General features: G+C 43.2%; 3 protein-coding genes, 3 long non-coding RNA genes and 1 pseudogene across 21 annotated transcripts in view; 5 read left to right on the top strand and 2 right to left on the bottom strand.

Moving 5' to 3' along the window:
• The first annotated feature begins 66,000 nt into the window (after nt 1–66,000).
• On the top strand, nt 66,001–112,123 carry LOC130360666 (uncharacterized). The gene is made up of 3 exons (XR_008890752.1): nt 66,001–66,069; nt 110,868–110,920; nt 111,883–112,123. It is a non-coding gene; the product is annotated as an uncharacterized LOC130360666 (long non-coding RNA).
• Nucleotides 112,124–180,421: 68,298 nt separating this feature from the next.
• On the bottom strand, nt 180,422–693,670 carry FGF12 (fibroblast growth factor 12). Of its 4 annotated transcripts, XM_056565423.1 has the most exons (6): nt 693,544–693,670; nt 693,343–693,459; nt 307,852–307,962; nt 302,854–302,957; nt 210,463–210,661; nt 180,422–180,884 (listed from the first exon to the last, which is right to left on the bottom strand). In XM_056565423.1, exons 2-6 carry the CDS (start codon nt 693,353–693,355, stop codon nt 180,766–180,768), a joined length of 546 nt encoding a protein of 181 aa, XP_056421398.1. In that variant the 5' UTR covers nt 693,356–693,459; nt 693,544–693,670; the 3' UTR covers nt 180,422–180,765. The 4 variants fall into 4 exon arrangements, with proteins under 4 accessions (XP_056421398.1, XP_056421397.1, XP_056421396.1 ...); XM_056565422.1 differs by lacking the exons at nt 693,343–693,459; nt 693,544–693,670 and adding an exon at nt 512,438–512,709; XM_056565421.1 differs by lacking the exons at nt 693,343–693,459; nt 693,544–693,670 and adding an exon at nt 358,057–358,956.
• On the top strand, nt 242,609–249,133 carry LOC130361848 (uncharacterized). Of its 3 annotated transcripts, none has more exons than XR_008891175.1 (3): nt 242,609–242,646; nt 248,576–248,639; nt 248,736–249,133. It is a non-coding gene; the product is annotated as an uncharacterized LOC130361848 (long non-coding RNA). The 3 variants fall into 3 exon arrangements; XR_008891174.1 differs by lacking the exon at nt 242,609–242,646 and adding an exon at nt 247,163–247,689; XR_008891176.1 differs by lacking the exon at nt 242,609–242,646 and adding an exon at nt 247,820–247,883.
• On the top strand, nt 495,655–561,245 carry LOC130361846 (uncharacterized). 4 transcript variants are annotated; one of them, XR_008891170.1, is made up of 5 exons: nt 495,655–495,891; nt 512,558–512,636; nt 529,541–529,649; nt 554,731–554,931; nt 561,100–561,245. It is a non-coding gene; the product is annotated as an uncharacterized LOC130361846 (long non-coding RNA). The 4 variants fall into 4 exon arrangements; XR_008891173.1 differs by lacking the exon at nt 512,558–512,636; XR_008891172.1 differs by lacking the exons at nt 495,655–495,891; nt 512,558–512,636 and adding an exon at nt 495,907–496,107.
• A 47,586-nt stretch (nt 693,671–741,256) lies between the features above and the next one.
• Nucleotides 741,257–741,382, top strand: LOC130363259 (U2 spliceosomal RNA; annotated as a pseudogene).
• A 57,555-nt stretch (nt 741,383–798,937) lies between these two features.
• MB21D2 (Mab-21 domain containing 2) lies at nt 798,938–911,095 on the bottom strand. Of its 8 annotated transcripts, none has more exons than XM_056565419.1 (2): nt 884,789–884,864; nt 798,938–800,677 (listed from the first exon to the last, which is right to left on the bottom strand). In XM_056565419.1, exon 2 carries the CDS (start codon nt 800,673–800,675, stop codon nt 799,413–799,415), a length of 1,263 nt encoding a protein of 420 aa, XP_056421394.1. In that variant the 5' UTR covers nt 800,676–800,677; nt 884,789–884,864; the 3' UTR covers nt 798,938–799,412. The 8 variants fall into 8 exon arrangements, with proteins under 8 accessions (XP_056421394.1, XP_056421391.1, XP_056421395.1 ...); XM_056565416.1 differs by lacking the exon at nt 884,789–884,864 and adding an exon at nt 893,945–893,966 and having other exon boundaries at nt 798,939–800,677; XM_056565420.1 differs by lacking the exon at nt 884,789–884,864 and adding an exon at nt 860,317–860,335 and having other exon boundaries at nt 798,939–800,677.
• Nucleotides 911,096–1,102,304: 191,209 nt separating this feature from the next.
• The window catches only part of LOC130361000 (uncharacterized), a 166,995-nt gene continuing 123,681 nt past the window's right edge, over nt 1,102,305–1,145,618 (top strand). Inside the window, exons 1-29 of the mRNA XM_056563557.1 lie at nt 1,102,305–1,102,386; nt 1,102,885–1,103,037; nt 1,104,469–1,104,731; nt 1,108,364–1,108,445; nt 1,114,847–1,114,984; nt 1,115,095–1,115,339; nt 1,117,892–1,118,175; nt 1,118,854–1,119,131; nt 1,119,482–1,120,080; nt 1,120,177–1,120,765; nt 1,120,907–1,121,103; nt 1,125,098–1,125,481; nt 1,125,571–1,125,857; nt 1,126,568–1,126,839; nt 1,127,659–1,127,718; nt 1,128,148–1,128,288; nt 1,128,592–1,128,848; nt 1,128,934–1,129,012; nt 1,134,556–1,134,666; nt 1,135,354–1,135,595; nt 1,135,776–1,136,059; nt 1,136,274–1,136,551; nt 1,137,090–1,137,688; nt 1,137,786–1,138,374; nt 1,138,516–1,138,712; nt 1,142,586–1,142,969; nt 1,143,058–1,143,344; nt 1,144,133–1,144,365; nt 1,145,217–1,145,276. Coding sequence (XP_056419532.1) covers nt 1,102,305–1,102,386; nt 1,102,885–1,103,037; nt 1,104,469–1,104,731; nt 1,108,364–1,108,445; nt 1,114,847–1,114,984; nt 1,115,095–1,115,339; nt 1,117,892–1,118,175; nt 1,118,854–1,119,131; nt 1,119,482–1,120,080; nt 1,120,177–1,120,765; nt 1,120,907–1,121,103; nt 1,125,098–1,125,481; nt 1,125,571–1,125,857; nt 1,126,568–1,126,839; nt 1,127,659–1,127,718; nt 1,128,148–1,128,288; nt 1,128,592–1,128,848; nt 1,128,934–1,129,012; nt 1,134,556–1,134,666; nt 1,135,354–1,135,595; nt 1,135,776–1,136,059; nt 1,136,274–1,136,551; nt 1,137,090–1,137,688; nt 1,137,786–1,138,374; nt 1,138,516–1,138,712; nt 1,142,586–1,142,969; nt 1,143,058–1,143,344; nt 1,144,133–1,144,365; nt 1,145,217–1,145,276 — 7,654 coding nt within the window. The remainder of the gene's footprint in view (nt 1,102,387–1,102,884; nt 1,103,038–1,104,468; nt 1,104,732–1,108,363; nt 1,108,446–1,114,846; nt 1,114,985–1,115,094; nt 1,115,340–1,117,891; nt 1,118,176–1,118,853; nt 1,119,132–1,119,481; nt 1,120,081–1,120,176; nt 1,120,766–1,120,906; nt 1,121,104–1,125,097; nt 1,125,482–1,125,570; nt 1,125,858–1,126,567; nt 1,126,840–1,127,658; nt 1,127,719–1,128,147; nt 1,128,289–1,128,591; nt 1,128,849–1,128,933; nt 1,129,013–1,134,555; nt 1,134,667–1,135,353; nt 1,135,596–1,135,775; nt 1,136,060–1,136,273; nt 1,136,552–1,137,089; nt 1,137,689–1,137,785; nt 1,138,375–1,138,515; nt 1,138,713–1,142,585; nt 1,142,970–1,143,057; nt 1,143,345–1,144,132; nt 1,144,366–1,145,216; nt 1,145,277–1,145,618) is intronic.

Genomic DNA, 1,145,618 nt, shown 5'->3' with positions numbered 1-1,145,618 from the left:
GTGATGAAAATGGGTTGATAAAATGGAACAGGAGGTGATGAAGTGGCACTGGGGATAATGGAGGAGATGATGAAGTAGCACAGAAGGTGATGAAGGGGTTGATGTAATGGCACAGGGGGATAGCAGCCACATTTGTAAATGTAGAGATCTCCGGCACGCACTTTTCTTATTTTATCCGGTCCGGGCTGCAAAAAAAGAAAACAAACTTTCTCTTGCCTGCCTATGCGCCCCCGGAGCTCCGGTACAGGTGTCCGGTCGCCAGGCTGTTTGCTTCTTACTTCCTGTTAGCCCGGCACATCACACAGTGCTTCAGCCTATCACTGGCCGAGGCGGGACATCACTCCGGCCGGTGATAGGCTGAAGCTCCGTGTGACGTGTCGGGCTAACAGGAAGTAGTCAGGCAAGAGAAAGTTTGTTTTCTTTTTTTTTTTTTGCAGCCCGGACCGGATAAAATAAGAAAAGTGCACGCCGGACTACTCCTTTAAATATTTTTAGACTTGCAGTACAGGCAAGAGATAACAATGCTTTGCCTCACATATACAGGCACTGCTGTTAGTAAGTACACATGGTGTTTATAATAAATGTGTAATGGTAGTAGCACAACTGCAACAATAAGTGCTGTGCTAGAGTGTACAATAAATAGCTTACTTTGGTATATACTACACATGGAGCTGGTGCAGCATGTGCCAATGTAAGCTACAAATTACAACATAGATGGAACCTATGGAGAAAAAAACTGTATGTCATTAAACTTGATGTTAAATATTATCTGATTCTGGGCCTATTTATAGCACTAGATTTCTGCTGACAAGTCTGCTTTAAAATGCCCCTGTTATTCAACCCCCCAAAAATTTGACATGTTAAAGAGACATTACAAAAGTTTTGTTTGGTCAGAGCTCTCAATGTTCCCTGACTTGTAGCGATATTTGTCCAGCTTTCCTAGAAGGCATCTTTATAAGGCTGGGTTCCCACATCCGAAAATGTGCGGAATGTCTGCCCGGAAAACACAAGCAGATATTTTACACATTTGAGTGACCCAGCGGGCACTAGGACCGCTCGGAAATGCCCCGTTTCATAGACACCAATGCATTTTCAAGCGGAATCCGCTGAAAGAATAGACAAGTCTATTCCTTCTGTGGACACCGGAATCGGGATTACTGCCAGAAAAATTCTGCCTTGTGTACAGTGCAAGAGAATCCCATGGAAATCAGCGGAATGTCCATGCGGCATATTCCTGTGGAAAATGGCCTAAGTCTATGAGGCCAACCAGAGAAGCTGGAAGAAGATCATTGTGAGCTGGGGAGTGAAGTGCTTCAGCATGCCCTTCTCCCCTCTCATTCTACTATGTTTTCTTTCTTTTTTATTTTTTTTCTTCTTTTTTTTTTTTTATGACAGGGACATTTTAAAGAGGTAGTCCAGTGGTGAAAAACGTATCTCCTAAGGATAGGGGATAAGTTTGAGATCGCGGACGGTCCGACCTCTGGGGCCCCCTGCGATCTCTCTGTACGGGGCCCCGGCTCTCCGCCCAGATAGCGGGTGTCGACCCCCGCACGAAGCGGTGGCTGACACGCCCCCTCAATACATCTCAATGGCAGAGCTGGAGATTCCCGAAGGCAGCGCTTCGGCTCTGCCATAGAGTTGTATTGAGGGGGCGTGTCGGCCGCCGCCTCGTGCGGAGGTCGACAGGCCCCCTTGGCGCAGGCTGTCGGGGCTCCGTACAGGAGATCGCGGGGGGCCCCAGCGGTCGGACCCCCCCCGCGATCTGCAACTTATCCCCTATCCTTAGGATAGGGGATAAGTTGCTCACCACTGAGTCACCACTGGACTACTCCTTTAAAGATAATCTATCAGCCCTTTATCTGCAAACACTGGCTGATAGGTCAAATCGAGATAAAACTAACCATACATTTGGTTCTTCTGATGGTCTGAGGCCACTAGTGTGCTATTAGTACCACACCTGTGCATGTAACACTGCTGTAAAAAATAAACAGTGGTTATTAGATAAATGAGAAACACATATGAAGGAATTTGTTTCAAACCTCAACGCCATTTTTTTCTGAAAAGATTGTTAAAACTTTTATATCAATGGAGTGATATCATACAAAAAGGGAAAGGAAAATGCAACAAAATAAGGTTTTTGGAAAATGGAAAAAAGCAAGGTTGATGTTTGATTTTCAATATACATAAGACAATAAAAAGACAAATGTTAATTGTTTTCTTTCGTTATGTGAGGTTGTAACCCAGATTCTAAATTGTAAATGTATGCCAGGAGATACAGTACATAAACAACATCTGATATATATGTAAATATATATATATATATATTAGTGCACCTGATATATATGTAATTGAACTCTTTTCTCAAATAAGTGTGATTTTATTACGCTTAATGCAGACTTCTTGGCTAGTAACGGTGTGTACTACAGTAACTTTTATTTCTTCCGTTTACACTATAAAAGCACACAATTAAAGAAATTGCATTCCTCTTGGTGCATAGAGCCCAGCAGGGGCTGGGATATTAACATTGCTGTGATTATAGCTCTCCTCTCTTGTTGCAGCATAGGGACTATTCAAAATAAATAATTACAAAATCTTTATATCGTAACATTGCTACAGCGTTCTGTGAGGCTGCTAACAGAAAGCAACAGCACTGCAGGGCCACCAGCTGAGGTCTTCATGTGTTAAAATAAAAAGATTCATAAAGGGCTATCAGATAAAACATTATAGAGTGCCGGCATTAATCTCCGTTGAAAGATTAAATGTTCTCTATTCATTTTTTATTTTTACTGTCAGCTCTTCAATCCCTCAATGACTCTAAATGGCTACAGATAGTCTCATAGTTGCCGCAGGCATAGGAAAGGTTTGACAGATGAAAATTACAATTACATGGTGAAATTAAATATTAATGTTTTGGGCCCTCAGGCTTTTGGCTCTCCCAGTGGATGATAATGTAAATGCTTTGAGGCCAGGAAATGCAGTACTCTGTATGTTATAGACCAATGGTCAGTGCTTTCAGGACACAGTAAGAGGTACTCAATGAATTGTACTGCAAAGGAAACGTCATAATTCAAGCACTGTATAGTGAGATGGATATCTACTATCACGACGCAGATTGCAAAGATGTCTCTGAAATAATTTCTTCACATCATGGGAAAATAATATATCTTGTAAAAGAACTGTAGGTATCATCTATTACATTTATATCCTACATCATTCCACTATACAACTAGTCACTTGTTATACAATTGAACCACATTTTCCTGTAGGCTTAGAAGAAGTGTAACCTCACAGCTTAGAAGCTTCACTTGCACATACTTTAGAAAGTCTGCTTTTGCGTTGACTTCCTGAGCTACACTTTAACCCCTTAAGGACCCGGGCTTTTTCCGTTTTTTCATTTTCAATTTTTCCTCCTTAACTTTAAAAATTCATAACTCTTAAAAATTTTCACCTAAAATTATATATAATGGCTTAATTTTTGCGTCACTAATTCTACTTTATAATGAAATTAGTCATTTTACCCAAAAATCTATGGTGAAACAGGAAAAAAAATCAATGTGCGACAAAATTGATGAAAAAACACTATTTTGTAAGTTTTGGGGGCTTCTGTTTTGACGGAGTACATTTTTTGTAAAAAATGATACCTTATCTTTATTCTGTAGGTCCATACGGTTAAAATGATACCCTACTTGTATAGGTTTTAATTTGTATCACTTCCGAAAAAAATCATGAATACATGCAGGAAAATTTATACGTTTAAAATGGTAATCTTTTGACCCCTATAACTTTTTTATTTCTCTGTGTTCAGGGCGCTTTGAGGACTCATTTTTTGCGCCGTCATCTGAAGTTTTTAGCGGTACCATTTTTGTTCTGATCAGACTTTTTGATCACTTTTTATTCACTTTTTTGTGTTATAAAAAGTGATAAAAAATGCGCTATTTTGGACTTTGGAATTTTTTTGCGCGTACGCCATTGAACGAGCAGTTTAAAAAGTGGTATATTTTTATAATTCGGACATTTCCGCACACGGTGATACCACATATGTTTATTTTTATTATTATTTACATAATGTTTTTTTTATTTTTGGAAATGCCGGGTGATTCAAACTTTTATTGGGGGAAGGGATAATTGAAAGGGTTAATGATTTTTTTACACTTTTCTTATGCAATATTATAGCTCCTATAGGGGGCTATAACATTGCATGTACTGATCTTTTACACTGATTGATCCATCTCCATAGGAATGGATCAATCAGTGTTTTCGGCGATTGAATGCTCAAGCCTGGATCTCAGGCTTGAAGCATTCATTCGGCGATCGGACAGCACAGGAGAAGGTAAGAAGACCTCCTCCTGTGCTACAGCTGTTCGGGATGCCGCGATTATACCGCGACAATCCCGAACAGCTCCCTGAGCTAGCCGGGCACTTTTACTTTCGTTTTCAGCGATCAGTGCCACGCGCTATTAGAGGCGGGTCCCAGCTTCACTATGACGCCGGGCCCGCCGCGATATGATGCAGGGTCACCGTGTGACCCCGCGTTATATCGCAGGACCGGGACTCATGACGTACGCATACGTCATGGGTCCTTAAGAGGTTAAAGTGTACCTGTCATTAAAGGGGTACTCCGGCCCTAATACATCTTATCCCCTATCCAAAGAATAGGGCATAAGATGTATGATCTCGGGGGTCCCGCCGCTGAGGACCCCCGCAATCTGTCATTCCGCACCCACATTTGTGAGCTCTCCGCAGCGCTGGAGGCTCTGAGTTTGAAGCGTGACAAACACGGGGCCGGAGTATCGGGACATCATGACTCCACCCTGTGTTATGTCACGGTCTGAGCAGGTCGTGACATCATGATAGTCCGGCTCCGTGGTCAATACGCTTCACACTCGGAACCTCGAGCGCTGTGGAGAGCTCACAAAGGTGGGTGCGGAATGACAGATTGTGGGATAGGGGATAAGATGTATTAGGGCTGGAGTACCCCTTTAACAAAGACTTTTTTTTTCCAGTGGGGACAAGCATGGCTCTGTGCAATGAGGACAAGCAGGGCTCTGTACACTGAGGACAAGCAGGGCTCTGTGAACTGAGGACAAACAGGGCTCTGTGCACTGAGGACAAGCAGGGCTCTGTGCACTGAGGACAAGCAGGACTCTGTAAACTGAGGACAAGCAAGGCTCTATGCAGTGAGGACAAGCAGGGCTCTGTACACTGAGGACAATCAGGGCTCTATACACTGAGGACAAGCAGGGCACTGTACACTGAGGACAATTAGTTGCAGTCCAGTAGTCACGCTAGCATTAGGAGGAATTAGAGTAAAACTCATGATTTTTGGTTCTGTTGAGGCTGTAGGTTTTGAGGCCTAGCGTGTCTTTGAAATTTGCGTAGCACACCGCCCTGTTAGTCCGGCATCCACGAGAGCAGAAATCCAAGAGAGCGATAATTGGACGCAGCTCCCTTATATGGGCAGGGGCTGGACTAACGCTAATTGGTCCAAACAGATGTCAATCACCTTTACAGAGATTTGTGGGTAACATGTAACCCAAGGACCTCGTAAGGTCCTGCAAAATACCATAGAGGTTACTAGCATGGTCACATGACCAAAGGTCCTACGATGCTGAACAAGGTAAGTACTATACATTTCTATACATTTCTATACAATAAAGATATAATTATTAATATATAAATTTATGAGTAGTGTTGAGCGGCATAGGCCATATTCGAATTCGCGAATATTCGCGAATATATGGACGAATATTCGTCATATATTCGCGAATATTCGCATATTTGTTATACCCTCGTTTTATTTTCGCATATGCGTAAATTCGCGTATGCGAAAATTAACATATGTGAAAATTAGCATATACAAAATTAACACGCGCGGAAATTCGCATATGCGAAAATTAGCATATGCTAATTTTCGCATATGCGAATTCTTGCACACCAGTCTCACACAGTAGTATTACAGCCTTCTTTACACCACACAAGCTGGAAGCAGAGAGGGGTGATCACTGTGATGTGTACTGTGAAGAAAAAAAAAAAAAAAAAACGAATATTCGTAATTACGAATATATAGCGCTATATTCGCGAAATTCGCGAATTCGAGAATATGCGATATTCGCGAACAATATTCGAATTGCGAATATTCGCGAGCAACACTATTTATGAGCATTAAAGTTGAGGAACCCTATCTGAACGTAGTGACTCTGACTTTGGGGACCTCTGCACTAGGTACTGGATGCAATACGGTACTGGGACACAACACAAGCAGGGCTCTGTACACTGAGGACAAGCCGGGCTCTGTGCAGTGAGGACAAGCAGGGCTCTTTCTATACACTGATAACAAGCAGGGCTCTGTACATTGAGGACAAGCAGGGCTCTGTACACTGAGGACAAGCAGGGCTCTCTACACTGAGGACAAGCAGGGCTCTATACACTGAGGACAAGCAAGGCTCTGTACATTGAGGACAAACAAGGCTCTGTACACTGGGGACAAGCAGGGCTCTGTACACTGGGGACAAGCAGGGCTTTGTGCACTGAAGACAAGCAGGGCTCTGTGCATTGAGGACAAGCAGGGCTTTGTGCAGTGAGGACAAGCAGGGCTCTGTACACTGAGAACAAGCAGGCCTCTGTACACTGAGGACAAGCAGAGCTCTGTGCAGTGAGGACAAGCTGGGATCTGTGCACTGAGGACAAGCAGGGCTCTGTACACTGAGGACAAACAGGGCTCTGTACACTGAGGACAAGCATGGCTCTGTGTAGTGAGGACAAGCAAGGCTCTGTACACTAAGGATAAACAGAGCTCTGTGCAGTGAGGACAAGCAGGGCTCTGTACACTGAGGACAAGCAGGGCTCTGTACACTGAGGACAAGCAGGGCTCTATACACTGAGGACAAGCATGGCTATGTACATTAAGGACAAGCAGGGCTCTGTACATTGAGGACAAGCAGGGCTATGTACACTGGGGACAAGCAGAGCTCTGTACACTGAGGACAAGCAGGGCTTTGTGCACTGAAGACAACCAGGGCTCTGTGCAGTGAAGACAAACAGGGCTCTGTGCACTGAGGACTAGCAGGGCTCTGTACACTGAGGACAAGCAGGGCTCTGTAGACTGAGGACAAGCAGGGCTATGTACACTGAGGGCAAGCAGGGCTTTGTTTAGTGAGGACAAGCAAGTCTCTGTACACTAAGGACAAACAGCTCTGTGCAGTGAGGACAAACAGGGCTCTGTACACTGAGGACAAGCAGGGCTCTATACACTGAGGACAAGCAGGGCTCTATACACTGAGGACAACCAGGGCTCTGTACGTTGAGGACAAGCAGGGCTCTATACACTGAGAACAAGCAGGGCTCTGTACACTGGGGACAAGCAGAGCTCTGTACACTGAGGACAAGCAGGGCTTTGTGCACTGAAGACAAGCAGGGCTCTGTGCATTGAGGACAAGCAGGGCTTTGTGCAGTGAGGACAAGCAGGGTTCTGTACACTGAGGACAAGCAGGGCTCTGTACACTGAGGACAAGCAGGGCTCTGTGCAGTGAGGACAAGCAGGGATCTGTGCACTGAGGACAAGCAGGGCTCTGTACACTGAGGACAAACAGGGCTCTGTACACTGAGGAAAAGCAGGGCTCTGTGTAGTGAGGACAAGCAAGGCTCTGTACACTAAGGAAAAACAGAGCTCTGTGCACTGAGGACAACAGGGCTCTGTACACTGAGGACAAGCAGGGCTCTGTACACTGAGGACAAGCAGGGCTCTATACACTGAGGACAAGCAGGGCTCTGTACATTGAGGACAAGCAGGACTATGTACATTGAGGACAAGCAGGGCTCTGTACATTGAGGACAAGCAGGGCTATGTACACTGGGGACAAGCAGAGCTCTGTACACTGAGGACAAGCAGGGCTTTGTGCACTGAAGACAACCAGGGCTCTGTGCAGTGAGGACAAACAGGGCTCTGTGCACTGAGGACTAGCAGGGCTCTGTACACTGAGGACAAGCAGGGCTCTGTACACTGAGGGCAAGCAGGGCTCTGTACACTGAAGGCAAGCAGGTCTCTGTTTAGTGAGGACAAGCAAGGCTCTATACACTAAGGACAAACAGCTCTGTGCAGTGAGGACAAACAGGGCTCTGTACACTGAGGACAAGCAGGGCTCTATACACTGAGGACAACCAGGGCTCTGTACATTGAGGACAAGCAGGGCTCTGTACACTGGGGACAAGCAGAGCTCTGTACACTGAGGACAAGCAGGGCTTTGTGCACTGAAAACAAGCAGGACTCTGTGCTTTGAGGACAAGCAGGGCTTTGTGCACTGAAGACAACCATAGCTCTTTGCAGTGAGGACAAGCAGGGCTCTGTGCACTGAGGAAAAGCAGGGCTCTGTACACTGAGGACAAGCAGGACTCTGTACATTGAGGACAAGCAGGGCTCTGTGCAGTGAGGACAAGCAGGGCTCTGCGCACTGAGGACAAGCAGGGATCTGTGCAGTGAGGACAAGCAGGGCTCTGTGCACTGAGGACAAGCAGGGCTCTGTTTAGTGAGGACAAGCAAGGCTCTATACCCTAAGGACAAACAGAGCTCTTTGCAATGAGGACAAAAAGGGCTCTGTACACTGAGGACAAGCAGGGCTCTGTACACTGAGGACAAGCAGGGCTCTATATACTAAGGACAAGCAGGGCTCTGTACATTGAGGACAAACAGGGCTCAGTACACTGGGGACAAGCAGAGCTCTGTACACTGAGGACAAGCAGGGCTTTGTGCACTTAAGACAAGCAGGACTCTGTGCATTGAGGACAAGCAGGGCTTTGTGCACTGAAGACAACCAGGGCTCTTTGCACTGTGGACAAGCAGGGCTCTGTACACTGAGGACAAGCAGGACTCTGTACATTGAGGACAAGCAGGGCTCTGTGCAGTGATGACAAGCAGGGCTCTGCGCACTGAGGACAAGCAGGGATCTGTGTAGTGAGGACAAGCAGGGCTCTGTGCACTGAGGACAAGCAGGGCTCTGTTTAGTGAGGACAAGCAAGACTCTGTACCCTAAGGACAAACAGAGCTCTGTGCAGTGAGGACAAAAAGGGCTCTGTACACTGGGGACAAGCAGAGCTCTGTACACTGAGGACAAGCAGGGCTTTGTGCACTGAAAACAAGCAGGACTCTGTGCTTTGAGGACAAGCAGGGCTTTGTGCACTGAAGACAACCATAGCTCTTTGCAGTGAGGACAAGCAGGGCTCTGTGCACTGAGGAAAAGCAGGGCTCTGTACACTGAGGACAATCAGGACTCTGTACATTGAGGACAAGCAGGGCTCTGTGCAGTGAGGACAAGCAGGGCTCTGCGCACTGAGGACAAGCAGGGATCTGTGCAGTGAGGACAAGCAGGGCTCTGTGCACTGAGGACAAGCAGGGCTCTGTTTAGTGAGGACAAGCAAGGCTCTATACCCTAAGGACAAACAGAGCTCTTTGCAATGAGGACAAAAAGGGCTCTGTACACTGAGGACAAGCAGGGCTCTGTACACTGAGGACAAGCAGGGCTCTATATACTAAGGACAAGCAGGGCTCTGTACCTTGAGGACAAACAGGGCTCAGTACACTGGGGACAAGCAGAGCTCTGTACACTGAGGACAAGCAGGGCTTTGTGCACTTAAGACAAGCAGGACTCTGTGCATTGAGGACAAGCAGGGCTTTGTGCACTGAAGACAACCAGGGCTCTTTGCACTGTGGACAAGCAGGGCTCTGTACACTGAGGACAAGCAGGACTCTGTACATTGAGGACAAGCAGGGCTCTGTGCAGTGAGGACAAGCAGGGCTCTGCGCACTGAGGACAAGCAGGGATCTGTGCAGTGAGGACAAGCAGGGCTCTGTGCACTGAGGACAAGCAGGGCTCTGTTTAGTGAGGACAAGCAAGACTCTGTACCCTAAGGACAAACAGAGCTCTGTGCAGTGAGGACAAAAAGGGCTCTGTACACTGGGGACAAGCAGGGCTCTGTACACTGAGGAAAAGCAGGGCTCTATACACTAAGGACAAGCAGGGCTCTGTACATTGAGGGCAAGCAGGGCCCAATACACTGAGGACAAGCAGGGATCTATACACTGAGGATAAGCAGGGATCTGTGCAGTGAGGACAAGCAGGGCTCTGTACACTGGGGACAAGCAGAGCTCTGTACACTGAGGAAAAGCAGGGCTTTGTGCACTGAAGACAAGCAGGGCTCTGTGCATTGAGTTCAAGCAGGGCTCTGTGCACTGAAGACAAGCAGGGCTCTGTGCAGTGAGGACAAGCAGGGTTCTGTGTAGTGAGGACAAGCAAGGCTCTGTAAACTAAGGACAAACAGAGCTCTGTGCAGTGAGGACAAACAGAGCACTGTACACTGAGGACAAGCAGGGCTCTGTACACTGAGGACAAGCAGGATTTTGTGCACTGTAGACAAACAGGGCTCTGTGCAGTGAGGACAAGCAGGGCTCTGTGCACTGTGGGCAAGCAGGGCTCTGTACGGTGATGACAAGCAGGGCTCTGTGCACTGAGGACAAACATGACTCACATCAGGATATTTGACAAGCTAGTAGCCTACACAGAGCCCTGCTTGTCCTGCCCTCACTTCCTGTGTTTGGACTCCTCATAAAGGCACAAGCAATAGCTGCAGGGACAGCAATTTTCCCCCCCAAAAAAATACATATTTTTTTTTAACTTTTTTTAAATATTACAAATATACATATAATGTATTATCTACATTATATAAAATGTTTTAGTTAAGGACAGATATACTTTAGGTAGATATTTCGGGAAAACAACACTTATGTCCCTATGATTCTGGGTGGTCCGAATGCTGGGACCCCCTGCAATCTCCTCTACTGGGGCTGGCTATTCCCCATGATCAGAAACTTATCCGCTATCCTGGGCAGCCGGGGCATATTTCTTTTAAATGCTTCTTGCTGCATATCTATTTTGCGGTGATAAAAAGCAGCTTATATTGGAGAAAGCTTTATTGTGTCAAGTAGCACATTTTATAGATGGTGGGCTTCTTTTGCACAGCTCACTGCAATTCGTCTCCACTGTCCTGGATCAAAATTACGGTCCTAATAATTCGGGTTAAACGAGTTATCCAGGGAAAAACTTTTTTTATATATTAACTGGCTCCAGAAAGTTAAACAGCTTTGTAAATTAGAAATATGGATGCATAGCTCTACAACATAAAATGTACGAGGTTAACTGGATACCTCTCACCCAAAAGAGGAAAAAGGAATTCAATCAAGGAAAATAAAATATACCAGTCCTCAGTGCACTAACTCTTCAAAGAGTTATATGGTATCAGTCTGGGAAATGCCAAGAAAAGAATTCAATACGATGTACCAAAAAATATGAATTTAATAAATGTACCTCAATATATAAGATAAGAATGTCAGGTGACAATTAAAATATAATTTTTAAAATATTAGTGTTAATAATGTGCCAAACGTGGGGCCCCACGTTGGCACCTAAATATGCTAAACGGATACCACAATATAACTTGGTAAAACAAATATGTAAATATGGTCACTATTCACACCAGAAATAGAAAAAACGCACAATGGCTCAAATGGAGCCTAGAAAAAATTGTATCCCCTATAACGGGGTGAATTGTCCTACAATGCAAGGAACAACCTGTAAGTAAAACCTGCAAATAAAGTACAAATGAATACAATGTGAATCCTGGGCGGTTACCAAGACACGTGTCATCAGAGAGCACTTAGACAGAAAAGAACAACCTTAACTTCAGAAGCTCATAAGTACTGAAAGGATTAAGATTTTTTAATAGAAGTAATTTACAAATCTGTTTAACTTTCTGGAGCCAGTTGATATATAAAAACAAGTTTTTTTCCTGGAATACCCCTTTAATTTGAACACACAATATATAATGTTTGATATAAAGGTTGTATTATAGTTGCTGGAAATTGGTGGCATCCTTATGTATTACAAATAGTGCTAATAAACATACAGGATCGAGGATAAAAGAAAATAAAACTGACTCGCATGATCAAATTACTGTGTTTGACATAGCTTAGGTGAAGTAAATTATTTACCCTAAACAAGTCATGATGAAGTGACTAAAAGTGTAGATTTTCTTATATACTATGCTTACAATTTTTGTGGATACTATGGCATATTTTCTTTATATTTAATGGTGTTTGCCAAGTAAAAAAGATAATCATTGTTTTCTGTCTTGTACATGTAATGGGTCATGGCAGGTGATGGATCTTTTGGGCCTGTGTGGATGATGACCTGAGCAATGCCAGGGAGCGGAGTCTAAGGTGCCGCTGGTTTTCACCAGAGCCTGCCGGCAGCGGGGACCTAAGCAGAGAGCGCTCACAGCCGGTGTGTCAGGCCGGAGCGCAGGTGTTACAGTACCCCCCCCCCCTCCTTTGGTCTCCCCCACTTCCTTGAAATTGAGAGAGTTCCCCAGTACATGAGACCAGGGGGTTTATGGAATGGGCAAAGGCTGTAAGGGACTTGCAGGCTTTTGTTGTGGAGTCTTCCGTCTTCTAAGGTGACTGGCAAGGAAGAATGTCCCCAATTCAAGACTTTGTCAGAGTTTAACAGGCACAGAAGATATCACAGGAGGAACAAGACAATGATCTTGGCAATATTGTCCCCAACAAGTGATTTCACCAAATTTCCAGTCAAGTTGTGGAGAATGACGTTGAATCCAAGGAATACCAAGAAGAAGCTCCAAAGTACAATGTGGTAGCACATAGAACTACATTTTTTCCTTATGCAATTTTCCTACTTGCATGACGAGGAGTTCCATGTGAAATTCAGAAGAGATGTAGAAGGGCTTAGCAAGACGGCAAGACGCACATCAATTTGAGTGGCTAAATGGATAAGTTTGCTTAGGTTAGTTGGAGAATCTCATGCAGCCTCGCCGTTCCAAGAAAGTTTAGAGGCAAGAGTGCGGAATTGAACTGCGCAGTCTCCAATGGAGTAGTTCCCTTGGCAGAGGTTTCAGTAGAGCTGTCTCGGCAGAGGAGGCTCGGGCAGGTTCTTCAAATGCATTGCGGAATTCTGCAAGGAAGGCTGACAGGTTGAAGGAGACCGGATCTCTATGATCCCAGAGAGGAGTAGCCCTGGCCAAAGCTTTTCCAGGCAGTAGACTGAACACAAACGCCACTTTAGCATGCTCCATCGGGAACTGATGCCCCATGAGTTCAAGATGGATAGAACACTGTGTCACAAAGCCTCTACAAAGCTTTGAATCTCAGTCATACTTTGAAGGCAAGGACAAACGAAGCTTGGTCCCGGAGTAAGCTGCAGACACAGGAGGAGGCTCAGGAACAGGTGGCTGCTGGTGTTGTTACTGCTGAGCGGCAAGGATCTGTTGCACCATGGCTGAAAGTTGATTCATTTGTTGCACCTGTTGGCCTAACTGCTGCGACTGCTAAGCCACAATGGTGGAAAGATCCGAGACATCTGGCAAATGCACCCCAGCAGGATCCATGGCCGGATCTTACTGTAATGGGTCACAGCAGGTGGTGGATCCTCTGGGCCTGTGTGGATGAGGACGTGAGCTGTGCCAAGGAGCGGAGTCTAAGGTGCCACTGGTTTTCACCAGAGCCCGCCGCAAAGCGGGATGGTCTTGCTGCGGCAGGTGGCACCCAGGTCGCTACCCCTGGCACGACTCGTCCACACAGGTAGCTGGGAGGTGGCATGGCACAGAAAGGAACTGGCAGGATGTGGCAAGAAGGCAGTAGGTCAGGGCAGGTAACACAGGTGCAGGGGAGGTAAGGTAGCAAGGAACAGGTACAAGGTAACAGGGACACAGACTTTCACTTTGGCACAAGGTAACCAAAGATCCGGCAGGGAAACAAGGGAGGAGCTGATATTTAAGGACAGGGGACAGGTGTGGACAATTGATTAATTGAGCACTGGCCCTTTAAGTGAAAGAGCTCCGGCGCACGTGTGCCCTATGAGGCTGGGGCACGCGCACTGGAGCTGCCAGGACAAGGAGAGGTGGAAGATGAGGAAGGTGAGTGACGGGCTGGGATTCTCATGCGGGCGTGTCCCGCGATGCGAATCCCAGCCCCGTTGGCAGCGGGGACATAAGCAGAGAGCGCAGGTGTTACGGTACAGGTAATCCAAGCAACGTGTGGACACTTTACTGGGTCGGCATACAATACTTTGTCACCCCCGCATGCTTATTTATTTATTTTTTTAATATACAGCCTCTGCACCATGTCTTCTTGAACAAGCACTGCATGATCGTATAAGCAAAGATATTTCTAGACTAAGTGCTGTATTTATCAACATTACTTAAAAGTTTTATTTGTGTCTCCAGTAACAAGATACAATGTATATGTCTTCAGCTTTGACTGGGTAAGAGCTTAAATCAATGTAACCATGTCAGGCAGAGGCCAAAATGCAGTTTTTGGATAGTTTCTTGGCAAGCAGCAGGAGTGTAAAGGCCAACATTTAAGCATTTTCCCTTCTGCATTAATAAATCATCAGGCCATTGATGTGCTCCACACTGGTGGTCATTTTCTACCATTAAGCCTCTTCATTATAAACACTTCTACATTTAACCTCTTTAGTGCCAAAGGTACTGACATATTTTTTCATCAACCTAGACATAAAATACAGAGAATTACTAAAGGTTTAACACTTGGAGAACTTCTTTATAAAGGTAATGCTGTTTTGTATAGTGTACCTAAATTGGCTTTTTAAAGTGTTCTTTTGTGGATTTTTTTTTGCTTCCAATTAACAGAAAATCACTATTTTATGTAAAAAAATAAAAATAAAAAATAGTTCAATGCATAGGTATCTTTAGGAAATCAGGGGGCATTAAGGCTTAAAGTTTTCAGACCCTGTCAGCTTTTTCACATTTTGTTATATTGTGGCTTCCCCCCCCCCATCATTCTGAGCTAAATTCAAAGGGAAGACAGAATAATAGAAATGTTTGCTAATTTATTGAAAAAGGAAAAATGAGAATATCTGATTGACATAAGCAATTCAAGCCCCCAGTCTTCTTGGGGATGATGCCACAAGGTCTGCACACCTGGGTTTGAGGATCTTTTGCCATTCCTCTCCATAGATCTTCATAAGTTCTGTCAGATTGGATGGGGACCGTCAGTGGAAGCCATTTTCAGGTCTCTCCAGAGATGTTCAATTGGTTTCAAGTCAGGGTTCTAGTTGGGCCACTAAATGGTATTCATAGAGTTGTTCCTAAACCACTCCTGTGTCGTCTTGGCTATGTGCTTAGTGTCGTCTTTTTGGAAGGTGGACCATCTGTTTTTTTATTAAGAAAATCTATGTTCATTGTTTCTTTCAGCTTTCCCTCAACCCTGACCATTCTTCTAGTCCCAGCTACTGAAGGTAATGTCAGCACATGTGCACATCCAGCCTTTTTTTTTCTATCTTTCCAAATATTTCCAAATATTAAACCCCATAGATAATGATTGTTTTAATACATGACCCACATGACACGTGACCACAAAGCCCCATGCGGCTCCAGTCATTTGAACTCATCAGCCATACTGTCAGTCTCTGATTTCTAATACAGATTCTGTATAAAAGACATTTCCTATGATCAATCCTTGATGTGTGATCCTACCTTTAGGCTGAATTCACACAACGTGAAACCAGTAGTTTTTTTATAATATCCGGAAATGCCAATTTTAAAAAAGTGCTGTTTTCCAGCCATAATCAGCTTATTGATTTTACAGCCATCATTTTTATGTGTTTGTGCACTGCCAATATTTGCCCAACAAATGGGCAAAAGCACATTGTAGGGGAATGGATATTAGTCAACTCCGGTGGAATGTTTTTTTTATTAAGCAACTGGTACCAGAAAGTTAAACAGATTTGTAAATTACTTCTATTTAAAAATCTTAAAGGAGTATTCCAGGCAAAACCTTTTTTATATATATATCAACTGGCTCCGGAAAGTTAAACAGATTTGTAAATTACTTCTATTTAAAAATCTTAAAGGGGTATTCCAGGCAAAACCTTTTTTATATATATATCAACTGGCTCCGGAAAGTTAAACAGATTTGTAAATTACTTCTATTAAAAAATCTTAATCCTTCCAATAGTTATTAGCTTCTGAAGTTTTCTGTCTAACTGCTCAATGATGATGTCACATCCCGGGAGCTGTGCATGATGGGAGAATATCCCCATAGGAACTGCACAGCTCCCGGGACGTGAGTTATCAGAGAGCAGTTAGACAGAAAACAACAACTCAACTTCAGAAGCTAATAACTATTGGAAGGATTAAGATTTTTTAATAGAAGTAATTTACAAATCTGTTTAACTTTCCAGAGCCAGTTGATATATAAAAAAAAAGTTTTGGCCTGGAATAACCCTTTAATCCTTCCAGTAATTATCAGCTGCTGTATGCTCCAGAGGAAGTTATTTTCTTTCTGGATTTTTTTTTTCTGTCGGACCACAGTGCTCTCTGCTGATACCTTTGTCCATGTCAGGAACTGTCCAGAGCAGGAGATCTTTGCTATGGGGCTTGCTTTTCTCCTGCTCTGGACAGTTACTGACAAGGACAGAGGTGTCAGCAGAGAGCTCTGGGGTGAGACAAAAAAAGAAATTCAAAAAGAACTGGAAGGATTACGATTTTAAATTGAAGTAATTTACAAATCTGTTTAACTTTCTGGCACCAGTTGATTTAAAAAAAAAAATTTCCACCAGAGTACCCCTTTAAAAATCAGAATGATGTGTGCAGTCAGATAAGTAGACTCGCATGACTGTATGGCTGTGTTCACATGTTTTGGTTTACAGTTTAGGAATAGATTTGAAATTATAAGTCTCAGTCTTTTCTTTATAGGTGTCCTCCATTCATGATCTGTGCTTGGCTTTGCATTCAATGACTGAAATGTAAAATTTGACCATGTGAACACACCTTAGAACTTGTTTACACATTGTAGTCACTTGCCATTTTTGGTTACAATTTCCATAGAGACACCTGAACTTTGGTCATTGAACATTAAATTAAGTTTTATTTTAACATTTATTATTTTTGGGGCTTAGTATTTGGCAATATCAGAAACCCCAAAAATAATGAACTTGTGTGCTGACACTTTCCGTTTAAGGAACAATTGTCCTCCATTCTCAGGATCAGTGAGGGTATGACTGCCATGGATAAAAAATGTAGGAAGTGGAAGCAGAAAATACCCTTTGGAGATGTCGCTGCTGTGGTCCAGTAGAGAAGTAGTCCAATGTAGGGGCAAAATGATCAAGCAAGAGGATGAGGGCACAACCAAAGCTGGATCAATTTATTTTGCAAAGCAAAAGGTACAAAAAAGGATAACATGTTTTGGGGGACAGCGCCCCCTTCTTCAGATAAGTGATACTACATAGTACAACATACAGTGCTTAAATACATTTGAAAATGGCGCCAAAAATGAGGGGGAGGGGCCACAGAGGTGTACAGTAGGATGGGGAGTACAGACATAAATGGTCAAAAACAGCAGACTTAAACATAACCGGTTAAAATGGCATAGTAGTGAGGTGTTGTGTGGTTCTGGTTCAGAAAATATAAGTAAACGCAGGTATTGAGAATGCTACACGCATTGTGCAGAGCAGAAGCGTAGGTTGCCAGGGATGCATCGCTAAGGCAGTAGCGTGCGTGTCAAGTGGTAGGGACGCATTGCCAGGGAGACGCGTACAGAGCAGTGAGACGCTGATGGTGGGAGGGGCAAGTGGAAAGGGGCGATGAGCCACATATATGTTGAAGGAGCTGTCAGCTGTCACGGGGAGGTAAGTCCCGTCACTGGAATAGGTGCCGTGCGCATGAATGAAATACATGGTGCATGGCGGGCGCTGACAGAGCCGTTGGCTGTCAGGAGGTAATAAGTCTGAATAGTGATGATGCTGGTGTGCATGGTGTGCATACAATAGTGTGCTACATGCGCGGGTAGCAAAACTCAATCCCATAAGCATAGGAAAGCTCGTTCTCATAAGTAAATTGGTAAATGATGAGATATAATCACAGCCAATGGTATATGAGTAAATACAAGGGAAAAAACGGTACCAATGTACAGTGAATAAATATATAGGTACCAATATGAAATAGGTAAATGTATGGGGAGGGATCCATACATAGCTGTATATAGATATATAATACAAAGGTGGAGGGGGTAATGGTGTAGCAAGGTATATGGTACTAAGGAGGAGGAGGTATATGTGTATACATAGGTTGAGGGGGTGGTGGTATAGCAATAAGTCATATATGGACCCTTCTCCATACAGTTGTTTACACCCCTCCTCCTCAGTACCTTATACCTTGCTACATCGTTACCCCCTCCACCTTTGTATATATATATATATATATATATACAGCTATGTATGGATCCCTCCTCATACATTTACCTATTGCATATTGGCACCTATATATTTATTCATTGTACATTGGTACCGTTTTTTTTCCTTTAATTTACTCATATACCAGAGGTTATGATTATATCTCATCATTTACCAATTTACTTATGGGAACGAGCTTTCCTATGCTTATGGGATTGAGTTTTGCTACCTGCGCATGTAGCACACTATTGTATGAACACCAGCATCATAACTATTCATACTTATTACCTCCTGACAGCCAACGGCTCTGTCAGCGCCCCCCCCCATGCACAATGTACTTTCATTCATGCGCACGGCACCTATTCCAGTGACGGAACTTACCTCCCCGTCACAGCTGACAGCTCCTTCAACATCTATGTGGCTCACCGCCCCTCTCCGCTTGCACCTCCCACCATCAGCGGCACGCCTCACTGCTCTGGATGCGTCTCCTTGGCAACCTACCCTCCTGCTCTGCACAATGCGTGCAGCATTCTCAATACCTGCGTTTACTTATATTTTCTGAACCAGAACCACACAACACCTCACTACTATGCCATTTCAACCGGTTATGTTTAAGTCTTCTGTTTTTGACCATTTATGTATGTACTCCCCATCCTATTGTACACCTCTGTGGCCCCTCCTCCTTATCTTTAGCACCATTTTCAAATGTATTTAAGCACTGTATGTTGTACTATGTAGTATCACTGATTTGAAGAAGGGGGCGCTGTCCCCCGAAACGCATTATCCTGTTTGTACCTTTTGCTTTGCTAAATAAATTGATCCAGCTTTGGTTGTGCCCTCATCCTCATGCTTGATCATTTTGCACCTACAATAGACTACTTCTCTACTGGACCACAGCAGCGACATCTCCAAAGGGTATTTTTTGCTTCCACTTCCTATGTCTCTCACCAGGACGGGCTGTGCCTTTCCTGCACCCTGGGCTCAGCAGCTGTTTCCAGTTTTAAACCCCTGCTTGTGGGTTGATATTCAAGTTTTTCACTCGCCTCAGGTGAGCATCCACTAGCTACGGGCTCCGCAAGCCCACTGACACCCTGTTCTACCTGGTTATTTTTCCTTTACGGTATCACACTAGGCGCCTCTTTCCAGTCTTCCCTTTTTTTTTTTTTTTTTTTACAGTATGGATAAAAAATAACTTTGTGATTTGGGATAACCCTTTTAATGGTCTATTCACACGTACAGTTTTCTGAGCAGATTTGATGCACAGGATTTTCTGCAGCAAATTTCAATATAAACTAAATGACAGAATACAGCTTCAAATCCTGCACATCAAATCTGTGCAGAATACTGTACATGTTAATACACCCTAAGGCTGACTTTAGAATGTTTAAACAACAATGACAGGGACAAGGATATAACATCTTATCATTATAAGAACCATGACCCTAAATCAGGTACTAAGAAGGACAAATAAAGTTGGGATGGAATATATTATATTTTTTTTTACCTATTGTGCAGCTTTGGCTTCAAATAATATTATTGAAGATTATTACCGTATTTAGATATCAACTAGGAACTTAGACGATATGGCATTCTTGTTGACAGCGCCTGAACTCCCTATTTTCCATAGTTGAAAAACACAGTTTCGGCCATGACCTCTGCTGAAGGCGAGTGTCCTTGAGATATGAAGTAATTTAGATGTTCCATTCACAGTCTGCAGTGATTCAGTCAAGTTTGATTCGCTCCTCACTCTTGGGCTCCTGGCACCATTTATCCTAGTTACAGCTGACAATGCTGTGGTTTCTTCATCTGTGCCCTGAATATCAAGGATCTCAACTGATAGACCTGAAAGAGAACTGAGACCATCGATTTCTCACTATATAAAAGATAAGGTATATTAGATTGTTTTGCCAGCTGAGAGTATCGTACTATATTTCCCTCGCTTTGATGTACTATACTACATCTTTTATGGCTACAATGTTTCATTGAAAAGTTTACAAAATAAAGGGAAAATAGTTTAAAAAGAGTTATGTGTTGAATTTACTCAATACATTGTACATTACAGGTCACCTGTCTAAACCAGGAAGAAGTACGGTGCCACATACAAAAAATCTAAATAAATAAATCACCAGGCCCAGATGGCATTCACCCCTGTGTTCTAAAGAAATTAAGTAATGTAATAGACAGACCCCTATTTTTAATATTCAATGACTCTATAGTGACAGGGAAGGTTCCCCAGGACTGGCGCATAGCAAATGGGGTGCCAACATATAAAAAGTGGTCAAAAGGTGACCCCGGGAATTATAGACCTGTTAGTTTAACCTCTGTTGTATGTAAATTGTTTGAGGGTTTTCTAAGAGATGCTATTTTGGAATGTATTGATAAAAATAAATGTATGACTCCCAATCAGCATGGGTTTATGAGGGATCAGTCCTGTAAAACTAAACTCATCAGCTTTTATGAGGAGGTGAGTTCCAGACTGGACCAGGGGCAATCGCTGGATGTCGTATATCTGGATTTTTACAAAACATTTGATACAGTGCCACATAAAAGATTGGTGCATAAAATGAGAAGGATTGGGCTGGGGGAGAATGTGTGTAAGTGGGTAAGTAACTGGCTCAGTGATAGGAAACAGAGGGTGGTTATTAATGGTACTTATTCTGATTGGGTGACTGTTACTAGTGGGGTACCACAGGGGTCTGTCTTGGATCCTATTCTATTTAATATATTCATTAATAAACTTGTAGAGTGGTTGAATAGTAAAGTAGCAATATTTACAGATGATACTAAACTCCGTAAAGTGGTAAACACTATAGGGGACAGTGCACTGTTACAAATGGATCTGGATAGGTTGGAGGTTTGGGCTGGGAAGTGGCAGATGAGGTTCAACACTGATAAATGTAAGGTAATGCACATGGGGAAGAAAAATCCGGGCTTGGGTTATGTATTAAATGGGAGAACACTTGGGATGATTTAAATGGAAAAGGATTTAGGAATCTTAGTTAACAGTACATTTAGCTGTAGGGACCAGTGTCGGGCAGCTAATAAAATCATTAGACTTGTGCACTAGAAAAAATTTCATTTCGTTTTGTTTTTTCGCTTTGGAAAAAACTTTTCGGTTCGGTAATATTTTCGGTTAGATTTTTCGGATACATTCGGTATTCGGGTACATTCGGTAAATTTTTTTATTCTTTTTTTGGACTTTAGCGATCCTAAAAAATTATGGAGATACCTTTTTTATTAAAATTTCGTAGGGTACCATAAAAAAATTATAATAAAAAAGATGCAGTAGTGATGGAAAACATTTAATCTAACGAAATGTATATTTTTTATTATGAAATGTTTATTAATTTTTAAACAGGGATCAATTTATGTGAGCGGGTAAAGCAAATTTTTTAGGTAGTACTACTACTCCCAGAATGGAACACACTGTTCCATGATGGGAGTAGTAGTTACATGTACTAATTGACAGATCGCCGGGGTCCTTTGCTATCCTCTTGTATAATGTGTAGATGCGGCGGCCGCTCTTCTATGGTCCCCTGCACTGACGTATATATACACATATTCATATTTCCCACAGAGGTGTGATTGGCCAGATGGTTCCAGCCAATCACAGCTCTCTGTGAGAAATAGGAATATGTGTATATATACGGTCGTGCAGGGGACCATAGGAGAGCGGCCGCCGCATCCATACATTGTACAGGAGCATCACCGCGGGTGTCAGGAGTGATACCCGCAGTGATCTTTCCTTTACTACAAGTACTACTACTTCCAACATGGAGTACACTCTGCTCCATGCTGGGAGTTGTAGTACCTGCATTAAAAGACAGATCGCAGTGGGTGTCAGAAGTTACACTCGCTGCGATATGTCTATTAATGCAGGTACTACAGCTCCCAACATGGAGCAGAGTGTGCTCCATGTTGGGAGTATTAGTACCTGCAGTAAGGGACAAATCCCAGCTGTCACTTCTCCTGACACCCGCTGTGATCGTCCTTATGTTAATGTAAGGATCAGCAGTTCTAAGGGCTACAGAGCCTTGAGAACAGCTGACGCTGAGCCGCAGGTATACATCGTATATCTACTGCCCAGCAAGAACTTACAGTGAGCCTGCAATGTGTATACAGTATACACATTGCTGGCTCACTTAACCCCTTGCTGAGCTGTGTGATATGCACAAGCCCAGCAAGGAAAGAGTTAACTTACACTGCTGGACAGTGTAGGTTAACCCTTTGGGCGGTATACACTATATACAGCTATCTATAGATAGCTGTATATAGTGTATACAGAAGACGAAGTCCGCTTATTTCCCTCGAGTACCGGGCAGGTCCGTTTAGCTCCACCCCCTAGTCATTAGGGGGCAGAGCTACAGAAGTGAACAAAGCTAGTTAATCTGAAGCTCTGTTCACTTTGTCCGTTTTGTATAATGTGAACAGACCCTTCTGGCAGTGTCTACCCAGACAGGGAGACTCCAGCTGTTGCTAAACTACAACTCCCAGCATGCCCAGACAGCCAAAGGCTCCCTGTTTGGGTAGACATTACATCATGGGTGCTCTCCCCAGCGGACTGTGCCAAAAATGTCATAACCAATTTTTTGTGTTTTTTTTCTTCTCGTTTCAGATCCGTGTATGCAGAGGATTACTGCGGATTCGATGGATTATGGCGGATAATTTTTTTTTCTTTTAATAAAATGGTTAATGAGGACCGTGGGGCAGTGTTTTTTTAAATAAAATACTTTTTCCAATGTGTTGTGTTTTTTTTTTTAATTGAATTTTCAGGCTTAGTAGTGGAAGCTGTCTTATTGACTGAATCCATTACTAAGCCAGGGCTTAGTGCTAGCCCCAAAAACAGCTAGCCCTAACCCCCAATTATTACCCCAGTACCCACCGCCACAGGGGTGCCCATTTTATTAAAAGAAAACAATAATAATCCGCCATAATCCATCGAATCCGCAGTAATCCTCTGCATACACGGATCTGAAAGAGAAGGAAAAAAACACAAAAATTTGGTTATGACATTTTTGGCGCTGTCCGCTGGGGAGAGCACCCATGATGCAACGTCTACCAAAACAGGGAGCCACCAATTTGTGCAAAACTACAACTCCCAGCACGCCCAGACAGCCTTTATTGACGAAGACGCACAGGGACGTTGCTCATGAACGTCCCTGTGCGTCGTCGTCAAAGCAACGCCATTATTCCGGGGCCAGGCCCAAAGCGCGGAGAACAGGCCCCCCTGTGAAGATGGACAGCCCGGAACGACTATCCCTCCCCAACGGACGGTCCCTGCAGCACGGATGGCCCGGACCAGCTCACCCTAACGTCCCGCCGAGCAGAGGTGAGTACAAAACTAAAGGGGGGAGGGGGGGTCTGGATAGCGACGAAGGCCCGGACAGTGGTCTTCAACCTGCGGACCTCCAGATGTTTCAAAACTACAACTCCCAGCATGCCCAGACAGCAGATAGCTGTCCGGGCATGCTGGGAGTTGTAGTTTTGGAACATCTGGAGGTCCGCAGGTTAAAGACCACTGTTAAATCAGACATTGACAAGCGGTGATGATGAAGGGGTTGGTGTGGGATGATGACAGGGTAATGATGACAGGGTAATGATGAAGGGGGGGGATGATGACAGGGTAATGATGAAGGGGGGATGATGACAGGGTAATGGTGATGAAGGGGGGGATGATGACAGGGCAATGATGATGAAGGGGGGATGATGACAGGGTAATGATGATGAAGGGGGGATGATGACAGAGTAATGATGAAGGGGGGAGGATGACAGGGTAATGATGAAGGGGGGGATGATGACAGGGTAATGATGATGAAGGGGGGATGATGACAGGGTAATGATGCTGAAGGGGGATGATGACAGGGTGATGATGATGAGGGTGCTAATGATGGGGGTCTGGATGATGACAGGGGGGTGATGTATTTCCCACCCTAGGCCTATACTCGAGTCAATAACTTTTCCTGGGTTTTTGGGGTGAAATTAGGGGCCTCAGCTTATATTCGGGTCGGCTTATACTCGAGTATATACGGTAGTATATATTTTCCAATAAACATATAAACTAAGAAGATCAATACAGTATGAAATAGTGACAGATTAGTAGAGTTATTTTGTTTTCAACAAAATACCTTCAGCTGATACAGCTCAAACCGCAAGAATGTGTTGGAACTCAAGTAAACATTTTAGTCAAAATGCCTAAATGAGTAATAAATGGACCTTTTGCCATTTTTCTCCACAACCAACCAATTTATTTTATTTTATAAGCCTGCAATGTGTCAATTGCTATTACATGAAGCTTTTCGAAATTGTACTATAGACGGTAGAGTTTTGATTGAAAGTGGCTCCTCAAACGGAGGCAGCTCAAAGGAACACTCTGCATCTATTATCCCTGAAAACTCTGTCTGGGATGTTCACAGTATGAATGATTAGAGAAGGCTCCAGTCTCTCAAGTACGGAGTTTCTTGGCTGATGCCCACAACTAGAACTGAGCCACCTCCAAGACGTTGTGATAAAACGTTATTCTACAGATGGTTAGCAGTACAAAATTGTTTAAAAGTTCTAGAAAGTAGTAAAATGTTTATTAAACATGTGCTTAAGCATATTATGCATTATGCAAGAAAAAAGGTATAACAACAGAAAGCTATGGCATTCCCAATGTTTACCCTCACTTAATAACTAATTAAATATAGTTGGTTACAGTAGGCTGTCTATTATATATTAACCAATTGTCCTCTTGACCAGCTGCGACATGGACAGGTGCGGACTTCACCTTGGAATAGCAATGAATAGGAAGAACAAGGTCCAGCGCAGCAATTGAAGCAGATTGTGCGGTTTGGTTTAAATCATACACATAGACACAAAACAGACATGGCAGTGACCATGTCACTGCCATGTCTGTTTTGTGTTCCATTTGTGTGATTTAAATAAACCGCACAATCTGCTTCAATTGCTGCGCTGGACCTTGTTCTTCCTCTTCATTGCTATTCGGAGGTGAAGTCCGCACCTGACCATGCTGCGCTGGACCTTGTTCTTCCTCTTCATTGCTATTCGGAGGTGAAGTCCGCACCTGACCATGCTGCGCTGGACCTTGTTCTTCCTCTTCACTGCTATTCGGAGGTGAAGTCCGCACCTGTCCATGTCGCAGCTGGTCTGTATCGCATCCAAAACATGAGGGCTTGTTTTTGTGTGGCCAATTGTACTTTGTAATAACACCTTTCAATTTACCATGAAATGTACAGTGAAAAAAAAAAATACTTTTGTTGGCACAAAATTTGAAAAAAACACAATTGTGCAAATTTTGGTGGGCCATGGTTTTTTTCGCAGTACACTTTACGGTAAACTTTACTTGTAATTTTTATTCTGTGTGTCAATGCAAATAAAATGATACCCATCTTTACATGCTTTTCTATTATTATACTGCTTTAAAAAAAAAAAATCAAAATAAGTATGCATAAAGGGGTACTCCACTGGAAAACATTTTTTTTTTAAATCAATTGGTGCCAGAAATTTAAACAGATTTGTAAATTACTTCTATTAAAAAATCTTAAACCTTCCAGTACTTCAGCTGCTGTTATGATCCACAGGAAGTTCTTTTCTTTTTGAATTTCCTTTCTACTTGACCACAGTGCTCTCTGCTGACACCTCTGTCCATTTTAGGAACTGTCCAGAGTAGGAGCAAATCCCTATAGAAAACCTATCCTGCTCTGGACAGTTCCTAAAATGGACAGTGGTGTCAGCAGAGAGCACTGTGATCAGGCAGAAAGGAAATTCAAAAAGAAAAGAACTTCCTGTGGATCATAACAACAACTGATAAGTACCGGAAGGATTAAGATTTTTTAATAGAAGTAATTTACAAATCTGTTTAACTTTCTGGCACCAGTTGATTTAAAAAACATTTAAAAGACCTCCAGACCCTATTTATACTCATCAAACCACTGCGATTGTACTGCTGGGGTCCTTGGTGATCGGCATCGATAATGGCATCTAAAAGGTTATTGGCGGACATCAGAGTTATCTCTGATGTCCACCATTAGCAGTGAGTTCCTGGCTGTCATCAGCACCCACTATGAAGCTAGCTCAGCTCCTTTACATCTGGATTTGGAGAGGCAGAATTATGATCACATGACCAAGTTAGAGTAATGAAACAACACATGAATGCAGCTGTGCTGGAATAAACCAAATGTTGCTGTAAGACTAGCATAATGAGTGTGTATGATATGAGTGCTTCTTTAACACCTTAACCCCTTCATGACCCAGCCCATTTTCACCTTCAGGACCTGGGCATTTTTTGAAAATCTGACCACTGTCACTTTATACATTAATAACTCTGGAATGCTTTTACTTATCATTCTGATTCCGAGATTGTTTTTTCGTGACATATTCTACTTTATGTTATTGGTAAAATGTCACTGATATTTGCATCCTTTCTTGGTAAAAAAAATCTAAAAATTTCATGAAAATTTTGAAAATTTAGCATTTTTCTAACTTTGAAAGTCTCTGCTTGAAAGGAAAATGGACATTCCAAATAAATTACATATTGATTCACATATACAATATGTCTACTTTATGTTTGCATAAAGAAATTGACAAGTTTTTACTTTTAGAAGACATTAGAGGGCTTCAAACTTCCGCAGCAATTTTCCAATTTTTCTCAAGATTTTCAAAATCGTAATTTTTCAGGGCCCAGTTCAGGTTGGAAGTGGATTTGAAGGGTCTTCATATTAGAAATACCCCATACATGACCCCATTATAAAAACTGTACCCCCCAAAGTATTCAAAATGACATTCAGTAAGTGTTTTAACCCTTTAGGTGTTTCACAGGAATAGCAGCAAAGTGAAGGAGAAAATTCTAAATCTTCATTTTTTACACTCGCATGTTCTTGTAGACCCAATTTTTGAATTTTTACAAGGGGTAAAAGGAGAGAAATCACCCTAAAATTTGTAACCCAATTTCTCTCGAGTAAGGAAATACCTCATATGCGTATGTAAAGTGTTCGGCGGGCGCAGTAGAGGGCTCATAAGGGAAGGAGCGACAATGGGATTTTGGAGAGTGAGTTTTTCTGAAAGGGTTTTTGGGGGGCATGTCCCATTTAGGAAGCCCCTATGGTGCTAGAACAGTGGACCCCCCCCCACATGTGACCCAATTTTGGAAACTACACCCCTCATGAAATTTAATAAGGGGTACAGTGAGCATTTACACCACACTGGCGTTTGACAGATATTTGTAACAGTGGACTGTGCAAATGAAAAATTTTATTTTTCATTTTCACAGACCACTGTTCCAAAAATCTGTCATACACCAGTGGGGTGTAAATGCTCACTGCACCCCTTATTACATTCCGTGATGGGTGTAGTTTCCAAAATGGGGTCACATATGGATATTTATTGTTTTGCGTTTGTCAGAACTGCTGTAACAATCAGCCACCCCTGTGCAAATCACCTCAAATGTACATGGTGCACTCTCCCTTCTGGGCCTTGTTGTGCGTCCCCAGAGCACTTTGCGCCCACATATGGGGTATCTCCGTACTCAGGAGAAATTGCATTACAAAGTTAGGGGGTCTTTTTTCCCTTTTACCTCTTGTGAAAATGAAAAGTATAGGGCAACACCAGCATGTCAGTGTAAAAAATTAATTTTATGTTTTTTACACTAACATGCTGGTGTAGACCCCAACTTCACCTTTTCATAAGGGGTTAAATAAGAAAAAGCCCCCCAAAATTTGTAAGGCAATTTCTCCCAAGTACGGAGATACCCCATATGTGTCCCAAAACTGTTGCCCTGAAATACGACAGGGCTCCGAAGTGAGAGAGTGCCATGCGCATTTGAGGCCTGAATTAGGGATTTGCATAGGGGTGGACATAGGGGTATTCTATGCCAATGATTCCCAAACAGGGTGCCTCCAGCTGTTGCAAAACTCCCAGCATGCCTGGACAGTCAATGGCTGTCCGGCAATACTGGGAGTTATTATTTTGCAACAGCTGGAGGCTCCGTTAATAAAATCATACGTACATAGTGTCCAAGAAGATCTCCATATTTAAACTCCCAAACAGGAGCTTGAAGTCGGAAAACCTCAATGACATCTTCATTCTTCGTAAGAGGCATGCTGGAAGTTGTAGTTCGGCAATATCTGAAGGATCAGATGTTGCCGAACTACAACTTCCAGCATGCTTGGGCAGTCTGGGCATGCTGGGAGTTGTAGTTTTGCAACATCTGGAGGTCCACAGTTTGGAGACCACTGTATAATGGTCTCCAATCTGTGCTCTTCCAGATGTTAGAGAACTACAACTCCCAGCATGCCTGGACAGACTGAGCATGCTGGGAGTTGTAGTTTTGCAACATCTGGAAGAGCACAGATTGGAGACCATTATACAGTGGTCTCCAAACTGTGGACCTCCAGATGTTGCAAAACTACAACTCCCAGCATGCCCAGAAAGCCAAAGGCTGTCTGGGCATGCTGGGAGTTGCAGTTTTGAAACTCCCAGAGGCAGCAGTGAGATCGCTTTACGGCGATCTCACTGCTGCCAATGAAGATGCCGCACTGCTGCCGGAAACTCACCGCCGGGACGCAGCGCCGCCGGGACCGCCTGGAGGATGCTGCTCGCGCCGGGACCGCTCGGGACATCGCATGGCCGGGTAAGTGATGCCGGGGGACGGGTAAGGGACACTTAGCAGAGCGGTGTGTGTCCCGATCCCCGTGATCGGGACTCACACACCACGCTGCTAAGTATTCTGATAGCGAAACGCTGCTATCAGCTAGTCAGATTTGACTAGCTGATAGCAGCGATCGCTGGGGGGGGTGGGGCATGAAACCCCCCGTGGTCGCATGGTAAGATGGCTGGCTATCAGTGATAGCCACCATCTTACCGGGCGCTGCGGGATGCCGCGAGTAGCGGCAAAAATGTTCATGACGTACCTGTACGTCATGGGTCGGGAACACCTTGCCACCCATGACGTACAGGTATGTCATAGGTCGGGAAGGGGTTAAAGGGGTACTCCGGTGAAAACCTTTTTTCTTTTAAATCAACTGGTGGCAGAAAGTTAAACATGTTTGTAAATTACTTCTATTAAAAAATCTTAATCCTTCCAGTACTTATTAGCTGCTGAATGCTACAGAGGAAATTCCTTTCTTTTTGGAACACCGATGACATCACGAATACAGTGCTCTCTGCTGACATCTCTGTCCATTTTAGCAACCATGCATAGCAGATGCATAGCAGATGTATGCTAAGGGCAGCATGGTGGCTCAGTGGTTAGCACTGCTGCCTTGCAGTGCTGTGGTCGTGATGTCATCAGAGAGCATTCCAAAAAGAAAATAATTTCCTCTGTAGTATTCAGCAGCTAATAAATACAGGAAGGATTAAAAAATTTTAATAGAAGTAATTTACAAATATTTTTAACTTTCTGCCACCAGTTGATTTAAAAGAAAAAAGGTTTTCACCGGAGTACCCCTTTAAGGACTGGGCCATTTTTCATTTTTCTTGTGTTTTTTCCTCCTCACCTTCTAAAAATCATAGCGCTTTCAATTTTCCACCTACAGACCCAAATGAGGGCTTGTTTTTTGCACCACCAATTTTACTTTGTAATGACATGAATCACTTCATCAGAAAATCTACAGCGAAACCAGAGACAAAATATCTGTGGTGCAAAATAAAAAAAAAAAAAAAATAAAAAAAACACCATTTTGTAACTTTTGAGGGCTTCCCACTCAGTGCAATTCTCAGTAAAAATGACAACTTATCTTTATTTTGTATGTCCGTACAGTTACAAGGATACCCAATTTATGTAGGTTTTATTTTATTTTACTACCTAAAAATATTATAACTACATGCACCAAAATTAGTACATTTAAAATTGTCATTTTCTGACCCCTATAACTTTTTTATTTTTTTTTGTATATGGGGATATGTGAGGGCTCATTTTTTGCACTGTGATCTGAAGTTTTTATCATTACTAATTTTATTTTGTTGCGACTTTTTGATAGCTTTTTATACCTTTTTTTTTGTGTATACAAAGTGACCAAAAATATGCAATTTTGGACTTTGTTTTATTTTTTTTACATAAATCCATTGACTGTGCAGTTTAATTAACATTATATTTTTATAGTACAGACATTTGCACACGCAGTGATACCACATATGTTTATTTTTCTTTTGTTTACATATTTTTTATATGGAATATGGGAAAAGGGGGGTGATTCAAACTTTTAATGTGGAAGTGGTTAATGTGTTTTTTTTTTTTTTTACTTTAATTTCTTTTTTTTTTTTTTACACTTTATTAGTCCCTTAGGCTAAGTTTCCACTTGTTTGTTTTTTGGGGATGTTTTGCCCAAAAAAGCCAAAACGGCCACATGGCGTTTTTCCGTGGGAAAAGCGCCATGGGCAGATGTTAGCAGGGAGTCAATGGGGAAATACAAAACGCCAAACCCACTTTGCGCTTTTGGGTTTGGCGTTTTTTCCCCTGATCTGACAGTTTTTCCCAAATCACAGCAATGATGCGACTGTGGCGCTTTAAGCCAAACACCATAGTTTTAGCATCCTCAGTGAGAAGGAGTGATGCTGCGCTGGAAAATGTCCCTGTGCTCACGGCTACAGAGTCAGAAGCACAGCTGATGCTGAGCAGTTGATATATGTTGTATATCTACTGTCCAGCAAGAACTTACAGTGAGCCTGCAATGTGTATACAGTATACACATTGCTGGCTCACTTAACCCCTTGCTGAGCTGTGCGCTATGCACCAGCCCAGCAAGGAAAAAGTTAACTTACACTGCAGACAGTGTAGGTTAACTCTTTGGGCAGTATACACTATATACAGCTATGTATTGATATCTGTATATATCGTGTTTCCCCTAAAATAAGCCCTAGCTGGATTATCAGGGCGGGCTGCAATATAAGCCCTACCCCGAAAATAAGACCTAGACCAGTGGTCTCCAACCTGCGGGCCTCCAGCTGTTGCTAATGTTTGCAACATCTGGAGGTCCGCAGGTTGAATACCACTGACCTAGACAATGCCAGGGCTGCAAATATTAAAAAACAAACTTTAACTTACCTTCGTCCTCTGTTCCCCCGTTGCTAAGGAACCGGCCTCACTGTCCTCCGCTGTTCTTGCGGCTTCCTGGTGTTGGGACGTCACAGAGCCTTCAGCCTATCACCGGCCACAGCGATGTCCCGCCTCTGCCGATGATAGACTGAGTCCACTGTGATGTAAGAAGCAGGCCGGCTTCTTACATGACAGTCGGCTCAGCCTATCATTGGCAGAGGGGGGACATCGCGGTGGCCGGTGATAGGCTGAAGGCTTTGTGACGTCCTAACACCAGGAAGCAGCAAGAACAGTGGAGGGACCATGAGGCCGGTTCCCGGGAGAAGCTGTGCTCGTGGGTGACATACGATTAGTCCCCCGATGTGGGGTGCAGCGCTGGGCTGATAAACATTGGGGGGCAGAGCTGTGCCCATCACATGATGATAATGGGGGGTGTAAATACCGTTAAATACTGTGGAAACGCCATGTTGTTCAATGTACATACCGTACCATAAATAAATAAGCCCTACCCTGAAAACAAGCCCTAGTGTGTCTTTTGTGACTAAAATTAATATAAGACCCGGTCTTATTTTCAGAGAAACACGGTAGTGTATACAGAACACGAAGTCCACTTACCTCCCTCGCTCCTGTCACCGCCGCTCCTGTGTAGATTTGCCCCCTAGTGATGAAGTCATAAGGGGTGGAGCTACAGATGGAAGGCAGAGTGGTAAGTGTGAGATTCTGTTCACATTGTATGTTTTGTATAATGTGAACAGACCCTTCTGCCTGTGTCTTCCCAGACAGGGAGACTCCAGCTGTTGCTAAACGGCAACTCCCAACATGCCCAGACAGCAGGCTGTCTGGGCATGCTGGGAGTTGTAGTTTTGCAACAATTGGAGGCTCTCTGTTTGGAAGACATTGCATTATGGGCGCTCTCCCCTGCAGAGAACGCCAAAATGTCCAAACTAATTTTTATGTTTCTTTTTTCTTCTCGTTTCAGATTGGTGTATGTAGAGGATTACAGCAGATTTGGTGGACTACTGTGGATGAACGTGATTTGTTTTTTTTTCTTTTAATAAAATGGTTAACCAAGGATGAAGCTCATTTTCACCTTAAAAACTTTTTTTTTTTTAATCAACTGGTGCCAGAAAGTTAAACAGATTTGTAAATTACTTCTATTAAAAAATCTTAATCCTTCCAGTACTTATTAGCTGCTGAATACTACAGAGGAAATTATTTTCTTTTTTGAACACAGTGCTCTCTGCTGACATCATGACCACAATGCTCTTTGCTGACATCTCTGTCCATTTTAGGAACTGTCCATAGCAGCATATGTTTTCTATGGGGAGGTGTCAGCAGGTGTCAGCAGAAAGCTCTGTGTTCCAAAAAGAAAAAAAAAATCTCTGTAGTATTCAGCAGCTAATAAGTACTGGAAGGATTAAGATTTTTAATAGAAGTAATTTACAAATCTGTTTAACTTTCTGGTACCAGTTTTCCAATGGAGTACCCCTGTAAGGATGCAGCCCTTTTTTGCAAATCTGACCACTGTCACTTTATATATTAATAACTCTGGGATGCTTTTAGCTTTCATTCTGATTCTGAGATTTCGTGACATATTCTACTTTAACATACTGGGAAATTTTTGTTGTTACTTGCATCCTTTCTTAATGAACACTCCCAAAATGTCATGAACATTTTGAAAATCTAGCATTTTTCTAAATTTGAAGCTCTATGCTTGTAAGGAAAATTAATATTCCAAATAAATGATACATTAATTCAGAAATACAATATGTCTACTTTATGTTGGCATCATAAAGTTGACATGTATTTACTTTTTGAAGACATCAGAGGGCTTCAAAGTTCAGCAGCAATTTTAAAAATTTTCACGAAAATTAAAAAATTTGCATTTTTCTGGGACCAGTTCAGTTTGAAGTGGATTTGAAGGGCTTTCATGTTAGAAATACCCCATTAATTACCCCATTCTAAAAAAATGCACCCCTCAAAGTTTTCAAAATGACATTCAGAAAGTTTGTTAACCCTTTAGGTGTTTCACAGGAATAGCAGCAGAGTGAAGGAGACAATTCTAAATATTCATTTTTACACTCGTATGTTCTTGTAGAGCCATTTTTTGAATTTTTACAAGGGGTAAAAGGAGAGACCCCCCCCCCCCCCCCAAAGTTTGTAACACCATTTCTCTTGAGTAAGGAAATACCTCATATTTGGATGTAAAGTGCTCTGTGGGTGCACTAAAGGGCTCAGAAGGGAAGGAGCGACAATGGCACTTTGGAGAGCGAATTTTGCTGAAATGGTTTTGGGGGGCATGTCCCATTTAGGAAGCCCCCATGATGCCAGAACAGTAAAAAACACCACATGGCATACTATTTTGGAAACTACACCCCTCAAGGAACATAACAAGGGGTACAGTGAGCCTTAACACCCCACAGGTGTTTAACGACTTTTCGTTAAAGTCGGATGTGTAAATTAAAAGAATATTTTTTCACTAAAATGCTGGCTTTTCCCCAAATGTAACATTTTTACAAGGGGTAATAGGAGAAAATGCTCCCCAAAATTTGTAACCTCATTTCTTCTGAGTATGGAAACACCCCATGTGTGGAACAGTGGGCTGTGCAAATGAAAAATTAAATTTTTCATTTTCACAGACCACTGTTCCAAAAATTTGTCAGACACCTGTGAGGTGTAAATACTCACTGTACCCCTTATTACATTAGGTGTGGGGTGTAGTTTCCAAAATGGGGTCACATGTGGGGGGTCCATTGTTCTGGCACCTTGGGGGCTTTGTAAACACACGTGGCCTTCAATTCCGGACAAAATTTTCTCTCCAAAAGCCCAATGGCACCCCTTCTAATCTGAGCATTGCAATTCACCCATAGATCACTTTACATCCACATATGGGGTATTTCCATACTCAGAAGAAATGGGTCTACAAATTTTGTGGAGCTTTTTTCCTAAAATTTAGGGTAACACCAGCATTTTAGTGAATTATTATTTTTTTCATTTTCTCATCCAACTTTAATGAAAATTTTTCAAACACCTGTGGGGTCTTAAGGTTCACTATACCCCTCGTTACGTTCCATGAGAGGTGTAGTTTCCAAAATGAGGTCACATGTGGGTATTTATTTTTTGGCATTTATTTCAGAACCGCTGTAAAATCAGCCACCCCTGTGCAAATCACCAATTTAGGCCTCAAATATACATAGTGCGCTCTCGCTCCTGAGCCTCGTTGTGCGCCCGCAGAGCGTTTTACATCCACATATGGGGTATTTCCGCACTCAGGAGAAATTGATTTACAAATTTTGGGGGTCTTTTTTTCCTTTTACCTCTTGTAAAAAAGGAAAAGTATGGGGCAACACCAGCATATCAGTGTTAAAAACATTATTTTTTTTTTACACTAACATGCTGGTGTAGACCCCAACTTTACCTTTTCATACAGGGTAAAAGGAGAAAATGACCCACAAAATTTGTAAAGAAATTGCTCCCGAGTACGGAAATACCCCATATGTTGCCCTAAACTGTTTCCTTGAAATACGACAAGGCCCTGAAGTGAGAGAGCACCATGCACATTTGAGGCCTAAATTAGGGATTTGCATAGAGGTGGACTCGGATGCAAGCGTTACATTTGCCTCCGATACCAAAAATATTCTACACCAGTGATTCCCAAACAGGGTGCCTCCAGATGTTGCTAAACTCCCAGCATACCTGGACAGTCAATGGCTGTCCGGAAATGCTGGGAGTTGTTGTTTTGCAACAGCTGGAGGCTCAATTTTGGAAACACTGCTGTATGATACAATTTTCATTTTTATTGGGGGGGGGGAAGGGAGGTACAGTGTAAGGGGGTGTGAATGTACTGTTTTACCCTTTATTTTGTGTTAGTGTATTGTAATTGGTTTTAGGGTGGGGGTTTATGGTGAGTTTCCCGCTAGGAGTTTGAGCTGCGGTGAAAAATTTGCTACAGCTCAAACTTGAAGCAGGAAACTCCCTGTAAACCCGCCTGTGTGAATGTACTCTGTACATTCACATGGGGGCAACCCTCCAGCTGTTGCAAAACTACAACTCCCAGCATTTACTGATCGCCAAAGGACATGCTGGGAGTTGTAGATATGCTACAGCTGGTTGCACGCAACTACAACTCCCAGCATGCCAAAACAGCCTTTTGCTGGTCATGCATGCTGGAAGTTGTAGTTTTGCAAGATTTTGAGGGCCACGGTTTAGAGACCACCGGACAGTGATCTCCAAACTGTGGCCCTCCAGATGTGGCAAAACTACAAATCCCAGCGTCCTTCGTCCTGAAGAGGTTAATGAGGGCTGTGGGGGAGTGTTTTAAAAAAAATTGCGTGTTTTTTCTCGTAAATAAATACATACATTTAAAAAAAAATGCATAGGGTTCCCCCAATTTTATTCTCAGCCAGACATTACCAGGGTGGGCGAGGACCATTGTTACTGGACCTCCCCACCTAAATAACACCAGCCTGTTAGACCGACTAGACCCAGGAGCTCTATTTTTGATGCTCTGGGCCTGTTGGTACCCGCTCTTCCCGAAACCCTTGTGGCGGTGGGTAATGAAGTAATATTTGGGGTTTAGCGCTAGCTGTTTTTGGGGCTAATGCTAAGCGCCCGCTTAGTAATGGATTCCGTCAATAAGACGACTTCCACTACTAAGCCTGAAAATCAAATAAAAAAAAAAACATGACACATTGGAAAAATGATTTTATTTTTAAAAATACTCCCCCACAGCTCTCGTTAACCATTTTATTAAACGGAAAAATTCCAGTTCATCCACAGGAGTCCACCGAATCCGCCGTAATCCTCTGCATTCACGGATCTAAAATTAGAAAAAAAAATGGGTTAGGACAAAAAATGGGTTAGGACATTTTTGTCGCTGGAGTTTCCTTGTCTGGGAAGACACTGGCAGAAGGGTGTGTATACAAAATGTACTATGTGAACAGAGCCTCACACTTACCACTCTGTCTCCTGTCTGTAGCGCCACCCCCTAACGACATCATCACTGGGGGCAGAGCTACATGGACCCGGTGGTGACAGGAGCTAGGGAGGTAAGTGGACCTTGTGTTCTGTATACAGTATATATACACTATGTATACACTAGTGATTACCACCCAAAGGGGCTATAGGAGCAAGGAGTCCTGTCAGTCTGGTGACGGGATTCCCGGCTCCTGTATAGTATACATGGGTACACTATGTCCCCTTGTATACTATACGGCCGGGGGAGGTGAGTAGTGATGCTGTACATCACTCCTAATCTCTTTACACTCTGTGGACCAGGCGCTCAGCATCTGACCCAGAGTGGTATCTGAAAACTGCCTGAGGGTACAAATTTGGCTGTTTTCACACACCTGAAAAAGCATCAGAAAAAACACTAGAAAAACTGCCAAAACGCAGGAAAAAAATGTAGCAGTTCTTCTGACATTTTTGCTGAAGTTTTTTAAGGTGTAAAAAAAAAAAAAATAGTGGAAACTTAGCCTTAGGGGACTTTTAGGAGGAATCATTAGATTCCTCATACAGATCAATGTAGTTCCATAGAACTACATTGATCTGTGTGCTTTGCGTTCCATTGATAAAGCCTGGACGAGCCAGGCTCTATCAATGCAGGAGCTGCAGCCAGCACGGGACAAGAGGCAAGCCCTCTGGCTACCTTAGACGGCAACCGGTTAAATCACTTTAAGTTCAATATATTTTATTAAACAAATAGCCAAAAACAGAGTACAGTGAATAGAGCATTAATAAAGAAAAACAATAAAATGGTCACCTTTTTACATAAAGTGCAAATGTGGCAAAATCACAAGTGTACGTTTGCTAAAGCATTGAAAAGCCTGTTTGAAATGGCAACATGAACATAGACAAGGACAGACATGACGGACTGCATACACAATGGGGGAGATTTATAAAAAAAGATCAGATCTCACATTTTTGAAAAGGCCTCTGAAAAATGAAAGAAGCAATATGATTGGTTGCTATGGGCAACTCAGTAACTTTTCCTCTGGGAAGGTTTTAATAAATCTCCCCCCAATGTAATTTGTGGTATGGGTCAAATGAAATTTGTTATAATATGGGAGCAAAGGAAAACAAACACAGATTAATGGGCCCAAAGGGCAATTTTCCCCAAGTCAACCAGACCTAATAACGTACACAAAAAACCTATAATGATGAGGGTTCACATGTTTCCAAACTTGGAGGACATATAGGGACCGACATATAAACATGCCAACAAAAGACACAAACACAAAAGAGAAAAAAAAGGGGGGCGGGGGGGTTGAGCAGCAACTTTCCACCGATCTCTCAACCAAGCAACAAAGTCAGGCAGGTCTCTAAACGCCAACCAGCCAGTCCCCTTAATCATTAGCAAATGTATTGCCCTATTCCTGGTCAGAGCACACTTACTCTACCATATGCTCAATAAATGACAACTCAAAGATCCACTTAACAAAAGTTAAAGGGTCTGCAGATGTTTACTGCCTAGGAATTACTATCCTTGTGGCCTGGAGAAAAGACCTCCAAACCTTCGTCTTCTGGGCAGGAACACTCCTGGGAAGTCAATTTTTCGGTAAAAATGACACCTTATCTTTATTCTGTAGGTCCATACAATTAAAATGATATCCTACTTATATAGGATTGATTTTGTCGTACTTCTGGAAAAAATCATAACTACATGCAGGGCAATTTATACATTTAAAATTGTCATCTTCTGACCCCTATAACTTTTTTATTTTTCTGTGTATGGGGCGGTATGAGGGCTCATTTTTTGCGCCGTGATCTGAAGTTTTTAGCAGTACCATTTTTACGTTGATCGCTTTTTATTCATTTTTTCATTATATAAAAAGTGACCAAAAAATGCACTATTTTGGACTTTGGAATTTTTTGGCACGTACGCCATTGACCGTGCGGTTTAATTAACGATATATTTTTAGAATTCGGACATTTCCACACGCAGCGATACCATATATGTTTATTTTTATTTACACTGTGTTTTTTTTTTTTTTTTATGGGAAAAGGGGGGGGGATTCAAACTTCTAATAGGGGAGGTGTTAAATGATCTTTATTCACTTTTTTTTTTTTGCAGTGTTATAGCTCCCATAGGGATCTATAACACTGCACACACTGATCTTTTACATTGATCACTGGTTTCTCATAGGAAACCAGTGATCGGTGATTCTGCCGCTTGACTGCTCATGCCTGGATCTCAGGCACTGAGCAGTCATTCGGCGATCGGACAGCGAGGAGGCAGGTAGGGATCCTCCGGCTGTCTTGCAAGCTGTTTGGGATGCCGCGATTTCGCCGTGGCTATCCCGAACAGCTCCCTGAGCTAACCGGCATGCTTTCACTTTCGACACGGCGTTCAACTTTGAACGCCGCATCTAAAGGGTTAAGAGCGCGTGGCACCGCGATCAATGCAGCACACTATTAGGCACGGGTCCTGGCCGGGGCCCCGCGTTGTAGATCGGGAGTGGACTCATGATGTACGTGTACGTCATGGGTCCTTAACAGGTTAAAGGGGTACTCGGTGGAAATTTTTTTTTTTTTTTACCCCTTAAGGACAATGGACGTACTCCTACGCCCCCTTTTCCGAGTCCTTAAGGACCGAGGACGTAGGAGTACGTCCTGTCCATTCCTGGCCCCCCGCCGCTAGCCGGAGGGGAGCTGGTGCCCGATGCCTGCTGAAATCGTTCAGCAGGCATCGCGGCATATCGCCCAGGGGGGTCATTATGCCCCCCCCCCCCATGTCGGCGATGGCCGCAGATCGCTGGACAATTCAGTCCAGCGATCTGTGGCGATTTCGGGTCAATCGGGTCTCCAGTGACCCGGTGACCCGGAATTACTGGCTGATCGGGGCCGTCAGAGACGGCCCCGAACAGCCATAGCCGGCAGGGGTGAGGTGGCACTGGTGCCACCTCACGATCGCCCTGATTCGTCGGCCGGGAATCCAATCAGGGCGCCTGCTGCGGGTGTCACTCCCGCAACCCGCTCCGCCCCTCTTCCGGAGGATGTGAGCGGGTGCGGGACGTGCACCCTGGGTGCTGGGGACCCGATCCCCAGCGTTAATGTTGGGATCGGGGCCCCAGGAGCGACGGCGGCGGGACTGACCTGCGCGGCGTGGATCAGCAGCAGCAGGAGGTGAGTGACAGCCTCCTGCTGTTGCTTAGCAACAGCTCCCAGCATGCAAAAAGGGCATGCTGGGAGCTGTAGTTATGCAACAGGAGGAGGCAGACCACCACAACTCCCAGCATTCCCTTATGGGCATGCTGGGACTTATGGTTTTGCAACAGCTGGAGGCACATTTTTTCTATGGAAAAGTGTACCTTCAGCTGTTGTATAACTACAACTCCCAGCTTGCACAATCAGCTAAAGTGCATGCTGGGAGTTGTAGTGGTGCATCTGGTGGTTGCATAACTACAACTCCCAGCATGCCCGTTGGCTGTCGGTGACTGCTGAGAGTTGTAGTTTTGCAACAGCTGAAGGCACACTGAGTTAAGTAGCAAACCAGTGTGTCTCCAGCTGTTGCATAACTACAATCCCCAGCATGCCCGTCCGCTGTCCGTACATGCTGGGGGTTGTAGCTTTTGCAACAGCTGAAGGCACACTGGTTGCAAAACACTGAGTTTGTTACCAAACTCGGTGTTTCACAACCAGTGTGCCTCCAGCTGTTGCAAAACTACAACTCCCAGCATGCACTGATAGACCGTACATGCTGGGAGTTGTAGTTTTGCAACAGCTGGATGTTTCTCCCCCCCCCAATGTGAACGTACAGGGTACACTCACATGGGCGGAGGATTACATTAAGTATCCGGCTGCAAGTTTGAGCTGCGGCAAAATTTCTGCCGCAGCTCAAACTGCCAGCGAGAAACTACTGTGAACCCCACGCCCGTGCGACTGTACCCTAAAAACACTACACTACACTACCAAAAAATAAAATAAAAAGTAAAAAACACTACATATACACATTCCCCTACACAGCCCCCCTCCCCAATAAAAATGAAAAACGTCTGGTACGCCACTGTTTCCAAAACGGAGTCTCCAGCTGTTGCAAAACTACAACTCCCAGCATGCACTTATGGACCCTACATGCTGGGAATTGTAGTTTTGCAACAGCTGGATGTTCCCCCCTCCCCAATGTAAACGTACAGGGTACACTCATATGGGCAGAGGTTTACAGTAAGTATCCGGCTGCAAGTTTAAGCTGCGGCAAATTTTCTGCCGCAGCTCAAACTGCCAGCAAGAAACTACTGTGAACCCCCCGCCCGTGCGACTGTACCCTAAAAACACTACACTAACACAAAATAAAAAGTAAAAAACACTACATATACACATACCCCTACACAGCCCCCCTCCCCAATAAAAATGAAAAACGTCTGGTACGCCACTGTTTCCAAAATGGAGCCTCCAGCTATTGCAAAACAACTACTCCCAGTATTGCCAGATAGCTGTTGACTGTCCAGGCATGCTGGGAGTTTTACAACAGCTGGAGGCACCCTGTTTGGGAATCACTGGAGTAGAATACTCCTATGTCCACCCCTATGCAAGTCCCTAATTTAGGCCTCAAATGCACATGGCGCTCTCACTTTGGAGCCCTGTCGTATTTCAAGGCAACAGTTTAGGGTCACATATGGGGTATCGCCGTACTCGGGAGAAATTGTGTAAAAATTTTATTTTTTTTACATATGCAAAAGTTGTGAATCACCTGTGGGGTATTAAGGTTCACATTACCCCTTGTTACATTCCCCGAGGGGTCTAGTTTCCAAAATGGCATGCCATGTGTTTTTTTTTTTGCTGTCCTGACACCATAGGGGCTTCCTAAATGCGGCATGCCCCCAGAGCAAAATTTGCTTTCAAAAAGCCAAATGTGACTCCTCCTCTTCTGAGACCTGTAGTGCGCCAGCAGAGCACTTTTCACCCCCCTATGGGGTGTTTACTGAATCGGGAGAAATTGGGCTTCAAATTTTGGGGGGGTATTTTCTGCTATTATCCTTTTTAAAATTGTAAAATTTGGGGAAAACCAAGCATTTTAGGTAAAACATTTTTTTTTTTTTACATATGCAAAAGTCGTGAATAACTTGTGGGGTATTAAGGTTCACTTTGTGCCTTGTTACGTTCCTCGAGGGATCTAGTTTCCAAAATGGTATGCCATGTGTTTTTTTTTTTGCTGTCCTGGCACCATAGGGGCTTCCTAAAGGTGACATGCCCCCCAAAAACCATTTGTCGCTCCTTCCCTTCTGAGTCCTCTACTGCGCCCGCCGAACACTTTACATGGACATATGAGGTATGAGCTTACTCGAGAGAAATTTGGTTTCAAATACAAGTAAAAATTTTCTCCTTTCTACCAATTGCAAAAATTCGAAAATTGGGTCTACAAGAACATGCGAGTGTAAAAAATGAAGATTGGGAATTTTCTCCTTCACTTTGCTGCTATTCCTGTGAAACACCTAAAGGGTTAATACACTTATTAAATGTCATTTTGAATACTTTGGGGGATGTAGTTTTTATAATGGGGTCATTTATGGGGTATTTCTAATATGAAGACCCTGCAAATCCACTTCAAACCTGAACTGGTCCATGAAAAATAGCGAGTTTGAAAATTTTGTGAAAAATTTCAAAATTGCTGCTGAACTTTGAAGCCCTCTGGTGTCTTCCAAAAGTAAAAACTCATACATTTTATGATGCAAACATAAAGTAGACATATTGTATATGTGAACCCAAAAATTTTTTATTTGGAATATCCATTTTCCTTACAAGCAGAGAGCTTCAAATTTAGAAAAATGCTAAACTTTCATTTTTTTCATCAAATTTTGGGATTTTTCACCAAGAAAGGATGCAAGTTACCATAAAATTTTACCACTAAGTTAAAGTAGAATATGTCACGAAAAACCTATCTCAGAATCAGAATGATAACTAAAAGCATTCCATAGTTATTAATGTTTAAAGTGACAGTGGTCAGAATTGCAAAAAACGCTCTTGTCCTTAAGGTGTAAAATGGCCTGGTCCTTAAGGGGTTAATCAACTGGTGCAAGAAAGTTAAACAGATTTGTGAATTACTTCTGTTAAAAAATCTTAATCTTTCTAGTACTTATTAGCTGCTGAATACTACTGAAGAAATCTTTTTCTTTTTGGAACACAGTGCTCTCTGCTGACATCTGCTGTCCATTTTAAGAACTTTCCTAAAATGGACAGAGATGTCAGCAGAGAGCACTGTGGCCATGACGACAGCAGAGAGCTCTGTGTTCCAAAAAGAAACAAATTTCCTCTACTATTCAGCAGCTAATAAGTACTGGAAGGATTACGATTTCTTAATAGAAGTAATTTACAAATCTGTTTAACTCTCCTTCACCAGTTGATTAAAAAAAAAGTTTTCCAACGGGGTACCCCTTTAATATATACCACCACGGGACAGATCAGATGCTCCTCTATAGGCCCAAAGAAGTGATAATTATGTAAAACAAACTGTCGCCTGTAAATACCCCATCACACTGTGTCTGTCCTTTTTCCGTGTGCTGTACCTTGCTTGTTTCCCTTGATTTAAACCAAAATAAGTTGTTTTGCGAGAATACCTATGGTGAGTGCTCCAAATCTTTTCTTCTAGAAATGAAGTATTTCTTGAGATGTATTTATCAGCATTGAACACTGCATGGGTCACGAGTAACAATTAAGAAATACTATATCAGAGGGGAACAGTCAGAGTAACAGCTGAGATTGTATTCTTCTGTGAAGGTGTCTATAGAATTGTAAAAATGTTTGGAATTTTATTGAAAAAGAAAATGTAAAATTTTGCATGGATATAAGTATTCCAGCTCTTTGGTATGACTCTTGAAATGAGCTCTGGGGGGCTATTATTTCTTTTGATCATCAATGTACTTTACATTGTATCAGAGTATAATTTGATACTATATATATATATATATATACACACCGTATTTTTCGCCCTATAAGACGCACCAGCATATAAGACTCACCCAATTTTAAAGGTGCAAAATCTAGAAAAAAGAATCTGAACCCAACAGTGATCTTCAACCTGCGGACCTCCAGATGTCCGGGCATGCTGGGAGTTGTAGTTTTGCAACATCTGGAGGTCCGCAGGTTGAAGACCACTGGTAGGAGGTAATACTAACGTGTCCCCGCCGCTCCGGACCCGTCACCGCTGCCCTGGATGTCGCTCCATCGCTGTGGCCGCGTCCCTGTGGTGTCCCCGATGCTCTGGACGTCTTCTTCCCCGGGATCCACGCTCTCCGTCGCCGTCATCACATCGCCGTCATCACTTCTCTATGCACGCCGCTCCTATTGGATGATGGGACGGCGTGCGCGACGACGTAATGACGTCGAAGGAGAGAGCCGGCAATGCATGGGTTCCCGGCATGGAGAAGACACCGAGGAGGCAGGTAAGGTCCCTCCCGGTGTCCTGTAAGCTGTTCGGGTTGCGGCGATTTCACTGCGGCGGTCCCGAACAGCCCGACTGAGCAGCAGGGTTAGTGTCACTTTCGCTTCAGATGTGGCGGTCAGCTTTGATCGCCGCGTCTGAAGGGTTAATACAGGGCATCACCGCGATCTGTGATGTCCTATATTAGCCGCGGGTTCTGGCCGTTGATGGCCGCCGGGACCTCCGCGATAGGTGTGTATTTGCCGTATAAGACGCACCAACTTTTCCCCCCCAGTTTTGGGGAAGAAAAAGTGCGTCTTATACGGCGAAAAATACGGTGTGTATACATATATATATATATATATATATATATGTGTTAAGGCTAATTTATTAGCCTGTATTTGTGGGAGGGGCGGGGAGTCCCTATAAGTACCCGCGGCAGTCCCTGCACTTGACGCCGCGGGTTCGTCACGTGACAGGGGATCAGCTGACACGTGAGTCAGCTGATGCACAGCAGTTCCGGGTTCAGTGTAATGGTAAGCGGCCGGGGCCGGCCGTGGTCGCGGCGTCCGCCGCAGCCCTCTCTCCGGAGGTAAGCCGGAGTATGTAGGGCACCCTCGGTCAGCCCCGGCCCTGGTTTTAGCACGGCGTTCCACGTGCTTCATGGCTCGTGGGTGCGCCCCGTTGGCAGCTGATAGCGCATGTAATTCAGCATCGGGAGCCATCTTGGGTGCTCGCATTTAGGTATTTAGAAGGGGATGTCTTATGGCAAGACCTCGCTCCCCCCACGAGCCCTGCATATCTGGATCGAGTTAAAGGCAGAACACCCCATTTCTTCAGGGAGGGGTGTGTGTGTCATGTCGGGGGTCATTGCATTTCCAGTCCCAAACCCCCCCCCTTCTCTTTCCTAAACCCAGGCTATATGTGTGGCAATATAAAACTGTATGTGGCCACCAGTATTGCACGTCTTAGCATATGAGGCTGTTCATTCGCTCCTCCCTTCTTGCCATGGTTCATGCTAGTAAAAAAATAAAAAATAAAACAAATAAATAAATACAAATAAAAAGGTGGCAGTTGTTGTCAGTATAGTCCAAATCATATGGATTCAGATGATTCTGCCTGTTCCCTTGTCATCAAGACTGGGTTACTGAGCCGGTTTCAAGCCACAACAGCATTTGTATTTTTGCTTTGTCCATCTACTTTGTTATTTAGTCCATCTACTGTACATATAAGTTGGTCTGTGCATGTTTGTATAATTTGTTCATCCCAATAACTTATCCTACGCATACGATCATATAGTTGTTCCGTGCACATGCCCTCGTAGTTGCTGTACACACGATTGTAGCATTCATACTATACACACGTTTGCAGGATTTATGCTGTACACACGCTTGTAGGGTTTATACTGTTCACTCGCTTGTAGGACTTGTACTGTACGCACGCTCGTAGTGGTTATACTGTACACTCGCTTGTAGTGGTTATACTGTACACTCGCTTGTAGTGGTTATACTGTACACTCGCTTGTAGTGGTTATACTGTACACTAGCTTGTAGTGGTTATACTGTACGCACGTTTGTAGTGGTTATATTGTTCACTCGCTTGTAGTGGTTGTACTGTACACTCGCATGTAGAGGTTATACTGTACACTCGCTTGTAGTACTGTACACTCGCTTGTAGTGGTCATACCGTACACACGCTTGTAGTGGTTATACCGTACACACGCTTGTAGGATTCATGCTGTACACACGCTTGTAGGATTCATGCTGTACACTCGCTTGTAGCGTTTATACGGCACGCCTGCTTGTAGGATTTATACAGTACACACGCTTGTAGTGGTTATGCTGTACACATGCTTGTAGAATTCATGCTGTACACACGCTGGTAGAATTCATGCTGTACATTCGCTTGTAGCGTTTATACGGCACACCTGCTTGTTGGATTTAGACTGTACACACGCTTGTAGTGGTTATACCGTATACTCGCTTGTAGGATTTATATTGTACACATGCTTGTAGTGGTTATACTGTACACTTGCTTGTAGGATTTATATTGTAAACACGCTTGTAGTGGTTATACTGTACACTCGCTTGTCGGATTTATATTGTACACACGCTTGTAGGATTCATGTTGTACACATGATTGTAGTGTTTATACTGCACACTTGCTTGTAGCATTTGTACTATACACGTTTGTAGGATTTATATTGTTCATACGCTTGTAGCATTTATGCTGTAGTCATGCTGGTATTCATGCTGTACACACACCTGTAGGGTTTATATTATACATACGCTTGTAGGATCCATGCTGTACACACACCTGTAGGATTTATGCTGTACACACACTGGTAGCATTTATGTTGTACACACGCTTGTTGGATATATATGCCGTACACACGCTTGTTGGATTTTGTTGGACTTGAATACTGTACACTCACTCGCAGCATTTATACAGTACACAAGCTTGGACACGCTTGTAGGATTTATATTGTACACACGCTTGTAGGATTTTTATTGTACACACAATAGTTGGATTTATACTGTACACTCGCTTGTAGGTTTCATGCGGTACATACGCTTATAGCATTCATACAGTACACGCATTCATAGGTTTTATACTGTTTACACGCTTGTAGGATTCATACTACACATGCGCTTGTAGGATTTATGCTGTTCACGCGCTCGTAGGAATTATACTGTGCACATGTTCGTAGATTTATATAGTTCTCGCACTCATAGGATTCATACTGTATATGCACTCGTAAGAATTGTGCTGCACACCCGCTCGTAGGATTATACCGTGCATGCTCGTAGGGTTGTTTTATATATGGGCTCACGGGAATCATGCTGTGCATGTTCTCGTGACGTGTGCTGTACATCCGTTTGCGGTGTTCGTGAGGTTCACGCGCTCGCAGCGTTTGTGCCGCGCACACGCTTGCACAGCGCATGGGGTGTGGCCCTGTGCGCAGGTATGTGGTCATAATAGTTACTTCATGCATTCATATTCTTTGTCATCAGTTGTGGTTGGCCGCACGAGCGTACGCTTTGGTGGTGCTTAGGCGCATATAGTTGGCCTGAGTATAGGTTCATCAAGTTTAGTGGTACAGCAACGCATAGCTGTTATATGACAGTTTCGCACATAGTTGTTCTATACACATCTGTATATAAGCGGGAAGATACATGGCATAGTAGTTACACGTTTTCAGAACAACAATAACCCGACACACAGGTAGTGTATACCCATCATGTCTGCCACGCCTGCAGGGGGGAGGTACGTTGCATTATTGTTAATGACACGCCTTCAGCACAACAATAACACAACACATAGGTGGTGTATACCCATTATACCTGCCACCTCTGCAGTGGGATACATTGCATAGTTGTTGTTACTGACACGTCTTCAGAGCAACAATAACACGACACATAGGTGGTGTATGCCCATTATACCTGCCACGTCTGCAGGGGGATGCATTGCATTGTTGTTACTGACACGTCTTCAGAGCAACAATAACATGACACATAGGTGGTGTATACTAATTATGCCTGCCACGTCTGCAGGGCGTTGCATTGCACAATTGTTGTTACTCACACGCCTTCAGAGTAACAATAACACGACACATAGGTGGTGTATACCCATTATACCTGCCACGTCTGCAGGGGGATGCATTGCATTGTTGTTACTGACACGTCTTCAGAGCAACAATAACATGACACATAGGTGGTGTATACTAATTATGCCTGCCACGTCTGCAGGGCGTTGCATTGCACAATTGTTGTTACTGACACGCCTTCAGAGCAACGACGTTATGACACACAGGTGGTGTATACCCATTATACCTGCCATGTCTGCAGGGGGATACATGGCATAATTGTTGTTACTGACACGTCTTCAGAGCAACAACATTACGACATATAGGTGTTGTTTACTCATTATGCCTGCCTCGGCGGCAGGGGTGTACGTTGCATAATTGTTGTTACTGACACATAGGCGGTGGCATACTCATTATTCCTGACTGTGTGGATAAGTTGCTCCATGTATTTGTTATTATAGTTTGTTCAGTGCATATGCTCGCTTATGCAGTTCTTTCTAGCCACACGTTTATAGTCTGTTTGGTGTATGGGCTCAAAGCTTATACATATAGTTTTGACTGTGTATACGGTCGTGAGTTGTTTGAGCATGTGGTTGTGGTGTTAGTGAGGTGCATCTGGCCTTTATGATTATGCAGGGCTCATGTTTATATTGTAATGGTCTGCGTGTAGATCAAGAAGTCATGCAAAGCATATATTCTTGGGGCAGGATTGTTCTATTTGGCATAGATTCATAGGTTCACCAGGTACACGTTTCATGATATTTTGTTGTGCTATGTTACGGTATTTAGACCATACACCCTTGTCTATGATACTGCGCGGGTTTCATGGCTTTGGGCAAATCTGCACGGATAATTCCGTGGGTTACCATTTTATTAACATTGAGTCGTGCTTACGTAAATATAGCTGGGGTTCGTTTATTACTTGCTAAGATGACGGGTCAAGCATGGTTGCGACCTGTCTCCGCTTTAGGTTGATGTCGATACTAATAGTCATGGACATTGGTTGAGGCTTTTAAATTTGGCTAGATCAATCACATCTACAGATCAGTCCGGGCACAACCTGACACGACTTCAGGTTGGCGACTACGTCGTTATACGTTGTGTTATTCAGTTGTTGGGTTATGCACAGGGACATAGCTTTATTTTCCAATGCGAATTGTCACGTCTATAGGTCAATCATGGTCACAACCTGTCTCGGTTTCAGGTTGACGTCGATACTAGCAGTCATATGCTGGTTAAGGCTTTAATTAAGCTAGACCAGTCACATCTGCAAGTCAGTCTGGATACAATCCGACAAGACTTTGGGTTGGCGATAATGTTTTTGTATACATTGTGTTTTTTCAACAGTTGGGTTATGCTACAGGGATAGCTTTATGTTTCCATTGTTAATTGCCACGTCTATAGGTATATCATGGTTACGACCTGTTTTGGTTTTACTTAGCATTAGAGACATAGCTTGGTTCTGTGTGGTTGGTTTTGTTTATCTTGACTTAGGTTGAAGACGATAGTAATCACATGTTGGTTGAGTCTCATCATCATGTTGCTGCATAAGTGGTTTCATTGCCGTTAACGTCCACAGGCTGGGGTTACAGTGGTAACCTGACAAAGGTTTAGGTTGGTGGTTACGCAGTCTTTGTGTATACACGCTGTTGGCACTCGGAGTTGTGTATACGGGCATAGTGTTGTACTCTGTTGGGATTTTTCACGTCTGCTGCTCAGAGCTTCCAACAGGTAGCCTGGAATACTTTCACGATATTTTACATTAGATACTTAGAGGATGTCTCATGTGCCATTTTATTCCTATTTGCATTTATTGGGTTTTGGCACTCTTCTTTGCATCCAGCATAATACTATCAAAGTATATCTGTCAGGTACCCAGCATAATATCAAGTGGTCTTGCTCAGACAGGGCGTCATCGTTTGCATTCCATACCATCAAATCTGCCCTGGTGAGTGCGCAAGAGGGAGGGTCGCAAGCCCTCTAGCCATCAGCTCTGGCAGCTGGCTTAGTTAGTTGGTTGGTTAGCTGACGCTTTGGGTAGTTCCCCATGGCGACATCAGGACAGCTCAACATTAGAGGCTGCGTTGTCCTTCAGTTGTCATGGTTTCCTAAGGTTTAGGGGAATTACATGCTGATGCATGGCTGTAGTTACAATAACTTTGCAAGGATGTATATAGTTACGTATTGATGTTGTATAGAAGATGAATGTTATTGTCAGGTTATCATCATACGGTATTCTCCCGAGTCCCACGAGTGATGCTCAGCTCGAGTGTGGCTAGCTTCGCTTCCACATGTCAAGGATCCAACGGGATCAGCCACTGCTAAGTTGTTTGTCAAACATATACGTATTCTTGTTAAATTCTTTATAGTGATCCGTCCATTATATCCAGTCATTCCCTTAGCATTGTGGCTGCGGCACCGACGTCACATCATTTTGTGCCAGCATACGTGGTTAGGAATTGGGGTGCTGGGAATTCAGTACTACATGAGCTATAGTAAGTATTGCACGATGTATTTCAGTCATTGGTCACGGGGTTATTGCGCGTGTTAATAGCGCTTTGTTCTCATTATGAGTTTTGCCCTCTATTTTCAGGTGTACTCCTGAAAGTATATGGCATAACTCAGACTGCTTAAATAGGTTACAGGACGTAGGAGTTTAGTAAGAGGTTAGTCAGGTAGGCTCGCTATATACGATTGAGCACCGACCACAAGTGTTAAGGCTAATTTATTAGCCTGTATTTGTGGGAGGGGCGGGGAGTCCCTATAAGTACCCGCGGCAGTCCCTGCACTTGACGCCGCGGGTTCGTCACATCCCACCCAACCCTCCCTCAATATCATTTTCACTTCATGACTATCATTACACATCAGGGTATGCCCTCTATTTTCAGGTGTACTCCTACGTGGCAGTATATGGCATAACTCAGACTGCTTAGATAGGTTACAGGACGTAGGAGTTTAGTAAGAGGTTAGTCAGGTAGGCTCGCTATATACGATTGAGCACCGACCACAAATATATATATATATATATATATATATATATATATATATATATATATGTGGTGTCCCGGTACCTGCGTGTGTGGGTCCCCTTAGCCAGAGTCCCTAGGACGTCGGGGTCCCCATTGTCTAGTTCACCCCTGGTCACCTCTCATCCAGATAGTTATTGCGCTAATAGTTTATTTAGGAAGCATGTAAATATGATATAAATGTCTATAAATAGTTAATTACCTGTCTATAGCGTAGCAGGACCTGCGGGTCACGTGGTCAGGTGAACTCTATGGTATTTCTGCTTAAGGACCTTTGGAGGTCAATCCCATCACACTGTGTAACAGTGAGTGACATGTTCGGACCAATCAGATTAACCCCGCCCCTGCCCATATAAGGGAGCGGCGGCCATTGTTCTCTCTCTTGTTCCTGTGCAGCCAAGCAGTAAGCATCTCTCTTGTTCCTGCGCAGCCAAGCAGTAAGCATCTCCCTTGTTCCCGGGCTGTCAAACGAGCAGGATCTGCGCAGCTGTCTATCGCAGTGAGTTAGGCCTGAGCCTTGCGGCAACGGCTGATATGTTCAGGATCGTGAGTTCATCAATCCCTAAGCACTCTGCAGGATCACCGGACCTTATCTATCCCCTAAATCCGAACGGATCTGCAATATTTACTCTAAATTCAGAGACTTTAATTTCATTCAAGGTCCGCAACAATTGTCAGTCATTGAGATATATAGAGACTGTTTGCCTGAGTCTGTTATTGTTCATTGGATGTACCGCAAGCATCTAAGTATAGTTCTTCAAGTTAAAGTTCAACTACTTTGTGGATCTTCAGTCATTTTCTCACATGCACCTATTGTTACTGGGAAGGGCGGCGATAGGCCGGAGAATTATCTCAGCATACTAGCCCTCAGCCTGGCGTCACGAACTATAGGGTTAACATTAACCCCTCATTTACCGAAACAATACCCCCACTACCAACACCCCCCAAGGGCTACCACACATATATATACATATATATATATATATATATATATAAACAACTCAAGAACACTATGAGAGCTAGCTACAGTACAGGAATAGCAGTAAGACCATCAACTATAGTTATATAATTGAGTCCAGTGGAAGTTCAGCAAAAGGTAAAGCATCTCACTGTAGGAATTCCAAAGTAATCATATTAATGGCAATAGCAAAACAAGAAAGCAGTGTGATTTTATCTCTAGGAAAGCTCTTCTTGTTTTCTAGAGAAGATTGGAGTCCTTAAACACAAGCTGTGATCTTGAAAGCAAACATCCCATGTTCTAGAATACATAGCAACCAATGGGCCAAGAGGACATGTAGATACTCTTATGTGTTACCAAAATAATTACATGTTTCATATATATTGCTGTCAAATTAGCTAACAATGTTGTGGCAAAATATTGTGAAAAATCCTTTTCCTGTTCCAACATGACAATATCTCTGTACTGGTGTGAAGTTCAAAAATGCATTTTGTAAGCTATAAAGTATATAGTCATATTTTTTTATTTTTTTTAACAAGCTTTGCAAAAATGAATGTTACAAGTACCCATTAAAGTCTATACACAAATTTGTGTCTAAGGCTGCATTCATTTTGGCCCACTCTTTCGTACATTGAAATCCTATCTGTCTTTGCCGTAAAGTTAAAGGGCTACTCCGGTGGAATGGTGGAAAACTTTTTTTTTTTTTAATCAACTGGTGTCAGAAAGTTGAACAGATGTTTAAATGACTTCTATTACAAAAAATCTTTATCCTTCCAGTACTTATTAGCTGCTATATACTACAGAGAAAGTTCTTTCCTTTTTGGATTTCTTTTTTTTTTATCTGTCCACAGTGCTCTCTGCTGACACCTCTGTCCATATCAGGAACTGTCCAGAACTGGAGCAAATCCCAATAGCAAACCTGTCCTGCTCTGGACAGTTCCTGACATGGACAGAGGTGTCAACAGAGAGCATTGTGGACAGAAAAAAAAGAAATCCAAAAACCAAAGAACTTTCTCTTTAACCCCTTCAGGACCAAGCCCATTTTGGCCTTAAGGACCAGAGCGTTTTTTGCAATTCTAACCACTGTCACTTTAAACATTAATAACTCTGGAATGCTTTTAGTTATCATTCTGATTCCAAGATTGTTTTTTCGTGACATATTCTACTTTAACATGGTGGTAAATTTTTGTGGTAACTTGCATCCTTTCCTTGTGAAAAATCCTATAATTTGATGAAAAATTTGAAAATTTTGCATTTTTCTAACTTTGAAGCTCTCTGCTTGTAAGGAAAATGTATATTACAAATAAAAAAAATTTTTATTCACATATGCAATATGTCTACTTTATGTTTGCATCATAAAAGTGACGAGTTTTTACTTTTGGAAGACACCAGAGGGCTTCAAAGTTCAGCAGCAATTTTCCAATTTTTCACAAAATTTTCAAACTCACTATTTTTCAGGGACCAGTTCAGGTTTGAAGTGGATTTGAAGGGTCTTCATCTTAGAAATACCCCACAAAAGACCCCATTATAAAAACTGCACCCCCCAAAGTATTCAAAATGACATTCAGTCATCATTTTAACCCTTTAGGTGTTTCACAGGAATAGAAGCAAAGTGAAGGAGAAAATTCACAATCTTAATTTTTTACACTCGCATGTTCTTGTAGACCCAATTTTTGAATTTTTACAAGAGGTAAAAGGAGAAAATTTATACTTATATTTGTAGCCCAATTTCTCTCGAGTAAGCACATACCTCATATATCCATGTAAAGTTTTCGGCGGGCGCAGTAGAGGGCTCAGAAGGGAAAGAGCGACAAGGGGATTTTGGAGAGTACGTTTTTCTGAAATGGTTTTTGGGGGGCATGTTGCATTTAAGAAGCCCCTATGGTGCCAGAACAGCAAAAAACCCTCAAATGGCATACCATTTTGGAAACTAGACCCCTTGAGGAACGTAACAAGGAATAAAGTGAGCCTTAATACCCCACAGGTGTTTCACAACTTTTGCATATGTAAAAAAAAAATTTTTTTCACTAAAATTAGCGTTTCCCCCCCAAATTTCACATTTTTCCAAGAGTTAATAGCAGGAAATACCCCCAATATTTGTAACCCCTTCTCTTCTGCGTATGGAGGTACCCCATAAGTTGACCTGAAGTACACAACGGGCGAACTACAATGCTCAGAAGAGAAGGAGTCATATTTGGCTTTTTGAGAGCAAATTTTGCTCCGGGGGCATGTCACATTTAGGAAGCCCCTATGGTGCCAGAACAGCAAAAAAAAGAACACATGGCATACCATTTTGGAAACTAGACCCCTTGAGGAACATAATAAGGAATAAAGTGAGCCTTAATACCCCACAGGTGTTTCACGACTTTTGCATATGTAAAAAAAAATTTTTTATTTTCCACTAAAATGTGTGTTTCCCCCCAAATTTCAAATTTTTGCAAGAGTTAATAGCAGAAAATACCCCCCAAAATTTGTAAACCCATCTCTTCTGAGTATGGAGGTACCCCATAAGTTGACCTGAAGTGCGCTATGGGCGAACTACAATGCTCAGAAGAGGAGTCATATTTGTTTTTTTGAGAGCAAATTTCGCTCGGGGAAGGAAGCCCCTAAGGTGCCAGAACAGCAAAAAAAAAAAACACATGGCATACTATTTTGGAAACTAGACCCCTTGAGGAACGTAACAAGGGGTACAGTGAGCATTTGCCCCCCCCCCCCCCCACTGGTGTCTGACAGATCCTTGTAACAGTGGGCTGTACAAGTTTTCATTTTCACGGACCACTGTTCCAAAGATCCGTCAGACACCTGTGGGGGGTAAATTCTCACTGCACCCCTCATTACATTCCGTGAGGGGTGTCGTTTCCGAAATGGGGTCACATGTGGGGTTTTTTTTTTTTTTTGCGTTTGTCAAAACCGCTGTAACAATCAGCCACCCCTGTGCAAATCACCTCAAATGTACATGGTGCACTCTCCCTTCTGGGCCTTGTTGTGCGCCCCCAGAGGACTTTACGCCCACATATGGGGTATCTCCGTAGTCAGAAGAAACTGCATTACAAATTTTGGGGGGCGTTTTTCCCTTTTACCTCTTGTGAAAATGTAAAGTATAGGGCAACATCAGCATGTTAGTGTAAAAAATTAATTTTTTTTACACTAACATTCTGGTGTAGACCCCAACATTTCCTTTTCATGAAGGGTTAAAGAAGAAAACGCCCCCCAAACCTTGTAACGCAATTTCTCCCGAGTACGGCGATACCCCATATGTGGCCCTAAACTGTTGCCCTGAAATACGACAGGGCTCCAAAGTGAGAGCGCCATGTGCATTTTAGGCCTAAATTAGGGATTTGCATAGGGGTGGACATAGGGGTATTCTACGTCAGTGATTCCCAAACAGGGTGCCTCCAGCTGTTGCAAAACTCCCAGCATGCCTGGACAGTCAACGGCTGTCCGGCAATACTGGGAGTTGTTGTTTTTCAACAGCTGGAGGCTCTGCTTTGGAAACAGTGGTGTACCGGACGTTCTTATTGGGGGAGGGGGGCTGTGTAGGGGTATGTGTATATGTAGTGTTTTTAACTTTTTATTTTATTTTGTGTTGGTGTAGTGTAGTGTTTTTAGGGTACAGTCACATGGGCGGGGGATTACAGCGAGTTTCCCAGCGCAAAATTTGCTGCATCTCAAACTTGCAGCGAGAAACCCACTGTAAAACCCTCGTCCATGTGAATGTACATTCACAGGGGGGGGGGGTGCACCAGCTGGTGCAAAACCACAACTCCCAGCATGCATGGTCTGTTAGTGCATGCTGGGAGTTATAGTTTTGCAACAGCTGGAGGCACACAGGTTAGGAAACACTAAGTTAGAAACAGACAATGTTTCCCAACCAGTGTGTCTCCAGTTGTTGCAAAACTATAACTCCCAGCATGCCCAGACAGCTGAAGAGCATCCTGGGAGTTGTAGTTCGGCAACATCTGAAGGGCCAGATGTTGCTGAACTAAAACTCCCAGCATGCCTGGACAGTCAGTGCATACTGGGAGTTGTAGTTTTGCAACAGCTGGAAGAGCACAGATTGGAGACCATTATACAATGGTCTCCAAACTGGGGCCCTCCAGATGTTGCAAAACTACAACTCCCAGCATGCCCAGACAGCCAAAGGCTGTCTAGGCATGCTGGGAGTTGTAGTTTTCAGACTCCTAGAAGCAGCAGTGAAGATCTTCACTGCTGCTTCTGAGGACCATATACTTACCTGCCGGTCCCGTCGCTGCTCGTCCACGTGGCCGGTCCCGCGCTGCTCCTCGGTCCCGCCGCTGATTCGGGTAAGTCCGCCGGTCCCCACGTGTTCCCCCACCTATGCCGCGAGCCCCCGCAGAAATCGTCCCCCGTTCTGCCCGACTTCCAGGGGCGGGCAGTGCGGGGGATATGAACTTTCACCCCAGATCACTGTGATTGGTCCACAGGGGCCAATCACAGTGATCGCTGACCAGGACCATCAATGGATGGTCCTGGGGGTGAAGCAGAAGTTATCTCCTGCTGGAAACAGCGGGACTTCTGCCAGTTAACCCGTGCGATGCTGCGCATCGCCGGGTTAACTGAATGTCATTTATAAAAGCCGGGATGCGCGAACGCACTGCACAACCCGGCGTTTATATATGACATTCTGCGGGAAGGGGTTAATATTCAGCCACTAATAATTACTGGAAGGATAAAAAAAAAAATTATAGAAGTAATTTACAAATCTGTTTAACTTTCTGGCACCAATTGATATAAAAAAAAAAAAAAAATTCCACCGGAGTACCCCTTTACTCCGGTATATTTGTCCAAAGGATAGGGGATAAGATGCCTAATGGCGGGAGTCCCACAGCTGGGGACTATCACGCCCCTCCCGTAGGCTTGCATTGAGGGGCGGAGCGTGATGTCACACGGGGGCGGAGGCGTGACGTCACACGCCACCAGCCCTGTAGTCGCCCATAATCAGACCCGGAGCGAACGCGCTCCGGGTACTGATTACAAACGGGGTGCCGCGTGCTTGATCATCCTGTTTTGTTAGTGTGACAAATTTCTGTTATTTAGTTGTGCTCAAAGGTTTGCATACCCAGGCAGAAATTGTGGAATTTTGGCATTGATTTGGAAAATATAATTGATCATGCAAAAATTGCATTTTATAACCTACAGGTAAATATGCATCCCATAAGAAATAAAAGAAATGTATTTTGCCTGCTCACTCATGTTTTCTCTAACATGGTTCATATATTACCAAATGGTTTGCAAACTTTTGAACACAACTCTTTATATTGAACGTATACAGTATTATGAAGCAGCAACAAGATGGAAGCTAAGTTTGTAATTTCTAAGATTATATCAACAGGTATCATTTATTTTATTTAGGCCATACTAAAAATCAGATGGATTTTGAAGGGTAAATAGTGATTAAGTCTGTATATGTGTGTCTGTGTGTATATTTGTCACCATTTTACTTCAGCTGCTGGCTCGCACACCTTTGTCCCTCCCCACCATCATTTTTAAAGACAAACTGACTTAGTATCTCCCAGCTTTACCAGCATGTGACCTGAAAAGAGGTAGTTTGTTGTTTATATAGCATGCACTTAATGCCAGGTGAGACAAAGCTGCACCCAAACCAAGTAGATTTATAGGGGGAGATTTATCAAAACCAGTGCAGAGGAAAACTTGCCCAGTTGCCCATAGCAACCAATCAGCTTGCTTCTTTCATTTTTATGAAGGCCTGTTAAAAATGAAAGAAGTGATCTGATTGGTTGCTATGGGCAACTGGTAAAGTTTTCCTCTTCACAGGTTTTGATAAATCTCCCCCATAGTCTTTTGATGTGATTTGGTGATGTATATTAACCCCTTAAAGGACCAGGCCATTTTACACCTTAGGACCAGAGCGTTTTTTGAACATCTGACCACTGTCACTTTAAGCATTAATAACTCTAAGACGCTTTTACCTATCATTCTGATTCCGAGATTGCTTTTTCGTGACATATTCTACTTTATGTTATTGGTAAAATTTTGTCGATACTTGCATTGTTTTTTACACTTGCATGTTCTTGTAGACCCAATTTTTGAATTTTTACAAGGGGTAAAATGAGAAAATGTATACTTATATTTGTAGCCCAATTTCTCTCGAGTAAGCACATACCTCATATGTCTATGTAAAGTGTTCAGCGGGCGCAGTAGAGGGCTCAGAAGCGAAGAAGCAACGAGGGGATTTTGGAGAGTACGTTTTTCTGAAATGGTTTTTGGGGGGCATGTTGCATTTAGGAAGCCCCTATGGTGCCAGAACAGGAAAAAATACCCACATGGCATACCATTTTGGAAACTAGACCCCTTGAGGAACGTAACAAGGAATAAAGTGAGCCTTAATACCCCACAGGTGTTTCACGACTTTTGCATATGTAAAAAAATGTTTAAAAAATTTCACAAAAATGTGTGTTTCCCCCCAAATTTCACATTTATGCAAGGGTTAATAGCAGAAAATACCCTCCACTATTTGTAACCCCATCTCTTCTGAGTATGGAGGTACCCCATAAATTGACCTGAAGTGCACTACGGGCGAACTACAATGCTCAGAAGAGAAGGAGTCATATTTGGCTTTTTGAGAGCAAATTTTGCTCGGGGGGGCATGTCGCATATAGGAAGCCCCTATGGTGCCAGGACAGCAAAATACCCCCCCACATGGCATACCATTTTGGAAACTAGACCCCTTGAGGAACTTAACAAGGGGTACAGTGAGCATTTACCCCCCACTGGTGTCTGTCAGATCTTTGGAACAGTGGGCTGTACAAAATTTTTTATTTGCACAGCCCACTGTTCCAAAGATCTGTCAGACACCAGTGGGGTGCAAATTCTCACTGCACCCCTCATTACATTCCGTGAAAGGTGTAGTTTCCGAAATGGGGTCACATGTGTTTTTTTTTTTTTTTTTTGCGTTTGTCAAAACCGCTGTAACAATCAGCCAGCCCTGTGCAAATCACCTCAAATGTACATGGCACACTCTTCCTTCTGGGCTTTGTTGTGCGTCCCCAGAGCACTTTACGCCCACATATGGGGTATCTCCGTAGTCGGGAGAAATTGCATTACAAAGTTTGGGGGGCGTTTTTCCCTTTTACCTCTTGTCAAAATGAAAAGTATGGGGCAACACCAGCATGTTAGTGTAAAAAAATTATTTTTTTACACTAACATGCTGGTGTAGACCCCCAACTTCACCTTTTCATAAGGGGTGAAAGGAGAAAAAGCCCCCCAAAATTTGTTAGGCAATTTCTCCCGAGTACGGCGATACCCCATATGTGACCCTAAACTGTTGCCTTGAAATACGACAGGGCTCCAAAGTGAGAGCGCCATGCGCATTTGAGGCCTGAATTAGGGATTTGCATGGGGGGGGACTTAGGGGTATTCTACGCCAGTGATTCCCAAACAGGGTGCCTCCAGCTATTGCAAAACTCCCAGCATGCCTGGACAGTCAACGGCTGTCCGGCAATACTGGGAGTTGTTGTTTTGCAACAGCTGGAGGCTCCATTTTGGAAACAGTGGCGTACCAGACACTTTCATTTTTATTGGGGAGGGGAGGGGGGCTGTGTAGGGGTATGTGTATATGTAGTGTTTTTTTACTTTTTATTTTATTTTGTGTTAGTGTTGTGTAGTGTTTTTAGGGTACAGTCACACGGGGGGGGGTTACAGCGAGTTTGAGCTGCCACGCAAAATTTGCTGCATCGCAAACTTGCAGCCTGATACTCACTGTAAGCCCCCTGCACATGTGAGTGTACCCTGTAAATTCACAGGGGGGGGGGGACCTCCAGCTGTTGCAAAACCACAACTCCCAGCATGCACAGTCCATCAGTGCATGCTGGTAGTTATAGTTTTGCAACAGCTGGAGGCACACGGGTTGGGAAACACTGAGTTAGGAAACATACATTGTTTCCCAACCAGATGTTGCAAAACCACAACTCACAAACATTCTCAGGCATGCTGGGAGTAGTAGTTCGGCAACATCTTTAGAGCCAGATGTTGCCGAACTACAACTCCCAGTATGCTTGGAGTTGTTGTTTTGCAACATCTGGAGGACTACAGTTTGCAGACCACTAATACAGTGGTTCCCAATCTGTGCCCTTCCAGATGTTGCAAAACTACAACTCCCAGTATGCCAAAACTATCCAGGCATGCTGGGAGTAGTAGTTCTGCAACTTCTGAAGGGCCAGATGTTACAGAACTACAACTCCCAGCATGCCTGGACAGTAAGGGCATGCTGAGGATGTGTAGTTTTGCAACATCTGGAAGGACACAGTGGTCTCCAAACTGTGGACCTCCAGATGTTGCAAAACTGCAACTCCCAGCATGCCAAGATGCCAAGGGCTGTCTGGGCATGCTGGGAGTTGTAGTTTACAGGGTCTCATTACAGCAATGCATGTCACTTTACGGCGACGTGCATTGCTGTAAAGGGCCCGACCACGGCTGAAGATCAACTCACCTGTCGCCGCTGCCGCCGTCTCCGCCGCCGGGATCCGGGTCTTCAGGGACGAGGTAAGTACCGGGGCCGGGCCCCAGCACTCCCCCGTCCCCCACCGCGTCCTCTGGTCTTCCTCCCGTCCTCTCCGGAGTTCAAGGGGCCGGGCTGGACGGGAGGAAGTAACCGCCCACCCCCCTGCGATTGGTCGGTTAACTAACCGACGGATCGCAGGGGATCGGAGGAGGTGGCAGGCTTGCCACCTCGCTCCTAGGCTCCAGTATGGTCCTGGCTGTCTGTGACAGCCGGGATCATGCAAAATTACCGGGCGGTCGGGTCCCAGAGACCCGATCAGCCCGGTATCGCCGCAGATAGCAAGGGCGATTTCCCTTGCGATTTGCGGCGATCGCCGACATGGGGGGCCTACATGGCCCCCCTCGACGTTTTCCCTGGATGCCTGCTGAAGGATTTCAGCAGGCACCCGGTTCCGATCTCTGCCCGGCGAGCGGCAGAGACCGGAAAACGCCATGACGTTGAGGAACATCATTGGTCCTTAAAGCCCAGGGTGCCATGACGTTCCACAACGTCATTGGTCCTTAAGAGGTTAAGACTTTTAGCACGTAACAGGAGACAGGAGTATGTGTGTTTCTTTAAGACTGCAGGATTCTGGAATAGAGTTGAGCGGATTTGACAAATTTCCCCCCAAAATTTGGTTCGGTACAAATTTATTTGCAGTGAATCGCTTTTAAAACGGCTATTTCTGGGCTACAGAGAACCTCAATAGGGGGGCAGAACACTTTGCCTTGTCAAAACACTCATAGGGAGTGTACTGTGTTAGTGAAGTAATACTGTTATTCAGTATGACATGCAGATTACAGGCATCGCTATTAGAATCACTGCCACACAGCGTCTGGATGTGGCAGGAGAGAGACCATATAGCGTCACAATTGAAGACATTAAATAGATTTTTTTAATGTAATTTTTATTTTATTTAAAGGGGTACTCCGCCCCTAGACAGCTTATCCCCTATACAAAGGATAGGGGATAAGATGTCAGATCGCCGGGGTCCCGCTGCTGGGGACCCCGGGGATCGCTGCTGCAGCACCCCGCTATCATTACTGCGCAGAGCGAGATCGCTCTGCACGTAATGACGGGCAATACAGGGGCCGGAGCATCGTTACATCACGGCTCCGCCCCTCGTGATGTCATGGCCCGCCCCCGTCAATACAAGTCTATGGGAGGGGGCGTGGCGGTCGTCACGCCCCCTGCCATAGACTTGCATTAAGGGGACGGGCCGTGATGTCATGAGGGGCGGAGCCATGACGTCACGCTGCTCCGGCCCCTGTATCGCCCGTCATTACGCACAGAGCGAACTCGCTCTGTGCAGTAATGATGGCGGGGTGCCACAGCAGTGATCCCCAGGGTCCCCAGCAGCGGGATCGCGGCGATCTGACATCTTATTCCCTCTCCTTTTGGATAGGGGATAAGATGCCAGGGGTGGAGTACCCCTTTAATTCAAGTGTATTAACATTTTTTTTAATCCTTTTTTGAGGACCCATTTTGGCAAGCATCGAGCTGGTGGTCCACTGCGAGGCGAGCTACCACCTGTTCCAGCCCCTGCCTCTCTGTGCCCCCGCCCCCCCCCCTGACTTTCTTACTCTGTGTGGAACTGCCAATGATTCATTTAACTAGTTATGGTTCATTGTTATCACTACAAGCTGGTTCATTCGATTCTTGTGGTAATTCCAGAGGTAATATATGATGATGACCATGGGGCCTCAGTCTTGAAAAGATTACATAGATTTTTTTTACTGTAAATAGTAGATGTTGAATAGATTCACAAGTTTAATGTGGTAGCAGCATGAGGAGATCATATGGCGGCACAATGACAGAGCCTGATAATTGGAATGAGCAAACTTTAAATCCTTTTTTTGAGGACCCATTAGAAAGCAAGTCTGGTGCCAGCAGCTGCGGTAATTCCAGCTCCAATAGTGTAAACTTGTTGCAGCGTAAACTATGGCAAAGCTCCTATTTGTATCTTAAAATTGAGCCGGCGGTCAACCGCGAGGCCAGCTACTGCCTGCCCCAGCCCCTGCCTCTCAGTGCACCCCCATACTCTGAATGTCCACTTAAAAAGGGAGGGACTGCAGTATCAGCAACTTGGACAGGAGCATATTCAGCATATGTGCTGTTGGATAAGTGGGTGCATAAAGCTAGAAATGGCTGCAGTGAAAAAGCTCATACTGGTATCATAAAATGGAGCTGGCAGTCCTCCGCGAGGCGAGCTACCTCCTGTTCCAGCTCCTGCGTCTCAGGGACAACCCCCCCCCCCTGTGAAAGTTCTAATGTTTCATTTAATCAGTAATGGTTCATTGTTATTGCTCTAACCTGTTTCACTGGATTCTTGTGGTAATTCCACAGGTAATATATGACGGCAACGACCATAGGGTCTCAGTTTTTAAAAGATTACATCGATTTTATGACATTTGAATTTAAGATTTTGATTAGATTCACAAGTTTAATGTCCCAGGTACCCGAAGTGTTTGCTTTCAACTAATACTGTATGACCGCAAAACCCAATATAACAAGGAGTCACATGACAGAGCCTAAAGGTGGCAGCAGCATGAGGGCCATGCCAACTGAGATTTGAGTCTGAGGAACCCACCGACTGTTGACTGGGGGGTGTTGGATGTCCCTTGGGATGAAGTGGATGACCGAGTGAACCAATCAATCACGGCTGCTGGGTTGCTGGTCGAGACATGACTGCTAGCTGACACCGAGAGCTCAGACCTCTCGCTGCGACTCCTGCTGCCACACGCCCCTGGTCTGCTGCGACCTCTGCCTGCGCCTGATGAATGTAGGCCTCTGCCACTCCTCTGTGCACGTCCTGGCACTTCTCTGCCTGACATACTTATACACCAGCTGAGTGCGTATATATGTTACACTTATGAGAGGAGGACAATGCACTCCACTATGCTTGAAACTGTATTAGACTACAGAAACAAGTGTGTAGCTTTGGCTGGCCTTTCACAGTAACTAGACCCAAATTAGTTTTTTAGGGGAAAAAAACGTACACCACATAGGTGTATGTACAGTTTACACTTATGAGAGCTGGACAATACGCTCAGCTTAAAACTGTATAAGGCTATAGAAACAAGGGTGTAGCTTTGGCTAGCCTTTCACAGTAACTAGGCCCAAATTAGTTTTTCAGGAAAAAAAAACTTACACCACTTAGGTCTACGTACAGTTTACAATTATGAGAGCTGGACAATACGCTCAGCTTAAAACTGTAAAAGGCTGCCGAAATACGGGTGTAGCTTTGGCTGGCCTTTCACAGTTACTAGGCCAAATTTTGTTTTTCAGGAAAAAAAATGTACATCACACTTATTAAAGGACAATAAGCTCTGCTACGCAACCTGTATTAGGCACTGTAATCAAGTGACTATGGCTTTTCTTGCTCACTATAACTGGCCCCTGTTAGCTTTACTGTTGTTGTACACCCAACTGCAGCAGTGCATAATCGCTGCGTAGTAGAGCCCAGTACAGTATTATTAGGCTCCAACAGCAGGTGACAATGGCTTTTACTGCTCTGTATAACTGGCCCCTATGACCTTTAGAGTTGCTGTACACCCCACAGCAGTGGAGTCGCTGTGTATTACACCCAAAAGTGTACTTTCTCTCTCTCTCTCTCTCTCTCTCTATCTCTCTCTCTCTCTCTCTCTGTCAGTGCTTTTTTGCAGTGATTTGGGCTTGTGGTGAATTGCTGCTGTCAAGCTGTTTTTCTGTGCAACTCACACAATGCTCTATCTCTCCCTGCAGTGAAACACTCTCTCTGAAATAAAATGCTGATGTGACTGGCCGCAAGATGGCTGCCGAATATATAGGGCTATGACATCACAGGGGTGGCTGGCTGCTGATAGGCTGCATGCTGCATGTGATTCAGGGTCATCCCACCTACCCACCTTGCAGCCTTGCCAGAGTTCTTTGCCCCATGTCCTCACATGTGAATCGGCAATTTTAGATAACCTGGAGCCTGGACTGCACTAAATTGAGTTTAATAAAGCAATTTGTGCAATCGAATTGCGGCGATATTCGGAATTGTTGCGAAGCAAATTTTTCCTGAAATTTGTAAGAAATTCGGATTTGTCAGATTCGATTCACTCATCCCTACTCTGGATCTGTAAATTGTGTATATAAAGGCACCTTGGTGTTGGTGGGAAGGTTTCAGTTCAGACTGTATGAATAGAGCATTGGGGCATTGGGCCACTAACTAGCTGCAACCTAACCCCTAATTTTTCTGAACATTGTTTTTGCTTATTTTGTTTTGTTTTTTGCTTACAAAAATAAGCGTCAGTGTTGTGTTTTAAATCCTAAGTAGCAACTATTTCTAACGGCAAAAACACCCACACCACAACCTTGTTACTTACTCGCATAATACTCCACCCTTCTGACAGTATAATATACTAAGATGTAATGCTCTCTTAACACTTGTGTTCAGGGGTTCAGTCTAGATTGTGTAATGAAAGCAAGGGAGCCAGCTTCACTGATCCTGCTTTCCTGTGCTCGGACTCGCACTGACCCAAGTGTGTGGACAAACTGAAGAAAAAATGGAGTAAGTCCGGTATACGGAAAGTTCAGCTTTATTGCAGACAGTCTGTGATAAAGGGTGGTACACCCACCCGAAACACGTCCAGATGTCTATTTGATGTTTCCCTTGATGTGTTGTGTCTGCTTTTATTTGCAATAAAGCTGAACTTTCCGTATACCGGACTTCCTCCATTTTTTCTTCAGTTCAGTCTAGATTTCCTAAGTTTTAATGGGGTATGTTGGGATTTGCCAGTATGAACTTGAAAACACATTTGTCATAGATGTCATATCTCTTTACCAATTATGTTAGTGTGGACAAAGCCTTACAATTGTAATCTACTTCTACACAGAGGGCATTGTGTGCAGTCTTACATAATGTGCTAAATCTCTATATTCAGTACGTATACACACCTATTTATACACAAATCCAATTACTAAAATAAAATGTTCAAAAGATTCAAGATCTATGCAAAGCACCGCCATAAAACTTGCCTGCCAATGCAGGAGATTGGATTGAAGACCTTGAGTGTTAACCAGTTGACGGCTTATCCAAGATCACAATCCTCAGAATGCTATGAACGCAATGGCACTCTGTCAAGCAGCATATGAAGAGTCCTTCCCTATTAACCAAGCTCATTTCTTCCATTTCTATTATTTCAAGCTGTCTGGATGTGATCAATATTGAGAAAGTTGTTGTTATCATAAAGAAGCTTATTAATGGGCTTATTGGAGTGTGGAGACTGTGTAGGCTCAGATGTAGCATAGCAAAAATCCTCAAAACGGATTAACTCCTACAAAGAACTCAGAAGTACTCTCAACATGTACTCAGAATACACTTATGAGGTCGACATTACAAATGAAATACGTCTGGTGTGTAAGACTGTAAACTAGGGCATGGCTTTAAGTTAAGTATTAATTCAACATGCTATGGCCGTCACGCCCCCTCCCATAGAACTGAATGGAGGGGGTGTGGTGTGATGTCACCTCACTAGGGCCGTGGCCATGACGTCACGTCCCCGTCTCGGAAGCAGTGCCTGGCAGAGAATGCCAGGGGCTGCACCGAGATCGCGGGGGTCCCCAGAGGCAGGGCCCCCTGTGATCATACATCTTATCCCCTTTGGATAGGGGATAAGATGTATAAACCCGGATTACCCCTTTAGGGTCTATTCACACGTACAGTATTCTGCACAGATTTGATGCGCAGGATTTCAAGCTGTGTTCAGTTTACATTGAAACCTGCAGCAGAAAATCCTGCGCATCAAATCTGCGCAGAATATTGTATGTGTGAATAGGCCATTTAGATCCAAGAAAGTCAAAGGGCAGTGAAGGTCATTTCTTCACCTCGGCAGGTAGATTTACATTGATATTCATGCTCTAAAGGCTTTGTGATTCACATAGGTAGAATAAAGCCCTTGTTTCCATGAAATATTTTCATTATTTTAGATTAAGTCTTACTTTTTGTCCTTGGATTTAAGTGTGTCTAGTCTTGCATTAAGCTATGCATGAAAGAGAGAAGACAGATAGTGCAGATGTAGCCTTTCATACACAGACTGTAAGTTATTCCGACAGCAAACCTTCAGTTTTACTTGTTAATGGCGCTAGAGTGATTTACTTTGTTTTTGCAAGTGTAATTTCAGGGTGGAACAGATGGTGCGAGTTTTGTTTAAACTGGTATTATGGTTTTAATGAATATCGGCTATTTCTTGTTCAGCAGACCTTTTGTTCTTCATTTAATAAGTTGGAGATTTCTATCTTTTTTATTGGTAAGAGAGACGGAGCATCAGATAGAAATGAAAGAATGAAGAATGAAGAGGAAAAGTACTTAAGGTAGCCGTTTTAACACTTTATAGTCAATTTTTTTTATTGCATTTTAATGAGAAAGGTGGAACAGAAACAAGCTTTTGAAGAAAGACCAGCTTTGAAATCATTGTTTTATCATGATATTATGCTGTACTGTAAAAGGATGCATTTCTGTTTTGTTCTGGCAAGTGTGTTAGGAAATATTTTATTTTCGGAGTACAACCCTTTAAAAGAGAATTCCAAAGACTAAATTTGACATGTAAAAGTGTCCAGGATGGCAGTATTACATAAAAAAGACTGTACTCACCTGCTGCAGATCCCCTGCTGTTCTAATACCGCCAGTCCAGCTGCTCAGGTGAGCGCTCTGCTCTATAAGCAGAAGTCAGGTGTAGCAAAGCTTCAGTGGCACATAGAGACGCGCTCTACGGAGCACCAGAAAGCTGAACTAATTTATGCAGGAAAAGTCATCAACTGCCGAGCCGAGAAGTGGAGCTGTACCTACAGTCAGGAACAATACATGTCCTTTATGGCCCACTGAGTGAATGTGGTTCCTGCACAGCCACAACAACAGCAACTTGGGCAGGTCATGCCGTTTCCGCCTCCCCGCTCTCAGGACATTGGTCCTGTGACAGTGTGCGACTCCGCCTCCTCATCCTCCACAGTGTCCTCAGCCTCCACTGCATGGACAAGTCTCAGTGTCCCTCCAGCATACCATGTGTGCAGGGCAAGGCGGTGTCACGCTGTTCTTTACTTGGTTTGACTTGGCAAACAGAGTCAAACAGGGGAGGAAATGGAATCATAGCTTATTCCATGAAAACTGGAAATGGGAACCATGGTGACCGACAATGGGAAGAACATCTTGTCTGCACTGCGACAAGGAAGCCTGAGCCATGCGCCCTGTATGGCACACGTGTTCAATCTGGTTGTCAAGTGGTTCCTGAAGTGATTCCCCTATCTACAAGACATCCTAACAATGGGAAGGAAACTTTGCATGCACTTCAGCCACTCGTACACCATAAAACACGCTTTCCTCGAGCTGCAGCATCATAACGGTATCCCCCAACATAGTCTGATTTGCAATGTTTCCACACGTTGGAATTCCACCCTCCATATGTTGGACAGACTATACAAACACAGAAAAGCCATCACAAATTTTTTTATGATCCAAGCAGATAGGGTGATTCCCTTGTGTAACTTCAATGTCAACTAGTGGCAGCTCATACTTGACACCTGCCATTTGCTCAGGCCCTTTGAGGAAGCCACATTATTAGTCAGTCGCCAGGATTAAGGGATGAACAACATCATTCCACTGCGAGATGGGTGGTTTTTCTAGTCATCTAACAGGAGAGGAGCAGTAGCAGCTAGAGGAGCTAGAGGGTTATGAGGAAGACGAGACAGAGGACCCAGACACACTGGCACGATGCATGCTCACTTGCTTGCGTAGTGACCACCGAATTGTCACCATTCGGCATCGGGAGGACTTCTGGTTACCCACCTTATTGGACTCTCGCTACCAGCACAAAATGGGGGCCTTTTTTACACCCACTGAGAGGGAGGACAAAATTACCTACTACAGAGACATCCTACATAGTCCAATGCCTATCTGCACCATCGTCCATCCTCTCGCAGGTCATACTCGGGGGACCCAATGCACTCACCTTCCACTGCCATGGCTGCTGGGGAGGGGTGGGGTGGCAGGAGCAGTACCAGCCCCATCAGCAGCAGCCTGAGTCTACAGTCGCTGATGAGAAGCTTTCTTCACCCGCATAGTGAAGCAACTCATCAGCAGCATGTAGACCTGGAGCAGGACCTGAACCAGCAGGTGGTGGCATACCTTGAAATGACCATGCCAATACACCTTGAATATCTACTGGAACTTCTGGGCAGCCGGACTTGATTTGTGACCGCAACTAGCAGAGTTTTCCCGGGAAAATCTGTCTTGCCTAGCCAGTAGTGTGCCATCAGAGCGGGTGTTTAGTGTGGCCATAGTAGCCATAGTAGCCCCAAGGAGAACTTGTCTGTCCACTAAAAATGTGGAGGGACTGACCTTTGTGAAGATGACTCATGCATGGATCAGCCAGGATTTCCACCCACCAATGCCTGATGCAACTGAGTAGATTGACCATGGTGCCACACCGACACTTCACAAATATGGATAGTGCAAAACATATTTAAAGAGTACCTGTCACCAAAAAAACTTTTTATATTTTGTTAATCAATGTATTAGAAACAACTTTCTAATACCATGTGATAAACAAAAGAGTATCTTTATATATTTATATTTAAAAAAAAATTATTTGAAAAACTGACCACTAGGGGTCTCCCTACATGTTCCTGCTGGGTGATTTCGAACTCATGCTGGCCTGACAACATGAGTCCAAACTCTCAGTCCAGCTGGGACACTGAAAAGCACAGTGCAGCTTCCTGCCTATCAATCAGAAAGGCGGGAGCAGCGCTGTGCATGGCAGGCAGGACAGCCCGCAGAGACTGTCAGTAACCCTACCCCCAATGACTTTAAACAGGAAGGCAGGTCGTGGGACCAACAGCCCCCAACCTTCCCCCGTGATTATGAGCACAGCAGCAGGACTGCGAGGCTGAAAGCTGCTGCCACCTCCAGGCTGTCTCATTCTGCAACTATATGGTCTCCTCATGCTTCCGCCACCTCCACACTGTGTCATTCAGCCACTATATGGTCTCCTCATCCTGCCGTCAACTCCAGGCTGTCATTCTGACACTATATGGTCTCCTCATGCTGCCGCCAACTCCAGGCTGTGTCATTCAGCCACCATATGATCTCCTCATGTTGCCGCCAACTCCAGGTTGTGTTATTCAGCCACTATATGCTCTCCTCATACTGCAGCCAACTCCAGGCTATCATTCAGCCACTATATGGTCTCCTCATGCTGCCGCCAACTCCAGGCAGCTGTGTCATTCAGCCACTATATGGTTTCTTCATGCTGCCACTAACTCCAGGCTGTGTCATTCAGCCACTATATGGTCTCCTCATGCTACCGCCAACTCCAGGCTGTCATTCAGCAACTATATGGTCTCCTCATGCTGCCACTAACTCCAGGCTGGCACTATATGGTCTCCTCATGCTGCTGTCAACTCCAGGCTGTGTCATTCAGTCACTATATAATCTCCCCATGCTGCCGCCAACTCCAGGTTGTGTCATTTAGCCACTATATGGTCTCCTCATGCTGCCGCCAATGCCAGGCTGTCATTCAGCCACTATATGGTTTCTTCATGCTGCCGCTAACTTCAGGCTGTGTCTTTCAGCCGCTATATTCTCTCCTCATGCTGCCGCTAACTCCATGCTGTGTCATTCAGAAACTATATGGTCTCCTCATGCTGCCGCCAACTCCAGGCTGTGTCATTCAGCCACTATATGGTCTCCTTATGCTGCCGCCAACTCCAGGCTGTGTCATTCAGCCACTACATGGTCTCCTCATGCTGACGCTAACTCCAGACTGTGTCATTAAGCCACTATTTGGTCTGCTCTTGCTGCCGCCACCTCCACGCTGTGTCATTCAGCCACTATATGGTCTCCTCATGCTACCGCTAACTCCATGCTGTGTCATTCAGCCACTATATGGTTTTATCATGCTGTGACCACCTCCAGGTTGTGTCATTCAGCCACTATATGGTCTCCTCATACTGATGCCACCTCAAGGCTGTGTCATTCAGCCACTATATGGTCTCCTCATGCTGCTGCCAACTACACGCTGTGTCATTCAGCCACTATATGGTCTCTTCATGCTGCCACCAACTCTATGCTGTGTCATTCAGCCACTATATGGTCTCCTCATGCTACCGCTAACTCCATGCTGTGTCATTCAGCCACTACATGGTCTCCTCATGCTGCCGCCAACTCCAGACTGTGTAATTCAGTCACTATATGGTCTCCTCATGCTGCTGCCACCTCCAGGCTGTGTCATTCAGCCACTATATGGTCTCCTCATACTGATGCCACCTCCAGGCTGTGTCATTCAGCCACTATATGGTCTCCTCATGCTGCCGCCAACGACAGGCTGTGTCATTCAACCACTTTATGGTCTCTTCATGCTGCCACCAACTCCATGCTGTGTCATTCAGCCACTATATGGTCTCCTCATGCTGCCACCAACTACAGGCTGTGTCATTCAACCACTTTATGGTCTCTTCATGCTGCCACCAACTCCATGCTGAGTCATTCAGTCACTCTATGGTCTGCTCTTGCTGCCGCCACCTCCACACTGTGTCATTCAGCCACTATATGGGTCCTCATGCTGCCGCCACCTCCACGCTTTTTCATTCAGTCACTATATGGCCTCCCTATGCTGCCGCCAACTCCAGGCTGTATCATTCAGCCACTACATGGTCTCCTCATGCTGCCACCAACTTCAGACTGTGTCATTCAGTCAGTGGAGGCCCAGACACCTCCAGGCTCTGTCATTGTGCCGCTCTGCGACAGTGATTGTAATAGCGACGTCTCTAATCTGCATGTCATACTGAATAACAGCATTATTTCACTAACCTAGCACACACTGTATGCGTTTTACAGCAAGGCAAAGTGTTCTACACCCCTATTGAGGCTCTCTGTAGGCAAGAAATAGCTGTTTTTAACACAGATTTGCCGTGAATAAATTCGGACTGAACCAAATTTTTTCGGAAAATTCGGCAAATCCGCCAAATCAAATTTTTTAAAAAATTTGCTCATTTTTAGTAACTATGTCTTGGTAATGGCAATAGTTATGATGTGACAGTATTATTAGGGCCACATATATTATCTTTAGTTATTTTTGGTTTTGTATAGTGCTTTTCCATTAATATTTGAATTACTGTGCAAACTAAGAGATCAGGACCATTTCTAAGCACAGAAGGGAACTTTATTAGTTGTTTTTATTTTATTTCTATAAAGTGTGCTGTTTTAGAATAGAACAGTTTAAATACGAACTGAAAGTGTGCTGTAAAAAAGTACACGTAACAATATTTCATTTTTTACATGGTATCTGAATATTTGCAGGATATATGTTCCATAAAGAGGCAATTGCAAAACTGACAAAAAATAAAAAATAATGAAGTTGTTTTCCCATGGCAATACCTTTTTGATATGATCCATTCTGGCGAACCACTGATTCTTGCAAGTCTGATATGTGAAACTCATATAATAGGGCATTTAGAAAGGGATTGTCATTGGAAGGCAACCCCTTTAAGTCAAAGAAAATGTTTATAAAAGACAATTTTTTTGTCCTGATCCTTTATTTATGCAATGTATTGTACCATTGCTGCACACAGTTGGCAAAAGAAAACATGTAAAAACAATAGAGCAGCCACCCTTTGCTTACCGTTCCATTTTGCTGTGGTAATGAAAACATTTCCACTGAATCTTATGAGCCAAAAGAGTTTTTTCGTGTAAGAATCCTAATGTCTAGTACCCAAAGTGGTTTGGTTTTCCCTGTTTATAATTGTGAGAATATACAGTTATTCTAACTACAACTGAGGGTGTTTTCCCTGCAGTGTAGAATATATTATAATGTCAGTGTCATGTGTTATGTTTAAATTGTAAAACAGTCCTTTAATAAGAAAATATGATGAAAATGGGTAAAACGGAGGCATGAATTGCATTAATAACCATCAAATAATTATTTGGCATCCAAAAATCCTGACTCAATCTTGGGTGTCTTAGGATATACATATTGCTGTGTGGTGCAGTCATTCGCTGCCAGAGATGATCTCTGGCTACTGCATCTTTCTGTCTTCTTCCCAGAAACCATTACAGAGATTAGATGATCAATCATCTGTGATTGAGTTTCTATATTTTAGCTCCTGCACATGGAAAAAAACAATAGCACATAGATTCTGCCCTGTACATAAGTTACATAAAGATGCTGACTAAGACAAGTGAATGCTAAAAACAAATGCACCCATAATAAAACTATTATGACCAGCATTAGTTATCATAGGAGCTGATGTTCCAGCTACCACCAATAATGCCTCTACAGATATGTATGAAGCCTACAGCATACTGATGATGTTGGCCTATTAGAGGACATAGAACGAGATGATATATGATGAACAACAATAGTCCTTCCATATGGCAGGATCAATACTTTTCCTCTGTGGTCCTCTTTTTCACCTTTTCCATACATCTTTGCACTTAGTATCTTTTTAGAATTCGGAAAGTAATGTACATACAAGTAGCAATTGGCAGTTCTGTTCTGTAAATGCTACTACCATATGTAACCGGCACTATAAATGCCTTATTAGTAATATATTCCTTTGGGGCTATTACATGGCTGTTTAAAACAGTAAGGTGGAGAGGAAATAATATAACTCCTAACCACAGCTTTACTGAAAAAATGATGTAAGCTTCAATCTGAAATGTAGAAAGCACTAAAGAATATTTAAACAGCACCTCACCTCCAACTCCTATTGGCTGGAAAGTGTTGGCACTGCCGTAAGAAAAGCTGGCACTATGATGTGACCAGGGCTCAAGTCCTGTAGGATCCAGTGGGAACAGAGTTCATCCCCCTTTCTCCACAACAGGAATACCATTCCCATTAGCTGGAGTCTTGCAGGACCAGCCTTTGGGTGGAAATCTTGGGTGAGTTCACACACTTTTTTCCCCCAGGATTTGACCCCTGGATGTTTCTATGAGTCTGGGCTAAAGAATTTGGGCTTTGGGAATAAAAGGATACCTAGGATACCAAAATTCAGGTTTCTTATATCTAGGGATTGACTACATGCATCTTCATAACCACTTATAAAGGTACCCCACACATAAGGGTGTGGTGTACACGAGTGTTATGTTACAGTTTGATAATGATTAAGCAGGGATTAAGCAGCCAGTAATGCGTTAATCGTGTGTACCTTCCATTTGCCCTTTTATTCTGCACACTTCTGTATGGCTTTTAAAAGTATTTATAATAAATGGAGCTTTTTATCTAAGGTCTGTACTCTTTCAGTTGTGGAGGTGTCCCAAGCACTGGAACAGGTGAACTGTTACAGTATTCATTGTCTAAAGAAGCACTTGGTACAGGTTTGAAAAGAGTTATTATTTGTATAATATCTATCTTAATAAATAAGGGTCATATTACAAGATTAGTCTATAGGAAGAGCTTGATTATAGGTGTTTTAAATTCAAGATTATGTATGAAAGCCAGTGCTACCTAAAATCCCTTTTTTTTTTAACCCCTTAAAGGGGTACTCCGTCCCTGGCATCTTATCCCCTATCCAAAGGATAGGGGATAAGATGTTAGATTGCTGCGGTCCCGCTGCTGGGGATCCCGGGGATCGCCGCTGCAGCACCCCGCCATCATTACTGCACAGAGCGAGTTCGCTCTGTGCGTAATGACGGGCGATACAGGGGCCGGAGCAGCGTGACATCATGGCTCCGCCCCTCATGACATCACGGCCCGTCCCCTTAATGCAAGTCTATGGCAGGGGGCGTGACAACCACCACTCCCCCTTCCCATAGACTTGTATTGACGGGGCGGGCCGTGACGTCACGAGGAGCAGAGCCGTGACGTAACGATGCTCCGGCCCCTGTATTGCCCGTCATTACGTGCAGAGCGATCTCGCTCTGCTCAGTAATGACAGCAGGGTGCTGCAGCAGCGATTTCCGGGGTCCCCAGCAGCGGGACCCCAGCGATCTGACATCTTATCCCCTATCCTTTGGATAGGGGATAAGATGTCTAGGGGCGGAGTACCCCTTTAAGGACCCAGCCCATTTTCACCTTAAGGACCCAGCCATTTTTTGAACATCTGACCACTGTCACTTTAAGCATTAATAGCTCTTGGATGCTTTTACTTTTCATTCTGATTCCGAGAATTTTTTATCGTAACATATTCTACTTTATGTTAGTGGTAACATTTTGTCGAAACTTGCATAATTTCTTGGTGAAAAATAACAAAATTTGATGAAAAATTTGAAAATGTAGCATTTTTTAAACTTTAAAACTCTCTGCTTATAAGGAAAATGGACAGCCCAAATAAATTATATATTGATTCACATATACAATATATCTACTTTATGATTGCATCATAAAATTGACATGTTTTTACTTTTGGAAGACATGAAAGAGCTTCAAAAATCAGCAGCAATTTTCCAATTTTTCACCAAATTTTCTAAATCTGAATTTTTCAGGGACCAGTTCAGTTTTGAAGTGGATTTGAAGGGCCTTCAGTTTAGAAATACCCCATAAATTACACCATTTTAAAAACTGCACCCCTCAAAGTATTCAAAATGAGATTCAAGTGTGTTAACCCTTTAGGTTTTTCCCAGGAATAGCAGCAAAGTAAAGGAGAAAATTCAAAATCTTCATTTTTTTACACTTGCATGTTCTTGTAGACCCAGTCTTTGAATTTTTACAAGGGCTAAAAGGAGAGGAATCACCCTAAAATTTGTAACCCAACTTGTAACTCTCGAGAAAGGAAATACCTCATATGTGTATGTCAAATGGTCTGTGAGTGCACTATAGGGCTCAGAAGGGAAGGAGCGACAATGGGATTTTGGAGAGCGAGTTTTTCTGAAATGTTTTTGGGGGGCATGTCACATTTAGGAAGCCCATATGGTGCCGGAGCAGAAAAAAACACATGGCATACTGTTTTGGAAACTACACCCCTCAGGGAACATAACAAGGGGTCCAGTGAGACTTAACACCCCACAAGTGTTTGACGACTTTTCGCTAAAGTTGGATGCGTAAATGAAATTTTTTTTCACTAAAATGCAGGTTTTTTCCCCAAATGTTGCATTTTACAAGGGGTAATAGGAGAAATGTCCCCCAAAATGTAAAACCCCATCTCTTCTAAGTATGGAAATACTCCATGTGTGGATGTCAAGTGCACTGCGGGCGTACTACAATGCTCAGAAGAGGAGTCACATTTGACTTTTGGAAAGCAAATTTTGCTGAAATGGTTTTTGGGGGGCATGTCACATTTAGGAAGCCCCTATGATGCCAGAACAGCAAAAAAAAGAAAAAAAAAACACATGGCATACTATTTTGGAAACTAAACCCCTCACGGAATGCAACAAGGGGTACAGTGAGCCTTAACACCCCACCGGTGTTTGACGACTTTCCATTAAAGTCAGATGTGTAAATGAAAAAAATATTTTTTTCGGTAAAATGCCGTTTTTTCCCCAAATTTTAAATTTTTACAAGGGGTAATAGTAGAAAATGCCCCCAAAATTTGTAACCCCATTTCTTGGAAATACACCATGTGTGGACATCAAGTGCTCTGCTGGTGCACTACAATGCTCAGAAGAAAAGGAGTACCATTGAGATTTTGGAGAGAGAATTTTGTTGGAATAGAAGTCGGGGGCCTTGTGCATTTACAAAGCCCACCGTGATGCCAGAACAGTGGACCCCCCCACATGTGACCCCATTTTGGAAACTGCACCCCTCACAGAATTTTATAAGGGGTGTAGTGAGCATTTACACCCCACTGGCATTTGACAGGTCTTTGGAACAGTGGGCTGAGCAAATCAAAAATAACATTTTTCATTTTCACAGACCACTGTTCTAAAAATCTGTCAGACACCTGGGGGGCGTAAATGCTCACTGTACCCCTTATAACATTCTGTGAGGGGTGTAGTTTCTTAAATGGGGTCACATGTGGGGGGGTCCATTGTTCTGGCACCAAGGGGGCTTTGTAAACACACATGGTCCTCAATTCCGCCAAAAGCCCAATGGCGCTCCCTCTTTTCTGAGCATTGTAGTTCGCCCGCAAAGCTTTTTACATCCACATATGGGGTATGTTCTCACTCAGAAGAAATTAGGTTACAAATTTTAAGAGGCTTTTTTTTCCTATTTTCCCTTGTGAAAAGGAAAAATGTAGGGTAACACCAGCATTTTTGTTAAACCATATTTTTTTTTCGTTTTCCCATCCAACTTTAACGAATATTCGTCAAACACCTTTGGGGTGTTAAGGCTCACTATACCTCTTGTTATGTTCCATGAGGGGTGTAGTTTCCAAAATGGGGTCACATGTGGGTATTTTTTATTTTTTTTTGCATTTATGTCAGAACCACTGTAAAATAAGCCAATCCTGTTCAAATCACCAATTCAGGCCTCAAATGATCATAGTGCGCTCTCATTCCTGAGCCATGTTGTGTGTCCGCAGAGCATTTTACGCCCACATATGGGGTAGTTCCTTACTCAGGGGAAATGGTGTTACACATTTTGGGGGTCTTTTTTTCCTTTTACCTCTTGTGAAAATAAAAAGTATGGGGCAACACCAGCATGTTAGTGTAAAATTTTTATTTTTTTACACTAACAGGCTGGTGTAGACCCCAACTTTTCCTTTTCATAAGGGGTGAAAGGAGAAAAAGCCCACCAAAATTTGTAATGCAATTTCTCCAGAGCACAGAAATACTCTATATGTGGCCCTAAACTATTTACTTAAAATACAACAGGGCTCCAAAGTGAGAGAGCCCGATGCGCATTTGAGGACTGAATTAGGGATTGAAAAGGGGTGGACATAGGGGTATTCTACGCCAGTGATTCACAAACAGGGTGCCTCCAGCTGTTGATAAACTCCCAGCATGCCAGGACAGTGCTCTCAATGCTGAGAGTTGTAGTTTTGCAACATCTGGAGGGCTACAGTTTAGAGACCACTGTATAGTGGTCTCTAAACTGTAGCCCTCCAGATGTTGCTAGGCTAGGCTTCCGTAGTCTGCACCAGGGAGCCAGCCGCACGTCATCCCCACTCGCTGCCACCGCCAATGGTGAGTGGGCCTCCGGCGCCGGTCACAGGACAGTTCCCCCGTTCTGCCCGGACTACTGTGGGTGGGCAGAACGGAGGAACCGAACTTTAATCCCTCCCCGCCCCCGACCAACCAATAGCAGGGATAGGAGGGGTGGCACCCCTGCCACCTCCCTCCTATCCCTTCAGGGGGATTATGGGTGTCTTGGACATTCCCGATCCCTCTTATTTTTCGGAGACCCGTATGACAATGAATCGCCGCAGATCGCTGGTTTGAACTGACCGGAGATTTGCGGCGATCGCCAAAATTAATAATATGGTGCAAATACTTTATATACAAAGTACTTTTTTTATTTAGTAAAAACAAAAGTAAAAATAGCCAGCACAACAACCTAATACACAGGTGCCCGCTGCTGTGGCAAATACAAAATGTACAAAAAAGAAAGTTGCAACAGCACTCTAGGTAAAAAAAATGGAGGCTCTTAGCGCACTTTGTAAGTTGGGGGGTGTGGCACCCTCTTTAGCCGTGCACCCCACCCCTCTCAGACTGGAGGTGGTTTAGTCAATGGCTGATCCAACATGTCACACAGTCAGAGGCTATATGCACAGCAGAGGTGAGTTATCATGTTAGGGTCCCATCCGATATGAGGCCACCTCCGCGTGGTGGAAGGGGGGACAGATTTTGATCAAAAAGTGCGCTAAGAGCCTCCGTTTTTTTACCTAGAGTGCTGTTGCAACTTTCTTTTTTGTACATTTTGTATTTGCCACAGCAGCGGGCACCTGTGTATTAGGTTGTTGTGTTGGCTATTTTTCCTTTTGTTTTTACTTTGTAAGTTGGGGGTGTGGCACCCTCTTTAGCTGTGCACCCCACCCCTCTCAGGCTGGAGGTGGTTTAGTCAATGGCTTCTTTTTTGTACTTTTTTTTATTTGTTTTCTTCTGTCCAGCATTTTCATATAATTCTGTCTACTAATGGACAATAGTTGTCATTCCGTAGTTTTTTTTTTTTATATTAGTCTTAATATCCCCTTAAGGACCAAGGACATACCGGTACGTCCTGAGTCCTTTCCCTTTCTATAACGCGGGGCCACAACATGTGTGTGCAGTGTTATAGGTCCCCATGGGAGCTATAACACTGCAAAAAAAAGTGAAAAAAAAGTGAATAAAGATCATTTAACACCTTCCCTATTAAAAGTTTGAATCACCCATAAGAAGAAAAAAAACAGTGTAAATAAAAATAAACATACGTGGTATTGCCATGTGCGGAAATGTCAGAATTATAAAAATATATAGTTAATTAAACCTCACGGTCAATGGCGTACGCGCAAAAAAATTCCAAAGTCCAAAATAGTGCATTTTTGGTCACTTTTTATATCATGAAAAAAGGAATAAAAAGTGATCAACAAGTCAGATCAATACAAAGAGGGTACCTCTAAAAACTTCAGATCATGGCACAAAAAATTAGCCCTCATACCAACCCATACGCGTTAAAATAAAAAAGCTATAGGGGTCAGAAGATGACAATTTTAAACGTATACATTTTCCTGCATGTAGTTATGATTTTTTCCAGAAGTACGACAAAATTACACCGATATACGTAGGGTATCATTTTAATCATATGGACCTACAGAATAAAGAGAATGTGTCATTTTTACCGAAAAATTTACTGCGTAGAAACAGAAGCCCCCAAAAGTTACAAAATGGCGTTCTTTTTTTCAAATTTGTCTCACAATGATTTTTTTTTCCATTTCGCCGTCGATTTTTGGGTAAAATGATGTCACTGCAAAGTAGAATTGGTGGCGCAAAAAATAAGCTATCATATGGATTTTTTCTCTTTTGGATGCGGATAGAAAAGAAATGTGGCATTGCTTCAGAAGGGAAATATGGTTATGGAACTATGACATGGCACCATTCCATATGCAGCTGTAAGGACTCCAGCTGCTGCCGCACAGATCCTGTATACACAACAATGTTAGTATGGACCTTTATTTGTTTTTGTTTGTTTTCTTAATATTGTTTTGATTTTATTTACAAATATAATTAATTTAAAGGGAGAAAAATGGCACAATGAGATTTTTTTCCTGAAAGATAGGAGCATCACCCATGCGGAACTAATGTTCTAACAGTATTGATTGCACAAGGCAGTAAGCAATACAGAGAGCGAGTCAAGAACATTTCCTCTTCATATTACTACTTTTTCATTATTTTTAGTGACTGTGTGATAAAGAAGCTCCCATTTCCTGGAATGCTGCTCATTGTTTCGGTATTTAACAAGGAACGGTAACAATTCAGGTGATTAGTATGAACAAAGCAAATAGAATGGAATTAAAGAGAATCTTCTACTTCAGGATTTCTGATCTCTGCCATTGTTTGACTTTACAGCTTAAAGGCAAAGTCCATTGATTGCAAAATCAAGCTTGACAATAGCATTGGTGGGTCTTAGCTTGGGGGCTTCCTAGATTTATCTCCAATTAAATCATTATTTCCATTCTGTTACATATGACAATACATCACTGTGCAGGACAAATATGTCAACCTTCAGATATCTCTTATTGACCATAGGCGACTCAATATCTCTGTTGCCCATGGATAGATTTAATTAAATCCTTTCCTTTTATTGACACATGAAAAGACAAAATAGACCATGGTTTAAATATGCTCCTTTTTCCAATTTCCAAGAACTGTCATTTAAGATTTAGGCTTACTCAAAACTTAGTTTACATCCCGAGGGTTGGTTCTATATTGCATATATTGGGCATAGAGGTTCTCATCGGCAGAGTCTGAATGACACAAATTAAATAGGAGCCTAAAGCATTGTATGGCTTCCTAATCCACTGAGTTGTATGAAGTCATGGCTCCCTACTATGCCACTGTGCTGCTTCTGGAGAAAAGCAGGAATATAAAACATCATACAAAGTTCAATATTCTTCTCCACATTATTGTGGCTCTCTATGAAGCACCTTCTGAACATACACATACACAGTACTAATTTTTCTGTGCCTTTGGAGCAGCAAAATGTGCATGACTGCCGTAGGTTCACATGTATAAAACTACCTTTTTAGAAACATGCTGTTTTGCCATAGGCTGTCTGCAGAACAGTTGCTGCTTTGTCTCTTAAAGGGGTACTCCCCTGGAAAACATTTTCAAAGTTGTCAGCAGAGAGCACTGTGGTCAGACAGAAAGGAAATTCAAAAAGAAAAGAACTTCCTCTGAAACATACAGCAGCTGATAAGTACTGGAAGTGTTAAGATGTTTAAATAGAAGTAATTTACAAATATGTTTAACTTTCTGGCACCAGTTGATTAAAAAAAATGTTTTCCAGTGGAGTACCCCTTTAACTCTTTTTGAAAACTAAGGGGGCCATTTATGAAGCCTCAACCAGTGGACAGGGTTGCTGGATTTATGTACAGGCAGACAACCCCCCTTATTTAATGATAAAGGCTCGTATTCAGCACTGGCCAGCAATCAGTGAACAGGATCTCACATCTCACTAATTTGACAGAAGTTAAGCTTTAAGGGTACAGTCCCACGAGCATATTTTGCTGCATATTCTCTCATTGATCTCAAAGGGTAGGAAAATACACAGCAGCAGATATGCAGCAAAATATGGCATGTGTGACCCTACCCTAATAGAATAAATGGAACTATAATAGCAGTTTACCTACCAAGCAAAGGTAAAGTAATATGGCGACGACAACATGGTATATTCCATAACTAGACTCATTTGCACGAGGAAAAACTGATACACAGAAATTATTTTCTAATTCTTACCGGAAAAAAAATGTGGCATAGTTTATCGAATGTCATATTAGAAAGCTGTTCTCCCACAATACCCAACAGATATGATATGACAGCACAGGGAATGTACAGGCTTCTGCACATGCATTGGCCTAGCATTTCTGAACGTTATCATTCCCGCACAATTGTTTTATGTGCTTTTCAGCTCAGATAGCAATACATGTCTGTATGAATGGCATCAGAGATGAGCGAATTTTTTAAAAATTCGATTCGGCCGATTTGCCAAATTTCCCCCAAATTTTGGGGTCCAAATTTATTTGTGGCAAATCGCTAATAAAACAACTATTTCTGGCCCACAGAGAGCCTCAATAGAGGTGTAGAACACTTTGCCTTGCTGTAATACGCATAGGGTGTGTGCTGGGTTAGTGAAATAATACTGTTATTCAGTATAACATGCAGATCAGAGGCATTGCTATTAGAATCACTGTCACAGAGCGGCACAATGACAGAGCCTGGATGTGGCATCAGTATGAGGAGACCATATAGTGGCTGAATGACACAGTGTCACAGTGTGGAGGTGGCCGCAGCATGAGGAGACCATATAGTGGCTGAATGACACAGCCTGGAGTTGGCGGCAGCATATAGTGGCTGAATGACACAGCCTGGAGTTTGCGGCACCATGAGGAGAACATATAGTAGCTAAAGGACAAAGCCTGGAGGTGGCAGAAGCATGAGGAGACCATATAGTGCCTGAAAGACACAGCGTGGAGTTGGCAGCAACATGAGGAGGCCATATAATGGCTGAAGGACCCAGCGTGGAGGTGGCAGCAGCATGAGGAGACAGTACAGTGCCTGAATGACACAGCATGGAGGTCGCGGCAGCAAGAGGAGACTATATAGTGGCTTAATGACACAGCCTGGAGGTGGCGGCAGCACGAGGAGAACATACAGTAGATGAATGACACAGCCTGGAGTTGGCGGCAGCATGAGGAGACCACATAGTGGCCGAATGACACAGCATGGAGTTGGTGGCAGTTAGAGGAGTATATATAGTGGCTGAATGACACAGCGTGGAGGTGGCAGCAGCATGAGGAGAACATATAGTGGCTGAATGACACAGCCTGGAGTTGGCGGCAGCATGAGGAGACCATACAGTGCCTGAATGACAAAGCATGGAGGTGACGGCAGCATGAGGAGACTGTATAGTGGCTGAATGACCAAGCATAGAGGTGGTGGCAGCATGAGGAGACCATATAGTGGCTGAATTATACAGCTTGGAGGTGGCAGCAGCATGAGGAGAACATTTAGTTGCTGAATGACACAGCCTGGAGTTGGCGGTTGGGGGTAGAAACTTCCCCTGTAAGGCCCTACTCTCGCATTATTAAATCCCTTCTTGGCAAGTGTTACTCACCCTAAAAAGGGTGGCCCCACACAGGAATCTCTCCCTATTTCCACTTACAAACACTGCCATTTCCCAGGGTTTTTAGGTGGAAATAGGAATTGGTTCCTGTGTGGGGCCGCCCTTTTTAACACTTTCCCCGAAAAGCTGGAAGGGAACAACGTATTGTCCATTGTAGCAAGTGGGGGTAAAAACTTCCCCTTTGAGGTCCTACTCTAGCCCGATTAAACTCTCTCTATTCCCACCTAAAAACCCTGGGAAAAGGCAGTGTTTGTAGGGGGAAAGAGGGAGAGGTTCCTGTGTAGGGCCGCCCTTTTTAGGGCGAGTAACACTTGCCAAGAAGGAAATTAATAATGCAAGAGTAGGGCCTTACAGGGAAAGTTTTTATCCCCACCGGTTACAATGGACCATATGTTGTTCCCTTCCACCTTTTAGAAGTCTTTGCATCACATCAATACTTGGTGGTGTAGGTGGCACATGGTGTTTTTGCATACATTTCCATTTGTTTGATTAAAAAAAAAATTGGGTGCATATATTTTATTTTTATCCTAAGAATATTATTAAAAGTTAAGTTTTACTTAATGCATATCCTCAATTCTTACTTGTGGTCTCATGCAGAGGAATGTCTGTAACTGGGGAGCTGCACCTTAAATATGTTTTGCACTATCCATATTTGTGAAATGTTAGTGTGGCACCATGGTCAATTTACTCTGATGCATCAGGCATTGGTGGGTGGAATGGGCAGGACAGCTTTTCAAGGGAAAACTCTGCTAGTTGTGGCCACAAATCAAGTTTGGCTGCCCGGGACTCCAGCGGATCTTCAAGGTGTGTTGGCATGGTCATTTCAAGGTATGCCATCACCTGCTGGTTCAGGTCCTGCTCCAGGTCTATATGCTGCAGATGAGTTGCTTCACTATGCGGGCGAAGAAATGTACCACTCAGCGACTGTAGACTCAGGCTACTGCTGATGGAGCTGGTACTGCTCCTGTCACCCCACCCCTCCCCAGCAGCCATGGCAGTGGAAGGTGAGTGCAGAAGGCCCCCCGAGTCAGACCTGTGAGAGGATGGATGATGGCGCAGATAGGCATCGGCCAAATGACTACGTAGGATGTCTCTGTAGTAGGTCAGTTTGTCCTCCCTCTCAGTAGGTGTAAAAAAGGGCCCCATTTTGTGCCAATAGCGAGGGTCCAATAAAGTGGAGAGCCAGAACTCATTTCGCTGCTGAATGGTGACAATTCGGTGGTCACTACGCAAGCAAGTGAGCATGTATCATGCCATTTGTGCAAGCAACTCGGAGGGACTTCTTGCCTCCATCTCCACTACATACTGCCACGGTATGTCTGGGTCCTCTGTCTTGCCTTCCTCATAACCCTCTAGCTCCTCCAGCTGCTCCTGCTCCTCCTCTCCTGTCAGATGACTAGAAAAACCGCCCATCTTGTGAAACCTAAACTGTGCTCCACTGTGCCCCTCCCCCCTCCATTTCAATCCCCACGGGGCTCATGTGGCCCTGAGATGTAGGTGCCACGTCTCTAGTGCCCTGACCAGCCATCATTTCCAAAACGTGTTGTAGTAGATGAAACAGTGGAATGACATTGTTCATCCCGTAATCCTGGTGACTGACAAATAATGTGGCTTCCTCAAAGGGCCTGAGCAAACAGCAGGTGTCACGTATGAGCTGCCACTGGTTGACATTGAGTTTACACAGGGGAGTCCCCCTATCAGCTTGGATCATCAAAAAATCAGTGATGGCTTTTTTCTGTCGGTATAGTAGGTCCAACATATGTAGGGTGGTATTCCAACATGTGGAAATGTTGCAAATCAGACTATGTTGGGGGATACCGTTCTGACATTCTGACGTTTTTCGATTTCTTGATGAATGACTTTGAGCATTTCCTCCCGTGTGACTCCGATCGCCAAGGCAAACCACGTGAAGCACAGTGTGACACTACCGAGCCCTGCACACATGGTATGCTGGCTCACCTTCTGTTCCACAAAATTGTGCAGGGCTGGTACTGCCTTCTTCCCAAATAATTGACAGCTTGGGACTCTCCACCTCGGCTCAGCACAAGCCATCAGTTCTCTGAAAGGTAAAACAAATACTGAATAGAAAAGAGCTGTAGCAGACAGGTGTAACAAAATTAACACAACTTTATTGTTAAAAATCACAGCTTAAAATACATGTATGACAAGGAGGAATGGCTGCTGATACAAAGGATATCTCCTGGATAAAGTGCATGAGGGTAATAACATGGCATATTCCACAGGCTGTATAACTATTTGATGAGGTAGTTATATATATATGCAGGTTGCACACAATGGGGGACATGTATCATTATTTATCTATTAGTATCTATTGTAGACACAGTTCTATGCCTTTACACTGCTGTCTAATTTACACTCTTGCTCAGAATTTATTAAGGCTGTGCATGTCCTTTGATAAATCTTGTGCAAATATAGAAATGCCCCCCCTCGCTCTACCGTACACTCCTTCTCTACCTCACAGGAAAAGTGGACGTAGGGATTTTGTTCTTTTGCTTTGAGGTTGGATTCCATTGAGGTTTTTTGTCCATCAGCAAAAATGCCAGAAAAACTGTCACAGCTTTTTCCTGTGTTTTGTCAGTTTTTCTTGCGTTTTTGCTGGTGTGTGGAAACAAAAAAATTTACTCAACTTTTTGTTGTTGTTTTTTCTTTGAAAATTTAGATATGTGAATGCGGAGGGCTATGTCAGATTTGGTGGATTGCGACATTGAACAGAGTTTTTTTTAAATGTCAATAAAATGGTTAACAAGGGCTGTGGGGAGTCTATGGTGACCCGGTGACCCGGAATATAAGGGGGATCGTGGTTGTCCAAGACACCCACAATCCCCCTGAAGGGATAGGAGTGAGGTGGCAGGGGTGCCACCCCTCCTATCCCTGCTATTGGTCATCGAGAAGCAACGACCAATAGCTGATCGGGGGCTGGGTTAACGTTCGGTTCCCCCATTCTGTCCACCCACAATAGGCGGGAAAGAACAGGGGGAACTGTCCTGTGACCGGCGCCGGAGGTTACTTGCCCATCGGCGGAGACGACAATCGGCGGGCAGCGATGACGTTTGGCTGGCTCTCTACTGCAGACTACGGAAGCCAGTGAGTTGCATAGCAACATCTGGAGGGCTACAGTTTGAGACCACTATATAGTGGTCTCTAAACTGTAGCCCTCCAGATGTTGCAAAACTACAACTCTCAGTATGCACAGACAGCTGTTTGGGCATGCTGGGATTTGTAGTTTTGCAACAGCTGGAGGGCCACAGTTTGGAAATCACTGTGCAGTGATCTCTAAACTGTGGCCCTCTAGATCTTGCAAAACTACAACTCCCAGAATGCCCACACAGCAGTTTGCTGTCTGGGCATGCTGGGATTTGTAGTTTGCAACATCTGGAGGGCCACAGTTTGGAGATCACTGTGCAGTGGTCTCTAAACTGTAGCCCTTCAGATGTTGCAAAACTGCAAATCCCAGCATGCCCAAACAGCAAATGGCTGTCTCGGCATGCTGAGAGTTGTAGTTGCGTACCTCCAACTTTTGCATAACTACATCTCCCAGCATGCCCTTCGGTGATCAGTTCATGCTGGGAGTTGTAGTTTTGCAACAGCTGGAGGCACACCGGTTGGGAAATACTGAGTTAGGTAACAGAACCTAACTGAAGGTTTTCCAACCAGAGTGCCTCCAGCTGTTGCAAAAGTACAACTCCCAGCATGCACGGTCTGTCAGTACATCCTGGGAGTTGTAGTTTTGAAACAGCTGGAGGTTTGCCCCCCCCCCCCCCCCCATGGGAATGTACAGGTTACATTCACACGGGCGGGTTTACAGTGAGTTTTCTGCTTCAAAGTTTGAGCTGCGGCAAACTTTTTCTCCTTTTACCCCTTATGAAAAGGAAAAGTTGGGGGCTACACCAGCTTGTTAGTGTAAAAAAATAAAAAAATTTACACTAACATGCTGGTGTTGCCCCATAATTTTTATTTTCACAAGCGGTAAAAGGAAAAAATATATAAATTTGTAACACAAGTTCCCCTGAGTACGGAAGTACCCCATATGTGGGCATAAAATGCTCTACGGGCACACAACAAGGCTCAGGAATGAGAGCACACTATGTACATTTGAGGCCTAAATTGGTGGTTTGAACAGGGGTGGCTGATTTTACAGCGGTTGTGACATAAACGCAAAAAAATTAATACCCACATGTGACCCCATTTTGGAAACTAAACCCCTCACGGAATATAACAAGGGGTGTAGTGAGCCTTAACAACCCACAGGTGTTTGATGAATTTTCGTTAAAGTTGAATGGGAAAATGGAGAAAAAAAAATTCACTAAAATGCTATGGTTACCCTAAGTTTTTCATTTTCACAAGGGAAAATAGGAAAAACGCCCTCCAAAATTTGTAACCCCATATCTTCAGAGTAAGAATATACCCCATATGTGGATGTAAAGTGCTCTGCTGGCGCACTACAATGCTCAGAAGAGAAGGAGCACCATTGGGCTTTTGAAGAGAAATTTTGTCCGGAATTGAAGGCCACGTGTGTTTATAAAACCCCCATAGTGCCAGAACAATGGACCCCCCCCCCCACACATGTTACCCCATTTTGGAAACTACACCCCTCATGTGACATAATAAGGGGTACAGTGAGCATTTACACCCCAAAGGTGTCTGACAGATTTTTGGAACAGTGGTCCGTGGAAATGAAAAATGTAAACTTTCATTTGCACAGCCCACTGTTCCAAAGGTCTGTCAAATGCCAGTGGGGTGTAAATCCTCACTGCACCCCTTATTAAATTCTGTGAGGGGTGTAGTTTCCAAAATGGGGTCACATGTGGGGGGGTCCACTTTTCTGGCACCACGGGGGGCTTTGTAAATGCACATGGACTTCCATTCCAACCAAATTCTGTCTCCATAAGCCCAATGCGCTCCTTCTCTTCTGAGCAGAGCACTTGACATCCACACATGGGGTATTTCCATACTCAGAAGAAATGGGGTTACAAATTTGGGGGGTACTTTTCTCCTATAACCCCTAAATTAAAAAACAGCAATTTGTGAAGAAATCTTTTTTTTCATTTACACATAAGACTTCAACAAAAAGTTGTCAAACACCTGTGAGGTGTTAAGGCTCACTGTACCCCTTGTTACGTTCTTTAAGGGGTTTAGTTTCCAATATAGTAGGCCATGTGTTTTTTTTCTGTCCTGGCACCATAGGGGCTTCCTAAATGCGACCTGCCCCCCAAAAACCATTTCAGCAAAATTCACTCTCCAAAATCCCATTGTTGCTCCTTCCCTTCTGAGCCCTCTAGTGCACCACAGATCCCTTTATATCCACATATGAGGTATTTCCTTACTCGAGTTAAATTGTGTTACAAATTTTGGGGGGCTTTTTCTCCTATTACCCCTTGTAAAAATTCAAAAACTGGGTCTACAAGAACATGTGAGTGTAAAAAATGAAGATTTTGAAATTTCTCCTTCACTTTGCTGCTATTCCAGTGAAACACCTAAAGGGTTAACACACTTACTGAATGTCATTTTGGATACTTTGAGGGTGCAGTTTCTATAATGGGATCATTTATGGCGTATTTCTAATATGAAGGCCCTTCAAATCCACTTCAAAACTGAACTGGTCCTTGAAAAATTCCGATTTTGAAAATTTTGTGAAAAATTGGAAACACTTTTCCCCTCTGATGTAAAATGATGTCCTCTTGTGGTAGTTTTTCTTCTTTTAAATATGCTCTCCTCCTTTACCGTGTTGATTTCCTTTATGTATTTAAAAGTCCTCTGTCTCGTCTTTCTTCCAAGCTATACATTTTAGGGTCCTTTATCCTTTCCTGGTAAATTTTATTCTGTAATAAATGTACTTGTTTAGTAGCTCTTGTCTGAACTCTCCAATGTATCTTTATCCTTCTGGAGATACAGTCTCCTGGTCTCCAGTACTGCGCACAAAACTGTTCTCACCAGTGCTTTGTACAGTGGCATGAGCACTTCCCTCCTTCTGCTGCTAACACCTCTCCCTATACACCCATGAGCACTTTCCTCTCTACTGCTAATACCTCTCCCTATACACTCCAGCATTCTGCTAGCATTTCCTGTTGCTGTTTGACATGAACTTTAAGTCTTGTGAAATCATGGACCCTAAATCCCTTCTTCAGATACTAAGGTTATGACTGTATTACATGTTCTTTATTCCAAGGGTTCTTACACCCAAGGTGCATTATCTTGCACTTATCCATGTTAAATGTCAGTGTCTAGACTTCTGACCATTCCTCTAGTTTACCCAAATCCTTTTCTATTTGGCGTATCCATCCAGGAACATCAACCCTGTTACATATATTTGTGTAATCAGCAAAAAGACCAATATCTTACCATCAAGACCTTTTGCAATATCACTAATAAAGATATTAAACAGAATGGATCCCAGTACAGATCCCTGAGGTATCCCATTGGTAACAAGACTTTGCTCATATACTCCATTGACTACAACCCTTACTCAGCCACTGCCTAATCGATTCACCACTACTGATGTAGATCCTTAATGTACTTTGGTAATCACAATAACTCTTAGCAGTTCCAAAAACATGTTGGTTGATAACAAGGGAGTCCAGAAATAATAACAAAATGTGTGAAATTTGCTATGGCTGCATGCATGAGCAGACATGACAGCAAATTTGTAAACCACTCACTTTCAGACGTTAGTAGTTTTTTTGCACTTCGCCTTAGTGCATTTTGTTCATTTTACTGCCTGTTATTCATAGATGGCATAGCACATTATTGAGGCATATAATTCTACTGTAAACTTCTAAGCATTCACCTATATTTTTTCAGTACATTTCTTGCTGGACATAGTTAAGCACTTAACCCCTTAAGGACTCAGGGTTTTTCAGTTTTTGCACTTTCGTTTTTTCCTCCTTACATTTTAAAAATCATAATCCTTTCAATTTTCCACCTAAAAATCCATATTATGGCTTATTTTTTGCGTCGCCAATTCTACTTTGCAGTGACATTAGTCATTTTACCCAAAAATGCACGGCGAAACGGGAAAAAAAATCATTGTGCGACAAAATCGAAGAAAAAACGCCATTTTGTAACTTTTGGGGGCTTCCGTTTCTACGCAGTGCATATTTTGGTAAAAATTATGCCTTATCATTATTCTGTAGGTCCATACGGTTAAAATGATACCCTACTTATATAGGTTTGATTTTGTCGCACTTCTGGAAAAAATCATAACTACATGCAGGAAAATTTATACGTTTAAAAATGTAATCTTCTGACCCCTATAACTTTTTTATTTTTCCATGTACAGGGCGGTATGAGGACTAATTTTTTGCGCTGTGATCTGAAGTTTTGACTTTTTGATCACTTTTTATTTATTTTTTAATGTTATAAAAAGTGACCAAAATACGCTTTTCTGGACTTTGGAATTTTTTTGCGCGCACGCCATTGACCGTGCGGTTTAATTAATGATATATGTTTATAGTTCGGACATTTACGCACGCGGCGATACCACATATGTTTATTTTTTTTTTTTTTACACTGTTTTATTTTTTTTATGGGAAAAGGGGGGTGATTCAAACTTTTATTAGGGAAGGGGTTAAATGACCTTTATTAACACTTTTTTTTGTAAATTTTTTTTGCAGTGTTATAGGTCCCATAGGGGCCTATAACACTGCACACACTGATCTCTCATCCTGATCACAGGCATGTATTAACACGCCTGTGATCAGTGTTATCGGCGCTTGACTGCTCCTGCCTGGATCTCAGGCACGGAGCAGTCATTCGCCGATCGGATACCGAGGAGGCAGGTAAGGGCCCTCCCGGGGTCCGGTCAGCTGTTCGGGACTCCACAATTTCACCGTGGCGGTCCCGAACAGCCCGACTGAGCAGCCGGGTCACTTTCAGTTTCGCTTTAGAAGCGGCGGTCAGCTTTGACCGCCGCTTCTAAAGGGTTAATACCACACATCGCCGCGATCAGAATTCTGGAACAAGATCTTTTTTACCGTGAGACACCTATACAAGGGGTGTCAGAGTCAGCAGGATTTTTGGGAAGCATTTTAGGTGAAAACCTATATATATATATATATATATATATATATATAGTCATGGTCGTAAATGTTGGCACCCCTGAAATGTTTCTAGTATTTCTCACAGAAAAGGATTGCAGTAACACATGTTTTGCTATACACATGTTTATTCCCTTTGTGTGTATTGGAGCTAAACCGAAAAAGGGAGGGAAAAAGCAAATTGGACATATTGTCACACCAAACTCCAAAAATGGTCTGGACAAAATGATTGGCACCCATAACTTAATATTTGGTTGCACACCAATTGAAAAAAATTACTGAAATCAGTCGCTGCCTATAACCATCAATAATCTTCCTACACCTCTCAGCCGGAATGTTGGACCGCTCTTCCCTTGCAAACTGCTCCAGGTCTCTCTTATTGGAAGGGTGCCTTTTTCCAACAGCAATTTTAAGATCTCTCCACAATGGGATTTAGATCTGCACTCATTGCTGGCCACTTTAGAACTCTCCAGCGCTTTGTTGCCATCCATTTCTGAGTGCTTTTTGACATATGTTTGGGGTCATTGTCCTGCTGAAAAACAAAGGTATTGGACGCAAACCCAGCTTTCTGACACTGGGCTGTACAGTGCAACCCAAAATCTGTTGGTAATCCTCAGATTTCATGACGCCTGGCACACATTCAAGGCACCCAGTGCCAGAGGCAGCAAAACAACCCCAAAACATCATTGAACCTCCACCATATTTCACTGTAGGTACTGTGTTCTTTTCTTTGTAGGCCTCATTTCGTTTTCAGTAAACAGTAGAGTGATGTGCTTTATCAAAAAGCTCTATCTTGGTCTCATCTGTCCACAAGACATTTTCCCAGAAGGAGTTTAGCTTACTCAAGTTCATTTTGGCAAAATGTAGTCTTGCTTTTTTATGTCTTTGTGTCAGCAGTGGGGATCTCCTGGGTTTTCTGCCATAGTGTTTCATTTCATTTAAATGTCGACTGATAGTTGGTGCTGACACTGATGCTCCCTGAGCTTGCAGGACAGCTTGAATACCTTTGGAACTTGTTTGGGGCTGCTTATCCCTCACCAGTACTATTGTCACGATTCGGCTCACAGGTAGTGGATCCTCTGTGTCAACGAGGGATTGGCGTGGACCGTGCTAGTGGACCGGTTCTAAGAGGCTACTGGTGTTCACCAGAGCCCGCCGCAAAGCGGGATGGTCTTGCTGCGGCAGTAGCAACCAGGTCGTATCCACTAGCAACGGCTCAACCTCGCTGACTGCTGAGAAGGCGTGGGACAGAAGGACTAGGCAGAGGCAAGGTCAGACGTAGCAGAAGGTCGGGGCAGGCGGCAAGGTTCGTAGTCAAGGTGGATAGCAGAAGTTCAGGTAACACAGGCTTTGGACACACTAAACGCTTTCACTGGCACAAGGCAACAAGATCCGGCAAGGGAGTGCAGGGGCAGTGAGCAGATATAGTCTGGGAGCAGGTGGAAGCCAATTAAGCTAATTGGGCCAGGCACCAATCATTGGTGCACTGGCCCTTTAAGTCTCAGAGAGCTGGCGCGCGCGCGCCCTAGAGAGCGGAGCCGCGCGCGCCAGCACATGACAGCAGGGGACCGGGACGGGTAAGTGACCTGGGATGCGGTTCGCGAGCGGGCGCGTCCCGCTGTGCGAATCGCATCCCCGACGGCCATGACAGTGCAGCGCTCCCGGTCAGCGGGATCGACCGGGGCGCTGCGGGGAGAGAGACGCCGTGAGCGCTCCGGGGAGGAGCGGGGACCCAGAGCGCTAGGCGTAACAGTACCCCCCCCCCTTAGGTCTCCCCTTTTCTTTGTCCGGTAACTGCCTCCCCTGGGATGAGGACACCGGGAAAGAATGGAGGGTTTCCTCAACGGCAGGCAGCACAGCAGGAGTGGGAATGGGGAGGGAGGGCAGAGGGCGAAGCCTGGCACGGGGCAGTGTGACACCAGGACGGGGGCCATGAGGAGGCACTGAGGCTTGCCTGACGGGACTGGGAGGGGGGGAGAGGCACTTCCTATGGCAGGCAGAGTCCCAGTTCTTGATCTCCCCGGTGGTCCAATCAAGGGTGGGAAAATGAAGCCGGAGCCATGGCAGACCGAGGAGGACCTCAGAGGTACAGTTGGGAAGGACGAATAACTCAATCCTTTCGTGGTGGGGTCCAATACACATCAGGAGGGGTTCTGTGCGGTAACGCACAGTGCAATCCAATCTGACTCCGTTGACCGCGGAGATGTAGAGCGGCTTGACGAGACGGGTCACCGGGATGCTGAATTTATTCACAAACGACTCCAAAATAAAATTCCCAGAGGCACCAGAGTCCAAGCAGGCCACGGCTGAGAGGGAGGAGTTGGCTGAAGGAGAAATCCGCACGGGCACCGTGAGACGTGGAGAAGCAGACTTAGAACGAAGAGACGCCACACCCACGTGAGCTGGGTGCGTGCGTGCGTTTCCCAGACGTGGAGGACGGATAGGGCAATCCACCAAGAAATGCTCGGTACTGGCACAGTAAAGACAGAGATTTTCTTCCCTACGGCGATTCCTCTCTTCCTGGGTCAGGCGAGACCGATCCACTTGCATGGCCTCCTCGGCGGGAGGCCCAGGCGTAGATTGCAACGGATACTGTGGGAGAGGTGCCCAGAGATCTAAGTCTTTTTCCTGGCGGAGCTCTTGGTGTCGCTCAGAAAAACGCATGTCAATGCGGGTAGCCAAATGGATGAGTTCTTGCAGGTTGGCAGGAATCTCTCGTGCGGCCAGCACATCCTTGATGCGACTGGATAGGCCTTTTTTAAAGGTCGCGCAGAGAGCCTCGTTATTCCATGATAACTCGGAAGCAAGAGTATGAAATTGGATGGCGTATTCGCCCACTGAAGAATTACCCTGGACCAGGTTCAACAGGGCAGTCTCGGCAGAAGAAGCTCGGGCTGGCTCCTCGAAGACACTCCGGACTTCAGCGAAGAAGGACTGGACTGTGGCTGTGGCAGGATCATTGCGGTCCCAGAGCGGTGTGGCCCAAGACAAGGCCTTTCCTGAAAGAAGGCTTACTACGAACGCCACCTTAGACCGTTCTGTAGGAAACAAGTCCGACAACATCTCCATATGCAGGGAACACTGAGACAAAAATCCACGGCAGAGTTTAGAGTCCCCATCAAATTTGTCAGGCAGGGACAAGCGGAGGCTAGGAGCGGCCACTCGCTGCGGAGGAGGTGCAGGAGCTGGCGGAGGAGATGGTTGCTGCTGTAGCAGAGGCAGAAGTTGCTGTAACATGGCGGTCAACTGCGACAGCTGCTGTCCTTGTTGGGCAATCTGCTGCGATTGCTGAGCGACCACCGTGGGAAGGTCAGCGAGACTTGGCAGCGGCACCTCAGCGGGATCCATGGCCGGATCTACTGTCACGATTCGGCTCACAGGTAGTGGATCCTCTGTGTCAACGAGGGATTGGCGTTGACCGTGCTAGTGGACCGGTTCTAAGAGGCTACTGGTGTTCACCAGAGCCCGCCGCAAAGCGGGATGGTCTTGCTGCGGCAGTAGCAACCAGGTCGTATCCACTAGCAACGGCTCAACCTCGCTGACTGCTGAGAAGGCGTGGGACAGAAGGACTAGGCAGAGGCAAGGTCAGACGTAGCAGAAGGTCGGGGCAGGCGGCAAGGTTCGTAGTCAAGGTGGATAGCAGAAGTTCAGGTAACACAGGCTTTGGACACACTAAACGCTTTCACTGGCACAAGGCAACAAGATCCGGCAAGGGAGTGCAGGGGCAGTGAGCAGATATAGTCTGGGAGCAGGTGGAAGCCAATTAAGCTAATTGGGCCAGGCACCAATCATTGGTGCACTGGCCCTTTAAGTCTCAGAGAGCTGGCGCGCGCGCGCCCTAGAGAGCGGAGCCGCGCGCGCCAGCACATGACAGCAGGGGACCGGGACGGGTAAGTGACCTGGGATGCGATTCGCGAGCGGGCGCGTCCCGCTGTGCGAATCGCATCCCCGACGGCCATGACAGTGCAGCGCTCCCGGTCAGCGGGACCGACCGGGGCGCTGCGGGGAGAGAGACGCCGTGAGCGCTCCGGGGAGGAGCGGGGACCCGGAGCGCTAGGCGTAACAACTATCTTGCGTTGAAACCTTTCATCAATTTTTCTCTTCCGTCCACGCCCAGGGAGATTAGCTACAGCGCCATGGGTTGCAAACTTCTTGATAATGTTGCGCACTGTGGACAAAGGCAAATCTAGATCTCTGGAGATGGACTTGTAACCTTGAGATTGTTGATATTTGTCCACGATTTTGTTCTCAAGTCCTCTTTCTGTTGCCCATACTTAGTGTGGCACGCACAGACACACAATGCAAAGACTAAATGAACTTCTCTCCTTTTTATCTGCTTTCAGGTGTGATTTTTAAATTGCCCACACCTGTCACTTGCCCCAGGTGAGTTTAAAGGAGCATCACATGCTTGAAACAATCTTATTTTTCCACAATTTTGAAAGGGTGCCAATAATTTTGTCCAGTCCATTTTTGGAGTTTGGTGTGACATTATGTCTAATTTGCTTTTTTTTTCCTCCCTTTTTTGGTTTAGTTCCAATACACACAAAGGGAGTAAACATGTGTATAGCAAAAACATGTGTTACTGCAATCATTTTCTGTGAGAAATACTTCATTTTCTTGAAAAATTCCAGGGGTGCCAACATTTACGGCCATGACTGTAGTTTAGTTTGTGTGCTATCACATTACCACTGCATGATGTCTACAGTGTGCTGCCAATGTACGGAAGTCTTATTGCTACACTCAACAGGATAAGCTTCAGTGGATACTGTGGAATGAGGCACCTGTGGGTTGTTTGGGCTTTTTTGCTCCACAGCCTTGTCACAGTTTTACTTTCTCTCAATTCTTTTAATAAAGCAATACAGACTTTTCAAAATGCAGAACAAATCTACAGTAACACACTTCTTAATCTTGAAATATGCATCACATATATCATGGCTAGAGCATGTACATGATGTTAGCTTAAAGGGGTATTCCAGGAATTTTTTTTATTTGACTATGCTACAGGGGCTGTAAAGTTAGTGTAGTCCATAATATAGTGTTTGTACCTGTGTGTGACGGTTTTCTCACAATTCTTATGTGATTTTTACCCCAATATTTATTTTTAACATATGTTCACTTTATAGTTCATCAATTTTTTTTTCCTTTTTTTATGGATTATGATTAGTAAACTACATATATAAACATTAATTCATATGTGATACATCTTCTGTTTACTCCTGTGACATCCCCGGTTCCTGAACATGTTTGCAATTTTGTTCATTTATTTTCTTATTATTCTCCCATTGTAACTTTAAGCTTTTCTTTCCTATGTTTTCCTTATCTGGATCATATGTTACACACATATTTTGTGCTTCAATCATTTATGCATTTTTTTCTATTTGCCTATACCATATTATATCTATGTGTAAGGGGTTAATCCCTGCCGGTCACATGATCTGTGATCGACCGGAATTGCTCCCCACCTATATAAACCCGCATGTACTATGCAAAAATTGTATGACTAAGAGCGCATTCAGCGCTTGAAACGTGTTACTTGTATCCTCCTTGTCTTATAGATTAAAATCTTTTTATCTGCACGAGCTGGATCCATCTCTCTTTGTTCTTCTTATTTTTAACAGCATACAAAATGACTGTTGTCTCAGAATTTCCCAGGATGCAATGCGGCCGAGACCTGACTAACTAGTCAGCTGATGACAGGGAGCCTGTCTGCTTCAATGGGTGGAGCGATCACTTGGTGGGATAGAGATCAATCTGAAACTAATGCAATAGCTGTAAGCACCCTGATTGAAAACCACAGGTCTTTTGAATGGATGCAGGTCATTTATGCGTTCATGGGTGGGGTGGCTGATGTGGGGGAGGGAGGAAAATGGAATTATGGGATTTTTTTTTGCAAAAGAAGAAAACTCAAACAGGAAATACCAGTTCACAAAAAGCTAGCCACAGTTTTATGGTAATCTCATAACATAGCCATTTAGCCCCAAGGCAAGCGCAGATCCTTCCTAAGCATGTCCATTACTGTCTGCCAGGCACATACTAAAATCCCCTTATGGGGGATAACCCCTTTAACACTGTATAGCTTCTTTACTTACTTACTTACTTACTTACCCTCCGAAGGTTAATTGTCGTTTCTCTGTACATTTTTTTTTAAATCCTATTTAAACATGTTTAAATATACTATTAGAACTTAAAGGGATTTTCTGTTTAAAAAAAAAAAACATACTCCACATGGCATGAAAGTGACTGTAGCCATCCTTATCCTTGCTGCCAAATTTGCAGCTATCTGAAGCCCCTCATTCTGTTCAGTTGTCAGTCCATTTTCATTTTGTCTCTTCCTGCCATGTGCATGCAGTAAACTACATTTCCCTGAAGTCCTTATGTCCTCCCTGTGACTGTCAAGAACCCTCCCAATGTCTCAAACCCAGTGCAGTGTTACGTTGGTAAGGCACATAGGATAGGCTGCACTTCATGATGTGGAAAGAAAGCCTGGATTGGTTCTCCGTCTTATTCCAATCTAGGTCAGGCCTCCTTTTCATGTCATGAAGTGTAGATTTACACATAGACCGTCCCCTGCAGGGGGGCCAAGCAGGAGAATAAGAGGGCAGCAAAGACAGGAGAAAATTAGACTTTCCGTTGGTGAGTCAATGGAGGATATTTATCAAAGCTGTCAATGTCCCGCATCAATGTAGACCAAACCACAGAGGGTCAGGCTGGTCTATTGGGCGCCTAATTTATCAAAAGGCGCACAGCTCTTGATAAATTCTGTGCACAGACTTTGTAATCTATGTTTTAGACTGTATTTAAACCTGCTCCAACATGGTCTGACATATTGGCCTACTTTCAGCCGATGCGACTTGTTGCTGAATAGACTAGAATGCATCATGTTCTAAAAATCCTCTAGAGCAAAAGTCGCAAAAAATTTGCACATATTTAGACTGCGACTTTCTGTGCGACAAATTAAGACAGGAAAAACCAGTCTAAATCCTTTGTTAAATATCCCCCAATATCTGTATCTCCAAAATGGCAAAATTTTACATTTAAAAGATGCCATGTCTGTCCATCCTGAATTGATTGAAATATAATTTTCCTCCAGCAGAATTGCCCACATATGTAGCACCTTGACCGATAATAATATGCACAACCTTAAGCAGCATAATCTGAAATTATTGCCTTCAGTGTAGAAGTAAGGACAAGCTATAGATTTGTGTTACTGCCTCTGTAAAGCCAAAAGAAACCAATGCAAGCCAACTCAGTACAGTCAGGGCTGTCCTGACCATGAGGGAAGATGGAAGATGAGCCTCTCACCTCAGGCAACACTCTACCTTGACCAGCACTGAAATCCATTTACTTTAATGAGCCGACCAGTGTCAAATGGTGACTCCGGTCGGCTCATTTTTGACCTGTATCCGGTTTTGTGACCGGACCTAAAACCGTAGTATACTATGGTTTTAGGTCCGGTCAGGAAACCGCATACGGGTCAAAAATGAGCCGACCGGAGTCACCATTTGACTCTGGTCGGCTCATTAAAGTAAATGGATTTCAGCGCTGGTCCGGCTGGGGTACGGGAGTGCCCGGTTTTCCCCTCCCCCAGCAGGTTCCAGCAACCGTGTGCTTAAAACGAGTTGTGAATGCAGCCTCTGTCAGGTTTTTTTCTGCTCATCTCAACAAAAATGTGACAAGACCCCAATGTGCAATGATCAGTAGAAACAGGAGTACTATGGTGCACAATTCTTTTAGCTCAAAATGTTCCCCGCGGCTTTACCTTTCTATCAATGTCCTTCTTTCAGAAGTCAGTCTGGCCGTTTTCCCGCTGCAGCGCCGCAAATTTCCCGGTTCTTCCGGGTTATGGTGGTGTGGAGGATGACGTAAAAATCGTCATCCCCCATGCTGCCTTGCTCCAGCTTACAGTCCCTCCGTGCTTCAGTCCTTCTCACCCCCTCCTCTACCTCATCTTTTCCCCTCCCTGGTAATTATATTAAACCCGCCCCTTTGAAACGTTACACATTGAAATCATGTGTAACTTGTTTGAAGAATATCCCTGTTAGTTATGGCAGCGTAACTAACCGGGATATCATTGGCCAGGAGTGGTCACATGTTCGCTCCCGGGGAAATGCTGAGTGCGCATTTAGCTTCATGTGATAGGCAGGAGGCATTCAGAGTCGTTTGCGCAGTCCAGCCAATGACGGCTGCGCAAACGAGGAATATCTGAATATGTAAAATATGGGAGCGGGGAGGATCTTTACAGTGATGACGTTTCGTTATGAAGATGGCCGCGGCAGGCTGAATACAGGGGAACAAAATTCATAATTGTGAGATACTGGCTGCACTTCCGGTTTTCCGAAAAGTCAATAAGCGTGCAGTTAGCGCAACGAAGGTAATTTAGGATATTATATAACTTTGGGCTAGCTTTACAATGTGCAATAAATATTTTGCTCCAGAGTACTCCTTTAAGATTAAACAGAAAAGAGCATCACTATTCATAATATTTAGAGTATTTGTGAATAATTAGCTATTTCGACACTCTAAACATGTAAGTACAATGTAAACATTTAATATAAACATTTAGATTGTGAGTGTTTTTTCCAATATGCTGCAAAATGTCTTTTCACATGATGTAGGGACTTAATGAATAATGCTGCAATTCATAAGACTTCCAAAATAATACATAATACTTCATAATGTTTCCAAAATATTGTCAAATAAAAGTCAAATATGAGTCATTGCCTTTTGTAAGCTCTATGCTAATATCTGTCATAAAATAATATACTGTACTCAACAATACAGGGAGTAAGAAACAAGAACAGGAAAGCTGACATTGAGTTAATTTCCTCCAGATGGGGAAAAAAAAAAACGGAGAGCGCCCCCCACCAGTCACACCAATGTAAAGTACCAGTATAGTTTGTGCACTTCAGGGATAGAGTAAACAGTGATTCAGATGTCTCTTTACCAATTTTATTATAAAAAGAAGCCTATACACAGAAATATAATTATATGAGTTTACATGAGCAGCATTCTAAACAAAAACATGGTAAAATGTAGCTATAAGACTACAAGACTTGTGATGTTCTGACCTTTGGCCTGTTGGGATTACCTGAACATAACATAAACCACTTGGGGTTGGGTCTTTTTATTTTAATCCTACTTACATGTTCATTGATGACCTTCTGATATCTTCTGCACACTCTCCTTTTTTTTATCATGTTTTGAGATTTGTGTATAAATATATATATATATATATATATATATATATATATATATATATATATATATATATATGATATTTTCTCAATACGTTAAATAATTTTCAGGGTAAGTGATCCAAAAAGGAAACACATCTGTAACTTTCAGAAATTGATTTGTAAAGTATTTCAAACCTTGCACTCTTGGTGTCAGATTGAGTTTCTAAGATGCAATTAATTTACTTTGAAAGTTCACAGGAGATTAAGCAGCATAAAAAAAAGAATGAGACTGCAATTTTAAGAAAAAGTTATGTTAAGTTTGTTTTGGAAAGAAATGTGAGCAAAATGTTCTATTGGGATTAGAGTTAACAGGTTACTCCGGTGGAAAATATTTTTTTAAATAAACCCATGCCAGAAAGTTAAACAGATGTGTAAATTACTTCTATTAAAAAAAATCCTTCCAGTGCTTATCAGCGGCTGTATGCTTCACAGGAAGTTCCCTTCTTTTTGAATTTCTTTTCTGTCTTACCACAGTGCTCTTTGCTGACACCTCTGTCTGTTTCCAGAACTGTCCAGAGTAGGAGCAAATACCCATAGCAAACCTCTCCTGCTTTGAACAATTCCTGATACGGACAGAGGTGTCAGCAGAAAGCACTGTGGTCAGACAGAAAGGAAATTCAAAAAGGAAAGAAATTCATGTGAAACATCCCGCTGCTGGAAGGATTAAGATTTTAAGTAATTTACAAATCTGTTTAACTTTCTGGAAAGAGTTGATTTAAAAGAAATTGTTTTCCACCAGAGTACCCTTTTAAGCAAGCTTTGCAAAAGTTTCGTTCGCTGGGCTCCCTTTTCGAAAAAGTGTGGTTCACTGAAAACAAGTTCTATGTGAGCTGGCAATGAAGTAAGCCTCAAAAGAGCTGTAATGCCCTGTATAACACTGCTAGGGTTACATAGGAATTTTCAAGTGGTATTAAGTTAATGTCAATGTTACAGCAACATGCTTGTTTACAGACACACTACACTAGTGGATTTTGTTTGCTTTCTAACACTAAAATAAAGGTGCATAAAGTATCCCCGGTATTAAGAATCCAAAAATTCTCCCTTTTGGGAGTTGCAACAGGATTGGTGTCCTAAAATAGTGAAGAAGAAGAAATAGCTTTTGTATGAAAAGCCCAGAAAATTATTCTTTTTGGGGGGATCATGAGTTGTGTATGTGAAGGCCTGACTGGTAGTAGCAGCAGCAAGAGTAGTGGACTAGGGTAGTTGTAGCCATTGGACAACAGGATGTGGTGGGTGGACTAGTGATAGTCGTAGTAGTCAATGGAAAACAGGCAGGGGTGAACTAGCAGTATCTGTAGTAGCTAGCAAACATCAGGCAGTGGTGGACTGGTGGTAGTTGTAGCTAACGAACAACAGGCAGAGGTGGACTGGTAATAGTTGAAGTAGCCAGTGGATGACATGCAGTGGTGGACAGTGATAGTTGTAGCCAGAGTAAAGCAGGCAGTGGTGGGTGGACTAGTGATAGTTGTAGTAGCCAACAGACAACAGGCAGTGGTGGACCTAGTACAGGAAGTTTAAATTCCTCACTGATCCATGCCTGATTCATTTTAACAAATTTGAGTTTTTCCACAACACTGGTAAAAATCTTGTTTGCATAGGGGTGATGATGATGCCTGTCATGCTAAACATTCTCTTTGATGCTACACTGGAGGGTGGACAAGACAGAAAACTCATGGCAAACTGGGCAAGTTTTGACCAATTGTGTAATCTGGTGACCCGGAAGTCCATATGGTCTGGGCTCATGGTGTCTGTCAGAGAAAGCAAACAGCCTAGGTATGAATCAACTTGGTTGTTTAGGTGGTGATGTACATCTATTTGATAACAATTCAAGTCAGGGTGTTTGCTGCTGTCCACAATTAACCCTTTAGATGCCGTGATCACTTCATCTAACGAATAAGATCCTGCATTCTGGCTAGTTCAGGTGGTCCTCTTCAACCGCCTTCAACCGCCTTCTCGGCTCTCCAGTGATGCAGCCGGAGAGAGCCAGGCTGTATTAGTAGAGCACCTATCTTACTGTTCAATGCTATGCATTCAACAGTATTTTTCCCATCATGTATCAAAAAAAATCATGAAAAGTGATCAAAAAGTCCCATCAATACCAAAATAAAAATACAAATCATGGTGTAAAAAATAAGCCCATATACAGACCAGTATATGGAAAACTAAATAAGTTATTGGGGTCAGAAGAGGACAGTTTTAAGCATACTAATTTTGTTTTTAAAAAAATTACCTTTTCTTTTTAGTAGTACAATAGTAGAAAAACTGTTTAAATTGCGTATCATTATAATCACATTTATTCATTGTTACGCCTAGCGCTCCGGGTCCCCTCTCCTCCCCGGAGCGCTCACGGCGTCTTTCTCCCTGCAGCGCCCCGGTCAGTCCCGCTGACCGGGAGCGCTGCACTGTCATGGCCGTCGGGGATGCGATTCGCACAGCGGGACGCGCCCGCTCGCGAATCGCATCTCAGGTCACTTATCCGTCCCGGTCCCCTGCTGTCATGTGCTGGCGCGCGCGGCTCCGCTCTCTAGGGCGCGCGCGCGCCAGCTCTCTGAGACTTAAAGGGCCAGTGCACCAATGATTGGTGCCTGGCCCAATTAGCTTAATTGGCTTCCACCTGCTCTCTGGCTATATCTGATCTCCTCCCTTGCACTCCCTTGCCGGATCTTGTTGCCTTGTGCCAGTGAAAGCGTTTTGTGTGTCCAAAGCCTGTGTACCTGAACTTCTGCTATCCATCCTGACTACGAACCTTGCCGCCTGCCCCCGACCTTCTGCTACGTCTGACCTTGCCTCTGCCTTGTCCTTCTGTCCCACGCCTTCTCAGCAGTCAGTGAGGTTGAGCCGTTGCTAGTGGATACGACCTGGTTGCTACTGCCGCAGCAAGACCATCCCGCTTTGCGGCGGGCTCTGGTGAAAACCAGTAGCCTCTTAGAACCGGTCCACTAGCACGGTCCACGCCAATCCCTCGCTGACACAGCGGATCCACAACCCGTAAGCCGAATCGTGACATTCATAATGAGTGGTCCAGCTTGTTTGTGACATTAAAGCAACAACTTATCACCAACTTATTTTGGGAAAGATTATAGTGCTATTTGCCTTTTGTTATTATTAATGTGTACTGTACTTCAATGCTTAGCTTTTATACTGTATTACCATCTTATTGCCATCAGATGGTACTGACATAACAGGGGCAAAGAGATAGTGATATAGAGGAGCAGGCAACAGGAAATAAATCAAACTGCCTGCAGCAAAACTGGTTTAACCCCTTAAAGGGGTACTCCGGTGGAAAACGTAAATTTTTTTTTTTTAATCAACTGGTGCCAGAAAGTTTAACAGATTTGTAAATTACTTCTATTAAAAAATCTTATTAGCTGCTGAATACTACAGAGGAAATTATTTTCTTTTTGGAACACAGAGCTCTTTGCTGACATTATGACCACAGTGCTCTCTGCTAAAATCTGTCCATTTTAGGAACTGTCCAGAGCAGCAATATGTTTTCTATGGGGATTTTCTCCTACTCCGGACAGTTCTTAAAATGGACAGAGGTGTCAGCAGAGAGCACTGTGGTCATGATGTCGGCAGAGAGCTCTGTGTTCCAAAAAGAAAATAATTTCCTCTGTAGTATTCAGCAGCTAATAAGTACTGGAAGGATTAAGATATTATAAAAAAAAAAAAGTTTTCCACCGGAGTAAGGACCAAGCCCATTTTCACCTTAAGGACCAGAGCGTTTTTTGCACATCTGACCACTGTCACTTTAAGGATTAATAACTCTGGGATGCTTTTATTTATGAATTTGATTCCTAGATAGTTTTTTCGAGACATATTGTACTTTAACATAGTGGTAAATTTTCAGTGATACTTGCATCATTTCTTGGTGAAAAATACCAAATAAATTATATATTGATTCACATATACAATATGTCTACCAATTTTCCCCAAAAATTTCAAAATCTGAATTTTTCAGGGATCAGTTCAGTTTTGAAGTGGATTTAAAGGGCCTTCATATTAGAAATACCCCACAAATGACCCCATTATAAAAACTGCACCCCTCAAAGTATTCAAAATGACATTCAGTAAGTGTGTTAACCCTTTAGGAATAGCAGCAAAGTTAAGGAGAAAATTTTAAAACTTTATTTTTTACACTCGCATGTTCTTGTAGACCCAGTTTTTGAATTTTTACAAGGGGTAAAAGGAGAGAAATCTCCCCAAAAATTTTAACCCAATTTCTCTCGAGTAAGGAAATACCTAATATGTGTTTGGCGGGCGCAGTAGAGGGCTCAGAAGGGACGGAGCGACAATGGGATTTTGGAGAGTGAGTTTTTCTGAAATGGTTTTTGGGGAGCATGTCACATTTAGGAAGCCTCTATGGGGCCAAAACAGCAACAAACCCCCCCACATGGCATACTATTTTGCAAACTAAACCCCATAAGGAACGTAACAAGGGGTAAAGTAAGTCTTAACACCTCACAGGTGTTTGAAGACGTTTCGTTAAGGATGTGTAAATTACATTTTTTTTTCCACAAAAATGCTGGCTTTCCCCCAAATTTTACATTTTTACAAGGGGTCATAGGAGAAAATGCCCCCCCCCAAATTTGTAACCCCATCTCTTCTGAGTATGAGAATACCCCCTGTGTGGACACCAAGTGCATTGCGGGCACACTACAATGCTCAGAAAAGGAGTCACATTTGGCTTTTGGAAAGCAAATTTAGCTGAAATGTTTTTTGGGGGGCATGTTACATTTAGGAAGCCCCTAGGGTGCAAGAACAGCAACAAAAGAAAAACCACATGGCATACTATTATGGAAACTACACCTCTTATGGAATGTAACAATGGGTACAGTGAGCCTTAACACCCCACAGGTGTTTGATGACTTTTCATTAAAGTTGGATGTGTAAGTGGTTTTTTTATTTCACTAAAATGCTGGTTTTCCCCAAATTTTTAATTTTTACAAGGGGTAATAGGAGAAAATGCCCCCAAAAATGTGTAACCCCATCTCTTCTGAGTATGGAAATACCCTATGCGTGGACGTCAAGTGCACTGCGGGCGCACTACAATGCTCAGACGAGAAGGAGTCACATTTGGCTTTTGCAATGCAGATTTTGCTGGGCATGTCCCATTATGGGGGGCCCCCATGGTGCCAGGACAGCAAAAAAATAAATAAAAAAAAAATTAAAAAACATATGGTATAATATTTTGGAAACTACACCCCTCAAGGAACGTAACAAGGGGTACACTGAGCCTTAACCCCCCACAGGTGTTTGACGACTTTTTGTTAAAGTTGGATGTGTAAGTGAATGATTTTTTCACTAAAATGCTGGTTTTCCCCAAAATTTTACATTTTACAACGGGTAATAGGAGAAAATGCCCCCCAACATTTGTAACCCCATCTCTTTTGAGTCTGGAAATACCCCATGTGTGGATTTCAAGTGCACTTTGGGCGCACTACAATGCTGAAATGGTTTTGGGGGAGAAGGTCCCATTTAGGAAGCCCTCATGGTGCCAGGACAGCAAAAAAAAAAACAACATGGCATACTATTTGGAGGCTACACCCCTAAAGGAACGTAACAAGGGGTACAGTGAGCCATACTGTTACTTGTTTGAAGACTTTTTGTTAAAGTTGGTTGTGAAAAGGAAAAATGGGATTTTTTTTACACTAAAATGTTGGGGTTACCCCAAATTTTTCATTTTCAAAAGTGGTAATAGAAGAAAATGTCACTGTAAATTTGTAAATACATTTCTTTTGAGTAAGGACATACCTCATATTTTCACGTAAACAGCTCTGCAGGTGCACACCAGGTCTCGAATGAGCAGGAGCGCAGTCAGGGGCCTTGAGCATTTACTGAGCTTCTATGGAGCCAGAACAGCGAACCCCCCCCCCCCCCCCCCTCAAGGAACACGTTACATTGGGTACACTAAGTTACTAAAGTGGGGTACAGTGGGCCGTAAAATGACAAAATAGGTTATGTTGATGACAGAATGATGACCCAGAGCATAGCCAAAACTAGAAAATATGCCCACTCCAAACCCTATGCTCTGAATCATCATTCTGGGAATGTGATTTGTGTGGCCATTTCTAACCTGTTGCCTCAAATGTGCTCAGGTGGAGAGAGAGCGCTGCGCATTTGAGGCAACATAAAAAAGTCCCCGATGATAGTGTCTCAGTGACCCATGACCCATTTTTGGAAAAATCCTGGCACCTATAACTCCAGTTCCTTGGGACCTCCGGCCTGCTCTTTCCCGGTCGCCAAAGATCAGGGCCCTGAGGACTTCTTCTTGGAACTGGAGGAATGTCCCTGTGTTTCCAGTGTACTGGGACAGTACAAAAGAATTGTACATGGCAACCTGTGCCATACCCGTGTTTTCCGCATGGCCATGTATGGCTTAAGGACTTGATCAGAGAGATCAACTCCCTCCATATACCGATTGTAGTCCAGAATACAATCGGGCTTGAGGACCGTTGTTGTGGTACCTCGCACAGGGACAGGTGAGCTGCCGTTAACATGAATTGTGGTCAGAATAAGAACATACCTCTTATCCTTACACCTGACCAGCAACAGGATTTCATGAGAAAGGGCAAGGAACTCAACCATGGGCATAGGTGTCTGAATCAAATTTAGAGGGAGGCCTCTCTGGTTCTTTCACACGGTCCCACAAGCAGACGTGGATCTGGCGGCAAGGGATGTGAACAGAGGGATGCTGGTATAAAAGTTGTCCAAGGTCCCAAACAAGTTTCCCGCTAACACCCAGTTTCACGCTAACATGGGGGGACATTCTGGTGGTTCAATACGGGAATCCCGTTCCTCATATACTCTAAACTTGCAAGTGTACCCATACCGCACCCACTTCGAGGGAATATACTGGCAGAAGATGAGTCTCCCCTTAAAGCTGATAAGAGACTCATCTACTGAGAGCTCCCTGAGGGGTACTTAGGTCTCCCAAAATTTGGCCCCAAAGTGATCTATGACCGGCCTCACTTTGTAAAGCTGGTCTTAGGTGGGATCACCTCAGGGGGGAACATGCCTCATTATCAGCGTAAAGCAGGGTCTGGTAGAGGACGTCCCCACTCCAGTACATCCTGACACCGTTTTTTTTTACTAGGCCCATATGCAGCACGAGGCCCCAAAATGTCCTTATTTTGGCTACATTAACGGCATACCATTCATTGGATCTAGCCAAAGCGATTCAGTGTGGTGGGCAATGAACTGTTGGGTGTACAAGTTCGTTTGCTCCCCCATTAGATTATAGAACCAAAAAAAGGGAAAACCCCTTGAAAACTGACCATATGTAAAATAAAATAAATTTTATTTAGGATAATTCCAAAACATATAAAACACAAACACAGCTTGGACAAACAAAAGTGGGAACCAGGGAGCAGGGGGAGACTTTGAAGAGGGTAAAGAAATAGTCCAGGAGTGGTCCTGGACAAAGCCCCGCTGGGTGAAACGCGTTGGAGGTCTGGTGGGTAAATTGGGGAGCGGAGGGAGTTCTTTTGATTCATGCCACCATTACATGTGGTCTTCATCTTCTTGTGATCCAGTTTGTGTGCTTTTTAATTACTTTGTTTTCTCAGTTTATTTTGTACACTTTTGGCACTTTATTCATGTGATTTGTATTGTATTTGATACGTGCACATTTATTAATGAGGCAACGTTGCCCATGTATGTGCCTTATGTGTATATGATCTATTCAATTTCATTTTGACATACTTGTCTCTTTGTACCATTGCTTAGCACACCTGGACTATTTCTTTACCCTCTTCATTGTCTCCCCCTGCTCCCTGATTCCCACTTTTGTTTGTCCACGCTGTGTTTGTGTTTTATATGTTTTGAAATTATCCTAAATAAAAGTCGTCACTGAAATTATAACTAAAAAAGTATATTTCAGTGTATCCGGCCGTGTCAATCTGGATTCCTTAGTCGCCAACAAACTCAAGAATCCGTGGCTGACATCCCTCTGGGGTCTCCAGATAGGTTCACCGGAAGGAGGCTCCGGTTCGCTTGTCTGGGTGGTCGGACTCCTATTACGAGCGGCATGGATCCTCGTACTTGTGTCAGCCACTGGGTCACTTTCATGGGGGGGGTGCGTGGCCTCGTCTGGCAGCATCTCAGCTGCCTTCTGGGGGACTCATCATCACTGCTAGATGATGAGGAGGACGAGAAAGAACACAGAAAGTAGGATCTTCCTCGTCCTCACTAGCACATTCGGAGTCGGAGGCAAATAAAGCGTATGCCTCCTCAGCTGCATATGCCCGGCGGGCCATTGCCTTTTTTCTACGGTGGTTGGGGGGGGCATTGGGGGGGAAGTGGTGTGTGCGTGGAAGTGTGTAATGTATGTGCTTGGTGTATACTATATATAACAGTAGGAGACAAAAGCAGTCCAACCAGCTCACCCCGCCCGGACAGATGGAGCACAGACTCCTGGTGCTGGACAACACCGTGGAGAATGTAGAAAATGGAGAATGGAGTCCAGCTCAGTTGCAAGTAAAATCCACTTTAGTGGCAGACAAATGCAGGAGCACAAGGGGTTACGCGTTTGAAGTGCTAAAAGCACTCTTAATCATACACATGTATGATTAACCCCTTAAGGATGCAAGTATAAAAAAAAATATAAAAAAATGTAAAATTAAAAGTAAAAAATGTGAAAAATCCCCTCCCCCAATAAAAAAGTAAAATGTCCGTTTTTTCTTATTTTACCCCCGAAAAGTGTAAAAAAAAATTTAACAGACATATTTGGTATCGCCGCGTGCGTAAATGTCCGAACTATTAAAATAAAATGTTAATGATCCCGTACGGTGAACGGCGTGAACGTTAAAAAAAAAAAGCCCAAATTGCTACTTTTTTAATACATTTTAATTTAAAAAAATTATAAAAATGTATTAAAAGTCTTTTATATGCAAATGTGGTATAAAAAAAAGTACAGATAATTGCGCAAAAAATGAGCCCTCATACCGCCGCTTATACGGAAAAATGAAAAAGTTATAGGTCATCAAAATAAAGGGATTATAAACGTACTAATTTGGTTAAAAAGTTTGTGTTTTTTTTTAAGCACAACAATAATATAAAAGTATGTAATAATGGGTATCATTTTAATTGTATTGACCCTCAGAATAAATAACACATGTCATTTTTACCGTAAATTGTATGGCGTGAAAACGAAACCTTCCAAAATTAGCAAAATTGCGTTTTTCTTTTTAATTTCCCCACAAAAATAGTGTTTTTTGGTTGCACCATACATTTTATGATATAATGAGTGATGTCATTACAAAGGACAACTGGTCACGCAAAAAACAAGCCCTCGTACTAGTCTGTGGATGAAAATATAAAAGAGTTATGATTTTTATAAGGCGAGGAGGAAAAAAACGAAAATGTAAAAATTAAATTGTCTGAGTCCTTAAGGCCAAAATGGGCTGAGTCCTTAAGGGGTTAAGAGCGCTTTTAGCGCTTGAAATGCGTAACCCCTTGTGTTCCTGCATTTGTCTGCCAATAAATAGGATTTTACTTGCAACTGAGCTGGACTCCATTCTCCATTTCCTATATATAACAGTGTGTGATTACAAATCACACACTGTTATCATAAATAAAAAAAAAAGGTGGTAAGTCACAGCACCCTGAAACCCTAAAAGGGCCCGGGTCAGGCTGCAAAATCTGCAGAGGACCCTTAAGGACTCGGGATGCAGGGCGTTTAAGGACCTATTAGGGGGTCAGGGGGGGTTAACTTTTTTTTACTTTTTTTTTACACAACTACCTTTCCATAACAAAAAAAAACTCATCCTTACTACAGGTGGCAGGATACCACTTCTTCTGCCCTGAGGGGCACAGATCTTGACAGAGGGGGGTCCCTGGCTTCTTCTCTCAGCTCTGCCCGCTGACTGAGCTTGGTGGACAAGCAGAGCTGAGAGAAGGGGACATTAACCCCTCCTCTACGAGCTGCTATTTGTAGGATGATCATCCGACCAATAGCACCGCTCTTGGGTGGGTGACGGGATTGCCACCTCCCCCCAGCAACAGGAGGTTATTAGCGGTGTATAGTACACCACCAATCACCTTCTAATTCTAGGTTATCGGGTCACAAGTGACCCATATTACCGGAATCGCCGCAGATGATCTGCGGCAATTGCCGACATGGGGGGGGGGGTCTCAGGACCTCCTTTGGCGTTGTCACGGGATGCAGCAGGCATCCCGGTCCGGTCCCCGCCCAGCACGCGGCGGGGGTAGAAAATCCCACGGGCGTACAGGTACGCCCTTGGTCCTTAAGTGCAAAAATTACTTGTGCCACATTTTGTATGTTTTTTAGAAATTTGCTGATGCAGCTTCACTGGAAGGGGGCAGGGCTTAAATATGACACAGTGCACCAAAGGTGTGCCAAATTTTGCTGCACATTTTTAATATAAAAGATAGCCAACTAAAGATGGTAAAACTTAAAATAGATAAGCCAGCATGAATCATTGTGATAAATCTGGCACATTGTTAGACTAAGTCTAGTCTAGTCTAAGTCTACCCTTTCTAAAAATATAACAAATTGTATTTATCTCTTATATGCAGCAAAAAGATAGTAGAAAGCGGAGCACTCACGCAACGACTGTTTGTTCAAGGCAGGAAGGTAGCTTTCAATCCCGGTCTTCCATAGTGGGGAGGCGGAGGATGGTACGAGGGGAGCCTCAGACGCCGGCCACGAACCATATCACGCCCTCTGGTGCTTCATCAGGCCACGTACACGCATACATGGCCTGATGAAGCGTCAGAGGGTGTGATACGGTCCGTGGCCGGGGTCTGAGGCTCACCTTGTACCATCGTCCGCCTCCCCGCTATGGAAGACCGGGATTGAAAGCTACCTTCCTGCCTTGAACAATCAGTCGTCTCGTGAGTGCTCAGCTTTCTACTATCTTTTTGCTGCATATATTTAATTACTGTTTTAATACGTGAGAGCCTCCAGACTTACAATTCCCTCTGGTCTACAGTTATGATCCATGCGCTTTGAGATATTACTGTTCACACTAAATAATTGTCTTTGTACTAGTGCGGTCTTGCAATTTTGTATCTTTCTTTGTGGCAGAATGTATTTATCTCTTCCTGTGTGTGCTAAGCCATTTTATGTAGTGAGCTGGCCAGAGTGTATGACGTAACCGTATGAGGTGCCAGGAGAGCCTAGGAGAGGCTCCTAAAGGTGTGTGGGCAAAGAAGGCCTGGATCCAGCCACTGTGTGACCTAAATGGTTGGAGAAATGAATGAAGAAAAGACAACTGTCTGAGTGGAGCTGTGCAGTTGGGGCTCTAAGTATCCACTGTAAGACAAGGAAATGGAGAACCTTAGTGTCAGAGAATGTCTACACAGTCACTTCACAAGTCCTGAGAGTCATCACTGAGGATAAGCGAGAGTCTGTGGAAAAACGAGCAAATATCTCACTACTCTAGTAGGACCACTTAGGACCTGAACCAGCAATTGCTCTAAAACTTTCTGAGTCTCAGAGGAATATGACCACAGTGGTTATGGGATGTTTTATAGTTTTCAAAGATTTCTGTCCATTGTTAGTCCTCGTATTGTGATTTCTGTTTATGCCAAAGCTATATGTTTATTGTGTTTAAAGCTATATCTTTATTGAAACGTTTTAACTAGTTTGATAACTACAGTATGTGATTATGTAGTTGACAATTGTTTATTATTTTAACTCTTTTCTACACAAACATCTCATTTCCTAGAATGCATTGGAAAGGGAATGTGTTTCTACCCCAGAGCCGTTTGAATATTAAAGGTAAACAATTATGGGTAAATACATGAAATTAGAATTGATGCTAATGGGTGAGAACAAGAAGATAGTGACTTAAATACTTAAATGCAGACAACCTGTTTTCTGTGCACCTGCAATAAAGGATATCCCTTGAAACAGATAACATTTGCTAAAAGCTTTCCTCTTTAATGAAAATGAGCCATAAATCTCCCATTAATCCAATAAATATGCTCGGTGATGCATAATTACTTTTTATCAGTAATGGAATACAATTACAAGAAATATAATTTCCATCATCATGATGATAATGAAAAGTGTTTAAAGATTTCAAGCCAATTTCAGCTAACTTCTTTACGTGATTAATTATGTCTTATCTTGATATATAAATATATGTTCTTTTTGGTAATTGAGTGTTTGACTTTGGTGACTGTGGGATCATGTTCTAGCGATTGTAATTAGATAGACGTGATCTGGTAAATCCATTATAAGTCACCCATGTTTTGCTTATTCCAAATAACCTATTCCCACTGTGTTCACCCCCGCTTGCTCTGCAGATTCATCTCTCTCTGGAAGGATTCATGTTTACAGCCTTAGCAAGAAATAAAATCCAAATTGTAAGCAGTTATATATACTTTTTTATAGTAATTTAGCCCTTTATTTCTCTGACATTTCCCAGGGAATGTTTTTGATGATCACATGAGAGATAGCAAAATTCCTCAATCAGCATAAAAAATTCTATATATCCCCAGGGGTTCGATAGAATGATGAGGTGTCAATAGAAATGTACAGAGGCTGGATCTTTTTTATTCTAGTATTTCAGATTTGCTTACCCTTTTAGTTAACCCTGAACACACCTTTGGAATTTGTACCCGGTGACATCATACAGTGGTCAAACCTCCTATTCATCTATTGCTGAGTTAATTTATCACATAGTAGATGTGGCTGCGAGTGTTAATGGTAATCAGTCCTTTCCAATGTTTCTGCAGCACAGATGTGTGGAGCACTTCACCTTGGGAGGATAATGTCAGGGCGAGTTGATGTCTTTCAGCAATCCTCATTTTAAACACTTCACAGCCTTCAGAAGGAGCTCTCCAGAAACCACCTCAGTGCACATTCCCTGTTCTCGTACAGAACTCTTTGCATTCTGTAATTGTCAAGCACACTGACTGAAAATGATTTTATACCGCTGTGTTAAAATGGAATATTTAGTGATGTCATTTAGAGGGAAGGCTTTTAATAAAGGTAATGTATTGGTCTCTTGCCGGAGCAGTCTCCGGTGGCAATGACCTTATTAAACTCTAATTCTGTCCTATGAATAACAAATGATCAAAGTTATGCTGAGCAAAATTTGTCAATGCTGTATTAAAAATATACGGAGCATTTCTTTAAAGTAATACTCCAATAAAACATGTGGTATACAGCACTGTCAGCCCAAAACAGGACAAGTCCCCCCAAAAAATAAAGAGTTGGGGACAAGTTATGCAAATCATTCCTTTCCATCACAATAAATGAACATCCAGAATTACACAACGTTCCATCTTCCATACAGTTGTTCAGGCTTGTTAGTTCTCACCTGAACATGATTTTGTAACTGTGAATCTGTGCCTAAGGCTCAAGTAGCAGACAGATGAGATAAGCACTAAAGGTCTCAATAAAATTGTGTGAACCCATCGACTTTGATGGGACTGGCCAAATGCATGAAGTATATGAGGACCTCTTGACTTTCCACCAACAGGTAATGTGTCGGGCGTCTTGGATTTCCACCACCTTTTGTCCTCACAAAGATAATCCACAGCCTAAGGAGTGTGGCACTAGCTTACCCTTCTCATTTGACAAATACTGAATGTTCAGGTGTATTGGGAAATTCATAGAACAAATGTTTAGCCGATAGCTACTGAAGGTATATAACCACCATAGGAGTAATATGTTTTTTTTTCCTTACTAATATTGATCAGTGCTATGCATAGCATAACAGAGCAGATGATATCAAGAGCCGACCGGAGCAGGTAAGTGGAGCTCTGCGGCCATCTTTACTCATTGGACCCCTGCCATGGGTTGTGTGATGAGTGTCTGTATGCCCTTCCACCTGCCGTAAAATACCACAGATGCCATCACCTGTATTGATCGCAGCATCTAAAGGATAAATGGTAGGCATCAGCATGATGGCTTGTGTCCGCCATTGCCAGCATCCTCGACTGCTGATAGCAAATCAAACATCAGTTATCTTTTCTATCCAACCAGCCTGGATAGTTCTGACCCTACCCAAGAATTATTTCTTCCATGGCTCTGATGAATTGCATTCAGACTGCTGGTATTCAGGACTACTGGGCTCAGGCTGGCAATATTCATACTGATATTGTTCAGTCTTGCTGCACCCAAGTTGTCGGTCCACAGGCTAATGGTATACCATGGGGCTTGAGTCCTCTGATGGAAAAATGTGGTCTCCAGTGATACTTTCAATTAAAGTGCGGGCGTGACACTACTGTGTTTAGGCTGATTATACTCAGACAGACATTGTTCAGTTTTACGATACTCCAGCTGTCTATATTTAGGATCACTGACTATTGGCTCACAATGTTATAGTACATCACTTACTTAGAAATATAGAATATGTTGGCAGATTAGAACCATTCAGCCCATCTAGTCTACCCAATATTCTGAATATTATGAATAGTCCCTGGCCCAATCTTATATGAAGGATAGCCTTATGCCTATCCCATGCATACTCCAGTGTTAGTATTCTCACACTGCAACAAACCAGGAACTGGAGGTGGGTCAAATTTCTCCCCTCCTTAATCTTAAAAGAGTTAATGTCCTGATCATTTTCTAAGAATTGGATCTCAGATGTGAGGGCTCCGTAGGAGTAGCTGGAAAAATGCAATATGTGCAATACAGGACTAATGCCTGGACACCAATAAACCACTTAATAAATAAGGCACATAATAAATCTAGGGCACTGTAGAAAGAATAGTATTGGAATATAACGTCTTGAAAAATTATGGCTTGGGGGAAGTATAATCAAATTGGATTTTTCTGTTTGTACTCCCTTTTTATTTTGATACCGTTTTGCACAATTTTCTATATCTTTTTCTTTATCTCTTTCTGTAAACTTTATCTCTTTCTGTACCTTTTTATATTAAAGCCAAAAACTTCAATAGATTTGCCTTGATGCTTAAGAACCAAGGTCCCTATATAGAGTATAAGTTGTGGCTCTGTCAGTGCTTGAGATTGGCAAGTTTGTTTGAACTGTGGCATCCTGTCTGCCATATATGTTGTGTATGTGGGTATGTGGACTGGTTATTGGGTGCACATAACTTATTTGGAGTCTATTGCAATACCCCTTTCCACTCACATCTCATACAAATAGTGGTTTGTGGCTATATTTTGGGGTTTGTGACATGCTAGAGGAATGTGAACACGAACAGGCACCATTAATTCAAGATGTTAAACCATAAGCCCTAGACCACTTCCATATTATTAACCCCTAAGTCCCTCCAAACAATTTAAAGCACTATCTTCAATTCCTATAGCCACTCTTTATAGAACCATAATATAGGAGAAACTGTTGAGGTAGTATATTGGAAGAGGGCACATGCCGCCACATCTGTCTTGTGCACCAAAGAAAAAATCCTGCATTTTTCCTGGGGCCTGATCGATTGAGCAGTAATTGGGTCATAAAAAGACATAGACAACTGCATATGCTAATGTTTGCTATAAACATTATAATGAAACATTGGCTATGCTGTCAGTCCCTGCAATGTAAGTTTTCAATATTAATAAATAGAAAATATATCAAAGGCTGGGGACATTAACAGAATATTTAACAGGGCTGCTTTCAATTTTGACTGCATTCAGCTGCAGACATATAAGCTCTAATTTACAAATGAAAGGCCATTAGTTGAATGTTTTATAGGCACAATGAAACCGCAATTGAATGTGTTATGGAAATGATTGTTCCTGAAAAAAGTTTCCAGAGTTCCTTACAACACACAGAGTTATGAATGAAATCTGTGACGGATGGTCATATATCTTAACGTGAATGTAATGAACCTTCCAGTACTCTGTAATCCTTTTTTTATAGGTTATGCCATTGTGCAGCTATTGACACTTTAGTTCATTTAGAGAATGACAAGGCCTATATTTTCCTTGCTGTGATCTGTCTAAAGGCTGCTCCATGGCTGTAAGCCTTTTGCAGGCCTTTGAAGTTTATGAACTGTAAAACGGTATCAATGAGATATATTTGTACAAGTAATAAACATGAAATAAGTAAGAACAGTGAGCTCCAAAAAAATCTCATATTTCATGAGTTTATTCTTAAATGTGATCAGACTCTTTCCACCTTAAAATCTTCCCCCAGATGGAAGACGTCAGGGTTTTTTCATGTTCCACTCACTAAACTACTTCTGGTTTCAACTTCTGCTTAAAGGGAACCTGTCACTAGATTTACTAAATGTTACCCCAACTGGGGGCAGCATAAGGGTATGTTCACACTGCGGAATCTCCACTCGCAGAATTCCACGAGAGGAGATTCCATCTGGCAGCCGCTGCCGAAAATACTTTGGCGGTAGGACCACACTGCACCTTTGCGCTGCAGTGCTCGTGGACTTCCGCGCAAAGAATGAACAATTTCTCAGTTCCTCAGTGTGAATGGGTCTAGCGGAAGACCCATTCACGCTGATGCTAATGTTCACTGCACGGAATTCTGCAGGAATTACACAATGTGAACATACCTTTAAAATGGTGATGGGGATGCTGATTAAAACGCTATATTACTTTATAGGGGAAGTACATCTGATGAAATTCCTATTATTCACCACAAACTACTGAGTGACTGCACACCCAGTAGTCTGAAGTATTCATGAGCTGCCACTCTGACTTGCCCACCCACAAGTGATTGGCAGCATTCTATCTATGCACAGTATTGACAAAACCATGGGCATAGCTGGAAACCACAGGGCTCTGATGCAAGAGGGATGTCCCCCATCCCTCTACAGTTTCCCCCTCCCCCGCCTGTCTCCCATCATGAGCAGAAGCTCATGAATATCACTGATAGGTATGTTAAAACATTTAGCAGTACAAACATTAGATCTCAGTGTATACTAACATCTGCATTATATTACATATACTTAAAAAATGCAACATATCCAAGTAATATAACATAATCATGTAACAAACAATGTAAATCATAATTATTATGACTGGTAAAAAACAGCTTAAAGAGATCTTATCAGAAAATACACCACAAACCCCCCCCCCCCCCCCAAAAAAAATATTATTATTGAATATTTTCTTTAATAAAGACCAATGGGAAAGTAAGTTTCTGATATGTTCAGTTATGAACCCTCTGAACAAATCTGGTAATCTATCGTGTTTTTTCATAAAAATGCTTTGATGCTATGATGTCTATGGCCTGGTGAACTACTGGAAGTTACAGTCAATGTGAATTGCATGAGGATAATTTTACTGAAACTTCCCAATTTATTTTGACTTGCTATTTATACAGTAAAGGGGGAAAAATTGAATCCCCTGCTGATTCTGCCCATTTATGAAGAAATAAGCAGTCTACAATTTGAATTGTAGATATAACAGCAAAATGAGTATTTGATCCTCTATTATTCAGTAAGATTTCTGGCTCTCAAGTGTCTTTTATACAGAAGAAGCTGGGATTAGGAACACTCTCTTAAAGGGAGTGCTCATAATCTCAGCTTGTTACCTAAATAAAAGACACCGAAGCAATCAGTCAGGTTCCAAACTCTCCACCATGGCCAAAGAGCTGTCCAAGGATGTCAGGGATAAAATTGTAGACCTATACAAGGCTGGAATGGGATACAAGACCATCGCCAAGCAGTTGGTGCAAAGTTTACAACAGTGGGTGTGATTATTCGCAAATGGAAGAAACACAAAATAAATGTCAATTTCCCTAGGTCCCCCCCGGTCCCTAGTTCATGCAAGGAATCAGAGAATAGAAGAGTCTTATCAATGATGTCAAGGCAACTGGGACCATAGTCACCAAGAAAACAATTGGTAACACACTGTGTGTCACGATGCCGGCTGGCAGGTAGTGGATCCTCTGTGCCAGAGAGGGATTGGCGTGGACCGTGCTAGTGGATCGGTTCTAAGTCACTACTGGTTTTCACCAGAGCCCGCCGCAAAGCGGGATGGTCTTGCTGCGGCGGTAGTGACCAGGTCGTATCCACTAGCAACGGCTCAACCTCTCTGGCTGCTGAAGATAGGCGCGGTACAAGGGAGTAGACAGAAGCAAGGTCGGACGTAGCAGAAGGTCGGGGCAGGCAGCAAGGATCGTAGTCAGGGGCAACGGCAGGAGGTCTGGAACACAGGCTAGGAACATACAAGGAAACGCTTTCACTGGCACGATGGCAACAAGATCCGGCAAGGAAGTGCAGGGGAAGTGAGGTGATATAGGGAAGTGCACAGGTGATAACACTAATTGGAACCACTGCGCCAATCAGCGGCGCAGTGGCCCTTTAAATCGCAAAGACCCGGCGCGCGCGCGCCCTAGGGAGCGGGGCCGCGCGCGCCGGGACAGGACTGACGGAGAGCGAGTCAGGTACGGGAGCCGGGGTGCGCATCGCGAGCGGGCGCTACCCGCATCGCGAATCGCATCCCGGCTGGAGGCGGTATCGCAGCGCCCCGGGTCAGTGGATCTGACCGGAGCGCTGCAATGAGGAGAGTGTAGCGAGCGCTCCGGGGAGGAGCGGGGACCCGGAGCGCTAGGCGTAACAGTACCCCCCCCCTTGGGTCTCCCCCTCTTCTTAGAGCCTGAGAACCTGAGGAGCAGACTTTTGTCTAGGATGTTGTCCTCAGGTTCCCAGGATCTCTCTTCTGGACCACAACCCTCCCAATCCACTAAAAAAAAGGTTTTCCCTCTGACCTTTTTAGATGCCAGAATCTCTTTGACGGAGAAGATGTCCGAGGAGCCGGAAACAGGAGTGGGAGGAACAGATTTGGGAGAGAAACGGTTAATGATAAGTGGTTTAAGAAGAGAAACGTGAAAGGCATTAGGAATACGAAGAGAAGGAGGAAGAAGAAGTTTGTAAGAGACAGGATTAATCTGGCACAAAATTTTGAAAGGACCAAGATAGCGTGGTCCCAACTTATAGCTAGGGACACGGAAGCGGACATATTTAGCGGAGAGCCATACCTTGTCTCCAGGGGAAAAAATGGGAGGAGCTCTTCTTTTCTTATCCGCGAACTTCTTCATGCGTGATGAAGCCTGTAAGAGAGAATTTTGGGTCTCTCTCCATATGATGGAAAGATCACGAGAAATTTCATCCACAGCGGGCAGACCAGAGGGCAAGGGGGTAGGGAGGGGGGCAGAGGGTGACGGCCGTACACCACGAAAAATGGGGATTTGGAGGAAGATTCAGAGACTCTGAAGTTATACGAGAATTCGGCCCATGGTAGAAGATCTGCCCAGTCATCCTGGCGGGAGGAAACAAAATGTCGTAAATAATCACCCAAGACCTGGTTAATTCTTTCTACTTGTCCATTGGATTGAGGATGATATGCAGAAGAAAAATTTAATTTAATCTTGAGTTGTTTACAGAGAGCCCTCCAGAATTTAGACACGAATTGGACGCCTCTATCCGAGACGATCTGCGTGGGCAACCCGTGAAGACGAAAAATGTGTACAAAAAATTGTTTAGCCAACTGAGGCGCTGAAGGAAGACCAGGAAGAGGGATGAAATGTGCCATTTTGGAGAATCGATCAACGACCACCCAAATAACAGTGTTGCCATGGGATGGGGGTAAGTCAGTAATAAAATCCATACCAATCAGAGACCAAGGCTGTTCGGGGACAGGCAGAGGATGAAGAAAACCAGCGGGCTTCTGGCGAGGAGTCTTATCCCGGGCACAGATAGTGCAGGCTCGCACAAAGTCCACAACATCCGTCTCCAGAGTCGGCCACCAATAGTAGCGAGAGATGAGTTGCACAGATTTCTTGATGCCCGCATGACCTGCGAGATGGGAAGAGTGGCCCCATTTGAGGATTCCGAGGCGTTGGCGTGGAGAAACAAAGGTCTTTCCTGGAGGAGTTTGCCTGATGGAGGCTGGAGAAGTGGAAATCAGGCAGTCAGGAGGAATGATGTGTTGCGGAGAGAGTTCAACTTCAGAAGCATCCGAGGAACGAGAGAGAGCATCGGCCCTAATGTTCTTATCGGCAGGCCGAAAGTGAATTTCAAAATTAAATCGGGCAAAGAACAGAGACCACCTGGCCTGGCGAGGATTCAGCCGTTGGGCAGACTGGAGGTAGGAGAGGTTCTTGTGATCGGTGTAAATAATAACTGGAAATCTTGATCCCTCCAGCAGATGCCTCCATTCCTCAAGTGCTAATTTAATGGCTAGAAGCTCTCGATCCCCGATGGAGTAGTTCCTCTCCGCCGAAGAGAAGGTCCTAGAAAAAAACCACAAGTAACAGCATGCCCGGAAGAATTTTTTTGTAGAAGGACAGCTCCAGCTCCCACAGAGGAGGCATCAACCTCCAATAGGAAGGGTTTAGATGGGTCAGGTCTGGAGAGCACGGGAGCCGAAGAAAAGGCACACTTGAGCCGTTTAAAGGCGTCTTCCGCTTGAGGAGGCCAAGACTTGGGATCGGCATTTTTTTTGGTTAAAGCCACGATAGGAGCCACAACGGTAGAAAAATGTGGAATAAATTGTCTGTAATAATTGGCGAACCCCAAAAAACGTTGGATAGCACGGAGTCCGGAGGGGCGTGGCCAATCTAAGACGGCAGAGAGTTTGTCTGGATCCATTTGTAGTCCCTGGCCAGAGACCAAGTATCCTAGGAAAGGAAGAGATTGGCATTCAAACAGACATTTCTCTATTTTGGCATAGAGTTGATTGTCACGAAGTCTCTGAAGAACCATACGGACATGCTGGCGGTGTTCTTCTAGATTGGCAGAAAAAATCAGGATATCGTCCAGATATACAACAACACAGGAGTATAAAAGATCACGAAAAATTTCATTAACAAAGTCTTGGAAGACGGCAGGGGTGTTGCACAGGCCAAAGAGCATGACCAGATACTCGAAGTGTCCATCTCTGGTGTTAAATGCCGTTTTCCATTCATCCCCCTCTCTGATGCGAATGAGATTATAAGCACCTCTTAAGTCCAGTTTGGTAAAGATGTGGGCACCTTGGAGGCGATCAAAGAGTTCAGAGATGAGAGGTAGGGGGTAGCGGTTCTTAACCGTGATTTTATTAAGACCGCGGTAGTCAATGCAAGGGCGTAGAGAGCCATCTTTTTTGGACACAAAGAAAAATCCGGCTCCGGCAGGAGAGGAGGATTTACGGATAAAGCCCTTTTTTTAATTTTCCTGGACGTATTCAGACATGGCAAGAGTCTCTGGGGCGGACAGAGGATAAATTCTGCCCCGGGGTGGAGTAGTGCCCGGGAGGAGGTCGATAGGACAATCATAAGGCCTGTGAGGAGGTAGAGTCTCAGCTTGTTTTTTGCAAAAAACATCCGCAAAGTCCATATAGGCCTTAGGGAGACCGGTTACGGGAGGAACCACAGAGTCACGGCAAGGGTTACTGGGAACCGGTTTTAGGCAGTCCTTGGAACAAGAGGGCCCCCAACTCTTGATCTCCCCAGTGGACCAATCCAGGGTTGGGGAGTGAAGTTGAAGCCAGGGAAGTCCAAGGAGAATTTCAGAAGTGCAATTGGGAAGGACCAAAAGTTCAATCCTCTCGTGATGAGGTCCGATGTGCATTAGAAGGGGCTCCGTGCGGAAACGTATGGTACAGTCCAATCTTTCATTGTTTACACAATTGATGTAGAGGGGTCTGGCGAGACTGGTCACCGGGATGTTGAACCTGTTGACGAGAGAGGCCAAAATAAAATTTCCTGCAGATCCGGAGTCCAAGAAGGCCACAGCAGAGAAGGAGAAGGCAGAGGCAGACATCCGCACAGGCACAGTAAGACGTGGAGAAGCAGAGTAGACATCAAGGACTGTCTCACCTTTGTGCGGAGTCAGCGTACGTCTTTCCAGGCGGGGAGGACGGATAGGACAATCCTTCAGGAAGTGTTCGGTACTAGCACAGTACAGGCAGAGATTCTCCATGCGGCGTCGTGTCCTCTCTTGAGGTGTCAGGCGAGACCGGTCGACCTGCATAGCCTCCACGGCGGGAGGCACAGGAACAGATTGCAGGGGACCAGAGGAGAGAGGAGCCGGGGAGAAGAAACGCCTCGTGCGAACAGAGTCCATATCCTGGCGGAGCTCCTGACGCCTTTCGGAAAAACGCATGTCAATGCGAGTGGCTAGGTGAATGAGTTCATGTAGATTAGCAGGGATTTCTCGTGCGGCCAGAACATCTTTAATGTTGCTGGATAGGCCTTTTTTAAAGGTCGCGCAGAGGGCCTCATTATTCCAGGATAATTCTGAAGCAAGAGTACGGAATTGTACGGCATACTCGCCAACGGAAGAATTACCCTGGACCAGGTTCAACAGGGCAGTCTCAGCAGAAGAGGCTCGGGCAGGTTCCTCAAAGACACTTCGAATTTCCGAGAAGAAGGAGTGTACAGAGGCAGTGACGGGGTCATTGCGGTCCCAGAGCGGTGTGGCCCAAGACAGGGCTTTTCCAGACAGAAGGCTGACTACGAAAGCCACCTTAGACCTTTCAGTGGGAAACTGGTCCGACATCATCTCCAGGTGCAGGGAACATTGGGAAAGAAAGCCACGGCAAAACTTAGAGTCCCCATCAAATTTATCCGGCAAGGATAGTCGTAGACCAGAAGCGGCCACTCGCTGCGGAGGAGATGCAGGAGCTGGCGGAGGAGATGATTGCTGAAGCTGTGGTAGTAACTGCTGAAGCATAACGGTCAGTTGAGACAGCTGTTGGCCTTGTTGCGCTATCTGTTGCGACTGCTGGGCGACCACCGTGGTGAGGTCAGCGACAACTGGCAGAGGAACTTCAGCGGGATCCAGGGCCGGATCTACTGTCACGATGCCGGCTGGCAGGTAGTGGATCCTCTGTGCCAGAGAGGGATTGGCGTGGACCGTGCTAGTGGATCGGTTCTAAGTCACTACTGGTTTTCACCAGAGCCCGCCGCAAAGCGGGATGGTCTTGCTGCGGCGGTAGTGACCAGGTCGTATCCACTAGCAACGGCTCAACCTCTCTGGCTGCTGAAGATAGGCGCGGTACAAGGGAGTAGACAGAAGCAAGGTCGGACGTAGCAGAAGGTCGGGGCAGGCAGCAAGGATCGTAGTCAGGGGCAACGGCAGGAGGTCTGGAACACAGGCTAGGAACATACAAGGAAACGCTTTCACTGGCACGATGGCAACAAGATCCGGCAAGGAAGTGCAGGGGAAGTGAGGTGATATAGGGAAGTGCACAGGTGATAACACTAATTGGAACCACTGCGCCAATCAGCGGCGCAGTGGCCCTTTAAATCGCAAAGACCCGGCGCGCGCGCGCCCTAGGGAGCGGGGCCGCGCGCGCCGGGACAGGACTGACGGAGAGCGAGTCAGGTACGGGAGCCGGGGTGCGCATCGCGAGCGGGCGCTACCCGCATCGCGAATCGCATCCCGGCTGGAGGCGGTATCGCAGCGCCCCGGGTCAGTGGATCTGACCGGAGCGCTGCAGTGAGGAGAGTGTAGCGAGCGCTCCGGGGAGGAGCGGGGACCCGGAGCGCTAGGCGTGACACTGTGCTGTGAAAGACTGAAATCTTGCAGCGCCAGTTAAGTCCTCCTGCTCAAGAAATTTGCCAATCAGCATCTGAAGTGATTCGGTACATTGATTTGTACTTTCATGTGCTTATTGCATGGCAACTCAACTTATGTGGTGTATGGCACTATGTTTTTCACAGTGTAGGGCACCATTGCGCTGCGCTGCTCATATATTTCATAACAGGTAATCAGACAGTTCTGGTATAAGAGCTGTAACCTGTGCATACCTTCCATCCATCACATTCTCCTCTCATTTAGCATTTGTGAGCGATGTACTGATTTATTAAATATCTGAGCAGAAGAAACAGTGCCACAGGGCACATCAAGAACTGCTCCAGTTATGTCAATGATAATTTAAAACTAGGAATGAACATTCATTGTTTCCGTATAGATACAAGGTGGTTAGGTGGGCCCTCAAAGTCAGTTCCTTTGTTTGGCTCCAGTCTCATTCCTAAAGAGATGGGGGCTACACAACTTATTCCATTTTGGATGCAAGGAGATGAATAAGGGGGAATCCCAATCAACAACGAACGCTCTAGCATCCTTAAAGCGTTATTCCGGTGGAAAACTGTATTTTTTATTTTTTTATCAACTGGTGCCAAAAAGTTGAACAAATTTGTAAATTACTTCTATTTAAAAATCTTAATCCTTCCAGTACTTATCAGCTGCTTTATGCTCCACAGAAAGTTATATTTGAATTTCCTTTCTGTCTGACCACAGTGCTCTCTGCTGACACATCTGTCCATGTCAGGAACTGTCCAGAGCAGGAACAAATCCCCATAGCAAACCTCTCCTGCTCTGGACAGTTCCTGACGTGGACAGAATGGCAGCAGAGAGCACTGTGGTCTGACAGAAAATGACTAAGCAACTTCCTCTGTAGCATACAGCAGCTAATAAGTACTGGAAGGATTAAGATTTTTAAATAGAAGTAATTTACAAATGTGTTTAATTTTCTGGCACCAATTGATTAGAAAAAAAAAATTCCACTGAATTACCCCTTTAAGATTATATCTTAATTTGACTTACAAGCATGGCAATGTTTTAACCCAAAAAAAGGTTAGCTGGGTCTTTATGAAGCCTGACAAAGACCAGCGTTAACCCCTATGGGGTAAAAATATTGTCATGCTTACATGTAAACTACTTCAGTCTGACATTTCTTAGAGCACTTAGTGGGGTAAAAGCTAAAAGGTTCTTGAATTGTTAGGTTATATCTTCCCTGATCATAATATTTTGACATATCCCTGTGCATAGTGTCCCGGTAGAGGTGTCTTATAGTTTGATGAAGCACCATGTAAGTGATCATTGTATATAAAATTGCACTGTTATTTTTTGTTTTTAAACTGCACTTTAGTATATTATTATGTAATGGTAAATGGTACACTGGAATTTACCCCATTTCCCCATTCTCCAAGGATAGTTGCTGCCTCTTAGGGGAGTTGTGGTTTCAAGGTTTCAAGAATGTATTAGCTAGTTTCCAAAGACTACCAGGATCAAATGTACCAGGATTGGATACTACACTAACCTCTACAAGGTATCTTGTATGTGGACTTTGCCCTAACCTGAAGGACTTATCTCCTTTTTCAAAAATTGTAAGTCTGAGGGGATTGCAACTTCAGTGACCCCTTAGTTGACTATGCTTTTGTGGACCTCTGGTCAGTCCAGACAAATTTACCACTACTGGCAAATCTATTGTGTTCTTTAAGTCTTTCCAAGGGATCTCACATTTCAAGAACTACTCATCTGAGCACCTCCATTTCATGCAGGTTAATTCTTTTAGTGCCATCTGCCATTTGTGTCTCCACTACGTGGATGAAGTTCAGTAAAGTTACCTGTTATTTTACAACCACCTTGAGTCCTGGTGTCTTGGTTTCCAACTGTTTTACACCAAGGGCCTTCCAGTTACCACCAGCCAGGACCAGAAAGTCACCCAAGAGATATAGACTGACCATCTACAGTACAGCGCCCTCCATTTTACAATAATTTTGGGAACACGGGGGTCCAATCAAACCTCTCTAGCCATCTGTAACATTCCTGTTCTTGAACTTGAACAGGACTTGAACTTGAACTTCCCTACTAAAGTATCTGCCACAAAACGCTGCACAAGTGATATACCTTAATATTTTAAGACAGAAATACCTTTTACGGCTATTTCCAACAGAACCACCCATAAGAGAGTTAACACAAGGTTTGTCATTTGAAGTAGGACGTTGGGGCTGGTTTATGTTTAGTAATTTTCATGATATCCAGTATATTTACAAAGAGTCTTCAGTTTAGAGCACATCCCCTTTATGTGACTATGAAATGTTTAGATCTATTATCTATAGAATCAGTTAGCTCTGTATATATCCCCCCCTTAGTTTGCATCATTCAGCATAACCAACAGGCTGTGGAGTGACTCAACAAATAGGGGCCGATAAAGATCATCTTTCTAATCCCATTAATATAAAAGCACTGGGCTAATGGAAGGTTGAGATCGTGGTCATTTCTGTGGCAGAGCATTTGCTGATTAAATCTATCTTCTCAGTATAACAGTGCTAAGCTCATATCATCATTATTCATGCAAAGCGGTCAGCTTAGACCTGTCACATCCGTCTTCACCAAATCTTTATTACAAAGTTAGCAAAAGGAATTAAATCTTCTAAAAGATACAGTAGTGTTACAAGAAAGGGAGAATATCGATGAGAGGACTCAGTGGGACCGAGATCTAAGTATTTCTCTAAATCTGACCTTTCACTAACCTAAGCTGTAAAAGAATCCTATTGATCAACAAAAAGCATCTCCAGTAAGTTTATACCAAGTCTCTTCTTAATATTCCCTATATTAACTAAAGCTACGGCATTAAAGCGTTTGTTGACGTCGGACAACATATGCAGATAAGCCTTCTACTTTGTAAAGAATACAAGGTGCTACAAGTTTGAAAGAGATACCATATTTAACATACTGTTCCAATATTATTGGGGCACTAAAGGATTATGTCCATAAAGATCTAAGTCATACCTAAATTGCTTGAAGATCCACATACACTTTAGTCAAAAGTTGTCCAAAACCGCCAACTTGGGTGGGACAAAAAATATATTTTATAGCAAAAATACATATATATATATATATATATATATATATATATATATATATATATATATATATAAGATTAACATCTTTAGAGGGCCAAGGAAATAACAGCCAGTAATACCCCCTGATTTCTGTCCCCATGGATTGCAATGTCTGCGGAGCAGATTCCGCCAGAAGAATGACAAGTTCATTCTTATGAACAAATCAGGGACTTCTGTAAGGAGCTGCAGGTTTGAAATACGGTGCTGACAAAACAACCACAGGTAGGATATACAATTTAATCTAAAACAATGTATCAATTTAGCATGTTTCACCACGCATGTGCAGCTTCATCAGATGCCTGATGAAGCCACAAATGCACAGTGAAAGGTGATGCATTGATACACTGTTGTAGATTAAACTGTATATCCTACCTGTGGTTGTTGCTGTCAGCACCGTTTTTCAAACCTGCAGCTCCTTACAGAAGTCCCTGATTAGTTCATCTTTGCACAGCAGGAGGGCCATGGATGGAACCATTCAGCCCACTATTCATTACTGTTACGCCGAGCGCTCCGGGTCCCCGCTCCTCCCCGGAGCGCTCGCAACATCCTCGCTACTGCAGCGCCCCGGTCAGATCCACTGACCGGGTGCGCTGCGATACCGCCTCCAGCCGGGATGCGATTCGCGATGCGGGTGGCGCCCGCTCGCGATGCGCACCCCGGCTCCCGTACCTGACTCGCTCTCCGTCGGTCCTGTCCCGGCGCGTGCGGCCCCGCTCCCTAGGGCGCGCGCGCGCCGGGTCTCTGCGATTTAAAGGGCCACTGCGCCACTGATTGGCGCAGTTGTTCTAATTAGTGTGTTCACCTGTGCACTCCCTATGTATACCTCACTTCCCCTGCACTCCCTCGCCGGATCTTGTTGCCATTGTGCCAGTGAAAGTGTTTCCTTGTGTGTTCCTAGCCTGTGTTCCAGACCTCCTGCCGTTGCCCCTGACTACGATCCTTGCTGCCTGCCCCGACCTTCTGCTACGTCCGACCTTGCTCTTGTCTACTCCCTTGTACCGCGCCTATCTTCAGCAGTCAGAGAGGTTGAGCCGTTGCTAGTGGATACGACCTGGTTACTACCGCCGCTGCAAGACCATCCCGCTTTGCGGCGGGCTCTGGTGAATACCAGTAGTAACTTAGAACCGGTCCACTAGCACGGTCCACGCCAATCCCTCTCTGGCACAGAGGATCCACCTCCTGCCAGCCGAATCGTGACAGTAGATCCGGCCATGGATCCCGCTGAAGTTCCACTGCCAGTTGTCGCCGACCTCACCACGGTGGTCGCCCAGCAGTCGCAACAGATAGCGCAACAAGGCCACCAGCTGTCTCAACTGACCGTGATGCTACAGCAGCTACTACCACAGCTTCAGCAATCATCTCCTCCGCCAGCTCCTGCACCTCCTCCGCAGCGAGTGGCCGCTTCCGGCCTACGACTATCCTTGCCGGATAAATTTGATGGGGACTCTAAGTTTTGCCGTGGCTTTCTTTCACAATGTTCCCTGCACTTGGAGATGATGTCGGACCAGTTTCCTACTGAAAGGTCTAAGGTGGCTTTCGTAGTCAGCCTTCTGTCTGAGAAAGCTCTGTCATGGGCCACACCGCTCTGGGACCGCAATGACCCCGTCACTGCCTCTGTACACTCCTTCTTCTCGGAAATTCGAAGTGTCTTTGAGGAACCTGCCCGAGCCTCTTCTGCTGAGACTGCCCTGCTGAACCTGGTCCAGGGTAATTCTTCCGTCGGCGAGTACGCCATCCAATTCCGTACTCTTGCTTCCGAATTATCCTGGAATAATGAGGCCCTCTGCGCGACCTTTAAAAAAGGCCTATCCAGCAACATTAAAGATGTTCTGGCCGCACGAGAAATTCCTGCTAACCTGCATGAACTCATTCATCTAGCCACTCGCATTGACATGCGTTTTTCCGAAAGGCGTCAGGAGCTCCGCCAGGATATGGACTTTGTTCGCACGAGGCGTTTTTTCTCCCCGGCTCCTCTCTCCTCTGGTCCTCTGCAATCCGTTCCTGTGCCTCCCGCCGTGGAGGCTATGCAAGTTGACCGGTCTCGCTTGACACCTCAAGAGAGGACACGACGCCACATGGAGAATCTTTGCCTGTACTGTGCCGGTACCGAACACTTCCTGAAGGATTGTCCTATCCGTCCTCCCCGCCTGGAAAGACGTACGCTGACTCCGCACAAAGGTGAGACAGTTCTTGATGTCAACTCTGCTTCTCCACGCCTTACTGTGCCTGTGCGGATATCTGCCTCTACCTTCTTCTTCTCTACTACGGCCTTCTTGGATTCCGGATCTGCAGGAAATTTTATTTTGGCCTCTCTCATCAACAGGTTCAACATCCCGGTGACCAGTCTCGCCAGACCCCTCTACATCAATTGTGTTAACAATGAAAGATTGGACTGTACCGTACGTTACCGCACGGAGCCCCTCCTAATGTGCATCGGACCTCATCACGAAAAAATTGAGTTTTTGGTCCTCTCCAATTGCACTTCCGAAATTCTCCTTGGACTACCGTGGCTTCAACGCCATTCCCCAACCCTTGATTGGTCCACAGGAGAGATCAAGAGCTGGGGTACTTCTTGTTTCAAGGACTGTCTTAAACTGGTTCCCAGTACTCCCTGCCGTGACCCTGTGGTTGCCCCTGTAACCGGTCTCCCTAAGGCTTATATGGACTATGCTGACGTATTTTGCAAAAAACAAGCTGAGACTTTACCTCCTCACAGGCCTTATGACTGTCCTATTGACCTCCTCCCGGGCACTACTCCACCCCGGGGCAGAATTTATCCTCTGTCCGCCCCAGAGACTCTTGCTATGTCTGAATACATCCAGGAAAATTTAAAAAAGGGGTTTATCCGCAAATCCTCCTCTCCTGCCGGAGCTGGATTTTTCTTTGTGTCCAAAAAAGATGGCTCCCTACGTCCTTGCATTGATTACCGCGGACTTAATAAAATCACGGTAAAGAACCGCTACCCCCTACCTCTTATCTCAGAACTCTTTGATCGTCTTCAAGGTGCCCACATCTTTACCAAACTGGACTTAAGAGGTGCTTATAATCTCATCCGCATCAGGGAGGGGGACGAATGGAAAACTGCATTTAACACTAGAGATGGACACTTTGAGTATCTGGTCATGCCCTTTGGCCTGTGCAACGCCCCTGCCGTCTTCCAAGACTTTGTTAATGAAATTTTTCGTGATCTCTTATATTCCTGTGTTGTTGTGTATCTGGACGATATTCTGATTTTTTCTGCCAACTTAGAGGAACACCGCCAGCATGTCCGCATGGTTCTTCAGAGACTTCGAGACAATCAACTTTATGCCAAAATGGAGAAATGTCTGTTTGAATGTCAATCTCTTCCTTTCCTAGGATACTTGGTCTCTGGCCAGGGACTACAAATGGACCCAGATAAACTCTCTGCCGTCTTAGATTGGCCACGCCCCTCCGGACTCCGTGCTATCCAACGTTTTTTGGGGTTCGCCAATTATTACAGACAATTTATTCCTCATTTTTCCACTATTGTGGCTCCTATCGTGGCTTTAACCAAGAAGAATGCCAATCCTAAGTCCTGGTCTCCTCAAGCGGAAGACGCATTTAAACGGCTCAAGTCTGCCTTTTCTTTTACTCCCGTGCTCTCCAGACCTGACCCATCTAAACCCTTCCTATTGGAGGTTGATGCCTCCTCAGTGGGAGCTGGAGCAGTCCTTCTACAAAAAAATTCTTCCGGGCATGCTGTTACTTGTGGTTTTTTTCCTAGGACCTTCTCTCCGGCGGAGAGGAACTACTCCATCGGGGATCGAGAACTACTGGCCATTAAATTGGCACTTGAGGAATGGAGGCATCTGCTGGAGGGATCAAAATTTCCAGTTATCATTTACACCGACCACAAGAATCTCTCCTATCTCCAGTCTGCCCAACGGCTGAATCCTCGCCAGGCCAGGTGGTCTTTGTTCTTTGCCCGTTTTAACTTTGAAATTCATTTTCGCCCTGCCGACAAGAACAGGGCGGATGCCTCGGAAGTAGAGGTCTCTCCGCAACACATCATTCCTCCTGACTGTCTGATCTCCACTTCTCCAGCCTCCATCAGGCAAACTCCTCCAGGGAAGACCTTCGTTTCTCCACGCCAACGTCTCGGGATTCTCAAATGGGGTCACTCCTCCCACCTCGCTGGCCATGCGGGCATCAAAAAGTCCTTGCAACTCATCTCTCGCTTCTATTGGTGGCCGACTCTGGAGACGGATGTTGTTGATTTTGTGCGGGCCTGTACTGTCTGTGCCCGGGATAAGACTCCTCGCCAGAAGCCTGCTGGTCTCCTTCATCCTCTGCCTGTCCCCGAACAGCCTTGGTCTCTGATTGGTATGGATTTTATTACAGACTTACCCCCATCCCGTGGCAACACTGTTGTTTGGGTGGTCGTTGATCGATTTTCCAAGATGGCACATTTTATTCCTCTTCCTGGTCTTCCTTCAGCGCCTCAGTTGGCAAAACAATTTTTTGTACACATTTTTCGTCTTCACGGTTTGCCCACGCAGATCGCCTCGGATAGAGGCGTCCAATTCGTGTCAAAATTCTGGAGGGCTCTCTGTAAACAACTCAAGATTAAATTAAACTTCTCTTCTGCTTATCATCCTCAATCCAATGGGCAAGTAGAAAGAATTAACCAGGTCCTGGGTGACTATCTACGGCATTTTGTTTCCTCCCGCCAGGATGACTGGGCAGATCTTCTACCATGGGCCGAATTCTCGTACAACTTCAGAGTCTCTGAATCTTCTTCTAAATCCCCATTTTTCGTGGTGTACGGCCGTCACCCTCTTCCCCCCCTCCCTACTCCCTTGCCCTCTGGTTTGCCCGTTGTGGATGAAGTGACTCGTGATCTTTCCACCATATGGAAAGAGACCCAAAATTCTCTTTTACAGGCTTCATCTCGCATGAAAAAGTTTGCCGATAAGAAAAGAAGAGCTCCCCCCATTTTTTCTCCCGGAGACAAGGTGTGGCTCTCCGCTAAATATGTCCGCTTCCGTGTCCCCAGCTACAAACTGGGACCACGCTATCTTGGTCCTTTCAAAATCTTGTGCCAAATTAATCCTGTCTCTTACAAACTTCTTCTTCCTCCTTCTCTTCGTATTCCTAATGCCTTTCATGTCTCTCTTCTTAAACCACTCATCATCAACCGTTTCTCTCCCAAACTTGTTTCTCCCACTCCTGTTTCCGGTTCTTCTGACATCTTCTCCGTGAAGGAGATACTGGCCTCCAAGACGGTCAGAGGGAAAAAATTTTTTTTGGTTGATTGGGAGGGCTGTGGTCCTGAAGAGAGATCCTGGGAACCAGAGGACAACATCCTAGACAAAAGTCTGGTCCTCAGGTTCTCAGGCTCCAAGAAGCCAAGGGGGGGGGTACTGTTATGCCAAGCGCTCCGGGTCCCCGCTCCTCCCCGGAGCGCTCGCAACATCCTCGCTACTGCAGCGCCCCGGTCAGATCCACTGACCGGGTGCGCTGCGATACCGCCTCCAGCCGGGATGCGATTCGCGATGCGGGTGGCACCCGCTCGCGATGCGCACCCCGGCTCCCGTACCTGACTCGCTCTCCGTCGGTCCTGTCCCGGCGCGCGCGGCCCCGCTCCCTAGGGCGCGCGCGCGCCGGGTCTCTGCGATTTAAAGGGCCACTGCGCCACTGATTGGCGCAGTTGTTCTAATTAGTGTGTTCACCTGTGCACTCCCTATGTATACCTCACTTCCCCTGCACTCCCTCGCCGGATCTTGTTGCCATTGTGCCAGTGAAAGTGTTTCCTTGTGTGTTCCTAGCCTGTGTTCCAGACCTCCTGCCGTTGCCCCTGACTACGATCCTTGCTGCCTGCCCCGACCTTCTGCTACGTCCGACCTTGCTCTTGTCTACTCCCTTGTACCGCGCCTATCTTCAGCAGTCAGAGAGGTTGAGCCGTTGCTAGTGGATACGACCTGGTTACTACCGCCGCTGCAAGACCATCCCGCTTTGCGGCGGGCTCTGGTGAATACCAGTAGTAACTTAGAACCGGTCCACTAGCACGGTCCACGCCAATCCCTCTCTGGCACAGAGGATCCACCTCCTGCCAGCCGAATCGTGACAATTACATTGTTTTATGCGTGTGTGTGTGTGTGTGTGTGTGTATGTTCACACAACCACCTGTGGTAAGCAAACATCTTTCCCGTACTGGGATCTTCCGCTGGTGGTATTTCACTATAAAGCGCCTCTTTATGTTTCATTTTATGTTCATTCTTATGGCAGTAGAATTTCAGCAGCATTTCTGTAGTATGCAAAGTGCAGCGGAATTCCATTTGAAAAAAATGTGAATTTATTTAATTAAAAACATAAATAAATTTTTAAAAATAAAGCATTTGAAAAAAACCATTTGAAAAAAAAATGAAAAATCTTTTTTAAATGTAAATAAAAGAAAAAAGAAAGGATAAAAATTCTAATCACCCCCCACCCCCACTTTTTCCATTTATTTATTTTTATTTAAAAAAAAAGTCTAAACTAAAAGAAAAAAATTATCCCACATGGTGAAGAACGTGAACAAAACAAAATACCAAAGGCAAGAATTACTTATTTTTGGTCACATCACATCCCAGGAAGAAATCAACACCAAACTGATGCACACAAAAAAGGCTTTCCGACAGCTTTATAGGTGACAAAGTAAAAAAAAAAAGTTATAGGTGTTAGAATGTGGGGATACAGAGCTTTTTATTTATTGTTTAAAGTTTTTTTGTTTGTTTTTTAAGTAGTAAACCATAACAATAAGGATATAAACTGGGTATCTCAATAATTGTATTGATCTGAAGATTAAATGGGCACTGTCACCAACTTTATTTTTTGATATGTTGTAGTACTTATGTACTAAAACATACCTCTAATATACTTTTATTATTATTATTTTTTTTTTTTATTAAAATGCTTTAATTTACATTTGAAAACCGGCCACTAGGGGTCTTCCTCCTAGTGGCCGGCTGCAGCCTGGCATGACGTCACGCCTGAAAAAGGACTGATGCGGCCGGGCATCGGTCCTTTTTCATTCAGCCTGCACTCGCTCCCTGTCTGTCAATCAGACAGGCAGGGAGCGAGCGCATTGGCTCCCCGGCCACTGGCTGGGAGGCCACTCCTCCCGCACATCGCCGTCGCCACCTCGTCGCCGCCGCTGTCCCTGCACACCCGCTGCTGGACTCTGCAGTAAGTGTAATGAGGGAACGGGGTATGCGGGAGGGGGTTTGTGATGGAGGGAGACGAAGGGGACGGGCTAGCGCCGCATGTAACTAACTAATAGTTTATCTACACAGTGTGCCTCCAGCTGTTTCAATACTACAACTCCCAGCATGCCCTGACAGCCAATAGATGTCAGGGCAAACTGGGAGTTGTAGTGGTGAAACAGCTGGAGGCACCCTGTGTAGATGAACTAAGGGCGGAAGTCCCCCCCAGCAGGCATCAGTGACGTGGTGCCTGCTGGGGAAGTCTGCCTGGTAGTGAGCACACTGCCAGGCAGACAAAAGGCATTTATAATATAGTAAAAATAAAAATTAAAAGCAGGGAGGGGGTTAGGGATAGATTGGCAATAGGCAGGGACAGAAAAAAAAAATAGGATGGTGGGAGCTACCCTTTAAACATAGCATTTCAGTTTTACAGCAAAGTGAACTAAATCCCTCCACAATTTTTTTTCTGGTTTGTAGATGTAAATAAATAAAAGAGTTATGGCTCCTGTACAAATAAGGCAAAATTTGCTGACAGAGGAAGGTCTTTTTTTAAGAAGAAAAACTAGAATATGAACTGCAGTGTAACATGTAGATATTACTTCTGTATTGTCCAGCGCTGTGGGTGCATGTGTATGGTGTGGTATATGGTTATTACACATTACTAGGCATCTTCCTTCCCCATATTAGACTAATGTACAAGTTGCTGATTTCTGACTCCGCTCAGAATAATTGTGCATAGTCCTTTCCACTCAGGCGAGCAGAAAATATAAGATTAACAGGCCGAGGTCGGCGAAAGTGTGCGCATGAAATCTCTCTAATACAGTATCTAATGAAATTATAATTCATTTACAAATGATAAATTCCATTTCTTCATAAAAGTGTGATCGGCTGTGTATAGCCTCATTCACACACACTTTTTGGTCTCTAAAAATACCATCACTTTTCTTTGTGATTCATGTGTTATTTTGTGGTGTGTAAAAACAAAACATGAGGGAGATTTAAGCAGTGGAACAACCAATCAGGATTCAACGTTTATAAAAAAAAAAAAAAAAAAAGAAGAAGACATTTTTAAATGAAAACCATTTCATGCTGCAAGATCTCACTGTGTGCGTTGGATTTCCCAGCATGTCCCAACTACATGCTTACGGGCAGAGCCATGAATATTTATAAAGGGGGTAATGTACAGTGACAAGCCAGGTGGCCATACAAGTGCACCATGAGGCTAGGGAATGCCTGAGTGCGCCAAAGCAACTCATTTACATATTGTAATTTTCCGACATATCTGTGGAACCACCCAATCAGCCTATACCAGCAGCTTAGTGTGGATGACCCTGGTGTCAGTTGTACTTTTAAGTATATGCTTTTTTGGGTTTATGTTTTTCAGTGGCATTTTTCCCATTTATGATTCCCTGATATACAGTGTGAAAAAACTCCACCAAAAAAACACACATATACAAATGCATTTATTTAAAGGTGTAATCCCAGCATGTATTTTAGACTTTCTAGCCCCTTCCTGTCTGTTTGCTGCCACTGAAGGTGGTCGGGAAGCCGAAAATCAAAATGGAGGAGTTACACAATTTTCAGAACTCTTACAGTTACATATAGTTCGCAGGACCATGCCAACTCCCTCCTTTTGTCTGTTGTCTGCTATCTGACCACCTCCAATGGCCTCAAACAGACCAGAGGGGGTTGGGAAGCCAGGGAAAGTGCCAGGAAAAGTGCAACAAAAATATCCAGCAATTTATTACAAACAGAAAACAACAAGTTTTGCCACTTTTAAAAAATAAATAACTTTTTCTTGTCCTCCCAGCCATAACTAAGGTGCTGCCCTAAATAATGTCTCAATACATTTGGCATTCTTTCTTATTACGATGCACATTTTTTTTTTCCTGCTTTGCCAGTATAAATTGTTTGTAGTTTGACTAAATAAAAAGACAACAATTCTTTCTGCAAGCTTTTATGGTAAAGTATTATTTTGTAGGTAAATTTTTAGATAAAGAGGGCATGCTTTAAAGTGTTACTGTCATTAAAATTAACTCTTGACTGTCATGTTTTGTTCTATTGCTTTATTTATTTTCTTTAAAAAAAAAACTATTATTCAAAAAAGAAAAAAGAAAAAAAAGATTTTGACATCTTGCAGACTTTATTAATTTATGTAATTCTAGTAAAGGTCCAGCTATTTTATTGAATGCCCCTATGTCTATTGAACAATATCTATTTGGACAGAACATCCTGATAAGAGGATCTCATAGCCCTTATTTAGTTGCCATTGTCTATAGTTTATCCAATTATAGGATGTCCTAAACAAAGACAAAGATGAATTTCCTGGAGATGAGCCCAGAAGGAAACGGCTGTCAGTGTATGGCACATGTTCAAGGCAACAGCAGAGGCCAATATGCAAATGTTTGCATATGCTTATGTTAGTACACAGTATAGGTAAAATGGTGCGGGGTGTAGGCTTTCTGCTTTATTCTTCTATTTGTTTTGTTTCTTTTAACTTACTGTATGCAAATATTTATCAGATAGGTGAGGTTGGTTATAGAACAAGGTGATCATACACATGAGATAGAAGTAGGTTAATGGTTGAACAACAGTTGGATCAATGGTCGTCTGAATGATTATTTTGCAGACACGGCCATACATACACCCTGTTCCAAATTATTATGCAAATTATATTTGTCTCATTTACCTAAATAATTGATGTAAACAACAGTCAGCATAATTCTCATGTTATAAACTATTAAGAGAACAATTCAAATGTCATTGAACAAACCTCCTAATTTTAACAATATTTTTTTTAAACATAAAACACTTACAATGCACTGTTCCAAATTATTGCGCACAGTAAGTTTTCTAAACACTTTATAGGTTGTAAAGAACTGAAAATTGTCATTTGTTGTTTGCAGCATATTTACTGAAATCAAAAGCTATTTCAATTAAACTTTTAAAAACATTTTAACTTTTTAAACATTTTAACAGGTCACGTTACATTTTAACATAGGACCCCTTATTTGATAGCAGCTTCACAAGTCTTGCATCCATTGAGCTTGTGAGTTTTTGGACAGTTTCTGCTTGAGTTTGTTTGCAAGATGTCAGAATAGCCTCCCAGAGCTGCTGTTTGGATGTAAACTGCCTCCCTCCCTCATAGATCTTTTGTTTGAGGATGCTCCAAAGGTTCTCAATAGGATTGAGGTCAGGGGAGGATGGAGGCCACACCATGACTTTCTCTCCTTTTATCCCCATAGCAGCCATTGATGCAGAGGTATTCTTTGCAGCATGAGATGGTGCATTGTCATGCATGAAGATGATTTTATAATGGAAAGCATAGTTCTTCCTTCTGTACCAGGGAAGAAAATGGTCAGTCAGAAACTCCACATACTTTCGGGGACCCTAAAGGGGCCGACCAGCATTGAACTATTTTACTCATTTCGGCAGCAGATAGATCCTTTTTCTTCCCAGTATTGCTTGAAAATGGTGCTCTGCTTAAATGTGGAACACCCACCTTTAGTAGTTTTTCCTTAAATTGGGCTCATCTGGCAATCTTATTATCACAGGTGTCCAAGATTGTTTTCAGTGATCAAAAGAGCCCTGAGACATAATGCCATCCATGAATGAAACCGAAAAACAAAATATTTAATCTTTGTGACACATAATAATTTGGAACAGGGTGTATTTTGGTGCATATTGGCTGGTACAGCTGTGTAAACTGGCTATACAAGATCAATAACAGGAAGCAAAGAACAGATGATTATGGGAATGTTTTGGAAATGCTCCAGATGTGTTAATGAAAGGTCTTTAGACAAGGATTTAATCACAGTCATAAGTCTGCTAATACTATCATTCATTGTTATGTTTTTTACCCAACAAAACATGTTGAATAAAGCTCTTTCAATACCTTTAGCTCACATTCCATTTGTGTCATTAAATCACTCAGATCAGGCTTCTTATGTTAATATCTTGTGCAAAACAGTAAGACATAACACTTATTTCTTCATTGTATTCAAGCCTACTCATCCAATTCATGTTACTGAAAAAGAAAGAGTTACACTTCTCACCCCTTTCCAGGTTCTCTACTTTTGCACAAGCTCTTTTTGGTCTCCTCCAGCTCCTCTCTGATGTCCCAGCCACATCGGAGCAGGTTTTGCAGTGATCGCAACTCCCACTGCAGCCTCCTGAAGTTCCACTTCTTTTCACACACCTGTTGTCTGCTTTTGGCCATAAAGAAAGAGCAAAATTTGACTTTAACATACTCCCACCAATCACTAGTACAGTTGAAGAAACATTTATTATTTCCCCACACAATGTAAGCATCTCTAAGTTCCTCCAGGACCTCCCTCTGCGCCAAGAGAAGAAGCAGGGGACCATAGAATGCTTAACCTCTGCTTGATGGTTCTAGACATGAATATGTCTATCCGAGAATGGAGTGATTTAAGGAGCCTTTCCTGATGGACCCACAGTGTCCTGTAAGAATGCCTCTGTCACCATCTCGATCAGCAGCTTGGAGGAAGGGTCCAGTCTGGCGGATGTGCTGGAACTTCACCCACCCGCTTCAATAATACAGTTAAAATCCCCACCCCACACTACTGCCCTAGTGGTTGCAAGCTATGTCCACAAAACCTCCAGGCGACCACCCCCATCAGGAGAGGTGTACACATTGATGAGCCCAGGAGCCATCTGCAACAAGAAGTCTGCCACAGACGAGCTCCCGGACGGAGTTGAGTGTAAAACTACCTCCCCTAACGATAATGGCCACCCCTGCAGACCTGCTGTCACCCTTACCAGACCATTAGAAGGGGCCATGGGACCACTGCCTGGCCAGATGGTTGTAGGACCTAGAAGAGGGCAAAGAACATTCCTGCAACATAAACACATCACACATCTGAGCATTTAAAAAGGTAAGCACAGTCTGACGTCTAATCCACAGTCTGAGCTAAAGAATAAATCATAGAATCATCCAGCTAAATCAAAGCTTTAAGAAAATAGGAACGTCTCCAGGTTAGTCCCTGACATGACAGGAGCTTGTCTGCATTGGTGAGACAGCTTGTACTTTCTAACATAGGTTAGCTTCATTATTAACCTCTCACCCACATCTTCTATGTTATACCTAGGGACTACACCTCTTCACTACACGACAACTCAGGCTGTACAAAAATCTATTGTATCCAGAGAGTTTACCGTGTATAACCAGTCCACAGTATCACAAATGATGAAGGATTCCAGCCATTAGCAGCCCTGGAGTTTACTGCAGTGCTTTAGAATGAAACTTGCTGAATGGATTTCCTATAATGCTTGTCTATATCCTAGCTTTTTACAGGGCCAGTAATGAAGTCTACTGGAGGATATGGTGGCCTATGACCTCATAAATGTTCTCCAAATTCACTCATATAACGCAATAAAGTAGTAACACTATTATATTGTTTAATGATAAACATTGCAGGGGAACAAAAAAACAACATATAACAGGAATTAAATTATTCAGGTTGAATTCTATATATTATACATGAATATGTTCTGCTTTCTAAAGGCTCATGTACATGGCCATATTAGGCTAGGTTCACATATGTTCAGCATCTGGCATAGGTGAACTCAGCCTAAATCGGGACGCAACTGATGCCACAGCTAATGACAAGTTGTCATGAATTGTATGGCATCTGGTGTCCATTGTTTATGGACTGCATCAAAATTGAGATGCTGGATGATTGTGAACTGTCCCATTCAAATGAATGGGATCAGTTCTAGCATCAGTTTCCCTGCAGTGCACGCCAGAGGGAAACTACGCCGGACGCCTGTTATATGTGAACCCAGCCTTACTAATCCACATTGGATGTATCATACGGCAGTCATCGCTCATCTACTGTATGAGCCTATACTGTGCCTTATACTCTTCCTTCTCTAGAAGGACTGTGTCAACCAGAGGCTCCGTATGGTGGTATATGACCTTGTAGTCCAGGTAATTAGCTATGTAACTACAACCATTTTTAGCAGCCATGGAGCCAAACAGCTACAAAAAAAATAATAATAAAAATCAAAGTCTCCCTCCTTCACAAAAAATAAAAATGCAAAGTCTCCCTCCTTCACTTGTATCTCTGTTGAGTAATAGAAAATGCAATGTCTGATCTATGGCAATTACCAATGTAACAGAGTCAACAGAGGCATATATATATATATATATATATATATATGTATAAAAATATATATATATAGTGTATTAACAACATGCGTTAACCCACCAAGGCTGTCTGTTAACTCTGCTGCAAGTGTATATGCATAGACTTGCATAAGAGGTACAGATATAGCAGAGTTAACAGTCATACTCATATGGGAAGATTTATTAAAAACCCATTAGTGTCGCTCACGAAAATTCAAAATTAGAATTTTAATCGCGAATTTGCGAATATTGCGAATATAGCACTATATATTCGCAATTACGAATATTTGCTTTTTTTTTCTTTCTTTGTTCACAGTACACATTACAGTGATGTCTAGTGGTACGCTAGTCAATAGCTGGAGGTGCCAAAGCTCTCAGGTGCGGGGGGCACCTGAGAGCTTTGGCACCTCCAGCTATTGACTTGCCGTCTGCTGTATGGACACGTGGAATAAAGCATCGTTTGGCAAATACTTCTCAGTGGGTGAGTGCAGCTTTTTTCAAGTCTTCTGTTTTCATGTTTTACACATCACAGTGATCACTGCATCTCTCTCTGCTCTTCGCATATGCGGTCCGGAGGTTGGAGACCACTGCACTAGCCCATTAGTTCCCTATACCATTAAAGAAGAGAGGGCTCAATATTCACGAATATGCACATATATTTTTGCATATGTGCAAAAAAACACAAAACGAATATAACGACTATGCGAATTTCGCGAATATATGACAAATATTCATCCATATATTCGCAAATATCGCAAATTCAAATATGGCCTAAGCCGCTCATCACTAAAACCCATGCAGAGGGAAAGTTGAGCAGTTGCCCATAGCAACAAATCTGATTGCTTTTTTGTTTTGCTTTTTCTTTTTTTAAAGTCTCTGAAAAATGAAAGAAGCAATCTGACACCATTCTTCCCCTATACAGGTTTTAATAAATCTCCCCCATTGTGTGTTAACTAGATGCATCAACTCACCAAGTGAAACTGGTAGCACCGCTACATCTGTAAATAACATTTTTGCATATAACAAAGTCATTGTGATTTAATACTGCAACTTTAGAGACACTGCAGTAAGATTTGGTATTGGTTTATATAAATACTGTGACCCCACATTTCTTAGAATAGGGGTCCCAAGCCCCCTGTTCCTCCTCATTTTACAACCACTATGAGAAGGAGTTTAAACGGTATGGTGGCTGGGCATGTGCCCTGTAGCTCAATTCAGTGTCAGCCTCATTGACTTTATTTATCAGTCCTTTTGACTTTAAAGGGGTACTTCGGCGCTAAGACATCTTATCCCCTATCCAAAGGATAGAGATAAGATGCCTGATCGTGGGGTCCCGCCGCTGGCACCCCATTAGAATCAGCCTCCAGAGCGTGCTTGCTCCAGGTCTGATTACTGGCGATCACGGGGACGGAGCATAGTGATGTCACGGCTCTGCCCCCGTGTGATGTCACGCCCCCTCAATGTAAGCCTATGGAGGGGACGTGACAGCTGTGATCGCCAGTAATCAGACCCGGAGCGAGCACGCTTCGGGGGCTGATTCTAACGGGGTGCGGCGTGGAAGGTCACGGGGGTCCCAAGCGGCGGGACCCCCATGATCAGGCATCTTATCCCCTATCCTTTGGATAGGGGATAAGATGTCTTAGCGCCGGAGTACACCTTTAAATGGCGCACTAGAATGCATGCTTGACCACCATTCGATTCAAACTTCTCCTCACTACTTTAGTGCCGTGAGGAGAAACTGGAGTTTTGGGACAACTGTAGTAGTTGGTGGAGTCCTAGTAAACAGACACCTGTAAATAGGTCATAAATATACATTGTGAAAAAACTTGAATGCACTTTATTTCCATAAAAGCTGCCATATAACTTCCAGGCGAAAAGGATAATAGACTTCAAATATGGGGCATTAAAGTAATACAACTAATAGTTTCATTCGTACTAACTAATCGTAAATGACATGCTCTCCCATTTTCCTTTCATGACATGGGTAACATTCAGCTTTCCACAGACATATGAAAGGTTATAATCCATCCTGAAAACGTTTTAATTAATTTAGCTCAGGTTATTACAGCTGTAAAACACAGAAAAACAGAAACAGATGACAGCTCACCATGAAATGGAGAGCTGAATAATGTACTATTGAATTTCGCAGGTTCAGTAAATAAAAGCGTATCTGAGGCAAATCTGAAATGAAAGAGTTTTCTGCATAGCTTATTAATTAAGTACTGAAGAGTGTTCCTGTATGGTAACAATTGAAAAGCTTTCTTTAAGCTTTAAGACTATGGACACCTTTGAATTGATTTTTATTTTTTATTTTTGCATTGTTCTTATTTTTGTGGGAAAAATATATTTTTCCAGTAAGTCTTTATTAAAGCATACCTGTCATATCCCACACAAAAAAAGAAACTGTTATATGTTACTCAGTACCTCTTCCTGATCATGTACATGCAATTGTTATGTATCTATCACCGATATTTCACAAAAAAATAGCATATTACTGCTGCTCATTGTCTTTCTTATCTTCCCAAAGTAAGGGGGTGTTTCTCTCTCTTGCCTGCACTGTGATGACTCCTCCCCCTCCCTCCCTCTGCTGACTCCCTGCTCTCGGGAGCCTGGCAGACCTGTTCTGTAACCCTTTATTCTCTGGTTTTATGCTGTACACACACACAATGATTATTGAAGATTGCCTGTACTCTACCACCAAAGACAATATGGTGAGTGTATAACATCTTCCTAAATTAGTGCAAAGGATTAGAGCTAAAAGTACAGTTTTTTTATGCAAACATTTCCTGTTCCTATATCATTCATGTGTATCTTTCTTTGCCAGTTCTGTAATGCTGGGACTTGTATTTTTGGAATAGTTGGTGTTTGGATAACTCTTTTTTGCAGCAGAGTTTCCTTCAGCTGTGTGCCTACAGATTTTGCAAAACTACAACTCCCAGCATGCCCAGACATCATTTGACTGTCCAGGCATGCTTGGAGTTGTAGCTTTGCAACAGCTGGAGGCACATGTTTAATGAAACTCTGTGTTACAGCAGTGTTCCTCCTGCAGCCTTGTCCATCAGCCATCTCGTGCCCATGACCCTTGGACACGCTCATGCTGCTGTGGGACTCATCAGTGTCCCAGGAAGTATGGGGACCCCTAGTGGAGTAATTTTCAAAGGCAGTTTTCTTTCTTTTTTTTATGGAAGTATATTAGAAAAACTATTGTTTTGCCAAGATGTACAACATATGAAAATTGTCACGATTCGGCTTCCAGGTAGTGGATCCTCTGTGTCAGCGAGGGATTGGCGTGGACCGTGCTAGTGGACCGGTTCTAAGAGGCTACTGGTATTCACCAGAGCCCGCCGCAAAGCGGGATGGTCTTGCTGCGGCAGTAGCAACCAGGTCGTATCCACTAGCAACGGCTCTACCTCGCTGACTGCTGAGAAGGCGTGGGACAGAAGGACTAGGCAGAGGCAAGGTCAGACGTAGCAGAAGGTCGGGGGCAGGCGGCAAGGTTCGTAGTCAGGATGGGTAGCAGAAGTTCAGGTACACAGGCTTTGGACACACTAAACGCTTTCACTGGCACAAGGCAACAAGATCCGGCAAGGGAGTGCATGGGAGGAGGTCAGATAAAGGCAGGGAGCAGGTGGAAGCCAATTAAGCTAATTGGGCCAGGCACCAATCATTGGTGCACTGGCCCTTTAAGACTCAGAGAGCTGGCGCGCGCGCGCCCTAGAGAGCGGAGCCGCGCGCGCCAGCATATGACAGCAGGGGACCGGGACGGGTAAGTGACCTGGGATGCGATTCGCGAGCGGGCGCGTCCCGCTGTGCGAATCGCATCCCCAACGGCCAAGACAGTGCAGCGCTCCCGGTCAGCGGGACTGACCGGGGCGCTGCAGGGAGAAAGACGCCGTGAGCGCTCCGGGGAGGAGCGGGGACCCGGAGCGCTAGGCGTAACAGTACCCCCCCCCTTAGGTCTCCCCTTCTCTTTGTCCGGTAACTGCCTCCCCTGGGATGAGGACACCGGGAAAGAATGGAGGGTTTCCTCAACGGCAGGCAGTACAGCAGGAGTGGGAATGGGGAGGGAGGGCAGAGGGCGAGGCCTGGCACGGGGCAGTGTGACACCAGGACGGGGGCCATGGGGAGGCACAGAGGCTTGCCTGACGGGACTGGGAGGGGGGGAGAGGCACTTCCTGTGGCAGGCAGAGTCCCAGTTCCTGATCTCCCCGGTAGTCCAATCAATGGTGGGGGAATGAAGCCGGAGCCAAGGCAGACCGAGGAGGACCTCAGAGGTACAGTTGGGGAGAATGAAGAACTCAATCCTCTCAAGGTGGGGTCCAATAGACATGAGGAGGGGCTCTGTGCGGTAACGCACGGTGCAGTCCAATCTGGCTCCGTTGACCGCGGAAATGTAGAGCGGCTTGACGAGACGGGTCACCGGGATGCTGAATTTATTAACAAACGACTCCAAAATAAAATTTCCAGAGGCACCGGAGTCCAAGCAGGCCACGGCTGAGAGGGAGGAGTTGGCTGCTGCTGTAGCAGAGGCAGAAGTTGCTGTAACATGGCGGTCAACTGCGACAGCTGCTGTCCTTGTTGGGCAATCTGCTGCGATTGCTGAGCGACCACCGTGGGAAGATCAGCGAGACTTGGCAGCGGCACCTCAGCGGGATCCATGGCCGGATCTACTGTCACGATTCGGCTTCCAGGTAGTGGATCCTCTGTGTCAGCGAGGGATTGGCGTGGACCGTGCTAGTGGACCGGTTCTAAGAGGCTACTGGTATTCACCAGAGCCCGCCGCAAAGCGGGATGGTCTTGCTGCGGCAGTAGCAACCAGGTCGTATCCACTAGCAACGGCTCTACCTCGCTGACTGCTGAGAAGGCGTGGGACAGAAGGACTAGGCAGAGGCAAGGTCAGACGTAGCAGAAGGTCGGGGGCAGGCGGCAAGGTTCGTAGTCAGGATGGGTAGCAGAAGTTCAGGTACACAGGCTTTGGACACACTAAACGCTTTCACTGGCACAAGGCAACAAGATCCGGCAAGGGAGTGCATGGGAGGAGGTCAGATAAAGGCAGGGAGCAGGTGGAAGCCAATTAAGCTAATTGGGCCAGGCACCAATCATTGGTGCACTGGCCCTTTAAGACTCAGAGAGCTGGCGCGCGCGCGCCCTAGAGAGCGGAGCCGCGCGCGCCAGCATATGACAGCAGGGGACCGGGACGGGTAAGTGACCTGGGATGCGATTCGCGAGCGGGCGCGTCCCGCTGTGCGAATCGCATCCCCAACGGCCAAGACAGTGCAGCGCTCCCGGTCAGCGGGACTGACCGGGGCGCTGCAGGGAGAAAGACGCCGTGAGCGCTCCGGGGAGGAGCGGGGACCCGGAGCGCTAGGCGTAACAAAAATGTTTTATATCTGACAGTGCCCATTTAACAATGTTGCTCAGCTTTATTTGTGACCCGTAAATGTTTAGCACAGCCTTCAGAGTGGAATTTGTCCTATGGCTCTATCTCCTCCAGGGATCATCTAAGCTGATTTACTACCATATCTAAGGTCTGCGGTCTGCTGTCTGCTAAATGCGGCAGACAAGAAGAATGTGTTAGGTTTTTTTTACACACGACACTGGAGCTTAGTTGTTACAGTCACTCATGCTTTGCAATTTCTCTAACACTTGGTGGGTAAATACTCTTGGAACAAAAGTAGAGATGCAGAAAATCAACCTAACCTTGTTTTCTTTAGCAGTCCATTACCAGAATGCAAAAAATTGTGTGCCACATTACAAATTCTGTAGAATGTCAGGTTGTACACAAGATGGCCAACATCTCTTGCCCAAACCAAGGTTATCGCTGTGGGTCTCTGGGTGATCACCACCTGCGATTGATTTATAGTTTCATTAACACTGGTTTAGCTAACTGCACAAGAGTTCCCCTGCTTGCTCCAAGCACACACACACACACTTTTTGTAGTTTTTGTGGTGCTGATTTGTCGCACACTTGCTGTTTAGAGTCTTTTCATTACGACTTTTGCTTCAAAAGCTTTTTCTAAAATTGTGTAGCTATGCCATAGTTTGGTAAACTTTTTGCAGTGGTCATGCATTTATCATGTGTGACTTGTTGCACAATTTGACACAAAGCCCACAATGTGTCACCAATCTATACCAACCCAGGCCTTGCTTATGAAACTGGCTGTGGGCAGCATTTTGCAAAAAGTTTAACATTTTGGTGCAAACAATTTGCAGAAAAAAGTCCCAGAAGAGAAACCATACAAAGGGATACACTGAAGTTTATTATTATTTTTTTTTTTTCAAAAAAATGTGTACAGGTAAAACATTTATTGCATGCCATGTAACTATTTAATGGATTTGGTGTATATACACATGACCACCACACAAATTAAGGTGTAGAAAAATCATTCACCTACTCCACTCTTCCTTACGTTCTCAGTTTCCTGTCTCCCATACACTACAAGCTCTCCAGCTTTTTCTGCTGACAACCCCACTGTGCTCTCTTTTTCACTCACTATCTTCTTGTCAATGTATCTGCTCACAGATTCTCTTAGGCTTTCAATCATTCTTTGCCACGTTGTGCATTGTACCACTCATTTACACATGCACAAGGTGTCAAAACTAAGTCTCTTATAGTTGTACTACACCTCACCTGACGACGTTGTGGCACAAGCGGGAAGATCAGCTTGGTATGTGATGGTTCCTTGCTTCTAGGGCACCTCCCAATTTGTCTCCCTAAAAGGAAGTTTGAAACTACTCTTGAAAAATATTTTATTAAACAAGGGTTTTGGACATCACTTGTTTAAAGGGAAACTGATAGCCAATTCACCTGCACTAAACCCAGCACAAAGGGTATAGTGTGAGTGAAATGGATTACACTGAGGCATCACTCACCCGGATCTGCAGTCCAGTTATGGAGATGGCGCTAGGTTCCCGTGCACACCAGACTGCATAACACAAACACAATCTGACACAAGGTGAACTTAAGGCCTTGGAGGAACTTAAAAATTATCAAAGTCTCATGATAAGAATGTCTGATAAGGGTGGGCTTGTTATGGTTTTGGATAAGACCATGTACATTAATCAAATTAAGGAGCTACTCAGTGATACCAATACTTACATGGTCTTGCCCAATAACCCTACCAAGCCATTCATGCATGATTTTTCTAAGGTATTACATGTAGGTGTAGTAATGGAGATACTTACATAATTAGTTTGTCTTTGATAGCGAGTACTATTTACACACTAGCGGGGTCTCGATGGGCGCAAGACATTCACCTTTACTCGTTAATCTCACCATGTCCTATTGAGAGGAATTATGCATAAATTGCCCCAGTAATCCTTTTTTCAGTGATGTACGGTTGTACGGAAGATACATAGATGACGCCCTCCTCATTTGGAGGGGGCATGTGTCTTCTGGACCACTGTTCATAGAGTACATTAACTCAAATAATTTTTAACTTGAAGTTTACATCTTAAATATATTCACAAACAGTTCCGTTTTTGGATCTTGAATTATCAGACATTCCGGGTTAGATTATACAATCAGTTGTTTACAGTAAACCTATTTCAGGCAACACTTTGCCACGTGCAGATAGCAACCACCCATGACACACAATTCGATCCATACCGGTAGGTGAAATGACATGTTTAAAACGTAATTGCACTAACCATAATGTACCGTATTTATCGGGGTATACCACGCACCAGCCTATAACACGCACCCTCATTTTACCAAGGATATTTGGGTAAAAAAAGTTTTTTACCCAAATATCCATGGTAAAATGAGGGTGCGTGTGTCGCGTGTATACCCCGATATACCCCCAGGAAAGGCAGGGGGAGAGAGGCCGTCGCTGCCGGCTTCTCTTCCCCTGCCTTTCCTGGGGGTCTAGAGCGCTGCTGCCGGCCCTTCTCTCCCCCTGGCTATCGGCGCCGCTGCCCGTTCTGTCCCCCTGACTATCGCTGCCGGCGCCGATAGCCAGGGGGAGAGAAGCGGCACCCATTGCCGGCGCCGCTGCCCCGTTGCCTCCCCCCATCCCCGGTGGCATAATTACCTGGGTTGGGTCCTTGCTGCTGCAGGCCTCCGGCGTGCATCCCCTGCGTCGTTGCTATGCACGCCGCGCCGTGCAGCGCATAGCAACGACGCCGGTGACGCACGCCGGAGGCCTGCAGCAATGGGGCGCCGGCACCGATAGTCAGGGGGACAGAACTGGCAGCGGCGCCGATAGCTAGGGGGAGAGAAGGGCCGGCAGCAGCGCTCTAGACCCCAGGAAAGGCAGGGGGAGAGAAGCGGGCAGCGACGGCCTCTCTCCCCCTGCCTTTCCTGGGGGTGTATCGGCGTATAACACGCACATAGACTTTAGGCTAAAAATTTTAGCCTAAAAAGTGCGTGTTATACGCCGATAAATACGGTATATCAAAAACTTAAGGAATAACTTAGGTTTCGGCTACAGAGTAAAGACTACTCTAAGCTGTATCTTAAATGTGCAGAATCTATTGTAGCAAAGAAAATTGTGCTGAACTTCTAAAACCACGTAGTTACCACAAAAATGGTGGAATGGATAAAAAAAAATAGTATTTGCTCTGACCTTTTCCCCTCAATTCCAAGAAGCTAAAAACATTATTACATCAGGACCCAATATTATCTCAAATATTGGCAGAGGGGTGTGCGGTAGTAGCAAAAAAAGCTGCCACACTGGGAGATTTGTTCTCAACCAGCGAGGTGAAGTTTAAAACTTCCATTTCACGAACATGGTTACACTGTAGCGACTCGAATCCTTGCAAAATATGTATTTCTGTCAGAGTGGGAAACACCTTTACAGATAAAGCCAACAGTCATAGTTTTAACATTAAATAATTTTTGAATTGTAATTCCACCAACGTTGTCTATGCCATTGAATGCTCCGAACGCAATCTTAAATATGTGGGATGCACGAACGGAGGTTTAAAACACCCATTTTGGAGCATCTCAGTGACATAGACAGCACAGGTTTGAGATGCTACCAGTCGTGAGCCTCACATCACTATAAAGAGGTACATCATTGTTCACACATGGCGTATGCGATCGGAAAAGTCACTACAGGCACTACAGGAGGTGATCTTCATAGAAAATTAGTGAACAGAGAAGCGTATTGGCAGTTCATGTTTAAAACTCACATGCTCTTACAGGCCTGAATTTAAGACAGGAACTTTTACTTCATTATCCATGATGCACATATCTTAAAGGGGGAAAAAAGAGGGAAAAAAAATTATGTTCCTCTTTTTCTTCTGTGTTGTGCAGTCATGTGCAGTTTAGTAGTAGCATTTTATGTTTACCAACACCAGTGCCATGTAGTTTTTTCAATTCTTTATTTTAATTTTTTTGCATTACTTATTAATGGATGTACTAGTAATGGCACATGTTTTTCTGTAACATACAGTGTTGACATACATACTTTATATTCATTTTATTTTATTCATGTATTTATTTTGAAACCGTTTATATTAGCATTATGTGTGCTTATATTCAGTGCTATCAAGAAACCACACATGACCGCACAATCTGTACATACACTAACCATTAGTAAGTAATCTTCGACTGTTGCATTCTGTCCCATGTGGGGCTGTTAGAGATTTTTCCATGTGATCATTTTAATTGTTGTTTTAATCACCACATGTGTATCTTTGGACAGGAAGTTCCCACCCCGTGATATAACGAGTCCTGCCCCCCATTGCGCGAAGTTGGCTATAAGCAATGGAGACTGATACAACTGGTATCTCCGGGACCGGACAGCTGATCGAGGTACTGTAATTGAAACCTCATTGTAATCTGGTTCACCCGCACTATAACCCTGTGTATTGGGTTCAGTGCGGGTGAACTATCTGTCAGTTTCCCTTTAAGGACCAGAGTGAACAGAATGTAACTGCATCAGAACTTCAGGTAAAGTGGCACTTTGAAACTAGAAGTCAAAACCAGACTGTAATGTTATACATGTTACCAAAATTCCATAAATCCCCCTGCAATCCCCCTGGAAGACCTATAGTGTCGGGACGAGATGTTGTTTTGAGTAAGGCTTCCATCTTTCTATGCAAAATTTTAAGACCTTTTGTCTTCCTACATACAAGATACAAATGACTTCTTGTTAAAAATACAAAATGTACAAATTACACAACAAACTATTCTTGTTTCTTGGGATATATCTAGCTTGTATACCTCCATTTGTAATGAGTGAGGAATGACTTTGGTAAAAAAAAAAAGGCGTTGGTGACCTCAGATTTCCCCATGGCGGCCCAGGATTTTTTTCTGCAACTTTTGGATTTAATTTTGACAAATAATTATTAATTTTTTATGACAAATATTATTTACAGTTAACCGGGACTGCCATGGGGTCAAATGTGGCGCCATTGTATGCAAACTTGTTTGTCGCCAATCTGGAGAAAGATATTGTCTACCGGTCCCACCATTTCAGACAGAATGTGGAGATTTATATACGACATCTTCCTCCTATGGGAGGGATCAGTGGAGTAATTACAAACCTTCCATTCATTTTTGAATGGAATGGATCCAAATATTAATTTCACAATGATGTATTCCAATAGTGAAGTGAGCTTTTTGGACATATTAGTGATCAAGACTAGAGATGAATTACAAACACAGCTGTACACAAAACCTACAGATAAAAATACGCTGTTGCACTTCCGCAGCCATCATCCAAAAAATATGGTTAACTCCTTGCCCTTTAGCCAAATGCTGAGGGCAAGGAGGGTGGTGGATGAGCATTGTGCATTAACAGCATCATTGGACATTGTGACAAAATATTTTTTGGACAGAGGGTATCCTAGTAAAATAGTGGAAGAACATAGAAAGAAAGTGGAAACTCTAGATTTCACACTTACACTGAGAACAGATGATCCTAAACAAACATCTGTACATTTTAAAAAGTAGTTTTTACAATATAGAGGATTTTTCTACCCACCCACTTATGTTGTACAGAAGAAGCCATCATTTGAGAGATAACTTGGTAAGGACAGAGGTTAAAACAAGAAAAAAGAGTGGACAAACCTTTTTTGCCACAAGAAAAACGGGATCCTATCCCTCCCTGTCTTTCTTGCGTGAATTGTAATTCAATGACTAAGGGATCAGTTTTTACTCATCCAGAAATGCGACATGAATACACTCAAACATTATCTAACGTGTGATTCCACCTGGGTTATATACATACTTACCTGCCCATGCAAAAAATTATATGTAGGCCAGAATACATGGAGCCTAAAAACAAGAATCAACAATCATAGATACAGTATAAGAAAGGGCAAAGTGGACCTACTAGTGTCCAAACATTTTATTGACTCTGCACATCATGAAAAAGACTTATGTTATATGGCTATTGACTTTGTGCCGGTCCCAGTGAGAGGGGGAAACAGATTGGCAATATTGAGATGGAGAGAGCTGTGGTGGACCAGTTGGATTCACTTTGGCCTTGCGATCTTAATCCCTTAAGGACGAACCAATTTTCACCTTAAGGACCAGAGCGTTTTTTGCTCATCTGACCACTGTCACTTTAAGCATTAGTAACTCTGGAATGCTATTACTTTTTATTCTGATTTCGAGATTATTTTTTCGTGACATATTCTACTTTATGTCAGTGGTAAATTTTTGTTGATACTTGCATAATTTCTTGGTGCAAAATTCCAAAATGTGATGTCAAATTTGAAAATTTTGCATTTTTTTTTTACTTTGAAACTCTCTGCTTTTCAGGAAAATAGATATGCCAAATAAATTATATATTGATTCACATATACAATATGTCTACTTTATATTTTCATCATAAAGTTGACATGTTTTTACTTTTGTAAGACATTAGAGGGCTTCAAAGTTCAGCAGCAATTTTGGCAACATTTTCAAAATCGGAAATTTTCAGGGACCAGTTCAATTTTGAAGTGGATTTGAAGGGCTTTCATATTAGAAATACCCCATAAATGGCTCCATTATAAAAACTTCACCCCTCAAAGTATTCAAATTAACATTCAGAAAGTGTGTTAACACTTTAGTTGCTTCACATGAATAGCAGCAAAGTGAAGGAGAAAATTCTAAATCTTCATTTAAAAAAAAAAACTAAATTTGTAATCCAATTTTTCTCGAGTAGGGAACTACCTCATATGTGTATGTTAAGTGTTCGGCGGGCGCAGTAGAGGGCTTAGAAGTTAAGGAGCAACAATGGGATTTTGGAGAGTGAGTTTTTCTGAAATGGTTTTTGGGGGGCATGTCACATTTAGGAAGCCCCTATGGTGCCAGAACAGCAAAAACAACATGGTATATTATTTTGGAAACTACACCCCTCAAGGAATGTAACAGTGAGTCTTAACCCCTTAAGGACCAAGGACGTACCGGTACGTCCTTGGTCCTGCTCTTCTGTCATATCACGGCGGGCCCGGCGTCATAGTGAAGCCGGGACCCGCCTCTAATAGCGCGCAGCGCCAATCGCGGCGCCGCACGCTATTAACCCTTTAGCCGCGCGCTCAGAGCTGAGCCGCGCGCCTAAAAGTGAAATTGAAAGTTCCCGGCTAGCTCAGTCGGGCTGTTCGGGATAGCCGCGGCTAATCGCGGCATCCCGAACAGCTGACAGGACAGCGGGAGGGCCCCTTCCTGCCTCCTCGCTGTCCGATCGCCGAATGACTGCTCAGTGCCTGAGATCCAGGCATGAGCAGTCATGCTGCAGAATCGTTGATCACTGGTTTCTTATGAGAAACCAGTGATCAACATAGAAGATCAGTGTGTACAGTGTTATAGGTCCCTATGGGACCTATAACACTGCAAAAAAAAGTGAAAAAAAAAGTGAATAAAGATCATTTAACTCCTCCCCTATTAAAAGTTTGAATCACCCCCCTTTTCCAATAATAAAAAAAACACAGTGTAAATAAAAATAAAAATAAACATATATGGTATCACCGCGTGCGGAAATGTCCGAATTATAAAAATATATCATTAATTAAACCGCTCGGTCAATGGCGTGCGCGCAAAAAAATTCCAAAGTCCAAAATAGTGCATTTTTGGTCATTTTTTATATAATTTAAAAATGAATAAAAAGCGATCAATAAGTCATATCAATGCAAAAATGGTACCGTTAAAAACTTCAGATAACGGCGCAAAAAATGAACCCACATACCGCCCCATACATGAAAAAATAAAAAAGTTATAGGGGTCAGAAGATGACAATTTTAAACGTATTAATTTTCCTTCATGTAGTTATGATTTTTTGTAGAAGTCCGACAAAATCAAACCTATATAAGTAGGGTATCATTTTAATTGTATGGACCTACAGAATAAATATCAGGTGTCATTTTTACCGAAAAATGTACTATGTAGAAACGGAAGCCCCCAAAAGTTACAAAACAGCGTTTTTTTTTCAATTTTGTCGCACAATGATTTTTTTCCCGCTTCACCGTAGATTTTTGAGCAAAATGACTGATGTCATTACAAAGTAGAATTAGTGGCGCAAAAAATAAGCCATCATATGGATTTTTAGGTGCAAATTTGAAAGAGTTATGATTTTTTAAAGGCAAGGAGCAAAAAACGAAAATGCAAAAACGGAAAACCCCCCGGTCCTTAAGGGGTTAACACCCCACAGGTGTTTGACAAATTTCCGCTGAAGTTGGACGTGAAAATGAAAAATTTTATTTTTTTTCACTAAAATGCTGGTGTTACCCCAAATTTTTCATTTTCACAAGAGGTAATAGGAGAAGATACCTCCCAAAATTTGTAACCCCATTTCTATAAGAATATACCCCATATGTGGATGTAAAGTGCTTTGCGGGTGAACTACAATGCTCAGAAGAGAAGGAGCACCATTGAGCTTTTGGAGAGAGAATTTGGTTGGAATAGAAGTCGGGGGCTATGTACAAACCCCATGGTGCCAGAACAGTGGAACCCAACATGTGACCCCATTTTGGAAACTACACCCCTCAAAGAATTTAATAAGGGGGGCAGTGAGCATTTACACCCCACTGGCATTTGACAGATTTTTGGAACAGTGGGCTGATCCAACCACTGTTCCAAAAATATGTCAGACACCTGTGGGATGTAAATGCTCACTGTACCCCTGAATGATTTCAGCAGGCATCCCGGTCTGGTACCCACCCGGCGCGGCGGGGTCCAAAATTCCCACGGGTGTACAGGTACACCCTGTGCCCTTAACGGGTTAAAGGAGTAATCCAGTGGAAAACTAGCGAGGATCTCGTTTTTTTTCTATTTTAACCTGGTCCTAGCAACAGCAGCAGAATTTTAAAGGGGTACTCAGGTAGAAAACTTAAAAAAAAAAATGATAATAAAAACTGCCTGCGAAAATGCCAAAGTTAAAACCCGCATGGTGTTTTTCTTGGTGTTTTTTTTTTTTTACTCTCATAGACTTCTATGGGAGAAAAACGCCATAGGCTCAGCAAAACCGCCAAGGAGCTGAAAAAGAGTGAAAAAATGCCAAAAGGAACACAAAAAACACCAAACTAAAAAAACGCAAAGTGGAAAAAGAATTTTGCGTTTTTTCATTGATTTACAGCTAACATCTGGCCGCAGCTAACATGGACGCCATTTTGGCGTTTTTTGGGCCAAAACGCCCAAAAAAAAAAAAAAAGTGGAAACTTAGCCTAAGCCCCTTAGGTCTACTAGAAGGAAGACAGTTTGGATAATTGTAGGCGTCCACCTGAGCCCCAGTGCACAAAACAAAGTCCATAAAGGCATTGTTAAAGGGGTACTCCCCTGGAAAACATATATATATATATATATATATATATATATATATATATATAAATATATATATATATATATATATATATATACATTCATTTTCAACTGATGCCAGAAAGTTAAACAGATTTGTATATTACTTCTATTCTATTACTTCCAGTACTTATTAGCAGCTTTATACTTCATAGGAAATTCTTTTTCTTTTTGGATTTCTTTTCTGTCACGACCACAGTGCTCTCCGCTGACACCTCTGTCCATGCCAGGAACTGTCCAGAGCAGGAGGAAATCCCCATAGCACACGTATGCTGCTCTGGACAGTTCCTAAAATGGACAGAGGTGTCAGCAGAGAGCACTGTGGTTGTGACTAGAGATGTCGCGAATTGTTCGCCGGCGAACAGTTCCCGGCGAATTTAGCATGTTCGCGTTCGCATCGCCGGGCGAACATATGTGAAGTTCGATCCGCCCCCTATACTTTAACATGGCAGTAAACTTTGACCCTGTGAGTCAGAGTCAGCAGACACATTACAGCAAATCAGCAGCAGTCCCTCCCTTCCAGACCCTCCTACCTCTTGCACGGATGCCATTTTAGCCTCATTCAGCATGCTGCAGGTTTAGGAAGTGGAGGGTCAGAGAAGCTGCTCCTGCTGTATAGGGAAAGCGATAGCTAGGTTGCTGCTAGGTGGTGTATTCAGGGTCCAGTTTACTCCTAAAGCACTAGTGTAACATCTGCTTTAAGGACAGCACCCAAAAAAGCCCTTTTTAGGGCTGAAAGATATCAGTCCGTGCTGAAGGCACCCTGGTTGGGAGGGAACCGCTGGTTAAAAGGGGTACTCCAGTATAAAACTTAAGTTCCTTCAAGCAACTAACTATTACAGTATTCAAAGGGCTGAAAGATATCAGTCCGTGTGTTTTGCAACAGCTGGAGGCACCCTAGTTGGGAACCACTGCTTAAAAGGGGAACTCCGCTGGCAAGCTTTTTTTCTTTAAAGCAACTAACTACTACAGTATTCAAAGGGCTGAAATATATCAGTCCGTGTGTTTTGCAACAGCTGGAGGCACCCTGATTGGGGACCACTGCTTAAAAGGGGAACTCCGCTGGCAAGCTTTTTTGCTCATTGTCACACTAGTGCAAATCACATTTGGTGTGAGAGTTGTGCAAATTAAAAAAAAATTTTTGGCTGTTAAATAAAACCAGTTGTCACTGTCAGTTCACGTCACAGTTGCCAGTTTTTTTTGCCTGCAGGGCAAATTGTGTCACCCTAGTGCAAATCACATTAGGTGTGACAGTTGTGCAAATAAATAAAAAAATACCTTTTATGGCTGTTAAATAAAACCAGTCGTCACTGTCAGTTCACATCACAGTTGCCAGTTTTTTTGCCTGCAGGGCAAATTGTGTCCCCCTAGTGCAAATCACATTAGGTGGGACAGTTGTGCAAATAAAATTAAAAAAATACCTTTTTTGGCTGTTAAATAAAACCAGTCGTCACTGTCAGTTCAAGTCAAAGTTACCAGTTTTTTTGCCTGCAGGGCAAATTGTGTAACCCTAGTGCAAATTTGGTGTGACACTTGTGCAAATTTGACCAAAAAAATGACAGACAGAGGAAGGCCACCCCGCAGGGGCCGCCGTGGTGCTAGGATTCCCTTTGGCCCTAGAATGGCCAGTGTTCAGAGGCCACGTACCCTGAACCCCCAAAGTTCTGAGAACTTAGTTGACTGGCTATCACAAGACACCCAATCTACTACAGCTTCTGCTAGGAACCTTGACGCACCATCCTTCTCCTCCTCTAGCTTAGCTTCGGGCACCTCTCATGCTACCACTTGCCCGCCTGCCGCCAACACCAACACTAGCACCACAGCAGCTTTACTTGATCCGTCAGAAGAGTTATTTACACATCAGTTTGAAGACATGAGTGATGCGCACCATTATGGCCAGAGGATGTAGTTAACAGGGATATGTCTCAGTCAGGCAGCATTACACACATGGATGTACGGTGTGATGATGATGTTGTACCTGCTGCTGCTTCCTTTCTTGAGGTGTCAGATAGCGGTGAAGGTGTTGATGATGACGATGTGTCCGTGGATGCCACTTGGGTGCCCGCTAGAAGAGAAGAAGAGGGGGAAAGTTCAGATGGGGAGACAGAGAGGAGGAGGAGACGAGTTGGAAGCAGGGGGAGGTCATCACAAGGAGCTATTGGCACAGTCAGACAGCATGCATCGGCACACGGGGTCAGCCAGACGGGAGGCCAATCAACGCATGCTGTTGCCACCACCAGAATGGCGTCATCGCAGAGCACAGCAGTGTGGCATTTTTTTGTGTGTCTGCCTCTGACAACAGTGAGGCCATTTTCAACCTGTGCCAGAGTCGTGGGAAGTCCAACACCCACCTAGGCACAACTGCTTTGCGAAGGCACATGATGTCACATCACAAACGCCTATGGGATCAACACGTCAGTACAAGCAGCACACAAAGTCAAAGCCGCCATCCTCCTCCTGGTCCAGCATCTTCAGCCAGGTCAACCACTGCTGCCCTCCTTGCCCCCTCTCAACCATCCGCCTCTCCGTCTCTCGCCTTGAGCAGTTACTGCTCATCTGCCCACAGTCAGGTGTCTGTCAAGGAGATGTTTGAGCACAAGAAGACAATGTCTCAAAGTCACCCCCAAGCCCGGCGTCTGACAGCTGGCTTGTTGGAACTGCTAGCCCGCCAGCTTTTACCATACAAGCTGGTGGAGTCTGAGGCCTTTAAAAAATTTGTAGCCATTGGGACACCGCAGTGGAAGGTACCCGGCCGAAATTCTTTTGCACAAAAGGCAATCCCCAACCTTTAGTCCATTGGGCAAAAGGAAATTATGGCATGTCTGACACACAGTGTGGGGGCAAGGGTCCATCTGACCACTGATACCTGGTCTGCAAAGCATGGTCAGGGCAGGTATATCACCTACACTGCGCATTGGGTAAACCTGGTGACGGCTGCCAAGCATGGAATGCGTGGCTCTGCAGCGGAGTTGGTGACACCGCCACGACTTGCAGGCAGGCCTGCTGCCACCTCCTCTACTCCCCCTACTCCATCCTCTTCCATAACATCCTCAGACGAGTCCTCTTCCACTGCTGCGTCTTGCTCCACATCACAGGCACCCCCCCAGCTCCCCAGGTGCTATTCCACATCCCGGATACGGCAGTGTCACGCCATCTTGGGGTTGACTTGCCTCAAAGCGGAGAGTCACACCGCACCAGCGCTCCTGTCGGCCCTGAACGCACAGGTGGACCAGAGGCTGACTCTGCACCAACTGGAGATCGGCAAGGTGGTTTGTGACAACAGAACAAATTTGTTGGCGGCATTGAGGTTGGGCAAGTTGACACATGTGCCGTGCATGGCACATGTGTGTAATCTGATTGTACAACGCTTTGTGCTCAAGTACCCAGGCTTACAGGATGTCCTGAAGCAGTCCAGGAAGGTGTGTGGCCATTTCAGGTGTTCCTACTGGCCTGTTAGATATCCAGCAGCGAAACAACATGCCAGTGAGGCGCATGATTTGCGACAGCCCGACACATTGGAATTCAACACTCCTAATATTCGACCGCCTGCTCCAACAAGAAAAAGCCGTCAACGAATATTTGTATGACCGGGGTGCTAGGACATTATCTGCTGAGCTGGGAATTTTTTTTCCACGTTACTGGAGGCGCATGTGCAATGCCTGTAGGCTCATGCGTCCTTTTGAGGAGGTGACAAACCTGGTCAGTCGCACCGAAGGCACCATCAGCGACATCATACCGTTTGTTTTCTTCCTGGAGCGTGCCCTGCGAAGAGTGCTGGATCAGGCAGTAGATGAGCGTGAAGAGGAAGAGTTGTGGACACCATCACCACCAGAAACAGCCTTATCAGCATCGCTTGCTGGACCTGCGGCAATGCTGGAAGAGAATTGTGAGGAAGAGGAGTCAGAGGAGGAATGTGGCTTTGAAGAGAAGGAGGAAGACCAACCACAGCAGGCATACCAGGGTGCTCCTTGTCACCTATCTGGTTCCCGTGGTGTTGTACGTGGCTGGGGGGAAGAAGATGATACCTTCCCTGACATCACTGAGGACGAGGAACGGGACATGAGTAGCTCGGCATCCGTCCTTGTGCAAATGGGGTCTTTCATGCTGTCGTGCCTGTTGAGGGACCCTCGTATAAAAAGGATGAAGGAGAACGACCTGTACTAGGTGTCCACGCTACTAGACCCCCGGTATAAACATAAAGTGCCTGACATGTTACCGCATTACAGCAAGACGGAAAGGATTCAGCAGGTCCAAAATAAATTAAAAAGTATGCTGTACACAGCGTATAAGGGTCATGTCACAGCACAACAGGGATCTAACAGGGAAGAGGTGAAAGTAATCCTCCTCCTCCTCCCACGAACACGCCGGCAAGGACAGGATGCTGTACAGACATGCTGTTGATGGAGGACATGCAGGGCTTTTAAGTCATACACATCGCCACAGCCCTTGGGGGTCCACCATCAGAAAACGACTTGACCGACAGGTAGCAGACTACCTGGCCTTAACCGCAGATATCGACACTCTGAGGAGCGATGAATCCCTTGACTACTGGGTGTGCCGGCTTTACCTGTGGCCTGAGCTATCCCAATTTGCACTCTAACTTCTGGCCTGTCCCGCTTCAAGTGTCCTGTCAGAAAGGACCTTCAGTGCAGCAGGAGGTATTGTCACTGAGAAGAGGAGTCGCCTTGGTTAAAAAAAAGTCTGGATTACCTCACCTTTCTTAAGATGAATGAGGGATGGATCCCGAAGGGACTGACACTGGGCGATACATTTGACTGAACAAGGCCTGATCAGATGAGCTGCCTTGGGCTAAAAATGGTCCACACGCTGCTGTATTTGAACTCTGAATGCCGGATGACTTGCGTGACTTATCCGCCCCCAACTAGGGTTCAAGCCGCAATGTTTTAGAGTACTTTCTCCCTGGTAAAGCAAACAGAAATTTTTCTGGCCGCTGCTACAGCAGCAGCTGCAACAATACCAAATTTTTCATCCATGTGTACATGCCTAATTTTTCTGGCCTCTGCTGCTGCACTTTTTCTGGTGCTGCAATTTTTCTGGCTGCTGCTACAGATGCAGCTGCGACAATACCAAATTTTTCATCCATGTGTACATGCCTAATTTTTCTGGTACTCTCTGCTGACATCTCTGTCCAATTTAGCAACCGTGGATATTAGATCTATGCTAAGGGTAGCATGGTGGCTCAGAGGGTAACACTGCTGCCTTTCAGCGCTGGGGCCTTAGGTTCAAATCCTGCTATGTGCTGCTTAAAATGGGGGAATCTTATGTGCTGCCTAACATGGGGGAATCTATGTGCTGTCTAAAGGGGGGATCTAACTATGTGATGCCTAAAGGGGGCTAAAGCACATTATTCCAAACCATTTAGGAATGTTAGGTGATTTATGCCCTTTATGGATTAAAACCAGACTCTGCATCAACTATGTAATTTTCCATGGGAGTTTTGCCATGGATCCCACTCCGGCACGCCACAGTCCAGGTATTAGTCCCCTTGAAAAAACTTTTAAATCACTATTGTGGCCAGAAAGAGTCCCTGTGGGTTTAAAAATCCGCCTGCCCATTGAAGTCAATGGCGGTTCGCCCGGTTCGCAAACTTTTGCGGAAGTTCGCGTTCGCGGTTCGCGAACCGAAAATGTTATATTTGCGACATCACTAGTTGTGACAGAAAAGAAATCTCAAAAGAAAAGAATTTCCTCTGTAGTATACAGCCGCTAATAAGTACAGGAAGGATTACAAATTTTTAATAGAAGTAATGTACAAATTTATGTGCTGAGACAAAGGGTGCATACTCGAAACGCGTCCACGCTGAATATTGGTTGTTGGTTGCCTGGCTGAGTCCCGCTTGCATGCGGTTTTATGGGATCCGAATAAACAGTTTTTTCATCGTACCACTGGCTACCTATTTTTGTTCTATTGCCTATGCTGCAGTCTGCAGCCGTGTTGGGTGTCCTGAGAGCTGACCTTCTCTACTTTGTAATGTACAAATCTGTTTAACTTTCTGGCCCCAGTTGATAAAAAAAATGTGGAGTTAATGTGGAGTTTAATATAGTATAAATATGTGGCTAGTCTTATAGTGATCTATTTTTACCTTAGGAGATCGTGATTATCCACTAAGGCAAAGATACACACAGTATTACCGTATTTTTTGCCGTATAAGACGCACTTTTTCTTCCCCAAAACTGGGGGGAAAAAGTCGGTGCGTCTTTTACGGCGAATACACCCCTATCGCGGCGATCCCTGCAGCCATCAACGGCCGGGACCCGCGGCTAATACAGGACATCACCGATCGCGGTGATGCCCTGTATTAACCCTTCAGACGCGGCGATCAAAGCTGACCGCCGCGTCTGAAGGGAAAGTGACACTAACCCGGCTGTTTGGTCGGGCTGTTCGGGACCGCCGCGATTTCACCGCGGCGGTCTCGAACAGCCCGACTGAATAGCCGGGTTAGTGCTTACAGGACACCGGGGGGGACCTTACCTACCTCCTCGGTGTCTTCTCCGTTCAGGGATCCCCTGTATGGCCGGCGCTCTCCTTCCTCGTCATCACGTCGTCGCGTACGTGCGTCGGCGTGCGTAACAACGTGATGGCGGCGACGGAGAGCGAGGATACCCGGCCGGCAGCAGAGACGTTCCGGAGCGACGGGGACACGGCAACAGCGATGGAGCGACATCCAGGGCAGCGGTGACGGGTCCGGAGCGGCGGGGACACGTGAGTATTATCTCCTCCTGCAGTGGTCTTCAATCTGCGGACCTCCAGATGTTGCAAAACTACAACTCCCAGCATGCCCGGACAGCCAACGGCTGTCCGGGCATGCTGGGAGTTGTAGTTTTGCAACATCTGGAGGTCCGCAGGTTGAAGACCACTATTGGGTTAAAAATCTTTATTTTTTTTAGATTTTGTCCCTAAAAATTGGGTGCGTCTTATACGCCGGTGCGTCCTATAGGACGAAAAATACGGTACATACATTTTGTTTTTTGTATATTATTTTGATTTAATATTTTGATGGATATTAGAATATTTATAGTTACATATATTTTTGTTTGTTTTTTGTAGATATACATCTGGAGGAGGAGAAGAGGAGAAGACATTATCTGCTCTGTTTTCGTGACAATTTTATCTTGCCAATTTTGTATGATTTATGTTAATAAAAAAAACTTTTGTTTGGAGACAATCTATATGTATGCATTATTGCTATATTTAGAGTTTAGCATTTAGCTATCTACAGTGGATAATTACATATGTGCTCCAATTCTTTTGAGAATTTTTTATTTTAATTTTTTTTTTCCATTTTTTATTTTATATTATTTAATTATCTTTTATTTTTTTATTACTTTATAATTTTTGTTTTATGAAATATATATTTTTTGAGCTCAGACACATATGCTAGTGTTGCTGAAATCACGCTCCAGTGAATGTAAGTGGGTAGATCGAGACATATAGGGACCTGACAGTTCTAAGTGTCTTGGTCCCCCGTTGACAGCTGCTTCTTTTGTCTCAGAAATTACCCAGAAGTACTAAGGAGCTAAGTGTTCATGATGAGCTTTATTGTATTTGATTATGTTATCACAAGTTATGTATGTATATGATTTCATAGAACTGGAGCCCATGTGTATAGTTAGAATATATCTATAAATATGTCCCTGTTTTTTGTTTATGCCATTACAGTCCCTTGCATCACTAACAGGCATACAGCTTGTCTACTGTGTATGGACTGTCACAGCGATCACTTTCATAAACACAAAACAATAAATATGCATATGTGACCCCATTTTGGAAACAACACCCCTCACGGAATGTAACCAGGGGTATAGTTAGCCTTAACACCCCACAGGCCATCATTCTCTCCTCGGCATCCGCTGACAGCTGATAGCGTATGCGGTAGCCGGAGTGATGAGTTCACTGACTCAGTCATGTGATCATGTGCTCTCTGAGTACTAGGTAGCGCATGCGCAGTGAAGCATCTACCCAAGACACTCGTCGCCGCTACACACATACAGAGCCGGTAAGCGTCTCCCTCTTCCCCTCATGTGCATTAATTGTATAATATTGTTTTGTATAATATGCAGCTGATCTACATTGTGCAACATGATATTAATTAAAGGAGTACTCCAGAATAGAAAAATTGTCTTCCATACTGCAGCGAAGTCCCGACTCGGCCGGCGATACCCTGAGAGGCAGTGTGATGTTTTCCTCCCCGATACCTGCTGCCTGGGCTGAAAACGTCACACTGCCGCTCAGCCTATCGCTGGCCGAGTCGGGACTTCGCTTCGGCCAGTGATTGGCTGTGTGCAGTGTGACTCGCCGACCAAGGGCAACCAGGAAGAGGATAGCGGTGGAGACCGGAGCAGGTTCCTGGAGGCATCGGGGGAGCAAAGGAAGGTATGCACCTCTTTATTTTTTTACTGCTGGCAGTATGGAGTACAATTTTCCTATTCTGGAGTACTTCTTTAATGTGGAGCATATGTATTCAAGCATTTTAATGATTTTAAAACACTTAAAGGGGTACTCCAGTGTAAAACCTTTTTTTTTTTTTTATCAACTGGCGCCAGAAAGATAAACAGATTGGTAATTGATTTCTATATAAAGATCCTTCCAGTACTTATCAGCTGCTGTATAATACAGAGGACGTTCATTTCTTTTTGAATTTCTTTTCTGTCTGTCCACAGTGCTCTCTGGTGACACCTCTGTCCATGTCAGGAACTGTCCAGAGCAGGAGAAAATCCCAAATCCAGCAAACCTATCCTGCTCTGGAAAGTTCCTGACAAGGACAGAGGTGTCAACAGAGAGCATTGTGGACAGACAGAAAAGAAATTCAAAAAGAAAATAACTTTTGTATTATACAGCAGCTGATAAGTACTGGACAGATTAAGATTTTTAAATAGAAGTAATTTACAAATCTGTTTAACTTTCTGGCATCAATTGATTAAAAAACTAAAATTCACCGGAGTACCCCTTTAAAAAGCACTTTATATATACACTGTATGTATCAAAAGCACTTTATGATCACATATATGAAAATATTGTAATATGAATTCTATATATTGTATGTTATTTATATGAATTGTTTGATTATCACTTAATCATGTAATTGAGCACTATTTGTTGGGTATTTAAACCCCTTACTCGTGTGTATCACTAAGCTTGAAAATGGCTCCATAGGAGCAGAAACATTGCTTGTTTGATGTGACATAATAAATTCACCTATTTTTTTGATACGGAGTGTTGCACCATTGTTGGATTTATATATACACTGCTCAAAAAAATCAAGGGAACACTTAAACAACACAATGTAACTCAAAGTCAATCACACTTCTGTGAAATCACACTTCTGTCCACTCAGGAAACAACACTGATTGACAATCCATTTCACATGCTGTTGTGCAAATGGAACAGACAACAGGTGGAAATTATAGGCAATTAGCAAGATACCCCCAATAAAGAAGTGGTTCTGCAGGTGGTGATCACAGACCACTTCTCAGTTCCTATGATTCCTGGCTGATGTTTTGGTCACTTTTGAATGCTGGCGGTGCTTTCACTCTAGTGGTAGCATGAGACTGAGTCTACAATCCACACAAGTGGCTCAGATAGTGCAGCTCATTTAGGATGGCACATCAATATGAGCTGTGGCAAGGTTTGCTGTGTCTGTCAGCGTAGTGTCCAGTGCATGGAGGCGCTACTAGGAGACAGGCCAGTACATCAGGAGATGTGGAGGAGGCCGTAGGAGGGCAACAACCCAGTAGCAGGACCACTACCTCCGCCTTTGTGCAAGGAGGAACAGGAGGAGCACTGCCAGAGCCCTGCAAAATGACTTCTAGCAGGCCACAAATGTGCATGTGTCCACTGTGCATGTGTCCGGTCAAAAACAGACTCCATGAGGGCCCAACGTCCACAGGTGGGGGTTGTGCTTACAGCTCAACATCGTGCAGGACGTTTGGCATTTGCCAGAGAACACCAAGATTGGCAAATTCACCACTGACACCCTGTGCTCTTCACTGATGAAAGCAGGTTCACATTGAGCACATGTGAGACGTGACAGAGTCTCGAGACGCCGCGGAGAACGTTCTGCTGCCTGCAACATCCTACAGCATGACGGGTTTGGCGGTGGATTAGTAATGGTGTGAAAAGGCATTTGTTTGGGGGGGGGGTGCACAGCCCTTCATGTGCTTGCCAGAGGTAGCCTGACTGTCATTAGGTACCAAGACAAGATCCTCAGACACCTTGTAAGACCATATGCTGGTGCAGTTGTCCCTGGGTTCCTCCTAATGCAAGACAATGCTAGACCTCATGTGGCTGGAGTGTGCCAGCAGTTCCTGCAAGAGGAAGGCATTGATGTTATGGACTGGCCCCGCCTGTTCCCCAGACCTGAATCCGATTGAGCACATCTGGGACATCATGTCTCGCTCCATCCACCAACACCACATTGCACCACAGACTGTCCAGGAGTTGGTGGATGCTTGAGTCCAGATCTGGGAGGATATCCCTCAGGAGACCATTTGTCACCTCATCAGGAGCATGCCCAGGCATTGTAGGGAGGTCATATGGGCACATGGAGGCCGCACACACACTACTGAGCCTCATTTTGATTTGTTTTAAGGACATTATATCAAAGTCGGATCAGCCTGTAATGTGGTTTTCCATTTTGATTTTGAGTGTGACTCCATATCCAGACCTTCATGGGTTGATAAATGTGATTTCCATTGATAATTTTTGTGTGATTTGTCAGCACATTCAACTATGTAAAGACCAAAGTATTTCATACGATTAGTTCATTCATTCAGATCTAGGATGTGTTATCTTAGTGTTCCCTTTATTTTTTTGAGAAGTGCATATATATATATATATATATATATATATATATATATATATATGCAAGAATTTTACTAGATAAACTAAATAAATTGTTGCAGTTTATATATGTAAGACCTTTATAATAGAAAAATAGTTCACAATATGCTCCAAAACATAGTGAAGTTCTTAAAAGGATAACAAAAAAACCACCCTAAAACTTTTTCTATTTATAATATATAAAAAATAAATAAATAAACATAATTAAAATTACTGTGTCTGTAAAAAATTCGAATCAATAATATAACTTTATTTATCACACAGTGGACACCATAAAAAAATTTAAATTTGGAAAATTGCTTTCTTTTTTACTTTCACAAAATCTTTTTTTATGAAAAAGTTGATTTGTCCTCAAAGGGCTAAGTTCTTACTATTTAGCACAAGTTACCATTTTTAGAGAAAACGAAAAGGGAAAGAAGTCAGCTCACCACCATACCACCGCTGGGAAAAATGGATCCTTGCAATGAAGTATGTAAGGTAACTGTGCTGGGTCAACTCTCAGGTGGTAATAACAAGAAATACCCCAAAAATTATTTACACAAAACTTTTTGTAGTTTATTACATCATTAGGCTAAATGGTCACATCAATGCAGACTTAAACAATTCAATGTGTTTCAGATATAGTTCTTAACCCCTTAAGGACCCGGGGTTTTTCCATTTTTGCATTTTAGTTTTTTCCTCCTTACCTTTAAAAAAAATCATAACTCTTTCAATTTTGCACCCAAAAATCCATATGAAGGCTTATTTTTTTGTGCTACCAATTCTACTTTGTAATGGCATCAGTCATTTTACCCAAAAATCTACGGCGAAATGGAAAACAAAATCAATGTAAATTGAAAATTTTGTAATTTTGGGGGGCTTCTGTTTCTACACCGTACAGTTTTTGTTAAAAATGACAACTTCTATTTATTCTGTAGGTCGATATGATTAAATTATACCCTACATATATAGGTTTGATTTTGTTGTACTTCTGGAAAAAATCATAACTACATGCAGGAAAGCGAGATAAGGGACCCTCCTGCTGTGTCACAGCTGTCTGGTATGCGGCAATTTCACAGCGGACATCCCAAACAGCCACCAGAGCTAACCGGCAATGACTTACTTTCTAAAGGGTTAATAGCATGCGGCACCGCGATCAGTGCCGAACGCTATTAGCCACAGGTCCCGGCCATTGTTAGAGGCCAGGCCCGACCCGCTATGACACGGGGCCACATGCTAGAATGGGAGCGGACACATGACGTACCGGTACATCATGGGTCCTGTAGGGGTTAAAGGGGTGCTTATCAGCTGCTGTATACTACAGAGGAAGTTGTGAAATTCTTTTCAGTCTTACCACAGTGCTCTCTGCTGACAACTCTGTCCGGAACTGTCCAGAGTAGAATGCATGCTCTTGTGACAGGATGCCCTACTGTTCTATAGCACTTCCGTGGAATTACAAAGGAGAGGGGGAATACAGTATAGCATATAATCGAAGTGGTGAAGGTACCAAACCTTGCTGGACTATAGCTGCCAAGGTAAATGCACTATGGACAAAAGCCTCACTGCCTTTAAGCATTTTCTTAAAGGGGTATTCCAGGATTTTTTTTTTATTTGACTATGCTACAGGGGTTGTAAAGTTAGTGTGGTTCATAATATAGTGTCTGTACATGTGTGACGGTTTTCTCAAAATTCATATGTGATTTTCACCCCACTATTTATTTTTAACTGCATACAAAAACATCTATCAGATTTTTCCCAGCTTGCAATGCAGCCGAGACCTGACTCACTAGTCAGCTGATGACAGGGAGCCTGTCTGCTTCAATGGGTGGAGGGATCAATCTGCAACTAATGCAACAGCTGTAGGCACCCTGATTGAAAACCACAGGTCTACAACTCATTTATGTTTCAATGGGTGGGGTGGCTGATGTGTGGGATGGAGGAAAATGGAATTGTGGGATTTGTAGTAAAAAAAAGAAAAAAGTCAAACAGGAAATGCAAGTTCACAAAAAGCTAGCCACAGTGTCATGGTAATCTCACAACATAGCCATTTAGCCCCAAGACAAGCGCAGATCCTTCCTAAGCATGTCCATTACTGTCTGGCAGGTACATACTAAAATCACCTTATGGTGGATAACCCCTTTAATCTACTTTATTTAATAATTTGCTTGCTAAAGGGGAGGAGGGGGTATGGTTATCTCCTTGCTCTACTCACTCCCGGCTTCACTAAACTCAGCAGTGGAAGTTGATCAATGTGAGAGGGAGACTGAGAAGGACATTTATTATTCAGGCACACTGACCAATACAAGGTACAACATCAATGATTTTTTTTTATATGCACACTTATATATGTTTTCTCTATGAGCGCCAAATTAACGGATTTCTAGTGGACTTGCACCCTATTCTGTGCACATGGTATACTCCAGTGCAGGCCATGTGACAAGGCAAAGGGGGGGGGGGGGGGGAGAGAGGAGCAAGTTTTCATGCTCCTAAAGGAGCCCCCCAGCCAAACAAGGAATTCCCAGAGCTGCCAGCAAAAACTGCAGGAACATTAAGCACCCCTAAAGAGATGAAAATAAGTTATTTCACAAATAAAATATGCATATTAATGCACAAAATGCTTTTAGGGCTAATTACTACACCAGCTTCAGCATTTTTAGAGATTTTACAACTAATGACAGTAACATTTTAAAGAGGCTTTCGTAGTTTTTTTGTATTTTTTCTTTAAATATTAAGTATTTTTGAACAGATATAAGTATTTTGAAATGCATTTCCCTAATCAGAATAATAAACAGATAATAAAATATAAAATAACTGATTACTACACCCGTTATCTATATGTACACAGGGGTCTAATATTAGAAAAGATTTTCAGTTCAGCTTAATCCCTTGAATTGGATGAGCTCTAATACATATGATCATGAATTGATAGGATGCTGTTTGTGATCAAAAAGCAGATCCTGTATTGTGTATACTTAGGGTTTTCGTACTATAATGTTTCAAAGTAATGAAATGACTATAGACACCAGACACAGTTCCCATCCACTTTAACAAGACATAGTCCAAAAATGTGTACAGTATTTTACAACTGTCTTTATTTATAGTACATTTTTATATAGCACATTTAATAATATAATTCATTCTCAAATGTTTACAAGCTGCATTTAAAAAGTTTTATTCTTTAGATATCATGTTTTCTAAGGAAAAAAGAAACAAAAAATATATATATTTGATATATTTGGGCTACGTGGAAATCCTGGTTACCCGTTTTAAACCACTTAGAATGTCAAAAATGGCTCCATGTTACTTTCATCTATTCTGAAATGATAAACATTCCCATCATAAGTCATTACATTTATGGCATTGTGTAGGAAGACCAGTGTTGATGTCTATGGAAAAGTAGATTTACTTTATAAGGTACCCACGGTGCATCAGCTTCATATGATATTTTTCATATTCTTTTTTCTCAAGTCGGAGCTAGCTGGATCAGAAAGCGGCAGATTCGGACACATGTTCTGGGGTAAGAAAATATGTCCTAGATATAAAAGCCACTAACAAATGCTATAAAAACATAATGCAAAAAAACTAATACAAACACAGTTACAGTGGGAACATAGTAGAAGATGGTAATAAATGACTATAACTGTTACATAAAGTTATAAAATAAACTACAATAGAAATATGACCAAGCTGTCTGGGAAGACAACAAATGAAAGAGCAGCAATTTTTTATTTGTGTGCCCCCCATGTTTAGATTGCTCTATATGGTGTAATAAACTGCTGTACACACAGATGCTCTACAGAAAGCAGATGTCAAGACGGGAGAAATATGGCAGAGAACACACAGAAACGATGTATCCTGAACGGCTCTATTTTTCCCAGAAGAGCATCTATCAAAATAGTCATCCTTCCATAGAGGTTACTTGGCATCTTTAAACTTGTGCACAACAAAACAGTGGTGTTGCCCCTAGAAAAGTATTATAATACAACTGTATTCTGTATATGCAGATTATTCGGTTTCTATGAGCAATGCCATTGAGTTTTTTTGTTCATCTCTTCTAATTATCTGCCAGAAATAGTAACAGTAAAGAAATCGATACAAAAGGTACTGTGAATATGGTAGGAAGCACAACTGATCAATATACGTGTTTATTTATCTATTTGAAAACCGTGTGTAAGAAAGGGGTACCATGCTCTTAAATATAGTCCCCCATAGTCCATAGAGACATAGTTCACGTTCCACCTTGTGCTTTAGTAAGTTCAAAAAATGAATTTGATCTATTAATTTTACTATCTAGAGTTTTCTATATAATAAACATATAACATAAAATTGTTACAAACTGCAAATCAAAGCAAATTATAATGAGTTCCACTGGCTGTTTTTCTCTAAGGCTCCTTTCACACTTTATGTTGCTCTGTTTTAAATACCCGTTATAATGTCCCGTTAAGAAAACCCTTAAAAACGGCTGTTACAAAATCCCATTCAAGTCTATGGGATTTTTTGATTATCTGTTATCACCCGTTATTCATAACAGGCTATAATGGGTGATAACAGGTAATCAAAAAATCCCATAGACTTGAATGTGATTTTGTAACAGACGTTTTTAAGGGTTTTCTTAATGGGACATTATAACGGGTCTTTAAAACGGAGCAACATATAGTGTGAAAGCAGCGTTATGTGGCAGTGTACAAACAAACCAAAGATCCTCAATAACAGTTTAAAAGCTGAAGAATCACTTTAGATGTACAACTGCTAAACACCTCTGGGGCTGCTTATCCTGTAGGAACAACACAACCAGAAAGAAAAAAAATCCAAACTAAACTACTCCCCCATGCATCTGGGAGGATGTGACACCTATATGGACAATACATTCAGAGTATACATTTGATGTGCACATAGAGCTAGACAGATGCTAAACTTGAATCCATTTGGCAATATATCTCTGTATGCCTTTATTTCAACTTTATGGAAAGAGTAGACACACTTTGATTACAACTGTAGTTCAATCAACTTTAAAGGAAAACTGTCATCAATTTTGTTTTCAATGACCAGCGGTACTGGCTGGTAGTGCGGGTGACACTGATTAAAATGATGCCTACCATGCCCAGATCCATTGCTGTGCTCCTTCATTATCTTTCTTATTTAAATATGTACATGAACAGCTGGGGCGCAGGGGGGGGGGGGGGGGTGGTTAGTATCTTGGCCTCTGGCACAGTGACGTCAGTGCTTGGCCTGGTTCATCAGTATTCACTTCATGCCTCGCCTCTCCGGTCTGTCTTAGCACCTACTGTGCATGTGCTGTCTCTTGGGTACACCTAGATGGCCGTGACTTTAAAGCTGTGCCACATGCGGCTTCCGGGTGTACCCAGAAAGCCGCACCTGCGCAGTAGGCGCTGAGACATACCGGAGAGGCGGAGGAATGAACTGAATACTGATGAGCTGTGCCAAGCACTGATGTTGCCATATTTGAGGCCAAGATTGTAACCTTGCCCACACTCCAAGCTGCTCATTTGCATATTTGAAAAGAAGAAGGATAACAGAGGAATGAATCAACGAATCTGTCTATAGTATGTATCATGTTAATAAGTGTCACTCGCACTACCAGCCAGTACCACTGGTTAGTGCTGGTTAAAGTGGTGACAGTTTTTCTTTAAATAAGAAAAGGTTTCCATATATTCACACATGACAGATTTGTTGAAATTTTAAACCCGTTCCATACATCTGAATAGGGACATTTCAGTAACAAGCACATAGATTTCTGCAAGTCCACTTTAGCTGAATAAAAAAGTCTAAAAAATGTGTATAATTATAATCTGTGTGATTGGGTGAATTAAGGTTCATACAGATGTGTATTATGATCATTGGCCAAAGTACACATGTGACTGGTCAGCTGGCAGACATGAAAACGCTTATTTGTCTGCTCGTTGCATATTTTCTGTGGATACTAAAATCACTGTATATCAGCAGCAAATCTTGTCTTATAACCAAGGAGGAAGTCTGAATGAACAATTGCAAAATAAATCATTTTTTCATTCCCCTTTCCATAACTGAGAGGTGTAAATGTAAGAAAACGACATTTCCCCGTTGATCATTTAAATTCCCCACCCATTTCCTGTAAAAGCACAGTCTATTGGCTAGATAAAGGTCATGGCTACTGTATGTTAGAATATTCACTCAAACAGAAGTACAGTGCTATTTGTGGCTAAACATACGAATACAATCCCTCCACATATTTACAATTTTTATAACAATGAAAGAGTAGAATTCAAGAAGCAATACCACTCAGATTAATATAAAAGATTTACATAAAAGACACGACCAGTGGACATTATGTATTAAAGCTGAAAAACAAAGATTGGAGCAAATTCCCACATCAGTCACATGACTTCTTCCACCGTCCAACCAGTCTTTAGGGTTGAATCAGTTTTTTCATTAGTATTTCCCTGCGGCATCTTTCACACACATCTTTTTCTGGATTTTTTGCATCAGTTTTCTTTGGACTTAAAGGAGAAGAGCGAAGATAGAAGATGGCTGGCGATCTAGGCTATATAGAAAATAAAGTATATTGATGCCTGAAGCTTGATCTAACAAAATATAGCTGTTTATTTTGAAAAATAAAATAGTACACAAAATGTATAATAAATTTGCATAACATTAGATAAAGCAACCTATAGCTAGTCTAGGGGGGGCCTGATCAAAAACCTTTAGTTGATCAGACGTCCTTTCCTGAGTTATAGGGCTTTGTAGCCACTCAGACAGTTCAGGTAATCAGTCAGAAAGGTGGGGAAATTAAAATAATGTGTGCTGTATTGGGTGCAGTAACTGGGATAAGGGGCGTGCATATTTAATGTACAGGGCATGTAGTCAGCACTGGCAATGCTCCAGGATCCTGTTACTGAGCGTGGCCAGCACTTACTACATGCTTCACTCCCCGGCTGTCAGTCAAATCCAACTCTTCCTCTGCATTAGTCTATGGAGTAAATGTGCCGGTTCAGGCTGCTGTGCACATCATCATCGACGATCGCAGTGGGTCTCAGGACTGAGATCCAGTGCAATCTAAACTCATGACAGGTTTGGATGACATGTCAAAAGGTTTTACCTATTACACTAAGACTTTAAAACTGACAGAAAACTGTCATAATTTTAAGGGTCTATTCACACGTACAGTATTCTGCGCAGATTTGAAGCTGTATTGAGTCATTTAGTTTACATTGGAATCTGCAGCATAAAATCCTGTGCATCAAACCTGTGCAGAATACTGTACGTGAATACACCATTAAGCTGACAAGCCCAAATTGGCACCAGGAAGGGTAGAACATACCTCTGGTCTCAAGCAAAAAGCCTGATTGAGAGCAGAGATATGAATGCACTCACCTTCCTTGCGCCTATTTAGGGCTGTAAGCTTCCTTTTACATAGTGTTTTAGCATATGCGTCTTTTGGTAATGTTTCTCTTTTTGTGAGGTATCACAAAGAGGGTGTAGAAAAAAGAAGAAAGACAGAGATGGCGCTCCGATAGTGCCGTTTACCTTTTTACAGGGTAGATGTGTGTCAAAGAAAAGCAAAAAAGCCGCTCACCTTTGCTAGTTGTGCTAATTGCAGGCACAACACTGGGAATCGCTTTGTGTGGGTTGTGGCAGGGTCCGGGTGCCGCCAATCGATGGCAGTGGTCAGGATAGCAGCTGGAGGCAGCATGCGGGTATCACTGGCGGGGGATGGTCCCAAGTCCGAGTTGCGCTTCACCGGGGTGTAGAAAGCAGTTCTCGTAGACAGTATGCTGTGATAACCTTTTATTCCCTGAAGTGTAATGGCAGTTACACAGATAGCTGGTGCTCAGGACAATGCGTTTCAAGAGGGTATTCCTGATGAAGAGAGGAATCCCCTCTCAAAACCCGTTGTTCTGAGCACCCAGCTATCTGTGTAACTGCCATTAGCTATGTATAATCTACACTTTGGTGAATAAACGGTTATCACAGCATACTGTCTACGAGAACTGCTTTCTACGCCCCTGTGAAGCGCCGAACCGCAAGTTGGACTTGGGACCATCCCCCGCCAGGGATACCCGCATCCTGCCTCCAGCTATTACCCATCACAAATGTGATTCAAGTAATCCCTTAAAGAATGTGAAAACACTACAAAAAATGCACCACAAAAAACAACACACATAGAGCAGAAATATACCCCAAATTGATTGAAAGACTGCCATAACTAGAGAACGCAGCATTTTTGAAAAACTACCACTGATCCCAAAAAAGTGCATCCCAAATAGAAATACCTCACAGCAAAAAACCAAAACCATGGAGCTATGTGTGACACCAGCTTAATATGTAACCAGATCACTACTGGTCACTTCAGTGAGTTCTGTTCTATATTATCTCCATTCTTGGTGTCATCAGTTTCAGTCTGTACTCATCTGTTAAGAGAAAGATACTGACAAACCAATAAACTTTCGGGGAAAGGGGGCAGGGGGGGCGTTTCGACACCAAAAATATTTCTGCATGCTACAATATTCCAACCATGGTTGGAACTGACAACAGATGCACCAATGTAAATAGTGCCTCAATGAAAGCACAAATGAATGCCAATGAGTTTAACTGGTAACTGGTTATATTATATAAATCTGTGTATATGTAAATAAAGATAAAAAACAAAAAACATCTAACTGTTCTCCAAGAATGAAAATGTATGGCTTTAAAATTTTATGTCTAAATTTAAAAAACTATTAAAATGATATGCCAAAGTATAATCATCTTCATGGCTGCATCAATAGTCATGCATATGCCAAAACATTACACGGCTACATGCTATTCATTCAGTAATAAATAATTTGCATGAGACTTACTGTAAAGGCCACCAAACGCCATATACTAACAATTATACAATATGCAGGCAGTTGGGGAATGCAATGCATGTTAGATATAATACAGAATATAAATGGTAAAAAATAAACCTGTGCAAATATTCCATAGTTTGTGTATCTGTGAAAAACTGCACCGGCATTCAAGTAACTACCACTAATTCCTGATATTACTATGTGTTCCAGGTTTTAGCGGCAGACTATGAGGTGACAAATTGTATCCTGATTCATGAATATTGACACATAACAAAATAAAGGTGCTTTAAGGGGCACTCCAACTAAGACCACAATTCATATAGTGCAAAGTGAAATGTGAGGTTAATCAGATGGAGCTGTGTGGATAAAGCACAAAGTTGGCGCAATGAGAAACATGAGAGGGCTCTGCCGCGGCTCTCCCGTGCAGGAGGCATGCCGGCCGCAGCATGACACCGCGGCCGACACGCCTCCTCCATGTAGTTCTATGGGAGAGGCGGGAAGGCAGCATTTGTACCTCCCCGTCTCTCCCATAGAACTGTATGGGGAGAAGGTGTAACTGTCGGCGCTCTCACTGAGCGCTAATGCATGGGCCCTGTTCAGGAGATCAAGGGGGTCCCAGCGGTTGGACCCCCCGCGATCAAACACTTATCCCCTATCCTGATGATAGGGGATAAGTGTAATAACGCTGCAGTTGTCCTTTAAGCCAGTCGCCTGAGCTAACATCAGCTGCCTAATTCTTAGTCGGAGCACTAAATGACACTGACAGCATAACAGAAAGTGCAGCTGCTACATGAGGTTCCAAAGCAGTGTAAACAGATAAACAGACTACTCGATGAGGTGGATGAGGGAAGGGAACAATATGGAGGAAATTTCAGCACAGGGCTGGGAGACTCTGAAAAATGCATCATGGTAATTGAAGTAATTAAGCAGGCACAGATAAGAAGGTGGGCTGCATTCTGTGTCTGGGAAAGACAATAGAAAGGGCCCCAATGGAAATGATTATGTTGCATAAAATCACACAGGGAGAATATATATCAAGCAAATACACAAGTGTATAAATATTTTTTTTTATATATAATGCATTGATGCCCCCAGCAATCACATCACTAAATTGATTTTAGGTGTATTTTCCCTTTGGCGGAAAGATATTTACTTCAATTAAGCTCTCCCACAAATGGCCAGAGCATAGGAAGTACTGTATTTTATGACTATGAGACTTATGGTTTTTAGCATTATACAAATAGTATAAAAAAGGGTTTAAATAGAACAGTGCATTTCTTTCTTTTGTTCCAACTAAACTGGGTTGTGTCTTCTTGTGTAAATTTTCTAATGGAAATTATAAAGTAACTACTACCTAAACATCATTATGAAAATATATTTTCTTCTAAAATTAGATTTAACCAGTGCAGAATAAAAATAATAATAAAATCATGTGTAAATCAACTGTAAGAAACCTCTCCCCCACTACCTCTTTCTTTCGTAGACTAATGGCTAGATAGTGAGAACCGCATTGTATTTAGTGACAGCAATGGAGAGAACTGCTGTGAGAAACCAAGTCCAAATATTAGTACAATACATCAACAAAGCAAATTGCCACTGCTCCAATAAAGGCATCTTTTTATTTAACAAGCTGAAATGTTTAAAAAAAATGCCCTGCCCTTTTCCCCATCCAACAGTCTCCATGCCCCCATTCTATACTGAACCCCAAGTAGTAAAATATACTGTACAGAGCAAGCAGGATGCATGCACCCCTCCAACTATCATCATTTACATCACACACCACAGTAATGCTGCTTCAGAAATACATCTGCTGTACAAAAATCCTCAGATCTATTCTGATCTGCAGCTAAATAAAAAAAAACCTACTCTGTAAATGGAAGTCCTTCAGAGCTGCAATCTCTCTATATATACAAACTATTTTCATGTTCTATCCTTAGCATGCATGTAAGTTGAAGATGTCACACCAGAGATTCAGTGTATGATGGTAAGTGAATGGATCTTAAAGGGGTTATCTAGGAAAAAACTTATGATATTTATATATATATATATATATATATATATATATATATATATATATATATATATATCATATGGCTCCAGAAAGTTAAACAGATTTGTAAATTACTTCTATTAATATATCTTAATCCTTTCAGTACTTATGAGCTTCTGAAGTTAAGGTTGTTCTTTTCTGTCTAAGTGCTCTCTGATGACACGTGTTTCTTCTAAACTGGGCGGTTCCCGAAACACGTGTCATCAGAGAGCACTTAGACAGAACAACTCAACTTCAGAAGCTCATAATTACTGAAAGGATTAAGATTTTTTAATAGAAGTAATTTACAAATCTGTTTAACTTTCTGGAGCCAGTTGATCTATAAAAAAAAAAGTTTTTTCCTGGATAACCCCTTTAAGCAATGTCTCAAGTGAGCTACCAGCCCTTTGGTAAAAAAAAATAAAAAATATGTACATATATATATATATATACACATACATTTATATATTTCCTCTTGTGCTTATTATAACTGTGTAATTGACAGTAAAGAATAGACACATATCACACTGATAAACCACTACATGCATTTTCGGCATATTTCCTAAAAGTCTATGTTACAGTGACCTAATGATGTGGGCAACACATTAAAGGGGTACTCCGGTGGAAAGCATTTTTTTTTTAAATCAACTGGTGCCAGAAATTTAAACAGATATGTAATGACTTCTATTTAAAAGTTTTATTCATTTCAGTACTTACCAGCTGCTGTATAATACAGAGGAAGTTCTTTTCTTTTTACATTTCTTTTCTGTCTGACCACAGTGCTCTCAGCTGACACCTCTGTCTGTCTCAGGAACGGACAAGAGCAGGAGCAAATTCCCATAGCAAACCTCTCCTGCTCTGGACAGCTGTTGACACAGACAGAGGTGTCAGCAGAGAGCACTTTGGTCAGACAGCAAAGAAGTTCCTCTGGAGCATAAAGCAACTGATATGTACTGGAATGAATAAGACTTTTAATAGTAATTTACATATCTGTCTAACTTTTGGCACCAGTTGATTTAAAAAAAATAGTTTTCCACCGGAGCTTCCCTTTAACAGTATATATGTTGGTTGTTTTATATATGTTGCTAGACTTGTGACAACCAGCCAACCATAAGTGGATCTTTAGTAAAGGAAGAGGGTGTATATACTGTGTATGCTCTTTTTGCTGACAAAGTTAAGATTTATGTTTGCACTCAGAAGTAGGAACCAAATTGGCTCTAAATGTCTCATAGCTGAGCGCTGGCTACAATATATCCAGTCTAGGCAACTCTCTTATAGGAGTACTCCCCTGGAAAACATTTTCAATCAACTGGTGCAAGAATGTTAAACAGATTTTTTAATTAATTCAATTTAAAAATCTTAATTCTTCCGGCACTTATCAGCTGCTGTAAACTTTACAGGAAGTTCTTTTCTTTTTGAATTTCCTTTCTTTCTGACCACAGTGCGCTCTGCTGACACATCTGTCAATTTTAGCAATTGTTCAGAGCAAGAGAGATTTGCTATGGGGATTTGCCCTTACTCTGGACAGCTCCTGACATGGACAGAGGTGTCAGCAGAGAGCACTGTGGACAGACAGAAAAGAAATCCAAAAAGAAAAGAACTTCCTCTGGAACATACAGCAGCTGACAAGTACTGGACGGGTTAAGATTTTTTAATAGAAGTAATTTACTAATCTGTTTAACTTTATGGCACCAGTTGATTTAAATATTTTTTTTCCAGTGCAGTACCCCTTTAAGATGAATAAATCAGCAGCACAACTCTTTTGAGGGTTGACCACAATGTAACAGTAGAGGTTAGCACAGTCAAGCTGCAGTCAAAGCTGTTAAGCTAAGAAAGAAAGGTCTAGACTGGTTAAAATTGTAAAACTAGCAGGAATGTTTTCTTTTGTTAGGTAGCTTAAACCCAAAGTATGGCAAAAAGTTGCAGAATTTTTTCTGTTATCATTTTATATATGTATATATGCCTGGACAACCTATTTTATTGGTTCTTTCAAATGGCTTGTCTTCTAAAAACATCAGCTTTCATAATCCATATCAATAGATATCTGTGACGTTTGTTTTGATGCCTGATATGCTAATAGGACACCACCCCTCAGTTATCAAAGGAAAGAGTAGTCCGATTTTAAAGGGGTACTCCTCCCCTAGACATCTTATCCCCTATCCAAAGGATAGGGAATAAGGTGTCTGATCACGCTGCTGGGGACCCCCAGGATCTCGGCTGCAGCACCCCAATGTCCTTACTGCACAGGGCAAACTCGCTCTGTGTGTAATGATGGCGATACAGGGGCCGGAGCATCGTGACGTCATGGCTCCGCCCCTCGTGATGTCGCGGCCTGCCTTAATGCAAGTCTATGGGAGAGGGAGTGGTAGCCACCCCCCCATAGACTTGTACTGAGGGGGCGGGCCGTGACATCATGAGGGGCGGAGCCGTGACATCACGATGCTCTGGCCTCTTTATTGCCCGTCATTACACACAGAGCGAGTTTGCTCAGCGCAGTAATGACATCGGGGTGCTGCAGCAGAGATCACGGGAGTCCCCAGCGGCTGGGCCCCTGCGATCAGACATCTTATCCCCTATCCTTTTATCCTTAGGGGATAATATGACTAGGGGCGGAGCACCCCTTTAAGGTAACCCACCACCCTTGACATTCTATGGACATTGCTGCAGTCAAGAGGGCGGTCAGCACTGTGCAGCTGTTAATGGGAAGGACCTAACCACCATGAGAATTGGAATGGTGGCGATCACACAGTTGAAAGCCTATAAACTATTAGCATATTGGTCGGCTAAGCTAACAGTTATCTTTTGATGTGGAGAAGGGTGGGATGATGTTAGGAAAAATGCAGGAATTCTTTGGCCAGTGGCTCCACACAGATTAGGAGTACTGAAAATTTTGGAGGTGAGAGGTTTAATATTAGAAGACTAGGATTAGGAACCAACATATTTGAAATCAAACAAATTATTAGGACCAATATACCAATATTTTGTAAATTTGCCAACCATCTTCAATTTGTATCACAACATCTGAACAACAACATTTTTCAGATTTGTCAGCATTAAAGGGGTATTCTGACATTTAAGAAAAAATCCTATTGCTGGGTCTAGGTTAAAATAGAAAAATAAACCTATACTTAACTAGCCCTGGTCCCCCACTGCTCCCGTTTGGCCACGTCTAGTCCAAAAATCTTCTGTATTCTTATTGCTAGGAAGCAGGACCTACTCGTTCAGCCAATCACTGGCCAAGATGGGACAAGGATAAGACCAGTAATTGACCGAATCGGTAGGTCCAGCACAGAGCACTTGTCTCCAAAGCATGATGAAGACAAAAGACTAGGGGAACTGGATAGAGCCAAACGGAAGCTGTGGGAGTCTAGTGGGTAACTGGGATTAAATAGGTAAAGTTTTTTTTTCTATTTTAACCTGGTCCTAGCAACAGCAGCAGAATTACTACTTATTAGCTGCTGAATACTACAGAGGAAATTATTTTCTTTTTGGAACACAGTGCTCTCTGCTGACATCTCTGTCCATTTTAGGAACTGTCCAGAGCAGCATATGTTTGCTATGGGGATTTTCACCTACTCTGGACAGTTCTTAAAATGGACAGAGATATCAGCAGAGAGCACTGTGCTTGTGATGTCAGCAGAGAGCTCTGTGTTCAAAAAAGAAAAGAATTTCCTCTGTAGTATACAGCAGCTAATAAGTACTGGAAGGATTAGGATTTTTTAATAGAAGTAATATACAAATCTGTTTAACTTTCTGACACCAGTTGATAAAAAAAAAAAAAGTTTTTCCACCGGAGTACCCCTTTAAAGCCAGAAAAGCCCTTGTAGAAGTTAACACTACTATATATCCACATGGCGATAATGGTAACTGCGTAGCTAGCCTCATAAAAATACACTATGAGAAGCGTATTGTTTCTAATGCTTTATATTATTTTCTAGTATCAGGCAAGTTTTTCCAGTATGTGTTCGTGGAAACCTTCAAATGAGTATGTAAGTAAGGTCTGTCAAGAAAATTTGATCATAAAAAATGAGTTGTGAAAAATCGTAACACAGCACAAGGAAAAACATATTTCTAAATGTATGTTGGAAATGATTATGGTAAATGGCTTCTGTTCAAATTTTTTTTTGGGGGATATTAAAATCAATATAAAATGAAACTAAAATTACTCTTTTATTAAAAAAAAGAGTTTTTAAGCAATTTGTCATCTATTATAGCATAACTTATCTGTTCTTCTAAAATTCTCTGAAGTATCTGAATTTGTCTCTGTGTATTTTGTGTTCCAAGTAGTATCATGAGCCGCCCACGTCATGAAACACATGCCTCAAGTCAAGACATCTCGGCATTCTACGCCCCTAGGTAGATTATGCATTAATAGATGGGAGTAACCACCCACCTGGTTTTTCACCGGAACAGCTGGATGGTCTGAGTCGCGACTCCGGGAACGGAAGTCCGTGACGTCAGGACTCCGCCACTGTGTGACGTCACGCCCATCCCCTCAATGCAAGTCTATGGGAGGGGGCGTGATGCCCCCTCCCATAGACTTGCATTGAGGGGACGGGCGTGACGTCACACGGGGCGGAGTCCTGACGTCACAGACTTCCGTTCCCGTAGTCACGACTCAGACCCTCCAGCGGTTCCGGTGAAAAAACAGATGGGTGCCATAATGCGGGGGTCCCCAGCGGTGGGACCCCCGCGATCAGACATCTCATCCCCTATCCTTTGGATAGGGGATAAGATGTCTAGGGTGGGAGAACCCCTTTAAAGACTGACTGTGAAAGCACCTCTAATGTCTTCAGATTTGACTCAACTAACCATAATATTTTCTAATCTGCACAGCCTTAAAATGATGTCATCTGTAAAAATAATGCAGACTGCTTCATAAACAGGAATAAAATAAAAAGGACATGTCATTAGAGTGAACCTCGCTTTTGCTAAGTGGCTACTGTTTTTTTTTTTTTTTTTAAAGGTTTATTTATCCAGAACTTTAGTTTTCTTTTAAAGGTAACATCTTTATTGTATATTTTTATGCAGAGGTGGGAACGTATTCGATCACACAGCAAACTTCGCAGAAAATATGAATGAGTCCAGATTCATGGAGTTTTCTTCCGATTTTTTTTTTCTGGTTGGTTTAAAACATTGCACAGGAAATTCAATTTCCATTTCTTTGTTCTATCCAAAGAAGAAAACTTGACTTCAAAAAAGTAGTCAGCGGAACCTTATGTGTCAAGTTTACATGTATCATTTCAGATTTTCCGGAGGGTTCACTCTCAGGACAGGGCAAGATTTTGGCTATGTCGATTCTTGATTAACAACTTTTCCACCATTCATGGTTGGTGTCCCTGAACTTTTTCTTGAACGTCCTTGCTTCTCTCCAATTTCATGCAGTGATGGCTCTCTGTACATGCACACTGCAAAACAAATGAACACAATTAGTTCTCGCAGAGCGAATGGTCAAACTTCGTTGGTCTCATTAGCATTTCTTGGTCTTTTTCTTATTGCCTAATGGATCAAAAGACTTGAAAATACAATGTGTAACTGTGCTCTATACAGACCACAAAATACTAATAAGCTCTTTTTTTAATTGTTTAATATTAACCATTGGCTTGTGACAGTCATGTTCTAACGGTACACAACTAATAGCCTTGTCTAGAAAGCACATTTCATATACGCTGGACAATAATTGTGGTTGAAAAAAAAGTGCAATGATGGTGATTTTCAGTTCTTTTTCTAAATAAGGCTAATATATACAAAGTTAGCTAATATCTGTAATAAGAATGCTATCAGCTGTTCAAGAAGTACTATTAGAAGTATATTACTATATTTAACTAGATAAATATTATCAGGTTATATAAGACTCTTCTGTAGTTACACATTGAATGGAATCTGTCCCATAAATAGGTAATGGCTAAATGTTTATTCTTTTGATACTCTTTGCACCACATTAGGCATTTTAGATATTCCACAGGTTTGTGTTGTTTTCCGTGCTGTTGCCTTAGTCCAATGTCACCTCTTAGGCGTCTGCACTTTAGGCCCATGTCTATAGCTACCTCCTCTTCTCTTTTCTAATGCCCATCAGAATGCTCTGTCCATGCCCCTTGCCAATATTAGAGTTGGCCACGGGCAATGAAACGCGTGGGGTCCAGGAGGACACCTGCAAGGTTATCCTTCATCTGTTGTCCATAGCCCTACTTTCCCAGTGGCACATATACTGAATGAGGTTGTATTTATGATATCATTTTTTACAGGTCTAAAACAATTATTCTCATTAAACTGAGAAAAGCTTTATATGTGACTTTGCACTTTATCTATTCTGTGACTGATGTTTTTGGGCTATTGGGACTATTGCCTTATCTATGTTTGATTCAGCAGGTGCCCCGGGAGTGGTCTCCCCCATTTTATAGGGGGTCCCCCCTGTTGTGCAGTGACCTTCGGGCCTTTTTAAGTGGTCTGAAATGTCTGCTTTATCATTTATGTGCAGATTGAAATAAAGTATATTTTCTAAATTGTACATGAATAGTGGGTGTGCTCTTTTTGGTAACTCGTCGTCTCTTGTGGTGTAATGTTAGTTAACTGATATACACAATGGCACCCGGGTATGATTATTGTTGCTGAGCCCGCTTGAGGTTATGGTAACACAAGGAAGAAGCCACAGCCTGCATGTAAAAATGCCACCTCTAATGCTATAAATTGTGCATCATAAACCTGTATTTATGGATTCTGCAATCTGTCAGGGATTTTAACAAAACCTTAAGAAAAAGTGTGCATAAGGCCGTACAGCTGAAAGTTCATTATGACAAAACATCATATGGTTCATTAAAATATTGCATCATCTACATAAACGTGCACTGAAGACATTTAAAAAAAATCTAAACTGTATTGAAAAAGTAGTTTAGTTTGAATAACTCTCATTTTACAAACATATAACAGACAAAAGTAATGTTCGAGTTATTGGGAAGTAAGCAAAGTTCATCATCTTCTATAATGGCCTCACGTCACAATAATGGTTTTCCAGTATGGATTATATCCTCATGTTTACAAATCTAGAAGGGAAGCGGCATTTTCTCATGTGAAGGACCTATCGACTAAGACTGGACAGCTAATGACCTTGGCAGCTTTGTGAGATTAGACAGGTATTCAATCTAACACCACGACTGGTCCGGGAGGACATTAGTAATTCAAGACATTATTGAACAAAGTATCCGTTGAAACCTTGAATAGCAAAACTCACGTTGGGTTCTGCTAAATAACAAAACCATTTACATTTCCTGTTTTCAGAAGGGCATATATATATATATATATATATATTACAGTCATAATAATAATAATTTTATTTATATAGTGCCTACAGATTCCGCAGTCATGGCTGTAAGTGTTGGCATCCCTGAAATGTTTCTAGAAAATGAAGTATTTCTCACAGAAAAAGATTGCAGTAACACATGTTTTGCTATACAAATATTTATTCCCTTTGTGTGTAGTGGAACTAAACCAAAAAAGGGAGGACAAAAAGCAAATTCGACATAATATCACACAAAAACATGGGCTGGAAAAAAATATTGGGACCCTTAACTTAATATTTAGTTGCATACCCTTTGGAAAAAATTACTGAAATCAGTCACTTCCTATAACCATCCATAAGCTTCTTACACCTCTCAGCCGGAATGTTGGACCACTCTTCCTTTGCAAACTACTCCAGGTCTCTCTTATTGGCAATTTTAAGATATCTCCACAGGTTTTCAATGGGATTTAGATCTGGACTCATTGCTGGCCACTTCAGAACACTCCAGCGCTTTGATATCATCCATTTCTGGATGCTTTTTGACGTATGTTTGGGGTCATTGTCTTGCTGGAAGACCCAAGATCTTCCAAACCCAGCTTTCTGACACTGGGCTGTTCAGTGCGACCCAAAATTCGTTTGTAATCCTTAGATTTAATGATGCCCTGCACACATTCAAGGCACCCAGTGCCAGAGGCAGCAAAACAACCACAAAACTTCACTGAACCTCCACCATATTTCACTGTAGGTACTGTGTTCTTTTCTTTGTAGGCCTCATTCCATTTTCAGTAAACAGTAGAATGATGTGCTTTACCAAAAAGCTCTATCTTGGTCTCATCTGTCCACAAGACATTTTCCCAGAAGGATTTTGGCTTACTCAAGTTCATTTTGGCAAAATTTAGTCTTGCTTTTTTGTGTCTCTGTATGAGCAGTGGGGTCCTCCTGGGACTCCTGCCATAGTGTTTCATTTCATTTAAATGTCGACGGATAGTTCGCACTGACACTGATGCTCCCTGAGCCTGCAGGACAGCTTGAATATCTTTGGAACTTGTTTGGGGCTGCTTTTCCACCATCCGGACTATCCTGCGTTGACACCTTTCATCAATTTTCTCTTCCGTCCACACCCAGGAAGATTAGCTACAGTGACATGGGCTGCAAACTTCTTAATAATGCTGCGCTTTGGGGGCGTGGCTTGGCGCCGACGGTGATGGCCGCACATTAAGAGGGCTCCCGCTCTGCTGGCCATAAAGGAGCTTTAAATACACAAAGGTGACCCTGCTTTCAGATGGGGAAGAATTCCCGACGTGCCCGAAACCCCTCCGCACCCGCCCGACTGACTTTATCTACCTCCGGAGGCATACCACGCTACTTTCAGCCGTCCCCGGCCTCAGCTTCTTCTTCCCTCACCGCCATTACGGGACCTGCGCTGGGCCTGCGCTCCCGTTCCGGCGCTCACCCAGTGCTACCCACGAGGGATCTCTCTGCTTACCATCTGCCGAAGACACCAGGGACGCCTGCGCTTCTACTGCCGGTGACTGCAGCTGCTGTGACTGAGCCTGTGACCTCGCTTCAGCCGTCGGGGAGCAGCGCTACTGACCCTGCTCCGGATCTCCTGCCTGCTGCTGCGGCCCCTGTTGTGGGCTCTTCTCCTACTCTGGAACTGTTGCCTGTGGCGGTGAGTGCTGCTGGGGGACCTGTATTAACGGCAGATTCCCCCCCTATCCCCGCTCTACAGCTGTCCCTGGTGGGTTCCTCTCCCTTGTCGCTGGGTGGACCTGCTGGGGCTCCATCTTGGGCCTCCTTGGTGGGGGGCCGGCCTTCTCCAGCAAGTTCTCTGCCGTGCTCAGCTACTCACTACTGCTCGGCCTCCCACTCCCCTACACAAGTGGGACCTGCCTCTGTTCCCCCAGCCCATTCTCCTATTACCCCTCTGGACCCTCTAGCTGCCTGCTATACCCCCTCACGTTCCCCTAAGCCACAGAGGTCCAGGCAAGCTGCCATGCAGACCTCCATACCAGCTTCTGGGGCACTCCATCTGTCTCCTAAGGGGACCCCCTGCTCTCAACCTGGGCCGGTAGCACCACCGGGGCCGACCCCAGCCCTCCAGTCCTGGGACTTGGCATCTGACTCTGATTTACCCTGCTCGGGCCTGTCTGTGCATTCCTCTGCTCTCCCTGATTTGAGCCAGCTCCTTTCCCAAATTCCTACTAAGGAGGACTTTCGCTCTCTTATTGCTGAGGTTAAGGAAGCCTGCCGAGCGGAGATCTCCTCTATGCGACAGGACCTCCAGCATGTCTCTGACCGAGTGGATGGATTGGAAGATGCTCATGATCACACCAGAGAGTATATTACCCAGCTCCACTCTACCATTGCTTCTCAGAAGGACTTCCTTGGGGATCTCCATGCCCATGTTGAGGATCTGGACAATAGAGGGAGGCGTAACAACAGGGTGCGAGGGCTGCCGGAAGCTGCACGTGAGGAGGACCTTTTTGCCACCTTGGAAACCATTTTTAACCTGATACTTGGCGAACCCCCCTCCCATAGGATCAAACTGGACAGAGCTCACAGGGCGCTTCGTCCTAAATCTGCCTCGGGCGCTCCACGAGATGTTATTTGCTGTGTACATGATTTCCAAGTTAAAGAAGCTATAATGGCTAAGGCTAGGTCCCTGAGACATTTTGACTTCAATGGGGCTCCTCTTCAACTTTTTCAGGACTTGTCCTGGTTAACCCTCAGGAAGCGACGACTGCTCCAACCCCTCCTGGAGGTCCTACGCTCTCATCAGGTGCCGTATAGGTGGAATTTTCCATTTGGGCTTCATGCCCGCAGAGATGGACGCTCCGCTGTTTTACGCTCCTTTTCTGACCTTCAAGCCTTCTGCTCCACCTTGGAATTGCCTGTGCCTCAGTTGGAAGATTGGGACCTGATGTCTCCCCCTCCACCTTTGCCTCCTGTGTGGCAACCAGTCCGAGCTCGCCGGTCTGGTTCTCAGCGGAAGTCTTCACCACCCGCCCTGGGGGCCCCGGCTCGGGCTCCCCCCTGAGTTTCTGACTGGGACGTTGTATTTTTTCCTCAATACTTCTTGCTTGGGGGTTCCTGCTGGACTCTGTCAGTCCCCTGATTGACGGAGATTATCCCCTCCGAGCGGTTGCATTTGTTCTAGAATTATATTATCCCCATCATTATAGTACAGTTGCATTTTTTGGTCACCTGTGGTTCTTATTCATATGTGTTTTTTCTGCGATGGCCTCAGGGTTGGGCACCTACCTTTTTGGTGGTGGTTCTCCAGTTGGCTCCTTCCATTTCCCCTCCTGAGGCCATAGTTATGGATCGCTCATGCTTTGGTTCATGGTCCACATTGATGGTCCTGGCCTCCGCATTGGCTTCCTGGTCAATGGTTTATTTTACTATTATCTGTTGTACTTTATTTGTTTGTTTGTTTCTCTGGTATCTGTTTGGTCTTTCGTCGTTTTGTTTGTCTTTGTGTTTTCTCTTGATTTGGTGTTGTTTTCTGTTGGTCTTCTGTTGTCTTGTTTGTCCCTTTCCCCTTTTTTTCTCCCGCCTTAGATTCCCTTCTCCTGTCCGTACAGTTGCTGGTCCCTGCTCTTTTCCAGTCCCCTTTGAGGTTTTGGTGCTGCCCGGTGTATCCTACCAGGTTGTCCTTGTGAGTATGCTTCTTTATGGCTGTTTCTTTCTCTTCACTCACCCGCCATGGTCAGGTGTGTCTCCCTGAATGTTAAGGGGCTTAATTCCCCCACTAAGCGACGCCTACTTCAAAGGGAGTTGGTTGGTTTACATGCTGATATAGTTTTACTTCAGGAGACGCACTTCGACCATTCTGGGTCTTTCCAATTTCTTCAACACCTATTCCCCCAGTCTTACTCAGCTACCACAAGTAGGAAAACAGCGGGGGTGGCTATTCTGGTCTCTAGGTCCTGCTCGCTTCAAGTTTCTTCCTCTCTCTCTGACCCTATGGGACGATACGTAATTTTGGAGGGTACGCTGGGAGGGGTCCCCCTTTTGCTCTGTAATGTCTATGCGCCTAACACTTCGCAAATCCCTTTCCTGCGTAGGGTTTTTGCTAAACTCCAGAGGTATCCCCCATCTGCATGGTTAGTGGGCGGTGACTTCAACCTCATTTTTTCCCCATCCTTGGACCGCCATTCTGTTACTAGTGCTCCCCCTGCGCCTGCACAGCTGCGCCTGGCTTCGCTTTTTCGACGTCTCATACGTAACTCCTCGCTCTACGATTTGTGGCGGATTGGCCATCCGACGGAGCGCTCTTTTAGTTTTTACTCACATCCCCACAAATTGCATACTCGTATCGATTATTTTTTTGGGAATCTCCCTATGGTGCGCATGCTCTCTGATACTTCTCTAGACCCTATCTCCTGGTCTGACCACTGTCCAGTTCTTCTCTCTTTTTCTTCTACCCCTTCCTCTCTGAGATCCTGTCATTGGAGGATGAACGACTCTCTTCTTAAGACCTTACCTTCCCGTGAATCGATTCAGCAGTGTATTTCCGACTACTTTATCACTAATGATGGCTCTGTATCCTCTCAGGCTATCCTTTGGGAAGCTCACAAATCGGTGATCCGGGGCCATTGCATTGCTCTGGGCGCCGGTCTCAAGCGGAGCGCTCTGAATCGATCTCGGGAACTTCGTATGGAAATTGCTCGACTGGAGGCTCTCTTGTTGTGTTCTCCTTCTGTTTCGACCCTGAGGAGCTTGGTGGCGGCTCGGGCACGCTTAAGCGACCTGGCTCTCCATAAAGTTGAGAGGCAATTGCTTTATGCTAGGCAGCGTTTCTATGAGAAGGGTAACAAGGCCCACACTATGCTGGCGAGACGGTTGCGTGACCGGGCTGCTGCTCAATCCCCCTCAGCTTTGAAGGACCCTGCTGGGGTGCTTCATTACCACCCTGCTGATATCTCTCGTCTGTTTGTTGACTATTACACTAATCTTTACTCACTTCCTTCCCAGTTGCCATCCGACCAGGGGGAGAGAGTGGCGGCCCTAGATGCCTATCTTTCTCAATGTGGTTTGCCCTCTCTTTCAGGGACAGACCGGGATGCTCTTAATGCTCCTATTACTGGAGAGGAGATCTCTGAGGTCCTTAAATCTCTCCCCTCTGGCCGCTCCCCTGGGCCGGATGGCTTCCCTTACCTGTACTATAAAACATTTTCATCTTTGTTAGTGCCTAAACTTGTCCCCCTTTTCAATTCCTTTCTAGACGGAGAAACGATCCCGCAGCCTTTCTTGCACTCCCTTATCACCCTCATACCCAAGCCTGGTAAGGATCCTCACGATTGTTCGAGTTACCGGCCCATTGCCCTCCTTAACTCTGACCTTAAGCTTTTTTCCAAGGTTTTGGCAGTTAGACTATGCTCCTTCCTCCCGGCCCTTGTTCATAAGGACCAGGTTGGATTTATCCCTTGTCGCCAGGGTGGAGACAACACTAGGAGGGTAGTGGACCTGATTGATTTGATCAATCGGAGATCTGAACAGGCATTAATTCTTAGTCTTGATGCTGAGAAAGCTTTTGATAGGCTTGGGTGGCCGTTCCTTTTTGCTACCTTACAGAAATTTGGGATTTCGGGGAAGTTTTTGACTGCACTGCGGGGTCTCTACTCCTCCCCTACAGCTTCACTTAAACTTCCTCACTCGCCATCTCCTACTTTTTCTTTGTTTAATGGGACTCGTCAGGGTTGCCCGTTATCCCCGCTGATCTTTGCACTCTGTATTGAGCCTTTGGCTGCCATGATCAGGGGCGATCCGGACATAACTGGTATTTCCTTGCATGATAGGGAGTTCAAGGTTTGTTTATTTGCTGATGATGTCCTTCTTACGCTTTCTCGACCTCTACTGTCTCTTCCTTCTCTCTATAGGGTCCTGCATGACTATGGGGTGGTTTCTGGCTACAAGGTAAATCTTTCTAAGTCAGAGGCTCTTCCTCTTAACCTTCCCCCTCATCTTTCTACTCTTTTACGCTCTAACTTTTCTTTTCGGTGGTCTCCTTCTGCTATTAAATACCTTGGGGTCTGGATCTCCTCCCACTATTCCTCACTATACTCTACCAACTATCTCCCCCTATTCAGGGATCTCCGTGCCCTTATGGAAAAATGGCGCTCGCAATATATTTCTTTTTTTGGCCGCATTGCTGCGGTGAAAATGACTGTCCTTCCGAAACTCCTCTACTTTTTTGAAACCCTGCCAGTTCGGGTCCCGCTGTCGGCCCTGCGCTCCCTACAGGTGGCTATTTTTCGGTTCATTTGGGACGGTAAAAGGCATCGGCTACCGATGTCCGTGATGTTGGCTGGGCGGGCGTTTGGGGGTCTGGCGGTCCCGGATGTAGTGAAGTATTACTGGGCTGCCCATTTGCGCCATCTCGCGGCGTGGTCCACCTATCATGCCTACAGCCGCTGGATGGAAATAGAGAAGCTGTGGTTAGCGCCTATCCACCCTAACGCTCTCCTCTGGACTCTTCCTGCCTCTGCTCCTACTCTCTCCCCTCTCCTGGGTCCTATGGCATTTTCCAAGTATGTGTGGAATTACTGTTCAGTCAAATTTAAATTACTGTCTCCCTCTTCCCCTCTTCAATCTTTCCTTTATCATCCTAGTTTTCCCCCTGGCCGGACCTCTCTTATGGTAAGGGAATGGGGGTCTAGAGGCCTTTTTTGCTGGGCGGATGTAGTTGATCCTTTGATGCGTACCCTCTTGCCCTTCTCTCAGTTACAGTCTCGTTGGGATCTCCCCTCGTCTGAGCGTTTTCATTATTCACAGCTACAACACTTTATGTCCTCTACGCTGGGTGCGCTAGTGGTGTCTTCCCCTACGGGGTTTGAACGGCTGTGTCGTGGTGGACCTCAGGCGAGGGGGCTTCTCTCTGATATTTATTCCTTGCTAATCCAACCTCAGGAGGGAGTCCTGGTATCTCATCGCTATATGTCTCGCTGGGAGGAGGCACTTAATACTACTATCACTCTCCCTCAATGGAAGATAATATGGGAGCGGGCCTCTAGGGCATCTATATGTACGGCTTATAAGGAGACTCAATACAAATTACTTATGGGTTGGTACCATACTCCAGAGTTATTGAATAGGCTGAATCCCGATATCCCCCCCCAGTGCTGGCGTTGTGGGGTGGGTTTGGGCTCTCTGTTTCATGTTTTCTGGTCCTGCCCTCTTATCACGGGGTACTGGGAGTTAGTGAGTCGTTTGGTATCAGATGTTCTTGGAGTCTCGGTCCCTCCTGACCCTCAGGTCTACCTCTTGCACCTTTCACACTCTGCTCTGCCCAAAAAACTGTTTAAACTGGCTATGCATATGTTCTTGGCAGCTAAGACACTTGTTGCTAAATGCTGGAAGAGGACTCTTCCTCCCTCTGAATCGGACCTACTCTCCCGAATACGTGATATACGCTCTTTAGAATACCTCACTGCCTCTTTGAATAATACTATCCCTGCCTTCCTTTCAGTCTGGGAACCATGGGACCGTTTCTCTGACAGGCAACCTCCCTGAGGCGGCACTGACATCCTCCTTTCCCCCCCCCCCTCTTTCCCCTCCCTCCTTGTTCCCCCCCCCCCCCCTTTCTGTTTGTTTGTTTGTTGTTGTTTGTTCGAGGTTCTGTTGTCCTTGTCTCCCTTTTGCCTTTGTTTCTGTCTTCTCTCTTTGTCTTCGTGTTGTAGAGTCTTAGTTCTCTCTTTGAGTATTTGGCTATAAACCTATGTTTATTCACTACTGTCTTTATGGGTTATCTGGGATTGGGGCTAGTTGTATTGGACTTCAACTGTTTCTGAATGCTCTGGTCTCTATCTTAGCTTGTCATTTGCCCTGATGTGATCGCTCTGGGCATTGCCCCAGATTATGCTTTGAATGTGTTTTACTAACTTTCTGTTTTTTATGTGAAAATCTTTAATAAAAATTACAGTTGAAAAAAAAAAAAATAATGCTGCGCACTGTGGACAAAGGCAAATCTAGATCTCTGGAGATAGACATGTAACCTTGAGATTGTTGATATTTTTCCACAATTTTGGTTCTCAAGTCCTCAGACAGTTCTCTTCTCCTCTTTCTGCTGTCCATACTTAGTGTGGCACACACAGACACACAATGCAAAGACTAAGTGAACTTCTCTCCTTTTTATCTGCTTTCAAGTGTGATTTTTATATTGCCCACACCTGTTACCTGCCCCAGGTGAGCTTAAAGGAGCATCACATGCTTGAAACAATCTTATTTATCCACAATTTTGAAAGAGTGCCAATAATTTTTTCCAGTCCATTTTTGGAGTGTGGTGTGACATTATGTCCAGTTTGCTTCTTTTCCTCCTTTTTTGGTTCAGTTCCAATACACACAAAGGGAATAAACATGTGTATAGCAAAACATGTATTACTGCAACCCTTTTCTGTGAGAAATACTTACATTTCTTGAAAAATTTCAGGGGTGCCAACATTTACGGCCATGACTGTACACATACACACACATATAGAAACATAGGTAAATTAAATACTTTAATATCATGGGGCACTTCAAAGGGCATCATGTAAGTTTGAAGACTAAATATTTTACTACAAATGGGCACAATTGACAGCCACTATTTTTTTTTACATGAAAGGCTATGTTTGAGGGTGGGTTCACACTACGTGTTCTCCCATCCCGTATGTAATTCATTTCAATGAGTCGGCCGGAGTGAAACGTCCGGTCCGGTCGGCTCATTTTTGCGCCGTATGCGCTTTTACGACCGGACCTCAAACCGTGGTTGACCACAGTTTTAGGTCCGGGAGAAAAGCGCATACGGCGCAAAAATGAGCCGACCGGACCGAACGTTTCACTCCGGCCGGCTCATTGAAATGAATGACATACGGGAGCGCATACGAAGGCATACGGGAGCGCGAGGTTTTAGCTCCCCCCTGCCGTATGCGCTCCCGTATGGGAGAAAACGTAGTGTGAACCCAGCCTAACACTGCTTTTTTTGGCCTTTCTTTTGGAAATGGTTCAAAACTGTTGATTTATTACCCCAAAAAATAGATACAATTTTGTATAAAAGAAAAGAGGTAAAACCATCCCAAATGCAAAATTAAAGCCTTTCAGACTTTGTTTTGCCTATGAAATAGTCAGTTCTGTTTGAGACACAAAATAAGCATAACAAATGTGGTGTAAATATAGATAAACAGGGACTTCCTACCTCAATGTCCCCAGAATAAGCTGTTGTGTGAAACCTGAATTGGGGTTCATGCGGAAGTCACCGCCCTACTTTGTTAATCGTGTGATATTATTTATGTTATATGACACTTCAGGGCTACTGTCTTCTCCATTGATTTTTAAATGCTTTGAATTTGCTGCACCAGCTCTTCCATAGAGATACATAGAGGGGGCGTTACAGCCACTGCTTTGGATAGCGGATACGTTTTTGTACATGATACTTCTCTTTTAAAGCAGTAATGTGATTTACATAAACTTTTGACATGCCATCCTTGCAGCCAGATGAGGAGTAAAACACACTGCCACATGCTTTAGCCGGCTATAACTCACTATTGTAGTTGGTCTCAGGACTGAGACTTGGTGTGATCTAAACTTTTGACATGTCTGGACAAAATGTCAGAAGAATATATGAATGACACTAGTGATTTAAAAGTTTAGACTATGCTGCCTCATAAAAATACACAATGGATGATCCTCTAGCACGAATTTGATAAAAGTAATGTTTACCGTGTGCACCCCAGAGACCTTACCCATCTTTATTTACAGTATATGCAACCACAAATATATTTCTTTTCATGTCTTATAACCTAGATTGAAGAAAACAAACCTGTCACACTATATGCTTTCTGAATGGATTTGCTGGATATTAAAAGATAAGCAAAATCCTATTCTGAGAGTCAGAAATCATTCGCACAACTCATCTTTACCAATCTTCACAGCCTGGCAAAAAATAATCTGCCTGAAGGACAGAGGGGTCTAAGTTAACACTTCGATTCAATCTCCAATATTTCTGAAATGTAATTTAGATATTGTCTAATTTACTACCACTGATAACCACAATGAACATGGGGCACGCTTCTGTTTAAAACACAATTAAGTCCAATAGTCTTTCTTCACACTGTTTTACCAAAAGCTTCAGGTAAGAAGTCGATTTCACTAAAGAGATACACCAACGATTATTATCCCAAATCTGAGAGTACACAGTGTTCGGCCTTTCTTTAGCTTTTACATTAATGCATAAGTAATCAGAATATTTTTTATGAACTTATATTTAAATATATGTACCCCAAATATTAGGCTTTTCAAATATAGGTGCATAACTAATAAAAAGGAAAATATTTAGGGGTAAAGAGCAACTATGAAAGAAAGAATATGTCCGGCACCTGAGATGGAAAGATAAATGAAACTTGCTTTATTGTAGTCTTCACATAAGAGTCATACAGCAGATAAGAATTACTGACGCGTTTCGCACCAGCCAATGCTTAATCATCTACTAAATTAGTCTATGATTAAGTACTGGCTGGTGCGAAACATGTCAGAATCTTATCTGCTGTGTGACTCTTATGTCAAGACTTCAATGAAGCAAGTTTCATTTATCCTTCCTCTTGAGTGCTGGATATATTCTTTCTTTCATTGTTGCTGAAAAGCTGTGGCCTTAACACATCGGAGCCATTAATTGGTTTCACTTTGATTCCCACTTTGATTCCCACATGAAGAAAAATCCGGCCTAGGATTATATATTAAATGGGAGAACACTTGGGACGACTGATGTGGAAAAGGACTTGGGAGTCTTAGATAATAGTAAATTTAGCTGTAGTGACCAGTGTCGGGCAGCTGCTGCCAAGGCAAATAAAATCATGGGGTGCATCAATAGGGGCATAGATGCGCATGACAAGGAAATTATTCTACCGCTGTACAAATCACTAGTCAGACCACACATAGAATACTGTGTACAGTACTGGGCACCAGTGTACAAGAAATATATAGTGGAGCTGAAGAGGGTTCGAAGACGGGCAACCAGGGTAATACGGGGAATGGAAGGACTATAGTAACCAGAAATATTATCAGAATTGGGGTTATTTAGTTTAGAAAAAAGAAGGCTTAGGGGCGACCTAATAACTATGTATAAATATATCAGGGGGCAGTACAGAGATCTCTCCCATGATCTACCGTATTTATCGGCGTATAACACGCACTTTTAAAACTTAAATTCAAGGCAAAAAGTCTGCCTGCATGTTATACGCCGATAAATCTTTATGTCACTGATTTTAAGTGGCCGAGGCAGCGTCTGCTTGTTAAGGATTAGCAGCCTGGCCGCGGCCAGTGACCAGCGCGCGGCTCCCACTTTGTTTTTTTTTTTATTTTCCTCCCCTTCCCCCCCTGCTTTTTATTGTATTGTTTTTTTTTTTTATCTTCCTTACCTAGCCGCACTCGGCAGGCCAGGTCCGGTGTCGGGTTTTGCTGGCTGCGGTGAGAGAAGCAGGATGAGTGACTTCCTCTGCCGGCTGCACAGCTTCTGGGACGTCACTCATCATTCGCTGCAGCCGCCGCTGGTCAGTTTGGTCGCAGCAACCGCAGCCATTAGAATAGTCACAGCGGCAGCATCATTGAATGAGTGACGTCCCTGATTGTGCAGCGGAGCTCCAGAAAGTTAAACATATTTGTAAATGACTTCTATTAAAAAATCTTAATTCTTCCCATAATTATCCACTACTGAAGTTGAGTTGTTCTTTTTTGTCTGACAACAGTGCTCTCTGCTGACACCTCTGTCTGTCTCGGGAACTGCACAGAGTAGGAGAGGTTTGCTATAGGGATTTGCTTCTACTCTGGACAGTTCCCGAGACAGGTGTCATCAGAGAGCACTTAGACAGAAAAGAACAACTCAACTTCAACAGCTCATAAGTACTGAAAGGATTAAGATTTTTTAATAGAAGTAATTTACAAATCTTGAAGCAAAGAGGATTGATAGAAAAAGTCGGCAGAATTTACAAATCTGTTTAACTTTCTGGAGCCAGTTAATATATATAAAAAAGTTTTTTTTCCTGGATAACCCCTATAAGACTCCCTATAAGCTTTGTCACTGCAATGAGAATCATTTCCTTTCAAATTCTAGTAATAGTGTTACTCTTCTGCACTAAAAAGGGATGCCCCCTGCTGGTAATCCCACTTCATTTATTGGTATTGATAGTCCATAGTAGTGTTTTTTTTTTCGTGTATGGATGCTAAAAAGGTTGGATGCATGGCACTAGGCTAATTTTAAAGTATCTGGTCTCCATCATAAAAGAAAAGGAAAAAGAAGAAAATTGCAGTGTACCCATAGAGGACTGGTAAAAATGTGTTCATCCAACCGTTGCTAGTTATAAGGCATGGAGCAAATAAATATCTACTTAACAGGACATAAGTAAATACCACATCAAAACAACCGACTTCTCGGTTTTTAATAGTGTGTAGCTGCAGATTTGTGACTTTCATTAGGAAATCCACATAGATTTGGCAATAGAAATACTGTAAATACTAAATACTGTAAATTGGATATTATTTATTTAATGTATTTTTTTTTTCATTTAACATAAAATCCTAAGATTAATAAACAATTTTTTTTTTAATATGTAAAAAAAAAAAAAAAAAATCTACTCTGATATGTACCTAGCACAGATGAATATAAATAAAATACATTGTCACTTATAGCATAGCAGGCAATAGGCATAACTCCACTGGGATTTCCCATTTGGTAGATCCATGTCATTTGAGCTATAAAGTCTGTAATAGTGTTCAATTCTAAAATGTATCAACCACTGTTGGAGTTTATCATATCACAACCACATTGGGTGAGGTCTGCTGGAAGATAAGGAAACCACAGAAAAGAGAAGGTTCCACACAACAATTTTTATACAACCTCACATAAAGTGAAGCTTCTATTATTTGCTATATAATCTACTGAAGAAATAAGTATCCAGTTTCTGCTCTATTTGCTACAAATAGATTTTTTGGGGCTTTTTTCATGGCTACTGTAATTATGGCTTCCATCTTTATTTCAAAAAGAATAGGGGGAGAGAGAAAAAAACACACAGGGGGCGCTCCCTAATGAGGTATATCTACTGGTGTGCACCCTCCACCACACCGCAGTGATATACCGACCTTATTTGAGTTACACTATCGTGTGTAACTGTAATGGTGATGAGAATGTAGAAAGATGCTGGCTGCGGCGCTCGAACCGGAATCGGACTTCAAGGCATTAAGCCGATATAGAATATAAAAGAGAACGAAATGGGTACAAAAAAACGGTATTGGGAGGCACTGCTTAATTTGCGGATGTAAGGACAGACTCAGGCGGCACAGGACAACAAATATATTTATTGAGTATTTGGGGACAACGTGTTTCGGCATTCACTAATGCCTTCCTCAGGTCCACCTAACAGTTCCCAGGTTTCATTGGTGTTCAGCGTGCTTGGGTGCTGGTTTGGAGATTCTGCTCAGTAGCTGTGCTGCCGCGGTCTGACTGTCAGTGAATGCCGAAATAGGTTGTCCCCAAATACTCAATAAATATATTTGTTGTCCTGTGCTGCCTAAGTATGTCCTTACATCCGCAATTTAAGCAGCGCCTACCAATACAATTTTTTTTGTACCCATTTCGTTCACTTGCGTATCATTATTTCGAGTATACATGGGTTGATGGCCTGTTATTACTGCTTTGAGGGAGTTTTCCCAATATGTAAAATTCCCATTCACTGACCTAAAATAAGAAACAATAATATTTTCTATTTAAATTTACCTTACCTATGACCTTTTTTTAAAAGCAACACGAAATGACAATCATTGAGAGGACAAATATAGGCAGACAGCTGAGGAAGGCTCCTACGCCGAAACGTGTCCTTGTACTACACTATGGCATAATAAATATTCACTGTGCATTACTGGTGAGTGCTGGGTATCATCTTTCTACCTGTGGCTTTACCCTACCTCGTTCACCACCGACTATTGACACTAAGCTGCTGTTTTAAGAAAAATATTGGTATATCTATTATTATATAATGAGATCCTGACAATAGAGAAATGGCATAAATGGTGCAAAGATAATATTATGAAACTCAATGTGTGAGGCCAACCTAGCTGCCCTATGCGGACATTACAAACAAACCAATGAATCCATAAGAAGAAGTAAGCTTGCGTTACATAACAAACAAGGATGTTATTATTAATTGCTAACACATTAAAAGAATACCCTTTCCAAAAAGAAACAAAGATATAAGCGCATGTACTGCGTACAGCTCCAGCAGACTTGTTTACACACCCATACATCACTGGGGAGTTAATAAGGACTCACTGCACTGGAGAGATAGGGCCGACATGAGAAAGTGTAATGCTTTATACAAGGGAATTGATTGCACACCAAATGAATAATTACACTGTAACAAAACAGTCAGGGTTTCCCAGCTATCTTCCTCTCCATAAAAAACGTCCAGAGAGGTGGGGGGTGGGGGGGGGGGGGGGGGGTTAGCAATGCACTGTTGTATCAGGAAATTCAATGAATGCATTTGCTTTCCTATATGCTGTTTGATACCAGGAAGCGCTAAAAGGAAATTGCAGTGAATGCTGAGCTGATTTGCTGACTGAAGTCTCTCATGTTTAAACTAAAGTGCCCGAGGGAATCTGAGGAGGAAAATGCTGGCACTGAACAAGTGGAACATATCTCGTACGTGCAGCTTTTGCTTCAATTTTCCACGTTCTATGTTAATCACACGATCCTGCATAAAGATCCTGTCTCCTTGCTTTTAGAGAAATCTATTAAATTGTCTCATTATACGTACCATACTTAAATACTACTCCCACGTCAACTGCTAAACATCTTTTTATTTTTAATAATTCTTTTTTTTTTTTTTTTTTATCTATATAATATTTACTAAGAATTCTGGTGCTCTGGGTCATGGATAACTGAGGCACACTGTGAACTGGTTTAGGGAAAACAAAGAATCGGATCCAGCTCTTGCAAAAATAAAAAACTCGATTTATTCCAAAATGACACAATACAGGAACACAGGTAAGTGACGCGTTTAAAGCGCAAGGTTCGCTCTTAGTCATACACTGACAGCACACCTTGCACTTGAAACGCCTCACTTACCTGTGTTCTGTATTGTGTCATTTTAGAATAAATCAAGTTTTTATTTTTGCAAAAGCTGGATCCGATTCTTGCATTGCTGCGCTGGTGCCGTCCAGCACCTGGATCTGTGCTCCAACTGTCCAGGGCCGGGTGAGCTGGACTCACGCTCACAGTTTGGTGAACTGGTTTAGTTATAAATATAAGGATAATTTATTATATTCAAATAATGAGACACTGGATGACTGGCGGGTTGCAGGGCCCTTGCTCGAACCAATAAACAGTTACAACATATGTAGAAATGAAGATTGATGCATGATCAGTAAAACAAAAATGTAAAAATAATAAAACAATGGTATTAAATATAAGGTGCTTAAGCTGCGTTCAGATTAAATGCAGTACTTCCATAGATAACATGAGGGTGGAATAGGGAGATATGTAGTAATAATACTCTCCTGTATCACTCAAGTAGAGTCAATAATGTTAAAATGCAATAACAAGTAGTGTAACAGTCTATTGCTATGTATAGAAACTGGTTGCTCAGCACAAGCAGAACAATTAAGGTCAATGTGAACCAAAAAGAGGGAGCACATCTGAAAATGAGGACTTGGATTACGGGCGCTTCTCCCCCTTAGTAGGTAATGGTAGGCTTAGACGTGAAGTTCCATATAAAAGAAGGTTTATTGCAACACAAAGGTTTCGACTCGAAACCTTTGTGTTGCAATAAACCTTCTTTTATATGGAACTTCACGTCTAAGCCTACCATTACCTACTAAGGGGGAGAAGCGCCCGTAATCCAAGTCCTCATTTTCAGATGTGCTCCCTCTTTTTTGGTTCACATTGACCTTTATTGTTCAGTCTATTGCTATGGGCAACCTGTAAATAAGATACAGGCCCTCATTTACTATTGCAAACCCGACATGTTATGTCGGGTCGTGCACCATTTTCGGGCGCATTGCGTTGGAAACTGTAGGGAAACCTTAGTAAATACCGTGGAAAATAAATTGTAGGGAATTAAAACCCACAAAGAAACCTACACAACACTCTTAGTAAATGAGGGCCATAGTCTTAGCAGATGATCCTGTAAGTCTCTAAGCGAAAATGTAAATGCACACAACACTTATGGGTTATTGGTAGAGAGACACATTATTATATGTTGCCACTTTTTTTTGTTACCAAGGGCATATGTGACTATCTGGCTAGCTTGGGCTTTATTGACTTCCAACTGTCTAGAGCCTCTCCTACACCTTCTGCCACTATAAAATATTTACCATAACTTTATCCTACACTTTCCCTCCAAAAAAGAAAACGTTTTGTCTCTGTCAGCTGCATTTTTCTCCCTGCTCGTTCTTACAATTGGTTGGGGTCTGAACACTCAGACCCCAACCAATCAAAACTTTTGACAATGTCTTTAGGACACATCAAAATGTTTTATTTATTTATTTTTTTATACTTTGATTCTCGGCCAACCTGACCAACTTTTCGTGACTATTTTGAGGTTACCCACATTTACTGGCCCCAAATAATACTTTAATAAGCAAGATGTTTATATCTGAGTTACTTCCCAATACGCAAATCTCAAAGGGGTACTCCACCCCTAAACATTTTATCCCCTATCCAAAGATGTCTGATCTCAGGGGTCCCGCCGCTGGGGACCCCTGTTATCTCTCCTGCAGCACCCGCTTGTTTCTGGCATTTTTATTTTAAACTACCACTGCAGTTTTCAAACCAAAGCCATAAATGTATTCAAAAGAAGTGGGAAATATTAACTCCTTCAGGATGAAGTGCGTACCTGTATGCCCATCGCCCGGTGTTTAAAACAGGGTCACGAGGCATCACACCGGGTCGGTCCCGGCTGCTAACGATATCCGGGACCATGGGCTAATAGCGTGCGTCACTGATCGTTGAGCCGCGCGCTAGTTGATCGCCGCGTCTAAAAATGAAAGTAAACGCTTCCTGGCAGCTCAGTCAGGCTGATCGGGACTATCGTGATAAAATCGCGATGTCCCGATCAGCCAGGACGCGAGCGGAGACCCCCTTACCTTGCTCCGTCACGTCCGATCGGCGTTTGATTGTTCCAAGCCTGAGCTACAGGCTGGAGCATTCGAGCCCCTATCTCGCTGATCCATGCAAAGCTCATGCATCAGTGTGTGCAGTGTTAGGGTATGTTCACCCTGAGGAATTGGGGCGGAAATCAAGCAGAAATGTTCTGCCTCAAAATATTGTTACTTTCCCACAAGAACTCAGAGATTTTGCGCGGAATTTAGCGCGGCATTGGTGCGGAATTCGAGCGGAATTGGAGCGGAATTTGGGCGGAATTCCACACGAGGAAATAAAAAATTTCAAGCGGAGGAGGAGAAGAGTATAATATATATATTATCCTCTTTTTTTCATGCGGAAATTCCGCGCCAATTCCGCACGAATTCCGTACCATTTCCGCACCAATGCAGCGTGGAAATGATTCTGACTGAAAAAATAATAATTAACATTGATCTCTATGGGAGTAACATGCTGATTCCGCCTGAAAGAAAGAACATGTTCTTTCTTCAAGCGGAACATACTTCCTCATCAGAATTCTGCTTGAGGAAATTCCTCAGTGTGAACTGAGGGGCAGAAATTCTGCACAGCTCTATGGGGTTTTCACTGCTGAATGAATTGGAGAGGAAAAAGCAAGCAGAATTACTCGTGGAAATCACTCTCCAATTCCTCAGTGTGAACATACCCTTATAGCCCCCTATGAGAGCTATAACATTGCAAAAAAAAAAAGTAAAAAAAAAAAAAAAAGTTAACAAAGATCATTTAACCCCTTCCCTAATAAAAGTTTAAATCACTCCCCTTTTCCCATAAAAAAAAAAAAAAAACCTGTGTAAATAAAAATAAACATATGTAGTATCGCCGCGTGGGGAAATGTCCGAATTATAAAAATATATTGTTAATTAAACTGCACGGTCAATGGCGTACGCGCAAAAAAAAATTCCAATGTCCAAAATAGCATATTTTTGGTCACTTTTTATATCATCAAAAAAATGAATAAAAAGCGATTAAAAAGTCAGATCAATGCAAAAATGGTACCAATAAAAACTTCAGAACACCGTGCAAAAAATGTGTCCTCATACCGGCCCGTACGTGGAAAAATAAAAAAAGTTATAGGGGTGAGAAAATGATAATTTTTAACATATAAATTTTCCTGCATGTAGTTATGATTTTTGAAGTACGCCAATATCCAACCTATATAAGCAGGGTATCATTTTAACGGTATGGACCAACAGAATTATTTTTACAGAAAAATGCACTGCGTAGAAACGGCCCCCAAAAGTTGCAAAATTACATTTTTCCTTCAATTTAGTCGCACAATGAATTTTTTTTTCCGTTTTGCCGTGAAAATGCAAAAACTGAAAAACCCTGCGTCCTTAAGGGGTTAAGGAAGGATTTATACATCTCCTTACTGAATCCACTTCTGACTTTGGCTCAAAAACTGCAGTGAGCATAAAAATGCCAGAAAAAAACTAAATGGAAACCTAGCCTTACTAGATCAATTTTAAGTATTTTATTTACTTCCAATATTATCCCTTTCCAATATCTAGCCAATTGCGGACATCTTCATAATAAGTAGATCTGATTAACCTGATGGGTTTTACATTTTTGGCAAATTGAAGAGCCTCTTAAACCTATAGTTTAAATATAGGGCCACATCCAATTGCATTACCAACAAGCATTGAAATGGAAACTGCCCTCCAGATAAGAGATTTCGGTAAAAAGTGAAGTGTTTATATCAGATAATAAATGTGACCTTTCAACCTCACCATGAGGTCATTCTCAAGTATGTGACCTCATTGCGAGGGGTGGAAACGTTGCATTAATTATCAATTAAATCTCTTATCTGAAGTGCAGTTTTCTATTTCTATACCTTTTGGATTGCTAAGCTTGATCAGGTTTTAAAAAAAAGAGCACCCACGGACTACAATTCCCAGCACTGTGCTCTATTCATTTTGTTTGTTCTATTGTTTTTCTATTATTATAGAACAAACAAAATGTGCTCTATTCATTTTGTTTGTTCTATTGTTTTTCTATTATTATAGTCGATTAATTTTTTCAATAATTAAATTCTTATTTTGTTAGTTAAAGGGAATCTGTCAACTGTATATACTGCTCAGAGCTGCAGACATGGGCCGATATTTGATAGGGAAAAAAAAAAAAAAGATTATACTGGTCTCTTAGCTTATGGATGTTTGCCATGTTATAAAATGATGTTTTCCTTACAAGCTGAATGTTTCCATCATACACGCTTCCTCTCTACCCCATCCCTCCCTGCTTAGCTTCCAGCACTGAGCCCTGTACATCAATCATGCAGGGTAGGGAGGGGTGGTGGAGGGAGAAGGCACGCATGATGCAGCTCGACCTGACCAGTACGACTCCTGAACATAGATGAGAAACATCATTTTTAACTTTGCAGCTAAAAGACAGGTATTATCTGTTTTATCTCCCTATCTTCCCATGTCTGCAGCTCTGAGAATGATATACAGCTGACATATTCACTTTAAAGGGAGTCCACCATTACTTTTGGCAAAAATAAAAAGCTATTATTGCTGTATCTAGGATGTTATTGCATAATGAACGTAGAGCTGGCCTGTATGACCAATTATGTGCATCACAGTATTTTTTTAACTTACGGCGGTTCCAAATTATGTGACCTGCTGTTCTGACCCCCCCCCCCCCCCCCCCCTGGCCCAATCATGTGACCCGCGCGCGGTGTTCGGCTTCCTCCCCCCCCCCCCCCCAAATCATGTGACCCACCAGCACTGTTCTGCTCCCCTCAATTAATTATCAGCCCAGCGGGGTACTACTCACATATGTCAAGCACTGCCCTCCTCCTCTTTGTTGGGGGCCGCCGGTGATGGAACTCACTGTACTCACTGTACGCCAGTGGTCTCCAACCTGCGGACCTCCAGTTGTTGCAAAACTACAACTCCCAGCATGCCAGAATTTTAACCCATACCGCAATATCGGTTTGGCCCCTCCCCCTCGGGAATGAATCAATCAGCCCAGCGCTGCGCTATTCCCACATCGGAGAACTAATGCTATGTGACCTGCGAGCGCACTACTCACATGTCACCCGCATGCGCTGCCCTTCTCTTCCTGTTTGTTGCGGCCACCGGCGCTGACACTCTATACCAGTGGTCTCCAACCTGTGGACCTCCAGATGTTGCAAAACTACAACTCCCAGCATGCCCGGACAGCCAATGGCTGTCCGGGCATGCTGGGAGTTGTAGTTTTGCAACAGCTGGAGGTCTGCAGGTTGGAGACCACTGCTGTACGCTGTATACCTATGCCTGGGCTGCAAAAGATACAGAAAATAACTTAACTTATCTACGTCGGCCACACGCTGGGGACTGGAACGTCGGACAGCCATCAGCCTATCACTGATCGCAGCGATGTCCCGCCCCGGCCAGTGATAGGCTGAGCCCACTGTCATGTAAGAAGCCGGCCAGAGCTCCTTACATGACAGTGGGCTCGGCCTATCGCTGGCCGGGGCGGGACATCGCTCCGGTCGGTGATAGGCTGACGGCTGTCCGACGTTCCCGTCCCCAGCGTGTGGCCGACGTAGGTAAGTTACAGTTAATTTTCTTTATCTTTTGCAGCCCGGGCATAGGGATACAGCCTACAGCAGTGGTCTCAAACCTGCAGACCTCCAGCGGTTGCAAAACTACAACTCCCAGCATGCCCGGACAGCCGTTGGCTGTCCGGGCATGCTGGGAGTTGTAGTTTTGCAACATCTGGAGGTCTGCAGGTTGGAGACCACTGGCGTACATTATAGAGTTCCAGCGCCCGGCGGCCCCCAAAAAAGAGGAGGAGGGCAGTGCTTGACATATGTGAGTAGTACCCCGCTGGCCTGATAATTAATTGGGGGGGGGCAGAATAGTGCTGGCGGGTAACATAGGATTAGTTCCTCGATGTCACGACAGCGCTGCGCTGGGCTGATAATACATTCCCGAGGGGGAGGGGCCCAACCGGTATTGCGGTATGGGGGAAAATTCATATTGTGCAGCCCAAAAATGACGGTATTCGGTATGAACCAGTATACCGCCCAGCCCTAAATGAACGTTACCTTTAGTATCTTGATGTGCTGCATTGTCCAGGAAATAGTTTTGAATTCAATGTACAAATCAGCTCTTTGCTGCACTAGGGGTGTGACTGTGTGTCTAGAAGCACAGCTATGCCTGCCCGGACCCATCCTGTCTACTCCCATATCCATGCCTGACCCAGAAGAATGAGAAGGACAGGGAAGGAAAAGATAGGAGGGGTCCAGCTAGGCTTTGCAGTGCTACTGGCGGTACAGTCCCTCTCTCAGTAGGCCAAAGAGCTTATTTGCATGTTGGATTACATAAGATTTCCCGGGCGACGACACAGCACATCAAGATAATAATGGTTCATTACACAATAATATTCTCTATTCAGTAATAATAATGGTTTGATTTTTCCAGGACTGGTTGTGAACCTTTAAAAATGTTGTGGAAAGTTGCATGTAAAAATGAACCATGGTTTCTACTGGGAAGTGCCCATCGATTCTAGGTGGGGGTAGGAGGCTGTGATTCACTAGAGTTACACCTGATATTTAGGTATTGTACGCAGCCATGTTCAGAAGTCCGCTAGAGAGTGAATAGAGCAATGGCCAAGCATACATGTTACGCTGCATTCACACGGTGGACAAGGGACCTCTATTACTGTGATTAGTGAGTTTTTAGAATTCAGACCCCCACTTGGGTGTGGCTATGCTGCAGTGAGTTTGTGGATAGCAGGGTGGAAGGGATTTACTGAAATAATGCTATCCTCCTACCCACTGCAGCATAGCCATACCCCCTGGAGACCATGTGACTTATAACATATTGGGTGAGATTTATGAAAACCTGTCCAGAGGAAAAGTTGCTGAGTTGCCCATAGCAACCAATCAGATCACTTCTTTCATTTTTGAAAAGGCCTCTGAAAAATGAAAGAAGCGATCTGATTTGTTGCTTTGGGCAACTCAGCAACTTTTCCTCTGGACAGGTTTTCATAAATCCCCATTGTCTCTGGCTGCATGGAATGCTGGGAAAGTTGTCTCTGGCTGCATGGAATGCTGGGAAAGTTCAGAGAAAACAGTAAAATAGAAAGACTTGTACTATAGCACTTCAAGGAGTGAGTCCAGTTGTCGACGAATCCCGTTATCGAATAATCGGCCGATTCGTTGTCTGGGCGCCAGCTGTCATAACGGTGCTGCGGCCGCACGGTCACACGCTAGTCCGAACCGCCGCAGCCTCTGTTATGTTTTTAGTTTAGTCCACTGACCCAACCTCCACTACCCACTGCTCACCAATCGCGTGCTGCTGCTTCTCTGAACTCCTCGCCTCCCCCGCCGCTTGTGGACGCTCTGCATTATGCCTCCTCAGTCTGCTGTGGAGGACTCCATACTAATGCCACCGGTAGGACAGTTTCCTGCAGTTTAATGTGCCCTGCCACTGTTACTGCAGTTATTGCACATTGACACACACATGGGGGGTATCTGCAGAGCATTGCACCCTAGTGTCATCCACTAGGATGCAATGCTCTGCACATACCCCCATGTGTATAGTAGTGTAAGTGTGTACTACATGCACACTGCTATACACATGGTAGTATGTGCAGAGCATTGCACCCTAGTGTCTGTAGTACAGACACTAGGATGCAATGCTCTGCACATACTACCATGTGTATAGCAGTGTGCATGTAGTACATACTTACACTACTATACACATGGGGGTATGTGCAGAGCATTGCATCCTAGTGTCTGTACTACTGCATAAACCCCTATGTGTATAGTAGTGTGTGCAGAGCATTGCACCCCTGTGCCTGTAGTAGTACATATACACTGCTATACACATGGGGGGAGGGGTGCAGAGCATTTGCATCCTAGAGTCTGTACTACAGACATGGATCTGGTACAATGCTCTGCAGTCTGAAAATACCCCCATGTGTATAGGAGTGCTATTTAAAAAGTGTAAAGTATAAAAACAAACAAAATGTAAATAAACCGCTCCCCCAATAAAAATTAGCTAGCTCTCCCTTTTCCTATTGCTATACATGGCTAATTGTCTGAACTATTAAAATTAAATGTTAGTAAGGTTAGTAATTAAATGTTATGCAGCAATATGAAATGTACGCTGGTTTCTGTACAGGATCATTAATAATGACAGCAACCGGCATAAACGTAAAAAAATAAAATTAAATAAATAAAAAAAGTCCAAAATTGCTGTTTGGTCACATAACATTCTAGAACATTTTAATATGGCCATTGTACACAATTCTTCAAGTAGAATCACCTGGACCCCTTATTTTGGCATTTTGAAATTTTTTCCGATTAATCGATTAAATAATCGACAAATAATCGATTATTAAAATAATCGTTAGCTGCAGCCCTAAATAGAAGCATATTAAGCAGTATTATAACTTTATACCATGGGCTCAAAGGCTGAAGACAAAGGCCGCAGTGGTCTTCAACCTGCGGACCTCCAGATGTTTCAAAACTACAACTCCCAGAATGCCCGGACAGCCGATGGCTGTCCGGGCATGCTGTGAGTTGTAGTTTTGAAACATCTGAATGACCGCAGGTTGAAGACCATTGTTGACAGGCGGTGAAATGATGATGAAGGGGGGGGGAGATGATGACAGGTGGTAATGATGAAGGGGGTGTGTGGGATGATGACAGGCGGTGATGATGAAGGGGGGGATGATGACAGGGTAATGATGAAGGGGGCGGATGATGACAGGCGGTGATGATGAAGGGGGGATGATGACAGGGTGATGATGATGAGGGTGTTAATGATGGGGGTCTGGTGTATTTCACACCCTAGGCTTATAGTCGAGTCAATAACTTTTTATTTTATTTTTTTTTTTCCTGGGTTTTTGGGGTGAAATTAGGGGCCTCGGCTTATATTCGGGTCAGCTTATACTCGAGTATATACGGTACATAACAAAGCAGCATAAATAGAAGCAATATACCACATAAGCTAACAAACAAATCAAAGGTAGTACTTTTACAGGCTGGGGTCTGGTCATATGCTATAGAGCTTGTTCCTGTGTCTGGCAGTTGCTGTGCTTGAATATGGCTGTCCAGGGAAATACAATAAATTGACAGCACTGGGAGGAAAAGCATTCGGAGAGCAACCTGTCGGACTTAAAGAGCTGAATACATTTAATGGAATGATGGGCAGATACTGCTAAGGTTTGTGATAAAGTACATGGCATTCTCCAGTATACATAACTTCAAAACTTTTCAGTCTCTTCACAGAAAGATCTCCTAGCTGTAAATCTCTCAATAAATCCCATTGCTGTGCTATGGCTTGTAGTGAACATGTTACCCTTTTATAGACTTACAAAAAGCACAACAGACCAAAAATTCAAAAGGCAAGTAATACATCCTATATACATTTATTCTGACAGTAGAAAACAGATCTAATAGCAGGAGGATTTCCTGGTACTTTATAACAGAATCTACACATCAACTTAGCTTAGGGGCCTGTTCATATGTACAGGATCCTGTGCGTATTTGTTCTCCTTTCATAGCGTTTCATAGCGTCTGGGTCTCCTGCCATAGTGTTTCATTTCATTTAAATGTCGACGGACAGTTCACATGCTGGCACTGATGCTCCCTGAGCCTGCAGGACAGCTTGAATATCTTTGAAACTTGTTTGGGGCTGCTTATCCACCATTCGGACACATTTCATTTCCTCAGACAGTTCTCTTCTCCTCTTTCTGTTGTCCATGCTTAGTGTGGCACACACAGACACACAATGCAAAGACTATGTAAACTTCTCTCCTTTTTATCTGCTTTCAGGTGTGATTTTTATATTGTCCACACCTGTAACTTACCCCAGGTGAGTTTAAAGGAGCATCACATGCTTGAAACAATCTTATTTTTCCACAATTTTGAAAGGGTCCCAATAATTTTGTCCAGCCCATTTTTGGTGTGACATTATGCCCAATTAGCTTTTTTTCCTCAGTTTTTTGGTTTAGTTCCAATACACACAAAGGGAATAAACTTCCATTCAAGTCTATAGGATTTCTTTTATTATCCGTTATGACCAGTTATAGGCCGTCATGAATAATGGACGTTAGTTGTGACGGAAGAAAAAACGGCACATGCACAAATTTTTTTTCCGTCACAAGAAACGGGTAGATTAACGGCCCTTATTTTTAACATTGAAGTCTATGGCAAACGGATGAGCCTTTATGTCATCCGTTTGCACCTGGTTTATAATATCAGATATTACTTCTGAGCATGCTCAGAAGAGGTGAAATCAGTATGCTCCTGCAGTGCTGTGGGACTACTACTATTCCCATCATGGAGCAGACTTTTTTTCATGATGGGAGTAGTAATTCCCCAGCTGCAGATGTCTGCCTATGGCTGGGGAGGCAACGTTAGTGCTTGTACTTCAACCCCCATCATAGAACAGACTCTGTTCCATGATGGGGGTTGTAGTACAGGGTCTGAGGGATTGATCCCACCGGGTCTCACTTCTGAAACCCGATGCGATTAGAAGTTATTAAACAGGGGAGCGGGTGGCATGCTCCACTCCCCAGCGATGTACAATGTATTTACTTTCATTTTTTAAATTCCCCGCCGGGAGCCCTGAATGGCCGCCACTGAGGAGCCATTCAGGGCTCCCGGGGGGTGGTTTTCAAATTGAAGCGCTGCGGTGGGGAAAGATATATAGAATCGGGGGGGGGGGGGATGGATATATGTCTGGCCCCCATGGCGCTTCTATATATCTTGCCAACCGCAGCGCATTTATATATGTTCCCCCCGCAGCTAATTTGTATATGTTCCCCCCGCAGCTAATTTGTATAAGTTCCCCCCGCAGCGCATTTATATATGTTCCCCCCACATCGCTATAATAAGCCCCGGCAGCGCTATAAATGAAAAGTATTCTACAGCAGCGCATCTGGACGGCCCGATGCACTGCTGTTAGAATACTTTTCATTGATAGCGCTGCAAAGGAATTTGATTACAGAAGCACTGTGAGGGGCCAGACATATGGATATATGTCTGACCCCTGCTGCGCATCTATATACAGAAGCCGCTGCAGCGCTATTAATGACAAGTATTCTTTCAGCAGCGCATCGCGCCGCCCAGATGCGCTGCTGTAGAATACTTTTCATTCATACCGCTGCCAGGGGCTTTTGATAGCGCTGTAGGGGGAACATATATATGCGCTGCAGGGGAAACCTTATATAAATGCGCTGTGCGGGGAAACATATATAAATGCGCTGTGGGGGGAACATATATAAATGCGCTGTGGGGGGAACATATATAAATGCGCTGCAGAGGGAACATATATAAATGCGCTGCAGGGGGAACAAATATAAATGTGCAGCGGTGGGGGGGGGGGGGGGGGGCAAGATATATAAAAGCACTATGGGGGACAGACATATACCCCCCCAGCGATTCTATATATCTTTCCCCACCGCAGCGCTTCAATTTGAAAACCTTGCCGGGAGCCCTGAATGGCTCCTTAGTACCGGCCATTCAGGGTTCCCGGAGGGGAATTTAAAAATGAAAGTAAATACACCGTACATTGCAGGGAAGTTGAGCATGCCGCCCGCTGCCCTGTTTAATAACATCTAATTGCATCAGGTTTCAGAAGTGAGACCCGGTGCCATCAATCCCTCAGCCCCTGTACTATAACCGCCATCATGAAACAGTCTGTTCCATCATAGGGGTTGTAGTATAAACACTAATGTAGCCTCCCCAGCCACCGGCAGACTCCCGCAGCCAGGGAATTACTACTCCCATCATCAAAACAAGTCTGTTCCATGATGGGAGTAGTAGTAGTCCTGGTTGTGGGAGTCTGTAGGCTGAGGTGTTAAAACGGCCAGACATGAGGGATGTTCTAACGGGTCTTAACGGATGAATATGCCCCTTATTTTGACAGACATTATTCAGCCGTTAGCACCTGTTATTTCATCCTTTATTATACATCCTTTTTTAAACAGAAAACGGATTAATAACAGATGAATGCACATAGTGTGAAAGGAGCCTTAGGTGTAACCTCACTAGGGGACTGGTTTTGCTCATGGTCCTCTGGTCTAAAGTACAAGAGCACTATATCAAAAGTTTAAAGCGGTACTCCACTGGCCAGCATTCAAAACATTTAGTTCCAACGCTGTGTGCGCGCTGCGTGGGTCTGCCACGTCCCCTTGTGACATCACGTCACGCCCCTCAATGCAAGTCTATGGGAGGGGGCGTTGACAGACACTTGCATTGAGGGTGTGTGGCATGATGTCATGAGGGGGCATGGCAGACCCCCACAGCGCACATACAGCATTCGGAACTAAATGTTCTGAATGCTGGCCAGTGAACTACCCCTTTAAGTTGGTGTTATGGAATATTTTGGGAATATTTAAACACAAAGTGTGAGCCACAACGACCAGTTAGATTTATTTACTGCCATTGCCATGTTTTTATGTGAGTACAAAATACAAAAAAAAGGACTGAGTTTCAACCAAAACCATCTTCACAATCCAACAGGGTTCCACTCCATTGCAACTACAGAGTTATCTTTGCAATCTTATAAAAAAAAATCCAATCCGGCATGTTATGAGGCACTTAAACAGAATAGATTGTTACCTTCTATAGGTTTTGGTACAAAATGTGATGACGCTTTGGTCTTTTTCACTCGGTTCCCTTTCATAATTTGTCCTTCTTTACTGAGTCCTAAGAACCACTGACGGCCAGATTCCTGCTGCCGATAGAGTGTCGAGGAATAGATGACGTAGTAATTTTCAAACACAGACTCCTTAAATTTGCATTCTGGGGTAAAAATTTCCTATAAGGGAAAGATGAAAGATTAGATTACACACATGCCATAAAAGCTGTTACAATTGTTGTGTCACTAAGAAACAAATGGGGTCCTTCTCAGTATCCTAAAATAGTAATTTGTATATTCTATTCTGTTAAACTCCCCATCCTTCAGCTGTATTTGCTCCTAAGAGCTGCAGACAATGAAGCTGATCGTGGTGGCAACACTTATAAAATCATGTTTTTTCGCAGCCAAGTGTCAAGTAGGTGAGGCTAAATTGCTTAAAAGGGAAACTGACAAGCGGATCATCTGCACTAACCTGGATATACAGGAGGATAGTGCAGGTGACCCTCCAGTCCAGCTGTTCAAAATATATGAGTGAACATGTATTTATGTTAACCAGCGAAAACTAGCAATGGGGGCATTACTATTGCTGTGTCATCATTACTAATACATCCATGGTAAGGCCCCCATTGCTAGTTTCTGCAAATTAGTACAAATATATCTGAATGGCTGGACAGATTTGGATGATGTAAACATCATGAGAAAGAGGGTTACCTGCACAATAGTCCTGTATATTTAGTTAGTGGTTAGTGCAGGTGATCTTCCTGTCAATTTTCCTTTATGTGCCACAACCTGGCACACCTCCTCGCTTACTACCACCTCACAGACCATCCATAACTGATGTACAGAGTCCAGGATGTCAGTCAAAGAGGAGCTGGTAGGTTTGGGAGAGTGAGGAGGTTTGCCAGGCTGTGGCACTTAAGCCACTGGGCCCGCCTCCTTGACACATGGCTAAGAAATAAAAAGGTAATTTTACAATTTTGGCAACCACCATCATATCCAGGAAAGGTACAATTTGTTTTTATACTCTAACATCCAACATGTTCAGCAGCTCTGAGGCAAATACATCTGATAGATTCCCTTCAAAGGGGTTTCCGATAATCACAACTTATAACCTATACAGTGGATAGGTGATAAGTGTCTGGTTGATAGGGGCCCCAACTGCAGGGGCCATCAAAGATAATAATAACTGGGGTCCTGAGTTTACACGTGCTAAAACATTTTTAAATGCCAAAGACTCCCATCTGAGTGTTCCCAAATGTGATAAAAAAAGAACCATCCAAGCTTATCTATGTGTTTAGTGAAGAACGTCAAGGTTGAGGGCTAGCAGTATGGATATCCTATTTAAATCTCTTGGATTTCTGCATGGTAGACATTAGTAAAATACATTAGTTCTAGCTCGGGAGCATTCTGGAAGCTAAAGGCTCTTTACTTACAGTCTATCATTATTCCACAATATAATCTACAACATTCATGTGACAGCAAGGTTATCATAAATATCCCAGTGCTCAGTTACATGCTGCATCACAGTGACAATAAATCTGATATGTAATAATGCTATGGGCATGCTCTGAGAACAGCAAAGACTCAAAATAGATCTTTTCATAGTATACATATAAAATGTAAGGTGATTAGTGGCCTTCATTATGCATGATAAACAATAGTAATGGAATTTCATATACCGAAGATAGATTGTGGTCCAGCACACATTAAGACGATGCAACTGTAATTCTTATTAAAACAGACATTTCAGGAGAACTGACCGATCTTATGCAAGTTGATCATTTATAATAGGTATTTATAAATACTCAGTGAATGCAGCCCTCCACTTTTCATTGTGTCAGGTGTCTATTGATTTTACACCAGAGATGGCTCTATAATTTACGATACTTGATAAGTTATCTGGCTCAATATACAAAAAAAAAAACTTGCTCTGTTATTTTATCTTAGCATGAGACAGATCATCCTCTGACTATTAAGGAGGTATTTTGTTGTTTCAGAAAAATGTATATGTTGTTTGGGCTGTGAAAAAAAACCTCTACTTACCTACCTCCAGTGCCCTGCTGGTCCTGCTTCAGCACCTTCTGGTCTCCCCCTCCCGAGCTTCTGTCTTATCCCTGCTTCCAAGACGAGAGCTGCCTCTTATCTTGGAAGAAGGAAGATGACAAGAGATTGGTGGGGAATAGGGTGCCAAACAGTAGCTGCAGAGGAACCAGCATGGGACTTAGGGTAGGTAAGTATAGTTTTTTTTTTCTATTTTTCTGTGTTCCAAAAAGAAAACCATTTCCTCTGTAGTATTCAGCAGCTAATAAGTACTGGAAGGATAAAGATTTTTTAGTAGAAGTAATTTACAAATCTGTTTAACTTTCTGGCATCAGTTGATTTGAAAACATTTGTTTTCTACTTGTTTCCACCGGAGTTCCCCTTTAATTTCTTTAAAGGTGCACGTATTGTCATTGCATTGGCTTCACATTTAGGAATTTTGCTTTGTTTTATTTAGGACTGCACTCATTTAGAGCAAGAAGCACTGCCAAGATAAATGTACAGTAATAAGACCAGTCAATTCTTCTGAAATGTCTGTTTAAAAATAATTGGAATTAGATTTGTATTGTTTTAATGTGTGCTGGATCCCAATATCTCTGCAGTATATGAAGTCCATTACCATTACCATTTTTCTAAGCCCCACCAACAAATACATTTCTTCAAAATAGCAGAACACACCTTCAGGGTATACGCAGTGTATTTCATGCGCTGCATATTCTTCTGTTAATGGACACACAGGGCTACCTGGCAGCAGCCCTGTGTGTTCAGTAAGGTTTGGAGGCGAGGGGCGCGCTGAGTTAACTGTGATGCGTAGCCCCGCCAGGGCTCTCTGCGTGTCAGCTAACAGAAGAATATGCAGCGGATTTCCTGCTGAGCAGTGGATTTGGGTAGCGTGAAATATGCTACGTATATATCATGTGTGATTCTACCGTTAAAGTACTTGACTTTCTGTCTTTTTATTTTTTTATTTTTATTTTTTTATACATTTATTTCTTCATAACTGACATTACACAATATCCAACATAACAATATACAATATTACAAAGGAAAAAATATAGCATATATATATATATATATATATATATATATATATATATACACACAACATATCAAATCATATTTGACTTTCTGTCTAAAGCTTTGTGGGATGCACACATTTCATTATCTTGTGAAAATAAATATGGACCTGAAAGGGTGTTGTGGGAAACCTGCTGCAAGTTACGCTACCATTCATTTGAATGGGTCCGCGGACAGTCTGCAGTAGTGTCAGATTTGTGGACTGTCCGTGGATCCATTCAAATAAATGGTAGCGTAGCTCGTAGTGGGTTTCCCGAAGCGGGAAACCAGCTGCTAGTTACTAGCGGAAGGTTTTTGGTGTATAAACTAAGGCTGCATAGGGCTTCTGACCTTGAATCCATATCCATAATTGTTTTAATAATTGATCCCTCCAGTGCCAGGATATCACGCTTCAAATTGAAAAGCAATTAGCATTAAAGGGGTACTCCACCGAAAAATAGCTTATCCCCGATCACAGACATCCCGCTGCTGGGGACCCCCACGATCTTCATCTCCAGCGCGGCACCCCAGTCATCCTTGCACGGAGCTAACCTCCGTGATGGTTAACTGGCGACTACAGCCGCCATACCCCCTCCATTCATGTCTTTGGGAGGAGGCGTGAAGGCTACATACTAGCCATCATGACATGAATGGAGGGAGTGTGGCGTGACGTCACGACCGCAGAAGCTCCAAGCTTCTATGTTGCAAACGCTGCCACTGCCGGCCCCGAGATTGCGGGAATACCCAAGCGGTGGGACCCACTCGATCAGACATCTTTATTTCTATCCTTTGGATAAAGCATAAGAACTTTTTGGCAGAATGCCCCTTTAAAAGCTCAGGAGCATTTCTCTGGCTTGCAAAAGCCCAGCAAAGTTCATCCCTTCCATTGTCAGTAAGTTCTTTCGGATGACTATACAACCTGAACAGAGTTGCTAAGAAAATAATGGCATGAAATGTATAGGGTCAGAAGCCCTATACAGCTATTGCCTAAGTGTATACAGCAGGTTTGTTAGAAGAAAATCTCGGCCAATGATTATGATACCCACTCTACATTTTATGCTTCGTGGTGGCCTTGGTCACAATTCAGGTCCTTTCTGGCTATGAGTGTTAGACTGTACACTAAAGTGGCTTTTACTTTATGTGATATTGATCATTACAATAGTAGATAAGGAACCCCCACCTCTATCAACCCCCCCAGGTTAAAGACAGAGGGGGGTATGTATGAAGGATTTTACCCTGTTTTTTTTTACTGTGCTTTGTCTCAAATTTCCTTTTATGTCACTTTTTCCGACAAACAATTGCACCAAATGGTTTAGAACAAAATCACTGATTTCATTTTGTTAGTCGTGATTTCAGTTACAATCATTCTTTGGTCTGGAATTAATTAATTGCGACTTTTCGATTTGGCGCAAGTTTAGGCGCAAATACCTTTATTTAGGCGCAAATCTACACCATGAATAAAGTGACAGAGAAAATAGCTACAACAATAGAATGTCCCAAAGTCAGATTTACTGCCTGGAATTCTGGGGTCTGCGCCTTTTATAGGGCTACAGTTGTGCCAAAATTACAAACTTGCGTACGACAATTGATAATTTTGGCGCAAATATGCTCCATTCGACGCAAAAAAACATACATAAAATCACACATTGCTACACCATTATTCATACATGTCCCTCAGAGTTTCCACTTGGCAGTTTTTTGGAAAACTGCCACTGCAGTATATGAGCCAAAGCCAGAAGTGGATCCATGAGGAAGGAGAAGTATAAATCTTTTCTTTGTATCTTTCATGCCTTTTGAATCCACTTTTAGCTTTGGTTGGAAAAACTGCAGTGGCAGTATAAAAAAAATAATAATAAACAAAAAAATAAATGCCAAGTGACCACGCAGTCAAATATGAACTTTTAAATTTTTTTTTTAATTACAAGACATTTTATTTATAATATTGTTTATAAGACAGGTACTAGAGATGAGCTAACTTACAGTAAATTCAATTCATCACAAACTTCTCGGCTCGGCAGTTGATGACTTTTCCTGCGTAAATTAGTTAAGCTTTCCGGTGCTCCGGTGGGCTGGAAAAGGTGGATACAGTCCTAGGAAAGAGTCTCCTAGGACTGTATCCACCTTTTCCAGCCCACCGGAGCACCTGAAAGCTGAACTAATTTATGCAGGAAAAGTCATCAACTGCCGAGCGGAGACGTTCTTGACGAATCGAATTTACTGTTAAGTTCGCTCATCTCTAACAGGTACACTTTAACAGCAGTCATAAGCATGAAAAACATATAGGGAGACAGATGTTAAAAAAATTATAACTTTATGTCTATTTAAACAAAGCAAAAATCAGATTTTTTAAGAATCCAGGATTTTTGGGGTATACCCTAGTGCAGCGGTCTTCAACCTGCGGACCTCCAGATGTTGCAAAACTACAACTCCCAGCATGCCCGGACAGCCGTTGGCTGTCCGGGCATGCTGGGAGTTGTAGTTTTGCAACATCTGGAGGTCCGTAGGTTGAAGACCACTGCCTTAGTGTGTTGCCATTCCAAAATGCACAGAATCCCAGAAATAAAGCCTCGCTGCTGTGAATAATCCCCAATTTTTTCCTACATAAATGCAGCTTTAACATGAAATTGCTGCAGGAGATTCTCATTGTGTTGTAGTAAAATGTCACCATCACTGCTGGAAAGACGGCAGAGATACACATGAGGAGTTTTAGAGCCAGATATGTTCTTTTTCTCTTTATTGGCGCAGGTTACAGGGATATACCATCCAGTGATTTATGAATGGCTGCATTGGAAATGACACATTCACCTTCATAACAAGAAGGGAGAAATACAGCTGCAGTGCAATAAAGCACAAGTTACTTTCTGACACTATAAACTGAGGGATTAGACAGTCCAATCTCGCCTTTATGGCCTGTTTACTAATATTTATTGCTCACTTCAAATGACGCCTGAACTTTCCAAGAATGTAGGTCTGCCATTTCTTATAAAATATTATTTGGGGAATGCCAAGTATTAGCAGACTTTAAAGATTCCATTTTTCACTGAAATTAATAAGGTGGCTGTGTTTGTTTGCAGATATTTTCATTATAGGGCTTTCCAGGGAATAAAGTTTTGTTTTTTTAAATAAGTGGTTGGTAATGGAACAGTTACGGCACTCCCATCAAGACAACTGGTGCTGAAGTTGGGTCCCAATCCTTCATATAGGATTAAGTTGGCACCCAGAATGGCAATATACTTGACTGATTAGCAATTCAAGTTAAAGGGTAGCTCCCACCATCCTATATTTTTTTTTTCTGTCCCTGCCTATTGCACATTTATCCCTAACCCCCTCCCTGCTTATAATTTTTTTTTTACTATATTAAAAATAACTTTTTGTCTGCCTGGTAGTGTGCTTACTACCAGGCAGACTTCACCAGCAGGCACCACGTCACTGATGCCTGCTGGGTGGGGGGACTTCCGCCCTTAGTTCATCTACACAGGGTGCCTCCAGCTGTTTCACCACTACAACTCCCAGCTTGCCCTGACATCTATTGGCTGTCAGGGCATGCTGGGAGTTGTAGTAGTGAAACCGCTGGAGGCACCCTGTGTAGATGAACTATAACTTAGTGCCATGCGGCGCTACACCGCCGCCGCATACCCCGTTCCCTTTGTTACAAACACCCCGCCCCCCGCATACCGCGTTCCCTCCGTCACACACAGCCCCCGCATACCCAGTTCCCCCTGTCACAAACACATACCCAGTTCCCCCTGTCCCCCTCCTTCTGATGCTTACTGATACTGCAGAGTCCGGCAGCGGGCGTGCAGGGTCAGCGGCGCCGATGACACGTGCGGGAGGAGTGGCCTGCCAGCCAGTGGCCGGGGAGCCAATGCGCTCGCTCCCGCCTGTCTGATTGACAGGCAGGGAGCGAGAGCAGCCTAAATGAAAAAGGACTGATTGCCAGGCCAAAATCCTTTTTCAGGCGTGACGTCACGCCAGGCTGCAGCCGGCAACTAGGAGGGTGACCCCCTAGTGGCCGGTTTTCAAACGTAAAATTCACCCTCAAAAGGAAAAAATAAATAATGAAAATATATTACTGATATGTTGTAGTACATAAGTACTACAACATATCAAAAAATAAAGTTGGTGACAGTGCCCATTTAAAGAAATATATAAATGTTTCAGTCAGAAATGAACTTCATAATATATTGAATTGCTGCCGACTACAGCGGCTTGTAAGCGTGGTAAATAAGTGAACGTTGAGCAATCTATAGCTGCTGAAGTGTTAGGGTTGGTGTCCGAATTGAAAAGAAGTGATACTTACCTATCCTGACTTCTTGCAGCTGCTGTTTTGATGGCTCCTGGTTCCAGCACCTTCATGGTTCCAGTGAGGCGTCAGCCCCACATGAACTGCCTACTTGTTTAATTATGAGACCCCACTGTGGACACTCATTATGCGTGAGGCAGTTTCTGCAGGGGCAACAAATCACGGGAACCAAGAAGCAGTGCCCAAACACACTGGATAAGGAGGATGTGCCTGTGCCCATGCTCCCTGCCATTCACTGCTGCGGGACTGTACATTTTGGCTTTCACGCACCCTGCCATGGGCCACCCCCCAGGGTAACTGCTCTGGACAACGCCATGACAGATCTTGACTAGCGGTGACATCACAGCGCTGGTCTATAGGTTCTGGAACCGGTACAATGTGGCACTTCAGTAAGTGGTGGATCCTTGGTAGGGTGTCACAGTGTATAGGGAGGGTCAGCTACAGAGGAGAAATGCAGGGGCTTCAGCTCATCACCGCTCCCATACTCTACTTGAATATGTTGCTCCGCTGGCTGGCGTGTGGTATCGGCATGCTTCACTTTGTGGATGGGACACACGGCTGAGCACCGTTAAAAGCTGTTCACACACATAGCAGATGGAGGGGAATGCAGCTGATGCTTTTGGTAAAAGGAAGCAATGTGGGTGATAATATCTGTACAGCACTGCAGAATATATGGGTGCTATTTAGTAATAAATGGAGAGTAAATGTGTTGGCTACTATGGCAATTTAGTCAAAAAAAGCACATTCTAAATTTTCGGTTACAGACAAAATGTTTAATTTTGGTGCACCACTATAAATGCCCCCCTGTGTTATCCTATATTACTTGTTGTTACTTAGGGAAACTTCGGTGGAAAAAAGGTTTACAAATCAACTGGTGCCATAAAGTTAAACAGATTTGTAAATTACGGCTATAAAAAAATCTTAACCCTGCTAGTACTTATCAGCTGCTGTATACTACAGATATACTTGAGAGAGATTTCTCAAGTTCTTTCCAGTCTAATAACAGTGCTCTCTGCGGACACCTCTGTCCGTGTCAGGAACTGTCCAGAGCAGGAGAGGTTTTCTATGGGGATATGCTTCTAATCTGGACAGTTCCTGACACGGACAGAGGTATCAGCAGAGAGCACTGTGGTCAGACTGGAAAGAAATTCACTAATTTCTCTGTAGTATACAGCAACTGATAAGTACTGGAAGGATTAAGAATTTGAAATAGAAGTAATTTACAAATCTGTTTAACTTTCTAGCACCAGTTGATTTGAAAACATTTGTTTTCCACCGGAGTACCCCTTTAATTTCTTTAAAGGTGCACATATTGTCATTGCCTTGGCCTCACATTTAGGAATTTTGCTTTGTTTTATTTAGGACCTGCACTCATTTAGAGCAAGAAGCACTGCCAAGATAAATGTACAGTAATTCCATTCCATATTTTTCATGCTTCAGGGGGATGAAATCTACATAATACAGTCAGCCCGAGTCTCACTTTGCAGGTTTATGATCCTAAAGGCAATTAAATGACGTTGGTGGTAAGTGGCTTTTCTACAGAATTCCATAAACTTTTTCTCCTTCACATTGAAATGTTCAGAACATACAGAAGATCAGTGGCTTTTATGAGTACAATTAATAGTTTTATTATCAGCCACAATCTTTCATAGCAAATTAAACAGCACACCGTTTTTCTCATATCAGTGACATTACAAAAAATGTGTCTCTAAAAAAACAAAATATACATTTCTGGAATGGCTGGGCCTGCAGGATAAGCAGATGCTTCAGAATACCAATATAGAAAAAAAAAGGACTATACAGTACATTATACGACCAGATATGTAAAGGTCATCTATAAAGGTGTAATAAATTCCATCAAGGCTGTAAATTCATGATTTTTTCATGAAGCACATGGACACATGGGAGCCTCAGACATTTACTATTAAATACATGGTAGAGCTTCAGAGGTAAAGTATCACACTGCAGATTTGTCGCAGAAATGTCTGCAACTGAAAATCATTTCCACACATTTTCATAGATGGTTTTAGTGGCAAGCACATAGATTTTGGTAAATATACCGTAACATCTAAGTTACATCAACACATGTCTATTATGGGTCTGTGAAGTCATAATGTGTGGGTGAAGTGTCTTAATTTAGGGATGTGCCCACTTCCTCCCAACATATACTTTCCCAAAATAAAGCCACTCAACAGATCTTAAAGGAATCAGGAATTTTGGCTAAAAAAAAAAATAAGTGTTACAGGCTATAATCCCCCTGTCAATGACTACACAAGATCATTAGCTTGCAGCTGACTAAATCCAGACTACTGTACCATTATGAACTTGTTACAGGTTACTATTGCACCATGAATGCAGTGACAAACCTTCAGCAAAATAAGAGGACATAATAACAAATAATAAAGGAAGTGTGAGAAGAATAAGTGAGAAAAAATGTAATAGACTCCACAATGAAGCAGTTCAAGCTATCCATTTAAAGGGGTATTCCGGGAATTATTTTTATTTGACTATGCTACGGGGGCTGTAAAGTTAGTGTAGTTCATAATATAGTGTCTGTACCTGTGTGACGGTTTTCTCACAATTCTTCTGTGATTTTCACCTCACTATTTATTTTTACCAGCATACAAAATGACTGTTGTCTCAGATTTTTCCCAGCTTGCAATGCGGCCGAGACCTGACTCACTAGTCAGCTGATGACAGGGAGCCTGTCTGCTTTAATGGGTGGAGGGATCAATCTGCAACTAATGCAACAGCTGTAGGCACCCTGATTGAAAACCCCAGGTCTGCAGCTCATTTATGTTTCAATGGGTGGGGTGGCTGATGTGTGGGAAAGAGGAAAATAGAATTGTGGGATTTGTAGTCGAAAAAAGAAAAGTCAAACAGGAAATACAAGTTCACAAAAAGCTAGCCTCAGTGTTATGGTAATCTCATGACATAGCCATTTAGCCCCAAGACAAGCGCAGATCCTTCCTAAGCATGTCCATTACTGTCTGCCAGGTACGTACTAAAATCACCTTATGGTGGATAACCCCTTTAAGTACATAGATAACTGAACCTTACCACATAGAAGAAGTTTTTGGGGGACTTAAGATTGGATTGGTTATTTTTAATATGCCAACTTGTTTAACCACTGGAAATGAAGGGTTCTTAAAAACAACATTTTTAATTATACAACATTTTGTAAATCTCTGCTGTCAGTGAATGGGGACCCTTGCTCTCATCCTGAGAATCGATAAAGACCTATTACTATTCTAACACCTAAAAATTCATCACAACTTGTGCAGAGGAAAAGTCGACCAGTTGCCCATAGCAACCAATCAGATCGCTTCTTTCATTTTTGAAAAGGCCTCTGAAAAATGAAAGAAGCAATCTGATTGGTTGCTATGGCCAACTGGTCAATTTTTCCTCAGCACAGGTCTTGATGAATGTCCCTCAAACAAATAACTTTTAACATGTCACACAGACATGGCAAAGTGTTGATTGGTTCGTGTCCAGGTCGAGAGACCCCCCCCCCCCAACTGAATGCTAGATAAAGCTAGGTGAAGACAGCAGCTGTTCATCTCACTCCACAGCTGGCCACTTAATATGACTTACTGCAGGAAATGGGCACCACAAACGTATAATGGTGCATCAATTTAGGTACCAATGTAGATGTATTAGTCTAATTTGTTCATAGAGTAAGTGCTCCATAGAATAATATGGTTTGGACCCAAAAAGTGAGATAGACAGATAAATTAACTGCTCACCCTGTGTGTAGTCACATACACAACAATGGAAAAGGTGTGTAAGGTAGGTCATCTGCTGCCCTCCGGGATATATACGGCAGTGGATATTTGGCTTCAAAGAATCCGGCTCACGGCGCTGATCGACCAAAGAGGTAAGTTGACTAAAAGAGGATTTATTGACCAGAATGCAATGCGTTTCGCTGCGCATGCGCAGCGAAACGCGTTGCATTCTGGTCAATAAATCCTCTTTTAGTCAACTTAACTGTTTAGTCGATCAACGCCGCGAGCCGGATTCTTTTGAAGCCAAATATCCGTTGTTCATAGAGCGGCAGGAACTGAACTGGCTAGTAAAAATTACTATATGTTTTATAATAAGTTTACTGGAAACTAGAGCAATTTCATTAGCTGTAGGGTAAAAGAGCTCAGCAAGACATCAAGGCAAATAAACTAGTAAAATAGTTTTAGGTTATATTTCATATACTAAAGATTGTTAAGAAATAATAAAGATAAAGGCCCAGATGTATCAAACTGTGTGAAAGAGAAAGTGGATTTTCCTACAACAACCAATCACAGCTCAGCTTTCACTTTACCACAGCTTAGCTGAGCTGTGATTGGTCACTGTGGAAAAATCACTCCACTTTTTCTTTCACAAAGTTTGATAAATCTGGGCCTTGTTCTCTGAACTGTAACTAATTAAAAGGTATGGACTTTACTGAGACAACACTAGAGACAAGATAGAAATAGAGATAGATAGATACTGTAGATGTTGTTATTCAAAGTAGAGAAACATATGGGGCATCCATTCCTCCACACCAAGGACTAACTCATTAAACAGTGCAGCTTGCCCAGGTGACAATAGCGGATCAATTAGAAGATGCTAGATGGAGGCTTCACAGGACTTAGCAGAAATCACCTGAGATCTTTATTCACTTGCGACCCAATTAAAAAGTGCCGGCACAAATGAAGGACAAACATTTTAATGATAGAGATATTTGAGGGCACGTGATGATATACACATAGAGGATAACCAATATACCTGCATCCCATGGTAGAGCCGTGAGATGTAATTAACCCTTTGTCATGACTTTCATATGGAGCCAAGGACTTTTGCAAGTAAGGGGTCAAGTTGGTAGCACTGAAAGCCTTTAACTGGCAGGTCAGTAATAGTCTTCTACCAGTCGGCCACAGATCAGACTTTGGTACTGAGTTTCATTAATAAAAATGGTTATATTGGACATATGGCAACTCATCCTCCTTGAGTTAGGGCTAGTGAATCTATCAAATGTGTTCCCTAAAAAGTAGTTTCACCTTGCACTAAATATGCCTATGTAACTGGTTTGATAGATTAAATGTAGGTAAGAATAGTGTGCAGCGGTGTCAACAGCTATAGGCGTGATGAATAGGGATGTGTATGCCTTACCTTTTCAGCAATTTTGTATTAACCCCTTAACGACCACGGACATAAATGTACGCCCTGGCTTGGCGGTACTTCGCGCACCAGGACGTACATTTACGTCCTGTGTATGACCACGAGCATCGGAGCGGTGCTCTTGTCATACACGGCAGGTTCCGGCTGCTATCAGCAGCCGGGGACCCGCCGATAATGGCCGAAGGCCGCGATCGCGTGGATGTCCGGCATTAACCCCTCAGATGCCGTGATCCCTACAGATCATGGCATCTGCGGCAATGCGCACATTAAAATAGATGATCGGATCGCCCGCAGCGCTGCCCCGGCGATCCAGTTGTCTGTAATGGTGAACGGAGGTCCCCTCACCTGCCTCCCAGTGTCTCCTGCTCTGGTCTGAGATCGAGCAGACCAGAGCAAGAGATAGCCGATAATACTGATCAGTGCTATGTCCTATGCATAGCACTGAACAGTATTAGCAATCAAATTATTGCTATAGATAGTTCCCTATGGGGACATAAAAAATTTTAAAAAAAAAGTTGAAAAATGTTAAAATAAAAAGAAAACAAAAAGTGAAAAATCCCCTCCCCCCAAAAAAATTGTCAGTTTTTCCCATTTTACCCCCAAAAAGCTTAATTTTTTAAATAAACATATTTGGTATCGCCGCTTGCGTAAATGTCCGATCTATCAAAATATAATGATAATGATCCTGTACGGTGAACAGCGTAAACGTAAAAAATAAAAAAAAATAAAAATGCAGTTTTTTTTTGTCACATTTTATTCCCAAAAAAATTTATACAAAATTATCTAGAAGTTTTATATATGCAAATGTGGTATTAATAAAAAGTACAGATGGCGACGCATAAAATTATCCCTCATACCGCCCTATATACGGAAAAATGAAAATTTTAGATTACTGATTTTGTACAAAAAGTTTTAGATTTTTTTTAAGCGGTACAAAAATATAAAAGTATCTAGCCATGGGTATCATTTTAATTGTATTGACCCACAGAATAAAGAACACATGTCATTTCTACCGTAAAGTGTACAGTGTGAAAAGTTGAAAACCCTCCAAAATGTGCAAAATTGTGGTTTTCATAAAAATTTCCTCCCTTAAAAATATTTTTGGGAGTTCGCCGTACATTTTATGGGAAAATGAGAGGTTCATTACGAAGTACAATTGCTCACGCAAAAAACAAGCCCTTATATGGGTCTATAGATGAAAATATAAAAGAGTTATGGATTTTAGAAGGCGAGGAGGAAAACATGAAAACGCAAAAATAAAATTGGCCTGGTCCTTAAAGGGGTTCTCCGGTGCTTACATATCTTTTCCCCTATCCAAAGGATAGGGGATAAGATGCCTGATCGCAGGAGTCCCGCCGCTGGGGACCCCCGGGATCTTGCACACGGCACCCCGTTTGTAATCAGTCCCCGGAGAGTGTTCGCTCCGGGTCTGATTACAGGCGACCACCGGGCCGGAGGCGTGTGACGTCACACCTCCGCCCCCGTGTGACATCACGCTCCGCCCCTCAATGCAAGCCTACGGGAGGGGGCGTGATAGCTGTCACGTAGGCTCCCGTAGGCTTGCATTGAGGGGCGGAGCGTGACGTCACACGGGGGCAGAGCGTGACGTCACATGGGGGCGGAGGCGTGACGTCACACACCGCCGGCCCGGTGGTCGCCTGTAATCAGACCCGGAGCGAACACGCTCCGGGGACTGATTACAAACGGGGGTCCCCAGCAGCGGGACTCCCGCGATCAGGCATCTTATCCCCTGTGTAAGCACCGGAGAACCCCTTTAAGATGAAAATGGGCTTGGTCCTTAATGGGTTAAAGGCTACAGACACCTTCGAAAATAATTTTCTTTTCTTTTTTTTATTCTTACTTTGTACGTAGTACACACCACAAACATATTCTCCATAGGTCTTTTTTTTTTTATATATATATATAAACATGTTTAGATTTTCTCTTTTCTAGTTACTCATAACAACTGTTGTATATTATTACTGTGCTTTGAAGTGACACTATACTTTGTCTAAGGAATAACCCTCAATATTAGGAGAAATACAGATATCAATTTCCAGCAAAGTTTAATGATCTTAGAAAACTGAAGACTAAGCTGTTCTTGTAACACATTCAATTTATGGCTATTCTTGTTGGCTCTACTGGAAGGAAATTTTGATAAATGACTTCCAGGAAGATTTCCAAGTCTGTTCTCCAAGGTAACAGCAGCACATAACCCGCATAACAGGTGACCACTTTTGTATGTATCATCAAGCAAAGAATGTGGAAGAATAAATTGCTTGTCTATGAAGAGCCTGCCCAGTTCTTAGAAGATAAATTGTGCAACGACGGAAGTTGGCGACCGCCATTGTGTACCATCTACTTCTGCCTACCTTGGCCGAACAGCTCGCTCAGCTCCCCTTCCTCGTTGCAGGCTCTGGAATGTGACTCCCGCACGGGCTCATTAAGCATCTGTTTCTGGTGCATCTAGTAGGGGCCGCAGAAAGCCTGTCTCTTTAAGGGTTCGTGCACGCCTCTAATTACACTCCCTATCCAATACCTGATCAGCAGTACCTATTTAAGGACACTCCGCCCTGCCTTCCATGCCTGAGTAATATTGTGGTTTTCCATAGTGAAGGTTCTGCTGATTATTTGCTGATTCCATATTCCAGACTTCTGCCTGTTTTGTGACTCTGTCTCTCGCCTGACCACTGGTACTTTCCTGTCTCTCCTTTTACAGACCTCGGACTGCTAGACCACGCCTTTGCCTGCTATTGAGCTAAAAACACCAACAGCACCTGTGCTACTCAGCTCTGCTATTCCCTGCTCCAGCTCTGCTACACCATCTGCCTGGTCAGCTTCAGCAGGCCCTGCTGCTGTGCTACTTCACCCAGCCTCAGCCAGCCCCACCCACCTGCAAACACAGGTCCTTTCCATTAAGGATCTTCCGGCCTGCTAGGCCAGCTGCCACTTCACCGGGACCACTCTTGTGTATCTCTGGTATCTCCCTGCAGCTAAGACCAGCTTCTGCACCCGGAGTGGGATAAAGGGTGAAAACCAGGGAGATACTTAGACTCCGCTCACAAGTTTGGCCCAAAGCCAAACCAGTAAGTGGCAAAGCGGGTCCAAACCTGTTGGGGCGTTACAAATTACTCCAACCAATGCAATAAATGTGTCTCTGTGCAAATCCAACATGTGCAATTTCTGCAATCTCTAGAGCAGGTTACATGAGTCAAAATATTCTGATTTAACTAAAGGCATGCCAAATCCAATATAATGTAAGAAAAACAATATATTTCAAATCATACCTGTCATATCACAGAAAAAAATAATGCTTATATATGTTACTCACTAGGCCATGCAGATTGTTTGCATGTTTTACTTGTCTAGCTTCTGTATTTGGCTCACAAATCCCTCTGCTCTGCTGCTCAATCATTCTAAAATCCAATGCTCAAGAAGGAGGAAAGCACTGAGCCCACCCTCACTCACTACCTCCCTAACTCTGTTGGGCTATGCTGGGTCTCTTTATCTATTCATTGCAGGATGCTCTGTAACCCCCCCCCCCCCTCATCTATTTTCTCAGACAGCAGTCTGATAGACAGGACAGGACAGGACTGAGCACAGAGAAATGCTAGTCCTGCCCTCATTTACAGGACTTTGTGGTCTAGGATAAGTTTTTCCAAATATATTTTTGTATGTGCTTCTTTTTAATCACATATCCATATTTTTTACGCCAGGAGAGAAGTATCAGAAGTGTGACTAGTGGGTGAGTGACTATAACTAGTTTTCATTTGAAATCAAATTCAAAGGACACTTAAGCACTGTTTTACTCTAGTTTAGTTTTTGGATGCTGCAAAATAAAGCAACTTTCTAAATAGTCTTCTTTAAAACTTCCCAAGAGAGTTAGAGATACTAGCAGCAAAAAGATATCACACCAGCTCAAATTGGGGACAGAATCATCAGGGGACAGCATATATAGGCTGCAGATGGTGAGGAGGGCAGATACAAGTTTACTGGGGGGAATCACAGAGGATGTGTACAAGTGTAAAGAAAAAATGTAGAAAAAATGTCTAATAAAGACCTACAGAGAAAGTGTTTTGCATCATAACAAATAAAAAACAACAGTAAAAAATGTAATAGATGTCCATAGCCTTTAAAGAAAAATTTCTTAAAACTGTTTCTTTACATGCCAAGTGTCTTTAAATTATTGAAAACAACCATGAAATAGGGAGCCCATGTGTTCAGAGCATTCATTGTTTTACAATCGCACAGGTGATTTATGGCAAATGCTTAGCTTTTTCAAATGATCTTTCTGATGTGGTACATTTGGAGACCCTATGCGAGTATAAAAAGTAATTCCTATGGACCTATTGCTGGGTTTAGATCAACTTTTTTTTTTTTATACGTAAAAGGGTGGAAAGGACAAGTAAACATTTAAACTAGAGAAGATCCCTAAGGGACAAGCTGACATTTAGAAACTGGCTTGTTTTCAAGTAAAGTTATCGTACAAAATTAAGCTCCTGAGATTGTAATTTAGCTTGAAATGTTCACATATCCGTAATTTTACTCTAACAGAAAAGACAAAAAAATGGATTGAAGAAAAGTAACTCTCACTTACTTTTCTTCAGTCTTCACCGTGATTGCGACTATCACGCCCCGTCCATCTGGCCAGTTCTGGACTATTGGATTCTATCATGGAAGGGTGAGCGGATTACAACTTCTTCCTTTAGTATAATTATAAAAATGGATGTATGGCTACCCTCCAAATAGAATGTAAATCTTAACCTGACCCTTGTCTAATGTAAGAAATCACATTTGTTGGAGGTTTGTAAGGCAAAGGTTATACTCCTATTTTTACGGTGCCTCACTGTAATAGAGCCATTGGTTCAATTATTAAGGATATTATTGTCAGCCCGATCAAGGATGGGGCTATAAATCTTTGTAGAGATTCATCTCAAAAATTAGTTTTGACATCAACACTTAGAATGGGTTTAACTGTAGGATGAAGTAGTACCGTAATTCATAATTCCTTTAGGAGGCTCTGAGGCAGTCTACTCTTGTCACATTGAGATCAAATACAGTTTTTTAAATTTGGTTGAAAAGTGGGAGAAAATAGTGACTACTGGGTAAAGGCTTTTTACATGTGCATAAAATAGAGAATGATTTTGTAGCCCATCTACCATAAAAGTGAGTGCTGAAGGATTTTAGTGGATCCTAATGCCCTTCATTGTAATTTCAAGTAGTTTATGGGGAAAAAAGAATTTGTGATAACAGAAGAGAACAGGCTATGGCATATTCAGGATGTGGTCATTGTTTAAGATCTTAGCATTTTCCTTCTAGATAGATGTCTGTAACACTCATCGGCTCCATTCTTAGTATGTGTCACAAGGTTGCCACACACATCCCAGCATTATTCATGGAACTCATAAAGACTAATATGCAAGGTGCATTTGAAATCACTTATGGAGAAGGATAATTTATATTCATTTGAGGGTAGCAGTAGGAAAATATTAATTTGTCCTTGTTAAGAATTGTTTCCCTGGGGAACAGGGAATCCTGAGTGACAGAATTATACAAGTGTACGTCCATAGCCTGCAGACATCAGGGCATGATCACTAGATGTCATAGTGCCCTGCTGGCCACAGATTGTAAAACATAGAAGGAAACCAGAACAATTAGAATTATGGATAATATATTTATGAAAAACGAGGAGTCTAAATAGAAGTGTGAGTATTAATACTATTAAATGTCTTTCTTGCAATATTAGTCTCAAATTTATAAACTTCAACAGGTACAGGTCATGATATTTATGTCTCTCTCGGTATATATTAGTGTACATATCTATGTAAGCCTGCTGAATGGAATACAATATTTCTTTCACTTTATTGTGCAAAGTTTCCCCTTACTGCTTTGTATATTAAAAGGTTAATAGTAAAAAGGTTTCCATAAGAATATTCTGCTGTTCTCTCCGCAGAGAACTTCTGCAGATGCCTTTCCTGTAGCTAATGTCCCTTTCTCCATTCCATTAACATTTAAGGAGAATATTTAGAAGAGTGTTAACAAATGAATTGACCCTTAATGGTTAATGAATAGCCCCAATGCATTTCTAAATTAAAACGCAGCCTTACCATAAAGAGCAGTGGTCTGCTAACATACTGTATCTATGTCATTCTATTTGTTCGGAAATCTCTGGTTATCTACAGAGTTATGTCATCGTCTTGCAAACAAATCAACTTTAATTTTAATTTCCTCTTCTAAATCCATAGTTTCCACATTTTATACGTATTTGTCATTTTGCTTTGGCTAAGCTGTATCTATCCTCTTATTCCTTATTCAGTCTCACTCATCTTTGCTGCACCCTCTGGAAATATTGTTTGTTGAATTGTAAGGCAGAAGCATTGTAAATGGTTGATCATCTACATTGTAATACCATAATACTGTCCGTCACTTTAGAAGCACAATGCTGAATAAAACTAAATTCTGAAGGAAACAGGAAGGAAACTATTCAGCATTTCATACAATGTAGTGTATATAAGGACAATGTGCAGGCTGATGACAACTTCGGGATTTTAAAGACACTGCATGTTCAAATGCCTACCCCATGGAACCGTGATGCCCAGGTCTGCACACCACATGCAGTTGGGGGGAAATTACTAGCACTAATTTGTAGACTGTGCAAACCTAGACTAGACAGTCTTTATATGTGCCAGATTAAAAAAAAAAAGGATCATGCCGTAGACTGTATAGTCAAAGCTTAGACTATATCAGTTGGCTTACTTTTGGTTTTGCATCTGGGTCCCCTTTTGGCGCACAGTATTGATCTGTACCCCCTTTTCTTTCTTTTTTTTAACTCTAGTATTTATTATAAATTTTTTAAACCATAACAAAAAGAAATTATATAAAATAAAGACATTCGCACAGATAGCATACAAAATGCAAATAGTGCAGAAAGTCATTATGTAAACATTGCACGAAACTCAGAGTAGCATATGGGAAACATATTCAAGAACAAGATTTCAGCAATATGTCAAGGAACAGTAAGGAAAAACAATAAGCATATGAAAAGTACTGCGGAGGAGGAAGGCAAATACAGTCAACTTGTAAGTCGGCTAAAACAATGGTCCAATATGACAAAAAGTATTCCAAGGAAAAAAGAGCACCACAAAACACAACAAAAAACAAGATGACAAAGGACCGATCAAAGGGTTCCCAAATGGTAGAAAATAGAGTCACTTTGTCATTCAGGCAGACAGTAAGAGATTCCAGGGACCGGATTTTCCCATATCCTGGCATAAAGCTCAAGGATAGAAGGAGGGACTGATCTCTTCCAGAATTTAGGGATCCAATGTTTTGGGTAACAGGAGTATTTGCAGGAGCAATTTTACACACTTTTTCACTAGGGAATCTCTATCCCCTTTGACCCCATGGTAGACCTTAGGATCTAGGGGGATAGATACAGCAAAGATTTCTGCCACCAAACAACTAACCTTGGACTAGTAACCTACTATTAGAGAATAGGACCAAAAGATATGAAAGGTGGACCTAGTCCCCTGGTCCACATTGCTAGCAATGGAATAAGATGGCCAGGTTTAACCCTTGGAGCAGTCAGGGCGTATGATGCCGACCCATGATTAGCTTGTATTCAGTCTCCTTATAGGCTGTGCAAATAGAGGCCTTTGAGGCTCTCTCCCACCATGCCCCCTTTTCATCAAATCCACAGCACTTTTCAGATGAGACACACTCCTTGTTGGATAAGTCACAAAAGTGTCCAAAAAAAAGTCTAATGTAAGAAAGTTTCTGGCAACATGTGCATTTGTAATGGTAAATCCATCCCAGTGTGTAAAGTATTGTCATAGTTAAATGTATAAAAAATGTGAAAGTTTGAATCTATTAACAACATTCAAAATAAGTAAAATAAAGCATTTTTTAAGATTGCTCATATTTAAATGTAACAAACTGTGAAATGATGTTAAAAAAAATTGAGGCCTATTTTTGATAATAATCCATTTGCCTTCACAAAAATAGGCAGTAGTGAATATTCACCAATTCTGGATAAAGATTGGAAACACTAAAAGGTATATGCCCTAAAAAAAGAATGTTTAGCATAGTTTGTTTGTTTTTTAAGTGTACCTGTCATTTGGAAAAACTTTTGACGTGTTCTAGTGACACGTAATAAGTTTTAATTGGCAGGGGTCTGGTTGTTCCGACCTCCACCAATCAGGAAAACAAGCCAGGAGAAGTCTGCACTGCTGAGCACTCCACCCCTGGTTCAATGTCATGTGATTGAGACATGTTCATAGACTTACTTTGCGATTTTGTCTTGATCACGTGACACAGAGACGGGAGAGAATGTGCTGAGCGCACACTTCTCCTGACTTGTTCTCCTGTTCGGTGGAGGTCTGAACACTCACCCCTCTGCCGATCCAAACTTTTGACATGTTGGTTTTTCCAAATGACGGCAGGCATTTAAGTGTTTTTAATTTTGTTACCAAGAACATTCTGCATTTTAAAAAAACGGTTTAAAGTACATTTCAGTTCCACAGGTAACTATTAAGGTGCTATTAAAACACAGAAGTGTTTTGGGACCACAGCAACTTAGCTACAAAGTGATCACCACGTAAAGTTGTAGGGGGAGATTTTTTTATAACTTGAGTACAGGTTACTCAGATTGCTTCTTTCAATTTTAAAAAGGCCTCTTAAAAATTAAAGAAGTAATCTGATTGGTAGTTATGGACAACTGCGCCACTCCTCTTCTACACAGATTTTGATAAATGACCCATCAGAGAGTTGCCAGAGCAGTGCTGACTCAATAACTACAAAGCTCCAGATCTCATCTGGCATAAAAATCAGCGCAAAAACTCTGTCTGACAGTCTTCTTTATTTAAAAGTGTCTGATAAATCTAGGTTTGACGAATGCCAAGAGAACATTACCTGTCTGACTGCATTGTGCCAGCTGCAAAGTTTGGTGAAGTAGAGATGCTTTAGTCTTCTTTTTGAGATGCTAGCCTAAGGCTAGGTTTCCATTTGGTTTCTTTTTTCACAGAAAAAAACGCCAGTGCAATTTCCTGCGTCTGACGTTTTTGCATTTGAATGGAAGTTGCATTTTTTGGTCCCTTTGGCGTTTTTTCGAAATTTGTTGGGTACCAAAAAAAAAGAGAAAAAAAAAAGGATGCAGTAGGGATGGGAAAAAATGTATTTAACAATATTTTTATTTTTTATAACAAAATTTTTATAAATTTTTAATAAAGTGTGTGTGTTTTACTTTTTCCCCCTCTATTTTTTACATTTTTTAGGTAGTACTACTACTCCCATCATAGAACACACTGTTGCATGATGGCAGTAGTAGTACCTGTACTAATAGACATATCGCCCCAGGTGTCATGACACCCGATGCGAATGTCCATAATATAGCAGAGATGCGCAGCGGCTCTATACAGCGCTCGCATCTCTGCTCTGTACTCCTGCCGGCCAGTGATGTGAATAGAAATTCACATCACTCATTCAAATTTTCCGCTCAGAGTGGGGATTAGCCGGATGATTGCTGCCAATCACTGCTCTCAGAGGGAAATATGAATGTGAGTGAGTGGCCAGCAATCTCTGCAATAGATAGGACGATCGCATTGGGTGTCAGGAGTGACACCCGCTGTGATCTGTCCTTAACTGCAGGTACTACTACTCCCAGCATGGAGCACACTCTGCTCCATGCTGGGAGCTGTAGTAGTACCTGCATTAATAGACAGATTGCAACGAGTGTAACTTCTGACACCTGTTGCGATCTGTCTATTAATGCAGGTACTACACCTCCCAGCATGGAGCAGAGTGCTCCATGCTGGAAGCTGTAGTACCTGCATTTAAGGAAAGATTACAGCGGATGTCACTCCTGACACTCGCTGTGATCCTCCTGTATAATGTATAGATGCGGCCGGCTGGCTACTTTTCTATGGTCCCCTGCACCCACGTATATATACACATCTATTCATATTTCCCACAGAGAGTTGTGATTGGCTGGAACCATCTGGCCAATCACAGATCTCTAAGGAGAATATGAATATGTGTATATATACGGTAGTGCAGAGGACCATAGAAGAGCGGCTGGCTGCATCTATAAATTATACAGAAGGATCGCTACGGAACCCGGGGCAATCTGTCAATTAGTACAGGTAATACTACTCACATCAAGCTTGGAGTAGTAGTACTACCTAAAAATGTAAAAAAAAATTAAGAAAAAAAAGTGAAAAAAACACACAAACACACTACATTTTTATTATTGTCGACTACATTTTTTGTGGCCTGTCCGCACACATAAATTAATCCCTGTTTAAAAATTAATAAAAATGTTGTTATAAAAAAGATACATTTTGTTATATACAATTTTTTAAATCACTACTGTATCTTTTTTATTATTCTTTTTTAATGGTACCCTATGAAATTTTATTAAAAATGTATCTCCATCACTTTTTTGGATCGCTAAAGTCCCAAAAAGAATAAAAACTGCCTGCAAAAACGCCAAATTAAAACCTGCATGGTGTTTTTCTTGGCGTTTTTTTTTTTTTACTCTCATAGACTTCTATGGGAGAAAAACGCCAAAGGCTCAGCAAAACCGCCAAGGAGCTGAAAAAGAGTGAAAAAAACGCCAAAAGGAACCAAAAAACACCAAACTAAAAAATGCAAAGTGGAAAAAGAATTTTGCGTTTTTTCATTGATTTACAGCTAACATCTGACCGCAGCTAACATAGACGCCATTTTGGCTTTTTTTGGGCCAAAACGCCCCCCAAAAAAAAAAAAGTGGAAACTTAGCCTAAGCCCCTTAGGTCTACTAGAAGGAAGACATTTTGGATAATTGTAGGCGTCCACCTTTATGGGAACAGTCTGGGAAAGGTCCTTTTTCAGTTCCAACTTGGCTGAGCCCCAGTGCACAAAACAAAGTCCATAAAGGCATTGTTAAAGGGGTACTCCCCTGGAAAACACAAGTTAAACAGATTTGTAAATTACTTCTATTTAAAAATCTTAATCCTTCCAGTACTTATCAGCTGCTGTAAGCTCCAAAGGAAGTCCTTTTCTTTTTGAATTTCCTTTCTGTCTGACCACAGTGCTCTCTTCTGACATCTCTGTCCATTTTAGGAACTGTCCGGAGCAGGATAGTTTGCTATGGGGATTTGCTCCTACTCTGGACAGTTCCTGACATGGACAGAGGTGTTAGCAGAGAGCACTGTGGTCAGACAGAAAGGAAATTTAAAAAGAAAAGAACTTCCCCTGGAACAAACAGCAGCTGATAAGTACTGGAAGGGTTAAGATTTTGAAATAGAAGTAATATACAAACCTGTTTATCTTTCTGGCACCAGTTGATGAAAAAAAAATGCTTTCCAGTGGAGTACCCCTTTAAAGGAGCTTGTGGGGAAGAAGTTGACAGCCCCTGTACTCAACCACACTGAACACCGTTGGGATGAAATAGAACAGAGATTGTAAGCCAGACACTCGGAAGTCTTGAATAAGTCTTCCAGAAAGAGTAGAAGCTGTTATAACAGGAAAAGCTGGACTAACTCCATATATCTATCTATATATATATATATATATATATACACACACCGTATATATATTTATATATATGTATCTATCTATTTATGTAGTGTTCACATGACATTTTACATTCCATGGACAGCATAGTTATAGCTCTTAAATCTATAATTCTTTACAGTAAAGGCAGGGATATTAAAAATTGTATGCATTTCCAAAATAATTGTCAGCTTTCAGACTACATAAAAGCATGAAATACACAAACAATATCCATATACTAAGACCACTAGAGGAGAAAGGCTATAGCTGTGCCAAGGAAGTCATGAAGCTTTGCTTTGGTAATGTAGAAAGACAGTACGAACTTGAAGATAATAAATAGATTGATAATAATAAAAACAAGTAGCAAGAAATATACCGTAGCTACAGAATATTTATCTAACCAGATATTAAGTGATTTGTTGAAAATCTACTGAAATGAGGTTGACAATCTCTGGAATAATGTTCTAAAAAGAGAAATGATTTTAATGGGAACAAAGGACTGAGATGGATATTATGCAATCAATCACGCTCTGCAGATAAGTCAGAAAATGCACCATGTTCTCTAACACCCATATTTTGTGCACCCTAGATATTATTACAATGTTATTGATGGATCAGTCTTGTTGCATCACCACATTATGGCTCAGCACAGGCTGGAAAATGTCTATGCAAATTCATATTAATGTGCACATTATGCAACATCAGGCCATCTCGGTGCACTGAAGCAACGCACAGATGCTCACAATGCATAGAACTCCTGTAAGTATTTGCTCGCTCACATCCAGCAGCCTTAACTGAATTTCAACATTTTGCTTGAACCTATTAAGCACAATTAAGTCAATTAAATATGAATTAAACATAGCTATGAAACATACTCCGAATTTACAGAAGCCATTAAAGCTGAATATGGTCAGAATAGTGTAATTAAAGGAAAAGAGGAATTTCAGTTAAGGATTTTTATTTATTTATTTTTTTTATTAAACACGGATCTTCAAATGATTCTTAATGCACAGAGGATGATAATTGGCTAATCCATTTGGTTGTATGAGCTTGTTGGCTTCAGCACATAGTTAATTGATCATTTTAATGCTACGGATATTATTTGCCAAAAGTGCACTAACATAAAATAAACCCCTGAAGTTTGATATAATCGAAAAATGTTCCCTATTGTACTTTCATTTGATTAGTTACTTCTACAAGAAGACGTGAGATTAGGCTATGGCAGGTATAGGGCAAGCAATACAATTCACCTTCCTTTAATTCAAGCATGGTTAAGGAAATGCATATAATGCAGAACACTCCTATATATTACCCTGTATACTTCTAGAATTATGGCTACTACTAAAGCTACAGTATGTATAAATGACATTTAGTGATTATGCTAGGTCGGGTTGCAACGATTAATTGATATTTTCGATTAAAATTGATAATGGAAATCGCTGTTGACGATTTCAATCATTAATTAATCGGTAGTTGGGGGGCACGGCCTTATTAGTTAAAGGGAGTGGCCTAGTGACAGTACTCCAACTTCGTTTTCCCTGCCTTTTAGCCCCTCAGTATGCCCCTACATGTTCTCCTTCATCTCCCCTTACTCTCCATAAACCTTACTCTCCCCTTAAAGGGGTATTCCGGGAATTTTTTTTATTTGACTATGCTACAGGGGCTGTAAAGTTAGTGTAGTACATAATATAGTGTCTGTACCTGTGTGTGACGGTTTTCTCACAATTCTTATGTGATTTTCATCCCAATATTAATTTTTATATTTAATATTTATACAAAATGACTGCTGTCTCGGAATTTTCCCAGCTTGCAATGCGGTCGAGACCTGACTCACTAGTCAGCTGATGACGGGGAGCCTGTCTGCTTCAATGGATGGAGAGAGCAATCTGCAAGTAATGCAACAGCTGGAGGCACTCTGATTGAAAACCACAGGTCGGCAGCTCATTTATGTTTCAATGGGTGGGGTGGCTGATGTGTGGGAAGGAGGAAAATGGAATCATGGGATTTGTAGGCAAACAAGAAAACTGAAAACAGGAAATACAAGTTCACAGAAAGCTAGCCATAGTGTTATGGTAATCTCACAACATAGCCATTTTTTAGTCCAAGACAAGTGCAGATCCTTACTAAGCATGTCCCTTACTGTCTGCCAGGTACGTACTAAAATCACCTTATGCTTGATAACCCCTTTAAGCTTTGATGCCTTTTTGAAGATGCTGCCAGCCTGTGACATCTGCAGTCTACCTGCAGCAGTAAGACCACAGCCCGGAGTGCTGTCGGGAAGGCAGCACCGCCCCCATGAGCCTCTGGTCATGACATCGCGGGAGCCCCCTGTCCGGCCAGAAGCTGACAGATCTTCTTGGTGCAGGAGGACGGCCATCACTAAAGTCTGTAAACTGCTCCTTTTCCCCTGAAGCAAAGCTCCTACATTAACCCTGCAGGTGCTGTCCCCTCTCTTTTCTCCGTTAACTATTCACAATGCGTTCCCCACCATCCCGTTTTTGTTATTTATCAGATTAATTGTACCCATAATCGGTTAACTAATTAATTTTAGAAATGACTGTTAGTTGCAGCCCTACTTGGAGGGACTGTTTGATCCAATTTATCAAAAAATAAGTTATCCAGATTTATTTTGTGTGTTCATGTTATTAGGGGTTGGAAAAAACAATTGACCCTTCAAAAGGCTAGAAAGAATTTTGTCTACAAGTTAATGTTCATAATTGTACTGAATTTGCAAATCTACATCCAAATAGAAACATAGAAAATACTGCCACACTCCACACCAATGTATCAATGTCCAATAGATCTTTTATTATTAGGAATGCAGAGAACAAATGGTGACGGTCGCTTCAAAGATAAAGCTTGCTTTTACTGATCCGCTTCTACTAGGGCCACTAGAAGTGGGATTTACCTGTAAAAACATCTGTCGCCTGTTTATTCTCTGCATGCCGGGTGTGTACGTTCACTAAGGTTATAATACAAGATCTAGCGGATGCTGATACATAAGAGTGCCACTGTACTTTGTACATTTCTCTTTGGATGTTATTTTAATGAACTCTGTTCACACTGAAACAGCTGAGCACCACATGGCACATTATGTGGATATTTTCTAGGTATTGCTGTTATACACAGTCCATGCATACAGAAGTGCTTTTTACATAGGGCTTCCTTACATATATCCATGAATCCTCTACGGAAGCATACAGTTTTTCCTGCCAGGTTATGTAAAAATCTGCCAAAAAGGAAACTGTGAAATGCTCCATTGTACAAGGTACTCTTCATTGAAGCAATGCACCATATGGAAAAACTCTTATATAAAGAGTCTGAAAGGAGTTCTGTGCCAATGTGCACGAGCCCTAAAACGGATTAAGATTAACTGATCTTATTAAGCATAGATAATGCCTCGTTTGTTCCTACTTTTTAGATCAAGTGAACCTTCCATGGTTTACACATATCTAAGCACCTGTCCCAGATACTTCACTTTGAATTAGGACAGTATATGTGTAATGTCAAATATTCAAATCCACCTGCACATTACAATGCCAGAAACAATTAGGTTGGCATTTCTACCTGAAAAAAAAAATATTATAGGAGTTCATATTATATGAATATCACAGAAATTTAAAAGCAGTAAAATATTTCCTAGTAATATGCTTAAGCACACCATTTTAGATTAAAGGAAAACTGAGGAAAACTGTCAACCTGATCACCCACACTAAACCCACTATACATGGTTATAGTGTGGGTGGCCAGGAGTGCAAAGAGGTGTCACTTACCAAATTCCATCCAGTGGCTCCTGTGATATTGCCAGAAGAAAGTCGGTTAATTGCATGCAGGAGGCGCTCCCCACCGGCTGCCCACCCCCAGCTTCTTTCTGCCTCCTGAAACAATCCGTCTCTATTAGCATATTTAAATTCTGCGCTGCGCTCTGAGGCAGGAGGGCAAGCGCAGTTAGTTTACATGCTTCCTCAGGGAGTTATTTGGCAAACTCAAGGTACACTATTTATGTACACGTTGGCCAATAAGGATTTAAAAAAAAAAAAACGGTGGCCGCCATTATTGTTGCTGCAGGGCATGCACAAAGTCAGTGATGAGGCCACTGTGCCGATAATCCGGTGCTTCCACGAGCATCATCTCATAAGAGACAAAGATAGCGCATGTGTTGTACCAACTAGCAGGTAGAACGTTACAGAAATGCTGCGTGTGCGTAGCAAAGCAAAGAGAGGAGACATAATGAAAGCAACGCTGCGCTAACTAATAGAATACCATTCAAACCTATACAATATGGCAGTCCATAATTATGAATGAGAATATTTCTGGATCAAAGGGCACCAAATGGGGATGCAGACCATGCATATGCCACACATATGGCATGAGAGCACACACACAATCAATTGCTGTACATCAGGAGTGGTGTACTTCGTAACTTGCTTGTGCAATTGGATTTATGTGGGGCTTACTTCTAGGGAGATGAGACATAGGATTTGGGGGTATGTTTTGAGTATTGAAGCTGCAAGAGAAGTAGAGGATTCTTCTACTCTGAAAACCCTTCCAAGACACTTTAAGGACCACCATGGCTGTGATGGCAGCCTGTTAAAGATAAGAGGAATCAACTGGGCATTGGTGGGACCTAGAGGTGAGAACTGAAAAGAGTGTTGGCCCAAAAAGAGACCAAATTATTTTTTTTTGAAGGCTACCAAACGTGGGGTTTGAATGAACAAAATAGTTTTGCCCCCTTTTTATATCTGGTCAATTATATATTTCTACCACAGCACTGATTCCTATTTGTGTTTGCTTATTTGGTTTTAAATGTTTTTAATTTTGTTATACGCAATGGCTTTTTATTTCAGTTTTTCTTTTTTGTCCCCCTTTTTTATTCTTCTTTAGTTTCTGCACTTTTCACTTACTTTTACTCTTCACTTTCTGTCTTTTGGCATTATGGTTCCTTTTTCTTTTCTTGTTTCTCTGTATTTTTACCCATTTCTTTCTATAGGTGATTATATCTATCGAAGTCGGATTCCAAAGGCAGATCTTCATTGTTGGCAGTTCTGTCCCTATTGGATATGTTTCAATATTATTGTAGTTTGTGTACCTATTTTACAATTTTTAGTTTATTGAGGTATACTTTATACCTATTTCAATGAATGTGTGTGCCATTCACCTTTCCAACCCGACTCATATCTTGTGTTGGGTGAATATTGGGTAGATATGGTTGTGACTAGTATTTATACTTTTCATTACTATTTTGATAAATTAACCCCTAATGATGCAGCAATTTTCATTTTTTTTGTGTTTTCATTTTTATCCTCCATGTCTTTTGAGATCCATAAATTCCATTTCCACCTATAGGGGTTGTTGGTTGTGGGACTTATTGTACTTTGTAATGTCATCACTCGTTTTACCACAAAATGTATGGTGAAGCAAAAAAAATTATTTGTGGGCAAAATTGAAAAAAAAAATGCCATTGTGCAACTTTTAAAGGGGTATTCCGCCCCTAGACATTTTATCCCCTATCCAAAGGATAGGGGATAAGATGTCAGATTGCCACGGTCCCGATGCTGGGGAGCCCTGGGATCCCCGCTGCGGCACCGCGGCTCTCATTACAGCAGAGCGAGTTCACTCTTCACGTAATGATGGGCGGTACAGGGGCCGGAGCATCGTTATATCACGGCCCGCCCCTTTCAATACAAGTCTATGGGAGGGGGCGTCGTCACGCCCCCTCCCATAGACTTGCATTAAGGGGACGGGTCGTGATGTCACGAGGGGCGGCGCCATGACGTCACGCGGCTCCGTCCCCTGTATCGCCCGTCATTACGCACAGAGCGAACTCGCTCTGTGCTGTAATGATAGCGCAGTGCTGCAGCGGGGATCCCAGGGGTCCCCAGCAGCGGGACCGCAGCGATCTGACATCTTATTCCCTATCCTTTGGATAGGGGATAAAATGTCTAGGGGCAGAATACCCCTTTAAGGGGTTGTGTTTCTATGTAGTGCACTTTTCTGTGAAAATGACACATCATCTTTGTTCTGTCGGTCCATACAATTACAAAGATTCCTAGTTTCTATAGGTTTTATTTTATTATTATTATTATTTTATTTTGCTAGTGAAAAAAAAATTGTAGGAAAATTAGTAGGCTTAAAGGCGCACTTCAGTACCACAGTTTTATGGTTATCTAGCATACTTGTAGTGAGTTAAGCACTTTTGTAAATCACATGTTATCCATCCGTCCGTTTTTTTATGGACTTATTGATCACTTTTTATGGATTTTTTCTGCTATATCAAGTGACCAAAAAATGTGCAATTCTGGACTTTGGTATTTTTTTTACATTTACACCATTTACCGTATGGTTTAATTAACATAATATTTTGATAATTCAGACATTTACGCATGCAGCGATACCACATATGTTTATAGATTTGTTTTCATTATTTTATTTATAAAATGGGAAAAGAGGTGATTCTAACTTTTATTAGGGGGAGGGGTTATACACAGCTGAAGCCTATTGGCTATGGCCCCTGGCTGTTGATTTCAGCCTGGGGTTGCACAGTACGGAGCGGAATGACATCACAATCACGCTCGTAGCTGCTCCCACCTTCCTAAGACGTACCCATACATCCTAGGGAGAGAAGCGGTAAATTTTATTTTTTTTATCATCACTCTCCAATGAGTTTTATAGTTTTTTGTAATCTGCATATTCTTGAAAAGTTAAAATAAATCACTTGCACATGATACAGATGCACTTTAATGTTTGATTAACTGGGCATTTACATAATTTTTCTGTAATTTTTTTCTGTATACATGCATATATATATATATATACGCACACCTTTCACACACAATCTCATACACCTTTTTCACATTTTCACTTTTGCTTTCATTTGCTCTCACTTGTTTTCTACTTTCATCACACACATCGCCATTCAATTATCACTTTGTGTACCAGCTGTTGATAATGATTAGTTTTCATTTATTCTCTCATTCATAATTATGGACTGCCATATTGTATAGGTTTGAATGGTATGCTATTACTTAGCGGAGCGTTGCTTTCATAATGTCTTCTCTCTTTGCTCTACTTAACACGCTCAGCTGTCCGTAACTTTCTACTTGCTTGTTGGTATGGCGCAGGCACTATCTTTGGGATGATGCTAGATTATTTTCATGTGTACCAGTACTATTATACAGTTATATGGATACCAGTGTGCAATATAATACATACAATATTTATTAATATTTCTCTGTGCGCCCTTATGTAATCATATATTCCATATGTTTATTTTAAGTTTATTTGTGTTTTGTATAATAAAACTTGATATTTTTTGCAATATTTTGGTCTTAGTGTCAGTTGACAAACATTTATAATGACCTTTCTTGCATCTTTTCAAAGATATGGCATTTTTTGTCAGCTCATTGTCTAGGTTACAGACCAACAATGCGCTCTAAAAGCAATGACTGCCTGGTGACATCACTCTCACTGCATATTAAAGGAAAGTGCTGGCATGCTTGTATTGCCTGGCTTATCTGTGTGTTTACATTACTAGTGACAGCTGTCTGTCTGGAGGGATGGGGTGGGGGTGCAGCTCTGAATGTAGCTAAGTCTCTTCTTTATTCTCACAGTAAAAGTAATAGCGGGTGAAGATAAAAACTAGTAGGGTGATTAAAGTGACATAAGTGTATTTGTCTGTTACTGTATGTATGTGAGCCTTCATGTATGCCACTGGTCTGTACTCTGGGTGCTGCAGTGTGAATATGTGTGTATATATGTTCTTATGTCTGTTAGTGTATCACTGCCCAGTTTTCAACCCACAAAATACCACATGGGTTGAAAACCCTGCACCCATTAACTTCAATGGGAGATGGGTAACTTAGCAAAAAAGAAGTGACAGGTGATTTTTCTGTGTGGCCGTGCTCTAAAGAGCCTAGTGAAGTCAACGGGGGATTGATGGCTAGCCCCCCATTCTGTCCGTGGAGCAGATAAAGAATGCACTATTAGAAATCATGATTATTGGCTTCAAAGATAATATTTATGTATGTTTTAATTGTGTTTTTAGGACCATGAAATTTTTTCTGAATGCAGCATGCTAAAGGTATGGCATTTATTCTTTACAGGCATTTCAATATAACTTTAAAAATGTAACTTCAATTTAAAAGAATGCCACTAAAAATACAGGTACAAATGCTTCCCTACATGTAAAATATGTTTTACGTGTAGGGAAAAACAAACAAACCAAAAATAACCTTGTCCATATCCAATGTAAAGCTTTCATGTATATGCACATAAGTAAATAGTGATATATTATTGTGCCCATTCGACTGCAGCTCATTCTTGAGGTAGGCGCCGATTATGGGGGGGTTAATAACTGTTCCCACAATGTTTAGGTTACTACTGGAAGAGTTAAAGGGGTACTCCGGCCCTGCAGCGCTGCAGTCTGCCATCAGACTTGCATTGCGGGGGTAGGGTCGTGACGTGACTCCGAGGCTGCAGTGCTGCGAACAGCTCCCGGAGGTGGGTGCTGCATGCGAGATAGCGGGGTCCCCAGCGGCGGGACCCCCGTGATCAGACATCTTATCGCCTATCCTTTGGATAGGGGATAAGATGTCTTAGGTCCGGAGTACACCTTTTAAAAACGTGTTTTCTACACTACTGCAGATGGTCATAAGGACATCAGGACATAGTAAAAAAAAAAAAATCACTGTATGATTCCTTCTTCATTCATGTCTCCTACCCATATGCACTGTAGCTATTTCATGTGCAGATGTACAGTGGGGATCAAATGTTTGGGCACCCCAGGTAAAAATTTGTATTAATGAGCATAAAGAAGCCAAGGAAAGATGGAAAAATCTCCAAAAGGCATCAAATTACAGATTAGACATTCTTATAATATGTCAACAAAAGTTAGATTTTATTTCCATCATTTACACTTTCAGAATAACATAAAAACAAAAAAATGGCATCTGCAAAAGTTTGGGCACCCTGCAGAATTTATAGTATGCACTGCCCCCTTCGCAAAGCTGAGACCTGCCAGTGTCATGGATTGTTCTCAATCATCATCTGGGAAGACCAGGTGATGTCAATCTCAAAGGTTTTAAATGCCCAGACTCATCTGACCTTGCCCCCCCAACAATCAGCACCATGGGTTCTTCTAAGCAGTTGTCTAGAAATCTGAAACTGAAAATAGTTGACGCTCACAAAGCTGGAGAAGGCTATAAGAAGATAGCAAAATGTTTTCAGATGTCAATATCCTTTGTTCGGAATGTAATTAAGAAATGGCAGTCATCAGGAACAGTGGAAGTTAAAGCAAGATCTGGAAGACCAAGAAAAATATCAGACAGAACAGCTCGCAAAAAAATTCAAAACCCACGTTTGACTGCACAATCCCTCCAGAAAGATCTGGCAGACACTGGAGTTGTGGTACACTATTCCACTATAAAGAGATACTTGTACAAATATGGTCTTCATGGTAGAGTCATCAGAAGAAAACCTCTTCTACGTCCTCAATACAAAAATCAGCGTTTGAACTTTGCAAATGAGCATATAGACAAGCCTGATGCATTTTGTAAACAAGTTCTGTGGACCGATGAGGTTAAAATTGAACTTTTTGGCCGGAATGCGCAAAGGTACGTTTGGAGAAGAAGGGGAACAGAATTAAATGAAAAGAACCTCTGTCCAACTGTTAAGCATGGGGGTGGATCAATCATGCTTTGGGGTTGTATTGCAGCCAGTGGCACAGGGAACATCTCACGAGTAGAAGGAAAAATTGATTCAATAAAAATACAGGTACAAATGCTTCCCTACATGTAAAATATGTTTTACGTGTAGGGAAAAACAAACAAACCAAAAATAACCTTGTCCATATCCAATGTAAAGCTTTCATGTATATGCACATAAGTAAATAGTGATATATTATTGTGCCCATTCGACTGCAGCTCATTCTTGAGGTAGGCGCCGATTATGGGGGGGTTAATAACTGTTCCCACAATGTTTAGGTTACTACTGGAAGAGTTAAAGGGGTACTCCGGCCCTGCAGCGCTGCAGTCTGCCATCAGACTTGCATTGCGGGGGTAGGGTCGTGACGTGACTCCGAGGCTGCAGTGCTGCGAACAGCTCCCGGAGGTGGGTGCTGCATGCGAGATAGCGGGGTCCCCAGCGGCGGGACCCCCGTGATCAGACATCTTATCGCCTATCCTTTGGATAGGGGATAAGATGTCTTAGGTCCGGAGTACACCTTTTAAAAACGTGTTTTCTACACTACTGCAGATGGTCATAAGGACATCAGGACATAGTAAAAAAAAAAAAATCACTGTATGATTCCTTCTTCATTCATGTCTCCTACCCATATGCACTGTAGCTATTTCATGTGCAGATGTACAGTGGGGATCAAATGTTTGGGCACCCCAGGTAAAAATTTGTATTAATGAGCATAAAGAAGCCAAGGAAAGATGGAAAAATCTCCAAAAGGCATCAAATTACAGATTAGACATTCTTATAATATGTCAACAAAAGTTAGATTTTATTTCCATCATTTACACTTTCAGAATAACATAAAAACAAAAAAATGGCATCTGCAAAAGTTTGGGCACCCTGCAGAATTTATAGTATGCACTGCCCCCTTCGCAAAGCTGAGACCTGCCAGTGTCATGGATTGTTCTCAATCATCATCTGGGAAGACCAGGTGATGTCAATCTCAAAGGTTTTAAATGCCCAGACTCATCTGACCTTGCCCCCCCAACAATCAGCACCATGGGTTCTTCTAAGCAGTTGTCTAGAAATCTGAAACTGAAAATAGTTGACGCTCACAAAGCTGGAGAAGGCTATAAGAAGATAGCAAAATGTTTTCAGATGTCAATATCCTTTGTTCGGAATGTAATTAAGAAATGGCAGTCATCAGGAACAGTGGAAGTTAAAGCAAGATCTGGAAGACCAAGAAAAATATCAGACAGAACAGCTCGCAAAAAAATTCAAAACCCACGTTTGACTGCACAATCCCTCCAGAAAGATCTGGCAGACACTGGAGTTGTGGTACACTATTCCACTATAAAGAGATACTTGTACAAATATGGTCTTCATGGTAGAGTCATCAGAAGAAAACCTCTTCTACGTCCTCAATACAAAAATCAGCGTTTGAACTTTGCAAATGAGCATATAGACAAGCCTGATGCATTTTGTAAACAAGTTCTGTGGACCGATGAGGTTAAAATTGAACTTTTTGGCCGGAATGCGCAAAGGTACGTTTGGAGAAGAAGGGGAACAGAATTAAATGAAAAGAACCTCTGTCCAACTGTTAAGCATGGGGGTGGATCAATCATGCTTTGGGGTTGTATTGCAGCCAGTGGCACAGGGAACATCTCACGAGTAGAAGGAAAAATTGATTCAATAAACTTTCAGCAAATTTAGGATGTTAACTTGATGCCATCTGTGAAAAAGTTAGAGAGGATGGCTTCTACAAATGGATAATGATCATAAACACACCTCAAAATCCACAGGGGAATTACAAAACTGAAGGTTTTGCCACGGTCTTCACAATCTCCTGACCTCAACATAATTGAAAATCTATGGATAGACCTTAAAAGAGCAGTGCGTGACAGACAGCCCAGAAATCTCAAAGAATTGGAAGACTTTTGTCAGGAAGAATGGGCAAAGATACCTCAAACAAGAATTGAAAGACTCTTGGCTGGCTAAAAAAGTGTTTACAAGCTGTGATACTTGCCAAAGGGGGTAGTACAAGATATTAACTCTGCAGGGTGCACAAACTTTTGCAGACGCCATTTTTTTTGTTTTCTGTTATTTTGAAAGTGTAAATGATGGAAATAAAATCAAATTTTTGTTGACATATAATAAGAATGTCTAATCTGTAATTTGATGCCTTTTGGAGATTTTTCCATATTTCCTTGACCTCTTTATGCACATTAATACAAATGTTTACCTGGGGTGCCCAAACTTTTGATCCCCACTGTACGGTGATGCTCCAGGATAGCAGTTTGTCAGAACTCCCAGCACGTACAGCCTATGTGCAGAGGCGAAGCAGACATGAACATTTATGAAGAGGGCATTCCCAAGGAACAAGTAGGCCAACAGTGAGTTTCAGTCCACCCACTAAAGGAGTGGTCAGTAGCATAGCACAGGACGTAAGCAGGAAGAAGTCAGGCAGGACAACAGGGGTCAGGCAGGGATTGAAATAGTTTTCTTATTGAAAGAGTCAGGCTGTTAGAAGTACCAGATGACATGACTCATAACTGTATGAGTGACCTGCCAATGTGCAGTATTGGATGGCATACATAATAAGCCCCCATGCAACTTGTTCAACACATATCAGTGTGGCTAAAGTTTCACAACTGAGGAGCACACAACCAAATTATTAACATGTTATACTGCTTTCCAATGTTTTTACTTCGCAATGTTTTCCTATTTATTTATTTAATGCATTCTTCCAAAAAATTTATGAAAACAAATCTCCTCTTATAGAATGGTGAAGTTTCTTCTGCCTAAAACTTTGTTTTGTCAGCTTTGTGCCCCAGTGATGAAGCTGCTTTTGATCTACTATGACCTATATATGTCTGTACATGATTGTAGGTGAATGAGCAAGAGAACACATAAAAGGGCTTTACAGCTGTACAGTCAAACTGTGCATCAATCAATGGTACAACGAGAAGAACAGAACAATTCAAATTATTTTGGGCACATTAATGTAATTATGTGCCTTGCATCAAAACAAGTCACAGCATACATGCCTCGGCTCTGCTGATGTGGGTGTCCAATGTAAGGATTGAGAGCGCAGCAATTAGCATGGAAATGGAAAATAAAAATCCTACAGCAGGGTACGCATTAATACTTTATAAATAGAATTGTACTTTTGAAAACTTTTATGCGTGTACTACCCACTTTCCTCCCTCTGGCTCCACAAAGATGCTGAACGAACTGTCAGACATCCAAATATGCCCGATTATTTTAACTTTTCACATCCAACATTTTACCTGCAGGGTTTATGGGACTGAAAGGCAGAGTATTAGGAGATATCAAGACAAATTTCTGACTAATCTTCAAACGTACTTTTCATCAACACATTTTCAGGAAAGATTCTTGCTAAAGGCAAGCAAAAAGCTTGAGATGCAACACCAATTCATTTCAGCAGGTAAATCTTCTCTTGTAGGCATTTTAATGTAGATAGTCAGGAATTCTTTCCAAATGTCAGTTCATGAGAAGGAAACAGACCAAGGAGTACTTTTAACAGCTGTTTTACATTTTTTATAGAGCAGGGGTGTACTGGCAACTGAAGGTGCCCCAAAGAAATAGAGGATCATGGGGAGCCTGCGCACCCACCCATGTGTAAGCTACAATTAGATAGATGCCCTGACAACATGCAATATATGCATTTCTCCTTTCTTGTAATATACCGGGCCCCAATATAAATTTATTCTAAAGTATGAGCCCATTTAAGAATTTATACTATATACTGACCCCAAATATAAATGTATACAGTAGGACACATATGGGGGGGGGGGGGGTGGCTGGGTTACAGCAGGGCAGATATGGGAAGGTTACAGCAGGGCACATATGAGGGGGTTATAGTAGGGCACATATAGGGCATGGAGAGGTAAAGAAGTATTCTCCTCTGCGCTCATCTCTGGTGGGCTCACTTGACTGACATCTGGCTGCCCTGTAGCGGCCATACTTGCACATGGAATGGCTGCTACCCAGACAGCCACTGCAGTCAGTCAAAGTACGTGCTAAAAAAAAAAAAATGGTGTGACAGCAGGCTCTCTCTCTCTCTAGCCCAAGCCCAGAGGCAGTGCCCGAGTGCCCAACCTGTCTGTTCACCCCTGTTATAGAGTATGTTGTTTCTACGTAATTCCTAAGAACAAAAAACTGTTTGACGAATATATATCCATTGAATTATACAACTGGTGGCTCAGAAATGATATACTTGTAAATAGTAAAGAAATTACTATTATCCATTGCCACACTTATATCATCCACAATAGATGAGATTTATAAATATCAATTTGGTAACAATATAGGTATAGAAGACAGGTATTCTGAATAATGAACTTTATGGATGCAAAGGAGCACATCTAAAATATGGTAAGGTTTAAGAATTTTTGAATGGTTTCCAAGCGCTCAATTACCATTTTTGATAATATTAAGGGATACTAATGCTCAATTTTTTATTTTTTTTAGGATTCCAAGAATTAGTCTCCTGCCAATACTGCAAACATCAGAATGGAGAAATGCAGCTCACACTGGGCGGTACAGTCCTGGGGCAACCATATGATGTCCTATGCATGTGTCCTTTTCATCAAACTTGTGCTTGTACACAGTACTCACTGGGCATCGAACAGGTAACTGTACTGCTCAGCATGAGCTGCGTCTATTTGCAGAATAGGCCAAAGACCAAGGCTAGACTTACACTCCAATTGTTCAAAGGGTGTCCAGTTAAAATTAAAGTGCTGCAATATTGCTTAAAACCACCACATTAGAGTTTAAAGTCTCTTATTCCTAAACCACTAACAACCTAGAACTGTACTTACACATACTGCATATATATCTAAGGTTTTAACAAATTACCAATATGGTAAGGATACTTGATGAACCCCAACACTTGCATGTCAGAAAAAAAGAGCAATTAAAACAGTCATAGGAAACCTTCAGCACTGTAGTTGTTTTGTACCACACTCTACATGACAACGCGGCATGTAGTCCAAAACATCTGCAGTGCCGGAGGTTTCCTATGCCTGCTTTACACAGCCACTCTGTGCCCCTCATTTTATGGATAATTGTTAAAGCTTCATAGCAAAATAAATTTTGTTATGGGGGCACATTGGCTGCCCATTTGTGCTCCTTGAACAAGCACATCTGTAGAATCTGGTAATGCTGAAGTAATCATTATATGTTCCCCAGCTGGACAGAATACAAGACAGATATGATCAGATAACAAACAATTATCCTTTGCTACATCAGGTAAGTATGACCGTGTCTACAAAGCTACTCTTCTCAAACGCCCTCCATTAAATGATATGATATGCCTGATGAACAGACCCGAGTTGTCTTGAAAGCTTTCTATTACCAGAATTTGTTTTATTTTGGTTAGCCAAAAAAAGGGTATCATATCTGTAAGAATGCTATTATGTTGCTTACTAGGAGATATTTTATCTTAAAATGTGTAACATCGGGGATACATCATTAAAATAAACCAAAGCAATTAAACTGAGGTTGTACAATCTTACTGATTTATATGTCTTGGTGTAATATCTTGATCCATCTCTTTAGTCATTTATTTGTAAAGTTGCCTGGGTTATGAAACCTTGCACATCCTCTACTTAGCCAAATAAGGGTAATAATATTAGATATTTCACGAAAACTTAAGCGAGATCATCACACTATTAAGAGATTTGGGGCTGATTCAGAGCGCAGATGGGTTTGTGCAGATAAAGGCACATTGAGAAAGATTTCTGCCAGATCCAGAGAGCAGTTACATAGCAGCAAACAGATATTTGAAGCTGCTGGTGCCTCTGGAGTCCCATTGACATCAAGATGTAGAGTCCTCCAGAGTCTTGAAACTGCGCATAAACCTTCTATTCGGCCATCCAGTAACTAACGCTCACAAGCAGAAGCGGCTGCACTGGGCAGAACAAAAAAATGAAGACAAATTTTTAAACAGTCCAGTTCACTGATGAGTGCCGTGCAACCCTGGATGGTCCAGATGGATGGAGTAGTGGATGGTCGGTGGACAGCCACCCTGTTCCAACAAGGCTGCGACATCAGTAAGGCGGTGGAGTCATGTTTTGGGCCGGAATCATGGAAAGAGAGCCGGTCGGCTCCTTTAGTGTCCCCGAAGGTGTAAAGATGACCTCTGCAAAGTATGTGGAGTTTCTGACTGACCACTTTCTTCCCGGGTACCAAAGGAAGAACTATGCTTTCCGTAATAAAATCACCTTCATGCATGAAATGGCTGTAATGGGGATAAAAGGAGAGAAAGTCTTGGTGTGGCCTCCATCCTCCCCTGACCTCAATCCTGTTGAGAACCTTTGGAGCATGCTCAAGCAAAAGATCTATGAGGGTGGGAGGCAGTTTACATCCAAACAGCAGCTCTAGGAGGCTATTCTGACATCTTGCAAACAAATTCAAGCAGAACCTGTCCAAAAATTCACAAGTTCAATGGATGCAAAACTTGTGAAGCCCAAATAAGGGGTCCTATCTTAAAATGTATAAAAAGTTAAAGGGGTATTCCAGGAAAAAACTTTTTTTTTTATCAACTGGCTCCAGAAAGTTAAAAAGATTTGTAAATTACTTCTATTAAAAAATCTAAACCCTTTCAATAATTATCAGCTGCTGAAGTTGAGTTGTTGTTTTCTGTCTGGCAACAGTGCTCTCTGCTGACATCTCTGCTTGTCCCGGGAACTGCACAGAGTAGAATAGGTTTGCTATGGGGATTTGCTTCTAAACTGGGTGGTTCCCGAGACACGTGTAATCAGAGAGCACTTAGACAGAAGAGAACAACTCAACTTCAGCAGCTCATAAATACTGAAAGGATGAAGATTTTTTAATAGAAGTAATTTACAAATCTGTTTAACTTTCTGGAGCCAGTTGATATATATAAAAGTTTTTTCCTGGATAACCCCTTTAAAATGTTGTTAAAAGTTTGATTGAAATAGCTTTTGATTTCAGTAAATATTCAGTAAATAAGCACTTACTGTGCGTAATAATTTGGAACAGCACATTGAAAGTTTTTTATGTTTAAAAAAATACTGTTGTCATTAGGAGATGAATTTGTACTCTTAATAGTACATAACATGAAAAGCATGCTGTTATTTACATCAATTATTTATGAGAAAAATATTTACATAATTTGGAACAGGGTATATCTGTTTGTAGTGAAAAATAATTTTTTGTATACTGTTATTTAATAAGGAACAGATATTATCATTACAGCTATATATTTTGTCTGCTTTAAATAACAGATGGTGCTTGGTGGGGTACTGAGCGACTTTCTATGGAGACATGGTTGATTACTTCAGTATCCAGGGAAGAATGACAAAAGTCACAGAGCAAAAAGATGATTCCACATTTCAAAAATATGTCATTCCTAAACATCCTCTTCATACCATGTATAACACCTTATACCATTTACACTCGAAAATATTTTCAGGAGCAATAGTTTTAATGCCAAAAGCAAACAAGTTTTGTCATTAAAGTTAAATAATGGTCTAAATAACCAAGTTAAGAGAGGACAAATCACACACACTGCTGCCAACCTGCTCTATAAAACACAACATTAACAACACTAATAAATTCCAACTCATAGAAGTCTTATTTAGGCGCAAATGTTCTGTTATTTATAAGTCCATTATTAACCTAAACAAATCCCTAAGTAACAATAGAAAATGTTTAGCTGTGATGTTACTGTCATTTTGAACAACAGGGTTTCAGAAATTTGGATCTAAATAAATAAAAGCCCTTTCCATCGCTCATTACAGAACAATCATTTAAAGCATCCAATGGGTGTTATTGTCAGCCCTTCCAAATGTACAGGGCAATGATCTATTAATGCCAAGCCTCCAGCAATATACCATTAAACATCCCATCACACAGAAGTATGTTGAAACATGCCAATAGAAATAGACATAGTAAATGTTGCCTTTCAAGGGTATTTATGAGTAACATGGGGATTTACCAACTACCGTATTTTTCGCCCAACAGGACGCACCGGCATATAAGACGCACCCAATTTTAAAGGTGCAAAATCTAGATAAAAAAGATTCTGAACCCAACACTGATCTTCAACCTGCGGACCTCCAGATGTTGCAAAACTACAACTCCCAGAAATGCCCGGACAGCTGTTGGCTGTCCGGGCATGCTGGGAGTTGTAGTTTTGCACTTTCTAGTGATATTTTTATACCAAGGCCGGTAACCATGAAAAGAGGGCATCCTCCACGGAAAGAAGGTTTCCCTATCCTCACAGTTAAGGATTCTTTACTATAAGGGTACGTTCACACTGACAAATATCTGAGCGGAATTTGCGCTGAACAAATCCGCTCAGAAATGACATTTTTTTCCGCTCGGACTCGGCGCAGAATCTGCGCGGAATTCGCACGGAATTCTGTGCTGATTCCGCACAGAAATCAGAGCGGAGTTCAGCGCAGCATAGAAGACATTGTAAATTTTTTTTTTTGCATGAATTCCGCGCAATTTCCGCGGGAATTCCGTGCGAATTCCGCGCGGAAGTGTGGCGGCCTGAATTTTTTTTTACATTGACTTCTATGGAGTTACGATGCGAATTCCGCATGAAGAACGAACATGTTCATTCTTCATGCGGAACGGAATTCAGTGACGGAATTCCGCTAGCGGAAATTCCTCAGTGTGAACTGAGGAGCAGAATTTTCATTACATGCTATGGGTTTTTCACTGCCGAATGATTTGGAGAGGAATAAGCGAGCAGAATTACTCACGGAAATTCCTCTCCAAACCCTCAGTGTGAACATACCCTAAGAGCATCAAGACTGTAGAAATCTCTGTCACATGAAATTGTAACGGTTGATTAATTGCAAACGTTGAAGAAGGGCCTGGATGCCTCTGAAATATATAATATTGTAAGGTTAGATTTGATTGGGTAGTCTCAGATCGTGTAGGCATATGTCCAAAACTGGCAGCACCCAGGTGACATTTATAGTAAAAACAACAGATGACTGGCACAACACACAGCTAGAAAAACAACTTCTTGGATTGTTATTTTATTGGGAATACATGTGTTTACTAAAACACACAGAACAGAAGGGCCCACAGATCCTCTTTAAGACTAGCATATGAAGTAAGGTGATAAAAAGAACAAGCAAGTAATCCTTAAACAAACCAAGACTACTCTTTCACCTGAAGTGTAAATGACCTAACTGAAACTAATAAGGATTAATAAAACTGATAAAAAGCTCCTGGTTACTCGAAAACATGGTTATGTTTAAAGGGGTACTCTAGTGCAGAGTATTCCTGCTCCGTCCTGCAAAATAAATGAAAATGAACCATCTCTCACCTTCCTGGGTTCCAGCGGAGTGTCACTACACTACTTCCGGGTGTAATGAAGCGTCACATGGCGCTCAGCCTATCGCTGGCCGCCGCGATCTTCTGCCTCTGACGACGATAGGCTGAGCGCCATGTGATGCTTTGTTACACCCCGAAGTATGAAGAGGATGGACCGGAGGACCGATCAGCTGTAGTGACGCTCCGCCGGAACCCAGGAAGGTGAGAGATGGTTCATTTTCATTTATTTTGCAGCCCGGGCAGGACGGAGCAGGAATACTCTGCACCAGAGTACTCCTTTAAAAAACATTAAAGGAATTTAGGAAGAGGGTAACAGATGGCAACTAGTTATAAGGTGGAACATTACACTCACAGAAATCTTGGACACCAAACTGAACTTGAGAAAAATAAAATCTAAACTTTTTTGTGCTCACTGATATATATTGAACAGATATTCAGCTGTGTACCTAAATCAGAGAAGGTGCACAGACACCCTAACAGCTAGCAAGGTTCACATTAAGGCCATGGAATTTCCAAGCAAAATTTTGCAGACATATTCCGCTGGGAAATCCGCTGCAGCAGAGTCCTAGCAGAACATGCAAATGTCCGGGCAGAGATTCCGCACATTTTCCGCCGTGTGGACATAGCCTAACTTTTTTATCACTTTAAAGTTGTGAACCTAGTTGGCTCTTTCAATGAGGTTGTTACGCCGAGCGCTCCGGGTCCCTGCTCCTCCCCGGAGCGCTCGCGGCGTCTCTCTCTGCAGCGCCCCGGCCAGACCCGCTGATCGGGAGCGCTGCACTGATATTGCCTGACCCATGAAGAGAGGACTCGCCATAGGGAAAAAAAAATCTATGTCTGTACTGCGCTAGTACCGAACATTTCTTGGTGGATTGCCCTATTCGTCCTCCACGTCTAGGAAACGCACGCATGCACCCAGCTCACGTGGGTGTGGCGTCTCTTGGTACGAAGTCTGCTTCTCCACGTCTCACTGTGCCCGTGCGGATTTCTCCTTCTGCCATCTCCTCCTTCTCAGCCGTGGCCTTCTTGGACTATGGTTCTTCTAGAAATTTTATTCTGGCCTCTTTGGTGAATAGGTTCTGCATCCCGGTGACCCGTCTCGTCAAGCCGCTCTACATTTCTTCGGTCAACGGAGTGAAGTTGGACTGCACTGTGAGTTACCGCACAGAGCCCTTGCTTATGAGCATTTGACTGCATCACGAGAAAATTGAATTTTTCGTCCTGCCCAACTGCACCTCTGAAGTCCTCCTCGGTCTGCCATGGCTCCAGCATCATTCTCCCACCCTTGACTGGACCACCGGGGAGATCAAGAATTGGGGTTCTGCTTGCCGCAAGAAATGCTCATGTCTGCTCCCAGTCCCGTCTTTCGGGCCTCAGTGTCTCCTCCTGTGCCTGGTCTCCCCAAGGCCTATCAGGACTGTGCCGTGCCTCCTCATAGCCCCCATCCTGGTGACACTCTGCCCCGTGACAAGCTTCACCCTCTGCCCCCCTCCCCATTCCCACTTCTTCTGAACTACCTGCCGCTGGTGTAGCTACCCAGGACTTCTTTTTTCAGAAGGAGACTAAAGAGGCGTCCCCTTTGTTCTCGTCTCTTTTGAAGGGACAAGGAGACAAAAAGAGGGGGAGACCTAAGGTGGGTCTCGCGGCGTCTCTCTCTCTGCAGCGCCCCGGTCAGACCCGCTGACCGGGAGCGCTGCACTGACATTGCCGGCGGGGATGCGATTCGCATAGCGAGACGCGCCCGCTCGCGAATCGCATCCCAAGTCACTTACCCGTCCCGGTCCCCGGCTGTCATGTTCTGGCGCGCGCGGCTCCGCTCTCTAGGGCGCGCGCGTGCCAGCTCTCTAAGATTTAAAGGGCCAGTGCACCAGTGATTGGTGCCTGGCCCAATCAGTTTAATTAGTGTCTTCACCTGTGCACTTCCCTATATTACCTCACTTCCCCTGCACTTCCTTGCCGGATCTTGTTGCCATTGTGCCAGTGAAAGCGTTCCTTGTGTGTTCCTAGCCTGTGTTCCAGACCTCTTGCTGTTGCCCCTGACTACGATCCTTGCTGCCTGCCCTGACCTTCTGCTACGTCCGACTCTGCTCTTGTCTAATCCCTTGTACCGCACCTATCTCAGCAGTCAGAGAGGTTGAGCCGTTGCCGGTGGATACGACCTGGTTGCTACCGCCGCTGCAAGTCCATCCCGCTTTGCGGGGGGCTCTGGTGAAAACCAGTAGCAACTTAGAACCGGTCCACCGACACGGTCCACGCCAATCCCTCTCTGACACAGAGGATCCACCTCCAGCCTGCCGAATCCTGACAGAGGTCCTTGCCCAACTAACTAGGTCTGAAATGCGTAAGCATTAAAAGCATTTACGTGAACCTGCTTTTAAACAAGGCAGCAAATCAGAATGATGAGATAATAATGGGGGACTTTAACTATCCTGATATAAACTGGGAAACCGAGTCCTGTGAATCTCATAAAGGAAACAGGTTTCTGACTATAGCTAAAGACAATTATCTGTCCCAAATGGTGCAAGGCCCGACCAGAGGGGGCACCCTACTGGACTTAATATTAACCAACAGACCTAACAGATTAACTAATGTGCAAGTAGAAGGATACCTAGGAAATAGTGATCATAATATAATACATTATAACTTGTTCTTCTATAAGGGAATCTCTCGAGGGGCCACAAAAACAATGAACTTTAGGAAGGCAACGTTTGATCAACTTAGAGAAGCCCTTAACATTATAAAATGGGATAATGTCCTCAAAAACAAGAATACTGACACTAAAAGGGAGACTTTTAAAAATATCTTAAATTCTCACTGTAAGATGTATATAGGTTATGTAAATAAAAAAGGGTCAGGAATAAAAGAAAACCAATGTGGATGAATAAAAATGTTAAGGGGGCAATAAATGAGAAAAATAAAGCATTTAAACTACTAAAACAGGACGGCAGTGAAGAAGCATTAAAAAGCTATAGAGAAAAATTGAAAATATGTAAAAAAAAATAGAGACAGAAAGACTCATTGCCAAAGAGTAAAACTAACCCCAAAATGTTCTTTAACTATATAAATAGCAAAAAGGTCAAAAATGAAAGTGTAGGCCCTTTAAAAAATGATGAGGAATAAATTATAGACGGGGATCAGGAAAAAGCAAATATATTAAACAAATTCTTCTCCAATGTATTCACCAAGGAAAATGAAATGCCAGGTGAAATACAGTGTGATAAGGTAAACTCCCCAGTACAGGTCACCTGTCTAACCCAGGAAGAAGTACAGTGCCGCCTACAAAAAATCTAAATAGACAAATCACAAGGTCCAGATGGCATTCATCCCCGTGTTCTAAAGGAATTAAGTAATTTAATAGACAGACCCCTATTTTTTATATTCAGGGACTCTATAGTGAAAGGGACTGTTTCCCAGGACTGGCACATGTCAAATGTGATGCAGATATTTAAAAAGGGATCAAAAGGTGACCCCTGGAATTACAGACCTGTTAGTTTAACCTACGTTGTATGTAAATTGTTTGAGGGTTTTTTAAGAGATGTTATTTTGGAGTATCTTGATAAAAATAAAGGTATGACTCCATATCAGCAAGGCTTTATGAGGTCGTCAGGCCCCCTGCCATAGACTTGCATTAAGGGGATGGGCCATGATGTCACGAGGGGCGGAGCCATGACATCACGCTGCTCCGTCCCCTGTATCGCCCGTCATTATGCATAGAGCGAACTCGCTCTGTGCTGTAATGATAGCGCAGTGTCGCAGCAGGGATCCCGGGGCTCCCCAGTAGCGGGACTGCAGCGATCTGACATCTTATCCCCTATCCTTTGGATAGGCGATAAAATGTCTAGGGGCGTAGTACCCCTTTAAATGGGTGAACACTTAGGACGACAGACTTGAAAAAGGACTTAGGAGTCTTCATTAATAGTAAATTTAGCTGTAGTGACCAGTGTCGGGCAGCCGCTGCCAAGGCAGATAAAATCCAGGGGTGCATCAAAAGGGGCATAGATGCCCACGACAAGGAAATAATTCTACCACTGTACAAATCACTAGTCAGACCACACATAGAATACTTTGTACAGTACTGGGCACCAGTGTACAAGAAATGCATAGTGGAGCTGGAGAGGGTTGAAAGATGGGCAACAAGAGTAATACGGGGAATGGGAGGACTATAGTACCCAGAAAGATTATCAGAATTAGGGATATTTAGTTTAGAAAAAAGAAGGCTTAGGGGCGACCTAATATCCATGTATAAATATATCAGTGGGCCGTACAGAGATCTCTCCCATGATCTTTTTATACCCAGGACTATATATATAACAAGGGGGCATCCTCTAAGTCTAGAAGAAAGAAGGTTTCTACACCAGCACAGACGGGAGTTCTTTACTGTAAGAGCAGTGAGACTGTGGAATTCTCTCCTGGAGGAGGTGGTCATGGTGAACTCTGTGAAAGAGTTCAAAAGGGGTCTGGATGCATTTTTGGAGAATACTGGCATTTTTGGATAACTACTGGTAACATGTTTTAATAAGACCATATGATAAAGTTTTGGATTATAAAATATATGCTAGATCTCATATTTGATACTTAAGAGACAAAATATGTCTTATTAAAAATATGCATATTATATCTATTATTATGAAAGATAACTGATATGATATACAGAGAATACATTACAATAAAGGCTTAGCAAAGAAAATACATTAAAGCGCAACTGTCATGAACTCTGGGTGCTATAACCTACACACAGCCTTTGTTCTGTGTGCAGATGATGAATACAGCATTGTTTTTACCTTATTTTTGCAGGCTTTTATCACCCAAAAAATGCTTTTGATCACAGCCACTCAGTCTGAGGTACTCTATGCCCTGCTGCTGCCACACCCACCCCGTGTCAGCGTTGGGACTGTGGGCACCCCACGTGATCTTCTTCCGGGCGGTCATTCCGCCCGGATAATCAATATGCTCATGAGGCTGAAACTGGCGCCACTTCCGGGTGTACTCTGGGAGCAGCGCATGCGCCGTGGAGAAAACCTGCCACGAGAGCAGGGAGGCCCTGCATATTTAGGACCCGGGTGGAGTGCCCGCCGGGCAGAAGATCACGTGGAGTGCCCGGAGCTCCGGTCCTAGCTCATCCCATGCCGCAAGGACCTCATTTACATAAGAAGAAAAACTGCGATAACAGTGCAATGGCTGGGCCATTCAGGACAATGTAAGTATCATTTTGATTAGTATCACCCGCACTACAAGCCTGTATGACCGGTTAGTGTGGGTGATACTGAAGACAGATTTCCTTTCATGGGAACCTCTGGAACCCTGGCCAGAAGAATAGGGGCCTCCCAAGCTTTGTTCTACAGGTTAAATGCAGGTGGAGACTGGAAAGAAACATGGCTTGCTAACAAATACACTTGTGGTCGTAAATGTTGGCATCCCTGAAAATTAAGTATTTCTCACAGAAAAGGATTGCAGTAACACATGTTTTGCTATACACGTTTATTCCCTTTGTGTGTATTGGAACTAAAAAAAAAGGGGAGGAAAAAAAAGCAAACTGGACATAATGTCACACCAAACTCCAAAAATGGTCTGGACAAAATTATTGGCACCCTTTTAAAATTGTGGAAAAATAAGATTGTTTCAAGCATGTGATGCTCCTTTAAACTCAACTGGGGCAAGTAACAGGTGTGGGCAATACAAGAATCACACCTGAAAGCAGATAAAAAGGAGAGAAGTGCACTTAGTCTTTGCATTGTGTGTGCCACACTAAGCATGGACAACAGAAAAAGGAGAAGAGAACTGTCTGAGGACTTGAGAACCAAAATTGTGGAAAAATATCAACAATCTCAAAGTTACAAGTCCATCTCCAGAGATCTAGATTTGCCTTTGTCCACAGTGTGCAACATTATCAAGAAGTTTGCAACCCATAGCACTGTAGATAATCTCCCTGGGCATGGACAGAAGAGAAACATTTATGAAAGGTATCAACCTAGGATAGTCCGGATGGTGGATAAGCAGCACCAAACAAGTTGAAAAAATATTCAAGCTGTCCTGCAGGCTCAGGCATCAGTGTCAGCGTGAACTATCTGTCGATATTTAAATTAAATGAAACGCTATGGCAGGAGAACCAGGAGGACCCCACTGCTGACAAAGAGACATAAAAACAGCAAGACTACATTTTGCCAAAATGAACTTGAGTAAGCCAAAATCCTTCTGGGATAACGTCTTGTGGACAGATGAGACCAAGATAGAGCTTTTTGGTAAAGCACATCATTCTACTGTTTACCGAAAACGGAATGAGGCCTACAGAGAAAAGAACACAGTACCTACAGTGAAATATGGTGGAGCTTCAATGATGTTTTGGGGTTGTTTCGCTGCCTCGGGCACTGGGTGCCTTGAATGTGTGCAAGGCATCATGAAATCTGAGGATTACCAACGGATTTTGGGTTGCACTGTACAGCCCAGTGTCAGAAAGCTGGGTTTGCGTCTGAGATCCTGGGTCTTCCAGCAGGACAATGACCCCAAACATACATCAAAAAGCACCCAGAAATGGGTGGAAAGAAAGCGCTGGAGAGTTCTGAAGTGGCCAGCAATGAGTCCAGATCTAAATCCCATTGAACACCCGTGGAGAGATCTTAAAATTGCTGTTGGGAATAGAGACCTGGAGCAGTTTGCAAAGGAAGAGTGGCCCAACATTCCGGCTGAGAGGTGCAAGAAGCTTATTGATGGTTATATGTAACGACTGATTTCAGTTATTTTTTCCAAAGGGTGTGCAATTAAATATTAAATGGGCACTGTCACCAACTTTATTTTTTGATATGTTGTAGTACTTATGTACTACAACATCTCTAATATACTTTTATTATTTTTATTTTTATTAAAATGCTTTAATTTACATTTGAAAACCGGTCACTAGGGGTCTCCCTCCTAGTGGCCGGCTGCAGCCTGGCGTGATGTCACACCTGAAAAAAGACTGATGCGGCCGGGCATTGGTCCTTTTTCATTTAGCCTGCGCTCGCTCCCTGCCTGTCAATCAGACAGGCAGGGAGCGAGCGCATTGGCTCCCTGGCCACTGGCTGGGAGGCCACTCCTCCCGCACATTGCCGCCGCCGCCTCGTCGCCGCCGCTGTCCCTGCACGTCCGCTGCCGGACTCTGCAGTAAGTGTAATGAGGGAACGGGGTATGCGGGAGGGGGGTTTGTGATGGAGGGAGCGGGGTATGGCGCGGAGGGAGGGAGACGGAGGGGACGGGCTAGCGCCGCATGTAACTAGCTAATAGTTTATCTACACAGGGTGCCTCCAGCTGTTTCAATACTACAACTCCCAGCATGCCCTGACAGCCAATAGATGTCAGGGCAAGCTGGGAGTTGTAGTGGTGAAACAGCTGGAGGCACCCTGTGTAGATGAACTAAGGGCGGAAGTCCCCCCCAGCAGGCATCAGTGACGTGGTGCCTGCTGGGGAAGTCTGCCTGGTAGTGAGCACACTGCCAGGCAGACAAAAGGCATTTTTAATATAGTAAAAATAAAAATTAAAAGCAGGGAGGGGGTTAGGGATACATTGGCAATAGGCAGGGACAGAAAAAAAAAATAGGATGGTGGGAGCTACCCTTTAAGTTAAGGGTGCCAATAATTTTGTCCAGCCTTTTTTTGGAGTTTGGTGGGACATTATGTCCAATTTGCTTTTTTTCCTCCCTTTTTTGGTTTAGCTCCAATACACACAAAGGGAATAAACATGTGTATAGCAAAACATGTGTTACTGCAATCCTTTTTCTGTGAAAAATACCTAATTTTCTTGAAAAATGTCAGGGGTGCCAACATTTATGGCCATACTGTAGTAATGTTAAAACATAAAATGATGGAAACAAAGGGAAACAAATAAGGTCATGGCTGCCTCATTGTGTATAACAATAAAAGTGATTACGGTATTAAACATTTAGGTAAAAAAGTGCCCTGATGCAGCTAGACTAAACGGAGCGCCCTTAATTATATGGACAAAATCCCACGAAAACAAGTAGCACTTAAACCAATTGCACTGCGCCATCCCTGAAGTTATGCAGCAGCAGTGTGTTGCCTGAGGCCATTTATTTTTAAATTGTGGTGCTGTAAAATAATTTTACAATCTGCAGATGTAAAAAGCCAGGAAGATGATGAGAAGCCTAAGCGTCAGATATGACTGGCTGATTTGATGGATGTGAAACATATGGCATTAGCCAAGGTAATGTCTACCTGAGCAGTAAAGGGAAAACAAAAAAATCCTAATTTATGCAAAGCTTATAAGCAATTATTCTGTGATATACACAAATGAACAAGTCAGACAAGCACTGGTCAACTTCATGTTTTTTATCAGAGAGGCTGCATAAAATACTATGACACACTCTTGTTGCAAATATTTTAATATCCCGCTCGAAATGTTTTGCCACCTCCAGTTAAATAAAGTACATCCCTTAATAGTATTTTCATTATATTAATTATATTTATATATCAGACAGGAGGCTCATATCTTATGCATTATTCTTTCTTTAATAATGCCCATAGCAGAAAAATCCAGTAATCAATTTCAATGTAAATGAAAAAACTTTCAAAACTACAACTCCCAGCAGTCCTAGGGCCACGGTAGCCACTCCCAGTCTGTGGGCCCTATATAAAGGACTGCCCATGGAAGGATCCTCCTCTTTCTTTCTGCTCATGGCAGACCTGTACAGATAAGTATACTTTGAATGTTCTAATTTTTATAATATTTGGTATTTCTTCTGGGACACTGTGTGGCCTGACAGAGAATATAAATCCTCTGCCGACTGCAGTGCTCCCTTAACTTGAATTTAGTTTATTTAGTTTATTCTTTTCCTATTTATTTATTTAATTATTTCTTTCTGGTTTATTCCTTCCTGATCTCACCCCCGCTTGCGGCGGTGACCCCTTTGGACCTTTTCACTTTTTTCCCCTCTATATTTTCAGCGTTCGCCATCTTACCGGGCGGCGCCATTTTCTTCCCCTGTTGTTTCTCTTCTTCTCCACTTCTTCCCGCGTCCCTTCGCGCGCGCGAACGGGGGGCGGGTCCCTGGCTCTGAGCGCGTCTTCCCGCGGCCTGCTCAGTTGCTGGAGGCGGTCCCACCCAACGTTTTGGTGGGCGGTTATCTTCATCCTCCAATAGGATTCCCAGGTAACGAAGTCTCGTGAGACTTCGTCCCTGGTCTCTATATCCCGGGCTCTCCTCCCTCCACAGCGCCAGTACAGTGCTAGCGGCGTTGGAGGAAGGAGCCTGGGCTACTAATTGTAAGATTCTTCTGTGAGTCGGAATTTATTCCAGTCTCACTTCTTTTAGTGTGCTATTCTTCTGACTAGAGCAAGTCCTTACATAAGCCATGTCTGAGAGCTCTTCTTTAGTCCCCACTAAGGGTGATGAGCTGTCCCTAGATACAGCACAATTTATGAGTGCCTCACAAATACAAGATCTTATAGATAGATCTGTACAGACGGCCCTGGCCTCGGCCATTATGCCCTCTGGATCACAACCAACTTTATCTTTTACCCCTATACCGCTGCCCCGCAGCGATGAGCCGCCTATTAAAAAAGGGAAAGCTTCACACAAGCGGAAGCATACTGTTACGGCTCCTGACTCCCCGGCAGGGGAAGTAAACAATGTGCTCCAGGCAGGTTCCACCATGGACTGCCACCCCATGCAATCCTCAGACTCCAATCGACCCCTGGGCCTCAGGGAGTTACCAAGGAGGCAGAAGTCCGCCAGGCGGACAAAACCCGACTCTTATGTAGAATCTTCAGATGAGGAATCGGAAGCCGAATCGGGTGAGACTGACGTCTCTGAGTCTGACTATGCCGATGAGGATGCTGGGACATTGACGCTCAACACTGATGCCAACCCTGCTACGCAGGACGAAATCATCCTAGATGCTCTAGGTGAACAGTTATTCCACCCAGACGCGATATCCCATCCTCGCTCTGGGGATTGGACTCCGTTACCCCACGTATCCCAGTACGTGGAATTCTGGGCACGAAGGTCCCTTGAGAGGACCAATCGAAATAAATTAAGGGCGGAATGCCCCAGACCTTTTATACCCAAGAAAGTGGTTACTACCCCTGAGGTAGACCCTATTCTATCAAAATACTTAGCAAAGTCCGGCAAGTTTCCCAAGAAAGGGATTGAGAGGTCCTTTAAGACCATACAGGACCGCGTTCTGGACCTCCTCGGTCCGCTTACGAAGATTCTGAATTTAGCGGAGCAGGCGGCAGCAACAAATCAACCTGTCGACCTGGTCCAACTTCGTGGATGGGCTCAAAGGGCCATTTGTCTAGTGGGCAGCGCCAACACTGCATGCTCTACTGAGCGCAGACGCTCCATCCTCATGCGGCTTGATCCGCAATTGGCTCATTTAGCCGAGACCGAGCCAGGTCCATCGGCAGAAGGTAGGCTGTTTGGCGACACCCTAGTGAAAGATATCAACAAGTTTGTGGGGCTATTCAACAGCCTTGATAAAGCCCAAACCTCGCTGAAAAAATCTGGAGCAAGCAAGATTTTTCCCCGGGCCGGCAGAAGTAGGGGCCGTTCTGCCGGCCGTAACTCTACCTACAGACCTTACGCTAGGGCAACCGCCCCACCTCAATATCCTCAGGCTCCCCCTCCATACTCCGCTCCAATGGCGCAGCCAGCACCGTTTTTCCCACCCCGTGGTAGACCGTGGCGTGGACGAGGAAGCAGAGGCTACCCCCGATCCCGTCCATATACTGGTGAGTACTCCATACATTCCACTTTCACACATACCTGTGGGGGGACGACTGAGGTATTTTACCCACGCCTGGTCTGCGAATACGGCAGACGCGTGGATCCTAACTACTATAACAGGGTTCCACATAGATCTTCTGTCCTTACCAAACCTGGGCGTGATCCCGCCCCCTATTCGATTTGCAAACCAAAACGTTGTGCTCATAGACAACGAGATTCAAGACCTAGTAGCCAAACAGGCGGTGGTAGAGGTCAACCCGTCTTCCCCGGGATTTATTAGCAACCTCTTCCTAGTAAGAAAGAAAGGGGGCGACTACCGTCCCGTGATAAATCTTCGGGATTTGAACCAACATGTCGTTTATCGACATTTCAAAATGGAGGGCATACATTGCCTTCGAGACCTGTTGCAACCGGGGGATTGGTTGGTAAAGGTGGACCTAAAGGACGCTTACCTCACTGTCCCTGTGCATCCATCCGCACAACATCTACTCCGCTTCCTCTGGAGGGATCGAATGTGGCAATTTACTTGCCTTCCTTTCGGTCTGTCATCTGCCCCGTGGTGTTTCACCAAGCTCCTGAAACCGGTGGTGGCATCTCTACGAAGCAGGGGGGTACGTCTAATCATATATCTCGACGACATCCTCATCATGGCTTGCTCCGAGACACAGGCCTTCCGCCACATGAGATGGACAATCTCTCTATTACAAAGACTGGGCTTCTTGATCAACCGAGACAAATCGAGTCTCGTCCCTGCTCAGGAAATGGAATTTTTAGGCTTCTTGGTAGACACCAACCAAGCCGTTCTCCGTTTGCCCAAAACAAAGTTGGTTCTCATCCGCAAGGAAATCAGAGCGGTTCTACGCAAGGATTTCCTATCGCTACGGGTGCTAGCCCGTCTGGTAGGGCTTCTAGCGGCCTCCATACAAGCTATATTCCCGGCCCCTCTCCACTACAGGGCCCTCCAGAGACTCAAGATTCTCCATCTACGACAGGGTCTCAGATACGCCGACGAGGTGCCCCTCTCGATGGAAGCCAGGGCAGAATTGCAGTGGTGGCTTCGTCATGCCGTCGAGTGGAACGGCAAAACAATCTTCAACTCTTGTCCAGACGTCATCATAGAGTCGGATGCGAGTCGACAAGGTTGGGGCGCTCGTTTTGGCAATCTCTCCACAGGAGGAAGCTGGTCCTTCAGGGAATCCCTCCTGCACATCAATGCGTTGGAACTTCTGGCGGCGTTGTTCGCCGTTCGGAGTTTCTTACCAGAAGCGTCCAACTGCTGCGTATTATTACGCATGGACAATATTGCTGCGGTGCAATACATCAACCGCTTGGGGGGCACCAGATCCAGAGTCCTTGCAGAGATTGCCAAGGATTTCTGGCACCTCTGTCTTTCCCGCAATATTATTCCGATGGCGGAATACATTCCGGGTATTTCCAATACGGTAGCCGATTGGAATTCCCGATACCTTTCCGACTCCAGCGATTGGCGTCTGGACCGTTCAGTTTTTCTGCAACTAAATCTGCTTTGGGGTCCGTTGGGCGTAGATCTGTTCGCTTCTCGCCTCAACCATCATCTGCCTCGATTTTTCAGCTGGAGACCGGATCCGGAGGCGTCGGCGGTAGACGCGTTCCGGCAGTGTTGGACGGGAGAGACGCACTATGCGTTTCCTCCGTTCTCGATGATCCCCAAGGTTCTCCTGCATATAGCGAACCAGAATGCGACGGTGGTACTGGTCACCCCCTGGTGGCCGATGCAGCCGTGGTTCCCACTTGTTCTGGAGATGGCAGTGGATTTCCCCAGGCTACTCCCTCACTTTCCACAGATTCTTTCCAACCCGACCAGGGGTCTCCACCCTCTGATAACGGAGGGCAACCTGACTCTCCTAGCATGGTTGGTTTCGGGGTGCCGGACACAGACAGCGATCTTTCAAAGTCGGCTAGGGATCTCCTCGCCCTGGCCTGGGCCCCCGGGACTCGATCGGCATACCGATCGGCCTGGAGACTCTGGGTGCGTTGGTGTGATCAACGGCAGGTTGATCCCGTACAGGCGCCTGTATCGACAATAGTGAATTACCTGGCGGATTCTTTTGAGTCTGGTAAGTCCTTCAGCTCCATCAATGTGTATCGATCGGCTATTTCTGCTTACCATTATCCGGTTGACTCTTTGCCAGTCGGTAAACATCCTCTACTGTGTAGGCTTTTGCGGGGCATTAAATTTAAACGACCGCCTCGTCCTAAGTATCAGTCAACTTGGGATGTTTCCAGGTTACTAGATATGTTCTCTAGATGGGAGGACAATGACGCTTTATCATTGAAGCTTTTGTCCTACAAACTTACAGTCCTTTTATGTTTGGTCTCCATTAAACGGGTTTCGGATGTAAAAGCCCTGGACATTTCTAGGCGTCAATTTTCGCCTCAAGGTGTCAAGTTTTCAGTGGTCCGCAGGACCAAGACGGGTATACATTCGGTTTCTTATCCCTTTTTCCCTGCGCATCCTCGGTTATGTGTTGTGCGTTGCCTACAGGCTTATGAGGCACAAACAGCCAACTTACGCTCACAGGGTTTTTCTCAACTCCTGGTTTCATATGTCAAACCTCATCACCCCGTTTCCTCCGCCACGCTTGCACGGTGGGTGCGTTCCGCCATGGAGATGGCGGGTATAGACATATCCCTCTTTGGAGCACACTCTTCCAGAGGGGCTATGGCTACTAAGGTAGTTACGTCGGGGGGCTCTCTCGCGGACCTTTTAATGGCTGCGGATTGGTCTTCCGAGACCACGTTTCGCCATTTCTACTTCAGACCGGAAGGGCATGTTTCCATGTCGGTTTTATAATGCTGTTATCTTGTCATTTGTATAACCTGTTATGTAAAATCTTAGCTTTGAACTTGCATAAGATATGAGCCTCCTGTCTGATATATAAATCTAGATTTTCCTAGCTTGTGACGGAAAATATTAGTTATATGAAGACAGGAGGCGAGTATCTTCCCTCCCTACCCAACCCTATTACGATTCTTTGTTCTCTTTCAGGATATTGAACGTACTGACCGTTTTCCTGAAGACGGCTGACCCGTTGGTTGCAAGTTGTTGGGTTCTCTACAGTCTCCGTTGAGACGAGGTTAGACCTTCGTGTGACCGTTTTCTCCAGCTGATAACTCCGGACGCTGAGGTCTCGGAAGGCTGGGCGTGGATTCGCATGGCGATGGAGATGTTCACATGGAGTTCGTTTTGCCTGTGCGGTTCGAGTCGCATGAAGAAAGAGGAGGATCCTTCCATGGGCAGTCCTTTATATAGGGCCCACAGACTGGGAGTGGCTACCGTGGCCCTAGGACTGCTGGGAGTTGTAGTTTTGAAAGTTTTTTCATTTACATTGAAATTGATTACTGGATTTTTCTGCTATGGGCATTATTAAAGAAAGAATAATGCATAAGATACTCGCCTCCTGTCTTCATATAACTAATATTTTCCGTCACAAGCTAGGAAAATCTAGATTTATATATGGCCAACAAATTATGCAGCACTTTACAATTTTGAGGGTACAAATAAGGACAAATATGAGACATTACAATATTACACACAAAATACCGTAATTAAACAGGAGGCGTAAGGGCCCTGCTCACAAGAGCTTGCAGTCTATTAGGAACGGGGGTTGAGACAAAAGGAAGAAAGTGTTTTATAGATACAATGGTCCGGCCATGTTTTATAAATAGGGGAGGTTACATAAAGGAGGGTAAATCAGTCACCAACTAATCTCTGGGTGTTTAAAATGCATAGAGGTTATATGATAGTGGAGGAACAGATTGATAATAGGGGATACGAATTAAAGGAAAACTGCCAGCTTGCTCCCCCTGCACTAACCAGCGGTACTGGCTAAGGTGGGTGGCGCTGTGGCCGCGGGCAGTGACGTCAGAGTGCCAGTTAGCACTTCATTAGCTTATAGAGAAAAACAAAGATATCGGCAGAACGGCTGGGCGGATCCAGACACAGTAAGCATCAAACTGATCAGCGTCCCCTGCACTCTCAGCCTGTACCACTGGTTAGTGCGGGGGGTTTAGCAAGCTGGCAGTTTTCCTTTAAGGATTGATATAGGTCTTTTGTATTAGTGTCTTAATGTGTCTATAAAGTGTGTTTAGGGCACGTTTAAAACTTTGGTTGTTGGGTAAAAGTTCAAGGTATCTCATTCCAGAGAAATGGTGCAGCACGAGATGGGAGTGAGAGGTTTGGACAAAAAATTATGTTAATTTGAAATCATTAGCAGAGAGGAAAGCACGTGAAGGATGGTAGATAGAAATGAGGGAGGAGAGGTAGAGAGGCGCAGCACTGTGGAGAGCTTTGTAGGCAAGAGTGAGGATTTTGGACTGAACAGGTAACCAGTGTAGTGACTGACACAAGGGGGGAAACATCGGTGTTACAACTGGAGAGAAAAAGTCTGGCTGCTGCATTTAGAATGGACTGGAGAGGAGCGAAGTAATAGGGACTGAAAGCTCAACTGTCATGATGTTTGGGTCATATAAAGTAGCATGCTAAATGTGCTTAACCCCTTAGGGACCATGGGTTTTCTCATTTTTGCACTTTCATTTTTTTCCTCCTCACCTTCCAAAAATCATAGCACTTTTAATTTTCCACCTACAGACCCATATGAGGGCTTGTTTTTTGGGCCACCAATTTTACTTTGTAATACCATCAATCATTTCACCACAAAATCTACAGCAGAACCAGAAAAAATATTTGTGGGGAAAACAAAAAACATAATTTTGTAAATTTTGGGGGCTTCCGATTCTACGCAGTGCACTTTTCGGTAAAAATGACACCTTATCCATACAGTCACAAGGATACCTAATTTCTAAAGTTTTTTTGTTTTTGTTTTTGTTTTTTACTACATGCACCAAAATTTGTATATTTAAAATTCTGACCCCTATAACCTTTTTATTTTTCTGCATGCTGGGATGTATGATGGCTCATTTTTGTGCTATGATCTGAAGTTTTTATCGGTACCTTTTTTTATGGGACTTTTTGATCACTTTTATTAGTTTTTTTAGGGCATACAAAATGGCCAAAAATATGCATTTTGGACTTTAGACTTTTTTTTATGTATACGCCATTGAACGTGCGGTTTAATTAACATTATATTTTTATGGATCGGACATTTACGCACGCAGCAATACCACATATGTTTATTTTTATTATGTTTACATATTTTTTATATGGAATTTGGGAAAAGGGGGGTGATTTAAACTTTTAGTATGGAAGGAGTAATTCACATTTATTTATTAATGGTATACACTGTTCAATGCTATGCAATAGCACTGATCAGGTGTTATCTGTGCTCGATTGGTCCAGCCTGGTGAGCCACAGAAGGAATCGGACAGCGAGGAGGAAGGTAGGGCCCCTCCCGTCATCCTGTAAGCTGATCAGGTGATTCCGATCAGCCCTACTAAGCTGCCAGGAATTCTTTTATTTTTTATCAATGCGTCTAAGGGGTTAATGCCAGGCATCACCGCGATCGGTGATGTCCGACATTTAGACACGGGTCCCAGCTGTTGATTGCTGCTGGGTCCACCACGCTATGACGCGGGGTCAGCCTGTGACCTTGCCACATAGAAAGGGTGTGCGGGACCAGGGCGTACTGGTACGCCCTTGGTCCCCAAGAGGTTAACATACTGCATTACCATTATCTACTTTATTGCAGGTTTTATGATGTCAAAAAACACTTTTGTATACAGACAGCAACAGTAAGATAGGTGTGTCCAGGGGCTCGCTATGGCCAGAGCAGCCACGCCTATCTCCTTTCCTGCAGCGCTGGGACCGCTGTGTGATTGACACACAGGTCCCAGTGCATGTGCCCTGAATTGCTCCTATGTGCTGCTGGTAACACAGGTGTGTTTGCTCCTTATGCGCGCGCACGCTCCACATAGCGGTCACTGCGGTGTGTAATGCTGGAGGCAGAGAGCGTTTCTAGTGACCGTAGAAACCAACACAGAGGGAGCTCAGTGAACTCACTAGCGCACGTAAAAGCAATTCAGGGCACATGTGCTGGGACCTGTGTGTCAAGCACACAGTAGACCCAGCGCTGCAGGAAAGGAGATAGGCTTGGTGTCTTGGGGCATAGCCAACCCCTGGCAACGCCTATTTGACTGTTGCTATCTGACTTTTGTATACAAAAGTGTTTTTTGAGATCATAAAAAATGCAATAAAGCAGATAAAGGTAATGCTGGATTGATATTCTAAGCACAGTTAACATACTGTTGTTGCTTTATATGGCCCTAATATCATGACAGTTGTGCTTGAATATAGGGAGTGAAAGACTGAACTAAGTCTAGCATAATCCCCAGCCAGTGGGCAAAATGACCAGATACCATTTTTTTAAGACAGGGTACGATAACTGATGCTTTTTTTTTTTTTTAAAGTACTCGCCAATACGAATTAATAATCCTTTTTTTCAATGTCATGTTACAGGAATTTTTTTAAAGTTTTTTTATTTTATTTACTTTTTTAAGGGAAAAGGGGTGTTTTTTTTATTACTGGAAGGGCATATATATATATATATATATATATATATATATATATATATATATATATATATATATATATATATATATATATATATATATATATATATATATACACACACATATATACCGGTATATATAATTAAAATTTTATTTAAAGAGGCACTGTCATTATAAAAAACTTTTTATATATTGTAGTACTATTGATAAGATGCCTTTTTTTCAACATACAGTTATACAAAAATGTCAATTTTACTATCAAATAAAAAAAAAAGAAAATAGCTGCCACTAGGGGTATCTTTATCCCCTTAAGGACTCAGCCCATTTTGGCCTTAAGGACTCAGACAATTTAATTTTTACGTTTTCATTTTTTCCTCCTCGCCTTCTAAAAATCATAACTCTTTTATATTTTCATCCACAGACTAGTATGAGGGCTTGTTTTTTGCGCGACCAGTTGTCCTTTGTAATGACATAACTCATTATATCATAAAATGTATGGCGCAACCAAAAAACACTATTTTTGTGGGGAAATGAAAACGAAAAACGCAATTTTGCTAATTTTGGAAGGTTTCGTTTTCACGCCATACAATTTATGGTAAAAATGACGTGTGTTCTTTATTCTGAGGGTCAATATGATTTAAATGATACCCATTATTACGTACTTTTATATTATTGTTGCGCTTAAAAAAAAATCACAAACTTTTTAACCAAATTAGTACGTTTATAATCCCTTTATTTTGATGACCTATAACTTTTTTATTTTTCCGTATAAGCGGCGGTATGGGGGCTCATTTTTTGCGCCATGATCTGTACTTTTTTTTGATACCACATTTGCATATAAAAAACTTAATACATTTTTTATAAATTTTTTTTAATAAAATGTATTAAAAAAGTAGGAATTTTGGAAAAAATATTTTTCCGTTCACGCCGTTAACCGTACGGGATCATTAACATTTTATTTTAATAGTTCGGACATTTACGCACGCGGCGATACCAAATATGTCTATAAAAAAACATTTTTACGCTTTTTGGGGGTAAAATAGGAAAAAATGGAAGTTTTACTTTTTTATTGGGGGAGGGGATTTTTCACTTTTTTTTTACTTTTACTTTTAAATTTTTTTACATTTTTTTTTACACTTGAATAGTCCCCATAGGGGACTATTCATAGCAATACCATGATTGCTAATACTGATCTGTTCTATGTATAGGACATAGAAAAGATCAGTGTTTTCGGTCATCTTCTGCTCTGGTCTGCTCGATCACAGACCAGAGCAGGAGACGCCGGGAGCCGCACGGAGGAAGGAGAGGGGACCTCCGTGCGGCGTTATGAATGATCGGATCCCCGCAGCAGCGCTGCGGGCGATCCGATCATTCACTCAAATCGCGCACTGCCGCAGATGCCGGGATCTGTATTGTTCCCGGCACCTGAGGGGTTAATGGCGGACGCCCGCGAGATCGCGGGCGTCGGCCATTGCCGGCGGGTCCCTGGCTGTGATCAGCAGCCGGGATCAGCCGCGCATTACACGGGCATCGCTCCGATGCCCGCGGTTATGCTTAGGACGTAAATGTATGTCCTGGTGCGTTAAGTACCACCGCACCAGGACGTACATTTACGTCCTGCGTCCTTAAGGGGTTATGCAGACACTACTCTGTATTTTGCAGCATACTGAACACCGGCCATAAAGTGTGTTGGTATGCAGTATAGGAGATCACTGCTGCACCACTGCAGCCTTCAGATGTTCCTAAACTACAATACCTATGAGGGAAGTTTTGCAACAGCTGGTGTAGAATCTTTGCAAAACTCTGTTTTAAGCTGTGTATTCTCCAGCTATGTGCCTCCAGCTCTTACAAAACTACAGACAAAGGATGTGTGGGCATGCTGGGAGTTGTAGTTTTGTAACAGCTCTAACACAGTGCATTACAAACACTGCAGCTCCAGCTCTTGCAAAACCACAACTTCCAGCATGTTTCAACAGCCAAAGCTTTCTCTGACTCCTGAATTACAAAGAAGCTGATCAGACATTCAGGAGTCTGTAAAAGCTGAATGACACACATAGTGAGAACTATGTTGATTAGCATCCAGCTTTACTGGGAACAGATAGATAGAAAATGTATGCATTAAAACTACTGTGTAGTGATTTGCAGACTGCCAGGCTGCTCCCAGACTCAGAGCAGATGAGTCACCACATTGATGGAGAGAGATGGACACACCCCCTCCATAAGGCAAGAAGAAAAAGCAAGTGAGCAATATAAAATGCTCTTTCTTAGGGATATAAAGGTCCTAGACACATAACAATTATATGTACATGATCAGCATCCTTCTCTCAGGTCTTCTTTCTACTTGCTACATACCGGCAACCTAGCGTGGTTTCGCCCGAGGAACAAGGCTGCATTCTCCCACTACTCAATCAAACCCAGATGTTATGCTCTCAGCATAACACATCCAGGTAAGGTGCCATCCATTTTAGGTTTACACCTGGTCTATCATCTTAGATGACCTGCACTAGGTGCACACCTATTTTGCTTTTGTTTTTCTGATCAGGATTAGGTACTGAGTAACATATCACTTTTTTTTGGCACTATGACAGGTACGCTTTAAATTTTTTGAAAAGGGGGGCGATTCTAACTTTTATTGGGGAAGGGGTTAATTCACATTTATTATAAAAAAAAAATTACACATTTTTTTCCCTATTTTTTTAGTACCCATAGGGGACTATTACACACTGATCAATGATATGCCATAGCACAGCATTGAGCAGTGTTATTGGCACTCCTTTACAACTGCCTGCCATGGCTGGCTGTAGTATAGGAGCAACGATCGGATGGCATGGAGCACAGTAAGGGACCTCCGCCCGTCCTCTCAGTTAAATGCCACTTCACCGTAGTGATCCTAATCAGCATCCCTGAGCTAACCGGCAGTTCATTTCAGGGCTTTTAGGGTCCGCAATCAAGTTTGATCGCGGCATCTAAATGGTTAATCCTGGAGTTCACCCCAATCAGTGATGTTTGGCTATGACATGTGCTCAGCTGTTGTGCGCGCTCCATAGGTAACATGCACAGACCACCTACGTGAAGCCAGCCGGCAGGGGTACAATGGGGAAAAACTACCTACTGGAGCAACCTATCTACCAAAAGGTGGGGGACCACCCTACTCCCCCCTCCCCCCCCCCCCAAACTGACCAACCCAACTCCGCTAACTCAGTTACCTACCCACTTAACTGTGCATGGCACCAAACATCAGAATTATTACTGTTTGGGACCCTATCGGTGGAGAAAAGGGGAGGAGAATGCTAAAACCTGTGGCAATAAATTGGCTGCAAAAAGTTGTCACAAATGGACAGATGGAATAAAAAAAGGGAAGGTGAATGACTCTCAGCAGGGAGGATGTCACCTGTGAGTCACTGCATATCACTGTATTCTACATAGCTAACAGAGATATAGATGCATTGTACATTGCTTCTTTTTAGCATATTTTGTAAAATAAATATTTGATAGGTGTGGACCACGGTATAAATCTTTTCCAAGGTGTGCCCCGAGCATAAAAAAGGTAGAGAAAGAGTGTTATAGATAATAGAGAGTGTATGTCCACCAGAATGGAGTAATTTCTGTCCACACAGCTATTTCTGTTTGTGCTCATTCTATATCCTGGCATTGAAATTGAAATTCATGAAGACAGTACAGTATTAACAAGCAAGATACCCTACTCAAGAAATTTCATTCAACAGTGTAGACGTTCCCTTGTGGTCATCAAAGCTTGGTAATCTGCAAAATCACAGGAAATGCACTGGGATTTGCTTCCCTTATTATCAAACATTAGTAAGAGTTTCTTACATTCACCGAGATGCAACAGTCTATTAATATAAATCTGCTGACAATGTTATTCCAGGGTAATTGTAATAGTCAAGATGAAAGCATTTTTCTTCACTACTTTTATTGCTCACTTTAATCAGTGTAATGGAACAAGGATGTACGGAAAAAGACGCTACCTTCTGAACCCTTTATTTCCTTAGGTGCAGAGTATTATAAATGTCATGTCAGGTTTTACAATCAAGACACACATTATACCATCTCTCTCCTTTTCTTTGTCTTAATCCTTATAACAGTGCCTGTCTCCTCCCACCTAGACTGCAGTGCTTACTATTAGAGCATGTATTGAGTTCATATTGTTTTTAAAAAGACCTGATCAGTTTGATAAATGCCTTACATTCTTCCATCCGTAGGAAAAACATGTGTGGGAAAATTTAGGGGAACATCACTTTTGGCCATAGATAACCATCTGCCAAAAATGGAACTCAATGGAATATTTGACTATAGATTTTTTTTTTAAGCTGCATGGTAGTCTCTTCATGTTTAGCCAAATCTTATAACTAAAAGGCCAATGGGGTCATCTGATGACATAACCACATTTTTGAAAACTAAGGTCCACTATGTCCTTACAAGTCCTGCAACCATAAGGGTCAATTCACACGGCAGAATTTCTGCTTGCAGAATTCAACCTCAATTTAAAGTCCTTAGGGATTCTGCACTCCCATTCACACTTCTGAATTTCCACTTGCGATTTCACTTGCGATCCTGATCAGCATTCCTTAGCTAACCGGCAGTTCATTTCAGGGCTTTTAGACGCTGGTGATGTTTGGCATTAGCCTTAGGATACCTATGGGTACTACGAGGAAAACTACCTACTGGAGCAACCTACTTCCCCCCCCAACTGACCAACCCATCCCCACCAACTCATTTATCAACCCACTTAACTGTGCATTGCACCAAACATCAGAATTATTAATGTTTGGGACCCTATCGTTGAAGAATAGGGGAGGAGAATGCTTAAACCTGTGGCAATGAATTGTCTGCAAAAAAAATCGTCACAATGGTCAGATGGAATCAAAAAAGGGAAAGTGAATGACTCAGCAGGGAAGAAGTCACCCGTGAGTCACTGCATATCACTGTAATCTACATATCTAACAGAAATATAGATGCATTGTACATTGCTTCTTTTTAGCCATATTTTGTGTTTTGTGCACCGCGGAAATTCTGAAGTATGAATGGGAGCGCAGAATCCCATAGAAGTCTATGGGCTTTAATTTGAGGCAGAATTCTGCAAGCTGAAATTCTGCCATGTGGATAGACCCGAATACTGAGAAAGCTTCCCAAATTTAAGAAGTAAAAAAGACCTTAATAAATGTGTTACAGATTGCATTAAGGATGTAATCAATGGACGATTGTTTGATAGCAACAACAACACTAATTCAATATGTCAGCTCCATGCAGTGCATCCTTGTGTATACAAGGATGAAGAAGCCAGGAGCTATGTCAAAATCAATCAATTTTTTTCTCTTCAAACCCAGCTGGACAAGAGTGAAACTGCTGAAAATCAATACAATGAGACAGCAAGGACACTGCTTAAACAAAAATAGAAAAAAAACTACTTTCCAATCTGTAGAGAGAGTCAAGCATAGGTGAATCTGTGATCACTGGATACGAGTCGCATACTGAATCCCAAGAGTTAAATGAATATATAAAATTGTCAGCAGTCAGACTGATGAATGGCTCTGCGGTGCTGTTCTGACTGACTACCTCAAGTACAGTTTTGGCAGGATACAAGCTTTGGAATATTGGGTCATAAATGATCAATTAATTTCAAGTTCAATTTCAACATTCAAGTTCTTTATACCTGAAGAGTAAAGGTGTACTCACACGCACCTGCCAGTATGCACCAGTAGTGCAGCACTGTGGTTTATCAAGGGGAGTTGGGTTGCAGGTGAAAAAGGTTAAAAAGAGCAAGGGGCCTTATGAAGCGCATGTAGCGCAAGACGGTCCCATAGCCTGTACGCACCTCCCTTCTCTGTCATCCCCCTGCACCTATGTCTCTGTACCTGTGTGAATTTACATCGGTCTTTTTTCAACCTTAGGAACTATGTAAAAAAAAAACTGAGTCCATCACGTTCAACCTATTTCCCTAATGAGTCCCTACTGAGTTAATCCAGAGGAAGGCAAAAAAAACTCATACTAGAGGTAAAAAATTGCTTCCCGACTCCAAATATGGCAGTCAGAATAAATCCCTGGATCAACGTTTTGTCCCTATAATTCTAATTTACATAACCAGCGATGTTATTACTCTCCAAAAAATGCGTCCAGACCCCTTTTAAATTATTTTACAGAGTTCCCCATGACCACCTCCTCCGGGAGAGAATTCCACAGTCTCACTGCTCTTACAGTAAAGAACCCCCATCTGTGCTGGTGTAGAAACCTTCTTTCCTCTAGATGTAGAGGATGCCCCCTTGTTATAGATATAGTCCTGGGTATAAATAGATCATGTATTAAAGCACAGATGAAGTTAACAACATGGTGAGTGCGCTTGTCTACTTTCTACAATTATCCATATATACATTGAACTGTATCTTTCACAAGCTTAGCACCGCCACCACCAGTGCATTTACAGAGCAGCTGCAATATTGTGTCACATTTAAGAGGTCCCATTAGGTTTGTGAAGTGGCAGTGCCAGGTATACCTCTCCTTACTACTATTGTATAAAAGGTTATAAAGATATGTTTGATCTGTAATTTACCATGCTAACATAAAAATACTTGTAAAAATAATATTTTAATATAGATAGGCCTTAAAGGGAATTTTGGTGCCAATTGTTGGCAGTCCCATGAAGACATCAGGAAGGGTACTGGAAGCATATCTAAAATGTTGTTCATGCAAGTTGCATGCCCAGAAAAATTACTGTTTAATGCCCTGGCCACTGTGCTAGAAAATATACAGGAAGGGGGGGAGGGGGTTCTTTCTTCATGCACAGAGCTCTCACTGTATTAGAAGCTTTTATGGCCTCTACCCTCATGCCTCCTAGACTGTTGTGACTGAGACTGGGGCACTAAACAGTGTTTTTCTTGGTCATGAAAGTTGTATGATCAAAATTTCAGGTATGGATCCACTCCCTTCACTAACCTGTTTTAATGCTTCAAAGCTGCTGACCGATTCCCTTTAAAGGGAGACTTCAGATGAATCAACCCCCCCCCCCTTTCCTGAATATACATGTCAGTAAGTGAGTGATTTTGAGTAAAACAATGTATTCCTTACATTAATCCGTTCAGCTGTTCCAGAGGTATAGAACAATCTTAATATTATGCAAATTAACTCTTAACTGCACTGGAGGCAGGTTTGAAGACTTTCTCAGGCAGGTTTGAAGACTTTCTGCACCTCGGACACCATCAGAGAGGTCACATGTTCAGGGTCTTCCATGAGCGGGGTGGTGCAAAGATGACCCAGGGAACGGCATTAGAGATGCAGAAAGTCTTTAAACCCACCTTCAGTGCAGTTAAGAGAGTTCATCTGCATACTGCAATATTGTTCTATATCTCAGGAACGGCTGAACAGATTGGGGTAAGAAATACATCATTTTACTCAGGATTACCCACTTTTATATTTAGGTCTGTGGGGTTGGTCAATCTGTCAGTTTCTCTGTAACGCCTCTCTCTCTCTATATATCTATATCTATATCTATATCTATATCTATATATATATATATATATCACTGGGCAGGTCAAAAGTGTTGTGTGTTTGCTGGAATGATTAGAAGTCAATATAAAAACTCCAGCATCCATTTGTTACTGACAAACAGATGAACCAAAGAGGAAAACTGCATAATAATTGTGATGGCGCTAAAAGAAATATGAAAATACATAGTCTGTAGAATCCCTTTAAAAGAAAATAAAAATAAAAAAGTTAAATTATATAGCCTTGAGCACAACTTAGGATAAAATGATTTCCTTGAGCATGATTTGACAATACAGCTTCTTTTTGTAAATGAGTCTTGGTAGGATGCATATTCAGAATCCAACCTCCCATTGTGAATTCACTGATAACATTATTTAGCAAAATTCTGCCTGAGACCGATGGCTTTTGGGCAGCCAAGAAGAAGCTGGGTACAGAAGGAAGGATTGAATATAGAACAATGAGCAGCGCAATTATCTGCCAGGAAAACGGAAAGCAGGAAATATTTATGTAGCTTTGTAAAATAAAGAAAAACCTGCCCAAAAGGCACTTCTACCTTTAAAAAAAAAAAACATATCTACAGTATACAAGAATACTGTGCCATATAAAGCTATCCTTCAAACTTATGACACACCACTAGATCCATCCAAAAGAAATGCACAAGTTAAGATTTGTTCCTAGTAGACATCTATTAATCCGTCATAAATATCTCCAAGGAGATTTTACAGCAAGCAGGGGAAAGGGAGGCTAGATGGGACAGGTCGCTACCATTACGCTACTGTATATGAGAAATAATATTCACTAGCTTCAAGTACAAATAAAATGGTTTATAGAGTTATAATGCAGGATACAATAGCTGCAACAACGGAAAGATGTAGGTGCAGTAAGGCACTCTCCTCGGGATGGCTGGCCCTCCACTCACATGGAACAAACCCAGTTTGGAAATATTGAAAAGAAAAGAAAAACCAGCCCACACCTCGAGGACAGTAATAATATAAATAATACATTTTTATAATTCAGTACAATTGCACAATAATTTAATGGCTGAGACAGTGCTTCAAATATCAAATGAATAAAATGTATTAAGATACAACATTAATAGAAATTTCCCTCACCGTGCCCTTGTGGGAGGAATAATCACATGAATAGAATATAAAACATAATAAGATTATGCAAATATCATAAAAATAACAATTGTCAAATGATTTGCAATGTGACTGATAACCCGGGAATACTATTTGACTGATTGTCCGGTATTAAACTGAGTAAATGTCCAGCAATATATATGGAATGATCAATAATCTGAACAAGTTGGCCACTGATGAAATAAGAATAGAGCAATATTACCAAATTCACTATTTCCTCTCCGTCTCGCTGGTGGATAATATGACGAGCTGACCTGCGGGCACTTGCAGGCGCCAAGCACGGCTGGTTCATACGGCACTGAACCCGGTGACTGCCGTGCGGTTGCTGCGGGAGTCTGTGGATACAGACTTATGGTATTTCCTTGTTGTCCTCCCTCGTGTTAGTAGCATCTGACGTCAATGGTCAGCTGGAGATGCAGGCAATAGATGGAATACAGGATCAGCGGGTCACAAAGGCAGCAGATGGATCAGCAGATGGATCACAGGAACGGTGGGTAAATTAGGTGGCAGCAGATGGATCACAGTAGTTGCAAACAGATCCCAATAGCAATACTGGATCTTTGCTTGGAGTATAGCTGGAACTAATGTCGGACAAATGATGACTAAAAATCCATATCGCAGTCACACTGCATTCAGGCTAAACGTGTTTCGGGGTGCTCTATACTAAGTATTTGACCCCTTCCTCAGCTATTTTGCATATACATTTTTGCGGGTTTGTATTTTGCATATAAATGTCGCCATCTCCCTGCATCTAATCATTGGACCTGATGAAGAGGGGGTTTCGCCCCTTGAAACGCGTTGTCCGTTTGTTTTCGTTTTATAATAAATAGTTTGTTAGAGTGGGGATGAAAAGTTTGGGCCCCCAGGTAAAAATTTGTATTAATGTGCATAAAGAAGCCAAGGAAAGATGTAATAATCTCCAAAAGGCATCAAATTACAGATTAGACATTCTTATAATAGGTCAACAAAAGTTAGATTTTATTTCCATCATTTACACTTTCAAAATAACAGAAAACAAAAAATAGCAACTGCAAAAGTTTGGGCACCCTGCAGAATTTATAGCATGCACTGCCCCCTTTGCAAAGCTGAGACCTGCCAGTGTCATGGATTGTTCTCAATCATCATCTGGGAAGACCAGGTTTTAAATGCCCAGACTCATCTGACCTTGCCCCAACAATCAGCACCATGGGTTCTTCTAAGCAGTTGTCTAGAAATCTGAAAATAGTTGACGCTCACAAAGCTGGAGAAGGCTATAAGAAGATTGCAAAACATTTTAAGATGTCAATATCCTCTGTTCGGAATGTAATTAAGAAATGGCAGTCATCAGGAACAGTGGAAGTTAAAGCAAGATCTGGAAGACCAAAAAAATATCAGACAGAACAGCTCGCAGGATTGTGAAAAAAACAATTCAAAACCCCCGTTTGACTGCACAATCCCTCCAGAAAGATCTGGCAGACACTGGAGTTGTGGTACACTATTCCACTATAAAGAGATACTTGTACAAATATGGTCTTCATGGAAGAGTCATCAGAAGAAAAGCTCTTCTACGCCCCCTCACTACAAAAATCAGCTTTTGAACTTTGCAAATTAACATATAGAGTCATCAGAAGAAAAGCTCTTCTACGCTCCCTCACCACAAAAATCAGCTTTTGAACTTTGCAAATTAACATATAGACAAGCCTGATGCATTTGGAAACAAGTTCTGTGGATGAGGTTAAAATTGAACTTTTTGGACGGAATGAGCAAAGGTACGTTTGGAGAAAGGGAACAGAATTTAATGAAAAGAACCTCTGTCCAACTGTTAAGCATGGGAGTGGATCAATCATGCTTTGGGGTTGTATTGCAGCCAGTGGAACAGGGGACATCTCACGGAGTAGAAGGAAAAATGGATTCAATAAAATTTCAGTACATTTTGGATGCTAACTTGATGCCATCTGTGAAAAAGCTGAAGTTAAAGAGGATGGCTTCTACAAATGAATAATGATCCTAAACACACCTCAAAATCCACGGGGGGATTACATCAAGAGGCGTAAACTGAAGGTTTTGCCATGGCCTTCACAATCTCCTGACCTCAACATAATTGAAAATTTATGGATAGACCTTAACCCCTTAAGGACTCAGGGTTTTTCCGTTTTTGCACTTTCGTTTTTTTCCTCCTTACCTTTTAAAAATCATAACCCTTTCAATTTTCCACCTAAAAATCCATATTATGGCTTATTTTTTGCGTCGCCAATTCTACTTTGCAGTGACATTAGTCATTTTACCCCAAAATGCACGGCGAAACGGAAAAATCATTGTGCAACCTTAACATTATTCTGTAGGTCCATACGGTTAAAATGATACCCTACTTATATAGGTTTGATTTTGTCGCACTTCTGGAAAAAATCATAACTACATGCAGGAAAATTTATATGTTTAAAAATGTCATCTTCTGATACCTATAACTTTTATTTTTCCACGTACAGGGCGGTATGATGACTCAATTTTTGCGCCGTGATCTGAATTTTGTATCGGTATGATTTTTGTTTTGATCGGACTTTTTGATCACTTCTTATTCATTTTTTTATGGTATAAAAAGTGACCAAAAATGCGCTTTTTTTGACTTTGGAATTTTTTTGCGCGTACGCCATTGACCGTACGGTTTAATTAATGATATATTTTTATAGTTCGGACATTTACGCACGCGGCGATACCACATGTTTATTTTTATTTTTTGTACACTGTTTTATTTTTTTTTTTTTATGGGAAAAGGGGGGTGATTCAAACTTTTATTAGGGAAGGGGTTAAATGACCTTTAACACTGCACACACTGATCTTTTACACAGATCACAGGCGTGTATTAACACGCCTGTGATCAGTGTTATCGGCGCTTGACTGCTCCTGCCTGGATCTCAGGCACAGAGCAGTCATTCGCCGATCGGACACCGAGGAGGCAGGTAAGGGCCCTCCCGGTGTCCTGTCAGCTGTTCGGGACGCCGCGATTTCACCGCGGCGGTCCCGAACAGCCCGACTGAGCAGCCGGGTCACTTTCACTTTCGCTTTAGAAGCGGCGGTCAGCTTTGACCGCCGCTTCAAAAGGGTTAATACCGCACTTTGCCGCGATCGGCGATGTGTGGTATTAGCCGCAGGTCCTGGCCGTTGATGAGCGCCGGGACCGACGCGATATGATGTGGGATCACGGCGCGATCCCGCTTCATATAGCGGGAGCCGACGCAGGACGTAAATATACGTCCTGCGTCATTAAGGGGTTAAAAGAGCAGTGTGTGACAGACAGCCCAGTAATCTAAAAGAACTGGAAGACTTTTGTAAGGAAGAATGGGCAAAGGTGCCTCAAACAAGAATTGAAAGACTCTTGGCTGGCTACAAAAAGCGTTTACAAGCTGTGATACTAGCCAAAGGGGCAAGATACAAGATATTAACTCTGCAGGGTGCCCAAACTTTTGCAGACGCCATATTTTTTTTGTTTTCTGTTATTTTGAAAGTGTAAATGATGGAAATAAAATTTAACTTTTGTTGACATATTATAAGAATGTCTAATCTGTAATTTGATGCCTTTTGGAGATTTTTCCATCTTTCCTTGGCTTCTTTATGCACATTAATACAAAAATTTTCACCTGGGGTGCCCAAACTTTTGATCCCCCACTGTATATTTCCAAACAGGGTCTGTTCCATTTGACTAAGTGGAGGACCAGCCATCCCAAGGAGAGCGCCTTACTGCACCTACATCTTTCCATTGTTACGGCTATTGTATCCTGCATTTCCAAGACCATCCAGGAGGCTTCTAGGACGGGGTGGTGTAGGCAGCACTCCCAGAATTCCTATCACTGCTTCGGCCACAAGCACTACATGGTGTTGTGCTCAAAGTACGACACCAAAAGGTGAGCAAGACCTTTATCTTATGAGAGCTATATTGTTACTGGGAGTAACAGCACATTGCTTCGAATATGGCTTTGAATATGCTTCGAATCTGGATTTTAATGCAGCAGTGTCCTCAGCCTTGGTCCAATCTTCAGCTGCTGAAAATAATCAGAACTGGATGTCTCTGATGACAACAACATTCAAGCTAAAACAGCATGCAAACCATATTGTCTACAATAGGCTGCTACCTGTTCTGGTTCAGAGCTATAAAGATGGAAAAAACAGCTTATAGCCTAGGCCATCTTTATGTAGAGCAAGATTTCTTACTTTCTGATCCTCAGTGAGTTCTTTGCCATGAGGTGCCATGTTGAGCTTCTAGTGGCCAGTATTATAGAATGTAAGAGTGATCAAACCAAAAAAAGACACCTGCTCCCAATTCACTCCTCAGACTTTGTAACACTAACTGGAAAATGGCTAACTGAGCCCAATTTGGACATTTGCACGTAGGGGTATGCTTGTTTTTGTTGCCAAGATTTAGACATTAAATGGTATGTGGAGTTATTTTGAGGGGACACAACATTAAACACTGTTTTATATGCTGTTCACTCACTACTTTACATTGCAGCAGAGTCATTAATTCAGTGTTGTCACATGAGACAATATAATTAAATATTTACAAAAGGAAATACATAAATAAATATTATTCAATTACTTGAAGGGGAGGGGGGTTTTCAAATTTTTTTTACTTTTTTTTTTTACTTTTACACTTTAATAGTCCCCATAGGGGACTATTTATAGCAATCATTCGATTGCTAATACTGTTCAGTGCTATGCATAGGACATAGCACTGATCAGTATTATCTATCTGTCATCTTCTGCTCTGGTCTGCTCAATCGCAGACCAGAGCAGAAGACCCGTCAGAGGCAGCGGAGGCAGGTGGATGATCCGCAGCGGAGGCCGTTCTAGATGATCGATCGCCGCAGCTTAGTGACCGCGATGCTGCAGATGCCGTGATCTCTACTGATCATGGCATCTGAGGGGTTAATGGCGGACATCCGCGTGATCGTGGATGTCGGTAATTACCGGCGGGTCCCTGGCTGCTATCAGCAGCCGGGACCTGCCGCGCATGACCCGAGCATCACTTCGATACTCGCAGTTATGTATAGTACGTAAATGTACGTCCTGGTGCGTTAAGTACCAGCTCACCAGGACGTACATTTACGTCCGGCGTCATTAAGGGGTTAAGCCATGCTGGGAAATCTTCCTCACTCTGCTACATGCAGCCAAGAGCAGTTCAGTCTGTGATCGGCTGTAATTGGCCGAGGTCGCACCCCCCCCCCCCCCCCCCCCGTCTAGGCACTGAACTCTACAGTGTGTCAGCTCTGCCCAGCATCTTGCAAAGAAAGCTGAAATATTTTGCACTTTGCGCTGAAGGCATCATGACTCTACAGTCTAGCTCTGCCCAAAGGGAAAGAGAGCAGAAATATTCAGCTCTGTATAGTCTATATACTGTGCTGAGCTGAGGTCCCATCTGCATTTCCTGACTTTTGACTTTGCCAGGCTGCTGCAGGAGACAATCTGAAAGCAGGACTGCAGGAAGGACCAGAAAGAGGACCCCTGGTGGTCAAACTTTTAGGGGTTCATTTAACATATAAAGTTACAAACTTTTATTAAGAAGTATACTAGAAAATAAATTCAAATAGGCTAATCTATAACATGCAACTTTTTATTACTAATGACAGGCACCATTTAAGAACAGATTTACTCACATATCTCAAACTTGAGCTTTTATTAAGCTATATCAATAAACTGGTGCCCAATATGCCTGTATTTCCTTGTAATTACTATACACAACATTTGCAGTTATTGTTTTTTCATACAGCATTAATGAAATGAATACAAATGATCATTTTTTCAAATAATTTATTCATTATAGGTTTTACTGGGTGTTTTGTTATCATTTTCTGTTTTAATATTTTTAGCAATTTTTTTTCACCCACAAAATCATTATAGTCCATTAACAGAAAAAAATGATACATATTCAGTCTAAAAATGCTAATTTAGTACTAATTGATTGCATAACAATCTCTTCCATAAAGCAGAATTAAATAGCTGCGTTTATCAGCAACTCCGTAGATAAGATTCATGAATGTTTATTTAGAAACGTCAGCAATAGATTTATTACGTGGGTTTTCTCACCACTGCGTTGCTTAGAACTAATGTAACAAATAAAAAAAATAAGAGGCCATCATGTGAATTCATTGTGATTCATTTATGTGCTTTAAATATTTGCTCTGGTGCATGACTCACTTTTATAGAAATTCCAAAATGAATAACCCACAAAGCACTGAAGTCTAGAAACGTCATCCCCACTGTTGTAACGCGAGTGGCTACCTACTTGTGTGTTTAAGCCCTATCTGTCTGATTGGAACGCTGGATGTTAATACAACATATTGACATAATTTATTGTGTTACTACTAACTGAATGCACCCAGAAACAAGTTTTCCCTTCCATCTTATTTATTGTCATCTCAAGGATGGGTTCAATCAATTATCATTTCAGCCACCACAAGTATTTCTGCTGATTCTGCACTTGTACACGAAAGAATTGTTCAATAGCTTTCATTACAGAGATGTCACAGTCTTCAAACACTAATGTGTACTTATGTGAGGAGAGCCTGTTTGGAAGGCAAAACGTGTTTAGAATAAAAACTTGTTTCTATTTCGGTTGAAATATTATAGTCTGCTGGAGGCAACTTCAGGTTAATTCAGCTAATCACTAAAAGGACACATCTCTATCCAGCATTCAGGGCAATACTGATAAGATTCCATCCAAATTTGGATATTTAAACATATAGTGAAATTACTACAAATTGTTACCATAATCAACCATACCGTCATTGAATATTGGCAAAATAATTTATTAAATTCACCAACAATCACAAATAACATTAGACATAAAAAAAATCTCCTTATATGGGATTATAACAATGAAAAAAGTAAGAAAACTGGCACTGTAAATAGGACTTCTAGTCCAGGGTGGGTGCTCTGCTCCTCAGGTCCTGACTCACAACCGTACATTCAGCATATTTCACAGTAGTAGAGGCGGCACTCCAAAGCAGCAAAAAGCTACTTTTGGAGTGCCGCCAAAAAGCATGAGAAAGCATGAGAAAGGCCTCATTGTGAGGCTGAAACGTTGCACCTTTTGCAACTCTGATGGGTGAAAAAAGACACAGCTTTTTGCTACTTTGGAGTGCCCCTTCTACTACTGTGCAATATGCTATATGGGGTTATATGTATTTTTTCAGTTAGGGGATGATTTTTTCTTGTCTAATGTTATTTGTGATTGTTATATTTAACAAATATTTTTTTTTATATTCAGCAATGGTATTATTGATTATGGTAACAATTTGTATGTATAAAAGATTTTAGTGATTGTTTGTTACCTTTGGGTATACAGATGTTTCCAATAGAAAATTCTAAGTTATGATATAGTGAAATTATACTAGTTCTATAAGATTGAGACTAGCAAAAGAACACTAAAGGTTTAAACATCTGCACGCGGCTGCCACTGGGGACACAATTTTGCTGGCATTAATGGCAGTTTTACTGGCAAAATTGTCTATTGGCTATGGTGGGAAGGATTTTGTTCACATATGCTATCCTTCTCCAAATGTGACAATCCATTTGGCTGTAAACCAGCAACTCCATGGCAATTATACCTAGTAATTTTTCATTTACATAGCTGTATTTTCCCGTTCCCCAAATAAAGATGACAAAAAAAAAAAAACATTTCCTCTATTTGCTTTTGAATTAAAAAAAACTCATTTAGAGGGAACCACTCAACATGAAAATGCTGTCCAATATGCCAGCATGATATTATAGAGTAGTAGGAGATAAAAGAACAATATATACTTTCACGCAAAAAAAAAAAATTGTAATAATGACTTGCAATTTATTAACAAAAATCCCAACTCATCCTGGGCCCAGTGGGTGGTCACACTCAATGACTGACAGCATCTACTGTATGAGCATGTTTGCTGTCGATTCTAGAGTGGAACCGCCTAATGGACTCCTCAACCCAGCATAAGCAGAGATTAAATGAATAAAATAAGTTATAAAAACATATTTTCCCATAACACTATATATCAACATACTTTACACTTCTCCAGCATATCACGATGCCAGCAGATCACACTACTTGACTGGTTCCCTTTGAAGCAATTTGCAGTGCTTCTACCATCAAAATATCCGCCATAAATGTTGGCACCCCTGACATTTTTCAAGAAAATGAAGTATTTCTCACAGAAAAGGATTGCAGTAACACATGTTTTGCTATACACATGTTTATTCCCTTTGTGTGTATTGGAACTAAACCAAAAAAGGGAGGAAAAAAAGCAAATTGGACATAATGTCACACCAAACTCCAAAAATGGTCTGGACAAAATTATTGGCAATATTTGGTTGCACACCCTTTGGAAAAAATAACTGAAATCAGTGGCTTCCTATAACCACCAATAGGCTTCTCACACCTCTCAGCCAGAATGTTGGACCACTCCTCCTTTGCAAACTGCTCCAGGTCTCTCTTATTGGAAGGGCGCCTTTTACCAACAGTAATTTTAAGATCTCTCCACAGGTGTTCAATGGAATTTAGATCTGGAGTCATTGCTGGCCAATTCAGAACTCTCCAGCGCTTTGTTGCCATCCATTTCTGGGTGTTTTTTGACGTATGTTTAGGGTCATTGTCCTTCTGGAAGACCGAAGATCTCGGATGCAAACCCAGCTTTCTGACAGTGGGCTGTACAGTGCAACCCAAAATCTGTTGGTGATCCTCAGATTTCATGATGCCTTGCACACATTCAAGGCACCTAGTGCCAGAGGCAGCCAAAACATCATTGAACCTCCACCATATTTCACCGTAGGTAATGTGTTCTTTTCTCTGTAGGCCTCATTCTATTTTCGGTAAACTGTAGAATGATCTGCTTAACCAAAAAGCTCTATCTTGGTCTCATCTGTCCACAGCACGTTTTCCCTGAAGGATTTTGGCTTACTCAAGTTAATTTTGGCAAAATGTAGTCTTGCTTTTTTATGTCTCTGTGTTAGCAGTGGGGTTCTCCTGGGTCTTCCTGAGCCTGAAGGACAGCTTGAATATCTTTGGAACTTGTTTGGGGCTGCTTATCCACCATCCGGACTATCTTGCGTAGACACCTTTCATAAATTTTTCTCTTCCGTCCACGCGCAGGGTGATTAGCTACAGTGCCATGGGTTGCAAACTTCTTGATAATGTTGCGCACTGTGGACAAAGGCAAATCTAGATCTCTGGAGATGGACTTGTAACCTTGAGATTGTTGATATTTTTCCATAATTTTTTAAAGGGTTCCAATAATTTTGTCCAGCCCATTTTTGGAGTTTGTTGTGACATTATGTCCAATTAGCTTTTTTACCTCCCTTTTTTGGTTTATTTCCAATACACACAAAGGAAATAAACATGTGCATAGCAAAACATGTGTTACTGCAATCCTTTTCTGTGAGAAATACTTCATTTTCTTGAAAAATTTCAGGGGGTGCCAACATTTACGGCCATGACTGTAAATAGTAACCTTAGTCCAAGTATTTAATAAATATTAGCTTCATTTAAAGACGTCTTCATATAGATCGATTATGGGGTTGATGAGAGTTCCTAGGAATCTTAGGCTCTTTCCCAATAATCACCTTCTGTAAAAGGGCAGGGATCAGCCAATAGATGAGCAAACTCTTGTTCCTCAGCTGATCACATATTTTATGCAGCCAAGTTACTGGCAGCACATCACCCAGTGTAAACAGGTCATGTACAGCCGATAATGATGAATTTGAGGGGCTGCATGAATATTCCAGCAATAGGTGATCATTGTCTGCTGCCAATGGACACTTTTAAAAAGGGCCATAAGTCACTTATCTACATTGGGCATATTTTAAGTTTCCAATATTTCTTCTCCTTGGCATAAACCCTATCAGGTGACATCCCCTGTTAGATAACAAGTCTTGTTAATTATTGTCTGTAAATATCACGGTCTGGTGGTTAATTCTGACTTTTGAGCCTACTTTGGTAACCTTTAAAGAGTACCTATCACCAAATAAATCATTAATATAGTGTTCCTTGTGTAATTAGCAGAAACTTTTCCTTTCACTTGCTTTTAAAATTATCTACATAAAAATGTTTTAAATGTTCCCTGCCACAAATAATACAGTGAGTTTGGTCTGCCCCGACCGGGCAGTAGTCCGAACTCAAGAAGTGCTTCTCTGCTCTGAGCTTTATTGACAGCTGCAAAGAAAGTGAAAGCTCCACAGATTCTCATAGAAAGCTGCACAGACTGAAACCTGCAGGAGAGCCTCACTGATAGCAACACAGATGGAAACATGCACATAGCCTGAGGTCTTTTCATCACAGGACTGCAACAATGTGAGGGCGTAAGTGGTCCCCCAACAGGCTTCAGTGATGTCATGCCTGCAGGGAAACACCCCCTTTCTCCTGCTGGGATGTGAGCAAGAAGAAAGGTATGATACACACCTTTTTAAAGCTCTGAATTTTTTTTTTTTAAAGGCTGGAGGGGTGTTTGGATATGTTAGGGAACATAGCCTGAATTAGTTTAGAACAGTTTATTTGGTGTACAGAGTTGTACTTTGCAATGACATCACTCATTTTACCCTAACATGTATGGTAAACCCCCGATTATTTTTTTTGTGGAAATTTTAACGAAAATCACAATTTAGCAAATTTGAGGGGGTTCATTTTCACACTGTACACTTTACGGTAAAAATACATGTTTTCTTAATTATCTGGGTCAATACGATTAAAATGATACCCATGGTTACATACATTTCTATTATTGTACCGCTTTAAAAAAAATAGCAAACTTTTTTTTACAAAATCAGTACGTTTAAAATTGCCCTATTTTGACCACCTCAAACTTTCTTATTTTTCTGTATTCAGGGATGTGTGAGGACTAATTTTTTGCGCCATGATCTGTAGTTTTAGTACCATGTTTGCGTATATGTGACTTTTTGATCACTTTGCCTTTTTTTTTCCCCGTTTACGCCGTTCGCCGTAGGGGAGCATTAACATTATATTTTTATAGTTCGGACATTTACGCACATGACGATACCAAATATGTTTATAGTTTTTTTTATGCTTTTTTGTAGTAATATGGGGAAAGGGGGAGATTTTAAACTTTATTGGGGGAGGGGCTTTTTCACATTTTTTTTTTTTTTACATTTATTTTACACTTTTTAAGTCCCCATAGGAGACTATTTATAACAAACATTAGATTGCTAATACTGTTTAGTGCTATGCATAGGGCATAGCACTGATCAGTATTACCGGTGATCTCCTGCTCTGGTCTGCTGGAAGGCAGATCAGTGCAGAAGACCCTGGTGGATGGACGGAGGCAGGTGAGGGGACCTCCGTCCGCGGGCGATCAGATGAGCCATTTTAAGTGTCGCACTGCCGCAGATGCCATGATCTGTATTGATCAACGCATCTGAGGGGTTAATGGCAGACATCAGCGCGGTCGCTGATGTCCGCCATTACTAGCCGTGAATAAAGCAAGCGCAGCTCCTGCACTCGCGTCACGGCCGCGCCGTAAATGTACGGTAATGTGCACGAAGCAACTCTATGCAGCGCCGTACATTTACGGTGCATGTCCTTAATGGAGAACTCGAGAATATAAAAATTGTTGCCCATACTGCCAGTAGTAAAAAAATAAACATGTACATACCTTTCTCCGCTCCCCCGGGGCCTCCGGTTACCGTCTCCGCCGCGATCCACTTCTTGGTTGCCGGTGGTCGGAGAATCATACGGCAGTGTGAGAACGCTTCAAGACACAAAATTCTTCACTACACCGGCAACTGCTGCCGGGGCCGAAAACGTCACACTGCCGCTTAGCCTATCGCCAGCTGAGTCGGGACTTTGCTGCGGCTGGTGATTGGCTGAGCACAGTAAGTAACTCTCCGACCACCAGCAACCAGGAAGTGGATCGCGGCGGGGACGGTAACCGGAGGCCCCGCGGGAGCGGAGGAAGGTATGTACATCTTTATTTTTTTTTACTGCTGGCAGTATGGGGAACAATTTTTATATTCTGGAGTTCTCCTTTAAGGGGTTAAAAATAATAATACTTGACAGACAAGGACAACTTTTTGTATTATGTAAAAATGCTAAAGGATTAGAAGAAAAAACAGAGGCCTGGAAATTGCCCAAGAATTAGAAAAGTGAGTTGATACTCCATGCTGGCCAAAACAAGCACAAGAACAATGAGGTTCCAGCTGGAAAGGAGGGCGGTTTCTAAACTACTGCATTTCTTTTCGTTTTATTCTTTAAACTGCATGTGGGGGAATAGGTTACTTTGCAGAGCTGTGCCACACAATCACATGTTTGCGGTTAATGTGATACAAAATCTAATTTGGTTAGTGCAATCCTGGAGAGAGATGTGAAGTAAATACTGCATTTCTTTCCAGCTCTGAAGGATGTAATGTTCTTCCCTGCAGCTTGCTATACAATGCTCTCAACGTGGAGGCCTTTGTGATTTAATGGACTATTTCCCACCTACGCATTGTTCTGTGTGGTTCACGTTCCCTCTCAGATAATTCTGGATAAAGCATCTCTTGCGCACAGGCTGCTGCATCAGCATCATTTAAAGCAGGAATCGCTATGATCTGCACCCAATGTGTAAGAGGAACATAAATAAATAGTTCATTTGAGCAGAGAGAGCACGGGGAGTTGAAAGATCTGAATACCTAAATTACCTGAGGGGTTAATTGTATATTAATCAATACTTGTAGCACATCTGCATACAAACTATAACTGTAGATTCTCTGCACTATTCCGCAGTCCGGAAGTTATATTTCATCACCAGCTATGAAAAAGTCTATAAAACTAGATTTCCATAGAAATATGCATTATAAAAATCAATACAGATCAATCAATATGCAAATAATTAATGGCATCAAAAATTTGGAGACTTTTTAAATACATTTTCTTTTGTAATACAGAGGATCAAATCTGAAGAAAAAATCTCTCATGTAAATAAATAATTAAAGTAAAGAAACATAGAATGTGTTGGCAGATAAGAACAATTTGGCCCATCTACTTTGCCCAATATTCTGAGTACTATCAATAGTCCTTGTGCCTATCTTATATGAAGGCTAGCCTTATACCTATCCCATGCACGGTTAAACACAAGGAGGAAGATTCATCAAAACTTGTCCAGAGGAAAAGTTCCTGAGTTGTCCATAGCAACCAATCTGATCGTTTCTTTAATTTCTCAGAGGATTTTTCAAAAATGAAAGAAGCGATCTGATTGGTTGCTATGGGCAACTCAGCAACTTTTCCTCTGGACAGGTTTTGATAAATCTCCCCCCTTCACTGTATTTGCTGTGGCCACTTGTGCAGGAAAGCTAGTATTATATATATATTTATATAAAAAGCAAAATCATCGGTAGTTGCAGTATCTTGTAATACCTTTTTTATTGGACTAACAAGATTTTGTAGAGACAAGCTTTCGGGATTCCTCCCTTTATCAAGTCATAAGCATTTCTGAGCTCACAAGCCTTGTGAGCTCAGAAATGCTTATGACTTGATAAAGGGAGGAATCCCGAAAGCTTGTCTCTACAAAATCTTGTTAGTCCAATAAAAAAAGGTATTACAAGATAATTCAACTACCGATGATTTTGCTTTTTGGATCACTGGACTAATACGGCTATTGCTAACTAATCTATATATATATATATATATATATATATATATATATATATATATATAAACATGAGACTTCTTAGAGGTTTATTTTAAGACTATATTTTGAGTGGCCTGAAATCCATACAAAAGTCTGCATAGTTACATGAGGCTATATGAGAATTTCAAAAAATGTTTACATGTGCGATATATACTTGTCTTTAAAGAGTTTGTCTCAACAGGACAACCACTACACTAAAGCAAGCTGTGAAGAAACTGTGGGCAGGAACACATTTGCAGCGGAAACATCATATTACACAGTGTCTATATAAATGTCTTATCTAAGCATACTGATAGAATACAGACTGCCTGAAAATTGTCACTGTTGTGCTGAACGTGACATTTCCCTACTACTACTACAGCTAAAAGAGTACCTGTCACTAAATAAACTTTTCTAAACTAACTCAGGCTATGTTCTCTAACTACTCCTAACACTCCTCCTACCCTTAAAAAAAATCTCAGAGCTATAAAAAGCTCTGTATCTTACCTTTATTCTTGCTCATATAGTGAAATCTTCCAGCAGAGGAAAGTGGGGGTTTCCCAGCAGGCATGACATCACTGTAACCTGCTGGGGGACCACTTCCGCCCTCACATCGTTGCAGCGATGTGATGAATAGAAGACCTCAAGCTCTTTGCAGCAACTTTCAGTCTGTGTTTCTTTCAGTGAGGCTCTGTTCAGCTTTTAGTCTATGCAGCTTAGTCTGCGCAGCTGCTTTCAGTGAGGCTCTGTGCAGCTGTCAATCAAGCTCAGTGCAGAGAAACACTTCCTGAATTTGGTCTTTGCCATTACAAGAAGGAGACCAAAATCTGAGATTTTGACCAGACGGAATGTGTTCTGGCCAAGAAAGGAGACCCCTGGTGGTCAAAAGTATACAGCCGAAAAACTAACATAAAACATTTCATTTTATTTTAATGGAAGCCAATTATAAAATATATTTATTTGGCATAAGGAATCAAATATAAAAAATCATGTTTAATTTAATGACAGTGCCCATTTAAACTAAACCATTTAATCCATGAATAGGCCATAAAGAGGCACTGTTTCATATATGTGTTAGTGGTGAGAAAGACCCAATGACTAACTCCAAAAATGAATACTTAGGGGTCATGTAATCATAACAACCCCACTGGATACTAAAGAAATAATGTGGTCTTCAAGTCTAACCTTAAAACTATGAAAATGCAGCCAAACGCATTGCTTGGCCTTCACATGATGACTTTCGTAGGAGAAGACCCTATTGTCTAAATTAAAAGTAAGGTGATTTCTTGTCTGGCTGTGCTTTTATTCTTGACATGTAGACCTGTGCGTGATGAGAACACAGATAATATATTAATAATGGAAGCCTCCAGTAATCTTACTCTGGCAGTCTTTTAGCAGCAACACAGCATGCCCTGAGTGCAAATTAAATGAAGTAATCAATGGAAAATTCTAAGTGCGTGTACATGATAAAGCAAAATGAGGTGCTAGATATATGCTTCAACTTAGCAGGACAGGGAAAGAGTAAAGTATCGGTCCACTGAGCCATTATGCCAAAAGGCACAAAAAATATTGTACCCTTTTTCTTAGCAAACCAATAGAAGAACGCAATAGAGTAATGCTTGAGTCAAGTGTATTCATGAGACTTACTTCCTCCCACCTCTCCTAAGTGACGGCAACTGTAAGTATCGGAAAGCATTGGTGAAGAGTGAAGGCCATTATTCATTGGTGAGGGGAGCATAAGGCGAGGGCTGTGCCCTCACCTCATGCTCCCCTCTTCAATGATTAATGGCCTCTGCTGAATATGGGCTGTTATTGCTGAAGAGAGAGAAGGCCACCATTTTTTTTCCCAGTGGACTGTTATATGGCATAATATGTAAGTGGACCTATGAGTGTAGAACCACACTCAGGAATGATAAATGTGACAGAGCCAGAATTGTCAATAATAAGCATTGTACTGCTTCTAATGGGCCTGGGAACTTATTACAGTATTAATTTGACCATTTTCTTTCCAGATGTATAGCTTGGAGGGAACCCATAACACCTCAAAGAGAAGTGTTTGAAGATATACAGAACAGATCCATTGGTCACCACTTAGGGGAAAGACTATCACCAATTCTGTCTGACACTTTTCTTTGATCTTTAAGATACCGTATATACTCGAGTATAAGCCGAGTTTTTCAGCACGATTTTTCGTGCTGAAAACACCCCCCTCGGCTTATACTCGAGTGAACTCCCCCACCCGCAGTGGTCTTCAACCTGCGGACCTCCAGAGGTTTCAAAACTACAACTCCCAGCAAGCCCGGGCAGCCAGGTTCGCAGGTTGAAGACCACTGCGGCCTTCGACATCATCCAGCCCCCTCTCACCCCCCTTTAGTTCTATACAGTACTTACCTCCGCTCGGCGTTGGTCCGGTCCTGCAGGGCTGTCCGGTGAGGAGGTGGTCCGGTGGGATAGTGGTTCCGGGCTGCTATCTTCACCGGGGAGGCCTCTTCTAAGCGCTTCGGGCCCGGCCTCAGAATAGTCACGTTGCCTTGACAACGACGCAGAGGTGCGTTCATTGCCAACGTACTTCTGCGTCATTGTCAAGGCAACACCTCTATTCCGGGCCGGAAGCGCGGAGAAGAGGCGCCCCCGGTGAAGATAGCAGCCCAAAACCACTATCCCACCGGACCACCTCCTCTCCGGACAGCCCTGCAGGACTGGACCAGCGCCGAGCGGAGGTGAGTACTGTACAGAACTAAAGGGGGGTGAGAGGGGGCTGGATAATGTCGAAGGCCGCAGTGGTCTTCAACCTGCGGACCTCCGGAGGTTTCAAAACTACAACTCCCAGCAAGCCCGGACAGCCGATGGCTGCCCGGGCTTGCTGGGAGTTGTAGTTTTGAAACCTCTGGAGGTCCGCAGGTTGAAGACCACTGAGGGCGAATGATGAGAAGAGGATGATGAGGGGGGGGGGGGATGATGACAAGAGGATGATAAAGGGAGGGGGGGTGGGATGATGACAAGGGGATGATGAAGGGGGGATGTGTGGGATGATGACAAGGGGATGATGAAGGGGGGATGTGTGGGATGATGACAAGGGGATGATGAAGGGGGGATGTGTGGGATGATAAGGGGATGATGAAGGGGGGATGTGTGGGATGATGACAAGGGGATGATGATGAGGATGTTAATGACGGGTCTGGATGATGACAGGGGGATATGATGTATTTCCCACCCTAGGCTTATACTCGAGTCAATAACTTTTCCTGGGATTTTGGGTTGAAATTAGGGGTCTCGGCTTATACTCGGGTCGGCTTATACTCAAGTATATACGGTAATAATTTTTTTTACCACAAGACAGCTTAGTTTAGAGATCCCCTCTCTACTTAAATCTTGTATTACGTACAATAGACACTGGTGTGTGTGCCCAGCAAAAAAAGGCAGCAGTAGGTCATATAGCCATATATAACACAACAAATGAAATGATAACACCACGATCTGCAGGAATCTGTAAGTCATTGCATGAGTAAGCTTACCTAACACCTCTATAGTTGGAATTATTTTTACCTTCTCAACTTTAACTCGTGCTTTAACACATAAAGACAGAAATACCAGAGCCACACTTCTTTTTTTAATCTCCAGTGCAGTTCATTATATCGTATTAACATTGTATGTAACTGAACACGGAGTAATCCGACTTGTGTTCTTCATTCTATTAGCATTCTAGGAAAAGGCTGATAAATCACCACTTGGTAGATTAGACAAGACTTCTTTAAATCTCAGCAACTTCTGTTATTTTGGTTATTTGGTTTTAAAATCTTAATTTTAATAAAAGGGTGCCCTTTGGCTTGTGCACCCAACAACAAGTAGCACAGGTTAACCTACGATACACTGGTTAAACTATGATATATAACAAGCGACACAGGTTAACCTTTGATACACTGTAACACTGCTCTCTAGATCCTTATTATTACTAATATGCGAGTGTAAATCTAAGGCTGTGGTCTCAAAAGGTATAGGTATTCACAGAGAGAACCGCACACTGCAGTCCCAAAGACATATGTATTCACCACCCAGTGTGGATTTGATTCTTTTTTTTTTTCATCCATAATTTAAATTTTCTATTTTATATAGATCCTAGTAAAATGGTCTACTGTATATACTCGAGTATAAGCTGACCTGAATATAAGCCGAGGCCCCTAATTTCACCCCAAAAACCCAGGAAAAGTTATTGATTCGACTATAAGCCTAGGGTGGGAAATACATCGTCCCCCCCTGTCATCATCCAGACCCCCCGTCATTAACACCCCCATCCGCTGTCCGGGCATGCTAGGAGTTGTAGTTTTAAAACATCTGAAGGTCCGCTGGTTGAAGGCCACTGCGGCCTTCGTCATCATCCAGACCCCCCCCCCCTTTTGTTTTCTACTCCCCTCCCCTCGGTGGTAAGGAAAGGTGAGCTAGTTCGGGCCATCTATGCTGCAGGGACCGTCCGGTGGGGAGGGTTAGTTGTTTCGGGCTGTACATTTTCAGTGGAGAATGGATCTGCTCATTCCTGCTCCGATGCAATGGCAAAAAAGTATTCTATGCTAGTAGGGCATATCTCTCCTCATGTGACAACCCAGTATATGCCTATGTCTCCTACATGTTTGTTTAGTACCTGCATAGCACAGTCATGAAAGTGCACAAAATGCTACCAGTTAACAAGCTACAAAGTTACCCAGATTCAACAACCCATGTTTTCAATGCAGGTCTCCAAAGTAGGGATCGACCGATTATCGGTTTGGCCGATATTATCGGCCAATAATCACGATTTTGGGCATTATCGAAATCGGCAATTAGCTTGCCGATAAGCCGATAATGCCCTGCCCCCCGCACCGCCCCCACCGCGAACGCCCCCCCGACCCGCCGCACCGCAAGCGGGGGAGAGAAGCGGGTGGCGGCGGCAATCTATGGCACCGCAAAAGCCACTGCAGTGCATCGATTTAAAGCACATGCTTTAAATCAATGATCTGCAGCGGTATCGCAGGGGGATAAATAGCCGATAACTTATACCGGAATATCGGTATAAGTTATCGGCTATCGGCCCTAACCTCCACCGATTATCGGTATCGGCCCTCAAAAAACGATATCGGTCAATCCCTACTCCAAAGAATATCACTATTAAAGGGAATCTTGTTGTATGGACCCAGTGAAGTCAGCTGCCTTTTTAAAGGGAGATGCTGGGAAATATTGCTAGTAGGACAAACAAAATGTTAAGACCTACAGCAGACCAATATTTCATTTAGGGTCCATCACAATACAATGGGATTATTCCAATACTAATACTGATCTGAACACTAAGGGTCTATTCACATGGCAGAATTTCAGCACATCCGCACCAATTCCGCTCCACATTCATTTGGATGATTTCTAGCTTGTGTGGATTTTGCGCGGAATTGGTGCAGAATCCGCATGCACAAATTCAGAAGAGTGAATGGGAATCCCATATAAGTCTATTGCGGAATCCGCATGCAAAATCTGTGCGGAGCTCCGCATGTGGAAATTCTGCCGTGTAAATTGACCCTTATGCAACAAATAGTAACACAATGAGCCATATCTGTGACACAAGTTCTTATTATAAAATCTAAAAGCACAAATATACAGAGTGACTGAAGAAGAATACATAGTAAATCAACTGAGATTATAATAAAGAGGAATGCCTCAGGTGAAAACATGTGCTTTACTTTTCAGGCAGATATTACTCTCAGATCATAGGCGAAGTGCCCCTTATTAGTGTCAGCTGCAAATTCAGCCCCAACAAGGACAGTATAGAGTGCCAACTCCACATGTAATGTGCATACAAACCTTTCATGTGCTCTTCTTCTCTGCCTGCAATTCAAATAGAAATACTACATAGACCTTGTTGCCATAAAGTAAGGCTGCTTTCACACTATGGGCATTCATCAGTTATTAAACATCCATTTTCTGTATTGTATAATTAAAAAACGGATATATAATAACGGATGAAATAACAGGTGCTAACGGTTGAACAATGTCCTTCAAAATAACGGGCATATTCATCCGTTAAGACCAGTTATAACATCTGTCAAGTACCATTATTTGATGGCCGTTTTAACACCTCTGCCTACAGACTCCCTGCAGCCGGGACTACTACTTCTCCCATCATGGAACAGACTGCGGGAGTCTGCCAGTGGCTGGGGAGGCTACATTAGTGTTTGTACTACTACCCCCATCATGGAACAGACTATGTTCCATGATGGGGGTTGTAGTGCAGGGGCTGAGGGATTGATCGCACCAGGTCTCACTTCTGAGACTCAATGCGATCAGAAGTTTTTAAACACGGGAGCGGGCGACATGTTCCACTCCCCTGCGATGTACGGTGTATTTTTACTTTCCCTTTTATATTCCCCGCCGGGAGCCCTAAACGGCTGGTACCAAGGAGCCATTCAGTGCTCCCGGCAGGGTTTTTAAACTACTAATTTGACCCCCAAATGTATGCTTGCATATTTACAATAATTCATTGGCCCCAGTGTATTTATAATAATTCAGTGGCCCCAGTGTGCTTATCCTTATCCCCCCCCCCCCCCCCCCCAGTGTCCTTATTTCCGGGACATGTCGGGAAACGGCGGCGGTGAATGAAGCTGACATGTCCCGCATGTAGGCTTAATTTATTCACCACCGCCACCCTACATGTCCCTGCTGTCGCCTTGTTCCTAGCACAATCAGCGCACCGCCGGAACATGTCTATTCTCTGCTGCTCATCTCTGTCGGGTATGGAGATGAGCAGCAGAGAATAGACATGTACGGGCAGTGCACTGACTGCGCTAGGAGCAGGGCAGCAGCGGGGACATGTCAGGTGGTGACGGTGAATGAATGAAGACTACATGCAGGACATGTCGGTTTCATTCATTCACCGCCGCCGGTTCCCGACATGTCCCGCTGCTGCCCTGCTACATGAAGATGACGAGCAGGCAGCAGGAGGATAAATAAGAACATTGGGGGGGGGGGGGAGGGAAATAAGGATAAGCACACTGGGGCCAATTAATTATCATAAACATACTGGGGCCAATGAATTATTGTAAATAATTGAAAAATTTGTGCATGTGACGTTTTTTTTCTTACGTCACAAATAACGTCCGTTATTCATGACAGGCTATAACGGGTGTTAACAGATATTCAAAAAATCCCATAGACAGGAATGGGATTTTGTAACGGCCATTTAACGGCCGTTATTTAAGGGTTTTCTAATGGAAGTTTATAGCAGATCTTTTAATGGAGCAAAAGTATAGTGTGAAAGCAGCCTAAGATGATGAAAGAATAATGAGAAAGAGGAAACTGCCAATGGGTAAAATAGAAACCACACTCTAGGAAGAAGAAAATAGATGCTTTCTATCAGAAAACCATTTACGAGCAAACATAAAAGCCACATAACCCAGCATGCTCCATTATTCTATTACACTGAAAAGATATCGTAGAAACATAGCAGGCAGTATATAAGACACCAGCACGCTGATGCCTATTTCTCCAGCTATGAGCATATTGCAGCTATAATTGCACATCTGCCATAAAGATACATATTAAAACACATTTCATGGGACTAATGATGCAACAGATCTTATAACTGAGACAAATATCTTAAGAAATTTGGTCAACATTAATAAGATAGGACAATTTTTTTTTTTTTTTTTTTTTTTTGCAAGTATGAATTCTCTGAAACGCCTGTGTGTTTCAGAGTAAATCATAGTGTCCAGGCATCCCGCTGTCTATATCCGTTTTTATGCTGCCTGTAGTTTGGGAAGCATGAAACAGGTGACAGGTTCCCTTTATATCCCACAGGATTTTATTTAAACTACTCCCAACAGTAAAGTGGTCAATACTGATGTTACTGTTTCATGGGTGAATGTACCCAATCATTATCAAGTATGATATTATTTTATGGCTTTATAGACCTAGAGGACTTGTTATTTAACACCTTGATCATTTGACCATTCCAAAATTATAAAAGAGAAATGTTTATGGAAAACAAGGTAAATAATAATAGAAGCAAGTCAGCTTTTGCCAATGTCCCTGTAATTTGTGGTATGTAAGTGCTGAGACCAAGAGAAAGTACAAAGCACATTATTTTGGGGAAAGATGGCACATGCACAGACAAGTAATAATTCTACAACATCTAGTATTTAATTTTCTAAAATGGGTATTTAGCAGAGAACATTCATTTCAATTCTTTACACTCCAACTGTCTCCATAGCAGCAGAACAGAAATTATGTGCACAAATTAAAATGTTCTATTGGGCATTGTACTGAATCCCACTTAATGTAGAGATTTTGTAACACGCACATAAGAGTTTTAAAGGTTCTCTGAGGAAAATACATTCTAAACTTTTGGAAATGTACCTTTATGTTCCTTTTTGCTTACGTGTGTTTATGTTTAAAGGGGCTGTGAAGGAGATATATATATATACACATGCATGCTATACTCCCCTTCTCCAGCTACTAGCCTTCCGGCACACAACCTGGAAGAAGAAACCAGTGGAGGATTGGGAGTGATGGCGTGGTAGGTGTGGTGGACCAGAGGTGGTGTGTAGAGTACTGTATGTTTATTTTTTTTTTATACATCCCCCAGCTTGGCAGAAAATGTTATTTTTGCTCAGACGTTCTCTTTAAACACTGTGTATTTACTACTGCAGATAATACATTTACTAAAATAAAACAGTTTATTCAGATATAACATTTAGAGCAGGTTAGGTAAATTTTTCTTACTATAGTGCTTCGACATATCTCTATAAAATTTTCATGTCATCAACAACAGAACAACAAATTACCTCCACGTACTTCAATACTACACTCTTATAAGGCTGGGTTCACACTACGGTTTGTAACTACGGTTCCCGTATACGGCTGGGAGGAGGGGGCGGGGCTTAATTGTGGCGCCCGCACTCAGCCATATTCGGGAATCGAATTTAATGCATGTCTATGAGCCGACCGGAGTGAAGCGCAGCCTCCGGTCGGCTGCTTTTTCGGCCGTATGCGGTTTCCCGACCGCAGGCAAAAACGTGGTCGACCGCAAAAGACATGCATTAAATACGGTTCCCGAATACGGCTGAGTGCGGGCGCCGCGATTAAGCCCCACCCCCCCACCCCCTCCTCCCAGCCGTATACGGGAACTGTAGTTATAAATCGTAGTGTGAACCCAGCCTAAGGCTGGGTTCACACCACGTTTTTGCAATACAGTTCCCGTAACAGGTTTTTGATGAAAAACAGCTTCCTCAAAACCTGACTAAACTGTATCAAAACGTGTGTACAAATTTTTATCTGTATACGGTTGAAAACCGGATGCATCTTTTGGCATACGGTTTTCAATGGAGAGTCAATGCATACGGTTTCCAATATGGTTCCATATCATTTTCACATTGAAAACGCATACGGGAACTGTACTGCAAAAACGTGGTGTGAACCCTGCCTAAGCAAATAAGTTATGCTTATTATTTGTTTTGTTAATAATCTGATGGTATCTCTTGCCTTTACTACAATATTATTATTTATTATTACTACACCATGGCCCAGATTTATCAGACTGAGAGAAAAAGTGGAGTGATTTTCCCACAGTAACCAATCACAGCTCAGCTAACGAGCTCTGGTAAAGTGAAAGCTGAGCTGTGATTGGTCGCTGTGGCAAAATCTCTCCACTTTTTCTCTCACACAGTTTGATAAATCTGGGCCAATGTGTTCTGATACATTTTGATCAGTGGACTTTCAACATGTCATTTAGGAGCTTTCTTTCCAATAATATACACATAGAAAGTGAGGAAATATCAGACTTACTGAGCTGTAGAGAAATCCTTCGCCATTCATTGCCACGTAGAGTCCTGCTTTAACTCCTTGCATTGCAACCACTCGGAGACCCACAGGAATTAGATTGAAGAGGGCTGGCGTAAAGAGAACATCATCTCTTGAGAGACAATCCTCAATCTACTGTTCATTTAATAATCTAATTAACATTAATTATATAGGTTAATAACACCAAATCTTTGAGTCTTTATTCATTAATGTAGTGTATGCTGACCATCACTGGAGACTCTCAGTAACAAAATGTACAACAACAATATTACACCATATTATCAACATTTACAAGGATGAATGCAAAAGACCAAGGGATTGGAATCCTGTAACTGTTCTACTTTACTTCATTTCTTAGTGGGCTAACTGTAATAGAATGCAAGTTTTTAGGGATGCACGCTATATCGCAAAAGCAATCGAATTGCGATATAGCGATACGGCCCCCCGGGAAAACTTGTGATTATCTGCTCAGGCTGGCTCCTGTGCGGGTGCAGGCGAGGGCCAGAACAGGTAAAAATAAATTCAAATACTAAAAGTCAGTGTTTCCCAACCAGGGTGCCTCTAGCTGTTGCAAAACCACAACTCCCAGCACTGTGCTAAGTAAGAGGCACAGGGAGAAAAATAAAAAAAACTTTATGCTCACCTACTTCCGGTCCCTGTAGATGCCATTCCCCTCCGTGCGGCCGGTGTCTCATCTCTTTTCTGTACAAGCACAAGGACTTTTCCCTTTTCAGCCAATCACTGGCCGCAGGGGTGTCACGTGTCAAGCCAGTGATTGGCTGATGGGGAAAGGTCTTTTCCTGCTGCACACTAGGTTTCCCGGATCCGGTGGGAGATTTGAAAGCCATCCGGGAAACCCAGTGTATTTGCAGTACAAAAAGCTACCTATCGGGGGGAGAATGTGACAGTGGAGATGTGACATGGGAGGGAAGGGAGAATGTGACACTGGTGGAATGTGACAAGGAGGGGAGAATGTGCCGGGGAGGGGGGGGTTGGGGTGAGATGTGACCATGGGGGGGCGGGGGGAGAATGTGAGACAATGGGGGTGGGGATGTGACGGGGGAGAATGGGCCAAGGGGGGTTGTGACAGGGGGGGTGCAAAGATGTGATGGGGGGGGGAAGAGATGTGACAGGGGGGAGAATGCATGTGACAGGGGGTAGAATGTGATGGAGGGGGGGATCTGACATGGGGAGAACGTGACAAGGGAGGGTTTGTGATTGGGGGGGAGAATGTGACGTAGGGAGAATGTGACGGGGGGGATAAAAATTAAATGGGGGACGTGATTGTGAAATGGGTGGTGGACATGAAGTGGAGCCCTATCGTGCAGCCCTACAAGTGTTTAAATTTGGTTGGGTTAGCCACAATATTGCCCCATCAACACTACACTGAAGTTTTTTTTTTTTTTATCAACTGGTGCCAGAAAGTTAAGCACATGTGTAAGTTACTTCTACTTTAAAAATTCTTAATCCTTTCAGTATTAGCGGCTGTATACTACAGAGGAAATTCTTTTCTTTTTGGATTTCTTTTCTGTTACGACCAGAGTGCTCTCTGCTGACACCTCTGTCCATTTTATAAACTGTCCAGAGCAGCATATGTTTGCTATGGGGATTTTCCCCTGCTCTGGGCAGTTCCTGACATGGACAGAGGTGTCATCAGAGAGCACTGTGGTTGTGACAGAAAAGAAAAAAAAAAGAAGAAAAAAAAAGAATTTCCTCTGTAGTATACAGCCACTAATAAGTACTGGAAGGATTAAGATTTTTTAATAGGAGTCATTTACAAATCTCAAGATTTAGAAAGAGTCTGTTTTCAGCTCAACTGATCCCACTCGTGCACGGCCAGCCTTGGGAACATAACAAATGCAGAAGAAGGGTGGAGCCAGCACTGAGTAAAAGCAGTTTCCTTTATTAGTATCCAAAGTAAAAATTCCATGGCAGGCAAAATGTGTAACACAAGGACAAAGGTGCAAAACAGCATGCCTTGGAGTCCTTGAACGCCGACGCGTTTCAGGCCATCAGGCCTTTAGTCATGGCATACATGTAATCGCTTCAGCACATTCTTTTATACTGAGATAGCCCAGGTGTTCACCTCCCACAAGGGGAGGGAACACCGGAACTAGTCACCTGAGACAACAAACTTTATTGTCCACTGTGCATTAAAATAAACATATAAATTTAAGGAGCAATTGCAAACAAAGAGAAAGAAGGGAGAAAAAAAAAATCGATAAGCATAAACACACATTATATATATATATATATATATATATATATATATATATATATATATATATATATACATACACATACACACACATATACCAGGGGATAGGCAAAATCTATGAACAGCAGAAAAAAGGCAATGTGCAAAAAATATATATAATTATTGGAAAAATAATATTTTTACATTTGTTTTTCCTTTTCTTATGTGCAGAATGCAGAAAAAAAACGTTCATCTGCATTACCCACATAGATTAATAATGAAGGATTAGAAACGTTTTTTCTGCATTCTCCGCACATAAGAAAAGGAAAAACAAATGTAAAAATATATATAATTATTGGAAAAATTATATATTTTTTTTTTTTTGCACATTGCCTTTTTTCTGCTGTTCATAGATTTTGCCTATCCCCTGGTATATATATGTTTATGCTTATTGAATTTTTTCTCCCTTCTTTCTCTTTGTTTGCAATTGCTCCTTAAATGTATATGTTTATTTTAATGCACAGTGGACAATAAAGTTTGTTGTCTCAGGTGACTAGTTCCGGTGTACCCTCCCCTTGTGGGAGGTGAGCACCTGGGCTATCTCAGTATAAAAGAATGTGCTGAAGCGATTACATGTATGCAATGAATAAAGGCCTGATGGCCTGAAACGTGTCGACGTTTGAGGACTCCAAGCTATGCTGTTTTGCACCTTTGTCCTTGTGTTACAAATTTTGCCTGCCATGGAATTTTAACTTTGGATACTAATAAAGGAAACTGCTTTTACTCAGTGCTGGTTCCACCCTTCTTCTGCATTTGTAATTTACAAATCTGTTTAACTTTCTGGCATCAGTTGATTTAAAAAAAAAAAAAAAAAAAAAAGGTTTCCACCAGAGCACCCCTTTAAATCCCCCTGACCATGTGTCACGCCGCTCAGCTTCAAACTGATTGAGAGCATAGCATTCATAACCCTCAGCCTTGTATCCCCCCTCCCCTCAGAGACTGATTCACAGACCCTCAGCCTCATAATCACTACCAATGAGCTTGATTCTCACATTCTCAGCTCCAGCCTGATAAATACCCTCAGCCTTATAGCCACACCACCTAATTTATACCCTTAGCCTTATAGTCATAACCTCTGAGCCTGATTTATACCCTTGGACTTCTAGTCACCCCCTGAGCTTAATTTATACCCTTAGCCTTATAGTTACACCCTCTTAGCCCAGTTTAATACTCTTAGCCGTATAATCACACCCTCTGTGTCTGATTTATACTCTTAGTATACCCTGAGCGAACTTACAGTAATTTGATTCGTCACAAACTTCTCAGCTCGGCAATTGCTAACTTAAGCCTGCATAAATTAGTTCAGCTTTCAGGTGCTCCGGTGGGCTGGAAAAGGTGGATACAGTCCTAGGAGATAGTCTCCTAGGACTGTATCCACCTTTTCTACCCACCGGAGCACCTGAAAGCTGAGCTAATTTATGCAGGCTAAAGTCAGCAACTGCTGAGCCAAGAAGTTCATGACGAATCGAATCACTATACCTTCGCTCATCTCTAACCCATAGCCTTATAGTCAGACCCTCTGAGCCTAAATCACACACACAGCCTCATATTCACAGGCCAAGTCTGATTCAAACCCTGAGCCTTAGTCACTCCCCCTAAGCCTAATTCACACCTTCAGCCTTATAGTCACACCCAATCCAGATTCACACCCAGTCAGCTTCATATTCACACTTTTTGAAATAAGATTCCCACCCATCTAACTATTCTGGGACAACTGCAGATAGTCAACCAAACAGTCAACAAAAACGGGATGCTGACGTATACTGTTAATGGGAATAGCGGACCTCATTTATTTATATGGCTTAACAGAGCCACCTAGTGATTCCATTTGGGATCTATGCGCTATTTCAAAAGCGCAGAGCCTCATGATTTCAAACTAAGTCATTAGATGACTCCATACAGCCATAGAAACTAATGGAGTCCATTGACTGCATATGTCGACATCTTGTTTTCGGCAGGTACTAACAAAATGTGAACCTATACTAAGTCTGGTGTCACAAAGCATTTTTACAGAAAAACATTAATTTGTTTAGGCTAACTACACACTGGTCCTGATTTACTATTGTAAACCCGACCTTTTTTGTTGGGTTGTGTATATACGGAAACAAAGCAACAGAGCGGAGAATCATATTGCAATATATCAATAATCAATATTACACATTTCTGTGATTTAAAATACAATTCAATGCTCTACATAGGTACTTTTAGAAATCGGAAAAAAATAAATAGCCAGCACAACTACCTAATACACGGGTGCACGCTGCTGTGGCAAATAAAAAGTATACAAAAAAGAAGGTTGTAGCAGCACGCTTGGTCAAAAAAATGGAGGCTCTCTGTGCACTTTTTGATCAAAACGTGTCCCCCATCCACCACGCGTGGTGGATGGGGGACGCGTTTTGATCAAAAAGTGCACTTAGAGCCTCCATTTTTTGAGTGCTGCTGCAACCTTCTTTTTTGTATACTTTTAGCAATGGCACTGGCCTTTTTACACTGCACAGAACTACTGTAATTCTTCTGTTAGTTGACAAGATAAATATACAAAGTTAATACATTAAAACAGTGTAATAAACCATTGTGTCCTGGCAGGGAAAACGTTAAATGCTGCAGTGAACAGCTTGTCTGTAAGAAATAGATTACCGAGGTTTGGGCAAACAAAGTTCCTGATAGGAAACTCAACAGGCATTAAACATGATTTATATTGGAATAAGAAGGGTGATTGTCCTTACTGTAGTCGCTGTTTTCGTCCTTAGTGCCATCAATGCTGCCATCTGGGTGCATCTGCAGGAAGTATCCCTGCTGGCTGAATAACCTTGTCACAATTCCTTTCAGCTGGGGTTCTGTAAAATAAATCCCATCGATACAACACTTAAAACTGTGCTCAGAGATTGTGCATGGGACAGAATGCTTAGTCACCAGGATAGAACTTGAATAAGCTAATTATGGCTGGCTGGATCACCTGCCTCTGGTTCCTTCCAGCTGGGATACTATGAGATGCAATTGTATTAAGAGGGAAGACGCTTAGGAAAAACGTATCTAAATGACTGCACATAGACAAACTGCACCAAACTCTGCCAAGGCCATCATTAACTTTCTTTTCAAAATTGTTCCTCAATTTTTCTCTTTGTAATGGACTGTAGTAGACCAGCTGTGATCTTATTTAGCTTTATTTGCTTAAATGCTGATGTTTTCTAAAGTATTATTACTTTTCTTATAAGACTATGCACGTACAAAAACTGAGGCCAAAGCCCATGTGATACAAGGTGACCTCCATCTTGTGTCTGTGTCACCTAAAGTGAGCACCATCTGTCTCACTATTTTAAATTTTAAAGGGGTATTCCATGAAAACACTTTTTTTTTTCATACCAATTGGCTCCAGAAAGATAAACAGATTTGCAAATTACTACCATTAAAAAATCTTAATCCTGCAGTACTTATCAGCTGCTACAGAAAAGAACAACTCAACTTCAGCAGCTGGACAGTTCCTGAGACAGACAGAAGACCACAGTGCTCTCTGCTGACACCTCTGTCTGTCTCAGGAACTGTCCAAAGCAGGAGAGGTTTGCTATGGGGATTTGCACCTACTCTGGACTAGTGCTGGGCGGTATGACCTAAAATTAATATCACTGTATTTTTTTGAATTATGGCGGTATCACGGTATTACCTTAGTCATATGACTAAGGGCGGTTTACGCCTGAAACGCGTCATTATGTATTCCTGTACCTGTGTTTTGGATTTGATACAATAAAAGGCCCTTTCAGCACATTTCCACACTGGCAAATCCTTCTCCTTTAGTTGATGCTTTATATCTGTGTACGTGCACCCCGCAGGAGACTCTGACCGGAGGTCACTGAGGACCTTACTGTATACATCATTAGGTGATATAGTTTTCCATGTGTGCTCTCCCTACATTTCTATCTTGAGGCTTGGTATTTTACAAATCTGTTTAACTTTCTGTTGCCAGCTGATATGAAAAATTGTTTTTAGTTTTTTTTCATGGAATACCCCTTTAATACTATAGTTTACATAAAGCTAAATATAAATATTTCACTAATAAACAATATGAGCACCAGACTAAATATTGCTGTTTCTGTAGCTTCACAGAATATGGCAGTGAATACCAATGATTATCAAGTGTTCTCCATACATCTCTATTCTCGCCCGTGCCCACACAGACTTACATTACATGGAGAGTTCCAAAACTGGTAGGAGTTTCAAGTCAATATTAAAAAGTTAACAGGTGCCAGTCATACAACGCGGCATGCAGTCAGTTATGACACGCATCTCTCATTTCATTTCGTGATCCAGCATTCTTGTAAATGTGTTACATTGGCTTCATTAGCTGGCAATCTGTTCCATCTGAAATCTGGCATTTCAACAGTGCAAATCTGTAACAGTGGCACAATTGTATTTATGAAATGCTTCTGGGCAAAACTCCTTTTATCACTTGGATCAAGAGACAGATGTTCTATCTGCCTTGCATATTCCCATGTGATATGTGTCTTCCACATTATTAAACACATTCTGTCAGGCTGCAAAAGGCCTAAAGCAACAGATACCCCTAAGGCCTTAAATGAAGCATGTGTGCACTGCATAGCCCTAGAAAGATTCACCCTGTACAACAGTAGTGTCATCAAGTGACAAGATACTGAGCTGTATAAAGGAGATACACAAAGCAAGAATATGTTAAAATGAATAGGGAATTGACTGGTATTATAGTCATATTTATTCCTACCACCTAAAGGAACTTAACGCTGACTTCTTTTATTGTTCATCTGCTCACTAAATGCAGAATTAATTAACTTTTTAATTAGTCTTTATTAAAGTCTGTAGAATCTGTGTAACTTTCCCACATAGATGGCTCTCCTGCAGCTTCTAACATTGATCTCTCAGTGTTAGAGATAGCAGCAGAGAGGGGAAGGAGGTTGTACATATTAGATCACAGTTTGGACACAGATAAAATTTCTAGGCTGAGCAAGATGGTAGCATGGAACTGTTGTATAGGGGATAAGATGTCTAGAAACGGAGTACCCCTTTAACAACACAGCCTATTTTGGCCTTGAGGACACAGCCAATTTTTTTCCTTCTCTCCTTCTAAGAGCCATAACTTTTATTTTTTGATCCACGGACCCATCTGAGGACTTTATCGTGGGACCAATTGAAAAACGCAATTTCCTAATTCTGACCCCTATAACTATTGCTATACAGTGCTGTATAAGGGTTCGGTTTTTTTGCGTCGTGATCGGTAGTTTTCAACAGTACCACTCTTGCATGGATGCATGTATGTGAAGGATGAAGCTAATTTTGGCCTTTCATTTTTTCCTCCTTCCCTTCTAAAAATCATAACGCTTTCAATTTTGCACCTACAGACCCATGTATGGGCTTGTCTTTTGCGTCACCAATTGTACTTTTTAATGACCACTTATTTTATAACAAAATCTGCGGCAAAACAAAACAAAAAAAAATACTTATTAGTGGGGTAAAAAGACTTTTTGAGGCCTTCCGTTTCCACACCGTGCACATTCCAGTTAAAACTACATCTTATTTTCATTCTGTTGGTCCATACGGTTACAAGGATACCCAATTGATGTAGGTTTTATTTAACTACTAATTAGTTTGTTTAAAACTGCCATCTTCTGACCCCTTTACGAGGCTTTATGAGGGCTCACTTTTTGCACCGTGGTCTGTAGTATTTATCGGTACAATTTTAGTTTGAAGGGACTTTTTTGATCGATTTAAAAAAATAAAAAAAATGATGGTATATGAAGTGACCAAAAATGTGCAATTTTGGACTTCAGAGTTTTTTTTTTTTTTTTTTTTTATTCAAATTCAAGAACGATTTTATTGAGTAAAGCAAAAGTTTATAAATACCAGGATGAAAGAACATCACAATAAGCCAGTGGCCTGGCAGGCCACAATAGAATGGTAAAATATGTAAAATAGAACATTAAGATACAAAACAGTAACCAATATACCATAATAGCAATCAGGTTGGGTTAAAGGTACAAGAGAGAAACTAGACCAAAGAGCAAAAATAGTAGAGAAAAGGGATCTGAGCAAGCAAGGGCAAGAATGGTCTAGGCAGTAAAGAATGAGAGAAAATATAATAGACATGAAATACCTAGTAAAACAGAACAAAGAGTGACAAGGACTTTGGAGGTTTTTTTTTTAAGTGATCGTGAGGTTTAACTAACCTTATATTTTAATAGGTTGGACATTTACACACACAGCAATGCCACATATGTTTGTTTTTTATTTTTGATTACATTATTTTATTTTATTTTTAAATACGAAAAGGGGGATGATTCAAACTTTTTAGGGGAGGGGCTTATCCACATTTAACTGAGCTGCCAGGATTGTTTTACTTTCATTTTAGACGCCGCAATCAACTTTGATTGTGGCATCTAAAGGGTTAATGCCAGGCATCAGCCCTATTGGTGATGCCCAGCATTAACCTTGGGTCCTGGCTGCTGATTGCAGTCAGGACCCACTGGGTATGAAGTATGCTCAGCCTGTGAGCGTGCTTTAAATGCCGGTAATGAGATCAGGGCATACAGGTCTTTAGGTACCAGGACAAAGGGCGTACTCATCCTTAACAGGTTAATAATTTTTTATTCCATTTTTTCTGTAATCTGTAACTTTTGACTTTTTTTTTTTTTATTACAAATTTTAATAAAAGGGAACTATTAATAGCAATCACTAGATTACTATTACTTTTCATTTCGATGCATAGGCATAGCACTGATATTGATATTAGTGGTCCACCTGTACAGCCCATACAAGTGAATCCAGGAAGGAGAAAGGAGCAAGTGAGGAGAACTCCGGTTTCCATCTTGAAAACCAAGGGTTAATGACGGGCATTAGCATCATTGCTGATGGCCGCCATTAGCAGCAGGTCCCTAGCATCTGATAGAAGCCAGGACCCACAGTCTATGAAGCGAGCCTGGTGTGCTAACACAAAAAGCATCCAACCACATGGCAGAAACTCAATACATTTAGGCATGTAGATGGGGTCAAGACAACTTGTTGAAGTTAAAACAGAGCATCAGTGAAGGGGATTTAAGTTACTTAAAGGGGTATTCCAAGATTTTTTAATTTTTTTTATTTGACTATGCTACAGTGGCTGTAAAATTAGTGTAGTTCATAATATAATTTTTCTGTCTGCGTGGAGGGACCGCTGGGTGGAAGAGAGATCATTCCGCAACTAATTGTATTTTTGCAAAAGCTGGAGGTTAGAAAACACTAGTCTTTTGAATGGAATGCAGCTCATTTGGGTTTCAGTGGATGGGAAGAAAGTGATCTCACGCTTACAAACAAGAAACTATGGGATTTGTAGTTTGAGAGAACTCCAACAGGAAATACCCAGTTCACAAAAAGATAGCCTCAGTGTTATGTTAATCTCACAACATAGCTATTTAGCCCCAAGACAAGCACAAATCCTTTCCTTCCTAAGCATGTCCATTACTGTCTGGCAGGTATGTATTAAAATCACTTTATGGTGGATAACTCCTTTAAGAATGTGGCACGGTTGTGGTGCAAACGTGCCAGGGTTCTTGTTGACCGTGTCTATCTTTATGATCACAGTGTTCCCATCTGCTGATGGCTACATCCAGCAGGACAATGCACAGTGTTACAAAGCTCACATCATCTCAAACTGGTTCTTGAACATGACAATAAGTTTACTGTACTCCAATGGCCTTCACAGTCATCAGATTTCGATCCAATAGAACACTATTGGGGTGTGATGGAACTGGAGATTTGTATCATGGATTTGCAGCCGACAATCCTGCAGATACTGTGTAACGCCATCATGAAATCTCTGAGGAATGTTTCCAGAACCTTGTGGAAAGTATTCCATGAAGAATGAAGGCAATAAACCTGCTACTAGCAAGGTGTAATTCATAAAGTGGCCAATGAGTGTATATACTCTGTGTAGTCATCAGGAAATAGTTTCATTGATACTGTGCACTTGGATCAAACCAAGCTGTATTGTAATGCAATGCTTAACAATGTTATTTGTAGCCTCTAATGTGAGATTTGTACTTTTTTTCTGGTAACGTTTATGTCTTTACTAGGCTTGCAGAACTGCATGCATGGCACAATCTGCATTTTATATTATGCCGGGTCACAACCATGTAAATTCCTTAAATGAAAGGAACAGCTAAACCCGCCTGAGTGTGTATACCTCTACGCACATATCACTCTGAAATGTGATTAAACACTTTCAAGGGCAATTTACATTTGAAGCTGCAATTTCCACAGAACGTCATCCTATTTCTCAGTTGCTCTTGAGCCGTATCACGAGGTGTTGGATCCTAAGAATCTGCTCAAGTTCTCATCTCAAATGTTCACACAATCCACTTTTAAATATGGTCATAAGCGTTTCCACATTTGAAATGTGTAGAAAAACAAGAGAAGAAAACTCACTGATTTGTCTAAATGCACAGTGTTTTCCTCTGAACAAATTGCTATCTGTGCTCCGTGATGAGTCTAGGCATTCAATGGTTAACAACATTTTATAGCAGTAGATTAGGGAATTTGGATCCAACCAGGGGAACATTTGTATGGTGCCTGTACGTGTTTATTACTGATTTCTTCTGATAACTCTTTCCTTGCCTCACTCCAAAAGTTAAGTATAATGCCAGATCTAGTTTATAAAAATGTAATAGAAACAATTATATCAGAGACCCCCAGCAAAAAAAGAAGCACTTTGTAAATTGGAAAAGTTAGCTATGGCTTTTAAAAGCAGAGGAGGAAAAATTGAAATTACAAAAATGAAAATGATGTGATCATTCAGGGGCTTAATGCATTCTCTTTTTCATGTTTATAGCTGAATGGGACTGGCTGAATTCTCCAGGCTGGTAAAATCACTATGCAGGTAAAATGAGTAAAGTGGCCACAGTATTACACCGACATTGCATAGAAAAGAAAGTCATGTCAGCTCACCCAGACAGCCTTGAAAACGTCACGGAAAGTTGCAGGACATCACCCGAAAAATATGAAAACAGGATAACAGAGGTTAAGATTCTATTGCTTAAGAGCTTTTAAATATATTCAGTCACATAGACAAACATCAGGACAAGAGCACAGTGAGTGACGCGTTTCAGGTTAAAGGCACACCCTTAGTAAACAGCACTGCAGTACCTTCATTTTCAATAAACCAATCATTAATGATGGTATATCCTAGAGATACACCATCATTATACAAGATGGGAATGCTCCTTTAAAGTGAACCTGTCATTTAGGTTATGCTGCCTTGCTTACATAGGGACAGACATGTTTTTTTGCATTCTGTCCCTTATGCCAGGATGCACTATAGATATGCATCACAAAACAATCAGTGCATGGGCATAAATCTATCAATCATTGGCAGGAGAGTTGGAGCAGAAGTTGTGACTATTCTCTGGACACATGCTATCAGATGTAAGGTTCTCTTAAACCACTGTGTATTCCGGCATAAGGGGCAGACTGCTGAAAACAGCCAAGGCAACAAAACCTTCATTAAAAAGGTTCCCTTCAAAAAGAACCTGTTACCACTTTCACGCCGCCTGAACCACAAGTTATCAGGGAGGTGCCTGGTGGCTCCTGTCTGCCTTGCAAGCCTTCATTCATAGATCACAACCTATACTCATACAGGGGGAGCGCTATCCTTAAAGACTGGTGGGGCAGAGAAAAGCCACTAGTGACCGCCCTGACAACTTATGATTCAGACTCCCTGAAAGTAAAGACAACTTCCCTTTTAAAGGAATCTATCACCTGTATTTGCTTCTAAAAGTGACACTGTTGGATAGATGCCTGGGTATAAAAGCAAATGGTACCTATGATGGTTGAAAAAGTTATAAAATTGCCTTTTTATTCCCCAGCCAAGTGTCAAGGAGGCAATACTATGCTGCTTAAGTGCCACAGCCTGGCACACCTCTTCACTCGCTCTCTACTCCCAGGCTCTCCTTGACTTGATGTACAGAGCTGTTTATATCAATAAAGGAGAGGCTGGGAGGTCATGGCTATCAAGGAGGGATGCTAGGCTGTGGCACTTAAGCAGCTGGGATCTGCCTCCTAGACACTTGGATGAAAAAATTTTAAGGCAATTTTATAAGTCTGGCAACCACCATCAGCTCCAGGAAATGTACAGTTTACTTTTATACTATAACTGTTATCTAACCTTGTCTGCAGCTCTTAGCAAATACAGCCAACAGATTACCTTTAAAAGCCACTATAAATAAATATTAACACATGCACACAGAAAAATGAGCAGTCACACACTGTTGCCTTGTTAGTATTTCCATATCCGTGATATCGACCAGATTTACTAGTAAAACTAAGCATTTAAATATGAAATACCGTATTTCTCCAATAAACACAAGGGGTAAGCCACAGGCAAATATTTCTGTGCCAAGTACCAAATATGGCTCAGTTGGGAATTACATTCATAGTTTTATTATATGATGCACAGTGATTATTATCCTGATCCATTTACTACACTACACAGCTGTATAACATATTATATTAAATATTCAGATGCTGCTAGCCTCAAACAGACAATGCAGGTGGCTTACTTATTATTTTTGCATAAGTCCTCTTAATATGATGAATACAACATGTGCACTCCCGGAGGAAGGCTGGACGTGCCGAAACACGCGTTGGGGTGACGCTATCCCTGTCCCTGTGTTTACCATAGTTGCACTTGTACTTTTTTGGTCAGTATGGCACAATTATTGTTAGGTTTATTAATTTATATTTCATTTCATCTTATAGTAAGTGCCGTAGGAATCTAGGACTTTAGCTACATCATTTGCTGCATTTACCCCATTGTGGTCTGATGCACTGATTGTTATTGGTATATGGATAGTAATTCATTGTGATTGCTATTCTTTTCTATTATTTAGTCAGATTTTTGCTGATTATGCAGGTTCCGAATATGTTGTCCTTGTGTGTGACTATGTATTCCTCCTTTTTTTAACACGGTTTGGTATTTTATTTGATGAAATAAACATTTACTTTTTAATATAACTTCTGAAGTGACTCCATTTTTTTATTGGTGTTAACATGTACATTAGTCTGGAAACAGAAGCAAAATTGCACAAACTTTGCAGAAGGTATTTGAACTTACACCTAATAAAACAGAAAGCACAATTTAATGGCAAACTGGAGGTCAAAACATAGAAAGATAACTGCAAATTAGGCCAACCATTTTCTCAATGTGTAGTCTATTGTGTTCTACATTTTGAGTACAGAAAAACAACTGAATAACTGCAAATAATGTCAATGACTATAAATGCAGTCAGTTAAAGCAAATCTGTCATCAGTAACCTGTCATACAGGCTTGTAGTGTGGGTGATACTGACCAAAATTATACTTATGGCGTCCGGAACCGCCACGCCGTTCAGCCGTTATTGCTCGTTTTCGGGGTATGTAAATTAGGTCCTTGGGGCATGGGCGGAGCTTGGACCCGAGCTCCGGGTACTCTGACGTAATCTTCGACCGGGCGGGTAATCCGCCCTGTTCATCCATATGCATAACCCCCTCCCTGCATGTTCGGCCATGCTACTGTACAGCGCATGCGCCGCTTAGTAGCACAGCCACGCAATCAGGGAGGGGGTAATTCATATGGAAGAGCAGGACAGAGCGCCCGCCTTACTGAACATTACGTCAGAGTACCCAGAGCTCGGATCCAAGCTCTGCCTATGCCCCCAAGGACCTAATTTGCATACCCCGAAAACGAGCAATAACGGCGGAACGGCAACGCCGTGAGTATAATTTTGATCAGTACCACCCGCACTACAAGTCTGTATGACAGGTTAGTGTGTGTGATACTGATGACAGATTTCCTTTAAGGCCTCATTTACATAATGCCATGGGGCTCCACCACTGGTATATATTTCTGGCAGGGATCACATCAGAGCTTTTCATCTCCGTTGCTCATCTTCGTTATAGAAATGAGTAATCGAGATGAAAAAAGAAGTTAACGGATCCCATTCATGTCAATGGACTTTTTTAAATCTCAGCTGCACTCTGTTATTGTCCTTTTTGCTTTATTTTTGAGCAAAAAAAAAAAATAAATAAAAAGACGGGCATGCAGGATTTATTTTTTTACACCATAAGCAATGGATGTAATAACGGATGTAGTATTTTAACATTGAAATCTATGGTGAAGCAAGTAACTCTGTTATACTCCATTATTTTTATTTGTTATTGCTACTGAGCATGGTCAGAAAAAAAGATGGAAATGGTTATCAAACAACTGACATTAACGGATGTTTTAACAGATAATAACGGATGTTAACAGTTTTTCATTTTATATGCAAGTTTTACAAAATATTTTAACATTTTACTTCCGTTAAAGGAGATCTCATAGTAAAAAAAAAATATTCCCTATCCGCAGCGGATAAGTTTTATAGAGTCCAGGAAGGAAAGTAACTCCAGCTCCCCCCAAAAAGTAACTAACGGTATAAAATACAAAAATATATTACATCCTTTAAAAATTCAATGAGAAATGGGAAATTAAAAGCATAGCTGAAACGCCGTTGGCGTTTCAGCTATGCTTTTAACTTCCCATTTCTCATTGAATTTTTAAAGGATGTAAAATATTTTTGTATTTTATACAATTAGTTACTTTTTTGGCGGGGAGCTGGAGTTCCTTTCCTTCCTGGACTCTATTCATACTGGCTACACGGCTTGACCTGCATCCGTGCTCCCCCACCAATCATCCTTACAGTGGCAACTTCATCCACAAGGCGGTGAGCTGGTCTATATATATTTTTTCATGGATAAGTTTTATGTTCTCCGAAAAAAAGTCAAGGAGAGCCAAGCATAAACAAAAAAGGCACAGTGCTTAACAAAGCAGTTCTACCCCTTCATTTTTTACATCAGTTAAAGGGGGTACTCCGGTGAAAACCTTTTTTCTTTTAAATCAACTGGAGCCAGAAAGTTAAACATATTTATAAATTATTTCTATTAAAAAATCTTAATCCTTCCAGTACTTATTAGCTGCTGAATGCTACAGAGGAAACTTCTTTCTTTTTGGAACACTGATGACATCACGAGCACAGTGCTCTCTGCTGACATCTCTGTCCATTTTAGCAACCGTGCATAGCAGATGTATGCTAAGGGCAGCATGGTGGCTCAGTGGTTAGCACTGCTGCCTTGCAGTGCTGGGGCCTTGGGTTCAAATCCAACTAAGGACAACAATAAATAAAGAGTTATTATAATGACATCAGCAAAGAGCACTGTGCTCGTGATGTCATCAGAGAGAATTCCAAAAAGAAAATAATTTCCTCTGTAGTATTCAACAGCTAATAAGTACAGGTAGGATTAAGATTTTTTTAATACAAGTAAGTTACAAATCTGTGTAACTTTCTGGCACCAGTTGATTTAAAAGAAAAAAGGTTTTCACCGGAGTACCCCTTTAAGGTTTCAGCACCTGAACCTCCACTAATAAAAAACTTCTGACAAGTCACTAGTGTCACTTATTGCCCTGAGAGGGTGGGAATACTTTCAAACTGATTTTAATATACAAGGCTTTGTTCATACATGTGTTATAGGCTAAAATTCTGATTAACTGTTTCTGCAGCTGAACATACTATATCCAGTGACTTTTATAGCTGTCTTGGCTTATTATAAACGAAAGCCACTACTGTAAGCAATGCCTATTTTGTGTGTCATCTTTCATTTGGTTCAAAAACATCACTTTCTAGGACTTTTTCAGTGTTGGACTGATATAGGTATGTCAGTCGGCCAATAAAAACAATGTCAGTAACTGAACTGATGCAGCTTTACTTTACTGTTTTGAATGAAACTATTTTAGGGGTTGATGTTAGGGGGATCCATTAGAACTAAATTATTTAATTATCTATAATCTTTTATAGATGTAATAAAGTGGTAATAGTTTTCTAACAGCAGGTCTACTTTAAGAGTGCCCTGCTGTGTACAAGAGTGTGAAGGCTAATAAACTTTTATACTGGAAACTATAAATGATACAATTTACCCTTCTAACTTTGTTAAATGTCATAAAACACAGAAGACATTAAAAAGCTGAAGATTCACTATTTAGGGATCACTTAGAAACAGCAGTTGAAGAAGTTTAATGGTTTAATACCCGCTTTTATGCTTTCTTAAGTACAGATTACAATGTGAGTATCACATGGCTTAAAAGTATTTTAGCAGCTAGAGTGTTTCTGGGAATTTCTATTCTTTCTTTTTTCCCAAAAAATCTAAGTGCTGAAACTATCCAACAAAATAGAGAACAATGCAAGTGACTGTGGTTTAGACATCTACTAAAACTCGACAGAAACACAAAATACTGAAGACAGTCACCAATAGACTATACGAGGTGTTGGTTCTGTGTTGATGTCCAACTTTTCATTTACTTCTGCCAAAAGAAGAAAAGTTGGTGCAGTATAAAGCCAGGCCAAAAAAAACACATTATTTCATGCAGTGAGAATAACAAAATAGCATTACCTTTCAATGGCTGAAAAAATAAAATAAATTAATTACTGTATTTTTCGCCGTATAAGACGCACTTTTCTTCCACAAAACTGGGGGGGGGGGGGAAGTTGGTGCGTCTTATACGGCGAATACCGTATATGGCCGGGACCCGCCGCTTATACAGGACATCACCGATCGCGGTGATGCCCTGTATTAACCCTTCAGACGCGGCGATCAAAGCTGACCGCCGCATCTGAAGCGAAAATAACACTAACCCGGCTGCTCAGTCGGGCTGTTCGGGACCGCTGCGGTGAAATCGCGGCATCCTGAACAGCTTACAGAACACCGGGAGGGACCTTACCTGCCTCCTCGGTGTCTTCTCCGTGCCGGGATCCCCTGCGCTCTCCTTCGACGTCATCACGTCGCACACGCCGTCATCCAATAGGAGCGGCGTGTGTAGCGGCGTGATGACGGCAACAGAGAGTGTGGATCCCGGGAAAGAAGTCCAGAGCGTCGGGGACACCACGGGGCAGCGATGGAGCAACATCCAGGGCACCGGTGATGGGTCCGGAGCGGCGGGGACACGCGAGTTCTACCTCCTATACCAGTGGTCTTCAACCTGCGGACCTCCAGATGTTGCAAAACTACAACTCCCAGCATGCCCAGACAGCCAACGGCTGTCCGGGCATGCTGGAAGTTGTAGTTTTGCAACATCTGGAGGCCCGCAGGTTGAAGACCACTGTTGGGTTCAGAATCTTTATTTTTTTTAGATTTGGCACCTATAAATTGGGTGCGTCTTATACGCCGATGCGTCCTATAGGGGCGAAAAATACGGTATGTAAAACAACAATGTTTTGAAAGCTTGCACTTTAACATCATTTCTTTTATTTGGGTTAGCCATTAGAAGGTATACTATCTGCAAGATTGCTATTTTGTTTCTCTCCCTGAGAACAATAAAACCATATACCTCTTCCCACTTGCTTTAAATCAATGATTCTGGTAAATCGTGCAGGAGCATAAATTCTTTGGTTCAAAATCTCTAAATCCAGCAAAACTTGATCCGCTAAATGGTCAAAGATCCATGTCAGGAGAACACCTTAATGGTGAGTGAGAACTTGGACCAGCAACAACTCAGAATGTATAACAACTGAGAACTTAGTGACTGCCGCACTCTTTGGTACAGCACAATGTCAGTTACTGGAAATGTCCACCATAACTATGGATTACTAGTGGATTGCTGCAAAACTCGGCATGCAGTTATATATCCGGTAGATATGTAAGTGATTACACATGTGGTCGGATTAGACACTGGATCTTGTCACAGGGGAGCATAAAAATGCTTCCAACACTGACCTACTGAAAAAGATTCTCAGAGGCTACTTTTGTGAAGTGTTCCCCTTGGTGACACAGGTGGCTCCCTTATTACACCCCTCTCTCTGCACAGGCCATTTACAGGCAGTTAGCAGAAGGAAATTATGTGTCATGGCACACATGTTATCACCTTTATTTGCAGTGATATCATAAACAAGAAACCTGGACTGCTGTAGACTGAAACTGTATAGTCTTTTGCAACAAATCCAGGTTCTGTTTGGGATCTGACAAAGGTTACGTTTAAGTATAGAAGCCTCATGGTGAGCATTCAATCTTGCCATTGCTGCGGAGTGACACATTGCCCCAACTGCTGGTGTGACAATCTGAGGAGCCATCGCATATGACAGTCAAATCTACTAGTGATACAATTGAGAGTAATGGCACTATTGGGCAGCCTGCTTTCAAGATGCTTGTAATGATAGGAATGAACTCACTAAGGTGAGATACTGTATATAACCCTATCTACTCTCTGGTAACACACATAAATGAACAGTCTGCCTAGAGAAAAGTTGAAGACTGGCTTGACTAAAGCCACATTTACAGTATTATTGGTCTAAATTAATGGTATATATAAGAAATATTTTGTTTAGTTTTTTTGTCTACATCTCAATTACGCATGAAACCGTGCATTTCCACAATTGTGCAAGTAAATAATAGAAGTCCAAAGTTGTATATGGATGTAGAAGTTTCTAAAAGGCATCTTACATCTAGTATAAACCAAGGGTAGCGCTTACAATTTACCGCTAATCGGTGCACTGCAACTAGGCTTACACCTTAAAATAATGGAGGTTTGGGAGCACATCATGCTTAGAGGCTCATTGAAAATGCTAGCCATCCCCCAAACACCCATTTAAAGGGGAACTCCAATGGTAAAAAAAAAAATCAAATCAACAGGTACCAGGAAAGTTAAAAAGATTTGTACATTACTTCTATTTAAAAATCTTAACGCTTCCAGTACTTATCAGCTGCTTTATACTACAGATATACTACAGAGAAACTGCTGACACCTCTGTCTGACATGTCTGTCAGAGCAGGAGAGGTTTTCTATGAGGATATGCTTCTAATCTGGACAGTTCCTGACACGGACAGAGGTGTCAGCAGAGAGCACTGTGGTCAGACTGGAAATAACTTCACATCTTCCTCTGTAGTATACAGCAGTTGATAAGTACTGGAAGGGTTCAGATTATGAAATAAAAGTAATTTACAAATGCATTTGAAAACCTTTGTTTTCAACTTGTTTCCACCGGAGTTCCCCTTTAAGAACAATGTAAAAGATAATCCTTATGTAATAATCTTGCCCTTGAAGTAGAATTCTTTTTTCACATCCACCAAAATACAAGTAACATTGATAAATTATGCCAGACTTGGAACAATTCTTATATGTATTTGTTTCCTTCAGACATCAAGCAATATAATTCATTAACTATTGAATGTTTTCATTGAATCTTGTTCTCTACAGTATTTTGCTATTTCCCTTACTCTCCCCCTTCCTAAAACATCTGCAGTGATAATACTACCATAGTACCTCCATTATTTCCAACTTATAATCTGCCTACAATAAAATACTTTCATACTATATACCATTATTCCCATAGTTCCCACAATCTGCAGCTTTCAGACAGTGATGTTGTATCTAGAAATGCCAAAACAAAACCTCTCCCCATGATGCATCTGAAATAAAAGAAATATTTCATGTTAGCTACAAACATTTTCCCATTCAGCCTTTATGTGTGTTTTCCTTTCCAATATCACTAAATGACATGACCTCTTGGTAATGGTTTTCCTTTGAGGGAAGAACACAAAATAATTCCATACGAAAGAATTTGTTGCTGGAGACCAAATCAGCCTGGTCTTTCTGTACTCCTTCCACAGACAGCATACCCTTGAAGCAACTGGATTCCATTAACCTAAGGACCTGTAGCTTTTCACCTTGTGCCTTTCTATTTCATTGATATACACTTAACTCCTTCTTTACTTCAATAGAAGCATCAAAACATGTTACATTGAACCGAGAGAATAAAAAAAAAAAAAAAATTATATATATATATATATATATATATATATATATATATATATATATATATATATATATATATATATATATATATATATATATTAGGGATCGACCGATTATCGGTATGGCCGATAATCACGATTTTGGGCATTATCGGTATCGGCAATTACCTTGCCGATAAGCCAATAATGCCCCCCCCCCCGACCCGCTGAACCGCACTGCGTCGCACCCCCCACCGTAGTGCTGGGCGGTATACCGGTATGGATTTTTGCCCATACCGCTATACCGGTCGGGCCCCTCCCCCACCCTCCGAGTCAATAAAAAAATTTAAACTTACCCGTAATGGGGGTGGTCCGGGCCATCCATCCATCCTTCCTGTAGTGTCCAGCGGCATTCCAGGTGGAGGGTGAACCGGTCCGGGCTGTCCTTCTCCAGGGGTCATCTTCACTCCGGGCAGGCTCCGGCCTAGTACGCTGCATAGACGCCGCTACGCCGTGACGTCAGGTGCATCGCTGTGCACGGGTGTCACTGCGCAGCGGCGTCTATGCAGCGTACTAGGCCGGAGCCTGCCCGGAGTGAAGAAGATGACCCCCGGAGAAGGACAGCCCGGAATGCCGCCGGACACTACAGGAAGGATGGATGGCCCGGACCACCCTGACAGGTAGGGGGAGAGAAGCGAGCGGCGGCAGCCTATGGCACCGCAAAAGCCACTGCAATGCATTGATTTAAAGCGCCCGCTTTAAATCAATGATCTGCAGCGGTGTCAAGGGGGGATAAATAGCCGATAACTTATACCGGAATATCGGTATAAGTTATCGGCTATCGGCCCTAACCTCCACTGATTATCGGTATTGGCCCTAAAAATCAATATTGCAGTAACCCATGTTTATTCTCTTTGTGTGTATTGGAACTAAAACAAAAAAAGGGAGGAAAAAAAGCAAATTGGACATAATGTCACACCAAACTCCAAAAAAGATTGTTTGAAGCATGTGATGCTCCTTTAAACCCATCTGGTGCAAGTAACAGGTGTGGGCAATATAAAAATCACACCAGATAAAAAGGAGAGAAGTTCACTTGCCACACTAAGCATGGACAACAGAAAGAGGAGAAGAGAACTGTCTGAGGACTTGAGAACCAAAATTGAGGAAAAATATCAACAATCTCAAGGTTACAAGTCCATCTCCAGAGATCTAGATTTGCCTTTGTCCACAATGCGCAACATTATCAAGAAGTTTGCAACCCATAGCACTGTAGCTAATCTCCCTGGGCGTGGACAGAAGAGAAAGATTGATGAAAGGTGTCAACGCAGGATAGTCCGAATGGTGGATAAGCAGCCCCCAAACAAGTTCCAAAGATATTCAAGCTGTCCTACAGGCTCAGGGAGCATCAGTGTCAGCACAAACTATTCATTGACATTTAAAGCGTACCCGTCAGATCCAACAAAAAAACATTTTTTTTTTTATATATCACTCAGTACCTAATCCTGACCATGTACATCTAGTTTTTCTGTCTAGCACCTTTATTTATTTTTTTATTACACTTTTAATTTTGCTCACGAGTCTAAATTCCTCCCAAAAGGAGGGGGAATGGCCTCACTGTGTAGGTGGCCCCCTCCCTCAGTATGCTGTCTGCTCACATCTCCCCTAGCATTAGCATAACTACAACTCCCAGCTTGTCCTCACTGACAGTAGCGGGACACAAGCTGACAGTGGGAGGATTTTTCCTCCATCTGTGAGCCCTGAGCTCACAGCTGTCAATCAAGGAAGTGTGTCCATGACATAGGTGATGATGCATGGACACAGCAGGACTAGTATATGTCAAAGCAGGCAGGGGGGGGGCAGTTGTTTTACTGGCTTTTTCAGTATGAAAAACTGAAAATTTTCTAATGAAAGAAATTGCAAAACCTATTGGATTTGCATGCTTTACAACATATCAAAAGTTTTTGTATCTGACAGTGCCCATTTAAATGAAATGAAACGCTATGACAGGAGACCCAGGAGGACCCCACTGCTGGCATAGAGACATAAAAAAAGGATAAAAAAGCAAGACTACATTTTGCCAAAATGAACTTGAGTAAGCTAAAATCCTTACAGGAAAATGTCTTGTGGACAGACGAGACCAAGATAGAGCTTTTTGGTACAGCACATCATTCTACTGTTTACCGAAAATGGCCTACAAAGAAAAGAACACAGTACCTACAGTAAAATATAGTGGAGGTTCAATAATGTTTTGAGGTTGTTGTGCTGACGTGTCTGGGTGGGCAGGCATCATGGGTGCCTTGAATGCCTTGCCTTGAATATGTGCAAGGCATCATGAAATTTAAGGATTACCAACAGATTTTGTGTCGCACTGTACAGCCCACGGTCAGAAAGTTTGTGTCCGAGATCTTCCAGCTGGACAATGACCCCAAACATAAGTCAAAAAGCACCCAGAAATGGATGGCACCAAAGTGCTGGAGAATTCTGAAGTGGCCAGCAATGAGTCCAGATCTAAATCCCATTGAACACCTGTGGAGAGATCTTAAAATTGCTGTTGGGAAAAGGAGCCCTTCCAATAAGAGACCTGAAGCAGTTTGCAAAGGAAGAGTGGTCCAACATTCCGGCAGAGAGGTATAAGAAGCTTATTGATGGTCATAGGAAGTGACTGATTTCAGTTATTGTTTCCAAAGGGTGGGCCACCTAATATTAAGTTAAGGGTGCCAGCCCATTCTGTATTTTTCTGTGAGAAATGTTTCATTTTCTTGAAACATTTCAGGGGTGCCAACATTTATTTCCATGACTATATATATATATATATATATATATACATATATATATATATATATACACACACATACACACACACACATCCATCCATAGTGACAGCAGTTGATATTGCAGACATTAAAGGGGTACTCCACTGGGGGAAAAATTTTAAATCAACTGGTGCCAGAAAATTAAACAGATTTGGAAATTACTTCTATTAAAAAATCTTAATCCTTCCAGTACTTATCACTTCCAGATTAAAAATCTGTTTAACTTTCTGGAACCAGCTGATTAAAAAAAATATATATATAATAATGTTTTCCACCAGAGACCCCTTTAACAGTCAAATAGGCGGAGGGAGACTTCTTCTACATTGAAGTCTGTTAGCAAAGGAGCAAAAGGCACATTAAAGGAGCATGTGGGAGGTAAAAACATAATGGAAAGGGCACAGCTGTGACAAAGAGGGCAAAGGCACTGATAAGATAACTGGGGAATTGCACTGCTGTGTTTACTGTGAATGGAACTGCTGTGACTACTTGGTAAAAGAAATTGCCCAAGATCATTTAGGGAAGACGGAGGAACTGCTTAAACAATTGGAGGAAGGGTCGGGCATCACTAACTCCTAGTGGTTACTGGGGACAGTGCTATAACTATTGTCGGAGTGGAGTAAAGGTAAAGCTTTTACTTAGGGTATCACTGTTGCCTCCACTGTTTAGATGGTCTCTAAAGGGAATCTGTCAGCTCAGTGAGGTACGGAGCTGCAGACCCCAGCAGGTAGAGCTCAGGAAGATTTAACAAACTAACCTTTTTTTTACTGTGATCACCACTTGTAAACAGTCAGGGAGGCTGTGCCGAGATGTAGGAGTACACCTCCTTCCTTCTCCTTCACACAGTGACCTGCACGATTGACATACAGGACTTAGCCCCCAGCTTGGAGCCATGTACCTCAATCATGGAAAGCAGGGTGGGAAGCAGGCACATCACTGCAGTTTAGCACCGACTGTTAAGTTGTATTACAAAAGAGCAGAGTTATAAGCATACAAACAGTTATAACAGTAAACAGTAAGTAAAGTCTGTCTTATCTTCCTATGCCCTGTGTCAAAAGTTTCTTTATAAATGACAGGTTCACATTCCAAACACGGTTAGATAGCTGTAGGGGCAAGAAGACACATGGTACCATTCATATCTGTACGTGCATCCATAACATAGAAAAAACATTTTTTTTTCTCTGTTGCCAAGTGTCAAATCGGCGTTCCCAAGCCTAAAGTGCTGACGGTTGAAACACTTCCCCTCTGTCCCTCTGGTCCCTGTCTCTACAATTCGTAAGCACAATGCTGGAAGCTGAGCTCTATCATTGAATCAGAAACAAGGATGGGAGGGGGTGAGAGGAGGCGTTCCAGCCCTTTAAAGGGGTACTCCACCCCTAGACATCTTATACCCTATCCAAAGGATAGGGAATAAGATGTCAGATCGCCGGGGTCCCGCTGCTGGGGACCACTGGGATCCCTGCTGCAGCACCCCGCTATCATTACTGTGCAGAGCGAGATCGCTCTGCACGTAATGACGGACAATACAGGGGCCGGAGCATCGTTACGTCACGGCTCCGCCCCTCGTGACGTCACGGCCCGCCCCCGTCAATACAAGTCTATGGGAGGGGGAGGGGCGGTCATCACGCCCCCTGCTATAGACTTGCATTAAGGGGACGGGCCGTGAGGTCATGATGGGCGGAGCCATGACGTCACACTGCTCCGGCCCCTGTATCGCCCGTCATTACGCACAGAGCGAACTCGCTCTGTACTGTAATGATAGCGGGGTGCCGCAGCGGCGATCCCCGGGGTCCCCAGCAGCGGGACCGTGGCGATCTGACATCTTATCCCCTATCCTTTGGATAGGGGATAAGATGCCAGGGGCGGAGTACCCCTTTAAGGTGTAGTATGGTTGCACAGCTAAAATAACTATGAAGAGTATCACTGCTGTGACTATTAAGAGGGAACACTGCACTAACTACTGTGGGGGCTGCTGTTTTGTGACTTATGTTGCAAGCAGAATCTGCAACTCTTGGCCGAGGTTAATGGATTATCAAAAATACACAACAGCAATAATTGTAAAATGGCAGAAAAAATTATTTGTTTCCCTGCTTGCTGCTATGAAATGTGCCTGTGCACACAGGTCCCCTTCGGAATAGCAGCTGCTTGTATTCTTAATCATCACTGACATGCTTCATAAGGCACTACTGCAGTGGGAGATCCTCCTCTCAGATGCTATTAAAGAGTCAGGGGGCAGCAAGGACAAACACAGAAATGTACAATCAAATAATGACATTTAAAATTGTATGTTCTCTTTCATTATGGTGAAATGTTCTTCATTAGAATCCTGATGGTGTATCTGATTTTGCCATTAAACTGTGGGCTGGTACACAATGATAGGGTGTTAGTGCCATCCCTTCCCTCCTTTCATTTACAACTTTTTTATCCAAGCCACCACTTTAGTTTTTTTTTTTTCCCTGCATAGCAATCATAATCTGCAGAGGGTATAAAATTGTAGGCATGTGAATTATCCGAAACAAAGCAGGTAAGCAACATTCAGATGTAAAACGTCTGAATAGCCTAATACAACTCATATTTGACTACATATAAAAATGTAAATGAATGCCTGTATTTTGGCATTGCTTTACAAACCCACACATGAGCTGCCTCATTACACCAGTGGGAGATCAGGTAATGAAAGCTAGAGAACTGTATAGTTCAGTGCAGGACAGTCATTCACTATGCTAATGTGCCCCTAATGTACAACATTTTAAGGAAACTGGCTTACCATTGTTTAAGGATGCTGATCTCTGAGGAACTCAAAGACTTAGGAAACAACTGATTTCAGTAAAATATATGAGATTACCAAGAAAAAAAAGGACTACCTTCTGCTGACGGAATTATTCCCTCCCGGTAAAGCTGTCCATAGACAACATATTTTTACATGACACAGTAAGGAATGTAATGAGAATTGTCATATCAATGTGACAAAACTATCAAAAGAAATGCAGAAAAGTCCTTTAAAACTATAGTAACATTTACTGGACAAATATTGGTTCTGTGGGAGCTATATATTTGATGCTCAAAAAAAGATCCTATCTGGAAGCAATATAAAGCAACCAATATAAAGAAAATCTGAGGTCTTTCCTGTGTTTTATTAAATACTTTATAGAGCATTTTTAATTATAGTTTTGGGTCATTCGTTTTTTACTATTACTATGAATGTATGAGTAAATAACCAACTGGGTATTACCAGTTGGGGGCGTGTTCCTATACTGTCTAGCACGGTCAGCCTTGATTGGATAGTCTCACAGGGTAGGGACATGCTGCAACTAGTAACACCCAGATGGCTATTTACTCTATTTATTCAAACATTTCTAGTATCAATAATAAAGGAACAGAACAACACAGAATAAGTTGTCATTTAATTCACTAAAACAGTACGCCTAAGAAATTGTGATGCAAGTACTGGTGCTAGGCAGGAAAAGTACCAGGTTCTATAGCGCAATCCACCACTCAGGCAACTTCTTGGGATAAAAGGTTCGATTTATTTAGCCAAAAACATAACGCGTTGCGAAGGTTTAGACCCTCTTCATCAGATGTACAGGCAATGTATGACCATGGTTAAACAGAGCAGGTTTAAATGCAAGACAAGGGCGCCAAAAAACCACTAGGCTCTGCCCCCTAGTGGGCGTGGAGACTGACTTGCATACATAGAGTCAAGCTAAGTTAAAAGATACTTCAAAATAGCATTCAATCATGCTACGGTAAAGTCTATACAATAAATACTATATATAGTTTAAAAAGGACTGGTTATAAGGTACGTAGGGGATAACAGTGTGTGTCTGTCGGCGTTCAGCTTTCATTAGCGGAACCGCCGGCAGTGTGCGCATGCGCGAACTCGGGAAGTTAATAATGATGACGGAAACCTAGTAGCAAAATGTAGCGGCACGGCATGTGTGCCGCTGGTACATTGTGTCAGCTTATGGGGAATGAGTGGGCTGCAGGGCACCACCCGAAAACACCGTAAATGATGGAATGGATTATATTAAGATAAAATGGAATAGAGGAAATGTATGAATGAATGATGATGGGGCCAATGTGGAGCTGCACCCATACATATATATATATATACACATTTACACATAGAACATAGGCACTACATAAGTATAGTGTGCAAGATAGTCAGCATATGTGATCAGCATAAGCCAGCATCACATGTGTCAGCCTATATAGTTAACAATGCATTGTCAGCATATATAATAGGATTAAGGTGAAGTGGAGGGATAATTTGAATGTATATGATAGTATAAAAGGAACATAAAATATATATGTTACATGGTATACAGGGAGAGAAAAAAAATTAAATAGAAAAAAACCAACAAATAACAAATAAATTAAATACAAATATGTTCGTATTATTATAATAAATATGTTAAAAATACCATTAAATTGAGAAAGAATACCATAGTGTGGGTACTGGAGGATGGAGGATAATATAAATGATAGGACTCCTAACGGATGATATCCATTACTTCGTTCAGTCCATTGGGTATTAAAGAATTTAATTTATATATCCAAAATGATTCTCTCCGTTGTAGTTTTTCAAACATATTGTATGTATCCTCTGGGATGTGTTCTAAAATGGTTAAGGAAAAAGCTGAAAATTCCTTATTGTGGTATTGTGTTGCGTGTCTGGAGACGCTGTGTTTGATAAATCCTTTATGTACGTTGGATCTGTGTTTGTTCATACGTAGTCGCAACTGTTGAATAGTGCGACCTACGTATTGTAGTTTGCAGTCGCATTCTAATAGATATATCACATGGGTTGTAGAGCAGTCCATCCTAGTTTTAATAGGAAAAGATTCCCTGGTGGAGCTGCAAAGGAAATCTTTTTTACCGTTGGTGATGTTTGCACAGCATTTGCATGTTGTCTTATAACATTTGTAATTTCCCGGGGTGAGATGGTTAGTTTTGCGTTTGTTAATGGATTCTTCTTTTAGACAACTAAGTGCTAGTATATTCTTCAACGTTTGGGCGCGTCTATAAGTAATAGAAGGTTGATTGGAAATATCGTTTTTCAGGAGGGGGTCTTGTAATAAAATGTTCCAATGTTTATTCAAGATACTGCGAATGCTGTTGTGTGATGCGCAGTAGGTCGTGATAAAGTTATTTTTGAAAGTGTCTTGGTTTGCTTCAATGGGATGGTTATTCACTATGGTGGGTGTCTTCTTCACGGTTGTTCTAGGGCCTATTAGGGCTCGTTGATATGCTGCTTTGATGATCTTTGACGGGTATCCCTTCTCTGAGAGTCTAGTTTTTATGATTTTGCTCTGTTCCTTATAATCCGAGATATCAGAGCAGTTCCTACGGACTCTATAAAAACTGACCGTACGGAATGTTTAACTTCCATTTTTTATAGTGACTACTGTTGAAAGAGAGGAGACTGTTACAGTCTACTTTCTTAAAATAGGTTTTAGTGATGACTTTACTGTTATGATTAGATAATTCCAAATCCAGATATTCTATAGAGGCTTTGCTACTTTTTCCAGATAATGTGATGTTGAAATTATTGTTGTTGAAGTATTTTGTGAAATCTGTAAATTCCTCCTCCGTTCCTCTCCAAATAAATAACAAATCGTCGATATAACGTTTATAGAGTTTTATCTTGTTCTTCCAAGGGTGGTTGGTGTAGATGAGGGATTCTTCATATGACCCCATATAAAGGTTAGCAAATGCTGGCGCAAAACGGGTACCCATTGCGGTCCCCTGAGTTTGTAGGTATATTTTATTATTAAAAGAAAAATAGTTATGATGCAAAATATACTGAATGCTATTGCAAATAAATTCTTTTTGTACTGATGGCATTGAAAGGTCTTGGTTTAGAACTTTTCTGATGACACTTATACCCTTATCATGTGGTATATTGGAATATAATGAAGAAACATCTAATGTGGCCCTTATGAAATCGGGTTCCCATACGAAGTCCTGGAATAATTCAATTAAGGTGGGTGTATCCTTGAGGTATGAATCTAACTTTATCACATATTTTTGTAAGATGATGTCAATATACTGGGAAAGGTTACTAGAGATGGAGTTAATGCCTGCTATAATTGGGCAGCCTGGAGGGTCAACTGTACGCGGTTTTGGGGTTTGTGATAGTGATGAAATCCTTCTCTTTTTTGTTGAGAATTCCATCATTAAAGGCTTTTTTAATAAGGTTGGCGAAGGTGACAGAATATTCCACTGTTGAATCGTGGGGTAAAGTGATGTAATATTTAATATCGCCAAGTATCTTCATGGCTTCCTGTATGTATGCTTCTCTATCTTGAACAATGATCCCTCCCCCTTTATCTGCGTTTCGAATTACAATATTGGGATTTTTAGAGAGGGACTGTAGTGCTTCTTTCTCTTTTTGGTTCAAGTTTGATTGGAAATGATCACATTTACTGAGATCTCTCAGGTCCGATGCAACAAGTTCATAGAAAGTCTCAATGAAGGGACCCCTATGGTGGACCGGATAAAAGGTAGATTTGGGTTTGAGGGAAGTGGTGATAGGTGGTGGGTTCAATGCATTTTGGATATCAGATTCTTTGGGTTGATTTGAATAATGCGTGTTGGGCATATTGAAATGTCTGGTTAAAGTTAGTTTTCTTATAAATTTATTCAGATCGACATAGACATCGAACTCGTTAATTTTACTAGCTGGACAGTATGATAGACCTTTATTAAGGAGTTGTAGTTCCATTGAGTTAAGAAGATATGAGGATAGATTGAAAATTTGTTTATATTCAGTAGGCATTAGTGTTGATGGACCTTGTTTTTCTTTGATTTTGGAATGAAAGTTTCTTTTCTTCAGGCTCCTCCTACCCCTTTGACCTCTTTTGGTTTTTCTCTTTCTTCTTCCAATTCCTTCCGTTTCTGTGCCCTTGGGCTGTAGTAATTGGTGATGTAGGTGGTCATTGGGTCTTTCTTTATGGAGTACGTCGGGGCCGGGGTTAGGGCCGTTGGTAATTCTAAAAAAAGTGTGGAATGTGTAGAGGAGCGGTTGTGGGGAGGACTGGGAGTGTGAGGGGATGGATTGTTCTCCGCAATGGAAATAGTTGAAGAATCAAGCTCAAACGGTTGGGTCTCACAGATAGTGATAAGGGATAGATCGCTGGCTGAAGTGTGTTCTGAAGACCGTGGTTCTACTGGCAATGTGTCCGAGAAAAAGGTCGAGGGTAGAGATAAAGATGAGCATATTTGTGCTTGTTCAAATATTTTATCTAGTTCTTCTTTATTTATAGATGTTTGGGAAGCCGATTGATGATTGCTGGGAGGTTTGGGAATACCAAGTATTGATGGTACCTGTGTAGATGTCGTTTCTTCATGAACTTTGAGCTCTTGTAGGATGGTAGCTTGATCCGATAACCTTTTGGATAATAGTGGAAATTCAGAGAGACCCAGTTCTTGGTCGGGATTGTCACCTTTGGCAGGATGGATTTCCTCTGATGTTGCTCCGGTGGATGCACTTAAGTGACTATCGTCTCTGGTGGAATTGGGTATAGGGACCCTCAGTTTCTGGCTGACCGGTGTGTGAGAGTTCCGATTGGGAGTGTTTTTGGTAGTGGCCTTATGGAATCTGCTATTGGTAAAGGCTCTAGTGTTTTGTGGACCAGTTGAAGAAGATTGATGATGTTTAGTTTGATTGGGTGTCCTACTAGAATGATTTCTAGAGTGTTTATAGCGGTGTGGTTGTCCATTGGTTCGGTTTGTTTGTTGTTCCCTTCTATATGTTAGTTGCTGTGGTTGTTCACGTCTGGGTACATCTTGTCCAGAGGGGTTGGGGGGGTTGGAAGTTTCCACCACCTCTTTGTCTTTTAGCCAGTACTTAATATTACCGGTCCTATAATCTGATCTGTCACGATTTAGTTTGTGGACTTTCTTATCCAGAATTTCTTTCTCAATATTGAGAATCCTGAGGGTTAGAACCCGATCGAGTTTAGCAAACTCACTGTGATGTCTATTTACCAGGAGAAGTTGAACTCTTTCAGTGATTTCTTTGTTCAAGGACTGACATACAGCTTCCCTTTTGGTGATGAGAAGCTGTATAGTGTTTATGGCGAAGTCATGCATCATTGTGTTCCATTGATCCACAAACTCCAAGTCTTCCTTGAACGCTGGTTCTGGACGCAGTCTAAGACCGCGTGGTATGATGTTCTCAGTTATATATATACGGAGAAAGCGTAGATCAATATGGTGATGCATTTCTGTTTTCAAGGCTTTCTCTAGTTCAAAGAACATTTTAGGGAGGTCACAGGGTGGATCAGAGTTGTCTACAGGGTGGGCATCGACCCTATCGGGTTCATTTGTGAGAGTGTTTGATGCTGATAATTGGTCTATCAGGCGATCCCGTGCTATAAGACGGTTGGCACAGTAATCCATTTAGAGTGTGGTATATGTGTATGGAATTACAGCTAAAAGACCAGATTGGTCCAAAAAATGGGACAATACTTGAAATAACCGTAATACTAATATGACCAGAAAATTAAAACCAGAAAATTGGCAGTGTGGCTCACAGGTGCAAATAAATGTAATACAATTTATGATGTAGTATAGGTAATTTCAAAAAAATATATTAAATAAATAAATACATTGAAAATAAAATAAATTAAAATGGTTTAGATTAACTAAAATAAAATAAATTAAATTAAATTAAAGTAAAAATAAAAAATTGAAGTTGATATAGCAATACCATGCAATGAAAATATCATGGAAGTATCAGACACAGTCAATGGTGTGGCACAAGTCTGTCAGACAGTCCTATTTTGCTGTCTTGTGAGGCAATAAGAGCAAAGTACATGTGTCACCTGGGTAGTAATAGGGAATTCAATAAATCCTGAAATCCGGATTGAAGTAGTCAGTGCACTTTTTGCCCAGTTTATAGAGGTTCTCAAATGCTCTAGGTGAATAGGCCTCGGTCCCTCCGAAAAAAAGGGGGGGGGCACAGAAATTGTGAGGCACACTGGGTATTGTGATTTAGTTCACTGATGCAAGCATCCATCACAAGAACATCTAAACAATATAGTAGCCTACTAGCACCTTATCCCTTCTTAACGTACATAACTTCATTACGGGCCTAAAGGGCCCGTAAAAGCGAATTCGATTATTTCATATTTCCTCTGAAAATGAATAAAAGTTAGCCAATTGTACTGAATGTTATTCGTACCATTTTGATAATATTAATTACTCGCTGGAATAGTAAAAATAAAAATTGTAACTTTTCCCACAATAAACAAGTATCCATAAAACTTCCTCAATAGTAAAATAAAAAAAAAAATGTAAAGCATTATGGCTCACAGAATTCAACAATCCGAAAAACACTTTTTATTGTGGAAAAGTACTGAAATGTAAAATATAATTCATATATTTGGCATTTCCACATTTTTGCCGACCTGCAGAATAAATTTTACATTCTATTTATAACAGATGGTAATCAGTGTACAAGCAAATACAAACAAACTGACATAATTATGGCCACAACATTTGGGACACTACCTCATGTCATTTTTATTTAAGGTAAAGCCTTAAAAAAAATAAAAAAAATAAAAAAATAAAAAAAGATTAGATTTTTTTTTTGAGTTGTTAGAATATATTTTGTCAGTTTACAGCAATTTTATTTAAGTCAGTTTATAGCAACGTTATTCAAGTGGATCTCTGCCCTAAAACTGAGAGCAGATCTGAATGGCAACAAAAAGAACCACAATGCAGCACATAGGGGTAAGAGTTGACAGAAGCCAAATGGCAACCCACGCTGCTAAGCAAAGCCCTAGAGGTATAAAGCTGTGTTTCCCAAAACAGCCATATAGACCCAAAACCTATGTAAGCAGATGAAAAAGGCTCACCTCCTCTTCCAGCTACATTCTGGAGGCAGGGTGAACATTTGTGGGTGTCATCAAGAGCATGCAAACAAAAGTATACTAGTAGTTTGTTATACAGCAGACGCCTTTCTGTTCCGATACATAAATGTATGAAGTAAGGAACTCAGTTATTCTTGAAGACTGTCCATTAGATACACCCAGCAGCTGATATATCCCCTTTTAATCTAGCATTGAGCCATGTGCGCAGAGAAGGGCACTGCTCTGTGTAACCCCTGGTGGTGGCTGGCAGTAGTTCCTCCCACACTGTCTCTCATTTAGAGGCTCCTGTGCCACCTCTTGAATACACAAGGCTGCAGTGTGGCCAGAGAGGAGCAGTAGCACAAGGTGTGTCCTTCACTCAATAAATGTATGCCCTCTTAACTTGAAGCAGAAGCTGCCATAGGAGTGAGGGAGGCAGTCGGAGGAGAGCACTGATGCCGACAACCAGGATGGTTCTGGGGGCGCTGCTATGTGTGTGTGTTTTAGGAGAAGGACTGTACACTCAGCCCCTGACCTGCAGCCTGCTTCTGCCCAGGTGGCACATGTAATAGCTCTGCTGCCACCTGTAGTGCAGCATGTCACCCTCCCTCCTGCTGCATACCTTGTTATTGCTGTCACCCTTCCTTCTGCTGCACCTCTTGTAACTGCGGTTACTCTACCTCCTCCTGCCACCCTCTCTTCTGCTGCTCCTCCTGTTGCCCCCTTCCTGCTGCACATCCTGTCCCCCTCCTTCCTTCAGAAACCCTTGCCACCCTCCTTCATGTAGCACCTCCGTTCACCATCCCTCCTTCTGCACATCTTCTTACTGCTGTCACCCTCCCTCCTGCATCTCCTTTCACCATCCCTCCTGCTGCACCTTCTGTCACTGCTGTTGCCCTCTCTCCAAAAGTGTGAAAAACCCGACACATCAGCACATAAGCTTAGATCAAGAACATAAGAAAAATACCAAAAACCAACTTGAGCCAAATTTAATAGTGTTGTGTATCCACCCCTATTATGTTATCTTAAATCTGGAACAAATCTATTAAGGTGCTTTCAAGTTATCACACAACATATGCAGGGTAAATCCATCTAGTTGAGTAGCATACCTCACTACATTCAGTCAATTAATCCGTAACCTGTAACTTTTAATTACGGGTTTCACGTTCATAGGTTTCAGAGTATACAAGAGGTTGTCTTCTTTAGGAAAGGATACAAGGAATTATGACACCCCACCACCACCTACTGTCAGGATCTGCTTACCAAATTAATTTCTTTAATACTCAGGTATTACATGATCATTTTCATTGATTCTTTCCAATTTAGTTGGTGTTTTTTCCTGCTTCTTTTTATAAAGCTTAATCTGAGCTATCACTGACATCTGATAGAAACCTATAAACCTGGCATGTAAACAAAGCATTCATAGGTGTTAAAAGGCATACTGCCCTTAAAATCTTTAGATATTTATTCAATGATCTGCAAGCTGCATACACATTAATACTATGCTGCAAAGAAGAGAGATCTGAGACCAAGCAAAGGCTTGGTGCGTGGGTGGCTGAGGGAAACACTTTGGAATTAAATATTTTATTCTCGCTGCCCTGTTGAAGCTCAAATTCATTGCGAGATTCTCAAAATCTGCAGACATAAAGATCTCAACACTGCTGAGACAACTGTAACCATACAATACGTATTGTAGATCTAATCTATGCTCCAACGTAGAGGAAAGAATTTCTCCACATGTTATTATTCCAGATCTTTAAGATGTAACATTACTTATAGGAAATCTGGGTCATATCAATCTAATATGCAAATTACCAATATACAATGACTAACTGCAACCAACACTAGCACCGCTCCCAAAGACAGGAGTGCCCAGTCCCCTAGTCCCATCACAAAACCGTGGCTGCACATCCAGTTACTCTTCAGCATAGTATACCCATGTGTGTCCATATTTTATAAAAGCACAGATGTTGTATATCAGAAGCTGAAGGGGCATCATACCGAGTTTTGTGGCTTCATAGTACAGAGCCTGTGTGCCGCAAGACAGTCTTCAGCACAAGTCTCTGCCAAGCAAACTCCACGACTGGTGTGGGGAGACAGAAGTGAAAAGACTGCACAAAACTTTATGTCATCCCGATTTCTGCTCCTAGAGCCCATTACAGTATTGTATCAAATGACAAAAGAAAAAAAAATCAATTTGTATACGTAATTGATCCTACAAGGGGATCCTATTAATCCTCAGCAATAATAATCAAACCAATAAGTACCAAAAATTTCTCCAGTACAGTGGGGTGATGCCTAAGGCATCTCCCCACTGTACTGGAGACATTTTTGGTACTTATTGTTTTGATATAATTGTTATAAAGTTTTGCTTTCCACAGTAGTTTCATAGAAAAATCAGGGGTGCTTAAGAGTTAAAACAACATCAAAGACTACAGCTTCAAAATTTTAAAGGTCAAAAGATGGAGAACTGGAGTGAAAACAGGTGCAGTGGAGGCGTCTGTGAGTGTGCTGCCTACCAACCAGAAGAGAAAATATGCTCTTAGACTGGAGACGGGTGGAAACAGGGAGGAATAACTTTTATACAAAAAGGGCACTTAATAAATGTTGTTGTTCTGCATCGATGACTCCGTTGTTTGTTAGTAACAATAACCAAATATTATGAAATAATGATCACAATTTAGAAAAAGACTCTGCAGAAAATAAGATTAGGCTATAGGCTCAGGCACGTGTCAGAACCAGGTGGTCTTAGCCTTTATTGTTGGTGAATATGCTATATATACTCAATATATCACATTAAAAGGGGTGCCCTATGATTAAATATTTCTCTTTAAAGTGTATATACTGTAGATAATATCATTATATATTTGTAATATACATTGGTTAAAAAAAAATTGTATATTTTAGGGTGAGAAAATGCTGTCCCTGCCACTATTGCATGTGTGTCTCTGTGCAGAGACAAAATACAGGAAGTGAGGGCGGGACAAGCAGGGCTCTGTGCAGGTTCCTGGTTTGTCAGCCTGTTCTGTGAGCCGGGAGCGTGTTTGTGCACAGAGCCCTGCTTGTCCTCAGTGCACAGAGCCCTGCTTGTCCTCAGTGCACAGAGCCCTGCCTGTCCTCAGTGCACAGAGCCCTGCCTGTCCTCAGTGCACAGAGCCCTGCCTGTCCTCAGTGCACAGAGCCCTGCCTGTCCTCAGTGCACAGAGCCCTGCCTGTCATCAGTGCACAGAGCCCTGCCACAGACTCCTCAGAGAGACACACAGGCAATAGCTACAGGGACAGCTATATTACAAATATACATATAATGTTATTATCTACAGTATATAAAAAGTTTTTGCTTACAGACAGGTATACTTAAATAGGCTGGTTTCACACCTTTGTATTATCAGCATATTTTTGCACCTGTATTACAGTCTAACAGTCCATAATATATCTGTGTGATCCAGCCTTCGATCGGGAACACCATAAAACATATATTTGTTCAACTGGAATCATTTGCCCAATAATCTGAATCCTATCAATAGTCCCTGGCCCTATCTTATATGAAGGATAGCCTTATGCTTATCCCAGCAATGTTTAAACTCCTTCACTGTATTTGCAGCGACCACTTCTGAAGGAAGGCTTTTCCATGCATCCACTACTCTCTCAGTAAAGTAATACTTCCTGATATTACTGCATAAACCTTTGCCCCTCTAATTTAAACTATGTCCTCTTGTAGTAGTTTTTCTTATTTGAAATATGATCTCCTTTACCGTGTTGATTCCTTTTATGTATTTAAAAGTCTCTATCATATCCCCTCTGTCTCTTCTTTCTTCCAAGCTATACATGTTAAGGTCCTTTCCTGGTAAGTTTTATCCTGCAATTTTGTACTAGTTTAGTAGCTCTTCCCTGAACTCTCTCTAGAGTATCTATTTCCTTTTAGAATTACGGCCTCCAGTACTGTGCACAATACTCCAAGTGAGGTCTCACCAGTGTTCTGTACAGCGGCATGAACACTTCTCTCTTTCTACTGCTTATACCTCTCCCTATACATTCAAGCATTCTGCTAGCGTTTCCTGCTGCTCTATTACATTGTCTTCCTACCTTTTAATCTTCTGAAATAATTACTCCAAAATCCCTCTCCTCAGATACTGAGGTCAGGACTGTGTTAAATATTCTATATCCTGCCCGAGGGTTTTTACGCTCCAGGTGCATTATCTTGCACTTGTCCACAGAAATTTTCAGTTGCCAGAGTTCTGACCATTCTTCTAGTTTTCCTAAATTCTTTTCCATTTGGCATATCCCTTATCCAAAGGGGTAGAGGGAGAAAGAGAAGGTGGGGCACCTTTGAAAAGGAAGGGGGTGTCAAGGAAAGACTAGAGACTGCTAGTGATTTCAATATTGTAGTCAATCAACTGACATACCCTTTCCGAAGATTGCACCACTTTGTTGTCCAAAGGTCTAAATTATGGACTTTGTGAGACTTTTGATCCCACTCAATTTGAAGTGGACCTGTTAAAGGCCACCAGAAAAATAAATCTGCATAAAACCTTCCATAAGAGTGAGCAGAGTTATGCACCTAGACCATACAAAGAAGACGACGTGCCTGCTGCAGTGGTTCCTTTGGGCTTCTCTCCAATTTTGGGTGCCACGTGTTAATATATCCTCGACCTAGTAGCAATTTATCTAAGGGGGAAGAGAGAGCTCTTAAATGGTTAGCTTCTAGACCAGATCTAGGGGTGGTAAAAGCCGACAAAGGTGGCAGCACCGTTTTGATGTACACTGAGATGTACGACAATGAAAAACCGCCCCTCTTGGGTGACACCAAGATCTATAGACGTCTAGCGAGCAACCCCACTACTAGAACAATGAATCAGCTTTGCACTTTCCTTAGGAGTAAATGTGAATCAGGGCTCGTTTCTCAAGTTTCTGCAGAGAAGTTGTTACCCAAAAACCCCAAATATGCTAAATGGTACCACTTACTGATGGTGTATAACTCGTGGAGCCGACCTCCAGGCCGCCCTATTGTGGCCGGGATCGGCTCTTCGACCGAGTACCTATCACAGCATATCAAATGGTTATTGAAGCCCCTGCTCAAATCTACAGCAACATATGTGAAAGATCCTGGCGATCTTTTGACCCATCTAGACAGGTTCCACTGGCACGAGACTTATTGTCTCGTTCTGTGGACGTCGAGAGACTGTACACCCGAATCCCTCACAATGCAGGTGTACAGGCTATCCGAGAGTTTTTGACTGAGACGGACAAAACTTAAGATTTTATTGATTTTGTAATCAAAATCAATAAAACGAGTTCAGGAACTGGGATGTGTGGTACAGACAGGAGACTGGGACTGATATGGGTGAATTCCTCACATACATGAAATGTTGTTCACTTCAGTATTTGGAGGCCTTGAACTAGAGTTTCTAGATGTCAGCAACTCTCAACTTCATTTTTGGAGTTTGCACCCTGATCATGTAAAAAGAAGTATACATTACTCTCAATTGTTGTGACTCAGAAAGGTCAATAGTGATGATGAGACCTTCCTGACTCAGGCTACTGACCTTAAGAGACGACTCTTAGACAGGCAGTATCCAGAAAAGTCATCAATGATAGTTTTGAGAAAGCACTGACAGTTCGACGCTCTGACCTCTTAAAATCCAAGACTAGGTGTGATTCCAAACCAAAGAGATTTATTTTTTCCTTTGCAAATTCTAACATGAATAGAACAGTCGCCAATGCAATTCAAAACAACTGGTACATCTTGGAGGCTGATCCAGATCTTAAAGATGTCACCCTAAATTCCCCTCTTATTACATACAGGAAAAACAAGACTATAGGGGACACGTTAAAAATGTTAGGCACTTGAACCTCTGAGATGGCCCCAAAAGCCATTGATTGGTTGACACATGCTGCCCCAAAGGGGAACCATTCATGTGGTACATGTTCGTTTTGTTCCCAGAATCTAGCAACTAGGCGTGTAAAACTTGGTAGCTATGTACACCATGTGAAGGATCTGATAACTTTCCGCACACCCTATGTAGTGTATGCCATCTTTTACCCATGTGGGTTCTTTTACATGGGTAAAACTATCAGGCCCCTCCTTGTCTGCTTCTGAGAGCATGTCTGCTCAATTAGGAGTTGGAGCTTCAAAATTAGTTGCCCACAGGTTAAATCCCTTCCACAAGGAGATCGCCATACAACTCTTCTACGTAGAGAAGCGCAGAGGATCGTCAAGTTAAGACGCCACCGGAGCGCTCCGTCTAAATGATAGAATTGAGTTAGCCCCTCTATTATAATTGTACAATAGTCCTTGCCTGCCTATCAAGTGTATGTAATGTTCTTTTTATTGTATTATTTACTCACTTTTTGTATCTAGTTGTTTATGTTGCTGTCCGGTCAGGTGACAAGACATCACGTGATTGTATTTACATCACATGTTCACTATGTTTGATGCCTAGCGATGACGTCTCCGGCACGGCGCCTTTATATGATGTCGCTGCGAAGACCGAAGTCGTACACCAGCTTGAAGCAGCACACTGTAGTGTTAAACAAACAGTCTGTTCCGGTCTGCCCTTGCCTCCACCGCTGTACCTGTTTACACTCTATGAATAAATATAGATTGGATGGTGAGTGCAGTCTCATTTCATTCTTGTTTACTACAGTGTTTCAGTCTATTTGTGGACGTTGCACCTCCGGAACCAACTTAAACTTTAGGATACCCAAGTCGTCCCCGTTGTTGCCACCTATTAGACCCTAGTCCTGAAGGTGCCGGGCCATCAGTTCTTGTGTAGCATATACTAAACAATACTAGGATATTCTAGTAAAAAATGAAGATCCAACTCAAAATAAATATATCATTTCTAAAACTGATACAACATACATAATATACGTTTTAGTATAAGAAAGGCAGCCAACGCCATCAGCTTTACAATAAACTGCATTAGAATCTTGGTCTAAAAATACAGATTTTTTTTCCAGCCAAATGCAACAATAATCCAAAATGGCTGCTAATCACATGCCCTGAAATGAACAGATTTTTTCACAGGAGGGGGATGGATCACATTCTAGCATTATACTGTCTAACAAAACAGAAGGTTTGACAGATTGTAAAGTTTACTGGTTTATTCAATATTGTTTATTATGGAGAACAGACATCTGTAGGTTGTTGGACGGATATACTGTCCATAAAGAGTAAAAATTGTACATATAAACATAGATCATAAATTATTTTGGGAGGGGGGAATTTATCATTGGTTTTACAGTTATTTGGTTGTAAAAAGTCACAAATTTTTGCATAATGGTTCAAAAAGTTGCTTAAAAACTACAGCTAAGCTAATTTACTATTATTGAAGAATGTGCAGCTGTTTGATAAATGTGGGGGGGAAGTACACATGATGTATGCCCGAACAAGCATGGGTAAAAAGATTTTGATTAACAAAGACAATGATAGATTTCCCCCCTTTGTATGCTTGGAATACTCCTATACTGTCATGGCGGTAAAAGTATTTCTCAAAGAAAAGGATTGAGTAACACATGTTTTGCTATACACATGTTTATTCCCTTTGTGTGTATTGGAACTAGTGCAGGGCAGTATGACCTAAAACTTATATCACTGTATTTTTTCAGGTTATGGCGGTATCACGGTATTACCATGGTACCATGTGGGAAACAGTGTAGAAGTGCAGCGGCTAACAGTTAACCCCTTCCCCCGCCATGGGGACCGTGCACACTGCCCCTGTAGCGGGGAAGGGGTTAACTGTCAGCCGCTGCGCTATCGCGATTCCCCCCACGGGCGCACTGTCAGCTATTTACATACATTGTACGCCACTGCAGTTTATAATCCCATCCCCAGCCGCTGCAGAGCCTTCTCCCCTTGTGACAGGCAGGCACAGGACATCTTATCTTCATCCCCACTCTGTTCTCTGATCCCCGAGCAGGGATGGGAATATAAGAATCAGCAGAGCTGAATCTACGGGCGCGGCAGAGCTTCTGATCCCCGTCCCTGCTCGGTGATCAGAGAACAGAGCGGGGATGAAGATAAGGGGGGAGATTTATTAAAACCTGTCTAGAGGAAAAGTTGACCAGTTGCCCATAGCAACCAATCAGATCACTTCTTTCATTCTTATCAAGGCCTTTGAAAAATTAAAGAAGTGATCTGATTGGTTGCTATGGGCAACTTGTCAACTTTTCCTCTACACAGGTTTTGATAAATCTCCCCTAAGATGTCCTATGCCTGCCTGTCACATTTAGTGCTTGCAGGGGGAAGGAGATCCTGCAGAGCCGGTGCCCGGGGACTGGTATGATAAACAAATAGCCTGTGGGAAGGGGAGCTGAGCAGGGAGCAGGCTCGGGGCTGAAGGAAACATCAGAGCCAGGGGAAGAAGTTTCTGCGCTTTCCCCTGGCTCTGATCACTGAGAACAAGCAGCAGTAGCAGGGGGGAGTGGGGATGTGCACCGCACGTGAGCTCAGCGGCTCCCGCTCCTGCACATCCCGCGGCTCCGTCACAAGTAATTCATTCGGGGGTGGGGCCCAACTGGTATGCCGGTATGGGCAAAAATTGATATTGTGCGACGGGAAAAAAAACGGTATCCGGTATGAACCAGTATACCACCCAGCCCTAATTGGAACTATACCAAAAAAGGAGGAAAAAAAAGCAAATTGGACATAATGTCACACCAAACTCCAAAAATGGGCTGGACAAAATTATTGGCACCTTCACCTTAATATTTGGTTGCACACCCTTTGGGAAAAAAAACTGAAATCAGTCGCTTCCTACAACACACAATAAGCTTCTTACACCTCTCATCCGGAATGTTGGACCACTCTTCCTTTGCAAACTGCTCCAGGTCTCTCTAATTGGAAAGGCCTTTTATCAACAGCAATTTTAAGATCTCTCCACAGGTGTTCAATGGGATTTAGATCTGGACTCATTGCTGGCCACTTCAGAACTCTCCAGCGCTTTGTTGCCATCCATTTCTGGGTGCTTTTTGTGGAATGTTTGGGGTCATTGTCCTGCTGGAAGACCCAAGATCTCGGATGCAAACCCAGCTTTCTGACACTGGGCTGTACAGTGCGACCCAAAATCCATTGGTAATCCTCAGATTTCATGATGCCTTACACACATTTAAGGCAGCCAGTGCCAGAAGCAGTAAAACAACCCCAAAACATCATTGAACTTCCACTATATTTCACTCTAGGTACTGTGTTCTTTTCTTTGTAGGCCTCATTCCGTTTTCGGTAAACAGTAGAATGATGTGCTTTACCAAAAAGCTCTATCTTATGTCCACAAGATGTTTTCCCAGAAGGATTTTGGTTTACTCAAGTTCATTTTGGCAAAATGTAGTCTTGCATTTTTATCTCTCTGTGTCGAGAGTGGGGTCCTCCTGTGTCTCCTGCCATAGAGTTTCATTTCATTTAAATGTCGACGGGTAGTTCACACGCTGGCACTGATGCTCCCTGAGCCTGCAGGACAGCTTGAATATCTTTGGAACTTGTTTGGGGCTGCTTATCAACCATCCGGACTATCCTGCATTGACACCTTTCATCAATTTTTCTCTTCCATCCATGCCCAGGGAGATTAGTTACAGTGCCATGGGTTGCACATTTCTTGATAATGTTGTGCATTTTGGACAAAGGCAAATTTCGATCTCTGGAGATGGACTTGTAACCTTGAGATTGTTGATATTTTTCCACAATTTTGGTTCTCAAATCCTCAGCCAGTTCTCTTCTCCTTTTTCTGTTGTCCATGCTTAGTGTGGCACACAATGCAAAGACTAAGTGAACTTCTCTCCTTTTTATATGCTTTCAGGTGTGATTTTTATATTGCCCACACTTAATACTTGCCCCAGGTGAGTTTAAAGGAGCATCACATGCTTGAAACAATCTTATTTTTCCACAATTTTGAAAAGGGTGCCAATAATTTTGTCCAGCCCATTTTTGGAGTTTGGTGTGACATTATGTCCAATTTACTTTTTTTCCTCCTTTTTTTGGTTAAGTTCCAACATACACAAAGGGAATAAACATGTGTATATCAAAACATGTGTTACTGCAATCCTTTTCTTTGAGAAATACTTCATTTTCAAAATTTCATGGGTACCAACATTTACGGCCATGACTAATTTTAAAAATCATGCTCCTTCCATGACAGTACTATGTTCCTGCCTAACCAGCTTCTAATACCCGCCATTGCCCAGTTACATGAAGATGTCCCCTTGCACAGGACTCACTGTTCTGTATGTCACAAGCAAGAACCAAAGCTGCTTGTAGCAGAGACAGATCAAAATGTTCTTGCTGGTATTTCCCTCTTATTAAATATAAATCACTTCTTATTTTTGATGTGTGTTGTAATATTTCTTAGATACATTCCCTCATCTGAGCATATGAGAAAGTATAAGATGTAGAAGTGGTATTTACCCTGCTGGCCAGATCCCATCCCGAGGCAGTCAAAAAGCTGGCTGGGTCATCATAATGAAAACGATAGACAGCACAGACCTTCCTGTATTTATCTGTACAACCCGCAGGGCATCATTTTGTAGCTCTTGTGTATAACACCACAGAGCAGATTATAGGAATCGTACACATTCCCCACTGAGGCTCTCCTAGCAGTTATATGACACTCTTTTCTTTAATAGAGAGGCATGGGATCCGGCAGGTTGTGTTTGTGGTCTCAGGATGTGTCACTTTCACAGATAATCTCAAGTGCTTCTCTGCAGGGCAATGCGCAGCACACATGTACTGTGCAATTTGAGAAATTAAGTGCACCACTTAATAATAATAGGCTTGTCTCTTCAAGAAGTGGTTCCAAGGAGGGGAAACCCCTGCAACAACATGAACACAGTGACTTCTCAAGACTGCGAGAAATCTAGACTGGAAAACAGTCATTTGATTCATGCTCTATTTCAAGCCCCATTTCTGAGACAAATGTAGCAAAAAAAATATATATTTCTAGGCAAATTAATAGATCTTTAAATTATAGTTCCATCCTCCTCTTCTGATGTGTTAAAAACCATTAGAGGAGGCATACGTACAGGGTTTGTAATCTGAGGACCCCTTCAAAAGCTAGAAAACAAGGAGTGCAAGTGCATATGCTTTGCAGTACTATTCATTCTTTAGTAAGCACTGACATGTTACAAATCTGCCTATAGTAATCCTATGAGTATTTACAGAGGGGACTTTGGTAGAAATAAGATATCTGCAGCAGATGTACAGTCGGTGTGTCCATGAATTTGCACAAGGTTTAGCTGAGTAAATTCATCTACATGTGACCAAACTACAAAGTATTTATAGAATTTTAGTACCTTCTAAACTATAACAAACAGAACACTTGATGAAAACTAGATTCTGCTTGGTTTCCAGAAGTTAACCCCCAACTTTCAACTATACCTAATGTCACGAAGCGAGACGTGCAGGTGGAAGGGTTATCTATAAAATCACTATTTGTCTCACACTAGACCGAAAATAATGATAAACAATCCCTCTTACACCACCCAATTAAATCGCTGCCACCACCTGTCAATTTCAAGCCGACAGGAAGCTATCAATCCAATCTGGATATGCTACAATTCCCAAATATAATCTACTATCCCCAGTAGTATATAAAAACAGGAAAAAGATTAATCCAAATCTATAATGTAGACAAAGTAAATTTAAGACTATACTTCAATCTCTTCAAGGACAATGTATGTCCGTTTTAGCAGACATAAGGCGGTACTTAATAAACGAATGATTTATTATGAAAGAAAAATATTCACAGTACATATAAAAATAGATGTTAACAAGACAAAGTTTCACCACACATAAAATAAAATAAAAGGGAAAAAACATTAGGGAGTCCTTACTTACAAAAGTTAGCGTTCTATCCCATGGGGTCTGGTAGGAAATGGCGTCTGGCAACCAAAATTAGATCTCGTCCCCCATGCAAGCGCCCCTAGTTCTCCCAGGTCTGCAGTTTTATACCCTGCTATGGACAGGAGACACCTCTATGTTCAGCCCCTGGGCGGGACGAGGAGAGATAGATGATGTGACCTTTATGCCCAAAGAATAGGAAATTACCCCTAACTTTAATCATGGGTCCGGCACCCACATAATTTTGTTATATTTGGGTTCTCCATCAAATCCTCTTTCTAGGGGTACCTGACATGACCCCTTTATTGTGTATGATTTACCCAGTGCATACAGTTCGGGCAGGGATCAAAACACAAAGGTCATGTGAGGACTCATTTTAAAGGTATTATGATGGAGAATCCAACCATACAAGTTAGGGGCTGCATACATACTACCCTGACCACCATATTTCATATTGAAAAATATAGGATTTTCCAATTGAGTCAACTTTATACATCTCTTTCATCTTATTGACACCCAGGTTGGTGCCTTGCTGGCTAGAATGGTGTTACCTTTTTTTGTCATAGAGCAGCTGTGTTAATGAACCCCCTGCTAGGATTAGGCACACCTATACCCAGACTGGATAGACATGTGGGCTCCAAGGTGCCCTGATCAAAAGAGAATGAATTGCCCCCCACTGGTCACTGGATGCTATCGCTTAGACTGTCGTCTCCTGGCAGTTTGGATCAAAACACGAGGGATTCTTTGAAATGTTAAATAATGCAGATAGGTGTGTAATGGAATTAAAAGCTATGCATACCGACATAAATTTTGCAGAACATGTATCACAAATGACAAGCAATCACAATGCAACATGAATACATATTTTGCCATGGTATATGACACCTAATATCTGATCTATACCACAGTCACCTGCAGATTGAAACTAGAGAGCAATGTCAGAATAAAGGCACACTCATGTAAGACTTTTAAGGAAAACTCTGATACTTCTTAACCTGATCAGAAACCTATACCCTATGCCGTGGATAGGGGATAAGAAGTTAAAGGGGTATTCTGGGGTTAACCAACTTTTAACTATCCTGCCCATTATGAACAATTATGCTAGTTCTACATTTACTTGCTATAGCACTCTGCCGTGGATCGTCTTCTTTTTCTTCATTATATGGTCCCCCCGGGTCTAGCTTTTCCTTTCAGGTCCTGATGACGTTCGTCTCACAATCCTTTGCGCCTTGAGGTGGCAGCTGGTATACGGGGGGCTTGGCTATTTCTTGTATTTCCTCACAAGTCAACTCCCTGATGATGTTTGCGCTCCATCTGTACGTCCTCCTAATCTCTGCAATCTGCGCAGGGAACGCCGGAACGTCAGGATGTACAGATGGACCGCAAACATGATACTAGCTGCTGCATCGAGCCACATAGGAATGTGAGACGAACGTCATCAGGACCTGAAAGGAGACGCTAGACCTGGGGGGGGGGGGGACATCTAATGAAGAAAAAGAAGACGATCCATGGCAGAGCGGTATAGCAAGTAAATGTAAAACTAGCATAATTATTCATAATGAGTAGGATAGTTAAAAGTTAGTTAACCCTGGAATACCCCTTTAAGTACTGGAGTTCCCATCCTCTATGATATACGAAATTCAGTACAACTAAAGTCTGCACTTATATGTCAATAACTGTTGTAAATTTGGTCAGACAGGCTGACAGCTGACAGCTACAGTATTGATCCTGACCATTAACAAGCATGTTTAGCTAGTTTCCTTTCATTCCACTTTCTTCAGTTAAATGATGTTTTTTTCTGAAGTTCATTTAATTGTGCAAACAGCCTTCAAACCCAATGGGGTTGATAGCAGTATCCCAGCATCCTTCACTTCCTGTCAGTGTGGCTTTTGGCTAAAAGAATGGTGCACTTGTGGTGCCTTGTTCAAATGATGCTTGGCCTCTAAATTAAGAAAGAAATACATGTGATCTTCTCTATGGTGAGATTTCGTGTTATGGAGCAGGGAGCGCAGAGTGAAAAAGTAAAATCATTGAAAGAGAGCAAATAAAATGCCACATAATGGAAATGTTCCTATTTATAATGCCTAAGGCTTCCATATTATAAATTATGCTAACATGCCAGTAAAAACCAAGCTGTGCATCTGGGATGTACTTCTACAGGGACACAAAACCCACCAGTTTATGATCTTCTGAATTAACCCTATTGTTTCTTTAATGGAGATATCTTCATTTTCCTATACTTCAAGTAGTCAAAAATACCCCCTTCAAAACCATGTTCTAAGAAACCGCAGGATGCAAATTCTTTATTTGTTCCATTTATTTTTAAAGATCCATGAAAGATATAATGGATCTGTTATGATCTGTACGGAACATATATTCATAAGAGGTCTAACGGGGTTACTTTTTTTTCACTGATTTTCTTTTTATTGCATCAAGTAAATAGAGAGCAAAATAAAACACAGGACAGGCAGGTGCAATGGTTGTATACCATAAAGAATTCACAGGTAAGAAAGATCATATCAATAGTAGGCCAATACATATGACAATTCTGCCAGTAGAAGATACAGTTTAGCATACAGTATAACATACGTATGTAGCCAAAATAAAAGCTTTCTGAGTACCTTGAGAACATAGGTATGTTAAGTGGACTACTGATTCCAAGTAGTTAGAAACCTAGATTTTGAATCCTTTTCTTAAGCTGGGTCATGAGATTGTCAGTAGAGAATAGCTCTGGTGAAAACGGGATGGCGATAGCACATAATTCTAATTGTCTTAATGGACTTAAAGGCTGGGTTGACATAAGGGAACCTCTGGCTGGAGATTCCGAGGGCAGCTGCTGCAGGCTGAATCAGTCAGCGCTAGGACCGTGCAAGCTCTGCAGGTCCCCATAGACAGCAATGTATTCTGAATGGTATTTCACCGAAAGAATGACTGAGTTTATTCATTTGGCAGATTAATTCAGCAGTGGAAAGCTCTGCTGCTGTAATTCCATTGTGCGCACTGTGCAGTGGAATCCCATTGACAGCAATGGGACAGAGCTTAAAGGAGTAGTCCAGTGGTGATTCAGTGGTGAGCAACTTATCCCCTATCCTAAGGATAGGGGATAAGTTGCAGATCGCGGGGGGTCCGACCACTGGGGCCCCCTGAGATCTCCTGTACGGTGCCCCGACAGCCCGCGGGAAGGGGGCGTGTCGACCTCCGCACGAGGCGGCGGCCGACACGCCCCCTCAATACAACTCTATGGCAGAGCCGAAGCGCTGCCTTCGGCAATCTCCGGCTCTGCCATAGAGATGTATTGAGGGGGCGTGTCGGCCGCCGCCTCGTGCGGGGGTCGACACCCGCTATCTCGGCGGAGAGCCGGGGCCCCGTACAGAGAGATCGCAGGGGGCCCCAGCGGTCGGACCCCCCGCGATCTCAAACTTATCCCCTATCCTTAGGATAGGGGATAAGTTTTTCACCACTGGACTACCCCTTTAAATAAAATTTCCAAGAGGAATTTACTGCGCTTAGGAATTTCATAGTGTGAACCCCATCCTAAAACTCTCAAGGCTTAGAAAGATGACCAGATATGTGTCATACGGCACTCTGACACTTCCAATGCTCATTAGTGGGAGAAAGTTGGGATCTTGTATCAACTGGTCAATGTCTTGAAGGTATTCTTCCTGTAATTTTAAAGGGTATGAGAAGCAGCACTAATGAAGAATGCTTTACTATTTTGTAAAAAATAAATAAATAAATAAATAAATAAAGCAACTCAAATCTGACAAAAAAAAAAAACTGAAAGAAAAACAACATTTAACATGTGTGAACACAGCCAAAGAACACTCCAGAAGACTGACATCTGTTTGGAAAATCTGCTGTCAAAATATGGAGTTTCCTGTATTACTACAACAATAAATGTAAAAAAATAAATAAAAAATAAAAAACTTGATGTGGTCACAATCTTCACACAAGCATTTTGTGCAAGTCACTTGCAACCTACCTAAAATGCCATACCCCAAGGTATTCTTCAAGACACCAGTAACTATTGTGATGTGATTGGCTAAGCAATTAAGGTAGGAAGTAATTATAAGTGTACCACTGGCAAACAACCTAGCTTTGGTCTCGCCCCTAGAGATGGAGAGAATGAGAAATAGCTGTGCACCATGGAGGAGACTTTCAAGGGCTTAATAATAGCAAAGAGAGCACTAAAATCATCTTGTTAGCACTTTTAAGGATCAAAACTATGGAGGTTTTAAAAAAATCCTTTAAAACAACAGGTACATTTTAAGACACTATTTACATCACATATTTGTTCCACATTTACCATGTACGTCAGGAATGTTTTAGACATACATGTTAAACTTGGTCATAGCTTTGGCTTTGTGGCCTCCGTCTGTATATCACAAAAGAAAAAGCATAGTACCGTATATGTTAAAACATATGATTTTTTTTTTTACATTGGGACCATAATGGTGACAGATGCCAGTGGACGGTATCTATCACAAACCTCCATTAAATGGACATGTTGTGAGCCAGTCCCAGGATACAAGTTAAACAGAGGCTAATAACATAACAAGAACATTGTCTTAGTTTCCAAGTGTCTCCTGCTGCTAAAATGCCTTTTAGTTTGATATCTCCAAGCATGTGAAAGTTGTTAGCAACCATTGTTTTCATGAGAATTCGGTCAATACTATAAGGAATTAATCTATCTTGTGTATAAGTAGTTAGCAAGGGCTTATAACTGAGCACTACATACTGTTCTACCGTACGGTATAGGCTGCTATTCTGATTTCTAGGTTACATGATTTTCAGAATTGTGTATAAAGTGTCTCCTATACAGACAGATGACAAATATCAAACTTCATGTCAATGCCTTTAGGGGGATCACTTTATATTCTTTTCCAATCCTAAAAGTGCAACTATTACCAAATGAATGGCAGAAAGTACTTGATATTATTATGGAAGAACCTAACCAGAGATGATCCACAACATACATTAAAAAAAGTCTGTGGATCTCATTCATTTCCATTACAGTGGTCCCTCAAGTTACAATATTAATTGGTTCCAGGACGACCATTATATGTTGAAACCATTGTATGTTGAGACCATAACTCTCTAGAAACCTGGTAATTGGTTCTGAAGCCACCAAAATGTCATCCAGACATAGGAAAAAGTGAGGATTAAAGAAAAATAAGTAGATAACTAATACAGATAAAGCAAATCCTTACATATAAAAGTAAGAAAGAGCTGCTGGGAGCTGTAATCACTGTGTATGTAGAGGACAGGAGCTTCTTCAGGGTCCTGTACAGTATACACAGTGGCCCAAACATATAAAATGGAGCCACCCTTATCCCGTGTCCAAAAGAACAGCTATCCCTGGCACATGTAGTACCTCCCTGTACTGTAGGGGGCGCTACCAGACATCAGTCAGTGCAGGCACTTCAGTAATACAGGAGTTTTACCAGTAAAATGCCCATTCTGATTGGTCGGTTATTCCAGCCATTGACACGTTTTTCAGGTCTGAACTGTCAGTAGCATTGTATGTTAAGTCTGGTTTCAACTTACAATGGTCCAGAAAAGACCATTGTATGTTCAAACTATTGTTGAGGCCATTGTAAGTTGAGGGATCACTGTACAGACATATGATACTAATAGCACCTAACATATTCCCGTTATTACAACAAAAAAAAGTACACAACTAGTGGTGGATACAATTTGTCCCTAAGTTATCATTAAAAAAAATATCCCTTTTCTAACTGGCTTAACTAGTGTCAATGGCCACACACTCCATTTCTTATTACAATTCAGAAGACATAAAAATGTATACAAAGTCTATGTACCTCAAACACTTAGAGGTACCACTACAAATATATCACAGAGTCCTATGTGGTAGTACAAAGATAAGTGGCCAATGATAATTCTAGTGATGCTTGCCCACAGGGAACAAAGAATTTAGCATATTAAAGGGGTACTCCGGTGCTTACACATCTTATTCCCTATCCAAAGAATAGGGGATAAGATGCCTGATCGCGGGAGTCCCGCAGCTGGGGACCCCCGTGATCATGCACGCGGCACCCCGATTGTAATCAGTCTCCGGAGCGTGTTCGCTCTGGGTCTGATTACGGTCGACCCCAGGGTCGGCGGCGTGTGACGCAACGCCTCCGCCCCCGTGTGACGTCACGCTCCGCCCCTCAATGCAAGCCTACGGGAGGGGGCGTGACAGCTGTCACGCCCCCTCCCGTAGGCTTGCATTGAGGGGCGGAGCGTGATGTCACACGGGGGCGTGACGTCACACGCCGCCGGCCCTGCGGTCTGTGGACTGATTACAATCGGGGTGCCGCGTGCATGATCACGGGCGTTCCCAGCTGCAGGACTCCAGCGATCAGGCATCTTATCCCCTATCCTTTGGATAGGGGATAAGATATGTAAGCACCGGAGTACCCCTTTAAAATCCAATTTTTCACTGATGCCAAGGTCTTAGTGTTCAGACCCCCACTTTCTATTATAAGTCTATAGGATTTGTCTCATGCAGTGAGACAAAGATCGCAGCAAGTCGGAAAGTGAAGAGCTTAACCATGCCCTTTCCTTGACTTTATCTTGAAATCAGAAGGGGTCTAAACATTGACACAACAACCAACCAAAACTTTTGACTTGTCTGTTACTTGTTACAAAATGTTTTTTATAGACAGGGACACTTTAAAGGAAATCTGTCACCAGTGTCACCTGCACTAACCTGTCGATACAGACAGGTAGTGCAGGAGACACTGATGACCGCTGTACTTACCTTGTCCCGTTCCATGCAGTCGTTCTTCGGTAATCTTCTCTGGTATTTTCAGCTCCGGGCCCGGCTTGGAGCATGGGAGGAGCTTAATGATGTCACGGCTGCTGTTCTCTACTGGGTCCCCGTGCTAGAGAACAGCAGTGATGACGTCACTAAGCTCTGCCCATGCTCCAAGCCGGGCCTGGAGCTGAAGATACCGGAGAATATTACCACAGATCCCCTGCACGGAACGGGACAAGGTAAGTATCATCATCAGTGCCACCTGCAACACCTGTCTGTAGACCTTCTTCACACAAAAATTATTTATAAAAGATTAATTTATTAAAGCCGACAAAATAGGGGTGGAAGGTACGGCCTCCTGCAGCCTGGTGAATTTGACATCCACAAATTAGCATAAATGATACCGGAAATTTACTCCTTTTATCTATAATGTAGATTTCATAGTATCTTACACGGACAGTGCAACATATGCAGTAGATTTAATTAAGTGGCTTCAGCCTCTCAATACATCTTACTGCAGCTGACTTTGAAGAAGACCTGTCAGCAGGAAAATCTAAGCCTTTTTGTTATTATGCAAATTAGGCTCAAGTGCCCAGGAGGTGTTTCTCAGCACAGCAAAAGCCCAGATGAGTCTAGCCCATGTCTTCTTTATCTAGGTACTGTCAAATTGGGTAGGTAGATGTAAGCGAGCCGGTGGTAATAATAAGGACATAGGCTGGACTTACCTGGGCTATTTGCATGCTGGGAAATGCCCCTTTGGCTCTTAAAGCTCATTTGCATAATAACAAGAAAGTTTATATCTCAGCACTGGAAAGGTCTATAGAAACAGAAAAAATGACTTTTTTTCACCAAGGATTTTTTTTTCACATAGACACAGATTTCAAACCTGAATGTGCATGAAAAATGAGTGGATGATGCTTCGCATTTTCACGCTGTGAACTACATTGTAGATTTTCTGACAACACATTGAAATCTGTGTTAGGCTAGGCTTCCACTTGTTTTTTTTTCTGGCAGTTTTTGGAAAATTGCCACTGCAGTTTTTGAGCCAAAACCAGAAGTGTATTCAAAAGGAATAGGACATATAAAAGGAAGGACTTATACTTCCCCTCCCTTATGGATCCACTTCTGACTTTGGTTCAAAAACTGCAGTGGCAGTATTCCAAAAACTGCCAGAAAAAAAACAAGTGGAAACCTAGCCTTATGGAAAAAATAATTAAATAAGATTTATACCACTTCTTTGACATGGAATCCTTGTGGATTCTGCATCGGGTGGGTACCCTGAATACTGGTTATCACCATGTGCGTAACCTACAGCCAAAGTCTTTGGTGAATCTGCTGTCAACACAATGCAAATCTGTGCCAGAAATCCAAGGCTATGCCTCCTATTTTTGCCATGAACTTCACAATAGCTTTTTCCAACACAAACATTTGTGTGAACCTACTTTAAAGAGGACTTGCGACTGCTCCGTAGACAGTTCATAGACTATACTTCTTAACATGCGTGAACCTGAATGCTCTCCCCACTGAGAGATGAGCACCTAGACTGCCAATTGGGTGGTCACTATCGCTAATATCATATTTGGCCCCAAAAAGAATGGCAAAGATAGCTGAGGAATGAAGTTGGGGGTTTACAAAAAATAATAATAAAAGTGCTTAAATCAGGGGAATGGCAGCTAAGATTTAATGATAGGAGTGAAGGTTTTTTTGTTTGTTTGTTTGTTTTTTACATTCTCCAATTTAAATATAATATCGTAATAAATGTAAAAAAGGCTTTCTATACAAAAACACTAACAAAGATTTAGTAAATAAACGCTACGTACAGTAAATATCTGGTCCCCTAGATCTGATGATAGTGATCGGGGATAGGATGATGGTGGTTGCGGTGTGGATTATTTGTTTACATTGTAAACCCACAGACTAGGAATAAGCACATAGAGCTGTATGGACAGATCCCACTTTCTGCAGCAGCAGTCTGAGCATATAGGAAAATAACAGAGCAGCTAATGCGCTATCATTTAACGCCACTAATTTGCATTATGTATAGTGGTTTCTCTTTTCAACATTATGTTAACATTTTTGGTGCGTATATACTCAAGTAATGTCGTGCCTACGTTTGACAGAAAACGGCATTTTGTTTTATAGGCTAAAGCTTTGCATGCAAGCTGAGATCCCATATATGATTAACACTTGCTAATATTCACTGTAGTGGAACCGGGACACTGAAATCGGAAACCAAGGGAGAGCAAGGTGTTTTCATGCCATTCATCCATATAGTTTTTTTTTTTGCCCATCTCATCTATAAGGAACCCCAACATAATGCGCATGTACATATTCATGGCATAGTAACCCCGCGTCCTGGGAAACAGCTGAGATCACCTCTTGAGAACATATTTGGAGATCTGATCACTACATGGGCTCTGCTAAAAAAATAAATTTATATATATATATATATATATATATATATATAATAATTATTATTATTTTTTTTATCTGGCTATAGAATTGTAGCAGCTTAGGCCTTAACTATCGGTTCTCTCCTAATATATATTACGAGTCAGTAGCACTCTACAATTTTCATGGACGGTTTCTTTATCACTTAATATTATCATTTGGACTGTCACATTGGTTGTCTCCTATTAGGATAGATTTATGGGTAATGTGGCTATTATGTACATACAGTAACATGTCACTTTTTATATACTTATTTTACAGCATATACAGTAGCAGAAAATAGTGGTTATAGCCATGAACAGGAGTGCTCACATAACACACATGCTGCCCCACTTTTACACAATGTATGCTTTACAACATATTCATCTATTTTTCTATATGGGTGTTTCCCAACCAGGTTGCCTCCAGCTGTTGAAAAACTACAACTCCCAGCATGCCTGGACAGCCTTCGGCTGTCCAGGCATGCTGGGAGTTGCAGTTTTGCAACAGCTGGAGGTCTACAGTTTGAAAGCCACTGTGCTAGGTTTAATCTGATGAGTTAATCTGCTAGAGGAGGACATAACTGCTTGTAACCAAATGTCATCCAGGCATGCTGGGAGCTGTAGTTTTGCAACAGCTGGAGGTCTACAGTTTGGAGGCCACTGTGCTAGGTTTAATCTGATGAGTTAATCTGCTAGAGGAGGACATAGCTGCTTGTAACCAAATGTCATCCAGGCATGCTGGGAGCTGTAGTTTTGCAACAGCTGGAGGCACCCTGGTTGGGAAACACTGCTCTATATACTATAACCTTGTGCTTCATTATAAGGAAGGAGGAATAAAACAACAGAGATCTAAAAGACAACCAAAAGATGACACAGGTCAGTGGAAAAACTACACAATAAGGAGTATGTGGCACCTATACAAAAATAATGGACAGTATAACAGAGTTCCAGTGTTATTATTATGAAGAGATAAGGTACATACGACATACAGGGTAACATGGGAATAACAGGTACAGTAAAGCTACTTTATATATGATGGCAAGCAACATTAGTACAAGTGCACAGTTGGCATGGTATCTGTCAGAGCTGGCAGCATATGAAGACTAGGAGTCATGACTGGCAGTGGGTATAAAGACTGGGGATGGCAGTGAGATGTAGACACCAATATCAGCACTTGCGAATGACACAATAAGCACATACAACAATACATTGTTTATAAATAAATAACAGGTAAACAATAATAACTGGTATGAGAAGAGGGTGTACAGTAAGGCTGGCAGGACATGTACATGTGAAGGCTGGTGGCATCCTGAGCACAAGTTCTTATCAGAGTATGTTACTATAAGGTGGCATGGGGTGCTTGAGGTTGGCAGTGATATGTATATACTGTGTATATACTGTGTATATACTGGATGTGGCTATGCAGGGCTGTACCTGGCTCCATGCACTGACCTGTTTTTCTCCTGACGGGCCTCTTCCTGCCGCTGCAGAACCGCACTTTACTGAACACCCCCAATACATGTCTCTCGCACAGTGAGCGGCCGTCCTTGCTGGGGCTGGTGCGGCGCTTGGACGTGCACACCCGGTCACTGTTGGACTCCCGTGCCTGCCTCTTCTGCCGGATCAGGGAGCTGGCTATAGCCGCAGCCATAGCTCCCCCCTGCAGCCACCTCCCAGGTAGCCCCTTGTATCAGAGTCCCCGACCCCACGGGATATCCCAATGCTGGGAGGGGGGGGGGGGGGTCTCCCAGAAACTAGCGAGCCGCAGATGTATGGAGACGAGCGCGCCCCCACCGCAGGCACACAGCGGCTCTACAGCAGGAGCGGCTCCGGAGCTCCGGTACTTGCCATGTCACAAGTCTACGAGCCCAGGTCCTGCATAGCGGCTGCTGTATAGTGTGAGGCGCTGCTGCTGCTGGGACTCCACAGGTCACTAGAGCATGGCGGGAGCCTGGCGCTCACTGAGGGATCTCCCCCGGCCGCACACATGAGGGCTCCTCTTCTTATATGTCCTCATCAGCACACGTGTGTCCCCCGCCGCACATGTACACATCCAGAGCCGTGCACCCAGCGCCACCGCTCTCAATGTCACCGGATCATCGCGCCGACACAACTTGGATGGAGAGCGGGGGGAGGTCCCAGGTAGACTGACACAACTTCCCCGGGGATAGAGGCAGGTGATGAGCCCCCTCTGACACCCCCGCACAGCCGCCCCACACTCTTACAGTGCCAGAGCCCTCCTCCTGCCATCAGCACCACTCACCCGAGCATAGGAGGTGATGGTGGGCACGGGAGGGGCTGCAGCTGTATGGAGCCCCCCTCACTGCATGTACGAGTGCAGCGGTCCTGTATAGAGCCCCCCCCCCCCTCACTGCATGTACAAGTGCAGCCGTCCTGTATGGAGCCCCCCCCCCTCACTGCATGTACAAGTGCAGCCGTCCTGTATGGAGCCCGCCCTCCCCTCACTGCATGTACTAGTGCAGCCGTCCTGTATGGAGCCCCCCCTCACTGCATGTATGAGTGCAGCCGTCCTGTATGGAGCCCCCCCTCACTGAATGTACAAGTGTAGCCGTCCTGTATAGAGCCCCCCTCACTGAATGTACAAGTGCAGCCGTCTTGTATGGTGCCCCCCCCCCCCTCACTGCATGTACGAGTGCAGCGGTCCTGTATAGAGCCCCCCCCCCTCACTGCATGTACGAGTGCAGCGGTCCTGTATGGAGCCCCCCCTCACTGCATGTACAAGTGCAGCCGTCCTGTATAGAGACCCCCTCACTGCATGTACAAGTGCAGCGGTCCTGTATGGAGCCCCCCCCTCACTGCATGTACGAGTGCAGCGGTCCTGTATGGAGCCCCCCCCTCACTGCATGTACAAGTGCAGCCGTCCTGTATAGAGCCCCCCCCCCCCCCTCACTGCATGTACAAGTGCAGCGGTCCTGTATGGAGCCCCCCCCCCTCACTGCATGTACAAGTGCAGCCGTCCTGTATAGAGCCCCCCCCCCCCTCACTGCATGTACAAGTGCAGCGGTCCTGTATGGAGCCCCCCCTCACTGCATGTACAAGTGCAGCCGTCCTGTGTATCTTATTCTTCCTGTCTCCCCTATCTGTGCTCTACGCAATCCTACGTGATCGAGGTTTGGATGAGAAATTCTCACCGGCGGTCAGAGGGAACTGCAGATCTCAGTCAGCCTGTCCCCTGGCTACTCTACTGTATGTCCCACAGTGTATCCCATCTGTCACTGCATGTACCACAGTGTATCCCATCTGTCACTGCATGTACCACAGTGTATCCCATCTGTCACTGCATGTCCCACAGTGAATCCCATCTGTCACTGCATGTCCCACAGTGTATCCCATCTGTCACTGCATGTCCCACAGTCTATCCCATCTGTCACTGCATGTCCCACAGTCTATCCCATCTGTCACTGCATGTCCCACAGTCTATCCCATCTGTCACTGCATGTACCACAGTGTATCCCATCTGTCACTGCATGTCCCACAGTGTATCCCATCTGTCACTGCATTTCCCACAGTGTATCCCATCTGTCACTGCATGTCCCACAGTGTATCCCATCGGTCACTGCATGTCCCACAGTGTATCCCATCTGTCACTGCATGTCCCACAGTGTATCCCATCTGTCACTGCATGTCCCACAGTGTATCCCATCTGTCACTGCATGTCCCACAGTGTATCCCATCTGTCACTGCATGTCCCACAGTGTATCCCATCTGTCACTGCATGTCCCACAGTGTATCCCATCTGTCACTGCATGTACCACAGTGTATCCCATCTGTCACTGCATGTACCACAGTGTATCCCATCTGTCACTGCATGTACCACAGTGTATCCCATCTGTCACTGCATGTACCACAGTGTATCCCATCTGTCACTGCATGTACCACAGTGTATCCCATCTGTCACTGCATGTACCACAGTGTATCTCATCTGTCACTACATGTACCACAGTGTATCTCATCTGTCACTGCATGTACCACAGTGTATCCCATCTGTCGCTGCATGTACCACAGTGTATACCATCTGTCACTGCACATCTCTTACACTGCCTGCTACATATACAACAGGGTTGATTTGCACATCTCCTAAACTGAATGCCTCATATTCTACAATGTATCACAGGACTGACCTATCACTGTACATCTCCTATACTACCACTACATATACTACAGCATATCATAGAGCTGATGATTCTACCACTACATATACTACAGCATATCATAGAGCTGATCTATCACTGTACATCTCCTATACCACCACTACATATACTACAGCATATCATAGAGCTGATCTATCACTGCCCATCTCCTATACTACCACTACATATACTACAGCATATCATAGAACTGATCTATCACTGTACATCTCATATACTACCACTACATATACTACAGCATATCATAGAGCTGATCTATCACTATACATCTCATATACTACCACTACATATACTACAGCATATCATAGAGCTGATCTACCACTACATATACTACAGCATATCATAGAGCTGATCTACCACTACATATACTACAGCATATCATAGAGCTGATCTATCACTGTACATCTCCTATAGTACCACTACATATACTACAGCATATCATAGAGCTGATCTACCACTACATATACTACAGCATATCATAGAGCTGATCTATCACTGTACATCTCCTATAGTACCACTACATATACTACAGCATATCATAGAGCTGATCTATCACTATACATCTCATATACTACCACTACATATACTACAGCATATCATAGAGCTGATCTATCACTGTACATCTCCTATACTACCACTACATATACTACAGCATATCAGAGAGCTGATCTATCACTGTACATCTCCTATACTACCACTTCATATACTACAGCATATCATAGAACTTATCTATCGCTGTACATCTCCTATACTACCACTACATATACTACAGCATATCATAGAGCTGATCTACCACTACATATACTACAGCATATCATAGAGCTGATCTACCACTACATATACTACAGCATATCATAGAGCTGATCTACCACTACATATACTACAGCATATCATAGAGCTGATCTATCACTGTACATCTCCTATAGTACCACTACATATACTACAGCATATCATAGAGCTGATCTATCACTGTACATCTCCTATACTACCACTACATATACTACAGCATATCATAGAGCTGATCTATCACTGAACATCTCCTATACTACCACTACATATACTACAGCATATCATAGAACTGATCTATCACTGAACATTTCCTATACTACCACTAGATATACTACAGCATATCATAGAGCTGATCTACCACTACATATACTACAGCATATCATAGAGCTGATCTACCACTACATATACTACAGCATATCATAGAGCTGATCTATCACTGTACATCTCCTATACTACCACTACATATACTACAGCATATCATAGAGCTGATCTACCACTACATATACTACAGCATATCATAGAGCTGATCTACCACTACATATACTACAGCATATCATAGAGCTGATCTACCACTACATATACTACAGCATATCATAGAGCTGATCTACCACTACATATACTACAGCATATCATAGAGCTGATCTACCACTACATATACTACAGCATATCATAGAGCTGATCTATCACTGTACATCTCCTATAGTACCACTACATATACTACAGCATATCATAGAGCTGATCTATCACTGTACATCTCCTATACTACCACTACATATACTACAGCATATCATAGAGCTGATCTATCACTGAACATCTCCTATACTACCACTACATATACTACAGCATATCATAGAACTGATCTATCACTGAACATTTCCTATACTACCACTAGATATACTACAGCATATCATAGAGCTGATCTACCACTACATATACTACAGCATATCATAGAGCTGATCTACCACTACATATACTACAGCATATCATAGAGCTGATCTATCACTGTACATCTCCTATACTACCACTACATATACTACAGCATATCATAGAGCTGATCTACCACTACATATACTACAGCATATCATAGAGCTGATCTACCACTACATATACTACAGCATATCATAGAGCTGATCTATCACTGTACATCTCCTATAGTACCACTACATATACTACAGCATATCATAGAGCTGATCTATCACTGAACATCTCCTATACTACCACTACATATACTACAGCATATCATAGAGCTGATCTATCACTGTACATCTCCTATACTACCACTACATATACTACAGCATATCATAGAGCTGATCTATCACTATACATATCCTATACTACCACTACATATACTACAGCATATCATAGAGCTGATCTATCACTGTACATCGCCTATACTACCACTACATATACTACAGCATATCATAGAGCTGATCTATCACTATACATCTCATATACTACCACTACATATACTACAGCATATCATAGAGCTGATCTATCACTATACATCTCATATACTACCACTACATATACTACAGCATATCATAGAGCTGATCTACCACTACATATACTACAGCATATCATAGAGCTGATCTACCACTACATATACTACAGCATATCATAGAGCTGATCTATCACTGAACATCTCCTATACTACCACTACATATACTACAGCATATCATAGAGCTGATCTATCACTGTACATCTCCTATACTACCACTACATATACTACAGCATATCATAGAGCTGATCTACCACTACATATACTACAGCATATCATAGAGCTGATCTATCACTGTACATCTCCTATAATACCACTACATATACTACAGTATATCATAGAACTGATCTATCACTGTACATCTCCTATACTACCACTACATATACTACAGCATATCATAGAGCTGATGATTCTACCACTACATATACTACAGCATATCATAGACCTGATCTATCACTGTACATCTCCTATAGTACCACTACATATACTACAGCATATCATAGAGCTGATCTATCACTGTACATCTCCTATAGTACCACTACATATACTACAGCATATCATAGAACTGATCTATCACTATACATCTCATATACTACCACTACATATAATACTACAGCATATCATAGAGCTGATCTATCACTATACATCTCATATACTACCACTACATATACTACAGCATATCATAGAGCTGATCTATCACTGAACATCTCCTATACAACCACTACATATACTACAGCATATCATAGAGCTGATCTATCACTATACATATCCTATACTATCACTACATATACTACAGCATATCATAGAGCTGATCTATCACTGCCCATCTCCTATACTACCACTACATATACTCCAGCATATCATAGAGCTGATCTATCACTGTACATCTCCTATACTACCACTACATATACTACAGCATATCATAGAGCTGATCTATCACTGTACATCTCCTATAATACCACTACATATACTACAGCATATCATAGAGCTGATGATTCTACCACTACATATACTACAGCATATCATAGAGCTGATCTATCACTGTACATCTCCTATACTACCACTACATATACTACAGCATATCATAGAGCTGATCTATCACTGTACATCTCCTATACTACCACTACATATACTACAACATATCATAGAGCTGATCTATCACTGTACATCTCCTATACTACCACTACATATACTACAGCATATCATAGAGCTGATCTATCACTGTACATCTCCTATACTACCACTACATATACTACAGCATATCATAGAGCTGATCTATCACTGTACATCTCCTATACTACCACTACATATACTACAGCATATCATAGAACTGATCTATCACTGTACATCTCCTCTACTACCACTACATATACTACAGCATATCATAGAGCTGATCTATCACTGTACATCTTCTATACTACCACTACATATACTACAGCATATCATAGAGCTGATCTATCACTGTACATCTCCTATACTACCACTACATATACTACAGCATATCATAGAGCTGATCTATCACTATACATCTCCTATACTACCTCTACATATACTACAGCATATCATAGAGCTGATCTATCACTGTACATCTTCGGCTGCATATACTGCATTGTATAACAGGGTTGACCTGTCACTACACATCTCCCATACTGCCTGCTGCCTATACTACAGTGTGTCATGGGGCTGCACAACTGAATAATTGCTTTTCCAGTGCTGATCTCTACAGATAAAAATTAGCAATATATAAGAAAGTGGTAAGTGAGCAGTAATGTTATGCTCTACCTGCTTTTAGTAACACTGGGTAGTTAGGTACATACAGGTTTTCTTTTTTAGTGTACACCAATAATTGGTGCTGTTTTTCTCTAATGTCTTGTTTAAGCACTGAAGTGATTGACTTGAACATTTCCACCATATTAGGTCATTACAGTAAAGTGAAATATTAATGTAGTTTAAATATCATTACAGGATCTATATAACAGTCAAGCTATGCTCTCCTGACACTTACATTTCTATATATGTGTTGAATGTTGGAGCAGTACATACATTTTTATATATTATATTGCAATAGAAATATATACCATATTACTGTATACTTTCTATAAATGTATTTCTCCAAATAACTGCAGTGAATAGCCAACAGAGAAATAAAAAAAGAAAATATCCAAGTATAAAACTAATAAATGTTTTCCTCGAGAAAGTTCCTTTTCCATTGACAAGGGCATTTTTAATGGTCCAGATTGTGCCATATGCGAGTTACCCAACATAATTTCAATTAGAGTTTGTCAAAGTAATGAACATAGCTGGCAACTGGCGTCTGTACAAGATGCTTATCTCTATCTTTCAAGTAGACAGAGCGGCAGATTTCAGCAAAATTTGTTGATGTTGCTATTTAGAGAATGTCTGTAAAACTTAAGAAGTACACATCTCCAACATGATAGAAAGACTTAAGAGCGAGGTACGACATACTCTCACGAGAGCTATCAATGGTATACACAGTAAAAAAAAAGCTGGTAAAGGGGTTCTCCGGTGCTTAGACATCTTATCCCCTATCCAAAGGATAGGGGATAAGATGCCTGATTGCGGGTGTCCCGCCGCTGGGGACCCCCAGGATTTTGCACGCGGCACCCTGTTTGTAATTAGTCCCCGGAGCGTATTCACTTCGGGTCTGATTACGGACGACCACAAGGCCGGCGGCGTGTGACGTCACGCCGCTGGCGGTGTGTGACGTCATGCTCTGCCCCTCAATGCAAGCCTACGGGAGGGCATCAGGCATCTAATCCCCTATCTTTTGGATAGGGGATAAGATGTCTAAGCACCGGAGAACCCCTTTAAGCTATTCTAGCAGACTTTTATGAGGGTGTCAAAAGAAGCCTGGACATTGGGTCAGATGTGGATACTCAGTTTCCAGAGCCAAAGTCAGATTTGGATTCAAAAGGAATATAATAGAAGAACTAGTTGCACGGAGTCAGGAAGTACTTGGATGGTTCCCATGCTTGCCACCACTTCTAGTATCCAGGTGCACACTGTTTTTGATGTGATAATGCCAAGTGTAATATAATATGAGAAATCATTGTGCTGGCTACATTAAATCACCACGTTCAAAGGGGTTCTCTGCCCCTAGATATCTTATCCCATAACTTCGCTCCGTGACGGATGACTGGCGATGCCGGGCGGACCCCCTCAATGCATGTCTATGGGAGGGGGCGTGACGGACATCACGCCCCCTCCCATAGACTTGCATTGAGGGGGCATGACCGTGACGTCACAAGCCTCGGGAGCTGCACTGACGCTCTTAACGAACACCGGGTGCAGCAGGGAGATTATGGGGGTCCCCAGTGGCGGGAGTGGCAATCAGAAATCTTATCCTTTTGATAGGGGTAAGATGTCTAGGGGAGGAGTACCCTTTAACCCCTTAAGGACCTGGGGTTTTTCCGTTTTTGCATTTTCGTTTTTTCCTCCTTACATTTAAAAAATCATAACTCTTTCAATTTTGCACTTAAAAATCCATATGATGGCTTATTTTTATGCGCCACTAATTCTACTTTGTAATGACGTCAGTCATTTTACCCAAAAATCTACGGTGAAACGGAAAAAAAATCATTGTGAGACAAAATTGAAAAAAAAAACACCATTTTGTAACTTCTGGGGGCTGCCGTTTCTACACAGTACATGTTTCGGTAAAAATGACACCTTCTCTTTATTCTGTAGGTCCATACGATTAAAATGATACCCTACTTATATAGGTGAGATTTTGTCATACTTCTGGAAAAAATCATAACTACATGCAGGAAAATTTATACATTTAAAATTGTCATTTTCTGACCCTTATAACTGTTACATTTTTCCGCGTATATGAGGGCTAATTTCTGAAGTGTTCTGAAGTTTTTAGCGGTACTATTTTTGTATTGATCTGACTTTTTTCCCATTTTTTCATGATATAAAAAGTGACCAAAAAGACGCTATTTTGGACTTTGGAATTTTTTGGCGCATACGCCATTGATCATGCGGTTTAATAAATTATATATTTTTATAATTCGGACATTTCCGCACGCGGAACTACCACATATGTTTATTTTTATTTACACCGTTTTTTTTCTCAATGGGAAAAGGGGATGATTCAAACTTTTATTAGGGAAGTGGTTAAATGATCTTTATTAACTTTTTTTCCACTTTTTTTTTTTGCAATGTTATAGCTCCCATAGGGACCTATAACACTGCACACACTGATCTGATCGATGATTCTGCCGCTTGACTGCTCATGCCTGGATCTCAGCATGGAGGCAAGGTAAGGGACCCTCCAGCTGTCCTGTAAGCTGTTCGGGATGCCGCGATTTTGCCGCGGCGATCCAGAACAGCTCCCTGAGCTAACTGGCAACGTTTTAGTTTCACTTTAGATGCGGCAATGAACTTTGAACGCCGTGTCTAAAGGGGTGCGAGTGGCACCGCGATCAATGATGCGCGCTATTAGTCACGGGTCCGACCCGCTATGACGCGGGGCCACGCCGTGGCCCTGCATTATAGAACGGGAGCGGACTCATGACGTACCGGTACGTCATGGGTCCTTAACATGTTAAAGGGGTACTCCGGTGGAAATTATTTAATTTTTTTTAAATCAACTGGTGCCAGAAAGTTAAACAGATTTGTAAATTACTTCTATTAAAAAATCTTTACCCTTCCAGTACTTTTTAGCAGCTGTATACTACAGAGGAAATTCTTTTCTTTTTGAATACATTTTTTGTCTTGTCCACAGTGCTCTCTGGTGACACCTGATGCCCATATAAGGAACTGTCCAGAACAGGAGAAAATCCCCTTTGCAAACCTATTCTGCTTCGGACAGTTCCTGACACAGACAGAGGTGGCAGCAGAGAGCACTGTGGACAAGACAAAAAAGAAATTCAAAAAGAATAGAATTTCCTCTGTAGCATACAGCTGCTAAAAAGTACTGTAAGGGTAAAGATTTTTTAATAGAAGTAATTTACAAATCTGTTTACCTTTCTGGCACCGGTTGATTTTAAAACCCCTTTGAGGCAGATGCCCTTTATCAGGCTGATGGTCCTGAATGTGGATTAGCACGTGAACCATTCTGGCCCGTGTCGTCTGCACACATGACACAGAAAGCCACTTAGCAGGACAGATTTATCAAAACTTGTGAAAAGAAACAGTTGGGCATTTGTCCATAGCAACCAATCACATTACATTACTGGAATCTGGTTGCTATGAGCAACTGCTCTACTGTTCTTCTGGAAAATGTGTCCGGCACTCGGAACACTTGAGCTTAAAACATAAACAGCTTTATGCCATACGAGACGCGTTTTGGATTTAAAAATGCTTTCTCAAGGCATATGTGTTCAAAATAGAACTATAAATAGGAATATAAATAGGCGGACACACCTCTTAGAAACATCATACTAAACATATGTTGTTAACTAGGTGCATGTGTAGACTGTCTAGTCTAGTTTGCATTGTTGCAGCAACTAAACTCGGTGATGCTCCAATATGTTGGCGCATTATCTTTTCATATGGCACAACGTTTTAGGCCCTTCCCCTTTACACACATCACATGCTCCTGTCCTAGTAGGCATTGCACCCTTGTCCAGTAAAGCATATTTTTCTGTCCTTTTTTGTACACGCAGCATAATAAATTTGTCTCAATTGCTGTGTGCCACAATTTTAGCACATGTGGAGCCAAAATTCTGGTACAAGAAACATAGTAAATGTGGGTCAATTCATTTGTATTTTCTGTTGGCGGAGTTTGTCAGGGGATTTATGCTTCCCGAACCTAAGGCAGCATGAAATTCTTACAGGCTAACTTGTTACTAACAACTATGCTGCAGTGTTTTAATGAAAAATGTAAAGTTAGAGCTGACCCATGGCATAGTATCAAGTGTCTGATGGGCAGTCTTCTCCCCTTCTGCCTTAGCTTGACTGACACCTGGACCAATACAGCCCTAAAACATGGTGTACATTTTCTACAAAAAACATCTGATGTCTTAAATACCTTGACACTTACCTAATATCCAGATAAGTAGAGATGCGGCACTCCAGTTCAGTGAATCAAATAAGGCTGTTTATTCCCCCATCAGTGTACAATGCATTGTACACTGATGGGTGAATAAACAACATTTTTTGATTCACTGAACTGAAGTGCCGCATCTCTACTTATCTGGATATTGTTGATTCATAAGGCCAGGAGTCAGGCCTTGGGAGGCAGAGCACCCGCCTTCCCATTATGCTCTTTTACAATAACGGACATTAATAGCAGCCAAAGTAGAAAAAAAAAAGCCATTAACTTCTGTTTGTAACAGAGCAACTTTACTAGTGTGAAAGAAGCCTTCAGTGTGATTGTCAAAGTGTAAATTGTGCATTTATTAATTTTTTTATCAGGTATCATGTTATTGGATCCTGTCCCCCCTTTTGTGCTCCCTCCGCATGTTTGATGTGTTAAAGGGATTGTGCGCTGCCCTAATTTTCGGAGCTCTGCTCACAGCGTCCGGAAGTTCATTATTCCGAACGCTTTGTGCGGGCTTCCGTTTTCTCAGCCGCCGGGCGTCACGTCACTCCCGGCCCCTCGCCCGCCCCCTCGTGATGTCTCGCCCGCCCCCTCGTGACGTCACGCCCGCCCCCTCTACCACAGTCTATGGGAAGGCGGCGTGACAGCGGTCGCGCCCCCTTCCCATAGACTTTCATTGAGGGGGTGGGCGAGACGTCACGAGGGGGCGGGCGAGACGTCACGAGGGGCCGGGCGTGACGTCACGCCCGGCGGCTGCGAACACGGAAGCCCGCACACAGCGTTCGGAGTAATGAAATTCCGGACACTGTGAGCGGAGCTCCGAAAGTCAGGGCGGTGCACAACCCACTTAAAGGGGTTTTCCAGGCAAAAATATTTGATCCCCTATCCAAAGGATAGGGGATAAGATGTCTGATCACGGGGGGCCCGCTGCTGAGACCCCCCGCGATCTCCCTGTAGCACCCGCATTCTATGCGGGTGCTGAATCTCCAATTTCAGAAACCTCAAGGTTTCCGGGACTGGGGACGTGGCGTCAAGCCACGCCCCCTCCATTCATGTCTATGGGAGGGGGCGTAACGTCAAGTCCCCAGACCCGGAAACCCGAAGGTTTCCAAAACTAGAGACGCAGTCCCCGCTTAGAATGCGGGTGCTGCAGGGAGATTGTGGGGGGTCTCAGCAGCGGGCCCCCCGTGATCAGACATCTTATGCCCTATCCTTTGGATAGGGGATAAAATGTTTTTGCCCGGAATACCCCTTTAACCCATAAAAATACATTGTTTTGCTAATGCTTCATGGTAATCGCAACAATCAATAAACTAATAGCCTTAATATGACAGAAAAATCCAAACATCACTCACAACATCTGAAGGATATGTCAATTGGAAATGGGCAAAGACAAATGTTCTCTGCCTTTTCAGAGAAATGTAATTGTAATTATCTAGAAATAGTCAAACAGAAATGCGGCATCACAGGCTGCAGAACAGTCCTCTCTCTAAACAAAGCCTGATCGCAATCTCCAGTGTAATTGAGTTGAGCTTTAGGACATTTTAGTGAATTTAGCATTTGAATCCAATTGTGTGTTCTGTCCTCAGAAACATTCATTACATTTCTCCCGATCACATTGGAAACTTTACCATTTATTTGCATCGCTGCTTATTGAGTTAAGGTATCTAAGCCAGGCAACAGAGAAAACGAATCTTATAATAGGAGTTAATTAAAACCAACAAATGTAGAGAGCTGGAGAAGTGTAACGTGCCCAAATATTAATGCTATTTTCATCAAATTTAGAAATAGTAAATCTTAATGATAAACCACTTTATTCTGGTCAGTGGTTGTGTTTCATTTAAAGTTTCCATTTATCTGACTTTGCTGAAAGTCAGAGTCGAAATGTTCTGATTAAATCACAGCCAAAGGAAATAAGAAAAAAAACAAACTAGGGGACTTTTGGATGGGAGTTTTTATACGGGGTGTAGAAAAATGTCTTCAAATAAGATGGATTTATTAAGAGACTCTTTTTCAATCTGTCTAATAAGCCATAAGGCACATCCTAAGCAGTTTTTGACAGCTGTCAAGCCACCCATCTTCTAGTTGTGTGAAAGCCATGACAAGTCAATTGGTAATAGTTTATACAACTTTATTGCTGACGATGGCAATTTGCAGTAAACAACATACAGTTATGTACCTCCTACGTACACCCTAAGGATATGATTATGCTAAGGAAATTCCACAAGGAATTACCTTAGTGGATCCATGCGTCCAGAATCTATGCTAATTTATTGCAGAATTTGCATGAACTTATCCCTAAAATTCTAACTTCCTTTGACTATTGGGCTTTTCCAGGCAGATTCATCTGAAAAAATAAACACATTAATTCTTTCAGCAGAAACAAATTCCTTGACAAAAGTTCTCCTGTGGAATCAGCACCGAATTTCCTCTTGGAATATCTATAGTGCAGATGAGCCCTCAGATGTAATTAAAGGGGTATTCCAGGGATTTTTTTTTATTTCACTATGCTACAGGGGCTGTAAAGTTAGTGTAGTTCATAATATAGTGTCTGTACCTGTGTGTGACGGTTTTCTCACAATTCTGTTATTTTCACTCCAATATTTATTTTTAACAGCATACAAAATGACTGTTGTCTCAGATTTTTCCCAAGTTGTAATGCGGCCGAGATCTGACTCACTAGTCAGCTGATGACAGGGAGCCTGTCTGCTTCAGTGGGTGGAGCAATCGCATGGTGGGAGAGAGATCAATCTGCAACTAATGCAACAGCTGTAAGCACCCTGATTGAAAACCACAGGTCTTTGAATGGATGCAGCTCATTTATGTTTCAATGGGTGAGTTGGCTGATGTGTGGGAGGGAGGGAAATGGAATTGTGGGATTTGTAGTAAAAAAAAAGAAAAGTTAAACAGGAAATACCAGTTCACAAAAAGCTAGCCACAGTGTTATGGTAATCTCACAACATAGCCATTTAGCCCCAAGACAAGCGCAGATCCTTCCTAAGCATGTCCATTACTGCCTGCCAGGTACGTATTAAAATCCCCTTATGGTGGAGAACCCCTTTAAACAGGTATGGTCAGAGTATGTTCACAAAGGGCACATTTTCTGCAGTGGCTTTATATGCAATTTCCATACATATTATGGTGACAGCAATATATGGTGGATATGATTTGTAGATATTTTGTCCTAATGTTACATTAAAAATATGCAGATTTCGCTGCAGAAGGGCTGTGGATCTGTAACAAAATCTGCAACTTCAGGTTTCAAGTACATTGGGGAAAATAAACAAAAGTGTATGTGCCAGAATTTTGATTTATGTGTTCTTTTTAGAACAAAATAAAACAGAGTTTTGCACTACGCTTGAAAAGGTTGTGGCTTAGAGAAAATCCGGTCTGGCTTCACTAGAAAACAGTGTGGGAGTACATGCTCCAAAATACCCAACTTTTTGGCTTTAAAGTAAGCCAAATTATAAGTGGTCTAAAACTTAGACTAGACAGTTTTTGTTTATCTCCCCCATTGATTTTCTTTCTACATTACCTTAATCTACACCAGTATCTGCTGCCTTTTTTCTGCACTTCATTTACTTCTTGTCATTTAAATCATTATACCACTTCACTGAATGATATATATATATATATATATATATATATATATATATATATATATATATATGTGTGTGTGTGTGTGGATTTTATGAAGATATGGCACAAAACATGGACTTCTGTATTAAACCTTCTGCTATTCTGCACTCACCATGCAGAGTATTAATGCAAGAGTCTCGCCTTGAACATGGCAGCAGGTGGCTGAGTAGTGTCATATGTGTTAAAGGGAATCTGTCAGCAATCGCACATGTACCAAGTTGCTGACAGTGTTACCTATCTCATCTAACCTTTATGTAGCTGATCTTACCATTCCTGTAGTTCATTGTGAGAAGCCACATCAGTGTCATGGTCTGGTCAACTCTCCACTTCTTTCCCTCTTTTAATACCAGTCAGGGCCCCATCTCCTGCGTGAGCGCCACATCAAAATCATGTGCCTTACCTGACCCAAAAAGCCAATCTCCAATTCCAAAATGAGCATGCTCACTGTCCCCCCTTTTGTGCTCCCTCCGCATGTTTGATGTGTTAAAGGGGTTGTGCGCTGCCCTAATTTTCAGAGCTCTGCTCACAGCGTCCGGAAGTTCATTATTCCGAACGCTTTGTGCGGGCTTCCGTTTTCTCGGCCGCCGGGCGTCACGTCACTCCCGGCCCCTCGCCCGCCCCCTCGTGATGTCACGCCCGCCCCCTCTACCACAGTCTATGGGAAGGGGGCGTGACAGCGGTCGCGCCCCCTTCCCATAGACTTTCGTTGAGGGGGTGGGCGAGACGTCACGAGGGGACGGGCGAGACGTCACGAGGGGACGGGCGTGACGTCACGCCCGGCGGCTGCGAACACGGAAGCCCGCACACAGCGTTTGGAGTAATGAACTTCCGGACACTGTGAGCGGAGCTCCGAAAGTCAGGGCGGCGCACAACCCCCTTAAAGGGGTTTTCCAGGCAAAAATATTTTATCCCCTATCCAAAGGATAGGGGATAAGATGTCTGATCACGGGGGGCCTGCTGCTGAGACCCCCCGCGATCTCCCTGTAGCACCCGCATTCTATGCGGGTGCTGAATCTCCAGTTTCAGAAACCTCAAGGTTTCCGGGACTGGGGACCTAAATTACACTAAATTTGTTTTGACCTTGCTGAAGTTGCAAGAGAAGTTCTTAAGGAGGACCATGCATTTTTCCTTACCTACAGGCCAAAAGCTATGTGACCAAGGTGAACTCCATATTGGATGCAGGGAATGGGACCATACCTTTGAAGGTGGTATGACGTCACCAACAACTCCATCAATGACTCCAGGGGACAAGTTATTAGAACTTCCTCCAGTCTCCCCTACACTATTAAATGGCCCCCATGGTTTATGTTGCACTGTATTTTGTGGGCTCCTGAAACTCATGGTACAAGTGTTGTGAGTAGCCCAGCAGAGGGCAATAGCTACAGGCATTAAGCTTGCATGTAACACCCTTTGAATCAACAGCGCAAGAGGCCAACCCCTTATAAGTATTCAAGGAGGGAGAGGAAGGGGGATGACATTGCATTTTATTTATTTATTTATTTTATAAAAAAAAAAAACAGATTTTTTTTTTTATGTTGCATTTTCTGATTGTGATTTTTTTCTACCACTTTTCCCCCCATAGGTTTTTCTATAGGTTTTACAATTTTTACAATTCTAACATTCTCTTTACAAAAGAAAAAGAAATGTAATCAAAAAGCTTTTATAAAATGCTCTGTAAAACACTTGAAATTCTAATTCTTTTTAAAGCAAAAAAAGAAAAAACTGAGAAATGTGTTAGTTATAATCTTGTATTATTTTTCATATTTTTATAGGCCTTTAGTTCGTTAAAAAAAATAGTATAAAATTGAAACTTTTTAACTTGTAAATAATGTATTTATAGACAGCTTCTTAAAACAATAGTGTCTTATTTTAATATGTATTTGTGTACCCAGAGAAGTTCAGGTTACTCTATATTGTTGGCTTATTTCATCATCAAGTCCTGCTTTATATGAGATGCTTGAGAGTAGAGCTGCAAGTTAAAAGGGTACTCCGGTGGAAAACATATTTTTTTTAATCAACTGGTGCCAGAAATTAAAGCAGATTTGTAAATTACTTCTATTTAAAAAATATTTTTCCTTCCAGTACTTATTAGCAACTGTATGCTACAGAGGAAATTATTTTCATTTTTCATTTCTTTTTTGTCTTGTCCACAGTGCTCTTTACTGACACCTTATGACTGTATCAGGAATTGTCCAGAGCAGGAGATAATCCCCATAGCAAACCTATGCTGCTCTGCACAGTTCCTGACACAGACAGAGGTCTCAGCAGAGAGCACTGTGGTCAAGAAAAAAAAATTCAAAAAGAAAAGAATTTGCTCTGTAGCATACAGCTGCTAATAAGTACTGGAAGGATTACGATTTTTAAATAGAAGTAATATACAAATCTGTTTAACTTTCTGGCACCAGTTCATTTAAAAAAAAATGATTGCCAATCCTATTTTGACAGTTTATCACCATATATATGTCATGAATGAGTCCTAAGCTACGCTGGGGGAGATTTTTCAAAAAATGGCTGTAAATATTATACCTATAATACAGAGGTAAAACTTGGTGTCTCTAGCCCACTGCAGTGGTGTATGCTACTCTTAAATTCTTGTTCTAGCCTTAAAGGGGTACTCCACTGGCCAACATTTGGAAGTAAATGTTCCGAACGCTGTTTTCGTGCTGCGTGGCAGGCCAAGCCCCTCGTGATCTCACAGCCAGGGAACCTGTATAATAGTAAATTCACATTAGCTTTGAATATTCCATCTTCGCACCATTAAAGTGGTACTCCGGTGGAAAACGTTTTTTTTTTTTTTTAATCAACTGGTGCCAGAAAGTTAAACAGATTTGTAAATTACTTCTATTAAAAAATCTTAATCATTCCTGTACTTATTAGCTGCTGAATACTAAAGAGGAAATTATTTTCTTTTTGGAACACAGTGCTCTCTGCTTACATCATGACCACAGTACTCTCTGCTGACATCTCTGACCATTTTAGGAGCTGTCCAGAGCAGCATATGTTTTCTATGGGGATTTTCTCCTACTCTGGAAAGTTCTTAAAATGGACAGAGGTGTCAGCAGAGAGCACTGTGGTCATTATGTCAGCAGAGAGCTCTGTGTTCCAAAAAGAAAATAATTGCCTCTATAGTATTCAGCAGCTAATAAGTACTGGAAGGATCAAGATTTTTTAATAGAAGTAATTTACAAATCTGTTTAACTTTCTGGTATCAGTTGATAAAAAAAATAAGTTTTCCGTTGGAGTACCCCTTTAAATGTGAAATGTGGTTTCATGACCATTTGTTACAGAACATGTGCCAGCCTAATGTTAGCAGCTGTTGATATGCAGCTTTATGCGTCTTGTGACACTGGTCCTGTTTTGAAGGACAGCATCTCTCTCCATTGAAATAGTTGAGTTGATAAAGGAAAACTATTTCAGGAAAATTGTGGCAAGTCAAGCCACTGGGATGTGAGGTGAGTCAGATGACAGAAGTCTGGGCCCTTTGCACTAGGTCAGATGACAGAAGTCTGGGCCCTTTGCACTAGGTCAGATGACAGAAGTCTGGGCCCTTTGCACTAGGTCAGATGACAGAAGTCTGGGCCCTTTGCACTAGGTCAGATGACAGAAGTCTGGGCCCTTTGCACTAGGTCAGATGACAAGTCTGGGCCCTTTGCACTAGGTCAGATGACAGAAGTCTGGGCCCTTTGCACTAGGTCAGATGACAGAAGTCTGGGCCCTTTGCACTAGGTCAGATGACAGAAGTCTGGGCCCTTTGCACTAGGTCAGATGACAGAAGTCTGGGCCCTTTGCACTAGGTCAGATGACAGAAGTCTGGGCCCTTTTCACTAGGTCAGATGACAGAAGTCTGGGCCCTTTGCATTAGGTCAGATGACAGAAGTCTGGGCCCTTTGCACTAGGTCAGATGACAGAAGTCTGGGCCCTTTGCACTAGGTCAGATGACAGAAGTCTGGGCCCTTTGCACTAGGTCAGATGACAGAAGTCTGGGCCCTTTGCACTAGGTCAGATGACAGAAGTCTGGGCCCTTTGCACTAGAATTCTAACATATTGACTCATGCTTCTCATTACTTCTGGCATAGGCAAAAATGGATTGAAATTCCATATAATGATCTAGAGTTGGTAGTTCCATTATATAAATCTACAGGGTGTGCAGCACACAAGAAGGCGCAATCTATTGTATAATGGCACTTATAGTAAATGAAACAGTAGGCACTTGGAATGGTATTAGGATAGCTGGGTGGACAGTCAAGCAGTCATAAATATCTCACACATGTAGAGATCTGTCAATTTTAACAACTTTTATTGACTCTAGCTTACGGATATACAGTAGTAGAACAGCTGCAATGAGTTTATTTTAGTTGCTTTCCTTTTTCTAGTGTTCTTTTAAAAGCACTGAATAATAAACTAGGGATCTACATTACCCATGGACACTAGCCATTTTCATCAAAATATGTACATCCTGCCTGCTAAAATGAACTGACACTTTACTGAAATATGTTTTCCCCTAGGCATAAAACAGCTGAAGGAAGGAAGAAAACACATGGGTTCCTCCGGGTCACTGGACGTGCAGCTCCAGCACATTTCTCAATTATGCATGGCCTTGGTAAGAGTGCATGTTGGGTAACATGCCACTCTATATCTCACTAGGCACCTAAAACATTTTAACCCATTCTCTCTATTGTGATTTACTCGGAACCAAAATGAAATTGAGGGGATATGATAGAAACTTTTAAATACATAAAGGGAATCAATGCAGTAAAAGAGTAGAGTATATTTAAAAGAAGAAAAACTGCCACAAGAGGACATAGTTTTAAACTAGAGGGACAAAGATTTATAAGTAATATGAGGAAGTATTACTTTACTATGAGAGTAGTGGATACATGGAATAGCCTTCCTGCAGAAGTGGTCGCTGCAAATACAGTGAAGGAGTTTAACCCCTTAAGGACACATGACGTACTGGAACGTCATGCGTCCACTCCCGATCTATAACGCGGGGCCACGGCGTGGCCCCGCATCATAGCGGGTCGGGCCCGGCCTCTAACAACGGCCGGGACAGGTGGCTAATAGCGTGTGGCTTCGATAGCTGTGCCGTGCGCTATTAACCCTTTAGACGCGACGTTCAAAGTTGAACGCCGCGTCTAAAGTGAAACCAAAAGCATGCCGGCTAGCTCAGTGGGCTGTTCGGGATAGCCGCGGCGAAATTGCGGCATCCTGAACAGCTTACAGGACAGCAGGAGGGTCCCCTACCTGCCTCCTCGCTGTCCGATCGCCGAATGACTGCTCAGTGCCTGAGATCCAGGCATGAGCAGTCATGCGGCAGAATCATCGATCACTGGTTTCCTATGAGAAACCAGTGATCAATGATAAAGATCAGTGTGTGCAGTGTTATAGGTCCAGGTCCCTATGGGACCTATAACACTGCAAAAAAAAAGTGAATAAACATCATTTAACCCCTTCCCTATTAAAAGTTTGAATCACCCCCCTTTTCCAATAAAAAAAAAAAACACAGTGTAAATAAAAATAAACATATATGGTATCGCCGCGTGCGGAAATGTCCGAATTATAAAAATATATTGTTAATTAAACCGCACGGTCAATGGCGTACGCACAAAAAAATTCGAAAGTCCAAAATAGTGCATTTTTGGTCACTTTTTATATCATGAAAAAATAAGTCCTATCAATGCAAAAATGGTACCGTTAAAAACTTCAGATGACGGCGCAAAAAATTAGCCCTCATACCACCCCATACACGGAAAAATAAAAAAGTTATAGGGGTCAGAAGATCACAATTTTAAACGTATAAATTTTCCTGCATGAAGTTATGATTTTTTACAGAAGTACAACAAAATCAAACCTATACAAGTAGGGTATCATTTTAACCGTATGGACCTACAGAATAAATATCAGGTGTAATTTTTACAGAAAAATGTTGTTATGCCGAGCGCTCCGGGTTCCTGCTCCTCCCCGGAGCGCTCACTACACTCTCGCTCCCGCAGCGCCCCGGTCAGATCCACTGACCGGGTGCGCTGCGATACTGCCTCCAGCCGGGATGCGATTCGCGATGCGGGTTGCACCCGCTCGCGATGCGCACCCCGGCTCCCGTACCTGACTCGCTCTCCGTCGGTCCTGTCCCGGCGCGCGCGGCCCCGCTCCCTAGGGCGCGCGCGCGCCGGGTCTCTGCGATTTAAAGGGCCAGTGCACCAATGATGGTGCCTGGCCCAATCTTCCCAATTACCTTGATTAGTTTCCACCTGTGCACTCCCTACTTATACCTCACTTCCCTTGCACTCCCTTGCCGGATCTTGTTGCCATTGTGCCAGTGAAAGCGTTTCCTTGTATGTTCCTAGCCTGTGTTCCAGACCTCCTGCCGTTGCCCCTGACTACGATCCTTGCTGCCTGCCCCGACCTTCTGCTACGTCCGACCTTGCTTCTGTCTACTCCCTTGTACCGCGCCTATCTTCAGCAGTCAGAGAGGTTGAGCCGTTGCTAGTGGATACGACCTGGTCACTACCGCCGCAGCAAGACCATCCCGCTTTGCGGCGGGCTCTGGTGAAAACCAGTAGTGACTTAGAACCGATCCACTAGCACGGTCCACGCCAATCCCTCTCTGGCACAGAGGATCCACTACCTGCCAGCCGGCATCGTGACAGTAGATCCGGCCATGGATCCCGCTGAAGTTCCTCTGCCAGTTGTCGCCGACCTCACCACGGTGGTCGCCCAGCAGTCACAACAGATAGCGCAACAAGGCCAACAGCTGTCTCAACTGACCGTGATGCTACAGCAGCTACTACCACAGCTTCAGCAATCATCTCCTCCGCCAGCTCCTGCACCTCCTCCGCAGCGAGTGGCCGCTTCTGGTCTACGACTATCCTTGCCGGATAAATTTGATGGGGACTCTAAATTCTGCCGTGGCTTTCTTTCACAATGTTCCCTGCACTTGGAGATGATGTCGGACCAGTTTCCTACTGAAAGGTCTAAGGTGGCTTTCGTAGTCAGCCTTCTGTCTGGAAAAGCTCTGTCATGGGCCACACCGCTCTGGGACCGCAATGACCCCGTCACTGCCTCTATACACTCCTTCTTCTCGGAAATTCGAAGTGTCTTTGAGGAACCTGCCCGAGCCTCTTCTGCTGAGACTGCCCTGTTGAACCTGGTCCAGGGTAATTCTTCCGTTGGCGAGTACGCCGTACAATTCCGTACTCTTGCTTCAGAACTATCCTGGAATAATGAGGCCCTCTGCGCGACCTTTAAAAAAGGCCTATACAGCAACATTAAAGATGTTCTGGCCGCACGAGAAATCCCTGCTAACCTACATGAACTCATTCATCTAGCCACTCGCATTGACATGCGTTTTTCCGAAAGGCGTCAGGAGCTCCGCCAGGATATGGACTTTGTTCGCATGAGGCGTTTTTTCTCCCCGGCTCCTCTCTCCTCTGGTCCCCTGCAATCCGTTCCTGTGCCTCCCGCCGTGGAGGCTATGCAGGTCGACCGGTCTCGCCTGACACCTCAAGAGAGGACACGACGCCGCATGGAGAATCTCTGCCTGTACTGTGCCAGTACCGAACACTTCCTGAAGGATTGTCCTATCCGTCCTCCCCGCCTGGAAAGACGTACGCTGACTCCGCACAAAGGTGAGACAGGCCTTGATGTCAACTCTGCTTCTCCACGTCTTACTGTGCCTGTGCGGATATCTGCCTCTGCCTTCTCCTTCTCTACTATGGCCTTCTTGGATTCCGGATCTGCAGGAAATTTTATTTTGGCCTCTCTCGTCAACAGGTTCAACATCCCGGTGACCAGTCTCGCCAGACCCCTCTACATCAATTGTGTAAACAATGAAAGATTGGACTGTACCATACGTTTCCGCACGGAGCCCCTTCTAATGTGCATCGGACCTCATCACGAGAAAATTGAATTTTTGGTCCTCCCCAATTGCACTTCCGAAATTCTCCTTGGACTACCCTGGCTTCAACTCCATTCCCCAACCCTGGATTGGTCCACTGGGGAGATCAAGAGTTGGGGGCCCTCTTGTTTCAAGGACTGCCTAAAACCGGTTCCCAGTACCCCTTGCCGTGACTCTGTGGTTCCCCCTGTAACCGGTCTCCCTAAGGCCTATATGGACTTTGCGGATGTTTTTTGCAAAAAACAAGCTGAGACTCTACCTCCTCACAGGCCTTATGATTGTCCTATTGACCTCCTCCCGGGCACTACTCCACCCCGGGGCAGAATTTATCCTCTGTCCGCCCCAGAGACTCTTGCTATGTCTGAGTACATCCAGGAAAATTTAAAAAAGGGCTTTATCCGTAAATCCTCCTCTCCTGCCGGAGCCGGATTTTTCTTTGTGTCCAAAAAAGATGGCTCTCTACGTCCTTGCATCGACTACCGCGGTCTTAATAAAATCACGGTAAAGAACCGCTACCCCCTACCTCTCATCTCTGAACTCTTTGATCGCCTCCAAGGTGCTCACATCTTTACCAAACTGGACTTAAGAGGTGCTTATAATCTCATCCGCATCAGAGAGGGGGATAAATGGAAAACGGCATTTAACACTAGAGATGGACACTTTGAGTATCTGGTCATGCCCTTTGGCCTGTGCAACGCCCCTGCCGTCTTCCAAGACTTTGTTAATGACATTTTTCGTGATCTCTTATACTCCTGTGTTGTTGTATATCTGGACGATATCCTGATTTTTTCTGCCAATCTAGAAGAACACCGCCAGCATGTCCGTATGGTTCTTCAGAGACTTCGTGACAATCAACTTTATGCCAAGATAGAGAAATGTCTGTTTGAATGCCAATCTCTTCCTTTCCTAGGATACTTGGTCTCTGGCCAGGGACTACAAATGGATCCAGACAAACTCTCTGCCGTCTTAGATTGGCCACGCCCCTCCGGACTCCGTGCTATCCAACGTTTTTTGGGGTTCGCCAATTATTACAGGCAATTTATTCCACATTTTTCTACCGTTGTGACTCCTATCGTGGCTTTAACCAAAAAAAATGCCAATCCCAAGTCATGGCCTCCTCAAGCGGAAGACGCCTTTAAACGGCTCAAGTCAGCCTTTTCTTCGGCTCCCGTGCTCTCCAGACCTGACCCATCTAAACCCTTCCTATTGGAGGTTGATGCCTCCTCAGTAGGAGCTGGAGCGGTCCTTCTACAAAAAAATTCTTCCGGGCATGCTGTTACTTGTGGTTTTTTTTCTAGGACCTTCTCTCCGGCGGAGAGGAACTACTCCATCGGGGATCGAGAGCTTCTAGCCATTAAATTAGCACTTGAGGAATGGAGGCATCTGCTGGAGGGATCAAGATTTCCAGTTATTATTTACACCGATCACAAGAACCTCTCCTATCTCCAGTCTGCCCAACGGCTGAATCCTCGCCAGGCCAGGTGGTCTCTGTTCTTTGCCCGATTTAATTTTGAAATTCACTTTCGGCCTGCCGATAAGAACATTAGGGCCGATGCTCTTTCCCGTTCCTCGGATGCCTCGGAAGTTGAACTCTCTCCGCAACACATTATTCCTCCTGACTGCCTGATTTCCACTTCTCCAGCCTCCATCAGGCAAACTCCTCCAGGAAAGACCTTCGTCTCTCCACGCCAACGCCTCGGAATCCTCAAATGGGGTCACTCCTCCCATCTCGCAGGTCATGCGGGCATCAAGAAATCTGTGCAACTCATCTCTCGCTTCTATTGGTGGCCGACTCTGGAGACGGATGTCGTGGACTTTGTGCGAGCCTGCACTGTCTGTGCCCGGGATAAGACTCCTCGCCAGAAGCCCGCTGGTTTTCTTCATCCCCTGCCTGTCCCCGAACAGCCTTGGTCTCTGATTGGTATGGATTTTATTACAGACTTGCCCCCATCCCGTGGCAACACTGTTGTTTGGGTGGTCGTTGATCGATTCTCCAAAATGGCACATTTCATCCCTCTTCCTGGTCTTCCTTCAGCGCCTCAGTTGGCTAAACAATTTTTTGTACACATTTTTCGTCTTCACGGGTTGCCCACGCAGATCGTCTCGGATAGAGGCGTCCAATTCGTGTCAAAATTCTGGAGGGCTCTCTGTAAACAACTCAAGATTAAATTAAACTTTTCTTCTGCATATCATCCTCAATCCAATGGACAAGTAGAAAGAATTAACCAGGTCTTGGGTGATTATTTACGACATTTTGTTTCCTCCCGCCAGGATGATTGGGCAGATCTTCTACCATGGGCCGAATTCTCGTATAACTTCAGAGTCTCTGAATCTTCCTCCAAATCCCCATTTTTCGTGGTGTACGGCCGTCACCCTCTTCCCCCCCTCCCTACCCCCTTGCCCTCTGGTTTGCCCGCTGTGGATGAAATTTCTCGTGATCTTTCCACCATATGGAAAGAGACCCAAAATTCTCTCTTACAGGCTTCATCACGCATGAAGAAGTTTGCTGATAAGAAAAGAAGAGCTCCCCCATTTTTTCTCCTGGAGACAAGGTATGGCTCTCCGCTAAATATGTCCGCTTCCGTGTTCCCAGCTACAAATTGGGACCACGCTATCTTGGTCCTTTCAAAATTTTGCGCCAGATCAATCCTGTCTCTTATAAACTTCTTCTCCCTCCTTCTCTTCGTATTCCTAATGCCTTTCACGTTTCTCTTCTTAAACCACTCATCATCAACCGTTTCTCTCCTAAACTTATCTCTCCCACTCCTGTCTCCGGTTCTTCTGACATCTTTCCTGTAAAGGAGATACTGGCCTCCAAAAAGGTCAGAGGAAAAACCTTCTTTTTGGTTGACTGGGAGGGCTGTGGTCCTGAAGAGAGATCCTGGGAACCTGAGGACAATATCCTGGATAAAAGTCAGGTTCTCAGGCTCCAAGAAGAGGGGGAGACCCAAGGGGGGGGGGGGTACTGTTATGCCGAGCGCTCCGGGTTCCTGCTCCTCCCCGGAGCGCTCACTACACTCTCGCTCCCGCAGCGCCCCGGTCAGATCCACTGACCGGGTGCGCTGCGATACTGCCTCCAGCCGGGATGCGATTCGCGATGCGGGTTGCGCCCGCTCGCGATGCGCACCCCGGCTCCCGTACCTGACTCGCTCTCCGTCGGTCCTGTCCCGGCGCACGCGGCCCCGCTCCCTAGGGCGCGCGCGCGCCGGGTCTCTGCGATTTAAAGGGCCAGTGCACCAATGATGGTGCCTGGCCCAATCTTCCCAATTACCTTGATTAGTTTCCACCTGTGCACTCCCTACTTATACCTCACTTCCCTTGCACTCCCTTGCCGGATCTTGTTGCCATTGTGCCAGTGAAAGCGTTTCCTTGTATGTTCCTAGCCTGTGTTCCAGACCTCCTGCCGTTGCCCCTGACTACGATCCTTGCTGCCTGCCCCGACCTTCTGCTACGTCCGACCTTGCTTCTGTCTACTCCCTTGTACCGCGCCTATCTTCAGCAGTCAGAGAGGTTGAGCCGTTGCTAGTGGATACGACCTGGTCACTACCGCCGCAGCAAGACCATCCCGCTTTGCGGCGGGCTCTGGTGAAAACCAGTAGTGACTTAGAACCGATCCACTAGCACGGTCCACGCCAATCCCTCTCTGGCACAGAGGATCCACTACCTGCCAGCCGGCATCGTGACAAATGTACTACGTAGAAACGGAAGCCCCCAAAATTTACAAAATGGCGTTTTTTTTTTCAATTTTGTCTCACAATGATTTTTTCTTCTGTATCACCGTAGATTTTTGGGCACAATGACTGACGTCATTACAAATTAGAATTGGTGGCGCAAAAAATAAGCCATAATATGGATTTTTAGGTGCAAAATTTAAAGACTTATGATTTTTTAAAGGCAAGGAGCAAAAAACGAAAATGCAAAAACGGAAAAAACCCCGGTCCTTAAGGGGTTAAGCATGGGTGGAATAGGCATAAGGCTATCCTTCATAGAAGATAGAGATGGGTATAAGGCTATCCTTTATATAAGATAGAGATAGGCATAAGGCTATCCTTCATATAAGATAGGGATAGGTATAAGGCTATCCTTTATATAAGATAGAGATAGGCATAAGGCTATCCTTCATATAAGATAGAGATAGGTATAAGGCTATCCTTCATATAAGAGAGATAGGTATAAGGTTATCCTTCATATAAGATAGAGATAGGTATAAGGCTATCCTTCATATAAGATAGAGATGGGTATAAGGTTATCCTTTATATAAGATAGAGATAGGCATAAGGCTATCCTTCATATAAGATAGGGATAGGTATAAGGCTATCCTTTATATAAGATAGAGATAGGCATAAGGCTATCCTTCATATAAGATAGAGATAGGTATAAGGCTATCCTTTATATAAGATAGAGATAGGTATAAGGTTATCCTTCATATAAGATAGAGATAGGTATAAGGCTATCCTTTATATAAGATAGAGATAGGTATCAGGCTATCCTTCATATAAGATAGAGATAGGTATAAGGTTATCCTTCATATAAGATATGAAGATATGCAAAAACGGAAAAAACCCCGGTCCTTAAGGGGATAAGCATGGGTGGAATAGGCATAAGGCTATCCTTCATATAAGATAGAGATGGGTATAAGGCTATCCTTTATATAAGATAGAGATAGGCATAAGGCTATCCTTCATATAAGATAGAGATAAGTATAAGGCTATCCTTCATATAAGATAGAGATAGGTATAAGGCTATCCTTTATATAAGATAGAGATAAGTATAATGCTATCCTTTATATAAGATAGAGATAGGTATAAGGCTATCCTTCATATTAGACAGGGACAAGAACTATTCATAGTATTCAGAATATTGGGCAGACTAGATGGGCCAAATTAATCTTATCTGCCAAAACCTTCTGTTTCTATAAATCCATAGTAAACTAAACATGGCAAAATGTGGTGTGATACAACATACAACCCATACCAGATCATTATATACCTACCTCCAATAATCAAACAATATCATGGATATGTAGACTGCTGCCTTTGTAGATCATGTACTTAACATATAATAATCCTGACTTTGTGGCTAAAGGAGGAAATCGTCCCACAACCTACTAGTTAGTAAGAAACATATGTCCTTATTCTGCAGGCCACTAAACAAAGAAGATTGAAAAACTGTAGCAACCTTAACATTTCCAAAGATATTTTAGGTGCAGGGCCAGTTTGGCCCTTGGCAGACTAAAAAGTGGGGTACCAAGTGCTAAAATATTGTACCAAGAACACAGTCACATTCAATTTAAAAGGCAGGACACTATGTAAGGTTCAAATAATATCTCTACACCAAGGCCACAACCATTACAACTACATTGTGACTGAATAAATAGCACTATACACAGACCAATATTGTTATTGTAGAGTTACCATATTGATAAAGGTACTGTTTTGGGTCATTGGGCCCACTGTTTATTGCCCTAGATTCCCAGAGTTTCCTAATAACTCAATCTGCCCCTTTCCCAAAACCATCCCTGGTTGGGTAATTCAGATCAATAAGTGAAGACCATTGTTTTAATGACAGCAATACCAAGATAGTGGAAGCAAATTATATAAATCATCTTGATCTTTCTATTGGGCAGAACAGTGGTTCTAAAAACTTATCTATTTGTCTATCTATCTCATATCTATCTATCTATATATTTGTTTCTATCTATCTCATATCTATCAATCTATTTGCTTCTATCTATCTATATATTTGTTTCTATCTATCTCATATCTATCTATATATTTGTTTCTGTCTATCTCATATCTATCTATCTCGTATCTATCTATATATTTGTTTCTATCTATCTCATATCTATCTATATATTGTTTTCTTTCTATCTCATATCTATCTATCTATCACCTATATATTTGTTTCTATCTATCTCATATCTATCTACCGTATATACTCGAGTATAAGCCTAGTTTTTCAGCACGATTTTCCGCTTGGCTTATACTCGAGTGAACTCTCGGCCTGTCAATCCATTCTCAGTGGTCTTCAACTTGCAGACCCTCAGATGTTGCAAAACTACAACTCCCAGCAAGCCCGGACAGCCATTGGCTTTCCGGGCATGCTGGGTGTTTTAGTTTTGAAACATCTGGAGGTCCGCAGGTTGAAGACCACTGCGGCCTTTGTCATCATCCAGCCCCCCCCCCCCCCCCCCACCCTTTTGTTTTGTACTCACCTCCCCTTGGCGGGAAGTTAGGGTGAGCTGGTCCGGGCCATCTATGCTGCAGGGACCGTCTGGTGCGGATGGTTAATCGTTGTGGGCTGTCCATCTTCACTGGGGGGGCCTCTTCTCCGCGCTTTGGGCCCAGACTAGTGATGTTGCATTGACGATGATGCACAGGGACGTTGTGCCTGAACGTCCCTGTGCGTCGTCATCAAGGCAACGTCACTACTCCGGAGGTCCGCAGGTTGAAGACCACTGATGAAGGGATTGACATGCGGTGATGATGAAGGGGGGGGGGAATGATGACGAAGGCTGCAGTGGTCTTCAACCTGGGGACCTCCACAGGTTTCAAAACTACAACTCCCAGCATGCCTGGACAGCCGATGGCTGTCCAGGCATGCTGGGAGTTGTAGTTTTGCAACATCTGGAGGTCCGCAGGTTGAAGACCACTGATGAGGGGATTGACAGGCGGAGATGATGAAGAGGGGGATGATGACGGGGGTCTGGATGATGACATGGGGGATGATGTATTTCCCACCCTAGGCTTATAGTTGAGTCAATAACTTTTCCTGGGTTTTTGGGGTAAAATTAGGGGCCTCGGCTTATATTCGGGTTGGCTTATACTCGAGTATATACGGTATCTCATATCTATCTCATATGTATCTATCCATAACCTATCTATCTCATATGTATCTATCTATAACATGTCTATCTATCTCATATCTATCTATCTCATATCTATCTATCTCATATGTATCTATCTATAACATAAATCTATCTATCTCATATCTATCTATTTATAACATATCTATCTATCTCATATCTATATATCTCATATCTATCTATAACATATCTATCTATCTCATATCTATCTATCTCATATGTATCTATCTATTTGTTTCTATCTATCTCATATCTATCTATCATCTATATATTTGTTTCTATCTTTCTGGAACAGAATATAAAATACTAGATTTTAATATGACTCAGCAACCTCCATATTTTTTTGCCCTTAGTGCACATTGTATGACTAGTACATACTGCAAATAGATGAAACATTTTATGGTAATGTTTTATACAGTAAGTCATAGAGCTGCTGTACTACGTGATTCACCACTAACAGGTGTATGTACTTGGTAATGGACAATGTCATACGCTTTAAGGTGAAGTATAAAGAATGTACTTTGAAGTGGTTTTAAGGGTCATAGACAATGACAGTATGTGACTGAACTGAAGGATTGGGTTTTTGCCAAACAACTGTTGAACTCCTGTAAGAACCCATATATGTATGGTCTATCATTGCAAAATTCCAAACTGTCTAGCTAAAGATTTCTATTTCTGACTACTTGTATGAGAGAGACGTGTGTATTTGAGACTACATTATTGTTACACAATACTTTAACGAACATGAATCTTTGTTGTTTGTTCAAAAAGACCCATAAAAGCAATAAAGTAGCCACCATCTTGGTGTTTTTCATGGATTTAGAATGGACCTAACAAAATCGTCTACAGTGATACAGTGGAATGATCAATATACCTTGCTTAAACATTCTCCCCTTTGCTGTGAAACCCCTAAGGCAGTGATCACCAACTTGCGGACCTACAGATGTTGCAAAACTACAACTACAGCCGTAGGTCCATAACCTTAAACACATTGCTAAATTTACACTGGAGTGGGAAGAAGGGAAACCTGTCTTGTAATGGTTAGTCACAGCCCCGATCACAATACAACTGATAATCCTTGCCATTACTTGAAGATCACTGTACTCCTGGGGGAGGGGGGGGGGGGGGGGGGGACCAAAATCTGCACATTAAAATTCTCTGTTTTATTGTCTTGATTTTTGTTTGTGTCACAGGAAGAAATAGTTTGTATCCTCAAATTGGTAGGCATGTTGTGGAAAACCCCTAAAAATCCATTTTAATTCCAGGTTCTAAAGCAACAATACAGACAAAACATAAAGGAATAGGCAAGTTATTTCACTTAGACTTTTCTAACATATGGCCTAGCATCAGGAGCAGAGTTTTAAGGGGTGCAGAGGTTGCACCTTGGCCCTGGTGCCTATATGGGCTGAATTTAATTGGAGTCCAAAGCTTTAAGTCACGTCAGCCTTCTTTACGGTAAATTTACAATGCAGGCAAAGCTAGGCATGTTAATAGGACACTATCACTTGGATGGAATCAGTGTTTAAAAGGCTTTCACAAGTTAAATAAGGTCAAATGTACTCATAGGCCCAGATGTATCAAACTGTGTGAGAAAAAGAGATTTTCCCACAGCGACCAATCACAGCTCAACTAATAAGCTCTGGTAAAGTGAAAGCTGAGCTGTGATTGGTCGCTGTGGGAAAATCTCTCCACTTTTTCTCTAAAACATTTTGATAAATCTGGGCAATCTGGTTATGGCATAAAAGGTTATATACGTTTTCCAAAGACATAGGCATTCCCTGTTGGCACACATTAACTCCTTAAAGGGGTTGTGCGCTGCCCTGCCTTTCGGACCTCCACTCACAGCGTCCGGAAGTTCATTACTCCAAACGCTGTGTGCGGGCTTCCGTGTTCGCGGCCGCTGGGCCCCCTTCCCATAGACTTTGGTAGAGGGGGCGGGCGAGACGTCACGAGGGGGCGGGCGAGACGTCACAAAGGGGCTGGGCGTGACGTCACGCCCAGCGGCCACGAACACGGAAGCCCGCACACAGCGTTTGGAGTAATGAGCTCCGAAAGGCAGGGCAGCGCACAACCCCTTTAAGGCCGTAGGGCATACCTGTACGCCCTACGCCCGATCCCGATGTTTAAAACGGGGTCACGCCATGACCCCGCATCACAGCGGGTCCTTCCCGGCTGCTTATCATAGCCGGGACCCTGAGCCAACAGTGCGCGGCATCGATTGTTGTGCCGCGCGCTGTTAACCCTTCAGACGCGGAGATCAAAGTTGACCGCTGTGTCTGAAAGCGAAAGTAAACGCTTCCCGTTAATCGCGATGTTCCGATCAGTTGGGATGCAGGCTAAGGTCTCCTTACCTATCTCCGCGGCGTCCGATCGTCGATTGATTGCTCCAAGCCTGAGCTACAGGCTTGAGCTATCGAGCCCCTATCTGACTGATCCGTGCAAAGCTATGGCTTTGCAGAGATCAGCATAGGAGATCAGTGTGTGCAGTGTTATAGGTCCCTATGGGAGCTATAACACTGCAAAAAAAAAGTGGGAAAAAAAGTTAACAAAGGTCATTTAACCCCTTCCCTAATAAAAGTTTAAATCACCCCCCTTTTCCCATAAAAAAAACTGTTTAAATAAAAATAAACATATGTGGTATTACCGCGTGCGAAAATGTTTGAACTATATAAATATATCGTTAATTAAATCACATGGTCAATGGCGTGCGCGCATAAAAATTCCAAAGTCCAAAATAGTGTATTTTTGGTCTCTTTTTATATCATGAAAAAAATGAATAAAAAGTGATCAAAAAGTTTGATCAATACAAAAATGTTACCAATAAAAACTTCAGAACACGGCGCAAAAAACGAGCCCTCATAACGGCCCATATGCGGAAAAATAAAAAGTTATAGGGGTTAGAAGATGAGAATTTTTAACATATAAATTTTCCTGCATGCAGTTATAATTTTTTTCCCTAAGTACGACAATATCCAATCGATATAAGTAGGGTATCATTTTAACCATTTGGACCTACAGAATAAAGATAAGGTGTTATTTTTACCGAAAAATGCACTGCGTAGAAACGGAAGCCCCCAAAAATTACAAAATGAAATTTTTTCTTCAATTTTGTTGCACAATAAATTTTTTTTCCGTTTCGCCGTGGATTTTTGGGTAAAATTACTAATGTCACTGCAAAGTAGAATTGGTGGCGCAAAAAATAAGCCAACATATGGAATTTTATGTGCAAAATTGAAAGCGTTATGATTTTTAGAAGGTGATGAGAAAAAAATGAAAATGCAAAAACGGAAAAACCTTGCGTCCTTAAGGGGTTAAATAATAACTTGCAAAAAAAATGTGCTATATATATTATCAATATATTATTATATTATCAATATATAAAATTGACTCTATTTCCGTTGCTTAGTATTCTTTGAGTTTTCAGGAATTCTAGTTAAAGCTAGTGCATTATTTATGCCTTCAAATAATATTTTTCAAAGAACAGTACAGTGAGATATATTTGATACAATTCATAAGGAACTACAGAGGCTTTACTGCTGAAATGTACACATAATCCTGGATCAGTGAGATAATCCACCTGGACTAAAACACCAATAATCTATGAGCTCCGCTTCTCTACCTTCCCTGATGTCCTTTGAAGTTTTGTGCACAAACAAAATAAAATTTACAGTACTTAACCCCTTAACGACGCAGGACGTAAATGTACGTCCTGGTGAGGACGCACATTTACATCCTATACATCATAACCGTGAGCATCGGAGTGATGCTTGGGTCATGCTCGGCAGGTCCCCGCTGCTGATAGCAGCCAGGGACCCGCTGGTAAAGGCCGACATCCGCGATAGCCATTAACCCCTCAGATGCCATAATCAATACAGATCACGGTATCTGCAGCATTGCGGTCACTAAAATGGATGATCAGATCACCCGCAGCGCTGCCTTCCATGAGGTCCCCTCACCTGCCTCCGCTGCCTTCCGTGAGTCTTCTGCTCTGGTCTGAGATCAAGCAGACCAGAGCAGAAGATGACCGATAACACTGATCAGTGCTATGCCCTATGCATAGCACTGAACAGTATTAGCAATTGAATGATTGCTATAAATAGTCCCCTATAGGGACTATTAAAGTGTAAAAATAAAAGGAAAAAAAAATAGAAAAACCCCTCCTCTAATAAAAACGTAAATTGTCCAATTTTCCCTATTTCACCCCCCAAAAAGTGTAAAATAATTTTTTTATATATATTTGGTATCGCCACGTGCATAAATATCCGAACTATTAAAATATTATGTTAATGATATGATGTTAATGATTTAATTTTCCCATACAAATAGTATTTTTTTGGTTGTGCCATACATCTTATGGTAAAGTCCTAAAAACAAGCCCTCATACTAGTCTGTGGATGAAAATATAAAATTGTTATGATTTTTTGAAGGCGAGGAGGAAAAAAAGAAAACGTAAAAATAAAATTGTCCTTAAGGGGGTACCACTACCAGTCGAAAAAATTCACCTTGGTCCAGGTCAATTTAGGGAATTAATGCATCAAAGGATAGATACAGGCAGACTATATCGCCCATAGCTTGCAGTACACATAGTACCTCAATAGGACTACATAGCTCTCTCACACCCTCGTTCAATGGGAGGCTTTTCAAAACCTGTGCAAAGGAAAAGTTGCCCATAGCAATCAATCAGATTTTTTATTTCATTTTGCAAAGGCCTTGTTAAAAATAAAAGAAGCAAGCTGACTGGTTGCTATGGGCAACTGGGCAACTTTTCCTCTGCATAGGTTTTGATAAATCTCCCCCCCCCGTGTGCGTTGTGGGAAGGCTGGGGTCATAAGGGGAGGATAATGCTGGAAAAGGGCAGAGCCTAATACCAATATGTTTGTGTTCCAGGTTCCATGATGTCCTGTGCCAGATGGAGCAAAAAGAGCTAGCTACAGCTCTGTCTGTAATGCACATCATGTAACAATGTTTTGCACTTATCTGATCGCCTTGTAGTTTGCATACTTTGTTTAAAGACTTTTTATAATTTATGCAAAGTGACTTGTACATTTTTTAATTACATTTAATAGAATTTAAATAAATAATTCTGATCCATAAAAGCCAGGTAAGAAGTCTAGAATGGAAGGTAACTCTTGTCACTACATTCTCATGGCATGAAGGACATTTCTGAAAGAATCTGTATGTCATACTGAATAACAGTATTATTTCACTAACCCAGCACACACCCTATGCGTGCTACAGCAAGGCAAAGTGTTCTACACCCCTATTGAGGCTCTCTGTAGCCCGAAAATAGTCGTTTTTAATAGCGTTTTGCAGCGAATAAATTCGGATCAAACCAAATTTTTTAGGGAAATTCGGCGAATCAGCCGGATCAAATGTTTAAAAAATTTGCTCTTCTCGAATTAGCACGTTCTCTGAGATCCCCTCTATATTCATGTCTCTGCCAGGGAGTATGAGTACATTATCAAGACCCCTGTTGTTCTATTGGATGCATCAAGACATCTACAAACTGAACATAGACAGATCGAACGCACTAAGGAGTGGAATGACAGAACAGTATTAAGGCGTAAGACCATAGTACAGCTGTACCTACAGGACATCTCTCATATTACAGTGTCCTATGTCCTAATGAAAAGCTTTCTTCCATTACAAATGTAGTATTAATCCATTTCACAATGCGAGAGAGCTGAATCTGTTACTTGTAGGGACATATCACATAACTTCAATCTAATCTGTGGTAAATTCTTAAACATTACTATAAATGCGGCTGTAACATTTAACAACATTTTTCATAGACCAACCTAAAATAAATCAGGATATTTGTTGAGTACTTCAAAGAACTGAATGCTAAATTCAGCTTCCCTGTAATATAAGGGCACTCTAAGTTTCATTTCGAATTAAATATTGAAGCAGCATTTTTACATCTAAGAGACACTTTATTGGGAACAACTTTTCTTATTTACATCTATCAGGCACTAAAACAGCATAGACATTTGCAATAATTCAAAGCCTGTGCAACATCAGCTTTAGCTCTATACATATATAGGACATCTGATGCTGACAAAGAAGCAAATAATACATGTGAAACAAAGAGCGCTCACTTTAGAGTGTACCTACTTATCAGGAGCACTCGGCTATATATGTCGTGCATTTCAGGAAGCTAAAAGAAGCAGTATGTGGAACAACAATGCAAGTTTCCAGACTTCTGGCAATTCTGTATACTGCTCAATGTAACCTTCCTAAAGTGCACAGAGCAGAAATGAAGAGGTACAGTGTTTGTAGCCAAGTGCTTCTGCCCCATCATTCTAGTGATTGGTCGAGGTCTCAGAATTCACAGTTTGCTGAAATCTTAGGTATACTTTAAATGATTATTTTACTGTGGTAACTGTATTTTAATTTTTATGTTCTCACCATGTTGTGCTGATTAATTTCTTAATCTATTTTTATAGCGGTTGAAGCTTTATTTGTAGGTAAAAAGGTTATAGATTTAAAGGAGTTGTCTGGTGGAATAAATAATTTTTTTTAAAGAGTGAGGCATTACTATCCAATCCCCCACCACTGCCATTCCAATGCTCACTGGGCCCCTCCCACCACTGCCATTCCAATGCTCACTGGGCCCCTCCCACCACTGTCTTTCCAATGCTAACTGGACCCCTCCCACCACTGCCATTCCAATGCTCACTGGGCCCCTCCCACCACTGCCATTCCAATGCTCACTGGGCCCCTCCCACCACTGTCTTTCCAATGCTAACTGGACCCCTCCCACCACTGCCATTCCAATGCTCACTGGGCCCCTCCCACCACTGTCTTTCCAATGCTCAATGGGCCCCTCCCACCACTGTCTTTCCAATGCTAACTGGACCCCTCCCACCACTGTCTTTCCAATGCTAACTGGGCCCCTCCCACCACTGTCTTTCCAATGCTAACTGGGCCCCTCCCACCACTGTCTTTCCAATGCTAACTGGGCCCCTCCCACCACTGTCTTTCCAATGCTCACTGGGCCCCTCCCACCACTGTCTTTCCAATGCTAACTGGACCCCTCCCACCACTGTCTTTCCAATGCTAACTGGACCCCTCTCACCACTGCCATTCCAATGCTCACTGGGCCCCTCCCACCACTGTCTTTCCAATGCTAACTGGACCCCTCCCACCACTGCCATTCCAATGCTCACTGGGCCCCTCCCACCACTGTCTTTCCAATGCTAACTGGACCCCTCCCACCACTGCCTTTCCAATGCTCACTGGGCCCCTCCCACCACTGTCTTTCCAATGCTAACTGGACCCCTCCCACCACTGTCTTTCCAATGCTCAATGGGCCCCTCCCACCACTGTCTTTCCAATGCTAACTGGACCCCTCCCACCACTGTCTTTCCAATGCTAACTGGGCCCCTCCCACCACTGTCTTTCCAATGCTAACTGGGCCCCTCCCAACACTGTCTTTCCAATGCTAACTGGACCCCTCCCACCACTGTCTTTCCAATGCTAACTTTTGTAATAAAGGAACACCCCCAGCCTCTAGCAAAATTGCAAAGACACTGAGGACCCTCAAGGAGAAAATAATAAGGTATTTCACATGTAAAAGTAAAACATACATATTAAATGGGTACTCCACTGGAAAACGTTTTTTATTAAATCAAATGATGTCAGAATGTTAAACAGATTTGTAAATTACTTCAATTTAAAAATCTTAATCCTTCCAGTACTTATCAGCTGCTATATTCTCCACAGGAAGTTTTTTTTCTTTTTGAATTTCCTTTCTGTCTGACCACTGTGCTTTCTGCTAACACCTCTGTCCATGTCAGGAACTGTCCAGAGTAGGAGAAAATCCCCATAGCAAACCTATACTGCTCTGGACAGTTCCTGACATGGACAGAGGTGTCAGCAGAGAGCAGTGTGGTCAGACAGAAAGGAAATTCAAAAATAAAAAGAACTTCCTGTGGCTCATACAGCAGCTAAGTACTGGAAGGATTAAAGGGGTATTCCAGGCCAAAACTTTTTTATATATATCAACTGGCTCCGGAAAGTTAAACAGATTTGTAAATTACTTCTATTAAAAAAATCTTAATCCTTCCAATAGTTATTAGCTTCTGAAGTTGAGTTGCTGTTTTCTGTCTAACTGCTCTCTGATGACTCACATCTTGGGAGTTGTGCAGTTCCTATGGGGATATTTTCCCATCATGCACAGCTCCCGGGACGTGACATCATCATTGAGCAGTTAGACAGAAAACTTCAGAAGCTAATAACTATTGGAAGGATTAAGATTTTTTTAATAGAAGTAATTAACAAATCTGTTTAACTTTCCGGAGCCAGTTGATATATATATATATATATATATATATATATAAAGGTTTTGCCTGTAATACCCCTTTAAGATTTTTTAATAGCAGTGATTTACAATTCTGTTTAACTTATTGGCACCAGTTGATTTAAAAAACAAAACAAAACAAAAAAAAAAACAGTTTTCAAGTGGAGTGCCTCTTTAATGTGCAGAATTATTTGAGGGATAATTACTAAACCAGATTTAGCATTTCTGGGGATTTTACAACAAATGACAGCAATGCTTAAAAATTTTTTATCTGGTGGGAAAACATTTTTTTTCTAATCATCTGGTGCCAGAAAATAAACATATTTGTAAATTACTTCAATATAAAAATCTTAATCCTTCCAGTACTTATTCCCTCAGCTGCTGTATGCTGCAGAGGAAGTTGTATAGTTCTTTTCTGTCTGACCACAGTGCTCTCTCCTGACACCTCTGTCCGTGTCAAGAACTGTCCAGAGCAGGAGAAGTTTGCTATGGGGATTTGTTCCTGCTCTGGACAGTTCCTGACATGGACAGAAGTGCCAGTAGAGAGCACTGTGGTCAGACAGAAAATAAAAACTCAACTTCCTCTAGAGAGTACAGCAGCTGATAAGTACTAGAAGGATTACGATTTTTAAACAGAAGTCATTTACAAATATGTTTAACTTTTTGACATCAGTGGATTTGAAAAAAAAAAATGTTTTCCACCAGAATACCCATTCCTCTAGAACTTGCATGAAACTTTTACTAAACCTGTTAAATTTTACTAGAGTCTACTGTAGACTTAGTTGATTAAAATGACAGTTCATAGACAAAAACTAGACTAAGGGTAGGGTCACACACAGCACATCCCTGCAGCTCTGTGTGTTTGCTCGTAATGGCATATTTTTCGAAAGCAGTCATGAGTGGACACACATAGCTACCCGGACGCAGCAGGGAGCTCGCTCTGCAGTCGCATTGTGACTGCTGGTAGCGCATGTGCAGCATCAAACATGCTGCGGATGAGCTGTGTGTGACCCTACTCTTAAGCAAAACTAAAACATGATTAAAAAGAACTAAATGTAGTTTTGGATAAAAATAAAAAATAAAACTATGACTAAAACTAAATTAAAAGTGGCCAAGTCAAAATGAATACTGGCTCACTGGGCCTTGCCTGCTCAACCAACAGGGCTGACCCGCCATAGTTAAATTTTTTCCGTGTTGAGATAAAACCAGAAGATGAAGATCAATGTGGACACAGAGAGCACTAGTAACTACATTTTATCGATTCTCTTTATAAAAATACTTATCCAAGCTGGACAATCCCTTTAAAGGATAACATGTTGTCTGGAAGTAGCATAAAAGCCAGCTGCAAACTGTCTTACTGATGGGTTCAGTATAAATATGCAGTAAGCTCCAACATTTCCTCTCGTGGCAACTGCAGGTAGCATGTTATCTGCATGTTATCTTTTAACCCCTTAAGGACGCAGCCCATTTGGGCCTTAAGGATGCAGACAATTACATTTTTACGTTTTTGTTTTTTCCTTCTCGCCTTCAAAAAACCATAACTCTTTTATATTTACATCCACAGACTAGTATGAGGGCTTGCTTTTTGCGCGACCAGTTTTCTGTTGTAATGACATCACTCACTTTACCATTAAATGTATGGCGCAACCAAAAAAATACTATTTGTGTGGTGAAATTAAAAAGAAAACCGCAATGTTGCTAATTTTGGAAGGTTTTGTTTTCACGCCGTACAATTCACAGTAAAAATGACATGTGTTCTTTATTCTTTGGGTCAATACAATTAAAATGATACCCATGATAACATACTTTTCTATTACTGTTGCGCTTAAACAAAATCGCAATCTTTTTAACCAAATTATTATCTTTAAAATCCCCCTATTTTGAAGACCTATAACTTTTTAATTTTTCCGTATAAGCGGTGGTATGAGGGCTCATTTTTTTGCGCCGTGATCTGTACTTTTTATTGATACCATATTTGCTCATATAAAACTTTTAATCCATTTTTTATAAATGTGTTTGGTAATAAAATGTTATAAAAAAAAAAGCATCTATTATGGAATTTTTTTTATTTTTACGTGCACGCGGTTCACCGTACGGTATCATTAATATTTTATTTTAATAGTTCACCAAATTTGTATATAAAATATTTTTTTTAACACTTTTTGGGAGTGAAATAGGGAAAATGGGACAATTTACGTTTTTATTGGGGGAGGGGGTTTTTCACATTTTTTTTACTTTATTTTTTTACTTTTTTTACTTTTATTTTTACACTTTAATAGTCCCCATAGGGGACTATTTATAGCAATCACTCGATTGCTAATCCTGTTCAGTGCTATGTAAAGGACACAGCACTGATCAGGGTTATCGGTCATCTTCTGCTCTGGTCTGCGGGAAGGCAGACTCCCGGAAGGCAGTGGAGCCAGGTGAGGGGACCTCCGTCTGCAGTGCTGGATGATCGGATCGCCGCGGCAGCGCTGCGGGCGATCCGATCATCCATTTTAGTGACCGCGATGCTGCAGATGCCGTGATCTGTATTGATCACGGCATCTGAGGGGTTAATGGCGGACATCAGCGGGATCGCGGGTGTCCGCCATTACGGGTGGGTCCCTGGCTGCGATCAGCAGCCGGCACCTGCCGTGCATGATCCGGGCATCGCTCCAATGCTCGCGGTTATGCTTAGGACGTAAATGTACGTCCTGGTGCGTTAAGTACCAACTCACCAGGAAGTACATTTACGGCGCTCGTCGTTAAGGGGTTAAATGTATGTCTATGTGGGGAATATAGAGATCTATATCAGAAAACAAAGCACCAAACACTATGACAATATATTTGTAATTCACAGCATATCATTTTGAATCTATTAAAAAAGCTAAATTGTATTGAAGGGTGGATGTGGTTTACTTTAAACTGCACTGTATAGTACCCCAGAGTAAGCTTTTGGTATATAAGGAAGCAAATACAAATATACATTTTTCCCAGTTGGTTTGGTCACTATTTAATCACAGCGACCTCTTAAAATATGAGTTTTCAAAAGGTAAAAATATTCCAGTAATCTTCGGGAAAATGACTTGCACTATTGAAAGTGCGGGAAACCTGGTCTCTATAAGATATGCTTCACAAATGAAAAGGCCACTAAGAAATATAGCTGGCCTTAAAAGCTATTAACAGAGTAAATTGGTTTAATCTAGTAAGAGAGCCTGGCACTGTTTAGGAGGAAAGCTATTCCAGGCTGAATGGGTAGAGTGGAGCTATACTGCAACATGACGCATATACAATTTGCATGATAGAATTTTTAAGGAAAGAAGTTCTTTTTTGTCTAGGAAAGTTAAAGGGGTACTCCGGTGAAAAACTTTTTTTTTCTTTAATCAACTGGTGCCAGAAAGTTAAACAGATTTGTAAATTACTTCTATTAAAAAATCTTAATCCTTCCTGTACTTATTAGCTGCTGAATACTACTTTATTATTTTCTTTTTGAAACACAGAACTGTCTGCTGACATCACGACCACAGTGCTCTCTGCTGACATCTCTGTCCATTTTAGTTACTGTCCAGAACAGCATATGTTTGCTATGGGGATTTCCTTTTACTCTGGACACTTCCTAAAATGGACAGAGATGTCAGCAGAGAGCACTGTGCTTATGATGTCAGCAGACAGCTCTGTGTTTCAAACAGAAAAGAATTTCCACTGTAGTATTCAGCAGCTAATAAGTACAGGAAGAATTAAGATTTTTTAATAGAAGTAATTTGCAAATCTGTTTAACTTTCTGGCACCAGTTAATTTAAAAAAAAAAAAAAAAAAAAAAAGTTTTTCACCGGAGTACCCCTTTAAGTCTATAACATTTGTATTTTTTTACGTATCCAATATCCATGATATCTCCCTAGACATTAGATGCATACAAAGTCATCTTGTTTAACAGTGAGTCCCTCATAACCTAAATCTGATATATTGTAACTAGAGATGAGCGAACTTACAGTAAATTCGATTCGTCACGAACTTCTCGGCTCGGCAGTTGATGACTCATCCTGCGTAAATTAGTTCAGCTTTCAGGTGCTCCGGTGGGCTGGAAAAGGTGGATACACTCCTAGGAAAGAGTCTCCTAGGACTGTATCCACCTTTTCCAGACCATCGGAGCACCTGAAAGCTGAGCTAATTTATGCAGGAAAAGTCATCAACTGCCGAGCCGAGAAGTTTGTGACGAATCGAATTTACTGTAAGTTCGCTCATCTCTAATTGTAACATAAATGTGTAGATACATTACACAATTACATAATACTTATCTGTCTTAATTATTTCTATATTTAAGTTGCTAAGTCCATAGGAAATGGAAAGTAGAATGTTTGCTCAAGCCCTGGTGCCTGAGAACAAAAGACCATATAAGAGAACAAGAGTATGCTAAATGGAAGTTGTCGGAGAAAGAGCTAAATATTTATACCTTGTTTATCTTCTGCTCCTGATACAGGTTGATCCTGAATCTGGTGCATGTGCTAGGATGCCAGGCAACCCACTGCTAGAGGATTGGCCATAAAATCACAGAATCTACATAAAAAATAGCAATTTGGATCTTTTCTAAAACCAGAACTACATCTGCAATTTTTAAAGCTTCTAAATTGCAGTAGCCCAGCACCCCCTTCTCCTTCAGTGTCTGCACAGAGTTTTCTCCTGCATGGAGCTGGCATTGACGCGCCCCTTCCTTGCATCATACAAAAGTACATCGCTTGTGTGTCTCGGGTTCTCCCGTAGAGATGCATGGGACCCCCCCCTGATCAGATATTCCCTATACTTTGGATAGGAGATAAGAAGTAAAATAGGCTGCATGGACAGTGGTGTGACACCATGTGCCAAAAGAGCGTGAGCCACGTTGATAAATCTGGAGCATTCTTAGGGTACCATCACATATATGCAGTGATCATTACTGATCCAGATCACCATCCACAACTGCTGCCATATCTGATGGCTAAATACTTCAGCTTTCTGTGGTCTGGACAGGGGAACTCTGGAAGATAATGTAACGGTGAAAGGAAAAGTGTAATCTTCAGCTCACCTCCCACTGGTCTTGCACGGATCCTAAGCCTGGCCCAGCTTGATACACAGTATGAGAAGAAATTGGAAATGGATCCAGCAATTTCAATAAAACATAAATTTTATTTGTTATTCAACAGCATAAAAATCTTTCATGAGTAGCACTCACAGCACACCACCTAACCAGTGATACACAGCAACATGGACGCGTTTCGAGCGCGCATGCGCGCTCGAAACGCGTCCATGTTGCTGTGTATCACTGGTTAGGTGGTGTGCTGTGAGTGCTACTCGTGAAAGATTTTTATGCTGTCGAATAACGAATAAAATCGATGTTTTATTGGAATTGCTGAATCCACTTCAAATGTCTTCTCAAACTCTGGAAGATGCCTTCAAACCTCCGGCCTGTCTGGCAATCCAACGTCCCAATTAAGGCACCGGATAAATCTGAACCGTCCCATTCAAATAAATGAGATCAGTTTGATCAACAACTTCCCTTCGGCATTTTTCCACAGCGCCAGAGGGAAACTGAGATGGATTGCCGAACATATGTGACTGCACCCTGTCTAGTCTAAGTTGGCACTTCTAGTCTAAGTTGGCACTGTTGAGAAATGATACAGTGTTAGTAAACCTACCCATATGAATGCAGTTACTAGAAACAGAATAGTATTCATGATTTCCTACAATACCTTTCATTAGAGATGAGCGAACTTACAGTAAATTCGATTCGTCACAAACTTCTCGGCTCGGCAGTTGATGACTTACCCTGCATAAATTATTTCAGCTTTCAGGTGCTCCGGTGGGCTGGAAAAGATGGATACAGTCCTAGGAAAGAGTCTCCAGCCCACTGGAGCACCGGAAAGCTGAACTAATTTATGCAGGATAAGTCATCAACTGCCGAGCTGAGAAGTTCATGACGAATCGAATTTACTGTAAGTTCACTCATCTCTACCTTTCATCCATATGCATAATGCTGTTATTAGCAAAACAGGAGATTCTGCAGTGGTTGCACCGGTAAGGCATTGCTGTATATGAAAAGGAAGAGAGCCGTCTCTACAAGAGTCCCGGAGACAGATCTTAACCTTATTCTGAGGGTCACATCAAAGAGACAGTAACAAGAAATCCATCAAAGCAACAGGAGGAGAGGACACTTGCTGCTCAGATGTCTCTTCCTGTTACTGGCTGAACAAAAGCCAAAACGGTTGACCAGGCATCTGTTAATGCAGGTTCTGTCACAGAGCACAAGGTGCCCCATCTGTACTGCTGCGGAATACTAAAGAGGCGGTGAGTAGGAACGCACATATGTAGTGTGCTAAAAACTGCACCGGAACATTAGGGTAACCAGATTATCTCTTTTCTCATTTTTTTATAAATCCAGGGTCATACAGTACTGTATACTATCTGCATGGTGACAATTAGAGATGAGAGAACTTACAGTAAATTCGATTCGTCACGAACTTCTCGGCTTGGCGGTTGTTGACTTTTCCTGCATAAATTAGTTCAGCTTTCAGGTGCTCCAGTGGGCTGGAAAAGGTGGATACAGTCCTAGGAAAGAGTCTCCTAGGACTGTATCCACCTTTTCCAGCCCACCGGAGCACCTGAAAGCTGAACTCATTTATGCAGGAAAAGTCATCAACTGCTGAGCCGAGAAGTTCATGACGAATCGAATTTACTGTAAGTTCGCTCATCTCTAGTGACAATTACAGGGATGGACAAGGCATCGGAATCCTCTGCTGGAAGGTCATGCGGTGAGCTATGTCTAGTGTTAAATGGCCGATCTGGAAAGCCAAGCTTGTTATCACTATTACAGGGAGACATGCTATGGGATACTAATGTGCCAAGGTCACCTGCATCTCTCAACATATAGCTAATTCCCTATAAGGTTAACATTTCTTAATAAATCTGCCCTTTACGAGGAAAATTCCTGCAGCTGTCTAAGTCATGCAGCTCAGAAAGTGACAAGACTGACCTTCACGAAAGGCACTCTTGTTTCATTGTGTATTTCATTTTCCAGTGGTTTACAGCCTATGTGATTGAAATGTCTGTGAATCACAATGCAAGCTGAAAACACACACACTTATTATTATTATTATTATTATTATTATTATTAATAATAATAATATACATTAAAAACAATAGGTTAGATTTATACAGTTCTGTCAGAGTTGTACAAAATGATACAGTCTCGGTACAATCTCATGGGAATGAAACCACGATACCACACGTGGCAATACATGTCTAGTTACTGGACTGATTATATATAATAATAATAATTCAGTGATCCCTCAACTTACAATGGCCTCAACATACAATAGTTTCAACATACAATGGTCTTTTCTGGACCATCGTAACTTGAAACCAGACTTAACATACAATGTACAGACAGTCCAGATCTGGGAAACATGTCAATGAACTGACCAATCAGAATGGGCATTCACTGGTAAAACTCCTGTATTACTGAAGCGTATGCACTGCCTGGTGTCTGGTAGCGCCTCCCTACAGTACAGGGAGGTCTTACATTTTCTGTACTACTCTTTACCTGGGCCAGGATTACCTGCTTCTTTGGACACCAGGTGAGGGCGGCTCCATGTTACTTTTTTTTAGGACACTATGTGTACTGTACAGGACCCTGAAGAAGCTCCTGTCCTCTACATAGACCAGTGCTTCCCAAGCAGGGTGCCCCCAGCTATTGCAAAACTACAACTCCCAGCATGCCCGGACAGCCTTTGGCTGTCCGGGCATGCTGGGAGTTGTAGTTTTGCAACAGCTGGAGGCTCTCTGCTTGCGAAACACTGACATAGACAGTGATTTACAGCTCCCAGCAGATCTTTCTTACTTTTATATGTAAGGACTTGCTTTATCTGTATTAGTTATCTACTTATTTTTATTTAATTCTCACTTTTTCCTATTTTTGGATGACATTTTGGTGCCTTTAGAACAAATTACCAGGTTTTTATAGAGTTCTGGTCTCAATATACAATGGTTTCAACATACAATGGTCGTCCCAGAACCAACTAATATTGTAACTTGAGGGAACACTGTACATTGAAAGGAATATGTCCAGTTCTGTAACAGCTGGACACCATATAATCTCAGGGTATGGTCATGGCATGTCATGTGGATGGAGCCACACCAACATATGTAATGTGATAAATATTTGACCTGATCCATTAATGCCAGCTTGCTGTTGGTTTCCAGACACTAATAGAGAAGTGCAGGTGAAGTGAAGACCAGCTCACCCCGCCTCGGACAGCAGAGCACGGATCCAGGTGCTGGACGGCACCAGCTAATCAGAAGAACAAAGAGAGATGGATCCAGCTCGGTGTAGTAACGCGTTTCAAGCGCTGTACGCGCTCTTAGTCATGACTAAGAGCGCGTACAGCGCTTGAAACGCGTTACTTGTATCCTCCTTGTCCTATGGATTAAAATAATTTTATCTGCACCGAGCTGGATCCATCTCTCTTTGTTCTTCCAATAATAGAGAAGGTAGGCATACCGGTCTATATAAAAATATGATGAGCCAGCATTGCCCACAAGTCAGTATCCTCATAGCTTACAAACATAGTTTATTAGTGAAGCTCAAGCATTCTCAAAGGCTAGATTCACACATCATTTTTAAGCAGAATGCCCATGTAGTCTGCTAAAAATACATCCAGTGACCACCCCATTATGCAGACCATCCTTCCATTTTTCATTGTTTTTAAAGTGTAAAAGAAAAGTAAATAGAGACTTTTCTATTCCTTGCATGTGTTATACCTAGGGCTGGGCGTTATGACCAAATGTGTGTTTCACGGTATTTTTTTTAACTTTTGGAGGTTCCACGGTATATAACGGTATTTCCTAGCCCCCCCCCCCCCCCCATATTAATTATCAGCCCACATCCCCATCGGGGTGAAAACTCACATATCACCCGCAAGCGCTGCCCTCCTCGTCCTGTTTGTTGCGCCCGCCGGCACTGGCACTCTATACTGTGCCGTATCCCTATGCCCGGGCGGAAAAAGGTAAACAAAAAAAACTTTAACGCACCTACTTCGGCCTTACGCTGCGGACGGGAACATCGGAGAGCTGTCAGCCTATCACCGGCCGTAGTGTGGTTCCGCTTCGGCCGGTGATAGGCTGAGCCCACTGTCATGTAAGAAGCCGGCTTCTTACATGACAGTAGGCTCAGCCTATCACCGGCCGAGGCGGAACATCGCTGCGGCCGGTGATAGGCTGACGGCTGTCTGACGTTCCCGTCCCCAGGAAACAAGTGAGGCCGGTACCGGACCAACGGGAGGTGAGTTAAAGTTTATTTTGTTTATTTTTTGCAGCCCGGGCATAGGGATCCCGCACAGTATAGAGCAGTGGTCTCCAACCTGCGGACCTCCACATGTTGCAAAACTACAACTCCCAGCATGCCCGGACAGCCATTGGGAGGGCCCTTACCTGCCTCCTCGGTGTCCGATCGATGAATGACTGCTCCGTGCCTGAGATCTAGGCAGGAGCAGTCAAGCGCCGATAACACGTGTTAATACACGCCAGTGATCAGCATGAGAGATCAGTGTGTGCAGTGTTATAGGTCCCTATGGGACCTATAACACTGCAAAAAAAAAGTAAAAAAAAGTGTTCATAAAGGTCATTTAACCCCTTCTCTAATAAAAGTTTGAATCACCCCCCTTTTCCCATAAAAAAATAAAACAGTTTAAATTAAAATAAACATATGTGGTATCGCCGCGTGCATAAATGTCCGAAGTATAAAAATATATCATTAATTAAACTGCACGGTCAATGGCGTGCGCGCAAAAAAATTCCAAAGTCAAAAAAAGCGTATTTTGGTAACTTTTTATACCATTAAAAAAATGAATAAAAAGTGATCAAAAAGTCTGATCAAAAGAAAAATCATACCGATAAAAACTTCAGATCACGGTGCACAAAATGAGCCCTCATACCGCCCCGTACGTGGAAAAATAAAAAAGTTATAGGGGTCAGAAGAGGACATTTTTAAACGTATAAATTTTCCTGCATGTACCGTATTTATCGGCGTATAACACGCACTTTTTAGGCTAAAATTTTTAGCCTAAAGTCTGTGTGCGTGTTATACGCCGATACACCCCCAGGAAAGGCAGGGGGAGAGAGGCCGTCGCTGCCCGCTTCTCTCCCCCTGCCTTTCCTGGGGTCTAGAGCGCTGCTGTCGGCCCTTTTCACCCCCTGGTTATCGGCGCCAGGGGGAGAGAAGGGGCAGCGGCACCCATTGCCGGCACCGCTGCCCCGTTGCCTCCCCCCATCCCCGGTGGCATAATTACCTGAGTCGGGTCCGCGCTGCTCCAGGCCTCCGTCGTGCGTCCCCGGCGTCATTGCTATGCGCTGAACGGCGCGGCGCATGACGTCAGAGCGCCGCGCCGTGCATAGCAACGACGCTGGGGACGCACGACGGAGGCCTGGAGCAGCGCGGACCCGACTCAGGTAATTATGCCACCGGGGATGGGGGGAGGCAACGGGGCAGCGGCGCCGGCAATGGGTGCCGCTGCCCCTTCTCTCCCCCTGGCTGTCGGCGCCGCTTCTCTCCCCCTGGCTATCGGCGCCGGCACCGATAGTCAGGGGGACAGAACGGGCAGCGGCGCCGATAACCAGGGGGTGAAAAAGGCCGACAGCAGCGCTCTAGACCCCAGGAAAGGCATGGGGAGAGAAGCGGGCAGCGACGGCCTCTCTCCCCCTGCCTTTCCTGGGGGTATATCGGGGTATACACACGCACACACGCACCCTCATTTTATCATGGATATTTGGGTAAAAAACTTTTTTTACCCAAATATCCTTGGTAAAATGAGGGTGCGTGTTATAGGCCTGTGCGTGGTATACCCCGATAAATACGGTAGTTATGATTTTTTCCAGAAGTACGACAAATTCAAACCTATACAAGTAGGGTATCATTTTAACCATATGGACCTACAGAATAATGATGAGGTGTCATTTTTACCGAAATATGCACTGCGTAGAAACGGAAGCCCCCAAAAGTTACAAAATGGCGTTTTTTCTTCGATTTTGTCGCACAATTATTTTGTTTTCTGTTTCGCCGTGAATTTTTGGGTACAATGACTAATGTCACTGCAAAGTAGAATTGGCGACGCAAAAAATAAGCCATAATATGGATTTTTAGGTGGAAAATTGAAAGGGTTATGATTTTTAAAAGGTAAGGAGAAAAAAACGAAAGTGCAAAAACGGAAAAACCCTGAGTCCTTAAGGGGTTAAGAGGACTAAAAGTGTAAAAAAAAAGTTTAAAAACACACACATTGACCCCTTCCTTATTAAAAGTTTAAATCAATCCCCTTTTCCCAAATTCCATATAAAAAATATATAAACTTAATAAAAATAAACATATGTGGTATCTCCGCGTGCATAAATGTCCAAACTATAAAAATATATTGTTAATTAAACCGCACGGTCAGTGGCGTACGCACAAAAAAATCCAAAGTCCAAAATAGCGTATTTTTGGTCACTTTTTATACCATAAAAAAAGGAATAAAAAGCAATCAAAAAGTCCAATCAAAACAAATATGATACCAATTAAAACTTCATATCACGGCGCAAAAAATGAGCCCTCATACCGCCCTGTACACGGAAAATTTAAAAAGTTATAGGGGTCAGAAAAGGACAATTTTAAATGTATAATAAATATAAAAAGTGTATAATAAATATAAAAAGTTCTTGTTTTGGATGCATTCTTTTTTTAAACCAAAAAGCCACTACAGCTTTATATACAGGAATCCAAATAATACAGAATAAAATTAGTTTTAACCCGTTATAACTGAGTACATGTTATTTTGTTAATAAATAAGGCATTTTGTATTAACAAGCGGGTTTGGTTAATAAAGGAATGAATTACCGTATTTTTCACTGTGTAAGACGCACTTTTTCTTTCCCAAAACAGGGTGGGAAAAGTTGGTGCGCCTTATACGGCGAATACACACCTATCGGGTCGGTCCCTGTGGCCCTCAACGGCCGGGACCTGCGGCTAATACAGGACATCACCGATCGTGGTGATGCCCTGTATTAACCCTTCAGACGCGGCGATCAAAGCTGACCGCCGCATCTGAAGCGAAAGTGACACTAATCCGGCAGCTCAGTCGGGCTGTTCGGGGACCGCCGCGGTGAAATCGCGGCGTCCCGAACAGCTTACAGGACACCGGGAGGGACCTTACCTGCCTCCTCGGTGTCCGATCGTCGAATGACTGCTCCGGGCTGGGATCCCCTGCATGGCCAGCGCTCTCCTTCGACGTCATCACGTCGTCGCGAATGCCGTCCCGTCATCCAATAGGAGCGGCGTGCGTAGTGATGTGATGATGGCGACTGAGAGCGTGGATCCCCGGGAAGAAGACGTCCGGAGCATCGAGGACACCACGGGGACGCAGCGACAGCGATGGAGCGACATCCAGGGCAGCGGTGATGGGTCCGGAGCAGTGGGGACACGTGAGTATTACCTCCTATACCAGTGGTCTTCGACCTGCGGACCTCCAGATGTTGCAAAACTACAACTCCCAGCATGCCCGGACAGCCAACGGCTGTCCGGGCATGCTGGGAGTTGTATTTTTGCAACATCTGGAGGTGCGCAGGTTGAAGATCACTGTTGGCTTCAGAATCTTTTTTTTTCTAGATTTTGCACTTTTAATATTGGGTGCGTCTTATATGCCGGTGCGTCCTATAGGGCGAAAAATACGGTAACTACACCAGACTTTGTTAATAACAAGTAAGATTTGCATAGACAAGAATTGAGTTGACATTTAGTATATGTTATTGTAAAGTGGCTAAGTCTTCCTTACAAATGGCTTTATACATCAATGTCTTTTTAGTGCACACCGGACAGGCATTCATCATGTTTATCATCCACTCCTAAAAGCTGTAATGTCCCACATGAACACCCATTTCTGTCCTCTGAGGCCTTAGAATCAACTGCACCAATTCATTACCCGGCCTTGTTTGTATGCGATATGGAAATCAGATTGCTGAAGAACAGGGTTCATTTAATATGTAAATTATTAGACAGCCTGTTTCCCATCATCTCGGCAGGATGCCCGTCTATCGGAATCTCTGGACAGTGGTTCATTAGCTTTTCCTCCCAGAATTTCCAGTACATGCTGCAGGGTCATTCTGGCAGGTTATATACAGTAGCTGTCTGCTGGGTTTTATAAAAAATAAGTATACTACACTGCCATCTAGTGGACCTCTGAGATATTGTTTCCAATACTGTGTGGAAAAACTGTCTATGGGACTAAAGGGGTGAGGTTTCTGCTTAAAGGGGTTCTCCGGTGCTTACACATCTTATCCCCTATCCAAAAGATAGGGGATAAGATGCCTCATCGCGGGAGTCCCGCAGCTGGGGACGCCCGTGATCATGCATGCGGCACCCCGTTTGTAATCAGCCCCCGGAGCGTGTTCGCTCCGGGTCTGATTACGGGCGACTAAAGGGCCGGCGGCGTGTGACGTCACGCCCCGCCCCTCAATGCAAGCCTACGGGAGGGGGCGTGATAACTAATCAATAATGGATATGCTTCAATTAATGGTTGTTTTTATTAAACATATAACAATAAAATATAATAAAATAAAAAAATATAATAAAAAATATTATAAAATTGATTATATATATATATATATATATATATATATATGTAATGGATAAAGGCAGCACACCACGATAATGTAATCCAAAAAACTGTGTATTTATTCCATGATGTAAAAAACAACGTTTCGGCGATCTCTCACCGCCATTTTCAAGTGATCGTCAAAACATTGTTTTTTACATCATGGAATAAATTCACAGTTTTTTTGGATTACATTATCGTGGTGTGCTGCCTTTATCCATTACATATCCAGCAGAACCGGAGCACCGAGGTTCAATAGGCTTGCACCCATTCCACCATTCTGGATGTGCTGCTTTTTATGGACTTGTGCTTTTATGGACTATATATATATTATCTTTAAACTAGACGCGTTTCAGGGTTCTTTTGCCATATATCTCATGACCCTTTCTTCAGTAGGAACAAATTTCATTTGTTTTATTTGTTCCTACTGAAGAAAGGGTCATGCGATATATGGCAAAAGAACCCTGAAACGCGTCTAGGTTAAAGACTTATTCAATTATCGCACCTTGCAACATACATATGGCGTGAACCTGGCACTGCTATTCGCGATTTATTGAAATCAGCAATCATTGCAGCCACAATCTGGTCTGGATCTTCACTGTGCCTTCATTCTAGCCGGAACCTGCTGGGAAAGATCCATCTATCCACCCGCCCTAAAGACTCCATTACATCTCCCACGAGGGACGCCAAGCGCTGAGCCCGTCTTGTAATACCACCACAGGACGAACACGTTGTGCCAAACGTACCCCTGCATAAGGACATCTCTGTAGTAACAACAGCCCTGTGCCAGCGCTGCCGGCGTGTGGTGAGCGGAGAGGATACCATCTGTCAGGAGCGGGTGGGATACACTGTACCAGCAGTGTCCTATTCGGCATAGTTTAAAGACTGTAACAAGTAACAATTACACTGTTACATTATCCACCACAATATCTTTTCCAGAGACTATATTTGTTATACCAGACTCTTTTTATAATTATATTGGAAGGGACTGTGATATCTTTTTTCAGACCGGAATATACAGCAACATAAATTATATGCTACTTGGTTGCCACAATCTAATGTTTTATGGTGATTAATACCACTAGGGCCCAGTGGACTTTCACCTTTTTTTTTTAATATATATTTGTGCCAGGATATATAATCAATTTTATTATATATATTTTTTTTTTTTTAGTTTATTATATTTTATTGTTATATGTTTAATAAAAACAACCATTAATTGAAGCATATCCATTATTGATTTGATATCATTGTGTACCTTTTTTAAGGGTAAAATCCTTGAAGGATTGGTTATACCAATTTTTATATATATTTTAATTCCGGCCGTTGGGTTTCGGTACATAACCAAATATATCCTCGGATTTTTAGTTTGTGAGCTGCACACACACCTATATTTTTTATATAATTTACACATCTGTTTAACTTTCCGCAGCCAGTTGATATATAAAAAAAGTTTTGGCCTGGAATACCCCTTTAAGCATTAATAACTCTGGAATGCTTTTACCTTTCATTCTGATTCCGAGAATGTTTTTTCGTGACATATTCTACTTTATGTTAGTGGTAAAATGTTGTTGATGCTTGCATCATTTCTAGTGAAAAATTCAAAAATTTGATGAAAGAAATGAACATTTTGGATTTTTTTTTTACTTTGAAGCTCTCTGCTTATAAGAAAAATGAATATTCCAAATACATTATGTATTGATTCACATAAACAACATGTCTACTTTATGATTGCATCACAAAGTTGACATGTTTTTACTTTTGGAAGACATCAGAGGGCTTCAAAGTTCAGCAGCAATTTTCCAATTTTTCACAACATTTTCAAAATCGAAATTTTTCAGGGACCAGTTTTATTTTGAAGTGGATTTCAAGGTCCTTCATATAAGAAATACCCCACAAATGACCCCATTATAAAACTGCACCCCTCAAAGTATTCAAAATGACATTCAAAAGGTTTGTTAACCCTTTAGGTGTTTCACAGGATTAGCAGCAAATTGAAGGAGAAAATTCAAAGTCTTCAATTTTTACACTTGCATGTTCTTGTAGACCCAGTTTTTGAATTTTTTCAAGGGGTAAAAGGAGAGAAATCTTCCTAAAATGTGTAACCATATTCTCTCGAGTAAGGAAATACCTCATATGTGTCAAGTGTTCGGCGGGTGCAGTAGAGGGCTCAGAAGGGAAGGAGCGACAATGGGATTTTGGAGAGTGAATTTTTCTTAAATGGTTTTAGGGGGGAAGTCGCATTTAGGAAGCCCCTATGGTTCCAGAACAGCAAAAACACCCCACAGAGCATACTATTTTGGAAACTACACCACTCAATGCATGTAACAAGGGGTCCAGTGAGCCTTAACACCCCACAGGTGTTTCACGACTTTTTGTTTAAGTTGGATGTGTAAATTATTTATTTTTTTCACAAAAATGCTAGTTTTCTCCCAATTTTTTTTTATTTTTACAAGGGGTTATAGGAGAAAATGCCCCCCAAAATGTGTAACCCCACCTCTTCTGAGTATGGAAACACCACATATGTGGAGGTCAAGTGCACTGCTGGCGAACTACAATGCTCAGAAGAGAGTCACATTTGGCTTTTGCAAATCAAATTTAGCTAAAGTGTTTTTTGGGGGGCATGTCCCATTTAGGAAGCCCCTATGGTGCCAGGACAGCAAAAAAAAAAAAAAAAACACATGGCATACTATTTTGGAAACTACACCCCTCAAGGCACGTAACAAGGGGTACAGTGAGCCTTAACACCCCACAGGTGTTTGACAACTTTTCGTTAAAGTTGGATGTGTAAATTATAATTTTTTTCACTAAAATGCTGGTTTTCCCTCAAATTTAAATTTTTTACAAGAGATAATAGGACAAAATGCCCCCTAAAATGTTTAACCCCATCTCTTCTGAGTATGGAAATAACCCATGTGTGGACGTCAAGTGCTCTGCTGGCGCACTACAATGCTCAGAAGAGAAGGAGCTCCATTGAGCTTTTGGGAAAAAATATTATTTGGAATGGAAGTCAAGCCCCCCGTGGTGCCAGAACAGTGGACCCCCCCCAAATGTGACTCCATTATGGAAACTACACCCCTCACATAATGTAATAAGGGGTGCAGTGAGTATTTACACCCCACTGGCGGGCCACTGTTTTTCATGGACCACTGTTCCAGAAAACTGTCAGACACCTGTGGGGCGTAAATGCTCACTGTACCCCTTATTACATTACATTACTACAACTCCCAGCATGTACTGACAGACCTTGCATGCTGGGAGTTGTACTTTTGGAACAGCTGGAGGCACACTGGTTGAAAAACCTTCAGTTAGGTTCTGTTACCTAACTATTTTCCAACCAGTGTGCCTCCAGCTGTTGCAAAACTACAACTCCCAGCATGTACTGATCACCGAAGGGCATGCTGGGAGATGTAGTTATGCAACAGCTGGAGGTACGCAACTACAACTCCCAGCATGCCGAGACAGCTGTTTGCAGTTTGGGCATGCTAGGAGTTGTAGTTTTGCAACATCTGGAGGGCTACAGTTAGAGACCACTGTATACCATACCATCAATTTCTGTGTTCCAACAGTCTTGGAGAGATCTATCCAATGTGGGTTAGTGTCAGACCAATAGCGGTGGTTTTGTTTGTTAACTTCACCATTCACATAAAAGTTTGTCTCATCACTGAACAAAATCTTCTGCGTAAACTGAGGGTCCTGTTCAAATTTTTGTTTTTCCCATTCTGCAGCACCTGAAACTACGGATACTGGAAGCCTGTGCTAGCATTTCTCCTGCAGTGTTGCTATCAGTGTGTGAAGAGTGGGAGAAGAGGGTTGCATCCAACACAATGGACAACACATTGAACACATTTTATAAGTGGTCAGAAACTTGTAAATAACTCATGAAAGAATAAAGTTATGTTAAAACCAAGCACATCATTGTTTTTCTTGTGAAATTCCCAATAAGTTTGATGTGTCACATGACCCTCTTCCTATTGAAAAAACAAAAGTTGGATTCAAAATTGCCAACTTCAAAATGGCCCCCATGGTCACCACCCATCTTGAAAAGTTTTCCCCCTCACATATACTAATGCGCCACAAACAGGAAGTTAATATCACCAACCATTCCCATTTTATTAAGGTGTATCCATATAAATGGCCCACCCTGTAGTTTGCTGTCCACCCTATTTCCGCAGCAGGCTGCACAGATCTTTCACTAAACATTTTCCTTCCAGAAGTAAACATCCAATCTGTGCTAAGGAAAGCTTTGTACTGTTTTACAAAGAATATTTTAGCTGTATGCTTACCTCCGAGAAGGTAAAATCAAGTTAAAGGGGTACTCCGGCCCTAAGACATCTTATCCCCTATACAAAGGAAATGATGTCTGATCGCGGGGGTTCCGCCACTGGGGACCCCCCCAATCTCTCATGCAGCACCCACCTGTGTGAGCTGCACACAGCACTGGAGGCTCCGAGTCTGAAGCCTCACGACCATGGGGCCGGAGTATCGTGACGTCACGACTCCACCCCAGTGCGACGCCATTTTTTGCCCATGTGGCTTCTACTATGTGGGGAAGACAATGCGACAATTGTTCTTACATTCGTCAGAGAACACTTTTACTCCATTCGATGTAAGAAGGGAGCGTCTCGTCTTATTTCCCACATAGTAGAATCTCACCAAAGTAATTATGAAGTACTGCATTTTGTGGGTTTAGAAAAAGTTAAAGCGAAACCAGGTGAAAGAACAGATAGAAAACTATTAAAAAGAGAAGAACATTGAATTATTAAAACTAACGCAGCAGGTCCTCTAGGACGGAATGATAGAGTAGATATCGCAGTGTGTTTCTGATACTGGTTACCTCCCATCCTTGACGTCTAAGATCACGTGTGATAGGTGTTCACTATTGGTGACTGGCTGTTCAGTTCACTTACCTGTATATGTGTATCAACAATTTAGAAGAACGCTGATGCCAGATGAAGCACTAACTAGTGCGAAACGGCTGCTGTCGCCTTGCTGTGTCCCCCCCCCCCCCCCAACACCGGTCCCTCTCCATGACAATTGTATGTGAGTATTTTTAATAAAAAAGCAACATATAGAAGAAGATGGTGAGTTGCCGACTACTTTCTTTCCATGTGCCACAGTTGTGAAGTTTCTATGCTAAGTCTGAGCACCGCCACATACTTCATTTAGCAGTGACCTATTGCACCCGCTTATTGTATATACAGTAGTGCCGAACAGAATCTTCTCTATTAATGAATACAAGCAAATGTCAATTTAGCTTATACACAGTCTAATAGAGTCTAGTGTCTAATATCATGTTAATATTTTTGACCTTGCTATTTGTTAGTAACAAACGATGTGACCTGCAGGTGACAGTACTGAACCTCTGCGCTCATTACTTCCGGCCCCCTCCTTCACACTGAAATATTGGTTAAATGTGCGGTATTCATCCCCAATCTGATACCAGGTCAAGGGTGCTATCCTCTGTCTCACTGTTAGCCAGTTCTGAACTGTGGATTTCAGGGTATATGAAGCGGTTTGTAGTACTGGGCGCGAATATTCGCATTTCAAATTTTTATCGCTAATATCGCAAATTCGCGATTTTGCAAATATTGCGAATATATTTGCTATATATTAGAAATTTCGAATATTCACTTTTTTCCGCATATGCGCATTTGCACATATTCGCATGTGCGCATATTTGCATATGTGAATATTCGCATATTCCTTCTTTTCACTTGTGGGCCAATTAGAATGATGCAAATACACTAGTCAGAGGTTATCAACAACATCCCTAGCAACCAATAGTATAATTACCCTCCCCCTCACTGTTTTCTTCCTCGAATACGCAAATATTCACCTATGCGAATATAACGAATACACGAAATTTGCGAATATAAGGCGAATATTCGTCTATATATTCGCGAAATGTCGCAAATTCGAATATGGGCAGTGTCGCTCATCACTAGCGGTTTGGTGGGCCCACTGATACCCTGGCTTAGTATTTCTAGTAATTTTAATATTATGTAAAAAAACATTTTGTAGCTACAACCTTCTCTGTAGGATTATCAATGAGAGGAACTTTGCTGCAGAAAAACATCCCTTGATACATCCAAGTATGTCAAGATCCATTGTTAGGGTCAGTGACACATTCTTATCTTTTCCCTTTGTCTTTGATCAGTTCTTACCTAACTTTATACTAGCGATGAGCGGCAGGGGCCATATTCGAATTTGCGATATTTCGCGAATATATGGGCGAATATTCATCCTATGTTTGCGAAATTTGCATATTCACTATGTTCATTCTCTTTTTTTTCCATGTGAAAATTTGTAATGAAATTCGCATAGCGCGCATGTGCGATTATATGTTTCAGATAAAAGAAGGGAGGGATCAGTGTCCTCTCACTGGAAGTGCCGATATTCGCGGTAAAAATTTGCATTTTGAATATTCGCGCTCAACACTACCATACCAGCAACGTAAAGCATTAGTGATAATGTACTGCTCAATACTGTTGGTGGAGATGAATGTGGCAATAGCATGCATTACATTAAAGGGGTATTCCAGACAAAACCTTTTTTATATATATCAACTGGCTCCGGAAAGTTAAACAGATTTGTAAATTACTTCTATTAAAAAATCTTAATCCTTCCAATAGTTATTAGCTTCTGAAGTTTTCTGTCTAACTGCTCAGTGATGATGTCACGTCCCGGGAGCTGTGCATGATGGCAGAATATCCCCATAGGAACTGCACAGCTCCCGGGACGTGAGTCATCAGAGAGCAGTTAGACAGAAAACAACAACTCAACTTCAGAAGCTAATAACTATAGGAAGGATTAAGGTTTTTTAATAGAAGTAATTTACAAATCTGTTTAACTTTCCGGAGCCAGTTGATATATAAAAAAAAGTTTTGGCCTGGATAACCCCTTTAATTACATAAGTGTGTAATATTTACTAGGAGAAAATCATCAAGAAATTAAATACATTTTAGGACTATGATAGATTTTAAGACTAAATTGCATGTTCTCACTGCAAACTGAACTCAACTTCATTTTATAGCAGAAAATAGTGAAGATAAGGAGTATTATAGCACCACCCAGTGGTCACAATGTGAACATGAATCTAATGTTACAGGTTTCTACTTTGCAGAGCAGAATGTAGTTGTTATTTGTTTGTTAGATATATATATGTAGTGTAATAAAATGTCAATTATCTAGTCTAAAATGGAGTTCATGGCTATTTGAAGTATGGAGATTGTATATGTCAACTTAAATAATGCCTGCAAATGGGAAACCCTGATCTTTAGACCTTTACATGCGTCAATTTAATATTGCAAATACTGAGTGCTGTGTGAATCTAGCCTCATCCCACCACAGTATTTTTACTTTCATGTATCAAGTGTGTCATTTCTACATATGATAATTGTATGCTAATTCATCTTTTTTTTTTATCATTTGTTTATTCGAAATTTCATAAAAGTTACAACAATGCTGATTAAGATATAGGTATCACAGTGTTACACAATCTTCAATTTTTCACTACATTGCTGTATAAACCAACAAAACATTCCACTCCCACATTTTATATTTTTTCCCCCCAATTCCAACTTAATAAACCCTAAAAAATGATATGGTTATTTATAATAAAACAGCTTTTATATGTTGTGCAGGCGACTGCGTGTTTAATTTGTATATAATAAAACATTTCACTATCCTTCACCCCAAATTTTTCTTTAAAGTGTTTAAATTTGTCTATCTTTTCATTTGCAAACATTTGATTAACCCAAGGGACCCCCAGTTTTTCCCAATATTTACTTTCGCAAATCAAAAATTCCTTCAAATTCCTGTTCCCCGACAGTGATGTACAATTCAAACGATTTACTCCTATCAGACTACTTCTTAGTGTACACCATATCTTATTACATTTTTCCCAAAGGATACCCAACCCCTGAATAGATTCCATCAAAGTTCCTAGTTCGAGAAGTTCAAAGATATTTGTTAAGCCCCTTTCTCTTATCAATTTATTGAGGACTGCAGATTCCTTCCAGTTAATCAATTTAAAAAATTGGCTAGACATGTAATATAAAAGTATATGTATATGCAAGCGCTACCTCTGGCAGGGGAGATAAAGTAAATAGTCCAGACAAAGGAAGTCGTATCACTTCGGAAACGCGTTGGATTTTTGTCCTCCCCTGCTATCTGTAGCGACGTCACCAACAGAGACCGCGGATTGTCCGGATGGCAGACGTTAACAGAACGGTAGAGACGCCGCCGGCCGGGGCTGTCTTCCATTCTCCCGAGAGCTACAAATCAAATCCTGCACATCGCTATCTTCACTGTGGACATCGTTTCCAGCATATCTATCCACCCAAAAAACCCTCCGACAGAAAAAGAGGTATTTTCAATGCAGAATACCGCACCTAGAGCTAACTATCTTATACTAGTTCCTATACTGCCTGTGACTACCACATCAAAAAACCTCAATATTAAAACTTACATACTATAACGTTTGTTTCCTCTAGTTTTGATATTGCTCGTTCCATCCATCCACCCTCCATTTTGCAGCACGTTGCACTTTATCATCATTAACCAGATTAATGCACCTTGGAGGGATACAGGTACTTATCAATTGACAGTGCCTGTTTATTTCACTGATTCATTTTTAAATAGTGAACATAATTATTTTTTACAGCACATTGCACTTTGCCAATCTTTAAGCACATCTAGAGACAAAACATTAAGGTAACTGCTGACTATTGCACTTTACTATTACTACTATTGCTTTATTTATTTTACCGCTGATTATTACAATTCTAGACATACAATATATTTTTAGGTTAGGGAGATTAACCCCTTAAGGACGCAGGACGTAAATGTACGTCCTGGTGAGGTGGTACTTAACGCACCAGGACGTACATTTACGTCCTAAGCATAACCGCGGGCATCGGAGCGATGCCCGTGTCATGCGTGGCTGATCCCGGCTGCTGATCGCAGCCAGGGACCCGCCGGCAATGGGCGACGCCCGCGATCTCGCGGGCGTCAGCCATTAACCCCTCAGGTGCCGGGATCAATACAGATCCCGGCATCTGCGGCAGTTCGCGATTTAAATGAACGATCGGATCGCCCGCAGCGCTGCTGCGGGGATCCGATCATTCATAACGCCGCACGGAGGTCCCCTCTCCTTCCTCCGTGCGGCTCCCGGCGTCTCCTGCTCTGGTCTGTGATCGAGCAGACCAGAGCAGAAGATGACCGAAAACACTGATCTGTTCTATGTCCTATACATAGAACAGATCAGTATTAGCAATCATGGTATTGCTATGAATAGTCCCCTATGGGGACTATTCAAGTGTAAAAAAAAATGTAAAAAAATGTAAAAGTAAAAGTAAAAAAAAAGTGAAAAATCCCCTCCCCCAATAAAAAGTTAAACGTCCGTTTTTTCCTATTTTACCACCAAAAAGCGTAAAAAACATTTTTTATAGACATATTTGGTATCGCCGCGTGCGTAAATGTCCGAACTATTAAAATAAAATGTTAATGATCCCGTACGGTGAACGGCGTGAACGAAAAAAAATAAAAAAAAGTCCAAAATTCCTACTTTTTTAATACATTTTATAAAAAAAAAAATTATAAAAAATGTATTAAAAGTTTTTTATATGCAAATGTGGTATAAAAAAAAAGTACAGATCATGGCGCAAAAAATGAGCCCCCATACCGCCGCTTATACGGAAAAATAAAAAAGTTAGAGGTCATCAAAATAAAAGGATTATAAACGTACTAATTTGGTTAAAAAGTTTGTGATTTTTTTTAAGCGCAACAATAATATAAAAAGTATATAATAATGGGTATCATTTTAATCGTATTGACCCTCAGAATAAAGAACACATGTCATTTTTACCATAAATTGTACGGCGTGAAAACAAAACCTTCCAAAATTAGCAAAATTGCGTTTTTCGTTTTAATTTCCCCACAAAAATAGTGTTTTTTGGTTGCGCCATACATTTTATGATATAATGAGTGACGTCATTACAAAGTACAACTGGTCGCGCAAAAAACAAGCCCTCATACTAGTCTGTGGATGAAAATATAAAAGAGTTATGATTTTTAGAATGCGAGGAGGAAAAAATGAAAACGTAAAAATTAAATTGTCTGAGTCCTTAAGGCCAAAATGGGCTGAGTCCTTAAGGGGTTAATACCTCCCCTTTCCCAGGGGGGCATAAAATTCTGATATTTTAATCTTACTTGTTTGCGTCCCCACAATAACCTGCCAAGTTGGCTTCAACTTTCCTAAACAAAGAAGGTCTTATCCCTATGGGCGTAGCATTAAATATGAACAGAACTTGGGGAAGAATGACCATCTTAATAATTGCCGATTTTTCAGACATCAAAAAGGGCATCCTACTCCAAATTCCCACTCTTCGAGTCAAGATAGATACAAAAGGTATAAGATTATCTTTCTGAAAGCTATCAATTTAGATTATATTTTTTACCCCCAGGTACGTAAAATTTTCTGATTTGTTAATGATCTTGAGTTTCTCCATTGATGTCTCTATTTCTTCATCTAATGGGAGTAGCACCGATTTACCCCAGTTTATATCTAGACCATAAACTGAAAGGGTGCCTTTCATGAAAAAAACTTTTGATATATTATAGATTAATGTATGCAGAATAATTTTCCAATAGCATGTTATTAAAAATTATGCTTCTTTCTATTTAATTTTCCACTTTGAAAAAATTACCACTGGGGGTCTCCCTACCAGTCCTTTTTTTATAGAGTTCAGACTCATGCTGGAGTCCTAAATCTCAGACTGCAGCCGGTACACAGACAAACTCCCTGGCAGGGAGCAGTGCTGAGTTTGTCTGTGTACTGGCTGCAGTCTGAGATTTAGGACTCCAGCATGAGTCTGAAATCTATAAAAAAAAAAAAAAGGACTGGTAGGGAGACCCCCAGTGGTCATTTTTTCAAAGTGGAAAATTAAATAGAAAGAAGCATAATTTTTAATAACATGCTATTGGAAAGTTATTCTGCATACATTAATCTATAATATATCAAAAAAAAATTTTTTCATGAAAGGTACCCTTGAACTAAAGGTACAGTGCCTTGTGAAAGTATTCGCCCTCCTTGAACTTTTCGACCTTTTGCCACATTTCAGGCTTCAAACATAAAGATCTAAACCTGTAATTTTTTGTGAAGCATCAACAACAAGTGGAACACAATCATGAAGTGGAACAAAATTTATTGGATATTTCAATCATTTTTAACAAATAAAAAACTGAAAAATTGGGTGTGCAAAATTATTCATCCCCCTTAAGTTAATACTTTGTAGCGCCACCTTTTGCTGCGATTACAGCTGTAAGTAACTTGGGGTATGTCTCTATAAGTTTTGCACATCGAGAGACTGAAATTTTTGCCCATTGCTCCTTGCAAAACAGCTCAAGCTCAGTGAGGTTGTATGGAGAGCGTTTGTGAACAGCAGTTTTAAGTTCTTTCCACAGATTCTCGATTGGATTCAGGTCTGGACTTTGACTTGGCCATTCTAATACCTGGGTATGTTTATTTGTGAACCATTCCATTGTAGATTTTGCTGTATGTTTTGGATCATTGTCTTGTTAGAAGACAAATCTCCATCCCAGTCTCAGGTCTTTTGCAGACTCCATCAGGTTTTCTTCCAGAATGGTCCTGTATTTGGCTCCATCCATCTTCCCATCAATTTTAACCATCTTCCCTGTCCCTGCTGAAGAAAAGCAGGCCCAAACCATGATGCTGCCACCACCATGTTTGACAGTGGGGATAGTGTGTTCAGGGTGATGAGCTGTGTTGCTTTTACGCCAAACATAACGTTTTGCATTGTTGCCAAAAAGTTTGATTTTGGTTTCATCTGACCAGAGCACCTTCTTCCATGTTTGGTGTGTCTCCCAGGTGGCTTGTTGCAAACTTTAAAAGGCACTTTTTATGGATATCTTTAAGAAATGGCTTTCTTCTTTCCACTCTTCCATAAAGGCCAGATTTGTGCAGTATACAACTGATCCTATGGACAGAGTCTCCCACCTCAGCTGTAGATCAATGCAGTTCATCCAGAGTGATCATGGGCCTCTTGGCTGCATCTCTGATCAGTCTTCTTCTTGTATGAGCTGAAAGTTTATAGGGATGACCAGGTCTTCATAGATTTGCAGTGGTCTGATACTCCTTCCATTTCAATATTATCACTAGCATCATACACCTTGGGATGTTTAAAGCTTGGGAAATTTTCGTATCCAAATCCGGCTTTAAACTTCTCCACAACAGTATCCCGGACCTGCCTGGTGTGTTCCTTGTTCTTCATGATGCTCTCTGCGCTTTAAACGAACCTCTGAGACTATCACAGTGCAGGTGCATTTATACGGAGACTTGATTACACACAGGTGGATTCTATTTATCATCATTAGTCATTTAGGTCAACAATGGATCATTCAGAGATCCTCACTGAACTTCTGGAGAGAGTTTGCTGCACTGAAAGTAAAGGGGCTGAATAATTTTGCCCGCCCAATTTTTCAGTTTTTTATTTGTTAACAAAGTTTGAAATATCCAATAAATGTTGTTCCACTTCATGATTGTGTCCCACTTGTTGTTGATTTTTCACAAAAAATTACAGTTTTATATCTTTATGTTTGAAGCCTGAAATGTGGCAAAAGGTTGAAAAGTTCAAGGGGGCCGAATACTTTCACAAGGCACTGTATCAAACATCTTAATAATTAAGGGGACTTTTTTTCCGGGGATTAGTTACAAATAACAGAATATCATCTGCAAATAGCAGGATCTTATTACTCGCCCCCTCTACTCCAAATCCCTCGAAATTCCCCTTCTCTTGAATCCATACTGCCAGCGGTTCAATATATAATGCAAATAACAAAGGTGATAGGGGGCACCCTTGCCTGGTTCCCATACTCAATTCAAACTTTTTCGATGGAATACCATCAATCAAAATATTCGCTTCTGGTTGATTATATAGTAATTTACCATACAGTCATGGCCATAAATGTTGGCACCCGTGAAATCTCTCACAGAAAAGGATTGCACACCCTTTGTAAAAAATAACTGAAATCAGTGGCTTCCTATAGCCATCAATAAGCTTCTTACACCTCTCAGCCAGAATGTTAGACCACTCTTCCTTTGAAAACTGCTCTAGGTCTCTCTAATTGGAAGGGCACCTTTTCCCAACAGCAATTTTTTGAGATCTCTCCACAGGTGTTCAATGGGATTTAGGTCTGGACTCATTGTTGGCCACTTCAGAACTCTCCATCGCTTTGTTGCCATCCATTTCTGAGGGCTTTTTGACGTATGTTTGGGGTCATTGTCTTGCTGGAAAAGCCAAGATCTCAGACGCAAACCCAGCTTTCTGACACTGGGCTGTACAGTGCAACCCAAAATCCATTGTTAATCCTCAGATTTCATGATGCCTTGCACCCATTCAAGGCACCCAGTGCCAGAGGCAGCAAAACAACCCCAAAACATAATTTAACCTCCACCATATTTCACTGTAGGTACTGTGTTCTTTTCTTTGTAGGCCTTATTCTGTTTTGGTAAGCAGTAGATTCATGTGCTTTACCAAACAGCTCTATCTTGGTTTCATCTGTCCACAAGACATTTTTTCCCAGGTTTTTTTTGGCTTACTCAAGTTCATTTTGGCAAAATGCAGTCTTGCTTTTTTATGTCTCTGTGTCAGCAGAGGGGTCCTCCTGGGTCTCCTGCCACATTTAAATGTCCCCAGATAGTTTGCGCTGACACTGATGCTCACTGAGCCTGCAGGACAGCTTGAATATCTTTGGAACTTGTTTGGGGCTGCTTATCCACCATCTGGACTATCCTGCATTGACACCTTTCATCAATTTTTCTCTTCCGTCCACGCCCAGGGGTATTAGCTACAGTGCCATGGGTTGCAAACTTTTGATAATGTTTCACACTGTGGACAAAGGCAAATCTAGATCTCTGGAGATGGACTTCTAAACTTGAGATTGTTGATATATTCCACAACTGTGGTTCTCAAGTCCTCAGACAGTTCTCTCCTCCTCTTTCTGTAGTGTGGCACACACAGACACACAATGCAAAGACTAAGTGAACTTCTCTCCTTTATATCTGCTTTCAGGTGTGATTTTTATATTGCCCACACATGTTACTTGCCCTAGGTGAGTTTAAAGGAACATCACATGCTTGAAACAATCTTATTTTTCCACAATTTTTAAAGGGTGCCAATAATTTTGTCCAGCCCATTTTTGGAGTTTGGTGTGACATTATGTCCAATTTGCTTTTTTACCTCCCTTTTTTGGTTTATTTCCAATACACACAGAGGGAATAAGCATGTGTATAGCAAAACATGAGTTACTGCAATCCTATTCTGTGAGAAATACTTCATTTTCTAGAAAAACTTGAGGGGTGCCAACATTAATGCCCATGACTGTAACTTATAAACCCCGGACCCAGCCCGAAGCGCTCTGAGACCCTTCAAAAGTATCCCCACTCTACCCTGTAAAACGCCTTTGTAGCATCCAATGACAGGATAGAGCGGGGACCAGATCCATAAAATTGCAAGCCTCATAAACTCTCTGAATATTCCTTTGTACTGTATGTCCTGGAAGAAATCCTCCTTGTTCTTCCCCACTATCTTTTCAATTATGTTATTTCATCTTCTTGCTAAAACTTTGGCAATTAAGTTAATATCTGTATTCAATAAGGATATTGGGCGGTACGACCCCACATCCAATGGGTCCTTATCCTGTTTCCCAATAAGGGTAATATTTACTTCTTGCATTGATTTAGGCAGGGCTCCCCCTATCCAGGATTCATTTATAACTACCGACAGTTTTGTTTGCATAATTTTTGCATTTTGCAGAAATTTGCATAATTTCTATAAATTTGGAAAGGCAGGCTATCTGATCCAGGAGTAGTATTGCCGCCAATTGACGATAAAGCCTCCTGTATTTCCTGGATCGAGATCTCCTGTTCCAGTTCTGCAATACTTATTTCTGGCAGTTTCGGTAATTTGACATTATCCAAAAATGTACATACCTCTTCATCTTTTGATCTCCCTTCCGACCCGTACAAATCTGAGTAAAATGAAACTAACTCCAGTTCTATCTTTTCACTGTCCCTTATTATCTCTCCTCTGCTGTTCCTTAACATAATGATTTCATTATTATGTTAATTCCCATCTCCATCTACACATATAACTAGATGCCGCCATCTGTGACAACTAAGCACCACATATGGAAAAATGGCAAACTATTTAAAGCAATACAGAGTAAAGTCAAATATAAAGGTTTTATTTACATTTAACCTCTCCTATCACTTGCATCACAGAAATAAATTCCTTAAAGGGGTACTCTGGTGCTAAGACATCTTATCCCCTATCCAAAGGATAGGGGATAAGATGCCTGATCGCGGGGGTCCCGCCACTGGGGGCCCCTGTGATCTTGCACACAGCACCCCGTTATAATCAGTCCCCGGAGCATGTTCGCTCTGGGTCTGATTACTGACGATCACGGGGGCCGGAGCATTGTGACGTCACAGCCCCGCCCCCTGAGTGACGTCACGCTCCGCCACCTCAATGCAAGCCTATGGGAGGGGGCATGACAGCTGTCCCATAGGCTTGCATTGAGGGGGCGGAGCGTGACATCACAACTGACAGGCCTTATTTTAGGCACAATAAATAAAAGTACAAATTATATGCATCAAAATTATGCACAAATGTATCAGTCTGTCTAAAACCAAAACAGTTATGCCAAAATCAAGCAATCACAACTTAGCTTTCATATCCCAATGAGCTCTGGTGACATGAAGGCTGAGCTGTGAATGATTGTTACAGGCAAAACCAGACCGTTTTGGTGTCGGGCAGATTAATAAATCTGGGTTATTACGTACATCTTTGTATGCTTTCTTCCTTTACATGCCCCACCTTTACTGCTAAATTCTCTTTTCTGTATCATTATTTTTATTATGTACTAGGGCTCCAGATGGTGACCAATGCACGCATGAATTTACAAATGGCTACATAATTTACAGTCATACTTTGGAGACTCATCCTGTTGCTGTTATTCTGCAACTGTAACTTTAAGAATAGTATGCAGGACTAGTTTAAAGAAGACTACATGGATGGCGGCATCTTTAATCCAGACATACAGGGTTTCTTGTGATCTTGTTTAGGAACTACTCTTCTCCAATCATGGCTCACGCTAGACCTGTGACATAGCAGGAGGGAAGGTCTACAAGTTTGTGGCACAGTTATAGTGTAATGTGAGAATTCCTGACTGTAAGGTCTGCAACTTCCATAAGGCGAGATAAGAATGTCACCCAAGGTGGCAGCCTACTGTTTAACCTCTTGCCGCAAAACGCCATTTATAAACGGTGCTGTGGCACGGCAGGGTTATGAAGCGAGCTCTGGAGCTGAGCTCGTATCATACCCACACAGTCCCGACTGCTATCAGCAGCCAGGACTCGTGGCTAATGCCAGAGATCGCCGTTCAGGCAGATGTCCAGCATTAACTCTTTAGACGCAGCGATCAAAGTTGATCGCCGCGTCTAAAGTGAAAGCTTCCCGGCAGCTCAGTGTGGCTGATCGGGACAGCCCATGGCAGTCCCCCTGAGTTGGTGGAAGGTCCGTGTGTTAAATACAAAGTAGTTTTTCGTAAGGATAAATTTAAGAAGCTGTAACACAAAACTGTTATGATTATGGAAGTGAGTACTTTGGCTCCTAAAGAAGAATTGTACAGCTTCCAACCCCTTGTCGTGCGGGATGGAGCTGTACAATGCCTCCACGTCTATCGAACAGAGCCACGATGATTCATCCAATACGACATATTCTAATTTTAGAAACAGATCTGTGGTTTCACGAATATATGATGGGAGGGCCAGAACGAAGGGGCGCAAGATTTGATCCAAATAAACACCTACCGTATATACTCGAGTATAAGCCGAGTTTTTCAGCACGATTTTTCGTGCTGAAAACACCCCCCTCGGCTTATACTCGAGTGAACTCCCCCACCCGCAGTGGTCTTCAACCTGCGGACTTCCAGAGGTTTCAAAACTACAACTCCCAGCAAGCCAGGGCAGCCATCGGCTGTCCGGGCTTGCTGGGAGTTGTAGTTTTGAAACCTCCGGAGGTCCGCAGGTTGAAGACCACTGCGGCCTTCAACATCATCCAGCCCCCTCTCACCCCCTTTAGTTCTGAGTACTCACCTCCGCTCGGCGCTGGTCCGGTCCTGCAGGGCTGTCCGGTAAGGAGGTGGTCCGGTGAGGAGGTGGTCCGGGCTGCTATCTTCACCGGGGAGGCCTCTTCTAAGCGCTTCGGGCCCGGCCTCAGAATAGTCACGTTGCCTTGACAACGACGCAGATGCGTCGTTGTTAAGGCAACGGCTCTATTCCGGGCCGGAAGCGCGGAGAAGAGGCGCCCCCGGTGAAGATAGCAGCCCGGACCACCTCCTCACCGGACCACCTCCTTACCGGACAGCCCTGCAGGACCGGACCAGCGCCGAGCGGAGGTGAGTACTCAGAACTAAAGGGGGTGAGAGGGGGCTGGATGATGTTGAAGGCCGCAGTGGTCTTCAACCTGCGGACCTCCGGAGGTTTCAAAACTACAACTCCCAGCAAGCCCGGACAGCCGATGGCTGCCCGGGCTTGCTGGGAGTTGTAGTTTTGAAACCTCTGGAGGTCCGCATGTTGAAGGCCGCAGTGGTCTTCAACCTGCGGACCTCCGGAGGTTTCAAAACTACAACTCCCAGCAAGCCCGGACTCACCTCCGCTCGGCGCTGGTCCGGTCCTGCAGGGCTGTCCGGTGAGGAGGTGGTCCGGTGAGGAGGTGGTCCGGGCTGCTATCTTCACCGGGGGCGCCTCTTCTCCGCGCTTCCGGCCCGGAATAGAGCCGTTGCCTTGACAACGACGTATCTGCGTCGTTGTCAAGGCAACGTGACTATTCTGAGGCCGGGCCCGAAGCGCTTAGAAGAGGCCTCCCCGGTGAAGATAGCAGCCCGGACCACCTCCTCACCGGACCACCTCCTTACCGGACAGTCCTGCAGGACCGGACCAGCGCCGAGCGGAGGTGAGTACTCAGAACTAAAGGGGGTGAGAGGGGGCTGGATGATGTTGAAGGCCGCAGTGGTCTTCAACCTGCGGACCTCCGGTGGTTTCAAAACTACAACTCCCAGCAAGCCCGGACAGCCGATGGCTGCCCGGGCTTGCTGGGAGTTGTAGTTTTGAAACCTCTGGAGGTCCGCATGTTGAAGGCCGCAGTGGTCTTCAACCTGCGGACCTCCGGAGGTTTCAAAACTACAACTCCCAGCAAGCCCGGACAGCCGATGGCTGCCCGGGCTTGCTGGGAGTTGTAGTTTTGAAACCTCTGGAGGTCCGCATGTTGAAGACCGCAGTGGTCTTCAACCTGCGGACCTCCGGAGGTTTCAAAACTACAACTCCCAGCAAGCCCGGACAGCCGATGGCTGCCCGGGCTTGCTGGGAGTTGTAGTTTTGAAACCTCTGGAGGTCCGCATGTTGAAGGCCGCAGTGGTCTTCAACCTGCGGACCTCCGGAGGTTTCAAAACTACAACTCCCAGCAAGCCCGGACAGCCGATGGCTGCCCGGGCTTGCTGGGAGTTGTGGTTTTGAAACCTCTGGAGGTCCGCAGGTTGAAGACCACTGAGGGCGAATGATGAGAAGAGGATGATGAAGGGGGGGGGGGGTGTGGGGATGATGAAGGGGGGTGGGGATGATGAAGGGGGGGGGGTGTGGGATGATTACAAGGGGATGATAAGGGGATGTGTGGGATGATGACAAGGGGATGATGAAGGGGGGATGTGTGGGATGATGACAAGGGGATGATGAAGGGGGGATGTGTGGGATAAGGGGATGTGTGGGATGATGACAAAAGGGATGATGAAGGGGGGATGTGTGGGATAAGGGGATGTGTGGGATGATGACAAGGGGATGATGAAGGGGGGATGTGTGGGATGATGACAAGGGGATGATGAAGGGGGGATGTGTGGGATGATAAGGGGATGTGTGGGATGATGACAAGGGGATGATGAAGGGGGGATGTGTGGGATGATAAGGGGATGTGTGGGATGATGACAAGGGGATGTGTGGGATGATGACAAGGGGATGATGAAGGGGGGATGTGTGGGATGATGACAAGGGGATGATGAGGATGTTAATGACGGGTCTGGATGATGACAGGGGGGGATGAGGTATTTCCCACCCTAGGCTTATACTCGAGTCAATAACTTTTCCTGGGATTTTGGGTTGAAATTAGGGGTCTCGGCTTATACTCGGGTCGGCTTATACTCGAGTATATACGGTATATTTTGTGTTAGATTATTTATTTCTGAAACAATGGGACATTTGAGAGGTGATAATCCTTTATGGATTTTGGGCAGTCTGTCAAATGTGGCTAGAGTGGGATGTGGTGGGAACAGAAAAGCATATTCTTTTTCATCTATAAGGCCCACCTGCTGAGCTTCGGTAAGGATTGTTTTTAACTGTAAATGAAAAATGGATGTCAGGTTTCTATCAGGTACGCAGTACCCTGTTTTGTCACTAAGAACGCTAAGGCACATAGATACATAATTGGATCTATCCATAATGACGAGGTTTACCCCCTTATCCGAAGATTTTATAACAATAGTCTTATCTGTTTCTAGTGTCTTAAAGGGGTACTCCGCCCCTAGACATCTTATCCCCTATCCAAAGGATAGGGGATAAGATGTCAGATCGCCGCGGTGCCGCTGCTGGGGATCCCCGCTGCGGCACTGCGCTATCATTACAGCACAGAGCGAGTTCCCTCGGCACGTAATGACGCGCAATACAGGGGCCGGAGCATCGTTATGTCACGGCTCCGCCCCTCGTGACGTCACGGCCCGCCCCTTTCAGTACAAGTCTATGGGAGGGGGCGCGGTGGTCGTCACGCCCCCTGCCATAGACTTGCATTAAGGGGACGGGCCATGATGTCACGAGGGGCGGAGCCATGACGTCACGCGGCTCCGTCCCCTGTATCGCCCGTCATTACGCACAGAGCGATCTCGCTCTGTGCTGTAATGATAGCGCGGTGCCGCAGCGGGGATCCCTTTAAGAGCCATAAGTTTCTTGCGGGTGAGATTGGTAACTGGCATGTTTCCAGCATTCAATTTGTCCTTTATGGTCCTAGTGACAACACAGATAATCGTACCAATATTATCATCATCGTTCAAAGGGGGCATTTTAGTACTCCGAAGATGGCAGGACAAGAAAGGGCCCTGACTCGGGACTCATTATCATCCAAGAGGGATGCAAGAAGGTTAGTGTCACCTAATTCATCTAGAGTGATTCCTAGTTCATTACAGCTTCTCTGATTGCGTAACCTGAAGAATTTTTTCCATCTCAGTGAGCGGGCGAATAAATTCAAATCTTTAACCCAACCAAAAATATCAGGACAGTTGGTAGGTATATACGATAATCCTTTTTTAAGGAATGAGAGTTCGGATTTAGAGCGACCAAGAGAGAGAGAGAGAGATTTATAATCTGGTTGCCATCATCAGGGTTCCTTTTCTCCCCATTGGTCACCCCTTGTGTTAACCCTGACTCTGGGGGATAGCTGGTCCCATCTCTAAAAAAGAATAAGAAGAGGAAGTGGATGGAGCATCGGTGGTGGAAAGAGTGCCCCTGGGGCGTATGAGTGATGGTATGTTTTGATGTAGGGTGCAGAGGAGAAGGAGCCATATTGTTGTGTGGAATAGCCTCTTCCTCGATCTCTGCCTCTCCTGCCCCTTGGTTTGAAACCCCCTTGGTTGTCTCATCCTCTCCTCCCTCTAAAGCGAGTGCTGTAAGGTGACCTCGTCCATGACCTCCCTATTCCCTCTTGGTCTGAGGTGTCAGTGTCTGAGGTGGATATGTCTATGTCTATTCCTCGCTGTGTCTTATTGCCAAAGAAGGAATATGCTATATTTTCTCTGAATTCTGACAGATCCTTGATGTACTGTCTGTTTCCTCTCTTTGAGGACTGTCTTAAATTTTTCAATCTTATTTTGAAGATCTTGTTCTTCCTGAGAAAAATCGGGTTGAGTTACCCATCTACACTACTACGAGACCTATACTATCTATGTGTATATACCTAATCTGCCATCTTTACAGCTGCTGTTCCTCAGTCCGTGCTTCACAGAAAATTCACTGTCATTTATGTGGAGTGTGTTGTTCACATTTTTTCACTATTTTTTGTCATATTCAGTTCATATTAATCATAAGTTTAATAAAGGTTATTATGACAATGTCATATTTTATTATGACATTGCCATTGAACTAGAGGATTCTCTGTCAGTGATATCCAAATCATTAGTTGTGCAAAAAAATCATACAAGCTCATATCAAATGTCAAAAGCGAAACAAATGGATCAAAGATGCAGAGTTCTGCATTACACCAGAGAAACACCAAAAACCAAATGCCAAAACCCACATTAGACTGGATAGACTGGACAAGAGCCAAGATAGCACATGCAGACATGTTCTAGCTACCCCAACAAGTGTCTTACAGGTTATTTTATAGTGATGACTATACCAATAGAAATCCACAGTAATGCTGAATGAACAATTCTCATAAGAAGTGGAAAAAATTGTGGGTAGACTAGTTCTCTAGGATTGTATGAAATATATATATATACTAGCTTAGTACCCGACGTTGCCTGGGAAGAAAGGCAACATCATACGAGGAAGTACTTGTCCTCATATTCCGTCCTCATATCCCATCCTCACATCCCATCCTCATATCCTGTCTTTATATCCTGACCTCATATCCCATCCTCATATGCTGAACTCATATCCCGTCCTCACATCTCGTCCTCATATCCCGTCCCCATATTTTGTCTTCATACCCAGTCCTCATATCCCATCCTCATATCCCAACCTCATATCCCAACCTCATATCCCAACCTCATATCCCAACCTCATATCCTGTCCTCATATCCTGTCCTCATATCCCTACCTCATATCCTGATCTCATATCCTGACCTCATATCCTGACCTCAAATCCTGTCCTCATATCCCGTCCTCAGGTGGGGCTGAGTTGTGATGAAATGATTGTAGGCCGAAAATAGAAGGAGGCAAGGTTTTGTGGAAGTGGACATGACTTGCAAGCCGGACCAATGCACAAAAAGGTTAGAAAATAAAAGGGGTGTGGCTGAAATTGTAGGTGTGGTTTTGTGAGATGGGGTATGGCATGTGGAATTGGTGAGGCATGCAGGAGGGGTGTGGCCGGACTGACGCACTCACCAGGAGATGCAGAGCTTGGAGTAAGGTACTGAAAGTCCTATATACTTGCTTGGGACTTATGACAAAAATCTCATCCTTCATGTAAGGGGGTAGGTTAGGGTTAACACATAAAAGTAACACGTGTACTAAGTTTCATCTAAATATCACCAGCCATTTGGTAGTTATGCTGGAACATTTCCCATAGACTTGCATGGGACTTTAAACAAAAACCCTCGCAAATGGGGGTGGGTAAGGGTTTATTTATCTATCCTATGTTTGTAGTTCACATATAAGTAACATGTGTAACAAGTTTTATCGAAATATCTTCAACCTCAGTGGACCCACCAACTGCTCACAGGTAGTGCTGGAATGGGGAGGATGGAGGGGGGTAGTCTGGAGGCGATATAACATTGCAAAAAAAAAGTGTAAAAAAAAGAGTTAATAAATGTGATTTAACCCCTTCCCTAATAAAAGTTCAAATCACCCCCCTTTTCCAATAAAAAAAACAACCATGAAATAAATAAACATATGTGGTATCGCCGCATGCGTAAATGTCTGAACCAAAAAAATATATCATTAATTAAACCACACTGTCAATGGTGTACAGGTAAACAAAAATTCCAAAGTCCAAAATAGCATATTTTTGGTCACTTTTCATATCATAAAAAATGAATAAAAAGAGATCAAAAAGTCTGATCAAAACAAAAATGGTACCAATAAAAACCTCAGATCACGGTGCAAAAAATGAGCCCTCTTACCGCCACGTACGCAGAACAATTAAGTTATAGGGGTCAGAAGATGACAATTTTGAACGTATAAATTTTCCTGCATGTAGTTAGGATTTTTTTCAGAAGTATGACAAAATCAAACCTATATAAGTAGGGGATCATTTTAACCGTATGGACCTATAGAATAAAGATAAGGTGTCTTTTTTACTGAAAAATATACTGCGTAGAAACGGAAGCCCCCAAAATTTACAAAATGGCTTTTTTTCTCCAATTTTGTCGCACAATGATTTATTTTTTGGTTTCGCCGTAGATTTTTAATACTGATTTTTAATGACTGAATTCATTACAAAGTAGCATTGGTGACACAAAAAATAAGCCATCATATGAGTCTGTAGGTGCAAAATTGAAAGGGTTATGATTTTTAAAAGGTGTGGAGGAAAAAAACTAAAGTGCAAAAATGGAAAAACCCTGAGTCCCCAAGAGGTTAAAAACACATAGAACTGGAGCTGAAGGAACAAAACAGGAGCACATTTTTACTAATGACCTATTGTTATATTGCTTCCTTGCTTATTTTACATGCATTGAAAATCACTGATCCTTATTATGACTGTGGGAGTCTGGCTGTCAATCACCACTGGGCTTTTGCTACCATCTTCTGTGCATTTGTGATCTCCATAACAGGCATGGTTAAGGCATTCCACGACGTTCATGCAAGTCCTATTGCGTTACGGGGTACTCTGCCCCTAGACATCTAATCCCCTATCCAAAGAATAGGGGATAAGATGTTTGATAGTGGGGGTCCCGCAATCTCCCTTCTGCACCTGGCGTTTGTTTAGAGCGTCGGGTGCAGCTCCAGAGGCTTGTGACATCATGGCCATGCCCCCTTTAATGCAAGTCTATGGGAGGGGGCGTGACGTCTGTCACACCCCCTCCCATAGACTTGCATTGAGGGGCATGGCCGTGACATGACGAGCCTCCGCCGCGCATCGCCAGTCATCCAATGCATTGAAGTTCGCTCCGTGCACCCTTGACAAAGGTTACATGAAATGCATGTGTTTTTATCTTCACTGCCTTTTGGGATTTTATATATGAAGTACATTTTGAAGTACATACCATGATTGTATGGGACTTTTCCATTTTTCTCTAGCTCCAGCATTGTTATTGTATGAGAAATGCAAGCATTTACTAACACGGATAGGTCATGAGAACTGACATAGCAGTTAGGCTACATTCACACTATGGAATTTTGGTGCAGCAGCCTCCCATTGTCTTCAATGGGATTCTGCTGACCTGTGCACACTGCAGAATGTCCGTGGCAAAATGTAAAATTTTGTACTCCATTAAAAGAGTGAACATGTCTTTCTATTGCCATCAATGGTGACAGAGCATGTCCATGCAGTCCTAGCGCCGATGTATCGCGGCAGGGCCCACTGCAGACAGCAACAACGCCTGGAGGTTACTACTAGTGCTTTGAAAAAAAAAAACTTATCTGGTTTGTGGTGAGGGTGCGATGAAAGGGCAGATGATATTACCCTTTGGGCAGATGGCATTAACCCCTTGTATTCGTGAAGTCAGGGTGTGGTTATCCTCTACACCACCCGAAGTATGGCCGCTGCTTCCTGGGCTAGGCGCGGGGCACATAATCCCTCTGATGCAAAGTTACGGAACAAAGGCAGCTATACTGAAGTAGAGAGATGGAATAGTCTTTACAACTCAGTTAGACCCAAGGAGATGATCAGTGACTTAGGAGACTTTCGGACTCGCTGGGACTTGTAGTGGACATGGACTGAATTATGCAGACCCACGCTGACTTAAGCAGACTTGACTGACTTGACTATGACTGACTAGACTTCACCCCTGTGGTAGCATACCAGGCTTTGACGTTCACCTGAAGGGGCACTTGGTAATGGAAGCATGGCTGTGTGGTTAGGCCTTGGGTCTCTTCAGGACACCAGACACTCAGGTCTTTACTGTCCTGCTCCTCAGCTTGCATAGAACTCACCTGACTGAACTAGCTCTTCCCAAGAAAATAAGGGAGCAATTTGGAGGACTCCCATAGGTCACCACACAAGTCACCTGGTCACTGACACCTTCCCTGGTTGCATGACTTGGTAACAACATTTAAAAAAACATTAGAAAGGCAATTCATAGGACATTGTCAACCATTTAAGGTACATATAATGAAGGTGGGCTCAGGGGACATGGAAATAGAGTCCGCCACACAGGACAGGAAGGGTACAGAAGGGCAACTCCTGTACTGGGCCACCACAGGTTATATCATGGCAAAAATTCTGCCTCATTATGAAGAAAAAGTACATAACAATGCAAAGGACTTGCTGCAGCAACCTTTATATTGAATATAACATTTCACTAATTTCTTAATCTTCCTTTAACTCTTTGTTTTCACAGTACCATGAACCTACTAGACTACTAGGGAATTCCACCCTAATGTGGCTCTGATGAACTATTCCGCTATGAGGAAGATGTGTTTTACCGCATGAGAGCAGATCTGTTAATGCAGTAGAAATGTTTCATTTTCACAAATAGAAGCTCTAATGCTGGGAGGCAAATGGACATTACAGACACAAAAGAGTTGCTGTGTTTTCTGCAGACCGCTGTCATTACCGCCCCTGCCTGCCAGAGTCACATACAACGGATACACATATCAGCAGTAATCCCATCAGGCAATTATTGTTTCTTATGTATATAGGAAACAGCAGGTTGTTTATAGGCCATTTCCTATGGATTGTTTTATCCGGTATTTAAACATATTGGGAAATCACGAGTCATTATTAAAGGCTATTTCTTTCTTGTCTGGAGAAAAAAAAAATTATACTAAAAATACTAAAATACCATTTGACTTCTAGGCTGTTTTTAAAATGAATCTGCAACATGACTGCAATAGCTGTACATCCTCTACTTCTATTGGTGGTCTAAACCAGGTCCTGTAGAAGCTCAAATGGTTTGGTCCTTACCACCATAAGGGTACGTTCCCACCTGGCATATACGCAGTGTATTTCACGCTGAGTAAAATCTGCAGCAGCAGCGGGAAATACGCTGCGTATCCCTCGCTCACCATACACACAAGGCTTTCCGGCGGCAGCCCTATGTGTGTAGTGAGTTTTAGAGGTGGAACCGCGCGTCACGCCGATACATGGCTCCGACTCCAAATCTCACTGCACACATAGGGCTGCCGTGGGAAAGCCTTGTGTGTATGGTGGGCGAGGGATACGCAGCGTACTTCCTGCTGCTGTAGATTTTACGGAGCATGAAATACGCTGCGTATACGCCAGGTGGGAACGTACCCTAAAAGAGACAATTTACCGGTAATACAGCAGTATGAAAGTGGCTTTACTAACAAAGGGTTCATATGTAAATATTTGCACTGCAGTAGTATGCACAGTGAGTCACAGTGGTATGCAAGGGAAGAAATCTCTCGGTAAAGTCTTGCACTGTGAAGAAAGACTGGGACGGCATTACTACCCTTGCACTGCTCCTTCCTTTTCTACTTGAGCAATCTGGAAAGATTGTATTAGGAAGGAATATTTGTGTAGACTGTGATTGCTACTCTCCGGAGGACAAGCAGCATTTAACTCTTCTCTGTCAGGGCCGACCTGTATATATATATATATATATATATATATATATATATATATATATATATAAAAACTGGGACACATTTATGGTTACAGTAACATGTTTTGATGCTGTTTAATTCAGAATTTAATCTCCCATGTGTCTACATGTTCACTAAGACTTGTATTGAGGGGGTGGATGTGACGTCAATAGAGGGCCCAGTCCCCTGCACCACCCGTCATCAGCCTCGGAGAAAACTTAGCTCCAGGGGGGATCGCGGGGGTCTCCAGCGGCAGGCCCCCCATGATCAGACATCTTATCCCCTATCCTTTGGATAGGGGATACGATGTCTATGGGCGGAGTAACCCTTTAAACACATATCAAAATAGACACATTCAAATGTTTAAAAAGAAACAGTGTTAGGAGAATATAAGAAAAAACAATCACATGGTCATGTATACATTAATAAATAGTCTGTACCAAAGAATATGTATCCTATATGGGAAATACATACAGAGATAAAAATATAACAATGGTGCCCCCTGAGGAAGCAGACCACAGAAATGTGGGTTGGGGCATGGCATTTGTGGTTGGTATATATGGCTGGGCCTTTGTTTTAATGTTTTTTGCACACTCTTTGTGCTAAAATATCTATTAAATATCCATTTGAGGGATTTTTACTGCTAGTAAGCACTTAGCATGTTGGTACAGGTATGAATAACATGCATAAGAAACCTTTGTTATGTATTTAACTCTGTATGCATTTTCCATATGGTATGTATATGCTTTAGTACAGACTATTTATAAATGTAGACATGTGATTTCTTTCATATATTCTTCAAACACTGATTTATTTTTACGGATGTGAATGTGTCTGTTTTGATACGTTTAATAAAGTCTCCATTAATGACATGGTAGCCGTGTTTTGTAACTGATTTACATGTTCACTTAGTTGAAAAGTTCATTGCAATATTTCTCATTATACAAAAGTTTATATAGAGATAGAGTTTGTATTAAGGGAGCAATGTCCATATCTCATCAATAACGTGAACCATCTATCTTCTGGACAGGTAAAACATTTATGATCATTGGGATCCCAACCAGCCCCTAGAGGGTCTCAGTTTTACAATATGGCAATTGTAGCCTAAAAAATAAATGGACAATGAAAGAAAGAGAGATATAGAGTAAGCATTATTGTTTTGTGTAGTCCTATCCTAAGGCTATGTTCAAATTTAGTGGCGTATTATATTTTTTGTACACCCATATAACCTTGTCCCCTGCACACCTACACGGTTTGGGAGCCTGACTTGCATATCTCTTTCCTTGGCAACTGATTATTATAATTACACTCATGACTTTTTAAACTCCTTAGCTCCATAGCAATGAGCCTCCGCTGATTCTTTTCATGACCATCCCCAGGCACCTGTACCAGTGTCAGTTCCTTGGAGAATGATAATTAGACATATCCTTTTATCCCCCTCACCCAAACCGAATGCTGACGTCTGCACGCTGCATCTTGGGAGTATTTCATAAATGGTACATATATCGCACTTAGAGATGGTTATATGTTTTACATTGTCATGAAACCTGTCAGCACTTTGTGCAATCCTTAGGAACCTACAAGTATTCATGTGCCTCTGATTAATCATAATGGTGATAATGAGTTATATAACACAATTAAAAGAAATGTTTGTAGGTAAGAGTGACTTCATTGTGATATCAGTAATCCATAGAAAAACCTTATCTACATCCAGGGACGTGCACAGACATTTTGGTGGGCAGGGGCTGGACTAAAAAAAAAAGGGCACTTCTTATAATCTATATATATATATATATATATATATATATATATATATATATATATATATATAACTCAACGTGTGTGTGTGTATGTATGTATGTATGTATGTATGTATGTGTGTGTGTATATATGTGTGTGTATGTATGTGTGTGTGTATGTATGTATATATGTATGTATGTATGTATGTATGTGTGTGTGTATGTATGTATGTATGTATGTGTGTGTGTATGTATGTGTGTGTGTATGTGTGTGTGTATGTGTGTGTGTATGTATGTGTGTGTGTATGTGTGTGTGTATGTGTGTGTGTATGTATGTGTGTATGTGTGTGTGTATGTATGTGTGTGTGTATGTATGTATGTATGTATGTGTGTGTGTGTGTATGTATGTGTGTGTGTATGTATGTATGTATGTATGTGTGTATGTATGTGTGTGTATGTATGTATGTTCCACAAAAACTTGTTAAACAGCTAAAGACATTAACATGAAACTTGGCACACATGTTACTTATATGTCAACAACAAACATAGGATAGGTAATTTGACCCTTACTCACCCCCATTTGCCAGGGGTGGGGCTTATGTTTAAAGTCCCATGCAAGTCAATGGGAAATATATGTTACTGCATAACTTCCAAACGGCTGGAGATATTTTGATAATACTTGGTCACATGTTACTTATATGTCCATTAAAAATATAGGATAGTTAATTTAACCCTTAACTACCCCCATTTGTGAGGGTCAGGGTTTTTGTTTAAAGTCCCATGCAAATCAATGGGAAATGTATGTTCCCATATCATTTCTGTACGGCTGGAGCTATTTCAATACCTGGTACACATATTACGAGTCGGGATATGAGGACGGGATGGGAGGTCGGGATAGGAGGTCGAGATAGGAGGTCGGTATAGGAGGACAGAATAGGAGAACGGGATAGGAGGACGGGATAGGAGATCGGGATAGGAGGTCGGGATAGGAGGTGGGGATAGGAGGACGGGATAGGAGGTCTGGATAGGAGGTCGGGATAGGAGGTCAAGATAGGAGGATGGGATAGGAGGTCGAGATAGGAGATTGAGATAGGAGGACGGGATAGGAGGTCGGGATAGGAGCTTGAGATTGGAGGACAGGATAGGAGGTCGGGATAGGAGGTCGAGATAGGAGGACTGGATAGGAGGACGGGATAGGAGGTCAAGATAGGAGGACGGGATAGGAGGTCGGGATAGGAGGACGGGATAGGAGGGCAGGATAGGAGGACGGGATAGGAGGACGGAATAGGAGATCGGGATAGGAGGTCAGGATAGGAGGTCGGGATAGGAGGACGGTATAGGAGGTCGGAACAGGAGGTTGAGATAGGAGGACGGGATAGGAGGTCGGGATGTGGGGTTGGGATATGACAACAATATATGAGGACTGCATATGAAGTCAAAAGCTTCCTCCTTTGTTTATTTTCCTCCCCAAAAAGGATTTGGAAGGAAAAACCGGGCAACGCCGGGTACTCAGTTAGTTATTGATATAAATGCCCATATAATGATTTCAGACTGCCCAGGGCACTTATAGGAGGAACATGAAAAGGGCAGGGGCTCAAGCCCCCTTTCTAGTCAACCTGTGCACGTCCCTGTCTACATCACATTGCTAGTGAGTGTTTTATCTCATTGTCATCAGCACCTGTATCTATGTGCTGTAAAGAAAAATATGTGTGCCTATATAAAGAACATATGGAAATAACACATGGGGGCATGCACTGTGTACCTCGCTATTTCATGTGAAATTACATTAAGTAATCCCCTATACAAATGATTATCCCCTATACAAAGGATAAGGGATAAGACGTCTCGGCTATGGCACCCCAGACATCTAGTGCACAGAGATGACTGGCGATGCGGGGCGGAGGCTTGTGATGTCATGGTCACGCCCCGCTCATGACTTCACAACCACGTGCCCTCAATGCAAGTCCATGGGAGGGGGCGTGACATCTGTCATGCCCCCTCCCATAGACTTGCATTGAGGGAGCAAGGCCGTGATGTCACGAGCCTCCGGCGCTGCACCAGACACTCTAAATTAATGGCGGTTGCTGCAGCAAGATCGTGGGGGTTCCCACGATCTGGGACCCTCGCAATCAGACATCTTATCCTCTATCCTTTGGATAGGGGATAAGATGTCTAGGGGCTCAGTACTCCTTTAAGCCCTTCCCTATGCTCTGGGTAAAAAACAGGTTTATGGTCTATGGTTGAGCATTTATTAGTCACATTTCATTCCCAGGCAACTTCTTCAATTTTACATCTCGGCAATAAACCTCCTGTTTGGGACACAGTTATATGGATTTTTATTGCCTTAAATATGGTACATAATGCCTTTTATAACTACCATAACATTGAACTTAAATATGCACCCAAAAACTGATAATCTTTCATTATTCTAACTCTAATGTTAACATTTCTAGATACTCCAGCAGGTTCCTTATATACTAAAGTCTGATCAACGTGTCATATTTTTCCATTCCCCAGTTCTATGTTGCTAGGTATACAATTAAATGGCTTCCAGTATCCGTAGTTTCAGGTGCTGCACTTCTCGTATCTTCACAGCATAGACAATTGCCTTCAGATGACCTCAAAGATAAAAGTCTAAGGAGGTCAGATTGGGAGATCTTGGGGGTCATTCAACTGGCCCACGACGACCAATCCACTTTCCAGGAAACTGTTCATGTAGGAATGCTCGGACCTGACACCCATAATGTGGTGGTGCACCATCTTGCTGGAAAAACTCAGGGAACGTGCCAGCTTCAGTGCATAAAGAGGGAAACACATCATCATGTAGGCCACTGGATATGCGAAATTGCTACATGATGATGTGTGTCCCTCTTTATGCACTGAAGCTGGCACGTTGCCTGACTTTTTCCAGCAAGATGGTGCACCACCACATTATGGGTGTCAGGTCCGAGCAATCCTAGATGAACAGTTTCCTGGAAAGTGGATTGGTCATGGTGGGCCAGTTGAATAGCCCCCAAGGTCTTCCAATCTGACCCCCTTAGACTTTTATCTTTGGGGTCATCTGAAGGCAATTGTCTATGCTGTGAAGATACGAAATGTACAGCACCTGAAACTACGGATACTGGAAGCCTGTGCTAGCATTTCTCCTGCGGTGTTGCTATCAGTGTGTGAAGAGTGGGAGAAGAGGGTTGCATTGACAATCCAACACAATGGGCAGCACATTGAACACATTTTATAAGTGGTCAGAAACTTGTAAATAACTCATGAAATAATAAAGTTCTTGTGAAATTCCTAATAAGTTTGATGTGTCACATGACCCTCTTCCTATTGAAAAAACAAAAGTTGGATTCAAAATGGCTGACTTCAAAATGGCTGCCATGGTCACCATCCATCTTGAAAAGTACCCCCCCCCCCTCACATTTACTAATGTGCCACAAACAGGAATTTAATATCACCAACCATTCCCATTTTATTAAGGTGTATCCATATAAATGGCCCACCCTGTATATTACAAATATTACTAAATAATAATGACATTTGTCACTCCCACTGAAGATGCTGGATAAAAGCATTTTACTTTATTAGGCCTCACAGCAAGGTAGTGTGCAAGTATCTTGTATGGCAGATCACAAAGGGACTGTTCCTGCCTTATTTGACATTTGAGGCTTTTTAAAAGGTTGCAACATTTTGTGCTACAACAACCCATTACATAAGACTCTACATTATACATTGTAATGTTCTGATGGCAAGGTGTGCTGCACTATTTGTGAAAAAATTAACAACTCATGTGCAACATTTTAATAAATATGTTGCATAATGTTATATATATATAAAAAAATAAACATTTAACATATTCCTGTAATATAGATTCAATGGACACAATTTATTTTCTGTTGGATTCTCTATGAAGGAAAAATCCATGAGGCAGATTTATTAAACCTTTGTAAAGGAAGAGTAGTGCAGTTGCCTATAGCAACCAATCAGATCGCTTCTTTCATTTTTAACCCCTTAAGGACACAGGGCGTATCCATACGCCCCCGTTTCCAAGTCCTTAAGGACACCGGGCGTATGGATACGCCCTGCGCATTTCCGGCCCCAGACGCTAGCTGGAGCGGAGCCGGATGCCTGCTGAAATCCTTCAGCAGGCATCCCGGCATATCGACCAGGGGCGTCATTATGTCCCCCCATGTCGGCGATGGCCACAGATCACTGGACAATTCAGTCCAGCGATCTGCGGCGCATTCCGGGTCAATCGGGTCTCCAGTGACCCGGTGACCCGGAATTACTGGCTGGAACAGCCAGAGCCAGCAGGGGTGAGGTGGCACTGGTGCCACCTCACGATCGCCCTGATTCGTCGGCCGGTTTCCCGGACGACCAATCAGGGCGCCTGCTGCGGCAGTCAATCCCGCAACCCGCTCCGCCCCTCTTCCGGAGGACGTGAGCGGGTGCGGGAAGAAGACCCTGGGAGCTGGGGACCCCGACCCCGGCGTCAATGTTGGGATCGGGGCCCCAGGAGCGACGGCGGCGGCGTGGATCTGCAGTTGGAGGTGAGTGACAGCCTCCTGCTGTTGCTTAGCAACAGCTCCCAGCATGCAAAAAGGGCATGCTGGGAGCTGTAGTTATGCAACAGCAGGAGGCAGACCACCACAACTCCCAGCATTCCCTTATGTTTTGCAACAGCTGGAGGCACATTTTTTCTATGGAAAAGTGTACCTTCAGCTGTTGTATAACTACAACTCCCAGCTTGCACAATCAGCTAAAGTGCATGCTGGGAGTTGTAGTGGTGCATCTGCTGGTTGCATAACTACAACTCCCAGCATGCCCGTTGGCTGTCGGTGATTGCTGAGAGTTGTAGTTTTGCAACAGCTGAAGGCACACTGAGTTAAGTAGCAAACCAGTGTGTCTCCAGCTGTTGCATAACTACAATCCCCAGCATCCCCAGCCAAAGTAGTATGCCTCCGGCTGTTGCATAACTACAAGACCCAGCATGCCCTTCTGCTGTCCGTACAAGCTGGGGGTTGTAGCTTTTGCAACAGCTGAAGGCACACTGGTTGCAAACCACTGAGTTTGTTACCAAACTCGGTGTTTCACAACCAGTGTGCCTCCAGCTGTTGCAAAACTACAACTCCCAGCATGCACTGATAGACCGTACATGCTGGGAGTTGTAGTTTTAAAACAGCTGGATGTTTCTCCCCCCCAATGTGAACGTACAGGGTACACTCACATGGGTGGAGGTTTACAGTAAGTATCCGGCTGCAAGTTTGAGCTGCGGCACATTTTCTGCCGCAGCTCAAACTGCCAGCGAGAAACTACTGTGAACCCCCGCCCGTGTGACTGTACCCTAAAAACACTACACTACACTAACAAAAAATAAAATAAAAAGTAAAAAACACTACATATACACATACCCCTACACAGCCCCCCTCCCCTCCTCAATAAAAATGAAAAACGTCTGGTACACCACTGTTTCCAAAACGGAGCCTCCAGCGGTTGCAAAACTACAACTCCCAGCATGCACTGATAGACCGTACATGCTGGGAGTTGTAGTTTTACAACAGCTGGATTCCCCCCCCTCCCCCCCCCCCCCCAATGTGAATGTACAGGGTACACTCACATGGGCGGAGGTCTACAGTAAGTATCCGGCTGCAAGTTTGAGCTGCGGCAAATTTTCTGCCGCAGCTCAAGCTGCCAGCGAGAAACTACTGTGAACCCCCGCCCGTGCGACTGTACCCTAAAAACACTACACTACACTAACAAAAAATAAAATAAAAAGCAAAAAACACTATATATACACATACCCCTACACAGCCCCCCTCCCCTCCCCAATAAAAATGAAAAACGTCTGGTACGCCACTGTTTCCAAAACGGAGCCTCCAGCTGTTGCAAAACAACTACTCCCAGTATTGCCAGATAGCCACTGACTGTCCAGGCATGCTGGGAGTTTTACAACAGCTGGAGGCACCCTGTTTGGGAATCACTGGCGTAGAATACCCCTATGTCCACCCCTATGCAAGTCCCTAATTTAGGCCTCAAATGCGCATGGCGCTCTCACTTTGGAGCCCTGTCGTATTTCAAGGCAACAGTTTAGGGTCACATATGGGGTATCGCCGTACTCGGGAGAAATTGTGTTACAAATTTTGGGGGGTATTTTCTGCTATAACCCTTTTTAAAATTGTACATTTTTTTTTTTTACATATACAAAAGTCGTGAAACACCTGTGGGGTATAAAGGTTCACATTACCCCTTGTTACGTTCCCCGAGGGGTCTAGTTTCCAAAATGGTATGCCATGTGTTTTTTTTTTTTGCTGTTCTGGCACCATAGGGGCTTCCTAAATGCGGCATGCCCCCAGAGCAAAATTCGCTTTCAAAAAGCCAAATGTGACTCCTTCTCTTCTGAGACCTGTAGTGCGCCAGCAGAGCACTTTTCACCCCCATATGGGGTGTTTTCTGAATCGGGAGAAATTGGGCTTCAAATTTTGGGGGGTATTTTCTGCTATTACCCTTTTTAAAAATGTTAACATTTTGGGAAACCAAGCATTTTAGATTAAAAAAAATTTTTTTTTTTCACATATGCAAAAGTCGTGAAACACCTGTAGGGTATTAAGGTTCACATTACCCCTTGTTACGTTCCCTGAGGCGTCTAGTTTCCAAAATGGTATGCCATGTGTTTTTTTTTTGCTGTCCTGGCACCATAGGGGCTTCCTAAAGGTGACATGCCCCCCAAAAACCATTTGTCGCTCCTTCCCTTCTGAGCCCTCTACTGTGCCCGCCAAACAATTAACATAGACATATGAGGTATGTGCTTACTCGAGAGAAATTGGGTTTCAAATACAAGTAAAAATTTTCTCCTTTTTACCCTTTGCAAAAATTCAAAAATTGGATCTACAAGAACATGCGAATGTAAAAAATGAAGATTTTGGATTTTCTCCTTCACTTTGCTGCTATTCCTGTGAAACACCTAAAGGGTTAATACACTTACTGAATGTTATTTTGAATACTTTAAATAATGGGGTCATTTATGGGGTATTTCTAATATGAAGACCCTTCAAATCCACTTCAAAACTGAACTGGTCCCTGAAAAATAGTGAGTTTGAAAATTTTGTGAAAAATTTCCAAATTGCTGCTGAACTTTGAAGCCCTCTGGTGTCTTCCAAAAGTAAAAACTCATAAATTTTATGATGCAAACATAAAGTAGACATATTGTATATGTGAACCCCAAAAAATGATTTTGAATATCCATTTTCCTTACAAGCAGAGAGCTTCAAAGTTAGCAAAATTCTAAATTTTCATTTTTTTCATCAAATTTGGGGATTTTTCACCAAGAAAGGATGCAAGTAACCACAAAATTTTACCACTATGTAAAGTAGAATATGTCACGAAAAAACAATCTCGGAATCAGAATGATAACTAAAAGCATCCCAGAGTTATTAATGTTTAAAGTGACAGTGGTCAGATTTGCAAAAAACGCTCTGGTCCTTAAGGTGTAAAATGGCCTGGTCCTTAAGGGGTTAAAGAGGCCTGTGAGAAATGACAAAAAGCAATCTGATTGGCTGCTACAGGAAACTGCACCACTCTTCCTTTACACAAGTTTTGATAAATCTCCCCCATGTCTCTTTATAAAATTGTACAGTGGCGCCTTCTCTGGGCTCAATACGAAGGCTATGTACTGTATAGTTCACATTTCCAGAAGGTAAAGAACTTGGCTTACAGTGTCATCTACTAGAGGTAGCTTCCTTTACAATTAATGTCTGACCCTTAGGCTGGGTTCACACAGCATAAGATTTGATGCATATTTTACTTTACGCCCAATCTGCAGTAACCTTAAATAAAATGTGTCCACATTTTGCATGAATATCAGTGCACAAAATGCAAAATGTGCAGAAAATGTTACTCACATGCTCACATCAATTTACTCCCTTACTCACATTACTCCCCTAGTCCTACTGTATAGCTCAGAAGTTGAATGGGTAGTATGGCAAATAACAGAGTTTCTTTGATTCTGCTGACTCAGGCTATTATGATATGCTGCCAGTCATGTTTGATATGTATTTTCTGCTTGCTACCGTAGTGTTATGGTTCCAAGACTGTACTTTACATTAGCTTAAAGGGGTACTCCACTGAAAACATCTTATTCCCTATCCAAAGGATAGGGGATAAGAGGTCTAATCACGGGGGTCCCCAGTGATCTTCGCTGCGGCAACCCTGTCATTCAGTGCATGGAGCGAACTCCGCTCCGTGCACGATGACTGGCAAACACAGCTACCACGCCCCCTCCATTCAAGTTTATGGGAGGAGGTATGATGGCTTCGTACTAGCCGGCATGCCCCCTTCCATAGACATGAATGGAGGTGGCGTGATGTGACGTCATGAACGCGGAAGCTCCAAGCTTCCGTGTTCCAGACGTCGCCACTGGCCCCAACATCGTATGCCCTATCCAAAGGGAGATGATAAGATGCTCTTTTTGAGTGTTGCTGTGTAAGAGGGGGCGTGAAAGAGGAGTTTCAAAAACTGTGATTATCTGTTGTGCGGAGTGAATCTGTGGAGTGGGTGCGACTGCCTATAGCCCACATTCTTATTTTGGGTAAGTTTTTCTCTTTTGCACATAGTGGGATAACTGTTAGAGTTTAAACACCCTTTTTTTTTTTTTTTTTTTCTCTGTTCCACCTCTAGGGGGAGGAGGAGTAGATTGGGCACAGGTGTATAAATCTTAGCTTGGGACTCTTATTGAGAGCTTGCTCTTTTTGAGTGTTGCTGTGTAAGAGGGGGCGTGAAAGAGGAGTTTCAAAAACTGGAGTTTGAAAGCAGGAGGTTGAGATCGCTGTGAGTTTTCATTTTTGAACCCACAAGGTCTACAAAAAATTTTAAGTGTCATTTTGACTGTCTGTTTTTTTTGTGAAATCCCCATAATTAGATGGCCTCCATGTTGGAAAATGCAGTCCAATGTACATCCTGTTCAATGTATGCAATCCTTGAACAACAGTTTGAGGGTGCATATTGTTGTGCGAGATGTGTGCTAGTTGTCCGTTTGGAAGCCCAGATCCTGCATCTAGAGGGGCGACTGGCAACAATGAGAAGCATTAACAACATGGAGAGGAGTCTCCTGCTCACTGAGCAGGCACTCTCGGGAATAGAGGTGGGGGAGGACAGTGGGACGGAGTTGCAGGACAGTCAGGCAGTTAGCTGGGTTACAGTTAGAAAGAGGGGTAGGGGAAAAAGTGTCAGGGAGGCTAGTCCTGAACTGGCACACCCCAACAAGTTTGCCCGCTTGGCAGATGAGGGGGATGCCATTACAGAGCTAGCAGAACTGCAGCAGGATACCGCCTCTGACCGCCAGGGGGGTGTCTGCTCCAGTAAGGAGGGAGGGAGGAGTACAGGGCAGGCCAGACAGGTACTAGTGGTGGGGGACTCAATTATTAGGGGGACAGACAGGGCAATCTGTCACAAAGACCGGGATCGCCGAACAGTGTGCTGTCTGCCTGGCGCACGAGTTCGGCACATCGCGGATCGGGTTGACAGGTTGTTGGGCGGGGCTGGAGAGGACCCAGCAGTCATGGTACATATTGGCACCAATGACAAAGTAAGAGGTAGGTGGAGTGTCCTTAAAAATGATTTCAGGGACTTAGGCCGCAAGCTTAAGGCAAGGACCTCCAAGGTAGTCTTTTCTGAAATACTACCAGTACCACGAGCCGCACCAGAGAGGCAGCGGGAGATCAGGGAGGTAAACAAGTGGCTCAGAAGCTGGTGTAGGAAGGAAGGGTTTGGGTTCATGGAGAACTGGGCTGACTTCGCTGTCGGTTACCGGCTCTACCGTAGGGACGGGCTGCACCTCAATGGGGAGGGTGCAGCTTTGCTTGGGGAGAAGATGGCTAGAAGGGTGGAGGAGTGTTTAAACTAGGGACTTGGGGGGAGGGAACCTACAGCAAAGAGGGGGAAGATAGTGTAGATAGAGAGGTGGGAATTATACATGTACCTGGGGGTGGAGCGGAGGGAGGGGTTAGAATAGTTAATAGGAATAGGCTTCATAGGAAAATAAAACTTACACCCTTGAATCCCATTAACCCCAATAACATAAAGGATGGAAATGTAAAGTGTATGTTCACAAATGCCAGAAGCCTAGCAAATAAAATGGGGGAGCTTGAGGCCTTGATACTGGAGGAACATATTGATATAGTTGGGGTCACTGAGACATGGCTGGACTCCTCGCATGACTGGGCTGTCAATCTGCAGGGGTTTACATTGTTTCGCAAGGATAGAATGAACAGAAAAGGTGGTGGAGTCTGTCTGTATGTAAGAAGTGGTATGAAAGTCAGTGTGAACGATGCCATAGTGTGTGATGATTCTGAGGATGTGGAATCATTGTGGGTAGAATTACAAAAGGAGGGAAATACTGAAAAAATAATATTTGGGGTAATCTACAGACCCCCTAATATCACTGAAGAGATAGAAGTTCGGCTTCATAAACAAATAGAGAGGGCCGCCCGGGCAGGTACAGTGGTAATAATGGGAGATTTTAACTATCCAGATATAGATTGGGGTCCGGGGTTGGCTAAAACTACAAAGGGGCGACAATTCCTAAATTTATTGCAGGATAATTTTATGGGCCAGTTTGTGGAGGACCCAACAAGAAGTGATGCCTTGTTGGATCTGATCATTTCCAACAACGCAGAGCTGGTTGGTAATGTAACTGTGCGGGAAAACCTTGGTAATAGCGACCACAATATAGTTACTTTTGACTTAAAATGTAGAAAACAAAGACAGGCGGGGAAGGCAAAAACATATAACTTTAAAAAGGCAAATTTCCCTGGGCTGAGGGCTGCACTACAGGACATAGACTGGGGGGAGGTGTTCTCAAATACTGATACAGAAGGTAAATGGGACATCTTTAAATTAACTCTAAATAACTATACAGATAAATATATACCAAAGGGGAACAAATATAAACGATTGAAACTAAATCCTACATGGCTGACACATGATGTTAAAAGAGCAATAAACAGCAAAAAAATAGCCTTCAAAAAATACAAATCTGATGGGTCAGCGATAACATTTAAACAGTACAAGGAGCTTAATAAAATCTGTAAAAATGTAATAAAAACAGCAAAAAATCTAAATGAGAGACAGGTGGCCAAAGAAAGCAAAACTAATCCTAAATATTTTTTTAGATATATAAATGCAAAAAAACCAAGGACAGAGCATGTAGGACCCCTTAATAATGATAATGGGGAGGTTGTCACAGGCGATCAAGAGAAGGCGGAGCTACTGAATGGGTTCTTTAGTTCAGTATACACTATGGAAGAAGGAGCTGACATTGGCCAGGTCAGTGCTGGTAACACATCATGTAATGTACTGAACTGGCTTAATGTAGAGATGGTACAAGGTAAGTTAAGTGATATAAATGTAAGCAAATCCCCAGGACCGGATGGACTACACCCAAGAGTTCTTAGAGAGGTAAGTTCAGTAATATCTGTACCCCTGTTCATGATATTTAGAGATTCTCTGGTGTCTGGTATTGTGCCAAGGGATTGGCGCAAGGCGAATGTGGTGCCAATCTTCAAAAAGGGCTCTAGGTCTTCCCCAGGAAACTATAGACCGGTAAGTTTAACGTGCATTGTGGGTAAATTGTTTGAAGGACTTATAAGGGATTACATACAGGAATACAGGGGATAATTGTATTATAAGTGATAGCCAGCATGGGTTTACTAAGGATAGAAGTTGTCAAACCAATCTAATTTGCTTTTATGAAGAGGTGAGTAGAAGCCTTGACAGAGAAATGGCTGTGGATATAGTGTTTCTGGATTTTGCTAAAGCATTTGATACTGTCCCTCATAGACGTCTGACAGGTAAGTTAAGGTCATTGGGTTTGGAAATTTTAGTTTGTAACTGGATTGAACACTGGCTCATGGATCGTACCCAGAGAGTGGTGGTCAATGATTCGTACTCTGATTGGTCCCCGGTTATTAGTGATGTACCCCAAGGTTCAGTACTGGGACCGCTGTTGTTTAATTTATTTATCAATGATATAGAGGATGGTATTAACAGCTCTGTTTCTATCTTTGCAGATGACACCAAGCTTTGTAGCACGGTACAGTCTATAGAGGATGTGCATAAGTTACAAGATGACTTGGATAGACTAAGTGTCTGGGCATCCACTTGGCAAATGAGGTTCAATGTGGATAAATGTAAAGTTATGCATCTGGGTACTAATAACCTGCATGCATCGTATGTCTTAGGGGGGATTAAACTGGCAGAGTCACTGGTAGAGAAGGATCTGGGTGTACTTGTAGATCACAGACTACAGAATAGCATGCAATGTCAGGCTGCTGCTTCCAAAGCCGGCAGGATATTGTCATGTATCAAAAGAGGCATGGACTCAAGGGACAGGGACATAATACTCCCCCTTTATAAAGCATTGGTACGGCCTCACCTGGAATATGCTGTTCAGTTTTGGTCACCTGTCCATAAAAGGGACACTGCGGAGTTGGAAAGGGTGCAGAGACGCGCGACTAAACTAATATGGGGCATGGAACATCTTAGCTATGAGGAGCGATTAAAGGAGTTACAATTGTTTAGTCTTGAGAAGAGACGTTTAAGGGGGGATATGATAAACGTATATAAGTATATTAATGGCCCATACAAAAAATATGGAGAAAAACTGTTCCAGGTTAAACCCCCCCAAAGGACGAGGGGGCACTCCCTCCGTCTGGAGAAAAAAAAGTTTAGTCTCAAGGGGCGACACGCCTTCTTTACCGTGAGGACTGTGAATTTATGGAACGGTCTACCTCAGGAACTGGTCACAGCAGGAACAATTAACAGCTTTAAAACAGGATTAGATACATTCCTGGAACAAAATAAGATTAATGCTTATGAAGAAATATAAAATCTCATCCCTTCCCCAATATCGCGCCACACCCCTACCCCTTAATTCCCTGGTTGAACTTGATGGACATATGTCTTTTTTCGACCGTACTAACTATGTACTATGTTTTCAGCAGAGTGCCCAGGGCTCAAGTCCTGCAGGAACTCATGGGAACAGAGTTTATGCACTTTTTCTACAGCAGGAACGCAGTTCCTATTAGTAGGACACCTTCAGGACCAGCCCTTAAAGGGTACTCTGCCCCTAGACATCTTATCCCCTATCCAAATGATAGGGGATAAGATGTCTGATCGCAGGGGTCCCGCCACTGGGGATCCCTGCGATCTCGGCTGCGGCACCCCAGACATTTGGTGCACAGAGCAAACTTTGCTCAGTGCTGAATGACTGGCGAAGGGGGGCAGAGGCTCCTGACGTCACTGCCATGCCCTTAATGCAAGTCGATGGGAGGGCAGCGTGACGGCCATCATGCCCCATCCCATAGACTTGCATTAAGGGTCCGTGGCCGTGATGTCACAAGCCTTCGGCGCATCACCCAACACTCTAAATGAACAACGGATGCAGCAGGGAGAACGCGGGGGTCCCCATGATCAGACATCTTATCCCCTATCCTTTGGATAAGGGATAAGATGTCGAGGGGCGGAGTACCCCCTTAAGTGAAAATCTTGGGTGAGTTCCCACACTTTTTTCCCCAGGACTTGACCCCTGGGAGTACCCCTTTAAATGTCAAACTTAAATGTTTATTATACATGTAGTCATTATACACAGCAATCTGCTACATGTATCCCTTGCAACATCCCAGCAGATTTGAACCCATTCCGTTGAAGTTTAGTTATTTTTTTTCGATATGCTGTATCAGAATCTAACATGACAGTTGTTTTCTTTTTTATTATCCAGATGGTGAGAAAACATTCAGCAAAACTATTTGATCTTTGGACTTCATAAAATGAGCGGATTGAAGAGTTCCCAGCTGCAGAGGGGCTTGGATTCAGGCTGTGTGCAGAGAATCCTGAATGGATGAAAGCTTCAAAGTGTCTGACACTGCACAGTCATCACTTAAGGAGTTGCCAAAGGAGAAGAAGAATGATATTTCTGGAGTAGTTTCTAATCACGCGGCATTGTTCCAGGAGATGGAGGCTTATTGTATGTCAATGAAAAGACTGTTTTGCCTGCTTGATATTTCGAGTCTAATCTGTGCCCATGGCCTGAGAATCTGTCGAACAAGTTTGTAAGATGCCAGTGTAATGGCTCTCAGGACCAATTCCATGGAGTTCTGGCCTTGTATGTGAACGATGGACATTACTAAGGTTCTGTTCATATTAAATAGAAACCAGGAGGAGGGTAGAGGTCCCCATTAAAATATTAAGCACATAGATTACAGGAGCGCTGATGTGTGAAGCGCATTAAACACTGTGGTTTGGAGCCATTTTCGACACATCCTGTTACCAGAAGCTCTTATAATGTGACCTGGATTCTAAATATAACTGAAATCGAACAGAGAAAAGTCGGCATTGCTGTCCCACTTAATGCTACAGTAAAAATTTAAAGAGAACCTTCTGGTGAACTTAAAAGGAGCCCCTGTATACAGCGTATAGAAGATCCAGAAGCACTTTTCAACCACTATTATTGGGAAACAGCATTTACCTTAACTTTCCATGTACTCGGGAAAATTGTTTTTTTTTACATATTACTACTCTGTTCAATTTCCTAAAAGTACGAGGCCTAACCAAGACACTCAGAGAAGTGCCAAGGGCCTCATTCATATAACTTCAAATACGAAAAGTGTCTCTGACATTTAGAGAAGCTGTTGACATGTCAGAGTGTGATTGTTCAGACCCCAATGAATTCATGAGATATCGCGGGAGAAACACACACAGGAAGGGAGAGCAAATGTGACATCACAGGGAATAAAGAGATTACCCACAGAGCGGTCATGTGACCCAGGGAACACAAGAAGGGCTGGAAATAAATAATGAAAGTGTATACAGACGTACAATACTCGGAAAAGTCATGCTATGATAGTTCATTTAAAAGTCCAAGGAAACCCCATTAGGATAGGGTCACATGTACAGCATTAGCACCGTATTTAGCAGCATATTTTCAGTTGTTGATTTTTCTACTCATTGACTTCAATGGGGTCTGTGGCGGGAAACACGCTGCAAGGTCACAATCAAATCCGTCCGTGTGAACGCACCCTTAGGGGTACTTTCACATGTGTATATTTTGCTACAGATTTTCTCCAGCAGATTTTATATATCGCAAATTGTTTGCTGCAGATTTTCTAATGGTAAGTCAATGATAAAATCTGTAGCAGAAAATCAACAGCAAAATACATACATTTCAATGTACCATTAAAGGGGTACCCCACTACTTTGGGACTATTTACTATTGGGAAAAGTCGGGAACATTTTCTGACCAGCTTTTTCTAGTTTGAAATTTTCAGCCATTTATCCACAGGATTTTCTGTGAATTCAATAGTAAATCGGTCGGGTTATGAAGCCACGCCCCTATTTGTGTTGGCCATGGCCCTTTGCGACAGATCATGCCTCTTTTTCGGCCTCTCACAGTGAAATGTCGGGTTTGTCGGATTTTCCAGGCACACACTGTAGCAGACTGGCGCAGACATGTCGCAGATACTCTGCGCCAAAATAACCAGACAAATACTGATCGGTTTCAACTTAGCAAATTAGGCCCCTTAAAGGGGTACTCCCGTGGAAAACTTTTTTTTTTTTACATCAACTGGTGCCAGAAAGTTAAACAGATTTTTAAATTACTTCTATTAAAAAATCCTAATCCTTCCAGTACTTATTAGCTGCTGAATACTACAGAGGAAATGGTTTTCTTTTTGGAACACAGAGCTCTCTGCTGACATCATGACCACAGTGCTCTCTGGGGACATCCATTTTAAGAACTGTCCAGACAGTTCCTAAAATGGACAGAGATGTCAGCAGAGAGCACTGTTGTCATGATGTCAGCAGAGAGTTCTGTGTTCCCTAAAAAGTACTGGAAAGATTAAGATTTTTTAATAGAAGTAATTTACAAATCTGTTTAACTTTCTGGCACCAGTAGATTTTAAAAAAGTGTTCCACGGCAGTACCCCTTTAAATTTACCCCTATAAGCTCCATAGGGGATACGTGTTTGATCGCAGGATGTCCAACCTCTGGGACCCCCTCTGATCTCCAAAATGAGGCCCTGTCTCTTCCGTCTATGTGAGCACCGGAGAAACTGGAGAACAGAATGTGTTTATCTCCGATGCTACCATAGAGAATGCATGGAGCATGTAGGGGATATGTTGTAAAGTAGTGGAGTACCCCTTTTAACAGCTTTTAACTGGGTGTATGTTACAAAGAAAGACATATAAAAAATTTCCCTCCACAATGCTTGTTATTTTATACAAAAACATATCACACTGAAAAACAGATTCATGTGTATTGTGTTTTTTTGTTAGCTCTCCATACCTAGAACTGAAGTATAATTGAAAGGATTTATTTTTAAAAGACTCTGTCAACGTAAATTCCGAAAATGTACTCAGCTGCATAAAAGCAAGGCTTACAGTACAGTACTAAACAGGTATCACCAAGGCATTCTGCATGAAATTCTGCAATTTTTGCTAAATAACTGTGATGTCACGGCCCTTCACTTCTGCTATTTAAAGGGCTTGAGAGTCATATGACAAGAGACTGACAGCTACATGGTTAAAAAGGCCTCTGATGTATTACTCAACAACATTTCTACATAACCTGAAACTCTACCCGGAATCAAGGTTCATATACCCCTGAAAATAACTGGTGGTAGCTGTATAATGGTACCAAATACATAATCATTTTTTATCATGTCTGCTTTTGCCTATTTGGTAAGATTTCTCCTATTTACTGTAGTCCCTTTATTAATTTTATTGCCGAGCACATAATACACTTGTATACATACTGTATACATTGGCTATAATAACTTTTTGTTTCTTCTTTGTTCAGTTAGTCAGATAAAGAAGAACATGATAATTTTATTTAGAGGTTTGTTCTTTAAAGTTGTGCTCAACAAACAGAAGTTTTTTCATTTATTTATTTAAGTGTTAGAATTTTTATGGCCATCTATGGCCTCAGTAGGATATGTATGAGGCTACTGAGGCCAGTGACCAGCTGTAACAGTAAGGCTGGGTTCACACCATGTTTTGTTAAATACGGTTCCCATATACGGCTGGGAGGAGGGGGCGGGGCTTAATCGCGGCGCCCTCACTCAGCCGTATTCGGCAACTGTATTTAATGCATGTCTATGAGCCGACCAGAGTGAACCGCAGCCTCCGGTCGGCTTTGTTTTTGGCTGTATGCGGTTTCCCGACCGCAGGCAAAAACGCGGTCGACCACGTTTTTGCCTGCGGTCGGCCGAAAACGAAGCCGACCGGAGGCTGCGGTTCACTCCGGTTGGCTCATAGATATGCATTAAATACGGTTCCCGAATGCGGCTGAGTGCGGGTGCCGTGATTAAACCCCGCCCCCTCCTCCCAGCCGTATACGGGAACCGTATTTAACAAAACGTGGTGTGAACCCAGCCTAACATAGATATATGAGGACCTCATTGCTGCAGCAATATCTTCTAACCCAAAAAAAGAGGAGCAGTGGCGCTGGACACAGTGAGGAATAAACAGGTAAGTATAGTTTCATTTTTTATTTTAATAAATTTTCAAACACTGGACAATGATTTCTTCAATTATTTCAGACAACCCCTTTACCCAACTGGAAATAAGTCCAAAGATTTTTTTAGGTAAAGTACAGGAGTCCATATTACAGCCATAAGGGCATTTATTTATTAAGAGTGGAGTGTAGTTTTCTTTGTGTTTTTTTTTTTTTTTACCCAACAGGAATTTTCCACAATATTTACTAATGTTTCCCTTTGTTTTGCACTTTTCCCTATGTTTTGCTTTTTCACAACTGCTCTGAGCTGTCTGGTTTTCCAGAGCTCAGATCCACCACATTTTCTGTGGAAACCTTAGTAAATATGTTAGGACTTTTCTAAAATGTCATATACATGTCCCGTTTCCCATTGACCACACCCCTATGGGTATCTCAAATCAGACCTGAATGAATTAAGTCCCCTGTAACAAAAATAAACCTGCTCCGAGGATGGCAGTACTCAGCCGATCAGCGTGTTTCCCAGTGGCGTCTGACGTCAGCAGTCAGCTGATTGCAGGTCAGCTGACTGTTTGGTTGTAAACGTTTATTCTGAGAAAATTAGTCTTTTTCTTTTTCAACAGAGTACGGTCAGCATACGGTCAATGTTCCTGGGTGGATATATGGCAATTTCTTTCTTTCCTGAGGCATTGTAATAGATAGATCCTCATAGGTAGAAAACGCACCGAGTTAGGTGCTAGGTGTGAATGAGGTTCAGTGGGATCCGACTTCCAAATGTACATCAGACGTGTTTCGGGGTATAGCAGATTAACACCCCTTCTTCAGTGGTGTATATCAGACGCCACTGGGAAACACGCTGATCGGCTGAGTACTGCCATCCTCAGAGCTCCCTGAGGGAGACGTGGCCGCACATCGCCACCCCAGCTTGAGCGCGACACAGCCAGCCAGACCCCAGGAGTGGTGAGTGGCACGAAATTGCCGATAACTCTATTCACAGCCATAACGCTGCACGCTAACACAGCGATCATAGAGAGAGCAACATACGGAACAAATATAACAACACTGATACAGTGTATATACAAAGTGGATGTAATTGGCAAAACTGTAATTGAAAGATTGTTTCAATATTGCGGGACATATGAATGTGGCCACATCTTCACACAGGATTATATATTAAGATTGCAATCTATTCATCTATAGGATAGAACTTACGATTACTATTGGAAACCACAGCCATTTGAAACCAACAGCATCACATTTTTGCATTTGTATTTGCAGGTTGTTTTCCATTGCAGGTTTATTTTTGTTACAGGGGACTTAATTCATTCAGGTCTGATTTGAGATACTGTGATTTATTCCATTTTTATTATTCTTGTGTGAATTGGTGACCATATGGAATCATACTGATTCTGCAAAATATTATGTGACTTCGTGGCATCCGTGTTTTATCATTTTATTGGTGCCCACGTGGGGCCCCACGTAAGGCACAATATTATCATTTCTTAATTGTATTTTATTGATTTTTGATAACAATATTTCATTCTCATATACTGAGTTTTATATATAATAAATCTATACTCATTGGCACATCATATTGAATTCCTTTCTTGGTGATACCAGACAGCTGCCACTTAACTTTTTGAAGAGTTAATGTACTGAGGACTGGTGCACTTTATCTTTTTTGATTAATACAAAAGCCAACCTATATAAGTAGGGTATCATTTTAATCGTATGGACCTACAGAATAAAGATAAGGTGTCATTTTTACCTAAAAATGTACTGTGTAGAAACGGAAGCCCCCAAAAGTAACAAAATGGCGTTTTTCTTCAATTTTGTCGCACAATGATTTTCTTTTCTGTTTCGCCGTAGATTTTTGGGCAAAATGACTGATGTCATTTCAAAGTAGAATTGGTGACGCAAAAAATAAGCAATCATATGGAATTTTAGGTTCAAAATTGAAAGGGTTATGATTTTTAAAATGTAAAGAGGAAAAAATTAAAGTGCAAAAACGGAAAAACCCTCCGTCCCCAAGGTGTTAATACTGCACCAAATTTAGATCATTACAGAATCCTTTGCTAAAATAATCTGATTTAGAAAAATCGCAAAAAGTTTTAGAGGCATAACTTTGGACCCTAAAATACCTCAATCATGCATCTGCTGAAAATCTGTTATAAGTCTGTTTTTTGTTTTTTCATAGAACAAAGCTATAGTTAAAGGGATATAATAAGCCATCTGCATGCTATGAGCTGCAGACATGCACTGGCCAATAATGTGCCAATAACATGAAAAACTTTTTAAATCTCTTGGCCTTTTCATAAGGGCTAAAATAAAGTTTTTATTCCTGTCTGAAGAGTCAGATAGACGGGGCCAGGCTGCTGTATTGCCACAGCATCATCCACCTCCTGACCCCACCTGCTGCTATGCACATGACTGCCATATGGGGCTCAGCTCACAGTGATGAGACCTGTATACAGATCATATACCTGCATCATGTTTACCACATCCTCTGCCCACAGCAGGGTCAATACAGATGCCTTTTTTATCCATATAATGGCCGTATTTTTGATCCATATTATGTTTACCGATGCACTTAAAAGGGGTACTCAGCCCCTAGATATCTTATCCCCTATCCAAAGGATAGGGGATAAGATGTATGATCACGGGGGTTCCGCCGCTGGGGACCCCCGCGATCTCAGCTGCGGCACTCCAGACATCCGGTTCACAGAGAGTACTTCGCTCTGTGCCGGATGACTGGGCGGAGGCTTGTGACGTCACTGCCGCTCCCTACTCTTGACGTCATGGCACACCCCATCAATGCAAGTCTATGGGAGGGGGCGTGACATCCGTCACGCCCCCTCCCATAGACTTGCATTGAGGGGGTATACTATGACGTCATGAGTGGGGCGTGGTCGTGACATCACGAGCCTCCGAAGTTGCACCTCATGGTCTAAGCAAATGCTGGGTACAGCTGGGAGATCGCGGGGGTCCCACCTTTGGGTAGTGGATAAGATGTCTAGGGATGGAGTACCCCTTTAAGGGTTTTGCCTAGTTCTCAATAAGTCTAGGGGGCGGAGCATGTACAATTTTGACATTTCCTTTTGCTCAGCAGTACACGTGAGGCCACATTACAGGCTTAGGCAGTATGTAAAGGAAGCTTCTGCATTATGGATTGTATAAGGGACAGACAAGAGGAACCCTTATTGAATATTCAAGAGCAATATTATTATTGTGGGTCTTGTAGATCAGCACTGGTTACAAGGCTCTGTCACTGTGCGGGAGGGTCAAATAAATCATTACTGTATGGTCTGTGCATCCCTTTGCATCCGTCATTCATCGGCTGCACATACCTTATTACATGAAGAGATGATCGGCCGACGAACAATGTTTGTTATTTTTGGCCTAAACCATGTAATTAGTAGAGGTGCACCGAAATGGAAATTTCAGAACCGAAACGAAACCGAAATTAAAAAAAATGTCCGGCCGAAACCGATACCGAAAATGACTTCTCCCCGTCTTCTGGTAAAATGCAGCGCTCCGCTCATTAGATTAGATTAGATTCCCCCACATTAGATTGCCAGCTCCCCCACATTAGGTTGGGAGTTCCCCCACATTAGGTCAGCAGTTCCCCCACAATAGTAGGCAGCTCCCCCACAATAGTAGGCAGCTCCCCCGCAATAGTAGGCAGCTCCCCCGCAATAGTAGGCAGCTCCCCAACAATAGTAGGCAGCTCCCCCACAACAGTAGGCAGGTTCCCCACATTAGGTCAGCATTTCCCCCACAATAGTAGGCAGGTTCCCCACAATAGTAGGCAGCTCCCCCCAACAATAGTAGGCAGTTCCCACACAATATTAGGCAGCTCCCCCCAACAATATTAGGCAGCTCCCCCCACATTTTTAGGCAGCTCCCCCCCACATTAGGTCAGCAGTTCCCCCACAATAGTAGGCAGGTTCCTCACAATAGTAGGCAGCTCCCCCACATTAGGTCACCATTTCCCCCACAATAGTAGGCAGGTTCCTCACAATAGTAGGCAGCTCCCCCACATTAGGTCAGCATTTCCCCCACAATAGTAATCAGGTTCCCCACAATAGTAGGCAGCTCCCCCCAACAATAGTAGGCAGTTCCCACACAAAAATAGGCAGCTCCCCCCAACAATATTAGGCAGCTCCCCCCACATTTGTAGGCAGCTCCCCCCCACATTAGGTCAGCAGCTCCCCCACAATAGTAGGCAGGTTCCCCACAATAGTAGGCAGTTCCCCCACAATATTAGGCAGCTCCCCCCACATTTGTAGGCAGCTCCCCCCCACAATATTAGGCAGCTCCCCCCACATTTGTAGGCAGCTCCCCCCCCACACAATATTAGGCAGCTCCCCCCCACAATATCAGGCAGCTCCCCCCAACAATATTAAGCAGCTCCCCCCCCAACAATATTAGGCAGCTCCCCCCCACAATATTAGGCAGCTCCCCCCACAATATTAGGCAGCTCCCCCCCACAATATTAGGCAGCTCCACCCCAACAATATTAGGCAGCTCCACCCCAACAATATTAGGCAGCTCCCCCCACATTTGTAGGAGGCTCCCCCCCCCCACATTAGGTCAGCAGTTCCCCCACAATAGTAGGCAGCTTCCCCCCACCCCACAGGCATACAGCTTCCAGCCATATACAGTGTATGGCTGGAGGCTGTATGCCTGTATACTGCCCCCACAGTGATCGGGTCACCGCTCCTCCGGCCCGGGGTCACATCTAGTGCTATGGCCCATGGACCATAGCAGTAGGTGCCGGGACCAGAGGAGCTGTGACCGGAACACTGAAGAAGATGACACGGTCACTTACCAGGCCCCAGCCAGCGCGCATTCTCCTGCGACGATCCTGCGGTCCTCCTGCGTCTCTATGGTTGTAGGCACGGGACGTCAGTGACGTCCAGTGCGTACGAACATAGAGGCAGAGAAGCGAAGGCCCGAAGGAGGATCACAGGAGGACGCCGGGGAATGGTGAGTGACCGGCGGACATCCTTATGTCCCGAAAAGATTTTTCGGGACACAGGGATGTCCGGGATAGGAATACTTCTTTTTATGTGCCCGGACCGGCTCCCGTGTGTGGCTGCAGGTGGGGGCCGACCAGAGCATATAAAAACTAATACTGTATACTAAAAACCAGGGGGCCTCCAGCTGTTGTGAAACTACAACTCCCAGCATGCCCGGGCAGACTTTGCCGGTCCGGGCATGCTGGGAGTTGTAGTTTCACAACAGCTGGAGGCCCCCTGGTTTTTAGTATACAGTATATTAGTTTTTACATGCTCTGGCCGGCCCCCGCCTGCAGCCACACACGGGAGCCGGCCCGGGCACATAAAAAGAAGTATTCCTATCCCGGAGAGCGCAACCCCCCCCCCCCAGATGTTGCGCCCGGTGCGGCCGGCACCCCCTGCACCCCCCACGAGTGCCTCTGCCACTGGCAGTGTTTGTAACTTGTGCTGTGGGCGGGCAGGGGAGGTGGGTCATTATCGGCACATTTTTTGTTGTTTCGGTATTTTGCCGAAATAGCTATGTATTGGCCGCCGATATATCGGTGCATCCCTAGTAATTAGTCAATAAATAAATGTTTGTTTGTCAGCCGATCATGTGACATTATCAGTCTGTTCACTCGATAATCGCTCCATGTGATAGGGCCCTGAGAAACAGATGAAATTTAGGAGCAATTTATACTTACAATCATATAGTGAGAAGTATATTCAGAACTTCTAAGACCGCTTCTTTTTACCATATTTACATTGATATAGCTATTCGTATGCAGAATACTAAACTGGTACTGTATGTTTAATGTTTGCTAATGCGGACACCACACTGAATATCACACCATAAAGAAAGATGATTTCAGAATCATTCTAAAGCTTAATGCCATGTCCAGGATACGATCCAGATCTCCTGGCTGTATTTTACAAGTGTTCTCAATGCACTACAAATAGCTTACTCTTCCAAAACAAATAATAGTGATGTCACAAGGCAAGATGTTAGATTACAAATTATATTTAAGGTTTTTGTCAAGCATTGTTCTTCCCTTCCCCTCTTTTTTTTCCCTGTACCTGGTAAACAGTCAAGGCCCCCCTGAGTACACTGGTCACCAGGGCAACCAGGAGTTAAATCTGATCCATTAGATATTGGTAGATCAATAGCATGTCCTAAGGATATCGCAGGAATATTACAGTCCCAGAAAACCCTGTAAGACCATGCTCACATGGGCAAAAATGAGCGGAAATGTGGCGTTACATAGATGCCAATGCATTTTTGAGAGGAATCCACAGAAAGAATAGACATGTCTATACTTTCTGCAGATGCAGGGAATCAGGATTTCTGCACCAGGAACATCTGCCATTTCCATCGTGTGTGCAGTGCAGCAGAATTTACAAGCAGAAAATTCCTGTGGAATTCCGCTCCAAAATTCCGCCATGTGAACATTGCCGTAAGGTGAGAAACTTCATTCTGTTCAAACATCCTGTTTTTTTTTCTTTATATATACAGTGGGGCAAAAAAGTATTTAGTCAGCCACCAATTGTGCAAGTTCTCCCACTTAAAAAGATGAGAGGGGCCTGTCATTTTCATCATAGGTATACCTCAACTATGAGAGACATAATGAGAAAAAAAAAATCCATAAAATCACTGACTTTTAAAGAATTTATTTACAAATTATGGTGGGAAATAAGTATTTGGTCAATGACAAAAGTTCATCTCAATACTTTGTTATATACCCTTTGTTGTCAATGACAGAGGTCAAACGTTTTCTATAAGTCTTCACAAGGTTTTCACAGACTGTTGCAGGTATTCTGACCCATTCCTCCATACAGATCTCTTCTCGAGCACTGATGTTTTGGGGCTGTTGCTGGGCAACATGGACTTTAAACTCCTTCCAAAGGTTTTCTATGGGGTTGAGATCTAGAGACTGGCTAGGCTACTCTAGGTCCTTGAAATGCTTCTTACAAAGCCACTCCTTCATTATCTGGGGGGGGGGGGGTGTTTGGGATTATTGTCATGCTGAAAGTCTCAGCCACATTTCATCTTCAGTGTCCTTGCTGATGGAAGAAGGTTTTCACTCAAAATCTCACGATACATGGCCTCATTCATTCTTTCTTTTACACGGATCAGTTGTCCTGGTCCCTTAGGAAAAAAACAGCCCAAAGCATGATGTTTCCACCCCCATGCTATTCAGTAGGTACGGTGCTCTTTGGATGCAACTCAGCATTATTTCTCCTACAAACACGAGGAGTTGAGTTTTTACCAAAAAGTTCTACTTTGGTTTCATCTGACCATATGACATTCTCCCAATACTCTTCTGGATCATCCAAATGCTCTCTAGCAAACTTCAGACGAGCCCGGACATGTACTGCCCGGGAGATATGGGGGACACGTCTGGCACTGCATGATTTGAGTCCCTGGTGGTGTAGTGTGTTACCGATGGTAGCCTTTGTTACTTTGGTCCCAGCTCTCTGCAGGTCATTCACTAGGTATACCTCAACTATGAGAGACAGAATGAGAAAAAAAAAATCCATAAAATCACATTGTCTGATTTTTAAAGAATTTATTTGCAAATTATGGTGGAAAAATAGTATTTGGTCACCTACAAACAAGCAAGATTTCTAGCTCTCACAGACCTGAAACTTCTTCTTTAAGAGTCTCCTCTGTCCTCCACTCGTTACCTGTATTAATGGCACCTGTTTGAACTTGTTATCAGTATAAAAGACACCTGTCTACAACCTCAAACAGTCACACTCCCAACTGCACTATGGCCAAGAGCAAAGAGCTGTTGAAGGACACCAGAAACAAAATTGTAGACCTGCATCAGGCTGGGAAGACTGAATCTGAAATAGGCAAGCAGCTTGGTATGAAGAAATAAACTGAGGGAGCAATTATTAGAAAATGGAAGACATACAAGACCACTGATAATCTCCCTCAATCTAGGACTCCACACAAGATCTCACCCCATGGTGTCAAAATGATCACTAGAATGGTGCACAAAAATCCCAGAACCACACAGGAGTACCTAGTGAATGACCTGCAGGGAGCTGGGACCAAAGTAACAAAGGCTACCATCAGTAACACACTACGCCGCCAGGGACTCAAATCATGCAGTGTCAGATGTGTCCCCTTGCTTAAGCCAGTACATGTCCGGCCCCGTCTGAAGTTTTCTAGAGAGCATTTGGATGATCCAGAAGAGGATTGTGAGAATGTGATATGGTCAGATGAAACCAAAGTAGAACTTTTTGGTAAAAACTCAACTTGTTGTGTTTGGAAGAAAAAGAATGCTGAGTTGCATCCAAAGAGCACCATACTTACTGTGAAACATGGGGGTGGAAACTTCATGCTTTGGGGACCAGGACGACTGATCCGTGTAAAGGAAAGAATGAATGGGGCCATGTATCGTGAGGTTTTGAGTGAAAACCTCCTTCCATCAGCAAGGGCATTGAAGATGAAACGTGGTTGGGTCTTTTAGTATGACAATGATCCCAAACACACTACCCTTCATAAGAAGCAGTTCAAGGTCCTGGAGTGGCCTAGCCCATAGAAAACCTTTGGAGGGAGTTGAAAGTCCATGTTGCCCAGCGACAGCCCCAAAACATCACTGCTTTAGAGGAGATCTGCATGGAGGAAAGGGCCAAAATACCAGCAACAGTGTGTAAAAACCTTGTGAAGACTTACAGAAAACGTTTGACCTCTGTTATTGCTAACAAAGGGTACATAACTACGTACTGAGATGAACTTTTGTTATTGACCAAATACTTACTTTCCACCATAATTTGCTAATAAATTCTTGAAAAATCAGGCAATGTGATTTTATGGATTTTTTCTCTCTCATTACGTCTCTCATAGTTATACCTATGATGAAAATTCTCATGATTTAAGTGGGAGAACTTGCACGATTGGTGGCTGACTAAATACTTTTTTGCCCCACTGTATATATATATATATATATATATATATATATATATATATATACACACACACACACACACACACACATTATTTTTTTTAGTTTTTTACAAGAAACAACACTAAACTTTTAATCCCTTAAGGACACAGAGCGTATCCATAAGCCCCCGTTTCCAAATCCTTAAGGACACAGGGCGTGTGGATACGCCCTGCGCATTTCCAGCCCCCGCCGCTAGCCAGATGTATCCACATGGGCGGAGGTTTACAGTAAGTAAGTAAACTACTGTGAACCCCTCCCCGTGCGACTGTACCCTAAAAACACTACACTACACTTACACAAAATAAAATAAAAAGTAAAAAACACTGCAAATACACATACCCCTCCCACACAGCCCCCCTCCACACAGCCCCCCTCCCCAATAAAAATGAAAAATGCCACTGTTTCCAAAACTGAGCCTTCAGCTGTTGCAAAACATGTATGCTGGGAGTTTTACAACAGCTGGAGGCCCCCTGTTTGGGAATCACTGGTCTAGAATACCCCTATGTCCACCCCTATGCAAATCCCTAATTTAGGCCTCAAATGCGCATGGCGCTCTCACTTTGGAGCCCTGACGTATTTCAAGGCGACAGTTTAGGGACACATTTGGGGTATCGCCGTTCTCGGGAGAAATTGTGTCACAAATTTTGGGGGGTATTTTCTGCTATTACCCTTTTTAAAAATGTAAAATTTTTGGGATATGCAAAAGTCGTGAAACACCTGTGGGGTATTAAGGTTCACTTTACCCCTTGTTACGTTCCCCAAGGGGTCTAGTTTCCAAAATTGTATGCCATGTGTTTTTTTTTTGCTGTTCTGGCACCATAGGGGCTTCCTAAATGCGGCATGCCTCCAGAGCAAAATTTGCTTTCAAAAAGCCAAATGTGACTCCTTCTCTTCTGAGACCTGTAGTGCGCCAGCAGAGCACTTTTCACCCCCATATGGGGTGTTTTCTGAATCAGGAGAAATTGGGCTTCAAATTTTGGGGGGTATTTTCTGCTATTACCCTTTTTAAAAATGTAACATTTTTGGGAAACCAAGCATTTTAGGTATTTTTTTTTTTTTTACATATACAAAAGTCGTGAATCACCTGTGGGGTATTAAGGTTCACTTCACCCCTTGTTATGTTCCCCGAGGGGTCTAGTTTCCAAAATGGTATGCCATGTGTTTTTTTTTTCTGTTCTGGCACCATAGGGGCTTCCTAAAGGTGACATGCCCCCCAAAAACCATTTGTCGCTCCTTCTCTTCTGAGCCCTCTACTGTGCCCGCCGAACACTTTACATAGACATATGAGGTATGCCCTTACTCGAGAGAAATTGGGTTTCAAATACAAGTAAAATTTTCTCCTTTTTACCCCTTGCAAAAATTCAAAAATTGGGTCTACAAGAACATGCGAGTGTAAAAAATGAAGATTTTGAATATTCTCCTTCACTTTGCTGCTATTCCTGTGAAACACCTAAAGGGTTAAAACACTTACTGAATGTCATTTTGAATACTTTGGGGGTGCAGTTTTTATAATGGGGTCATTTGTGGGGTATTTCTAATATGAAGGCCCTTCAAATCCACTTCAAAACTGAACTGGTCACTGAAAAATAGTGAGTTTGAAAATTTTGTGAAAAATGTCAAAATTGCTGCTGAACTTTGAAACCCTCTGGTGTCTTCCAAAAGTAAAAACTCATAAATTTTATGATGTCAAAATAAAGTAGACATAATGTATATGTGAACCCCAAATTTTTTAATTTTGAATATCCATTTTCCTTACAAGCAGAGAGCTTCAAAGTTAGAAAAATGCAAAACTTTCATTTTTTGATCAAATTTGGGGATTTTTCACCAAGAAAGGATGCAAGTTACCACAAAATTTTACCACTATGTTAAAGTAGAATATGTCACGAAAAAACAATCTCGGAATCAGAATGATAAGTAAAAGCATCCCAGAGTTATTACTGTTTAAAGTGACAGTGGTCAGATGTTCAAAAAATGCTCTGGTCCTTAAGGTGAAAAAGGGCTCAGTCCTTAAGGGGTTAACTGTTTTATTTTTTATCTTGACAAATTTGTTTTTTTTTATCAGTCTTGTATCCATTTTACTCCATTTTTAAACCAATTCTCTTCTTTATATTGCCTATTTAAAAGTAGTGAAGAAAATTTCAAAAAAAAAAAACAACAGATGCCAAACAGATGAAGCAACAGGATATATCAGGAGGCCTATCCTGTAGCATCCAATTGCTTTAGACATCTGGACAGTATCTGCTTGTTTGTCTGTTCTGTTAGAAAAAAAAAAAAAAACAGATCTTGGTGGAAAAAATTCAAATCGACATAAATGAAACCATGATGGATAACCCATTAAAAGAAATCTTGATAAAAATAAACTTATGACCCCTTATCAGCATGGCTTTATGAGGGATCGGTCCTGTCAAACTAATTTCATCAGCTTTCATGAGGAGGTGAGCTCCAGACTGGACCAGGGGGAATCGCTGGATGTTGTATATCTGGATTTTTCCAAAGCATTTGATACGGTGCCACATAAAAGATTGGTGCATAAAATGAGAAGGATGGGGCTGGGAGAAAATGTGTGCAAGTGGGTAAGCAACTGGCTCAGTGATAGGAAACAGAGGGTGGTTATTAATGGTACTTATTCTGATTGGGTGACTGTTACTAGTGGGGTACCACAGGGGTCTGTCTTGGGTCCTATTCTATTTAATATACAGGGTGGGCCATTTATATGGATACACCTTAATAAAATGGGAATGGTTGGTGATATTCACTTCCTGTTTGTGGCACATTAGTATGTGTGAGGGGGGAACTTTTAAAGATGGGTGGTGACCATGGCGGACATTTTGAAGTTGGCCATTTTGAATCCAACTTTTGTTTTTTCAATAGGAAGAGGGTCATGTGACACGTCAAACCTATTGGGAATTTCACAAGAAAAACAATGATGTGCTTGGTTTTAACATAACTTTATTCTTTTATTAGTTATTTACAAGTTTCTGACCACTTATAAAATGTGTTTAATGTAATGCCCATTGTGTTGGATTGTCAATGCAACCCTCTTCTCCCACTCTTCACACACTGATAGCAACACCGCAGGAGAAATGCTAGCACAGGCTTCCAGTATCCGTAGTTTCAGGTGCTGCACATCTCGTATCTTCACAGCATAGACAATTGCCTTCAGATGACCCCAAAGATAAAAGTCTAAGGGGGTCATATCGGGAGACCTTGGGGGCCATTCAACTGGCCAACGACGACCAATCCACTTTCCAGGAAACTGTTCATCTAGGAATGCTCGGACCTGACACCCATAATGTGGTGGTGCACCATCTTGTTGGAAAAACTCAGGGAACGTGCCAGCTTCAGTGCATAAAGAGGGAAACACATCATCATGTAGGCCACTGGATATGCAAAATTGCCACATGATGATGTGTTTCCCACAAGTTGGATTCAAAAAGGCCGACTTCAAATGGCCGCCATGGTCACCACCCATCTTGAAAAGTCCCCCCCCCTCACATATACTAATGTGCCACAAACAGGAAGTTAATATCACCAACCATTCCCATTTTATTAAGGTGTATCCATATAATGGCCCACCCTGTATTTATTAATGACCTTGTAGAGGGGTTGAATAGTAATAGTAATCTTTGCAGATGATACTAAACTCTGTAAAGCAGTAGACACTGTAGAGGACAGTGCACTATTACAAATGATCTGGATAGGTTCGAGGTTTGGGCTGGGAAGTGGCAGATAAGGTTCAACACTGATAAATGTAAGGTAATGCACATGGGGAAGAAAAATCCGGGCTGGGATTATGTATTAAATGGAAGCACACAGGACAACTGACGTGGAAAAGGACTTAGAAGTCTTAGTTAACAGTAAATTTAGCTGTAGTGACCAGTGTCGGGCAGCTGCTACAAAGGTAAATAAAATCATGGGGTGCATCAATAAGGGCATAGATGCCCACGACAAGGAAATAGTTCTACTGCTGTACAAATCACTAGTCAGACCACACATAGAATACTGTGTACAGTACTGGGCACCAGTGTACAAGAAAGATATAGTGGAGCTGGAGAGGGTTCAAAGACGGGCAACCAGAGTAATACAGGAAATGGGAGGACTACAGTACACAGAAAGATTATCAGAATTAGGGTTATTTAGTTTAGAAAAAAGAAGGCTTAGGGGAGACCTAATAACTAAGTATAAATATATCAGTACAGAGATCTCTCCCATGATCTTTTTATACCCAGGACTGTATCTATAACAAGGGGGCATCCTCTACATCTAGAGGAAAGAAGATTTCTACACCAGCACAGACGGGGGTTCTTTACTGTAAGAGCAGTGAGACTATGGAACTCTCTGCTAGAGGAGGTGGTCATGGGGAACTCTGTAAAAGAGTTCAAAAGGGACTGGATGCATTTTTGGAGAATAATAACATCGCTGGTTATGTATACTAGATTTATAGGGACAGAACATTAATCCAAGGATTTATTCTGATTAAAAAAATGGAAAAATAGCAGTCCTACTAGGCAAGGAAGAAAATTTTGAATAAGGCAGAACAAATAGAGATAAATAAGAAAGAAAGGAAATGTCTGGTAATAAGATAATAAGATATAAAATATAATTACATTTATTGAATAACACTGTGAGGTCTGGGGCAAGGCCCTTGTCGCAGACAGCTCACTAAAATAGAATGGTAAAAGTTAGATATAAACATTTAAAACATGAGGTTAAAATAGTATTGCACTTAAACGGTGGGACAATGGTGGGGGTTTATAGTCCAATGTTTGTAATAGTATATGTCCAATAAACAGTTTTTGCAGCGCTGGAGGCTCGCAGTTACGAGCCCACTGAGTATACTTGTATGCGCAGTAGCGCTAAAGATCTATCCTCTATACCCCGACGGCGTACTTAGAGGCACTTAGAGGCTCTTACCAGCTCCGGCGAAAGCAGTCATATGCGCACAGCAGCGCTTAACGGTGATCCGGATTGATGCCTCTCAGCCCCGGAAGCACGGGGAAGGTGTAGGAGAGGTGAAGATGTCCGGCACAGATGGCTATTGCGTAGTCCGCTGGAAAAGGTAATGTTCGTTTGTAGCGTGTGGCAGTGCTGGAGGTCTTTGGTGTGGGATCCCTCTCTACCCCGACGGCGCGGGGAGAAGCTGAGAGGGTAGAAAAAGACCAATAGTGGTGGACAAATAATCCAAATAGTCCCAGCTTCTTGTGCAAAGTCAGTCTTGGACCAGACACGTTTCGGGGAGCAGCGTCCCCCTTTTCAATGGTGGATATGCAAAGACTGTGTGCACACAGTCTTTGCATATCCACCATTGATCTATTTTTCTTTGATCTATTTTCCCTATTGTACTTTGTCCCCGCGCCGTCGGGGTATAGAGGATAGATCTTTAGCGCTACTGCGCATACAAGTATACTCAGTGGGCTCGTAACTGCTAGCCTCCAGCGCTGCAAAAACTGTTTATTGGACATATCCTATTACAAACATTGGACTATAAACCCTCACCATTGTCCCACCGTTTAAGTGCAATACTATTTTAACGTCATGTTTTAAATGTTTATAACTAACTTTTACCATTCTATTTTAGTGAGCTGTCTGCGGCAAGGGCCCTGCCCCAGACCTCACAGTGTTATTCAATAAATGTAATTATATTTTATATCTTATTATCAGACTCTTCCTTTCTTTCTTTTTTATTTATCTCTATTTATTCTGCCTTATTCTAAATTTTCTTCCTAGCCTAGTAGGACTGCTATTTTTCCATTTTTTAAATCAGTATATATTTGGCACATATTTGGAGTCAAGAAGGAATTTTTACCTCTAGTATGAGGGTTTTTTGCCTTCCTCTGGATCAACTCAGTAGGAACTCATTAGGGTTATAGGTTGAACTTGATGGACTCTGGTCTTTTTTCAACCTTATGAACTATGTTACTTTGTTACTAAAAAACAAGATATCTGTTAATGGATCAGCTTAAAAAAAATTAAAATCAAGCAGATGGTTCAAGGGTATAACCTACCATACTGACTATTTTTAATAACAACCCACAGGACTGTAGAAGCAGCCCCCAGTTAAACCTAAATATATATTTTAAAGACTTTACTACCAAGTTTTTTGGTTAGTCTGCTTACTCTACCAGTATGCATCTATATCACTTTTTTAGCACATACAAAATAGACCCCCAGACCCTGCCTTTTTATGAATATCAATGATATTGAAATATTCTCATGTCATTGTTTTTCTAAAAACAAGGATCTGAAGCAGTTGTTGTTTACTTCAACAAGCAACCAAGCAATTCTTATTCCGCTATTAGTAGAAGAGAAAGGCCAGAGTGAAGTTAATCAACCTGAATTTATTCCATCCCTAATCTTGTCTCCAGGCACATATCATTTTTTAAATACTATTTTTAGAGGAAAAACCTGGCAGACATATTTATTCCAAAGAAGTTAAATCTATCCTGGGCTTGTATTTTCATCATACCATTACTAAAAGTTATTGTTTCATCACAGCTTCTCCAGCCGCATTACCCTTCAAGGTCAAGAGTAAATGAGCTACAGCAATACTGCGTTATAGAAGACTATATATCGGGGCTAATAATTGTAAGGTATTTTTGTAAAGAGTATATTATTCATTATCTCAGAAACTCCAGTTCCTTTAGGGGAAGAAAAGGAAGCCTTTTGTTAATCACCATTTTTTAACAAGTTTTGCCCCGTGCATTACATACATTTTACAGCTGATTGCTTTTACTTGCCACTAAATGCATAGTTTTGGATAATATTACAGACAGTATAAGTCTCTACCAGTCCAGGTAGAGGTGGCTTTGAGCTGGTCTTACCATAATGAGCTGAACTGATCTGTTATCAGAGAGTGATCGAGGTGCATTATAGGAGCACATGGGAGGTGCTTTATGGGTACGAGTGATAGACGCTATTGTGACTATTGGGGGATGCACTGGGCCCTGTTCTGACCCCTGGGAGAAGAAGGGGACATTTTGCCACTTTCAAGCTTCTTTGGGGTGCTAAAAGAGTTTGTTGTAGGCTTCTTCATTTTAGGAACTGGCTCTTTGTTCTTAGTAAGATTTATTTAGGCATGTTAAACATCTAATATTGACAGGAGTATCAATAAATATTCTCAGTTGACATGTATTTTAGTACTGTAGGAAAAAACATCCACCCATAAACCTATGTGACACTTCAATTGGCACTGTCAGATACATAAACGTTTTATAAGTTGTACATCTTGGCAAAACATTAACCTTTCTAATATACTTCATAAGAAATCATGGTTATAAAATCATGGTTAAATCATGACAAAGTCCAGTAAGAGAGGGTGGGCTAGCACTCCTCTGTGTCTGACAGGACAGGAGAGAGCTCAGAGGAGTACTATCAGACAGGAGAGAGAGCACAGAGGAGTCCTATCAGACAGGAGAGAGCACACAGGAGTACTATCAGTCAGGAGAGAGCACAGAGGAGCACTATCAGATAGGAGAGAGCACAGAGGAGTGCTATCAGACAGGAGAGAGCACAGAGGAGTCCTATCAGACTGGAGAGAGCACTGAGGAGTGTTATCAGACAGGAGAGAGCACATAGTAATACTATCAAACAGGAAAGAGCACAGAGGAGTACTATCAGACAGGAGAGAGCACAGAGGAGTCCTATCAGACAGGAGAGAGCACAGAGGAGTCCTATCAGACAGGAGAGAGCACATAGGAGTACTATCAGACAGGAGAGAGCACAGAGGAGTACTATCAGACAGGAGAGAGTACAGAGGAGTCCTATCAGACAGGAGAGAGCACAGAGGAGTACTATGAAACAGGAGAGAGCACAGAGGAGTATTATCAGACAGGAGAGAGCACAGTGGAGTGCTAGCCAACCCTCACTTTCTGGACTTTTTTGTTTTAATGTTTTAATGTTTTGTAAAAAATTACTGTAAAATTACTGTAAAAATGATAAATTTGTACTGTGATTCCATTAAAATAGCACCTTTTTTTTGCCTTAATATATGGAAAAACGTGGAAAAAACGGCATTTAAAATGCAGATTGTGAACACAGCTGTTACGCCTAGCGCTCCGGGTCCCCGCTCCTCCCCGGAGCGCTCACGGCGTCTTTCTCCCTGCAGCTCCCCGGTCAGTCCCGCTGACCGGGAGCGCTGCACTGTCATGGTCGTCGGGGATGCGATTCGCACAGCGGGACGCGCCCGCTCGCGAATCGCATCCCAGGTCACTTACCCGTCCCGGTCCCCTGCTGTCATGTGCTGGCGCGCGCGGCTCCGCTCTCTAGGGCGCGCGCGCGCCAGCTCTCTGAGACTTAAAGGGCCAGTGCACCAATGATTGGTGCCTGGCCCAATTAGCTTAATTGGCTTCCACCTGCTCCCTGGCTATATCTGATCTCCTCCCATGCACTCCCTTGCCGGATCTTGTTGCCTTGTGCCAGTGAAAGCGTTTAGTGTGTCCAAAGCCTGTGTACCTGAACTTCTGCTATCAATCCTGACTACGAACCTTGCCGCCTGCCCCCGACCTTCTGCTACGTCTGACCTTGCCTCTGCCTTGTCCTTCTGTCCCACGCCTTCTCAGCAGTCAGTGAGGTTGAGCCGTTGCTAGTGGATACGACCTGGTTGCTACTGCCGCAGCAAGACCATCCCGCTTTGCGGCGGGCTCTGGTGAAAACCAGTAGCCTCTTAGAACCGGTCCACTAGCACGGTCCACGCCAATCCCTCGCTGACACAGCGGATCCACAACCCGTAAGCCGAATCGTGACAACAGCTTTAGGAGAGGTGTATAACTACCATTATATCCTGATCCTATAGAGATAGCAGGTGGAGCTGAGAGGGGTGGAGTGGGGAAGTGTAATGACCCAGTGTTACGCCGAGCGCTCCGGGTCCCTGCTCCTCCCCGGAGCGCTCGCTTCACTCTCCCCGCGGCAGCGCTCCGGTCACGTCCTCTGACCCGGGGCGCTGCGATTCCGCTGCCAGCCGGGATGCGATTCGCGATGCGGGTAGCGCCCGCTCGCGATGCGCACCCCGGCTCCCCTACCTGACTCGCTCTCCGTCTGTTCTGTCCCGGCGCGCGCGGCCCCGCTCCCTAGGGCGCGCGCGCGCCGGGTCTCTGCGATTTAAAGGGCCACTGCGCCGCTGATTGGCGCAGTGGTTCCAATCAGTGTGTTCACCTGTGCACTTCCCTATATCACCTCACTTCCCCTGCACTCCCTTGCCGGATCTTGTTGCCTTAGTGCCAGTGAAAGCGTTCCTTGTGTGTTCCTTGCCTGTGTTTCCAGACCTTCTGCCGTTGCCCCTGACTACGATCCTTGCTGCCTGCCCCGACCTTCTGCTACGTCCGACCTTGCTTCTGTCTACTCCCTTGTACCGCGCCTATCTTCAGCAGCCAGAGAGGTGAGCCGTTGCTAGTGGATACGACCTGGTCACTACCGCCGCAGCAAGACCATCCCGCTTTGCGGCGGGCTCTGGTGAAAACCAGTAGTGGCTTAGAACCGGTCCACTAGCACGGTCCACGCCAATCCCTCTCTGGCACAGAGGATCCACTACCTGCCAGCCGGCATCGTGACAGTAGATCCGGCCATGGATCCCGCTGAAGTTCCTCTGCCAGTTGTCGCTGACCTCACCACGGTGGTCGCCCAGCAGTCACAACAGATAGCGCAACAAGGCCAACAGCTGTCTCAACTGACCGTTATGCTACAACAGTTACTACCACAGCTTCAGCAGTCATCTCCTCCGCCAGCTCCTGCACCTCCTCCGCAGCGAGTGGCCGCTCCTGGGATACGCTTATCCTTGCCGGATAAATTTGATGGGGACTCTAAGTTTTGCCGTGGCTTTCTTTCCCAATGTTCCCTGCATCTGGAGATGATGTCGGACCTGTTTCCCACTGAAAGGTCTAAGGTGGCTTTCGTAGTCAGCCTTCTGTCCGGAAAAGCCCTGTCATGGGCCACACCGCTCTGGGACCGCAATGACCCCGTCACTGCCTCTGTACACTCCTTCTTCTCGGAAATCCGAAGTGTCTTTGAGGAACCTGCCCGAGCCTCTTCTGCTGAGACTGCCCTGTTGAACCTGGTCCAGGGTAATTCTTCCGTTGGCGAGTATGCCGTACAATTCCGTACTCTTGCTTCAGAATTGTCCTGGAATAATGAGGCCCTCTGCGCGACCTTCAAAAAAGGCCTATCCAGCAACATTAAAGATGTTCTGGCCGCACGAGAAATTCCTGCTAATCTACATGAACTTATTCACCTAGCCACTCGCATTGACATGCGTTTTTCCGAAAGGCGTCAGGAACTCCGCCAAGATATGGACTCTGTTCGCACGAGGCGTTTCTTCTCCTCGGCTCCTCTCTCCTCTGGTCCCCTGCAATCTGTTCCTGTGCCTCCCGCCGTGGAGGCTATGCAGGTCGACCGGTCTCGCCTGACACCTCAAGAGAGGACACGACGCCGTATGGAGAACCTCTGCCTGTACTGTGCTAGTACCGAACACTTCCTGAGAGATTGTCCTATCCGTCCTCCCCGCCTGGAAAGACGTACGCTGACTCCGCACAAAGGTGAGACAGTCCTTGATGTCTACTCTGCTTCTCCACGTCTTACTGTGCCTGTGCGGATGTCTGCCTCTGCCTTCTCCTTCTCTACAGTGGCCTTCTTGGACTCTGGATCTGCAGGAAATTTTATTTTGGCCTCTCTCGTCAACAAGTTCAACATCCCGGTGACCAGTCTCGCCAGACCCCTCTACATCAATTGTGTAAATAATGAAAGATTGGACTGTACCATACGTTTCCGCACGGAGCCCCTTCTTATGAGCATCGGATCTCATCATGAGAGGATTGAACTTTTGGTCCTCCCCAATTGCACCTCGGAAATTCTCCTTGGACTTCCCTGGCTTCAACTTCATTCCCCTACCCTGGATTGGTCCACTGGGGAGATCAAGTGTTGGGGGTCCTCTTGTTCCAAGAACTGTCTAAAACCGGTTCCCAGTAACCCTTGCCGTAACTCTGTGGTTCCTCCAGTAACCGGTCTCCCTAAGGCCTATATGGACTTCGCGGATGTTTTCTGCAAAAAACAAGCTGAGACTCTACCTCCTCACAGGCCTTATGATTGCCCTATCGACCTCCTCCCGGGCACTACTCCACCCCGGGGCAGAATTTATCCTCTCTCTGCCCCAGAGACTCTTGCCATGTCCGAATACGTCCAGGAGAATCTAAAAAAGGGCTTTATCCGTAAATCCTCCTCTCCTGCCGGAGCCGGATTTTTCTTTGTGTCCAAAAAAGATGGCTCCCTACGTCCGTGCATTGACTACCGCGGTCTTAATAAAATCACGGTTAAGAACCGCTACCCCTTACCCCTCATCTCTGAACTCTTTGATCGCCTCCAAGGTGCCCACATCTTCACTAAATTGGACTTAAGAGGCGCCTATAACCTCATCCGCATCAGAGAGGGGGACGAGTGGAAAACGGCATTTAACACCAGAGATGGACACTTTGAGTATCTGGTCATGCCCTTTGGACTGTGCAACGCCCCTGCCGTCTTCCAAGACTTTGTCAATGAAATTTTTCGTGATCTGTTATACTCCTGTGTTGTTGTATATCTGGACGATATCCTAATTTTTTCTGCCAATCTAGAAGAACACCGCCAGCATGTCCGTATGGTTCTTCAGAGACTTCGTGACAACCAACTCTATGCCAAAATTGAGAAATGTCTGTTTGAATGCCAATCTCTTCCTTTTCTAGGATATTTGGTCTCTGGCCAGGGACTACAGATGGATCCAGACAAACTCTCTGCCGTCTTAGATTGGCCACGCCCCTCCGGACTCCGTGCTATCCAATGCTTTTTGGGGTTCGCCAATTATTACAGGCAATTTATTCCACATTTTTCTACCATTGTGGCTCCTATCGTGGCTTTAACCAAAAAAAATGCTGATCCCAAGTCCTGGCCTCCTCAAGCAGAAGACGCCTTTAAACGACTCAAGTCTGCCTTTTCTTCGGCTCCCGTCCTCTCCAGACCTGACCCTTCCAAACCCTTCCTATTGGAGGTTGATGCCTCCTCAGTGGGAGCTGGAGCTGTTCTTCTACAAAAAAATTCTTCCGGGCATGCTGTCACTTGTGGTTTTTTCTCTAGGACCTTCTCTCCAGCGGAGAGGAACTACTCCATCGGGGATCGAGAGCTTCTAGCCATTAAATTAGCACTTGAGGAATGGAGGCATCTGCTGGAGGGATCAAGTTCTCCTGTTATTATCTACACCGACCACAAGAACCTCTCCTACCTCCAGTCTGCCCAACGGCTGAATCCTCGCCAGGCCCGGTGGTCTCTGTTCTTTGCCCGATTTAATTTTGAGATTCACTTTCGTCCTGCCGATAAGAACATTAGGGCCGATGCTCTCTCTCGTTCCTCGGATGCCTCAGAAGTTGAACTCTCTCCGCAACACATCATTCCACCTGACTGCCTGATCTCCACTTCTCCTGCCTCCATCAGGCAGACTCCTCCAGGAAAGACCTTTGTTTCTCCTCGCCAACGCCTCGGAATCCTCAAATGGGGTCACTCCTCCCATCTCGCAGGTCATGCGGGTATCAAGAAATCTGTGCAACTCATCTCCCGCTTCTATTGGTGGCCGACTCTGGAGACGGATGTTGTGGACTTTGTGCGAGCCTGCACTATCTGTGCCCGGGATAAGACTCCTCGCCAGAAGCCCGCTGGTTTTCTTCATCCTCTGCCTGTCCCCGAACAGCCTTGGTCTCTGATTGGTATGGATTTTATTACTGATTTACCCCCTTCCCGTGGCAACACTGTTATTTGGGTGGTCGTTGATCGATTCTCCAAAATGGCACATTTCATCCCTCTTCCTGGTCTTCCTTCTGCGCCTCAGTTGGCTAAACAATTTTTTGTACACATTTTTCGTCTTCACGGGTTGCCTACGCAGATTGTCTCGGATAGAGGCGTCCAATTCGTGTCTAAATTCTGGAGGGCTCTCTGTAAACAACTCAAGATTAAATTAAATTTTTCTTCTGCATATCATCCCCAGTCCAATGGACAAGTAGAAAGGATTAACCAGATCTTGGGTGATTATTTGCGACATTTTGTTTCCTCCCGCCAGGATGACTGGGCAGATCTCCTCCCATGGGCCGAATTCTCGTATAACTTCAGGGTCTCTGAGTCTTCCTCCAAATCCCCATTTTTCGTGGTGTACGGCCGTCACCCTCTTCCCCCCCTCCCTACTCCCTTGCCCTCTGGTCTGCCCGCTGTGGATGAAATTTCTCGTGACCTTTCCATCATATGGAGAGAGACCCAAAATTCTCTCTTACAGGCTTCATCACGCATGAAGAAGTTCGCGGATAAGAAAAGAAGAGCTCCCCCCGTTTTTTCCCCTGGAGACAAGGTATGGCTCTCCGCTAAGTATGTCCGCTTCCGTGTCCCTAGCTACAAGTTGGGACCACGCTATCTTGGTCCTTTCAAAATTTTGTGTCAAATTAATCCTGTCTCTTATAAACTTCTTCTTCCTCCCTCTCTTCGTATCCCTAATGCCTTTCACGTCTCTCTTCTCAAACCACTCATCCTCAACCGTTTTTCTCCCAAATCTGTTCCTCCCACTCCTGTTTCCGGCTCCTCGGACATCTTCTCGGTCAAAGAAATTTTAGCTGCCAAAAAGGTCAGAGGGAAAAATTTTTTTTTAGTGGACTGGGAGGGTTGTGGTCCTGAAGAGAGATCCTGGGAACCTGAGGACAACATCCTAGACAAAAGTCTGCTCCTCAGGTTCTCAGGCTCTAAGAAGAGGGGGAGACCCAAGGGGGGGGGTACTGTTACGCCGAGCGCTCCGGGTCCCCACTCCTCCCCGGAGCGCTCGCTTCACTCTCCCCGCGGCAGCGCTCCGGTCACGTCCTCTGACCCGGGGCGCTGCGATTCCGCTGCCAGCCGGGATGCGATTCGCGATGCGGGTAGCGCCCGCTCGCGATGCGCACCCCGGCTCCCCTACCTGACTCGCTCTCCGTCTGTTCTGTCCCGGCGCGCGCGGCCCCGCTCCCTAGGGCGCGCGCGCGCCGGGTCTCTGCGATTTAAAGGGCCACTGCGCCGCTGATTGGCGCAGTGGTTCCAATCAGTGTGTTCACCTGTGCACTTCCCTATATCACCTCACTTCCCCTGCACTCCCTTGCCGGATCTTGTTGCCTTAGTGCCAGTGAAAGCGTTCCTTGTGTGTTCCTTGCCTGTGTTTCCAGACCTTCTGCCGTTGCCCCTGACTACGATCCTTGCTGCCTGCCCCGACCTTCTGCTACGTCCGACCTTGCTTCTGTCTACTCCCTTGTACCGCGCCTATCTTCAGCAGCCAGAGAGGTGAGCCGTTGCTAGTGGATACGACCTGGTCACTACCGCCGCAGCAAGACCATCCCGCTTTGCGGCGGGCTCTGGTGAAAACCAGTAGTGGCTTAGAACCGGTCCACTAGCACGGTCCACGCCAATCCCTCTCTGGCACAGAGGATCCACTACCTGCCAGCCGGCATCGTGACACCCAGTTTGGTCCGAAGGGTTAAAGTTGTCTAGGTTCTTGCTAAACCTGTGTTAGGTTGCTGTGGTTACACCCTGACCAATCCGTGGTTCTGTGACCGATCCCTTGTGTGACCACACAGGTTCAGCTGCCTATTTTAGCCTTCACTGGCTAGTGCACCTTGCCAGTGAAATAATTCTGTTTTTGTAGCTTGTATTTCCTCTTGAATGCTTGGTATTTTGTGACTCCAGCTTTCGTCTTTGGACATTCTATCTAGTTTGTGTCTTGGCTCATATCTGTTTTCTTGGTTCCTACTCAGCTTGTTGACAATTCTGTTAGTTTGTTTGTCACTCTTCATTATTGTATAGTGTGTATTTACCTTTTACTTTCCTGACTATCCCCTGATCTGTGACTGAGTTTTCTGTAGTTTGTTATTTTGACAGGACGCTCCCAGCAATTATCCAGGCAGGGACCTTCTTCATGGTTGTGGATCCGACGGATAGTGCAGATATGCAAAAGGAAGGGACAGGGGCCTGTGGGTGAGATTAGGGCCTCACTAAATCCCCATCCATACGTGACAGAAAGGGTCTGAAAGCTAGTAGGAGGGGATTTGGTAGGTGATCATGTCATCCTGTAGTCCACAGGAAGCCTGAAACAGGAGTGACATCCTGTTCTGACACATTATGCATGGGAAGGTTTGGAGAGTCATACTGGTGATCACAAGACTTAGTTGCTGAATAATGAAATGTATAGCTGCAGCTGTGCTGGACTAAAACAAATAGCGCTGTAGGACTAGTGATTTTGCATGATATTGGCGAAAACAAACAAACCTATAGTGCTATTTTAATATAACCTACCATTTAGCTTCATTACATATTGGGAATATTGATGTACCTGTGGCATATGTAACCTTTTTATAATTAAAACATTTATTCAAATACATTTCCCCATATTAAATTTACTAAAATTCCACAGAACTTCTATAGTACACAAGGTCATTGGTGTCAACTTATATAGGTACGGCATAAATAAAATTCACCTTCAAGAAAGTGTAGCTAATGTTATGCAGGAAGATTTCTGCTCCTCTCTTTCTTCACTGTCATTTCTGTAATGTATACTTGCTTTGTTACTAGTTTAGCATATACAGAGATGATAGGGTCCTATCGCTCTGCTCTACTTACCAAGGACATCTCAGCTACACGCACTTTTGCTTTTATTAATGGTCACTCCTTAATACAGTTTATTTGGTAAAAAATTCTGCGCAGATGAATTTCATTGATCTGTATAGTCAGCACATTCTAAAAAAAATGATACAATAGTGGCATCATGACAGTGTCATTCCAAGTGAGAAAGGCCCACCATTTGCCTGGTGTCAGATACCGCTCCTATGTCTATGATAGGTATAGTCAGTGAACACACAAAAAATATTAAACCTTACAGTTTTACTATACACAATACTACCTTGCCAGATATAATTAAACACTGTAAGTGAAAATATAGGTAGTGTTAAGTCTAAAGATAATATGTAAGCATACTGGGAATCACATATTACAAAGTTAAATCGCCTAAGCACTTGAATACTCGGTCTGACACAGGATCTTGAGATAAACTGTGCCTATTTTCAGGGGAATGAGACATCATTGTCCAATGCACAATGTTTCATAATACTGGATATGTTCTGAACAGACCTTGTAGGCAGAGGCACTTGTAGGCACTAGGAGGGGCAATAGGCAGTGACTATTAAACTTATTGTAAATTCAAAGTCTGGATTACCATTGCTGCCATATGTCTGCCAAAATTAAAAGCACAGGTAACTTTGCCTACTACCATTAATGTGGTGAAATGTAAACATGATAAATAATAAACAATGATAATATACTGATATTACATTATGTTATAAAATTCATAGCGTAAGTCAAACATACTATAATATAATGGAACACTTCTGACATTTACAATGCATTTGGAAAGTTTTCAGCCGCTTTCACTTTTTGTTATGTTTTGGCCTTGTGCTAATGTATAAAGAAGGTTTTCCCCATTAATCAACACTTAATGCCCTATAATGACAAATTTTAGATTTTTTTTGCTAATTTATTAAAGGGGTATTCCAGGCCAAGAACTTTTTTTTTATATATCAACTGGCTCCGGAAAGTTAAACAGATTTGTAAATTACTTCTATTAAAAAATCTTAATCCTTCCAATAGTTATTAGCTTCTGAAGTTGAGTCGCTGTTTTCTGTCTAACTGCTTTCTGATGACTCACGTCTTGGGAGCTGTCCAGCTCCTATGGGGATATTTTCCCATCATGCAAGGGATTTTCTCCCATCATGCACAGCTCCCGGGACGTGACATCATCATTGAGCAGTTAGACAGAAAACTTCAGAAGCTAATAACTATTGGAACAATTAAGATTTTTTAACAGAAGTAATTTACAAATCTGTTTAACTTTCCGGAGCTAGTTGATATATAAAAAAAAGTTTTTGCCTGGAATACCCCTTTAATATGGAAAACAAAAATCTTGCATGGATATAGGTATTTAGACTCTATGGTATGACACTTGAAATTAAGCTCTTGGGTCTCCCCTTTCTCTTTATAAGCTTTGAAATATTTCTATACCTTGGAGTCACCTAAGTTACATTCAGATGATTGGACAGTGATTTCTGAGACAGGGCTATGTGGAGGCAAAGATCTGAAGAAGGCTACAAAATAATAAAGGAAACCAGGCACTGCTCATTACCTGCCCAATACCATCCCTACAATAAAGCATGGTGGTGGCAGAGTCATGTTGAAGGACAAGGAGACTGGTCAGGGTTGAGGGAAAGCTTAAAGGGGTTATCCAGGAAAAAACTTTTTTTTTTATATATATCAACTGGCTCCAGAAAGTTAAACAGATTTGTAAATTACTTCTATTAAAAAATCTTAATCCTTTCAGTACTTATGAGCTTCTGAAGTTAAGGTTGTTCTTTTCTGTCTAAGTGCTCTCTGATGACACGTGTCTCGGGAACCGCCCAGTTTAGAAGATAATCCCCATAGCAAACCTCTTCTAAACGGAGCGGTTCCCGAGACATGTGTCATCAAAGAGCACTTAGACAGAAAAGAACAACCTCAACTTCAGAAGCTCATAAGTACAGAAAGGATTAAGATTTTTTAATAGAAGTAATTTACAAATCTGTTTAACTTTCTGGAGCCAGTTGATATATAACGAAAAGTTTTTTTCCTGGATAACCCCTTTAACCTTTTAAGGATGCCGGACGTATGCATACGCCCTGCATCCCGAGTCCTTAAGGACGTGGGGCAAATGCATATGCCCATGGGAATTCCGGTCCTCGCCGCTAGCCGGTTGGAGACTGGACCGGGATGCCTGCTGAAATCATTCAGCAGGCATCCCAGCACATCACCCAGGGGGATCCTGAGACAACCCCCAACCCCCCCCCCCCCCCCCCCAATGTCGGCGATCGCAGAAAATCGCATGTCAATTCAGACATGCGATTTTCTGCTATTCCGGGCTGATCAGGTCTCTGGTGACCCGATCACCCGGAAAATAGGGATGATCGGAGCTGTCAGTGAGAGCCCTGATCATCTTGAGGCATAGGAGCGAAGTCGCAGTGCTGCGATCTCCTCCTATCCCCTGCCGTTAGTCAGAAAAAACAAACAAACAAAGAAAAAAACTCTGATCCAGATTTTTCTAGACCTTAGACTAAAGATGCACCTTACAACAAGACAAAGACCTTAAAGGGGTACTCCAGTGCTAAGACATATTATCCCCTATCCAAAGGACAGCTGTCACGCCCCCTCTCATAGGCTTGCATTGATGGGGCAGAGCATGACGTCACACGGGGGCGGAGCCGTGACTTCACTATGCTCCGTCCCTGTGATCGCCAGTAATCAGACCCAGAACGAGCATGCTCCGGGGGCTGATTCTAGCGGGGTGCGGCGTGGAAGATCACAGGGGTCCCCAGCGGCGGGACCCCCGTGATCAGGCATCTTATCCCCTATCCTTTGGATAGGGGATAAGATGTCTAAGCGCCGGAGTACCCCTTTAAGCACACAGCCAAGACTTCACAGGAGTGGCTTAGTGACAACTCTGCGAATGCCCTTGAGCCCTGACATGAAATCAATCAGATCTTTCTGGAGAGAATAAAAATGGCTTCCACTGAGGATCCTCATTCAAGCAGAATAATAATTCTGGCTAAGGCCAGTTTAAAGTGAATATCATTATGTTTGCACTGCAATTCCTTGTGTGCCAAACATCTCAGACTGCAGAGGGGGTGATCTCTGTGAGCAAGCAACCCTCAAGTCATCACAACAGTTGTGGAAGGTGTGTTAAGTCACTTCATATGATCATTGCAATGACTCAATAAAATTACAATTCACCATGTATATAAAGTATTCAAAACCTCAACATATGAATAAAACACTGTATATAGAGGTAGAATGGAAAACGCACTCACCACTTTATTGAAGGAATGAATCAATTCTTTATTGCAGCGTGTAGGTCATAAAATCCTCAGGAACAAAAGTGCACTGGGAGCTGAAGGTGGACACAGGTAAGGGGCATGCAGGGGGCGGCAACTAGTTTCACGCACGTAGGCACTTCCTCTGGCTCGCACGCGAGCCAGAGGAAGTGCCTACGTGCGCGAAACTAGTTGCCACCCCCTGCACGAGAAAGTGGTGAGTGCGTTTTCCATTCTACCTCTATATACAGTGGATACCTGCTATTGCTTTTGGGATCACTGCACCACCATTTGGAGAATCACAGCATGCAATCCTATCGGGACATTTTCCTGTCGTACTGACACCACATTATTGCGGTCTCTCCAACTAGCGGTGCCGGACACTTCTATTTTCTTCTATTTTGAATCGTATATGCATAAAACAACCTAAAGGCTTTAGTATTCCTAACTGGCTACCAGCTGGCTGCAAATTCATAGCCACCATGTAATAAACTGAAAAAGATATATACAGATGGTGACTATGAGCACAGTTGAGAACAATAAACAGGATAACATTCACCTGTAACCAATATATATATATATATATATATATATATATATATATATATAACAATATAATCACAATCATTATTACATTTGTAAGAAAGATGCTCATTCAGGTCAATAACTGCAGAATAATGTGCGCTTGAAACGCATGTGATTGTATACTATCTGTATAACTAATAGGCTAAAAATAAAGAAGATTGGAATGGAAAACTTAGGGCCTATTCACACAGAGGAATTTCTAGGCGGAATCTGGCAGAAAAATTCTGCTCAGAAATTCTGTTGCAGCAGACTTGCATTGTTTTCAATGGAATTCTACTGCACTCTGCACACTGCAGAATTTCTGCATCTGCTGATTAAATTCAAATTGCAGACTCTGCAGAAAGAATAAACATGTCTATTCTTTCTGCAAAATCTGCTTGAAAATGCATGGCAGAGCCTAGATTCACCATTGTGTCCAGCTAATCATATATGTAGAGTTATAACATTTTATTGACTCTATATATAACCAGTATATTTCCCAGTAAACAATACCAGTAAAAAGAGACAGACTTTTCTTCACAGAGATGCACTGCAGGAAGAGAAGCGCAGTACCTCGTGAATAAAAAATCTATTTAATCATTGGCATTCATTCAATGTTGTCTGAATGGGTAAAGTGCTATTCAATAGCTTTACTGTGTAGCTTTCAGAGAAGAGCAATGGATGCCCGAATACATAACAAGCATGAATCATGACCAAGGCCTGTGGGTGGCTTCATACAATTTTAGAAACCACTTCCATATTCCCAGCAGAGAGAGTCTCGGTGTTGTTTTTACAGGCCATTTCAATGCACTTTAAAGGGGTACTCCGGTGAAAACCTTTTTTCTTTTAAATCATCTGGTGGCAGAAAGTTAAACATATTTGTAAATTACTTCTATTAAAAAATCTTAATCCATCCTGTACTTATTAGCTGCTGAATACTAGAGAGGAAATTCTTTTCTTTTTGGAATGCTCTCTGATGACATCACGAGCACAGTTCTCTCTGCTGACGTTATTATAATAATAATAACACTTTATTTATTGTTGTCCTTAGTGGGATTTGAACCCGAGTCCCCAGCAATGCAAAGCAGCAGTGCTAACCACTGAGCCACCATGCTGCCCTTAGCATACAGCTGCTATGCATGGTTGCTAAAATGGACAGAGATGTCAGCAGAGAGCACTGTGCTCGTGATGTCATCAGTGTTCCAAAAAGAAAGGAATTTCCTCTGTAGCATTCAGCAGCTAATAATTACTGGAAGGATTAAGATTTTTTAATAGAAGTAATTTACAAATATGTTTAACTTTCTGCCACCAGTTGATTTAAAAGAAAAAAGATTTTCACCGGAGTACCCCTTTAACACTTGTAGTTGTTTGTTATAGGGTGGACTACCCTTTTCTTTAGTGGCTTTCTACATAGCACTTCACAGTTATTATGGCCCAAATTAATATAACTTCATTAACATTCATGATACAAACTGATTAGTAAACAATATTGGTTCATGTGTCATCAAACCCATCCAAGAAAAAGGAGTACTCCGCCCCTAGATATCTTATCCCCTATCCAAAGGGGTTTGTGATGTCACGGCCACGCCCCTTGTGACGTCACACCATGCCCCCTCAATGTAAGTCTATGGGAGGGGGCATGGTGTGATGCATAGACTTGCATTGAGGGGGCGTGGTGTGATGTCACAAGGGTTGTGGCCGTGACATCATCCCCCGCCGCCCGCTCTAAGTGTTCAGAATAAAAAGTTCTGAACACTGGGGCAGCAGATTAGCCCTTTAACCCCTACAGGACCCATGACATAACGGTATGTCCCGACACCCTGGGTCTTAAGGACCAGGGACGTACATTTACGTCATGGGCAGTTCTAGTCCCCGCCGCGCGCCGGGCGGGGATCGGAGCGGGATGCCTGCTGAAATCATCCAGCAGGCATCCCGTGCAAATGCCCAGGGGGGGTCATCAGACCCCCCCATGTCGGCGATCGCGGCAAATCGCAAGTGAATTCACACTTGCGATTTGCGCGATTCCGGGTCATTCCGGGTCTATAGTGACCCGGTGACCCGGAATGTAAGGGGGATCGGGGGTGTCTAAGACACCCACGATCCCCCTGAAGCGATAGGAGTGAGGTGGCACGAGTGCCACCCCTCCTATCCCTGCTATTGGTGGTCTAGACGCGACCATCAATAGCAGATCGGGGGCGGGGGGGGTTTACTTTTGTTTTCCCCGTCCTGCCCTCCCACAATAGGCGGGGCAGAACGGGGAAAACGAAGAGGAGCGGCGCCGGAGTCCACTTACCGATCCGGGCGGGCGTCGGAGGCTGCAGGCGACGGAGATCGGCGGGCGGCGATGACGTGCGGCTGGATCCGACGGAAGCCGGTGAGTTGCCTAGCAACATCTGGAGGGTACAGTTTGAGACCATTATACAGTGGTCTCTAACTGTAGCCCTCCAGATGTTGCAAAACTACAACTCCCAGCATGCCCAGACAGCTGTTTGGGCATGCTGGAATATGTAGTTTTGCAACAACTGGAGGGCTACAGTTTGAGACCACTATATAGTGGTCCCTAAACTGTAGCCCTCCAGATCTTGCAAAACTACAACTCCTAGCAAGCTCAAACAACTGTTTGCTGTCAGGGCATGCTGGGAATTGTAGTTTTGCAACAGCTGGAGGACCACAGTTTGGAGATCACTTTGCAGTGTTCTCTAAAACTGTAGCCCTCCAGATGCAAAACTGCAAATTCGAGCATGTCCAAACAGCAATTAGCTGTCTCGGCATGCTGGGAGTTGTAGTTGCATACCTCCAGCTATTGCATAACTACTTCTCCCAGCATGCCCTTCGGCGATCAGTACATGCTGGGAGTTGTAGTTTTGCAACAGCTGGAGGCACACTGGTTAGAAAATACTGAGTTAGGTAACAGAACCTAACTGAAGGTTTTCCAACCAGTATGCCTCCAGCTGTTGCAAAAGTACAACTCCCAGCATGCACGGTCTGTCAGTACATGCTGGGAGTTGCAGTTTTGAAACAGCTGGAGGTTCCCCCCCCCCCCCCCATGTGAATGTACAGGGTACATTCACACGGGCAGGCTTACAGTAAGTTTCCTGCTTCAAGTTTGGGCTGCGGCAAATTTTTCACCGCAGCTCAAACTTCCAGCGAGAAACTCACCGTAACCCGCCAGTGCGAATGTACCCTAAAAACACTACACTAACACATAATAAAGGGTAAAACACTACATATACACCCTCTTACACTGTCCCCCCCAATAAAAATGAAAAACATATTGTATGGCAGTGTTTCTAAAACGAAGCCTCCAGCTGTTGCAAAACAACAACTCCCAGCATTTCCAGACAGCCACTGACTGTCCAGGCATGCTGGGAAGTTAGCAACAGCTGGAGGCACCCTGTTTGGGAATCACTGGCATAGAATACCCCTATGTCCACCCCTGTGCAATCCCTAATTTAGTCCTCAAATGCGCATGGCACTCTCTCACTTCGGAGCCCTGTTGTATTTCAAGGAAACAGTTTAGGGCCACATATGGAATATCACCGTACTCGGGAGAAATTGCACTACAAATTTTGGGGGGCCTTTACTTTTTATTTTCACAAGCGTTAAAAGGAAAAAAAGACCCCCAAAATTTGTAACGCAATTTCTCTTGAGTACGGAAATACCCCATATGTAGGCGTAAAATGCTCTGTGGGCGCACAACAAGGCTCGGGAGTGAGAGCGCACCATGTACATTTGAGGTCTAAATTGGTGATTTGCACAGGGGTGGCTGATTTTACAGCGGTTCTGACATAACCCCCCCCCAAAAAAATGCCCACATGTGACCCCATTTTGGAAACGACACCCCTCACGGAATGTAACAAGGGGTACAGTGAGCATTTACGCCCCACAGGTGTCTGACAGATTTTTGGAACAGTGGTCCGTGAAAATGAAAAATTTTATTTTTCATTTGCACAGCCCACTGTTCCAAAGATCTGTCAAACGCCAGTGGGGTGTAAATACTCACTGCACCCCTTATTAAATTCTGTGAGGGGTGTAGTTTCCAAAATAGGGTCACATGTGGGGGGTTACACTGTTCTGGCACCACGGGGGGGCTTTGTAAACGCACATGGCCCCTGACTTCCATTCCAAACATTTTTTTTTCCCAAAAGCTCAATGGCGCTCCTTCTCTTCTGAGCATTGTAGTGTGCCAGCAGAGCACTTGACGTCCACACATGGGGTATTTACATACTCAGAAGAGATGGGGTTACAAATTTTGGGGGGGGTCTTTTCTGCTATTAACCCTTGCAAAAATGTGAAATTTGGGGGGAAACACACATTTTAGTGAATTTTTTTTTCTACATATGCAAAATTCGTGAAACCCCTGTGGGGTATTAAGGCTCACTTTCTCCTTGTTACGTTCCTCAAGGGGTCTAGTTTCCAAAATGGTATGGCATGTGTTTTTTTTTTTTTTGCTGTTCTGGCACCATAGGGGCTTCCTAAATGCGACATGCCCCCCGAGCAAAATTTGCTCTCAAAAAGCCAAATATGACTCCTTCTCTTCTGAGCATTGTAGTTCACCCGTAGTGCACTTCAGGTCAACTTATGGGGTACCTCCATACTCAGAAGAGATGGGGTTACAAATTTTGGGGGGTCTTTTCTGCTCTTAACCCTTGCAAAAATGTGAAATTTGGGGGAAAACACACATTTTTGTGAAAAAAATAATAATTTTTTTTTTACATATGCAAAAGTCCTCAAGGTGTATTAAGGCTCACCTAATTCCTTGTTACGTTCCTCAAGGGGTCTAGTTTCCAAAATGGTATGGCATGTGTTTTTTTTTTGCTGTTCTGGCACCATAGGGGCTTCCTAAATTCAACATGCCCCCCAAAAACCATTTTAAAAAAACGTACTCTCCAAAATCCCCTTGTCGCTCCTTTGCTTCTGTGCCCTCTACTGCGCCCGCCGAACACTTTACATAGACTTATGAGGTATGTGCTTACTCGAGAGAAATTGGGCTACAAATATAAATATAAATTTTCTCCTTTTACCCCTTGTAAAAATTAAAAAATTGGGTCTACAAGAACATGCGAGTGTAAAAAATGAAGATTGTGAATTTTCTCCTTCACTTTGCTGCTATTCCTGTGAAACACCTAAAGGGTTAAAACGCTGACTGAATGTCATTTTGAATACTTTGGGGGGTGCAGTTTTTATAATGGGGTCATTTGTGGGGTATTTCTAATATGAAGACCCTTCAAATCCACTTCAAACCTGAACTGGTCCCTGAAAAATAGTGAGTTTGAAAATTTTGTGAAAAATTGGAAAATTGCTGCGGAACTTTGAAGCCCTCTGGTGTCTTCCAAAAGTAAAAACACGTCAATTTTATGATGCAAACATAAAGTAGACATATTGTATATGTGAATAAAAAATTTTTTTATTTGGAATATCCATTTTCCTTACAAGCAGAGAGCTTCAAAGTTAGAAAAATGCAAATTTTTCATCAAATTTTGGGATTTTTCACCAAGAAAGGATGCAAGTTACCATAAAATTTTACCACTATGTTAAAGTAGAATATGTCACGAAAAAACAATCTCGGAATCAGAATCATAACTAAAAGCATTCCAGAGTTATTAATATTTAAAGTGACAGTGGTCAGATGTGCAAAAAACGCTCTGGTGCTGAGGTGTAAAATGGCCTGGTCCTTAAGGGGTTAAAGGGGTTATCCAGGAAAAAACTTTATATATATATATATATATATATATATATCAACTGGCTCCAGAAAGTTAAACAGATTTGTAAATTACTTCTATTAAAAAATCTTAATCCTTTCAGTACTTATGAGCTTCTGAAGTTAAGGTTGTTCTTTTCTGTCTAAGTGCTCTCTGATGACACGTGTCTCGGAAACCACCCAGTTTAGAAGAGGTTTGCTATGGGGATTTGCTTCTAAACTGGGCGGTTCCCGAGACACGTGTCATCAGAGAGCACTAAGACAGAAAATAACAACTCATAAGTACTGAAAGGATTACGATTTTTTAAAAGAAGTAATTTACAAATCTGTTTAACTTTCTGGAGCTGGTTGATATATATATAAAAAGTTTTTGCCTGGATAACCCCTTTAAGCTTAGCATAATACTGCCATAAAGTGCTTATTTCCATTATCTGATGCCCCAATAACAGTGTTATGCAGCATCACAATACTACTGCCAAAAAATTTTACAGCAATAGCGAACGATGCTTAAATGACAATGCCTAATATATGCGAGTATGCATAATATCCCAGTAGAATCACTACACTCATATAAACATGCATTATAAATAGACGCATGTGCACACACAAATACGCACTTGGGACAGGCAGTGTGTGTTCCAATAAATGTACCTGTCTAACAGAGAGCAAAAACAATGCCAACTTGACTCCCAAGTGGCACATACTGTAGCTGCTGAAGTGAGATGCTGCTGGTCAGAGATCAGACACTAAATGCTGCCATTCTAGGCACATACCCAGGTAGCCCTGATTCTGCCGAAGCTATTTAATCCTAAGAAAGGCAATTTAAAACCTTCTAATAGATTGTGCCCAATTTTACTCACAATGAAGAAAATCCTTCCTGATATCACAAATCCTATAAGTGGTGTTAAAATAAAAAACAATTATACTCACCTCCTCTGATCCCTTGCAGCTGCCTTTTTGACACTCCAGGTTCTTTGCGCGTCACCGCTTCTTCTTGGTTCCTGTCATGCCTCGACCCCACAGAAACTATCCCACATAGCCAATCACTGGCTACAGCCGTGACCTACCTTAGTCATTGACTGACTGAGTGGGGCAGTTCCTGCGAGGTTGATGTGTCACTGGAACCAGCAAGAAGCTGTGATGAGTGGGGAACCTGCAGCACTGAAACTGCAGCTGTGGTGGACCGAGTTAGGTACATTTAATTTTTTTTTTTTTTTTACACCACCCCTATTTATATATAAAGATGTCCGTATACAGAGGTTTGTGCAGCTCGACAGATAGACTATCGGGTAGGGAGCAGAGGTTAACTGTAAGCACACAATACACAAGGTGCTATAATTGAAACAAACTAGAACTGTAAAAAGGAGACAGTCCTCAATGCTCTCTACAGGGATATGCTAGGACACAGTGGAAGTGGTCATGCAATGGTGGTGATAATGGTGTGGTAATAAAAATGTATTAAAATAAAATTAATATATAAATGAAAATATAAATAAATATATAAAAAATGTTGATAATGGTGAGAATTTAGGAAAAGGGGGATAAAAAGAAAAAGGATGGGGGGATGGGGGAGGAGAGACAAGAGGGGTGGGGTACGGAAGGAGAAGGGTACAAGAGTGAAACAGTAACATAGTGAAAAGAGTAGGGAAAAATTATCTGACCACTACTAAATATGTAGCTGATAAAATATGCAATTTATTAATAGTGATTATGGATGTCGCAGGGCCCTTGCGATTCCCTTTTACACATAAAGCGATAAAAAATGGTATATAAGAAGTAAAAACAATATTAGCAATATAGGAAGTATTACAATCCCTTATTGTACAAAATATGCAATGGTCCTACAGATATGCCGTATATACTCGAGTATAAGCTCACCCGAATATAAGCCGAGGCCCCTTATTTTACCCCAAAAAACCCAGGAAAAGTTATTGAGTCGACTATAAACCTAGGGTGGGAAATACATCATCCCCCATGTCATCATCCAGACCCCCGTCATCATCCAGACCCCCCTTCATCATCACCGCCTGTCAATCCCTTCATCAGTGGTCTTCAACCTGCGGACCTCCAGATGTTGCAGAACTAGACCTCCCAGCATGCCCGGACAGCCATCGGCTGTCCAGGCATGCTGGGAGTTGTAGTTTTGAAACCTCTGGACGTCCGCAGATTGAAGACCACTGCGGCTTTCATCATCATCCCCCTTCATAATCACCACCTGTCAATCCCTTCATCAGTGGTCTTCAACCTGCGGACCTCCAGATGTTGCAAAACTACAACTCCCAGCATACCCAGACAGCCATCGGCTGTCCGGGCATGCTGGGTGTTGTAGTTTTGAAACCTCTGGAGGTCCGCAGGTTGAAGACCACTGCGGCCTTCGTCATCATCCAGCTGAACCCCCCCCTTTTGTTTTGTACTCACCTCCCCTCGGCGGGAAGTTAGGGTGAGCTGGTCCGGGCCATCTATGCTGCAGGGACCGTCCGGTGGGAAAGGTTAGTCGTTGCGGGCTGTCCATTTTCAACCGGGGGTCCTATTCTCCGCGCTTCGGGCCCGGACTAGTGATGTTGCCTTGACGACGACGCACAGGGACATTGCGCATGAACGTCCCTGTGCGTCGTCGTCAAGGCAACATCACTACTCCGGGCTGGAAGCTCGGAGAAGAAAATGGAGCATAGATGGCCCGGACCAGCTCACCCTAACTTCCCGCCGAGGGCTTGCTGTCAGTTGTAGTTTTGCAACATCTGGAGGTCCGCAGGCTGAAGACCACTGATTAAGGGATTGACAGGCGGAGAGTTCACTCGAGTATAAGCCAAGGGGGGCGTTTTCAGCACAAAAAATCATGCTGAAAAACTCGGCTTATATACGGTATGTCCATGCTGTAATAAATATTCCTGTATGGGAAAGAAATAGCAAAGCAGTATGTCCGATCCTGTAAATCAGGCAATCCTGTGAAAATGCACTAATATTGTCAAAACAGAAGTTTACAGTGTATGTTCACATTGTTGGCTGCTACGCAGCTTGCATTCCTGTTAAGAAAGATGTTGGGACTATGTCCGGCTCAACTGTTCGGCTGGGCACTGGTGTGACACGCTGCCCTCTCTGCCGTCCTCATATTCCGTCCTCATATCCCGACCTCATATCCTGACCTCATATCCCGTCCTTATATCCCAACCTCATATCCTGTCCTCATCCCATCCTCATATCTCGTCCCCATATCCCGTCCTCATGTCCCGACCTCATATCCCGTCCTCATATCTCGTCCTCATATCCCATCCTCATATAGTGTAGTGCATAGTGCCCTCTACAGTTTATGTTCTGTACTATTGCTAGGGTTAGCTGCTCCTTTGGACACAAGGTGGGGGTGTCTCCATTTTACTTTTTTGGGACACTGTGTGTACTGTACAGGACCCTAAAGAAGCTCCTGTCCTCTACATAGACAGTGATTTACAGCTCCCAGCAGCTCTTTCTTACTTTTATATGTAAGGACTTGTTTTATATGTATTATTTCTCTACTAATTTATGTTTAATCCTCACTTTTTTCTATTTTTGGTTGACATTTTGGTGACTTTAGAACCAATTTCCAGGTTTCTATAGAGTTCTGGTCTCAACATACAATGGTTTCAACATACAATGGTCATCCTGGAACCAATTCATAGTGTAACTTATACGGGTACTCCGCTGCTCAGCATTTGGAACAAACTGTTCTGAACGCTGAAGCCAGCACTGGCGCTGGTAGCTCGTGATGTCATAGCCCTGCCCCCTCATGATGTCACGTCCCGCCCCCTCAATGCAAGTCTATGGGGCAGCCGTCACGCCCCCTCCCATAAACCTGCATTGAGGGGGCGGGCGTGACGTCATGAGGGGGCTCAGCTATGAAGTCACAAGCTACCGGCGCCGGCTCCTGCATTCGGAACAGTTTGTTCCAAATGCTGAGCAGCGGAGTACCCCTTTAAGGGACCACTGTACTTGATTTCTGGAGGTGTTGATTCAGGGATGTATTCTGGCTGCCATATTTGGAGTTGGTAAGGTTAGGGGACTATGTAACATTGCGTTTAGCACCAATAAATAATAACATAGAATTATTATTATTATTATTTTTTTTTTTTTACCCAATGCAGTTTTCGTTGCATTTTTTTTTCAGGGTAACTAAAGAGTAGATTGAAAAGGAATGGGAAATATTATAGAGGTTATTCAGCATTAGAAAAACAGAGCTGATTACTTTAAATAGCTGCACCACAATTGTATGCAGGTTGAGTGTGGTTTTGCAGCCCAGTTCCATTGAAGTGAATGGAGCCAAGTTGTAATACCACACACAATCTGGGGACAGGTACAGTGCTGTTTTTGGAAGTAATTAGCTCTGTTTTTCTATTACTGGTTATCCACTTCAATAAAAGACTTATACTTCTCCTTCTTTCTACATCCACTTCTTGCTTTGGTCTGAAAAGCTGCGTCAAAAATTGCAGTAAATAAAAAAAAAATAATAATCTACCTGAAAGCACCCTTCACAAAATTCTTTGGCTTCTAGTTAAAAATGCAAATAATTGACGAATGATTTATAATACCTTTTCAATGCACTTGGAGGTCAGAAAGGAAGTTTCCCAAATAATTACTGTTCAAAAAGATGGTCTTCCACTTTGACAGACTCAGTCTGGCTGTGTTCGCTTCATGTACAGCGGGTTCCGGCTGCTATCAGCCACTGGAACCTCGCTTCAAATGGCTGATGTCCCCCGTTAACCTTACAGATGCTGGGATTAATGACGATCACAGAATCTATAGGCAAAATGAAGGCGCTAGTGGGTTCGGGTGGGCTCAGGGACCCCCACAATACAATTGCAGGGGTCCAATGTGCACAAATGGTGGTCTCCTACCAGTCTCCAGTGTCCAGGATGACCGATCTTCTTCTTCGGATATTACACAGTACTGAACAGTTTAATAAAAAATAGAAAAAATTTCAATATATGTCATTAAAAAAAAGAATAAAAAGTGACCAAAAAAAGCATCAAAACAAATATGGTTTTAGTAGAAACTACAAATTACAGCACAAAAGAAATGAGCCCTCATACAGCCCCATTGATAGAAAAAAAATTATAGGGGTCAGAATAGGTCAATTTTTTAACATACTTATTTTGTTAAAAAAGTTGACTGCTTTTAAAAGCAGTACAGGAATAGACAAGAGTGGGTATCATTTTAACCGTATTGACCCACAGAATAAAGATTACGTCAATTTTACCGTAAAGTGCATTACGTAAAACAAACCCCCCAAAAGTTGCAAAATTGCATTTTTTTTTGTTCAATTTACTTATTATTTTATTTTTATTTATTTATTTATTTTTTTTGCTTTTTGCTTTGCCATACTTTTCATGGTAAAATGAAGGTTGAAAATAAGCCCTCATATGGCTCTGTGGATGGAAAAATAGAGTTATGTCTCTTAAAAGGTGAAAAGGAAATATGACAATGCAAAAATAAAAATTGGCTCTGTCCTCAAGGCCAAAATGGGCTGTGTCCTTAAAGGGTTACTTCGGTGGAAAACAATTTTTTTCAAATCAACTGGTGCCAGAAAGTTATACAGATTTGTAAATGACTTCTATTTCAAAATCTTAATCCTTCCAGTACTTATCAGCTGCTGCATGCTCCAGAGGGAGTTGAGTTGTTCTTTTCTGCCTGACCGCAGTGCTCTCTGCTGACACCTCTGTCCATGTCAGGAACTGTCTAGAGTAGGAGCACATCCCCATAGCAAACTTCTCCTGCTCTGGACAGTTCCTGACATGGACAGAGGTGTCAGCAGAGAGCACTGTGGTCAGACAGAAAAGAACTATGCAACTTCCTCTGTAGCATAGTACTGGAAGGATGAAGATTTTTAAATAGAAGTCATTTACAAATTGGTTTAACTTACTGGAACCAGAGGATTAAAAAAAAAATAATAATAATTCACCGGCGTAACCCTTTAAGGGGTTAACAGGACAGGGGTGCTTCCCATATTAAGGTGACTTAGAGAAATAGCTTTTTATGGAGTTCTACAATATATTCTTAAACATGACTTTCTGAAGATTTTTTTTTTTCTCTTCTACATTGTCTATATCAGTGTTTCCCAACCAGGGTGCCTCCAGCTGTTGCAAAACTACAACTCCCAGCATGCCTGGACAGCCTTCGGCTGTCCAGGCATGCTGGGAGTTGTAGTTTTGCCACAGCAGGCGGCACCTTGTTTGGGAAAAACTGTTCTATATACTTACTACTATACTGTATTGTCTATATACTCTAGCACAGTACTTGTAGCACCCGCACTAGCTGTCATGTACGATTTCCAATTAACTCTTTGATACAAGGCATTGCATACAATGTAGCTGTCCATGTCTACCTGGAGAAGACAGATGATTTTAATGTCTTACAACAAGGGGTCTGCCCCTGTATACACAAATTTGGGAACTGTGTTCATAGCTCGGCCCCTTTCTACTTGGAAAGGACAGACCTTCTGTGGTTGGCTTGTGAATAATTGATATCTCGGGAGACCAGGCTGAAGTAAGAAAACAAGTGTTACCATGACAACCTGTTGTATCTACAGTATCCCTGAGGTTCCCTCTTTACTAAGGTATGACTCATCCAGCTGACATAGTAGAACTGAATCCGCTTATTCATAGGGGCTATTATAGCCGAGCTCTGCAGCGCTGCCAAAATGTTTTAATAGAAACACAACATCTGACAGCAGAAAGCAGCCACCTGTCTCCAATAGTCGTCCTATTCTCCTCCACTCTGAAATCTCACCCGTTTTATCATTGGGAGCCGGTTACATTCCCAAAATACATAGGTATAAAGCCTAGTCTGCTGCAATGTACACATACTTGACCGATACAGCAAAGGCGGGCAGGACCGGTTCAACCAGGGATGTGACTCACACAGGATACATATCTTGTACAGTGATCCCCCAACCTGCGATGGCCCCGACATACAATAATTTCAACATACGAAGCCATCGCATGTTTAAGGCAGCATCAACATACGATGATTTTGTATGTCGGGGCCATCGCATAAACAGCTAACCGGCAGTACTGACTGCTTCAGCTGTCGCCGGATAGCCATTTACGGTGCCCCGTGTGGTCCACTGATGATCACTTACCTGTCCCCGGCGCTCCGGACCGTCTTCTTCGGGCTCCGCTGCATCGCCGTCACTTTCCTTCGTCGTCATCACGTTGCCGCGCACGCCGTCCCATCATCCAATAGGAGTGGCGTGTGCAGAGACGTGATGACAGCGATGAAGAGTGACAAACCCGGCCAGCAGAGACGGTCCGTAGCGGCGGGGACACCCTGGGGACGCGGCGACAGCGATGGAGGGCAACATCCAGGGCAGCGGTGACGGTTCAGAGCGGCAGGGACAGGTGAGTATAACTTCCTATACTTTACATTGCAAGTATCCCTCAACATACGATGGTTTCAACTAATGATGGTTCATTTGGGACAAATTACCAACGTATCTTGAAGGACCACTGTACAGGCAAATGTACAGCAAAGTATTAACAGTATCAACCAAAGATGGGTCCCCCTGGACTTCCCCTGTTGTGATGGTTTTTGTTATCACACCCCTCTATTCTGGGAGGAGAAGTCACAGAGTAGAGCCCTGTATCAGGCGCAGGCAGTAATAAGGTTGTTGCGGGCAGGAGTGGGCGGTCACAGAACATACAGCTGGTCCAACAAAATCCTGCGCAGTCCCGTGAACCAATGAAATGCCATAGGGAGCTGATGAAATGAAACAAGGGGGTGAGGAAATGATGCAAGGGGGTAATGAAATAGCATGGGGTGTACTAAAAGCTGTGAAAAATATATTTGTGGGAGTGGGCGGTATTGGACACACATGTTGCAGAAGCAGAACATACACTTTGTGGAAGCGGGCGGTGATGGTCAAAAATCCAGCGGGAGCAGGCAGGATTAAAGGAGAACTGTAGGGGAATATAACTTAGTTATAAATTGTGGGGGGCCCGAACGATCTCCTGTGCAGGGCCACAGCATTCTGCAGGAAGCGCTGTTCCGTCCCCAGCAGGAAGCTGCGGCAGACATGCCCTCTTCATGTATCTCTAGGGGATACATGGAGGGGGGGTGTCGGCCGCTGTGTCATGCGGGGACAAACACGCCCCCTTTCTGCAGACTGCCGGGGCCCCATACAGGAGATCAAGGGGCATCCCAGCGGTCGGACACCCCCCCCCCCCTCGCGATCTATAACTTATCCCCTATCCAATGGATAGGGGATATGTTATATTCCACTACAGTTCTCCTTTAAGAAAACAGTCCTGTACAGGGTTCTAGTACAGATTCAGGTAAACCCGGGGTTGGTAACCCCTTACTTGTCCATATAATTCTGTGATTGAGGATAGGTAAAATAACGTGCAGGTTTATACAGCTTGTGACAATGTATGATAGGGTAACCTGCGGTACAAACTATCTTCCCATGGGTCCTCCCTCCCAGGACATGACCTGCCCTCGCCAATAGGAAGGGTGCTTTTCAGGTGTCCAGGTGTCCTTTATTAGGGAAAGTGTCTTGTATTTACTTGTTCTGAGTTGAGAACTAGTGGATAAAGTTGGATGAACTACAAGAGGCAGACTCAGGCTGGGTTCACACCACGTTTCCAGCCATACTGGACTGCATACGGCTGGGGGAGCTAAAACCGGACGCTCCCGTATCCCTGCCGTATGCCGCCCGTATGTAATTAATTTCAATGAGCCGACCGGAGTCATCGTTTCACTCCGGTTGGCTCATTGAAATGAATTACATACGGGTGGCATATGGCAGGGATATGGGAGCACCCGTTTTAGCTCCCCCAGCCGTATGCAGTCCCGTATGGCTGGAAACATGGTGTTAACCCAGCCTCACTGGTGCTGCAGCCTAGCCTAGTGGAGATCCATGTGCCACATTTGGTCACACATTGTATTTTACCAACCACTGGTCCAAATTGCTATCATCTGGTGAGAACTAGGGTCCTTATGAGAAGGTATTGCTCTGCCATTTGCCCTAGACCTGCATTTACTGCTTATGCTGCCCTAAGCATAAAGACTTAGTTTGAGGCTAGGTTTGTACTTAAAAAACTCTGGATGGAAAAAAGACCCCAGACACAGACCCCCAATGTAAAATAGACCATAATGTAATATAGACCCCCTAACATAATGCAGACCCCAGGGTGACCCTCTATATAACACAGATCCCAATGTGACACCCCCATATAATATAGACCCCAGAAACAGAACCCCAATGTAAAACAGACCCTTCAATACAATACGGACCCATCTGTGTAATCCAGACCCCAAACTCAGCCTTCCAATGTAAAATAGATCCCAGATGCAGACTTTTTTTTAAATAAAGATTTCAGAGGCAGACCCCTAATGTAATAGACTCCAGACACAGACCCCTAATGCAATAAAGATCCCAGGTGCAGACTTTAAATGTAATGCAGTCCCCCGAAGTAATACAGACCCCAGACACAGACCTTTAATGAAATACAGTCCCCAGACACAGACCCCCATTGTAATACAGACCCCAATTGCAGACCCTCTATGTAATACTAAACACAGATACAAACCCCCAATGCCATACAGACCCAAGATGTAGACCCCCAATCTAACACAGATTCCTGCTTTTAGAAGCTCTGAAAGGGGTTTTATACCATATACCATATCCCGCGATCTTCGGTCCGGCGCTGCATTGCTACAGTCACAGAAACCTGGAGCTTGCATGATCGTGACGTCATGCCACACCCCGTCCATTCATGCCTATGGGAGGGGGATTGACAGCAAGTACACACACATGCCTCCTCCCATAGACATGAATGGAGGAAGCGTGGTGGCTGTGTTCGCCAGTCATCCGGCATGGAGCAGAGTTTGCTCTGTGCACCGGATGACAGGGGTGCTGCAGCAGAGATCGCAGGGGTTCCCCACGGCCGGACCCCCACTATCAGACATGTTATCCCCTACCAAAAGGATAGGGGATAACATGTCTAGCAGCAGAGTACCCCTTTAATCACCTAGTCAAAGGTGATCAGGAGAATGAGTTCAGCAGACTTCCTTTTTTAGGGCCCACCACCTCAGTTGGCAGTGTAGAGGAGTGCAGACACTGGGTGGCTATGTCAGACATCAGCAATACAGAGGAAGATCCATAAAGGGATTATCCACCATAAGGTGATTTTAGTACGTATCTGGCAGGCAGTAATGGACATGCTTAGAAAGGATCTGCACTTGTCTTGGGGCTAAATGGCTATGTCATGAGATTACCATAATACTGTGGCTAGCTTTTTGTACATTTGTATTTCCTGTTTGACTTTTCTTTTTTTGACTACAAATCCCACAATTCCATTTTCCTCCCTCCCACACATCAGCCACCCCACCCATTCAAACAAAAGCCCTGTGGTTTTCAATCTGGGTGCCTACAGCTGTTGCATGAGTTGCAGATTGATCCCTCCACCCATTGAAGCAGACAGGCTCCCTGTTATCAGCTGACTAGTGAGTCAGGTCTCGGCCGCATTGCAAGCTGGGAAAAATCTGAGACAACAGTCATTTTGTATGCTGTTAAAAATAAATAGTGGGGTAAATTGTGAGAAAACCGTCACACACAGGTACGGACACTATATTATGAACTACACTAACTTTACAGCCCCTGTAGCATAGTCAAATAAAAAGTCTATAGTCAAATTCCTGGAATACCCCTTTAATGGTTGTTTAGGCCAATGGCTGTCCTGGCATGCTGGGAGTTGTAGTTTTGCAACAGCTGAAGGCACCCTGGTTGGGAAACACTACCTTATTTTTTAATAATAATACCGATAACGTTCTGCTTAGTGTGTGACCTCTTGTATATTGCTTTGCAAAAAGTATATATCAAGAGGTGCGGGTGGGCAAGCAGGGCCACCAAATGCTTCCAGAAATGCTATTAAAAATGTGTTTTAGAACACAAAAAAATAAGTGTATTTTAAGCAGCTGGAGACACACTGGTTGGGAAACACTGGTCTAGACACACATTATAAATAAGACATAAGAGCTTGCATCATTTTATATGGGGCATTTGCCACAATAATCAGCCTGCAACTACTGTAAATGCGCCTACTATGTTTATAGTGTATTGTACATGTAGCTCTGGAAGGAGAATGTAGTCAGAAGATATAAACAATAAGGCATTTATCATATTTGGCATGCCTTTATTGAACAGAAAAGAACAAATTTGTCCCCAGCAGAGCACTTCTATATTAAGGAGGGAATGAATGTGTTCCTTATTATATGGGAGAAAATAAAGACACACCAAAACCCAGTCATTCTTCTCTATACAGGAAAGTGATCTTAACCTTTCTTATACATTTTCCTAATAATTAATCTCCCACACATGATGACGGACTGCCTTTCTAGTGACTTTCTCTCAATGATCTGTTCCATTATGTTGTCAGTCTATACAGAATATGGTTATGACTAAACTCCTATTAAGTGCTACACACTTTTGTTAAAGCATACCGGTCATTTCACAGAAAAAAATAATGCTGATATATGTTACTCACCAGGTCAGGCATGTCATGTCTTTACATGTCTTTATGTCTATTGGGATATGAGGACGGGATATGAGGTCGGGATATGAGGTCGGGATATGAGGATAGGATATGAGGTCCAGATATGAGGATGGGATAGGAGGTCGAGATATGAGGTCGGGGTATGAGGTTGGAATATTAGGGCGGGATATGAAGAGGGGATTTGGGGTCAGGATATGAGGAGCGGATATGGGGACAAAAGCTTCCTCCTTTGTTTATTTTCCTCCCTCACAAGGATTAGGTAGGAAAAACCGGGACGAGCTGGGTACTCAGCTAGTATATCTAAAAAATTGGGTGAAATGGGCATTGTCAGAATCAAAAAACCTTTTATATGTTGTACATCTTGGCAAAATATAAACTTTTCTCAAATACTTCATAACATTTTTTATCCATTTGTCAGAACCTATAGGGTTAAAATGTTCTGACAGGTTCTTTGTTGTTTTTTTGTTGCTGGGTTACACCCGGGCGTCTGGACTGGTCAGCTGATCTTGATTGGAGCACCTGTTCTGGCTCCATATAAGCTGGCAGTATACTCCCAGTCTTTGCCTGCTAAAGAGCTCAGTTTGTACTCCTAGCTAGCTTTCTACTGTATCTGTATATCTGGCATTTTGACCGGTTTTTCCTACCTAATCCTTGTGGGGGAGGAAAAGAAACAAAGGAGGAAGCTTTTGTCCCCATATCCCCTCCTCATATCCTGACCCCGAATCCCCTCCTCATATCCCGTCCTAATATTCCAACCTCATATGCCGACCTCATATCTCGACCTCCTATCCGGACCTCATATCCTGTCCTCATATCCCGTCTTCATATCCCGACCTCATATCCTGACCTCATATCAGGACCTCCTATCCCGTCCTCATATGCCATCCTCATACCCTGTCCTTATATCCCGTCCTCATATCCTGACCTCATATCCCGTCCTCATATCTCGTCCTTATGTCCCATCCTCATATCCTGTCCTCAGTTGGGACTGATTTGTGATGAAGATATTGTAAGCTGGAAATAGAAGGGAATGGGGCTTTGTGGGACTGGGCATGATTTGCAAGCCAGACCAATGTGCAAAAATGGTAGATAATAAAAGGGGTGGGGCTTAAACAGTGGGCATGTCTTATCTCGGCCTCTTATTCCGACCTCCTCTCTTTGTGAGATGGGGTGTGGCTTGCAAGCCGGATTGACACATTTACCAGGAGATGCAGAGCGGAGCTTGTGGAGTAAGGTACTGGAAGTCCCATATACTTGCATGGGACTTGAAACAAATACCCATCTTTTATGTAAGGGTGTAGGTAAGGGTTAATTTAACTATCATATCTTTTTTATTTGACATATGTGTAATAGGTGTACCAGGTATTATCCCGTCCTCCTATCCCTTCCTCATATTCCATCCTCATATCTTGACCCCTTATCCCGTCCTCATATCCAGTCCTCCTATCCTGTCCTCCTATCTCAACCTCCTATCCCAGCCTCATTACCCGAGCTCATATCCTGTCCTCATATCCCATCTTCATATCCCGTCCTCATATTCCGACCTGATATCCCGTCCTCATAACCCGACCTCATATCAGGACCTCATAGCCCGTCCCCATATGCTATCCTCATACCCCATCCTTATATCCCGTCTTCATATCTCGTCCTCATATCCCAACTTCATATCCCGTCCTCATATCTTGTCCTCATATCTTGTCCTCATGTCCCGACCTCATATCCCAATCTCATATTCCATCCTCATATCCCGTCCTTATGTCCCATCCTCATATCCTGTCCTCAGGGGGGACTGATTTGTGATGAAGATATTGTAAGCTGAAAATAGAAGGGGACGTGGCTTTGTGGTACTGGGCGTGATTTGCAAGCCAGACCAATGCACAAAAAGGGTAGATAATAAAAGGGGTGGGGCTTAAACAGTGGGCATGTCTTACCTCAACCTCCTATCCCGACCTCCTCTCTTTGTGAGATGGGGTGTGGCTTGCAAGCCGGATTGTCACATTCTCCAGGAGATGCAGTGCGGAGCTTTTGGAGTAAGGTACTGGAGGTCCCATATACGTGCATGGGACTTGAAACAAAAACCCATCTTTTATGTAAGGGTGTAGGTCAGGGTTAATTTAACTATCATATCTTTTTATTTGACATATAAGTAATATGTGTACCAGGTATTATTGAAATATCTCCAACTGTACGGAAGTTATGTGGGAACATACATTTCCCATTGATTTGCATGGGACTTTAAACAAAAACCTCGACCCTCACAAATGAAGGTAGGTTAGGGTTAAATTAACTATCCTATATTTTAAGTGGACATATAAGTAACATGTGACCAAGTATTATCAAAATATCTCCAGCCGTTTGGAAGTTATGCCGTAACATATATTTCCCATAGACTTGTATGGGACTTTAAACAAAAACCCCAACCCTGGCAAATAGGGGAGAATAAGGGTTAAATCACCTATCCTATGTTTGTCGTTGACATATATGTAACATGTGTGCCAAGTTTCAATTGAATATCTTCAGCCGTTTGGACGTGATGCTGGAACATACACACACACACACACACACACATTGGGGGAGATTTATCAAAGCTGTCTATGTCCCGCATCAATATAGACCAAACTACAGAGCGTTAAGCCAGTCTATTGTGCGCCTAATTTATCAAAAGTCGCACGGCTCTTGATAAATTCTGCACACAGACTTTGGGATCTATACTTTAGACTGTATTTAAACCTGCTCTAGCATGGTCTGACATTTCGGTGTACTTTCAGCCGATGCGACTTGACGCCGAAAAGTCGCTTTTGATAAATTCAGCACCAATGCATTTTTCTGTCTAAAATAGAATGTATCATGTTCTAAAAATCCTCTAAAACAAAAAAGTTGCACACATTTAGACTGCGACTTTCTGTGCAACAAATTTAGATGAGAAAAACCAGTCTAAATCCTTTGATAAATCTCCCCATTGAGTTTTATATATACAGAAGAAGATCTCTTCAGGTGGAGGTATCAGAATAACATTTTAAATGATGCATTACCACTGAGGTTATAAAGGAGGAGAAGCCATACCTTTCAGGCACAAGGAAAAGAGTAGTGTCTTATGACAGTGGCCCTGTCCTCTCATCTGCACCATTGTGATAAGTGCAGGAAGAATAAGGTGCAGTAATGTGGTCTCTGACTGGATGGTTGCATTTTGCATGTGACTACCTGTTGTAGTGGTTGGGAAAGTAGTGGAGTGTGGGACAGTTAAAGAGGCTCTACTGCACTACACATACATCGCTGCTTTCTTCTTAAAACGGAACCATACCTGCCTATAGGTTATGTGTTGTACTGCAGCTCAACCTAGGGACAGATGTGGTGCTGTTTTTGGAATACATCAGCCTTATATTTCCTGGACAACCCTTTTCGTATACAGTATGGGCAAGGCTTAAATTCTCCAGTAACGCATGGAAACGGAGTTCTTGTACTATTTTCACACCAGGAACACTGTTTTCATTAGCAGAAGTCCTGCAGTATTGGCAGACTGTTGGCAAATAGTGGTTGGCACCTCTATGACAGCGTGACAGGCACTGGAGCAATAAACATGCCACAGAGACCTAGATTTAATGGGGAGGGGGACACATTTTTTAGTCTAGCCAAGGATGCTAATTTTTTTTTTTTAACTTCAGTTCATGCTTTACTTTAGAGACCCCATTTGCTCCAAAATGTGCGTTGATATAGCATTACTCTGGTGTCCTGAGAGAGTACAAACTAATATGTATATATTAACTTATACTTGTTGTTTCCCCTACTGTTTACTTGGCTACAGATATTATGCACTTTGATGTAGTTTTAGCTTTGTACTTTAGGTTTGGCAACCCCCTGCTATTTTTTCAGGCCATCTTTATCTAGTATTTACATTAACTTGGACACAGGGTGTCACCCCTTTCTCTCAAGTTTTAAAGGTTTTCTCCAAAGGAAAAAAAAAGAGAATGTTTTTAAATCAACTGGTGCCAGAAAGCTAAACAGATTAGTAGATTACTTCCAGCTAAAAATCACAAGCCTTTTAGTACTTACCAGCTGTTGTATACTACATTGGAAATTGTGTAGTTCTTTCCAGTCTGACCACAGTGCTCTCTGCTGACACCTCTGTCTGTGTCAGGAACTGTCCAGAGCAGGAGAAAATTACCATAGCTTTGGACATTTACTGAAATAAACTCAGGTGGCAGCAGAGAGGACTAAAGTCAGACTGAAGAGAACCACACAACTTCCCCTGGAGCATACAACAGCTGATACATAATAGAAAGCTTAAGATTGTTAAATAAAAGTAATATACCAATCTTTATAACTTTCTGGCCCCAGTTGATTTAAAACCATTTGTTTTCCTACTCCATGCCATTTAAATTGGGGGAGAGTTATTAATACGGTAAATATTAGTGGTGTGTGGTAGCCACGGGGTGTGAGTAGGGGTACCTGATCACTTTGTGACGCCAGGGCACCGTTATCCTATACACGGTCCGAGGTTGAAGACAGCTGTTCTGTTGCCGTTCTGAGACTTATAGTAGTTGAATGAATACATTCTGGTAGCTAGGGTCCTGCCAATATACTGTAGTTTTCTACGCAAGGGCATGAATTTCCCCCACACAAGCATTTTCTTGCAGGATGACCAGGATAGAGATTAGAGTAGAATTAGGCCTCTCCTCAGAGCACAGGACACACAGCACACCTGAGCCAAGCTGTTGCTCAGGAGCCACTAAACTAGAGACTGACTAACTTCTCCCCTGTACCTCGCTATACAGGGGATACTTTTGGGGTCTGCTTGGCAGTGAGGGTCACATGGGGTTCACTGCAGGCTCTCATGGGTAACACCCTTAAAGGCACAATAACATGTTAAACATATATACATAGAACAATAATAAAATTAATTTAGGAAAATATATTATTCTTATAATACAGTAAATACATAATTATTCCATCAATAGAACCTTAGTGGGCCCAACATCTTGTACTGCCAGGCTGCCCTAGACAGTCCAAGACCACGGGACAGCCACTGGTGCTGGGACACCACAGGTGCATACTCTCTTCTCCTATTCCCCTGAGATACATTTATGAGTACAAAGCACATTCGTTAGATTAATTTGGCACAGACTAAGAAGACAAGATCTGATCTTGTATTGTGTAGCTAATACTTTTCTGATCAAAACAATTTGTGGAAAATATTAAGAAATACAGTGTCACTCTGATGCTCCTTCAACTTCTTGTAACAAATTGAAAAACATAGCCCTTAAAGAGGTACTCCAACCCTAGACATCTTATCCCTTATCCAAAGGATAGGGGATAAGATGTCTGATTGCTGGGGACCCCCGCAATCTCTCCTACAGCCCCCCCGAGTGATCACTGCATGGAGCTAAGTTGGCTCCGTGCATGATGGCTCACGATACAGGGGCAAGAGTATCGTGACGTCACGGCTCCGCTCCCTCATGATGTCATGCTCCACCCCCTCAATGTAAGCCTATGGGAGGGGGCATGGCGGCCGTTACCCCCCCCCCCCATAGACTTGCATTGAGGGGCATCACGAGGGGGCAGAGCCATGATATCACGATACTCTTGCCCCTGGGGGGCTGCAGGAGAGATTGCAGGGGTCCCCAGCAGCGGGCCCCTGCGATCAGACATCTTATTCCCTATCCTTTGGATAGGGGATAAGATGTCTAGGGCGGAGTACCCCTTTATATACTCTGTACTGGTATGAATTGTGGCTTAGGCCTATATACGAAGCTTTCTGGGAATTTCCTTCCTTATTTAGTAACTACAGTTTTTATCTGTAGTAGCTTGTCTGAGCTTATATATGGTAGAATGGGGTATTAGATATCGCTTCATGAAGTTCTATTCAAAGGTACTTCTAAGCAGTTTTCACCCTCCTTCCCTTTACTAAAGAAGCTCAAACTGGCCACTAGGGAGGATGTCAGTTTATTTGCATGATGTGGTGTAGATCAGGGACCTTCCTTTGAGCATGAGGGGAACATGCATATCACAGAGAGGGTAAATATTCAATGACCACTTCTCTTCTTCTGAAAAAAATAGACCCTTAGGGTCTATTCACACGTACAGTATCCTATGCATATTTGATGCACAGGATTTGAAGCTGTAGATTTTATGCTGCAGATTTCAATGTAAACTAAATGATTGAACACAGCTTCAAATCCTGCACTTTAAATATGTGTAGGATATTGTATGCATGCCTGAATACACCCTCCTGTCCTCCTATCACTTCAATGGAACTGAGCTGCAATACCACACACAACCTGAGGACAGGGGGTAGTGCTGTTTTAGGAAAAAATCTGATCCGTTGTTTCTAATTCTGGATAATGATTAGTTTTTATTTTATTAAAAAACATTAAAAATGTACTGCTGGTTGTTCTCTTTGCATATCTTTACAGTGGCTATAGTTTACTTAGAGTTCCAAACTTCTAGACATAGAAATATAACAGTCTGACTACCTGCAGCCACCAATAAAAAAGAGCATAGGAGCTTATTGCAAATACTGTTGTGCATTGAGATAGATGATAAGACATTATTCAGTAGGCTCTGCTTTGCAGGTTGTCATGTTATTTGTTATATATATATATATATATATATATATATATATATATATATAGTCATGGCCGTAAATATTGGCACCCCTGAAATGTTTCTAGAAAATGAAGTATTTCTCACAGAAAAGGATTGCAGTAACACATGTTTTGCTATACGCATGTTTATTCCCTTTGTGTGTATTGGAACTAAACCAAAAAAGGAAGAACAAAAAGCAAATTGAACATAATGTAACACCAAACTCCAAAAATGGGCTGGACAAAATTATTGCCACCTTTTCATAATTGTGGAAAAATAAGATTGTTTCAGGCATGTGATGCTCCTTTAAACTCACCTGGGGCAAGTAACAGGAGTGGGCAATATACAACTCACAACTGAAAGCAAATAAAAAGGAGAGAAGTTCCCTTAGTCTATGCATTGTGTGTCTTTGTGTGCCACACATCAGAAAGAGGAGAATAGAACTGTCTGAGGACTTGAGAACCAAAATTGTGGAAAAATATCAACAATCTCAAGGTTACAAGTCCATCTTCTGAGATCTAAATTTGCCTTTGTCCACAGTGTGCAACATTGTCAAGAAGTTTTCAAACAATGGCACTGTAGCTAATCTCCCTGGGCATGGACGGAATAGAAACATTGATGAAAGGTGTCAACGCAGGATAGTCCAGATGTTTTATAAGCAGCCCCAAACAAGTTCCAAAGATATTCAAGCTGTCCTGCAGGCTCAGGGAGCATCAGTGTCAGCGCAAACTATCCATCTACATTTAAATGAAATTAAATGCTATGGCAGGAGACCCAGGAGGACGCCACTGACACAGAGACATAAAAAAGCAAGACTATATTTTGCCAAAATAAACTTGAGTAAGCCAAAATCCTTCTGGGAAAATGTTTTGTGGACAGATGAGACCAAGATAGAGCTTTTTGGTAAAGCACATCATTCTACTGGAAAATATATACAGCTCATCCAGTCTGGGTGCACGGGTAAAGTGGCCGCTCCACGAGGCAAACAATACAGGAAGAGATCACTTGAAAAAATCCATAGTGAAAAACTCCAGCACTTCCAGAGTGGATAAAAAAGTATAGAATTTATTAAATCTCCGTGGAGGTAAAAAACATGCATAGAAGGCAGGAAAATACGATAAGAACCAACGTGTTTCATTAGCCTTTGTCAAGGTATGTCAAACTCACCAAACTCCAAAAACTCCAAAAATGTTTACCAAAGAAGAAAGAGGCCTACATAGAAAAGAACACCGTACCTACAGTGAAATATGGTGGAGGTTCAATGATGTTTTGGGGTTGTTTTGCTGCCTCTGGCACTGGGTGCCTTGAATGTGTACAAGGCATCATGAAATCTGAGGATTACCAACAGATTTTGGGTCGCACTGTACAGCTCAGTGTCAGAAAGCTGGGTTTGTGTCTGAGATCTTGACATCCATCAAAAAGCACCCAGAAATGGATGGCAACAAAGCGCTGGAGAGTTCTGAAGTGGCCAGCAATGACTCCAGATCTAAATCCCATTGAACACCTGTGGAGAGATATTAAAATTGCTGTTGGGAAAAGGCGCCTTCCAATAAGAGAGACCTGGAGCAGTTTGCAAAGGAAGAGTGGCCCAACATTCCAGCTGAGAGGTGTAAGAAGCTTATTGATGGTTATAGGAAGCGACTGATTTCAGTTATTTGTTCCAAAGGGTGTGCAACCAAATTAAGGGTGCCAATAATTTTGTCCAGACCATTTTTGGAGTTTGATGTGACATTATGTCCAATTTTCTTTTTTTCCTCCCTTTTTTGGGTTATAGTCAATACACACTAAGGGAATAAACATGTGTAAAGGGAAAAGGGGCATGGTCTCCGAAAAGGGGCATGTTTCCGACATTTTCACAAAAACCCAACATATTTGCTAAGGTTTCCACATAAAATGTGGTGGATTTGAGCTGAGGAAAACCTGACAGATCAGAGCATGTGTAAAAAAAAGCAAAGTGTAGGGAAAGTGGAAAATGTAGGGAAACCTTAATAAATACAGTGGAAAATAAATTGTAGGGAATTAAAACCCACAAAGAAACCTACACTCCACTCTTAGTGAATGATTGCCATAGTGTCTCACAAGGTCTCTAAGTGCTAAACAAAGCATTATCGACCTATAACTTATTTTGCATAAGGGCGCCCAACGTCTTTAAAGGAAAACTGTCACATATTTTCTCCTGCACTATCCACAGGTATTGGTGGATAGTGTGGGAGACACTGATTAAAACGAGCCCTACCTTTGTCTGATCCGCGCCGCCGTTCGCCCGCAATTGTAGTTTTAATCTCTGTGTCTATCCTGCTGTAACTGGCAAAGGCGGTGCTTCTGCGGGCTAATGGACACTGACGTCAGCGCAGCTCGCGCTGCTCATGAATATTCATCCCTCCCTCTGGTTAGGAGCGGCAAAGAGAGGGAGAACAGGAGGGATGAATATTCATGAGCGGCGCTGACGTCAGTGTCCGTTAGCCCGCAGAAGCCCCGCCTTTGCCAGTTACAGCAGGATAGACACAGAGATTAAAACTACAATCAGCCCAAGGTAGGGCTCGTTTTAATCAGCGTCTCCCGCACTATCCACCAATACCTGTGGATAGTGCGGGAGAAAATATGTGACAGTTTTCCTTTAAGTTACACCCCTTTTGCCACAAATCACCAGCATAAACCTGTAAGAGTATGTGTGCACTATAATGGTTTTATATGCTGACAGTGCTCTTCCAGATGACTACTGTACACCTGTGAACAGTTGCTGCCTGGCCCATTGTAAATCGAGAGGAGCGTCAAATCAGCTCCATTCTTTGGCAGAACAATACAATGATCAGACCCTTCGCTTTAACCATCATTTTAAAGCACAAAGAAAGTATCTGGTAACAAAACACCCGGTTTATGGAACAACAGTGAAATGAGGCCGAACATCTGCTTAATTCTTTCTAAAATAACTTTATCAGATTTGTAGTGGACATTTCCTCCCCTGAAATCTGCGCTCATCCCCCTGGGAGCTGGAAGCACATTATTTCCTCTGGTGATTCAATTGTTGATGAACCGCTGGCTTCTAGTGATGTTTATCTGGGGGCTTCTGGATGCTTTTCCCTGCATTAATCTGCGAGCAGACTATAGTGACAGCAACAGGTTACAGCTGATTCTCTTACCAAATGGTTTAGTATGAAGCAATAGGAAAGCAAATATAAAAGCTTTGCATTTTCTATATTTAGCAGCGTTATAAGTGCTTCTTTCTGACTTTTTAGGACAGCCAAGCTAATGCAATTAAGGCAAAACTGAAGCTAAAGTCAAACCATGGCCACAGGGAGATTTATTTCAGACACCGCTTGGATAAAGAAGTTTCCGCTAAGAATGAAGGGTAAATTCTGAGTAACCCATTCACTGGGAATCAGAAATAAAAGGCACTTGGTTCTAATGGAAAAACCATGGATACGTTTTCTTAATCTCTGTCATTCTAGGAAACTAAATATCTACCCTGGTTAATAAAGACATAAACAGTAATAAAAACATTATTTACAGAAATGGTTTTATAGCAGCCATTCTTTTATGTGTTGGCTTTCTTGATACTAATGTGACATAGCAGCTACTCTGAGCTCAAGGCCAATCGAAGTTTTATTTTTTTATAACCTGTGACGCTAAATGATCATACTTGTGATAAAAGGAATACAAACATAAAAAGGAACATTGTATCATTTCATGAAAAGCGCAGGTGTAATTTCAATAAGAAATATTAATGGTTCTATAAGTAAGTCGGAAAGATTAAAGGTACTTCATTATTACCACTTCCAGCCATGTGGTCATGGTAAACCAATGAATCTCCATGGATACATATTATGCAGGTTTGTCTGCAACTGCAGCTGGAAAATAGACTGTCCACCTCAAAGCTGTACATTTAGCAAATAATACGCCAGTAGGAATTGTTAGTCACAGAAATATACATATTAGACACATACTGGGGCCTGTTCTAATGTAATTCAAGTGTATTATAGCCGTTTAGCAATGAAAACAAAATAAAAACCCTCAAAAATAGAAATACATAGATGAGGAGCTCCTAGTAACCACCACACAAAAAAACACCACAAATATATTCTAGTAGATCACAATCTGCCTTTTTTTATTCCAGATATTTCATATTCCAGGCCCAAGAAGCCTATTAAATTAGGATAACAGAAACACACAAAACACAATTGCAGGGGATGCAAAACTCCTAATGTCCCACCCTACAATATAAATGCAAGATCAATAACTGTTATCAAGATCTATTCTAATAAATACTATATATTCCAGCTCTGTCATACTCCTAGACAGTTAAATATGCATAATACATCAAGTCAATGGCATGTGCTAGTGAAAACAGCTATATGTGGTTTAGTTTGAGAAAATATCATTATGTATGTCTGTCCATGATTTAAACTGAATAAGCTCCAACTCCTTATAATATATCTCAAGCACCACAGGCTTTATCTTTTATGGGACCTTTTGCTCTGTAAAGAATTTAAAGCTACAGCTCCTACATTCTGCACCAGGCTCCCTGTAGCATTAGGAACAGTTGATCTGTCCATGGTGCTGAATCGGTCCATCATAAACATTTATTATTTCAAGTTTCATGTGTTCACAAGTCCCAACGTTCAGTTTTGATACTACGAAAGATGGCAATAGCGATGGTCTGTAGAGGACTGAAACTTTTTAATTCTTTGCGAAAAGTGGACAGTTTCTGGATTGGACCCTCACTATTAAGAGATGAAAAGCTGATCAACCTTGACATGATCTTGCTATGAGATAACTGGTAATACATTTCATTCCTTATAGTTTATCTAATCTGGATCCTATTTTGCATTGAGACATGATACATATTTCTTTGCGTTATAAATATGTAAGTATAGATAAAGCAACACTGGCAGGCCTTTCACAAATGGATGAAAACCCCTGAAGAGAAACTGCCATGCCTTCTCTAAAGGCAGCACATTGAATCAGCAATAGAGCAACCTGCAAACGCTGGGAGACAGGAGAGAAGTCTTCATAATGTGAACTCACCACTTGAATTCTTGCTCTGTTTCAGGCGCTTTCCACATAGACACTGCAGCATATGCACTCCTTTCTTCAGGAAATGCCCAAGAATCTTCATTGATTGACTTTTTTCTGATTCCTTGACAGATTCACAATGTGAAGGAGTCAGCAGCACATCATCCAATGCATGGGTCTTGCAGTCGTAGCATCGACTGGGCTTTGATTTGTGAGTAGCATTCACGATCAGAGGATTAAAAACTGTTCAAACGTGACATGTTGGGACTTTTCAATGAAGGCAGTTTGCCAAAAGGGGCCGAGCCTGGGAGATCTTTGTGAGGACGTCAGACGGAAAACACTGAACCTCTTCCTAGCCCTGCCTCCTTCAACAAAGCCTTGGTCTCTAAACAACGGCAGCCACTGCACACACACAGCTCAGTGTATACAGTGGCTGATAGGAGGAGGCTGTAGAACAGAGCAAATGAACATACAGAGGCAGGCGGAAAGGTAGTGCAAGCTGTATCCACAAGTTACAGATCTGGAGAAAACATATCTCTGTGAAAAAGTATGTGGATATAGCATTATAACATCCTAGTGAAAGCTAAACACTTAGTTAACTCTTACATCTGGGGCATGATATGTTTGAAAGGGAAGGAGGAGAAATGGCATGACTATCTCTATTATTGTATCTGGCCAAGAAAAAGTCTCATATTTTCACATTCTCCAATTTACAATTATGGAAGAAGTCATACAGTATCAGTGCAAATAGATGTATTTTTTTGGTGTAAACAATATACTTAGATTTTTTTATATTAAAGACTGTCACAGTTTAAGAGGAGGTGCAACAGGCTGTATGAAATTGAACACTCTGATGTGAGAACTCTATAAGTCTTTGGAGGAAAAACTGCTATTTATTTTATTAAACACCTACAAAAATAGGAGGCAACATACTTTCCACTTTACCATTAAATACAACATCATTAAAAAGGAATCACATAGGAGGGTGAAAGAAAACAGGCAGCCCATATACTCAAATGTACTTATATCCTGGACAATATGCCAAAAAAAAATCTCTATATACTAGTCACCTATATACCTTTATCACTAATGTCCCCAATTTCTAATCCAAATTACATCAGTAAACACAGCACACAGTAGAAGTAAACCAGGGTATACAACGAAATAAAGCAGAAATAAGAAATAAGCAGGCTGATAAAGATCAACCTCAACATAGGTTTTGCAAGGATTGCATACATGTAGTTTGTTAGTGGTGGCTGCTTCATCTGATTGTACAAGTCTGCAAATATGTTCTAAGATAAGAATATATTTTTCAAGACATCCTGTCAAAAGCAATAAGTATATTTTTATACTACTGTCAAGGTTTGTTTCAAACTAGTAATAATCACTGTTTATATAAATATCTAATAAACTATCTACTGGTATAGCCCTACCCTATCTACAGGTATATCACTACCCAACTGACTCAGAGACTGTCACCTATTTATTCTACTGTCAACACTTGTTTCACGCTGAGAATAATCACTGTCTATAGAAATATAATCTATAGAATTACAAACTTCAGGTATGTCTATACCCAGATGACTCAGAGGCTGTCTCTTTATTTTGCACCCTTCAAGTAGAAACCACTTGTTACCGTTCCTTTCAACATGTGGAATAATGTATTATGACTCACAGCTTCTAACCAACATACCAGATACACAACTTTATAGTTGAATACATTGTGAGAAGGTGACTATGGGGAAATATTTTTACCAGAACACTTTCTTACAGGCTTAAATGGCCACTGTCAGATATAAAAACTTTTTATATGTTGTACAGCTTGGCAAAACAATTGTTTTTCTACTATACTTTTCATGACCGACTGGGGGACAAGGAGAGTGAGCTCTAAACTGACCCTAAAAACACTCTCCCTGCCTATTTGCCTATCCATCTTAAGTGATGGATCGACAACTTGGAGCCAGTCCCTCCCTGTGCTACAGTGCAGTGGCGTAAAAACAAATATATACATAGTCGGGCACATTACAAATACAGAAATGGAAAACTACCAAAAAAACAGACAGGATACTAATTCTAACAGGGCAGAATCTAAATAGGCAAACTGATCAGGAACATAGGACAATGTTCACAAACAGATACAAGTACAAAAGGACAAAGATCAGAACAACCAAACAGGATATAAATATAGAACACTGTTCAAACTGGATGCATAACTAACAAACAGATTAGGTCCAGGACACAAGACTGGGAAACGGATGAGTCTGCATAGACTCTAGGAGCAAACAGGAATAAAAACTCAATCCCCCAGAAAACCTCTAGAAAACACGGGAATGTCTTGTTACTAGAACTCATTCTCCCAGAGTCCACCATGGAGCACAGAGATATCTTGTTACTAAAATTCAATTCCCCAGAGTCGCATTAAAAGGTCACAGGGATGTCTTGTTACAAAAACTCAGAAAATGGATACAAGAAAACTAACAGTGTGAACAGCGACATAGCAGCATAACAGACATACTTATCCTAAAACCGACTAATGTAGCAGACTAAAAACTACCATAAACAAGACTATTTAACCATGGCTAAAAACTGAGATAATGATACAAGATAAATAAGTATATTGCACAGACATCATAGTAGCATTATTGCACAAAAAGACATAATAGTAGCATTATTGCACAAACAGATATAATAGTAGCATTATTGCACAAACAGACAAAGTGTATTGCACTAAATAACCAGCATACAGACTGAGCTGCAGTTATATAGCCACACCCGCCTTGCACATGGGTGAAATATTTAACTTTTCCATGCTTGGAAAGGAAAGCACAGAAAACAGATTGCATGAAAAACAAGGTCCGAAAAGAAAAACGGACACCACAATACTTCTTAAAAAAAAATCCCATTTTATGAAAGAAAACTGCCTTTGAAAATCCCACCACTAGGGGTCCCCATACCTCCTGGGACACTGATAAGTCCCACAGCAGCATGAGAATGTCCAAAGGTCATGGAGACGAGATGGCTAATTGACAAGGCTGCAGGAGAAACACTGATGTAACACGAGAGTTTTACCAAACATGTGCCTCCAGCTGTTGCAAAACTACAACTACAAGCATGCCTGGACAGTCAAATAATGTCTGTGCATGCTGGGAGTTGTAGTTTTGCAAAAGCTGTAGACACACAGCTGAAGTCAACACAGCTGCAAAACAGAGTTTTCCAAACATTGCATCTCCAACTATTCTAAAACTCAGCAGTCCCAGTATTACAGGATTGGCAAACGATGATACACATGAATGACATAGTAAACCACTGTACTTTTAGCACTAAACCTTTGCACTAATTTAGGAAGATGTAAGTTATACACTCACCATATAGGCCCTCATTTAGTTTTGCAAACCCGACATGTTTTGTCAGGTTGTGTGCCAGATTCTGTCACATTGCGCCAGACATTCTGTCTGCGCCAGATTGTGCACCAGAATTTGCGCCAGAATTGAAAAAGCCCGACTAATTCTCCATTTTGCAAAGAAAACCCGAAAAGGGGCGTGTTCCCGACATTTTCACAAAAACCCAACATATTTACTAAGGTTTCCACATAAAATGTGGTGGATTTGAGGAAATCCAGACAGATCAGAGCATGTGTAAAAAAAAGCAAAGTGTAGGGAAAGTGGAAAAACCTTAGTAAATACCGTGGAAAATAAATTGTAGGGAATTAAAACCCACAAAGAAACCTACACTCCACTCTTAGTAAATAATAGCCATTGTCTTTGATAGAGTACAGGCAATCCCCAATAATCATTGCTTTTGTGTGTGTGTGTGTGTGTGTGTGTACAGCATGAAACCAGAGAGGAAAGGGTTACAGAGCAAGGCTGCCAGGCCCCCTATAGTAGTGAGTCAGCAGAGTGAGGGAGGGGGAGGGGTCATCACAGTGAAGGCAAGAGAGGGACACGCCCCCTCCCTTTGACAAGATGGAAAAGACAGTGAGCACTGTTAATATGCAATTTTTTTGTGAAATATGGGTGATAGAGACATAAAAATTACATGCACATGATCAGGGTGAGGTACTGAGTAACACATAACAGTTTTTTTTGTGGGAGGGAGAGGGGGGATCTGACAGGTGCGCTTTAAAGTTGCATGGATTTGTATACCTGGATATAAGGAAAGCTAGGTCCAGTGCAGAATTTCCAGCCGGAAAACATAGGCAGACATTTCGGATTTCACATTTCAATGATCGGGCGGCACTCCGTCTCATGCTACTACTAGAGTGAAAGCACCGCCAGCATTTAAAAGTAACCAAAACATCAGCCAGGAAGCATAGTAAATTAGAAGTGGTCTGTGGTCACCACCTGCAGAACGACTCCTTTATTGGGGGTGTCTTGCTAATTGCCTATAATTTCCACCTGTTGTCTGTTCCATTTGCACAACAGCATGTGAAATTGATTGTCAATCAGTGTTGCTTCCTGAGTGGACAGTGGGATTTCACAGAAGTGTGATTGACTTGGAGTTACATTGTGTTGTTTAAGTGTTCCCTTTATTTTTTTGAACAGTGTGTATATATATATATATCAATATTCTAATAAATACCATACATTATTATTGTAATTACAGTGAACACAATTTGCCATTAATCCGAATCAATACAGATCAGATATTATACATTTCCTACCTATTTGAAGTGGATATGTCATCTAAATATGCCGCCTAGTATAAGCAATACATTACAGCTACAGGTCTGTACTCCTACCACTATCTAATCAGCTAAAATATCCACTTGAAGGCTGTAGATGTGTCTATATGGTGCAGTAATAAAACAACCTTGAATGGACAATACACTGGATGCATAAGTTAAGTCAATTTGATGCTCTATAAATTATACTGCATTTGTATTGTATCATATATGTTTTCCTTGTGAAGCATATATATGCATTACAGGAACATAAGTAAGCTAAGGCATTTAATTTTTTTTTTTGACATGTCAAAAGTTTCGATCAGTCAGGGTCTCAGTGCTGGGACACCCATCGATCTTTTCATATATTCAGGAGAAGCTTGCTGGCTGATCCAACATGTTGCAGGTGAATGGCTCCAAATACCTACTGTAAAATGGAGCCCATCAGGGTCATGCACAGACATTTAGCAGGGCAGGGCTTAAGTAGAAAAAAAGGGTACTTGGGGTAATGGACCTCTGGTAGTCATGTCAGCTGAATGGGACCCCATGGAGGTCCCAATCAGTAAGGGCATTATAAGGGTAAGTGTATTAAAAGGACAGGGGCTCATGCCCCCTTTTCAATCTATGTGTGCACTTCCCTGGAGCCCGCGTCCTTCGAGTCAGGTGGCGGGCTAGGAAGTGAGGTGCACAGCCAGGTGCCAGATTCCTCCAGCCATATCTAGGGATCAGTAAGGTCTCAGCACTAGAGATGAGTGACCTGAATGAAGTTCAGTTCTGCTGGTTCACAGATCTGTCTGTACCGGTACCTCATCATTATCCCTAAAAGCCCTGTACAACACTTAGGTCACTTGTTAGGTCACCTAAGAGTGTATCTATGTACTTCTGAGTGTTTCTAAGGAATAATTTCAACGTATGGCTATGGATAAATGGATGGTACCTGGTAATAACTAACAAGTTGAATAAAAGCATACTGTACTAACAGATTATTTTTTCTATGCTTTTTAAAATAAATGTCCAAAAATTATCCATTTTTGAAGGCAGATGCCTGCCGGTGTTTATATGGATACAGAGGTATTGGAAGAAGCAATGGATTTTTCCAAGTGGTCCAAAAATTATTCCTCAGGTCCTGTGTCTAAAAAGGGAAGATGCAAAGGCTTTTTATAAGCTGTGAAATATGATTCCCATTTAAGGGTGTAGCAACAGTATTAGCTTCCTGGGAAGTGAACAAAAGTCACACAACACTCTCTATGCATGGCTTTTCCACAATTAATGTAAAACAAAATAAAAACTGTCACACTTAAACGTCCAATTAAAATAGATTTTGCATTTACAGAACAGATGCAAAACACTCTCTGCAATGCTGCTTTATTACAGTTATTATATATGTGTGGTCCTACTCCTATCTGTGTTGTTCACTGCTTAGTGTCCCTCACAGAGATCTTCACCTAACACCTGCTATCTCTAAAATGGCTGAAGCTATGTGCATAGGCTTTTATAGTTACAGTAAATAGTTCAAGAAGTATAAGGATGCACTCACCCAGGATACTTGCTAGAAGGAATCTTTATTCACAAACAGCTTAAAAACGTACAGCTGGTAGAAGCAGAGGAGCAACCTCACAGTGACAGACCATTTACTGTGCACTTCCTTGGGCTGAGATCGGCTGGGAGATGCTCCTCTGCTTCTACCCGCTGTACGTTTTTAAGCTGTTTGTGAATAAAGATTCCTTCTAGCAAGTATCCTGGGTGAGTGCATCCTTATACTTCTTGAACTACTTGCTATTGCTTATCCTTTACTGGATTGCCCCCCCTGTGAAGTTCTACAGGATATTGAGCTGGTGTCTATCATATGATTAGGTCTTGGATTGAGCAGCAGTGCCGGACTCGTGTCCTTACTAGTGTATTTGCTTTTATAGTTACTTTGACAACACCCCTGTATTGCCTCCTGATTGGCTAGGAGAGCAGTTAAAAAAGGCATTACAGGATTCCCTGAGCTCATATGATCTTTCCTCCTTTTCCTTTCTGTGATGTGGCTGATGGTAAGTGAGGAGGTTCTGCTAAACCATTCGAAGTTTGAGTTCTAGCCAAACCAAACTTTTAGCAAAGTTCTCAGCAAACTCAGGTTGTACGGGTTTTGATTGCTCATTTGTACTCAGGACTGAGACTTCAACATCAAAAGTGTTGACATGTCTGTGCGACATGTCATAATGTTTTGTTTTAAATGTCAGTAACACTTTAAGCTATTTATGTGAATACAATACATTGGCCTCTGCTTTTTAGTAGATATCATAACAAATAATAAAAACAACCTGGCATTCAATATGGTGCACACATACCTTATGCTTGTTAACTAAACTCCTTCTTATCTAACAACGCTTTTTTCAGTTTGAAGGGGTCATGACTATTGGATTTTCAACGATATAGGCTCCTCTAATAAATATATTGTATGCATCCCATTTTGTGCAAAAATGCCCAACCAGGTTTGTTATCACCAACAACCTTTTATAATATATTTAGTGGCCTATGAAATGTTTGTGCTAGTCACTTTCCAACTTTTTATCATGTCTTAAAGAGCAATGACTTTGAGCAACAAAAGGCTGGTACAGTTTGCTAAGGCATAATGGTACCAGTATGGTAAAACAGAAAATGCTTAAACATGCCACTTATATGTGACGGTTACTCCATTTATTCCTTCCTTTAAGCAACATAAGCCACATTATTAGTACTCAACTTTTAAATAAAAATAATAGATTGTGCAGCACTCCATGTAGTGAAAAAACTGTGAAATTATTCCATCAAAAAAGTATAACAAAGAGCAGCTGCTCTTTGTTACACTTTTTTGATGGAATAAATTCAAAGTTTTTTCACTACATGGAGTGCTGCACTATCTATTATTTTTATGGAATTGGAGGGACCTATGGACTGATCCTTTTTTATTCATCTAGAGTGCTGTTGTGCCTATTTTTTTGCAACTTTTAAATAGGTAAATAAGTAGGGTTAGGAGGAATTATCCATATATCATTGCAAGTTATAATTGCCTCTCCTGGGATTCATTGACTAAAAGACATTTTCCATACACTTTTAGCTCCCATTGCCTGGGTGTTGCGTAATCACTGATATAAACCTACAATACTGGGTTCATAGTCAGATGAAAATAAAATAATTGCAAACGCAGAGATTATGACTAGTAATCTGTGAAATTAAACAGCCTGGAAACTCTGACTGCGTAAAGAGTCCTAATGACAGTATTTGCCACCATAGCAACAGTTGTTTTGTACTTTAGACCTGTAGGAGAGGAGGGCAAGGCCCTGTTATGGGCTGTGGAAAAATAAACGGAAATGGCTGATGTGAAATCTCAAAGAGGGAATTCCCAGGCTCTAGAGAGTAGCTTAAGACACAATCTGTTCCTTTCTATCCCAAATGACCAGGGCACAGGAAGAATATCAATTCAGCAAATGAGAACCAGTTCTGTGAAAAGCATTTACAAAAGGGGGATATAAAGGACGTCATAAGATATAAAAGCCGCTTACAGGGCTTTTACAGTAAGAGCTATTATATCAATTGTAATAACATCAAAATATATTGTCTTAGGTTAGTACATAATCATGTTTAGAGCTAAAACTGATTGACTAAATGTCACTGATGTCACTTTAACGGTAATAAAATGAAATATTATTGTTCTTACACTGTTATCTACTTGGGCTCTTAATAGGAAACTCTCCAAGAATAAAAAAAAAGCTAGTAATTCTTTTTACAGTTTTGTTAGGAAAATATTAGCACAAAGAAATAAATTAAGTTTCAGCATCCCAGCATTTAGAAATCTCCATGGCTTCCCATTTTCTCTGACTTCACATGAGAATAGATAAGCGTACAGATGAAGCCCTTGTGGCTACTATAGACCCACTTTAGGCTGCCTCATACCCCTTCCTTATGTACAGTACTGTCATGCTGTCCATGGTTATTTCAAGGCAGGGGTGATTGCTGATTTTGGGCCACATGTAGGTTGCATAGTACCAACTCTCCTCATTTAGCATCTCCCTTTGAAAGGAAACCATCTACCTGGTGGTGGAGCAGTAAGATGGCACTGAAGTCAGAGTCATGACAGAAATAGACTATGGTAAGATAATGTTATTCAGGACAAAGGATCTTACCAGTGGGTAACAACCCAAACTGACCAACAATATGATGTGACCTCTTAGCAGAACAGAGTTCTCGCAAATCTCTATCTGCATTGACTTATTATCTATGACTAAGAGACTGTCCAACAGTGTTACTCCGGTGGAAATCATTGCTTTTAATCAACTGGTGCCATAAAGTTAAACTGATTTGTTAATTACTTTTATTAAAAAATCTTAATCCTTCCAGTACTTATCAGCTGCTGTATGCTACAGAAGAAGTTCTTTTCTTTTAGAAATTTTTTTTTCTGACCACAGTGCTCTCAGCTGACACCTCTGTCCATGTCAGGAACTTTCCAGGAGCAGGAGCAAATCCCCATAGCAAACCTCTCCTGCTCTGGATAGTTCCTGGCGACAAATGGACTTCAAAAGGTGCGGTGGGTGTTTTGCTGCGCTGACTCGGAACAAGCACATCAGGTGAGTATAAAAGGTTTATAAACTCACCTGATGTGCCTGTTCTGAGTCAGCGCCGCAAAATACCCACCTACCATTGAAGTTCATTTGTCGCTATCTACTTGATTGGGAGGTTGCAGACCGGGCTCTAACAATCCTTACATGCTGTCCATGTTGTGTGTGAGCTCACACAACCACCTGGGGTAAGAGGTTTTAAAAAGAATCCTTCTACCAATACCTACCCAGTCAGTTTTATGCTATGGAGTGCTCTCTTTTATATTTCTGGATAGTTCCTGACATGGACAGAGGTATCAGCAGAGAGCACTGTGGTCAGAGAGAAAAGAAATTCAAAAAGAAAAGGACTTCCTCATATATACAGCAGCTGATAAGTACTGGAAGGATTAAGATTTTTAAATAGAAGTAATTTACAAATCTGTTTAACTTTCTGGCAACAGTTGATTTAAAAAAAATTATTTTCCATGGGAGTACTCCTTTAATCATACCAAAACATTCCTCTATTCTTTTCATCACCCCCAAAGAATATATGTTGGAATACTGTTTTAATTACTTGTTCCTGTAAACTTGTTAACAAGTTGTAACATTACCATCTATTACACTGGCAGATGTTACTATATTTCTATAGTCCTTAAAGGGACTGTACATTAATTTCACAAAAACTGAGGTCCCTTATAAAAGGGTAAAAGTTCTTGTCAACTTTTTGTATTGCATGTGGATTTTTGTTTCATTGTGAAAAATATAGTGTCGTTTTTTGTTAATAGAACTTGTCTCAGTGAATAGTTGTAGATTGCCCCCACGAGGGTCCATGCAGTTGGAGAAAAAAAGAGGAAGGTCCTTCAAGGCAAGCATTCCTTTTTTTTATTTTTTACTGGCATAGCAACATTAGCAAAACTGGCTTGAGAGAAATGCTACCCATGTTTTATTCAGTGAGGGGCAGAAGATAAAGGTATGAAGTCACGATCATCTATGTATACATAGAAACACATTATTTGGTTTGCCAAAAGGGGGTCTAAAGTTATACATTACAAAGTTGCACTGAATGACATAGCTCAAATGAATTTAGTTCATTAAACTATACATGCAAAGCACACTTAAGGGTAACTGATCTAAGAAGAGATGGGACCTAATGAATGTATTTGTTCTCATCTGAGGACTTTGTAGGGCAATATGCTTACCCTCACACTTTTGGCTAGGCCACAGGTCTGACAACCCAACAGTTAAGTGCTGCATATTTTGAGGATCTGTGCCCCACATTTGGGAAATGTAGTGCCTAAGTTGGGGCATCCTTCAGCTAGAAATTGTAGTGTCTGTTTTCTGTGTTTTTCTGTGTTGATGTGTATTCACACCTGCTTTTTATGCGTGACCAGTTTTTGCATGTTGTGTGCTTTGGTGAGGATAGTGTTAATGTTTCCAGCCTATAGGATCCCGGGTGGGGTTATTTAGACCCCAGCTCTGCTGGTATTCCTGGCAGTTTATTGCACTTGTTGTAAACATTGCATGTTTACACTACGTTTCGCATAGTACTTTAGTCTTTGTCTCCACATGTATCCTGAGTTTAGCCATGGCTTCTTATCCTGTATTTGTGTATCTAGATTTTAGCCTTGTTATGTTTGTACTTTGCTCTGGGTTTTTGTGTTATGCTTTGTATATATTTAGTGTACCTTGGTTAGACCCGTGTTCAGATTGTATTCTGTTATCTGTCCTATTTGGTTCTTGTTAGTAATGCCTGTTTAGTTATTGGAGTCTCTGTCCAGTGTTTGGTATTTAGTTTCCCTGTTTAGAATCTGGACCCGTATTCCTCGATGTTATGGAGTTTGGCTTTTGAATTTTTTCTTGTATCTGTCTAGTGCGAATTGTGTTCTAGTAATCCTGACCTGTATGGTGTCTGAAATCAGTTAGCCCATTCATCCCCTGCATATCCTGGTCCTATTTAGCTGTGTTGCGTCATACTGTTTTCCAGTCTTGTACAAATTATCATATCTGCAGTTTATCTTGTATCCAGTTCCTGAACTGATTGTCAGTATGCTATATCTTGCCTTGATATTCCTGTTTGTTGGTTATTGTGATAACCCCTGGTATTTTTGAAATGTGCCCTGACCTTTTTACAGCATCAGTTTATTATGTTGACCATGACGCCCCTTTTAGATAGGAAGGGACTGTCGCCCAGTTGTTATCCGCTATTAGAGCGGCAGAGCAAGTAGGCAGGGAGAGATGTTTAGGGTCAGCTTAGACTTACTCTTCCCTGCCCAATGCAACAGTTGTGAAATATTATTGATGCTTCATGACAGAAATTACACTATTTGTGATTGACTGTAGAGGCATTGCATGATAAGTAGTTGCTTGTCTGTGCCCTGAAAAACCTGACTACTAAAGGATAGAGACACACAGTTTGAAAAATTGTTAGACCTGCTCCAAACTCACAAAACCTGCTTGGAGCCTTGCGAAAGACTATGGGCCTCTATTAATAAAAAGTGTTCACCTACTTTTTTCAAAGTAATGAGAACTAAGAGTTTACGGTTTTCAAGAGACCCCAGTCTACAGCTACTTATCTGCATCTAACAACCAAAGGCACCCCAATCTTACACCAACCAGGAGACATACAGACAGGACCACCTCCACTATCATTTTAAAGTGCAACCCCTTCTTCACTGTATTTGCCCAAGGAGTATAGGATGTCTGGTAGAAAGACTCCAGTCCCCCTGACCACCACAAACCAACAAACCGGATTGTGAAAAAGACTAGAAAGCTGATCATCCTGATCATCACGCCCCTCCTCAAAGGATAGGGGATAAGATATTTGATCGCGGGGGTCCCGCCGCTGGGGACCCCTGCAATATAGCATGCAGCACCCACCTGTATCTGCTTTCAGCAGTGCTGGAGGTTCTGGCTCCGACCATGGGAACGGAAGATCGTGACGTCACGACTCTGCCCCCGTGTGACGTCACACCCCGCCCCCTCAATGCAAGTCTATGGGAGGGGGTGTAGCAGCTGTCACACAGGGGCAGAGCTGTGACATCACAATGCTCCGGCCCAGCGATCAACAGTAGTCAGACCTGGAGTGAACACGCTCCGGGGACTGATTTTAATGGGGTGCGGTGTGCAAGATCACGGGGGTCCCCAATGGCGGGATAGGGGATAAGATGTCTAAGTGCTGGAGTACCCCTTCAAAGATTGTTCATAATATAAATACAACATTTCTGAATTGTATATGTATTCACTAGTTAAATAACAATGATACAAATACCTACATTAAAAGCATGGGAGGATCATTGTATACACATTTTTGCAAGGACATGTTTATGACATGGCACTTAGCAGCAGAGACTAAAAATAAACTATTTAAATATATTTAGTTTATATTACTAAACAAGGTCAGTCCAAAGATTTGGGGGACAACTTACCAATAGCCTTTCATAATTTAGCTATGTAAACAATATTTTAAGATAAAAGGGGGAGCAGAACTGCATGCATGCATATATTCATAGGTTTTGTTAGTGATTTCTAGTTACCTTAGAGTCTACAACTGAGGCTTCATTGTCCAATTGTTTATTATGTTTGGAAATTGATGATTCAACTTGTATCATAGGATTCATTTGGATAGTATTTCATAATGGACTGTGCAGCGATATACAATAGCTTGTACCATTGTAACATCTGGTAAATAGTGTGTTGTGGTGTTCTATCTGTGAGCACCACACTGTAATTGTAGATGACAGGCAACTAAAACATATTGCTTGTCACATATCCACATCGACTGTCATGGTGTGTAGGCTGATAACAGGAGTTGGATGACAATGAAGCACCTGCTACATCTGTAGCTGTCTGTTAAGGTAAAACACTGTGAAATATAAATATCCATATTAAAATAACTTTCTTGCATAATATAGAGAATGTATTACCGTCATCCTGTTAATAAAGACTGCACGAGAAGGCTTTTGTTAGGTTTGTGAGCTGTTTAAAGCATTTGTGGGTGACCCAATGCTTGCCTTTGTTGGTTATGCCTGTATAGCAAGCTTAAAAGGACAAAGGCAAGACATTATTTAATGTATGAAAAGAGCAAAACTAGAATCCTGTGAGAGAGAAAGAACTACAAGAAGCATCATTAACTTCAATTCACAGCAACACAAGGCAGATAGTATCTGTACAGATGATATCCGGAGCCAAACTACAGAAGCCATTTCACTGACTAGTACATAATATGAAACTTTACTATTGACTATTAATTTAGAACCATTGGTACGGAGACTGTGGACAGAGTCTCTGAGTGAAACATAAGCTGTAAATACGCCTCTGCCGGCTTTCTGCAGACATTCACATAACCAGAGAAAACAGTGAAACCAGGCTCATCACATCATATCACGTTCCCATGCCTCCAGTATCCATGTTTTGGGGCCTTTGCACCATTGAACATGTAGAATTAGGCAAATGTGAGTAAGGCTCATTCAAAAACACTTGCTATATTGAAATCGAGTCAACCAGTGAGCTACCTGTACCTTATGTGATGTAAGGTACAAAAATGTTGAAACCTAGTGTTAGGTCTACAAGGATGTATTATAACAAATGTAATAGGAAACAATATTAGTTCATGTAGATGTGGTGGTTTATTTAAAGGGGTACTCCGACCCTAAGACATCTCCGCCACTGGGGACCCCTGCAATCTTTCATGCAGCACCCCGCTATCATCAGCCTCCAGAGCGAACATTGCTCCGGGTCCGATGAATCACGATCATGGGGCCGGAGTATTGAGACAACACGGCTCCGCCCCCGTGTGACATCATGCTTCGCCTCCTCAATGCAAGACTATGGGAGGGGGCGTGATGGCTGTCACACCCCCTGCCATAGGCTTGCATTGAGGGGGTGGAGCATGACATCACACAGGGGCGGAGCCGTGACATCCCGATACTCCGGTCCCATGTTGGTGATTCATCAGACCCGGAGCAATGTTCGCTCTGGAGCCTGATGATAGCGGGGTGCTGCATGAAAGATTGCAGGGGTCCCCAGTGGCGGGACCCCTGCGATCAGGCATCTTATCCCCTATCCTTTGGATAGGGGATAAGATGTTTTAGGGCCGGAATACTCCTTTAGGGTCTATTCACACGTAGAGTATTCTGTGCAGATTTGATGCACAGATTTGATGTGCAGGATTTCAAGCTGTGTTCGGTCATTCTGTTTACATTGAAATCTGCAGCAGAAAATCTGAATAGACCATTAAACAAACATTGATCTAAAATGCAGAAAGAAGATGTAGCGGCACTCATGGATAACTGTAGGGTATCTTTATTTGAAGAGCAGGTACAGAAAGGCAACAACAAGCTGGAGCGTTCCACATGAGAGAGCAACACAGTGTTTCACCGGCGGCTTCTTCCGGCTCTGATAGAGCCGGAAGAAGCCGCCGGTGAAACACTGTGTTGCTCTCTCTTGTGGAACGCTCCAGCTTGTGGTTGCCTCTCTGTACCTGCTCTTCAAATAAAGATACCCTGTAGTTATCCGTGAGTGCCGCTACATCTTCTTTCTGCCTTGGTACAAATTTCTATTCTACTTATTGCAAGCACCGCAGATCGGGATTACCTATTGAAGAGTCAGCCAAGTGTCTGTGCCGTGTCTTTGTGGTCTAGGAATTATTGAGGTGTTTGAGGTGGTGCTCATCTTTTCTTGAGTTCTCCTTGCACCATTGATCTAAAATGTCACATATATGTCTAAAAACATGTCACCAGCCCCTTGCTGCTGCTAAATATTTTTTTTTTTATATTTCTGTTAATGAGGAAGGGACCTAAAGGGTTACCAAACTCATTTGGCCTGTCACTTTTACCACCTCTATGTGTTTCACATCTCCCTCACGAGTACCCCATGCACATAGGGTCTACTTGCACAGCTAAACTATATTTTATATCTCATTATGTATTTTGAATTTTACCAACCAACAAGATATGCTACCTAGCAGCCACAAAGGCCCTGTAGCATGTTTTTAGGCATATATGTGACATTTTAGATCTATGTTAGTTTAATATCTTTATCTTATTAACCCCTATACCTATTTGGATTATTAATATAATTGAACATGTAGTTTAAAATGTCATGGTTTTAACATAGATTTGGCTATTTCAGCACTACCAAGGATCTCATCTTGGTGCAGTGTACATCTGACGGTTTTCACTGACACTGGTGCCCCTAAGCTAACATTTAGTTCTTCAGTAATCTCAGGGGCCATCATTTTGTGGCTTTTAGCTACAATTTATCAAAGTGCTCTTCCGTTTCTCATGTCATGCTTTCAACCACAGCTACCTCTGTTTTGTAGGTTTTTGCATAAAGAGTAGTAATAAAGGAAACAGAAGAACTTGACAAACCCATCAACATGGGTCACAGGTGCTCCTATAGGTGTGCATCAAGAATTGATTGGAACCTATTATGGGAAAAATGCCAAAAGACTGTACCATGGTAGAAAAAAAAGGGAGGACAGTTTTTTTTTAACCTTTTTTAGGTCAGTAAAATGCTGGAAAAAGCCTAACCCACCTGGTCCTATCCCACAGAACTACTATAGCACAAACCAATGAAAAAGTTAATGGGGATTATGATAGAAAGGTGACAAAACACATAGGGGGAGATTTATCAAAAACTGTGCAGAGGTAGAGTGTTGCAGTTGCCCATAGCAACCAATCACATTGCTTCTTTTATTTTTAAAGAGACCTGTGGAAAATGAAAGAAGCCATCTGATTGGTTGCCATGGACAACTGCACCACTCTTCCTGTACACAGTTTTTTTTATAAATCTTCCCCATAGTGCAGCACTGCGTGCTGAGTATGGGGCTGTATAACTGTAGTCAGATTGTCCATGGTGACCCGAGTTATAGCAAAAAGCACCCCCACAGTGGGTACCTGCTCTTCTGCTCTGGACTATGGAGCAATAGACAGAGAGGGCCTAGGCTGATGAAGCAAGTTTTCTTTTACATGGATGGCCATGTGTGTGCTGTTTACACGAGGTTAATACCATAACCTGAAGTGCCGAAAATATTATTTTAGGCACTTCAAGTTGTGGTGTTATGTTGACTTGAAGATTGTATTCATATTAAGTCCTCAGGTTGCCTTGATCTATCTGATTTGTGTTTATTTGTTTACACAAGATAAAGATGGTTCCAGGATCCACTGTATGAAAAATGCAAGAAACAGCTTGATGATCCCAAGAATGCTCTGCTGCAAAAACTTGGGTCCTGACATTCATGCGTACGTTACTTTTAAATGTATCTAAACAATGTTGCAGACCATGGCCCCGCTTTCATGGCAGTGGTATGCCCGAATGGCAGTGGCTTCTTCCAGCAGAATAATGTACCCTGGTTCACTACAAAAATTATTCACAAATGGTTTCAGAAACATAACGAAGAGTTTAAAGTGTTACAACTTTACAGTCGTTAGAAACAACTTTTTCCATTTAATACTTCCTTAAAAATGAAGCATTTTTTCTAATCTACTTCATTTATTGCTAAAGATGTGAAATACATGTTTAAAAACATGGCCACTAGGGGTCTCTGGCTCCCTGTTTAATTTTGAAAATGAACCCTGGTATCTAGGACTTTTTGGTTCTGACAATGAAGAAAGGGACCGAAATTCTAAAGGGAAGAGGAGTGGGGGTGTGGTTTTCTCTCTCCTTTGCTCACTTAGTACAGTGTATAATCCAGCTTTCATCTGTGTGAGGAGAACACCTGTGAGATCCAGAAAAGATGCAGACAGCTTGCAGCCTCTTTAGTTGAGAAGCATTTACATGCACAGTAGTTTCACATGGCTGCCTTAGAGTTATGTAGAGCATGCATGACTGCATCAGAGTTATATAGAGCATGCATTTAGGCAATATGCTTTTCAAATGTTAATATGTTTTTTGCAGACCTCATGACAAGGGAGAGGGGAGAGGAGCTCATCATACTCCATGGGAAATGCCCCGAGCCTTTGAGAGGAATTCAGAAGACTGATCACAGTAATACATAGATCAAAAGGTATTTTACATATTAACACATGCATATTATTATGTATACAGGTCTTAGGGCACATTAATACACTGATTTAAGCTTTTTTTATTTTCTTACTAATGACAGCTATGCTTTAAGATATTGATTTGGCCTCTGATCCATGGATCTCCACTTTCTGACATTTACCACTTAAAGGGGTTATCCAGGGATAGAAACACAGAGCTAATTTCTTTTAAAACAGCTCCACTTCTGTCCTTAGGTTGTGTGTAGTATTGCAGCTCGGTTTCACTGAGGTGAATGGGGCCAAGTTGTAATAATAGTTTAAAATGATCAGTGGCTCTGTTTTTTGGTGGGTATTAGAGGCTATATAATTTCATCCTCATTAGAAAGTAGAGTACAGACCAAGTGTTTTGCACTCTTTAAGCACTAATTATCTACCGTGTTCTTTTACTGTTACCCTAATGCTATTGACAATCCATTATAGTGCCCACTGTATTAAAAACACACACTAATAGCCTCCCCGACGTTTTGCTGTGTTTTGACCATCAGTTTTTACATACAACATTTTGCTTTTTGGTAACTGTTTATTATCGGGAACTGGAAAGAGGTCATGCATTCTACCACTGTAAGATCAGCATCAGCAACACAGGCTCTAGGCCCTGACTATATCCAATAAAGGAAACCTGCAATCTAGAATCTAAACCCAAAGAAGACTACAAGCACCTTGCAGCTATTACTTCACGTTTTTTTCCTGCAGTTCTGCCATGAACAGAAACCACCATGTGTGGGTCTACTACAGTCTTTTAAATAAGTTACAAGTCATGGTTCATACCAACACTCAGAGATTCTTGAGGAAAATGCTTTCTTTTATTGATGCATTAGATTAAACAGGCAATACAAATGCAGCATGCGTTCCGGCTACAAGCCTTTCTCAGCTGCCGGGATCTTTTCAACTTATACTATTACGACTATCCAGGTGCACTAAACCTCCTGCAGTGCCAACCTACATCATTACATGGTTTATACCAACTGGCACCTATGATAAGCAGTTATGTCCACCCTAATTGTCTCTAGGGAAGGGAAACCATTTCAGACTTTTCACAGGTCATTTCTCTTTCTCTCCATGGATGACCAGACACACAGACTCAAACTGTTACAGGGAAGGGGCCAGATTTGTATCTCTCAGGTTTACTCTTTCAGGACCCCTTTAGCTGCAGGCAATCTCTTTCAGTTATGACTAGGACCACATTTCCAGCAGTCTTAGGCTATGTTCACACAATGAAATTTCCTTGCAGAATTTCGCACTGGAATAATTGATTTTAATGAGATTTTGCTGCTCTGTTCTCATATCAGAATTTCAATGCATTTTCAGAAATTTTCAGTGCATCTGACGTAGAAATTCAAATTCCGATGTCTGCAGAAAGAATAGACCTCTGATACGCTGCCTTTGATAGGGGTTAAGATGTTTTTCTGTGGAGTACCCCTTTAAAGGGAACCAGTCACCAGTTTCATGCTGCCCAAACTGCAGGCAACATAAAACTGGGGCAGGCAGCTCAATGCCAACACACTGATTATTTCAGAGAAATCACAGTTTCTAGGACTGGGGTAAGCATCTTATTATCCCTTTAAGGAAAAAAGGAGGAGGGGGCACTTATATTCCCTAACAAGCCAATACTGGATCATTTATTGTTTACTTTCCAAAAAAAAAATCATAGTTGCCTGCCAACCTTTTGCTTTTCCTTCTGGGCAATGTAGACAATAAATTCACACAGCCTACATTTTTTTTTTTTATATTTGAACACCAAAAAATTATAACAAAGATTATAATATCTGTCTATACAGTAAATCAAAAACTAATACAAGGACATTAGCAGAATTTACTGTAAGAAATTATTATTACAATCACTGGTCAAGGACATGACTATGTTACTACAAACACTGGTGCTCCCCTATTTTTATTTATAGTCATGTCATAAGGGTTTTTGCTTCTTTATGTATGTGTCCAGTTTCTTTGGTTTAAAAACTGTGCCTGTATGTGCCTGCTCGTAGCGGCAATACGCCGCTATGAGCACACACACTGTGATGTGCGAGTCGCAGTATACTCGCACATCGCGGAAGCTCTATGCCTAGCTCAGAGCAGGGAGAATGGCCGCGATGTGCGAGTATGCCGCGCACATCGCTGCAGTGCGTCTGCTCGTCGTGGTGTATTGCCGCTACGAGCAGGCACAGGTAAAGACAGCATAGAGCGGGCCTTCACCAGCGGATCCGCAGCGTAAAATACGCTGTAAATCTGCTCTTGTGAACGTACCCTATAAATGTATTTGTAACTATTGAATGCTGTTTAACACAATAGTAAAACTGCTGTTTGTTCACACATCTATATTTTTTTAACTGTAAACAGGCCTTAATGAAAATAGCCATTTTTTGGGTGTAGCTTTTATTGTAGCCCCCAAAATGGCCACAGATTAAGCTTAAAGGGGTATTCCAGGATTTTTTTTTATTTGACTATGCTACAGGGGCTGTAAAGTTAGTGTAGTTCATAATATAGTGTCTGTACCTGTGTGTGACGGTTTTCTCAAAATTCTTCTGTGATTTTCAGCCCAATATTTATTTTTAACAGCATACAAAATGACTGCTGTCCCAGATTTTCCCCAGGTTGCAATGTGGCCAAGACCTGACTCACTAGTCAGCTGATGACAGGGAGCCTGTCTGCTTCAATGGGTAGAGCGATCGTTTGGTGGGAGAGAGATCAATCTGCAACTAATGCAACAGCTGTAGGCACCCTAATTGAACACCACAGGTCTTTTGAATGGATGCAGCTCATTTATGTTTCAATGGTTGGGGTGGCTGATGTGTGAGAGGAAGGAAATTGGAATTCTGGGATTTGTAGGCAAAAGAAGAAAACTCAAACAGGAAATACGAGTTCACAAAAAGCTATCCACAGTGTTATGGTAATCTCATAACATAGCAATTTAGCCCCAACGCAAGCACAGATCCTTCCTAAGCATGTCCATTACTGTCTGCCAGGTAAATACTAAAATCATCTTATGGTGGATAACCCCTTTAAACATGGCTGCAAAAGAAATGGTTGAAAAAAATGGGCAAAAACATGTTAAAAGCAAAACATTTTTAAAAATTACTGAAAATTTTAGCTGTTTTAAGCCTCAAAAAGGCAATCTTTCAACTATATTAGCTACTAAGGGCTGAAGACCCCATTTGATAGCTATTAGGTTATAAAAGCAAACTGTACCTTTTCTAGAGCTAGTGGTGGATGCTAAGTCTTCTTTTTATTTCTCTAGCAATTGTCAAGGAAGCAGAGCCAAGCTGCTCAAGTGCCACAGCTTGGCTCTTCTAGACCCTCCTTAACTGTCTGTATGTCAGCCAAAGAAGGGCTAGTAGATGAAGGCAAGCAAGGTGGTGACCCACACTATCTACCTTTATATTCAGGTTGGTGCGGGTGACCTTGTTGTCAGTTTCCCTTAAAGCTTCAAATAAATCAACCAATTCTAGGTAGCTCAAGGTACAGCAAAACTTGACATATATCCCATATACATGGTAGGCAACAGAAGACAGACAGGGCTGCTATCACTTCTAGGTAAAGCTGGAATACACATTAGATGAAAGTTGTCTGAACTTACAGATATTAGATAGATTGGCTGATCATCTAATGGGTATGGTGACCTCCTGACCACAATGGCAAATGCAGGAGAAGAGACTGGTAGGGAATTATGGATTTCAATATGCCCAATCCTTTTGTGAAAGGAAAGTTAAGCAGCTGTCAGAAGAGCTTGACACCATCTTTACACCCTGTTCCAAATGATTATGCAAATTATATTTTAGCGTCCCAAAGATTAAATATTTTGTTTTTCAGTTTAACTCATGGATGGCATTGTATCTCAGGGCTCTTTTGATCACTGAACAATCTCGGGTACCTGTGATATTAGATTGCCAGGTGAGCCCAATTTAAGGAAAAACTACTAAAGATGGGTGTTCCACATTATTAAGCAAAGCACCATTTTCAAGCAATATGGGGAAGAAAAAGGATCTCTCTGCTGACGAAAAGAGTAAAATAGTTCAATGCCTGGGACGAGGAATGAAAATATTAGATATTTCACAAAAACTTAAGCATAATCATCGCACTATTAAGAGATTTGTGGCTGATTCAGAGCACAGACGGATTTGTGCAGATAAGGGCACATTGAGGAAGATTTCTGCCAGATCCATGCATCGGATCAAGAAAGCAGCTGCTAAAATACCATTACATAGCAGCAAACAGATATTTGAAGCTGCTGGTGCCTCTGGAGTCCCACGGACATCAAGGTCTAGAGTCCTCCAGAGTCTTGCAACTGTGCATAAACCTTCTATTCAGCCACCACTAACCAATGCTCACAAGCAGAAATGGCTGCATTGGGCAAAAAATACATGGATTAATTTTCAAACAGTCCTGCTGACTGATGAGTGCTGTGCAACCCTGGATAGTCCAGATGGATGGAGTAGTGGATGGTTGGTGGACGGTCACCCTGTTCCAACAAGGCTACGACATCAGCAAGGCAGTGGTGGAGTCATGTTCTGTGCCAGAATCATGGAAAGAAAGCTGCTAGGCCCCTTTAGGGTCCCCGAAGGTGTAAAGATGACCTCTGCAAAGTATGTGGAGTTTCTGACTGACCACTTTCTTCTCTTGTACAGAAGGAAGAACTATGCTTTCCATAACAAAATCATCCTCATGCATGACAATGCAGCATCTGATGCTGCAAAGAATACCTCTGCATCAATGGCTGCTATGGGGATAAAAGGAGAGAAAGTTGTGATATCGCCTCCACCCTCTCCTGACCTAAATACTGTTGAGAACCTTTGGAGCGTCCTCAAGCAAAAGATCTATGAGGGTGGGAGGCAGTTTACATCCAAACAGAAGCTCTAGGAGGCTATTCTGACATCTTACAAACAAATTCAGGCAGAAACTGTCCACAAATTCACAAGTTCAATGGATGCAAGATTTGTGAAGCTACTATCAAATAAGGGGTCCTATGTTAAAATGTAATGTGACCTGTTAGAATGTTTAATAAGTTAAAATGTTGTTAAAAGTTTGACTGAAATAGCTTTTGATTTCAGTAAATATGCCACAAACACAACAAATGACAATTTTCAGTTCTTTGAAACTTATTGTGTGTAATAATTTGGAACAGTGCATTGTAAGTGTTTTATGTTTAAAAAAAAAAAAATTGTTATCATTAAGGAGGTTTGTTCGATAAAATATTAATTATACTCTTAATAGTGGATAACATGAGAATTATGCTGACTGTTAATTACATCAACTATTTAGGTAAATGAGAAAAATATAATTTGCATAATAATTTGGAACAGGGTATTTTCCCTTTCCCCATTTAGACTACATGGGTGCATGTGTATGTGGGATTGAAAGATATAGCTGTTGACCGCATCACTATAGCCATATAGGAAAGTAGATTTTGCTTTGACAATCATGCAATTCTTAACATAGATCATTGAAGCAGTTAAGAGAATTCATCAATAATGTGCAAGTACATATCGCAGTACTTGGATAGCACTGATATAGCCATTTGTCTTTGTTTTTCAATGCAGCTTTGATCTTGTAAATGATAGAAGATCGGTTTGTGCCTGTTAGGGATAAATAACATATGAGAAGATTGCACAAAGGAAAAATCTCCCTGTAGGAAGTGCACTCCGAGCCTCTGCTGTGCAATACACTAAGCAGTGTCGTGTCTTTGGGGCATTGTTCTGACATTAAGCTGTGTGTTGCTTGACTTCAGTGGAAAAATAGCTGGAAGGTAAACCAGGTGCCACTATAAATACTAACAAACAGCCCTGGTGGAGGTTATTTATTAATATTGACTTAAATGTAGACAGCAGAATTGCAGACTGGACAGGTAAAAGCTGCATCACATTTATCACAGTAGTGCACAATGTCTGGTACTTTTAGACCATCTTCCTAGATATGTTTAGGATTTTTGGTTAACTTCTGCTCTTCACTGGCTTGTTTTACACCAATACAGTATTTTGCATGAAGACAATGGAATACTACATTAAAGGGGTTTAACCATTAATGAACAAAATGGTTTCCAGCCATCACCAGCCACCACAGGGAGCAACACTGTTTACATAACTCTATAAGTTACAAAAATATAGTAGCTCGCTGGGCAATGCCGCTTGTACAACTTCTACTGATGTCAATGGGAATTACAAATTACGTAACACAGCTGATGCAGCTGCTTTTGGTGCCTGACCAGCTCTAGTGGCTATAACCACCTTGAAATGGAGGGGAAGCCATCCTTTTTATTTATGGGCAAACACCTTTTAAGAGTACCTGTCATCAAACCATATTTTCAAAACTAACTCAGAATAGGTTTCCTAACTATTCCTAACACCCCTCATGCCCTTCAAAATGTTTTCAGAGCTTTAAAAAGCTCTGTATCATACCTTTCCCCTTGCTCACATTGTGTGAGCTCCTGGCAGGAGAAAGTGGGCGTTCCCCAGCAGGCACAACATCAATGAAGCCTGAAAGAACTGTGCCTCACCATGCCCTGCATGCTCTTCCTGAGTTTGGTCTCCTGCCAGGCCGGGAGGAGACCAAACTAACTGTTTGACTTTCGTATGGAACAAAACAGAGCCACCTAGTGGCTGTTTTTTCAATCACATTAAAAACATATAAAGGTTGAGAATTTTAACAGTAAGTAAAAGGCAAAGTGTCTTATAATTACACAATAATAAACAACAACTTTAGGGGAAACCCCCAAAGGGGTGCCCTAAACTAGAGCCCCCCCAAAAAATGTAAATAAAATATAACTTTTATTGTTATGTGTTTTAAAAGTGCAATCTGATTCAAAGACAAATTGGTAACACGTGGTGTGTGTGTACCACAATAGTTAAAATAACACGGTCTGTCTAGCACACCTGAATTGTAGTGATGGAAAAGCCTCTTGATATGTGTGCCGCAAAACTTGTATGGCCAACACTGAGGCACTAATTGACAATGTGTAATGGTGCTGACAGAAAACCCTGCATGTAAAAAGTTAACCACAAGCCAGAGCCCTGATGGCGTTTCGCTGGTTACCCAGCGTCATCAGAGGACTTCCGCCAGTCATTGCAAATTTTTTTTGCATTGCTTGTATTTACAAATACTGGCACAATTGTAAAAATGCACATTAGTCTGCAGGTAAAAGAGAATGGGGGAGTTTATATATATATTAAAAAAAAAAAGGTTTCACTCCATTTTGTTTATTTATTTTGCTGTTCTTTGGCTCTTTTCTTTAGTACAGTGATTTTTTTTGCACCAAAGTTTAGTGACTTTTGTTTTAGAATGTTTTTCTGAATGAACATACCAAGTCATGATTTCAGTTGATATCATGCAGTGGCCAGGAATTTATGATGGGCAACTTTTTTAGTTGTCACATCTTTTGGCGCAACTGGGCTTAATGAAGCGCAAATCTACACCAGCCCTGACTTGTCTTACAAAACTGGCTGTGGACAGCGTTATGAAAAAGTCGGACATTTTTTCGCACAGTGTAAAAAATCCCATAAAGAATAGCAGAGGGGCACCATACAAAGTGGAGTACTTATGTAAGAAATGTGTGAGCACCATATTTATCACATGCACTGCACCATATAATAAATTTGGTGCAAGTACACAGTTGCCACCACACAAATTAATAGGGGAAAAAGATGTGCACCTACACCACTCTTGATGAATACTCCTCAATGTGCCTACAGACCTTACTGAACCTTGAACTGTACTAAGTAAAAAAAAAAAATCATGGCCACAACAAGAGAGCTGTTAACTGGAAAGGATTATAAAACTCCTTTAAAATGTAAATCCAACATGGTGGTTTGTAGAAGATATTGGTTGTTTCCAGTCAGGTGTGTGTAAAATAAAAAGAAAACATATGGGTGGACCAAGGAGGAAGTCAAAGCATCAAGATAGAAAACTCAAGGTGATATCCCTTGAAAATAGAAAATGGACAAGAATGCAGATAAAGACCAACAGCATGGAAATAGGAGTCAAAGTTTAGAATGAAATGGTAAAAAAATAGGTTAACTAAACAGGATTTACTATACAATTAAACGAAAACCCACACTCTCCGGCATGGGGCCCTCGTCAGTCCGCAGTAAGCAAGCGGGCCGACCCCCGCAGGTAGGCCCAGGCCATGAGTCCCCTTTATGTATCTTCGTGCGGGGGTCAGCATGTCCCCTTTCTGCGGACTGCCGTGGTGCCATGCAGGAGATTGTGGGGGTCCCAGCAGTCGGACCTTACCGATCTATAACTTTTCCAAAGGATAGGGGATAAGTTGTATTTCACTACAGTACTCCTTTAAGTGAGTAGCAAAAATAAATAATAAATACTTAATATAGCTGCTGCCACTGTGCTGTGGCCTGGAGAAAATGTTCTTTCCTTTTTTTCCCCCCTCTGTTTGGTTGAATCCATATGGGTGAGAATAACTGCAAAAATTACCTGCAGTTTTGCAACCACATCCGCTCATTATGTTGAGGATTTGTGATTGATTTGTGATAGCGTTTTTTTCCCGGCATTTTTCTATGGTTGTGGAAATGTCATTTACTGACCCTGAGGCTCTTTTTCACTGCATTCAGGGTACCACTCCAGGGTTCAGATGCAGAGCAATATGAACAAAACCATACTTACCACCCTGGCTCCTGACTGTAGCTCCACCTCTGGTGACGTGATCATTAGCGGCAGGGATACACCGGACCAGGTCGGAACAGGAACCAGGGTAGTAAATGTATGTCTGCCCTCAGTATGCAGCCATCTATATAAATGCAGTGCTAGTTAACTCTTTCCCTCCTGGACAATGGCAGTTTGGGTGTTTTTTTGCACATTTATTTATGTATTTATTTTATAAAGAAAAACAAAGTGGAAACTTAGCTTAATGGGTTCAGTTCGAGTTCCTAGGGCAGCACAAGCTGTAAATATGGCCCTGCATAGGTTCCCTCCTTTTATGATATAATCACCCATTTACATTTTTAAACAAATAAGTATAATCCAACATAAAATTTAATGCAAGAAAAAATAAAAAATGCAATATATATATATATATATATATATATATATATATATATATATACATATATATACACACACATATATATATATATATATATATATATATGTATATATATATATATATATATATATATATATATATATTGCATTTTTTTTATTTTTTGGTAAAAGTGTGAAATGAGTTCTGCTAGCTTCATTGAGTTTACTCATTTTACAATGGTATTTGACATCAAATATACAGGACTGGTGAACAAGTTGAAACTTGCCGGTCTCTTCTCAGAGCCATGTCAAAAATAGACATGATTTTCTGTACTATAGAGAAGAAGAAAATAATCTCACAGGTACTTGATCTGCTGGGAATGTCACAAGTTATTTTTAACCAGTGTCCTGTAGTAATGAGATTCAGGCAGTCACAAAGCCATATTATTATCCATTACACCCAAACACTTGACAGGGAAGGAATAAACAGCTAGAGCCACATGTAAAGATGACACTGACCACAGGTGGTGAACAACAGTTCACGACCCCACACTATGTTCCGAATAAGAAGCACATCTACATTTTTACAGTCGCTTAAAAGAAAACAAACAAAATCTGTGATCTGTAACATATTTAAAAAAGGGAAAAAACTCAAAATTTTTAGTGTCTTGCTTCTTTTCAATCTGTTGCCCCCTGTCTGTTGTTAAGCTCTGTCTCTCCATAGTAACAGAGATGCCAGGAAGATGCACAGGAAGTGGGGGTGGGACTTAGCTAGTGCTCTGTTTTTGGAAAAGAGAGCATACCTGTACTGTGAATGGAAGGCAATCCTGTCTTCATCTCAGAGGATTCACACTATCCCTTAAAGGTAAATCAAGGCTCTCTTCTCATCTCAGCAGAAGCAGTTCAGTGTTCAGTTATAACCCCTTCCTTGCTGTTATCCTGTTGTTACTTTCCTTCCTGCTCAAACAGCACCTTGCAAAGCCAGTGCATCAGAAGCCCTATCTCTCTCCACATGTCATCTTTATTAGTGTAGTGTAATTCATTCCCCAGTACTGTGCAGCCTCCTAAGTCCAGAGCACATTCATTAGCACTAATATCATGCCATAGCAATAAGAAGTGGGTTAGGTCATGTGTTGTAACGGGCCAGACAACTAAGGTTTAGTTCACATCACAATTTTTAACCTTCCAATTAACAGACAGCAAAAATTGCACAAAACTGTATAATTGTTTGGCATCCAATTCAAAATCGTATAGTTTATAATTGCATGGTAGAAATTTAATGTAGCAAGACTATCAAAATGGTAACCAGGTTCCACCGACTGGTTCTATGTGTGGGGGCAAGGCTGCTGTGGTGCATTATACATAGGGCAGTGTCTTCTGGGAGGAAAAATCTTGAAGTTCCTAGCACTTTCCACAGCATTTGGAGGTTACTACGTATGTGTAAAATAAACTTGTGTGCAATAAATGTGATGAAGTAGCACACCTGATTCAATATGATTTGCACAGACCGTAATGATCTAAAAATCCGACATAATTTCAATCCCATTTTGAATCTGGGCAAAAAATCATGGTCAACTATGATTTTACTCCCGACATAAAATCGTGCAAAATCGGATGCGGATCAGAACTGGTGCTTGTGTTGGATTGAATTACTCTATAGCAGTCAAAGGATACGACTTGGTGTACTGTTTTGTACGATTTAAAGGGAAAAAATCGTGAGAAAAGGGGAATGAAATTCCTGCCCCCCTGAAATCGAGTAAAAGAGAAATATCTGTGCCCTATGGTGGGGACTTTTAGGGGCTCAATGATGGCAATGAAAGCACTAAAACCACATTGTCACCACTATGAAGGGTTAATCTAAAAAAAATGTAATCTTTTGAAGCGTTTACTTTAGTTTTCAGACCCGGCAATCAATTTTGATCGCCGCGTCTGAAGGGTTAACAGGGTGCAGCACAACGATTGGTGCTGCATGCTGTTAGCCCAGGGTCCCGGCTATTGTTATCAGCCGTGACCGACCCGGTGTGATGCGAGGTCACAGCGTGACCCCGTTTTTCACACCGGGACCGAGCTCAGGGCGTACAGGTACGCCCTGAGTCCTTAACCTGTTCAGGACCCATGACGTATGCATACGCCATCACACCCTGGGTCTTAAGGACCCATGACGTATGCATACGTCATGGCGTTTTCCGGTCTCTGCCGCTCGCCGGGCAGAGATCGGAACCGGATGCCTGCTGAAATCCTTCAGCAGGCATCCAGGGCAAACGCCGAGGGGGGCCATGTAGGCCCCCCATGTCGGCGATCGCCGCAAATCGCAAGGGAAATCGCCCTTGCGATCTGCGGCGACACCGGGCTGATCGGGTCTCTGGGACCCGACCGCCCGGTAATTTCGCATGATCCCGGCTGTCACAGACAGCCAGGACCATGCTGGAGCCTAGGAGCGAGGTGGCAAGCCGGCCACCTCCTCCGATCCCCTGCGATCTGTCGGTTAGTTAACCGACCAATCGCAGGAGGGGGGGCGGTTACTTCCTCCCGTCCTGCCCGGCCCCTGAAAGTCCGGAGAGGACGGGAGGAAGACCGGAGGACACGGCGGGGGACGGGGGAGTGCTGGGGACCGGCCCTGGTACTTACCTCGTCCCTGAAGACCCGGATCCCGGCGGCGACAGGTGAGTAGATCTTCAGCCGCGGTCGGGCCCTTTACAGCAATGCACGTCGCCGTAAAGCGACATGCAGTGCTGTATTGGGACCCTATATACTACAACTCCCAGCATGCCCAGACAGCCCTTGGCGTCTGGGCATGCTGGGAGTTGCAGTTTTACAACATCTGGAGGACTACAGTTTGGAGACCACTGTGCCCTTCCAGATGTTGCAAAACTACACATTCTCAGCATGCCCTTACTGTCCAGGCATGCTGGGAGTTGTAGTTCTGTAACATCTGGCCCTTCAGATGTTGCAGAACTACAACTCCCAGCATGCCTGGACAGTTTTGGCATACTGGGAGTTGTAGTTTTGCAACATCTGGAAGGGCACAGATTGGGAACCACTGTATTAGTGGTCTGCAAACTGTAGTCCTCCAGATGTTGCAAACTACAACTCCAAGCATGCTGGGAGTTGTAGTTCGGCAACATCTGGCTCTAAAGATGTTGCCGAACTACTACTCCCAGCATGCCTGAGAATGTTTGGGAGTTGTGGTTTTGCAACAACAGGAGGCACACTGGTTGGGAAACATTGTCTGTTTCCTAACTCAGTGTTTCCCAACCCGTGTGCCTCCAGCTGTTGCAAAACTATAACTACCAGCATGCACTGATAGACTGTGCATGCTGGGAGTTGTAGTTTTGCAACAGCTGGAGGTCCCCCCCTGTGAATGTACAGGGTACTTTCACATGGGCAGGGGCTTACAGTGAGTATCAGACTGCAAGTTTGCGATGCAGCAAATTTTGCGCGGCAGCTCAAACTCGCAGCGGGAAAATCGCTGTAACCCCCCCTGCCCGTGTGTCTGTACCCTAAAAACACTACACTACACTAACACAAAATAAAATAAAAAGTAAAAAACACCACATATACACATACCCCTACACAGCCCCCCTCCCCTCCCCAATAAAAATGAAAAACGTCTGGTACGCCACTGTTTTCAAAATGGAGCCTCCAGCTGTTGCAAAACAACAACTCCCAGTATTGCTAGACAGCCGTTGACTGTCCAAGCACGCTGGGAGTTTTGCAACAGCTGGAGGCACTCTGTTTGGGAATCACTGGCGTAGAATACCCCTAAGTCCACCCCAATGCAAATCCCTAATTCAGGCCTCAAATGCACATGGCGCTCTCTCACTTCGGAGCTCTGTCGTATTTCAAGGCAACAGTTTAGGGCCACATATGGGGTATCGCCGTACTCGGGAGAAATTGCCTTACAAATTTTGGGGGGCTTTTTCTCCTTTCACCCCTTATGAAAAGGTGAAATTGGGGTCTACACCAGCATGTTAGTGTAAAAAAAAAATTTTTTTTACACTAACATGCTGGTGTTGCCCTATACTTTTCATTTTGACAAGAGGTAAAAGGGAAAAACGCCCCCCAAAATTTGTAATGCAATTTCTCCCGACTACGGAGATACCCCATATGTGGGCGCAAAGTGCTCTGGGGGCGCACAACAAGGCTCAGAAGGGAGAGTGCACCATGTACATTTGAGGTGATTTGCACAGGGGTGGCTGATTGTTACAGCGGTTTTGACAAACGCAAAAAAAAAAAAAAACCCATATGTGACCCCATTTCGGAAACTACACCCCTCACGTAATGTAATGAGAGGTGCAGTGAGAATTTACACCCCACTGGTGTCTGACAGATCTTTGGAACAGTGGGCTGCGCAAATTAAAAATTTTGTACAGCCCACTGTTCCAAAGATCTGACAGACACCAGTGGGGGGTAAATGCTCATTGTACCCCTTGTTACGTTCCTCAAGGGGTCTAGTTTCCAAAATGGTATGCCATGTGGGGGTTATTTTGCTGTCCTGGCACCATTTAGGCTTCCTAAATGCGACATGCCCCCGAGCAAAATTTGCTCTCAAAAAGCCAAATATGACTCCTTCTCTTCTGAGCATTGTAGTTCGCCCATAGTGCACTTCATGTCAACTTATGGGGTACCTCCATACTCAGAAGAGATGGGGTTACAAATTTTGGGGGCTATTTTCTGCTATTAACCCTTGCAAAAATGTGAAATTTGGGGGGAAGCACACATTTTATTGAAATTTTTTAATTTTTTTTTTACATATGCAAAAGTCGTGAAAGACCTGTGGGGTATTAAGGCTCACTTTATTCCTTGTTACGTTCCTCAAGGGGTCTAGTTTCCAAAATGGTATGCCATGTGGGTATTTTTTGCTGTTCTGGCACCATAGGGGCTTCCTATATGGGACATGCCCCCCAAAAACCATTTCAGAAAAACGTACGCTCCAAAATCCCCTTGTCGCTCCTTCCCTTCTGAGCCCTCTACTGCGCCCGCCGAACACTTTACATAGACATATGAGGTATGTGCTTAGTCGAGAGAAATTGGGCTACAAATAGAAGTATACATTTTCTCCTTTTACCCCTTGTAAAAATTCAAAAATTGGGTCTACAAGAACATGCGAGTGTAAAAAATGGAAATTGTGAATTTTCTCCTTCACTTTGCTGCTATTCCTGTGAAACACCTAAAGGGTTAAAACGCGGACTGAATGTCATTTTGAATATTTTGGGGGGTGCAGTTTTTATAATGGGGTCATTTGTGGGGTATTTCTAAGATGAAGACCCTTCAAATCCACATCAAACCTGAACTGGTCCCTGAAAAATTGTGATTTTGGAAATTTTGTGAAAAATTGGAAAATTGCTGCTGAACTTTGAAGTCCTCTGGTGTCTTCCAAAAGTAAAAACTCGTCAATTTTATGATGCAAACATAAAGTAGACATATTGTATATGTGAATAAAATAAAATAATATTTGGAATATCCATTTTTATTACAAGCAGAGAGCTTCAAAGTTAGAAAAATGCAAAATTTTCAAATTTTTCATCAAATTTTGGGATTTTTCACCAAGAAAGGATGCAAGTTACCAAAAATTTTTACCACTAAGTTAAAGTAGAATATGTCACGAAAAAACAATCTCGGAATCAGAATGATAACTTAAAGCATTCCAGAGTTATTAATGTTTAAATTGACAGTGGTCAGATGTGCAAAAAATGGCCGGGTCCTAAGGTGTAAAATGGCTGGGTCCTTAAGGGGTTAAAAGGGTTAAACATTTAAATTTTTGTAGTTATGATTTTTTCCAGAAGACAAAATCAAACCTATATAAGTAGGGTATCATTTTAATTGTATGGATTTACAGAATAAAGATAAGGTATCATTTTTACCGAAAAATGCACTGCCTAGAAACGGAAGCCCCCGAAAGTTACAAAATTACATTTTTTTTTCAATTTTGTTGCACAATGATTTTATCTTTTTTGTTTTGCTGTAAATTTTTGGGTAAAATGACTGATGTCATTACAAGGTAGACTGATATCATTACAAGGCACAATTGAAAGGGTTATGATTTTTAAAAGGTGAGGAGGAAAAAACGAAATTGCAAAAACAGAAAAACCCTGAGTCCTTAAGGGGTGAAAGGTATGCAAATATTTCCATCTTATGGAATATAAGTGGAGAATCAGAGTACCTGTTTATATTTTTCCCAAACAAATCTCTATTACAAATGTTCTCTATTTGTATGTATGATGTATGAATGTATGTATGATAGACATGTGTGATGGATGTTTGATGTGTGTATGTATGAGATGTGTGTGTGTGTATGTATGATGTGTGTAAGTACCCACTCTACTGTGTGAGATACCAAGGCTACTATAGGTGCTGCAAAAGTGCGTATCCTAAAATGTTTGTCTAGTAGGTTCTGTGGAGATTTGTGGCTGGAAGAAATTGTTATGACAAAATTGTCATGCCGACCACTATATGGTCACTGTATGGGGGAATATTTGCTTGTTGTATACTTAAATTATTGGTAATATTGGTCTCAGTGTACAGGATTTTGTCAGTAATAGTATGATGGCAATATGCATGGTGATACTATTTCTCCTTGTATAATGGTATTATTGGTAATATTACTCTCAGTATACAGGATTTGGTCAGTAAAATTATGATGGTAATATGAATGGTGATAATAATTCTCCTCGTATACTGGTGTTATTGGTAATATTGGTCTAGTATACATGATTTGGTTAGAAACACTATAATGGTGATATGTACAGTGATAATATTCCTCCCTGTATACTAGTAATATTGGTGTCAGTATACAGGATTTGGTCAGTAACAGCATGATGGTAATATGTATGTGTCAGAACCTGTAGGGTTAATCTTCTCTGAAGGTTCTTTTTGGTTTGGTTGCTAGGACTACGCCCCTCTGTTTCTCGGTGTGATTAGCACCTGTCCTCTTGCCTGATACACAGGTGTACATAAAGAAACTGTCACGATTCGGCTTACGGGTTGTGGATCCGCTGTGTCAGCGAGGGATTGGCGTGGACCGTGCTAGTGGACCGGTTCTAAGAGGCTACTGGTTTTCACCAGAGCCCGCCGCAAAGCGGGATGGTCTGGCTGCGGCAGTAGCAACCAGGTTGTATCCACTAGCAACGGCTCAACCTCGCTGACTGCTGAGAAGGCGTGGGACAGAAGGACTAGGCAGAGGCAAGGTCAGACGTAGCAGGAGGTCGGGGGCAGGCGGCAAGGTTCGTAGTCGGGATGGATAGCAGAAGTTCAGGTAACACAGGCTTTGGACACACTAAACGCTTTCACTGGCACAAGGCAACAAGATCCGGCAGGGGAGTGCAGGGGCAGTGATCAGATATAGTCTGGGAGCAGGTGGGAGCCAATTAAGCTAATTGGGCCAGGCACCAATCATTGGTGCACTGGCCCTTTAAGTCTCAGAGAGCTGGCGCGCGCGCACCCTAGAGAGCGGAGCCGCGCGCGCCAGCACATGACAGCAGGGGACCGGGACGGGTAAGTGACCTGGGATGCGATTCGCGAGCGGGCGCGTCCCGCTGTGCGAATCGCATCCCCGACGGCCATGACAGTGCAGCGCTCCCGGTCAGCGGGACCGACCGGGGCGCTGCGGAGAGAGAGACGCCGTGAGCGCTCCGGGGAGGAGCGGGGACCCGGAGCGCTAGGCGTAACAGTACCCCCCCCCTTAGGTCTCCCCTTTTCTTTGTCCGGTAACTGCCTCCCCTGGGATGAGGACACCGGGAAAGAATGGAGGGTTTCCTCAACGGCAGGCAGCACAGCAGGAGTGGGAATGGGGAGGGAGGGCAGAGGGCGAAGCCTGGCACGGGGCAGTGTGACACCAGGACGGGGGCCATGAGGAGGCACTGAGGCTTGCCTGACGGGACTGGGAGGGGGGAAAGGCACTTCCTATGGCAGGCAGAGTCCCAGTTCTTGATCTCCCCGGTGGTCCAATCAAGGGTGGGAGAATGAAGCCGGAGCCATGGCAGACCGAGGAGGACCTCAGAGGTACAGTTGGGAAGGACGAATAACTCAATCCTTTCGTGGTGGGGTCCAGTAGACATCAGGAGGGGTTCTGTGCGGTAACGCACGGTGCAATCCAATCTGACTCCGTTGACCGCGGAAATGTAGAGCGGCTTGACGAGACGGGTCACCGGGATGCTGAATTTATTCACAAACGACTCCAAAATAAAATTCCCAGAGGCACCAGAGTCCAAGCAGGCCACGGCTGAGAGGGAGGAGTTGGCTGAAGGAGAAATCCGCACGGACAACGTGAGACGTGGAGAAGCAGACTTAGAACCAAGAGACGCCACACCCACGTGAGCTGGGTGCGTGCGTTTCCCAGACGTGGAGGACGGATAGGGCAATCCACCAAGAAATGCTCGGTACTGGCACAGTAAAGACAGAGATTTTCTTCCCTACGGCGATTCCTCTCTTCCTGGGTCAGGCGAGACCGATCCACTTGCATGGCCTCCTCGGCGGGAGGCCCAGGCGTAGATTGCAACGGATACTGTGGGAGAGGTGCCCAGAGATCTAAGTCTTTTTCCTGGCAGAGCTCTTGGTGTCGCTCAGAAAAACGCATGTCAATGCGGGTAGCCAAATGGATGAGTTCTTGCAGGTTGGCAGGAATCTCTCGTGCGGCCAGCACATCCTTGATGCGACTGGATAGGCCTTTTTTAAAGGTCGCGCAGAGAGCCTCGTTATTCCATGATAACTCGGAAGCAAGAGTACGAAATTGGATGGCGTACTCGCCCACTGAAGAATTACCCTGGACCAGATTCAACAGGGCAGTCTCGGCAGAAGAAGCTCGGGCTGGCTCCACGAAGACACTCCGGACTTCAGCGAAGAAGGACTGGACTGTGGCTGTGGCAGGATCATTGCGGTCCCAGAGCGGTGTGGCCCAAGACAAGGCCTTTCCTGAAAGAAGGCTTACTACGAACGCCACCTTAGACCGTTCTGTAGGAAACAAGTCCGACAACATCTCCATATGCAGGGAACACTGAGACAAAAATCCACGGCAGAGTTTAGAGTCCCCATCAAATTTGTCCGGCAGGGACAAGCGGAGGCTAGGAGCGGCCACTCGCTGCGGAGGAGGTGCAGGAGCTGGCGGAGGAGATGGTTGCTGCTGTAGCAGAGGCAGAAGTTGCTGTAACATGGCGGTCAACTGCGACAGCTGCTGTCCTTGTTGGGCAATCTGCTGCGATTGCTGAGCGACCACCGTGGGAAGGTCAGCGAGACTTGGCAGCGGCAACTCAGCGGGATCCATGGCCGGATCTACTGTCACGATTCGGCTTACGGGTTGTGGATCCGCTGTGTCAGCGAGGGATTGGCGTGGACCGTGCTAGTGGACCGGTTCTAAGAGGCTACTGGTTTTCACCAGAGCCCGCCGCAAAGCGGGATGGTCTTGCTGCGGCAGTAGCAACCAGGTCGTATCCACTAGCAACGGCTCAACCTCGCTGACTGCTGAGAAGGCGTGGGACAGAAGGACTAGGCAGAGGCAAGGTCAGACGTAGCAGGAGGTCGGGGGCAGGCGGCAAGGTTCGTAGTCAGGATGGATAGCAGAAGTTCAGGTAACACAGGCTTTGGACACACTAAACGCTTTCACTGGCACAAGGCAACAAGATCCGGCAGGGGAGTGCAGGGGCAGGGGCAGTGATCAGATATAGTCTGGGAGCAGGTGGGAGCCAATTAAGCTAATTGGGCCAGGCACCAATCATTGGTGCACTGGCCCTTTAAGTCTCAGAGAGCTGGCGCGCGCGCGCCCTAGAGAGCGGAGCCGCGCGCGCCAGCACATGACAGCAGGGGACCGGGACGGGTAAGTGACCTGGGATGCGATTCGCGAGCGGGCGCGTCCCGCTGTGCGAATCGCATCCCCGACGGCCATGACAGTGCAGCGCTCCCGGTCAGCGGGACCGACCGGGGCGCTGCGGAGAGAGAGACACCGTGAGCGCTCCGGGGAGGAGCGGGGACCCGGAGCGCTAGGCGTAACAGAAGCCTTTCACATCCAGGCTTTGCATGTGAAAGAGTTCTTCGCCTGTAGCTGGCATTATATCCTGTTATTCCAGTTATCCTGTTATTCAATCTCGGCTTGGCTTCTTGACCCTTCTCCTGTATTTACAAATTTGTACCTCGACTTTTCCTGATACCAACTTGGCTAGTGGACTTATTGTGTGTGTTTGTTTAGATTTATTTCTGTAAATTTTTGTGCCTCCTGACGTTTTCCCGATCTGAGTCTGTTTTTGTAGTTTATTTTGTTGATGGTGACTTCTATCACCTACTTAGGAAGGGACCGGCACTGTGGTTGTTGATCCATTGTTTAGAGCAGATAGGCAAGTAGGCAGGGTTAGAGGGAGTGGGTGAGATTAGGTCTGCACTACAAACAGCTAATTTAACATCTACTTTATTTTTTGGGTTACTTTTCACTCAAACCTCTTCAGCAAATTTGTCTCACAAACCATTTGGATTCGGCACCTGCCGATGGAATGTGAGGACTTAAGTCGAGATACATCATCATTACTTTCCTCCGTGGGCCAAACAATAAGAAGCGATGCATAGTGAACCACTGTTTTAGGAATTACAACTCCCTATGTAATTGTCTACAGACTTAATAGTATTGCATCACCTCTTACCTCCTTGTAAAAACAGTAAGCCACAATGCATAACACATCGATGCTTACTGTAGTGGAGTAGAAACTCCTGTCAAAATGACAGACGTCCCTGTTCCTCTACTTGCAGTGTAGTGTGCAAAATACTCATCTGTTCCTTATCTGGACAGGCCTGGAATAAAGGGAATCTCTGGCAAAAATTTACTTATCCCTTTATCCACAGGATAAGGAATAAGCATCTGATCGGGGGGGGTGTCCAACCGCTGGGGTCCCCCACGATCACCAGGATGGGACCCAGCACTAGGTGAGGGGCTGCTGCTGGCACGAGTGCCATTTATTTCTATGAGAGCACAAAAAAGACCTGTGAATAGGGGATAAATTAATTATATTTTCACCAGAGTACTCCTTTAAGGTCTTCCTTTTTGTTGCTGCAATGACTTTTAAGTCACTATAAGTCCCAATTGGACTAAGTTAGTACAATGTAAAATGAAAACAAAAAAACAGCAGCAAAATATGTATAAAAGTTTTTTTTTTTTTTCCGGAACCTAAATCACTATGATTGACACATAGGTTGTGTTATTGACTCCATCTGCTACTCATGACCTGGACTACTGGTATTCTATACCCATATTTACTGATATGTACTCCTATCAACCACATATGTGTATATATTTATAGGTGATATACATATACAAGCATGGGGGGAACATTGAGCTGGACTAAACCCCAAACCTGGAGGTGGTTTCTGATTTACTCCACATATGGAACATTTCTGCATACCCTTTCTATATTATGGGAGGGGGGGATCTGTGTTTTTATTTTACTATCCTGGGTATCCGTATACTGGTGCATTATTTACATAGAGGGACAACAGTTGGATTTGGTACTAGTAATGTATTGTACATGCAATGTTTTTTCTTTTTTCCTTTTTAAAAGCAGCATGTATTAGACACAGCATTTGTATGGCCTTTTTTTCCCTTATGTTTCTCTACAGGAAAATAAAAATCACCCAAAATTCTATGAAAAATGCATGAAATTCATAGTATTTTGACAAGAATAAAAAATAAAAAGTTGAAAAAGATGGCAGAAAATAAAGAGACAATTTTAAGTGCTCCAGTGATTCAGTTATAAATTTGGCTTCTACAAAATCCATGCTATTGCTGGAGTACAAACTGATCTGAAATCTGACATTCAGAAGAGCAGAGTCCAGACAGTAGAATGTATACCCTTATTAAAAATAATTTAAAATATTGTTTGAAGATTAATGCTTTTTTTTTTAAATAAGATTTTAGGTTGAATTCTGTTTTTTGAAGCGTACAACAATTGATATCTGAAGGTGAACTATAAATAAATAAACAGACTCTTCCTTTATATCCTTATCTACATTATAGTTTTTGTTGTGATTTCTTTTCCTTAGAAAGCCCTAGAAGACACTAAACATTGGTATTTTAGTATTGTTTCACATTCAAATGCAATTAACAGATTAGCCACCAGAGGGCAGCAAATAATTTAGAAATGTAAAAAGATTCCTAAGAAACACTAAAAACGCATGGAAAAAGTAATGGTTCAGTAGTTTCCAGAAATGTTTTCTAAAAGTTATAAACAAGGGGCTATGCACAGCCTTTTGTAGATATAGTAGCTACTGTTCTTAATATACTGTGAAGTAGTGTTTTCTAAACAGTGTGTCTACAGCTGTTGCAAAACTACAACTCCTAGCATGCCCAGACAGCTTGGCTGTCCCACCATGCTGGGAGTTAAAGTTTTGGAACAGCTGGAGACACACTGTTGGAAAATACTGCTGTAAATGGAGACTAATTTATCAATACTGTCAGAGCTCTGAAGCACATTTATTAACCCCACATTTACTACACACGACCCAGATTTATCAAACTGTGTGAGAGAAGAACTGGAGTGATTTTCCCACAGCAACCAATCACAGCTCAGCTTTCACTTTACCACAGCTCATTAGCTGAGCTGTGATTGGTTGTTGTGGAAAAATCTCTCCACTTTTTCTCTCACACAGTTTGATAAATCTGGGCCTATATATTATTTTTGTCAGTATTTTATCCTCATTTTCGTCTGTATTTTTAGACAAAACAAAAAGTTTAACAAATAAAGAAATACTGTAATCAAAAGATTTGCACCTTTTTGTGTGTTTTGGGTCCACTCCTGGTTTTGGCTAGAATGTAGACCAAAATAAGAACCGAAATACTATGTGTGAACTGGGCCTTAGGCCTAGTCTTAACCTTACTTTCTGTTATTTTCCCATACAAGCGTTTGCCCATTTTTATGGGATGTACGATTGTGCCAGAATCTTACATTTTAAAATACGGCTAAAAAAAAAGGTTGTAAATGTTATTGCCGTAAAATGAAGTTTTTTGGCAGATAGAGTTTGCTGTAGTGCAAAATATGTCAATGACATAAAATGACAGCAAAAATGATGAAAGCATGGGACAAAAAACAACCTAAAAGCGAAATATGGTGTGTGTGTATTCATAGGTGTTATAGCTATTTTACTTATTAGGTCTTATTCACACACTTTTTCAGTTTTTTCCCTTTTAAAAAAAGTGCCATTAATTTTAAGCACTTTTCATGGTACTTTTTACAAGTATGTTTGTAGTATTATTTTTATTTAATTTTTTTACATGCAAATTTTTTCCTCCATACTATTGGAAAACCTGCGGAAAATGCCTAGAAAAAAGTTAAAATCCCACACCATGAAGAAAAAATGAAAGAAAACAGAACAAAAAAAGTCACAAAGATATAGGAGGCATGGATTTGGACATAACACTATTCACTAAAATTGCTCCAGCGTTTTGGCACAAGATGTTTGTAAGACAACCAACCAATTAGTGTTTCCAAATACAAATCCACAGTAACTTTTAAGTCCTTTTTCTTTCTGATGCAGAAACATTGCAGATTTTCTGCTACTTTTAGGGTAGGGTCACATGTGCTGTATTTGCTGCTGGGTATTTTCCTGCCCATTGAAGTCAATGAGTAGCAAAGTCAACTGTGAATTTTGCTACCCATTAATTTCAATGGGTAGGCAAATACGCAGCAGCAAATATGCAGCAAAATACGACATGTGTGACCCTACCCTGATAGTAAGTAAATGTAAACCCCTAAATTCCACCCGTACCACTTTTTCTACCAATTCGGAGTTGCACTATGCAATGCCTGTCCAAATCTGCCACTGTTCAGGAAACAGGAAACTCTGGCGCTGAGCTTAATGGGCCCTGCATCCCAGCCTCCTGGGCCATAAAGGGGAAGAGATGGCTGCTGGAATGTGGCTGGGTAAGTATGTTACAATAGCAGTATGAAAACTTGTTTTTGGCAGGACAAATTGGCCCAGGGGACTCATGGTAAATCATGTTTGTTTCCAGTGAATTCTGAGCCACCAAACATTACAGGCTACATTTACTATTGTGTTCCATGGCATATAGTTTACGTGGTTTTTAAGCTAATGTGAGACAAATGTGTCCCCAGACTCACTAGTGAGACACACAGTTGTCTACATACCTACTCCACAATATATTTGCCCACAGTGTATATAAGGGGCCATTGTTTCTACCATGTATGCAGCAAGCTCAGCTCGTACAAACATTTATATACAAACATTTATTCATTTAAATTAATTTAAAACATTTCATGAAGAAAAAATAGTAAACGGTTTCATGAGGATATAACAAGGAAAAATAATCTGTATTTCCACTTAAATCAAAATAGAACCAATGTGAGTACAGGAACGCCATCTGCCACCAATAGGAGGATGACCGCAAGCATTCTGCCACCTTCCAAGTCAGCTTTGTCAGGAGTGTTGGCGCAAAGTATGAAAGTCCTCTACGGTTTTTACCTTTTTTTCTAAGTGTTTTGTGCACCAAACATGTGAACCAATTTTTTACTCCTCAGACTAATAAATTAGGTGACAAACATGAATATTGACCTAACTAATGTCGAGTATTCAAGGCTTTATGTGGGTCTTGTTTTATTCTGTCCTTTTTGGCGAAAACCTGTAATAACTGTGTCTAATATCATTAACGCTTAACACTCCTGAGAAAGCTGACTTTGAAGGTGGCAGAATGCGTGGTGTCATTCCCCTATGAGTGGCAGACGGCGTTCCTGCACTCACATAGATTCTATTTTCATTCTAGGTCCTTGGGTAGTTCACCCTTAGTGAACATAGTAGCATCGTATTGCATTTTTTATGTTTGCACTTGCTTCATTTGGTATTTAATCATGCACTTTAGTCCTTTCTTTTTTGTACAAACATTTTTGTTTAGTAGGTATCTGCACTACATGTTGCACTTTATATTTACAGCTATGATACTTTTGTTTATTTATATTTGCAAAAGAAATCTTCAATTTTTGCACTCTTTTCTTCTTTGTATTGTGGGAGCTGACTATTTATAGTTGTTATCTAGGGACGCTCTCCGGCTATTATGCATTCCCATAGGGGTGAGTGTAGTAGGCTGGTATTGTATCCTCCACTCCAAAGTGGTTATCATTTTTTAGTGGTTTTAAATATCTGTAAATTCTATGTTTTCATAATTTGGTGTTTTTTTTCATTGTTTTTCTCTATATGCAATTTTAACAATTTTTGCACCGTTTTTTCTTTGATTTAGTGGTGCCCATCCTTTTTTGTTCTTTTACTATGATTGTATTACTTAGACAGTGAACTGTGGTATAGTGATGAGTGGCAGGGGCCATATTCGAATTTGCGATATTTCACAAATATATGGACTAATGTTCGTCCTATGATCGCGAAATTTGCATATTCGTTCACTTTTTTTTTCAATGCGAAAATGAAATTCATATAGTGCGCATGCGTGGTTATATCTTTCAACTAACTAACTAACACTATACCCTACACTAGAACCTATCTGCTAAACTAACCTACTCTATCTAAAGCTAAAAGAAGGGAGGAATCAGTGTCCTCTGGAAGTGCCGATATTCGTGAATATTTGCACATTCACATATACGAAATATTCGCGCTCAAAACAATAATATTGGAGCCTTCTTTGGACCACAAGCTGGAAGCAGGGAGGGATGATCACTTTTTTTTTTACACAGTACACATCATTGTTGTAATGTGTACTGTGAAGAAAAAAAAATATTCATACAAAGATATAGTGCTTTATTCGCGGTAAAAATTTTCATTTTTAATACTTGCGCTAAACACTACTGTGGTACATTAAGTAGCATTTAATGTGTATTCGTATTTATGATGGGGAAAAAATGTATTGTCTGTCCTTTCTCTGTTTAGAAAAGGTTGCCGCCAGAGAGGGGACAGACAGACACAAAATACTTTTACAGCGTGAAGCCAGAATTATCCTTGAAACGAATGCTCAGGGAAATCTGGGTCTGAACGATCGTTTAGATCCAAGCGTCTTTCTGTAAAAAATGTAATTGTTGCTCCATTTGAAAAATGTCCTTTTTGCACTTTCTGTATGTGTTGATTCATGTAATGTTTTAATCTCACTAGCAGATACGCCCTCCACACCATACGTCACTACAGGAGAAGTATTTACCTGTGTGACGGGGGAGTGAAGATAGTCTGATGAAACGCCCAGAAGGGGCGTGTAACAATTGTCACTGCGCCTGTGCTTCTGCAATGGCGTCCTGCGGATGCTGTACTGCTGCAATCCTGCACCGAAAATAAAGAAAACTGCTGCACCGTGAAATTGTGAGTGCCTCCTCATTATCTTATTCTGCTTTAAAAGAAGTTAATTTGGCACAACCCATGTTGGTGAGACCTTTAGCTTAAAGGGGTTATCTAGGAAAAGGAAACCAGAGCTAGTTCCTTAAAGAAAACTGTACCACACCAGTCCTCAGGTTGTGTGTGGAATTAAAAGTTGCCCAATTTATTTAAATGGAACTGAGCTAAAATACCACACACAGCCTGGGGATAGGGGTCAGCTCTGTGTTTCTAATCCTGGATAACCTCTTTAACCCCTTAATGACCAAGCCCATTTTCACCTCAAGGACCAGGCCAATTTTATTTTTGCGTTTTTGTTTTTTCCTCCTCGCCTTCTAAAATCCATAACTCCTTTATATTTACATGTACAGACCCATATGAGGGCTTGTTATTTTGCGTGATCAATTTTACTTTGTAATTAAACCTCTCATTTTACCATAAAATGTACGGCGAACCCCCCAAAAAAAATTTAGGGAGGAAATTTAAATGAAAACCAAAATTTTGCACATTTTGGAGGGTTTTGTTTTCACACTGTACACTTTACGGTAAAAATGACATGTGTTCTTTATTTTGTGGGTCAATACGATTAAAAGGATACCCATGGCTAGATACTTTTATATTTTTTTACCGCTTAAAAAAAATCTAAAACTTTTTATACAAAATCAGTAATCTAAAATCGCCCTATTTTGACCACCTATAACTTTTTCATTTTTCTGCATATAGGGCGGTATGAGGGCTCATTTTTTGCGCCGCCATCTGTACTTTTTTTAGATACCACATTTGCACATACAAAAGTTTTAGATAATTTTTTTATACATTTTTTTTTAATAAAATGTGACAAAAAAGCAGCATTTGTGGACTTTTTTTATTTTTTACGTTTACGCCATTCACCGTATGGGATCATTAACATTATATTTTGATAGTTCGGACATTTACGCACGCGGCGATACCAAATATGTTTATTGAAAAAAAATTACGCTTTTTGGGGGTAAAATTGGAAAAACGCACAATTTTCATTTTTATTGGGGGAGTGGATTGTTCACTTTTTTTTACTTTTTTTTTTTAATTTTTCATCTTTTTTTCACACTTTTTATGTCGATCGCAGACCAGAGCAGAAGACCCCGGGAGACGGCCGGAGCTGTCATGCTGGATGATCGGATCCTGGCGGCAGCACTGCGGGCGATCCGATCATCCAATCAAAGTGCTGCAATGCCGCAGATGCCGTGATCTGTATTGATCACGCCATCGGAGGGGTTAATGGCGGACATCCACGCTATAGCGGATGTCGGCCATTACGGGCGGGTCCCCGGCTGCTGCTAGCACTCGGAACCTGCTGTGTATGACGCGAGCACCCTTCCGATTCTCGCGGTCATACACAGGACGTAAATGTATGTCCTGGTGCGGGAAGTCCCGCCAAACCAGGACGTACATTTACGTCCGTGGTCGTTAAGGGGTTAATGGAAGGTTCAAACAAGTTTTGACAGTGTTGGGAAGAAAAATATAGTTATTTTTTCCTACTCCATAAGGTCTATTTCATACCAAGGAGATATATACCGTATATACTCGAGTATAAGCCGAGTTTTTCAGCACGATTTTTCGTGCTGAAAACACCCCCCTCGGCTTATACTCGAGTGAACTCTCCACCCGCAGTGGTCTTCAACCTGCGGACCTCCAGAGGTTTCAAAACTACAACTCCCAGCAAGCCCGGGCAGCCATCGGCTGTCCGGGCTTGCTGGGAGTTGTAGTTTTGAAACCTCCAGAGGTCCGCAGGTTGAAGACCACTCCGGCCTTCGACATCATCCAGCCCCCTCTCACCCCCCTTTAGTTCTGTACATTACTCACCTCCGCTCGGCGCTGGTCCGGTGCTGCAGGGCTGTCCGGAGAGAAGGTGGTCCGGTGGGATAGTGGTTCCGGGCTGCTATCTTCACCGGGGAGGCCTCTTCTAAGCGCTTCGGGCCCGGCCCCAGAATAGTCACGTTGCCTTGACAACGACGCAGAGGTACGTTCATTGCCAACGTACTTCTGCGTCATTGTCAAGGCAACGCCTCTATTCCGGGCCGGAAGCGCGGAGAAGAGGCGCCCCCGGTGAAGATAGCAGCCCGGAACCACTATCCCACCGGACCACCTCCTCTCTGGACAGCCCTGCAGCACTGGACCAGTGCCGAGCGGAGGTGAGTACTGTACAGAACTAAAGGGGGTGAGAGGGGGCTGGATGATGTCGAAGGCCGCAGTGGTCTTCAACCTGCGGACCTCCGGAGGTTTCAAAACTACAACTCCCAGCAAGCCCGGACAGCCGATGGCTGCCCGGGCTTGCTGGGAGTTGTAGTTTTGAAACCTCTGGAGGTCCGCAGGTTGAAGACCACTGAGGGCGGATGATGAGAAGAGGATGATGAAGGGGGGGGGGGTGGGGTGATGACAAGAGGATGATGAAGGGGGGTGGGGATGATGACAAGGGGATGATGAAGGGGTGTGTGTGGGATGATTACAAGGGGATGATGAAGGGGTGTGTGTGGGATGATTACAAGGGGATGATGAAAGGGGGTGGGGATGATGACAAGGGGATGATGAAGGGGGGTGGGGATGATGACAAGGGGATGATGAAGGGGGGTGGGGATGATGACAAGGGGATGATGAAGGGGGGTGGGGATGATGACAAGGGGATGATGAAGGGGGGATGTGTGGGATGATGACAATGGGATGATGACAGGTGATGATGATGAGGGTCTGGATGATGACAGGCGGTGATGATGATGAGGATGTTATTGACGGGTCTGGATGATGACAGGGGGGATGATGTATTTCCCACCCTAGGCTTATACTCGAGTCAATAACTTTTCCTGGGATTTGGGTTGAAATTAGGGGTCTCGGCTTATACTCGGGTCGGCTTATACTCGAGTATATACGGTATATGTAGATGCAAATCAAAAAATGTTGCAGTATCTTGTAATACCTTTTTTTATTGGACTAACAGCATTTTGTAGAGAAGCTTTCGGGATTCCTCCCTTTATCAAGTCCAAAGCAAATCTAAGCTCACAAGCAGAAGACACAGGTTACATCTCACAAATATACAGGGGTTAAGACAATAGATGTGGAGAATTCATACTAAGATGGGCCCTAAATTGTCCAGCTATAGGAACATAAACTTAATAGATAAGGATGAGAAAAAGAAGGAGGGAGGGGGGAGCAGGGGAGAGACTGGTAATAAAGCAGAAGAAAGTGAGATTCAAAAGAGAATCCAGTACAGTACAGTACAGATTGTAAGAAATTTTGATAATGAGATAAGAAGCTCAAATCCACATTGAGTCCTGTACTGTACTGTATGTACTGGATTCTCTTTTGCATCTCACTTTGTCCTGCTTAACCCCTTAAGGACTCAGCGTTTTTTCCATTTTCATTTTTTCCCTCATCACCTTCTAAAATCATAACACTTTCAATTTTGCACATAAAATTCCATATGATGGCTTATTTTTTGCGCCACCAATTCTACTTTGCAGTCATTTTACCAAAAAATCCGGCGAAACGGGAAAAAACCCCGTCATTTTGTAACTTTTGGGGGCTTCCGTTTCTACGCAGTAAATTTTTCGGTAAAATGACAGCTTCTATTTTTTCGGTACGTCAATATGATTAAAATGATACCCTACCTATATAGGTTTGATTTCGTATAACCGTATTAATCGGCGTATAACACACATTTTTTAGGCAACATTTTTTTAGCCTAAAGTCTATCTGCGTGTTATATACGCAGACAAGCCGCTGCAGTTCAATGATTTAAAGCGGGCGCTTTAAATCAATGAACTGCAGCGGCTTTTGCAGGTCCAGAGACCTGCCGTCACTGCCCGATTCTCTGCCCCTGCCTATCCTGGGGTCCAGAGACTGCCCGCGCCGCTGCCCCATTGCCTCCCCCATCCTCGGTTTTTCTGACCTCGCAGAAGCCCCCAGGAAAGGCAGGGGGAGAGAAGCCGTCGCTGCCCGCTTCTCTCCCCCTGCCTTTCCTGGGGTCTAGAGCCCTGCTGCCGCCACTTCTCTCCCCCTGGCTATCGGTGCCACTGCCCCATTGCCTCCCCCATCCCCGGTTTTTAGCTGTTGCCGGGGTCGGGTCCGCGCTGCTTCTAGCTCCGGTGTGGCATTTCCTGCGTAGTTGCTATGCGCTGCGCAATGACCAGTGACGTCGCGTTGAAGATGTCACTCGTCATTGCGCCTCGCGCGGACCCGACCCCGGCAACAGGTAATTATAAAACCGGGGATGGGGGAGGCAATATGGCAGCGGCGCCAGCAATGGGGCAGTGGCGTCGATAGCCAGGGGGAGAGAAGCGGCGCTGATAGCCAGGGGGAGAGAAGTGGCGCTGATAGCCAGGGGGAGAGAAGTGGCGCCGATAGCCAGGGGGAGAGAAGCGGCGCTGATAGCCAGGGGGCAGGGGACAGAGGTGAGAGAAGGGGGGAGAGAAGCGGCGGCAGCAGGGCTGTAGACCCCAGGAAAGGTAGGGGGAGAGAAGTGGGCAGCGACGGCCTCTCTCCCCCTGCCTTTTCTGGGGGCTTCTGCGGGGTCAGAAACAGTGTATCACATGCACACACACGCACCCTCATTTTACCAAGGATATTTGGGTAAAAAACTTTTTTTGCCCAAATATCTTTGGTAAAATGAGGGTGCGTGTTATAGGCCGGTGCGTGGTATACCCTGATAAATACGGTACTTCTAAAAAAAATCATAACTACATGCAGGAAAATGTATATGTTTAAAATTGTCATCTTCTGACCCCTCTAACTTTTTTATTTTTCCGCGTACGCCCCCGTATGAGGACAAATTTTTTGCTTCGTGTTCTGAAGTTTTTATTGGTACCATTTTTGTATTCATCTGACTTTTTTATCGCTTTTTATAAAAAAAATTTATGATATAAAAAGTGACCAAAAATACACTATTTTTTTGCGCATACGCCATTGACCATGCGGTTTAATTAACAATATATTTTTATCTACACACATAAGAAACAGAAATTGCGGAGCAGATCACCAGTTCCAAGGGATCAGGTCTGTGACATCGCGGTCAGGCAACAGAAGGATGGGGAGGCTGAGATGTTATGGAGGGAATCAGACATCAGGGCCACAGCCGTATCGCACGCTTTGGTGCTTCGTCAGGCCCCTGTGACGATATATTTTTTATAGTTCAGACATTTACGCATGCAGCAATACCACATATGTTTATTTTTATAAAAAAAAAAACATTTTTATGAGAAAAGGGGGGTGACTCAAACTTTTATTAGGGAAGTTTTTTTTTTGCAGTGTTATAGCTCCCATAGGGGGCTATAACACTCCACACACTGATCTTTTACCCTGATCCCTAAAAAGACATAGCTTTGCAAGGATCAGCGTTCTAGGGGCTCGATTGCTCAAGCCTGTAGCTCAGGCTTGGAGCAATCAGACGCGACAGAGACAGGTGAGGGGACCTGAGCTCGCGTCCTAGCTGATCGGGACATCACGATTTTATCGTGATAGTCTTTATCAGCCCGACTGAGCTGCCGGAAAGCTTTTACTTTCGTTCTGGATGCGGCAATCAACTTTGATCGCCGCATCCGAAGGGTTAATAGAGTGCGGCACAACGATCTGTGCCGCACGCTATTAGCCCAGGGTCCCGGCTATCATTAGCAGCCGGGACCAACCCGGTGTGATGCGGGGTCACGGCGTGACCCTGTTTTAAACACCGGGACCGGGCGCAGGGCGTACAGGTACACCCTGCGTCCTTAATAGGTTAATTTTCAGTCTCTCCCCTGCTCCCCCTCCCTCCCCCTTTTTCTCATCCTTATCTATTAAGTCTATGTTCCTATAGCTGGAAAATTTATGGCCCATCTTAGTGTGAATTCTCCACATCTATTGTCTTAACCCCTGCATATTTGTGAGATGTAACCTGTGTCTTCTACTTGTGAGCTTAGATTTGCTTTGGACTTGATAAAGGGAGGAATCCCGAAAGCTTGTCTCTACAAAATTCTATTAGTTAATCCCGAAAGCTTGTTTCTACAAAATTCTGTTAATTCTTGTTTCTACAAAATTCTGTTAGTGTACTATATAATTCTAATGGTGTGCAGACACATGTATTTATCTGTTTTTATTATCTTGTATTATTTCATTAATATCTAATGTCTTGTCTTATTCGATTGCTATTAGCACACCACACGGCCCCCATCTCCACGTCTCAAACAAGGAGGACAATAGATTCACAAGCCAAAAACTGTTTTATAAATAGAAAAGGAATTAGAACTAATTGCAGCAATTAATCATAAAGCGTATTGTGCGGGAGACAGATGTTCCTGAGGCGGCATATTTGCAGGTGACAAATCTCTAATTCTGTGCATGAAATATACATAGTAGACCGCAGAGTCTGGGTACAATATACTGCTGTACAAGATGTACAGAGGAAAGTCTTCTACTTAGCTCAGCAGGATATAGTATATGGAACTAAGAATTCCCAAAAGTAACCCATTCTGTACAGATTCTGCATACACTGCCCAAGTGCCCAGCCGTTTCACACAAATTAAAGGGGTACTCCAGTGGAAAACTTTTTTAATCAACTGGTGCCAGAAAGTTAAACAGATGTGTAAATGACTTTTATTTAAAAATCTTAATCCTTCCAGTACTTATTAGTGGCTGTATACTACAGAGGAAATTCTTTTCTTTTGGGGTTTCTTTTCTGTCAAGACCACAGTGATCTCTGCTGAAACCTCTGTCCATTTTAGGAACTGTCCAGAGCAGCATATGTTTGCTATGGGGATTTTCTCCTGCTCTGGACAGTTCCTGACATGGACAGAGGTGTCAGCAGAGAGCATTGTGGACGTTACAGAAAATAAATCCCAAAAGAAAAGTATTTCCTCTGCAGGATTAAGATTTTTTAATAGAAGTGATTTACTAATCTGTTTAACTTTCTGGCACCAGTTGATTTAAATAAAAAAAATAAAAAAGTTTTCCACTGGAGTACCCCTTTAACTCCAGCTCTCACTAAATATGCAGAAATATGAACATTCCCAACTAAGGGTACGTTCACACGTATAGGATCCTGCGCAGATTTAATGTGCAGGATTTGTAACTGCGGATTAGAAGCTGTGCTCAGTCATTTAGTTTACATTGAGATCTGTAGCAAAAATCCTGTGCATCAAATCTGAGTACGTGTGAACGTACCCTAAGGGGAAATGATGGTTTATCCCCATAGCATAGGGGATAACAAGCTGATCGGTGGGGGTCTGATCACTGGAACCCTCACAGTTCCCACAAACAGGGACAAAATTGTGTTGGTCCCCCACAAAAAAGCTTGTTATAGGATAGGGGATAACAACTTGGGGTGGGTATACCCTTTTAAATTACCTTTTTAACATTATAATAAGTAAATAAGTTGGATAATAAAAATAACATTTTCCTTGATTGCACATGCTACATATAAACAGTAAGTAGTTATTAGCTTTAGAAATTAAAAGAATTGGTGCAACTCACAATTAGCTACTGTCCGCGGTAACACCGGGAAATCGCCTATACCCAAGGTGAATAAGGTAATTTTGGGGTTTTTATATGAAAAGGAAGCCCAGACCTCAAGGAGAGTAGAGTATTAAATATATTTTGGAATCATATATCTCTAAGACCGTGCTTCAAATCAACATGTTTTTTATTAATAAAATATATAATGCACAATTTCCCCACAAAGGGCCCTTGCGGGAGGAATAAATTAATTGGCAAATAGATTAATATGCATATAACATACAAAGTAATAAAAAGTCTATAAACATTTAAAAAATTCATAAACATTTCAGACATAAGTAGTAGTGGATTGTGTTACTATGTTACTTATTTAGCCTCTGATCATCCGGATAATGGTCAGTTTATATATATATGGCATAATATTATTCAACGTCCGTAAATACTATTGCAATAGTAACTTGATATAATGATACTTGTTACCCGTTCCTGATACCGGCTCCCGCGCTGTGGTGCTGATACAAGACTCCGGCTGGTCACTAGGCGCTGAGAGGCGCTTGGTGCGGCTGGTCCAGACTGCGCTGGACCCGGTGGATGTCGCACAGTAGCAAGTCCTCGTGGTGGCAGTGTCTGATGTCAGTCAGGAGAGAGTAACACCAGTAGATGGATCGTAGGAGCGGTAATGGCAACAGGAGATCGGAACAGCACGGCAGAGAAAGGAACTTTTCGACAAATCGCTTTTGCTAAGCTACCTTTTATATTATTATTTTGTAAAGAAACTTGTATACTGACCACTAGGTGGCGACATAACATAATATACTGCACTGCTGTAATGAAACAAGAAAACATTTAACAATTAACAGTAAGTCACCTGACGTGCAGCTGTCACATGGGTATATAGGCTGAGCAAGGATCCAGTGCTTTCACTATATTTACTATATATCAATACTCTACACATTGTAAACATTAGAGTAATGTTCTATGTGAACACTACATATAGATTTTGCAAATAGTACATTTAGCTACATTTAGGATTTAGCCCTAAATGTTTCTTATCAGACATTGGTCTGGGGAAAGATAATATTCACTTACAGGACTGAATCCTGGTTTCGGAAGGAGGTCATTTCACTATTGATGCTGGTCCCTGATGTGGCATTGTTTCTTTAAGCAAGGGGCAAAGTGAAAATTGTGGTAAGTGATAAAACATATTAAAGCAGACCTGTCATCACAATATATCCTGCTTCTATATATGTAGTAACATAAGATAAAGTAATTGTTTTGGGTAAACCCTTGTCAAGGCAAGGGCCTTTCCATCACCACCCCACAGAGGAATGGCGCAGAAAAGAATATCAGGAGACAGACATGTGGGTTGATTCTACAGTTTAACAAATCACTTAGAACTCAGTGTACTCCTTCAGCTGACTGTGCTTCTATGCACCAGCCTCAAAGGTAAGGGTTCATCTTTACCTACCTACCCTGATCCCCATCTGGGCTGTGACACTCTGGAAGTCCAGTCTGCAGGTAGCTGCAGGCCTCATGGCTGTCTGCAATGTCATGGCTCTCCTTACACCAGTGTTTCCCAATCAGGGTGCCTCCAGCTGTTGCAAAACTACAACTACCAACATGACGGACAGCCGAAGGCTGTCTGGGCATGCTTGGTAGTTGTGGTTTTGAAACAGCTGGAGGCACCCTGGTTGGGGAACACTGCCTTACATGCTAGCAGTCTAAGCAGCAGAGTTCTCCTCAAGCAAACAACATTATAACATCTACCAATCATAACCTTCATTACTTTTCCTATTTGGCACTAGTTGTCTTCCAGCAGGCTCTGGTTTCACATGAGCCTACCCACTACAGCCTACAATGCAAGGGCTACAGTAACCAGATATCCAGGGTTGGCGTAAGGGCGGGGCAAACCAGGCAATTGCCTAGGGCCCCCATCCCCCAGGGGGGCACCTGCCGGCTGCTCAGTAGGGGGGGCAACTGTTTTAAAGTGGCCACAGCACCGGGTGCTTGTTAAAGATTAGCAGCCCGGCCGCGGCCACTTTAAAACCGTGACCAGAGGCGGGCCCGGACACTTCTCCTGCTTTTTCTATTTTTCATATTTCCTTACCTGGCTACGCTTGGCAGGCTCAGGTAATGCATCGGGTCTAGGGGACTGTGTGGATAATATGACGAGTGATGTATCCTGCCTGCTCCTCTGCACGGTGCCAGGGACGTCACTCCTCATTTCCTGCAGCGCCGGCCAGACTGCTAAACTTAAGCAGCCACGGCTGCAGGAAATGATGAGTGACGTCCCTGACTCCGCGCAGAGGAGCAGGCAGGAGATGTCACTCGTCATATTATCCACACAGCCCACAAGACCCGCCATGCGGCCAGGTAAGGAAAAAGTAGGGGAGAGGGGGGAGCAATGAGCAGGGGAAATATACTGCCAACCTAATGTGGGGGAACATACTGCAATCTAATCTGGGGGAACTGTTTTGCACACCTAATGTGGGGGAACATACTGCCAACCAAATGGGGGGGGGGAACTGCAACCTAATGTGGGGAACATACTGCCAACCTAATGTGGGGAACATACTGCCAACCTAATGTGTGGGATCTATACTACCAACCTAATGTGGGAGAACCATACTGTCTACCTAATGTGGGGGAACATACTGCCAACTTAATGTGGGGGAAATATACTGCCAACCTAATGTGGGGGACCTATGCTGTCTACCTAATGTGTGTGTGTGTGTGTGGGGGGGGGGGGTAACTATACTGTCTACCTAATGGGGGGGAACTACAACCTAATGTGGGAGAATATACTGACAACCTAATGTGGGGGAACTACAACCTAATGTGGGGGAACTATACTGCCAACCTAATGTTGGGGGAACTATACTGCCAACCTAATGTGGGGGAACATACTGCCAACCTAATGGGGTGAACTGCAACCTAATATGGGGGAACATACTGCCAACCTACAGTGGGGATCAAAAGTTTGGGCACCCATGTAAACATTTGTATTAATGTGCATAAAGAAGCCAAGGAAAGATGGAAAAATCTCCAAAAGGCATCAAATTACAGATTTGACATTCTAATAATATGTCAACAAAAGTTAGATTTTATTTCCATCATTTACACTTTCAAAATAACAGAAAACAAAAAAATGGTGTCTGCAAAAGTTTGGGCACCCTGCAGAATTTATACCATGCACTGCCCCCTTTGCAAAGCTGAGACCTGCCAGTGTCATAGATTGTTCTCACTCATCATCTGGGAAGATCAGGTGATGTCAATCTCAAAGGTTTTAAATGCCCAGACTCATCTGACCTTGCCCCAACAATCAGCACCATGGGTTCTTCTAAGCTGTTGTCTAGAAATCTGAAACTGAAAATAGTTGACCCTCACAAATCTGGAGAAGGCTATAAGAAGATAGCAAAACATTTTCAGATGTCAATATCCTCTGTTCGGAATGTAATTAAGAAATGGCAGTCATCAGGAACAGTGGAAGTTAAAGCAAGATCTGGAAGACCAATATCAGACAGAGCAGCTCGCAGGATTGTGAGAAAAACTATTCAAAACCCACGTTTGACTGCACAATTCCTCCTGAAAGATCTGGCAGACACTGGAGGTGTGGTACACTATTCCACTATAAAGAGATACTTGTACAAATATGGTCTTCATGGAAGAGTCATCAGAAGAAAACCTCTTCTATGTCCTCACCACAGCGTTTGAACTTTGCAAATGAACATATAGACAAGCCAGATGCATTTTGGAAACAAGTTCTGTGGACCGATGAGGTTAACATTGAACTTTTTGGCCGGAATGAGCAATGGTATGTCTGGAGAAGAAGGGGAACTGAATTTAATGAAAATAACCTCTGTCCAACTGTTAAGCATGGGGGTGGATCAATCATGCTTTGGGGTTGTATTGCATCCAGTGGCACCGGGAACATCTCACGAGTAGAAGGAAAAATGGATTCAATAAAATTTCAGCAAATTTTGGATGCTAACTTGATGCCATCTGTGAAAAAGCTGAAGTTAAAGAGAGGATGGCTTCTACAAATGGATCATGATCCTAAACACACCTCGAAATCCACAGGGGATTACATCAAGAGGCGTAAACTGAAGGTTTTGCCATGGCTTTCACAATCTCCTGACCTCAACATAATTGAAAATCTATGAATAGACCTTAAAAGAGCAGTGCGTGACAGACAGCCCAGAAATCTCAAAGAATTGGAAAACTTTTGTAAGGAAGAATGGGCAAAGATACCTCAAACAAAAATTGAAAGATTCTTGGCTGGCTACAAAAAACATTTACAAGCTGTGATACTTGCCAAAGGGGGCAGTACAAGATATTAACTTTGCAGGGTGCCCAAGCTTTTGCAGAGGCCATTTTTTTGTTTTCTGTTATTTTGAAAGTGTAAATGATGGAAATAAAATCTAACTTTTGTTGACATATTATAAGACTGTCTAATCTGTAATTTGATGCCTTTTGGAGATTTTTCCATCTTTCTTTGGCTTCTTTATGCACATTAATACAATTTTTTACCTGGGGTGCCCAAATTTTTGATGTGGGGGATCTATACTGCCAACCTAATGTAGGGAAGCTATACTGCCAACCTAATGTGGGGGAACTATACTGTCTATCTAATGTGGGGGAACTATACTGTCTACCTAATGTGGGGGAACTTACTGCCAACTTAATGTGGGGGAACTATACTGCCAACCTAATGTGGGGGAACTATACTGCCAACCTAATGTGGGGGAACTATACTGTCTACCTAATGTGGGGGGAACTATACTGTCTACCTAATGTGGGGGAACTAAAACCTAATGTGGGGGAGCATACTGCCAACCTAATGTGGGGGAACTACAACCTAATGTGGGGGAACTATACTGCCAACCTAATGTGGGGGAACTACAACCTAATGTGGGGGGGGGAACTATACTGCCAACCTAATGTGGGGGGAACTGTTCTGCCAACCTAATGTGGGGGAACTATACTGCACCTAATATGGGGGAACTATAATGCCAACCTAATGTGGGGGAACTACAACCTAATGTGGGGGAACTATACTGCCAACCTAATGTGGGGGAACTACAACCTAATGTGGGGGGGGGAACTATACTGCCAACCTAATGTGGGGGGAACTGTTCTGCCAACCTAATGTGGGGGAACTATACTGCACTTAATATGGGGGAACTATAATGCCAACCTAATGTGGGGGAACTATGCTGCCTACCTAATGTGGGAGAACTATACTGCCAACTTAATGTGGGGGAACTATACTGCCTACCTAATGTGGGGGAACTATACGGCCAACCTAATGTGGGGGGACTATACTGCCCACCTAATGTGGGGGAACTATACAAAAAAATAAAATTGTACTATTCTGATCCCTATAAATCTTTTATTTTTCTGTATATGGGGATGTATGAGGGTCATTTTTTGCACTGTAATTTGTAGTTTTTCTCGGTACCATTTTTGTTTTGATGGGACTTTTCAATTGTTTTTTAGATATTTTTTATGGCATTTGAAGTGACCAAAAATGTGCAAATCTGGTTAGTGCACTATTACGACTTTTGGGGCCCCTCTTTTTATTTTGCCTAGGGCCACGCTAAGCCTAAAAACGGCCCTGCAGATATCCCTGGCACTCCATGTGGTTCTCACTAAACTCTGACCCACTTCCTAACAGCAACATGGGCAACCAGTACAAGCAGTGCAACAACCAAATGGCCAGCATCATTTTTAAAGATACAGAATCCTGCAAGTCAAAGATATATAAAGGGAACCTGTCATGAGATGTTACCATATATAATGCCTGGCAACACTTTATATATGGTAAAATCTTCTTCCTCACCATTCCTGGGAGACGTTTCTGCCTGCAGGGATGGTGAGGATATGATGTTAGAAATTTTTCCCTGACGGCCCCGTAAGTAGTCCCCTGGACGGAAAGCTATACTTACCTAGTCCTGTCTTCTTTGGCTGTAATCACGCCTCTCTTTGTGATTGACAGCTCTTGTCACCGCTCTGCTCCCTAAGCAGACAGAGCAGAGCTATGACGTGGGCCATGTCTAGGCTGTCAATCCTTATTTAACCTATATTCACCTTGTTGGCTGATCCACCAAACATCATCAAGAAAACTGAATAGCCCTACTATAGGAGAACTGGTGTAATGACACCTATAATATGTGGACTTGGAGCCTGCAGTATATTCTACACTTGTGTTTCTTTTTGTTTTCTTTACTATTTTGTAAAAATTGAAAAATTTGGATATGACAAGGTAATATCTATTTAACTTTAATAAAAAAGAATGTTGAAGGGATAGCAAACCTACCCCCATACTATATTGTCCACCACAATCTGATGGGGAATAAGGCATCAAGCACATTAGAAAGCCACATGCAGTTAGGAGTTCTTCAGTCATGTGCTGTAGGCATTCTCTATGTCACCATATGGTGCATTGTGCTATGCCATATGTTGTATGTCGAGATATTCTATTGCTTCTAGAGAATCATTTCCCCTTGCATACAGCATCTGATAGAGCGTGCTACTGTTTTCTATTTGCTAGTGAATCCATATGGAATCCCAAAGAAAAATCTCTGAATGCCACTGTATGAAATAGAAGGTATACTAAGGTATACTAGAGCCGTCTATGAGACTTCAAGTCCGAATTGTAGGAACAGAAGTGGAATTGTTACCCATTGTATCACCCATGCAATATACAGACCACTTCTAAATGACAGTAATAAAATAACATGTCTCAGACAATACAGTGGAGGTCATCTTGGTTTTTTAATAGTCACATTAAAATATATCAGTTACGCAAGAAATACATCAACTACTAATATACCTCTAAACACTTTATTAATGAATAAACAGATTAGTTGGTTACATTTATTGACAAATTACAATCAATAGAGAAGTAAATCTGTAAAAATCTGCTTCACCCGCATATCCCAGACAGACGAATGTACTGTAGTAATGCTATATCTCCCCATTTAAGAATAAAGAGACTCTTTCTCAGCTTCCACAAGCTTTTACAAGATAAAAACAATAGTGTAAAAGAAAATTAACCATATGAAGTACACTTTCCTAGATTTCCTTATCTCTAACAATCAATTTCTATTAAAAGCAAACAAAACAACCAAAGAATATATGGGAATATTAGAAAAGTGTATTCTTATTACAACTGTTTGTGTAGCTGCCAACAGCCGAGGAGCCACATATTCTGCACTACCCAACACATTCTGCTGCACAGCATCCTTATAACCTCTACAGAAGTGTAAAAGCAAATACCATTATGCAGCACCCATATTACCTCCAGCAGTACCAAACAAATACCAAGAAAGGTACATAATATCTCAGCAACAGCAACAAACTTCACAGTCCAGTTATGCCACAAATACCACAAAGCAGCATAAAACACCTCCCCAGTGGTACTAATACCACGGTGCAGCTCAAAATACCTCCCCAATAGTATCACATTACTTATTGCAGTACTACACAGCAGCAATCCAGCTAAGGCAATTATATATATATATATATATATATATATATATATATATATATATATATAATAAAAACCTGGAGACTGAGCTGAGGAGTAGCTGGCAACAGCACTGATAATAAAGGGTAGCATTGGTGTAGTTTATGCTTCATAAGAAAATTGTATTTCCTTTTTATAGAAATAATGACTTATAAAATCATGGCTTTATCCAAGCTGAAGCACAGGCATGGACAATGTCCAGTAAGTGAGGGTGGGCTAGCACTCCTCTGTGCTCTCTCCTGTCTGATAAGTCCAATCAGACAGGAGAGAGCACAGAGGAGTACTATCAGACAGGAGAGAGCACAGAGAAGTACTATCAGACAGGAGAGAGCACAGGGGAGTACTATCAGACAGGAGAGAGCACAGAGGAGTACTATCAGACAGGAGAGAGCACAGAGGAGTACTATCAGACATGGAAGAGCACAGAGGAGTGCTATCAGACAGGAGAGAGAACAGAGGAGTGCTATCAGACAGGAGAGAGCACAGAGGATAACTAGCTCACCCTCTCTTACTGGACTTTGTCCATGCCTGTTCTTCAGCTTGGACAAAGCCATGATTTTATAAGCCATGATTTCTGTAAAAAGGAAATAACATTTTCTTATGAAGTATATTAGAAAGGTTAATGTTTTGCCAAGATATATAAGATATAAACAGTTTTAGAATTTAACAGTGCCCATTTAAGAACAAAATAAACAAAAATAACCCTTTTTCCACAATGGAGAATTACATCTGACCGGGTGATCGCCCCCCGTGTGATGTCACGCTCCGCCCCTCAATGCAAGCCTACGGGAGGGGGCGTGATAGCTGTCACGACCCCTCCCATAGGCTTGCATTCAGGGGTGGAGTGTGACATCATACGGTGACGGAGGCATGACATCACACGCCGCCAGCCCTGTGGTCGTTGGTAATCAGACCCGGAGCGATCACGACTGATTACAAACAGGGTGCCGCGTGCAAGATCCCGGGGGTCCCCAGTGGCAGGACTCCCGCGATCAGGCATCTTATCCCCTATCCTTTGGATAGGGGATAAGATGTCTAAGAACCGGAGAACCCCTTTAAGCTTCCATAACACAAAGCCATAAACCTCACCTTCATTCAACCTAAATTTTTACTTTCTTTGTTAAAGCCCTAAAATGCTTATAAATCCATAAAATATACTTGATTTTACCTCAGCATAAAACACTGTGAGAAATCAGTTTTATCAGTGATGATGTTACTGCTTCTCATGAAAAGCAATGACATTCTATTTCCAGGGCAATGTTCATGATTCTCCTTGTCATCTGAGAGCTGAAGCAGTAATAATATGCACTCAAACATTATATTCAATGGCATTTTCTTTTTAAAATGATGAAAAATGATATTTTCTTACTGTCCCCATACTAATGAGGAGCACCACTTTGTTCTTGCTACCCTTAAACCTTGAATCCTAAAGCTTCACATCAGGTCTCGAACAAGTCACGGGTCTTGTATGAGACTCTCACTTGTTTACTTCCTATCTGCAGTAATGCATCTAATTTGTATTTGCCATTTTGCTTTAAAAACAACAGCCACACGAATCAAGCATGTTATAGTCACACATTCCCATATAAACTGTAGGTTTGGATTTTTGGCTACAGTCATATCAGATGCAATGATCAATTAGTCGCTCATACACAGCGATGCATTGTTGTCTCAAAACAGAATGTTAGATTGTACAGGGTGGGCCATTTATATGGATACACCTTAATAAAATGGGAATGGTTGGTGATATTAACTTCCTGTTTGTGGCACATTAGTATATGTGAGGGGGGGAAACTTTTCAAGATGGGTGGTGACCATGGCGGCCATTTTGAAGTTGGCCATTTTGAATCCAACTTTGTTTTTTTCAATAGGAAGAGGGTCATGTGACACAGCAAACTTATTGGGAATTTCACAAGAAAAACAATGATGTGCTTGGTTCTAATGTAACTTTATTCTTTCATGAGTTATTTACAAGTTTCTGACCACTTATAAAATGTGTTCAATGTGCTGCCCATTGTGTTGGATTGTCAATGCAACCCTCTTCTCCCACTCTTCACACACTGATAGCAACACTGCAGGAGAAATGCTAGCACAGGCTTCCAGTATCCGTAGTTTCAGGTGCTGCAGAATGGGCAAAACAAACATTGGACCATCAGTTTACGCAGAAGATTTTGTTCAGTGATGAGGCAAACTTTGATGTGAATGGTGAAGTTAACAAACAAATCCACCGCTATTGGTCTGACACTAACCCACATTGGATAGATCCCTCCAAGACTGTTGGAACACAAAAATTGATGGTATGGTGTGGTATATGCGGTACAAAGATAGTGGGGCCATTCTTTATCAATGGAAACCTCAAACCCACTGGATATGCAAAATTGCTACATGATGATGTGTTTCCCTCTTTATGCACTGAAGCTGGCACGTTCCCTGAGTTTTTCCAGCAAGATGGTGCACCACCACATTATGGATGTCAGGTACGAGCATTCCTAGATGAACATTTTCCTGGAAAGTGGATTCGTCATTGTGGGCCAGTTGAATGGCCCCCAAGGTCTCCCGATCTGACCCCTTAGACTTTTATCTTTGTGGTCATCTGAAGGCAATTGTCTATGCTGTGAAGATACGAGATGTGCAGCACCTGAAACTATGGATACTGGAAGCCTGTGCTAGCATTTCTCCTGCGGTGTTGCTATCAATGGGTGAAGAGTGGGAGAAGAGGGTTGCATTGACTATCCAAGACAATGGGCAGCACATTGAACACATTTTATAAGTGGTCAGAAACTTGTAAATAACTCATGAAAGAATAAAATTACGTTAAAACCAAGCACATCATTGTTTTTCTTGTGAAATTACCAAATAAGTTTGATGTGTCACATGACCCTCTTCCTATTGAAAAAACAAAAGTTGGATTCAAAATGACCGACTTCAAAATTGCCGCCATGGTCACCACCCATCTTGAAAAGTTTCCCCCCTCACATATACTAATGGGCCACAAACAGGAAGTTAATATCACCAACCCTTCCCATTTTATTAAGGTGTATCCATATAAATGGCCCACCCTGTATAATGTTATTTTCTACATTATATAATACGTTTTTGTTGACGACAGGTACACTTTAAAGGCAAGCTGTAAAATTAAAGCAGTAACTTGATCGGTTGTTAGGGTTAACTTTTTCTTTGATCTTATTGCTATGAATCTCCGGTGGTGTGTGTATCACCTTAAGGACACAGGGTATACAGGTACACCCTTGTCCTGCTCCTGAACTATGGCGCGTGCTTAGCAGCACCTGTGGCTAATGATGAACATCACCGACCGGGCAAATGTCTGGCATTAACCTATTGGACACAGTGATCAAAGTTTACTGCAGCATCTTAAAGTGGCACAGATCTAAAGCCGGTTGCTCAGTGGAGCTGATTGGGTCACCCATGGCAAAATTTTGCTGAGAGATTAAGATCAGCTGGGAGGACGAAAGGGCCCTTATCTGCCTCCTCGGCGCTACTATGATGCAGCCAGTCATAGCAGGCTGTAGCAATGGAGCATGATTACACTGTTTAATGCTGTTTTATGGAACAGCATTGATCTGTTTAAATAGTCCAATAGAAAAAGGTGTAAAAAAAAATAAAAGTCAATGGCGTAAACATAAAAAAAAAATCCCGGAATTGTGTATTTTTGGTCACTCCATAATAAAAATAAATAAAAAGTGATCCAAAAGTCTCATCAAAAGAAGATTAAAATCAATAAAAACCATGGTGCAGAAAATGAGCTCTACTTTAGCCCTGCATACTAAAAAAATAAAAGAGATATTGGGGTCAGAAAAGGACCATTTTAAGCATACAAATTTTTGTGCAAAAAGTTATAATTTTTTATAGTAAAGTAGTAAAATTAAATAAATAAATAAATTGGGTATAATTGTAATCCTATTGACATACAAAATAAAGATAGCATGTTATTTTTTACCGAAAAAGGCACTGTGTAGAAACGGAAGCCCCCAAAAGTTACAAAATGGCAGTTTTTTTTTTCACTTTTGCTCCACAAATACATTTCTTTTAGATTCCCCATAGATTTTTTTAGTTAAATGATTGATGCCATTACAAAGTACAATTAGTGGGTCTGTAGGCGGAAAATTAAAAGTGTTATGACTATTAGACAGTGAGGAGGAAAAAAACTAGAGTTCAAAAACAAAAACTGGCCCTTAAAGGGTACCTCTAATCAAAAAAACTTTTGATATATTCTAGATTAATGTATGCAGAATAACTTTACAATTGCATGTTATTAAAAAATATGCTTCTTTCTATTTAATTTTCCACTTTGAAGAAATGACCACTAGGGGTCTCCCTACCAGTCCTGGCAGCAAGCATTTCAGACTCATGCTGAAGTCCTAAACACTACGAGCTGCCAGTCTGCTTTGTTCCCAAAGAAGAACACTCAGAGCTGCCAGCCTGCTTTGTCCACAGCCTGTTTGGCTGTGAACAAAGCAGGCTGGCAGCTCTGAGTGTTTAGGACTCCAGCATGAGTCAGAAATGCTTGCTGACAGGACTGATCGGGAAAAATACAATAGAAAGAAGCATATTTTTCATTAACAGGCTATTGGAAAGTTATTCAACATTCATTAATCTAAAATATATCAAAAGTTTATTTGATGAGAGGTACCCTTTAAGGGGGAACAGCACGAAGGTGTATATGATGGTGCACTCCCCTGCTCTATACCAGCATATAATATACAAGCAGTGTGCAACCATTTTTGGGAAGTGGTTCTCGGGCCCCTTACCTTTTATACCCTATCAATGCCCCTTATGGTGGCCAAATAAAAATACATTAAAAAATCTTTCATTAGTTATTCTAAAAGCTATAACTTTTTATTTTTTATTTAAACAGCTTAATGATTAAAGCTCTTTTGGGAGATAAGGTAAACACATGCACAACAATTCTACCACTATGTATGTATTCACTTTGTATGCAATAATGGCTATGTTGTGAGATTGCTGCTGCTTTCTTTTTGTGAACTGGCTATTTCCTGTTGGAGTTCCCTCCCTCTAACTAAAATCCCATGTTTGCTTGTTTATAAATGTGAGGTCACTTTTCTCCATCCCACACATCAGCCACCCACTCACCTGGGACAATTTCCTGCAGCCCTGAAAAGAATGATCTCTCCTCTGCCCAGTGGTCGCTCTACCCATTGAAGCAGACAGGTTCCCTTTCAACATCTGACTTGATATAATGTCTCGAGCCGCACTGCACTGGGAAAAGCTGAGACAACACTCATTTTGTATGCTGCTAAAAATGAACTTAATGGCAAAGATCACATAAAAATTGCGAGACCAGCCATCAAACACGGGTACAGATACTACATTTTGTACTACACTAACTTTACAGCCCCTGTAGCATAGTAAAAAAAAAAAAAAAAAAATCCTAGAATACCCCTTTAAGCTTTATTGCTTTTATAATGCATTACAATACTTCAGTGCTGCAATGTCTAATACCTGTCAGTATAAAATGACATGCCTATTGCCTCTTTCAAGGACCAAATACACATGCAGAGAAAACAGACCTGTGGTCCTTTATAAGGCCCTTGATGCTATGGAAACCCACGGGTATTGTGCAATCGATAAACAGAAAACTGATGGGGTAGCAGGCCCCATCTGTTTAAATGCTTAACATGTCAGGGGTCAAAACAGCCTGGATCATAAATAATATACAGTTAAATCCTGCTGTGGACAGTGTGGGAACAGCATCTATCCACTACTATACATTTACAGTGCTATTGGTTAAAGAGTACCTGTCATCAACAAAAACTTTTAATATGTTGTTCATAATCATTAATGAAGAGATATTGTAATATATCTTCATTAAAAAATATTACAATATTTATACCAGTTTTTTCATTTTATACTTTTGATCACTAGAGGTCACTCTTCTATGCCTGGTCTGCAAGCAGCATCCTATGCTTTTCATAGTAAGTATACAGCTTTTAGGACTAATGCTGAAAGGGCTCTGGTCCTTCCACCGGAAGTTCAGTGCTCTCAGCTCAGGACTCGCTCCCAGCCTGTGAGCTACAAGCCTGCACATGCCTCTCATATAACAGCCAGTCACCTCCCCCTCCCCCCTGCTCTGTGTTCTCCCTGCCCCTCACCACACGTTATTTTATACATTGTATTATCTCACTGCACTCCCTGCTCTGTGACCCCCCCCCCCCCCCGACATTCATCTTAATTACTGCCTCTGTAATTGCTCCCTCAGCCCCTGGTTCTCAGCATTGACTTTTTAGTGCAGAGAGACACAGGAGAGAGAGAGACAGGCTGCCGTCCCTCCCTTGTACTTAGTCTGTATGCACACTGCAGAGCAGTGTTTCCCAACCAGGGTGCCTCCAGCTGTTGCAAAACTACAACTCCCAGCATGCCCGGACAGCTGTTGGCTGTCTGGGCATGCTGGGAGTTGTAATTTTGCAACAGCTGGAGGTGCCCTGGTTGGGAAACACTGCTGCAGAGGGAGAGCAGCATACAGGAAGACTGGCAGAAGCAGAGTTCCAGCCAGGCTTCATGTGACATCATACCTGCTGGGACCCGCCTCCTTCCACCCCTCAGAAAGACAGTGCTCCTGAGCTAATGAAGAGGGATGAAAAAAGGTATTTCCACAGTGTTTTAAACCTCAATAAACACAGGGATAGGCATAGTTAGAGAAAGGGACAGATGGGAAGGGGGATTAGGGAAAGTTTAGATGATGACAGGTACTCTTTAAGTATATAGTACTAGGGCCTTAAAGGAGTTGTCCAGTGAAAATTACCACAGTTGGGGTCTCGTTTTGGAGTTTGCAGGGTCGGACTCCCCCTGATCAGAAACTTGTCCCCTATCCTGTGGATAACCACTCACCGAACACCACACCAATAAGCAGCCTGCTGATTGTCTGAGGAACAACGGGTTACACCAATGTACAATAGACTGCCCATGCATGCATTACAGAACCTGTGCGGAAGGTACGTGTGAGCTTGGATTTATGGATTACTGTGTATTTACAGCACAATACGGTAATGTTCTTCTACATTTATTTACGTGGAAATATGGCAGCATTATGGGTAATATAGTAAAGTCTCATACAAATGACATGCTGTACCATCACAAGTTTCTGACTGACAGCATAAGAACCCTAGAGAAAAGTGTCCCCTTTACAGAGTTTCTTCAAAACACCTGTATCTGCTACCTGATCTGTCATTATTACTACCAAAAGGTCTAGAACAGACCCTGAAGATGCTCCTACAGAGTAATGAACCAGTTTCTTCAGCATATAAAGGTTGTCCTGTTATCTACTTAAATCATATGTAGGGGGACCACTGTATACAGCTAATCTCTCATTAACCTTTGACAGAAACAATTCGTTATCCAATAATACAGAAGCAAAATGAATTTCCCCACGCCTTCCCTCATCCTTAAAGGGGTACTCCACTGGAAAACTTTTTTTTTTTTAATCCACTGATGACAGAAAGTTAAACATATATGTAAATGACTTCTATTTAAAAATATTAATCCTTCTAGTACTTATAAGCTTCTGTATGCTTCACAGGAAGTTGTTTTCTTTTTTAATTTCCTTTCTGTCTGACCACAGTGCTCTCTGGTGACACCTCTGTCCGTGTCAGGAACTGTCCAGAGCAGGAGAGGTTTGCTATGGGGATTTACTTCTACTTTGGACAGTTCCTAAAATGGACAGAGGTGTCAGCAGAAAGCACTGTGGTCAGACAGAAAGGAAATTCAAAACAAAAATAACTTACTCTGGAGGAAACAGAAGCTTATAAATACTAGAAGGATTCAGATTATTTAATAGAAGTAATTTACAAATCTGTTTAACTTCCTGGCACCAGTTGATTTAAAAAAAAATAATTTCAGCGGAGTACCCCTTTAAGGAAGATGTCCAGCGATAAGAAGTGTATCCCCTATCTGCAGGATAAGCAATAAATGTCTTATTGTGGAGGGTCTAACCGTAGGACCCCCCCTCCCCCCATGATCTACTGCATCGGCCCCAGCTCGGCCCCGGCTCTGCTCTGCTAGCGCCAAGTATTGTACCAAACATGTCAGCTGGTCGAAACATGCCCCCTCCATTCATTTCTATGGGAGAGATGGAGACCGACGAACGCTGTGTCTCTGCCTCTCACAGGGAGATGAATGGAGATGACCTTCTGATGTTCTAGGTGGGAAATATACTTTCCTGGGGCACAGCTGGGGCCCAGTACAAGAGATTGTGGGGGGGGGGGGGGGGGGGGCTCCCGCAATCAGACATTTTCCCCCTATCCTATACTGCAGAGAGAGGATAAACTTTTTTTTTTTTTACTGCTGGACATCTTCTTTAAGTATGTTCAGGACACCACAGTTGGCATCCTTTGTTTTGCTGAATAGGTGTAAATTAGTTATCCTCAATTGTGTGTATTTTCTATTTTGGTCCTAAAGCAATAACATTACAACTGTGGTTGCTATAAAAAAATAAAAAATAAAAAAAACTGCCTCCTTTAGTAAATAACTGACCTAACTGACTCTTCTAAAGCAACAAATACCATCTAAAATCTATCATGTCATCATTTAATTTTATTTTAAGTTTTTTTTCCAAACAATACTTTGAATCTTTATGTTAGGTGCATAAGGTTTAGGTGCATGAGGTTTTACACTTACTGTGGAGGTCAGGCTGCTGGGAAAAATACCTTTTTTTTAAGTACCAATGACTAAAGCTCAAACAGCAAGAAACAAATTCAATGTTCAAAGGCTATTTCTAGAATGTCATAGGCAAAATTTCCCCAGACTAACATTTGTCTGTACTTGGGTTGTTAAAACTAGCAAATTCTGCAAAATCTAAATTGTCTTGCAATACTGACCTTGCATTTCCTCAGGCTCGGCCATTTTCAGTGCTTGTAGTGAGGTAGATGTGTACAGTAACTGGACAATATGCCTGACCTAGTCCCTGAGGCCTGTTGTCTGCAATCAATGTATAGCATGCAAGGAATGGGTATCATATAACTGCAATTACAAGACGCCCTCTCTACTACCACTAAACAAAGGCTAAAATAACACTTACTATATATATACTTCATCTTAGCAAACAACTCACCTACATAATCTGCAGGTAATGATTATTACCAATAAATAACATGGTAAAAATATTCGTGTCAAAGAAGAGCAAAGGTTTTTTTATTTATTAATTTCACACACACACATATATATATATATATATATATATATATATATATATATCCGTAGACAGATATAGACAGAGGCCAGAAGAAGCATTCACCTACTGTGCGAAAACGTCTGTTTGCCTCTGAGCACCCCGCATCAATGAGGTCTCACTGCTGGAACGGAATGCCCGAATGAATATATACTTCAGAAACGGTGAGTGCATAACTTATATCTGTCTATGAATTTGTTGCATTTTTCATCTAGCTCTTTATTAGCATTGCACCCTGTTCAGTAGTAACTCCATATTGTTATCCGGCTGCTGTCCTGCTTATATTTCGGTTTTCCCCGGACTATTCATGTGTATGGACTAATTTGACAGTGCCCTCTCTTTCCTCTTTTCTATTTTGTGTGTGTGTATAAATATATATATATATATATATATATATATATATATATATATGTCACGATTCGGCTGGCTGGAGGTGGATCCTCTGTGCCAGAGAGGGATTGGCGTGGACCGTGTCGGTGGACCGGTTCTAAGTTGCTACTGGTATTCACCAGAGCCCGCCGCAAAGCGGGATGGTCTTGCAGCGGTGGTAGCAACCAGGTCATATCCACCAGCAACGGCTCAACCTCTCCGACTGCTGAGATAAGTGCGGTACAAGGGAGTAGACAAGAGCAAGGTCGGACGTAGCAGAAGGTCAGGGCAGGCAGCAAGGATCGTAGTCAAGGGCAACGGCAGGAGGTCTGGAACACAGGCTAGGAACACACAAGGAAACGCTTTCACTGGCACAATGGCAACAAGATCCGGCAAGGGAGTGCAGGGGAAGTGAGGTATAAGTAGGGAAGTGCACAGGTGAAGGTACTGATTAAAACCTCATGCGCCAATCAGTGGCGCACCGGCCCTTTAAATCGCAAAGACCCGGCGCGCGCGCGCCCTAAGGAGCGGGGCCGCGCGCGCTGGGACAGCACAGACGGGGAACGGGTCTGGTAAGCGAGTCGGGATGCGCATCCCGAGCGGGCGCATCCCGCATCGCGAATCGCATCCCGACTGGGAACATTATCGCAGCGCACCTGGTCGGCAGGTCTGACCGGGGCGCTGCGAATAGGAGAACGCTGTGAGCGCTCCGGGGAGGAGCGGGGACCCGGAGCGCTCGGCGTAACAGTACCCCCCCCCCCCCTTGGGTCTCCCCCTCTTTTTGGAACCTGAGAATTTGAGGATAAGATTCTTGTCCAGGATGTTGTCCTCAGGTTCCCATGATCTCTCCTCTGGGCCCCAATTCTCCCAATCAACCCAAAAATTTTTTTTATCTCTGACCATCTTGGATTTCTTTCACCGAAAAAACGTCAGAGGACCCGGAAACTGGAGTGGGAGAAACAACTTTGGGAGAGAAGCGGTTAAGGACGAGTGGTTTAAGGAGAGAGGCATGTAAAGCATTGGGAATACGGAGAGAAGGAGGAAGAAGGAGTTTGTAAGAGACAGGGATGATTTGGCACTTGATTTTGAAAGGACCAAGATAACGTGGTCCCAGTTTATAACTGGGGACATGAAAGCGGACATACTTGGCGGAGAGCCATACTTTGTCTCTGGGAGAAAAAATGGGGGGAATTCTTCTTTTCCTATCGGCATGTTTTTTCATCCGGGATGATGCCTGTAAGAGAGAATTTTGAGTCTCTTTCCATATGGTGGAGAAGTCCCGAGTCACCTCATCAACAGCGGGCAAACCAGAGGGCATGGGAGTGGGAAGGGGGGGAAGAGGGTGACGGCTGTACACCACGAAGAATGGAGATTTAGCGGAAGATTCAGAGACTCTGAAATTGTACGAGAATTCGGCCCATGGTAGAAGATCTGCCCAGTCATCCTGGCGGGAGGAAACAAAATGTCGCAAATAGTCACCCAGAACCTGATTAATTCTTTCTACTTGCCCATTGGATTGGGGATGATAAGAAGACGAGAAGTTTAATTTGATTTTGAGCTGATTACAGAGGGCCCTCCAGAATTTAGACACAAATTGAACGCCTCTATCCGAGACGATATGCGTGGGCAGCCTGTGAAGGCGAAAAATGTGTATAAAAAATTGTTTCGCCAACTGAGGCGCAGAAGGAAGACCTGGAAGAGGGATAAAATGTGCCATCTTGGAGAATCGATCAACGACCACCCAAATAACTGTGTTGCCATGGGATAAAGGTAAGTCAGTAATAAAGTCCATACCAATCTGAGACCATGGTCGTTCAGGAACAGGCAGAGGATGGAGGAGACCAGCAGGCTTCTGGCGAGGGGTCTTGTCCCGGGCACAGACTGTACAAGCCCGCACAAAATCAACATCAGCTTCCAGGGTAGGCCACCAATAAAATCGAGAGATGAGCTGGATGGATTTTTTGATGCCAGCATGGCCTGCGAGGTGTGAGGAGTGTCCCCACTTGAGAATCCTGAGGCGCTGGCATGGAGAGACGAAGGTCTTCCCTGGAGGAGTTTGTCTGATGGAAGCTGGAGAAGTGGAGATCAGACAGTCCGGAGGAATAATGTGTTGCGGGGAAGCTTCCACTTCAGAGGCATCCGATGAACGAGAGAGGGCATCAGCCCTAATGTTCTTGTCAGCAGGGCAAAAATGAATTTCAAAGTTAAAACGGGCAAAGAACAATGACCACCTAGCCTGGCGAGGGTTCAGCCATTGGGCAGACTGAAGATAAGAGAGATTCTTGTGATAAGTGTATATAATAACTGGATATTTGGATCCCTCCAGCAGGTGCCTCCATTCCTCAAGCGACAATTTTATGGCCAGTAGTTCTCGATCACCAATGGAGTCGTTTTTCTCCGCCGGAGAGAAGGTCCTAGAAAAGAAACCACAAGTAACAGCATGCCCGGAAGAATTTTTTTGTAGGAGTACTGCTCCAGCTCCCACCGAGGAGGCGTCTACCTCCAGCGAGAAGGGCTTAGATGGATCAGGTCTGGAGAGTACGGGAGCAGAAGAAAAGGCAGTCTTGAGATGATTGAATGCGTCTTCCGCTTGAGGAGGCCAGGACTTAGGGTTGGCGTTTTTCTTGGTTAGGGCCATGATAGGAGCCACAATAGTGGAAAAGTGCGGAATAAATTGTCTGTAATTGGCAAACCCCAAAAAACGTTGGATAGCACGGAGTCCGGTTGGGCGTGGCCAATCCAATACGGCTGATAATTTATCTGGGTCCATTTGTAGTCCCTGGCCAGAGACTAAGTATCCTAGGAAGGGAAGAGATTGACATTCAAAGAGACATTTTTCCATTTTGGCATATAATTGATTGTCCCGAAGTCTCTGAAGAACCATGCGGACATGCTGGCAGTGTTCTTCTAGGTTAGCAGAAAAAATCAGAATATCATCTAGGTAAACCACAACACAGGTATATAGAAGATCACGAAAAATTTCATTTACAAAGTCTTGGAAGACGGCAGGGGCGTTGCAAAGCCCAAAGGGCATAACCAGATATTCAAAGTGTCCATCTCTGGTGTTAAATGCGGTCTTCCACTCGTCACCCTCCCTGATGCGGATGAGATTATATGCACCTCTTAAGTCCAGTTTGGTAAAGATGTGAGCGCCTCGTAGGCGATCAAAGAGTTCCGAGATAAGAGGTAGGGGATAGCGTTTTTTTACAGTGATTTTATTAAGTCCGCGGTAATCAATGCAAGGGCATAAGGAGCCGTCTCTTTTGGAAACGAAAAAAAATCCAGCTCCGGCAGGGGAGGAAGAGTTGCGGATAAACCCCTTTTTTAAATTCTCTTGGATGTACTCCAACATGGCTTGTGTTTCCGGAGCAGACAGAGGATAGATTCTGCCCCGGGGTGGAGTAGTACCAGGGAGGAGGTCAATAGGACAGTCATGAGGCCTGTGAGGAGGCAAAGTCTCTGCTTGTTTTTTGCAAAAAACATCAGCAAAATCCAGATAGGCCTTGGGGAGACCAGATATCGGAGGAACCACAGGGTCTTGACTGACAGTACAGGGAGCAGGCTTAAGACAGTCCTTGTGGCAAGAAGTACCCCAGTTCTTGATTTCCCCGGTGGTCCAATCGAGGGTTGGGGAATGGCGTTGAAGCCACGGTAATCCAAGAAGAATTTCCGAAGTGCAGTTAGAGAGGACCAGAAATAAAAAATTTTCGTGATGGGGTCCGATGCACATTAAGAGGGGTTCCGTGCGGTAATGCACAGTACAGTCCAATCTTTCATTATTAACAGAGGCGATGTAGAGGGGTCTGGCGAGACTGGTCACCGGGATGTTGAGCCTGTTGATGAAAGAGGCCAAAATAAAATTTCCTGCAGATCCGGAATCCAAGAAGGCTGTAGCTGAGAAGGAGAAGGTAGAAGAAGAAATCCGCACAGGCACAGTAAGACGTGGAGAAGCAGAGTTCACATCAAGAGCTGTCTCACCTTTGTGCGGAGTCAGTGTGCGTCTTTCCTGACGTGGAGGTCGGATAGGACAATCCTTCAAGAAATGTTCGGTACTGGCACAGTACAGGCAAAGGTTCTCCATGCAGCGTCGTGTCCTCTATTGAGATGTCAAGCGAAACCGGTTAACTTGCATAGCCTCCACGGCGGAAGGCACAGGAACGGATTGCAGTGGACCAGAGGAGAGAGGAGCCAGGGAGAGAAACCGCAAACAAAGTCCATATCCTGGCGGAGCTCCTGACGCCTTTCGGAAAAACGCATGTCAATGCGGGTGGCAAGATGAATAAGTTCATGCAGGTTAGCAGGGATTTCTCGCTCGGAGGCTCAGAGGGCCTCGTTATTCCAGGACAATTCGGAGGCGAGAGTACGGAATTGGATGGCGTACTCGCCAACAGAAGAATTACTCTGGACCAGGTTCAGCAGGGCAGTCTCGGCAGAAGAGGCTCGGGCAGGTTCCTCGAAGACACTTCGAATCTCCGTGAAGAAAGAGTGTACAGAGGCAGTGACAGGATCATTGCGGTCCCAGAGCGGTGTGGCCCATGACAGGGCTTTCCCAGACAGAAGGCTGACTACGAAAGCCACCTTTGACCTTTCAGTTGGAAACTGGTCCGACATCATCTCCAAATGCAGGGAACATTGTGAAAGAAAACCAGGGCAAAATTTAGAGTCCCCATCAAATTTGTCCGGCAAAGATAAACGGAGGCTGGATGCGGCCACTCGCTGCGGAGGAGGTGCAGGAGCTGGCGGAGGAGATGATTGTTGAAGCTGTGGTAATAGCTGCTGTAGCATCACGGTCAGTTGAGACAGCTGGTGGCCTTGTTGCGCTATCTGTTGCGACTGCTTGGTGACCACCGTGGTGAGGTCAGCGACAACTGGCAGCGGGACCTCAGTGGGATCCATGGCCGGATCTACTGTCACGATTCGGCTGGCTGGAGGTGGATCCTCTGTGCCAGAGAGGGATTGGCGTGGACCGTTTCGGTGGACCGGTTCTAAGTTGCTACTGGTATTCACCAGAGCCCGCCGCAAAGCGGGATGGTCTTGCAGCGGCGGTAGCAACCAGGTCGTATCCACCGGCAACGGCTCAACCTCTCTGACTGCTGAGATAAGCGCGGTACAAGGGAGTAGACAAGAGCAAGGTCGGACGTAGCAGAAGGTCAGGGCAGGCAGCAAGGATCGTAGTCAGGGGCAACGGCAGGAGGTCTGGAACACAGGCTAGGAACACACAAGGAAACGCTTTCACTGGCACAATGGCAACAAGATCCGGCAAGGGAGTGCAGGGGAAGTGAGGTAGGGAAGTGGACAGGTGAAGGTACTGATTAAAAGCCAATCAGTGGTGCACCGCCCCTTTAAATTGCAAAGACCCGGCGTGTGCGCGCCCTAAGGAGCGGGGCCGCGCGCGCCGGGACAGCACAGACGGGGAACGGGTCTGGTAAGCGAGTCGGGATGCGCATCGCGAGCGGGCGCGTCCCGCATCGCGAATCGCATCCCGGCTGGGAACATTATCGCAACGCACCCGGTCGGCAGGTCTGACCGGGGCGCTGCGAATAGGAGAACGCTGTGAGCGCTCCGGGGAGGAGCGGGGACCCGTAGCGCTCGGCGTAACAATATATATATATATATATTTATTTGAAATATAAAGGCTTAGGTATCGCTCATAAAATACTTTGTTTAGGACTTTTAATACAATAGTATTTACTAACACATCGAGTACCACACTATTTTTAATATACGCGAAGCATTACGAAAAAGTATCTTCTATCATTTTCACAAATGTACTATAAATGTTTCCAAAGGTTCCCAAAACAGAAGGCATAATGCCTGTAACAAATTCCTGTGAGGGACGCAATAATCAACTTTTTTTCATGTCAGAAATAGCTTTTCCAAGGCACCAGTACACAAACCCACAAATCATCAGGGGGTCCCCAGTGGCCTCTCCCCGCCCCACTAGCCTTGATTTATAGATCTCTTGATATACAGTAAGTAGATATCTATCAATCAAGGCTGGCATAGTGGAAACAAGCCATCTGGAATTGCCCCAATAACTCATGGTTCAGGCTGGATAAAAAGGATGATAGTTTCCCTTTAAAGGGGTATTCTGGGCAAAAACATCTTATCCCCTTTCCAAAGGATAGGGGATAAGATGTCTGATCGCGGGGGGCCCGCTGCTGGTACCCCCCGCAATCTCCCTGCAGCACTCGCATTATATGCGGAGCTGTGTCTCTAGATTTGGAAACCTCCAGGTTTCTGGGACTGGAGACGTGATGTTAAGCCACGCCCCCTCCATTCATGTCCATGGGAATGGGTGTGATGGCCGTCACACCGCCTCCAATAGACATTAATGGAGGGGGACGTGGCGTGACGTCACGTCCCCCGTCCCGGAGGGTTCCCGATACTAGAGACGCAGCCCCGGGGATAAGATGTTTTTTTCCCAGAATACCCCTTTAACTACTTGGTAGAAACAAGTGAGACCAGTGTTTCCCAAGCAGTGGGCCTTCAGCTGTTGCAAAATTACAACTTCCAGCATGTCTGGACAACCTGGGCATTTTAGACGTTGTAGTTTTGCAACAGCTCGAGACAAGAAATCCTATTGATGTGGATTTCGCTCACAAATGCATTGCTGTCTAAGAGAAGGTGCATTTCCGAGCGGATTATTCAAATGTGCGAAATGGACGCACGTGTTTTCGCCATGTGAACATAGTCTTAGGGGGCTAATACATCAACTACGGTTACAGGAAAAATCAGTAGTAAAAAATGTAAAAATAAAGTAAAGTGAAAATAAAATAAAAAATATGAATACAAAGAAACAAAGAAAAACAGTCCAAACCAGTTTCTGGTCCTCTTTCCTATACAGCAGGTGAAATTGAATATATCTTAATTTTTCTTACTAAATATATTTCCAAAGATGCTATTGCCATGCAATTTTCACCAGATGTTGGCAACAACCCAAGTGATCCGTACATACAACAAAACCAAGACAAATAAGCTCCAAAATCAGGTTATGTGTAATAATGTGAAATGACAGTATTGAACACGCTTATTGATATTTATTTAATACTTTGTACATAAGCCTTTGTTGGTAATGACAGATTCAAGACACCTCCTGTATGCAGAAACTAGTTGCCTTCATTCTTCAAGTGTAATTTTGCTGAAATATCCGCTCTCATTTCATCTTCATCATCATGGTAAATGGCAGAAGAATGACCCATTTATTCTTTCTTCAGTTATGGGAAGTTTGCTGAAAAGCAACCCCCCACAATGATGTACGTCAATAGCACCTTTCAAAATATATTTACTGAGAAAAAATTGTGAAGTCTTCAATACTTTTTTCACCCACTATATATAAGTGTAGTGTGTGACTGTTACAGCTACTACCCTAAGGGAGTTGTCGGGTGCTGAGAGCCTAAAGGTTTACTTAAACAGATTTGCAATGACTCTCTAGTATCTGATACACATATGATGCATTATTTGCATTGCATCAAGTTTATTGCATGCACTGAGGTAACAAAAGTGTAAGGGGTTAACAAAACTATCTGCTGTGTACAGAAGAATGATGCTTTGGTCACATGATGGAAGTTCCTAATGCTGAACAAGGCCGCTCTGAATTAAAGTACAGTGGGGATCAAAAGTTTGGGCACCCCAGGTAAAAAATTGTATTAATGTGCATAAAGAAGCCAAGGAAGGATGGAAAAATCTTCAAAAGGCATCAAATTACAGATTAGACATTCTTATAATATGTCAAAAAAAGTTAGATTTTATTTCCAACTTTTACACTTTCAAAATAACAGAAAAAAAAAAATGGCGTCTGCAAAAGTTTGGGCACCCTGCAGAATTTATAGCATGCAACCAATCAGATTGCGTCTTTCATTTTGCAGAGGCCTTGTTAAAAATGAAAGAAGCGATCTGATTGGTTGCTATGGGCAACTGGGCAACTTTTCCTCTGCATAGGTTTTGATAAATCTCCCCCATGGTCTTCATGGAAGAGTCATCAGAAGAAAACCTCTTCTACGGCCTCACCACAAAAATCAGCATTTGAACTTTGCAAATGAACATATAGACAAGCCTGATGCATTTTGGAAACAAGTTCTGTGGACTGATGAGATTAAAATTGAACTTTTTGGCACGAATAAGCAAAGGTTCATTTGGAGAAGAAGGGGAACAGAATTTAATGAAAAAACCTCTGTCCAACTGTTAAGCATGGGGGTGGATCAATCATGCTTTGGGGTTGTATTGCAGCCAGTGGCACAGGGAAAATCTCACGAGTAGAAGGAAAAATGGATTCAATAAAATTTCAGCAAATTTTGGACGCTAACTTGATGCCTTCTGTGAAAAAGCTGAAGTTAAAGAGAGGATGGCTTCTACAAATGGATAATGATCCTAAACACACCTCGAAATCCACGGGGGATTACATCAAGAGGTGTAAACTGAAGGTTTTGCCATGGCCTTCATAATCTCCTGACTTCAACATAATTGAAAATCTATGGATAGACCTTAAAAGAGCAGTGCGTGACAGACAGCCCAGAAATCTCAAAGAACTGGAAGACTTTTGTAAGGAAGAATGGCATAGATACCTCAAACAAGAATTGAAAGACTCTTGGCTGGCTACAAAAAGCATTTACAAGCCAAGATATTAACTCTGCAGGGTGCCCAAACTTTTGCAGATGCCATTTTTTTGTTTTCTGTTATTTTGAAAGTGTAAATGATGGAAATAAAATCTAACTTTTGTTGACATATTATAAGAATGTCTAATCTGTAATTTGATGCCTTTTGGAGATTTTTCCATCTTTCCTTGGCTTCTTTATGCACATTAATACACATTTTTACCTGGGGTGTCCAAACTTTTGATCCCCGCTGTAATGTCTTTCTCCACCTTAGGTCCCAGTTAGAGATGCCTGTCTGACATATCAAGAAGACTTCCCTGGATGTGTGTCAAGTCACAGAAGCCACCACTGAGTGTGTAAAGAGAAGTCTACATTTTGCACCTTGTTTTACAGTGAACCAACATGTGAAGATCCTCATCAGTAGTTTCAGCAATTTTAGACTGAGAACTTAAAGGGGTACTCTTCCCCTAGACATCTTATCCCCTATCTAAAAAATAGGGTATAAGATGTCTGATCGCGGGGGTCCCGCAGCTTGGGCGTTCGCTTAGAGCGTCGGGCGCAGTGCCGGAGGCTTGTGACATCACGTCCACGCCCCACTCGTGACGTGACTCTTTCTTAAAGATTTTGAATATTTTGACGCCACAGATCACAAGTGGGGTGTGGCCGTGACGTCATGAGCCTCCGCCCCGCATCGCCAGTCATCCGACACAGTGTGAAGTTCGCTCTGTGCACTGGATGTCTTGGGTGCTGCAGCTGAGATCACGGGGGTTCTCAGCAACAAGAACCCAAGATCAGACATCTTATCCCCTATCCTTTTAATTTGGGATAAGATGTCTAGGGGTGGAGTACTCCTTTAAGAAGCAGAGAAGCACCTCTGAAGAAGATTGCTGAATTCAGAAAACTGCTACAAAACCAGACAATATCCAAACAATGATTTCAGCTCTCACGTATAAAAAGCAAAACTTTAATAATTGACCCAAAAAATTGAATAGAAAAAAAATGACAATAAAAGTAAAAATAAACACCAACAAATTTCAAGCTTATACAGCTCTTAATCATGACATACAATAAGGTTACAACCAACAAGCTTGTAAAATAAACATTCAATCACAAAAAGGTCAGTTGTGCGCACCAGCCAGCACAACCAAAATGATTCACTCATGTGACATGAATAGAACAAATGGACAAAACCAAAAGGAAATCTAGGATATACTAAAAATATATATTTGTATAGTGCACAATAAGAGATCTCCACCAAATAGCAAAAAATTATAACTAATACCCAGAAAATTTGAAAAATGCCATGAAGAACGAACGGCAAATAGGTTAGGTTAGGTTAAGCGTTGGCAGAAAAGACACTCCCCCGCCCCAGAGGGAAGACAAGTCACATGATAAGCAAATGCCAAACATGCAATAAGAAAAAATAATAATAGAAAGACATATTATCATAACATGACATTGGTTGCTTAACTTTTGTTTTATTTACACAAACCTAGAAAGCTTCTTTGTAAATGTACAGTAATATGTGCCATCATATAGAAATAATAGAATGTTACACAAGAGATAACACTGGGGTTGACTTTAGCTGTAAAATGGAAATGCTGAAAGGAAAAGCCAGACTGAACTTTAGTCAAAATCTTTAAGAAAGATGTTGCCAAGTAAAGATCGATCTCTCTATTTCTTTGTTTATTGTTGCTAATGAACAGTGTAAGACATCCCACCACTACAATCCTCTACACGATCTTCTGAATACTGTTACGTGTCTTCCTGGAAATAAATAATCTCCCGTGTCTAGAAAGTAAAAGGCTAGAACTGATCTTTCTGCAGGTCATCAAGTCTTATCTAGACCATTATCATTACTCTTTGGGATATCTTTGCTTGAAAGAGCAATACTGCATAATGATGATTATATCCAGCCGTTTCAGCAAATATTATGTTACTTAAGGCGGGATGGTCAGAATAGAAGGTTTGCTTTGTTTAAAAACAATGAGGGGGATTTATCAAGGGATTTAAGCAGATTTTTTTTGCTTACAAAAGTTGCACAAAAAGTCACACATGCGCCTAAGCAATTTTTGTGTCACTTTTGTGGGTAAGCAAAAAATACCAATCTGCCCTACCTAAGCAATTTTCAGTTTTTACTTTGCAGTGGTCAAGGATTTATGATTGGGAAAGTCGCAAGTCAGCAAATAAAAGTCGCAAACCCCCTTCAAAAAGTCGCAAGTGTAAGCAAGGTCAGATGTGGCTTACAAACTTGCCTATGACAGCATTTTCAAAAAGTTGCACGTGAGACACACTTTTTGTGCAACTTTTTATTACTTTCATTTTCACAGGCACGGTGGGACGAGAGGGTAGGAGATGTACAGGGGGGTGACATGCTTGTCTCCCGCCCGCACATCTCCTGCCCACGGAACACTACTACAACTCCCAGCATGTCCTTACTGTAAGGGCATGCTGGGAGTTGTAGTCATGCAGTGGGGGCAGGTAACAAGCTTGTCAGCCGCTTGCACATCTCCCCCCAGCCCTGCTGGATGACTACAACTCTCATTATGTCCTTACTGTAAGGGCATGCTGGGAGTTTTAGTCATGCGGTGTGGGCGGGAAATGTGCGGGAGGGTTACAATAAATGTACTAACCTATTTTCCTTTTGTTTTTCCTTATTTCAGATCCATGTATCCTGTGGACTACGACGATGACCAGTGTTTTTTTTGTTTTTTTGTTTAATGTTAATAAAATTGTTAATGAGAGCTTGTGAGGGAGTATTTTTTGACAGAATCCATTACTAAGCCAGGGCTTAGCATTAGCACCAAAACAGCTAGCGCTAACCCCCAATTATTACCCCGGTACCCACCACCACAGGGGTGCGTGAAGAGTCAGTACCAACAGGCCCGGAGCATCAGATATGGTGTTCCTGGGCCTAGGCAGTAACAGCCCTGTGGCGGTGCGTACGGGGAAAATAATCAGGGTTAGCGCTAGCTGTTTTTGGAGCTAACACTAATGCCCCGGCTTAGTATTGGACTCTGTCTATAAGAATTCTTCCACTGCTAAGCCTGTAAAGTAAATAAAATAAAAAAAAAAAAAACAATTTTATTGAACTTTTATTCCAAAAAAACACTCATATGCCCTTGTTACAAAATGTTGTTAATATTAAGGCAAAAAAATGCTGGTCATCATAGTGCACCAAATCTGAAGTAGCCCACAGGATTGACAGATCTGAATTGAAAAGGAAAAAAAAAAGGGGGGGGGGGGGGGGTTAGTACATTTAGGAGGAAAAAAAATGGTAAAAAAAATGTAATAAACACTCATACATTTTTTTTATTATTTTTATTATGTGTGCTAAGAAAATGGTATTCCAAAGTGATTTTGTTGGTTTTTGCTTATGAGAGCCACATTTATTAACCCCTGTGATAGTATGATAAATGTGTCATACATAAGCAAAACCAAAGCAAAAAAAACTCACCACAGGATTGGTTATTGATGCTTTATTCCAGAACGCTTGAAAAAGACTTCAACATAAAGTGGGTGCAGAGAAAGACAGGCAGGAGAGTTTCACCGGGTGACAGTAGCCATTTTGAGCACAGCGGCATATCATCAAGTCACTATGGGCCTGATGATACACCACTGTACGTAAAATGACTGCTGTCGCCCAAAGAGATGCTTCTGCCTGTCTGTCTCTGCACCCACTTTATGCTGAAGTCTTCTTCATGCACTATGGAATAAAGCATTGTTAATCCAATCCTGTGGTGAGTGCTCCACATTTTTCTTTCTTTGAAGTCATATGTTCAGGACTTATATATTACGGAAGCATTCCGGATCTGTTTCTACATTAATGCTGTCAATGTGTATGGCTGCTAAAAGCAGGAGAATATGAAGTAGGACTGGTGCCAGTCATAAACATCATAAACGTCATAATGTTTGAAAACATCCATTATTTACATAATAAATCATCCATAACTTGAGTACTGTAATTTAAAGGCCTACAATATACAACATGCCAATATAGACACATGACTGCTGCAGTCCTATCCCAAGCTTCACAAATGTGCAGTGCGAGACTGCTGAGGCCAGTGGTTGGCTATAGCGATCACATGGTTATAAGGTGCAAGGACACCACAAAAGTAATCCCTGTGACACATAATCCAAATCAGCTCTTATTGACTCTAGAAGTTAGGGTGCAATATAAAAACTTTGAGATGAAAACAATTTGGTATGAATACAAGGTTCTTTTAACTACCTTTTTAACTGCTATTCAAGTGAAGTAACAGAAATATTTATAACATCAAACCATGACCTAGCTCTGTATTCTCTGGAGGTGAGATGAATGAATGAAGAAAACACTGCAGGGTCCTGAAAACTGACGCTGATTTTATAAGATTGAGATGCAAAGAATAAGGCAGATACATGAATAACATTGCCAGTGACTAAATATAATTCAGAGATATGTAAAACATGTTCTATTTCCAGACACAAGGGAATGTCATAAAGGCTAAAGGCTTCAAGAGCCTCAATGCTCTAGTGTGCGACCTCTCAACACTGCTGCAAATTCTCTTTACTTGCCAGGTCCATAACCATACTATCCCATGGCTGTGTGATTGGGATATCATTGCAGGGAATCTGGTGGAAACCCATTACACTGAGTCCAGGCACGGAGGACTTGCTGTGGATTTGCTATGGGGATCCTGCACAGAAACTCCACTATTAAAGACAGTACAGTACCCTATCCACATCTTGCATGATATGAAGAGCACGCTTAGGATTCTGGCAGCATGCTCACTCTTCTGTAGAAATTCTGCTGATGTTTTTTTTTTTTTTTAGAGCAAATTTCTCCCTTCGCATTGCTTAGGGTGAAATGTTAAAATCTACATGTAGTCTGCCATGTCTAACTAAACATCATAGACTCAAGGGTTAAAAAAAATCCCAAGGTCAAATGACAATTCCCCCATGCTGGCCTTACAATCCAGAACATATCATGCCTGCTCCTGCAGCTTTGTTATACAGCTATATACTTTCATGGAAAGCCAGTTTTGACACCAATGACCCAGGATGAGGTGTTGCAGCTCCCCAATGCTCTGATGCTCCCAGATGTCAGTGGCCATGCAGGCTGCATTTTACTGCCCTTTAAATGCTTGTTTACCCTATGGATCTCCTTTTCTTGATCTGTGAGTGCACCCTTGTTTGCCAACATTGTAAAATTTTTAGAGACTAGTCAAAGAGCACTAGTCAAAGTTCCCTATACCAATATAGAAGGGAGGGCTCAATATTCGTGAATATGCGCATATATTTTCACATATGCACAAAAAAACGAAAATAACGAATATGCGAATTTCGCGAATATATGACGAATGTTCGTCCATATATTCACGAAATATCGCTAATTTGAATATGGCCTATGCCGCTCATCACTAGTCTTTAACTCCAGTCTGTTATTAAAGAGTTATTCAAGGATTTTTTTTTTTATTTGACTATGCTACAGGGGCTGTAAAGTTAGTGTAGATCATAATATAGTGTCTGTACCTGTGTGTGACGGTTTTCTCACAATTCCTATGTGATTTTCACCCCAATATTTATTTTTAACAGCATACAAAATGACTGTTGTCTCAGATTTTTTCCTGGTTGCAATGCGGCCGAGACCTGACTCACTAGTCAGCTGATGACAGGGAGCCTGTCTGCTTCAATGGTTCCCTGTCATCAGCTGACTAGTGAGTCAGGTCTCGGCCGCATTGCAACCCGGGAAAAATCTGAAACAACAGTCATTTTGTATGTTAAAAATAAATATTGGGGTTAAAATCACATAAGAATTGTGAGAAATGGGTGGAGGGATCGCTTGGTGGGAGAGAGATCAATCTGCAACTAATGCAACAGCTGTAGGCACCCTGATTGAAAACCACAGGTCTTTTGAATGGATGCAGCTCATTTATGTTTCAATGGGTGAGGTGGCTGATGTATGGGAGGGAGGAAAATGGAACTGTGGGATTTGTAGTCAAAAAAAGAAAAGTCAAACAGGAAATACCAGTTCACAAACAGCTAGTCACAGTGTTAAGGTAATCTCACAACATTGCCATTTAGCCCCCAAAAAAGCATGGATCCTTCCTAAGCATGTCCATTACTGTCTGCCAGGTACGTACTAAAATCACCTTATGGTGGATAACCTCTTTAATAAAGACACCTTCCCTAATAAAAGTGAGAATCATCCCCCTTTTCCCCCAAAAAACTGTGTAAATAAAAAGTAAAAATAAACATATGTGGTATCGCCGCATCCAGAAATGTCCGAACTATAAAAATATATCGTTAATTAAACCGCATGGTCAATGACGTACGCGCAAAAAAATTCCAACGTCCAAAATAGCGTATTTTTGGTCACTTTTTATATCATGAAAATATGAATAAAAAGTGATCAAAAAGTCCAATCAATATAAAAATGGTACCGATAAAAACTTAATATCACGGCGCAAAAATTTAGTCCTCATACCGGCCAGTAAGCGGAAAAATAAAAAAGTTATAGGGGTCAGAAGATGACAATTTTAAACGTATACATTTTCCTGCATGTATGATTTTTTTTTTTAGAAGTAATAAAAAATCAAACCTATATACCGGTAAGTAGGGTATCATTTTAACCGTATGGACCTACAGAATAAAGAAAACGTGTAATTTTTACCGAAAAATGCACTGCGTAGAAACGGAAGCCCCCAAAATTCACAAAATGGCATTTTTTCTTCAATTTTGTTGCACAATGAATTTATTATCCGCTTTGCAGTGGATATTTTGGTAAAATTACTAATGTCAGTGCAAATTAGAATTGGTGGCACAAAAAAATAAGCCATAATATGAAATTTTAGGTGCAAAATTTTAAGCGTTATAATTTTTAGAAGTTGATGAGAAAAAATAAAAATGCAAAAAACGGAAAAACCCTGCGTCCTTAAGGGGTTAAGTGGTAATAACATTGAACCGATTTTACTTGGCAAAGTGATTCAGAGATAGATTTTTCGAGACATATTGTACTTTATATCAGTGGTAAATTTTCATTGTTACATGAAGCGATTTTTGTGAAAAACTCTAAAATATTGTGAAAAATTGGAAAAATTTTCATTTCTCTATGTTTGGAACTCTCTACTTGTAAGAGAAATAGTCATGCCAAATAAATTTAGTTATTAATTCACATCCACAACATGTCTACTTTATGCTGGCATCATTTGTTAAACATTCTTTTACTTTTTTACGACATTAGAAGGCTTATATTATTATGAGCATTTTTTCAAATTTTCTTCAAAAAGTCAAAATCACATTTTTTGGGGGGAACAATAAAATTTTGAATATATGTCCGGTGGGATAGAGGTTCCGGGCTGCCATCTTCACCGGGGGGCCTCTTCTCCGCTCTTCGGGCCTGGCCCCGGAATAGTCACGTTGCCTTGACGACCACACAGAGGGACGTTCATTACCAGAAGAGGCCCCCCGGTGAAGATGGCAGCCCAGAACCACTATCCCACCGGACGACCTCCCCACCGGACAGTCCTGCAGCACCAGACCAGCGCACCCTAACGTCCCGCCGAGCGGAGGTGAGTACAGAACTAAAGGGGGTGAGAGGGGGGGCTGGATGATGTTGAAGGCCGCAGTGATCTTCAACCTGCGGACCTCCAGAGGTTTCAAAACTACAACTCCCAGCAAGCCCAGACAGCCGATGGCTGCCCGGGCTTGCTGGGAGTTGTAGTTTTGAAAAATCTGGAGGTCTGCAGGTTGAAGACCACTGTATCAGACATTGACAAGCGGTGATGATGAAGGTGGGGAGGGGGGCTGATGACATGTGGTGATGATGACGACAAGGGGATGATGAAGGGGGGGTGTGGGATGATGACAAGGGGATGATGAAGGGGGGTGTGGGATGATGAAAGGCGGTGATGATGAAGGGGGGATGATGACAGGGTGATGATGATGAGGATGTTAATGACGGGGGTCTGGATGATGACAGGGGGGATGATGTATTTCCCACCCTAGGCTTATACTCGAGTCAATAAGTTTTCCTGGGATTTTGGGGTGAAATTAGGGGCATCGGCTTATATTCGGGTCGGCTTATACTCGAGTATATACGGTAAAGCATGCACAGCGGGCACAGTGTCGGCAACTCGGGACGGGTAAGGGACACCAGGGGAAGGGGGACAGGTAAGGGACACTGGGGTCTCCTAGAAGAGCAGTGTGTGCGTCCTGATCCCCGTGATTGGGACACACACACTGTGCTGCTCAGGATTTTTCTGTGCGAAACACTGCCATCAGCTAGTCAGATTTGACTAGCTGATAGGAGCGATCGCTCTGATGGCACACTACTGGCCAGGCAGGACAGCTTTTCCAGGGCAGCCACAAATCAAGTTTGGCTGCCCAGAGGTCCAGTCAAGGTGTGTTGGCATGGGCATGTCGAGGTATGCCACCACCTGCTGGTTCAGGTCCTGCTCCAGGTCTACTTGCTGCTGATGAGTTGCTTCACTATGCAGGTGAAGAAGGGTGACAATTCAGGGGTCAAAACTAAAGCAACTGAGCATGCATCGTGCCATTTGTGCAAGTCTCTCGGAGGGACTCCCTGCCACTGCATACTGCCACGGTATGTCTGGGTCCTCTGTCTCGCCTTCCTCATAACCCTCTAGCTCCTCTGGCTGCTCCTGCTTCTCCTCTCCTGTCAGATGACTAGAAAAACCACCCATTTCGCGAAACCTAAACTGTGCTTCACTGTGCTCCTCCACCTCCAGTTCAGCACCCACAGGGCTCATGTGGCCGTAAGATGTAGGTGCCACGTCTCCAGTGCCCTGACCAGCCATTGTTTCAAACACGTGTTGTAGGAAATGAAGCAGTGGAATGAAGTTGTTCATCCCATAATCCTGGCGACTATGACTAATAATGTGCCTTCCTCAAAGGTTCTGAGCAAATGGCAGGTGTCAAGTATGAGCTGCCACTGGTTGACATTGAAGTTACACAGGGGAGTCCCTCTATCCGCTTGGATCATCAATAAATTGGTGATTGCTTTTCTCTGTTCATATAGTCAGTCCAACATATGGAGGGTGGAATTCCAACGTGTGGCAACGTCGCAAATAAGACTATGTTGGGGGATACCATTCTGACACTGCTGCTCAAGGAGGGTGTGCTTTGCGGTGTACGAGTGCATGCAAAGTTTCCTTCCCATTGTTAGGATGTCTTGCAAATGAGGGGAACATTTCAGGAACCGCTTGACAACCACGGACAACTTGTCCGTGCAGTGGAGGCTGATGACATGGTGAAGGATAAAGAGGTGGAGTTGCACACTGTAACAGGCTGAGGAGGGAGCGGCTTGACCTGTCCAAGTTGCTGTTGTGGCTGTGCAGGAACCACATTTACCGAGTGGGCCGTAAAGGACATGTATTGTCCCTGACCATAGTTACAGCTCCATACATCGGCGCTGCCATGAACTTTTTGTACACACTGACAGGCTCAAGGACTGGCCCATCTTCTCTTCCACAAAATTGTGCAGGGCTGATACTGCCTTCTTCACAAAGAAATGACAGCTTGGAACTCTCCACCTCGGCTCAGCACAAGCCATCAGTTCTCTGAAAGGTGCAGAGTCCACCACTTGAAAAGGGAGGGACTGCAGCACCAGCAACTTGGACAGGAGCACATTCAGCTTCTGCGCCGTTGGATGAGTGGGTGCATACTGTTGTCTCATGAACATGGCTTTGCCGATGGATTGCTTGCGGGATGACTGACTCAAAGTAGGAGGAGCAGGAGTATCTGGAGCGACAGAAGGAGGGTATGACACACAGCTCCCTTTGGCTGAGGTGGTGGAGGCTTGGCTTGCTGAAACATGGAGCAGCGTGCCACTGGGTGATGCAGCAGGCTGGACCACCACATCGAAGCCACGATTCTCCCAGGCCACTTTATGGTGGCGCAGCATATGTTGACTTAAGGCTGTGGTGCCAACATTGGCACCCTGGCCACGCTTCACCTTCTGCCGACACATCTTGCATGTGGCTATGTTATCCTCCTCCTCCAGAGGCTTGATGAAAAACTGCCACACCACCGAGTAGCTGATTTTCCCACCAACAAACCGCACTAATTGACTGCTATTGCCACCTTCTCCAGGAACCCCTCTTCCACCACCTCCCGGGAAAGTAGGCTGCCGTGAAGCAGGTGGTCTCCACCTGGCACATTGTGCTCCAGAATTTCCACTTCTGCCACCATGCTGACTGTCAACCATGCTTCCACCTTGCTAGATCAATTGCTGCCTCAAGGGCAACCTGCAACCCTCTTCTGATGATGATGAAGCCCCTTCTGCACCTGTCTCCCAATTGCAATCAGCTTCATCATCATCAACAAGTGTCTGCATGTCACTGATGTCCTCCTCAGGTTCCTCAACAATGTCTGCTTCAGGACCCTGAACCCTGGCATCACCACCTCCCACGTCACTCTCCTCATCACTACTTGCCCGCCTAGCGGAAGAAGCGGCGGATGTGTCCTCCACTTCTTGGCTGGGCTGTAGCTGCTGACTGTCCTCTATTAGATCGTCCTCACTGAATAGTGGAGCTGAACCCACAGCATAAGATTCTTCTGTAGGGGAGGGAACAGCATAGGTCAGAGGCAATGGGAGGACAGGGACTGTTCCCAGGTCATGCCAACTGAGGGTTGTGTCTGAGGAACCCACCAACTGTTGACTGGGGGTATCAGATGTCAATTGTGATGAAGTGGATGACTGTGTTAACCAATCAATGATGGCAGATGGCTTGCTGGTCGAGACACAACCGCTAGCTGATACCTGGAGATCAGGCCTCTTGTGCGACTCCTGCTGTCACTCGCCCCTAGTCTGCTACAACCACTGCCTGCACCTGATGAATTTAGGCCTCTGCCACTCCTCTGTGCACATCCTGGCACTTCTCTGCCTGACATACTTAGTGCGTATATGAAGGGAGTACAATATGCTTCACTACGTTTAAAACAGTATTTGTCTAGAACAGCAGCAGGTGTGTACTTTTGGGTGGCCTTTTACAGTAACTAGGCCCTTAAGGCTTTATCAGGAACAAAATGGTACAACAGTTAGATCTATGTATGTGGTATGCACTTCTGAGGGCAGAAGAATGCGCTCCACTATGTTTAACCCCTTAAGGACACATGACGTTCTCATACGTCTCCATTTCCGAGTCCTTAAGGACACATGACGTATGAGAACGTCATGTGTTTTACCGGCCCCCCGCAACCATCTGGAGCGGAGCCGGTCCCCGATGCCTGCTGAAATCGTTCAGCAGGCATCGGGGCATATCGCCCAGGGGGGTCATTATGATCCCCCATGTCGGCGATGGCCGCAGATCGCTGGACAATTCAGTCCAGCGATCTGCGGTGGATTCCGGGTCAATCGGTTCTCCAGTGACCCGGTGACCCGGAATTATTGGCTGATCGGGGCCGTCAGAGACGGCCCCGATCAGCCAGAGCCAGCAGGGGTGAGGTGGCACTGGTGCCACCTCACGAGCGCCCTGATTCGTCGGCCGGATTACCGGCCGACCAATCAGGGCGCCTGCTGCGGGTGTCACTCCCGCAACCCGCTCCGCCCCTCTTCCGGAGGACGTGAGCGGGTGCGGGACGTGCACCCCGGGTGCTGGGGACCCCGATCCCCGGCGCCCCTGTTGGGATCGGGGCCCCAGAAGCAGCTGCGGCGGCGGAGACGACGAGGGACTGACCTGGTGCAGCGAGGATCGTTGGAGGTGAGTGACAGCCTCCTGCTGTTGCTTAGCAACAGCTCCCAGCATGCAACAAGGGCATGCTGGGAGCTGTAGTTATGCAACAGCAGGAGGCAGACCACCACAACTCCCAGCATGCCCTTATGGGCATGCTGGGACTTGTAGTTTTGCAACAGCTGGAGGCACATTCTTTCTATGGAAAAGTGTACCTTCAGCTGTTGTGTAACTACAACTCCCAGCTTGCACAATCAGCTAAAGTGCATGCTGGGAGTTGTAGTGGTGCATCTGCTGGTTGCATAGCTACAACTCCCAGCATGCCCGTTGGCTGTCGGTGACTGCTGAGAGTTGTAGTTTTGCAACAGCTGAAGGCACACTGAGTTAAGTAGCAAACCAGTGTGTCTCCAGCTGTTGCATAACTACAATCCCCAGCATCCCCAGCCAAAGTAGTATGCCTCCAGCTGTTGCATAACTACAACACCCAGCATGCCCTTCCGCTGTCCGTACATGCTGGGGGTTGTAGCTTTTGCAACAGCTGAAGGCACACTGGTTGCAAAACACTGAGTTTGTTACCAAACTCGGTGTTTCACAACCAGTGTGCCTCCAGCTGTTGCAAAACTACAACTCCCAGCATGCACTGATAGACCGTACATGCTGGGAGTTGTAGTTTTGCAACAGCTGGATGTTCCCCCCCCAATGTGAACGTACAGGGTACACTCACATGGGCGGAGGATTACAGTAAGTATCCGGCTGCAAGTTTGAGGTGCGGCAAAATTTCTGCCGCAGCTCAAACTGCCAGCGAGAAACTACTGTGAACTCCCCGCCCGTGTGACTGTACCCTAAAAACACTACACTACACTAACACACAATAAAATAAAAAGTAAAAAACACTACATATACACATACCCCTACACAGCCCCCCTCCCCAATAAAAATGAAAAACGTCTGGTACGCCACTGTTTCCAAAACGGAGCCTCCAGCGGTTGCAAAACTACAACTCCCAGCATGCACTGATAGACCGTACATGCTGGGAGTTGTAGTTTTGCAACAGCTGGATGTTCCCCCCCCCAATGTGAACGTACAGGGTACACTCACATGGGCGGAGGATTACTGTAAGTATCCGGCTGCAAGTTTGAGCTGCGTCAAATTTTCTGCCGTAGCTCAAACTGCCAGCGAGAAACTACTGTGAACCCCCGCCCGTGCGACTGTACCCTAAAAACACTACACTACACTAACACAAAATAAAATAAAAAGTAAAAAACACTACATATACACATACCCCTACACAGCCCCCCTCCCCTCCCCAATAAAAATGAAAAACGTCTGGTACGCCACTGTTTCCAAAACGGAGCCTCCAGCTGTTGCAAAACAACTACTCCCAGTATTGCCAGATAGCCGTTGACTGTCCAGGCATGCTGGGAGTTTTACAACAGCTGGAGGCACCCTGTTTGGGAATCACTGGCGTAGAATACCCCTATGTCCACCCCTATGCAAGTCCCTAATTTAGGCCTCAAATGCGCATGGCGCTCTCACTTTGGAGCCCTGTCGTATTTCAAGGCAACAGTTTAGGGCCACATATGGGGTATCGCCGTACTCGGGAGAAATTGGGCTTCAAATTTTGGGGGGTATTTTCTGCTATTACCCTTTTAAAAAATGTAAAATTTTTGGGAAAACAAGCATTTTAGGTAAAAAAATATATATTTTTTTTACATATGCAAAAGTCGTGAATCACCTGTAGGGTATTAAGGTTCACATTACCCCTTGTTACGTTCCCCGAGGGGTCTAGTTTCCAAAATGGTATGCCATGTGTTTTTTTTTTTGCTGTCCTGGCACCATAGGGGCTTCCTAAATGCGGCATGCCCCCAGAGCAAAATTCGCTTTCAAAAAGCCAAATGTGACTCCTTCTCTTCTGAGACCTGTAGTGCGCCAGCAGAGCACTTTTCACCCCCATATGGGGTGTTTTCTGAATCGGGAGAAATTGGGCTTCAAATTTTGGGGGGTATTTTCCGCTATTACCCTTTTTAAAAATGTAAACATTTTGGGAAAACAAGCATTTTAGGTAAAAAAAATATATATTTTTTTTACATATGCAAAAGTTGTGAATCACCTGTGGGGTATTAAGGTTCACTTTACCCCTTGTTACGTTCCCCAAGGGGTCTAGTTTCCAAAATGGTATGCCATGTGTTTTTTTTTTTTGCTGTTCTGGCACCATAGGGGCTTCCTAAATGCGGCATGCCCCCAGAGCAAAATTCGCTTTCAAAAAGCCAAATGTGACTCCTTCTCTTCTGAGACCTGTAGTGCGCCAGCAGAGCACTTTTCACCCCCATATGGGGTGTTTTCTGAATCGGGAGAAATTGGGCTTCAAATTTTGGGGGGTATTTTCCGCTATTACCCTTTTTAAAAATGTAAACATTTTGGGAAAACAAGCATTTTAGGTAAAAAAAATATATATTTTTTTTACATATGCAAAAGTTGTGAATCACCTGTGGGGTATTAAGGTTCACTTTACCCCTTGTTACGTTCCCCAAGGGGTCTAGTTTCCAAAATGGTATGCCATGTGTTTTTTTTTTTTGCTGTTCTGGCACCATAGGGGCTTCCTAAATGCGGCATGCCCCCAGAGCAAAATTTGCTTTCAAAAAGCCAAATGTTACTCCTTCTCTTCTGAGACCTGTAGTGCGCCAGCAGAGCACTTTTCACCCCCATATGGGGTGTTTTCTGAATTGGGAGAAATTGGGCTTCAAATTTTGGGGGGTATTTTCCGCTATTACCCTTTTTAAAAATGTAAACATTTTGGGAAAACAAGCATTTTAGGTAAAAAAATTTTTTTTTTTTTACATATGCAAAAGTCGTGAAACACCTGTAGGGCATTAAGGTTCACGTTATCCCTTGTTACGTTCCCCGAGGGGTCTAGTTTCCAAAATGGTATGCCATGTGGTTTTTTTTTGCTGTTCTGGCACCATAGGGGCTTCCTAAATGCGGCATGCCCCCAGAGCAAAATTTGCTTTCAAAAAGCCAAATGTGACTCCTTCTCTTCTGAGACCTGTAGTGCACCAGCAGAGCACTTTTCACCCCCATGCGAGGTGTTTTCTGTATCGGGAGAAATTGGGCTTCAAATTTTGGGGGGTATTTTCTGCTATTACCCTTTTTAAAAATGTAAAATTTTTGGGAAACCAAGCATTTTAGGTAAAAAAAATATATATTTTTTTTACATATGCAAAAGTCGTGAATCACCTGTAGGGTATTAAGGTTCACATTACCCCTTGTTACGTTCCCCGAGGGGTCTAGTTTCCAAAATGGTATGCCATGTGTTTTTTTTTGCTGTCCTGGCACCATAGGGGCTTCCTAAATGCGGCATGCCCCCCAAAAACCATTTGTCGCTCCTTCCCTTCTGAGCCCTCTACTGCGCCCGCTGAACAATTAACATAGACATATGAGGTATGTCCATACTCGAGAGAAATTGGGTTTCAAATACAAGTAAAAAATTTCTCCTTTTTATCCCTTGCAAAAATTCAAAAATTGGGTCTACAAGAACATGCGAGTGTAAAAAATGAAGATTTTGAATTTTCTCCTTCACTTTGCTGCTATTCCTGTGAAACACCTAAAGGGTTAATACACTTACTGAATGTTTTTTTGAATACTTTAGGGGGTGTAGTTTTTATAATGGGGTCTTTTATGGGGTATTTCTAATATGAAACCCTTCAAATCCACTTCAAAACTGAACTGGTCCCTGAAAAATAGTGAGTTTGAAAATTTTGTGAAAAATTTCAAAATTGCTACTGAACTTTGAAGCCCTCTGGTGTCTTCCAAAAGTAAAAACTCATAAATTTTATGATGCAAACATAAAGTAGACATATTGTATATGTGAACCCAAAAAAAAAATATTTTGAATATCCATTTTCCTTACAAGCAGAGAGCTTCAAAGTTAGAAAAATGCAAAATTTTCATTTTTTTCATCAAATTTTGGGATTTTTCACCAAGAAAGGATGCAAGTTACCATAAAATTTTACCACTAAGTTAAAGTAGAATATGTCACGAAATAACTATCTCGGAATCAGAATGATAACTAAAAGCATTCCAGAGTTATTAATGTTTAAAGTGACAGTGGTCAGAATTGCAAAAAACGCTCCGGTCCTTAAGGTATAAAATGGCCTGGTCCTTAAGGGGTTAACAGTATTTGTCTAGAACAGCAGCAGGTGTGTACTTTTGGCTGTCCTTTCCTAATATCTAGGCCCTTGAGACTTTAACAGGAACAAAATAGGACACCACTTAGATGTACGTATGTGCTATGCACTTATGAAGGGGAGAAAAAAGTGCTACAGTATGCTTAAAAAAGTATTTGTGTATAACACCAGCCGGTGAGTACTTTTGCCAAACCTTTCCCAGTATCTAGGCCCTTCAGACTTTAACAGGAACAAAATAGTACACCACTTAGATGTACGTATGTATTATGCACTTATGAGGAAAGAAAAATGCACTACAGCACGCTTAAAAAATTATTTGTGTATAACACCAGCCGATGAGTAATTTTGCCTGGCCTATCACAGTATCTAGGCCCTTGAGACTTTTACAGGAACAAAACAGTACACTATTTAGATGTGTGTATGTGCTATGCACTAATGAGGGGAGAAAAATGTGCTACAGTATGCTTAAAAAAGTATTTGTGTATAACACCAGCCAGTGAATACTTTTGCCTGGCCTTTCACAGTATCTAGGCCCTTGAGACTTTAACAGGAACAAAATAGTACACTACTTAGATGTACATATTTGTTATGCACTTGTGAGGGCAGAAAAATATGCTACGGTACACTTAAAAAAGTATTTGTGTACAACACCAGTCGGTGAGTACTTTTGCCTGGCCTTTCACAGTATCTAGGCCCTTTAGACTTTAACAGGAACAAAATAGTACACCACTTAGATGTACGTATGTACTATGCACTTATGAGGGCAGACAAATGTGCTACAGTAAGTTTAAAAAAGTATTTGTGCACAACACCAGCAGTACTACACCCAAAATTGCACTTTCTCTCTCAATCTCACTCCCTTCCCTATCAGTGCTTCTAGGCAGGATTTGTGCTTGAACTGAATCGCTGCTGTTCTTTTGTGCAACACACTTCTCTCTGCAATAGAACGCTGTAGACAGTGACTGGGAGGTAAATCGCTGCAGTAAGAATGCTTTTCTGTGAAACACACACTGCTCTCTTTCGCTCTCTCTGTGCAACAGAACTCTGGCTAGGAGGTGAATCGCTGCTGGAAAAAGCTTTTCTGTGCAACACACAGTGCTGTCTGTCCCTATCTCTCTCTGCAATGAATGGCTGAAGCGACTGGCCGCAATATGGCTGCCGATTATATAGGGCTGTGACATCACAGGTGTGACTGGCTGCTGATCCTGCATGTGATTTAGGGTCATCCCGCCTACCATTGTTACCACCTTCCCAGGATTCCTTGCCCCATGTCCTCATATGTGGATCTGCCATTTTAGATGCCAGGGAGCCTGGACCGCACTAAATGGAGTTTAATGAAGTGATTTGCGCAATAGAATTGGGGCGATATTTGCATTAGTTGCAAATCAAAATTTTCCTGAAATTTGTAACGAATTTGGAATCGTCACATTTGATTCGCTAATCCCTAATTATATCATTGGACTGCAGTATTAGATAACAGACAGGCGCACTGCTCAATAAGCTGTACAATGGGAAAAAATGCTCTGCAAAATACAAAGCAGAGGCACTTTAAATAGTGTTCACAGAGTTAAAAAGCACAGCTGCTTTTCTTCCCAAAACAGGGCCACACAGTCAACAGATTTTGTGAATTATTGCCTATTTACTTCAATGGAGCTTAGCCGCGATAACAGGAACAATCCATTGTCAGGTGTAACATTGTATTTCTAATAATGTTCAACAATTTAAAGGTGTACTCCGGTGAAAACCTTTTTTTTTTTTTTACATTTTAAATCAACTGGTGCCAGAAAGTTAAACAGATTTGTAAATTACTTCTATTAAAAAATCTTAATCCTTCCTGTACTTATTAGCTGCTGAATACTAGAGTGGAAATCTTTTACGTTTGAAACACAGAGCTGTCCGCTGACATCATGAGCACAGTGCTCTCTGCTGACATCTCTGTCCATTTTAGGAACTGTACAGAGTAAAAGGAAATCCCCATAGCAAACATATGCTGTTCTGGACAGTTCCTAAAATGGACAGAGATGTCAGCAGAGAGCACTGTGCTCATGATGTCAGCAGACAGCTCTGTGTTTCAAAAGGAAAAGAATTTCCGCTGTAGTATTCAGCAGTAAATAAGTACTGGTAGGATTAAGATTTTTTAATAGAAGTAATTTACAAATCTGTTTAACTTTCTGGCACCAGTTGATTAAAAAAAAAAAAGTTTTTCACAGGAGTACCCCTTTAAACTTGTATTAGAACATTTATACAAATGCTAAATATCTTTGGGTATCGATTAAGATTCAGAAGTTAGATTTAGGTAGAATTCTCCATTAAAGGGGTACTCCGGTGGAAAACTTTTTTTTGTTTTTTAAATCAACTGGTGCCAGAAAGTTAAACAGATTTGTAAATTACTTCTATTAAAAAAAATCTTAATCCTTCCAGTGCTTATTAGCTGCTGAATACTACAGAGGAAATTATTTTCTTTTTGGAACACAGTGCTGTCTGCTGACATCATGAGCACAGTGCTCTCTGCTGACATCTCTGTCCAGTTTAGGAACTGTCCAGAGCAGCATATGTTTGCTATGGAGATTTTCTCCTGGACAGTTCTTAAAATGGACAGAGACGTCAGCAGAGAGCACTGTGCTCATGATTCAGCAGAGAGATCTGTGTTCCAAAAAGAAAATAATGTCTTCTGTAGTATTTAGCAGCTAATAAATACTGGAAGGATTAAGATTTTTTAATAGAAGTAATTTACAAATCTGTTTAACTTTCTGGCACCTGTTGATTTAAAAAATAAAACTTTTCCACTGGAGTACCCCTTTAATTCAACATATCCTATACTTTCCATGCAAATCTGATGAGGAAGAGATGAAATACTATGTGCCAAGGTAAGCATAATTAATAGATATAAAATGTCAAGAACAGTACATTGAGCCACAATGACATCCACACCTCTAATGTAGAATTACTAAATGGGTTACAGAGTGATCTGCTTAAAATCCTAATTTCCACTCCCTTCAGAAGTGTCCCCAAGAGACGGCCCTGTGCGGTGCATGCAGAACACTAATGTCCCCATACTTTCAGTTTGATTAAAATGACGCTCTATTAATTGGACTAAGTGCAGGGAAGGGAATTGACACGCAGGATCCCTCCTAATGGCTCCATGAGATGATGGAATAATCCAGCATTTACACTTAGGTGACTGGTTATTGATGATGGGATTTCCTGCTCGGCAGATCAACACAACATGTTCCCTCCTGATTCTAAGGATTATACCTTATTACGATTAAAGGCACAGAACTAGATTACCATGCATAATAAGATGGAATTTAACAAGAGGATGTCAACTGAATCTTAACAATTTACTTTACTTACAAATTCAATTCTTGAATAATTTTTTCACTGTGAAAAATGACATTCAGATGTTGCCTTACACCAGTGTTTTTCAACGTAGGTGCTATGCAGAGCCAATGACACTTACTGATATACTGCCCCCTGTCTGTGGACCTGTTCTATTTGAATATGTGGCTCCGTTCCCCCATTGTTCTGGAACCATGTGCTTACTGGATGGCTTCCCCATCTGTTAGATGGCATCTTGCTTGAGTGCAGTGTATCGTCAAATGTTTACAGAAGTCATCTTATGGACGGGAGAACAGGGGAATGGAGCAACAGACCAGGGCTGCAGACAGGTAGTATATGAGTAAGTAAACTCAGTCCTACATACAGGCATCAAACTATCAGGGGGGGGGGGGGTGAGGCTCTTTTCTACGGTACAAAGGGAAACTACCTACAGGTGGAGAATTTTACATGGTGCAAAGCAACTACAGGAGGGTCCTAAATACAGAAAACAAACTACCTAAAGTGGGCAAACTGCATATGGGTGGGGGGGGGGAGCAGCCTTCGTCTGAACTGTGAAAAGGGTTGGGAAACATTGCTTAACACAATAGATACACATTGACTTCATGAATTGACTTTAATTCATGATACAGATGGGTACCATTGCCATATTTCTTTTTTTTTGTTCATATTCAGAACAAAGTTTATTAAAAGTATAACATACATGGATACAGAAAACAAAAAAGAAGGAATCAAATAACAAAGGTGGGCATGAGGCATGAATCAATGCAAATAAGGTTCAGCTACACATACAGCATGACATAAATGTGGTGGAACAGAGAATCCTTAAAGAGGTACTCCGCCCCTAGACATCTTATCCCCTATCCAAAGGAGCCATGACATCACGCGGCTCCGTCCCCTGTATCGCCCGTCATTACGCACAGAGCGAACTCGCTCTGTGCAGTAATGATAGCGTGGTGCCGCAGCGGGGATCCCGGGGCTCCCCAGCAGCGGGACCGCGGCGAACTGACATCTTATCCCCTAACATTTGGATAGGGGATAAGATGTCTAGGGGCGGAGTACCCCTTTAAAGGGGTACTCCGGTGAAAACCTTTTTTCTTTTAAATCAACTGGCAGAAAGTTAAACATATTTGTAAATTACGTCTATTAAAAAATCTTAATCCTTCCAGTACTTATTAGCTGCTGAATGCTACAGAGGAAATTCCTTTCTTTTTGGAACACTGATGACATCACAAGCACAGTGCTCTCTGCTGACATCTCTGTCCATTTTAGCAACCATGCATAGCAGATGTATGCTAAGGGCAGCATGGTGGCTCATTGGTTAGCACTGCTGCCTTTCAGTGCTGGGGACTTGGGTTCAAATCACACTAAGGAAAACAATAAATAAAGCATTATTTTTATTATAATAACGTCAGCAGAGAGAACTGTGCTTGTGATGTCATCAGAGAGCATTCCAAAAAGAAAATAATTTCCTCTGTAGTATTCAGCAGCAAATAAGTACAGGAAGGATTAAGATTTTTTAATAGAAGTAATTTACAAATATGTTTAACTTTCTGCCACCTGTTGATTTAAAAGAAAAAAAGTTTTTCACCCTTTTAAAGCAACGCAGCGGAACCTAAGAATACTTCGCAGGCCATCGGTTTAACAATGCATGAGACAAATTCAATGAGAAGAAAGCCAAGAATCAAAAATAGTAATCCCATGTCACGATTCGGCTGGCAGGAGGTGGATCCTCTGTGCCAGAGAGGGATTGGCGTGGACCGTGCTAGTGGACCGGTTCTAAGTTACTACTGGTATTCACCAGAGCCCGCCGCAAAGCGGGATGGTCTTGCAGCGGCGGTAGTAACCAGGTCGTATCCACTAGCAACGGCTCAACCTCTCTGACTGCTGAAGATAGGCGCGGTACAAGGGAGTAGACAAGAGCAAGGTCGGACGTAGCAGAAGGTCGGGGCAGGCAGCAAGGATCGTAGTCAGGGGCAACGGCAGGAGGTCTGGAACACAGGCTAGGAACACACTAGGAAACGCTTTCACTGGCACAATGGCAACAAGATCCAGCGAGGGAGTGCAGGGGAAGTGAGGTATACATAGGGAGTGCACAGGTGAACACACTAATTAGACCAACTGCGCCAATCAGTGGCGCAGTGGCCCTTTAAATCGCAGAGACCCGGCGCGCGCGCGCCCTAGGGAGCGGGGCCGCGCGCGCCGGGACAGGACCGACGGAGAGCGAGTCAGGTACGGGAGCCGGGGTGCGCATCGCGAGCGGGCGCCACCCGCATCGCGAATCGCATCCCGGCTGGGGGCGGTATCGCAGCGCACCCGGTCAGTAGATCTGACCGGGGCGCTGCAGTAGCGAGGATGTTGCGAGCGCTCCGGGGAGGAGCGGGGACCCGGAGCGCTCGGCGTAACAGTACCCCCCCCTTGGGTCTCCCCCTCTTCTTGGAGCCTGAGAACCTGAGGACCAGACTTTTGTCTAGGATGTTGTCCTCAGGTTCCCAGGATCTCTCTTCAGGACCACAGCCCTCCCAATCAACCCAAAAAATTTTTTTCCCTCTGACCGTCTTGGAGGCCAGTATCTCCTTCACGGAGAAGATGTCAGAAGAACCGGAAACAGGAGTGGGAGAAACAAGTTTGGGAGAGAAACGGTTGATGATGAGTGGTTTAAGGAGAGAGACATGAAAGGCATTGGGAATACGAAGAGAAGGAGGAAGAAGAAGTTTGTAAGAGACAGGATTAATTTGGCACAAGATTTTGAAAGGACCCAGATAGCGTGGTCCCAGTTTGTAACTGGGGACACGGAAGCGGACATATTTAGCGGAGAGCCATACCTTGTCTCCGGGAGCAAAAATGGGGGAAGCTCTTCTTTTCTTATCGGCAAACTTTTTCATGCGAGATGAAGCCTGTAAAAGAGAATTTTGGGTCTCTTTCCATATGGTGGAAAGATCACGAGTCACTTCATCCACAGCGGGCAAACCAGAGGGCAAGGGAGTAGGGAGGGGGGGAGAGGGTGACGGCCGTACACCACGAAAAATGGGGATTTAGCAGAAGATTCAGAGACTCTGAAGTTGTACGAGAATTCGGCCCATGGTAGAAGATCTGCCCAGTCATCCTGGTGGGAGGAAACAAAATGCCGTAAATAGTCACCCAGGACCTGGTTAATTCTTTCTACTTGCCCATTGGATTGAGGATGATAAGCAGAAGAGAAGTTTAATTTAATCTTGAGTTGTTTACAGAGAGCCCTCCAGAATTTTGACACGAATTGGACGCCTCTATCCGAGACGATCTGCGTGGGCAAACCGTGAAGACGAAAAATGTGTACAAAAAATTGTTTTGCCAACTGAGGCGCTGAAGGAAGACCAGGAAGAGGAATAAAATGTGCCATCTTGGAAAATCGATCAACGACCACCCAAACAACAGTGTTGCCACGGGATGGGGGTAAGTCTGTAATAAAGTCCATACCAATCAGAGACCAAGGCTGTTCGGGGACAGGCAGAGGATGAAGGAGACCAGCAGGCTTCTGGCGAGGAGTCTTATCCCGGGCACAGACAGTACAGGCCCGCACAAAATCAACAACATCCGTCTCCAGAGTCGGACACCAATAGAAACGAGAGATGAGTTGCAAGGACTTTTTGATGCCCGCATGGCCTGCGAGGTGGGAGGAGTGACCCCATTTGAGAATCCCGAGACGTTGGCGTGGAGAAACGAAGGTCTTCCCTGGAGGAGTTTGCCTGATGGAGACTGGAGAAGTGGAGATCAGACAGTCAGGAGGAATGATGTGTTGCGGAGAGACCTCTACTTCCGAGACATCCGAGGAACGAGAGAGAGCATCGGCCCTAATGTTCTTGTCGGCAGGGTGAAAATGAATTTCAAAGTTAAAACGGGCAAAGAACAACGACCACCTGGCCTGGCGAGGATTCAGCCGTTGGGCAGACTGGAGATAGGAGAGATTCTTGTGATCGGTGTAAATGATAACTGGAAATTTTGATCCCTCCAGCAGATGCCTCCATTCCTCAAGTGCCAATTTAATGGCCAGTAGTTCTCGATCCCCGATGGAGTAGTTCCTCTCCGCCGGAGAGAAGGTCCTAGAAAAAAAATCACATGTAACAGCATGCCTGGATGAATTTTTTTGTAGAAGGACCGCTCCAGCTCCCACTGAGGAGGCATCAACCTCCAATAGGAAGGGTTTAGATGGGTCAGGTCTGGAGAGCACGGGAGCAGAAGAAAAAGCAGACTTGAGCCGTTTAAATGCGTCTTCCGCTTGCGGAGACCAGGACTTAGGATTGGCATTCTTCTTGGTTAAAGCCACGATAGGAGCCACAATAGTGGAAAAATGTGGAATAAATTGTCTGTAATAATTGGCGAACCCCAAAAAACGTTGGATAGCACGGAGTCCGGAGGGGCGTGGCCAATCTAAGACGGCAGAGAGTTTATCTGGGTCCATTTGTAGTCCCTGGCCAGAGACCAAGTATCCTAGAAAAGGAAGAGATTGACATTCAAACAGACATTTCTCCATTTTGGCATAAAGTTGATTGTCTCGAAGTCTCTGAAGAACCATGCGGACATGCTGGCGATGTTCTTCAAAGTTGGCAGAAAAAATCAGAATATCGTCCAGATACACAACAACACAGGAATATAAGAGATCACGAAAAATTTCATTAACAAAGTCTTGGAAGACGGCAGGGGCGTTGCACAGGCCAAAGGGCATGACTAGATGCTCAAAGTGTCCATCTCTGGTGTTAAATGCAGTTTTCCATTCGTCCCCCTCCCTGATGCGGATGAGATTATAAGCACCTCTTAAGTCCAGTTTGGTAAAGATGTGGGCACCTTGAAGGCGATCAAAGAGTTCTGAGATAAGAGGTAGGGGGTAGCGGTTCTTTACCGTGATTTTATTAAGTCCGCGGTAATCAATGCAAGGACGTAGGGAGCCATCTTTTTTGGACACAAAGAAAAATCCAGCTCCGGCAGGAGAGGAGGATTTGCGGATAAACCCCTTTTTTAAATTTTCCTGGATGTATTCAGACATAGCAAGAGTCTCTGGGGCGGACAGAGGATAAATTCTGCCCCGGGGTGGAGTAGTGCCCGGGAGGAGGTCAATAGGACAGTCATAAGGCCTGTGAGGAGGTAAAGTCTCAGCTTGTTTTTTGCAAAATACGTCAGCATAGTCCATATAAGCCTTAGGGAGACCGGTTACAGGGGGACCCACAGGGTCACGGCAGGGAGTACTGGGAACCGGTTTAAGACAGTCCTTGAAACAAGAAGTACCCCAGCTCTTGATCTCTCCTGTGGACCAATCAAGGGTTGGGGAATGGCGTTGAAGCCACGGTAGTCCAAGGAGAATTTCGGAAGTGCAATTGGAGAGGACCAAAAACTCAATTTTTTCGTGATGAGGTCCGATGCACATTATGAGGGGCTCCGTGCGGTAACGCACGGTACAGTCCAATCTTTCATTGTTAACACAATTGATGTAGAGGGGTCTGGCGAGACTGGTCACCGGGATGTTGAACCTGTTGATGAGAGAGGCCAAAATAAAATTTCCTGCAGATCCGGAATCCAAGAAGGCCATAGTAGAGAAGGAGAAGGTAGAGGCAGATATCCGCACAGGCACAGTAAGGCGTGGAGAAGCAGAGTTGACATCAAGAACTGTCTCACTTTTGTGCGGAGTCAGCGTACGTCTTTCCAGGCGGGGAGGACGGATAGGACAATCCTTCAGGAAGTGTTCGGTACCGGCACAGTACAGGCAAAGATTCTCCATGCGGCGTCGTGTCCTCTCTTGAGGTGTCAAGCGAGACCGGTCAACTTGCATAGCCTCCACGGCGGGAGGCACAGGAACGGATTGCAGAGGACCAGAGGAGAGAGGAGCCGGGGAGAAAAAACGCCTCGTGCGAACAAAGTCCATATCCTGGCGGAGCTCCTGACGCCTTTCGGAAAAACGCATGTCAATGCGAGTGGCTAGATGAATGAGTTCATGCAGGTTAGCAGGAATTTCTCGTGCGGCCAGAACATCTTTAATGTTGCTGGATAGGCCTTTTTTAAAGGTCGCGCAGAGGGCCTCATTATTCCAGGATAATTCGGAAGCAAGAGTACGGAATTGGATGGCGTACTCGCCAACGGAAGAATTACCCTGGACCAGGTTCAGCAGGGCAGTCTCAGCAGAAGAGGCTCGGGCAGGTTCCTCAAAGACACTTCGAATTTCCGAGAAGAAGGAGTGTACAGAGGCAGTGACGGGGTCATTGCGGTCCCAGAGCGGTGTGGCCCATGACAGAGCTTTCCCAGACAGAAGGCTGACTACGAAAGCCACCTTAGACCTTTCAGTTGGAAACTGGTCCGACATCATCTCCAAGTGCAGGGAACATTGCGAAAGAAAGCCACGGCAAAACTTAGAGTCCCCATCAAATTTATCCGGCAAGGATAGTCGTAGGCCGGAAGCGGCCACTCGCTGCGGAGGAGGTGCAGGAGCTGGCGGAGGAGATGATTGCTGAAGCTGTGGTAGTAGCTGCTGTAGCATCACGGTCAGTTGAGACAGCTGGTGGCCTTGTTGCGCTATCTGTTGCGACTGCTGGGCGACCACCGTGGTGAGGTCGGCGACAACTGGCAGTGGAACTTCAGCGGGATCCATGGCCGGATCTACTGTCACGATTCGGCTGGCAGGAGGTGGATCCTCTGTGCCAGAGAGGGATTGGCGTGGACCGTGCTAGTGGACCGGTTCTAAGTTACTACTGGTATTCACCAGAGCCCGCCGCAAAGCGGGATGGTCTTGCAGCGGCGGTAGTAACCAGGTCGTATCCACTAGCAACGGCTCAACCTCTCTTACTGCTGAAGATAGGCGCGGTACAAGGGAGTAGACAAGAGCAAGGTCGGACGTAGCAGAAGGTCGGGGCAGGCAGCAAGGATCGTAGTCAGGGGCAACGGCAGGAGGTCTGGAACACAGGCTAGGAACACACTAGGAAACGCTTTCACTGGCACAATGGCAACAAGATCCGGCGAGGGAGTGCAGGGGAAGTGAGGTATACATAGGGAATGCACAGGTGAACACACTAATTAGACCAACTGCGCCAATCAGTGGCGCAGTGGCCCTTTAAATCGCAGAGACCCGGCGCGCGCGCGCCCTAGGGAGCGGGGCCGCGCGCGCCGGGACAGGACCGACGGAGAGCGAGTCAGGTACGGGAGCCGGGGTGCGCATCGCGAGCGGGCGCCACCCGCATCGCGAATCGCATCCCGGCTGGGGGCGGTATCGCAGCGCACCCGGTCAGTAGATCTGACCGGGGAGCTGCAGTAGCGAGGATGTTGCGAGCGCTCCGGGGAGGAGCGGGGACCCGGAGCGCTCGGCGTAACATCCCACCATTCCTCCCCACCAGAAACTGTTAAGAAACCAGAGTCAGAAAAAATGAGGGGGACGAAAGAAGGACACAGTAGACAATACACATAATCGAAAGGAGAAAGAAAAAAGAAAAGATGGGGGGAGAATAGAAGAGAGGTAGGGGGGAAAAGTGAGGGGAAGAAATCAGAGAAGGAGAGGAAACGGAAGGGGTAAGAGGAAAGAATCGCCCCCAGTGTCAGTTAAGATGGGTGAGGGGAACAGGAGGTGCTGGTTGAAGTGTTATCTAAACATCATTATGCCATATCCAGCGTACAGTATGCCGGGGAGTTTGTGAATTGTGACCAGGGTAGCCACCGGATGAGGGATTGCTCAGCGGTACCACGTGATGCTGCCACACATTCCTCCATACTGTGATCGAAGTGTACCTCCTTAAGCCAGTCCGTGACCGTGGGGGGGGGGGCGCCGACTTCCAGCGCCTGGGTATCACTCTACGGGCAGCCGCCAGTAGAATACAAATTAATTAATACATTTTTTCAATGTTTTAATTGTGCCCGGTAACATAGTGAGTAACAAGGCCTGCGGAGTGCGAGGTAAAGAAACCCCTGTGATCCTGAGCACAAGGTAAAGGACCCCTGTCCAAAAGGGCAGGAGAGTCGGGCATTCCAACCACACGTGGGACATGGTCCCAGGAGCCTCGCCGCACCTCCAACAACTCTCCGACACCGCTGGAAAAAAAACGATGCAGTAAGGTCGGCACCCGATACCATCGGGACAGGAGCTTGTAGTTTGTCTCCTGTATTTGCACAGACATGGAAGACTTATGGCAAAGGACGGCAGCCTTTTCCCAATCCTGGTGCCTGAAGGTGCAGCCCAGCTCCCGGGACCATCCCATTCTATAAGCCGGAGTGGTAGAGAAAGCAGTAGTGAGGAGAAGGGAATAAATCTCCGAGACCAAGTGAGTAGGAGGTGTCGAGGCTACACAAAGGCTTTCAAAAGGGAGGGGCTCCCTATGTAGGGCCAAGGGCTGTCTCCAGGTATGGTAGAAATTAGACAGTTGGGTGTATTGCCAGGGGTATGTCGTCAGGGGAGTCGAACCGTCAAGAATCTCCATGAGGGGTCTGAGAGAGGCAGTATGCAGGGCTGTAGCAAAACAAAAAGTCAACCCCCTAAGTCTTCCCAAGAAGGGACCAGATATGCATCCCGGTGTGAAGTGAGGATTATCACGTATCGGAACTAAGGGCCCACCTGGTCCTATCAGTCCAGCTCGAAGAAGATATCGGTGACACACTCTGAGCACTATTTGTGCACCCCAGGGAAGATCTAGGCAACGTGTCGCTGTCCAATAAGATTGTCTAGTCCAGGGTAGGGTGGTGAGAGGGGCAGGAGATTCTCAAGACTGACCCACAGCTTTGATCTAGAATGGTAGAACCAATCCAGGATCCGGGTGGACACAGCAGCTAAATAGTAAAGATAGGGGTCCGGCAGTGCCAGGCCACCATCCCTCTTAGGTCTAACAAGAGTCATGCGTGCAAGACTATGTCCCGAGGATCCCCAAACATATTTCGTAAAAAGTCGGGTCAGAGATTGGAAGAAGGTCTTAGGTAAGAAGACAGGGAGAGTCTGAAAGAGGTAGAGTAGACGGGGCAATAGATTCATTTTAATAATATTTACACGTCCTATCCAGGAAAAGTCCCTGCAGTCCCATTTATGGAGGTCGACCCGGAAGGTAGAGAGAAGGGGAAAAACGTTGAGGTCAAAGATGCGTGTGAGATCACATGGTACATGAACCCCAAATATTTAAAGCAAGAGGTCGCCCATTGAAATGTAAACTTTTGTCGGAGGAGGGAGACCCCCTGAGGACCCCAGAGAAACATCAAGAGCTACACTTTTGGTAATGTTCAGTTTATAATTACTGAACCTACTATACTCAGCAATAAGAGACAGCAGAGCCGTAAGGGAGAGGGATGGGTTAGTAACATAAAGTCGGAGGTCATCCGCGAACGCAGCATACTTCACCTGGGAATCTCCGATCCGGACCCCCTCCACCGCCCCACAGGACCTGATCGCTTGCAATAGATGCTCCATTACGAGAACATATAAGAGGGGGGACAAGAGACAGCCCTGACGGGTACCATTGGAGATGGACGGGGGGGAAGAAAGGGCACCATTCATGCGGATACGAGCTGTCGGGGAAACATATAGGGTAAAGATGCGTTGCAACTTTATGGGCCCCTGGCCAATTTGAGTCATGACACCCCTCAGGAAACCCCAGTCCACCTGGTCGAAGGCTTTCTCTGCATCAAGAGATAACAAGACGCAGGGTTGTTTAGAAGACTGGACGTGATGAATGAGGGAGAAGGTTTTCAGGGTATTATCCCTAGCCTCTCTGGTGGAAACAAAGCCCACCTGATCCGGATGAACCAGGGTCCCCAACAGGGGAGTCAGCCTCAGAGCAAGCAATTTAGCATAAATCTTGGCATCTACATTAATCAGGGAGATGGGCCGATAACTCTGGCACAGGTTCGGGTCTTTGCCTTCCTTAGGATTCACAGATATAGTAGCCTGTAGGAAGGAGGGTGGAGAGGGAGACATAATCGAAACAGTGTTAAAAGCCCATAGGAGGCATGGGGATAACTCATGGGCTAATATTTTATAAAATTTAGAGGTGTACCCTTCAGGGCCCGGTGATTTACCCGTGGGCAGAGAGGAAAGAACGGGGGACAGTTCCTCTAATGTGAATGGGGATTCTATGGCTTGGAGTGATTGGGAAGGGACTTCCGGCAATGCTGTCCTAGGCAGATATTCGATGAGGCCCTCAGGGGCATCCCCAGTCCCATATAGGCCAGAGTAATACGCATGAAAACTGTCAAGTTTTTGGGATGTAAGGTGAACTAACTCTCCAGTAGAGGATCTAATCGAGGGGACATGAAGGGAAGCCCTTTTGTCACATAAGGCCCTAGCCAGTAGTTTGCCCGCCTTGTTTCCCCATTTGTAGTGTACCCCGGAGCAAATCTGACGGTAACGATTATATTTTTTATCAATTAGTACCTGCACATCCCTTCGTACCTTCAACAGCTCACGGAAAACAGTCTCCAAAAGAGACGACTTATGGAGAGTCTCCAACGAGTGTAGTTGCTGAAGTAGGATTTGTAATTTGTGAGCCACCGCCTTCTTAAGCACCGTGTTTAATTAAGATACCGCGGAGTACGCATTTCAGTGCCTCCCACTGACACTGAGGAGAAGTGGGGTCACTCGCGTGGTCCCGGACGAAGCAGGAGATCAATTCCCTAAGATCCGCCAGGCACAGCGTGTCAGAAAGTAGGGATTCATTCAGTTTCCAGTCAAAAACTCTTTTAGCGCTATTAGGGAGGGACAGCTCACAAAAAACAGGGGCGTTGGGGAGAAGGCAGTGACTAACAAAAATATAATCTAACCTGGTATATACTTGACGAGCATGGGAATAAAAGGTATAGTCACGTCCGGGTGAGCCAGCCTCCACGGATCAGACAGTTGTAGGGAGAAAAGAAGTTGTTGTATCTGATTCAGTCAGGAGAAGGACAGGGTAGAGGAGCCAGAAGAGCTATCTAGGGAAGGAAACAGAGTCAAGTTAAAATCACTACACACTATTAGAGATCCCTGGGAGAATACAGTCAAGGCATCAACCATCTTCTGCAAAAAAAGACAGCTGTCCGTGGTTAGGTGCATAAACATTAGCTATGGTGTACATACCCTCTTGAATAAAACATCTAACAAAAACATAGCGACCCTCCTCATCCCCCTCCGTATCCAGGACCTGAACCGGTAAGGATTTATGGAATAGCATAGCCACACCTTTCACTTTCTGGGACGAGCAGCTGCTATGATACCTTACGGGGTAGTACCTTTTACGAAGCACCGAGGCTTGGTCATGGAGAAACTGGGTCTCTTGCAAGCACACTATGGAGGCATGTTGTTTATGCATGGAATAGAGAACCTTTGCTCTCTTCTCCGGGATGTTAAAACCCTGGACGTTGAGGGAGAAAAGTTTCAGAGAGGCCATCAGCGTAAAATGCACACGGCCCTGAAGAAATTCGAACTACAGGAGAGAGCAAAGGAGGCATCCTAAGAAGAAGGACACTGGGGGTGGGTGAGGTCGGGAGCAAAAGACTGAGAAAAGAGGAGTGGAAGGAGGGGCCAAGGGAGAAACACACAAAAGGAAGCAAGGGGTAAGGAGAAAGAAGAGGGAAGGGTAAGCAAAAGAGGGAACAGAAGAGACGGGGAGGAACAAAAAAAGAAAACAGAAAAGAAAGGAAAAGAAAAACCAACGAACGAATAAGCAAACAGCAGAAGCAAAAGGCCCTGCAAGGTAACTATGTCAATTAGCACTAGGCTAAGAAACGGGTAGGAGAAAATCCCTACCTAAATCCTATTGGGGGCAATAGGGGAGAGGTCCAAAATAACCTCAACAAGATGTGGAAACTAAGAGGTGTAAGCCATTGCAATGGCTCCACCACTGGTAGCCGAAGGAGGGAAGAAAAGAGCACGAAGGACACACGCCACCAGAGGGACAAGAAGGCAGCAGGCGAGGTAGTGACAAGATAGAGAACACGAGACAGAGAGAGCCAAAAAGAGGATGACTAGAAAGAGAGGCAGCGTGAGGGAAGCCAAAGAGTAAAGAAAAAGAAGAGTACCCTAGGGAAGTATCAGGTGCCCGAAGGGCTCAAACTACTAAATAACATAACTGGGTAACCGGATGAGGGTAAGGGCTGAAGAAAAACCCCAACAGACAAATAAAAACATCCCACCCCCGCCCTGGGATACACAACCACAGGGACAGTAGCATTCCTCGCATGAATGACAGGAGGGGTCCCCCCCATGTCACCGGTCTCCTTAGGGACAGGAGACATGGAAAGGGAGCATCACCCCGACAGGCAGAGGGGGCTGTATGAGGTCGAGGAGAGGGACGGTCCAGAGAAGGCGGTCGATGACGAACTTCTGGGAGGAAAACGGGTCCGCCAGTAATTCTGTCCAGCCAGGTAGAGGGATTGAAGGCGCCTCACAGCAGGGCAGAGTCAGAGGCTGGGAAGATGAGGCCTGTGAAGATGGTGGCGGCGCAGGAGGGCCGCAGTCCGGAGGCTCCGGCAGCTCCGCAAGTGCGCTAAATAAGTTGGCGATGGTCACCCCGGACGCCGGGGTAGTTGAGGTACGTCTGCCACCCTTCTTGTTGCGACGGGTCCCCATTGTGGCGGCTAGAATTGCCTCCTTTGGCGGTTTGGCAGCGGAGATGTGCACAGGCACGTCTACACAGCTCGCATGGCAGGCCACGCCCCCTTGCACAAAATTTCTTGTGCAGTGTAGAGTGGAAAAACAGCATTTAAAAAAAAAATTTGCATTTTTAATTCACATTGTTTGCCTTGTGGCATAAATAGCTTTAATGTTGCTGCATTCCAATGGCTATAACTTTTTCAATTTCTTGCTGATGTAGCTATATGATAGACAATTTTTAATTAGTATATATAAATGACTTACATTTTTTTTATTATTATTTTGGGGGGATAGAGAATAGGGAAAAATCACTTCCACAATTGATTTTTGCATTTTATTAAGCCATTCACCATGTGGTTAGGATGAGGTGTTGTGGCATATAGCCATAGCAGCCCTAGGGACCTTTATAAGGCCACAGCAAGTCACCAGCACCTTATAATCATGTCAGAAGCCACTGACGGGGCAACAGAGGGGACTGCTTCATTTGTCTAACATTCTAGAGGCCACAGTTACTACTGACTGTAGAATCTTAGTGGATAAATAGTTGGGATCGACATTGTCTCTGATGCAAGTCGTTGTAGTTAGCTGTCATCTGTACATCAGACAGCAACGTATGGGTACATTGTGGTGTGGGAAGGGGTGAAGCCCATCTTTCATAATTCTGGTTTATAATAGGGTCATACATGTTTGGACACATCCTCTTCATCTGTAATGTTTGACATGCTACTGGACATGTGCTCCCCAACTTGTATATGATGAAACTACCTTTATTTATACATTTATTTATTAATTAATGCATTTATATATATTAAAAAAAGCACAACTGAATATGTTTTGAGGTGATGTACAGTCGTCTGGCTTATAGAAGTTTTGGGTAGGGTCACACATGCCATGTATTTGCTGCTGCATATTTTCCTACCCATTAAAGTCAAACGGTAGAAAAATATGCAGCTGATTTTGCTACCAATTAACTTCAATGGGTAGTGAAATATGCAGCAGCAAATACACAGCAAAATACGGCATGTGTGACCCCACCCTAACAGTGTTTAATTACAGGATTACAGTATTTTTTCTACAAAACTGTCTTTCAAAGAAGGCTTTACAACCACTGCACATAGGTCATTTTGATCCATGTCGACTTATTTTAATTTATTTTTTTTTGTATAATATTGCAATAGCTTTGTAGATATGGTAGCAAATTATTAAACAATCCTTCAGGCCCTGTCATTTTTATATATATTTCCTAATGAAAATGTTACAAGCAGTTGTAACAAGAAAATACTTTGGGAACTAGAAAGGCTTCCTGCTGCCAGACCCTTCTCTGACACTTGGAGTTGTTACATTCACATGAATTATGAGTTTGTTATTTTAGCTCTAGATCAGCTGCTTTGTCGATGCTCTATTCCCATGTGCCTGGCTCGAAAACCCAAGTCAGCACATTCAAAGCAGACAGCTTCTGAAAGGCTGTGCAAGGCTGAACATGCAGATTTAACTCATTAGATGTACTGGACTCTCATGCACAATGTGACCACTGCCTTATTTCATCTCCTGGTTGGATTTGAGTTTCTATCCTGCATGTGGAAAAACTGCCATACAAATAAAACAAAGCCTAAAAATGGAAATGTAAGCAAATGTATAAAGATGTATTTGCCTAGTGTTTCCAATGGAAAAAAAAAACAAGTGTGAATAAGTCCTTACAAAATAGGATATCTAAATAAGCCAAATGAATACATAGCACAGTAAAATTATTTTGATATATCATCTTCTAATTCACTATTTCTCAGAGGGTGATTTATCAAAACCTTCGTAGAGAAAGAATGATGCAATTGCCTCTAGTAATCAATCAGATTGCTTCTTTCATTTTTCATAGTCCTTTTTAAAATTAAAATAAGCAATTTGCTTGGTTGCTCTGGGCAACTACACCATTTTTATTTTTATTTGACTGTGCTACAGGGGCTGTAAAGTTAGTGTAGTTCATAATATAGTGTATGTACCTGTGTTTGATGGCTGGTCTCGCAATTCTTATGTGATCTTTGCCCCGGATGTTCATTTTTAGCAGTATACAAAGTAAGTGCCTCAGGTTTTCCCAGATTGCAGTGAAGCCAGAGACATTACATCGCTAGTCATGTTTTAAAAGGGAGTGTGACTGTGCTTCAATGGGTGGAGAGACTGCTAGATGGGAGATCCTTCTCCACAGGGCTACCAGGATTTTGTAGTTTCAAGCACAGCATGCATGGGAGGTAGCCTAGCTGTGTTGCAATGGGTGGGTTGGTTGATGTGTGGAAGTGAGATACCTCACTTCCCACTTAAAAACAAGGGATCCTGGGGATTCTAGTTGGAAAGAGGGCACAGGAACAGGAAATAGCCACTTCACATAAACAAGCCAGCATAATTATGGGGGACTCATTTACCACTTAGCAAGCACATCCTTGGTAATGCATATCCTTGGTAAACATGTCCATTACTGTCTTGCAGGTAAGTACTTAAGCAACCTTTTGTTGAATAACCCCTTTAATTCCTGCAAGCAAAGAAATGGAGCCTTATCCCACCTCCCATGGAAAGGGCATCAACAACACAAACATCAGGCCATCCTGCACTTGGTGGCAAAACTCAGCACCATACTGAAGGACAATTTTAACCTTTGTAAAACATTCACCAGCTTCTATGTATGCCTCTGCTATAACAGCTCAGATAAAGCTCTGGTATCCAATGCCTCGCCCTCAGACTGCTATATGAAGTGTCCAGTACTGATTCCGGCATTTAGTTGGGAGATAAAGTGGGTTCCCTCTGTGATTGGACAGTTAGGGGTCTTTGTAAGGACCTCAGGTCTTCCCGTTTAGCTTGTTATTAAGGCATACCTCTATATGCCCTATGTTGGCAAAGTTTTATTATATTATACATCAAGGCTACATTATGCTGAAAACGTACCCCATATGACAATTTCCCCACAATATAAACAATGCACAACTTTTTAAGGAACTTTAAATTATTCTTAAAAAATAATCAATGAACTTTTCTTAAACAAAATAAGGTGTCAAAAACTTCTCCAGTAAAAGTCACAGGATAGGGGATAAGCAGCTGATCACCCGGGTCTGACCACTGGGACCCCCCATAATGTCTGGGACGGGACCCAGCGCTCTGTAAGTAGCGTGTGCTGCAGATGCACCTTCACTTCAGTGAGGAGCGTGTGTCGTCACGCACGTGTGACGGCACGCACTCTATTCATTTTTAAGGGAACACCGAAAAGACCCCACTACAGCACTCGGGCATCAGTGGTGCTCCCATATAAATGAATGGAGAGCGTGCCGTCTACTGGTAGACAACACACACTCCTCACTGAAAGAGCCGTGTCCCTTCCCGGAGACCACGGGGGGATCCGACTGCTGGGATAGAGGATAAGTTAATGTTTGCCGGAGTTCTCCTTTAAGGCTTAATATGAATCTGGCTCTAGCAGCAGTAATTCCTATTCTTAATCCCAAGAGCACAGCACTAGGCCATTGACAGCCATGTTTAGCTATGTTTAGTTAATACAGGCCTATTTAAGTGCATTAAGGCAACTCCACATGCAGTTTCCCACCAATAAGATTGGGCTCTTCTGATATAACCCTAAATGATCAGGTGTTATCCCCATATTAATTGTTCTGTGTAAAATGTTATATTATACAGCAGTCTCTGAAATGTACATCATATAAATGGAGTGTACATCATATAAATGGAATTTTCCTGATGGGACATTCCCTACAAATAAAATAATCAGCAAAGCATTTATCGAAGGGCTGACCTCAGACAGTAGCATCCTTTCACCTGCAGTACTGTCTCCAGGCCAATCAGGAATGGATTAGTGAGAAATGAAAACCCCCTGTGCCAGATGACACTGATTAGACAGTTCTTTCACCACTCCTGCTGTACACTGACTACTACAACTCCCACCAGTCCACCATTGCCTGCTGCCCTAACCACTGGTTACTACAAATCCCACAAGCCCGCCACCGCCTGCTGTACACTGGCTACTACACTTCACATCAGTCCACCACTGCCTGCAGTTCGCTGGATACAACAATTCCCACCAGTCCACCACTGCCTGCTCTTTGCTTGATACAACTCCCACCAGTCCACCACTGCCTGCTGTATGCTGGAAACTACTACCCCGACCAGTCTACCACTGTTTGCATCATCTTCTGGATACACCAGCAGAGTCGTGTCACAGCAAAATCCATAACTGTAAGTGCACACATTCACTACAGACCACCCCTGTGAAGGCCCTTCACAGTTTGCTTTGATAAATAGGCACAAGCTAGTGCAACACCTAAGTCAGTCTACATCCTCAAGGGACATCACTTGTCCTGATTCAGATTGAGAGCTAGAGTAAGAAAGGGGGGGGGGAGGGTCTACCTCACCAAAGTAGTAAAACAATTATATCTCCAAATCCACAAGGCTGCATACAACGCTCAATGTCGTAAGGACAGAGACTAGTGACAAGATACTACTTTCTTCTATTCTAAAGAATTGATTAATATTCCTGCAACATGACTACAGAGTCTGCACTCTACTGAACTGCAGAAGGAAAAAAAAGAAAGGTGGCAAAGTTGTTTTCCAAACACCCTGGCTTTTGTGATTTTTTTACCCATGGTCTTGTGTGAGGATTACAGCTTTTTGAAATAGTGGTTTATGGGAATCTTCATAATGATACATGGTTGCACCGTTTAAGCCATGGGATACTACAACCCTCATAGGACATGTATACTACTGACAACATATACAACCATGTTTCTGGTGTCACAAACTTGCGATTACCTCACCATAGCCTACCACACAAAGACAGCAATATTCACAACAGCAGAAACTGTTCACGTGATCTGCTTATTCCATAGTTACCCTAATGACTATACAATTACTTCTGGGATTCACACTAAAGACATTAACAATAATACACAGCACCGACAACATCAGAATCTGCTTGGTGCTTGCAATAAAATATGCAAGATAAGCTATAGACAAGCTAAGAAACAACGAATGCCTTATTACTGCTGCACTTGCTATGTTCAATGTTGTGGGCATTTAGGTGAAAATCTATTCTTAGAGGGAACATTAATAGTAGAATATTACTGCCCATTACAGTAAGCTTTTAAGCATAGCCAACTTTGTGGGTGCTAGGTGGTAAAATAGAAGTAACCCTTTAACAGTCAATAGCACTATTTTACCATTTAATTAATTAACTTACAATAATTCTCCTTAAATGTAATAGTACAGAACATGGCATATGCAGACCAAATAAGGGATAGCAGCTTTCTATCACAGAAGTCCTGAATCCTAATTGTGGTACTACTAGTTAGCCACAACAAGAGAACATAACCTAATAACTAATGTCTAATATGTAGAACTACACTGCATGGCCACTTTATTAGACACCTGCTTTTTCGGGATATGAACTTCTTTGCATGGAAATGAGATAATATGGCCTCAAAGAGCATCATACAATCAGAAGCAAGCTTTTTGAGGATCAGTTTCTGTGTTTTTCTACATTTTTACACATTAATATGGACATAGTCTAGTAATCTGAGCAACTTGCCACATGGTCGTTGGTGCTAGACTAGTTATTGCCAAGATAAAAACTGACAACCCTGTGGAGTTTTCTCATGGCGTGGTGTTTAGAGTATACTGAAACTGGTGTGATCAAGGAAGGACATCCAGCTAAAGGGGATCTTCTGGATGCAAACAACTCACTGACACAAGGGGTTGGAAGAGGATGTAAAGAATCATATTGACTGGTGCACAGTCAACTAAACTACAACCAAATAGGCACTGGTGCTCCAGCTAATGTATCTGAATAGATTCCATATTACTTAGCACTGCTGAGCTATAACAGCAGATGACTGGTTCCAGTACCAAAGATGTCTTGCGGTAACAGAAAGGCAAAACTCCAGTGGGCAAAATGGCATGAAAAATGGATCATAGAACATTGTTAATAGAACTGAGCTCCAGAACTACATCCTGTCACGATCCCGGCTGGTAGGAGGTGGATCCTCTGTGCCAGAGAGGGATTGGCGTGGACCGTGCTAGTGGACCGGTTCTAAGTCACTACTGGTTTTCACCAGAGCCCGCCGCAAAGCGGGATGGTCTTGCTGCGGCGGTAGTGACCAGGTCGTATCCACTAGCAACGGCTCAACCTCTCTGGCTGCTGAAGATAGGCGCGGTACAAGGGAGTAGACAAAGGCAAGGTCGGACGTAGCAGAAGGTCGGGGCAGGCAGCAAGGATCGTAGTCAGGGGCAACGGCAGGAGGTCTGGAACACAGGCTAGGAACAAACAAGGGAACGCTTTCACAAGGCACAAGGGCAACAAGATCCGGCAAGGGAGTGCATGGGAGGAGGTCAGATATAGTCAGGGACCAGGTGGAAGCTAATCAAGGTAATTGGGAAGATTGGACCAGGCACCAACATTGGTGCACTGGCCCTTTAAATCGCAGAGGCCCGGCGCGCGCGCGCCCTAGGGAGCGGGGCCGCGCGCGCCGGGACAGGACCGACGGAGAGCGAGTCAGGTACGGGAGCCGGGGTGCGCATCGCGAGCGGGCGCCACCCGCATCGCGAATCGCATCCCGGCTGGAGGCGGTACCGCAGCGCACCCGGTCAGTGGATCTGACCGGGGCGCTGCAGCAACGAGGATGAGGCGAGCGCTCCGGGGAGGAACGGGGACCCGGAGCGCTCGGCGTAACAGTACCCCCCCCCTTGGGTCTCCCCCTCTTCTTGGGTCCAAAGAACCTGAGGATCAAAAACACAATTCTTTCGTGATGAGGTCCGATGCACATTAGGAGGGGTTCCGTGCGGTAACGCACGGCACAGTCCAATCTTTCATTGTTAACACAATTGATGTAGAGGGGTCTGGCGAGACTGGTCACAGGGATGTTGAACCTGTTGATAAGAGAGGCCAAAAAAAAATTTCCTGCAGATCCGGAATCCAAGAAGGCCATAGTAGAGAAGGAGAAGGTAGAGGCAGATATCCGCACAGGCACAGTAAGGCGTGGAGAAGCAGAGTTGACATCAAGAACTGTGTCACCTTTGTGCGGAGTCAGCGTACGTCTTTCCAGGCGGGGAGGACGGATAGGACAATCCTTCAGGAAGTGTTCGGTACCGGCATAGTACAGGCAAAGATTCTCCATGCGGCGTCGTGTCCTCTCTTGAGGTGTCAAGCGAGACCGGTCAACTTGCATAGCCTCCACGGCGGGAGGCACAGGAACGGATTGCAGAGGACCAGAGGAGAGAGGAGCCGGGGAGAAAAAACGCCTCGTGCGAACAAAGTCCATATCCAGGCGGAGCTCCAGACGCCATCTGGAAAAACGCATGTCAATGCGAGTGGCAAGATGAATGAGTTCATGTAGGTTAGCAGGAGTTTCTCGTGCGGCCAGAACATCTTTAATGTTGCTGGATAGGCCTTTTTTAAAGGTCGCGCAGAGAGCCTCACTATTCCAGGACAACTCGGTAGCAAGAGCACGGAACTGAATGGCGTACTCGCCAACGGAAGAAACACCCTGGGCCAGGTTCAGCAGGGCAGTCTCGGCAGAAGAAGCTCGGGCAGGCTCCTCGAAGACACCACGGACCTCAGCGAAGAAGGACTGGACTGTGGCTGTGGCAGGATCATTGCGGTCCCAGAGTGGTGTGGCCCCAGACAAGGCCTTTCCAGAAAGGAGACCACGGGAGAGTCTAGAGTCCTCATCAAATTTGTCCGGCAGGGACAAGCAGGGGTTAGGAGCGGCCGGTTGCTGCGGAGGAGTTGCAGGAGCCGGCGGAGGAGATGGTTGTTGCAGCTGCTGTGTCTGTGACTGAAGTTGCTGTATCTGCGGCAGCAGCTGCTGTATCTGTGACTGAAGTTGCAGTGTCACGGTGGTCAAGTATGCCAGCTGGTGATTTCGTTGGGCAATCTGTCGGGCTTGCTGGGCGACCAGTCGGGCTTGCTGGGCGACCAGTGTGGGGAGGTCGGCGACAACTGGCAGAGGAACTTCAGCGGAATCCATGGCCGGATCTACTGTCACGATCCCGGCTGGTAGGAGGTGGATCCTCTGTGCCAGAGAGGGATTGGCGTGGACCGTGCTAGTGGACCGGTTCTAAGTCACTACTGGTTTTCACCAGAGCCCGCCGCAAAGCGGGATGGTCTTGCTGCGGCGGTAGTGACCAGGTCGTATCCACTAGCAACGGCTCAACCTCTCTGGCTGCTGAAGATAGGCGCGGTACAAGGGAGTAGACAAAGGCAAGGTCGGACGTAGCAGAAGGTCGGGGCAGGCAGCAAGGATCGTAGTCAGGGGCAACGGCAGGAGGTCTGGAACACAGGCTAGGAACAAACAAGGGAACGCTTTCACAAGGCACAAGGGCAACAAGATCCGGCAAGGGAGTGCATGGGAGGAGGTCAGATATAGTCAGGGACCAGGTGGAAGCTAATCAAGGTAATTGGGAAGATTGGACCAGGCACCAACATTGGTGCACTGGCCCTTTAAATCGCAGAGGCCCGGCGCGCGCGCGCCCTAGGGAGCGGGGCCGCGCGCGCCGGGACAGGACCGACGGAGAGCGAGTCAGGTACGGGAGCCGGGGTGCGCATCGCGAGCGGGCGCCACCCGCATCGCGAATCGCATCCCGGCTGGAGGCGGTACCGCAGCGCACCCGGTCAGTGGATCTGACCGGGGCGCTGCAGCAACGAGGATGAGGCGAGCGCTCCGGGGAGGAACGGGGACCCGGAGCGCTCGGCGTAACACATCCAACCTGGAGACAGACAAGGAGCATTTTTTATTTCTATTTATTTTTTTTTTTATAGAAAGGAGCTCTGTTTTTCTATTCCTGGATAACCCCTTTAAAACATTGCCACCAGACGCCTTTTACATCATGCTAATGGAAGGGACAAAAGTGGCATGAATCCATAATCCACTCCTGTGTGATGTCAACAATTATATAAAGCAGTCATTATATTATATAAAGCATGTGCATAAACCACTTGAAAAAAAAAACTCTACAAAACAGCTGGCAAATCAGCATGGTTTTTAGAGGCAGCGTTTTTGGATGCTTTTTTTGAGGTGGTGTTTTCTAGCTCTCATTGATTTTATTGTTGGCCTCCAAGCTAATTTTCACAATAAAGAACTAACCTGGTGAGCAAAGTACAAACAATTAAATATGTTGGCGCACAGCTGCAAACACCATGCACCACAGTGCTAGATCTTAGGACTATTTATAATATATAGTCATTTCTCAGGCTTTTGCTACAAAAATGTATGAATATGCCCCTGGGAGTCGATTAAAGGGGTATTCAGGAATAGAAATACACAGCTAATTTCTTTCAAAAACAGTTCCACGTCTGTCTCCAGGTTGGGTGTGGTTTTACAACTTGGCTCCATTCACTTCAATGGAACTGAGCTACAGAAGCCCACCGAACCTGGAGACAGATGGGGATTGTTTTTTAAAGAAAGTAGCTCTGTTTTTCTATTCCTGGATAACCCCTTTAAACAGCATTAAATATGGTGTTTTTATAATAGATAGAGTGGTATTGTCACTGCTTACCGTATATACTCAAGTATAAGCCGACCCGAATATAAGCCGAGGCCCCTAATTTCACCCCAAAATCCCAGGAAACGTTATTGGCTCGAGTATAAGCCTAGGGTGGGAAATACATCATCCCCCCCTGTCATCATCCAGACCCCGTCATTAACATCCTCATCATTATCACCCTGTCATCATCCAGACCCTCATCATCATCACCCTGTCATCATCCCCTTGTCATCATCCCCTTGTCATCATCCCACACCTCCCCTTCATCATGCCCTTGTCATCATCCACTTGTCATCATCCCCACCCCCCCCTTCATCATCCCCTTGTCATCATCCCACACCCCCCCTTCATCATGCCCTTGTCATCATCCCCTTGTCATCATCCCCTTGTCATCATCCCCTTGTCATCATCCACTTGTCATCATCCTCTTGTGAACTATCCGCCCTCAGTGGTCTTCAACCTGCGGACCTCCAGAGGTTTCAAAACTACAACTCCCAGCAAGCCCGGGCAGCCATCCGCTGTCCGGGCTTGCTGGGAGTTGTAGTTTTGAAACCTCTGGAGGTCCGCAGGTTGAAGACCACTGCAGCCTTCGACATCATCCAGCCCCCTCTCACCCCCTTTAGTTCTGTACAGTACTCGCCTCCGCTTGGCGCTGGTCCGGTGCTGCAGGACTGTCCGGTGGGGAGGTCGTCCGGTGGGATAGTGGTTCCGGGCTGCTATCTTCACCGGGGGCGCCTCTTCTCCGCGCTTCGGGCCCAGAATAGAGGCGTTGCCTTGACGATGACGCAGAAGGACGTTGGTAATGAACGTACCTCTGCGTCGTCGTCAAGGCAACGTGACTATTCTGGGGCCGCGCCGAAGCGCTTAGAAGAGGCCTCCCCGGTGAAGATGGCAGCCCGGAACCACTATCCCACCGGACGACCTCCTCTCCGGACAGTCCTGCAGCACCGGACCAGCGCCGAGCGGAGGTGAGTACAGAACTAGAGGGGGTGAGAGGGGGCTGGATGATGTCGAAGGCCGCCGATGGCTGCCCGGGATTGCTGGGAGTTGTAGTTTTGAAACCTCTGGAGGTCCGCAGGTTGAAGACCACTGCGGGTGGAGAGTTTACTTGAGTATAAGCTCGGCTTATACTCGAGTATATACGGTACTCTTCATAACCAGACCACAGCAAATGTTTTGGTACAGTCACCTATCGGAGGGGTATGCCTGACGGTGAATCTAATCAAATCCCAAATGTCCACAAATAATATAAAAGTCCAAGGAGAAAGAACGGGCCTCCACCCACCAATATTGTGAACCAACACTTTCTATATGCCGGCATTAAAATTGTACATAGAGCAGGATAACATGCAGGTGCGTTCACTAGAGACAATTGTTTTGCGTGGTTGCGCTTCCTCTTGGCTCCGCCAAGAAAAAGTACAACCACACAATACAGTTGTTGCTCGTATCTAGTGAACGTACCTGCATGTTATCCTGCTCTATGTACAGTTTAATGCCAGCATAAAGAAGGTGTTGGGTCACAATATTGATGAAATTTGGTGTTTTACCTACAGAGAAATAACATTTCTTCCCTACATGCGAAAAACAATATCATTGCTAATCTTATCACATACAGAAGGCTGCATAACATGTCATGATGTACGGTGTCATGCTTTTAGATGGCTGCTGTCTCCTGATGCTGAAAGGTGCTGTTCAGACTGCCAAAAGCTAGAAGATTTTTGTATAATTATTCTATTCAGGTGGCTTTATCTGATCTACATTCCTGATTGAACGCACGTGGCTCTGATCAGCCTTCACTCCGCAGCCATCGCTGTTTCTTAACCCAGCAGATTTTACTGCACTGAATAGATTAGGGGGAGCTTTGCTCATGTTATATAAGCACAGGGACAGTGTCAGAATTTAATGTCTTGTCAGTTATTGAGAAAAAAAATGTTCTTTAAACTTCTGCGCACAACCCACAGTGGCTGATGATGCCGTTGGTGTTGAGATCCAGTTTAGACTATAGATTTTTTTTTTATATAGAGATAGCGACCTCTTTTCTTTAGTCTTAATGTTTGTACATTAGTTCTGCAGAATATGTTGGTGTCATGTACAAATTATTATTATTGTTTCTCAAAATGCACACTGCATATGAGTATATTGATAAAGAAATAGTACAGTATCTCACATGGAAATGTGGTGAGTAGCAAGCACTGAGAAAAGCAAAGGTGTATAAGAACTCTGAGCATTTATGGAGAAGGATGCAACTACATTAGAGGGGCAACTGTATTAAATATCGTCTGTTAAACCGATATCTTACTCAAATTTAGGAAGTTTGGGGAGAGGCATATTCTGAAACAGTTGCCTTAAGCATCAAAACACTAGTCCAACCACAGGTTGTACAGAATTAAAAATAGAGCAGATTCATTTTCCACATGTGACGATCTGACATTAAAGGGGTACTCCCCCCTTAGACCTCTTATCCCCTACCCAAAGGATTGGGGATAAGATGTCTGATTGCGGGGGACCCGCCGCTGAGGACCCCCGCAATCTTGGCTGCAGCACCCCTGACATCCGGTGCACGGAGTGAACTTTGCTCCTTGCCAGATGACTGGAGATGCAGGGCGGAGGCTTGTGACATCACAGTCATGGCCGCTCGTGACGTCACGGCCACGCCCCCTCAATGCAAGTCTATGGGAGGAGGCGTGATGTCCGCCCCACCCCCTCCCATAGACTTGCATTGAGAGGGCATGACCGTGATGGCACGAGCCTCCGGCACTGCACCCGACGCTCTAACCTTCAGATAGGGGATAAGATGTTTAGGGGTGGAGTACCTCTTTAAGGATTTACATACCAATTAGGGATTGGCAATGCTTCTTAGGGGCAGTGAATGTTTCTATGGTCTTTATTCTCGGTTATCTTTGCCACAGTCGAATGTCTTGTGCAGTATTTCCCAACCAGGGTGCTTCCATCTATTGCAAAACTAAAACTCCTGGTGTGGAGTTGTAGTTCTGCAGTAGTTCTGCAAAAGCTGGGGGCACCCTGGTTGGAAAACATGTGTTTACCCTTCAGTTCACCATTTGGAAATGCAATGAAACAATGTTCATGCAAAGCTTCTTGGTTCTTTTATGTAATACCAGAAGCAAAGAGCTATGAGGATTGGTATACCATCCATGGCTTCTGGAAAGATGATATCATGCAATTGACTGCTGTTACTCAGTATTTTCTACAGGCAACTAGGAAAGGCAATATCACATTTATGTATTTTACCTTCTTTCCACAATTCTGTTAATCCAGAGCTTCATGACTATACCTGATATATAGAACTAGGTTGTAACTTAAGAGCAATAGGTAAAAGATGCTGATGAAGTGGATTACACCCTTCAGTTACTCTGCATGCTCAGACACATAGGGGGATATTTATCAAAGTTGTCTATGTCCCGCATCAATATAGACCAAACTGCAGAGCGTTAGGCCGGTCTATTGTGCGCCTAATTTATCAAATGGCGCACGGCTCTTGATAAATTCTGTGCACAGACTTCAGGATCTATACTTTAGTCTATATTTAAACCTGCTCCAGCATGGTCTGACATTTCGGCGTACTTTCAGCCGATGCGACTTGTCGCTGAAAAGTCGCTTTTGATAAATTCAGCACCAATGCATTTTTCTGTCTAAAATAGACTAGCATGCATCATGTTCTAAAAATCCTCTAGAGCAAAAGCCGCAGAAAAGTCGCACATATTTAGACTGTGACTTTCTGTGCGACAAATTTAGACAGGAAAAAACTGTCTAAATCCTTTGATAAATATCCCCCATAGAGTATGTATTCTTATAGGGAAGTTATATTTGTGGTCCTAATGAGCATTTAGCCAACAGTTATCCAATAAACGCATGTAAAAGCATTCTAAATTTCAATTTATAAACAAGGACAAAGAAGACAAAAGATCTGTTTTGCCTACATATTTTCATCTTGCACTTTCCCCACCCCATTTTCTTTCATTGGAAATGTGTCATAAAAGCACAGTCTACCTTACAGTCTCTAAAGGGGTACTCTGCTGCCCAGCATTTGGAACATTTTGTTCCGAATGCTTGGAGTGGGTGACGGGGGTCGCCCCCATATTGATGTCACACCATGCCCCCTCAATGCAAGTCTATGGGAGGGTGAGTGGCGGCCTCCACGCCCCCTCCCATAGACTTGTATGGAGGGGGCATGGTGTGACGTCATGAGGGGCATGACCGTGACTTCACGACCCCAGTTGCCTGCACCGTGTGCTGCACAGAGATCATGGGTCCCAGCAGCGGGACCCCCGCAATCAGACATCTTATCCTCTAGGGATAAGATGTCTAGGGGCGCAGTACCACTTTAACAAAAGGCTTGAATAAAGTTAAGAATCAAGAAAAAAAATTTGAGATACAGATCCCTAACTTATTTTAAGACCTATTTTGAACTTATCAATGATGAACTGGTTTCTTAATAAACCCTATAGGCCACATAACTGCATGACTCTATTAAGTTTAACATGAGGGCAGGTCAGAAAGAACATAAGTGAGAAGCCATTTTCAATACATGTTTATAAAAGTACCCAACAGTTCTATATTATTAGGGAACAGCACAGAGGAAATACATGTTCCAGGCTCACTACACATTAAAGATTTTATAAGTGTTTTAAGCCAGATCAATTTTCAGTCATTAGATAAGTCATTGTGTCACTTTACATTGATTGTCTCCATATAAGACACTAGTGACAAAAGAGCTTAAAGTGCATCTGCCACATGCTTTACGCATATGTAACCGCATGATATGTACACTGGATAAGGCTGCACCTCTGCCACATGAATACACACTCACGGATTAGAAACACAATCAATAAAACTTGAGGTGCCGTAAAACATACCTTATAATGGATACATCAATAAAATCCACCAAACAAATAAAGAACTTATAAATACAACGAATGATCCTAGATCTGGATCAACATAAAATGCTAGCAGTTAGGTTTACATGGACACATTAAAGGGTTACTCCGCCCCTAGACATCTTATCCCCTATCCAAAGGATAGGGAAAAAGATGTCTGATTGCGGAGGTACCACCGCTCAGAACCCCTGCGATCTCTCCTGCAGCACCCCAGTCATCTAATGCACAGAGCACACTTCACTCCGTGCCTGATGACTGGTGATGCAGGGTCCGGAGGCTCGTGACCTCACACCCCGCCCCCTCAATGCAAGTCTATGGGAGGGAACATGGCAGCTGTCACACCCCTCCCCAGATGACAGGGGGTGCTGCAGGAAAGATTGCGGGGGTTCCCAGCAACGGGACCAGCGCGATCAGACATCTCATCCAAAGGATAGGGGAAAAGATGTCTAGTGGTGGAGTACCACTTTAATGTTATGGACACATTTTTGCACCCACATTACATCCAAGTGTCCTGGTCGGTATGGATACTCCGCTGTTATACTGGACCAAACATATGCCCCTAATACACTTGTATGATCATGGATTTAGTAACATGATGATACCTTGTCTGGATGTTTTTAACATTTGTACTGGGTTTTAGGTAGAATACTGAACAAGTTAGAGAACAGTATATTACAGCAATAATAAAATTGGTTGGGAAGATACCACTTTAAAATACAGTGGGGATCAAAAGTTTGGGCACCCCAGGTAAAAATTTGTATTAATGTGCATAAAGAAGCCAAGGAAAGATGGAAAAATCTCCAAAAGGCATCAAATTACAGATCAGACATTCTTATAATATGTCAACAAAAGTTAGAAATTATATTTCCATCATTTACACTTTCAAAATAACAGAAAACAAAAAAATGGTGTCTGCAAAAGTTTGGGCACCCTGCAGAATTTATAGCATGCACTGCCCCCTTTGCAAAGCTGAGACCTGCCAGTGTCATGGATTGTTCTCAATCATCATCTGGGAAGACCAGGTGATATCAATCTCAAAGGTTTTAAATGCCCAGACTCATCTGACCTTGCCCCAACAATCAGCACCATGGGTTCTTCTAAGCAGTTGTCTAGAAATCTGAAACTGAAAAAAGTTGATGCTCACAAAGCTGGAGAAGGCTATAAGAAGATAGCAAAACGTTTTCAGATGTCAATATCCTCTGTTCGGAATGTAATTAAAAAATGGCAGTCATCAGGAACAGTGGAAGTTAAAGCAAGATCTGGAAGACTAAGAAAAATATCAGACAGAACAGCTCGCAGGATTGTGAGAAAAACAATTAAAAACCCCCGTTTGACTGCACAATCTCTCCAGAAAGATCTGGCAGACACTGGAGTTGTGGTACACTATTCCACTATAAAGAGATACTTGTACAAATATGGTCTTCATGGAAGAGTCATCAGAAGAAAACCTCTTCTACGGCCTCACCACAAAAAGCAGCGTTTGAACTTTGCAAATGAACATATAGACAAGCCTGATGCATTTTGGAAACAAGTTCTGTGGACCGATGAGGTTAAAAATGAACTTTTTGGCAGGAATGAACAAAGGTATGTTTGGAGAAGAAGGGGAACAGAATTTAATGAAAAGAACCTCTGTCCAACTGTTAAGCATGGGGGTGGATAAATCGTGCTTTGGGGTTGCATTGCAGCCAGTGGAACCGGGAACATCTCACGAGTAGAAGGAAAAATGAATTCAATAAAATTTCAGTACATTTTGGATACTAACTTGAAGCCATCTGTGAAAAAGCTGAAGTTAAAGAGAATATGGCTACTACAAATGGATAATGATCCTAAACACACCTCGAAATCCACGGGGGGCTTCACAATCTCCTGACCCCAACATAATTGAAAAGCTATGGATAGACCTTATAAGAGCAGTGCGTGACAGACAGCCCAGAAATCTCAATGAACTGGAATACTTTTGTAAGGAAGAATGGGCAATGATACCTCAAACAAGAATTGAAAGACTTTTGGCTGGCTACAAAAAGTGTTTACAAGCTGTGATACTTGCCAAAGGGGGCAGCACAAGATATTAACTCTGCAGGGTACCCAAACTTTTGCAGATGCCATTTTTTGTTTTCTGTTATTTTGAAAGTTTAAATGATGGAAATAAAATCTAATTTTTGTTGACAAATTATAAGAATGTCTAATCTGTAATTTAATTCCATCTTTCCTTGGCTTCTTTATGCACATTAAAGGGGTAAAACTTTTTTTTATATATCAACTGGCTCTGGAAAGTTAAACAGATTTGTAAATTAATTCTATTAAAAAATCTTAATCCTTCCAATAGTTATTAGCTTCTGAAGTTGAGTTGTTGTTTTCTGTCTAACTGCTCTCTGATGACTCACGTCCCGGGAGCTGTGCAGTTCCTATGGGGATATTCTCCCATCATGCACAGCTCCCGGGATGGGACATCATCATTGAGCAGTTAGACAGAAAACTTCAGAAGCTAATAACTATTGGAAGGATTAAGATTTTTTAATAGAAGTAATTTACAAATCTGTTTAACTTTCCGAAGCCAGTTGATATATATAAAAAAAGGTTTTGCCTGGAATACCCCTTTAATACAAATTTTTACCTGGGGTGCCCACACTTTTGATCCCCGCTGTAGACATATACATTATCCAATCACCAAGAAAAACTAGAAAATTAGTCTTTTAAAGGAGATTTAGAGCTAAACGGGAAATGGGCATACTATGAGAGTCACAACGGGCAAAACATGTAGTTGCTTAAAGAAGCGGCAACAGGGGAATAATCCTAAGGGAGACTTTTATACAGTACATGAATAGGGTTGCCACCTTGCAAAAAAAATACCGGCCACACTAATTTGCATAATTAATTATATATGCGTGACATCACAGGATATACATATTCAGATGTATGAGGCTCATTTTTTGCACCCCAATCTATAGTTTTTAATGGTACTATTTATGATTTGATGGGACTTTTTGATCTATTTTTTTAATTAAATTTGGGAGTTGCAGTTAGTTACTAAGCAGGGACGGTTTTAGGCTTAGCGTGGCCCTGGGCAAAATCAAAAGTGGGGCCCCACATGTCGTAATAGTGCACTAACCAGATTTGCTAATTTTTGGTCACTTCAAATACCATAAAATAATTATCTAAAAAGCATTAGATGCAGTATAGTTCCCCCACATTAGGTGCAGTATAGTTCCCACACATTAGGTGCAGTATAGTTCCCTCACATTAGGTGCAGTATAGTTCCCCCACATTAGGTGCAGTATAGTTCCCCCACATTAGGTGCAGTATAGTTCCCACACATTAGGTGCAGTATAGTTCCCCACATTAGGTGCAGTATAGTTCCCCCACATTAGGTGCAGTATAGTTCCCCACATTAGGTTGTAGTTCCTCCACATTAGGTGCAGTATAGTTCCCCACATTAGGTTGTAGTTCCCCCACATTAGGTGCAGTATAGTTCCCCCACATTAGGTACAGTATAGTTCCCACACAATAGGTGCAGTATAGTTCCTCACATTAGGTGCAGTATAGCTCCCCCACATTAGGTTGTGGTTCCCCCACATTAGGTGCAGTATAGTTCCCACATTAGTATAGTCCCCCACATTAGGTCCAGTATAGTTCCCCACATTAGGTACAGTTTAGTTCCCCCACAAACATACAGCCTTAAGCCAAATACAGTGTATGGCTGGAGGCTGTATGTCTGTGTACTTCCCCACTTCAGTGCTCCGTCCACCGCTCCTCCGGTCCGGTGGTCGGAGCACTGAAGATGAGGAGCCGCTGGTCACTTACCATCCCGGCCAGCGCGCGTCCTCCTCCTCAATGCTCCGCTGCCACGTTCCTATAGGCACACGCATGGGTCGTCAGTGACGTCCCTGCATGCGGTACCTCCCGGCGGCCCCAGCATTTTAAGAGTTAACGCAGGGCCGCAGAAAGGTGACTGGGGCATCCTTGTGTCCCGAAAAGATCCCCCCCTGCATCCGCCACTGAGCAGCCCACAGGGGGCCCCGTCACATTCAGGACATTCCTAACGCCGGCCCTGTTACTATGCACAACTCCCAGCATGCTCTGATACGGCCTGTGGCTCAGCAGCTGCCCCAAATGAAAACTACAACTCCCAGCATGTTGGACTATATATTAGTATATAGTATAGGTCAGTGTTTCCCAACCAGGGTGCCTACAGCTGTTGCAAAACTACAACTCCCAGCACGTAAAATACCGGCCAGGTGGCAACCCTATACATGAATATTGTAAGAAAGGTGTGTCATGTATGTACTGTATTTATTCCCACAGCCTATAAATGCCATGCTACAAAAGTGTGTGTGCAGCACCTGCTGTACTCTGGAATCAACGTGTTCAAGGTTCTATCATATGTTGTCTGATCGTAGAAAGAAGTCATAGCCGCAGCTGCTCTCTAGCGTTTTTCACATTCAGCTACGAACGGGGAACACCTGCTTCAAGAAATCCTCGACAATAGAAAACAGTAATAAAAGGTGTCAACACATCCGCTGAGTTTCCCCCAGATCGCTGCCACATTTACAGAACTAATGAAGAGCAGCAGCAGTATTAGGCTGGTTACAGATTTCATATCTTAGCTCAGTGCTTCCCAACCAGGGTGCCTCCAGCTGTTGCAAAACTACAGCTCTCAGCATGCCCGGACAGCCGTTGGCTGTCCGGGCTTGCTGGGAGTTGTAGTTTTGCAACAGCTGGAGGCACCCTGGTTGGGAAGCACTGGCTCAGCTTCTATGACTGCTGTAAAATGATACAAATCCACAATCTGTTATTGGTATGGAGGCCGATGATTTAGGAAATCTAAAATGTGCCTCACGTCATGAAGAGAACTAGAAGATAGGAGAGGTCTGAGCTGTCTGAGTCATATCCATTTGTTATGTTCCCCACATGTGCAATGCAGTAAACATGGGAGGAGCGTCTGTTCGTTTTTCTTGCTCAGGAACACCAGACAGGCCAGTGAAAAAGACACAGAAGCCAGACTAGACCTGCCAGGTCCTGCAGACACATACCCTGCATCCAACCTTACAGGAGACAAATATAACACTGGCTTTTTAATAAACTGTATGATCGACAGTAAGTATGCCAGATCCTGCACACCAGCTTTCATGTATGTTGCTATATCATTTTATTTTTAATGATCTTCATTGTCATATACTGAGTCTTACAACTTTAACCCCTTAAGGACTCAGGGTTTTTCCGTTTTTGCACTTTCGTTTTTTCCTCCTTACCTTTAAAAAATCATAACCCTTTCAATTTTCCACCTAAAAAATCCATATTATGGCTTATTTTTTGCGTCGCCAATTCTACTTTGCAGTGACATTAGTCATTTTACCCAAAAATGCACGGCGAAATGGAAAAAAAAATCATTGTGCGACAAAATCGAAAAAAAAACGCCATTTTGTAACTTTTGGGGGCTTCCGTTTCTACGCAGTGCATATTTCGGTAAAAATTACACCTTATCATTATTCTGTAGGTCAATACGGTTAAAATGGTACCCTACTTATATAGGTTTGATTTTGTCGCACTTCTGTAAAAAATCATAACTACATGCAGGAAAATTTATACGTTTAAAAATGTCATCTTCTGACCCCTATAACTTTTTTATTTTTCCACGTACGGGGCGGTATGAGGCCTCATTTTTTGCGCCATGATCTGAAGTTTTTATTGGTATGATTTTTGTTTTGATCTGACTTTTTGATCACTTTTTATTCATTTTTTAATGTTATAAAAAGTTACCAAAATACGCTTTTTTGGACTTTGGAATTTTTTTGCGCGTACGCCATTGACCGTACGGCTTAATTAATGATATATTTTTATAGTTCAGACATTTACGCACGCAGCAATATCACATATGTTTATTTTTATTTTTTTTTACACTGTTTTATTTTTCTTATGGGAAAAGGGGGGTGATTCAAACTTTTATTAGGGAAGGGGTTAAATGACCTTTATTAACACTTTTTTTTTACTTTTTTTTTGCAGTGTTATAGGTCCCATAGGGACCTATAACACTGCACACACTGATCTTTCATCCTGATCACAGGCGTGTATTAACACGCCTGTGATCAGCATTATCGACGCTTGACTGCTCCTGCCTGGATCTCAGGCACGGAGCAGTCATTCGTCGATCGGACACCGAGGAGGCAGGTAAGGGCCCTCCCGGTGTCCGATCAGCTGTTCGGGACGCCGCGATTTCACCGCGGCGGTCCCGAACAGCCCGACTGAGCAGCCGGGATACTTTCAGTTTCACTTTAGAAGCGGCGGTCAGCTTTGACCGCCGCTTCTAAAGGGTTAATACCGCACATCGCCGCGATCGGCCATTGATTAGCGCCGGGACCCACGCAATATGATGCGGGATCGCGGCGCGATCCCGCTTCATATCGCGGGAGCCGGCGCAGGACGTAAATATACGTCCTGCGTCGTTAAGGGGTTAAAGCCTTATGATACACTAGCTGTTTTCATTCAGCTCCTGCACATTATATAGAATGCTAACTGATCCCTGATATGCTTGTGGTGTCCCGGTACTGTATAGTATACCGTACTTTGTATGGTGGTCCCCAAAGCCAGAGTTACTCCGTTCCAGTAGGGTCCTCCTGGTGGGATAGCCCTTAGTCACCTCTTCCTTCTTTAATTTTGTGATGTTTGTGTATGTATATTTAATTGTGTATATAGTGTCGCAGGACCTTCGGTCATGTGACTGATGTTAATTCTCTTTGGGTATGTAAAAGGACCTTCCTAGGTCACGTGTGTGGTCACATGTTTAGACCATAATTCCTTTTGTAAAGGGACTGACAGATGTATGGACCAATGAGCTCAAGGCCAGCCCCTGCCCATATAAGGGAGCTGCCAGCCAATCCTCGCTCTCTTGGGTTCCGGACTAGCAGAGAGGAGAGATCCGTGCAACTTTCAAAGACAAGACCAGGCCGAAGCCTGATAATACCGCAACTTACCAAATTGTGAGTTACAATACAACTCCCCGCTAAAGTCTGCGTGACTGCTGGACCTAAACTCAATCCCCTAAATCCAGCAGAACAGCGCATATAAATCTCCTGAGCTTAAAATTCACAAGGTCCCAACCAACAGTCAGGATCCTAATAGACTCTTCTTGTACAAAGACTGTTCCTGTTTCATTTAGCATGAAACCTGCAGTAAAAGTTCCGACAGTTTTCTGAAACCTCCGGTTGTGGACAATCATTTATTATTCCTCCCTATCGCTCTTGGGACAGGTGGCGATAGGACAAGTTTATACAGAGGAGCCCGCACCCTGGCGTCACGAGTGTTAAGGGTTAACCAAACACCCTTTGGTCATTGCACAGCTACACCCCATATACCCTACACCCCCACAAGCTTACCACATGATGTATACCTGCTTTAGGTTGGGCTCTCATGGCCATAACTTTAGAGTCCATAGTATGTACAGTACCTAACACTATGGGTCTACTAAGCTAACAGATCACCTGCATAGATCACCATAAACTCTCATGGCCATTGAAAACTCAGACAGTAAAGTGACCTACTACATGAAAGTGTCCTCATACAAATTACTTATATCTACCTGGACAAGAGGGATATTATTTGAACATCATTTAAAGAGGTATTCCGCTGCCCAGCATTCAGAACATTTTGTTCCGAATGCTTGGAGTGGGTGGCGGGGGGTAGTTACATCACACCACACCCCTCAATGCAAGTCTATGGGAGGGGCGTGGCCGTGACATCTGCACCCAGCATTCTAAACGAATGCTGAGTGTTGCACAGAGATCGCTGGGGTCCCAGCGGCAGGAACCCCGCGATCAGACATCTTATCCCCTATCCTTTGGATAGGGGATAAGATGTCTGGGGGCCTTTAAAGTGGAACCCCGGTACATATTTATCCCCAATCCACAGGGCCGACATGCCCCTCTTTGTATCTCTATGGGAGAGTTGGAGATACAGCATTTTCTTTTTGAATTTCTTTTTTGTCTTGTCCACAGTGCTCTCTGCTAACACCTGAAGCCCGTATCTGGAACTGTCCAGAGCAGGAGAAAATCCCCATAGGAAATCTATTCTGCTCTGGATAGTTCCTGACAAGAACAGAGGTGTCAGCAGAGAGCACTGTGGACAAGACAAAAAAGAAATTCAAAAATAAAAGAATTTCATCTGTAGTATACAGCTGCTAATCAGTACTGGAAAGATTAAGATTTTTAAATAGAAGTAATTTACAAATCTGTTTAACTTTACTCACCAGTTCATTTAAAAAAAAGTTTTCCACTGGAGTACCCCTTTAAGCATTGCTTCTAGGGGAGAATAGATACGTGATCTTTTTTTTGCTTTACAAGTGTATACTGAATACATAAGAAAAAAAAAAAAAGTTGCGTGCCTTCATAAAAACTGGATGCATATGGTTCTACAGTATGGGCACCTATGGATCTGTACTACATAGATCTGTAATATAGCCATGTACATGAGGCTAACAGATCATATATTAGCTTTATGACAAATGAATATCATATTTTTCCTCCAAAATTTCTCCCATTTTGGGATGTAACAAAACTGTAAAAACGTCCTCAGAACCGTACTAAACAAACAACTTTGACTAACATATACTGTACATTTACAAAAGAACAAGGGGCTTTCGTTTTTGTTCAGTGAACGTACTGAATACCTAAATGTAAATGGCACAACATGCTGCATCTGACAATTATTATTTCCACTCAGACCCAAACCCACTTGCAGGATTTCACCTCTGCGCAGCTCTGGAGTATTGAATGTTTCAATGGCTAATTGTCTTAAGCAGAGAACCTGAACTGTTCTCATCATGCAGTTCTGCGAGCGCTTAAATATTAACAATGGTACATGCCCCAGGTGGTGTGGCAGTACTACATTATTACAACAGCATTTCGGCGCTCTAAAAACTAAAGTGGGCTGTAGAAGTGGGTGGCAGAACACTATGATGTAAGAACATGCTTAAAAATATATTTTTTATCGATTTGCGTTATACGAGCAATGTCTCTATAAAATATACAGCATGTGTTATGAATGTGATGGTTATTTATTTTAATGATATAAGGAAAAGTGTTCCTTCAGAGTTACTCATATAACGGTAAGTATCTAAGATCTGGAACCTGGACTGAGGTCGGTTCTACTAGCAACTGCATACCATACAGACTTTGAGAGGAGGACTAGTCATGTACATTGGCACTCCAAATATTTATTTAGGTTGGATATTACAGGTAAAAATTATGGTCTACCACCAAATACTTACCTAACTACACTGTTGACATCTACCAACCATGTTCCAAGCAGTAATATGCACATCCTGCTTGTCTTATCAAAACAAAGCGAGCTCTATACGATATATTCCAATCAGCTATAGCATTGAACCTGTCTGTCAAACATTGTGCACAGAAGGTCCTCCTGGTGCCTCTGAATCAGCTCTGATCCATCAACACATGGACTTCACATGACCTCATAAGGCTAGGTTCACCCTGTCACTGTGTTCCGCTAAAGAGAGCTCTGTCACTCAGTACACTGGAAGGATGGGAGTTGAGCAGAGAAAAAAATACTGGATGTCCGACCATTTTTTTTTTGACACTCAACTTTCCTAAAGTACAGGACACCCAAAGGACCACATTCAAGTCAATGGGATCCGTCAGAACTTGGCTATGTCAGTTGTGCTCTGACCTATTCAGTATCCCTTTGCCGCAAAAAAAGACCTGAACGGACCCTGAATGGGTCGGAGCACAATGGCAGGGTAAACCTAGCTTAAGGTGTTTTGTGGTGTCTAGGACCAAAATTTTACCAGGAGACCCTTAAAGAATTTAAGGTTGTGAGGTGGGGTCCCCATGGCTTGGACTTGTTTTTCCAGCACATCCCACAGATGCTAGTTTGGATTGAGATCTGGGACATCTGAAAGCAAAGTGAACAACCTGAACTTTATGTTCCTTAAACCTTAAGTGCGGTATGGTGCATTATCCTACTGAAAGAGGCCAATGCCATTAGGGAATACTGTTAGAGAATACTGTACCTTACCATAAAGGGTATACATGCAATAATGTTTAGATAGGTGGCATATGTCATAGAATCATCCACATTAATGGCAGGATCCTAGGTTTCCCATCAGAATTTAGCACACGGCACTGCTACTGCTAGCTTGCCTTCTTCATATGGTGCAATCATGTGCCAGCTCTCTTCCCAGGTAAGAAACACACATGATGAAAACGTAATCTATCAGATCCCCTTCTTGCATTGCTCCATGGTTCAAATCTAACATTGTAGGCACAGGCCATTTAACCAGCCTGAGGCTCTGCAGAAAGCTATGATCTACTGTGTGTTCTCACACCTACCACAGCCAGAGGTAACTTTTTTTTTTTTAGCAATTTGTCCTACGTTAGATATTCTATGGGATTGAACTAGTTGGGTTAGCCTTTGCTCCACAAATGTATCACTGAGCTTTGGCACCAATGACTCTGTGGCTGGTTCACCAATCGTCCATCCCTTGACTGCTTTTGTCTAAAATTTGACTTGACACAATTTAGCCATCAAAGTTATTCAAATCTTTACCAATCTTTGCCCATTTTTACTTGCTGCTTAATATAGGAATGCTTGCCATTGTTATGAGTTCATCAAAGTTATTAATTACATTTTTTGACAGATCGATCTACAGTGAATATTGAATGTCGGTCTATCGTGAATTATCCCTTACTTACTTTTCATATGGGACCACATGATCTCTGGTATTCTGTTTAACTATTCTCTTGCCTAATTCTCTGTTCCTGCATATATCCACAGTTGCTATGCCCCTGTAGGGTACCTTTATTTACTGTTGTCTTCTTACAGAACTGCCCATTTGTTGCCAATCTTTGCGCCAATCTTTGCTTACACAACTGGTGGATTTGTATTATGAAATTGTATATGGGATGTAATAAAACTTTAAGAAAAAGGAAGGGTGAAATATGTTGTCAAAGTCACACATAACACATGTAGATTTTCACGAAGATCTTCAAGCTGCTTCTACAGCATTTTCTTGGTCTGTGTGTGAATTGAACCTAAGGAGTCATGCACGCACCAATATTACAAGACCTTACGAACTTCAAGTTGCACAGAGACAAAATATGACACAGATATTTATGGAAAAGGAAGTTTACGAGGCCATACTGTACCTAGGCATGCCTCTCAATTCATATTGAGGCATACAGAGGTAGTTTCACAACAAATGTCTATGGTAAATCAATGTTGCATTCTTCTGTCTCTAGGGTAGAATATTTCCACTGTATAGCTCCATATGGTGGCAATCCAAAGCAGTAAATCCAGCATGCCTAGTAAAAACCTCCATCCTCTATTAGAAAAGCATTAAAAACCTTCCGCTGCATGCATGAAATTGACCTAGGCATTTCTGGTGTCCAACCACCCATACTCATGGTAACAATATAGAAATGCACAGTCCCATCTATAAGGCAGCACACAAATCAATAATACATTTGTGTTTTAACCCTTATTACATCTCTTATCTAATACACATAATAGCAATACTACAAGTTAAACGCAAATGTGTTCTAGGTAAATATATTCCATTATTACCTTTTCCAACTGTCAGGGACCGATCAGCGGACAGGTAGAGTGAGCCCTAAACTGACCCTAAAACCGCTCTCCCTGCCTACTTGTCCATCCACCCTAAACGGTGGATTGACAAATGGATGCAAGTCCCTTCCTGCGCTAAAGTGCAGAGGCTTAAAAACATATAATATATATAGTCGGTCACAGACCAGAACAGAAACAGAAAACTACTAGACAACCATATATACAAGACAGAATACAAATAATAACAGGGCAGAATATAAACTCACAAACAGAGCAGAATATATTGAATTAACAAACAGTTCATAAACCGGATATCAGATAAATGGCAGACATGATAAAATGAATAAGACTAGGCATGATGTGAGTATACAGCAGAATCCAGGAGATGAAGGGGATAAACAGAAGAACTGAGAGCCAAAACACTAAACTGAACAGGTAACATAGGACACTGTTCACAAACAGGTACAAGTACAAAGGACAAAGATCCGATCAACCAAACAGGATATAAATATAGGACACTGTTCACACTGGGACACAGAACATACAAACTGGACTCCCCACTCCACTATAGGAGTAGCCAAATATTATAAAGCCAAATAGGCTACTGGCCAGCGGACACACTCCACCGTGTGGACAAAATGCTTACCCAGTAGGAAACAGAAATATAATACATGAAACACTAGACTAGAACTGGACGAGTCTGAATAGACTCCAGAATACAGAACAAGAATATAAGATACAGAGCAAAGGGTACATGCTAGACTCAGACACAGTCTGAACACAGACTAAAATACAAGGAGCATGCTATATACCCATGGCTAAAAACCCAGATAAAATGACAAGCTGAATACAAGGTAAATGCTCAAGCAGACATGGTCAGAATATAGCACAAACAGACATAGTAGTATTGCACTCAATAACCAGCACCAGAATACAGGAGAACTCTGGCTAAATAACTCCACGCGAGTTCTCAATCGTACAGAGATTTAACTATACCCTATCCAGGTAAAATAGCAAACTGCTCTGAACAAACTAGTGTGTGAATACACACCTAAACAGAAAAATACAAAAAATAAATAAACGGACATTACACCAACATTATCCATTCTTTTTCCACTTTTGTATGTTTAATGGAAGGTAGTAGGACATCCAATTTATTACAAAGTCATTGAATTGTGAGATTATTAGTTATCCAGAGAAACTTATTGCTATAAATATATTATAGTGTATATTTTTATTAAAGCATTGGTACAGCCTCACCTGGAATATGCTGTTCAGTTTTGGTCGCCTGTACATAAAAGGGACACTGTGGAGCTGGAAAGGGTGCAGAGACGCGCGACTAAACTAATATGGGGCATGGAACATCTTAGTTATGAGGAGCGATTAAAGGAGTTACAATTGTTTAGTCTTGAGAAGAGACGTTTAAGGGGGGATATGATAAACGTATATAAGTATTTTAATGGCCCATACAAAAAATATGGAGAAAAACTGTTCCAGGTTAAACCCCCCCCCAAAGGACGAGGGGGCACTCCCTCCGTCTGGAGAAGAAAAAGTTTAGTCTCAAGGGGCGACACGCCTTCTTTACCATGAGAACTGTGAACTTATGGAATAGTCTACCTCAGGAACTGGTCACAGCAGGAAAAATTAACAGCTTTAAAATAGGATTAGATACATTCCTGGAACAAAATAACATTAATGCTTATGAAGAAATATAAAATCCCATCCCTTCCCCAATATCGCGCCACACCCCTACCCCTTAATTCCCTGGTTGAACTTGATGGACATATGTCTTTTTTCGACCGTACTAACTATGTAACTATGTAACTATGTATTATAGACAGTGCAAACATATGTAACCTATAACACATTGACAGGTAATATTGGTATTACATGTAATACATGTGTGGTATATTAAGGGTTAATATACACAGGTGTGTTATTGCTTTGTATGCTGCATGCATGCCTTAAAAGATGGAGAATGTGTTTTTCTATATTTTGACCATGAGTAAGGGTTGTTGAATGCCAGAAATGTGTAGGTCATTTCCCAAAAGACAGAAGTAGTTTAAACTGTGTGTAAGCTGATTTACCTCTGTGCACTTAAATCCAAATGGTAGCACATGATTTTTGCCCCTCCTTCCACTTCACGAAAACAACTTTGGCACATAAATGTACAAAACATAAGAGAATTTGTACTAATACAGTGAAGAATATGAAGCACTGCAACTCCTTTAACCCCTTAAGGACTCAGCCCATTTTGGCCTTAAGGACAATTTAATTTTTACGTTTTCATTTTTTCCTCCTCGCCTTTTAAAAATCATAACTCTTTTATATTTTCATCCACAGACTAGTATGAGGGCTTGTTTTTTGCGTGACCAGTTGTCCTTTGTAATGACATAACTCATTATATCATAAAATGTATGGCGCAACCAAAAAACACTATTTTTGTGGGGAAATTAAAACGAAAAACGCAATTTTGCTAATTTTGGATGGTTTCGTTTTCACGCCGTACAATTTATGGTAAAAATGACGTGTGTTCTTTATTCTGAGGGTCAATCCAATTAAAATGATACCCATTATTACATACTTTTATATTATTGTTGCGCTTAAAAAAAATCACAAACTTTTTAACCAAATTAGTACGTTTATAATCCCTTTATTTTGATGACCTATAACTTTTTTATTTTTCCGTATAAGCGGCGGTATGGGGGCTCATTTTTTGCACCATGATCTGAATTTTTTTTTCATACCACATTTGCATATAAAAAAACTTTTAATACATTTTTATAATTTTTTTTTTAATAAAATGTATTAAAAAAGTAGGAATTTTGGACTTTTTTTTTTTTTTTTTCGTTCACGCCGTTAATCGTACGGGATCATTAACATTTTATTTTAATAGTTCGGACATTTACACATGCGACGATACCAAATATGTCTATAAAAAAAAAATTACGCTTTTTGGGGGTAAAATAGGAAAAAACGGACGTTTTACTTTTTTATTGGGGGAGGGGATTTTTCACTTTTTTTTTACTTTTACTTTTACATTTTTTTACATTTTTTTTTACACTTGAATAGTCCCCATAGGGGACTATTCATAGCAATACAATGATTGCTAATACTGATCTGTTCTATGTATAGGACATAGAACAGATCAGTGTTTTCGGTCATCTTCTGCTTTGGTCTGCTCGATCACAGACCAGAGCAGGGGACCCCGGGAGCCGCACGGAGGAAGGAGAGGGGACCTCCGTGCGGCGTTATGAATGATCGGATCCCCGCAGCAGCGCTGCGGGCGATCCGATCATTCATTCAAATCGCGCACTGCCGCAAATGCCGGGATCTGTATTGATCCCGGCACCTGAGGGGTTAATGGTGGACACCCGCGAGATCGCGGGCATCGGCCATTGCCGGCGGGTCCCTGGCTGCGATCAGCAGTCGGGATCAGCCGCGCATGACACGGGCATCGCTCCGATGCCCGCGGTTATGCTGAGGACGTAAATGTACGTCCTGGTGCGTTAAGTACCACCGCACCAGGACATACATTTACGTCCTGCGTCCTTAAGGGGTTAAGCAAGGTTCACATTAAGGTATTTCCAGCTGGACAAAATCCATCCAGAGATTCTGGGTGCAGCCAGCGCCGACTGATTCAGTTGGCATTGGAGCATGCAGACATTGCTGTCCCCATAGATGGCAATGTCTGCAGCGTGCATTCCGCCAGAAGAATGAAAAAGACAATTTTTTTGGGCCAGAATACCATCGGCAGAATATCTGCCTCCTACATTCAGTCAGGGACGTGCACAGACATTTTGAAGGGCAGGGGCTCAAGTAAAAAAGAGGGCACTTTTCATAATTTAAAAAACGTCTGCCAGACTTAATGGTCAGATGTGCTGCGGCCCAGGGACACAGTGGACCTCCTGCCGGGCCTCCTCGACATTCCTATCCCCATAAAAGTTGGTGTTTTTGTAAAATCGAGTCAAGAACAGTTTCTCTGAGGTCTGCCATGTGTATATACACTTTGGCTGTGCTGTCAGTCTTATTTACAGAAAACATGTGACAGCTGAACTATAATATACTGTATTATAGAGATTTATACAAAAGCTGTGCAGAGAAAGAGCGGTGCAGTTGTCCATAGCAACCAATCAGATTGTTTTGCAGAGGGCTTTTCCTCCGCAAAAGTTTTAATAAATCTCCCCCTATATGCCCCCACCTGAGCTCTATATGACAGAACCCATCACCAATCACCCAGCACCCATCCCCAATCACCCATCCCCAATCACCCAACACCAATCACCAATCACCCAGCACCCATCACCCAGCACCCATCCCCAATCACCCAGCACCAATCACCAATTACCCAGCACCAATCACCCATCCCCAATCACCCAGCACCCATCACCAATCACCCACCTTATGCAGGAATCTCCCCACAGCTCTGGTTATGACACTGAAGAGAATGACACCACACTTATATATGCTTACATGCTACAATATACTAGAGTTGGAGAAAAAAGAATTATAAATATACAAAGACGGCCAGGCATAGCACAGCATACAGGATGGAGGCTGGGAAGCTCCGCCTCCATTGCGCACAAGACTGACTTTGCATACTAGCAATGTGGGGCAATACCTAGAAAATGGAAAGACCAATTTTTGTATACATGCACTGTAACCTAGTGTATTGGGTTTAGTGCGAGTAAACAGCCTGTCAGTTTCCCTTTAATTATATACTGTGCCCCGCTTAATCTATCTATATATATAAAACTCAACGTGTGTGTGTGTGTATGTGTGTGTATGAATGTATGTATGTATGTATGTGTGTGTGTGTGTGTATGTATGTGTGTGTATGTATGTTCCACAAAAACTTCCAAACGGCAAAAGATATTAACACGAAACTTGGCACACATGTTACTTATATGTCAACAACAAACATAGGATAGGTGATTTAACCCTTACTCACCCCCATTTGCCAGGGGCGGGGTTTATGTTTAAAGTCCCATACAAGTCTATGGCAAATATATGTTACTGCACAACTTCCAAACGGCTGGAGGTATTTCGATAATACTTGGTCACATGTTACATATATGTCCACTTAAAATATAGGATAATTATTTTAACCCTTAACTACCCCCATTTGTGAGGGTCAGGGTTTTTGTTTAAAGTCCCATGCAAATCAATGGGAAATGTATGTTCCCACATAACTTCCATACGGCTGGAGATATTTCAATACCTGGTACACATATTACAGGTCGGTATATGAGGACGGGATATGAGGACGGGATAGGAGGACGGGATAGGAGGTCGGGATAGGAGGTCAGGATAGGAGGTCGGGATAGGAGGTCGGGATAGGAGGTCGGGATAGGAGGAAAGGCTAGGAGAACGGGCTAGGAGGTCTGGACAGGAGGTCGAGATAGGAGGACGGGAAAGGAGGTCGGGATAGGAGGACAGGAAAGGAGAACGGTATACGAGGACGAGATAGGAGGATGAGATAGGAGGTCGGGATAGGAGGACGGGATAGGAGGAAGGGATAGGAGGTCGGGATAGGAGGTCGGGATAGGAGGTCGGGATAGGAGGATGGGATAGGAGGTCGAGATAGGAGGTTGAAAAAGGAGGACGGGAAAGGAGGATGGGAAAGGAGGACGGGATAGGAGGTCAAGATAGGAGGTCGGCATAGGAGCTCGAGATTGGAGGTGGGGATAGGAGGTCGAGATAGGAGGATAAGAGGTCGAGATAGGAGGACGGGAAAGGAGGACGGGATAGGAGGTCAGGATATGGGGTTGGGATATGACAGCAATATATGAGGACTGGATATGAAGTCAAAAGCTTCCGCCTTTGTTTATTTTCCTCCCCAACAAGGGTTAGGAAGGGAAAACCGGGCAACGCCGGGTACTCAGCTAGTTCCCTATATACTGTGCCACCATTCATCTATTAATTCCCTATATACTGTGCCACCATTAAGGAACTATACACTATGCCACCATTAATGAACTATATACTGTGCCACCATTAATGAACTATATACTATGCCACCATTAATGAACTATATACTGTGCCACTATTATTTAACTATACTGTGCCACCACTAAGGGTGCGTTCACATGTGCGTATTTTCTGCTGCAGATCTGCTTTAGCAGATTTCTCTTCCCATTGTCAATGGGAAGCAAAATCTGCAGCATATCTGCAGCAAAAATAGGCACATGAGAATGCACCCTAAGGATCTATACACAGTGCCAGCATACATAAAAATATAATGTTCCAATATAATGAAATATATACTGTGCTTCCATAAGTTCCCTATATACTGTGCTTTCATTTACGTGCTTACATTCCTCCAATAATTCCCTAATAATGTGCTTCATACAATAAATACAAGCACATAACATAAAGGCACATACAGTACATAGGTAATATACACACATACAGTACATAGGTAATATACACACATACAAAGAGACACTGACACATACATACAGGTACAAATATACATTAAGAAACATAAATACACAGGCACACATATAACATGGAATATATACTAAAATATATAGCCAATAAGCACATTATACATACAAGTACACACATACAATCACTCACAGATATAAACACACATACATAGATTCACTTGCTCATATATATATATACACACACACACACACACACATTCATACATACACACATAGATTCGCTTGCTCTTATATATACACATATACATAGATTCACTTGCTCATATATATATATATATATATATTTATATATATATATATATATATATATATACATACACACACACACACACATACATACATACATACATACACACACATACATAGATTCACTTGCTCACATATATAGGCACATACATAGAGATAGACACACACACAAACACACATATATACACCTCACACTGACATACAGTCACTCAATATATACACAGTCACTTACACTAAGGCCCCAGCCATCCCTCTCTGCACAGGCATATACATAGAGATACACACACGCACACACACACACACACACACACACACACACACTGACATACAATCACTGACATATATTTACAGTTACTTACAGTAAGGGCTGCATAGACTGAAGTTTGGGGCTGGACATGCTGGGGGCGCGGCTTCTCTCTGCCTCCTCTGCTCCTGTCTCCTCAGTGTGGAGAGAAGCAGAGAAATGGCAGATAATGACAGGGTGAGTGGCGCCCCCTTGCTGCAGGGAGGGCACAGCACCCTCCATTAACCCACATACAAATCTCCCCAGCAATGGATCCTTTTTACTTCACCTGTCACCCTGAGTCTGCAGCTCCTTTTGTGAGGGCATTAGAGGGGCAGGTGAAGAAAAGGGCAGGGGCTCCAGCCCCCTTTCACTCCTATGTGTGCACGCCCCTGCATTCAGTAGTGTGCACTGTGCAGCAGAATCCCATTGCCATCACTAGGATTTTGCTGCACCAGAATTTCCTCCTGAAATTTCTAAATGGAGTTTCCAGATGGAAATTCTGTAGTGTGAACTTATTCTCAAGATTGATGGGGGTCTGTGCAGTCAGACATGCCCATAACTCAGAAAGTGATATCACATATTAGTGATATGACATTATGAAATAGTTTTGCTCAGGTTCTTAAAGGGAAACTGACAGCAGGGTCACCCACACTATCCAGTATATAAGATATTGCAGGTGACCCTGTTTCTAATGCTTCTTTTCTCACTGGGTGAAGATCAGTGCAGCCGTTCAGGAGATATTCATCTTGTTGCTAATATGGTTATTTCTTCTTAAGTGCAATGGAGGCAGCTGCTGATGAATGTGCAATGCTTCCTCCCACCCACTCTGACAACTCTGCTGCCTTAGGCCAAAACCTCTGCCCCTTTCACAAGTATTCATCCCTCTTCCTCAGCATGTTTGAAGGCTGCAGTTATCGACAGAAGAGGCTGGGGTTATTGCTAGAGCAGGAGGTAGAAAGCATTGCACATATAGCTGCCGCCTCTATTGCACTTTAGAAGATGTTACCAATTAGCAACAAGATGAATATCTCCTAAATGACTGCACTGATATTAACCTGGTAAGAAGCATGAGAAACAGGGTCAAACAGGGTCACCTGCACTATCTACCTGTATATTCTGGTTAGTGCGGGTGACCCTGCAGTCAGTTTCCCTTCTGATGCCCAAGAGAGGCATCTTGGAAAATTTTGTACACCCCTCCCCAGATTGACAATAATTAAAGCAAGGGTTCCTCTACAGCATCCAGACTGAATGTTACAGGTGTAAAGTGTCTTCTCAGCAGGTCTCATCAGGAGAGGTCAACATCACTAGGCTGTAAATGTGTATCAATAATCCCCCCGCTGTCTGGTCATGACAGTCATCCTTTGTGGATAGGAGTAACCCTAAAGTGTCCATATTGACTGGGACTGACTTGATAATCACTTTGGGGGGGGGGGGGGAGTCCAATACTTTACTGTAAATATAAGACTTTGTTGTGTACTATACCTTACACTCATGAATGACATATACATAAAAAAATGTAAACATCACTCCTTTACTGTCTGGTCACATAGACTTGCCCATGTTAAGCTTGTTAAGCTGCATTTTGCTGCTCTCTTTTTCAGGTGCTTGCAGTACAATGCAGAGAGTATGTGCCGCTATAGGCTGCAATGATTCATGCTGACATTACATATTGACTAAATCATTGTGTAGCCGGGCCTAAGTATGATGACTGACATCTTGAGTAACAAATGAGCTGGTCTAGACTTTCAGTGCAGTGTATCTGAGCGGTTCTCGAGAGAACAGTGTATTAGAACCAGGCAGAAGATTCTGACATTTAGGTTTACAAGAGATTCAATTGCGAACATTCTGCTGCTAATGTTGGCGCTGAACAGTGTGTCCTCTGGGTAATTGTGCTCGGTGTTCTACTGTATGTTTCTTTACGTCTCCCCCATCCTTTACAAACAATAGCACCATGGCTAATATCAATTCCATTATATAGCTCAAATGACATAATTTTTCCATTCAATAAATTGGATTTTGTATGAAACTTGCCATTGTGGAATATCAAAAAAATAACTTAAATAGGCAGCGTCACTTCAAAAAACTGTCAGACCTCAACCGATCGCTAAAATGAGCGGAGATAGCTGCATGCTTAGTGCATTCTCTCCCAGCTCTGTGCCATATGACCAAGACAAACTCCCAATATAAGTCTACAGGAGCAGCAATGTGTATTCCATGGCACAGTATGCAACTGAAGAAAAGGGTATACATTCAGAAGCAGAAACGCAGTACTCAGTAGTGATGCATACATTGCATATGCAGTGTCCCAGTACAAGTATATTTCGAATAGTTTTTTCAAGAACCACCTTATCTCATTGTACTGTATGTAAAGCACATTGTACTATTGTTAAAATTGCATTTTTGTATGTTGTAAGGCAATGGAAAATAATAATAAAAAAGAGTTAAACACATTCACATCGCATGCATTTCCATTTACTTATATTCACATTTCTGCTCTCTGTTGTCACCTCTGGTGGACAGCATCACTGTAGTTAACTTTCTAGTATTCACTGTTATTCTCTAGAATTCACTACAATCTTCTGGTTAAAAAGGAAACGTTAGCTTCTTATAAAGTACAGTACTTTACAGAATACTACACAGTGAACTACACATATCATGTGCAAATACTTGACCCTGACATGAAGGACTTCCCCCTGCATACTTAACATTACCTGATCTTTCACTCATCAACAACCAGGACATCCTTACCAGGGAAGTGCCCCAGGGGAGTAGACTATACACCATCAGTGCAGCCCCTTACCCTTTAAAATTTATGTTGTGACTCCTAAAGGACACTTAATGTCTACATCACCACTGTAGCCACCTGTGATATCTTACATGTGTGCGTTCACTTTGAATTTTTCCACTCTTGAATGAGGACTGTGCTTACAAGTGTCAGGAGACATTGGTCTACTACTGTGTCCTCTTTGGGTCACCGAACATGCATTGTCACTCACTATAAAATTTACATACCAGGTTAGGGGCCGCGATATTAGCCTTGTCCCAGGAGGTCGAAACCAATACTACACTGCTGGTGGTCCCCAACATAAAGCTTCAGGATGGTGGTATAATCACGTGTCGGTGCTTTGATGGTGTCACTGTTGACGTTTTCTACAGAACTGAAGGCACACTTGACCGGCATGGCTTCCGTGTCACCCCATTCCATCTGGTTTGTGCTTTCTTAAGGAATCCTTTGTTTTTCATCATGACAATGATAAAAAAAAGACACACCCAGGTTGTGTATGTACAGAAAAAAAGGGGAGTGATGGCGTGCTGGGTCATATGACCTTGCCACCACAGTTTCCTTTCCTTAACCCAATAGAGATAATTTGGTATGAATTGGATGAAAGAGCATGCTTCTGACAAGTGCTAAGGATACATGAGAACTCCCTTAGGACTACTGGAAATGCATCCCTGATAACCACCTTATGAATGCCAAAAGTGTGCCAAGCTTTTATCAAGGCAAAGTAAGACTACTTTAAAGAATATATAGGATAGTTTTGAATTGTATTACTGTTTTCACTGCATAATTTCATTTGTATTATTTTTGGTTGAAATAAATTGCTATTATTCAAAAATGCGTGTAAAAAATTTATAAGGAAAATCTATCTGTGATAAGGTCTGCTGCTGTGATAAGGTCTTTTCATATGGTAATATATATTGACATATAGTTGTTAATGAATTATAAGTCAGTTACATGGGTCTCTTAGTATCAGTGGTCAGTAAATAGACACAAAGTAGTGTGTCAGTCTCCACCTATAGTGAGTATATTAAAACAACACCAATCATAATGTTTTCTGGTACTTCTCTGATTAGGAAAAACTTGATAAATATATTGTACAAAGTGTGACTTTGCAGTCCTGTCCAGCTTTTGGATATATTCAGTAAGAAAAAGTGATGCAGGAGTATCCTAAAGCTGTACATAACTGTACAATATGTAGGTCTGACAAACCACTGTGCACTACAATAATTACAACCTGCAGAAGCAAAAAAAGCATATTTGCCAATAAACCCCTGGAAGGCGCTAAAAGATCATCCGAAGGAAGTTTTACCTAAACAAAAAGGAGTAGGGCTCTTTTCACACTGCATATTGCAGTGTCTGTTGGAGGTTTATGTCAGGAGGACCTCCCATATACCCTCATTGAGTGACACTGTATAGGCATAAAGTGATATCTGATGCCCACAGACCTCCACTGTAAAGAGAAAAACATATACTTTTTTTTCTTTAGATGCCTCTAAATGGCATAGTTCCTTGCACTATTTTATACAGCAAAAAAAATGTGTACTGATTTATACAGACCTGACATAGGTGACAAGGACGCATTTATGGATGCACTTAATGTTTGTGCTAGGAGTCTGAACGTAGTCTTCTTTACCAGATCCTTGCATGTTGGTTGTCCAAAATATTTTAAGACAATTAAAAAGTGCTGTCTACAAAGGGCATAGTAATGTTATGACTTCCCCATCAGAAGGAACAGCAAATATTCAGTTTCAATCCACTATATATAGAGTATTGCTGACTTACATTTTCAGAAGGTTAATCGAATAACAGTTTTATTTTTATTTTGTGCAGTATGTTTTTAAAAGATCATGTGAATTGCGGACTAAATATAGCTTACTTTTATAAAGATGCAGCTGTAATACTATATGCACTGTAGTTCCTGTTGTCTTGTTCCATGTAACAGGAGAGCAGAGGTCAGTAGGCTGAATCGGGTTTTACAAGCAAGGTCATGATTTTCTACAAGAAGAGTTGGATACACTAAGCAAATTCAAAGCACCCACTTTTACAAGGTGCTTTTCCCAAGATCTGGGATATCAGGCTTTTTTCTAGTGCCTAAGATCCTCACCTGCATACACACAGGAACCCACTCACAGGACGCCACAAAATTATTGTGGACCTGAGGAAGGTGTGAGAACACGCCGAAATGCGTTGTCGAGTTGTACCTTTTATGTATGAATAAAATAAAAGAATCCTGTGTATCCATTTGCATCCTGGCTCATTTACCCAGTAGCGCTTGGGAGACAGAACCCCCGATTTTTTCTGTGCTTTTATTTCCTTCATAAGATCCTCAGTAAAAGCACAGATACCGTTGAAACCTATAGCAGTGCAGGGAGCTTTAGGTCCCTTGTCTACAAAATGGCAGAATCACATAGGGCATCACTGTCAAAACAGCATTTTTGATGTCTGGGGGGCACAAAGAGGGCATTATTATTTTGTGGGAGACACAATAGTGGGCATAAATACTATTTTGGAGAACAAAAGGAACATAAGTACTGTGCAGGGGATAAGTGTGATCCAAACCTCTATCCCTGTCTTTTGGGGTGACCACCTTCGTAATAGAATGGCCCCAACCACTGGAAATAGTCAAAAGCAATAAAACAAACACATTACAGAAGTCAGGCAGAAGGTCAGGATACAATAGGTTAAACAGGCATAGAATATGGGGCAATCATAAAACACAGGGAATGAATGAACAAACAGACAAATAAAGAGAAGCCTGGAAAGTAAGTCAAATCCAAGATAGCAACGTATTACAGAATCAGAAAGCAAAGTAAGGTCAGGTCACAAGACAAGGGCAGAATTCACAGGGGTAAATATATCAAAGAACAAAATAGGAGGAAGTGTAAGAAATGTATCTTTAACACAGGCAATGTGTAAAGAAAAGACTAAGGTTATAGATCCCACGTGAAGAGGGGGTGGACACCAAAGCCGGATGTCATTGTCTCATCATCCACATCCCCTGACTGGCCCAGACATTGGAAAGGCAATAAGCAATGCAGCAGCCGAACAAATGTGGAATTAACGCTACTTCCAGAACAAGAGGCAGACAAACCTATTACCATGGGCTATTATTATTGTTTGTGGCCACTGAGGAGATCACTTTTACTGTATGAGGTCACGATTATTGTGTGGGATTAAAAGAAAATGGGACTTTCCCCCTTCTAACAGCCTTTAAACAGTTGCAAAGCTCTGTGTGACCTTGTACAAAGGTGAAGGCTGTTATGTAAAAAAACATTCCCTTATTTACATTATATTAAAAAACATTCCCTTATTTACAATATATATATATATATATATATATATATATATATATATATATTCCAAAACAATATAGAAACGGAGTGGCACCATGTATGGCTTCAAGCCAATAGGAGATGCAATGCGGGTGCTCAGCCAGCTCAAACCTTGACCACAGGTGTAGTATCAAAAAGCGGCACTCCAGCAGTTTAAAAAAGTAAAGGTGGAATTTATTCACCCATCCATAAAGTGCAACGTTTCAACCCTCTCAATGGGGTCTTTTGCTTTAGAGGGTCGAAACTTCGCACTTTATGGATGGGTGAATAAATTCCATCTTTACTTTTCTAAACTGCTGGGGTGCCACTTTTTGCTTCTTTCTGAACACTTGAGATATATATACATATATATATATATATATATATATATATATATATATATATATATATAATTATTGTAGGAGAACTACACTCCTATGCTGATTCCGGGTGCCAGCTGGTCCAACCCAGGCAGGGTCCCCAAAATGTAAGAAAAAATGCAGCAACACTCTGTGGTAGATGAAAAAGTGGAGTTAGGCTTTATTCATCAAGTGCAATACATGACGTTTCGACCGTCTCACAGGGTCTTTGTCAAGCCTGACAAAGCTTGACAAAGACCGTGTGAGACGGTTGAAACATTGTCTATTGCACTTGATGAATAAAGCCTAACTCTACTTTATCATCTACCACGAAGTGCTACTGAATTTTTTCTTACACTCACACACACACACACACACACACACACACATATATATATATATATATATATATATATACATACGGTATATATATATATATCCTCCTATGGATAGGTGATAACTGTTGTTTGTAGAAAAGACCCTCTAAAGATAAGTCAAAGAGAACCTAGTTTTGGTGATTTGTGTGATTTTCAGTGTTCTAACAGTATAAGTAGGAACATCTCTTTAGGGTAGGGTCACACATATCGCATCTGCAAGCAGAATTTCTGCAGTGGAAAATATAAAAGCAGATTATGTTGCTACCCATTGAAGTCAATGGTAACAACATAATCCATTTGTGGATTTTCTGTTGGAAAATCTGCTCACGGAATTCCGCAGCAGAAAATCCGCAGGCAGGATTTTAGATTCGGATGTGCTATGTGTAACCCTACCTTACATACCTTTAAACAGCTGAGACACTTTATGAAGCTGCAGCTCATGACACCTAAAGCTCTTTTAAATGCTGTTCTTTAAAATGGATGTGGCTTGTTATTCAGATCAAATAGGCACTGAACTTGTGCGGCTTTAAAACTGTTGACTGAATGTATCTGTATTAAGAGTTTCGAAACATTTTAAAGCATATATCTCAGATATCTCTCACAACCATCAGAATGATCGTATTTTTTGTACGGCTACGTCTGATAGAGCTCACTACTGTATACAGGCACATTGTAGGTGACGTGTAACATATTCAGCTATTGGCTTCTAGGTCAAATATTTGCCATAACTTAGGATATTGATTCAATATAACTCATTAGTGTTGCTTGTGAATATTCGCAATGCAAATTTTATTCGCGAATATCGCATATTCGCGAATTCACGAATATTCGCGAATATAGCACTATATATTCGTAATTACAAATATTCTTTTTTTTTCCACAGTACACATCACAGTGATCATCCCTCTCTACTTCAGCTTGTGTGGTGTAAAGAAGGCTCTAATACTACTGTGTGAGACTGGCGTGCAAATTTTCGCATATGTGAAAATTTGCATATGCTAATTTTCACATATGCTAATTTCTGCATACGCGAATTTTCAAATATGCGAATATAAAACACGAATATTACGAATATGCGAATTTAGCGAATATATGACAAATATTCGTCCATATATTCGCAAAATATCGCAAATTCGAATATGGCCTATGCCGCTCAACACTACTCATCATGGATATTGATCAGGTAACCTCATCATGCAAAATAAATGAAAGATGTATTTTACCTATTTATTTATTTTTTTATATTGTGCGTGTTCTACTAATGGTGGTAGAAAAATGAGAAATGAGATAGAGAAATGTTATTGCCTCAACTATAAAGTCTCCTTTACCTCGGTACATGCAACACATTGATATAAAACAAATGTATGTCCTGTATACAAAATCTTAATGTGACATTCTAGTTTTATGTTATTCATAAGATAATATTTTACAAATATACGGTAGCTCCGATGCACAGTTTTTAAGTTTGGTCACTAGTGAAAATAGCTCCAGAAAATTCTATTATTAATGTAAAATATTTTGATTTTACAAAGGATAGCTATATAACATTGACAATAAAACAAAAAGCTCTAGAGCCAATGGATCTAAATGGTCTGCCTTATTAAAGATTAATAGGAATAATATACCAAGTGAGCTAGAAGGTCTCACAGCCGGTGGGTGATGAATTCTTGGTTAACCTCAGAGATGGATGGAGTCAAGTTCAGATGCATCAGAGAAGGCCTTTATAGCTATTAATGCAACAAACCTCACACACAGAGGATTATGATAATATGTTTGTGCATTAACTGGGGATTATGTGGGCGAAATAATAAGATTTATAATTGTATGAACTGCAATGCATTATGGATACAGTGCAAGTTTATCCTCATTTCGCCAGGCATACAGTATGCATGCATTTTAATATGTATGTGAATAGACGATAGTAATAGTGATAATATAGTTTGGATAACACATTCTCATTGTTATAAGTTAATGTGTACCTCAAATTATGAACACTATTTTACTTATAGATTGAAAAGTTGTGCTGGTTTAGCATATACATTATCTCCCATAAGTAATTGCAACCCTTACAATTTTGTATATATTTTTTACACATACATTGAAGCCATGTTACAATGTAAAGTAGTGAATGTGCAGCCTGTATAACATGGTTTAATGTTGTGTCCCCTCAAAATAACTCAACACACAGCCATGTCTAAACCTTGGCAACAAAAGAGACTACACTCCTAAGTGGAAATGTCCATATTGAGCCCAAAGTGTCAATATTTTGAGTGGCCATCATTATTTTTCAGCACTGCCTTAAAGAGGCACTGTCATTATGAAACATTTTTTATACTTTTTATATTTTGTAGTACAACTGATAACTTTTTTAAATATACATTTATTTTAAAAAATGTTAATTTTACAAAAAATTTAAAATGCAAATAGCGCCACTAGGGGTCATCTATCCTTATGAAGACAGACTCCTCTGTATTTTGCAGCACACTGGATACTGGCCGTAAAGTGTGTTGGTATCCAGTATAGGACCATTGCACCACTACAGCCTTCAGCTGTTCGTAAACTACAACTGCCATGATGGGAGTTGTAGTTTTGCAACAGCTGGGGGTACAATCTTTGTAAAACTCTGTTTTAGAGCTGTGTAGCCTCCAGCTCGTGCAAAACTACAAACGATGTGTGGGCATGCAGGGAGTTGTAGTTTTGCAACAGCTGAAGGCAACACTGTTTTAACACAGTGCTTTACAAACTCTGCAGCTCCAACTACAACTCCCAGCATGCTTGAACAGCCAAAGCTTTCTCTGAATCCTGAATGACAAAGAAGCGGATCAGACATTCAGGAGTCTGTGAAAAACGACATCTCCCAGCTGCATGAAAGATTGCGAGGGTCCCCCTTTGGATAGGCGATAAGATGTCTTTAATCAAATAAACTCCAAAGATTTTCATGCAACATTGGATGTTGCATGAAACTTTGGAATTTCTTCTTTCCTCATTGTCTTTGCGTGTGATCCTGCACCTTCCATGCTGTGGCTGGGCAATGTCGGGTGAGCAGGAACTCATTATACATTTAACGACGACTACGTCCAAAAACAATCGCTATATCATTTATACCAACATGTGTGGTATTGTTTAGGCTCATTCATTTTCTTCAGTAGCTATTGCCATGATTTTGCAATGATAGCTAACACTCAGTTACAGCGATAATATAACTGTATTTACCTGTGCTTATCTACTGTAATTAAGCACAATAGGGGAGATTTATCAAAACCTGTGCAGAGGAAAAGTTGCCCAGTTGCCCATAACAACCAATCAGATTATTTTTTTTTCATTTATAACAAGGCCTCTGCAAAATGAAAGAAGTGATCTGATTGGTTGCTATGGGCAACTGGGCAACTTTTCCTCTGCACAGGTTTTAATAAATCTCCCCCAATAGAGTCACACTCTGCAGCAATATGTTAAGAAATCTGGGCCACAATATGGATCTGCTAGGTATATTGGACCAGCCACAGATAAACGGGCCCCGCGATCAGACATCTTATCCCCTATTCTTTGGATAGGGGGATAAGATGTCTAGGGGCAGAGTACCCCTTTTAGCCACAATGAAGGGACTACAACCTGCTAGCGTAAATGTACAGCACAGAGCAACAATGACTTAATTTGTCTCAACCTTTGTACTTTGTGTAGTTCACCAATGCAGAGGTGTCCGACATCTGACAATACCTTTTTAAGATGAGGAACAATGGGAAAATCCCACAAGATTGTCCAGCACTCCGGAGTATAGAAAATATATCAAACTGCTTTATTGGTAATCCATAGAGATGAAATCACACAGGCAGTGCAAGAAAAACCAACCGACGCATTTCGTATAACGTTTATCAACTTGATAAAGGTTATACGAAACGCGTCGGTTAGTTTTACTTGCACTGCCTGTTGGATTTTATCTCTATGAATTACCAATAAAGAAGTTTGATATATTTTCTATACTCCAGAGTGCTGGACAGGATTTTGCAAGTGTTTCTCAGCTTACGCCCTTACTGCATACGACTAAGTGCCTGCTCGTGCACCTGGAGCACAGCCCGTTGGATACTTCTATTTGTAAACGTGGTGAACTTCATTTATCTTTTTTTTTTTCTATACCATTATAACTAAAATAGTAAACATGTACACACAGTTAAACTGACCGTGCATCAATATATGGGAGTTGGGAAAGATGGCTGTCAGGTGAGAAATATAAATTGTATGACCAGCATTACACTTAGGAAATTTGATTAAAATATTGTACTTTTACTTTCAGATGCTGGCATGATTCGTACATCATATAATATGTCCTTATACTAAAGCTTGTGTTCACATATCAATAGTTGACTGTAAATACATTGTAAATAATGGAAATACATTGTAAATAATGTAAATACATTGTAAATATTGCTGCTCACTTATATCTGTATTATGGCTGCTCCCATGAATGGCTTTTAGTATATTTCAATGTAGGAATGCATACATATACCTCACACATTAGTGGCAAGTAAAAAAAAAAAAAAAAAAATAATATATATATATATATATATATATATATATATATATATATATATATAATAATAATAAAACCAGTATTCCAATTTGCTAAAAAAATCTGCTCAGAATGCTGGGAAAAATATAAAAACACATACCACCCTGGCTCTTCAAGCTGTCATCATTGTCACGATTCGGCTTCCAGGTAGTGGATCCTCTGTGTCAGCGAGGGATTGGCGTGGACCGTGCTAGTGGACCGGTTCTAAGAGGCAACTGGTATTCACCAGAGCCCGCCGCAAAGCGGGATGGTCTTGCTGCGGCAGTAGCAACCAGGTCGTATCCACTAGCAACGGCTCTACCTCGCTGACTGCTGAGAAGGCGTGGGACAGAAGGACTAGGCAGAGGCAAGGTCAGACGTAGCAGAAGGTCGGGGGCAGGCGGCAAGGTTCGTAGTCAGGATGGGTAGCAGAAGTTCAGGTACACAGGCTTTGGACACACTAAACGCTTTCACTGGCACAAGGCAACAAGATCCGGCAAGGGAGTGCATGGGAGGAGGTCAGATAAAGGCAGGGAGCAGGTGGAAGCCAATTAAGCTAATTGGGCCAGGCACCAATCATTGGTGCACTGGCCCTTTAAGTCTCAGAGAGCTGGCGCGCGCGCGCCCTAGAGAGCGGAGCCGCGCGCGCCAGCACATGACAGCAGGGGACCGGGACGGGTAAGTGACCTGGGATGCGATTCGCGAGCGGGCGCGTCCCGCTGTGCGAATCGCATCCCCAACGGCCAAGACAGTGCAGCGCTCCCGGTCAGCGGGACCGACCGGGGCGCTGCAGGGAGAAAGACGCCGTGAGCGCTCCGGGGAGGAGCGGGGACCCGGAGCGCTAGACGTAACAGTACCCCCCCCCTTAGGTCTCCCCTTCTCTTTGTCCGGTAACTGCCTCCCCTGGGATGAGGACACCGGGAAAGAATGGAGGGTTTCCTCAACGGCAGGCAGTACAGCAGGAGTGGGAATGGGGAGGGAGGGCAGAGGGCGAGGCCTGGCACGGGGCAGTGTGACACCAGGACGGGGGCCATGGGGAGGCACAGAGGCTTGCCTGACGGGACTGGGAGGGGGGGAGAGGCACTTCCTGTGGCAGGCAGAGTCCCAGTTCCTGATCTCCCCAGTGGTCCAATCAATGGTGGGGGAATGAAGCCGGAGCCAAGGCAGACCGAGGAGGACCTCAGAGGTACAGTTGGGGAGAATGAAGAACTCAATCCTCTCAAGGTGGGGTCCAATAGACATGAGGAGGGGCTCTGTGCGGTAACGCACGGTGCAGTCCAATCTGGCTCCGTTGACCACGGAAATGTAGAGCGGCTTGACGAGACGGGTCACCGGGATGCTGAATTTATTAACAAACGACTCCAAAATAAAATTTCCAGAGGCACCGGAGTCCAAGCAGGCCACGGCTGAGAGGGAGGAGTTGGCTGAAGAAGAAATCCGCACGGGTACCGTGAGATGTGGAGGAGCAGACTTGGAACCAAGAGACGCCACACCCACGTGAGCTGGGTGCGTGCGTGCGTTTCCCAGGCGTGGAGGACGGATAGGGCAATCCACCAAGAAATGCTCGGTACTGGCACAGTAAAGACAGAGATTTTCTTCCCTACGGCGATTCCTCTCTTCCTGGGTCAGGCGAGACTTATCCACTTGCATGGCCTCCTCGGCGGGAGGCCCAGGCGTAGATTGCAACGGATACTGTGGGAGAGGTGCCCAGAGATCTAAGTCTTTTTCCTGGCGGAGCTCTTGGTGTCGCTCAGAAAAACGCATGTCAATGCGGGTAGCTAGATGGATGAGTTCTTGCAGATTGGCAGGAATCTCTCGTGCGGCCAGCACATCCTTGATGCGACTGGATAGGCCTTTTTTAAAGGTCGCGCAGAGAGCCTCGTTATTCCATGATAACTCGGAGGCAAGAGTACGAAATTGGATGGCGTACTCGCCCACTGAAGAATTACCCTGGACCAGGTTCAACAGGGCAGTCTCGGCAGAAGAAGCTCGGGCTGGCTCCTCGAAGACACTCCGGAGTTCAGCGAAGAAGGCCTGGACTGTGGCTGTGGCAGGATCATTGCGGTCCCAGAGCGGTGTGGCCCAAGACAAGGCCTTTCCTGAAAGAAGGCTTACTACGAACGCCACCTTAGACCGTTCTGAAGGAAACAAGTCCGACAACATCTCCATATGCAGGGAACACTGAGACAAAAATCCACGGCAGAGTTTAGAGTCCCCATCAAATTTGTCCGGCAGGGACAAGCGGAGGTTAGGAGCGGCCACTCGCTGCGGAGGAGGTGCAGGAGCTGGCGGAGGAGATGGTTGCTGCTGTAGCAGAGGCAGAAGTTGCTGTAACATGGCGGTCAACTGCGACAGCTGCTGTCCTTGTTGGGCAATCTGCTGCGATTGCTGAGCGACCACCGTGGGAAGATCAGCGAGACTTGGCAGCGGCACCTCAGCGGGATCCATGGCCGGATCTACTGTCACGATTCGGCTTCCAGGTAGTGGATCCTCTGTGTCAGCGAGGGATTGGCGTGGACCGTGCTAGTGGACCGGTTCTAAGAGGCAACTGGTATTCACCAGAGCCCGCCGCAAAGCGGGATGGTCTTGCTGCGGCAGTAGCAACCAGGTCGTATCCACTAGCAACGGCTCTACCTCGCTGACTGCTGAGAAGGCGTGGGACAGAAGGACTAGGCAGAGGCAAGGTCAGACGTAGCAGAAGGTCGGGGGCAGGCGGCAAGGTTCGTAGTCAGGATGGGTAGCAGAAGTTCAGGTACACAGGCTTTGGACACACTAAACGCTTTCACTGGCACAAGGCAACAAGATCCGGCAAGGGAGTGCATGGGAGGAGGTCAGATAAAGGCAGGGAGCAGGTGGAAGCCAATTAAGCTAATTGGGCCAGGCACCAATCATTGGTGCACTGGCCCTTTAAGTCTCAGAGAGCTGGCGCGCGCGCGCCCTAGAGAGCGGAGCCGCGCGCGCCAGCACATGACAGCAGGGGACCGGGACGGGTAAGTGACCTGGGATGCGATTCGCGAGCGGGCGCGTCCCGCTGTGCGAATCGCATCCCCAACGGCCAAGACAGTGCAGCGCTCCCGGTCAGCGGGACCGACCGGGGCGCTGCAGGGAGAAAGACGCCGTGAGCGCTCCGGGGAGGAGCGGGGACCCGGAGCGCTAGACGTAACAATCATTCTCCCAGAGACGATCCTGTTGCACAGCGCTTGTTGTGTCTGGGGTCAGCATGGGTACTGCCTCCTCAGCCAATCAGTGGCCACAGTGATGTCCTGGCTCAGCCACCGATTGGCTGAATGGGCAAGGCATGTACAAGAAGCGCAGTGTGACTGGACTGGCTCAAAGAGTTCCGAACATTTCAGCACATGAACAGTTTATAATAAATATTTTAAAGGGAACCTGTCATGAATTTAATTATAATAATTTAATTAGATTTACTTATTTTGCCAATAAATAATTTATTCTGTCATTTTATAAAAGTTGTGGCTATTTATTTTCTGGACTCATTGCTGCCCACTTCAGAACTCTCCAGTGCTTTGTTGCCATGCATTTCTGGGTGCTTTTTGATGTATGCTTGGGGTCGTTGTCCTGCTGAAAGAACCAAGATCACGGACACAAACCCAGCTTTCTGACACTGGGCTGTACAGTGCGACCCAAAATCCATTGGTAATCCTCAGATTTCATGATGCATTGCACACATTCAAGGCACCAAGTGCCAGAGGCAGCAAAACAACCCAAACATATAACCTGTATAAAAAAGAAAAAGAGAAGGCCCAACAAGCAGCACCTCGTGTATTACCCCAATATATATGTTGGAGGTGGGGGGAGATGGGGATGACCCCACGGGGCTTATAGATGGCCACTCACCTCAAGATAGTAGTAATAGGCATATAACCCCAAAAACATGGGGTACCATCAATCCTAGGGTCGCGGTCAAGCCAGTGGGTTGCAGGAGTCGACCCAAGTCGTCCTGTAGATATGTGAGTAGAAGGTGCGGCAAATAAGAACCCTTGAACCCGGTGCTGCGACTATTAGAAGTGGTAATGCTGTAATCCAGGTTATGGAGAAAGCAATAATGAAGTCCAGGTAATAGTAAAGATCCTCAGCAGGATCATTTAATGAAAAAAACAATAAAGATAAAAGATTACGCATTTCAGGAGGAGCCCTCCCTTCCTCAGATCAGGGTCTGTACACTGAGGACAAGCAGGGCTGTGTACACTGAGGATAAGCAGGGCTGTATACACTGAGGACAAGCAGGGCTCTGTGAACTGATGACAAGCAGGGCTCTGTGTACTGAGGACAAGCAGGGCTCTGTTCACTGAAGACAAGCAGGGCTCTGTACACTGAGGACAAGCAGGGCTCTGTGCACTGAGGACAAGCAGGGCTCTGTGCAGTGAAGACAACCAGGGGTCTGTACACTGAGGACAAGCAGGGCTCGGTGCACTAAAGACAAGCAGGGCTCTGTGCACTATGGACAAGCAGGGATCTGTGCACTGAGAACAAGCAGGGTTATGTGCAGTGAGGAAAAGCAGGGGTCTGTACACTGAGGACAAGCAGGGCTGTGTACACTGAGGACAAGCAGGGCTCTGTGCACTGAGGACAAGCAGGGCTCTGTACACTGAAGACAAGCAGGGCTCTGTACACTGAGAACAAGCAGGGCTCTGTGCACTGAGGACAAGCAGGGCTCTGTGCACTAAGGACAAGCAGGGCTCTGTGCATTAAGGACAAGCAGGGATCTGTGCAGTGAGGACAAGCATGGCTCTGTACACTGAGGATAAGCAGGGCTGTGTTCACTGAGGACAAGCAGGGCTCTGTGCACTGAGGACAAGCAGGGTTCTGTACACTGAAGACAAGCAGGGCTCTGTACACTGAGAACAAGCAGGGCTCTGTGCAGTGAGGACAACCAGGGGTCTGCACACTGAGGACAAGCAGGGCTCTGTGCAGTGAGGACAAGCAGAGCTCTGTACACTGAGGACAAGCAGGGCTGTGTACACTGAGGACAAGCAGGGCTCTGTGCAGTGAGGAAAAGCAGGGCTCTGTACACTGAGGACAAGCAGGGCTGTGTACACTGAGGACAAGCAGGGCTCTGTGCACTGATGACAAGCAGGGCTCTCTGTACTGAGGACAAGCAGGGCTCTGTGTACTGAGGACAAGCAGGGCTCTGTGCACTGAGGACAAGCAGGGTTCTGTGTACTGAGGACAAGCAGGGCTCTGTGCAGTGAGGACAACCAGGGGTCTGTACACTGAGGACAAGCCGGGTTCGGTGCACTAAGGACAAGCAGGGCTCTGTGCACTAAGGACAAGCAGGGATCTGTGCACTGAGAACAAGCAGGGTTATGTGCAGTGAGGAAAAGCAGGGGTCTGTACACTGAGGACAAGCAGGGCTGTGTACACTGAGGACAAGCAGGGCTCTGTGCACTGAGTACAAGCAGGGCTCTGTACACTGAAGACAAGCAGAGCTCTGTACACTGAGGACAAGCAGGGCTGTGTACACTGAGGACAAGCAGGGCTCTGTACACTGAGGACAAGCAGGGCTGTGTACACTGAGGACAAGCAGGGCTCTGTGCACTGATGACAAGCAGGGCTCTGTGTACTGAGGACAAGCAGGGCTCTGTGTACTGAGGACAAGCAGGGCTCTGTGCACACATTTTGTGTATATTTTTTGTACTTGTGTCCCTGGACTGGGGTGGAAGAAGCTGTACTCCACTTTCTGGAAAGTTTAGGAAGTTTCTTTGCCATTGACACACATGCTACTGTACTGTCTATAAAGGAAATACAGGTAGGGAGTGTCTCCAAGATGGCTCCCCCCAGGGAAAGTTTTATAGATATAAAAAAATAAATAGCCACAACATTTACAAAATGACCAAACACATTATTTATTAGAAAAATAAGTAAATCTTAAATTCATAAGTTTTTTTGTGGATTTTGCACTGCAGAAATACCTTATCAGAGAGGTTGTTCCACATTTCCATTCATTCTCTGTCTGGAAACGGCAATATTCCTTCTGAAAAGCACACAGTCAGTGGACCACCATTCCCCTAATAGATGAAGGTCCTAGGCACTAGAACCCCAACTATCAAACATTCATAGCATGTCCTAAGGATACTCCATAAATTACTGAAACTGATCTATGTAGGCTTATAATCTTTAGTATTACACAGCAAACTGACAGGTGCAGCTCATACGCACAACATTTCTAAAGGCTAGTTAAGGTAGACCATAGAAATACAGGTATGGGTAGCTTAGTAGCTCAGAGCATGTCAGAAGTGGCAAAGACTTCATGGCTGACACAGAACAGGCATACAACCCTCCAACTGTGTTTAATAAATCAGCAGTTTCCTTGAAACACGCTCCATACATCAGGGAATAACAGGAGACTGTCTGATCTGAGTCACAAATTCAATATGAGATGCTTGAAATACCAAGAATGTACTCTGCACTAAAACACAACCACAAATTAGGGTCCTATAAGATTACATATAAATAAACAGAAAATATCTCACATAATGTGAAGTTCAATGCCATACATTACAAACACATAAACACTACAAACACACATAAGGTGCATTGTTATGGAAAAAGTTCAAGTGATAATAACAAGGGGGCACTGCAGGGTGGGATAAGCATAAATCCCTTCAGCATGAAAACCACATTGCACCCCGCAAGGAGCGGCATCTGTTACTGCTCACTACAGCATTTATAAATGATGAATAAAAAGCCGTCTATACAGAGAATCCCCAAAGCCTCCACCGTGCCATAAGTGCCAGAAATTAATTATCGAATCTGTGTTCCCTACATTGCTGGGCAATGAAACATATTTCTTTTCAGTACTGTAGTATGCCCAGTGAATAAGGGTGGTTTTAGAACAGCTGTTATTTTTTGGGGCGGAGGCACTGCCACTGTAGTTTTTAATGCAGCTTTTTGAGCCAAAGCCAGAAGTGAATCAAGGAAGAGAAGTATAAGTCCTTCACATTTCTTTTGAATTCTCTGCTGGATTTAGCTCAAATGAGTTCTGTAGTGAAAGATAACTTATCCCCTATGCAAAAGATAGGGGATAAGTTATAGATCGCAGGGGTCCAACCACTGGGACCTCCCCCCCCCCCCCCGATATCTCCTGAACGGAGCCCCAGCAGTCTGCTGGAAGCGAGTGAACCGACCCCGCATGGTGCAGCGGTCAACATTCCCCCCTACAAGTATCCCTTAGAGATACATGGAGGGAGCGTGTCGGCCGTGGCTTCTTGCGGATGTTGGAACGTCCGCTTCTGGCAGACTGCTCAGGAGATCGCGGGGGGACCCAACGGTCAGACCCCCCCGCAATCAATAACTTGTCACCTATCCTTTGGATAGGGGGATACATTATTTTTCACTGCACTACTTCTTTAAAAAAAACTTCAGTGGTATTTTTCTTTAAAAAAATAAAATAAAATAAAAAGTGCATTGTGTAAAACCATCCTTACTGTTTTCACTTTACACAGGACTTAAATACTTTTAATCTATTATATAACTAGTGCACTATAAAATTGTTTATTACACTTACTGTGACCAACTTGATGGTCTGAACTATACAATATCATGGTTTTAATAGTCAAACATAGGGTGAGGTACATCATAACAGAACACACTACAACTGATGAAGTGGAGCTAAAAGGGGATTTACCTACAGCAAGCAATTTCATTTTATATTCTCTTTAGTGCTGGATCATGGAACAGGCTCTTTTCCCTATTCCTCCAGTAAAAGTAGGGGCCCTAACTGTCAGCTGGGTACGATTAGGCATCGGATGTGCAATTCTTTTAAGATATGTGTAGGAGTAAAGTCCAATATTACAGCTACCATATGTGGAGGAAAACACCCTCACACAGTGGCCAATGGCTGAACAATTTTGTCAGTAATACCATAGGTTTATTGACAGGATCATGTGGCTATGAGGCCACAGCATGTGGGTATTGGTAGACCACAAGTAGTATATGCAATCTAGGACTGTCCTCTAAGGGAGTTAGAATCAGAGATAAGTCCAGTATTTGGACTATATACCTTGTATCGCTATTTCTTTCTGTTCTGAATTTGTTATAGTGATGCTCACCCCAGGAAGTTAGGGCCCCTGCTGACCATATCCTTCCTCATGCAGCCCTGACCAGACCGGCCTACCCTTATTTATTTTAGTAAAGCCAATGACCAATACGTCATTGAATATTACAACCACATTTAATATGTGGCAGTCCTGGGGATAAGACTATGTAACTATAGAGCCCTTAAATATTTAAAATAAGGTTTGTGGGGTAAATGTGATATGAACCTGGGAATATGTCTCTTTAAATATTTTTTAAACCTTTAAAGGGGTACTCCACTGCCCCAGTGTTCGGAACATTTTGTTCCGCCATGCCCCTCTCCAATAGACTTGCATTGAGGAGATGTGGCGTGACGTCACGAGGGGCATGGGCATGACGTCACGACCCCTGCAGCTCGCACCCAGCATTCGGAACAAAATGTTCTGAATGCTGGGGCAGTGGAGTACCACTTTAAATACGAGCCAATTTTTTTGCCTTGAAAAACCAGCTTCATTACATCCCAAGGTATTATATACCAAGATACTTCCCTCCCTTGATGTTTAGATAATGTTTATTCACAATGATGGCTTTGGTATGATCTTTTTATGTGGTATGCATTAGTATTTATACTAGGATGTCATGGTTGTTATTGGTGGTGGCATCTCAGGGGGTTAAAGAATATCTGTCACCAAATAAAACTTTTAATATAGTATTCCTTGTGTAATTAGCAGACACTTTCCCATTCACTTGCTTTTAAAATTATCAACATAAATATGTTTAAAATGTAATAGAAAAAACAGCCTCTAGGTGGCTCTGTTCTGTTTCCTGCCACAATTAATACAATGAGTTTGTTCTCCTCTTGGCCTGGCAGGAGACCAAACTGCGGAAGTGCTTCTCTGCACTGAGCTTGATTGACAGCTGCATAGAGCCTCACTGAAAGCTGCAAAGAGCCTCATTGAACGCTGCAAAGAGCCTCATTGAACGCTGCAAAGAGCCTCACTGAAATATGCATAGAGCCTCACTGACAGCTGCACACAGCCTGAGGTCTTTTATTCATCACAGTGCTGCAATGATGTGAGGGCAGAAGTCGTCCCCCAGCAGGCTTCAGTGATGTCATGCCTTCTGGGAAACGCCCATTTTCTCCTACTGGAAGAATGTGAGCAAAAATAAAGGTATGATACAGAGCTTTGTAAAACTTTGAAAACATTTTAAGGGTGGAAGGGGAGTTAGAGAACATAGCCTGAGTTAGCTTAGAAAAGTTTAAACACTAAATATTAAACACTAAAATATGCCAATTTTCTCTGTGTTGATTCCACTTCTGGTCACTTACCAAAATGAGCTTCAAAATAAAGAGCAAATACTAATTAGGCAATCAGAGTACTGTAACAGTAGAGCACAGGTCCTCTGGGGAGTTATGCCTGCACCATACCATTGAAGGGAATCTACCACCATTTGGCCATATGAAATTACTGGCACTGCTAAATGGAGCTTTTAATGCAGTTTTAAATAGTAACTTTATAATGCAGGTGCACTGTGCCATTGTGTAGAAAAACATATTTTATTCATTATACATATTACATCTTTGGTACAGTGGGGGGTCACTTTTGCAGTCGGGGTACCACTGTGCCCACCTAGCTTCCTCTTATTTAGTAGCCCTGCCTAACCAACAAACCCAAGTCACACCTCAGCAGTAGTGTGGAGCAGGCTGATGCAAGACAACCCTGTTACTTCATAGGCACAAGATATCACATCATCCTGGGCCCAACATCACTGCTTAGGGGCCGCTTGTGCTTGTTGGCCAAGTGGGGTTACATGATAGGATAGATATAGGTGGGCACAGTGGTGCTCCAGTTGCAAAAGTAACACCCCAACTGCACGAAAGATCTAATTAGCATAATTAATACAATTATTTTTTGGTTATACAAAGGCACAGAACATCTGCATAACAAAGTTTAAAACTACATTACAGCTCTATTTAGCAGTGCCAGAAGAATTTCTGAAAAATTCGATTTGGCCGATTCGCCGAATTTTCCCCAAAAATGTGGTTCAGTCTGAATTCATTTGCGGTGAATCGCTATTAAAAACTGCTATTTCTGGCCTACAGGGAGGCTCAATAGGGATGTAGAACACGTTGCCTTGTCCTAACATAGGGAGTGTGCTTTGTTAGTGAAATAATACTGTTATTCAGAATTACATGCAGATGACAGGCATCGCTATTAGAATCACTGCTGCAGAGCGTCTGGATGTGGCCGATTTTTTATGTAGCTTTTATATAATTTTTATTTATTTGAATTTTTTGATTACCCATTCTGGTGAGCATGGAGCTAGCAGGCCTCCGCCAGGCGAGATACAACCTGTTTTAGCCCCTGCCTCTCAGCGCCCCCCCCTACTGTGAAAGTGTGAATGTTTCATTTAATCAGTTATGGTTCATTGTTATCGCCCCAAGCTGTTTCATTGGATTCTTGTGATAATTCCACAGGTAAAATGACGTCGACAACCATAGGGCCTCAGTCTTAAAAAGATTACATCGATTTTTTTCTAAATTTAAGATTTAATTAGATTTCCAAGTTTAATGTCCGGGTGTTTACTTTGAAATAATACAAAACCCAATCTGAGGCTGGGTTCCCATTACGTTTCCCCCCATATGGGGGGAGAGCTAAAAACTTGTGCTCCCGTATGCCTTTCTATGCGCTCCCGTATGTAATTAATTTCAATGAGCCGACCGCAGGGAAAGGTTCGGTCTGGTCGGCTCATTTTTGCCCCGTATGCGCTTTTTCCCCGCACCTAAAACCGTGGTCGACCACAGTTTTAGGCCCGGTTGTAAAAGCGCATACGGGGAAAAAATGAGCCGACCGGACAAAACATTTCAGTGCGGTCGGCTCATTGAAATGAATTACATATGGGAGAGCATAGAAAGGCATACGGGAGCGCAAGATTTTAGCTCTCCCCTGCCGTATGCGTTCCCGTATGGGGAAAAACGTAATGGGAACCCAGCCTAACAAGGAGTCACATGGCGGCACAATGACAGAGCCTAGAGGTGGAAGCAGCATGATGAGACCATAATCTGGCAGAATGGACACAGCCTGGAATTGGCAGCAGCAAGAGGAGACCATATAGTGACTGAATGACACAGCCTGAAGTTGGCGGCAGCACGAGGAGACCATAGGGCCTTACAATCCCTAAGATTAAACAATCAAATTTAAATTGAAGATTTATGGTAGCTAGTGCTACCATAAAAATGTTTAGGTAATGTCCCAGCAGCATGAGGAGGCCATAGGGCCTCACAATCCCTAAACTGAAAAGATGATTTTTCTCATTTAAATTGAAGATTTTTGGTAGCTAGTGCTACCATAAAAATGTTTAGGTAATGCCCCAGCAGCATGAGGAGACCATACGGCTTAACAATCCCAAAGATTAAAAGATGAATTTTCACATTTAAATTGAAGATTTATGGTAGCTAGTGCTACCATAAGTATTTTTTATGTAATGTCCGAGCAGCATGAGTAGACCATATAGTGGCTGAATGACACAGCCTGGAGCTGGCGGCAGGATGAGGAGACAATAGGGATTCACAATCCCTAAGATAAAAATATATATTTTCAAATTTAAATTGAAGATTTATAGTAGCTAGTGCTACCATAAACATTTTTAGGTAATGTCCCAGCAGCATGAGGAGGCCACATAGTGGCTGAATGGCACAGCCTGGAGTTGGTGGCAGCATGAGGAGAACATATAGTGGCTGAATGACACAGCCTGGAGTTTGCGGCAGCAAGAGGAGACCATATAGTGGCTGAATGACACAGCTTGGAGGTGGCGGAAGCATGAGGAGACCATAAAGTGGCTGAATGGCACAGCCTGGAGTTGGCGGCAGCATGAGGAGAACATATACTGCCTGAATGGCACAGACTGGAGTTGGCGGCAGCATGAGGAGACCATATAGTGGCTGAATGGCACAGCCTGGAGTTGGCTGAAGCATGAGGAGAACATATAGTGGCTGAATGGCACAGCCTAGAGGTGTCGGCAACATGGGGAGACCTTATAGTGGCAGAATGAGACAGCCTGGAGGTGGCAGCAGCATCATAAGTCCTGAAAGTGACCCAGTGACAGGGTGCTGTGGTGGGTGGCAAAACCAGTACCCGTTGACAAAGGTGGGTGAAAAAAGGTCTGATGCAGAGGAATGTTTGTCACTGGGGAGAAGCGCCTTAAATCTGTTTAGCACTATCCATATTTGTGAAGTATTGGTGTGGCACCATGGTCAATCTACTCTGATGCATCAGGAATTGGTGGGTGGAAATCCTGGCTGATCCATGCCTGATTCATCTTCACAAAGGTCAGTCTCTCCACATTTTTCGTGGACAGACAAGTTCTTCTAGCGGTGACTATGGCCCGCCGCACTAAACACCTGCTCTAATGGCACACTACTGGACGGGCAGGACAGCTTTTCCAGGGCAAACTCTGCTAATTGCAGCCACAAATCAAGTTTTGCTGCCCAGAAGTCCAGCAGATCTTCAAGGTGTACCTGCTGCTGATGAGTTGCTTCAGGTGAAGAAAGGTAGTCATCAGCGACTGTCGACTCAGGCTGCTGCTGATGGAGCTGTTACTGCTCCTGCCACCCCAACCCTCCCCTCCCCAGCAGCCATGGCAGTGGAAGGTGAGCACAGAGGAGGGCCCTCCGAGTCAGACCTGCGAGAGGATGGACGATGGCGCCGATAGGCTTCGGCCAACTGACTACGTAGGATGTCTCTGTAGTAGGTCAGTTTGTCCACCCTCTCAATGGGTGTAAAAATGGCCCCCATTTTGTGCCGGAAGCGAGGGTCCAATAAGGTGGAGAGCCAGAAGTCTGAGCAACAGAGCATGCATCGTGCCCTTTGTGCAGGTGACTCGGAGGGACTCCCTGCCTCCATCTCCACTGCATACTGCCATGGTGTGTATGGGTCCTCTGTCTCCCCTTCCTCATAACCCTCTAGCTTCTCTGGCTGCTCCTGCTTCTCCTCTCCTGTCAGAAGACTAGAAAAACCGCCCATTTTGCGAAACCTAAACTGTGCTCCACTGTGCCCCTCCCTCTTCTCCCACAAGGCTCATAAGGCCGTGAGATGTAGGCACCACATCTCCAGTGCCCTGACTAGTCATCGTTTCCAGCACATGTTGTAGGAAATTAAGCAGTAAAATGACGTTGTTCATCCCGTAATCCTGGTGACTGACTAATAATGTGGCTTCCTCAAAGGGCCTGAGCAAATGCCAGGTGTCACGTATGAGCTGCCACTGGTTGACTTTGAAGTTACACGGGAGAGTTCCCCTATCTGCTTGGATCATCAATAAATCGGTGATGGCTTTTCTCTGCTCGTATAGTCGGTCCAACATATGGAGGGTGGAATTCCAAAGTGTGGCAATGTTGCAAATCAGACTATGTTGGGCGATACCGTTCTGACGCTGCAGCTCAAGGAGGGTGTGCTTTGCGGTGTATGAGTGGCTGAAGTGCATGCAAAGTTTCCTTCCCATTGTTAGGATGTCTTGCAAGTGGGGGGAACACTTCAGGAACTGCTTGACAACCAGAACACGTGTGCCATGCAGGGCACATGGCTCAGCCTTCCTAGTCGCAGCGCAGACAAGATGTTCTTCCCGTTGTCAATCACCATGGTTCCCATTTCCAGTTTTCATGGAGTAAGCCACGCTCTAATTTCTTTATGAATGACTTTTAGCAGTTCCTCCCCTGTGTGACTCTGTTCGCCAAGGCAAACCATGTGAAGAACAGGGTGACACTGCCGTGCCCTGCACACATGGTATGCTGAAGGGGCATTTGTCTTGTCCGTGTAGTGAAGGATGAGGACGTGGTGGAGGATGAGGAGGCAGAGTCGCACACTGTCACAGGACCAATGGCCTGAGACCGTGGAGGAGGAAGCAGTGTGACCTGTCCAAGTTGGTGTTGTAGCTGTGCAGGAACCACATTCACCCAGTGGGCTGTAAAGGACGTGTATTGTCCCTGACCATAGTTACAGCTCCAGACGTCGGCGCGGCCGTGTACTTTGATACACACCGACAGGCTCAAGGACTGGCCCACCTTCTCTTCCACAAAATTGTTCAGGGCTGGTACTGCCTTCTTCACAAAGAAATGACAGCTTGGAACTCTCTACCTCGGCTCGGCACAAGCCCTCAGTTCTTTGAAAGGTGCAGAGTCCACCACTTGAAAAGTGAGGGACTCTAGCACCAGCAATCTGCGCCGTTGGATGAATGGGTGAATACTATTGTGTCTTGGACATGGCTTTGCCAATGGCTTGTTGACGGAATGACTGACTCAAAGTAGGAGAAGCAGGAGCATCTGGAGCGGCAGAAGGAGGGTAAGACACACAGCTCCCTTCGGCTGAGGTGATGGAGCCTTGGCTGCCTTAAAGAGGGAGCGGCGTGCCACTGGGTGATGCAGCAGGCTGGACCATTACATTGGAGCCACGGTTCTCCCAGGCCACTTTATGGTGGCGCAACATATGTTGACGCAGGGCCGTGGTGCCAACTTTGGGACCTTGGCCACGCTTCCCCTTCTGCCGACATATCTTAATGTGGCTATGTTAACCTCCTCCGGATGCTTGATGAAAAACTACCACACCGCCGAGCAGCTGATTTTCCCACCAACAGTCCCCACTAATTGACTGCTACTGCCGCAGTCTCCAGGAACCTCCGTTCCACTACCTTCCAGGAAGGTAGGCTGCCGCAAAGCAGGTGGTCTCCCCTGGGCATTTTTGGGTCCAGAATTTCCACTTCTGCCACCTTGCTGACTGCCAACCTTGCTACCACCTTGCTGGCTCAGCTGCTGCCTCACGGGCAAACTGCAACCCTCTTCTCCTGATGATGATGAAGCCCCTTCTGCTGCCGGCTCCCAATTGCGTTCGGCTTCATCATCATCAACAAGTGTCTGCATGTCACTGATGTCCTCTGCAGGTTCCTCAACAGTGTCTGCTTCAGGACCCAGAACACTGGCAACACCACCTTCCACGTCACTCTCCTCATCACTACTTGCCTGCCTTGCAGAGGAAGCGGCGGATGTCTCCTCCACTTCTTGGCTGGGCAGTAGCTGCTGACTGTCCTCTATTAGATCGTACTCACTGAATAGTGGAGCTGAACCCACAGCATAATATACTTCCGTTGGGGAGGGAACAGCATAGGACAGAGGCAATGGGAGGACAGGGACTGCTCCCGAGCTATGCCAACTGAGGGTTGTGTCTGAGGAACCCAACTGCTGACTGGGAGTATCAGATGTCACTTGTGATGAAGTGGATGACAGTGTTAACCAATTGATGATGGCAGATGGGTTTGTCGAAGAGACATGACAGCTGGCTGATACCGGGAGTTCAGGCCTCTCGCTGTGACTACTGCTGCCACTTTCCCCTAGTCTGCTGCAACCTCTGCCTGATGAATTTAGGCCTCTGCCACTCCTCTGTGAACGTCCTGGCCCTTCTCTGCCTGAAATACGTATATGAGGGGAGTACAATATGCTTCACTACGCTTAAAAAAGCATTTGTCTAGAACAGCAGCAAGTGTCTACTTTTGGCTGGCCTTTTAGAATAACTAGGCCCTTAAGACTTTATCAAGAACAAAATGGTACAACACTTAGATCTACATATGTGGTATGCACTTATGAGTGCAAAAGAGTGCGCTACAGTACGCTTAAAAAAGTATGTGTACAACACCAGCTGGTGATTACTTTTGGCTGTCCTTTCACAGTATCTAGGCTCTAAAGACTTTATCAGGAAAAAAAAATGGTACAACACTTAGATGTACGTATGTGGTATGCACTTATGAGGGCAGAAAAATGTGATACAGTATGCTTAAAAAACTATGTGTACAACACCTGCCGATGAGTACTTTTGGCTGTCCTTTCACAGTATCTAGGCCCTTAAGACTTTATCAGGAACAAAATGGTACAACACTTATATGTACATATGTGGTATGCACTTATGAGTGCAGAAAAATGCTCCACAGTACGCTAAAAAAAAGTATGTGTACAATACCAGCCGGTGATTTCTTTTGGTGGTCCTTTCACAGCATCTAGGCACTTAAGACTTTATCAGGAAAAAATGGTACAACACTTAGATGTGGTATGCACTTGTGAGGACAGAAAAATGCGCTACAATACGCTTAAAAAAGTTTTTGTGCACACCAGCAGTAGACACCAGTGCTGCAGCACACAGTCACTGTGTACTACAGCCAAAATTGAACTCTCAATCTCACTCCCTTCCCTATCAGTGCTTCTAGGCAGGATTTGTGCTTGAGCTGAATCACTGCTGTTCTTCTGTGCAACACACTGCTCTCTGATCCTCTCTATAATAGAACGCTGTAGACAGTGACTGGGAGGTGGATCGCTGCTGTTCTTCTGTGCAACACACTGCTCTCTGATCCTCTCTATAATAGAACGCTGTGTACAGTGACTGGGAGGTGAAACGCTGCAGTAATAATGCTTTTCTGTAAAAAACGCACTGCTCTCTGTCCAACAGAACACTGACTTGACTAGGAGGTAAATTGCTGCTGGAAAAAGCTTTTCTGTGTAACACACAGGGCTGTCTGGCTGTCTGTCCCTTGCTATCTCTCTGCAGTGAAAGGATGAAGTGACTGGGCGCAATATGGCTGCTGATTATATAGGGCTGTGAAATCACAGGGGTGACTGGCTGCTGATAGGCTGCATCCTGCATGTGATTCAGGGTCATCCCGCCTACCCTTGTTCCCGCCTTCCCAGGATTCCTTGCCCCATGTCATCGGCAGGGGTAGTATGCGGGGACTTACAAGTAAACATGTAAAGCTATGCGTGAGTCTAATAGATAAGGACGAAGAGGTATGTGCATCCATGAAGGTGATTTATCCTGATAGGTGAAGTGTGGAGAACTCCTGAGAGGACAAGAACTCTGACCACGGATGCCAAGTGGCCATATATTTCGATAATTGGTTATGTGAGTCAGCAGTGAGCTCTTCCATTCTATGAATGTGGGAGACTTCCTGGAGCCACGTCGAAATCGTGGGGGCAGTTGTGGATTTCCACAGCCTTGGTATGACCGTCCTAGCAGCCAACAGTAAAAAGGCGATCAATTTGGAGGAGCATTTCGGGGTGTCGGAGGGAAGTATCGACAACAGCACAATTTCTGGGGTAAGGGCTAGACGAATCGAGGTGATATGAGCTATGGTGTCGGCCACTCCAGTCCAAAAACTGGTGAGCGAGGGACACGTTAACCAGATGTGTATCATGTCATCTTTTCCCGAGGCACAGCGCCAGCACACATCCGGAGTTCCCAGGTAAAAGGAGGCCAGAAGTGTGGGGACCCTGTACCAACGGGTGAGAATTTTAAAATTAGTCTCTTGTGCCTTACAAGATATTGACATTTTGTGGCAATTGACAATGGCTCTACTCCACTCCCCCTCCGGAATAACATGACCCAGATCCCTCTCCCAACCCAGTTTATATGGGAGAAGCGAGGTAGTTGAGACCTCAGGCAGGTATGAGTAAAGCAGGCTGACCGCATTTAAAACATTTATTTATTTTTTTTAATAAAAAATGATATAAAAGTTTTATATGCAAATGTGGTATCGATAAAAAGTACAAATGACGGCGTAAATAAAAAGTGTAGAAAAAAGTTGAAAAATGTAAAAATAAAAAGTAAAAAAAAGTGAAAAATCCCCTCCACCAATAAAAATGAAAACTGGCCCATTTAATTCCAAAGAAGCGTTTTTTTTTAATAAACATATTTAGTAGCGCTGTAGCGATGTCCGAACTATCAAAATATGTTAATGATCCCGTATGGTGAACGGCGTAAACGTAAAAAATTTTAAAAAGTCCAAAAATGCGGCTTTTTTGTCACATTTTATTACATTTTTTATTTTTTTTATAAAAAATGATATAAAAGTTTTATATGCAAATGTCGTGTCAATAAAAAGTACAGATGATGGCGTAAAAAAATGAGCTCTCATACCGCCCTATATACAGAAAAATGAAAAAGTTATAGGTGGTCAAAATAGGGTGATTTTAGATTACTGATTTTGTACATAAAGTTTTAGATTTTTTTTAAGCGGTACAAAAATATGAAAGTATCTAGCCATGGGTATCATTTTAATCGTATTAACCCACAGAATAAAGAACACATGTAATTGTACCGAAAAATTATACAGTATGAAAACGAAACCCAAAATGTGCAAAATTGTGGTTTTCATTTAAATTTCCTCCCCCAAAAATATATTTTTGGGTTCACCGTACATTTTATGGTAAAATGAGAGGTTTCATTACAAAGTACAATTGGTCACGCAAAAAACAAGCCCTTATATGGGTCTGTAGATGGAAATATAAAAGAGTTATGGATTTTAGAAGACGAGAAGGAAAAAACGAAAATGCTAAAATAAAACTGGTCTGGTCCTTAGGGTGAAAAAGGGCTTGGTCCTTAAGGGGTTAAAAAAATATGTTTTACAGTAAGTCTGAAAGACTGTATATACTATTATCACGAGAACATACGCAGTACATCTCATTCTTTCTGTTGATGCAGGCATTGATACAAAGATGCTGGCACTGCTCAGCTCTAAACAATCTCCACACACAGAGCCTCTGCATCCTCACGTATCAGCCTCAGATTCTCAGGGATAATAGGAAGCGTGGTGGAACAACTGGATTCCAACTGAGCTTTGTGCTTTTAAAATTGAAAGAAGGTAGTAAAAGATTTTATTGTAACATTAAGATATTCAGCTACTTCTACAAGGACACGACTTTCTCAGCAATCTTACCTATTCTGTGTCATGTATGGGCTGGGAAGGAGTGCACACTAATCTTGCCCGCTCCCCTATCCCTGCCTACTTACGTACCTGCCCTAACTGACAGGGCCATAACCACAAAAACAGTCCCTTCCTGTATACGTTAGGGTTGTAATTGTCAAAATAATAAACTACAATGACACTGACTAGGTCAGGGGACAGTGAGATAACAGACAGACTAACACAATATGACTACACACTCACACAATAGTCCAGAGTCAACTAACCGCATCAAAGCCAAGAGAAGTCAATGTACCAAGTTGCTAAAACCAAAAAGAAGTTGAGAAGAAAGCTAAAAGTCAAATATGGCGGGTTATACAGGAGAAACAGGGAATACAAACTTGCTACTGGAACAAAAAGACTCTCACAGGCGCTGACTGAGAGCCAATTGCCAGGTTAAATAGGCAACTCACAGGTGCTCTCATGAAGCGGTCAGCTGACCAGCTAGACAGCTAGGTGTAACCCGGCAACAAAATAAACAAAGAACCTGTCAGAACCTTTCAACCCTATAGGTTTTGACATTCTGTATAGCAACTCTGAAAAACACTGACTAAAATTTTCTGTCAATACCAGAAGCATGCTGGGTGTGTAAATCAGACGTGTTCATCAGTCCCATAGACTGCTATGGAGAGAGCTGTGCATGAGGGCATACACCTTTCCACTGAGGTCAATACAGCTGGAAGCCACTCTGGCCAGACGGGGACCCATGTTCTTCCAGCAGGGTTCCATATATAGATATGACAGAAACATCTTAGATGGTAAAGAACCTTAAAGAGGTTCTCCGCCCCTAGACATCTTATCCCCTATCCAAAGGATAGGGGATAAGATGTCTGATTGCAGGGGTCCCGCTGCTGAGGACCCCAGTGATCTCCCTGCTGAACCCGGCGTTCGTTTAGAACGTCGGGTGCAGCACCGGAGGCTCGTGACGTCATGTCCACGACCCGCTTGTGACATCACATCGCCAGTCATTCAGCAAGAAGCAAAGTACGCTCTGTGCATCGCATGTCTGTGGTGTCGCAGCCGAGATCGCAGGCGTCCCGCCGCTGGGGATAGGGGATAAGATGTCTAGGGGTGGAGTGCCCCTTTAAGGCTATGTTCACACACCAGAATTACTGAATGAGATTCTGTATAGAATTCTGCATGAAATGTCTGCATGAATTTATAGCCAGTACACTTCAATGGGATTCCGCTATCCCATTTACACAGCAGAATTTTTGCTGTAGAATTCCATTGAAGCGAATGGGCAATTAATTTATGCAGAATGTATTGCAGAATTCCTTGTAGAAATGTGAACATAGTCTTACAAGAACCTATCAGGTACCTAGTCCCCCACACACTGGCCCTGGTATCTGATATATACTGGGAACAGTATTTTGACAGTGTTCTAAACTACCATGAGATGTCACAAACATTGAAAAAACTACTTTTATCGGCAATTGCACCATTTGCAAAGTATCTGTACTTATGGCAATTTCAAGAAGCTCTGGCCAGTATGACAAGAGCCAGTCACGTCTACTCCCTATGACTAGTTATAGGCAACGCCATGACTAGTTACAAATATTTTGCAAACAGCACAAGGGTCATTGTTTTTTCAGTCAACTTTAAGGAACTGTGGGCAGTATGTGGAGGGATGGATTCCCTTTAAAAGAAAGGGGTTCATTTAACATTAGTGTCTGATGATTTATGAATTAATAAAAATTTAAAATACTTCAAATGTTGTCAATTGTTATTAAATGCTGCATGTGCCACAAATGAATTGTTATAATTTTGCTAGACTGTTTTAGACAGAGTACTCTTTTTTATGCCACTTACTGTACACATACGGCAGTTTTCTTAGCCACACCTCCTTTCTAGACACTCTTCAATATTGTTGAGGTAAACATAAAAAATATAAAAGGCAATCTAAATTTTGTACATGCTATTCACCATAACTTCCATAAACATTGTTATATTCAGATAAATCATGCAATGATAGTAAAGGGAACCTGTCATGAGATTTTGCCAGATATAACCTGTGACAAAGCATTATATAATGTATAGTAACATTTTCTTCCTGACCACAGGGATAGTGAGGATATGACGTTAAAAAGTCTCCCGTAAGTAGTCCTCTGGATGGGGAGCTATACTTACCTAGTCCCGTCTTCTTGGCTGTAATCACGCCCCCTCAGTGTGATTGACAGCCCTCCTCACCACTCTGCTGTTTAAGCAGATGGAGCAGAGCGATGATGTGGGCCATGCCCAGGCTGTCAGTATATATATATATATATATTTCAATAAATGGGTTGTTATTACAGTTTGTATACCTTGGTCCGCTCTAGGTGTTTGTTATATCAATATCTATTTTAGAGAGGGTGTGTGTTCTTGGAAGAAAGGGTTGTGTGTGCTATTGTAGCTCAGCCTCATTTATATAGATGGTTACTAAACTGAAATACCACACGCAGCCAATGGGTGATATGTGCGTTGATTTTATAGGGAAAAAAGCCTTTTCCATGTAAATATAATGGCCTAGTTATCCAAGGATGTTCTTGAGGCCAAAATGTCTATTTTGTGGAGAAAGCTGTCCTGTAAAGAAAAAAAAACTATAACTATTACATACATATACTGACTGGTAAGCAATGCAGTTGGCCATTTCATGCACCTTAAGGGGAGTGGGTGCTATGGCCCAGCAGACCTGCCCTTTATGTCATACATCTCTATAGGAGGATAGAACTATTAACCACCCTATGGTCACAATAAGGCCTTGCAAGGTTCTTCATGTATGAGTTCCATGTATGAGTGGGCGCACATCACATACAAAAATGTCAGGCTTGCCATGGATTTGTTCATGTTCCTTGGGGAAAAAGCATATGGAATAAGTGCTTCTCCTGGACATATATTAGTTAACCTTATGAACTATCTTGCAAGTAGGAGACAATCGGAACAGATCTGCCACTTATTTAACTCAATGAATATAAAGCGTCACACAGAGGCACCACATCTTGAATATAAAGCGTCACACAGAGGCACCACATCTTGAATATAAAGCGTCACACAGAGGCACCACATCTTGAATATAAAGCGTCACACAGAGGCAACACATCTTGAATATAAAGCGTCACACAGGGGCACCACATCTTGAATATAAAGCGTCACACAGGGGCACCACATCTTGAATATAAAGCGTCACACAGGGGCACTACATCTTGACTATAAAGCGTCACACAGAGGCACCACATCTTGAATATAAAGCGCCACACAGAGGCACCACATCTTGACTATAAACCGTCACACAGGGGCACCACATCTTGAATATAAAGCGTCACACAGAGGCACCACATCTTGAATTTAAAGCGCCACACAGAGGCACCACATCTTGACTATAAAGCGTCACACAGGGGCACCACATCTTGAATATAAAGCATCACACAGAGGCATCACATCTTGACTATAAAGCATCACACAGGGGCACCACATCTTGAATATAAAGCGTCACACAGGGGCACCACATCTTGAATTTAAAGCGCCACACAGAGGCACCACATCTTGACTATAAAGTGTCACACAGGGGCACCACATCTTGAATATAAAGCGTCACACAAAGGTACCACATCTTGAATATAAAGCATCACACAGAGGCACCACATCTTGACTTTAAAGCATCACACAGTGGCACCACATCTTCAATTTAAAGCGCCACACAGAGGCACCACATCTTGACTATAAAGCATCACAGAGGGGCACCACATCTTGAATATAAAGCATCACACAGAGGCACCACATTCTAGCTAGATTAGTTGAGTGTTTGTAAGAAACAATTGAGAGCATCTGCAGCAGTAAATGATGAATGAAATGAAAATTTGTATAATCACAGTGAAAACGGAAATACTGGGAATGGTCAAGTACTCAGGGCCGGTTTTAGACTAAGTATGGCCCTGGGCAAAATTGAAAATGGGGCCCCCGAATTGCATGACCAAAGATTTTCCAGGTTTCCTCTGTTTTGTGATACAGAATACACAGCACAAGGTTACTGATCACGAACCATGTGAATACGGCCTGAGATCCCAATGAGGGGAAAAGCATCAAAGGCCATAACGCAAACGTATAAGGGGCCAAATCTAATCAGGAGCTGAGCTCACATCATACCAACACGGTCCAGCCAGGACCCGTGACTAATGTCGGACATCACCGTTCAGACAGATGTCTGCCATTAACTCTTAAGACACGGCGATCAAAGTTAATCGCCACATCTAAAGTGAAAGTGAAAGCTTCCTGGCAGCTCAGTCGGACTTATCGGGACCACCGCGGTGAAAGCATGGTGTCCCGATCAGCTAGGATGCACGAAGAGGGTCCCTTACCAGCCTCCTCAGCATCCGATCACCGAATGACTGCTCTGTGCCTGAGATCCAGGCAGGAGCAGTCAAGCTGCGATAACACTGATCAAGGCTATGCAATGGCATAGCACTGAACAGTTTAAGAGATCAGTGTAATGCATGTTATAGTCCCCTATGGGAGCTATAACATTGCAAATAAAAAGGGAAAAAAAGATTAATAAAGATGATTTAACCCCTCCCCTAATAAAAGTTTGAATCACCCCCCTTTTCCCATTTAAAAAAGAACTGTGCAAATAAAAATAAAAATGAACATTTGTGGTATCACCGCATGCATAAATGTTCAAACTATAAAAATATATAATTAATTAAACCGCACGGTCAATGCAAAAACATTTCAAAGTCCAAAATAGAGTATTTTTGGTCATTTTTCATACCATAACAAAATGAATAAAAAGCGATCAAAAGGTCTGATCAAAACAAAAAGGCTACCGATAAAAACTTCAGATCACTGTGCTAAACATGAGTTTATAAATGTATACATTTTCCTGCATGTAGGCATGATTTTTTCCAGAAGTAAGACAAAATCAAACCTATATAAGTAAAATGTACTGCATAGAAACGCAAGTCCCCAAAATTTACAAAATGGCATTTTCTCTTCAATTTTATCGCAAAAGGATTTTTTTTGTTTGTTTTGCCGTAGATTTTTGGGTAAAATTACTGAGGTCATTATAAAGTAGAATTGGTGGTGCAAAAAATAGGCCATCATATGCATTTAGGTGCAAAATGGAAAGGGTTATGATTTTTAAAAGGTAAATAGGAAAAAACAAAAGTGCAAAAAATGGAAAAACGCTATGTCTTTAAGGGGTTAAGATGGGGTTAACATGTTTAACATGGGGTTAAAACGTTGGTAGCTAGCAGTAGGTTTCCACTGCAAGTTACGCTATCATTCACTTGTTTGGGTACATGGACATTCCGCAATAGTGGCAGATTTGCAGACCCGTTGAAATGAGTGGTAGTGTAACCCGCTGCGTTATTTCCGCAGTGGGAAACCGGCTGCTAGTTACGAGCGTGTGAAGGTACCCTCAAGGAGAACTTCAGTAAAAAAAAAAAATTTATCCACTAGTGTTACCCTCCTCCTCCACAAACTGTGAGCACAATTTCAACCTATAAGTAAAAAAAGAAGTGATATTTCTTTCAATCCCCCACAGCTGCTGTACTGACCCTCCTGGTCCCTGCTCATTACTGCTAAGGAAAATTTACTAATGTATTTGGTTTTTATGTGTAGATTTTCATCCATAATCTGCAAAACATCAGGCTAAAGTTTGTACCAAACTCATTAAAAGTGTTGTTCAGTAAAAAAAAAAAAAAAAAATTTCAATAAATGTTTCCAGGCTGTGTGATAACATAAAAAAGGCCTGTACTTACCTCTCTTTCTCCTCAGCAGACGCTGTTATGAAGATGCCCAGTCTGTGTACGGTCTCCACTGAACTTCACTTCCCGATGCTGCCACCTCAGCCAGTTATTAAATAGAATTGGAGGCTAACATAATTTCATTTGCATTTTGTGTACATAGACAAAAACTGAGGTATACACACACGCTAGCAACCACATACACCACTTACACACATTTATACACAAGTACACCACACTTATGCACTTACATAAAATCATACAATACAGCAGTAGTCTCCAAACTGAGGACATCCAGCTGTTGCAAAACTCCCAGCATGTCCTGAGAGCCAATAGCTGTGTGGACATGCTGGGAGTTGTAGTTTTGCAAGAGCTGGATGAACTCAATTTGAAGACTACTGTAATACACTAACCTCTAAATGTTTCATGTAGCCAGTCTCCTCAAAGATATTTTACTTTGCTCTTGGGACAGCTGTGAAAGGGGGGGGGGGGGGGGAGGTCTGAAGCTGGGAGAAGAGCAACTAAAGTGTTGAGGAGGAAGAAGGGACAAACAAATGGCACATGAAGCTTTTTGGTTTTGATAGCCTTTGACCTCTGCAGGCTGCCATGCTGATCTGCCTCTCCCCCTCCTCTCTGTCCAGACATGAAGCTCGTACAGGACAGAAGAAGACAGAAGGTGCACAGCTGAAGTATGTTCAGTACACCGGGCCCCTATTACAGCTGCACAGTGAGTAACAGGGATGGATGCACCAGGGTCAGGGTGTCACCCGGTGTGGTCCGCCCCTACTGCACCCCACTAAAAACGCCACTGATTCTCACTACTGTGCAGCAAAATATAGTATTGTGAGCATGGACATTAATATGTTCAGGGGGCCCTCTTTTGGATGGGGGCCCTAGTCAACTGCCCAGGTAGACCCCCCTACTCCCCCCCCCCACCCCACCCCACCCCACTGCCGTCCCTACAAGTAGTAACAGTTTAAAGAAAAAGCAACTTTTTGTGATTTGGCCATTAAAGCCAAGATAAAGAAGTACTTATACATTTCTGAAAACAAGTGTTACCCTTGGGAGGACAACTCCAGCACTTGGGAATTTTGTAGGTTTTGTTCCATTTGAGCTCATTGAATATACTCAATGCACTAAATCAAATAAGAGCCTGCAATGTCAAGATATTGGTTGTCTTCAGTTATTTGAGTGGATTTAATTGTCCCATGTACAGCAAACAGTGATCACTTGTGAATTTGCTTACAAATAATAAAGGCCGGGGGTTAGCTCCCTCAATGTCATTACGTCCATACAACACCCAATATCTACTGGAAGGTCATGACTTGGGATGGAGAGAACTTGTGGACAAACACAGTCACCCAGATTTTTAGGTTGCTGCCAGCTTAGATTTGTAATAAAAAAGTTATTGACAATGCATATGGCTTGCTTTCCTATTCACAGTAGGAGTAATTCACATGTAGCCGAGATCATATTGATAATTTATTTATAAAGTAAACTGAGAAATCTTCCTTACAATACAGCACTATAGTGTATATTGGCAGTGTTGATGCCGTTTTTATGAATGCAGCACAGTCTTGGTAGAAGATCACTGACTTTTCAATAACAAAAAATAGATATATAGATGAATAAATCAATAGACCAGTAAAGAGTTCCTGTATCACAGAAGATCTACCCGTAATCTATCCACCACGCTACATCTATTATTCATTAATAAATCCTGAAAATACAGTCATGTCAAGATAACTATGATGGAATGATTCACTGCATCACCATAAAAAGTCTCAGAAAGTGCTGTTCAGCATGGGCAGGTCTTTTATATATACAATTACTGAACTATACCGACCATATATGCAGATTGTATCTTTTGTATTTGGATATACCATCTGCATAGTCTGCACTTAAACTATTTACTTCATAGTCATTTATGAAAGAGATGCCTTTTCACTGCTCATCTGTAGTTAAAAAAAAACCTCACACTAAACATTCACTAATAGAAATGTTAAAGTTTTTGGATCTTCCCAAAAGAGAAGTTTCTTTAAACCAGTGTTTCTCAACCAGGGTGCCACCAGCTGTTGCAAAACTAGTTTTGCTACAGCTGGGGGCACCCTGGTTGGGAAACACTACTCTAAACAGATCATACTTCTTGTCCAGCAGCTCCATCTGAGGACAATACACTCAGCTTGTCCCAAACCTTATGTGGCTTTTACCATCTGTATTCACACTTGAGGTTTCTACAGTGTGAAGTGCTGGGATGTTAGGGCATACATTAGGGATATAGGTTGAAGATGGACTCTGGTCTTTTTTCAACCTTACGCACTATGTTACATCCTTAAAGGGGTAGTCCAGTGGTGAACAACTTATCCCCTATCCTAAGGATAGGGGATAAGTTGCAGATCGGGTGGGGTCTGACCGCTGGAGCCCCTTGCGATCTCCTGTACGGGGCCCTGACAAAGCGGCGGCCGACACGCCCCCTCAATACAACTCTATGGCAGAGCCGGAGTGCTGCCTTCGGCAATCTCCGGCTCTGCCATAACAATGTATTGAGGGGGCGTGTCGGCCGCCACTTCGTGCAGTGTTCGACACCCGCTATCTGGCCGGAGAGCCTGGCCCCCGTACAGAGAGATCGCAGGGGGCCCCAGCGATCGGACCCCCACGATCTCAAACTTATCCCCTATCCTTAGGATAGGGGATACATTTTTCACCACTGGACTACCCCTTTAAGGCACACATAGTATTTTGATAAGTATTTTTAGCCACAACCAGGAGTGGGTCCAAAACACAGAAAAAAATGAAGATCTTTCCCTTATTGTTTTTTAGGTTAGTTCCACTCCTGTTTTTGGCAAAAAAATACTGATCAATTGCTATGTGAGAAGACAAAGTCTTTTCCATAGCCTCTTCGTGTATGTCCTAATGTTTTGTAATGTATAAATGTTTCAATCTAATAACTCAAGGAGTTAGATTTCTTACTTTATTCTCCTACCAGTTACTAGTGCAATGTATTTATTGCATAAATAATTCAAGAAGTGTGGAGTCAGTTAAACCATTCTGAGGAACGCATAAAAAATTCTTATAATATATTGCTATGTCGCACATCCCCTTGCCGCTTCTCAGTCATAAAAAAATCTTCAAGATATGGCATAGTATACACATTCTGTACTTAATTCCCACTGCAGTCTAATATCCTCTAAATCAGGGCTCAAGTCCTGCAGCAACGCATGGGAACGGAGTTCCTGCACTTTTTCCACAGCAGGAACACTGTTCCCATTAGCAGGAGTTCTGCAGGACCAGCCTTTAAGTGGAAATCTTGAGTCCCTTTTTTTTTTCTTCGCAGGACCTGACCCCTGCTCTAAATTCAGTAATATATTTTAATGGCTTCATGTAAACATATGCATAGGAGTCAGATGCTGCTAAAGTTTGGTCCACTTTTTTGCAACTGACAGTTCAGGGCAGTCTAATAGATGATGGCGGGCGGGTAAGCCCATACACATGGAGCATAATTCTTGCATGTAGAATTCCCTATACAGTAGTAAGTATTGAACTGTCATGAAAATCGACTTCATTGCTAAAAGGCATGGGCTGGCATATAGAAAATCATAGCTAGTTAAAGCCTAGGCGCCGCCACGTTATGAGTCCGATGAAGTCACAACATAATAAGGTTACATGCTATTGCTTTTCATATATCACTTAAGTGGGTGACCTTCAGGACTGTCAGTATACAGGAAATCACGTCTCAGAGGAGAACTTACTGTCCAGGCAAGTTTTAGGGGGGTTTCACCATCTTGCAGTAAATTAATGTCTTCTGGCTTATAAAATGTCAGTGTCCATGGTATCTAATATACACATGGGCCTCTACACATGGGAAGAGAAGCTGAAATGTTTTCGTAAAGGGTCCATATTAAAAACATAAAACCACATCTGTCCAGGAATACAGGCCTGCAGAACAATGGCCTTAGTCCCACCTGCATCATTGTCATCCACCACACAACTACACCCTCTCCATAGACCAGTGTTTCCCAAGCGGTGTGCCTCCAGCTGTTGCAAAACTACAACTCCCAGCATGCCCGGACAGCCTCCGGCTGTCCGGGCATGCTGGGAGTTGTAGTTTCGTAACAGCTGGAGGCACACTGGTGGGGAAACCCTGCCATAGACCGTACTCTCATCATCATTAGGTAAGTAGATCTACAACCCTGTGTCCTCTGACATCATGTGCCAGCGATGATCAGTATGCTGTGTGCAATCCCACACTGGAGGAACTAGAGGCAGGATCAGGGCTATCTACAGCATTGATAACTTTTATCTGGCCACAGTGTTGCCTGAGCCTGCCTGGAAGAGGCTGAGCACCCTGCCCAGACATACTGCATATATTAATGATGCACCTCCTGTGTGAGCCCTGCCTCGCCTATGCAATGACACAGGGAGATCCATACAATGACACAGGGAGATCCATGTCTGATGCCCCAGGATTACACTGGATCATGTTTCCATATCCCAGCAATACTGCATTGGGATGTGTATGATCCAGCCAGCAGCATCAGCAGCACGCTTCCCCCCAGCATTGCAGTCCCCTATTCCCCAACTGAGACCACACATGTCCAGGAGGGAAGGGCTGCTCCTTACCTTTGGTTTCCATTGCTGCCCTTTGTCAAGTGCCTGGAAGTTGTGGGAACTTGGAAGCTGTGCTATTCCTCTGCAGATGTCTCCTTGCTGTGGATGGAGGTCCCTGCAGCCCTTGATCTGCAACAAGCATCAGAGGAGAATGGTGAGGAGGAGGACAAGGACTGGAGGAGGACTGGCAGCTGAGGAGGGAAGCCTGTGTACCTGGGTGGTGGTGCTGCAGAGCGGAGCTGTCCACACACTGTGGTGCTGCAGGTGTAGTGCCAGATCAGCCCACTACAGCCTCTCTATGTACGAGATGGATAGCACCAGGCTCCAGCGCGCATGTCTGCTGGGCTCCCCTATTGGTAGCATTACACAAGCCTTCCTCTGAAATAGCACTGTAGCGTTTAGTCACCGAGATCCCAGGGAAAAAATGGCATGGATTACCTGCTGCAAACCAGGAAGGGTACCAGGCAGGGTAGTCTGCAACTCTGGGCATGCAGGCTGCATGGCATCTGGGTGCTGGGCATGTAGGAGTAAGCTTTTCATTCAGAAATTGTGTCTCTGAAATCCCACTTTATTATGTAGTTGTGCTGCAATGTTTACAAAATACTGTGTGTTACATGTGTAAACTCCCTGCAGATACAAGGTCAACACCTGGACATGGTCTTCAACAGTGTTCCTCAACCAGGGTGCCTCCAGCTGTTGCAAAACTACAACTTCCGGCATGCCCGGACAGCCTTTGGCTGTTGGGAAACACTGGTCACAGAGATATAAATAAACTCTTCATAACAGTTTTTTTCCAAACAGGGTGCCTCCAGCTGTTGCAAAACTACAACTTCCGGCATGCCCGGACAGCCAACAGCCAGGCATGCTGGGAGATATAGTTTTGCAACAGCTGGAGGCACCCTGGTTGGGAAACAATGGTCTACAGGGATATAAATAAACTCTTCATAACAGTGTTTTTTTCCAAACAGGGTGCCTCCAGCTGTTGAAAAACTACAACTTCCAGCATGTCCAGACAGCCAACAGCCAGGGATGATGGGTAGTTTTGCAACAGCTGGAGGCACACTGGTTGGGAAACACTGGTCTACAGGGATATAAATAAACTCTTCAAAGCAGTGTTTTCCAAACAGCGTGCTTCCAGCTGTTGAAAATGGATTACCTGCTGCAAACGAGGAAGGGTACCAGCCAGGGTAGTCTGCCACTCTGGGCATGCAGGCTGCATGGCATCTGGGTGCTGGGCATATAGGAGTAAGCTTTTCATTCAGAAATTGTGTCTCTGAAATCCCACTTTATTATGTAGTTGTGCTGCAATTTAATATTTAGTTGTGCTGCAATTACAAAATACATGTTACATGTGTAAAGTGTAAACTCCCTGCAGATACAAGGTCAACACCTGAACATGGTCTTCAACAGTGTTCCTCAACCAGGGTGCCTCCAGCTGTTGCAAAACTACAACTTCCAGCATGCACGGACAGCCTTCGGCTGTCCGGTCGTGCTGGAAGTTGTAGTTTTGCAACGGCTGAAAGCACCCAGGTTGGGAAACACTGGTCTACGGGAATGTAAATAAACTCTTTAAATAGTGTTTTTCAAACAGTGTGCCTCCAGCTGTTGAAAAACAACTCCCAGCACACACAGACAGCTAACAGCCGGGCATACTGGGAGTTGTAGTTTTGCTACAGCTAGAGGCACCCTGGTTGGGAAACACTGGTCTACAGGGATATAAATAAACTCTCCATAACAGTTTTTTCCAAACAGGGTGCTTCTAGCTGTTGCAAAACTACAACTCCCAGCACACCCAGACAGCGAACAGCCGGGCGTGCTTGGAGTTGTAGCTTTGCAACAGCTGGGGGCACCCTGGTTGGGAAACACTGGTCTACAGGGATATAAATAAACTGTTTATAACAGTGTTTTTGAAATGTGTGCCTCCAGCTGTTGAAAAACTACAACTCCCAGCATGCCCGGACAGCCAACGGCTGTATTTCGTTACCGCCATGCTTGGATTTGTAGTTTTGCAACAGCTGAAGACACCCTTGTTGGGAAACACTGGTCTACAGGGGTATGAATACATTTTGTATAACGGTTTTTTCCAAACAGGGTGTATCCAGCTGATGCAAATCTACAACTCCCAGCATGCCCCAACAGCCAACAGCCAGGCATGCTTGGAGTTGTAGTTTTTCAACAGCTGGGAGCACCCTGTTTGGGAAACACTGGTCTACAGGCATATGAATAAACTTTGTATAACAGTGTTTTCAAACACGGTGCCTCGAGTTGTTGCAAAACTACAGCTCCCAGTAGGATCGGGCATGATGGGAGTTGTAGTTATTGCAACTACGCAATACGAGTTGTAATTTCAGCATAAAAAAATGGCACCACAATAATTGGCACTTGATACAGTTTATAGAAATCTGATCCTTTATCAGGCATTTTTGTTCAGTTTGACATTTCTGATGTTGTAGCGTAAAGTTGGCAGCTTGAAACCCTTATGGACCTTGCCAATTTAAATTTTTTGCATTTAGTTTTTTCCTTCTCCTTCTTGAATAGCCATAACTCTCGTAACATTTTTATCTACACAACCATATGAGGGTTTGTTTGTTTTACGAGCCAATTGTATTTTGCATGCTCCCAAAAAGGGAGGAAAAATTGGGATTTTGCTAATTTTGGGGGGCATTCACTCTGTGGGCAAACTTATGTGTTATTTGAGACTACTTTAGTTCAGTGTGATTACAAAAATACCCAATTTGCATTGTTTTCTTAATGTTTTACTAGCCTTTTTATATATTGTTTTTATTTTTAAATTACTATTTTCTGACCTCCATTTTTTTTTACTTTTCCATATACAGAGCTGTATGAGGGCTCAGTTTTTTGTGCCAAGATCTGTAGTTTTAATCGGCACCATTGTGTTATTGATTGGACTTTTTCACTTTTTACGCTATTGACAGTAAAGAATAAATGATGTCACATTGAATAGTTTGTACAATTACACAAGTGACTATGCCAAATATTTTTATCATGTGTACATATGGAAATGTGGAGGGGGTGATTTAAACTTTTAGTACGGAAGGGGTGAATGTATGTGTGTTAAAACGTGATTTAAATTTTTTTTACACTTTATTGGTCCTCTTAGGGGACTTTTATGAAGAATCATCAGATTCCTCATACAGATCAATGCTGTTCTACAGCATTGACCTGTGTGCTCTACATTTGATTGATAGAGGTAGGAGAGGTAAGCCCTCCAGCTACCTAAACAGTGGATCGCCCCCCCCCCCACCCCGCCCCACAATCGCACTGTGAGGAGCTATCCACTCCACTAGACCACCAGGGACCGTTTAAATGTTCATTTAAACACTGCTTTCAGCTTTGGCAGCGGAAATCTAAAGGGTTAATAGTTGTCTGCAGTTATTATCACAAGCCAGCTATTAGCCGTGACACCCAGCTATTGAAAACAGATGGGGACAGCCCAGTATTGCATGGGCTTGAGTGAGGAACCCGCTCCATGCCTCCTTAATGGCACCATGACGTGTATACACCTCATGGGTCATTAGGGGTTAAGTAAATCTTCACAGCTGTATAGGACTGTATTGTCTCTGGCAACATTATCATTACTTTTATTATTATTATTATTAATAATAATAATAACTTTAAAAAAATTTATTTATTTATTTTTGAAGTGCCCTTGGTTCTAGGGCACAGTCCACATTGTAAGGGGTTAATATATGGTGTATGCAATGTAATGATGATGGACATGGATTAATATCATATTTGTATATTTGATGTACATTTGATGTATATAGTGACCTTATACATCAAAATGCATTAAAAACGTGTATACATCAAATGACAAATTAAAAAGACTGTGAGAGAATCACGAGGATGCAATACCTCATAAGTGCATACCACATACGTACATCTAAGTGATGTACTATTTTGTTCCTGTTAAAGTCTTAAGGGCCTCGATACTGTGAAAGGCCAGCCAAAAGTACACACCGGCTGGTGTTGTACACAAATACTTTTTTAAGTGTACTGGAGCACATTGTCCTCCCCTCTTAAGTACATACCACATGCGTACATCTAAGTGGTGTACTATTTTATTCCTGTTAAAGTCTCAAGGGCCTAGATACTGTGAAAGGCCAGCCAAAAGTACACACCGGCTGGTGTTGTACACAAATATTGTTTTAAGCGCACTGGAGAACATTGTCCTCCCCTCGTAATTGCATACCACATACGTACATCTAAGTGATGTACTAGTTTGTTCCTGTTAAAGTCTTAATGGCCTAGATACTGTGAAAGGCCAGCCTAAAGTACACACCAGCTGGTGTTGTACACAAATACTTTTTTAAAGCGTACTGGAGCACATTGTGCTCCCCTCATAAGTGCATACCACATACATACATCTAAGTGGTGTACTGTTTTATTCCTGTTAAAGTCTTAAGGGCCTAGATACTGTGATAGTCCAGCCAAAAGTACACACCGGCTGGTGTTGTACACAAATACTGTTTTAAGCATACTGGAGCGCATTGTTCTCCCCTCATATACGCACTGAGTATGTCAGGCCGAGAAGTGCCAGGACATGCACAGAGGAGTGGCAGAGGCCTAAATTCATCAGGCAGAGGTTGCAGCAGACTAGGGGTGAGTGGAAGCCAGAGTCACAACGAGAGGCCTGAGCTCCCGGTATCAGCTAGCGGTCGTGTCTTGACCAGCAACCCATCTGTCGCCATCGATTGATTATTACGGTCATAAATGGACATCTGACACCCCCAGTCAACAGTCGGTGGGTTCCTCGGACAAAGCCCTCAGTTGGCATGGCCCGGGAGCAGTCCCTGTCCTCCCATTGCCTCTGTCCTATGCTGTTCCCTCTTCCACAGAAGTATCTTATGCTGTGGGTTCAGCTCCACTATTTAGTGAGGATGATCTAGAGGACAGTCAGCAGCTACTGCCCAGCCAAGAAGTAGAGGAGACATCCGCCGCTTCCTCCGCTAGGCGGGCAAGTAGTGATGAGGAGAGTGGCGTGAGAGGTGGTGTTGCGAGCGTTCAGGCTCCTGAAGCAGACACTGTTGAGAAACCTGAGGAGGACATAAGTGAAGTGCAGACACTTGTTCATCATGAAGCCGGTCGCACTTTGGAGCTGGGTGCAGAAGGGGCTTCATCATCATCAGGAGAAGAGTGTTGCAGGTTGCCCGTGAGGCAGCAGCTGAGCCAGCAAGGTGGTAGCATGGTTGGTAGTCAGCATGGTGGCAGAAGTGGAAAGTCTGGAGCCAAACGTGCCTGGGGTAGACCACCTGCTTTGCGGCAGCCTACCTTCCCGGGAGGTAGTGAAACAGGGGTTCCTGGAGTCGGTGGCAGTAGCAGTCAATCAGTGCGGACTGTTGGTGGGAAAATCATCTACTTTGCGGTGTGGCAGTTTTTCATCAAGCATCCGGAAGAGGTTAACATGGCCACATGCAAGATGTGTCGGCAGAAGGTGAAGCGTGGCCAGGGTTCTAATGTTGGCACCATGGCCCTGCATCAACATATGCAGCGTCACTATAAAGCAGCCTGGGAGAACCGTGGCTCCGATGTGGTGGTCCAGCCTGCTGCATCACCCAGTGGCACACTGCTCACTGTTTCAGCCAGCCAAGGCTCCACCACCTCAGCCGAAGGGAGCTGTGTTTCAAACCCATCTTCTGTCGCTCCAGATGCTCCGGCTCCTACTACTTTGAGTCAGGCATTCCACCAGCAATCCATCGGCGAAACCATGTTCAAGAGACAACAGTATGCGCCCACTCATCCAACGGCGCAGAAGCTGAATGTGCTCCTGTCCAAGTTGCTGGTGCTGCAGTCCCTTCTTTTTCAAGTGGTGTACTCTGCACCTTTCAGAGAACTGATGGCTTGTGCCGACCCGAGGTGGAGAGTCCCAAGCCATCATTTCTTTGCAAAGAAGGCATTACCAGCCCTGCACAATTTTGTGGAACAGAAGGTGGGCCAGTCCTTGAGCCTGTTGGTGTGTACCAAAGTGCACGGCAGCGCCGACGTGTGGAGCTGTTACTACGGTCAGGGACAATACATGTCCTATATGGCCCACTGGGTGAATGTGGTTCCTGCACAGCCACAACAGCAACTTGGACAGGTCACACCGCTTCTGTCTCCATGCTCTCAGGTCGTTGGTGCTGTGACAGTGTGCGACTCCGCTTACTCATCCCCCACCGTGTCCTCAGACTCCTTTGCACGGACAAGTCTCAGTGCCCCTCCAGCATACCATGTTTGCAGGGTATGGCAGTGTCACGCTGTTTGCCTTGGCGAACGCAGTCACACAGGGGAGGAACTGCTAAAAGGCATTCATGAAGAAATCGAATCATTAATAACTCCACGAAAACTGAAAATGGGAACCATGGTGACTGACAATTGTAAGAACATCTTGTCTGCGCTGCGACAAGGAAGCCTGAGACATCCGCCCTGCATGGCACACGTGTTCAATCTAGTTGTCAAGCGGTTCCTGAAGTGTTCCCCCCATCTGTAAGACATCTTAACAATGGGAAAGAAACTTTGCATGCACTTCAGCCACGCATACACCGCAAAGCACACCTTCCTTGAGCTGCAGAGTCAGAACGGTATCCCTCAACATAGTCTGATTTGCGACGTTTCCACACATTGGAATTCCACCCTCCATATGTTGGACCAACTGTACGAACAGAGAAAAGCTATCACCGATTTCTTGAGCCAAACGGATAGGGGGACTCCCCTGTGTAACTTCAATGTCAACCAGTGGCAGCTCATACGTGACACCTGCCGTTTGCTCAGGCCCTTTGAGGAAGCCACATTATTAGTCAGTCGCCAGGATTATGGGATGAACAACGTCATTTCACTGCTTCATCTACTACAACACGTGTTGGAAACAATGGCTGGTCAGGGCACTGGAGACACAGCGCCTACATCTCATGGCCACATAAGCCCTGTGGGGGCTGAACTGGAGGAGGAGGAGGCGGAGGGGCACAGTGGAGCACGGTTAAGTTTTCGCGAGATAAGTGTTTTTTCTAGTCATCTGACAGGACAGCATGATCAGGAGCAGCTAGATGAGCTAAAGGGTTATGAGGAAGGCGAGACAGAGGACCCAGACACACCGTGGCAGTATGCAGTGGAGATGGAGGCAGGGAGTCCCTCCGAGTCACTTGCACAAATGGCACGATGCATGCTCACTTGCTTGCGTAATGACCGCTGATTTGTCACCATTCGGCAAGGGGATGACTTCTGGCTCTCCACCTCATTGGACCCTCACTACGGCACAAAATGGGGGGCTTTTTTACACCCACTGAGAGGGAGGAAAAACTGACCTACGGCAGAGACATCCTGCGTAGTCAGTTAGACGATGCCCATCTGTGCCATCGTCTATCTTCTTGCAGGTCTGACTCGGGGAGCCCCTGTGCTTAACTTCCACTGCCATGACTGCTGGGGAGGGGTGGGGTGGCAGGAGCAGTACCAGGTCCATAAGCAGCAGCCTGAGACTACAGTCGCTGATAAGTAGCTTTCTTCACCCACATAGTGAAGCCACTCATCAGCAGCAGGCCCTGAACCAGCAGGTGGTGGCATACCTTGACATGACCATGCCAACACACCTTAAAGATCCGCTGGACTTCAGGGCAGTAATTATACACTATTGGAGCTGGAATTACCAGACTTGACTTCCAATTAATCCTCAAAGATTTAAAGGGGTTCTCCGGTGCTTACACATCTTTTCCCCTATCCAAAGGATAGGGGATAAGATACCTGATCGCGGGAGTCCCGCCACTGGGGACCCCCGGGATCATGCACATGGCACCCCGTTTGTAATCAGTCCCCGGGGTCCCCGGGTCTGAATACAGGCGACCACTGGGCCGGCGGCGAGTGATGTCACACCTCCGCCCCCTGTGTGACGTTACGCCTCCGCCGCTCAATGCAAGCCTATGGGAGGGGGCATGATAGCTATCACGCCCCCTCCTGTAGGCTTGCATTGAGGGGTGGAGCGTGACGTCACACGGGGGCGGAGGATAGGGGATAAGATGCCTGATTGCGGGAGTCCCGCCGCTGGGGACCCCCGGGATCATGCACGCGGCAGCCCGTTTGTAATCAGTCCCCGGAGCGTGTTCGCTCCGGGTCTGATTACAGGCGACCACCGGGCCAGTGGTGTGTGACGTCACGCCTCCGCCCCCGTGTGACGTCACGCTCCACCCCTCAATGCAAGCCTACGGGAGGGGGTGTGATAGCTATCACGCCCCCTCCCGTAGGCTTGCATTGAGGGGCGGAGGCGTGTGACGTAACAAGGGGGCGGAGGCGTGACATCACATGCCGCCGGCCCGGTGGTCGCCTGTAATCAGACCCGGAGTGATAGCTATCACGCCCCCTCCCGTAGGCTTGCATTGAGTAGCGGAGGCGTGACGTCACACACCACCGGCCCGGTGGTTGCCTGTAATCAGACCCGGAGCGAACACGCTCTGGGGACTGATTACAAACGGGGTGCCGCGTGCATGGTCCCGGGGGTCCCCAGCGGCGGGACTCCCGCGCTCAGGCATCTTATCCCCTATCCTTTGGATAGGGGAAAAGATGTGTAAGCACCGGAGAACCCCTTTAAAGTTTGCTCATTCCAATTACCAGGCTCTGTCATTGTGCTGCTGTGCGGCAGTGATCCTAATAGCGACACCTGTAATCTGCATGTCATACTGAATAACGGTATTATTTCACTAACCCAGCAAAGTTCCTATGCATGTTACGACAAGGCAAAGTGTTCTACACCCCTATTTAAGCTCTCTGTAGCCCGGAAACAGCCATTTTTAATAGTGATTCATCGCAAATAAATTAGTCTCGAACCAAATTTTTTCGGAAAATTCAGCGAATCGGCCAAATCAAATTGTTTTAAAATTCGCTCATCTCTAGCCATAACACAAACGTATCAGGGTCCAAATCTAAGATCTATAGTAAATATTTTCTGTGTTTAAGAGAATGTTCACATGTTTGTAACTAGCAGTAGGTTTCCACTGCGAGTTACTCTATCATGCACATGTTTGGGCACATGGACAGTACGTAATAGTGGCAGGTTTCCAGACCTATTAAAATGAATGGCATCATAACCCGCGTAGATTTCTCTTCTGAGCATTGTAGTTTGCCCTTCAGTGCACTTGACATCCACACTTGGGGTATTTCCATACTCAGAAGAGATGGGGTGACAAATTTTGGAGGGCATTTTCTCCTATTTAAAAATTTTAAATTTGGGGAAAAAAACAGCTAATTTCTAATAAATTTTTCAATTTCATGTCCGATTTTACCAAAAAGTCATCTAACACCTGAGAGGTATTAAGGCTCACTGTACACCTTGTTACGTGCCTTGGGGGTTGTAGTTTCCAAAATAGTATGCCATGTTTTTTTTTTTTTTTTTTTTTGCTGTTATGGCACCATAGGGGCTTCCTAAATGTGACATGCCCCCCAAAAACTATTTCAGCAAAAGTCACTCTCCAAAATCCCATTGTCGCCCCTTCCCTTCTGAGCCCTCTAGTGCACCAACAGAGCACTTTACGTTCACATGTGAGATATTTCCTTATTTGAGAGAAATGGGGTTACACATTTACGGTGTCTTTTTCTCCTTTTACCCCTTGTAAAAATTCAAATACTGGGTCTACAAGAACATGTTACTGTAAAAAATTGAGATTTTGAATTTTCTCCTTCACTTTGCTGCTATTACTGTGAAACACCTAAAGGGTTGACAAACTTTCTGAATGTCATGTTGAATACTATGAGGGGTGCAGTTTTTATAATTGGGTCATTTAAGGGGTATTTATAACAGGAAGGCCCCTCAAATCCACTTCAAAACTGATCTGGTCCCTGAAAAATTACGATTTTGAAAATGTTAAGAAAAATTTGAAAATTGCTGCTGAACTTTGAAGACCTCTGATGTCTTTCAAAAGTAAAAACATGTTAACTTTATGATTCAAACATAAAGTAGACATATTGTATATGTGAATCAATATATCATTTATTTGGTACGTCTATTTTCCTTACAGGCAGAGAGCTTCAAAGTTAGAAAAATGCTAAATTTTCACATTTTTCATGAAATTTTGGAACTTTTCACCAAGAAATGATGCAAGTATCGACAAAAATTTACCACTGTGTTAAAGTAGAATATGTCACGAAAAAAGCAATCTCTGAATCAAATTCATAAGTAAAAACATCCCAGAGTTATTAATGCTTAGAGTGACAGTGGTCAGATGTGCTAAAAATGCTCTGGTACTTAAAGGGGTATTCAAGGAATTTTTTTTTATTTGGGGCTGTAAAGTTAGTGTAGTTCATAATAAAGTGTCTGTACCTGTGTGTGACGGTTTTCTCACAATTCTTCTGTGACTTTCACCCCAATATGTATTTTTAACAGCATAAAAAATGACTGTTGTCTCAGATTTTTCCCAGCTTGCAAGGCTGCCGAGACCTGACTCACTAATCAGCTGATGACAGGGAGCCTGTCTGCTTCAATGAGTGGAGGGATTGCTTGGTGGGAGAGAGATCAATCTGCAACACCTGTAGGCACTCTGATTGAAAACCACCGGTCTTTTGAATGGATGCAGCTCATTTATGCTTCAATGAGTGGGGTGGCTGATGTGTGGGAGGGAGGAAGATGGAATTGTGGGATTTGTAGTCAAAAAAAGAAAAGTCAAACAGGAAATACCAGTTCACAAACAGCTAACTAGGGCCGCCATCAGGGGGGTACAACCAATACACCTGTATGGGGCCCGGAGCTTTAGGGGACCCAGACGTCCCTGGACCTTTCTTTTATTATTTTTTTACTGGCTTATCAGTGAGTGACTGCGAATGTCACTCACTGACTACTGGGTGCCCACAAGGACTATTACCGAGCCTCATAGTCTGGGGGGCCCGCACATTTCTATTTATATATAATTACCTATTTCTTGGGCGTGGGCCCCTTAAGAATCTTGGCAGGGCCAGACCGTCCAGGGGTTGATGGGAGTAGAGACGTCATGTTCCCCGCGCAGGAACGCACTTCTACTCCTATATACACATACACACTCTCTAAATCCTGTATACTGAGACCAATATTACCACCACTAATACTACAGGGTGGGCCATTGATATGGATACACCTTAATAAAATGGGAATGGTTGGTGATATTAACTTTCTGTTTGTGGCACATTAGTATATGTGAGGGGAGGCACTTTTCAAGATGGGTCATGGCGGCCATTTTGAAGTCGGCCATTTGGAATCCAACCTTTGTTTTTTCAATAGGGAGAGGGTCATGTGACACAAACTTATTGGGAATTTCACAAGAAAAACAATGATGTGCTTGGATTTAACGTAACATTATTCTTTCATGAGTTATTTACAAGTTTCTGACCACTTATAAAATGTGTTCAATGTGCTGCCCCTTGTGTTGGATTGTCAATGCAACCCTCTTCTCCCACTCTTCACACACTGATAGCAACACTGCAGGAGAAATGCTAGCACAGGCTTCCAGTATCCGTAGTTTCAGGTGCTGCACATCTCGTATCTTCACAGCATAGACAAATGTCTTCAGATGACCACAAAGATAAAAGTCTAAGGGGGTCAGATCGGGAGACCTTGGGGGCCATTCAACTGGCCCATGACGACCAATCCACTTTCCAGGAAACTGTTCCGCTAGGAATGCTCGGACCTGACACCCATAATATGGTGGTGCAGCATGTTGCTGGAAAAACTCAGGGAACATGCCAGCTTCAGTGCATAAAGAGGGAAACACATCATCATGTAGCAATTTTGCATATCCAGTGGCCTTGAGGTTTCCATTGATGAAAAATGGCCCCACTATCTTTGTACCCAATATACCACACCATACCATCAATTTTTGAGATGTGCAGCACCTGAAACTACAGATACTGGAAGCCTGTGCTAGCATTTCTCCTGCGGTGTTGCTATCAGTGTGTGAAGAGTGGGAGAAGAGGGTTGCATTGACAATCCAACACAATGTGCAGCACATTGAAAACATTTTATTAGTGGTAAGAAACTTGTAAATAACTCATGAGAGAATAAAGTTACGTTAAAGCCAAGCACATCATTGTTTTTCTTGTGAAATTCCCAATAAGTTTGATGTGTCATATGACCCTCATCCTATTGAAAAAACAAAAGTTGGCTTCAAAATGGCCGACTTCAAAATGGCCACCATGGTCACCACCCATCTTGAAAAGTTTCCCCCCTCACATATACTAATGGGCCACAAACAGGAAGTTAATATCACCAACCATTCCCATTTTATTAAGGTGTATCCATATAAATGGCCCACCCTGTAGTACACTTGGCAAGAGGATTGCAGCCAGGGATCGAAGTGGGATATCGGAGGCACCGCGGGAGTGCTGGGGTATGTAAAGGTCTATTTTTTTCATATATATCATAGAATGGGCATGCTTCTAGAAAAACAAAACCCTCCATCTGGATAATCCCTTTAAGCCCCCTGTATTCCATATACATCACACCAAGACTATATAACACCACCATGCCCTGAGTAAATAATGCCAGCATTCAGTGATTCAGGTAGAAACCACTATAGGAATACCAATATTGCTACCATACTGAGACACATACAATATATCAATATCAGATAGCACCACAATCAGTGCTGGATAAATGAATATATTTCTGATCAGACAAATTCAGAGGCAGAATTCTCTGTTAGGGTCTATTCACATGTACAATATCCTGTGCATGTTTGATGCACAGGATTTTAAAATGCAGATTTGAAGCTGTGTTCAATCAGTTTACATTGAAATCTGCAGCATAAAATCTGCAGCTTCAAATAATGTGGATCAAATATGCACAGGATACTGTTAGTGTTAATACCCCATCTGGAGTTATTTTCTTTTCCCATCTTCTCACTCCACCCCAAACCGCCATGATGACTACAAAACCTCTGAGTTTGCAAAAAGAAAACTAAATAATACATTTCCACAATGCAATACAGCCAGGGAACCTCTATACCAGAGAGCACCCATAAAAGTCAGCCAGCTGGCATTAACTTGGCAGTGCACTTAATTCTCACAGAAGCCAAGTGGGTCTTTTAATCCCACAGAAGTTAAAGCGCAGCAGAGCCACAAGTTAACTTTGCATTTCAGAGTGTTAAAATGTATCTCTAGAGTTCTTTTCACATATGACTATGACGCAGCACTGTGCATGATACTCATTCGTCTAAATAGGATTTATTTTAAAATCAGTGCCTAAAAAGCCAAACAGTAAGATTTCTCCTGAATGCTTTCAGCTGTATATTGCTGTGCCGTGTAAGTAGAAGTTACCACTGTGTCTCTATAGGACCCATCTCCAGTGATAAGAACCAGCATAATGTAATTCTACGGCACTGGGTCTCATCACTGGAGACGGGTCCTATGGAGACGCAGTGGTAACTTCTTACACGGCACAGCGATATACAGCTGAAAACATCTTGGATTAAAGCTTACCATTTGGCTTTTTAGGTGTTGATTTTAAAAGAAATCATATTAAACAAATTAATATCATGCACAGTGCTGCATCACAGTCATATGTTAAAAAGAACTCTAGAGGTACAATTTATTATACAACATAGGACTACAACTCCCAGTGTGGTCTCCCTGTCTGTGCTTCCTCCCCCAGCCTTAAAGGTTGTGGTGAGTAATTACCTAGGCCACACAGAGAGACCACACTGGGAGTTGTAGTTTATATTGTACATTTACAGTCTGGCAAGCAACATTAACATAAGGCTCTGCTGTTCTGTAGCTCATGTTGGACTAATAGACTCAGCCTGATGCACCAGGCTGCTGGGAGTAGTAGTACTAGAAGGGCTGTCAGTGTGTCCTCCCCTCCCCATAACGACAATTTTCTTACATTTAATCACAGGCAGACAGTGACAAGTGTCACGTCCTGTGCTCCTGCCAGACACACTGACCGTGAGCGCTCTCCTTCTCCCTCCTCCTCCTCTGCCGGCAGGGCCGGGATTCACATTGGGGGACACGCCCGCATGCGAATCCCGGCCTGTCACTTACCTCCGCTCTCCACTATCCCTTCTGCTCTCATTATCCCTTCACCTCCCTTCACTACCTGCCGGATCTTTGTTGCCATAGTGTCCTAGTGAAAACATATTCTGTGTTTGCTCTGCCGTGTCCTGACCCTCAGCTCCATGCTCCTTCGCGCCTGCCTATTGACCTGCTACGTACCTGACCTCGCTCCACTGTCGCCAGCCTGACCTCTTGCGATCCAGACCACGTCTTGCCTATACCTCCTGTGCCTCGCTTCACCTCAGCCGCCTGTGTGGTCAAGTCGTACAGGGGGTGGCGATCTGGGTGCCGCCTGCCGCAGCAAGACCGTCCCGCTTTTCGGCGGGCTCTGGTGAAAACCAGCAGCACCTTAGACTCCAATCCGTGGCATGGCCCGTGTCATCTACCACACAGGTCCAGCGGATCCACTACCTTCATAAGTGTCCCGCCGGCTGCCGTGAGTCTTTACAGTAAGATCTGGCCATGGATCCCGCTGAGGTACCACTGCCAGAAGTTTTGGATCTTCCCTCCATTGTGGTTTTACAGTGGCAGCAGTTAACCCGTCAGGCACAACAACTGAGTCAATTGTCAGCCATGATGCAACAGCTTCTAACCATGCAGCAACAACAGCAGCAGCAGCCGCAACCTGCGCCTGTCTCTCCACCTGTTCCTGCAGCTTCTGGATCCAAGCTTTGTTTTCCCTTACCCACAAAGTATGACGGTGATCCAGAGTTGTGTAGAGGCTTTGTGACTCAGTGTTCCAGTTCAGTTCAAGATGGAACAAGCTAAGGTGGCGTTCGTGGTGAGTCTTTTGTCCAGAAATGCCCTAGCCTGGGCTACACCTCTCTGGGATTGTAATGATCCGGTTTCCTATAACCTGCCGGCGTTCTTTGCAGAATTCTGAAGTGTATTTGAAGAACCCGCACGAGCCTCCTCTGCCGAGACGGCTCTTCTGAATCTCTGCTAAAGGAATTCCTCCGTTGGCGACTATGTGGTTGAATTCCACACTCTTAACCGGCTTGGAACTTAACTGGCATCTTAACTGGCTTGGAACGATGAGGCCTTGTGTGCTACATTTAAAAAAGTACTGTCTAGTAGAACTAAGGATGCTCTCGCTGTATGAGATCTTCCATCTACCCTGAATGAACTAATCCATTTAGCAACTCGTATTGATGTGCGTTTTGCCGAGAGGCAGGAAGAACTTCATATGGAGAGAGAACCTGCCCGAACACGACGATTTCCTCGCTTAGCACCTGTGTTCCAATGTCCACCTCTACAGTCTTCTTTGCCTCTTGTCGAGGAAGCTATGCAAGTGGACCGCTCTCACTTAACGCAGCTGGAAAGATTCCGATAATTCAATGAGAATTTGTGCCTATATTGTGCCAGTCCGGAGCACTTTCTCAAAGACTGTTCTATACGTCCATAGCATCCGGGAAACGCTCACACCTAGGACATGTGGGAGAGGTGTTCCTAATTGTGAATACTACCTCTCCACAATTGACCATTCCTTTTCAAGTCTATACTTCTGTCAAGTCTTTATTCTTTGCTTCTGCATTTTTGGACTCTGGTTCCGCTGGTGACTTCATTGATGCTTCCTTGGTCCATAAACATCATCTTCCTGTGACTTGACTTACTAAGCCCTTGTATATATCTTCTGTTAATGGACAAAATCGGGATGTAAGCTGCTATACCACACAGAGCCTCTTGTCTTTCAAGTAGGAGTCTTGCACAAGGAAAACATTGAGTTCTATGTGCTTCCACATTGTACTTCAGAACTTCTTCTAGGTCTTCCATGGCTTCAACGTCATTCTCCACAACTTGACTGGAAATCAGGTGAAATCACACGCTGTGGACTGTTTTGCCAAAATCACTGTCTTGTGCCAGTCCAGATTGCCCCGTTTATTTACTGCCTGGTACCACGCCTCTACGAGGTAGAATCTATCCATTATCTGTTCCTGAGACACAAGCCTTGGCAAAATATATCCAAGAGAACCTCCAAAAGGGATTTATCCGTAAGTCCTCCTCTCCTGCCGGTGCAGGTTTCTTTTTTGTGGGGAAGAAGGATGGTTTTTTTCGTCCATGTATTGACTACAGGGGTCTTAACAAGATCATGATCAAAAATCGTTATCCACTTCCACTGATCTCAGAACGTTTTGATCTTCTACAGGGTGACAAGGTTTATTTGCGGGGAGCATGTAATCTTATTCGTATCCGTGAGGGAGACAAATGGAAAATGGCATTTAACACGCGTGATGGACATTTAGAGTATCTTGTGAAGCCTTTCGGCCTCTGCAATGCTCCAGCTGTCTTTCAAGAATTTGTCAATGATATCTTCCGAGATCTTCTCTACACCTGTGTTGTCGTATATCTTGATGACATCTTGATCTTCTAATCCAACTTAGAGGAGCATCTTTCACATGTTCTTCTGGTTCTTCAGCACCTCCGGAAAAATCATTTTTATGCCAATCTGGAGAAATGTCTTTTCGAGAGGTCTAGTCTACCATTTCTCGGTTACATTGTTTCTCCTCAAGGCCTTCAGATGGATCCTGATAAACTAAATGTGGTGTTGGATTGGCCTCGCCCTTCCGGTCTACAGGCAATTCAATGCTTTTTGGGATTTGCCAAATATTATCATCAGTTCATCCCACATTTCTCTTCCTTGGTTGCTCCGATTGAGGCCTTCACTAAGAAGCACTCTAACCCCAAGACTTGGCCTTCGGAGGCCGAACAGGCCTTCAGTCGCTTAAAAATAGCTTTTGCCTCTGCACCTGTGCTTACTAGACCTGATCCAGAGAGACTTTTTGCCTTGGAGGTAGATGCTTCTTCCATAGGAGTCGGTGTGCTAACTCCAAGGCAAGCTGGTAACCTGTGGATTCTTTTCTAAGACTTTCTCGCCTGCAGAGAGTAACTACTCTATTAGAGATCGAGAACTTGAAATTAAGCTTGCCTTGGAAGAGTGGCGACATTTGTTAGAAGGTTCTTCTCATCCGGTCAGCATCTATTCTGACCATAAGAATCTCCTATATCTCCAGTCTGCTCAGCGATTGAACCCTCGCCAGGCTAGATGGTCTCTTACCTTTTCCAGATTAAATTTCTTCATTCATTTCCGCCCTGCTAACAAGAATGTCAGAGACAATTCTCTCTCCAGGTCCTCCGATGTTGTAGAATTGGACACCATGCCAAGGCATATTATTCCGCCGGAGCAATTGATTTCTGCAGCTCCTGCCGATCTTCAGTAAATTCCCCCTTGAAAATCTTTTGTGCCAGTTAAACTGAGACGTAAAGTCTTGAATTGGGGACATTCTTCTTTGTTGGCTGGTCACCCTGGAGTACGGAAGACTACTCAACTCATCTCCCGGCATTACTGGTGGCCACCTTGAAAGTGATGTCAGCGCTTTTGTCCATTCCTGTGTAACCTGTGCCCATGACAAGATCCCTCAGCAGAAACCTGTGGGTCTCTTACAGCCTTTGCCCATTCCGGAGACTCCCTGGTCTCATATTGCTATGGACTTCTTTACCGATCTGCCACCTTCATGTAATAATACGATCACCTGGTTGGTGGTCGATCGATTCTCCAAGATGGCTCATTTCATTCCGTTACCAGGTTTTCCATCTGCTCCACAGCTGACTAAACATTTCCTTCAACATATTTTTCCACTACATGGCCTTCTGAATCACATCGTCTCGGATGGAGGCATGCAGTTCGTTTCCAAGTTTTGGTGTGCTCTCTGTTCCCGATTTGACATCAATTAAGTGTTACGCCGAGCGCTCCGGGTCCCCGTTCCTCCCCGGAGCGCTCGCCTCATCTTCGTTGTTGCAGCGCCCCGGTCAGATCCACTGACCGGGTGCGCTGCGGTCCCGCCTTCAGCCAGGATGCGATTCGCGATGCGGATAGCGCCCGCTCGCGATGCGCACCCCGGTCCCCGTACCTGACTCGCTCTCCCTCGGTCCTGTCCCGGCGCGCGCGGCCCCGCTCCCTAGGGCGCGCGCGCGCCGGGTCTCTGCGATTTAAAGGGCCAGTGCACCAATGATGGTGCCTGGCCCAATCTTCCCAATTAGCTTAATTGGTTCCCACCTGTTCCCTGCTTATTTCTAGTCTCCTCCCTTGCACTCCCTTGCCGGATCTTGTTGCCTTAGTGCCTAGTGAAAGCGTTCCCTTGTCTGTTCCTAGTCCGTGTTCCTGACCTCCTGCCGTTGCCCCTGACTACGATCCTTGCTGCCTGCCTCGACCTTCTGCTACGTCCGACCTTGCTTCTGCCTACTCCCTTGTACCTCGCCTATCTTCAGCATCTTCAGCAGCCAGAGAGGTAAGCCGTTGCTAGTGGATACGACCTGGTCACTACCGCCGCAGCAAGACCATCCCGCTTTGCGGCGGGCTCTGGTGAAAACCTGTAGTGGCTTAGAACCGGTCCACTAGCGCGGTCCTCTCATCCCTCTCTGGCACAGAGGATCCACTACCTGCCAGCCGGCATCGTGACAGTAGATCCGGCCATGGATCCCGCTGAAGTTCCTCTGTCAGTTGTCGCTGACCTAACCACGGTGGCCGCCCAGCAAGCCCGACTGATCGCCCTTCTAACCCGTCAGCTGTCGGAAATGTCCACCATTTCGCACCAACTTCAGTCGCAACTTCTCCAGCAATCTTCTCCTCCGCCAGCTCCTGCACCTCCTCCGCAGCGAGTGGCCACTCCTAGCCTCTGCCTGTCCTTGCCGGACAAATTTGATGGGGACTCTAAGTATTGCCGTGGCTTTCTTTCGCAATGTTCCCAGCACTTGGAGATGATGTCGGACCAGTTTCCTACTGAGAGGTCTATGGTGGCTTTCGTAGTCAGCCTTCTGTCTGGAAAAGCCCTGTCATGGGCCGCACCGCTCTGGGACCGCAATGACCCCGTCACTGCCTCTGTACACTCCTTCTTCTCGGAAATTCGAAGTGTCTTTGAGGAACCTGCCCGAGCTTCTTCAGCCGAGATTGCCCTGCTGAACCTGGCCCAGGGTGTTTCTTCCGTTGGCGAGTACGCCATTCAGTTCCGTGCTCTTGCTTACGAGTTGTCCTGGAATAGTGAGGTTCTCTGCGCGACCTTTAAAAAAGGCCTATCCAGCAACATTAAAGATGTTCTGGCCGCACGAGAGACTCCTGCTGACCTACATGAACTCATTCATCTTGCCACTCGCATTGACATGCGTTCTTCCGGATGGCGTCTGGAGCTTCGCCTGGATATGGACTTTGTTCGCACGAAGCGTTTTTTCTCCCCGGCTCCTCTCTCCTCTGGTCCTCTGCAATCTGTTCCTGTGCTTCCCGCCGCGGAGGCTATGCAAGTTGACCGGTCTCGCTTGACACCTCAAGAGAGGACACGATGCCGTATGGAGAACCTCTGCCTGTACTGTGCTAGTACCGAACACTTCCTAAGAGATTGTCCTATCCGTCCTCCCCGCCTGGAAAGACGTACGCTGACTCCGCACAAAGGTGAGACAGTCCTTGATGTCTACTCTGCTTCTCCACGTCTTACTGTGTCTGTGCGGATGTCTGCCTCTGCCTTCTCCTTCTCTACAGTGGCCTTCTTGGATTCCGGATCTGCAGGAAAATTTTTTTTGGCCTCTCTCATCAACAGGTTCTACGTTCCTGTGACCAGTCTCGCCAGACCCCTCTACATCTATTGTTTTTACAATAAAAGATTGGACTGTCTCGTACGTTTCCACACAGAACCCCTCCTAATGTGCATCGGACCTCATCACGGAAAAATTGAGTTTTTTTTCCTCAGGTTCTTTGGCCCCAAGAAGAGGGGGAGACCCAAGGGGGGGGGTACTGTTACGCCGAGCGCTCCGGGTCCCCGTTCCTCCCCGGAGCGCTCGCCTCATCTTCGTTGTTGCAGCGCCCCGGTCAGATCCACTGACCGGGTGCGCTGCGGTCCCGCCTTCAGCCAGGATGCGATTCGCGATGCGGATAGCGCCCGCTCGCGATGCGCACCCCGGTCCCCGTACCTGACTCGCTCTCCCTCGGTCCTGTCCCGGCGCGCGCGGCCCCGCTCCCTAGGGCGCGCGCGCGCCGGGTCTCTGCGATTTAAAGGGCCAGTGCACCAATGATGGTGCCTGGCCCAATCTTCCCAATTAGCTTAATTGGTTCCCACCTGTTCCCTGCTTATTTCTAGTCTCCTCCCTTGCACTCCCTTGCCGGATCTTGTTGCCTTAGTGCCTAGTGAAAGCGTTCCCTTGTCTGTTCCTAGTCCGTGTTCCTGACCTCCTGCCGTTGCCCCTGACTACGATCCTTGCTGCCTGCCTCGACCTTCTGCTACGTCCGACCTTGCTTCTGCCTACTCCCTTGTACCTCGCCTATCTTCAGCATCTTCAGCAGCCAGAGAGGTAAGCCGTTGCTAGTGGATACGACCTGGTCACTACCGCCGCAGCAAGACCATCCCGCTTTGCGGCGGGCTCTGGTGAAAACCTGTAGTGGCTTAGAACCGGTCCACTAGCGCGGTCCTCTCATCCCTCTCTGGCACAGAGGATCCACTACCTGCCAGCCGGCATCGTGACATTAAGACTTCTCCTCTGCCTACCACCCTCAGACCAATGGTCAAGCGGAGAGGGTGAATCAAATCCTGGATGGTTATCTCCGTCATTTTGTTTTTGCTCGACAGGAGGATTGTGTCGACCTTCTACCTTGGGCAGAATTTTCCTATAATCATAAGGATACTGAATCTAGGAGGACTTCTCTTCTGGCGTGCCAGCTGTTGATGAACTTGTTTGAGACTTCTCCATCTGGCAACAGACTCTGCATTCTCTGTCTCAAGCCTCTACTCGTAAGAAAGTCTAGGCAGATAAGAAAAGAAGACCTCCTCAGTACTTCTCTCCTGGTGATAAAGTTTGGTTAGCCTCCAGATACATTCGTTTCAAAATTCCCAGTTACAAGTTGGGTCCTCGTTTTCTGGGTCCATTCGAGGTCTTGCGGAGAATTAATCCAATCTATTATAAACTCAGGTTGCCTTCTTCTTTATGTATTCCAAATTCTTTCCATGTATCTCTCCTCAAGCCTCTTGTCATCAACCGGTTCTCTTGAAATAATTTTCTTCCCAAGCCTGTCTCTGGTTCTTCTGATGTCTATGAAGTCAAAGAGATTTTTGTCTCTAAGACCGTGAGAGGGAGAAAATTCTTCTTGGTTGACTGGAAGGGATTTGGTCCAGAGGAAAGATCTTGGGAGCAAGAGGAGAACATCTTGGATCGTAACCTTCTCAGGCATTTCTTGAACCTCAAAAAGAGGAGGAGACCAAATGGGGGGTACTGTCATGTCCTGCGCTCTGGACAGACACACTGGCGCTCTCCTTTTCCCTCCTACTCTGCCAGCGGGGCTGGGATTCGCATCGCAGGATTCGCTGCATGCGAATCCCGGCCCATCACTTACCTCCACTCTCCACTGTCCCTTCTGCTCTGTCACTCAGCGCGCGCGCTATGATTTAAAGGGCCAGTACGCCCTTAATTATTGTTTCCACCTGTTCCTCACTTATAAGTTTCTGCACCACTTTTCACTCCCTGCCAGATCTTTGTTGCCTTAGTACCCTAGTGAAAGCGTATATTGTGTCTTTGCTCTACCGTGTGCTGACCCTCAGCTCCGTGTCCTGACCCTGCTCCTGTGCCGTCTGCCTATTGACCTCCTGCTACGTACCTGACCTCGCTCCACTGCCACCAGCCCTGACCTCCTGCGATCCAGACCACATCTTGCCTATCCCTCCTGTGCCTCGCTTCACCTCAGCCACCTGTGCGGTCACGTAGTGCCAGGGGTAGCAACCTGGGTGCCGCCTGCCGCAACAAGACCATCCCGCTTTGCGGCGGGCTCTGGTGAAAACCAGCGGCACCTTACACTCTGCTCCCTGGCACAGCCCGTGTCATCTGCCACACAGGTCTAGCGGATTCATTACCTTCGTAAGTGTCCTGCCTGTTGCCGTGAGTCTTTACAACAAATACTGACATCCATCACTGTCACTGCCTGCAGTCTGGCTTGTCACTGCCTGCAGTCTGGGGCAGTCCTCACAATTCCTTCCTACTCAAGTCTGTGTTTGTGTTAGCTGACAGGATGATAGCACTGGGCTGGGTAACTTGTAAAGAGCAGAGGGAGAAGAGTTGTCATCTCCCTCTTGCTCGGCAGGCTCTCCTCAGCACTCCTCTCTTCTTCGTGTCTCCCCACAGACTGCACAGGCTGGTTTAGACCTGTAGTCTATGAGACAGGGGAACACCCTGGTGACCTCTGAGATTCAACACAAAGGGTGCAAGGAAGAGATTACATCCTGCTTGCCTGTGTAGAACCTGTGATGTAATCAACACGCTTCTGCAGGTCTAAACCAGCTTGTGGCAGTAGAGCATAGGTATGTAAGTGCGGCCATGGGTCCTATAGCTGCTGCTAGTCAGGGTTGAAATCGGCCCTGCCAGTGCCTGAAAAATGAAAAATCTGGCCCTGACTGTATTTTGCTGCGATTTGCGCAAAATCACGGTTAAAATGCGGTGATTTTATGCAAATCGCAACAGAATACAGTATTGCGAGTATAGATGAAAATATGTTCAGGGGGCCCTCTTTTGCATGGGGGCTCTGGGCAACTGCCTAGGTTGCCCCGCCCTAATGCTGGCCCTGGAGATATCAATACATATAGGAAGATTTATCAAAACATGTGTAGAGGAAGAGTGGTGCAGTTGCCCATTGCAAGTGCAACCAATCAGATTGCTTCTTTTATTTTTTAGAGGATGTTTGGTTGCTATGGGTAACCCCACTACTCTTCCGCTACGTAGGTTTTGATATCTCCCCCATAGAGTCTACCAATATTTAATAATCTGGGAAAAGATTTCAAAATAGCAGTAACTACTGACACTAGTTGAATATTAGTTGCAAAAAAGTTATAAATGTAATTCATAAATAAGTACAAAAAGCAATGATATAATAAATAAATGATAAAGAATATGTACCACCTGTATTCATACCTCTAAGATATAATATTATATAGTAAAATGCAGCAGCATGAACTGACAAACACATACAGAGCACTGACACCTACTCCTCTATGTAACCAATTATTAATTATTTATTATTTTATATTTAAAAAAGGCCTCTGGAATCTCATTGGTTGCTATGAACAACTACTCCACTGTTCCTCTGCACAAAGTTTGATAAATCTCCCTCATATACAGTGGGGAGAACAAGTATTTAATACACTGCCGATTTTGCAATTTTTTCCCACTTACAAAAGTATTTAGAGGTCTGTAAATTACATCTTAGATATAGAATTCCAGAAAATCACATTGTATCATTAAAAAAAAAAAAAATTGCATTTTATTGCAGGACATAAGTATTTGATACATCAGAAAAGCATAACTTAATAATTGGTACATAAACCTTTGTTTGCAATTGCAGAGATCAAACATTTCCTTTAGTTCTTGACCAGGTTTGCACACACTGCAGCAGGGATTTTTACCCACTCCTCCATACGGACCTTCTCAAGAACCTTCAGGTTTCGGAGCTGTCACTGGGCAATACAGACTTTCAGCTCTCTCCAAAGATTCTCTGTTGGGTTCAGGTCTGGAGACTGGCTAGGCCACTCCAGGACCTTGAGTTGCTTCTTAAAGGGGTATTCCACCACTAGACATCTTATCCCCTATCCTTTGGATAAGGGATAAGATGCCAGGGGCGGAGTACCCCTTTAAAGGGGTACTACCGTGGAAAACCTTTTTTTTTTTTTATCAACTGGTGCCAGAAAGTTAAACAGATTTGTAAATTACTTCTATTAAAAAATCTTAATCCTTCCAGTACTTTTAGGGGCTGTATACTACAGAGGAAATGTTTATCTTTTTGGATTTCTCTTCTGTCACGACCACAGTGATCTCTGCTGACCTCTGCTGTTCATTTTAGGAACTGTTAAGAGCAGGAGAAAATCCCCATAGCAAACATATGCTCCTCTGGACAATTTCTAAAATGGACAGCAGAGGTCAGCAAAGAGCACCGTAGTCGTGACATAAGAGAAATCCAAAATGATAAACATTTCCTCTGTAGTATACAGCCCCTAAAAATTACTAGAAGGAGTAAGATTTTTTAATAGAAGTAATTTACAAATCTGTTTAACTTTCTGGCACTAGTTGATAAAAAAAAATAAAGTTTTCCACGGTAGTACCCCTTTAAGGAGACACTCCTTAGTTGTCCTGGCTGTGTCTTTTGGGTAATTGTCATGCTGGAAGACAAAACCACTTCCCATTTTCAATGCTCTTACTGAGGGAAGAAAGTTGTTGGTCAAGATCTCGCAATACAGTCATGGCCGTAAATGTTGACACCCCTGAAATTTTTCTAGAAAATGAAGTATTCCTCACAGAAAAGGATTGCAGTAACACATGTTTTGTTATACACATGTTTATTCCCTTTGTGGGTATTGGAACTAAACCAAAAAAGGGAGGAAAAAATGAAAATTGGACATAATGTCACACCAAACCCCAAAAATGGGCTGGACAAAATTATTGGCACCCTTAACTTAATATTTGGTTGCACACCCATTGGAAAAAATAACTGAAATCAGTCGTTTCCTATAACCATCAATAAGCTTCTTACACCTCAGCCGGAATGTTGGACCACTCTTCCTTTGCAAACTGCTCCGGGTCTCTCTTATTGGAAGGGCACCTTTTCCCAACAGCAATTTTAAAGGAGATGTCCGGTGCGGACTATTCTTATTCCATCCTGCCCGGGCTGGTTCCCCGGAGCTCCGCAATAGCTGATCGGTTGGCCGGGCTGTCTACTTACTACTTCCCTTAACCCGGGACGTCACACCGCGCTTCAGCCTATCACCAGCCAAGGCGGGACATCGCTGCGGCCGGTGATAGGCTGAAGCGCCGTGTGATGACCCGGGCTAAAGGAAGTGGGAAGCAGATATCCCGCCTGACAGATCAGCTGTTGTGGAGCTCCACAGGAACGTAGGAAGGTAAGTGAACATTTGTTTTCTCTTTCTTTGCAGCCCGGAAAGGATGGAATAAGAATAGTCCGCACTGAAAGCGCAACTGTCATGACATTTTGGTGCAATAACCTGCACACAGCCTTTGTACTGTGCGCAGGTGATGGGTATAACAATGTTTTTACCTGAAATTTGGCGGCTTTCATGACAGCAAAAAAGGCTTTTATTCAAAGCCACTGACGGTCGGATAGGCGTGGCGCGAGGTATGCAATGCCCCACCGACGCCACGCCCACCACCACGCCTACCCCGTATGTCCGCGTTGGGACCTCTGTGTGATTGACACACTGGTCCCAGCGCATGCACCCTTCAGCTAAGCCAACCTGCCCGCTGCTGTGTGTCATCCAGCAAGCGCTCGCTCCCACCGCCGTCTTCCTCCTCAGTGCACCTGTGCAGTGCTAGATGCAGAGAGCGCGCTTCCACTCTGCACCTAGTATCGAGAACTAACCTGATTGCGCGCTGCTCTGCGCAGGCGCACTGAGGAGGAAGATGGCAGCGGGAGCGAGCGCTTGCTGGATGACACACAGCAGCGCGCAGGTTAGATTACCTGAAGGGCGCATGCGCTGGGACCTGTGTGTCAATCACACAGAGGTCCCAGCGCGGACATACGGGGTAGGCGTGGTGGTGGATGTGGCGGCGGCGGGGCATCGCGTACCTCGCACCACGCCTATCCAACCGTCAGTGGCTTTGAATAAAAGTATTTTTTGCAGTCATGAAAGCCGCAAATTTCAGGTAAAAACATTGCTATACCCACCACCTGCACACAGTACAAAGGCTGTGTGCAGGTTATTGCACCAAACTGTCATGACAGTTGCGCTTGAACATCTCCTTTAAGATCTCTCCACAGGTGTTCAATGGGATTTAGATTTGGACTCATTGCTGGCCACTTCAGAACTCTCCAGCGCTTTGTTGTCATCCATTCCTGGGTGCTTTTTGACGTATGTTTGGGGTCATTGTCTTGCTGGAAGACCCAAGATCTTGGACACAAAGCCATATTTCTGACACTGGGCTGTACAGTGCGACCCAAAATCCGTTGGTAATCCTCAGATGATGCTTTGCACACATTCAAGGCACCCAGTGCCAGAGGCAGCAAAACAACCCCAAAACATCATTGAACCATATTTGACTGTAGGTACTGTGTTCTTTTCTTTGTAGGCCTCATTCCATTTTTGGAAAACAGTAGAAGGATGTGCTTTACCAAAAAGCTCTATCTTGGTCTCATCTGTCCACAAGACGTTTTCCCAGAAGCATTTTGGCTTACTCAAGTTCATTTTGGCAAAATGTAGTCTTGCTTTTTAATGTCTCTGTGTCAGCAGTGGGGTCCTCCCGAGTCTCCTGCCATAGCGTTTCATTTCATTTAAATGTTGATGGATATTTTGAGCTGGCACTGATGCTCCCTAAGCCTGCAGGACAGCTTGAATATCTTTGGAACTTGTTTGGGGCTGCTTATCCACCATCCGGACTATCCTGTGTTGACACCTTTCATCAATTTTTCTCTTCCGTCCGCACCCAGGGAGATTAGCTACAGTGCGCACTATGGACAAAGGCGAATCGAGATCTCTGGAGATGGACTTGTAACCTTAAGATTGTTGATATTTTTCCACAATTTTGGTTCTCAAATCCTCAGACAGTTCTCTTCTCCTCTTTCTGTTGTCCATGCTTAGTGTAGCACACACAGACACACAATGCAGAAATTAAGTGAACTTTTCTCTTTTTTATCTGTTTTCAGATGTGATTTTTTCATATTGCCCACACCTGTTACTTGCCCCAGAGGAGTTTAAAGGAGCATCACATTCTTGAAAAAATCTTATTTTTCCACAATTTTGAAAGAGTGCCAATAATTTTGCCCAGCCCATTTTTGGAGTTTTTTTTTTTGTTTAGTTCCAATACACACAAAGGGAATAAACATGTGTATAGCAAAACATGTGTTACTGCAATACTAAAATTTCAGGGGTGCCAACATTTACGGCCATGACTGTAAATGGCCCATCCATCCTCCCCTCAATGCGGTGCAGTTGTTCTGTCCCCTTTGCAGAAAAGCAGCCCCAAAGAATGATTATTCCACCTCTATACTTCACAATTGGGATGGTGTTCTTGGGGTTGTACTCAGGGCCGGTTTTAGGCTTAGCATGGCCCTTGGCAAAATTAAAAGTGGGACCCCAAAAGTGCACTAACCAGATTTCCACATTTTTGGTCACTTCAAATACCATAAAAATATATAAAAGCAATTAAAAAGTCCCATCAAAACAAAAATGGTACCGATAAAAACTACAAATCCCAGCACAAAAAATGACCCTCCTACATCCCCATAAACAGAAAAATCAAAGAGTTGTTAATATAAGAATAGGACAATTTTAAGCATACTCATTTTTGTACAAAAACTAAAGTAGTAAAGAAAAAAAACTATACTGTATAAATTGGGTATTGTTGTAACCGTATGGACCTACAAAATAGAGATAGTGTGTCGTTTTTACCAAAAGGTGCACTGCGTGGGAATGGTTGCCCCCCAACCCCAATGGCGTTGTAATATTCTGAACCAGTGCGTGGCATGACACGGCATGTCTGCTACCCATCACCACTACTAGCAGCCACTGCTCTTTGTGGCAGAGGGCACCACCACCATCGCTCCTGATCTTAAGGTGGTGATGGTGGTGTGATAGAGTTCCATGCGCCCCAGACAAATTTGCGTCCACTCCTCCGCTCAGGTCTCCGGACATTTCCAAACCGGCTCTTCAATATACATTACTTGCCTCCACCTCTCCGCTATGTATTAATTGCTACTGCGTGTGTGCTGCTGCTGCCTCTTATCCTCCCACCTGCCTGACTTCCATTATCCTGCCAGTTTTCTCACTCCCACCATCCTCACACTAATGCCCCTTACACACTGCCTTTGCTACCCATTGAAAACGGCCGTTGAAGTTAAATACATTTTTTTTTCCGATTACTTTAACCTCTTAAGTATGCAGGGCGTACCTGTACGCCCTGCACCCGGTCCCGGTATTTAAAACGGGGTCACGCCGTGACCCCGCATCACACCGGGTCGGTCCCGGCTGCTAATGATAGCCGGGACCCTGGGCTAATAGCGCGCGGCACAGATCGTTGACCGCCGAGTCCAAAACTAAAGTAAAAACTTCCCGGCAGCTCAGTCAGGCTGATCGAGACTATCGCGATAAAATTGCGATGTTTTGATCAGTTAGTACGCGAGCGGAGGTCCCCTCACCTGTCTTCGTCACGTCCTTGCTACAGGCTTGAGCAATTGAGCCCCTAGAACGCTGATCCATGTAAAGCTATGGCTTTCAATAAAAATAAACATATGTGGTATTGCCGCGTGCGTAAATGTCCGAACTATAAAAATATATTGTTAATTAAACCGCACGGTCAATGGCGTACGCGAAAAAAATCCAAAGTCCAAAATAGCGTATTTTTGGTCACTTTTTATATCATAAAAAAATTTATAAAAATCGATCAAAAAGTCAGATCAATGCAAAAATGATATCGATAAAAACGTATAAATTTTCCTGCATGTAGTTATGATTTTTTTCAGAAGTACAACAAAATCAAACCTATATAAGTAAAATATCATTTTAACCGTATGGACCTACAGAATAAAGATAAGGTATCATTTTTACCGAAAAATTCACTGCGTAGAAACGGAAGCCCCCAAAATTACAAAATGACATTTTTCTTCAATAATTTTTTTTTCTGTTTTGCTGTGGATTTTTTGGTAAATTGACTAATCACTGCAAAGTAGAGTTGGTGGCGCAAGAAATAAGCTGTTATGATTCGGCAGGCTGGAGGTGGATCCTCTGTGTCAGAGAGGGATTGGCGTGGACCGTACCGGTGGACCGGTTCTAAGTTGCTACTGGTATTAACCAGAGCCTGCCGCAAAGCGGGATGGTCTTGCTGCGGCGGTAGCAACCAGGTTGTATCCACCGGTAATGGCTCAACCTCTCTGACTGCTGAGACAGGCGCGGTACAAAAGGACAAGGCAAGAGCAAGGTCGGACGTAGCAGAAGGTCAGGGCAGGCAGCAAGGGTCGTAGTCGGGGGCAACAGCAGAAGGTCTGGAACACAGGCTTTGGACATACACTAAACGCTTTCTCTGGCACAAGGCAACAAGATCCGGCAAAGCAGTGAAGGGGAAGTGAGGTTATATGAGCAGGGAGCAGGTGGAGGCTAATTAGACTGATTGGGTCAGGCAACAATCATTGGTGCACTGGCCCTTTAAATCTTAGAGAGCTGGTGCGCGCGCGCCCTAGAGAGCGGAGCCACGCGCGCCAGAACGTGACAGCCAGGGACCGGGACGGGTAAGTGGCTTGGGATGCGATTCGCGTCCCCGTCGTCAGTGTCAGTGCAGCGCTCCCGGTCAGCGGGTCTGACTGGGGCGCTGCAGAGAGGAGAACGCTGCGAGCGCTTCGGGGAGGAGCAGGGACCCGGAGCACTCGGCTTAACAGTACCCCCCCCTTAGGTCTCCCCCTCTTTTTGTCTCCTTGTCCCTCCAAATGAGACGAGAACATAGGGGGCGACTCTTGAGTTTCCTTCCGGAAAAAAGAGAAGTCCTGGGTAGCTATATCAGCGGCAGGCAATCCAGAAGAAGTGGGAATGGGGAGGGGGGGGCAGAGGGTGAAGCTTGTCACGGTGCAGAGTGTTACCAGGAAGGGGGCTATGAGGAGCAGATGTGAGGCATCGTTTGTGACAAGCAGGACCCCAATTCTTGATCTCCCCGGTGGTCCAGTCAAGGGCAGGAGAATGGCGTTGGAGCCATGGAAGACCGAGGATGACTTCAGAGGTGCAGTTGGGCAAAACAAAAAATTCTATTTTTTCGTGATGCAGTCCAATGCTCATAAGCAGGGGTTCTGTGCGGTAACGCACAGTGCAGTCCAATTTTGCTCCGTTGACGGAAGAAATGTAGAGCGGCTTGACGAGACGGGTCACTGGGATGCAGAACCTGTTAACCAAAGAGGCCAGAATAAAATTTCCAGCAGAACCAGAGTCCAAGAAGGCCACAGCTGAGAAGGAGGAGTTGGCAGAAGGAGCAATCCGCAAGGGCACAGTGAGACGTGGAGAAGCAGAATTCACACCAAGGGACGCCACTCCCATTTGAACAGGGTGCGTGCGTGCGTTTCCCAGACGTGGAGGACGAATAGGGCAATCCACCAAGAAATGTTCGGTACTAGCGCAGTACAGACATAAATTTTTATCTCTGTGGCGAGTCCTCTCTTCATGGGTCAGGCGAGACCGATCCACTTGCATAGCCTCCTCGGCGGGAGGCACAGGGGTAGATTGCAAAGGATACTGGGAGAGAGGTGCCCAGAGATCAAGGTCCTTTTCCTGGCGGAGCTCCTGGTGTCTTTCAGAAAAACGCTTGTCGATGCGGGTGGCCAAAAGGATAAGTTCTGACAGGTTAGCTGGAATTTCTCATGCGGCCAGTACATCTTTGATGTTGCTGGATAAGCCTTTCTTGAAGGTCGCGCAGAGGGCCTCATTGTTCCAGGCTAGCTCTGAGGCAAGGGTACGAAACTGGATGGCGTATTCGCCTATGGAAGAAGTTCCTTGGACTAGGTTCAGCAAGGCAGTCTCGGCAGAGGAGGCCCGGCAGGCTCCTCGAAGACACTACGGACTTCAGCAAAGAAGGACTGGACTGTGGCTGTGGCAGGATCATTGCGATCCCAGAGTGGTGTGGCCCAAGACAAGGCCTTTCCAGACAGAAGACTAACTACGAAAGCCACCTTAGACCGTTCTGAAGGAAATTGGTCCGGCATCTCCATATGTAGGGAACATTGAGACAGGAAACCACGGCAGAGTCTAGAGTCCCCATCAAATTTATCCGGCAGGGACAAGCAGAGGCTAGGAGCGGGCACTCGCTGCGGAGGAGGTGCAGGAGCTGGCGGAGGAGATGGTGCTGCTGTAGCAGTGGCAGAAGTTGTTGCAACATGGCGGTCAACTGCGACAGCTGCTGTCCTTGTTTGGCGATTTACTGAGATTGCTGGGCGACCACCGTGGGTAGGTCAGCGAGACTTGGCAGCGGCACCTCAGCGGGATCCATGGCCGGATCTACTGTTATGATTCGGCAGGCTGGAGGTGGATCCTCTTTGTCAGAGAGGGATTGGCGTGGACCGTACCGGTGGACCGGTTCTAAGTTGCTACTGGTATTCACCAGAGCCCGCCGCAAAGCGGGATGGTCTTGCTGCGGCGGTAGCAACCAGGTCATATCCACCGGTAACGGCTCAACCTCTCTGACTGCTGAGACAGGCGCGGTACAAAAGGACAAGGCAAGAGCAAGGTCGGACGTAGCAGAAGGTCAGGGCAGGCAGCAAGGGTCGTAGTCAGGGGCAACAGCAGAAGTTCTGGAACACAGGCTTTGAACACACACTAAATGCATTTTCTGGCACAAGGCAACAAGAGCCAGCAAAGCAGTGAAGGGGAAGTGAGGTTATATGAGCAGGGAGCAGGTGGAGGCTAATTAGACTGATTGGGCCAGGCACCAATCATTGGTGCACTGGCCCTTTAAATCTTAGAGAGCTGGCGCGCGCGCACCCTAGAGAGCGGAGCCGTGCGCGCCAGAACGTGACAGCCGGGGACCGGGACAGGTAAGTGGCTTGGGATGCGATTCGCAAGCGGGCGCGTCCCGCTATGCGAATCGCATCCCCGTCGTCAGTGTCAGTGCGGCGCTCCCGGTCAGCAGGTCTGACCGGGGCGCTGCAGAGAGGAGAACGCTGCGAGTGCTCCGGGGAGGAGCATGGACCCGGAGCGCTCGGCGTAACATAAGCCCTCATATAGAATTGTATTTGCAAAATTTAAAGCGTTATGATTTTTAGAAGGTGATGAGGAAAAAATGAAAACGCAAAAATGGAAAAGCGCTGAGTCCTTAAGGGGTTAACGGCCGTTCTCATGATGGGGAGCAATGGGCAACAACAGGTCCCGGCAGCTCCCATTTACTATTATGGGGGGCACCGGGCACCGTTATTTTTTGACGGGAATAGCGAAAAAGACGGAACAAGCAGTAATTTTTCTCCCGCTATTTCCCCGGGCTCCCTCGGCAACCGTCACACTACAGTGTGCTAATGGCAGTGTGAAAGAAGACTAACCACACTCCCATCATCCTCCCACTGTCCCCAAACACACAGAGATATGTACACATTTATATCCAAGAATATACCTTCATAGCAAATGCATACTATACTTATACACACACACAGATCTTTATTTATTTGGAGACACATGAGTATCATCATATTAATGTAATAATAATTAAAAAAATATTTATACATCACTATATGCAATTTATATGTACACACATATATATCAGTGTCTTTGCTGTCCGGCCATGCTGGAAGTTGTAGTTTTGCAATAACTAGAGACACTCTAAAACACTTGTATGTAAGCACTATTGTATGTATCTCTCCCTCTCTCTCTATCTGTCTGACGCCAGCTGCTGCAAAACTGTCAGGGCATGCTGGGAGCTGTAGTTTTACAAAAAGCTTGCAACACATTGTTTGATAAACACTGAGATATATATCAGTGCAAAATTAGAACTTCCAGCATGCCTGGACAGGATATGGATGTCTGGGCATGCTGGGAGTTGTAGTCTTGTAACAGCTGGCACACACAGTTTGGAAAACACATGAAAAAAAAATGTATATACGTATTTTTTTTCTGTGTTTTCCAAACAGTGTGTGCCAGCTGTTTCAAAACTACAACTCCCAGCATGCCCAGACATCCATATCCTGTTCGGGCATGCTGGGAATTTAATTTTGCAAAATCTAAACACTGTTTTGTAAACACTGATATATACCGTATTTATCGGGGTATACCACGCACCGGCCTATAACACGCACCCTCATTTTACCAAAGATATTTGGGTAAAAAAAGTTTTTTACCCAAATATCCTTGGTAAAATGAGGGTGCGTGTGTGTGCATGCGTATACCCCAATACACCCCCAGGAAAGGCAGGGGGAGAGAGGCCGTCACTGCCCGCTTCTCTCCCCCTGCCTTTCCTGGGGTCTAGAGCCCTGCTGCCGCCGCTTCTCTCCTGCTGGCTATCTGCGCCGCTGCCCGTTCTCCCCCCTGACTATCAGTGCCGGTGCCCCTTTGCCGACGGCGATAGCCAGGGGGAGAGAAGCGGCGCTGTCAATGGGGCAGCGGCGCCGATAGCCAGGGGGAGAGAAGGGGCAGCGGCACCCATTGCCAGCGCCGCTGCCCCGTTGCCTCCCCCATCCCCTTTTGTATAATTACCTGTTGCCGGAGTCGGGTCCGCGCTGCTTCAGGCCTCCGGTGTGCATCCCCTGCATCGTTGCTATGCACTGCACGGCGCGGCGCAATGACGAGTAACGTAATTTCGCCGCGCCGTGCATAGCAACGAGGCATGGGACGCACACCGGAGGCTTGAAGCAGCGCGGACCCGACCCCAGCAACAGGTAATTATACAACCGGGGATAAGGGAGGCAACGGGGTAGCGGCACCGGCAATGGGTGCCGCTGCCCTTTCTCTCCCCCTGTCTGTCGGCGCCGCTGCCCCATTGCAGGCGCCGCTTCTCTCCCCCTGGCTATCGGCGCCGGCAATGGGGCAGCAGCACCGATAGCCAGGGGGAGAGAACGGGCAGTGGCACCGATAGCCAGGGGGAGAGAAGGGCCGGCAGCAGGGCTCTAGACCCCAGGACAGGCAGGGGCAGAGAAGCCGGCAGCGACGGCAGGTCTCTGGACCTGCAACGCCGCTGCAGTTCATTGATTTAAAGCGCCCGCTTTAAATCATTGAACTGCAGCGGCTTATCTGCGTATAACACGCAGGTAGACGTAGGCTAAAAATTTTAGCCTAAAAAGTGCGTGTTATACACCGATAAATATGGTATATATATATATTTACAGTATATCATGTGTATATACATGTTGTATTTACACAACACACTATACACAAATTCATGTAAAAGAAATAGTTCACATCACACATGTTCTGTTCACACACTTGATATAAATATACTTACTTTTACTGAGAGATTGCTGGGGGCAGAGAATACTTTAGCAGCTAGGTGTTGATGGCCGGACTCCGTGCTTCCTAGAGCCTGCAGGCTATCTAACCCATTCGCCGACAGTCAGAAACACTGTGCTAATCTATCAGCAGCAGGAGGGGGAGAAGGACAGAGGGGGAGCTGGGGGGGGGGTTGTGAAAGGAGACGGGCTTCTCCCTGCCATCACTACATGAATGGCCTCTGCTGAGAGCCTTTAAGAAGTAGTGAGGCTCACTTCTAAATGGTGCTGGCCGCACTCCCACACATTCCCCGAATCGCAAACAATGTAGCAGGTGCAGGGGACCCCTTGGAGGATTGGGGCCCTGGGCAATTAACCGGTTTGCCTACCCTTAGCGCCGGCCCTGGTTGTGCTCATCCTTCTTCCAAACACAGCAAGTGGACTTTAGACCAAAAAGCTCTGTTTTTTGTCTCATCAGACCATATGACCTTCTCCTCTTGCTCCTCCGGATCATCCAGATAGTCATTGGCAAACTTCAGACTGGCCTGGACATGCGCTGGCTTGAGCAGGGGGACCTTGGGTGCTTTGCAGGACTTTAATCCATGACGGTGTAGTGTGTTACTAATGGTTTTCTTGGAGACTGTGGTTCCAGCTTTCTTCAGGTCACTGACCTGGTCCTGCCGTGTAGTTCTGGGCTGATCCCTCACCTTCCTCATGATCACTGATGCCCCACAAGGTAAGATCTTGTATGAAGCATCAGACCGAGAGAGATTGATGGTCATCTTAAACTTCTTCCATTTTCTAATAATTGCTCCAACAGTTGTTACCTACTCACAAAGCTGATTTTGTTCGTTAGCCCATCGCAACCTTGTGCAGGTCTACAATTTTATCCCTGATAACCTTACACAGCTCTCTGGTCTTGGTCATTGTGGAGAGGTTGGAGTCTGTTTGATTGAGTTTGTGGACAGGTGTCTTTTATACAGATAATGAGTTCAAACAGGTGTAGTTAATACAGGTAATGAGTGGAGAACAGGAGGGCTTCTTAATGGAAACAGAACAGGTCTGTGATAGCCGGAATTTTTACTGGTTAGTGGGTGATCAAATACTTGTGTCATGCAATAAACTGCAAATACATATTTTTTTTTTTTTTAATTATACAATGAGATTTTCTGGATTTTTGTTTTATATTCCTTCTCTCACAGTTGAAGAGTACCTATGATAACAATTACAGACAGGCAGATATTCAGCAAAGAATTGGACATATAAATATGGCCTTAGGCCACCATTGACCTTTCAGAGGATTAACAAGTCTCCTTTTGCCCTCCGTTGGAGTGGTATTTACTGGTATACCAGTGTTACCCTATAGAATAGTGCACTGGACTGTGCCCTCAATACATTAAAGTAACATGATTTATTCCAGCCAGTATTAATGAACAGATTAGTAAAACAGCTGTCTGTTCATACTAAACTAAATTTTACGGCTATAATTTTTTACAAAAAAAAAGACCATATATATATATATATATATATATATATATATATATATATAGATATATATATATATATATATATATATATATATATATATCTGAATTAACAAAGGAGGACAGGCCAGGCACAGCGTACCCTTCAGTATCAACCTATCAGACAGGTGCTCGAACAGTCCCGTGGCTAGGTGGGGTACAAAGCGTGGAACAGCTGACAACTTGTATTGAGAATCAAGTAAAGAAAAACGCTGCAACTCACCACCTTCAAGCTTTGCTTTAATAGTCGTCACATCGTCAGTACAGGTGTAACTTGCGGTGAATCAACATCGGGGCTGGAAACAGGGGAGAGAGGGTATAGTGGACGCTGCGGGGAGGTCCCTAGACGATCAGCTAGTTTTGCATCAAATGATGCTTCTTCCGGAAAATATATATATATATATACATATATATATATATATATATATATATATATATATATATATATTAGACATGTGCAATTCGTTTCGGAACGAATACTAAACTTAACGAATTTTCCCGTTTTCGGGTTTTCGTTACAATCCGAATGCACTAAAAAAAAATTGAATATATTGTCGAAAAAGAATACAAATATACAGTTAACGAATGCATTCGTTAAGTAACGCAAAACGAATAATGCATGTTAACGAATAACGAATGCATTCGTTATCAGTAAACCGAATGTAAGAAATGAATTAGATTTTTTTCAATGGGTTTACCTGAGGAAAACTTGCCTTCCTACACAAAGAAAACTGCAAAAAAAGGTGAAATCAACAAGAATCCTAAGGTAACACCTGCTATTTATTACAAAAGAGGATCAGCAAGTGAAACTAATGTGCATTTCGTTTAGTAACGAATGCTAAATTTAGCGAATTTTACAGATATAACGAAAGATCCGAATTAACGAATGCATTCGATCTTATTAACGAATGCATCCGAAAACGAAAGAAATTTTTGCGGATGCATCCGAAAACCGAATATGACGAATGCACAGCATTCCGAATATTCACGGAACCGAAAATTTTTAAGAAACAAAAACAAAAAAAAGGAAAAAAACAAAATTTTGGGTTCTGCACATGTCTAATATATATATATATTATTTATCAGTATTCACAGCCTTCAACCATTATTACACTGGGCTTGTTACAACCATACAAACCAGACACATTGGGGGAGATTTATCAAAACCTACCCAGAGGAAAAGTTGCTGAGTTGCCCATAGCAACTAATCAGATCACTTCTTTCATTTCTAACAAGGCCTCAGAAAAATTAAAGAAGCGATCTGATTGGTTGCTATGGGCAACCTTTCCTTTGCACAGGTTTTGATAAATCTTCTCCATTGTCCGATTTTTTAGTACATGACAATTTGAGAGCTATAAAGCTTCTTCTCCTCGGCTATTCAAAAACATTTTTGCAACAATTTTTCGGTGATACTTTGAGGTTTTTGTTATGTCATTTTTATTTTTGTGATACTAGTAGAAGATATTAAAATATGCAAATTAAATGTCCTTGTTTGTATTAATAGCACAAAGTGACACTTTGTGACACTTTTTTTTATTTCCCTTTTCATTGCTGTTATTTCTATGTAGGGGATGCATTTTGGAACAGGGCAAGAAGCATGGGCTGTTTTTATTTTTATTTTTATTGTATCATAGTTTTTTGATTTCGTATTATTTACAGTTATTTATATTATAGCCCCTGTAAGGCCAACATGTCAGCACCAATCACAGGAGACACCAGCAATAAGTACAGCCCGTGACATGGAGGGGGAGATTAATCAAGCTGCCTTTTAGTAAAAATCTCCTTGTTGCCCAGCTCAGCTTTAACTTTACCAGAACAATATGATAAATGAAAGCTGAGCTCTAATTGGCTGTTATGGGGGATAAAGGGGAACTTACTATAAGTCAGCTTGATAAATCTCCCATCTCTTCAGAGCTGATCTGGGTCTGTTAAAGTGAACCTGTCAGTTGCAGAATTGTTTAAAAATTTTAGATAATAACATTATATATATATTTGTAATATTCACTGGTTAAATATTTGTATATTTTTGGGTGATAAAATCCTGGCTGGTCTCTGTAGCGCTCTGTACACTGAGAACAAGCAGGGTTCTGTACACTGAGAACAAGCAGGGCCCTATACACTGAGGACAAGCAGGGCTCTGTGCACTGAGGACAAGCAGGGCTATGTGCACTGAGGACAAGCAGGGCTCTGTACACTGAGGACAAGCGGGGCTCTGTGCACTGAGGACAAGCGGGGCTCTGTACACTGAGGACAAGCAGGGCTCTGTACACTCAGGAAAAGCAGGGCTCTGTACACTGAGGATAAGCAGGGTTCTGTACACTGAGGAAAAGCAGGGCTCTGTACACTGAGGACAAGCAGGGCTCTGTACACTGATGACAAGCTTGGCTCTGTGCACTGAGGACAAACAGGACTCTGTGCACTAAGGACAAGCAGGGTTCTGCGCACTAAGGACAAGCAAGGCTCTGTGCACTAAGGACAAGCATGCCTCTGTGCACTAAGGACAAGCAAGGCTCTCTGCACTAAGGACAAGCAGGGCTATGTGCAGTGAGGACAAGCAGGACCCTATGTACTGAAGACAAGCAGGGTTCTGTGCACTTAGGACAATCAGGGTTCTGTGCACTGAGGACAAACAGGATTCTGTGCACTAAGGACAAGCAGGGCTCTGCGCACTAAGGACAAGCAAGGCTCTGTGCACTAAGGACAAGCAGGGCTCTGTGCACTAAGGACAAGCAAGGCTCTCGGCACTAAGGACAAGCAGGGCTATGTGCAGTGAGGACAAGCAGGACCCTATGTACTGAAGACAAGCAGAGTTCTGTGCAGTTAGGACAATCAGGGTTCTGTGCACTGAGGACAAGCAGGGCTCTGTGCACTAAGGACAAGCAGGGTTCTGTGCAGTGAGGACAAGCAGGGCTCTGTGCAGTGAGGACAAACAGGGCTCTGTGCAGTGAGGACAAGTAGGGCACTGTACACTGAGGACAATCAGGACTCTATGTACTGGGGACAAGCAGGGCTCTATGTATTGGGACAAGCATGGCTCTGTACACTGAGGACAAGCAGGGCTCTATGTACTTGGGACAAGCAGGGCCCCCTGACAAAGCTGTATCGCGTAAACGCATTTGGGGTAGGAGGTAAGAGGCATTATCCATTAGGGTGCATGATTCCCAGAAACTCTGCTTTTCTTTTGGAGTCCTATTGGTGCTGTCTATGGTCTGTGATTTTGCCATTTGTCCCATTGTTATTCATGTGCGGCAGTACCATTTAACATTACTATTCATCTGGAGATCTATTGCTATTTTTTTGCACATAATTATTTTCTTTTGTACTCCAGGATCAATTCTAGGACTTCATGTTTTATTTTATTTTTTCGTATGACTGCATAATATATATTTGTGCCCCCATCCTCCACTCTTCTGCCTGAGTATTCTGTTGTACCTCTGCTGTGTTTTACATATTTTTATAATTTTTGTATTCCAATAAAATATATTTTTTTATTTGCACGTATATTTGTTCATTATGGTCTCTGTGTTGGTGTGGATAATCTTGGTGACCATATGACATTCAGACTCAGATCACCATTGAGCTTGTAGGGTAACTGGTCACCAGGGAGTAAAAGAGGAAGCCACATGGCTATTGATCACTGTGTATGCAGTGATTGGGAAGGCAAAACAGTAACAAATCATCCCTGCCTTCTCTCTGGACAGCTTGGCTCTCTGCTCTTGTTGCCACATCATCTCTGTGCTGCTGCAAAACTCTGCATGGATGTATGGGAGTGTCATTGAGTTATTTCTGACCACCCAAATGTTTATAACCATCAAGTGGTTGACAAGGGGTTAAAAATGGCCATTACTTGAACAAGCATGGCTAAAAAACAAAACAGCTAAGTCAATTTATGCACATGTTAGGGGAGATAAGTGTTTCAAAACTTTGGGGGGGGGGGGTTGGTAGACTTAGAGATAAGAGATGGTCCCCATTTTGGAAATCATATGGGGGGTCCCCTTGTTAGCCCATTGGTAAATAACCCTAGTCTAGTTTAGTAATAATTGTATATTTTCTCTTTCTTTTCCTCATGTACATTCTCTTTTTTTTTTTTTTTTTTTTTGGGGGGGGGGTTTACAACTTTAGAAGTTACAGTGTTCAGTCTACCAATGTGGCCAATGGAAAATGTAGGCCACTATTTGAGTATACAGAGGAAGACATCACAAGAATAGGTTTGGGGTATACATCTGACATGCAAAAGAAATACACACAGCTTTAGGCTGAAATTCACAAACATTCATTACATTCAATGTATTTTTTTATGTCAGTACCAGGAGTAAATACAAAAAAATTAATGATTACCAGTCTTACCTTTGCACCCTACCGTACTTCTGATCCACTCCTGAGGATGGTCCAGCCTGGCAACTTCAGAACCGACCAATCAGCTAATGTGTATGGGGGTGGTAAAACTCTTCCTTTATAGCAAATGTTAAGGGAAAGGAGACTTGGTTATGTGGGATTATAATTTACCTCATCTTCTGTGATTTTTTTTCTTCTATTATTCAGCATAGGCCATTATTACAGAGTAATCATGAGCACAGTGCTCTCTGCTGACATCTCTGTCCATTTTAGGAACTGTCCAGAGCAGCATATGTTTGCTATGGGGATTTTCTCCTACTCTGAACAGTTGATACAATGGACAGAGATGTCAACAGAGAGCATTGTGCTCGTGATGTCAGCAGAGAGCACTGTGTTCCAAAAAGAAAATAATTTCCTCTGTAGTATTCAGCAGATATTACGTACTGGAAGAATTATGATTTTTTTTAATAGAAGTAATTTACAAATCTGTTTAACTTTCTGGCACCAGTTGATTTAAAAAAAAAAGTTTTCCACCGGAGAACCCCTTTAAAAGAAAACTATTATTTCTCAAAGTAAGGTGAATACACTCAGTTCTTCGAGGCGCACGACATATTGAAATAACAGTTACCCTTTAAAAACCAAGCTTTTTATTTTTTTTTATTGTGCTGCTGTAAATATAATGTGCAATTTTTATATAAACATTTCAATTTACCCATTTCCAACAGACAAAAAAAAAAAACTGTTAAATGAAAGATAGGAACATGGTCGTCTGCATTCTGCCTTTTTGGTATAAACAACATTTGAAGAGGTGCTTCTGCTATACTTGCTGTCTAAAGATTGTTTTTAACATGTCATAGAAACATAGAATGTGTCGGCAGATAAGAACCATTTGGCCCATCTAGTCTGCCCAATAATCTGAATACTATGAATAGTCCCTGGCCCTATCTTATATGAAGGATAGCCTTATGCTTACCCCATGCATGCTTAAACTCCTTCACTGGAAGGCTATTCCATGCACCCACTACTCTCTCAGTAAAGTAATACTTCCTCATATTTCTGCAGAAACCTTTGCCCCTCTAATTTACAACTATGTCCTTGTTTTTCTTCTTTTAAATATGCTCTCCTCCTTTACCATGTTGATTCCCTTTATGTATTTAAAAGTCTCTATCAAATCCCCTCTGTCTCTTCTTTCTTCCAAGCTATACATGTTAAGGTCCTTTAACCTTTCCTGGTAAGTTTTATCCTGCAATCCATGTACTAGTTTAGTAGCTCTTCTCTGAACTCTCTCTATAGTATCTTTATCCTTCTGGATATATGCCATCTTTATTGGCTATTGCTTTCGAGGCTTTAAAAAAAATGTAAACTTTAAGACTCATGTTCTTAAGTTCCACATATTAAAAAGGGAATCTTTAGTGTTTCTCTGTTGCATCTTTCACTTTTTTCCCCATTTTGTTATGTTGTGGCTTTGTGCTACAATTAAAATGAAAATCAAGTTTCCCCCATAATGACAAAGTAGCAATCTAGAAAAAATATTGAATTGACGTAAGTATTCAGACCCTGTACTTTCTTGAAGCACATTTAGTAGTGATCACAGCCTCCAGTCTTATTGGGTATGATGCCACAAGGTTTGCACACCTGGGTTTAGAGATTTTCTGCCAGATCCTCTCAATTTGTCAGGTTGGATCGGGACTGTTGATGGACAGCCAGTTTCAGGTCTCTCCAGAGATGTTCAACTGGATTCAAGTCAGGGCTATGGCTGGACCACTCAAGGTTGTCCCTGTTTCACTCCTGTGGTGTCTTGGCTGTGTGCTTAGGTTCATTGTCTTGTTAAAAGGTAAACCTTTGGCCCAGTATGAAGTCTTCAGCACTCTGGATCAGGTATTCATTTAAAATATGTTTGTACTTTTCCACAGCCCTGACCAGTCTCCCTATCCCTGTCACTAAAAAACACCCTCATGGCATGATGCTGCCACAACCATACTTCACTATAGGGATGGTATTTTGCAGGTGATGAGCAGTGCCTGGTTTTCTCCAGACATGATTAGTGATGTAATGTCTCGGGCCGCACTGCAACCTGGGACAACAATCATGTTCTATGCTGCTAAAAATGAACACCGGGGCAAAGATCACGTAAGAATTGCAAGATCAGCCATGAAACACAGGTACAGACACTATATTATGAAATACGCAAACTTTATAGCCTTTGTAGCACAGTCAAAAAAAATCCTGGAATACCCTTTAACTTTGTGGATATTCTTTGTATATGATCTTTGAAGCTCAGCCAGAACTTATTTTTATTTAAAAAGTGGGAAAAGAGGGGGGTTTAACCCCTTAAGGACCAAGGACGTACCTGTACGTCCTTGGTCCTGCTCCCGTGATATAACGCGGGGTTACACAGTAACCCCGCATCATATCACGGCGGGCCCGGTGTCATAGTGAAGCCGGGACCTGCCGCTAATAGCACGCAGCGCCGCGTGCTATTAACCCTTTAGCCGCGCGCTCAGAGCTGAGCCGCGCGGCTAAAAGCGAAAGTGAAACCATGCCGGTTAACTCAGTGGGCTGTTCGGGATAGCCGCTGCGAAATCGCGGCATCCCGAACAGCTTACAGGACAGCAGGAGGGCCCTTACCTGCCTCCTCGCTGTCCGATCGCCGAATGACTGCTCAGCGCCTGAGATCCAGGCATGAGCAGTCATGTGGCAGAATCATCGATCACTGGTTTCCTATGAGAAACCAGTGATCAATGACAAAGATCAGTGTGTGCAGTGTTATAGGTCCCTATGTGAGCTATAACACTGCAAAAAAAAAAGTGAATGAATATCATTTAACCCCTCCCCTATTAAAAGTTTGAATCACCCCCCTTTTCCCATAAAAAAAACACAGTGTAAATGAAAATAAAAATAAACATATATGGTATCACCGCGTGCGGAAATGTACGAATTATAAAAATATATCATTAATTAAACCGCTCGGTCAATGGCGTGCGCGTAAAAAAATTCCAAAGTCCAAAATAGTGCATTTTTGGTCACTTTTTATATCATTTAAAAATGAATAAAAGTCTGACCAATAAGTCCTATCAATGCAAAAATGGTACCGTTAAAACTTAAGATCATGGCGCAAAAATTAGCCCTCATACCGCCCCATACACGGAAAAATAAAAAAGTTATAGTGGTCAGAAGATGACAATTTTAAACGTATTAATTTTCCTGCATGTAGTTATGATTTTTTTCCAGAAGTACGACAAAATCAAACCTATATAAGTAGGGTATCATTTTAATCGTATGGACCTACAGAATAAAGATAAGGTGTCATTTTTACCGAAAAATGTACTACGTAGAGACGGAAGCCCCCAAAATTTGCAAAACAGCGGGTTTTTTTCAATTTTGTCGCACAATGATTTTTTTTCCCATTTCACCGTAGATTTTTGGGCAAAATGACTGATGTCATTACAAAGTAGAATTGGTGGCGCAAAAAATAAGCAATCATATGGATTTTTAGGTGCAAAATTTAAAGAGTTATGATTTTTTAAAGGCAAAGAGCAAAAAACGAAAATGCAAAAACGGAAAAACCCGGTCCTTAAGGGGTTAAAGAGATTATCCAGGAATAGAAACGCAGAGATAATTTCTTTCAAAAACTGCTCCCTGTCTGTTTCCATGTTGGGTGTTGTATTACAACTTGGCTCAATTCACTTCAATAGAACTGAGCTCCACAACCACACCCAACCTGGAGACAGAAAGGGAGCTTTAAAAAAAATAAAAATAAAAAAAAAAATAGCTCTGTCTTTCTATTCCTGGATTACCTCTTAAATCTCATTTATTATGGAGGGGGCATATGTGTGTTTTAAAAACATTTTTTTGTTAATTATTTTAGGTACATATGGGACTTTTACATGCTAATATTAGATTGCAAACACTGAATAACACTATGTTTTTGCCTCAGCAAGCTCTATCAGCAGATCGGAACCGGGACCCACACGGACTCTTGCATATATGTTATGGGCATGTCGATCGGTTAGGAGGATAATGACTGAGGCAGCTAGTCTATGACTGTATAGAAGTTTTTATAAATATAAGTATAGATATATGTATATATCTAGTTTCCTACCTATTCAGCGTAGCAGGACCTGCAGGTCGCGTGATTAGGTTAGAACTCTATGGTTTCGCTACAGGACCTTTGGAGGTTCCCATGACGTGTTCACCCACAATGCAATGTAACGGTGAGTGACAGTTGTTTATGGACCAATCCAAAATGGCCAGCCCCTGCCCATATAAGGGACCTGCGCCATCTAGATCGCTCTCTTGGGTTGCTGATTCTGGAAGAGGTAGGACCTCCACAGCTTACAAGATGATTTACTAGGCCAAAACCAAACTACCCTACACCCCACAAGGCTTGCCACACAATCCACCACCACAGAGCAGAATGCTGGCTAGCTAGGTGAGAGGCTTTCAACAAGAGACTGGGGGAGGAGTGTGTCTACTTAAAGAGACCACCATACTTGCATATGGAGTCTTGCAAACCATGCAGTGCAACATGGCAAAAAAAGGATGCAAACTAGCTCTCCTCCAGAAGGTAAATCATTTGTTTTACATTGCCACCTACTGGAGGTAGCTTCCCACTCATTGCTCTACATTGCCAGTAGGTGTAAATGGAGAGCAAGTGTTTCTTTCTTTGTGGTGAAGAGCTATTCTGCACAACTTTTAATGGCTATGAATTAAATACAAAAACACCCCTTATTGTTATTAATTGATTTCCATTGTCTGCACAACTCCTAAACTTTGTTGCTCAGGAGATGAATTGAAGCAGTTACCAGTAGCAGGACATCACAGTCACAATGGTGTGTTGCCTATTCTTGTACAAGACTAAAAATAATTATGAATACTGCTCAAATTTTAAAGACTGTAAACTTTAAGTCTCAACAATTGATAGGACTATCCAACTATTATATGTATGTTGGTTTTCCCATCCTCCCCTTGAAAGATTTCAACATCTGATCTTTTCTTTTCACAGCAGTCCGTCAGCAGCATCCATGAATATAAGGTGGGGCTGATAGCAATGAGTCTGGCTTTATGCCGTTGAAGTTGACTGCTGTTAATTTTTTTTTTTTTTTTTAGCCAAGGCAAGTGCTCTTTATCACCCAAAGTGCAAGAAAAAGTGCAAACGTGTCACACTAAAAAAAACGTGCACAAAGGATGCGGTCTATCGCTAATCCCTTCCCCAACAGGAGAGAGGCCCCCCAACAAACCTACCCTTCACCTCCAGGCCAAAAGGCACCTGCAAGGATCTAGGTTCAATGCCCCTTTTCGCCAAAGCTACTAAGGGGCCACAAATGCACCTGGCTTCAACCTAGGCGTTAACCAAGGTATCAACCCAAGAGCCGTATACTGATGGTATCTTGACCGAAGCCAAGATGCCCAGGGGTTGCAGGGAGGGGAGGAACCAAATGGCCACACACACTTCCCCTAGACTGCCAGGAGGGACACCCAGAAGGGCTACCGCATCCTGACAAATCCTACAATGTACAAACAAAACACATAAAGTGGCACAGTGACACACAAACAGAATAAATAAGTGGATGAGTGCAGATATACTGCCCAGTCATCCGGCTGGATTTGTAAAAAAATGTCCCTGATGCTAACCAGAAGGCGTGTTGGGGCATAAGCATGCACACGGGGTGTGCCGGGTGTGCCTGGGCGTACCCTAATCAAGCCTCAAACTTAAGGCTCTATCACCTCCGTGCTCAGTGTCAAATCCAGGGGGGGGGGGGGGGGATCCGCCAATGAGCAGCCAGCAGGGGTCCTGTCACATTCTGGACATCCCTGTGTCCCGAAAGATCTTTTCGGGACAAAAGAATGTCCTGGTTACCTTTCTGCAGCCCTGCGTTAACTTTAAAAACGCAGGGCCGCCGGAGGGTAGCACATGCAGAGATGTCACTGACGCCCCGTGCGTGCGCCCATAGGAACGGAGCATCGAGGAGGAGGAGGACGACACGCGGGCATGGTAAGTTACCTGTACGTCATCTTCAGTCCTCCAACCACTGCTCCTCCGGTCCTGGGACCTACTGCGGTGGACAAAGGACTGAAGTGGGGCAGTACACAGACATACAGCCTCCAGCCATACACTGTATATGGCTGAAGGCTGTATGTCTGTAGGGGAGCTATAATGCACCTAATGTGGGGAACTATACTCCACCTAATGTGGGGGAACTGTACTGCACCTAATGTGGGGGAACTATACTGCACCTAATGTGGGGGAACTGCACTGCTCCTAAAGTGGGGGAAATATACTGCACCTAATGTGAGGGAACTATACTGCGAACCTAATGTGGGGGAACTTAAACTGCCAGCCTAATGTGGGGGAACTATACTGCCAGCATAATGTGGGGGAACTATACTGACAACCTAATGTGGTGGGAACTATACTGCCAACCTAATGTGGAGGGACCTATACTGCCAACCTAATGTGGGGGAACTACACTGCCAACCAAATGTGGGGGAACTACAACCTAATGTGGGGGGACTTATGCTGCCAGCCTAATGTGGGGTAGCTACAACCTAACGTGGGGGAACTATACTGCCAACCTAATGTGGGGGAACTATAACCTAACGTGGGGGAACTACAGCATAATGTGGGGAAACTATACTGCTAACCTAATTTGGGGGGAACTATACTGACATCCTAATGTGGGGGAACTATGCTGCCAACCTAATGTGGGGGAACTATACAAAAATGTATAATTGTACTATTCTGATCCATATAACTCTTTTATTTTTCTGTATATGGGGATGTATGAGGGTCATTTTTTGTGCTGTGATTTGTACTTTTTATCGGTACCATTTTTGTTTTGATGGGACTTTTCAATTGCTTTTTAGATATTTGTTATGGTATTTGAAGTGACCAAAACTGTGCAAATCTGGTTAGTGCACTATTACGACTTTTGGGGCCCCTCTTTTGATTGTGCCCAGGGTCACACTAAGCCTAAAACCGGCCCTGGTAGGACAGACATGATCCTCCTCCAGACCTCCCCTGTCGCATGCGCAGCGCGTTCAGTGACATCACACTGAGGCGGAGTCACGGCAACGCAAGGGTGAGGGCGGCACGGCCAGTTGGTTACTGCGCAATACCAGCGGCATTACTCTCGGTATCTCACTCTCCCAGAACGGCTAACGACAGCCAATATCTGCTAGAGGTGATTTTTTCATTTGTAATAAATTGTGTAATTTATTGGTTATATAATTATTATTATTATGATAGTGTACGCTAGCACTACCATCTTTCTATGGATTCTCTAGTTAGTCACCCTAATGTTTTAGTTTAACAGCTTTAATGATAGCTATTGTTAATTTATTTTATATATATTTTTCAGATTTTTTTTTTTTTTCCTCAGCCATGTACACTAAGAATTTATTTCTTCTTCCTTCATGCTGCATTTTTATTTCATTTACTCATTCGTTCAGCCTCAGTCAGACCCATCTGTGTCTCATATTAAAGGGGCAAATAGCTACCTACTGATAGTTTAGATTCAAATACAGATTGTTCTATTGTTTTAAACTTGTATAATACTACATATTGTACACACCTGACCTGGGCTGGTTTACTGAGTGCAATTCACATAGAGATCATGAGCAAATTGTGCAGGTCTGTTTATGTATGTGTGCATGCAAGCAAGAGTGTATTTGTGTGTGTGTGTGTGTGTATGTATATATATATATATAATAATATATATATATACATATATATATATATATATATATATATATGTATATATAGACAAAGAATAAGTCAGCCAGCACTTCTGTTGCTATATATATATATATATATATATATATATATATATATAGACAATTTAGTCCAGGGGATATTCAGGGGGCCATCTCAAAATCCTGAGATGTTGAGATTTGATATGATGAAACCAGCTAGTGGCACGAATGCGACCCTAATGGGTCCTCCCTGGCCAATGTATTGCCATCAGAAAGTTATTCATTCATCCTAATTTTTAACTTTGGAGTATAATTAAGGAGATTCATCCATTTGATGTAGTTACGGCTGATAACAATTTTTCTCATTCAGCCAAGGGGAACCCCCATTCCACCCTGTCAAAAGCTTTAGCAACATAGGTGCTCCCCTGGACCACCTGTAAGTTGAAGAAAAGTCATTTAAAATTAACAGCAGTCAACTTCTCGGCCTTTTGGCTAAGATCAAGTGTAGTATCTGTTCTTATCAGTGGTTTTGTCTCTGTCATTGATGGATGCTGCATGGAGGAGCAGGTGTTCCGGGGCTGGTTCAAAATAACCAGCTCAACGGCTGCCCTTATGTGACCTGTTTCCTCCTGGTCTCGCCATGAGGCTGGGAGGGTCTAGAGCCGAGGTGTTTTTGTGCCTCGGGGAGTGGTGACACCGAGGTGCCTAAACTCACTGGGTGTTATAGCTCACTGAGTAAACGCCATGCACCACACCATAGGCTTGCGCAGCCTATTGCATTAGGGTGTGCACCCTAAAGCACAAACTCATGCCGTGTGTATGTATGTATATATATATATATATATATATATATATATATAGTTCATCAAAGTCAATGCAGCACTACTTAGCCAAAGATGTGTGGTGCCAGCGCCCCGACCAGATCACAGTCCGTGCAATATAGGAAAACTGGCGCAACACTCCAAAAAATAGTAGAAAATGTTGTAAATTTATTCCTTCATGTCAAACAAAAGTGACGTTTCAGCTCCTCAATGGAGCTTTTTTCAAGCATGCTCCAAAAAATAGTAGAAAATGTTGTAAATTTATTCCTTCATGTCAAACAAAAGTGACATTTCAGCTCCTCAATGGAGTTTTTTTTTAAGCATGCTTGAAAGTTGCTTTTGTTTGACATGAAGGAATAAATTTACCACATTTTCTACTCTTTTTTGGAGTGCTGCGCCAGTTTTCTTCTATTGCACGGACTGTGATCTGGGCGGGGCGCTGGCACCACACATCTTTGGCTAAGTAGTGCTACATTGACTTTGATTAACTATATATATACATATATATATATATATATATATATATATATATACACACGGCATGAGTTTGTGCTTTAGGGTGCACACCATAATGCAATAGGCTGCGCAAGCCTATGGTGTGGTGCAGTGCGTTCACTCAGTGAGCTATAACACCCAGTGAGTTTCGGCACCTCAGTGTCACCACTCCCTGAGGCACAAAAGCACCTCGGCTCTAGACGCTCCCAGCCTCATGGTGAGACCAGGAGGAAACAGGTCACACCTACCTACATCTAAGTAGTGTACTATTTTGTACCTGTTAATCTGTCAAGGGCCTAGATACTGTGAAATTCCAGGCAAAAGTAATCACCGGCTGGCGTTTTACTCCAATACGTTTTTTTCACACGTACTGTAGCACATTTTTTTGCCCTCTTTGTTCCACAACAAATCATCTGCTGGTTATACTAGTCTATAATACACTGCCAGCAGTCCATTCCAAATAGTCTTAGAAAGAGTGCAATTTTGGGTTAACTACACAATGACTGTGTACTGCTGGTGTTGTGCAAAAATATGTATTTTTGAGTGTACTGTAGCGCATTTTTCTGCCTTCATAAGTGCATACCACATACCTACATCTAAGTAGTGTACTATTTTGTACCTATTAATCTGTCAAGGGCCTAGATACTGTGAAAGGACAGCCAATAGTACACACCTGCTGCTGTTCTAGACAAATACTGTTTTAAGCGTAGTGAAGCGTATTGTACTCCCCTCCTATACTTCATTCATTACGCTGCGGAGAGATAGGACAGCCTGTGTGTGTGTGTTACACAGAAAAGCTTATTCCAGCAGCTTCACCTCCTAGTCACATCAGTGTTCTGGTGGACTGAGAGCATTGCTTTTTTTTCACCAAAAAGGATTTTTACTGCAGCCATTAACCTCCCAGTCACTTTCTACAGCATTGTATTACAGAGTGGGGCAGAGAGCTGTGTGTTGCCTATTTCTGTAGGCCAGAAATAGCCGTTTTGAATACAGATTTGCGTCAAATAAATTTGAACCAAAACATTTTTTCCGTAAAATTCGTTGAATCGGCCAAATCGAATTTTTAAAAGTTTACTCATCTCTATTTCTGGGTATTACTGCAACTAAGTCAGTTATGGATTTAATCCCACTGAATGTCCAACCCCTTTTACTTTATGTCCAAGATAAGGTGAATGCAAGGATAACATTCCCTCCCTCTGATTTGAGTACGACTAAACTGTTTAACATGACACTTATACCAAGGATTCTGTACAGGTTTTTATAGTGTACCTGTTCAAATTATTAAATATTGGTTAAGGAGATTCCATTGCTTATTCTGGAATTTATTTCAATAAACTAGAAAAGCTACAATATAGACCTTTGGGATTCCTCCGTAAAGATAACTACTTGGCTAGTGATAAGGCTCCCATATAATTATCAAAGCTATCAAAGCTTTTAGAGTCCCCAACCCCCAATTACAAAATCTGGCAGTAGCAAGTCCACACTTACATTGTATGTGTAGGGCTTGGGATTCATGTAGGAGACAGGTGAATTTGACAGGATGTCTTTATGGTATACACCATATTTGGGGGAATTTAATAAATTGGAGTGGTCTATGAGAGGGAATGCTAGAGTCTGCGATAAGTGACATGGACCTAGGAACCTCAACTGCTGGAAAGTTTAAGATTGTCATTCTCATACAGTAGTGTAATACATCCCACCCTACCCCTGATAGGTTGGAGTGCTCTGCCCCAAGGAGATCTGAAATGTTTATATGACCTACCTTGTCTGACTGGAATATTACTATCTCCACCCTGTCATTTATTATAACATCTGTCATGTTTTTTGCAATAATGTGTTAACATACCCCAGATAATGATTGATTAGCTAATCCTAATGGGATGGAGTAGTATTATCTGTCTCCGTAGGGTCATACATGTAGAAGTATTATTTGTCCATTTTCAGCTTGATAATCTCTTCCCTTCTAAAGTAATGCAATATTTTGGACTCTGACTATGCTTATTGATGCATTGTATTTATTTACTAATCCTTACTGCATCTTTTTATATCTATTACTATTGAAATTAGGGCTTGGTTTATTCTATGTTTGGAATATCTGTCTCATTATTTGAATTAAATAGTCTGGGCATCTTTTATATCCACCCTCCTTATGCTACTGTGAGCCAACCTAGAAATCAGTGTTGTTATTTTTCATGATATCTGCTGCCGGCACTCCACGTCATTGTATGTATCAATTGGAGCTCCGTTGCTCCGTCCTGGGGCCACGCCCCCCGCTAACATCACATGGGGCGCGGTTACATGATGGATCCCGAAAGCGCTGTGCAAAGTTAAGAGATTCCAGCGAGCACATGTGGCACGCGTCTCCCGGAAACAGACGGGTCTCCTGCCACTGCAGGATTACTGTATTCTGATTGCAGCCTGAGTGAGTATTACCTGCTATTATGAGCAGTACTATAGCGTGGCTGCTTACTTTAGCCATTAGGTTTTTATTTATCTAGTATGTACCCTTGTTTGCTTACCAGGCAGCCGGAATTTAGTCAGTGGATCCCCACAGTGAGTATATTGGCCCTTGTTCATTACTACAGGAGGGAGTAAGCGTTTTCCTTCTATTACCCCCTTAAGGTTTTTCCGTTTTTGCTCTTTCGTTTTTTCCTCCACACCTTTTAAAAATCATAACTCTTTAAATTTTGCACCTGAAAATCCATATGATGGCTTATTTTTTGTGCCATCAATTCTACTTTGCAGTGACATCAGTCATTTTACCCCAAAATTTACGGCAAAACGGGAAAAAAATCATTGTGCGACGAAATTGAAGAAAAAATGCCAGTTTGTAACTCTTGGGGGCTTCTGTTTCTACGCAGTACATTTTTTTTTGTAAAAATGACACCTTATCTTTATTCTGTAGGTCCATATGATTAAAATGATACCCTAGTTATATAGGTTTGATTTTGTCGTACTTCTGGAAAAAATCATAACTACATGCAGGAAAATGTATACGTTTAAAATTGTCATCTTCTAACCCCTATAACTAACAACTTTGAACGCTGCGTCAAAAGGGTTAATAGCGCACGGCACCGTGATCGCTGCCGCACGCTATTAGATCGGGAGCCGGCCAAAGACGTAAATATACATCCTTGGTCGTTAAGGGGGTTAAATATGTGCTATATCTGTGTTTATATTCTAGGCATCACTGTGCGCTCCAGATTTGCTCTGTGGGGAGATCGTGCGGTTTGGAATGGAGGATTAGCTTGAATTACTAATGTGTATTAATCTCAGCATGGGTTATCACTACCTTAACTATCATATCAGCTGAGTGCACTATAACAGTTATCCCCTTATCTGACCCTGGCTGCTTTCTGTTAGCTGTTCATATATGCTCTTTGATTGTGCTTTTCATATAATGTGTTACCCCTACACTAGTTATACCCCTGAAGACGTTCGGCCATTTCTAATAACCTGGCCGTAACAGAAATGCATTGGGTTAATCATGCACATCTTGGTTCTATTTGATAAAGACTTATGTTGAGCATTCTGTAACAAGTGACATTTGAGTACAGGAGTACCTACTATCATTGGGATGCATTTCCAATTATAATATAATTTTAGCGATTGTGAATTTGACACTTTTTTGTTTAGAAGTTTATTTTATTCTGATAATTAGTAAAAGTTTAGTTTTACGGCCCCTTATGTTTCTCCTTATATTGTCTATGATCCACAAAGATGGTAGTGACCGGTTAATGTGTAACTTTACTCTTTCACGTATTGTGTATATATATTTCCAGTAGTTGAGTAAAGAGTTTGAGTTCCTGAATTCTATCAATATTTACAGTTATGGGTCACTTTAGAAGCAGGCTAGGATAGTGGAGGTTAACCGACATGCTCTGCAATGCTTGAGAATATTGTTACTTCCGTGACTATGAAAGGGCTCATCTGCTTAGTGTATGACAGACTATTAATGGGATTTTGGTTAATCTGATGGACCCTGTAAAACAATAATAAAAACCAGATGATAAATTCCTACACAATGAAGAGTGGAATTACATTTCTGCTTCTCCATCCCAAGTTTCTATTAAAGTGTAACTGTAATCAACAAACCGTTTTATATAATGTAGATAATACCATTACATGTATATTTGTAATATAGATTGATTAGACAATTGTGTATATTTTTGGGTGAAAAAATACTGTCCTTGCAGCTATTGTCTGTGTGTCTCTATGATGAGACCAAAAACAGGAAGTGAGGGTAGGACAAGCAGGGATCTGTGCAGGCTCCTGGCTTGTCAATCATCCTGATGCATGAGGCAGGAGCATGATATGGAGCCTCAGTGCACACTGTCCTGCTTTTTCTTAGTGCACAGAGTCCTGCTTGTTTACCCTCATTCCCTGTGTTTCAACTCCTCATAGAGACACTCATGCAATAGCGGCAGGGACAAAAACATACACATTTTTAACCAATGTATATTACAAATATACACATAATGGTATAATCTACATTATAGAAAAAGTTTTTTGACAACAGGTACACTTTGAAGCCCCACTTTTGTCCTCAGTTTTAGAAGTGTATTGCAGCTCAGATGTGCAGCTGTTTTTAGAATAAAAAGTTTTTTTTTTTTAATCCTGGAAAACCCCTTTAATCCTTTCCCACTATAGGATAAAAAAAATAGTTGCATATTTTTGGTCATATACCAGAAAATTTTATACAAAGCGACCAAAAAGTCCTATCACTAAAATTGTACCACTATGAACTACAGATCATGATACAAAAAATTAGCCCTCATAAAACCTGTACATGGAGAAATAAATGTTTTCTAGGGGTACATAATGGGACAATTTTAAGCATACTTATTTTCTTCGGCCCATGGTCATCACACTTCACACTTGGAGCCTCCAGCACTGCGGAGAGCTCACAAAGGTGGGTGCGGAATGACAGATTACAGGGGTCCCCAGCGCCGGGACCCCCGCAATCATACATCTTATCCCCTATCCTTTCGATAGGGGATAAGATGTATTAGAGCCGGAGTACCCCTTTAATGTAGCACAGAGTAAATGCCACCTTTTTTTCTCCACAGAGGATGGTTCCCCAGAAGATGTCAGGATGAGGAAGCTGACTTAAAGGGGTGCTCTGCCCCTAGACATCTTATCCACTATCCAAAGAATAGGGGATATAACGTCTGATCGCACCCCAGACATCCGGTGCATGGAGCAAACTTCGCTCTGTACCAGATGACTGGTGACGCATGGTGGAGGCTCGTGACGTCATGGCCATGCCCCCTTAATGCAAGTCTATGGGAGGGGGCATGATGGCCGTCACGCCCCCTCCCATAGACTTGCATTGAGGGGGCGTGGTCATGACATCACGAGCGGGGCACGGCCGTGATGCACCTGACGCTCTAAAGGAACACCAGCGGCGGGACCCCTGCGATCAGACATCTTATCCCCTATCCTTTGGAAACTGGAAGGAGGTGCTGGATCTCAGATGGAAGGTTTTTGATGGTTGTCCCATTATTACCCCACATATTCAGGGGATTTGCCAGGGACAGAAATGGAACAAAGGGCATTCGCTATCAGGCATGCAAGACAATAGCAAAATATTGGTTACAGACAGAGCCACTGACAATTTATGCTTGATCTTCATTTCTTTTGTTAATCTGTGTAAATGTAATGTGTATTACTGTATGTCACTATAGGTTCTTTCTTATTAAAGGCTTCTAATATAAAGGTGAAGGAGATAAAATGTTAGTGTAATCGTATACATTTAATAAAAGTTTCCATCCAAATATATTCTACTCTGCATTTCTCTGCTTTGGTGCTAGCGTTGTAACAATCCATCTTTAAGCATAATAGCAAAGGGTTATTTCTGGCAGTCTATCTGGTAGGAAAATACCACCTTACAACCATAGTGATTTCAGTGGAGTTGTCCGGCTGCAAATTCATAGTATCCTGTCTGTCTTCAGGGGGAAGCCATAGGATAATTAAGTTTTTTCTCTGTTAAGTCAATGACTCAATTGAAATAATGTGAAAGTATGCTCCTGTGTCTAGATATTGTTGTTACATACTTGTCATGGTGCCCTCTAGTGTTCATTTGATTACTTAGATTTGCTTTGGACTTAATAAAGGGACAAATCCCGAAAGCTTGTCTCTACAAAATTCTGTTAGTCCAATAAAAAAGGTATTACAAGATACTGCAACATTTTATGATTTGCATCTGCATCACTGGACAAATACGGCTACTCAAATTTACTACGCTTTGATTACTCTGTAAGTCTAGCTAACACTGGACACATATGCACATAGGCCAGTGCCATAGCCTGAATCTTTGCAAAGATGAGTGTGGAGGGATTTCTGTTATTGTGGAAGCTAGATAATATTAAAGATCAGTAAAGTCTAGTCAAATTTTACTGAAAATGTCTGATTCTTAGGCAGTGTAAACTTACACTAGACAAACTGATAGTTGAGTTAAACAGTACCAGGATCTGGCACTTTTTTGGAGAATGGTGTCACAGCTTGAGCAGCTTTCCTTTACCAAGACCATGTACTTTTTTCTAAAAGTCTAAAAAGTGTATAAAACTCTTAATAAATATAACACCAGTTATGTAAGACAGTTATTCTGGTGCAAATTACACCAGATTTCTGGACTATTTGCAATAGTAAATCGTTCACATGAAGTTTCAATTAAATCAAAAACGGGGGCATTCCTATTCACCTTCATCTTTTGGCTGAAACTAAAAATAGGAAAGCTGCTACAAAGACTGTCTCTTGCACTGGATAATCCAACACATACATACATACATATTATGCATCTTATTGTCTGAGGACACTTCTAAAAGAAGGGATTATCTAAAGCAAACGGTCCTATTAATGTCATTGATATTAAGATGATCAGATTATTTTGAGACAGTTTATCAATAACTTCTTGTTATCATGGCTATGTATAGACATGAACAATCATCAGTGATATTGCTTACAGTAAAATGACCCACTAGAAAAGAATAATGAAGAGACTTACTGTAATGTCACACAGGATATCATTCATATGTTTAAGAAATCATAACGTCTAACTCAATCTTACCCTTCCAGATGTCATCAGTTAAATCATACGATAATCTAACTTTTTTTTATTAAGTTTGTAATAAACAATTTAGTGTAAGATAAAGCAATACGTTATAGATGAGGTAATGATATTAATAGATAAATAATTAATCATGTCTCAAACTACGATGTAATGTACGTTTTTTTTAACAATATTTTTTTTATAAAAGGAAAAATAAAATAAAAGAACTATGAAAATTTGTAACTACAGCAGCACAAGATATTAGTGTCAAATGAAGGGAAGAACATTGTATCATTTGTTTAATTATCTGTTTATCATTGTATTTAAAAATGTCCGAATTATAAGTCTAAGGGCTTGTTCACATTAATGTCAGTCCCTGTTAAAGGACAACTGCAGCCATAACAACTTATCCTCTATCCACAGCATAAGGAATAAGTGTTTGATCCTGGGGGGGTCATACCACTGGGACCCCCGCAATTAGGGATGAGCGAATAGAATCTGATGAATCCAAATACGAATTTCAGAAAAATTTGGTTCGCAACAAATCCGTATCGCTTCATTAAACTCCATTTAGTGCGGTCCAGGCTCTAGGGCATCTAAGATGGCGGCTCCACACATCAGGACATGGGGCAAGGAACTGTGGGAAAGCGGGAAGACAGGAAGGCGGGATGACCCTGATTCCCATGCAGTATGCAGCCTATCAGCAGCCATCCACCCCTGTGATGTCACAGCCCTATATAATCATCAGCCATCTTGTGGCCAGTCACATCAGCGTTTTATTGCAGAGAGAGAGAGAGAGATAGAGAGAGAGAGACAGAGAGCAGTGTGTGTTGCACAGAAAAGCATTTTTTACAGCAGTGATTCACCTCAAGCCCAAATCCAGCCTAGAAGCACTGATAGGGATGGGAGAGATATTGAGAGAGAAAGTGCAATTTTGGGTGTACTACACAGCGACTGTGTGCTGCAGCACTGATGTGTACAACAACTGAAAAGCTAATAGTAGCCAGCCAGTTAGGGCGAGCAGAGCACTAAAAGCCATAATCACCTGCTATTAGTGCCTAATACAGGTTGCGGAGCGTATTGTCCTCTATTAAGTGTAACCAGTGCGTACATAAGTGGTGTACGATTTTGATCTTGTTAAAGTCTTAAGGGCCTAGATACTGTGAAAGGCCAGCCAAAATTACACACCTGCTGGTGTTGTAGACAAATACTGTTTTAAGTGTAGTGGAGCGTATTGTACTCCCATCATAAGTGCATACCACGTACGTACATCTACGTGGTGTACCATTTTGTTCCTGTTAAAGTCTTAACCCCTTAGGGACCATGGACGTACGTCTATACACCCTGGTAGTTAAGGACCAAGGACGTACACGTATGTCCGTGGGAATTTCAGTCCCTGCCGCGCGCTGGGTGGGGACCGAACCGGGGTGACTCCTGATATCGATCAGCAGTCATCCCGCGCAAATGCCCAGGGGGGTTATTAGACCCCCCCATGTCGGTGATCGCTGCAAATCACAAGTGAATTCACACTTGCGATTTGCAGCTATTCCGGGCCATACGGGTCTATGGTGACCCAGTGACCCAGAAAATAAGGGGGATCGGGGGTTGTCCAAGACACCCACGATCTCCCTCAAGGGATAGGAGTGAGGTGGCAGGGGTGCCACCCCTCCTATCCCTGCTATTGGTCATATAGACGTGACGACCAATAGCAGATCGGGGGCGTGGGGGTTAACTTTCGTTTTCCCCTTTCTGCCCACCCACAATAGGCGGGGAAGAACGGGAAAACCGAGGAGGACCGGCGCCGAAGTCCATTTACCCTGTGGGTGAGGCTGTGGGCGACAATCAGTGTCGGAGATCGGCGGGCAGCGATGTCATGCAGCTGGCTCCCTGAATCCTACGGAAGCCGGTGAATTACCTAGCAACATCTGGAGGGCTAAAGTTTGAGACCACTATAAAGTGGTCTCTATACTGTAGCACTCCAGATGTTGCAAAACTACAACTCCCAGAATGCCCAGACAGCTGTTTGGGCATGCTGGGATTGGTAGTTTTGCAACACTATACAGTAGTCTCTAAACTATAGCCCGCCAGATCTTGCAAAACTGCAACTCCTAGCATGCCCACACAACTGTTTGCTGTCTGGGCATTCTGAGATTTCTAGTTTTGCAACATCTGGAGGGCCACAGTTTGGAGATCACTGTGCAGTGGTCTCTATACTGTAGCTCTCCAGATGTTGCAAACTGCAAATCCCAGCATGCCCAAACAGCAAACAGCTGCCTCGGCATGCTGGGAGTTGTAGTTTCGTACTTCCAGCTGTTGCATAATTACATCTCCCAGCATGCCCTTCGGCGATCAGTACATGCTGGTAGTTGTAGTTTTGCAACAGCTGGAGGCACACTGGTTGGAAAATACTGAGTTAGGTAAAAGAACCTAACTGAAGGTTTTCCAACCAGTGTGCCTCCAGCTGTTGCAAAAGTACAACTCCCAGCATGCATGGTCTGTCAGTACATGCTGGGAGTTGTAGTTTTGAAACAGCTGGAGGTTTGCCCCCCCCCCCCCCCCATGTGAATGTACAGGGTACATTCACACGGGCAGGTTTACAGTAAGTTCCCTGCTTCAAGTTTGTGCTGGGCAAATTTTTCGCCGCAGCGCAAACTCCTAGCGGGGAACTCACTGTAAACCTCCGCCAGTGCGAATGTACCCTAAAAACACTACACTAACACATAACAAAGGGTAAAACACTACATATACACCCCCTTACACTGCCCCCCCCCCCCAATAAAAATGAAAAACGTATTGTACGGCAGTGTTTCCAAAACTGAGCCGCCAGCTGTTGAAAAACAACAACTCTCAGCATTTCTGGACAGCCACTGACTGTCCAGGCATGCTGGGAGTTTAGCAACAGCTGGAGGCACCCTGTTTGGGAATCACTGGCATAGAATACCCCTATGTCCACCCCTATGCAATCCCTAATTTAGTCCTCAAATGCGCATGGCGCTCTCTCACTTCAGAGCCCTGTCGTATTTCAAGGAAACAGTTTAGGGCCACATATGGGGTATTTCCGTACTCTGGAGAAATTACACTACAAAATTTGGGGGGCCTTTTCTCCTTTTACCCCTTATGAAAAGGAAAAGTTGGGGTCTACACCAGCCTGTTAGTGTAAAAAAAAAAAAAAAATTACACTAACATGCTGGTGTTGCCCTTTACTTTTTATTTTCACAAGAGGTAAAAGGAAAAAAAGACCCCCAAAATTTGTAACGCAATTTCTCTTGAGTATGGAAATACCCCATATGTGGAAGTAAAATGCTCTGCGGACGCACAACAAGGCTCAGGAGTTAGAGCGCACTATGTACATTTGAGGCCTAAATTGGTGATTTGCACAGGGGTGGCTGATAAAAAAATAAATACCGACATGTGAACCATTTTGGAAACTACACCCCTCACGGAATGTAACAAGCGGTATAGTGAGCCTTAATACCCCACAGGTGTTTGACAAATTTTTGTTAAAGTTGGATGGGAAAATAAATAAAAAAGTAATGTTTTCACTAAAATGCTGGTGTTACCCAAAATGTTTCATTTGCACAAGGGAAAATAGGAAAAAAGCCCCAAAAATTTGTAACCCCATTTCTACTGAGTAAGAACATATCCTACATGTGGATGTAAAGTGCTCTGCGGGTGAACTACAATGCTCAGAAGAGAAGGAGCACCATTGGGACTTTGAAGAGAAAATGTGTCCAGAATTGAAGGCCACGTCTGTTTTCAAAGCCCCTATAGTGCCAGAACAATGGCCCCTTCACATGTGACCCCATTTTGGAAACTACACCCCTCAGGTAATGTAATAAGGGGTACAGTGAGCATTTATGTCCCACAGGTGTCTGACAGATTTTTGGGAGAGTGGTCTGTGAAAATTAAAAATGTAATTTTTCATTTGCTTAGCCCACTGTTCCAAAGATCTGTCAAATGCCAGTGGGGTGTAAATGCTCACTGCAACCCTTATTAAATTCTGAGAGGGGTGTAGTTCCCAAAATGTGTGTCTATTTTCCTTACAAGCAGAGAGCTTCAAAGTTAGAAAAAAAATGTCATCAAATTTTGGAATTTTTCACCAAGAAATGATGCAAGTATCGACAACATTTTACCACTAACAGAAAGTAGAATATGTCACGAAAAAACTATCTCGGAATCAGAATGAAAGGTAAAAGCATCCCAGAGTTATTAACCCCTTAATGACGCAGGACGTATATTTACGTCCTGCGCCGGCTCCCGCGATATGAAGCGGGATCGCGCCGCGATCCTGCATCATATCGCTTCGGTCCCAGCGCTCATCAACGGCCGGGACCCGCGGCTAATACCACACATCGCCGATCGCGGCGATGTGCGGTATTAACCCTTTAGAAGCGGTGGTCAAAGCTGACCGCCGCTTCTAAAGTGAAACTGAAAGTATCCCGGCTGCTCAGTCGGGCTGTTCGGGACCGCCGCGGTGAAATCGCGGCGTCCCGAACAGCTGATCGGACACCGGGAGGGCCCTTACCTGCCTCCTCGGTGTCCGATCGACGAATGACTGCTCCGTGCCTGAGATCCAGGCAGGAGCAGTCAAGCGCCGATAATGCTGATCACAGGCGTGTTAATACACGCCTGTGATCAGGATGAGAGATCAGTGTGTGCAGTGTTATAGGTCCCTATGGGACCTATAACACTGCAAAAAATGTTTTAAAAAAAAGTGTTAATAAAGGTCATTTAACCCCTTCCCTAATAAAAGTTTGAATCACCCCCCTTTTCCCATAAAAAAAATAAAACAGTGTTAAAAAAATAAATAAATAAACATATGTGGCATCGCCGCGTGTGTAAATGTCCGAACTATAAAAATATGTAATTAATTAAACCGCACGGTCAATGGCGTACGCGCAAAAAAATTCCAAAGTCCAAAGCGTATTTTGGTCACTTTTTATACCATTAAAAAAATGAATAAAAAGTGATCAAAAAGTCCGATCAAAACAAAAATCATACCAATAAAAACTTCAGATCACGGCGCTAAAAAATGAGTCCTCATACCGCCCTGTACGTGGAAAAATAAAAAAGCTATAGGGGTCAGAAGATGACATTTTTAAACGTATAAATTTTCCTGCATGTAGTTATGATTTTTTCCAGAAGTACGACAAAATCAAACCTATATAAGTAGGGTATAATTTTAACCGTATGGACCTACAGAATAATGATACGGTGTAATTTTTACCGAAATATGCACTGCGTAGAAACGGATGTTGTCGCACAATGATTTTTTTTTCCATTTTGCCTTGCATTTTTGGGTAAAATGACTAATGTCACTGCAAAGTAGAATTGGCGACGCAAAAAAGCAAAAAATAAGCCATAATATGGATTTTTAGGTGGAAAATTGAAAGGGTTATGATTTTTAAAAGGTAAGGAGGAAAAAACGAAAATGCAAAAACGGAAAAACCCTGAGTCCTTAAGGGGTTAATGCTTAAAGTGAAAGTGGTCAGATGTGCAAAAAACGATCTGGTTCTACAGTGAAAAATTGCCTGGTCCTTAAGGGGTTAAGGGCCTTTTTACTATGAAAGGCCAGCCAAAAGTGCACACCTGCTGCTGTTCTAGAAAAATACTGCTTTAAGTGTAGTGGAGTGTATTTTACTCCCCTCATAAGTGCATACCATGTACGTACATCTACATGGTGTACCATTTTGTTCGTGTTCAAGTGTTAAGGGCCTAGTTACTGTGAAAGGCCAGCCAAAAGTACACACCTCCTGCTGTTCTAGACAAATACTGTTTTAAGCATAGTTGAACGTATTTTCAGCAGACTAGGGGTGAGTGGCAGCAGGAGTCACAGTGAGAGGCCTGAGCTCCCGGTATCAGCTATCGGTCGTGTCTCGACCAGTAACCCATCTGCAGTCATCAATTGGTTAACACGGTCATCCACTTCATTGCAAGTAACATCTGACACCCCCAGTCAACAGTCGGTGGGTTTCTCAGACACAACCCTCAGTTGGCATGACTCAGGAGCAGTCCCTGTCCTCCCATTGCCTCTGTCCTATGCTGTTCCCTCCCCCACAGAATTATCATATGCTGTGGGTTCAGCTCCACTATTTAGTGAGGACTATCTACTAGAAAACAGTCAACAGCTACTGCCCAGCCAAGAAGTGGAGGAGACATCCGCCGCTTCCTCCGCTAGGCGGGCAAGTAGTGATGAGGAGAGTGACATGGGAGGCAGTGTTGCCAGGGTTCAGGGTCCTGAAGCAGAACCTGTTGAGGAACCTGAGGAGGACATCAGTGACGTGCAGAAAAAACTTGATGATGATGAAGCCGATCGCACTTGGGAGCCGGATGCAGAAGGGGCTTCATCATCATCAGGAGAAGAGGGTTGCAGGTTGCCTATGAGGCAGCAGCTGAGCCAGCAAGATAGTAGCATGGTTGGCAGTCAGCATGGTAGCAGAAGTGGGAAATCTGGAGCCAAAAGTGCCCAGGAAAGACCACCTGCTTCGCAGCAGCCTACCTTCCTGGGAAGTAGTGCAACAGGGGTTCCTGGAGTCAGCGGCAGTAGCAGTCAATCAGTGCAGACTGTTGGGGGGGAAAATCAGCTACTTGGCCGTGTGGCAGTTTTTCATCAAGCATCCGGAGGATATTAACATGGCCACATGCAAGATGTGTTGGCAGAAGGTGAAGCATGGCCAGGGTCCCAATGTTGGCACCATGGCCCTGCGTCAACATATGCAGCATCACCATAAAGCGGCCTGGGAGAACTGTGGCTCCGATGTAGTGGTCCAGCCTGCTGCATCACCCAGTGGCACACAGCTCCCTGTTTCAGCCAGCCACCACCTCAGCTGAAGGGAGCGGTCTGTCATATTCATCTTCTGTCGCTCCAGATGCTCCTGCTCCTCCTACTTCTAGTCAGTTATTCCGCCAGAAATCCATCGGCGAAGCCATGTCCAGCAGTATGTGCCCACTTATCCAACGGCGCAGAAGCTGAATGACTAACTCTGCTGTGTGCACCTACTGGGTGGGACTCTTACTGTCTACACCTACTGGTGAGTGGGCTCTAACTATGCTGCCTACACCTATTGGGGCTGGGGGGGAACAACTCTGAATCTGCTGCCTGCACCTACTGGGGGGAGGGTGAACTCTAACTCTGCTGCCTGCACGTACCTGGGGGTGCTCAAACTCGGCTGCCTGCACCTACTGGGGGGGTAAACTCTAACCCTGCTGCCTACACCTACTGGGGGGGGGGGGTAAACTCCAACTCTGTTGCCTACACCTACTGGGGGTGGGACGACTCTAACTCAGCTGCCTGCACCTGCTAGGGGGGGACACTAACTCTGCTGCCTGCACCTACCTGGGGGGGCTGTAACTCTGCTGCATACACCTATTGGGGGACAACGACCCTGACTCTGCTGCCTGCACCTTCTGGGGGGGGGGGGTACTCTAACTCCGCTGTGTGCACCTATTGGGGGGGCCTGTTACTCTGTCTATACCTACTGTGGTGGGACTCTAACTCTGCTGTCCACGCCTACTGAGGGGATGACTCTGACTCTGCTGCCTGCACCTACTGGGGGGGACTCTAACTCTGCTGCCTGCACCTACTGGGGGGCTCTAACTCTGCTGCCTACACCTATTGGGGGATGATGACTCTGACTCTGCTGCCTGCACCTCCTGGGGTGGCACTCTAACTCTGCTGTCCACACCTACTGAGGGGATGACTCTGACTTAGCTGCCTGCACCTACTGGGGGGGGGACACTAACTCTGCTGCCTGCACCTACTGGGGTGGGGGACTCTAACTCTGCTGCCTGTACCTAATTGGGGGGGGGGCTCTAAATCTGCTGCCTACACCTATTGGGGGATGACGACTCTGACTCTGCTGCCTGCACCTCCTGGGGTGGGACTCTAACTCTGCTGTCCACACCTACTGAGGGGATGACTCTGACTCTGCTGCCTGCACTTACTGGGGGGGGGGGGCTCTAACTCAGCTGCCTGCACCTACTGGGGGGCTCTAACTCTGCTGCCTGCACCTACTGGGGGGACTATAACTCTGCTGCATACATCTACTGGGGGATGACGACTCTGACTCTGCTGCCTGCACCTCTTGGGGTGGGACTCTAACTCTGCTGTCCACACCTACTGAGGGGATGACTGACTCAGCTGCCTGCACCTACTGGGGGGACTCTAACTCTGCTGCCTGCACCTAATGGGGGGGGGACTCTAACTCTGCTGGATGCACCTACTAGGGGAGGACTCTAACTCTGCTGCCTGCACCTACTGGGGGGACTCTAACTCTGCTGCCTATACCTACTGGGGGGGGGGACTCTAACTCTGCTGCCTATACCTACTGGGGGGGACAACTCTGACTCTGCTGTCTGCACCTCTTGGGGGGGACTCTAACTCTGCTGTGTGCACCTACTGGGGGGACTCTTACTCTGTCTACACCTACTGGGGGGGGATGACTCTCACTCTGCTGCCTACACCTATTGGGGGATGACGACTCTCGCTCTTCTGCCTGCAACTCCTGGGGGGTCTCTAACTCTGCTGCCTGCACCTACTGGGGGGGGTAAACTCTAACTCTGCTGCCTACACCTACTAGGGGGAGACTCTAATTATGCTGTCTACACCTACAGGGGGGACTCTAACTCTGTTGGCTTAATGTACTTTGCTGCCTACACCCACTGTGGAGGAAATCCTAATGCCTACTCCTGCTGCCTACACCTACTATGGGGGGACCCTGTTGTCTACACAAACTGTGGGGGGGGGGCCTGCTGCCTACATCTACTGTGGGGGGACTCTGCTACCTACACCTACTGTGGGGGAACTCTGCTGCCTACACCCACTGTGGAGGAACTCTGCTGCCTACACCCACTATGGGGGAACTCTGCTGCCTACACCTACTATGGGGGAACTCTGCTGCCTTCACCTAATGTGAGGGAACTCTGCTGTCTACACCTAATGTGAGGGACTATCTACTATGTTCCTGCTTAGCTAATATGGGGATAAACTACCAAACTAATAGGAGGGCTACCTACTACCCACATAGGGGGTTTTCATAGTGCCCCTCCTAAAACCAGACTGTGGATCAGCCACTGGGTGGAGGGGGTGCAGGCTACCTAACTTTGTACCTGGATGCCTAACTACTTACCTATATACCTGGCTGCCTTACTACCTATCTACATATCTTGCTACCTACCTACATACCTGGCTACCTAACTATGTGTGATAGCCTGGGGGGTGTAGGGTATGGGGAGTGTAGCTGTGTGGTTATTAAAGGGTGCTTGTTAACCCTTGCTATTCGTGACGCCAGGGTGAGGGCTCCTCAGCAATGCTTGTCCTATCGCCACCCTTCCCAAGAGCGATAGGGAGGTAGATAATAATAGAATGTCCACAACCGGAGAGTTTTCTGAAATAGGTATAACTTTTACTGAAGGTTTTCTGCAAGCTTCAATAACGGAACAGTCTCTATGCACACAAGTGCTTTCTTTGGAGATTGACAAAGGTTGGGACTTTAGCAATTTAGAGTCTTTAAGTATTCTGCACTGTTCCACTGGATTTAGGGGATTAGTTGCAGTCCAGTAGTCACGCTAGCTTTAGCGGGGGTAGATTAGAACTCACGGTTTTAGTTCTGCTGAGGCCGGTAGGTTTTTGAGGCCTAGCATGTCTTTGAAAGTTGCGCAGATCCGTCCTGCTAGTCCAGCATCCACGAGAGCAGCAACCCAAGAGAGCGATAATTGGCTACAGCTCCCTTATATGGGCAGGAGCTGGACTAGTGCTAATTGTTCCATTACTGATGTCAATCACCAATACAAAGATTTGTGGGTAACACGTGACCCAAGGACCTCCTAAGATCCTCCAACATACCATAGAGGAGATTAACACGGTCACAAGACCGAAGGTCCTGCGATGCTAAACAAGGTAAGTACTATATATTATCCTAGATATATACTATTATGAAATATATACATACATTAATATTAGACAATTAGACTTGAGAAGAGACGACTAGGGGCTGTCCCACCTGAGGGACCCTACCTGAGCATAGTTACTCTGACTTTGGGGACCTCTACACTAGGTACGGTATGAAATACAGTACCGGGACACCACATATGTACATACCTGGCCTTCATACATGGCTACCTAACTACCTAGCTAGTAACCTACCTACCTACCTGACTAGTCATCTACCTACATATCTGGCTTCCTGCTCTTCTTACCTTGTTAACTATTTACCTGGCTACCTACCTATCTGCCCTTTTACTGTGCAGGACACCAGGAAGAGCATTTTTACAGTTTGTGGGCTTATAAATGGAAAGATTGTGTAGAGGAGGGAACAGCACTGGAAAAATGTCTCACATGTTTGGCCTGCAGATGGTAAGAGATCGACATGGCGGTCTGGTCCGGACGGAAAAGAAAAAGAAAAAGGATGACGCCGATCAAAAAAGATGTAATTGTGAGTCCCTTGCTGTTACTGTAATCCCTTATATGGTAAACACATCCTGTGTACAGCTGTTATCTACCGCCATATGGTCCTGTATATAATCACCTATATTGTATAAAGATCCTGTTTAGTATACTGGTCTGTGTATAGTGGTTTTATTCAGTACAGTATGGCGGTGTTAACCAGTTATTGTGTGGGGGTACATATTTACTCCTTGTATACTGGTATTATTGATCATGGAAATTTATTTTACCTATTAAAGTGTTTCTTATATATAAAATTTAGTTCACTTTGTGTGTAGGGCTGGTGGAGAGATTTTGGTAGAATAGGGGCAGAAGTGTGACCAGCAGCAGAGCATCACAGGGGGCCCTTGTTTTTTTTTTTGTCCGGGGCCCTGAGTGTTGTCAGTACGCCCCTGGTTTGGCGCCAGAAGAGACAGCTCTCTTATTTGTATGGCCACCTTCAGATTTTCAGGCATCCTTGTCGCATCAGTTTTATTTACTTCAATAATTTACATGCAGTGTTGGCACTTTCTGCAAACTCCATTAACTTTTTGAAGAATTTATTGCAATATTTAGCGACAACCTTAACATTGGAACCGATATGGAATGGGTGAAATGCATATTTCTGTAAAGTTTTAATTAATTGTATAATGCATGTCTTTTGTTATGGTGCATTATGCTGATACAACATTGAGATGTATTTCTTTTAAGTAGATGTTATGGATACAGATGGACTGATTAAATTGTTATCTACACTTCATTGCTTTTACCTTTGTCAAATTACAGCTGAAAGGAAGGTTGGGCAAAAAAAGCAGCTACACTGCACATAAAATAATGAAAAGTGCAGACAAAGATAAGAAAGTCAGACAGTCTTTAAACTTTTTATCATTTCACCCAAGGATATAGGCAAAAATTCAGAACACCAAGGTTACATGGCCATAAACAAATATGCAAATGCAATCTAATTTTGTACTCAGTAATGATTTGACAAGGCAAACTCTGGTAGATAGCCATAGATATAAAATAGAGAACCAATTGTATCAGCATATAATTTCTTCAGAAGACGGGAGATAAGGGACTGAAAGACGCTTCCAGTACTACTTACCTCAGGGTAAACAATGGATTGAATAATATATAATCCAACATGATTTATCCTTGTTTCACCTAAATGGATATATTTGGGACAGTCATGCTGTGCCCGGAGACATCAATTTTTCAGTGGATTTTAATAAACTGTATCCAATCTCTTAGTATTTTTGGGTTAAAGGGAAAGTGACATCAGAAACTGATATTATTTAACACGTTTTTTTTTTTTTCAACAAACATACAGTGATACCTCTTTAAGAAGGTAGCCCAAGATTGCACAAAAAGAGTGTTCTACTAGAGGATTGGTATTCTCATAGAAGATGGCCAGCATGCATGATATATGGTGCAACAAAAAATTGGTCAGAATCACTTTTTACTGCAAGTACAGTGGTAAGTCTTTTGAGGTATATCTCTACCAGCTTTGCACATCTAGAGATGGAAATGTTTGGCAAAAAGCTAAAGCTCAGTCAGCCTGGATGGAAAGTTTAGTCTGGGCTTTGAATAGTCCATTTTAGAACATTAACATGCTTTGATCTAAACCATTCCAATGTAGCTCTGGCTGTATGTTAAAGCGTTACTGTCATTAGTAAGAAAAAAAATGCTTAAATCAGTGTAGTAATGTGCCCTAAGACCTGTATTCATAATAATATGCATGTATTAATATTTAAAATACCTTTTGATCTATGTATTATTGAAATTAGTCTTTCTGCATTTCTCTCAGAGGCTGGGGGTGTTTCCTCTGGAGTATGATGAGCTCCTCTCCTCTTGTCATGAGGTCTGCACAAACATTTTTACACTTTCTGCCTAAATGCGTGCTCTATATAACTCTGATGCAGTCATGTAAGACTATATGGAGCAAGGACAGAAGAAAAACATACTTTTTCACAGCTTTTTGACCAAAAGTGCATGCTTTTTATGACCCTAAAGCAGCCATGTGAACCTATACGGTGCAAATAAGGACAAGAAATAAGTTCATAAAATGGCCAAAGAGAAACCATTTTGCATATAAATATTAGTTTAGCACCTTTTACTGCTTGTCACTGTGCATATTAATGCTTCTCCTGAAGATTCTGCAAGCTGTCTGCATCTTGTCTGGATCTCTCAGTTGTTCTCTTCACTTGAAAAGCTGGATTATATAATGTACTGGGTGAGCAGAGGAAAGAGAAAACTACACCCCCACAGCCCCTCCCTTCAGAATTCCGGTCCCTATTTCTTAGTAAACAGGACCAAAGAGCCCTAGATACCAGTGTTTGTTTTCAAAGTTAAAGAAACAGAGACCCCTAGTGGCCATGTTTTTAAAAATCTATTTCACATCTTTAGCAATAAAAAAAAATTTATGAAGTATATTAGAAAAATGCTTCGTTTTTCAGGAAGTATTAAATGGAAAAAAAAGTTGTTTCTAATGACAGTAACACTTAAAACCCTTAACGACGAGCGCCGTAAATGTACGTCCTGGTGAGGTGGTACTTAACACACCAGGACGTACATTTACATCCTAAGCATAACCGCGAGCATCGGAGCGATGCCCGGATTATGCGCGGCAGGTCCCGGCTGCTGATCGCAGCCAGGGACCCGCCCGTAATGGCGGACACCCGCGATCCCGCGGATGTCCGCCATTAATCCCTCAGATGCCACGATCAATACAGATCATGGCATCTGCAGCATCGCGGTCACTCATCGCGGCAGCGCTGCGGGCGATCCGATCATCCAGCACAGCAGACAGAGGTCCCCTCACCTGGCTCCGCTGCCTTCCCAGCGTCTTCTTCTCTGATCTGCCTTCCCGCAGACCAGAGAAGAAGATGACCGATAACCCTGATCAGAGCTATGTCCTATACATAGCACTGAACAGGATTAGCAATCATAATCATATTGACCCAAAGAATAAAGAACACATAATTTTTATCGTAAATTGTACGGAGTGAAAACAAAACCTTCCAAAATTAGCAACATTTTAATTTCACCACACAAAGAGTATGTTTTTGGTTGCGCCATACATTAAATGGTAAAGTGAGTGATGGCATTACAACGGACAACTGGTAAAGCAAAAAACAAGCCCTCATACTAGTTTGTGGATGGAAATATAAAAGAGTTATGATTTTTTGAAGGCGAGGAGGAAAAAACAAAAACGTAAAAATTTAATTGTCTGCGTCCTTAAGGCCCAAATGGGCTGCGTCCTTAAGGGGTTAAGGGTCATTGCCCTGCTGAAAGATAAACCTCCATCCCTGTCTCAAGTCTTTTGCAAACCGCATCAGATTTCCTTTAAGGATTTCCCTGTATCTGACTGATCCATATTTATATCTATTCTGACCAGTTTCCCTGTATCTGCTGAAGAGAAGCATCCCCACAACATGATGTCACCACCACGTTTCACTGTGGGGATGGTGTGCTCAGGGTGATGGGCAGGGCCGGATCATCATTGGCGCTCATGGAGCACCTGCTCCGGGCCCCCCGATAGCCCGGCTGCGGCCACTTTAAAACTGTGACCAGCGGCGGCTCCTGTGGGCCCGCCCCGGACTCCTCCTGCTTTTCATATTTCCTTACCTGTCCGCGCTCCGCGGGCTCAGGTGATGTGTTGGGTCTTGTGGGCTGTGACGAGTGACGTCTCCTGCGGCTCCTCTGCACGACGTCAGGGGCGTCACTCATCATTTCCTGCAGGGCACAGTTTTCTTCATTACACCCCAGCGCTGCAGGAAATGACGAGTGACGTCCCTGACACTGTGCAGAGGAGCCGCAGGAGACGTAACTCGTCACAGCCCACAAGGTCCGACGCATCACCTGAGCCTGCCGAGCGCGGCCAGGTAAGGAAATATGAAATATAGAAAAAGCTGGAGGAGGGGGGAGCAATGATGGGGGGAATAATTGGCAGGGGGGGAATGATGAGTGGGGGGAGGGAGGAATGATGAGCAGTGGGGTTAATAATGAGCGGGGGGGTTAATGATGAGCAGGGGGTTAATGATGAGCAGGGGGGTTAATGATGAGCAGGGTGGGTTAATGATGAGTAGGGGGGGTTAATGATGAGTAGGGGGGGTTAATGATGAGTAGGGGGGGTTAATGATGAGCAGGGGGGGTAATAATGAGCAGGGGGGGTAATGATGACCAGGGGGGTAATAATGAGCAGGGGGTAATGATGAGCAGGGGGTAATAATGAGCAGGTGGGTAATAATGAGCAGGGGGGGAATGATGAGCAGGGGGGGTTAATGATGAGCAGGGGGGTTAATGATGAGCAGGGGGGGTTAATGATGAGCAGGGGGGTTATTGATGAGCAGGGGGGGTTAATGATGAGTAGGGGGGTTAATAATGGGCAGGGGGGTAATGATGAGCAGGGGGGTAATAATGAGCAGGGAGGTAATAATGAGCAGGGGGTAATAATGAGCAGGGGGGAATGATGAGCAGGGGGCTAATAATGAGCAGGGGGGTAATAATGAGCAGGGGGGAATAATGAGCAGGGGGAATAATGAGCAGGGGGGAATGATGAGCAGGGGGAATGACGAGCAGGGGGGGTTAATGATGAGCAGGGGGGTAATAATGAGCAGGGGGGTAATAATGAGCAGGGGGTAATAATGAGCAGGGGGTAATGATGAGCAGGGGGCTAATAATGAGCAGGGGGGTAATAATGAGCAGGGGGAAATAATGAGCAGGGGGAATAATGAGCAAGGGGGGAATGATGAGCAGGGGGAATGATGAGCAGGGGGGGGGTTAATGATGAGCAGGGGGGTTTAATGATGAGCAGGGGGGTTAATGATGAGCAGGGGGGTTAATGATGAGCAGGGGGGTTAATGATGAGTAGGGGGCGTTAATGATGAGCAGGGGGGGTAATAATGAGCAGGGGGGGTAATGATGAGCAGGGGGTAATAATGAGCAGGGGGTAATGATGAGCAGGGGGGTAATAATGAGCAGGGGGTAATAATGAGCAGGGGGCAATAATGAGCAGGGGGGAGAATGATGAGCAGGGGGGGGGAGAATGATGAGCAGGCGGGGAATTAATGAGCAGGGGGTAATAATGAGCAGGGGGCAATAATGAGCAGGGGGGAATAATGAGCAGGGGGGAATGATGAGCAGGGGGGTTAATGATGAGCAGGGGGGTTAATTATGAGCAGGGGGGTAATAATGAGCAGGGGGGGTAATGATGAGCAGGGAGGGTAATAATGAGCAGGGGGGTAATGATGAGCAGGGGGGTAATAATGAGCAGGGGGTAATAATGAGCAGGGGGGTAATAATGAGCAGGGGGTAATAATGAGCAGGGGGTAATAATGAGCAGGGGGTAGAATGATGAGCAGGGCGATAATGATGAGCAGGGCGGGAGGAGAATGATGAGCAGGGGGGTAATGATGAGCAGGGGGGAGAATGATGAGCAGGGGGGAGAATGATGAGCAGGGGGGAGAATGATGAGCAGGGGGGAGAATGATGAGCAGGCGGGGAATTAATGAGCAGGGGGTAATAATGAGCAGGGGGCAATAATGAGCAGGGGGGAATAATGAGCAGGGGGGAATGATGAGCAGGGGGGTTAATGATGAGCAGGGGGGTTAGTTATGAGCAGGGGGGGTAATAATGAGCAGGGGGGGGTAATAATGAGCAGGGGGGGTAATGATGAGCAGGGGGGGTAATAATGAGCAGGGGGGTAATAATGAGCAGGGGGTAATAATGAGCAGGGGGTAATAATGAGCAGGGGATAATAATGAGCAGGGGGTAGAATGATGAGCAGGGCGGTAATGATGAGCAGGGCGGGAGGAGAATGATGAGCAGGGGGGTAATGATGAGCAGGGGGGAGAATGATGAGCAGGGGGGAGAATGATGAGCAGGGGGGGAGAATGATGAGCAGGCAGGGAATTAATGAGCAGGGGGTAATAATGAGCAGGGGGCAATAATGAGCAGGGGGGAATAATGAGCAGGGGGAATGATGAGCAGGGGGGTTAATGATGAGCAGGGGGGTTAATTATGAGCAGGGGGGGTAATAATGAGCAGGGGGGGTAATGATGAGCAGGGGGGGTAATAATGAGCAGGGGGGTAATGATGAGCAGGGGGGGTAATAATGAGCAGGGGGGGTAATGATGAGCAGGGGGTAATAATGAGCAGGGGGTAATGATGAGCAGGGGGGTAATAATGAGCAGGGGGTAATAATGAGCAGGGGGCAATAATGAGCAGGGGGGAGAATGATGAGCAGGGGGGGGGAGAATGATGAGCAGGCGGGGAATTAATGAGCAGGGGGTAATAATGAGCAGGGGGCAATAATGAGCAGGGGGGAATAATGAGCAGGGGGGAATGATGAGCAGGGGGGTTAATGATGAGCAGGGGGGTTAATTATGAGCAGGGGGGTAATAATGAGCAGGGGGGGTAATGATGAGCAGGGAGGGTAATAATGAGCAGGGGGGTAATGATGAGCAGGGGGGTAATAATGAGCAGGGGGTAATAATGAGCAGGGGGGTAATAATGAGCAGGGGGTAATAATGAGCAGGGGGTAATAATGAGCAGGGGGTAGAATGATGAGCAGGGCGATAATGATGAGCAGGGCGGGAGGAGAATGATGAGCAGGGGGGTAATGATGAGCAGGGGGGAGAATGATGAGCAGGGGGGAGAATGATGAGCAGGGGGGAGAATGATGAGCAGGGGGGAGAATGATGAGCAGGCGGGGAATTAATGAGCAGGGGGTAATAATGAGCAGGGGGCAATAATGAGCAGGGGGGAATAATGAGCAGGGGGGAATGATGAGCAGGGGGGTTAATGATGAGCAGGGGGGTTAGTTATGAGCAGGGGGGGTAATAATGAGCAGGGGGGGGTAATAATGAGCAGGGGGGGTAATGATGAGCAGGGGGGGTAATAATGAGCAGGGGGGTAATAATGAGCAGGGGGTAATAATGAGCAGGGGGTAATAATGAGCAGGGGATAATAATGAGCAGGGGGTAGAATGATGAGCAGGGCGGTAATGATGAGCAGGGCGGGAGGAGAATGATGAGCAGGGGGGTAATGATGAGCAGGGGGGAGAATGATGAGCAGGGGGGAGAATGATGAGCAGGGGGGGAGAATGATGAGCAGGCAGGGAATTAATGAGCAGGGGGTAATAATGAGCAGGGGGCAATAATGAGCAGGGGGGAATAATGAGCAGGGGGAATGATGAGCAGGGGGGTTAATGATGAGCAGGGGGGTTAATTATGAGCAGGGGGGGTAATAATGAGCAGGGGGGGTAATGATGAGCAGGGGGGGTAATAATGAGCAGGGGGGTAATGATGAGCAGGGGGGTAATAATGAGCAGGGGGTAATAATGAGCAGGGGGGTAATAATGAGCAGGGGGTAATAATGAGCAGGGCGGGGGGAGAATGATGAGCAGGGGGGTAATGATGAGCAGGGGGGAGAATGATGAGCAGGGGGGAGAATGATGAGCAGGGGGGGAGAATGATGAGCAGGCGGGGAATGATGAGTAGGAGGGGGGGGAGAATGATGAGCAGGGGAAAACACGGGAAAGAAGGCGGGGGGGGGGGCAACATAATGAAGTGCTCCGTCTTCCAGGCAGTCTTAATCTGGCCCTGGTGATGGGTAGTGTTGGGTTTTACACATAGCATAGCAATAAGTTAAATTTGGGGCTCATCTGACCAGAGAACCTTCTTCCACATGGCGTCTGGCAAACTCCAAAATGGATTTCAACAACCACTTTTTCTTACCACTCTTCTATAAAAGCCAGATTTGAAGCGTTACCATAGGCTTCTTGTTTGTTTCTCTGATTGCTTTTCTGCTTGTCAGTTTGTGTGGCTTGTCACTATAGCGCTATACAGGGGATTATGAACATAGCCTTACTTCTCATTCCTCATGGTGTACAAATGCACATAAAATAATTGTAATTTGGGGTTTGATTTGTCTGCCTGGAATACTTTTGAATCTGCAGTATATTTAAAGAAAAACACATGTAGGTTTTACAGACTGATTTCCTTGAATTATTTAATATCTGTGTTTATAGGAATACTACAATTGCAAAAAATTGTCATTTCAGGGCATCAAATAGGCATCTTGAATATACATAAATTTCCCTTCTGAATACAACACGAAAGAATAGTGCCTAAAATCTCTTCTTAACATCCTGAAATCACAGTGGAGTCATATAGACTAATTTTTTTGTAAAGGATGCAAAAACAAGGCTACTGTTATTCAACCAGCAACTTAGAGTGCTCCTTGTAGGAATGAACCTCTATTAAAGAGTAATTGAAAAGGTAAATATCTGGGATATAGGGAAACATTACTGAGTTGTTGGACAGGGTGATGTTAATACAAACTATTTTATTATACTAGCAGCTACAAAGTATATTTTAAAAAACAAATAAAACTGGGTTCACACAATATATCAATAGTACTTAACTGGCAGATCGCAGTTCAGATCTGGACCGTGACTGCCAATCATCCGGGCTGCCAGTGGGTTCCCTGAGAAGGCCTCCACTCTCCCCAATAAGACACTGATACAAATGGCCAAGCGCGGCCTGGAGCAAGGGAAAACTCTCTTCCCTGCCTGGGCTTCTTCTATGAAGCAAGTGGTGCCATTAATGCAACCTGCATCATTCTGCTCTGGCCAGGCATGTCTAGAAGAGGCAAGAGCAGAGGATCAGCACAGTACAGGGGATGGAAAGCATTTAGGTGTTCCCCCACCTGTGACTCTCTAGGTGTTGCAGCACTATAGCTTACATCCTGACTAGAGATGGGCGGACTTTTCAAAAACTCGATTCAGGCGATTCGCTGAATTTCGCAAAAATATTTGGTTTGATTCTAATATATTTGCGGTGAATCGCTATTAAACATGGCTATTTCCGGGCTTTAGAGAGCCTCAATAGGGGTGTAGAACACTTTGCCTTGCTGTAACACGCATAGGGAGTGTGCTGGGGTAGTGAAATAATACTGTTATTCAGGATGACATGCAGATTTACAGGTGTCGCCATTAGAATCACTGCCGCAAAGCGGCACAATGAAAGGGTCTGGATGTGGCAGCAGGGTTGGGAGACCATATGGCGTAAAAGTTGAAGAGATTTTTGGGATTTTAATTGTGGAGTTTAAAGAGATTAACGAGTTTAATGTGCCACCAGCAGCATGAGATAATATGGCGGCACAACAACACAGTAGTGTGTCAGTTTGTCCTCCCTCTCAGTGATGCAGGCCTGACCCGGGTGGGCTACTGGGTAGATCCTGCCAGTATCATATGCTTGTCTAAATTATTAAGCCATGCACGTATAAGTAAACATGGCCGGTACTGCAAAACTACGAATGAAACTGTGAATGTTTCATTTAATCAGTTATGGTTTATTTTTACCCGTTTCCTTGGATTCTTGTGGTAATTCCAGATCTAATATATGATGAAGAGCAGCTTAAGTGGGTGTGCTTAGCGATGTACCAGTGGCGAAGTGCATGCACATTTTCCTGGCCATTTTTAGGTTGTCTTGCAGAAGGGTGGAAGACTTAAGGAACCGCTTGACAACCAGATTGAACACATGTGCCATGTTATAGCTTGTGGAGCTATTCTGTTTATACAAATCCCATTGAAGTCAATGGGAGTTATACAAAATGCGTAAAACAGTCCGATGTGTCTGCTTTCGGCTTCCCAACCACCTCCGGCTGACACAGTCAGGCCAAAGGGCACTGGATCTTGGGATTGACATTGGTCCCAGTGGTGGGACTGACAGCTATCAGACATTTATGGCACATCCTGAGGATGGGAGTACTATAAGGGTCAACAAAAGCCAAACCACAATCAAAAGTTTACTACATTTCATATACTGCAAATTATTCTCAGGATTCGGCAGGCTGGAGGTGGATCCTCTGTGTCAGAGAGGGATTGGCGTGGACCATACCGGTGGACCGGTACTAAGTTGCTACTGGTATTCACCAGAGCCTGCCGCAAAGCGGGATGGTCTTGCAGCGGCGGTAGCAACCAGGTCGTATCCACCGGTAATGGCTCAACCTCTCTGACTGCTGAGATAGGCGCGGTACAAGGGATTAGGCAAGAGCAAAGTCGGACGTAGCAGAAGGTCAGGGCAGGCAGCAAGGATCGTAGTCAGGGGCAACGGCAGGAGGTCTGGAACACTGGCTTGGGACATACAAAGAACGCTTTCACTGGCACAATGTCAACAAGATCCGGCAAGGAAGGGAAGGGGAAGTGAGGTTATATAGGGAAGTGCACAGGTGATTTCACTGATTAGAACCAGGCGCCAATCAGCGGCGCACTGGCCCTTTAAATTGCAGAGAGCCGGTGCGCTCGCGTCCTAGGGAGCGGGGCCGCGCACGCCGGGACTGTACAGACGGGGAACAAGTCTGGTAAGCGGGCTGGGATGCGAACCGCGAGCGGGTGCGTCCCGCATCGCGGATCGCATCCCTGCTAGGGACAATATCGCAGCGCTCCCGGTCAGCGGGTCTGACCGGGGCGCTGTGAACAGGAAACCGCTGCGAGCGCTCCGTAGGCAGCTCTCTGAAGAAGTTAGTTTTCTAACGAAACGTTAGAGCAAAGCATTAAGATTTTAGACAGGAAGACAGTGTGTATTAAGGGTGCAGAGTTACTGTGTGTCAGCAGAGTGATACACTCACTACACACAGCGAGAAATAGGATAACTCCTGCACCAGTACTATAGCACCACCAAGTGGGCATATACAAGAAGACACACTGTCTCTCCTGACAATTTTAAATACATATAAGTTTCACAACTACAGTTAGACCTTTTAAGTAACAAGAATAAAAGTTATATTTTAATTGGGTTACAGATAGGGTATTGCTCCCCTGAAGGGAGGATCTCCTCCCAGAAGGGGATTGGAAAATTTACTATTGAACCCATAACCCAATGGGACCATTGGTGTTGCATTTGAAGTCCCTGACCAGAGACTAAATATCCTAGGAAGGGAAGAGATTGGCATTCAAAGAGACATTTCTCCATCTTGGCATATAATTGATTGTCACAGAGTCTCTGGAGCACAAGACGGACATGACGGCGGTGTTCCTCGAGGTTAGAAGAAAAAATCAAAATGTCATCCAAGTAAACAGGTATATAAGAGATCTCGAAAAATTTCATTCACAAAGTCCTGGAAGACAGCAGGGGCGTTGCAGAGCCCAAAGGGCATAACCAGATATTCAAAGTGTCCGTCTCTGGTATTAAATGCAGTCTTCCACTCATCCCCTTCCCTGATGCGGATGAGATTATATGCACCTCTTAAATCCAATTTGGTGAAGATGTTAGCGCCACGTAAGCGGTCAAAGAGTTCCGAGATAAGAGGCAGGGGATAGTGTTTTTTTATAGAGATCTTATTAAGACCGCGGTAACCGATGCATGGCCGTAAGGAACCGTCTTTTTTGGAGACAAAGAAGAACCCCGCTCCGGCAGGGGAGGAAGACTTGCGGATGAATCCCCTCTTTAAATTTTCTTGGATGTAATCCGACAGAGGATAGATCCTGCCCCGAGGTGGAGTAGTGCCAGGAAGGAGATCAATAGGGCAGTCATAAGGCCTGTGAGGAGGCAAAGTCTCTGCTTGTTTTTTGCAAAAAAACATCGGCATCGTCCACATAGGCCTTGGGGAGACCTGGTATAGGAGGAGCCACAGGGGTTTGGTGGAACTGAGAGCAGACGTGAGGCATTTTTTGTGGCAAGAAGCACCCCAGTTCTTGATCTTCCCGGTGGTCCAGTCAAGGGTAGGAGAATGGCGTTGGAGCCAAGGCAGTCCGAGAAGAATTTCAGAAGTGCAGTTAGAGAGGACCAGAAATTCAATTTTCTCCTGATGAGGTCCAATGCATATTAACAGGGGTTCTGTGCGGTAACGCACAGTACAGTCCAATTTTTCTCCATTAACTGAAGCGATGTAGAGAGGTCTGGCGAGACTGGTCACTGGGATGTTGAACCTGTTAAAGAAAGAGGCCAAAATAAAATTTCCTGCAGATCCAGAATCCAAGAAGGCCACAGCTGAGAAGGAGGAGTCAGGAGAAGAAATCCGCACAGACACAGTAAGACGTGGAGAAGCAGAGTTCACACCTAGAGCTGTCTCACCTTTCTGCGGAATCGGAGTGCGTCTTTCCTGACGTGGAGGACGGATAGGACAATCTTTCAGGAAGTGTTCGGTACAGGCACAGTACAGGCATAGGTTCTCATTGCGGCGGCGTGTCCTCTCTTGAGGTGTCAGGCGAGACCGGTCTACTTCCATAGCCTCCACAGCAGAAGGCACAGGACCAGAGAAGAGAGGAGCCGGGGAGAGAAATCGCCTAGTGCGAACAAAGTCCATATCCTGACGGAGCTGCTGGCGTCTTTCGGAAAAGCGCATGTCAATGCGGGTGGCCAAATGGATAAGTTCATGCAGGTTGGCAGGAATTTCTCGTGCGGCCAGCACATCTTTGATGTTACTGGATAGGCCTTTTTTGAAGGTCGCGCAGAGGGCCTCGTTATTCCAGGATAGTTCAGAGGCGAGGGTACGGAATTGGATGGCGTACTCGCCTACAGAAGAATTACCCTGGACCAGGTTCAGCAAGGCAGTCTCGGCAGAAGAAGCTCGGGCTGTTTCCTCGAAGACTCTACGAATCTCAGGGAAGAAGGACTGTACAGTGGCAGAGACAGGATCATTGCGGTCCCAGAGCGGTGTGGCCCATGACAGGGCCATCCCAGACAGGAGACTAACCACGAAAGCCACCTTCGACCGTTCAGTTGGAAATTGGTCCGACATCATCTCCAAATGCAGGGAACATTGCGAGAGAAAACCACGGCAAAGTTTAGAGTCCCCATCAAATTTGTCCGGCAAAGATAAGCGGAGGCTGGAAGCGGCCACTCGCTGCGGAGGAGGAGCAGGAGCTGGCGGAGGAGATGGTTGCTGTAGCTGTGGTAGAAGCTGTTGTAGCATAACAGTCAGTTGAGACAGCTGATGGCCTTGTTGCGCTATCTGTTGCGACTGCTGGGCGACCACCGTGGTAAGGTCAGCGACAACTGGCAGCGGGACCTCAGCGGGATCCATGGCCGGATCTACTGTCAGGATTCGGCAGGCTGGAGGTGGATCCTCTGTGTCAGAGAGGGATTGGCGTGGACCGTACCGGTGGACCGGTTCTAAGTTGCTATTGGTATTCACCAGAGCCCGCCGCAAAGCGGGATGGTCTTGCAGCGGTGGTAGCAACCAGGTCGTATCCACCGGTAACGGCACAACCTCTCTGACTGCTGAGATAGGCAATGGTACAAGGGATTAGGCAAGAGCAAGGTCGGATGTAGCAGAAGGTCAGGGCAGGCAGCAAGGTTCGTAGTCAGGGGCAACGGCAGGAGGTCTGGAACACTGGCTTGGGACATACAAAGAACGCTTTCACTGGCACAATGGCAACAAGATGCGGCAAGGACGGGAAGGGAAAGTGAGGTTATATAGGGAAGTGCACAGGTGATTTCACTGATTAGAACCAGGCGCCAATCAGCGGCGCACTGGCCCTTTAAATCGCAGAGAGCCGGCGCGCGCGCGCCCTAGGGAGCGGGGCTGCGCTCGCCGGGACTGTACAGACGGGGAACGAGTCTGGTAAGTGGGCTGGGATGCGAACCGCGAGCGGACGCGTCCCGCATCGCGGATCGCATCCCTGCTAGGGACAATATCGCAGCGCTCCCGGTCAGAGGGTCTGACCGGGGCGCTGCGAACAGGAAAACACTGTGAGCGCTCCGGGGAGGAGCGGGGACCCGGAGTGCTCGGCGTAACAATTGTCATGCTATGGGTGCCAGGAAAGAATACATTTAGAGTACGTATAAGGAAAACCCTGTCAGCCCTTTTACGTCAAGTCTTCCACTGCTCTATAACGAAACTGGTACCAACGGCCAAGAAGCTCCCCAACTCTGTACAAAGGTACTCTATTCTACTTTTAATGCTAAAAAGACTGTTGTGCCTGCTAGCGTAACACAAAAGGGTAAGCACCTTCTATCCTATTTACCCTTAGAATCGTACTCTACTAGGGTAATGGTACTATATGGCGCCAGTCTCTGTTCTTCTCTCTTTTAAATATAAGAGATAAATTGTACAATACAGATTTAACCCCTTAAGGACGCAGGACGTAAATGTACGTCCTGGTGAGGTGGTACTTAACGCACCAGGACGTACATTTACGTCCTAAGCATAACCGCGGGCATCGGAGCGATGCCCGTGTCATGCGCGGCTGATCCCGGCTGCTGATCGCAGCCAGGGACCCGCCGGCAATGGCCGACGCCCGCGATCTCGCGGGCGTCCGCCATTAACCCCTCAGGTGTCGGGATCAATACAGATCCCGGCATCTGCGGCAGTTCGCGATTAAAATGAACGATCGGATCGCCCGCAGCGCTGCTGCGGGGATCCGATCATTCATAACGCCGCACGGAGGTCCCCTCTCCTTCCTCCGTGCGGCTCCCGGCGTCTCCTGCTCTGGTCTGTGATCGAGCAGACCAGAGCAGGAGATGACCGATAATACTGATCTGTTCTATGTCCTATACATAGAACAGATCAGTATTAGCAATCATGGTATTGCTATGAATAGTCCCCTATGGGGACTATTCAAGTGTAAAAAAAAAATGTAAAAAAATGTAAAAGTAAAAGTAAAAAAAAAGTGAAAAATCCCCTCCCCCAATAAAAAAGTTAAACGTCCGTTTTTTACTATTTTACCCCCAAAAAGCGTAAAAAACATTTTTTATAGACATATTTGGTATCGCCGCGTGCGTAAATGTCCGAACTATTAAAATAAAATGTTAATGATCCCGTACGGTGAACGGCGTGAACGAAAAAAAATTTAAAAAGTACTAAATTCCTACTTTTTTAATACATTTTATTAAAAAAAAATTATAAAAAATGTATTAAAAGTTTTTTATATGCAAATGTGGTATCAAAAAAAAGTACAGATCATGGCACAAAAAATGAGCCCCCATACCGCCGCTTATACGGAAAAATAAAAAAGTTATAGGTCATCAAAATAAAGGGATTATAAACGTACTAATTTGGTTAAAAAGTTTGTGATTTTTTTTAAGCGCAACAATAAAATAAAAGTACGTAATAATGGGTATCATTTTAATCGTATTGACCCTCAGAATAAAGAACACGTCATTTTTACCAGAAATTGTACGGCGTGAAAACAAAACCTTCCAAAATTAGCAAAATTGCGTTTTTCGTTTTAATTTCCCCACAAAAATAGTGTTTTTTGGTTGCGCCATACATTTTATGATATAATGAGTGATGTCATTACAAAGGACAACTGGTCGCGCAAAAAACAAGCCCTCATACTAGTCTGTGGATGAAAATATAAAAGAGTTATGATTTTTAGAAGGCGAGGAGGAAAAAATGAAAACGTAAAAATTAAATTGTCTGAGTCCTTAAGGCCAAATTTGGCTGAGTCCTTAAGGGGTTAAAGCACTATGGGTGGAATGAGTGTACCGAGTTGGTTTTCTAACATAAAAAAGTCAAAATTTTTTAAACAAGCCTTGTTTTGCCCTTTAGAACGGGTGGGACTTATTGAGAAGGGGCATGGTCTCTGTGGCTCTGCAAATTTACGATAGTAGATGCTAGAAACGGTCTTAAAGAGAATCTGACAGCTGGCTCACCCACACTAAACCTAGTATACTTGAATATAGGTTGGGTAAAGAGCTTTAAAATGAAGGGTCACTCACTCATTTTGGTAGCTTCTGTGCAGAGTTTGGACTGATTATTTCCTTGGAATTGCGCTCCAGCGCGCATTGGAGGTGGGTAGCTGGCTTTCTGAGCTCCCCTGCCTCATCAATATTCACTTCCCGGCCCACCACTTCCGTGACATGAGAGCCACCATGGGATGTAGCGAGGGAGCAGGGTAAAACTCTTTTCTCCAGGCTCTTATGTCATGGAAGGGGGCGAGACAGGGAGTAAATATTGAGGCAGGGGAGCTCAGTGAGCCGGCTGCCCATCTCGAATGCATGCTGGAGTGCAATATGAATAAAAGAATAAACAGTTAGAATACAGCACAGAAGCAACCAAAATGAGTAAGTGACCCTTCATTTTAGAGCTCTTCACCTAGCTGTCATACTCTCTTTAACCCCTTAAGGACCAGGCCATTTTACACCTTGGGACCGAAGCGTTTTTTGCAATTCTGACCACTGTCACTTTAAACATTAATAACTCTGGAATGCTTTTAGTTATCATTCTGATTCCGAGATAGTTTTTTCGTGACATATTCTACTTTAACATAGTGGTAAAATTTTGTGGTACCTTGCATCCTTTCTTGGTGGAAAATCCCAAAATTTGAGGAAAATTTGAACATTTTGCAACTTTCTAACTTTGAAGCTCTCTGCTTGTAAGGAAAATGGATATTCCAAAATATATTTTTTTTATTCACATATACAATATGTCTACTTTATGTTTGCATCATAAAATTGATAAGTTTTTACTTTTCGAAGACACCAAAGGGCTTCAAATTTCAGCAGCAATTTTCCAATTTTTACCAAAATTTTCAAACTCACAATTTTTCAGGGACCAGTTCAGGTTTGAAGTGGATTTGAAGGGTCTTCATATTAGAAATACCCCACAAATGACCCCCATTATAAAAACCGCACCCCGTAAAGTATTCAAAATGACATTCAGTCAGCATTTTAACCCTTTAGGTGTTTCGCAGGAATAGCAGCAAAGTGAAGGAGAAAATTCACAATCTTCATTTTTTACACTCGCATGTTCTTGTAGACCCAATTTTTGAATTCTTACAAGGGGTAAAAGGAGAAAATGTATACTTATATTTGTAGCCCAATTTCTCTCGAGTAAGCACATACCTCATATGTCTATGTAAATTGTTCGGCGGGCGCAGTAGAGGGCTCAGAAGCGAAGGAGCGACAAGGGGATTTTGGAGAGTACGTTTTTCTGAAATGGTTTTTGGGGGGTATATTGCATTTAGGAAGCCCCTATGGTGCCAGAACAGCAAAAAAAAAAACACATGGCATACCATTTTGGAAACTAGACCCCTTGATGAACGTAACAAGAAATTAAGTGAGCCTTAATACCCCACAGGAATTTCCCGACTTTTGCATATGTTAAAAAAAAATGTTTTCACTAAAATGTGTGTTTCCCCTAAATTTCACATTTTTGCAAGGGTAAATAGCAGAAAATACCCCCCAAATTTGTAACCCCATCTCTTCTGAGTATGGAAGTACCCCATAAGTGGATCTGAAGTGTACTGCGGGTGAACTACAATGCTCAGAAGAGAAGGAGTAACATTTGGCTTTTTGAGAGCAAATTTTGCTCGGGGGGGCATGTCGCATTTAGTAAGCCCCTATGGTGCCAGGACAGCAAAAAAAAAAAAAAAAACACATTCCATACCATTTTGGAAACTAGACCCCTTGGGGAATGTAACAAGGAATTAAGTGAGCCTTAATACCCCACAGGGGTTTCACGACTTTTGCATATGTAAAAAAAAATATTTTTTCACTAAAATGTGTTTCCCCCCAAATTTCATTCACATTTTTGCAATGGTTAAAAGCAGAAAAGACCCCCCAAAATGTGTAACCCCATTTCTTCTGAGTATGGCAGTACCCCATAAGTGGAGCTGAAGTGCACTGCTGGCGAACTACAATGCTCAGAAGAGGAGTCACATTTGCAAACTTTGCTGAAATGGGGGGGACATATTGCATTTAGGAAGCCCCTAAGGTGCCAGGACAGCAGAAAAAAACCCACATGGCATACCATTTTGGAAACTAGACCCCTTGGGGAACGTACCAAGGAATTAATTGAGCCTTAATACTCCACAGGGGTTTCACGCCTTTTGCATATGTAAAAAAAAAATTTTTGCTAAAAATTTATGTTTTAACCAACATTTTACATTTTTACAAGGGTTAATAGCAGAAAAGACCCCCACAATTTGTAAATACATTTCTTTGGAGTAAGGACATACCTTATTTTTGAATGATTATGGCTTGGCGGAGGCACAGCGGGTCTTGGTATACCGTGAGGTCAGTCAGGGGCCTTGAGCTTCATATGGAGCCAGCATGTGGGACCCCCCCTCAAGGAGCATTAATGGGGGGAGCACTGAGCCCTAAAATAGGGGAACACTATGGGGGACAACGGGCCGTAACTGGGGTAGAAAGGTGGGGTACAGAGGCCTGTAATATGGGGTACAGTTGGCCAGAAAATTATAAATAATAATAAAACAGGATATGTTCCCAGAATGATGACCCAGAGCATAGCCAAAACTAAAAAAAATATGCCCGCCCCAAACCCTATACTCTGAATCATCATTCTGGGAATGTGATGTGTGTGGCTGTCCCTAACCTGTTGCCTCAAATGCGCACCCGCTCAGGTGGAGAGCGCTGCGCATTTGAGGCAACATAAAAAGTCCCCGATGAGAGTGACTCAGTGACCTATGACCCATTTTTTTGAAGAAAAAAAAACAGAGGTCTTATCAGTTTTGTTTTTTTCTTCAGTTTTTTAGGCAATTTAGTGATTTATGGGGTTAAAATTTGGAATGTACTCTGGACTTGGTACATTGGTCAAATTATGGATAATTCAAAATGTAAAGGGAAAATTTAGGGCTCCATGGAAGTGTGATACTCCCTGAAGCAGCCTATGCAGAGGCCCGGATTATCTGGGCAAGTGTCGCACTGATAAACGGTGTCCTTCCGAATCCCCTTCCTGCGACACTCTGCATTTTTTCTGGGATCGCCCCTTCTTTCCAGTGTGGGGGACCTCACCTGGAAAGTGCTGGCCGGGGACGATCCTGGCGCCTATAACTCCAGACCCTTGGGAAGTCTGGCCTGATCTTTCCTGGTCGCCAAAAATCAGGAACCTTAGGACTTCTTCTTGGTACTGGAGGAATGTCCCTGTGTTGCCAGCGTACTGGGATAGTACAAAAGCGTTGTACATGGCAACCTGTACCATGTAGACCGCAACTTTTTTGTACCATGCCCGTGTTTTCCGCATGGCATTCTATGGCTTGAGGACTTGATCTGAGAGATCAACATCCCCCATATACCGATTGTAGTCCAGAATACAATCGGGCTTGAGGTCCGGTCCCACGGTACCTCGCACAGGGACAGGGGTGCTGCCATTTTCATAAATAGTGGTGAGTATAAGGACATCCCTCTTATCCTTATACTTCACCAACAACAGGTTATCATGGGTCAGGGCACGGGACTCACCCTTGGGGATAGGCGTCTTGACCAAATTTAGAGGGAGGCTCCGATCGTGCAGAGGGGGGGTCCCGGTCCTCTCGTGGCAGCTCTGCCCGCTGACTGAACTCAGCGAGCGTGCAGAGCTGCGTGAGGGGACCGTTAACCCCTTCTCTGCTGGACTACTATTGGCCGGACGATCACTGGCCAATAGCAACGTTGCTGGGGCGGTGACAGTACTGTCACTGCTTCCCAGCAACTGGGGGTGATTGGCGGTGTATTGTACACCGCCGATCACTTTCTTTTTCCGGGTCATCGGGTCACAAGTGACCCGAATGACCGGAATCGCAGCAGATCGCACGCGTGAATTCGCGAGTGCTCTGCTGCGATCGCCGACATGTGGGGGTCCCGGGACCCCCCTCGGCATTTGCACGGTATGCCTGCTGAACAATTTCAGCAGGCATGCCGTTCCGATCTCTGCCCGGCGCGCGGCAGGGATCGGAAAACGCCAGGGCGTAACATTACGCCCTTGGTCCTTAAGTACCAGGGCGCAAGGGCGTAACATTACGCCCTTGGTCCTTAAGGGGTTAAATTATACCGGAAGCTACAAGCTTATGTTACTTTTAATTTGTGGTACATGGACAACCAGAGATGGAACAAATTAATTAAAATGTCTGCATCATAAGCCAGTGTAAGAAACGTCAGTATTAATACATTCTCCCTTAAGTACCTATTGCATCCCTATAGCATATTTTGTGCACATGCAGCATTGCTTTTACAGGTTGCCACCTCTTCTCTCTAGATAAATCCTTTCCTTTGTGCTGTTAAATACAAGGAGCAATATGAATTTTCTGACAGTTTGAAAGCAAGTTAAACTCTGTTCCATTAAACGAAGAATGGGAAACCCACCGAGAAATGATTACCTGAGCGATCTTTATGTTACCCTCATATCAAAATGCAGTTTACCGAGCCAACGCTGGAATGCTTTCTCAGCAAGCGGAGATAATTGTAGTCTAATTCTTCTGGTAGAACTCTGCTGGCTCATTTGTATTAGTTTATGTCCTAACATAAAATACAATGAGTTATAAATAAAAAGCTAGATCCCAGATGTCCTCCATCTTCCATGGTACAATGTAGATCAGCAGAACGCAGTTAGCATAGGGGCAAGATTAATAATGAGCCCGGCAGTTTGTGTTTACAAACACCGCCATTGGATATAGTTATATTCAGTCCTGTTCAATAATGTTTTCTTGAGTAGAGAAGACTTTGTGCTTCATTGCACTTAGTGTGGTTATATGGCTCTATTGATATAGAGCTTATAAAGACACTAAGTGTAAAAAAGAGAATATAAAGTAACACTTTTAATCTTAAAAAATAAAAGGTGGCATGCAAGGTTCATAGATTTACAACTTTATCAAAAAGTTGGCATACTCTAAAATAGGGTATCTAGAGAGAACTGTGATATTACAGGAGTGAATACAACCCTTATTTCTATAGGGACTTATTTTAAGGTCCAAAATTTTTATTAGATTGTGAAAATATCTAATATTGTTGTGGGGCTGTCAATCCACTGGATGAAAGTAGTTTAGATTTGGATTTCAGTTAGCCATACATCAGCCTCTAACCTTGGGCAGTCATCTGGAATGATCATGCTCATTTGTAAGGTGGCCGATTTGGAGGAGATCTATACAGGTGCAACTCTAAAAATTAGAATATCGTGCAAAAGCCCATTGTATTTCATTAATACAACTTAAAAGGAAAGTTACTCCAAAATCTCCTGGTAGACGGATGTGTTGACCCTGGACTTAATAAAGCACAGTGGACCAACACCAGCAGGTGAAATGGCTCCTCAAATCATATATATTTTTAAATACTATATATTTATTAAAGTTTCCATAAGAACATAACAAGAAAGTACGAGCAGTCACAGTCAATAATATTACTGGTAACTAATAGGCAGTAAAAAAAACGCTTATAGGAATGGTAGGAATCACCCACATGGAATGTGGACATCAATCCCATTACAACAGTAACAAGAATTTAACTTCTCAGTAAAACTAGCAAGGTTAACAGACCACATTTAAATAATGAGGACCAAAAAAGGAAGTAAGGGGTGAGAGTGTACAACCAATAATAAGGATATAGAGATAAGAGAAAAGAGGGGGAGACAGGGAGTAAATAGAAAAGACAGAGGAGAAATGAGGAGAGAAAGGGAGCAGGGGAAAAAGGGAAGGACAGAGAAGAGTCGAAAAAAGTACGTACCTCGGTGGACAGCAAACACCGGCGGGACCCCAAGAGGCGGACAGACTGGTTTCAGAGATCGGGTGGCTCCCCAAATCATATAATATATTGGGGCTTTGGGGTTTTCATGAGCTGTAAGCCATAATCATCACAATTATGACAAATCACAGCTTGAACTATCTTTTGAATCTAATGAGTCTCTCTCATATATTAGTTTTACCTTTCAAGTTGCATTACTTAAAAAAAATTAACCTTGCACGATATTCTAATTTTTCAAGTTTCACCTGTATTTTAGAATGTGTACCTTTGGTAAACTACAACCCATTTTAGGGGTCATTTATGTTATCCTGACAATTTTTGTTTCTGTTTTGTGCCCAAATTGTGTAGCACGCTTCATGCACCAGAAGTTCCTACCAAAAAAAAAAAAAATCCTACCAACTCTCCATTTTACTAAGAAAACCTGAAAATGGGGAAAAGCCATCAGGAAAAGGGCGTGGTAGCAAAAAGAGGGGCAGGTCCCTGGCAGTTTTGAAAAATCACAATATATTTACTAATGTTCCCACATAAAGTGTGGCGGATTTGAGCTCTGGAAAACCAAAAGCTAAGAGCAGTTGTAAAAAAAAAAAAGTAAAATGTAGGGAAAAACGACAAATTAGTGAATATCATGAAAAAATATCTGTTATGAAAAAAAAAAAAAGCACAAAGAAATCTACACTCCACTCTTAGTAAATTAGGGCCTTTGTCTCTAATTCCATCTAATGCCCAATCTCTATGCACTTGAATAAGAAGAATTGCAATAACAATCACAGTCCATGGCAGATACGCCACCATATTTGTAAATAAGTAAATCAAAACTCAATTCTGGACAACCCCTTTATTAAAGTATAACACTTAGAGATGAGCGAATTTTTTAAAAATTCGGACTGAATTTATTCGCGGTGAATCGCTATTAAAAATGGCTATTTCTGGGCTACAGAGAGCCTCAACAAGGGTGTAGAACACTTTGCCGTAATACTCATAGGGAGTGTGCTGTGTTAGTGATATAATACTGTTATTCAGTATGACATGCAGATTAGAGACATCGCTATTAGAATCACTGTATCAGAGTGGCACACTGACAGAGCCTGGAGGTGGCATCAGTATGAGGAGACCATATAGTGGCTGAATGACAGTGTGGAGGTGGCAACAGCCTGACCAGACCATAGGGCCTCACAATTGAAAAGATTAAAGATATTTTTTAACATTTAAATTGAAGATTCAAATAGATGAAAATAAAAAGTTTTATTTAATGTGCCAGCAGCATAAGGAGACTACATGGCGGCACATTGACACAGCCTGGAGGTGGCAGCAGCATCAGGAGACCATATAGTGGCTGAATGTTACAGCCTGGAGTTGGCGGCAGCAAGAGGAGACCATATAGTGGCTGAATGACACAGCCTGGAGGTGGCAGAAGCATGAGGAGACCATATAGAGGCTGAATGACACAGCCTGGAGTTGGCGGCAGCCAGAGGAGACATATAGTGGCTGAATTACACAGCCTGGAGTTAGCAGTAGCAAGAGGAGACCATATAATGGCTGGATGACATAGCCTGAAGTTGGCGGAGGGATGAGGAGACCATATAGTGGCTGAATGACACAGCCTGAAGATGGCGGCAGCAAGAGGAGACCATATAGTGACTGAATAACACAGCCTCGAGATGGCGGAAGCATGAGGAGACCATATAGTGGCTAAATGACACAGCCTGTTGTTGGCGGCAGTAAGTGGAGACCATATAGTGGCTGAATGACAAATCCTTGAGTTGTCGGCTGCATGAGGAGAACATATGGTGGCCGAATGAGACAGCTTGCAACTGGCATCAGCATGAGGAGAACATATGGGGGCAGAATGAGACAGCCCGGAGGTGGCCTCAGCATGAGGAGAACGTATGGTGAAAGAATTAGACAGCCTGGAGGTGGCAGCAGCATCAGGAGTCCTGAAAGTGAGTGGGGCAGTGGGTGGCAATACCAATACCTGGTGACAAAGGTGGGTGAAAAAAGAAGAACTTGGCATCAGATGTGTGGCAGGATCAGAATAGCAGCTAAGGCAGGTAGGCAGAAGAAAACGGTCGCTTTTGTAAATGTGTTAGTGTGCACAAGTAAGTATTGAGGATATGCATAACATAAAACTTAAGGATAAAATATATGTACCCCAAATTTTATTTTTATTTAACAAAAGGAAAGGAAATGATGTGATGTGATGCAAAGACTTCTAAAAGGTGGAAGCGAACAACATATGGTCCATTGTAACTGGTGGGGGTAACTTCCCCTGTAAGGCCCTACTCTCGCACTATTAATTCCCTTCTTAGCAAGTGTAACTCACCCTAAAAAGGGCGGCCCCACACAGGAACCTCTCCCTATTTCCATCTACAAACACTGCCATTTCCCAGGGTTTTTAGGTGGAAATAGGGAGAGGTTCCTGTGTGGGGCCACCCTTTTTAAGATGAGTAACACTTTCCTTGAAAAGGGGGAAGGGTACAACGTATTGTCCATTGTAGCAGGTGGGGGTAAAATTTTCCCCTGTAAGGCCCTACTATTAATTCCCTTCTTGGCAAGTGTCACTCGCCCTAAAAAGGGCGGTCCCAGGGGAAGTTTTTACCCCCACCTGTTACAATGCACCATACTTTGTTCCCTTCCACCTTTTAGAGGTCTTTGCATGCTTGGTGGTGTAGGTGGCACATGGTGTTTATTGCACACCTTTCCTTTTCTTAGATATAAAAAAATTGGGGTCCATATATTTTATCCTAAGAAAAGTTACGTTTTAGCTAATGCATATCCTCAATACTTAGTTGTGGTCTGATGCGGAGGAATTTCTGTAACAGGTGAGCAGCACCTTAAATATGTTTTGCACTATGCATATCTGTGAAGTGTTGGTGTGGCATGGTAAATCTACTCTGATGCATCAGGCATTGGTTGGTGGAAATCCTGGCTGATCCATGCCTGATTCATCTTCACAAAGGTCAATCTCTCCACATTTTTCGTGGACAGATGAGTTCTCCTTGGAGTTACTATAGCCTCTGCCGCACTAAACACTGCTCTGATGGCACACTATTGGCCAGGCAGGACAGCTTTTACAGGGCAAACTCTGCTAGTTGCGGCCACAAATCAAGTTTGGCTGCTCAGAAGTCCAGCGTATCTTTAAGGTGTGTTGGCAGGGTCATGTAAAGGTATGCCACCACCTGCTGGTTCAGGTCCTGCTCCAGGTCTACCTGCTGCTGATGAGTTGCTTCACTATGCGGGTGAAGAAAGGTACCCATCAGCGACTGTAGACTCAGGCTGCTGCTGATGGAGCTGTTACTGCTTCTGCCATGGCAGTGGAAGGTGAGCGCAGAGGGCCCCCCCCGAGTCAGACCTGTGAGAAGATGAACGATGGCACAGTTAGGCATCGGCCAATTGATTACATAGGATGTCTCTGTAGTAGGTCAATTTGTCCTCACTCTCAGTGGATGAAAAAAGGCCCCCATTTTGTGCTGGTAGCAAGGGTCCAATAAGGTGGAGAGCCAGAAGTCATCCCGCTGCCGAATGGTGACAATTCAGCGGTCACTACGCAAGCGAGCATGCATAGTGTCAATTGTGCAAGTGACTCGGAGGGACTTCCTGCCTCCATCTCCACTACATACTGCCACAGTGTGTCTGGGTTCTCTGTCTCATTTTCCTCATAACCCTCTAGCTCCTCTGGCTTCTCCTGCACCTCCTATCCTGTCAGATGACTGTTAAAAACTGCCCATTTCGCGAAACCTAAACTGTGCTCCACTGTCCCCATCCCCCTCGAGTTCACCCCCACAGGGCTCATGTGGCCGTGAGATGTAGGCGCTATGTCTCCAGTGCCCTGACCAGCCATCGTTTCCAACACGTGTTGTAGGAAATGAAGCAGTGAAATTACGTTGTTCATCCCATAACCCTGGCGACTGACTAATAATGTTGCTCCCTCAAAAAGCCTGAGCCAACGTATGAGCTGCCACTGGTTGACATTGAAGTTACACAGGCGAGTCCCCCTATCTGTTTGGATCATCAAGAAATTGGTGATGGCTTTTCTCTGTTCGTATAGTCGGTCCAACATATGGAGGGTGGAATTCCAATGTGTGGAAACGTCGCAAATCAGACTATGTTGGGGGATACTGTTCTGACGCTGCAGCTCAAGGAGGGTGTGCTTTGCGGTGTACGAGTGGCTGAAGTGCATGCAAAGTTTCCTTCCCATTGTTAGGATGTCTTGCAGATGGGGGGAACACTTAAGGAAATGTTTGACAACCAGATTGAACACGTGTGCCATGCAGGGCGCATGGCTCAGGCTTCCTTGTCACAGCGCAGACAAGATATTCTTCCCGTTGTTGGTCACCATGGTTCCCATTTCCAGTTTTCGTGGAGTAAGCCATGATTTGATTTTTTCATGAATGGCTTAGCAGTTCCTCCCCTGTGTGACTCCGTTCGCCAAGGCAAACCATGTGAAGAACAGCGTGACACCGCCGTGCCCTGCACACATGGTATGCTGGAGGGGCACTGAGACTTGTCCATGCATTGGTGGCTGAGGACACGGTGGAGGATGAGGAGGCAGAGTTGCACACTGCCACAGGACCAACGGCCTGAGAGCGTGGAGGCGGAATCGGCGTGACCTGTCCAAGTTGCTGTTGTGGCTGCACAGGAACCACATTCACCCAGTGGGCCATAAAGGACATGTATTGTCCCTGACCGTAGTTACATCTCTACACGTCGGCGCTTCCGTGCACTTTGGTACACACCAACAGGCTCAAGGAGTGGCCCACCTTCTGTTCCACAAAATTGTTCAGGGCTGGTACTGCCATTTTCGCAAAGAAATGACGACTTGGGACTCTCCATCTTGGCTCGGCACAAGACATTGGTTCTCTGAAAGGTGCAGAGTCCACCACTTGAAAAGAGAGGGACTGCAGCACCAGCAACTTGGACAGGAGCCCATTTAGCTTCTGCGCCATTGGATGAGTGGACGTATACTGTTGTCCCTTGGACATGGCTTCGCCGATAGATTGCTGGCGGAATGACTGACTCGAAGGAGGAGCAGGAGCATCTGTAGCGACAGAAGATGGGTATGACAGACAGCTCCCTTCGGCTTAGATGGTGGAGCCTTGGCTGGCTGAAACAGGGAGCGGTGTGGCACTGGGTGATGCAGCAGGCTAGACCACCACATCGGAGCCACGGTTTTTCCAGGCTTCATTATTGTGATGCTGCATATGTTGACGCAGGGCTGTGGTGCCAACATTGGGACCCTGGCCACGTTTCATCTTCTGCCTACACATATTGCATGTGGCAGGTTAACATCCTCCGGATGCTTGATAAAAAAAACTGCCACACCGCCGAGTAGCTAATTTACCCACCAACAGTCCGCTCTAATTGACTGCTATTGCCGCGGTCTCCAGGTACCCCTGTTCCACTACCTCCCGGGTAGATAGGCTGCCACGAAGCAGGTGCTCTCCCCCGGCCACCTTGCTGGCTCAGCTGCTGCCTCACGGGCAACCTGCAACCCTCCTGTCCTGATGATGATGATGAAGCCCCTTCTGCACCCAGCTTCCAACTGTGATCGGCTTCATCATCGTCGAGTTGTGCACGTCACTGATGTCCTCCTCAGGTTCCTCAACATTGTCTGCTTCAGGAGCCTGAATGCTCGCAACACCACCCCCACGCCACTCTCCTCTTTACTACTTTCCCGCCTATTGGAGGAAGCAGCGGATGTCTCCTCCACTTCTTGGCTGGGCAGTAGATGCTGACTGTCCTCTAGTAGATCGTCCTCACTAAATAGTGGAACTGAACCCACAGCATACGATACTTCTGTGGGGGAGGGAACAGCATAGGACAGAGGCAATGGGAGGACAGGGACTGCTCCTGGGCCATGCCAACTGTGGGTTGTGTCTGAGGAACCCACCGACTGTTGACTGGGGGTGTTAGATGTCAATTGTGATGAAGTGGCTGACAGAGTTAACCAATCGATGACGGCAGATGGGTTGCTGGTCGAGACACAACCTCTTGCTGATACCGGGAGCTCAGGCCTCTCGCTGAGACTCCTGCTGCCACTCGCTGCAACCTCTGCCTGATGAGTTTAGGCCTCTGCCACTCATCTGTCCATGTCCTCGCACTTCTCTGCCTGACATAATTAGTGTGTATATAAGAGGAGGACAATATGCTCCATTATGCAAATAACAGTATTTGTCTACAACCCCAGCAGGTTTGCACTTTTCGCTGGCCTTTCACAGTAAGTAGGACCTTAAGACTTTAACAGGAACAAAATGGTACACCACGTAGATGTACGTATGTGGTATACACTTATGGGGGGAGTACAATATGCTCCACTACACTTAAAACAGTATTTGTCTACAACAGCAGCAGGTGTGTGCTTTTGGCTGGCCTTTCACAGTAAGTAGGCCCTTAACTCCTTAACAACGCAGGACATATATTTATGTCCTGCGCCAGCTCCCGGGGTATAACGCGGGGACACCTGAGATCCAGGCAGGAGCAGTCAAGTGCCGATAACACTGATCAATGGTATGTTAATACATGCCAGTGATCAGTGTAAAAGAGCAGCGTGTACAGTGTTATAGCCCCCTATGGGAGCTATAACACTGCAAAAAAAAAAAAAAAAAAAAAGAGTGGAAAAAAAGTGTTAATAAATGTGATTTAGCCCCTTCCCTAATAAAAGTTTGAATCACTCCCCTTTTCCCATAAAAAAAGCACGTAAAAAAAAATTCCAAAGTCCAAAATAGGGTATTTTTTTGTCACTTTTTATACCATTAAAAAATGAATAAAAAGCGATCAAAAAGTCCGATCAAAACAAAAATGGTACCGATAAAAACTTCAGATAACGAAGCCCTCAAACCGCCCCGTACACGGAAAAATAAAAAAAAGTTATAGGGGTCAGAAGGACATTTTTAAACATATAAATTTTCCTGCATGTAGTGATATTTTCCAGTAGTACGTCAAACTCAAACCTATATAAGTAGGGTATCAACTTAACCGTATGGACCTACAGAATAAAGATAAGGTGTCATTTTTACCAAAAAATGCACTGCGTAGAAAGGAAGCCCCCAAAAGTTACAAAATTGTGTTTTTTCTTCAATTTTGTCACACAATGATATTCTTTTTCAGTTTCGCCGTGGATTTTTGGGAAAAATGACTAATGTCACTGCAAAGTAGAATTAGTGGCGCAAAAAATAAGTCATAATATGGATTTTTAGGTGGAAAATTGAAAGGGTTATGATTTTTAAAGGTAAGGAGGAAAAAACGAAAATGCAAAAACTGAAAACTGCTGAGTCTTTAAGGGGTGAAGACTTCAACAGGAACAAAATCGTACACCACTTATGTACGCACAGGTTGCACTTAATAGAAGACATACGCTCCACCATGCAACCTGTATTAGGCAATTATAGCAGGTGATTATGGCTTTTAGTGCTCTGCTCACCCTAACTGGCTGGCTACTACTAGCTTTTCAGTTGTTGTACACACCAGTGCTGCTGCACACAATCGGTGTGTAGTACACCCAAAGTTGCACTCTCTCTCTCCCTTCCCTATCAGTGCTTCTAGGCTGGATTTAGCCTTGAGGTGAATCGCTGCTGTAAAAATGTTTTTCTGTGCAACACACGCTGCTCTCTGTCACTCTCTCTGCAATTGAACGCTGATGTGACCTGACTGCAAGATGGCTACCGATTATATAGGGATGTGACATCACAGGGGTGGCTGACTGCTGACAGGCTGCATGTGATTCAGGGTCATCCTGCAAACCTGTGTTCCCACCTTCCCAGAGTTCTTTGTCCCATGTCCTGCCGACATGTGGAGCTGCCATCTTAGATGGTCTGAAGCCTGGTCCGCACTAAATGGATTTAAAAGAAGTGATTGGTGCGATAGAAATGCGGCGATATTCGGATTCATTGCAACGCAATTTTTTTTATGAAATTCGTACTGAATTTGTATTAGTCAGATTCGATTGCTCATCCCTCATAACACTGGTAAGAGGTGGTCAATTTTCCAGGGCTTAGTAATATCCTTGGTGGGTGAGTAAAAGGTTAAAGGGGTTATCTAGTTTAGAGAATCAATTTTCACATACCATAATAGGAGTTTTAACAGTAGAAAGCAGTAACAAAAAGAGTCTCATGTAGAATATGAGTAATGTAGAGTAGGTAAAGGGAATCAGTCATAACTTTTATGCTGCCTGAACCATGGGGGTGACCCTCAGTGGATTCTTAAAGCTTCACCAAGCTTAAAGGGGTACTCCACTGTGAGCATCTTATCCCCTATCCAGAGGATAGGGAATTAGATGTTAGATTGCGGGGGTCCACCGCTAGGGACGCCCGCGATCTCCGCTGCAGCACCCCTGTCATTCGGTGCACAGAGAGAACGGCGATCCATGCCCGATGACTGGCAATACCTGCTGCAACACCCCCTTCATTCATGTCTATGGGAGGAGGCATGATAGCTATGTAATGATGTCATGAATACGGAAGCTGCAAACTTCCATGTTCCGTATGCCACCGCTACTGGCCCGGAGATTTGGATAGGGAATAAGATGTTCACAGCGGAGTACACCTTTAAACAGTACTCTGATATAAAAATGTATCCCTTCCCTAAGGATAGGGAATAAGTGTCACATCATGGGGGGTCCAACCGCTGCGACCCACTGTGATCTCTTGCACGGCACCCAGGCTCTCTGCATGAAAAGGTCATGTCGACCACCGCACGTCCCCTCCATGCAGCACTCCAGCTCTCCCAAAGAGATGCATTGAGGGGGGGGGGTGTCAACCACAGCTTCGTTCGGTGGTCGACATGCCCCAGTCAGGAGAAGATCCATGGCGCCATACAGGAGATCACGGGGTTCCAGCGGTCGGACACCCCCACAATATGACACTTACCCCCTATCCTTAGTATAGGGCAGTGATGGTGAACGTGTGGCACGCCGAGCCCCCTCTGTGGGCACGCGGCCATAGTTCGCCAGGCCGGGCTAACTGGGACATCTCTGTGTCCCAAAAGATCTTTTCAGGACACAAGGATGTCCGGTTACCTTTCTGCGGCCCGACGTTAACTTTAAAAATGCAGTGGCCTCCAGGAGGTAGCACATGCAGGGACATCACCGATGTCCCATAGTGCACCCATAGGAGCAGAGCATCGAGGAGGAGGACGCGCAGGCATGGTAAGTTACCTGCACGTCATCTTCAGTACTCCGACCACCGCTCCTCCGGTCCCTACTGCTACAGTAGATCGTGACCCCTGATCAGAGGAGCGGTGGACGGAGCACTGTGAGACAGTACACAGACATACAGCCTCCAGCCATACACTGCATATGGCTGAAGGCTGTATGTCTGTGGGGGAAGTATACTGCACCTAATGTGGGGGGACTACAACCTAATGTGGGGGAACATACTGCCAACCTAATGTGGGGGAACTGCAACCTAATGTCGTGGAACATACTGCCAATATAATGTGGGGGAACATACTGCCAACCTAACGCGGGGGAACTATACGGCCTACCTAACGTGGGGGGGACATACTGCCAACCTAATGTGGGGGAACATACTGCCAACCTAATGTGGGGGAACTGCAACCTAATATCGGGGAACATACTGCCAATCTAATGTGGGGGAACTACAACCTAATGTGGGGGAACTATATTGCCAAGCTAATGTGGGGGGAACTACATCCTAATGGGGGGGGGGACGGGACAACTATACTGCCTATGTAATGTGGGGGAACTGCAACCTAATGTGGGGGAACTATACTGCCAACCTAATGTGGGGGAATTATACTGCTTACCTAAAGTGTGGGAACATAAAGCCTACCTTATGTGGGGGAACATACTGCCTACCTAATGTGTGGGAACATACTGCTTCCTAATGTGTGGGAACATACTGCCTACCTAATGTGGGGGAAAATACTGCCAACCTAAGTTGTTTTTTTTAAAACTTAAATCTCAGTATTCTATTTTAATTGCCGTGCTGGCACTTTAAAGGGAAAAAAAGTTGGCATGCATTACGGTTTGGGCACTTGGGCTAAAAATGGTTTGCCATCACTGGTATAGAATATACATTTGTCTATCCCGGAGATATCCTTTAATTGATAAATCTTAACCTATACACTAACAGGGAGAAATCTATCGATCTGGGCCGGTAGGGCAGGGAGAAGCTGCCAGGGACCACCCTGATGATGCATTTTTCAGGCAGCATGAAAATGATGACAATTCCCCTTTTATTTCCCCTGTGGTGGCCATGCTGGGGAATTAAAGACACAGTGCCCAGTTTCCCGACAGCTCCGAGCACAGCATGGGGATAGTTTATGATCAGCTTATAGGGACCCTCATAAGCAGGGAATGTCCAAAGTGGATAGAGAACACCATTTATATATTTTTGATGTGTGGGAAGTGTCTTAATATCGATTTGTCTGTTGGTCTAGAATTTGTGTGTGTTAAGGTAATGGCAGGGCCATAGCTAGCGTCCACTGGATTATTCCCCTCTCAAAGCTAAAACATTTTCCTTGAAGCCTGTGATAGGACGATGAATATAAATATTAAAATAGTTCACTAAAAATAGGGTTGCATTTAGCGCTAGAAATGTCAGTGATCAGCAGAGCCCTGCAGAAAGTGTCTAGTATTATACAGTGTACTCTGTGCAAAACAGGGTAGCTCAATGATTTTAGGTTATCCATATTATGCAGACAAATGCTGGAGTGAGAAATACTCTTCACAGCCATTCTTTAAGAGTTTTGAATGCCAGACCTTCCTTGATGGACTTAGAATTTCCTACTAAAAACTCACAACCTCTTGACAAGTTCCCTGTGTCAGTTTTTATTATGTGCTACTACTTACAAAATAATAAATTGCTTTATATCACCATGTTCTGACCCCCTCTAAGGGGTCTGTGGAGCTGTGAAGGGGCTCATCTTTTGCAGTCTCATATGTAGTTTTTATTGCTACTAGTTTGGGGTAGATGGGACTTTCATAGCTGTTTGTTACGTTTTTCTGGAATTTGATGTGACAATGTGAAAGAAACAATCTTGTCGTATTTTTGGTTACATTATTGGATCAATTACATATTTTAATAGTTTGGACAATTCTGCAAGTGGTGATACCAGCTATTTTTTTCTTACATCAAAAAAAAAAAAAAAAGGGGAAAAATGGTTTATTTAGATTTTAGTCTCCTAGGGGTAACTAAAATGCTGCTCACTTATGGACTGCATTAAATCATTAGATTGTAACTATTGGTGCAGGTTCAATTAAATGCAGAGTCCTGGTAGCCACAAAGACCTTGAGCTGCCTTGACAATGGATCAGCTCCCCATCCTTGCGTTGCGGTAGATGGATCCAAGCCACTGCCCCACTAATAACACACAGATGCAGTTTAAATGGCGCGGTAATTTTTGACAGCGACATTTAAACAGTTGATGGCCGGCATCACATTGCTTTGTGCCCGCTTAAAGCAGATGGATGCCACCAGGTTTGGATTGGGCTCGAGTCCCAAGGCTGCTCCACATACCCTTAAAGGAAATCTGCAGCCATAACAACTCATCCCCTATCCACTGGATAGGGGATAAGTGTCTGATCGCGAGGGGTCCGACCGCTGGGACCCCCGCGATCTCCTGCATCGGGCCCCAGCTCTGCTGTGGCTCTCCCATGCAGGAGGCGTGCCGTCCGCAGGTCTGATGAAATAGCACTTGGATACGAAACAGCTGTCATACCGTTTTGGAGACAGGTCCCGGCGCTGTTGTCCGCTGTTGATCCAGCTGCACCTCGCACTGTGTACTACTGTACAATCAAGAACTACTTTCACACATAAGAGGACTGGTGAGTGCCATCCTTGTATTTCTTTCTGATGCATTTGATGTAAGCGATTTGTGCTGTATAGGATAGAGCACCACCTGCCTTGGATTGCATGACTCCCATGAGTTGTAGTTGAAGCTGTGAGACAACAAGCACAGCCAGGCGTTTTGTATGCAGTGCCAGATTGACTGTTCCTCTGCTTGCATATGCATATTTTTAATTACAAACACATACAAAGCATGTATTTGCATTTTGTAACACAGCACTTGCCAATGATTGGAAAGCCCAGAGAATGAATTGAACAAAGGCCTCACCTGCATGACCCACTCTGTTCATTTGGAGCAGTTGGACCCCCACAAGTTATCCCCTACCCTGTGGACAGCGTATAAATGGTCCAGCCCTTAAAAGTGAGCCTGTCATCAGTGTCACCCGCACAAACCTGTTGGTACAGGCTTGTTGTGTGGATGACAGTAATGATAACGATATTCCCAATCCGTGGCTCATTCACAGTTATCCTCCTTAATTTGGGAGGGGGGGGGGGGTTTATGGATAGGCTTGGCTCATGGGCGGCACTCTATGAGCACTCTGATGTTCCCGCTGTTGCTTCTTCACTTGGCCTGGCTGCGAGCAGGCTTAAGAAAGCAGCAACAGTGACATCAGTGGGCTTCTGGAATGCCGCCTGTGCACCAAGCCTAATGTCCTAAAGAAGAGAATAACAAGTGAACAGGGCCACGGACAGGCCTGTGATTATCTTCATTTTCCATCAGTGTCACCTGCACTACAAGCCTGTACCAACAGGTTAGTATAGGTGACACCGATGACAGATCCCCTTCAAATCCCTTTGCCTTAACTGCAATTAAACAGAAGCATCTGATTTCTAAAATTTCAGTTTCCATCAGGGTCTTTATCTGGTTCATTATTATCATATCTATCTTAAATATAGCAAAACTGGGTCAAAAAAGTTCTCACATAGTTGTTGAAGTACTGGTACTATGATGTTTTTCAACCATTAGCTCTCAAATATGTATACACATTGCTTTGAGGATTAGAACAGAAAAATCATCAGTCCAAGTAGATTTCAATTTTTAATTTGCATGAGAAAAAAAATGCATATTATCAATGATACAGTCTGATAGCAGCGCATAGATACAATGACATATGTTTTGTTGGGATGATGACTTATGATACACACACATCCTACACAATCAATGAGAAGAGGAAATTTCAGCCAGGTGAATGCATTACATCGTAGTTGGAGAACCAGGACCAGTGAAATGAGAACAGGTTTTATTCTATGATAGAGAAAGTAATCCCATATATGGCAGGAAACAATTAAACACAAAGAAAGACATAAGTAATATTAGTGCAAATAATGCATATGGTAATGCTTATTGTTATAAATGCCCCAACCACTGTCAATTTATAAAAGCGAAGCCCCCCGTCCCACACCTCCCAACAAATACCTTCTCACCTTCATTTAACAGAATCTAACAACCTATCATGACCGGTACATTATTCTACATATACCGGGAAATGCTCCATTCACTGTGTACCACTGAATGGTAAGGATTTTCCGGTCATTTAAGAGAAAACAAACTTGGTGTATGGATTGTATAAAAGTGATAGCACGGTAAAGAGGTGATGTACTTCCCAACAATCAAAAATGCTGTGAGAGTCCAATCTGACTATTGAGGAGTATAGCACCTCTTTAGAAAGAGGTCATATAGTAATAAACTCTTGAGATATAGGATTCTTGACTATCAACTTTGAAATAGCACCAAAAGAATCTAATGAGTATGATCCTAATGTATGACCCCTTTTAAAACCCACTGTAACCTGCTTACATACATTGGAGGCAGCCAATTGGTAAACCCAATTGAGCACTTTTGGACACACTCCTGTGAGGCATTGGTCCTTAGTTATTGTAGAGCTTATCAGCTACATTTTAAATCACAAAAGTATGCTACAACTGCAGAGGGGCCACAGGCACAATGTCAAGTGCACCTATGGTCTGGGGGGTGCTTATTTGTTAATACGACTATTACACAGTAATGTCCAATTTTCTTTCTACACGTACCCTTCTGTATTGTAAAGTGCGGCAGAATATGTCAGTGCTATATAAAAACAATATTAAAGATTATTGTCAACCTCACCCAATGATTTTGCCAGGACTGGTCAACTTTGCCCCATCAGATGATGCTTGACATTCAGGAATGCCAGATTTCAAATGCCCCCATCCTTTTGTTCCTTGAAGACATGAGCCTCCACTAGAAATGTCTGGTAACAGTTTTCTTGTAAAAGTGTATGGAATATTATTTTCAAACTAATATGTATGAGGAGCTTAAAGGGTATGCCGCCCCTAAACATCTTATCCCCTATCCAAAGTTTAGTGGGATAAGATGCCTGATTGTGGGGGTCCGATTGCTGGGAACCCCCACAATCTCGGTTGCGGCACCCCAGACATCCGGACTTCGCTCCGTACCGGATGACTGGCGATGTGGGAGGAAGCTCATGACGTCACGGTCATGCCCTCTCAATGCAAGTGTATGGGAGGGGGTGTGGCGGCAGTCATGGCCTCTAACATAGACTTGCATTGAGGGGCGTGGCCGTGATGTCACGGGCAGGGCGTGATCGTGACGTCACTAGTCTCTGGTGCTGCACCTGACGCAGCAAGGAGATCATGGGGGTCCTCAGCGGCGGGACCCCTGCGATCAGACATCTTATCCCCTATCCTTTGGATAGGGGATAAGATGTCTAGGGGTGGAGTACTACTTTAAGAGTATGTTCAAATGTTGATAACTCACAGAAGGTTTCCCACAGGAGGAAAATCCGCTGCAAGTTTCATTACCATTCACTTCAATGAGTCAGAGGAAAATCCACGATAGTGGCAGATTTGCAGATTGACTGTGCACCCATTGAAGTAAATGGTAGTGAAACGTGCAAAACCTGCTGAGAATTATCAATGTGTGAACATACCCTAAGAGTAACTGTGCTTTATTAGATGCAGATGTTTTCTCTTTAGACATAGGATAGAAACATTTTTAGACATGTTTTGCCAAAACCAGGTAGAACCATAGATTATTCTAAGTACCAGCATAAAATAGTGTTTGAATATATATTTCAGCTTCCTTACACCATACTCTACCCTATTCATAACATGATTCATGGGAAAAAGTGATGTTTAAAGACTAATAGATTAAAAGCACAACATGGTAATTTCTTCAAAAGCAAAAACAAAAAAAATATCCCCACGACTTAAAAGCAGACTTGTCAGCAGGTTTTTAGAGTATAAAGTATGGATATGGCTGTATAGGACATTTGACCCTGAATCTGTTAATACAACTCATTAGTTAATTGACTGGAGTGTTGAAATATGAGAGTTTAAAGGGGTTGTCCAGGAAGCAGAAAAGGTCCTACCTACTCCCCGGTGCTCCACTTTCGCTCCCTGGTCATCTTTGAAATATACTGTTGCGAGATGGGAAGGGGTGGGTGCTTGTCCCGATGCAGGATGTTGCAGCAACATTGGTAACATCATGCAGTTAATGGACATTTCGCCCAAACTGCATGATCTGGACAAGCACCCACCCTCCTGTCTTTGAACAGTATAAGTCCGATATAACAAAAAAACTGAAGTGCAGCACCTTTTCTGCTCTGCAGATAACCCCTTTAAAAAGATAGGCATTCCCCTTGGCTGCTAGAGCCAAGCAGCGTTTGGCTCCTTCACCAGTTAGATGCTTTCCTCAGGTCATCTTCTATACCCCCAATTGACAACCACTAGGCTGTACTGTGAGCCCTCTTCCCTGTACTCTAGCAGCCAAGGGGAACGCCCAGTGGGCCCCAAAGCCTAATTTGAATATCTTTTTAAGCTCTGATATTTCAGTGCTGGAGAAGTAAATTAACTAATAAGAGGTATGTATGGATTCAGGGACAAGAGTCCTATACAGCTACGACCTACAAACATGTCCGCTTTAACCCATGAATTCCTAAAGAGGGTCCTCCTAACCACTGTCTGCATGTTTGCTCTGATGTCCTTCCTACAAAGGAAGAGAACTGAGAACTGATGCAAACAGTTATACCTATACTGGCAATATTCACTATATACAAAGAAAAATATATTATATAATATGAACTACAATTACATTTGTCTATAAGCCTCTGGGGCCACATGCCACAGATTCCAGTAGTAGAGCACAAGTGGCATAGTATCAGCAGAAGTCCAGTATTTTATTTTAGTGGAGACTGTACCTAGAAAAGAGATTCGAATTTACAGACATTACAACATTCTTTGGATTAACATTTCTGAAAGTGAAGAAGTGAAATAATCCAATCTGATAAGATTCTCGAAAAGGAAAGAGGTGCCCCTTTAAATCTGATCTGAATATTTCGATGAATGTGACAATTTCAGGTAAACTTGTCGTACTCATTGTGTACAAATAGCTTATCATACGTAGTGGACGTGCCATCATCTTAAAGCAGTGGTCACAAACTGTGACCCTGCAAATGTTTCAAAACTTCAACTCCCAGAATGCCCGGACAGCCGTTGGCTGTCCGGGCATGCTAGGAGTTGAAGTTTTGCGACATCTGCAAGGCTACCGTTTGAAACCACTGTCTTTAAAGGGGTATTCCAGGAAAAAATATTTTTTATATATCAACTGGCTTCAGAAAGTTAAACAGATTTGTAAATTACTTCTATTAAAAATCGTAATCCTTCCAATAATTATCAGCTGCTGAAGTAGAGTTGTTCTTTTCTGTCTGACAACAGTGCTCTCTGCTGACACCTCTGTCTGTCTCGGGAACTGCACAGAGCAGAATAGGTTTGCTATGGGGATTTGCTTCTACTCTGGACAGTTCCCGAGACACGTGTCATCAGAGTGCACTAAGACAGAACAGAACAATTCAACTTCACCAGCTCATAAGTGCTGAAAGGTTTAAGATTTTTTTAATAGAAGTAATTTACAAATCTGTTTAACTTTCTGGAGCCAGTTGATATATATATATATATATATATATATATATATATATATATATATATATATATATATATATATAAAGTTTTTTCCTGGATAACCCCTTTAAGTGTCCAGAAGAACAATTTCACTGCACGGCTGACCAGTATAGTGCGGTATAACCAGGTCATCTTAAACCTCTGACATCGGGTTTTGCACCAACTCAGTTCAGCACCAGCTGCAGAATTATCAGCCAAATGATCAGTGCAATGTAAGACAATGGAAGCCCAATGCAATTCATTTATTTCCATAACATAAATTTAGTTTCTTAACATGTAGACAAATTAAATAGACAATGCAAACATAAAATGGTCATTAAGGCTCATGTTCTCCCTTAAAGCAGATCTGTCAGCTTAGAATGCCGCACTATATAAGGGCAGACCATTTCATTTACAGGTCTTTACTCCTAGTAGTAAAAACGGTACAAATACTGTTGCACTGAATGGCTAAAAGAAGCACAAGGACACTGCTCCTGCATGTGGCCTTCTCTGCAGTGACTGACAGACTGCTGTGTATATGGGCATACATACCAGACGATCAATTGCTGTCCTAGTGGTCAGGGGCAGTTTCCCTCCTTTTAACAATAGTAAGTCAAGAGAAATACAAAATAGCGACCACAGTGCCTCGTGTAATCCTGCAAATGAGGTTAGGGGTGAGGGTCTGTGAATTGGACTCTAACCTGGTGTAACCCTTTAGGTTATGCGTATCACCCCTGAAAATGGGGTATCTGAAGGATTGCAGGCCATCCGGTGCTTGACTGGCATCCAAGGCTCAGGATCCAGTATAATAAATGAAGTAGAGTGAAAGAAAAAATGCTCTGAAGTGGCGCCATCCAGTAGAAATATATACCGTAGAATGCTTTATTGATAAACAAATGATAATATATTAAAAATTACATAAAACATCTATAGCAAGACGCGTTTCGGGTGATATCCCACCCTTTATCAATTGCAGATGCTGGAATAGAATACCAGTAGTCGACATATATATATATTCAAAAGGGCGCCAATAAAAAGGGGGGCATAATAGACCCATTGTAATTATAAGGCTGTTTGTGTTTTACTTTTATGTATTTATATTTATTTTCACCCTTATAATTACAATGGGTCTATCATACCACCCTTTTTATTGGCACCCTTTTGAATATATATGTCGACTACTGGTATTCTATTAATCTGCAATTGATAAAGGGTGGGATATCGCCCGAAACACGTCTTGCTATAGATGTTTTATGTAATTAGTTTTTAATAAATTGTTTTATTTATAAAGAAAGCATTCTACGGTCTATATTACTACAGCATAGGATTTTTTTTCTTTCACTCTGCTTCATTTAAATATAGTAGACACATAACTCTAAACCGCTCTCATTAGAGGGATGTTAAAAAAAATCTTTGTGCGCCATTTGGGCTACTAGGAGTACAGGCCTCGAAACTGTAATATACTTCCCTTACATAGGGTGGCGTATACAGTTGCCAGATCCGCTTTAAAACGAAAAATGATCAAAGCAGCATATGAAATAGTAATTTACTGTTTCAAAATTTGCAAAGTCCTGCACAATCAGGATTAAAAAGTTCTTAAAATGTTCTTGACAGATCCAATCTATGCTGGATATGTAAAAACAAAACAGCACACAGACTACACATCAAGTCTTAATGCAAGCATGTGAAAGTCTCAGAAAAACTTATCATCAATCCTAAAGTGAGGCCTGGTTACATCGTCGGGGTTAATGAAGACAGAGATGGACTTTCCTGGGTTCTCAGTCACTAGCTGCTGTAATTTTTTGGCTAACCGGTCGTCAGGTTGGTTATTGTCTCCGCTGTCGGACTGCGGGGATGGTATGCTGGTGGTGCTCCCTCTCCTTTGGATATCCATGGTGAGCCTGTTTGCTGCCTTGACGTGTTCTATGGCTGTTCGGAGGTGTTCTGCTGGATCGGATCTCACAGAAGAGAGCTTCCTAGCATGTAACATAACAGTCTCCTCTGAAAGGTGCTCTAGCATATTGCACTGAGGAATGAAGTAATTGGGGCACATTTTGTTCACTAAGCAATGCTGCAGATCATCAATAAGTCCCAGAAGAAAATGGGCAGCATAGTCATCTTGGGACAAGTAGTTAGCCGGAAGTCTATCACATGCCCATAGCATCATACTTCGAAGATGGTACGGACTGATAGCTTTTGGTCTTGATAAAAGCTTAATGATTATGGCTTTACAAGCTTGATAGGCTTGCATTAAGCTACTGGAAATGCATTTCTTCAGTTGGACTTCACTTCTGGCAAAGGACAATCTCCATTCATTATCTTTTTTACCTTTATAGGAACAAGCTGGCACTAAATAGAAGCCACTTATTACTTCTTCTTCTGTAATCTTGCCATCCCAAAAATGGTTCTCCATTAGCCAACTTTGAGCTACAGCTGGCCAACCTTTGAAGGAAACCACTGGAACAATATCGTACATCATTCGACTGCTTCCAACGGCCAAAATGATTGTAATAATGGTGCCATTCTTTTCAACCTTCTCTACCTTGGGCATCCCTCTCTGAGGTTTCTTCTGGATCTCAGACAACACAATGCTGATCGATTCATGGAACCAATCTGCAACTTTAGTAGGGGAGAAAAAATAGTTAGTAGCCCCGTTGATGTGGTCAACTATCGTGCAACAATCTTTCCATTTGGTGATGGTCCCTTCATCAAACAATCGAAGGCTGAGCCATGAATGACAAAGGGCAGAATGACGCATATCCAGTGTGACTGGTTGGTTTCGGTCATGAAGTTTTAAAGCTGGCACAAGTAAAGTGAAATCCATGTCATAGTCTGTTCCACGGGCGTAAACATTTAACTCATCCAGATCCAGGTCAACGACTCCTTCTCGAACACCGCCTGAAAGCAGGAGATACTCATTGGCCACAGGCAACTTCTGGTCTAGTTTCTGAACCATACCTAAAAAAGAAGAATAAAAGCACAATGGTTAGCTTACAAGCAATGCAAAAGTATTGGTGATAACACAAGCAAAATGACAATACTACTACAAAGCTGTTTTCTTAGGTTTTTCTTGTATTAGAAAATATAGGATAAAAACAAATCTATGGACCAAGAGACACTGAAAATTTGGTTATCTAAAAATGAACATGTAACAGGGGTTGCATTGTACTATAGCATCAAAACAGCGCACCTGAACAGAGGCAGGGAAGCTCAGAACATCGACTCCTGCCTGCATTGCGCAAAAAGGGTTAATTAACATATTAGTGATGGGGATAATATAATGTGCAACTGCGGAACTGCTTGAGCAATACATTCAAACAGGTGTCACTTTAACGTGTACCTGTCGTCAACAAAAACTTGTTATATAATGTAGATAATACCATTATATGTATATTTGTAATATACATTGGTTAAAAAATGTGTATATTTTTGTCCCTGCAGCTATTGTCTGTGTGTCTCTATGAGGAGTCCAAATACAGGAAGTGAGGGTGGACTAGCAGGGCTCTGTGCACTAAGAAAAAGCAGGACAGTGTGCACTGAGCCTCTATGACATGTTCCTGGCTCATACATCAGGACGATTGACAAGCCAGTAGCCTGCACAGAGCCCTGCCTGTCCTACACTCACTTCCTGTTTTTGGACTCATCATAGAGACACACAGACAATAGCTGCAGGGACAGCATTTTTTCACCCAAAAATATACACAATTTTTAATCAATGTATATTACAAATATACCTATAATGGTATTATCTACATTATATAAAAAGTTTTTGTTGACGACAGGTACACTTTAAAGCTTGCACTGGGCATGGATCTGCCCATCTAAAAGAACCCTTAGCAGCTGCTGCCAGAGGAATGTTTGGCTGGTCACAGCTTTTCCAACAACTTTGAGGAATTGCTGGGGGTGCTGGGAGCCAGTTCCATCGATCAGGTAATACCATTCTAGGTTCTATATACACTGAGCGAATTAGAAAACACCCTCTTATTTCAAGAAATACATTAAAGATAAAATAGTGCTGGTGTAGAATTCCAGTATCAGCAACAGATCCCCACTAGTAAACACGGTTTCAGCTGATGCAGCAAGCACACGGTTAACAATACATCCAATGATTATGACATAAAAACTGAGCTGGAGATCTCTCTGCCACGTTCTCCAGCTCTTAAACATCAATTAAGAACAATTTTGACTTGGAAGACAACCAGTATAAAAATAAGCCAAGTGCATTAGGAAGTAAGTGAAGCAAATGGACTTTCTCAGACTTCTCTTAGTGCTTTAAGACGTGTTCACATAGTGCTGATGGGTTGTCGTGGATAAACCACATAAACTATATTGTAGTTTTTCAGGTACTTTTGTGTTGCAGTTAAAGGGGTACTCCGGTGCTTACACGCCCCTCAATGCAAGCCTACGGGAGGGGGCGTGATACCTATCACGCCCCCTCCCGTAGGCTTGCATTGAGGGGCGGAGCGTGACGTCACACGGGGGCGGGGGCGTGACGTCACACGCCGCCGGCTCTACGGTCGAGCGTAATCAGACCCGGAGTGAACACGCTCTGGGGACTGATTACAAACGGGTGCCGCGTGCATGATTGCGGGCGTCCCCAGCTGCGGGACACTCGCGATCAGGCATCTTATCCCCTATCCTTTGGGATTTTTGGGAAGTTTCGGAAATTGCCAGGCTTCAGAAACGGGGACGTGAGGTCACGCTATGCCCCCTCCATTCATGTCTATGGGAGGGGCATTACGTCACGTCACATCCCCGTCTCGGAAGCCCGGCGGTTTCCGAAACTTCAGATGCAGCTACGTATAAAATGTGGGCTGCTGCAGGGAGATCGCGGGGGTCCCAGTGGCGGGCCCCCCGCAATCAGACATCTTTTCCCCTATCTTTTTGATAGGGGATAAGATGTTTTGGCCCGGAATACCCTTTAATAAAAAGTATGGCAATAAAACAATACTGAAGAAAAGTAAAATTGTTCCTATTTACTTTCTCTCCATTCAAAGAGGATTTGCGGTCAGGCCAAAAAACTGAAGCTATGGAGATATAGAGGGACATTTATCAATGTTTGCTTATGTATTCTTTTTTTTTTAGTAATGTTTTCCTTACTTTTTTTTGCTTATGTGTGACTTATTTATCAACTGGTTTCAGCCTGTTGATAATTTTCTTTCACGTAAGCAATTTTTCCTTTTTTACTTTGGTAGTAGCTTTTTCTGCTCCATGTTTGAGCTGGAGTAAATTTAGTCAATTTTTTGCGCAATTGCGACTGTCGCAGTTAATAAATACCTGACTACCCGTAGTCCATTTTAAAATTATTACTACCTAGTTAATTTTTGGAAAACTTGCTTTTCTCGCTTTCCAGTCAAAATGTCGCAAGAAAAATCGTGTAGTCGCAGTTGCGACAATTTTGTGACAATTATATTAAAGAAAACCTGACTAAACCCATTGATAAATGTCCATAATAGTGATTAGACTTTTTGGCTGCCTATCTGTATTTTTTGTTGAATGGTCAAATGGGTGGGATCTTTACTGCAAAATTGGCTGTAAATACTAGGCTCAGGAGGAGTGATTCACACCCTACAGCCTCCTAACCACATATGTCAGGAATCGGGGGCATGTCAACAATGGCTACAGAAGGCTATAACTTTTTTTTTTTTTTTTTTTTCATAACACTAAATTGGTTACTATCGCAATGTAGCACATCCAATAAAAACTAGCCAAACCCAATGCAGCCCAGACGAGAGATCCGCACAAACAATTTATAGAACAACAATTCTAGCAAGATGTCTGTCTGATGCAAGGAGTCTCCAAACATTCTTGCACCCAATATACACTAAGGAAAAATCTCTTTATTGCAAAAAGACTTTTCCAGTACTGTATATTGACAAAAATAATAAATGGCAGAGGTGCAGTAGATGTCGCTTATCTACATTTTAGTAAGACTTTTGACACTGTCTCACATAGAAGACGTATCAATAAACTACAGTCATTGAGCTTGGACTCCCATATTGTTGAATGGATTAGGCAGTGGTGACAGATAACAGAGGGTTGTAGTCAATGGAGTATATTCAGAGCAAGGTCTTGTCACCAGTGGGGTACCTCAGGGATCTGTACTGGGACCAATTCTGTTTACTATCTTTATTAGTTTATTGGTATATTGGTCTTTTTGCTGATGACACAAATATTTGTACCAGGGTTGATGTTCAGGAGAGATACGCCAAATGGAAAAAGATTTGGGTAAACTAGAGGAATGGACAGAACTCTGGCAACTAGAATTCAACGTGGATAAGTACAAGATAATGCACCTGGGACATTAAAATAGAATATAGAATATGTGATACAGTCCTAACCTCAGTATCTGAGGAAAGGGATTTAGGGGTTATTATATAACAAGACTTAAAGGGTAGGCAGACCATGTCATAGAGCAGCAGAAAATGCATGCAGAATGCTTGGGTGTATAGGGAGAGGTATTAGCAGTAGAAAGAGAGAAGTACTCATGGGTGTATAGGAAGAGGTATTAGCAGTAGTAAGAGGGAAGTGCTCATGGGGGTATAAGGAGAGGTATTTGCAGTAGAAAGAGAGAAGTACTTATGGGTGTATAGGGAGAGGTATTAGCAGTAGAAAGAGAAGTACTCGTGGGTGTATAGGGAGAGGTATTAGCAGTAGAAAGAGAGAAGTACTCATGGGTGTATAGGGAGAGGTATTAGCAGTAGAAAGAGGGAAGTGCTCATGGGTGTATAGGGAGAGGTATTAGCAGTAGAAAGAAAGAAGTACTCATGGGTGTATAGGAAGATGTATTAGCAGTAGTAAGAGGGAAGTGCTCATGGGGGTATAGGGAGAGGTATTTGCAGTAGAAACAGAGAAGTACTTATGGGTGTATAGGGAGAGGTATTAGCAGTAGAAAGATAAGTACTCATGGGTGTATAGGGAGAGGTATTAGCAGTAGAAAGAGGGAAGTGCTCATGGGTGTATAAGGAGAGGTATTAGCAGTAAAAAGAGAGAAGTACTCATGGGTGTATAGGGAGAGGGAAGTACTCATGGGTGTATAGGGAGAGGTGTTAGCAGTAGAAAGAGGGATGTTATCATGGGTGTATAGGGAGAGGTTTTAGGAGCAGAAAGAGGAAAGTGCTCATGCCGCTGTACAGAACACTGGTGAGACCTCGGAGTATTGTGCACAGTACTGGAGGCCATATCTCCAGAAGGATATAGATACTCTAGAGAGAGTTCAGAGAAGAGCTACTAAACTAGTACATGGATTGCAGGATAAAACTTACCAGGAAAGGTTAAAGGACCTTAACATGTATAGCTTGGAAGAAAGATAGGAAAGAGGGGATATGATAGAGACTTTTATATACATAAAGGAAATCAACACAGTAAAGAAGGAGAGCATATTTAAAAGGAGAAAAATACCACAAGAGGACTTTTTTTTATATTAGAGGGGCAAAGGTTTATGGAGTAATATCAGGAAGTATTACTTTACTGAGAGAGTAGTGGATACATGGAAAAGCCTTCCTGCAGAAGTGGTTCCTACAAATTCAATGAAGGAGTTTAAGCATGCATGAAATAGGCATAAGGCTATCCTTCATATAAGATAGAGATAGGTATAGGACTATCCTTCATATAAGATAGGGCCAGGGACTATTCCTAATATGCAGACTAGATGGACCGAATGAATCTCATCTGCTGAAACATTCTATGTTTCTATCTATGATTGTTGGAAACTCCTCCACACACACAGACTGTAAAGCCATAGTTATAGATCACATCACATTACATCAAGAGCTTCAATATCTAAACCAAACCTTAAAGTCTGTGATCAGATCGCACAGTGTAACTAAACACATCGCCAGGTATAGGTTAAAAGCACTATTACAGTCATAAACAGACCTCAATAAGGACCAAAATGAGTCTAAAAAAAATGTGCCTAACACCACAAGCATTTTTTAAGCAATTTGCTACGGTTTCATGATACTGATACAAGTGTATACAGTGAAACACTTGTTTTACCTGTATGCACCCCTAGGTATTCTATTTTGGATGTTTTATTGTGTGAATACACCCTGATGAAGTTTCATTGCTTTCCCTTTATTTCACCCTTCAGTTAACACAAAGATCAGGGTTATACGAGTTCCCATTTGAAGTAAAGAAGTCAATTTATGTACAGGGAAGTGTCTTCACAACTTCTAGTCTAGGCATCTATACCTGATGTCTACTAGATGCACTATACCTTGGCTGATTGCAAAGCTCTGATCCTAAAATCAGATAAATCAATGAACAGTAAAATCCCATTAATATGTTATTATCATTGAGAGGCATCACTAGTCACATATTGGACACCTCCAAGGAGAGGAATTGCTAATCTTGCAGACAGTCCTCTATTTGTCCACTAGATGGAGCCCTAAATCCCTGTATATTAAATACAAGCTGCACGCTGGGTCTGGTAACCCCTCCAGGCTGATGCACTGAAAACCTTATTAATTGTTAAAGTGATTAAGATATTCTTTTGTCGACAGGCCTATTACTAGATCAATTAGGATCAGTCGTCTCAGGAAATCTTGTATTAACCATTGTTCAGGGTTTAATAGGAAAGGCTGCTGAACATTAAAATAATGTGGTATTAAAATGAAAAAGCTTTGCATAATCCGGAAAAGTTTATCGAAGAAAAGTGGCGCGACTGTTCGCTTGTATAATGAATTCTTTACATCGACAAGCTCTGAGCGCCAAATGAAGATATGGGGGCATACCCTTGAAGATGCCTGTAATCTACGATTAGACAGGATCGGCTCCACATGGGGCAGGCGGCACAGACTATGTTACAATACAAATTTATGAAAATGACTAAAGTCCCCTCCTGTCTTAGCTGAAGTCACCCAACGTGTGCTGAAACCGGAGCTTAGTGTGGATCCATGTCTGTCTTGTATGCCATCTCTAAATATGGCACACAGTACGTGTAATGCCAACAGCTACAATCAATGGCTTAATGCAGTGGTGTCCCAACTGTGGCCCGACAGCGGTTGCAAAACTACAACTCACAGTACCGAGAGTTGAAGTTTTGCTACATCTCGGAGGGACACAGTTTGGAGTAATTGGTGCATTCAGTGTGACCTCCTTCAGCAGGCTCTGTAAGGCCATCTCCAATCATGAAGGTGCATTTCTACCGCAAAACCTGACTCACTATACATTAAAAGGATAAAAATCCACAATAAAAACCTGCTGCATTTCTGCATATATATAAATAAAAAATATTTTTCTGGTAAATACAGTATAAATCAGGTTTGTATATTTTTATTTGGGGGGGGGGGGGGGATGCAGCACAATCATGGGCCTCAGCGGTCATGTACAAGGGAAAGTGCTTGAGGCATCCTAGGCAAAGTGTATGGCAACTGGGAATCAACAGATTATCGATATTCCGATATTATCGGTCGATCCCTAATGGCAATTTCCCTGGGGCACCTCTGCTTGCTGGTAGTTGTGATGGTGCTTAACAAAAGGCAAGTGGTGTTGTGTGAGGTGTTTGTTTTTCGGTCCCTTTTATTATCTGCCACTGGGAAATGTTGGCACAAGGCCAGGAATATACAAAAAAGAAGGTTGCAGCACACATGGAAGTGGCCTCTTGTCGAATGGGACCCTAACATGCTTAATCCACTCATCTCTGCTGAGCATATAGCCTCTGACTGGGTAACATGCAGGATCCACTATCAATTTAAAAACCTCCTGTGAATAGGGAGGGGTACACGGCTACAGAGGGTATCTCTCCCCCTAAACTGCACAGCAAAAACAAAAAGAAAAATAGCCAGCACAACTACCTAATACAGTGCACACTGCTGTGGCAAATGCAAAGTATACAAAAAAGAAGGTTGCAGCAGCACTAAGGCCAGGAAACCTCTATAATCATATTTTGTAAGTAAGGTAATGCATACGCCATATTTCAGCTTCATACAACTTGGCTATACAGTAAGAGGGCACCCACAGACTTCTATAGGGCCATACTCTGTGCCTCTGTATGAAATAGGAGGCGTATGAAGGCAAAGTATTTTTTTTTTTTTTTTTTTTTTGGGGGGGGGGGGGGGGGGTATCAGAAACCATACAAATCAAATGGGCATGGCGTTGCTTCCTACATAAGCACCATGTAACAGCACATGAAGTACCTGGCATACGAGTGAATAAGTCTTGAAATTGTGATTCAATGTAGTTGTGAATGTGCAGAAAATATTTATAAACAGGTGAGCAGAACAAACTGTCCAACCTTAGATAACTAGTACATTTTATCCTGACTAGTAAATAACAGGACTGGGTCTTCTTCATGGTCAGGATAGACACACAACTCCTGGTGGACAGGTACACATAAAGTGATCATGTAATACAACAAAATAACCACTAGGAGGCATGTGTGCTCCAACTAAACTAGATGAGACCGGAGGGAAACTAAATCATTGCAAAACGGTCCTCAATCCATATACAAGAATCTAGAGAAAGCTCAATATAATAATTATTAATATGTGTCCATGCTACTAATACTCGCTAAGTGCTCAATATTCAAGCAGTTTATACAAGTAAAGTACCAGAGATGGTCATATAGGCTATGATTTACTATAACTCAGGGAATGTATAGCCACACACTATGGAGTCACTTACTGAGATTAAAATAGAATTTTATTGTATCCATTAAAAACAATGTAAAGCATAAAAAACAGGGAAAGAAACTCCCACAGGGGGGGAATTAGAACAAAAGGGCAACACTACCTGCTACCAGTGAGCATGCATCCCTCCCCGATGCGGCACTCTTCCGGGCTCAGGTCAGTCATGTGACTCGTCATGTGACGGGGCGAATGATGCGCTGCCCGGAAATAAGTGCAATGTCCTGCGGCTCATACGCTATGCGCAGACATGGAGAGAAGGCGGTGTACCTTGCAACTAACAGGTGTGTAATATTGTGTATTGTAGTATGTTTGTTTCTGATTGGATGCGCCCCCATATAAATAAGATCTGCACTGAGAGGACGCCACCCCCAGGACAAAGGACTGTACCAAAACGTACGTTGGGGTGGAGTCACTCCTGCTCCACCTTTTGCACTTTTTGTATTGTTTTATCATTGGGTTTGTATTTTATGCTTGTATTCATGTACTTTTGAGGAGACTGCCCATTTACTCTATCTGCAATGCATAGCTTTACCCCTCATTGGCATATAGGGTACAATGTTTACATGAGGTAGCAGGTAGTGTCGCCCTTGTGTTCTCTAGTTCCCTGTGGGGGTTTCTTTAATGGACACAATACAATTATATTTAAATCTCAGTAAATGGCTCCATAGTGTGTGGTTATACATTTGTATAGGAGGTCATGTATGAAGCCTCTATCTATTTGTATAGGAGGTCATGTATGAAGCCTCTATCTATTTGTATAGGAGGTCATGTATGATCCTCTATCTAGAAGGTTCCTCATGGTACAACCATAAATTGTAGGTACTTGTTTACAAAAACCCTGCATTATGTATATGATAACACTTGTAGGAATTCCTCTAAAGTTTTTGCTATTATATTTATATAACTTAAGGAAGAACGGCTAGCACATATAGCTCTTATCACAGATCACACCGCTGTCATGGCTTTAGCTTTACGAAGGCCATGATGACTATGACAGATTAATAAACAGGGGAAAAAAACTGCAGCACTCCAATACCTTGTGTTGAAAAAGCATATTCCATGTGTTCCAAGACTGATTTCTTACCGCAATATACTGGAGTGCTGCAGTCTTCTTCTGTTTATTTGATATATGGGGCTCATCACTGCAAGCACCTCCAACAAGTGCAGTCGTCTAGGGATACTACTGTGCCGTCATCCTTCTTCTATGGCAGGTCAGCTATAATCCGTTTTGAAGAGTAGTGAAAAGAACTCATCCTGCTGTGCGATTATGGCTGTCAGCCTGAGGGGGCAGGGTTTCTTCCTGAAGAAACCATCAACCCCAAAAACAGCTTTGTATAAGGGGATGCTCTTTTTTTGGGAGGAGAACCTGTTTTGGCGTATCATCCCTAGTCAAGTTTCAAGGTTCTTTAATAGGTTGGACGCCGACTTCCTGGGGAACTATCTGAAGAAGATGGCACTAGAGGCCCAGGTTTTTTTTTTTTTTTTTTATCTTCAAGAAAGCTAATTTGGTTACCCTGGATGTCAAACAACAAAACACGAACACGCTCCGGGGATTGATTACAAACGGGGTGCCGCGTGCAAGATCACGGGGGGTCCCCAGTGGCGGGACTCCTGCGATCAGGCATCTTATCCCCTATCCTTTGGATAGGGGATAAGATGTCTAAGCACCAGAGAACCCCTTTAAAGGAAAAACTGTGCAGTCAAAAACCATATGGTGCAAACCAGATGGAACCGTACGCACATGCGGTTCTGTACGGTTCCCATTGACTCCCATGTTAAAAAAATTGAAGTCGGTTCGGTGACCCACTCCGAGCTTGATGATTGACAACCCAGGAGCTCAGAGCCCAGCTAAGTCCCACCTGCACTTTCTGTATTTTGTCTTGGCACAGGCAGCTACTGAGACAAACAATAAATGTGGCCATGACAGGACAGCGTTCGGCAAGAAAAAGAGACCCCTAGTGGCCGTAAGTATAGCATCGATTTTCTCTATTAAAGAACAAAAAATTATAATTACAATACATTACAAAAATACTTATATTACAAGTATTACAACAACATATAAAAAAAGATTCCAAACGACAGTGGCCATTTAAGTTGTAGAATAAAATTAAATCCAAAGAATGAACATTTTATAAAAGCTTTCTTCTATAGCAACCTTTTGCAAGCACTAACTGCAACATAATAACTGCAATAAAGAGAGTATATATATATATATATATATATATATATATATGAATAAAGAGTATATATATATATATATATATATATATATATATATATATATATATATATATATGAATAAAGAGAGTATATATATATATATATATATATATATATATATATATATATATATATATATATATATATATGGAGAAAGAGTGAAAAAGACCACTGTATACTCCAGTGTTTCCCAACCAGTGTGCCTCCAGCTGTTGCAAAACTACAACTCCCAGCATGCCCGGACAGCCAAAGGCTGTCCGGGTATGCTGGGAGTTGTAGTTATGCAACAGCTGGAGGCACACTGGTTGGGAAACACTGGTATGCACAGGGGAGGTAACCCCCAGTCATGCTAAAAAGCAAACCAAGGAAATTCGGCAACAATAAAGCACTTCCTCTTTTACACTGAAGAAACGGTTCATGTCCCTTTAAATCGATGTCATGCCAATTCCCCAGCAGAGGGCAGCATTACAGTTCCTCTTCATACATGTATAAAATGCAAGTCATCTTATCAGCTCGAAGATTTAAATAGATTTCATTTTAAATTCGAAAAGTTTGGAGCTTTTACTGTACATCAAATTGCGATCTAAGAGTGCGTTCACACGGCTGTCTGTCCCCGTTTTTTTCCCTGTTTACGGCCCGTTGTTGCTGCTTGTAAACGAATTACAAACGGTTGTAAAATAATCCAATTGATGTCAATGGGATTAATTTTTTTACAATCCTTTCACATCCGCTTGCACCCGTCTGCGCTCATTTCTGTGTTTTTTTTCCTACGGGAAAAAAGACGCTGCATGAAGTATTTTTTTCTCCCGTCAAAAAAACGGAAGAAAAAACGGACACAATAGATTTAACATTGAAGCCTATGGAAAACGGATGAGCCTTTAATGTCATCCGTTTGCATCCGTTTTTTTATCCATTTTTACTTCTGAGCATGCTCAGAACAAAACAAAAAAGTCTGCTTTTATTTTTGATGGAAGAAGAATGGGACGGGTCTAGACGGCTAGAGAAAAAGGGTCAGAGCGCCACGTTCCAGGAAAAGATTCGTTTATCATGGTAAAAACCAATGTGAAAGTAGAAACCCTTCAGCGCTGCGACTCGGGGAGGGGGACTGAAGAGGCATTCACATTTTTTTAAATTTATTTATCACATTGTTTTTCGTCTATCGAACAGCAGAGCGTGAAATAAACAAGGCTTTCTAGGTCTTCTATTTCCTGTCTCTCTCTCTCAGCCAGACACCAGAGGGCTCACAACAAAATGGAAATGCCATTAGCATATCAAGGAAGGGGGTGATTTATGGGGGGGGGGGTACTGTGCTGGATTGGATGGGAATTCACAGTTCTGCCCCCACAGTAAGACATCATGGGGATGCGGGACAAGAAACAGTGAGGGGTGGCGTCCGGAATCCTCTCCCCAGGTTTAACCCCATCAATGCCACAGTATAGCCTGCTGGACAAATTAGAGAAATTTCGAGGAACTGGCTGATGAAAAGACTAGAAAGATATATATCATCATAAACCTTTAGGAAAGGTTTCCCTGCATTCCCAATTCAATTATTTATTTATTTTTTTGGACTCTCACACATAAATTGCCTAAAGCTGTGAATATATATATATATATATATATATATATATATACACACACACACACATATACATATACATACACACACACAGTGGCCCAGATTTATAAAACTGTGTGAGAGAAAAAGTGGAGAGATTTTCCCACAGCAACCAATCACAGCTCAGCTAACAAGCTGAGGTAAAGTGAAAGCTGAGCTGTGATTGGTTCTTGTGGAAAAATCTCTCCACTTTTTCTCGGACACAACCTGATGCATCTTTTGGCATACGGTTGTTAATGGAGAGTCAATGCATGCGGTTTTCAATACGGTTCCATATGGTTTTCAGATTAAAAACGTATATGGAAATTGTACTGCAAAAACGTGGTGTGAACCCAGCCTAACCTCAGTACTGGGAGGAAACTCATGCGCACACACAGGGAAAACATACAAACTCTGTGTAGATCAGTGGTCTCAAAACTGTGGCCCTCCAGATGTTGAAAACTTCAACTCCCAGCATGCCCGGACAGCCAACGGCTGTCCGGGCATGCTGGGAGTTGAAGTTTTGCAACATCTGGAGGGCCACAGTTTGAGACCACTTGTCTGTTTGAAACCACTACCGAGCTACAGTACTACCCAGAAATAGGTCATCCCGCAGGTTGTATGACAGATTTTGAGATAGGATCACTTTTTTTTTTTAGTTGGATGCATAAATTGATGTGCGGCTTCACACAGAAGATAATGAGAAAATATGAAATCATCAGATGCAATCCATCCGAAAACCCAGCAGAAATGGATGAGGGGCATTAGACTACAACTTAAATCGATAAGCTTAAAGGTTTAGGCACCTCGGTGATTCTTAATACATGATCAATACAAAGAAGAAAGCACAGCAACAATAGTGAGGGAAGAGTCATTAGCCAGGGCTAGCAGGGCCAATTAGTCACACTGGATGGCTCTGCAGGGCGTCCAGTCTAGTGTATATGTAGCTTCATCACTGCTATGCTGGATTCCATGATGCAAGTTTATAGTTGTAGTTAGAGATGAGCGAACTTACAGTAAATTCGATTCGACACGAACTTCTCGGCTCGGCAGTTGATGACTTTTCCTGCATAAATTAGTTCAGCCTTCAGGTGCTCCGGTGGGCTGGAAAAGGTGGATACAGTCCTAGGAAAGAGTCTTCTAGGACTGTATCCACCTTTTCCAGCCCACGGGAGCACCTGAAAGCTGAACTAATTTATGCAGGAAAAGTCATCAACTGCCGAGCCGAGAAGTTCGTGACGAATCGAATTTACTGTAAGTTCGCTCATCTCTAGTTGTAGTAGTGGCGTAAGGCTAGGTTCCCATTAGTTTTTGCTCTTTCGCTCGCTGTGTACATCAGCAACCTGTCAAGAAAGGTTCCGGACATAAACTGTGGTGTGCCCATTGCGTTTAATGGACCAATGTAGTCAACAAGTGACTATCCTTAGATCATTTTTATTTTTTTTTTAACATATACGTTAATCTTACAGAACTGAATAGCCTGGCTGTTTTCACTACTGAGTCTTGTCAAATTTATGTCTTTGTTTGGAAAATGCACTGAGCATAGTCACTGGTTGATTAGGTCTGTCCATGAAACTTAAAGGGGTACTCCAGTGGAAAACTTATTTTTTAAATGAACCAGAAAGTTAAACAGATTTTTTAATTACTTCTATTTAAAAATCTCAATCCTTTTAGTACTTATTAGCAACTGTATTCTTGTTTGTCTTCACCACAGTGCTCTCTGCTGACACCTCTGTCCGTGTCAGGAACTGTCCAGAGAAGCATAGGTTTGTTATGGGGATTTTCTCCTGCTCTGGACATTTCCTGATATGGGCATCAGGCATCAGCAGAGAGCACTGTGGACAAGACAAAAAAGAAATTCAAAAAGAAAAGAACCTCCTTTGTAGTATACAGCCGCTAATAAATACTGGAAGGGTAAATATTTTTTTTTAATAGAAGTAATTTACAAATCTGTTTAACTTTCTGGCACCAGTTGATTTAAATAAAAATGTTTTCCACCGGAGTAACCCTTTAATGGGCCCTTTGGGGAAGTGTTGCAGTACAGGTTGCCGACTTATAGTCCAATTGGAAGGGGGAAATATAATGGGAACTTTGCCTAACTATAAGTGGCCTTGATGCATGACTGGGTCCATTTGCCACATAAGATGACACCAATGTTATAAATGGATATTAGATGAAGGGCCGGTGACAGATTTAGCATGACACCAAAAAGCTTCACGATACATATCAGGGAAATGGACAGAGAAGAGTTTGAACTTCACAGGGATATGGTTGCATAAATTAACCTTAAAGGGGTACTCTGGCAAAATATATATATTTTTTAAATCAACTGGTGCCAGAACGTTAAACAGATTTGTAAATTACTTCTATTGAAAAATCTTAATCCTTCCAGTACTTATCAGCTGCTGTATGCTCTACAGGAAGTTCTTTTCCTTTTGAATTTCTTTTCTGTCTGACCACAGTGCTCTCTGCTGACACCTCTGTCCATGTCAGGAACTGTCCAGAACAGGAGAGGTTTGCTATGGGGATTTTCTCCTATTCTGGACAGTTTATGAGACAGACAGAGGTGTCAGCAGAGAGCACTGTGGTCAGATAGAAAAGAAATGTTAAAAGAAAAGAACTTCCTGTAAAGCATACAGCAGCTGATAAGTATTGGAAGGGTTAAGATTTTTTAACGGAAGTAATTTACAAATTTGTTTAACGTTCTGCCACCAGTTGATTAAAAAAAAAAAATGCCACTAGGGGCATTTATAACACCCACAGGCTAGGACATACATATGTTTTATTGGGGGCCCCCCACTGCTGAAACCCCAACCAATCATTATATAAAAGGGTCAAGAGTCCTTTGTGCCTTCTCACCTCACAACCGTGTTGAGGTGGAGATTCACTGGAGTAGCTCTTTGCCATCATTCAAAATCTGTGACTAACAGACATCCGGGCACTACAATATTATAGTAGAAGCTATTATATTCAGAGATTAATTGGGTGTCAGGGACAAATGAAACCACCGCCCACAGGAAGAAAACCCCCTGCGGGCAGCGCGTCATTTGTCCCTTACACCAGTCTTACCATCCTGGTTCTCAGAGGTTGTATTTTTACACCATTTTTCATTATCTCCTACCTTTGCACGGGTCTGCTCTTTGCTACTCAGGCTTATTTTTTTTTCCAGGATAACACTAATAGCCTAGATCCAGAGCTATTCCAAGTCTTTTGTATATGTATTTATAAATTATTTTACTTTTTCACTAGTGATTCTTGTGTTACAATTCTGTTATTTGCAATGACTTGTGTTACAGATCAGTGGTTCTTCGCATATTTGGATGCCTACTAGTTATCTGCATGTATATATTTTGTATAAATTATTTGTAATATTTACTATGTTATTTGGTGAAGTCTTATGTGATTACCTCTGGTTACTACTCTGAGCCGGTGAGCTTATTCTTGCTACTTTGTCCACCCGCAGGGGTAAGTGTCTAGGCAGAAGACTGTTTGCCTCCACTCCATTTTTCGGATTTTAATTGATTATAAATGTTTTGTATCCTTTATGTGCAATAAAATTATCTTTCACATACTAATTTGGATGTTGTGCAATAATTTATGACTGCTAGCTTTTCTTTTTGGTAAAATATTGACAGTTGGTTGTACCTCTTTTATTACCTTAGCTGTGCCCATTCAGCAATTTATTCTGCCATTCAGATGAATGTGACAGTCCAAAAGATTTAACAGTTCTGGAAATTTTGAAGCTATGGAAATGGTGAATTATACTCACCGATAATTCCTTTTCTGGAAGTCTCCACAACAGCACCCATGAGATTATCTCCTCCTCCTGATTGGGACAGGAAAAAATACTGAGAGGTTAAATTCCCCACCGCTTCCTGTCCACGCCAGTGTATTTTTAAAGAACACTGAAGGAAAGGAAAAAAGTGCACCAAAAAACACTATAATAAAAAACCAAAGGGTGGGATGTATGGGTGCTGTCGTGGAGACTTCCAGAAAAGGAATTATCTGTGAGTATAATTCACCATTTCACCCCACGTCTCCACGACAGCACCCATGAGAAATACCAAAGAATTTACTTAGGGAGAGACTACAGCACTGAGAACTTTACGTCCAAAGGCCATATCCTCAGAAGACAAAATGTGAACTCTATAATGTCTGGAAAAGATATGAAGGTTTTTCCAAGTGGCAGTTTTGGAAATCTGTTCTACAGAAGCTCCAGCTCTCTCTGCCCATGATGAGGAAATGGCTCTAGTAGAATGGGCCTTCAATTGTCTAGGAGGGGCTTTTTCTCTGGTCACATAAGCCTCTGAAATTGCGGTCTTAATTCTTCTGGCTATAGAATTTCTAGAGGCTTTCTTCCCTCTATTAGGGCCAGCAAACTGAATAAACAGATTGTCATCCTTCCTCCACTGACTAGTTATTTTAATGTAGATGAGGACAGCTCTTCTAACATCCAAAAGACTATATGATTTTCCGAAGTCATTTCTTGGATCTGAACAGAAGGATGGAACCACAATATCCTGTGATCTATGAAAGGTAGAGACAACTTTAGGGAGGAAGTTAGGATCAAGCTTAAAAATGATTTTGTCATCCAAAATTCTGATATAAGGCTCTCAGATAGAAAGAGAGAACCAGCTCCTAGGATTAGAGCTACTAGGATTAGAATTCAATGATAGTTCATTAACTTCTGAAGGATCCGAGATATTAGCGGCAGGGGAGGAAATGCGTATCCCATACTGAATGTCCAATTCTGAGCTAATACATCCACTGCTAGCGGAGAGTCCCTTGGAATTAGGGAATAGAATAGATCCACCGTGTGATTTCTCTTGGTTGCAAACAATCTATTTGAGGAACCCCCCCCATCTCTCCGTAATCATCCTGAATGCCCACGGAGCTAGAGACTATTCCTCTGGGTCTAATATGTGTCTGCTCAGGAAGTCCGCCTCCAAGTTCCAGACCCCTTTGAGATGGACTGCTGAGATAGAAAGCACCTTGTTTTCTGCCCAAGAAAATATTTGATGCAAAATTGACTGGAGAGCTGTGTACCTTGGACCTCCCTGACACCTTATAAAGGCCACTGCATTCATGATGTCCGAGTAAATGAGGATATGGCGATTTTTGCAGATCTCCTCTAACTCTTGGAGTGTCATCCATATTGCCAGTAGCTCTCTGAAGTTGGAAGATTTTCTTGCAGTCTGAGGATCCCATTTCCCTTGGACTACTTGAGACTGAGTGAGCACCCCATCCTCCTGCATTGGCATCCGTTGTTATGAGTAACTGGTTTGACTGAAACCAACTTCCTCCCTTCTTTAAATTCTTCTTGAACGTCCACCATCTTAGATGGGTTTTTACTTGAGTGGGAATTATCACTCTTCTGTCTTAAGCTTTCTGAGACTTGTCCCAAATGGCTAGGAACCACTTTTGTACAGGCCTGGAGTGAAACTGAGCCCAAGCTACTGATTGGATGCATGATGTCATATGACCCAGAGTGGACACTGCTGTCCCGATTGTACAGGAATGGAGGCTTAGAAACTTGGAGACTAATGCCTGCAGTAATACCCTTTTGGAATCCGGAAGAAAGGAGGTCTGGATCCTTGAATCCAAAAGGGTACCTAGGAAATTTTTCCTCTGACTGGGAATAAGATATGATTTGTCTAGATTTAGGATCCAACCCAACTTCTGGAGAACAAATATAGCTCTCTGTAAATGAAGTTCCAGCTGAGGAACTGAGTCCGCCACTATCAGTATGTCATCTAGATGAGGGATAATTAGAATAGATTCCTTCCTGAGAAGGGCAACCACCTCTGCTAAGACTTTGGTGAAAATTTGAGGCGCAGATGACAGGCCGAATAGGAGACAGACAAACTGAAAGTGGCGGACCCCGGACCCCACTGGATGGCAAATCTCAAATATTTTTGGGAATTTGAATGGATGGGAATGTGGTAATATGCATCGCGAAGATCGATAGTCGCCATCACCGCCCCCTCCTTTATTAACTGAACTGCAGACTTCACAGTTTCCATCTTGAATTTTTGTAAACCACAAATTTGTTCAGGGGTTTCAGGTTTATAATTGTACGGAACTTCCGTTTGGTTTGGAAACCAAAAACAGGGAAGAATAATGACCTAGGCCCCTCTGAAGGAGAGGAACCTCCTGGATAGCACCCAGGGAGAGAAGGTCCCGAACACCCTTGAGAACCAATTTCTGGCTTTTTTGACTCTGCTGAGTAACAACATACCTTGGAGGGGGAGGTGATGACAACTCGATCGGAGGCCCTGAGATATTATCTCCACTATCCAGGGATTGGGAATTAAAGACTCCCAAACCGGGGCAAAATGGGAAAGCCTTGCCCCCACTGGCCTGGCGTCATTGCTTAGGGTTGGAAGAGGACTGACCGGGGTTAGTAAAGATATCTCTACCCCTACCGCCCTTCTTGTAAGACCAACGTCCTGTTTTCCCTTTACCTCCTCTGAAGGAATGGTCTGATTGGGAAAAAAGACGAAAAGGAAACTTTTTAGGTTGGACCTTATCTAAGGGCAATCCTTTTTTATTGTCTGCTGCTTTTTCCAGAATAGAATCCAACTCTGGACCAAACAAAAATTTTCCATGAAAAGGAAGGGAGCAGAGTTTACTTTTTGAAGTCATGTCTCCCGACCAAGATTTTAACCACAGTAGCCGCCTAGTGGTATGGACAAAACAGCAGTACGAGAAGCAAGTTTTACCGATTCTGCAGAGGCATCTGATAAAAAATTAGATGCCATCTTAAGCAGAGGTAAGGATTCCAAAATCTGGTCCTTAGGGGTATCAGACTGGAGGTGGTATTCCAACTGGTCTAACCAAACTCCTAAAGTCCTGGCTACACAGGTAGAGGCTATACTAGGCCTTAACAGTGAGGAAGCAGCCTCCCAGGACTCTCTGCCTTTCTATCCATTGGATCTTTAAGTTGTGTAGCATCCTCGAAAGGCAGAGAGGTACGCTTTGCCACTTTAGCAACTGGGATATCTACTAATGGTATTGTGTATCAGGTAGTAGAGTCTGTAACATCAAAGGGATAACGCCTTTTTAGACCCCTAGGAATAAAGGCATTCTTTTCTGGCTTAGCCCATTCAACTTTAATAATTTTATGCAAATTTGTATGAACAGGGAAACTACAGGGTTTCCTGTCTCCTAGGCCTCCAAAAAGGTCATCCTGGATAGACTTAGTCTCCTGAACTTCCTCTAAATTCAAGGTAGTACGGACAGACTTAATTAAGGATTCTATATCATCAGAATTAAACAAGAATTTTTTCAAAGAGGAATCTTCCTCTTCATGAGGATTTTCCACAAATTCTCCTTCTTCCAATTCTGGAGATACACTATCTTCAGAATCCGAAAAAGACACCATTTTAGTCTTTTTTACAGCTGAGGCATTAACCGAAGTAGTAGGAGCCACATGGGTAACAGGTGTAAAAGAGGCCAATGCAGAGTGTGTATCTCTGAATGAATCATGGATTTAATTTCTTGCATAAGAGTTGGAGAGTCATCTTTTACTACACAGAGGTTTAGAAGCAGATTCAGGAAACTCTTATAGCAAATAACACATTTCTTAGGTTTTGATTTTTTCGGTTTAACCGAAGAACCTGCAGAATCCTTGTCTCCCTGCAATACAAGGAAGAGAAGGATAAAACACCATGCAATGAAGATAGGCCAGGGCGAACCCATAGGCCCTCCGTACTCACGGATCCTGGGATCAGTGGAGGATCTGGAACTTTTGCAGGTGAGCTCATGATGCAGCCTTGTATTTTCCAACGCTGGAATCAGTTAGAGCAGCTTCCATCTGGGAGAGGGGCTACTTATAGGAAAAAAGCCGGTCTCCAGATTCAAATTCCCTGCCTGAGCGCGGCCGGAAGTGACGTCAGACGCCAGCATCTTCGGCTGGAAGAGCCGAAAGAAAACAAACTAGAAGCGCTCGCGCGAGGAGAGAACTCCTCGCTAAAGGCACAGACCGCTGAAGGAGATTGTACAGAGACCCGTACACTATACGGTACTCCCGCGGTATCCCTCCGCCTCCATGCTCCCGGAGCAGACCTACAGAGAGGACCGAACCACAGGGAGAAAAAGACAGGGGGTGTGCTATGCTAACACCCCGAGTCTGCAAGGCCCCGGTAAGGACCCTAATTTCTTCATGCAAGAGAGTAACAAACCCCCCTGCACCTCTCAGCTCCTTCCCTGACAGGGACAGGAAAAAACACTGGTGTGGACAGGAAGGGGTGGGGAATTTAACCTCTCAGTGTTTTTTCCTGTCCCAATCAGGAGGAGGAGATAATCTCATGGGTGCTGTCGTGGAGACGTGGGGGGGGGAAACCTTTTTTTTCTTTTAAATGGAAAAAAAATGCAGAGAAGGAAAAAAAAAAAAAAAACAACAACAACAACTATTTATTAGTCAGGCCAACTGAGAAAATAGGCAAACCTTATCTGTGATGGGAAGAACATTACTAGGAATCACATAGACATATCAATTAGAGGGGTACTCCGCCCCTAGACATCTTATCCCCTATCCAAAGGGATCTCGGCTGCAGCACCCACCTGTTGAGGCTTCCAGAAACGCTTGAGGCTTTGGCTCCCGGCCACAGTGATGTGAGATTGTGATATCACCACTCCGCCCCCGTGTGACGTCACACCCCTCAATGCAAGTCTATGGGAGGGGGCGTGACAGCTGTCACGCCCCCTCCCATAGACTTGCATTGAGGGGGCAGGGTGTGATGTCACACGGGGCGGGACGCGACATCACGATCTGTCACCGTGGTCGTGAGGAGTTAGGATGACAGCCTCCAGTGCTGCCGGAAGCTGCAACAGGTGGGTGCTGCAGCTGAGATCCCGGGTGTCCCCAGCGGCAGGACCCCCGCGATCTGACATCTTATGCCCTATCCTTTCGATAGGGGATAAGATGTCTAGGGGCGGAGTACCCCTTTAAGGCTGATCTGAGAGAACAGAAACATCAACTACAGTAATACCAACAAGATGGAGTCCAGCCACAACCAAACTACACTCTTGCCTGCAGCCTCCTACAGACAACAATGCATATTGCTCTTTTTTTTTTTTTTAATGGTATTCTCAGTATTTGAAATGTATTTTAGAATGGAAAACAACTGTATTTCCCTATTTTTTCCCCAGGCCTTCCCATAAATTCACCTTACAGAAAAGCCCCCTATTCACAGCTGGAAATCGGACCTTTCCTCTATTTGTATAGGTATCCTGTCTTTGAGCCCCACTCTCAAGGCTGAATAATTGTAATAAAAAGGACATCAGCACAAGTAAAAATAAAGCATTTATGTATGAAAAATAAAGTCTATCTCTTAGTAATTCTTCTCCAGGAATCTATATAGAGAGCTGGGCGCACAGTAAAATCTATAGTTTCCTCGAGGAGTTAATCTTCCTTCTCGTGAAGTTCTAATTCATGTTGTGCTCCCTGAGGCTCAGTGAGATAAAGTAGCGCTGTTCATTACTAGAACACGCACATTCTCATATAGGAAAGGTTTGGTACTTGGAGAATATTACACTTCTGTATTTTCCCAATTTTCATTAGATTTTAAAATGAAATCTTCATCTGGAGTGGATGCACACAGAGAAGGATGCTGGATATTACTACTAAATAATATAGCAAGGCAAGATGAAAAGATCTTCTAGTTAACTACTGTGCATATGGTATCCTCTATTTGACCTAGGACTTCCTTAAAAGGGGTTAAAAAACTGAAAACTAACAGTAACTTCTTGCATCCCTATGGGAGAACCAGAGATACACGAAGAGCACGAGGAGAGCCGGAGCCCTGTGCAAAAGGGGCATACGGGGCAAAAATGTGCCGACTGGAGTCACCGTTTGACTCTGGTCAACTCATTGAGATGAATTAAATATGGGCCGGGTCCGGTTGGGTTACTAGAGCGTTCAGTTTTCGCTCCTCCCAACTGGATCCAGCAGCCGTAGACTGAAATCGTGGTGTGAACCCACCCTAAGCTCAATGTGATGATCGGGCAAAAGCTCTACTTTAATGTTATACAGAATTTTAGGAGACAAATGAAAGGTGGACTGAGCAATATAAGTAATTTTAATATGGACTTCCACCACAGATTGCAAGGCCAAGGCATACTCTTAATCTGTCTGGTAAGGCCCCAGAAGAAAACATATAAGAAGCTCCACATTAGAACCTAATCTGACCCTACCAATTGTTCAACCATTAAAAAGAGGTTTTCCAGTTTAGAAAAATGTATTCCCTATCCAAAAAGAACGATGCAGGGGTTGGCTCAGGCCCTCCATGCATTTCTATTGGAGAGCCGAAGCAATGTACTTGCGTATCTCTGGCTCTCCCCCAGAGATTCATGGAGGGGGCGTGTTGACCAACCGCTTTGTGCAGTTACGAACACAGCTCTGTGCATGGTGAGAGCAGGAGGCGCCAGGCAGTAAATCGGAGGGGGGTGGGTTCGGTATGTCCCAACGGTCTGACCACACAATCTTACATGCATCCCATTTCTTTTGGACATTTTCCTAAAATGGACTACTCCTTTAAGCCTGTAATCCCTAATGCACAATCTGTCACTGTATGCCCCAACTATCACATTTTATTTACAGGGCTGGCACCATTATATGGGACAGACCGACCTCTGGAGGCTTCTCAAGCTGCAAGATCTAGATGCTATTCCCACCTCTTCACCCCCGATAGTAGGTAGCTCCCCTGCTGTCATTCAATAGGGTTCCCAGTCCACCATCCAACTCAAGTTTTTTTTTTTTTTTTATATATACAAAGTGTTTTTTTATTAAATAAAGAAAGAAAACCGGGAAATACAAAACATAGGGGCAGGGGGTGACATCCAGTGCAACAAGTTATTATTTTGTCTGATAAAAATTTTAAAGGGCCTTAGTTGAGCAAAGTATGGTCCATTTGCATGAAGTGGCGGGCTCTATTACTGGTATATGTTGGGATTCCTCAAAACAGATATTACAACATATATTATGGAGTACCCAATGCATAGTAATAGACTTAAATACATCAAACCGTCTACTAGTGATAAGGTTGGTCTTTTCCATGAATGTGTTTGTGTCGTTTGAAGACTTTTGTAGGTACCTTGGCAAGACAAGTAGTAATGTTGGGTTTCTTTAACATACCGTATATGCTCGAGTATAAGCTGAGTTTTTCAGCACAATTTTTAGTGCTGAAAACGCCCCCCTCTGCTTATACTCAAGTGAACTCTCCGCCCTCAGTGGTCTTCAACCTGCGGACCTCCAGATGTTTCAAAACTACAACTCCCAGCAAGCCCGGGGCCTCTTCTCCGCGCTTCGGGCCTGGCCCCGGAATAGTCACGTTGACGATGACGCACAGGGACGTTCATTAGCAATGTCCCTCTGCGTCATCGTCAAGGCAACGCCTCTATTCCGGGCCCGAAGCACGGAGAAGAGGCCCCCCGGTGAAGATGGACAGCCTGGAACGACTATCCCACCGGACGACCTCCCCACCGGACAGTCCTGCAGCACCGGACCAGCGCACCCTAACATCCCGCCAAGCGGAGGCGAGTACAAAACTAAAGGGGGGTGGGGGGGTCTGGATGATGTCGAAGGCCGCAGTGGTCTTCAACCTGCGGAGCTCCAGAGGTTTCAAAACTACAACTCCCAGCAAGCCCGGACAGCTGATGGCTGCCCGGGCTTGCTGGGAGTTGTAGTTTTGAAACATCTGGAGGTCTGCAGGTTGAAGACCACTCTATCAGACATTGACAAGTGGTGATGATGAAGGGGGGGGCTGATGACATGTGGTGATGAAGACAAGGGGATGATGAGGGGGGGGGGTGTGTGGGATGATGACAGGGGGGTGTGGGATGATGACAAGGGGATGATGACAGGCGGTGATGATGAAGGGGGGATGATGACATGGTGATGATGATGAGGATGTTAATGACAGGGGTCTGGATGATGACGGGGGGGGGATGATGTATTTCCCACCCTAGGCTTATACTCGAGTCAATAACTTTTCCTGGGATTTTGGGGTGAAATTAGGGGCCTCGGCTTATATTTGGGTCGGCTTATACTCGAGTATATACGGTACTCAGTGATAAAAGATCACATAGACAAAGAGGACAGTGGGTTATTACAACATCTTATCTCACAGTAGATGTCATTTATTAGTTAGTAGAACTAGGGTGCAAGGACAAGTAGCAGCATGGCACCATTTGGTTTTTACTCCACATTAAAGGGTACTCCGGTGGAAAACAATTATTTTTTTTTTTAAATCAACTGGTGCCGGAAAATTATATAGATTTGTAAATTACTAATATTTAAAAATCGTAATCCTTCCAGTACTTATCAGCTTCTATATGATACTGAGGAAGTTCTTTTCTTTTTTTAATTTATTTTCTGTCTGCCCACAGTGCTCTCTGCTGATACCTGTATCCATGTCAGGAACTGCCCAGAGCAGGACAGGTTTTCTATGGGTATTTGTTTCTGCTCTGGACAGTTCCTGACATGGACAGAGGTGTCAACAGAGAGCACTATGGTCAGCCTGAAAATAAATTAAAAAAGAAAAGAACTTCCTGTTGCGCATATAGCAGCTGATTTTTAAATAGAAGTAATTTATAGTTGATTATAAAAAATAAAAAATTCACGGGAGTAATGGTTTGACAGTGTGGCTTATAGCCATGCAACCAATACAAGTGCAAGATGACTACTCCCATACACCAGTGTTTCCCAAACAGGGTGCCTTTAGCTGTTGCAAAACTACAACTCCCAGTATGCCCGGACAGCCTTCGGCTGTCCGGGTATGCTGGGAGTTGTAGTTTTGCAAAGGCTGGAGGCACCCTGGTTGAAAAACCCTGCCATACACACTCAGCAGAGCGTGCTTGTGTTTTCGGTAGACACAGTGGAGCAAGCAGCTATCAGACTGGTCCTCTAGGAAGATCGGGCATGTTTAGCCTTCCACATTTATTTGCCCTATGCGGCCTTCTTTAACAGTTGTGCTAGTAATACATTTTGCTGACACTTCTGTATGAGAGTAACTGGACAGGGCTAATCTGTTTACGGGAAGTTTCCTAAGTGCTTTTATAGCATGCACTATACTGAAAAAGAAGCTTGCAGTGCATTGCCTCCGAATGCATTATATGGTCCCCTATCTCGGCAACAGTACCAAAACTACTGAACAGAGACTGCGCTTAACAACTTGCCATCTCCCTGGATACAACAGCGAGACGTACAGATTCCAGCAGTGGGAATATGGATTCTCAATGTAATGAAGAGATTGTCCCGCACAGTCAGCAATTTTGTGCTCCGCTATAAATGCTCTCCTTGTGTCCAGCAGCTTCCACAGTCCAGATGAACATTCTAGAACATTTATATAGCGATAGATATTCGTGTAACATTTGAGGCCTGTAGTTTACTGTAGATGAGTTTATCTATTTCACTTTACAGAGTGATCACTTATTTTAATGCTAATTTTTGTACCATCAAATGATCATAGTCACAATTGACATGGTTGTATAGTATTTCACTCAATAACTTTATTGTTGGCAATTTTAAAGGGCAGGCTGACTTCAATAAAATAGGTAAATAATTGTCACTAACTGGTGAGGATCCAAAAGGATAAGGATAAGATGTCTGATCCCCGCAATCTCCCACAGTACTCAACGTTCTAAACAAATGCCGGGTTCCTGCAGCAGTGAAGTCAGGGCCACGTCCCTTATGACGTCACGCCACACCACCTCCATTCATGTCTAGGGGAGGGGGTATGCCATAGACATGAATGGAGGGGCGTGGTGGCGCAAGGGGCAAGGCCATGATGTCACGGCCTCTGGCTCAAAGCGTTCTGAACAAAAATGTTCAGAACACTGGAGCACCCCTTTAAACCGGATTTACACTACTCCATCCTCATATTCAAACCCCTCGAAGCTTGATTCACATACCTTGAGCTTCATATTCACACCCTTCAAAGCTTGATCCATGCCCCCTTTGCCTCATACTTACAAACACAGAGGATGATTCATACCCCTCACCCCCATATTCACTCCCCAAAGCCTGATTCACCCCCCCCAACCCTTATCCCACTTATCCTCATATTCGCAGCCTTCAAATCCTTATTCCTGAGCCTAATATTCAAACCCCCATAAGGGTATGTTCACACTGAGGAAATCAAGCAGAAATTTTCTGCCTCAAAATATTGTTACTTTTCCACAAGAACTCACAGAGATTTTGCGCAGAATTGGTGCGGAATTAGCGCAGAATTCCACACGCGGAAATTAAAATTTCAAGCGGAGGAGGAGAAAAAGAGTATTATATATTATCCTCTTTTTTTCATGCGGAAATTCTGCGCCAATTCCGCGTGGAAATGATTCTGAATGAAAAAAAAATAAATTAACAATGATCTCTATGGGAGTAAGACGCTGATTCCGCCTGAAAGAAAGAACATGTTCTTTCTTCAAGCGGAACATACTTCCTCATCAGAATTCTGCTTGAGGAAATTCCTCAGTATGAACTGAGGGGCAGAAATTCTGCACAGCTCTATGGGGTTTTCACTACTGAATGAATTGGAGAGGAAAAAGCAAGCAGAATTACTCATGGAAATTCCTCTCCAATTCCTCAGTGTGAACATACCCTAAGCCAGATTCACCCCCCCCCCCCATCCTCATATTAACACCTCGAGACAATTTGCACCACACATTCTCATATTCAGTGTTCAATGCCTGATTCATGCCCCCTTAGCCTCCTATTCCATCCCCCTCCTCAAGCCTTATTCATGCCCCCTCAGTTTTCTATTACACCCTGTCACGATCACACCCTATGGGTCCAGCCAAGACGCTAGAGAGAGTGTGATGGTGCAAGGGTTAAAGCCGCCAGACCTTTGGGTATCCACTACTAGTCCCAGCAAGTCACCAAATTAACCCTTAGATAAACGTGTTTCCACCAGAGCTGCCTTCAGAAAGGTGAGCTCATATATTTAGAGATCAAAGACCAGAGCTGATTAATTAAACATTTAATCTGATAAAAGGTATCACAGTGCTGACTATATAAAAATACAGAAACAAATGACATACAGGTATAAAAATATATAAAAGAGTTTTGCAAGACAAGTTCAGAAAACAAAAGATGAAGTTCTTACAGCATGATGATATAGCAGTCCATGAGAGTGCTGTTCTTAGGATGGTCTTGTCAGCTTGTGGCAAAGCATTCAACAACAGTTCAGTCCAGCATTTTTAAATCTTATCTCTGCTTCTTTGGAGGGAAACTCCATCCCCCCCCTCCCCTCAGATCCCACCAGGTGGGGCATCTCTCTTCCTGACCCCTTATCTGTTTGATTATATGATGGGACCAGAGTGCATGACTTCAAAAGGAGATACAAAAACAGCCAGACCCCCAATAAAATGCAATACACAAATCCACAGTCTGAATGACCTCTCACTCCCAGGTCTTAGTTTATACACAGATATAATTATAATACACATATAGGATTTAATACTCAGGCCTTGGGCCTGACAACCCCCCCCCCCCTCAACCCCACAAAGATCTGTATTCATTCCCTCCGTCTCCATGTTTACAGACCCTGAATTACCCCTTCGGCCTCATATTCACATCACCTTGAGCCTGATTCATGCCCCACACTAATATTCAACCCCCCTTGCCCCAGTTTAGCATTAACCCCCTTTTTCAAAGGAAACCCGTATTATGAAGAGTGGTCTTTACCAGTGCTCTATACATTTTGAGGTCTTCCCACACATGACGGAGCTGCAGGGCACACTGCCCCACAATGCACAGTCCTATAAGTAGGACCATCGATTGGCTAGGTCCAGGATATGAAGCAGCCAGGCTTCTGAATTCAATAAGATAAATGAAATGTAAGGCTTCTGGCTATGCTCAGTCATCAGAAGAACATGTGCCTTATGAGCAAATAAAATATAGTTCCCAATAAAAGCTCATTTTTCCTTTCATCACTTCTGGCTCCCTGAATGCGGCTGTCTAGTCACATGGCACTAGCTGGAACCAGACAGCGCTGTCCTCAGCTTAGCCAAGTGTGTGTAATGCAGCTGGAAGAGATTTCACACTGCTCTCCCAGATGCTCCTTTGCCTCAGCTCTCATTTACTCTCATTTACCATGCCACTGGTGTTACAACACGTCCTTAGGAAACAACCGCAACATTACTTCCACCGCATACTAGACCATGACTACAGAAGCTGAGGGCTGACCGTCTGTGATACATAAACATTGCTAAACTTTAAAGGGGTACTCCGCCCCTAGACATCTTATCCAGTATCCAAAGGATAGGGGATAAGATGTCAGATCGCCGGGGTCCCGCTGCTGGGGAGCCCTGGGATCGCTGCTGCAGCACCCCGCTATCATTACTGCGCAGAGCGCAATCGCACTGCACATAATGACGGGCAATACTGGGGCAGGAGCATCGTTACGTCACGGCCCGCCCCGTCAATGCCAGTCTATGGGAGGGGGCGTGGCAGTCATCACGCCCCCTGCCATAGACTTGCATTAAGGGGACGGGCCGTGAAGTCATGAGGGGCGGAGCCATAACGTCACGCTGCTCCGGCCCCTGTATCGCCCGTTATTACGCACAGAGCAAACTCGCTCTGTGCAGTAATGATGGCGGGGTGCCGCAGTGGCGATCCCCGGGGTCCCCAGCAGTGGGACCGCGGCGATCTAACATCTTATCCCCTATCCTTTGGATAGGGGATAAGATGACAGGGGCGGAGTACCTCTTTAAGCCCAAATAGCTTATATATTGGGGTGTTCTTATAATATAATATGTATTATGTTGTCTTTTAGATTTCAGCATGGTCATGGTATTTTTAACTTTTGTTTTTTTCCTTCTCCCATTCTAATAGGCATAATACGTTCAATTCTCCACTTAGAGACCCATAGGAGGGCTTGTTTTTGTGCACCAATTGTACATTGTAATGATATCACTAATTTTACCACAAAATCTATGACAAAAGCAAACAAAACAAAAAAATTATTCGTGGGACAAGATTAACAAAAAAAAAATAAAAAAAAATCATTATGCTATGCTGCCACCTCTGTTCGTGTTAGGAACTGTCCAAGGTTTGCTATGGCGATTTGCTCCTGCTCTGAACAATTCCTGACAGGTACAGAGGTGGCAGCAAAGAGCACTGTGATCAGACTGGAAAGAACTACACAACTTCCTCTGTAGTATACAGCAACTGATAAGTACTGGAAGGATTCAGATTTTTAAATAGAAGTAATTTACAAATCTGTATAATGTTCTGGTTCCAGCTGATTTGAAAAAAATGGTTCTTTCCTCTGTAGTACCTATTTAAGGCAGTATTTCCAAACCAGAATTACTCTGGTTGTTGCCAAACTACAACTTCCAGCATGCCTAGATGCCTCCAGGATTGAGTACAGGTCATTAGCCGAGATCAGGGAGATGCATAGAGAGCCTCATCTTTGTATGTACTGTTGCTATCCTACCTTATCTAGGCCCCAGCAGTATAATACAGCTGCTGTTAACTCCTCCACCGGATAATGAGATGATCCTGCGCCTTTTCTGATGATACATTCCCTTTAAAGGGTTAAAGACAGTGTTCATATAATAATCCATACAACGATATGTAAATCTACAGCGCAAGATCTTTGAAATTGGCAAGCGCTGCTCTGTGATTTAAGGATCTCTCTGTCACATGGAGCCGTCAGCCAAGCGCAGTCACATTTGGCATACTGCTATCTTTTCTGACAATGCACCCAAATAAAAATGCAAGCTGGAACAGACATAGATAGGCTGCTGCCAGATATCTATATACTAGATCCTCTCTAACCCCGATGACAGAGGTCCATCCCCTACACATTAAATCGCTGGCTGATCCTACCAAAATAAGAAGCTTCACGCCACATTTATCTACAGTGTCTGGCCTTAAAGGGGTTATCTAGGATTAGAAAAAGACTTCTTCAAAAATAAAACACCTGTCCTTATGGTGTGTGGTATTGCAGCTCAGTTCCACTGAAGTGACTGAAGCCAAATTGTAATACCACACATAACCCAAGGACAGGTGTGGTGCTGTGTCTGCAAGAAGTGAACTCTGCTTAGCTATTCCTGGATATCCCCTGTAACAGTGGTCTTCAACCTGCGGACCTCCAGATGTTGCAATACTACAACTCCCAGCATGCCCGGACAGCCGTTGGCTGTCCGGGCATGCTGGGAGTTGTAGTTTTGCAACATCTGGAGGTCCGCAGGTTGAAGACCACTGCCCTATAAGGATCCACTTACACCACCTTTTTGCAATATGGCAGTCAGTTGCAGAATTTCGTTTTTAAATGAGCTGGAATCAGATAGTGACTCGGGTCGGCTCATCTTTGGACTGTATGTTTTTTTCCATACTAAAAAAACATGGTCTGCCACGGTTTTTAGTCCAGCAATAAAAATGAGCTGACCGGAGTCACTTTCTTACTCAGTTCGGCATATTCAAATGAATTGGGTACAGCGCGTGTTCCAGAGGGGAGATGGGAATTCTACCGCCGGATACGGCTGGCCTTTATGGGTTTTATTTCTAAATAAAGAGATAGTTTATCTCTAATAAAGTCGAGCTGGAGACCTTCTATCCATTTTTTCTTCACTGTTATCCGTAGCTGAAGTCGGACCAGTGTTGTGTCCGAGCACTCTGTACTTACTGGTGGGGTAGACAGAAGTACAACTAATGGCGAGCTGATAAATTCTGTAAGTAAAAATACAGCTTATGTACCATATAAACTCGAGTATAAGCAGAGTTTTTCTGCACAATTTTTTGTGCTGAAAATGCCCCCCTCGGCTTATACTCGAGTGAAAAAATATATATACCGTTGGGGGTGGGGGTGAGGGGGGGTTGGCCAAGCCATTCATCTTCGCTGCAGGGACCATCCGACTAGTGACGCAGCGTTGACGCCACCGCACAGGGACGTCCCTGCACACGGATCTCCCAGTGCGGCGGCGTCAATGCAGCGTCACTAGTCTGGGCCCGGCCCGGAGAAGAGGACCTCCCGGTGAAGATGGACGGCCCAGACCGGCTCACCCTCCCCACCGGAATGCGGACAGTACCTGCAGCTACTAAGCAACAGGACCGAGAGAACTGGGGAGGTGAGTAGACAACGAGGGGGCCTATATGATGACGGAGGGGGGGGTCTGGATGATGGCAGGGGGGATATAGACAGGGGGTGATGAAGACGGGGGTCTGGATGATGACGGGGGTGGGGGGGGATTATGTATTTTCTCCCCTAGGCTTATACTCGAGTCAATACGTTTTTGCAGGTTTTGGGGGTGAAAGTAGGGGCCTCGGCTTATATTTGGGTTGGCTAATACTCAATTATATACGGTAATCTGTACAGGCAGCTTGGTGAGAGTTTATACAGACGCTTTGTAAAGATAGAACCAATTCTCTCAACTTCTTCATCTTTTGAGATTTTTTGTAAAATAAAATCTTTTCATCATCTATCAAGAAGTGGTGTTCAGATCCCAGCATGGCGGATGCAATAATATTGTATTGTCAAAGAATAATAGAAGCTGACAGGGAATCGCCAGCTGTTCAATATTTCTAGTCTATTATACTTTGCTTCATATACTGTACAACGGAGTGTCTGACATAGTCCACCGCGAAACGCGTCCAACGTTTTCTATTTCATAAGCGAATTTGTATTAAAACAAAGGCTGCACAAATGTGACCTTCTCAGGGTTATCATTTTCTATTTGCTTGGTTGAACAAAAGCTGGATTACGAAAACCATATATAGCATAAATGTTTCAGAGCCTGGAGTGTCCTTTGTTGCACAACTGTCTCCTTTCATTACAATGGTATACAATATATTGCTGGGATAAGCCTTTGGAGCTTAAGTCAGCATTTAAATTATTGGTCACTAAATAATTCTACATAAAAAAAAAATAGCTAGAAGCTATTGACATGTCTGAGTTAATCTGTGACAGTATCCCCTTTATAGATGTACACACTGTCGTCTATATAGTTCGCTCTGATTCTTCTCACAAAGTGCTGATTTGACGGTAAATTAAATTATTGAATAAGTATGGTCAAATACTGGAAACTGCTTAGAATTCAATCTTCACGTCTGATAGATTTTCAGGACCGCATCTCTTGGGAATGCTGGCTCTGCAATGGCCCAAATCAACATTTCTATTTTAAAGCCTATACAGAAAATGCATATTATATTTCTATTATAAGAGCTGACTGACCTATGGTCACCAAATGGTGGAAACGGTTGAGGGTGCAGGGCATCCAAGGCTATTTGCTGAGCATAAAGTTCTACATACAAGTGAGGAATAAGATACAAAAAGTTGTAATGTAGAAATATGATCTGTATTAATATACTGAAGCAGTAGAGGACAGATAGGACGGCACCACTCAACGTCATATAATGCAAAAGATATTATGCAGTCATGTGTAGGGAGAGCAAGAACCGGAGGACAGGGGTGCACGATGCATGAAAGAAAGACATCCACATAGAATCCACGGTAAGAAAATCCACATCTGTTCACCTGTTTAAAAGGTAACTTTTATTTCGACATCTTCATAAAACAAACAGCCGGCCTGGGTGGGATTGGGAAACAGAAAACGTAACAGCCAGAGCTGTGCGGGTGGGCGGCAACAAGCTGGTTTCACGGGTATTCCGCTTCCTCTGGCCTCCTGGCCAGAGGAAGCGGAATACCTGCGAAACCAGCTTGTTGCCTCCTGGCCAGAGGAAGCGGAATACCTGCGAAACCAGCTTGTTGCCTCCTGGCCAGAGGAAGCGGAATACCAGCAAAACCAGCTTGTTCCCTCCTGGCCAGAGGAAGCGGAATACCCGCGAAACCAGCTTGTTGCCTCCTGGCTAAAGGAAGCGGAATACCCGCAAAACCAGCTTGTTGCCTCCTGGCCAGAGGAAGCGGAATACCTGCGAAACCAGCTTGTTGCCTCCTGGCCAGAGGAAGCGGAATACCAGCAAAACCAGCTTGTTCCCTCCTGGCCAGAGGAAGCGGAATACCCGCGAAACCAGCTTGTTGCCTCCTGGCTAAAGGAAGCGGAATACCCGCAAAACCAGCTTGTTGCCTCCTGGCCAGAGGAAGCGGAATACCCGCGAAACCAGATTGCCTCCTGGCTAAAGGAAGCGGAATACCCGCAAAACCAGCTTGTTGCCGCCCACCCGCACAGCTCCGGCTGTTGTGTTTTCTGTTTCCCGATCCCCACCCAGGCCAGCTGTTTGTTTTATGAAGATGTCAAAATAAAAGTTACCTTTTAAACAGATGAGCGTAGATGTGAATTTTCTTACCGTGGATTCTATGATCTGTATTAAATTGCTTCCTCATGTAAAATACATGTTCTGAGGTGTAGGTCAACCAAATGTACAGAATGTAGTCACATTTACATTTCATTTGATCTGCAGAAATCAATGGATCTAGCTGGGGTACGCTGCAGCACACTTCCGCATAGTGGACCATCTTTTATCCGATGTATACCACAAGCGTAGGGTAGTTTTTGATGTGAACTTTGGGTGGGTTCACACAGCGTATTTGTCTCCATTTCACAATTCCATTACAGTATCTTTAATTTAGTTGTATACAAAGACAAAGTAAACTATGCCATTATGTATGGCAAACAAACATATGATGCAATCGATCTTTGTTTTTTTTTTTTATAATGTCAATAAGTCAATTGGAAATGGATTTTGCTGCATGGCATAGTGCATCATCTGTTAACATATATTCTTTTCCCCCTTTTTATGGGTTTAAAACGTTAACTGGAAACAAAAATGCAATGTAAAAATTTTAATCCTTCCAGTACTTATCAGCTGCTGTATGCTCCAGAGGAAGTTGAGTTGTTCTTTTCTGTCTGACCACAGTGCTCTCGGCCTGCACCTCTGTCCATGTCAGGACCTCTCCTGCTCTGGACATTTCCTCACATGGACAGAGGTGTCAGCAGAGAGCACTATGGTAAGACTGATAACTTCCTCTGTAATATACAGCAGCAGATACCTACTGGATTTACAAATCTGATAAAAAAAAAATAAAAAAAAAGAATTCCACTGGAGTACCCCTTTAACAGCTGACAGCCACTGTCTGTCAAAACTTCTGAAGCTCAGGTGACTGTTTGGTAGGGGATCTCCAGTGGGAACCAACTCTTAAAGGGGTACTCCGGTGAAAACCTTTTTTCTTTTAAATCAACTGGTGGCAGAAAGTTAAACATATTTGTAAATTACTTCTATTAAAAAATCTTAATCCTTCCTGTACTTATTAGCTGCTGAATACTACATAGGAAATTCTTTTCTTTTTGGAATGCTCTCTGATTACATCACAACCACAGTTCTCTCTGCTGACGTTATTATAATAATAATAATAACGCTTTATTTATTGTTGTCCTTAGTGGGATTTGAACCCAAGTCCCCAGCACTGCAAGGCAGCAGTGCTAACCACTGAGCCACCATGCTGCCCTTAGCACACATCTGCTATGCATGGTTGCTAAAATGGACAGAGATGTCAGCAGAGAGCACTGTGTTCATGATGTCATCAGTGTTCCAAAAAGAAAGGAATTTCCTCTGTAGCATTCAGCAGCTAATAAGTACTGGAAGGATTAAGATTTTTTAATAGAAGTAATTTACAAATATGTTTAACTTTCTGCCACCAGTTGATTTAAAAGAAAAAAGGTTTTCACCGGAGTACCCCTTTAAGACTACTAGATAGGAAGTGCAGTTCCACTAGTGCACAGAGGTGCAATTTACACTGAAAGGACTATAGCCACAAATCTTACTGCATTAGAGAAGGACTGGTCCACCATAAAATCGTCTTAAAACAATAATAGGCAGAACACATGTCCAGCAGAAGACAACCTCATTTGAAACAGACTTTGGAGATGATAACTTGCCAATATGGTCTATTTGTAATGGGTTAACACACATTAAAAGTGGGTATGCACATGTTCTGCGCATACAGAGAATGCATAGTTAGAATAATTTCTTTATAGGCGCCCAGGAAATCCCAGTTCAGTACTATAACTGTATCCTCAACCCCACAGGTTCCCATAAAGGTTTACAACAGTGTTTTCCAACCAGAGTTTTAGGAGACCCAAAAAAAGGTTCTGTACACTTCGAAAACACAAGTCTGTCCCTTGTTACATCAGGATGTTATGTGTGACAGCATATAAAAGCAGCATCAGGGCATTGTGTGCTGTATCACATATACTGGCATTAGGACATGTAGGCAGGATCCTGGAGACCAGAGAAGATGGAAGCGATGAGAGCAAAGTAAATACCTGTTGATCCGGTGTCAGATTTAGTAGTCTTATCTGGATTTTTTAATTCATTTAGAGGTCTGATCTAAAGTCTGAACCTAAGTTAGGGTCTGGTCAGAGGTCTGGGATCTGAATACATTTTGTTGTATGGAGGATTGAATTTTGAATAAATTTTTAGGCATGACATTACTGGGTCGTGTAAATAATTTGTTCTAACCTTTGTCTCTCTTGAAAAAATAAAAAGAATAGGCGCGTGTTTCCAGAGCTTCGCCAGAGCTAGATAGAATTGTATAGGGTTAGAACTGTCTATCCTATCACCCCATAGAATATCCATGCAGAATTCCGCATGGAGATTCCCCAGCAGTAGAGGCCAATTGATATCAATGGGATTCTGCTGCACTGTCAACACAGCAAAATTTCTGCACCAGATGATGTTTCTTGCGCAGAAATTCAAATTCCGGTGTCCGCAGAAAGAACAGACTTGTCTGTAGATTTTGCAGAGTCTGCACAAAATGCATTTACAAACATTCCCAGCGCCAGCATGTTCTGTGGACATTCCATCATGTGAACACAGCCTAAGGGTACATTCACACTGCAGAATCTCCACTCGTGGAATTCCGCGAGTGAAGATTCCATCTGGTGGCCGCTGATTAAATACTTTGTGGTAGGACCGCGTGGCCCTGCACTGTCATTATGGACAGCAATGCAGGGCATGCGGACTTCCGTGCAAAGAATGAACATGTTCATTCTTTGTGCGGATCAATTTTAGCTGCGGAACTGTCCGCTGCTGAAATTCATCAGTGTGAGCAGGTCTCGCGGAAGACCCATTCAAACTAATGTTAATGTTTACTGCTCGGAAATCCGTGGGAACTACGCAGTGTGAATGTATCCTAGTGGGGAAACTATTGTGCTGCTATAGCTCTATATGGATACGTGGGTTAGCCAGGCAGTAGGTCCAAGCTGCTGTCATACCATGTAGGTGCATAAACATGTCTTATAATGAACCTATCCTCATCAACATGTGCAAGAACAGTCAGATATATGAATGTTAGTCCAATGCATGTGTGTGACAGGCACCAAGTCATCTCTATACAGATACATGGCAAAGACAACGCATACACCAAGAGCTGCATTCATTTTAGCAAAAGAACCTTGCAGTTTTTGTCACTGACTGTTTCACCTAGACCTTCTACAGAACACAGAAAACTGCGGAGCTTATTTCCATTAGATTTTTTTGCACAAATATTCAATGCTGAAAATTGATATGCTAAATAAGAACTATTTTCAGAAGCTGTTTGCATGAAGGATGTGAAGAAGCAGCTTGAAGGTTAGATGAAGGAGCAAGGTTCCTATGAAGCACATTGTAGTGGATTAAAGGGGTACTCCACTTGCCAGCGTTCATAAGTTAATGTTCTGAATGCTGTTTTCATGCTGTGGGGGTTGGCCACACCCCTCGTAACGTCACGGCCACGCCTCCTCAATGTAAATCTATGGGAGGGGGCGTGATGGCACAAGGGGCCTGACCGACCCTCACAGGGCCAAAACAGCATCCGGAACATTTACTTCCGAGCGCTGGTCAGTGGAGTACTCCTTTAATGCTCAGTTACTACTGTTTGAGTTTATCAGTTTTGCACCTAGAAGAATAAAAAAAGCTTGTGGATATAGCAGCTTATGGTGGGTGCCCCCCGATTCTTCTTTTTGTGGATTTGTAAAAATGTATGTTTATTATAGTGCTACACGTAATAAAAGACTGAGTAAATATGAGTAACCATATATGAGAAGACCGAGCAGCATTTCCGCTTTCTGTTCTGAAGACGGTACTGAGCCATCTTCATCAGTCCCATTGAGTTGAATGGAGCGGTAGCATGCAAATCCTAGCACTGGATACCTGTTCTCCCGACTGGTAGGTATCGCATTGGTTGAATTGCCACAAGACACTCCACACCTATCCTGGCGATAGGTGATGCACGTCCTTAGTGTGAAAAACCCTTTAGCAGACTGCCCTACAATGTTGTTACCACCTGCATTACGAGAGTCTAATACACTAGTGCTTAGAATAAGGTAAGTAACAGAACGGAGGCAATGAATCTTAGGACTTCTCACATGGTCTATTATTTCCGCTACAGTATTGAATAGGAACATTTCATCTGAAAACTCCAGTATAATTCCAGCATCCTGCATCAAAGCCATGATATTGAGGTGACTGATAGAGTGTAGCATGGGTCAATAAAAGTAATTAGCACTATGTCAGACCGAGCCGTACACCATAGAACAGTTCACAGCCGCAAGGTAGAATCAGAGGGCAAGAGCACAAGTGATAGCAAAGCCTTTTTTACAGCTCAAGTAATGAGCCATAACATATATACATGTTTACTCTGTGTCTGAGAGATTATATAGCCTCAATAAACAAAACCTCCAGAAAAGAGTCATTTCTATATTTTAACATCTACAATGCAATTACTATCCATATTTTAGAACATTTAAATACTTACTAACCTATCCACCTATACCTTTATGCATAAGATCTTTGAACAAGTGTGCTATATTGAAAGGCCAGTAAAGAGTCATGGGGGTGGTGCTGCTCCTCTGAAGACTCATGCTGGGTGGTCACTCTACTGACACGCGTAGTACACAGAGTAAACTGAGGCTAGTACACCTTGCTTCAGTGCACATGTGCCAAATGCTGTTGGGCTTGTATCCAAGCTTGAGGGACCTTAAAGGGGTATTCCAGGGAAAAACTTTTTTTTTTATATATATATCAACTGGCTCAAGAAGGTTAAACAGATTTGTTAATTACTTCTATTAAAAAAAATCTTAAACCTTTCAGTACTTATGAGCTTCTGAAGTTAAGATTGTTCTTTTCTGTCTAAGTGCTCTCTGATGACATGTGTCTCGGGAACCGCCCAGTTAAGAAGCAAATCCCCATAGCAAACCTCTTCTAAACTGGGCAGTTCACGAGACACATGTCATCAGAGAGCACTTAGACAGAAAAGAACAATCTTAACTTCAGAAGCTCATAAGTACTGAAAGGATTAAGATTTTTTAATAGAAGTAATTTACAAATATGTTAAACATTCTGGAGCCAGTTAATATATAAAAAAAAGTTTTTCCTGGATAACCCCTTTAATGAAGGCAGGAGAGGGATTGAACAGCATGGCTGTAGGACAAGCACTACCCCTGTAACTCTTTAAACGTAGCACACACTGTTTTCAGTGTCATGGTGGTGGTGCCACTCCCCTGAATTCATGTTTGGTGTCATGTCATATCCCAATATATAAAATAAGCCAAGAGTGGCACCACCCACATGACTGTTTACAGGTAATTTGGACATAGTGAGCATTATTTTCAAACTTCATTTTTTACATTAGCCACAACAGACACAGGCTTTAGAGCCCACGTTTTAAAGGGGTACTCCACTGGAAAAGATTTTTTATTTTTTTAATTTTTTTTAAATCAACTGATGCCAGAAAGTTAAAACAGATTTATAAATTACTTCTATTAAAAAATCTTAATCCTTCCAGTACTTGTCAGCTGCTGTATGTTTCAGAGGAAGTTCTTTTCTTTTTGAATTTCCTTTCTGTCTGACCACAGTGCTCTCTGCTGACAGCGGAATACCCCTTTAAAAGGAACCAAAACCTGTATCACAGAAAACAGAGCACATGCAGGTTCATATTGCAGAGCCCCAGGTGCTCTGTGTTACAGATCTTGCTTAATAGAGCTATAGTAGGAGCCTGTACAGTTATGTAACACAGAGTATAATCACCAATATGAATCTATATCCATGGAGTATCTCACAAATTTGAGGTAGTCTGAGTACGCAGTACATGGCGTGTGAGTACGCAGTACATGGCGTGTGAGTACGCAGTACATGGCGTGTGAGTACGCAGTACATGGCGTGTGAGTACGCAGTACATGGCGTGTGAGTACGCAGTACATGGCGTGTGAGTACGCAGTACATGGCGTGTGAGTACGCAGTACATGGCGTGTGAGTACGCAGTACATGGCGTGTGAGTACGCAGTACATGGCGTGTGAGTACGCAGTACATGGCGTGTGAGTACGCAGTACATGGCGTGTGAGTACGCAGTACATGGCGTGTGAGTACGCAGTACATGGCGTGTGAGTACGCAGTACATGGCGTGTGAGTACGCAGTACATGGCGTGTGAGTACGCAGTACATGGCGTGTGAGTACGCAGTACATGGCGTGTGAGTACGCAGTACATGGCGTGTGAGTACGCAGTACATGGCGTGTGAGTACGCAGTACATGGCGTGTGAGTACGCAGTACATGGCGTGTGAGTACGCAGTACATGGCGTGTGAGTACGCAGTACATGGCGTGTGAGTACGCAGTACATGGCGTGTGAGTACGCAGTACATGGCGTGTGAGTACGCAGTACATGGCGTGTGAGTACGCAGTACATGGCGTGTGAGTACGCAGTACATGGCGTGTGAGTACGCAGTACATGGCGTGTGAGTACGCAGTACATGGCGTGTGAGTACGCAGTACATGGCGTGTGAGTACGCAGTACATGGCGTGTGAGTACGCAGTACATGGCGTGTGAGTACGCAGTACATGGCGTGTGAGTACGCAGTACATGGCGTGTGAGTACGCAGTACATGGCGTGTGAGTACGCAGTACATGGCGTGTGAGTACGCAGTACATGGCGTGTGAGTACGCAGTACATGGCGTGTGAGTACGCAGTACATGGCGTGTGAGTACGCAGTACATGGCGTGAGTACGCAGTACATGGCGTGAGTACGCAGTACATAGCGTGAGTACGTAGTACGTAGCGTGCGAGTACGTAGTACGTAGCGTGCGAGTAGGTAGCGTGCGAGTACGTAGTGCCATTTTAGTACCACATATAACAAGGCAGTGTATTAGCCCCCACTAAGAAAATGAATAGGGCCAAACAACAGTTTGTCCGTTTCTTTTCCAGCTCTGTTTGACAAACATCTAATAAAATACATTTAATACAATCAGATCTTGCCCCATGGCACATGTTCCTATATATTATGTTAATATATGCCCTGTAAACAAGGGGTCAATACCAAGAACTTCAGTAACACAGCGCCCTGTAATTACGGATGTGCCTCGCTCCTGAAGTCACTGGAGCGTACCAGGCATCACTAAAAGCAGAAGACATTAATGTGCTCTTTGAAGTCATTGTGCAGCGGTGAAATCCCTGCTAGTGTAAAACAGGATGAAGAAAAGGCTTCTGTATGGCCCTGTTCACATCATGGATTCTTTTTAATTATGTTTAATGTACATATCTGACAAAGATAATGACAAAAAAAGGAAGGCTGTGGTGGAAGTCTAACGGTGCCGTTACCCATAGGCTATAATGGTATTAACATATACATCATGTACTTTTCATGATATTCCTCTACATTATAGCCTATGGGTGACGGAAGCAACTGTTTGCCATCTGTTTAAAAAATCCATCACCTATAGGTTATTATAACATCTGTATAACAAATGTCATGAGAAACAAGGAGAAGCTCATGGTGCATATTTTTTTTAAAGGTTCCTGTGGCATTTATCACTAAGATGCTACAATGTTACAATAAAATATACAGAGAAATACGTTTTTATGGCGGCAAAAATCTAAAAAAGAACTCAGGCAGGCTGTCTTTCCTACAAAATATTGCACACAAATAAAATAAAATGAAAAAAATAAAAATAAAATCAGAAAATACTAAAGCATATTCTTTCCAGTAAAATAATATATCTAGGTGATGCTTTCCCACTAATGCCCTTAAGACATTTGGTCAGAACGGAATAGTAAAGACGCCAAGTTTAAGGTATAGGTCAGTAGGTGTATATAAAGTTTGGTACATGTACATACAGTATGCTGTATTGGACATCATTTATCCCTTTAATGACTTCTAATTGTATATTAGCCAGATATATGTTAATAACGTATTGCTGTGTGCAGACCCCCTCCCTCCACAGCATGTTACCCTGCAAGTACAGACAAAATACTTCACTATGATGGAAAAGGGGAGTGAGTGCCTGGAGACTTGGAGGCGAGACAATATATTACACTATAAGCTGCTAGCGTGAAGAACAGGCAGCCGTGAGAAGTAATCATTTTCAGCGTCTTAATTTGGAAGCTTGAGGGTAATATAATGTATCCCTGTATCACAGTACCAGACATCACTGCCTCACTTCCAAAGCCATTACAGAGAGCTACTGAAATCACCGTCCATATATCGATCCGTACATATTCCTCTCTCAGTTAGCACATGAATAGGATATAATATGAAAACACTGAAAATTCTAATAGCCTGTCAGATTCTATATCGCTCGCAACAAACTGGAACAATTTCAGAATTTCCACTGAGAAATCTCTATATAACAGTGTCGAGGTCCCTCCCCTCTGAGCCATAGCAGAGAACCCCAAGAAGATTATGCAGCTCTACTGTACCTCACTTCTAGATGTTTCCAACCGCTCTCCTTAAAGCACCCACTCTTAGTTGCGACTCTCCAGCCATCCTCTGTTAGCTGCAGGCCTTACAGCTGTCTCTAAAATTGTGTCCCTCTAGTCAGTCAGCCCAAGCCACATAAGTCTGTCCGCACATGCCTAAAACTCAAGGGCCACATTGAACAGGTTTCCCCTGCACTCCATGTGGTTCATGCCACACACTGGTTCTGCTTCCTGCCAACAGTGTCTTATATAACTATGCTGTAGCAGCACCATCTAGAGGCCACAGCAACACCAATACCTCCCATCTGAGCAATTGTACTGGTTGCCCATTCAGCTCAAAACACAATTTACACTCCTCACTCACTCAAAGTTTTTCTTAGTGCTGCACTGCCCTATATCTCCTCCATCATCTTAGTGTACAATCCTATATGTGTTCTACAAACTGCCAGTGATCTAAAACGAACATCTTCCATAGGCCGAACCTCTCCAAAGCTTTGCCTGTGCTGCGCTAGTTCCCTGAAATGCAGTAGCATAAAGCTTCAGACCTATACCCTACATCCACAGTTTTGAACATGCCCTATATACACACACATCTTTCCAGGCAGGCTTATAACATTCCCTAAATTGACTGCCTGACATAGGCTGGGTTCACACCACATTTTTGCAATACAGTTCCCGCATACGTTTTCAATTTAAAAACCGTACGGAACCCTATTGAAAACCGTATGCATTGACTCTCCATTGAAAACTGTATGGAAAAAAGATGCATCAGGTTGTGTCCGTTTTGCATCCTGCATGGTTTAGTCAGTTTTTTTTCCCGTACCCAAAACCGTAGCGTACCGCGGTTTTTGGTCCGGGTGAAAAACCGTATTCAAACTTATACCTTTTTTATTTTTTATTTATTTATTTTAAAATGGGAGTCAATGGGAACTGTACAGAACCGTATGCGCGTACAGTTCCATCTGGTTTTCACCATAAGGTTTCAGACTTTGCACAGTTTTTTTTCTTGGAATTTCAATTAAACAAGTGAAACTTTATTCATAATGGAATGCAAAGTTAAAAACTTATACGTTTTTTTTCTTAAAAAACTGATGCAACCGGACATCATTTCTCAAACCGTATATGGATTAAAATGTGTACACGTTTGATACAGTGTAGTCTGGTTTTGAGGAATCCGTTTATCAAAAACCTGATACGGGAACTGTATTGCAAAAACGTGGTGTGAACCCAGCCTTTCTATGTTCCTCTCACTTTCATTGAGCGGTGTTCCTCTATACTCCGTGCACTTTAGACATACAGATATCGATTGGTGACAAGCTCATTCACCTGTATGTGCACTAACCTATTTATAAAAGATGACCATACCATTGTAGAAATAAATGACTGCATTTTGCTTCAACCCTGTTCCTCATAGATTGTAAGCTCTTAGGGGCAGGGCCCTCACTTGTTTGAGTAATACCTGTAGGGCTGCAGCTAACCATTATTTTAATAATCGATTAGTTGGTGATTATTTCATTGATTAATCGGGAAAAAAAAATAAAAAATGCCAGAAAAGGGGTTTAGCTGATTCTACTTCTGTACAATGGCCATATTAAAAGTTTCTACCATGTGATGAGACCAAACAGCTGCAATTTTGGACTTTATTTTTAATTTTTACATTTACGTCGGTTGCTGTACAGGATCATTATTTATGATCCTGTACAGCAACCAGCGTACATTTGATATTGCCGCATGGGTAACTGTCTACACTATTAAAATAAAATATTAATGATTCACTAACATTTTAATAGTGCAGACAGTTAGCTATGCGGCAGTATCAAATACTTTTTTTGTATAGCAATAGGAAAAAGAGGGACACATTTTTATTGGAGGATCGGTTTATTTACATATTTTTTTCTTCTTTTTTTTACTTTACACTTTTTATATAGCACTCCTGTACACATGGGGGTATGTGCAGACTGCAGAGCATTGCACCCAACCCATGTCTGTAGTACAGACTCTAGTACTACAAACACTAGGGTGCAAATGCTCTACACCCCCCACCCCATGTGTATAGCAGTGTATATGTGCTACAGACACAAGGGTGCAATGCTCTGCACATACCCCACACCGCTGCACACCACTATACACATAGGGGTATATGCAGAGCACTGCACCCTTGTGTCTGTAGTACAGATACTAGGATGCAATGATCTGCACATACACAATGCTATACACTGGGTAGTATGTCAGTGTTTCCCAACCAGTGTGCCTCCAGCTGTGGCAAAACTACAACTCCCAGAAAGCCTGGACAGCCGTTGGCTGTGTGGGCATGCTGGGAGTTGTAGTTTTGCAACAGCTGGAGGCAACCTGGTTGAGAAACACTGGTGTATGTAGTATACACACACTGCTATACACATGGGGGGTATGTGCAGAGCATTGCATCCTAGTGTCTGTACTACAAACACAAGGGTGCAATGCTCTGCACATACCCCATAGGTAAAGCGGTGTGCACTGCACTCCCTATACACACAGGGGTATATGCAGAGCATTGCACCCTTGGGTTTGTAGTAAAGACACTAGGATGCAATGCTATGCACATACCCCCCATGTGTATAGCAGTGTGTGTATAGTACATACACACTGCTATACACATGGTAGTATGTGCAGACCATTGCATCCTAGTATCTGTACTACAGACACAAGGGTGCAATGCTCTGCATATATCCCCATGTGTATAGCGGTATGTGCAGAGCATTGCACCCTAGTGTCTGTAGAGGACACTAGGGTGCAATGCGGCAGTAACAGTGGCAGGGCGCATCAAACAGCAGGAAATTGGCCTACCGGCGGCAGTAGTATCGATGAGATCCTCCAGGGCAAGGGGAGGCTCTATAAAATGGAGGCACAATGTAGTGCATTCACAGGCGGAGGGGGAGGGGAGGGGGAGCAAAGTAGCAGCAGCAGAGCAGCAGCAGAGCAGCAGCAGAGCAGCAGCAGAGCAGCAGCAGAGCAGCAGCAGAGCAGCAGCAGAGCAGCAGCAGAGCAGCAGCACGCGTGATTGGTGAGCAGTGGGTTAGTGGAGGGTGGGACAGGGACTTAACGTACAGAGGCTGCGGCGGTGCGGCCTAGCGCCTGACCGCCCGCGCGCAGCAGCCTTACAAACGCTGGCGCCCGGACATCGAATCGGCCCATTATTCGATAAAGGGATTTGTTAACAACGAATCCAGTTATCAAATTTTATTACATTTTATCAAATAATTGCTGCAGCCCTTTTTGTCTGTAAATGTACTCTGAGTTGTAAGTGCTGCAGAATATATTTGTGCTATATAAATTAATTGTATTATTATAACATATATTAGGAACATTTGCACAAACAATATGACTATAAATGATTATGTCGTTTTTTTTTTACATTTGCAATTGGATTTTGTTTAAATCAGAAAAAATTTGTGCCATGTCGATCACATGCTAAATTATGGTGGCATGTGCCCTTTAGAAGCACAGGGGAGAATATGTCCAGAATACAGTGCTGTATAGAGGTACATGGATGGCCTCTGTACATGAGCTTATCTGTATATACAAGCAACTGTATTTTTTTTACGTGCCCTGTCAACTGCACGCTAGACTAGTGTCATCTATACCAATGACATTTCTAGTGAGATCAGAGCTGTAGGGGGATTCTTTTTGCGCACTATTGAGTATTGAATGTGAAGGGAAAGCACTGATCTAAACCTAAGGGCACATAAAAGCTCTTTATAACTGTATTAAATGGGGTTATCAAGCTTCATATTTTATTTACCCATTGACCACATATGCTTAGTTGCTGTCATTTCCTAACCAATTTTATTTCATACAAACACAGTAAAGCCTTTTAGATCAGCTGAGGCACGGGCTATTACACTTTAGGTACTCTCTTCTTTTCAGAGGTGTCAAACTAAATAGGCAAAACTGTTCCCCTTGTAATACTATGGTAAGTGATTATAAGCTGTATATTCTATTTTCCCTATAAAAACAACAGGAAATAAAACAGTATAAAACTAATCTACCAATATATTAGTCACTTGCCTAAGAATATGCCAATGTGCCCCTATAGTCCCTTCTCACTGATCATACTTCCGGACTATTCTGTAGTCACATAAGGGTGGAACCGCTCTCCTATGGACTTATCAATTTATAGCTAAGTTTGAAGGTCAAAGGTCTGGAACTTCGGAAGTAACAGTGCAATAAATCCAGCTGGAGATCTGAAATACAAATTCCCAGTTGTCCTCCATGTACATGAGAGACAAGAGGAGTTTATCTCAACCTTATTGAAGATTTCAGATAGCTTAGGGTAAAGTCTCAGAGGGACAATAAAACCGATTAATGAGTTTCATTACCACAACGTGTGCGGTAGTTATCAGTTTCTTCTTTCTAAAATACCAACTACACAGCAGGACAAGTGACTTCTTCCTTCACTAGAGGTTACCTTATAGACTGGTTTTCTGGTGTGTTCTATTTAATACCAGACTCTAAAAACTGTAAAATGCATCAAATATTTATTGTGAAAGGAGTATTCCAAAGAATGTTAATTCTATCCAACTGGGCTCAGTCCAATTGACGAAAAAACAAACAAAAAAAATAACACTATACTTACACCCCTCACTCCCCCCACCCATTATCTCTATTCCGCTGTCACTTTCAGTGTAAGGCTACATTCACACCTTGTTTTCAGCCTACGGTTGCCGGATCCAGCTGGGGGAGGGGAAAAGCGGGTGTTGAAATCCATTTACTTTAATGAGCCGACTGGAGTCAAACGTTAACTCCAGTCGGCTAATTTTTTACCCGTGTCCGGTTACCTGACCGGACCTAAAACCGTAGTATACTACGGTTTTAGGTCCGGTCACAAAACCGGATATGGGTCAAAATGGAGCCAACCGGAGTCACCGTTTGACTCCGGTTGGCTCATTAAAGTAAACTGATTTCAGCACCGGTCAAGCTGGGGAATGGGAGTGCCCGGTTTTCCCCTCCCCCAGATGGATCCAGCAACCGTAGGCTGAAAACGAAGAGTGAATGCAGCCTTAGGCTAGGTTCACACTACAGAATTTCCACATGCAATTCCGCTTTGAAATTGCAGACAAAAATTTTGCTTACTAAAATGTACTGTATAGTGAATGGGTTTCCGTTCACAAATTCACACTTCGGAATTTGTGAAGCGGAATTTATGAACGGAAAATCCACTTTAAAATTTCCGCCTGAAGAATGAATGGCGTTGCTCATTCTTCAGTCTATTGGAGACTGCAGTGTCCACGCGGTCCTAGTACCGACTGATTTAGTCTGCACTGGCCGCACTCAGAATCTCCGGGTGGAAATTTTCTGCCCGGACATTCCGTAGTCTGAACCTAGCCTTAATACGGACATAATGGGTGTGGTGAGGGAGTGAGGGAGTAAGGCTAGGTTCCGACTAAGCAATCTCCATGTAAAAAATTTCCACCCGGAGATTCCGAGTGCGGCCAGCGCAGACTGAATAAGTCGGCACTAGGACCATGCGGAAACTGCAGGCGGAAATTCCGTAGTGTGAACCTAGCCTAAGTATAGGTTTTTTTTTTTTTTTTTGTTTGCTATTTAACTGCACTCTGTGCACAATGAAATAGAAAAAGAAATCTCTGGAATATCCATTTCACTTCAGAATAATAAAGACACAACAATGAACGATAGAGCAAATCTGTCCAAAATAAAAACAAGTTTGTTGCCCATAGCAACCAGAGCACATAGGTTATTTTACTAGAGCAGTTTAAGAAATGAAATCTGCATTGTGACTGGTTGCTCTGGACAGCAAAGACATTTTTTCTTTTAGACAGTTTTGAGAAATCGCCCTCTATGGGGGAGATTTATCGAAACCTGTGTAGAGAAAGTTGACCAGCTGCCCATAACAACCAATCAGATTGCACCTTTAATTTAAAGGGTAGCTCCCACCATCCTATTTTTTTTTTCTGTCCATGCCTATTGCACATCTATCCCTAACCCCCTCCCTGCTTTGAATTTTTCTTTTTACTATATTAAAATTAACTTTTTGTCTGCCTGGTAGTGTGCTCACTACCCGGCAGACTTTCCCAGCAGGCACCACGTCACTGATGCCTGCTGGGGGGGGGACTTCCGCCCTTAGTTCATCTACACAGGGTGCCTCCAGCTGTTTCACCACTACAACTCCCAGCGTGACATTTATTGGCTGTCAGGGCATGCTGGGAGTTGTAGTAGTGAAACAGCTGGAGGCACCCTGTGTAGATAAACTATAAGTTAGTGCCATGCGGAGCTACGGCGTAACCTCGTTCCCTCCGTCACCCCCCCCCCCCCGCATACCCAGTTCCCTCTGTCACAAACCCCCCGCCCCGCATACCCTGTTCCATCCATTCTGATACTTACTGATACTGCAGAGTCCGGCAGCGGGCGTGCAGGGGCAGCGACGGCGACGACATGTGCGGGAGGAGTGGCCTCCCAGCCAGTGGCCGGGCAGCCAATGCGCTCGCTCCCGCCTGTCTGATTGACAGGCAGGGAGCGAGCGCAGTGTAAATGAATTAGGACCGATTGCCCGGCCGCAATCAGTCCGAATTCAGGCGTGACGTCACGCCGTGCTGCAGCCAGCCACTAGGAGGGAGACCCCTAGTGGTCGGTTTTCAAACGTAAAATTCACCCATAAAATGAAAAAATAAATAATGAAAATATATTACAGATATGTTTTAGTACATAAGTACTACAACATATCAAAAAATAAAGTTGGTGACAGTGCCCATTTAACAAAGCCCTGTGAAAGATGAAAAGAAGCAATCTGACTGGTTGCTATGGGTAACTTGCCAACATTTCCTCTGCATAGGTTTTGATAAATCTTTTCCTATGTGTTTATCACAAAAAAAAAGAAACTAAATCTAAAAGCAGAGGCTAGATAGGGCTAGTTACTCTATGGTACAATTATGCTGGTAAGTCCCACTAAGGAATAACATTATGTAATCTTCTGTATACAAAAATATGCTACTCTGTGTACCAAAACAGAATGTCCTCATTAAGGCTGCATTCACACTACACAATCTCAGCCCAGGACATGTGCCATCACCATTGATAGCAAAGTAATCAGTTTAACATTCTCACCTAGAAACCAGAAAGTGCATAGTGATTCTATCCTGCCATCATGAAATCCTAATGACATAACTCTGTTCATCATGTCCCAGTCTAGACAGAAAAGTAAAGTTACAAATAACAGGTACTGTCAGCTTATAGTGTGCTCCAAAGGCTTGTGTCAGATCACCCAAAAAAGAAAAAGAAAAAACTGTTATATGTTGTTCAGTACCTCATCCTGATCACGTACATATAATTTTCATGTGTCTATGACCTACATTTCTCTCAGAATTAGCTTTATTTCTGAATTACCTTAATTTTGTCAACCAGAATCTGCTCAGTCACAGGTCTTGGGAGAGAGTTTCTGTAACCCTTTCCTCTCTGGTTTTATGCCACCCAGACAGTGTGCCTACAGCTTTTGCAAAACTACAGTGCCCAGCATGCCCACACATCATCTGGTTGTGCAGGCATGCAGGAAGTTGTAATTTTGCAACAGCTGGAGGCATATGATTGTAGTCCCCATGTATTAAACACACATGCACTCACTTCATATATTCATACACATTCACACAACATAAACACAGATATACACATATATAACCACACACACATATATACATGCAGGGACACTTACTTTTAAACCAAAAATCCTCTATTTAGTCTTCTTTCATCATCTGCTTACAGTCACAGGCAGCAGTGTGCTGTCCCTCCCCCCCTTCTCTCCACATGAGGAGACAGTAAAATAGGCAGAGGGAGGGAGCCCAGCAGAGCAGCTTTAGACCTGTCTGCAGCCCTGTCAATCATGAAGTGTGTCCATGACGTAGGTGATGACCAGTGGACACTGCAGGACTGGTATGTATCCCAGGAGACAGGGGGACAATTTTTTGACTGGCTTTTTAAGTATGAAATACTTTTTTTTTTTTATTAAAGCAATTGCAAAACCTATTGGTTTTGCATGCTTTACAACGTATCAAAAGTTTTTATATCTGACAGTGCCCATTTAAACTTACTGACATTACAGAATTTTTAGACTGTTCCTATAACAAAGCAAAATAATTGCTAATCTTGCTGTACTCTCCCAAATAGGATCATATCATAATGTCATACTTTGGTTACAAAATTACCAAAAATACCTAAAATGATCCAGATTTGAAAAGCTGTCCCCATTTGGTTGCAAAAACCTATATGAGCTAAAAAGGGTGTTCTACTTTCAACAGTGCCAAGTGCCTGTTTAGCAAGTATGGAATGAAGCTTGTGATTATCATACAATTTACAGGACTCGCTCAAGTGGAGAAGATGTTGATTATAGCTCAGCATCCAGAATTCACAATTGCATGATACAGTACTTAGAAAGGCTGCAAAAATATATTCAGCCAAGCAGATTACTGAGGTCCTCAGCTATTTCTGAGCATCGAGCTATGTGATATGATGGGGAGTAAGCAACACACAGCAGGCAGTAGGTTTGTCGACTATATTTTCAAATATCAAAGGTGTCGGAATTCACATCCACCTATAAAATAGTAGTTTTGGTTACTTCAGTCACAGCAGCATTACAACGTAAAAGATAAAGACGATATTAAAGGGCGTGAATTACGGTGGTGCTGCCGAGAAAATGTTTTGAAACTGAATTAATGGTAAGAAAAATGTCCATTATGATGGCCATACCAGACAAGCATTGTAAAAATACTCACCTACATGGTTGCCCTGCAGAATTGTTCTGAAAGTCAAAATAGAAGTCATCCAATGACTGCAGGCTGCTCTGTAACCCCTTGTTCTCTGTTTTTAAGCTGTACATGCTACAGAGAGAGGAGGACTATTGGAGTTTGACTGCAGTATACCTAAGACATAGCAGGTTTAGAACGGTAAAATGAGTAAAAATAAAAATAGATCTTTCTATATGAGCTTGCAGTGTCACGCATACTAGGCTGCAAGCAGTATCACACATATTTAGATATACAGCTGATAGATTGCAGTATCACACATACTAGGCTGCAGGCAGTATCACACTTATTGGCCCATATTTATCAAACTGTGTGAAGGTAAAAGTGGAGTGATTTTCCCACATCAACCTATCACACCTCAGCTTTTACTTTACCAGAGCTCATTAGCTGAGCTGTGATTGGTTGATGTGGAAAAATCACTCCACTTTTACTCTCACACAGTTTGATAAATCTGGGCCATTATGCTAAGGCTGCTTCCACACTATGAAGTGAACCCATTAATAAACATATGTTATTATGTATTGTTAACAGACCTTTAATAACGGGTGAATTAACGGATGCTAACAAAACATCCGTCATGTACGGACGTTTTAACACCTCTGCCTACAGACTCCCACAGCCAGGACTACTACTACTCCCATCATGGAACACTTGTTTCTATGATGGGAGTAGTAATTCCCTGGCTGAGGGAGCCTGCCGGTGGCTGGGGAGGTTACATTAGTGTTTGTACTACTACCCCCATCATGGAACAGTGTGTTCCATGATGGGGGTTGTAGTAGAGGGGCTGAGGGATTGATCGCACCGGGTCTCACTTCTGACACCCAATGGGATCAGAAGTTATTAAGCAGGGGAGCGGGCGGCATGCTCCGCAACCCTGCGATCACTATGTATTTTTTACTTTCATTTTTAAATTTCCTGCGGGGATCTCTGAATGGCCGGTACTGAGGAGCCATTCAGCAATCCCTGCGGGGTTTTTAAAATGGACAATGTGAGGGCACAAATGTATATTAAAAGTGTTGTGTGTGTGTGTGTGTGTGTGTGTGTGTGGGGGGGGGCATAGAGCGATATATATCTAGCCCACGCCAGCACATTAATAAAAAGATAACCCCCCGCCAGCGCATTTATGAGTATTTATCTATACCCCCCGCCAGCGCATAATGTGACCCCGCCAGCGCATTTGTCCTAATTTTCTATTGTAGCGCTATATGTGACAACCAAACGTATTCAGTAGAGGTGCACCGAAATGGAAATTTCAGAACCGAAACGAAACCGAAATAAAAAAAAATGTCCGGCCGAAACGGATACCGAAAATGACTTCTCCCCGTCTTCTGGTAAAATGCAGCGCTCCGCTCATTAGATTCCCCCACATTAGATTGCCAGCTCCCCCACATTAGGTCGGGAGTTCCCCCACATTAATAGGCAGCTCCCCCACAATAGTAGGCAGCTCCTCCACAATAGTAGGCAGCTCCTCCACAATAGTAGGCAGCTCCCCCACATTAGGTCAGCATTTCCTCCACAATATTAGGCAGCTCCCCCCCACATTAGGTCAGCAGTTCCCCCACAATATTAGGCAGCTCCCCCAACAATATTAGGCAGCTCCCCCCAACAATATTAGGCAGCTCCCCCCAACAATATTAGGCAGCTCCCCCCCACAATATTAGGCAACTCCCCCCCAACAATATTAGGCAGCTCCCCCCGAACAATATTAGGCAGCTCCCTCCCAACAATATTAGGCAGCTCCCCCCCAACAATATTAGGCAGCTCCCCCCACAATATTAGGCAGCTCCCCCCCATTTGTAGGCAGCTCCCCCCCACAATATTAGGCAGCTCCCCCCCCAACAATATTAGGCAGCTCCCCCCCCCTATTTGTAGGCAGCTGCCCCCCAACAATATTAGGCAGCTCCCCCACAATAGTAGGCAGCTTCCCCCCACCCCACAGACATACAGCTTCCAGCCATATACAGTGTATGGCTGGAGGCTGTATGTCTGTCCTACTGCCCCCACAGTGTTCCGGTCACCGCTCCTCCAGCCCAGGGTCACCATCTACTGCTATGGCCTATGGACCATAGCAGTAGGTGCCGGGACCGGAGGAGCGGTGACCGGAACACTGAAGAAGATGACGCGGTCACTTACCAGGCCCCGGCCGGCGTGCATTCTCCTGCGACGATCCTGCGGTCCTCCTGCGTCTCTATGGTTGTACGCACGGGACGTCAGTGACGTCCCGTGCGTACGACCATAGAGGCGGAGAAGCGAGGGACCAAAGGAGGATCGCGGGAGGACGCCGGGGAATGGTGAGTGACCGGCAGACATCCTTATGTCCCGAAAAGATTTTTCGGGACACAGGGATGTCCGGGATAGGAATACTTTTTATGTGCCCGGGCCGGCTCCCGTGTGTGGCTGCAGGCGGGGGCCGACCAGAGCATATAAAAACGAATACTGTATACTAAAAACAAGGGGGCCTCCAGCTGTTGTGAAACTACAACTCCCAGCATGCCCGGACAGACTTTGCCGGTCCGGGCATGCTGGGAGTTGTAGTTTCACAACAGCTGGAGGCCCCCTGGTTTTTAGTATACAGTATTAGGTTTTATATGCTCTGGTCGGCCCCCGCCTGCAGCCACATACGGGAGCCGGCCTGGGCACATAAAAAGAAGTATTCCTATCCCGGAGAGCGCGACCCCCCCCCCCCCTCAGATGTTGCGGCCGTCCCCCTGCACCGCCCACGAGTGCCTCTGCCACTGGCAGTGTTTGCAACTTGTGCTGTGGGCGGGCAGGGGAGGTGGGTCATTATCGGCACATTTTTAGTTGTTTCGGCATTTCCCCGAAACAGCTATTTTCGGCCGATATGTATCGGCCGCCGATATATCGGTGCATCCCTAGTATTCAGCAGCAACTCCGCCAATGATCCTGATAGATATACTATTCATTCATAGCGCCGGCAGCTGTATATGTATATAGATGTTCTGGGGGGGCAGACATATAGCGTTATCTGCCCCCCACAGCGCTTCTATATACATATGCAGCTGCCGCTCTATGAATGAATAGAATATCTGTCAGGATCATCGGCCGAGCGGCTGCTGGATGCGCTCCTGACCTATATAGTTGTCATATATAGACACATCGTGATCGCAGGGTTGCGGACCATGCCGCCCGCTCCCCTGCTTAATAACCTCTGATCGCATTGGGTGTCAGAAGTGAGACCTGGTGCGATCAATCCTTCAGCCCATGTACTACAACCTCCATCATGGAACAAGTCTGTTCCATGATGGGAGTAGTAGTAGTAGTAGTCCCTCAGCACTGCAGGAGTCTACTGATGTCACCTCTTCTGAGCATGCTCAGTTAAAATAACGTCTTTTATAATAACAGGCATTAAGGGGTGTATTTTCTAACGTATGTCGGTCATAGACTTCAACGTTAAAAATAACCTACGTTAATTTACCCGTTTCTTGTGATGTGCGAAAAATTTGTGCATGTCATGTTACTTCTCCAGTCACAACTAACGTACGTTAGCAATGACGGGCTTTAACGTGTGACAAAGGGTAAACGAAAAAAACCACCGACTTGAATGGGGTTGTTTAATGTGTGTTACTAATTAGGTTTCAAACGTACGTGTATTAACGGGAGAACCTCATAGTGTGAAAGCAGCCTTAGATACTAATCTGAGAACTGCACCTTCATATGCTCCTTTAGCTGCTGCTCTGAGCTGCTTGGATTGGATGCTAGACCTGCTAGGTTCTGAGATTTGGCAGACTTGGACACCATACAAACATAGGAGGAAACCACACAAACTCTGTGCAGATCTTGCCCATGGTCAGACACACAGGTCAGTCCCAGCATTGACAAACAACAATGCCAACAACAATGGTTTATGTTCAGAATCAGCGGCTACACGATCTTCAGAACTCAAAGGAGATCCATAGGCCACAGCCCCTGTTCATCATGCCATTACAGCACCCAACTTTTGATGCAGGACACACATTAAACATGTGTCCTGTGCCATGTAGGTCTGGCCCGAGACTCCCCGAGCAGCCCCTACTATGGGGTATAATGGATTGGCATTCACAGCCAGAGAACTCCTGCCCAGAGAAGTACCGGCTATAGAGGGGATCCGGCTGGAAGAAGGAGACCACAGAGGCCTCGATAAACCACCCCTTGAAGTACACATCCTGGTAGGGACAGAAAACATTGGGGTGTGTCTGGGGAGAAGCCCCTTTTTAACCTCTGTTTCCTGTCCCTACAGTGATGAAGGAGCATTCTCCATCGTAGTGCCATCATGAAGAGGGATGCTGTGAAATACTCTTTATAGATTTCACTAGACACGAATATCCACTTACTAACTCTATAAAATCACAGGAAACTTTTACAAACTGTAACCTGCATTGTTTCAATATCTTCCATAAACCATGAGCTGTGCCACAGGGAAAACAGTCTAAAAATATTTATTTTCCCTAAAAGTGCTGACGGCTGATCTCTTCCCATAAGATTAATGCCTCGTACAATTGCTTCTATTTTCATCGCTCATGTGATTGTTTCAAACGTTTCTGCTGGGCCTCAAAAAAAATAAAAAAAAAAATAAAAAAGCAACCGAATATTTAGTTTTGCTGGATGCATTCCACTATAGAAATCTTGCCCCAATTTTATGATAATAGTAATAATCTTCATCAGAGAAAAAAATAAAGATCACAAATATTCATATTTGTGTTCAAGTGAGTCATATTCTAGCTGTCATTCATATCGGTAATAATGAAGCATATATATATATATATATATATATATATATATATATATATATATATATTAAACATCTTGATTAGAGATGAGCGAATTTACAGTAAATTTGATTCGTCACGAACTTCCCGGCTCGGCAGTTGATGGCTTATCCTGCATAAATTAGTTCAGCTTTCAGGTGCTCCGGTGGGCTGGAAAAGGTGGATACAGACCTAGGAAAGAGTCTCCTAGGACTGTATCCACCTTTTCCAGCCCACGGGAGCACCTGAAAGCTGAACTAATTTATGCAGGAAAAGTCATCAACTGCCGAGCCGAGAAGTTCGTGAGGAATCAAATTTACTGTAAATTCGCTCATCTCTAGTCTTGATGTTTATTCCTGGGAAAGGGAGATTGACGGCCATCACGCCCCCTCCCATAGACTTGCATGGTGAGGGCAGGGGGTGACGTCACACGGGGCGGAGTCATGACATCACGATACTCCGGCCCCATGGTCGCCATCCGGCTGTTTGTGAGCTGGCACCGCGGCGTGCAGCTCAAATAGGTGGGTAGTGGCAGGACCCCTGCGGTGAGACATCTTATCCCCTATCCTTTGGATAGGGGAAAAGATGTCTCAGGGCCAGAGAACTCCTTTAAGATAAAATGTGATTTAGATATATAGGGGGAGATTTATCAAAATCTGTCCAGAGGAAAAGTTGCCCAGTTGCCCATAGCAACCAGAAAGCTTCCTTCATTTTTCAGAGGCCTTGTAAAAAATGAAAGCAGCGATCTGATTGGTTGCTATGGACAACTCAGCAACTTTTCCTCTGGACAGGTTTTGATAAATCTCCCCCATAGTGATTAAATATTATCATTATACAGTGATCCCTCAACTTACAATGGCCTCAACATACAATAGTTTCAACATACAATGGTCTTTTCTGGATCATTGTAACTTGAAACCAGACTCAACATACAATGCTATGGAATCTGCAAAACATATCAATGGCTGGAAGAACCGACCAATCAGAATGGATATTTCACTGGTAAAACCCGTGTATTCCTAAAGTGTATGCACTGACTGGTGTCTGGTAGCACCCCCTACAGTACAGGGTGGGATTAAATGTTCTGTACTATTTACCTGTACCAGGGTTAGCTTCTCCTTTGGGCATCAGGTGAGGGTGGCTCCATTTCCCCTTTTTTAGGACATTGCATGTTCTGTACAGGACCCTGAAGAAGCTCCGGTCCTCTACATAGACCAGTGTTTCCCAAAGAGGTTGCCTCCAGCTGTTGCAAAACTACAACTCCCAGCATGCCCGGACAGCCGAAGGCTGTCCGGGCATGCTGGGAGTTGTAGTTTTTCAACAGCTGGAGGCACCCTGGTCGTGAAACACTGAAATAGACAGTGATTACAGCTCCCAGCAGATCTTTCTTACTTTTATATATAAGGATTTGCTTTATCTATATTAGTTATCTACTTATTTTTCTATAATCATTACTTTTTCCTATTTTTGGATGCTATTTTGGGGCTTCAGAACCAATTTCCAGGTTTCCATAGAGTTATGGTCTCAACATACAATGGTTTCAACATACAATGGTCATCCTGGAACCAATCAATATTGTAACTTGAGGGATCACTGTAGTAGGACCAGGTACTACCATCACCCAGTGAATAAACATTACCTCCATATTATTACTCAATAATAACGCATGACATTAAGCCCAAATAATACCGCCACACAAAAACCACTTAATAGTGACTGAATAAGAGAGACCAATATTACGGTCATAGAACAGCAACAACCATTTCTAATGCACATATCTCAAAACATGAATAGGGACCATATAGTGGCAAATAGCACGCTGCAAACCATATAAGTGAATGCAGTACAGTCAAGTGACTTAGCCATGTTGACTTCATCAAACTAATTTGCAGAATTTCCTGCCCAAAAATTTTCTGGTCTTTAATTTTCCTGTACCCTCCCCTACCTTTTCTTATCCTACATGCTGCTGTCCCCTTTTCCCACTATTACAGTACTTTACATGTTGCACAGCACCCTAAATCTCCAAATATCGTATTAAAGAACTAATGGTGTCTAGATTTACCTTTCCCCCTGAAAAAAATTGTGTCTAAGATTTTGCCGGCTGTCATTTTAACGGGGCACAACAGGCAAAAGCCGGTTCCGATGGACCTCATTATAGTCAATGGGGTCCGTTGGGCGCCACTGTTTTTCAGTGGGAGTAGCGGGAGAAAAAGACATTGCAAGCTGTATTTTTATCTCCGGGGGCCATCACACTACCATGTGATAACGGTAGTGTTAAAGGGGCCTAATGATGCCACGCAAAGTAAAAGAGGTCTAAGCTATATGAAGAGAGAAAAACACTAAAAGATTATTAAGACACTTTCCCTCAAGGAGTATATGCAAGCACATGCAAGAGATCTCTATTTGTGCCCCCTAGACAGTAATGGTGCAACTTTAACTGTAATAACAGACACTTCATGTTCCAACACAATAACAATACCCCACTTTGCGCCAATCACACAGTAAAAACACCTTTCTTTGTACCCATTACAAAGTTATAATGTCCCCCAAAAAACATATTAAAAGCAATATCTTGATGCGGCAGAGTGGTGCGCCAGTAGCTCTCCCTCCTACAGTGATTGCCACGTTCATGAGCAAGGTGTATGCCCTGTTGATGAATGTGGCATTGGGTGAAAACGATGCCCAGTTGTATAGTTAATAACTCTGTGTGACACTAAAGCCCTGCCCAAATTTTCTCATGAGTTTGCAGAGTACATACATCTCCCCACTGCTATCACCATAGAATACACTGCACCACCCAACCTGCCATCAGATCAGATCGAAGCGCTTTGATGTGGCTGTCTTGCAGCCCATGAACAAATGAATCCCCTCCAGCTCGGAGCGGGATGGTGTTATCACAAGTATCGCCCAGATAGCAGAGGTTACATTATTCAGGCACAATGCCTTCAGACATCTTGATCCCCTTTTGTAAACACCATTATATATTTGTGGGTACTGGAGTGTACGCTCATCTATTTTGATATGAGTCTTGACTCGGTACCAACCTTCACCACCTGGCGGAGAATATGGATCATTTCCATATTGGAATAACAGCAGCCAACTATTGAAGTGCTTCATGCACATTATCTCATTAACTTTTCTAGCGCTGGATTGTATGGTCGCCCAGGGGGAAGTCACTGGTGGAAATACTTTACCGCAATCAAACTAGAATTAATACACTGCTCAAAAAAATTAAGGGAACACTAAAATAACACATCCTAGATCTGAATGAATGAACAAATTGTATGAAATACTTTTGTCTTTACATAGTTGAATGTGCTGACAACAAAATCACACTAAAATGATCAATGGAAATCAAATTTATCAACCCGAGAAGGTCTGGATATGAAGTCACACTCAAAATCAAAATGGAAAACCACACTACAGGCTGATCCAACTTTGATGTAATGTCCTTAAAACAAGTCAAAATGAGGCTCAGTAGTGTGTGTGGCCTCTAAGTGCCAATATAACCTCCCTACAACACCTGGGCATGCTCCTGATGAGGTGGCGGATGGTCTCTTGAGGTATGTCCTCCCAGACCTGGACTAAACCATCCGCCAACTCCTGGACAGTCTGTGGTGCAATGTGGCGTTGGTGGATGGAGTGAGACATGATGTCCCAGATGTGCTCAATCGGATTCAGGTCTGGGGAACGGGAGGGCCAGTCCATAGTATCAATGCCTTCCTCTTGCAGGAACTACTGACACACTCCAGCCACATGAGGTCTAGCATTGTCTTGCATTAGGAGGAACCCAGGGCCAACACACCAGCATATGGTCTCACAAGGGGTCTGGGGATCTCTTCTTAGTACCTAATGGCAGCCAGACTACCTCTGGCAAGCACATGGAGGGCTGTGCAGCCCCCAAAGAAATGCCTCCCCACACCATTACTGACCCACCACCAAACCGGTCAGGCTGGAGGTTGTTGCAGGCAGCAGAACCATGTGCTCAGTGAGTGTGAACCTGCTTTCATCTGTGAAGAGCACAGGGCGCCAGTGGTGAATTCGTCAATCTTTGTGTTCTCTTGCAAATGCTAAACATCCTGCACGGTGTTGGGCTGTAAGCACAAACCCCACCAATGGACGTCAGGCCCTCATACCACCCTCATGGAGTCTGTTTCTGACCGTTTGAGTGGACGCATGCACATTTGTGGCTTGCTGGAGGTCATTTTGCAGGGCTCTGGCAGTACTCCTCCTGCTCCTCCTTGAACAAAGGCAGAGGTAGCGGTCCTGCTGCTGGGTTGTTGCCCTCCTACGGCCTCATGATGTACTGGCCTGTCTCCTGGTAGCGCCTCCATGCTCTGGACACTATGCTGACAGACACAGCAAACCTTCTTGCCACAGCTCGCATTGATGTGCCATCCTGGATGAGCTGCACTACCTGAGCCACCTGTCTAGGTTGTAGACTCCGTCTTATGTTACCACTAGAGTGAAAGCACCGCCAGCATTCAAAAGTAACCAAAACATCAGCCAGGAGGCATAGGAACTGAGAAGTGGTCTGTGGTCACCACCTGCAGAACCACTCCTTTATTGGGAGTGTCTTACTCATTGCTTATAATTTCCACCTGTTGTCTGTTCCATTTGCACAACAGCATGTGAAATTGATTGTCAATCAGTGTTGCTTCCTGAGTGGACAGTGTGATTTCACAGAAGTGTCATTGACTTGGAGTTGTATTGTGTTGTTTAAGTGTTCCCTTTATTTTTTGTGCAGTGTAGTAATGCCTCCATATTCTCCTTGTCTGCTGTACCTAGAGCATTCTTATTCTAATCCTTACACAAAAGACAACAATTACTGGAAACCAGAGGGGTGAACTAAGGACATCTCCAAAGGAAGCACAATAGTTTAACTAGTTCCCCATCCCGAAATGTGAACAGCTGGCTCATTTCACTTGCTAAATCCCTAGCAGCATTACAATGGCTAACAGCGCGTACATTCTCACTTTTACTGACCTTATCTAATGCTAAACTATTGTTCGCTTCCCTCCAGTCCAGATTTCTAACATGGAGTTAAATAAATTGTACCCCCCTCCGTCCCCTCCTGCTCCACCACAGACAAATAACGCTGAAATGTGTGGAATTCCCTTGATGGCAGCACTTATTATCAAGCTTGTAGATTGCCATGGAAACACCCATCTGACATAAAGGCGGCTGACCAGGATCATGCTGACAGTTCTGTCATCGGCTTTAACCTGTCATCTGGCGATGATCAATGCAATGGGCCGCGGTGCATACAGCAGGACGCAAGACAATTCGATTTATTTGGCCTTGTGCAGCCTTATACTGAGCCACTTACAAAATGGAGACAGCTAGGGATGGGACCATTTCTATTACACCATTTTAGGCCAGGTCGTTTTTGTTGAATACTGTATGTAAGGTTAACAGCACATCACAGATTTAACACCCTTTTTCATGTGTGTATCATTAGTAGAGGCACAGAACGCTGCAATAAGTGGCGGTATTAACATGCACCGCTCCCTCATACAGGCACGGTACAGAGAAAAAATTATGTCAATGTATATGGAGCAGAGATGTAGCCCCTGCACTAGGGAAGGTGCACTGGTACCCCTGGATTGATAGAAATATTAGTGTAATAACGTATTCCTATGCAAAAATCATTTACCCTCACCTCTGCAATAATTTTATTCTATTTATTTCTTTTTTGGTAGAAAAAAAACAGACACTGACTTAGCAGCCGAGCTATCCCATTTGTATGTATATGTCAGGAAAACTGTCCACACAACTTAAAGGTGGGGTTATCCTTTCCTATGGTAGTGTCTTCAACAAAACAGCCCATAAAATCTACATAACAATGAATAAAGATATGTCCATTACATTAAAGGGGTACTCCAGGAAATTATTTTATTTGACTATGCTACAGGGGCTGTAAAGTTAGTGTAGTTCATAATATAGTGCAGTGACGGCGAACCTTTTTGAGCCAAAGTGCCCAAACCGTAACGCACGCCAACTTTTTTTCCTTCAAAGTGCCAGCACAGCAATTAATTCAGAATACTGATGTGTGTGGGGTGATGTATGTTTGAGGGGTGCTGTGTGTTTGTGGGGTGCTCTGTGTTTTTGAGGGGTGCTGTGTGTGAGGTGCTGAGTGTGGGGGTGATGTGTGTGTCTAAAGGTGCTGTGTGTGTGTGTTTGGGGGTGCTGTGTGTCTAAAGGTGCTGTGTGTGGGGGTGCTCTGTGTGTGTGTGTGGTGCTGTGTGTATGTGTGTGGTGGTGCTGTGTGTGTGTGTGTGTGTGTGTGTGTTTGGGGGTGCTGTGTGTCTAAAGGTGCTGTGTGTGGGGGTGCTCTGTGTGTGTGTGTGTGTGTGTGGTGCTGTGTGTGTGTGTGGTGGTGCTGTGTGTGTGTGTGGTGGTGCTGTGTGTGTTTATGTTTGAGGGGTGCTGTGTGTCTAAATGTGCTGTGTGTGGGGGGGTGCTGTGTGTGTGTGAGGTGTTGTGTGTGGGGGTGCTGTGTGTGTTTGAGGGGTGCTGTGTGTCTGAGGTGCTGAGTGTGGGGGTGGTGTGTGTGTGGGGGTGTGTGTTTGGGGGTGCTGTGTGGGGGATTGGGTACATAATCCATACATAATATAAAATACATACATAATACATAAAAAAAAAATGTTATTTCAGCTACCGGGTTGGATGCTAGGTTGGTGCTGTAGTAGTTTTTAGTATATTTGCTGGTAGAAGAGCATGGACTACAGAGAACAGGCCGTGTCCCGTGTATCAGAACAAAGGAAAAAAGAAAGTGGCCTCTTTCAAGGTGCTTGTAGTATTAAAACAGCAAACCTTTAATCTGTATACATTAAAAATAGAAAAAGGTGGACATCAATCATAAAAGAGAAGTGAAACGCCAACACGTTTTAAGCAAAATGTAGCTCTTAATCATGGCTACATGTAGCCCAAAACGCAACGGTGGACAGGGGATAGAGTGGCCGGAGGACAGGGGATAGAGCGGCCGGAGCCGCAAATATAAAAAAAAAAAAAAAGCATTTTTAAACATTCCCCAGACGGCCCGCCAATCCGGTGTGCCCTGAAAGACATCCATGGCGAACTATGGCCGCGTGCCCACAGAGGGGGCTCGGCGTACCACCTGTGGCACGCGTGCCATAGGTTCGCCATTACTTATATAGTGTCTGTACCTGTGTGTGACGGTTTTCTCACAATTCTTCTGTGATTTTCAACCCAATATTTATTTTTACCAGCATACAAAATGACTGTTGTCTCGGATTTTTCCCAGCTTGCAATTAGGCTGAGACCTGACTCACTAGTCAGCTGATGACAGGGAGCCTGTCTGCTTCAATGGGTGGAGTGATCGCTTGGTGGGAGAGAGATTAATCTGCAACTAATGCAACAGCTGTAGGCACCCTGATTGAAAACCACAGGCCTTTTGTTTCAATGGGTGGGGTGGCTGATGTGTAGGAAGGAGGAAATGGAATTGTGGGATTTGTAGTAAAAAAAAGAAAAAAGTCAAACAGGAAATGCAAGTTCACAAAAAGCTAGCCACAGTGTCATGGTTATCTCACAACATAGCCATTTAGCCCCAAGACAAGCGCAGATCCTTCCTAAGCATGTCCATTACTGTCTGCCAGGTACGTACTAAAATCACCTTATGGTGGAGAACCCCATTAATACTACACCATTTCATCCCCACCAATAACACTAGTAAAGAAGACCAGGAGCAGTCACAAGTAGACCACACTTGCTAAACTGAACCTTATTGGCAGTATGCATTCAAAGCCTTTTTTTGGTATTCTGATGTATATGAAAGATTACTGATGCGAACATAGCCTTAGATGTTCCGATTCTGAACTATTTCTTATTGTTTACCTTTGGTAGTGGGCACATTTACTGCTTTTGGTTTGATTGACTACTTGTCTTTGGCACAGACAAGACAGCAGGTTAAAAGGGGTATTCCGTTGCTCAGCGTTTGGAACAAACTGTTCTGAACGCTGGAGTCGGCATCGGGAGCTTGTGACATCATAGTCCTGTCCCCATCATGAAGTCTATGGGAGGGGGCATGACGGATGTCACACCCCCTCCCATAGACTTGCATGGGGGGGGGGCTTCATGATGGGGGCGGGACTATGACATCACAAGCTCCCGGCTCCAGTGTTCGGAACAGTTTGTACCCCTTTAACTTCACTCTGCTTTGAGATACATGTGACCCCTTATCTGCAAATACGGTATGTCACCCGAGCTCCCACAATGCAGTGCCACGAGAATCCAACAAATTTTAATTTAGTAATAAATCATATAAAACACTGAGTGAAGTTGTAAAATCTGCAATTTTTGATCCATAATTGTGGATCCGGCGTGCGTGAATATAAAGAACCTGTCTAATATTGTAAAAAGTGGAAGTGTACAACAGCGTATAGCAAAAAGTTCTGAATCTGACTTCCATATTACATTCCTATATAATACATGGAAAAAATTAGACTACAGTAAAAACTTCTGTAATGTGACCACTTATTCGGGGCCATTTTAATCAAGGAATTAGGATTGTAGAGAGGCAGTGGAGTGGTTCTTACGTCAGAAGAGCCTGAAGCGGTTATCTGGCCAATAAATTTAGGGCCTGTTCACACTACAGAATTTCCGTGTGGAATTCCGCTTGCTCATGGAATTGGCGCTGCCTGGATTCATTGAACACATGGGATTCAGCTGCAGAATCCTGATGAGGGAATGAACATGTTCCAGAATTTCTATAATGGAATTCCACTGAGTGGTGCAGCAGAATCCCATTGAATCTCACCAATAGGAGGCTGCTGCAAGCGGAATCTGAGCAGAATAGGCCCTTACGCTCAGGAACCAATATCAGATCAGTAGGCAACTGACTCTGGATATACCCACACAGCGCTCCCCCTTCAAACAGATGATTGAGGGGGGGTGGGGGGTACTAGGAGTGAAGCCTCTGCTGATGTAATATGATGGCCTATCTGGAATAAAAAAGCCGGATACTTCCTTTAAGCTCTCTTCAAGATCCCACCCAGATTTTCTATCTAGAGTTGCTGCATGCTATTGGCACATGATCTTCTCTAGTAATATTTACCCCAGACAAAATTTAGAAACATCCCCTAGTCTTAAAATGGACATACATTTTACATAGTAGCTATTGGCTTAGAGCTCTTTCTCCCACTCCCCCATACACTAGCACACTCTGCCTGTAAGGGTATGTTCACACGGCGAGATTTAGGCAATCCTGCGGAAATTCTGTTCAGTAAAGCTTGCTGAACAGAATTGCGGTGGAATTTCTGTGTTATCGGAACACAGAATTCTACAGAAATCCAAACCCCATTGACTTTGATGGGACTTCACCACGGAATTCCACAAAATATAAGCTTGGTCTTATATTTTTGCGGAATGCAGAACTTCAGCAGCAGAATTCGCAGCACAATAGGCAGTTAAATACTGCAGAATTCTTCACGGAATCCCGCATGGAAATTCCACCATGTGAACATAGCCTAGAGGGGTAAGCTAATGCCAGATTCCCCTGGTGATGATTTCTCTTAGAAGTAAAGGATTGGGTATAGTGAAAATCCACATGCCTGGCTGTTATCTTCACCGACATACGTGGAAGAGTTAGGAGGCTATCCACATTATACGGTCACCGATCCGTTTTGCCAGCTTTGATCTAATGTGTATGGCATAGGTCAACTTTCGGCTACATGGTGAATAGTTTGCCTGAGTGTTAAAATTGCAGCTGACATATGCATATAAAAAGAAAAGCTATGCTCATGAAAAAAAATGCTGAAGTGAGCTCCAAAGCTGCTCTGCACAGACTGGAAAGATGCAGCCGACGCTGGGCAGTACAGTTACTGAGGCAACAGTATGAATCCCAGCATGTTTTATGCACAAGAATCGGTGTCTGCTGCATCTCTCTATAATACATTCTCTTTCTCCAGTATAATGTTACGGCTATTAACGGTAGGATTCTTATGATCATTCCCTCTAATAATATTGATGGGGGTGAACAATATTTTTCCATTTCACTTGCTATCCCCAGCATACGTCCCACTTACACCCTTGGGCTTATAAAGCCATATTTATTCCAGATGATTATTACAGGCCTTATATATTGAAAAATGAACTTTAATCTTCCTAATGGCTGACAGACCTTTCCTCCTACATCCACATTTTCTTAAAGTAATAACCAAGACTGGAGCATTCATTAGGCAGCGCTGCCATTATAATAAAGCCTGCATAAGAAAATGTCTGCTCCCACACAGTGGAAATGACCTCCGCGGGTCAAAGCAAAGACCTAGAAACATCCATCATATGTAACCTGAGGTCAGCTCATCTCTCTAAGTGACTTGTGTGAGTATTCTTCAAGAACATGAATTATTATATAAGCCTACATGACACTGGGTGCAATTTCTGTAAGACAACATGAGATCAATTTAGCCCTTGTCCTATGGTGTCACATTATAGGCTTTATTAGGAAAGATGTATCTATTCCATTAGAGCAGGGGTATCCATATTCTGCCTGCCAGTCCCGTCCGTTCTGCATAAACATATGATGTGGACAATACTAATATGAAAGCTCTCCATCCCCAACCTCCTATTGAGTAGGCAAGAAGTAACTTGAAATACGAATGACAAGGAATATATAACTCCTTTTTCTTAAAAGGTATTTCTTAGACACATGGGATAAATCTGGTTAGTGCTTCCCAAACAAAACACTTAGGGCTGGGCGGTATGGCCAAATATGTGTATCGCTGTATTTTTGTAACTTATGGTGGTTCCACGCAGGGCTGTGGAGTCGGTAGATAAATGTTCCGACTCCGGAGTTTTCTGTGCTTCCATCTCAGACTCCTCTGTATTAATATGTGAATGTATTTTATACATTCCTTGAAGGAAAGAAAGGCAACATACATGTCATTACCACAGGACTACTGGCTGGGAAGCCAACAGTCTACTGTATTGAACAGTTTGTGTGCTGATCTGCTGCTGAAGATAGGGCAGTGGGAGGATCCAGGAAGGGGCATTGATTATAAAACATGATTTCCCTAGTAGAATCCCATAGTCAAGTTTAAAGGGGTACTCTGCCCCTAGACCTCTTATCCCCTATCCAAAGGATAGGGGATAAGATGTCAGATCGCTGGGGACCCCCGGGATCGCCGATGCGGCACCGCACTATCATTACTGCACAGAGCGTGTTCGCTCTGTGCGTAATGACGGGCGATACAGGGGCCGGAACATCGCTACATCACGGCTCCGCCCCTCGTGATGTCTATTGCCGCTCGTAATTGTGCGTTGTGTGCCATATAGTAAAGCACATGAAAAGCATGCTTCTACATAGTCACTTAACGTGTTCGTTTTGCGGTTACATGAGGCACTGCATGCATTGATCTTTATTCTTATAGCAGAGAATTCATTAACTATAACTTTTTGTGAATTGGGACATTTAAACTTGCTTTTTTTTTTTTATTCCAATCTAAATTTAGTAGGAGTCGGAGTAAGAGTCTGTGCATTGTTTGCCGACTCAGACTCCAGGTACCCAAAATTTCGTCCGACTCCTCGACTCCGACTCCACAGCCCTGGTTCCACGGTATATAACGGTATTCTTCAGTATGTTGCGGCCACCGCCGCTGACACTCTCTATACTGTGCGGTATCCCTATGCTGTATCCCTATACCCGGGCTGCAAAAGGTAAACAAAATAAAACTTAACGCATGTTCCGACGTCGGCCTTACGCTGGGGACGTGAACATCGGACAGCAGTCAGCTGATAGGCTGAGCCCACTGTCATGTAAGGAGCCGGCTTCTTACATGACAGTGGGCTCAACCTTTCACCGGCCGAGGCGGAACATCGCTGGAGCCGGTGATAGGCTGATGTTTCTCAGACGTTCCATTCCCTGGGAAGCAAGTCCTGTCCGATGGGGAAGGCGAGTTAAACTTTATTTTGTTTACCTTTTGCAGCCCGGGCATAGGGATACAGTATCAAGCAGTGGTTTGCAATCTGCGGACCTCCAGATGTTGCAAAACTACAACTCCCAGCATGCCCGGACAGCCAACCGCTGTTGAAGACCACTGGTATAGAGTGTCAGCCCCGGCGGCCGCAACAAACAGGACGACGAGGAGGGCAGCGCTTGCGGGTAACATATGGCAGTAGTACCCCGATGGGGACAGTGCAGCGCTGGGGCAGAACAGAGCTCGCAGGTCACATATGATTAGTTCCCCAAAGTGGGGACAGCACGTTGCGGCTGATAATTAATTCATTCCAGAGGGGGAGGGGCCAAATCGGTATATTGCGGTATGGGTTAAAATTCATATCATGCAGCACAAAATTTTCGGTATTTGGTATGAACCGGTATACCGCCCAGCCCTAAAAACACTTACAGTATGTATCTTCATGGGCACAGAAAAAGCAAAACAGCACAAAAGAGGAAACAAATAAAAAGCCAAAGTAAATGAACAGCCCTCCATAAAAGCAGAATGCTAACAGTTGGCACTAGGCATATGTGCTCTACAGAAGTAGGGAAATCAATATCTAAAAAAAAAAAAAGTGTCACCACACAACATCAGACAATATGGCAGGTCCTGGGAACTCTAAGAGCACTTCTGTTTCACATATGGGTCATGTCAATTTGTCAGATTTATATAGTAAAATATATGATACTGACAAGCTGCTGAAAAGGCAGCCTATATAGCTTCAGAAGGCAAAAACACCATTTAAAGAGGACCTGTGGGTACCCCAAAAACTCCGCTCCTCCGTTCCTGAGAAATCTGGACTTGTCTCTCTGTGACCATTCAATGACTAGTCAGATAAGCTGAAACATCATTATGTTATTGAAAGTGATGGGGCAGAGGGGTGTAATTTACATACAGGGTGCATGGTTCACTTACCGGGCGTGCGATTCACTGTAAGAGGGCCTGAGCATCATTCATGCCCCCTCCCATCTGACAATTGCCCTTAAAGTCAAATACAGATTTCTCTGGAACAGAGGGGTGCATCAATAAAGTGGAAACAATGTAATTATCAGGACACCCTAAAATCTTACATGATATTAAAAACTTAAATTGGAACTGTCAGATTCAAAAACTTTTTATATGTTGTACATCTTGGCAAAACATTAACCTTTTTAATATACTTCATTTTTTTTTTTTCTTTTTTTCATTTTTATAGAAATCATGGTTCATAAGAAATTACCACTAGGGGTCCCCATAACATCCATAACATAATCCACTGCAGTATCAATATTGTCCTAGCTGAAGCACAGGCAGGGACAAAGTCCAGTAAGTGATTGCAGGACTAGCACTCCTCTGTGCTCACTCCTGTCTATTAGACTGCCACATGAAAACAGAGAGAAGGAGGTGGTTACAGATCAGCCTGCAGTGATTGGATGAGGAGACCCAGCACAGCACAGCAGATTCAGAGAGGAAGATGAGACATACAGAGTTAGGACAAGCCCCCTTGAAAGCACAGGCTGATAAACCAAGTGAGCAACAGAAAGAAGGTATTTATGAGAGAAATATAGGTGCTAGACACATATGTACATGATAAAGATTAGGTACTGAGTAGCATATAACATTTTTTTTGTGTGATATGACAGGTACTCTAATATTTTTGGAGTAACATGGGTCCGTTTTAAAGCCCTTTAAACCTTGTTCTCTAAGACAGCCAATACATGTTTGGTGTTTTCTGAGGGTACATGAATGTCTACTACATTAAACATTATATAAAATGTCCTAGAAAAAGCATAGTATAAGGTTGCTTCGGTGGTATAAAGACCAAAGACAACATTTCAGCAAACGGTGCAACAGTATTATTTAGTAGTGTATCCAGTTAAAGCATGAAACACTCAAATCTATTTTAATCCATTTAGTTGAAAATGTGTGGAGTTTTACGTTACAAGCTATTTCTAACAATCATGTATCAGGGCTCATGTACAAAGCTGCATACATGACTCATGTCACCCAGGGCAGCCATTACTTTATGTCTAGGTCATTGTGATTTTACATGCACAGGGGTAATGACACCAGCTAGTAACAAGACAGTAGAACTCAACTTCATCTGTAGCAGTGCCTTTCCTGGTCCTAACAGTAGCTACCAGGACTTATATACACCCTGGACTTACAAACTGTATGACAAGCAGACACTTAAATATGAAAGTATGTATCATTGTAAGCAGGTAACAAGAACAGGAAGTCACTATTAGATAAATAAGGATAGGAACAGATGACACAGACAAATGATAAGAATGGCAATAAACTCAAAACAGACTGAAGAGGACTAGAAAACAAAAATTGACTAACTAGATCACCGTGGATCTGCCCCTAGACCTATGCATAAACATTGAAACAAAGTACTATTGACCCTTACTGTCCCTGAAAATATCCCTAATGAAAAACTTTTTTAGCAAAACTGACACTAAAGCAAACCGGAGGTCTGTATGACCCAGAGACAAAAATCATGGACTGACTTGAAACAAAAAACTTAGCTAAAACAAAAAATACTACAGAAATACAAGGAATACTGGGTTTGTACATATCATACACTATAATCTATACCTCATTGCAAAAGTAATGGATAGTTAAAAGGGGTTTTCTGATTTAGTTAAAAACCACAATACACTGATAGGGCTGTAAATTGATGTACAATATACTCAGGGCACAAGTCCTGCAGGAACGTGTGGGTATTGAGTTCCTGCACTTTTTCCACAGCAGGAACACTATTTCCATTAGCAGGACCAGCCCTTGAGTGGAAATCTTGGGCGAGTTCCCACACTTTTTCACAGGACTTGACCACTGAATATACTCACAATTCCCCATCGTGCACCATGGCGCCTGTGTTTACTTACCCTGATGGCACACTCTCTCTGCCCTGCTGATAATGTTCCGAACCTGCTAAATAAAGTACGTTCAGAAGGTCAGTAGGAAAACCGGGAGAGCAAGTCATCAGTAAGTAAACACAGGCAGTTAGGTGGACTGGAGCACTTGCACTGGACCCGGAGTGGCAAGGAGAGAATAGGGTAGTCGGTTATTTTATAGCCCTAGAAAGTTACTGTGTGGTTTTTAACTAAGTCCGAATACCTCTTCAAAGACAGACTACCCAGTCAGGAGCTCTAACCCCATACAAGCCCCGAGCTGAGCAACATGATCCGCTGATCCACACTAATCCATAATTAATGCATAGCAACAGTCCCAAAAAACGAATGGAGAATATGGTGTCATACCAAAGCACTGTATGGTGCCACATTGCATTCCTATAGGTCCGTAATATGGACTTGCGCCACTCCATAGGCTGCTATACAAGTTCAATGCACATGGCATGTCCTTATTCATGAGCTCCTACAAGCAAAAGTGATAGGAGGCAATAGGAGGGGGATAATATAGGAGGAGTTTACAAAGTGTGTATTGGGGCTAGTGTGATGCCAAAAGCAAACTGTGACAACCCCTCAGCTCTCCAATGACAGAATACATGCACTGATGAGAGCGTCAAGTCAGCAGCTGAGGCGACTGTCTGGACTCCTTTACTACAGCATACATGGAGATACAGTGTCAAGTCAGATGCTCCAGTTATATCCGGCTTCTGATGTTACCCATTTAAAGTTATTTCCAGTTGACTCTTTAACCAGAGACAGATGTTATTTATAATACTGCATTCACTCCGACAGTAGTCAGCCCATATAATTGGACACATTATACATTGCAAAAATCAATATATACTGGTTGTCCCATTTATGAGGATACATCACATCCTCCATAGCTAAACAATCGACTCCACATGATATACTGTCTGAGAAAAGTACAAGAGGAAAAGGCAGAAAATATTAACTAAACTGCACAGAAATGGTAATATCTCAGTGCTGAAGAATGGTATTCTCTCTAGGCTATATCTGTTGTAGTAGTTTTAGTGGTTAGCGATGATACTGAGATATACACTGCACTAGTCTATCACATAACGCTATCAGTCCACTATGATTCACAGCATCATTAATGGGTACGAAGGGCAGTCCGGTTGGTATGGCTGCCACCAGCAGCTGCAGAGCCCGGTAAGCTGTCATCTTCTCACAGCTTAGAACAGACTACATCATCAATATTATAAACCAGAGTCCAGATCTCATCTAAGCTAGCCATACACTGACCATTCCACAAAAATATCATGTCTATAACCTGAAATCATCATGTATACAACAATCTGATATGCTACTGCAGACCTATGGTGATGTAGAGGAAGGCCCTGGGTGTATTGAGTATAGAAAACATCACCTTACATATAAGACAGGGTAGTAATATATAGGTGGAACTAGAGGGGCAGGCATCTTATCAAGTCCACCAGCACCCTGCTCTGTATTCGTGAGGGGCAAGAGCCCCAAACAAGTGTCTATAAATGGCCGTCTCTTTCTTTTAGAGGTCCAAAGTAGTAATGTTTCTCCTTGAGGAGAACCTCATATGACAATAGTTTTGGGGGTAATGTCTTTCATCAGTACAGAGCAGTGTGCTGGCTGGTTAGTAAGAGGCCTGTTGTAGTGGGACAAAAGGGAAAAGGTCTCTCCTTACAAAAAGTGTCAAAGATAAACAAGGCTAAACATTACCCCTTAAAGGGGTACTACACCCCTAGGCATCTTATCCCCTTATCCAAAGGATAGGGGATAAGATGTCTGATCGTGGGGGTCCCGCTGCTGGGACCCCCTGTGATCTCTGCTGCGGCACCCCAGTCATCTGTTGCACGGAGCAAACTTTGCTCCATGCCGAATGACTAGCGATGCTAGTGATGTCATGGCCACGCCTCCATAGACTTGCATTGAGGGGCGTGGCGTGACATCATGAGGGGGGCATGGAAGTGACATCATGAGCCTCCAGCACTGCAGCCGGCGGTCTAAACAAATGCAGGGTGCTGCAGGGAGATCAAGAGGGGTTCCAGCGGCGGGACCCCTGCGATCAGATATCTTATCGCCTATCCTTTGGATAGGGGATAAGGTGTCTAGGGGCAGAGTACCCCTTTAAAGGGTTACTCCGCTGCCCAGCGTCCGGAACTCAATGTTCCGAGGGCTGGATGCGGGCTTCTGTGTTTACGTCCGCACCCTCGAGACGTCACACCCCCTCGTGACATCACACCCTGCCCCCTCAATGAAAGTCTATGGGAGTGGGCGTGAATATGGAAGCCTGCACCCAGCGTTTGGAACACTGAGTTCCGGACGCTGGGGAGCGGAGTAACCCTTTAAGTCCAATGACGACAGGCCTCTCACTAGCCAGCCCACACCCTGCTCTGTAGTGACAAGGGGCAATAACCCCCAAAACAGCTGTTGACAGGTAGACAATCTTTCCTTCTGGCGAGATCTCAGGCTTGTCTTAAAGGGGTACTCCGCCCCTAGACATCTTATCCCCTATCCAAAGGATAGGGGATAAGATGTCAAATTGCCGCGGTCCCGCTGCTGGGGAGCCCTGGGATTCCCGCTGCGGCACCACGCTCTCATTACAGCACAGAGCGAGTTAGCTCTGCACGTAATGATGGGCAGTGCAGGGGCCGGAGCATAGTTACGTCACAGCCCCGCCCCTCGTGACGTCACGGCCCGCCCCGCCCCCCTCAATACAAATCTATGGGAGGGGGCGCAGCGGTCGTCACGCCCCCTCCCATAGATTTGCATTAAGGGGACAGGCCGTGATGTCACGAGGGGCGGAGCCATGACATCACGCTGCTCAGTCCCCCTTATCGCCAGTCATTACGCACAGAGCGAACTCGCTCTATGCTGTAATGAGAGCGCGGTGCCGCAGCGACGATCCCAAGGGTCCCCGGCGATCTGACATCTTATCCCCTATCCTTTGGATAGTGGATAAGATGTCTAGGGGCGGAGTACCCCTTTAAGACTCATAGTTGGGGTAAAACATTGACTTTTTCCAATGGCTGTCCGGGCATGCTTGTAGTTTTGCAACAGCTGGTGGTGCCTTCGTTGGGAACCACTGTCCTAAAAATAAGATTAACCAAAGTAAATCTGCTATCTTGCAAGAATAGTCATTATTGTATACCGCTCAATAGAGATTCATTATGTTTCATGCAAGAGAAATCCATCATGAAAACATTAAAGGGGTACTCCGATCAACTGGTGAAAGAAAGTTAAAACAGATTTGTAAATTAATATCCTTTCTGTCTGTCACCTCTGTCCATTTTAGGAACTGTCCAGAGCAGGATTGGTTTGCTATGGGGTTTTGCTCCTGCTCTGGACAGTTCCTAAAATGGACAGAGGTGTCAGCAGAAAGCACTGTGGTCAGGCAGAAATGCAGGGCTGTGGAGTCGGAGTCAGAGTCAAGGAGTCTGAGTCGGACGAAATTTTGGGTACCTGGAGTCTGAGTCGGAGTCAGCAAACAGTGCACCGACTCCGACTCCTACTAAATTTAGATTGGAATAAAAAAAAAAAAAAAAAAAAAAAAAGTTTAAATGTCCCAATTCACAAAAAGTTATAATTAATGAATTCTCTACTATAAGAATAAAGATCAATGCATGCAGTGCCTCATGTAACCACAAAACTAACACGTTAAGTGACTGTGAAGAAGCATGCTTTTCATGTGTTTCCCTATATGGCACACAACGCACAATTAGGAGCGGCAATACTTATACTTTCCATAGTGTTGTGTCCTGCTGTTACAGGGAACCCATGGGTAACCTAGCCTCTCACTGATAAGGGATTAAGGAAATGTTTTTTGCAGGACTAGAGACACTTGCATAAGTGAAGGGAATGGAGGGTCAATAGTTCAAGACTGAAGCTGTAAACCATTGGAAAAACTGCTGCCATTCAGCTAAGGCTATAAAAACTTGTAAACTCGATTGTTAGCTTAAAGGGGTACTCTGCCCCTAGACATCACGAGGGGCGGAGCCGTGATGTAGCGATGCTCCGGCCCCTGTATCGCCCGTCATTACGCACAGAGCGAACGCGCTCTGTGCAGTAATGATAGCGCGGTGCCGCATCGGCGATCCCGAGGGTCCCCAGCAGCGGGACCCCGGCGATCTGACATCTTATCCCCTATCCTTTGGATAGGGGATAAGATGTCTAGGGGCGGAGTACCCCTTTAAACTTGACTATGGGATTCTACTAGGGAAATCATGTTTTATAATAAATGCCCCTTCCTGGATCCTCCCACTGCCCTATCTTCAGCAGCAGATCAGCACACAAACTGTTCAATACAGTAGACTGTTGGCTTCCCAGCCAGTAGTCCTGTGGTAATGACATGTATGTTGCCTTTCTTTCCTTCAAGGAATGTATAAAATACATTCACATATTAATACAGAGGAGTCGGAATGTCGGAGTTGGAAGCACAGAAAACTCTGGAGTCGGAGTTGGAGTCGGAACATTTATCTACCGACTTCACAGCCCTGCAGAAAAGAAAGTAAAAAAGAAAATAACTTCCTGTGGATCATATTGCAACTGATAAGTACTTGAAGGATTGAGATTTTTTAATAGAAGTAATTTACAAATCTGTTTAACTTTCCGGCACCAGTTGATTAAAAAAAATAATAATAATGTTTTCCACTGGAGAACCCCTTTAAAGATCTAGCAGCAGGGCATTGATGCGCCTTCCCGTTTACCAGCGTGTGCTACGTATTTTATTAGATCTGAATGCAGCACATGATACACTTTTTGCTGATGATACATAAGAGATTTCTGACAGTCAGTGCGTTCCTGAATGAAGTGCAGGTGGAACCTGTCAGACCTATCCAACATGGCATCACCTCTTAACAAGCCATCAGCATATTTCCAGGGCAAAGAGGATACCGCCAGCTTTTCTAATTTGCAATCGATTCTAGACATTTCTGTGAAGCACCGAATGAATAAAAGATGAGAGAAAGAATGAGAAAGTATATTTGTGGATTACAAAAGTTATAACTCTGTTGAAAAGGTTAATCTGCCCTCTACAGCGCTGTTGACTATGGCATGAAGAGATCTCCGCCAAAGGTGAATTCCTGGCATACCACGGGTCACTAAGACTCTTCTGGTACACAGCTCAGACGCTTAGGGGGAGATTTATCAATGTTGTCTGTGAGAAGCATTTTTAAATGTCTTTTTTTTTTTTTTTTTTGTGGTTATTTTTGACTGCCGTGTGCCTTATTTATCAAATAGATGCACAGACTTGATAAATATTGCGTCTTTTTTTCATTACCTTAGAACGCACTGGAAGCCGCCAAAAGCAGTTTGTCTTATCAAACCATATACGCCGCTAGGTGAGTAATTTTCACCTGAGGATAAAGTTTGGTGTTACACAAGCCAAAAATCATACTGCTAATTTTCTATTTTAACAAGACACCACAATCTAAAGTAACCAAACTTACTGCGCTATTTACAGAACATAAAAAGAGAAATGCAAACTGGAATGAATGAAAAAAAAAAAAAAAGGGGGGGGGGGGGTTTGTATTTTTTAAATAAATTATACACAATTCTAACAGCTGCGGGCAGGTAGAGATATTAAACCCTTAAGGACATAGCGTTTTTCCGTTTTTTCCTCCTTACCTTTTAAAAATCATATCAATTTTGCACCTAAAAATCCATATGATGGCTTATTTTTTGCACCACCAATTCTACTTTGCAGTGACATCAGTAATTTTACCCAAAAATCTACAGCGAAAGGAAAAAAAAAATCATTGCGCGACAAAAATGGAAAACAAACATTTTGTAAATTTTGAGGGCTTCTGTTTCTACGCAGTAAATTTTTCAATAAAAATGACACCTTCTCTTTATTCTGTAGGTCCATTCGATTAAAATGATACCCTACTTATAAAGGTTCGACTTTTCATTACTTCGGGAAAAAAATCATAACTACATGCAGGAAAAAGTATACGTTTAAAATTGTCATCTTCTGACCCTTATAACTTTTTTATTGTTCCAATGACGGGGCGGTATGAGGGCTAATTTTTTTGCGCCGTGATCTGAAGTTCTTATCGATTCCATTTTTGTTTTGATCAGACTTTTTGATCGCTTTTTATTCATTTTTTTATGTTATAAAAAGTGACCAAAAATACGCTATTTTGGACTTTGAAATTTTTTTGCGCGTACGCCATTGACCGTGCAGTTAAATTAGCGATATATTTTTATAGTTCAGACTTTTATGCACACGGCGATACCACATATATTTATGTTTATTTAGGGAAGGGGTTAAATGATCTTTATTAACTTTTTTTTGCAGTGTTATAGCTCCCATAGGGGGCTATAACACTGCACACACTGATCTTTTACACTGTTCACTGCAAAGCCATAGCTTTACATTGATCAGTGTTATCGGCGGTTGATTGCTCAAGCCTTCATTTCAGGCTTGCAGCAATCAATCGTCGTTCGGACGAGCAGGAGGCAGGTAAGCCACCCTCCTGCTGCGTCCCACCTGATCGGAACATCACAATTTTATTGCGATGTCCTGATCAGCCCGACTGAGCTGCAGGGATGCTTTTACTTTCACTTTTAGATGCAGACATGCCGGAATGGCGATGTCCAGCATTAGCCACGGGACCTGGCTGCTGAGAGCAGCCGGGACCATGCAGGTATGATGCGATCTCAGCTCCTGAGCTCGCTTCATAAACCCCCCCATGCCGCAGCGCCGTATAAACCAGGGCTGTGGAGTCGGTAGATAAATGTTCCGACTCCGGAGTTTTCTGTGCTTCCAACTCCGACTCCTCTGTATTAATATGCAAATGTATTTTATACATTCCTTGAAGGAAAGAAAGGCAACATACATGTCATTACCACAGGACTACTGGCTGGGAAGCAAACAGTCTACTGTATTGAACAGTTTGTGTACTGATCTGCTGCTGAAGATAGGGCAGTGGGAGGATCCAGGAAGGGGCATTTATTATAAAACATGATTTCCCTAGTAGAATCCCATAGTCAAGTTTAAAGGGGTACTCCGGCCCTAGACATCTTATCCCCTATCCAAAGGATAGGGGATCAGATGTCAGATCGCCAGGGTCCCGCTGCTGGGGGCCCCCGGGATCGCCGATGCGGCACCGCGCTATCATTACTGCACAGAGCGAGTTCGCTCTGTGCGTAATGACGGGCGGCACAGGGGCCGGAGCATCGCTACATCACGGCTCCGCCCCCTGTGATGTCTAGGGGCGGAGTATCCCTTTAAGCTAACAATCGAGTTTACAAGTTTTTATAGCCTTAGCTGAATGGCAGCAGTTTTTCCAATGGTTTACAGCTTCAGTCTTGAACTATCGACCCTCCATTCCCTTCACTTATGCAAGTGTCTAGTCCTGCAAAAAAACATATTTCCTTAATCCCTTATCAGTGAGAGGCTAGGTTACCCATGGGTTCCCTGTAACAGCAGGACACAACACTATGGAAAGTATAAGTATTGCCGCTCCTAATTGAGCGTTGTGTGCCATATAGGGAAACACATGAAAAGCATGCTTCTTCACAATGTGTTCGTTTTGCGGTTACGTGAGGCACTGCATGCATTGATCTTTATTCTTATAGTAGAGAATTCATTAATTATAACTTTTTGTGAATTGGGACATTTAAACTTGCTTTTTTTTTTATTCCAATCTAAATTTAGTAGGAGTCGGTGCATTGTTTGCCGACTCCAGGTACCAAACTTTTCAATAGCAAAAAGGCAGAATTGTACTTTAGAAAGAAATGACATTTGGTACATTAAATTGGTTAAATAAATATCGGTCGGGTTTAAATTTGGACATTTATCCCTGAAGTATATTTTGCAAGAAAAAAATATACATTTAAAACATGTACATCATCTTAATTTTTGCAAATGAAAAAGAGGTAAATAAAAGGGGAAAAAAAAATGAGCAAACAAATTTTAATTAAAAAATGTAAAATTACAATAAGAGGACATAACCAAACATGACACACAATGTTATAACACATAACCTTATGTAATTAGAGCAAATGGACTAAACTATACAAGGGGTCTGCCTACATTTCTGAAAGGTTGCCTCCAACCGCATTTTTTGAATGATATGCGCCAATTGATGTGCTTAAAGGGGTTATCCAGGAAAAACTTTTATATATCTATGTGTGTGTGTGTGTGTGTGTGTGTGTGTGTGTGTGTGTGTGTATCTCAACTGGCTCCAGAAAGTTAAACAGATTTGTAAATGACTTCTATAAAAAAATCTTAATCCTTTCAGTACTTATGAGCTGCTGAAGTTGAGTTGTTCTTTTCTGTCTAAGTGCTCTCTGATGACACCTGTCTCGGGAACTGTCCAGAGTAAAAGCAAATCCCCATAGCAAACCTCTTCTACTCTGAGCAGTTCCTGAGACAGGCAGAGATGTCAGCAGAGGGCAATGCTGTCAGAAAGAAAAGAACAAATCAACTTCAGAAGCTGATAATTATTGGAAGGATTAAGATTTAACAGAAGTCATTTACAAATCTGTTTAACTTTCTTGAGCCAGTTGATATAAATAAAAAAAAAAGTTTGCACTTGATAAATCACTTTTTGCTTTGGTAGGCAAGTTTATTTTTTGCTTAGGGCACTGCACAATCAAAAAGTCGCAAAAAAAAAAACCTACTAAATGCTTTGAAAAATGTCCCCCATAGTTGTTGTATTACTGTTAAAATACAGAACTACAGGAGAGGAATATGGGCATGGTCACATTAGGGCAGTGGTCTTAAACTGTGGCCCTCCAGATGTTGCAAAACGGGTGTGAGAGATGTTGGCAACCTAACCATAAGATATTGATGACCAAATACTGAGCTTTCACTGTAAGGCCACTTTAATACAACCAATTCTAATAAAAGTACAGATTATCCATAGCAGAAATGTCTGCAACAAATCTGTCTTGTGCCCATTTATTCCGATAATACACATTAGATGCCAATTTCCACAATACCAGTCAACCATCAAATATGTATGTAGGCCTCCTGGCTCTACCCTGTTGGTAAATGCCAATGGTGGTGATGGTTGGTTAGAATTTAACTGCCTTACAATTTTCTATTTTGGGGAGAGAGAAGCCACCACCACTGGTGTCTGTCAGCAGCTTACCTTCTCTTTATCTCTAAAACTTCGAGAGGGATTTAAAAGGGGTATTCCATGAAAAAAAAAAAATCATATCAACTGGCTCAAGAAAGTTAAACAGATTTGTAAAAAAAAAAATCTTAATCCTACCAGTACTCATCAGCTACTGAAGTTGAGTTGTTTTTTTCTGTCTGACCACAGTGCTCTCTGCTGACACCTCTGCTTGTCTCAGGAACTGTCCAAGGCAGGAGAGGTTTGCTATGGGGATTTGCTGCTACTCTGGACAGTTCCTGACACAGACAGACAGAGGTGCCAGCAGAGAGCACTGTTGTCAGACAGAAAAGAATGACTCAACTTCAGCAGCTGATCAGTACTGAAAGGATTAAGATTTTTTTAATAGAAGTAATTTACAAATCTGTTTAACTTTCTGGAGCCCCCTTTAAGGTGATAGCTGGTCCACGAGCATGTTTATCCAACTTTGCAACTTCGTTTTGTACAAAGACGTAATAGCCTTGCTATACAGGGGGCCATTACTGTCCCCCTAAAGTGTCCAATTTCATCCAAAGGTTTTTCTGTTGCATTCTGGAATCGTGGCACTCTCCACTGGACTCCACATGTACGGTAGCTTTCTTCCCTAGAAGCACAGTTTGTAGAAAGATGTGTCATACATGTGTCACCCGACTGAGTATGTACTAGGAAGAAGTACATGTACTGCCATGTTTATCAGGCATTGTGCCCGTTTCAGATGGCCACATTTCTGCATCTGTACAAAGGCAGCAAGTCCCACCCCAACTTGCAGCACCTTTGAGGCTTTCGGACCTACGACCAGGCTGGGACTTGTGGCCATAATACGGATGCAGAAATGCTGCCATACTATGCTCCTCTGCTGAAAGATGCAATGGGCAAGTGGGTATGCTATCCCCAGCATGCATCTTGTAAAGCCAAATACACAACCTTTGATACCATTTGTCATTTGGAGCCTTATGGGGCAACACAGCATTCCTGTTTATGGTCCCTAAGGTACTTGAGGTGAAGGAAAAATACATTGTGGGAAACACTCAAAGGAATAATAATGCTATTCGGAAAGCAACAACAATTTGCTGTCAGTTTTATACACTTAAGAAAATGTAATCCTCCTCACTGTAATACTCAGCTTAATCTTCTCTAAGCCATTATTCTATGCAGAAGATCACACAGTGTTAGCTGGACATGACCCATTTTCTTTGGTCAGCACATTTTCCTTACGGACTTGAAAAGCAATCCTATAATGCAGTATGGGCTTTGCTAAACAAAAGTCGGATATTGAGAAATAAATTGGATTTCTACTGGCGGCAGTCACAACTGTGTATATGGAATGCAAGGGGCTGCCCGCGATACAACACAATGTTCACCCTATGAAACCATCAGCCAACATTAGATCACCATTACACAGTCGAGCGACGCTCCTCCGGCCCTTATTAGGTCTTCTATCAACTACCAGATTACCTGATAACTTCAGGATGACATGGACTGGTTGCCTGGCAACCCTAATGTATAAACCATCGAGTACACTGGATTCTACAGCAATGTAAGATCAGACAGTATACTGGGGCATATCAATGTCTTAGACCTCCTCGACTGGCTATAGATGCAAGAAACAGCCGCTTCTGCATGACCATATATTTCATGGTCACCTATTAATTTAAACGGGCACCAGAAAATAAACGGCAGCTACTCATGGGCAAGACTGCAACCAGAAAAAAGGTTTGTTCTAGCATAGGCAAACACTGGGATAGCTGAAAGGGGTACTTCATTGGCCAGCGTTCGGAACTAAATGTTCTGAACGCTGTTTTTGCGCTGCGGGGGCCGGCTACGCATAATGTCAAGGCAATGTCCCCTCAATGCAAGTCATCACGCCCCCTCCCATAGACTTGCATTGAGGGGGCGTTGCCATGATGTCATGAGGGGCATGGCCGACCCCCAAAGCGCAAAAACAGCGTTCGGAACATTTAGTTCTGAACGCTGGTCAGTGGAGTACCCCTTTAAGCAGATCTACTGGGTGAGACCTACACTAAACCATTCACCCAGATCCTAACGTCTGTATTCATGTGAAAAATATTGTATGTGTGAATTGGCTCATTAAATGAACGTGGTGTGGCACAGTTCCATATCCATATGGCATTTCTCCGAATAGTGATGCGAATGAAGCCTTAGACTGGAAGGGAGTGCTTTTTGGACTTTCTAAGAGGTTGTTTGCCAGGTGGCATCTTAGTCTTTGTTCCTACCTAGTAATCTTAATAACATGGTGACTACATGTGATCTCTGTATTTCTGTGGGGATCAGAGTAGTCATCTAATGGCGTGTATCAGTGGGATAAACCGAACGGTGTTGTATGTGTATGTGTCTGGTACAAGCATTTTGTTTATTTTATTCTTTTAAAGCTTTTATTTTACCTACAGAATATATCTGACAAATAATGTACAGATTGATACAGTGAGTTCTACAAATGAACATGATCTTCAGAGACTTCATATCTGCGCTCATTCAAAAGCTCTGTTGATTCTCTCTCCAATATTCCCAGAAGTATCAAGCTGAATAAAGCTGATCTGTAGCTACACATAGTATTAAATATTTCTTCATATTTGAGGAATTCTGCTGCGCTAACCTTATACCACTAAGACGTGTGTCATACTTAAAGAATATCAATGTTGATGCATTCTGAAGCTAAAAAAGAATTTTCTCATGAGCTGGATGCGTCTAAGAATATTCTCAGCAAGAAAAATCAAAATCATGTGATGCTAACCAAGAATTATCTAAGATACTGGAGAACTGGAAAAAGACAAATGCAATCGAGTACGATGAGTATTTCTAATGTAATTATGAAGTCCACTTACCGACAAATTATCATGAAAAACACTTCATAAGAGTCAATCGACAGCAAGAGCATGGTATGGAGCACTCACCCAGTCACTACTTCAATGGCAGTCTCAGAACGTTGTTATCTTCGGATAAAAGTGGGGAGGCGGTAAATGGAACGGGGGGAGTTCAGACGCCGGGCCACGGACCGTAACACGCCACTTGGAGCTTCGTCAGGCCACTGATCAGTGGATGACAACGTTCGGAGACTGCCATTGAAGTAGTGTTCGGGTGAGTTCTCCGTACCATGCTCTTGTTGTCGATTGATGTTAAGGTGTCTTTCCTTCCACTTGTAGCACCTCCATACCTTCTTATCCCAGTGTTCCAATACATCCTATGTTGCCTAGATCCACTGTTTGTGCAGGAATTAGTGTCAGTGCCGGTTTTATTCTTGATGAAGACACTTCATAAGAGTACGTTCACACAGGAAAAACACACCCGTGTGCCGTGGAGGCTTTCTTCCAGCTGTGGTTTTTGAAAATAAGAAGCTGTTCATACTGAAGGAAATACCCTCCCTGCTTTGCCCCATATTTTTATAGTAAACTCTATGATAATACAGGATTACAACATCTGGTCAAGAAAGTAACGAAGGATAATGGTTCTGACCAAATTGTAAGAAACACTGATATAAAGATGGCCATCCAGCAGAGATAAAGGGGACACAGTGCTCCCTGGAGTGCCACAGCCCTATAAGGATGTACATTTTTCAAGGCCTGGGCACACAAAGGGGGAATATTTCATTAGTGCAGATTTTTGCGCAATGCGAAACCTGGTGCATGAAGCCCCCCCCAAGACATTTTTAAATACAGTATATGCTATTTTATTGATTCCCATTGTTTCAATGATCTGGTTAGGTTTTTACTTTCACATTCTCTACATTTTATCATATTATGTGCGAGCAAGATTTATATACCATTATTTTATCTAATTTCCAAAGGCCAATTGTTCTCATAAATGCTTATTTCGTTATTTCCATTGAACCTATGACTGTTCCATGTAATTGGCCAATATGTTTTCCCCCCAAGAACAAGTGAGCATAGTACTGTATTTCATACAATCAATTTTCAGGTTTTCATTATTCTAATCCAGCTAGTTCCAAAATTATAAATAGAAATGTATTTTAGTTATGTGCCTGAAAGTTGATGCTCCTAGGAAGAAGATGCATAGAAGCCTTAGGCAGGATGATAGATCTGGTCCGCATCTTGTCTAAACATATAAGCGCATCTAGCTTGAGCCTTTTTCCAAGATATCCCATTAGAAGGCTTTCTTGGGTGCAAAGATGTAACTCAAGTATGAAAAGAAAACACACTAAAAGAATATTCTATATAAGCTTCCAGTCAAGTTCTCCTAAAAAGAAGAGAAGCTCACATGGCTATGAGATCCACATGTAAGAGCACACAGATAATCTTGAGTAATATATCCAATTTGCAAAATCCAGTCATTAGATACAGTTATTATAGGAACTGATATTATCTTGTCCAAAGAAGCAAGTACAGTATTACCCAACCATGACATGACTAATGTGCATCATAGGGGTAGCACACGGCACGCTGCAAATCCTCTACTAGTGCCAACCATTAACCAAACTGGTTTCCAATGATTATACAGAGGTCTCGGTTCTGTCATTCATTACAGCGAATACCTATTAAAAAGTCAAACAGCACCGACAACTTTTTTTTTTATTATTATCTAGCAGTCCTTTCATTATTATCACAAGCAGATAATATAGGATCCATCAGTTATAATATGTTATGGTCATAGCTCACCTCCTCTCCCTTCCTGCACAGATCACTGAACATGTCTAGAGCACTCTCCCATAGAAGTCAGTGATTCTACAGAGTACAAATTCCTGAGGGGGGTCAACATCTCCACTGGAATCTAGGATTAAGAAAACTGAGATAATTTATTCCAAAAGCAGCACCGCACCTGTCTTAACCCCTTAAGGACGCAGCCCTTTTTCACCTTAAGGACTGAGCCCTTTTTCGCAATTATGACCACCGTCACTTTATGAATTAATAACGCGAAAACGCTTTTACCGAATATTCTGATTCCGAGATTGTTTTTTCGTGACATATTCTACTTTATTTTGGTGGTAAATTTCCGGTGTTAATTGCATCCTTTTTTTGTGAAAAATCCCCAAATTTCATGAAAATTTAGCATTTTTCTAACTTTGAAGCTCTCTAATTGTAAGGAAAATGGATATTCCAAATACATTTTATTTTTTTTCACAAACACAATATGTCCACTTTATGTTGGCATCATAAAATGGACATACTTTTGCTTTTTGAAAAAATTAGAGGGCTTCAAAGTAGAGCAGCAATTTTCAAAAATTTCATGAAAATTGCTAAATCTGAAGGGACAGATGTTACAGAACTACAACTCCCAGCATGCCTGGGCAGTCGAGGCATGCTGAGAGTTGTAGTTTGGCAACATCTGGAGGCCTACTGTTTGGGCACCACTGTAACAGTGGTTTCCAAACTGTGACCCTCCAGATGTTGCAAAACTACAACTCCCAGCATGCCCATACAGCCTTTGGCTGTCTGGTCATGCTGGGAGTTGCAGTTTGGCCTCCCTAGTGGTTGCCACAGTAAAAATGGTTTTACTTTCACTTTCAATCCCCCCCACCCCACTGTCGATTTCCTACCTGAGCAAAGATCCAGCAGGCTCCAGCGAAGATCCCAGGTCCCCAGGCATCTTCTCCTGCAGGTACGGCCTCCATCTTTTTCCCAGAGCCCCTCGACATCCAAGGGCGGGCAGAACGGGTGGTTGCTATGGCAACCCCCTGTCCTGTGCTGCCATTGGTCAGAACTCCGTTCTGACTAATGCCAGGGGATAGGAGGAGATCGCAGCTTTGCGACCTCACTCCTATCCTTTAGGCTGATCGGGGCTGTTGCTGACAGCTCCGATCAGCCCTATTTTCCAGGTGATCGGGTCACCAGAGACCCGATCAGCCCGGAATTGGAGAAAATCGCATGTCTGAATTGACATGCGATTTTCTCCGATCGCCGACATGGGGGGGGGGGGGGGGGCATCCAGCTTCGGTCCCCAACCAGCTAGCGGTGGGGACCGGATTTCCCACGGGCCTTAAGGACTCGGAATGCAGGGCGTATCCATACGCCCTATGTCCTGAAGAGGTTAAACTGTACCCGTCAGATCCAGCAAAAATTTTTTTTTATATATCACTCAGTACCTAATCCTGACCACGTACGTCTAAATTTGTATGTGTTTAGCACCTTTATATATTTTTTATTACACTTTTAATTTAGCTCACTAGTCTAAATTCCTCTCAAAGGGAGGGGGCATGGCCTCACTGTGCAGGTCTCCGCCCCCTCCCTCAGTATGCTGTCTGCTCACATCTCCCCTAGCATTAGCAAAACTACAACTCCCAGCTTGTCCTCACTGACATTAGCTGACAGTGGGAGGATTTTTCCCTGCGCTCACAGCTGTCAATCTCTGATTCAGCCAAACCCGCTGCAGTTCATTGATTTAAAGCGCCCGCTTTAAATCAATGATCTGCAGCGGCTTCTTGGGGGGGGGGGGTGGAGAAATAGCCGATATCTGTATATCGGAATATCGGTACAAGTTATCGGCTATCGGCCTGAAAGGCCACAGATTATCGGTATCGGCCCTAAAAAAAACTATATCGGTCGATCCCTACTTCTTATATATTCCTTAACACCTCTGACAAGTCAGGTTTCCTTTTGCTCAGTATGTCTGACCACATCCCAAATGGCTAGGTGTTCAATCTGCAATTTGCTCCTTCTATAACTTACAGAGAAGTGACCATATCCGTGACCTCCCTCCCTATTCCCTTTCTGTCTGGATGCCATAGGTGGTGACTGTCTCATGAGCAGTTCACATAAGTGCGAGTCCAAAATGAGGAGGTTACATCTGTAAGACATATACTAGAAATGTGCAATATCCCTTAAAGTCAAAATTTTATTTCTCTATTCCTACTCCTTATGGGGGAGAGCTATCAAAACCTGTCCAGAGGAAAAGTTGCCGAGTTGTCCATAGCAACCAATCAGATCGCTTCTTTCATTTTTAACAAGGCCTCTGAAGAATGAAAGAAGCAATCTGGTTGCTATGGGCAACTAAGCAACTTTTCCACTGGACAGGTTTTGGTACATCTCCCCCTATGTCCCTACTTATTAACTAGACTGCATTCTACCCTAATGTCACTTATAGGGCCATGCCAAGTAATACACTGCAGTGACCTAGTATACAGTGTGTGGTGGACCTCAGTACTGAGGCATGAAGAGAAGTATAAAGAACAGAGCTCTAGGATACAGGCTAAATATTAGGGCCTGTCACCAGACATCAATGAGACATGAAAATAACAAGCCTTGGTTTCCATAGACCACACAAACCCATCCGTTTTGTAGCCTGAACGAATATTTAATCTGTCAAATTGCAAGGAACTAATGATTTGGCAGAGGCATGACAAGATTAATGCACTTATACGGCCTGAATTATGGCCAGAACGTATCCTAGAGAACAGATAGGCTCTATTATCATAGGCATTAGTTCAGATCCCATAATAGATGCTTGTACCATGTGTGTCTGACAGGTCGTAATAAACTATTTCTGTCAATATTACATTAAAAAGGCTAGAGAAGAGCTGAGAGCTTGTTACAAAGGTCTAAGGGAAGTAAAGATAGTTCATTGCTTACCGTAAGACCTAGAGATACCTTCTAGAACGAGAACAAGTATGGGAAAATAGCAGGGATTAAAATCAGGCTCGGCAATGTCAATACACCAAGAAATGTACTGCTCAAGTTGGTTTTGTGTTTTTTTCAAAGTCTTTACTGAAAGGTCAGTTAAAAAAGTAAATGATCGGCGTTAACAAAAATATAAATATAATAATAATAATAATAATAAAAACCATCTGCCTTATATAACAAACACTGTTGTGCTTTAAATAATGCTCCTCTTGGTGGCATCACTTCTCCCAGTGACCCAAATCATGCCTTCTAAAAATGGTTCTCACATACAATGGTTTATATAGGAGACAGGGAGGTCCGACCTTTAATACAGTCAGGAACTTCAAACCTTTTTGATCAAATTATTCAGTTTTGCATATACATTGTCAAACAATAGTGCAACTTAATTTCAAGCCAGAAGTAGTGTAAGGGGGAACAAGGAGAAAATGGAAGAATGGAAGAAATTCATACTACAGCAATAGGTTTTTTTTTTTTTTTCACATTTTAATCTATTTAAATCATTAGTATACCTACAGTCAGGCAGCAGGATACATTGCAACTTCTCGCTTAATCTCGCAGCCTGAGAATTGCTCCAAAACTCACGTTAATCAGACAGATACCTGAAACTCCAATGCCAGAGGTCCTATCCACATCTATCTTACGATTGGCTTCCACCAAATTCACTTTACCATGTCTTGTCATTCATGGACCAAAAACACTTTGAAAAATCTCTGTTGTGACATAAGACTATATGGTAGTATGTATATATTACAAAGAAATAAACCCAGGGTTATGCAAAACAAGCCTTTAAAATGTAGTATACATCATAATGTCCAGAGAATTGGATTTTAAGGCCCTGTACACTTTAGGCAAAAGTCAGCTGAACCCGCTGACTGTCTAAACTGTATCTGACCTCGTTGTATATTGGATTTTAAAGGCCCGACCCTATTGTTACTAGAGAGATCATCTGTCTTCAGAGTGGTCTGGCAGCAGCTTACTCAACAACACATTCATTTGTATCTGGTGATTGGGAGGGATAGTTGTTGGTCGAGTGAACATTTGATCAACAGCTACTGAAGATGTATGGCCACCTTAAGGGTACAGTCACATGTACGGGATCTGCTGCATATTATTGAAGTTCATTGGTAGCAAAATCAGCTGCACAAAATATGCAGCAGATCCTGTACGTGTGAATGTACCTCTAGGGTAGGGTCACACGGAATGGAACTTACAGTGTGCCTCCAGCTGTGCCTGCTCATAGCAGCAATCCGCCGTTACGAGCAGACATACAGTGTTCTGCGAGTCACCATGTGCAGTATACTCGCACACATTACGGCTGCTCTCGGCCTAGCTCAGGGAGCAGCCACGATGTTTGCAAGTACGGAAATCGCGTGGAATTTGCCCGGAATTTGCGGAAATTCCACACAAATAAATTAATAAAAAGGGAAATTCCAATTGTTGGTTGTAGTACAGCAAAAAAAAAAAAAAAAAAAAAAACTGTTTCCTCTTATATTCCACGTGGAAAATCTGTAAATCTGTAAAAAATAAAAAACTTAAATTCCGTGGCAGAATTTTAACGTAAGGATTCCTCTCCTATTGCTCAGTGTGAACGCACCCTTAGAGAGAAAAAAAAAAGATAAATCTTACATCTAAATATTTTTAGTATAATTAACTCAATGATGCAGGACATAAATGCCGGGCGTCAACCCTATAGACATCGTAATTAAAGTTGATTTAGGTTACCTGAAACCTTAGTAGACTGTACTAATGGAACACTGATAACACTGATCAATCGCTTCATATACCAGACAGAAAATGAATAAGAATAGATTAATAAGTCCAATCAAAACAAAGATAATACACATAAAAACTACAGATCACAGCGCAAATAATGAGCCCCCATAGGGCCCTTTATACTGAAAAATAAGTGTTTTAGGGATAAGAAGAGCATAATTCAAACCACACTTTTTTTTTAAGTTTTCTTTTTTGTATTGCTGTAGATTTCATGGTAAAATTACTGATGTCAATTAGTGAAGTACAATTTGATGGTGCATAAAACAAGCCCTCATATGGGTCTGTAGTTGGAAAAGGCTAAGTATTATGTTAGAAGGCAAAGAAAAAAAAAAAAAAACGGAGGAAAAATTTTTTAATACAAAAATGTTAATTTTCTGCATCCTTGAGGTGGTTGGGAAAAAGAGGTTACATGGCATCCATAGGAATCTAGAAGCTCTTTTATGAAGGCAATGCGTCTATGGAAGAATCTACAATTGCCAAGTCGCCCATATAACATTTACATTGCCAGTTCTATTTTTTAAGCAAATTAACATTACAGAAAGTTTAGAACATAAAACATCAAGAAGTAAAATGAAACAATCAGCCATATAAAGAGGCTGACTTCTAAGAGGAATAAATGATGTCGCTATATGACTGCGCTAAGAACGCTGAATAACAGAATTCATGTCACAATTGTAAAGTCACAGATACTAAGCCTCTTACTAGGTACTTAACGTACATTAAATAGCTTTCTTCCTAGACTTATGTCATGTAGGGTTGATAACCCAGTTCCCGAAAGACCTCTTTACCTTACGCAGTTGAAAAATCAACCATGTTATATGTGGCACATGGTCAATGTGAGAACGAAGGCAAATATGTTTGTTACTGTGATCACATTCATAGAAAATACATAGAAATGTGTAGAGGGAGCAGAATGCCAAAAAAACTGAGCCAAGTCTTGAGCAGTTGGCACGATGTGATGCCAGACGAAAGTCCTCATCTGTCACAGATAGTCAATGGTGCTGAATACTAACCGGGCTATTAGCTATACAGATACAGACCTGACGCCACCAGCGTGTACCTGTATGCGTTTTTATTATTTCTGGAGCACTGACATATCGTGCCAATATTTATTTGGAATGGTTTCAAAAGAGCCAACTTCATGAGGCCACTTGATCTACTGTCGGGAATGGCTAGAAGAAGTTTGCATAATGTGGCTCTTGCCATTGACTCAACAAAGGGATCATGTGCTGGAGAGCGGCAGAAACCGTTACAGTAATTTTAATTATGTAAAAAATAAAATTGAGTCCTAACTTGAAGTCTAGGAGAAACTAGGAGAACCTCCTTTTCCTCAAAAGTAAGTACAAATCCTTGCAGGTCTTAAGATTTAAAGGGGTACTATGCTGAAAACATCGTATCCCCTATACAAGGGACCCCCGTGATCTCCGGCCCGGTAGCAGCAGTGCCTGGAACACGGAAGCTTGCAGCTTCCACGTTCGTGATGTGATGTCACGCCACGCCCCCTCCATTTATGTCTATGGGAGGGGGCCTGATGGCTAGAACATAGCTACTTTGCCTCCTCCCATAGAGGTAAATGGAGGGGGCGTGGTGGCTGGCATCGCCAGTTATCGTGCACGGAGCGGAGTTCGCTCTGTGCACCGAATGAAAGGGGTGCCACAGCGTTTAGATGTATTATCCCCTATCCTTTGGAGTACCCCTTTAAGAAATGTCAAACTAGGACAGTATTTCCCAACCAGGGTGCCACCAGCTGTTGCTAAACCACAACTCCCAGCACGCCCGGACAGCCAAAGGCTGTCCGGGCATGCTGGGAGTTGTAGTTTTGCTATAGCTGGGGGTACCCTGGTTGGGAAACACCATTCTAGGATATATTCCAGCTGCAAACAAAGATTTTTTACATTTCACTCAAAAGACCAAACTATTATATGACAGGTGACCATCGGGGACGAGTGTACGGTTATAGACCTAAGAAAAAGGTACACTGACTGGGAGGAAGAACTTAGAGCAACACAAGTCAAATGCTGCTTGTAGTTTTGCAACAGCTGGAGGAACCCTGGATGGGAAACACTGACTTTGGGAAACACTGAGCATCTGAATTTCGGTGGAAGCCCAGTCCCATACCCTGCGTGTGTGATATGGTGCCGGGTCACCAACACAAGTCATCCTAATTTTATATTATGGGGTCCGTCGGGCTCCATTGTTTTTTTGACAGGAGTAGTGAGAGAAAAAGATGTAGCATGATGTATTTTTTTTCTCCCACTATTCTCACAGTGTTCCCTGACGTCCGTCGCATTGCCATGTCACAACGGCATTGTGTAGCCTTAAATGGGCGCTCTCTTTAAAAAAAATGTTGCTATTGCACTCCTTATGGTAAATAAATATTTCTAATCTACTTAGTTGAAAAAAAAAAAAAGTTTTCCATGTTTTATTTGTGCTTAAAAAAGCTAAAAAGCACATTTTCCCCCATCTTATACACAGACTTAAGACCAAAGTCCAAACACAGGAAGTGCAGCCTGGAGTACTGAGGGAGGGGGGGGGGTGTCCAACCTACAGTATATGGCAGTTAAGTATGAGAGGAGCTCTGATTGGTTGAGGTTGGACACACCCCCTCAGCACTCCAGGCTGCACTTTCTGTGTTTGGGCTTCGGTCCAAAGTCTGTGTATGAGGTGGCGGAAAATGGGCTCTTGAGCTTTTTTTAAGCACAAATTTAAAAAAAAATAAAGTTTTCTATGTTTTAACAAAGTATATTAGAAATATTTTTATTTACCATAAGGAGTGCAATAGCAAAAATGAGTTTTAATGAAAGTTACCCTTTAAACCGATACAAGAAGTAGACCACGTCTAATGGCTCAATTATGACTGGGAATATTATACTTCTAATACTATCTCCAAGGGTAATTCTAGTAATTAAAATGTATGTCGAGCTGACCATTTTTTGCTATTTATTCGTTGTAGCATAGGTATGCTTCTCGTGGAGAATACCTGAATAATTTATCATGTGACTGAAAAGAATCTTAGATTCCGGATGAATTCATGACTTCAAAAAACCTATACAGCAAGACCTGATGGGAGTCATTGTTGCTTTGGAAAGCCAGTTCTGTAGTAATTTTTTTTTTTTTTTTTGCTTTAGTTTTGCTTATGTGTTACATATTTATCATACTATCACAGGGAGTTAATAAATTTGGAGCACATAAGCAAAACAACAAAGGCACAGCTGAGACTTTTGTGAGACTTTTTAAATTTGCTCACGTATAAGAGTTTTGTACTCCAGGCCAGACCTGGAGCAGACTTGCGACTTTTTGTGAGGGGTTTGCAACTTTTTTTTTGCCTACGTGTGACTTTTGCACATCAGAAATAGGTGATCGCTGCAAAGTGAAAACTGAAATTTGCTTATCTAAGGATGTTTGTAACTTTTTGCCTACCCACAAAAGCCGCACAAAAAATGCTTAGGCGCATGTGCGTCTTTTGTGGGCTTAGGTGCATGTGTGTCTGGAGTAAGCAAAAAAAAAAAAAAAGGCAGTTACAGTAGAAGAAAGCATCCAGAACCAGGAAGGCAGGTAAAATCCGTAGCTTTATTGAGGCATCTGTATAAAATAGGTACACAGATGCCTCAATAAAGCTAGTGATTTTACCTGCCTTCTCGGTGCTGGATGCTTTCTTCTACTGTAACTGGCTTTGGAAGGGTACGCACCCCCCCCCCCCCCCCAGTCTAAGCACGGGAGTAGGGACGAGGATTGGAGCGGAATTGCAAAGCATCAGTAAGCAAAAAAAAAATTACCTTGATAAATTTCACCTTGGACCTTAAATGGTCTTTGTTGTTTCAAATTTTCATAAATCAATAGTACAAGGAATCCGTAGTCCAAGTTAGCATTAAAACCATACAATTTACTAAAAATATGATATAAGATATAATAAACACCTTCCAGTTAGCCACAGGGCCCTTGTGATTCACTGTAAATACAATTAATATTATACATAAATATAAGACCACTTCACACTTAAACACTAAGACTTAGTTCACATTAGCTGCCTAAATAGATAGCAAAACTTATACTGACAGTTCTTATGAATAGTTTTCAACACCATAGTTCATAATTGAATTATTTGCATAGACTGGGGCCATATTGTATGTTCAGCTTTTTTTAATATATGCTGTTCCAGAGGTAAATAATGTTTTTTTTCACACTGCGCCCACTATTTCTTATTAAGCCAGGAAGTCCTTGATATGACCAAATCAAGTAGTAAGGCTATGTTCACACAGCAGAATTTCTACACCGGATTCTGCAGTAAATTCAGCAGTAACAATTGTCCATTCACGTCAATGGAATTTCTGCAGCCGAAAGTCTGCTGTGTGAATCGGACAGCAGAATCTCATTCCCCAACCTGCCTGGTCCCCTATTACTCTCCATGTTCCCGCCCCTCCTACCTAAGTGGCAAGCCCGTGTTGCCGGGTTCATGGTCCTGGCATCGAGGACAGTCATTCCCAAAAAGTGGAAGGCCTCCTCTCCACCTACACTCTCTTCCTGGTTCCAAGAACTCTCCCACCTTCACAGGATGGAGGAGTTGTTGGCTGACTCTAGACAACAGGTAGATAAGCATCACCTCATTTGGGGCCCATGGACTGCCTTCCTATCCACCGACGCCTATAGGACCCTACATCTGCAGCCCTCTGTCTTGTAAACTTTATGTGCAACTCGGACATGTTGATTGCCTATCAATATTGGCCTGCCGCGTGAGGGGGATCTTGCCTGTGCGTCACACTGAGAGCCTACTTCGTAACAAGCCTGTACCTACCCCACTATGCCTGATGACTCACATTTTCTCCCTACCCCCAGATATCCCTTCCCCCCTCCTACCTCTCTCTCCTTTTACCTCTCTCACTTTCTCTCCGCTGTTTCTTCCCCCCCTTGGTTTTTTGGACCCGCTGGAATGGAAACGACAGGTTGCTGATTGAGTTTGTTCTAAGTATGCCCTGTGACATGTGTATTGACCATATCATATGTTGACATTGTCATTTGTTATCATATGTCTAATCATTGTTTTTTTATTTATCCCTCTTTCTTCTGGACTTGTCACATGGCACATGTGCGCCTGTTCTACTGCCTTCAGTTGTCATCTGTATTGGCTTTCTGTTCCTGTTCCATTACTTTTAATTAAAAAAAAACTATTTTGTAAAAAAAAAAAAATTCATGTAGAATTCCACGCTGAAATTCTGGTGTGAAAACATAGCCTAATACTGCCAATAGCGCTGTCTTTTGAATCAGACAAATCTCAGACAAACAGGCTGGTGCTGAGCACAACTTACCCGTGCAGATTGCAGTGGTGAGGATCTCTATGAGGTATGATTAACTCTCACCTGTCTGCATTTGGGGACAGTGCTTGCTGTCAGCATGGTTTTAGAAGGTCTCGCTGTTCCCGTACCTCTTGTGCTCGATCGATGTATTCCTCACTCGCCACTCTGGAAGGCTGTGCGTGAGTGTGCGCGACAATAATAGAACACTGTTAGTTGTAATGGGCCAGAGTAGAGATGCCTGATGAAGCAAGAATGGAATAGAACACTGGGCAGTGGTATCCTTGTTGTGTTCTGGCGGGAACCTGTAAATGGCTGATGTTTTCAAGCTTGTTGTAACCACCAAAACAGGTCCAAAAATGTTTTGGACCTGTTTTTGTGGTTCAGCAAGCTTGAAAACATCAGCCGTCTTCAGGTCTTATTTTTATGTATAATGTTACATTTATTTACAGTTAATCACAACATTGGAAAGTGTTTTATAATATTTTATATAATATTTTTTTTATAAATTCTATGGTTTCAATGCTAAATTAGATTACCGATTCCATGTAACTTTGAGCGCCAATACATTCATTTTGCAGGCCGTCACTTCTGGTATAAAAGTGTCTGTTTGGTCAGCTCAGTCAGTTATTTGTGTAAAGAAATTGGTAAGCCTCTCCCATCCAATTACAATAGTACAAGGGAACAGGATTTTTATTTAATTTATTAGAGAAATGCCACTTTCTCTACTTATGAGACATTTTTTTCTCCTTTCAACCTGTATGGACAATACAATGTTAATTCACTGCTAAAATCCATTTTAAGAGAGAGGACAGATTACTAACTCACTGAGGGATCAGCTTAAATGTTGCTCATAGAAATTTAGGGGAAAAGGAGGCAGAAAAAGAAAGGAGGAGGTGGTGCTTGTGTAACAGTGATAGAGATGCCGCAGGCCTTTTACGGAATCACCACACTACTGGATTCACAGTTAGGCTATATTCACATTTTATCTGACCTGACTCTACATGATTTATCTCATCATCACCAACTGCAAGAGCAGCATACTGACATAGTATACGTTTACAAATGGACCAAACATAGACACCAACATTACTTTGAGCGTACTATACAGTACAGTTCTTTGGCCCCTTTCACACTGCCGGTATGCCCCGTCAAATACAGCCAGCAAACTTTTTTTTTTGCAGTTTCATGGTCATAATGTTGACGGGTCATAACGGCCAATAACGGGTCCCGATGGACCCCATTATATTCAATGGGGTCCGTCGGGCGTCATTTTTGGAGAGAATAGTCGGAGAAAAAGATGGTGCAAGCACTATTTTTTCCTCTGGCTATTCTCAATCCAAAAATAACGGGCTTCACACTGCCAGAGACAACCGGCAGTGTGAATGTAGCCTTATACTGCAAAGTACTGCTGCTGCTTCTGAGGGTGTGTAATAGAGATACAGGGAGGATACATTTTCTCCGCATGGCAAGTAGTCACCCTTTACTATTGTACAAAGTTCAGGAGAAAACCAGTGTAAAGGTGCACAATTCAATGCAATAGTGCTACTCCTCATTCACACATTGGCTTATTATGAAAAGTATTTTAACTACTGTATGTAGGGCAGGCCCTTTTCATAGTCCCGTCTGTATGAGTGATTGGATGGCAAACAGACTCTTAGAATAGGTGTAAGAACTCACGTCCGCGGCACTCGTCTTTGATCCAAACTTTATTGACAGCTACGACAGACAACAGGCAACAATTGTTTCGCTCACAGAGCTTCTTCACAGACTGTGAAGCTCTGTGAGCGAAACAATTGTTGCCTGTTGTCTGTCGTAGCTGTCAATAAAGTTTGGTTCAAAGATGAGCACCGCGGGCGTGAGTTCTTACACCTGTGATAATTACTGCTGCTGCTGTTGGTCCGCCTGAGCACCGTCCAGATCCTGGATGGCGTTCCTCCGTGTACCTGCCAAGCCCCATTGTAGACGGTACAGAAGCAAGGTAGTGCCAGTGTAACTTCTTTCTTCGCAATTGTGTTAGACTCTTAGAATAATACTCTTGTCTTCCTTAGACTTCCAGATTATGATTTGGGTGCTGGATATTTGCCCTACCACACTGTGCAGAGGTAAAAAGTTGAAGTGCCCTTTAAACCCCAGATCACTACAGTGAATCATCATGGAGTCATTGTTACTATACATCATATGAACATTCATCCAAATAGCTGTATATTAAATGACTGTGCTTAAAGACATGAGACAAGTTCTAATAAAATGTGTGTAATCCGTTACCTGCGTGCGTTGGCTGTGAAGCGGCGGGGAGTGCCATTCACATCCGGGTCGGGGCCCCACGTATGCGCCCTATTGCACAAATCGGCGCGAACTACCATTATTGAGCATCATATATAAAGGAGCACTACAGATAGATAGCCTCTTACCACCTACTTCCCCTTACTTAATACATTCAAACTTATTGTGATTTATCCTTCTACCTGTCTCACTCATGTGTAGTGGTTGAATCTGCTTTTCAGCTCGTTTTTATCGCTTTGAATAATCCTGCTTTGTCCTCACTTTATATAGTCCTTTGTGACTTTTTAATTCAAAGTTGTAATAATAAAATGTGTTCATGATTCAGTAGCAATTGCTCAATGTCTCGTTCTTCTTGGTGTAAATAGTTATGGAGCTATACTGACAGATTTAATTGGTCATAGACCCCCAGCACATTAATATACACAATATGTTAATTACAACACAACAAATAAATATTGGGTGCTGTATTTTCTTATGTCTAAGTTCTAATAAAAGTCTGAAATGTGGCATTGCTGGGGTTAAACGCTGCATATCACTAGATCATATAATATATATATAATACAAATTTAATAGCAACCAATATTGGGTTATCTGCCACCGTAAACTCTGCTTTAGAAAAACCATCAATCCATAAAGCCTTGAAGTCATACTGAAGACCGCCTGTGCCGTCTAGCAACGTACTGGGTGATGGGTTTATTTTAATAAAGAATGAAAAATACAGCGTCGGCTCATGTATCATGGGGATAATGTGAGCGTTTCATAGCCATGGATACTGCCCCCCAGCTGACTGCAAATGACAGCAAGAGCCTAATACAATCATATATCTTTCACACCGCAGAATTGGAGGATTCATTCAATTCAGTCTGAAGGCAGAAACTGGATTGGAAAGTGGGACAGTGACACAAATGAAACTAATATTCATGATGATGGTAAATGGCCCATTATGCCACAACCGCTTTGTATATTCAGATGAATATGTTATTTATGCAGATTCACTGTTCTGAACTTTATCTCATGGTCCTGCATACAACAAAACAATGTTCTCTTTTAGATGACAAGCGGTACACAACGTCAATGAGAGAAATGAATAATGCATGAATACGCCAAGTCTCCTACTGGTTACATATGGTGCTTGACCAACAGGGCTTTGGGTACCTGGAAAACCACAAGACAAGGAAAACCAGTCCCTGCCTCCTCCACTTCCACAGGAATCAAGACCCAGGAGATGTATACGTTAGAGAATTAAAAGGGGTACTCTGCTGCTCAGCATTTGGATCAAACTGTTTCGAACGCTGGAGTCGGCACCGGGAGCTAGTGACATCATAGCCCCGCCCCCTCATGATGTCCCGTCCCTCAATGCAAGTCTATGGGTGGGGGTGTGATGGCTGTAACGTCCCCTCCCATAGACTTGCATTGAGGGGGGCAGGGTGTGACTAAATGGGGGTGGGGCTATGATGTCACAAGCCCTCGGCGCTGACTCCAGTGTTCGGAACAGTTTGTTCCAAATGCTGAGCAGTGGAGTACCCCTTTAATAACGGCTATTGGAAAAAAGAAAGGTAATTAAATATATGGTAGGCAGAATACAAAGTGGCCTTATAGCTGTTAGATAGAAGACTGCTACTATACAGTGACCCCCCCGACCTACGATGGCCCCGACATACGATCATTTCAACATACGATGCTTTTTTATGTCGGGGCCATCGCATAAACGGCTATCTGGCAGCGCATACTGCTTCAGCTGCCACCGGATAGCCGTTCATGGTGCCCCGTGTGGTCTGCTGATGATCACTTACCTGTCCTTGGGGCTCCGGCGCGTCCTCTTCTGGATCCCCTGCATTGTCGGCACTCTCCATCATCGTCATCACGTCGCTGCGCGCGCCATGGCGGCGACGGAAAGGGAGAATGCCGGGGAAGCAGAGGCCTTGCCGGAGCATCGGGGACACCCCGGGGACGCAGTGACAGCGATGGAAGGCGACATCCAGGGCAGTGGTGACGGTCCGGAGCGGCGGGGACAGGTGAGTACAAATTCCTATACCAGTGGTCTTAAACCTTCGGACCTCCAAATGTTGCAAAACTACAACTCCCAGCATGCCCGGACATTGCACGATGGTCCATTTGGAACGGATTACCGTCGTATGTTGAGGGACCACTGTACTCTCATTGGCGTCATTTATAAATAGGCACCAGTGTTTAAAGAGCATAGCCTTATACCCATCTCTATCTTATATGAAGGATAGCCTTATGCCTATCTTATATGAAGGATAGCCTTATACCTATCCCTATCTTATATGAAGGATAGCTTTATACCTATCTCTACCTTATATAAAGGATAGCCTTATGCCCATCTCTATCTTATATGAAGGATAGCCTTATACCCATCTCTATCTTATATGAAGGATAGCCTTATACCTATCTCTATCTTATATGAAGGATAGCCTTATGCCTATCCCTATCTTATATGAAGGATAGCCTTATGCCTATCTTATATGAAGGATAGCATTATACCTATCTTATATGAAGGATAGCTTTATACCTATCTCTACCTTATATGAAGGATAGCCTTATGCCCATCTCTATCTTATATGAAGGATAGCCTTATACCTATCTCTATCTTATATGAAGGAAAGCCTTATACCTATCTCTATCTTATATGAAGGAAAGCCTTATAGCTATCTCTAACTTATATGAAGGTTAGTGTTCTGCCTATTCCATACATACTTAAACTCCTTCACTGTATTTGCAACGACCACTTCTGCAGGAAGGCTATTCCACGCACCTACTACTCTCTCAGTAAAGTCAAACCTCCTGATATTTTAACTGCAGAAACCTTTGGCCCTCTAATGTACATGTCAGGAAAACTCTTCTCCAGAGATCAGTCAACTCCCGATATTGACAAGGGAATAGGTTTATGGGCGATCCTTACATAGAGAAAGTCAAGTAAAGAAACCCCCGAGTTAAGGCATTCCACAACTTTTATCAAAGCAAGTAAGCAGTTACATCATAACTGATCAGTGGGTAATGCTGTCAGCTCATTGGTCAAGAACTTTATTGTCTACTCAGCAAACCGGTACATTCAAGCTTCAGTACCTTCAAGGCCACTAGCTAGTTTTGATTTTAACAGGGCACATTACAAGAAGCAAGCGCCATATTGTGATTTATGACTACGCAGTGAGAAAATAGAAACTTAAAGCTAAAAAAGTAGATACATCTCATTATTCTATTACCCAGAGGTCAGCTGCATAGTTTCAAGCATCACTGGGCGCTGGCCAGAACTAAGATGAAAGTTAACTGAAGCTAGGAAGAGATAGATATATATATATATATATATATATATATATATATATATTTATTATATACATACACACGCACAGGGAACATAGATATCAAAATATAATTTTACCAACAGTTCAACTATGTCCTTTTGTGGTAGTTTTTCTTCTTTTAAATATACAGGTGAAACTGGAAAAATTATCCAATATTCACGTCTGCGGAAGGAAGCATGAAGTGCTCCAAAATCTCCTGGTAGACGGATGCATTGACCATGGACTTAATGAAGCACAGTGGACCAACACCAGCAGAAGACATGGCTCCCCAAATCATAGTAATTGGGGGGGCTTTGGGATTTTCACGAGCTGTAAGCCATAATCATTACAATTACGACAAATCACAGCTTGAACTATCTTGCTTTGCATGTAATGAGTCTCTCCCAAAACAGCCATTTTGCATGGGAGACGCCATCATCCTGTTTCCCCCACCTGGTACATCAACTACATCTATGGGTCTGAGTGAGTGGTCCTTGCTGGACCTGGTATCTTCATTTTCTTGGAAAAAACTAATGGGTAGCCACATCAATTGTTAAGTATTTGTTTTCCTACCAATGTTCCCCTGATGCCCCCCCCCCCCCCCCCCCATTGGCTCCAACTATGTATATTGGAGGGGGGGGGGGGGAGAGACATGTTGGGACTGTTACAATCTGGTTGTGACCATTGGCACAACCTTCTTTTCATTGCTGTAGGAAATCCCCTTGATATTTCTGGTGGGATTAGCAGTGAGGTGGTCCATGGTTAGCCTCCTGTCCCCACCCTCCTTTGTATATTTTTAAATGTTGAAGTTATTTAAATTTGAGGATGCTTTATTTTAAATGATATGAGTAAAAGTTATGTTTTAAAGAGCTAATACTACTTCCACTGTGAATATTTGCTATATTGGCTCCTGACTTATCAGTACATCAGTTCCCTTTTTCAGTGACAGCGTATAATACAACTATGACAGAATCAGATTCCTGGAGAAGCAGACAACATGTTAAAACTGGATTTCCAGGACAAGTCACGACTTATACATGGAATTATTTCTTTGACTATTGCATCCAAAGATACACGTCTCTTTTAGCATTCATATAGGAGGGGCCAGACAACACCGGGCCTATTTGTTATTACCAAGGAAGGATATACCTTCCCGGATTCACCAAGATCATGTAGGGCAGTGGTCTCCAAACTGTAGCCCTCCAGATGTTGCAAAATTATAACTCCCTGGACAGGTAGAAAGTATAAAGGACAAAAACGATTTTCTTTTTTAAAATCTTCTCCTGGCTTTAGCTTTAAAACTCCCAAAAGCTGAAAATAACAAAGTATGTGCACAAAGAGCCTAAAGATAGCCATGCACATTGGATAAGGGTCAGCTTGGCATACCAGACCGATTTCGGCACCAACCGGACATCCGTTCTCAAACCGTATACGATTTAAAACCGTACAGAGGTATACACAGTTGTACACGGTTGTATACAGTTTGGTTCAGTTTGGATACATACGGTTATTGGAAAGAAACCTGATACGAGAACCGTATTGCAAAAACGTGGTGTGAATGCATCCTTAGGCTAGGTTCACACTGCGGAATCTCCAGGCAGAAAGTTTCCACCCAGAGATTCCGAATGCGGCCAGCGACGACTGAATCAGTCAGCACTAGGACCGTGCGGACACAGCAGTCTCCAATAGACTGCAATGTTATCAGCGAGTATTTCCACCTGAAGAATGAGCAACGCCATTCTTCAGGCCGAAATTTCCAAGCGGATTTTCCGTTCACAAATTCCGAAGTGTGAATTTGTGAACGGAAACCCATTCACTACACTATACATTTTAGCAAGCAGAATTTCTGCCTGCAATTTCAAAGCGGAATTGGAGGCAGAAATTCCGTAGCATGAACCATAGTTTGTGAAATTCTGCGGCGGAATCCCATTGCAATCAATGGGGCTTGAATTTTGGCAGAAGTCTGTGCTCTGAGAGCAAAGAGATTCCGTACAGTTCCACCGGAATTTCTGCAGCATTGTGTGAACATACCCTAAGATGGAATATAACACTTTCCAAAATGTCTACCAGATAAGCTTTAAAGGGGTACTCCACCCCTAGACATCTTATTTTCTATTCAAACAATAGCGATGCGGGTTGGAGGCTCGTGACGTCACGGTCACGCACCCTCAATGCAAGTCTATGGGAGGGGGTGTGACAGACGTCACGCCCCCTTCCCATAGACTTGCAATGAGGGGTCGTGACCATGACATCACAAGCGTGGCATGGCTGTGACGTCACGAGACTCAGGTGCTGAACCCGACGCTCTAAACGAATGCCAGGTGCAGTAGGGAGATAGGGGATAAGATGTCAAGGGGCGGAGAACCCCTTTAAGGGAACCATCAGCTCCCCATAAAATAACAATGCTGAAAGCATCTACTCCTGGAACTTTGACCTGTATCATTCTTCCTCTTGGTTTTTACTGTTCCGTTTCATCGTGGGCTCTGTCTTCTCCGTGTGACCCTCTCAGCAATAACTGGACAAGGTCAGAATATGTATCTACGGAAAACCTTTTTTTTTTTTTTTTTTTTTTTAAATCAACTGGTGCCAGAAAGTTAAACAGATTTGTAAATTACTTCTATTAAAAAAATCTTAATCCTTCCACTACTTATTAGCTGCTGAATACTACAGAGGGAATGGTATTCTTTTTGAAACACAGAGCTCTCTGCTGACATCACGAGCACAGTGCTCTCTGCTGACATCTCTGTCCATTTTAGGAACTGTCCAGAGTAGGAGAAAATCCCCATAGCAAACATATGCTGCTCTGGACAGTTCCTAAAATGGACAGAGGTGTCAGCAGCGAGCACTGGGGTCATGATGTCAGCAGAGAGCTCTGTATTCCAAAAAGAAAACCATTTCTTCTGTAGTATTCATCAGCTAATAAATACTGGAAGGGTTAAGATTTTTTAATAGAAGTCATTTACAAATCTGTTTAACTTTCTGGCACCAGTTGATTTAAAAAAAAAAAAAAAAAAAAACGTTTTCCATGGACGTACCCCATTAATTGTTATAATCACCATTAGGGTGCGTTCATACGCTTTTAGTTTTTGCGGGTTTTCCGCTGCGTATTTGAAAGTGGGCAGGCTCTTCTCGGCTGTCCGAAGCAGATTTTCCGCAGCGGAATTTACGCTGCGGAAGATCTGCCGCAGTCCCTACTGACTTAAACGGGGCTTGCGGCGGATTTTCCGGAACGTAAATTCCTCCGTGGAAAATCTGCTGCGGACAGCCGAGAAGATCCCGCCCCCTTTCAAATACGCAGCGGAAAACCCACAAAAACAAAAAGCGTGTGAACGCACCCTAAGGTAGCAAGAAGTTGCTATCTGTTAACATAAATGGCTTGTAGTGTAACGCCCTGTAACAGTATAACATATCATGTCGGTGTTCACGTGTATTGACCAGATCATTTCACAGTAATTGTGAATCATGTTTTTTTCCTCCCGATATGCGCTTCTCTTTCCTGTCCTATGATACCAGACAAGTCTGATTCCCACAGAAGGGTAAGTGCAGGCGTTGATGACTTGTAACAGAACAGAAGGTTAAGAGATCCTCCGAATCTCATCCGCACAAGCCCTGACACTTCCTATGAGAAGGCTGACAGACACTTCTAATTGTGTTGACAGTCAATTATTGAGCCGGGATCGGCACGCATGTTGGCCAGATGACCCATTTCTCTACACATGACACACAAACATGAAATATTGTATTTACACAAAGTACAGAAAACATGCTAAATATTACGTTCTGTCACCAGATGGGGACTACAATGGGTGTCCTCACTGCTGACTAAACAAAAGACTATATAAAACGGATTCCTAGAGGAACTGATCTGCAGTCTGGGTTACAAGCAGATCTTTTCATTGGGTGGTGAAAGGTGGGACATGTACGCACATAGGGGGAGATTTATCAAAACCTGTCCGGAGGAATAGTTGCTGAGTTGCCCATAGCAACCAATCAGATCGCTTCTTTCATTTTTCAGAGGCCTTTTCAAAAAATGAAAGAAGCGATCTGATTGGTTGCTATGGGCAACTCAGCAACTTTTCCTCTGGACGGGTTTTGATAGATCTCCCCCATATACTGTAGCAAAGTTATGGGCTGTTCAGAAACTTCCCAATGTAATGTACACAGTGCAAATACCCTATGCATGAAGTCTTTCAATGGAAAATGAAGTATTATATACAAGTTACAGGGCACAGATACAACCTGGCTCTGCACCTGCACAGTATGCTCCATAGGGTGCACCCATGATGGGATATATGGTAAGACTCCACTACAGTGCAGGGATACAGATTATTTCAGCTCTACAGAATACATGCGAGAGGAATTAGGACTTACTCCTACAAGGTGTGGCATATGGATATGGCATAATACAACAGCTGCTCCTATGTAGAACACAAGTGCAGAAGCATGTGAGCAGCCTGGGGATACATCAGTCTGTGCACAAGCACATGAATCAGGAGTCAATAGGGGACTTGTATGAATGGCAGAACATACAGTAAACCTGAGTAACAGATAGCAGTTCCATCCTATAAGGCACTATACCATTTTTTTCCTAACCAGGGTGCCTCCAGCTGTTGCAAAACTACAACTTCCAGCATGCCCGGACAGCCATGCTGGGAGTTGTGAGTAGCCTAGTGATACATCAGTCTGTGCACAAGAACATGAGGCAGGAGTCAATAGGGGAACTTGTATGAACGGCAGAACATACAGTAAACCTGAGTAACAGATAGCAGTTCCATCCCATAAGGCACTATACCAGTGTTTCTCAACCAGGGCACATCCAGCTGTTGCAAAACTACAACTCCCAGCATGTAGTTTTGCAACAGTTGGAGGCACCCTATTTGGGAAACACTGCACTATACTATGTGCCCCACAGTATACTCCGTAAGCTCCTGTGAATAATGAATGTAACCAGTCCGGACATGGGGAGCATACCACTGTATGAGAATACAAAGACAACCTAGAAGGAAGGGGTACGGGAAACAATACACATCAGCAAATAAAAGCCAATAGGGTGCCTCCAGCTGTTGCAAAACTACAACTTCCAGCATGTACAGATAGCAGTTCCATCCCATAAGGCACTATACCAGTGTTTCCCAACCAGGGTGCCTCCAGCTGTTGCAAAATTACAACTCCCAGCATGCCCGGACAGCCATGCTGGGAGTTGTAGTTGTAGTGCGGCATGCTGGGAGTTGTAGTTTTGCAACAGCTGGAGGCGCCATGGTTGGGAAACACTGCACTATACTATGTGCCCCACAGTATACTCAGTAAGCTCCTGTGAATAATGCATGTAACCAGTCCTGACATGGGGAGCATACCACTGTATGAAATACAAAGACAACCCGGGAGGAAGGGGTACGGGAAACAATACACATCAGCAAATAAAAGCCGATAGCACTAAGCTGCTCTTTCATAAAGTTGGAGAGTTAATGGTTAACCTGGCAGACGCTAGCTCATTCTATGAGTAAGAACACCACACCTTTCCTGCAGGTATAAATATTCTGAGGACACTACCCCCACCCTACCTGGCATAACTGTCTGCACACAATGGTGGTCGGAGTTGTGATTGGATTTTTTGATAAACTCGAGGATAAAAGTCAGATTTGTGGCTTTACTTTTTGGATGAGGGCTATCTGAGCTTGGCCTATAGGGGGCACCCTATGCAGAAGGTAAAGAAGGGAAGAAGACCATTAGGCTGACTGCTTCCCACGATGGTGGGCATTTACAGCATTGCCACTATTATTCTACTTAATGCCATTAGAGCGACAAGCAGTGCCAAAACCTGTAAACATTGGCACTCCTTATGACTGCCCACAGCAGTATGAGTGGCATCATCCATCAGTGTGCCTATGGTAGAATATATGGTGTACTCACCCCCTTGATGTGTTTACTTCTTTTATCACATGCACTTTACCTGGCACCGCTGATGCCCACAGTATGGGAGCTCTAGAACACGTATGCTGAGTTATTGCAAAGTGTGCCCAGCTATAATCTAGGCATGGTTTATCATTAGCATTGGCATATACCGCATCCGCATGCAGATCACAGACCCCATTCATGTGTCCGCAGGAGATGGGAGTGGGTAATACACAATGCATTCTCAACTGTTATTCTAGTACCCAGTCTGTCTATTCCTATGGGCCCTTTTAATGTCCTAAAATGCCCTAGGGCACCGTCACTGGCTCTATGGATAGGGCTCCCCTATATAACCATATAGCTGGGCTGTCATAGAGCACATGTTGCATATACAGTACAGTAAGGAATCATGCTCTGTACGCTCTATATACATGCTACAGACATACAGTATACAGAGGATGTTCATAAATAGTATATAGAGAGGATGTCCATACTATATATAGTGTATAGAAGACATCTATTCATACAGTATGTAGAGGACATCCACACAGTATACAGAGTGTGTCCTTACACACATAGTATACAGTGTCCATACACACACATATAGTATATACAGGATGTCCATACACACAATATACTGATGATGTCCATACACAAACACAGTATACTGATGATGTCCATACACACACACACACAGTATACTGATGATGTCCATACACACACACACACACAGTATACTGATGATGTCCATACACACAGTATACTGATGATGTCCATACACACACACACAGTATACTGATGATGTCCATACACACAGTATACTGATGATGTCCATACACACACACACAGTATACTGATGATGTCCATACACAAACACACAGTATACTGATGATGTCCATACACACACACACAGTATACTGATGATGTCCATACACACACACACAGTATACTGATGATGTCCATACACACACACACAGTATACTGATGATGTCCATACACACACACACACAGTATACTGATGATGTCCACACACACACACACACAGTATACTGATGATGTCCATACACACACACACAGTATACTGATGATGTCCATACACGCACAGTATACTGATGATGTCCATACACGCACAGTATACTGATGATGTCCATACACAAACACACAGTATACTGATGATGTCCATACACACACACACAGTATACTGATGATGTCCATACACACAGTATACTGATGATGTCCATACACACACACACAGTATACTGATGATGTCCATACACAAGCACACAGTATACTGATGATGTCCATACACACACACACAGTATACTGATGATGTCCATACACACACACACAGTATACTGATGATGTCCATACACACACACACAGTATACTGATGATGTCCATACACACACACACACAGTATACTGATGATGTCCATACACACACACACAGTATACTGATGATGTCCATACACACACACACAGTATACTGATGATGTCCATACACGCACAGTATACTGATGATGTCCATACACGCACAGTATACTGATGATGTCCATACACAAACACACAGTATACTGATGATGTCCATACACACACACACAGTATACTGATGATGTCCATACACACAGTATACTGATGATGTCCATACACAAACACAGTATACTGATGATGTCCATACACAAACACAGTATACTGATGATGTCCATACACAAACACAGTATACTGATGATGTCCATACACACACACAGTATACTGATGATGTCCATACACACACAGTATACTGATGATGTCCATACACACACACACACACAGTATACTGATGATGTCCATACACACACACACAGTATACTGATGATGTCCATACACACACACACAGTATACTGATGATGTCCATACACACAGTATACTGATGATGTCCATACACACAGTATACTGATGATGTCCATACACACAGTATACTGATGATGTCCATACACACACACACACAGTATACTGATGATGTCCATACACACACACACAGTATACTGATGATGTCCATACACACAGTATACTGATGATGTCCATACACAAACACACAGTATACTGATGATGTCCATACACACAGTATACTGATGATGTCCATACACACAGTATACTGATGATGTCCATACACACAGTATACTGATGATGTCCATACACACAGTATACTGATGATGTCCATACACAAACACAGTATACTGATGATGTCCATACACAAACACAGTATACTGATGATGTCCATACACAAACACAGTATACTGATGATGTCCATACACAAACACAGTATACTGATGATGTCCATACACACACAGTATACTGATGATGTCCATACACACACACACACAGTATACTGATGATGTCCATACACACACACACAGTATACTGATGATGTCCATACACACACACACAGTATACTGATGATGTCCATACACACAGTATACTGATGATGTCCATACACACACACACAGTATACTGATGATGTCCATACACACACACACACAGTATACTGATGATGTCCATACACACACACACAGTATACTGATTATGTCCATACACACAGTATACTGATGATGTCCATACACACACACAGTATACTGATGATGTCCACACACACACACACACAGAGTATACTGATGATGTCCATACACACTAGGGGTGTGAATCGCCAATAATTTGGCGATTCGATTCGCGATACCAGGGTGGCGATTCGATATATCGCAATATATCGCGATACTGTCATGTTGGCGTTATATATCACAATATATCGTGATATTCCCTATTAAAGGCTTGGGAAAACTTATTCTAGCTGAGAAAGAACAAGACCCCGCGAGAGTTGTCCTGTGAGTGCGTACGTTCTCCTTCCTGTTTGTTCTGAGTCTGTAGTCTCGCGGTGGGACAGAGCTGATAACAGGTACACTGCCAACTAGTGGTCAGGAGTTTTTAAGTGTTATAAAAAAAAATAAGACAGACAAAAAGGACTGTGACTCAGTGAGTGAAATACAGTAAATGTTAATTATAATAATTTATTTAAAAAATCGATTCTCAGAATTTTAAAATCGATTCAGTATCGCGGAACAAAAAATCGCGATAATCACGCAAATCGATTTTTTCTTATATCCCCAATACACACACACACAGTATACTGATGATGTCCATACACACACAGTATACTGATGATGTCCATACACACACAGTATACTGATTATGTCCATACACACACACACAGTATACTGATGATGTCCATACACACACACACACACAGTATACTGATGATGTCCATACACGCACAGTATACTGATGATGTCCATACACAAACACACAGTATACTGATGATGTCCATACACACACACACACAGTATACTGATGATGTCCATACACGCACAGTATACTGATGATGTCCACACACACACACACACACACAGTATACTGATGATGTCCATACACGCACAGTATACTGATGATGTCCATACACAAACACACAGTATACTGATGATGTCCATACACACACACACACAGTATACTGATGATGTCCATACACGCACAGTATACTGATGATGTCCACACACACACACACACACACACACACAGTATACTGATGATGTCCACACACACACACAGTATACTGATGATGTCCACACACACAGTATACTGATGATGTCCATCAGTACAGTATATAGATGATGCCATACACACAGTATATAAATGATGCCATACACACAGTATATAGATGATGCCATACACACAGTATATAGATGATGCCATACACACAGTATATAGATGATGCCATACACACAGTATATAGATGATGCCATACACACAGTATATAGATGATGCCATACACACAGTATATAGATGATGCCATACACACAGTATATAGATGATGCCATACACACAGTATATAGATGATGCCATACACACAGTATATAGATGATGCCATACACACAGTATATAGATGATGCCATACACACAGTATATAGATGATGCCATACACACAGTATATAGATGATGCCATACACACAGTATATAGATGATGCCATACACACAGTATATAGATGATGTCCATACACACAGTATATAGATGATGTCCATACACACAGTATATAGATGATGTCCATACACACAGTATATAGATGATGTCCATACACACAGTATATAGATGATGTCCATACGCACAGTATATAGATGATGTCCATACGCACAGTATATAGATGATGCCATACGCACAGTATATAGAAGATGCCATACGCACAGTATATAGATGATGCCATACGCACAGTATATAAATGATGCCATACGCACAGTATATAGAAGATGCCATACACACAGTATATAGAAGATGCCATACGCACAGTATATAGATGATGTCCATACGCACAGTATATAGATGATGCCATACGCACAGTATATAGATGATGCCATACGCACAGTATATAGATGATGCCATACGCACAGTATATAGATGATGCCATACGCACAGTATATAAATGATGCCATACGCACAGTATATAAATGATGCCATACGCACAGTATATAGAAGATGCCATACACACAGTATATAGAAGATGCCATAAACACAGTATATAGAAGATGCCATACACACAGTATATAGAAGATGTCCATACACACAGTATATAGAAGATGCCATACACACAGTATATAAATGATGCCATACGCACAGTATATAGAAGATGCCATACACACAGTATATAGAAGATGTCCATACACACAGTATATAGAAGATGTCCATACACACAGTATATAGAAGATGCCATACACACAGTATATAGAAGATGCCATACACAGTATATAGAAGATGCCATACACACAGTATATAGAAGACGCCATACACACAGTATATAGAAGATGCCATACACACAGTATATAGATGATGTCCATACACACAGTATATAGAAGATGCCATACACACAGTATATAGAAGATGTCCATTCACACAGTATATAGAAGATGCCATACACACAGTATATAGAAGATGCCATACACACAGTTTATAGAAGATGCCATACACACAGTATATAGAAGATGCCATACACACAGTATATAGATAATGCCATACACCTATACCAAGCTGAAGTATACAGTGCTGTGTATCTGGGCCTCTGCCCTCTCCCTGTATCCAGTACACATGGCATCACCTGCCTGCTCTACACAGGACCCTATAGCCGCCCAGGTGGGTGACACCTGCTCCCGTGTGCCCGGGCCATTATGGAGGGGCCAGGCATGCAGAAAAGGTGCGGGTTACCTAGCATGGAGAAGATGAAGTCCTTGGCCGTGTGGATCTCCAGGGCTCTCTGGTCGTCATACTCCCGTTGGTCGTGCTTGCTGAATTCCTGGATGAGTTTATTCAGCTCGTCTATCCGAGCCCCTGACCTGAAGTCCAGCTCCGGGGCAGCGGGTTTGCTGCCTCCCCCGACAGTGCCGGGCTTGGTGGGGATGGGAGCCGCCATCTTCACTGGCACAAGGAGCAGGATTAGACGGGAGCGGCGCTGCCTCCTTCCTTCCCCTCCCCGGGTTGGTGGGAGATGGCTGCCGTGGGGGAGTGAGTGTTGCCGGGGGTGAGGGCTGTGCGCGGTGAGGCAGGTCTAGCTCTACGGCTCAGCTCCGGCACCGCACACACTGGAAACAATGTGACACGGAGCGCCTGTGAGATCATTCAACAAGCGGCTTAACCCCTCCTCTGCAGCTGCCACACTACCCCTGCCTCCACTACACTACCCCTGCCTGTACCACACACTGCCCCTGCCTCCACTACACTACCCCTGCCTCCACTACACTACCCCTGCCTCCACTACACTACCCCTGCCTGTACCACACACTGCCCCTACCTCCACTACACTACCCCTGCCTCCACTACACTACCCCTGCCTCCACTACACTACCCCTGCCTGTACCACACACTGCCCCTACCTCCACTACACTACCCCTGCCTCCACTACACTACCCCTGCCTCCACTACACTACCCCTGCCTGTACCACACACTGCCCCTGCCTGTACCACACACTGCCCCTACCTCCACTACACTACCCCTGCCTCCACTACACTACCCCTGCCTGTACCACACACTGCCCCTGCCTCCACTACACTACCCCTGCCTGTACCACACACTGCCCCTGCCTCCACTACACTACCCCTGCCTCCACTACACTACCCCTGCCTGTACCACACACTGCCCCTGCCTCCACTACACTACCCCTGCCTGTACCACACACTGCCCCTGCTTCCACTACACTACCCCTGCCTCCACTACACTACCCCTACCTCCACTACACTACCCCTGCCTCCACTACACTACCCCTGCCTCCACTACACTACCCCTGCCTGTACCACACACTGCCCCTGCCTGTACCACACACTGCCCCTACCTCCACTACACTACCCCTGCCTCCACTACACTACCCCTGCCTGTACCACACACTGCCCCTGCCTCCACTACACTACCCCTGCCTGTACCACACACTGCCCCTGCCTGTACCACACACTGCTCCTGCCTCCACTACACTACCCCTGCCTCCACTACACTACCCCTGCCTCCACTACACTACCCCTGCCTGTACCACACACTGCCCCTGCCTGTACCACACACTACCCCTGCCTCCACTACACTACCCCTGCCTGTACCACACTGCTCCTGCCTCCACTACACTGCCCCTGCCTGTACCACACACTGCCCCTGCCTGTACCACACACTGCCCCTGCCTGTACCACACACTGCCCCTGCCTTTACCACACACTGCCCCTGCCTGTACCACACACTACCCCTGCCTCCACTACACTACCCCTGCCTGTACCACACACTGCCCCTGCCTCCACTACACTACCCCTGCCTGTACCACAAACTACCCCTGCCTGTACCACACACTGCCCCTGCCTCCACTACACTACCCCTGCCTGTACCACACACTGCCCCTGCCTGTACCACACACTGCTCCTGCCTCCACTACACTACCCCTGCCTCCACTACACTACCCCTGCCTGTACCACACACTGCTCCTGCCTCCACTACACTACCCCTGCCTCCACTACACTACCCCTGCCTGTACCACACACTGCCCCTGCCTGTACCACACACTGCTCCTGCCTCCACTACACTACCCCTGCCTCCACTACACTACCCCTGCCTGTACCACACACTGCCCCTGCCTGTACCACACACTGCCCCTGCCTGTACCACACACTGCCCCTGCCTGTACCACACACTGCCCCTGCCTTTACCACACACTGCCCCTGCCTGTACCACACACTACCCCTGCCTGTACCACACACTACCCCTGCCTCCACTACACTACCCCTGCCTGTACCACACACTGCCCCTGCCTCCACTACACTACCCCTGCCTGTACCACAAACTACCCCTGCCTGTACCACACACTGCCCCTGCCTCCACTACACTACCCCTGCCTGTACCACACACTGCCCCTGCCTGTACCACACACTGCTCCTGCCTCCACTACACTACCCCTGCCTCCACTACACTACCCCTGCCTGTACCACACACTGCTCCTGCCTCCACTACACTACCCCTGCCTCCACTACACTACCCCTGCCTGTACCACACACTGCCCCTGCCTGTACCACACACTGCTCCTGCCTCCACTACACTACCCCTGCCTCCACTACACTACCCCTGCCTGTACCACACACTGCCCCTGTCTGTACCACACACTGCCCCTGCCTGTACCACACACTGCCCCTGCCTGTACCACACACTGCCCCTGCCTGTACCACACACTGCCCCTGCCTGTACCACACACTACACTACCCCTGCCTGTACCACACACTGCCCCTGCCTCCACTACACTACCCCTGCCTGTACCACACACTGCCCCTGCCTCCACTACACTACCCCTGCCTCCACTACACTACCCCTGCCTCCACTACACTACCCCTGCCTGTACCACACACTGCCCCTGCCTGTACCACACACTACCCCTGCCTGTACCACACACTGCCCCTGCCTCCACTACACTACCCCTGCCTCCACTACACTATCCCTGCCTCCACTACACTACCCCTGCCTGTACCACACACTGCCCCTGCCTGTACCACACACTGCCCCTGCCTGTACCACACACTGCCCCTGCCTGTACCACACACTACCCCTGCCTGTACCACATACTGCTCCTGCCTCCACTACACTACCCCTGCCTCCACTACACTACCCCTGCCTGTACCACACACTGCCCCTGCCTGTACCACACACTGCCCCTGCCTGTACCACATACTGTTCCTGCCTCCACTACACTACCCCTGCCTGTACCACACACTGCCCCTGCCTCCACTACACTACCCCTGCCTGTACCACACACTGCCCCTGCCTGTACCACACACTGCCCCTGTCTGTACCACATACTGCTCCTGCCTCCACTACACTACCCCTGCCTCCACTACACTACCCCTGCCTGCACCACACACTGCCCCTGCCTCCACTACACTACCCCTGCCTCCACTACACTACCCCTGCCTGTACCACACACTACCCCTGCCTGTACCACACACTACCCCTGCTTCCACTACACTACCCTTGCCTGTACCACACACTGCCCCTGCTTCCACTACACTACCCCTGCCTGTACCACACACTGCCCCTGCCTCCACTACACTACCCCTGCATGTACCACACACTGCCCCTGCTTCCACTACACTACCCCTGCCTGTACCACACACTGCCTCCACTACACTACCCCTGCCTCCACTACACTACCCCTGCCTCCACTACACTACCCCTGCCTGTACCACACACTGCCCCTGCTTCCACTACACTACCCCTGCCTGTACCACACACTGCCCCTGCCTCCACTACCCCTGCCTGTACCACACACTGCCCCTGCCTGTACCACACACTGCTCCTGCCTCTACTACACTACCCCTGCCTGTACCACACACTACCCCTGCCTGTACCACACACTGCTCCTGCCTCCACTACACTACCCCCTGCCTGTACCACACACTGCTCCTGCCTCCACTACATTGCCCCTGCCTCCATTATACTACCCCTGCCTGTACCACACACTACCCCTGCCTGTACCACACACTGCTCATGCCTCCACTACACTACCCCTGCCTGTACCACACACTGCCCCTGCCTCCACTACACTACCCCTGCCTCCACTACACTACCCCTGCCTGTACCACACACTGCCCCTGCCTGTACCACACACTACCCCTGCCTGTACCACACACTGCTCCTGCCTCCACTACACTACCCCCTGCCTCCACTACACTACCCATGCCTGTACCACACACTGCCCCTTCCTCCACTACACTACCCCTGCCTTCACTACACTACCCCTGCCTGTACCACACACTGCCCCTGCCTCCACTACACTACCCCTGCCTCCACTACACTACCCCTGCCTGTACCACACACTGCCCCTGCCTCCACTACACTACCCCTGCCTGTACCACACACTGCTCCTGCCTCCACTCCACTACCCCTGCCTGTACCACACACTGCTCCTGCCTCCACTACACTACCCCTGCCTGTACCACACACTGCTCCTGCCTCTACTACACTACCCCTGCCTGTACCACACACTGCCCCTGCCTGTACCACACACTACACTACCCCTGCCTGTACCATTCACTGCCCCTGCCTCCACTACACTACCCCGGCCTGTACCACACACTGCCCCTGCCTCCACTACACTACCCCTGCCTCCACTACACTACCCCTGCCTCCACTACACTACCCCTGCCTGTACCACACACTGCCCCTGCCTGTACCACACACTACCCCTGCCTGTACCACACACTGCCCCTGCCTCCACTACACTACCCCTGCCTCCACTACACTATCCCTGCCTCCACTACACTACCCCTGCCTGTACCACACACTGCCCCTGCCTGTACCACACACTACCCCTGCCTGTACCACACACTACTCCTGCCTCCACTACACTACCCCCTGCCTCCACTCCACTACCCCTGCCTGTACCACACACTGCCCCTTCCTCCACTACACTACCCCTGCCTTCACTACACTACCCCTGCCTGTACCACACACTGCCCCTGCTCCACTACACTACCCCTGCCTCCACTACACTACCCCTGCCTGTACCACACACTGCCCCTGCCTCCACTACACTACCCCTGCCTGTACCACACACTGCTCCTGCCTCCACTACACTACCCCTGCCTGTACCACACACTGCTCCTGCCTCTACTACACTACCCCTGCCTGTACCACACACTGCCCCTGCCTCCACTACACTACCCCTGCCTGTACCACACACTGCCTCTGCCTCCACTACACTACCCCTGCCTCCACTATACTACCCCTGCCTCCACTACACTACCCCTGCTGTACCACACACTGCCCCTGCCTCCACTACACTACCCCTGCCTGTACCACACACTGCCTCCACTACACTACCCCTGCCTGTACCACACACTGCCCCTGCCTCCACTACACTACCCCTGCCTGTACCACACACTGCACCTGCTTCCACTACACTACCCCTGCCTCCACTACACTACCCCTGCCTCCACTACACTACCCCTGCCTGTACCACACACTGTCCCTGCCTCCACTACACTACCCCTGCCTCCACTACACTACCCCTGCCTGTACCACACACTGCCCCTGCCTCCACTACACTACCCCTGCCTGTACCACACACTTCACCTGCTTCCACTACACTACACTACTCCTGCCTCCACTACACTACCCCTGCCTCCACTACACTACCCCTGCCTGTACCACACACTGTCCCTGCCTCCACTACACTACCCCTGCCTGTACCACACACTGCCCCTGCCTCCACTACACTACCCCTGCCTGTACCACACACTGCCCCTGCCTCCACTACACTACCCCTGCCTGTACCACACACTGCCCCTGCCTCCATTGCAATACCCCTGCCTGTACCACACACTGCCTCCACTACACTACCCCTGCCTGTACCACACACTGCCTCCACTACACTACCCCTGCCTGTACCACACACTGTCCCTGTCTGTACCACACACTACACTACCCCTACCTGTACCACACACTGCCCCTGCCTCCACTACACTACCCCTGCCTGTACCACACACTGCCCCTGCCTGTACCACACACTACACTACCCCTGCCTGTACCACACACTGCCCCTGCCTGTACCACACACTGCCCCTGCCTGTACCACACACTACACTACCCCTGCCTGTTCCACACACTGCCCCTGCCTCCTGTACACTGCCCCTGCCTCCTCTCTACACTACCTCGACTACACTACCCCTGCCTCCTCTACACTGCCTCCACTACACTACCCCTGCCTGTACCACACACTGCCCATGCCTCCTCTACACTGCCCCTGCCTCCTCTCTACACTGCCTCGACTACACTACCCCTGCCTCCTCTACACTGCCTCCACTACACTACCCCTGCCTGTACCACACACTGCCCCTGCTTCCACTACACTGCCCCAGCCTCCTTTACACTGCCCTTGCCTGTACCACACACTGCTCTGCCTTTTCAATACTACCCCTGCCTACTTTACACTGCCCCTGCCTCCTCTATACTGCCCGGCCTTCACTACACTACCCCTGCCTCCACTGCATTGCCCATGCCTCCACTACACTACCCCTGCCTTTACCACACACTGCCCCTGCCTCCTCTACACTGCCCCTGCCTCCTCTCTACACTGCCTCGAGTACACTGCCCCTGTCTCCTCTACACTCCCCCTGCCTCCACTACACTTCCCTTTCTCCACTACACTTCCCTTGCCTCCACTATACACTGCCCCCTGCCTGTACCACACACTGCCCCTGCCTCCGCTACACTACCCTTGCCTCCACTACACACTGCCCCTGCCTACACTTTATACAGCCTCTGGCTCCGCTACACACTGCCCCTGCCTACACTATTCACAGCCTCTGCCTCCACTACACACTGCCCCTGCCTTCACTACACTGCCCCTGCCTTCACTAGACACTGCCCCTGCCTTCACTAGACACTGCCCCTGCCTTCACTAGACACTGCCCCTGCCTTCACTAGACACTGCCCCTGCCTTCACTAGACACTGCCCCTGCCTTCACTAGACACTGCCCCTGCCTTCACTAGACACTGCCCCTGCCTTCACTAGACACTGCCCCTGCCTTCACTAGACACTGCCCCTGTCTTCACTAGACACTGCCCCTGTCTTCACTACACTGCCCCTGCCTTCACTACACTGCCCCTGCCTTCACTACACTGCCCCTGCCTTCACTAGACACTGCCCCTGCCTTCACTAGACACTGCCCCTGCCTTCACTAGACACTGCCCCTGCCTTTACTACACACTGCCCATGCCTTCATTACACACTGCCGGTGCCTCCACTAAACACTGCCCCTGCCTCCACTACACTACCCCTGCCTCTGCTACACTACCCTTGCCTCCACTACACTACCCCTGCCTCTGCTACACTACCCTTGCCTCCACTACACCATGCCCCCCCTACACTGCCCTTGTATCACAGGTCAATCACAGCTTTTTTTGGTGTGTTTTAGCATGTAATACATTATGTTATCTGTTATGTATTATCTACATAAATATGTATGTGATACACGCCATAGTTTACACTGTTGCACACTTTTTTTTTCCCTGAGGATTTAAAATACATTTGGATAAGTGATTTATTCACAACTACTCCATACAGAAAACCAAAACAAAATAAGAGAAATATGCAGCAGAAATCAGAGGCCTGCATGATCAGTAGTTTGTGCTGTGAAAAATAAATTGGCCCAGAATTATCTGTACGCCCAAAACTGTCAGATTTTTGCCATAACAACCAATAACAGCTTAGACTTCATATCAAGCTCTGGTAAAATGAAAACTGAGCTGTGATTGGTTACTATGAAAAAAACTGACCGCTTTGGCTGTAGTGTAAACTTTCTATAAGGGGCAAATTAGGTACCCAGAAAAGCCCCATTTTAGGGTAGGGTCACACAACACGGATCCGAGCAGTTACACAAGGGCCTGCGAGTAGCTCAGCGATTCTCCGTGTCACTTCTCAGAGCGGCGGTCACAGGCAGGTCTCCAGCATAAAATACACTGTGGGTCCGTGTTGTGTGACCCAACCCTAAAAGGGGTTTTCCAGGTTTTATTAATTTTTCCCTATTATGCCTGTGATTCCAATGTATGTCTTAAAGGAGAAGTACCATAGGGAAAAACTTATCCCATATGCAAATAATAGGGAATAAGCTTTAGATCAAAGGGTGGTCTGATCACTGGGACACCCCGCAATCTAAAACGTATCCCCTATCCTTTGGAGAGGGGATACATTTTTCCCCATGATATATCTCCTTTAAGTGCTTTCCTTGCCTTACATGTGTGGGGTGGATCAACCCCTTTTTGTGATTTCATGGTCCCTCAGCATTTCTGTGTCTCTGGAGTGACTTTTGTCTCTAACATTTTCCAGGATCCTGTTTGGCTTAAGACAACAGCTGATCTCAGGGGTCTTGGCTTCTTCTTGTCTTCCCTGACAAACCAGCTTCATGATGACGTGTGTGGTCCAGCTGTACATGCGGCCACCCCCCTGTGAGCAGCTGTTGTCTTGAGCTGAACAGGATCCTGGGAATGGCTGGAGACAACAGTCATCCAGACACCAGAGTAATGCTGAACCATGGGGACCATGAAATCATAAAAAAAGGTGTTGATCCACCACACATGTAAGGCAAGTAAAGCATTCAAGACCTAGCTTGGGAAAAGTTAATAAAACCAGGATAACCCCTGCTGATTTTATTTGTTTGCCAACTGACAAAGAATGGTCAGTCTGTGATGGACAGAATAACAACAACAACAAAATCTTATTTTAAACAAGTTATACATTGATTTGCATTTTACTCAATGAAATTATTATTTGCCCCTTTGCAAGACATGACTTAATACTTGGTGGCAAAGTTATTGTTGGCAATCATAGAGGTCAGACGTTTCTTGTAGTTGGCACACATCTCAGGAGGGATTTTGTCCTACTCCTCTTGCAGATTCTCTCAAAGTCAATAAGTCTGACGCTTGGCAACTCAAACCTTTAGCCCCCTTCACAGATTTTCTTTGGGTTTGAGGTTTCTAGACTCGCTAGGCCACTTCAAGACCTTAATGTGCTTTTTCTTGGGCCACTCCTTTGTTGCCTTGGTCATGTGTTTTGGGTCATTGGGGGAGAGTTGGCAAAGGATTTAGACTGGTTTTTCCTGTCTAAATTTGTCGCACAGAAAGTCGCATCTAAATATGTGTGACTTTTTCGCATCTTTTGCTTTAGAGGATTTTTAGAACATGATGCATTCTAGTCTATTTTAGACAGAAAAATGCATTGGTGCTAAATTTATCAAAAGCGACTTTTTGGCAAAAAGTTGCATTGCCCTAAAGTACGCTGAAATGTCAGACCATACTGAAGCAGGTTATAATATAGTCTAAACCATAGATCCCGAAGTCTGTGCGCAGGATTTATCAAGAGCCGTGCGACTTTTGATAAATTAAGCGCACAATAGACCGGCCTAACCCTCTGTAGGTTGGTCTATATTGATGTGGGACATAGACAACTTTGATAAATCTCCCCCATTGTCTTTCTAGAATATTTATCTCCTGACTATTTTCAATGCCCTTGCTGAGGGTAGGAGGTTCTCATCCAAGATTTGACAGTACATAGTCCTAACCATAGTCCCTTTGATACAGTGAATGTCCTTTTGGCATAAAACACCCCCAAAGCATAATGTTCCCACCTCCATGCTTGATGGTGTTATTGGAGTGATAGGCAGCATTCCTTCTCCTCCTCCAAAAACGGTGAGTTGAGTTGATGTCAGAGAGCTTGATTTTGGTCTCCTCTGACCGCAACACTCTCACCCAGCTCTCCTCTAAACAATTTAGATGTTCATTGACAAACTTCAGATGGGCTTGTACGTGTGATTTCTTAAGCAGTGGTACCTTACGGGAGCCGCAGGATTTCAGTCCTTCACTGCATAGTGTTTTACTAAATGTTTTCTTAGTGACTATAGTCCCAGTTGCATGGAGATTGTTGATAAGATCCTCCCGTGTAGTTCTGGGCTGATTCCTCACTATTTTCATGATCATTTAAGTTCCATCTGGTGAGACCTTACATGGAGCCCTTTCCAAGGTAGATTGACAGATATTTTGTGTATCTTCTATTTGTGAATAATAGCACAAACTGCTGTAAACTTCTCACCAAGCTGCTTGGTGATGGTCTTCTGTGATTGCCCTTGTGGACTGGTAACAAGCTGAGATTCGAAACACTCCCTTTAAGAAAGTGTTTCTAATCCCAGCTTGTTACCTGTATAAAAGGCACTGCTGATTGATCAGTAAAATGCAACTTAATTGATAACTTAGTTAAAATGTTTTATTCTTTATTTTTCTGTGATTATTCTGTCTTAATGTTGAAATATACATACCATTACAATTATAGACTGACCATTTTGTTTTATCACAGCCCACAGGAAGCGGGGCAGGCCTGTGAAATGGGCATTGCTCATTTAGTCTCTGTACTATTGACTATGAAGTGTGTATGTACTTTGCTATGCCCACGATAAACTGATGTTGAAGCATATTGCCAGTAAAACGTAAGTACTGTTCTTTGTATCACTGTCCCATATAAACCTACTATTACAATTCTAGACTGATCATTTCTTTGTCAGAGGGCAAATTAACAAAATCAGCAGGGGATCAAATATTTTTCTCCTTCCCTATAAGATCACTGTAGTGCCGAAGATAGCGAGTACAGCGCTCCACCACTACATTCATTGTCTGTGGCAGTACCAAGTGTAACACTCACGTTTCAGAAGACAGGAGATCTGGTGGATGTGGATCCGCTGGACCTGTGTGGCACCAGGGAACACCATGCCAAAGTGCCGCTGGTTTTCACCAGAGCCCGCCGCAAAATGGGATGGACTTGCTGGGGCAGGCGGCACCCAGGTCGCTACCCCTGGCATGGCTCGACCACACAGGCGACTGAGGAAATGCGAGGCACAGGAGGGATAAGGCAGCTTGGAGTCTGGATAGCAGAAGGTCAAGGCAGGCAGTACAGTAGCGTGGTCAGGACATAGCAGGAGGTCAATAGGCAGGCAGCAGGGGAGCAAGGTCAAGTCACAGAGCAAAGGATCAGATACACGGCAAGGCAACTCTCAGGAATGCTTTCTCTCAGGCACAAGGCAGCAAAGATATGACAGGGAAGTGAGGAGAGTGGAGGAATTTATCAATGAGCCACAGGTGAATTACACTAATGAGCACACTGGCCCTTTAAATCTTAAATCTCCGGCACGCGCGCCCTAGGGGACGGGTACACATGCGCCAGAGCAGAGAGGCAGGGGCAGGAGAAGCACCAGGTGAGTGACGGACTGGGGCTCACATGCGGGCGTGTCCCGCAATGAGAGTCCCAACCCCAGCCGGCAGCAGAAGGTAACAGGACCATGCACTGACCGCCAGCATGTGCGGCCGTAGCACATAACGTAATGCCAAGGACAGAAAAGTATAGCTCTTGGCTGTCTTTGGCACTGCCATACCCATTAAATTAGCAGTCCAGAGCGCACAGTTCCACTCTAATCAGGAAAGAACTTTGTTAGTCTCGTTCTTGAAATTGGGGATGTTCCCAGTGGTCAGAAATAAGTGTTCATGGTTTTCCCATCTCAAAAAGTAATAAGATTAAGTTAGTATATCCCATCACTTAATGGCCTGTGAGGGTTTAACCTCTGGGAACTCTATTGATCTTGAGAATAAAGGTGTAGTAATGGTTATTTTTGCTGAAGGACTTATACAGTTTTTCCCTGTACAACAGCACTCCAGACAAGGAACTGAAATCTTCCCCATTCACTTTATTAGGCTGGAGGCCCTTTCATTTTTAGTTGTTGTAAGTGTCTAAAAGGTTGGGTCCTCACTGATCATAAAATGATGGAATATCTTGGTTATATCATATCACTGTATGAGATAGGTATACCCAGGGCTAAAGTCCTGCAGGCACGCATGGAAACGGAGTTCCTTCACTTTTTCCACATCAGAAACACTGTTCCCATTAGCTGGAGTCTTGCAGGACCAGCCCTTGAGTGGAAATCTTGGGTGAGTTCCCACACTTTTTTTTCCCAGGACTTGACCCCTGGGTGTACCCCTTTTGTCTAACCAATGGTTGGTCAGGAATGTACCTCAATAGTATCCTCAGTAGTTTATATTTCTTGTACCTCATTGGGGGACACCTATACTGATGGGTATATGCTCTTGCCACTAGGAGGCGCTGACACTAGGAAAAAAAGTCGGCTCCTCCCTGGCACGATATACCCGCCCACTGGAAGTGAGGGAATCGGTTTTAGCTAGTGTCAGTAGGAGGGCTGTTTAGTTTTTTCCTCACTTTTTGTTTCCCTTTTTTATGTGGGGGTTCAGGAGCACGGTGCTACCCATTCCCCCATATGCGACAAAGGGGCAAGGAACATAAGAGTATGGGCCGTCAACCCCTTGTCGCCAACGGCCAGCGCTTGAAGGTTGTAACCTGGGTCCAGGTCCCCCACTGCCCCTGCTCGCACCTGGTATGATGCAGTTTGGCCATAAGCTAGTTGAAGACGTCTGGGTGAGTATAAGAAGATGGCGTCCCCAGGTGAGTATATTACCCCTCCCCCTTCCTCCCCCCTTCCACTTTAAAAAGGGACTCTGTCCTTTATTGAGAGCTTTATGTGTGGGGCTCACTCAGGTCCCCTGGGGGGGCTGTGTTTCTGTGTACTAGGTTTTCTGGAGGACAGCCGCCGGCCCTTTGCAGCCGCTTTCTCTGCAGGTGTTCTTCCCTGCTCACCTCTGAACTGCATTCTGCCAGCATATTGGTTTTCCTTACCCCCACTGTGGGGGTTGGCAGTGCGCTGGGTGCGGCTCTGCCCTTCTTCTCCCCCTGAGCCAGCGCATGATCTGGGAGGCCAGGCCGCGCCTCCTTTTCAGAATCGGGGTTATGGCATCACGTGGCTTCTGCCTTTCTTGTACACCTGAGCCAGTGTGCAAATCGGGAGGCCAGGCAGTGCCTCCCCTCCAGGTCCGTGGCGCTCTGTAGTCAAAGCGGCACTGTCGGCCTCCCTGAGCTGCGGCCCGACGGGAGCTCTTCCTGTCCGGCCCGTTCTTGTCCCCTAGCCTCGAAACTTTGTGGCGGCTTAGCAGTCGCTTCTGAGCGTGCCGCTCCGTGCCCTCTGCACTCTGTTTTTAATTGCTGCACCTCCTTGGCAACCACTCGCTATTACAGCCTTGGTCGGCCATATCTGTTTTTACCAGTTTAATATCTACAGGGTCCCTTTCCTAGGGTCTGTATTGGGGGCTGCTTTATTTGCTTCAGTCACCCTGTAAGGTGACCTGCTATACACAATTACATTGAGTCAGTTGAAGTATGTCTTTGGCGTCCCTAATTTCGGCATTGTCGCTCATTGTCAGGGAGCATATGCAAACTGCCGTGGCGGGTTGTTGCTAGAGATTTCACGATCCCTTGGAAACTACCGGGGATGTATTCAATGCCTGTTCTCCCCTACCACTGAGTGCCATACCATGTACAAGTGCTTTTGTGTTCCTGGCAGATGCTAAGGTCTCTTTTGAGGTTCCTTCTCTGTCAGGTTTACCGGCCACCCATCCAGGGGGTGTTCTTGGCATGTCATACTATATGATTCCCTTCTCCACAGGCTACTGTATCTGCGGCTGGTGCTCCGGATCCCCACATCTAGCACAGGGCCTCCGTGGGAGTATCCCTGCGTGGGCATGGACTGGACCTGATATCATTATGCCGGACAGTAGTCTCGCCTGTCCCTCGTTTCACAGCTGCCACGTCCGTGGCTGGCACTCCAGTACCTCACTGCTGGTGCGAGGTGTCCGAAGGAGTGACCCGTTGTATACTATGGACCCATACCAGTCAACCAGACAGTGGTCTGCATGGTTTCCTCCACCATCTGTCACACGGCTGATGTATCTGCAGCTGAAGTTCCTGTAGATCTTTTATTTAACCCCTTAAGGACCCGGGGTTTTTCCGTTTTTGCATTTTCGTTTTTTTTCCTCCTTACCTTTAAAAAATCATAACTCTTTCAATTTTGCACCTAAAAATCCATATTATGGCTTATTTTTTGTGACACCAATTCTACTTTGTAATGACATTAGTCATTTTACCAAAAAATCTACGGCGAAACGGAAAAAAATCGTTTTGAGACAAAATTGAAAAAAAATAAAACGCCATTTTGTAACTTTTGGGGGCTTCTGTTTCTACACAGTACATTTTTCGGTATAAATGACCCCTTCTTTTTATTCCGTAGGTCCATACGATTAAAATGATACCCTACTTATGTAGGTTTGATTTTGTCGTACTTCTGGAAAAAAAATCATAACTACATGCAGGAAAATGTATACGTTTAAAATTGTCATCTTCTGACCCCTATAACTTTTTTATTTTTCCGCGTATGAGGAGGTATGAGGGCTCATTTTTTGCACCATGATCTGAAGTTTTTAGTAGTACCATTTTTGCATTGATAGGACTTATTGATCTTTTTATTCATTTTTTCATGATATAAAAAGTGACAAAAAATGCACTCTTTTGGGCTTTGAAATTTTTTTGCGCATACGTCTTTGACCGTGCGGTTTAATTAACTATATATTTTTATAATTCAGACATTTCCGCATGCGGTGATACCACATATGTTTATTTTTATTTACACTGATTTTTATTTTTTTTTTATGGGAAAAGGGGGGTGATTCAAACTTTTATTAGGGAAGGGGTTAAATGATCTTTATTCACTTTTTTTTTCACTTTTCTTTGCAATGTTATAGCTCCCATAGGGACCTATAACACTGCACACACTGATCTTTTACATTGATCAGTGGTTTCTCATAAGAAACCACTGATCGAGGATTCTGCACTTGACTGTTCATGCCTGGATCTCAGGCACTGAGAAGTCATTCGGCGATCGGACAGCATGGAGATAGGTAGGGATCCTCCGGCTGTCATGTAAGCTGTTGGGTATGCCGCAATTTCGCTGCGGCGATCCCGAACAGCTCCCTGAGCTAATCGGCATGGTTTTACTTTCACTTTAAACGCGTGTTCAACTTTGAACGCCGCGTCTAAAGGGTTAATAGCGCGCTGCACCGCAATCAGTGCTGCGCGCTATTAGCCTCAGGTCCCGGCCATTGTTAGAGGCCAGGCCCAACCCGTGGCCCTGCGTTATAGATCGGGAGCAGACTCATGATGTACCGGTACGTCATGGGTCCTTAAGAGGTTAAAAATAGAAAGCATTACAATAATTATAAATGACACCATAACAATAATACAAACAACATACAATATATACAAGAAATTAGTTCATATAAGTCCTTAAATGTCCATCAAAGCATTTCCTGGTCCAGCCACATTTTCACCAAACACACCACTATAATAACAACCCAACAAATGTAAACTACTAAAAACTACTTATTAATAATAATAATAATAATAATAACAAATAAAAATCATATTAATTATAACCTTAATACTAATAATTAAGATCGTAGACTGAAGAGGGCGACTGAGCACCGCAGGCAAGGAGAGTAGGAGGATCTCGGCAGCAGTGGTGTGTGGATGGCGGTTGGGGGTGGGATGAACCAGGTAGCAAGGTATGGAGTGGTGCTCACATAAAGCCTGGATAGCGTGGTAAACCGTGTATAAAAAGAAGAAGAGATAGGAGCACACACCTGTGTATCTTGCTTGAATTGGTTTTATTCCAGAAGGTACAAATCCAATATCCCAACACCCCTACACCAGACAGAGCCAGAGCGGCAGGAGTCATTCACCTGGACGACCGCACAGTTTCACGCTGACAGGCGTTTCTTCAGGTCCGTGGTGAACCTTCTGGAATAAAACCACTTCAAGCAAGATACACAGGTGTGTGCTCCTATTTCTTCTTCTTTTTAAACTATAAACCCCGGGCCCAGATGCATTTTTCTCACCCCAAATAAATAAATAAATAATAATAAATAATTAATTTGTGTCACAAACCACGAAAACACCACAAACGGAAAATACCCTGCTGTGCATGGTATACGAAGAGGTGACCCAGCGTGTCCTACGGACCCTATACGGGATGATGGGGATGCGCTCCACAGCTCCTCTGCCTCCTTCGATCTCCTAGGAGGGCGCAGTTTCTATCCATGGCTCCTAGGCCTCCCCGACCTCCCACCTATGACATGGGGCACAGTGATCGCCTATCTAACTGTTCTCTTTTCGCCAGCAACTGAAGGTGTATCTGTTCAGCCAGACTGTTGTCTGCAGGGTTTTGTCCGTCATCGGTCTCTGATCTAAGGGCTGCGGCAGGCATGGCCAGGTTTTCCATAACTCACCTCTGGGGTGAGGGATCCGTATGAGGGTCCCTGCAGTTACACGGGACTTCTGACATGCAGCTAGTCCTTCATCTGCTGTATCTCCTACACTGCCAGGTCGCCCGATGGTTAGGCCGCACTCCAGTTCCCCCCTTCTGTGGGAGGTTTCAAAGGAGTGACCCTGTGCGTTCAGGAAACCTATACCAGTCGGCCAGACGGTTGTCCGCATGCTTACTACTATGTTCGGCCAACTACCATACCCTTTCCACACCGTTGACGGTAGTTCAGGTAACCTACTGCCAAGGTATGGTTCCTAGTGAGTCACCCCATGTTGCTCCATGGGCCCTATACAATGCACCACATACTGGTTCGCAGGGTTCCCTACTTTACCAGGTCCCTCTCTAGATGCCTGCCGCTCTCAGACTGAAGGCTGGTAACCCACTGTCAGGGTGTGGTTCTGGATACTGCCATACTGTGTCTGCATGGTTTTCTACTCCACCAGGTCACCTTCCCCATACCTGTAGTCCGGTTACTCACTTTCCATGTGACGTTCCACAAAGTGTGTCTCTATGCGTTCATGGGTCCTCTTCTAACTGTAAGTCAGACTGTGTCTGCATGTTTCCTGCTCCACATACATACTTCATCTCTTGCGTCTGCGCCTGCAGTCCTGGTGTGTGGCACCATTAGGAGATGGGGTGTGGGTCTTTCCTGTTCCAGGGACCTTCACGGCAACAACACTCTCTGTTCCCCTTTCTAAGGTTGCATCGTTGGTCTGCTAGGGCCATATCTTCCATCCTGCTGGTCTGTTGGATGTCTGCGGTTTCCTTTGTGTCTGCAGTCTTGGTATCCCTCTACTTTCGTGCGGTACCCATATCTGCGTCTCTACATATGCTAAGGCCACTCTGCACGTGTAGAGTCCATCTTCCTTCTATTCGGTGGGGTGTGCAGCGGTTGAGAACCTCTGTTCTGGGACTATTTCGTGGAGCACTTTCTGCTGGCAAGATGGACCCATCTCTCTTTTCCCACTATATAGGTGGGGTATCTGGCTGAGCCCTTGTTTTTTGCTGAGAGCAATCAACAGAGCTTTTTGCTGTCTATGCTTGTGTGCCCACGATTGCAGCCTTGGCTCTCTTTCAGTTTCTTGGTTATCTACTGCTGCTCATGCATCCTTGGCACTTTCCTCTGTTGGAGGATTTTATGTAATCATGTATGCTTCGGCGACAGCCAGTTTAGCCACTGTATGTTGTTTGGGTCCTACCATTGCTCTCCCCCTCCTTCAGCGCAATCTCCTGAAAGGGTGTGTTCTTCCTTTTCTTTTGAGAGGACCAGTTGCGCTGCACTGAGACCATAGTCTTCTGGAGTAACCTTCCTGTGCCCAGAACCTGAGAGTCCAAGCTGGGTTCCCTTTTGTTTCCCCCTCCTTTCCCGTTCTGGCAGGATGTTCCTTCGGAGTGCTCTGGTCTGCTCGGACCTCTGGGGTCCAAGACCGGTTAGTCTCCTTGTCTTGGACATTGTCCTAGGATGCTGTGGCATGCCTTCTTTTCAGGCGGCTCTCCCAGTTCTTTGGGCCTTGGTGATGGTTGAGGTCTCGGGCATGTATAGTGAACCTGCCCAGACTTCTCTGCGATCCCATTTGTGGGGCAGTCTTTCTGGACCGCAATTTTTCATGTCTCGACATGGAATTTTGTCACCCGTAGCGTTTTGCGGACGTTGTGTTTCCATACTCTTTAGGTGTAAGCCTTCCAGGTGACTGAGTTACCTCCAGTTTCCATGTCGGTCGCTATGGTGTTCCGGGATGCCCTCTTTTAAGGGCATTCCGCTTTTTTCCTCCTTCGAGGTCCATGTACTCCCGAGATGGGGGGGCGTTCCGGTCATCCGGATTCGACCAGTCGAGCTACTGTCGCCTTCCGGGTCACGGCAGACCCCTGGGACAGGGGTTTAGGGTTTGGAGCTGTTCAGGTCTTTGTTCTCATACATCAGACCTCTCTAGAGCCAGTTTCCTTCTTTTTTTTCCCTGTGGTTTTCTGGTCTCCACCTCCGGTGCTTGCCTTGTACTCAGGCGTACTCAGCTCTCCCTGCTGTTTTTCCGCCATGTCCTCTTGAATCTGTTTGCCTCTGGATGGGGCTCTCTTGTGCCCTTTTCCATTCTTGTTTGCCAGCTGGGCTGGCCCTCTGTCTGGTTTCGTGTTCCTTGAAGTTGTTCCTATCTGCTGCCAGGATGGTTCCGGCCCATCTGGCTTCCTAGTCGACTTTTTCTTGTCTCTCTATATGGCCTGTGTGTCTTGAGTCTCTACAGAGGACAGGGGATCTTCCGGGAGCTCGGTTTTCTCTGCTCGGGATCTCGTCCGCAGGCCTTGCAGACACGTGAGTTCGGTCTCTGGACTGATTGCCTTTCTGTGGTGTTTTTTTTTTCCACCCTAGGGGATTGCTTTGATACATCCCATCAGTATAGGTGTCCCCCAATGAAGAGCGACCAAGAAAAGGAGATTTTTTTGTACTCACCGTAAAATCTCTTTCTCATAGCCATCATTGGGGGACACCGCACCCACCCATTTCTTCACTTTTTGTCCAGATGATCTTTTCCGGTTGTTGCTTTTTTTTTAGCCGGGATTGTTTTCTTGGGCCCTTCAGACTTGTTCTTTTTTAGCTTCTCCTATTGCCTTGTGACAAAACTGATTACCTCGCTTCCAGTAGATGGGTATATCCTGCCAGGGAGGAGACGACTTTTTTTTACCCTAGTGTCAGCGCCTCCTAGTGGCATGAGCATCAGCATAGGTGTCCCCCAATGAAGGCTGCGAGAAAGAGATTTTACGGTGAGGACATTCCAAATTTTCTTAACAATAGTATAAATCTTCATTACAAACCCTTTCTACTTTCCTCATTGGACTACTTTGTATAAAACCTTAATTTGTATTATTTTCTATGTATAAATTATATAGCTATCATAGATTTATCTATGTGGCTAAATGCCATTTAGTTGTCGCTTTAATACGAGCCCCTTTCCCAAAGCATGTAAATGGCAAATAATGAAGGTCTATTTTGACAAATCACATCAGTATCAGTAAAAGGATCATGACAATGTGACACTGTCAGACATAAGGCTGCTGTCTCACCACAAATCCATATCTTTACTAGACACGTCTTGGAAGGTATATGAAAAATAAAAATGTATGACACTTTAGTTTTTACATAGACAGTAGAAATGAGCAAATGTTTTGAAAAATTTGATTCGGCCAATTCGCCTCAAGAGAGCCTCAATAGGGATGTAGAACACCTTGCCTTGTACTACACATAGGGAATGTGCTGTGTTAGTGAAATAATACTGTTATTCAGTATGACATGCAGATTACAGACATCGCTATTAGAATCACTGTCACAGACCGTCAGGATGTGGCAGCAGGGAGACCATATGGCATCAAAATTGAAGAGAATAAATCGATTCTTTATGTAATTTTCATTTTATTTTATTTGAATTAATTTAGATTTTTACCCATTCTGGTGAGCATCGAGCTGGCGGTCTGCCGTGTGGCGAGCTACCACCTGTTTCAGCCTGTGCCTCTCAGCGCCCTCCACTGTCTTCCTCTTTGCGGAACTGCAAATGTTTCTTTGGATTCTTGTGGGAATTCCACAGCTAATATATGACGTCGACGACCATAGGGCTTCAGTCTTGAAACGATTACATAGATTTTTTAAAATTTTTATTTAAGATTTTAAAATTTAAGTTTAATACTACACTCCCCAGTTTAACCCCCTTAAGGATGCAGTCCATTTTGACCTTAGAGGAGATATCCAATGGTGAAAGACCTATCCCTATCCTAAGGATAGGGGATAAGTTTAAGATGGCAGGGGGGGGGGGGGGGGAGGGGAGATCGAGGTGGCCCCAGCGGTCGGACCCCCCGCAATCTGAAATGTATCCCCTTTTCTTAGGATAGGGGATACATTTTTCACCACTGGACTACACCTTTAATGACACAGTCGTTTTTTGCAAATCTGACCACTGTCACATCAAGCATGAATAACTCTTGGATACTTTAACTTATGAATTTGATTCTGAGACAGTTTTTTCGTGACATATTCTACTTTATGTTAGTGGTAGTTTTTGGCGATACTTGCATTATTTCTTGGTTAATAAATCCCAAATTTCATGAAAAAAAATTGAAAATTTTACATTTTTCAAACTTTGAAGCTCTCTGCTTGTAAGGAAAGTGGACATTCCAAATAAATATGTTGATTCACATATACTGTACAATATGTCTAGTTTGTGTTTGCATCATAAAGTTGATATGTTTTAACTTTTTGAAGACATTATAGGGCTTTTTAGATTAGCAGCAATTTTCCAATTTTTCATGAAAATTTCAAAATCGGAGTTTTTCAGGGACCAGTTCAGTTTCAAAGTGAATATGAGGGTCTTTATGTTAGAAATACCCTATAATGGATCCCATTATGAAAACTGCACCCCTTAAAGTATTCAAAATGACATTCAGAAAGTTTGTTAACCCTTTAGGTGTTTCACAGGAACAGCAGCAAAGTGGAGGAGAAAATTCAAAATCTTTATTTTTTACACTAACATGTTCTTGTAAACCCTCTTTTTTTTCATTTTACAAGAGGTAAAAGGTAGAAATGTTCCCCAAAATTTGTAACCCCATTTCTCTCGAGTAATGAAATACCTCATATGTGGATGTATAGTGCTCTGTGGGTGCACTAGAGGGCTCAGAAGGGTAGGAGCAACAATGGGATTTTGGAGAGAAATTTTTTTTTAAATGGTTGTTGGGGGGCATGTCTCACTTAGTGCCCCCATGGTGCCATAACAGCAGAAAAAAAAAAAAAATACATGGCACACTATTTTGGAAACTACACCCCTAAAGAAACATAACAAGGGGTATAGTAAGCCTTAATATCCCACAGGTGATTGACAAATTTTCGCTAAACTTGGTCGTAAGAATGAAAAATTTAATTTTTTCACTAAAATGCTGGTGTTATCCCAAATTTTTCATTTTTACAAAATTTCTTCTGAGTATGGAAATACCCGATAGGTGGATGTAAAGTGCTCTGCGGGCGAACTACAATGCTCAGAAGAGAAGGAGCGCCATTGGGCTTTTGGAAAGAGAATTTTGTTGGAATAGAAGTCAGGGGCCTTGTGCTTTACAAAGACTCCGTGCTACCAGAACAGGGGACCGCCCCCCATGTGACCCCATTTTGGAAACTACACCCCTCACAGAATTTGATAAGGGGTACAGTTAGCATTTACACCCCACTGGCGTTTGACAGATTTTTTGAACAGTGGACTATGCAAATGAAAAATTACATTTTTCATTTTCACGGACCACTGTAACAAAAATCTGTCAGACACCTGTGGGGTGTAAATGTTCATTGTACCCCTTCTTACATTCTGTGAGGGGTGTAGTTTCCAAAATAAGGTTGCATGTGGGGGGGGGGTTCTGCTGTTCTGGCACCATGTGGGCTTTGTAAACACATGGCATACAATTCCAGCCAAATTCTCTCTCAAAAAGCACAATGGCGCTCCTTCAGATCTGAGCCCTGTTATGTGCCCGCAGAGCACTTTACATCCACATATGGGGTATTTCCAAAGTTGGTGTTACAAATTTTGGGGGGCTTTTTCTCCTATTACCCCTTGTGAAAATAAAAACTTGTGTGGTGTTAAGGCTCACTATATCTCTTGTTACATTCCGTGAGAGGTGAAGTTTCCAAAATGGGGTCAATGTTTTTTTTTTTTTTTGCGTTTATGTCAGAACCGCTGTAACTTCCTGCCACCCCTGTGTAAATCACCAATTTAGACCTCAAATGTACATAGTGCGCTCTTTTTTTCTGAGCCATGTTGTGCACCCCCGCAGAGCACTTTACACCCACATATGGGGTATTTCCGTACTCAGGAGAAATTACGTTACAAATTTTGGGGGTCTTTTTTCCTTTTACCTCTTGTAAAAATGAAAAGTATGGGGCACATGTTAGTATAAAATGTTTTATTTTTTTACACTAACATGCTGGTGTAGACCCCAACTGTACCTTTTCATACGGTGTAAAAGAAGAAAGAGCCACCCAAAATTTGTTAGGCAATTTCTCCTGAATCCGGAAATACCCCATATGTGGCCCTAAACTGTTGCCTTGAAATACGGCAGGGCTCCGAAGTGAGAGATTGCCATGTGCATTTGAGACCTAAATTAGGGATTTGCATAGGGATGGACACGGCAATGTTCCTCAAACAGGGTGCCTCCAGCTGTTGCAAAACTCTGAGCATGCCTGAACAGTCAATGGCTGTCCAGCAATACTGGGAGTTATTTAGCAACAGTGTATGGGGGTGTATATGTAGTGTTTTAGCCTTTATTTTGTGTTAGTGTAGTGTAGTGTTTTTAAGGTGCATTCACATGGGCGGGGGTTCACAGCGAGTTTCCCGCTAGGAGTTTGAGCTGCGGCAGAAAATTTGCTGCAGCTCAAACTTAAAGCGGGAAACTTGCTGTAAACCCCTGCCCATGTTAATGTACCCTGTACATTCACATGGGGGGGGGGGGGGGGGGGGGGGGCTAACCTTCAAGGGTTGCAAAACTACAACTCCCAGCATGCACTGACAGACCGTGTATGCTGAGAGTTGTAGCTATGCAACAGCTGGAGGCACACTGGTGCAGAAACACTAAGTTAGGTAACAGACTACCACAGTGTTTCTGCACGAGTGTACCTCCAGCTGTTACAAAACTACAACTCCCAGCATGCATGGTCTGTCGATGCATGCAGGGAGTTGTAGTTTTGCAACAGCTCGAGGCACACAGGTTGGGAAACACTGAGTTAGGAAACAGACAATGTTTCCAAATCAGTGTGCCTCCAGTTGTTGCAAAACTACAACTCCCAGCATGCCCGGAGAGCCGAAGGGCATGCTGGCAGTTGTAGTTTTGCAGCACCTGGCCCTTCAGATGTTGCTGAACTACTCAGCATGCCTGAACAGTCTTGGCATGCTGGGAGTTATAGTTTTGCAACATCTGGAAGTGCTCAGTTTGGAGACCACTATACAGTGGTCTCCAAACTGTAGCCCTCCAGATGTTGCAAAACTACAACTCCCAGCATGCCCAGACAGCCTTTGGCTATCTGGGCATTCTGGGAGTTGTAGTTGTGAAACTACAATGCAGCAGTGAAGATCACTTACCAGATTTTCACTGCTGCATTCTGCTGCCGCAGGTCCTCCCCACTGCTGGTCCCCCGCTGTCTGTGGCTGACCCCCCTCCCCAGCTGTATGCCGCCGGTGACCACCACCGCCATCTTTGCCCCTCTCTGCCCGGACTTCCAGAGCGGGCAGAGCGGGGATCTCAACTTTGAACCCCCCCAGCGCCTGCCCTGCGATTTGCCGCTCAGTCTTGATTGGCCAATCGCAGGGGATAGGAGGAGGTGGCACCCCTGCCACCTCGTTCCTATCCTTTAGGATGACAACTCTGATCATCCCTATTTGCCGGGCTATCGGGTCACCAGGGACCCTATCAGCCCAGAAAAGCTGTGATTCGCTGGTCAGAATTGACCGGCGAATCGCGGCGGTTGCCGAGAAGGGGGGGTCTTTATCAGAGATATCAGCAGTCATCCTGTTCCGATCACCGCATCCGGAGACGTGGTGATCAAGGAACGCAGCCCCGTAAGTGTACGGTGCTGTGCCCGAAGTGACACTTAGCAGCGCTGTACATTTACGCCCGTTAAGGGGTTAATGTCTACGTTTACATTGAATAAATAGTGTGGTTACAAAAGAACAAATCACATGGTGTCACATGTCACATGGTGGCACAATGAGAGCCTGGAGGTGGCATCAGTATGAGGAGACCATATAGTGGCTGAATGACACAGCCTGGAGTTGGAGGCAGCATGAGGAGAACATATAGTTGCTGAATGAAACAGCATGGAGGTGGCGGCAGCATGAGGAGAACATACAGTGGCTGAATGACACAGCCTGGAGTTGGCGGCAGCATGAGGAGACCATATAGTGGCTGAATGACACAGCCTGGAGTTAGCAGCAGCATGAGGAGAACATTTAGTGGCTGAATGACAGCGTAGAGGTGGCGGCAGCATGAGGAGACCACATAGTGGCTGAATAACACAGCCCAGAGTTTGCAGCAGCATGAGGAGAACATATAGTGGCTAAATGACACAGCCTGGAGTTGGCGGCAGCATGAGGAGACCATATGGTGGCTGAATGACACAGCGTGGAGGTGGCGGCAGCATGAGGAGAACATATAGCAACTGAATGACACAGCGTGGGGGTGGCGGCGGCAACATGAGGAAAATATATAGTCTCTAAATTACACAGCCTGGAGGTGGCAGCAGCATGAGGAGAACATATGGTGGCAGAATGAGACAGTCTGGAGGTGGCAGCAGCAGTATCAGGAGTCTTGAAAGTGACTGGTGACAGAGTGATGCGGTGGGTGGCAATAAAAGTACCCGGTGACGAAGGTTGGTGAAAAAAGGAGAACTTGGCATCAGATGTGTGGCATCAGGCAAGTGGCAGGAACAGAATAGTATCTGAGGCAGGTAGGCAGAAGAAAACAGTCTCTCGTGTTAGTGTGCACAAGTAAATATTGAGGATATGCATTACGTAAAACAACTTTTAATAATATGCTTAGGATAAAATATGTGGGCCAAAATTTTTTTATAAATCAAACCAAAAAGAAAGGTGTGCAAAAAACACCATGCACCATGTGCCACCTACACCACCAAGTATTGATGTGATGGAAAGACCTCTAAAAGGTGGAAGGTAACAACTTTTGGTCCATTGTAATCAGTGGGGGTAAACACTTCCCTTCTTGGCAAGTGTTATTCGCTGTAAAAAGGGCGACCCCACAAAGGAAACTCTCTATTTTCACCTAAAAACCCTGGAAAATGGCAGTGTTTGTAGGGGAAATAGGGAGAGGTTCCTGTGTGGGGCCGCCCTTTTTAGGGCAAGTAACACTTGCAAAGGAGGAAATTAATAATGCGAGAGTAGGGCCTTACAGGGGAAGTTTTTACCCCCACCGGTTACAATGAACCACATGTTGTTCCCTTCCAACTTTTAGAGGTCTTTGCATCACATCAATACTTAGTGGTGTAGTTGGCACATAGTGTTTTTTGCACACCTTTCCTTTTGTTCGATTTAAAAAAAAAATAATTGAGTACGTATATTTTATCCTAAGAAAAGTTAAGTTTTAGCTAATGCATATCTTCAATACTTACTTGTGGTCTGATGGCGAGGAATGTCTGTAACTGGGGAGCAGCACCTTAAATCTGTTTGGCACTATCCATATTTGTGAAGTGTTGGTGTGGCACCATGGTCAATATACTCTGATGCATCAGGCATTGATGGGTGGAAATCCTGGCTGATCCATGCCTGATTTATTTTCACAAAGGTCAGTCTCTCCACATTTTTTGTGGACAGACGAGTTCTCCTTGGGGGTACTATGGCCCCCGCCACACTAAATACTGGCTCTGATGGCACACTACTGGCCAGGCAGGACAGCTTTTCCAGGGCAAACTCTGCTAGTTGTGGCCACAAATCAAGTTTGGCTGCCCAGAAGTCCAGCGGATCTTCAAGGTGTGTTGGCATGGTCATGTCAAGTTATGCCATCACCTGCTGGTTCAGGTCTTGCTCCAGGTCTACCTGCTTCTGATGAGTTGCTACACTATACGGGTGAAGAAAGCTACTCATCAGCGACTGTAGACTCAGGCTGCTGCTGATGGAGCTGGTACTGTTCCTACCACCCCACCCCTCCCCAGTAGCCCTAGCAGTGGAAGGTGGGTGTAGAGGGCCCCCCGGGTCAGACCTGCAAGAGGATGGACGATGGCACAGATAGGCATCGGCCAACTGACAACACAGGAGGTCTCTGCAGTGGGTCAGTTTGTCCTCCCTCTCAGTGGGAGTTAAAAAGGCCCCCATTTTGTGCAGGTAGCGAGGGTCCAATAAGGTGGAGAGCCAGAAGTCATCCCACTACCGAATGGTGACAATTCGGCGGTCAATATGCAAGCAACTGAGCATGCATCATGCCATTTGTGCAAGTGACTTGGAGGGACTCCCTGCCTCCATCTCTACTGCATACTGCCACAGTGTGTCTGGGTCCTCTGTCTCGCCTTCCTCATAACCCTCTAGCTCCTATAGCTGCTCCTGCTCCTCCTTTCCTGTCAGATGACTAGAAAAACCACCCATCTTGTGAAACCTAAACTATGCTCCACTGTGCCCCTCCTCCTCCAGTTCAGCCCCCACAGGGCTCATGTGGCCGTGAGATTTAGGCACCACAACTCCAGTGCACTGACCAGCCATTGTTTCCAACAGGTGTTGTAGTAAATGAAGCAGTGGAATGACGTTGTTCATACCGTAATCTGGTGACTGACTAATAATGTGGCTTCTTCAAAGGGCCTGAGCAAACGGCAAGTGTCATGTATGAGCTGCCACTGGTTGACATTGAAGTTACATAGGGGAGTCCCCCTACCTGCTTGGATCATCAAGAAATCGGTGATGTTTTTTCTCTGTTTGTATAGTCGGTCCAACATATGGAGGGTGAAATTCCAATGTGTTGAAAGGGCACAAATCAGAATATGTTGGGGGATGCCGTTCTGACGCTGCTGCTCAAGGAGGGTGTGCTTTGCGGTGTACGAGTGGCTGAAGTGCATGCAAAGTTTCCTTCCCATTGTTAGGATGTGTTGCACATGGGGGGAACTTTTCAGGAACTGCTTGATAACCAGATTGAACACATGTGCCATGCAGGGCGCATGTCTCAGGCTTCCTTGTCACAGTGCAGACAAGATTTTCTTTGCGTTGTCGGTCACCATGGTTCCCACTTCCAGTTTTCGTGGAGTAAGCCATGATTCGATTTCTTGATTAATTACTTTTAGCAGTTCCTCCCCTGTATGACTCCGTTTGCCAAGGCAAACCATGTGAAGAACATTGTGACATCACCGTGCCCTGCACACATGGTATGCTGAAGGGGCACTGAGACTTGTCCGTGAAGTGAAGGATGAGGAAACGGAGTTGCACACTGTCACAGGACCAATGGCCTGAGAGCGTAGAGTCAGAAGTGACGAGACCTGTCCAAGTTGCTGCTGTTGTGGCTATGCAGGAACCACATTCACCCAGTGGGCTGTAGAGGACATGTATTGTCCCTGACCATAGTTACAGCTCGACACGTTGGTGCTGCCTTGCACTTTGGTACCCACCCAGAGGCTCAAGGACTGGCCCACCTTCTCTTCCACAAAATTGTGCAGGGCTGGTACTGCCTTCTTCACAAATAAATGACAGCTTGGCACTCTCCACTTCGGCTCGGCACAAGCCATCAGTTCTCTGAAAGGTGTAGAGTCAACCACTTGAAAAGGGAGGCACTGCACCACCAGCAACTTGGACAAGAGCACATTCAGCTTTTGCGCTGTTGGATGAGTGGGCGCATACTGTTGTCTCTTGGACATGGCTTCGCCGATGGATTGCTGAATGAATGACTCGAAGTAGGAGGAGTCGGAGCATCTTGAGCGACAGAATATGTGTATGACACCCAGCTCCTTTGGGCTGAGGTGGTGGAGCCTTGGCTGGCTGAAACAGGGAGCGGTGTGCCATGGGTGATGCAGCAGGCTGGACCACCACATGGGAGGCACGGTTCTCCCAGGCCACTTTATGGTGACACTGCATATGTTGAAGCAGGGCCATGGTGACAACATTGGGACCCTGGCCCCGCTTCACCTTCTGCCGACACATAATGGCCAGGTTAACCTCCTCCGGATGCTTGATGAAAAACTGCCACACTGCTGAGTAGCTGATTTTCCCACCAACAGTCCGCACTGATTGACTGCTATTGCCGCTGACTCCAGGAACACCTGTTTCACTACCTCCCAGGAAGGCAGGCTGCCGCGAAGCAGGTGGTCTACCCCGGGCACTAGTGTTGCTCGCGAATATTCGCAATGCGAATTTTATTCGCGAATATCGCATATTCGCGAATTCGCGAATATTCGCGAATATAGCACTATATATTCGTAATTACGAATATTCGTTTTTTTTTTTTTTTTCACAGTACACATCACAGTGATCATCCCTCTCTGCTTCCAGCTTGTGTGGTGTAAAGAAGGCTCTGATACTACTGTGTGAGACTGGTGTGCGAATTTTCGCATAGGCGAAAATTTGCATGTGTTAATTTTCGCATATGCGAATTTTTCCTTATGCTAATTTTGTATATGCTAATTTTCGCATATGTTAATTTTCGCATTTGCGAATTTTCACATATGCGAAAATAAAACGAGAATATTACGAATATGCGAATATTCGCGAATATATGGCGAATATTCGTCCATATATTCGCGAATATTCGCGAATTCGAATATGGCCTATGCCGCTCAACACTACCGGGCACGTTTGGCTCGCGACTTTACACTTCTGCCACCATGCTGACTGCCAACCATGCTACCACCTTGCTGGCTCAGCTGCTGCCTCACGTTCAACCTGCAACCCTCTTCGCCTGATGATGATCAAGCCCATTCTGCACCCGGCTCCCAAGTGTGATTGCCTTCATCATCATCATCGAGTTGTGTCTGCACGTCACTGATGTCCTCCTCAGGTTCCTCAACAGTGTCTGCTTCAGGAGCCTGAATGCTCCCAACACCACCTCACACACCACTCTCCTCATCACTACTTGCCTGCCTAGCGTAGGAAGCGGCAGATGTCTCCACCAATTCTTGCATGGGCAGTAGCTGCTGACTGTCCTCTCGTTCTTCCTCACTAAATATTGGAGCTGAACCCGCAGCATAGGATACTTCTGTGGGGGAGGAAACAGCATATGACAGAGGCAATGGGAGGGCAGGGACTTCTCCTGGGCCATGCCAACTGAGGGTTGTGTCTGAGGAACCCACGACTGTTGACTGGGGATGTTAGATGTCACTTGTGATGAAGTGGATGACCGTTTTAACCGATCGATAACGGCAGATGGGTTGCTGGTCGAGACACGACTGCTAGCTGCCTTACATACTTAGTGCGTATATCAGGGGAGTACAATACGCTCCACTATGCTTAAAAAAAAGTATTTGTGTACAACACCAGCCAGTGAGTACTTTTGCCTGGCCTTTCACAGTATCTAGGCCCTTTAGACTTTAACAGGAACAAAAATAGTACACCACTGAGATGTACATATGTGGTATGCACTTATGAGGGGAGTACAATGTGCTCCAGTACGCTTAGAAAAATATTTGTGCACAACACCAGCAGTACACAACAGTGTTGCAGAACATAGTCGCTGTGCAATACATTCAAAATTGCACTTTCTCTCTCAGTCTCACTCCCTTCCCTATCAGTACTTTTGGCAGGATTTGTGCTTGAGCTGAATCGCTGCTGTTCTGTGCAACACACTGCTCTCTGTCCCTCTCTATAATAGAAGGCTGTAGACAGTGAATGGGAGGTGAATCGCTGCAGTAAGAATGCTTTTCTGTGCAAAACACACTACTCTCTTTTCCATTCTCTGTGCAACAGAATGCTGACTTGACTAGGAGGTGAAGCTGCTGGAAAAAAGATTTTCTGTGCAACACACAGCACTGCCTGTCCCTATCTATCTCTCTACAGTGAAAGGCTGAAGTGACTGGCCGAAATATGGCTGCCGATTATATAGGGCTGTGACATCACAGGGGTGACTGGCTGCTGATGGGCTGTATCCTGCATGTGATTCAGGGTCATCCCACTTTCCTTTGTTCCCACCTTCCCAGGATTCCTCACATGTCCTCACATGTGGATCCGCCATTTTAGATGCCCTGGAGCCTGGACCGCACTAAATGGAGTTTAACCTGTTAAGGACGGCGGGCGTATCCATACGCCCCCGTTTTAAAGTCCTTAAGGACTGAGGGCGTATGGATACGCCCGTGGGAATTCCGGTCCCCGCCGCTAGCCGATTGGGGACCGGGATGCCTGCTGAAATCATTCAGCAGGCATCCCCGCACATCGCCGAGTGGGGTCCTGAGACCCCCCCATGTCGGCGATCGGAGAAAATCGCATGTCAATTCAGACATGCGATTTTCTCCAATTCCGGGCTGATCGGGTTTCTGGTGACCCAATCACCCGGAAAATAGGGATGATCGGAGTTGTCAGTGACAGCCCCGATCATCCTAAGGGATAGGAGTGAGGTCGCAGTGCTGCGATCTCCTCCTATCCCCTGCCATTAGTCAGAACTGAGTTCTGACCAATGGCAGCGCAGGACAGGGGATTGCCATGGAAACCCCCCATTCTGCCCACCCCTGGATGTCGGGCAGAACGAGGGGGGGGGGGAAGATGGAGGCCTGTACCTGAGGAGAAGATGCGTGGGCAACCACTAGGAAGGCCAGACTGCAACTCCCAGCATGCCCAGACAGCCAAAGGATGTCTGGGCATGCTGGCAGTTGTAGTTTTGCAACATCTGGAGGGTCACAGTTTGGTGACCACTGTTACAGTGGTGCCCAAACGGTAGCCCTCCAGATGTTGCCAAACTACAAGCATGCCTAGACTGCCTAGGCATGCTGGGAGTTGTAGTTCTGTAACATCTGTCCCTTCAGATTTTGCAATTTTCATGAAATTTTTGAAAATTGCTGCTCTACTTTGAAGCCCTCTAATTTTTTCAAAAAGTTAAAATGTGTCCATTTTATGATGTCAACATAAAGTGGACATATTGTTTTTGTGAATAAAAATAACATTTATTTGGAATATCCATTTTCCTTACAAGTAGAGAGCTTCAAAGTTAAATGCTAAATTTTCAAAATTTTCATGAAATTTGGGGATTTCTCACAAAGAAAGGATGAAAGTAATGCCGAAAATTTACCACCAAAATAAAGAAGAATATGTCACGAAAAAACTGTCTCAGAATCAGAATATTCGGTAAAAGCGTTTTAGAGTTATTAACGCTTAAAGTGACGGTGGTCAGAATTGCGAAAAAAGGCTCAGTCCTTAAGGGGTTAATAAAGAGATTCGTACAATAGAATCATGGCGATATTCGCATTCTTTGCCAATCAAATTTTTACTGAAGTTCGTAATGAATTCGGATTCTTCAGATTCGATTCGCTCATCCCTAATAGACAGGGTCACAGATCAATATGATTACAATGATATCACACATATATAGATTTTGTTTTGTTTTACTACTAAAAAAAATTATCAAAATAAATTGCTTTGTTTCTCCTGACCCTTATAACTTTTTATTTTATTTTTACTGTGTATGTAGCAGTGTAAGGGATTCCTTTTTTGAGCAATGATGAGTCATTTTAATTGGTGCCAATTTGGTGTTGGTGGGACTTTTTCACCACTTTTTATTTGATGTTTTATTAGATGTGAGGTGAAAAATGCCATTCTGGTATTGTTTTTTTTTTTTTTTATTGTTTTTTTTATGATATACACTATGCGGAATTACTTATGTTGTAATTTCATAGTTCAGACATATCTTCAACAAGTTTTTTGTATTTTTAAACAGGTGACAAAATGCAGAGACCCAGAATTACACAGCATGGGTAGTAGTATACTGCCATGGAACATATACAGTAAAGAAACAAACAAATAGATCAAATGTAAGTAAAACAAGTGCGAGAATACAGTATCATCTAATACAGAGTCATCTAATACATATGCATGATGCATACAGTATACAGGGATAAATTCTCACACGTGAAGGGAACAATATTATCTGACATGTTATGCGTGGTGCATGGTCCAAGAGGACCATTCAGCATAGAAGAAAGCCACGGTACCATAACCTATTGCAATGATCTCTTTCAATTTGTAGAATTATTTTAACATAAGAATATTTCTTTTTGGGGATGTAACTTTGTTTTTTGTTTTTTAAAGGAGTTATCCATGTTTATTTATTTTAAACTCCAAATGCAGTAAATAAAAAAAATTTCTTCCCCCCTCCCCCTGTGGGAGCAGACATCGTGTGACTGCTGCAGCTAATCTCACGCTATGTATTCCTGACATCATGGATTCCATCACTGAGTGGTGATATCAGGAGCATAACCGTTGCCATCGAGACCACTGATTGGCTGTGACAAGTGGGAAGTCTATCTGGCTGAATTTGTGCGAGGGGGCGGGAATCCCCACACCCCTCGCACCTCTAGGCGGAGCTGTGTTATGGGAGGGAGTATAAATGTCCCTGCATCATGCAGGCGGGGCGTACGTGACGTTTGAGGAAGAGGACCGGTCGCCGGGGCTCCTCACAGCATCCAGCGTTTTCGTTTCTCCCACCGTCATTGAACCCTCCCGCCTTCTGTCACCGTGAGCTGTGAGGCCGCTGCTGTACCTGGCAGTTTTGCTCGGGCCACAGAGGTATAGTTTGTTACATTGTGAGTGTCGGTGACCGGGCTGGTAAGGCTCCGGGCTTCGCACCATGTTGTGGGTGACATGCGCCGGTGCCGCCGCTTGCCCGGTAAGTGCCGGTTTCCGCCGCAAGTGGCGACTGGGAGGGCGAATTTTGCGCAATGGGCGCAGAGCACCCCCGCTGTTGTGGCCAGGTCCTGCTTGAATTTCCCACTATACTCGGAACCCCAGGGGCCGCTCTCCCAGGGTATGGCAGGGTGCTGGCTGGTGGTGCTGTTCATCTCGATGGCCACCGGCCCTGCCACAAGGGGTGCAACTGGACCCTGCTCCCACCCAGCATGTGCAGCACACTTTTCCTTCACTTCTGTCCTGTGCGCTCGCTCGTGGCCATGCTGTTGGGAAGGGGCCGGCGTCCCACGTGTCTAGCCTGGGACCGGTATCCCATGTGCTTTTGTTTACCATGGTGACGGCAGGCTTGGTCGGGGCGGACGGCGTCTGTTTGCCACAGCAGGCCTTTGGTACCGGTTTTTAAGCCATCTGCAGATGGCGGGTGACGCTGTAATAAAAAAATAAATAAAAAAAACCTCCGCCGGCTCTGCCTCAGACCTGAGGATTCGGGAACCCGGAGCGCATACGACCAGAGTTTTAGTATTATTGTCATAGCGTTACTTGCAAGGGGGGGGTTAATGTTTGCATGCCGGCAGCATTATATGCTGCACGCCAGTCGTCCTCAGAGCCCCAATGTTGAGTCCTCGGAGGTACTGACCATTCTAGATTCTCGAGGCAAATTGAGTCATGTCCTTATAGGGTGCCAGTATGCTAGTAGTTCCTGTGCTCATTTCATACGGGTTGTAGTGTTTCCACGCTTTCATTCACTGCGCCATTACCATAGATTCACTCATAACTGGGCGATCATTATTTGCAAGCCTGCATTCCGTGCATTCTTACAACATATTACATATGTACACGAGGCATTTGCTGCATTTATACCCTTCATTATGTTCATACCGGGCAGTCACTCATTACGTTCATACCGTGCAGTCGCTCATTACGGTCATACTGTGCAGTCACTCACAGCATATTCTGTGCAGTCACTCATAAGCGCTCATACCGTGCAGTCACTTACAGCGTTCACACCGGGCAGTCACTCATGGCGTTTTACCTGCAGTCACTTATAGCATCCAGACCGTGCAGGCACTCATAGCGTTTCACACCGTGCAGTCACTCATAGACTTTCACACTGTGCAGCCACTTATGGCGTTTCACTCTGTGTAGTCACTCATAGCGTCCACACCGGGTAGGCACTCATAGCTTCCATACTGTGCAGGCACTCATAGCGTCCATACCGTGCAGGCACTCATAGCGTCCATACCGTGCAGGCACTCATAGCATTCATACCATGCAGTCACTCATAGCGTTCATACCGTGCAGTCATTCATATCGTTCATACCGTGTAGTCGCTCATCGTGCAGTCACTCATAGCGTTTCATGCAGTCTTTCATAACGTTCATACCGTACAGTCACTCAAAATAAACAATAAATAAAAATTTTATGCGTACATATAGTACATACATGCGTTGTAGCATTATATGCAGTAGGGCAGTTACAGTGTCATATACAGTACACAAGGTCATAGTAGCATGTAGTAGGTTACAGGGTTAGGCATAGCACATACGCTTGTGGCGTACTTGCAGTGGATACGTTGTAGTATCGTATACAGTACACACGCTTATAGTGTTATATTGCAGTGGATAGTTAGTGTTATATACAGTCCATGCGCTCATAGTGTTGTTGCAGTAGGTATAGTTAGTTTGTACACCAGTATACAGGCTTATAGTGTTATTGGGAGGGGTTACAGTCATAGGTGCTGTATACAGTAATATGCTCATAGTATCACATGCAGTAGGTACAGTTAGGGTAGTTTGCAGTACATATGAGCAGTGTCATATGCAGTGGGTACAGTCACACTGGTATGGTATACAGGGCATACGCTCATAGTGTTATAGGCGGTAGGCACAGTTAGGCACTATGCGTATACGTGCTGTACCAAAAAACACTAACTGTACCTGCTGCATGTGACTCTGAGCATAAGCCCTGTATGCCACATACAGGGCTTATGCTCAGAGTCACATGCAGCAGGTACAGTTAGTGTTTTTTGGTACAGCACGTATACGCATAGTGTCATATGCAGAACCCACAGTTAGTGTTGCATACAGTACATGTGCCCATAGTGTCTCATACAGCATGTACAGTTACTGTTGTGTACAGTTCATATGCTTGTTGTGTCACACGCTACGTCTGCAAACATAGGGTCAAACACTCAGACCTTGAGCACTGTTCGTGTGCTTGTCGTGGTCATATTGCACTTACGTGTGCTGTCCTTTCCATACATACGCAGGTCGCTGTCCAGAATATATGCTCATAACTATTGTTGTATCTAGCTTCATACTGTCTTACCATACTTACGCTCATAGCTTGCACTGTTCATACGCCCATGGATTCACACGGAATATACCATACATACGTTCGTAGCTTCATACTATACAGATGCTCATAGCTTGTTCTCTACAATCATTAATAGTTACACTTAACATACCTCCATGCCAGTATACTTCGCATACGCTTAAGCTTGCACTGAACATGTTTATAGCATTCCATGGTGTGTACGTTTGCAGTTGTGGTCAGCATTAATCTGTTTAGTCCATTCAGGTCAATATCGCGCGAGTGTCCATCATGTCCACAGCGTTATTTAAAGACCTGTCACGTCTACAGGTACGAGGTCTGAGTTAGATTGTCTTGTTACAGACATGATGATTACGCAAAGACCTGTCACATCTACAGGCATCAGGATACGCAGGACCTGTCTAATCTACAGGTACGATAGGCACGCGGGGACCAATCATGTCTACGGACACAATGCTTCTGTTAAATTTGGCAGGTACAGTTAGTGTTTTGTTTACAGTACGTACACTCATAAGTGTCACATACAGGAGCCACAGATAGTGTTGCATACAGTACATGCACTCATAGTGTCTTCGGCAGCAGGTACAGTTACTCTTGTGTACATTTCATGCGCTCGTTGTGCTATATGCAATGTGTACAGACAGTGTTAGACACTCAGGCCTTGAGCACTGTTCGTGTGCTTGTCGTGGTCATATTGCACTTACGTGTGCCATACTTTCCATACATACGCGGTTTACTATCCAGAACATATGCTCATAACTGTTGTTGTATCTAGCTTCATACTGTTTTACCATACACATAGTTTGCACTGTTCATACACTCATTGTGTTATATGCAATGTGTACAGACAGTGTTAAACACTCAGGCCTTGAGCACTGTTTGTGTGCTTGTCGTGGCATATTGCACTCACGTGTGTCGTCCTTTCCTTACATACGTGGGTCGCTTTCCAGAACATATGCTCATAACTGTTGTCGTATCTAGCTTCATACTGTCTTACCATACACCTAGCTTGCACTGTTCACACGCTCATTGTGTTATATGCAATGTGTACAGACAGTGTTAAACACTCAGGCCTTGAGCACTGTTCGTGTGCTTGTCGTGGTCATATTGCACTCAAGCGTGCCGTCCTTTCATACATACGCAGGTCGCTATCCAGAAACATATGCTTATAACTGTTGTCGTATCTAGCTTCGTACTGTCTTACCATACACATAGTTCGCACTATTCATGCTCATGCATGCATACAGAGTATACTACACATACGTTCATAGCTTTCATACTGTACAGATGGTCCTAGCTTGTACTCTACAATCACCGATAGTTACACCGCACATACCTCTGTGCCAGTATACTTCGCATACGCTTAAACTTGCACCGGATACGATGGTGGCAGTCCACGGTGCGTACGTTTGTAGTTCGTGGTCAGCATTAATCTGTTTAGTCTAGAAATATCAACATCACGCGTACGTGCATCACGTCCACAGGGTTGCTCAAGATCTGTCACGCCTACAGGTACGAGGTTTGAGTTAGATTGACTCGTTATGGGCACGATGATTACGCAAAGTCCTGTCACGATTATAGGCACGAGGGTACGCAGGACCTGTCTAATTTACAGGTACGATAGGCATGCAGAGACCGATCATGTTTAGAGACACAATGCTTCTGTTTATACCTGTCACGCATTCCTGTTTGACAGTCTATAGGCGCAATTGTTACACAAGTTCTGTCAAATCTACAGGAATGTGCATGACAAGGAGACCCATCATTCGCTGAAGGTCATCACTCCGCAGATCTTATTCATGACGACATGTTGGGCAGGTGAGGGTATGGCTCACTGTACAGTAGAGTCAACTCTTCAGGTAGGTTGCTTATCGAGGCTTAATTGGTATAGGCGTCATGCCAACGTCAAGTCATTGTCACCAAAGGTCGGTCATTGTGTCAGATTGCTTATCACTTAACTAACAGTGGAAACTTTGGAGGATATGATGCCTGGTAAGTTTATCGGTTCCATCGTGCTGCATTGTCACCTTAAGTACGTCGATAGGCTTGAATCAGCCAGTAGGTAGTCAGGCCTGTTCCAGCGTCAGGCCATCCGTAGTGGGTGTCACTACTGTTAATTCCCAGGGTCAGGTACTGCCTAAGGTGGTCGCGAGCTGGCAGGCTCAACTCTCTCTTGGATGCTCGAGGTTAGTTAGTACAGTTGGGGTAGATAGATATGACTAGTGGTGGTGTGGGTTATCTTGATCAGGAGTAATGTTATCAATCCTATGTCTGAGTTTTTTGCCCTCTTCAGGCGTGCCCTCATACGCGGTTATGGGCACAATTCAACCGCTGAGTTAGTCATTCTCATTGGTATAGGTTTAGGTCTGTCTGTAAGGTGCAATCTCAGGTATGGAATAACCCTAACCTCTTGGTAAGTCAATATGTGTTTATGTATAAATCGGTAGTCAACTCTTGCAACCACGTGCATGGATGAAAGCCCTGAGCACAAGTGGGAAGCCTATCTGGCTGAATTTGTGCGAGGGGGCGAGAATCCCCACACCCCTCGCACCTCTAGGCGGAGCTGTGTTAGGGAAGGGAGTAGAAATGTCCCTGCATCATGCAGGCGGGGCGTACGTGACGTTTGAGGAACCCTCCCAACCCTCCCTTATTCTTATCAACTGATCATAGGGCATGCCCTCTTCAGGCGTGCCCTCATACGCGGTTATGGGCACAATTCAACCGCTGAGTTAGTCATTCTCATTGGTATAGGTTTAGGTCTGTCTGTAAGTATGGAAGAACCCTAACCTCTTGGTAAGTCAATATGTGTTTATGTATAAATCGGTAGTCAACTCTTGCAACCACGTGCACGGATGAAAGCCCTGAGCACAACTGCTCTTGTAGTAACAACAAAGCCCCAAACAGAGGCTGAACAGGAGACCAGTACAGGATTGGAGGGGAAAGTATCTATCAGTTTATTTTACTGCATTTGTGTTGTTGTTATTGTTTGTTGTTGTTGTTGTTGTTGTTGTTGTTGTTGTTGTTGTTGTGTTTGTTTTTTTTTTTTTTTTTTTTTAAGAAACACTTTAAAACATGAATAACCCCTTTAAATATGTCACAAACTCAATTTCCTCCTCTGATCCATCTTTAACCTGTGTTATGTAAACACTGCTATTATAAGCATCCGGCGATTTCCTGGAGAAAATATCTCTGCATAACTTTTGCCAGAATCTGCTACAGAGGCTGCTTTGTAGCAAATGTTAAAGAGCTTAACATCTGTTAGTGGATCTGGAATGCAAATAGCAATGCAAAAGGCCCTACCACTCCGATATCTCCAAAACCCTGTTGCTGTGGTAATTATGTATGTATCTAGTAGTGGAATATTTGTAATGTTCGTGGTACAACCCCATTATTTGTGTTCTTCTGCCTTAGCCTACTCCTTTGTTTGCCCCTAAACACTTCCTGCTTCTGCTCTTACATGTGCTTGGACTGTCTTTTTCTCCGGCTGTTCTCTTCGAAAATAACAGCGCCCGACGGACCCCATTGACCATAATGGGGTCCATTGGGACCCGTTATTGGTCGTTATGACCTGTCAAAAGTACGGGCGTCGAACTGCAAAAAAAGTGAAAAAAAGGAAGTTTGACAGCCGTATTTGACGGGGCATACTGGCAGTGTGAAAGGGGCCTTAGTGTTCCAGTGAAGGTCTTCTGTCTTTTTGCAACATCCTTTGTTTGAAATCAGCCACTATTGCCTCTCTGACCCCTCAGAGCTATGCATCACTGTTTCTCGGTGCACTGGGTCAACTGTCACCCAATTTACACCAGGGTGAAAAAGGGGAAACTTACAAAATGTCTTGAGTGGCCCTAAGCCAAAAAAGGTTGAGTGGCACAGTGGGTCCACACCCATTGCCTGTTACAATATAACAGGTACTCTTTAATGAGGGAAGGGTGTGAGATTAAAGGGGTATTCCAGGCAAAACCTTTATATATATATATATATATATATATATATATATATATATATATATATATATATATCAACTGGCTCCGGAAAGTTAAACAGATTTGTAAATTACTTCTATTAAAAAATCTTAATCCTTCCAATAGTTATTAGCGTCTGAAGTTTTCTATCTAACTGCTCAATGATGATGTCACGTCCAGGGAGCTGTGCATGATGGGAGAATATCCCCATAGGAACTGCACAGCTCCCGGGACGTGAGTCATCAGAGAGCAGTTAGACAGAAAACAACAACTCAACTTCAGAAGCTAATAACTATTGGAAGGATTAAGATTTTTTAATAGAAGTAATTTACAAATCTGTTTAACTTTCCGGAGCCAGTTGATATATAAAAAAAAGTTTTGGCCTGGAACACCCCTTTAAGTATTGAAGTGGTGTTTGCTATCTAATAGTTTCACCCATGCTTTATTGATGGAGAGGGGCCTTCTTAGACATTCCACCTATGACATAAATTACCTAACCCTTGGTGGGACCACTGCCAATCGCTAGAACTGGAATCCAGATTACCCTGTTTCTCCTGACTGCATGTGATGTGCGGAGAATTTATGATGGAGCAGTGGTAAAGTGTGTGTACTGCTGCTGCTCAAATTCTAAGGAATAAATATCAAAACATTTCACTAAAATTGACAGTGGCTTTCACAATAAGTGAGCCAGTAGTCTACAGCCTATTGGCTTTTATAGCATTTGGAAGGCTGTTGATCTGACAGCGGCTGCTAACTGTTGTAAAACAACTTCTAGTTATAGGGGGCCCAGATCTCTTCTCAGCAGTCTCTTCTCAGCCGCTGCATGAAGGTTCCTGCTATCACCACACTGCTATGTGTTCCCCCTGGATGACAGAACTAGACTTAGATTGCCACTGCCCTTTAAACCAGGCTTCCTGTAGACAAAATTTTTACTCAGATGCTTTGTTTCTCATGAAGTTAAAGGTTCTATCCAGCAACAAAAAAAAAACAGAGTTAATTTCTTTCAAAAACAGCACCATACCTGTCTGCAGATTGTGTGTGGTATTACAACTTGGATTCATTCACTGCAATGGAACTGAGCTGCAAAACCACACTCAACCTGAAGATAAATATATATATATTTTTTTAAAGAAATCAGCTCTGTTTTTCTAGTGCTGAATAACCCCTTTAAAGGGCTACTCTGCCCTTAGACAGCTTATCCCCTACCCAAAGGGTTTAAAGGGGTACTCCGGTGGAAAACTTTTTTTTTTTTTTTTAAATCAACTGGTGCCAGAAAGTTAAGCAGATTTGGAAATTACTTCTATTAAAAAATCTTAATCCTTCCAGTATTTATTAGTGCTCTCTGCTGACATCTCTGTCCATTTAGGAACTGTCGAGAGCAGCATATGTTTGCTCTGGGGATTTTCTCATACTCTAGACAGATCTTAAAATGGACAGAGATGTCAGCAACTTTATCCCATCCACATTTGGGGTGTATTCACACATACAGTATCCTGTGCATATTTTATGCTGCAGATTTAAATGTAAACTAAATGATTGAGCAAAGCTTCAAATCTGCAGCTTCAAATATGTGCAGGATACAGTATATGTGAATACCCTTAAAAGTTATTTACTCAAGCCAAAAGTGCAAATGAGGGAAGATACATATTAATATATATATATATATATATATATATATATATATATATATATATATATATATATATGTGTGTGTGTGTGTGTGTGTGTGTGTGTATAGTTTTTATGTGATTTCAATAGGTGGAAATTAGTAGCCAGCACAGATTTGCTCCCAACTCTATCAGTTACTGGTAATTAATATTGTTACTGGATGTCAAAGAAGTAAGAGTGCCATCTTGTGGTGAAAATCTACTAAAACAGCGATGCTGCTTTGGGCCTCTGCTGTCCAGCTGGAGACATGTTATTTTGTGTGACGTCTATGATAACGCAATTATAGAATAAAAATAACAGAGAAAATGTATTGTTTTATTAATGTAAATATCAGAAAGGGAAAAATTGAATTGTTAAAAAATGAACAGGGCAAGAATGACAGGCAAACTGGTAATTGTTAGTAAAAACAATATAGAGGCAATGAGAGATTTATGGGATAGAAAGACCACTTTTTAATAAGTGGAAAGGAGTACTCGGATAGGGTAGAAAATATGACTATAGGAATGCAATCTAACTAAGAAGTTTAGGAAGAATCTAAATAAGAAATTAAAATTATTTAAGAGACTCAGATTATTATAATAATTGCTTCCAGCCAGTTGTTTTATTCCTGAGCTGTGATCTATAGCTGGACAGAAAAACACTGCATATACATCTTTCTGTCCATCTCATGGAGATGTCTGGCACCAGGCATAAAACTGTTCCTGCGGGAACTACAGGAGAAGAACTGTCATCAGTTTCCCACCAACGTGTTTGTGCCCTCCAATGTTGGAGTGCCGGACATATGTAAATTGGCATTGTAGTTATTTTCAATCCTGTTTTAATGTAACTAATGTTCACTGCAGTATTTTTGTGACTATTATAGTTTAGAGAATTGTAGATTTCATAAAGCTGAAGAGAAAATATTTTTGGGCAATGTAAATGTCTGTAGTTCACCCATAAACAGTTTAGGGCTCGTACACATCTGTGTTTGATGTTCCTTTCAGGAGTCCATTCAAGTGTCTGAAAACTGATCGGAATGGTCAAGATGAAACACAATGACTTTGGGTTTGTCTAGTTGTCCGTTTGGCGTCCGTTGTTTTGCTGGCTTTGAGTGCTTGGAGTATTTTTTCCTCCCCTCAGGTCCTGTTGTCTCAACATATTTTGGTGCCCCCTCCCCACTAATGAGATGATGTGGTGTAGCTAGGGTTGGCAGCATCGGGGGCAAAGTAGAGTATTGAGCATCCCCCGGCCTGTAAATATAAGAATGGAGATGCCTATAGTATGTGTATCGCCACTCACCACAGGCACACACAGGATTTTCTGACAGTTTGGGGTTTAGAAACATAACATAATACCTCCACACCAGGACAACATATTAATATTTTAATGACCTGTCAAGTAATTGTGGAGTTCAGATGTATTATATCAGTAATAAGAACAGCTTGTGATAAGTTTCTACAGAAAGATGTGTGTGTGAGGGGTCCCTGGGCTAACCGATGTAACAAGTTCCATATTTTCTTATAGAAGAACCAGAAGCTGAGAACAACCCCCCCCCAGCAGGTAAGTCAGCCTGGTCCATAGCATGTAACGGTGCAAACACACACAGTACACCCTAGGGTAACAACTAGGTGATAATGTGAGGTGCAATACAGGCACCCTGCCACTCTCCTTATCCCTCTCTCTGGCCACCTGTTCTCTAGTGAAGTCACCAAGGCACACAGACCTGCAGTGCCAGACACGCTGCCTTTCCCGCTTTGCCCCTTTATTCTCTTTTAATGCGTTGCCATACCTGTCTTTATCCAGTCACTGATTTTACCTTCTTGCCTTAGCTGCCTTATGGTAGCACCAGACGTGTGTGCATGTAACCTTAACAGGGATCCAGGCTAAAAAAAAACAAAAAAAAAAACTTTGATGACTTTAGTTCTATCATTTATAGAGCCAAATAGTAGTTTTGGTCACCAGATATTAAATCAGCATTATTACATGCAAAATGAAGAAATTGTGGACTGTGATGTGAATGGCCAGGCATTCTCCCTTAGGATTTTTTTTTTTTGAAGATTTTTTTTGGACTGACCAGGGGGAGTGTTTACACAGGCAGCAGAATTTACACTAGACTGTGGACTGACAGCTGAGAGTGTTTATGACCTGGAATAGCATTTAGGCTATGTTCACACGCTGTAATGTCCGCACAGACATTCTGGAGAGTGCAGGGACCAGCATTATCTGCCGACACTAGGACCGCATGGGAATGCACCATCTGATAGACGGCTATGTATTCTGCGCAGTCTCCGCACAAAGAATGAACGTGTTCATTGAATTTCCATGCTGGTAACATCTGGCACAGAAATTCCGCTGTGTGTACAAAGCAGCAGAATCCCATTGAATTCAACGGGACTCTGCTGCAGCAGAATTTCTGTGCAGACATTCCAAGCAGAATTCCGCATGGAAATTCCGATGTGTGACCCTAGCCTCAAACTTGACTGTGGACAAGTCGGAGGCAGCATTCACAGAGAAATGTGCTCTAGCTCCAATACTTCTAATGGCATGAGTTTTTTGCTCTCAGTAAGAGAAACAAACTAGAAGTCTTGCAGATATGATGCCTTTTAATGACTAACCTTAGGTATCATATCTGCAATATTACTGTTCTCTTTCTTTCACTGAGAGCAATAAAACTGTTTTTAAGTGACTAACACATTATCAATCATTTTTCTCCTGACCTTTTAGTGGCAGCAACAGACAGACAAAATGTTGAGGTTTGAATAGTTTGAAAAGAGAATCATCATGGCTCCTAAATGTCACTGATATTTTACAACTATTTTAGTGCTTAGTCTTTAAAGGAGTACTCCATGATATGAAAATGTATTCCCTATCCTTAGGATGGTTGTCAGACACACACCCTTGCCGCTGACTGCTGGTGCCCCGTGATCTCCCGTACGAGGCCCCGGCAGTCAGTGGCAAGGGGGCGTGTTTGACAACCGCATGACTCATCGCCTGCCATGGCTCTGCCATAGAAATCTATTGAGGGGGTGTGTTGGCCGCCGCGTCATGTGGTGGTCGACAAGCGCGATTTTGGCAAAGAGACGGGCCCCGTATGGGAGTTCGCGGGGGGCCTCAGATGTCGAACCCTCACAATCTGAAACTTATCCCCTATCCTTAGGATAGAGGATACGTTTCATATTCCAGAGTACTCCTTTAAGGATAAATTGTCCTGTGTGTGTATGGCGATCAGCACTGTTTCTGGAATGTGGCATTTCCCCCAGTTTGTAAGTCTTCTGCAGGTTCATTTGCAATTTATCAGTTGCTCCTGGGCTATTGGAGAGAGATTAATCTCCCATCCACTGCACAAACACAGAAGACTTAGAGTACAGCATGGAGGACATTATAGAGCAGTACTGAGCAGTTAAAGCTGTGAATTAAGCCCTGGGTAAAGATCCAATACAGTAAACTTGTATGATCTTGTTGCAGTCTCTGTTTGCTTCTTCCTTCTTGCTTCTATGGGGCTCTAGTCCAAAATTTGAAACAGGTCCCCCCCACTCCTACCTGGGATATTATTGATATTGTTATCTTCTTATGTGGCACAAGAGCATTTGGGCCTCAGCAATATATCAGGGTCAAGATGCACTTGCTGCCTTTGCAGCCCTATAACTGAACTGCTGCTGTGCACATAGGATCCTAAGAAAGAAATGTGGCCAATGGGGTAATATTTGCATATGTATGGGGGAGGGTATAGCTAATGTTCAGAACATCTGTCACATGATCCTATATGAAGTCAGGATGCACCTGATGAAACTAGTTGGACACAGTGGCTGTGGTGAATGATATACCTTTTTGTAAGAGATTGTTCCTGTGAGTGTAATAAAAAATACACTGTATGTGATTTTTTAAAGAATACCACACAAGGCTGTTTTCCTCATTCTCCATTTCTATCTACACTATCCCATGGGCTACAGGTACACCTGTGCAATTTATGTTGTTTGAAGTAGTTCCTGACAGAAAGAGGAGGTATAGGTGTGGGAGCTCTGTGAATGATCACATCACCGGAAAGACACCAAACATCTGACAGAGGTTACTTTGTAAGGCTAAGTTCACATAAAATCGTAAAATGTACTGACATATTTCATAGGCATGGTCTCGTCTGTGATTGGCAAAAAGATGGCTGTTTTTTTTATTTATTTTTATTTATTTATTTTTTGCTGATTACAGACGGAAATGCGCAGGTAAAATAAATTAAAAGGGAAAATTTCCATACTGTCAGATACAAAAACATAAGCATTACCACCCGCTGCTCCCCAGGTGCCTGAGTTGTCCTGCTGCAATCCCCGGTGCGCTCCTCTTCAGGGTTCCTTGTGGTCAAAATGTCATAATTGTGGCTCAGCAATCGATGATTGCTCAGCCCATGACTGGCAATCTGACATGTTAAGCCCTGGCATGAAGACCGGATGAAGACCGGTGCCAGGGCTCAATACGTCACATTGCAGCCCATCCAATTAGTGGACGAGGTGGGACAGGCTAAACGCAGCCTGACAATTTGACCACAGTGAACTGGAAGAGGAGTGCACTGGGGACTGCAGTGGGACAATTGAGGCATCGGGGGAGAGGTGGGAGGTTAGTGTATGCCTTCATCTGTCTAGGGTATATTTTTATTTCCTGTGTACTAGGATACGTTTAATGTAGATTCCAAGAGACTAATATGTATAAATCTTGTGCGGGTAGCACCAAGGAATGATCCTTTTGTAGCATAGATATAGGTGAGCTCCATCATATGTAATTTGTTGCCTCCATAGACTTAGGTTTGCTATTTATGTCTGCAGATTAAAATATCTAAGTTTACCCTGATCTCATCTATCCACAATCCACTATCCACAATAGTACCTTGTGTTATTTGGTCTCACTCGTGTATTTTCCACTTATGTGTGCTGTAGCCTCGCATTTTCTGTTTATGAGATGATTTTTTTTGTTAATAATGAGCATACTATACTGTATTATTATATGGCACTTTGTTGTATGTGTTTATCTGTTTGGAGGTTCATTCTATATCCTATACAGATAAATACTTGAATATAATATTGTTTTAAGAACCTATACATTTTACATAATGAGGCATGTACCTAATGGCCCAGGCACTGATACTGCTTGGTGAACTAGCAGATGAAAAAATGTTTATTGGATATGCAGAAATGAAACTTTAGACTTTGTGCTATTCATTAGAGTATTATTCCAGATAGCAGCAGGTGTATGTACCCTGCATAGACAGAGCCCCTCCTATTGTAGGATAAGAAAACAATGGGCTCTTTGTGGATGGAGCTGCTCTACAGAGTTTTCTAACAGAATGTTTATTGTTTCACTCACAAGCTGGGATTGTGGCTACTAAGCTACATTTGTTACACTGTTCACATGAATATATTATATCACACAAAAGCAAGATAAATTATGTTTCTATATTCACATGGGGCTATGCTTACATTTTGGTAGAAACACATAAATAAACTAAGCTACCAGTCATCATTATGCGATAACCGTCTAATACAAAATAGACAGTGAAAGCAATGATCAGTTTTTGAGCTGTCATGGATTTCTTTAGCCTGCTACTTCAGGATTGTGACTGAACTTTCCTAAACTTTCTGTTAATTTAGCCACTCTACCGATTTGGCAGAGCTAAGTTAGTCATTCTGCAAAATACATTGTCATATAATCCTGTATTTATTCATAGTGTTAAAGTAAGCGCTGCGTTCAGACTCGCTGACCGCAAGCGCATGCCTTTCCTTCTGCCGGCGCCGCTGCGGTTCGCATCCCTCCATGTGAACGCATGCGGCCACCGTGTTTCCTCTCACCTCCTCGCTCCTCAGTTCTCTGTGTCTGCCGGCACGCATGTCACTGCCTCCTAGGGCGCGTGCCGGGTCTGTAAAATTTTAAAGGCCAGTGCACCATTAATTGGTGCTTGTGTAGTTTGACCCTATTTAACCCTGCACTTCCTTTAACCCTTGCAGGGATCTTTGTGCCTAGTTTGCCTAAGAGAAAGCGCTTACCTGTGTCTTGCTTTGCCATGTATCTGACCCCTTGCTATGTATTCTGACCTTGCTATTGTGCCGCTTGCCTTCTGACCTCCTTGTTACGTGACCTGACCTTGCTTTATTGCCGCCAGCCCTGACCTCCTGCCAGTCCTGACTACGTCTGTGCCTCTACCTTCCTGTTCCACGTCATAGCTCGGCTGCCCGAGGGGATGAGTTGTACCAGGGGTAATGACCTGGGTGCCGCCTGCCGCAGCAAGTCCATCCCACTTTGCGGCTGGCTCTAGACAAAACATGTGGCACCTTAGACTCTGCTCCCTGGTACGGCCCACGTTATCATCCTCACAGGTAAGTGGATCCACCTTACCACAGCCTTAACACATAATAGGATTTTATGATTTTAAATAATCTCATAATCGTATGAAAACAGCAAAATGACAAGTTCAGCTCTGTAAATATATCTATATGTTGGAGCAATTCATCTTGTTGTGTTGTTGCCATGAAGCTAATAAGAGGCAGGATTTTGGCAAAAAGTGGGAAAATCAGGACGCATTTAGATGGAGATGGCTGGGTTGCTGGAGTTTCAACAGGAAAGATTTTACCCCATGCTAAGGGCTGTCCAGGGTTTGGGAGATCTCATGAGCCCTATTAGGTCTTAGCTGAGGAAGCTCTTTTAAAGGAATTGTGTCATCAGAAAAGTATCCATTGTTTAAATCTAACTTTTATGATGTTTTCTTTAGTTGTTAATTTTACTGTCTCTATTATGAAATAATCCTGAAATCTTGCAGTTTTCAGCCTGGCTTATGCCTAATACTAGTCTAATACTTCTTGCTTTGTACAGAAAACTCTTTTAACAGTGTCCTTAGTATCATCCCAGGAAGAATTTCTATAAAGGTGACATCAGTTTATAGATAAGACATGATTAAACCATTTACAATGGATGCTGGTCTTAACTCAGACAGAGACTGCCTTGAATATGTCCCATAGAGATCACTAGGGTCCTCTGTAGTCTATTAGAAGAAAAAGATCCAGCGCTTCTTGGCGAATGGATAAAATCATAGCTTTATTAAATCCTTTAAAAGCAGTTTATAGTCATGTACCAATGCAGCATAGCTTTGCTTGCTATTGTGTTCTATGTCAATGGGGCTGCTGTAGGGCATATCTGTAAATGTTTTGCATAAAGCTCTTAAAATATGGCTGCCCCCATAATAATGTACACAAATAAAGTGCAATAAGAACATAGAAACTGATTAGAATAAAATTAACATGTACTTTTTAGCTACAATCAGTAACATATTATTTAGATGATGCATTCTCTTGAAGGCTTTAAGGCTGTTTACATGGCAACATTTTTGCGGGAGTACGGCTGGAAAATTACCGTCCGACATTCCGCAGACAGCGGGTGCTGGCAGAACATGCTCGAAAATGCGACGCCTTAATAGACGGCAATGCATTTCCGAGTGGAATCTGCAGAAAACAATTACATGTTATTTCTTTCTGTACAGGCCAGAAATAAAATTTTGGTGCCAAATGTTTCCAGTGTTGAAATTTAGCCGTGTGCACAGAGCAGTAGATTACCTTAAAACAATTAGATTTTTTCACCAGATTAAGATGGGAAATTGCACCGTGTTAATAAGGCCTGAGGCTATGTTCACACATCAGAATTTCTGCATGGAATTCTGCATGAAAATTCTGTATGAATTTAAGCCAATACACTTTAATGGGATTCCCATTCGCATAGCAAAATTTCTGCTGCAGAATTTCCCCTGCAGGAATTCCATTGAAGTTAATGGCCAAGTAATTTCTACAGAAATTCTGACGTGTGAACATAGCTTAAAGGGGTTCTCCGGTGCTTAGACTTCTTATCCCCTATCCAAAGGATAGGGGATAAGATGCCTGATCGCAGGAGTCCCGCCGCTGGGGACCTCCGTGATCTTGCACGCGGCACCCCGTTTGTAATCAGTCCCCAGAGCGTGTTCGCTCCAGGTCTGATTACCGATGACCACAGGGCCGGCAGCGTATGACGTCACGCCTCCACCCCGTGTGACGACACGCTCCGCCCTCAATGCAAGCCTATGGAAGGGGGCGTGACAGCTATCACACCCCCTCCTGTAGGCTTGCATTGAGGGGCGGAGCGTGACGTCACACGGGGGCGGAGGCGTGACGTCATACGCCGCCGGCCCTGTGGTCGCCGGTAATCAGACCCGGAGCGAACACGCTCCAAGGACTGATTACAAACGGGGTGCCGCGTGCAAGATCACGGGGGTCCCCAGCGATCAGGGGATAAAGGGATAAGATATCTAAGCACCGGAGAACCCCTTTAAAAAAGAAGTGATCTACTCTCACAGTGCTCCGAGCTTGAGGAAGAACACATGATAATAGCCTGTGTTACTTTGAGTGTTTGGGCCATAGATCAGGAGCTATAGCTATGGAAGCTAAGGCTATGATTTATAGCTAGTGACCAGACAGTTGGAATTTTCTTTGCATTGTGGGTGTGAATTGCTTTGTCTGTATAAAAGGTCACATGTCTGTTTATAGTATGGTGATATAGATTCAGATAAATTCAGTCTTTTCCAAGTTATGTTTCTACAATAGAGATGTTTATATTGATTTTTTTTTTTACAATATGCAGTAAAACAGTTATCTATATCAACCCACTAGATATGCTTTCCACAGTCCAATTTTATCCAGACAAACCATAGCTTATTGTCCATTATTTGTGTTAGTCATTTTACAGTTGTACTGTTAAGCAACCAAGAACCAGTCACATACATATACATATTTACTTACCTTGGGATAATTGTGAAGTGTTTAGTACAATCAGAGTAAGTCTACATGATAAGCCCAAGGTCAGGATCTGGGATGACCCAAAATAGTGGGACCTAGTGGAACGTGTTCTGCCACCCAACCACTGCAGGAGAACTAAGTTCCTGTTGTGACAATGCCCTCTACACCAAAATTAACTGTATTTCCATATTTCCTTTTAGGGCTGTCTTTATAAGGCATTGATTTCCTCTAGAAGACACTCATCTGGGAATCCATCCACATGTGGTTCATCTGAAGTAAGCACAGGTTTTATATGGCAATACAATGACCACAGCAGATTTTGTATGAAAAGTACCCAAAAAAGGGCCCAAACAACATAATAAGTGACTCAAAAGCAGAAAATACAAGAAATGTCAAGAAAAATCTGGGAGTGTTAATAGGTAGCAATGGAAAATGGCAACATAGGCTGATAACAATACTGCATACAGGCCTGAGGTCTTCTGGAATTATTTGCAGAAAACTTGCTAAATGCCAACCCAAGGCCAGCATTATGGAAACCTACCATTATAGTGCTACCCCCAAATAAAATGTTGCATCACTGAGGAAGTAAACTGTACATTACAAGCCATTTCAACTGTGGTAACATACTGTAAAGGACAGCTATCTCCCCTTCTAATGTAGGTGCGCCCTTAAGAGGAAGAAATGCCCTTTGTCACAAAAGATACAAAACACAGGGGTTAAACAGATATACAGTATAAAGGCGGAAATCAGAAGAATAGCCGGGCCACTTAGCCGACAGTCAAAATACCCAGGATGAATCATATCATAAAATATACACCTTTAACCATATTTTATGACAAAACATATTCTACCACCAACACTACAGTAATAGAAAATAGGGCCATTTGCAGTAACTAATATTGCATACCAAATCATCAAAGCACAAAGGAGTTTTCAAATGAATTGGGGCAGGGAAGAATATTTTTTTTCTTAAATTTTACATTGCACAAAGTCAGGAGTTTATTAGTCTAATAAGGAGAGGACCATGCGGAGGAAAGATCCAAACCCTGTGGATCGATCAAACCTTGTGGATTACAAAGACTGTTGTATTGTCATGCTATACTTATTATAAAAGTCTCCACTTTGTATGGAAAGACTAGAATTACAGTTTAATCAGCTCAATGTGCATGGATCTGATTCCAGCAGAAGGGTTAAATTCCCCTGTGTTTGGCTGAGTCTTTTGGATTTTCTGTGGCAATGCCCGAGCCAATTAGGGAGCTTTGGATTCTAACCATTTTCATCTAGCCTCAGTGTTCCTGCCAGAGAAATACCTAACTTGTCTGCACAGTCCCTGCCATTGTTTATGGTCGTTTTCCATGAAGCCTATCAGCAGCCAGTCACCCCTGTGATATCACAGCCCTATATATATATATATATATATATATATATATATATATATATATATATTGTGAGAGGGACAGCATCAAATGTCGCTTGGCAGCCTGGGCTTCACAAGTAGAGACAGGGACACTGTAGGTAAAGTCCAAGTCCAGGCTGTGCCTGGGTTTATTTTAAGTGTCAACACAACAATACAGCCTTAACATCAGGCCAAACATACAAAATAAACACCTGCTCGGCTGAGCTCTGACTAAACAAGGTACGACCCTAACTATACTAGAGACACACTAGGTGCCCCCCGAACGTGAAACAAAACAGTAGAACACGGCCACTTACATCATGGTTCTTAGCATTCCAGCAGCCGCACACAGGCCTGCAGACCCAGGTTTTATGGAGCCTGCAATCAGCCTCACCTGGTATGTGGGAGTGACCTCCCACCCGGCACTTGGTCACTCCAGGAAAACCGACCCGGATTAAGCGGGTTGGATCCGCTATACTACAACTAGAATGTGCCAGTAACATAGTATCACTGACACACATAACTTCGGTTTTCCTTCACCGAAACCCAGGCATTTCGGTGACACGTATCTGTCCACAAGCTGCCTAAAGCAGCATAGGAGAGCATCCTAGGAGAAATATACATTCCCTCAATAACTCTGCCTGTCACTGTCTCACAATATATATATATATATATATATATATATATAGATATATATATTACACAGCATAGAGATAGGACGGACATTGCTGTGTGTGTGTTACACAGAAAAGCTTGTTGCAGCAGCGTTTCACCTCTTAGTCACATTAGCCTTCTGTAGGACACAGAGCACAGCGTATTTGCACAGAGATTGATTCTTACTGCAGCGATTAACCCCTCAGTCACTGTGAACAGCATTGTATTACAGAGAGGGGCAGAATGCTGGTAGTTGCCTTAGCTGGAGAAAGGTTTTCAGAGGAGGTAGAAATATTTTTTTAGGGCAAATTTGTGTCTTTGTTCCACAACAACTGGTCTGCTGGTTATACTGGTCTGTAGACGGTATAATACATACCCAGCAGTCCATTCCAAATAGTATTTGAGAGAGTCTTTTTGAAATTTTGGGTTTAGTACACAGTGACTGTGTGCTCCAGCATTGTTGTGTACTGCTGGTGCTGTGGGCTACATACTGTAGCACATTTTTCTGCCCTCATAAGTGCAAACCACATACCTACATCTAAGTAGTGTAGTATTTTGTACCTGTTAATCCGTCAAGGGCCTAAATACTGTGAAAGGACAGCCAAAAGTACTCATCGGCTGGTGGTGTACTCAGATACTTTTTTAAGTGTACTGTAGCGCATTTTTCTGCCCTCATAAGTTCATACCACATACCTACATCTAAGTAGTGTACTATTTTGTACCTGTTAATCTGTCAAGGGCCTCAATACTATTAAAAAAGGACAGTCAAAAGTGCACACCTGCTGCTGTTCTAGACAAATACTGTTTTAAGTGTAATGAAGCGTATCGTTCTCCCCTCATGTATGTACTAAGTATGTCAGGCAGAGAAGTGCCAGGATGTGCACAGAGGAGTGGCAGAGGCCTAAATTCATCAGGCAGAGGTCGCAGTAGACTAGAGGTGAGTGTCAGCAGGAGTTGCAGCAAAAGGCCTGAGCTCCCGGTGTCAGCTAGCAGTCGTGTCTCGACCAGCAACCCATCTGCCGTCATCAACCCATCTGTCGTTACCAAAAGTAATCATCGGTTGGTGTTGTACTCTGATACTTTTTTAAGTGTACTGTAGAGAATTTTTCTGCCCTCATCAGTGAATACCACATACCTACATCTAAGTAGTGTACTATTTTGTACCTGCTAATCTGTCAAGAGCCTACATACCGTGAAAGGACAGCCAAAATAATCACCGGCTGGTGGTTTACAAAAATACATAGTTTTTAGGCATATTGTAGTGCATTTTTCTGCCCTCATCAGTGCATACCGCATACGTACATCTAAGTAGTGTACTATTTTGTGCCTGTTAATCTGTCAAGGGCCTACATACTGTGAAAGTCCAAGCAAAAGTACTCACCGGCTGGTATTGTACTCAGAAACTTTTTAGGTGTACTGTAGCGCATTTTTCTGCCCCCATAAGTGCAGCCCACATACTTACATGTAAGTAGTGTACTATTTTGTACCTATTAATCTGTCAAGGGCCTAGATACTGTGAAAGGACAGTCAAAAGTACACACCTGCTTCTGTTCTAGACAAATACTGTTTTAACCCCTTAAAGGGGTAGTCCAGTGGTGAAAAACTTATCCCCTATCCTAAGGATAGGGGATAAGTTTGAGATCGCGGGGGGTCCGACCGCTGGGGCCCCCTGCGATCTCTCTGTACGGGGCCCCGGCTCTCCGCCGAGATAGCGGGTGTCGACCCCCGCACGAGGCGGCGGCCGACACGCCCCCTCAATACATCTCTATGGCAGAGCCGGAGATTGCCGAACGCAGCGCTTCGGCTCTGCCATAGAGTTGTATTGAGGGGGCGTGTCGGCCGCCGCCTCGTGCGGAGGTCGACACGCCCCCTTCCCGTGGGCTGTCGGGGCTCCGTACAGGAGATCGCAGGGGCCCCCAGCGGTCGGACCCCCCGCGATCTGCAACTTATCCCCTATCCTTAGGATAGGGGATAAGTTGCTCACCACTGAATCACCACTGGACTACTCCTTTAAGGACCAGGGGTTCTTCCCTTTTTGCACTTTCATTTTTTCCTCCTTACCTTTAAAAATCTTATCTCTTTCAATTTTGCACAGAAAAATCCATATGATGGCTTATTGTTTGCGCCACCAATTCTGCTTTGTAATGACATTGTTGTGCAACAAAAAAAATCGTTGTGAGACAAAATTGAACAAAAAACACAATTTTTTAACTTTTGGGGGCTTTGGTTTCTACACAGTATATTTTTCGGTAAAAATTATACCTTATCTTTATTTCGTAGGTCCATACGATTAAAATGATACCCTATTTATTTAGGTTTGATTTTGTCGTACTTCTGGAAAAAATCACATCTAAATGCAGGAAAGTTTATACTTTAAAATTGTGATCTTCTGACCCCTATAACTTTTTAATTTTTCCGTATATGGGGCGGTATGAGGGCTAATTTTTTGCGCTGTGATCTGACGTTTTTAGCAGTGCCATTTTAGTATTGATTGGACTTTTTGATAGCTTTTTATTCATTTTTTCATGATATAAAAAGTGACCAAAAATACACTATTTTGGAGTTTGGAATTTTTTTGCGCGTACGCCATTCACGGTGCGGTTTAATTAACAATATATTTTTTATAGTTCGGACATTTCCGCACACGGCAATCCCACATATGTTTATTTTTATTTACACAGTTTTTTTTTTTAAACGGGAAAAGGGGGGTGATTCAAACTTTTATTAGGAAGGGGTTACATGATCTTTATTCACTTTTTTTTTACCTTTTTTTTTTTTTTTTTTTAAATGTTATAGCTCTTATAGGGGGCTATAACACTGCACACACTGATCTTTTACATTGATCAATGGTTTCTGATAGGAAACCATTGATCAATGATTCTGCCACGTAACTGCTCAACTTTGAAGGACGCGTCTAAAGGCTTAATAGCGCGGTGCCGCGCGCTATTAGCCACGGTCCCGGCTGTTGCTAGTGCCAGGCCCGACCCACCATGGCCCCGCGTTATGGAATGGGAGCGGACTCAGGATGTACCGGTACATCCTTGGTCCTTACGAGGTTAAGCGTATTGTTCTCCCCTCATATACGCAATAAGTATGTCAGGCAGAGAAGTGCTAGGACGTGCACAGAGGAGTGGCAGAGGCCTAAATTCATCAGGCAGAGGTCGCAGCAGACTAGGGATGAGTGGCAGCAGGAGTTGCAGGGAGAGGCCTGAGCTTCCGGTATCAGCTAGCGGTCGTGTCTCGACCAGCAACCCATCTGCTGTCATCAACTGGTTAACACGGTCATCCACTTTATCAAAAGTGACATCTGAATCCCCCAGTCGACAGTCGGTGGGTTCCTCAGACACAACCCTCAGTTGGCATGGCCCGGGAGCAGTCCCTGTCCTCCCATTGCCTCTGTCCTATGCTGTTCCCTCCCCTAAAGAAGTATCTTATGCTGTGGGTTCAGCTCCATTATTCAGTGAAGACGATCTAATAGAGGACAGTCAGCAGCTACTGCCCAACCAAGAAGTGGAGGAGACATCTGCCGCTTCCCCCACTAGGCGGGCAAGTAGTGATGAGGAGAGTGATGTGGGAGGTGGTGTTACCAGGGTTCAGAGTCTTGAAGCAGACACTGTTGAGGAACCTGAGGAGAATATCAGTGACGTGCAGACACTTGTTGATGATGAAGCCAATCGCGATTGGGATCCGGGTGCAAAAGGGACTTCATCATCATCAGGAGAAGAGAGTTGCAGGTTGCCCGTGAAGTAGCAGCTGAGCCAGCAAGGTGGTAATATGGTTGGCAGTCAGCATGGTGGCATAAGTGGAAATTCTGGAGCTAAATGTTCCCGGGGGAGACCACCTGCTTCACGACAGCCTACCTTTTTGGGAAGTAGTTCCTGGAGACGGTGGCAGTAGCAGTCAATTAGTTGGTGGGAAAATCAGCTACTCGCCGGTGTGGCAGTTTTTCATCAAGCATCCGGAGGAGGTTCACATAGCCACATGCAAGATATGTCAGCAGAAGATGAAGCGTGGCCAGGGTCCCAATGTTGGCACCACGGCCCTGTGTCAACATATGCTTCCCCACCATAAAGCGGCCTGGGAGAATTGTGGCTCTAATGTAGTGGTCCAGCCTGGTGCATCACCCAGTGGCACGCCGCTCCCTCTTTCAGCCAGCCAAGGCTCCACCACCTCAGCTGAAGGGAGCTGTGTGTCATACCCTCCTTCTGCCACTCCAGATGCTCCTGCTCCTTCTTAGACACTTTTCTGGCTCTTGGTGGATGTAGAGCCGCAATGAAGGGTTCAGACTTCAGAATGGTGAAAGTAAAATCCCATTTTATTTCGAATGGATGGAGTGACAATGCGTTTCGAGGGGACGGCTCCCCACTTCATCAGGTCATGAGGGGACACATACTATGGCTTCCTTTTATAATGTAGACTGTTGAAAAAGCCCGCAAAACGGCTTGCAGGGCACCGGGGTTGAGTCAGGTGTCATTGGTAACTCACGTGGAGTCCTGTACAAGGTAAAAAAACTGTACACGTGTCACTATACAATACATTTTGATTAAAAACAAACATTAGTCATATGAATAATAAACAGTGTTGGCAAATAATGGCGTTGCAGTGTTGTTCCAGTAGTTTTGTATATTGTGCGGCCGGAGTGCAGTGAGAGTGGTACTGAGCTTCCACACTGTCAGAGTCTGCGGTGATAAGCTCCGGGAGTATTCGTGCAGCGGAGCTTTTGACAGCGCAGTATAAGTTAGCAACTGCTCGGGTACGGTGTGCTGCAGTGCTCCATCAATAAGGGGAGTAATTTATGATGTCCGGAGCATGCAGGGGAGTATGACAGCTGGGAGAGGAATGTGGTAGTCCCTTTTGTGACTGGAAGGAGATGGACACTATACATAAGGTAGTGAGAAGCTAATAGAGAAGGCATGGCTTCAGAACTGGTAGTGACAGACAAATACAATATACAGATTGATGGAGGAGGCATAGCGTCAGCGCTGGCAGTGACAGGTAAGGGGGTTGGAGTCGCATCCCTCATAGGAAGCATCCTATGTGTAACATGATGTGGTTGTAAGCATCATGTATGTTGTACTGTGACCCCTTGTGTGTATACTGGTGCATACAGTGCATATATGCACAGGCATAGGTATTAGGGTGTGCATAATCATGGTACGGAGGGCGGGGAGGAAAGGGGAGATTTTTTATATATATACCGGAGCATAGTGGGGGAGGGGGGGTAACTGGGGAAGGACTCGATATAGTCATGTTGGGGACATGGTGAGTGAGTTTTGCTATAGGAGTTCTGTCATCTCATTTAGACCGTGTGGTTGTAAGGATTCCAGGCAATAGATCCAGAACATCTCTTTCTTAATTAAAGCTTAGAATCAGTTGGTGAGGTGCCCTGGGACTTGATCAATCGGAATAATGGAAATGGGGTTACTTTCGCCAGGATGGGGTCTGCTGCAGTGGCGTGAAAGGCCGTGGAGTTGATAGCCTTTTTTGATGTTTGCCTGGTTCTGGTTCAGTCTTATATTCAATGGTTGAGTCGTTCTGCCCACGTATTGTCTCTGACACTTGCATTCTATCAGATACACTACATACCTGGATTGGCACGAGAGATGTTTCTTTATTTGGAAATATTTTCCTGTGTTGGTACTTGTAAAAGTCGCCTTTCCATTGCAGATGGTTTTGCAGCAGATGCATCTGGGAGTATTGCACTGGTATGCTCCTTTCTTTGTGGTCAGATTTTGGTTGTGTTTGCTTGTATGGTACCTAAGTTTGCTAGGTGCAATCATGCCCCTCAAAGTTGGGGCTCTGCGGAAGGTGACTCTCGGCCCTTTTGGAATTATGTCCTTTAGGCAAGGGTCTGACAGGATGATGTGCCAGTGTTTCTGGAGTATTTTTCTTACGGCAGCCCTGCTGAATATGTGATGATAAAGTGAATGTGGTTCCTGCACAGCCACAACACCAACTTGGACAGGTCACTCCGCTTCCTCCTCCACACGCTCAGGCCATTGGTACTATGACAGTGTGCAACTCTGCTTCCTCATCCTCCACCGTGTTCTCAGCCTCCACTGCCCAGACAAGTCTCAGAGGCCCTTCAGCATATCATGTGTGCAGGGCACAGCGGTGTCACACTGTTCTTCACATGGTTTGCCTTGGCGAACAGAGTCACACAGGGAAGGAACTGCTAAAAGTCATTCGTAAAGAAATCGGAGCATGGCTTACTTCACGAAAACTGGAAATGGGAACCATGGGGACTGACAACGGGAAGAACATCTTGCATGCGCTGAGACTTGGAAGGCTGAGCCATGCACCCTGCATGGCACACATGTTCAATCTGGTTGTGAAGCAGTTCTTGAAGTGTTCCCCCCCCCCATTTGCAAGACATCCTAACAATGGGAAGGAAACTTTGCACGCACTTCAGCCACTCGCACACCCTCCTTGAGCTGCAGCATCAGAACGGTATCCCCCAACATAGTCTGATTTGTGACGTTGCAACACGTTGAAATTCCACCCTTCATATGTTGGACCGACTGTACGAACAGAGAAAAGCCATCATCCATTTCTTGATGATCCAAGCGGATAGAGGTACTCCCCTGTGTAACTTCAATGTGAACCAGTGGCAGATCATATGTGCCACCTGCCGTTTGCTTAGGTCCTTTGAGGAAGCCACATTATTAGTAAGTCGCCACTGCTTCATGTCTTACAACATGTGTTGGAAACGATGGCTGGTCAGGGCACTGGAGACATGGCGCATACATCTAACGGCCACATGAGCCCTGTGGGGGCTGAACTGGAGGAGGGAGAGGGGCACAGTGGAGCACAGTTTAGGTTTCACCAAACTGACAGGAGAGGAGGAGTAGGAGCAGCCAGAGGAGCTAGAGAGTTATGAGGAAGGCGAGACAGAGGACCCAGACACACACTGTGGCAGTATGCAGTGGAGATGGAGGCAGGGAGTCCCTCCGAGTCACATGCACAAATGCATGATGCATGCTCACTTGCTTGCGTAGTGACCTCCGAATTGTCACCATTCAGAAGCGGGATGACTTCTGGATCTCCACCTTATTTGACCCTTGCTACCGCCACAAAATAGGGGCCTTTTTTACACCCACTGAGAGGGAGGACAAAGTGACCTAGTACAGAGGCATCCTATGTAGTCAGTTGGCTGATGCCTATCGGCGCCATCATCCATCCTCTCGCAGGTCTGAATTGGGGGGCCCCCTGCGCTCACCTTCCACTGCCATGGCAGCTGGGGAGGGGTAGGATGGCAGGAGGAGTACCAGCTCCATCAGCAGCAGCCTGAGTCTACAGTCGCTGATGAGTAGCTTTCGTCACCTGTATAGTGAAGCTACTCATCAGCAAAAGGTACACCTGGAGCAGGACCTGAACCAGCAGGTGGTGGCATACCTTGACATGTCCATGCCAACACACCTTAAGATTCACTGGACTTCTGGCCGCAACTAGCAGAGTTTGCCCTGGAAAAGCTGTCCTGCCCAGCCAGTAGTGTGCCATCAGAGCAGGTGTTTAATGCAGTGGGGGCAATAATCAACCCAAGGAGAACTCATCTGTCCAGGAAAAATGTGGAGAGACTGACCTTTGGGAAGAGGAATCAGTTGTGGATCAGCCAGGATTTCCAACCACCAATGCCTGATACATCAGAGTAGATTGACCATGGTGCCACACCAACTCTTATGGATATAATTCGGATAGTGCCAAACTTATTTAAGGCGCTGCTCCCCAGTTACAAACATTCCTCCGCATCAGACCTTTTTTCACGCACCTTCGTCACCGGGTACTGGTATTGCCACCCACCGCACCACTCTGTCATCTGGTCACTTTCAGGACTCCTGATGCTGCTGCTGCCACCTCCAGGCTGTCATATTCAGCCACTATATGGTTTCTTCTCATGCTTCAACCAAGTCCAGGCTGTGCCGTTCAGCCAATATATGGTCTCATCATGCTTCAGCCATCTCCAGGCTGTGCCATTCAGCCACTATATGGTCTCTTCATGCTGCCACAAACTCCAGGCTGTGCCACTCAGACACAATATGGTCTCCTCATGCTTCAGCTACCTCCAGGCTGTGCCATTCAGCCACTATATGGTCTCCTCATGGTTCAGCCATCTTCAGGCTGGGCCATTCAGCTACTCTATGGTCTCTTCATGCTGCTACAAACTCCAGGCTGTGCCGTTCAGCCAATATATGGTCTCCTCATGCTTCAGCCACCTCCAGTCTGTGCCATTCAGCCACTGTATGGTCTCTTAATGCTGCCACAAACTTCAAGCTGTGTCATTCAGCCACTATATGGTCTCCTCATGCTGCCCACACCTCCACGCTGTGTCATTCAGCCACTATATGGTCTCCTAATATTGATGCCACCTCCAGGCTCTGTCATTGTGCCACTCTGCGGCATTGATTCTAAAAGCAATGCGTGTAATCTGCATGTCATACTGAATGACAGTATTATTTCACTACCCCAGCACACTCCATATGCGAGTTATAACAAAGCAAAGTGTTCTACATCCCTATTGAGGCTCTCTGTAGGCCAGAAATAGCCGTTTTCACTATAGATTTGCCGCAAATAAATTTGTATAAAATTTTTTCGGGAAAATTCGGCGAATTGGCCTAATTGAATTCTTCAAAAGTTTGCTTATCTCTACTTGTGTCACTATGGATCCCTTCTCGTCATAGTGGACTGGATGCAAGGACTTTCTCAGCTGGTTGATTGGAATTCGCAATATTTCGCGAATATATGGATGAATATTCGTCGTATATTTGCTAAATTCGCATATTTGTAATATTCGCGTTTATTTTCGCATATGCGAAAATACGCATATGCGAAAATTAGGATAAGCAAAAATTACCATATGCGAAAATTCGTATATGCGGAAATTAGCATATGCGAAAATTTGTACACCAGTCTCACACAGTAGTATTCTTTAGACCACACAAGCTGGAAGCAGAGAGGGATGATCACTGTGATGTGTACTGTGAAAAAAAAAAAAAAAAAAAAAGAATATTCGTAATTGTGAATATATAGTGCTATATTCGCGAATTCGCGAATATGCGATATTCGCAAATAAAATTTGCATTGCGAATATTCGCGAGCAACACTACTGGTTGAGCATGTAGCAGGCAACCAGCATGAGACATTCCAGACACAAGCTAAGTTGGTCAAGGATTTGACCCAATAGCTCCATAAGCAGGAGCACTTAATTGAAAGTTTGCCTGTTAGATGCCCAAATGCCATCAACCGCTGTATCTGTTTCCCTGGAACTTGAATTCATCTTCTTGATTTTTTTTTGGAGACAGGTATGCCCTTTAGGACCTTCTATGATAGATGCCGTCTGTACTTTTTAAGACCCTACTCTTTGGGTATTGAGACCCAAAGAGTTGGAATTGTTATGTTCCTCCTGCAAGAGGATCCCCAAGACTGAATATTTTTTTAAACCCTGATCCTCCTAACTGTCATCAGTGGACAATATATTTTTTGCACTGGGTCTGTTATATGCTGAGCCTGATAAGACAGCTCTAGTGGAGTCGTAGGGTTTTAGGCCCATAGAGGAGTATTTAAGTTTGGAAATAGCGTAGATTCTAAATTTAAATAACTCGGTCTTGAATTTCATTCAACATTGGGTTTGATTAATTGTGTTAAAGGCATGTTGGTTACCTATCCCCCTCCTGAAACTCTTGACTAGACCATGACTGTGGCCATTGGTCTAGTCTTACAATGGCATGAATGCAGACATAAATAGTCCAGTACTCCAGCCCTCCTAATCTGTCCACTCCTATTTTACCTGTTCACTCATCTACACCTTAGGTAGAACCTATGCAGAATGGTGCCACCTTAACCTTGGAGAAGCTTAAGAGAATCCATCAAATCTAGGGGCCGTGGTTGTACTGTGAAAATAATGGAATTTAATGAGATTCTGTACCAAGTGTCAGCATCCAAGTGGTCATAAGGGAGGCCACTTGGATGCACAGATATCTCCTGCATCTCATGATACCAAGTCTGACAGAATCCCTTTGGGGAGTATTAAATTGCCTGTCTAAACAGATCTTACATCTGATAGTGAAGATAATGATTTTTGGTGCGATTCTGATTAGGAGAGTGGCAAGGAGGACTCCAATGATCACATGTAGACCACAGCAATAGTCCAAAACAGTCCTGCTCTGGTCCCCAGTGCGGTCTTCTTTCTTCTTCGTGGGGTCAACACGCAACACTGCAGCTCAGCTAGTCATGAAATATTGGGTCCCGAGCCAATACATCGCACTGCCGCTCAGCCAATCACTGTGCGAGGTGGGACATCGCTGCAGCTGGTGATAAGAGCACCAGGTTCCAATATTGATAACATTTTATATCCCCATATAAGAGGACATATGCACAATGGATACAGAATCATTAATACAAGTTTCAGTCCTTCAAGTTTATATGAGGACTTCTGTTAAGGAAATTATACTAGCTTTAAGAAAATTAGTAAATTTCCTTCACTCTTTCTATGTGGACTTTGTAGTCACCTAAAATGATATCAGTAATGTTCAATTCTCGAGTTCTCACAACTGCCTTGGACTTTTGGTAGCTTTGTGCAAATTATATGGGACTTTTTATTTGCATCCACATTCTAAACGATAAAAACTGGTGAGGCGCTTTATCTGCTGATTGGTGAAAGTTTAAAAAGTGCAGATCTATAAAAGTGGTGGTGACTCTGGAGCCTTTTTCTGAAACTATGGTTACATACTTTTAACCGCATAACTGTAACTCAGCTTCTATCAGTAATTGTCCCTCAAAGCCACTAACTCCTAGTCTGTGCCTTCTCCACTCTATCAGACTGCTGGCACACTGTTTATACCCTTGCTTTATCTCTTCTGGTCCATAGGGTGCATTCACTTGCTCTTGCTGCTTTATAAAGAACCAGTGCACACTTCAAATGTGTCCCACACCTTTCTTAAAGCGCAATATATGTTTCTTAACTGAATGTCTCTCCATGAAATGGTGCAGCAGACTGCACTATTCCATTCAGCAAAAAAGAAAAAAGGTACATTGATGTATACTAACCAGATTTAGGCTAAAAGGTCACTCCATTTTTATGTGGAACTATGGATACATTAGTTGCAAGGGGGTGGTAGCTGTTCTGCCATGACTAAGGCATCGTAAAGATCTGCTGAGTCCATTACCCAAACTCTTTACAGACCCCTTCCCCTTATTCTACCCAATGAAACCATCGGGCTCCAGCTTATGGTAGAAAGGCCACAGCGGACCACTTTTATTAAATAAGATTCAAAATGTGTGACCCATAATCCGGGACACAGAAAATGGGGATTTGATTCCAAAGCGCTTCTCCTCCGGTTAGTAAATGGTAAGTCCAGGCAGGACCTGCCTGGACTTACCATTTACTAACCGGAGGAGAAGCGCTTTGGAATCAAATCCCCATTTTCTGTGTCCCGGATTATGGGTCACACATTTTGAATCTTACCTTGATACTGAGCGTTTAGGACACTCAGAGGGGATCCTGGAGCAGCTGACCTCACGTCATTGAGTGATTCTACATGCCTGCATAGGTGTTGTGCCCTCAGCACAACGCCCTCCGGTAAGCCTTACACTTGGTTTCCTAAGGGGCTCACCTATTCTGACATATTACACTAGGAGCGCATCTCTTTCCTTTTTTTCATACACTTTTATTAAATGACAGTCTCATACATCATAATATTTTAATAAATAACTAGTAGCAAAACATGAACAGTGCAAACAGTATTTACCATCAAAACAGGAGGGGGACTCGGAGGCAACAGGGCATTCCCGGGTCTCCTACTTTGCCCTGGGTCATCTGGAACCTTGACCCCAGGTCACCTCCTTCAGAGACCTTCTCTTTGCATTGGGACCTTGCCCGCAGGGGTTTTCTCGATTCAGCTGGGTACCACTACCTCCTCTTCTTACATGCCTCCGAAAACCCTCCGTCTCTTGGCACTGCAACAACAAAAGAAAACAAAATGAACAGAAACACAGAACACGTACCAACCCACCATAACCCATAACCTCTCAGGACAGGTGGAAGATCCTCACCTTGCTTCCAACTGACTCCTCTTGTCGCCTTCTGTACTTTTAACCCCTCCCCTTTGGGTTCACCCCTTTCACCTCTCTCTGACCTCTCCCAGCATATTAACCCGCACACTCCCTACCAATTAGACTTCCCTTACTGCCCCCTGTCCCCTCCCAAACTTTGATGAAAAAATTGAAAATTTAGCATTTCTCTAACTTTGAAGCTCTCTGCTTGTAAAGAAAATAGACATTCCAAAAAAATTATATATTGATTCACATATACAATATGTCTACTTTATGTTTACATCATAAAGTTGACATGTTTTTACTTTTGGAAGACATCACAGGGCTTCAAAGTTCAGCAGCAATTTTCCAATTTTTCACAACATTTTCAAAATCAGAATTCTTCAGGGACCAGTTCAGCTTTGAAGTGGATTTGAAGGGCCTTCATATTAGAAATCCCCCATAAATGACCCTATTATAGAAACTGCACCCCTCAAAGTATTCAAAATGACATTCAGAAAGTTTGTTTAACCCTTAAGGTGTTTCACGGGAATAGCAGCAAAGTGAAGGAGAAAAATCTAAATCTTCTTTTTTTACACTCGCATGTTCTTGTAGACCCAGTTTTTGAATTTTTACAAGGGGTCATAGGAGAAAAAGACCCCCCCCCCCAAAAAAAAAAAATTGTAACCAAATTTGTCTTGAATAAGGAAATACCTCATATGTGTATGTAAAGTGTTCGGTAGGCGCAGTAAAGGGCTCAGAACAGAAGGAGCGACAATGAAATTTTGGATAGTCAATTTTGCTGAAATGGTTTTTGGGGGCATGCCGCATTTAGGAAGCCCCTATTGTGCCAGAACAGCAAAAAAGAAACCCACATAGAATACTATTTTGGAAACTACACCCCACAAGGCAGATAACAAGGGTCTCAGTGAGCCTTTACACCCCACAGGTGTTTGACGACTTTTTGTTAAAGTCGGAAGTGTAAATGAAAATTTTTTTTTCACTAAAGTGCAGTTTTTCCCCACAAATTTACTATTTTTTTTACAAAGTATAATGGGAGAAAATGCCCCCCAAAATTTGTAAACCCATCTCTTCTGAGTATGGAAATACCCCATGTTAGGACGTAAAATGCTCTGCGGGCAAACTACAGTGCTAAGAAGAGAAGGAGTTACATTTGGCTTTTGGAAAGTAAATTTGCTGAAATGCTTTTTGGGGGGCATGTCGCATTTAGGAAGCCCCTATGGTGCAAGAACAGAAAAAAAATAAACCCACATGGCCTACTATTTTGGAAACTACACCCTTCAAGGAACGTAACAAGGTGTACAGTGAGCCTTAACACCCCACAGGTGTTTGAGGACTTTTTGTTAAAGTCAGATGTGTAAATGAAAAAAGAAAATTTCACTAAAATGCTGGTTTTCCCCCCAATTTATTTTACAATGGGTATTAGGAAAAATGCCCTCAAAAATTTGTAACCCCATTTCTTCTGAATATGGAAATACCCCATGTGTGGCGCACTACAATGCTGAGAAGAGGAGGAGCGCCATTGAGCTTTTGGTGAGAGAATTTGTTTGGAATGGACATCAGGGGCCATGTGCGTTTACAAAGCCCCCCCATGGTGCCAGAACAGTGGACCCCCCACATGTGACCCCATTTTGGAAACTAATCCCCTCACAGAATTCAATAAGGGTTGCAGTGAGAATTTGTGGGCTGTACAAATGAAAAATTTCATTTTTCACGGACCACTGTTCCAAAAATCTGTCAGACACTTGTGTGGCATTGCACCCCTTATTACATTACATTACATGAGGGTGAAGTTTCCAAAATGGGATCACATGTCCATTGTTCTGGCACTATGGGACTTTGTAAACACACATAGCCTTCAATTCCAGACATATTTTCTCTCCTGAAGCCCAATGGTGCTCCTTCTCTTTTGAGCATTGCAGTGCACCCACAGAGCACTTTACCTCCACATATGGGGTATGTTCTTACTCAGAAGAAATGGAGTTACAAATTTTGGGGGGCTTTTTTCCTAGTTTCCATTGTGAAAATGAAAAATTTAGGGTAACACCAACATTTTAGTGAAAAAAAAATATATATTTTTTTATTTTCCCATCCAACTTTAATGAAAAATTGTCAAACACCTGTGGGGTGTTAAGGCTCACTATATCCCTTGTTACGTTCCGTGAGGGAATGGGGCAACACTAGCTTGTTAGTGTAATTTTTTTTTTACACTAACAGGCTGGTGTAGACCCCAACTTTTCCTCTTCATAAGGGGTAAAAGGAGAAAAAGCCCCCCAAAATTTGTAGTGCAATTGCTCCCAAGTACGGAAATATTCCATATGTGGCCCTAAACTGTTTCCTTGAAATACGAAAGGGCTCCGAAGTGAGAGAGCGACATGCACATTTGAGCACTAAATTTGAGATTTTCCTAGTATGATGACGGAAAATTAGGATTTTATAAAGACAGGAGGAGAGTATCAGATGCATATTCCTTCTTTATTTTGCCCAATAGCAGAAAGAAATGCAAGTGTTAACATCATTAAAAAAAGAAAAAATGCTGGTATCTAGGTACCTAGCAACCATAGTGACTCCCCTTTCTCTCCTCCACCAATGACAACACAGGGATTCCTATATAAACTGGCTGCAGCTCCTCCTCCTCCTCTTTCTTTACGACAAGCAGCCTCCTAGTAGAAAACACCATTGTCAGGATCCGGACTGGTATGCAGCGAGGACACTGGTGGTGGATCCTCTGTGTCAGTGGGGTGATGGCGTGGGCCGTACCAGGGGAACGGAGTCTAAGGGGTTACTGGTTTTCACCAGAGCCCGCCGCAAAGCGGGATGGACTTGCAGCGGCAGGTAACCCCCAGGTCGTTCCACCCGATAGCGACTCAACCCCAACTGACAGCTGAGACAGGCGCGGTACACAGGGACAAGGCAAGAGCAAGGTCGGACGTAGCAGAAGGTCAGGGCAGGCAGCAAGAGTCATAGTCAGGGGCAACAGCAGAAGGTCTGGGTACACAGGCTTGGGAACACACTAAACGCTTTCACAGGGCACAAGGCAACAAGATCCGGCAAGGACAGGAAGGGGAAGTGGGATTTTATAAGCAAGGAGCAGGTAGGAGCTAATTATCACTGATTGGGCCAGGTACCAATTAGTGGTTCACTGGCCCTTTAAATCTCAGAGAGCCGGCGTGCACGCCCCCTAGAGAGCGCGGCCGCGCGTGCCGGGACAGAACAGTAGGAGGACGGGACAGGTGAGAGGGACGGGGTGCGATCCGCGAGCGGGCACATCCCGCTAGGCGGATCGCATCCCCGCCGGGCACAGCTGAGCAGCGTCTCTGGTCAGCACTGCCGACCGGAGCGCTGCAGGGCAGGAAACGCCGCGAGCTCTCCGGAGGAGTAGGGGGAGCCGGAGCGCTCGGCGTGACAGTACCCCCCCCCCCTTTGGCCTCTCTTCGGGGCCACAATTCTCCCAGTCAACGAGAATTTTTTTTTTTTTACCTCTGACCACCTTGGAGGCGAGGATTTCTTTTACCATGAAGACATCAGAGGAGGCAGAGACAGGAGCAGGAGCGGGAAGTTTGAGAAGGGAAACATGAAAGGAGTTAGGAATACGAAAAGAGAAGGAGGAAGATGAAGTTTGTAGGAGACAGAATTGATTTGACTTTTGACTTTAAATGGTCCAAGGTAACGTGGACCCAGCTTGTAGCTAGGAACACGAAACCGGATATATTTGGCAGAGAGCCACACTTTGTCCCCGGGAGCGAAGACAGGAGGAGTTCTTCTCTTCTTATCTGCATGTCTCTTCATACGAGACGAGGCCAGTAGGAGCGACTTTTGAGTCTCCTTCCAGATAACAGAGAAATCCTGGGTTACTTCACTGAGACTGAGAAGCAGGGGGAATCATGTGGTAAATGGGGGAATCAGGCGGCAATAAGTTCAAAGCTTCAAATTAATTTATTTTACCTTAATTCTTTTTTACTCGAATTTCCCTGTTAAATTGAGGGTGCCTGTTATACGCCAATGCGTGTTATATGCCGATAAATACGGTAATAATGAGGCACCAAGCTGGCTGTACTTAATCAGGAGGGCTACAGGATCCAGGCAGTGCTGATGTACTGTTGTTGATTGCTTCCAATGGAGTTCTGGATAGTGCATGTACCACTCACTCTGCTCAGCCGTGCAAGGTCAGGGTGTGGTGCTCCTCTGTGGGAATCAGCCTATTTTTGAATGTCTGTGTTAGTTGTGGGCAGCTAATTAGCTGTAAAAAAAAAAAAAAAAAACACAAAAAAATTATCAGGGTTCCTGTGAAGGATACTGTTGATAAACACAGAAGGAACCAAGGACAATATTCAAGAGGGCTACCTGGGGAGTTATTTGTCGCTCCTCATCCTGTGCGTATCATTGTGTGTGGTTTTACTCAAATTGATCAGGTCCATCAGTGGGTCCATGTACCCACTACAACTGTAAGCAATACAACACTGGTGTCCTCACTGTGTTCTGCTTAACTGCAAACTTTATTGCTTGTGATGCTTTTTCTAGAGCATTCCTAACTTTAAAAATCTCTCCTTTAAGGCGCTCATGTACCTTGTTTTTTTCCCACAACTATGGAGAATCTAAGTTTGGGAAAAAACTATGAACCTTTTGATGTTTATGTGTTTCAAACGGAATGACATTACTGTACATATTGGTGCAGTCAGGATGAACTCTGGTCTAGTATGATATTTGAAATGTCATTGCGGTACAATGCATTTATATACAGCTGATCAGCAATCCATTGCAATAATGGAAAAGCTCCTTAGAGTTGCTTTTTCATCAGCTATAAGAGTACCATATGCCTCATATTATTTAAGAAATCCCATCCTGTAAGTACATGGAAGACGCCTTGTAAATGAGCTATATGCACTTTATTTTTACTGTAATACCAGAGCCAGGGTATTGTCAGACTGGACATCAATAATTTAGCAACTGCAGACACCAGAGCGGCAATAAAAGAGAAATCCCTTCTATGCAGAACGCCCAAGCTATGTGTTTGCATTATATATGATGGTATAGCAGAAGCTCCTAAGTTTAGAAAAATAAAACAGTACATTTATTTACACAACAATTTTATTTATTTTCAGTAGTGATTCATTAGATTTCTTGACAGACGTACATTGCATTGTTTTCCAAAATATGGTGACAATCTGAACTCCTCCTGGAACCATCCATTCTGGGCGACCTCATCTGTTCCATTGAAAGGTCATCAGTTCATCCCTTTTGGGTATAAGCTTCTATTAATTTTATGTGTTAACAGTTTGTGACATTGTATTTATTATAAATATTAATATTACAATGTTATTATGGAGACCTTAGTTGAGGGTGCTTTGTTTTGTCCTCTGGATGTTGAAGAAACAATGATGGACATTTATCAACGGGTTTAGTCAGATTTTCTTTACTATAATTGTCGCAAAATTGTCGCAACTGCGACTACGTGTGTTTTCGTGCGACAATTTGCATGAAGAACAAGAAAAGCAAGAAAATTCAAACTTGCTTACGTAGTAAATTTTTCAAAATGGATTTGCTTTAGTCGGGTATTTATCAACTGCGACAGTCGCAACTGCGCAAAAAAAGGTTAAAAATTGACTAAATTTACTCCAGCTCAAACATGGAGCAGAAAAAGCTACTACCAAAGTAAAAAAAAAAGGAAAAATTGCTTACATGAAAGAAATTTATCAACAGGCTGAAACCAGTTGATAAATAGGTCACACATAAGCAAAAAAAAAGTAAGGAAAAAATTACTAATAAAAGAATACATAAGCAAACATTGATAAATGTCCCTCAATATGGCTAATGATTCAACTAAATTAGAAATACATATTGCTATTATCAATGTGAAATGGGTCCTAGTTAGACTCTGGGTATATTTATAAAGGAAGTATCACATGTTATTGAGGTGAGTAAAAATATTTAACCAATCAATATGTTATATCACACATAATTATAAAAATAACACACACTGACTTAAAGGGGTACTCCGGTGGTCAAACGTTTTTTTCCGTTTTTGACTTACCCTATTTGTTTTGTTTCATTTCTATTCTTGTTGTTTAGCCTACTCTATTTCCGTTCTTTGTTGTCTTTTTATCCCCCACTTTGTTTTCCTATCTTTGCTTCCATTTCCTGTTTCTTGCTGTGCTGAAAACTACAAATCCCAGCATGCCACATGCCTTGCTGGTTTGGAGCAGCTCCTTTTTTTTTGTTTGTTTGTTCCGTCCTTTACCCACCCTACTATTTTCCCGGGTCGGCCCCCTTATACACAGCACACTAATATAATCAGCCCTGGTTGGGATATACTGGCATACACACACAAGGGACTACAACTCCCAGCATGTGTCATTCAGGAGTCTTCAGTCTGTGGTATAACACCAGCATGCTGCCTCTGTAGTCTCCTGGGGGTGTAGTTCACCACACCTCTATAGGGCATACACCAGTGTTTCCCAACCAGGGGGCCTCCAAGTGTTGCAAAGCTACTACTACCAGCATGCCCGGACAGCCAAAAGCTGTCTGGGCATGCTGGGAGTTGTAGTTTTGATACAGCTGAAGACACCCTGGTTGGGAAACAATGCACTTTGTTTGTAATATACTGAATAGGCTAGGCCAGTGTTTCCCAATCAGTGTGCCTCCAGCTGTTGCAAAACTACAACTCCCAGCATGCCCAAAATCTGTCCAGGCATGCTGGGAGTTGTAGTTTTGATACAGCTGGAGGCAGACTGGTTTGTAAACACTAGCATACACACACATAACAGGGACTACAACTCCCAGCATTCAGGAGTCCCCCCCTCCCCCTTCACATATAGAAATCATCCCCAGTCTGAGATTTATTCCCCTGCAGTTTATACATCCCCAGCCCCTGCACTCTTGTTATCCCTTCACATAACACTTTCTCCCCTTCACATACATCTTCTCTGTCTTCTTTCAGTGCAGACCTGCGTCCTCAGAAGACAGAGCAGGGGGAGGGGAGATGAGGAGCTGTGTAGGAGCTTCTTGCTCTCATGCACACCTGTGAACACCTGGAGGGGGAGATGAGGGGGCGTGGCCTATCACTGTCATGCAGTTTTGAAAGAACAGAGAAAAAAGAAAAAACATGACATGTTGTCCACAGCCTAATCCTAACCCGTGGACAACAGTAAGAGATCCAACACAGAGCTACAGAACTTCCTGGCCCACAAACAGGTAAGAAAAAAAGACACATGCTACACAAATATATAATACATGTAAATTGCAAAAAACATGAACATTAAAAGAAGATGCAATATAGCCAACAATCTTAACCACCGGAGTACCCCTTTAACAGATAGTAGTAACAATGTTAGAATTGGGGGTAGGGCTGCACTGAGGTTTTTAATTGCAACTATCAAATACGAAGGCAGGAACAGATCATAAATGGAGGAAATATATTAAGAAAAAGACAGACCTCTCTTCAAATCTATTGCTGCCTTTGCAGTCAGTAACTTCAGCTAAAAATATGAACATGTGAATACAGCCTTAAAGTTATACAATATAAATAGAATTGTAGAAAAGGGCACTCACCAGAGATAGCAGATACAATGTTGAATACTTTATTGTGTAACTTTAAAATTCATTCCTTTCGGTAGGCATGTAAGAGAGGAGGACAGAGAGATAGCGGTAGGTACTTCGCGTGTACCTAGCGCTTCATTAGGCTTCATCAAGCACCCGTGCGGTGGTATAAATCTCTACCCACGGATCATGATGAGAGAAAAGGGGAGGGGGACAGTGGAAGACAAACAATACAATAATATTTTTTATCAAAAAACAGCTAATGGCTATCGTAAGCTAGCAGTAATAAAATAGATATAATTAGATAAAAACGTCCTTTTGGCCACTCATTCTTAGAGAACCCATTGCTCTGGTTCTTATGATGAATTTTGATTCTTGCCTGTGGAGCACTGTTGTTTTTGTCAAGTCCACAGTGTGTAGTAGTAAATCTTTGTATTCTGAAAATTCTCAAATTTTTTGTGCTGCTTTTAAGGCAATGTCGATTTTGATAGAATATATTATTGTATTGTTTGTCTTTCACTGTTTTTCACCCCCCGCCCCCCTTTTCTCTCATCATTATCTGTGGGTGGAGATTTATACCACCGCACGGGTGCTTGAGACACAGCCTAATGAAGCACTAGGTACAAACGAAGTAGCTCTCTCTGTTCCTCCTGCCTCTCATGCCTGCCGTCAGGAATTAATTTTATAATTATAAACTATATAGTCACTTCATGTTGCCACAAACTCCAGGCAGTCATTCAGCCACTATATGGTCGCCTCATACTGATGCCACCTCCAGGCTCTGTCATTGTGCTGCCATAAGACATGTGACTCCTTTGGTTTTTGGTTTGGTTTTTTTTTTGTACCCACACGCCAGGGCCCGGGACACTAAAACTTGGGAGTTACATTTAAATTTCAAAATTCTAAATTTAAATTTCTAAATCTTAAATTTCAATGGTCTCTTCGTGCTTCTAAATCCAGGCTGTGCCATTCAGACACTATATGGTCTCCTCACGCTTCAGCCACCTCCAGGCTGTGTCATTCAGCCAATATATGGTTTACTGACGTTGCTGGGCCTAGGCCTAAAAACTTTTTTATGGTAGCACTAGCTACCATAAATCTTCAATTTAAATTTCAAAATTCATCTTTTAATCTTAGGGATTGTAAAGCCCTAGTGTCTACTCATGCTGCTGCCAGCTCCAAGCTGTGTCATTCAGCCACAATATGGTCTCCTCATGCTGCCAACACCTCCACGCTGTGTCATTCAGCCACTATATGGTCTCTTCATACTGATGCCACCTCCAAGCTCTGTCATTGTGCCGTTCTGTGGCAGTGATTCTAAAATTGATGCCTGTAATCTGCCTGTCATTCTGAATAACAGCAATTCCATATGCCTGTTAGAACAAAGCAAAGTACACCCCTATTGAGGCTTTCTGTAGTCCAGAAATAGCCATTTTTAATACAGATTCACTGCAAATAAATTTGGATCGAACCAAGATTTTTTGAAAAATTTTGCAAATCGGCCAAATTGAATTTTCCAAAAGTTCTCTCATCTCTAAATATGGGGAAGCTATTTTTTACGTTAAAAAAAGTTATACAAATTTGATATTACTTTATTTATACTAACCTGCAGAATTAAGGCAACATAATTTCCTTGTACAGTGATCATACAGTGAGGGCGCCACAAAAATACAGCGACTGTGAGAAGAAAAAAATCCTTCATGTGTTGATTGAAACATACAGATTTGTAAATCACTTCTATTTAAAAATCTTAATCCTTCTAATATGTATCCGCTGCTTTATACTACTGATATACTTTAGAGAAATTTGTGAAGTTCTTTCCAGCCTGACACTTGTGACACCAAGTGCTCTCTGCTGACATCTCTGTCTGTGTCAGGAACTGTCCAGAGTAGGAGAGGTATTCTATGAGGATTTGCTCCTAATCTGGACAGTTCCTGACACGGACAGAGGTGTCAGCAGAAAGCACTTTTGTCAGACAGAAAAGAAACTCACAAATTTCTCTGTTTTATACAGCAGCTAATAAGAACTGGAAGGATTAAGATTTTTTAATAGAAGTAATTTACAAATCTGTTAAACTTTCTGGCAGCAGTTGATTTGAAAACAATTATTTTCTACTTGTTTCCACCGGAGTTCCCCTTTAAAGGGAATCCCCTTTAAAGGGGATAAGATGTCTGATCGCAGGGGCCCTGCCACTGGGGTCCCCTCCGTGATCTCTCCTTTAGCCCCAGTCAATAGCTGCATGGAGCAAAGCTTTGCTCCATGGCTAATGACTGGGGGATACAGGGGCCGGAGTATTGTGACGTCCCGGCTCCGCCACTTGTGATGTCACGCTCAGCCCCTTAATGCCGTCATGCCCCCTCCCATTGGCTTGCATTGAGGGGGTGGAGCGTGACATCACAAGGGGGTGGAGCCGTGACATCACGATACTCCGGCCCCTGTATCGTGAGTCATTAGCCACGGAGCAAAGCTTTTCTATGTGCAGCTAATGACTGGGGGGCTGCAGGAGAGATCACAGTGGTGGGACCCCCGTGATCAGACATCTCATCCCCTATCCTTTGGATAGGGGATAAGATTTCTAGGGACAGAGTACCCTGTGGTGGATTAACTCAGTGTTTTTGTATCTATCTTACTCCCGGCCAAATCTGTATACAGAATTTATATACTGAAGCATAGAAAAATAAATTCAGACAGAACCATTGTCCTTCTGCGTTCTCTGTGTGCTTTCCACTGAGTTTTATTTCAAATCGTTCAAGTATATATCACCTTTGTCGTTAACATAAGGCATGCTACTCCTGAGTCTTTTCCGGACTCTCTTTGTTCAAAGTCTTCAGACGATGGGAGGGGTGATATGAGAGAGAGCAGATAGGGGAGGAGTGGACAAATTACAGGAATGTGGAGTCTTCATCCTAAATGGGCATTTTACATATACAGTATATAAAATGTATATATACACACATATAAATCTATCACAGTCCCCCCTAAAATGAATAAATAAATATATTGTATAGAGAGAGTATCAGGCCCTATATATGCCCCTAATCATAAACACTAAACCTCTCGGCAATCAAAATGTAAAAAAACATATGTCAGCTCAACGGACAGAGACGCCTTGTTAATTAACAAGGCGCCTCTGTCCTTTGAGTGGACATATGTTTTTCTACATCCCCTAAAATGACCAATTTTCCCTTTCCCTAATTTCCATCATCCTAACTCATCTGCCCCAATGTGTTTTCTCTAAGGTTTCACTGTACTTTAGCTGACCCATGGCTTACCCATTGACCCCCTCAGCCTCAGTCTTTACACATATGGAGTCAGATGCTGTCCCTATGGGTCACTGGTGTTATAGATGGCATTGAAGGTCTGTAATGGGGTATAGGCTTCATCTGTAATCTCAAAGTCCACATTTGTCATCACTGGTGTGGCATTCTTGACTGTCGTCTCACACTTTTTCTTCTTTAGGCAAGGCAAAACACAACACACAACAAAGCAAGATTATTAGAATTATGAGTATGGTTATTTTACCAGTCCTATATTGGCTGAGATATACGCACAACAAGTCTCCCAAACATCTTATATACCCCACTTTTTCCTTTTACACCATACATCATATCTAATGCCTTACCATTTTGGAATATTATAGCGAATGTGACTCTCAGTTGTTCGGCCTGACCTTAAAAAGCATTTATAAAGAAATGTATTAATCTTTGTTGGGTATGATAGAAATAATTAATTTTACTCATGGAAATCTGGGATATTATTGACTCAACTCTGGCTTTTTACTTGACCTATAAGTATAAAACTCATCTGGGGCCCCCCTTGGGACTTCTTTAACATCAATATACACAAAGGGATAAAAACTCCCAGCAGGGACTGCACGCTTTCCTCTAAAGTGTGGTTTGGATTCCTTTGTTGGTTCGGTAATGGAAGTGTGTATGGGCAGACGTGTCTTGACTAATGTGCATTCTCCAGTTTAATTCCCTTCTAATTTGACTCTAAGCTTCATATCTCCAAGTATCCCATACTTTACGACAGTTACCATTTACTCATCCCACTAGCTAGGTCTATCCTTTCTATAATCTTACACCAAGTATTCTTTTCCTTTATAACATTATCACTCACTGAAATACTTGTTGCACCCCGCTATTTGTACATGTTCACCTACTGTTTCTCCTCATACAATGTCACATCGTAACAATCCGTTGTGACTATCTTTCCCTTTGGAACAACCATGATTATGCACAGACATAGATTTAACAGTTATCAGAGATACATCTATACGGGATCATCATATGCAATCTCTTCTCTTTCCTCACTTATTTCCTGCATAGGTTTTGAAGAAATGGGTGACAATTACAGAATCTGAACTAGGTACAGTTTCACAAAAGGTTCTTAATTGTATACTTTACTGTATCTATGGTTAGGGATCAGTACAATTAGACAAGGATATACTGATATTGACCTACCCCAGGCAGTTAGATGAAGTCTACTCATATTCTCTGAAACAGGTAAGATGTTTATGGAGTGTGTTGGTTAGATACCTTTATTGTTTTTACCTAGGTCATATGTCAGATGTAAATGATGACGTCTGTACTAACCTTCTTTCTGCATTGTTGAATCCTGAGGTGACCCAATGTACTGACATTACTATGCACATAGTTCCCTGTTGCTTATGGGGTTATCCGTTGCTTGTGTATGGTGTATATATGTTACCATGGGGTACAAGACTGCTGGCACATACATTTTCTTACCAACCCTTTCCGAATGCCATCTTTGCCCTGTACCACCTCTTTCTTCTTCCATTGGTCTCTCTCAGCATGCATAGCTGGTTCCTGCAAGAGATCTAACCCGAAAATTCCACATTGCCCATCCACCTGTACACTTTGTACCATCATTGTGGGGGAACAGGAGCGCTGCAGCCTTCACAGCCTCCTTCACCATTCAGTCCCCTTGGCTTCTGGGGCTGTTTCCTTCATGTGTCTCTGAACTTTACGATGGCCACTTTCTCTGACTGCTCTCAGACTTTGAACACTTGAATTACAAATATACAGATTGGTTCGCTCAAGGATTTAAGAACACTTTTACTTCAATAGGCCCATACTTGTGGGCGATAATTAAAGTGTACCCGTACTCATTGTGTCATACCTTTAGATATCTTACACATCTCAGTGAATACCTTCAACTCTAGTTCCTGTCTTATGTATTACATCTTTACATTACTTGGAACAAACTTACATTTATAGCTCAGCATCAACCATGGATTCTCTGATATCCTATCATGGCTCTTGAATTTTTTTTTTTTACCTTATAAGTTCAAGACAATCCGCATCTTCGTATTACACTAAATATCATTATAAAGTTATCCACTTAAAATTGATGTTATTCAAATAAATACAATGTAGAATGTATAGGTATATCACGTTGTGTATGCAGGTACTATAACACATTCAAGTTTCAAGTTTAAACAGTCGATTTGTAGTTCCTTCAGTTTAATGTGACTGTTTCATTAGACCAAGGCTGTTCTGTCAATCTTCCTATAAGCCCCGCCTTTTTCCTCCCACTCTTCTATGTCACTGGTCACCACCCCTGTGAGTCTGGCTTTTTGCCTTCCTTTCAGTTTGGTCATTCCTCAAAAATTCTTGAGCAATCAGTGTCTACTTGGAGACATACCATACACATGTAACATGTAACTATACCAACATTTCCAAATACTCAACATACAACACACACAGGGACCACATTCTCACCAAAAACAAAATATAAAATAAAAATATACAGAGCTCTTTAAAAAATTGGGAAAAATCATCTTCAATGCGCATTATTTATAATCAATAAACCATTAGCTGATTTTAAATATTTAAAGTAATATTCATTAATTAAATAGTGATCACTATTTAATTTATTTTACGTTTTATTTTATTCTCCTTGGCCAAACTTCTCTCGTTACTCCTATAATATAATCAGACAGTTAATTGCATTTCCTTATAAATTTCCTTTTTTTTTTTTATCCATCTTGCACTCCTGCGAAAACAAACTTATTAAGAGATTAATAAAATATCATCAAGTAGGTTCATTATGACATAAACATGTACATACACAGTTTCACATAAATCCATTCACTGGTCATACTCCGTGTATTCCTAATTTATCATATATGCTTCACTTGACTAGGTGTGTTAAAATGGCTGCCGGGGAGTGGAGGTGGGAACTAATTGCATGTGCTAAAATGCCTGCTGGGGCGGAACTTCACTTCTGGGGGTGGTAACATGGCTGCCCCCCATAGGAGTAAGCATGTGGCAGAGACTAGCAGCCTCATGGCTATAATTTTAGGGACTAGTATTAGGGTGTCACTCCATAAGGGATTCTCCATAATGCTCCATAATAATAGGATTATACAGACAGTTCAATTTTCACACTCCCTCCCCCCTTCTTAAAACAAAGGCTCTCTTAATTGAAGATATGATAATACTCACTAACCTATCACCCGTTTATAAACAAATGTATGTCTGTACATCGGTGTTAACTTAAATACCTAAATATTTGCATCATACTTTCAGCCAACACCTTATGCCTATCTATTCACCTCACATTCTTTTGCCTATCTATATCCATTCAGTGAACTACAACATACCTCAGTCAAATCACAATTGTTCTCAAGAATCACGCTGTTATTTATAACTGTATATTACACGGCTATATATATATATATATATATATATATATATATATATATATATATATATACCTTCTTATCCTATCAACCATCAATATATTTTAAACTTGCAACTGCCTTAATATCTACAATTTATCAATTCCATTTTGAACTCACCACATGCTTTCCATCAAACTGCACTTTCCTTCTATACAACTCCGTGCAATTCCCTTCCCCCACTTCCTCTCCATATGCAATATTATCAGTGAGGTCAGGTTACTTCTGCACATTCCAAAGCCCCCTACTTGCAGCTAATGCCCCCTCTGTCTCGTACCAAACAGAAACCAACAAGCGCTGGGGTGCCCCCAGCTGTTGCCAACTAAATCCCTCTCAAAAACTTCTGTACTTTTAGGAGATATCTTTAAAACACTAATACATTAGATCTAGTATTAGAAGGGAAGTTATTTCCCCCTCTTCGTCTGAATTAGCTAATTTAACAGTAATCCATGGACACAGAAAAAAAAAAACAAAAAAAAAAACATAACACATATTCAATCAGTTATAATGGGACTGGTCCCAGGAATATTTTAGAAAGTCCCCCTATCCTAGACTCCCATCCAGCGTCTATTTACAACTGCATCTGGCGTCCCGCCCCATTCTGTTCTAGACTGCTGCCGCCTACTTATGTCCTTTGTCCTAGCAATGCATGTCTACTCATCCCAGACACGCAACTGGCTATTTACAAAAATTTACTTTGCAATTCATTCCCCAATTATGACCCAGTCCCTCCCGCCAGGATCCTGCATACTCACTCACTCACATTTCATACACATTCGGGCAGTAAGATAGCTACATTATGATAACAGGCACATGGGTAATTGGCTCTGGGCGAGAATTATTATTACCTGTCTCTTCTTCATCACAAACCAGTCATCTTAAGGCATCAAGATAAACCAAAGGAGGGGCAGGGCCGGAGTACTAAGACTAGGTACAAGAAGGTGTTCTTACCATACTTCCGGAGATGACCCACTGACTTCCTCTGTGCCATCTCCTTTGGTTCAAAATGATTCCCCAATTCTGTGCGACTAGATCATGAACGAAATAGCCCATGCCCCACGTTGGATATGGAGAGAGCAGATAGGAGAGGAGTGGACACATAACAGGAATGTGGAGTCTTCATCCTAAATGGGCATTTTACATATACAGTATATAAATGTTACGCCGAACGCTCCGGGTCCCTGCTCCTCCCCGGAGCGCTCGCGGCGTTCCTCTCTCTGCAGCGCCTCGGTCAGACCCGCTGACCGGGAGCGCTGCACTGACTTTGCCGGCGGGGATGCGATTCGCATAGCTGGACGCGCCCGCTCGCGAATCGCGTCCCAAGTCACTCACCTGTCCCGGTCCCCGGCTGTCACGTCCTGGCGCGCGCGGCTCCGCTCCTTAGGGCGCGCGCGCCAGCTCTCTAAGATTTAAAGTGTAGCAATCCAGTAGCAATCCTAGAACCGGTCCACAGACACGGTCCACACCAATCCCTCGCTGACACAGAGGATCCACATCCAGCTAGCTGAATCATAACAGTAGATCCGGCCATGGATCCCGCTGAGGTGCCGCTGCCAAGTCTCGCTGACCTACCCACGGTGGTCGCCCAGCAATCGCAGCAAATTGCCCAACAAGGACAGCAGCTGTCGCAGTTGGCCGCCACGTTACAGCAACTTCTGCCACTGCTACAGCAGCAACCATCTCCTCCGCCAGCTCCTGCACCTCCTCCGCAGCGAGTGGCCGCTCCTAGCCTCCGCTTGTCCCTGCCGGACAAATTTGATGGGGACTCTAGACTCTGCCGTGGCTTCTTGTCTCAATGTTCCCTACATATGGAGATGTTGTCGGACCAATTTCCTACAGAACAGTCTAAGGTGGCGTTCGTAGTGAGTCTTCTGTCTGGAAAGTCCTTGTCTTGGGCCCCACCGCTCTGAGACCGCAATGATCCTGCCACAGCCACTGTCCAGTCCTTCTTTGCTGAAGACCGTAGTGTCTTCGAGGAACCAGCCCGAGCTTCTTCTGCCAAGACTGCCCTGCTGAACCTGGACCAGGGTAATTCTTCAGTAGGCGAGTACGCCATCCAATTTCGTACTCTCGCTTCCGAATTATGTTGGAATAACGAGGCTCTCTGCACGACCTTTAAAAAAGGCCTATCCAGTAACATCAAGGATGTGCTGGCCGCACGAGAGATTCCTGCCAACCTGCAAGAACTTATCCATTTGGCCACCCGCATTGACATGCGTTTTTCTGAGAGACACCAGGAGCTCCGCCAGGAAAAAGACCTTGATCTCTGGGCACCTCTCTCACAGTATCCTTTGCAATCTACCCCTGTGCCTCCCGCCGAGGAGGCTATGCAAGTGGATCGGTCTCGCCTGACCCATGAAGAGAAGACTCGCCGTAGGGAAAAAAATGTATGTCTGTACTGCGCTAGTACCGAACACTTCTTGGTGGATTGCCCTATTCGCCCTCCACGTCTGGGAAACGCACGCACGCACCCAGCTCACGTGGATGTGGCGTCTCTTGGTACGAAGTCTGCTTCTCCACGTCTCAACGTGCCCGTGCGGATTTCTCCTTCTGCCAACTGCTCCTTCTCAGCCGCGGCCTTCTTGGACTCTGGTTCTTCTGGAAATTTTATTCTGGCCTCTTTAGTGAATAAGTTCTGCATCCTGGTGACCCGTCTCGTCAAGCCGCTCTACATTTCCTCGGTCAACGGATTGAAATTGGACTGCACTGTGCGTTACCACACAGGACCCCTGCTCATGAGCATTGGACGGCATCACGAAAAAAATTGAACTTTTTGTTTTGCCCAACTGCACCTCTGAAGTTCTCCTTGGTCTGCCATGGCTCCAACACCACTCTCCTACCCTTGATTGGACCACCGGGGAGATCAAGAGCTGGGGTGCTTCTTGCCATAAAAAATGCCTCACGTCTGCTCCCAGTCCCGTCAGTCAAACCTCAGTGTCTCCTCCTTTACCTTGTCTCCCCAAGGCCTATCAGGACTATGCTGTGTCTCCTCCTCATAGCCCCCGTCCTGGTAACACTTTGCCCCGTGCCCAGCTTCACCCTCTTCCCCCCCTCCCCACTCCCACGCCTTCTGGTTTGCCCGCTGTTGATGAGGTTTCCCGGGACTTCTCCACCATCTGGAAAGAGACTCAAAAATCCCTCATACAGGCCTCATCCCGGATGAAGAAACATCCCGACAAAAAGAGGGGGAGACCTAAGGGGGGGGGTACTGTTACGCCGAGCACTCCGGGTCCCTGCTCCTCCCCGGAGCGCTCGTGGCGTTCCTCTCTCTGCAGCGCCCCGGTCAGACCCGCTGACCGGGAGCGCTGCACTGACATTCCCGGCGGGGATGCGACTCGCATAGCGGGACACGCCCGCTCGCGAATCGTGTCCCAAGTCACTCACCTGTCCCGGTCCCCGGCTGTCACGTCCTGGCGCGCGCGGCTCCGCTCCTTAGAGCGCGCGCGGCTCCGCTCCTTAGGGCGCGCGCGCGCCAGCTCTCTAAGATTTAAAGGGCCAGTGCACCAGTGATTGGTGCCTGGCCCAATCAGCCTAATTAGCTTCCACCTGCTCCCTGTCCATATTACCTCACTTCCCTTGCACTTCCTTGCCGGATCTTGTTGCCTTGTGCCAGTGAAAGCGTTTAGTGTTGTCCAAAGCCTGTGTTCAAGATCTCCTGCTATCCTCTTTGACTACGAACCTTGCCGCCTGCCCCGACCTTCAGCCACGTCTGACCTTGCCTCTGCCTAGTCCTTTTGTCCCACACCTTCTCAGCAGTCAGGGAGGTTGAGCCGTTGCCGGTGGATACGACCTGGTTGCTACCGCCGCAGCAAGACCATCCCGCTTTGCGGCGGGCTCTGGTGAAAACCAGTAGCAATCCTAGAACCGGTCCACCGACACGGTCCACGCCAATCCCTCGCTGACACAGAGGATCCACATCCAGCTAGCCGAATCATAACAATAAAATTTATATATACAGACATATAAATCTATCACAACCCCATTAATGCCAAATCTATGCAGTAAAATCTACATATGCATATAGTAATGTGTCAAACACAAGTAACTGTTCTATTGCACAGGTTTTGAAAACTAGATAGTAAATGAAGATTCTAAAGAAATGTAACTTTTTTTTTTTTTATGTTTGAAAATTTTTATTCATTTCCAAAGCAAGACAAACATATAGTAAGGTAAACATATGAACAATCTGAGGCAATCACAAGAGCAACTGAGCGTGCTCGATCACAGACAGGAGAGCATGCAGAACAATGTGAGCCAATAACCAGTCATAACAGGGAACAGGGGTAGTGGTTAGGGGCCGCCACCTCGCCAAAGGAGGGCTATGTGAAAGAGTGGTATAAGATGGTGGAGGAGGCCAGTAATGGGTGCCACTGGGCTCACCCCTGTCAAAAACTAGAACATAGGGCTAGGGCATAGGAGTCGGGTAGTGTGTCTCCGATCCGAGCAGTAGTGGGAGAAGGAGAAAGAGAAAGAAAGGTGGGGGATAGGGGGGATAGGGGGGGGGGGAGCGAAGAGGAAGAGTAGGAGGGAGTAGGATAGAGAGAGAGGAGAGGTATAGGACAAAGCAGTATAGGCGTACGTACCTCGTATATGCGGTGGATCCAGCGTCCCCACGACACCCAGGTGGACATGAAAGTACAGGGTTCGAAATGTGTAGGCAATGAAAGAGAGCTACGGAGTGGGTAGGCAAGGGCTGCGGGTATAGTGGACGTTTTAGGAAGTCTAATTGGTTAGGTAAAGTTGTTCATAGTCTCTGGAGGACATGAAGTCCGACCAAGGGCGCCAGATCGCAAAGTATTTCTCTGATTGTCGCCTAGAGTCAGCTAAGAGTTCCTCCATGCGGCTTAACTGTGAGACCTCTTGGAGCCATGAGGAGAGTGACGGCGGGGTGGACGATCTCCAGAGTCTGGGGATCACCACTCTGGCCGCTAATAATAGGAAGGAGAATAGATGTTTCATGTGTCTAGGTGTGTCTGGGGGAGGACAGAAAGTAGTAGTACCTCCGGGGTCTTTGGGAGCTCCACCGAAGTAATGAGATGGATAGTCCGCAGCACCTGTGACCAGTAGGATGTCAGGGCAGGGCAGGTGAGCCACGTGTGGAGCATGGTTCCCCTCTCTTCCCTACACCTCCAACAGCAGTCCGAGGTGCCAGGGAACATTTTGGCTAGGGCAGTGGGTACCCTGTACCATCTGGATATGATTTTGTAGTTAGTTTCCTGGGCTTTACAGGAGGTGGATATCCTATGGCATTGGGAAAACGCCGTCGACCAATCCCTCCCAGAGATCTCACGGTTCAGGTCCTTCTCCCAGCCCTTGCAGAACGGTAACGGTCCAGGGGTGGATGAATGTAGGATTAGGGCATAGAGATCGCTGACGGAGCAACTGGCCGGGGGCGTGTGGATGCATATAGCTTCAAAAGCCGTGAGAGGGCGAGGCAGTCTCAACACGTTCCTTTTCAAGAGGTAATAGTGGCGTAGTTGTGCGTATTGAAAAACATGTGTCGAATTGGGGGAGGTAAGGGGCAGCAAGTCCGGCAAAGGTTTCAGGTCGACAGGTGTCAATAGGGACAAGAGAACCGTCCCCTCCTCTCTGGAGAAGGAGAGGAATGAGCAGGAGGAGAGGGCTGGCTGGAAAGAGGGCTTACGAAAGAGGGGTGTGAGGGGACCATCAGGGAAGGAGAGGGAAAGTCGGGAGAGGTAAGAGTAGTGTGTTCCAACTATCGAGTGCAATACTGGTGGCAGTGAGGCCATATGAGTGTGGGATTTCTGGAGGTGGGGAAGCCAAAGAACAGACCTGGGATCTAGATCAGCTAGGTAGCCTTCGAACTCCACCCATTGTTTAGTTAGTCTACCATGAAAGCAGTCAAGCACTCGATTGAGGACAGCGGCAGCATAGTAGGAGTGAAAGTCCGTGAGGGCAAGGCCCCCCTCCCTCTTTTTCCTAATCAGTACATGTCGCGCGATCCTGGGGCGGCCATGGGCCCAGACAAATCCAGTCTGGAGCGCATTTAGCTCAAGGAAGAAGGTTCTGGGCATCAGGAGCGGAATGCAGGAGAATAGATATAAGAGTCTCGGTAGGAGATTCATTTTTATAATGTTAATTCTGCCCAGCCATGAGAAATCTTTGCGCTCCCACCTGGATAAGTCCGAGCGCAGCAAACCCAGGAGGGGCGGGAAGTTGAGGCGATACGTGTCAGCCAGGTCGGCCGGCACGTGGACCCCGAGGTACTTGATAGAGTGGGATTGCCATTTAAAGGGAAAGACAGTGCGTAAGTGAGTCACTATATGGGTGGGGAGGGAGATGTTGAGGGCCTCACATTTGGTGGGGTTCAGTTTGTAGTTGCTGAAGGCTGAGAAATGTCGTATGGTGGACATCAACGATGGTACTGAGGTAAGAGGGGAGGAGAGGAAAAGAAGAAGGTCGTCCGCGAACGCGGAGCATTTGTAACGGCACGTCGGGGTAGAGATGCCGGAGATATCCGGGTTCTGGCGAATTGCCGTGAGGAGATGCTCCATGCAGAGCACGTACAGGAGAGGGGATAAAGGACAACCCTGACGTGTGCCATTACAAATGTCGAAGGGCGCTGAGAGCTGGCCGTTAATTCTGACCTGTGCCTGGGGGGCAGAGTATAGGGACAAGATTCTCGAGAACATCTGTGGGCCCAGCCCAATTTGACGTAAAGTGGCCCACAGGAATTCCCAGTCCACCCGGTCAAACGCCTTCTCCGCGTCCAATGAGAGCAAAAAGAGCGGTTGGTTGTTCTTACGTGCGTGGTGTATTGCAGAGAAGACTCGAAGCGTGTTATCTCTCGCTTCTCTGCCTTTGATGAAGCCGACTTGGTCCGGGTGTACCAGGGATCCCATATGGGCTGAGAGCCTATTGGCGATCAACTTGGCAAATATTTTAACATCAGTGTTTATGAGGGAGATAGGGCGATAGCTGGGGCAAAGAAGGGGGTCCTTGCCCTCCTTAGGGATGACCACGATATGGGCTCTAAGGAAGGATGGGGTGGGGGGTGAGGTATCAGAGATAGTGTTAAATAGGTCGAGCAGGACGGGTGTCAACTCCGGCCCAAGGGACTTATAAAATTTTGCGGTATAGCCATCCAGGCCCGGGCTTTTGCCCGGAGGCATGGAGGAGATGACAGCTGAAAGTTCCTCGGGTGTGAATCGACCCTCCAGCTCCTGGATAGTGTCAGGTGACAGATGGGGCAAGGCCGTGGAGGAGATGTAGTGTTCAAGGGAGGACGGGCCTCCAGATGGCGGGGTTAGGCCTTGGGGTTTCGGCAGGGAGTATAAGGAAGCGTAATAGAGGCGAAAGGCATCTAGTATGTCGGGGGTGAGGTGTGAGGGGGTTCCCACATTCATTTTGATGGCTGGAACGAATAGGGAGGACCTCCTAGCCTTCAATGCCTACGCCAGAAGTTTGCCGGACTTGTTACCCCATTCATAAAAGACCCTACCCGTAAGTTGCTTATAACGTCTGTGTGATGCGTTCATGTGTGCCAACAGATCTCCGCGCACTCGTATGATGTCTCTGTATACCATGTCCTGTTGAGTCTGTTTGTGGAGTGTTTCCAGGGTACATAGTTTCTGTAGTAGGGAAGTGAAACTGGCTGATGCTGCTCTCTTCAGCCGGGCCCCATGTTTCACAAGGACCCCGCGCAGGACGCATTTCAGAGCCTCCCATTTAATCATGGTTGAGGATGTGTCCGCAGCGTGGTCCTCTAGAAAGTGGGAGACGGTGGATCTCAACTCCTGAGCGCAGAGATCGTCCAGGAGGAGGGATTCATTCAACTTCCATGAGGAATGAGGCCGGGCAGAAGAGGGAAGCCTAAACACGCAGAACACTGGTGCGTGATCTGAGAGTGACATCACTCCAATGGAAGTAGATAAGACGGAGGGTAGGAGGTGATGTGGACAGAAAATGTAATCTATTCAGCTATAAACCTGACCTGGGTGTGAGTAGAAGGTGTAATCGCGGTCCTGTGGGTGTAGGGATCTCCACACATCGCTCAACTGCATGGCATGGAGTTTCTGTCTCAAGGCGCGTAAGCGGCTGTGAGACAGAGCCGAACGGCCAGAGGATGTGTCCACCATAGGAAGTAATGGGAGGTTTAGGTCGCCACAAAGGAGTATGGGTCCCATGGCGAATGCTTCAAGAAGCCCCATCGTGTGGATAAGAAACGGGATTTGGTCTCGGTTGGGGGGCGTAAATGTTGGCCACTGTCAATATCTGGCCTGAGATCTCACGAAGAGGAATCTAGCATTGGGATCAATCAGGGAGGAGAGTATTTTGAGGGGCAGATTCCTGTGAAAGGCCAGTGAGACACCTTTCCTTCTGGAATCCGTGTTCATACTATGTAGCCACGATGTGTAATATCTGGAGGGTAGTGTGGGGAGGTGGCCAGACTTGAAATGAGTTTCCTGAAGCGCTAATATGTGCACTTTCTGCTTGTGTAGAGAAAAGAGAGTCTGAGCTCTCTTTTCAGGGGTGTTAAAGCCTTTGACGTTAAGTGTAGCAATTTTGATGTCAGACGCCATGATGCAGTGTTGGTGTATGTCTCCACTTACCATGGGCATCGCAGGTCGGCCGGGTCCACCGCACACGAGGCGCTCGAAATAAAGGTGTCGTTGTCCTAGGAGAGAGGAGGAGGGACAAGGAGACAGTTAGTAAGGAAGAAAAGGAAAAGAGAGACAGCATCCACAAGAAAGTGGGTACGAGGGGACTGGGAGAGGTAGCCATAAGAGCTGAAGACAAAATTGGAGCCAGTCCAAAGTGTCTGACTAGGTGGGAGATACGTGGAAGAGGCACCAGGGGAGAAGCAGTCTCTGGTAGACTGGGTGTATGAACTAGGAATCAGAACGGGCTCAAGGGTAGGGCGTGATGGCAACTAGGTGATGTCCCTCGAGATAAAGTCTCAAGGAGACAGAGGGTGTCATGAGGGCAAGTATGCTAATGTGCGACCTAGAGGTCGAAACTAAAATGGTATGGGAGGCATGTTTAACAAGTGCGGCCGGCGGCACTTACAGCGTCCAGACCAGCAAGCACAAGGCTTAAAGGGAAGGCCTAGGCCAAGAAGGGGCCAGCGTGTGTATAGGTAGTACAGTAGAAATAAAAGAGATCAAACAACCGTAACAGGAACAGTCAAGTTTTGCGCTTCTGGCGCGGAGGGAGAGGCATCGGGGCCGGACCAGGATCGCGCCTCTGTGGTGTAGGGCGCGGAGTAGGAGTCCCGGAGTGATGTACAGGGATGTTGATGAACATGTTGGCCCAATCTTGCAGTGGCACCGGAGGAAGCTTGAATGTGTCTAGAAAAGCTGGAAGGTCATCGGGACGTCTCAGGGTAGCCGTTGTGGATCCATGTCTGGCCGTTAAGGAGAAGGGGAAGCCCCAGCGGTAGAGGATCTGGGCATTTTTCAAGAGCTGTAGCAGAGGTTTCAAAGTTGCTCTCAGTTTAAGAGTGCGAAGGGAGAGGTCAGGGTAAAGTTGGATGGCCACCCCATTATAGGAAATGTGGCGGAGGTGTCTTGCCTTAGACATGATCTCCTCCTTAAGCAAGTAGTGGTGGACCCTACAGATGACGTCTCTGGCTTTGGCGGGGTCGGGGCTTTTGGCTTTGAGGGCCCTGTGCCCCCTATCCAGTTCTATAAGATGGTCGGCTGGTTTCTTTAAGATCTCATTGAAAATCTTCTGGAGGGTGATAGAGAGCTCCTGGGGGGAAACAGATTCAGGGAGGCCCTTGATCCTGATGTTGTTCCTCCTATTGCGGTTATCAAGATCATCTAGGTGGTCTATGTCAGCGGCTTGCTGGAGGGACAGGTTTTTGGTGGCCACTTGGAGGTCCTGCAATTGTGCGTAGACCGAAGTACAAAAGTCTTCGAGCTGTGCCCCACGGGTGCGCAGTTGAGAGAGTTCGGTTTTGACCTGTTTAAGGTCTTGTCGCCATGCCGTTTTCATGTCAGAGGCTAGTGCCATTAGGTCGTTGTCACGATGCCGGCTGGCAGGTAGTGGATCCTCTGTGCCAGAGAGGGATTGGCGTGGACCGTGCTAGTGGACCGGTTCTAAGCCACTACTGGTTTTCACCAGAGCCCGCCGCAAAGCGGGATGGTCTTGCTGCGGCGGTAGTGACCAGGTCGTATCCACTAGCAACGGCTCACCTCTCTGGCTGCTGAAGATAGGCGCGGTACAAGGGAGTAGGCAGAAGCAAGGTCGGACGTAGCAGAAGGTCGGGGCAGGCAGCAAGGATCGTAGTCAGGGGCAACGGCAGAAGGTCTGGAAACACAGGCAAGGAACACACAAGGAACGCTTTCACTGGCACTAAGGCAACAAGATCCGGCAAGGGAGTGCAAGGGAAGTGAGGTAATATAGGGAAGTGCACAGGTGATTACCCTAATTGGAACCACTGCGCCAATCAGCGGCGCAGTGGCCCTTTAAATCGCAGAGACCCGGCGCGCGCGCGCCCTAGGGAGCGGGGCCGCGCGCGCCGGGACAGAACAGACGGGGAGCGAGTCAGGTAGGGGAGCCGGGGTGCGCATCGCGAGCGGGCGCTACCCGCATCGCGAATCGCATCCCGGCTGGCAGCGGGATCGCAGCGCCCCGGGTCAGAGGACGTGACCGGAGCGCTGCAGCGGAGAGAGTGAAGCGAGCGCTCCGGGGAGGAGCGGGGACCCGGAGCGCTCGGCGTAACAGTACCCCCCCCCTTGGGTCTCCCCCTCTTCTTGGAGCCTGAGAACCTGAGGAGCAGACTTTTGTCAAGGATGTTGTCCTCAGGTTCCCAGGATCTCTCTTCAGGACCACAACCCTCCCAGTCTACTAAAAAAAAATTTTTCCCTCTGACCTTTTTGGCAGCCAAAATTTCCTTGACCGAGAAGACGTCCGAGGAGCCGGAAACAGGAGTGGGAGGAACAGATTTGGGAGAAAAACGGTTGAGGATGAGTGGTTTGAGAAGAGAGACGTGAAAGGCATTAGGGATACGAAGAGAAGGAGGAAGAAGAAGTTTATAAGAGACAGGATTAATTTGACACAAAATTTTGAAAGGACCAAGATAGCGTGGTCCCAACTTGTAGCTAGGGACACGGAAGCGGACATATTTAGCGGAGAGCCATACCTTGTCTCCAGGGGAAAAAACGGGGGGAGCTCTTCTTTTCTTATCCGCGAACCTCTTCATGCGTGAAGAAGCCTGTAAGAGAGAATTTTGGGTCTCTCTCCATATAATGGAAAGGTCACGAGAAATTTCATCCACAGCGGGCAGACCAGAGGGCAAGGGGGTAGGGAGGGGGGGAAGAGGGTGACGGCCGTACACCACGAAAAATGGGGATTTGGAGGAAGATTCAGAGACCCTGAAGTTATACGAGAATTCGGCCCATGGAAGGAGATCTGCCCAGTCATCCTGGCGGGAGGAAACAAAATGTCGCAAATAATCACCCAAGATCTGGTTAATTCTTTCTACTTGTCCATTGGACTGGGGATGATATGCAGAGGAAAAATTTAATTTAATCTTGAGTTGTTTACAGAGAGCCCTCCAGAATTTAGACACGAATTGGACACCTCTATCCGAGACAATCTGCGTAGGCAACCCGTGAAGACGAAAAATGTGTACAAAAAATTGTTTAGCCAACTGAGGCGCAGAAGGAAGACCAGGAAGAGGGATGAAATGTGCCATTTTGGAGAATCGATCAACGACCACCCAAATAACAGTGTTGCCACGGGAAGGGGGTAAATCAGTAATAAAATCCATACCAATCAGAGACCAAGGCTGTTCGGGGACAGGCAGAGGATGAAGAAAACCAGCGGGCTTCTGGCGAGGAGTCTTATCCCGGGCACAGATAGTGCAGGCTCGCACAAAGTCCCCAACATCCGTCTCCAGAGTCGGCCACCAATAGAAGCGGGAGATGAGTTGCACAGATTTCTTGATGCCCGCATGACCTGCGAGATGGGAGGAGTGACCCCATTTGAGGATTCCGAGGCGTTGGCGTGGAGAAACAAAGGTCTTTCCTGGAGGAGTCTGCCTGATGGAGGCAGGAGAAGTGGAGATCAGGCAGTCAGGTGGAATGATGTGTTGCGGAGGGAGATCAACTTCTGAGGCATCCGAGGAACGAGAGAGAGCATCGGCCCTAATGTTCTTATCGGCAGGACGAAAGTGAATCTCAAAATTAAATCGGGCAAAGAACAGAGACCACCGGGCCTGGCGAGGATTCAGCCGTTGGGCAGACTGGAGGTAGGAGAGGTTCTTGTGGTCGGTGTAGATAATAACAGGAAATCTTGATCCCTCCAGCAGATGCCTCCATTCCTCAAGTGCTAATTTAATGGCTAGAAGCTCTCGATCCCCGATGGAGTAGTTCCTCTCCGCTGGAGAGAAGGTCCTAGAGAAAAAACCACAAGTGACAGCATGCCCGGAAGAATTTTTTTGTAGAAGAACAGCTCCAGCTCCCACTGAGGAGGCATCAACCTCCAATAGGAAGGGTTTGGAAGGGTCAGGTCTGGAGAGCACGGGAGCCGAAGAAAAGGCAGACTTGAGTCGTTTAAAGGCGTCTTCTGCTTGAGGAGGCCAGGACTTGGGATCAGCATTTTTTTTGGTTAAAGCCACGATAGGAGCCACAATGGTAGAAAAATGTGGAATAAATTGCCTGTAATAATTGGCGAACCCCAAAAAGCGTTGGATAGCACGGAGTCCGGAGGGGCGTGGCCAATCTAAGACGGCAGAGAGTTTGTCTGGATCCATCTGTAGTCCCTGGCCAGAGACCAAATATCCTAGAAAAGGAAGAGATTGGCATTCAAACAGACATTTCTCAATTTTGGCATAGAGTTGTTTGTCACGAAGTCTCTGAAGAACCATACGGACATGCTGGCGGTGTTCTTCTAGATTGGCAGAAAAAATTAGGATATCGTCCAGATATACAACAACACAGGAGTATAACAGATCACGAAAAATTTCATTGACAAAGTCTTGGAAGACGGCAGGGGCATTGCACAGTCCAAAGGGCATGACCAGATACTCAAAGTGTCCATCTCTGGTGTTAAATGCCGTTTTCCACTCGTCCCCCTCTCTGATGCGGATGAGGTTATAGGCGCCTCTTAAGTCCAATTTAGTGAAGATGTGGGCACCTTGGAGGCGATCAAAGAGTTCAGAGATGAGGGGTAAGGGGTAGCGGTTCTTAACCGTGATTTTATTAAGACCGCGGTAGTCAATGCAAGGACGTAGGGAGCCATCTTTTTTGGACACAAAGAAAAATCCGGCTCCGGCAGGAGAGGAGGATTTACGGATAAAGCCCTTTTTTAGATTCTCCTGGACGTATTCGGACATGGCAAGAGTCTCTGGGGCAGAGAGAGGATAAATTCTGCCCCGGGGTGGAGTAGTGCCCGGGAGGAGGTCGATAGGGCAATCATAAGGCCTGTGAGGAGGTAGAGTCTCAGCTTGTTTTTTGCTGAAAACATCCGCGAAGTCCATATAGGCCTTAGGGAGACCGGTTACTGGAGGAACCACAGAGTTACGGCAAGGGTTACTGGGAACCGGTTTTAGACAGTTCTTGGAACAAGAGGACCCCCAACTCTTGATCTCCCCAGTGGACCAATCCAGGGTTGGGGAATGAAGTTGAAGCCAGGGAAGTCCAAGGAGAATTTCTGAGGTGCAATTGGGGAGGACCAAAAGTTCAATCCTCTCATGATGAGATCCGATGCTCATAAGAAGGGGCTCCGTGCGGAAACGTATGGTACAGTCCAATCTTTCATTATTTACACAATTGATGTAGAGGGGTCTGGCGAGAGTGGTCACCGGGATGTTGAACCTGTAGACGAGAGAGGCCAAAATAAAATTTCCTGCAGATCCAGAGTCCAAGAAGGCCACCGTAGAGAAGGAGAAGGCAGAGGCAGACATCCGCACAGGCACAGTAAGACGTGGAGAAGCAGAGTAGACATCAAGGACTGTCTCACCTTTGTGCGGAGTCAGCGTACGTCTTTCCAGGCGGGGAGGACGGATAGGACAATCCCTCAGGAAGTGTTCGGTACTAGCACAGTACAGGCAGAGGTTCTCCATACGGCGTCGTGTCCTCTCTTGAGGTGTCAGGCGAGACCGGTCGACCTGCATAGCCTCCACGGCGGGAGGCACAGGAACAGATTGCAGGGGACCAGAGGAGAGAGGAGCCGAGGAGACGAAACGCCTCGTGCGAACAGAGTCCATATCTTGGCGGAGTTCCTGACGCCTTTCAGAAAAACGCATGTCAATGCGAGTGGCTAGGTGAATAAGTTCATGTAGATTAGCAGGAATTTCTCGTGCGGCCAGAACATCTTTAATGTTGCTGGATAGGCCTTTTTTGAAGGTCGCGCAGAGGGCCTCATTATTCCAGGACAATTCTGAAGCAAGTGTACGGAACTGTACGGCATACTCGCCAACGGAAGAATTACCCTGGACCAGGTTCAACAGGGCAGTCTCAGCAGAAGAGGCTCGGGCAGGTTCCTCAAAGACACTTCGGATTTCCGAGAAGAAGGAGTGTACAGAGGCAGTGACGGGGTCATTGCGGTCCCAGAGCGGTGTGGCCCATGACAGGGCTTTTCCGGACAGAAGACTGACTACGAAAGCCACCTTAGACCTTTCAGTGGGAAACAGGTCCGACATCATCTCCAGATGCAGGGAACATTGGGAAAGAAAGCCACGGCAAAACTTAGAGTCCCCATCAAATTTATCCGGCAAGGATAAGCGTATCCCAGGAGCGGCCACTCGCTGCGGAGGAGGTGCAGGAGCTGGCGGAGGAGATGACTGCTGAAGCTGTGGTAGTAACTGTTGTAGCATAACGGTCAGTTGAGACAGCTGTTGGCCTTGTTGCGCTATCTGTTGTGACTGCTGGGCGACCACCGTGGTGAGGTCAGCGACAACTGGCAGAGGAACTTCAGCGGGATCCATGGCCGGATCTACTGTCACGATGCCGGCTGGCAGGTAGTGGATCCTCTGTGCCAGAGAGGGATTGGCGTGGACCGTGCTAGTGGACCGGTTCTAAGCCACTACTGGTTTTCACCAGAGCCCGCCGCAAAGCGGGATGGTCTTGCTGCGGCGGTAGTGACCAGGTCGTATCCACTAGCAACGGCTCACCTCTCTGGCTGCTGAAGATAGGCGCGGTACAAGGGAGTAGGCAGAAGCAAGGTCGGACGTAGCAGAAGGTCGGGGCAGGCAGCAAGGATCGTAGTCAGGGGCAACGGCAGAAGGTCTGGAAACACAGGCAAGGAACACACAAGGAACGCTTTCACTGGCACTAAGGCAACAAGATCCGGCAAGGGAGTGCAAGGGAAGTGAGGTAATATAGGGAAGTGCACAGGTGATTACCCTAATTGGAACCACTGCGCCAATCAGCGGCGCAGTGGCCCTTTAAATCGCAGAGACCCGGCGCGCGCGCGCCCTAGGGAGCGGGGCCGCGCGCGCCGGGACAGAACAGACGGGGAGCGAGTCAGGTAGGGGAGCCGGGGTGCGCATCGCGAGCGGGCGCTACCCGCATCGCGAATCGCATCCCGGCTGGCAGCGGGATCGCAGCGCCCCGGGTCAGAGGACGTGACCGGAGCGCTGCAGCGGAGAGAGTGAAGCGAGCGCTCCGGGGAGGAGCGGGGACCCGGAGCGCTCGGCGTAACAGTCGTGTTTGGTTGGCAGGAGAACAAGCAGGGCCTGGAGTTCCGGGTGGTCTTTGAGAGTGTTGGCGGCCATTTCCGGAGATGGTAGCTCGGGTCTCAACGATGTGTGGGGGGGACACGGAGCGGGCAGTGCTCCCTGAGGTGTCACAGAAGTGCAGGGAGGGTTCGGGGAGTTCCTGGTGTCAGTTAGGGTATCATCAGAAGAAGAGTGTCCAGAGCCCCAGTCCCCTCGCTGAGAGTGTTTTAAGGGGGTCTTGAATAGCTTCTTCTTGGCAGGTGGGCTCACCCCCCAGTAGTCAGGGACATCGCTGTCAGAGGAAGAATCATGAGAATGTCCATCAGATTGAGGGTCAGACGTGTCCATGCAGTTGGCCCAGTCAAGGACGTCCTGTGCAGGCGGGCCAGGCGAGGGCTGACTTGGTTGGAGTACGGGGGTTGCAGGAGTCGGTCCCAGTAAGGGGGGGGGCCCTGTAGTGCAGTGGATGCTTCTGTTGCCAGGGAGCATGTGGCTGCAGAGGGAGTGAAGGGTGTAGACTCGACACATGTAGCTAGTGTCGGGACAAGGGCCTCTCGGCTTGGAGACTGCAGTGAGCGGCAGGCAGCAGTGGAGTGTGGGGGTGCCTGCGGCTGTTGCGAGGCTCCGGGTGGTGAGGCACCGGCATCGGTGGCAGGTGAGGGGTTGGGGTGGAACTTGCCTGCATGAGGAGACATGGGAGGCCTAGGTGTTGCCACGCTGACTACCAACAGTGGTGTGGGCTGCGAGGACCGTTGCTGCGGCTGCAGGGTCTCTGTGGCCACCGGAGTCTGTGTTGCATGGAGGACGGGGTTCTGGTCATGATGCGCTTGCGCCCGCTGGCTGCTGGTTTGCGGAGCACAGGCGGACTCGCGGCGGCGAGGGTGACTCACTGCCGGGTCTCGTAGGGGCGTCCAGTCAGGTACGGAGCATCGGGATCTCAGCTCCGTCCATGTTGCTCTGTGAGGAGGACTCCCCAGCAGGTCCCGGAGTGCTCATGGCGCTCTGTTTGTGCAGCGTGGTAGGCCGCGCCGCTGCTTCTTTTGAGGGTGCTGGCGGGCAGGGGTGCCGGAAGAAAGCTGTGATGGGTGTCGGAGTGGAGCTGGCACCTTCAGGGACACGATTTCGGGCCTTTCGGTTTGATCTGCCTCCCATATTATAGCTTAAAAGCCCTCAGAAATGCTCGCCCTGTGCAGAGCTCCTAGGGCACGCTTCTCATCCCCAGCGCGCCAAGCCACGCCCCCCAAGAAATTTAACTTTTAATCAAAGATCGTACATAGTACACAATTTATATGCCATATGCCTCAGAGTCTGCTGCCTCAGCTGTCCCAAGTTTCCCTCATAAGAATGGTCGTAATTCTGACCATTCGCTGAACTCTGAACTCTAGTTCTGTCTAATCCTGTACTTTCCCAACACAAAAATGTGTGTATAACACTATCTAAGAGCCCTAAAAGTCCTGCATAACACTTTGTATCTATGTACTTCTGATCTGTTTTTAAGGCAAAGTTAATGTCACAGTTATGGAAACATGTATGGCTACAGGTAAACGGATGGGGCCCAGTGGTAACTAAAAGGTTTAATAAAAACATACTGCTCTAGTGGATTTTTTTATGCTTTTTAAAATTAGTGTCCAAAATGTTTTCTTTTTTCTGTGCAGATGTCTGACAGTTTATATGCCAACAGATGTATCAGAAGTGGTCTAAAAATTATCCCTTTTTGGGAGTAGCAACAGGTTTTTTGCTTGGAATGTGAAGAATATTTGTATGTAGAATTGCCTGTACACAGGTTTTCTATCATGATACATTTCGTTCATAATCAGAGGTAGCTTTTCCTATATAACCACACAATAGTTTACTGGGGAAAAAAATGAGGTTTACTGTTCGATTTGGATGGATTTTGTCTGTGTGTATGTTCTTTGATTGCTTTGATAGATTTGTCTAAAATTTAATGTAATAACATATTAGGTGTAAATAGACAACACTATGAAACATGGCTCAAGCAGAAGAATACTACCCCCTTCATGACTTCTACATTGTATGATTAAGCTAATGTCCCACTGTGTTTTATTGATCCAATTATTTTAGCAAGTAGTGACTTTATATTGGTTCAGGACACAGCTAGCTGACAGAAAGTTGGGAGAGTTTATTGGATTGATCCATTGTTGTAGGTAGGGACTATGCATTGGTTTGGTCCACAATTAGGTAGGAGACAGTTGGAAGTGAGAGATGAGAACAGTGAGGGAGATTAATTAAAACCTGTGTTGAGAAAAAGTTGATGAGTTGCCCATAGCAGCCAATCAGATCGCTTCTTTCATTTTTCACAGGCCTTTTCAAAGATGAAAGAAGCGATCTGATTGGGTGCTATGAGCAATTCAGCAACTTTTCTTCTGGACAGGTTTTGATGAATCTCCCTCAATGCCTTCAATGAAAGAGCAATCTTATGAACAAAAAGTTAAAAAACGTGCGACAAGATGAGCTGAAAAATCTCAAGAAGAAAGATCATGTAGACTCAAACAAATGAAAAAACTAAGCCCATACATAAGCTAGGTTATCATCCATAGGTTTAGATTAGACTGATAACTAACTGGGCTCCTTACTTTATACATTATGGTGGAGATGTATTGAAACCTGTGTAGAGGAAAAATTTACCATAGCAACCAATGAGGTTGTCCATAGCAACTGAAATTGCTTCTTTCATTTTTAAAAAGGCCTCTGAAAAAAAAAAGCAATCTGATTTGTTGCTATGGGAAACTTGTTAACTTTTCCTCTGCACAGGTTTTCATAAATCTCCCCTGTTGTACTTGAACGGGGTGAGGTCTATTGTTCACCCAACTACTAGTTATTTTATGCACTGTTGAATAGAAGTTATTCTGGCTAAAAAGAAAATGGGTTACCCTCCAAAGATAAAATATATCTGGCAGAGCTGTAAATCTGTTGAATAGATTTTAATAGAAACTTCAAGAAAGGTTTATATTATTTCTTAGCACATAATACCATCAATGCTTATATATGTTCATATATAAATTTTCATGAACTAAATGCTGACAGAACAGCAAAGAAAAAAAAACACAGGGCATACTATTTTGGAAACTACACCCCTCAAGGCACGTAACAAGGGTTCCAGTGAGCCTTAACACCCCACAGGTGTTGGACGACTTTTTGTTAAAGTCAGATGTGTAAATGAAGAAAAATTTATTTTCACTAAAGTGCAGTTTTTTCCCCCCAAATTTACTATTTCTACAAAGGGTAATGGGAGAAAATTTGTAACCCCATCTCTTCTGAGTATGGTAATACCCCATGTTAGGGCGTAAAATGCTCTGCAGGCGAACTACAGTAATCAGAAGAGAAGGAGTCACATTTGGCTTTAGGAAAGCAAATTTTGCTGAAATGGTTTATGGGGGGCATGTCACATTTAGGAAGCCCCTATGGTGCCAGAACAGCGCAAAAAACCCACATGGCATACTATTTTGGAAACTACACCCCTCAAGGCACAAAACAAGGGGTACAGTGAGCCTTAACATCCCACAGGTGATTGATGAACTTTCGTTAAAGTTGGACGTGTAAATGAAAAATGTGATTTTTAACACTGAAATGCTGGTGTTACCCCAAACTTTTCATTTTCACAAGGAGTAATAGGAGACAATGCCCCACAAAATTTATAACCCCATTTCTCTCGAGCAAGGAAATACCTCATATGTGTATGTAAAGTGCTCTGTGGGTGCACTAGAGGGCTCAGAAGGGAAGGAGCAACATTGGGCTTTTGGAGAGCAAATTTTGCTGAAATGGTTTTTGGGGGCATGTCGCATTTAGGAAGCCCCCATGATGCCAGAACAGTAAAAAAAAAAAAACATGGCATACTATTTTGGAAACTACACCCCTCACAGAACTTAATAAGGGGTGCAGTGAGCATTTATACCCCACTGGCATTTCACAGATCTTTGGAACAGTGGGCTGCGCAAATTAAAAATTACATTTTTAATTTTTATGGTCGACTGTTCAAAAAATCTGTCAGATACCTGTGGGGCATAAATGCTCACTGTACCCCTTGTTACATTCCGTGAGGGGTGTCGTTTCCAAAATGGGGTCACATGTGGAGGGGGTCCACTGTTTTCGTACCATGGGGGCTTTGTAAACACACATAGCTGTCAATTCGAGCCTAATTCTCCCAAAAAGCCCAACGGCTCTCCTTCTCTTCTGGGCATTGCAGTTAACCCGCAGAGCACTTTACTTCCACATATGGGGTATTTATATACTCAGAAGAAATGGGGTTACAAATTTTGGGGGGCTTTTTTACTATTACCCCTTGTGAAAATGAAACATTTGGGGTAACTCCAGCATTTCAGGGAGAAAAATCTCATTTTTAATTTTCATGTCCAACTTTAACGAAAATTTGTCAAAGACTTGAAGGGTGTTAAGGCTCACTTTACCCCTTGTTACGTTCCGTGAGGGGTGTAGTTTCCAAAGTGGGGTTACATGTTGGTGTTTTTTTTTTCCGTTCATGTCAGAACCGCTGTAACGATCAGCCACCCCTGTGCAAATCACCAATTTAGGCCTCAAATGTACAAGGTGCTCTCTCACTCCTGAGCCATGTAGTTCGTCTGCAGAGCATTTTACGTACACATATGGGCTATTTCCGTACTCAGAAGAAATTGTGTTCCAAATTTTGGGGGTCATTTTCTCCTTTTACCTCTTGTGAAAATAAAAAGTATGGGGCAACACCAGCATGTTAGTGTCAAATAACCCCCCAATTTTACACTAACATGCTGGTGTAGCCCCCAACTTTACCTTTTCATAAGGGGTAAAAGGAGAAAAATCCCCCCAAAATTTGTAGTGCAATTTCTCCTGAGTACGGAAATACCTCATATGTGGCCCTAAACTGTTGCCTTGAAATAAGACAGGGCTCTGAAGTGAGAGAGCGCCATGCGCATTTGAGGCCTGTATAAGGAATTTGCAATAGGGGCGGACCTGGTTACCTACAGTAAAACCCTACAGCAGTGTTTCCCAAACAGGGTGCCTCCAGCTGTTGCAAGACTCCCAGGCTGTCCGGCAATACTGGGAGTTGTGATTTTGCAACAGCTGGAGGCTCTGTTTAGGAAACACTGCCGTATGAGACGTTTTTCATTTTTATTAGGGGGGGGGGACTTGTAAGTGTGTATATGTAGTGTTAGGGGGGGGTGTATATGTAGTGTTTTACCTTTTATTATTTGTTAGTGTAGTGTAGTGTTTTTAGGGTACATTCACACAGGCGGGGGTTCACAGTAAGTTTTCCGCTGGGAGTTTGAGCTGCGGCGGAAAATTTGCCGCAGCTCAAACTTGTAGAAGGAAACCCACTGTAAACCCGTATCCTGTACATTCACATGGGGGGGCACCCCAAACCTTTAGCTGTGGCAAAATGACAACTTCCAGAATGCACTGACAGACCGTACATTCTGGGAGTTGTAGTTTTACAACAGCTGTAGGCACACTGGTGGGGAACCACTGAGTTAGAAAACAGACTCTAGCTCAGTGATTCCAAATAATGTGCCTCCAGCTGTTGCAAAACTACAACTCCCAGCATGTACGTTCTGTCAGTGCATTCTGGGAGTTGTAGTTTTGCAACAGCTGGAGGCACATGGGTTGGAAACAGTGAGTTAGGAAACAGACTCTAGCTCAGTGTTTCCCAGTCAGTGTGCCTACAGCTGTTGGAAAACTACAATTTCCAGCATGGCCAGATAGTCAGGGATGCTGGGCGTGTAGTTCTGCAATATCTGGCGCTTCATATGTTGCAGAACTACAACTCCCAGCATGCCTGGACAGTCTGGGCAGGCTTAGAGATGTAGTTATGCAACAACTGGGGAAGAACAGTTTGGAGCCCGCTAAGTAGTGGTCTCCAAACTGTGGCCCTCCAGATCTTGAGGACTACAGTTTGGAGACCACCATATAGTGGTCTCCAAACTGTGCCACTTCAGATGTTGCAAAACTACAACTCCCAGCATGCCCAGACAGTCAGTGCATGCTGAAAGTTGTAGTTTTGTAACATCTGGAGGACCACAGTTTAGAGACCACTACAGAACTGTGACCCTCCAGATGTGGCAAAACTACAACTCCCAGCATGCCCAGGCAGCCTTTGGCTGTGTGGGCATGCTGGGAGTTGTAGTTTTGCAGCTTTTAGAAGGCCACAGAGAAGATCACTTACCACTATCTTCACTGCAGCCTTCTGCACGCCACTCTTTTCGGCCGTTCCAACTGCCGTTGACCCCGCCGCTGCTCCAGTATGCCTCCACCGGTCCGGGTAAGTCGGGCCATGCTCCCCCCTCGCTGCACGTGTTCCCCCCTGCTCTGCCCCGACTTCGATCGGTGCGCAGAGCGGCGGAAAATGAACTCTAACCCCCCCGTCCCTCTCCTGCCATTGGTGGTCAGCCTGACCGACCAATGGCAGGGGATAGGAGGGGGTGGCAACACTGCCACCTCGCTCCTATCCTTTAGGATGGTCGGAGCTGTCTCTGACAGCTCCAATGCTTATTTTCCGGGAGATCGGGTCACCAGTGACCCGATTAGCCCGGATCGCGGGCAAATCGCTGGTCTAAATTGACCAACTAATTGCTGCGATCGCTGACATGGGGGGGTCTCAGGACCCCCCTAGGCATTGCCACGGGATGCCTGCTGATAGATATCAGCAGTCATCCCGGTCTGATCACTGCCCGGCGAGCATCAGTGATCGGAAATGCGGAGGGCGCATGGATACGCCCTCCGTCCTTAAGTGACGGGACGCAAGGGCGTATGCATACGCCCTCTGTCCCCAAGGAGTTAAAGGGGTTATCCAGGAAAAAAAACTTTTTTTTTTTATAAATATCAACTGGCTCCAGAAAGTTATACAGATTTGTATATTACTTCTATTAAAAAATCATAATCATTTCAGTACTTATGAGCTGCTGAAGTTGAGTTGTTCTTTTCTGTTTAAGTGCTCTCTGATGACACGTGTCTCGGGAACCGCCCAGTTTAGAAGCAAACTCCTAGCAAACCTCTTCTACTCCTTGCAGTTCCCGAGACAAGCTGGGATGTCAGCAGAGAGCACTGTTGCCAGACAGAAAAACAATTCAACTTAAGCAGCTGATAATTATTGAAAGGATTAAGATTTTTTAATAGAAGTTATTTACAAATCTGTTTAACTTTCTGGAGCCAGTTGATATAAGAAAAAAAAGTTTTTTCCTGGAATACCCCTTTAACCCCTTAAGGACGCAGCCCATTTTCACCTTTAGGACAAAGCCCTTTTTTGCAAATCTGACCACTGTCACTTTAAACATTAATAACTCTGGAATGCTTTTACTTATCATTCTGATTCCGAGATTGTTTTTTCGTGACATATTCTACTTTAACATAGTGGTAAATTTTGGTGGTAACTTGCATCATTTCTTGGTGAAAAATCCCAAAATTTGATGAAAAAATTGAAAATTTTGCATTTTTCTAACTTTGAAGCTCTCTGCTTGTAAGGAAAATGGATATTCAAAATAAAAAAAATTCTGGTTCACATATACAATATGTCTACTTTATGTTTACATCATAAAGTTGACATGTTTTTACTTTTGGAACACATCAGAGGGCTTCAAAGTTCAGCAGCAATTTTCAAATTTTTCACAAAATTTTCAAATTCGCTATTTTTCAGGGACCAGTTCAGGTTTGAAGTGGATTTGAAGGGTCTTCATATTAGAAATACCCCATAAATTACCCCATTATGAAAACTGCACCCCCCAAGGTATTCAAAATGACATTCAGTCAGCGTTTTAACCCTTTAGGTGTTTCACAGGAATAGCAGCAAAGTGAAGGAGAAAATTCAAAATCTTCATTTTTTTACACTCGCATGTTCTTATAGACCCAATTTTTGAGTTTTAAAAGCGGTAAAAGGAGAAAATTTTAACTTGTATTTGTAACCCAATTTGTCTTGAGTAAGCACATACCTCATATGTCTATGTAGATTGTTCGGCGGACGCAGTAGAGGGCTCAGAAGCGAAGGAGCGACAAGGAGCTTTTGGAGAGAACATTTTTCTGAAATGGTTTTTGGGGGGCATGTCACATTTAGGAAGCCCCTATGGTGCCAAGACAGCAAAAAAAAAAACACATGGCATATCATTTTGGAAACTAGACCCCTTGGGGAATGTAACAAGGGGTAAAGTGAACCTTAATACCCCACAGGGGTTTCACGACTTTTGCATATGTAAAAAAAAACAAAAATTACCTAAAATGCTTGGTTTCCCAAAAATTTTACATTTTTACAAAGGGTAAAAGCAGAAAATACCCCCCAAAATTTGAAGCACAATTTCTCCCGATTCAGAAAACACTCCATATGGGGTGAAAAGTGCTCTGCTGGCGCACTACAGGTCTCAGAAGAGAAGGAGTCACATTTGGCTTTTTGAGAGCAAATTTTGCTCTGGGGGCATGCCGCATTTAGGAAGCCCCTATGGTGCCAGGACAGGAAAAAACCCAACATGGCATACCATTTTGGAAACTAGACCCCTTGGGGAACGTAACGAGGGGTAAAGTGAACCTTTATACCCCACAGGGGTTTCACGACTTTTGCATATGTAAAAAAAATAATAATAATTTTACCTAAAATGCTTGGGTTCCCAAAAATTTTACATTTTTAAAAAGGGTTAAAGCAGAAAATACCCCCCAAAACTGTTTTGCCAATGCATCGGAAAAGCGCTGTACATAGCCGTGGTCACAGGCTCCTGTACAACGTCACCAATGCATTGGAAAAGAAAAAAAGCGCTGTACAACGCCGCATGGGTCATGTACAAAGCGCAGATAATTTGGGGAAAGATAAAAATGGGGAAAATTTTAAATTTAGTACTCCATAGACGTGTGATACGCCTTGAAGCATTCCTTGATGCAGAGGTCTGTTTTTTCAGGACAGGTGTCACACTGGAAAGTGGTGTCCTTTCTTCTCCCTTTTTTAGAACAGACTCGGCATCTTTTCTGGGACCGTGACGATTTTCCAGTTTGTGGGACCTGTCCTGGAAAATGTTGCCCTGGTACAATACGGGCGCCTTCAGTTCCAGAGGTACTTGGACCCGCTCTGTCCTGGTCGCCAAAGATCAGGGCCTTGATTACTACCTCCTGAAAATGAAGGAATGTTCCCCTATTGCCTGCGCTCCGGAATAGTACAAAAGCGTTGTACAATGCCGTCTGGACCATGTACACCACTACTTTTTTGTACCACTTTTTGGTTTTGCGCATGGCGCTATATGGTTTGAGGACTTGATCTGAGAGATCAACTCCTCCCATATACTGATTGTACCCCAGGACACAATCCGGTTTGAGGACCGGTATTGCGGTACCTTGTACAGTGACAGGGGTGCTGCCATTACTGTGAATGGTGGTCAGGATAAGGACATCCCTCTTGTCCTTATATCTGACCAGCAATATATTGTCACTAGTAAGGGCCCTACTTTCACCCCTAGGGATTGGCGTTTTTATAGGATGTTTTGGAAGGCCTCTCTGATTTTTCCGCACAGTGTCATAAGCAACAGTGGCTCTGGCGGAAAGAGACTTGAAGAGGGGGATGCTTGTATAAAAGTTATCCACGTATAAGTGGTAACCTTTATCAAGCAGTGGGTACATCAGTTCCCACACAATTTTCCCGCTAACTCCCAGGATGGGGGCATTCTGGGGGTTCAATGCGGGAATCCTTCCCTTCGTATACCCTAAATCTGTAAGTGTACCCTGAGGTACTCTCACAGAGCTTGTATAATTTCACGCCATACCTTGCCCTTTTACTGGGAATGTACTGGCGGAAATGGAGCCGTCCTTTCAAACTAATAAGGGACTCATCAATGGCGATATATTTTTGGGGGACATAGGCCTCTGCAAATTTAGTGGTAAAATAATCTATGACCGGCCGTATTTTGAACAGGCGGTCATAGGTGGGATCATCTCTAGGCGGACATGTTGCATTATCTGCATAATGCAAACATTTCTGGATAGCTTCAAAGCGATCCCTTTTCATGGCCATACCGTACAGTGGGGTGTTGTAAAGAACATCCCTACTCCAGTATTGGCGAATGCTAGGTTTTTTCACTAGGCCCATATGCAGAACAAGGCCCCAAAATGTCCGCATCTCATCTGCATTGACACGGGTCCCTCTGTCGGGCCTAGCCAAAAAACTGTTAGGGTTCTGGGTCAAATATTGTTGGGCGTAAAGATTAGTTTGCGCCACCATCAAATTGACAAAGTCCTCACTGAAAAAGAACGTAAAAAAGTCTATTTCAGTGAGGCCTGTTGTGTCAAATTGGATTCCTGGGTCTCCCACAAACCCAGGAATCCGTGGCTCATAATTGTCCGGAACTGGGGTCCAGACGGGATAATCTATAAGGGGGACAGGGTCAATAGTATGGGGGACATGGGAACTAGCACTAGGAAGAGGGATGCTAGTTTGGGGGGCTACTGGCATTGCCCTGCGGCGCTGCCTTCTAGGGGGCTCATCATCACTGAATGATGAGGGGGAAGACGAAGAAATAAGGAAAGAGGGGTCTTCGTTTTCTCCATCACTCGAGGATTCGGTGTCGGAGGCAACAATGGCGTATGCCTCCTCCACCGAATATACCCTCCTAGCCATGGGGGGACAGGGGGGTGTTAGGGGCGGTTGGGGGGCGATATGTATAAGGGTGTGTGTGTTTTTTACTTTAACTTTATTTCAAAGTGTAGTGTAGTGTTGTGTTTTTTTACAGTAACTGTAAAAAACGCAAAAAAAAAAAAAACGCTGATTGCTGATCAGTAAAGTGCTTCACTGATCAACGCCGGCAAGATGCCGGAATAAAAAAAATCCAAAGAAACGCTGAATTAAAAAAAAAAACTACAAAAAAAGCTGATCAGTGAAAGATTACTGATCAGCAATCACGGTCGGCTGCGCAGCACCAAACAGTTGCTGGTGGCACGGACCACTAAAAAAAAAAAAAAAAAAGCTAAAGGAAAAAATTGTGGGGGGGGGGGGGGGGTCTTGGGGGAAATAAAAAAAAATACAAATAAAAAAGGGAAATAAGAAAAAAAAAGGGGGAAAAAAATTGGAAAAAAAACCTACACCCCCAAAAAACAGGGGTGAGGCAGCAGCACCCTAAAGTACTGTCTGGGTCGGGCAGATGACCCAGACAGTACAGGGGGTGAAGCTGTTTTCCCTCCCTAAGCTCTCCCTGCCTCCTGCTGCAACCTGTCCCTCACCACTCACCAACGATCGTGGCGCACTGCAAGTCCCAGCAAGCCCGCTGCAGGTCGGGGTCCCGTCGCTCCGCTCAGCTCACTGACCCGAACTGAAGTGAGTGGGCAGAGCGGAGGGACAGAAATTCATATTCCCCCCCCGCTGCAGTGATTAGACGGCAGATCGCGCCGTCCAATCACATCGATCGGGAGGTGGCACCCATGCCACCTCCCTCCTTGACCGCAAGGGTGATTGGCGCTGTGTCATACAGCGTCATTCACCCTTATCTTCCGGGTCACCGGGTCTCCAGAGACCCGAATGGCCGGAAGATCGGTGATTCGCTGGTAAGAATTTACCAGCCAATCACGGCGATCGCCGATGTGGGGGGGTCTTAGGACCCCCCTGGGCGATATGCCGGGATGGCTGCTGTTAGATAACAGCAGCCATCCCGGCCCGATCACCGCTACCGGTGACGCGGCGCTCCCGGAACCCCGCGACGTACATGTACGTCGCCGCGCGCCTAGTGATACTTTGCGGTGCCGTACATGTACGTCGCTCGTCGTGAAGGGGTTAAGCTCTTGAATAGAGGAAGTTAATTTGAATATCTGGGGGTAAAGATTTTAGTGGACCTCGGGGGAATTTGTTAAGTTCAATTTAACATCTTTAGTTGTGAGATAACAAAGCAGAATTGCTGTTTGTCTTAAACACCCTTTCAAATCAAAGAGGTCATCCACCATAAGGGGATTGTAGTACTTACCTGCCAGATAGTAATGAACGTGCTTAGGAAGGATCTATGCTTGTCTTGGAGCTAAATGGCTATGTTGTGAGTCTACTATAACGCTGCTGATTTCTTTTTGTGATATGGCTATTTCCTGTTGGAATTCCCTCCCTACAACTACATGTCCCAGTATTCCTTGTTTGTAAGTGTGAGGTCACTTTTCTCCGATTCTTTAACAAACTGGGGCAAGCTTTATCACTAGAACCAAAGTTATGTATTTTAGAGGATATGTTAAAGGGTAGGAAAAGGAAAAACTTGGTTTGCTAGGTTGCCCTCCTCCCCCCTTAGAAAAATCTAACTCTTTAAATTTATGAATTAATTTTGTTCAAACATAGGGGGAAAACTGCATTGGGTAGGAAAATATGGGCGAAATGGTAGGCCTTTTTTTCTCTCTCTTTTTTTTTCTCTCCTGTTTGTTGGGGAGGATGGGGTGTGGGTTTGAGACTGTAATTTGTTGTATTAATATGTAAATTAGGATATGTTTGTAAATATCAGGTTGGAGATATTTGCCAATAAAGCATTGTAATAAAGAGTCACTGTTATTGTAAAAAAGTTTTCACATGGTGCTCACAGGCCAAAACTTTTGATTGAATTGAATCTCACTCCAAAGACCTATTGCTATCACTAGTAAATAACTAGGAAAGCGTACAGCAGTGCACATATCTGTCTGCCTCCAGACACATATTTCCCCCAGCCCCGTCCCCCCAGACCCCTCTGTCCTCCTCCTCCTCCTCCTCCTCTAGATCCCCTATGCCCCCCAGACCCCTCTATACTCCTCCTCTAGACTCCTTTGCTCCCCAGAAACCTCTGTCTTCTTTCTCTAAACCCCTCTGTCCTCCTCCTCTAGACCCCCTATGCCCCCCAGACCCCTCTGTCCTCCTCCGCTTCCAGATCCCCCTGTCATCCTCCTTCAGACCCCTATGCCCCCAATACCCCTCTTTCCTCCTTCAGAACCCTTTGCCCCCCAGACCCCTCTGTCCTCTTTCTCTAGACCCTATACCTTCCATCCCCTATGTCCTTCTCCTACAGACCCCTATACCCCCTCTTAGACCCCTCTGCTTCCCCCAGAACCCTCTGTCCTCCTCCTTCAGATCCCTATGTCCCCCCATACCCATTTGTCTTCCTATACCCCCCTCCATATCCTCTGTCTCCTCCAGATTTCACGGTTACTTTCATATCTCTGGATGTTATTCAATAACTTGCTTTAATTCTCCTGTATCAAGCAATAAAGAGGTGTTCCAAAATGATGGGATTAAGAAACATGCTTCCAGGTGACAATCAATTAAGCAGGGACAGAGAGGTGGGAGGGGGGATGGATTGAGGACGTGCTCCAGCCTTCAACACCTTAGTGGCTTGGGACTATTTTTCTGAGTTATGGAAGCACAGACATATATGAAAGGTACCACATGTCTCCTTGCCCTAACAGCTAACAGTTTAAAAGGTTTTAAACATAAATTGCAGTTGACAGATCCCCTTTAACCTCATTTTTGCTACTGCCCCGTAACTATCTGGTGTGGAGTCATAATCTGGAGTTAAACCTTTTATTATGCATAAAGGTTCAATTTCTTGACTAGTTATTACAGTCATGGTAATGGTGTAATAGTTATGTATCTGACATTTTACCAACTTGCATCTGGAGGTAATCCAAGAGTTCTATGTGTATTACCACATGCAATCTCTAAAGGGTAATTCTTATTTTGTAAAAATGTGACACATTAAAGAGGCATTTTAGAAGTGTGGGTCCAGGGGCTGAGTGCCCACTGTTTAATAGCTTTCTTGTCTTGCAAACATGTGCACTGTATCAACTGGAAGCCTACAGATGGCATCACCAACCTCTCCCCACCTGTACCAAGGCAACTGGGTGAAAACCAATTCTGGCTGCCTATTTAACTGTGCAAGTGTATTGACCCTTGTTTGACTACCAGTAGCCATGTTTTGCAAATTTTTTTTATTATAATGAGTTAAGTTAGGTCTTACAAATTTTATATAGCATGAACTGAAATATGATGTAGTAAATGATTCTATAATGTTTCAGGTACGATTATCAGGAAAATCTAGACATCTTTCTTAGACATAATATGAATTGCTTCATGATGTACCCAGCCTCAGTGGTCAGCTAGTAAAATGCTGCCCTCTGTTGTTCCCTTATTAAAACAACATGTATTCGATGTTCTCTGTACTGTATGAACAATGAAGTTAGTTTTACTGCTTGACAAATTAATTAAAAGTTCTCTTTCGTGCTTGAATGTGTTTTTATAACGGTGTAAGACGAGTTCAAATGAACTAGAATCTACTGCTCTGGGTTAAAAGTCACCATACTCATTAAAGTCTACTGTGTAATTCCGTAACCATGTACTCTTCTCCCACGCACAATGAGTCATCTTTTACCTTTACAACCTATTACCAGCCAGATGTAAGTGGTATTCTTCAGTTTTGTATATACAGTGCACATTGTTAAGACTAAAAGGGGTTTTCCAGGCAAACATATTTTGTATATGACTCTCTGTGCATTATAAAACATTAAAAAAAAACAGCCCACTTACCTCTCCTGCTCTCCACTGCTGTGAAATCTTCCTGTCACTACTGCACTCATCTTCTTCATCCTTCTGATGATATTTCATATGGACAAGAACTGGCTGTTCAGCCCAGTGAGTACGGAGTGGGCATGAAACATCATTGGAACGGGCAAAAGTTTAAAAGTAATATGAGGAAGTCTTACTTTACTGAGAGAGTATGGGATACATGGAATAGCCTTCCTGTAGAGGTGGTAGCTGCAAATACAGGGAAGGAGTTTAAACATGCATGGGATATGCATAAGGCTATCCTTCATACAAGATAGGGCCAGGGACTAGTAATAGTATTCTGAAATATTGGGCAGACTAGATGGGCCGAATGGTTCTTATCTGCAGACACATTTTATGTTTCATTCTGTCTTATACAAAAGTAATATTTTTGCCAAGAAAACCACTTTAAGACCACTATTGGGTATTATGGAATAACTATTGGGACCCATATATGTTTAATACCTGTCACCTGAACGAACAAACATGTCTCCTGTTCCCCACATAAAAATGAAAGTTTGCCTTGGCCGACATTTTGTGTTCCCATTGTGACTAATTTGAGAGGGAAAGTCTGCCCCATACACATTAGGCTTTTGGCTGATCCTCAAAATCAGTAGTTTCAGTTTACTTCTGACCTTTGGCATTTTCATTTTAAAAGAATTGAACAATTTAACTGCTAAAGGAAAATAACCCCTACTATTAATTATAAGAATATTAGTGGCCACCAAGATGTTTAATGAAATTATAAAGGTGCAATGTTGCATTTCTAATGGTCACAAACTAAGTTGACTTCTCATATTCTTGCAGGGATTATAGTATTACTTAATGACATATAATATTATCTTCTATCCACTCATCCAAGAGAATTAGATATATATAAATCATAATATATAAATTTGTCTTTTTTTTTATTTTCTTTAAGTGAATCTCTATAAGAGTCCCTGCTCCTGTATGCCTACTGCAGAGTTCACATTCAGTGGGCTGGGTGCAGAGCATGTTAAGACATCACAACCCTGATGATGAGACACCCTGACCTCTTGCCTCCACTCTTGTGTCTCCGTCAATGATCCTCATTCTGAATCTGTACAGAAGCCCCAGCTCCTGAATGCCTTACTTCTTAGTAGTATGTAGTATTCAAGGCACACTAGCCCATTATAATGCTAAAGGTATATGTGTAGTACTCTTAGTTCCAAAATATAAAGCAGCACCTGCAGCAAATTCTCATATATACATAAACATATGTTTGATAACTTGAATAAAAAAAAGAAAAGCTATCAATAATTAAGTCATTTTGTATTATATAGGAGGTTATGAAAAGTAATAAGATGGGATGTCAGTCTCCCTACTAACAACCTAGAGTATGGGATAACAACCCTATAACCAAATAAAAAACAAAAAACAAAAGACTATTATGTCACTGTAGTTTTTCAACAACCCATAGTACAGGGTTCCCAAAATTCTTCCGTTGTTTTATGAAGTAACTGTCACGATTCAGCAGGCTGGATGTGGATCCTCTGTGTCAGCGAGGGATTGGCGTGGACCGTACCGGTGGACCGGTTCTAAGCTGCTACTGGTTTTCACCAGAGCCCGCCGCAAAGCGGGATGGTCTTGCTGCGGTGGTAGCAACCAGGTCGTATCCACCGGTAACGGCTCAACCTCGCTGACTGCTGAGAAGGTGTGGGACAGAAGGACTAGACAGAGGCGAGGTCAGACGTAGCAGAAGGTCAGGGCAGGCGGCAAGGTTCGTAGTCAATGGATACGGCAGAAGGTCTGGAAACACTGGTATGGCAATCACAGGAAACGCTTTCACTAGGCACAAGAGCAACAAGATCCGGAAATGCTGGGAAGGGGAAGTGAGGTTATAAAGACGTGGAGCATGTGTGAGCTAATTACAATGATTGGGCCAGGCACCAATTAGTGGTGCACTGGCCCTTTAAACCTTAGAGAGCTGGCGCACGCGCGCCAGGACGTGACAGCCGGGGACCGGGACAGGTAAGTGGATTGGGATGCGATCCGCGAGCGGGCGCGTCCCGCTATGCGAATTGCATCCCCGTCGGCAGTGTCAGTGCAGCGCTCCCGGTCAGCGGGTCTGACCGGGGTGCTGCAGGCAGGAGAACGCCGCGAGCGCTCCGGGGAGGAGCAGGGACCCGGCGTAACAGTAACTGACACTATCTATTTAACATGTTTTTCATACCAAATATATTATGCAGGATCTCCTAGTAACCGGACTTGTCTTATCTACTAGCGATGTGCGGCAGGGGCCATATTCGAATTTGCGATATTTTGCGAATATATGGATAAATATTTGTCCTATGTTTGCGAAATTTGCATATTCCCTATGTTCATTCTCTTTTTTTTTATGCAAAAATTTGTAATGAAATTCGCATAGTGCCAATGCGCAATTATATCACCTAAAAGAAGGGAGGGATCAGTGTCCAGTCTGAAAGTTACGATATTCACATAAATGTATTCACTGTAAATGCTGTACAGAAAGAGCAGTGATTAATATGATTCACTGGATCCATTCTTAGAAGCTGTGAACAAGGGTCAGCTACTGTATACTATGTGTGAGACTTACTTAATTGCATCTTGCTCTAGTAGGTATAGGGGCTGATTGCCAGGTAAAAATCAGCCCGCCACTTACTATTTATTAGATTGCTTGTAAGGAGAGCTAATAAATAAGACATGAGAAGGTGTTCCTTCTCATAGATAATTTATACTGTATTGGGGACACTCTGCTGTCTTGGTACACCTCTTCTGTGAACTTAAATGGGCATTCTCATTAAAAAAATTTTTGGTATTGCATTCCTTATGGTAAATAAAAAATCATGTACTTTGTTAAAAAAAAAAAAAAGTTTTCTATGCTTTATTTGTGTTTAAAAAAGCTGCCACTAGGTGTCTCTCTACTTGTCCAGAGCACATTTTCCCTCTATCTTTTGCACAGACTTTAAACTTCTGCTGGTCTGGCAGAAGTCCGAATGCAGGAAATGGTGAGGAGGGGGGGTGCATCATAGCTCATCTTGCACACTGAACTGCTCTGGGCTGTGCGTAGAAGAGTGAGAGAGGAAGTTCTCCCCTGTATGGCTTCAAGTGATGTCACAGCCTGCTGGGTAATGCCCCTTCCTAGGCTGTTAGACAGAGCAGAAAATGCAGAGCAATATCAAGGTAGAAAACTAACAAATTAAAAGGGGGTAGTTTATCATGATAGGGGCAGTGAACTGGGAGGATTATAAAATTTAATAAGATCATGAGAGCTACTCTTTAACGGAATTGTCACACTTATAACCTTTCCTGTGACTTAGGAGGGTCCTACTGCTGGGATCCCCAGTAGTGTTGCTTGCAAATATTCGCAATGCAAATTTTATTCGCGAATATCGCATATTCGCGAATTAGCGAATATTCGCGAATATAGCACTATATATTCGCAATTACGAATATTCTTTTTTTTTTTTCACAGTACACATCCCAGTGATCACCCCTCTCTGCTTCCAGCTTGTGTGGTGTAAAGAAGGCTCTAATACTACTGTGTGAGACCGGCGTATGAATTTTCGCATATGTAAAAATTAGCATATGCTAATTTTTGCATATGCAAATTTCCGTTTATGCAAATTTTTGCACATGCTAATTTTCGCATATGCGAAAATAAAACGCGAATATTACTAATATGCGAATTTAGCGATGAGGAATATTTAAATGAGGAATATTCGTTCGTGAAATATTGCGAATTCGAATATGGCCTATGCCGCTCAACACTAATCCCCAGCGATCTTGAGAATAGTGACCCAAGTCTCCCATATGAATGGAACAGTGGTCATACATGTGATATCTGTGGTATCATACTCAAGAAGACTGGAGGCTGTAATCACTGCAAAAGGTGCTTCAATTAATAAAGGATCTGAATACTTATGTCAATGCTCCTCCCCCATGATTCACTTCTACACCGTTAGTGAAGACAACCTATCTAAACTATTTTCCTCATCGCACCTCACCACCTGTGCAATCTACCCAATCCCATCCCACCTCATCCTTAACCTGAATAAATTATTCATCCCCTGTAACCCCCCCCCAAGAACCAATGGTAAAGGGTGAGTGCGCGCGTGTCAGCCAATAAAGCAGCCTTAGGCAGCACTGAAAAGTCCAGAGTCCTCTACCACATTCTAAATCGAGACACAGAAATTTTCTTCTCCTCTCGCTTTCTCAAACTCAACACGGAGAAAACAGAATTCATCATTTTTCCCCATCTTGCTCCACATCCCCACCTGAACCAGTTCCACAAGTCGGCTGCCTTGAAGTCACTTTTGACTCAGCACTGACCACCTCCTGACCCTTTGAACGGAAAAACGTCTCTCAAAATTGCTCATTCCTCAACTCTGACTCAATTTAACTTCTGGGACATGCCCTCATCATTGGACTAGTGCAACATCGTTCTCTGTGGCCTTTCCTTAAACACTCTTGTTTCCCTCTAATCCATTCTCAACTCTGCTGCTCGGCTAATCCATCTCACACCTCGTTTCTCCTTTGCCTCTCCCCTGTGCCTGTACCTTTACTGGCCCAACAAATTAAATGTAATATGTTTAACACAACATACAAGGCCATCCACAACCTGTCTCACAGAAACATCTCACGATACCACTCCTCAGGCAGACAATCTTCCCAATCCTCTTAAGACCTCCGCCTGTGCTCCCCCCTTGTCCACACCTCACACAACCATCTGCAAGACGTCTCCAGAGCTTCTTCCATATGCTGTACCTTGCTACCCCCCCGACACATTCAGCTCTCACCCACCTTTAGAATCAACCTGAAGACCCATCTCTTCAAGCAAGCCTACGGCCTCAATAATTCTGCCACGGCTACTTCTCCACCTTCTCACAGATGACCAGCTGTCCCCCTCACCTACTGTTTCCTTCCCCTCTTCTGTCGATTATAGCCCTTGTGGGTAGGGCCCTCCCCCCCTCTATATCGGTCTGCAATTTAATCTGTGTTTGTATTATGTATTTTAACCCTTATTAAATGTAAAGTACCCAGGGACCAATGGGTGCTATATAAATAAACAATAATAGTAAATGCAATAGAGGGTGACGATCTCGGTACTGCTTGCTATGACCATATGTATCTGACATAGATAGGCGTGTGTTGGGGTCTCTGAGCTGGAATGTGCTGCTATTCTGATAGGTGCTCAAGAAACTTCAACAATAGTAGATAGTAAGACAAGCGCAGTCACCCAGTTTTTCCGATAGTCTTGCTTTATTCAGAAAACAGTAGTTTCATTTTAGACTCTTCGGTTCAGAGTTACCCTCGTGTGCTGTGCAGAACAGATTAGGAATGTTCCACCTGGGCGATGGCGGCAGTTTAACGCCATCGAGGGGGCCTGAGGAAACGCCAACAGGCGTGAAACTGCCGCCGTCGCCCAGGTGGAATGGCCCTGCTAATCTGCCCTGCACAGCACACGAGAGTAACTCTTTACCAAACAACCTGAAATGAAACTACTGTTTTCTGAATAAAGTAAGACTATCGGAAAAGTCGGCTGACTGTGCTTGTCTTACTATCTACTATTTTTGAAATAAACAATAATGATGACAATAATGCAGTTTTTCCTTTTCAATGAATTAGCAAAGATTTCCAACATTATGGTTTCAATTTATCATTTTGGCATATTGAATGCAGAATGATGGTGAAAAGTTAAAATTTTATTTTAGTACATGGCAGCAACATACCAGACCAAAACTTGAGTTCACACAAGAAAATTTGGGTAAAAAAAGTGACATTTTGCACAACTCTCTCACAATTTAAAGGAAAACTGTCATGCAAGCCTTGATGAATTCTCCCCAGTATGCCTTAATATTGGAGCTATTTAGTAACCCATAGCAATGCTGTGTTATGTTTCACAGCTACTGTAAATATAGTTAACCTTATGAAGTAAGAGAAAGTTCTCAATGGCTTTCCTAAAATATGTTGGATATAGAAATAGTTATAGCTTCCAGGGCAGCTCATGACTAAACAAGAATGTACATAGATTCCTACTGTATGTGTAAGATTAGACATTCAGGATTATGTGTGTGAACACAGAACAATGAGTTAATCAGATTGTGCAAACTCGGTTATGTAAAGTTATCAATGAGACAGACATTAATGTAAATTGTATGTTGAGAATGTGAATTATATCCACCCCAACAGGGCTTCACTATTTCTTAAAAGCACTGTATTTCTTTCTCCATTTCTTTTTTTTTGTGCAGTCCATCAACATGTGTCATGTGACAGCAAATTGCACTTAAGGGGTACTCCGGTGGAAAACTTTTTTTTGTAAATCAACTGGTGCCAGAAAGTTAAACAGATTTGTAAATTACTTCTGTAAAAAAATTATTTACCCTTCCAGTACTTTTAAGCAGATGTATGCTACAGAGGAAATTCTTTTCTTTTTGAATTTCTTTTTTTCTTGTCCACAGTGCTCTCTGCTGACACCTGATGCCCGTACCAGGAACTGTCCAGAGCAGCATAGGTTTGCTATGGGGATTTTCTCCTGCTCTGGTCAGTTCCTGATATGGGCATCAGGTGTCAGCAGAGAGCACTGTGGATAAGACAAAAAATAAATTCAAAAAGAAAATAATTTGTACCATACAGCTGCTTAAAAGTACTGGAAGGGTAAAGATTTTTTTTTATTAGAAGTCATTAACAAATCTGTTTAACTTTCTGGCACCAGTTGATTTAAAAAAAAAAAAGTTTTCCACCGGAGTACCCCTTTAAGTTGTGCAGTGAAAATATTTGTGCAACTTGTCTTTGACAAGTGCTGTTACATGACTTTACTACTGTTCAACCTGGCCTAACAAAATAGCCAAATCTCAGAGAAAGAATCACACACAGTTGGATTTTGTGAGGAGGTCACATCAAGTTGCATCGCAATAAAGTTAACTATCAGCTGTAATAATAAAATATGGTAATGTAACAATGCAATCTTCATGTTGTGCAACAAAACCACTGTGTAGCCTTAGCCTAAGTGTTTGGAAATTATTAATTATTATTTGTAATTGAGAGTGACATCATTCTGTCCCCATCACAAAGTCCAATGTTTATTTACAGTTAATAGAAAAAATAAGTGTTGCTATAGGTTACATGGGCCAATGCACAATGTAAACAAGCACTGATCTCCTAGATTTGTGGTCATTTAACCCCTTAACCTCTTAAGGACCAAGGACGTACTGGTACATCCTTAGTCCTTTTCCTTTCTATAACGCAGGGTCATAGCGGGTCGGGCCCGGCCGAGACCCGTGGCTAAAAGCGTGCAGCACTGATCGCGGTGCCACGCGCTATTAACCCTTTAGACACGGCGTACAAAGTTAAACCATGCCGGTTAACTCAGGGAGCTGTTTGGTATCGCCGCTGCGAAATCACAGCATCCCGAACAGCTTACAAGACAGCTGGAGGAACCCTACCTGCCTCCATGCTGTCCGATCGCCAAATGACTGCTTAGGGCCTGAGATCCAGGCATTAGCAATCAAGCGGCAGAATCATCGATCACTGGTTTCCTATGAGAAACCAATGATCAATGTAAAAGATCAGTGTGTGCAGTGTTATAGCCCCCTATGGGAGCTATAACATTGCAAAAAAAGTGGAAAAAAAGTGAATAAAGATCATTTAACCCCTCCCCTAATAAAAGTTTAAATCATTTAATTTTCCCATAAAAAAAAAAAACTGTGTAAATAAAAATAAATATATGTGGTATCGCCGCATGTGGAAATGTCCGAATTATAAAAATATATCATTAATTAATGGTCAATGGAGTACGCACAAAAAAATTCCAAAGTCCAAAATAGTGTATTTTTGGTCACTTTTTATATCATGAAAAAATGATCAATAAGTCCGATCAATATACACATGGCATCGTTAAAAACTTCAGATCATGGTGCAAAAAATGAGCCCTCATACCGCCCCATACGCGGAAAAATAAAAAAGTTATAGGCGTCAGAAGATGACAATTATAAACGTATAAATTTTCCTGCATGTAGATTGTTTTCAGAAGTATGACAAAATCCAACCAATATAAGTAGGGTATCATTTTAATAGTATGGACCTACAGAATAAAGATAAAGTGTCATTTTTGCCGAAAAATTTACGGTGTAGAAACAGAAGCCCCCAAAAGTTTCAAAATGGCGTTTTTTTTTTTTTTCAATTTTGTCTCACAATTATTTTTTTTTCCCCTTTCGCCGTAGATTTTTGGGTAAAATGACTGATGTCATTACAAAGTAGAATTGGTGGCACAAAAAAAAACAATCATATGGATTTTTAGGTGCAAAATTGAAAGAGTTATGATTTTTTAAATGTAAGGAGGAAAAAATGAAAGTGCAAAAACGGAAAAACCCCTGGTACTTAAGGGGTTAAATGGGCACCGTCACCAACTTTTTTTTTTGATATGTTGTAGTATTTATGTACTACAACATATCTCTAATATAGTTTCATCATTTTTTTTATTTTTTATTAACATGGTGTATTTTACATTTGAAAACCGGTCACTAGGGGTCTCCTTCCTAGTGGCCGGCTGCAGCCTGGCGTGATGTCACGCCTGAATTTGGACCGATGCTGGCCGGGCAATTGGTCCTAATTCATTCAGGCTGCGCTCGTTAATCAGACAGGCGGGAACGAGCGCAGTGAACGCCGGGGCTACGTGCATTGGCTGACTGGATTTGTGCGCAGCCCATCCCCGACCCCGGCATGTACAGTGGAGTGGAGACAGTGAAATAATACTAACCATTATATGTAAAATCTCTGTCCCGGGTCTCGGTTGGTGTATATTTATAAGCAGGCTACTCCTATACTCCTCCTCCCTGGATAACTAAGGACCAGGCCCATTTTGGCCTTGAGGACACAGTCAATTTTATTTTTGCATTTTCATTTTTTCCTCCTCATATCTAAGAGCCATAACTATTTGATATTTCCATCCACAGACCAAAATGAGGGCTTTTATTTTTTGCTAGATCAATTGTACTTTGTATTGGCATCACTCATTTTACCATAAAATGTATGGCAAAAAAATATATATATCATTGGTGTGGGGAAATTAAAGGGATATTCCAGGCAAAAACTTTTTTTTATATATATCAACTGGCTCCGGAAAGTTAAACAGATTTGTAAATTACTTCAATTAAAAAATCTTAATCCTTCCAATAGTTATTAGCTTCTGAAGTTGAGTTGCTGTTTTCTGTCTAACTGCTTTCTGATGACTCTCGTGTCGGGAGCTGTCCAGCTCCTATGGGCATATTCTCCCATCATGCACAGCTCCCGTGAGGTGACATCATCATTGAGCAGTTAGACAGAAAACTTCAGAAGCTAATAACTATTGGATTAAGATTTTTTAATAGAGGTAATTTACAAATCTGTTTAACTTTCCGGAGCCAGTTGATATATATAAAAAAAGTTTTTGCCTTGAATACCCCTTTGAAAATTTGCTAAATTGCGGTTTTCTTTTTAGCCTGTACAATTTACAGTAAAACTGACATGTTTCCTTTATTCTGTGGGTCAGTGCCATTAAAACAATACCTATATATACATGCATTTCTATTATTGTACTGCTTTAAAAAAAACTTGCCCTAATATAACCCTCTATAACTTTCTAATTTTTCTGTTTACAGGGCTGTATGATGGCACTCTTTTGCACTTTTTGGTACCTCTTTGGAGTTTCCGCCACTGAAATTCTGCTGCCGCCGAGAGACTGATCGAAGGTCATATGTCATTTTTTAGGCAAAATACACATAGAATACATTGCTATCTACGGAGAAGGCTAAGTCTGTGCGGACATTAGTAGTGTGAACCTAGCGTTAGAATCCTAATTATGAATAGACATGTTTTTAATCACTTTATGATATGTATGTAGTGACTTACTTTATTTTTTGTTAAATAATAAAATGGTTCTTTCTTAGCACTCTGAGGAATACTCTATTTGGGTTAAAATTATACTTATGGCCATTTTATATGGGCTGATGGGAAGCAGACAACGAGTGCCGATTTCTCTGATAGCCAGGCTCATTCAGTCGTCTGGCCCATTAAATTCATCACTGTCGGACTTCCCTTGTTTACATGGACCGATTATTGGAAATGTTCATTTGCCTGATGAGCCCATGTAAAAGGGCCTTTACAGGTGACATATTATTTATTTCCTCCTTACAATGTTCCCAAAGCAGTAGTAAACTGAAGAAATCAGTTTTGTTGCACACTTGGCAATCTGATAAGAGATAAGTGTGTATGGAATAATGACTTGTGAATCTCATACAGTGATAAGTTGGGTTTGTTTTTCAGTGATATAAGTGCCATAAATCCCACATTTATTGCACTACTGATAAGCAAAGTTTCATAACCTCATATATAGATAACCACACGTAGTAGGGTGGAGTCCCTGTATAACACTATAATATAGCCCAGTTTCAAAAAAATTGTCCAGGAAGCATTAGGTTTAAAGGTTTTCAAAGATTGTTCACACTTAGGAGGGAATTTATCATTTACAACAATTTCATCCCCATTTTCAAGCTTGCACTTTCCCCCTTATGCCAGTTTTAATTGCACAAAATGTACCATATTGTGCTGAGATGAAAGATAAAGTTTCAAATTCTTTTCAATTTGCCTTTCATTGTGTAGATGTTATGCTACCTATTGAGTAAGGTGTAGTTGTCAACTTTTTGAAAAGTCACAAAAAATGAATGTATTGCAAAAAATGGTACAAATGCGAAGAGTTTCAGAAAAAGGGCAATGAACATTATTTTAAACTACAGGAATAAGGCGTCACGGAAAAATTGATGAAAGAAGAGGAACATTGCATGGCATTTGAATTTCTTTTTTCACTTTTCATCACCATCATGATGATGCTATTCTTTTTCAACAATGTAAAATGAAAAAAAAAAAAATGATGTCTTTATGTCTTTGGACAAAATAAGTATCCCCTCCACACACACACACCTTCTTCCATTTAAAGAGTACCTGTCATGAAATAAAGTTTTAATATGTTGCACATTAAGCCTTTCCTAACAAGTTCCTAAATATATTTTATAATTTTTATTTTTATATTTATACAGTGTATGTGTAATTTCATTTTGTAAAACCAACCACTAGGGGTCTCTCTACATAAACTTGCTGCTAGTTTCTGATACATTTTGGACTCATGCTGGCCTGGCATGAGTCCGAAATCTCAGACTGCAGCTTGTGTAGTGAAGAAAATGGTCAGTCAGCACACTGCAGGATTGTCTGAGCCGTGTAGACCCTCTCCCTGCTATTGGTTGTGGGGGAGGGTTTGTTGCAGCTCAGACTGGCTTGCTCTCACCCCTGCTGACCACTCCCAGTCACCGTGGCTGCCTTGCCCTCACCCCACTGGCTCACTGGCACAGTCCCGCTGACTGCTGATAGTCACCACGGCTGCCTCGCTCTCACAGCCCCAGCCCTGCTGCTACTCTCACCCAGTCACCCCCGCTCTCTACGGTCACTCACTGCGGCTACTCACTGCGCTGTGAGCATAGAGCAGGGGTCACAGTCACAGGGATTGTGAGCGGACAGTGGAGCTGACAGTCGCTGTGCGGCTGGAGACAGGTGTGAGAGCGGTCTCACCTTCTCCCGGCCACTGCTCCTCCTCGGTGAAGCCTAAAGTGAGGGTGAAAGCAGTCCCCCCAGCAGGCTTCAGTGATGTAGCGCCTGCTGGGGCATGCCCCCATCCTCCTGCTGGCAGCTCACACTATGTGAGCAAGAAGAAAGGTAAGATACAGAGCTTTTTAAAGCTCTCTAAAAGTTTTAAGGGGGGGGGAGGGGATTATTTAGTGACAGAAAGGTTTATTTAGTGACAGATACTTTTAAAGCGTTAATTAGTTTCCTAATTTTAAACAATAATTATCAATACTGAAGGGTTAATGGTGGGCATCAGAATGATTACAGTATTTTTTTATACAATGTGTACACTGATGATTTTGTTTAATAAAATAATAAAAACTGACAATTTTTATACTTTTTTTACAGCTTAATTTTTTACATTTATTTTTGTATTATTTTACGCTGTGTAAACCCTGCCTTAATATTTCAGTCAGTATTTTTAGCCAAAAAACCTGTAAACTAACACAGAGAATACTGTGAGACTGGATTCACATGTATGTTTATTTTATTTATGTGTGAATTTGGGTAGAAAAACAGACATGGTGCACATCTACAATCTTGTATAATGATCTGATTGCTTCTCAGCATAATATCAAAAACTAACAGGTTGTTAGTATACATTTTTGATCAAAAAGTACAAGCCCACTCGCCACGTCAAGGCCACCTATCCAGAGTGGGTCCCTAACGTCCCTAGCATATTTTATTTATGTTTGAATTTTCAGCCTTTTTTTTTTTTACTGTAATCGGTGAAAAGACAGCAGCGAAGAAAAAAAAATGACTAAAAAGTGGAAATAGGCACCCATTTCTTAACATGGCCTTATACAAAGATTTTCCCCATTCAGTATGTTGGACACACTCCTGGTTTTGGTAACAAATACAGACCAAAATGCTACGTGTAACCCCGGCCGGTCTACACTGCATGCATGAGCAGATTATACAAACTCCTTGCAGATGTTATTCTCGGTCAGATTTTAACCCAGGACTCCAGTGTTGCAAAGCCAAACTGCTAATCACTAAACCATGACACCCACCCCATCTGTGTTTTAAGATCTACCTATGTACAAAACACGTACAGGAACATTGCTGTCAGGATTCGGCAGGCTGGAGGTGGATCCTCTGTGTCAGAGAGGAATTGGCGTGGACCGTGTCGGTGGACTGGTTCTAAGTTGCTACTGGTTTTCACCAGAGCCCGCCGCAAAGCGGGATGGTCTTGCAGCGGTGGTAGCAACCAGGTCGTATCCACCGGCAACGGCTCAACCTCTCTGACTGCTGAGATAGGCGCGGTACAAGGGATTAGACAAGAGCAAGGTCGGACGTAGCAGAAGGTCAGGGCAGGCAGCAAGGATCGTAGTCAGGGGCAACGGCAAGAGGTCTGGAACACTGGCTTGGGATACACAAGGAACGCTTTCACTGGCACAATGGCAACAAGATCCGTCAAGGAAGTGAAGGGGAAGTGAGGTAATATAGGGAAGTGCACAGGTGAACACACTAATTAAAACCATGCGCCAATCAGTGGCGCACTGGCCCTTTAAATCGCAAAGAGCCGGCGCGTGCGCGCCCTAGGGAGCGGGGCCGCGCGCGCCGGGACAGCACAGACGGGGAACGAGTCTGGTAAGCGGGTCGGGATGCGCACCGCGAGCGGGCGCGTCCTGCATCGCGAATCGCATCCCGGCTGGGGACATTATCTCAGCGCACCCGGTCAGCGGGTGAGCACTCCGGGGAGGAGCGGGGACCCGGAGCACTCGGCGTAACAATTGCTTTGCGCATTAAAGGAGAAATGCAGTGGAAAATGTTTACCTTTCCCTGTTCCCGGGTTGCAAAAACAAAAAAAAATCAACAACTTTAGCTCACCTTCCTACATTCCCAATACTACAAACCAAGTTATAGATTTTTCAGAAGGTCTTTAAATTAAAGATCAGTTGATAGATACATCATTGCTGCTTATGCTTTGGACCAGCAGTATCCCATCAATCACCTCAGCTGCAAGGTATTAAAGGGGTATTGCGGGAATAAGAAAAAAGTGTCTTTTTCTTTCAAATGATGTTTGTCTCCAGTTTGGGTGTGGTTCTGCAGCTCAGTTCCATTGAAGTGAATAGAGCCAAGTTGTAATATCATACCCAAAGTGGAGACAAAGAGGGCGCTGTCTTTGAAAGAAAAAAGGCCTGTTTTTTTTATTCCTGGAATACCCCTTTAAATAAGTATAGTGATACACAGAGATTGGTCAGAAGCCAGATGGCGAAACACATTGGGGTCAGTGTTGGTGTCTGTATAGAGAAGTTCTTATAAACTTTTTTGTAACCTCTGATTGTGCTCTTTATTACTAGTTATCAATTTGTGTCCTTGACCCACCTCTGAGATAAAGTATGCAATACTTATACTGATAGATTGTTAGGTAACATTTTTGTGGGTTAACATCTATCTTGAGTATGTAGATACTTTCATATACATTTGTAGTCCAGGCCAGGTGCATCTATTTTTTCTGCCATATGTTCACTCGCTTGTTTTTACTTTTAAGGGTTATTGTATATCCATTTTGCATTAAAGGAAAACTGTCAGATATTTTCTCCCGCACTATCCACAGTACTGGTGGATAGTGCGAGAGATGCTGATTAAAACGAGCCCTACCTTACCCGACCCTGCCCGGCCGTTCGCCCGCAATTGTACTTTTATTCTATGGGTACATCTTTCTGTAACTGGCACGGACGGGGCTTCTGCAGGTTAACTGGCACTGACATCAGCGCCGCTTATGAATATTCATCCCCCCTCCCTCCAGTTCTCCCTCTCTTCGCCGCTCCTAACTGGAGGAAGGGGGATGAATATTCATAAGCGGCGCTGACGTCAGTGCAGAAGCCCCGCCCGTGCCAGTTACAGTTACAGCAAGATATACACATAGAATAAAAGTACTTGCGGGTGAATGACCGGGCGGATCCGGGTAAGGTAGGGCTCATTTTAATTAGAGTCTCCCGCACTATCCACCAGTACTGTGGATAGTGCGGGAGAAAATATCTGACAGTTTTCCTTCCTTAAAACTGTATTATAACTTGAATAAAACTATTTTTTTTTTTTTTTTGTCTGTCAACTTTTCTGTATAAGGATTTGTTTTTCTGTTGGGATAGCTGTAGTTTTTATTGTTACTATTTTGGAGTAGATACAACTCTTCTGATCACTCCACTGACTTTTTATTCCTTTTTGTTTAAAAGACAGAATGAATAAAAACAGCGATTTGGAAATAGTTTTCCTAAATCTGTTATTATTGCTTTTTTCTTGTGGTATAATTGACATGTTTTCTTTGTCAATAGTTATGTTAATTATGCTGATACCACAATTACTATAGTTTTCTTGGTTTGCGCAAAATAAAAACCAACAATGTGGTGACAGAGTGCCCATCACAACATATGTAGTGTTTTGTTGTCACAAATTTATATGGAATTTGTAAGAAAAACTTTTGTGTCATGCAACACCACCATTGCCTGCAAGTACACTCTCTGAATTACTTCTAGGGGAGAATACAGTCCTTCACATATGTCTTAGCAATAGCTACTGTCATCCCTGTATCAGTAGTGGTGAATGTTCACATTCTTGTTTTGTACACGTGGATACAAATTGATAAGATTAAAACTGTACAGCCCATTATTTTCTTATCGCACTTATCATATCATTTGTCTTTTATATTGACGTTGCACTGGGACAACATAGTGAAATACTGTCACCCTGCTCTTTGCAATGAACCTGTTTAAATGACTTATGAAAATGTAAGAAAACCAGGGACATTGATAGTTCTAAAAGATATGGGACATGAGTCTTAAAGGGGTACTCCGGCGCTAAACATCTTATCTCCTATCAAAAGGATAGGGGATAAGATGTTAGATCACAGGGATCCCACCACTGGGGACCCCCGCTCTCTTTCCTGCAGCACCTCCGTTTTTCAACTGCACAGAGTGAGGTTCGCTCTGTGGCTGATGACGGACGGTGCAGGGGACAGAGTATTGTGACATAACTGCTCCGCCTCCTCAATGCAAGTCTATGGGAGAGGGCGAGGCAGCTGTCACACCCCCTCCCATAGACTTGCAATGAGGGGGCGGGGTGTGATGTCATGAGGGGGCTTGATACTCTGTCCCCTGCACCGCCTATTATCAGCCACAGGGCAATCCTCGCTCTGTGCAGCTGAAAAAATGGGGGTGCTGCAGGAGAGATCGCGGGGGTCCCCAGCGGTGGGATCCCCGCGATCTAACCTATCCTTTTGATTGGGGATAAGATGTTTACCGCCAGAGAACCCCTTTAAGGCATCTCTCGGAATAATACTGTGAGGTACTTACATAATATTAAATCTCTCAGTGGCTCTTGGTGCCCATTACTTGTTACATAGGCTTCCCCTATCTATTCTGGTCCCTCTCCTTCTGTCCAAGATGGGTAAACTGTTTAAGAGGCAACGTTTAGCCTTGGAAACATGTCACACCCTTCTTAAAGATGGGGCCCAGAAGTACGTTGTCATAGGTCAGCAGAATCAGACATTTTGTTGCACAACAGCTCACCTTGCTTAGTCAGCTATCGGCTCTAAATTTGTCACAGCACAACAGCCATATTGGTGAGAAATCTTCCTTTTTTGTAGGCTGAACCAACCTCTGTGCAAGAATATGGCACGTGTAATGCACCTCATGCTTACAGTCTCCTACAAGACTTCTCATACTAGCTCCTCCATCACATACCCAGTACCATGTCACATGGGAGTAATATTTCTCCTCTGCCATGTTTCTGGTAGGACAGTGTCGGTGGAACATAATATTATGTTTGGGGGCATGGTCTAATCAGAAGACATGCGTGTGGCACACAAATCCCTCTGATAACACTCCTACCTGTTACCCTAGAAGTGCTCCTGGGCTCTCCCACCCACCAGAAACCCTGGTACAAATGCATCCATCAAGATGAGTTTGAAGGGGTAAAGTAGTCAGGAGCGAGAGATCTGAAGGGGGCAAGGGAGTCTAAGAGGGGGACAGAGTGGTCAGTTTGTGGGGTCTGGGAGAGGACAATTGGGTCTTTCATGGGAAGACAGAGGGATCTGAAGCAGAAGAGAGGAGTCTATGAAGGGTGGACAGACAGGTTTAGAGGAGGACAGAGGAAAATGGAGGGGGACAAAAGTCTGGAGTGGGACAGTACAGGGGTGGTATTCAGGAGAAGGGACAAAAAACAGTGTGTGGTAGTACTATTTTAGAGGGCACAGTGTATGGCAGTGTTACATTCAGGGGCACAGTGTATGGCAGTGTTATATTCAGGGGCACAGTGTCTGGCAGTATTTTATCCAGGGGCACAATGTTTGGCAGTATTATATTCAGGGGCACAGTGTGTGGCATGGTTATATTAAGTGGTCCAGTGTGTGAAGTCTGTGGCCTCTGTATAACACCACTATATAGTTCTTGATGGAACAGCCTAATTTTTAGGCTTTGCTGAAAGCAGTGGTGACTTCCCCCTTGACAGTCTATGGGCATAACTTCAGTCTGTGTACTGTGTGGGTGGCCACCACTGCTCAACAATTCGTCAACCTAACGATCTTCTTGTTGAGAACTGAGAAGTGGTGACCACCCAGTTGAAAGTCTAGGTACTATTTTGCATCTGGGGCACTGAAACTAAGGACACCAATTGCTACCTATCAGGTATCGAGAAAAAAGTGGCAGACTTTGTGGAGCAGCACTCCACCTGGAAGATGACAGCTAAAGTTATCTCTTGGAATACATATTGCCACCTTCTGTGATGTTGTAGGGCGTAAAACTGTCAAATTTACTTCAGAAAAATATAGAGGGAAATTTATCAAAACCTGTCCAGAGGAAAAGTTCACCAGTTGTCCACAGCAACCAATCAGATTGCATCTTTCATTTTGCAGTTGCCTTATTAAAAATGAAAAAGCAAGCTGATTGGTTGTTATGGGCAACTGGGCAGCTTTTCCTCTGCACAGGTTTTGATAAATCTCCCCTATAGAGCTTATAGTAATTAGCTATTTAGTGCTGCACACACAAGTTCATTCTGGTCATTGATATGGGTGGATAGAACAATCATCACCGAGACAAGTTGATAAAGTTATGACGCACGAGTAGATCCCAGGGAATACCTTTAGTACAGTCATATAATGATAAAAAATTAGGCATGTCATGCAAGCAATAAATGTTACTGCAGTTCAACAGGGAAGCAACAAAACCAACTATGTGATGAGAAAGCTCGGGTTAATATACCTGAACCTGTCTAGAGTTTACATGGAGGAGAGTGTGTCCTGCTACCTTTAACATTTTATAGCCCTGTTTTATAAAGCAATAAGCAGTATATTTAGCACAGAGCAGTGTAGTTTCAGTCCATAAAAAAAAAAAAAAAAAAAAAAAAAAAGTTTGACATATACAGTAAAAATGTAGGAAAGTATATTGCATAGTGTAGGAAATATAGGAAACCTTGCATAGACACCTGTATTTTTGTTTGTTACACATAGACTGAGAGTTCAGGAGATCACAAGGAAAAAAGAGGTGCAGGAGCAGGTTTACCTAAGGCCGGGTTCACACTGTGGAATCACTGGACAGAATTTCTACTAGAATTTCTACTTTCGAATTACTGGGACCACGCAGACTGCATTGCTGTCCCCATAGACAGCAATGCATTTCTGAGCGGGTCCCCTAAAAGATCCACTAAAAAATACATTGCTATCTATGGGGATGGCAATGCAGTCTGCATGGTCCTAGCGCCACCCATGGAATCTCTGGTGCAAATTCCGTCCGGAGATTTCACAGTGTGAACCCGGCCTTAAAGGTCTATTCACACAGCAGAATTTCCGCTTGCGGAATGCCACCTCAAATTCAAGCCCATAGACTTCTGTGGGATTCCGCACTCCAATTTACACTTCTGAATTTCCACTAGCGGAAATCCCAAAGAGGAAATTCATAATTGTAAATGGGAGTGCAGAATCCCATAGAAGTCTATGGGTTTTAATCTGAGGTGGAATTCCGCAAGCGGAAATTCTGCCATGTGAATGGACCCTAAGCCTGTTATACACTGCTTAAAAAAATAAAAGGAACACTTAAACAATAGTGTTGTTCGCGAATATTCGCAATGCAAATTTTATTCGCGAATATCGCATATTTGCGAATTCGCGAATTTTCGCGAATATAGCACTATATATTCATAATTACGAATATTCGTTTTTTTTTCACAGTACACATCACAGTGATCATCCCTCTCTATGTGTGAAAATTTGCATATGCTAATTTTCGCATATGCTAATTTTCGCATATGCTAATATTTGCATATGCAAATTTTCGCATATGCGAAAATAAAACGCGAATATGACGAATATGCAAATTTAGCAAATATATGGCGAATATTCGTACATATATTTGTGAAATATCGCGAATTCGAATATGGCCTATGCCGCTCAACACTATTAAACAACACAATGGCCCTCATTTACTTAGAAAATCGGGTTGTAAGTCTATGTTGCTTTCTTACCCGATTGCTTTTTTCCCCTGATATTTATTATTATGTCGCATCCTGTTTGTCGCACGTGGGTTTTGTTGGTTTTGGTTTCCAACTCCTCTGAGTTGTCGGGAAAAAATCCACAACAATTCATCAAATTCGGGTTGGAAACCTTTATAAATACGTGGGAAAGCTCAGAAATGTCGGGTTACGCCCCTTTTTCGGGTTTGGGAGAATCCACATCGGGTCCGTCGGGAAAAAATGTTGCATCGTGTCGCAGACAAAGATGCGCCAAAAAAAAACAACAAAACAAGTCAGGTTTAGAATAGTAAATGAGGGCCAATATAACTCCAAGTCAATCACACTTCTGTGAAATCACATTGTCCACTCAGGAAGCAACACTGATTGACAATCAATTTCACATGCTGTTGTGCAAATGGAACAGACAATAGGTGGAAATTATGCAATGGCAATAAGCAAGACACCCATAATAAAGGAGTAGTTCTGCAGGTGGTGACCACAGACCACTTCTCAGTTCCTATGCTTCCTGGCTGATGTTTTGGTCACTTTTCAATGCTGGCGGTGCTTTCACTCTAGTGATAGCATGAGATGGAGTCTACAACCCACACCAGTGGCTCAGGTAGTGCAGCTCATCCAGGATGGCACATCAATGCAAGCTGTGGCAAAAAGGTTTGGTATGTCAGCCAGTGTAGTGTCCAGAGCATGGAGGCGCTACCAGGAGACAGGTCAGTACCTCAGGAGATGTGGAAAAGGCCATAGGGGCAACAAGGGCCCAGCAGCAGGACCTCTACCTCTGCCTTTGTGCAACGAGGAGCAGGAGGAGCACTGCTAGAGCCCTGCAAAATGACTTCCAGCAGGCCACAAATGTGCATGTGTCCACTCAAACAGTCAGAAACAGACTCCATGAGGGCAGTTTGAGGGCCCAAGTTCCACAGGTGGTGGTTGTGCTTACAGCCCAACACCGTGCAGGACGTTTGGCATTTGCCAGAGAAAACCAAGATTGGCAAAATTGCCACTGGCGGCCTGTGCTACAGATGAAAGCAGGTTCGCACTGAGCACATGTGACAGACGTGACAGAGCCTGGAAACGCTGTGGAGAACGTTCTTCTGCCGTCAACATCCTCCAGCATGACCAGTTTGGCAGAGGGTCAGTAATGGTGTGGGATGGCATTTCTTTGGGGGCCGCACAGCCAGAGGAAGCCTGACTGCTGTTAGATACTGAGATGAGATCCTCATACCCCTTGTCAGACCATATGTTGGTGCAGTTGGCCCTGTGTTCCTTCTAATGAAAGACAATGCTAGACCTCATGTGGCTGGAGTGTGTCAGCAGTTCCTGCAAGAGGAAGGCATTGATGCTATGGACTGGCCCGTCTGTTCCCCAGACCTGAATCCGATTGAGCACATCTGGGACATCAATTCTCGCTCCATCCACCAATACCACGTTGCACCACAGACTGTCCAGGAGTTGGTGGATGATTTAGTCCAGGTCTGGGAGGATGTCCCTCAGCAGACCATCCGCCACCTCATCAGGAGCATGTCCAGGCATTGTAGGGAGTAGTGTTGGGTGCGAATATTCGCACTTTGATTTTTTTTCGCAAATATTGCAAATTCGCGTATATTGCTAATATATTCACTATTCGAAATTGGGACTATTCACTTTTTTTCCACGTATGTGAATATTCGCAAATGTGAATATTCAGATATGCGCAAATTCACATATGTGAATATTCGCATATGTGAATATTTATATATGCGCATATTCGCATATGTTAATATTCGCATATCCCTTCTTATTACTTGTGGGCCAATTAGAATGATGCAAATACACTTGTCAGAGGTTATCAGCAACATCCTTAGCAACCAATAGTAAAGTTGCCCACCCCTCACTGTTTTCTTCCTTGAATACACGAGTATGTGAATATTCGCGAATATAGGATTAAGGCTGGAACTCCACTGAGGTTTTTTTTTGCAAAAATGCCATTAAAATCGCCAATTTTCCTGCACTGCATTTTTTCAGTGCAAAAACGCCGCGTCCAGATGTTAGCTGCAAGTCAATAGTAAACTTGAAAAATTCCAGATTCACTTGGGGTTTGTTTAATCCTTTTGGTGTTTTTCAGCAATTTCGGTCTCAGAAGCTGGATTTTCAAAACGCCCAACAAAACCTAGTTTGGCGTTTTTTGCCCTGAAATCGTGGCATTTTCCTCCCATAGAAGTCTATGGGAGAGCAAAAACGCCAAGAAAAACACCATTTTGGTTTTAAAGTTTGCGTTTTTGCAGGCGGTTTTTATTCTTTTTTGGACTTTAGCGATCAAAAAAAATTATGGAGATACCTTTTTTTATTGAAATTTCGTAGGGTACTCTAAAAAAATTATAAAAAAGATACAGTAGTGATGGAAAAAATTGTATCTAACGAAATCTATCTTTTTTATGATGAAATGTTTATTCATTTTTAAACAGGGATCAATTTATGTGGGCGGGTAAAGCACTAAAAATGTAGCCGACAATGTATTGTGTGTGTGTGTTTTTCACTTTTTGTTTTACATTTTTTAGATAGTACTACTACTCCCAGCATGGAACACACTGTTCTATGATGGGAGTAGTAGTAGCTGTACTAATAGACAGATCGCCCATTGTGATCCTCCTGTATAATGTATAGATGCGGCTGCCGCTCTTCTTTGGTCCCCTGCACTGCCATATATACACATATTCGTATTTCCCACAGAGAGCTGTGATTGGCCAGATGGTTCCAGCCTATCACAGCTCTAGGAATATATGTATATATACAGCAGTGCAGGGGACCATAGAAGAGCGGCCGCTGCATCTATACATTATACAGGAGGATCACAGCGGGTGTCAGTAGTGATACCCGCTGTGATCTTTCCATAACTACAAGTACTACTACTCTTAGCATGGAGTACACTTTGCTCCATGCTGGGAGCTGTAGTACCTGCATTAATAGACAGATCGCATCATGTATCAGAAATTACACTCGCTGTGATCTGTTTATTAATGCAGGTACTACAACTCCCAGCATGGAGCAGAGTGTGCTCCATGTTGGGAGCAGTAGTACCCCCAGTAAGGGCCAGATCACAGCGGAAGTCACTTCTCCTGACACCCGCTGTGATCCTCCTGATGTGAATGTCGGGATCAGTTCTTCTCGGGGCTACAGAGCCGGGAGAACAGCTGATGATGAGCCGTAGGTATACATCGTATATCTACTGCCCAGCAAGAACTTACAGTGAGCCTGCAATGTGTATACAGTATACACACTGCTGGCTCACTTAACCCCTTGCTTAGCTGTGCGCTATGCGCAAGCCCAGCAAGGAAAGTGTTAACTTACACTGCTGTACAGTGTAGGTTAACCCTTTGGGCGGTATACACTATATATAGCTATTTATAGTTAGCTGTATATATTGTATACAGAAGACGAAGTCCACTTACTTCCCTCGAGTACAGGGCAGGTCCGTGTAGCTCCGCCCCCCTAGTGATGACATCATTAGGGGGTGAAGCTACAGAAGGGAACCAGGCTAGTAAATTTGAAGCTCTGTTCACATTGTCCATTTTGTATAATGTGAACAGACCCTTCTGGCAGTGTCTACCCAGACAGGGAGACTCCAGCTGTTGCTAAACTACAACTCCCAGCATGCCCAGACAGCATGCTGGGAGTTGTAGCTTTGCACCAATTGGTGGCTCCCTGTTTGGGTAGACATTGCATTATGGGTGCTCTCCAAAGCGGACAACGCCAAAAATGTCATAACCAATTTTTTGTGTTTTTTTTCTTCTCGTTTCAGATCCGATTACGGCGTATTTGTTGGATTACGGCGGATACATTTTTTTTCTTTTAATAAAATGGTTAACGAGGGATGTGGGGGAGTGTTTTTTAAAATAAAAAAGATTTCCAATGTGTTGTGTTTTTTTTTATTGAATTTTCAGGGTTAGTAGTGAAAGCCGGTCTTATTGACAGAATCCATTACTAAGCCATGGCTTAGCACTAGCCCCAAAAACAGCTAGCGCTAACCGCCAATTATTACCCCAGTACCCACCGCCACAGGGGTGCTGGGAAGAGCCGGTACCAACAGGCACGGAGCATCAAAAATGGTGCTCCTGGGCCTAGGTGGTAACAGGCTAGCGTTATTTAGGCTGGGGAGGGCTAGTAACATTGGTCCTCGCCCACCCTGGTAACGTCAGGCTGTTGCTGTTTGGTTGGTATTGTGCTGAGAATGAAAATACGGGGAACCCTATACTTTTTTTAAATTAAATAAATAAATAAAAAAAACACATAGGGTTCCCGTGTTTTCATTCTCAGCACAATACCAACCAAACAGCAACAGCCGGACATTACTAGGGTGGACGAGGACCATTGTTACTGGCCCTCCCCAACAAAAAATAACGCCAGCCTGTTACCGCCTCGGCCCAGGAGCACCATTTTTGACTCTCCGGACCTGTTGGTACTGGCTCTTCCCGGCACTCCTGTGGCGGTGGGTAACGGGGTAATAATTGGTGGTTAGCGCTAGCTGTTTTTGGGGCTAGAGCTAAGCCCTGGCTTAGAAATAGATTCCATCAATAAGACCGGCTTCCACTATTAACCCTGAAAATTCAATAAAAAATAAAAAACACAACACATTGGAAAAATGATTTTATTTTAAAAAACACTCCCCCAGAGCCCTCGTTAACCATTTTATTAAAAGAAAAAAAAATTATCCGCCGTAATCCATCGAATCTGCCGTAATCCTCTGCATACACAGATCTGAAACGAGAAGAAAAAAAAAACACAAAAAATTGGTTATGACATTTTTGGTGCTGTTCACATTATACAAAACGGACAATGTGAACAGAGCTTCAGATTTACTAGCCTGGTTCCCTTCTGTAGCTCCGCCCCCTAATGATGTCATCACAAGGGGTGGAGATGCACTGACCCGGCGGGGACAGGGAGCTAGGAAGGTAAGTGGACCTCATCTTCTTTATACACTATATACAGCTATCTATAGATAGCTGTATATACTGTATACTGCCCAAATGGCTATAGGAGCAGGGAGTCCTGTCAGTCTGGTGACAGGATTCCCGGCTCCTGTATAGTATACACGGGTACACTATACACCCCTCTATACTATACGGCGGGGGAGGTGAGTAGAGATGCTGTACATCACTCCTCACCTCCTCACACTCAGTGGACTGGGCGCTCAGCATCCGACCCTGAAGACAGTGAGAAAACTGCCACAGGGGACAAAACTGGCTATTTCCACACACCAGGAAAAATGCCAGAAAAAACGCCAGAAAAACTGCCAACATGCAAGAAAAATTTGTGGCAGTTTTCCTGGCAGTTTTTCCTGGAGTTGTTGCTGGTGGGAAAAAATCACAGTGGAATCCTAGCCTAATATTCGTCTATATATTCGTAAAATATTGTGAATTTGAATATGGGCAATGCCGCTCATCACTAGTAGGGAGGTCATACAGCCACATGGAGGCCACACACACTACTGAGCCTCATTTTGACTGGTTTTAAGGACATTACATCAAAGTTGGATCAGCCTGTAGTGTTGTTTTCCACTTTGATTTTGAGTGTGACTCCATATCCAGACCTCCATGGATTGATAAATTTGATTTCCATTGATAATTTTTAATGTGATTTTGTTGTCAGCACATTCAACTATGTAAATACGATTAGTTCATTCATTCAGATCTAGGATGTTTTATCTTAGTGTTCCCCTTATTTTTTTGAGCAGTGTATATTGTGCTGGGTTATGTCACTAGATAAATACAACAATGCTACCAGGTGTGCAAATGGGAGGAGAAACATGAAAGCATGTGGGGGGAATCACAGTTGGGAAGTATAAACAAAATGTGTAAAAATTCGGAAAAAGAATGTAGATAAAGATGGGGCCAAAATGAAATCAAACAAAATAGGCACGTACCAGATGTAAATAATAAACAAGATGAGAGCAATGCAGAGATAATGGGGGAAAGTAATACTTCAGAGTTTTGTATACACACCAGATGCAAAGAATAAATACAGACAAGAAATACAGATGAGATCCCACACTAGATTTAACAAAATCAGTGTAAAAGGAAGAGTGGTGCAGTTTCCCATAGCAACGCCTTTGCTCCCTGGTACTTAAGGACCAAGGGCGTACCTGTACGCCCGTGGGAATTTCGGTCCCCGCCGGGCGGGGATTGCGCCGGGGTGACTGCTGATATCTATCAGCAGGCACCCCGCGCAAATGCTCAGGGGGGTCATTAGACCCCCTCATGTCGGCGATCGGCGCAAATCGCAAGTCAATTCACACTTGCGATTTGCGCCGATTCCGGGTCATACGGGTCTATGGTGACCTGGTGACCCGGAATAGAAGGGGGATCGCGGGTGTCCTAGACACCCACGATCCCCCTGTAGTGATAGGAGTGAGGTGGCAGGGTTGCCACCCCTCCTATCTCTGCTATTGGTGGTCTAGACGCGACCACCAATAGCAGATCGGGGGCGGAGGGGTTTACTTTCGGTTTCCCCGTCCTGCCCACCCACAATAGGCGGGGCAGAATGGGGAAACCGACAGGGACCGGCGCCGAAGATCCACTTACCCATCGGCGACGGCAGCGGCCGACGATCAGCGGCGGCAGCGGGCGACGATCGGCGGAAGAAGAGGACCGCGAAGCAGCTCCCTGGATCCAACGGAAGCCGGTGAGTTACTTAGCAACATCTGGAGGGCTACAGTCTGAGACCACTATAGTGGTCTCTAAACTGTAACCCTCCAGATGTTGTAAAACTACAACTCCCAGCATGCCCAGAGAGCTGTTTAGGCTTGCTGGGAGTTGCAGTTTTGCAACAGCTGGAGGTCTAAAGTTTGAGACCACTGCAAAGTGATCTCTATACTGTGCACCTCCAGATCTTGCAAAACTACAACTCCCAGCATGCCCAGACAGCAGTTTGCTGTCTGGGCATGCTGGGAGTTGTAGTTTTGCAACATCTGGAGGTCTAAACTATAGCTCTCCAGATGTTGCAAAATTGCAACTCCCAGCCAGCCTAAACAGCAAACAGCTGTCTCTGCATGCTGGGAGTTGTAGTTGCGATCCCTCCAGCTGTTGCATAACTACATCTTCCAGCATGCCTTTCGGCGATCAGTACATGCTGGGTGTTGAAGTTTTGCAACAGCTGGAGGCACACTGGTTGGAAAATACTGAGTTAGGTAACAGAACCTAACTGAAGGTTTTCCAACCAGTGTGCCTCCAGTTGTTGCAAAAGTACAACTCCCAGAATGCACGGTCTGCCAGTACATGCTGGGAGTTGTAGTTTTGAAACTGCTGGAGGTTTGCCCCCCCATGTGAACGTACAGGGTACATTCACACTGACGGGTTTACAGTAAGTTTTCTGCTTCAAGTTTGGGCTGTGGCAAATTTTTCACCGCAGCGCAAACTCCTAGCGGTAAATTCACTGTAAACCCGCCAGTGTGAATGTACCCTAAAAACACTACACTACACTTACACATAATAAAAAGTAAAACACTACATATACAACCCTTACACTGTCCCCCTAATAAAAAATAAAAAACGTATTGTACGGCACTGTTTCCAAAACAGAGCCTCCAGCTGTTGCAAAACAACAACTCCCAGCATTTCCGGACAGCCACTGACTGTCCAGGCATGCTGGGAGTTTAGCAACAGCTGGAGGCACCCTGTTTGGGAATCACTGGCGTAGAATACCCCTATGTCCACCCCTGTGCAATCCCTAATTTAGTCCTCAAATGCGCATGGCGCTCTCTCACTTCGGAGCCCTGTCGTATTTCAAGGAAACAGTTTAGTGCCACATATGGGGTATCTCCGTACTCAGGAGAAATTGCACTACTAATTTTGGGGGCTTTTTTTCCTTTTACCCCCTATGAAAAAGAAAAGTTGGGGTCTACACCAGCCTGTTAGTGTAAAAAAAAAATTTTTTTTTACACTAACATGCTGGTGTTGTCCTTTGCTTTTTATTTTCACGGGAGGTAAAAGGAAAAAAAGACCCCCAAAATTTGTAACGCAATTTCTCCTGAGTACGGAGATACCCCAGATGTGGACGTAAAATGCTCTGCGGACGCACAACAAGGCTCAGGAGTGAGAGCGCACCATGTACATTTGAGGCCTAAATTGGTGATTTGCACAGGGGTGGCTGATTTTACAGTGGTTCTGACATAAACACAAAACAATAAATACCCACATGTGACCCAATTTTGGAAACGACACCCCTCACGGAACGTAACAAGGGGTATAGTGAGCCTGAACACCCCACAGGTGTTTGACAAATTTTCATTAAAGTTGGATGGGAAAATGAAAAAAATAATTTTTTTTCACTAAAATGCTGGTGTCACCCTAAATTTTTCATTTTCACAAGGGAAAAAAAAAAATAAATAAAAAAATTTGTAACCCAATTTCTTCTGAGTAAGAGCATACCCCATATGTGGATGTAAAGTGCTCTATGGGTGCACTACAATGCTCAGAAGAGAAGGAGCGCCATTGGGATTTTGAAGAGAAAATTTGTCCGGAATTGAAGGCCACTTGTGTTTACAAAGCCCCCATGGTACCAGAACAATGGACCCCCCCCCATATGTGACCCCATTTTGGAAACTACACCCCTCATGTAATGTAATAAGGGGCGCAGTGAGCATTTACGCCCCACAGGTGTCTGACAGATTTTTGGAACAGTGATCCGTGAAAATGAAAAATTTAATTTTCCATTTGCACAGCCCACTGTTCCAAAGATCTGTCAAACGCCAGTGGGGTGTAAATGCTCACTGCACCACTTATTAAATTCTGTGAGGGGTGTAGTTTCCAAAATGGGGTCACATGTCGGGGAGGTCCACTGTTCTGGCACCACGGGGGGCTTTGTAAATGCACATGGCCCCTGACTACCATTCCAAACGAATTCTCTTTCCAAAAGCTCAATGGTGCTCCTCCTTTTCTGAGCATTGTAGTTCGCCCGTAGTGCACTTCAGGTCCACTTATGGGGTACCTCCATACTCAGAAGAGATGGGGTTACAAATTTTGGGGGTATTTTCTGCTATTAACCCTTGCAAAAATGTGAAATTTGGGGGGAAACACACATTTTAGTTAAAAAAAAATATATATTTTTTTTACATATACAAAAGTTGTGAAACCCGTGTGGGGTATTAACCCCTTAAGGACCAAGGACGTACCGGTACGTCCTTGGTCCTGCTCTTCTGATATAAGGCGGGGTTACACAGTAACCCCGCGTCATATCATGGCGGGCCCGGCGTCATAGTGAAGCCGGGACCCGCCTCTAATAGCGCGCAGCGCCGATCGCGGCGCCGCGCGCTATTAACCCTTTAGCCGCGCGCTCAAAGCTGAGCCGCGCGGCTAAAAGTGAAAGTGAAAGTTCCCGGCTAGCTCAGTCGGGCTGTTCGGGATAGCCGCGGCTAATAGCGGCATCCCGAACAGCTGACAGGACAGCGGGAGGGCCCCTTCCTGCCTCCTCGCTGTCCGATCGCCGAATGACTGCTCAGTGCCTGAGATCCAGGCATGAGCAGTCATCCGGCAGAATCGTTGATCACTGGTTTCTTATGAGAAACCAGTGATCAACATAGAAGATCAGTGTGTGCAGTGTTATAGGTCCCTATGGGACCTATAACACTGCAAAAAAAAAGTGAAAAAAAAAAAGTGAATAAAGATCATTTAACTCCTCCCCTATTAAAAGTTTGAATCACCCCCCTTTTCCAATAAAAAAAAAAAACAGTGTAAATAAAAATAAAAATAAACATATGTGGTATCACCGCGTGCGGAAATGTCCGAATTATAAAAATATATCATTAATTAAACCGCTCGGTCAATGGCGTGCGCGCAAAAAAATTCCAAAGTCCAAAATAGTGCATTTTTGGTCACTTTTTATATCATTTAAAAATGAATAAAAAGTGATCAATAAGTCCTATCAATGCAAAAATGATACCGTTAAAAACTTCAGATCACGGCGCAAAAAATGAGTGCTCATACCGCCCCATACACGGAAAAATAAAAAAGTTATAGGGGTCAGAAGATGACAATTTTAAACGTATTAATTTTCCTGCATGTAGTTATGATTTTTTCCAGAAGTCCGACAAAATCAAACCTATATAAGTAGGGTATAATTTTAATTGTATGGACCTACAAAATACATATCAGGTGTCATTTTTACCGAAAAATGTACTACGTAGAAACGGAAGCCCCCAAAATTTACAAAACAGCGTTTTTTTTTTCAATTTTGTCGCACAATGATTTTTTTTCCCGCTTCACCATAGATTTTTGGGCAAAATGACTGACGTCATTACAAAGTAGAATTGGTGGCGCAAAAAATAAGCCATCATATGGATTTTTAGGTGTAAATTTGAAAGAGTTATGATTTTTTAAAGGCAAGGAGCAAAAAACGAAAATGCAAAAACGGAAAAACCTCCGGTCCTTAAGGGGTTAAGGCTCACTTTATTCCTTGTTACTTTCCTCAAGGGGTCTAGTTTCCAAAATGGTATGCCATGTGTTTTTTTTTTTTTTGCTGTTCGGCTCCATAGGGGCTTCCTAAGTGCGACATGCCCCCCGAGCAAAATTTGCTCTCAAAAAGTCAAATATCACTCCTTCTCTTCTGAGCATTGTAGTTCGCCCGTAATGCACTTCATGCCAACTTATGGGGTGCCTCCATACTCAGAAGAGATGGGGTTACAAATTTTGGGGGGTATTTTCTGCTATTAACCCTTGCAAAAATGTGAAATTTGGGGGGAAACACACATTTTAGTGAAAATTTTTTTTTTTTTTTACGTATGCAAAAGTCGTGAAACACCTGTGGGGTATTAAGGCTCACTTTATTCTTTGTTACAATCCCCAAGGGGTCTAGTTTCCAAAATGGTATGCCATGTGGGTTATTTTTGCTGTTCTGGCACCATAGGGGCTTCCTAAATGCAACATGCCCCCCAAAAACCATTTCTGAAAAACGTACTCTCCAAAATCCCCTTGTCGCTTCTTCGCTTCTGAGCCCTCTACTGCGCCTGCCGAACACTTTACATAGACATATGAGGTATGTGCTTACTCGAGAGAAATTGGGCTACAAATATAAGTATACATTTTCTCCTTTTACCCCTTGTAAAAATTCAAAAATTGGGTTTACAAGAACATGCGAGTATAAAAAATAAAGATTGTGAATTTTCTCCTTCACTTTGCTGCTATTCCTGTGAAACACCTAAAGGGTTAAAACACTTACTGATTGTCATTTTGAATACTTTTGGGGGTTGTAGTTTTTATAATGGGTTCATTTGTGGGGTATTTCTAATGGTAAGACCCTTCAAATCCACTTCAAACTTGAACTGGTCTCTGAAAAAAAGCGAGGTTCAAAATTTTGTGAAAAATTGGAAAAGTGCTGCTGAACTTTGAAGCCCTCTGATGTCTTCCAAAAGTAAAAACATGTCAATTTTATGATGCAAACATAAAGTAGACATATTGGAAATGTGAATTAAAAATATTATTTTCAATATCCATTTTCCTTACAAGCAGAAAGCTGCAAAGTTAGAAAAATGCAACATTTTCACATTTTTCATCAAATTTTTTGATTTTTCACCAAGAAATGATGCAAGTTACCACAAAATTTTACCACTATGTTAAAGTAGAATATGTCACGAAAAAAACAATCTCGGTATCAAATTGATAACTAAAAGCATTCCAGAGTTATTAATGTTTAAAGTGACAGTGGTCAGATGTGCAAAAAACGCTCTGGTCCTAAGGTGTAAAATGACCTGGTCCTTAAGGGGTTAATTTGGACATGATATGGAGAGTAACACCAGACAGACCTAGATCTGTGCCTCTACACAATCCCAGATAGACAGAGACAGGATTCTGTAGAGACACAGATCTAGAGAAGGGTATGAGAATTTCTGCTGCACTAAAAGTTTCCCAGAGCACAGTGGCTGCCATAATTTTTAGATGGAAAGAATGTGGAAAAAACAGGACTTACATTTTTCTAGCTTTCCCACCAAACCAACTAATCAGAGAAGAAAGAGCCTTGCTAGGAGTTGTTACCAAAAACCCAATGGGGGACATTTATCAAAAACATTTAGTAGGTTTTTTTTGCTTAAAATTGTCGCAAAAAAAGTCACACGTGCGCCTACGCTCTTTTTTCTGCAAATTTTTGCTTGTTCAGTGTCCTAAGCAAAAAAATAAAAAATCTTGCTTACCAAAGCAAAAAGTTATTTTTGACTTGCAGTGGTCAGAGATTTATCAAGTGCGAAAAAGTCGCATTGCATGAAAAAAGCTATTACATTTACTCCAGCTCAGACATGGAGCACAAAAAGCCACTACCAAAGCAAAAAAAAAGAAAATTTGCTTACATTAAAGAAATGCATCAACAGGCTGAAAGGAATACATAAGCAAACATTGATAAATGTCCCCCAATGTTCACTCTTTATAAGCACTAAAGATCCTCTGTGCAGAGATGCAGAGAAACTTCCAGAAGGTCGACCATCACTGCAGCATTTCACTAATCTAGGGTATAGTAAAAGGAACATAAGAGCTTATCTGGAGTTGGTAAATAACCCCTTAAGGATCAAGCCCATTTTGACCTTAAAGGGGTACTCCGCTGCTCAGCGTTTGGAATAAACTGTTACTCATGACTGGAGCTCATGACGTCATAGCCCCGCCCCCACAGGACCTCACACCCCACCCCCTCAATGCAAGTCTTGCATTGAGGGAGTGGGGCGTGATGTCATGAGGGGCGGGACTATTACGTCACGAGCTCCCAGTGCCGACTCCAGCGGAGTACCCCTTTAAAGACCAGGCCAATTTTCATTATTGCACTTTTGTTTTTCCTCCTTCTCTTTTAAAAATCATAACACATTCAATTTAGTACCCTACAGACCTGAATAAGGGCTTGTTTTTTGCGTCAACAATTGTACTTTGTCATGACAACAATTATTTAATAAAAAAATCTACAGCAAAACAAAAAAAAATATTTGTGGGGTGAAATTGATAAAAACAACAACTCCATGTTGTTACTTTTGGGGCTACTATTTTTACGCAGTGCACTTTTAGGTAAAAATTACACATTATCCTTATTCTTTAAGTCCGTATGGTTACAAGGATATACAATTTATGTAGGTTTTATTTTATTACTTTAAAAAAACTATAACTACATGCACCAAAATTGATATGCTTAAAATTGTCCTCTCCTTACCCTATAATTTTCTTTTTTCCTCATATGGGGCTATTTGAGGGCTCATTTTTTTTCACTGTGAACTGTAGTTTTTATCGGTACCACTTCTATTTTGATGGGACTTTTTGATCACTTTTTATTCATTTTTTTATGGTGTATGACGTGACAAATGTGCAATTTTGGATTTTTTAATTTTTTTTACGTGTACGCCACTGACCGTACGGTTTAACTATTCTTATATTTTTATAGTCCAGACATTTACGCACACAGCTATAATACATATGTTTATGTTTACTTTTGATTACATAATTTTTTTTTGTTAATGGGAAAAGGAGGGTGATTCAAACTTTTATTAACTCTTTTTTTTTTCTTTTACACGTTTTACTTTTATTTATAGTCCCCATCGGGGGCTATAACATGCAATCTTGCGATTTTTTTACTGTTCAATTCTGAGCTTTGGCTTAGAAGTGATCATTGTTATTGGTGCTCTGCTGCTCTAGCAGGCAGAGCCTGGCTGCAGCTCTAGAGGACCGACTGGATGGCAAGCAGGCAGGTAAGGGCCCTCCCGCCATCCATTCAGCTGATCGGGACCCACGATTTCACAGAGGATGTCTCAATCATCTCCTCTGAGCTAACCGGCACCTTTAGCTCCTGCATTTAGTTGATTGGGACATCTGAAGGGTTAATGCTGAGCATTGGCCCAATCAGTGAGGTCCGGCATTAACCGTGGGTCCTGACTGCTGATAGCAACCGGGACCCAATGGGTCTGAAGCGTGCTCAGCTCATGAGCACACTTTAAACCACGGCAATAGGACCAGGTACACCCTCGGTCCTTAAGTACCAGGACTCAAGGGCTTACCTGTACACGCTTTGTCCTTAAGGGGATAATCACCTAAAGGGCTTGTAGACTGTGAGAAACAAGAATCTCTGGCCTAATGACCCCATAATAGAAGTTTAAAACCTTAATTCTAAGCATCATATCTGGTGAAAACTAGGCACTGCTCATCACCTGCACAATACCATCCCTACAGTGAAGCATGGTGGTGGCAACATCATGCTGTGGGGGGGGATTTTCAGTAGCTGGGACAAGGAGACACATCAGGTTTGAGGGAAAGCTAAAAGGAGCAAAGTACAGAGATATCTGATCCAGAGTGCCCAAGACTGGTATAGGAGTTCATCTTCCAACAGGACGATGAGGATTGGCTATTGTGTCCACACAGGTATCTATACTTCCCTATATTATAAAGATACTTACGAATTGCTGCTGATCTTAAGCAATTTCAGTTGGCAAATACACACACAACATGTGAATCACAACGTCTTAATTTGACAGGGAGTAATATAAGCAGAACACAGGAACCCGATTCGGACTACCATGTAAAGTATGCATGCCAATTTGCCAATGTGTTCTCCACTATCAATCCATATACAGCACATTAAATTGAATTTATGATTCCTTAACAATATTTTGGTAGTGTGGTCTGGAGCTGAAGATGTGTTCCAGGATTTGGTTTCATATTTGAACACTACCAATAGGATGATTATGTCATTTACTAGTTGTTTTGTTAGTTATGTGCTGATTTTATTTTATTTTTTATATGTCCGATTGACAGTGGAGAATGATATGTTTAAAACAGAAAGATATAGAAAGGATATCCCCCATCACTCATACCTCTTATATAGGAGCTCCCACCTAGCTTATGTAAAGCACGGGATCCCATATGGTCAATTTATTGAATTAAAGAGAATAAATAGTAACACACATATGAACGTCAAACAAGAGAGCATATCCTGAGGAGTTGGCTGATAATAATTGTTGAAGGACATAAGAAAGAATTTGGTATTCAGTGCAGAATAATGGTTGCAAACATATTTTTTTTATTTTACCACAAGACCGCAATGTAACAAAATGTAAAAAAAAGTGAAAGAGTCCATAAAACTTTCTGAATGCATTGTAGGTGGACCCACAGAATAATAGGTGTGGAACATAAATAGAGAAATGATTAATGTATGTATTATTTCCTGTCATAAAGATATAAACTTACATATGAATTTAATTGAAATGTTTTGAAACCCCTTTAGATGTTTTGGCTGTGGTAGTCATTGGGTAATAATTTCTAGCCATACAGTAAAGCATGTGTTCAGGGAGTGTCATGTAAGGTACAGTCTGATGGTAATGAATTCCTGAACAGGGAGCAGCAAGTGCAAGGCCAGACATGAAAAGAATAGATAAAGGAACAAACCCATCTATCTTGGGCATTTGGATGTGTCCATAGTACCAATGCTGATAGGGGTAATACACTGTAGAGAGAAACCAATTAGACTGTGAAGCACAAAAAGTACAGGTTAGCCATATTTACTGATGTCAAGCCTACGCCATTTGTTTTTGCCATCTCTAGCCGTTTCATAATTGAACTGAATAAACATTTAATTTATGAAAGTTTGTCTATGTTAGCTAATTATTTTCTGGCAAGAAGGATAGCATTACATAAATAGTATGACTCCAATAAAAAGTATTATTTCAAGGAGTTTTCCAGGAAAAAAAAACTCACTGATGGCCTTTTTATGGGGTCGGCAATCAATAGCTGATCAACAAGGTTATTGCAGCATCACCACTACACAATGTGCAGAGCTAAGACTTCCAGCTCCCATACATTGTTTGTATGCAGGTGATGTGGCTGTGCAGTACAGCTGATCAGTGGGTGTGACGGATGTCAACATTCTACAAATCAATTAATGATGGCCTATCCTGCAGATAGGCCATCACTAGTTGATTGGTGGAATGCTGCGGATAGGCCATAAGTAAGATTTACCAGAAAACCCCTTTAACCACTTAAGGACCCAGGGCGTACAGGTACGCCCTGGTACTTAAGGACCCAGGGTGTACCTGTACACCAGTGGGAATTTTGATCCCCGCCATGCGCCGGACGGGGACTGGACCGGGATGACTTCTGATATCTATCAGCGGGCCTCCCGTGCAAATGCCCAGGGGGGTCCTGAGACCCCTCCCATGTCAGCGATTGCTGCAAATCTGCAGTGATTCCGGGTCAAACGGGTCTCCAGTGACCTGATGACCCAGAAAAAAAGGGGGATCTGGAGTGTCCAAGACACCCAGGATCCCCCTGAAAGGATAGGAGTGAGGTGGCAGGGGTGCCACCCCTCCTATCCTTGCTATTGGTCGTTCAGAAGCAACAACCAATAGCAGATCGGGGGCAGGGGGGTCAAAGTTCGGTTCCCCTGTTCTGCCCACCCACTGTTTTCCGGACAGAGCGCGGGAACCGACTGTGGCCGGCGCTGGAGGTCCACTTACCATCAGCGGATGCGATGATCAGTGGCAGCAATTGGCGGGCGGAGATGACGTGCGGCTGGCTCCCTGGTGCAGACTACTGAAGCTGGTGAGTTGCCTAGCAACATCTGGAGGGCTACAGTTTGAGATCACTATACAGTGGTCTCTAAACTGTAACCCTCCAGATGTTGCAAAACTACAACTCTCAGATTGCACAGACAGCTGTTTGTTGTTTTGCAACAGCTGGAGGGCTACAGTTTGGAGATCAATGTGCAGTAATCTCTAAACGGTGGCCCTCTAGATCTTGCAAAATTTCAACTCCCAGCATGCCCATACAGCAGTTTGCTGTCTGTGCATGCTAGGATTTGTAGTTTTGCAACCTTCAGAGGGCCACAGTTTGGAGATCACTGTGCAGTGGTTTCTAAACCGTGGCCCTCTAAATCTTGGAAAACTACAACTCCAAGCATTCACGAACAGCAAACGTCTTTCTCGCCATGCTGGGAGTTGTAGTTGCATACCTCCAGCTGTTGCATAACTAAATCTCCCAACATGCCCTTTGGTGATCAGTACATGCTGGGAGTTGGTGTTTTGCAACAGCTGGACGCACACTGGTTGGAAAATGCTGAGTTAGGCAACAGAACCTAGCTGAAGGTTTTCCAACCAGTGTGCCTCTAGCTGTTGCAAAAGTACAACTCCCAGCATGCACGGTCTGTCAGTGCAACTCCCCGTAAAGCCTCCATAGTGCCAGAACAATGCCCCCCACATGTGACCCCATTTTGGCAACTACACCCCTCACGTAATGTAATAAGGGGTACAGTGAGCATTTATGCCCCACAGGTGTCTGACAGATTTTTGGAACAGTTTTTCATTTGCACAGCCTACTGTTCCAAATATCTGTTAAATGCCAGTGGGGTGTAAATTTAATTAAATTGCACGGTCAATGGCGTGCGTGCAAAAAAATTCCAAAGTCCAAAATAGTGTATTTTTGGTCACTTTTTATATCATGAAAAAATGACTAAAAAGCGATCAAAAAGTCCGATCAATACAAAAATGGTACCAATAAAATCTTCAGAACATGGCGCAAGAAATGAGCCCTCATACCGGCCCATACGTAAGTTATAGGGGTTAGAAGATGAGAATTTTTTACATATAAATTTTCCTGCATGCAGTTATGATTTTTTTTCCGAAGTACGACAATATCCAACCTATATATGTAGGGTATCATTTTAACCGTATGGACCTACAGAATAAACATAAGCTGTTATTTTTACCGAAAAATGCACTGCGTAGAAACGGAAGCCCCCAAAATTTACAAAATGAAATTTTTTCTTAAATTTTGTCGCACAATTAATTTTTTTTCCCGTTTTGCCATGGATTTTTGGGTAAAATGACTAATGTCACTGCGAAGTAGAATTGGTGGCACAAAAAATAAGCCATCATATGGAGTTATGATTTTTAGAAGGTGATGAGGAAAAAATGAAAATGCAAAAACCGAAAAACCCTGCATCCTTAAGGGGTTAAATTTTTTGAGGGTTGTAGTTTCCAAAATGTGGTCACATGTGGGGGAGGTTCCACTGTTCTGGCACTATGGGGGCTTTGTAAACGCACAAGGCCCCCGACTTCTATTCCAACCAAATTCTCTCTTCAAAAGCTCAATGGCGCTTCTTCCCTTCTGAGCATTGTAGTGCGCCAGCAGAGGGCTTGATGTCCAAACATGGGGTATTTCCATACTCAGAAGAAATGGGGTTACAAATTTGGGGGGCACTTTCTCCTATTACCCCTTGTAAAAATGTAAAATTTGGGGAAAAAACTGCATTTTAGTGAATTTTTATTTTCCCTTTACACATCCAACTTTAACAAAAAGTTGTCAAACACCTGTGGGGTGTTAAAGGAGTACTCTAGTGCAGAATATTCCTGCTCCATCCTGCCCGGGCTGCAAAATAAATGAAAATGAACCATATCTCACCTTCCTGGTTTCCCGCAGAGCGTCACTACAGCTGATCGGTCCTCCGGTCCATCTCCTTCATACTTCCGGGTTTAACGAAGCGTCACATAGCGCTCAGCCTATCACCGGCCGAGGCAGAAGATCGCGGTGGCCGGCGATAAGCTGAGCACCATGTGATGCTTCGTTACACCCGGAAGTATGAAGGAGATGGACCGGAGGACCGATCAGCTTTAAAGACGCTCCGTGGGAACCCAGGAAGGTGAGAGATGGTTCATTTTAATTTATTTTGCAGCCCGGGCAGGACGGAGCAGGAATACTCCGCCTTACTCGAGAGAAATTGGGTTACAAATTTTAGGGTGATTTCTCTTCTTTTACCCCTTGTACAAATTCAAAAACGGGGTCTACAAGAACATGCGAGTGTAAAAAAGAAATATTTTAAATTTTCTCCTTCACTTTGCTGCTATTCCTGTGAAACACCTAAAGGGTTAACACACTTACTGAATGTAATTTTGAATACTTTGAGTGGTGCGGTTTTTATAATGGGGTCATTTATGGGGTATTTCTAATATGATAGTCCCTCAAATCCACTTCAAAACTGAGCTTGTCCCTGAAAAATTTCGTGAAAAATTAGAAAATTGCTGCTGAAATGTGAAGCCCTCTGATGTCAACTTTATGATGCCAACATAAAGTAGACATATCGTATATATGAATCAATATATAATTTATTTAGGATGTCCATTTTCCTTATAAGCAGAGATTTTCAAAATTTTAAAAATGCAACATTTTCACATTTTTCATAACATTTTTGACTTTTTCACCGAGAAATTATGTAAGTATTGATGAAATTTTACCACAAACATAAAGTAGAATATGTCACGAAAAAACAATCTCGGAATCAGAATGAAAAGTAAAAGCATCCCAGACGTTATTAAAGGGGTATTCCAGGCCAAAACTTTTTTTTTTTATATATCAACTGGTTCCGGAAAGTTAAACAGATTTGTAAATTACTTCTATTAAAAAATCTTAATCCTTCCAATAGTTATTAGCTTCTGAAGATGAGTTGTTGTTTTCTGTCTAACTGCTCTCTGATGACTCATGTCCCGGGAGCTGTGCAGTTCCTATGGGGATATCCTCCCATAATGCACAGCACCCGGGACGTGACATCATCATTGAGCAGTTAGACAGAAAACTTCAGAAGCTAATAACTATTTGAAGGATTAAGATTTTTTAATGGAAATAATTTACAAATCTGTTTAACTTTCCGGAGCCAGTTGATATATATAAAAAAGGTTTTGCCTGGAATACCCCTTTAATGCTTAAAGTGACAGTGGTCAGATGTGCAAAAAATGGCCCGGTCCTTAAGGTGAAAATGGGCTGGGTCCTTAAGGGATTAAAGGGTACCTGTGAATGATTTCATGCTACCTGATCCATGGGAGTGGAATAATGGCACATTGTGATATACATTTGCTTATTAACCCCTTAACGACAATGGACGCAAATGTACGTCATGGTGCCGTGGTACTTAACACACCATGACGTACATTTACGTTCCGCCATGACTGCGAGCATCGGTCCGGTCATGCGTGGCAGGTCCCGGCTGCTATCAGCAGCCAGGGTCCCGTGAGTAATGGCGAACATCCGCAATTGCGCAGATGTCTGCCATTAGCCCCTCAGATGCTGTGATCAATACAGATCACGGCATCTGCAGCAGTGCGGTACTTTCAATGGATGATCGGATCGCCCGGATCTGCCACAGGGATCCGATCATCCATAATGGCGGACGGAGGTCCCCTCACCTGCCTCCGTCCATTTCCAGGGGTCTTCTGCTCTGGTCTGAAATCAAGTAGACCATAGCAGAAGATCAGCGATAACACTGATCAGTGCTATGTCCTAAGCATTGCACTGAACAGTATTAGCAAAGGATTGCTATAAATTGTTCCCTAGGGGGACTATTAAAGTGTAAAAAAAAGTAAAAAAATGTAAAAAAATGAAAGTTAAAATTTTAGAAAAATCTCCCACCAATAAAAATTTAAATCATCAATTTTTCCCATTTTACCCCCAAAAAAGCATTAAAAAATTATTAATAAACATATTTGGTATTGCCACGTGCATAAAAGTCTGAACTATTAAAATATTTGAAGCATTTTTGTCACATTTTATTTCCCAAAAAATTAATAAAAAATGAATACAGCGTAAAACATAATCAAAACTGTTACCGATAAAAACTATAGATCACAGCACAAAAAAATTTGCCCTCATACTGCACTTTTGCCCTCATATACCGAAAAAATGGGAAAATTATAGGTGGTCAAGTTAGGGCAATTTCCAACATACTAATTTTGTTAAAATAGTTTGAGATCTTTTTTTAAAGCAGTACAATAATAGAAAAGCATATAACATGGGTATCATTTAAATTTTATTGACCTACAGAATAAAGAAAACATGTCATTTTTACCATAAAGTGTACAGTGTGAAAACAAAACCTTCCAAAATTTGCCAAATTGCGGTTTTCTTTACAATTTTCCAACATAAATAATATTTTTTTGGTTGAGCCGTACATTTTATGGTAAAATATGTGATGTCATTACAAAGTAAAATTTGTGACGCAAAAAACAAGCCCTCATATGGGTCTGTGGATGGAAATCTAAAAGAGTTATGATTTTTAGAAGGCGAGGAGGAAAAAACGAAATTGAAATGAAAAATGTAATTTTGCAAATTTTGGAAGGTTTTGTTTTTATGCTGTACAATTCACGGTAAAAATGACATGTTTTCTTTATTCTGTGGGTCAATACAATTAAAATGATACCCATGATTGCATGATTTTTTATTATTGAACTGCTTTTAAAAAAAACTCAATCTTTTTAACCAAATTAGTAAATTCAAAATCCCTCTATTTTGATGACCTATAATTTTTTAATTTTTCCGTATAAACAGCGGTATAAGGACTCATTTTTTGTGCCATGATCTGTACTTTTTTTTGATGCCTCATTTGCATATATGAAACTTTTACTACATTTTTTTAAAAATAATTTTTTTAATATTATATGAAAGAAATTAGCAATTTTGGACTTTTTTTATGTGTTTACGCGGTTCACCGTACGGGATCATTATCATAATATTTTTATATTTTGATAGTTCGGACATTTATGCACGCAGCGATACCAAATATGTTAATTCATTTATTTGTTTACACTTTCTGGGGGTAAAATGGGAAAAAGTGACAATTTACATTTACATTTTTATTGGGGGAGGGGATTTTTTCAAATTTTGTAACCCTTTTTTTTTTTGCACATTAATAGTCCCCACTTGGTTGCTAATACTGTTCAGTGCTATGCATAGGGCATAGGACTGATCAGTATTGTCGGCGATCTTATGCTCTGGTCTGCTCAATCTCAGTAGAAGGGGGCGTGTCCCTCCCTTGTGGTGGTGGGAGGTGATTGGTGTATCTGTTCATGCAGCCTTGTCCATGAATCTTCTCCTGTCCATGACTCATGGACAAGCCTGATGCTGCTCTAGGACTGGGTTGTGTCCCAGTAGGTATGGGGACCCCTAGTGGTGGGATTTTCAAGGGTTGTTTTATTGATTAAATGTTCAACATTTCTTAAACAACCATACTACAAAAGTCTTTAATTTTCATCAGTAACAACATATGCAATTTTTGGGGGATCTGACAGTGCCCATTTAAGCCAAAAGGTTCAGGAACAGCCGCTGGTTGCCCTGTAGTGGAACTGTGTGAAAACAAAGACAGAAGGTCATGGTTTAGGCTAACACTAACTTGCAGATTAATTCAATGTACAGGGTGGATACACCTTAATAAAATGGGAATGGTTGGTGATATTAACTTCCTGTTTGTGGTGCATTAGTATATGTGAGGGGGGAAACTTTTCAAGATGGGTGGTGACCATGGCGGCCATTTTGAATCCAACTTTTGTTTTTTCAATAGGAAGAAGGTCAGGTGACACATTGTATTGAATTGTCAATGCAACCCTCTTCTCCCACTCTTCACACACTGATAGCTAGTGATGTCGTGAACATAAAATTTTCCGTTCGCGAACGACGAACGTGAATTTCCGCAAATGTTCGCGAACAGGCGAAACGGGCAAACCGCCATAGACTTCAATAGGCAGGCGAATTTTAAAACCCACAGGCACTCTTTCTGGCCACAATAGTGATGGAAAAGTTGTTTCAAGGGGACTAACACCTGGATTGTGGCATGTCGGAGAGTGATCCATGGCAAAACTTCCATGGAAAATTACATAGTTGATGCAGAGTCTGGTTTTAATCCATAAAGGGCATAAATCACCTAACATTCTTACATTGTTTGGAATAACGTGCTTTAAAACATCAGGTATGATGTTGTATCGATCAGGTAGTGTAAGGGTTACGCCCGCTTCGCAGTGACAGACCAAACACCCTGTTTAACGCACCGCAAACAACCACAAACAGTCCATTTGCACAACTGCAAACTCCCCATTTGCAAAAGGTTGGGTACCAAGCTAGCCATGTCCCGTTCCTTGTCCTCACTGATGTCATTGAAGGTCTCTTCCTCCACCCAGCCACGTACAACGCCAAGGGTCCCCGAAAGGTGACAAAAAGCTCCCTGGGACGCCTGCTGTGTTTGGTCTTCCACCTCCTCAAAGCCACCTTCCTCTTCTGACTCCTCTTCTTCAGACTCCTCTCTCTGCGTTGCCTCTCTCTGCATTATTATAAGGTGTGTTAAAGTAGTAGTAGAACCGGGAGATGGAAAAAGATGCTTGGTTGGTCCTCCTACTTCAAATTTGTGGCACATGCAATCTAATGTGCCACCAGATAGGAGTGATGTGTTAAGTAGTACTATTCTTATCAGTTTAATCCCTGTTACGTCTCCTATCAGGGGACATGTATATGGCATCGATTTTAGGAACCGGGAGATGGAATAAGATGCTTGGTTGGACCTCAGTGTCCTATGTTTCTTTTGATACAGGTTGCCCTGGTTCGGAGGGCTGGTGTTGGGGCCCTTATGGCAAAATGGGATGTGGAGTCTGCTTTTCGGTTGTTGCCGGTTCATCCAGAGTGTTATCATCTGTTGGGTTGTAGGATAATGGGGTATTACAGCTGCGCATATGCAGGTCTAAGACGGACCAATTGGGGAAGGGAGCCTGGGTGAGCTTGTAGGCTGTGGATGGGGAGGCGTGCCCGGTGCGGGCAGTGTCGGAGTTTTTGAAAATTCTTGCGGCCGGCACGCATTTTTTGCGTACGCTGAAGGTTTGCCTTTTCCAGTTTCAGGCGGTTTTTAAGCGTTGTTTGGGAGCCCTAGGTGCTCCGGTGACGGAATTTGGGACACATCTGTTCCATTTTGGTGCGGCTACGGAAGCCGCTAGGGCTGGTTTTTCTGTTTCAGCAATTCAGCGCATGGGGCGGTGGTGTTCGGACTGTTATGCTGGTTATGTGCGTCCGGAATTGTTATAATTTTGTTTCTTTTCTAGATCCGATGGTGGCATCATTTTTCTTCCTGGGGCATTCCTATTTCCACCGGGCGGCCCAGAGGGTGGATTGTTGGCCCGGTGGGCGTTCCCTGGGCTGCAGTAGCGTGTACACACACTGGCATGGTATTCCGGGCATGAGGTGGCCCCGTGTCCTGACAGAGGTTGTGGACATAGCGAGAACTGTTCGTTCTGGTGTGGTTTTGGTGGTATATGCAGGTGGGAACGACCTGTGCCATACCAGAGTGCCGAATCTGATCACTTTCATGAAGACCGACATTGAACGGCTCTCAGGGTTATTCTCTGAAATTATTTTAGTGTGGTCTGAAATTGTGCCACGTGTTGCCTGGCAAGGCACACGGGATGCGGAGGCCACCGAGCGGTCTCGCCGCTTAGTTAATTCACGCATGGCCCATTTTGTGAGAGGTAAGGGTGGGGTGGTGGTTCGTTGCTGGGAGTTAGAGGGTGATAACCGCCAGTCTATGATACCGGATGGGGTCCACCTCAATGAGATTGGGCTGGACATCTTTCTCTCGGGGTGGCAAGATGGTCTGGAGCAGGCCCTGTTTTTTTACTTGGTAGGGGTACACGGGCTCCTCAGTGGCCTGGAGTTGATCTTTCTGGAGGTTAAAGGGGCTGATGGCACAGATGCCCGTCAGGGAGCCGACGGCTGGCATACCGCAGCAGCCTAAAGTAGGTAACTTTATATATTTATACCTGGTAAAATGTTTGGTTAACTGCTATGCAGTTGTTCGGTTGGTTGATATTGTAAAATAATAGAGCTGTGACCACCACCCAGCCCATTTAAAATGTTAATATGTCTTGTGTAATTATTTTAGGATAAGGGGGAGGGACCAGTTAAAAGGGATGTAAAGGTTATTTCACTGCAGTCTTCCACCTCCTCAAAGCCACCTTCCTCCTCTGACTCCTCTTCTTCAGACTCCTCTCTCTGCGTTACCTCTCTCTGCATTATTATAAGGGGTGTTAAGTAGTACTATTCCTATCAGTTTAAGCCCTGTTACGTTCCCTATCAGGGGATGTGTATATGGCATTGATTTTAGGAATCGGGAGATGGAAAAAGATGCTTTGTTGGTCCTCCTACTTCAAATTTGGGGCACTGCACGTGCAATCTAATTTGCCACCAGATAGGAGTGGTGTGTTAAGTAGTTCTATTCTTATCAGTTTAATCCCTGTTACGTCCCCTATCAGGGGATGTGTATATGACTTTTGCTTCATCTGGGGCAAAATGGACAGAGTCAAGAGGACTGGGATGTAGAAAAATTGATGTTTGTTTCCCAGGCAGAAAGTGCCCTAAAACATTGCGGCTTGAACCCTAGTTGGTGGCGGATAAGTCACGCAAGTCATCCGGCATTCAGAGATAAAATACAGCAGCTTGTGGACCATTTTTAGCCCAAGGCAGCTCATCTCATCAGGCCTTTTTAGTCTAATGTATTGCCCACTGTCAGTCCCTTCGGGATCCATCCCTCATTCATCTTAATAAAAGTGAGGTAATCTAGACTTTTTTGACCTAGGCGACTTCTCTTCTCAGTGACAATACCTCCTGCTGCACTGAAGGTCCTTTCTGACAGGACACTTGAAGCGGGGCAGGCCAGAAGTTCCATCGCAAATTGGGATAGCTCAGGCCACAGGTCAATCCTGCACACCCAGTAGTCAAGGGGTTCATCGCTCCCCAGAGTGTCGATATCTGCAGTTAAGGCGAGGTAGTCTGCTACCTGTCAGTCGAGTCGTTCTCTGAGGGTGGACCCCGAAGGGCTGTGGAGATGCGTAGGACTTAAAAAACTCTGCATGTCCTCCGTCAACAACACGTCTGTAAAGCGTCCTGTCCTTGCTGGCGTGGTTGCGGGAGGAGGAGGATTATTTTCACCTCTTCCCCTGTTAGATTCCTGTTGTGCTGTGACATCACCCTTATACGCTGTGTAAAGCATACTTTTTAATTTATTTTGGAACTGCTGCATCCTTTCCGACTTGCGGTAATTTGGTAACATTTCAGGCACTTTCTGCTTATACCGGGGGTCTAGTAACGTGGACACCCAGTACAGGTCGTTCTCCTTCAGCCTTTTTATGCAAGGGTCCCTCAACAGGCACGACAGCTTGACCCCATTTGCACAAGGTTTGATGCCGAGCTACTCATGTCCCGTTCCTCGTCCTCAGTGATCTCACTGAAGGTATGTTCTTCCCCCCAGCCACGTACAACACCACAGGTACCAGATAGGTGACAACGATCACCCTGGGATGCCTGTTGTGGTTGGTCTTCCTCCTCCTCCTCCTCAAAGCCACATTCCTCCTCTTACTCCTCTTTCTCACAATCCTCTCCCAGCATTGCCACAGGTCCAGCAAGCGATGCTGATAAGGCTGTTTCTGGTGGTGATGGTGACCACAACTCTTCCTCTTCACGCTCATCTACGGCCTGATCCAGCACTATTCGCAGGGCATGCTCAAGGTGGAAAACAAATGGTATGATGTCACTGATGGTACCTTCGGTGCGACTGACTAGGTTTGTCACCTCCTCAAAAGGATGCATGAGCCTACAGGCATTGCACATGAGCGTCCAGTAACATAGCTCTGCTTAGCACTGCAGAGGCTGTCCTAGCACCCCGGTCATACAAATACTCGTTAACATCTTTTTCTTGTTGGAGCAGGCAGTCGAACATTAGGAGAGTTGAATTCCAACGTGTCGGGCTGTCGCAAATCAAGCACCTCACTGGCATGTTGTTTCGCCGCTGGATATCTGAAAAGTGTGCCATGGCTGTGTAGGAAAGCCTGAAATGGCCGCACACCTTCCTGGCCTGCTTCAGGATGTCCTGTAAGCCTGGGTACTTATGCACAAAGCATTGTACGATCAGATTACACATATGTGCCTTGCACGGCACATGTGTCAACTTGCCCAAATTCAATGCCGCTAACAAATTTGTTCCGTTGTCACAAACCACTTTGCTGATCTCCAGTTGGTGCGGAGTCAGCCACTGATCCACCTGTATGTTCGTGGCGGACAGGAGTGCTGGTCCGGTGTGACTCTCTGCTTTCAGGCAAGTCAACCCCAAGATGGCGTGACACTGCCGTATCCAGGATGTGGAATAGTACCTGGGGAGCTGGGGGGGGGGGTAGGGGGTGCCGTTGATATGGAGCAAGACGCAAAAGAGGACTCAGCCGAGGTGGTTATGGAAGAGAATGGAGTAGGAGGAGTAGAGGAGGTGGCAGCAGGCCTGCCTGCAAGTCATGGCGGTGTCACCAACTCCTCTGCAGAGCCATGCATTCCATGCTTGGCAGTCGTCACCAGGTTTACCCAATGCGCAGTGTAGGTGATATACCTGCCCTGACCAATGCTTTGCAGACCAGGTATCAGTGGTCAGATGGACCCTTGCCCCAACACTGTGTGCCAGACATGCCATTACTTCCTTTTGCACAATCGAGTACAGGTTGGGGATTGCCTTTTGTGCAAAGAAATTTCGGCCAGGTACCTTCCACTGCGGTGTCCCAATAGCCACAAATTTTTTGAATGCCTCAGACTCCACCAGCTTGTATGGTAAAAGCTGACAGGCTAAGAGTTCAGACAAGCCAGCTGTCAGACGCCTGGCAAGGGGGTGACTTTGTGACATTGGCTTCTTACGTTCAAACATGTCCTTGACAGACACCTGACTGTGGGCAGATGAGCAGGAACAGCTCAAGGCGAGAGACGGAGTGGCAAATGGTTGAGAGGGGGCAAGGAAGACAGCAGTGGGTGACGTGGCTGAAGATGCTGGACCAGGAGGAGGATGGCGGCTTTGAGTTTGTGTGCTGCTTGTACTCATGTGTTGATCCCATAGGTGTTTGTGATGTGAGATCATGTACCTTCGCAAAGCAGTTGTACCTAGGTGGGTGTTGGACTTCCCACGATTCAGTTTCTTTTGGCACAGATTGCAAATGGCATCGCTGTTGTCAGAGGCAGACACACAAAAAAAAATGCCACACTGCAGAGCTCTGCAATGACGGCATTCTGGTGTTGGCAACAGCATGCGTTGATTGGCGTGCTGTCTGGCTGACCCTGGGTGCCGATGCATGCTGTCTGACTCTGCCACTAGCTCCTTGCGACGACCTCCCCCTGCTTCCAACTTGTCTCCTCCTCCTCTCTGTCTCCCCATCTGAACTTTCCCCCTGTTCTTCTCTTCTAGTGGGCACCCACATGACATCCACGGACGCATCGTCATCATCAACCGCTTCACTTGTATCTGACAACTCAGCAATGGAAGAGGCAGTGGGTACAACATCATCATCATCACACCGTACGTCCATGTGTGTATTGCTGCCTGACTGGGACATATCCCTGTTATTTACATCCTCTGGCAATAATGGTTGCGCATCACTCATTTCTTCCAACTGATGTGTAAATAACTCCTCTGACGGATCAAGTAAAGCTGCTGTGGTGCTAGTGTTGGTGGTGGCGGCAGGCGGGGGCGAGTGGTAACTTGAGAGGTGCCCGAAGCTAAGCTGGAGGAGGATGGTGTGTCAAGGTTCCGAGCGGAAGCTGTAGAAGATTAGGTGTCCTGTGTTAGCCAGTCAACTATGTCCTCAGAACTTTTCGAGTTCAGGGTACCCTGAACACTGGGCATTATTCTAGGGCCAAAGGGAATCACAGCACCACGACGGTCTCTGCAGAGTGGCCTGCCTCTGCCTGTCATTTTTTTTCCCGATTACTGGTACTATGCGTGCAAGCTACGGTGTCAACAGATATGAGTGCCACTGTGCACTGGCAGAAGATGGCAGAGTAGACGCTGTAGGCCTGTCACACACGCTTGCAGACAACTAACTGCTATTCAATCTATTACAGTCAAAATTGTATTTTTTTTAAATGTACACTACTGTTACACCAGATATGAGTTGCACTGGTGTGACACTGTGCCCTGGCAGGCCCTGAAGCGCACACGTGTGAAGGAAACTGACTGCTATTATATTACAGTGAAAAAAGTTTTTAGTTTTTTTTTTAATGCAAGCTATTGTGACACCAGATATGAGTGGTGGCACTGGGCAAGTGGGCACAGTATATGCTGTGAGCCTGACACACACCTGGCAGGCAGGCAACTGCAATTAGATTACACAGGAGGAAAAAAAAAGAAGCAGACTGATGTTCTGGCCCAAAAAGGGCTTTTTGGGGTGCTGTCCTTACAGTGGAGATTAGATGAGTCCTTCAGGACTTTATTGGTCACTGAATACTGTAGTTGATTGAAAGAATAAAAGTTTTCCACCGGAGTACCCCTTTTAACCAGTGGTTCCCAACCAGGGTGCCTGCAGCTGTTGCAAAACACACGTGTGAAGGAAACTGACTGCTATTATATTACAGTCCAAAAATTTATTTTTTTAAATGAAAGCTATTGTGACATCAGATATGAGTGGTGGCACTGGGCAAGTGGGCACAGCATACGCTGTGAACCTGACACACGCTGCCAGGCAGGCAAATGCAATTAGATTACACAGGGGGGGAAAAAAATGCAGACTGATGTTCTAGGCTTTTTGGGGTGCTGTCCTTACAGCAGAGATCAGATGAGTCCTTCAGGACTTTAGTGGACACTGAGTACTGTAGTTGATTGAAAGAATAAGAGTTTTCCACCGGAGTACCCCTTCTAACCAGTGGTTCCCAACCAGAGTGCCTCAAGCTGTTGCAAAAACATACGTGTGAAGGAAACTGACTGCTATTATATTACAGTCAAAAAGATGAGATCAGATGAGTCCTTCAGGACTTTAGTGGACACTGAATACACTAGCCTAGCTATCGATTTCCCTATTAAATCAGCAGCAGTTACACTGTCCCTCCTCTCACTAAGAATGCAGCTTCAGAATGAATCTAAAATGGATGCTGTCCAGGAGGTGGGAGGGTCTGGGAGGGAGGGTCTGCTGCTGATTAGCTGGATTGTGTCTGCTGACTGTGAGGTACAGGGTCAAAGTTTACTCAATGATGAGGAATAGGGGGCTGATCAAACATTTCATATGTTCGCCCGCCGCGACGAACGCAAACAAGCTATGTTCGCCGGGAACTATTCGCCGGCGAACTGTTTGGGACATCTCTACTGATAGCAACACTGCAGGAAAAATGCTAGCACAGGCTTCCAGTATCCGTACTTTCAGGTGCTGCAGAATGGGCAAAACAAAAATTGGAACAGGACCCTCAGTTAACGCAGAAGATTTTGTTCAGTGATGAGACAAACTTTTATGTGAATGGCGAAGTTAACAAACAAAACCACCGCCATTGGTCTGACCCTAACCCACATTGGATAGATCCCTCCAATACTTTTGGAACACAAAAATTGATGGTATGGTGTGGTATATGGGGTACAAAGATAGTGGGGCAATTCTTCATCAATGGAAACCTCAAGGCCACTGGATATGCGAAATTGCTACATGATGATGTGTTTCCCTCTTTATGCACTGAAGCTGGCACGTTGCCTGAGTTTTTCCAGCAAGATGGTGCACCACCACATTATGGGTGTCAGGTCCGAGCATTCCCAGATGAACAGTTTCCTGGAAAGTGGATTGGTCATAGTGCGCCAGTTGAATGGCCCCCAAGGTCTCCTGATCTGACCCCCCTTAGACTTTTATCTTTGGGGTCATCTGAAGGCAATTGTCTATGCTGTGAAGATACGAGATGTGCAGCAACTGAAACTACGGATACTGGAAGCCTGTGCTAGCATTTCTCCTGTGGTGTTGCTATCAATGGGTGAAGAGTGGGAGAAGAGGGTTGCATTGACAATCCAACACAATGGGCAGCACATTGAACACATTTTATAAGTGGTCAGAAACTTGTAAATAACCCATGAAAGAATAAAGTTACATTAAAACCAAGCACATCATTGTTTTTCTTGTGAAATTCCCAATAAGTTTAATGTGTCACATGACCCTCTTCTTATTAAAAAAACAAAAGTTGGATTCAAAATGGCCAACTTCAAAATGGCCGCCATGGTCACCACCCATCTTGAAAAGTTTCCCCCCTCACATATACTAATGCACCACAAACAGGAAGTTAATATCACCAACCATTCCCATTTTATTAAGGTGTATCCATATAAATGACCCACCCTGTAGTTTGTTTTTATATACAATATCAACCCATGTAAATAATAGTAAAAATGTTGGGGTGGAATTGTTTTATTTATTTTCTTCTCTATTTCAGTTAAAATCAATAATGAGCTTTATGAACAGCAAGATACTAATATGCTATGTCAGCATTTCACATTGAATAACAAGTGCAATATAATAGCTGTATATACAATCATTTAGGGAAAAGATTATATTTTTTTGCCCTTTACCACTGATGGAAACAAAGACTGTGTGTGCAAGTATATACACTCCTCCCAACAAATTGCTAGCAATTACTTTTGAACATGTCTTACTGTATCTAATATTATTAACCAGGTTCATGCTGTAGTAAACTATACCATGTACTCCTACGCTTAGAAATAAAGATTGGTTTCACCCTACAATAATAGCAGTAATGTAATGTGCTCAGTTTTCCATGGGGTCAAAGCTTCTCCATGGTAAGAAAAAAAAAAAAACTCCTGAGCCTTTTTTCTCTGTCAGCGAAATTCTCATTTTTCCTATGCTAATGGTCATACAGTATATTTTCAGGCACCTGGTTTAGAAAGACCATTGTCAAATACACTCTAGGGAATTCTGAGTTAATAGAGATGAGTCTCTCAATTAATGCAAAAAAGTGTATTGCTATGTTTTGATATAGTATTTTGGCCAGTATTTGGTCAGTATTATGGACAGTATTATTACAAAAAACAGGAGTAGAACAAGCAAACACAAGAAAAAATTATAATTAAATGATTTGCACCTTTTTTTGTTTTTTATTATTATTATTTTTATATATTTTTTTCCTCTTTGTTTTGGCTAAAAATACCAAATTGCTAACCGAATATTGAACAAATTCTGAACAAATTGTACACAAGAGCACAGATAGTACTGAAAAGTACATTATATCTAATTGCATATACTAGTCCCCTATAGGGAATAAAAGGGGTAAAATAAATAATGGAAAATGTTTAAAAAAATAAATAACTAAAAGACCCTCCCTAAACCACCTTTGCCCATTTTACAAATATTACAAATGTAAGAAAATGTCATAATCCTGTGTAGTAAAATATGTAAATGTAAAAAAACAAGCAAACACCAAAACTGTTGATTTGTGGTCAAAAAGTGATAAAAAAAAGTCCCACCTGAAGAAAAAAAAGAAAAACTACAGATCACATGCAACAAATCAGCCTTCGTACATTCCCGATACAGAAAATTAAACAAAAGAAAAAGTTATAGGGGTAAGAATAGAATAATTTGCTTAAACATAGAGTTGCTTCACAACCCAAGAGGGGACCATGAACCCCCTAAAGTGGCACAGTATGTCAAATGTACACCAACCACTGGTCCCACCAATACTAACAGAGTAGAAGAAAAGTACCAATAACATTTATGTGACTAAAAAAGCTGCAATAAAACTTTTCCTGATCCCCGTAATCTCTATCACACACACACACACACACACATATATATATATATATATATATATATATATATATATATATAGTAAATAGCATTAAATAAGTCAGGGTAAAGGACACTTGCAGCAAACAGGACAGGATGGTGGATCAGAGTGGAAGCAGGGAGCAGATGGTGCCACACTAGGAATTCCATGCGTTAAGTCACCCTTAAGTGACTTTTTTTTTTTTTGGGGGGGGGGGGGGGATAAAGTCTCTCTCATATGTTCCCTAGGCATGGATGCAGAGAACCAACGTAGACTAGGTTCATATTTGTAATGAAGATCCAGCAGCTACAATTCCAAAAAATCTTCTTGCTTCATTTGCACAATAAAGTATAAGTGTGCAATACAATCTATAGACATGTTTTGATCTTAAACAGATCTTTACCACAGCTACACAAGCATTACACCTCCTTGTATTTTACATGATTGTTAAAATTTCATAAATAAGTTATAGAAGACAAATAAGGCTACATTTCCATTTTTTCCCATAAACTTCCACTGCAGTCTTTGAGCCAAAGCCAGAAGTGTATCCAAAAGAAATGGGAAATGTAAAGGGAGGATTTATACTTTTCCTTCCTCATGGGTCTACTTCTTGTTTTGGCTCAAAAAACTGCAGTTTACAAAATATGAATATAAAATTGTAACCAGTTCTCAAAGGATCGTGAAGAGTGAAAAATGGATAGATAAATAGAGAGAAAAGGATGATATCGAGTGTGAATGTCACAGTAAAACGTAAATCAGTATTCTGGACCTTAGATATGGCTAATTAATATTTATTATACATAAATAAAATGGTACTCCGCTACTATCCAAGCAGGGCCCTTGCTATGGAAGTAGTAAGATAATAAAAATTACAAATAAATATGTCGACAAGTGTTAAATGGAATAAACCAGAAATGGAATATAATAGAACCACCTATAAGGAATCAAAGTTGAACGTCGCGTCTAAAGTGAAACTAAACTGCTCCCGACTAGCTCAGAGGGCTGTTCAGGACCGCTGCGGTAAAATCATGGCGTCCCGAACAGCTGTAGGACACAAGGAGGGTCCCCCTACCTTCCTCCTGGTGTCCGATTGTCGAATGACTGCTCAGTGCCTGAGATCCAGGCATGATCAGTCAAGCGGCAGAATTATCGATCAATGTTATCCTATGGGGTAACAAAGATCGATGTAAAAGATCAGTGTGTGCAGTGGTATAGCCCCCTATGGGGGCTACAACATTGCAAAAAAAAAAAAAAAAGTGAAAAAAAGTTAAGATCATTTAACCCCTTCCCTAATAAAAGTCTGCATCACCCCCCTTTTTCCATTTAAAAAAAATCTGTGTAAATAAAAATAAAAATATGTGGTATCGCCACATGTGGAAATGTCCGAATTATAAAAATATATTGTTAATTAAACCGCACGGTCAATGATGTACGCACAAAAATATTCCAAAATCCAAAATAGTGTATTTTTGGTCACTTTTTATATAATGAAAAAATGAATTATAAGCGATCAAAAAGTCCGATCAATATAAAAATAGTACCGCTAAGAACTTCAGATCACGGCACAAAAAATGATCCCTCATACCGCCCCGTATGCGGAAAAATTTAAAATTTATAGGGGTCAGAATATCACAATTTAATCGTCTACATTTTCCTGCATGTAGTTATGATTTTTTACAGAAGTACGACAAAATCAAACCTATATAAGTAGGGTATCATTTTAACCGTATGGACCTACAGAATAAAGAGAAGGTGTCATTTTTACCAAAAAATGTACTGCGTAGAAATGCCGTTTTTTCTTCAATTTTGTGGCACAATGATTTTTTTTCCGTTTCACAGTAGATTTTTGGGTAAAATGACTGATGCCATTATAAAGTAAAATTGGTGGTGCAAAAAATAAGCAATCAAATTGATTTTTAGGTGAAAAATGTAAAGGGTTATTATTTTTAAAAGATAAGGAGGAAAAAGGAAAGTTCAACAACGGAAAAACGCACAGTCTCTAAGAGGTTAAAAGTGATTAGAAGGTTGATGCACGGCCCCACTCACCACCTTGTAGATTGCTCGGTACTTGCAGGTTGGCACAGAGCTGTGTCCGGCCTTTGGTTAGTGGATTCGATGCAGTCGGAGTTCTGGAAGTCCCATAATGTCCTGAAACAGTTGGCCTGTGAGCGTACGTCAGGATCGTCAGTCTCTGAGCTCGCTGTGCATAGATGGACGGGCTGCTGCTGACTGCTGTTGGCACAGAGCGATGTCCAACCTGGATGCATACAGTTGTAGTGGTACAGCAGGTAAAACGCAAGCTAGCCGATGGTATGAGCTGGCAGATGGTGTACAGGCTGGCACGGACCTGCATCGGGCCTATTGGAAACAGGATGATTGTAGTAGATAACAGAACGATAGTCTGTAGTAGCATCCTCGTGTCGGCAGTAAGGTGCCTGATTGAGTGGTACCAAATTAAGGGGGTTATAGCGCTACCAAATTATGGTTGAAGCAAGAGTTATAAGAGGTGGTGGTTATGGAAAGGTAGAACAGGCAAGATGTGTTTCAAGGCCGCAGGCCTTTTCCTCAGTAACTTAATAGAGAATCTCTCTATTAAGCTACTATTAAGCTACTGAGGAATAGGCCCACGGCCTTGAACTACACCTTGCCTGTTTTACCTTTTTGTCTTTTCTATATAAAGAAGATTGCAACATGCACATTGTATACAATTTACCTTATAGCCATGCTAACCACTTAAAAAATATTTAAAAATCCATGACCTGTTTTGTTTTATTGTGAATTGTAAAAACGGTGCATGCATCTCCTCCACTAGGGAAGAAACCTGTTTGTGAAAGCCAAATTTTACCCTTTGGTTTATTTATAATGCAATACAGAAATTTAGGTGCACTACTGTGGTAGATGTATACAATGACATTGGCTAATCCCTCAACACTGATGTTAAAATTGAGACATTCGCCAGTGTATCCTTATATTAAGGACACACCAGAGCCCGCACACCAAAGCCAAGGTTTCTCAGATGGCACGGGACCTAACGCTAACCTACCTGTGCATGAAAAGCAAAAACCAGGGGCCAGTGGGCAATTACAGAAGCACTAGGTCGACATGCAGCCTGCTCCCAGTTCCCTCCAGCGTGACTGAGCACACATACAATGGAAGGGGGGAGAGAGGCTACAAGCCCCACCCAAGTTGGCTGATATAGGTGCATGGCCTCACAGGTGCAACCCTAATGCTGCCTGGAAAATGTTCAAGGCGCATTAACATATGGAGTTTACACACCTCCACGTATAAATTTACAAACAACAACAAAAAACATGGTCTCAAAAGGCTGGAGGTGCTCAACCCCAAATGCGGTTGTGCATATATACTGGGGGAGCAGATCCTTCCCTTGTAGTCCGTTGCTAGGGGCGATCCCCAGCATAAAAATGCATACAATGGAGGATGCCTGCAGTGGACTACAAGTGCCACAATAGAATCCTACACCAGATAAACGGTGTGGATGAGTAACAATTAGAATAATACAATACAGTTTATTTATAATGGGATTAGAGGAAGACACCTGATTTTTATTTTTTTCTGGCAACGACTGAGCAGCCCTTAAATAGAAAAACAGACAGAAAAAGATATCATGCGTACATTTTTTTTATGTGGAAAAATTGTAAGCTAACCTCTTTTATATCATTTTTTTCTGATTCTGTATAATATTTTGCTTAATCCTTTGTATTTATTTATTTTTAACTGTCTTTATAGTCATTATTTCTCTATCTACTATATTATCAGCAACAGAATGATAAATTTAATCTTTGACAAAAAATAAATATGTCTATAAAAATGTCTATTTCTATGTGCAGTTTCTGTTTTGGTATTTTCAAGTTGTTTAATATCAAAGTTTTGTTCTATGAATCTCTTATCTTGTTTATTTTTTTTCTACATCATAAATGTTTTTTTTCCAAATGAAAAATATATTCATAAAATATTTACCAATTCACAAACAAGTTGAAACATATAATGTAAACGGAAATCAAAAGGAAACCAGGTATCTCCATTTAATCCCATTTAAAATTAACCAATCTCATTTAAAATTAACCAAAATCTCAGGTTTCTTCCCTTGTGGAGGAAACACATGCATTGTGTGTACATTTGCCAATAGAATCCAACAAGAAAATTCTTTATTAAATCTTTTTTTTTTATTATTGTAACCATCCCTATACAGTATATTGTATACAATGTACCTGTTTCGATCTTCTTTGTGTAGAAAGCAAAAATAAAAATTAAAAGAAAAGATTTCAGAACATGTATCTATATATATATATAAAACTCAACGTGTGTGTGTATGTATGTGTGTATGTTCCACAAAAACTTCCAAACGGCTAAATATATTAAAATGAAACTTGGCACACATGTTACTTATATGTCAGCAACAAACATAGGATAAGTGATTTAACCCTTACTCACCCCCATTTGCCAGGGGCGGGGTTTATGTTTAAAGTCATACAAGTCTATGGGAAATATATGTTACTGCATAACTTCCAAACGGCTGGAGATATTTCGATAATACTTGGTCACATATTACTTATATGTCCACTTAAAATATAGGATAGTTAATTTAACCCTTAACTACCCACATTTGTGAGGGTCAGGGTTTTTGTTTAACGTCCCATGCAAATCAATGGGAAATGTATGTTCTCACATAACTTCTGTACGGCTAGAGATATTTCAATACCTGGCACACATATTACAGGTCGGGATATGAGGACAGGATGGGAAGTCGAGATAGGAGGTCGAGATAGGAGGTCAAGATAGGAGGACGGGATGGTCGGGATAGGAGGTCGGGATATGAGGACGGCATAGGAGGTGGAGATAGGAGGACGGGATAGGGGGTTGAGATAGGAGGACGGGATAGGAGGTTGAGATAGGAGGACGGGATAGGAGGTCGAGATAGGTCAGGATAGGAGGTCGGGATATGAGGATGGGTTATGAGGACGGGATATGAGGACGAGATAGGAGGACGGGATAGGAGGTGGAGATAGGAGGTCAGGATAGGAGGTCGGGATAGGAGGTCGAGATAGGAGGTCAAGATAGGAGGACAGGATGGTCGAGATAGGAGGTCGGGATATGAGGACGGGATATGAGGACGGGTTATGAGGACGGGATATGAGGACGAAATAGGAGGACGGGATACGAGGTGGAGATAGGAGGTCGGGATAGGCGGACGAGATAGGAGGTCGAGATAGGAGGACGGGATAGGAGGTTGAGATGGGAGGTCGGGATAGGAGGTCGGCATAGGAGGTGGAGATAGGAGGACGGGATAGGAGGTCGAGATAGGAGGACGGAATAGGAGGACGGGATAGGAGGTCGAGATAGGAGGACAGGATAGAAGGACAGGATAGGAGGTTGAGATAGGAGGACGGGATAGGAGGTCGGGATAGGAGGTCGAGATAGGAGGTCGAGATAGGAGGACGGGATAGGAGGACAGGATAGGAGGACGGGATAGGAGGTCAGGATAGGAGGTCGTGGTATGAGGACGGGATATGGGGTTGGGATATGACAACAATATATGGGGATGGGATTTGAAGTCAAAAGCTTCCTTTGTTGATTTTCCTCCTCAAAAAGGATGAGGAAGGAAAAACCGGGCAACGCCGGGTACTCAGCTAGTAGGATATAAAAGGAAAAGGCAGCAATATATCAGGAACAGCCAAACATTTCATTGATCAATATAATGGTGAGCTAAAATTCTAAATTTTTTTCAGGTTTAGAACAAATTAATGAACTGATAAAAGAGAACACAAAGAAGCATTGTTACGAAGCCACAAGGATTTCCATTATAACATTTGAAAAAATAATCTGTAAACATCAATTGTTTTTAATGCTTTTGTATTTGTATTTCAAATAAATTTTTTCTCCACCTTTCTCCTCTCTTCCCTTTTTCTTGTTAGGTACATTTATTTTCTTTTTCCAACTGATTTATCAGATTTTGTCAACCATGTAAATTAGCAATGTTTAGCAATGTTTGTGCAGCTGAGTAAGAGATCTGTGATTGAAATGTGTTTAATAATTGTATTGCACATTTTTACCTTGATGCACTAAGGAAGCAAGAAGATTTTTGGGGGAAATCATAGCTCCTGGACTTTCTTTGTTACAATTTTTTTAATCATATTATTGACCAACAAAATGAGGAGTGCAACACTGCTTGTTGGCAACCACGAGCGTACCATGTGTCCCGGTTCTAACCAGCATCAGGCAACATTTTCTTTGCCATGTTTCTGCTGAGTTTTATAGAGCCTGCTCTCCCTAATGGATCATCCTCCAATCCCAGCCAGGCACTTCATAGTTAAGCCTAGCACACCTTCTGTGACGGGCCTCAGTAAGGTTGTTTATTCATTACTGCTGTGGTCTCTGTCTGTCTGCTGATCCTGTGCCCCTGATCCTGTCTGTGCTACTGGACTTACCTCTGTATAATAATCTGGAACTTGAGTTGTCTATCCTGTCAATGAATTTGGGCTGTCTGCCAAGATTCCTGTCTGCTTACAGCTTTTAAGCCAGTCTGTACCTGTAGTTAGCCATCTTGGTATCTGCTCTGTTAATAAACACCTAAATCAGCACTGCTGTGTCTGACACAATTATTTTGTCAGTTTGCTACATTCTGCCTGCCTGGCCAGCTGCCACTTGTGGCAAAGTAGGTCCACATCCGTGGGACATTACAAAGAGAACATGTCAGTTTTACTGTAAAGTGCACTGCATTAAAAAAAAATTCTCCCCACATAATTTATTTTTCATTGTTCCCTACATTTTATGGTGAAATAAAAAAGTCAATACAAAGTACAATTAATCTCACTAAAAGTAGCCTTCATATGGCTCTGTGAATGGAAAAATAAGGGAATTTTAAAATTTTAAGGAGGAAAAAATGGTCTGTGTTCTAAAAGGGTTACTTTATTCCATGATGTTGCTGTAGGTGTTGAGGTGCTGTGCAATTGCGGGGGTGTTTTTTTTTTTTTTTTTTTTTTTTTTGGGGGGGGGGGGGGGGGGGGGGTGTGGGGGGGTTGGGTTGATGAGTGAAAATGGCCACCAAAGCTTCTCTAACCTGCTCCTGGCCATTTGCTGTGATCTTCTGCTCTGCTTTCTGGTAGACCAGAGAAGTAGATGGCAGATAACACTGATCAGTGCTCTGTCTGTGCATAGCATTGATTAGTATTTTCAATACATAGTAGCCTGCGGGGCTAAAAAAGTGTAAAAAGAAAAAAATGCCTCTTTACAGTAAAAAATAAATTCCCTCAATCCCCCCCAAATGTAAAAAAAATTAATAAATAAATATATATAAATTTAATGTTAATGATCCCGTATGGCCATAAACATAAGAGAATATCACAATTGCTGATTTTCAGTCACATAACACCATCAAAAAGTCACATATACACAAAAATAAAACCATAAAGACTACAGATCCTCCTGGCGGGCACCAAGAGAGCCTTTAAGCAAAGAAGGTGTTGTAATGACCGTTTTTATGTTTTTGTGTTTTTTGTTCTAATTCTTCCTAGCCTTGGAAAAATTAAGGTTCTCGTCCTATTGAAGCTCAGGTGTGGCTTCAAAACCCTAGCTCTGCTTCACTCTGGTTGTTGGTGATTGAACTTCTCTGACTATGTTTTATTATGCACCTTAGCTTTTGTGCAATTCTAAACAATACATGGACCTTGTATTTATTTCTGAGTTTTTAACCATGGTTAATAGTCTTGTTTATTGTAGATTTTTGCCTAAAGTACTGGTGGGGATGACCATTATGATTTTGATTACTGATCAATATATATATATTAGACATAGCTTGCTATTTGCTTGTAACTAAGATGAAGACCTTGGGACGAGGCCAAATGACGCAAGATAAAGAAGTTGGAAGTTAGAGACAAAACATCTAAAGAAATATAGACTGTGCAGAAGGACAGATACATCGGGAATTTTCTGGTAGAATAGGGAAATGGCAACATAAGTGATCTATGGTTAAGAAACAAATGAATGCTTAAAATGCTAATATATACAGATGCAAAACTCAAATAACCATTCAAAATATAACATGATGATTTTGACATGATAACGAACCACCCCTTTTTGTCAACTTGTAAAAAACAATGTACTTCCATATAATAAACAGACCTCTTTGGGACAGCTCCTTAGCCAGTATGTTGAGAAGGAGATATATACCAATATTTTGTCTGGTGTCTATTTCTTGTGTCGACACTCAGCAGTATACAGCGGCAGTCACTCACATTTTAAGGCCTAACCAGCAGCCAACCTTAACAGTACTATTGTCTGTTTTTAGGATTATTGTATGCCTGTTCTGCTTGTACCTTGCTTCTTAGTCTGTGTTCACACTGTGAGAATCCTGACCTGTGTCCCTCCCCGCTGTGGAGGATGATTTTGAATATAGCCTTTCTGTATCTTGAAAAATATCCTGTCTAATATCTTGACTGTGTTCCTGTACGTTGTGGAGTTCAGTTTTCTTGTATCCTTTTTTTTATAGAGTTCATGATTGCTTATCTTTAGAGTTTATACTACATGCACTGATCATAGAGTACATGATCACTATCTAGTGTTTCCTTTGTGTTTTGCCATTGGTCTATAGTGTCCTCTGTGCTTACTCACTGATGTATGTCCTCTGAACTTAATCCGTTTATGTTAGTGTTCCGTGTATTATATTTCTGTTCCCTTCTAGGCCAGTATCCTGATTACATGCTGTGGTGTGCCCGCTGGGTAGAAGTCTGCCTGGAGTTATTATTGTTGTCTGCTCCTTTTGTGGAGTGGGGTGTCCAGTTTGTTTCTGTTCTGTGCCCCAGTGTGAACAGTGTTCTATTTTCTTGATCTGTTTAGTGTTTAACCTTCAGTTTATCTGTTCATCCCCAGCATATTCTGGTTTCTGCTGTATACTCATTCCATACCTAAACAAACAACAAAAAATGTGGTCTCAAATGGCTGAAGATGTGATTGTGCATTTATACTGCATTTACAGCATAAACATGCATACAATGGAGGATGCCTGCAGTGGACTACAAGTGCCACAATAGAATCCTACACCAGATAGACGGTGTGGATGTGTAACAATTAGAATAATACAATACAGGAATATGGGTGCACTACTGTGGAAGATGTATACATTGGCTATCCCTCAACACTGATGTTAAAATTGAGACATTCGCCAGTATATCCTTATATGAAGGACATACCAGAGCCTGCACACCAACGCCAAGGTTTCTCAAATGGCGTGGGACCTAATGCTAAACCTACCTGTGCGTGATAAGCAAAACAGGGGCCAGTGGGCAATTACGGCAGCATTCGGTCGACTCACAGCGTCCTCCCAGGTACCCTCCAGCGTGGCTGAGCGCACATACAATGGGAGGAGAGAGGCAGGCTACAAGCCCCACCTAAGTTGGCTAATATAGGTGCATGGCCTCACAGGTGCTACCCTAATGCTGCCTGGAAGATATTCAAGGCGCATTACATATGGAGTTTACACACCTCCAAGTATAAAATTTAAACAAACAACAAAAAAAGTGGTCTCAAAGGGCTGGAGGTGCTCAACCCCAATGCGGTTGTGCATTTATACTGGGGGAGCAGATCCTGCCCTTGTGGTCCGTTGCTAGGGTGATCCCCAGCATAAAAATACATACAATGGAGGATGCCTGCAGTGGACTACAAGTGCCACAATAGAATCCTACACCAGATAGACACCCATATTCCTGTATTGTATCATTCCATACCTAGTCTTGTTCATTTATTCATATCTGCTTTCTGAACTGCATGCTAGTACACTATATTCTACCCTGTTTGTAAATTTATATTCTGTCTGGTATATCTAATTGTCTAGTAGCTTTCCCATCCTGTTTCTGGCCTGTGACCGACTGTTTATTATTTGTATTACGCACACTGCACTTCAGCCCAGGTAGGGACCGGAACCGTGGTTGTCAATCTGGTTCATTTATCATTATGACCTTAATTTTGAATTGTTTTGTTTGGTGCTTAGCAGTCAGGCGTTGGTGCCATATGGTGACATCCTAGGCACACACTTACTATAACTGCTACTTGAATAGATTTATGTCCCCTGTTAAAGTACTGGTAAAACATATTGTGACAGTTGTAATTACACTTTGGACGGGAGTCTTATCATAGGTCCATATCTTAGTTAGTGGTTCTGTGTGAATTGTATAGTTTGGACATTAGACCTATGTACACATTATTATGTATGAGGATTATTTGCCTTTAAAATCATCAGTATTATTATTTGTCTTTTTTACATATACCTTGATTTAGACCATTAACACAATGATCGTCACTGTGTAATTTTTCTGTTATATCAATCCAGCTTCCTGGTGATCAAGGTATAGAGGTGAAAGTAGTCATAATTGGTGTATTTTTCTTCAGATAGGGCTTTAATATTTTATCAGTTAATTTATTAAAAGTTATGACATATTTGCAGACCACCTTCTCTTTTTTAATGAATTGCTTCTATTCCCAATTTTAAATAAGTCTTGCAGTAATATAGTCAGTGGACTACATTAAACTAGATCATACAGTATTTAGAATTAAGAGATACCTGATAATATTTCTTAACATTGAGAACTAATGTGAATCACTAATTTACCACCTCCCACTTATGCCTGCTTCTACATACCAATCCATGAGTATACCTATTTATGCAAAATCTATAACTTTGTGACAAAGCTTCCTTATGTGGAGTGGCACAAAACAAAAAAAGGAAAATCAACAGTCATCTGTATTCATTTTAAAAATAGAAAAAAGTCCAGAGAAGAGAGTTGGCACAAGACTACCTCATCTGCCGTGCAGGTGTCTGACCAGCCTGCCAGGGCCAGACCAGCAAATAAATTCCACCAAATGAAGACACCTCTCTGATCACAAGGTCTGGTGTAAAATAGGGCTAGACATTTATTGCACCAAGCATCAAACTTCTAGTCCTTTTTTACACCGGACCTTGTGATTTGTGCTGTGTCTTCACTTGGTGGAATCAACTGGTGCCAGAAAGTTAAACCGATTTTTTAAATTACTTCTATTTAAAAATCTTAATCCTTCCAGTACTTATCAGCTGCTGTATGCTCCATAGGAAGTTGTGTAGTTCTTTCCAGTCTGACCACAGTGCTTTCTCACCTCTGTCCATGTCAGGAACGGTTCAGAGTAGGAAAAAGTCCCCATAGCAAACCTCTCCTGCTCTGGACAGTTCCTGACACAGACAAAGGTGGCAGCAGAGAGCACTGTGGTCAGACTGAAGAGAACTATTACAACTTTCTCTGGCGAATACAGCAGCTGATAAGTACTGGAAGGATTAAGAATTTTATATAGAAGTCATGTACGAATCTGTATAACTTTTTGGCACCAGTTGATTACAATTTTTTTTTCTTACCAGAGTACCCCTTTTAGGAGCACAAATGGCTGTGTCTGTGAAGATTATAAGTCCTGCATACTGCCTACAAGGTTTACTAACCTTGGATTTACTTAGGTTCACTTCTAATACAGTATTACTGAGACATTAAAGAAAGAAATGGTTTGTTTATTAGCATCTGTAGAGTGTGCTATAACACACTAGAAATGCACATTTATTCCAAAATAAGTATGGTAGTAGTACCCTTCACTTGGTCCAAATTTAGGCAACGTATAGCTCAGTAGTGTTTTCTCAGCCAGGAGATCCTCTTGCACCTTCACTGAGATGTTTAGGAACTAAAATAAATGAGAATTCCTAAAAAAAGAATGGTAAGAAAATGGAAATAATTCTTTTGAGTTCCTGGTAGATTAAATCAATGTGTTTATTTGCAAAAAAATAAAAATATATATATATATCAGATTTTATATGCATGGGTTCACTTATAGTATTTTGGTTAGTATTTTTACTCAAAATCAGTCGTGGGTCTAAACAAAGAAAAAGCTACAAATCTTTTCATTATAGGTTTTCATTTCAACTCCTGGTTTTGGCCAACAATACTCACCAAAATACTTACTAAAATCTGACCAAAATACTGAACCAAGTCTAAAGGTGCTGATTGATTAAATCTGCAACAACTTTATTTATAACAATATCTATATCTTGACTAGCTGAGTACCCGACGTTGCCCGGTTTTTCCTTCCTCATCCTTGTTGGGGAGGAAAATCAACAAAGGAGGAAGCTTTTGACTTCAAATCACATCCCCATATATTGTTGTCATATCCCAACCCCATATCCCGTCCTCATACCCCGACCTTCTATCCTGTCCTCCTATCCCATCCTCCTATCCCGTCCTCCTATCTCGACCTCCTATCCTGTCCTCCTATCTCGACCTCATATCCCGACCTTCTATCCCGTCCTCCTATCTCAACCTCCTATCCCATCCTCCTATCCCGTCCTCCTATCTCGACCTCCTATCCTGTCCTCCTTTCTCAACCCCCTATCCCATCCTCCTCTCTCCACCTCCTATGCCGACCTCCTATCCCGACCTCCCATCTCAATCTCCTATCCCGTCCTCCTATCTCGACCTCCTATCCCGGCCACCTATCCCGACCTCCTATCTCCACCTCCTATCTTCACCTCCTATCCCGTCCTCCTATCCCGTCCTCATATCCCGTCCTCATAACCCGTCCTCATATCCCGTCCTCATATCCCGACCTCCTATCCTGACCATCCTGTCCTCCTATCTTGACCTCCTATCTCGACCTCCTATCCCGACCTCCTTTCCCGTCCTCCTATCTCGACCTCCTATCTCGACCTCCTATCCTGTCCTCCTATCTCGGCCTCCTATCCCGTCCTCCTATCTCGACCTCCTATCTCGACCTCCTATCCTGTCTTCCTATCCCAGCCTTCTATCCCGGCCTCCTATCTCGACCTCCTATCCCGTCCTCCCATCCCGTCCTCCTATCCCGTCCTCCTATTTCGACCTCCGATCTTGACCTCCTATCCCGTCCTCCTATCTCAACCTCCTATCCTGACCTCCTATCCCGTCCTCCTATCTCGACCTCCTATCCTCTCCTTCTATCCCGTCCTCCTATCTCGACCTCCTATCCCGTCCTCCTATCCCGTCCTCTTATCTCGACCTCCTATCCTGTCCTCCTATCTCGACCTCCTATGCCGACCTCCTATCCCGACCTCCTATCTCAACCTCCTATCCCATCCTCCTATCTCGACCTCCTATCCCAGCCTCCTATCCCGACCTCCTATCCTGACCTCCTATCTCAACCCCCTATCCCGTCCTCCTATCTCCATCTCCTATGCCGACTTCCTATCCCAACCTCCTATCTCAACCTCCTATCCCGTCCTCCTATCTCGACCTCCTATCCCAGCCTCCTATCCCGTCCTCCTATCTCAACCTCCTATCCTGACCTCCTATCCCGTCCTCCTATCTCGACCTCCTATCCTGTCCTTCTATCCCGTCCTCCTATCTCGACCTCCTATCCCGTCCTCCTATCCCGTCCTCTTATCTCGACCTCCTATCCTGTCCTCCTATCTCGACCTCCTATGCCGACCTCCTATCCCGACCTCCTATTTCAACCTCCTATCCCGTCCTCCTATCTCGACCTCCTATCCCAGCCTCCTATCCCGACCTCCTATCCTGACCTCCTATCTCAACCCCCTATCCCGTCCTCCTATCTCCATCTCCTATGCCGACTTCCTATCCCAACCTCCTATCTCAACATCCTATCCCGTCCTCCTATCTCGACCTCCTATCCCAGCCTCCTATCCCGACCTCCTATCCCGACCTCCTATCTTCACCTCCTACCTCCACCTCCTATCCCGTCCTCATATCTCGTCCTCATATCCCATCCTCATACCCCGACCTCATATCCCGACCTCCTATCCCGACCATCCCGTCCTCCTATCTTGACCTCCTATCGCGACCTCCTATCTCGACCTCCCATCCCGTCCTCATATCCTGACCTATAATATGTGTACCAGGTATTGAAATATCTCCAGCCGTACAGAAGTTATGTGAGAACATACATTTCCCATTGATTTGCATGGGACTTTAAACAAAAACCCCGACCCTCACAAATGTGGGTAGTTAAGGGTTAAATTAACTATCCTATATTTTAAGTGGACATATAAGTAACATGTGACCAAGTATTATCGAAATATCTCCAGCCGTTTGGAAGTTATGCAGTAACATATATTTCCCATAGACTTGTATGGGACTTTAAACATAAACCCCGCCCCTGGCAAATGGGGGTGAGTAAGGGTTAAATCACCTATCCTATGTTTGTTGCTGACATATAAGTAACATGTGTGCCAAGTTTCATTTTAATATCTTTAACCGTTTGGAAGTTTTTGTGGAATATACACACATACATACATACATACATACATACACATACACACACACACACACACACACACACGTTAAGTTTTATATATATAGATTGCAGCAAAACATCTGTTTTTCACTGCTTTTACATTTCAGATTTTAAAACAGCTCAGGTCTATTTTACAGATCTGTATCCTACATTTTTGGGGGAGAGAATTTAGCTATAAAAAGTATTTGCTCCCACTGCGTGATACCACGAAAAAATTATTTTCAACTTGAAAACTGATTTATATCCTTAATAACCCTGGGCTATAATATCTGACAACATTATTATACAAATAAAATAACCAAACAAAGAAAATTGTTACTTTATTAATTATTCAAGAATGGTGAAAGTAAAGAACTTTTGTGCGATCACCATGAATGTTTCTTTGTGATATATAACTGTATATGCTATAATGTAGGCTAAAGTAAGCAAATACATTAAAAAAAAATAAATAAATAAATCAAATTCTTGCTTTGGATCCCAACAATCCCTTAGGTACATTTGTGAAGAAAGTTGTTTATTGACTTTGATTTAAGCTCAATGATAGTGATAAAAATATAGGAGATGGGAAGTAAACCCCGGCCAGTGTAGGATGGCACTGGATTTATCAAGAAGCGCATAGCTGAAAAATTGCAAACAGCGGCAAAAGCGGTTTTGTTTTTCGTCCATATTTTTTAGCCATTTTTGGTTAAAAATTGTTTAGACAAACTATGTAGGAGTCACAGATTATGTACATACAATGTATATACAAAGTAAAACTACACTGCATGGTTTCTTTTCTAGTTCGATATGAAATATGTTACTAGAATAAGAAAGAAACCTCATTCGCCTATAATCATACCACTAAACCATCAAAATCACTAACAATGATACAGTGAAACCTCTTTGAGAAGACCACTAAAATTGGATAGAAAAATGTTCTTCTATAGGGCGTTCTTCTTGAAGAAAACATCCACTTTGCACAATGTATAGAATGTAGATATGGACTGATGATCTGTCACATGAAATCTGGTCTTCTTAAAAAAAAAAAAAAAAAGGTTTAGAAAGGTTTTTACTGTATTAAAAATTCCAAAACTATTTGGTTGAAAAAAAATAAATAACAATAATAATAATAATTATGTATATATATATATATATATATATATATATATATATATATATATATCATAAAATACGGCTACTCAAACATTTTATGATTTGCATCACTGGACTAATACGACTACTCAACATTTTATGATTTGCATCACTGTACTAATACGGCTACTCAAATTTACTATATATATATATATATATATATATATATATATATATATATATATAGTATAAATGTCACATAAACCTAATATAATGTTAAAGTTAAATGTAAGCCACAAGCTACAGATTTGCCAGGAGCTTTAAAGTGTATAAATTCATTGGACATGTCATGACAAGTGGTATAAGCGAGGGCTCAGCAGCTTGGTCCGCAGTCCACTTCTCTTTACATGAATGAGAGATGCTTGTTTCTGTCAATTGAAATAAATGCAAATTACCAAAAAGGCTTTGACCAACAAGTGTCTATATATAGTACTTACAGTTTATTAGGCAAGATATTTCAATTTCCATGCTTTAGATATAATAATGTCTCTTATTGCTTAGAATCCATTTTCTGTAAATTTTTCTAAAAATTAAGTCACTAAAAATCCATCCAATGCATGGCATCCCCTAATGCCTCATCTATGGAAAGAGAGAATGCAATGAAATGAAGAAAAGAAAGTGGTAGCACCTAGAAAACACTATCACCATAGAAACCAGAGCAGTCCAAACAAACTGAGATACATTCATGCATTTCCCATATCCATAAAGAATTTTATGGACGCCCCCTCCCAGTCCTTGTACCATTTAAATCACTGGAGACTTTAGCCTTCAGTCTCACACACCCAAGTGTGCTCTAAAGGAAGATTCACCATGCTGCTTGAATGATAGTGGAACATTATGGGGAAATTCTTGAACTTTAAGATATATCTGTTTAATTTATTTATTCTACAAGTTTTGGGGTGAGTATTATTACTGACAAATGGATTTAAATCAATGTATAGAGATTACATTTACAATAATTATTAGAGAAACATATTACTTACTGTAAATACACTGATACATTATACATTTCTATTCAGCTGTATATATCTTACAGTTGGCATTCATGCTAAGCCTACATCGTATTGATAAAAGGCTGTAAAATAGTTATTTGGAGTGTAAATCCTGCTAGGGGGCAATGGGGTGATTTTGGATAAATCTATAAAATTTAATGGTCTTTTATCTACTTAGTAAGGTGGTATATTATCAGAATGTATCAGATCAAAAGGTATTTAACACATATACTACATATCTACTATATAATATGTATTAAGCAATATAAACTTCTACTGCAGTTTCTGTTATCTCCAATCTTAGGACTTAATGTTTTTATAGAGGTTTGGAGAAGTTTACTTAAGCTTTGCTGTGTAAGCAAACTTGCATTATGTTCTTTAGTCAAATATATTTTTATGATAATTTATTCTATTCATTATTACGATGCATTATACGTATGCATTTTCTATTGTTCATGGGAACTGGGAGATTCTGTGCGTCAGGTTCCACACACACATGTATAGATATAGGCGGAGATTTATCAAATCCTGTGCAGAGGAAAAGTTGCCCAGTTGCCCATAGCAACCAATCAGATTGCTTCAGAAGTGCCTGTGCAAAACTAAAGAAGCTATCTGATTGGTTTCTATGGGCAACTATGCAACTTTTACTCTGCACAGGTTTTGATAAATATCCCCCATAGTATGTAGGAGTGGAGGAAAATGTTCCAAAGCATTTTAAGTAAAGCAGCAGCCAAATAGGTAAGTAGACGGAAAATAGCCAATAATTCAAGCAAAGGGTTAAGCAGGGTTGGTCAGTGTTTAATTGATCTTATATTGAAATGTGTCCTTTGTATGTTGAACAATTCTCCAGTAATGTCATATAAAACAGGTTTATCCAATTTTAGCTTATTAAATGTCACTTAGATATGTTAGAAAAAGGCATTGTGGCCACTCATATCTTGAATGTCCAGGTAGTTTTATATATATATATATATATATATATATATATATATATATATATATATATATTGCAGACCCTTCCTCCCGTATCAGTCTATAGTTTTCTTTAGTTTGGAATGGCAGCCTACAAGAAGCCATGGCTGCCATAAAAAAAATCGTACTGTGAAGTTTAGTCTATTGCCCCAATTCCATTATTTTGTAGGGTTACAGGCAGGACATCAAGCACAGTATTCCTTCCTATTATTTTACTCTCTCCTGTTCTGGTATTAAATCATTGTCATTGATGTTAGAAATTGGGCTTTAAGTATCCTATTTGTGGATTATCTTAAATGATCACAATTTCTGTTTTCGAGGTTAGAAAAAGTGAAAAATTTCAACTGACAAAGCATCATTACCAGTTATTTTTAATGCATCTATGTGTTTTATTTCAAAGTTAATCCACATTTCTGACCGGACACATTTCATAATCAATTTACTATCTGTATAGCTACCGGAGCTCCATATTCTTGATAAAGAAATCCATGTCCCTTACTTCTTCTCCTTGACTCTTAAAGTAACTAACACCAGAGGTCACCACATACAGATAAAAAAATCTAGGAATGAACTGAAAGGGTGCTATAATATATATATATATACATATATATATATATATATATATATATATATATATATATATATATGATACATGATATAGGATTATACACAAGTAAAATGTACAGTAGCGTAGTAGCGTGGACTGATCTGAAGTGGTACAGTGAATAACACCATTTATAATATACTATAATAATGCTATGGTAATGGAGTTATCACCGTCTTAGTCTTCTTCTTTCACCTGCGCTTATCCCACTTCCTTTCACCCACAGGTCTGGATATTCTGCTGGAAAGCCCTGCAGTTTAAACTGCTTTTCCTGCCATCCTCTAACTTATAATTCCTGGTATGAATTAACTGCTAAGGAGCTTTGCATTTTAAGCTACATTTTCCTCTAATACTCTCCCTTTGTTTTAGTGGCTGTAAGATTATACTTACTTTTATTTTTTCTTGTCTCATTCCACTACCATTTACGACTTTTCTCTGCCATGTCTTCTTCTCCTCTGCTCTTGAAACATGTTGGTTAATGTGTATTAATAAGCAGTAAACCTGTAATGCAATTGGCACTAATAATATGGGACTTTGCTCCATTTGTCCATTCCATATCAAACTAACTGAATAAATTATGTTAGGATTCTTCCAGAGGTATAAATGAATTAAACTCAGCCCTAAAAGGAATCATTGTTTGCCTTATCTCATCACAGTTAATTTAGCCATATAAATTAGCCAAGTGTTGACCCAACCCATGGATTTTGGTGGGATTGTCTAATGGGTATGGTGGTCTCTTGACTCTCTCATGAAATCTGCCTTTGAACGAGAGCCTGGAGGCAACCATTTACATTAGAAGGACCAGGCATGTTAGACATTTCAACAGCCTAATTCTTGTGTTCTTCTCGAGATAAGATGCCATTAGAGAAGTCTGGCAGTGACTTTCTCCCCCTTTGCATTCTCAGCTGAGCAAAATGTGGATGTAATAGGGTGTGGAGATTGTGTTGGCCGTACAAGTTACTGTTGCTGTTGGTCGAACAAGTGACTTGTAATGATTTGCAGATGTCACGGCTTCTGACTTATACTGAATCTTTGGCACTAATGCTTTCAATAAATTATTTCTTATTGATTTCTTGACCTACATTCCACCAGACCATTAGTATCAACTTTATATGATTTCACCTCTTTGCCTTGTACCTTTCAATGGTTGGCCTTCCCTACCCCCCCCCCCCCCATATATGTACTGACCCACATACTGACTTCTGTGTTTGTGTTACGCCGAGCGCTCCGGGTCCCCGCTCCTCCCCGGAGCGCTCGCTTCACTCTCCCCGCTGCAGCGCTCCGGTCACATCCTCTGACCCGGGGCGCTGCGATTCCGCTGCCAGCCGGGATGCGATTCGCGATGCGGGTAGCGCCCGCTCGCGATGCGCACCCCGGCTCCCGTACCTGACTCGCTCCCCGTCTGTTCTGTCCCGGCGCGCGCGGCCCCGCTCCCTAGGGCGCGCGCGCGCCGGGTCTCTGCGATTTAAAGGGCCACTGCGCCGCTGATTGGCGCAGTGGTTCCAATTAGTGTGTTCACCTGTGCACTTCCCTATATCACCTCACTTCCCCTGCACTCCCTTGCCGGATCTTGTTGCCATTGTGCCAGTGAAAGCGTTCCTTGTGTGTTCCTAGCCTGTGTTCCAGACCTTCTGCCGTTGCCCCTGACTACGATCCTTGCTGCCTGCCCCGACCTTCTGCTACGTCCGACCTTGCTTCTGCCTACTCCCTTGTACCGCGCCTATCTTCAGCAGCCAGAGAGGTGAGCCGTTGCTAGTGGATACGACCTGGTCACTACCGCCGCAGCAAGACCATCCCGCTTTGCGGCGGGCTCTGGTGAAAACCAGTAGTGGCTTAGAACCGGTCCACTAGCACGGTCCACGCCAATCCCTCTCTGGCACAGAGGATCCACTACCTGCCAGCCGGCATCGTGACAGTAGATCCGGCCATGGATCCCGCTGAAGTTCCTCTGCCAGTTGTCGCTGACCTCACCACGGTGGTCGCCCAGCAGTCACAACAGATAGCGCAACAAGGCCAACAGCTGTCTCAACTGACCGTTATGCTACAACAGTTACTACCACAGCTTCAGCAGTCATCTCCTCCGCCAGCTCCTGCACCTCCTCCGCAGCGAGTGGCCGCTCCTGGGCTACGCCTATCCTTGCCAGATAAATTTGATGGGGACTCTAAGTTTTGCCGTGGCTTTCTTTCCCAATGTTCCCTGCATCTGGAGATGATGTCGGACCTGTTTCCCACTGAAAGGTCTAAGGTGGCTTTCGTAGTCAGCCTTCTGTCCGGAAAAGCCCTGTCATGGGCCACACCGCTCTGGGACCGCAATGACCCCGTCACTGCCTCTGTACACTCCTTCTTCTCGGAAATCCGAAGTGTCTTTGAGGAACCTGCCCGAGCCTCTTCTGCTGAGACTGCCCTGTTGAACCTGGTCCAGGGTAATTCTTCCGTTGGCGAGTATGCCGTACAATTCCGTACTCTTGCTTCAGAATTGTCCTGGAATAATGAGGCCCTCTGCGCGACCTTCAAAAAAGGCCTATCCAGCAACATTAAAGATGTTCTGGCCGCACGAGAAATTCCTGCTAATCTACATGAACTTATTCACCTAGCCACTCGCATTGACATGCGTTTTTCCGAAAGGCGTCAGGAACTCCGCCAAGATATGGACTCTGTTCGCACGAGGCGTTTCTTCTCCTCGGCTCCTCTCTCCTCTGGTCCCCTGCAATCTGTTCCTGTGCCTCCCGCCGTGGAGGCTATGCAGGTCGACCGGTCTCGCCTGACACCTCAAGAGAGGACACGACGCCGTATGGAGAACCTCTGCCTGTACTGTGCTAGTACCGAACACTTCCTGAGGGATTGTCCTATCCGTCCTCCCAGCCTGGAAAGACGTACGCTGACTCCGCACAAAAGTGAGACAGTCCTTGATGTCTACTCTGCTTCTCCACGTCTTACTGTGCCTGTGCGGATGTCTGCCTCTGCCTTCTCCTTCTCTACTGTGGCCTTCTTGGACTCTGGATCTGCAGGAAATTTTATTTTGGCCTCTCTCGTCAACAGGTTCAACATCCCGGTGACCAGTCTCGCCAGACCCCTCTACATCAATTGTGTAAATAATGAAAGATTGGACTGTACCATACGTTTCCGCACGGAGCCCCTTCTTATGAGCATCGGATCTCATCACGAGAGGATTGAACTTTTGGTCCTCCCCAATTGCACCTCGGAAATTCTCCTTGGACTTCCCTGGCTTCAACTTCATTCCCCAACCCTGGATTGGTCCACTGGGGAGATCAAGAGTTGGGGGTCCTCTTGTTCCAAAAACTGTCTAAAACCGGTTTCCAGTAACCCTTGCCGTAACTCTGTGGTTCCTCCAGTAACCGGTCTCCCTAAGGCCTATATGGACTTCGCGGATGTTTTCTGCAAAAAACAAGCTGAGACTCTACCTCCTCACAGGCCTTATGATTGTCCTATCGACCTCCTCCCGGGCACTACTCCACCCCGGGGCAGAATTTATCCTCTCTCTGCCCCAGAGACTCTTGCCATGTCTGAATACGTCCAGGAGAATCTAAAAAAGGGCTTTATCCGTAAATCCTCCTCTCCTGCCGGAGCCGGATTTTTCTTTGTGTCCAAAAAAGATGGCTCCCTACGTCCTTGCATTGACTACCGCGGTCTTAATAAAATCACGGTTAAGAACCGCTACCCCTTACCCCTCATCTCTGAACTCTTTGATCGCCTCCAAGGTGCCCACATCTTTACTAAATTGGACTTAAGAGGCGCCTATAACCTCATCCGCATCAGAGAGGGGGATGAGTGGAAAACGGCATTTAACACCAGAGATGGACACTTTGAGTATCTGGTCATGCCCTTTGGCCTGTGCAACGCCCCTGCCGTCTTCCAAGACTTTGTCAATGAAATTTTTCGTGATCTGTTATACTCCTGTGTTGTTGTATATCTGGACGATATCCTAATTTTTTCTGCCAATCTAGAAGAACACCGCCAGCATGTCCGTATGGTTCTTCAGAGACTTCGTGACAATCAACTCTATGCCAAAATTGAGAAATGTCTGTTTGAATGCCAATCTCTTCCTTTTCTAGGATATTTGGTCTCTGGCCAGGGACTACAGATGGATCCAGACAAACTCTCTGCCGTCTTAGATTGGCCACGCCCCTCCGGACTCCGTGCTATCCAACGCTTTTTGGGGTTCGCCAATTATTACAGGCAATTTATTCCACATTTTTCTACCATTGTGGCTCCTATCGTGGCTTTAACCAAAAAAAATGCTGATCCCAAGTCCTGGCCTCCTCAAGCAGAAGACGCCTTTAAACGACTCAAGTCTGCCTTTTCTTCGGCTCCCGTCCTCTCCAGACCTGACCCTTCCAAACCCTTCCTATTGGAGGTTGATGCCTCCTCAGTGGGAGCTGGAGCTGTTCTTCTACAAAAAAATTCTTCCGGGCATGCTGTCACTTGTGGTTTTTTCTCTAGGACCTTCTCTCCAGCGGAGAGGAACTACTCCATCGGGGATCGAGAGCTTCTAGCCATTAAATTAGCACTTGAGGAATGGAGGCATCTGCTGGAGGGATCAAGTTTTCCTGTTATTATCTACACCGACCACAAGAACCTCTCCTACCTCCAGTCTGCCCAACGGCTGAATCCTCGCCAGGCCCGGTGGTCTCTGTTCTTTGCCCGATTTAATTTTGAGATTCACTTTCGTCCTGCCGATAAGAACATTAGGGCCGATGCTCTCTCTCGTTCCTCGGATGCCTCAGAAGTTGAACTCTCTCCGCAACACATCATTCCACCTGACTGCCTGATCTCCACTTCTCCTGCCTCCATCAGGCAGACTCCTCCAGGAAAGACCTTCGTTTCTCCACGCCAACGCCTCGGAATCCTCAAATGGGGTCACTCCTCCCATCTCGCAGGTCATGCGGGCATCAAGAAATCTGTGCAACTCATCTCCCACTTCTATTGGTGGCCGACTCTGGAGACGGATGTTGTGGACTTTGTGCGAGCCTGCACTATCTGTGCCCGGGATAAGACTCCTCGCCAGAAGCCCGCTGGTTTTCTTCATCCTCTGCCTGTCCCCGAACAGCCTTGGTCTCTGATTGGTATGGATTTTATTACTGATTTACCCCCTTCCCGTGGCAACACTGTTATTTGGGTGGTCGTTGATCGATTCTCCAAAATGGCACATTTCATCCCTCTTCTTGGTCTTCCTTCTGCGCCTCAGTTGGCTAAACAATTTTTTGTACACATTTTTCGTCTTCACGGGTTGCCTACGCAGATTGTCTCGGATAGAGGCGTCCAATTCGTGTCTAAATTCTGGAGGGCTCTCTGTAAACAACTCAAGATTAAATTAAATTTTTCTTCTGCATATCATCCCCAGTCCAATGGACAAGTAGAAAGAATTAACCAGATCTTGGGTGATTATTTGCGACATTTTGTTTCCTCCCGCCAGGATGACTGGGCAGATCTCCTCCCATGGGCCGAATTCTCGTATAACTTCAGGGTCTCTGAATCTTCCTCCAAATCCCCATTTTTCGTGGTGTACGGCCGTCACCCTCTTCCCCCCCTCCCTACTCCCTTGCCCTCTGGTCTGCCCGCTGTGGATGAAATTTCTCGTGACCTTTCCATCATATGGAGAGAGACCCAAAATTCTCTCTTACAGGCTTCATCACGCATGAAGAAGTTCGCGGATAAGAAAAGAAGAGCTCCTCCCGTTTTTTCCCCTGGAGACAAGGTATGGCTCTCCGCTAAATATGTCCGCTTCCGTGTCCCTAGCTACAAGTTGGGACCACGCTATCTTGGTCCTTTCAAAATTTTGTGTCAAATTAATCCTGTCTCTTATAAACTTCTTCTTCCCCCTTCTCTTCGTATCCCTAATGCCTTTCACGTCTCTCTTCTCAAACCACTCATCCTCAACCGTTTTTCTCCCAAATCTGTTCCTCCCACTCCTGTTTCCGGCTCCTCGGACGTCTTCTCTGTCAGAGAAATCTTGGCTTCCAAGAAGGTCAGAGGGAAAACTTTTTTTTTGGTGGACTGGGAGGGTTGTGGTCCTGAAGAGAGATCCTGGGAACCGGAGGACAACATCCTAGACAAAAGTCTGCTCCTCAGGTTCTCAGGCTCTAAGAAGAGGGGGAGACCCAAGGGGGGGGGTACTGTTACGCCGAGCGCTCCGGGTCCCCGCTCCTCCCCGGAGCGCTCGCTTCACTCTCCCCGCTGCAGCGCTCCGGTCACATCCTCTGACCCGGGGCGCTGCGATTCCGCTGCCAGCCGGGATGCGATTCGCGATGCGGGTAGCGCCCGCTCGCGATGCGCACCCCGGCTCCCGTACCTGACTCGCTCCCCGTCTGTTCTGTCCCGGCGCGCGCGGCCCCGCTCCCTAGGGCGCGCGCGCGCCGGGTCTCTGCGATTTAAAGGGCCACTGCGCCGCTGATTGGCGCAGTGGTTCCAATTAGTGTGTTCACCTGTGCACTTCCCTATATCACCTCACTTCCCCTGCACTCCCTTGCCGGATCTTGTTGCCATTGTGCCAGTGAAAGCGTTCCTTGTGTGTTCCTAGCCTGTGTTCCAGACCTTCTGCCGTTGCCCCTGACTACGATCCTTGCTGCCTGCCCCGACCTTCTGCTACGTCCGACCTTGCTTCTGCCTACTCCCTTGTACCGCGCCTATCTTCAGCAGCCAGAGAGGTGAGCCGTTGCTAGTGGATACGACCTGGTCACTACCGCCGCAGCAAGACCATCCCGCTTTGCGGCGGGCTCTGGTGAAAACCAGTAGTGGCTTAGAACCGGTCCACTAGCACGGTCCACGCCAATCCCTCTCTGGCACAGAGGATCCACTACCTGCCAGCCGGCATCGTGACAGTTTGTTTGTATCTTCTTCATCTCCATTGGCAATTATCTTTTCAGTATCATATTGATAATGAAAAGATATAGACATTATCGTCCATTCTACACAGTACTTTAGACGAGAAAAGTCGCATAAAAGTCTCAGAGCCTGAGACAAATGTATCAAAAGTCACACGTTTATTATCACGGACTTCCCGCCACATAGAAAGTATACTATAAAGCAAACATCTCGTATGCTTTCTGTAAGGTGCCGACTGGTTCCACTTGCTTTCGTTCTTAGGTTCTGATATTTGTACAATAAATTTAATCTCTCCAAACCATGTTTTTCTTAAAGTATTTCTCTATCTATTCTTTAATTTTTATAATATATATATATATATATATATATTTTTTTTTTTTTTAAAGCATTCAAGGTTAGCCCTCAACTCTCTTAGTCTAAGTTCAAAAGGAGGATCATCCATGTGGTAATCGGCCAGAATTGTAGGCTAGGTTCACATGATGGAAATTCAATTTCGAATTCCAGATAGGAAATTGGGACGGAGATTCCGCTGCAGCAGAGTCACATTTAATTCAATGTGACTCTGCTACTCAGTTCACATGGTGGAATTTCCATGCCAGATCTTTCCTGAACGGAAATTTCTTTGTCCGGACACGGTCATTCTTTGTGTGGAAGCCTCACAGAATGCATAACTGTCTATGAGACAGTTCCTGCATAACTGTCTATGTGACATTCCTGTGCGGTCCAAGTGCCGGAAGATTCTGCCAGCGCGTGCACTTAGAGGTTCTCCATGTGGACATTCCGTCAGGAGAACATAGCCTTAGGCACAGTGATTATTTGGCAGCATAGTGTCGTGGAATTGAAAAGAGGGAGATTGATGACAACATATGTAGAGGAGGAGTGGTGCAGTGACCAGAGCAACCAATCGGATTGCTTTTTCAATTTTTTGCAGGTCTCAACACAAGTTTAATAAAAATTAAAGGGGTACTCCAGTGCTTACACATCTTATCCCCTATCTAAAGGATAGGGGATAAGATGCCTGATCACAGGAGTCCCACAGCTGGGGACGCCCATGATCATGCACGCGGCACCCCGTTTGTAATCAGTCCCCGGAGCATGTTTGCTCTGGGACTCATTACGGTCGACCGCCGGGCCGGCGGCGTGTGACATCATGTCCCCGCCCCCGTGTGTCGGCACGCTCCGCCCCTCAATGCAAGCCTACGGGAGGGGGCGTGATAGCTATCACACACCCTCCCGTAGGCTTGCATAGAGGGGCGAAGCGTGACGTCACATGGGGTGGAGGCATGACATCACACGCCGCCAGCCCTGCGGTCGACCGTAATCAGTCCCAGAGCGAACACGCTCCGGGGACTGATTACAAACGGGGTGCCGCGTGCATGATCACGGGCGTCCCCAACTGCGGGACTCCCGCGATCAGGCATCTTATCCCCTATCCTTTGTAAGCACCGGAGTACCCCTTTAAAGAAGGAATTGGATTGGACTGCATCATGCTTCCACTACACATGTTTTCTGAATTCTCCAGAGACTAAATTGCACCATGCCCATGGCATAAATTCATATGCTTTCTTTGAATCAGCTGCAAAAGGGAAATTGGAGTGCTAAAATCTAGAAAAATAAAAATAGCATCAGACATCTACAAGAATAACAAAAATGACCAAAAAAATAAAAAATAGGGATCATTGGGATTAAACTGTATCATTTTTGAATTTGATATATTATAAGATTAGATCACCCTCCAGATTCAAGCTAAGATGTCATTTGAAACGAAAACTGCACCGTGTCGCATTGTACATCTCAAAAAAATTGATTAAAGGCTTCCTGCTAACTATTTAGATTGGATTTCCTCCAGGTCTGACATGGTCTGACATTTCGGCGTATTTTCCGTTGATGAGACTTTTTTTGAGACTTTCCAATAAAAGTCTCAGTTGATAAATTCCTGACCACTGCATTTTATCTTCTATTGTAGACCACTATACTATTTCTGCGGAGAAGGGCTCTAAAACAAAAGTCTCATAAAAGTCTCAACTAAATAGACTTTCTGAGACACAAATATAGACCATCTATACTGGTCTGAACAGTTTGATTAATCTCCCCCAATGTGTTTATCGTGTATATATGACTGGATAGCTTTCAGCTATCACTGTTATATAATCTCATTGGTAAAAATCCAGTAATCTACTAAACTAATAATTTTCCTTTATAGAAGCCATAATGTTTAAAGGGTACCTTTCATCAAAAAAACTTTTGATATATTATATATTAATGTATACAGAATAACATTCCAATAGCATGTTATTTAAAAAATGTTCTTCTTTCTATTTAATTTTCCACTTTGAAAAATGACCACTAGGGGTCTCCCTACCAGTCCTTTTTTTTTTTTATAGATTTCAGACTCATGCTGGAGTGCTAAATCTCAGACTGCAGACGGAACACAGACAAACTCCCTGGCAGTGAGCAGTGGTGAGTTTGTCTGTGTTCCTGCTGCAGTCTGAGATTTAGGACTCCTGCATGAGTCTGAAATCTATAAAAAAGGACTGGTAGGGAGACCCCTAGTGGTCATTTTTTCAAAGTGGAAAATTAAATAGAAAGAAGCATTTTTTTTCTAACATGCTATTGGAAAGTTATTCTACATTAATCTATAATATATCATATATCAGTTTTTTTGATGATAGGTACCCTTTAATTGTACAAATACTTTGCGCTATTTGCTTGAGGCTGGTTTGCAGTGATTGTAATTGGGATGCACGTTGTTTCTATAAATCCCTTGTACTTATAGCATACCACAAGAAATCTTAGATTAGAAATAAAACACAAATATAATGTCTACCAAGTACATTCCATTTTTTGTGGTAGACAAAGACTCTTCTTCAAAGTCTCAACAACTGTTCAGTATTGAAGCACCAGATAAGATCGCTTGTCTTCTAGTTGAGATTGTAGCATTGAATTGTAATATTTTCTATAGTACCTTTGCAGCACAGAAGAGACCTGTGCCACTCACTGAGCAATGGCTACTATGAAATAATGGGAAACTCAAATGATACAAAGTGATCCTCGTTTAATGATTAAAAAAAAAAATTAATAATGGAAATTGCTAATTTAATGATGTCATATTAAGACACTGGTAATCTCAATTGACCAAATGTTGGTCTGGAGTTCAATGTAAATATGTTAATACTAATCTTTGCCTATTGCTGTTATCTAATTTTTAAATACATAACTTGTTTTTATGGTTTGGTTAAGATCTATTTGAATGACGATATTTTATTACATTTGCATACACGCACCCCCGATAAGCCTTTTAACTGCTGTGATTATTATTGCGCACATTAGGAAGGGTAGAGTACAACTCAGGAATATAAATGGCCGCTGGCTCCAGTAAGACTTACGTATTGAGCATTAAAGTTTTGATCTGCCAATCATTTATTGGTCTTTATGAGACTGTCCAGTTGCCAGAAGTAATCTGAATTACATTACATGTCAATGATAAAGGTCACTGTAATTGTAACTGGTAGAATTAAAGGCTAGTACTATACTGAAGGATGACTTGTGAAATAAGACATAGCATAACAAACTCGAACTCACCTGTTGTCTATCATTATCCAATATTATCACTAGTCATAATGTAAGACAAAGTCCACTACAGTTGTCATAAGCCATTGAACTCTACCATCCCTACTGTGCATGACAGCCACTCTCCGACAAACAGATAATCGGCCTCACGTTACAGATTAGCAAATGTGTTTGACGCTTGGCATGTCCTGCAATGATGCATTGTGAAATCTAACCTGGTCCCTTGTTGTTTCCCAATGATAGGTGAATTAGTCATTTTTTTTATCCAATTGATTACATTTTTTTTTTTTATGAACTGTTTCATTATTTGTGGTTTTAAGAAGTACATGGTCAATAATGGGTGAATAAGATTAGACACAGGGGTTTATCTTTCTTATGTTACCTTTTCCATTTCCACAGTTTTATATTTTGAAAGCTAAACTTTTTGGGCTATGCATGCATATTCTGCAGGGCTGTAAATTGTAGCTACTCTCATAAGTTCATGTCTGAATTATGATCTAGTTACCATATCTCACATAAATGTAGTGGCCAGGGATTTAGTGGTGGCCCACATAGCTACATAGCATCCAGACATATAGCATCTAGGATCCCTTGTGGTCTAGGGCAATGAAAGGATTAGTCTTTCTATTTCTGATGATCTATAGTAGTAAAGGCATCATATGTGGTCCATGGTAGCAAAAGGGTGAATTGAAATATTCATGTTGGGCTAAGGAAGTTAAAGGGGTTATCCCGGAATCGAAAAACAGAGATAATTTCTTTCATAGACCGTTCCCTGTCTGTCTCCAGGTTGGGTATGGTTCTGCAGCTCAGTTCTATTAAAGTGAATGCAGCAAAGTTGTAATACCACACCAAAAGTAGAGACAGATTGGGAGCGGTCTTAAAAAGAAAATAGGTCTGTTTTTTTTATTCCTGGACAACTCCTTTAATGGGTTGATGTAAGCATCTCTGGTGATCTAGGGCTGTAAAGGGGTTAATGTCAGTATCCCTGATGGTCTAGAGTGGTCAATAGACTAATGCCAGAATATTTGAGGGTCTAGGGCAGCAAAAGGGTTAATGTCAGGGTACATTATGGTCTAGGCAGCAATATGGTTAATTCCAACATCCTTAGTAGGGGGTTAATAAAGGTATTCCTGGTGGAAAGCAGCAGAAGAATGACTACTACATACCTGGGGTCCAAAGGATACTCACCCCCTCCAGGCTCCAGCATTGACCTGGCTATAAGTTATGGTTTCCTCCATGCACGGCTCATAGAGATAAGTGTATGAATGGGAATGAGAGGTCAGTGCAGCTGTAAAACTACAACATTAACTCTATGAGAAGGCAGAGCTATTCAGGAGCACTCTACCAAACCATTAAAGGAGGACTTGGCAAAAGTGCGGGGGTGAGGGGGGTGGGGGGGTCTGTGGGTACCACTGGTTTAGAGGCTTGGTCATATGGTATGCCATCGATTAAGGTGAATTTTATGGTACATACAAGCTCTTTGCAGCCATACCTAGGACCCAGTTATTGTCTGGAACCCACTATGAAGGTCCTCCTCTAATGGATGACAGATGTGGTCCAAACATTACTGATTCCTCCCGGTACTGCTATAACAGGAATACATGCAAGTATACATGCGCAAGATGGTGATAAATTACTGTATATGTCAATATACAGTATATATCTATTTTGTTGTGTTTTATCAGTGTTTTTCTAGTCAAGTGTATGGATATTTTTTCCAGTGTATAAAAATCAATTCACTGCCAATTTTGGGATTGAAGAGACAAATAATATTTATGTTTCTTTCCTTAGTTAAAATAATCATATGTTTTCCTTTCAGGGCAAATCGAAGGGATGTGACAAATGACTGGGACTCAAATGCTGGTATGTACAATGGTCTCTCCTCTCTCACAACTGAAAGGGGTATTCCAAGCCAAAACTTTTTTTTATATATCAATTGGCTCCGGAAAGTTAAACAGATTTTTAAATTACTTCTATTAAAAAATCTTAATCCTTCCAATAGTTATTAGCTTCTGAAGTTGAGTTGCTGTTTCCTGTCTAACTGCTTTCTGATGACTCACGTCCCGGGAGCTGTGCAGTTCCTATGGGGATATTCTCCCATCATGCACAGCTCCCGGGACGTGACATCATCATTGAGCAGTTAGACAGAAAACTTCAGAAGCTAATAACTATTGGAAGGATTAAGATTTTTTAATAGAAGTAATTTACAAATCTGTTTAACTTTCCAGAGCCAGTTGATACATAACAAAAAGTTTTTGCCTGGAATACCCCTTTATTCTCAATATCCAGTATTAGAATCTGGGTGATCTCTGCAGAAAGGAGAACACCTTTTGGTAGATCATTTCTGAACTTCATTTAATTCTTTATGTTACAGAATTATGTCACATAATGGGCCTCAGTTACTAAGAGTGTCGGTTTTTTACTAGTGGGAAAAGTTGTTTCAGGCTTGCAGGATTTCTTTCTATTTACTATGGGGAAAAGTCGGGAACATTTTCTGACCAACTTTTTCTAGGTGGATATTTCCAGCCATTTATCCACAGGATTTCCTGCAAATTCAATAGTAAATTGGTCGGGTTGTAAAACCACGCCCCTTTTGGACTGACCACACCCCTTTGTGACAGACCACGCCCCGTTTTCGGCTTTTCACAGTGCAATGTTGGGTTTGTTGGATTTTTCAGGTGCCCACTGTTGCACACTGGCACAGACTGGCACAGACATGTCTCAGACACTCTGCGCCAAAATAACCGGACAAAAACTGGTCGGTTTTAGCTTAGTAAATGAGTATGTCACAGATGTGAAAAATTTGACATCTTTCTCATTTCCCTAATAGAAACTAGATTTTTATTATCTACATAGCTGTAACCAGTGGACTTCAGCTTCTTATCCAGGCTGAATTCCAATAAAATATAAACTTTGCCCTTAGAGAGCAAATATGTAACCATTTTTTCCATATGTTTTCCTTTTTTTTTTTTCTTTAAAAGCAGTTTCACAAGACATATGTTAAATAAGTGTTGTATATGCAGTTTGTATGACATGGACCTTACACTGGGTGTTGCAATATGGGAAAATACAGGTATTTAGCTACAAAAAAAAAAAAAACAGTACAGTTATAGTCACATGTATATAGTCCTGTGTTGTAAACATTTCATTGTCTTTGGCAATAATCCACTTTTATATTAATAGAGGACATCTATTTTATGTAAGCATATCAAGGGGAGTAGCATAGCATTATAAATACTTATTTCAACACATAGGTATTTTACTATACAGTATGTTGAAATAGTGAAGTGTAAAGATCCAGTTCTTCCTTGACATGTCAGACTTTAAATGCTAAAGCAACACTTAAAGGGGTACTCCACTGGAAAACTTTTTTTTTTTTTTTTTTTATCAACTGGTGCCAGAAAGTTAAACAGATTTGTGAATTACTTCTATTAAAAAATCTTAACCCTTTCAGTACTTATCAGCAGCTGTATGTTCCAGAGGGAGTTATTTTCTTTTTGAATTTTCTTTCTGTCTGACCACAGTGCTCTCTGCTGACACCTCTGTCCATTTCAGGAACTGTCATGAGTAGGAGCAAATCCCCATAGCAAACCTATCCTGCTCTGGACAGTTCCTAAAATGGACAGAGGTGTCAGCAGAGAGCACTGTGGTCAGACAGAAAAGAAATTAAAAAAGAAAATAACTTCCTGTGGATCATAACAGCAGCTGATAAGTACTGAAAGGATTAAAGGGGTATTTTAGGAACTGTCCAGCGTAAAAGGAAATCCCCATAGCAAACATATGCTGTTCTGGACAGTTCCTAAAATGGACAGAGATGTCAGCAGAGAGCACTGTGCTCATGATGTCAGCAGACAGCTCTGTGTTTCAAAAAGAAAATAATTTCCACTGTAGTATTCAGCAGCTAATAAGTACAGGAAGGATTAAGATTTTTTTAATAGAAGTAATTTACAAATGCGTTTTACTTTCTTGCACCAGTTGATTTAAAAAAAAAAAAAAAAAAGTTTTTCACCGGAGTACCCCTTTAAGGTTTTTAAATAGAAGTAATTTACAAATTTGTTTAACCTTCTGACAACAGTTGATTAAAAATTTTTTTTTTCCCAGGGGAGTACCCCTTTAGAACAACAACTTGGAGTGCTTTTTTTTTTACACGTTGCCTGTACAGGAAAATGGTGGAAATGGTCCCTGTTCGTTTTAAAACAAATGAAGGACTTTTCTATGAAAATCTTAGGCAGGATATGCATTGTATAATCTTTTTTGGTAAAATATATCAAACCTTATACATTAGAACAGCTTTGTCCTACTCCTGCAAATTGAAATATTCCGGCTTAGCTTTATTGGTGGCAAAATCTATGAGCGAAACATTTACAGATTTCAATGCTGATCAATAGAGCTCATCCGCTGTTTATCAGGACAGAATCCACATGGACATGCTGTGGACTATGTAATCTGTGGCACAGTCATTATTCCATTGAGATGATTTCTGAGGCATGTTATATGTTTCTTTATGCATGTGGCATAAAGAAACCCTGCCTGGGGAACTGTTTTGGATGCTGCCAGTCATCGACTTTGTACATAAACCAGAGAGAATCCTTAATGTGTGATTGAAGCCTGATAGTAATGGATGTTTGGAAACAACTACTTTATCTGTTTCCTGTGTGATATTTGGAAAGCATGTGAACATCTATAGCAGTACCATGTCATTCCTTTACATTGAACAGTGCTTTACATGTGTAATGTTCACATCATTTTTTTCAGCTTACTTAACGTACTGTAATTTTAACGACAATACTAAGCCACTCTGTGATTGGAAGCAAAGCTATGATGGAAGTGATCATGGAGACTGGATTAGAGCAAAGTACTGCACTCCGACTGATGGTACCGGCCCAGATGGAGACTTTCCTGATGGATGTAAGATAATTTTCTAATTTATTTGTACTATAGATGCATATAATCCATGAACCAGAAAAACAAAGCTTCTTGTGTGCAAAGTTCCTTTAAAAATTGCACAGCTCATGGCCAAGAATAAATAGATTAGCTACAGAATCCTTTTACAGAACCCATAGGAAGACCACTTGGACCCTCGTGATCTCCAGCCTGGCACCCTAGAGTTCTGAACATTTTGTTCAGAACACCGGCAGTGGTAGGCTTCGGAGCAGCCATGGTTGACACGCTCCCTCCATTCATGTCTATGGGAGAGATGGAGATACAGTCTTTGTGTATCTCCATATCTCCCATAGAGATATATGGAGGGGGCGTGTTGACCACAGCTTCGGTCTGTGGTCGACAGTAATCCGGCATGGAGCGGAGATTGTTGGGGTCCAGAGACCTGTTCCCCGCAATTAGACTCATATCCCCTATCCTGTGGTTGTCATAGTTATGTATTTACATTTTTTTAATCTTTTGGCCTGGAGTCAAGGCACTACTATTTTTTTTTTACCTTGATCAAAAGTACTGTATGACCAGGTTCACACAATAGAATCTCTGGCTGGAAAATTTACGGCCAGAGATTCCAAGGGCGGCCTGTGGCGACAACTGTCTTCCACATGACTGCGCAGACGGCATTGTGTTCCCCTGAGCGGATCCGCCAAAAGAATGAACATGCAATTTTTTTGGGCAAAATACGGAATTAGAATTTCTGTCACGGTGCTGCAGAATCCTATTTAAACAATAAGAGGTTCATGCACCGGAATTTCTGAGCGTAATTCAGGAAGGAAATTCTGCTCAGAAATTCTGTTGTGTGAGCCCTACCTATGGGGGGAATTTACTGAAACTGAAACTGAAAGATATTGTCAGCCTGTTTGTTTTCTACTTGGAATTTTATCTGTTGTGCCCCAAAGTCATCCTTTTGTTACAGGACATGTGGTTAATTTGGCTATTATAACTTTCAGTCAGCACAGGCCAGGCAGTTTTCTAAGTGTGGGTGGAGGTGGAATGGGTTTTGCAATGTTTGGAAGAGAGCTGCATTAGGCTGGAATTCCACTAAGGTTTTTCAGTCAAAATGCCCCAAAAAACCCCAGAAAAAATGCCAAAACACAGGGAGAATTAGTGGCAGTTTTTCTGGCATTTTTTTCTGTCATTTTTAGCCTAAAAAAAAAACACAAGACAAAAACTTCAGTGGAATCCTAGTCTTAGGAAAATTTGACTTTTTTAAAAGTCGCACCTAGTAAAAACATTACCACTGCAAAATTTCGAACCTATATAGTCAACAGCTTTAGAAATCTTGTATACAAAAAGTCGCACACTAGAATGACTAAAAATTATGGAAACAAAAAATCCTCCAAACATTATGATGAATATGCCTCTATGACAGTACTAATAATATTTTTTTTTCCTTTCCAGCTGGGTATTATCTCTATCAAGAAGCAACCAACTTAATCCCAGGGGATAAAGTTAAGCTTGATAGCAGGCTCTTGGTCATCAACGGGGATGTATGTATAGACTTCTGGTATCACATGCAAGGCTCGGAAAATCAGAATCAGCTGAACATCATAGTTAAAGATGACACTACTTCACACACTGTTTGGCAAACCACGGGACAGCAAGGTTCAGACTGGTTGTATGGCTCGGTCACTTTTTCTGTATCAAGGGAAACTGATATTCAGGTAAAGTAATTTTATCATTGAAAAAGATAATCAGCAATTCTTAGCTTGAAACGTGTTGAAGAAGTTTTGCTTCTAAAATAGGAATTTAGGAAATAGCACCATCTAGTGGATTTTCAAGTAACTGTTAATGTACTTGTGCAGTACATATAGTTTAGTATTTACCTACCCGGGTGTCTCTAGCTGTTGCAAAACTACAACTCTCAGCATGTTCGGACAGCCAAAAGCTGTCTGGGCATACTGGGAGTTGTAGTTTTGGAACAGGTTGATAAACACTGGGTCAGATATCCACAGGCAACAGAGAACTGTCCCCTATCCTCATACAGTCACATTGGTCGGTGTATTTCCCTAGAATTTTGTACATTTCAGAGCATATTTTGAACTGAAAACCTTCAATGTTCCCAGAAGTAGATCAGCCAGGAGCCATCACTTCATTGAATAAGCAGTAACTAAATAAGTTTGATATGTTCCTATTCCCTGTCTGAATAAGAAAGAAAAAGGGGAAATTTACCAAAACTCTATTCAAAGGGACTGTGGAGCAGATGACCACAACAACCAATCAGATTTCTGCTTTCAATTTTACAAAAAGCCTAAAGAAAATGAAAGCAAGAATCTGATTGGTTGCTATAGGCAACTGCTTCACTGTCCCTCTGCACAAGGTTTGATAAAAGCATTTTTGAAGTGATATCTTTATTGACTAACCCAGTGTTTACCACGCAGGGTGCCTCCAGCAGTTTCAAAACCAGCCAACGGCTGTCCGGGCATGCTGGGAGTTGTAATCAATTGGCAGCAAAATCAGTTGCAGAAAATATGCAGCAAAATACGGCATGTGTGTTCCTACCCTAATGTACATAAGCCTGATGAAGGGGCCTCCGTGTTCCAAAAACTTGCAAATGTCATTTTTAATTTTATTCACATAAGCTACAGAGGCATCCATGATATTTCTGGTTAGTTGATACAGACATCCCTCCTATTATAATTTAGTCTTTTTGACATTATTTCTCTTCATGCTTTTTTATATGCTAACATAATACACACAATTTTTTTCTATACACCCTATCTGAAACGGAATGTGTACATACCCGCCTTGTGTGTATAAAAGGTTATTCCAAGTGAAATCACTTATCTCCTATCCACAACATGAGAGTCCGAGACCCCCTGTGGTCTCGAGAATAGTGTCCCAAGTCTTTGGATTAGAGCAGCGGGCCATGCATTTGCATCACCACTCAATGTCTATGAAGCTGCCGGAGATAGCTTAGTAGATCTCAGCTCCAGCAGCTCCATAGACAATGAATGGAGCAGCTGCATGCATACACAACTTGCCATTGTTCCAAAACAAGGCGCAGGTCACCGTTTTCAAGATACTGGACCCTCTGGGATTTGACACTTTCTGTGTGTTTCAACTTTTAACTTGGAATACACCTTAAAGGGGTTGTTCAGCAAAAAGTAGGGGATCAGTTTCTGATTGCAGAGCGGGTCCAAACACTGGGACCCCTGTGATTCATTCTCTATGGGGGCTCAAAAGAGACTTGAGTGTTTTCAAGCATCTCCGGCACTCTTATAGAAATTAATGGAACGTTTGCCGTCCCCAGCATGTTCTCCTCTCAAAGGCCCTTGCAAGAGATCATGGGGGTCCCAGCAGTCAAACCACTCGGGATCAGACAAGTATCCCCTATTCTGAGGATAGGGGATCAGTTACTTTCAGATGCACAAACCCTTTAAATGGACTGTACGTTGCATTGTGTTGGAAATTATGGATTATCTTGAGTAAGTGAACAATAGTTGAAATACAAACCATATAAAGTAATGACAATGTAAAGAAAGACACTACATTAGAAAACTCAATACCTGCAGAGCATGTTTTCTGTTGGTTCGAAAGGACTGATGTTTACCCAGGGGACTGCTGTTAGAGGTGTATACTTGTGAAAAAAGAATAATGCACTGCTCAAGAAAAATAAAGGGAACACTAAGCTAACACATCCTAGATCTGAATGAATTAACTAATCATATGAAATACTTTCGTCTTTACATAGTTGAATGTGCTGAGAACTAAATCACACAAAAATTATCAATGGAAATCAAATTTATCAACCCATGGAGGTCGGGATATGGAGTCACACTCAAAGTGGAAAACCACACTACAGGCTGATCCAACTTTGATGTAATGTCCTTAAAACAAATCAAAATGAGGCTCAGTAGTGTGTGTGGCCTCCATGTGCCCGACCTCCCTACAATGCTTGTGCATGCTCCTAATGAGGTGGCGGATGGTCTTCTGAGGGATGTCCTCACAGACCTGGACTAAAGCATCCGCCAACTCCTGGACAGTCTGTGGTGCAATGCGGCATTGGTGGATGGAGCAAGACAGGGTGTCCCAGATGTGCTCAATCGAATTCAGGTCGGGGGAACGGGCGGGTCAGTCAATAGTATCAATGCCTTCCTCTTGCAGGAACTGCTGACATATTCCAGCCACATGAGGTCTAGCACTGTCTTGCATAAGGAGGAACCCAGGGCCAACCGCACCAGCATATGGTCTCAAAAGGGGTCTGAGGATCTCATCTCGGTACCTAATGGCAGTCAGGCTACCTCTGGCAAGCACATGGAGGGCTGTGCGGCCCCCATAAAAAATGCCACCCCACACCCTTACTGACCCACCACCAAACTGGTCCTGCTGGAGGATGTTACAGGCAGCAGAGCGTTCTCCACAGCGTCTCCAGACTATGTCATGTCTGTCACATGTGCTCAGTGTGAATCTGCTTTCATCTGTGAAGAGCACAGGGCGCCAGTGGGGAATTTGTCAATCTTGGTGTTCTCTGGCAAATGCCAAACGTCCTGCACGGTATTGGGCTGTAAGCCCAATCCCCACCTGTGGATGTCGGACCCTCATGCCACTCTCATGGAGTCTGTTTCTGACCATTTGAGTGGACACATGCACATTCGTGGCATGCTGGAGGACATTTTGCAGGGCTCAGGCAGTGCTCCTCCTGCTCCTCCTTGCACAAAGATGGAGGTAGCATTCCTGCTGCTGGGTAGTTGTTCTCCTACGGCCTCCTCCATGTCTCCTAATGTACTGGCCTGTCTCCTGGTAGCGCCTCCATGCTCTGGACACTATGCTGACACTACACTGTCTTATGCTACCACTAGAGTGAAAGCACCTCCAGTATTCAAAAGTGACCAAAACATCAGCCAGGAAGCATAGGAACTGAGAAGTGGTCTGTGGTCACCACCTGAAGAGCCACTCCTTTATTGGGGGTGTCTTGCTAATTGCCTATAATTTTCACCTGTTGTCTGTTCCATTTGCACAACAACATGTGAAATTGATTGTCAATCAGTGTTGCAAGTGGACAGTGTGATTTCACAGAAGTGTGATTGACTTGAGTTACATTGTGTTGTTTAATTGTTCCTTTAATTTTTTTGAGCAGTGTATGATTAGCATAACATCTTTTATTTAATATGAGCTGACTTTCTTTATACTCTTAATTTTCTAATGCCTGGTAAGCAGTAGTAAGACGTAGAAGCGATAGATAGATGATAAATAAATAGATAGATAGATAGATAGATAGATAGTGCTGGTAGTGGAATTATTGTAAAAGAGCATAATTTTTATATTATATATTGAGATCTCTTTTGCATTTTAGGTCTCCTTTGAAGCTGTTCGAGGTTTGACAGAATTTGGAGATATAGCCATTGACAATATTGGAGTGAAGCAAGGACAGTGTGGTAAATGCCAGTTTATTTTATTTTTTTCAACATGACACCAATATAAGGGCCCATGTACACTTCAAAATTTCTGTCCAGGGAAATGCTGGGGGAAGATTCCGCTGCAGCAGCTTCCTATTGTCTTCAATGGGATTCTGCTACACTGTGTTCAGTTTCCGGTGGACCATGTCTCCGGAGGAACATAACTCTGCCCACAACTGCATTGTCCTCAATCGTCAGCCATTTTATTAACAGTATACTGCTTACCTGAATGTTTACAAGCAGAAGCAGTATAAGTAAAGGAAATACACCCTTCCTTTAGTTAACATAGGCAGAATATAGTTGCTGTTTATTGCAGCCTGTACTCTTTGAACTTATACAGTTGTTGGCACAGTTGTTCAGCACCCTCTCTCTGCTCACTACATACAGAGAAATAGCACCATGCAACTGATTTCCTGCTATCCAGCTCATACAGCCAAATGGACAGCTAAGCTCCTTTTAGAAGATATGGCTGCACAGCTGTTGCATAGCCGCAACTCCCAACATGTCCTAACAATAATGGAAGTTTTACAAAAGCTGGAGAGGTACACATTGGGGATTTCTGCTTCACAGTGAAAACACACAATACAAACACATATGTGCCTCCAATTTCCTACAGATTTAGATGGGGGAAAAAAATTGTGCCATTCTGCATTGAATGTTATATTAGGAGTATCATATGGATATGGCAAGAGATGCTACACAAGGTGTTTACAGCTTCATAGTGAAGAGCCATATAAATTCTGTGTGCCTCCATTGTGTCTCTGCCATGTTCGTAATGATCTATTAGATATTAGACATGTGTAATTCGTTTCGGACGTAATTCGTTTTTGTCCAAATTGTTCATATTTCGTACATTTGGATTGATCCGAATGTACGAAATATTTACATGTGAATGAATCTGAACAAAACGAATTGTACATGCCTACGAAATTGTGAAAAACGAATTTTATTTTTGTTAAAACAAAATTCGTTTTCATCTAGAAGCAAGGGACCATTATCGGGAGGGGGTGCACGAAAAAGAAGAGACCCGCGGAGATCAGAACATTAAGACAGGTAAGATAATGTATAATTCTATGTGATTCATTAATACATGATGTGATGCTGAATGAATAAATGAATGAATAAATGTATGTATGAATGAATGAATGCTGCATGAATGATTGATGTGTTTGATCGATGTGTTTGATTGTCGGGTGATTTATGAATAAAATATGTCACTTGCGCTAACAGTGTTTCTGTTAATGTTACCAGGGTGCCTCCAGCTGTTGCAAAACTACAACACCCACTCAGCATGCCCAGACAGCTAAAGGCTGTCTGGGCATGCTGGGAGTTGCAGTTTTGCAACAGCTGGAGGCCCCCTGCTTCGTTGGCAAACATGCCATAACCTATATTTCAGTTCTTTCATTTTTAAAATCCCCTCCTTTTTTTCTGAACTGGGTTACTAGGTCAATGAGATGCATAGTAATTGCAGTGGGAATATCTTTTATTAATAAATCCGGAGACTTAATTGGTTAATTGCCATTTAGAACGTTTAGGGTCCCAACGTTCTAAATGGCAATTATCCAATTAAGTCTGCCGTTTTGTGAATAAAAAATGTTCCCACAGCAATTACTATGAGACATATTGCCCCGGGTGTTAGTCGTGACACCCGATGCGATCGTCAATAATATAGTAGAGATGGGGAGCAACTTTATACAGTGCTCACATCTCTGCTCCGGCCAGTGAATAGAACATCACTCATTCATATTTCCCACCCAGAGCTGTGATTGGCCGGATGGTTGCAGCCAATCACAGCTCTGAGGAAAATATCAATGAATGAGTGGCCGGAGTATAGAGCAGAGATGGGAGCGATGTATACAACCGCTCCATCTCTGCAATACACAGGACAATCACATTGGGTGTCAGTAGTGATACCCGCTGTGATCTGTTCTTACCTGCAAGTACTACTACTCCCAACATGGAGCACACTCTGCTCTATACTAAGAGCAGTAGTATCTGCATTAATAGACCGATCACAGCGAGTGTAACTTCTGACACCCGATGCGATCTGTCTATTAATGCAGGTACTACAGCTCCCAGCATGGAGCAGAGTGTGCAGAGTGTGCTCCATGTTGGGAGTTGTAGTACCTGCAGTTACAGAAAGATCACAGTGGATGTCACTCCTGACACCCGCTGTGATCCTCCTGTATAATGTATAGATGCGGCCGCTTTTCTATGGTCCCTGCACTGCCGTATATTTACACATATTCATATTTCCCCCAGAGAACTGTGATTGGCCAGATGGTTCCAGCCAATCACAGCTCTCTGTGGGAAATCGGAATGTGTATATATATACGGCAGTGCAGGGGACCATAGGAGAGCGGCCGCATCTATCCATTATACAGGAGAATCACAGCGATCTGTCCATTAATGCAGATACAGAATGTAGTACCTACATTAATAGACAGATCGCAGTGGGTATCAGAAGTTACACTCGCTGCGATCTGTCTATTAATGCAGATACTACAGTTCCCAGTATGGAGACGTGTGTGCTCCATGCTGGGAGTTGTAGTACCTGCAGGTAAGAACAGATCACAGCGGGTATCACTACTGACACCCAATGTGATCATCCTGTGTATTGCAGAGATGGAGCATCCGGACACTCACTCATTCATATTTCCCTCAGAGCTGTGATTGGCTTTAACCATCCGGCCAATCACCACTCTGGGCGGAAAATATGAATGAGTCAGGTGAATTTGTTGTATGGGGAGGAATGTTTCGGTCTTTTGCAGCGCTGGAGTCCTTGCTTCTGGAGCCCACGCTGTGCTAACAGATCGTTGATTTAGTTCAAATGAGATTGAAAAAAGTGCTGTAGTTTTGTTTCATTGTAACATGACATTCCTCATTGTGCACAAATGTATCTGAAAAGTGCAAACAGCTTGTTACAATGAAACAAAACTAGAGCACTTCTCTCAATTTGATTTGAACTAAATATATGATCTGTTAGAGCAGAGTGGGCTCCAGAAGGAAGGACTCCAGCGCTGCAAAAGACTGAAGGATGCAGCGCTGGAGTCCTTCCTTCTGGAGCCCACTCTGCTCTAACAGATCGTATATTTAAAATGATAATAGAACAATACCGGCGCTATAAATAATTATAGTATTTATTAATAAACAGTGGACAAAAAATGATGGACAAAAAATAAAATAATTAATAACAGTTAAAAAACTATATCAGTGTTACTCATTGTCCCTGAGAGTAATGAAGGTCTCCTACAGTTTAGGTGATGTTCTCCTGTGGTTAAAGTGGAGGGTTGGAGGTGCTAGGGAGGACAAAAAAGAAATAGTTCTAAAACGAATGCAGCGGTGTACCTATGTGGACCAAATTACTGAATGAACGTGTTCTCATACCTAGCTGCAAGGAATGTAACGGGGAAATGTTAACAAAGAAATCTCTTGGAACAGCAATGGATACACACAGTATCCGATAAGTATCAATGTACAATAACACCCTGTACATTGATACTTATCGGATACTGTGTGTATAACAATAGTAAAAGTATCCCACTTGAATATCCACAGGCGATATCCATTGCTGTTCCATTCAAGAGATTTCTTTAACATTTCCCCGTTACATTCCTTGCAGCTAGGTATAAGATCACGTTCATTCAGTAATTTGGTCCACATAGGTACACCGCTGCATTCGTTTTAGAACTATTTCTTTTTTGTCCTCCCTAGTACCTCCAACCCTCCACTTTAACCACAGGAGAACATCAACTAAACTGTAGGAGACCTTCATAACTCTCAGGGACACTGAGAGCAACACTGATATCGTTTTTTTTAACTGTTTTTAATTGTTTCATTTTTTGTCCATCATTTTTTGTCCACTGTTTATTAATAAATACTATCATTATTTATAACGCCGGTATTGATCTATTATCATTTTAAATATACGATCTGTTAGAGCAGAGTGGGCTCCAGAAGGAAGGACTCCAGCGCTGCATCCCCATTGGGGATGCTTCAGTCTTTTGCAGCGCTGGAGTCCTTCCTTCTGGAGCCCACTCTGCTCTAACAGATCATATATTTAGTTCAAAACAAATTGAGAGAAGTGCCCTAGTTTTGTTTCATTGTAACAAGCTGTTTGCACTTTTCAGATACATTTGTGCACAATGAGGAATGGTATGTTACAATGAAACAAAACTACAGCACTTCTTTCAATCTGATTTGAACTAAATAAACGATCTGTTAGCGCAGCGTGGGCTCCAGAAGCAAGGACTCCAGCGCTGCAAAAGACCGAAGCATCCCTCCCCATACAACAAATTCACCTGACTCATTCATATTTTCCGCCCAGAGTGGTGATTGGCCGGATGGTTAAAGCCAATCACAGCTCTGAGGGAATTATGAATGAGTGAGTGGCCGGAGTATAGAGCAGGGATGCGAGCACTGTACACAGCCACTCCATCTCTGCAATACACAGGATGATCACATTGGGTGTCAGTAGTGATACCCGCTGTGATCTGTTCTTACCTGCAGGTACTACAACTCCCAGCATGGAGCACACACGTCTCCATACTGGGAGCTGTAGTATCTGCATTAATAGACAGATCGCAGCGAGTGTAACTTCTGATACCCACTGCGATCTGTCTTTTAATGTAGGTACTACAGCTCCCAGCATGGAGCAGAGTGTGCAGAGTGTGCTCCATGTTGGGAGTTGTAGTACCTGCAGTTACAGAAAGATCACAGTGGATGTCACTCTTGACACCCGCTGTGATCCTCCTGTATAATGTATAGATGCGGCCGCTCTTCTATGGTCCCCTGCACTGCCTTATATATACACATTCCGATTTCCCACAGAGAGCTGTGATTGGCTGGAACCATCTGGCCAATCACAGCTCTTTGCGGGAAATATGAATATGTGTATATATATACGGAAGTGCAGGGACCATAGAAGAGCGGCCACTGCATCTATACATTTTACAGGAGGATCACAGCAGGTGTCAGGAGTACCTGCAGGGTCTTTCTGTAACTGCAGGTACTACAACTCCCAACATGGAGCACACTCTGCACACTCTGCTCCATGCTGGGAGCTGTAGTACCTGCATTAATAGACAGATCTAATCGGGTGTCAGAAGTTACACTCGCTGCGATCTGTCTATTAATGCAGATACTACAGCTCCCAGCATGGAGCAGAGTGTGCATAGTGTGCTCCATGTTGGGAGTTGTAGTACTTGCAGGTAAGAACAGATAACAGCGGGTATCACTACTGACACCCAATGTGATCGTCCTGTGCATTGCAGAGATGGAACGGCTGTATACATCGCTCCCATCTATGCTCTATACTCCGGCCACTCATTCATTGATATTTTCCTCAGAGCTGAGATTGGCTGCAACCATCTGGCCAATCACAGGTCTGGGTGGGAAATATGAATGAGTGATGTTCTATTCACTGGCCGGAGCAGAGATGTGAGCGCTGTATAAAGCCGCTCCACATCTCTACCATATTATTGACGATCGCATCGGGTGTCACGACTAACACCTGGGGTGATATGTCTCATAGTAATTGCCGTGGGAACATTTTCTATTCATTAAACAGCAGACTTAATTGGATAATTGCCATTTAGAACATTGGGACCCTAAATGTTCTAAACGCCAATTATCCAATTAAGTATGCGGATTTATGAATAAAAAATGTTCACACGGCAACTACTATGCATCTCATTGACCTAGTAACCCAGTTCAGAAAAAAAGGAGGGGATTTTAAAAATGAAAGAACTGAAATATAGGATATGGCATGTTTGCCAACGAAGCAGGGGGCCTCCAGCTGTTGCAAAACTGCAACTCCCAGCATGCCCAGACAGCCTTTAGCTGTCAGGGCATTCTGGGGCTCCCTGGTAACAGTAACAGAAACACTGTTAGCGCAAGTGACATGACATGTTATTCATAAACAACCCGACAATTAAACACATCGATCAAACACATCAATCATTCATGCAGCATTCATTCATTCATACATACATTTATTCATTCATTCAACATTACATCATGTATTAATGAATCACATAAAATTATATTATCTTACCTGTCTTCCAATGTTCCGATCTCCGCGGCTGCCCTCTTTTCCTGCACACGCTCCCGATAATAGTCCCCTGCTTAAAAAAGATTTACCTGAATGTACCCGAATACCGAATGTATCCGAAAACATTCAAGCCCGAACCCCTGAACACCAAATGTATCCGAAAAATGAAGCCCGAAAAATTTACCGAACCAAAAATTTTACCGAAAATGAAAAAAACAAACGAAACGAAAACTTTTCTTGTGCACAAGTCTATTAGATATAACTGTCTTAAAAAGCTCAGCAACTTATTCCCTTTGTATTTTTTATTTTTTTTATTTCTTTAAAATAGGAGCAACAACAATAACAACAACAACTACCCCCTGGTCAACAACATCAACTACCCCTGGTTTAACAACATCAGCTACCTCCGGTTTAACAACAACAACAACTACAACCACATCAAAACCCACTCCTCCTATAATATCAGGTAGGTGTTACATTTCCGGGTGTCATTTCAAGTTAATGGTTTAAAAGGTTAAGGTGCTTATTTCAATTATTTAAATGTGGCGCATACCAAATCCTTGTACTTTTCTTCAGGAGGAACATGTAGCGGCTATGGAGATCCTCATTATTTCACGTTTGATGGCTATCCCCATACCTTCATGGGAAACTGCACTTATACACTCACAAAACTTTGTGAGGTCAGTAGCAGCTTGCCATACTTTAATGTGGAAGTAGAACATGAGTACAGAGGAAGTAACACACGGGTGTCCTATGTGAAAGAAGTCACAGTGTACGTTCACAGCTACAAAATCAGCCTGGGAAAGCAAAAGGTGGTAAAGGTAAGCTGGGACTGACTAGCATTTGTGTTTGAGTCACAATATGTTTTGATGTATCATTTACATTCATAGTCAGGAATTTCTAAGTTTTATTAGCATCCCCAGAGGAGGCCAAATTAAAATACTATATCTTACAAATCTTATAAAAATGTGAAGGTATTATATGGAAAAGAATAGAATGAAGATATTTGATAGGTTTTTCAGTATTTATTTTATTTTTTTAAATCTGTATCTGTCTGTAAGTAAAGCAGTGATGACTGATATTAAGAACTAACACACATATAGCCTCCCCATCACTTATAGTAGGCAATTACTCATATTACCATTGCCACAGGTTATTTAAGCTCATATTTAGTGCCCCCATTCAGCCTCTGTTTGTTGACATAACAGGGTTCCTTGTAAAATGTCATAAAGGCTAAATGGGTCATAGTTGTTAAAAACAGTGATCACTGCTTTACCTGTAGACAGATCCTAACCATTTCTATTTGTGATACAGCCTACATAGGCTTTATATAGACACTATGCTTGGGCGGCCTCCTGTCATTTACAGAAGGCAGTTATATGGTCCTTTTATTGTTATCATATGATAGCAGGGACTTACTGGGATCTTTGTTACCCCCATTTCTAATTAATATAGTGTTTTATAATGGTTATAAATAAAGTTTACTTTATATAGGGTGGGTTAAAACAGTTTCAGGGGTTTTGTAGCCGAAAGAGCTTTTATACCCTAAAGGTTAAGCTGTAACTGAACTTGTTCTACTATACGAATGATAATATACAATACAGTAAGCCTTGTATTTGTCTGTAATTTACCTGTAATTTATTTGTATTTTGTCATTTTTATGCTTTTAAAAATATTTTTTAAGTCTGTTTTTAGCTTACCAATGTGCAACAAATTTCATAACTGATTAGCTCTTTTTGCAAACAAATGTCTGCTTTTTGTAAAGGAATGTTTCAGCAGAAAAATAGCCTCTTTGAATCAAATCGCACACGCGAACTCCGTGGTGAAATTGCGGCATCCCGAACAGCTGTGAGACAGCAGGAGGGTCCCTTACCTTGACTCCTGGTGTCCGATCGCCGAATGACTGCTCAGTGCCTGAGATCCAGTGGCAGAATAATTGATCAATGGTTTCCTATGAGAAAACATTGATCAATGTAAAAGATCAGTGTGTGCAGTGTTATAGCTCCCTATGGGAGCTATAACATTGCAAAAAAAAGTGAAAAAAAAGTGATTAAAGATCATTTAACCCCTTCCTTAATAAAAGTTTGAATCACCCCCCTTTTCCCATAAAAAAAAAAAAAACTGTGTAAATAAATATAAGCATATGTGGTATCACCGTGTGCGGAAATGTCCGAATTATAAAAATATATTGTTAATTAAACTGCTTGGTCAATGGTGTATGCGCAAAAATATTCCAAAGTCCAAAATAGTGTATTTTTGGTCACTTTTTATTTAATGAAAAAATGAATGAATAAGCCCTATCAATTCAAAAATTGTACTGCTAAAAAAAATGAGCCCTCATACCACCCCATATGCGGAAAAATAAAAAAGTTATAGGCGTCAGAAAATGACAATTTTAAATGTATACATTTTCCTGCTTGTAGTTATGATTTTTTCCAGAAGTATGACAAAATCAAACCTATATAAGTAGGGTATAATTTTAATTGTATGGACCTACAGAATAAAGAAAAGGTGTAATTTTTACCAAAAAATATACTGTGTAGAAACGGAAGCCCCCCAAAATTACAAAATGGCAATTTCTTTTTTCTATTTTGTCTCATAATGATTTTTTTTTCCTTTTTGCTGTAGATTTTTGGGTAAAATGACTGATGTAATTGCAAAGTAGAATTGGTGGCACAAAAAAATAAGCCATCATATGGATCTTTAGGTGCAAAATTATAAGAGTTATGATTTTTTAAAAGTAAGGAGAAAAACGAAGATGCAAAAATGGAAAAACCCTGGGTCCTTAAGGGGTTAAAGCTAAGCTGAGATGTCTTGCTTTGACTATGATGATAAGGAGGAGGTTGTAAGTAAATAATTTGTATAGCATTACAAGGAAATGTGGCACAAGTAGATAGATGAGGCAATAGCAGCTCAGTCTCCCTGTAAGGTCACAGAGGTTACAGATCATACTTACAAGCCTGCCTCATACAAAGAATAGGGTCTGGAAATGTTCACTGTGTCTATGTACATGGCCACACAAATCTGCCGATAATACCTCAGTTTTACCAACAAACTTGTGTGTGTGTTGGCCACGATTAGTGAGTATGGTTCCGTCCACATGGTGCAGCCACAACCTAATAACTTACCTTTAGCCAATCTATGACCCTATATTTTTTTAAACAATATTAGCAAGTTTAAACATAAAAGTTTTGACAATCTTCCACATACAAAACAGTGACAATACTTCAGCACCACTGTTTTCTTTGAAAAATAAACTTCTACAATGAAAACATTCCAGTTTGCACAGCATATTTAAAAAAAAAAACCTCAAGGCAGATAGTTGATTTACTTTGTGCAACCTTTTTTATTTGATCTTTTAATATCTACACAGGTGAACGGACAGGACCAGGTGTTGCCATTGAGCTTATCTCCAGATGTCTTCATTGGCTTCAGCGGCCAGTATGTTACCATTACAGCTGCCTTTGGTCTACAAGTGAAATATGATGGAGATCACAGAGTTGAAGTAACTTTATCTGAAGCCTTCCAAAATAAAGTCTGTGGAATTTGTGCAAATTTTAATACAATCACAAATGATGATACTCTAAACCCTGATGGACAAAAAGAGTCAAACTCTGTAAACTATGGAAACAGCTGGCAGGTTGGCAGTAATGCTAGGTAAGAGGTTTAGAATTAACTTGATCATACTATATTCTAAATAAAATAAAAAAGTAATAACATTTTGTGTTGGCTTAGTTTGTTACTACTAAATATGCTCCATTGTTCATTTATGCATTTATAGTGAATGTTCACCTCAAACATTATTTTGTGATTTAAATCTAAAAAAGGTTGTTTTTCTAAGTTCACCTTGATAGAACTTAGACCTTCCTTTCACTGATACAAAGCTCCAAATCCCATGCATAGACTCAAATTTATATGATAATTTTTGGCTGCCTACAGCCCCCACTAAGTGGACCTTAAAGGGGTACTCCACTCCCCAGTGTTTGGAACATTTAGTTCAGAACGCTGGTGCGGGCTTTTGGGGTCGTCATGCCCCCTCTTGACGTCACTCCCGCCCCTCATGAGGTCACACTCCGCCCCTCGTGACATCACACACCCGCCTCCTCAGTGCAAGTCTATGGGAGGGGGTGTATTGCCATCACGCCCCCTCCCATAGACTTACATTGAGGTGGGGTCGTGATGTCCCGAGGTGCAAAGCTTGATGTCATCCGGGGTGACCTCTGAAGCCCGCATCATTGTTCGGAACAAAATCTTTACTGCTAGACAAGACACAATAATAACCATATACACATAGCCATAATTTTATAATATATATATGTTTTTAAACCTCTCCAGTTGCTCACAGGCCTCTGCAGTTTCACCGTTATGTTCAGAAGAGGAAATAAAAGAAATTCAGAGTTATGAATCTTGTGGAATGATGCTTCCCTTTAATGGCGTATTCCAATACTGCCACACTACAGTGGATCCTCGTGACTACTTTTCAAACTGTTTTCATGACATGTGTGAACTTCATCTAGACTCAGACACCCTCTGTAGGCACCTCCAAGCATACGCAGATGCTTGTCATGCTGCAGGAGTAACTGTACTACCATGGAGAAATGCAACATTTTGCCGTAAGTATTTTATTTTTTATTTTTTTCCTCAGGGGTGTTTAAATTATATTTTATTGTTCTTCTATACTAGCAATAACTTTAATACACTTAAAATCATCCACATATAGAGAGAGGGGTAGAATTTTACATTTATCTCCTCATATCTTAAATTGGATTGGTAGATTTGTGGTCAAATAAAAAATAAAACTAACAAGTTAATTGTATTTACTGTAACTATATGTAATTTAAATTCTAACTGCAAAAAAATGGAACAGTAGGTAAGATAACATCATGGTATCAAAGATAAAGGTACATTTTTAATATAATACTTTAAGTAAATGCAAGATTTTATAATCTTTTATGTTTTACAGCCCTGAAGTGTCCAGCGAACAGTCATTATGAGCAATGTGGCACAGCCTGTCCAGCCACTTGTGTCAATCCAGCATCACCATCCAAATGTTCTCTTCCATGTACTGAAGGGTGTTTTTGTGATACAGGCTATGTCCTCTATAATGATAAGTGTGTTACCAATGACCAGTGTGGATGCTGGGAGGATGGAAAACATCACCCTGTAGGTTCTGAATTCTGGACCGATGATTCATGTGCTACTAAATGTAGTTGTCCTTCAGCAGGAAGTGACTTAGTCTGTAACTCTGCTTCATGCCCACCTGATACATACTGTGGTGTGGACAATGGAATTCTTGGCTGCTATGAGCTTGTGCTTGGTGAATGTACAATATATGGAGATCCACACTACAACACTTTCGATAAACAAGTACACCATTTTATGGGTACATGTACCTATACCCTCTCCAAGACTTGTAACGTTAATGCATACCTGCCTACTTTTAATGTTCAAGCTAAGAACGAGCACCGTGGGAACCCAACAGTGTCTTGGATAAGAAGTGTTACAGTAGAAGTTTACAACTATAACATAACAATGGTGAAAAATGAGCCCAATAGAGTTTTGGTAGGTTAAAAAATGAAAAATATTTTTTATTTTTTATTTTTCAAAATATTGTCTGTTTGATTTGATCTAATATAGTCTACAACTATTGTTTTCTAGCTTAATAATGTCTGGAGAAATCTACCAGTAACTCTGATTGACAAAGATGACCCATTGACAAGTACTGACTGGCTTGTGCATATCTCCAGAAGTGGTAGATATATAGTAGCAGAAACTAATTTCTACCTCAGAGTCTCTTATGATACTGATCATACAGTTTCTGTAATGGTGCCAGTTTACTACTACAATATGACATGTGGAATATGTGGAAATTTTAATGGCATTCCACATGATGACTACTTGATGCCTAATGGGCAGCTGGCACAGAACTCTAATCAGTTGGGAGATAGCTGGAAGGTCGAAGATGATGATCCATTGTGTAACACAATTACCCCTACACCTCCACCTCCATGCCCACCAGAAACTGAAGATCTTTATGGAAGTGATGCCTTCTGTGGATTGTTAAGAAATAAGAATGGACCATTCCAAGCTTGCATATCAGTAATCAACCCTGAGCGCTTCTTTGACAGCTGTGTATATGATCTCTGTGTACTTGGAGAAAGTAATTTATGTCAAGCAATAGAGGCATATGCTGATGCCTGTCAAAGAGTTGGAGTTATTGTTGCTTGGAGAAACTCTTCTTTCTGTCGTAAGTATTTTGAAACTTACAATTAATATTACTGAAGTAGTTATCTTTTTATTTTTAAGAATGGAGTTGTTTTTTTTTGTGTTGGCTAACCTTCCACTGTTTTCCTATTTGTAATATTTCCTATATTTTATTTGTATTTAGCCATTGACTGTCCTACAAATAGTCATTACAATGCATGTAGCAATGCTTGTCCTGCCACCTGCACATCTCAAAATTCAGACGACTGTAATAAGCCATGTACTGATGGGTGTGAATGCGATGATGGCTTTGTTCTCAGTGGAACCTCTTGTATTCCTGTCAGTGACTGTGGATGCAATTATGATGACAAATACTATCAGGTTAGTGTTCATTGTATTAAAGGTAAAAAAAAAATTCCTAAAAAGGAAAATATGTGTCTTTTTTCACTTTTTTTTTTCTGCAAAAATATTTTCTTAAATTGGTCATCTCACTGTTACATTTGTTTTCATACAAGGAGTACTATGATAGGTCTAAACTTGTGCTATAGCAGACAGCTTATTAAGAAGATAGCCTTGGTTGCTAGGGATGTTGTTGATAACCTCTGACAAGTGTATTTGCATCATTCTAATTGGCTCACAAGTGAAAAGAAGGAATTTGCAAACCACATATGCGAATATGCGCATATGCGGGAAAAAAGCGAATATTTGCAATTTCTAATATATAGTGAATATATTTGCAATATTCGTGAATTCGCGAATTTGTGATATTCGCGATAAAAATTTTAAATGTGAATATTTGCGCCCAACACTATAGTTGATATGATCTCTAGGAAACTCGGTGACTCATCTAAAACAAGAAGTCCCCTTTAATCATGCGACTGTCACAGATGGAGGCATGTTCTAGATGATACCTAAGGTATAGAGCTGTAAGTGACAGCTTCAGATCTTAATGCAGATGTGGCCAGAGAGTTACGAACATCCCCCAACTGCAACAATGCCAGAAAGTCATTGCAGACTGAGCTCACGTACCACCATGATGGATGTTGTGTTACTAAGTTTTAATAATAACCTGCTGGCCCCCTACCTAGGAGTTGTGGACTGCAGCCACAACATCTCAATATGTACACTTTGGTTTTGCATGCAGCTGCATGCCTTGATAATCATTTCTTGTTTATACTGATGAGATCAGTGGGTTGAGGTTTTTAACAGTCTAAGCTCATAATAGAAGTTACGTGTTAATTCAGTTGATGGGAAAATTAGGGTTTTTTGTGCTCACTTACGAGGACATTTATTATTGTTGCTTTGATATGTGAGTTCTGTAGGCATTTTTTTCTGCTTTAGTTTTGCTTATGTATGGCACGTTTACCATACTATCACAGGGGGTTGAAAAATTTGGCTCACATAAGCAAAAAACAATATATCCCTTTTGAATACCATTTTTTTTAAGCACACATAAGCAAAAACCAATGAAGACAATTTTTTTTACCTATTTGTTCCCCTAAATGTACTAACTCCTTTGTTATTTATTTATTTATTTTTACTTCTCATTTCAGATCTGTGTATCCTGTGGATTACTTTAGATTCGAAGGAGTACGGTGACCAGCAATTTTTTGGCTTAATGTTAATAAAATGGTTAACGAGGGCTTTTGGGGAAGTGTTTTTTGGAATAATTTTTTTTTTTTTTTTTTATGTGTTGTGCTTTTTTATTTTATTTACTTGACAGGCTTAGTAGTGGAAGCTGTCTTATAGAGGGATTCCACTATTAAGCCGGGTTTAACGTTAGCCACAAGAAAAGGTAGCACTAACCCCAATTATTACCCCGGTACCCAACGCCAGTACCAACAGGCCCGGAGCGTCAAAAATGGCGCTGCTGGGCCTAGGCGGTAACAGGCTGGCAATATTTAGGCTGGGGCGTGCCAGTAACAATGGTCCCCAACCACCCTGGTAACGTCAAGCTGTTGCTGCTTGGTTGGTATTTGGCTGAGAATAAAAATAGTGGGAACATTATGATTTTTTTTTGCATTAATAATTATATATAGAAAAAAAGCATAGGGTTCCCCCTATTTTTATTTTCAGCTAAATACCAACCAAGCAGCAACAGCCTTACGTTACCAGGGTGGGCAAGGACCATTGTTACTGGCCTTCCCCAGCCTAAATAAAGCCAGGCTGTTACCACCTAGGCCCAGAAGCCCCATATTTTACCATCCGGGCCTGTTGGTACCGCCTCTTTCTGGCACCCCTGTGGCGGTGGGTACCAGGGTAATAATTGGAGTTAGTGCTAGCTGTTTTTGGGGCTAACGCTAAGCCCAGGCTTATTAATGGACTAAGTCTACAAGACAGCTTCCACTACTAAGCATGATAAGTAAATAAAAAAGAAAACACAACACGTTGAAAAAAAAAATATTCCAAAAAAACACTCCCCCACAAGCCCCCGGTAACCATTTTATTAACATTAAACAGAAAGAAAGAAAAATGCTGGTCATTGACGCAGTCCACCGAATTCTAAGTAGTCCACAGGATACATGGATCTGAAATGAGGAAAAAAGAAAACAAGAAAAATAGATAAATACATTTATTGTCCCCTGCCTGTGCATCTCCTGTGTTGCATGACCACAACTCCCAGCATGCCCTTACAGTAAGGATATGCTGGGAGTTGTAGTCATGTGGTGTGGGAGAGTGACAAGCTTGTCACCCGACCCCTCCGCACAACTACAACTCCCAGCATGCTCCTACAGTAAGGGCATACTGGGAGTTGTAGTAGTGTGGCAGGGGGCAGGTGACAAGATTGTTCCCGGCCCCATAACTAAAACTCTCAGCATGTAAGGACATGCTGGGAGTTGCAGTTGTGCAGCAGAGGGCAGGTGTCAAGCTTGTCACCCGCCCCCAACGCACAACTACAACTCCTAGCATGTCCTTACTGTAAGGGCATGCTGGGAGTTGTAGTCGTGCAAGCCAGGAAAGCAGGTGGTAGTGCGCTCCGCTCCCGGGCCGACGGTGATCAGAAAATCACTGTAATTTCATATTTCTGAGTTTACTGTCACGGGACCTGGCGGGAAATTTGAAATGACAGTAAACTCTGCCGCGCCGTAGGAAAGGGAGCCTGGGCTGACATAACTCTGCAGTCAGCCGGGCCTCCAGCAGCTGGGCCGGGAGATGTGTAGCTGTTCATCCCTCAGTGTGCACCACAGCACTGAGGGATGGCAGGGACGGCTCCTGCACATCTACCAGCCCGTCTGCAGGAGTCCCGGGCTGCTGCAGAGTGATGTTAGCCCGAGCTCCTTTTAACATATAATGGAGCCACAGAGTTTTAGTCCCTACCGTAAGATCAAATTTCCCGTCGGGTCCCGTTATTGGCTGCTTGGTCCCGGCCAATCACTGGACCCAGGGAGAAATGAGAAATTACTTTAGAGACTCCAAAAACTCGCTGAGGTATGTTAAAAGGAGCCCGGGCTGGCATCACTGCAGGAAACCGGGCTCTGTCTGATTCTAACCCCGCTACTCTATCCAACTTAGTAAGAGGATGGGGACACTGATTTATACCCCCTTGTCTCCCACCCGCCCGCGCCACACATCTCCCGCCCACTTCCTGCTACAAAACTATAACTTCCAGCATGCCCTCACTGTAAGGGCATACTGGGAGTTGTAGTCTTGCAACAGGTAGCAGACAGAAGGGAGATGTGCAGCGCGGGCGGGTGGGAGAGAAGGAGAGGGATGTAAAGCAGTGTCTCCGTCATTAAGTTAGATAAACGGGGATAGAATCAGACGGAGCCTGGGTGGCTGCAGAGTGTTGCCAGCCCGGGCTCCTTTGTACTGTTGTTATATCATATTTCCCGCTGGAGCTGTCAGCTGCCACCGGGAAATATGGAAATTTGCTCTCCAAAGCCGTTTTATAAGCCAGCTCCGGGCTGGCTAACATTTACGCTGTTTTGGAGGGCTTGCGACTTTTGCACTTGATAAATCCCTGACCACTGCAAATTGAAAAATAAAATTGACTTTCGTAGGCTCTTTTGTAGCTTTTTGCTTACAGCCAAAAGTCATACAAAAATTTGCTTAGGTTCTAATGCGACTTTTGTAAGCAAAAAAAAGAGCTCTAAATCCCTTGATAAATGTCCCCCTTAGTGATCAATTGCATGTATGTAAAAATTGTTAAAGGAACCCTCCATCCATAGGTCTTATGGTAGTATATGGAACAAGCCTTCGGGTGTTTTCATATATCACACACTTGTTTAAGATTTCTGTTTGAAAAACAAAATACAATGTTAGTAAATGGGATTTTAACAAATTCAATTCACACACAGCAGAAAACATGTTTGTTATAACAGAAAGTTATCCCTCCTTTATTTTACATACTAACTGATTATACTGCACTTTACAGAAAGATGAAATGTTCTGGGAAGGGGAATGTGAGAGATACTGCCACTGTGTAGGAAACAATAAGGTGAACTGCGTAGAGCAATCGTGCGGACCTCATGAAATCTGTAAAGTACACAATGGAGTAAAGACTTGTGTAGCAGCAAACACAGCAATCTGTCATGTATATGGAGATCCCCATTACATCACTTTTGATGGGACATTGTACCATTTCCAAGGAGCTTGCAATTACACAGTGGTGGAGACCTGTGGAAACTCTTCATTTGTAGACTTTTTAGTCACAACAAGGAATGAACACCGAGGAAGCCCTACATGGACAGCGATAAATTCAGTTGCAGTTAGGATTGACAGTCTTCATATCATATTGGGAAAAAATAGAGTTGTGGAGGTACAGTAAATTTCAATATTTTTTTTCCTTTTCCCAATATATAATGCAGAATACTAATGTTTGCACTGTGTCACTCATTCTTCATTTAGATAAATGGAGTGATTACGCCATTGCCTGAGAACTCAATACCTGGCATCTCCATCCAGTTGAGGGATTCTTTTGTTGTTCTACAAACGCACTTTGGACTTGAAGTGAAATTTAATGGAGATCACGAACTTTTCGTTAAAGTAAATGAGAACTTTAAGGACCAGCTTTGTGGTCTCTGTGGCACCTACAATGGTAATTATCTGGATGATTTTCTAACTCCTGGAGGTGTATTGGCACCAAATTCCAATGACTTTGGAAAGAGCTGGCGTATTCCTGATGATAATTGGATGTAAGTAAAAGACAAAGAATTACATTTCATTCTTCACATTATTTAGTTAAAGGGGACCTGTCATAAGATCAGTCCAATTTGTAGGCAGCATGTGAGGAGTAAAATTATATATCGTTCTTGTGGAAGAAATTCCAAACTCTCTTACCATTTATTCATGTAAATGTCTGGTTAGTTTGGTCTAAGTAGCCATATGATCAGTCCTAATCGGATGGATAACTATTTTTGTGTATAAGTAAGACCACCCACTTGATTAGAATGAGCAGTGACTTACATGAATAAATAACTAACTATCCTGGAACTTTTCCCACAAACCTATATTTATCAATTTGCTCAGTTCTTGCTGCTCTATAGTATGGTGCATGCAGATTGGACTACATTTTCAATGGGACAGGTTCCATTTAACTATTCTTACATTCTTGATAGTTGTCTTTAAGTTTATATCAACAAGATAAAGTTTGTAAAATCAATTCATAATGTAATCTTGCAACATGTCAAGACAATTGTCCTTATTTTAGGAGAGTATTCTCATCTGTACAAAAATTTCTTATGACACCAATAAATAAAAATTAAAACATCTTTGCAGTTGTTCTTGGATAAAAAAAAATACTTCAATGCACTTCAATGTGCCTTTGAATTAAAGGAAAAAAAAAATGTTCCTAAATGTGTGAACATATTAAAGAATAATTGCTATCCCTTTCTTCCTCATGTAGTTGTGAAGATGATGTTGTTGAGCCGCCTCCTTGTGATCCTGCATTAGAAATCAAATATGAAGACGAATGCAGAGTCATCTTGTCAGGCAGTGGTCCTTTCAAGAATTGTCATTACCTCATTCAACCCCAGTTGTACTTTGAGAACTGTGTATACGATCTATGTGCTACTGGTGGCAACCAAGATCAATTCTGCAATGCCTTAGAGTCTTATGCTGCAGCCTGTGAGAATGCAGGTGTGACTATTGGGGACTGGAGAGAAGACACTGTGTGTAGTAAGTGACATTACCTTATTTATCTTTCACACTATGGCTTGTTTTTATTCTTGTAAAGTACAGCAGAGTTTTACCTATTCAAATACTATTGTACTGTGTAGCATTTTATAAACTTTTTTCTTGTTGTCCATATGCTTCCTAAATGCAAAATAAAAGGTGTATTCTAATTTTGATATTTATTTCATATCCTCTGTATAAAAGTCCCTACTATTCTGCTGTTGTAGTGTCTGTGAAACTCCTTCACATAGCTAGCTGTCTTGCCAAATCTGTTATGTCTAATAGCAGACTGCTCATGGGTCAGTTTTCTCTGTTCTTTTCCTCCCTCCTCACAGTAAAGACAGTAAATATTAACAGGGACAGGGAACAGAAAGAGGTTGTACACAGCAGATCAGAGAGGGTGGAAAGTGTCCAGGTTTTTAGGGAAGTTAAATCTCACAGGCTATTGATAGGGAGAAAAGCACAGGGGGAAAATGGCAAATTAAAAAGGTTGTGTATCAGTGTGCGGAGAGAAAAGAATACTCATAGTAGACATACTCCTCAGTAGAGTTGAGTGAACTTTTCAAAAGTTTGACTCGGCAGGTTTGCCAAACTTTCAGAAAAATGTTGATTCTAGATATTGTTGGGATAGACTTCTACAGTTGTAGAATTTCAATTCATGCAGTAATTAAGTTGCATTTATGTAAAATTAGAAAACATCAAATTTAGATTCTATGGTCTTTTCCCAAAGAAAAAATTGTGAAGAGAGAAAAAAATATATTATTTAGCTTTAAAGATAATAAAGGTTGAGACTTTGATTATATCTTCTGTTTCTGTTTCTAGGTTCTAAAACATCAACCACAACTACCACCATTACCATCACAACAACACCAACAGTATCAGGTATCTTGAATAATTAGTCTAATAAAACAGACAATAAACATTAAAATCTTAAGATTTTAACTTATCACTTATCGTTATCGTTATCAGTGGACTTGCTATTGGGAACCCCATCAATTATGAAAATAGAGGTCCTTTGTCCCCCTTGTAAAAGGAGCGTCAGCATCCATTACTTGTATAGTAATATATTATTTTCAAAACATGATAAAACATTCATTAGCAGAGGATTTGATGAAATTGTTTACACGGTTCTAAGTGCTGTATTTAAATTTATTAAATAATTAGATGGGTTTGCTAATACTTTTTTCCCCCATTATGCAGATATATTTTGCACACATACCATCACTACTACTTTTGTTGCCACTACAATTTTAGCAGTTATATGTTTCAAAATCTGCATATACGAAAGACATTTTCTTTCTCTAATTTCAGACGCCTGTGATCTGGATTGTTCCTTCGATGTTGATCTATGTAACTGGAAGCAGTCGGTCAATGATGATATGGACTGGATACGGTGGAGGGGTTCAACTCCATCTTCTCTTACTGGACCTTCTTATGACCACACAACTGGAGGTAAGCAGACATTATTTTAAAAACAATTCAACACTCTGAATTGTTTAAACTGTTTAACATCCTATAAACATATATATAAAAGTTAATTAAAAAAAATGCTGCTGAGGCCTAATGTGAACAAGGGGGCTCACATTGTCTTCACATATAAATCTATCAGGAGCAAAACATTTCCAAGAAGATACCATATTAAAAAAAAGCAAAAATATCTTGTGTGGTTCAAAATTTTGTATATTTTCTAAGGGAGATTGGTTGATGTACAATTAACGAAATAGCAAATAACCAAAAAAATGACATATTTTCTAGGTGGATACTATCTGTACATTGATGGACGTTTTTCAAGTCCGGGAAATATAGCAAGGTTGGAGAGTCCGGCTAATTGTTTGACAGGAAAGCGCTGCATTCGTTTCTGGTACCACATGTATGGAGTCGCAGACTATATGCAGCTGAGGGTTTCTGTATTGAAAGACAATGGTATGGAAGTTGTATTCGACAGACTGGGAAATGCAGGAGATGTATGGCGTTTAGGAGAGATTTTCTTGCCAGACGGTAACATCACAAAGGTAGGAAGACTTATTAAAATCACATTGGATTATGATTATCTTAATACCCTATTCACCATCAATAATATATTGATTGTCATTACAGATTTATTTTGAAGGAATTAGAGGGGAAGATTTTCGAAGTGATGTCGCCATTGATGACATCTCTTTTGTTTATTGTACAGGTAATTGCCTAAAAAAAATAAAAAAAAAATAAATGATGTATACTTTTCGAGTTTCACATATACATATATATATATATATATATATATATATATATATATGTATATGTGAAACTCGAAAAATTTGAATATCATGCAAAAGTTCATTGAATTTCATTAACTCCTTAAGGACGCAGCCCATTTTGACCTTAATGACGTAGCCGTTTTTTTGCAAATCTGACCACTGTCACTCTAACTTATGAATTTGATTCTGAGAATGATTTTTTGCGACATATTGTACTTTATGTTAGTGGTAAATTTTTGTCAATACTTGCATCATTTCTTGGTGAAAAAATCCAAAATGGCATGAAAAATTTGAAAATGTAGCATTTTTCTAACTTTGAAGCTCTCAGCTTATAAGGAAAGTGGACATTCACATATGCAATATGTCTAGTTCGTGTTTGCATCATAAAATTTACATGTTTTTACTTTTTGAAGACATTAGAGGGCTTTTAAGTTTAGCAGCAATTTTCCAATTTTTCATGAAATTTTCTTAATCATTTTTCAGGGACCTGTTCAGTTTAGAAGTGAATTTGAGGGACTTTATGTTAGAAATACCCTATAATGGACTCTATTATAAAAAAAATCTGCACCCCTCAAAGTATTCAAAATGACATTCAGAACGTTTGTTAACCCTTTTGGTGTTTCACAGGAATAGCAGCAAAGTGGAGCAGAAAATTCAAATTCTTTATTTTTTACACTAACATGTTCTTGTAGACCCATTTTTTTCATTTTTACAATGGGTAATAAGTAAAAATGTCCCACAAAATGTGTAACCCTATTTCTCTTGAGTAAGGAAATACCTCCTATGTGGATGTAAAATGTTCTACAGGCGCGGTAGAGGGCTCAGAAGGGAAAGAGCGACAATGGAATTTTCACTAAAGTTGGACGGGAAAATGAAAAATGTTATTTTTTTCACTAAATAGCTGGTGCAACCCCAAATTTTTCATTTTCACAAGGGGTAATAGATAAAAATCTCCCCCAAAATATTTAACGCCATGTCTCTCGAGTAAGGTTATACCTCATATGTGGATTTAAAGTGCTCTGTGGGTGCACTAGAGCAGTGTTTCCCAACCAGTGTGCCTCCAGGTGTTGCAAAACTACAACTCCCAGCATGCCTTTGCATGCCTGGACAGCCAAAGGCTGCCAAAGGCTGTCCAGGCATGCTGGGAGTGGTAGTTTTGCAACATTTGCAGGCACACTGGTTGAGAAACACTGCATTAGAGGGCTCAGAGGGGAAGGAGCAACAATGGGATTTTGGAGAGCAAATTTTGCTGAAATGGTTGTTGAGGAGTATGTCACATTTAGGAAGCCCCCATAGTGCAATAACAGAAAAAAAAAAAAAACACATGGCACACTATTAGGGAAATTACACCCCTCAAGGTATGCAACAACGGGTGTAGTGAGCCTTAACACCCCACAGGTGATTGCCGAATTTTTACCTAAGTTGGATGTGGGGGCTTTGTAAACGTATATGGCCCCCGACTTCAATTCCAACCAAATTCTCTCTCCAAAAGCCCAATGGCACTCCTTCTCTTCTCACATTGTAGTTTGCCCGCAGAGCACTTTACATCCACATATGAGGTATTTCCATACTCAGAAAAAATGATGTTACACATTTTGGGGGGCTTTTTCTCCAATTACCCCTTATGAAAATAAAACTTTGGGGTCACACCAGCATTTTAGTGAAGCAAATCAAATATTTTCATTTTCACGTCCAACTTTAACGAAAATTTGTGAAACACATGTGGGGTGTTAATGCTCATTATACCCCTTATTACATTCCGTGAGGTTTGAAGTTTCCAAAATGGGATCACATGTGGGTGATTTTTTTTTTTTGCGTTTATGTCAGAACCGCTTTAACTATCAGCCACCCCTGTGCAAATCACCAAAGTAGACCTCAAATGTACATGGTGCGCTCTCACTTCTGAGCCTTGTTGTGTGCTCAGAGATCACTTTACACCCTCATATGGAGTATTTCCGTACTCAGGAGAAGTATGGGGCAACACCAGCATGTTAGTTTAAAAATTAGAATTTTTTTACACTAACATGCTGGTGTAGAGTCCAACTTTATCTTTTCATATGGGGTAAAAGGAGAAAAAGCCCCCCAAAATTTGTTAGGCAATTTCTCCTGAATACAGAAATAACCCATATGTGGCCCTAAACTGTTGCCTTGAAATACGACAGGGCTCTGAAGTGAGAGAGCGCCATGTGCATTTGAGGCCTAAATTTGGGATTTGCATAGGGACGGACACGGCAGTGTACACCAAACAGGGTGTCTCCAGCTGTTGCAAAACTCCCAGCATGCCTGAACAGTCAATGGCTCTCCGGCAATACTGGGAGTTATTTTGCAACAGCTGGATGCTCCATTTTGGAAACACTGCCATATGAGATGTTTTTAATTTTTATTGGAGGGGGGGGCAGTTTAATGGTGTGTATGTAGTATTTTACCCTTTATTTTGTGTAAGTGTAGTGTAATGTAATGTAGTGTTTTTAGGGTACATTCACACGGGTGGAGGTTCACAGCTAGTTTCCCACAGGGAGTTCTAGATGCGGCAGAAAATTTGCTGCAGCTCAATCTTAAAGTGGGAAACTCACTGTAAACCCCTGCCCGTGTGAATGAACCCTATACATTCACATGGGCGGGGGCTAACCTTCAACTGTTGTAAAACTACAACTCCCAGCATGCACTGACAGACCGTGCATGCTGGGAGTTGTAGTTATGCAACAGCTGGAGCCTGGAGGCACACTGGTTGGGAAACACTAAGTTAGTTAACAGACTACCACAGTGTTTCCGCACCAGTGTACATCCAGCCATTGCAAAACTACAACTCCCAGCATGCATGGTTTGTCAATGCGTATTGGGAGTTGTAGTTTTGCATCAGCTGGAGGCACACAGGTTGGGAAACACTGAGTTAGGAAACAGACAGTGTTGCGCAACCAGTGTCCCTCCAGTTGTTGCACAACTACAACTCCCAGCATGCCCGGAGACCCAAAGGGCATGCTGGGAATTGTAGTTTTGCAACATCTGGCCCTTCAAATGTTGCCGAACTACAACAGTCTTGGCATGCTTGGAGTTGTAGTTTTGCAACATCTGGAAGTGCAAAGTTTGGAGAACACTATACAGTGGTCTCCAAACTGTAGCCCTCCAGATGTTGCAAAACTACAACTCCCAGCATGCCCAGACGGTATTTGGCTATCTGGCCATGCTGGGAGTTGTAGTTGTGAAACTACAAGGCAGCAGTGAAGATCACTTACCAAATCTTCACTGCTGCCTCTGTCTCCGACACTGCCGCCTGCATTCTGCTGCTGCCGGTCCTCCGATGTATGTCTGCTGCCAGTAACCGATCTTTACCCCGCTGCCCGGACTTCCAGAGCGGGGATCTCAACTCTGACCTCCCCCGCCCCTGCCCTGTGATTCGACGGTCAGTCCTGACCAGCCAATCGCAGGGCATAGAAGGAGGTGGCACCCCTGCTACCTAACTCATATCCTTTAGGATGATCGGAGCTGCCTCTGACAGCTCAGATCATCCCTATTTTCTGGGCTATCGGGTCACCAGAGACCCGATCAGCCCGGAATAGCCATGATTCGCCGACAATCACCGCGATCGCTGACAAGGGGGGACCCCCCTGGGCGATATGCCGGGATGGCTGCTGACAGATATCAGCAGTCATCCTGTTCCGATCACCGCCTCCGGAGATGCAGTGATCAATGAATGCAGCGCCGTAAATGTATGGCGCTGTGCACGAAGTGACACTTTGCAGCACTGTACATTTACGGCGCTCGTCGTTAAGGGGTTTAAGGGGTACTCCACTGGAAAAAAAAAATTTTTAATCAACTGGTGCCAGAAAGTTATACAGATTTGTAAATTACTTCTATTGAAAAATCTTAATCCTTCCAGTACTTATCAGCTGCTGTTAGGATCCACAGGAAGTTCTTTTCTTTTTGAATTTACTTTCTGCTCGACCACAGTGCTCTCTTCTGAAACCTCTATCCATTTAAAAAATGTCCAGAGTATGAACAAATCCCCATAGAAAACCTATCCTGCTCTGGACAGTTCCTAAAATGAACAGAGGTCTCAGCAGAGAGCACTGTGGTCAGTCAGAAAGGAAATTAAAAAAGAAAAGAACAGCCTGTGGATCATAGCAGCAGCTAATAAGTACTGAAAGGATTAAGATTTTTTAATAGAAGTAATTTACAAATCTGTTTAACTTTCTGGAACCAGTTAATTAAAAAAAAAATGTTTTCCTCGTTTGATGCAATTTAAAAGGAAAGGAAGTATGAAGTGCTCCAAAATCTCCTGGTAGACGGATGTGTTGACCCTGGACTTAATGAAGCACAATGGACCAACAACAGCAGATGACATGGCTCCCCAAATCATATAATATATTAGGGATTTGGGGTTTTCACGAGTTGAAAGCCATAATAATCACAATTATGACAAATAATGGCTTGAACTATCTTGCTTTGCAATTTGCAGTTAATCTGAGTTTCTCTCATACATTAGTTTCACCTTTAAAGTTGCATTACTGAAATAAATAAACTTTGCACAATACTCTAGTTTTTTTTGTCCAAATATATATATATATATATATATATATATATATATATACATAATATTTATATATTTGGACTTGTTTTTCCTGTTCTGATGCTCACACGTCCACTGTAGGCACTTTCACCTATGGAACAGTACAACAGGGTAATGGTCATTTAGTAATGGTAATCTAGCCATCACAATTTGGCTTTTGTTAACGTCAACTCAAATTCTTCTTATTGCCAATTTTTTCAGCTTCCAACACATTAACTTTAGATTTGACAGTTCATGTGTTGCATTGCATATAGTGTTGGGCATCAATATTCGTATTTCAAATTTTTATCGCAAATATCGCAAATTTGCTAATATTGTGAATATATTCAAAATTACGTATATTTGCTTTTTTCCCGCATATGCGCATATTTGCATATTTGCATATTCCTTCTTTTAACTTGTGGGCCAATTAGAATGATGTAAATACACTTGTCAGAGGTTATCAACAACATCCCTAGCAACCAATAGTAAAGTTGCCCACCCCCTCACTTTTTTCTTCCTCGAATACGCAAATATGCAAATATAACGAATGCGCAAAATTCCCGAATATAGGACAAATATTCGTCTATATATTCGTGAAATATTGTGAATTCGAATATGGCCAATGCCTCTCATCACTAATTACATATCCAGTTTCTTTCATTGTGTCGTTGTAATTAGATATTTAATGTTATTCATTTCACCACTTAGTAGTGTTAATGTTTAAGCTGATCTGTGTATACTGTATTTATTCACCATTGATAAGAATTATGATAAAATGGGATAAAATTTTTTATATGAGTCCATGTAAAAAAGAATAATGTACACATCTAAGCAAGTAAATATTAAGAAAATCTATGTAGGCTAATTATAGAGTTTATTTTCTTACCAATTTTTTTACTAAACAATTTACTTTATTTTCATTATGGGCAACAGATACTACAACCACGAGCCCTACTACTCCTACTACTACCAGGACTACCACCACCACCACGACAACAGTAACAGCTACTCCAACTACCACTGAGGAATTGCCACTTCTACCAGGTACAGTAAATAAACATTAGACTATAGTAATATGTATTAACTATTAAAATGTCTAGGCTTATTTCTTCTCATGTGCATTTTTCAAAAGATTGTTCAGTAAGCAGAGACAGGAACTCAAGGGCAAACAGATACAGATTTCTTTATGTTTGAAATTTCATCAGGGAACCCCTTATCATCATATTTCTTATTAGTACAGGAAAAAAAAGTTAGCTGTCACTGACCCACATTTTAGGAAGGTACTAATCTATTTCTTTCATTAGACAAAACTTTTTGACAAAAACACTTTCTGCACATACTTTGCCCTTAGAAAGAAAAATAAAATACTTTAAAGTGCAACTTCAGTGATGGCTTGCAAAGCAGGATATTTTCTTACATTTTTGCGCCACTGCTCAAGCCCGAGACTTGCACAAAAGTATCGAATTTAATCTATGGATTTTGTGGAAGACAACAGTAACTCTTTAAGCTTTAAGAATTATTTTACAAAAATAAAGTTTTAAAAAGTAAAGGATGCGATGGAGCCTAATTTGAAGGACTTTCCTTTTTTCTGAATTAGTGTCCTAATTTCCTCTAAAAACTTTGCACACAGATAAATAAAAATGTATTACCCCATTATTGTAAATAAATAAAAAATCTGTTAGAAATGTAGTATAGCACAGTCATGACAAGATGTATGTTATTTTTTTTAAGGAATATGCGAGGTCAATGGGGATCCTCATTATTACACCTTTGATAAGAACGTTCACCATTTTATGGGGATCTGCACATATACCTTATCAAAATTATGTGAACATGATGGACATCTGACTGACTTCAATGTGGAAGCAACAAATGAGCACAGAGGAGGAAATACTAGAGTGTCCTATGTCAAGTATGTGACTGTGGATGTGCATGGATATAGGATCACGCTGGAGCAGAAGAGGATAGTCAAGGTAAGATTCAAGGTTTTCCACATTAAGAAGTAAGGTATAAAGCATAATATTGAGATTTCGTACCTTAAATGAAGTCATACAATATTAATTTTATCTCTCATAAATGGTTTTCAGAGACTAGAATAAATAATCTCAGATCAAACCTTTAATCTTTTATTTCTACTCTTTTTGTGAATACAGGTAGATGGAATTATTGTCACCTTACCAAAAGCTCTAGCACCAGGTATTAATATATTCCTGAGTGGACATGATGTTGTGGTTACAACAGCTTTTGGCCTTAATGTAAAATTTGATGGAAACCATAGAGTGGTGGTGACTATTCCCAGTGAATATGCGAATAAAGTGTGCGGACTCTGTGGTAATTTCAATGGAAATAAGACGGATGACTTCTTAAACCCAGATGGAGAATTAGAGCCAGACTCCAACAGTCTTGGCAACAGTTGGCAAGTTGACAATGACACCAGGTAAGTCACTTTTATTTTACATACATGTTTTAATCAGTTATTTTCTTAGACATACTTAGACTGTGTGTGACAACCAAGTTAAACTCCTTTGATTGTAGCATATACAGTAACATGTTCAAATAGAATCTTTAATAATTAACATTTTAATAAATGTGTATACATTTCTATGCATTTTACAGTTTCTCCATTATTCATTTAACATTGTTTCTATTAGTTGTTCTTCAGGTCCACCACCTCAGCCTGTCTGTACCGACGATGAGAAAGTGACAATTGCCAGCAATAGCTTCTGTGGAATCATCACCGACAAGAATGGTCCATTTAGAGATTGTCATGGTGTTGTAGACCCACAAATCTACTTCAATAATTGTCTTTATGACCTATGTGAATTGAATCTGGATCCTGGTTCCCTGTGTGACAATCTTCAGTCCTATGCACAGTCCTGTCAGTCTAATGGAGCCGTAGTACATCCATGGAGAAATGACACTTTTTGCCGTAAGCACAATATAAACAATCTCTACATGCTCTTTTGGATCCAATTTCATTGATTCACTTTCTTTGAAAACAAAATATTACAGAGAGGCAGTATACATATTAATAAAAGTTAAAAGCACCTAGTTGAGTCTAGCCACTGTGACCTTAATGAAATGCAATATTTAGGTATTGTGGATAATATTTTATGCTATTTGTGCTAGTCATGCTGCAGGAGTAACTGTTCTTCCTTGGAGAAATGCAACATTTTTCCCAATGGTGTTTAAATTAGGTTTTATCATCCTTCTATACTAGCAATAACTTTAATAAACACCTAACATCAGCCACATATGGAGAAAGAGGTAGAAGTTTCCATTTATCTTCTCATATCTTAAATTTGATTGGTAGATTTGTGGTCAAATAAAAAACAAAACAAGCTAATTGTATTAACTGTAAATATATGTAATTTAAATTCTAACATCATAGCATCAAAGATAAAGGTACGTTTTTAATATACTGTAATAAGTAAATGCAAGAATTCATAATCTTTTATGTTTTACAGCCCTGAAATGTCCAGCCAACAGTCATTATGAGCAATGTGGCACAGCTTGTCCAGCCACTTGTGTCAATCCAGCATCACCATCCAAATGTTCTCTTCCATGTACTGAAGGGTGTTTTTGTGATACAGGCTATGTCCTCTATAAGGATAAGTGTGTTACCAATGACCAGTGTGGATGCTGGGAGGATGGAAAACATCACCCTGTAGGTTCTGAATTCTGGACCGATGATTCATGTGCTACTAAATGTAGTTGTCCTTCAGCAGGAAGTGACTTAGTCTGTAACTCTGCTTCATGCCCACCTGATACATACTGTGGTGTGGACAATGGAATTCTTGGCTGCTATGAGCTTGTGCTTGGTGAATGTACAATATATGGAGATCCACACTACAACACTTTCGATAAACAAGTACACCATTTTATGGGTACATGTACCTATACCCTCTCCAAGACTTGTAACGTTAATGCATACCTGCCTACTTTTAATGTTCAAGCTAAGAACGAGCACCGTGGGAACCCAACAGTGTCTTGGATAAGAAGTGTTACAGTAGAAGTTTACAACTATAATATAACAATGGTGAAAAATGAGCCCAATAGAGTTTTGGTAGGTTAAAAAATGAAAAGAAAAAAAACTTTTTTGATTTCAAAATATTGTCTGTTTGATTTGATCTAATATAGTCTACAACTGTTGTTTTTTTTAGCTTAATAATGTCTGGAGAAATCTACCAGTAACTCTGATTGACAAAGATGACCCATTGACAAGTACTGACTGGCTTGTGCATATCTCCAGAAGTGGTAGATATATTGTAGCAGAAACTAATTTCTACCTCAGAGTCTCTTACGATACTGATCATACAGTTTCTGTAATGGTGCCAGTTTACTACTATAATATGACATGTGGAATATGTGGAAATTTTAATGGCATTCCACATGATGACTACTTGATGCCTAATGGGCAGCTGGCACAGAACTCTAATCAGTTGGGAGATAGCTGGAAGGTCGAAGATGATGATCCATTGTGTAACACAATTACCCCTACACCTCCACCTCCATGCCCACCAGAAACTGAAGATCTTTATGGAAGTGATGCCTTCTGTGGATTGTTAAGAAATAAGAATGGACCATTCCAAGCTTGCATATCAGTAATCAACCCTGAGCGCTTTTTTGACAGCTGTGTATATGATCTCTGTGCACTTGGAGAAAGTAATTTATGCCAAGCAATAGAGGCATATGCTGATGCCTGTCAAAGAGTTGGAGTTACTGTTGCTTGGAGAAACTCTTCTTTCTGTCGTAAGTATTTTGAAACTTACAATTAATATTACTGAAGAAGTTATCTTTTTATTTTTAAGAATGGAGTTAGTTTTTTTTGTGTTGGCTAACCTTCCACTGTTTTCCTATTTGTAATATTTCCTATATTTTATTTGTATTTAGCCATTGACTGTCCTACAAACAGTCATTACAATGCATGTAGCAATGCTTGTCCTGCCACCTGCACATCTCAAAATTCAGACGACTGTAATAAGCCATGTACTGATGGGTGTGAATGCGATGATGGCTTTGTTCTCAGTGGAACCTCTTGTATTCCTGTCAGTGACTGTGGATGCAATTATGATGACAAATACTATCAGGTTAGTGTTAAGTGTATTAAAGGTAATTTTTTTTCCTAAAAAGGAAAATATGTGTCTCTTTTTTCCCCTTTTTTTTTTTCTACAATATTTTCTTTAATTGGCCATCTCACTGTTACATTTGTTTTTATACAGGGAGTACTATGATAGGTCTGTTTACACTTGTGCTATAGCAGAAGGCTCATTGAAAAGATAGCCTTAAGAGTCCTTTCTAGAGTTCCATGACTTTAAAGCATTTCTCTAGTTGATATGGTCTCTAGGAAACTCGGTGACTCATCTAAAACAAGAAGTCCCCTTTAATCATGCGACTTTCACAGATGGCGGCAAAGATTAAATGGAAAAGATTGTAGAGTCCTCTGATCTGGCCAAGTTCTAGATGATACCTAAGGTATAGAGCTGTAAGTGACAGCTTCAGATCTTAATGCAGGCGTGGCAAGAGAGTTACGAACATTCCCCAACTGCAACAATGCCAGAAAGTCATTGCAGACTGAGCTCACGTACCACCATGGGGGAAGTTGTGTTACTAAGTTTTAATAATAACCGGCTGGCCCCCTACCTAGGAGTTGTGGACTGCAGCCACAACATCTCAATACGTACACTTTGGTTTTGAATGCAGCTGCATGCCTTGATAATAATGTCTTTTTTATACTGATGAGATCAGTGGGTTGAGGTTTTTAACTTTCTAGGTTCATAATAGAAGTTACGTTTTAATTCATTCGGTTGATGGGAAAATTAGTTTTTTTTGTGCTCACTTATGGGGACATTTATCATCCTTGCTTTGGTAAGCAAGTTCTGTAGGCATGTTTTTTTTTTTTTTTTGCTTTAGTTTTGCTTATGTTTCGGCACATTAATCATACTATCACAGGGGGTTGATTATATTTGGCTCACATAAGCAAAAAAACAATGAATCACTTTTGAATACCTTTTTTTTTAGCACACATCAGCAAAAACCAATAAATGACTTCAGAACATCAATTTGAAGCTTTGTAAAAAAATGTGCGATATATATATATATATATATATATATATATATATATATATATATATGTGTGTGCTTATGAATTTTTTTAACACTTTTTTTCCCCTAAATGTACTAACTCATTTATTGTTTTCTTATTTTATATTTTTTTTACTTCTCCTTTCAGATCCATGCATCCTATGAGTTACTTTGGATTCAGAGGAGTACGGTGACCAGCGTTTTTTTGGTTTAATGTTTATAAAATGGTTAACAAGGGCTTTTGGGGAGTGTTTTTTTTTGGAATAAATGTTTTTTTAAACGTGTTGTGTTTTTTTAATTTACTTGACAAACTTGATAGTGGAAGTTATCTTTTAGAGGGGATGCATTACTAAGCTGGGCTTAGCATTAGCCACAAAAACAGCTAGCACTAACCCCCAATTATTATCCCGGTACCCAATGCCACAGGGCACCTGGAGGAGCTGGTACCAACAGTCCTGGAGCGTCAAAAATGGGGCTACTGGGCCTAGGCATTAACAGACTGGCATTATTTAGGCTGGGGAGGGCCAGTAACAATTGTCCTTGCCCACCCTGGTAACGTCAGGCTTTTGCTGCTTGGTTGGTATTTGGCTGAGAATAAAAATTGGGGGAACCTTATGCCTTTTTTTTGCATAAATAGTTAAATATAAAAAAAAAATGCATAGGGTTCCCCCTATTTTTTAGCCAAATACCAACCAAACAGCCTGACATCACCAGGGTGGGCAAGCACTATTGTTACTGGCCCTCCCCAGCCTAAATAACGCCAGCCTGTTACTGCCTAGGCCAAGGAGCACCATTTTTTACACTCCGGGCCTGTTGGGGGTTAGCGCTAGCTGTTTTTGGGGCTTATGCTAAGCCGGGGCTTTCACTACTAAGCCTGTTAAGTAATTTTTTTTTTTAAAACACAACATGTTTAAAAAAATGTATTTAAAAAAAACACTCCCCCTCAAGTCCTCGTTAACCATTTTATTAACATTAAACAGAAAGAAAAAAAACGCTGGTCATCAACATAGTCCACTGAATCCGAAGTAGTCCACAGGATACACGGATCTGAAATGAGAAAAAAAAACTAGAAAAAAAGGTTAATACGTTTATTGTCACCCTCCCGTGCATCTCCCATGCCGCATGACCACAACTCCCAGCATGCCCTTACAGTAAGGACATGCTGGGAGTTGTAGTCATGGGGTGCAGGAGAGTGACAAGCTAGTCACCTACCTCCCACTAGAACTCCCAACATGCCCTTACAGTAAGGACGGCAGCACCATAGCAAAGGGAGCTTGGGCTGACATAACACTTCAGCCGCTCAGGACTCCCGCAGCTGGGCCGGGAGATGTGCAGGAGCCATCCCTGCCATCCCTCAGTGTGTACCTCAGTGTGTCCCAGGCAGCTGCAGAGTGATGCCACCCCGGGCTCCTTTTAACATATAACAGAGCCGCAGAGTTTTAATCCCTACTGTAAGATCATATTTCCCACCGGGTCCTGTGATTGGCTGCTCGGTCCCGGCCAATCACGGGACCCAACGGGAAATGTGAAATTACTTAAGGGACTCCAAAAATTCTGTGGCACTGAGGTTTGTTAAAAGGAGCTCAGGCTGGCATCACTCTGCAGCTGCCCAGGCTCTGTCTGATTCTATACCTGTTACCTTAACTTAGTGATGGGGACACTGATTTACATCCTCTCTTGTCTCTCACCCTTCCGTCTCTCACATCTCCTGCCCACTACTTGCTACAAAACTACAACTTCCAGCATGCCCTCACTGTAAGGGCATGCTGAGAGTTGTAGTATTGCAACAGGTAGCAGACAGATGGGAGATGTGCGGCGTGGGCAGGTGGTAGACAAGGGGGGGTGATGTAAAGCAGTGTCCCCGTATTTAAGTTAGGGTATCGGGGTTGGAATCAGACAGAGCGCGGTCGGCTGCAGAGTGGTGCCAGCCCAGGCTCCTTTGTACAGTTGTAATTTCATATTTCCCACTGGAGCTGTGATCACGACTGCCAGCAGGAAATATGAAAATTTGCTCTCCAAAGACGTTTTGTAAGCCAGCTCCGGTCTAGCTTACATTTACACTCTTTTTGATAAATCCCTGACCACTGCAAAGTGAAAAATAAAATTGACTTTCGTAGGCTCTTTTGTAGCTTTTTGCATACAGCCAAAAGGTCGCACAAAAATTTGCTTAGGTGCTAATGCGAATTTTTGTGCGACATTTGTAAGCAAAAAAAAAGAGCTCTAAATTCCTTGATAAATGTCCCCCTTAGTGATCAATTGCATATATGTAAAAATTGTTAAAGGAACCCTCCATCCATAGGTCCTATGGTAGTATATATTATGATCATATGGAACCAGCCTTAGGGTGTTTTCACATATCACACACTTGTTTAAGATTTTCGTTTGAAAAATCTGCCCTGAAATTCTGAAACGAAGTACATCGTTAGTTAATGGGATTTTAACAAATTCTATTCACTCACAGCAGAAAACATGTTTGTAATAAAAGAAAGTTATCCCTCCTTTATTTTTCTATGGTGTTGGCCAAACCAAAGAAACCCTTTATATCACAGCCAGCTCCATTTATTACGTGAGTTTTTCATAGCCAGCTCATTGGTATTTTTTGTTGGAATAGTTTAGATTGGGGGAATAGTACAACTACAAAAGTCTTTATCACAAGACATGTATGCAAAAACAACTCTACAGTAATGTTTTTTTATCAAAACAAAAATCACTCTTGTCTGTGATTTGTGTCTGATATTACAGTTCAGCCCTATTTACAAGTTTGGTGCTGTTTCTAGAAAAAAAAATAGTGTTCCTTTTATTTAAATTTGGCCAACCCTTTATCTTTAGTAGTAGAAGATTCCATTATACATACTAACTGATTATACTGCACTTTACAGAAAGATGAAATGTTCTGGGAAGGGGAATGTGAGAGATACTGCCACTGTGTAGGAAACAATCAGGTGAACTGCGTAGAGCAATCGTGCGGACCTCATGAAATCTGTAAAGTACACAATGGAGTAAAGACTTGTGTATCTGCAAACACAGCAATCTGTCATATATATGGAGATCCCCATTACATCACATTTGATGGGACATTGTACCATTTCCAAGGAGCTTGCAATTACACAGTGGTGGAGACCTGTGGAAACTCTTCATTTGTAGACTTTTTAGTCACAACAAGGAATGAACACCGAGGAAGCCCTACATGGACAGCGATAAATTCAGTTGCAGTTAGGATTGACAGTCTTCATATCATATTGGGAAAAAATAGAGTTGTGGAGGTACAGTAAATTTCAATATTTTTTTCCTTTTCCCAATATATGATGCAGAATACTAATGTTAGCACTGTGTCACTCATTCTTCATTTAGATAAATGGAGTGATTACGCCATTGCCTGAGAACTCAATACCTGGCATCTCCATCCAGTTGAGGGATTCTTTCGTTGTTCTACAAACGCACTTTGGACTTGAAGTTAAATTTAACGGAGATCACGAACTTTTCGTTAAAGTAAATGAGAACTTTAAGGACCAGCTTTGTGGTCTCTGTGGCACCTACAATGGTAATTATCTGGATGATTTTCTAACTCCTGGAGGTGTATTAGCACCAAATTCCAATGACTTTGGAAAGAGCTGGCGTATTCCTGATGATAATTGGATGTAAGTAAAAGACAAAGAATTACATTTCATTCTAACACATTATTTAGTTAAAGGGGACCTGTCACAAGTGCAGTCCAATCTGTAGGCAGCATGTGAGGAGTAAAATTATATATCTTTTTTGTGGAAGAAATTCCAAAATGTCTTGCTATTTATTCATATAAATTATTGCTTATTTTGGTCTAAGTAGCCATATGGGCAGTCCTAATCGGATGTATAGCTTTTTTTTTGAGAATAAGTAAGACCACCCACTTGACTAGAATGAGCAGTGACTTACATGAATAAATAACTAACTATCCTGGAACTTTTCCCACAAACCTATATTTATCAATCTGCTCGGTTCTTGCTGCTCTATAGTATGGTGCATGCAGATTGGACTACATTTTCAATGGGACAGGTTCCCTTTAACTATTCTTACTTTCTTGATAGTTGTCTTTAAGTTTATATCAACAAGATAAAGTTTATAAAATCAATTCATGATGTAATCTTACAACATGTCAAGACAATTGTCCTTATTTTACAAGAGTATTCTCATCTTTAAAACCATTTCTTATGACACCAATAAATAAAAATGTAAACATCTTTGCAGTTGTTGGATAAAAAAAAAAAAAAATATATATATATATATATATATATATATATATATATATATATATATATATATCCTACTGTTTTGTGTCTATTGCTCCAATGCACTTCAATGTGTCTTTGAATTAAAGTAAAAAAAAAAAATTTTCATAAATGTTTAAACATATTCAGGAATAATTGGTATCCATTTCTTCCTCATGTAGTTGTGAAGATGATGTTGTTGAGCCGCCTCCTTGTGATCCTGCATTAGAAATCAAATATGAAGACGAATGCAGAGTCATCTTGTCAGGCAGTGGTCCTTTCAAGAATTGTCATTACCTCATTCAACCCCAGTTGTACTTTGAGAACTGTGTATACGATCTATGTGCTACTGGTGGCAACCAAGATCAATTCTGCAATGCCTTAGAGTCTTATGCTGCAGCCTGTGAGAATGCAGGTGTGACTATTGGGGACTGGAGAGAAGACACTGTGTGTAGTAAGTGACATTACCTTATATATCTTTCACACTATGGCTTGTTTTTTTTTTTTGTAAAGTACAGCAGAGTTTTACCTATTCAAATATTATTGCACTGTATAGCATTTTATAAACGTTTTTCTTGTTTTCCATATGCTTCCTAAATGCAAAATAAAGCGTGTATTCTAATTTTGATATTTATTTCAAATCCTCTGTATATATATATATATATATATATATATATATATGTATTATAATTGTCATGATAGCAATTCCTCATTCGACATCTTTCTAAATTATCTTAATAAAAGTCCCTACTAGTCTGCTGTTGTTTTGTCTGTGAAACTCCTTCACATAGCTAGCTGTTTTGCTAAATCTGTTAGGTCTGATAGCAGATGCCTCCTGGGACAGTTTTCTATGTTCTTTTCCTCCCTCCTCACAATAAAGGCATAGAAACAGGGACAGGGAACAAAAGGAGGTTGTACACAGCAGATCAGAGAGGGTGGAAAGTGTCCAGGTTTTTATGTAAGTTAAATCTCACAGGCTGTAGATAGGGAGAAAAGCACAGGGGAGAAGTGACTAATTGAAAGGTGCGGAGAGAAAAGAATACTTGTAGTAGACACACTCCTCAGCAGAGTTGAGTGAATTTTTCAAAAGTTTGCAGGTTTGCCAATCTTTCAGAAAAATGCTGGTTCTAGATATTATTAGGATAGACTTACACAGTTGTAGAATTTCAATTTATGCAATAATTAAGTCATCTTTATGTAAAATTAGAAAACATCAGCTTTAAAGATAATAAAGGTTGAGATTCTGATTCAATATTCTGTTTCTAGGTTCTAAAACATCAACCACAACTACCACCATGACCATCACGACAACACCAACAGTATCAGGTATCTTGATTAATCAGTCTAATAAAACAGACAATAAACATTAACCTGTTGGGGATGAAGGGCGTATGCATACGCCCTTGCGTCCTGGTACTTAAGGACGAAGGGCGTATCCATACGCCCGTGGGAATTTCGGTCCCCGCCACGCGCCGGGCGGGGCCCGGGCCGGGGTGACTGCTGGTATCTATCAGCAGACACCCCGTGCAAATGCCCAGGGGGGTCATTAGACCCCTCCATGTCGGCGATCGGCGCAAATCGCAAGTGAATTCCCTTATCACTTATTCTTATCCTGATCAGTGGACTGGCTGTTGGGAACCCCATCAATTATGAAAACAGAGGTCCTTT

This window comes from Hyla sarda, chromosome 3 (assembly GCF_029499605.1).
Source record: "Hyla sarda isolate aHylSar1 chromosome 3, aHylSar1.hap1, whole genome shotgun sequence".
NCBI classification, from domain to species: Eukaryota; Metazoa; Chordata; class Amphibia; order Anura; family Hylidae; genus Hyla; species Hyla sarda.
Note: the sequence above shows the minus strand (reverse complement) of the source record. Positions and strands in the feature narration are given on the sequence as shown.

Excerpts from the sequence above, each read along its gene's own strand:
- MB21D2 (XM_056565412.1), bottom strand. The coding sequence starts at position 910,891 with ATGGCGGCTCCCATCCCCACCAAGCCCGGCACTGTCGGGGGAGGCAGC. Across the intron at positions 800,678-910,686 it reads CTTCATCTTCTCCATGCTAG|GTATGGTTCAGAAACTAGAC; the intron begins GTAACCCGCACC and ends CTTCTTTTTTAG.
- FGF12 (XM_056565421.1), bottom strand. The coding sequence starts at position 358,255 with ATGGCTGCGGCTATAGCCAGCTCCCTGATCCGGCAGAAGAGGCAGGCA. Across the intron at positions 210,662-302,853 it reads AAGGATTTCTCTACAGCTCA|GAAATTTTTACCCCAGAATG; the intron begins GTAAGTCTGATA and ends TTTCCCTTATAG. Across the intron at positions 180,885-210,462 it reads TGTACCAAAACCTATAGAAG|TGTGCATGTACAGAGAGCCA; the intron begins GTAACAATCTAT and ends TTTGTTTTGCAG.